We start from the raw sequence: 1,153,433 nt of genomic DNA on the forward strand, positions 1-1,153,433 counted from the left end.
GTTCTTTTATCAAAGTTTGAATTTGGGAAAGGATGCATCTTCATTAAAATGCTAAAACTTGAATTCGATGCATCAATGTAGGGTTTATAAGAATAGCACTAAATGTCAATCAACATCGCATAGGGCAAGGGAAGAAAAGATCACTATAGATCCTATAGTTGCATAAAGGCAAAATGTCTATGGTCTTGAAATTGCATGGAATGATACATCTTACTCGTCTTGCAATTACTTACATCTTTTAGGGAAAGTATTTGCAAGTTTAGAAGAAAAGTATTTGCATCTTTAAGGGGAAGATCATCTTTAGTCATGGGGTGGTTAGAACAACTAAGTAATTCGTGTGTAAATGAGTAGCCTACATGAAATTCATAAAGGTATGATTAGTTAGCATATGATGGTCACCTCAATGTGCTAGGTAGGGTTAAGCTATGTTAAAATTCTGCCTAGTATCGCACTTAGGATGCCGATTTAATATTTTCAATCCTAAAGGTCCTACCCACATTCTCGGAATGTTAGGACTATCTAATCACCCATGCAAGAATGATCTAGGGTTCTCACCCTAAGGATCAGTTGACCAAATACTAGACCTCCACAAGGAATTTAGGAACCCTAGGGCCAAAACATTATCGGCCTAGTAGGGTTAGGGTTTGGATTGGGTCAAGAGAACTCCCAAGCCCTTATCTTGATCAAAGGTATTCTTGATCAAGAAAGACCATACAAAGAAAGATATGATCCCACAAGTCAGATACTAACACCTATCTCGTGCTACGAGTTGCAACATTCTAATTGCAAGTTAAACTTCCTAGGAATTGAGTAGTCGTCCTGCTTCAACACTCTTTGATTTGTCAAGCCAGGGTAAGTAATGAATTGCCAAGAAAGCAATCGACCAACCAAGTTAGGGCAACAGGATCGCCTAGGATTTATTAACTATAATATAAGGAAACCTAAGGTAGTGACAATTTGGGTTAACTGGGTATAAACCCTAACCCAAGGAAAAAGTGTAATCAAGCAACTTAGCTTACGAAACCCTTGGGATCTTGCCAAGTTGCGTTTGATCTCGGATCAAATGCTAGAAGCATTCGGGGAGAAGGAATCACACCTTAGCAGTTGGCCATACAAACGACCACTATAATGTTCGTGATTGTACACTTAGGTGCACTGTTTGTACTTCTTTGCTCAAGGAACTAATTCAGGAAAAACAACTAATGCGTCAGGTTAAAAGCTTGGAGGGAGAGGCAGTACTAGTTACCTCCGACTATCTTCCTGATCCTATCCAAGGGGATTGTTAGCCGCGACGGGTACGTGGACCGAACCCGTCGCAAGAGGTCTCTCCGTGGGTGCTACTTGGAGCAGGAGGACGCTTGGGTGCCAGAGGAGGCTCTGGCCATAAATCCCTTGCCTCCGGATCCTGCACAAGAGGCCGACGTGACTCGAGATGGGATCTCGAGGCTCGCATACTAGTCAACGGGCGGAACTTGGAATATCGATCCCTGAGGATTGCTGGGATAGCCTTCGGGCAGGTTTATTTGATGTATTCCAAAGACTGATGAATAAAGATCAAATGTTGGAAAAGGAACTTGCTTGACATTGTTTTTCTGTGTCAGTGCCTAAGTTATGTGAAGGAACCAGTGATTGATTGGTTAATTAAGGAAGTTGTTTTTGCTTGTCAAACTAAATGTGGCAGGTAATTAAATAACTAAGCAACCCGAGGAAAGTGTGGTGGATGTGACTCTGGGTCCATCCTACGGAAGGGTGGTCCCGGTTGGCCGAGAACTTTTCTCAAAGGAATTCACAGCGAGGTAACAATGACCTAGAATCTATAGAGAAAGAGTCCTGATTTATGTTGTTCTAGGGGAACGAAATGGGACTATGCCTTACGGGCAGAGAGGTCGAGCTTCGCATCCCTCCTTGGAACTTGACCATTAGGAAAACCCTAATTCAGGTCGGTCCTAAGCGGGAACGGCCGGAATGCTTCCGCTTCGTGGCAGACTCGGGAAGACCTAGATCACAAACCCCGTGACATTCCTTGTAAGTGCCAAGCGGTGCTTTCTAGACTCTCTTCCCGATGGGCTGCTAAAACGTGTCCTACAAGTGGACAGGGGGACACGTTACATAGTAGGTCTTATTCTATAGCTCTTGACCCTCCAATGTCACTTGGCATCATCGAAAGGAGGTGCCTAGATGCTAGAAAAGAAGTTGGGAAGAAACGGAAGCTACTATGTACCTCAAATTAGATAAAGAGATGGGTGCCATGAAAGTTTGGTTGAAGCTCTCCTTCTCGAGTCAAAGGAGAATGGATAAAGCTCCATGAATACCTACTCTAATACCAATTGAAAGGTGAAAAGCATGAGCAATAATGAGAGCATAAGCAAAAGCATGAAGTAAGAGCTATGGAGGTTAGAGCAAGAAGAGAGAGCAAGACCATCTGGGAAATCCAATGGTCACAATGTGTCACCTGCATTTCCTTATTTTATTGTTATAGTAAGAATAAATAATAAAGTGGCTATGATGGGCAGCCACTACCTATAGTGTACATGTGTGTGGATAGTAAGTACAAGATCAATGTAGGCAGTTATGGACAAGTGACCTTGGACTTCCAATACCTTAGCCTAATTAGACCTAGCCTATTCTACCACAATTACAAATTCATATGTGCAACTCACACAATAATTGTGGATATGCAAATATAATTATGGGTGATAATACAATAGGCACAAGTGTAGTGAGCCTAGCTCTCATGAAATAATGTAGGCATAATAATGAGATATCCATCAAGTACTGCAAGTGCCCAAAAATAAGGCAATGAAGCTCCAAATACTAATAATCCTCAAAAAGATAAATCCAACACAGTGACTTTGACTTTATTTTTATCTTCATTTACTTTGCCCTCAAGATTTGTTGTTAATAGATAAGAAGCATGTTTCTTAGCTTTTCATCATTTATGAAGAATTTGCTTATCTACATGTTGAAATTGAATTCAATCAAATTAGATTGGAAAATATCATTCAATATTTCAAGGTGTGGGTGTGTCCTAAATCCTAGCCCTTGGTTGTCATACTTTATAATTGCCTATCTAATATTAAGGTTTTTGGATTCTCTTGGTGTAGCCACAAATGGTCAAATGTAGTGTTTAGTTCCACCCCTAAAGTCAAGATTAAAGAATCACTTGGTGCTCAACAGCTAGTTGACACATGGAAGTAGTACCTCCCACTTCTCACATGGAGGGGAGCCAAATGTGACAAAAGCAACTCCTCTATACTTGACCTAATTTGGTTCTTTAATCATGCATATGAGGAGAGTTTCACAGCTACTTTCCACAATCCTAAGATGAGCCATAAGTTGCATGATAAAGAGATTTACTTTTGGATTAACATTTGGGGCCTAGGTTTTTTTAGCTTATGTCTATTGACAAAATCAAAGCAAGGCTCAACATTCCACATAAACAAGTAGAATGAATGTGGAATGTGCTCTTTATGACTAAAGAGACGTGGCTTACCTCTTGCAAAGTGGATGATAAGAACTTCCTCAAACATTGGCCTAATGCTATAATGAAACTTTTGGAATCATGGAAGAAAGTAGAGTTGAGAGAATCTCTTGAGACATGGAAGAGAAGATTGTCCATCCAATGGCAGGCAACACCCTCATTTAGAATTCTATATTGGTACAGTGGACGATTCTCTAAGTTTAAAGATGCCTCACCAATGTGTGTACTATGTAGTAGGAAAGAGCAGAATGTCAATCATATGTTCTAGGATTGCATGGAGTCTCAAGTGCTATGGAAGAACATTTAAAGAGGAATGGATAAAATCAAGCTACAAAATATTGACTATTGGAGGCAAATATTGTTGGGGGACAAAGGCAATCTCAATAAGGTATCAAAGAATGTGTGCAGCATCTAATGTGGGTTGACCTTTTAGCTCATCTAGAAGGTTAGAAATGATAGAGTGTTTGAAAGGTTGCACTATGCCTCATGCATTTTAGCTTCAAGGTGTCCTACTATTTTTGGTGAAGCCAATGTTTTGTTGAAAAAGTTGACTAGGAAAGATAAGCTTTATTAGCCTATATCCAAGTTGATGAAATCCTTAGTTAGATAGGTTCTAGATATTATTGGACTACTATATGGTGAAATAAATATTTATTTATTTGAAATATAACATTTTGTTTGCATTTAAAAAAACACATGATACCTCTCTCTCTCTCTCTCTCTCTCTCTCTCTCTCTCTCTCTCTCTCTCTCTCTCTCTCTCTCTCTCTCTCTCTCTCTCTCTCTCTCTCTCTCTCTCTCTCTCTCTCTCTCTCTCTCTCTCTCTCTCTCTCTCTCTCTCTCTCTCTCTCTCTCTCTCTCTCTCTCTCTCTCTCTCTCTCTCTCTCTCTCTCTCTCTCTCTCTCTCTCTCTCTCTCTCTCTCTCTCTCTCTATGCATGGGTTGACATGCCTTGATTGTATCAATATCTAGATAGGTTATTGTAAGGTTAATCACAAAATAAGTGTGAGATCAACAATTCAAATATCACAACTTGCAATATTCGTAGGGCTTCATAGGGTGGGTGGAGAGGACAAGTCAGTTAGGTTTTTTGTCTATGGATGCTCTTTTTGTGGTCTAGCACTTGCCACATTTGATCCATGCACCTAACTTATCATGCATATAGATCAATGTGAATCTAACCTCAATCTCATACACACATGCATGCACCCTCCCTCCCTCCCTCTGTTAGCACTCCAAATAGCTCACATGTGAGTCTAGGAATGGCTAGCTTGTTTAGGCCTTTTATTATGGTTATTATGATGCTTATTTAGGCATTTTATGCTAGCCAACTAGCATTAAATGATGGCTAACTTGTCCCTATTTTGGTATTATTGTATTCTTTATATACCCGACTCCCTCCTCATTTAGATACATCATCACCTGCAGGACCTATGGATAGAGGAAGCTAGTGCGAGTGCCTTGGAGCAAGAGAGTCACTATTGTACGCGTCATTTTCATGTTTAGAATATGGATTCCATTTCCTGAGCACATCTTTGAGTTCTCTGTTTTTATAGTGTTCTTATGTTTTCTCCTCTTTTGTCTTGTGTTTAGCAGTTTATTTCAACACTTGTCTATGCTTCCATTGATGTGTCGCTTTTGACATGGTATCAAATTGTAGGATCTAGATTCTTGCTACTATTTTTCTATTAATTACACGTCTTTATTTCTGTTACTAATCAAGCCTGCATTTTTCAAACTAGCATCATGCATTTTTAGCTTGTGCCTGGATTTTAGCATGTAATCATCAGTTTGCTACATTAAAGGCTTAACCAACCTACATTTTTCATTTTCTCCCCTAATCATGGATGGACAACTATTTGTACAGGGTTGTTTTTGTTGGTTTTGGTAGCTTTTGACTAGCTTTTATTCATTTTGCAATAGTCAACGTTCATTTCTAATAAAAAAATTATTTGCACTACATGTGAACTCTCCTTTTGCGAAGTCTTTGTTGTTGGTTTGATTGTATTCCCTCTCCATATATCCTCTATCCTCTATCTTCTCTTCTTTCTCTCTCTAGCTGGCTCCTTCATGCACTTCTACAGATGATAAGTTACATGGATATGATTATCTTACATGGAGTGCTATGATGAAAGTCTAGTTTGTGCAGAAGTGGATTTGGTATGTTGTATGTGGAGCTATTCCTCAACCTCAGTGTCTTTTTTCTCTTCTCAAAGATTTTGATGAGGACAATCTTGTCACTCTCACCACGAGCACACCGCCAAGACTCACGGACCACTTATTACTTCAAGTGTTTCAAGCCAAGAGCTATGGCTATCTCTCACATAGCTGTGCACACTCTCCCACACACACGAATGTAGTGATCTTACCTTTGAATCTGATCGAGTTGCCTCATCCCACGAATCCACCGATAGATCCATGATCCAAGATACGCTTTCAAGCAAGCTCCATCTCCAAGCTCCAAGCTTCAAGCTCCATAGCCATACATGAGAAATAAGAAGAGTTGAAGAAGAAGATAAAGAGAGGAGAATAAGAGCTTCTCCAAGGTCCCTCACTCTCTCTCATACACACTCTCCCTTCCTCACACTTCCTCTCTCCCTTTCTCATACACAAGAATGAAGTAAGAGCAAGAAGCAAGAAGAGAATAAGTTTGACCATACACGAAGAATGATCTTCTTCGTTCACTTTTTGACTTTTATACATGCCATATCTCCTCCTTGGGTGTCCATCCACTTTTTAATCCAGCCTTTGTTCATTCCTCCTCTATCTTTCCTTCTTCCTATTAGCATTGACCTTACTTAACCCATGCCTCTCATTCTTTACAACTTGCATGGGAGAGAGCCCATCGCTCTTTTTCAAGATGATTTATAAGGTGCTTGGCACTCTTTTTGAAAAAATATTAAGGTGCACTTATTCTTGTCCTTCGTCTTCTGATTTTCCTTATTGTGCCCTTGTCCTTTATCTTTCTCTTATCTTGGGACTATCTTCTGCCTTCTGATTTCCTGTATTTCCCATCTTGGTCTTCCGAGGGTTAACATTACCCTCCTCCTAGCTAAGTGTTAATCCCATGGCACTTGATGGTACAAGGTGAAAATATTGAGGGTCGGTGTGGAATGGTTCTTGGGGCCTTTGGAGAGGTAGGCCATGTTGGAGATACTTTGTGAAATAGGTTTTGAAGGTTGCCGATGTCGAAGATAGATGGATGGTTGAAAAAGGCCTCCACAGTTGTTGGCTTACCACGTTGCTACCCCATGTACCTAAAAAGAAGAAGAGTGCACTTCCTAGGGGGGTGTCTACCTTCAGGTGAAGTGCATTGTGCAAGTGATGGTGTAACTGGGAGATGGGTTGAGCCTAAGGTGTTTCCTGCCCTTGACGTGCCCTAAGTTGTTAAGTGGGGAAGGGCTAGGGTGGTCCCTAGATGTAGTGGTTGTGACACTCATAGAATGAAAATGGAGGGATTTTATTTTTCTTTCCTTTTCTTTTTTGACTTATTTTTCTTCCCTTCTTTTCTTTTCTTTTCTTTTTTCTTTTTTCTTTTTTCTTTTTTCTCTCTTTTTCTTTTTCTTTTGATTACAAGGAAGCACATTAAGTGGCTTTTCATTCATGGGTAGGGGCCAAGCTATGGGGAGGCTTGAGGGATTTGCTTAGGAAGGCTCTACTTTGCACATAGCCCTTCAAGTTGACTCTTACATTGAGAGGCATGGAGGACAAAAATGGGTGGTTGCACCCAATGAACCAACTGTCAGTCATATCTTCTAATAAGCTCATATGAAATGCAAGTAAGAGGTTGGATCTCATCATGAGGTGGGCCATTGCACACCTATCTATCCATGCATTAATGTTAAAAAAGAGGGGTGATAACCATTCTTCCTCTATAGTAGGATTTTGTTTTAGTAGAATTCGTAAAGGTGAAAATTACTACACTAGTGATGAAAGTGGGATCTAACTAAGAGAAGAATTCTCTAAGGAAGCCTGCTATGGATGGACGAAGGTCCCTCTTACTAAAGGCCAAGTATTCTTTTGGAGACATGGCATTCACATTGTAAAGTGTAGGGAAGTGATACCTACCATGTACCTCCGGTTGAAATCAACTCCAATTCTCAACAGGTAGGGCATGTAGGTAGTAGGATCATTCCTCTCATATGGTAAGGTACTACAAAAATCCATTTAGGCATCTAAGTTAGAGTCTCAGATGTTTCTCTGCCACTTAGGTTGTACCTTACACTCTTCCACATTCCTCCACACCTCCACCACCTTGTCTTCCCAATAATTCATAGGCTCTCATTGCCACCTTGTGGAGTGTCTCATTCTCTCCTCCAACCATCTCTTCCCCAGGCTCGTCGAGAGCTTTATTACATCCTCCAGCACCCTTCGAGATAATATCATGTCCAATTTTTGAAGGAAGGTGAAGGTAAATTCAAAGGGGTGACTATGATTTTCCCACTGCTCCCATACTGCCAATTACTAGCTCCAATTCACAGGATCACACTCCTCTCCTTGAGGGATGGCCACATGTGGAACTTATAGCGGCTTGGCTTGGAGCTTTCTTCGTGCTAGCTTTACCTACTCCATCTACTTGTGCCTCATTTCTAAATATTCTCTTAGGGAGAAAGGCTTCCTCCTCTTTCTCTTTTGGTTGTGTTTGTGTTTGTAGTGGGGGGCTCAATTCATGCAGTTGCTCTTCCTCCATGAGAGTCCGGCCCCTCTTGACGGATCAGCTCTATTGGCTCTTCAGGGAGAGGCTGTGCTCATTGCTCTAACTCCATAAACCCTACGAATTCAAGTTCTTATACAATTAATCCAATTGTGATCAAATGGGCTCTTTGCTCCTCCACTCCTACACTAGTGCTAGGTTTGGGTTCCTTGGCATGAATTCCACATTTAACTGCTCTCCTTGCCAACTCTAATTTTCTTTTGACTCCCTCAATTGTCTCTTCCTCTCTTGAGTAGGTTACATTTAGTATTGTGTTTAAAAAAACATTTTGCTGCTCTAGCATCCCTAGCTCTACCACTACACCTTTGCTCTCCACCATGATGTGTTTACTCTCTAAATGGGCCAGTCGATAAGCTAAGTTTTTAATTCTATCCTCATTCTTGCCTGCCCATTCTTTTTCCTTCTCTTTCATCTGATCCAAACCCCTTGATTTTGGTACTAGGATAGGATGGCAATTACATGCTATTCATTTGTTCTTTTTTTCTTGGTTTTGACGCTCTACTTGTTCCTTTAGGATTGCATGTTCATGGAGAGATGCATGAAGTTGGTTATGTAGCTCCACCAACGTCTTCATGTGGCTTCTTCATCTTTTTGCATAATTGCCTCATACAGCTCTTTTCTTGCTTTTTCTCTTTGCCTCTTCAACTCCTCATTTTCCTACTCTATGCGTCTATTTTCCCTAGAGTTGAAGACACACATTTCCTTTAGAGCCATATGGTTCTCCCTTTCTTCATCGTACAGGTCTTTTAGGTTTTCTTCACATTGTCTTGCCTATAAGGCCTCTTTTAATGAAATCATTTTTCTATTTATTATGGTCATCACCCTAATTTTCTCTAGCTTGTAGGTTGCAAAGACATTCTTTTTTTCGTTCAGTCTTCATTCATGTTATCAAGTTGGCTATATAATTCTTTTACCAGCTCATCATACTCTTCTATGTTGTCCATTGCCTTGGGCACCGAAGTAGGGTATACTTCAAGGTGGGGTACCTTTGACCCTTCGTGCGATTTGACATCAACTACTACCATTGGCCTTTTAGTTGGGGTCCCTTCAATTGGTGCAGGCACAAGTTCTTGCACTTTGCTTACAAGATACTACACCAAGCCATGATATTGCTTACAAGATACTACACCAAGCCATGATATTGCTTACAAGATACTACACCCAAGCCATGATATTGCTTTCATTAACTACCCCTTCTGTGGATTCTTATGTTAGTGTGATTGTTGGGGTGACCATGAGTGGTGGGATTGTGTGCAAAGGGGTATTTTCCTTGCCTTTCGACACCACTAGTCTTTATCTTGCCTCTTTTGTAGCAACACTTGTGCTTGGCACATCCTCCCATGTGGGGCTCATCATTGCTAACTCCTAAGATTGGGAGGGTTGCTCCACTGATCTTCTAATGGCCAACACTATCTGCATCTCCTCCTCTTGTCTCATTCTTTCTTTCTCTTCCTCTTGTTTCTTCTTGTGCTCCTCTTCAAGCTTCCTGGATTCCTCTTCCACCCTTTGCAATTCTCTATTTTCTTCTATGGTGGACCTGGTTCTCCTAATAGGAATTTTCAATGTGATTCTTCTTCTTTCTCCTTAGCTTGATGGCTCTAAGCTTCATTGTTCTCACTAACCGGAGGTTTCTTGCTGTTAAGTGACGGAGTCAGCTTCTCTCTACGTAGTGCCTTGTTCTACCTCCTCCTGTTGATGGCCCATTGGAGTAGGGGAGTGATGCTTCTCTTGGATCGATGATTATTTTGGGGTCTTCTCTACTACTACTTCTCTTTCCACCTCCCCCAAGGCTTCTTGGATTATAGCTATTGGCACTCTTTGAACCCTATGGTCGACGCCTTGAACACTCATTTTTTCCTCTCTGACTCTGCTATTGTAGCCAAACACTCTCCCCATGCTACCTTTGGTGCTATTGATAACACCTTACCCGTTGCTTGGATTGTTTTTTATGTGGGCATTCCAATTCACCTCATCCAGTGCATTTGCTGCAAGGCTTTCAAGCAAGGGTACTCATACTCTATTCATGAGGGCATTATATCTTTGTCTTAAGAAGAGGGTATAGATCATCTTTGCTTGCAATCTAATGGTGGGCTTGGGAATATCAGCCAAGCTAATTCCATCATTTGTCTAGACTTTATTCTTGTCCATTCCTAGCATCTCGTAGACATCTCTCTTCCTCCTCTTCTCAAGCTTATCCACTAGCCCCAAGGCCTTCTTCACAATTTTTGGGCTAAGTTAAACTTCCACCTTTCTAGTGGTATCTCCCTATCTGATTATTATTGTGCCACTATTCTTCTAGGCATCAAAGGTCTTTAAGAACTCAATGCATTTGCTATGCTCTATGTCCTATCCCACCTTCTCCAGTTACTTGGCAAGATTGCATTGTTCTATTATCTATTTGACTGCCTCTTCTGATGCCATTAGCTCCCCCAGGTTATGGATGTTGTGATATTTTAGTTGGTTGAAGGCACATAACTCCATGGCTAAGCCGTAATTTTCTATGTTTCTTCTCTGAAAATGGAAACCTATTGGTTTTACCTTACTGCCTTGCCATTTGGATTCCTGTCACCACACAATAGTTCACAATTAGTTCTCCTTAAAGGACACTTCTTGCATGGAAGGTGAAGTGATTAGAAAAAACACTATCAAATGATGAAATGTATAGATCATGAAATGAGAATTTCCATATCAATTGATCCATACATTTCACTCAAGAACTTCATGCAACATTTTTACTAAAAAAATTTTAAAAAATCCATTCATCCTTTTCTTTTGAAGTTCAACTCCTATTGTGATTTTTCATTCACCTTTCACTTTACCCCTCCCCCATGGAAATGATAAAAATTCTTCCTAGGATTGTGGAAGTAAAGGTGTAAGGGCCTTCAATGAGTCGTCGATGAGCCTTACTATTTCAAGAGCCAATTGTAAAACATTGGGTTATACTCTAATGTTGGATGACATACCATATCTTGTGGACGAATGTCCATTTGTGTGATATAAGTCAATACATCGGTCAAGAGGTCATCCGAGTTGATTCGGCTTGCGATGTGGAGTTCCTCCTCCGTTAGGATCCTATCCAAGTATGGATATATCATGATATTGTCGTCTAATGACTGATTTCTTGTCATTGTTAATACCCAAAATGAAGTTGGGGATACATATATATGATCATACTTGAAGGTCTTCATGACACGTCGTTGCCTGTTGAGCCCATGAAATGTGTAGAGTATACCATTTCTGTAAGAATTTGGACTTAGATTCAACTAATCATCAAAGCTCAGTAGGTTCCTGTGGAGGCATGGGAATTTTCTTTTCTTGAAGGATGTGATTAATCATTGTCTTAAGGACTATTCTCGTGAGATGTCATTGGCAATCAACTCTTCTAAAATGGTGGAGGCCTTAGTGAAGATGAATTTGTATTCTTCTCAAGAACATGACAAGGAATGTACCTTGTTTGCTATGTGTTCATCAAGCATGCCTAGTCTAAGCATTCGTAACTTCTAGTAAACAATGTGAATGTTGAGTCCAATCATTGGATATACGTTACTAAGTCATCCCATGTGTCCATGGTCATGTCGAAAGCCACTTCAAGAATGAATCATCATTGTTGCGACAGCTTTAGGTCTACTGGTGGCTTTGGTTTAGTTGGGCTAGACAAGTTGGTACATTGTGTTTCCATTTTGGGATTCTCATTAGGTTTGGTGAGCATGATTGGGTTTGGAGTTCGGTTGATGCTTTGTCATCGGATTTTGCGGTGGTAATCACATCAGAATTATTAGGTGGGAGCTCATTAATGAGTGGTCTCCTATTGATGCTAGGTTGAGCTTTTGGTCAATAGATCATTGGAGCACTCATGGATTGAGCACCCTTCCTTTTGGTTTCTCTTCTATCGTATTTTGATTTATGTTTCTGGGCCTTATTTTTTGGAGCACGAGATTGGGGGGTATACATGCCGCTTGTGAGTTTAGGTAGCCACACCAAGGTATTATCTTCATAGTAGCCTTGGGCGCACAACATGGCTTTTGGAACCTAGTGCGGCCTACTAGCCATCTTTGCACCATAGGAGTGCCAACTCCTCCGTTTAGGTCTAGACTATGAGGCATGAACAATGTGAGTTCCGGAACAAGTAACTTTTGTGAGGCTATGGTCTAGGCTTGGGGACCCACTTAAGTTTTTGGTCCATAGCTTTGATTGTGGTTTCTAGATGTTGGTTGGACTTCACAATGGGTGTATGTTGCGGTGCATTATGCCCCTCTTTAGGGTTAACTACTAGTGGCACTTCAGGTTTTTAGATGGCTGTGGTGCCCTTGCTGAAAGTAGTTACTATTCTAACATTTTCTATGGCAAGGTGGATGTTTTTTAAACACACAACCCAACAACAATTCCTTGCCAATACTTTGTTTGTTAGATAGCACAAAAAAGATGATGGATAGGCTCTCAATCTCGATAGAAACCATTAGTTTGCATTTTCCCAAGAGTGGATAGAACTACCCCCCAAATGGGCTGAGTTTCACATTGGTTGGTTCTAATTAGGGTTGACCTATAAGAGTAGGCTTAAACTATTCTAAAAGAAATCTATACCACTATCCTAAATCGAGAGGAGTAGTGCATGACTTAACTTGAACAATGTTGTCTACTATTGTCTTGAAATAGAAAAAGGATTTATTGGGCTAATTAAAAGGATTGTTCTTGATTTAATGTAGGGTAAAACAAGACAATACATGTTAAATAAGAACATGGATATTCTCAAACAAGAACATGGCTATTCTTGAACAGTAGATGAATACAAGAATGTGCATAGATAATTTAGGTTGTTCATAATCAAACAAGATTGTTCATAGCTTGGATTATGCTATATCTAAGCCTTAAAAGCTGAAATATTGCTTACTTTTATCATGGATGCATACTCTTGTTTGGAATGCAAGGATGTTACAGATATGCTTTCAATTTGAGAAGAGAAAGATTAAGCAGTAACCACTTTGCTTTTCAATAATAGTGGGTGTTTTATATAGGAAACGTGTGGATGAGATTTATCATTGTTATGTGGTGCCTAAAATGAGATACCCTTTATTTTAGAAGAATGTCATGATTCAGTATGTGGAGGTCATTTTGCTAGACGACTTACTGCCTAGAAAGCTCTATGTGCTAGCTGTTGGTGGCCGACTGTTTTCCAAGATACGTTTGCATATGTTAAGCATTGCAATGTTTACTAGAGACATGATGCTAGGGAAAATCCGCAGGTAGGCTGGTGCTACTACTCTATCCTCCTCCTCTATTTCAGTGATAGTTGCAACTCTCACATTCATTAGTTGTTCTATCATTAGAGGTTCATGGAGTGGATGTCATGGAGGGTGATACTTTTTTATTCGACTTCCATTGAAAAAGGCTATGTTCTTCCCCCCTAGGGTTTTGAGTTTGACATTGCCTTTCTACTGATATTGCAAACCTTGAAAGGTCCCAATCCTCTCAATTTCATCTTTTGTTTGTGTCCCTTAATAGAGTACAGCAAGACTAGGTCTCCTTGCTCGAATTCTCATTGTTTGATGTGCTTGTAAAATCAACTCTTGTGTTATCCCTTCTCACATACTAGGGCATGGGTTGCAAAAATGAGACGAGTCTCAGATATTCGTTCTAGTTCTACTAACCAATTTGTCCATGCTTCTTTGCTCTCCTATCTCTCTTGGGGGGCTACTATTCCCAAGGTTGGAACAAAGAATTCTACTGATAGAATCACTTCAATTCTATAAGTTAATTTAAATGGGGTTTGTCCTATGCCCACTTTGTAGGCCATCCTACATGCCCATAAAGCTACCATTAGCTTGTTATCCCCAGTCATTATGTGAAGCAAAGACTACCTTTGTTAGGACATTCACCAAGTTTTTTTTTTCATGGACTCAACTTGATCGTTAGCTTAAGGATAATATGCTGAGGGCTTTCTTGGATAATCAAGAAGGTGGAAAATAAGTGAGAAATCACTTCGTTGTGATGAAGTATGTGCCTTAGTCACTAACCAACTCTATGGGAAACCTAAACCTAAGATTACTTGCTTCCAAAGGAACTTGGCCATTATCCTAGCGTCATTTTTGCAAGTTGCTTGAGATTTTTCCCACTTGGTGAGATAGTCTGTGGTAACAATAATGTACTTGGCTTGTGAGTACTATGCTATAGGGCTGATTGGACCAATGAAATAAATTTCCCATTTCTCAAATGGTTGGTATGTAATCACTAGGGTCAACTCCATTTTGTTCTTACAAATAGGGGCATTAGTCTATTGACACTCATCACAATGCTTCACAAACTTAGCTGCATCACGGAATAGCATAGGCCACCACAGTTGAGACTGGAGCACCTTGCATGTTGTGGTGTCTCCACTAAAATGTTTTCTAGCAATCTCGACATGTGCTTCCATGAGCACATCATGTATTTCGTGTTCACAAACACATCTTCGTAAGAGTCCATCTTGTCCTAATCGATATAATTAATCGAGAATTAACTGGTAGGATTGGATCTTCAAGATTAGTCTCCTTGACCTTGCTTTTTCTATGGATTGTTTAGACAATCCATTCTCTAGGATATGGATTATATCATCTGCCCAATACGGTATGAGGTCTGCTCTAAACAAATCTCGTTCTTGTTGGACATTCTAAAATGATGTGCATTTGGTAGGTCATCAATGATGCCTGTCTAGCTGTTTCACTTATGGGTACTATATATTTTTACCCTTGCGTACTACCATAGAGAAGTAAAATTCCAAAAGAAGAAGTAACCATTGAGCAATGCATCCTCTTGCACAAGGTTTGTTCACCAAATAAAGCAATACTTGATCCACGAAGAAGGTAAAGAGTATCGCTAGAAGATAATGTCTAAACTTCTTTACAATAAATACCAGAGCTAACCCTTCCCTCTCTATTGTGGAACAGTTCATTTCCATATCAATGATTTGTTTGTTAGCAAAGTTCACTCGATAATCAAGGCTATGCTCACCAAGTTGGCACAATATTTCCCCCATGACAAACTTTGATGCATCAATGTGCACATGGAAGGTAATGGACCAATTTGGGGCTCTTAACATAGGAGTTGAAGTTAGAGCATGTTTAAGCCTCTTATATGCTTGCTAACATTCTTTGGTCCTCTCGAATACAAGCAATAGTTTGTACAATGGCCTAGCAATCGATGCATAGTTCACTACAAACTTTCGATAGTACCCTATGTGGCTTAAGAAGCATTGAACTCCCTTGAAGTTGGTCAGAGGGGAAGATCTACAATCACCCTAGCTTTTGAGGAGCCTATGGCTATCCCATTCCTCAACACAACATGCCCTAGAATACAATCGTGCTTCATCCAAAACTGGCACTTTAAGGGGTTCAGTAAGAGACCATATTACCTACACCATTCAAAGGCTATCTACATCTTTTATAAGTACACCTATTATGAGGTCCCATAGACCTCTACCCGTCAAAAAATTCTCCATCCTGTATGTCATCGACTTGTTAGCTGCAGATGCGGTTGGTACACCGCCCATGAATAATAGCTAGATGAGAGCTATCCTTATCTACTCTAGTTCGTGGCTCAATTAGTATGCCACCTTAGTTAGTTGAGTTTGGTTTGAGACCCATATATAGGGTTCTTCTATTTCTCTGTACTAGAGTTCTTTTGGCTTACACAACTAAGAAGAGAAAAACTGTTTTCAGCCTCCACCTTTGTATGTATTCCTCCATTGTGTAAGTGAGAAAGCTACAAGTGAGACTCCTTCCTTCTCTCCCACAATCTTGACATGGTATCAGAGCCTGGTTCGTGGTAAGGAGCTCAAGAAAGCAAACCAAGTTCGTGGCGTTCTGGTAAGAGGACCAGTGTTGCTTTTATTTTTCAAGTTTGGGAGCAAGTCTTTGTAGGTAGCACAGCCGGAAAGTGCAAGAGTGCATTGTCTTAGATTGAGACGCCCTTCGCAGTGTAGCAAGAGGACAGTATATGCTGCGGGCAAGGGCTTTAGCCCTTGGTTGCCTTGTTTTTTTTATTCGAGGCCATTTCGGGGCCTGTTTTGGAGGCAGAAGTTTTCCGCATGCACTCAAGAAAAGGCCATGTTTTTTGTTGTGCAACCACTATTCTACATGTCGATGAAAAGTTACCGTAGAAATTGCATCGTATGCCTGTGCGCAGAGACATTGGGAGTTACAGAATCATCCTTGTTGCATGTTGATGCAAAATCGTCACTAGGAAGTTATTGTGTGGTCAAATACCACTTTCGTCAGTTTTGCAGATTTGCCCTTGTGAGGCTGAAGCTGTGTTTTTTGCAGTGACAGAATTTTTTGCAGTGTTCTGTAATGGCATCTAATTCTCTTTCACAAATTGTCACTGAAAAGCTTGACAAGAACAACTTCCAAGCATGGAAGTTTAGAATGACGAATTTCCTTATGGGAAAAGGATATTGCGAATTCCTTGCAGGAAACGAAGAAGAACCAGTTCTTCTTGATGTTCCCAATCAACAACAAATGCAGGCATTTAAAGGATGGCATGAGAGAGCCAGAAAAGTTATGTACTGGCTGTCTATCAGTATTTCAGACTCTCTGATTGTGCATATTCAAGATGTAAGTACACCAAAGGAGGCATGGGATACTTTGTCAAAAATGTATAGCACAAATACGCAAGCCAGGAAAATGCAGCTCAAGCAAGAGTTACACAATGTGCAAAGAGAAAGTATGAGCATCAATGACTACCACATGAAGGTGAAGAAGATTGCAGATGCACTTGCTTCCATTGGGTCGCCAGTGGAAGATGGTGATTTAGTTTTTGTGACCTTGAATGGTCTAGGAAAGGATTATGCACAGTTTCGAACATCGATTTCCGTCCATGAAAGATTTCCTGATTTTGAGGAGTTGATTGCTCTTCTAATTTCTAAGGAGCAGAGAAATGGTGGTGCATATTCTTCAAGAGGAACTTCAAAATAAACTGTCTTTTACTCAAATGCTGGAAGAGGTAGAGGCAGAGGTAGAGGAGGCCAATCTGGAGGCCGTGATAGAAATCAGAATATGTAGCAAATTCAAGAAAACCAGTCCTATGGAGGAGGACGTGGTAGCTCTAGAGGCAGGGGGAGCCAAAGAGGTCGTGGTGGATGGCAAAGAGGCCAAAATGCAAACATCAATGTTGAATGCTACTACTGTGGTAAAATGGGTCATATGGCTAAAGACTGCTATAAAAAGCAGAATGACATCATGAATGGAAAATTGCAACAAGGGAATTATGCATCTTCTAATAGACAGGGTGATGACAGAAATGAGCATTTGTTTATGGTGCAGCACATGACCAATTCTGTGACAAGTGCAGAAGAAAGCAACGATGTGTGGTATGTTGACTCAGGTGCATCAAACCACATGACAGGTCATGTAGAATGAATGCAAGATGCAAGGAAAATGGAAAAACCGGGATTTATGGAGACTGGTGATGCATATCCTATTGTGCAAATTGGAAAAATTCCTTTGTCTATGCAGGATGGAAAAAAGAAATACCTGTCGGATGTATTTCATATCCCGAATATCACCAAGAACCTGGTTTCTGTTGGTCAAATGGTTGAGCAGGGCTTGCAGGTCAGATTTAATTCTCATGGATGCTTTGTTGAGGATATGAAAAATAAAGGTCGCTTGATAGCAAAAGGAAAGAAGAAGGGTAGAATGTTTACGTTGGATGCAGACATGCCTGAATTGAGTGCAGCAATGTTTGCACATGGGACCGGTGTAGTTGCAGATATTGATATCTGGCATAAACACATTGGTCATGTTAATGTACAGCGACTTAAATCAATGCAAGCCCAAAATATTATTGCAGGATTGCCTAAATTCAAGGTTGCAGAAATGCATAAGGTATGTGAAGCCTGTCAATTTGGAAAACAGGCAAGGAAACCATTTCCTAGACATGTTCAAGAGAGTAAGAAGCCATTGGAATTAATCCACTCTGATGTGTGGATTACTAAAGCTACATCTATTGGAGGCTGTCATTATTTTGTCACTTTTATTGATGACTATAGCAGAAAAGTTTGGGTGTATTTTATGAAAAAGAAAATTGAAGTGTTTGGGCATTTCAAAACTCTTAAAGCTATGGTTGAAAAAGAAACAGGCCTGCAAATAAAATGCCTAAGGTCAGATGGAGGGGGAGAGTACCTCTCAAATGAGTTTGCAAGGTTCCTACAGAAGCATGGCATAAAGCAACAATATTCATGTAGTCATACCCCACAACAAAATGGACTTGCAGAAAGGAAAAACAGGCATATTGGAGAGGTATCTCGTGCCATACTCAACGAAAAAGGCTTGCCAGATTTTTACTCGGCTGAAGCAGTCGCTACAGCTGTCTACATAATGAACAGGACTCCCACTGTAGCAATACATGGGATGACTCCAGAGGAGAGGTATACTGGTAGGAAACCAGATATTTCTCATTTGAAAATTTTTTGTTGCATTGCCTATGTTCATGTGCCAAATGAGTTGAGATCCAAGTTGGATCCAAAAGCTGAGAAGTGCATCTTTATTGGTTACTCTCTACAGAGCAGAAAGGGTATAGATGCTATAACCCTTTCTACTCGTAAGTTTACAGTGAGCAGAGATATTGTTTTTGATGAGATGAGTAGCTGGTATAAACCAGTAGATGTGATTGATGATGTAGATGCACAAAATGGTAATGCTGCATAGAATTCACAGTAGCAGTCACAAAACATTAGTGGACCTGGAGTGTCCTCTAGCAATGGTTCACATTCTTCGCCATGGACAGGCAGATTGAGATCAGGAGAATCTCCTCAAAACAATGCAGATAGTGGTATGTAGGTTTCACGAAAAGGAAAAGAGAAGGTAGATCAGCCCATGTTTGATGTGAATGCAGGTCACTCTTATGTGGATGGTGAATCCAGTGGCTCAGAACAAAGCATTGATGATGAGTTGGGTATTCCTTCTATTGTTACACCTGGAGTAAGGAAGACCATGGATGTTTTGAGAGCACTGGGAGTGAACCTACTTTGCGCAGGTCTACCAGAGCTAGGTATCATGTGGATAGGCTGAAATATGATGGATTTACAGCCATTCACTATGCCGATATGGTCAAAGTGATACAGGAACCAGAATCCACTTCTTTTGAGCAAGCCATGGGAAAAGAAAAATGGGAGAAAGCCATGGATGAAGAAATGGATGCCTTGGAAGCAAATGCTACATGGGAATTGGTACCTTTGCCTAAAGATAAGAATGCAATTGGTTGTAAGTGGGTTTATAAGGTGAAGCACAATGCAGATGGTTCTGTGATAGACACAAGGCAATATTAGTAGTCAAGGGGTATGCACAAACATATGGCATTGATTATGAAGAAACATTCAGTCCAGTTGCAAGGATGGCAACCATAAGAGCAGTCATTGCTATGGCTGCATCAAAGGGATGGTCTTTACATCAAATGGATGTAAAGAATGCCTTCTTGCATGGTGATTTGCAAGCAGAGGTCTATATGGAGCAGCCACTAGGTTATGTGCATGCTGTTCATCCTGAGTTTGTTTGCAGGTTGAAGAAAGCCTTGTCTGGCTTGAAGTAAGCACCTAGAGCATGGTCTGACAAGATAGGACAGTATCTTGTCACTATTGGCTTTCAGATTTCCAAGGCAGATTTCTCACTTTATGTGAGAAAAACAGAGAAAGGTATTATGCTACTTGTCATTTATGTTGATGATTTGATTATGACAAGTGATAGTGATGAAGATATCCTTCATGTGAAAATGCTATTGAAGCAGAAGTTTGAGATGAAGGATTTGGAAGAGCTGTGTTATTTCTTGGGCATTGAGGTGATTAGATCACCAAGTGGGATACGGCTCTTGCAGAGGCAGTATGGATTGGACATGCTATCCAAATATGGGATGACAGGCTGTAAGCCTAATTCAGTTCCTTTGGAGCAGAATGTGAAGCTGAGCAGGCAGATGCAAGTGAGCTTCTCGAAGACCCTACTATGTACAGATGCATAGTAGGAAGTTTGATTTATATGTCTATTACCAGGCCAGATTTGAGCTATGTTGTTGGATTGGTAAGTCAGTTTATGCAGGCTCCAAGGAAATCGCATTTGGATGCGGCTAGATGCATACTCAGGTATGTGAAGTCCACATTGTAGTATGGACTATTTTATGAGACTGGGGTTCAGATACAGTTGCATGGATACACTGATGCTGATTGGGCTGGTAGGATTTCTAATAGACGATCTACTAGTGGATATGTGTTCTCTTTTGGGAGTGCTGCAGTCACTTGGAGCAGCAAGAAACTGCCTACAGTTGCCGCAAGTTCAGAGACCTGCTTGGTGTGCAATAATTGGGATTAAGCTCGAGGGGGAGTGTTGAGATATCGAGCTCCACTCATGATATGCCAGGGTGACCGTTGTGTATTTATGTCACCAACTTGTTAGCTGCAGATGCAGTTGGTACACCGCCCATGAATAATAGCTAGATGACAGCTATCCTTATCTACTCTAGTTCGTGGCTCAGTTAGTATGCCACTTTAGTTAGTTGAGTTTGGTTTGAGACCCATATATAGGGTTCTTCTATTTGTCTGTACTAGAGTTCTTTTGGTTTAAAGAAAAAGGAAAGAAAAAGGTTCATCAAGTGTCTTGGGATATTATGAGTCACTACACTCAAATCTACCCCCTTTAGCTCATCAAGGGACTAAGCGAATACATCTATGTACTCTTGTAAGAGAGCAATAAGCATTGCCTCCTCTTCCTTGGTCAATTCATCAGCCATAAAAACAAGTCGGGGCATCTCCCCTTCCTCAACTAGATTGACCTCCTTGACTTTGACGGGTCCTTCTATAGGCTTGCTCACTTGCCTCGTCTTTTGGCTCCTAGCAAGACAACTACCCTCTCACCTTTCTTAAATCTCATGAATTGCTTCGGCAAGTCTTGTAGCTTCCTCTGCTCCTCAACTTGCGGATCCCTACGCTATTTCTTCTTTTCCTCCTCCAACCTTTGATGCCATAGGTGGACTAGTAGGTCTCCTTTGGTGTGTTTGGTCTTAGGTAGTCAGGGTATCTCAGGATCATTGTGCAAGCTTACTTCTGACTCTGAATCAAACTCTCTATCTTTGCTAGAAGAGGGAGTCTCTCTTGGAGGTCGTAGCCCGATGTGGTGATTTCAATCTGAGCACTACCATGACACTTGGTTGGGCAAGACCTGCTATTTCATAATCAATCACCCCTATATGCTCTAAACCAAGTGTGATTGTAGCCCATTTGTGTGACACCTTTCTCGATTCTGAAGATGCTCTTTTTTTGCGGTTTTGAGTCTACCCATATTTGTTCAATATCATGCCCCTCCATGTCATACTCTATTGTGTCAATCTCTTCTTCGCTCTCGTCATTGGAGGAACAACAATCTTCATACTCATCACCGGAATCGTCCTCATCTAACTGTTTGTCATCTCCTAAGTGCAACTCCTTGTCATCAATGGCTAAGGCCCAATTGTACATCAAGTTGAGGTCGTGCACCTTGGTCCATCGCCACTTGAGTTCATCCAAGAGATCCTTGAGCAGTTTAAGATTTGCGATTGGGTTACCAACTAATTTGTATGTTCAGGTTCTCTAAGATCTCATGGAGGTCTTGTTTGCTATTTGGGACATGAAATGTGACAAAGGCAAGTCACCCATACAAGCTCCTAGCCATCATATAGATTGGTACTGAGGGCATGTCTCTAGGCTTACTAACTGCCTTAGTGGCTTGCTCATATTCCTCATTATCCAATAATGGCAGATCAATTGTAGCTAGCACATGCATCCAATCTCGCTCATCCTTAGGGCAAAGGATATACTTAGTCAGTGGCCCATAAGATTTACTAATCTGACTGTCGCCCTTGAGCATAGCTGAGATGGTGTCTAGGTTGACTAGTGTAGTCTTCCAAGTATCCATCTCCACTCTTACCACTTCTATTCGATTGCCTAGAAATATTAGACCGTTACCCTAGTCTTCTATAACTCGTGTGTGTATCCTAGGGTCAGCCTAACAAGATATCGTAGTCCGCTCCTTTCATGACTATAAAGTCCACAGAGAATTAGACTTCTATGATCTTCAGTGGCCAATTTATTGCACTCTAGATGCCTTCACTTTCATTCCGTTAGCCAGCGTGACATTAAACCTAGCATCCCTTGACATGTGGGTTACCCTAAGCCTGGAGTACTGTGTGGCTAAGTACACTAACTCTTGCCCCCATGTCTACAATCTCTTTCCTCGTGGTATCACTAGAGCTAGGACCGGTAAGACCGCATGCATTTCAGTGCCCTCCTAGGAAGCATTAACATGCAAAGACTTGGGTACTGAGTGCAGTGTCAGGCTCGGTATTTGTATCAATGCATCATGGTCTTGGAAGTCAACAGCAACTTGCTCCATCGATCCTTCCACCCATTGCTTTAGCTCCCTCCATAGCATCAAATGTTGCCTAAGCAAATCTCCTAGGCTCAAAGTTACAAGGGTGGTCACTAGCATTGTGAGAAGATTGCTAGCCGCTTGCTTATCTCCTAATTATGTGCTTCCAGTGGTGTTCAAGCTCTGTCTAAGTGGCATGATTTAAGGTGTGGACACATCTCTCAGTCGTGTGGGAGAGACTGTTGTGCTCATGCTAGAGAGATCATCAATCTCATCCTCCAAAATGATCTCAACATCCTTAAGCTATTCCTAGGCTTCTCTCACCTACTCCTTGACCTTTTTTATGGCTTCAAATTGGAGCTTCAGGTTGGGGTACTCCCCTACCACCTTGGCACTCCCTTTTTCAGTTGTCTTTGGAGCGGATGTTTCTACCTCAGCCTCTGTTACTTTCTTTCTGACAGGCGGTAGTGTTGTTGCGCTCTCAATTTCCAATGTGACCTTGGCTTTTCTTTTCTTCTTATTTTGCCTACGACTTTTCTTTTCAATTGAGGCTACATCCAGGTTACTAGGCCCAGGTAATGATATGCTGGCCTACTTCATCTGTACATGGGTCATAACATGCAATGGGATGGGCGTGGCCTCCCCGTTGATTGTCTTGATGCCAAATAGCCCCAATGGAACTAATGGTACCATTGTTGAACTGGAGGATAGTCTTTGCCTAGGGCGATCGGCAAAAAGGTGGGTGATTCCACACCTAGCACATCTGAGATCAACCTTATCTTGATTGGCTTACTCCCTCTTGGGAAAGCATGAAGATATGTTTATACTTATCATACATTTTGAAAGGTATACAAATATATACAGAAGTTCCTTTCAAAATGAGCTAAATTGATGTTTCCTACATAATGTACCAAATGTTCCAAAATGTACTGAGAATAAAACTACCATAGGTCAAATTTAAGTACTTAGAGAACCATTCATTTGGCATAGGAATATAAGAGGAATATGTACATGACATGTTATTTACAATATGTAATAAAATAATTTAAAAATATCCTTAAAGGTACCAAAGGCAAAAAGTACATGTTGACCCTTCACTTCCTAGGTAAGAATCTGTACGTTCTTAGGTGATTCTGAGTTGATGCAGCATGCATTTCAATGCATTTAGATCTTCCTTTACTCATTTTGCATCTTCCGCATTTGAAGGATCTTGCTATTGCAACTCATTGAGGAGTCACTCAAACACATTAATGTCATCCTTAATTCTATTTGCAACAACATTGGAGCCCTCAAATCTTAGCAAACTCTCCTACATTTCTTGAAGATTTACCCTCAACTCATGTAACTTGCTCAACTTTTGTATACAGTTTATCGAAACCCTGCTAGTAGTGGCCTCCAAATTAGAAATGTAATATGTTGTAGAAGGTCCAAACTTCAACACATCATCCTATTTGTTGCAAATTTTGTTGCCACCCTATTCATTTTCTTGTTGCCACCTTGAAATACGTTGTTGGCCTTCCTCCAATTGTTTAACTTCCTCTTTAGCCCTCTAAGCTTTCTTCAACACATTTTTAGCATACTCTACCCAAAACTTTTCCATGTAATCTTATGTCCTAATAGGTCCTTTTTAGCAACACTACACATCTCTAAAGCATAACACCTAGAAAACTTTGATGTGATCTCCCCACATGAAGGGGGGCCCTAGTACACCTTGTGGAAAGTACTCTACGATCCTCAAAAATTCCTAGTTGTAGATAGCTTAGGTAGATATTGGCATTCTTTTGATATTGCAACTTGAACACTAAAAGCCACGAATCATCCAGAACATCAGCATCAGACAAGTCCTGAGAAACCCTCCCTTTGAGGCTACTCATCTTGTATTTGTTCTATTGTAAAGCAAAATTTGTTGACTATTGGGTACTCATCCATTTTGTTTTTCCTTCCAATACACAAGTATTTAACTAGTTATTGCATGATGCTCACCAAAAACACATCCTACAAGTTCTACATTTGATCATGCAACTAATGATGCAACTACTTATCCATCTTCTTTGTTGTCGATCTATTCTCCTATATAAACCAAGTTTTTTTTGTCCTCTCATTGAACATATTTTTTGTCTTCTCTAACAATCAACCCATGTCCTCTTTGCATGAGCCACTAGACCCCATGTTGTTATGTCACTCCTTAATGCCAAGGCCTTCTTTTGGTTGTTGGTGGGTGTTTTCATCTCCTTTGTATTCAACAATTTCTCTCTAGTGACTTTGGGGGTTGCTCTTGGTGCACATTTGTGAGCTGGTGTCCTCATTGTAGCTAGTGCTGACACTCACAATAGTCCTAAGCAATACTCACTTTGAAAGCTTGATAGCTTAACACCTTCAACAAGGGTGGCACAAGAGTCCTCAAAGCATAACCCTAGAAACCTTAAGCATGAAGAAGAGAGCATGACCTTATATCATATTAACAAAATTTAACAAAGTACGTTTGCATGCAACCGCCACTACATGTTCAGTTTTTGGATGTCCAAATGATAATAGGTCTCCTTGCCATTTATTTTTAAATTTTTAAACCTTTTGTTACAAACATTTTCAATGTTTCTTCAAATGCATAAAAAGAAAATCCAAACTCCCTGTAAGTTTGCTAAAAAGAACCAAATGAGGCAAACTAAAAATGGGTACAGTTTTTGTACCACCAAACCATGTTGTCACCCAATATATTGATTGTGCTATTCTAAAAGAATATTAGATCATGTATGGTAAGGCTTTCTAATGCTTTTCGATTTCTTAGAACATTGAAATGCCACATATTTCCTATTAGAAACAGGACAGCTAAGTCTTGGGATGAGGCAAGGCAAGTACTAAGAAAACTAGGCATGGTTTACAATAGTATATATGCATGTTCCACTAACTATGTGCTCTTTCAAGGTGAATATGAGTTAATGAACACATGCCCAAAATGTGATACTAATATTCAAGACTGGGTCAAAAAGTCCCATAGAAGGTTCTTAAACACTCCATTCATACCACTTCCTATCACATGTATCAGACTAAGAATGTGGCAAGCTTGAAAACATGGCGTGCTCAAAATAGATCTATGGATGGTATCCAGTGTATACTAATAGACTCCTAGACATGGTATCATATTGACTTGACATTTTTAGAGTTTGAAAGAGAGGCAAGGAATCTACAATCTAGTCTTACCATGGATGGCATGAATCCATTTGCATTGCACTCAACCTCTTACAATGTAGGTCAGTAGTCATTATTAATTACAATATTCCACCACCAATAAGGATACCTGATCCTCAACTTGCTTGTGCCTAGATCCTATAACATCAAGAATATGGATGTTTATCTTCATCCACTTGTTGATAATCTTAAGGGTTTGTGGGAGAGAATTGCACTAGATGACATGAGTAGGCATGCAAGGAGGTGGTCTACAAATATAAAAGACATTCTCATATGGACTATGCACCATTTTTAGAGGAGAGTGCTCAAGTGAATTTGTCTCTGTCTCATATGCTTTCTCTAATACACACTTGCATGATTAAATTAGTTGCATGCAATGCTTGTTGGAGGGCTTGCCACTTCAGGTTATCATGCATATCATGTGTGGGGACTAAGGTTGTACAAGTCAAGCACAATGAAGAAGATAGCTTATCAAGGATATATGATATTCTTACTAGAGGGCCATGAGATGAGAGAAGGATTCCTTTGGTGATCTCCCATATGAATGAAAACATAAAGATGGTGTGAGTAACATATGACCCATAAAGAGTCTCTCCCAAGTGACAAGAGACAATTTTGTAAATTTTGTGTTATCATATTAGACTCGGTTGCAAATCAATCATCTTTTGGTCCCATGCACATCTTCAAGAATGTTGGTAGCTTATTGTATGACCGCATTGATAGTGCCATAGAGGTGTATTAACCACAAATCACCTCAAATGGTCATGTACAGCTACCTCATGCTCCTTGTGTTTCGCTTACCAAAGAGGAGCATAGGGTAAATCCAATTATCAAGTCCATTCATTGATTGATGAGATTTATATGTAGCAACCTAAGGGCTTTGAGAAAAAAGGCAAGCAACACCTAGTGTGCAAGTTGAGAAAGAGTATTTATGACCTTAACTAGACACCTAGGGAATGGTATCACAAGTTTGATGCTTTTATGCATTCAGACACATATTCCCATAGTGATATGGATCACTTTTTATAGAGAAGAAGGCCCGTGATAGCGCCTTATGATTTTGGCACTCTATGATGATATGTTGATTGCTAGAAGCACCCATGATGAGCTAGATACCTTGAAAATTCAACTCAAGAAGAGCTTTGAGATGAAGGTCATAAGAAAATACTCACATATTCTTGGGATGTGCATCACATGTAATCACTCTAAGGGGCTCCTTTACTTGTCAGAAAAGGAGTACATTCAAAAGGTCCTTAAGTGGTTTCATATGCACGATGTTAAGCCTATTGGGTAACTTTTTCCTTCTCATATTAAGTTTAGTCACGCAAATTGTCTGCAATCTGATGAGTAGAAGGCCAAGATGTCCAAGATCCCTTATGCTTCCACAGTGGGTAGTTTGATATATGCCATGATAGCCCAAGTTGTGGCATGTTATATGGCTACACTTGGCAAGCAGCATTGGGATGCTGTGAAGGGTATCATGAGGATTCTGAAGGGCACTATGGATATGTGCATATGTTATGGTCACCAAGATGTTGAGATGGCAAGCTCAACACATACAGACATTGATAATGGACCACCTAGTTAGATGGTTTTGCACGTCTACACATAGCACATCAATGGTCATTATGATCTTCATATGGACACTAACTTATCACTTATTGTATTTGGTTTATTGCACCTACCTACATTTGGCGTAGTTAGAGCGCCAGTTGATTAGTATAGTTAATTATGTAATGTTTGACTTAGTAGGCCACTTTTCTTTATATTATATCTCATCTATACTTTGTGTACATTGTATTATGTTTCAAAAGATGAAGAAACTAGGAAGAAAATGTTTTGACCTCCATCTCTCTTCTTATATTCTTGAGTGATCTTTCTCTTGTGTGTATAATGTGTATTTAGCGCAACAACTCAAGCAAGTCCTCCTACTATATGGCTCATGACATGGTATCAGAACACAGAACCACTAAGAGAGGCTAGTTTTGAAGGCTAAAGTGAAGGAAAAGAAGCAAGGATTCGAGCAAGCAAGCAATGGGTAAGAAACTCTCCCATTCTTTCACTCTTTCTCTTGGATAGTGCATGTGGAGATACCAAAGCATGGTAGAGAAAAATTCTCATATTTCTATGAGATTTAGTATGTAAGTATGGCATTGTATATTTTGCAAATAAGCCCTTTAGGGCATGGCTCTACTGCTTTTTTTGGCCATCTGAGGCCGTTTCAAGCCCCATTTTAGACTTCTAACATTGTGGACAACAATTTCAATGTATATTATAATTTTGGTTCTATCGATTAACAGTAGAAACACAGATTATAAATTTCAAATCTGTAAGTTCTATAGTGTTTTTCAAATATCAAACACAAGTTTTATCTACAAAAACTTGCAGATTACATGTATTATTGAGCAATCAGTGAAAGAGACTACTTTGTGTATCACTGTGCACTTGTAAAAGGTTGCAAAAGACTTATTTTCTATTTTGTATCATTTTTGTGATAATAATAGAGAACAGTGGAAACCCCATCATTGAGAAGCTAGACAAGAACAACTACCCATCACGAAAGTTTCCTGTAACAAACTTCCTTATTAAAAAATGTCTTTAACAATTTATTTCAGGTGAAGAAAATGAACCAAAGCTAAGTAATCTTGTGACTACAAAAGAATTAAAGGTGTGGAAAGAATGGAATCCAAAAGATAAAAATGTCATTATATTAGCTATCTATAGTCATCGATAATACTATACTAGGACATATCAAAAATGCACAACCTTCACATAGATCTTAGACCGTTTTTAAGAACATGTTTTTAGTAAATACAAAGGCATGGAAGATCCAACTCAAGCAAGAGTTAAATACCTTGAAGAAAGGAAAGATGTCTATAAATGAGTATATTTTGAAGGTCATAAGCATTGCAAATGCATTGATAATTATTAATGTAATGCTTGATGATAATGATTTGATATCATCTACTTTAGGTGATCTTAAAAATAAGAAGGCTTGTTACTTATGTGTATGTACGTAAGCTATTCTCAAATTTTGATGAGTTGGTCTCTCTCATGATCACTGAAGAGATCAACATGTAAGGTGAATCATTTGAAAGAAGTGAACATGTCTAAGCATTTTACTCAAGTTTAGGATGGGGATGCAATAGGTCCTCTTTAAGAGGTCATGGTATGGAACATGCTTGTGATAACTAGCAAAAGATGTTAAATCAACAATTTGGTACTATAGAAGTTTCAAGAGGCCGTGGAAACTTTAGAGGTAAGGGAGCTCTAGACAAAGATGTAAATGGAAAAATAAAGGTTCTATCAATTCTAGTATTGTTTGTCAAATTATAGCAAAATAGATCATATTGCAGCCCATTGTTATGCTAAGAAGAATTATGCATGTTGTTATAAGAAACGGGACACCTGATGGTGTGTAGTATGTTGACTTAGATGCATCTAATCATATGATCAGCAATATGGAATGATTTGAAGAGATGCAAGATTTACAAAATCTATATTATGTGCATATATCTGATGATTTATGCCATCCAATTTTACACATTGAAAAGGTTCCCTTATCCTTGCACCATGGTCAACAAAGAGTCTATCAAATATATAACATATGACATCCATCACAAAGAATTTAGTATCTATTGGCCAGATGGTAAAACAAGCCTCAAATTATAGGTTTTATTTAATGCAAAAGGTTGTTTTATGAAAGACTTTAATAAGTGTAGGTTGGTCACAAAAGGAAGTAGAGCTTGTTGCATGTTCACTTAACATGCTAGAGTTCTTGTTATAAATGCTACTATGTATGCTAAAGGCAAAGGAGTGGTTGTAGACATTGAAATATGGTACAAAAGTATTGAATATACAAATGTGCAAAGGCTGAAATTAATGCAATTCAAAGAGTTGATTATAGGGTTGCATGCTTTTAGAGTTACCAAATTTCATAAAGTATGTGAAGCATGTCAGTTTGCTAATTAGGTAGCAAAACAAACTTTTTCACATGATAGAGATGTGAGCAAGAATTTGATGTTGTACATATAGAAATTTGGGGGCCTACACAAAACATATCTCTTGGTGGCAACAAAATATTTTATCATGTTTATTGATGATTGTTCAAGAAAGCTCTGGGAATATTTCATGAAAGAAAAGAGTGATATGTTTGAGTACTTCAAAACTTTCAAGCTTGCTATTGAAACAAAAATAGGCTTGAAAGTTAAGTGCTTGAGGCTAGATGGAGGGGGAGAGTACCTCTCTAATGAGTTCAGTGACTTCGTAAGGTCTCATGGGATAAAGAGATAGTTTACTTGCGAGTATACCCCATAGCAAAATGGGATTGTAGAAAGCAAAAATAGGCATATTGCAGAAGTTGTATGGGTATTGATGCCTGAAAGAATTCACCAAAATATTTTTGTCTTGAAGTTGTTCATATTGCTATCTATATTATGAATAAAAAATCCATAGCTTCAGTTCATGGAATGACCCTCAAAAAATGCTTTATAGGTAAAAAGTCCGATGTGTCACACTTAAAAGTGTTTGATTATATTACATATGTTCATGTGCCATATGAGCTATAAAAGAAGCTTGATCCAAAGGCTAAAAAATATATTTTCATTGCATACTCTTTAGAGCAGAAAGGGCATTGCTATTATAAGCTTGTCACAAGTAAGTTCAAAGTGAGCAGGGATGTTATTCTTTATGAGATTAGCAGTTGGTATACATCTAGTGATAATGCAATGGATGATGATCATGATCATAATAGTTATGTGCAAAAATAAAAGTAAGAACTACGGAGCCTTAGTGAATAAGAAACATCATTTGGTACTACATCTACAATTAGCCCTTGACCTAGGAGACGAAGAAGCAATCCCACATCTTCAAGTGTATGTACCAATGTTGTAAGTAAAGACAAACTAAAGAAAAAAGTGTTAGATGGTGATGATGCATCTACTTTTCATTTGGAATTTGATGGATATTTTGATGATTTAGAGAATTTACATGATGAGCTTAGTATTCCTTCCATTAGGATACCAAGTGTATAAAGAGCACGTGGTAACATAAAGCCTCCTTTGAGTGATCCAATTGTACGTAGGTCTAGCAAGGTTAGATACTCTATTAAAAGATTTGATTTCGAATGCTATAAAGCTCACCATTATGCTTATATGGTAAAGGTGGTTGAGGATGTTGAGCCCACTTATTTTGAGGATATTTTTGGTTATGCTCATTGGAACATAGCAATGGATGAGGAGATGGTTGCATTAGAGGTCAATAGGACTTGGAATCTAGTATCATTGCCTAATGACAAGAAGGCTATTGGTTGTAAGTGGATCTACAAAATTAAGCATAATGAAAATGTTTCTATTAGCAGATATAATGTTGGACTGGTTGCAAAAGGCTATGTCCAAACATATGGTATATATTATGAAAAGACATTCAATCCAATTGCTAGGATGGTAACTGTTAGAAGTGTGATTACTTTAGCAATAGCCAAAGATTGAAGTTTGTAGCAAATGGATATAAAGAATGTCTTCTTGCATGGCAAGTTGAAAGAAGAGGTGTATATGAAGCAACCAACAGGTTATGAGGATTTAAAGCATTCCACATATATGTGCAACTTAAAGAAGGTGCTCTATGGGATGAACTACGCACCTAAAGCATGGTCTGACAAGATCGCGAAGAGTATCTTGTCAACATTGATTTTTATGTTTTTTATGCTAATCACTCACTTTATGTGAGGAAGGGAGATGCAAGTTTGGTCATCATAATCATCTATGTGGATGACTTAATTATTACAGGGTGACAATGATAGTATGATTGTTGAAGACAATGACCTTTTAAAGAAGTTTGAGATGAAGGATTTGGGTGAGCTAAGGTAGATATGATGATGGTATATGGCTATCCCAAAGGCAATATGTCTTGGATATATTGTCCAAGTATGGTATGACAGTGTGTAAGTTTCTTTTGATGCCATTGGAGCAAAATGTAAAGCTGAGTGCTGATGTTAGGGATGAGATATAAGACCCTACTATGTTCAAGAGCATAGTAGGGAGTCTGATTTACATGACTATCACAAGGGTAAACTTGAGTTATATTATTGGCCTTGTTAGCCTATTTATACAAATTGCTAGAAAGCCTCATTTGGATGTCATTAGATATATATTAAGATATGTGAAGTCCACTTTACATTATGGACTTTTTTATTAAGTAGGTAAGGATATACCATTATTTGGATACAAAATGCAGATTGGATTGGTAGCATGTCTAACAGAAGATCCACCGTATCGGATTCATGTTTTTTCTTAGTAGTGCAGCAATTACATGTAGCAAAAACATTAGTAGCATACAATTAGCTACTAGGAATCCGGTATTCCATGTTAGGTTAAAACACATTGAGGTGCATTACCACTTTGTGAGAGAGAAAGTACTTGCAAGAGAGATTGACTTGGTATATGTCAGTCCACAAGATCAAATGGTTAATATTTTCACAAAGGCATTGGTGGGTGCAGAGAAGCTTCAAAATTTTTGAAGCTTACTTGGAGTTGCAAAGATATAGTTGAACTTGAGAGGGAATGTTGAGATGGAAAGCTCAACAAGAGTGGATGTTGATGATGGACCGCGTAGTTAGATGGATTTGCATGTCTACACTTACCACATTGGTACTCATTATGATCCTCACATGGCCACTAACTTATCACTTATTATATTTAGTTTGTTACACCTACATATGATTGGCGTAGTTATACTGCCAGTCGATCACTGTAGTCAATTATACACTAATTGACTTAGTAGGTCACTTTCCTTTATGTTGTATCTTATCTATACTTTGTACACATTGTATTGTATGAAAAAAAGAATAAGAAACTAGGAAAAAAATAATTTGGCCTCCATCACTCTTCTTGTGTTCTTGAGTTAGCTTCCTCTTGTGTATGGCATGTATTTGGCACAATAGCTCAAGCAAGTTCCCCCCACCATGTGATTCATGACACAAGATACAAGAGTTATAGTATACATTGACTATGACCTTGCTAGAGGTGTTGTTTCTTGGATGTTAAGGGTGCAAAAATGCATGGCTCTATCTACTATAGAGGCAAAGTATGTTGTAGCAATAGAGGCTTGAAGGGAGGCTCTCTAGTTAGGCCATCTAGAGGCAAAAATGCATGGCTCTATCTACTATAGAGGCAAAGTATGTTGTAGCCATAGAGGCTTGAAGGGAGGCTCTCTAGTTATGCCCTCTAGTAGCAAACCTTTGTATTATTGATATGGTCCCTATGCTATATTCAGATTCTATGAGTGCTATTCAGTTGGCTAAGAATCTATTTTTCCATGTGAAAATAAGCCCATAGAGGTATGTTACCACTTTATGAAATAGCTCATTGAGAACAAGTCCATTGAGCTTGTCAAGATCTCAACTAACCAAAATCCACTAAATGTCACTTTGCAAAACATTTTACCTTCCTTAGGAAGCTAATAAGCATTAGATGAGATTATGTCTTTCCTCATCTTGTTGTACTTTATGTACATTTGTACTTTGTCACTTTATTCTTGTTCTCTCCTCTCTAAAGACACATTCACCTTTAAATACAAGGTTGGTCGGGATAAAGGCACCTGTGCCTATGTCACCTATGTATTCACTACACTAATAATACCCTCACACTTATACACTATAGGTGACAAGTACCCATCATTGTCGCTTGATTCTTTATTCTTTCAATGACTAATGAATAAGAGAAGGTTGATCACACATTGTAATTGTTGAAGCTCCCATATCTTGAGAGTCTTTCTCTTGCTCTCTTGCTCCATCCGCCATAGCTCACACCTCCATTTCTTTTGCTTGCTTGTGTTCTCGATTGGACTTCTCCCTTCCAATAGTGCACGATAGTGTACATTAGTACATGTACTATGCGTTATGGTATAGCAATGTACTATACATTGTGCATGTATGTATGGGTGCAATGATATAGTAGGGTTGGTACCTTAGGATAGACTAAGTGCATTGTGTAGTGCAATAGGGTGTGTTAGGTGCACTCCAAGATGCTATCTTCTTTCCTCCTTCCCTTTGATCCCCCCTTGTGAAAAGAGTAGGAGTCAAGTGAGAGCAAAAACAAGCACACACAATGAGTACATGTGTTGTTATCCTATGTGCAAGGATGTTTTTTTGCATACATGTACACTAGGATAGGGCTAGTACATGGTGGCATACACTAGTGCAATGTGCTTTAGTGTGCACTATGCACAAGTGTGAGTGCCATGTGCATTGTACACTATACATATGCATGTACGTTTGTATGTTTGCATTATGCATTGTGCATAGGATGATAATTAAAAATTTTCAAGATTTTAAAGCACCACAACCAACTAAAGAATATTGACCTTTTAATGATTGTCAAGCATATCAATACATTCACTAGCCACCCTCCACCCATTTAAACCTCCTCTCTTCTTCCCCTCTTGTGAATAGGGTGGCAATCAAAAGAGTCATGGTATCAAGTGGCCCCGCCACTCTCTTTTTCTCTTTAATGCAGCACTCCCCCCTCAATCAATGATGACAAACAAGTAGAACTCAATTCTTAAGAGATACATAGTAATAAACACACATCTTGTGATAATGTGACGATTGCAGCTCCTCATGGCTCCTAATCCTAGCAACTCCTCCTCTCTATTGGTGGTTGTTTGCCTCTCTCACTTGGTAGCTCAACTCCTTCCCTTTGATTTTGTTAACATCCCTCCCTTATTGTGAATCAATGGTTGATGGTAGTTGGGGTGTGTAAGAAAAGGCCTAGCACAGAGAATTGTTGGAGGTGAGGAAGAGAACTATGTTCTGGTTACAAGGGACAAAGGAGTTGGTGTGGAGCAAGGAAAGATGCTACTAGGGTAGGTGGGAAGCTAGCGGTGGATTAGTCAAGGGAGGAGGAGCTTAAGAAGATGATGGTGAGGAAGAAGTTGTAAAGAAAAAACAAGAAAGAGGAGATTATGAAGATGCTAGTGAGGAATTGCCCCTACTACTGACTAGAGAATTGTGCCCATTGTAGAAGTTCAATGACTGGATCTATAAGTGCTCATCTTGTTGATTAGCAAATTGATTCTATGTGTTATCTAGTTGTGGTGTTCTCAACCACATGATGTGATTAGCCAAGCAATGATCGGCAATTGTGAGATGATAAGACAAAGTGCACACAACACGATGATGAAGGTGATATGGTGCCACCCAAGATCAACCACACCTACTATCAATTGGCTCATTAACACCTGTCTGCTTTGAAAATTAACTTGATGTTGTCGATGATTCAATGATTTGATATGGCAATTGTACCTACTTAGATCACATGGCTTTTGTGCATATAGCAACCACTCAATATTAATGACGATGTGGACTACTGTGAATAATATTGTTCGTTGTCACGAACAGGGTGTATGCAATAATAAGGACATTAATTGGCTACATTAACATGCAATGCTAGCTAGAGGTCATGATTTGTGTAACAAAAGGCATCCATGGTGATTGCTTATCAACACAGATAGTGATTGATGATGGTGTGGACATGCTACTCCAAGGTGGTATAGGATATGCTAGCATTCATGATTGTTTAGCCGACAAGGAGAACTAGGCAAAGGGGACATGGTGATGGTGGAAGGGGAGCTGTGACAGTGTGCACTTTGATCATGGCGATTGTAGATTGTGTTACATAGACCAACTCTTGGCAATTTGACTAGGGGGGCTTACTAGGATTTCTCCCCTAATTATTACACATTGCTTTTGCTTTTGCTTTTTTACTTTAATTTTATATTTTTAAGAATAAGTATAATAATTGTATTATTGTTTCTTAACATGGAAATTAAGGACAAGCCCTCGATCAACACGAGGACATCTCTCGAAATTGCTCTTGTCCCACAACCAAAGCTCCACTTCCCATTAACAGATTTCTCTCTCTCTTTCTTTTCTGCCGCAACGAGGATCAATGGAATACCCCTTGTTCACGAGCAGGCACTTAAAATTATAACGAGCTCTTCTTGCACATTGTAACTTCCCTTATTCATGAGCGGGAGCTCAAAATTATTAGAAGCTCCACTTTCCATTAAAAGATTTCTCTCTCTCTTTCTTTTTTGACAAGGATCAATGGAATACCCCTTATTCATGAGCAAGGCTTAAAATTATAATGAGCTCTTGTTGTAAAATGTAACTTCCCTTGTTCATGAGCGGGAGCTTAAAATTATAGGAAGCTCTTGTTGTCCATTGTAGCTTGAGGCATTTTAAAACATTTCCTATCTTCTATTATTTCTTACAAATGAGTCTCCAAACATGTCCTTCTCTTTTTCTAATGTTCTCAATGCAAACAATTAAATAGCATTTCTATGTCATAATACTTATCACTTTGTTATGAATCACAAAACCAATGTTAATTCAAGCATGAAAAGACTAAGATCCTACTACTCAAACATGTTTTGAAATTGACATGAACACACCATACAGTAATGTGCAATGTGATACATATATGAGCAACTTCATAGCCAAAGTGTCTTTGGTCCTGGCAACAACAGAACCAAAATGTTGTGGTCTATAAGCTCAATGTTGAACCATTGGAGATATCCTTATTATTTCAAGAATCTCAACTCACAAAGTACACAACTCACTCTCACCTAGCCTACTCACATGCTTAAATGAATATAATGACTCAATACAAGTAGAGAATGCATGGATCAATACTCACTACATTGTAACCCTTCACATTGGCACGCCACACTCCATGATCTACATGTGTACACTTTGCTTTTGACCTTACTTTCGTTGTTGTCTACATATGAGACAATTTTCCCAATGATGAGCTTCAGGAGATGAAGAGAAGAAGAGAGCTTTGCATACTACATCCCTCACTCCCTTACACTCTCAACTTCACATACTCGCTTGCATTCACAACTCACTAAGAGGATGGGACAAAGAAGAAGGAAAAAGAATGCAATGTGCTTCTCATTATCATGTCCCTCACTCTACACACTCTCATACTCCCCCCTCTTCACTCTCACTCATAGACAATAGAGTAGACAAATAGCTAGAAAGAAAAGTTTGCACATGCATGAATAGCTTGTTCTATTATTTTTCTTCTCTTTTATATATGAGTTCTAAGGTTAGGGTTTTCCCATCCCCTCGGGCATCTAGCCCTTTTTGTAACCACATGATTGATCTTTCCTCCTTTTGCATGCACTTAGACCTTAGCCTTTTTTTTTAAATGACTCATCTACATCATAAGCACATGGTGCTACTTAATTTGATACAATTTGCACAAGAGGGAACTTGACTTCCAATGGAATATCCAATTGATTTATACAACAATATTTTCTCAAACAATTATGGGCGTTATCTATTTGTAGTGAATATCTACTATCTTATTTCTTGTTCCTCACTTTTTTTTCTCCTCGATGCCTTTACAATACTTTTTTTATAAGGCTTCTATAAACTATATTCATATGTAAACCCACACAATCAGAAACACATATTTAAACATTTACATAGGTATACATATAAGATCTATAAAGATAAAAATCCGTCTTTTATATGCACACATGTAATAGGATTATCTAATCATTGCAGAGTAACACTTCATGTTTCAAAGCATGTGATTTGTGAGTATGGATGATTGATATCCCACCAATGCCATCCATAATTGAGTGGACAAGCCTTCTCTTCCACCGCACAATAGAGGTGTGAGAACCTTGATAGTTGCGTTGTCTTTGGACCCGAAAATGGAACCAAAATGTCGAACTAAAAATAGCATAGTCAAGATATTAGAAAAACTTCTATTCTTTTGGAAGATGCACTCACTTTGGCAACAATCTCTCACCTTGTTTACTCAACACTCCACTCTAACTAACCATGCATCCTTTTCTCTAACCCTACAAAGCAAGAACACAATGCTATATTTACAAAGAGTAGCGAACTCACAAACTTACATTTCCATGTTATAGACCAAAAGCTTGAAGGCTTGAAGATGGTCACATGACCCAAGCAACATAATCCGATGCCATTGCTCCTTCATATCCACCACCAAGTATACCAACGATGAGAAAAAATAATATAGAGAAAGAATATGGAAAAGAGCTTCATCTCGCTAAATTCCCCACTCTTTTGAAATCTCACAACCTCAAACAAAACTCCAAACTTTCATCTCTTACCATGAATGAAAAGAAAAAGAAAAGCAACAAGATGATGAAGAGATTCACTATCTCCCAATTCCTCACTCAACACACCTCTTACTTTCGATCTTTTCCTCACTCTAAACAATGAAGATAAGATGAGATCATAGAATTAAAGAAGTAAATGAATTCTTAATAGTTGCACTCACAGAGTTTTCGTAGCACAGATTTATTAACAAGGATTATTATAATTGAGACATCTCTTTACATAGACTGAAATTAGGGTTAGCATTAGGGCCCTTCTATAGAATGGCACCTTATTTGCATTTTAGGGGCTTCCAAAAACTGTGAATCAAGATTACACTCCTCTTTTGGGTATCCTACCGACTTTGTGGACTTTTCTTATGCCTTATGAAAGGTGTAAAGAACGAGCAAGAATGAGAACACAAGCAGAAGCAATAAGCAAGAGCTATGGAAGTTGAAGCAACAAGAGAGAGCATGGCCATAGTGGAAACTCCAATAGTCACAATGTATGACTTGCATTCACTTATTATATTACCGTAGGAAGAATAAAGAATAAAGTGATAATCATGGGGGCTGCCACCTGTAGTGTACGAGTATGCAAGTAGTAAGTACAATATAAATATAGGCGACTAGGCACAAGTGCCCTTTAACCCCCAACAATTTTCCACTTAAAGGTGAATGTGCTTAAATGAGGAGAAAACAAGAAAAATAAATGAAAGTACAATGTGTACATATAAGTTCCACGCTCCCACCCCTTTCTTCCACAATCTCTCATTCAAGTGCAACTAGCCATGAAAGTTTGTCTAATAAGTGAGTCATACCTTGCTCAAACCTTACAATCACTTTCTGAGGTGTTAAAATTGATTGGCCAACTCCATCTCTAAATCGCTAGCCTATTCCCCCACAATGCAATGTAGGAAACATTAAGGATAGGATACCTCAAGCTCCCTCGCAAACCTGCACCACACATCTCGCCCTTCAACAATTGAATCCTCAAGTGTGGGACATAACTAGAAGGTTTCGAGCCTAATGTTGGACCCATCTCCCAATTATACTACACGATCAGTCACCACTAGCACACTTAGGTTAGGTACTACTATCCAAGAGAGCACAACCTTTCATTTCACGTACCTTAAAGACACTTCCATCACCATCAACATCCATCTTTTTTTCCTTCGTAGCTCCCAACACAACCATTACCTCATCATCATTCGCATCTATACAATTGAAGTCTTTAGTGTTGCGCCCAAAATGCCACCTCAAGCCAACGTGCCATGGGATTGGCACTCATCCTAAGATGCCAAATAAAGAGGCATGTACGATATTTTGGTCTAGTATACTGCTTGGAGTCACTAAAAGGCATGTCTACGAGTCAATTCACTCATTGCTCTCACCCATTTCTTCCACAATCTCCCATTCAAGAGCAACTAGCCATGAAAGATTGTCTAACAAGTGAGTCATAGCTTGCTCAAACCTTGCAATCACTTTTTGTCTTCCACAATCTCTCATTCAAGTGCAACTAGCCATGAAAGATTGTATAATAAGTGAGTCATACATTGCTCAAACCTTACAACCACTTTTTGAGGTGTTAAAATTGATTGGCCATCTCCATCTCTAAACCCCCAACCCAAGGTTCCTTCTCTACCTTTTTGAATGAATGGAAAGCCCTCTTATGTGTGCAATTTTTGAGCTCAAGGTTCCTTCTCTACCTTTTTGCTTCCACCATAGCTTGTTTGTGAGACTATGAGAGAGAGAGAGAGAGAGAGAGAGAGAGAGAGAGAGAGAGTGTGTGTGTGTGTGTGTGTGTGTGTGTGTGAAGGATATGCATCTCTTACTTTGATTCCCATATTCTTCTTCTCTTCTCTTACACGCCATGTGGTGTTTCTATATCTTCATTGCCCATTTGATTGGGTTTAGGGGTGTAAGGGAGGGAGGAAGAGAGTGAGAGACTACACAAAAGAAGCCTCTTCTCTATTCTTCCTCTTTGCAAGTTGGAGAGAAGTAGATTGATTGTTGGAACATAACAAGAGCACACTTGTGGATCATGGCATCATCAAGCATTCTTCAACTATAGACTACAATGAGAAAGATGAGTCTAATTGAGCCTACTACAAACTTTGAGCTTTCCTTACTTTCTTGCTCCCATGGGATTCCAAGAAAGCATAGATAGTTCGAAGCTAAAGTACAAGCCTACTTTGTGTAGGAGAGAGCCCAAAGCCATAATACAAGGGAAACTTTTCCATCCAAGGTTTCACCATTGTGCAAAAGCCCAACGCGACTTTTTTGCACAAAACAAGACTTGCAAGACTAGAGCTTGTTTCAATATCAATGCAAGTGCAAGTATATGTTATAATCAAGAAATTTTGAAGAAAGATATGGAAAAAGACCCTCATATGCTTCAACTTCTAGATATTGTTGTCACACAATATTTGCTCTTCTTTGTATTGTCACTCAAGTCTAATCAACAAAACCACAAGATTTACTAGACAAGAGAATCCAATACCTCTATAATAAAGCCTTAAGCTCTTAGTAATACTCCATATGCTCCACTTGGATTAGTATGATGCTTTCTTAATTGCAACTTTGTTTGAGATTTAGCTTCCTTGCACTCCCAAACTCTTCAAGCAAGGCATAGTCTTGATTTCACAATCACTAAAGCAATGATTCTACCCTTGTTTACAATCGCATCAATACAACCATGATTGAAATTGATCGCTCAAATCAATGATTTAATCAAAAAGGTAGTCCAAACCAACTCACCTTTCTTACATCATGGCTTAGGTCACGACAAATAGTGCTTTGCAAGCTTCTATATAGATTCAACCACAATATGTGGTTCTTTTACTATTAATATTTACCTTCTACTTAGATGCTTAGCAAGATCTTTCTATTGACTAGTTGTCCACTTTTGTAATGATTATTGTCTCCTATTTTCAAGCACTACATTCTATTCACATCATTCAATTGTTCACAATTGTATGAGTTCGTATTAAATCCGCCCATATGATGTTTCTCCCTCCTAAGAATTTAAGCACATTCCATTCCTATCCATTGTGATTTTGAATGCTAACTACATCGCCAAGTTGATAAGCAAACTATGTATGATGAAAAGTCATTATGTTTTCCTATCCAAGGGCAATCTTCCTTTGAAAGATCAAAATGCCATATTGTTGTTTTTTTTTAATCTAGGGAGCTTCTACCACATACAACCTTCATCTAGATTTAGAAACAAGGCAAAACTCCAATGTCCATGGTTAAATTTTCTTTGAACATGCCAAGTGATCCATTTCTAGAGTTACATCAATGTTCACTAAAGCAATGAATATTTGATGATTGCTTATAATACAAAGTTTGCCTCTTTGTATCAAGCACGTATTTCCACGCAACATGAAGTTGCACACACCTTTGTTAGCATATACACATGTTGTCACAGCAAAGCCATGACAAGGTGATTCTTCTTTCAAAAATTAACCCTAGTTTAACTTAAGGGGACCTACTTTCATGAAAGCATGTTAATAATAAAAAACCAATGCCCCTCTCAAGGTTGTCTAATGGCATCCGATTAGTACGGTCTCATACTAGTACAGTCTCATACTAGTATGATACTAATCAGACTAATAAATCTTGGGGCTAGGTTCGATTTAAAAAATTGTATACATAATTTTCATGCCTATACTTAATGTTGGGACTCAAATTAATACAAAAATTTAGAGACTTTATACCAAGAGTTTATATATTAAGAGCTTGAGGATAGAGAGGATGGCCAATGGAGAGCTTGGAAGTGGAGGTAGGGTTCAGGTATGGCAAAGGAGAGCTTGAGGGAGTAAATGCAAAACAGCTGATGCATTTTACTAAATGCAGTAATTAATGCTGAGGCATTCAGGTCGACAGGCTGCAATTTGGGGATGCGTAGATCTATAAAATCTCTTGTACACCTTAAAAAGAAGATCTGCATGGAAAACAAGTTGATAAAGGACGGGCTTGAACATAGGTCAGTAAGCACCCAAACTAGTAAGGCAGTTCTTTTAAAGCAGCTCAACATAGAACTATAGATCCATTAGTTTCATATGAAATTTATTAAAATGGCCTCACTTCTTTTTACAAAAGACCTGATATTCCAATGGGGACGTGGATGTTCATGTGCCAATCCAAATGGCACATGAACAAAATGCCATAGCTTCAGCCAACCAGACAATGTCTACTATGTGGAAATTTATCAGTTCAAGCAGTTCCCATAGTACAATCATGCACATCCAAACACATTCAATAGTATACTAGCTGAGGGGAAAGCTACATGAGAAAACTCACTAAACTGAAGCTGATTTTGCTCCCAAGTTATCATTAAAAGGCATCCACGTAATACACTTGACGCCTCAAATAATCCTTTGTAGGCATATATCTGGCCTGAAGTAGACCAAGCATTCTGCTAGTGCTCTTGTTCTAGTTAAGCTTTTGATTTGAACCGTAGATCTGCATCTTTCAGCACACAAAGTCCATTAAACTACCTTGGGAATAACACTATCAGGTGGTGGTTGAGCCACAGTCACAGAACGAAGAAGCTCCAAAGAAAATAGCAATCCCAAATAGTGTGAGAGTACTGTATTTGCAGATGCCTGTAAACAAACAGATTGCAATCAATGTTCTCAAGCCTTATCACAGCCATAACATCTCTCTCTCTAATCTATTAGTTTTAAATACATTATGGTGTTGAATTGCATTGTCCTTGTCAACTTAGTAGCAGTGCCTAACTCTTGAAATAGAGTGTCTATTAATGACATACAATCAGATTAATTACCTAGAATTTGATAGTGATTCTGCCACACCAGATTACTGAACCACCTAACTAGAAAGGATGCTTTATGTGAGAAACAACGTCAATAATTAACAAACCTGTCTTTTGTGGGGTTGATGATAAGTGGCTCAAACTAGTCATTTAAGCATAATCGATATGACAATTTTCTCAACACACTCTTTGATGTTGAGATATTGTATTCAGCTGCATTTCGTCTCTGAACCATCTTAGCCTATTGAGCACCCTATTTAAGCACACTAATGCACCTTAAGTAACTCCCATGTTTGATCTATCTATCGGACATATTAGTACATTAAATTTATCCCCACATCATTTGTGATTGCTCCTTCGCTTTTTCATTGTCTGCAGTGATAGTGCTGTTTTGTGTTTTCTTTCATGGTATTAGAGCACAGGTTTTGAAATAGGGTGTCTATTAATAACATACAATCAGATTAATTACCTAGATTTTGATAGTGATTCTGCCACACCGGATTATCGAACCACCTAACTAGAAAGGATGTCTTATGTAAGAAACAACGTCAATAATAAACAAACCTGTCTTTTGTGGGGTTGATGATAAGTGGCTCGAACTAGTCATTTAAGCATAATCGATATGACAATTTTCTCAACAAACTCTTTGATGTTGAGTATCGTATTCAGCTGCATTTTGTCTTTGACCCATCTTAGCCTTTTGAGCACCCCTATGTCAAAAGATGACATACCAGCGAGACAGTAGGGTTTGCGGGGAGGAACATAGAGTGAACTCGGCAAACATGGAGAAGAGAAGAGAAGAGAGAAGAAACTCTGATGAATGGAATGATGAAGTTCTAAATCATGGAGTAAATGTCATACAAGGGAACAAGGGTGCCGTAGCACAAGGAAGATGATGAAGACAACCACAAACCACAATGTCCTCCTAAAGGGGTGTGAGGGCAGTGGAGAGGCTGGAGAGAAGAGGTGACAGACTGAATGAATCAGCCGTGAGGAATGAATGAGAGAGTGGCCTATAAATGGACACAGTCTAGGATGGCGCCCCTTTTTGGGGCTGCAAACCCTAAACGCAAAACGCAAAAATGCAAAAACACAAACCACAGGTGAAGGGTGAAGGGTTTCTCAACACCCTATTTGGGCACACTAATGCACTTCAAGTGACTCCGATGTTGGTCTATCTATTGGACATATTTGTACACACAATTTATCCCCACATCATTTGTGATTGATCGCTTTTTCATTGTCTGCAGTGATGGTGCTGTTTTGTATTTTCTTTCATGGTATTAGAGCACAGGTCCATCAATTGTGAAGATTATCACAACAATGGCACCGTCTCAGGAGAAACTACTAATAAAGAGTTGTGCAACTATAGCACAACAAGGACTTGCTGGATTGTCCAGATCAAGACAAATCTGACTGCTAATTGTTAGCAATAGAGCTATCAATTGCATATAAAATGAAAACTGACAAAATCTTCATACAGTGACCAGTCTTCGTTGCCATTGCAAGAATCAACTGTTAAAGGGTTTAAGAGTCTAATCACTCTGCACCCAACAGTTGATGGTGACATGAATTTTTTAAAGAGCATATAATTAGCAAGTATTATCATGCGAAGATATGCTTCCATTCTAGTCCCAATCTGTTATCCAAGGCCATGTTTGATCCACCATAATATGCTGACATAACGTTATTTTTACTTATCCCTGGGGCCAATAATCTCATGCATACGAACATGACACTCTACAAAGATCAAAACTCAGCAAATTTAACCAACATCGTTGACAATCCTTTCTAATTAGATAATGTCGATGACAACTCATCCATACTATGAGTCTAGAAGAAAATAGAGACATATATAGTAAAACCTTAACTGTCTATCCTAATTATAGCCCAACATTATTCCTTCATTATTAAACAGCAGGTCTGGTGGCATACCTGTACTAAGAAAACATCAAGAGCCAACACTGGGCTGTAACCTGCAGGAGCCCCCTGCAAGAATGGACTCGCTGTGGAGGTAAGAGCTTTAGCCACCAGAGTCCCTACTGTAGCCTGCATGCCTAAGAGTGTTAGGCCCATCCCCAGAAGATTTATAATTATACCAGTGCGTAGGTTCTTCACAACTTCAGCCCTTGGAGGAGCCTGTTAGAAAAAGAGAGTAATACTTAGACATAATATATGATTCCCCAAGGAAATTCCAAATTTGCATTTTGATAAGAAAAGGCATAACATTTCTTTAGTATTACCTTCTTGAGATCATTTACAGTACTGCGGAGTTTTTCGGCTAGCCTTATATATCCAAATGACCAAAAGACGGACAGAAAAGCAGCTGTAATTCCTCCTGCAGTTGAGTAAAAAGTAGCTTGCGAAGTAGGTGTTCCACTTATTGCAACAGAGAAGGCTAAAATAACAGCGGAAACAACAGTGCAGACCAGTTGACTCCAGAAACCAAGTGATCCAAGACGCCGAAAATACCTTGCTAGAGACTCCAATCGCTTGGCAACCTAGAGTGAATAAATGTCATTAATCAAATCCACATCTCCAGAATAATAACCTTTAAATTTAAAAGGATCATCAGTGCTGAAATGTGTAAAAGTGAAGAATTTCTTCAAGAATAAGGTAAGCAAATAAAGCCTATACAGGATAGAGATTTGAATTCTGCTGATTAGCAACAGGAGTTGATTGCAAACCGCAACATCCTAACCACTGAACCAAATCACATGCTTTGTGACAAAGCCCTTGGGATTTCTAAAAGGATACCTTGTACAGTTTGAAATGTTTAACGTTGCACCTGCCCAATCCTCCTCTCAATCTATACCTACTTGATTCAAAAACACTAAAAAACTTCATTGGCAATAAAAACATCAGCAAAAGGTGGAATGTTAGAAGCGCTTGCATCAACAGCATGATCCAACTTAAGGATAGGCATATATGATGTATACAATATTCAATCAATCTTGAAGTCATTCATCTTCTTCATCAAATAATTCCTCCAAGACGCCTTCCCATGTTGGTCCTGTCCAAGTGCAGTGAATGCGGAAGCATATGGACAAGACTGAAAGCAAAGTGAACACACATGATCTATAGGGGTGTGTGGAATGGCTGAAACATCTCCCTGATTCAAAAAGAGAATTTTTTGTCACTGGAAAATGAAAATGCTAGTTCTATCAAATATGTATCTAGAGAGAAAGGGGGAGAGAAAAGAGACAAAAGAACGCAGAAATCTGCAATCAATGAATGCTGAAATGAAGATGGCAGGTATACATGGCTGTAGACGTATCTCCTCCAGCCTTCACCAGCACCTAAAGCAAGTGAGGAGGGCAGGCTGCCAACTAGGCCTAAATAGGAGGAAATAATGCAACCGGCTAGCGAAAATCTGACCGACCTGATCAAAAATCTGCCGACTGCAGCACAAATGAATAAAATAATCAATGATCAGTCCTCCGGCTGCCACATGGCATCATTGGCTCCCTCACAAACTGCCCATACAATGTCCGCTGAAAATGCCCACTAATTGGTAGGAATAATGAATAATGCCCTCCGAGAGTACCTCCAAGAGAGTTGACTACACCAATGGTAACTTGAGAAATGCTAGTCCAAGGGATGACTAATCTCTGACACCCCCTCTCAGATCCTCGACTATGTCAGAGTGCAGCGGTGCGGAAGCGTAGGACTGAGAGAGAGAGAACGCAGAGAGAGAAGGGAGAGAAGGAGACAGTGTACACTGAAGATCTGCTGTATAAAGAATGCTGAATACAAAGATATACACGGGCGCAGTGCGCTGGACTGCGTGTCTCCACCTCGACGATGCGACCTGCTGTCCACCTCGAAGTCTGCTGCAGTCTGCACTGTCTGCTGTCTGAAATCTGCGAACAGAGACAGAGATCTGCACGGCACCGGTCTGTAATCTGCGACAGAGAATGATCGGGAGACTGCTGAAAAACGTCAGCAATAAATAGGCGAAAAACTGCCTGGAATGGGGCTCAAAAATGGGGCGCAGCCTGGTAAAAGTGGCTGCAGGCAGTCGGACTGCCTCGGACTGCCACGTGGCAGTCCGACTGCACAGTCAGTGCTGCTGGTCCGACTGCTGCAGCTGGACAGGCTATGATCTCTGACACCCCCTCTCAGAGCCTGGACAGGGCAGAAGCCTGAGGGATCTGGAATGTTGCCGAAGTAGAGCCTGAGGAAGCGCCTTCGTAAACAAATCCGCAAGATTATCCTCCGTCTTGCAATACTCCACAGTGATGGTCTCATCCAAAAGCTTTTCTCGGATGAAGTGGTACTGGATCTCAATGTGCTTCGTCCGGGCATGAAAAACAGGGTTCCTTGCCAAGGCAATGCAACTCTCATTGTCACATCGCAGCAATGTAGGACGAGTTTGGGGGCACCCAAGCTCCTCCAACAGTCTCCGAAGCCACACAACCTCGCATGTGGTGGAAGACGCGGCCCGATACTCCGCCTCAGTAGACGAAAGGGCTACCGTGGGCTGCTTCTTGCTACTCCAAGAAATAACACCTGCACCCAAAGTAAAACAGTAACCTGTTGTAGACCGCCTGTGGTCCACGTCACCGGCCCAATCCGAGTCGCTCCAACCTGCAAGTACAAGATCTAACCCATCTGTCCCTGCGGGGTAATGAATCCCCAAACCAGACGTCCCCCTCAGATACCGAAGTATCCTCTGAGCAGCCTGCCAATGCACCGTCTTAGGTTCACTCATGAACCCTGCCAAGAGCCCAACAGCAAAACATAGATCAACCCTAGTGTTAAGAAGCCAAATCAAAGACCCTATCAACTGTCGATAGCGGGAAGCATCCGCCAAAGGAGAAGCTGAGTGGGAAGTGGCCTTCCAGTTCGGATCCATAGGAGTAGAGAGGGCCCGACAATCTTCCATCTCAAAAGACACCAAGAGCTCCTGTACATATCTCTGTTGGGAGAGAAAGATCCCCCTCGGAGACTGAAAAATCTCATGTCCTAAAAAGAAATGGAGTAGCCCCAAATCCGTCATCTCGAACGTCCGATGTAAAGCTGACTTTGTCTCCTGGACCTGCTGTGCATCATCACCTGTGACAATCAAATCATCAACATATAATACAAACAGCACACAACCATCCTCGGAAGTGTGAACATACAGCTGCGGATCGGCCTTGGACCGCCGATATTCCAACTGAGTCTGGAGGAACGAATCAATCTTCTCGTTCCAAGCTCGCGGGGCCTGCTTGAGACCATACAGGGCCTTCTTCAACCTGTAGACTTTCCCGTCCGAAGAACCAAAGCCAGGAGGCTGCTCAACGTAGATCTCCTCCTTCAAATCACCATTCAGGAAGGCCGACTTCACATCCAGCTGATAAACAGGCCATCTCCTATGGCCAGCCAAAGCAAGAACAGCTCTAATGGTTGCCATACGAGCTGTAGGGGCAAAGGTGTCATGACAGTCAATCCCTGGGCGCTGGGCAAAACCCTTAGCAACAAGGCGAGCCTTGTGTTTATCCAAAGTACCATCACTGAGATATTTGGTCTTGAAGACCCACTTGACTCCAATCACCTTCTTCTTCGGGGGGCGTGGCACAAGTGACCAAGTGCCATTCCTCTCAATAGCCTCCAACTCAGCTTCCATAGCTTTCTTCCATGGGGCGGACTGTAAAGCCTCCTTCATGGAGGTGGGCTCTCGATCCTGCATAACTCGGGACATCAAACAATAATTGGAGCACACAAGCTCCGAAGAATGCGCCTGGTGCCTCCGTGACCACCGCGGACCATCCTGCGGTCCCCACTCCTCAGGAACCCCCTCGATCCCTGAATCACGGAGTGTGTCACGGGCCCAGCGAGAAGGCCGAACCTCCCCTCGTCGTTCTCCATCAGTAGAAGACTCTGGAATGTCCACCGGTGGTAACTCCTCAGAAGGATCCGGTGGAACAGTAGACTCTGTGTCAGAAACAGAATCATAATCAAACGGCACAGGCTCCAGTGGAACTGTAGAAGGAGCCAAACTCTCCCCTGGATCTCCAAGAACGGGATGCTCCTCACCCGTTGAAGAAGCCGGAACCTCCACAAACCGCACATCACGGCTAGTATATACATCCCGCTTGACGGGATCATAGAGTCGGTAGCCTTGGGACTGGGAGCTGTAGCCAACAAATACCTGTTTGCGGGAAGCCGCTTCGAATTTGTCACGATGAGCTTTGGGAATGTGAACATAGGCATCACACCCAAAGACCCGAAAGTAAGAAACATCTGGCTTCGACCCAAAATACGCCTCAAATGGAGTCATCCCTTCCACGGCCAAAGTAGGAGATCGATTAAGAATATGGACTGTAGTAGCCACAGCCTCGGCCCACAGAACCTGGGGGGTCTGTCGGTGCTCCATCATGGTGCGCGCCATCTCGATCACACTGCGGTTCTTCCGTTCGAGAATACCATTTTCTTGTGGAGTATTCGTATTAGCAAACTCCTGGTGAATTCCTCTATCTGCACAAAACCGAGCAAATTCATTAGAGACAAATTCACCTCCCTTGTCGGATCGCAAGGTCTTCAACTTCCAGCCTGATCGGTTCTCCTCAAAGAGAAGCCAATCCTTGAAGTGCGAGAAAGCTTCTGATTTTAGTGCCAAAAAGTAGGCCCATGTCATCCTGCTATAGTCATCCACGATCAACATGAAGTACGAGCTCCCACGCAGGGACTCATTCCTCATAGGGCCACATAGATCCGTAGATACTAACTCCATCGGTGAAGTAGACCGCCGCGAAGCGGTGTAGGGAATGGCATCCCTATGCTGCTTCCCCCTTATGCAGGAGACACATGGCTGCTGGCTCACCACTATATCCGGCAACCCTCAAACAAGCTGTCCCCGTGACGCCTTCCGAAGATAGTCATAGTTCAGGTGACCAAACCTAGCATGCCATAATTCAGACTGTGACTGTGAGGTAAGAAGAAGAGTAGAGAGGGCAGTGGAAGACTTCAGTTTGTAAATGCCGTTCTCCTCATATCCAGATAATAGAACCTTCCTCGATTCACGATCAAGGACTCGCACTGTAGAACTGTCAAACTCCACCAGAAGACCAAGAGAGCAAATCTTATGGACTGAAAGGAGATGGTACCCCAATCCTGGTACATGAAAAACCTCTGAAGTATGGGTGCCACCTCGTCCATCCGGAATAAGCTGCATCTTACCCCGACCTGCAATAGAAACTGAAGAGCTGTCTCCAATGAGAACCTGCCCACGCGAAGGTCGCAGCTGGGCAACACCATCTGATGAAGGAGTCATGTGCCGTGAGGCACCACTATCAATAATCCACTCTCGAGATTGGGAAGCCGCCATCGCAGCACCAGAAGCATTCGGTGAAGCGTCCTCAATGACAACTAGATGTAGAAATGCAGCTGATGACGGTGCAGCCACTGCTCCAGAATCCTTGGTTTCCTTCTTCTTGGTGTCCTTCGAGTCTTTGTCAGGGCAATCCTTCTTCCAATGGCCAGTCTTTCCACAAATATGGCATGTGGAGTCTTTGTCCTTGTCCTTCTCCTTGTCCTTCTTGGACTTGTTATCCCCCTTCTTCTTCTTTTGGTCCTTCCCCTTCTTCTGAGAGGCTTGACCTGTCAACGCCTCCGTCTTGGAAGCATTCTGTCCCTTTAACTGTTCCTCTTGGTCCAAGACCATAGGAACCAACTCCTCCCACCGAAGAGTAGACTCTCGCCCCGAAGCAATAAGGGCAGAGTAAAATGTACCGAATCGTGGCGGCAACTGGGACAAGAGTGTAATCGCCATGTCTTCGGAGGAGATCGGCTTCCCCGCATTCTGAACCTGCATCTGTAGCTGCCTTAGCTTGTTAATGTGTTCCCTTAGCGAAGAAGACTTATTGACGGACAAGGTCCGCATCTGTACCTCCAAAGAAACCCTCTTCATCAGGGTCATCCGATTGTACATTTGATCAAGCTCTAGCCATATCTCACGAGCCACCGTCAAGTGCTCGATGTGAGCGATCACGGCTGTAGTGCATGATAGAAAGAGAAAGGATCGAATCCTGGCATTCAGTTTGTCCCAATGAGACTGGGCCCTGGCCAACTCCGCACGAGCATCGGAAGAGAGTTTGGACTCATCTCTTACCGAAGGCCGGTCAATATCTTCCTGTACCAACTCCGCCAAATCATAGGACTCCAGAATGGCCAACATCATAACGCGCCAAATGCGGTAGTTGTCGCCGTCGAGCTTCTGATCTGTAGGAAGAGCCGGTAGGACAGGCACCTTCCGGTCCATAATCGCCTGGAACTCCAAGTCCATCTCTGTAGACATCTTCACCTGCAATGCCTTCTCAAACGCAAAAGCAGCCCCCTCTGACTGGGTAAACTCAGCCTGCTAAGGCTCTTCTGCGTCCCGAAGCTTCTTCACCCGCCGGAGGCGATGAAAAAGCAAAACCTGCACTTTTAGGTTGAAAACTCAAACTTTCTCCGCGTCAAACAGCAGTAAACAGCAGCAAATCCACCACCTGTACTCCTTTCCTGTGCGCCCACACTCGTTTCAGCCTTGTTCCAAGGCGCAGCCCTCCTGTCTGCCCTTAAACGCAAAAAAACGCAAATTTGTGTCACGATGGAAACTCCTCTTCAGGTTGATTCTGCGCTCAGTCAGCCCTCAAACACTGCTCTGATACCATGTCAAAGTGCAGCGGTGCGGAAGCGTAGGACTGAGAGAGAGAGAACGCAGAGAGAGAAGGGAGAGAAGGAGACAGTGTACACTGAAGATCTGCTGTATAAAGAATGCTGAATACAAAGATATACACGGGCGCAGTGCGCTGGACTGCGTGTCTCCACCTCGACGATGCGACCTGCTGTCCACCTCGAAGTCTGCTGCAGTCTGCACTGTCTGCTGTCTGAAATCTGCGAACAGAGACAGAGATCTGCACGGCACCGGTCTGTAATCTGCGACAGAGAATGATCGGGAGACTGCTGAAAAACGTCAGCAATAAATAGGCGAAAAACTGCCTGGAATGGGGCTCAAAACTGGGGCGCAGCCTGGTAAAAGTGGCTGCAGGCAGTCGGACTGCCACGTGGCAGTCCGACTGCACAGTCCGACTGTGCAGCAGTGCTGCTGGTCCGACTGCTGCAGCTGGACAGGCTATGATCTCTGACAGACTAGCCATAAGGCTCAAGGATCTGGAGTGTTGTTGGAGAAGAAGCTAAGGAAGCACCTGCATAAACAAATTTGCGAGATTATCCTCTGTCTTGCAATAAACCACATCAATGGTCTCATCCAGGATCTTCTCCCAAATGAAATGGTACTGAATCTCAATGTGCTTCAACCTAGCATGAGACACTAGGTTCTGTGCCAAAGCAAGACAACTCTCATTGTCGCAATGAAGTGTCATAGGACTTGTCTAAGGACAGCTAAGCTCTCCTACTAACCTCCGAAGCCATACCCTCTCGCGTCTAGTAGAAGATACTGCTGAATACTCTATCTTTGTGGAAGAAAAGGCAACAATGAGCTACTTCTTGCTACTCCATGAGAAAACACCTGCACCCAAAGTAAAACAATATCCTGCCGTTGACCTCCGTCAATCAACATCTCTGGCCCCGATCTAAATCCATCCAATCTATAAGAACCAATAGTGAATCTCCAGTACCTACTAGATAATGAATACCAAGATCAAGGGTTCCCCTTAGGAACCACAAAATCCTCATAGTAGCTTGCCAATGTACCATCTTGGGTTCACTCATGAACCTAGCCAATAGACCTACAAGAAAGCACAAATCAACCTGAGTGTTAAGAAGCTACATTAAGGACCCAATCAACTGCCTGTAGTGGGTAACATCCGCCATCGAAGAATCTACATGGACCATAGCCTTCTAGTTCGGATCCATAGGAGTAAAAATGGCTTCACATCCCTCCATCTCAAACATGGCCAAAAGTATCTACACATATCACTGCTAGGAGATGAAAATCCCCCTCATGGGCTAGTAAATCTCATGGCCTAAAAAGAAATTAAGAAGGCCCATATCCGTCATCTCCAACACCTCGTGTAGTGCCGCCTTAATCTCCTTGATCTTCTGGGCATGATCACCTATCAAAATAAGATCATCCACATAAAGAACAAACAACACATGCCCTCCAACTGATTTCTCACAGCCTCGGCCCAAAAACACTAAGGTGTCTGTCTATACTCCATCATGAGTCAATCACACTTTTATTCTTCCCCTCCAATAGGTCATGTTCTAGAGGTACATTTGTGTTTACTAACTCTTGATCATAGAAACAGGGAACGGCCGTTCTAGCCTGTAGGAACGGCCTAACGCGTTCCAAACCCTCCAAGGAGGTGAAACGGCCAGGGAACGTTCCCTGCCATTCCCAAGGCCGTTCCCTACCATTCCCTGTTTGGAACAGTCGTTCCAAGCCTGTTGACTGAAAATTGACGTTTTTTTCCCTCTTTTTTTTTTGCTTGGGTCACAGTCCTACCACATATTCACCCATCTCCATTGCCCAATGTGCACACACTAATCTCTCTCTCTCTCTCTCTCTCTCTCTCTCTCTCTCTCTCTCTCGGGTTAAAGATTCAAAGTGTCAAGACAACCCACAAGCTGATTAGGAGTCCATGCAAAGTTCAAATTTGATGCATTATCAACTCTTGCAAATTAGAATCAAATTTCAGCCGATCCTCAATTCCAAGGTATTCATCCATTTATATTGTCTAATTTCAAGGGAAATTGGGATAATTGGGGCAATTCAAGGCAATCTGGAGCTATGGGGATAATCGAGTCAATTTTGGGCATTTGGGTAATTTCAAGCATTGACGGGTATTGGGCCAATTAGAGGGACATTTTTTGGGGCAATTTGGGTCATGCATGGCATATTTGGGGCACTTAAGACATGTGTCGTTCCCCCCGTTCCCGTTCCCCGACCTTGGACGTTCTCCCCGTTCCAGGGGGTCTCGTTCCCGTTCCCGTTCCCCTTTCCAGGTAACTATGCTCTTGATGGATACCACGATCTACACAAAGTCTAGCAAGCTCATTAGAAACAAATCTCCTCCCCTATCTAATCATAATGTCTCCGGTTTCCGACCTTATCAATGCTCCTTAAAGAGTAACCAATCCTTGAAGTGGAAGAAAACATCCAACTTCAGCTACAAAAAATAAGCCCATGTCATCCAGCTGAAAACGTCCACAATCAACATCAAATACAAGCTCCCCTTAAGACACTTAATCCTCATAGGTCCATATAGATCAGTAGAAACAAGCTCCAACGGTGATGAAAACTGCCTCAAAGCATTACTGGGAATGGCATCATGATGTTGTTTTCTACGAAAGCAAGATACACACACTTGTTGACTCACCACAATGTCCAGCATAACTCGAATAAGCTGTCCCCTACAAGCCTTCCAAAGGTAATCATAATTTAGGTGGCCAAACTAAGCATGCCAAACCTCGAACTATGTCTAATAGGGAATGTCATGAGGAAATGTATTTTTGAAACCTCACTTAACATATGGATTAATTTTTAATCATATGGTTAAGTAAACGTAGCACATGTGAGGTGTAACTACGGTTAGAGTAAATTTACAAGCCTAAGTCCCTAGGAAATCACGGGATGTCAAAGACAAAAGTTGCTATAAGTTTTTCCGCATAGATACTTGGTGGTATCTGGTGCCAATTGTTGGACTAGGTCATTCATTTGGCCATAAGTATTAGTAAGTGATGGTAGAAAAGTGGTGTTTAATGTTATCTAACACCAATTTGATGGTCAAAGATGACGCAAAGACACTTGGAAAAGAAAATTTCCCAACCAATTTAATTATTGGCCAATTAGATTATTTTTCTAGGCACCAAAACAATTATTAGATTAATTTTCAGTATTTAAAATGTAAATTTTAATATTTAATTATGGATGATCGTGAAAAAACCATTTGACAAGACTGCCACTTGTCAAAAATACCCATGCAAGATTGAAAAACGTATTTAAAGGCTAAAGAGAGGCATTTTTAGTACATTTAGCTTGCAAGAGAGAGAAAGGAGACGCTATTAATTTGATCTACATCCATTGGAGAACTTTCGGAAACAGCCAGGGGCAAGAGAAGATCAATCAAGAACAAGTAACAACATCTACAGGTTACTGAGACAGGGCAGCAGCAATAAATGACTGATTTTCTTCAATTCTTGAAAAAAAGTCTGAATTTTCTCTCTCCTCAGCATTCCCTCTGATATCCCAACCTTTCTATAGCCTTGCTCCGAAGATTACAACATAAAGATCACCAAAGGCAAAGAAATTTCAGATTTCTTTCTTGTAAATCCTAATATGCAACAGAAATTAAAGTTTAAAAGCAGCTTTGAGAAACGTGCCAAAAATTGGAAGCTCCAAGACTTGGATTTAACAAGGCTGAAGCTGTTTTCAGTCAAATTCAAGTGGAGGAACCAGTAAATCTATGAGTTTGGGGCATTTTTCATCTCCATCAAAGCAGGTAAAGGCCAATTGATTGCCCAAATCAATGTACAAATAAGTTAAATAAATACCAAAAGGGGCGTCAATTTTGGAGCCAACATGTTAGAAGTGGATGCAGTAAAAAAGCGTGTGGAAAACTACTGTAATAGACCATTGTACATAAGAGAGAACAAAAAAAGAGAGAAACACTACAAAAGAAAAGAACGCTACACAAGAAACTCAGAAGCAAAGAGATACTCAATAAATGGAATCCGTATACCAAGATATGAGACACTACAAAAAAAATGTGAGTCAATGGCTATGAAGGCACGGGCACCTGCTCCTCTCTCTCCACCAGAACCAATCAAGTGATGAATAATCATAATAATGAATGTAGAGGAGAAGTCAGAATAAATAGGCAAAAATAATGCCATAAATCATGTCAAGTTATCCAACAATAAATGCTAAAATAACCACCATAAAAAGCCAAGAAAAATGGCTAAATAATCACGATAATATCCTGGTTCCCTAAGCCCGCTGATATGCATAGACTCAACCATGAACTGATATATCTACTAACACCCTCTCTCAGATCATGGGTGATCTCATACAATACAATATACAATGATAAGGTCTCATCATAGTATATACAACAAGAACCACCAAAGTAAAACCATGGATACCCAAGCAATGGGTGCGCAAGCCAACACCAAGGTGCCTCGAAGAGAACCTAATGTCGATGTTGATATCAATTGTATCAACTCACGAAAATAGAGAAAAATCATAGCAACTTTCAATATCTGTCAACAATGTCTCGCGGTAACATACAAGACCTTCTTGTCAAAAATGCCTCTAAACATATGTAACCATGGATTCCCCGTCTTTGGCTAGACTGCCAAAGTGTCCGCTCATGTGAAGCTCAGACTAGCAACCAAGTCCACTCACTCTCACAGAAGTAGCTCATCATGAACTTCGATGTCAATCCCGACTCCAAGATTTTAACCTACCAAACTTTGGTCAATGTGTCAAGGAAACCCCTCTCCGGAACCTGTGCCCTTGTATACATATATAGATGAGATTCACCTATCCCATCTCACCACCCTCTCATGTTGAGATATTGGCAGTCATACCCAGCTTAGCCTCTTTGTATGGAGCAGTGTGAGCTCAAGATGAAAAATCCCATATGCATAGTGGTAGAAAATGCAATCCAGTCTATCCCTATAAAGACTTGTACTTGCCCTCTTTTTTAATGCAATGTCATAGTACTTTTGTCCTTCCAGTAAAATGTCTATATCATTGTCAACACACAAGCTTGTGTTTATGAGTCCAAGTCTCAATCTTGGAATATAATTCACTTGTGTGACAGTCAATCTTAACGTCTATGCCCTCATGAGCTCACTCTTTCTCTTTCAATCTCCATAGCCATGTCCTAGATTCATGTATTTTCACATCTCACACTTCCTCTTTGGCACTAGAGAGTTGTGAGGGATGACCCCATCACTTGTACTAGCAGCCTGGAAGAAAGGCCTCTACAACCAACGCCAAGGCCACATAGATGGAGCCTAAACCTGGACCTGGAGAAGAGGAAGACTCGCCGAGAGTCATCACCTGTCGTCACCGTCTACACTAGCTCTTGTCGTAAAGCTGCTAATATCCTATAGTCCTTTGGGAGGTGTCCCTTCTTGTCACAATAATAGCATTGAGACTTCTTCTACCGTCTAGCACCCCACTTTGAAAATGAAACCTCTGAAGTACCAAGAGATAGCATCCTCACAAAAATCTAAAGTTGAACACAACAACTCTCCAATATAACACTCGTAGATAAGTAAAGAATATTTGCATGCTAACCATCAGGAGGAGATACCGAAGGAGCCATGATGAAAGAGATACAAAGAAGATGAAGAAAAACAAGGGATCTTTAGAGAGAAAAGTATGCCAAAATACAGACTCACAAGGATTGCACGTGTTCCAAGCAGTAAAGAAAGCATATAGAGAAAAGATCCACAATAACCAAAGTGTAGTGATGAGAACATGACAACTGGATGGACATGAACCCTCTCTAAAGCTGAGCAGTGTACTACAAAGTCAGAAGACGGACCAAAAAGAACCAAAACCAGCCTGAAAATACTGTTGCCCAGCCCTACACAAGAGCAAACGGCCAAAACGCAGGTGCTAAGCAGTAAAACGCAGGCAGCAAACACCAAAACACAGATTTGGAAGGGTCAAGAACAGGTCCCCAGCCCTCTAACAAGCCCAAAAAGCTGACAACGACAATGGTAATCTACAATACATTGAGAAAATAGCCGAAAATGATCAGAAGATGGTCGCTCAGCCTGGAAATCAGTTACAGCAGTCAGAACAGGTCCAGTCAGCAAATGAAAAGTCAAAACTTAGACCTGCAACAGTGTAAAACAGTAGCAGGAACAATGATCCTGTGCTCCTAATACCATGTCAGAAGTGGATGCAGTGATGGAAGCGCATGGAAGACTGTTGTAATAGACTGTTGTACACAAGAAACAAAGAAAAAAGAAAGAGAAACATTGCAAAAGAAAAAAACACTGCACAAGAAACTCAGAAGCAAAGAGATACTTGGAAAATGGAATCCATATAACAAGATATGAAACAGTATAGAACCAATGTGAGTGAGCTGTGAAGGCATGGGCACCTGCTTCTCTCCCTCCACCAGAACCAATTAGGTGATGAATGATCATAATAATGAATGTGGAGGAGAAGCCTAAATAAATAGGTAAAAATAATGACATAAATCATGTCAGGTCGGCCAGCAATAAATGCTGAAATGACCATCATAAAATGCCAAGAAAAATGCCTAAATAATCACAATAATATCTTGGTGCCTTAGCCCACTAACATGCACAGACTCAACCATGAACTAACATATCTACTAACACAATAGGGTGTCGATTGTCCAAGATTGTAAGTTAATTTGCATTTCTCAGTTTTGTAATAAATGTTGATGCTGTAACTAGGTTGTAATCAAGGAATTACCACATATTGACAGAAGGAAGGCTGGTTTCAAGTAAGAAGAAGAGAAATCGAGGCAAAAGAGACCGTAGCTTGTAGATTCCGTTCTCCTTGTAACTGGAAGTACGTACCTGTCTTGATCCACGATTAAGGATCTGAAAGGAGTCCTCATCAAACTCAACCAAGAGGCTGAGGGCACAAATCCTGTGTACCAAAAGCAAACGGTAACCCAAGCATGGCACATAAAGCACCTCTAAAGTATGGGCATCACCCTACCCATCTAGGATAAGTTGCATTTTATCCCTCCCCTAAATAGGGACAGAAGAGCTATCGTCAATGAGAATCCAACATCTGATGAGGGGGCAACCACCGCTCCTGAATCCTTTGAAGAATTCTCCTCCTTGTCCTTCTTCTCCTTGTGAGGTCAATCTTTCTTCTAGTGACCTCTCTTGCCACAAATGTAACAAGTGGAATCCTTCTCTTTGTCCTTCTTCGATTTGTTCTTCTCCTTTTGGTCCTTCCCCTTCTTCTAAGAGGACTAACCTGTCAATGTCTCAGATTTGGAAGCATTAATTATGTCCTTTCAATTGCTCCTCCCAGTCCAAAAACATAGGAATCAACTCTTCCCAACAAAGAGTCTCTGACCACCCTAAAGCATTCAAGGTGGAGTAAAATACACTAAATCGGGGTGGTAATTGAGAAAGAAGAGTTATCGCCATGTCCTCCGAGGTAATCACCTTCCCTACGTTCTCAACTTGCATCTACAATTTCCAAAGCTTATTAACGTGCTCTTGCATAGAAGAAAACTTGTTAGGACTCAAAAGTCCTCACTTAAACCTCCAGAGACACCCGCACTTCATCACGGTCATCTGATTGTACATCTAATCAAGCTCCATCCATATATCCCGAGCCACAAGCAAGTACTCAACATGAGCAATGATGGCTGGAGTGCAGGAGAGGAAGGGAAAAAAACAGATACGAGTATTCAGTTTATCCCAATGTGCTTGTACCTTTATCAGCTCAACTTTCTCATCTGAAGAAAGTATGGAGGCATCACGAGTTGTAAGACAGTCTATAGCCTCGGTCACAAGCTTCGCCCAATCACAAGACTCCAAGATGACAAGCATCATTACACACCATATGCAGTAATTCTCCCCATCAAGCTTTTGATCTAAAGGAAAAGCCAATAATACAAGGACCTTAAGGTCCATAGTATCCTAAAACTTCGCATCAATTTCAATCAACATTGTGAATAGAACGACTTGCACAAAAACAACAGCAGTCCACCCTCTAACTCTGCGCACGGTGTTGGTGTCTACAAGGGCATTCTCCGCTCGTCCTCAAAGAGTTTCACCCACTAGAGGCAATGAAAACTGCACCAAAAGACTGAAACCGCAAAGTCCTTGTCAAACTCAATTGTCAAACCAAGAGCACAAAACTTGCTCACTGAAAGGAGATGGTATCTTAAACTCGGCACATAGAGAGTCTCTGATGTGTGGGCACCACCCTGTCCATCTGAATCAATTGCATATCACCTTTGCCTTTGATTGGAAACAAAGAGCTGTCACCTATGAGTATTTACCCATGAATCAAATGCATACAAGTAATACTATTTAAAGAAGTCATGGGGCAAGAAGTGCCACTATCCACAATCCACTCATGAGCCTATGGGGCCAACATTATTGCATCAGTGACCATCCAAGGACTATCCTCAATTACCTCCAAATGGAGAAAGGCCACCAATGAAGGAGTAGTCACCACTCCTAAGTCCTTTGTAATCTTCTCCTTCTGGGTGTCCTTATCCTTGTCGGGGCAATCCTTCTTCCAATAACCTATCTTCCGATAGACATGGCAAGTAGAGTCCTTGGATTATCTTGCTTGGTCTTCTCATCCTTCTTCTTGTTGTTGTTCTTCCCCTTCTGTTGAGAAGATTGATCTATCAACACCTCCAACTTGGGAGCGTTCTGACCTTTGAGTTGTTTCTCTTGGTCCAAGACCATCAAAACCAACTCCTCCCACTTAGGTTTCTATCTGCCCTGATGCAATTCAACCTAGAATAGAATGCACTAAATTAAGGCACTATCTATGAAAGACGAGTTATCATTATGTCCTTCAAAGTAATCACCTTCACTGTAGGAATCGATTAGGCACGGAGATCGAGGCAAACAGTCGTTACGCGCAGTCAAAGAGAGTGTGGGAGAGCAGAGTAGAGAGTGAACACGTTTTTTCGATACAATTACGAGTGTACCACTTTAGGTTTTTAGATAGATATATGTATGAAAGTACAATGTGCTAAGGGTGTATTCACACCCGCGAACATATAAAAGGCACGATGGCCCTTTATTCCCAACAACCTCCCACCTAAAGGCAATGTGCCTTAAGAGGAGAAAAGAATCAGCTAAGTCTAGGTATGTACAAAGCTAAAATAAATATATCTATCCAACTCCCATTATCTGTCAACAATGCGCAAACCGCTCTGCTGGAAGACCCTTCGTGAGAAGGTCTGCAGGATTATCATCTGTATGCACTTTGACAAGCTCAATGCTCTTGATGTCAAGTACATCTCTAATGAAGTGGTACTTCGCCTGTATATGCTTTGTCTTTGTATGAAAGACAAGATTCTGTGCTAGCATGATAGCACTCTGACTATTACAATGGAGAACAGGTAACTCTGAGATGCCAAGTTCTCCCACCAGACGTGAAAGCCATAAAGCCTCCTTGCATGCCTCAGTGGCAGCCACATACTCTGCATCTATAGTAGACAATGCAACACACTTTTGTAGCTTGGAGATCCAAGAGATTGCTCTTCCTATGAAAGTAAACACATACCCAGAAGTGAACTTCCTGCAGTCTACATGACCAAACCAGCATAGTCTGCATCCGTAAAGCCAACAACAGATGCCTTCTACTTTCCAAAGCAGATGCATGATTCCTTTGTGCCTTTGAAGTATCTCATAATACCTTTCACTGCATCCCAATGCTTCTTGCCTAGGGTTGCCGTGTATCTGCTAACCACTCCCACTGCAAAGGCAATGTCAGGACGTGTAGCAACCATAGCATACATCAAACTGCCAACAACTGAAGCATATGATATCTTGGCCATTTCAGCCTTCTCATCATCAGATGTAGAGCTGTCCTTTGCACTGAGTTTCACATATGGAGGCAATGGAACCCCAATTGTTTTCCTCCCCTCCATATTGAAACGCTGCAAAACTTTGGAGATATACTCCTGCTCAGATAGATAGAGTAAGCCTTTCAATCTATCTCGAAGTATTCCCATGCCAAGAATGTGACTTGCATCACCCAGATCCTTCATGTCAAAGCTGCCATGAAGACTTTGCTTTAATGAATCAAAGGCATGAGTATCCCTGCCAGCAATCAGCATGTCATCAACATACAAAACCAAGATAATCAAGCTACCATCTTCTACCTTCTTGGTGTACAAGCAGTGATCCACTTGACTTCTATGAAAGCCTTGGGACTACATGAATGTATCAAACTTATGATACCATTCTCTTGGTGTTGTTTCAGCCCATACAAACTCCTTTTGAGTTTACATACCATTTTTTCTTTCCCTTGTTCAACAAACCCTTCAGGCTACTGCATATATAGGTCTTCATACAGATCACCATGTAAAAATGCATTCTTTACATCCATTTGTACGAGTTCCATATCTTCAACTGCAACCAAGCCCAAAATGGTTCTCAATGTAGTCATCTTGACTACAGGAGAGAAAATCTCATCAAAGTCAATTCCATGCTCTTGCTTGTACCCCTTTGCAACCAATCTTGCTTTGTACTTTGGTGAGCAACCAGAAGTGACCTTCATCTTGTAAACCCATTTGCATGGAACGGTTTTCTGCCCTTTAGGCAATTGCACCAAGTCCCAAGTGCCATTTTTTTCAAGAGATTCCACTCTGACAGCATGGCTTTATACCATTTCTTGATGTCCTGTCTGTCCATTACTTCCTTGAAGCAAGACAGTTCACCACAGTCTGTCAACATGACATACTCAGCCACATTAATTGCACCAGGAACAAACCTATCAGGTTGTCTAGTAGCCCAAAATGATCTCCTAACCCAATGGTCATTGTTTGCTGGCTGTTCCTGCAAATTTCCATTTTCAGCATGCTGTCCTGGCATTTCAGCCTGCAAATCCACATTAACAGCTTGCTGTCCTGGCTATTCCTGCACATGGAATGGCTCATTTTCATGGGCAATAGCTGGCTGATCATTTCCAGCATCATTTCCCGCATTCACAGGTTCATTTACAGCAGCTATTTGCTGCTGTACAGCAGGCACATTTTGCTGTCCAAAAGGTATTTCTGCCCGGAATACAACCCTACGGACCTCCTCAGTCTTTTCGGGCTGTTTGTGCATGTGATCTTCCCGGAAGACAGCGTCATTGTTGCATACTACTTTCCTTTTCTCAAGATCCCACAATTTATACCCCATTTCACCCTCGTCACCATATCCTAGGAAAATGCATTTATAGGACTTTGGCTCAAGTTTGCTGTGGTTTTTCTTTACGAATGTGCACAAAAGCCTCGCAACCAAACACTTTCACATGAGCATATGAAGGTGGCTTGCCCGACCACGCTTCTTGGGAACTTCCCCCCCCCCCCCAAAAGACCTGTTTGGTGACCGAATAATCAAGTGAACGGCTGTCATAACAGCCTCTGCCCAAAAACCATGGGGTAATGCAGCATGAGACAGCATCGTACGGACCTTATCCTGTATAGTCCAATTCATACGCTCTGAAACTCCATTTTGGGATGGATTATGAGGGGCAATGAGCTCCCCCTTTATAACTTTGCTGTCACAAAATGCCTTAAAAGCCTTGGACACATATTCCCCACCATTGTCAAAGCGAAGACACTTAAGTGTCTTATCTATCTGATTTTCAGCCAATGCCAAGAATTTTTTAAACTTGTCAAGCACTTTATCCTTGCTACGAATAGGGTAAACCCATACTTTTTATGTAGCATCATCGACAAAGGTGACAAAATATTTCTTTCCCCCTAAAGATAATCCTGGCATTTGACATACATCTGAATGTACTAACTCTAGAGGAGAAGATTTCAAAGAAAGAGACTTTTTGTGAGATGTCTATGCATGTTTGCTATAAATGCAACGATCACAATGCTCAAAATCAGCATAACGAAAACAAGGCAAGTAACCCAAATGAGAAAGCACTTTCATTCCTGTTTGACTCATGTGTCCCAACCGGCCATGCCACAAAGAAACGCTTGGCTACTCAGCCATGGCAACAACATGGTCACACACACTAGATACATGAAGTGGATACAGAGTATCACTCTTGTAACCTCTGGCAATAACCCTAGATCCCTTACAAATATTCCATTTTCCATCACCAAAGGTGGTATAAAAACCATCATCATCTAGCTGCCCTGTGCTAATCAAGCTCTTTTTGAGCTGAGGTACATGCCGTACATGCTGAAGTGTAAAGACAAAGCCATGCTGAAACTGTAACTGCACACTGCCAATACCTGCAATCTCACATGCATAGTTATCCCCAAGATGGACAACACCATGTTGACACACTGTATAGGCGGAAAACCACTCACGATGAGGGGTGACATGAAAGGAAGCACATGAATCAAGAATCCAGGTATGCATGTCATTATCTGTATCTACAAGTAAAGCATGTGCACCAAAATGTGAAGAGACAAAGAGTACATCACTCCCACTGTCACTGTCATGAGTGACTACATTCACCTCTTCAATTTTTACACTGCTCTTCTTAGGCTGATTGTCCTTTTTTTCTTCCTTGCAATCATCTATCTTCTTGCCTTTTCCTTTCTCTTTCTTCCATTTGTAGCAGTCACGTTTAAAGTGACCCTTATTGCCACAATGATGGCATTCAACATCTTTGCCACGTGACAATAAGGCATCAGAAATTGATAGCTCTATGGTTGAGCGTGCAAGCTCATTCAACTCATCCCAATCATCGTGATCCATGTCCGCAGGCTTTGCCCCTTTGGTTTTGATCGGCTTTGCCTGCTTCTTTTGTAACAGGATATTGTAGCATTGCTTTTGCCAAACTGCAAAATTGTGTGCGCCTTCAAGGTTCTTTATGTGCATTAGATTATTGCTTCATTGCTGCCAGCCATGATTTTCAGCCCAAATGTGACCAAAAAACCAGTCAATGCAGGCCCAAACTATCACCCGAGTGACCAAGGTACAAACGAGTACCAATCAGCAAAATGACCACGCAGAAGTACAGATTTCAGATCTGTAATTAAATTTTCAGAAGCGCCAAAACAAGTGCTACAACATTATCCAACTGATTACAGCTGTTCCAAGGGCATGTGCATCACATTACATGAGAAATCCCAAAATTTCAGCTGCAATTTCTGTTGTACATGTACCTACGAGCATAAAATTTGACACGAACGGTCAAAAGCCCCAAAATTTTGTGCTCAAAGCGTCAAACACACACCTGCATTTCCTCTGTCATGCATAGGACTGTCCAATTTTGCCAAAATAAAGCAATTTCAGCAAAAGCCCCAAATTTTACCAAGTGTTGATGTCCAAATTGCGCAGAATTCAACCTGCATGTACATAAAATGACCAAATGCTACACAAATTTTGCCCAAATCACAAAAGCCCCAAATTGCACAGGGTCCAATGTGCCTCAATATCGAGAAATTGGATTAATTTCAGCCCAATTTGTGCATGTACATGAAAAGCCCCAAATGTCGAGGACAAAATGTCACAAATTCCCGCAATTTCTGAGACAAATTTGCTTGTCCTGCATCAAATTTCCCAAATCTGGAAAAGCCCCAAAATTCTAGGCCAAATGTTGAGAAATTTCACTCAAATGAGCAAAATTTCAACAATTTTGGTGAAATCCCCAATTCGAATGTGCGCAATGTCTGCAGTTCCAATGCAAATGCCTCAATTTTTCACAAACAATGCTCAATCTAGCGAAGCCCCAACTTTCTAGGCCAAAATTGCACAAATTTGAGATTTTGTGCTTACACGCACGAAACCCTGTCAATGGGTATAAGCAATTTTCCCACCAAAAAAAAACCAAAAAAAAAAAAAAAATTTTGAAAAGTTCTGACGGGTCCATTGACCCACCAAGCGTCGCCGTGAGCCTGGAACCCCGCTGGCTGGTCGCGTTCGTCAGCACCCGCTGCAGTCGCGTAGCGTGACGGCTTGTCCTCATGCAGCCCGACCATCACACCGCCTGTTACACGCAACCTGACTGCTGGTCGTCACCAGTTTGCAACGTCGCCTACAGAAGTCGCACATGTACTGCCCGATGGTCGAACGTCAGCCGCACATGTACTGCCCGATGGTCGAACGTCAGCTGCAATCCGTCACGCCCACTGGTCGTCAGTCTGAACCAGTAGACTACTGCTCCCGTTGTTGCCTAGTCTCCACCAATCATTTAGGCTCGTTGCGACTGACTGCTACCTACCGCTGCCCACTGCCTGCGCGTCACGTCGGTGACTCCTGCTCACCTTTCCTGTTCGAACTCCGAGAGGCACAAACGCCTCAACCTCAGCTCTGATACCAGTTTGTAGGAATTGATTAGGCACGGAGATCGAGGCAGACAATCGTTACGCGCAGTGAGAGAGAGAAAGAGAGTGCGAGAGAGGAGAGTAGAGAGTGAACACGTTTTTTCAGTACAATGACGAGTGTACCACTTTAGGTTTTTAGATAGATATATGTATGAAAGTACAATGTGCTAATGGTGTGTTCACACCCGTGCACATATAAAAGGCACGATGGCCCTTTATTCCCAACATTCCCTACTTTCCAGACCTACATCTGCAATTGCCAAAGCTTATTGACATACTCCTGCATAGAAAGAGACTTGTTCGGACTCAAAGTTAGCATCTAAAACTCCAAAGACACTTGCTTCATAACAGTCATCTGATTGTACATTTGATCCTACTCTAGCCATATCTCTTGAGCCACAATCAAATGCTTGATGTGAGCAATAACAACTAGAGTATAAGATAGACAGAGGAAAGAATAGTCGTGGGCATTCAGATTATCCTAATGTACCTGTATCTTGAGCAACTCATCTTTGTCATCTAAAGAAAGCTTGGAGGCATCACATGTTGTAAGACGATATATAGCCTCGATCACAAGCTCTACCAAATCAAGGACTCTAGGATAGCAAGCATCATTACTCACTAAATACATTAATTCTCCCCATCGAGCCTATGATCTGAAGGAAGAGCCGGTAACATAAGAACCTTACAATCCATAATAGCCTAAAACTACATGTTGATCTCAGTAGAGTGCCAGGAGGACGCGAATTTTTATTGATTTGCTTAGCATTTGATGAAAAGTTAATCAAATGTGCAAATGTGACTTGACGTGTACCTAATTGTGACTTGCACACATGAGCTACATGTCAATTATTTCCCAATATGGAACTCAAGACCCTGAGATATCAAATGGTACGAAAAGCAAAAGTTGTAATAAGTTATGTGTGATAGATACTAGGTGATACCTAATGTAAAAGATGCTACTAGGCAAAAGTACTAGGTGGCACTAGGTGATACTAGGTGGTACTAGGAAACAATTATAAAAAGTTATGCCTAACAAGTACTAGGTGCCTAAACCGATTTATTAGCCACTAATATAAGTAGTAACATTAGAGACTAGGCATTAATTAATATATATGGTAACATTAGAAAATAGGCATTAATTAATTAAGTAATACAAATCTAAGGGTCAATAACTACTCAAGGATACTTGGAAAACGAATTTGCTTGGCCAATTTTATTTTTGGCATGTCAAATTGATGTTTTGAGTACTAATAAATTTTTAAAACTAATATTCAAAATATTAAGTTAATAAGCTAGATAATGTTGAAAAATGGGATTAGAAATCTACCACTTAGCAAAGCTTGCCCATGCAAGTCAAGAAAACGTTTTTAGGGATTGGTGGAAGTCTCTCTAGCATAATGAGAGAAAAAAAGGCTATTAGATTACTAATGTGATTTGCAACCACCAAGGATCAATCCTACAATATGTCATAGCAGTTTGGAGCCCGCCAAGAGCAGGTGACAACAGCCCAAGGTCCTCCTGGTGTAGATGATAGCAAAGAGAAGAAGGCAGCAATCTTTCTGGTGGTCCTAAGATATAGATGAATGCTTCCATGGTTGTTTGAGCATCCAACAATAGCATTTCAATGTTTCCTGTAATGATACTATAATTTCTCTCTACAACATTCTCTCTCATCCCCCAACTATCTCTCGAGTTATCTCAACATTTTCCAACAATTTAGCCATCCAAGAGAGAGATTTCAATCAATCTCTACTGTAAACCCTAATTTACAACAAAAATTAGGATTTGATAACCACTTCAGGATGCCTACTCAGAATTGAGAGCCTGGAACTTGAATTCCAACAACTGAAATTCAGCAATTTCAGGGAGATTCAAGAGGCAAGCGAAGCAATATCAGATTTAGGGCTGAATTTGTATTCCAAGAAGCAAGGTGAAAAACAATCCCCAAGCAAACCAAGGGGCAAATTGGTTTGGAGACTTGCTGGTTAATTTTGACAACAAGAGGTACTTGGATTAGCAAAGGAGGTCGGAGGATCCAAGTTGTGCTCCATCTATTTGCAACAAAAGTAAAAGAAATACTGCAAGGAACGTTGGTCAAGTGTGCATTTTCAGTTTATGTGAAATTTATATTTGTTGTAATTAGTGCTTAATCAAGTTATACACCACCTTATCCAAGGAGGAGGGCTAGTTTCATGGTTCCATTGCTGGGATATCATGAATTCCCTCAAATTGATGGACCCTAGGCATCTGATTGAATGTCAAAAGCTTTGCTCTAGTCCTGAAATAGTATTCAACTGAGTACTACATCAAGAATATCTTCAAATTGTGACATGGGACCAAGCAAGGATGATGCCTCTCAGTCTGAAAATGGTGTGTGTGTTGGGGAAAATGCAATGCATGATCTTAGACAAGCCACGCAGCATGGACAGCAAGTTGATAATGTTGGTTTAGACCAAAATGCGGGTCCTTCTAGGACTTTAGAAGCTGATGGCCAACAAGAGGAAGAGGAATTTGATGACCAGTTCAAAGATCAGCCGAGGACAGCAATTAAAATGTTCGTGCAATTGGCAAATGATCCTTAGTTCATGTACTTTTTGAACCCCTTAAAGAAAGGCACCAAAGGCAAGAAAAGAAAATCGTCTTCGAGAGCTTAGCAACATGATGTTCTAAATGTGGACAGTAAGCATAAGTAAATGATGCTAACGGGGAAATTGATGCATATGCTACACCACTACCAATCCAATGTTTTTTGGACAGCAAGGCATGCATGCAATGATGGGGCAGCCAAGGTACTTTGGTGGTGGCACTAGTTTCAATGCTATGGTGGGTCAAGGATCGTAGAGGATGCATGACACAACTCCTTATCATATGCAACAAACAATGAGTGTTTCAGAAGGCCCAATGTATCCGAGTATGGCTGGTAATATGCATAACCTCGTGTATAACAATGTTGGCATGATATTGAAACAAAACGTGGTAAGTTTGGCAATGCATAGCCAGACACTGGGAACCACGTGTGGCAAATGACCGGAGCATGGCTGACAACCAACATTAGGTCTTAGCAAGCGCACGTGGGCAACAGGTGACCAAACGGCTGCAGGAATTCGGAGCAACCAGGGAGGCACCGTGACGTTGAGGACCAGCGGACAATGACCAGGCGTGGAACCAACGTGCATAGCGACCAGGCGACAAGGACCACAAGCGCACGCAATGGATGGGTGTGAGATAGGCGCATGCACGACGGATGCCAACAGGTTGTCAATCATGACAGTGGGTCAACGGAACACCCCCCCCCCCCCCCCCGAGTTCATTTTTAAATCAGAAATTTCTCTAATTTCTCCCATCCCCTTCCTCTAACGGGGTTTCACACATGGAAGCACACATCTGAGACTTGTGCAAATTTGAGCCAGAAAATTTGGGGCTTTTCCCAAAATTGATCTTGTTTATGCTTGGCAGTGACATTCGTGTCAAAAATTGCCAACATTGCGTATGTTAACCTCTATTAAATTGGGGATTTTGCCAAATTTGTCGGAATTTTGCTTATCTAAGTAAAATTTCATATACTGATGAAATTTTGCTCAATTGGGTCAGATTGGCTGACATTTATGCACTATTCGACCTGGAATTTTGGGATTTTGTGCAGATTTTGGTAAATTTCTGCAGTTTTGACAATGTGGTGGCTGGTTTATGTAAAAACAGCAGCTATTTATTTCTGTTTGGGCAAGAACAGCAGTGTATTTGCTGGTTCAGCTTGTGCTCTTGCAGTGCAGTGCATTTACTCTTGTGTTCGTGATAAAACTGGCTGCAACTTCTTCCAGTTCTGACATGAAGAGTTTGATGGAAATTGAACGGTTTGATGGTCATAGCTTTGACCTTTGGAAAGACCGTAACCAGGGCATATTGTTCTTAAAGGATTGTGAGGATGCTTTCTAGGAAGATAAACCAACACAAATGTCTAATGCAGATTGGGCCAGAGTTAACAAAAAGGCTATGGCTTATATAAAGATGGGTGTCACTAATGACATTTTGACAAACATTAAGGGCTTAGATACTGGTTATGCAATATGGGAGAAGTTGAAAACTACCTATGAGATCACCATACCTGTTAATCAGGTGCATTTAATGCGCAAGTTGGTGAATATGCGATTGGATGAGTCCAAGCCAGCAGCTCACCACTTGCGTGCATTTAATGGCGTTTTAAAGGATGCCAATTTGGATTTTGATGATAAGTTGAGGGCGATCTTTCTGATCATGACACTGCCTAGTTCTTGGGAGACCTTGGTGGTTTCTCTCAGCAATAACCCCAATCTCTCATATGATGGTGTGAGGGGTTCAATCTTGAATGAACAAATTAGACGTAAATCTAGTGGAGAAGGCAACAACTCAGCTTACAATATTAGAGGTAGGGCTGAAAAGAAAAATGCAAATGCTGGACAGAGAAGCAGAAGCAAGAGCAAAGGAAAGGAAATGAGTGATATTACTTGCTATCAGTGTGATCAGAAGGGCCACAAGGAGCCTGATTGCAAGTACTACAAGAAGGAACAAGAGAGAAAGAAGAATGCAAGAGACAAAAAGAAGAAAGAGGATAAGACAGATGTATCTGAGGCAGTCAAAGGCAAGGAAAAGGCCAATGTGGCCTCTTGTGTAGTCATGGAGAAGCTCTCGGATACAGAGGCTGATGTATTATATGCAGTTGATTATGATGCCCTTGTATGTCACATGCAAGATATGTAGATTACCAAGGCTGATGTGATTGATGCACTTTTGTCAATTGATGATGGTGTCACTCAGACTTCGATTGTAGACTCTCATGCCTCTTCCCGTGTAACTCCTTGCTTGGAGTGTTTTGCTTAAAAATGTATCTTGGAAATAACCATACTTGCAGTATTGATGGGATTGGCATTGTACACTTTTCTTTGGATAATGGCCAAGAGCTTGTGTTGAAAGATGTCAGACATGTGTCTGGCATCAAGAAAAGTTTATCATCTGTTGGACAGCTTGACTTGCATGGTTACACTACATTGTTTGGTGGTGGTTTGTGGAAATTGAAAAAGGGTTCCATGCTTATTGCAAAAGAAATCAAGAAGGGTACTTTGTATTGTTTGCACTGTAAAGCTTTAAATGGCAAGTTTCTTGCAGTTGCTAAAATTGGCTGTCATTTAGAGTTGTGGCATAAGAGATTAGGCCATATGAGCCAGAAAAGACTTAATGTCCTTACCTCTTTGAAGAGGATTGATGGAAAAGACTCTAAACTTGATTTTTGTAATGACTATTAGTTTGGAAAGCAAATGAAAAATTCATTTTACTCTAGTGTCTCCCATAAGTCCAATGTCTTGGACTTAGTGCATTCTGATGTATGTAGTATGCCCATGAAATAATTGGGTGGTGCTACATATTTTGTCTCTTTTATTTATAATTATTCCAAGAAGATTTGGGTTTATCTGTTGAAAAAGAAAAGTGAAGTGTTTGCTGTTTTTAAAACTTTTCATGCATTTGTGACCAGTCAGACAAGTAGAAAGTTGAAATGCTTGAGAACTGATAATGGGGGTAAGTTCACATCTACTGAGTTTAAGTCCTTCTGTGACGTGCATGGAATCAAGAGGGAGCTTATAACTCCTTACAACCCTTCTTCAAATGGGGTGGTTGAAAGATATAATAGGACTTTGTGTAAAAGAGTGTTGTGCATGCTATCCACTGCTAATCTCCCTCATGAATTTTAGGGAAAGGCACTTAAAACCGCGGTTCACATTTGCAACCACTCTCCAAACACGTCCTTAAATAATGGCATCCCTGAGGAGGTTTGGTCTGGCAAATTGGCCTTGGCCTTGTCCATGCTTAGCACATTGTAAACATCTCTTGTGGGCCGCTCTCGGGTTTGTTGACCAGCCCTAGAGCTTTTTCTGCCATTTCAAGGCTCAACTCCACTTCTACTCTGCAATCGCTCCTCCCTATCTCACTATCACGGTGCCACAATTCATGTTCACATCGAGAGTTCGCAAGAATTCCACACACTTGCAGTAGTTGATAGCTTGGCCAACCTTCTCGATATATTTACCAAGGTTACCCTGGTTGACCATTTGTTTCATCACTTGCTCTCCCTTAAACTTGTATATCTTTGAATTGAGAGAGCCACAAGAGCTGAAATTTTATAAATACATCGTATCATGATTTAACTCTTTTTTGGGTTTCTACTCTTACTCTTTTATTAATACTCTTAGTTACCCCTACTTGCGATTGAAAATGTTGTACCACTGGCTGAAACTGATGATCAACCGGTTATTTTTTAGCCAGATGATGATAGACAGCAAATAGAAGCACAAGGAGGTCATGGACAGCAAGATAGACTTGCTGATTATGAAAATGCAGGTGCTGGTAATGAAAATCAAGGTGCTGTACAGCATGAACAGCATGCTGAAAATGGCTTACAGCAGCCAATAAATGCTGAAAATAACATACCTCTAGATGTAGACCCAATTCCTGAGAATGTAGATCATTGGGTACACAAGTCTACACACCTAAGAAGACAGCCACATAGATATGATCCCTCTTTGCACTATGTGATGCTTACAGATGAGGATGAGCTACTTACATATAAAGAGGCCAAGTCATGCAAATTCAGTAGTAAGTGGAAGCTAGCTATGTAGGAAGAGATTAAATCTATGTATGCTAATGATACTTGGGATCTTGTGTCATTGCCCAAAGAAAGAAAGCCTCTTCCAAACAAATGGGTTTACAAAGTAAAGACAGTTGATGGGAAACCCAAGTACAAGGCAAGACTGGTTGCCAAAGGGTATGCACAGAAGGAAGGGATTGACTTCCAAGAGGTCGTCTCAACTGTTGTGAAGATGACCACTCTATGTGTGCTTTTTGCTCTCACTACTGTATTGGACTTAGAGCTGTACCAAATGAATGTGAAAACAACTTTTCTACATGGTGACATTCATAAGGAAATCTACATAAAACAACCCGAGGGCTTTGTAGTTCCTGGAAAAGAGCAATTGGTATGTAAACTAAAACACAGCTTGTAAGGCTGAACCAAGCACCACGGCAGTGGTACAAAAAGTTTGACACGTTTATGCTCTCTCATGGGTTTACACACAGTTATGCAGATCATTGTTTATACATGAAAAAGGATACAGATGGCAGCCCCATCATACTTGTTTTGTATTTGGATGATATGTTGCTAGCTTGGAAACGAAAGACTAGTTTGGATGCTCTCCAAGCTCAACTGAAATCGGCTTTCTCCATGAAAGACTTGGGGAATGCAAAGCATAGGATTCGCACGGATAGAACGCAGAAATTGCTTTTCTTATCTCAAGAAAAGTAAATTGATGGACAGATTTAATATGGCTCAAGCTAAGCCTTTTGGGGTGCCCTTATCTCCATATCTTAAGTTTAGTAAAGCCAATAGCCCAAAAGATGACGTGGAAGTGAGTGCTATGAAGGGAGTCCCTTATGCATCAGCTTGTGGCTCTCTTATGTATGCTATGGTTACTACTCGTCTAGACATTGCTCATGTAGTGGGAGTTGTCAGCAAGTTTATGTCAAATCCTGGCAAAACACATTGGGAGGTTGTTAAGTGTATTCTTTAATACCTAAAGGGTACACAAAGAAAGTGTCTTTGCTATGGGCAAGGTGCACTTAGTTTGCAAGGTTATTGTGATGCAAATATAGCAGGTGACTTGGACACTCGCAGCCGACTAGCAAGTATGACTTTACAGTTGCTGGTGGAGGTGTTTCTTGGTGTTCCAAGTTGTAGAACATCATAGCACCGAGTACTACTAAAGCCGAATACATAGCAGCTATTCAAGCTTCTAAAGAAGCTATATGGTTGAGCAGACTTGCAGAGGATCTCATCATGTCTATAGGTACTCCAATGTTGGGATGTAATAGTTAGAGTGATGTGTATCTGGCTAAGAATGCCATGTATCATTCACGCATAAAGCATATAGATGTGCGATATCACTTTATCAGACAGATTCTAGAAGATGGTCTAATCACATTGATCAAGATCAAAACACAGGACAACCCTGCAAATGTTCTCACTAAAAGTCTAAGCAAGGCTCAGCATGAGCATTGCATATGACTAGTGGGAGTTGGTTAAAGGTTCACTTCGGACCTTTAAGTGGGAGGTTGTTGGGGTATAGAGGCCTTTTAATTCACCTCCATCGTGTATTATTTAATTGTACATGTGAATGCACCCTTACGTGCCCTAAGTATGAATACATTTTATTATTTGTGTACAAACACATAGTTGGTACACCCAAAATCATATCGTACTCTCTTTCTCTCTCCCTGTCTCTCTCACTCACCTGCTCACTCCTCTAGCTACAGCTCACTCTCACATGTATAGTATTGGTCATGAGGAAAAATACATGTAGTAATGCATGCAATGTATGGGAAAATGTATCTCAGTATGGCTGGTAGTATGAAAATTCCTGTGCATAATCGCATTGCAATGGTCCAAAGTATACAAACAAAAATGTTTCCTAATGCATCTAGTGCTCCTAGCATATGAGATACACAAGGGGCTAGTCGACTTGATCATATTAGTTAAGTCGGAATTGCAGCAATGTGAAGGTATAAAGCATCGCAATACTTAAGTATGCAATGTTGTGATTATGATACCTTATAGAAATTTCAATGTAATATACTTTTTCTTTGGCACAATGCAATGCAATCGAGGACAATTGCAAGGACTTCAAAGGGGAGGTCTATCACACAGGGACATAAAATGTTGAGATGTTTAATCTTGTTGATAACATTTGCTAAAGTTATTAATCAAATGTGCAAGGTTGTTTAGCACATATGATGCATATGGCGCTTATTTCATGGTACCAAGCCAAGGACACCGAGGATGCAATGGTGTCAAAGGCAAAAGTTGTGATAAGTTATGCTAACTAGGTTCTGTTGGTCAGTTGGTATCAGATTGTACCCTAGGGCAATGGTTTGGCCAATAAGTGTCATTGGTGACACTACGAACTAGCATTGATTAATTAATCAATGCCAGTCTAAGGGTCAACAGAGATTGGGAACCACTCCAGGTTGCAAATGGCCTAGCCAATTTAATTATGGATGGGTACATTTAATTTTGGACAGGGACAAAAAAACTAAAATTAATTAATGTCAATCTAAGGCACAACACATATTGGGGACCACTCCAAATTGCAAATGGCCTAGCCAATTTAATTATGGATGGACACATTTGATTTCGTGCAAGGATAAAAGGACTGAAATTAATTTTCAGGATTATTTAATTTTAAAAATTAATTAAATGGCTGGATAATGCTGAAAAATGAGTTTAGAAGGCTACCACCTCGCAAAAATGCCCATGCAAACTGAGAAAACGTTTTTGGAGGCCGGTATTTCAATGCACACTTACCACTTTAATCTTGTACATTGAACACCTTGTTGACCCCAAAATTGACGTCCCTTGTGATATTTCTTTATCTTACATTGCAAATGGAAGGACTAGAACTGTCTAGTCTTCTCTATTAATCAAAGTACCTCTTATTGCCAAAATTGACCAACGAGCCTCTAAATCAATTTGCCCCTTGGTTTGCTTCGGGATTGACCTTCACTCTACTCTTTGAAAGACAAATTCCCAAATTTGATATTGGCTGGCTGGCCTCTTGAATCTCCTTAAAATTCCTCAATTTCAATTGTTGAAATTCAAGTCTTAGGCCCTCAATTTTGAGCACACATCTCGAAGTGGTTATCAAGCCCTAATTTTTGTTGTAAATTAGAGTCTCTGACTATGTACGGAAGTAGAGCTTGCTCCCTCTAGTCCACTCTCTCTCTATCCTCAAAGGAAATGCTCTGCATGATGGAATGATTCAATCAAATGTACAGTTCTGTGTTTTCTTTGCTCTTCTACTAAGGCAAGAGCCTCACTGTCTAGGTTCAGGAGTAGTTGTAAATTAGAGTCTCGGACTTATGTACGGAGGTAGAGCTTGCTCCCTCTAGTCCACTCTCTTTCTATTCTCAAAGGAAATGCTCTGATGATGGGATGATTCAATCAAATGTACAGTTCTGTGTTTTCTTTGCTCTTCTGCTAAGGCAAGAGTCTCACTGTCTAGGTTCAGGAGTAGTTGATTGCTTCTCCAATGCAAGAACTAAAGAAAGTGATGACCACACCACACACGAACAGGGTTTTCAGCTCTAATTTAGTGTTGTTTGTGGGACCGTTTTACTATTGGAATGATGCCAGGGTCAAAGCATTTGTAGTCCAATTGGTATGCAACAGATCTGAAATGAAATAAAGCTGAGAATAGGTCAAGAAACAGGTGAAAAACAGTAAATACAGAGTTCTGCAAATTACAATTCTACACTTGAATTATTGAGTTATGGTCACAGTAAGTGTTTTCCTACTTGGAATGTTGTTCTGAATATGTTGTATAGTCCTTATGCAACTGAAATTTACTCAGAACATATAAAAGCCAACTGTTCACAGGTTTTGTACTTTTAAACATTTCATTTTGGAAACTTTCCATCTTTTAATTGATAAAGAAATACCGAAAGGGGCTCCGGACTTCGAGGCCAATCTGGTGTTGAGCGAGCAAGTGAGGTCTCTGTTTGTGTGTGTATGTGAAAAGACCAAGTATTAATTAAAGGAACTATCGCTTTATGTAAGTCATAGACCGGTTTCATGGTTCCATCCTCGGGATTGAAATTCTTTTCTATAAGAATTAAAGCTCTGACAATTTTGAGTGAAAAGACCATACACACAAGTTTTACAAAGATTACAGGTGAGAAAGACTACAATATTTTTCTTGGATACAGTATTTACTAGATACAAGACTAGAGAGATGGCACACATGGACAAAGGCAAAGGAAAACTCCCTCATGAAGAAGAGAGTTCTTTTTCTGCTCATAAACATCGAAGAGAGAGTATTGGTGCGCAGGTGTCAGTACCTTCTAGAACCAAGATTGAACCACAGGATGAGAGGCAAGAACAAGAGGACTTGTTTATGGCACAACTCCTCAGTATGGTTGGCTCTTTCGAATAGCTTGTAAAGAATCCTCGTATGCAAAAAATTTTGAAGTCACATAATGAGGATTCTTAGGCTGAGTCATCACATCATACCATGGAGCGCTCAAAAAGGCAAAACCTCTAATATACGTGAGCATGTGGAAAAGACACCAAACATGGAGACAGGTCCATTGCAACAAGAAGCACAAGCACAAGACCAAGGAGTGAATGGTCAAGGCAGTAATGCACAAGTGATACAACAAACTATTCCTCCTGAATTTGCTACCTATCCTGGTTACTTTGGTGGTGGGTGAGTTTTTCAAGCAATGACTCGATTACCCACTAGTTATCAAGGATACTTGCCCAGAGGGCCACGAGGAATGATGCCTATTGAGGCAATGAACCCACTTTATGCTAATATTGGTCTACAGCCCGGTTATCAGACTTTGCAAAGTCCTTATTTGATGCCTGGAACACAAAATGCAGCAGCTGGTTTTTCTTAGCCTAGTGGGCATATGGCAGCCAAGACAAGTGAAATTAATGCTAATAATGAGCCTAAGGGACTCCCCTTTTTACAGCCACCTATCTATGACAACCTGACACCAAAAAGTGAAAAGCCTAAAGATTGTAAAGAGGGTGGTCAGGCATTAAAGTTTGAAACCTTCAGTGGTATGCAAGATAAGCTGAAAGCTTTGACATTTATACAACAGTTTGATGCAGCTTACACTAGAGGGAATTTTACAAAGACTTCTAAGGTGCGGAAGGCTAGAACTTTTTTGAAAGGTAGTGCTTTGCAGTGGTGGAACATATTGTTGATGCAAGGACATGCACCTGCCACTTGGGTCCATTTTAAACAGTTGTTTGCAGCTTCATGGTTAACTAACACGTTTGAAGCAGATGTCATGATTGCATGGCATAAATTGGACAAGGCAAATTGTGTGGATTTAGAAGAGTACAATAAGAAATTTTGGGAAGCACTTTTGCCCGTAAGTTCTTCTAAGACAATGCCCCTATCAGAACAAATTGAAAAGTACAGTTGCGGTTTTCCCGAAGCCATCGAGGATTACTGTACCAAGACCAATTACAAACATGGTATAGTTAATTGAAAGTGCTGGTGTAGCAACTGCATTGTTGAAAGGAAAAGCCGACAGCTTTAAAGGCACTAAAAAGAAGGATTCTCAGTTTAAGCAGAATCCTAGCAAGAAGAAGAAGAGATTTCTAGAAAAGACCAGCTTTACAAAGAAGTCTTTATGGAAGAAAAGTTTTCAGCACTAACCTCGGACTTCTTTTAAAGAGGGCAAAGGACAAAAGAGACCACTTTTTGGCAAATCATTTGAAAAAAGAAAGGCTTTAATGATGGCTAGGAAATGCTTTATATGTGAACAGAAAAGCCATATTGCTTCTAAGTGCCCACAACAATCTTCTAAAGATGCAGAGGATAAAGACGCGTCAGGTAAAAAGAAGCCCAACATTGGCTTAGTGCCTAATATGGTGGGAGATCAATCACCTAATGATGCTACAGAATTGTGCAGAGCTTGGAAAAAGATCAAAGATTCCACAGTGCTTATTTTCTTTGATCCTGGAGCTCGTGCAAACTTTATCTCACCGACATTGGCAGCTAAGCTACGTATACATCCCGAGGAAATGGGATCAGTTGAATAGGCTAATTGAACCTGTCATCCCCCTTCTTGGCAAACTCCGTATGCACATTCAAAGCTATGTGGACACAGAGGAGTTCCATATTATGCCTTTAGTGGGCTATGATGTTCTGTTGGGTATTCCATGGTGCCACAGGAAGCATCCTATCTTGGATACTTACAACAGAACGATTACTCTTGTTCAAAGAGGCAAGACTCATGTGTTAGATGTGAAGCTCAACGGAGAGTCTATCCCAATTGTTTCTACTTCTACAATTAATTCTGTAATAAAAAATCATATTTCTGCGTACTTGGCTTTTGCAAAGCAAGTTAATGAAGTTGACAGTAATGTATCTATACTAGGTGAAAGTAGAAGGGCTTTCTTGGATAAATTCAGTGATTGTTTCTCAGATTCGTTACCAGGAGAGTTACCCCTTGAGAGGTTTGAAGATCATACCATAGATCTTAATCCAAGGACTACTTCGCCCAATAGGCCACCGTACAAGCTCAGTGCAGCGCAATAGAAAGAGATTAGGACGCAGGTTAATGAGCTTTTAGAGAAGGGACTAATTCAACCCAGTAGTTCTCCGTTTTGTTCACCTGTGTTGCTAATTCAAAAAAAGGACGGTTCTTGGTGAATGTGTATTGACTATAGAGCCTTGAATAAGAACAGGATCAAGAATAGGTTTCGAATTCCAAGGATAGATGACATTCTTGATCGATTACAGGGAGCAAGAATGTTTAGCAGGATAGATTTGAAAAGTGGGTACCATCAGATCATAATCAAGTCAGAGGATATCCATAAGACTGCTTCTAGAATGACATTTGATCTCTATGAATTTTTAGTCATGCTGTTTGGATTGACCAATGCTCTTTCCATGTTTAACAAGATGATGGATAGAATTTTCCGCCCTTATCGAAGTTTCATTGGCACATTCTTTGATGATATGATTATCTTTTCAAAGAATGAAAAGAAGCATGGAAAACACTTAGTTATAATCTTTAATGAGCTTAAGCGTAACAGATTGCTCATTAATGGCAAGAAAAGTGAATTGTTTTTGGAAGAGATTCACTTCCTTGGACACATAGTTTCTAAAGATGGTCTGAAGATGGATCCTACAAAGATAGAAGCAATTGTCTCTTGGCCAAACTTGAAAACCGTTCATGATGTCCGCAGTTTCCTAGGCCTATACTCTTACTACAGAAGATTTGTAAGACACTTTGCAGAGATAGCTTCTCCTTTACATGCGCTTGAAAAGAAGAATGTCAAATGGCAATGGGCTGACAAAGAGAAATCAGCGTTTAGATGTTTGAAGGGGAAAATGACTACAGATCTAGTACTTATTTTGCCAGATCTATCTAAGCCATTCGTAATGCAGTGTGATGCATGTGGAAACAGCATTGTTGCTGTATTAATACAAAATGGCCCAGTGGTGGCATACGAGAGTAGAGTACTCTCTGTCGTTCAAAGGACTTACCAAATTTATGAGAAAGAGTTATTAGGTACTAGGGAGACAGTAGGGTTTGCGGGGAGCAACACGAAGTGAACTCGGCAAACATGGAGAAGAGAAGAGGAGAGAAGAAACTCTGATGAATGGAATGACGAAGTTCCAAATCATGGAGTGAATGTGATACAAGGGAACAAGGGTGTCGTAGCACAAGGAAGATGATGAAGACAGCCATGAACCACGAACCGCAATGTCCTCCTGAAGGGGTGTGAGGGTAGTGGAGAGGCTAGAGAAAAGAGGTGACAGACTGAATGAATCGGCAATGAGAAATGAATGAGAGGGTGGCCTATAAATAGACACAGTCAATCTAGGATGGCGCCCCTTTTTGGGGCTGCAAACTCTAAACGCAAAACGCAGAAACGCAAAAATGCAAACTGCAGGTGAAGGGCTTCTCAACACCCCCTCTCAGGCCCAAAAAGGAAAAAAAGAAAAGAGTGAGGTGGAGATGCAATTCTACATGCTGAAGAATGCTCATACAGCAAGTGCCACTTGGACAGTATCCCTTGTAGGGAAATTGTTCACTTGCCCAAGTGCCCTAGTACAAAGATGATGAAAGCATGCAATGCATAGGAGGAATGTCGGACTTTGTGTGGTGCCGAGAACCATAAGGATATGCCTATACTCCATCTCGAGAGGTGGCTCCATGCTAGCCAAGTGACCAAGGCAAGAAGAGAAGAGGAGAAAGAAGATATAGAGGATCCCTAAGATCCAAGATTTCCACCGAAAAGGGAACCTACAATAAAAACTAGTAGACAGAGTGAACTGGAGAACCCAAAATACCACCTCCGGAGAGAAGCCACTAGCTCCGTGCATCCATACTGGAAGGAATACGAAGGCCTTGTCACCAAGTCGCGGCTGAACCTCGGAGGTCTCGATCTAGGTGGTACCTGAAGATCTTGGGTATCAATAGAAAAGATGATTGATCGAAGACACCCAACCCAAGAAAGTAGAGGATGGGTGAAGAATGTCATGTGGAGTAGGTTCCCCCTCTGAGGTGGGAGCTCGAGGGGCCCCTGCTGAAGTCGAAGAAGAAGTAGATGCCCCCTCGAACGGCAAAGAAATAACATCCCCCTATGAATCCCCCTCTAAAGTAGATAGAGAATCCAAAAACTCATGGATCACGGACTCCGAAATGTTTGATGACGCAGGAAGTGCTGCCGGTCGTGTTGAAGAAGGTATCTGAGGTGCCGAAGAGCTCCTAGAGGTAGCCTCTCGAACCTGAGTAGTCAAGGGTGGGGAAGGATGGGGCTCAGAATGAGCAAGAGGTAGGCAACAGTCGTTATCTCTCATTGGAGCGGACTGGGTAGCCCAAGAAGAGAAAGGAGTCGAGCAACCACTGTCTCTTGAAGGAGCAGACTGATGAGGAGACGGTATCAAACAATCATTATCTCTCGATGGAGCAAACTACAGATCCGTGGGTCATGGAAGCCACTGTACCTGAAAATAAGTAGGAGAAGACTACCGTTGACATTGCGACAATCTCTAGGAGGTCGTAGCGCCAATCGATCCTCCATGTACTCGAAAGGACTTAGTACGCATCGGATGCGTCTTAGTGCCTTGAGCATAGTACTCTAATAGCCGATATAGAATGATCTCTGTGGCCCAAAAAGGAGAGGTGACACAAGGAGTGCCTGGTGGAAGATGCATATACTCCGAGGGGATGGGGAGCAAGGGTCGAAGTTGGCAAGCATCGGTGGTGTATCCGGTGATGCCACAATAGGAACACCCAATAGTCTGGTCATCTATTGGTAAAGAAGCCATGGATACCAGTGTGCCTTGCTGAAGAAGGAAGAGATCAGCCACCATGAACCAAGAACCGCAATGTCCACCTCAAGGGATGTGAGGGAAGTGTGAAGCACAAACCGCAATGTCCGCCTCAAGGGGTGGGAGGACAATGGAAGGGCTGGAAGTGAGCTACCAGTGGGAGGAGGATGCGACCAGTAGTAAGAGATTGCAACCATTAGGAAAACGCAAGTGAGGAGAGAGAAAGACTAAAAACGCAGGCAAGACAGCCTGCAGGAGAGAGAAAGACTAAAAACGCAAGCAACAGGAGAGAGAGAGAGACTAAAAATGCAGGCAGCAGGACTGTGATGATGTGGTAGGCTGTACAACAACGGGTCTGCATAGGAACAGCAATCGCCTGGCTGGAATCAGCTCCAAACTGCGTGAAGAGGGCTGGAAATCAAGCATTAACTAATGGAGACAACAATGGACATCTTTGGCTGAGATGTCCTTTGCGAACGGGGTGTGGGCAACAAGCTGAAACACCTGGAATCTGCAAAAACGAGATGTTGATGCAGCGGAAGAAGAAGAGAAGTAGATGTCAAACTCACCACCGCTCTTTGCCTTCACTGGAGTGGAGGATCTTTGCCACTGTTTGAGCAGATCCAGCTCTGATACCATATCAAAAGAAACATGCTAGCGAGACGGTAGGGTTTGCAAGGAGAAACACGGAGTGAACTCGGCAAACATCGAGAAGAGAAGAGAAGAGAGAAGAAACTCTAATGAATGGAATGATGAAGTTCCGAATCATGGAGTGAATGTAATACAAGGGAACAAGGGTGCCGTAGCACAAGGAAGATGATGAAGACAGCCACGAACCACGAACCGCAATGTCCTCTTGAAGGGGTGTGAGGGTAGTGGAGAGGCTGGAGAGAAGAGATGACGGACTGAATGAATCAACCGTGAGGAATGAATGAGAGAGTGGCCTATAAATAGGCACATTCAGTCTAGGATGGCGTCCCTTTTTGGGACTGCAAACCCTAAATGCAAAATGCATAAACGCAAAAACACAAACTGCAAGTGAAGGGTGAACACTGAAGGGTTTCTCAACAAGAGTTACTGGTTGTAATCCATGCACTTTCTAGTTGGAAGCACTATTTGCTTGGTGCTGATTTTCTAGTGCAAACAGATCATCAAACACTTAGATACTTTCTGAGACAAGCTAAATTGTCAGAGAAACACATGCGTTGGGCAAATTTCCTATCTATGTTTCATTTTCAAATAGTGCATGTGGAAGGCAAGAAGAATGTAGTTGCAGATGCTTTATCTCGCAAACCAGAGGTGTCAGCTATTTCGATTTCTTATCACCATGAATTGGATTATATGAAAGAGTAGTATGCTGATAACGAAGATTTCTCTCAAATCTATGAACAGTTTATAAATGGCCAACATCATGATCAATATGTGTTCAAAGAAGGCTTTATCATGATGCGTGGAAAATTATGCGTTACAAAACAGCTAAGGCCAAAAGTTTTATTAGAAAGTCATGCTCCACTGTATGCAAGACATCGCGGCATAGTCTATAGATGCTACAGTCAAAGCGGTAGAGACTTTCTTCTATTGGCCAACCTTGAGATCTAATGTTGACACTTGTGTCAAATCTTGCCTTGTATGCCAAAAGGTCAAATTTGATCGACAAAAGGCAACAAGAATATTGCAACCACTGTCTATTCCAGAAAAAAGGCCATGGGAAAGTATTGCAATGGATTTCATTTTTTATCTTCGAAGAACTTCTTCAGGGAATGATGGAATCTGGACTATCATTTGCAGATTCAGCAAACAGGCACATTTCATTCCTGTAAGGAAAAAGGTTAAGTCAAAACACAAGGTAAAGATATTTATGCATAATATCTTCAAGTACCATGAAATGCCACGGCCAATTGTCAATGATAGAGACCCAAGAATGACTAGCTTGTTTTGGAAAGCATTGTTTGAAAACATGGGCACTACGCTGAAATTTTCATCTTCTTTCCATCCACAAACTGATGGACAATCTGAAGAAGCAAATTCGATTGTTTTAGATCTACTAAAGTGTTATGTTTCAAACCATAAGACTTCTTGGGAACACTGCTTGCCATTGGTTGAGTATGCATACAATAATATAGTGCACTCATCTACAAAGCACCTTTTGAGATTGTGGAAGGTGGAAAGAAACTGCCTCCCATTTTGCAGACAAAAGATAACATTTTTGAAGTAGATCATTATGTAAAAATTTGGGAAGAAGCATATAAAAAGGTCAAGTATGCCTTAGAAAAGTCACAAGCTAAACAGAAAAGAGTTGCTCATAGTCATTGTTGGGAACTCTTGTTTAAAAAGGATGATTGGGTCTTATTGCGTTTTGAAAAGGCACGTTTGAGAAAACAAAAGGGCAAGAAACATTTGTTTCCAAAGCTGAGTATGTGTTACTATGGCCCTTTTCAAGTCTCAGAGAAGATCGATGACGTGGTATATAAGCTGAAATTGCCAGAGAATTGGAAAATTCATAATGCATTCCATGTGAGCCTATTGAGGGCTTTTATTGGTGAAGTGCCTGAAGATATGGCTCAAGAGGAACAGCCTGAATGAAATAGAACAATTAGATGAGATTCTAGTTCTTGAGCACATCCTAGCACATAAGAATAGGAAAGTAAAAGGTAGAGTTACAAGAAGATTTTCGGTGAAGTTCAGGACCTATTCACCAATGGATGCCAAATGAATGGAAGAGGCTGAATTGGCAGATTCACCTCAATTATTGCAACTTTACCAAGAAGCTTTCTTGCTGGAATCTATAGTGCCTTAGAATGCTTTTTGAAGCAATGTACATTCTCTATTGTACAGTTGAATATTGCATCTCATTGAATAATGCACAATGTATGGTTTACACTTAACATTAACATGTGTATCATTGAATGAAATCTCAGTGCTTTGAAGTTGTATTTGTTACACTTCAGTTGAATGATTATACATGTTGTGACACTAATAATTCGTGGATACGTGCTATCGCCCTGTGTTGCATCCGGAAACATGTATATTATAAAGGCTCCTAGTAACCATAGTTGGATACAAGATGTGATCCTCCACCTATGTGAGACTTGAACTTGCAATGGCACAAATGATACTGAAAAACTCCCCTACCATTCCCCCGTATCATCTGTTAGCAAGTGATACATGCGATGGCACTAATAACATGGAGAATCTTGTTATCGACCTGTGTCATCCGTTACCATGTGTGGCATGCAATCGAGGTCGCTTGCTTTTTTCAAGAGGAAGGTATGTTACCAGGTGGTGATACTTTTTGCAGTTGCTTTTCTTATTTACTTATATAAATATTTTCTTTTCTTTTCTTTAGTTGTTGCTTTTTACCCCCAGAGTTCTCATGGATTAAGCCACAATCTTTGCATGGCCAGAAAGAGCAACCATTGGGACAAATTGAACTAATGGTTTGTCTGAGCCTTGGGACCGGATTGAATGGGCACTGAAGAATAGAATGCCAGTGGTTTGGGACTATGTGCTTAGCCACTGGAGATAGTGCAAGACAATGAGCATGGCAAAGACAGAAGGTGCACATGTGAGAATGCCCATGGAATAAAAGTCACCGTAACTGACCCATATTACACTTTTTGATGTGGTTGCCATGATAAAAGTTGCTCAAAACAACTTGAGGAATGCAAGGATCACCATCCCTAAAATTTAGGGAGTTACTATTTTTGGAATCCAGACTCTGTTCGTGTCATTATCTTCGTTTTTGCACGAGAATTAATTCTTTTGTCTGTGCCGAGGTCAAATTTTGTACCAATCATGGAGAATTTTAGACCGGAAGGTTTAAACGGGAAAATTGTTACGTGTATGTCATGTGTGACAATTTGGGCACAAATTCCCAAAAGAGAGAGCATCCAAAAAAAAAAGCATTGAATGCCAGAGGAGCAAACTTCGTCTTTGAATTATGTACGGAGGTAGAGCTTGCTCCCTCTAGTCCACTCTCTCTCTATTCTCAAAGGAAATGCTCTGCATGATGGGATGATTCAATCAAATGTACAGTTCTGTGTTTTCTTTGCTCTTCTGCTAAGGCAAGAGCCTCACTGTCTAGGTTCAGGAGTGGTTGATTGCTTCTCCAATGCAGGAACTAAAGAAAGTGATGACCACACCACACAGGAACAAGGTTTCAGCTCTAATTTAGTGCTGTTTGTGGGACTGTTTTACTGTTGGAATGATGCCAGGGTCAAAGCGTTTGTAGTCCAATTGGTATGGAACAGATCTGGAATGAAATAAGGCTGAGAATAGGTCAAGAAACAGGTGAAAAACAGTAAATACAAAGTTCTGCAATTTGCAATTCTACACTTGAATTATTGAGTTATGGTCACAGTAAGTGTTTTCCTACTTGGGATGTTGTTTTGGATATGTTGTATTGTCCTTATGTAGCTGAAATTTACTCAGAAAATATAAAAGCCAACTATTCACAGGTTTTGTACTTTGAAACATTTCATTTTTGTAACTTTCCATCTTTTAATTGATAAAGAAATACCGAAAGGGGCGCCGGACTTTGGGGCCAATCTGGTGTTGAGCGAGGGAGTGAGATCTCTGTTTGTGTGTGTATGTGAAAAGACCAGATATTAATTGAAGGGACTACAGTTTTATGTGAGTCATAGACCGATTTCAAAAGCTTTGACAATTTAGTGTGCATTTCTATTCATTTCCTCCATTCCAGACACATTTCTTGTGCATTTCCTGTCTGTTAGTTGGATTCCACCTCTTGATAGTGCCTACTTGCTCCACAATTGCCTGGGATATTTTGTCATTATTTTCCTATTTTTTATGTGCAATGAGACTGCATTTATTGCAGTCATATGACCTATTTCAGCAATCGGCCAATTTTAGAGGAGTTTGGTTATATATAGCCACTGCCCACACTTGGCTGATCACTTCTTGCAAATTTCAGCACACTGGCTCCCAATCACTCTTCGACTTGGTGCTGCCATCATCTCACCCTGATTTGGTGCTCTCACTGACACATTGGGCTGCATGCATAGACTGATCACTCTACATCATTTGTATTCAGCATCCATCTTCAATCAGTGCAATATTTCTTCTTTCATTTTCTGCTCTGTGTGTGTGTGTGTGTGTGTGTGTGTGTGTGTGTGTGTGTGTGTTCCTTCTTCCTGAGTGCACTCTCACATCGTATCATCGCCTAAGTGAGAGCACAGAGTCGAGATCTATTGCCAAGGAGCACCCCAGCCATCATATGCAGCCATTCAGCTTTACATTTGCTGCAAACACAGCTATCTGTGGAGGAGGCGGTAGCATCTAGTGGGTCCACATTTGCGTTTTCAGCTTGGCGACCCTTGGCAGCAGCATTTATTGCTCAGCGACAGCCTTCTTCAGTCAGTCGTCATCATCTAGAGGCAGTAGCATCTTCTGAGGCTGCAAGCTACAGTATTTCCTTGTTCAGGTGGCACATCTACACGTTTTGTAGCTGACTGCCTTCTAACATTCGCACTGTTTCCATCAACATGCAATTTGTTGGCTGATTGTAGATTTGGAAGATCTCTTACCAATTTACAAGCTTTGATGACTCGAAGGAGGAGCCTTTGTCTCACCACTCCTCTGAGTAGAGATGTGATTATTGGGAGTTTCAACAGGAGGAGTCTCCTAGAACCCATCCCTCTCCTACTCATCTTTCACAGCAGGACCCCATCTAAACTGAAGGCTCCATCTGATGTGAAGATGCCCTCTTCGGTACCCTCTATTCGGATTCCTATTTCCCTTCCTTACCCAAAGAAGATAAACTCGACGGTGCCACCTACTCATTGTGGTCTTGCAAGGTGAAGTGCATCCTCGACACCTTTGATCTTTTGGCGCTTGTTTCCAAGCCTATTCCCCGCCCTCCAAAGAATCCAACTAATGGTACCTCACTGAACCATGTTGCCCTGGGGGATCGGCTCAACTCTCGAGCTCGATCCTTTCTGTTTATGAGTATTCAAGACACTGTCCTAGTTCATGTTCGCAGGTTGAAGACCGTGGCGGAGATGTGGTGCAAGCTTTTGTCTTTGTATCAGCACAAGACCTTGGCCCACAAGAAATCCCTTGAGAAAAAGGTGCAAATGCTAAGTCTTGATGACTCTCTTTCTATGAAGGAGCACATCACAAAGATGGAGGACATGAGAAGTGAGCTTGCCTCTCTTGACGGAAGATATCCTCCGAGGATATGGCTGTGATCCTGTTGACACAGCAGCCATCTCCTAGGTTCGATGTTTTCTACACCAATCTCATCACATCGAGGACCCACAAGACACTCTTAGGGGAGGAGCTTTCACCACTTGTCTTGGAGCATGATAAGCAACTCAAAGAGGTAGGGGCCAGTGGTTTTGGCTCCTCCAAGGCTTTTATTGCAGGTACCGACGACAAAAAGAAGCAAAAGGAGAAGGCCAAGGACAAGAAGCAGGAGGACAAGAAGGATGAGAAGAAGGAAAAGAAGTTCGAGTGCCCACATTGTGGAAAGCGCACTCACCCCGAGGAGAAGTGCTGCTAGAAGTTACTCCATTTGAAGCCAAAGGAGAAGAATATGAAGGATTCGAAAGCCGCACTCACCACAGCACTATCTATCTTCGTGCATGTCTTTGCCAAGTAGAAAACAACACTTGCATTTTCCACTCACAAGGACCCGTGGCTCATGGACAGTGATTCCAGTTCGTGGAGTGGGAACCATTCCCCTATTACCAAACAGGTAAAACTTCCTCTACCAAAGTCCTTTATGTACCTGATTTAGGCTTTAACCTTTTGTCTATCTATGGTCTTACCCAACTAGCTACACGTGTGGTCTTAACCAAATATGCAATTATAGTGGAGGATGAATCCATAGGTGGTATCCCTTTTTGGTCTTTCTAAGTGCTCGACTCTAGATCCACCATGTTTACAACATTGCACATGGCAGTCTCCTTTGCTTGCTTAGCCTTGCTAGCTTGCTTTCTTCATATCTTTTTTGTCTCTTCACATACCCCCACATATACTACATACCCCACTAGCCTATTCCTTCGTCATTGGCATCTAATAGTGGTAGGGGTAGCCTGTTTATTTTGTGAAAGCCTTTGGGTCTGGCTACTTGTCTCCCATCCGTTACTTAATCAACTATCATCTCCCCTTTTGTAAAAAAATCATTATCAAACCCAAAAAAAAAAAAAGATTCACTGTGGTTGCATCCGCCTTTGCAAGACTTGATAGGCTATTGGGCAACTGATGTCCACCCTTTGTTCAATGCTAGCTTCTCAAGGGTGACCATTTGGACTCACTTGGTAAAATAACCATCGCCTCTAAAGTCTTGGTAGGCCACTGGGCAGCCACCATGCACCCTTTGTCCAATGCCTTGCCTCTTTGGGGTGAGATGCCTTGGGATAAAAACACTTAAAGTCTAAAACACTCAAAAACTTGGCTTGGCCTCCCTTTCTAGCTTAGGTTTCGAGCCTAAGAGGAGGTATTGAGCTAACATAATCATTACATGCTAAATGTGCCACCTAAATAATCTCAAAAATGCTTAATCAATCAAAGCCCTAAAATGGTGCGCAAGAGAGTTTTGAAATGGTGTGAGATATGAGGTTCCCGAAACTTTCTATAAATAAGCATGCTACCCTCCATTCAATCCCAATCTTGTCTTTGCAAGTTTCACGAGTTGTATCTTTGCTGCCCACATGCATTTGCGGAGGACATCTCAATTAGAGCTTCCCCTTGATGTCTACTACCATCTCGCACTTGATCCCAGTCTCCATCTCCATCATCTTGCTGTCGTCATTATCAAGAGCTATCATCTACATCACCGGTGCTTGTGTTTGCTCCTGTCATCATCATCAGGAGTTGTCCACACTATCGCCATCATCCTACACTTTGTGTTTACTAAGTTTCTCTCCTCCAGTTGTCACCACCACCTTTTGTATAGTCGCCCTCAATCTCCACTTGTCGCCTTGATCAAATAGCTTGTGTTTGCGCCTTCCTCAATCATCCACACTATCATGAGATACTTCTCCATTTGCCTTTGCAGGTTTTCTCTCTACATCAGATCCAGCTTCTATAGCTGTGTTTGCTGGTGTTCAACTCTCGCAGGCTACTTTTGCTACATTTCAAGATCCGTCATGACTACAACACACTCTCCCTCTTAGCACCTTTGCCTTGGTCCTTGAGACACGAGAGTTCGAGATACAGTTTTCATTCATGCACTGTTTGTTTGTTGTATGAGCATTGTATATCTAGTATTCTATCATTCATTCAAATTCCACTATGTTCATTATCTTTGAGTTATCTAACCATAATTGTGTTCTCTCGAGTTTATGTTTTGTCATATGCTTTCATTTATGTTTTTACATTAGGATATTTCTTCACACTAGTTACTACTGAAAATGCCCAAAACTGTCGAGAAATGCGTAACTATGCATCCAAGAGAACTAATTGTACAACTATACTGTCAATCCAACGGATGACTAAACCTCTAACAGATGCCTATGTCCATGTGGATAAGAAGAAATGAGGCAAGCTCACATCAAGGTCAACAAAGTTTATATTCGTTGGTCATCTTTGTCTATCTTCGTTGGTCATAGTACAACCATAAAGGGCTACAAGCTCCGACCCGAAGAAGAGAGAGATTGAGGTGAGCAAGGATATGGTATTTGGTAAGGCTCCAGCCTTCGATGATCCAATTAACGGGGCTTTTACTACAAGTGGTTCTTCATCATCAACCGATCCCCCCCCCCGGGGCCATCAAGCCCTCCCCTTCCTTCTAGGTTACCCATCAGCACTCATTTGTCAGTGACCCCTTTGCACTCTTTCGTCAATGACCCCTTTCCTTCATCCCAAGTTACCCATCAGCAATCCTTCATCATAGTGACCCCTCTGTTAGCAATCTAGTCAACTCATTTGTGAGTCTAGCCTATGCTAGGTATTACTGGGTATATTAGACATTTTTTAGTGATCACTATGATGATTATTTACACATTTACTGTTGGCCGTCTAGCATTAAATACTAGCCGACCTGCTACCATTTATGGCACTCTTTTAGCTCCTCCTCCACACACTATCATTCATTACTTGCAAATCCAGTGCATCCCCTGTGGAGAGAGGGAGCCGGTGCCAATGTTCATGTAACTAATGATTCACTGTTGTATGCAACTATCTCATGTTTGGTATATGGATTTCATTTCCCAAGCATATCTTTGAGTTCTCCTTTGCAGTGTTCTTGTGTTTTCTCTTCCCTCTCTCTTCTATCTTGTGTACAGCAATTTATTTCAGCATTCTTTCACGCTTCCATTGGTGCATCCACTTCTAACATGGTATCAAATTTCAGGATCTACGATCTTGCTCTTGTTTTTTGCTGATTACAGGAATTCTACTACTGATCAATGATTGCCCCTAGCTGTTGCCACCTCCAGACAGCCTGGCCACACGTCTGCTGCAAGTGCCCTGTTTCCAACCTCCGCAGCTTGCATTTACTGCATCAATTGCTCCTACTACCTGTGTTTTGACTCCAGCAGACTGCATTTTCAATTTTTGCATTATTTTTTGTGGTACTACTGCATTTCGTGCATGTTTCGTTTGTGTTTTGACTCCTGTATGCTACAGGCTGGGCAACTGTATCTTCAGGCTTGGCTGTAATTGTGACCTTTTGGCTATGTTTGATCAGATTTGCAGCAGTTATTTTGTGATCAGCTTGTCTTACGCTATATATGAACCCCAGTCAGTGCAGTTTGTGCTGTTGCTTTGGCAGTCCTCTCTCTCTTCTCTTCTTTCCTACTATTTTCTCTTCTTGCCGTCTCCAAAGGGTTCCTCCCTATTGTTCTACAGGTGACAAATTACATCGCCCTGATTACCCAACATGGAGTGTGCTGTTATAAAAGCATGGTTTGTGCAGAAGCAGTTATGGTACATTGTTTCTAGAACTTTGAGCATCCTGAGCACCCCAATCCTCTTCCAGCTGATTTCGACAAGGACAACTATGAAGAAGCTATGCTCACATGGGATAACGATGATGCCCATGCATTTTCTGCTCTTCTTCCCACAATCACCTCTTCCAAGACTTCTTCCGAAATTTGAGTGGAGCTTCCTATGATGTACAAGGCTCCCCCGACTATGCTCTAGCAAATAATGTTTGACCCAAAAGATACTATTCAATCATTCTTGCTTCATTTTACACAGGTACATGATCAACTTTGACACATGCTGTCAAAAGGACATGAAATTTTATTGATTTGCTTAGCATTTGATTAAAGGTTAATCAAATGTGTTAATGTCCCTTGCACGTGTGAGATGCAAGTTAATTATTTCACAATGTGGGACCCAAGACCCCAAGATATCAATTGGAGCCAAAGGCAAAAGTTGTAATAAGTTATACCTAAGAAGTACCAAGTGGTACCAAGTGTCGGATTTCAGCCAAGACCAATTTATTGGCCACTAATGTCAATAGTGACATTAGAGACTAGGCATTAATTAATTAATTAATGCCACTCTAAGGATCAATAACTACTAAGGGATACTTGGAAAACAAATTGGTCTAGCCAATTTAATTATTGACTGGTTAAATTTATTTTCTGAGCACAAGAATAAATATTAGCTGGATAATGCTGGAAAATAGGATTAGAAGTCTGCCACTTGGCAAAACTTACCCATGCAAGTGGAAAAAACGATTCTAGGGGCTGGTGGAAGTATCTTCCAACATTGAGAGAGACGTAAGCTATTAGAGAGCAAGGAGAGACTGATGATGTAATTTGCACCAAGGATCAGTCCTACAACATGTGACAATAGTTTGAAGCCCTCCAAGAGCAAGTGACAGCAACTCAAGGTCCTAGTATAGATGATAGCATACAAGAGGGGGCAATTTCTGGTGGTCCTGAGCTATAGGTTGTGAGAAGACTATGGAAGCACTGCTAGGGTTTGCACTGAACTCTCTCAAACCACTCCCTGTTTTAGGTTTTCATTAAATTAAGCTTGTTTTGAAGCAAGGTGGACTAGGTGAGGGTTAGGCATAAGCTCAACACCAACAATAAGGTCCCCAAGACCCTGAGTGTCATGAGGACATGTATTTTTGAAACCTCACTTAACATGTGGATTAATTTTTTAATCACATGGTTAAGTAAATGTTGCACATGTAAAGTGTAATTGGGGTTAGAGTAAATTTACGAGCCCGAGACCCAAGGAAATCATGAGATGTCAAAGGCAAAAGTTGCTATAAGCTATATCACACACGTACTTGGTGGTATCTGGTGCCAGTTGTTGGCCTACATCATTCATTTACCCATAAGTGTTAGTCGGTGATACTAGAGAAGTGGCGTTTAATGGTACCTAATGCCAATCTGATGGTTAAAGATGACGCAGAGACACTCAAGAATGAAAGTTATTTGGCCAATTTAATTATAGTAAGTCAGATTATTTTTCAAGGCACCGAAATAAAGTGCAAGTGACAGCATCCACAAGCCGTTGAGACAAGGCAGCAACAGTAAATGACTGATTTTCTTCAACTCTTTGCATCTACAAGCTATTGAGACAAGGCAACAACAGTAAATAACAGATTTTCTTCAGTTCTTCGCAAAGAAAGTCTGAAATTTCTCTCTCCTTAGCATTCTCTCTCATCTCCCAACCTTTCTACAATCTTGCTTCAAAGATTACAAATTGAGATCACCAGAGGCTGAGAAACTTCAAATTTCTTTGCTATAGACCCTAATTTGCAACAGAGACTAGGGTTTAGCAATAGTCTCGGAAAGCATGCCAAAAATTAGAAGCTCCAAGACTTGGATTCAACAGGGCTAGAGCTATTTTTTAGTCAAATTCAAGAGGAGGAACCAACAAATCAATGAATTTGGGGCATTTTCCATCTCCATCAAAGAAGGTGAATGCCAATTGACTACTCGAATCAAGAGGCAAATCAAATTGAAGACTTGTTGGTCATTTTGGATAGCAAGGGGAGTTAAAACCGAAAGGCATTGGGAGAATCCCATTGTACATAAACTTTTTCTTCAATAAAGTTAAATAGATACCAAAAGGGACGCCAATTTTGGTGCCAATAGGGTGTCCAATGTCCAAGATTATATGGCAAAGTGTGTATTTCAGTTTTGTGAATTTATTAATTGTTGTAAATAGTCCTTAATCAAGTTATTTACCACCCTATTCAAGGAGGAAAACTGATTTAACTAAGACTCAAGCACTTCCTGCATATAGTTCGACCAAGTAGTGAAATTCGGCCCATTAAAACAAGTCTTGTCCGTGAAGCCGTTTTTGGCCGAGGCAACAAGAATGGTAGTGCTTATATAAGGTGGATAGGGTGGGTATTGTGATAGAAAGGAGTACACATGGGAATGGGTCCCATAGTGCCTACCAAGCATTCGAGAAGTATGCACAGTGGATCCAAATGTATGCATGTGATGACTAGCCATGGGCATTGTCGCCGCATGAGGACCCCATGGTGGAGGGAAAGGGACACGTGGAGCAGAGAATGGAAATCCATGCATAGGAGTGACCCATGGAAAGTGTGAAGACACACCATAAGCAGAGGATGAAAATCCTTGCATCTGAGAGGTCATGGGATGTGTGGAGCTACGGGTAGTGAGGGGGATACCCATCACAGCCGTTCCAAGTGGAAAAGATATGTCTACGTGAGAAAAAGTAAAGGGAATTGTGTTAGAGAGTGGAATTCCCTATAATGAAGTCCCATAGTGCGGAATGGCTTGGGGGAAAGGATAAGTGACAGTGTTAAGAGGTGGAATGCCCCCTAACGAAGTACTATGATGCGAATATGCAATAGAGAATGAGAATGTGCTAGGAGTGGAGACAAAAGGTCCAACTCCCAATGTCGTAGAGGCGAATGTGAAATCATAGTGACAGGAAACGGCCGGAACGGCCCCTCGGCACGTGGAATCGCCGTCCTTGGCACGTATCTGTCATGGACCGCGTTTTCAATTGATGAAACGTTCCCTGTCCCGTTTCAGATAGTGAACGCAGTAGGGAACGCGTTGCGTTCCCTGTCTGAAATGGGACAGGGAATGCCACGTGGCACAACTTACCTGCGGCCGGCCGCCCATTGATCCCGCCTGGACGATCTGCAACCGCGTCCTGCTCCCGCTTCAAATCGCCTGAGCCCGCTCCAGTTCACCTGCACCCAGTTCCTGCTCCAAGCCGCCTTCTTTCTCTTCCTTCTTCTTCTTTCTTCTCTTCCTTCTCTTCCTTCTTCTTCTTTCTCTTCTTTCTCCTCCCACCTCCAACCTCTTCCTTCTCTTTCTTCTTCTTTTTTCTCTTCTTTCTCTTCTTTCTCTTCCTTCTCTTCTTCCTTCTACCTTCTCTTCTTCCTTCTTCCTTGAACCTTCTCCCTTCTCTTCCTTCTTTTCCTCTTCTCTTAAGTCTTCCTTCTAAGTTCTTCTCCAAGTTCCAAGTTCTCCTCTTTTCTTCTTCTTCTCCCTTCTCTCCTTTTCCCTTCTCTCTCAACTCTTGAGTGAGTCTTCACTCTTGAGCCTTCTCCCTTCTCTCGAGCCTTCAATTTTTCTTTCTCTCGACTCTTAAGCCTTCAATTTTCAGCCTGAAATCATAATCGGCTTCATCTTCCCGCCCCGCTCGTCGGGTTGATGGTCGAGGAAGAAGATCTGATGATTGATCATGGTGGAAAGAAGTAAATGTTGACCGCCCTTTGAGTGGTGGAGGATCTCGACCATGGACTTGCAAGCTTTGCCCATACAAGCGAACTAGTGGAGCAAACAAGGTAATCCATTGAGCCGAGCATTTGTATTTCAAATTTTTATTGATTTTAATTTTTCAAAGTTACTTAAATATTAGAATATGGAATACCAATTGCCACTTGTTCCATTTTAATATTTATGCATAATCAAGTCCATGCTCATCTCCTACATGAGTCAAATTCAGAGGTACCGTTTTGTCCGAATGTGACCTTGGAGAAGCAAAGGGAACTTCATGACCGTGTAGCAAGTCAACAAGCTTATCTTGCATCTAGACCACGACGTATTGCAGTTGACCTTGCAACTTTTGTAACACCATCCCCATCAGATGTATCTAGAGCAAGGTCAGTATCAAGAAGTGCTACCTCCACACCTACTGCAAGCATTGCATTGGCCATGGCATCAACAATGCCACATGTTGCAGGTAAACAAAGCACACTTGATGCTAGTTGGGATCCCAAGAAGAAGGAAGAGGCGGATACATCAATGGCACACTTTTTTTATCATGACCCCATTCAATTTCGTGCAACCAGGTCAGAGTATTTTAAATTGATGTGCAAGAAGATTGGTGAGTATGGCCCTTCATATGTACCTCCATCATCAGAGATTGTACGTACCACTTTGCTCGATAAGGAAAAGCGCCTTGTTGAGCAAGCACTAGAAAGAGCAGGTGGGCTAAAAATGGAGTTTCCTTGATTACTGATGGTTGGAGTGATACATGCAAGCGATCCATTCATGGTATGGTTGCTTATTCTCGTGGGAAAATGTATTTCATATCTTCATATGATGCCTCGGGGACAAGAAAGTCAACAAATGTACTTGCAACAGAGTGGGTTACAGGTGTTGAGCTTATTGGCCCAGAGTATGTTGTGGGATTTGTTGCAGATGGAGAGTCCGCAAATAGGGCAGCAGGTGCTATTATTCAGGGATATTATCCGCATATCACAGTTTCATATTGTATGGCTCATTGCTTGAACAACCTTCTAAAGGATATTGGTAACCTATCATGGATTACACCTATCATAGAGCAAGGAGCTCAAATGGTTAGCTTTGTTTTGAATCACCGGTTTCTTCACCATCACTTCTCTTTGCGGTCGAAGAAGACACTTTTAAAATACTCTGATACCAGATTTGCCTTTAACTTCTTGATGCTAGGCAGGTTAAGAGAATGCAGTGGTACCTTGAGGCAGTTATTTCTTAGTGATGAGTTTACCTCATCAACATTGGCAGATACTCCTACAGGTATCTTATGCTTGGAGAAAGCAAATAACTCCACTTTTTGGGATTATGTAAAGCGGATAGATGTTATGGTATCACCTATTATACATTTATTGAGGGTTATGAATGCTACGCAACCTTGCGTTGGCAAGGTATATGATGCTATGGATAGGCTGAATGAAAAGTTGCAAGAGTTGGCACCAAATGATGAGGCGTATCAGGAGATACACCATTTAGTTGCGATGAGGTGGAATTCCTACAGCTCACCCATGCATGCAGCTGCATTTGTTGTGAATCCTGAGTTCCAAGGCAAGGGTCAAGAGAATGACACTGAGGTTAAGGATACATGGAGACTTATATTGTCTCCTCTAGTGTCTAATCATGGCACTAAACAAAAGATCAGAGATCAGCTTTCATGTTATAGGACCTTTCGGGGTTCTTTTGGTTGTGGGGATACACAAGAGGATCGCTGTAAGATTGGGGCAGCTTTGTGGTGGGAGGACTATGGTTCGGATGGTCCTGAGTTGCACCAACTAGCCCTCCGTATTTTGAGTCAGTCAGTCAGCTCCTCTTGTTTGGAGCAATTGTGGAGTACATACGCTCACATTGCTTCAAAGAAGAGGAACCGTCTTGGTGTGGAGAGGGCAAACGATCTAGTATTCGTTAGTGCTAATTTGAGGATGTTATGTAACAGTATGACAACAAAGCCCAATCCATTCACAGAGTGGGAGATGCAGCAAAAAGAGGAGACACATGCTGATGTTGAGGGAGATGCAGTAATTCATGGTACACATGATGATGAGGCTGGCACTTCAAAAGTGGCCAGAGCAACCTCAGATCATGATCATGATCTTTGATTTAGTTTACTTATCATGAGTCTCATGATACATGACACATTTACATTATATATGATATTATGATCATTAATGACAGTGTGACACTTGGGTTATTGACAATTGTGCCATGCCGATATTATATTTGTACTTGAGTCTTGCAGTCTTGCAATTGCCCTTTGGGCTATTTTGGCATGCCGCATTTTGCTTCAGTCTAGAGATTAGACTTTATATTTGTAGTCTTTTTTGGGACAATGAGCATGTTCTTTCAAAGATTAGACTTCAATTTCAAGTTTTTTGGCAATGGTACCATTGGCATGTTCTTTTAGCTTAGACTTTAAAGTTTAGTTCATTGTTCATTGTTTTATCATTTTTTGCATATGTATTATGGATTTTATTATTTATAATTGCATAGCTTACCTCTTGAGCCTTGTAAGTAGCAATTTAATTTCTAATGAGTAGTTTTAGAATGATGCATGATATCTTAAAGTTAAAACTTAAAATGATTTGTCCTTGTGGATTATATACCTTGGTTTTAAGTTTTAACACTCCAGAGTCCACATGGATTATGAGTGAAATATTAATTTTTTTCATGAATTTTAATTTTTTAAATGACATTCTCGTTCCCACGTCCCCGTTCCCTAGGTTTGGTGTTCCCGTCCCCGTCCCTCGTTCTCGTTCCCATTCCCGTTCTCCGTTTCATGTTTCTATGTGTGGAATGTAAATCGAGGTTTTAAAATGAGTGTGATATGGCTTCAAGAGAAGAGGGCAGGATGGGAGGGAGAGAAAAAGAGTAATTAACTTGCTCAAATTAAACAAAAGATATAGGTATACCTAATGATGAATGTCTGCTTCTTGAGCCCCCTCTATTAAGATTAACATACATTTTATCATCCGAAACCTACACATCAAAAGGCAAAACAAGAGAGGGTTTTGATTCAAATGACTCAAAAGGGTTATACGAATCAAGCACAGGGCCTGACAAAGATGATGAAGATGGGTCGCCAGTCATCCCAAATGTCGTATTGCCTCCATGATCAAAAAGGTGGCTAGTCTCACCAACTAGTCCTAAAGGAGTAGCAAAACTGGAAGAAGGGATGTCTTTTGATCTATATTTGTTGCATAAGTACTCCTCAAACTCCTCTGTGAGGTTAATGAAATCTAGAATATCTGGCATAGGTGTAAACACAGAGGATGATGGTGAGGGTGAATATGGAGTGTCGTTTTCCTCACCAAGGCCATAATGCCTCCTCAGGCCTCTAATGATGGAGAAGCCTAATAAGACATCATGGAGTCACGAGAAGAAGTTGTCTGTGATATTATGATTCGGTTACAAGTCGTATTATGTGCCTCCTGCAAAGATTAGCACTCCACAATATCTGCAGAATACTCTTCATAAGAGCACTAGCTCTGATACCATGTGAAGAAGACTATGGAAACACTGCTAGGGTTTGCACTAAACTCTCTTTAACCGCTTCTTGTTTTAGGATTTTCATTAAATTACACTTGTTTTGGGGCTATTTAAGTGGCTAATCAACATGAAATACATTTCTTAACTCAACATAAGTGGCAGCTTCCATGGCTATTTGAACATGCAACAACAACTTTTTAGCATTTCTCGCGATGAAACTCTAAAATTTCTCTCTTTACAACATTCTCTCTCATCCCCAACCATCTCTTGCGTTATCTTAACATTTTTCAACAATTTGAGCCATCAAAGAAAGAGATTTCAACCAATCACTGCTATAAACCCTAATTCACAAGAAAAACTAGGGTTTGACAACTACCTCAAGATATGTGCTCAATATTGAGGACCTTGGACTTGAATTCCAATAAATAAAATTGAGAAATTTCAAGAAGATTCGAGAGGTAAACCAACCAATATCAGATTTAGGGTTGAATTTGTTTTTCAAGGAGCAGGGTGAAAGCCAAAAACCAAGGGGTAAATTGGTTTGGAGGCTTACTGGTCAGTTTTGATAGCAAGAGACACTTGGATTAGCAGAGAAGGTCAGAGGATCTAAGTTGTGCTCCATCCATTTGCAATAAAAAGTAAATAAATACCACAAGAGGTGCCAGTTTTGGGACCAACAAACTTTCCATTGACCAAGATTAAAGTGGTAAAGTGCGCATTTTTAGTTTACGTGAATTTTATACTTGCTGCAATTAGTGCTTAATGAAGTTATTTACCACCCTATCCAAGGAGGAAGGCCGGTTTCACATGCCATCCACCCTTCCAAAGTCTCATCTTGTGGGAATTGTGCTCTATAAGCTCCCTTCGGAGTTTAATGGAGTGGTGAATGCTTTGTGGATCCAAATGTCGCCGACACCAATGAGCTTTATCCATATGTCCTTGATGCTTGTTAAGTATGAGGCATCTGTCAAGAGGACATGAAATTTTGAGATGCTCTAATCTTGCTAATAACTTTTGATTAAGTTATTAATCAAATGTGCAAGGTTGTTTAAGCATGAGATGCACATGGCATATATTCCATAGTAACAAGCCAAGGACCCCAAGGATACATTGGGTATCAAAGCCAAAAGTTGTGATAAGTTATGTCAACTAGGTTCTATTCGTCAGTTGGTATCAAATTGGACCCTAGGGCAATGAGGGGTTAAAGTAAATTTACGAGCTCACGACACGAGGAAATCACAAGATGTCAAAGACAAAAGATACTATAAATTATGCCGCACAGGTACTTGGTGGTATCTTGTGCCAATTGTTGGCCTAGATCATTCATTTGGCCATAAGTGTCAGTTGGTGATACTAGAGAAGTGTCATTTAATGGTATCTAACGCCCATCTGATAGTCAAAGATGGCGTAGAGACACTCAGGAATGAAAGATGCTTAGCCATTTAATTATTGGCCAGTCAAAAAAATTTTTCTACCAAAATAATTATTAGATTAATTTTCAATATTTAAAGACTGAAAATTAATAGCAGTTTGACGCAGCCTATTCTGGAGGCAACTTCACAGAGGCATCTAAAATACGCAAGACACACACATTTTTGAAGGAAAATGCATTGCAGTGGTGGACTACACTTCTTATTCAAGGGAAGTCACCTACCACTTGGGTCCAATTCAAGCAAATGTTTGCTTCAAATTGGTTGATAAGTACCTTTGAAGTAGACATTATGACAACTTGGAATTAGTTAAATTCCAAAGATTGCAAGAACTTGGATCTATACAATAAGAAGTTTTGGGATGCATTGTTGCCAGTTACTTCTTATCGCACAGTACCCCTCCATGAGCAAGTGGAGAAATATATTTGTGGTTTGTCAAAGGGTACTCGGGATTTTTGCATTAAGTCCATTGTTTCCAGCATGTCTCAGCTTATAGAAACTGCTACTACGACCGACACATTGCTGCGTAGAAAGGATGCAGGATTCCACGATGATGACGCCAAGTCACATGTCGAAGAGTCAAAGGCTGAGAAAAAGAGTAAATCTGAAAATAAAGCTAAAAATCAGGGCAGATCTGAATATAGGGCTGGAAAGAGGAACAGATCGCAGAGAAAGAGTGGGAAAAGTTATGCACAACGTAAGGAGCTGATGGCTGCAAATAAATGCTATACTTGTGAACAGGAAGGGCATATGGCACGCAATTGTCCTAATAAACAGCAACCTGAAAAGGATGATAATAAGGGAAAGAAAGGCAAAACCACTGCTGGTTTAGTGCTTGATGTAGTGACAGATCAGCCTAATCAAGATAGTACTGATCTTTGCAGGACATGGGGCAAAATCAGAGATCAGCATGCATTGATTTTTCTTGATCCAAGGACACAATCAAATTTCCTCTCTCTTGATATGGCAGCCCGTTTAGGCATCAAAGAGGATGAGATGGGGCCCATGGGTGAGATTGATATGCCATGCAAGGGACATGCAGAGCTGGTCACTCCTATCATTGGAAAGCTTCGTTTGCACATTCAAAGTAATGTAGATAGAGAAGAGTTCTTTATTGCTCCATTGAAAGGATGTCATGTCTTGCTTGGTATGCCTTGGTGTCATCATGTGCATGCAGTAATTGATACTCATAATAAGATTATGATCCTCTTCCATAGAGGCAAAATTTATACTTTGGATGTAAAATTGAAAGGGGAATATGTCCCTGTTGTATCTGCTCTGATTATTTCCAAAGTAATCAAAAATCATCTTTTAGCTTACTTAGTTTTCACTAAGGATAAGCAAAAGAGAGCAGCTGATCGTCATAGGCGTGCTTTGCACTTTGCAGAGGGCGATTATGTGTTGCTGCGATTTAAAAAGGCACAGTTGAAAAAGATGAAGGGCAAAGAGCGATTGTATCCAAAGCTGTCTATGAGATACTATGGGCCATTTCAAGTGTTGGAGAGGATCAGTGATGCATGCTATAGGCTGAAATTGCCTCCACACTGGTAGATATACAATGCCTTTCATGTGAGCTTGCTTAGACCTTTTCATGGAGATGTGTCAGAGGATGTATCTGCTGAAATTCAATCGGAGGTTGAAGAGGTCAATGAAATACTGGCATCAAAGCAGATTTCGGCACATAAAGAGAGGAAGATCAAGGGTAAAAGGTTCCGAAAGGTACTTGGTAAAGTTTCAGAATTATTCACCAATGGATACCAAATGGATGGAGGAGGATGACTTGGCAAACCATTCTCAGTTGTTGCAGCTTTACCTTGATGTTTTCCAGTTAGAGCCGACTTACCTCAAACTTAGAGGTTAACCGAACGGGCTCAATCAGGTTCAACAAAGCAAAGGTCCAAAGTATTAACCTGATGCTTGTGAGGGAGCTAGCACCTCCGCCCCTCAGTAATGGACAGCTCTTGTATGTAGTGGATCTCGGATGTATTCAGTATGCATCCAAGGTATTGCGCTGACAGTATGTTTGCCATGGGATCACTACTTAGTATACTAGTCACTGTGAGATGTATCCAGATAAGTATGAGTTTCACTTGGGCACTGGAACTATACTTTTGCATCAGCTTATAATCAATTTGGCATGAATTTTGCCTCAATTTTGAGATAAAATTATGATCAGTTTCAGCTCAGTTTTTTATCAGCTTAAGAACCGTTTATGTTAACTTTTTGGATCAGTTTGGCATCAATTTTTGCATTGATTGCTTGTCAATTTTTGCAATGAGTTTGTGATCAATTTGGGATCACATTTGCAGCAGTTCGTGATCAGTTCTCAAATCAGCAAGTGATCAGTTTATGATCAAATTATGCTCAGTTTTCAATGGTTTACATCTAGTTCTATGGACAACAGCATATGTTATGATGTCATTGATGTTTTAGCCATGGTTTATGCTTGGTTATGCTATGCTATGATTTGGTTTTTCTTGATGAGTTAAGCTCATGAGAAATAGACATGTCACATGATAATCTGGTAATGTTTTTGAGATTCTTTGAGTCTTATGTTATGTTATGTTGGCTGGTAATTTTCAGCATATGTTGGGCATATAGAATGGTTGAACAACAGTGCACAATGTTGTGTTGACTATGATGCCCTATGAAAATTCCAATGTAGTACTTTCCTTTTGATGCATTTGGGAGTGTAATCGAGGACGATTGTAAGAATTCCAAGGGGAAGGGCTCTCATGGGGACATGTATTTTTGAAACCTCACTTAATATGTGGATTAATTTTTAATCACATGGTTAAGTAAATGTTGCACATATGAGCTGTAATTGGGGTTAGAATAAATTTACGAGCCCAAGACCCAAGGAAATCACGAGATGTCAAAGATAAAAGTTGCTATAAGTTATGCTGCACAAATACTTGGTGGTATCTAGTGCCAGTTGTTGGCCTAGGTCATTCACTTGGCCATAAGTGTCAGTTGATGACACTAGAGAAGTGGCATTTAATGGTACCTAACGCCAATCTGATGGTCAAAGATAATGCAGGCACACTTGAGAATCGAAGTTGCCTAGACAATTTAATTATTGGCAAGTTAGATTATTTTTCAAGGCAATGAAATAATTATTAGATTAATTTTCAGTATTTTAAGACTGAAAATTAATTTTTAATTATGGATAATGCTGGAAAAACTATTTGGAAAGGCTACCACTTGTCAAAAATGCCCATGTAAGACTGAAAAACGTCTTTAGAGGCTGGAGAGAGACATTTTTAGTGTATTTAGCCTGCAAGAAAAAGAGACGAGATGCTGTTGATCTGATTTGCAGCCATTGGAGGACCTTCTGAGGTAGCCATGAGCAAGAGAAGACCAATCAATAGAAGGTGACAGCATCTACAGGCTGTTGAGATAGGGCAATAGCAGTAAATGACAGATTTTCTTCAATTCTTTACATCTATAAGCCGTTGTGGCAAGGCAACTACTGCATTTGACTGATTTTCAATCATCCTTCACAACAAAACTCTGAATTTTCTCTCTACAACTTTCTCTCTCATCTCCCAACCATTTCACAGCCTTGCTACGAAGATCTCAGCATTGGAACCCTTGGAGACTGAGAAATTGCAAATTTATCTGTTGTAAGCCCTAAATTACAGCAAAAATTAGCGTTTAGCAGTAGCCTTGAGAAGCGTGTCAAAAATTGGAAGCTCCAAGATTTGGATTCAATAGGACTGAAGCTATTTTTAGCCTATTCAAGTGGAGGGACCAGCAAATAATTGAATTTGGGGCATTTTCCATCTCTATCAAAGCGGGTCAAAGCGCAATTAAATACCCGAATCAAGGGGCAAAATAGATTGAAGACTTGCTGGTCACTTTGGACAGCAAAGGGAGTTTGGATTACGAAGCAAATCGTGAGAATCCCATTGTAAATCAACTTCTTCTTCAATAAAGCTAAAGAAATACCGAAAGGGGCCCCACTTTTAGGGCCAATCGGGTGAGCATTGTCAAAGATCAGTAGATAAATTTGTATTTTCAGATTTGCATTAATTGTTTGCAGCTGTAATTAAGTTGTAATCAGGGATTTACCACCCATCCACCAAAGGAAGGTTGGTTACAGATGTAATCAAACAATGACGATGCCTCTCAGTATGAACATTTACATGGAAATGAAGGAAATGCAATACATGATCTTGGACAAGGCTCAAACCATGGACAGTAAGCTGAAAATGTTATCAGTGGGCAAGATGCAAGGCCTTCAGCACATAAGGAGGCTGATGACCAGCAAAGTGACGAGGACAACAACAAATCTCTTTGTTGAATTGGCAGAGGATCCTTAGTTTACCTGATTTTTAATACTTCAAAGCACGACAATACGGGTAAGAAGAAGAAGACATCTTTCTACACCTTCTGAACAGCAAGGTACACCGAAGGTAATGCCAAAGCCTTCATTTGAAGCTCCCCAAGATGCTAATGAAGCGAAACAGTTGGTACCTACGGGGCAAGCAATGCAAATGCAAGGCCATCATGGAAGTGCCAATCCAATGGATTTTGGACACTCGAGTATGCATGCTATGATAGGGCAGCCAGGATACTTTGGTGAAAGCATGATTTTTCATGCTATGGTTGGACAAGGACCATATACAAGAATGCATGACACAAATCATTCATTTATGAGTTATTTATAATATATTACATTTCATTTTTTATTTTGACATTTTCTCAAATTGTTTTGAAATGAGAATCATGATATTGCAACTTGACTCAGTCCATATTATAGATAGGCTATTTACATGTTAATTTCAATTTTCTTTGTATGATATGTATGAATCATCATGTTTGAGTTCTAAACCATAGTATAGCTTATCCAAAGACTAACTTTGACATAAGTGACAAGTCAATAATGGATCATGGATATGTAACGTATAATGTATTATTCTCAATTGACTCTATTATCACTCAAGCTCAATTAGCCATTCTTTGTTTAAGAGAGAGTTTTATAGAGATTTAGAGCCTCTTTCCCCAGTCAAAACTATTAAAAATTCCTATATAAAAAAACCTGCGTTTCTTATTTTACCCCCTCTTGAAAGAAACTTCCGAAACACGTTTCTGATGTTTCGTTTCTAGACGTTTCTAGCTTCTATGGAAAGCTTTGACTTTCATTCAACAGTTTGATGCAGCTTATTCAGAGGAAAACTTCATTGAGTCCTCAAAGATTCGACGGGCAACCACTTTCTTGAAAGGGAATGCATTGCAATGGTGGTCCACTCTTTTGATACAAGATAGAGTACCGTCAACGTGGATACAATTCAAGCAAATGTTTCCATCGAATTGATTGACAAGTACCTTTGAGGTGGACATCATGACAACTTGGAATAAGTTGGATGCTAAGAAATGTAAAAATTTGAAGTAATATAATAAGAAGTTTTGGGATGCATTGCTATCTATTGCTTCTTATCGCCCCGTACCCCTTCATGAGCAAGTGGAAAAATATGTTTGTGAACTGCCCAAAGGAATGAGGAATTTCTGCATTAAATCCACTATGTCTAGCATGTCTCAGCTCATAGAGATTGCTAATACAGCAGCCGATGCTTTGCTATGGGAAGGATTTGGGCTTCCTAGAGAGTGGAAAGAAGCTGAATAAGAAATTGTTTTAAGGCTAAGAAAAGGGGCAGATCTGAAAATCAGCATGAAAAGAGCCCAAAACAACAAAGAAAGGGCTCGGAAACATTGGCACAACATAAGGAATTGATGGTTGCAAATAAATGTTTTATTTGTGAATAGAAGGGTCACATTGCAAGGGACTGTCCCAATAGGCAACAAGCTAAAAAATCAAAAAATCAAGGAGATTCTAAAGGAAATAAGTCCAAAACATCAGTAGGATTGGTGCCCGATGTTGTTGTTGGGATGCAATGGAAATGCGAGTCAAAAATGGAGCACGAGCAATGTTGAGTGTGAGAGTGAGAGAGTCCCAAGATGAGTGTACCAGCTCATCACGATATACAAAGAATAAAATGTATTTATATGTTAGGGTACAAATAAGGATGTGTTCACACAAGTATAAGTTTATACACACAGAGATTAAGGGACTTTACACCTGAAGGGACTTTACACCAAACAACCTCCCACATAAACGCCCAAAGTGGTACCTTTAAGCTAGCCAACTCCCACTAATCTGATACAATGCTTATGCTAAGACTTTACAAGACTCTTAGTGAAAACATCTACAAGGTTATCTTGGGTTTTAACCTTAGTCAGTGTGACAAGACCATCATCCAGGACCTGTCAAATGAAGTGGTACCGAGCATCTATGTGTTTGGTACGTGCATGAAAGATGCCATTCTTAGCTAGACACATGGCACTTTGGCTATCACAACCAAGCATTGGAGTACGTGAAGAGAGACCAAAATCCTTGACCAAGTGGCCAAGCCAAATAGCTTCCTTAGAAGCTTTTGTGGCTGAAATATATTCAACCTCTATAGTACTCACCGCCACAATTTTCTGCAACCTTGAACACCAAGAAATAGCCCCACCATCCAAAGTAAAGACATACCCATTGGTAGATTTTCTAGTGTCGAGATCTCAGGCCATGCCCGAATCACAAAATCCTTGCAAGTCTAGTGTACCCTTTCCATAGCATATACACTTTTCTTGAGTATCTTTTAAGTATCTAAAGATACATTTTATTGCTTTCCAATGTGGCTTACCAAGGTTAGACATGAATCTACTAGCTCCCATTACATGAGCAATGTCAGAGCGAGTTGCAACCATGGTATACATCAAAGAACCACAAGCCGATGCAAAAGGTATGCCCTTCATAGCACTAGCAACTGCATCATCCTTTGGACAATCACCTTTGCTAAGCTTTGTATGTAGCGGTAAAAGCACACCAAGAGGCTTAGCATCAACCACATTAGATCTGTCAAGTACTTTGCTAATGTACTTGTCCTATGAGAGAAACAACAAGTGCTGCTCTCTTTCTCTTTTAATGCACATGCTCAAAATGTGTTCAGTTGCCCCCAGTTTTTTCATTGAGAAGGCTAAACTCAGGTACCTTCCAAGAGTATTCAAAGTACTCTTATGCTTTCCTGCAATCAGAATGTCATCCACATATAAGACCAGCACAATGAGACCTCCATCATCAACATTTTTAGCGTATAAGCAATGATCCGCACGACTGCATTTAAATCCATGGCTGAGCATGAAGGTATCAAACTTTTTATACTGCTGTCTAGGGGCTTGTTTCAGTCCATATAAGCTACATTTCAGCTTACAAACCAAATGCTCTTTCCCCAAAATAGTAAAGCCTTCGGGTTATTTCATGTACAGCTCTTCATCCAAGTCACCATGAGGAAAAGCAGTCTTCACATCCATCTGATCCAACTCAAAACCCAAGGATGCAGTGAGAGCAAACAAAACACAGAGCGTAGTCATCTTCACCACTGGTGAAAAAACCTCCTGGAAATCTATGACTTCCTTCTATGTATAGCCCTTAGCAACCAATCGTGCCTTGTATTTGGGCTTCCCATCAATGCATTTCACCTTGAAAACCCATCTGTTAGGGATAGCTTTCATATCCTTGGGCAAAGGTACAAGCTCCCATGTGTTATTTGCATACAGAGACTTCATCTCTTCCTGCATAGCAAGCTCCCACTTTCTCTTGTTTTCACACGACTATGCCTCTCTAAATGTCAAACACTAGCCTTCATCAGTCAATAAAATGCAATCCAAAGATGGCTGAAGCCTCTGCAGCTGCCTTCTGACGCGTGTAGACCTATTTATGCAATGATCTGTATCGTTAGGGAATGGGCCTACATTCTCAGGTATGTACACACCATCACATGGTGGCTGATTTTTAGCATTTTCTTGCTATTGTAACCTATTTTCAGCATGTTCTTCTTGCTGTCCTATTCCATCTTATGCATCTATTTGCTATCCATTATCTTCCAGGTGTAGCACAATAGGTTGCTACTCATTTTCAACATCAGAAGGAATAGAATCATCAGCTAATGGTTGCTGAATGGCTGGCAGTTCATGCTGAAATTTGACCTTCTTTTTGTCAAGGTCACCCTGTGTAACATTTTTCAGCAACTTTTCCTCATTAAATACTACGTCTCGGCTGCATACTATCTTTCTACCTTGAGGAAGCCAAACTCTATAACCCATCTCTTCCTCATCTCCATATCCCATGAAGATGCCCTTGATGGATTTCATGTCTAGTTTAGTCCTCTGATCTACAAGAATATGCACAAAGGCATCATAACAAAGACATGCAAATGGTCATATGAAGCAAGTTTGCCAGACCAAACCTCTTCAAGAATGCCATTTTTCAATGCATGATTGGGAGAGCAATTGGCCCTCTCCCCAGAATTGCCGTAGGAGATTAGCTGTGGGAAGCATGCATCTGACTCTCTCACAAAGTATGCAATTATATATTTCAACCATGCCATTTGATGCAGGATTGTAAGGAGCTATCAACTCCCTCTTAATGCCATGCATCTCCCAAAACTTTTTGAACTCATTAGAGGCATACTTGCCCCCATTATCTATTCTAATAGCTTTTAACTTAAGCCCTTTCTATATGGTAACAAAAGCATGAAACCTTTTTGAAGGCATCCAACACTTTATTTTTGCTCTTTAACACATACACCCATGACTTTTTATTGAAATCATCAATAAAAGTGACAAAGTATCGTGCATCCCCATATGAAATAGCTAGCATAGTGTACACATCAAAGTGCACTAAATCAAGAACAGCAATCAATGTTTTCGAGCTAGTGATTGTTTGATGAGCAAGCGGCAATAGAACAAAAAATATTGTGTGGAAGATTTTTGTGCATGAGGGAGAAGCACAGGTTTTGAGGGTGGGTGGTGAGGCTAGCAAGAGTTTTTTATCAAGAGGAAGAGCGCCAGTAGCCCTAGTGTAACCAGCCTTCCTTCCGTGGATTGGTGGAAAATCCCTTATTACAACTTGATTACAGCAGCAAACAATTACTGCAAATCTGAAAATATAAATTTACCTACTAATCTTGGACAATGCACACCCGATTGGCCCCAAAATTGACGCTCCGTTCGGTATTTCTTTAGCTTTATTGAGAAGAAGTTGATTTACAATGGGATTCTCCCAATCCCTTTCGGTATTCCAACTCCCCTTGCTGTTCAAAATCACCAGCAAGTCTTTAATCTAATTTGCCCCTTGATTCAAGCAATCAATTGGCCTTCACCCGCTTTGATGGAGATGGAAAATACCCCAAATTCAATTATTTATTGGTCCCTCCACTTGAATAGGCTAAAGACACCTTCAGCCCTGTTGAATCCAAGTCTTGGAGCTTCCAATTTCTTGCACGCTTCCTGGGGCTGCTGCTAAATCCTAATTTCTGTTGCAAATTAAGGTTCACAAGAGAGAAATCTGAAATTTCTCAACCTCCAAGGATCCAAATGCTGAGATCTTCGGAGCAAGGCTGTGAAATGGCTGGGAGATGAGAGGGAAAGCTGTAAAGAGAGAAAATTCACAGTTCTGTCGTGAAGAATGACTGAAAATCAATCAAATGCGGCTACTACCCTGCCACAACAACATGTAGATGCAAAGAACTGAAGAAAATCAGTCATTTACTGCTGCTGCCCTGTCTCAATAGCCTATAGATGCTGTCATATGCTATTGATTGGTCTTCTTCTGCCCCTAGTTGCCTTAGAAGGTCCTCCAATGGCTGCAAATCAGATCAGCAACCTCTCCTCCCTCTCTATTGCAAGCTAAATACACTCAAAATGCCTCTCTAGCCTCTATAGACGTTTTCAGTCTTGCATGGGCATTTTTAACAAGTGGCAGCCTTCCCAAATAGTTTTTCCAACATTAGCCATAATTAAATACCAATTTTCAATCTTTAAATATTGAAAATTAATCTAATAATTATTTCGATGCCTAGAAAAATAATCTAACTCGCCAATAATTAAATTGGCTAAGCATCTTCCATTCCCAAGTGTCTCTACGCCATCTTTGACCATCAAATGGGCGTTAGGTACCATTAAACGCCACTTCTCTAGTGTAACTAACTGACACTTATGGCCAAATGAATGACCTGGGCCAACAACTGACACTGGATACCACCAAGTACATGTAAATACATGTGCGGCATAACTTATAGCAACTTTTGTCTTTGACATCCCGTGATTTCCTCAAGTCCTGGGCTCGTAAACTTACTTTAACCCCAATTACACCTCACATGTGCAACATTTACCTAATCATGTGATTAAAAATTAATCCACATGTTAAATGAGGTTTCAAAAATACATGTCCTCATGACAGCCCCCCCCCTTGAAATCCTTGCAATTGTTCTCGATTGCCCTGCCAAATGCATCAAAAGCAAAGTACTACGCTAGAATTTCCATAGGTCATCATAGTCTAACCATTCCATATGCCTAACATATGCTGAAAATTATCAGCCAACATAGCATAACATAAGACTCACAAAGAATCTCAAAAACATTGCAAGATTATCATGGGACATGTCTATTTCTCATGAGCTTAACTCATCTAGCAAAACCAAACTATAGCATAGCATAACCAAGCATAAACTATGGCTAAAACATCAATGGCATCATAACATATGCTGTTGTCCATAGAACTAGATGTAAACCATTGAAAACTGAGAATAATTTGATCATAAACTGATCGCGTGCTGATCTGAGAACTGACCACAAAGTGCTGCAAATGTGATCCTAAACTGATCATAAACTCATTGCAAAAACTAACTAGCAATCAGTACAAAATTTGATGCACAACTGATCCAAAAAGTGACCATAAACAGTTCTCAAGCTGATCAAAAACTGAGCTGAAACCGATCAAAATTTTTGTCTCAAAATTAAGGTAAAATTCATGCTAAAATGATCATAAGCTGATGTAAAAGTATAGTTCCAATGCCCGGATGAAACTCATACTCATCTGCATACATCTCACAGTGACTAGTACACTAAGTAGTGACCTCATGGTAAATATACTGTCAGCACAGTACCTTTGATGCATGCTGAATACATTCGAGATCCACTACATACGAGAGATATCCATAACTAGAGGAGCAGAGGTGCTACCTCCCCCTTGGGCATCAGGCAATACTCTGGATCCTTGCTCTGCTGAACCTGACGGAGCCCAAACTAAAGTCGGCTCTAACTGAAAGGAATCTAGGTAAAGCTATAACAACTGAGAACGGTCTACCAAGTCATCCTCTTCCATCCATTTGGCATCCATTGGTGAATAATTTTGAAATTTCACCAAGTATCCCCTGGAAACTTTACCTTTAACCTTTCTTTCCTTATGTGCCAAAATCTGCTCAAGCACCGAAATCTTATCCAACTCCTCAACCTCAAGCTGAATTTCAGCAGACATATCCTCTGGCACATCACTATGAAAAGATTTCAGCAAGCTCACATGAAAGGCATTGTGTATCTGCCAATGTGGAGGCAATTTCAGCGTATAGCATACATCACTGATACTCTCCAATACTTACAACAGGAACAGATTTCCCTTTCAATTTTACATCGAATAAACTTTGCCTCTATAGAAGAGGGTCACAATCATATCGTGAGTATCAATCACTGCATGCACACAATGACACCAAGGCATACCAAGCAAGACATCACATCCTTCCAATGGAGCAATAAAAAACTCTTCGTTGTCCACATAACTTTGAATGTGCAAACGAAGCATTCCAATGATAGGAGTGACCAACTCTGCATGTCCCTTACATGCCATACCAATCTCACCCATGGGCCCCATCTCATCCTCTCTAATGCCTAAACGGGCTGCCATATCAAGAGATGAAATTTTACCATGCCCCTCGATCAAGAAAAATCAATACATGTTTATCTCTAATTTTGCCCCGTCCTACAAAGTTCAGTACTATCCTGATTAGGCTAATCTATCACTACATTAAGCACTAAACCAGTAGTGGTTTTGCCTTTCTTTCAAGAAAGTGGCTGCCTTTCGAATCTTTGAGGACTCCATGAAGTTTCCCCCTGAATAGGCTGCATCACACTCCTGAATGAAAGTCAAAGCTTTCAATCTATCTTATACACCGCTGAAGAACTCAAACTTCACTCCTTTTCCACCCTCATCATAGTCTTTTGCTGCCCCTTTGGGTGTCAAGTTGTCATACATTGGCTGCTGCAAAAAGGGTGCATTTGCTGAATTTACATCAAAACCGACGCCAAACGGAGCATTTGCATGACCAACATTCATTCCTTGAGCCCCATAAACATTCGGGGGTGCAAATACAGTACCAAACATGCTACTTCGTGCCCCAAGCATCAAGCCAATGCTGCCATACATAGGGTTTTGCATATTTCCAGCCATACCCGAATGCATTGGACCTTGCACTCCATGCATTGGTTGCTACATACCATTTGGATTTGTGCCATACATTCCTGTATGTGGTCCTTGTCCAACCATAGCATGAAAAATCGTGCTTCCACCAAAATATCCTGGCTGCCCCATCATAGCATGCACGCTTGGTTGTCCAAAATCCATTGGATTGGCACTTCCCTGATGGCCTTGCATTTGCATTCCTTGCCCCGTAGGTACCAACTGCTTTATTTCATTAGCATCTTTGGGAGCTTCAAACGAAGGCTTTGGCATTATCTTCGGTGCATCTTGCTATCCCGAAGTGTAGAAGACATCTTCTTCTTCTTGCCTCTACTGTCCTTCTTTGGAGCATTCAAAAATTGGGTAAATTGACGATCCTTTGCCAATTCAACAAAGAGATTTGTTGCTGTCCTCATCCGATTCTTGAACTAGTCATCAAATTCCTCTTCACTTTGCTGTTTATCAGCCTCCTTATGCCCTAAAGGCCGTACATCTTGCCCAACAACAACATTTTCAGCTTGTTGTCCATGGTCTGAGCCTTGTCCAAGGTCAAGCATTGCATTTCCTTCATTCCCATGTCAACCTTCATATTGAGAGGTATCATCACTGCTTGAGTCCATCTCACTGAATGAAGACATATTGCTGTAATTTCTCAACTGAGAGTAAAAATCAACACTAGCACAAAGCTTTGGCTTGCAATCACGTGCCTCGGGCCCACCAAATCAAAGGATTAAGTGGAATCCCGGCAATGGAACCATGTAACTAGCTTTCCTTCCGTGGATGGGTGGTAAATCCTTGATTACAACTTAATTACAGTGGCAAACAATTAATGCAAATCTGAAAATACAAATTTACCTACTGATCTTGGACAATGCACACCCGATTGTTCCCAAAATTGGCGCTTCTTTTGGTATTTCTTTAGCTTTATTGAGAAGAAGTTGATTTACAACGGGATTCTCCCAATCCCTTTTGGTATTCCAACTCCCCTTGCTATTCAAAATCACCAGCAAGTCTTTAATCCGATTTGTCCCTTGATTCGAGCAATCAATTGACCTTCACCCGCTTTGATGGAGATGGAAAATGCCCCAAATTCAATTATTTGCTCGTCCCTCCACTTGAATAGGCTAAAAACAGCTTCAATCCTGTTGAATCCAAATATTGGAGCTTCCAATTTCTTGCACGCTTCCCAAAGCTACTGCTAAACGCTAATTTATGAAGTAAATTAGGGTTTACAACAAAGAAATTTGCAATTTCTCAACCTCCAAGGATCCAAATGCTGAGACCTTCGGAGCAAGGCTGTGAAATGGTTGGGAGATGAGAGAGAAAGCTATAGAGAAAGATAATTCAGAGTTTCGTCGAGAAGAATGACTGAAAATCGGTCAAATGCAACAGCTTCCTTGCCACGACAACTTATAGATGCAAAGAATTGAAGAAAATCAATCATTTACTGCTATTGCCCTATCTCAATAGCCTGTAGATGTTGTCATCTGCTATTGATTGGTCTTCTCTTGCCCGTGGCTACCTCTCAAAAGATCCTCCAATGGCTGCAAATCAGACCAACAATATCTCCTCCCTCTCTCTTGCATGCTAAATACACTAAAAATGCCTCTCTCTAGCCTCTATAGACGTTTTTCAATTCTACATGGACATCTTTGACAGGTGACAACCTTCCCAAATGGTTTTTCCAATATTAGCTATAATTAAATATTGATTTTCAGTCTTTAAATATTGAAAATTAATCTAATAATTATTTCGGTGCCCAAAAAAATAATTTGATTAGCCAATAATTAAATTGGGTAAGAATCTTCCATTCCTGAGTGTCTCTACGCCATCTTTGACTATCAAATGGGCATTAGGTACCATTAAATGACACTTCTCTAGTGTCACCAACTGACACTTATGGCCAAATGAATGACCTAGGCCAACAATTGGCACCAGATACCACCAAGTACTTGTGCGGCATAGCTTATAGCAAGTTTTGCGTTTGACATCCTGTGATTTCCTCAGGTCCTGAGCTCGTAAATTTACTTTAACCCCAGTTACACCTCACATGTGCAACATTTATTTAACCATGTGATTAAAAATTAATCCACATGTTAAGTAAGATTTCAAAAATACATGTCCTCATGACACCTAGGGTGATGGTTCTATCCAAGAAGGAGAAAATTACCGTTTGATGAGATTACAAGGGAGATTAGAGAGATGTGAAGGCTGATACTCGTGCAATTGTGGATTCACAATGGAATATAATCAAGCAAGAGGGCATGATGAATAATAAGTTTGATCTTATGAGTGTGATGATAGCAACGAGTTAGAGATCAATGGCGAAAATTTCATCCTAACCATTTTCTTTATCATAATCCATGGCATACAATTGTACAGGTTCGAACTATATATGCATTCATGGGTTCTTAACGACACCAGAGTAATAAGGAGATTTCACATGTTTTCCATATATGCAATCATTACAAAAGTCAAGACCAAAGCCTTTTACATCAAATCTCCCTAAAGAGAAAAGAACTTAAAGGCCTTTTTGGCTCATATGGCCAAGTCTTTTGTACCAAAGTTCCATCTATGAATGAACTTTAGCCACAGCCAAGAACTTGCAAGGTAATGCTTTACAATGCAAATAGTACAAAGTCCCCTTTTTGCTACCCTTAATATTAGTATAGAGCCCTTGTGAACCTTCCAAGATCCACCACCAAAGGTAGTAAAATATCCTCTTGCATTAAGTTACCCAACTAACAATAAACTTTTCTTTATGCTAGGTACATATCTAACATCCTGTAAAATCAGCTCTTGGCCATTTTCAAGGGCCAAGTTGTTACCAGATATGTCAACTCATGTGTGAGTTTGTGCATGATTTAGATATTTTAGGCATTTTTATAGACTCAGCATTTATTGTTGGCCAACCTAATCATTTTGAGAACATATTCTTGTCCTATATATTCAGGCTCCCCCTCAATCAATCACTCATCTGCCATCACACGTGTGGAGACTCTATGGAGAGAGGAGCCAATACCGGTGCCCACGCAACCAATGACTCACCTCACTGTTGTATGCAACTATCTCGTGTTGGATATATGGATTCCATTTTCCGAGCATACGTCTGAGTTCTCATTTGTATTATGTTCTTTAGTGTTCTTTCTTTCCCGTTCTCTTTTGTCTTGTGTTTCAGCAATTTATTATAGGTGATGTTTACGGTTTCATTACTGCTTCACTTTTAACACAAGTGAATAGTACCTACATCCTCCATCTCACATGCATAGTTGTTGGCCAGGTAAACCTTGCCTAGGCAATCTACAATGTATTCTGAAAATGACTCCAAAGGAAGAGTAACATGAAAAGAGGCACAGTTGTCCGCTATCTATGATTGGGACAGCCCATCATGACTTTCAATTACCTCATTTTTTGTGATGTGCATATCACCTGATGCTGCCATAATATCTACACTATTGCATGATGTTGCAACAAGTATCTCTTTAATGTCAGGCCGCTCTTCAATGACCACACTAGATGCAACATTTGCCTTTGCAACATCTTTTGAGGAGAGTTGTCATCATCTTTCTTGTCATCCTTCTTTTTCTTTCCTTGTTGTTTCTTTCTTTCTTGCTTTTTCTTGAAGTACCGACAATCAAGCTTTTTATGCCCTTTATGCCCACACTGATAGCAAGTAACATCCTGTTGTTTGCCCTTGCTTTTACTTCTAATTTTGCCTTTGTTTCCCACATTACCCCTCTTCTCTGACCTACCCCTAAGATGATAAGCTGAACCATTATTTTCTCCACTAGACTTTCTTCCGACCTCCTCATTGAGAATAGAGCCCCTAACACCATGAAGAGTTAAAGCAAGGTTGTTGCTTAGTGAAACAACCAAAGACTCCCACCTATCAAGCAAAGTCATCAATAAGAAAATAGTTTTCAGTTTATCATTGAAGGGCCGCAAACTAAAGTCATGCAACTGACTCAAAATCCCTGTGAAAGCACTCAAATGCTCAAATGTTGACTTAGACTCATCCAACTCCATGTTCACCAGCTTGTGCATGAGGTGCACTTGATTCGCTAGAGTTGTATTTTCATAAATGTCCATTAACTTTTTCCATATGGCATAAGCCGTATCAAGATGCTTAATGTCTGTGAGTAAATCATCAGATAGCCATTCTAACGTATGTAATGGCCTTCTTGTTGAGTCGAGCCCAATCCTCATTTGTCATAGCTACAGACTTGGTTTCCAAGAGAGTATCATCACAGTCCTTGAGAAGTAATATGCCTTGTATCCTATCCTTCCACAGACCAAAGCCAGTGCCATCAAACCTCTTGATTTCAAGAAGGATTAGTGTCATTGTTGCTAGAAGCATTAGTGGCCATTATTCAGCAAAGTGCCAAGTAGCAATGCTGTATTTTATGACACTAAATAACAGGCTGAATATTCAGGTAATTTCAGCCCAAAATTTCAGGAAATAAGAGCAAGATTTGATCCAAATAGATGTACAACAGTAGAAAGAATGACTTTCATCAATATAACTGAGATTTCGGCATACATTCCATGCATACACCACTACAAAGTGACTCCCACTTCAGCAATATCACCAAAAATACATTTGCAACAATTCCCGATCTGCAAATGTATATTCAGCAATACATCAACTCAATAGGAGCTGCCTAACATGTGTACTGCATACATATGTGCCCAAAAGCACTTCTGATACCCAAAGAAAAAAACTCTGCAATTTTTCCAAAATCTCACAAGTAGGAGATAACAAACTCGAATTACACTGCTTACAGCACCAAGATTGCTTCAACAATGTCCCCAAAGTGCATTTCACACATCGATTTTGCCAAAATTCACAAATTTCAGCAAAAGCCCCAAAATTTCACTGGTCAATCTGCCCCAATTGCATTAATACATGTTCCCGAGAGCATAAAACAGGCAAATTTAGTAAAATTTTGCAAAAGCCCCAAATTTTTTGGGTCCAAATGTGCATCAATGTCAATAAATTCAGCTCAACTAAGCAAAAATTCACTGATACATGAAAAGCCCCAAATTTTTCAAGGCCAACGTGTACAATTTCTGCAATTTTCGGGTCCAATGTCACTGTTATGCATGAACAACATCAAATCTAGGAAAAGCCCCAAATTTTAGGCACAAATTTGCAAACTGTGCTTACACGTGCAAACTAGGGCTTTAGTAGATGTGCCAAGTCAGTGAGTCACTGAAAAAAAAAAGAGGAAAGGTCAAGCTAATAGTTGACCAGCTATCACATGCTGCCGCCTGGTCTCCGTCAACTGTGGAGTGCTGCCACCTGCCGTCGCCTGGGTCCACACTATCCATCAAGTCACGAATAATGGACGCCTGCTGCCACATTGGCCAGAGTTGACTCCTACCTGACTCACCTTGTCACCACTATCGCCTGCCTACCGCTTGAACACGATAACTACAACTTGGTCAAAACTAACTGCCACCTAGTCAAAACGAATACCTATTGTCCCTTGACTGACTCAAAAGTGACGACCTAACTCCTTCGTGCATGTACACTAAACTGACTTGCACTGTCCTCGAGAACCGCACACTTTTGCCGCAGCTCTAATATCGATTTTTTGGGATGAGTGCACAATGAGAATGCGAGTCAAAAATGGAGCAAGAGCAGTGTTGAGTGTGAGAGTGAGAGAATCCCAAGATGAGTATACCAGCTCGTCGTGGTACACAAAGAATAAAATATAGTTATATGTTAGGATACAAATAACGGTGTATTCACACCCATATAAGTTTACACACACGGAGATTAAGGGACTTTACACCCAATAGTTGTTAGTGATCAGCCCAATGATGATGTTACTGAGTTGTGCAGAGCATGGGAAAAAATTAGGGACCAACATGCATTGATTTTCTTTGATAATGGTGCATGAGCCAACTTCATCTCTATAGACATGGCAGCCCGTCTAAGCATCAAAGAGGATGAGATGGGACCATAGTTACCTGGAATGGGGAATGGGAGCAAGAACAAGACCCCCTGGAACAAGGGGAACATCCAAGGTGGGGGAATGGGAACGGGGGGAACGGCACGTCTTAACTGCCCCAAATATGCCCTACATGACCAAGTTGCCCCAAAGAATGTCCCTCTAATTGCCCCAATACCCCTCAATGCTCCAAATTGACCCGAATGTCCCAAATTGACTCGATTATCCCCATAGCTCCAAATTGCTCTAAATTGCCCCAATTATTCTAGTTTCCCTTGAAATTAGATAATATAAATTGATGATTACCTTGGAATTGAGAATAGGCTGAAATTTGATTATGATTTGCAAGAGTTCATAATGTATCAAATTTGAACTTTGCATGGACTCCAATTTGGCTTGTGGGTTGTCTTGACACTTTGAATATTCAATGAGAGAGAGAGAGAGAGAGAGAGAGAGATTAGTGTATGCGCATTAAGGCGATGGAGATGGGTGAACATGTGGTAGGAGTGTGATACAAGCAAAAAGAAAAAAGGTGGAAAATTTTAAATTTTTTGTCAACAGGCCTGGAACAGCCGTTCTAAACAGGGAACGGCAAGGGGAACGGCAAGGAAAGGTAGGGAACGGCCTTGGAAACGGCAAGGAATGTTCCCTGGCCGTTTCACCTCCTCCAAGGGTTTGAAACGCATTAAACTGTTCCTACAAGCCAGAACACCCGTTCCTTGTTTCTATGGATAGGACCCATGGGGAATGTTTGAATGACATGTAAAGGCCATGTAGAGCCTATCATACCACTCATTGAAAAGCTTTGGTTGCATATACAAGGATATGTGGACAACAAAGAATTCTTCATTGCTCCATTCAAGGATTGTGATGTATTTCTTGGTATGCCATGGTGTCACCATATACATGCAATGATTGATTCTCGTGCGAAAAAGATCACTATTCAACATAAGGAAGAGGCACTCATACTTCATGTAAAGTTTAAAGGTAAATTAGACCCTATTGTATCTACAGCTGCCATTTCTAAAGTAATGAAAAATCATCTTTCAACATACTTGGTTTTTACTAAGGATAAACATGATAGTGAGAATGTTGGAAACATGTCTAAGTTAGAGAAGGATCACATGTCATTTCTGAAAATGTATGTTGATTGCTTCTCTCAGGCACTCCCAAGGCAGCTACCGCCTGAAAGACCAAAAGATCATGGCATAGATCTTATCCCTGGAAGTAGCCCACCTAATAAGCCACCCTACGAAGTCCGTGCAGCCCAACAAGAGATTATGAGTCAGGTGAATGAGCTGTTAGAAAAAGGGCTGATTCAACCCAGCTCATCTCCCTTTTGTTCTCCGATGCTTTTGGTGCAAAAAAGAATGGATCGCATCTTCAAGTCACATAGAGGATTTGTGGCCACTTTCTTTGATGACATAAATGTATATTCAAAGAATAAGGCAAAGCATAAAAGGCACTTGGACATTGTGTCCAATGAACTGCATGAGTATAGGCTGGTTATCAATGACAAGAAAAGTGAATTCTTTTTGCATGAAATCAACTTTTTGAGACATATTATATCTGCTGATAGTATTCACATGGACCCTACAAAGGTTGAGGCAATACAATCATGGCCACCTTTGAGAAATGTACATGAGATTTGCAACCTCTTGGGTTTATGTTCTTACTACAGGAAGTATGTACACAAGTCTTCTGAAATTGCATCTCTATTGCATGCTTTGCAAAAGAAGGATGTGTCATTTAGATAGACAGCATTGGAAATTTCAGCATTTGAAATGTTGAAGAACAAGATGACTTTAAATCCTGTGCTTGTGTTGCCAGATCTAAGGAAGTCATTCGTAATTCAATGTGATGCATGTGCTAACAGCATTGGGACTGTTCTTACGCAGAATGGCTAAGTTGTGGCTCATGAGAACCGAATTCTCCACGATGCAGAAAAGAATTTGCAAGTCTATGAGAAAGAGCTCTTGGTTGTAATTCATGCACTTTGTACGTGGAAACACTATGTGTTGGCGGTTGATTTTACAATGCAAACAGACCATCAAGCTTTGAGGTACTTTTTGATCCAAACAAAGTTGTCAAAGAAGCATATGAGATTGGTAAATTCTCTCTCTACATTTCATTTTTAGATTGTGCATATTGACGGTAAAAAGAATGTTGTGACTCATGCACTGTCATGTAAGCCACAAATTTCAGCCATCAACATGGTTTCTCACACTGAGTTGGATGCCATGAAAGAGCAATATGTTGTTGATTTGGACTTTGGTAATGTTTATGATCAGCTTTGCAATGGCTAGAGGCATGAGCACTTTGTGCTAAGAGATGGATTTTTAATAATCCATGGATGACTATGTGTCACAAAGCAGTTGAGGCCCAGAGTTATCACTGAAAGTCATGCTCCTCCATATGCAGGACACAAAGGTATTGATACCAGGGCCAAGGCAATGGAGCATTCCTTTTATTGGCCAGCTTTGAGACATGATGTAGAATAATTTGTCAAGACATGCATCGTATGTCAAAAGGTGAAGCATGATAGACAAAGATGTTGGGCTTATTGCAACCCTTGCCTATTCCAAATAGACCTTGGCAAAGCATTGCAATGCACTTTATTTTTTAGCTTCCTAGGATACCTATAGGAAATGATGGGATATGGACTATCATTTGCAAGTTTAGCAAACAAGCACATTTCATTCCGGTGAGTTTAAAAATAAAGGCTCATCATATGGCACAATTGTTTATGTAACAGATCTTTAAGTATCATGGTATGCCAAAGTCAACCGTTAGTGATCGAGCTCGGATGACCAGTTTATTTTGGAAGGGGTTGTTTGAGAATATGGATACCATGTTGAAATTCTCATTATCCTTCCATCCGCACATAGATGATCAATCTGAGGAAGCAAATTCCACAATGTTAGATCTTTTGATGTGCTATGTTTCAGACCACAAGACACGATGAGAGCAATATTTACCCTTGGTTGAGTTTGCTTACAACAACACATTGCATACTTTCATGTCAATTTGTTAATGTGCCAGAGAATACGTCTACTAAAATTCAACCTGAGATTGAGGAGCTGGATGAGACTTTCGTACCCAAGCAAAATTTCGCACATAAGAAAAGAAAGGTCAAAGCTAAAGTTTCTAGAAGATGCTTAGTGAAATTTCAAAAGTATTCACTAATGGATAAAAAATGGATGGAGAAGGATGACTTGGTAAACCACCCTTAGTTGTTGCAGCTTTACCTAGATGCTTTTTAATCAAAGTGCATCCGAGATATTGTGCTGACAGTATGTTTGCCATGATGTCACTACTTAGTATACTAGTCATTGTGAGGTGTATGCAAAATGAGTATGAGTTTCACCCGAGCACTGGAACTATACTTTTGCATTAGATTATGATCAATTTGGCATGCATTTTGCCTCAATTTTGAAACAAAAATTATGATCAGTTTCAACTCAGTTTATGGTCAATTTTGGGATCAGTTTTTGCATTAATTGTTGGTTAATTTTTGCAATGAGTTTGTGATCAATTTGGGGGTCACATTTGCAACAGTTTGTACTCAATTCTCTCATCAGCAAGAGATCAGATTATACTCGGTTTTCAATGATTCACAACAAGTTCCATGAACAATAGCATGTTAGTAAATGCCATTGATAGTTTTAGCCATGGTTTATGCTAAATTGATGCTTTTCTATGGTTGATAGTCAACCATGAGTCATGGATGCATCCAATGAGTTTCTAGCAACAGTTCTAGACTGATTTTCAATTTTATGTTATGTACATGTTGGCTGGAAATTTCCAACAAGTTTGGGGCATGTAGCATGGTTGGACAATAGTGCGCAATGTTGTGACCATGATGCCTTATGGAAATTCCTGTGCAATATGCTTTTCCTTTGGCACAATGCAGTGCAATCAAGGACGATTGTAGGAATTTCAAGGGGGAGGTCTATCACAAGGACATTAAATTTTGAGATGCTCTAATCTTGCTAATAACATTTGATTAAGTTATTAATCAAATTTGCAAGGTTGTTTAAGCACATGTGATGCACATGGCATATATTCCATAGTAACAAGCCAAGGGCCCTGAGGATGCAGTGGGTATCAAAGGCAAAAATTGTGATAAGTTATGCCAACTGGATTGGGGCAGTGCTTTGGCCAATGAGTGTCGGTGATGATACTAGGGACTAGCATTAATTAACTAATTAATGGCAAGCTAAGGGTCAACGGAGATTGACGACCACTCCATGTTGCAAATGGCCTAGCCAATTTAATTATCCATGGCCATATTTAATTTTGGGCAAGGTTAGAAGTGCTGAAATTAATTTTTAAAATTAATTAAATGGTTGGATAATGCTAATAAATGGGTTTAGAAGGCTGCCACTTGGCAAGAATGCCCATCCAAACTGAGAAAACGTTTTTGGGGGACTGACCATTTAGTTAGTTTACAACTTTTGGGGAAGGGGGGAAGAGAGAGAGAGAGAGAGAGAGAGAGAGAGAGCTATAGGTCCATTTTTTGATTAGAGGACAGCCTTTGATGCAGAAGACAACCATCTGAGGGCGTCAACAGACAAGGGACAACAAGAAGTCACCTTCCAAGGGCTGGCAACAGCATTACGATTAGGTGACAGCATCTTGGAGGCGTCTGGCAATAGGTGGCTGCATTAAATGCAGACTAGAGCAGGCCGCAAGCAGAACTTAGGGTTTTCTTGCAAAGAAAATCAAATTTCTCTCTCATCTTGTGTTTCTGTCACCTTCTCCAACCCATTCTCTAAAAATCTCAGCATTTCTCAAAAATTTTGAGTAAATCTCAGCCAAATTTGGTGGACAGCAGAGAGATCTCTGCTGTAAACCCTAAATTTCTGCAAAAATTAGGATTTGACAGCCACCTCCGGACCTGTGCCAATTGGTGAAGACATTGTATATTGAATTCAATACCTGAAATTTGTGTAATTGTCAAGGAATTCAAATGCCAGCCCATTCATTGTAATTTGGGACAACATTTGGCCAATTGGTGGTTTCTTTTGTGCAAGTCCTAGGTGAAAAATCAAGGGGCAATTGGCCCAAATTGATTGTTGATTGTTGCTACAATAGAGAGGATTTTTGTAACAGCAAAGGAGATTGTGAATCTCAACTTGTACTCATTCCATTAGCAATCAAGTTAAAGAAATACCGAAAGGGGTGCCAGTTTTGGGGCCAACAGGGTGTCCAATGTCCAAGATTATTAAAGTAATTTGTACATTTCAAGTTATAATCATTTGTTGATTGCTGTAATTTAGTGATTAATCAAGGAATTACCTCCCTTTCGAAGAAGAAAGGCTAGTTTCAACGTCTTTACGATTACAAGGGAGGCTTCCATCCCAGTATGGTGGTTCCAATGAGGCGCTTATAACTTCAAAGAGGGGTGACAGGGAGAAGAGGTCAAAGGCCCACGGCTATCACTGTGTAAGAAGAAACATTTGCACAAGGATTGCAAGCAATTAGCGGCTTCACTAAAACACAAGCAGAGCAGCAAGATATGGACTCCTCCACCAAGTCATCTGCCGCCTCTAACTCTGACTCTAACTCTGAGTCGGATCATGGCCAAGTCTAAGGCATGGAAAGGGTCATCTTCTTCAGATCACAAGAAGAGCTTGGCAACCCCTCCTTTTGCTTTAGTGCAAGTGATGCGGTCATCCCTCATGACTCTCCAGTGCTGAAGAGGGAGTGTGAGAGGGGGGTGAGATGGGCCACGTGAGCCTCATCTATATAGGTATATAGGTGCATAGATTCCAAAGAGGGACTTCCCTAACACATTGTCAAGTTTCTTGGGGTTGGGATTGACATCCAAGTTCATGATAGGTTGTTTCTTGATAAAGAGCGGAATTGACTCCTCATCTAAGCTCACATGAGGGAACACTTTGGTGATCTCGGCCAAAGGCGGAGAATCCATGTTTATGTATGCCCAGGCCCCGTAGGCATTTTCAACCGGCTGCTCATGTATGCTACTACGAGGCATTGATGACAAACAAAGAGGTGTTATGATTATTCTCAATTTTCAAGTTTTGGTATGATCGACATCAACAATCAAGTTCTCTCCAAGGCTGCTTGGTGATGGCTTGATCACCGACTACTTGGGTATCCATGGTCCTATTCTAGTGGTCTTTGTTGTATCGTCTATGATAAGTCGTTATCATTGTATTGTATCAGATTACCCATGATCTGAGAGAGGGTGTTAGTGGTCTAGTCAACTCATGTGTGAGTCTGGGCTATACTAGGAATTACTCAGTATATTAGACATTTTTAGTGGTCAGTATGATTATTTTGGCATTTGTTATTGGCTGACCAGTATTAAATGTTGGCTGGCCTATTGTCATTTATGGCATTCTTTTGGCCTATTAGGTTGTTCCTCCACACTCTATCATTCATCCTTCGACGTCCAATGCATCCCCTATGGAATTGTGAAGGTTTCAACATATTTAAACTATCATAAAATGCAGTTGTTGCCCCTAGTGACACTAGGGTTAAGGTTTCAATTAGGGTTTCTTATGATGATTAAGCCATTTAGGGTTAGATTTTACTATTAAAAGACACTTTGTGCATACCTAGCACACAAATGTGGCATTATTCATTGTGGTTGCCTTGAGCATTGTACTCCTTCAATCATTAACACATTGCATCTCATTTTGTGATTGAGTATCAATGTGCATCGATTAATTCATTTATTATCTTTCAAGATTAATCAATTAATCACGCAATTACTCCACACGTAGGCCAACAACTCTCTTTGTAATCACATGAATTTTCTCATCACCTGACTTTCATTCCGAACCCTAACGCCCTCTTTGATATGCTCGATCATGCATGCAAGGACTACTTATACTTGACCAATTTTACATTTTTAGATTAGTATTTGTTCCTTAAGCACTCACACTTTATCTCTTTCTATTCACAACTACCACTAATACTCCCAAAGAAATGGATGTAGAAACTAAGACTAGTACCTAGATGAAAAACTCGGTAAACTCTACATTTAGTAATAATTCAAATGTGATCGAACTAATAAACAAAACTATGATTGAACCAACATGTCATTGATGGTATTGTAATTGGGAAGGTGAAACCTTGTCAAATACAATTTACTATGGCCAAGAGTCAACAAGCTCTTCTGACAAGAAGACTAACCTATCAAAAGTAGAGCAACAATGGAAGCATAGACAAGTGCTGAAATAAATTGTTGAACACAAGACAGAAGAACACTGCAAAAGAAGAGAACTCAAAGATGTGCTCAGGAAATGAAATTCATATACCAAACATGAGACAGTCGTGTACAATAGTAAGTCACTAACTGCGTGGACACTGACACCAGCTCCTTTCTCCAATTGAAAGTCCACCTGAAGAATGATGATGACTATATCAGTTAGGAGAAGGAGGAGCTCACTCAATAAATAGGCACAAAATAAGCCATAACTAGCAACTGGTCAGCCAGCATTTACTAGCACAAAACGCCAAAAACCACATGAAGTGTCCACAATAGAAATGCCCAAAATCCTAACAAATGTGCCCAGCCCATTAGGCATGCATAAACTCACACATGAGCTAACAATCTTGCTAACACCCTCTCTCAAGTCATGGGTGATCTAATACAATACAATCATAATGAAATGGAAGCCTCTCCTATAAGCAAAAAAATCCCTCATGCTCAAGCAACATGAAGGACGTGTGAAGCTCACAGGTGTAGAGGATGTCTGCACCCTCAAAGCATTTGCCACTCCATCAAACTCTAGAGTAAAAATGACTGAATGGTATCCTTAGACTCAAACTTCATCCACTAAAGCTGCCCATAAAAGGTCACTACACGCATGGTGAAACATGCCTCAAACAACATCTAAAGCCTCAGTCGTACTTCAGGAGAGGTCCTACAAGAGGTAACCACCAGTAAAACCTCTTTAGAAATACATCAAAGAAGAGTAGAATGGGCACGCGCATCATCCGAATCCCATGGAAGTACAACTTCCTCACGGTTATCCTCATCAAAATCTTCGAGGATAGAAAAAGGATGCTAAGGCCAATGAATAGCTCCGCATACAATGTACCAAATCCGCTTCAACACAAACCAAGCTTTCATCACAGCACTCCATGTAAGATATTCAAGTCCATGTAACTTATCATTTGTGGAAGTGCACAAAGGAGGCATCTAGAGAGGAAAGGAAAAGATAAGAGAAGAGAAGGTAGACAAAGAGAGAAGACAACCCGCCAAAGCATAGACTTCACAAAAAGAGAGTTCACACACAATATTCACAAGCTGGTCACAAAAAATCAACTACAAAAATTTGAAACCAACCAACAAACATTGTCAATAGATTGCACAGAGTAACCGGCATTAAATACAGTAGATCTGCAGTAAATGCAGCAAACGGGGAAAACACAAGTAGCTGGTGCAAAAACACAGCCTTCAAAGGATGAGAGACAGGGCGATGGCGCAAGGCAGCAATTGCCAAATCAGCAAGAGGTAGAGTCAACCTGAAATCGGTAGAAAAGCAAGCAACAAGAACCTAGATCCTACCACCTAATACATGTCAAAAGTAGTGCAGCAATGGTGCTGAAATAAATTGTTGAACACAAGATAGAAGAGAATGAAAACAAAAGAACACTGCAGAAGAAGAGAACTCAAAGATGTGCTCGGAAAATGGAATCCATATACCAAACACTAGACAATTGCATACAACAATGAGTCACTAGCTACGTGGGCACTAGCACCGGCTCCTTCTCTCCAACAAGAAGTCCACCTCAAGAATGATGATGACTGTATAACCGAGAAGGAGAAGGAGCCCAATAAATAGGCACAAAATAAGCCATAAGCAACAGCTGGTCTGCCAACACTAAATGCTAGCTAACTAGCACAAAATGCCAAAAACCACATGAAATGCCCACAATAAAAATGCCTAAAATCCTAACAAATGTACCCAGCCCATCAGGTATGCACGGACTCACACATGAGCTAACAATCCTACTAACATGACCACCATTGACACCAACTGGCATCCTTTCACCCTTGCTTAGCTTTAAAGACCATTGGCCCTCCATACTTGGACAAGATTTGTTGTGAAGGTACCTAGTGCCACCTCAAATTGGTATCCTATTTACACTAGATCCTAGGACTCTACAATTTTTCATAACCCATCACATGGCAATACAACACTAACACTAATGCCACTCTACTTGCAACAAAAAGCCTCTCAATATATTTGGGTTCAACTTAAGTTGGTCTAATTTCTACAATTTAAAACTCGCAACTAGAAAAAATAGTTGCACAAGGACCAAAAAAAACCATGAAAATCGATTTGATACCATCAAGTTCCTCACATGGCATCCCTAACCGTTCATCAAACTTTTATCAACACCTTTGATTTCTAATAAGGCCTTTTGAGCTAAACAACGTCCATCACCTTCACAAAATCTCTACTCGCACATCCTTGCTTTGACAAATGAGGACATTGAGAATAGCCTTGCAGTTGGATGTTAAAACACAAAACACGAGCAACCTTGGAGCATACTGTGGTGCAACTATAGTGATTTATCCATGGCATCCTAAGACTTAATATCAACTAGCTGTGCCACATAATTATGCATATGATTCATGCAAAGCTATGGAAACTCAGTGCAGCTAATTAGTTTAGTAATAGCGATATAAAATCTTACTTTTCAATCTCACATTTAGCCATGCAAACACTTGAGGGAATATTGCAAGGCACAAAGGCAACAACCAAAGCAGCAAATCATTGTCCAAGGGACAAAACGTATGATTTCGTGTTTGTGGAAAAAGCACAAGATAAAAACAAATCTAATGACGTCAAGTGACCAATGGGGAAGGCATCTAGTCCTAATGTGAGTAAATAGGGGGGGGGGAGAATGTGCTAGCGTTGAATCTCTGAAAGTGGTGATTGATGCATGCGGTGGAAACACAGGTGCCCGCCTCCCACACCACTTCCCCCCGCGGGGGAAAACAGCCAGTTCAAAATACCCAACCAAAAAAAAAAAAAAAAAAAAAGGCCTTCCACAGTAGTCTTAACAGACATATGCCTCTTCATAAAAACACAAGCTTAGAAGGATCTTGCACGAAAAACTAAAGCAAAAACCAGTTCAGCTTTCAAATTTCCTCCTCAATGTAGGATGATTGATGCGTGCATTGTTCAGATGCTAAAATACCTCTTCAATGTAGAAGGGAAAGATGGTGTCCAATAAAAATATCTCCTAAACTCTTCTCTCGACAACAAGAAACTAAATAGGCACATAATGCGTGATACGTAATGTCGTGCAGATGATAGCCGAATTCCAGACTGAGAACATTGCAGCAGTGGGAGGGGATCTACCTTTTCGCGCTTGGCGAGCTCGGATGGATCTTCGGCCTCATTTTGCAGAGGGCTGTAATTGTAGGAGGCTGCAGAAGCAACGATTGTGGGGCGCCACGAGAGCTCGTCCGACAGGACGAAGAAATTCCTCGGCAATACAGCGAGCTGTGGGGCAAGCAGTCGGGCAACAGAAGGAGGACTGCAGGGAGAAGAGAAGCAGGGGAAGGACGAGGAGGAGGAGGGGGCGGTGGTGGAGATGGTGATGGTGGTGGTGTGGGCAGGAGCAGCTCTCCTGCGAGGGGACAGGCCCCGCGATGGCCGGACAGCAGGGCTCCAGAAGCCCCGCGCTTGCGAGAGCAAATGCATGTTTGCCAACGCCGCACACGACCGACGCCCAAACCTTTGTATCCTTGTTTTCTTTGCCTGCTTTTTGCTGTTTTTCAAAAACTCAGGTATATATATGCACACTTTAGCAAACACTATGTCCTCGGTATGGTCTTCTATATGCTTTGAACAATCCACAGGGATCCTCTCTCTCTCAACAAGCTTCTTCTCACATAATCGAACAAACAATACGATAATTGCCACCGCTGTTGAATCCATTCGTCAATAATTTTTGTATCCTGACAACTATTGCACTCATATAGACTAGTAGCACTTTTGATTTCTATGGGTTGATTCACAACATTGCAACTCTGGAGGAGTGCATATGGATTTATGTTGCTTGTGATTAGGTTGCTTTGCATCATAGTCGGCTCTAGGTATTTTGATCATGTTTCTCTATTTCGCTTGGAAAGCATTAAGTTATGGGCATAATGAATACTATTTTTTCCAATGTTGATGCTATCTTCTAGTGCTTTCCCATGGTCCTTCACGTACAGTGAATTTGTCTCATTCAATGCAATATCATATAGCCACTTCTCCACATTTCAATGATCTGCCATGCTTTTCATTTCAAGCACTTTGTTAAGCATGAAATGTTGTTCAGGGACACTTGTATTACTTGCAAGGGTGTTTGGGGTGCCTCGATTATACATTTCCATATAAACCTTTCTTATGGCCTCGCATTTGAGCTTATTGTGTTTAAGTTTTCATCCATGCTTAGAATTCATTATTGTGTGTTATTCATGCATATTGTGTATTAATATCGATGCTATGATGTTGGTGTGGTAACGATCGTGTCCTTTTGATTACATTCATTGTCAGCTTATAATGATGCAGGGAATATTATGCTCGCTACAGTAACTTTATGGCAGTGATATTGTTTATTTCTATACTACAAACCTAGTTTTTCTTTTATTTGATGTCACATATATCCTCTGAACAAACATAGTGTACTTTTGGATGCCTTTATGGGCAGTAATTGTCATTTCCTTTGAACCCACGAAGTTGTTAGTTATTGTGAATGATCGATATTGTAATTTTTCCCCTTTACTATTACTTCCTTACGACGATAATGCTAGACCTTTAAAGATTATTGTCGTGTTGTGTCTTGATATTGTGACTATGTTTGAGCCATACAAACAACAATAATGTGGCTAGTTTCAAGTGTTGCAATCATATTGTCTTTTGTGGCTGCTTGCCAATGTATGCCTTAATAGAGGTGCTCTATCTTGCAAAGGTTTTCGTTGCCCTCGATTTACAATTTAGGGTGTTGATTGCCTTATTGCTTGTAGAATGGAGAAGAACACCTCCTCCTTCCGCTCACATGCATTCTCCACTTTTTGGGCCATTGCACCATGACAACCCAACGAAGATTGTCAATTGACACAAATGTCACAACTAGACTCGCAAATGTTGGACATGGGTCTTTATAATGAAGTGATCCTTGATTCTCAAACCTATTCCCCCCTAATCTTGCCTTACGGCAATACTTTTCACTTACCTATACATGCATCTCATCATAAGATACAAGCAGCATACCGACGTTCAAAGTGACGGAAATGTTCATTTAAAAAATTGCCCCTGTCATCGCTAAAAGCGTCGATATAGGTGTCTACAAATTTGTTGGAGATAGCATCGCTATTTGAGACATAAATAGCAACGTGTGTAGTAAATTAGTGACGTGCGCAAAGCAATTACATATTGGATACACAATCATCATTGAGACATGCGCAAAAACTACTTAAAACCACAAGACTGATAATTCATGAAATAAGTACAAGGCTGGTGATGACAACTCGTGAAATTACATGAAACCATGGAGAGAAAAGCCAAAATAAACATGAAAATCTATTTGTAAATATCATAAAGTGCGATTTTATACAAATGATAATAAGTATATCTAAGGATTGCTATATAGGAGAGGCCTACATATATTACAGGACCAAAAACGAAGATGATGTACACTTCACAAATCCAACCGTGTGCTATAGATCCTTGCCATCTGAAAGCTCATCCCAACGCAAAGGAGTATCAAACAAACTCTGCAAAATGAACAACCAAACATTAGTCCACTATACATAATGTATCATTAAAAAAAACTAGTGACTACCGACAAGAAAGAGGATTGACTTACTGGGTCGCTGCATACGTACAATCTATCGATAAGTGTAGTGAGACCGTGTCTCTCTGCATATTGAGTCTCCAAACTTGTGGGATTGCGGTTTGTGATGGAGTGCTGCAAAGAAAATAGAATAGCATTGTTAGAAATAAGATTGTTAGTAAAAGTGATATTCCAAATAAGAAAGCAAGAAGAACCAAAAGAAAACTTACAAAGTCCTCCAAATAAGTCCTATAGCTGCCACTCCCCAAATGATGCACAACTCCAATTGTGCCCTCTCTGCCGCCTCACGCTATTGCCACCATCGTTCTACAGAATTTGTGGCTTCCTCCCTAACTCTCCGCCAATTCTCCTCTATGCCTAGCCACTCCTCGAGCTTTGAGGCATCACTCTTGATTACCTTGCGTGTGTCTGATCATCTATATGGCATGTATGCATGCATACACTCCATCATCCACCCAGTAGTGGAAAACCTCTCTGCCACCATAGGTACCAAAAAACTCCACATGCAAAGATGCCACTACATAGTTATTACTCCCCTCCGGTATATTCTTCCCAATGGTCCAAAACGTTGTGCCTAAATACTTGCTGATACAACTCTCTCATGCAAGACATCACCCTCCTCCCCTCATCATTCATGATTATAGCACATATATTGTCATCTACGAGATATCCATACCTTATTGGGGTATGTCTAAAGTGTGTTTTCTCCCACATGCAACCATGCTCCTGGGAATAACCAAGAGACCCATGTATGTCAGGTGTACCTGCAAGGGTAATATCTCTCAGAGTAGCACCCATAGAGATGCCACATGTGGGGACAACTGAGTGAAACTCGAAGTCACGGGAGTAAATGTCCCTATAGGTGTGACAATCCTAGATATGACAAGTATCCACCAGATCGACGAGACAAAGACACTACATCGGTGCCTCCACAACACCCACCTGACCCACCCTCTCTGGAAGCAGTACGAGAGTGAGAAGTAGCAACCCTCTCTGGAACTGACCCCGGGCTCATAGTATCCATCTCTCCGCAACACCCCTGAGAACCGCTCCCTCCATCTGGGGCTAGTTTAGAGCCTTGATCTCATCTATTGGAAGTCGAAGCATCAGAGTGTGTCGAAATAGACCTCATAAAATAGCCTAATGATGTACATGATAGCTCCTAGGCCGCCATATCTCTAAATCGGGCCATTTGATCTAGAGACATATGTGTGAATATCTCCTACAACTCCTCATTAGTCATCCCTCGACTCGTCATGCTCTCTAGGTATTGTCAAAGATAATCTATACAAACAGAAAATGATATTACCATAATCAATATAAGGTTTTAGGTAAAGCACGACAATATAACTTTGAAAAAAAAGGGATGTCAATTAAAATGCATATATTAAAGTACCCTTCAAAGTGAATCATCAACGAATTGAGCAAATGGATAAAAATATGACCCGGTATATGGCCCCTGGCAATCTCATGGCAAAGCTCGACATATATTAGAAGGTTTGTAGATAGGTTACCACCAAAAGAGGAGTCCACTTCACTCTCGAAAAATTCTTGGCCTCCTGTCTCTTTGTCTACATCACCCGTGCATGTCTCCTCTGTATGCTCCAAGCCCTCTTTGCCCTCCACACTTCACAATATTGAGCCCTCCACCTACATAATCTCCTCATCTACACTGGAAACATTGCTTCCATCATACACTTGCGCACTCTAAGGAGTTGACGACACAACATACCACTATCAAGATTGTCTGGGATTTAGATAGAATATTACATGTTCAATATCACATATAAGAGTGCACATGTTCACAATGACTCAATAGGACAAATGTGTCACGCAGATCCATCCATCTTTTCTCGGAATCTATTTTCAAAAATCTAGGTGGACCTCGCCGAACGGTTGCCCTAGCTCATAACATCCATTGTATATGGACAATGGGTCCCGCAATCTCCAGTTCATCTACAAGTGCACTAGGAGGTGAGTTTGTATCGTGAGCATGCTCGTAGGCACGTACTTCTCAAAGAGACAAACTGTCTTCACCGCTCCCCACCATGCAGACTCAATAGAGAATGTCTTAATCTCCTTCTGTGAGATCCATTGCACTAAATTCGACAACCTATAAATCACCTCGTGTATTTCTAGAGTGAGGCACCCTGCATTTGTGATCGGTAGTACAAACTGTCAAAAATGGAAAAGCATTGTGAACATCAAATAGATGTTAAATAGTAAAATATTGAGGCTACTTGCAATCAAGGTTAGGACATACTTGACATATCTTATGCCAATCATGGGATTTTCGCCCTGATACAGCTAGTCACCTTTAGAAAAAGCACACCAGAGGAGGGAATGCATCATACCTGTATAGACATGATAATTTGCTCACAATGCGCTCTTCTTTAGTGGACAGGACCCAAGGAGCATGAGGTAGTTGCAAGCAAGCATCAGTGCTCGACTATGGCCAAAGTGCCTCCATCTTGCCCACCTCCTTCAAATCTATTCATGCTCCTATACAGTGTTTCTTTCCTATGATATGGTTCTATAATAAACTGTCCATATTCTTGAAAATATACATGGGATCCAACAAATGGTTTATCTGTAAGTGGGTCCAATATGGCAACTTGTAGAAAACTGAGAATTGTTGCATTCTGCTTGGATATGACTCCTGGTGGACCATTTTCAACTCATACCAACTTTGGGCATTCATTCGTGTTGGAGGTTGTCCAAGAAAACCTTCCCTTAGATCCTCCAACAAGAAAGCGGCATGTCCTTGATATACCATCTTCTTCATGGTTCGTGACCTTTAGATGACTGTGGCCCATACTATGGACATGCATGATAACATGAGGTAACTAGACCTATCACAACACCCCTATCTAGTCAACACAAACTTGAACGAGTCATGTTTGATATCACCAATGAGAACGGAAGCCCACTTACCGGAGCACTCCCCAAATCCTGGAAAGCCATGCATGGTCCACATGAGAATGGCTCATATCTTAGCGGACTATCAACCATTTTACTTGCTCATGTCTTCCACAGCGACCCCCTCCTCCCACAAAATCTTGAGCTCATCAACTAATGGAGGGAGGTAGATGTCCATGTTCTTGACTTTGTAGCGCCCATGGATAAGCAAGCTAAGGCTATACTTTTTGAGCTCTTTCCATTGATCTATAGCATACGGTGAGATTCTATATGTGAGTCAAACGATTCCAAATTGATGTAACCACTTGATGTGACATCCATGGAGGGTGGATATCACATCAAGGGGTAACATCAATTTGGAACCTTTTGAAATATGAAGAATCTCATTGCTCAATAGTACTGATCAATAAAAAGAGCTCGATGAGTAAATATCTAAGGTCTAACAAATTTGGAGCTAGTTTACAAGAATTTCATTTATGACTTCAGTTTTTAGGAGAGAGAACGAGTGAAACCCCCTAAGAGGCAAATTTTTTAGTCCAATTTTTTCCTAATGATACCTTGCCCTGTCATTCTCAATCCTAAGAAAGGGCTTATTGATAAGTGTAAATAGTAAAGCCCCAGGTGTCCTTTCTTCCTAGAAAGCCATGGCGGGATGTTGTAGTTAATAAGGACTACATGCCACACATTGTAAAAAGTTGAGTAGAGACTAAATGGATTCACGCCATCCATAGCACGATTGAGCTAAAGATTTCTTGGCTCCTGCACAAAGCTTGGAAAGGTGGAGTCAATGTGGCTCCATGTGCGTGAATCTGCTGATATTCATTGGACTCCATTTTATGGATCTATCTTATGAGGGATGATTTGCCCTTGTAAGTCTTGTCGATACATGTGAGCACCATACTTCGAACATGTATCCATAGTCTCATAGTCTCCAAGAAACATCACACAATCATTGACACATGCATGGATGCTATTGTCGTCCATGTCAAGCTTTTGTAACATCAATCGTGCATCATCACAAGACTCAAGCATCGTATTTTTAGATGGTAATATATGATTGCGTTACCAACTTGAAAACAAATTAGAAGCAGCCTTGAAGTGCACAATAAGTATTTTTTATAATAGAGTCGAAAAAATCAACGGAGTGTAGAATGTACTTGAACAACTCGATCACACTCGCGTTGCTCCACTCGTACTTTGCCTGCACACTTAGGAGTGCAAGCAATGTCTTTAAGAGAAATACTTGGACCCATCATATAATGGTATGGACTCTTCCCCTCTCAATAGATCACATGAATCGACATCCATAAGCATTAATACATCAATCATTGCCTCCATCTCAAGCTCCCAAGATTGAAGGAAGGTTCGAAAGGCCCACTATCTCCTCTGGTATTGAGGGTGTAGTCCACAATGTCCAATCCAATTGGTGTATCCGCTTAGGCACTCCATCCATCACATGTCCACAAACTCTTCTAACATGCCACAATAGGTGCATTCCTTAGGAAGAAGTGTCACCTCTCTGTGCAAATTTCATACGCATGTTTGATATTGTTGTATATGATTTTTTATTACTTTGTGAATGTAAAGCATGATTGATACATACTTTTATTACTGTTTGCTCAAAGTTTGCTCAAAGTTTGAGATCGCCTAGTCAATGATCTTTGATTGAAACTTATCGAAGAGTCGTACGTGTTCTATGGACAAGCGATGCTTTCATCTGATTGCTAGCTTGCATTGAGTGCAAGGACATGAGACACATTGATTAAGATACACCTTGAGATCTTGGACATTCTGACCGTCATTGTTCTTCATTTGGTCTATGTTATGGCAAACAATATGTTTTTGTTTCCCTCATCGATGATCTTCCTCCATTTCAATCTCTACTCCTCTTTCTCTCCCTTTCCCTTTATTTATTTACCTCCCTCCATCTCTCTTTGTCCATTCCTTTTCTCTCCTTGTCTCTTCGTATTTATCTATCCCCCAGTCTATTTCTCTCCCCACCCCTTTTTCTCTCTCTCTTTCCCTTTTTTTCATTTGCCCCCTTCACCCTTCTTTGTTTCTCTCTCCCCCCTCTCTCTCATTGTTTCTTTCTCTCCCCCATCTTCCCTCCCCACTCTCACTTCTTTTGTCTTTTCCTTTCCCTCCCTTCTTCTCTCTATTTCTTTCTCTCTTTTCCTCTTCACTCTCACTCAATGTATCTCATTACAATAAAAATCAAAGATAGAAAATAAAGAACTTATAAAACAAGGTCGTTGAAAGACCCCCATCTTCCCTCCTCACTCTCACTTCTTCTCTCTTTTCCTTTCCCTCCCTTCTTCTCTCTATTTCTTTCTCTATTTTCCTCACCACTCTCACTCAACGCATCTTGTTACAATCAAAATCAAAGATAGAAAATAAATAACTTATAAAACAAGGACATTGAAAGACCCTCTCTCCCCACCTCTCTTTGTGTCTCTCTTTCCCCTCCCTCTTTATTTTTCTATCATTCCATTCTCTCTAATTCTCTCATTGTTTTCATATTTCTCTCCCCCTCTCTCTAAATCTCTATTTATTGTTCTCTCTGTCTCTCTTTTTTTCCCTCTTTTCGTCCCTTCCCCCCCCCCCTCTCTCTTTTCTTTTCACTCTCATTTCTCTCTTTACCTCACCCTTTTTTTAAACCTCTTCATTCACTCTCCGTCTCTCTTTCTCTCCCCCTTTCTTCCTTCCTCTCTTTCTCTTTCTTTGTTGCCTCTCTCTTTGTTTCTCCCTTCCCCTGTCGTTTCTCTTACTCATTCTCCTCTCTCCCTCCCTTCATATCTCATTTCTCTCTTCCTCTCTCTCTTTGTTACCTTTTCCCCCTTTCTCTCTCTTTCTCTCTTCCTCTCCCTTCCTTCATATCTCGTTTCTCTTTTCCTCTCTTTTTTTGTTACCTTTTCTCATTTTCTCTTTCTCGTTCTCTCTTCCTCTTCCTTCCTTCTTCTCCTTCTCTTTTTTCCTCTCTTTCAAAAAAAAACAAAGAAGAAGAAGAAGAAGAAGAAGAAGAACACACAAAAACGAAGCAAGAAGAGGCAATGTACCTACCTCAAAGGCTCAAGAATGAATTCTTTTTCGCCTCCTCTTCTTGACGTCCCTTCTTTCTCCCTTATGCACTTCTCCCTCTTCTTCATGTTGTCAAGAGTTTGAGCACTTCACATTGCACTTGTCTGATGCACTACACTTGGGAGTCTCTCCTAAATTGTTTAAATACTTCCATGCCAGGGGTTGGGATTATGCACGTTTTGCACCATCGTTGAGCACTAGCACAACATGAGGCCCACTACACCTATATGTAGTAAATCCTAGTTGTATGCGCACTTGAGAGAGCACCTTCATTGAGCACACACATTTCTTGCATGCACGATATTTGAAATATTGCATCACCAAATTAGGAACCTCTAGTTGAGTGTGTAAGGTGGATGGGTGAGTTAGAGGGTCATGAAGGATGCCACCAATTGTGAGATGGGTTGTTATTATCTGGTCAATATCTTGAGGACCATCATTTCCAGAGTGACAATGAGATTATGATAAATGGAGTGGAGATTGATATTTTTTTTAAAATGAGCGTTGAAAGAAGAGGCTAAGGATTAATTCTTAACAAGGAACCTTGTTTGCATAATGCATAATAGTTCTTTAGTGCATCCATTATTTTCGTGTAAACATCGATTGATTTGTTGCATATCATGGATCTGATATTGCATATTTCTCAAATCATGTATGGAGAGTCACCAAGCTCTATTTCATCGTATATTCCTGCTAGGGCACATTGCATAAAAAACAAGTTCATATAAAGAGAACATTCATTTTGAAGACTCCAAGGGTTTATACACCATATTGGAGTTTATAAGGAAAATTGAAGGAAGGAACATGAAGGAAATTTTAGTTTGGTCGAATACACAAAAGATTCAATCAAGGTTTGGAAAGCAAAGATGAGAAGGAGAAGACGCCAGAGCTTGTGACAAGAGCAAATGTTGGCCATATACTAAACAATTATGAAGAAATCGTTATTGAAGGGTGATGAACTCGAGCTTTTTGAGCATGATTACAAGGGTGGACATAAAGAAAAATTTGAATCGCATTGCTTTCTTCTTCATACATCACATGTGAAAAGGATTTGGTGGCTTCAGAATTTGAAAGAATACAGATAATGAAGATTGGCTTAAACGGTAGCGGCATTTCCTGGAACACATGTAGAATGGCACTCTGACTCACACGTAATCTGTTTCATGGCAGTGCGATGGAATATAGTGGACCAAGGCTCAACGATTTGAAAAGATGGAACATAGAGATTATGTTTACCATTGATAATGATAGTAAGATTTGTTGGACGGCCGTTAAAATTTCACAAAGCATATACAGGTTCAGACATTATTTTGGAGACTTCATCAAGAACATAGTGATGATGATTGACAAAAACGTAGGCATAGGGTGGTGACTCTTTTGATTTGATAATCTTCTTAAACGGCACTCTAAAATGTTGACTCACAGTGGTATAGCCTAATTATTAAGGATATTCAAAGCTTAAAAAGCTTTAAATTCTTAAGTTAATGCATTTTTAATGAAGGAAAAGCTAAAGGCTTAATATGCCTTTTGGAAAGCAAAAAGCAAGACCAACATGAGTGGATGAAAAAACTATATAATGATGAGGGTTTAAAAAAAGAGAAAGTGAGAGTGAGATTTGGACAAAAATAGAAACTTTTGTTCAAAAAGATGATCAATGCGTTGAGGATTTTGCTAGGGAGTTTAAAAGATTGTGGAATCAATGGAGTTTGAGATTATTAGAAGGTGAGATAGCATCAGTTATGTTGAAGATAATGTATTTTGTAAATGGATTGAAATTAGAAGATTGGAGAGTGAAATTAGAGGTCAAGAACCCTAAGACTTTTGAGGAAGCGGTGAAGATAGCTAAATATCAAGAGAGGAAGACCAAAAGAAAAAAAGAGTTAGGTTTTGATGAACCTAGGGAGAGTTTGAGTTCAATGCAAGTTGAGAGAAGAGTTTTTGAGGAGAAGATAGTTAGTTATGCCTATCCTGAGAAATGTACAATATATTCTCTATTTAAGAGAGATGAGTTGACTTGTGAGGAATCAATTGAAGCCCTAGGGTGGTTGAGAGAAAAGTACTTGTTTGACTGATTGGAGTGAAGAATCTAGGAGTGTGAATTCATACCCATTGACCATAGATACTTCTAGTCCAATGATTAGTCATTTAACTAAAGAGGAGGGATCGATTGATGATACTTTGGAGCTTGAGGACTATAGAGATGAGTGAGAGGTGGATCTGAGTCATAAGGAAGAAAAAGAAAGACTAGATTGTGTAAAGAACCAAGAGTCTTCACACTCTTTGGGAGAGGATGAGAGTCAAGAAAGTTTTGATATTTCTGATGAGGGAAGGTGTGATGAAAGTTCTGATAGTCATGGCAGCGTTGAAGAGTAAAAACAATTTAGAGAGTGAGCTTGTTTGCCTTGGTGATAGTATAGATGGATTTGATTGATTGAAAGGTGAAGAGAGAATAGAGGATGAATTTTCGAGTTTGTTAGAAGACCATGAGGGGGAGGGCTTAGAAATTGTAAGGTTTCAAGATGAAGTTGAGGGTTCAAATCTGTTGCTTGATGAGTTGGTTGAGATTTGTTGTGAGTTTGATTGTGAGTTTGTTAATCAAGAAAGTGTTGAGGTTTTGGGTTGTGACTCTTGTTGTTGTGATTTTGGTATTGGTGTTTTTGACTTTGATGAGTCTTATGAGTTGGTTGGTGATGGTTTGAGTAGCCTTGGAGACGCTTTTGTTTGTGGTGTTGATTGTGTTGTTTTGAGTAGACTTGACCTCATGCTTCTTGATAGTTGTGTGGATAATTGTTTGGTTGATTTTGGCAACAATGTCAAAGAGAAAACTTCATTTGATAGTCTTTCAGTTTCTTTGAGTTCTCTTAAAGGTTTTGATGTTGTTTGTGATGATTCTGATTAGGGTTTTGAGGACCTTGAGAGTGACATTGATGAGGATGTAAGAGAGAATTTGAGTAAGCCTTTGAAAATAATTGAAAATTTGAGGGAAAAGAGTTTTAAAACCAAGGAAATAGAGTTGAAAGGGGTTTGTGAGGAGGTAGTTAGGGATTTGGGAGTTGAGGAGTCTTTGGTTGAGGTTATTGACCTGAAGTTGTTACATTGTGAAGATGTTATTTGTGATGATGTAGATGTGTAAGTTTCTTCAGTTTCTTGTGAGGTTGCTTGTAAGGATACTATGGAAGATGTTTACCACTCTTTGTGTGTGAAAGAGTGGTCGATGGAGTCTTGTATTGTTGATGAGTTAAGTGGTGTGGATGGGTGCCCTGGAGTGACCCCATGTGTGGATGTATTTGGTTCTTATGGAGGTTACTCCTTTTGATGTTGTGTTTGATTTGAAGATTGAGTTGGGAGATCCTTCCATAGTATCTTTAGGAGAAGTTGTAGATGGATCAGTGGATGGGTTTGAGTTTGGCAACAAAAAAAGGGTCAAAACTTTATTTAGAGACTCTAGAAGTACCATGGTTTTTCACAGGGAGGATGGGTGGGATTTGAACATTTTTTAGTGTGGTTGGGATTTGAGGGATCTAAACATTTTTGAGTGGTTGCGATTTGAGGGATTTGAAGATGTTGGATTATCGTTGGGATTTGAAGAATTTGGAGGATGATGTATTTTCCTTAGATGGTGAGGATTGTCTCGAAGGATTTAGATAAAAAACTTTTAGTGATTTTAATGAAAATTTCATGGATGAGTTTTGTCTACATATAAAGGAGTTGTTTGAGAGAAATGTGCCATTTATGTTTGTTGAGAAGATTGTGTATAGATCATTCGTATTTTTAATAAAAATATTTATTATTATTATTATTTGTTTTTATCTTTTTTCTTTTCTTTTCTTTTTCAAATTGTAATTTAGGTGTATTTGTATTTTGTATATTGTTTGGTTGTTTTTTTCATTCTTTTAAAAAAAAAAAATTCTTCCAAATGATTAAAATGGGAGATATGGCACATGAATATGTTGTGTGAAGTGTAAGGGTGGAATTTTAGCAATCCAACAAGTGTCAACAATGTGTTTTAATTTATCCATGATTTTTGGATTCGATTTTTGATTGGCTCATAAATGTTGTATCATTTTATGAGAAATTGCTACACATGAATGTTTACAGACTAGGGGGAGGGCTAAATATGTCAAGCTTTTTTCTGAAAACGGAAAACCCATAGCCAAGTTAGGTTTGATTTCTACTAACTTAGTTGTTTGTGTGACTGATTGCTTTGTTATTTTGTAATTGGATTTCTTGTGTTTGTTTGGCTTAGGATTTGTTTATGTCATTTTATTTGATTTGTTAAGTGTGAAACTTGATAGCCTTGCTCGAGCTTGGTATTTTTTTGGACAGATTGAAGTTGGAGTTTGCTAGTAGCTACCGAACATTGTGGAACAAGGTTTGTTTTCTTGCTGGGACTCTTGCACATCACGGGGAATATGGGTTCACGAGCACTTCATGTTGCACTTATTTGATGCACTACACTTGGGGGTCGTCTCCTAAATTGTTCAAATACTTCCATGCCAAGGATTGGGATTATGCACGTTTTGCACCATCGTTGAGCACTAGCACGGCATGAGGTCCACTGCAGCTATATGCAGTAGATACTAGTTGCACGCGCACTTGAGAGAGCACCTTCATTGAGCACACACATTTCTTGCACACATGATATTTGGAATATTGCATCACCAAATTAGGAACCTATAGTTGAGTGTGTAAGGTGGATGGGTGAGCTAGAGGGTCGTGAAGGACGCTACCAATTGTGAGATGGATTGTTATTATCTAGTCAACATCTTGAGGACCATCATTTCCAGAGCGATGATGAGATTATAGTAGGTGGAGCGGAGTTTTTTTTTTTAAAAAAAATGAGCGCTGAGAGGAGAGGCTAAGGATTAATTCTTAACAAGGAACCCTGTTTGCATAATGCATAATGCACGAGCACATGTAGATAGGCTAGGCACAGTTCTTTAGTGCATCCATTATTTTCATGTAAACATCGATTGATTTGTTGCATAATATGGATCCAATATTGCATATTTCTCAAATCATGTATGGATGGTCACTAATTTCTATTTCATAGCATATCATTGCTAGGGCACATTGCATAAAAAACAAGTTCATATGAAGAGAGCGTTCATTTTGAAAACTCCAAGGGTTTGTACACCATATTGGAGTTTATAAGGAAAATTGAAGGAAGGAACACGAATAAGTTTTTAGTTTGGTTGAATACACAAAAGATTCAATCAAGGTTTGGAAAGCAAAGAGGAGAAGAGAAGGGGACAAAGCTTGTGACAAAGAGCAAATGCTAGCTATACACTAAACAATTATGAAGAAATCATTATTGAAGGGTGATGAACTCGAGCTTTTCGAGCATGATTATAAGGGTGGACATAAAGAAAAATTCGAATCACATTGCTTGCTTCTTCATGCATCACATGTGAAAAGGATTTGGTGGCTTCAAAATTTGAAAGAATACAGACAATGAAGATTGGCTTAAACGGTGGCAGCATTTCCCGGAACACATGTAGAATGGCGCTCTAACTCGCATAGAGTCTGTTTCATGGTAGTGCGATGGAACATGGTGGACTGAGGCTCAATGATTTGAAAAGATGGAATATAGCGATTATGTCTACCGTTGATAATGATAGTAAGATTTGCTGGACAACCGTTAAAATTTCACAAAGCATATACAGGTTCATTGTAGCCACTGCAGGTTGACGGCATTATAGATAGGACGGCGGCTTGATTAGTCAATGGAAAGTGGCAGGTTGATGACGAGGCAGGATGCCTAGATGGCCAACGTCATTGATAAGATGACATTATTCTAGAAACTTCATTGAGAACACAATGATGACAATTGACAAAAATGCAGGCACAAGGTGGCGGCTTTTTTGATTTGATAATCTTCTTAAATGGCATTCTGAAACGTTGACTCATGGTGGTGTAGTCTATTTAAGGCTATTCAAAGCTTAAAATTCTTAAAATTCTTAAGTTAAAGCCTTTTTAATGAAGGAAAAGCTAAAGGCTTAATATGCCTCTTGAAAAGAAAAAAGCAAGATTAACGTGAGCGGATAAAAAAACTATGTAAGGATGAGGAAGAGAAGAGCAAAGGGCCTTGCCCCTCAAATACAATTGTATCATGTGAGAGGAGAGTGGAGGGTTGCATGCAGGAGTGTGAACCCTCGTCGTGCTAGTTGTGAAGTCGGAGAATTTTGATGTCGAAGCGCTGAGTGTCGGCCCAAGATTATCAAGGTATGAGATTTTCGTGCTATTGGATTTGTCTTCAAAGTTTGTTTTGACCTTTGTGCAAGAGTTGGTGTTTTCGAAATTTGTGTTGGGTGTTTGTGTGATGCTCTACTCGGATTTGGATTTATAGTTTGTTTGAGCTACAAGAGGCATATTGTGTTGTTTGGTTTCTTGCGTGGTTGTCAAATATTTAAATTTTTTGTGTTGTGTTGTATATCTGACAAAGTCAATAATTCCCAATCGGCACTCCTTAAGGTCTCGTTATTGGGTTGTTGTGATGCTTATAGTGACACTCAACTATGCAAATAGTGATGCTAGTCTGAGAAAAAAAAGGGGTTGAAAACCCGAGTGCAACATTTGCTCCAAGCATTTTTGAGAGAGAGCAAAAGAGAGAGTGAGAGAGATTGTCACCTTGACAGGGAGAGAGAGAGAGGAAGAGGGAAAGAGAGACAAGGAGAGCTCCTTGTTGCCGCCGTCACCGCCTCATTGATAAAGCAAATAAGCGACGATATTTGCGATGCATATAGCAATGCAAGCAATAACACCACTATTTTATGTCGCAAATCATGATCACTATCGTCCCATTCCCTTGTAGTGTCTATCCTTGAGGATCTACCACCTCAATGATTGTCAAGGGCACCTCCATGCTTGGGAAGGCCGAACCTTCTTGTGAGCCTTTCTTTGCCAACCCCTTGTCATGTTGCCCCTCCACCCATTGTATAAGGAAATCAAGATACTGCAACCATTGCAATGATAGAAGGTCCTCTAGCACGAAAGAGAAAGCCATATGAAATTTGGTTTTTGATGGAAATAAACATGCTATTCGATATATACAAGGACAAGTGGATCAGTCTTAATCGGACTTAATTAGGGCAACCTTAAAGCCAAATGTTGGGCAAACATTGCCAGGGAGATGAATGCAAAGTATGGCACTGAAAGGTGAGAAGGATCGAAGCTTGCACGCGAGAGCTATGGCGAGAGAACAAGAGCAAGAAAGAGAGAGACAAGAAATGCGAATTCCAACAACCACAATGTGTAGCCGAGCCTTCCTTTATTCAAACTGTCACTAAACGAATAAAGAATAAGTGACTGTGACGAGCGCCCGCCACCTGTAGTGTGCAGTAGTGGGTACTGTCAGTGTAGTAATACACGGGCGGCTAGGCGGAGGCGCCTTTACCCCCAACAACCTCCCACCTAAAGACAAATTTGCCACAGTGAGAGAGAAAAAAGAAAAGACAGTACACCATGTACACATATACAACAGGATGAGGAAAAAGACATCATCTCATCCAATGCCCATCAATCTCCTAAGGAAGGCAAAGCGCTCGATAGTGAGGCTTGTCGTGAGCAAGTCTGCAGGATTTTACTCAGTCCGGAATCTTGACAAGGTCAACAAACTTATCCTCAATGACCTCGTGAATGAAGTGATACCTCACCTCAATATGTTTCGTCTTCGCATGGAAGACCCGATTCTTGGCCAACTGAATGGCACTCATAGAATCCGAATGCAGTGTAGGCATAGCATCTATCATACCAAGGTCTGCAATCAAACGGCCTAACCATGCAATCAAACGGCCTAACCAGATAGCTTGCAGAAGTGGACTTCCTACTATTTGCATGTCCTACATAATCAAAGTTAGTGTACCCCACGACTCTTGTATCCATCCCAATGTTTCTTGGCAGGTGTAGCCATATAACGTGCCACAACCCCAATTGCAAAAGCAATATCTAGACGTGTGGCTATCATGGTATACATAAGACTGCCCACGGCTGATGCATACAGAATCTTGGCCATCTCTGCTTATCTGTCTGCGGACAATCGGCCTTTGAAACCTTCACATGAGAAGGTAATGGACAACCAATAGGCTTAACATCTTGCATGCAGAAGCGCTCAAGGACTTTATGTACATACTCCCTCTGTGATAGATAGAGGAGTCCCTGAGATCTATCGCACATGATGCGCATACCAAGTATATGAGAGACCTGTCCTCCCAGATCTTTCATCTCAAAGCTCTTCTTGAGCTAAGACTTAAGAGCATCGAGCTCCTCATGAGCTGCCCCTGCTAAAAGCATGTCATCCACATAGAGTACCAAAATTAATAAAGAACCATCACGGGCTTTCTTTGTGTACAAGCACGGATCCATAGCACTGCGGTTGTAGCCCTGTGACTGCATGAATGTATCAAACTTATGGTACCATTCCCTAGGTGCCTACTTCAAGCCATATAGACTCTTCTTTAGCTTGCACACTAGGTGTTTCCTGCCAGGGTCTGCAAAGCCCTTAGGTTGCTCCATGTAAATCTCATCATGCAAGTCGCCATGTAAAAAAGCCGTCTTAACATCATCTGGTACAAGTCCATGTCAAGCTGTGCAACCAAGGCCAAGACTAAGCGTAGGGTGGTCATCTTGACCACGGGAGAAAAGACTTCATCAAAGTTAATACCATGCTCCTGCTTAAAACCCTTAGCAACCAATCGAGCCTTGTATGCCAGCTTGGGGTATCCAGGGGTACTTTTCAACTTGTACATCCACTTAGATGGCAAAGCCCAAGGAAACCAAATCCCAAGTCTTATTCTTATGCAATGAGTCAAGCTCAAACTACATATCCCTCTTCCAAGAGTGACAATCACCCCTATGCATAGCCCTATCATAAGTAAGAGGCTCTCCTGCATCTGTAACTAGTACATAATCCATAGAGGATGCAAAACGGTCAGGAGGTCATCCATTCTAGTAGAACACCTCAAGCTAGGCTCTGCTACCTGACCAACATCCTGTCTAGTATCAACATTTCTAACATCTGGGCTATGAGCATCAAGTGATGTTGCGTGGTGTCTAGCTAGCCGTGGAGCTGGCTGAACGGAAGCAGGTGGCTCCTCCTGAAAGATAACTCTGCGTACCTCAACCACTTTCTCAGGCTGCATATGCATTTTGTCCTCATGAAAGATGACATCATGGCTGCACATCGCTTTGTGCGCATGCGGATCCCACAGATGGTAATCCATCTCTCCTGCATCTCCATAGCCAATGAAAATGCATTTGACACTCTTAAGATCCAACTTATTGCGTTTGTCCTTGGGCACATGGTAGAATTTCTCACAGCCAAAGACACGCATATGATCATAAGAGGGGGGTTTGCCTGCCCATACCTCCTCTGCAACCTGAAAGTCTATGCCACTACTAGGTGACGTGTTAATGAGATGCACTGGAGTAGTAATTGCCTCGGCCCAAAAGTGCTGCGGTAAGCCAGCCTGGCTAAGCATGCTACAGACCCTTTCCTGAATGGTCATATTCATGCGTTTAGTCATGCCATTCTGGGGTGGGGTGTAAGGGGCGGTCAACTGATGCTTAATACCCTGCTTATCACAAAACTGCTCAAAAGTATGTGATACATACTCATCCCCATTATCTAACCTTAGGCATTTGAGCCTTTTCCCAGACTGGTTCTCTGCTAATACAAGCCAATGCTGAAATGTGTCTAAGACATCAGATTTTCTCTTTATGGGATGAGCCTGAACCTTACGTGAGTAATCATCTATGAAAGTAACAAAGCACTTTGCCCCACCAAGTGACCGACAGGGCATGGGCCCACATACATCTGAGTGCACAAGAGCCAAGGGCTCACCCATGCGTTTCTTACCAAACTTTTTATGGATATTTCTCGTCTACCTACCATACAAACAATGATCACAAGAATCAAAATGCAAAGAGTCAAAAGGTGGAAGACACTGCAAAGTACGGAGCATTTTCATTCCTTTAAGAGACATATGCCCCAAACGAGCATGCCAAAGGGATACATGGGAAATAGAACCCACAGACAAAACATGATCCAATGTAGCTCCAGATATAAGTAAGGGATAGAGGCTGCCAGACTTGACACCTCTTGTAAATACAAGCCTACCACGAGTAATCTTCCATGCAGAGTCTCCAAAAGACACAAAATACCATGCATCATCAAGCTATCCAGCTGACATAAGGCTGTGAGTCAACGCAGGTACATGGTGTACATCATGCAAAATAAAAGAACTGCCGGAAGGAAACTGTAGCCTAACATCTCCAATGCCCACAATGTCAAGAGACATGTCATCATCAAGGCACACAGAACCAGACATAGTACGATAGGTATGAAACCAATTTCTACAGGGTGTTACATGAAATGACGTACCCGAATCCAAGAGCTAGCACTGCGCATACATAGAGTGTATCTCAGAAGTCTATAAGGCATCACATGAAGAAGCTACAAGTATGTAATTGTCATCTGAATCAGCGGCCTGCATGACATTAACCTCTTTTATCTTCACATTGGACTTTGTAGGTACAATACTACGCTCAAAAGACTTTTCTTGCACTTTTTCTTTTCCCTTTTCCTTGCACTTATCATCGCACATTTTATGGCACTGCAGCCTAATATGTCATGCTTTCCCACAATAATGACATGTAAGATCAGACTTCCGTCCACGGGACTTATTGCGACCATGTGACTTGGACTTGGACTTCTGAGAGTCCTTGCCCTTATGATCATTATCATGCATGCCATGTCTGCCACCTCTAATGGTCAATGCATGTGAAGAGTGAGAGGCATCATTGTTTCTCCTGTTGATTTCCTTAGTCAATAAAGCACTCTCAACATCTTTGATTTTCAGTCCATCAAGCTTGTTCGTGCATATGGCAGTACGGAAGACATCCCATGATTGAGGCAAGGTGCAAGCATAAACAACGGGTGCAAGTTGTCTTTGAACTCAATACCCTGTGACAACAAACTCTTCATGATAGCATGAAACTGACTGAAATGAGATGAAAGGGAGGTCCCCTCCTTCATGCGAAGGTCCATTAACTACTTCAGCCAATACATCTGTGACGTAGGACTCTACTGCGTATAGAGCTCCTGAATCTTCTCCCATAAATCCCATGCACTCTGATTCTCATCTTCAACAACATTATGATGGACCTCTTCTGAGAGTGTCAAAATAATGGTAGATTTGCATAGCTCATCAACTTCCATCCAAACATCATCATCCATATTCTCAAGTTTGACACCTTTGAAGCACAAGGGTTTAATCTGGAACTTTTGCACCAAAACCTGCCATATTTGGGACTTTCAATACCCATAATTGGTACCATCCAACTTGGCAATGTTAAAGAGAGCGGTGTCTCTCAGATTGACTAGCCATACTGTCCCAAATCAATGCAAAAAGACAAAATTACACATTGCCATAATTAGCAGAAAATGCTCTAAAACCACTGCTAAAATTGGCTGAAAGAGTGGATTTTACCAAGAGAAGCACATGTCCACCAAATATGACCAAGATAACATCAAATAGTAAGCATTACCCCCCTCAGAGAAGTGCTCAAAATCTGCAGATTTCAGCTTGCTGTAATAAATGACAGATTTTTGTAAATGAGAGCTAATTGTGCTTCAGCTTTCTACCATATACTTTCCATCCACCATCAATAGTTTGAAAAGAGCTCTCGAATAAATTATTCAACCAACATGAACTCATCACATACAATTAACCCACAACACACACACTAACACTAACACAACCATCTGAATGACACCTCCAAAAAAAGAGACATATCCAGCAATAATGGAGAGAGAGTAGTGAGAATTCATACATTACTACTACAATTAAGAATGATTTGAGGGTGATTTAGGAGGGGAATTCTAATGGTTTATTAGCTTGAGAGAGAGGAGAAGAGAGGGAAAAGGGTTGGGAGTCTAATGAATGATGTTTTATGGAAGTGTTAAGTGTGGGTGTGTATAAAATTGGGAGGTGGTCTCCACCGCAGTTGGAAAAAGTTGGCGTCCACCATTTTGGCCATATCTCCCAACTCGTAGCTCCAAAAAATTATAAAAAAATACCGGACAAAACTTCAGCTCACATGCTACAACTTTAATGTTGAAAAGTTTTTTTTGGATTAGAGTGGAAATATTTTTTAAAAATCTTACAAAATCATGTGCTTGATTTTTCTTCCACTAATGCTTCCAAGAAGGGTCCCATTTGTTTGAATTATCATAAGGCTCCAAAGCCATGCCATTATGAGCCTCACATGCCCTTTGGATGGCTCCAAATCCATTTCATGTCTTTTCTTTTCACATTACACATTTTTCCTTCACCTTCCTCCATTGATCTTTACTCTTCACCCCCCTTGGTAAACCGGTTCATGAAATATTTCCATCCAGTGATTTCTTCGATTTTCCAAGAGGTTGTTCCCACCCTCTTCTTTATTTCAAACCTCCAAATGTACAAAAAATCAACAAAGTGTTAGATAAATATTTTGTGATTTTCTCAAATCAAGCCCTAAAGTGGAAGCACATGCAAGTGGAAGCAAGAACTATGGTGGAAGGAGCAAGAGCAAGAGAGAGAGATATAGGATGTGGAAACTCCAACAATCACAATGTGTGATTGGCCTTTCCTTTATTCAAATATCACTGAAAGAATAAAGAATAAAGTGATAGTGATAGGGCCCACCAATACACTGTGAGGGTACTGTCAATGTAACTAATATACCAGTGACTAGGCATAGGTGCCTTTACCCCCAACATCTAGTAGACTACTGCAATATAGGGTGTGGGGTCTATATATCTTGTCTAACATTAGGGTTATGGGCCAATGGGGCATTAGCTACTACATGATATCTAGCTGGATGTATAGTAATAGGAGACTCCTCTTGAAATATCACCTTGCATGCCTCAATGACCTACTAAGGTTGCTTATGCATTTTTGCTTCATGGGAAACAACATCATGGTTGTGAATGAACTTCTGAGCTTGTGGATCCTATAGGTGGTAGCCCATCTCACCTACATCCTCATAACCAAGAAAGATGCATTTCATAAACTTACAATCTAGCTTATTGCACTTGTTCTTGGAAATATGGCAAAAAACCTCACAACAAAAGACACACAAATGAGCATTTGATGGAGGCTTTCTAGGCCATACCTCCTCTGCAACCTAATAATCAAGATCAGTGCATGGGGATCAATTAATCAAATGTATGGTAGTAGTAATTTCCTTAGCCAAAAAGTGTTGTGGTAAGCCTACCTAGCTAAGCATACTACATACTCACTCCTGAATTGTCCTATTCATGCACTCAACTTCTAGGTTAGGTTATACGGGGCAGTTAATTGATGCTTAATACTACTCTCACCACAAAGTGTCTCAAAGGCTTTAGATACATATTCTCCCCCATTATTAGATCATAGGCATTTCGCCAGACTGGTTCTCAACAAGAGCAAGCTAATGTTGACATGTAGCCAAGACTTTCAATTCTACTTTATGGGTTATGCCCAAATCTTATGCGAATAATCATCAATGAAACTAATGAAATACTTCACGCCATCTAAAGACTTGCAGTGTATAGGGCCATAAACATCAGAATGAATGAGAGCTAGAGGCTCACTCATGTATGTTATGTCAAACTTCGTATGTGATTTGTGGGTCTCTTTGTCATAAAGACAATGATCACAAGAATCAAAATACTTATAGTCAAGGGGCAGAAGATATTACAAACAAATAAGTATTTTCATTCACTTTAATGGCATATGCCCAAGGTGACAATGCCATATCGATATATGTGATACTACAATCACTGCTAAAATAAGGTCAATAAACCCAAATACAAGTAAGGGATAAAGAGTGCTAGACTTGGCATACTGTGCCAGGACAAGATTCCCATGGATAAACTTCCATGAGGAATCACCAGAAGAGACAATATAACTTGCATCATCCAACTATCCAACAAAAAGTAGGATTTTAGTCAAAGCTAGAACATGGCCTATATCATGCAAAGTAAACATATTTCTTAAAGGAAACTGTAGTTGGACATATCCAATACTAACAATATCCAATGCCAAATCATTACCCAATTTGATAAATCCTATCATGCTACGATAGGAGTGGAACTACTCTTGATGAGAGGTGACATGAAATAAAGCCCCTGAATCAATTAGCCAACATTGAGCATAGGTAGACGAAGCAACAATCAACTACAAAACGTCAAGAGAAGAAGCTGCAAGTATGTAGTCATCATCAGAATCAACCTTGTATCTCCTAGCCCTAATGCTTCAAACATAAACTTGTAAACTCCTCATGTAGCCTTGTACTATAGCCTTTGTACACTTTGTGAGGTCCCTGTTATAGCCTCTGGATGTCCATCATGTTTATGGTACCCACACTTAGCCTTTTCTACGACAACCTCTGGTGTTTTGCCATACTTATGGTGTGCCCACACTTTACAGGTGTTGCTTTCCCTAAAGCCTCTATATGCTTTGTACTTTTGGTTGTGATTGAGGAGGGGTGTTGAGATATTTGCAATCACACCTACTTCAGTCTCTTTGTAAGGAGCAGTGAGGGCTCAGGACTAGAATTCCATATGCACAGTAGGAGAAGTGCTACCATCTAATTTCCTATAAAGCATTGTACTTGCTCTCTTTTCTAATGCAATGTCATTGTACTTTTGTCCTTCAGTAAAGTCTCTGTGTCATTGTCAGTCAATACACAAGATTGTTTTTATGAGTCCAAGCTTCCATCTTGGAACCTAATTCACTTGTATAACAGTTAGCCATGTCAGTGCCTTCATGAACTCACTCTTTCTCTAACAACCTCCATAGCTTTTGCATCTGCCATGCTCTAGATCCCTCATATTTTAACAAGTATACATATCAACATTCATTGCAAGAATTCTAGCATCTAAAGTGAATATGTGGCCAACTCTACTTCCTTTTACGACCAACCTGCACTTATCATTAAAGTCTTCTACAAAATAATCTTTTGCTTTGAATCAAACCTGCAACCCTTGCTCTACCATTTGGCTAACACACACTAAATTCTTTGTGATTGATGGCCCATGTAATACATCTGATAGACTATTTGTCTGGCCATCATGTAAGGACAAGGGAACCTTTCAAATGTGTGATATTGGATGGCATGTCTCCAAGCATGAGAGCAGAGTTTTGAGCCTGGGATGTCCCTAAAATTTGTCAAAAAATTCGGAATTTAGGGAAAAAATATTTAACATCGAAGGCCACGGTTGCAGCTAGGACGATTTTAAGCACCAAGTGAAAGACGGCTTTTAAAAGGCGCCCGAGCGACACTTGTGGATTTTTGACAATTTTTTCGACTGCCATGCGGGATGTCAGGAGCTGTCAATCAGTGCGGGATGTCAAGACAGACGCGTAGGATTTTTCAGAGCTTGAAATGGAGTCCGGACGGGAAAGAGGCCAAAGAATGGCCAAGATACGAAAAAGTGGACAACTTTGAGGACCAAAGGGGGGGTGCCTTTTGGGACCTTTGACACCCCCCCCCCCCCCCCCCCCCCCCCCCCCCGCGCCCCCCAAAAATTTTATGCAAGGAGATGAAAAAAAATGTGAAATCGTGGAGAAGAAGCATGCAGACATGGTGCCGAAAAATGTGGCCTCTCCCATCATGATCAAGCATGGAGGTTGTAAGCAACCTATCTGACAGAGATTACCCCTCAACTTCTCCCTCTTGGCTGATGATATTGCCGGTCTTCGCGGGAGGAATGGCTCTCTGGATGAAGAGAACAGATTCTAGTCTTTCTTTCTCCTCCCTCTCTTTCTTCTCTATGGGCTGTTCATGTGTGCCATCTTGAAGGAGGAATCGGGGAAGGAGAATGAAGGAAATGGTGATGAAGATTGATGGAGATGCTGAAGATTGAAGTGCAACATTGGATTGAGAGCAATGGAGGCTCTATTTGCTGGTTATGCAGTCATTCAAGGCGTCTCGGGTTACGTAAAAACACGGTATGACCATTTTTATGAAGAAAATGAAGGATTTTTTATAGTTTATGATGATAATTATGTTCTTATTGGATGAAAATTTGTTTGTGTGCTGGTTGCATTATGAGTAATTGCTGTCTATTAGAAAATTTTGGTTTTGCAATGATTTACATGCTTTATTTACTTCCCGTAAACCCGAAATGCGGTTTTTAAGTGGCAAAATGGTAGTTTTTCCGTTTCGGGTGGAAATATGTTCCCATGGGGGAATATAGAAGATAAATTGAATGTTAGTATGCTGAAGTGAGTGGAATAAGAAAAACCAAAAAATGGTATATTTTGTTGTCAAGTAAATCAAGAAAATGAGAAAAATAAGGAAAAAAATAGAAATATGCCTTGGAAAAATAAGAAAAAATATAATGATTGTTTGTGGATGTACGGTAGTGGCAGAGCATGAGGTTTAGCCTCAGTTTGCGTATCTCTTTGTTAAAGTTTGTGATTTACCGCTTTTTATACATCAAAATATGACAAAATGAACCTCTACACCTATGCAACGAAAGAAATACCTAAACATAGGGGGTTGGGAGGTGTGAATGGTGTGATTTGCTTGCTGATTGTTGCTGATTTTCTGATGCATTTCATGACATAGATTCCGTGTTGTATTTTAATTAAGAGGATAGTAGCACGGGCATTGTCTTGTTGATATCCTTACATTGCTGCAACAGGTTAGTGAGTAAGCACTAGAAAGCCTGGTTGTGCACACCATGTTGCTGATTTGAAAATTATGTTTGAGCACTTTAGGATCATTCACTTTGCATGTGTATGAAACCATGGTATCGGAATAAAAAAGCCTGGATGCATAGCACATGTTTTCAATAACAATGACTATGCTGAGTGTGGAAAGGCATCCTAAGCCGTAGGATAGACGTTCCTTTCTTGGGGGATTATTTAGTAAGGAAACATGGTATCTCCTGGAAACTTTCGAAATGAAGAGTGGAGTTTGTTCGTTTATTTTATATGTTGAGCAGCGCATCAAGGGGCTAATCCCTGCGATATAGGAGAGGTGCAGTGGGGCCGCGGTGTTTCTACCGAGAGGTTGCCTCCCATGTATGTGATTATCATGGTACTTATTGCCAATATGTATGGGTTCTCCCTCTGTGGAGTTTATAGAAAGGGAAACATTGGACTACAAAACTACAAAACTATAAACACATAGATTAGGCTTTAGGATAGCTTGTCCTTTAGCAGTAGATAGACGCTCCTGGTTCATGAGGCCGTGAGGCTGTGTTTGTCTGTCATGAGCATGAGGTCCGGCTAGTGCCATAGCCAGTGCCGGCCTATTTGAGGTCCCATCAGTGGTGCTTCTGTCGGGAGTTGCCAACAAGTAGTGGTTCTCGACTCTAGGATTTTTAGGGACCAAAAAGTTGGTTTATGTCGTCTAACAAGGACCGTCAAGCCGAAATACAAAAAGCAGAACATGCTGAGAGGGCTAGACGGCGGTTGGAGATTGTAAGTGGCTATTCTCCTCAAAGGAGTAGCTCGATACGCATAAGAGGCAGTGGTCTTAGTAACCCAACTACTGCACATAGTCCTTTAGGTGCAGGAGGAAGCACAAGTTTTTTCTCTCTTCCACCAAGTCAACCCACTTTCAGTGGAGGTGTGATTCCATCAGTTGAAACTTCTATTGTCAATCTGATTGTCATCATGGCACAACCCATTGCAATTCCTGCAGGGACGGCGGATTTGCCAGCTTTAGGAGTTCCTTTGCCCATTTTTAATGGGTTAGCCGAAGAAGATGCGGAGTTTCACATTTGTGAATTCCAAAGATTAATGTTTAATTACCGATCCAAGATGAGGGACATCTTATGATGTTCTTTAACATGACATTAAAAGGAAGGGTTGCGGTATGGTATCATAGCATAGAGACTGGAACCATAACCACAATCGATCAATTTTATGCAGTTTTCCGAGGAGAATATGCCCCTGAAAGAGGTGGCCAATACTGGTTGTGTGTTTTGAATGTAACACGCCAAGACCCCCATGAGAATGTGAAAACCTATGCCAAGAAGCTTAAGGAAGTGTTTCGTAAGTTACAAACTTACATTCCTATTCCGCCGGCTGCCCAATTGCAATACTTCTTGCATGGATTGGATTTCAATATTCAGGTACAATTGAGCAGTGTGGCTTTGGCTGATATAGACACCGCCATTGCGCGGGCAGAAGGAGTAGAGTTACGATTACAAATGGCCTACTCCTCTCGAATAAATCTTAATGCCGGTTTAGTACCTAGAGGCAATTTACCATTGATAAATGGAAGTCAAGGGATGCCTATGAATAACCCTAATGGGAGAGGAAGCATGGTTCAAAATGTACATTTGTTGCTACTGGCTCGTCCGAGTGTGACTATGCCTATGGTTAGTCAGTTGGCTCCACCAAATGTTGGAGGCCAAGTTTCAAACCCTAATGTTGTTCCTGTGAGTTAATAACCAATGCCCAATCAAATTGTTAGGCCAATGGAGCGACGGATAGACGATCAAGGCTATGAGTCGAGTGCATCTAATGTCCTTGGCGAAGTTAAGGATATGATGAAGCACTACACTGATATGATTTCTGAACAATATCGGCAAATAGCTGTTGACGTCAATTTCTTGAAGAAGCAACAGAATCTGATAGGGAGTCGACGCCCTGAAGAGGGTGCTCCCTCAAGATTCAGCTGTAAGTGGTGTGGCGGATAACATTTCCCTAGAAACTGTCCAAATGTTAAATGTGATATTTGTGGGAAGTCGGGCCACTTAGCCGCTACTTGTTGGAGTAAGATTAGTTTCCTCCAACAAGGGAGTAAACAGCCAGGTCCAGTTAATCATAAAGCGCAAGGTAATAACCTCCAGCAAAATGATGGACCAAGACAAATACTGCAAAGGGGAAAGACCACTATAGAAGAGTTGCCACAAGGCAATGGAGTCAGCCTTATCGAGCCTGTATGCGTCGATGACGCTGAAACCTCTAACCTACAAGCCGTGACAAGAGGCCAAAAGGCTAAAGAGGTTGACAAAGATAATGCAAAACCGGTCGAGGGAAACCCTAAGCAAGGGGATAAGGGGACGCAAGCCCTGAATTCTGGTGTGGAAGGGGGACCTCTAAGGCCCGTTGACAAAAAAGTCGATCCTAAGAAGGATGAGGAAGTGCCAAGAAAGAAGGGAAGGGCTAAAAAAGAAGCATCAAAGCCGGTCCCGAGACCAAAAGAAAGAATGGTCTAGCGAGAAAAGAGAGCTTTGACTACCTATCATGATTTTGATTTAGCAAGTTCTCTTTGCGAGGTCAAACCAAATGTAAACCTCTTACAGTTGATTAAATTATCTCCAGGAGTACGCAAGGAATTCAAGAAGATCCTGCATATTGGGTATATTGTAGAACCTTTGGGCATAGCACGAGTAGGGGAAGATTGCGTTGATCATGCTGAAAAGAATTGCTCGAGGGTTCCAGCATACGTGGATGGAATATTAGTGGAGCATGCTATTGTAGACACTAGGTCCTCCGTCAATATCATGAGTTCAGAGTTGATGGAGAGGTTGGGTCTAGGCATCCAAAAAGACAGCTCCACCCTTCTTAGAATGGCTGATGATAGTCTAAGGCAACCAGAAGGTTGCGTTACTAAAGTCCATGTTACAGTTGCAAGTGTAGAATGCTTCTTGGAATTTAGGGTGATAAGATTTGCAGGACGTCCTAGCTGTCAAGTTTTGCTAGGTAGGCCTTGGATCTTACGAAGAGACTGCCAAATCGATATACCCACCGGTCGAGTGGTTCTAGGTAGAGGTGCTAATCGAGTAATAGTCGATGCTTACCCTGAGTCCCCTCAGAGTGAGAGAGCTAGTTTATCCTCTACTGAATTAGAGATAGTAGATGATCTATTTGGTAGTGACACATCATCCAGTGATGTTAGCCCTCGACGACCTTGTTTTTTTGATTTGAGGCCATTTCGGGGCCTGTTTTAGAGGCGGAAGTTTTCTGCACGCACTCAGGAAAAGACCCTATTTTATGCTGTGCGACCATTGTTCTACAGGTCGGTGAAAAGTTACTGTAGAAATTGCATCGTATGCTTGTGCGCAGAGACATTGGGAGTTTCAGAATCATCCTTGGTTCCTGTTTATGCAAAATCGTCACTAGAAAGTGACTGTGTGGTCAAATACCAGTTTCGCCAGTTTTGCAGATTTGCCCTTGTGAGGGTGAAGCTGTGTTTTTTGCACTGACATAATTTTTTGCAGTATTCTGTAATGGCGTCTGATTCTCTCTCACAGATTGTCACTGAAAAGCTTGACAAGAACAACTTCCAAGCATGGAAGTTTAGAATGACGAATTTCCTTATGGGAAAAGGATATTGGGAATTTGTTGCAGGAAATGAAGAAGAACCAGTTCTTCCTGATGTTCCCAATCAACAGCAAATGCAGGCATTTAAAGCATGGCATGAGAGAGCCAGAAAAGTTATGTACTGGCTGTCTATCAGCATTTCAGACTCTATGATTGTGCATATTCAAGATGCAAGTACCGCAAAGGAGGCGTGGGATACTTTGTCAAAAATGTATAGCACAAATACGCAAGCCAGGAAAATGCAGCTCAAGCAAGAGTTGCATAATGTGCAAAGAGAAAATATGAGCATCAATGACTACCACATGAAGGTGAAGAAGTTTGCAGATGCACTTGCTTCCATTGGGTCGCCAGTGGAAGATGATGATTTAGTTTCTGTGACCTTGAATGGTCTAGGAAAGGATTATGCACAGTTCCGAACATCCATTTCCGTCCGTGAAAGATTTCCTGATTTTGAGGAGTTGATTGCTCTTCTAATTTCTGAGGAGCAGAGAAATGGTGGTGCATCTTCTTCAGGAGGAACTTCAAAAGAAGCTGTCTTCTACTCAAATGCTGGAAGAGGTAGAGGCAGAGGTCGAGGAGGCCGATATGGAGGCCGTGGTAGAAATCAGAATATGCAGCAAACTCAAGAAAACCAGTCCTATGGAGGAGGACGTGGTAACTCTAGAGGCAGGAGGAGCCAAAGAGGTCGTGGTGGATGGCAAAGAGGCCAAAATGCAAACAGTAATGTTGAATGCTACTATTGTGGTAAAATGGGTCATATGGCTAAAGATTGCTATAAAAAGCAGAATGACATCATGAATGGAAAACTGCAACAAGGGAATTATGCATCTTCTAGTAGACAGGGTGATGACAGAAATGAGCACTTGTTTATGGTGCAGCACATAAACAATTCTGTGACAAGTGCAGAAGAAAGCAATGATGTATGGTATGTTGACTCAGGTGCATCAAACCACATGACAGGTCATGCAGAATGGATGGAGGATGCAAGAAAAATGAAAAAACCAGGATTTGTGGAGACTGATGATGATACTGCACATCCTATTGTGCAAATTGGAAAAATTCCTTTGTCAATGCAGGATGGGAAAAAGAAATACCTAGCCGATGTATTTCATGTCCCGAATATCACCAAGAATCTGGTTTCTGTTGGTCAAATGGTTGAGCAGGGCTTGCAGGTCAGATTTAATCCTCATGGATGCTTTGTTGACGATATGAAAAATAAAGGTCGCTTGATAGCAAAAGGAAAGAAGAAGGGCACAATGTTTACATTGGATGCAGACATGTCTGAATTGAGTGCAGCAATGTTTGCACATGGGACCGGTGTAGTTGCAGATATTGATATCTGGCATAAACGCATTGGTCATGTTAATGTACAGCGACTTAAATCAATGTAGGCCCAAAATATTGTTGCAGGTTTGCCTAAATTCAAGGTTGTAGAAATGCATAAGATATGTGAAGCCTGTCAGTTTGGAAAACATGCAAGGAAACCATTTCCTAGACATGTTCAAGAGAGTGAGAAGCCATTGGAATTAATCCACTCTGATGTGTGGACTACTAAAGCTGCATCTCTTGGAGGCTGTCATTATTTTGTCACTTTTATTGATGACTATAGCAGAAAAGTTTGGGTGTATTTTATGAAAAAGAAAAGTGAAGTTTTTGGGCACTTCAAAACCCTTAAAGCCATGGTTGAAAAAGAAATAGGCCTGTAAATAAAATGCCTAAGGTCAGATGGAGGGGGAGAGTACCTCTCAAATGAGTTTGCAAGATTCCTGCAGGAGCATGGCATAAAGCAGCAATATTCATGCAGTCATACCCCACAACAAAATGGAATTGCAGAAAGGAAAAACAGGCATATTGGAGAGGTATCTCGTGCCATGCTCAATGAAAAAGACTTGCCAGATTTTTATTGGGCTGAAGCAGTTGCTACAGCAGTCTACATAATGAACAAGACTCCCACTGCAACAATACATGGAATGACTCCAGAGGAGAGGTAAACTGGTAGGAAACCAGATATTTCTCATTTAAAAATTTTTGGTTGCATTGCCTATGTACATGTGCCAGATGAGTTGAGATCCAAGTTGGATCCAAAAGCTGAGAAGTGCATCTTTATTGGTTACTCTCTGCAGCAAAAAGGGTAGAGATGCTATAACCCTTCTACTCGTAAGTTTACAGTGAGCAGAGATGTTGTTTTTGATGAGATGAGTAGCTGGTATAAACTAGTAAATGTGATTGATGATGTAGATGCACAAAATGATAATGCTGCACAGAATTCACAGCAGCAGTCACAAAATATTAGTGGGCCTGGAGCGTCCTCTAGCAGTGGTTCACATTCTTCGCCATGGACAGGCAGATTGAGATCAGGAGAATCTTCTCAAAGCAATGCAGATAGTGGTATGCAGGTATCACGAAAAGGAAAAGAGAAGGTTGATCAGCCCATGTTTGATGTGAATGCAGGTCACTCTTATGTGGATGGTGAATCCAGTGGCTCAGAACAGAGCATTGATGATGAGTTGGGTATTCCTTCTATTGTTACACCTGGAGTAAGGAAGACCAGGGATGTTTTGAGAGCACCTGGGAATGAACCTACTTTGCGCAGGTCTACGAGAGTTAGGTATCCTGTGGATAGGCTGAAATATGATGGATTTACAGCCATTCACTATGCATATATGGTCAAAGTGATACATGAACCAGAACCCACTTCTTTTGAGCAAGCCATGGGAAAAGAAAAATGGGAGAAAGCCATGGATGAAGAAATGGATGCCTTGGAAGCAAATGCTACATGGGAATTGGTACCTTTGCCTAAAGGTAAAAATGCAATTGGCTGTAAGTGGGTTTATAAGGTGAAGCACAATGCAGATGGTTCTGTGAACAGATACAAGGCAAGATTAGTAGTCAAGGGGTATGCACAAACATATGGTATTGACTATGAAGAAACATTCAGTCCGGTTGCAAGGATGGCAACCGTAAGAGTAGTCATTGCTATGGCAGCATCAAAGGGATGGTCTTTACATCAGATGGATGTAAAGAATGCCTTCTTGCATGGTGATTTGCAAGAAGAGGTTTATATGGAGCAGCCACCAGGTTATGTGCATGCTGTTCATCCTGAGTTTGTTTGCAGGTTGAAGAAAGCCTTGTATGGCTTGAAGCAAGCACCTAGAGCATGGTCTGACAAGATAGGACAGTATCTTGTCACTATTGGCTTTCAGATTTCCAAGGCAGATTTCTCACTTTATGTGAGAAAAACAGAGAAAGGTATTATGCTACTTGTCATTTATGTTGATGATTTGATTATGACAGGTGACAGTGATGAAGATATCCTTCATGTGAAAATGCTCTTGAAGCAGAAGTTTGAGATGAAGGATTTGGGAGAGCTGCGTTATTTCTTGGGCATTGAGGTGATTAGATCACCAAGTGGGATACAGCTCTTGCAGAGGCAGTATGGATTGGACATGCTGTCCAAATATGGGATGACAGACTGTAAGCCTATTTCAGTTCCTTTGGAGCAGAATGTGAAGCTGAGCGCAGATGCAGGTGAGCTTTTGGAAGACCCTACTATGTACAGACGCATAGTAGGAAGCTTGATTTATATGACTATTACCAGGCCAGATTTGAGCTATGCTATTGGATTGGTAAGTCAGTTTATGCAGGCTCCAAGGAAACCGCATTTGGATGCGGCTAGACGCATACTCAGGTATGTGAAGTCCACATTGCAGTATGGACTATTTTATGAGACTGGGGTTCAGATACAGTTGCATGGATACACTGATGCTGATTGGGCTGGTAGCATTTCTGATAGACGATCTACCAGTGGATATGTGTTCTCTTTTGGGAGTGCTGCAGTCACTTGGAGCAGCAAGAAACAGCCTACAGATGCCTTGTCGAGCACAGAGGCCGAGTACAGGGGTGCAGCAATGGCTGCATGTGAGGTAGCTTGGTTGCATAAGCTACTTTATGATATGCATCAGTCTACAGATGGACCACTTGTCATTTATTGTGACAACATGAGCAGTATACACTTGGCAAATAACCCAGTCTATCATGCTAGAACAAAGCACATTGAGGTGCATTATCACTATGTGCGGGAGAGGGTTTTACTAGGTCTTATTGATCTAGTTTATGTCAGCACAGAGGATCAGGTAGCTGACATATTCACGAAGGCATTGGGCGCAGAGAAGCTGTGCAAGTTCAGAGACCTGCTTGGTGTGCAGGAATTGGGATTGAGCTCGAGGGGGAGTGTTGAGATATCGAGCTCCACTCGTGATACGCCAGGGTGACCGTTGTGTATTTATGTCACCGACTTGTCAGTTGCAGACGCGGTTGGTACACCGCCCATGAATAATAGCTACATAATAGCTATCCTTATCTACTCTAGTTCGTGGCTCAGTTAGTATGCCACCTTAGTTAGTTGAGTTTGGTTTGAGACCCATATATAGGGTTCTTCTATTTCTTTGTACTTGAGTTCTTTTGGCTTACACAACTAAGAAGAGGAAAACTGTTTTCAGCCTCCACCCTTGTGTGTATTCCCCCATTGTGCAAGCAAGAAAGCTACAAGTGAGACTCCTTCCTTCTCTCCCACAATCTTGACAGTCCACTACAGAGGATATTTATCAGATAACTCTAAATGAGCCGATAGAGTCGCAAGATAGGATAAGAGACGCGGATGTGATTGAGTTGGACCTTGACACGCCGAATGATTCGCGGCCAATTAAATTAGGTTCCATGCTTAGTTCAGAAGAAAGGGAGGACTATGTGTCCTTGATTCAAGAATTACGTGATATCTTTGCTTGGAGTTATGACGAGCTGAGAGGCATTCCTCCCAGCATGGCTGTTCATACTATTCCTGTAAAAGAAGGCAGTCGTCCTGTGCGTTAGAAAGTAAGGCATATGCCTTTTGAATTGAGGGACGGGCTGTTTGAAGAGTTACAGAAGTTACGGAAAGCCGATTTAATTTTCCCTGTATAGCACATGGAATGGTGTTCACCTGTTCTCATCAGGAAGAAGAAAAACAACCAGATCTGACTATGTGTAGATTTTAGAGAGCTGAATAAGCAAACGGTTAAGGATTACTTCCCATTGTCATTTATTGACCAGATTTTGGATCAATTAGCAGGTAGGAAAATATATTCGTTTATGGATTGGTTTGTAGGAAAAAGCAGATGGTAATTGCAGAAGAGGACAAGTTGAAAACAACTTTCATTACTATCTTTGGTACTTTCGCATACCATGTGATGGCCTTTGGATTGTGCAATGCACCTGGATCATGGCAACGAACAACAGACAAAACCTTTGGTGACATCTCCCCAGATGAGTTGAAAGTGTTTATCGATGACCTGGGGGCAGCCACTGTAAGGGAAAGGATGTTGATTATCTTAAAAAAGTGCTTTGAGCACTGCAGACAATTTTGCATTGCTCTTAACCCATGGAAGTTTATCTTTGGAGTACCTTGAGTCCACCATGCACTCCGAAAGAGGTACATAGCTGTCTGTCATCGATAGGGTACTATCGAAGGTTTATAAATGCTTTAGCAGAAAGGACGTTGCCATTAACGAACTTATTATCCTTTAGCTGTCTATTTGTATGGAGTGACCCTTGTAAGGTAGCTTTTGAGGATGTGAAACAGGAGCTAGTAAAAGCACCCGTTTTAAAAGCACCTAAAAGAGGTGAGGTATTTTATATATTTTCAGCAGCCACCATGCATAGTATCAGCTGCTGTTTAGCCCAAATCTGGGAGGAAAAGTGGTATCATCCGATAGCTTTTGCTAGTTGAAAATTGGGCATATCAGAAGTTAACTACACCTACATGGAGAAACTGTGTCTTGCGATGGTCTTTGCGACTAAAAAATTCAGGCACTACATCCTCTATGAGAAGATAGTTTTCTGTACGAAGGCGTAAGGGCTTAGATTGCTTATGAACATGCTACAACTGCTTGATCGTTTGGCAAAGTGGTTAATTACTTTGCAAGAGTTTGATTATGAGATTAAGAGTAAGCAATCAAGGTTGCAGGGTATTGTGGAATGCCTTGTGGATTTCGGCGAGTCGAAAGAGACTTTGACTGAAGGAAGTGATATTGAAGAAATGTTTAAAATTGATATAGCTTCTATTCCATTTTGGTATGCTGCTATCACGCATTATCTATCAACGGGAGAGACTGGAGCTGGTCTATCAAAATCTGAAAAGAGGAAAATTAGACAACAGGCTTTGAAGTTTTCCTTGATCAGAGGAACACTATATCGGCAGGGTGTTGATGATATCTATCGCCGATGTGTGATGCCTGACGAGGTTCCTTTCATCTTGGAAGAGTGCCATGACTCTGCATGTGGAGGGCACTTCGCTGAACGGTTGACGGCACATAAAGCTTTAAGAGCTAGATATTGGTGGCCGTCCATCTTCCAAGATTCCTTTGAGTACGTTGAGAGATGTGATACCTATCAAAGACATGACAGCAGAGAGAATAGGAAACGCCCACTTATGCCTATCATGGCTATCCTTCCATTTGGGAAGCGGGGCATTGACTTTGTGGGTCCTATCACCCCGTCGTCTACTACCCAGAAGAGGTACATTATAGTAGCAACTGATTATTTTACAAAATGGTCAGAAGCGCGGGTGACAAGGCAAGACAATGCAAAAGAGACTGCAAGTTTCCTTTTAGGGCAGATTATCTGCCGTTTCTGTCCACCGAAGAAACTAGTGTCGGACCGTGGAACCCACTTTTTGAATAAAGTGATCAAAATCTTGACTGAAGCTTGGCAAATCAAGCACAATAAAACGACCCCCTATAATCCGCAAGCAAACGGGCAAGTCGAAAGTACTAATAAGCAGCTTGTGGGTATCTTGTCTAAAATAGTCTTTGAGAAGAAATGAGTCTGGGATAGGAAGTTGTATGTGGTTGTATGGGCGTATAATACAACGTTCAAGCGAGCTACCGGCCATACTCCATTTAAATTAGTTTATGGGGAAGAGTGTGTGTTACCCCTCGAAATCGAGTTGCCAACCATATGGTTTGTAATTAACCACTCTTTGAGAGACAAGGATTCACTCTTTGAACGGTTTACGACCATAGCCCACCTAGATGAGCTGAAATTACAGAGCTTATTACACCAGGAGATAGCTAAACATCGGATGAAGCAGTTGCATGACCTTAAAGGGAAGAAATATACATTTAAAAAAGGGCAATTAGTTCTGTACTATGATGCGTGTAGGGAGCTATTTCTAGGGAAGTTGGAACCTAGATGGGATGGCCCCTACAAGATTGTCAGGATAGGGAAATATAGGTCTACGGCTCTACTAGCTGATCTACAGGGAGTAGAGTTTAAAAATAAGGTTAATCTTAATAAGATTAAACCTTATTATTTCTAAGTGTGCTAACACGGCAAATGCATTGCAGGTCCATGCTGGGGCTGATTTGAGACCTGCAAAAGAGCTTAAAGCCGGTTGATGGGGCGGTTAATTCCTTATTTGGAGCACCCATATCTGGAGGAGAGATACCATCAGGGGAAACTTATCTGGTGGAGCAAATGATACAAAGTGATTGAGCAAGAAGACGGAACCTTTGTGTGGGAGATCAAAGTCTTCTGTCAGCACTACTTACGAATATTGACAAGTATCCCTGTTGTGTTTAATGAAGAAGGTGGGATGGAGCTGTTAGTTCATCCTCTAAACATGTTAAATTTTGACTATCATAATTATGAATAGAGGAGTTCGTGATGGCAGGCGGTGTAAACCCATTGTGGACGTACACATTATATTTCGACGGAGCGTCCAAGGGCCCTAATAAAAAAGGTAGTGTTGGAGTAGTAATCTGAGATTCGCGACGTAGGGTTACGATGAAGTTAGCTACTTATCTCGGGGTAGGATTCACTAACAATATGGCGGAGTATAAAGCCTTGATTATGGGACTGCATATTGCCAAACAAGGTGGTATTCGGCGGTTGTTAGTGAAAGGGGATTCCCAGTTGATTTTGAATTAGCTAGATGGGACATGCACAGTGCGGAATCCCATCCTTTGTATGTATCATCAAACTGCGATGACCCTACTTGAGGAGTTTGAGAGAGTGTCTCTTCAGCTGATTCCACATTATTGGAATCAATCTGCGGACTCAATGGCAAATCTTGCTTATGAAGAAGACATTTTCTTCAACTGTGGTCCTAGTTTGGATATTGCTATCAATAGTGAGATAGGACCTGGTCGCTTGTGGGGAATGTTATCAAAGCATGCAATATATGGTAGGCGATGGTTGATATGGGTGATGCAAAGAGTAACCAAGACAAATCTACCATTGTTATCCTGGGTCCATAGGCTGATTAGACAACATGTTATGCGTACGCCTCTTGCTATATATGCAGGAGGGATGGGTCATAATCTTATGCATTTAGCTTAGGGCTGCGAGTCTTATTTTTCCTCCTTGGAAAGGAGCATATTATTGTATATCTGTACTATTTCAGGGAGGGATGCGTAGGTGCTATTTTGTTTGATTTCGTTAGGCCAAGAGGACCAGTTTTGCGAGGTTTTAAATGTTTTATTTCATTAGGCCAAGAGAGCTAGTCGTCTGTTTAGTACAGGTGCAATTAATGGTTTCTTGTTTTAGTTCTGTGCTAGATAGGTTCAAAGAAGAGCTTGGAAGGAGCCTATGTCGCGCGGAAGCTTCTCGAGGCCCTATCCAGGTGATATCTCTCCTTTATGAGTACCGTGGTTTTTATGCATATGTGTTCGTTTACTTGTAGGAGATTTTCTTTTCTTGTTGGGGATTGGCGTCTAAGGCATGAAGTCCCAGGTTTAGGTTAGGTTTGTCTGAGGGAGGTCTGAGTAGTTGTTGCCTCCTGTAAAGACATTACCTGGCATCGAAAGACCTGTTTTAGAAGGCAGTTCTAGTGACCCTGTTCTGGTAGCCTGCTAGGCAGCCGTTCTGGGAGTTCTTGTTAGTTGTGAGGCAGTTAGAGAATCCTGCCGAAGGAAAATGATGATGATAGAGAAGCAAAACCTTGAATATCTCAAAAGAAAATAAATATATACAAAGGTGTATAAAAAGGGGTTCTACCCCTATAAAAATAGAAAAGGAAAGAAAGGAAAATTTATAAGCAGTTGATCATCGCCTTGCGAAGGCCTGGTAGGTTCCTGGGGACGAGTCAGACCCGGGGGTTGATTTCTTGTCTTCCTAGGGATGGCGTCTTGCTGGAAAAGAAGAAAGTCAGGAAGGTTGGAGCGAAAATAAAAGTGAGTGTCAGAAAAGAATTAAGTGTCGCCTCGCAAGGGCTTGGTAGGTTCTTGGGTACCGAGACAGGACCTGAGGTCGATGCCCTGTTCTCCTTGGGTCACTAAGCTCAGCTCCCTCCTTTTTACATGCCCGAGTATGGAAAAATAAAAACCCTAAAAGCAGAAATGTGCTAAAAGAAAATACTTCTTGATTCGGCTATAGGAGTCCTCATCTAGTAGGAGCTCCTGGTTGTGTTGTCCTTAGTTAGGTAGGTAGTTCAGACTACCACTTAGGGCGACCTCTTTGATAGTTCTTTTTAGTTTGGCCGTGTTGGAGTAGTCGGTTAGTGAGTACTTCGGACCTTCTATCAGATTATGCCAGGCCTACTCCTTGTGGATGTCATGCATTGGTTTTGTTAGGGGTTAGGGTGAGCATTGTGCTGTGTTTTAGTATGTATCTATTTTGTATCAGCTTGATTCTTCCTTTGGCTGTTTTGTGCAGATCTGTTGTGGGATTCGACGGGCTGAGTCGCCCTATCCCATGGTCGCCAATGAGAGCGGAGTTTTGAGCCCGGGATGTGCCTAAAATTTGCCAAAAGATTCGAAATTTAGGGGAAAAATATTTAACATCGAAGGCGGCGGTTGCAGCTAGGACGATTTTAAGCACCAAGTGAAAGACGGCTTTTAAAAGTCGCCCGAGCGACACTTGTGGATTTTTGAGAAATTTTTTGACTGCCGTGCAGGATGTGAGGAGCTGTTAGTCAGTGCGGGATGTCAAGATGGATGCGCAGGATTTTTCAGAGCTCGAAATGGAGTCTGGACAGGGAAGAGGCCAAATAATGGCCAAGATATGAAAAGGTGGACAACTTTGAGGACCAAAGGGGGGGTGCCTTTTGGGAACTTTGACCCCCTCCTAAAATTTTATGCAAGGAGATGAAAAAAAACGTGAAATCGTGGAGAAGAAGCGTGCAGACATGGCACCGAAAAATGCGCCCTCTCCCATCATGATCAAGCATGGAGGTTGTAAGCAACCTATCTAGCAGAGATTACCCCTCAAATTCTCTCTCTTGGCTGATGATATCGCTGGTCTTCATGCGAGGAATGGCTGTCTGGATGAAGAGGACATATTCTAGTCTTTCTCTCTCCTCCCTCTCTCTCTTCTCTATGGGCTGTTCATGTGTGCCATCTTGAAGGAGGAATCAGGGAAGGAGAATGAAGGAAATGGTGATGAAGATTGATGGAGATGTTGAAGATTGAAGTGCAGCATTGGATTGAGAGTAATGGAGGCTCCATTTGCTGGTTATGCAGTCATTCAAGGCGTCTCGGGTTACGTAAAAACATGGTATGACCATTTTTATGAAGAAAATGAAGGATTTTTGATAGTTTATGATGATAATTATGTTATTATTGGATGAAAATTTGTTTGTGTGCTGGTTGCATAATGAGTAATTGTTATTAATTAGAAAATTTTTGTTTTGCAATGATTTACATGCTTTATTTACTTCTCGTAAACCCGAAATGCGGTTTTTAAGTGGCAAAATGGTAGTTTTTCCATTTCAGATGGGTGAAAGATGTTCCCATGGGGGAATATAGAAGATAAATTGAATGTTAGTATGCTGAAGTGAGTGGAATAAGAAAAACCAAAAAATAGTATATTTTGTTGTCAAGTAAATCAAGAAAATGAGAAAAATAAGGGAAAAAATAGAAATATGTCTTGGAAAAATAAGAAAAAATATAATGATTGTTTGTGGATGTATGGTAGTGGCAAAGCATGAGGTTTAGCCTCAGTTTGCGTATCTCTTTGTTAAAGTTTGTGATTTACCGCTTTTTATACATCAAAATATGACAAAATGAACCTCTACACCTATGCAACGAAAGAAATACCTAAACATAGGGGGTTGGGAGGTGTGAATGGTGTGATTTGCTTGCTGATTGTTGCTGATTTTCTGATGCATTTCATGACATAGATTCCGTGTTGTATTTTAATTAAGAGGATAGTAGCACGGGCATTGTCGGGCATTGTCATGCCATCCTTACATCGCTGCAACGGGTTAGTGAATAAGCACTAGAAAGCCTGGTTGTGCACACCATGTTGCTGATTTGAAAATTATGTTTGAGCAGTTTAGGATCATTCACTTTGCATGTGCATGAAACGATGGTATCGGAATAAAAAAGCCTGGATGCATAGCACATGTTTTCAATGACAATGACTATGCTGAGTGTGGAAAGGCATCCTAAGCCGTAGGATAGACGTTCGTTTCTTGGGGGATTATTTAGTAAGGAAACATGATATCTCCTGGAAACTTTCGAAATGAAGAGTGGAGTTTGTTCGTTTGTTTGATATGTTGAGCAGCGCATCAAGGAGCTAATCCCTGTGATGTAGGAGAGCTGCAGTGGGGCCGCGGTGTTTCTACCGAGAGGTTGCCTCCCATGTATGTGATTATCATGGTACTTATTGCCAATATGTATGGGTTCTCCCTCTGTGGAGTTTATAGAAAGGGAAACGTTGGACTACAAAACTACAAAACTATAAACGCATAGATTAGGCTTTAGGACAGCTTGTCCTTTAGCAGTAGCTAGACGCTCCTGGTCCGCGAGGCCGTGAGGGTATGTTTGTCTGTCATGAGCATGAGGTCTGGCTAGTGCCATAGCCAGTGCCGGCCCATTTGAGGTCCCATCAAAGCCATTTAGTATGAGTGGTCATATGATTAGATGCGCGTGAATTGACATACCATACATCGTCATTTGTTTCCTTTTCTATAACAAAATTCATCAGATGTTGTAAAATGAATAGACACTCATTTTTATCTTCATTTTATTATTAAAATAATACATAATTTTCTTGATACAATTTACCACTATAGATATCATCATTCTTAGCATAACAATGGGCTGCAATATGACTTATTTTGCCACAATAGTGACAAACAATACCAAAATTGCTAAAATTTCTATTCTTCCATTCACCTCTTCCTGTAGAGCTCCTCCCATCTCTGAAGTTTCCATAGGTAGATGAAACCAAATCATCATCATCAGTCATTGCATCAATTGCTCTCAAAGCATCTACAATGTCCTTATCTTCACAATATACTCATTGACATACATTTTTCCTTTCTTCAAAGTATTCAAGTCTTGCTTTAGTTGAATCTTTTGTGCCTTTGTATTTACTAAAAACATGTCTCAAAAATTGTCCAAGCTCCATGTGAGGTTTCTGCATTCGTGATATGTCCCACTATAGTCTTATCAAAGGCTGTATATAGCCAATACATCATTTTTATATCCTTTGCACTCCATTATTTCCATGCCTATAATTCATCCACACTCATAGGGTTACTAAGCTTTGGCTCCTTTTGTTTAACTAAAGAAAGCTCATAAAGGCCACTTCCAATAAGAAACTTCATCACATGAAACTTCCATGATAGGTAGTTGTTCTTGTCCAGCTTCTCAATGATGGGGTTTCCACTATTCTTTGCTATATTACAAAAATGATACAAAAAAGCAAGAAAATCTTTTGTAATATTTTACAACAAGTGCACAAAAATACACTAAGCAGCCTTTTTCATTGACTGCTCAATAGTACATGTAATCTGCAACCTATTTGCAGATAAAACTTATGTTTTCTTCTTGGCAAATACCTCAAAAAATAAAATTGTTGTCAACCTTGCATGTCTAAAACAGGGCCCAAAGTGGCCTTAGATGGCTAAAAAACCTATGAAAAACCCCTAAAGGGCCTATCTACAGCATATACAGTGCTCTGCTTGCACACCAAATCTCAAAGTAATTAGAGATTTTCACTTTGGCCTTGCTTTCGGTGCCTCCACAAGCACTATTCAGGAGAAAGAGTGGAAGAATGAGAGAGCTTCTTACCCATTGCTTGCTTGCTTGAATTCTTGCTTCTTCTCCTTCACTTCAGCCTTCAAAACTAGCCTCTCTCAATGGCGTGGCTTTGATACCCTTTCAAGAGTTGGAAGGACTTGCTTGAGGTGTGTGCCAAACACACACCGTACACACAAGAGGAAGCTCACTCAAGAACACAAAAAGAGAGATGGAGGCCAAAACATTTTCTTGCTGGTTTTTCTTCTTCTTCTTCCACACACAATACAATGTTCACAAAGTATAAATAAGGTAAAATATAAAGGAAAGTGGCCTACTAAGTCAAACAATGCATACCTAACACTTCTAATCGAATGGTGCTCTAACTATTCTAGTTGTAGGTAGGTGCAATAAACTAAATATAATAAGTGATAAGTAGGTGGCCATGTGAGGATCATAATGACTGGTGATGTGCTAAGTGTAGACGTGCAAAACCATCTAGCTAAGTGGTCCATCATCAATGTATGTGTGTGTTGAGCTTGCCATCTCAATAGTTTGGACCTTTGTGTATCATGCCATGGCCCTCAGATTATGTAATGCATTGGGTTCTTGGCAATGCACGAGTGACAAAACCTTCTGTGATATTTTCCTAGAAGAGCTAAAATTTTTCATTGATGATCTTGGGGCATCTACCACTAGGAAGAGAGAATTAATAATTTTGGCAAAGTTTTTTGAGCACTACTGCAAGTAGTTTTTCATTGCTCTAAATCTGAGAAAGTGTATCTTTGGGGTGCCTATGGATTACTTTTGGGCCATGTGGTTAGCTTAGTTGGAATTGTGATTGATTTGGAGAAGATTAGAGTCATTGACACTATGAGTCCTTCGAGAAACCCCAAGGAAGTGAATACTTATCTATGTTTAATAATCGGATATTACCAATGATTTATTAACGCACTAGTTGAAAGGACATTGCTATTGACAAATTTAATATCCTTCAATTGTTTGTTTGTTTGGAGTGATATGTGCAAAATATCCTTTGAGGTTGTAAAGTAGGAATTGGCTAAAGCATATTGCCTTAAAAGCACCTAAAAGAGGTGATACATTCTATGTGTTCTTAGTAGCCACAATGTATAGTATCAATTGTTGTCTAGTTTAGATATGGACAAAAAATGGTACCATCTAATTGCATTCGTCAGTCACAAATTGGGTGTGTCTAAAATTATTTATATGCATATAGAAAAATTTCACCTAAGAATAGTCTTTGCTACTTTAGGCACTATATTATGAGAAGGTAGTATTTTATACAAAGATAGAAGGGCTGGGATTATTATTGAAAAAGTTGCAATTGCCCAATCACCTAGCAAAGTGGTTAATCACTTTGCAAGAATTTGATTATGAGATTAAGAGTAAGTCGTCGAGGTTGCAAGGCATCTTAGAATGTGTATTGAGATTTCTAGAAGTCGAAAGAAGTTGGCTAAAGTTAGCAACTTTGAGGGTCTACTTAAAATAAATATGGCTTTCATTCCATCTTGGTATATTGGAATAATGCATTATCTATCCACACGATAGACTAGAGCCTCTTTGTCTAAGGTTGAGAAAAGAAAAATTAAACAACAAGTTTTAAAGTTTGTCTTAATTGTAGGCACTATATATTGACAAGGGATAGATGATGTTTATGGTCAATGCATTATGCCTAACAAAGTTCCATTCATATTGGAGGAGTGTCATGATTCTACTTGTGGAGGGCACAAAGAGCCTTAAAAGCTAGATATTGGTGGCCATCCATCTTCCAATATGCATTTAAGTATATAAAGAAATGTGATATATGCCAAAGACATGATAGTCAAGAGAATCGAAAGTTCCCATTGACTCCTATTATGAGTTTATTACCATTCAAAAAGTGGAATATTGATATTGTAGGTCCAATAACCTCATCATCCTCTACACATAAGAGGTATATTATATTAGCAACTAACTATTTCACGAAATGGTCAAAATTACGAGTGACGAGAAAGGATGATGCAAATGAGACTGCTAGCTTCCTTCTTGAACAAATAATTTGTAAGTTTGGTCTGCCAAAAGAGCTAGTATTGGACCATGGAAATCATTTCCTGAATAAGGTGATCAAAAGTTTAGACTTAGCAAATTAAGTATAATAAAATAACAACTCAAGATCCACAGACAAGTGGGCAAGTTGAAAGCACCAAGCAACTTGTGGAAATCTTGTCAAAGACGGTTTTAGAAAAGAAATGAGATTGGGACAAGAAATTACGCATGGCTATATAAAAGTACAATACAACCTTTAAACAAGCTACTATCCACACTCCATTCAAATTAGTTTATGAAGAGCAATTATGTGTATTACCCTTGAGATTGAGTTATCTATACTAAGATTTGTAATTAACCATTCTCTGGGGGGGATGAAGATGCACTTCTTATAGGTTCTACGACCTTAGCGCATCCTAAAGACCTTAAATTTCAAAGTTTATTACATCAAGAGACTATGATGCACGTAGGGAGCTTTTTCTCAAAAAATTAGAGCCTAAGTGGGATGGTCTGTACTAATACAGAATATTTAGAATAAGTAAAAATAAGTCCACCACATTATTAGTATATTTACAAGGGGTGGTATTCAAGGACATGGTTAATCTTAACAAGTTTAAGCCTTATTATTTATAAGCATACTAATGAGAAGAATGCCCTTGCAGGTGTATGTTGAGTTGATTTGAAACCTATGAGAGAGGTTACAACTGGTTGATGGGGTGGCTAATCCCCTATTTGGAGCATCTATACCCAGAACAAATATACTATCAAGGAAGGCTTGTTTGGTGGAGCAAAGGGTATAAGATGATTGAATAAGAAGATAAGATATTTGTAAACTGGTTGATGGGGTGGCTAATCCCCTATTTGGAGCATCTATACCCATAACAAAGATACTATCAAGGAAGGCTTGTTTGGTGGAGCAAAGGGTATAAGATGATTGAATAAGAAGATAAGATATTTGTTTGAAACATTAAGATCTTCTGTCATCATTGCCTCAGTATACTGACAAGTATCCCTATAGGTTTCAATGAAGTAGGTGAGATGGAGCCTTTGGTTCACCCTCTGAATATGCTAAACTTTGATTATCATAGTTACGAATAGAGGCATTGACCATGGCTAGTTGTGTAAACCCTTTATGGACCTACACATTGTATTTTGATGGAGTGTCCAATGGTCCCCATAAGAAAGGGAGTATCATGGTAGTCATTAGAGATCCCTGGTGTAGAATCATAATGAAATTAGCTGTCTACCTTAGGGTAGGATTTATTAACAATATGGGAGAATATAAAGCCCTGATAATGGGACTAAATATTGCTAAGAGAGGTGGTATTCACCAATTATTAGTAAAGAGGGATTCCTAATTTATATTGAATGAACTAAATGGGATGTATATAGCATGCAATCCCATCCTTTGTAGTATTATCATGTTGCTATAGACTGAATCAAAAAATTTGAAAGGGTATCTCTTTGCTGGTTCCACGACATTGGAACTAGTTTACCAATTCATTGGCAAATTACCCTTATGAAGAAGAAATCTTTTTCAGTTGTGGTCCTAGATCGAATATATCTCTTGATGATGAGATGTGACCTAGTCAATTATGGGGACTCTTAGCTAAACATGCTTTATATGGTAGGCAGTGGTTAGTTTGGGCGATGCAGAAAGCAACTGAGACTCATCTACCATTATTATCCTCGACCCATAGGCTTGTTAGATGACATGTTATGCATATGCCTCTTGTTTTATATATAGGAGGTATGTGTCATAATTTGATGCACTTAGTTTAGAGCTAAAAGCCCTACTTTCCCCTTGGGATGGAGCATCTTGTTATATGTCTAGTACCACTCCAAGGAGAAATGTAATATAAGTTGTAGTGATTTGTTTCAGTTCTTTTGCAGTGAAATGATTTATTTCATTCAGCCAAGAGTGCCATGTGTTTGTTTGGTGCATGCACATTTGATTGTTCCTTGTTTTAGTACTGCACTAGATAGGTTTCAAAAAGGACTTGGAGGAAGCCAATTGTTGTGTGGATGCTTCTCATGGCTAGTCTAGGTATGTCTTTCCTTTTCGAGCTATTTTTCCTTTAAGCAGAATGTGTATGTGCATTTAGGGATGTTACTTTCTTTGTTGGGGACCGATAGTCAAGGCATGAAGTCTTAGGACTAGGTTAGGTATGTCAAGGGAGGTTTAAGCAGTCGTCCACCTCTTGTGAAGACGTCATCAGGCATACAAAGATTGGCCTTAGAGATAGTCCTAGTGACCCTGACCTACGAGCATGTTAGGAAGGTAGTTCTAGGAATTCCTATTAGTTGTGAGGTAGCTAGGGAAGGCTACTAAATAAAGAAAGAAAATGATAAATATATTTGAAATCCTACAAAGTGGAGGTGTGTAAAAAGGGGTTCTAACCCCCTAAAATAGGAAAATAAAGGAAGAAATTTTCCAAGAGCAAATGGTCATTGCCTTTCTAAGGCCTGGTAGGTTCCTGGGGATGAGTCAAATGCCTTGTCTTCCTGGGGGTGGCACTTAGCCAAAAAGAAAATAAGGATGGTTGGAGGGAAAATAAAAGTGAGTTGAAAAAAAGGATGTAGTATCACCTCACAAGATCTTGGTAGGTTATTGAGTACCAAGACTGGACCTGCGGGCTGATGTCTTATTCTCCTTTTGTTACAACTCCCTCCTTTTTATACATCTGAGTATCAAATATTGAAGAATAAAGAATGTGGAAAAATAGAAAAAATATATGAATTTAAGTGACTAGGCTATAGAAGTCCTTGCCTAGTAGGAGTTCCTAGTCCAGTTGTCCTAGGTCAGGTAGGTAAGTAAAACCACCACTTAGGATGACTTCTGATAGCTCTTTCAATTGGGTGATTGCTTATAACAACTAGCTCTTGATCTCTTTTTCAGATTATGCTTGGCGTATCCCTCATGGAATTATTGATGCCTTGATTTTTGTTAAGGGATAGGATGAGAGCTTTGATGTGTTATATTATGTATTTTGTTTGAAGCAGCTTGATGCTCTTTATGTTTCCTTTGCATGCAAATCAGTTCCCTGTGTTCGACGAGTTGAGTTGCCCTATCTTGTGGTCACCAATGAGAGAAGGATTGGATTTTAAGACAAATAAAGGGCCAAAAGCATATAAGAATGTACTATTTTAAAGTAGAAATGTGGGCCCAATGGAAGCACAAAAGGAAAATCTGATGATTTTAAGCATTCTTGGAAGACGAGTTGAGTTTTAAGTCATAGCTGAAGATGAACCCCACATCAGTTCTAGATATTTATAAATTTTTTGAGTGGTAGTACTGACAACGACAAGTGCCAAGCAATGTGAGAGTCTCAAACGAATAGGGAAAAAATTTTAGGATATGATTTGGACATTGGACGCGGGAGATATGAGTGCCTAAGTGGGACAAGAAAAAAACAAGTGTGAAAAAGCCTTTTTTAAGTGGTTGGGGGTGTGACCTTTGGGGTCACCCCCCAAAGACATTCACATGGAGGGGAGACCATTTTTTATGGTAAGCAGCCGATAGGTAGGGATGGAGGTGATGAATCATGAAGAGGGGCCATGAGGGCCATAGAGAGCCAACTAATATTGATAGCAACCAATCACATCATGTTGCTCCCCAAATTTTTGCTTCATATCACCACCTTTGCCTCCACAAATTATGGCTTGGTTAGAGAGGCTTGAATCGATGGAAGAAGAGATGTAGTTGACAGTGATGAATGATGATTAGCAATGATTAGAGCCTAAATTTAGACCAATTGTTTGGCTATATGTGCAACAATAAAAATACAATACACGAGAAATCTTGATAAGTCTCGATTTTCATGAAAATTTAGTTTCTTTAATTGTTTGATCATGAAAATGGAAACGATGTTCATATGACGTGAAATTTGATATGAGAGTAGTAGGTGATGTGTTTGAGTGATATCATAAAGAAAATTCAAAATCTGCCACCCATTATGATAGTGAGAAATTAAGTATCCAAAACCCAGGACAAAACATGCAAAATGAAGTGGTTTTGATAATAAATGATAGAGAAACGATAGAAAGAAATGGAGGATATGGATGAAATGGTGTATGCTAATGTCTATGTTTGTTCTTTGCTATTGTATGATGATAAATTATGAAATAATGAGTATTTATAATAAAATAATATAAGAAAAAATAAAAGAAAATTAGAAAAAAGTAGTTTTTAAATCTAAAAACTAGAAAAAAATAGAAGAGCATGTTCAGATGTAAGGTGGGCTATAGGGCATGAGGTTCTACACTCACTTCTATGTTAAGTGCTCATTCAAGGGATGTTCTTATGGAAAAATATTATATGATATAAATAATGCTACATGTAATGCATCAATGTGCAATGAAGGTTGAAATGGCTAGACTTTGACATTAAAAAAATAAATGGTTGTGCATTGTAGTGAAGCATCTAAGATCTCATTGAATATTTAAAGGAGTGGAAGCATGAGTTAGCATGGTTCCATCTCCTCAACACTGCACTATGTTAGGAAAAAGCATGGAAAGAATGTTTTGCACAAAACATGGATGGTTGTTAATTAAGGTTGTTTGAGCACTGTAGGGTATGGCACATTGCATATGTATGAAGCATGGTATTGAAGCTAAAGTCTTGGATCCATAGGACTTGTCTGTTGACCTATGTTGAGCGAAAGAGGTTCCTATGCCGTTGATTAGAATGATTATCTTGGGAAAAGTTTGTGTGAGGATATACTAAATCTCTTGGATCATATAATATCAAGAGAGGACTCTATGTTCATTGTTCTATATGTGCAAGATAGTGCATTTTGAGGCCAATCCCTGGTGTATAGGAGAGCTGTAGGGGCCACATCAGTAGTCAACTCAGGGGTGCCCTTTGTGTGTATGTATCAAGGTGAAATAGCCATCTAAGTGTGGGAGGATCCCTCCGCTTAGAGTTAGCAAGGGTGATTTGTCAAGGAACAATACCATTTTGTAATGTGTCTAGGTCGTAACACGTTTTAGGAGTCTACTGATCTAAAAGATGATGCCTAGCACTCCCACAGAATGCCACAGGGTTTGTCAAATCAGCAAATCCCAAGTCTATTATGCAAAGAAGTGTATCGGCCAACCCGATTAGGATTGACTTGAATTTTTTTGGGGTTTCTAACAGTCAATTCATACCACAACCTTCTAGCGTTAGTCTTCAGATGATCTACTTTACGCAGAGCATCTAAACCGAGGCAAACTCATATCTCACTTGGTTCAAGGAGAATGGAAAATGAGAGGGATGCATTGCTTGATATCTCTACCCGTAGGGTAAAGCCCCATAAAGGGTATCGCTATTATAACCCTATCACACAAGTGAGTTCAGAGTGAGCAGGGATGTTATCTTTGATGAGATGGGCAGCTCGTATGCACATGATGGTGATGTATTAGATGATGATAATGAACAAGACAGCTATGTGCAGAAAGAAAAACAAGAATCATGGAGTCTTAATGGACTAGAAACATCATCTGGTACTATACCTACAGTGAGTCCTTGGTCTGGGAGACTAAGGAGTAACCCCACATCTTCAGGTGGATCTATAAGTGTTGCAGGGAAGGACAAAGGAAAGAAAAAAGTGCTGGATGGTAATGATGCATCTACCAGTAATTTGGGATTTGATGGAGATTCTAGTGGTTTGGAGAGTTTGGATGATGAGCTTGGTATTCCTTCAGTCAAGACACCAGGTGTACAGAGAGCTCATAGTAATGTAAAGGCTCCATTGAGTGATCTGTAGCATCGTCAAACACACAGTGGGGAAGCATAGTGGTGAAGCCATTGGCTGAATCTAGTGATGCGCAGGATAGAGGTCAGATTCCTTGTTGGAAGGTTACGCAGCTCACCATTATGCTTATATGGTGAAACAAGTTGAGGATGTTGAGCCCACTTGTTTTGAGGATGCTGTTGGTCATGCTCATTAGGATGCAGCAATGGATGAGGAGATGCCTACATTAGAAGCTAATAGGACTTGGGATTTGGTACCCTTACCTAAGGGTAAGAAAGCTATTAGCTGTAAGTGGGTTTACAAAGTCAAGCATAATGCAGATAGTTCAGTTAGCAGGTATAAAGCTAAGCTGGTTGCAAAAGGTTATGCTCAAACATATGGCATAGATTATGAAGAGACATTCAGTCCAGTTGCTAGGATGGCAACTGTTAGATGTGTGATTGCCTTGGCAACAGCCAAAGGTTGGAGTTTGTAGCAAATGGATGTTAAGAATGCCTTCTTGCATGGCGAATTGCAAGAAGAAGTGTATATGGAGCAGCTAGCAGGTTATGAGGATTTAGAGCATCCCACATATGTGTACAAGTTAAAGAAGGTGCTCTATGGGCTGAAGCAATCACCTAGAGCATGGTTTGAAAAGATTGGAGAGTATCTTGTCAATATTGGATTTTGTATTTTTGATGCTGATAACTCACTTTATGTGAGAAAGAGAGATGCAGGTTTGGTCATCATAGTTATCTATGTGGATGACTTGATTATTACATGTGACAGTGACAATGGGATTGCTGAAGTTAAGGACTTCTTGAAGAAGAAGTTTGAGATGAAAGATTTGGGTGAGCTGAGATACTTTCTTGGTATTGAGGTGATCAGATGTGATGGTATATGGTTGTCCCAAAGGTAGTATGGCTTGGATATGTTATCCAAGTATGCTATGACAGCATGTAAGCCTATTTCAGTACCATTGGAGCAAAATGTGAAGTTGAGTGCTGACATTGGGGATGAGATAGAAGACCCTACTATGTTTAGGAGGATAGTAGGGAGTTTGATTTACATGACTATCACAAGGCCAGACTTGAGCTATGCTGTTGGCCTTGTCAGCCAGTTTATGCAGATGCCTAGAAAGCCTCATTTGGATGCAGTTAGACGTATATTGAGGTATGTGAAGTCCACTTTACATTATGGAATTTTTTATGAGGCAGGTAAGGACGTACATATCTTTGGATACACAGATGCAGATTGGGCTGGTAGCATGTTAGACAGAAGATCTACAAGTGGATTCATGTTTTCCCTTAGTAGTGCAGCAGTTACATGGAGTAGAAAAAAGCAACCTACAGTTGCTTTATCAAGTACAAAGGCTGACTATAGAGGTGCTGCTATGGCATCATGTGAGATGGTATGGCTGCAAAAGTTATTAGGTGATTTGGACATGCAGAGAGATGTTCCAGTTGTCATTCATTGTGACAACATGAGCAGCATACAGCTAGCTAGGAATCCAGTGTTCCATGCTAGGAAAAAACACATTGAGGTGCACTACCACTTTTTTGTGAGAGAGAAGGTACTTGTAGGAGAGATTGACTTGGTATATGTCAGCACACATGATTAGATAGCTGACATTTTCACAAAGACATTGGGTACAGAGAAGCTTCGATAGTTCCGAAGCTTACTTGGAGTTGCAGAGATAGAGTTGAGCTTGAGGGGGAGTGTTGAGATGGCAAGCTCAACATGTGTGGACATTGATGATAGACGGCCTGGCTAGATGAGTCCACACATCTACACTTAGCACGTTGGTGGTCATTATGATACTCACATGGTCACTGACTTATCACTTATTATGTTTAGTTTATTACACCTACCTACAGCTGGCAAAGATATAACGCAAGTTGATTAGTGTAGTTAGTTATGCACTGTTTGACTTAGAAGGCCACTTTCCTTTATGTTGTATCTTATCTATACTTTGTGTACATTGTATAGCGTGTAGAAGAAGAAGAAACCAACAAGAAAACGTTTTGGCCTCCATATCTCTTCTTGTGTTCTTGAGTGAGCTTCCTCTTGTGTATACAGTGCGTGTTTGGCGCAATAGCTCAAGCAAGTCCCCCCACCACGCGATTCTTGACATATGGAAGTTGTGAGCTGTACGATGGTATGAATCTGACGAGCCCCTTTATGACCCAGGATGAAATCTTCTGCATCGGCTTCCACATTCTTACATTTCCTGTTAAATTTTGAAGGCTTGATTTGCTTCAAAAGATTCATTTTCTCTTGCGCTTCATTGGGAATTATTGTGGGTGAAAAATTTTGGGAAACTTTCAACAATTCCCAAGTTAAATTTTATGAAATTTATATAGCATCAATATTAGATTTTGATACTCAAATTATTTCTTAAGCTTGCATCATATTCTATACTAACATGCGCTTTGATACCAATTGTGAGGTGTCTGCCAGTTTCAATCCACAACACACCGTTTAGTAGTCCATCAATAGGTTTTCCAAAAAATGATGCCACTCGGTGCTCCCTTGGAACATCATGGGGTTTGTCATAGGCCCTACTAAGTCTACTTTGCAATTGGAGAGTTCTGGCCAAACCCACTAGGATCGACTTGAATTTTCAGGTTTCTAAAATCAGATGGTCTCCTAACAGTCAGTTAGCGTTAGTAATTTTGAGTTCCCATTTCTACAGGATTGCTTGATCTAAAGCGGACTTGCCATTGCTCTTAGTTCAAAGAAAATGGGAGAAGGAGGGGAGTGCCATATATCCTCTCCTGCCCATAAGGCAAAATCCCATTCCAACCCCCTAAAACAATGCAAGTCGGTTCTACCTAACGATTAGTTGGTCAATTTATCGTCTTCCTATTTCCATTGTGGATTTAGAAAAGCTCCCAGCTAACCAGGACCACCCTACCATTGGACAGATCCACCGAGGGTTAGGCTCATCCTCTTTCCTTTGATCATGGAATCATCTTTATTTTTTAAAAAATTACCTACAATATATTTATTGGGATATATAAAATCACCTTCCTTAATTATTCCATTAAATCACAGGTTCCTTCACGTAATTTATCTCATAGACATGCGTACAATTCAAACAATCCTTGAATAAAACAAATTTCTTTATTATATTGGAAGCTTATTACAATTTCCATCTTTTTGACCTTGTGGAAGATACACAGAATTCCACAAGGTATTCTGTCCACCAAGATTCCACCCTCGTAACTAGTATTTAGGATTCCAAGATCCCATCTTAGGTCATGAAGGGGCTTGTCATATTCTAAGAACAATTTACAGCCAGAGTCCCCCCTAGAACCCACATTTCCTATTGCTTGAGACTATCCCTACGGACATACCTTTCGCTATGGAGCTGATGGTCTAAGCCTCTCGAAGCGATAACCATGACCCCCTTGGAGTAGGGTCTCGCAGCTAGCTTGGGGATAGCCTAGTGTGATCCTTCCTTTTATTCTATTTGTCAGTATTTTCAATCAAAGATCTAGATTCTAGCAAACACAAATAGTATTTTCAAAAGTATATCAAATGATGCAATGACAATCACACCATCGTACAGCTCACAGCTTCCATAGCCAAGGTAGACCTTATCCTAAGGCAACCTTACATTCTAACGAGGATTTTAACAAGGATTCTCCTCCCCATAGAGAAGTGTTGAGTAGATCTCTTACAACATGTTAAGCAAGGCATGAATTTCCCGTTTGGACTATCTTACTTAACATAAGCAAAATTCCTTAAAGAAATATATTGTGCCAATAACTTAATGAGATGACTTATCAATCCTTTAAATAGAGTTTCACTTTTCATAATAAGCATGAGTCAACACTTAAAATTATCACATTTGACCATCATTATATCAAATGGGCATAAAGACATATGTGTAATAACATCTAGCAATTATTTCCAACATGATTACGATTTAGAATCTCAACTAATCTAGTTGCAATTCATAGTGATTAATCGTTTATGCTTGTGCTAGTATGCTTTCTAGATGAAGCTATTAATTCATGTAAATATAGATGATAATATTTTATGTAATTATTTTATGTGGCAAAATAATAATCTAGTTTGGCATGATGACATTGGGAATTTCGTCTTTGCCCACACTCACATTCGCCATACCCGATGTTCCGTTGGTAATGGCAACTTTGGCAACCTCGGGCACTTTCTTATATTTGGCAACACCTATTTCTTGACTGGTTGCGATGGTTCTCGTGGTCTTTCCACTTCTTTGCTTTGGAGCCATCATCCACGAGTGGTTCGAGAGATAGGGAAGGTGGAATAGATTCGAGATGGGAGAGTGTAAGAGAAGATGGCTTATTATCCCCCTCTCTCTCCCCGCCGATAGCACTTCCAGGAGAGAGAGAGAGGGAGTGAAGTCTTTGATGGGGGGCATGCAACCCCCCAAATGGTGGGAGGTGCCGTCCTCCCCCCATAACCATCTCTCTCTCCCCCCACCTTATAAGGGGGCAGAAGCTTCCTCTCCCTCCATCTAGACATAGGGCAGAGCAACACCTCCTCCCTGCGGCAGCAACAGCAGCCCCTGGGGCAACTACCCCCTCCATTCGGGAGCAACAGCGCCCCCCCTGGGGCTTCCAACTGAAGCCACCCCCTCCTCGATCACCAGTTAGTTGTGGGCCCCCGTGAGAAGGAGAGAGAGAAGGGGAAGAGGAGAGGGAGAGAAGAAGAGAAGAGGGGAGAGAAGAAGAGAAGAAGAGGAAGAGAAGGAGAAGGAGAGAAGAAGAAGGAGAGGAAGTGAGAAGAGAAGAAGAGAAGAAGAGGGAGAGAAGTAGAAGAAGAGAAGAAGAGGGAGAGAATAAGAAGAAGAGAAGGAGAGAAAGAGGGAGAGAGAGAGAAGGAGAAGGAGAAGTGAAGAAGAAGTAGAAGAGGTAGAAGGAGAGAAGAGAGAAGAGAGAAGAGAGAAGAAGAAGAAGAAGAAGAAGAGGTAGAAGGAGAGAAGAGAGGAGAAGAAGAAGAAGAAGAGGAACAGAGAGAGTAGGAGAAGAAGAAGAGAAAAAGAAGTAGAAGAGGAAGAGGAGAGGGAGAGAAGAAGAGAAGGAGAGAGAGAGAGAGTAGGAGAAGAAGAGAAAAGAAGAAGAAGAGGAAGAGGAGAGAGAGAGAGAGAGAGAAGAAGAGAAGGAGAGGGAGAGAGTAGAAGAAGAAGAGGAGAAAAAGAAGTAGAAGAGGAAGAGGAGAGGGAGAGAAGAAGAGAAGGAGAGAGAGAGAAGGAGAAGAGAAGAAGAAGAAGAGAGAAAGAGAGAGAGAGAGAGAGAGAGAGAGAGAGAGAGAGAGAGAGAGAGAGAGAGAGAGAGAGAGAGAGAGAGAGAGAGAGAGAGAGAGAGAGAGAGAGAGAGAGAGAGAGAGAGTTGGTGAGTGGTGAAGGTTCGAGGAGCGACACTCAAGCCAACCCCTCATCGGCGAAGGACCCCTTCCCACGACCTTTCCTGCCAGTCATCTTGAAGGCCGACTATCCTAACTCCACGTGGAAATAGCTCCGAAAAAGAGAATCGCGAGAAGTGTAAGTGCCAAAGCTACCATTGGCACCGGAAATGCGGGAGAGGCGAGGGGAACAACCAATACAACAAATGCCCCTATGATCACGAATCAAACCCACATTCTTTTTGAATATCCTAGGTTTTATAATCAATATTGATTAAGCATATTCTGTAGCTACATGCATGGCACAAGAACAAGCCTTAGGACTTTTTGTTTACCCTATGTGCTAGGTTGCATGCATGAAATGGTAGAGTATGGAGTTCGCATAAGTTTATATACATGGAATGATAGCTTTTACACACATAGAATGATAAGGTTTTCACATTATTTCACATAAAAAAAAAGCTTTCAAACTAGTTCAGTGCATGAATAGTCATTTAGAATTCATGCTTCGCAATCATGATTAAAAGGAACGCATGAAATGATAGTTTTCGTTCGTAGGATGCGATTGCACCGATGGTAAAGCCTAAACTTTCATATATGCAAGCCACATATGATCCGGTGCATTAGGAATAAATATTTGTTGCCAGAGTTAAAGGTCGTTTAGGATGTACAAATATACTAAATGCACCATGAGCATGATGGGTAAGGATGATTAGAAAACTCTGCATAGTACCACACTAAGAGAAATGGAAGGGATGCATGCATCTAGACTGTATCTTGAAGGCCTAGATGATGAATCTTGCATTGCCAAGTGTGTTAATTGAACTTGGTTAGAACTGGAAGAACAAAAGACCCTTGGTTGGGTTGCTAATAAGGCATGTCTGTTGCCTTGGTTGACTAGTTAATGCTTTGAGTTAGGGTTAAGATACCATAAGGTAAAACCCAAGGGAAAGAGCAAGTCAAAATAGAGTTAACTTACCAAGAACATTTGCTTGCACGATCTTGTTTGAGATTATTGGGATCTCGCCAAATCCAAGATCGGACACTGGGAGCATCCGGGAAAAATAAATCACACCCTAGTAGTTGGTCATACAAACGGCCTCCGAAATGTTTGTGATTGTACACTTAGGTACATTATTTGATCTCCTTTGCTCAAGGAACTAATTCAAGGGAAAACACTTAATGCTTCAGGTTAAAAGCCTGGAGGGAGAGGCAGGAATAGTTACCTCCGACTGTCTGCATGGCCCTATCCAAGGGGGGTTTTAGCCGCACCGGGTATATAGACCTAACCCGCTGCAAGAGGTCTCTTCGTGGGTGCTGCTTGGAGCGGGAGGATGCTTGGGTGCCAAGGGAGGCTTTGGCCATAAATTCCTTGCCTCCGGATCCTGCACAAGAGGCTGAGTGACTCGAGATGGGATCTTGAGGCCTGTGTACTAGTCTATGGGCAGAACTTGGAGCAGCAATCTTGTAGATTGCTGGGATAGCCTTCGAGCATGATACTTGATGTATTCCGGGATATGGAAGGATTATTTCTAAGGGACACTTAATTCTCTTGTATGGGCGGGAGACAAACATTAATTTGAAGATAAGTTAAGGAAGTGTTTGATCTTGTTTTATCTTGTTTTCGTGTCTGTGCCCTAAATTAGGTAAAGAAACCTGTGATTAACATGATTAATTAAAGAAGCTGCTTTTATGTGTCAAACATAATGTGGTAGGTAATTAGATAACTAAAACAACCCCGAGGGAAGCATGGTGAATGTGACCATCGGGTCCATCCTACGACAGGGTGGTCTCGGCTAGCCGAGAGCTTTCCTCAATGGAATTTATTTGATGCGAGGATTAGTTAGACAAGGACCTTAGAATTTGTAAGTTGAAACCTGATTCATACCTTTTTAGGGGACCGGAATGGGACTATGCCCTACGGGCAGAGAGGTCGAGCGATGCCTCCCTCTCATTTCCCATTCTCTTTGAACCAAGTGCGGTATGAGTTTGCTTGGGTCCAGTTGTATCTATGCAAAGTGGAGCGGCTGTCGACCGACGCTAGAAGGCTATTAGAAAGACTTGATTGCTAGGAACTCGGACTTCAGGTCGATCCTAGTGGGAACGGCCGGATAAGTTCCATTGTGAGGCAGACTCGAGAGACCCTAGTTAGCAAACCCCGTGTCATTCCTTGGGAGTGCCGAGTGGCATGTTCTAGATTAATGTCTCGATGGGCTGCTAAGACGTGTCCCGCAATTTGAGGGGCGGGCACGTTACAGTTGGTATCAGAGCAAAACTTCATCATGATACATGATTGATTAATGTTCGGTTCATAGACATATCCTAAACAGAAATAACCTAAGTGGTATGGCTTGATTGTCAGGCACCTTCTTGTGAGGTGCCTGTCCATCGGCTTTCCAGGCACTCTTTTAATGGTCTATCGAGAAACGAATCTAAGCGTCGCTGCCCGGCACTCCCAGGGAATGTTTCGAGTTTTGTCGCCTAGGGTTTCCCGAATCTGCCTCGCAACGGAACGTTCACAACCGAACCCACTAGGATCGACCTGAAATTCGGGTTCCTAGTTGTCAAGGGCTCCTGTTAGCATTCTAGCGTCGGATTTTGGACATCTAACTTTACGCAGAGATACCCAATCCAAAGCAGATCCATGCCGCACTTGGTTCAAAGAGAATGGGAAACGAGAGGGATGCGTTGCTCAACCTCTCTGCCCATAGGGCATAGTCCCATTCCGGTCCCCTAAAACGGCATGAATCGAGGTTCTATCCTAACAATTTCTAAGGTTGAAGACGGTAAACCTTGTGAGAAGCCTCCCAGTTCTCTGGGACCATCCTGCCGTAGGACGGACCCATCGGGGGTTTCACCCACCCGCTTCCCTTAATAGCTTTAGTTTTCTAATTAGGTCCTACCACATTTATGTGTGACACTTAAAGTCAGCTTCATTAATTAAGCCTTTTAGGGAACAGGGTTCGTTCACATAACTTATAGCACAGACACAAAAACAGAGCAAAGCAATCTATTGACAAACAAGTTCAAACAAGTTCCTTAACTTATCTTCAAGTTAATCTTTGTCTCCCATCCATACAGGAGAAATTATGTTTCGCTTCTGTCCAATAGATGTATCCCTTCTGCCCTGCAGAAGTAACTGGTCCAATTCACATGGCACCACAAACTCAATCCTTTATCTAGAATAGGATCTCCCAACATGCCCAGATGTTGGGGGCCACGGAGGTCTTCAACTCCATTCTAGACCTAGCAAGGGGTGTCCAGAGCTCCAACTGACCCGCAAGCTGTCTAGGAGCGAAACATCATTCCCGTGGTTGGCCTTTTCACCACTCGACCTTCGGCCCATGAATCGAGCAGTGCCCTCTCAGGTTAATACGCAGTGCGACCATGGAGGTGATCCACCCGTACAATATATCTTTCCTTAATTAAATCCTTTAAGAATCAAGCACAAACAAGGTATTCAGCCTAATATCATTTTCTAAGAAAACATTCCTTTATTCCCATGGCGACTTGTCATCACAGACCCTTGCTATGCATTTACCATAAATCACAAGTACTTGGAATAATCATCCAAACAACAACTAACAACCAGTTGAATATAAAAGCATTTAGGATGTTGTTCGATCAATCAATGATACCAATTGCATTCTTTCCAACCAATGCAAAAATAGACGATATAACATTTTCATCGTATATTTGCTCTCCCCCTTGGGATCTAAGAGCAATACTATGCAAAAATGTTTATTAACACTTCCTTCCTTCGGCTGGGGGATATGTTAAGGGTTCAAACACTATTCATGATGTAAGTTCTATAGGTCACTTACCTTGATTGATAACCCAACCCTGAATTTGGATTGGGAAAAGTCATCGTTATCCAACGGATCTCAAGACATCCTAGTTTTAACCCCTATGATCAATTTCTTGTACTAGCTCTTAGTCAACTCATGACACAACTAGAAAATTATCCTCATATATCAAACATGTTATACGCATAACGTGTAAATACTTAATAAGATAAGTGCGAGATGATCTCAAGTAATTAGACTCCAATAGGGCTTACATTGAGCTAGAATATAATTTTTCTTAATATTTGGGCTCTTAGGCTAAGTACTTTTGAAGTATCTAAACTTTAAACTAGTACTTTCTATTCATGAATCTCAATGTCATCTTCTTTTAGTAATTATGCCATTTGTAACCCTTGACTATACTTTAATCTAGCACTTGTATGCACAATCTTTTAATGTCGTTCTTTTGACGACTATGCCATTCATAACGCTTGACTAATTCTTCCTTGTAATTGCTCTACTAGCAAATAAGTCATATGTAACTAGGTGCAATTATCTTCCCTTGATATATGCACTTCACAAACTCCATCTTTCGAGTAGGCGAGATGAAATTTATTCTTTCCCATGACCTATTCTCGTGCAATAGTATGGGGCCTAACGTATCTCATACGACAATCAAAGCAAGCATCTATCAATTTGAAAATACATTACTTACGACCGGAACTGCAGTTGGATTGATGGTGATGCCTTTGCTCGAAGCCTTGTTGCTGGTTGCAGGATTGTCATCCACACACGACATTCTTTGCTTGGAGGCCATCGTCTGCAAATAGACTCAAGAGATTAAGAAGGTAGAATAGATTCAAGATGGGAGATCGTAAGAGAAGATGGTTAAGTCGAGGATCGAGATAGAGGGAATTGAGCTAATTCTCTTCCTTGCAGCCTCTCGGGGTGACTCTTCTCTCTCTCTCTCTCTGTCAAGCTCTTCCTCACAATCTCTTGGAGGGGTATCCTTCTCTCTACCTCTCTCTCGCAGCCTCTTGGGGTCTCCTTATGCTTTTTTATGCCTCTCCCATGCCTCATATTGATAGTAAATTAGAGGAGGGCTTGTGGTTGAGAAGTAGAGCTCTTTGTGGAGGGGGATCTTAGAAAGATCAGTGATCTGATGCTCGGATCATAAATCTGATGGTTTCATTGGCTCCGAAAGGGGGATAAAGCCCCCAGACACTTGATTAGAAAGCTCTCAGTTCACTCCTTCTTCTTTTCTCTGTTCGAAGTGCTGTCCACTGCCTGTGTACTGCGATCGCGGCGTGCGCGATTTCGCAAATCCTCTCTTTATTTTTTTCTTTTTTATAAAATCTCCAAACTAACTAAAATATCACTTGTCTTTTCTTTTAAATGACATCTATTTCTAAAAATCTCCATATCTTTTTGTAGGATAATATCTAAAATATCTAAAATATACTAGCTTTGCCCAAAATCTAATGTTTTTGGACCATCCAAACTATACACATTAACCTAGTGATTAATATAACTCATAAGTCTCGTTCACGTTGTAATTTACGTGAAGGGTGGCTACGGTCCTTGCCAATTCGAGAAAAATATCGGATTTATGACTCTTGATTTTTCTAAATAAAATATTTTAAATTAAATAAAAATTATCAATAATTAATGTTAGTTAGTTTTACCTTGGTTAGTCTTTAGCTAGTAATCTTACTAACTTATTAATTGACTAACTAACTTTCGAACTAACCAACTAACTTTTATTGTACGGAGATATTACACTTCTGCACCCACGAATGCTGATATGCAAGAGAATAAATTTCTTCACAAGCAAATTAAAGCACCCGAGTTTGATGGCAAGGGAAGGACTGTTCAAGCCGACGTCGAGATCTGGATTGAGCCCATGGAGGACTATTTTGAGGCAGCAGGAATTGCACATGCTAATCAAGCCATGCTTGCCAAACTTAAGCTTACAGGCGAAGTGAGACTTTGGTGGAAACAGTGGTGCAGAGACCAAGCGATCTCGGAGGGGACAGTCACTTGGGATAAGCTTAAGGAAGCTGTGTGAGGGAAGTATCTACCACCTGCCTACCGCACGCAAAAGATGAATGAATTCTATGACTTGAAGGAGCTAGGATTATCTCTTGAAGCATATTATTCAAAGTTCTTCCTAAAGTATGCACCCCCAATGGATGCGACACAACAAGTGTCAAAATTTTGTGTTGGGTTGAATCCACCCATAAACAATAGATTGGAATCAATGCACCCAACGGACTTGCAATACGCATTACTCCGAGTGACTCCAATCTTCCAAGAACTTAAATCGGGCAATTGCAGCAAAGATAACTATGGAGATCAGGATAAGAGATGCCATACATGTAGAGAGATAGGGCAATGCTTCCATTGTAAGGATAAGAGATATCCCTACCGTCAATGTTTCCATTGTAAGGAGCTAGAACACATCCAAGCAAACTTTCCTGATCTAAGTCCAGAAGACTTTGAGCCTCCAAGAAAACGAAGCTACAAAGGTGTAGTCTATGGATATATACACGGGTTAGATGAAGACGAAAATCTAGAGACCCATTAAACCTTATTAGGAGGACTAAAATTCCTAGAAGCTTAGTCATCATGTAACACAATTGAGAATAAATCCTACTCTTGTACCTATGGTTAATTTTAATAATATGAGTGCACTACTTGAAACATTAAGAGTAGTGTAGCGGATGCATGGTGGGTCTTCACCCACAGGTCATAAGCCCATTAGTGCTTGTCTTCCCCAGTTTCTCTCGAGATGAGGGCATTTCGATTCCTCTAAGGGGGAGAGGATGTAATGTCTCCTCCCCCCCGTGACCCCCGTACTATCCCCCCCATAAGAACTCCTCCCTTTAATTTTTTAAAATTTTTTTGAGATTTTTTAAATCCCCCTCTCTCTCCCTGCCGATAGCACGTTGGGGGGAGAGAGAGAGAGAGGGAGTGAAGTCTTTGATGGGGGCATGCAACCCCCAGATGGCGGGAGGCGCCGTCCTTCCCCCATAACCATCTCTCTCCCCTCACCTTATAAAGGGGCAGAAGCTTCCCCTCCCTCCATCTGGACATAGGGTAGAGCAGCATCTCCTCCCTGCCACAGCAGCAGCAGCCCCAGGGGATTCTGACAAGGAACTCCTCCTCCTTCGTTCGGTAGCAACAGCGCCCCCCTGGGGCTTCCGACTGAAGCCACCCCCACTCCTCGATCGCCAGTCTACTGCGGGCCTCTGTGAGCAGAAAAAAGAGAGAAGGAGAGAGAGAAGGGGAAGAGGAGAGGGAGAGAAGAAGAGGAGGGGGAGAAGAGAAGAAGAAGAGAAAGAGAAGGAGAAGGAGAGAAGAAGAAGGAGAGGAAGTGAGAAGAGAAGAAGAGAAGAAGAGGAAGAGAAGTAGAAGAAGAGAAGAAGAGGGAGAGAAGAAGAAGAAGAGAAGGAGAGAAAGAGGGAGAGAGAGAGAAGGAGAAGGAGAAGTGAAGAAGAAGTAGAAGAGGTAGAAGGAGAGAAGAGAGAAGTATAAGAAGAAGCAGAAGAGGTAGAAGGAAAGAAGAAGAAGAAGAAGAAGAAGAAGAAGAGTTAGAAGGAGAGAAGAGAGAAGAACACAATATTAGTGAGTTTGGAAACCTTGAAATTTCCATTTTTTGAATACTAAAAAGGTGGCACCCGGATAAGATGCCCATAAGTTTCTTAAAATCATATGATGTGACCTATCATTGGAAAGCACTTGAAAAATGGAATCTATTGAGCTATAGAGTGCTAGATTTGGAGTTATAGTGTTCAAGTTATGACAAATCCAAAGATTTGACCACGTGTCCCAAACTTATGAGAAATTCCCATATTATTGTCAAGATTGTGGGAGAGAAGGAAGGAGTCTCACTTGTAGCTTTCTCACTTGCACAATGGGGGAATACACACAAAGGTGGAGGCTGAAAACAGTTTTGATCTTCTTAGTTGTGTAAGCCAAAAAAGAACTCTAGTACATAGAAATAGAAGAACCCTATATATGGGTCTCAAACCAAACTCAACTAACTAAGGTGGCATACTAACTGAGCCACAAACTAGAGTAGATAAGGATAGCTGTCATCTAGCTATTATTCATGGGCGGTGTACCAACCGCATCTGCAGCTAACAAGTCGGTGACATAAATGCACAACGGTCACCTTGGCATATCACGAGTGGAGCTCGATATCTCAACACTCCCCCTCGAGCTCAATCCCAATTTCTGCACACCAAGCAGGTCTCTGAACTTGTGCAGCTTCTCTGCGCCCAATGCCTTTGTAAATATGTCAGCTACCTGATCCTCTATGCCGACATAAACTAGATCAATAAGACCTAGTAAAACACTCTCTCGCACATAGTGATAATGCACCTCAATGTGCTTTGTTCTAGCATGATAGACTGGGTTATTACCATCCCATTGATGCAGCCATAGCAATGACTGCTCTTATGGTTGCCATCCTTGTAACCGGACTGAATGTTTCTTCATAATCAATGCCATATGTTTGTGCATACCCCTTCACTACTAATCTTGCCTTGTATCTGTTCACAGAACCATCTGCATTGTGCTTCACCTTATAAACCCACTTACAACCAATTGCATTCTTATCTTTAGGCAAAGGTACAAATTCCCATGTAGCATTTGCTTCCAAAGCATCCATTTCTTCATCCATGGCTTTCTCCCATTTTTCTTTTCCCATGGCTTGCTCAAAAGAAGTGGGTTCTGGTTCCTGTATCACTTTGACTATATATGCATAATGAATGGCTGTAAATCCATCATATTTCAGCCTATCCACAGGATACCTAGCTCTAGTAGACCTGTGCAAAGTAGGCTCACTTCCAGGTGCTCTCAAAACATCCCTGGTCTTCCTTACTCCAGGTATAACAATAGAAGGAATACCCAACTCATCATCAATGCTCTGTTCTGAGCCACTGGATTCACCATCCACATAAGAGTGACCTGCATTCACATCAAACATGGGCTGATCTACCTTCTCTTTTTCTTTTCGTGAAACCTGCATATCTCTGCATTGTTTTGAGGAGATTCTCTTGATCTCAATCTGCCCGTCCATGGCAAAGAATATGAACCACTGCTAGAGGACACTCCAGGTCCACTAATATTTTGTGACTGTTGTTGTGAAATCTGTGCAGCATTACTATTTTGTGCATCTGCATCATCAATCACATTTACTGGTTTATACCAGCTACTCATCTCATTAAAAAAAACATCTTTGCTCATTGTAAACTTACGAGTAGAAGGGTTATAGCATCTATACCCTTTTTGCTCTGCAGAGAGTAGCCAATAAAGATGCACTTCTCAGCTTTTGGATCCAACTTGGATCTCAACTCATCTGGCACATGAACATAGGCAATGTAACCAAAAATTTTCAAATGAGAAATATCTGGTTTCCTACCACTATAGCTCTTCTCTGGAGTCATCCCATGTATTGCTGCAGTGGGAGTCCTGTTCATCATATAGACTGTTGTAGCAACTGCTTTAACCCAGTAAAAATCTGGCAAGTCTTTTTCGTTGAGCATGATACGAGATACCTCTCCAATATGCCTATTTTTCCTTTCTGCAATTCCATTTTGTTGTGGGATATGACTGCATGAATATTGCTGCTTTATGCCCTGCTCCTGTAGAAACCTTGCAAACTCATTTGAGAGGTACTCTCCCCCTCCATCTGACCTTAGGCATTTTATTTGTAGGCCTATTTCTTTTTCAACCATAGCTTTAAGAGTTTTGAAATGCCCAAACACTTCACTTTTCTTTTTCATAAAATACACCCAAAATTTTTTACTATAGTCATCAATAAAAGTGACAAAATAATGACAGCCTCCAATAGATGCAGCTTTAGTAGTCCACACATCAGAGTGGATTAATTCCAATGGCTTCTTACTCTCTTGAACATGTCTAGGAAATGGTTTCCTTGCCTGTTTTCCAAATTGACAGGCTTCACATACGTTATGCATTTCTGCAACCTTGAATTTAGGCAATCCTGCAACAATAGTTTGGGCTTGCATTGATTTAAGTCATTGTACATTAACATGACCAATGCGTTTATGCCAGATATCAATATCTACAACTACACCGGTCCCATGTGCATACATTGCTGCACTCAATTCAGGCATGTCTGCATCCAATGTAAACATTCTGCCCTTCTTCTTTCCTTTTGCTATCAAGCGACCTTTATTTTTCATATCCTCAACAAAGCATCCATTAGGATTAAATCAGACCTGCAAGCCCTGCTCAACCATTTGACCAACAGAAACCAGGTTCTTGGTGATATTCGGGACATGAAATACATCCGACATGTATTTCTTTTTTCCATCCTGCATTGACAAATGAATTTTTTCAATCTGCACAATAGGATGTGCAGTATCATCACCAGTCTCCACAAATCCTGGTTTTTCCATTTTCCTTGCATCCTGCATCCATTCTGCATGACCTGTCATGTGGTTTGACGCACCTGAGTCAACCTACCACACTTCGTTGCTTTCTTTTGTACTTGTCAGAGAATTGTTCATGTACTGCACCATAAAAAAATGCTCATTTCTGTCATCACCTTGTCTACTAGAAGATGCATAATTCCCTTGTTGCAATTTTCCATTCATGATGTCATTCTGCTTTTTATAGCAGTCTTTAGCCATATGATCCATTTTACCACAGTAGTAGCATTCAACATTGCTGTTTGCATTTTGGCCTCTTTGCCATCCACCACGACCTCTTTGGCTCCCCCTGCCTCTAGAGTTACCACGTCCTCCTCCATAGGACTGGTTTTCTTGAGTTTGCTGCATATTCTGATTTCTACCACGGCCTCCAGATCGGCCTCCTCTACCTCTGCCTCTACCTCTTCCAGCATTTGGGTAGAAGACAACTTCTTTTGAAGTTCCTCCTAAAGAAGATGCACCACCATTTCTCTGCTCCTCAGAAATTAGAAGAGCAATCAACTCCTCAAAATCAGGAAATCTTTCACGGACGGAAATGGATGTTCGGAACTGTGCATAATCCTTTCCTAGACCATTCAAGGTCACAGAAACTAAATCATCATCTTCCACTGGCGACCCAATGGAAGCAAGTGCATTTGCAATCTTCTTCACCTTCATGTGGTAGTCATTGATGCTCATACTTTCTCTTTGCACATTGTGCAACTCTTGCTTGAGCTGCATTTTCCTGGCTTGCGTATTTGTGCTTTACATTTTTGACAAAGTATCCCATGCCTCCTTTGATGTACTTGCATTCTGAATATGCACAATCATAGAGTCTGAAATACTGATAGACAGCCAGTACATAACTTTTCTGGCTCTCTCATGCCATCCTTTAAATGCCTGCATTTGCTGTTGACTGGGAACATCAGGAAGAACTGGTTCTTCTTCATTTCCTGCAACAAATTCCCAATATCCTTTTCCCATAAGGAAATTCTTCATTCTAAACTTCCATGCTTAGAAGTTGTTCTTGTCAAGCTTTTCAGTGACAATCTATGAAAGAGAATCAGACGCCATTACAGAACACTGCAAAGAATTCTGTCACTGCAAAAAACACAGCTTCAGCCTCACAAGGGCAAATCTGTAAAACTGACGAAAGTGGTATTTGACCACACAGTCACTTCCTAGTGACCATTTTGCATCAACAGGCAACAAGGATGATTCTGTACCTCCCAATGTCTCTGCGCACAGGCATACAATGCAATTTCTACGGTAACTTTTCACCGACCTGTAGAACAGGTCGCACAGCAAAAAACAGGGCCTTTTCCTGAGTGCGTGCGAAAAACTTCCACCTCCAAAACAGGCCCCGAAATGGCCTCAAATAAAAAAAACAGGGCAACCAAGCGCTAAAGCCCAGTCCCGCAGCATATACTACCCTCTTGCTACACCGCGAAGGCCGTCTCAATCTGAGACAATGCACTCTTACACTTTCTGGCTGTGCTACCTACAGAGACTTGCTCCCAAAACAGAAATATAAAAGCAACACTGGTCCTCTTACCAGAACACCGCGAGCTTGGTTTGCTTTCTTGAGTCCTTACCACGAACATGTCTTTGATACCATGTCAAGATTGTGGGAGAGAAGGAAGGAGTCTCACTTGTAGCTTTCTCACTTGCACAATGGGGGAATACACACAAAGGTGGAGGCTGAAAATAGTTTTTCTCTTCTTAGTTGTGTAAGCCAAAAAAGAACTCTAGTACATAGAAATAGAAGAACCCTATATATGGGTCTCAAACCAAAGTCAACTAACTTAGGTGGCATATTAACTGAGCCACGAACTAGATTAGATAAGGATAGCTATCATCTAGCTATTATTCATGGGCGGTGTACCAACCGCATTTGCAGCTAACAAGTTGGTGACATAAATGCACAACGGTCACCCTGGCATATCACGAGTGGAGCTCGATATCTCAACAATTATCCAATATGGTATTGAAGGAGAAGAAGAAGAAGAAGAGGAAGAGAGAGAGTAGGAGAAAAAGAAGAGAAAAAGAAGTAGAAGAGGAAGAGGAGAGGGAGAGAAGAAGAGAAGGGGAGAGAGAGAGAGTAGGAGAAGAAGAGAAAAGAAGAAGAAGAGGAAGGAGAGAGAGAGAGAGAAGAAGAGGAGAGAGAGAGAGAGTAGGAGAAGAAGAGGAGAAAAAGAAGTAGAAGAGGAAGAGGAGAGGGAGAGAAGAAGAGAAGGAGAGAGAGAGAAGAAGAAGAAGAAGAAGAAGAAGAAGAAGAAGAAGAAGAAGAGAGAGAGAGAGAGAGAGAGAGAGAGAGAGAGAGAGAGAGAGAGAGAGAGAGAGAGAGAGAGAGAGAGAGAGAGTTGGTGAGTGGTGAAGGTTCAAGGAGCCACACTCAAGCCAACCCCTCATCGGTGAAGGACCCCTTCCCATGACCTTTCCTTCCCAAGCCGATCATCTTGAAGTCCGCGGACTATCCCAACTCTACGTGGAAATGGCTCCCAAAAAGAGAGTCGCAGGAAGTGTAAGTGCCAAAGCTACCATTGGCATCGGAAATGCAAGAGAGGCAAGCGGAGCAACCAATGCAACAAATGCCCCTACGATCACGAATCAAATCCAGGTTCTTTTTGAATGCATGGGACAAGAACAAGCCTTAGGACTTTTTGTTTACCCTATGTGCTAGGTTGTATGCATGAAATGGTAGAGTATGGAGTTCGCATAAGTTTATATGCATGGAATGATAGCTTTTACACACATAGAATGATAAGGTTTTTGCATTATTTCACATAAAATAATAGCTTTCAAACTAGCTCAGTGCATGAATAGTCATTTAGAATTCATGCTTTGCAATCATGATTAAAAGGAACACATGAAATGATAGTTTCCGTTCATAAGATGCAATTGCACCGATGGGTAAAAACCTAGACTTTCATATATGCAAGCCACATGTGATCTGGTGCATTAGGAACAAATATTCGTTGCCAGAGTTAAAGGTCGTTTAGCATGTACAAATATACTAAACGCACCATGAGCATGATGGATAAGGATGATTAGAAAACTCTACATAGTACCACACTAAGAGAAATGGAAGGGACACATGCATCTAGACTGTATCCTGAAGGCCTAGATGATGAATCTTGCGTTGACAAGTGTGTTAACTGAACTTGGTTAGAACTAGAAGAACAAAAGACCCTTGGTTGGGTTGCGAATAAGGCATGTCCGTTGCCTTGGTTGACTAGTTAATGCTTTGAGTTAGGGTTAAGATACCATAAGGTAAAACCCAAGGGAAAGAGCAAGTCAAAATAGAGTTAACTTACCAAGAACATTTGCTTGCATGATCTTGTTTAAGATTATTGGGATCTTGCCAAGTCGCGAACGATCCAGAATCGGACGTTGGGAGCATCCGTGAAAAAGAAATCACACCTTAGCAGTTGGTCATACAAACGGCCTCCGAAATATTTGTGATTGTACACTTAGGTACATTATTTGATCTCCTTTGCTCAAGAAACTAATTCAAGGGAAAACACTTAATGCTTCAGGTTAAAGGCCTGGAGGGAGAGGCAGGAACAGTTACCTCCGACTGTTTGCATGGCCCTATCCAAGGGGGTTTTTAGCCGCGCGGGGTATATGGACCTAACCCTCCGCGAGAGGTCTCTCCGTGGGTGCTACTTGGAGTGGGAGGACGCTTGGGTGCCAGGGGAGGCTCTGGCCGTAAATTCCTTGCCTCCGGATCCCGCACAAGAGGCTGAGTGACTCGAGATGGGATCTTGAGGCCCGTGTACTAGTCTACGGGCAGAACTTGGAGCAGCAATCATGTCTGCTGGGATAGCCTTCGGGCATGATACTTGATGTATTCCGGGATACAGAAGGATTATTTCTGCGGAGGTAGAAAGAGACACTTAATTCTCTTGTATGGGCGGGAGACAAGCATTAATCTGAAGATAAGTTAAGGAAGTGCTTGATCTTGTTTTATCTTGTTTTTGTGTATGTGCCCTAAATTACGTAAAGGAACCTGTGATTAACGAGATTAATTAAGGAAGCTGCTTTTATGCGTTAAACATAATGTGGTAGGTAATTGGATAACTAAAACAACCCTCGAGGGAAGTATGGTGGATGTGACCGTCGAGTGTATCCTATGGCAGGGTGGTCTCGAGTAGCCGAGAGCTTTCCTCAATGGAATTTATTTGATGCGAACGTTAGTTAGACAAGGACCTTAGAACTTGTAAGTTGAAACCTGATTCATACCGTTTTAGGGGATCGGAATGGGACTATGCCCTACAGGCAGAGAAGTCGAGTGATGCCTCCCTCTCATTTCCCATTCTCTTTGAACCAAGTGCGGTATGAGTCTGCTTGGGTCTAGTTGTATCTACGCAAAGTGGAGCGGCTGTCGACCGACGCTAGAAGGCTGTTAGGAAGACTCGACTACTAGGAACCCGGACTTCAGGTTGATCCTAGTGGGAACGGCCAGATAAGTTCTGTTGCAAGGCAGACTCGAGAGACCCTAGTTGGCAAACCTCGTGTCATTCCTTGGGAGTGCCAGGCGGCATCTTCTGGATTGTTCTTGATGGGCTGCTAAGACGTGTCCCGCAATTTGAGGGGCGGGCACGTTACATCATAACTCTCATTCACGCGATAACTTTCATGATGGGTGGCTACAATCCTTGTCAATTCGGAAAAAATATTGGGTTATGACTCTCGATTTTTTAAATATTTTTTATTGATAAAAATGGTTAGTTATTAACATTAGTTAGTAATCTTGCTAACTTATTAATTAACTAACTAACTTTTGAACTAACCAACTAACTTTTAATTGCATGGAAATATTACAGTTGTGGAGGCATCCCTTTGGATTTTCAATCCTAGTCTTTCCATTAATTTTAAACTCATAATGTTGATGGAGGATACCATATCCACAATGGCATGATCCACTAATATGCCATCAACATATGCTGCTACCCTTGGACAATGCTTTTTAGCATGTCCAAACTAGTCATCTCCCATATAGGCTATTCCCAAGGGTTTGACAATATACCCAGTTAGTACAAAGGATCTTCTAAAACTCTTTACGAACGCCTAGAGATAACTTAATGAGCTGTAGGAGATTCACATGAGGCTTTACGTCACAAAGAGAATTAGCTAAATCAAATTCACTAAATAGGCTTAGGTGCCTCTTTCTTGGCTTTTACCTTCTTCCTTAGTAGCTCCTTATTGGAGTCATCTTTGCCACTAGCAGCTTTTAGAGGACTAGCTTCCACATTAGGGTAATAGAGTAATGTGACTCCTACAGCTCTCCTACACCCCGAGGATTGGCCCTAGGATGCATCGTCTTAACATAAAAATGCAACAAAGTCCTCTCATAATATAAACGTAACAATCTAGAAGACTATGTATATTCCTCACTTAATCAATTTTCCAAGATATTGCACTATCCTACAGCAAAGGGGAATCTTAGACTCTCAATATTGGTCATCATCTAGACATACTATTACAATGCATCCAGGATTTAATCTTCTGATACCATGTTTAGATTGCATATGCAAAGTGTATGGCACTCTCTGTGCTCAAACAACTTAGCTAAAAACCATCCATTGTAAAGTGCACAAACAATCTTTGTATGATTTCTTTCTACTAACATCATGCTATGTTGCTAAGGAATAGCACTAGGCTGAGCCGTGCTACTAAACCCCTTAAACCTTATATGAACCACGGCCTATATGCCAAGATATGTAAAGAAGTCCACAACTTAATCAAATATCTTTCCATTTCAATTCCACACCCCCTATCGTTTACATTTTTCTTGCTTGTACAAATGTAGGGAGATTTCATGACAAATTTTCATAAAAACAAGCTCTAAAGCATGCACTTTAACATATAAATAAAGGCAAACTGAGGCAAACTCTCATCCTTTATCTTCATTGCACAATCACAATACTCTCTTAACTTTTTGTAAGTTTTAACATACCTTTTAAAAAAAATTCTCTTTCTTTATTTCACTATTTTTCATGAATTTTCCCATTTATTTCAATATAAATTATTACTTTTTTTAGCTTTCTAATTTATATGGCTTATATAAAGTGTGATACATCATAATATTCATTTTCATGCCATGCAAACATCATTCAATCTCCAATATCCAAGAGCAACCCCATTTTCAATTAAATCTCGTGTTTCGAGTTTTGTAGTTTTATTGTTTGCAATATATGAAAGAGGAAATGTATGAATTTCTTAAATTGTAGATATCAGTAAGCATATTTCAATCATTTGCAACCATATATTCATCATATGCACTAAAGAGTCATCATAAAAACTAAATAAAGATCGCTTACTCGAAAATTCACATATGTACTATGTCTCGTATTTTGAGAAAATGGAGCACTAATGCATCCAAATTACTTGATCTACATAGTAACACACTTTCAAACCATTGTCCATCCTCACTGATTCATCAAATCAGTCCTCCCTCTTTCTCTTATATGTAGCCATATGAACATGGAACAAAGAGGAGAGAGAAGGACTAAAAATGGATCTTTTGATTTATTATGTCATTTTGTGTGAGGATTGAAGTGATGGAGAGTGAGAAATTGATGGAACTTGGGCCCAAGAGGGAGAGGAAGATCATTACAAGCATCAAAAATCTTTTTTTTAATGAGAGGAAGGGGTGTAAAAAAAAACACGCCCCTCCCTCCATGTCGTGTGAAATTTTTGAGTTATGGCCTTCTTTTGATCATATTTAAAGCGTAACCTACAAACTATCTAGTTCAACTTTGGCCTTTTTGCATTTGATCAAATTGGTTTTGTCTTGGATAGAGGGGAAAATGGCCTCGGAACCGCAATCTGACTAGTTGACGAGCATCGAAATCTATCAGCATGGCCTCTCTCACATGCTTTCTGGCTTTTAGATCCAGTAGTTGCTTTATAATGCCAAACCTTGTGGCCATTAAATGGGGGGTCAAATGGACTCCGATTGATGAAAGGACACTTGCATTGGATTTTTGGCATCGAAACGCTTCTAGAAAAATTCAACTCTTGATCCATAACCATTTTATTTTTCACAAAAAATGTCTCTTTTACGGGTCTCGGTCCACTTTTGCACTTAAATTCCAACTTTAAAATCTGCTCTTAAACAACTTCAAAGTATCAAGTGGTTGTTACAACTTGAATGGATAGAAGCCCACCTCTCAAGAAAATAATAGCATAACTTGTTACAAAACCATTTCTTTTTAAAGAAGTTGTAGGTCTCCTTTCTCCTTATAGTTAACATTTCCCCCCTCCTCAGTGAGTACCACTCCCACAGCACATGCATGCATGTGGTGAACTTGCTATTCACCATGATTTATTATAATTAGACACAAAATTTTGGTAGTAGTAGGGCTTGAAGGTAAAGATGAACAATCACTACTTGATCAATGCCTGCACTAACATCAAAATATAGTGGTGATAGCCCATCTTCATTAGATGTTACTAGTATCGTAGAATCTTAATGATTCCATTGAGGTAATTATAGGTGGAAATGATGGAAGGGTTAGGATAGTTAGTAAATTCTTTTTACAAAATGGCCAAAAGAAGGGAGTAGGCCAATGGAATAGGTAGGTTTTGTCAACATGTATCACTTTGATGTTAGGGATCTTTTGAAAGTTATACATATCATGTTCTTTCTCCTAATACTACTGGCCATGCCTCTTGGGTTGGCATAATAGAGTGTATCTACGTGCTCTTCTTTTTGAGAGTGGATAATAAAGGGAGAAGCCCTAAGTAGAATCATATGAGAAAAAGAAAAAGCTATGGTGGAAGAAGCAAGAGGACAAGTGCAAGAGATATAGGTTGTGGAAACTCTAGTAGTCATAATGTGCGACTGGCCTTTACTTATTCAAATATCATTGAAAGAATAAAGAATGAAGTGACAGTGATGGGGACTCGCCATTAACTGTAGTGTACAAGTGTGTGGGTACTATCAATGTAATGAATACACATGTAGTTAGACACATGCATCTTTACCCCCAACAACCTCCTACTTAAAGATGAATGTGTCCCTAGTGAGGAGAGAACAAGAAAAAAAGTGACAAAGTAAAAATGTACATAAAGTATAATATAATGAGAAAATACACCATCTCATCCAACGCCCATAAGCTTCCTAAGGAAGGCAAAACGCTCCACTGAGAGACTTTTAGTGAGCAAATTTGTAGGATTTTGGTCAATTGAGATCTCGACAAGCTCGATGGACTTGTCGTCATCAGTGACTTCTTTAATAAAGTGGTAATGCACCTCAATGTGCTTTGTCTTCCTATGGAAGATTGGATTCTTAGCCATCTGAATAGTACTCATAGAATCCAAATGCAATGTAGGGACCACATCAGTACTACCAAGGTCTGTGGCTACCAAACAACTTAACTAGAGAGCCTCCTTACCAACCTTAGTGGTGGCTGCAAATGCTATATCTTTGTAGTGGATAGGGCCGTGCATTTCTGCACTCTGGACATCCAAGAGATATCACCTCCAACAAAAAGGTGAAGATGTAGCTAGAGTACTTCCTTCTGTCTGCATGTCGTGCATAATCAAAGTCAACGTGTCCCACGATTCCTATATCTTGGCCACCATAACATATGCATATATTTATAGTGCCCTTAAGGCATCTCATGATACCCTTCATGGCATCCTAATGTCACCTTCTAGGTGTAGCCATGTAGCATGTTACAATTCCCACTACAAATGCCATGTCAAGATAAGTGGCTATCATGGCATACATCAAACTGCCCACTACGGATGCATAAGGGATCTTGGTCATCTCAACCTTCTGGTCATTAGATTGTAGATAATCAGGCTGACTAACCTTCATATAAGAAGGTAAAGTATAGCCAATAAGCTTAACATCCTACACATGAAACTTCTCAAGAATCTTCTAGATGTACTCCTTCTGTGACAAGTAAAGAACACCTTTAGAGAAATCACGCATGATGTGCATCCCAAGAATATGTAAGATCTACCCCATGTCTTTTATTTCAAGGCTTTTCTTGAGCTGACCTTTCAAAGTATCTAGGTCATCATGAGTGCTCCCAATAATCAACATATCATCCACATAGAGTACTAAAATCATAAATCTACCATGATGGTCCTTCTGTATAAACACGGATCCATATCACTATGGGTATATCTTGTGAATGCATGGAAGTATCAAAGTTGTGGTACCATTCTCCTAGGTATTTGCTCAAGGTCATAAAGACTCTTTCTCAATTGACACACTAGGTATTCATTACCTATTTTCTCAAAGCCCTTACGCTATTGCATATAAATCTCATCATGTAAGTCCCCATGTAAGAAAGTTGTCTTGACATCCATCAAATAGAGGTCTAGATCTAGCTATGCAATCAAAGCCAATACTAAGATTAGGGTAGTCATCTTGACTACAAGAGAGAAGATTTCATCAAAGTCAACACCATGCTTCTACTTAAAACCCTTTGCAATAACTATGGCCTTATAGGCTAGCTTAGGGCATCTATGAGTACTCTTTAACTTGTACAACCACTTGCATAGAAAGGCACATTTTCCACTAGGCAAAGGAACCAAATCCCATGTATGATTTTTCTGTAGGGTTTCATACTCTGATGATTGCATGGTCCTCTCCCAAGACTTAGTATCATCTTTGTGCATGGCCTCATCATATGTAAGAGACTCACCAGCATCTATCACCATAACATAATCTATAGTGGGTGCAAATCAACCAGGTGGTCTCTAGTGAAGGAAGGTGGGCTGGAGAGAAAAAGAAAAAAGTGACAAATTACAAATGTACACAATATCTTATCCAACACACATCAGAAAAGTGCTCTGCTGAGAGATTTTTAGCGCGATCAGATGTCACATGCCTACCTAACAATTTCCTAGCATCATGTTTTAGTGGTCCATTGTCCTAGATGACTTCGCTCGACACTCACGAGAATACATGGGGTCTATTATCTAGGATTCCTAGAGCCCACCCCATAATGGAAGGTATCAGCTGTTCCCATGAGGATGAACCTACAAGATCGGGGTCCTAATTTGACAATTGAGGTCTTGATACATTAGCTAGCTCCATCAGAGGTGTCCCACAAGGGCTTCTTGTCCTACTAGAGTGATCATAGTTACCCTTTGTTCATGGAGTGCAACGCTTTTTTCCACTAACTGGTTAGGATTCAGGGAACCTTAATAAAGTTCTAGCATAGCCGCTGCACCTTTCCCCTAAGATAATTATTGATCAAGGTTTTAAAACTTGACCCTCGGTAAGTCAATCGCTAATATAATCATTAATATTAACATTGTGTGTGTTTTCAATAAGAAAATATTTTTTTATTCTACTCATATTATATGGTTTAATTGATGATGTTCGACCATTTGCCAAACTTTCAATGTTATCTAGAAAGAACAATTTTCATTTAGATATGTCCTAAGTGCAATGCTGATTGTTTTTCTAGAAACTTTATTCTAGGCAATGCACCTAATTTATATTACTACGCACCTAATTTATTCTAGGCAATGCACCTAATTATATTACTACGCACCTAATTTATGCGCATGTAGTATATATTTTCCTATATAATTTTATGTTGATTTACTGCACTGATTATTTCATGATATTATCTAAATGATTTTCTATAAATTATTATAAAACTCATATGCATATGTTAATCATTAGCAAAATGAAATAGAGATAGTTAATTTCAAGAGAAATTTATAAAATATTCCCTTCCCTAACACTGTCTATCCTTTTTATGTTATTATAATCACATGCGTCATTAATAAAATAATAATAAATATCATAAAATAAATCATAATTACAATATTTTCTTAATGGTAGGAATATAATTCTTTTTCAAGTGAAAGAGTATTTTTACTAAATAGTTAATTATTATATTACTTAAGTTATTTTCTGAAGTGACAGTTCATATGCATTTTCTTTAGAATGTGTTTATAATCGTTTAAAGCCAAATATAGCGATAAGCTTATAAAACATTAATTTTTTTCAAACTGACAAGATGTTACCTCTATCGGATTTGCAATAACAGAGGTTTCGCCAATTCTTACTGCATCATTTTCTCCATCGGCCACGTTCCTTGCTTCCCTTGCTTCAAATGGACTATTTGAATTTCTACGAGCACATGGATCCATGGATGTTAGGCAAAATTGACGTGGTAGTTGAGGGAGAGTTGGTGGTTGTCCAGAAAAATTTCATTACTAGCATTTCGCTTAGCGGTATGGTCGTATGGGACAAAGGCATAATTGGGGGTAGAGAAAATGAAAATGAGGTAGAAGGGGGGTATTTTCCTCTTTCAAGCTGAAAGCTTCAATGGATAAGAGAAGTAGAGAAAATTTTCCATCATCAGGAGGTCTTCCTTTTTACTTTCTTTGTGAAGGAGAGGGGGTGTATTTATAGCCGTGAGGGGGAGCATGCAATTGACTCATTCTTTTGGCCACTTATCAAGAGCCGAGTGAGCCTTATAAAAAATGCATTTTGATTACCTACCTGTTGGATGGTGGCATGTGGATGATTATTTTATGCTTTCTCTCCCTCCATGCATAAAAAAGTCATGAATTTTGACCTGTTTTTTAAAAAATGTATTTTTTTCTTCAAAACGACTTCATCTGGTGGTTTTTTATAAAGTTGCCTCATGACTTATCTAGTTTATAAAGTCATGTTATACTCTTTGATATTAACTTACTCAATATCATGCTCGTTCTTGCACATTCTTCGTCTACCGATTAAGGCTTTTGTGATTTGTCTTGCGGTTATGAAATCAATGCGATCTTTGATGTATTAAATGAAATCGAGAATGCTAAATCAAATATAATGTAGAAAAGTTTATGATCAAGCCGTTGTAATATAACTTACGAGGCGTCTTTGCTTTTTGTTGGCTACGAACATTGAGGCATCTTCTCGTGTCGAATTGTGGAATTGATTTAATGCTGTTGGGGTAAAGGCGCCTCCGCCGTGCCGCCCCGTGTATTACTACACTGACAGTACCCGCCACTGCACACTGCAGGTGGCGGGTGCCCGTCACGTCACTTTATTCTTTACATTCATTTTAGTGACTAGTAAATAAAGGAAGGCCCGGTCACACATTGTGACTGTTGGAGTTCCCATTTCTTGTCTCTCTCTTTCTTGCTCTTGCTCTCCCGCCATAGCTCGCGTGCAAGCTTCGATCCTTCTCACCTTTCAACTGGTATCAGAGCTTGGCTTCCTCTTGCTCGAGCTCGACTCGGTGCTTCTCTACCTTCGCATCGACTCCCTTCACGCATTGGATCTCCATCCCGGCAGCCATATCCGATCTCCCTGAGCTCCCGTCACTCCCCGGCTTCCCGAGCACCTTCCCGGCCTATTGAGGCACCTTCAAGGCATTGGTACTGAGGTATTTGATCATTCTTTCAGGGTTTTATTTCAGTCTATAGGTTGCAAATAGCAAGGGCAGCCATGGCTTCAAACCCTTGAAGCTTATTCCCCTCATATTGTGCCTTACACTTATCAAGGCTCAAAGAGGCTTGTCATAGGCCTTTGATAGGCCCTTCTTGAGCCCCCCATTACCCCCTTTCAGCCCATGTGGAGCAGCAGCAAGTTCAGCACCAATAGGGCAGATTGCACCATTTTTTCCAGGCTGTTAGCACTCATCTACTTTAGCTCCACACTTGGCCATTGCTTCTTGCTCTCTACCTTGATCAAGAGGGCTATTAGACTTCATGTTTGATGTCATTCAAGTTTTGGGCATTGGTGTTGATCATTCGGGGCTGATTTCTTCAGATTCGGGACTATCATAAACTGTCATAACAGGCTGAAAACAGGGAAGCACCATTGGCATTAGCATTTGTTGCTTACACTCCATTCCGGTTGTGCTATTTGATGCCCGTATGCGGTCTACTTGATGCTCGAATGCCTTGGGAATGTATGCACATGATTATGCCATGATTTTGGCTTGAAATATTGGCTGATTTGGGACTCTCATTTACTGTTATACAGTGCTGGAAATAGGGCAGCCACACTTGGCATTGGCATTTGATGCTTATACTCTACTCCGGTTACCTTGTTTGATGCCCGTATGCGGCCTACATGATACGTTGGGAATGTATGCACATGATTATGCCATGATTTTGGCCTGAAATATTGGCTGAAATTTCTTAGTTTTGACAATCAAACTTGGCTGTAATAACAGTGGGCTGAAGGTACTTTGGATGCTTTGTCACTTACCTATTGGTACCGGATGTATGCTTTGGGATTTGCCATCATGTATCTGACATTTGGGGACGACTTTGAGCTCATGTTTGAATCTATGGAATGTATTTGAACTACGCATAAGCTCCGTCTTGGTTGGTATTCACTGGCATTTGGACCGACTTGGCATGCTCTTGGGCCGCTTATGCCTCATGTCTATGCTTGACAGTTAGGCTTCATACATTACATGCTTTGGTTCGTGATATATGCCGCTTGGTTTGTCTATGCTTTATCGACATTGGGAGCTTTGCCTTGGATGTATTTGAGCATTTTCGACTCAGTTTGATCATTTACTTGGTTGCTTCCATCAGTTACTTCATGTATGTCATGCTCTTGGGATGCGTATGACGCATTGACTTGGTCACTTATCACTGGTACTTTGTCTTGGGTTGCTTGAGCCCTTGAGCTCGTTTGTACGCCTTTTGTGCCAGTGGGAGCATCTTGCATGCTTACTTGACCTTGAGCAGGGATTACATGCTATTGGAGCATTTACATGTATTGGAACAGTCTATGTCATTGAGCAGTTACAGATGTATTGAGAATTTGGGATTATACTCCGACAATTGGATGTTGCATTGAGTATATGTCTTGGTTCACAAGACGCTTATGAGCTGAGTCTCAGTTTTGGATCCACTTTCCTTTGAGCAGACACCTATTTGTGTCAGGTTTTGGCAGTTGCAGGTACATTTTGCCTGGATTGTCTAGGGATGTGCCTCTTGTCAAGATTGTAGGAGAGAAGGAAGGAGTCTCACTTGTAGCTTTCTTGCTTGCACAATGGGGGAATACACACAAGGGTGGAGGCTGAAAACAGTTTTCCTCTTCTTAGTTGTGTAAGCCAAAAAGAACTCTAGTACAAGGAAATAAAAGAACCCTATATATGGGTCTCAAACCAAACTCAACTAACTAAGGTGGCATACTAACTGAGCTACGAACTAGAGTAGGTAAGGATAGCTGTCATCTAGCTATTATTCATGGGTGGTGTACTAACCGCATCTGCAACAACTGACAAGTCGGTGACATAAATGCACAACGGTCACCATGGCATATCACGAGTGGAGCTCGATATCTCAACACTCCCCCTCGAGCTCAATCCCAATTCCTGCACACCAAGCAGGTCTCTGAACTTGCGCAGCTTCTCTGTGCCCAATGCCTTCGCAAATATGTCAGCTACCTGATCCTCTGTGCTGACATAAACTAGATCAATAAGACCTAGTAAAACCCTCTCCCGCACATAGTGATAATGCACCTCAATGTGCTTTGTTCTAGCATGATAGACTGGGTTATTTGCCAAGTGTATACTACTCATGTTGTCACAATAAATGACAACTGGCCCATCTGTAGGCTGATGCATATCATAAAGTAGCTTATGCAACCAAGCTACCTCACATGCAGCCATTGTTGCACCCCTGTACTCATCCTCTGTGCTGGACAAGGCAACTGTAGGTTGTTTCTTGCTGCTCCAAGTGACTGCAGCACTCCCAAAAGAGAACACATATCCACTGGTAGATCGTCTATTAGAAATGCTACCAGCCCAATCAGCATCAGTGTATCCATGCAGCTGTATCTGAACCCCAGTCTCATAAAATAGTCCATACTGCAATGTGGACTTCACATACCTGAGTATGCGTCTAGCCGCATCCAAATGTGGTTTCCTTGGAGCCTCCATAAACTGACTTACCAATCCAACAACATAGCTCAAATCTGGCCTGGTAATAGTCATATAAATCAAGCTTCCTACTATACGTCTGTACATAGTAGGGTCTTCCAGAAGCTCACCTGCATCTGCGCCGCTCAGCTTCACATTCTGCTCCAAAGGAACTGAAATAGGCTTACAGCCTGTCATCCCATATTTGGACAGCATGTCCAATCCATACTGCCTCTGCAAGAGCCATATCCCACTTGGTGATCTAATCACATCAATGCCCAAGAAATAACGCAGCTCTCCCAAATCCTTCATCTCAAACTTCTGCTTCAATAGCATTTTCACATGAAGGATATCTTCATCACTATCACCTGTCATAATCAAATCATCAACATAAATGACAAGTAGCATAATACCTTTCTCTGTTTTTCTGACATAAAGTGAGAAATCTGCCTTGGAAATCTGAAAGCCAATAGTGACAAGATACTGTCCTATCTTGTCAGACCATGCTCTAGGTGCTTGCTTCAAGCCATACAAGGCTTTCTTCAACCTGCAAACAAACTCAGGATGAACAGCATGCACATAACCTGGTGGCTGCTCCATATAGACCTCTTCTTGCAAATCACCATGCAAGAAGGCATTCTTTACATCCATCTGATGTAGAGACCATCCCTTTGATGCAGCCATAGCAATGACTGCTCTTATGGTTGCCATCCTTGCAACCGGACTGAATGTTTCTTCATAGTCAATGCCATATGTTTGTGCATACCCCTTGACTACTAATCTTGCCTTGTATCTGTTCACAGAACCATCTGCATTGTGGTTCACCTTATAAACCCACTTACAGCCAATTGCATTCTTACCTTTAGGCAAAGGTACCGATTCCCATGTAGCATTTGCTTCCAAGGCATCCATTTCTTCATCCATGGCTTTCTCCCATTTTTCTTTTCCCATGGCTTGCTCAAAAGAAGTGGGTTCTGGTTCCTGTATCACTTTGACCATATATGCATAGTGAATGGCTGTAAATCCATCATATTTCAGCCTATCCATAGGATACCTAGCTCTCGTAGACCTGCGCAAAATAGGTTCACTCCCAGGTGCTCTCAAAACATCCCTGGTCTTCCTTACTCCAGGTGTAACAATAGAAGGAATACCCAACTCATCATCAATGCTCTATTCTGAGCCACTGGATTCACCATCCACATAAGAGTGACCTGCATTCACATCAAACATGGGCTAATCAACCTTCTCTTTTCCTTTTCGTGATACCTGCATACCACTATCTGCATTGCTTTGAGAAGATTCTCTTGATCTCAATCTTCCTGTCCATGGCGAAGAATGTGAACCACTACTAGAGGATGCTCCAGGTCCACTAATATTTTGTGACTGCTGCTGTGAATTCTGTGCAGCATTACCATTTTGTGCATCTACATCATCAATCACATTTACTGGTTTATACCAACTACTCATCTCATCAAAAACAACATCTCTGCTCACTGTAAACTTACGAGTAGAAGGATTATAGTATCTATACCCTTTTTGCTGCAGAGAGTAACCAATAAAGATGCACTTCTCAGCTTTTGGATCCAACTTGGATCTCAACTCATCTGGCACATGTACATAGGCAATGCAGCCAAAAATTTTCAAATGGGAAATATCTGGTTTCCTACCAGTATACCTCTCCTCTGGAGTCATCCCATGTATTGCTGCAGTGGGAGTCCTGTTCATTATGTAGACTGCTGTAGCAACTGCCTTAGCCCAATAAAAATCTGGCAGGTCTTTTTCATTGAGCATGGCACGAGATACCTCTCCAATATACCTGTTTTTTCTTTCTGCAATTCCATTTTGTTGTGGGGTATGACTACATGAATATTGCTGCTTTATGCCATGCTCCTGCAAGAACCTTGCAAACTCATTTGAGAGGTACTCTCCCCCTCCATCTGACCTTAGGCATTTTATTTGCAGGCCTGTTTATTTTTCAACCATAGCTTTAAGAGTTTTGAAATGCCCAAAAACTTCACTTTTCTTTTTCATAAAATACACCCAAACTTTTCTGCTATAGTCATCAATAAAAGTGACAAAATAATGACAGCCTCCAAGAGATGCAGCTTTAGTAGTCCACACATTAGAGTGGATTAATTCCAATAGCTTCTCACTCTCTTGAACATGTCTAGGAAATGGTTTCCTTGCCTATTTTCCAAATCGGCAGGCTTCACATACCTTATGCATTTCTGCAACCTTGAATTTAGGCAATCCTGCAACAATATTTTGGGCCTGCATTGATTTAAGTCGCTGTACATTAACATGACCAATGCGTTTATGCCAGATATCAATATCTGCAACTACACCGGTCCCATGTGCAAACATTGCTGCACTCAATTCAGACATGTTTGCATCCAACGTAAACATTCTGCCCTTCTTATTTCCTTTTGCTATCAAGCGACCTTTATTTTTCATATCCTCAACAAAACATCCATGAGGATTAAATCTGACCTACAAGCCCTGCTCAACCATTTGACCAACAGAAACCAGATTCTTGGTGATATTCGGGACATGAAATACATCGGTCAGGTATTTCTTTTTCCCATCCTGCATAGAAAAAGGAATTTTTCCAATCTGCACAATAGGATGTGCAGTATCATCACCAGTCTCCACAAATCCTGGTTTTTCCATTTTCCTTGCATCCTGCATCCATTCTGCATTGACCTGTCATGTGGTTTGATGCACCTGAGTCAACATACCATACATCATTGCTTTCTTCTGCACTTGTCACAGAATTGTTCATGTGCTGCACCATAAACAAATGCTCATTTCTGTCATCACCCTGTTTACTAGAAGATGCATAATTCCCTTGTTGCAATTTTCCATTCATGATGTCATTCTGCTTTTTATAGCAGTCTTTAGCCATATGACCCATTTTACCACAGTAGTAGCATTCAACATTACTGTTTGCATTTTGGCCTCTTTGCCATCCACCATGACCTCTTTGGCTCCCCCTGCCTCTAGAGTTACCATGTCCTCCTCCATAGGACTGGTTTTCTTGAGTTTGCTGCATATTCTGATTTCTACCACGGCCTCCAAATCGGCCTCCTCTACCTCTACCTCTACCTCTTCCAGCATTTGAGTAGAAGACAGCTTCTTTTGAAGTTCCTCCTGAAGAAGATGCACCACCATTTCTCTGCTCCTCAGAAATTAGAAGAGCAATCACCTTCTCAAAATCAGGAAATCTTTCACGGATGGAAATGGATGTTTGGAACTGTGCATAATCCTTTCCTAGACCATTCAAGGTCACAAAAACTAAATCATCATCTTCCACTCGCGACCCAATGGAAGCAAGTGCATCTGCAATCTTCTTCACCTTCATGTGGTAGTCATTGATGCTCATACTTTCTCTTTGCACATTGTGTAACTCTTGCTTGAGCTGCATTTTCCTGGCTTGCGTATTTGTGCTATACATTTTTGATAAAGTATCCCATGCCTCCTTTGGCGTACTTGCATCTTGAATATGCACAATCATAGAGTCTGAAATGCTGATTGACAGGCAGTACATAACTTTCCTGGCTCTCTCATGCCATGCTTTAAATGCCTGCATTTGCTGTTGATTGGGAACATTAGGAAGAACTGGTTCTTCTTCATTTCCTGCAACAAATTCCCAATATCATTTTCCCATAATGAAATTCGTCATTCTAAACTTCCATGCTTGTAAGTTGTTCTTGTCAAGCTTTTCAGTTACAATCTGTGAAAGAGAATTAGACGCAATTACAGAATATTGCCAAAAATTCTTTCACTGCAGAGAACACAGCTTCAGCCTCACAAGGGCAAATTTGCAAAACTGACGAAAGTGGTATTTAACCACACTGTGAGGTGCCCGCCCATCCGCGTTCTAGGCACTCTTTTAGCGGTCTATCGAGAAACGAATCTAAGCGTCGCTGCCCGGCACTCCAAGGGAATGTTCCGAGTTTTGTCGCCCAGGGTTTCCCGAATCCGCCTCGCAACGGAACGTTCACGACCGAACCCACTAGGATCGACCTGAAATTTGGGTTCCTAGTTGTCAAGGTCTCCTGTTAGCATTCTAGCGTCGGGTATTGGACATCCTACTTTACGCAGAGATACCCAACCCGAAGCAGATCTATGCCGCACTTGGTTCAAAGAGAATGGGAAACGAGAGGGATACGTTGCTCAACCTCTCTGCCCATAGGGCATAGTCCCATTCCGGTCCCCTAAAACGGCATGAATCGGGTTCTAACCTATCAATACCTAAAGGTCGAATGACGATAAAAACTTGTGAGAAGCCTCCCAGTTCTCTGGGACCACCCTGCCGTAGGACGGACCCGTCGGGGATTCCGCCCACCCGCTTCCCTTAATAGCTTTAGTTTTCTAATTAGGTCCTACTACATTTATGTGTGACACTCAAAATCAGCTTCATTAATTAAGCCTTTTAGGGAACAAGGTTCGTTCGCGTAAATTATAGCACAGACACGAAAACAGAGCAAAGTAATCTATTGACAAACAAGATCAAACAAGTTCCTTAACTTATCTTCAGGTTAATCTTTGTCTCCCGCCCATACAGGAGAATTTATGTTTCGCTTCTGTCCAACAGAAGTATCCCTTCTGCCATGCAGAAGTAACTGGTCCAATTCACATGGCACCAAAACTCAATCCTTTATCTAGAATAGGATCTCCCAACATGCCCAGATGTTGGGGGCCACGGAGGTCTTCAACTCCATTCTTGACCTAGCAAGGGGTGTCCAGAGCTCCAACTGACCCGCAAGCTGTCTAGGAGCGAAACATCATTCCCGTGGTTGGCCTTTTCACCACTCGACCTTCGGCCCGTGAATCGAGCAGTGCCCTTTCGGGTTAATACGCGGTGCGACCATGGAGGTGATCCACCCGTACAATATATCCTTCCTTAATTAAATCCTTTAAGAATCAAGCACAAACAAGGCATTCAGCCTAATATCATTTTCCAAGAAAACATTCCTTTATTCCCATGGCGTCTTGTCACCACAGACCCTTGCCATGCATTTACCATAAATCACAAGCACTTGGATTAATCATCCAAACAACAACTAACAATCAATTGAATGTAAAAACATTTAGGATGTTGTTCGATTAATCAACAAAACCAATTGCATTCTTTCCAAAACAATGCAAAAATAGATGATATAACGTTTTCATCGGATATTTGCTCTCTCCCTTGGGATCTAAGAGCAATACCATGAAAACATGTTCTTAACACTTCCTTCCTTCGGCTAGGGCATATGTTAAGGGTTCAAACACTATTCATGATGTAAGTTCTATAGGTCACTTACCTTGATCGATAACCCAACCCTGAGTTTGGATTAGCAAAAGTCATCGTTATCCAACGGATCTCAAGACATCCTAGTTTTTAACCCTTATGATTAATTTCTAGTACTAGCTCTTAGTCAAGTCATGAGGCAAATAGAAATTTATCCTCATATATCAAACATGTTATAGGCATAACATATAAATACTTGATAAGATAAGTGCGAGATGATCTCAAGTAATTAGACTCCTAGGCTCTTAGGCTAAGTACTTTTGAAGTATCTAAACTCTAAACTAGTACTTCTCCATTCATGATTCTTAATGTCATATTCTTTTAGCAATTATGCTGTCTATAACCCTTGACTATACTTTAATCTAGCATTTCTATGCCCAATCTTTTAATGTCGTTCTTTTGACGACTATGTCATTCATAACGCTTGACTAATTCTTTCTTGTAATTGCTCTACTAGCAATTAAGTCATATGTACTTGGGTGCAATTATCTTCCCTTGATATATGCACTTCACAAACTCCATCTTCCGAATAGGTGAGATGAAAATTATCCTTTCCCATTACCTATACTCGTGCAATAGTATGGAGCCTAACAAATCTCGTACGAGAATCCAAGCAAGCATCTATCAATTTGAAAATACATTACTTACGACCGGAACCGCAGTTGGATTGATAGTGATGCCTTTGCCCGAAGCCTTGTTGTTGGTTGCGGGATTGTCATCCGCACGCGAGATTCCTTGCTTGGAGGCCATCGTCCGCAGGTAGACTCAAGAGATTAAGAAGGTGGAGTAGATTCAAGATGGGAGAGCGTAAGAGAAGATGGTTAAGTCAAGGATCGAGATAGAGGGAATTGAGCTAATTCTCTTCCTTGCAGCCTCTCGGGGTGACTCTTCTCTCTCTCTCTCTCTCAAGCTCTATTTCAAGCTCTTCCTCACAATCTCTTGGAGGGGTATCCTTCTCTCTACCTCTCTCTCGCAGCCTCTCGGTGTCTCCTTATGCTTTTTATGCCTCTCCCATGCCCCGTATTTATAGTGAATTAGAGAAGAGGGCTTGTGGTTGAGAAGTGGAGCTCTTTGTGGAGGGGGATCTTGGAAAGATCAGTGATCTGATGCTCAGATCATAAATCTGATGGTTCCATTGGCTCCGAAAGGGGGGTAAAACCTCAAGACACTTGGTTAGAAAGCTCTCAGTTCACTCCTTCTTCTTTTCTCTGTTCGAAGTGCTGTCTTCTGCCTGTAAACTGCGATCGCTGCGCGCGCGATTTCGCCAGTCACTTTTCTTTATTTTTCTTTTTATAAAATCTTCAAACTAACTAAAATATCACTTCTCTTTTCTTTTTAAATGACATCCAGTTCTAAAAATCTCCATATCTTTTTCTTATAGGATAATATCTAAAGTATCTAAAATATACTAGTTTTATCCAAATTCTAATGTTTTTGGACCTTCCAAACTATACACATGAACTTAATGATTAATATAACTCATAAGTCTCGTTCACGTTGTAATTTACGTGAAGGGTAGCTACGGTCTTTGCCAATTCGAAAAAAATATCGAATTTACGACTCTTGATTTTTCTAAATAAAATATTTTAAATTAAATAAAAATTATCAATAATTAATGTTAGTTAGTTTTTACCTTAGTTAGTCTTTAGTTAGTAATCTTACTAACTTATTAATTGACTAACTAACTTATGAACCTACCAACTAACTTTTATTGTGCGGAGATATTACATCCTCCTCCCCTTAGAGAAATCGAGATGTCCTCATCTCGAGAGAAACAGGGGTTATCATCTTGGAATATGTGGGTTATGGAACACCACGCTTCTGTTGCGCTACTCTGATCTCTCACAGACATACGGTCTTTTGAAAAAAAATAACCTATAGTATTTGATATATTTGAGTCTTGGTTACAATAGAAAATTTATTGTAGTTACATCTCATGGATATCTTCTAGGTTTTTCCTAAGCACTTGGTATATTCTAGATCACTAGAGCTTGTACAGCTTATTTCTTGTAAGCTCAAGTTCTCTTCGAGTTCCATTGGGACAATTGATATAGTTATGTCCAATGTTGTGGCACTCGGAGCATCGGTGTTTAGGGTGCTTTGGACATTACCTTTTGAAATGACCTAACTCCCTGCAATAGAAACATCGTAGAGCTTTATCACTTGTGGTTACAAGATTCTTGGTTGTCCTTGGCAGGATTTTCTTTAGACCAAAGTGTCCTAGGATTCTTTTAGCAGACTGGAGTGATCCTTTATCTTGGAAACTACATTCCCAGATTGTCCTGTCCTTAGTTCGAGACTGAGCTCCATGGACAATTGGCTTTGCTTGTAATACTAAAGAGTACTTCCAAGCTTCGACATTCTGGTAAGACCCAATCTATATTAGTTGAGAAGAAATGACTTAAGAGAAATTCATTGCACATTATGACTATCATTCCTTGCCAAAGTATCTCTAATCATTTGCAAGTTCTAGGCTTAAAATAGACGCAACTCATATTACTCAAGTTAACTGTAGTTACAAGAGTAAAGTTTATTCCAATACAAGTTGTATTTCATGTCGACAAAATTTCTAGGATTTCTAATAATCCTAAAGTGGTGTAGTAGGTTCTAAGCCTTCGTCTTCATCTGATTCCTCTATATATCCGAAGACTGCACTTGTGTAACTTCGTTTTCTTGGAGACTCCGTATCTTTTGGACTTAAGTCAGGGCAGTCTACTTGGACATGTCCTAGCTCATTGCAATGTAAACATTGACGGTAGGGACATCTCCTACGGATGTGCCCTATCTCTCCACATGTATGGCATCTCTTACCCAGATCTCGGGAGTCATCTTTACTAAAATTTTCAGATTTATATTCTTGGACGATTGGATTCGCTCGGAGTAATGCGTCTTGCAAGTCTGTTGGACGCATTCCTTCAAGACGGTGGTTCAGAGGAGTGTTTAGGCCATGGCAAAACTTGGATACTTGCTGCGCAATATCCATAGGTGGTGCGTATTTTAGTAGGGTTACAAACTTTGAGTAGTAAGCTTCCAAAGTTAATTCTAGTTGCTTTAGCCTGAAGAATTCATTCATCTTCATAGTCTGGCAGGTTGGCGGAAGGTATCGTCTGCGTACAGCATCTTTCAGCTGAACCCAAGTAACAGCGGCTTCAGAAACACCTTCATCTTTGCACCATTGCTTCCACCATAATCGAGCCTGGCCAACTAACTTAAGTTTGGCTATCATTGCTTGATTGGTAGAGGCAGTTCCCGAAGCAAAGAAATAGTCATCCATCGACTCAATCCATATCTCTGCCTCTGATGCAATGTCTATCCCTTCTCCATCAAACTCGGGTACCTTAATTTGCTTGAGAAGGGATTTCTTCTCTTGCGTGTCAACATTCGTGGGTGCAGAAGCTGCCTAACAATCAAGCCATACTGCTTAGATTATTTTGTTTAGGATATGTCTACAAACCATACATTAATCATTCACGTATCATTACAAAATTTCGCTCTGATACCAACTGTGAGGTGCCCGCCCATCCGCGTTCTAGGCACTCTTTTAGCGGTCTATCGAGAAACGAATCTAAGCGTCGCTGCCCGGCACTCCAAGGGAATGTTCCGAGTTTTGTCGCCTAGGGTTTCCCGAATCCGCCTCGCAACGGAACGTTCACGACCGAACCCACTAGGATCGACCTGAAATTTGGGTTCCTAGTTGTCAAGGTCTCCTGTTAGCATTCTAGCGTCGGGTATTGGACATCCTACTTTACGCAGAGATACCCAACCCGAAGCAGATCTATGCCGCACTTGGTTCAAAGAGAATGGGAAACGAGAGGGATACGTTGCTCAACCTCTCTGCCCATAGGGCATAGTCCCATTCCGGTCCCCTAAAACGGTATGAATCGGGTTCTAACCTATCAATACCTAAAGGTCGAATGACGATAAAAACTTGTGAGAAGCCTCCCAGTTCTCTGGGACCACCCTGCCGTAGGACGGACCCGTCGGGGATTCCGCCCACCCGCTTCCCTTAATAGCTTTAGTTTTCTAATTAGGTCCTACTACATTTATGTGTGACACTCAAAATCAGCTTCATTAATTAAGCCTTTTAGGGAACAAGGTTCGTTCGCGTAAATTATAGCACAGACACGAAAACAGAGCAAAGTAATCTATTGACAAACAAGATCAAACAAGTTCCTTAACTTATCTTCAGGTTAATCTTTGTCTCCCGCCCATACAGGAGAATTTATGTTTCGCTTCTGTCCAACAGAAGTATCCCTTCTGCCATGCAGAAGTAACTGGTCCAATTCACATGGCACCAAAACTCAATCCTTTATCTAGAATAGGATCTCCCAACATGCCCAGATGTTGGGGGCCACGGAGGTCTTCAACTCCATTCTTGACCTAGCAAGGGGTGTCCAGAGCTCCAACTGACCCGCAAGCTGTCTAGGAGCGAAACATCATTCCCGTGGTTGGCCTTTTCACTACTCGACCTTCGGCCCGTGAATCGAGCAGTGCCCTTTCGGGTTAATACGCGGTGCGACCATGGAGGTGATCCACCCGTACAATATATCCTTCCTTAATTAAATCCTTTAAGAATCAAGCACAAACAAGGCATTCAGCCTAATATCATTTTCCAAGAAAACATTCCTTTATTCCCATGGCGTCTTGTCACCACAGACCCTTGCCATGCATTTACCATAAATCACAAGCACTTGGATTAATCATCCAAACAACAACTAACAATCAATTGAATGTAAAAACATTTAGGATGTTGTTCGATTAATCAACAAAACCAATTGCATTCTTTCCAAAACAATGCAAAAATAGATGATATAACGTTTTCATCGGATATTTGCTCTCTCCCTTGGGATCTAAGAGCAATACCATGAAAACATGTTCTTAACACTTCCTTCCTTCGGCTAGGGCATATGTTAAGGGTTCAAACACTATTCATGATGTAAGTTCTATAGGTCACTTACCTTGATCGATAACCCAACCCTGAGTTTGGATTAGCAAAAGTCATCGTTATCCAACGGATCTCAAGACATCCTAGTTTTTAACCCTTATGATTAATTTCTAGTACTAGCTCTTAGTCAAGTCATGAGGCAAATAGAAATTTATCCTCATATATCAAACATGTTATAGGCATAACATATAAATACTTGATAAGATAAGTGCGAGATGATCTCAAGTAATTAGACTCCTAGGCTCTTAGGCTAAGTACTTTTGAAGTATCTAAACTCTAAACTAGTACTTCTCCATTCATGATTCTTAATGTCATATTCTTTTAGCAATTATGCTGTCTATAACCCTTGACTATACTTTAATCTAGCATTTCTATGCCCAATCTTTTAATGTCGTTCTTTTGACGACTATGTCATTCATAACGCTTGACTAATTCTTTCTTGTAATTGCTCTACTAGCAATTAAGTCATATGTACTTGGGTGCAATTATCTTCCCTTGATATATGCACTTCACAAACTCCATCTTCCGAATAGGTGAGATGAAAATTATCCTTTCCCATTACCTATACTCGTGCAATAGTATGGAGCCTAACAAATCTCGTACGAGAATCCAAGCAAGCATCTATCAATTTGAAAATACATTACTTACGACCGGAACCGCAGTTAGATTGATAGTGATGCCTTTGCCCGAAGCCTTGTTGTTGGTTGCGGGATTGTCATCCGCACGCGAGATTCCTTGCTTGGAGGCCATCGTCCGCAGGTAGACTCAAGAGATTAAGAAGGTGGAGTAGATTCAAGATGGGAGAGCGTAAGAGAAGATGGTTAAGTCAAGGATCGAGATAGAGGGAATTGAGCTAATTCTCTTCCTTGCAGCCTCTCGGGGTGACTCTTCTCTCTCTCTCTCTCTCAAGCTCTATTTCAAGCTCTTCCTCACAATCTCTTGGAGGGGTATCCTTCTCTCTACCTCTCTCTCGCAGCCTCTCGGTGTCTCCTTATGCTTTTTATGCCTCTCCCATGCCCCGTATTTATAGTGAATTAGAGAAGAGGGCTTGTGGTTGAGAAGTGGAGCTCTTTGTGGAGGGGGATCTTGGAAAGATCAGTGATCTGATGCTCAGATCATAAATCTGATGGTTCCATTGGCTCCGAAAGGGGGGTAAAACCTCAAGACACTTGGTTAGAAAGCTCTCAGTTCACTCCTTCTTCTTTTCTCTGTTCGAAGTGCTGTCTTCTGCCTGTAAACTGCGATCGCTGCGCGCGCGATTTCGCCAGTCACTTTTCTTTATTTTTCTTTTTATAAAATCTTCAAACTAACTAAAATATCACTTCTCTTTTCTTTTTAAATGACATCCAGTTCTAAAAATCTCCATATCTTTTTCTTATAGGATAATATCTAAAGTATCTAAAATATACTAGTTTTATCCAAATTCTAATGTTTTTGGACCTTCCAAACTATACACATGAACTTAATGATTAATATAACTCATAAGTCTCGTTCACGTTGTAATTTACGTGAAGGGTAGCTACGGTCTTTGCCAATTCGAAAAAAATATCGAATTTACGACTCTTGATTTTTCTAAATAAAATATTTTAAATTAAATAAAAATTATCAATAATTAATGTTAGTTAGTTTTTACCTTAGTTAGTCTTTAGTTAGTAATCTTACTAACTTATTAATTGACTAACTAACTTATGAACCTACCAACTAACTTTTATTGTGCGGAGATATTACATCCTCCTCCCCTTAGAGAAATCGAGATGTCCTCATCTCGAGAGAAACAGGGGTTATCATCTTGGAATATGTGGGTTATGGAACACCACGCTTCTGTTGCGCTACTCTGATCTCTCACAGACATACGGTCTTTTGAAAAAAAATAACCTATAGTATTTGATATATTTGAGTCTTGGTTACAATAGAAAATTTATTGTAGTTACATCTCATGGATATCTTCTAGGTTTTTCCTAAGCACTTGGTATATTCTAGATCACTAGAGCTTGTACAGCTTATTTCTTGTAAGCTCAAGTTCTCTTCGAGTTCCATTGGGACAATTGATATAGTTATGTCCAATGTTGTGGCACTCGGAGCATCGGTGTTTAGGGTGCTTTGGACATTACCTTTTGAAATGACCTAACTCCCTGCAATAGAAACATCGTAGAGCTTTATCACTTGTGGTTACAAGATTCTTGGTTGTCCTTGGCAGGATTTTCTTTAGACCAAAGTGTCCTAGGATTCTTTTAGCAGACTGGAGTGATCCTTTATCTTGGAAACTACATTCCCAGATTGTCCTGTCCTTAGTTCGAGACTGAGCTCCATGGACAATTGGCTTTGCTTGTAATACTAAAGAGTACTTCCAAGCTTCGACATTCTGGTAAGACCCAATCTATATTAGTTGAGAAGAAATGACTTAAGAGAAATTCATTGCACATTATGACTATCATTCCTTGCCAAAGTATCTCTAATCATTTGCAAGTTCTAGGCTTAAAATAGACGCAACTCATATTACTCAAGTTAACTGTAGTTACAAGAGTAAAGTTTATTCCAATACAAGTTGTATTTCATGTCGACAAAATTTCTAGGATTTCTAATAATCCTAAAGTGGTGTAGTAGGTTCTAAGCCTTCGTCTTCATCTGATTCCTCTATATATCCGAAGACTGCACTTGTGTAACTTCGTTTTCTTGGAGACTCCGTATCTTTTGGACTTAAGTCAGGGCAGTCTACTTGGACATGTCCTAGCTCATTGCAATGTAAACATTGACGGTAGGGACATCTCCTACGGATGTGCCCTATCTCTCCACATGTATGGCATCTCTTACCCAGATCTCGGGAGTCATCTTTACTAAAATTTTCAGATTTATATTCTTGGACGATTGGATTCGCTCGGAGTAATGCGTCTTGCAAGTCTGTTGGACGCATTCCTTCAAGACGGTGGTTCAGAGGAGTGTTTAGGCCATGGCAAAACTTGGATACTTGCTGCGCAATATCCATAGGTGGTGCGTATTTTAGTAGGGTTACAAACTTTGAGTAGTAAGCTTCCAAAGTTAATTCTAGTTGCTTTAGCCTGAAGAATTCATTCATCTTCATAGTCTGGCAGGTTGGCGGAAGGTATCGTCTGCGTACAGCATCTTTCAGCTGAACCCAAGTAACAGCGGCTTCAGAAACACCTTCATCTTTGCACCATTGCTTCCACCATAATCGAGCCTGGCCAACTAACTTAAGTTTGGCTATCATTGCTTGATTGGTAGAGGCAGTTCCCGAAGCAAAGAAATAGTCATCCATCGACTCAATCCATATCTCTGCCTCTGATGCAATGTCTATCCCTTCTCCATCAAACTCGGGTACCTTAATTTGCTTGAGAAGGGATTTCTTCTCTTGCGTGTCAACATTCGTGGGTGCAGAAGCTGCCTAACAATCAAGCCATACTGCTTAGATTATTTTGTTTAGGATATGTCTACAAACCATACATTAATCATTCACGTATCATTACAAAATTTCGCTCTGATACCAACTGTGAGGTGCCCGCCCATCCGCGTTCTAGGCACTCTTTTAGCGGTCTATCGAGAAACGAATCTAAGCGTCGCTGCCCGGCACTCCAAGGGAATGTTCCGAGTTTTGTCGCCTAGGGTTTCCCGAATCCGCCTCGCAACGGAACGTTCACGACCGAACCCACTAGGATCGACCTGAAATTTGGGTTCCTAGTTGTCAAGGTCTCCTGTTAGCATTCTAGCGTCGGGTATTGGACATCCTACTTTACGCAGAGATACCCAACCCGAAGCAGATCTATGCCGCACTTGGTTCAAAGAGAATGGGAAACGAGAGGGATACGTTGCTCAACCTCTCTGCCCATAGGGCATAGTCCCATTCCGGTCCCCTAAAACGGTATGAATCGGGTTCTAACCTATCAATACCTAAAGGTCGAATGACGATAAAAACTTGTGAGAAGCCTCCCAGTTCTCTGGGACCACCCTGCCGTAGGACGGACCCGTCGGGGATTCCGCCCACCCGCTTCCCTTAATAGCTTTAGTTTTCTAATTAGGTCCTACTACATTTATGTGTGACACTCAAAATCAGCTTCATTAATTAAGCCTTTTAGGGAACAAGGTTCGTTCGCGTAAATTATAGCACAGACACGAAAACAGAGCAAAGTAATCTATTGACAAACAAGATCAAACAAGTTCCTTAACTTATCTTCAGGTTAATCTTTGTCTCCCGCCCATACAGGAGAATTTATGTTTCGCTTCTGTCCAACAGAAGTATCCCTTCTGCCATGCAGAAGTAACTGGTCCAATTCACATGGCACCAAAACTCAATCCTTTATCTAGAATAGGATCTCCCAACATGCCCAGATGTTGGGGGCCACGGAGGTCTTCAACTCCATTCTTGACCTAGCAAGGGGTGTCCAGAGCTCCAACTGACCCGCAAGCTGTCTAGGAGCGAAACATCATTCCCGTGGTTGGCCTTTTCACTACTCGACCTTCGGCCCGTGAATCGAGCAGTGCCCTTTCGGGTTAATACGCGGTGCGACCATGGAGGTGATCCACCCGTACAATATATCCTTCCTTAATTAAATCCTTTAAGAATCAAGCACAAACAAGGCATTCAGCCTAATATCATTTTCCAAGAAAACATTCCTTTATTCCCATGGCGTCTTGTCACCACAGACCCTTGCCATGCATTTACCATAAATCACAAGCACTTGGATTAATCATCCAAACAACAACTAACAATCAATTGAATGTAAAAACATTTAGGATGTTGTTCGATTAATCAACAAAACCAATTGCATTCTTTCCAAAACAATGCAAAAATAGATGATATAACGTTTTCATCGGATATTTGCTCTCTCCCTTGGGATCTAAGAGCAATACCATGAAAACATGTTCTTAACACTTCCTTCCTTCGGCTAGGGCATATGTTAAGGGTTCAAACACTATTCATGATGTAAGTTCTATAGGTCACTTACCTTGATCGATAACCCAACCCTGAGTTTGGATTAGCAAAAGTCATCGTTATCCAACGGATCTCAAGACATCCTAGTTTTTAACCCTTATGATTAATTTCTAGTACTAGCTCTTAGTCAAGTCATGAGGCAAATAGAAATTTATCCTCATATATCAAACATGTTATAGGCATAACATATAAATACTTGATAAGATAAGTGCGAGATGATCTCAAGTAATTAGACTCCTAGGCTCTTAGGCTAAGTACTTTTGAAGTATCTAAACTCTAAACTAGTACTTCTCCATTCATGATTCTTAATGTCATATTCTTTTAGCAATTATGCTGTCTATAACCCTTGACTATACTTTAATCTAGCATTTCTATGCCCAATCTTTTAATGTCGTTCTTTTGACGACTATGTCATTCATAACGCTTGACTAATTCTTTCTTGTAATTGCTCTACTAGCAATTAAGTCATATGTACTTGGGTGCAATTATCTTCCCTTGATATATGCACTTCACAAACTCCATCTTCCGAATAGGTGAGATGAAAATTATCCTTTCCCATTACCTATACTCGTGCAATAGTATGGAGCCTAACAAATCTCGTACGAGAATCCAAGCAAGCATCTATCAATTTGAAAATACATTACTTACGACCGGAACCGCAGTTGGATTGATAGTGATGCCTTTGCCCGAAGCCTTGTTGTTGGTTGCGGGATTGTCATCCGCACGCGAGATTCCTTGCTTGGAGGCCATCGTCCGCAGGTAGACTCAAGAGATTAAGAAGGTGGAGTAGATTCAAGATGGGAGAGCGTAAGAGAAGATGGTTAAGTCAAGGATCGAGATAGAGGGAATTGAGCTAACTCTCTTCCTTGCAGCCTCTCGGGGTGACTCTTCTCTCTCTCTCTCTCTCAAGCTCTATTTCAAGCTCTTCCTCACAATCTCTTGGAGGGGTATCCTTCTCTCTACCTCTCTCTCGCAGCCTCTCGGTGTCTCCTTATGCTTTTTATGCCTCTCCCATGCCCCGTATTTATAGTGAATTAGAGAAGAGGGCTTGTGGTTGAGAAGTGGAGCTCTTTGTGGAGGGGGATCTTGGAAAGATCAGTGATCTGATGCTCAGATCATAAATCTGATGGTTCCATTGGCTCCGAAAGGGGGGTAAAACCTCAAGACACTTGGTTAGAAAGCTCTCAGTTCACTCCTTCTTCTTTTCTCTGTTCGAAGTGCTGTCTTCTGCCTGTAAACTGCGATCGCTGCGCGCGCGATTTCGCCAGTCACTTTTCTTTATTTTTCTTTTTATAAAATCTTCAAACTAACTAAAATATCACTTCTCTTTTCTTTTTAAATGACATCCAGTTCTAAAAATCTCCATATCTTTTTCTTATAGGATAATATCTAAAGTATCTAAAATATACTAGTTTTATCCAAATTCTAATGTTTTTGGACCTTCCAAACTATACACATGAACTTAATGATTAATATAACTCATAAGTCTCGTTCACGTTGTAATTTACGTGAAGGGTAGCTACGGTCTTTGCCAATTCGAAAAAAATATCGAATTTACGACTCTTGATTTTTCTAAATAAAATATTTTAAATTAAATAAAAATTATCAATAATTAATGTTAGTTAGTTTTTACCTTAGTTAGTCTTTAGTTAGTAATCTTACTAACTTATTAATTGACTAACTAACTTATGAACCTACCAACTAACTTTTATTGTGCGGAGATATTACATCCTCCTCCCCTTAGAGAAATCGAGATGTCCTCATCTCGAGAGAAACAGGGGTTATCATCTTGGAATATGTGGGTTATGGAACACCACGCTTCTGTTGCGCTACTCTGATCTCTCACAGACATACGGTCTTTTGAAAAAAAATAACCTATAGTATTTGATATATTTGAGTCTTGGTTACAATAGAAAATTTATTGTAGTTACATCTCATGGATATCTTCTAGGTTTTTCCTAAGCACTTGGTATATTCTAGATCACTAGAGCTTGTACAGCTTATTTCTTGTAAGCTCAAGTTCTCTTCGAGTTCCATTGGGACAATTGATATAGTTATGTCCAATGTTGTGGCACTCGGAGCATCGGTGTTTAGGGTGCTTTGGACATTACCTTTTGAAATGACCTAACTCCCTGCAATAGAAACATCGTAGAGCTTTATCACTTGTGGTTACAAGATTCTTGGTTGTCCTTGGCAGGATTTTCTTTAGACCAAAGTGTCCTAGGATTCTTTTAGCAGACTGGAGTGATCCTTTATCTTGGAAACTACATTCCCAGATTGTCCTGTCCTTAGTTCGAGACTGAGCTCCATGGACAATTGGCTTTGCTTGTAATACTAAAGAGTACTTCCAAGCTTCGACATTCTGGTAAGACCCAATCTATATTAGTTGAGAAGAAATGACTTAAGAGAAATTCATTGCACATTATGACTATCATTCCTTGCCAAAGTATCTCTAATCATTTGCAAGTTCTAGGCTTAAAATAGACGCAACTCATATTACTCAAGTTAACTGTAGTTACAAGAGTAAAGTTTATTCCAATACAAGTTGTATTTCATGTCGACAAAATTTCTAGGATTTCTAATAATCCTAAAGTGGTGTAGTAGGTTCTAAGCCTTCGTCTTCATCTGATTCCTCTATATATCCGAAGACTGCACTTGTGTAACTTCGTTTTCTTGGAGACTCCGTATCTTTTGGACTTAAGTCAGGGCAGTCTACTTGGACATGTCCTAGCTCATTGCAATGTAAACATTGACGGTAGGGACATCTCCTACGGATGTGCCCTATCTCTCCACATGTATGGCATCTCTTACCCAGATCTCGGGAGTCATCTTTACTAAAATTTTCAGATTTATATTCTTGGACGATTGGATTCGCTCGGAGTAATGCGTCTTGCAAGTCTGTTGGACGCATTCCTTCAAGACGGTGGTTCAGAGGAGTGTTTAGGCCATGGCAAAACTTGGATACTTGCTGCGCAATATCCATAGGTGGTGCGTATTTTAGTAGGGTTACAAACTTTGAGTAGTAAGCTTCCAAAGTTAATTCTAGTTGCTTTAGCCTGAAGAATTCATTCATCTTCATAGTCTGGCAGGTTGGCGGAAGGTATCGTCTGCGTACAGCATCTTTCAGCTGAACCCAAGTAACAGCGGCTTCAGAAACACCTTCATCTTTGCACCATTGCTTCCACCATAATCGAGCCTGGCCAACTAACTTAAGTTTGGCTATCATTGCTTGATTGGTAGAGGCAGTTCCCGAAGCAAAGAAATAGTCATCCATCGACTCAATCCATATCTCTGCCTCTGATGCAATGTCTATCCCTTCTCCATCAAACTCGGGTACCTTAATTTGCTTGAGAAGGGATTTCTTCTCTTGCGTGTCAACATTCGTGGGTGCAGAAGCTGCCTAACAATCAAGCCATACTGCTTAGATTATTTTGTTTAGGATATGTCTACAAACCATACATTAATCATTCACGTATCATTACAAAATTTCGCTCTGATACCAACTGTGAGGTGCCCGCCCATCCGCGTTCTAGGCACTCTTTTAGCGGTCTATCGAGAAACGAATCTAAGCGTCGCTGCCCGGCACTCCAAGGGAATGTTCCGAGTTTTGTCGCCTAGGGTTTCCCGAATCCGCCTCGCAACGGAACGTTCACGACCGAACCCACTAGGATCGACCTGAAATTTGGGTTCCTAGTTGTCAAGGTCTCCTGTTAGCATTCTAGCGTCGGGTATTGGACATCCTACTTTACGCAGAGATACCCAACCCGAAGCAGATCTATGCCGCACTTGGTTCAAAGAGAATGGGAAACGAGAGGGATACGTTGCTCAACCTCTCTGCCCATAGGGCATAGTCCCATTCCGGTCCCCTAAAACGGTATGAATCGGGTTCTAACCTATCAATACCTAAAGGTCGAATGACGATAAAAACTTGTGAGAAGCCTCCCAGTTCTCTGGGACCACCCTGCCGTAGGACGGACCCGTCGGGGATTCCGCCCACCCGCTTCCCTTAATAGCTTTAGTTTTCTAATTAGGTCCTACTACATTTATGTGTGACACTCAAAATCAGCTTCATTAATTAAGCCTTTTAGGGAACAAGGTTCGTTCGCGTAAATTATAGCACAGACACGAAAACAGAGCAAAGTAATCTATTGACAAACAAGATCAAACAAGTTCCTTAACTTATCTTCAGGTTAATCTTTGTCTCCCGCCCATACAGGAGAATTTATGTTTCGCTTCTGTCCAACAGAAGTATCCCTTCTGCCATGCAGAAGTAACTGGTCCAATTCACATGGCACCAAAACTCAATCCTTTATCTAGAATAGGATCTCCCAACATGCCCAGATGTTGGGGGCCACGGAGGTCTTCAACTCCATTCTTGACCTAGCAAGGGGTGTCCAGAGCTCCAACTGACCCGCAAGCTGTCTAGGAGCGAAACATCATTCCCGTGGTTGGCCTTTTCACTACTCGACCTTCGGCCCGTGAATCGAGCAGTGCCCTTTCGGGTTAATACGCGGTGCGACCATGGAGGTGATCCACCCGTACAATATATCCTTCCTTAATTAAATCCTTTAAGAATCAAGCACAAACAAGGCATTCAGCCTAATATCATTTTCCAAGAAAACATTCCTTTATTCCCATGGCGTCTTGTCACCACAGACCCTTGCCATGCATTTACCATAAATCACAAGCACTTGGATTAATCATCCAAACAACAACTAACAATCAATTGAATGTAAAAACATTTAGGATGTTGTTCGATTAATCAACAAAACCAATTGCATTCTTTCCAAAACAATGCAAAAATAGATGATATAACGTTTTCATCGGATATTTGCTCTCTCCCTTGGGATCTAAGAGCAATACCATGAAAACATGTTCTTAACACTTCCTTCCTTCGGCTAGGGCATATGTTAAGGGTTCAAACACTATTCATGATGTAAGTTCTATAGGTCACTTACCTTGATCGATAACCCAACCCTGAGTTTGGATTAGCAAAAGTCATCGTTATCCAACGGATCTCAAGACATCCTAGTTTTTAACCCTTATGATTAATTTCTAGTACTAGCTCTTAGTCAAGTCATGAGGCAAATAGAAATTTATCCTCATATATCAAACATGTTATAGGCATAACATATAAATACTTGATAAGATAAGTGCGAGATGATCTCAAGTAATTAGACTCCTAGGCTCTTAGGCTAAGTACTTTTGAAGTATCTAAACTCTAAACTAGTACTTCTCCATTCATGATTCTTAATGTCATATTCTTTTAGCAATTATGCTGTCTATAACCCTTGACTATACTTTAATCTAGCATTTCTATGCCCAATCTTTTAATGTCGTTCTTTTGACGACTATGTCATTCATAACGCTTGACTAATTCTTTCTTGTAATTGCTCTACTAGCAATTAAGTCATATGTACTTGGGTGCAATTATCTTCCCTTGATATATGCACTTCACAAACTCCATCTTCCGAATAGGTGAGATGAAAATTATCCTTTCCCATTACCTATACTCGTGCAATAGTATGGAGCCTAACAAATCTCGTACGAGAATCCAAGCAAGCATCTATCAATTTGAAAATACATTACTTACGACCGGAACCGCAGTTGGATTGATAGTGATGCCTTTGCCCGAAGCCTTGTTGTTGGTTGCGGGATTGTCATCCGCACGCGAGATTCCTTGCTTGGAGGCCATCGTCCGCAGGTAGACTCAAGAGATTAAGAAGGTGGAGTAGATTCAAGATGGGAGAGCGTAAGAGAAGATGGTTAAGTCAAGGATCGAGATAGAGGGAATTGAGCTAATTCTCTTCCTTGCAGCCTCTCGGGGTGACTCTTCTCTCTCTCTCTCTCTCAAGCTCTATTTCAAGCTCTTCCTCACAATCTCTTGGAGGGGTATCCTTCTCTCTACCTCTCTCTCGCAGCCTCTCGGTGTCTCCTTATGCTTTTTATGCCTCTCCCATGCCCCGTATTTATAGTGAATTAGAGAAGAGGGCTTGTGGTTGAGAAGTGGAGCTCTTTGTGGAGGGGGATCTTGGAAAGATCAGTGATCTGATGCTCAGATCATAAATCTGATGGTTCCATTGGCTCCGAAAGGGGGGTAAAACCCCAAGACACTTGGTTAGAAAGCTCTCAGTTCACTCCTTCTTCTTTTCTCTGTTCGAAGTGCTGTCTTCTGCCTGTAAACTGCGATCGCTGCGCGCGCGATTTCGCCAGTCACTTTTCTTTATTTTTCTTTTTATAAAATCTTCAAACTAACTAAAATATCACTTCTCTTTTCTTTTTAAATGACATCCAGTTCTAAAAATCTCCATATCTTTTTCTTATAGGATAATATCTAAAGTATCTAAAATATACTAGTTTTATCCAAATTCTAATGTTTTTGGACATTCCAAACTATACACATGAACTTAATGATTAATATAACTCATAAGTCTCGTTCACGTTGTAATTTACGTGAAGGGTAGCTACGGTCTTTGCCAATTCGAAAAAAATATCGAATTTACGACTCTTGATTTTTCTAAATAAAATATTTTAAATTAAATAAAAATTATCAATAATTAATGTTAGTTAGTTTTTACCTTAGTTAGTCTTTAGTTAGTAATCTTACTAACTTATTAATTGACTAACTAACTTATGAACCTACCAACTAACTTTTATTGTGCGGAGATATTACACACACAGTCACTTCCTAGTGACCATTTTGCATCAACATGCAACAAGGATGATTCTGTAACTCCCAATGTCTCTGCGCACAGGCATACGATGCAATTTCTACAGTAACTTTTCACCGACCTGTAGAACAGTGGTCGCACAACATAAAACTGGGCCTTTTCCTGAGTGCGTGCAGAAAACTTCTGCCTCCAAAACAGGCCCCGAAATGGCCTCAAATCAAAGAAATAGGGTTACCAAGGGCTAAAGCCCATTTTCCGTAGCATATACTGCCCTCTTGCTTCACCGCGAAGGGCATCTCAACCTGAGACAATGCACTCTTGCAATTTCCGGCTGTGCTACCTGCAGAGATCTGCTCCCAAAATAGAAAATGAAAGCAACACTGCTCCTCTTACCAGAACGCCGCGAGCTTGGCTTGCTTTCTTGAGCTCCTTACCACGAACAAGGCTCTGATACCATGTCAAGATTGTGGGAGAGAAGGAAGGAGTCTCACTTGTAGCTTTCTTGCTTGCACAATGGGGGAATACACACAAGGGTGGAGGCTAAAAACAGTTTTCCTCTTCTTAGTTGTGTAAGCCAAAAAGAACTCTAGTACAAGGAAATAGAAGAACCCTATATATGGGTCTCAAACCAAACTCAACTAACTAAGGTGGCATATTAACTGAGCCACGAACTAGAGTAGATAAGGATAGCTGTCATCTAGCTATTATTCATGGGCGGTGTACCAACCGCATCTGCAACTGACAAGTCGGTGACATAAATGCACAACGGTCACCCTGGCATATCACGAGTGGAGCTCGATATCTCAACGCCTCTTACTGGTAGATGCTATTTGACATCTCTCGGTGTTATGCTCATGTATTTTCACTGTCATTTGGCTTTGCTTTGTCCTCTTTATGCCGGCTTTGGACCTAGCATTGTTTAGTTGACATTAGATCCAGTTTTGGTCCAGTTTGCTCTCATTATTGCAATTCTGAAATTTATTACAGCAAGCATTTATTGGTGGACTGAGTAGTATTTTTTATGCTGAAATTTCTTGATTTGGTGTACCCCACCTAGTACTAAGTGGGCAGCATCTTTTGACACACTTTTCTTGCCATTTGGAGCTCATTTCAGCGGATTTTGAGCATTTTCTGCAGTAAAACAGCCAGCAGTTTTACATTGTCTGTGCATTTCCAGCCTGCATTATGGCATCCTCTTCGACTGATAATGCCATATTTAACATCACCAAGTTGGATGGTACCAACTACTCTTATTGGAAGAGTCAAATTTGGCAGGTCTTGGTGTAGAAATCTCAGATTAAGCCACTTCGGTTGAGCGGGGAGTAGCCTGAAACTATGGACAATGACGACTGGCTTGAACTTGATGAGCTATGCAAGTCCAGGATTGTATTGTCTCTCACTGAACATGTACATTATAATGTATTTGAGGAAGCATAGAGTGCATGGGATCTATGGAATAATATCAAGAATCTTTATGATAAGAAAAGTTCGACGAGTCAGATGTACTGGTTGAAGCAGCTTATGGATCTGAGCATGAAGGATTATGCGACTATGTCTGCTCACTTGAGCCAGTTCCATGCTATACTGAAGAACCTGACTTTGCAGGATATCACCTTTGGAGAGGAAGTAACTCCTCTTTTCTTGCTTGGGACTCTGAATGAGTCATGGGATGTATTCCGCACTGCCCTATGTGCCTCTAGTGCTACTCTGAAATTGAATGATGTTGAGAGTGCTCTTCTGCAGGAAGAGGTTAATCGCAAAAACTTGGATGCCTCTCGTGTTTCACATGCTTTGACAGTTAGAGGCAGGAATGACAGGAATGAACATGGGAATGGCCGTGGCCGTGACTCTCAGAAGGGTCGGTCTAAATCTCATGGAAAATCGCGTAGTCATTGTGGGAAAAAGGGCCATATCAGACCACAATGTCATGAGTTGCGCAATGAGAAGCGCAAGGATAAGGGGAAAGAGAAAGTGCAGGAGAAGTCCTCTGATCACAGCATAGTACCTGCGAAGTCCAGCGTCAAGATTGACGAAATTAATGTCACGCAGACCGAGGATTTCGATGGTAGTGATGAGTTCATACTTGCAGCTAGTTCTTCTGATGCCTCACACTTGACTGAGACACCTAGTATGTATGCACAGTGCTAGTTATTGGATTCAGGTGCGTCCTTCCATGTGACGCCTTATCGTGAGTGGTTTCACTCTTACCGTACTGTATCTGGATCAGTCAAACTTGGAGATGACAGGTCTCTTGATGTTGTGGGCTGTGGAGATATTCAGTTGCAGTTTTCCACTAGCAGTTCCTTTTTGCTCAGGGATGTACGTCATGTACCTGCGCTTACACGCAGTCTTATATCTGCAGGACAGTTGGATGATGCAGGGTTTCATGTCTGTTTTGGGGATTCTACCTGGAAGACTTGTGCTTGCTAGAGGCGCCAAGGCTGGTAGCCTCTATCCTCTTGTTGTATCTGGATCTTCTGTAGACCATGTTTTGGTAGTGGGTTCTATCCCACATGTATCACTTTGGCATGCCCGTTTGGGGCATATGTATTTGAAGGGAATGAAAATGTTATCTGGTTTGCAGTATCTTCCGCCTTTGGACTATGCACGTTTTGACTCGTGTGATCATTGTCTTTATGGTAAGCAGAATAGGTCTACGCATAAGAAATCGGGTAGGCCATGCATGAGTGAGCCCTTGGCTTTGGTGCATTCAGATGTTTGTGGGCCCATGCCATGTATGTCTATGGGTGGCGGAAAGTACTTTGTTACCTTCATTGATGATTTTTCTAGGAAAGTGTGGGCTTATCCCATAAAGCAAAAGTTTGATGTCTTGGCAGTCTTTCAATGTTGGCTTGCTCTTGTTGAGAACCAGACTGGGTTAGGCTGAAATGCCTTAGGACTGACAATGGGGGAGAATATGTCTCACGTGCTTTTGAGCAGTTTTGTGATGACAGGGGTATTAAGCGTCAGTTGACCGCCCCTTACACCCCCGCCCAGAATGGTTTGGCTGAGTGCATAAACAGGACTATTCAGGAGCGTGTCCGCTCTATACTTAGCCATGCAGGCCTACCACAGAGCTTTTGGGCTGAGGCAATTAGTACGGCACTGCATGCCATAAACCAATCGCCTTCTAGTGGATTGGATTTCCAGGTTGTAGAGGAAATTTGGGCTGGTAAGCCACGCTCTTATGCGCATCTCCGTGTCTTTGGATGTGAGGCATTCTGCCATGTGCCCAAGGACAAGAGGAGTAAGTTGGATCCAAGGAGCATTAAATGCATCTTTCTTGGTTATGGTGATTCAAGAGAGATGGGCTATCGCCTATGGGATCTGCAGGCGCAGAAAATAGTACGTAGCCATGATGTAGTCTTCCATGAAAACAAGATGCACAGGAAGCCTGAGAAGGTGATTGAGATCCGCAGAGTGATCTTTTAGGAGAAGCCTAGAGCTCCTGCACAACCAGTTGGACAGCCTACAGCTGCAGTAGATGCTCATGGTCAGGGTGTTGGACAGGTAGCTGGGCAGGTAGCAGAGCCTGCAGTGAGATGGTCTGCTAGAGACAGACGTCCACCTGATAGATTTCAGCCCTCTATGCATTATATTTTGGTTACAGATGCAGGAGAGCCTTTCACTTATGATGAGGCTATGCGCAGGGGTGACAGTCACTCCTGGGAGAGGGCTATGCAGTCTGAGATTGACTCCTTGCATAAAAATGAGACTTGGGATTTGGTTGCCTTGCCTAAGGGCAAGAAGGCTTTGCCATGCAAGTGGGTGTACAAGCTGAAAAGTACCCCTGGACACCCCAAGCCGGCATACAAGGCTAGATTGGTAGCAAAGGGTTTTAAGGAGGAGCATGGTATAGACTTTGATGAGGTCTTTTCTCCTGTGGTTAAGATGACCACCCTGCGCTTGGTCTTGGCTTTGGTTGCTCAGCTTGACTTAGATCTATATCAGATGGATGTCAAGACAGCTTTCTTACATGGGGACTTGCATGATGAGATCTATATGGAGCAGCCTAAGGGCTTTGCAGAACCTGGCAGGGAGCACCTAGTGTGCAAGTTGAAGAAAAGTCTTTATGGATTGAAGCAGGCACCTAGGGAATGGTATCATAATTTTGATGCCTTTATGCAGTCACATGGCTATAGCAAGAGTGCTATGGATCCGTGTCTTTACACGAAGAAAGCCCATGATGGTTCATTGCTTATTTTGGTACTCTATGTGGATGATATGCTGATAGCAGGAAAGCTCATGATGAGCTAGATGCTCTTAAATCTCAGCTGAAGAAGAGCTTTGAGATGAAGGATTTGGGACAGGCCTCTCACATACTTGGTATGCACATTAGATGCGACAGGCATCAAGGACTCCTCTACTTGTCACAGAGGGAGTATATTCATAAAGTCCTTGAGCGCTTCCGCATGCAGGACGTAAAGCCTATTGGCTATCCATTGCCTTCTTATGTGAAGGTATCACAGGCCGATTGTCTGCAGACAGATGAGCAGAGGGCCGAGATGGCCCAGATCCCTTATGCTTCAACCGTGGGCAGTTTGATGTATGCTTCCCTTGCTTCAAATGGACTATTTGAATTTCTGCGAGCACATGGATCCATGGATGCTAGGCAAAATTGACATGGTAGTTGAGGGAGAGTTGGTGGTTGTCCAAAAAAATTTCATTACTAGCATTTCGCTTAGCGGTATGGTCGTATGGGACAAAGGCATAATTGGGGGTAGAGAAAATGAAAATGAGGTAGAAGGGGGGTATTTTCCTCTTTCAAGCTGAAAGCTTCAATGGATAAGAGAAGTAGAGAAAATTTTCCATCATCAGGAGGTCTTCCTTTTTACTTTCTTTATGAAGGAGAGGGGGTGTATTTATAGGCGTGAGGGGGAGCATGCAATTGACTCGTTCTTTTGGCTACTTATCAAGAGCCAAGTGAGCCTTATTAAAAATGCATTTTGATTGCCTACCTGTTGGATGGTGGCATGTGGATGATTATTTTATGCTTTCTCTCCCTCCATGCATAAAAAAGTCATGAATTTTGACCTATTTTTTAAAAAATATTTTTTTCTTCAAAACGACTTCATCTGGTGGTTTTTTATAAAGTTGCCTCATGACTTATCTAGTTTATAAAGTCATGTTATACTCATTGATACTTAACTTACTCAATATCATGCTCGTTCTTGCACATTCTTCGTCTACCGATTAAGGCTTTTGTGATTTGTCTTGCGGTTATGAAATCAATGCGATCTTTGATGTATTAAATGAAATCGAGAATGCTAAATCAAATATAATGCGGAAAAGTTTATGATCAAGCCATTGTAATATAATTTACGAGGCATCTTTGCTTTTTGTTGGCTAGGAACATTGAGGCATCTTCTCGTGTCGAATTGTGGAATTGATTTAATGCAAGAGTAGATATCAAGAAAATTATATGCGATCACTTATGTGATAGCTTGACGATTAAATTTTAAAACACCTCAAGCCCAAAATCATTTCTTGATATGAAACATTGTGGAGGAAATATAACATCAGATCTGTAGAATTTTGGTCAGTTGAGATGTTGACAAGCTCAATGGACTTGTCCTCAATGACCTCTCGAATAAAGTGGTAACACACCTCAATGTGCTTTGTCTTTGCATGGAAGACTAGATTCTTGGCCAACTGAATAGCACTCATTGAATGAAATGTAGGGACCACATCAGTAATACCAAGGTCTACTGTCGGCCTAACCAGAGAGCCTTCTTGCAAGCCTCAAGGGGAGTTGCAATACACTTCGCCTCGATAGTAGATAGGGATATGCATTTCTCCACCCTGGACATCCAAGAAATAACACCTCTAGCAAAGGTGAACACATAGCTAGAGGAGGACTTCCTACTGTCTACATGTCCTACATAATCAAAGTCAGTGTACCCCATGACTCCTATATCCTAGCCACCATAACAAATGCACATAGTTATTATGCCCTTTAGGTATCGCATGATACCTTTGATGGCATCCCAATGTCGTTGGCTAAGTATAGCTATATAGTGTGCCACAACTGCCACTGCAAATGCTATGTCATGGCGAGTAGTTATCATGGTATATATCAAACTTGTTGAGATATCGAGCTCCACTCGTGATATGCCAGGGTGACCGTTGTGCATTTATGTCTCCGACTTGTTAGCTGCAAATGCGGTTGATACACCGCCCATGAATAATAGCTAGATGACAACTATCCTTATCTACTCTAGTTCGTGGCTCAGTTAGTATGCCACCTTAGTTAGTTGAGTTTGGTTTGAGACCCATATATAGGGTTCTTCTATTTCTCTGTACTAGTGTTCTTTTTGGCTTACACAACTAAGAAGAGAAAAACTGTTTTCAGCCTCCACCTTTGTGTGTATTCCCCCATTGTGTAAGTGAGAAAGCTACAAGTGAGACTCCTTCCTTCTCTCCCACAATCTTGACATGGTATTAGAGCCTAGTTCGTGGTAAGAAGCTCAAGAAAGCAAACCAAGTTCGCGGTGTTCTAGTAAGAGGACCAATGTTGCTTTCATTTTTCGAGTTTGGGAGCAAGTCTCTGCAGGTAGCACAGTCGGAAAGTGCAAGAGTACATTGTCTCAGATTGAGACGCCCTTTGCGGTGTAGCAAGAGGGCAGTATATGCTGCGGGATAGGGCTTTAGCCCTAGGTTGCCCTGTTTTTTTTGATTCGAGGCCATTTCGGGGCCTGTTTTGGAGGCGGAAGTTCTCTGCACGCACTCAGGAAAAGGCCCTGTTTTTTGCTGTGCGACCACTATTCTACAGTGAGACAGAATTTTTTGCAGTGTTCTGTAATGGCGTCTGATTCTCTTTCACAGATTGTCATTGAAAAGCTTGACAAGAATAACTTCCAAGCATGGAAGTTTAGAATGATGAATTTTCTTATGGGAAAAGGATATTGGGAATTCATTGCAGGAAATGAAGAAGAACCAGTTCTTTCTGATGTTCCCAATCAACAGCAAATGCAGGCATTTAAAGGATGGCATAAGAGAGCCAGAAAAGTTATGTACTGGCTGTCTATCAGTATTTCAGACTCCGTGATTGTGCATATTCAGGATGCAAGTATGCCAAAGGAGGCATGGGATACTTTATCAAAAATGTATAGCACAAATACACAAGCCAGGAAAATGCAGCTCAAGCAAGAGTTGCACAATGTGCAAAGAGAAAGTATGAGCATCAATGACTACCACATGAAGGTAAAGAAGATTGTAGATGCACTTGCTTCCATTGGGTCGCAAGTGGAAGATGATGATTTAGTTTTTGTGACCTTGAATGGTCTAGGAAAGGATTATGCATAGTTCCAAACATCCATTTCCGTCCGTGAAAGATTTCCTGATTTTGAGGAGTTGATTGCTCTTCTAATTTCTGAGGAGCAGAGAAATGGTGGTGCATATTCTTCAAGAGAAGGAACTTCAAAAGAAGCTATCTTCTACTCAAATGCTGGAAGAGGTAGAGGCAGAGGTAGAGGAGGCCGATCTGGAGGCCGTGGTAGAAATTAGAATATGCAGCAAACTCACGAAAACCAGTCCTATGGAGGAGGACGTGGTAACTCTAGAGACAGGGGGAGCCAAAGAGGTCGTGGTGGATGGCAAAGAGACCAAAATGCAAACAACAATGTTGAATGCTACTACTGTGGTAAAATGGGTCATATGGCTAAAAACTGCTATAAAAAGTAGAATGACATTATGAATGGAAATTTGCAACAAGGGAATTATGCATCTTCTAGTAGACAGGGTGATGACAGAAATGAGCATTTGTTTATGGTGCAACACATGACCAATTCTGTGACAAGTGCAGGAGAAAGCAATGATGTGTGATATGTTGACTCAGGTGCATCAAACCACATGACAGGTCATGCAGAATGGATGCAGGATGCAAGGAAAATGGAAAAACTAGGATTTGTGGAGACTGGTGATGATACTACACATCCTATTGTGCAGATTGGAAAAATTCCTTTGTCTATGCAGGATGGGAAAAAGAAATATCTGTCGGATGTATTTCATATCTCAAATATCACCAAGAACCTGGTTCCTGTTGGTCAAATGGTTGAGCAGGGCTTACAGGTCACAATTAATTCTCATGGATGCTTTGTTGAGGATATGAAAAATAAAGGTCGCTTGATAGCAAAAGGAAAGAAGAAGGGCAGAATGTTTACGTTGGATGCAGACATGCCTGAATTGAGTGCAGCAATGTTTGCACATGGGACCAGTGTAGTTGCAGATATTGATATCTGGCATAAACGCATTGGTCATGTTAATGTACAACGACTTAAATCAATGAAAGCCGAAAATATTGTTGCAGGATTGCCTAAATTCAAGGTTGCAGAAATGCATAAGATATGTGAAGCCTGCTAGTTTGGGAAACAGGCAAGGAAACCATTTCCTAGACATGTTCAAGAGAGTAAGAAGCCATTGGAATTAATACACTCTGATGTGTGGAGTACTAAAGCTGCATCTATTAGAGGCTGTCATTGTTTTGTCACTTTTATTGATGACTATAGCAGAAAAGTTTGGGTGTATTTTATGAAAAAGAAAATTGAAGTTTTTGGGCATTTCAAAACTCTTAAAGCTATGGTTGAAAAAGAAACATGCCTGCAAATAAAATGCTTAAGGTCAGATGGAGGGGGAGAGTACCTCTCAAATGAGTTTGCAAGGTTCCTGCAGGAGCATGGCATAAAGCAGCAATATTCATGCAGTCATACCCCACAACAAAATGGAATTGCAGAAAGGAAAAACAAGCATATTGGAGAGGTATCTCGTGCCATGCTCAATGAAAAAGACCTGCCAGATTTTTATTGGACTGAGGCAGTTCCTACAACAGTCTACATAATGAACAGGAGTCCCACTGCAACAATACATGGGATGATTCCAGAGGAGAGGTATACTGGTAGAAAACCAGATATTTCTCATTTGAAAATTTTTGGTCGCATTGCCTATGTTCATGTGCCAGATGAGTTGAGATCCAAGTTGGATCCAAAAGCTGAGAAGTGCATCTTTATTGGTTACTCTTTGCAGCAGAAAGGGTATAGATGCTATAACCCTTCTACTCGTAAGTTTACAGTGAGTAGAGATGTTGTTTTTGATGAGATGAGTAGCTGGTATAAACCAGTAAATGTGATTGATAATGTAGATGCACAAAATGGTAATGCTGCACAGAATTCACAGCAGCAGTCACAAGATATTAGTGGACCTGGAGCGTCCTCTAGCAGTGGTTCACATTCTTTGCCATGGACAGGCAGATTGAGATCATGAGAATCTTCTCAAAGGAATGCAGATAGTGGTATGCAGGTATCACGAAAAGGAAAAGAGAAGTTAGATCAGCCCATGTTTGATGTGAATGCAGGTCACTCTTATGTGGATGGTGAATCCAGTGGCTCAGAACATAGCATTGATGATGAGTTGGGTATTCCTTCTATTGTTACACCTGGAGTAAGGAAGACCAGGGATGTTTTGAGAGCACCTGGGAGTGAACCTACTTTGGGTAGGTCTACCAGAGCTAGGTATCCTTTGGATAGGCTAAAATATGATGGATTTACAGCCATTCACTATGCCTATATGGTCAAAGTGATACAGTAACCAGAACCCACTTCTTTTGAGCAAGCCATGGGAAAAGAAAAATGGGAGAAAGCCATGGATGAAGAAATGGATGCCTTGGAAGCAAATGCTACATGGGAATTGGTACATTTGCCTAAAGATAAGTATGTAATTGGTTGTAAGTGGGTTTATAAGGTGAAACACAATGCAGATGGTTCTGTGAATAGATACAAGGCAAGATTAGTAGTGAAGGGGTATGCACAAACATATGGCATTGATTATGAAGAAACATTCAGTCCTGTTGCAAGGATGGCAACCGTAAGAGCAGTCATTGCTATGGCTACATCAAAGGGATGGTCTTTACATCAGATGGATGTAAAGAATGCCTTCTTGCATGGTGATTTGCAAGAAGAGGTCTATATGGAGCAGCCATCAGGTTATGTGCATGCTGTTCATCCTGAGTTTGTTTGCAGGTTGAATTAAGCCTTGTATGGCTTGAAGCAAGCACTTAGAGCATGGTCTGACAAGATAGGACAGTATCTTGTCACTATTGGCTTTTAGATTTCCAAGGCAGATTTCTCACTTTATGTGAGAAAAACAGAGAAAGGTATTATGCTACTTGTCATTTATGTTGATGATTTGATTATGACAGGTGATAGTGATGAAGATATCCTTCGTGTGAAAATGCTATTGAAGCAGAAGTTTGAGATGAAGGATTTGGGAGAGCTGTGTTATTTCTTGGGCATTGAGGTGATTAGATCACCAAGTGGGATATGGCTCTTGCAGAGGCAATATGGATTGGACATGCTGACCAAATATGGGTTGACAGGCTGTAAGCCTATTTCAGTTCCTTTGGAGCAGAATGTGAAGCTGAGCGCAGATGCAGGTGAGCTTCTGGAAGACCCTACTATGTACAGATGCATATTAGGAAGTTTGATTTATATGACTATTAGCAGGCCAGATTTGAGCTATGCTATTGGATTGGTAAGTCAGTTTATGCAGGCTCCAAGGAAACCGCATTTGGATGCGGTTAGACACATACTCAGGTATGTGAAGTCCACATTGCAGTATGGAGTACTTTATGAGACTGGGGTTCAGATACAGTTGTATGGATGCACTGATGCTGATTGGGCTGGTAGTATTTCTGATAGACGATCTACCAGTGGATATGTGTTCTCTTTTGGGAGTGCTGCAGTCACTTGGAGCAGCAAGAAACAGCCTACAGTTGCCTTGTCAAGCACAGAGGCTGAGTACAGGAGCACAGCAATGGCTGCATGTGAGGTAGCTTGGTTGCATAAGCTACTTTATGATATGCATCAGCCTACAGATGGGCCAGTTGTCATTTATTGTGACAACATGAGTAGTATACACTTGGCAAATAACCCAGTCTATCATGTTAGAACAAAGCACATTGAGGTGCATTATTACTATGTGCGGGAGAGGGTTTTACTAGGTCTTATTGATCTAGTTTATATCAGCACAGAGGATCAGGTAGCTGACATATTCACGAAGGCATTGGGCGCAAAGAAGCTATGCAAGTTCAGAGACCTGCTTGGTGTGCACGAATTGGGATTGAGCTTGAGGGGGAGTGTTGAGATATCGAGCTCCACTCGTGATATGCCAGGGTGACCGTTGCAGATGCGGTTGGTACACCACCCATGAATAATATCTAGATGATAGCTATCCTTATCTACTCTAGTTCGTGGCTCGGTTAGTATGCCACCTTAGTTAGTTGAGTTTGGTTTGAGACCCATATATAGGGTTCTTCTATTTCTATGTACTTGAGTTCTTTTTGGCTTACACAACTAAGAAGAAAATTGTTTTCAGCCTCCACCTTTGTGTGTATTCCCCCATTGTGCAAGCAAGAAAGCTACAAGTGAGACTCCTTCCTTCTCTCCCACAATCTTGACATGTTTTGTATACAAACATGGATCCATATCACTTCGGGAATATCCCTATGAATGCATAAAGGCATCAAACGTATGGTACCATTCCGTAGGTGCCTTCTTAAGGTCATAAAGGCTCTTTCTTAATCTGCACACTAGGTGGTTCTTGTGAGGTTTTGCAAAGCCCTTAGGCTGCTCCATGTAAATCTCATCATGCAAATCTCCATGAAGAAAAGCTATCTTGACATCATGTGATAAATATCCAAGACAAGCTGAGTAACTAAAGCCAGTACCAAATGTGGGGTATTCATCTTCACAATAGGAGAAAAGACTTCATTTATGTTGATACAGGCTCCTACTTGAAACCCTTAGCAACCAATCTAACCTTGTATGCTGATGTGGGGTGTCTAGGGGTACTTTGAACTTGTACACCCACTTATCTGGCAAAGCATGCTTTTCACTAGACAAAGGAACCAAATCCCACATATGATTTTTCTGTAATGAGTCATACTCTAACTATGTGGCCCTCTTGTAAGAGTGACTGTCACCCTTGCTCATGGCCTCATCATGAGTAAGAGGCTCACCAATATCTATCACCATAACATAATCCATAGACTCTGGCTCAAACCACACAAACTCTATCTCTAGTAGACCACCTCAAAACAGATTGGGGGGCTTGGACATCCTATGGAGCATTAGGGATTTGGGCCACTGAAGCATCAACTATTGTTGCAGGCTATCTAGCTAGCTCTACAGTAGAGCAGGAGGCTTCTCTTTAAATATCACCCTACATACCTCAATGACATACTCAGGCTGCTTATGCATTTTCTCCTCATGGAAAACAACATCATGGCTACAGCGGATAACCTTTTGATCCTATGGATCCCATAGGCAATAGCCCATCTCACCTACATCACCATAACCAAGAAAGATGCATTTTTTAGACTTAGGATCTAACTTATTGCACTTGTCCTTGGGAAATATGGAAAAAAGCCTCATAACCAAAGATATGCAAATGAGTATATGAGGGAGGTTTCCCATCTCATACCTCCTTTGTAACCTGATAGTGTCAATAGAAGTACATGGGAACCGATTTATCAAGTGGACAACAGTTCATAAATGACTCAATCTAAAAGTATTGTGGTAAGCCTACCTCGCTAAGCATACTATGAGCTTGCTCTTGAATTGTCCTATTCATGCACTCAACCATACCATTCTGGGGTGGGATGTATAGGGTGATCAATTGATGCTTAATACCCCTCTCGTCACAAAACTAGCCAAAGGCTTTAGAGACATACTCATCCCCATTATCAAACCTTAGGAATTTCAGTCTATACCTAGACTGGTTATTAACCAAAGCAATTCAATGTTGAAATGTAGCCAAGACATCCAATTTCTACTTAATAGGATATGCCTAGACCTTATGTGTATAGTCATCAATGAAGGTAGCAAAATACTTCATGCCACCTAATGACTTACAGGGCATGGGACCACATACGTTCAAATGAACTAGAGCCAATGGCTTACCCATGCGTGCCATACCAAAATTTTTGTGTGTGTTACATGTCTACTTGCCATATAAACAATGATCGCAAGACTCAAAGCACTTATAGTCAAGGAGTGGAAGATACTACAAATGGATAAGTATTTTCATTCCTTTCAAGGACATATGCCCAAGACAATGATGCTAGAGAGATACGTGTGACATCCACTTCTAAAACATGATCAATTGACCTAGATACAAGAAAGGGGTAGAGATTATTGGACTTAGCACCATGTGCAATGACAAGATTTGTATGGGTGATCTTCCATGAGAAATCACCAAAAGAAACTACATAACTTGCATTACGCAAAGTGCCAGTAGAGATAAGGCTGTTTGTGAGAGTTGGGACATTGCATATGTCATGAACAGTAAACATGGAACCTGAATCAAATTGCAACTAGACATCACCAATACCAACTATCTCTAGTGCCATGTCATTACCCAAATGGATAAATCCAGTCAAACTGTGATAGGAGTGGAACCACTCTGTATAGGGGGTCATATGAAAGGAAGCCCCTAAATCTATCAGCTAGCACTAAGTATACACTGACAAAGCATCTATCAAATGTGAAGTATCAAGAGAAGAAGCTATAAGTATGAAATCATCATCAAAATTAGTTTTCACAACATTAATCTCTTCAATCTTAGCACCTAACTTGCTAGGGACAATGTTGCAATTGTCATTTTTATCATGTACTTTACCCATGTTCTTTTCCTTGTATTTGTCCTTGAGCATTTTATGGCACTATGGTCAAATATGCCTTGCTTTCCCACAGTAATGACAAGTCAAGAAGGACTTACGGTCATGAGACTTACTGCAAGACTATCCATGTGACTAAGAATAAGATTGGTAAGAGTCTCTCCCATGCAGTCATTACCAATCTTGCCATAATGTCCTCTCATTGTTAAAGAATAAGAGGTGCGCGAAGCATCAATATTCTTTCTATTAATCTCAAGAGTGCACCCTCTACACTGTAAGTCTAGCCTATCAGTAGGCATGTTTACACATATAGTAGTACAAAATGTATCCCAAAATTTAGGCAATGTAACCAAGAGGAACAAAGGGGGAAGATTGCCCATGAATTCAATCCCCTACGATGACAAATGGTTGAGAATAGAATGAAACTCATTTAAGTGGGTTGACATGGAAGTGCCCTCCTTCATGTGAAGATCCATGAGTTGCCTTAGCTAGTACATCTGAGAAGCGGGGTTCTGCTTGTCATAGACATTATAAATCTTTTTCCATTAGTCCCATGCGGACTACCCATCAAACACAACATTATAGAACACCTACTTAGAGAGAGACAATATGATGGTGGACTTACATAGCTCATCTAATTCAGCCCAATCATCTATATCAATACATTTGGGCTTGACACCCTCATGTTTCAAAGGCTTAACTTGTATTTTTTGCACTAAAACTTGCTAAATTTGGGCCTTCTAAAAGTTGTAGATGGTGCCATCTAGCTTGTCAATATTAAATATAGTAGTATCACTCAAGCCACCATCCATAATGAAGGAAAACAAGTGCACAAGATATCAAAGAAGACAGTTGTAATTACTACAAACAACCCTAAAACCACTGCTAAATCAGGCCCAAAGCCAGAGGAACTGTTGAACCAAGATGCTATCCACAAAGTATGACCAAAATAGAGTCAACTGAAGTGATTTCCTTCATTAAATGATACACACTCTACAATTACAGCTTATTGTAAATAAAGTGCAATAGTAAGAAAATCAAGTCAAAACTGAGCTATCATTGATACATGACAAACTGGAACTACCAAGTGTGATAGCTTGCATCATGTGGGGTATGTAAGAAACTCTAGCAACCAGCATACATTAGACAAGCACCCAAATATGTCAATTGCAATCTGTCAATATGAGAGTACATCAACTAGCATAACCAACCATGCATGTAGCAAGCGTCCTGGGGTAAGTAAGGGGGACCTGCCAAATGCACGATTGACTGAGTGGGGTAGTAGAAGCTCAATAAGAAGCCAAGCTAGGTGTATGCATAACTGACAAGACCTGAAAGAGGTCGGTGCAAGTCCGAGAGAGAGTCAGATCATATCAACCCTCAAGGCATAAACTATAGACAAATAGCATGTAAAGAGAGCATGTACATGTGAATATCCCATTGTGTCAAAAGTCAAGCTCAACTGTGTAACCAATAAGCTCTATGTAACATCAAAGTCAATGAAGTGACTCCCACTAGAACAAAATCAAATGTAGAATGAGCAAGCAAAGCTTGAATACATCATGTACATAGCATCCAAGATCCAAGATCTAATGACATAGATCTAGAGTATCCAAGTCAAGATGGTCAGCAAAGCATCCATTGACGCATCCGAGTCAATGACTAACAAACCAATGTCACTGTCCAAAGCTCCAAAATAACTCAAAGCAAGTCAAGAAAAAGCCCAAATGTCCGTATACATAGCCAAGACATATAGCATCCATATTAGAAATCTAGCATCCAAGTGGATAGCCCGAGTATCATCTAAGGATAATAGGCATAAACTATCTCAAGTGGATGCCTATTGTAGCAAATGAAAAACAATGTCAATCAAAATGAGCTTCAATCACTACTCAAATGCATTCTAGAACCATGACAAAGCATGTCACATCATCCATAAGCATTGGTACATCACCTTGAATAGTCTGTAAGCACCTAGGAGCAATAGGCATATGCTTTCACTGATAAAATAAGCTTCATCACTACTCATGGAAGAGCGGACTAGGACGCTATGCAAGAGGGGGAGGAGCTTGTGAGGGAGAAGAGAGGAAAACTAAGAGAGAGAGAGAGAGAGAGAGAGAGAGAGAGAGAGAGAGAGAGAGAGAGAGAGAGAGAGAGAGAGAGAGAGAGAGAGAGAGAGAGAGAGTAGATGAATCAATAAAACTTAAGAGGGCACAAGAGATGGAGAACCCTCAAGACATAACCAATATACACAATATGGACACCAATAGCATGGGCTTATTACACTGTAGAGCATGCATATCTTAGTATATCACCATAATGTATTCTAGGTATCTAGGCAAGCAATGAGCATCAATAGGACCAAGAAAGGAGCTCCAATCACTGGTGACAAACTATTATTGGCATTTAACAACATGTTTGTTGTTGTACATAGCACTAAGTGAGTAGAGATATAATCACTACATGGGGTGCTCCAATGGGACCAAGGAATCTTGGGGAAGTTTCCAAGAGTGTTTCCAAGTGCACAAGGGCTTCAAGAGCTAATTATGATGCCCAAACTAATCAAGAATAGGAGCTAGGCTATTTGGTATTACCAATGCCAAGAAAGATGATGCAAAAGAGGAACTCCAATAGGTCACAAAGAAGCCCCAAATGAAGCTTCAACAAACCTTGATGACTGTGCAAGAAGATAAGTATTGATACATAACCACTTCAAGAAGCTATGGTTGCCAATGAAAAACCCAAGTTGTAGGTATTCAAAACTAAGCTGAAGGTAGGTCAGGTCAAAGCTTCATAATCTGGACTCTAATACCACTTGAAGGGAGAAGCCCTGTGGAAGCATGTGAGGAGAATGTCAAGATTGTGGGAGAGAAGGAAGGAGTCTCACTTGTAGCTTTCTTGCTTGCACAATGGGGGAATACACACAGAGGTGGAGGCTGAAAACAGTTTTCCTCTTCTTAGTTGTGTAAGCCAAAAGAACTCAAGTACAAAGACATAGAAGAACCCTATATATGGGTCTCAAACCAAACTCAACTAACTAAGGTGGCATACTAACTGAGCCACGAACTAGAGTAGATAAGGATAGCTGTCATCTAGCTATTATTCATGAGCGATGTACCAACCGCATCTACAACTGACAAGTCGGTGACATAAATACACAACAGTCACCCTGGCATATCACGAGTGGAGCTCGATATCTCAACAGAGAAGCCAAAGCTATGGTGGAAGAAGCAAGAGAGAAAGAGAAAGAGACACAAGATGTGGGAACTCTAACAGTCACAATGTGTGACTAGTCTTCCCTTATTCAAATGTCACTAAAAGAATAAAGAATGAAGTGACAATGATGGGTGCCTATGACCTACAATGTACAGGTATGCAGGTACTATCATTGTAAAGAATACATGCATAGTTAGACAAATGCATCTTTATCCCCAATAGATAAAGGCTTTCAAGCCCTCTTGTTGTTTTTAAAAATAAAATAGCATCATTTTGGTAAACCTAGACACACTTCTATATGCTTCATCTTCAAGTGTCTTCCCTTGCTTCCTTGAGATCTACAAGATTTTTGATAGGCCTCAATATCCAAGGGATCTAATTAACTACCTCCTTGCAATATGTTTAGCTATTCATGTAAGCAACAATACTATGCATAAGGAAAGCCACCTTCTAAACATGAAGCCTTCATTGACCTTGAAGTAAAATAGTATGGAAGGGTTGGTCTCCTACTTCTCCTAGTGTCTCTATACAATCTCTTTTGAAATCTCTTCCTCTTTCTGTGTGTAACGTGTCCGCTTGTCCACTTGTGGGACACGTCTTAGCAGCCCATCGGGAGGGGAGTCTAGAAAGCACCACTTGGCACTTGCAAGGAATGTCACAGGGTTTGCGATCTAGGTCTTCCCGAGTCTGCCCTGAAGCAGAAGTATCCGGCCGTTCCCACTTAGGACCGACATGAAGTCAGGGTTTCTTTCCTATCTAGGTCTTCCCGAGTCTGCCTCGAAGTGGAAGTATCCAGTTGTTCCCACTTAGGACCGCCGACCTGAAGTCAGGGTTTCTTTCCTATCAGCCAAGTCTCTAGGAAGTAGCTAGCATCGAGCTCCAAATGAACCACTTTGCGTAGGAACAACAGAGTCGAAGCAGATTTATGATGCACTTGGTTCATGGAGAATGAGAAATGAGAAAGATGCGAAGCTCAACCTCTCTGCCCATAAGGCATAGTCCCATTCCGCTCCCCTAAAATAGCATAAATTGGGATTCTAACTCTACTGACTCTAGGTCTTCACAGCTTCGTTATTACATCTTTTGAGAAAAGTTCCTAGCTAACCGGGACCACCCTTTTGTAGAACAGACCCAAGTCACGTCCACCGCACTTTCCTCGATAGCTTTAGTTGTCTAATTAGGTCCTACCACATTTATGTGCAACATTTAAAATCAGCTTCATTAATTAAGCCTTTTAGGGCACAGAGTTTGTTCATGTAATTTACAACACATACACAAAAACAAAACAAGCAGTCCTTTTATCAAACAAGTTCCTTAACTTATCTTTAAGTTAATCTTTATCTCCTGCCCATACAGGAGAATTATGTATGCCTTCTGTCCAACAGAAGTACCCAGTCCAAATCTCATGGCACCGAAATTTCCATCCTTTATCTAGAATAGGATCTTCCATTGTCCCAGACGTTGGGCTCACGGGGATCTCCAACTCCATTCTGGACAGGCAAGGGGAGTCTAGAGCTCCACCTGACCCACAAGCGATCTAGGAGTGAGATGCCATTTCCATGGTTAGCCTTTTCACCACTCGACCATCAGCATGTAAATCGAGCAGTACCCTCTCGGGATAATCTACGATGTGATCTTGGAGATGATCCATGTGTGCAAAATATCATTCCTTAATTAATCCAATTAAAAATCAAGCACAATCAAAGCAATCAGTCCTAATATCATATTGTAGAAAAACATTCATTTATTCCCATGGCAACTTGTCATTACAGACCCCTACCATGCATTTGCCATCAACACAAGCCTTGGAATATTTATCCAAATCACAATGCAACAATCCCTTAATTGAAAGAAAAATATTTAGGGTGTTATTCAATCAAGCAATAAAACTAATTGTATTTTTCCCAAACAATACAATAATAGATGCGACAATAATTCCATCGCATATTCACTCTCCCCCTTGGGGCCAAAGAGTAGAATTTACTTAATATTCCCTCCTTTAGCCTAAGGCATATGCTAAAGGTTCCAATACTATACATGACGTAAGTCCTATCATTCCAATGCAAATTAATCAATCTAGCAAGAGCATTTATGCCTCTTCTCTAAGTGTCAATTATCTTTTAGCATTTTCCTACTATGCAACATTTTTTTCTTGGCTTTATCTTCCTTTCTCCTAAGGCAAGGAGTCGCATGTCATCGATGTAAAGTTTACATAATCTCTTCCATGTATGTATCGTGTATATGCATTTTCAAACTTTAAACAATATTATCATCGGTAAAGATTAATCAAAGACTCATCGATGCTCAATACTTTAGTATCCCATATGTTGCTTATGCTATGCATGGATTCATCACATAGCAACTAGGTGCAATTTAACTCCCTTTGATACAAGCACTTCACAAACTTCATCTTTGAATATTTGAGATGCGATTTATCATTTTCAATGACCTATTCTAGCACCACAAGGTACATAGCCTAATGTATCTCTTGTGAGCATTAAAACAAGCATCTATCAATTTGAAAATACATTACTTACGACCGGTACCGCAATTGGATTGACAGTGATGCCTTCGCCCGAAGCTCTGTTGCTGGTTGTAGGATTGTCATCTACATGCGACATTCTTCGCTTGAAGGCCATCATCTGTAAGTAGACTCAAGAGATTAAGAAGGTGGAATAGATTCGAGATAGGAGAGTGTAAGAGAAGATGGTTAAATTGAGGATCGAGATAGAGGGAAATTGTGCAGCCTCTCGGGGTAACTCCTCTCTCTCTCTCTCAAGCTCTCTCTCACAATCTCTTGGAGGGGTATACTCTCTCTCTCCCTCTCTCTTGCAGTCTTTCGGGGTCTCTTTATGCTCCCTTGTGCCTCCCCATGCCTCATATTTATAATGAAATAGAGAGGAGGGGATAAGTCTGAGAACAAGAGTGGAGGGGCTCTTAGAAGACTCAGTGATCTGATGCTCAGATCATAAATCTGATGGTTGCATTGGCTCCAAAAGGGTGTTAAAACCCCAAGACGCTTGATTAGAAAGCTCTTAGTTCACTCCTTCTTTTTTTCTCTGTTCAAAGTGCTGTCTACTGCCTGTAGACTACGATCGCGGCGCATACGATTTTGCCAGTCAGTTTTCTTTATTTCTCTTTTTATAAAATCTCCAAAACTAACTAAAACATTACTTGTCTTTTCTTTTAAATGACTTTTAGTTCTATCTTTTTAGGATAATATCTAAAATATAATAGTTTTTCCCTCCCCCCTCCCCCCAAGAATCTAATATTTTTGGACCATTCAAACTATACACATTAATACTAGTGATTAATATGGCTCATAAGTCCCGTTCACATTGTACTTTTCATGAAGGGTGGCTACGGTCCTTATCAATCCGAGAAAAACGTCAGATTTATGACTCTCAATTTTTTTAAATATATTTTTAATTGAATGAAAATTATTAGCTATTAATGCTAGTCAGTTTTTACCTTAGTTAGTCTTTAGTCAGTAATCTTACTAACTTATTAATTGACTAACTAACTTTTGAACTAACCAACTAACTTTTATTGCGTGGAAATATTACACTGTGATAGAAGCTCCAATGAAATGGGGTATTCTATTACCTTCTTTGACCAAGCTTTCAATGTTTACATCACGATTGAGTAGGCCTCCTTAGCTTCAAATCTTCCTCTTCTTTAGTAGAACTCTCTTGAGACTCCCCCATATCAAATTTTGGTAGCTCAATCATGTCCACGCGTGGTGTCATGACAGTAGGTGGCTCTAAGTGAGGGGAGAGGTTGACAAGGTGTGTCTAGCTGTATGAGACCTACGAGTTTCAACTCATGCTCCTCATAACCTTTCTTCTTTAGATGGCAAAGTAAATCTTCCTTGGTTTGCTCTTCATTCATTAGGGAAATCTCCTTGATTCTCTCAGTGCTTTCGAAGGTGACTTAGAGCAACCTTAATTGAGCCTTGATTCCTCTAGGTCATTAGTGTGTGGGATATGGTCCATTAATACTACTTCTTTAAAGAGCTCCTACAACTTAGCCATGAAAAACTTGTAAGCTTCCAACTGAACTTTGTATAGCTTTTATTGTATAATGCTACATTTAGGTCATTAGAGAGCTTCATCAAACTTGTTTTGTATAGCCTTTGTGTTTCATCTCTACCTAGCCCATAGCGCTTGTTAGGCTATCGAAGATTGTTTCTTATAACCTTGTATATATAGCCTTCCATTGGCCTTGTGCCTATTAATGCTCTAATATTTGCATTTCATGTTGCAATCTCTCTTCCCAGAGGTGGTTCATGGGTGCTTTTGGACGATTCTTCTGGGCGTGGCTAGTTATCATGCCTTGTCATTGTGATTTCGTTTACCTTAGTGAGCTCATCAATCCATGCTTTCACACTCCCCAATAGAGTCATTAATATGTGAATAATCAATGAATTAGATGCTGGTGGTTACTATTTTGAGACCTCTTTCTATTTTGTGACTCTTCTATCCAATTGAGATTCATATTGAGTATAGAACAAATGGGTGTCAAGACATTATTGACAACCCCAAATGCTTCATATTTGTGGCTAATGCAAGACATGTAGTCGGTAATAAAGTATTATTTCCCTTTGTGTACAACCACTAAGAAATCAAAATTTAGTAGAAGCAGAAGCCTAGTAAGGCAACCTATGGTGCAGGACTTAGTAACCAAAGAAAGAAATGTCTGATGATCTATGAAAAATGTGAATGGGGTAACCAACAAACTAGCATTGAAACTCCTTGATGGCATAAACCATCGCCAATGCTCCTTGCTAGATTTTGGAGCAATTTATTTTAGCTTTAGTGAGCTATCTCTATTGACAATGGCCATGGAAAAATCTATATTATGCTCATAGAGTTGGTATAACATAGCTCTAATTGCAATTTTGGATGCATCAATATGAACATGGAAGATGATTGGCTAGTATAGAGCTTGTAAAATGGGTGTTGTTATGAGAATCTTTTTCAAAAATTCATAAAAAGCTTGGTATCCCTTTTCTATTCCTAGACAACTAGCATTTTGAAAAGAGGTCGTGCTATTGAAGCATAGTTCAATAGATAGTGGCCATAATAGTTGCGATATTTGAGGAAACATTGGATACTCTTGTGGCTAGTGGATGATGGGAGATCCATTTTTACATTGATATTGGCTATATCCATTGCAATGCCATTCTTAGATACCACATGGCCCAAAATAATACCATGTTTTAACCTAATATTGGCATTTCAAGGGATTAGGTTATAGGTGGTACTATCAACAATCCTCAAAGAATAGTTAGAGATTTTTGAGGTGTTCCTCCTAGCTTTAGTGGACACTAAGGTTATCCATAAATACTTCAAGCTAGCATCTTAGCATGTCATTGAAAATAGTACACATGAGTCTCTGGAATGTTACCAATGCATTCATGAAACCAACAGGCATGACAATGTAGGCAAATACCTCCATTCAATGGAAAATGTCATCTTGCATCTATCATCTAGGTGTATTTGTACCTAATTGTAGCTTGAGAAGCCATCTAAGAAGCTATAAATTGACTAGTTGTTGTTGTATCTTTGTGGTAAGGTCCTTGACTTCAAAAGTGAAAACTAGCTTAGTGGGCTGATTTCCCATTTGCTTGCTCATAGTCTAATACCTCTAGGTGCTCCAAACATTCAATTTGAAATTATTTCTGACAATGCTAGCATTAGAAAACCTTTTGTTTGTGAGCACTTTGGATTGACTAAGATTTGTTCTATCATTCTACCATTGGTATCACAATTGATTGAGTATGTATCTATGATGTTGTCGTCTTCATTATCCAAAGATTCATCATTTTCTTCCTCGATCTCATAGAGATGTAAGCAAAAATATACCTGATGATGTGCATACAATGTCAAGAATTGCATGGTAGGGGGACTTGCTTGAGTTGCTAGGCCAACCACACACTATATACACAAGGAAGCTCACTCAAGAACACAAGAAGAGAGATGGAGGCCAAAATTTTTTCTTGATGGTTTTTGTTCTTCTTCTTCCACTATACAATGTACACAAAGTATAAATATGATACAACATTAAGGAAAGTGGCCCACTAAGTCAAATAGTGCATAACTAACTATACTAATCGACCGACACTATATCTATGCCAGCTGTAGGTAGGTGTAACAAACTAAATATAATAAGTGATAAGTTAATGGCCATGTGAGGATCATAATGACCATCGATGTGCTAGGTGTTGATGTGCGGACCTATCCAGCTAGGTGGCCCATTATCAATGTCCACATGTGTTAAGCTTGTCATCTCAATACTCCCCCTCAAGCTCAACTCTACCTCTACAACTCCAAGTAAGCTTCAAAACTTTTGAAACTTCTCTGCACCCAATGCCTTTGTGAAAATATCAACTATTTTATATTGCATGCTAACATATACCAAGTCCAGCTATCCTACAAGTACCTTCTCTCTCACAAAGTGGTAGTGCACCTCAAGGTGTTTTGTCCTAGCATGGAACATAGGGTTCCTAGCTAGCTGTATGCTACTCATGTTGTCACAATGAATGACAACTAGATCATTTTCCTGCACATCCAAATCACCCTATAACTCTTGCAATGATACCACCTCACATACTGCCATAGTAGCATCTCTATACTTAGCCTTTGTACTCGATAAAGCAACTGTAGGTTTCTTTTTGCTACTCCATGCAATTGTTGCACTACCAAGGGAAAACATGAATCTGCTAGTAGATATTCTGTGTCTAAATGTGCTATCAACCCAATTTGTATCTGTTTATCCAGACATCTATACATCCTTACCTGCCTCATGAAAAAGTCCATAATGCAAAGTGGACTTCACACATATCTCAATATGCATCTAACTGAATCCAAATGAGGCTTTTCTAGGTATTTGCATAAACTGACTGACAAGGCCAATACCATAGCTCACACTGACCTTGGGATAGTCATGTAAATCAGACTTCCTACTATCCTCTTAAACATAGAAGGGTATTCTATCTCATCCCCAACGTCAACACTCAACTTCACATATTTTGTTCCAATGGTACTGAAAGAGGCTTACATGTTGTTATAGCATACTTGGATACATATCCAAGCCATGTTGCCTTTGGGATAGCCATATACCATCATCACATTTGATCACCTCAATACCAAGAAAGTATCTCAGCTCACCCAAATCCTTCATCTCAAACTTCTTATTCAAGGAGTCCTTAACTTCAGCAATCCAATAAAAACACATTTTTTAGCCTTTGGATCAAGCTTCCTTCATAGCTCATCTGGCACATGAACATATGCAATACTGCCAAAAACTTTTAAGTGTGACATGTCATGCTTATTACCTGTAGAGCAATCTTCGAGGGTCATCTCATGAACTATAGTTGTGGGAGTTATGTTCATAATAGACATTAGTATGAATAGCTTTAGACAAAAAATAATTTGGTATGTTCTTTTCAACTATCAATACGCATGAAACTTTTGCAATATGCCTATTTTCTTTCTACAATCCCATTTTGTTGTGCGGTATACCTACAAGTAAACTGTCTCTTTATCCCATGAGACCTGAACAAGCCACAAATCATTAGAGAGGTACTCTCCCTCTCTATCTGATCTCAAGCACTTAACTTTCAAGCATATTTTTGTTTCAACAGCCACCTTGAAATATTTAAAGTTCTCAAATGCATCACTATTTTCCTTCGTAAAGTATAGCCATAGCTTCCTTTAACAATCATCAATAAACATGACAAAGTGTCTACTACCACCAAGAGATAATTCTATGTAGGCCCCCAAACATATGTATGCACAACATCAAGTATATTTCTGCTCATATCTCTATCATGAAAAAAGGGTTGTCTTTCCTGCTTACCAAATCGACATGCTTTACACACTTTATGAAATTTTGCAACTCTAGAAGCAGGAAATCTTGTAACCAATCCTTTAGACTACATTAATTTTAGCCTTTGCACATTTTCATGTCCAATATGTTTATGCCATATTTCAATATCTGCAACCACTCCTTTTCCTTTAGCATACATTGTAACTTTCATTATAGGAATTCCAACATCGAAAGTGAACATGCAACCAACTCTACTTCCTTTTGCAACCAACCTGCACTTATAATTAAAGTCTTCTACAAAACAACCTTTTGCATTAAATATCGAACCTGCAACCCTTGCTCTACCATTTGGCCAACAGACACACCAAATTCATTATGATTGATGGATGTAATACATTTGACAAACTCTTTGTCTAGCCATCATACAAGGACAAGGGGACCTTTCCAATTTGTGAAATTGGGTGGCATGAATCATCACTTGTCTACACATAACCTAGATTTTGCAAGTTCTACATCTCTCCAAACCATTCAACATGACTAGTCATATGATTAGATGCACCTAAATCAACATAGCATACATCATTGTGTGTCCCTTTTCCTGTAATATCATTCATCATATGTTGCATAACAAACAGACACTCATTTTTTTCTTCATTCTATCATGTAGATGATGCATAGTTTCCTTTACCAATTGCAAATATAATCCTTCTTAGCATCACAATGGGCTGCAATATGACTTCTTTTGCCACAATAATGGCAAACAATAGTAGAATTTCCAAAACCTCTATTCTGCCATCCACCTCTTCCTCTAGAGCTCCCCCTGCCTCTAACGTTTCCATGGCCTCCTAAAACTTACATTTCATCAAATTGTTGATTTAACATGTTTTGATGGTTATCAATAGCACTCCATATCACAGCCTCTCGAAGAAGATATGCCACATCCCCTTCTTTGTAATATTCCCACCATAGCACTTCATATCAAGAAACGAATTTGGGCTTGATGCATTTTAAAATTACTCATCAAGCTATCACATAAGTGACCGCACACAATTTTCTTAATATCGAGTCTTGCATTAAATCAATTCTGCAATCGGACACGAGAAGACACCTTAATGTTCCTAGCCAACAAAAAGCAAAGACACATCGTAAATAATATTACGATGACTTGATCATATTTTTTCCCGCATTATATTTGATTTAGCATTCTTGATTCCATTTAACGTATCAAAGATCGCATTGATTTCATAACTGCAAGAAAAATTGCAAAAGCCTTTATCGTTTTGACAAAGAATGCACAAGAACAAGGATGATATTAAGTAAGTTAAGTATCAAAGAGCATGGCATGACTTTATAACTAGATAAGTCATGAGGTAACTTGGCCAAAAACCATCGGATAAATTCGTTTTGAACAAAAAAAGATGTTTTTGAAAAAATTGGTCAAAATTCATGACTTTTTAATGTATTTTTAATAAATGTCACTTGGCTCTTGACAAGTGGCCAAAAGAATGAGTCGACTGCATGCTCCCCCTCATGCTTATAAATACACCCCCTCTCCTTCACAAAAAAAGGCAAGAAGGAAAACCTCTTGATGATGGAAAATTTTCTCTACTTCTCTTATTCATTGAAGCTTTGAGCTTGAAAGAGAAAATTACCCCCTTCTACCTCATTTTCATTTTCTCTACCCCCTATTATAAAAAAGTTTCTAGAAATCTATTGGATGTCAAGATACCAAAGGAGTTACAGTTTGGCAAGAGAGCTATCTATAATCACTTGTGAGCCTTTGGTTGAGAGGCATTTATGCATGTACCTAGAGTTAAATGGAGTAAGCTTGATCTTAAGTCCAAGAAATGTATCTATGGAGAGAGGTAAAATGGGCTATCACTTATGGGATCATGAACCAAAGAAGGTAGCATGCAATCATGATATCATTTTCAATTAGTATAAATGTATAGGCAACCCATTAAAATGGTTGAGATTTGTAGAGTAGTGCTTCAAAAAAATGGGTTGCCAGCACATGAGCATAATGTACGGTGTATTCAACATGAGGTAGGGCTTAAACAACCAACATATGTTTAGGTGGGAGTGTCGTGGAATGGTGGACAGTCTCATGTCTTATGTGATAGACACGTGGAAGAGAAATAGCTCTTGTTGAGCCAATTTTGTGCAGGTCTAGGAGGGCTTGTACATTCAGAAGGGTTGTTGACAAAAATGGATGACTACACCTAGTAAATCAGTTGTCGCTCATGTCCTTTAGTAGGGCCTTGCAAAAGCATGGGAGGAGGGTGGCTCTGATCATGAACCTGGCCATCGTGAAAAAATCTATGAAGGCATTCAAGTTTAAAAATAAGGACAGTAGGCGGTATTCATGAGAGGTAGGTTCTTGCTTAAGTAAAACTCTAAGTAGCCTGAGGTAGTTACATGTTGTAATGAAAGTAGGGTCAAGGCAAGAAGAGAACTCACTAAGGAAATGGGAGATGGAGGGCCCTAGGTCATTTTTGGAGAAGGTAATGGCTTCCTTTGGCTTAGTAGCATTTACATTATAGATTTTAGGGAAGTCGTAACGACCATGGATATTGGAGTTACAGTCCACCCCTACCCTTCTTGGATATAGCATGTATGTGGGGTCATTTCTCTCATAGGGTAGGGTGCTACAAAATGACATCCATGAATCCATGTTCCCATCCCAAATTCCCCACTCCACTTGGGCTGTGACTCATACCCTTTTATGGACTTGGACACCTCCATAACTTTGTCTTCCAAATAGTCATGTGCCTTTGTCCCCCCATAGTGTCGGATTCTTGTCTTTTTCTGTGCTCCACCAATCTCCAAGCCTTCTGGCCATGCTTATCACCTCCTTTATCACTTAAAGGGATAATAATTGGTTCAGTGTGGGTGGGTATTGGAAGGTAAATTCAAAGGGCTTGCACTCGTTTTCCCACTATTCCTATATTGCGAGTTCCATGTTCTACATGACAGGAAAGCCTTCTTCTTTTTGTGGGATGGGAGTTTCCAGGATTGCTAGGGGTCGCGTCCTTAGTCTTCTTCCTACTTATTTCAACATCTTCTTCCTTTTTTTTCATGATCTTCACTTTTCTTTCCGGTGTTGCATCCTTTGGTGGCACTTCCTGCTATTGATTTTTTAGTCTTGGAGAGGGTGGTTGGGGGACTTGTTCCTCATCTTGTTGCCTCACCTCAAAATCTTGCCCCATTTTAGGGAGTGGTATATGCTACTCTTCTTCTCTCACCACTAGCTCTTATGGTCCTTGCTCCTCTATATACCCTAGCCATTCCATCTCTTGAGTTGTTAGTCCTGCCCTTAGTAGGTACTCCCTTTTCTCTCATTAGCTTAGGTTTGTTTCTGCTTTGTGTGCTTAACACATAGGTTGTGCCTTATGGCCCTTGCTGTGGGTAATCTCTAGTTTCTTCTTTAAGGTTTCAACGGCCTCCTACTCTTCTGGATGTGTGATATCTAAAATGGTGTTGAGGAAGGCATGTTGTTGGGCTTCCCTGCTCGTCTTTACGGCCTCTATCTTGCTCTCTGCTAACACTCTATTGCCTTCAGTATGGGCTAGATGGCCTACCAACTCTTTCCCTCTTCCCTCACTATTGGCCACCCATTCTTTTGCCTTTCACTTCATTTCCTCCAGGCTTTCATTTTACCTTTGTGCTAGGGCCACTATTCTCAGCTCTAGCTCTTTCCACCTGTATATTGCTTCTTCTTTCTTCTTTTCCAAGTGCTCAATTTCCCTTTCTATTTTTCCTTGCTCTCCAGCTCCATTAGCAGCCTATGCTCCATGTCTCTTTGATGTTCTTCCTCTTTCTGAGCTTTTTCTACATCTGCTACCTCAAGTTTATCCATTGTCTCTTCTATCCTCTTCAACTTCTCTCTCAATTCTTCATGTTGCAAGCAACATGCCCTTGTCTTTGCCTTCTGCCATTGGTGATGGTTTGATTTTTGGTACTTTGGTGCTAGCACTTGGGCCTTCTTCCCTTCATGGGCTCATAGTAGCTAACTCCTCCTTCTTAGAAGGGTGTCCACTAACATACAAATGGCTTGAACCTAATCTTTCTCTTCCTTCTTGTGAAACTCTTCTACCTCTGCTTCTACTTTCATCATTCTCTCTTCTTCAAACCTCCTCAACTCCTCCTGTAATCTCTACAACTCGGCCTTTTCTTCCTTGGCCATTCTCTCCTTGGTTTCTTGCCACTGCTTTTGAGGAGTCTTCTTCTTTTGCCTCCTAGGCCCTCCCTGGCCAGATGGTATCTCTAGCTCTTTGCCCTCACTCACTGCCCTTTCACTCGATTACCCTTGCCCTTGGGGTGGTGATCTTTCAGGTGTCTCCCCCACTTCCTCTTCACCTTCTGCCTCTCCCACAACCTCTTGGATTATGGTGGTCAACACCTCGTCAAACCCTATAATGGATGCTTTTGATGATGATTTCTTCCTTGCTATCCTCCTCTCCATTGTGGAAGCTAGAGACTCCCTGCCTTCTAGTTTTGTCCCCATAGTGGCTGGTGCCTTTGCCAAAGCTTCAATGGTTTTTTACATGTATCCATTTCAATTTACTTCATCCAGGGACTTAGCTGCTAGGATCTCTAGTAAGGGCACTACAATTTTGCTCATTAGGTCATCGTATCTTTGATTAAAGAATAGTGTGTGGATCGTCTTCGCTTGCAACATGACTTCAAGATCCAGGATATCAGCCAGGATGATGCCATTATTAGTGTGGACTAGGGCTTTGTCCATCCCCAGCATGCCATAGAAATCCCTCTTAGGTTGCCTCTCGATCTTGTTGAATAGGCCCAACACTTTTTCCACTACTTTTGGGCTCAATTCCACCGTCACCCTATGAGGTCCTTCTCCTTGTCGCATAATTACAATGCCGCGGTTCCTATTAACATCGAAGGTTGTCCATAGGAACTATGTGCACTTGCTATAATCAACAACTTGTCCGATCTTCTTCACATACTTTCCCAAGTTTGCACTAGTCGACAGGCCACTTCATGACCTATTCTTCCATGACCATGTCGTCCAAATTTATGATGTTCTTGAACTTGAATCGGTTAAAGGCCCCAATTTCTACCGTTAGGCCGTACTTCGCCTATTCTTCTTCTGTGAATGGAAGCTTGCCTTTGTCTTAGCATGCCATCATAGGTTCTTGTCACAATACCACAACTTACCATTGTTTTTCTTGAGGTAGCCCTTGCAAGATGATAAGTAGATAATGAATGTAAGCTATGGAAAGGCAAAGTGTTTAAGTACAAAATAAAGACTTTGGCTTCAAGCAATCCACACAATCCAAAAGAAATTATAACAATTTTCTTTAATCATAAGTTTTTTTCTATTCCTTTAAACATTGGTTGAGGTTTGAGACATGTTTTACTTGCCACCTTACCTCCCCCCCCGCAATGATATGAATCCTTCCTAGGATTGGAGAATGAAGGGTTAAGGGCATTAAGCACAAGCTTGCGATTCTTTACTTTTGCATTAGCCAAGCGTAGAAATGCAGATTATATTCCAAGTGATTATGACAATACATGTCATGAGTTCTAATACCTACATGTGTAATGTAGGTGAGGACATCAGTTAGGAAGTCAGCGGAGTTGATCCTATTGGAAATGTGTAGCTCTTCCTCAATAAGGACTCGATCTAAATAGGGATGGGCCATGTTATGATATTCTAAGGGTCAATTGGGAGTAATGGCCAATATTCTAAAGGAGGTAGAAGCCACATAAGTCGGGTCTTACTAAGAGGTTTTGATGGCACGTCTCTACTTAGCATTGGTCATGATTGGGTAGCCCTCTTATTCCCATTGAAGACAGAGAGCATACCATTTATGTAGAAAGGAGGAATCAATGATGGCTAGCATTTTGAGTTCTTCTAGCTCTTAGTTTGTGGCAAAGACTTTGCTCTTGCAATAGTAGGTGATTAGCCATCATTTGCAAGGTTGCTCATGAGAGATCTTAGAGTGGCCATCAATCCCTCGGCTACCATGGGGACTTTGATGAACATGAACTCAGATTCTTCCTAGGTTCATGGCATCATGCATACATCAGTTGCTAAAGGCTCATCTAGGAGGCCTAGGTCCAACCATTTATAGTTTTTAGTAAGCATTGTAATGGTAGCATCCAAGAGTCTAATGCATGTGACTAAGTCATCCCCTATGTTGTCAACTAGATCAAAGGCCAACGTAAGAATAGATCTCTCTCATAAGAAGAGGGTTTAAGGCTTGCAGGAGATTTGGGTTTGACTAGGCTGGATAGCTTAACGAGTGGTGTCTACCGATTTAGCTAATGCTTAGGATGTGGGCGTGGTTTGGGGCGTGGTTTGGGGCTCAAAGGTTGTGCTGCTTGTTGGTTGTGAAGCCATTGGGATGCTAGCACTGTAGGGTTGGGTCAGTTTAGGGGCAATCGATTGTAGTTTTGGTTGATAGACCTGTTGATGTATGACAGATTTAGTTTGTGGGTCAAGCAGTTGAGCAGTTTTAGGTGGCTCACCAATCTTTGAAGATGGACTAGTACCCAATGGGTTGAAGGACACATGTGCTACTCTTGGTCTTAGGTACCCAAATCTAGTTGTTTCCTTCATAGTAGCCTTGTGCATGCAATAGGGCCGTGGGTACCCATCGTGGCTTGACTTTTTGTTGGGTTCTAGAATACTAACTATGTCCCCGATGCCTAGGGTGTGATGGTCAAAAGTTGTGGGTCCATGTGGTTTGGCTCTTAGGTGGTAGTGATTGGCATTTGGGTACCCATTTTAGCTGTGGTTCAATGGTCTTGGTTGCGTTTGGACTTGGTAGAGCGAGACAAGTTACAACCCCCTCCTTAGACTTTGTGTTAGGTATACTATCAGTGGCACTGTGGGCTTGGGTGATGTGAGGTGTCCATGAGTCTCAATCAGCGGCACACCTTTTAGTAGTCCATCAGTAGATTTCCCAAAAATGACGGTGCTTGGTGCTCCCTTGGAACATCACGAGAAAGTTCCAATCAAACCCACTAGGATCGACCTGAATTTTCAGGTTTCCAAAATTAGATGGGTCTCCTAGCAGTCAGTTAGCGTCACTAAATTCGAGTTTCCACTTTTACGAGATTACTTGATTTGAACGAACTTGCCATTGCACTTGGTTCAAAGAGAATGGGAGATGAAGGGGAGTGTGGTATGTCAACCCTCCTGCCCATAAGACAAAATCCTATTCTGGTCCCCTAAAACAATGCAAGTTGGTTCTACCTAATGACTAGTTGGTCAATTTATCGTCTTCCTATTTCTATTGCCAATTTAGAAAACTCCCAGCTAACCAGGACCCATTGAACAGACCCATCGGGGGTTACATCCACCCGCTTTCCTTTGATGACGGGATCATCTTTAGTTTTTTAATTACCTACAACACATTTATTGGAATATATACAACCAGCTTCCTTAATTAGTCCGTTAAATCACAGATTCCTTCACATAATTTATCTCACAGACACGCATCCAATTTGAACAGTCCTTGAATAAAGCAAACTTCTTTATTATATTAGAAGCTTATTACAATTTCCATCTTTTTGACCCAGCGGAAGATACACAGAATTCCATGAGGGTATTGTGCACACCAAGATTCCACCCTTGTAACTAGTATTTAGGGTTCAAGGATCTCATCCTGGGTCACCAAGGGGCTCGTCAGATTCTAGGAACAATGCATGATTTACAACTAGAGTCCCCCTTTGGCACCTACATTTCCTACTGCCCGAGACTATCCCTATTGACAGACCTTTCACATATGGAGTCGGTCCAAGCCTCTTGTAGCAATAACCATGACCCCCTTGGAGTAGGGTCTCGCCGCTAGCTTGGGGGTAGCCTAATGCGATCCTTCCTTTTATTCTATTTGTCAATAATTTTAGTCAAAGATCTAAGTTCTAGCAAACACATATAGTCCTTTCAAAATGTATATCAAATGATGCAATGATAATCATATCATCATGCAATTTACAACTTCACATAGCCAAGGTAACCTTACATTCTAATGAGGATTCTCCTCCCCATAAAGAAGTGTTGAGTACATCTCTTATAACATGTTAAGCAAGGCATGAATTTTCCATTCGGACTATCTTACCCAACATAAATAAAATTCCTTAAAGAAATATATATTGTGCCAATAACTCAACAAGATGACTTATAGAGCTCTTAAATAGACAATCAATTTTTATAACAAGTGTTAGTCAACTCTTAACCTTGTCACATTTGACCATAACTATGTCGAATGTGCATAAAGACATATGTGCAATTACCTTTTGCAATTATCAATTAATCTAGGTGCAATTCATAATGATTAATTGTTTATGCTTGTATTAGTATGCTTTCCAGATGAGTTATCAATTCATGTAAGTGAAAAATATGGAAGCTAATATTTTTATGTAATTATTTTATATAGCAAAATAATAATCTAGTAATGAATAACCTACTTTGGGAGCATGACGACATTAGGAATTTCATCTTTACTCGAGCTTGCATTAGCCACACCTGATGTTCCGTTGGTTGTGGCAATGCCGACAACCTCGGGCACTCCCATATCTCTGGCAATACATGTTGCTTGATTGGTTGTGGTGGTTCCCATGGTCTTTCCATTTTTTTGCTTTGGAGTCATCATCCATGAGTGGTTTGAGAGATAGGGAAGGTGGAATGGATTCAAGATAAGAGAGCGTAAGAGAGATGGCTTAGTTGAAGATCGAGTCAGGGGAAGTGAGCAAAATCCCTCCCTCCCTCTCTCTCTCTCTCTCAAGCTTCTTCTCGTAGCCTCTTGGAGGGATATCCTTCTACCTCTCTCTCTCTACCTCTCTCTTACAGCCTCTTAGGGTCTCCTTGTGCCTCCCTAACTTCTCCCCATGCCTCTTATTTATAGTGAATTAGAGAAGAAGGGTTGTGGCTGAGAAGTGGAGCTCTTTGTGGAGGGGATCTTGGAAAAATCAGTTATCTGATGCTGAAATTATAAATCTGATGGTTTCGTTGGCTTCGAAAGGGGGGTACTTGGTTAGAAATATTTGAGTTCACTCCTTCTTCTTCTCCATGTTCGAAGTGCTATTTTCTGTCTGTAGACTGCGATTGTGGCACGCACAATTTTGCCAATCTCTCTCTCTCTCTCTCTCTCTCTCTCTCTCTCTTCTTTTTATAAAATCTTCAAAACTAACTAAAACTCACTTGTCTTTTCTTCTAAATGACATCTAGTTCTAGAAATCTCCATACCTTTTTAGGATAATATCAAAAATATAAAAAATATACTAGTCTTGTCCAAAAATCTAATATTTTTAGACCATCTATACTATATTCATTAACACTAGTGATTAATATAGCTCATACTATATTACATCCTCCTCCGCTTAGAGAAATCGAGATGTCCTCATCTCGAGAGAAACTGTAGTATTGTTGATGAAGAGCATTCTCATCTATCCATGTAGCATCTTCTTCAAGATAATCCTTCCAATGGACAAGGTATTCTCTAAGGATTCTACTTCTCAATTTTCTCTCCTTTACATCAATTACTATGTTAGGTTGTAGCTCAAGGACTCCTTGGCTAGGTATTACAACTTTTTGATCATCAAGGATATGGTTAGGGTTAGCTATGTATGCTTTCAATAAGCTAACATGAAATACATCGTGGGTTTTCATATTCTCAGGGAGTTGTATCTTGTAAGCACTTGGTCCTAAGGACTTGAGAATCTTATAGGGTCCACAATATCTTGGACTTAGCTTCCTAAATTCTCCTGAAGACAGAGAACTCTTCTTTGGATGGATAGGGATAAAGACCATGTCACCCTCTTTGAAGATTTGTTCTTGCCTTTTTAGATCAGCATATGCCTTTTGTCGGTCCTTGACAGCTTGAATATCCTGTCTGATAATCTTGATTTGATCATCCATTTCTTCTAACATTTTTATCGAAGCTTCTACCCTTAGAGTAGGATCGGAAAAATTAAGTGGCATACGAAAATCTTGACCATATAGCGCTTGAAATGGAGTCATCTGAATACTTCGATGATAGGAGGCATTATAAGCAAAGTCCACCAAGGATAGATACCAAATCCACCTTTTAGGTTCCTTGCTACAATATGCATGCGGAATATCCTCAATTACTTGATTAACTTGTTCTGTCTACCCATCAGTTTGTGGATGATAAGCAGTACTGAAGCAAGTTGGGTTCCAATGGCTTCAAATAAACTTCTCCAGAAGTGTGATGTAAAAAGATAATCACTATCACTGATGATCCTTTTAGTAACCCATGTAACCTAAAAATCCATTTTACAAAAATTCTAGCAATATCTGAAGCTTTATAGTTGGTTTTTGTTGGAATAAGATGAGTGATCTTTGTTAGCATGTCTACTATTACCATTATTGAGTTATATCCTCCTTGTATAGAAGGTAACCCAACTACAAAGTTCATGCTAATAAATTCCCATTTCATCTTGGGAATGTCAAGTGGTTGGAGTTTTCGTGGTAACTTGACACATTCAGATTTTACCCTTTGGAAATTTAGACATTCAGTGACATACTTAAGCACATCACCCTTGAGTTTTTGCTAGTAATAGCTTTTCTTGACAGCATTAAGGGTTTTTGCATACCTCAGGTATCTTGAAAAAGGAGAATTATGTGCTTCCCAAAGTATCCTTCTCTTGAGAGTCTGACTTGAAGGAATGCATAGTCTCATTTTGAAATAAACAAGTCCTTCGTCTTTATCTGTAGAGAATTCTTAATACTTAGTCTTGAGTTTGGGATCTTGTCCCTATTCTGAACTTTCCAAAACAACTGTTGATAGTCTGGGTCCTTATTTGCTTCATCCTTGGTCAACTTGATGATAGGATTAGTTGGCATTGATACCATTGTAGCCAGAGTTTCTACCCTAGATGATTCTTCAGTGATGATAAGAGCATTAAGGAAGGCTTTACTGCTAAGGACATCTACTACTACACTTGCTTTACCAGGTCTAAACTTAATTTCAAAGTCATACTCCTGCACAATCTCGATCCAACGTCGTTGCCTCATATTAAGATCAGGCTGAGTAAAAATCCACCTAATACTTTTATGATCTGTGACTAAGGAAAACTTATTTCCAAGCAAGTAATGTCTCCATAATTTGAGAACGTGAATCATAGCTAGCAACTCCAAGTCATGAGTAGCATATCTCTTTTCATGGGTTTTCAATTTTCTTGAAGAGTAAGCTACAGGATGACCTTCCTGCATTAGCATACATCCCAATGCAAGAGAGCTGACATTTGTGATAACTTTAAATTACTTGCTTAAGTCAGGTAGCCTTAAGATAGGAGCAGTTTACCAAACTATGCTTTGGTTTCTCAAAGCTAGACTATTCAATTGGCAACCAGTTAATGGCAACTTGCTTTTCAAGTAGGTCTATAAGAGGTGCTGCAATTTGGGCATAGTTTTTGATGAATACCCTATACCATCCTGTTAGACCTAGAAAACTTCTCACTTCCTTGATAGTGGTTGGGGGTGGCCAATCTTGAACATCTTTGACCTTGGCAGGATCTACTGATATGCCTTCAGCAAACACTATGAATCCCAAGTACTCAAACTTCCTTTTGAAGAATGCACACTTCTTCTTCTTGGAATACAACTTGTATGTTCTCATTGTCTCTAGGATAATGCGAAGATGTGGTTCATGATCTTCTTCCTCCTTAGAATAAGTTAGGACATCATCAAAGAATACAAGAACAAAATCATCAAGATGAGGTCTAAAAATGTCTTGCATTAACCTGTTGAAGGTAGCTGGAGCATTTATCAACCCAAATGACATCACGATGAACTTAAAATGATTGTATCTTGTGTTGAAGGCAGTCTTTGGAATATCTTCATTCTTAACTCTAATCTGATAATATCTTGACCGAAGATCAATCTTAGAAAATATCTTTGCTCCTTGTAGACGATCAAGAATCACGTCTATCCTTGGGATCAGATACTTATTCTTTATTGTTACTTGGTTTAGCCCTCGGTAGTCGATACAAAGATAGTGAGTTCCATCTTTCTTCTTTTGAAGTAATATTGGGGCTCCCCATGGTGAACTACTTGGTTGAATATACCCTTGTTCTAGTAGTTGCTTGAGTTGCTCTTTTAGCTCGATGGATTTGGGAATAGACATTTTGTAAGGTCTCTTTGCCATTGGAGCAGCTCCTAGAACAAGCTTGATCTCATGATCAACTTCTCTTTTCGAAGGTAACTCAGTTAGCTCTTCAAGAAATATGTCAGTGTACTCTTTTAACCAGGATGGTTCTTCTTCTGTCTGACCATTTTGATTTATCTTGTTAAGCTTGATCAAGTAAACATGTAGTCCCTTCTTCATGAAAGGGAGAGAAGGATTGAAGCTTGCACATGAGAGCTATGGCGGGAGAGCAAGAGCAAGAAAGAGAGAGACAAGAAATGAGAACTCCAACAGTCACAATGTGTGATCAGGCCTTCCTTTATTCAAACTATCACTAAAAGAATAAAGAATAAAGTGATGGTGATGGGTGCCCGCCACCTGTAGTGTGCAGTGGTGGTGACTGTCAGTGTAGTAATACACGGGTGGCTAGGCGGAGGCGCCTTTACCCCCAACAACCTCCCACTTAAAGGTGAATCTTCCCTAGTGAGGAGTGAAAATAAAAAAGAAAAAAGACAGTACAACATGTACACATGTACAATAGGATGAGGAAAGACATCATCTCATCCCACGCCCATCAACCTCTTGAGGAAGGCAAAGCGCTCTATAGAGAGGCTTTTTTGAGGAGATCTGCAAGATTTTGGTTAGTCGAGATCTTGACAAGATCAACAGACTTGTCCTCAATGACCCCATGTATGAAGTGATACCTCACCTCAATGTGTTTCGTCTTCGCATGGAAGACCGGATATTCTTGGCTAACTGAATAGCACTCATAGAATCCAAATGCAGTGTAGGGATAGCATCAATACCAAGGTCAGCAACCAAACCACCCAACCAAATGTCCTCCTTGCAAGCCTCAGTGGTTGCAACATACTCGGCCTTTGTAGTAGAAAGGGTCGTGCATTTCTGCAACCTGGACATCCAAGAAACAGCACCTCCAGCATAGGTGAATACATAGCCAGAAGTGGACTTCCTACTATTTGCATGTCCTACATAATCAAAGTCAGTGTACCCCACGACTCCAATATCCTGGCTGCCACAGTATATGCACATATCTGCAGTGCCCTTCAGGTACCTCATGATACCCTTCACGGCATCCCAATGCTTCTTGCCAGGTGTAGCCATATAGCATGCTACAACAGCAAAACTGCAAAGGAAATATCTGGATGAGTGGTGATCATGGCATACATAAGACTATCCACGACGGATGCATAGGGAATCTTGGCCATCTAGGCCCTTTGCTCATCTGTCTGCGGACAATCAGCCTATGATACCTTCACATAAGAAGGCAATGGACATCCAATAGGCTTTACGTCCTGCATGCGGAAGTGCTCAAGGACTTTATGAATGTACTCCCTCTGTGAGACAAGTAGAGGAGTCCCTGATGCCTGTCGCATCTAATGCACATACCAAGTATGTGAGAGGCCTGTCCCATATCTTTCATCTCAAAGCTCTTCTTGAGCTGAGCCTTAAGAGCATCTAGCTCATCATGAGCTTTCGCTGCTATCAGCATATCATCCACATAGAGTACCAAAATCAATAAAGAACTATCACGGGCTTTCTTCTGTAAAGACACGGATCCATAGCACTCTTGCTGTAGCCATGTGACTATATAAAGGCATCAAACTTATGATACCACTCCCTAGGTGCCTGCTTCAAGCCATAAAGTCTTTTCTTCAATTTGCACACTAGGTGCTCTCTACCAGGTTCTGCAAAGCCCTTAGGCTGGTCCATATAAATCTCATCATGCAAGTCCCCATGTAAGAAAGCCGTCTTGACATCCATCTGGTATAAATCCAAGTCAAGCTGAGCAACCAAAGCCAAGTCTAAGCGCAGGGTGGTCATCTTAACCACAAGAGAAAAGACCTCATCAAAGTCCACACCATGCTCCTGCTTAAAACCCTTTGCTACCAATCTAGCCTTGTATACTAGCTTGGGATATCCAGGGGTACTTTTTAGCTTGTACACCCACTTGCATGGCAAAGCCTTCTTGCCCTTATGCAAGGAAACCAAATCCCAAGTCTCATTCTTATGCAAGGAGTCTATCTCAGACTGCATAGCCCTCTCCCAGCAGTGATTGTCACCCTTGCGCATACCCTCATCATAAGTGAAAGGCTCTCCTGCATCTGTAACCAAGACATAATGCATCGAGGGCTGAAATCTATCAGGTGGACGTCTGTCTCAAACAGTCTCATGGCAGGCTTTGCTGCCTGCCTAGCTGCCTGCCCAACACCCTGACCATGAGCATCTGCTGCAGCTATAGGCTGTCCAATTGGCTGTGCGGGAGCTCTCGGCTCCTCCTGAAATATGACCCTATGGATCTCAACAACTCTCTTAGGCTACCTATGCATCTTGTCTTCATGCAAGATTACATCATGATTGCAGATGACTTTTTGCACCTATGGACCTAGAGACGGTAACCCATCTCGCCTGCATCCCCATAACCAAGGAAAATGCATTTGACACTCTTAGGATCCAGCTTACTTCTCTTGTCCCTGGGCACATGGAAAAATGCCTCACATCCAAAGACACGGAGATGCACATAAGAGGGAGGTTTTCCAGTCCATACCTCCTCTACAACCTGAAAATCCAAACCACTAGAAGGTGATTTGTTTATGATATGCACAGCTGTACTGACTGCCTCAGCCCAAAAGCTCTGTGGTAGGCCTACATGGCTAAGCATACTGCGTACATGCTCCTGGATGGTTCTATTCATCCGCTCAGCCAAACCATTCTGGGGGGATGTAGGGGGTGGTCAACTGACGCTTAATACCCCTCTCATCACATAACTTCTCAAAAGCATGTGAGACATACTCACCCCCATTATCTGTCCTTATGCATTTTAGCCTATACCCAGACTGATTCTCAACCAATGTAAGCCATCTCTAAAACATGGCCAAGACATCGGATTTTAGCTTAATGGGATAAGCCCAAACTTTTCGTGGAAAATCATCTATGAAAGTAACAAAATACTTTGCACCACATAGACTGACAAGGCATGGATCCACACACATTCGAATGTACCAATGCCAAGGGCTCACTCATGCGTGGCCTACCAGACTTCTTATGCATAGACCTAGTCTTCTTGCCATAAAGACAATGCTCACATGAATCAAAACATGCATAATCAAGGGGCGGTAAGTACTGCAAACCAGAAAGCATTTTCATTCCCTTCAAAGACATATGGCCCAAACGGACATGCCAAAGAGATACATGTGGGATAGAACCCACAGATAAAACATGATCAAGGGAAGAAGAAGATACAATCAAGGGATAGAGACTGCCAGCCTTGGCACCTCTTGCAATCACAATTCTGCCAGGAGTGACCTTCCATGCAGAGTCTCCAAAGGATACATGATAACCTGCATCATCAAGCTGTCCAACTGACATGAGACTGTGTGTCAAAGAAGGTACATGACGTACATCCTGCATAACAAAACTGCTGCCAGAAGGAAACTACAGCCTAACATCACCAATGCCCACAATATCAAGAGAGCTGTCATCACCCAAACGCACAGAACCCGAAATAGTATGGTATGATATATATATGCTAGCGTGAAATTAAACCTTGTGGTCTCCATTGGAGGGTTCCCCAAACTTGCAAGATTGCATGGCTAAGTATACTGACTCTTGCTCCTCATGTGTCTACAATCCCCTTTCTCATGACATCTCCTAGTGCTGCCACTCGTGACCACATGCATCTCTGTGCCTTCCCAGAAAGCATTCACATGCAAGGACTTAGGCACCGAGTTCAATGTGAGACTGGATATCTGCATGGCGGTGTCATTCTCATGCAAGTTGGCTACTCTTGGCTCGTTAGATCCCTCCACCCATTACTTCAATTCTTGCCATAATAAAGGGCTTTGCCTAAGCAGATCCCTCATTGGCAATGTCACAGGAGGAGTCGATAGCAATGTCATCAGCAAGCCATTAACCGCTTTCCTTTTGTCTTGCCATTATCTCTTTTGCCCATTGGTCTTGAGGAGCTTACCTACAAATGGCATCTAAGCCCTGTCTTCATGGTTCTACATGAGGTGCAGATGCATCTCTTGAGTCTATGTGTGTTAGTGAGACGGGCGTGCTCACACTAGAGAACTCGTTGATCTCATCTTTTAGGATGGGCTCGGTATCCTTTAGATGCTCTTCGGCTTCTCTCACCCACTCCTTTACCTTGTCGACTCTTTCCAATTGGCGCTTTGGATTAGGGTATTCCCCAACCTTGGCACTCCCCCTCTCCGCTATTTTAGGTGTTGAAGTCTCAGCCTCTGCATTAGCTACTTGCTTCCCTCTTGTTAGTGTGGTTGCACTGTCTTTATTTAGCATCACCTTAGCATCAACCTTCCTTTTCTTCCTTCGGCAAGTCTTCTTTCCTATCCAGGTTGCATCTAGGTTGCTAGGCCTTGGCAATTAAATGCCAGACTATTTCATTTGTACTCTAGTCATGACGTCCCACAAGATGGGATTGGCCTCACCATCAAAAGTGTTTCGACTCCAAATAGCCCCAATGGTACAGAAGGTACAATGGCTGAGTTAATGGATAGTTTTCACCTGGGACATTTGGAATATGAGTGATTCCAAACTTGGGGCAATGAGATGAGATATGCCCTGGGTGGCCACCATCATGAGATTGGGTATTCGCTTTGCCCTCCTAGGCCTCTATTCCTTCCCTGACCTAATGCCATTCAATACAAAGTCTATTAAGATGGGATTGCACTCATCGTCATATAAGATGTAGGGGTTTACGTATGTCTCATCCTCATTTAGCTCCTCTGTGTAATGTATTGGAGCATCACTCGATGGATGGGTCACGAAGGGTCCAGGTGGTCCATGTATGCCTATAAAGTTTATGTCCATTTTTGGGACCGTTGGGTTGGCATTGTTAGGCATTGGGAGAGCTAGCAGGGCTCCCCTTCTAAATTTCGGCGTCTATTCTCCAAGTACCATGGAAAGCTGAAAAAATGGCAATCACCCCTTGGCAATCGGCAATGCATAGCATCCTGATTGAACCTACCGCAGTTGGCACAAGGTCTAGATCTAGGATCCATGCACTCAGCCAAGAGGTGATTCCCTCCACAATGGGCACACTGCATGTGAGGTCACACAAGACTTCTAATCATTTTTTGGAGCTTGGCTAGCTCTAGCTTTACGTCCACCTTGAGTCAACACTGTTCCCTTTCTCTTGGTTACTCCAACTAGATCTCTCGCTACTAGTGGTAGCTCTCTTTGAGACTCTAGAGGTTGCACTATCTTGGCTTCTGGCTCTTGTGCTTCTCTCCTTGAGTAGGTCATCTACATGTATGGCTTCCTCAAAGACCCTAGATAGCATTTACCTTTGCAAGTTTGAGTTGCCTACTAAGGCTTTGTAGAGCTCTTCACTTCTAATTCCTCTTATGAATATGGTAGAGACTGCTCGCTCACTAGGTTGCTCTACGGTTGGGATTCTCTTATAGAGACTCTGAATGTGGGTGATGTAATCTCTAATGTCCTCACTGTCCTTTTGATTGACATTCATCAGTCAAATAATAAGGTTATCCGAGTACCCCACCTTAGTGAACCTTTTGATGAAGAGGCTCTTGAGAGTATTGAAGGTGTTGCATTTGCAGCGTCATCTAGATTGGTGTACCACATCCGTCCTTTATCTCTAAGACAAAGATCAAAAGGTTGCACACATTGAGCAGGGTCTGTTAGACTATTCACCTTGCACACCTACTCAAACTGCTCTACGAAGTTATATGGGTCATTGTTGGGCTAGTACTTGTTGAGTTGCTTGGCAAATACATGTATCTTTGGTTGGCTCCTTGAATTTGGAGCGATTCCTATCTCGTTAGCAATGAATTTGCTAGGGCTGCTCCGCTTCACTCTACAATCTTTTTGTCTATAAGTCTCTTTGATTCAATGTGAGATCAGCTTCTAGCACTCTTTCCCTCTCCGCATTGGATCTTTTCCTATTCCGATTGGCAAGTGTTAAAATTGGTTGGACCTCTTGCATTTCTATTTCCTGCCTCAATCTTTGAGCTTGCTGCTCGTGGTTGTGTAGAACCTTCTTGGCCAATCTCCGCTCTTCCTCAAGGTCACCTATGATATCCTTAGCTAGCCTACTATGATGCTCCATCTTGGTTTGTAAACCGTAATGATTGATCATTTATTAGATATCGATTGGGGAACTCTCCCAAGTAGAACTAATCATTTTCATGATTGGAGCTTAGTCCTGACATCTTGTTAGCCTCTTGGTCCACTAGGTTATCGATCAAACTGATCAACCTAGGTAAGGTTGAGTCCCTAATCATGTCGGTCTCCTCGCCCTCCACGAGGCTTGCTTTTGATATTTGGTAGCCTTGGCGGCATCGTGTTTGAGATTTGAAGGTCTTCTCCTATTAGTGGGTTTGTTGAGGTTACTTATCTTACATGTGAGTTCCTTGTTAATTCAAACAGTCCTCAAATTTAAGTGTGCTCAAGTGTTCATGGGGTGCTTCTTTTCGTGTCTAGTGCCAAATCAGGCTTACTACTTTTTGAGTGCACTTCAAGTGATTGTTTAGGTAGTGCATGAGTGTGATGAAAACAATGTGATGCAATACACTTTTCTAGTCCTCTGCTCCCTTAGGTGATCACTCCAATAGGTTTTTTTGGGTCCTTTAAGGTGTTTCAAATGAGTGGTTTGAGGGGCTTTGTTCGAGGTTTCTCCTTAGGCAACATAGTCAATCATGATCTTGCAGTCTGGAGGCTCTATGAGCCATCTGACATGTCTAGATGCCAATAGGTGTGTTGCCTTGCTTCGGGTTGAGCTCTACCTAGCTTGGGATGTGCTAGTCAGTTTTCTAGTTTTGGTTAGTGTGTTCGATTATCAGACATTCGATTCCCAGAATATTAGACTATCCAATTTTGGGCCTATCTAAGTGTGGGAAAATCAAACAGTTTGGGTCCCATTCGTGTATTTTAGATGATTGTCCGAATCAGACAGTCTGAGTCAAATGCCCATTTGATCGAGTGGGGTTCGAGTCTAGCTATCCAATTTCGAGCTTTTTTTATTTGAATTGGTCGATGTTGTCTGATCAGATGAAGTACTATAGTATCCAAGTGGAGCAAATCAGACTTATTGACTTTGAGTGTTCGACATTCTAAGAATTGGTCTTCACAAACGGGTGTCCAACTCCAGCATGGCGCAAACAGACTATGAAGCCAAGTCGTCTAATCCCTAGAGTTAATGCTCAGCCTTGGGCACTTCTAGAATCAATGATCAAGAGCTAAAGAAGGTTTGTATGTACCTAGAGTAGTCAAAGATCTCTGAATCGATGCACTCGATCTCGTCTTTGTTGCCCTAGAGCTCCAACACACACACACACACACACACACACACACACACACACACACACACACTCTCTCTCTCTCTCTCTCTCTCTCTCTCTCTCTCTCTCTCTCTCTCTCTCTCTCTCTCTCTCTCTCTCTCTCTCTCTCTCTCTCTCTCTCTCTCTCTCTCTCTCAGCCTTGAAACTGAATATGAGCTCTCTTATCCCTTTCTCAAGATTTTAGACCCCCTCTCTAATACTCCTTGGATGCCTTTTTCTCTTCTTGATTGGATTTCAACCTCGTTTCCCTTCGATTTAGGCTTGTTGTTGCACAAAACCTTACTAGGGTTTTCTTCCCTTTCCCCTATTTTTTCCTACCTAAATGCCTACAAATCCCTACAAAATACAAGCAAATGATAATGCTAATCAAACCAACTCAACCAAACTTTAAAAATACAAAACACTTACTTGCAAACAAAGATCAAATGCCCTTCAATCCTACCTATCTACCTCAAGCACCGGTTTGGGGGAAAACCTCCAATGCTCGATCCAGAGCACACAAGCACTCAAGGCTTAAATTTGTTAGTCTTGGCAAACAGAACTAAAATGTGGGAGCTTCACTCAACCGCCAAGATCCATGGACCACTTATCTCTCAAGTGTTTCAAGCCGAATGCTAATGGCTACCTTTCACATAGCCATACATGCTCTTAAGCATACAAGTGTAGTGAGCTTACCTCAATGCCCAATCAAGTAACCTCCTCTCTCAAGCACGGCGGTAGCTCCACGATTCGAGATGCGAGCTCAAGAAAACTCAATTCTCCACCTTCAAGCTCCATGCTTCATAGTCGCACGTGCAAGAGAAGAGAAGAGAAGAGAAGAGAAGAGAAGAGAAGAGAAGAGAAGAGAAGAAGAGAGGAGAAGATGGAGAGCTTCTCTACCACAGTCCCTCACCCTCACACACTCACTCCCTCACAATGTTACACTCCCTCTCTCAAGCACAAGCATAAGCACAAGCAAGCAAGAAGAATAAGAAGAAAAAGAAGAGAACCACTTTTGCCACATACCAAGAATGAGGTTCTCTATTCACTTTTTGGCTTTTATAGATGCCCTTGTTCCTTTGGGCATCCATCCCCCTTTTTTGCATGACTAGCCATCTTACCAAGGTCCTCTTTTTATATTCCCTTCTATTTACATTATGCCTTCACCTATGCCTATCTACTCTTTATAATTTGCATAGGAGGGGAGCTTGGTGCTCTTTTACAAAAATTTTGGGACACCTTTACATTTTAAGATGTGCCTGTGCCCTTACCTCAACTTTTAAGGTTGCCCTTGCTCTTTTGGCCTTTTCTCCTCTTATCCTTTTGTCGAACCACCTTTTTCCACTTTGCTCTATATTTTTAAATTTTTTAAAAGTTTCCATGCTTCTATTTTCTCTACCTTGCATTGGGGTTAAAATGTAAGATGCTCGCCCAATGGCTGTCTAGGCACGCTTTTAGTGGTCTATCGAGAAACAAATCTAAGTGTCATTGCCCAGCACTCCCATGGAATGTTTCAAGTTTTGTCCCCTAGGGTTTCCCGAATCCGCCTTGCAGTGGAATGTTCATGGCCGAACCCACTAGGATACACCTGAAATTTGGGCTCCTAGTGGCCAAGGTCTCCTAACAGCATTCTAGCATCAAATCCTGGGCATCCTACTTTACGCAGAGATACCCAAGCCAAAGCAGGACCATGTCGCACTTGGTTCACAGAGAATGGGAAACGAGAGGGATGCACTGCTCAACCTCTCTGCCCAACCATAGGGAATAGTCCCATTCTGGTCCCCTAAAACAACATGAATCAGGGTTCTAATCTAACAATTCCTAAGGGTCATCGGACGTTAGTAAAACCTTGGGAGAAGCCTCCCAGTTCTCTTGGACCACCCTGCCATAGGACAGACTCGTCGGGGGTCTACCCAACCGCTTCCCTTGATAACTTTGGTTTTCTAATTAGGTCCTAACACATTCATGGGCGACATTTTAAAATCAACTTCATGAATTAAGCCTTTTAAGAACAAGGTTTATTTGCGTAACTTACAGCACATACACAAAAACAGAGCAAGCAATCATTTGGCAAACAAGTTTCTTAACTTATCTTCAAGGTAATCTTTGTCTCTCGCCCATACAGGAGAAGTTAGGTATTCCTTCTTTCCAACAGAAGTAACTGGTCCAAATCACATGGCACCACAAATTCCATATCTTTTTGACCTAGCGGAAGATACACATAATTCCATGAGGGTATTCTGTCCACCAAGATTCCACTCTTGTAACTAGTATTTAGGGTTCCAAGATCCCATCCTGGGTCACGAAGGGGCTCGTCAGATTCTGGGAATAATGTAGGATTTACAACCAGAGCCACCTCTGGCACCCACATTTGCTACTATTTGAGACTATCCCTACTGACAGACCTTTCGTATACGGAGCCGGTCCAAGCCTCTCATAGCGATAATCATGACCCCCCTTGGAGTAGGGTCTTGCCGCTAGCTTGGGGGTAGCCTAGCACGATCCTTCCTTAAATAAATCCTTTAAGAATCAAGCACAAATAAGGCATTCAGCCCTAATATCATTTTCCAAGAAAACATTCCTTTATTCCCATGGCATTCATCCCTAATATCCTTTTCCAAGAAAACATTCCTTTATTCCCATGGCAACTTGTCATCACAGACCCTTGCCATGCATTTACCATAAATCAGAAGCACTTGGAATAATCATCCAAATAGCAAAGCAACAACCAGTTGAATGTAAAAGCATTTTGGATGTTGTTCGATCAACCAACAAAAAAACCAATTGTATTCTTTTCCAACAACGCAAGAATAGATGATATAACATTTACATTGTATATTTGCTCTTCCCCTTGGGATCTAAGATCGATACTATGTAAAATATTTCTTAACACTTTCTTCCCTCGGCTAAGGCATATCTTAAGGGTTCAAACACTATTCATATGATGTAAGTTCTATAGGTCACTTACATTGATCAATGACCCAACCTTGAATTGGATTATAGTTATCCAACGGATCTCAAAACATCTTAGTTTTAATCCTTATGATATTTTTCTTGTACTAGCTCTTAGTCAAGTCATGAGGCAAACAAGAAATTATTCTCATATATCAAAACATGTTATAGGCATAACATGTAAATACTTGATAAGATAAGTGCGAGATGATCTCAAGTAATTAAACTCCAACAAGCCTTGCCTTGAGCTAGAATCTAGTCCTTCTTAATATTTGGGCTCTTAAGCTAAGTACTTTTGAAGTATCTAAACTTTAAACTAGTACTCCCTATTCATGATTCTTAATGTCATATTCTTTTAGCAACTATGCTATTTATAACCCTTGACTATGCTTTAACCTAGAATTTGTATGCACAATCTTTTAATGTCATTCTTTTGACGACTATACCATTCATAACCCTTGACTAATTCTTCCTTGTAATTTCTCTATCGGTAAATAAGCCATATGCAACTAGGTGCAATTAACTTCCCTTGATATATGCACTTCACAAACTCCATCTTTCGAGTAGGTGAAATGAAATTTATCCTTTTTGATGGCCTATACTCATATCTCATACGAGAATCAAAACAGGCATATATCAATTTGGAAATATATTACTTACGATCGATACCGCAGTTCGATTGACAGTGATACCTTTGCCCGAAGCTTTGTTATTGGTTATGGGATTGCCATCCGCATGTGACATTCTTCTCTTGGAGGCCATCATCCACAAGTAGACTCAAGAGATTAAGAAGGTGGAATAGATTCAAGATGGGAGAGCATAAGAGAAGAAGGTTAAGTCGAGGATTGAGATAGAGGGAATTATGCAGGCTCTCGGAGTGACTCTTCTCTCTCTCTCTCTCTCTCTCTCTCTCTCTCTCTCTCGCAATATCTTAGAGGGTATCCTTCTCTCTACCTCTCTCTCGTAGCCTCTCAGGGTTCCTTATGCTTTCTTGTGCTTCCCCATGCCTCATATTTATAGTGAATTAGAGGAGAGGGCTTGTGGCTAAGAAGTGGAGCTCTTTGTGGAGGGGGATCTTGGAAAGATATGTAATCTGATACTCAGATCATAAATCTGATGGTTCCATTGGCTCCGAAAGGGGGGTAAAACCCCAAGACACTTGATTAGAAAGCTCTTAGTTCACTCCTTCTTCTTTTCTCTGTTCGAAGTGCTTTTTTTGTCTGTGGACTACGATCGCAGCGCGCACGATTTTGCAAATCCTCTCTTTATTTTTTTCTTTTTATAAAATCTCCAAACTAACTAAAACATCACTTGTCTTTTCTTTTAAATAACATCCAATTCTAGAAATATCCATATATTTTTTAGGATAATATCTAAAATATTGTAATATCTCCGCACAATAAAAGTTAGTTGGTTGGTTCGTAAGTTAGTTAGTCAATTAATAAGTTAGTAAGATTACTAACTAAAGACTAACTAAGGTAAAAACTAACTAATATTAATTATTGATAATTTTTATTTAATTTAAAATATTTTATTTAGAAAAATCAAGAGTCGTAAATTCGATATTTTTCTCGAATTGGCAAAGACCGTAGCTACCCTTCACGTAAATTACAACGTGAACGAGACTTATGAGTTATATTAATCACTAAGTTCATGTGTATAGTTTGGAAGGTCCAATAACATTAGATTTTGGGCAAAGCTAGTATATTTTAGATATTTTAGATATTATCCTAAAAGAAAAAGATATGGAGATTTTTAGAACTGGATGTTATTTAAAAAGAAAAGACAAGTGATATTTTAGTTAACTTGAAGATTTTATAAAAAGAAAAATAAAGAAAAGTGACTGGTGAAATCGCGCGCGCCGCGATCGCAGTTTACATGCAGTAGACAGCACTTCGAACAGAGAAAAGAAGGAGTGAACAGAGAGTTTTCTAAGCAAGTGTCTTGGAGTTTTACCCCCCTTTCGGAGCCAATGGAACCATCAGATTTATGATCTGATCATTAGATCACTGATCTTTCCAAGATCCCCCTCCACAAAGAGCTCCACTTCTCAACCACAAGCCCTCTTCTCTAATTCACTATAAATATGAGACATGGGAGAGCCATAAGAGCATAAGGAGACCCCGAGAGGCTGCGAGAGAGAGGTAGAGTGGAGGATACTCCTCCAAGAGATTGTGAGGAAGAGCTTGAAAGAGAGCTTGAGAGAGAGAGAGAGAGAAGAGTCACCCCGAGAGGCTGCAAGGAAGAGAATTAGCTCAATTCCCTCTATCTCGATCCTCGACTGAACCATCTTCTCTTACACTCTCCCATCTTGAATCTATTCCACCTCCTTAATCTCTTGAGTCTATTTGCGGACGATGGCCTCCAAGCGAAGAATGTCGCGTGCGGATGACAATCCCGCAACCAACAACAAGGCTTCGAGCAAAGGCATCACTGTCAATCCAACTATAGTTCCGGTTGTAAGTAATGTATTTTCAAGTTGATAGATGCTTGCTTTGATTCTCGTATGAGATACGTTAAATCCATACTATTGCATGAGTATAGGTCATGGGAAAGGATAAATTTCATCTCGCTTACTCGGAAGATGGAGTTTGTGAAGTGCATATATCAAGGGAAGATAATTGCACCTAGTTACATATGACTTATTTGCTAGTAGAGCAAAATTACAAGGAAGAATTAGTCAAGCGTTATGAATGGCATAGTCTTCAAAAGAACGACATTAAAAGATTGGGCATAGAAATGCTAGATTAAAGTATAGTCAAGGGTTATAGATAGCATAATTGCTAAAAGAATATGACATTAAGAATCATGAATGGAGAAGTACTAGTTTAAAGTTTAGATACTTCAAAAGTACTTAGCCTAACAGGCCAAATACTAAGAAAAACTAGATTCTAGGTCAATGTGAGGCCTATTGGAATCTAATTAGTTAAGATCATCTCGCACTTATCTTATCAAGTATTTATATGTTATGCCTATAACATGTTTGATATATGAGGATAAATTTCTATTTGCCTCATGACTTGACTAAGAGCTAGTACAAGAAATTGATCATAAGGGTTAAAACTAGGATGTCTTGAGATCCGTTGGATAAGGATGACTTTTGCCAATCCAAATTCAGGGTTGGGTTATCAATCAAGGTAAGTGACCTATAGAACTTACATCATGAATAGTGTTTGAACCCTTAACATATGCCCTAGCCGAAGGAAGGAAGTGTTAAGAATATGTTTGCATGGTATTGCTCTTAGATCCCAAGGGAAAGAGCAAATATACGATGAAAAATGTTATATCATCTATTTTTGCATTGGTTGGAAAGAATGCAATTGGTTTTGTTGATTGATCGAGCAACATCCTAAATGCTTTTATATTCAACTGGTTGTTAGTTGTTGTTTGGATTATTATTCCAAGTGCTTGTGATTTATGGTAAATGCATGGCAAGGGTCTGTGATGACAAGTCGCCATGGGATTAAAGGAATGTTTTCTTGGAAAATGATATTAGGTTGAATGCCTTGTTTGTGCTTGATTCTTAAAGGATTTAATTAAGGAAGGATATATTGTACGGGTGGATCACCTCCATGGTCGCACCGCGTAGTAACCCGAGAGGGCACTGCTCGATTCATGGGCCGAAGGTCGAGTGGTGAAAAGGCCAACCACGGGAATGATGTTTCGCTCCTAGACAGCTTGTGGGTCAGTTGGAGCTCTGGACACCCCTTGCTAGGTCAAGAATGGAGTTGAAGACCTCCGTGGCCCCCAACATCTGGGTATGTTGGGAGATCCTATTCTAGATAAAGGATTGAGTTTTTGGTGCCATGTGAATTGGACCAGTTACTTCTGCAGGGTAGAAGGGATACTTCTGTTGGACAGAAGTGAAACATAATTTCTCCTGTATGGGCGGGAGACAAAGATTAACTTGAAGATAAGTTAAGGAACTTGTTTGATCTTGTTTGTCAATAGATTGCTTTGCCCTGTTTTCGTGTCTGTGCTATAATTTACGTGAACGAACCTTGTTCCCTAAAAGGCTTAATTAATGAAGCTGATTTTAAGTGTCACACATAAATGTGATAGGATCTAATTAGAAAACTAAAGCTATTAGGGGAAGCGGGTGGGCGGAACCCCCGACGGGTCCGTCCTATGGCAGGGTGGTCCCAGAGAACTGGGAGGCTTCTCACAAGGTTTACCGTCTTCGACCCTAGAAATTGTTATGATAGAACCTCGATTCATGCCATTTTAGGGGACTGGAATGGGACTATGCCTTATGGGCAGAGAGGTTGAGCAGTGTATCCCTCTCGTTTCCCATTCTCTTTGAACCAAGTGCGGCATGGGTCTGCTTCGGATTGGGTATCTCTGCGTAAAGTAGGATGTCCAAAACCCGACGCTAGAATGCTAATAGGAGACCTTGACAACTAAGAACCCGAATTTCAGGTCGATCCTAGTGGGTTCGGTCGTGAACGTTCCGTTGCGAGGCGGATTCGGGAAACCCTAGGCGAAAAAACTCGGAACATTCCTTGGGAGTGCCGAGCAGCGACGCTTAGATTTGTTTCTCGATAGACCGCTAAAAGAGTGCCTGGAACACCGATGGGCGGGCACCTCACAAATATCTAAAATAAACTAGTCTTGCCCAAAATCCAATATTTTTGGACCATCCCAAACTATACACATTAATAATAGTGATTAAATAAAAATATTTAATTATTAATATTAGTTAGTTTTTACCTTAGTTAGTCTTTAGTTAGTAACCTTACTAACTTATTAATTAACTAACTAACTTCCAAACTAACCAACTAACTTTTATTGTGTGGAAATATTACATAAAAATACATCTTCTTGGATGGATTTTTAGGCTATAATCATGTGCAAGTCCACCCAGATGAAAGCACAAAACAACATTTTCCACTAAGTGGGGGTATTTGCTTATGTAGTCATGCCAATTTGGGAATGTCCATGCCACCTTTCAATGCCTCATGTATGCAATCTTCAAAGACAAGCTTAGAAAATTGTTAGAAGTATTCATTGATGATTTGTGTGTTTATACCAACTAGAAAGAACACTTAGAGAAACTCTGCATAGTCTTTGACCAGTATAGATAGTATGGTCTCTCGTTGAACCCCTTGAATTGCTAATTTTGGATAAAATACGATTTATCTTAGGGTATGTGGTGTTGAGGAGTGGAATTGCTATGGACTTCTCAAAACTAAAGGTGATTGTTGATCTTCCACCTTCAACAAACTACAAGGAAGTTTAATGCTTCCTAGGTCATACTAGATACTATTGGTGGTTTGTGTTCAACTATGTAGTGATTTTTAGACTTCTATACAAGTTGTTGATCATGTTCGAATGGATAGAGAAGTGCCAACAAACCTATGAATGGCTCAAAGAGGCTCTAACAACAACTCCTATCTTAAGAGCCCTAGATTGGTCCATCACTTTCCATGTGCACATTGGTGCTTCAAAATTTACCATGGGGACAATGTTGTGCCAACCTAGTGAACATAACATGGATTTCCTAGTGAGCTTTGCCAATAGAGCAAGCTCATTGATGTAGAGATAAACTATTCCACAATAGAGCGAGAAGGGTTGGCAATGGTGTTTGTAATTAGAAATCTTAGAAATTATATTTTGGCTACACCATTTACCTTCTTTGTTGATCATCATGTATTGCTTTATTTGGTTAACAAGTCTTGCGCAATGCATTGCGAGATGGTTGTTGCCCTTGTTGAAATTTGACTTCTCAATGGTGGTGCAAAAGGAAAATAATCACTATATGGCATATCACATGTTCCACATAACCACTGGAGAACTTGTTGGGAAAGGCATCATGGATAATTTGCCTAATGCTCACCTTTTCAAGGTACCTAGTGAAAATGAACTTTACAAAGCAGACCTTACACCTTACTGGGCAGATGATATAGTGCATATTTTAGAAAATGGGATCCTCGATTGAAAAATCTAGATGATTGCAAGACAATTTTATCAATTAGGGTAGGATGGTCTATTAAGACTGTGTGTCTATGAAAATGAGATGCATGATGTGCTCATCACTGAAGCACATGGCATAATTGTAGAAGGTCATTTCAATGTAGACACCACTACAAAAAAGTTCTTGCAGTCTCAATTATGGTTCCCTACCTTGTTCCATGATGTTGCTAAGTTTGTTAAGGGGTCAGATGAGTGCTAGCACACAAAAGCTCCCATACAAAAGGAAAAGATGGAGTTGATGCCAATGATAGCACACCAGCAATTGGAAAAATGGAGCATTGACTTCATGAGACCCATGAGTTATGCTACATACTACTCCCAAGTAAAATACATCATAGCCCACAAATTACCTTACAAAGTGGCCTGAAGCAAGGGCAACGAGGAGAAATGATACAAGGACTACTACTAAGTTTCTTTGGGAGCAAGTCATATCTAGTTTTGGCTACCCCATTGAGCTAGTTAGTATCATGGCACACATTTCATTAACGAGGTCATTAAGTATCTATTGTCCACTATTTTGGTTATCCATCGCACATCATCGCCATACTATCCCCATGCCAATGGTCAAGTTGAAGCGACAAAAAAATCTTGATCAATATATTGACAAAATCTATCTCTACTTCACAAAGTGATTGGGACAATAGGCTAATGGAAGCCTTTTGGATGTATCACACTGCTTACAAAACAACTACTCGATAAACAAGCTAACCTACAAAATGAAAGTGATTTTGCTAGTCAAATTCTTTGTTCCAACCCTAGGGATAGATGTGTAAGAGAGATGGGAGGCCACGAGGCTTGGACCGAACACTTCACTGAATTGAAAAGATTATTTGAAACATGACTTATCGCCACTCATGCACTCATTTGTGAAAAGGCATGAAGGAAGGCCTGATTTGACAAGGATGTCAAACAATGTGACTTTGAAAAATGTGACCTAGTATTACTCTATTCAATCAAGGGCCATAAGAAAAAATAAAGTTCCATACATTAGGATAATTCAAGATCCATCATATTAGTAGAACCAGCAATGTGGAGCTCAAAACCCTAGATGGGTAGGGCATAACATTCTTCAACATAAGTCACATTAAGAAATGTTACGTACATGCACAACCACTACACGAGACCCCTATGCTGATGCCACCTATAAATATTCGAGGAATATCAATTATTGAAGTTGACCTTGAAGATGAGAAAACCATTGCACTAGCCTAATTGTGACTATGTGTTATGACCCAAAAAGACCATGTCCTTGATGCATTGATTGATGAAGGTGTTGATAATAGCATACTCGTGTATGATGACTAGACCAAGATCGAGCAACCCTAGTTGATCCTAACATCCAACCAAAATTAACATGTATAGGGGAAACCATACTCCCTGCTAGAAAAGTGCACTCATGATCACCATCAAGATTGAAAGCCTTCTAGTTATTTTTTATGTGCTTCCAAACGCTGAGGAGTGGGACAAGAAACACATTTGGGACGGACCTTGAAGACACAAACTCAATGCAATGTTGACTACATGACCCAACATATCCACCTTGCTCTTGAAAATGTTAGAATAATAACCACTTTTAGCAAGGGCTTCGAGGCTTGTGTTGCCACTAATGTTTTCATCTACCACCAAATCTAGTGAGAGGGGCAAACAAATACTACATGACTTGCAACAAGCTCAAATGGCCAGACAAAAACCTATAAGCGAGCTAACTCCTAGTCAAAACATCCATGCCAAGTGAATGAATAAGTTGGCGCTTTGGCAAACAAACACATGTAAAGTTGCAATGGGTCCCTAAGGCCTTGCTACATGCACAAGGGTATTATGAAGGCAACTATTGGCTATGGCAGTCAAAGAATCCCACCATGATCACTCTCACAGCCGCACAAACCAAAGAGAAGTCAATTCATTCTTATGCTACTAGCTACATTGGTGTTAGACTCTGACCATCGTGCTTTCCTATAGTAGCTAGCAATGTAGCAAGCTACCTAATTCAGTGCCCAAATTGAACGATTCAATGATGTCATAGTCAGGGGCTAGACAACCTCTGCATCATCAACCACTACCATCTACCCACAAATGGAAACCTAAGCACTAGGAGACCACTATCCTTTTACACCAACATCAATGCAAGCTACACAAATAGATACCAACTATCCAAACCTGAAGTCAACTTCTTCTCCATCTCAAAAAGACTTGACAACCGTCTGCCTTTCCAATCTAATTACCCCACAGGCATAGTCCTCAACGACCACAACTACTTCCGAGTGCACACCAACACTGAATGAAAATTAGGAAAATCCTCCAGCAGCAAGGTCAATGTTAAAGGCAAGGTAAGGGCATAACCTAGGGGTCTATTAAGTAGTCTTTAAGTGTAGTTTTGAGCCTTTGTAATTGTTCAGATGTGAAAAGTCATGAGTAGACTATGAGTCTTTTTGAGAAGTTAGAAGGAGGAGTTGTGAGATTTGTGTATGTCTGTTCAAGACAGGAAAATAGATGAGCCTATAAATGATGTTGTGATTATGAAGAAACATAATAGATTTCTCTACATGTGTTTCTCTCTGTATTCAAAACTGTTATATGTTTCGTATAATTGACCATCTGAATTATGAAATGGAGTCTGTGTGGTCGAAAATGAGTCTGTTGATGGAAGGAATGATTCAGAATTAATGTTCAAAACAAACACATTAGTCAGGGTTGAAAATAGATTGGATATGTTTATTATAGAGGAAACTGTTTGCTTTGGGTAAAAGTAGGGGAAGCTTTTAGGCCCCTAACACTTGGTGATCCTGCAAATTAGTCTCTGGGCATCAAGAGGGATGTTTCACAATGGAACAAGTGCAGAAGATTCATGAGTTAAAGGATACAATCAGAAATGGATTCTTGGCTTGACGAATTTCAGTATTGGACTAATGAAGAGGAGGAATGGGAATCCTTTGCATAGGCTCTGTTACAGGAGTTTCAGAATTGGAGAGCAGAAGAGGAGGATTTTGAGGCATATAGTCAAGTATTTTTGAACACACAGTTCCCTGATTTACTTTTGGACATTATTGGAAAGATCAGGGAGGTAGTGTAGAAAGAATAGACAAAACAGGTTGCTCCTTTTGGCTTGACGTATACAAGCAGTGTGTTCAGGAAAATTTGGCATAATCGGTATCTTTGGCAATTTTGTCAACCATATGGGCTAAGTTATACACCTAAATTGGTCAAGGGAAGATGGAGAAATCGGTGTGGCTGTGCCAGTCATCATTGTGAACATTGTGCACCTAGAGGTTAGCAATGTACTGAACTGATGACAAAATAGATTTATGGTCTATGTCAGCAAAAAAATGCAGGGGTGAATGTTTTGGAACCTATTATACCAGGCTACAGGCAAAATTAGAACAGGAAGAGAAATAGAAGAAGAAAGACGTTAGAGGTCTAGCAGTGGCAATCAGGTGGATATCTTGGATTTAGAGTATTTAAATGATCAGGAAGTACGAACTAAAGAAGTAGGTCCTAGTCATACAACAGAAGATGTTGTTACTAATCAACAATTACAAGGTACATCGTGTGAGGAGGAGAGATACAAAAATAGATTTCTGGGACTGCTAGCATGGTCTCAAATTCAGAGACAGGCAAGGAGAAAACTAAGGTTTCAACCATTGCCTAAAACACCAGCAAGAAGAAAGGTTGCAGCAACACAACAGCCAAGATCAATGGCACAACCCCCTAATCCAGCAAACCTCAAAGTCAAATTTGCAAACTTCAAGGGTGAGTCCAAAAAGGAAGACCCTGATGCCCATGTAGCTCAATTCAACACAAAATGGAAAGCAAGTGAACTAGGAGTATTGTATGGAGATGACGTGAAGAAGCGGCAATTTGCTGCCACATTGGAGGGTAAGGCTATGAACTAGTTTACACAGTATGGTGCAGCCCATTTTTCTGATACACAAGCATTACAAATAACATTTCTATAAAGACTTAAAAAGTGGAAAACACCCACTAATATTTTGAAGCAATTGAAAAAAATGAAGCAGAAGAGACTTCTTATGGAAAATTATGCACAACAGTTCCTAGATCTAAATGGAAGACTTGCACCCAATGAAAGGCCAACCAATGAGATGTTGGGGGAATTATGTAATGGGTTGAGGGAATCCCTGATAATTGCAGTAGCCATTACAGATATTCCTGGAGGTACAGGAGGATTTAATCAGTTGGTAGTAGCTGCCAGAAGAGTAGAGAAAAGGTTAGGAACCATCAAACACAAGAAGAAGAAGAAGAAGAAGAAGTAGTAGTGGTAGTGGTAGTGGTAGTGGTAGTGGTAGTGGTAGTGGTAGTGGTAGTGGTAGTGGTAGTGGTAGTGGTAGTGGTAGTGGTAGTGGTAGTGGTAGTGGTAGTGGTAGTGGTAGTGGTAGTGGTAGTGGTAGTGGTAGTGGTGATTCAGATACAGATACAGATTCAGACTCAGATTCAAAGTTTGACTCAAGTTTAGATTCAGAAGATGATAGTTCAAATTCTAATTTTGATGATTCAGAAGACGAGGAAAGGAAATCCAAAAGCAAGAAGAAGAAAAGGAAAGAGAAGTAGAGAAGTAAAGCTAGGGGAAATGAAAAAAATGGAAAGGGAAAGACGAAGAGCAAGTCTTAGAACCTGAATAAACAAATTATTGCAACTCTGAAGAGTATGGGAATTTCAACATCTTAGAAGAAGGACAAACCATATTGTAACACATGCCAGAAGCATGGGCACACAGATGCTACTTGTTGGTATAATCCTAACAATAGGGAAAACCCAAGACAACAAGTGCCAAGGGAAAGTGCACCAGCTGCAAATGCAATGGAACTATATAGAAATAGAGCAATGGAAGATCCACCTAGAAGATTTCAGGGGAGAAATAACTGGGGACCACCTAATCCTCAAGAAAATGGTAATCTGAATGATGACCAATGCACATACTGTGGAGAAATGAATCACAGGCAGGGTCTAATTTCTCATTGTGGTGTAAACACAAAGAGGAGAGAGGTATTCCTATTGTCAAATATAACAATCAGAGACCACATGCACAGGCACAACAGAATAGGCCACCACAAGATAATGTAGTCATTGTGGAGGAAGCTAGGCAAGTTAATGAACCTGTGTTGCAGAAACAACAAGGGGACTATCTCAATGTGTTGCATGTCCAGTGTGATTGTTCAATTTGCATATAGGTGGAGGAGATTCCTGAAAAATTAGCATCAATTCTAGTTATTATAAGATCAGGTGGAAAGTATGTGGCTGATCCTATTATATCCCATAAGGAGATGAAACACCCTCAGTATTTGGAGAATCAAAGACATGTCAGATAGGGGTGTTTGAAGGAAATTCAGAAGAGTCAGAAAACTCAATATGGTAAACAAAAATTGCAACAACAAATACCTGATATATAGTTAAGTATTCAGGAGGAGATCCAGTATCAAGAGATAAGGGAGGCACAATTGATAGCTGAAGTTTTGAGGAATACCACAGTTACAATGGATCAGATTTTAAGTTTGGTCCCTAAGTTCAAAAGACAGGTACTCAAAAATTTGAGTGAGGAGGAAGAGCAGGTGGATGAACCTAAAGCTTATCAGATTGAGGTTGAAGATGTGGATTACAAAGTACCCAAAATCACTATTAATTTTCAGGAATAGGAAATTCAGGGAGCATTATTGAATGGAGGTTCAGGTGTGAATATTCTACTTGAATTCATGTATGCCAAATTGAAGCTGCCTGAGCTAGAAGAAGCTCCTTTTCAATTGAAGATGGCAGATCAGAGGAGGATTCAGCCTCTAGGAATTCTCCGAAATCAGCAGATTACTATTTTAGGACTCACATTCCCAGTTAATTTTGTAGTGTTAAACATGGATGAAGGAGACAACCCATATCCACTTTTGTTGGGAAGGCGTTGGTTTAAGCAGGGGCTCAGGTTAAACAGGATTGGGGAGTTGCAAAAATAATAGTCATGAAGGTGAAGAAGAAAGTTCATATGAATATGGTACCTAGTACAACCTTGCCCAGAGAAGCCAAAGCCTTGTATGCACAGGGTATTAACATGGTGAAGGAAGTTGATGATGATGATGAAGATGCTTTCCTTAAAGTTAATGAATCAGTTGTACTTGTTTTTTATATAGATGTGGATAGAAGTTTAGAACAAATCAAGGAGCAGAGGGAATCTGTAACTTGGCAACAACAGAATGAGAGTAAATAGGAAGATCCTACAAAAGAGAGTTGTAATATTTCTACAAGAAATATCAATAACCCTAGACCCACACATCCCACACAAGAGGAATTTCGAGTGGTCCCGGCACAAAAAAGACCTTGGGCTAAGTACTTACTTCGCGTGCATCAATGAACTCTAGCCCGCATGGAGCACAAGAGCCGAAGCTTGAAACCCGTAGTTCCACACGGGAACACCCTTCACGGGAAAAGGAAAATGGATAATGGATAAAATTTTGCAAATTCTTTTACTATTAACCCCTCCCCTTCAGCTGTTGCATGGCGGGGGAGAGGGAGTGTGAGAGGAGTGGTGTGGAGTAGGAGAGTACGGGGGGAGGAGGAAGCATGCAATTAGCCATGACCCCCCCTCTCAAGCGTGAGGGGGAGAAGGAGAGAGATACGTGACTACTGCCGCCTGAGGAGGACACCGTGCTGCCTTCACGTTGCCATATTGCTATCGCTAGGCTGCGCCATCATCGTCGTCATCATCATAAATATCATCCTCTTCCTCTCCTTCATCGTCATCCTCATCGACATCTCCACCTCCATCCTCATCTTCTCTCTCCACATCACTTCTCTGCCACACAGAAGCTTAGAAGCTTCTTTATGGAAGCTTCCACTAAAGGCTTCCATAAGCCTTGTTCTTACTGTGCCTCCCGGGATTTTAAAATCCATGTTCCCCAAGGCCCAAACTCTCGTGCCATGAAGGAGATCCCGAACGAAAAGCGATTTCAGAAATCGGATAAAGGGCTGGGAGGAGTTTGCTGAGTTGAGGATCTACGTCATCGATGGCCCCAAAGCAAAAGTCACGGGGCACACACGCGAGAGCCTCCAACCCGAGTTCACGCGTGGACAATGCTACGAGTCCTCATGCCTAGGTTCCAATTGTATTCTCACATGAAATGGATGCGTTAAGTATGATGGTTGTTAGGAAAATTTAAATGCATTTATTCATTCGTTCTACAAAGTTTAGTGCATGCCGAGTAATTGAAATTGCCTGCACTTCCGTCAACAAGGGTACTTGCAATCTTTTTGAATGTATAATGCATAAATTAGAAGAGGATATCATGCTAAGAAGAATAGAGCTTATGTCGCATGTAGCACTTATGATTTAAATTCATGGACGTGATTCGTATAGAGGATAATCTTAGATACCCATTGAATGTTGTCCAAAGAATCGCAATGCATGGAAAGGAAACTATGAACTTTGCTAGTTGCATGCAAGGATGCTTGTATTTTAAGACGGCTTAAGTGCTAAAGGAGGGATTAATTAAATGTCGGACTCATGATATTCGCTCATGCATGGAGTTCTTCTATCAAAGTTTGTATTTAGAAAAGGATGCATTTCATATTAAAGCTTGAATTCAATACATTAGACGAAGGGTTTATAGGCATAGTTCTTGATGTAAATCAACGTAGGGTTTATACGAGTTAGCCCTAAATTGCCAATCATTATAGTTTAGGCAAGGAAAAGAAATGGTCATTGTACATCTTATAGTTTCATAGAAGGAAAAAGTCTATGAATCACATATTTGTATGGAATGTTATATCTTGCAATTATTTAGATCTTTTAGGAAAAATATTAGCGTCTCTAAGAAAAGATCACCTCTTGTCACAAGACAATTAGATCGATTTAGGTAAATTGCTTGTAATGGCATAACCCACATGGGATTCATAAAAGCATAAATAGTTAGGATGACGAACACCTCGAAGTGCTAGGTAGGGTTTAGTTACGCTAAAAATTCTGCCTAGTATCACACTTGGGATGCCAAGTCAAGACTTTCGATCCCGAAGGTCCTACCCACATTCACAGAATGTTAGGGTTAGTTAAACGCCCATGCAAGAACGATCTAGGGTTCTTACCCTAAGGATCAAATGGCCAATTACTAGACTCCCGTTTGGGTTTAGGAACCCTAGGGCCAAAGTATCATCGGCCTAGCAGGGTTAGGGTTGGGTTGGATCAAGAGGACATCCCAAACCCTACATCTTGACCAAACATATTTCTTGACCAAGGAACACCATTTGATGGAAGAAATGATCCCACAAGATAGGTCCGACACTTGTCTCATGCAACAATTTGCAACGTCGCATGATTTTGTGTTAAATCACAAAATAGTATTGCCACTCCTTAGAACAAGGTTGGTGAGTTCTAAGTACAAGTCTAATTTTCTAGAGGATGAGTAGACATCCTGCTATATCACCCTTCTGTGAGGCTGAGTTGCCAAGTTAGGGTAATTATGAATTGCCTAGCAAGCAATTGACCAATTAAGTTAGGGCGACGAGGTAGCCTAGGATTTACTGTCTTAGTTTAAGGAACCTAAGGTGTTTGTTAATTTGGGTTAATATGGTATAAACCCTAACCCAAGGAAAGAGGGTAAACTAGCAACATAGCCTACGAAACCCTTGGGGATCTTGCCAAGTCGCAATTGATCCCGGATCGAATGTTGGATGCATTCGGAGAGAAGGATTTACACCTTAGCAGTTGGCCGTACCAACGACCATTGGAATGCTTGTGTTTGTATAGTTAGGAGCACTGTTTGTACTTCTTTGCTCAAGGAATCTAATGCTAGAAAATAACTAATGCTTCAGGTTAAATGCGTGGAGGGAGAGGCGGCATCAGTTACCCCCGACTGTCTGCCTGACCCTAACCAAGGGGGTTGTTAGCCGCGCCGGGCACATGGACCGAACCCGCCACCGCGAGAGGTCTCTCCGTGGGTACTACTTGGAGCAAGAGGATGCTTGGGTGCCAGGGGGGCTCTGGCTGTAAATCCCTTGCCTCGGGGTCATGCACAAGAGGCCGACATGACTCGAGATTGGATCTCGAGGCCCACATACTAGTCTACGGGCGGAAACTTGGAATAGCGATCCCTGAGGATTGCTGGAATTGCCTTCAGGTGGATTATGGAATTTCCGTCGGGTGGATTATGGATTAGACTTCGGACGGATTATGGAATAGCCTTCGGGATGGATTATATGATGTATTCCAAAGATTGATAAATAAGATCAATTGCTAAAAAGGAACTTGCTTGACATTGTTTTTCTATGTCAATGCTTAAGTTACATGAAGGAACCAGTGATTAATTGGCTAATTAACAAAGCTGTTTTTACTTGTCAAACTAAATGTGATAGGTATTTAGATAACTAAAACAACCCGAGGAAAGTGCAGTGGATGTGGCCATGGGTTCGTCCTACTAAAGGGTGGTCCCAATTGGCTGGGAACTTTTCTCAAAGGAATTGACAGCAAGGTAACGATGACCTAGAATTTAGAAAGCTAGAATCCCGATTTATACTATTTTAGGGGAACAGAATGGGACTATGCCTTATGGGCAGAGAGGTCGAGCTTCGCATCCCTCTCGTTTTCCATTCTCCTTGAACCAAGTGCAATATAAATCCGCTTCGACCCTGATGTTTCTGCGTAAAGTAGTTCGACGCTAGTTACCTCCGAGGAACTTGACCATTAGGGAAACCCTGATTGATCCTAAGTGGGAACGGCTGGAATGCTTCCGCTTTGTGGCAGACTCAGGAAGACCTAGATCGCAAACCCGTGACATTCCGTGGGAGTTCCCGGCGGCGCTTTCTGGACTCTCTTCCCGATGGGCTGCTAAGACGTGTCCTACAAGTAAACAGATGGACACATTACAATTGGTATCAGAGTGAACGAATGGATCTGATATTTTACAAGGAAATTTAATGAGGTGAAGTAGAGAAAATGTTGCTGTTAAGAATATTTCCTTACTTACTTATCGATGCTGGCCTGTAGAGTCATGAAGCATGGAACAAATTCTCGGCATTCTAGGTTATATTAATGACTGCGATGCGTGCTTTGGATTATCGACAGAGGTTCGATATGATGAATATCCTAGACCGCATCTACAATCCTTCACCCCTGTACGTAGAACGGAGATGGACGGGTGATTTAGGAATTTATTACATAGCTACCCACCGACTTGCATACCTTCGAACCAACTTGAAGAGAATCAAGTGGATGGAGGACCTAAAGATTGTGAATCTATTCATCTTTGTTGAGGCTCACGCAAACGTAACCTTACATGTCGGCAGTGAGATGGTCAAGCAGAATAAGTATGTGTACGAGGAAGTGACTCGAATAATCCCTGCCGATAGAATCAAGGTGTTGGGACATTATGAGAAGAACGAGTATCAAAGGAAAGGATACCCTAATCTTCCAATGACCTATCAATTCTTGAAAATCCATGATCCCAATCCGTACTATTACTCAGTTCCCGTAGCTGAATGTAACACAATCTTTTATGTATCACCTTGTTCCATCTTTCCAAAAATAATTGTACTCAGAAAGGGCTATGCCCATATGAATGAAATAGACTTTTTTTATCAATGACTATCTTGGCTGTAAGTGCTGATAATGGAGTTAAGTGATTAGGTCATTTGGCTAGAAGCTGAATTGAGATTCCTACTGGGTGGAAAGTTGGACTTCGGTCAAATTCAGGGTTATGAACCTAGGTATCCACAGGTGTTTGCTCGAAATTGATTGGCTTAAACCTAATGATGCCCACATTCACTGTGGAAAGGGCCAAGTTTCCTTTCGAAATTCTGAAGGGGAATTGGTCACAACTCAAGGAGAGGCTGGGAAGCCAAAAATTCAACTGGCCAAAGCATCTCAGATAATAAAAGGAGTTAGAAAGGGGCTATCTGTCTATTTGATTAAGCTTAAATAAGCTAGATCAGAATCAGGAGTCTAGTGAAGAACCTTCATGGCTAAAGGAATATGCAGACGTATTTCTTGAAGAGCTGACAGAACTTCCCCCTCAAAGAGAAGTCGATCACGAAATCAAGCTAGCGCCAGGAGGTGCACCAATTGCAAAGAGACCATATATAATGTCCATCCTGTAAGCGATTGAGCTGAAGGAGCAACTCGACCAAGGCTACATCCGTCCTAGCAGTTTACCATGGGGAGCTCCAGTGCTATTCCAGAAGAAGAAGGATGGAATGCTTCGGTTATGCATTGACTACAGAGGGTTGAATCAATCAACCATTAAGAACAAATATCCCATTCCAAGAATATATGAACTTCTTGACCGTCTTCAAGGTGCGAAGATCTTCTCCAAGATTGATCTCAGGTCTGGATATTATCAAATAAGGATCAAGGAAGAGGATATCCCAAAGACGGCATTCAACACTAGTCATGTCATTCAGGCTGACAAATGCTCCTGCTACCTTCGATATGCTAATGCAGGATATCTTTAGGCCCTATCTTAATGACTTCGTACTCGTCTTCTTTGATGATACCCTAGTCTACTCCAAATAGGAAGAAGATCATGAATCCCAACTTCGCATTGTTCTTGAAACAATGAGGGCACACAAGCTTTATGCCAAAAAGAAGAAGTGTGTGTTTTTCAAACGACAAATTGAATATCGGGGATTCATTGTATCAGTGGAAGGAATTTCGGTAGATCAGAGACGTTCTGGAATAGCCATCACCAACAACTATCAAAGAAATACTAGTTTTCTTGGATTGACAGGATGGTACGGGGTCTTTATAAAAAACTATGCCTTGATTGCAGTGTCTCTAACGGATCTATTGAAGAAGCAAGCATCAATTGTATGGTCACCTGTGCTAAACAGTCCTGCTTTGATAAACTAAAGAAAAGCTTGGTATCAGCACCTATCCTGAAACTTCCAGATCTTAGTGAGGAGTTTGAAGTGATAACTAATGCTAGCACACTTGCCCTAGGATGTGTGCTTATGCAAGAAGGTCATCCTGTAGCATACTCTTCAACAAACTGAAGAGCCATGAAAGGAATTATGCTACCCATGATCTAGAGCTGTTAGCTATCATCCATGCTCTCAAGCTTTGGAGACACTACTTACTGGGTAACAAGTTTACCTTAGTGACGGATCATAAAAGGCTTAAATGGATTTTTACCCAAAATGAGCTCAATATGAGGCAACGTCGATGGATTGAAGTGCTGGAGGAATATGATTTTGAAATCAAATACCGGCCTGGAAAGGAGAATGTAGTTGCCAATGCACTCAGTGCAAGGCATTTCTAAATTCTCTGATTTTGCAAGATCCATCAACAGCCAGATCTCTAGCCACAAAGGTATCCATGCCTAACAACCCAATTCTTGAGCTAGCTAGAGAAGAGGCATGCCATGATCCAACCTATCAGAAATTGCTAAGGGAGATCCCCATCAAGGATTAAGATCCGAAGCTACAAACAAAGTATCAAGAATTCTCTATCAATAGTGGACTTGTCTACTATAGAACGAGATTGTGTATACTGGCAAGCCATTCACTCAAGCAGAAGATACTTTGGGAAGTCCATGACTCCCCTTTTTCAGGACATCCTGGCTATGCCAAGACCCTCAACACGGCCAGAAAGAGCTATTATTGGGTGAGGCTTAAAGGTGACGTTCTCAAATATGCCACGAAATTTTTGTCTTGTCAACGCATTAAGGCCGAACATGTCAAAATGCCAGGGAAATTGCAACCACTTGACATTTCCCAAATGAAATGGGAATTCATTAGTATGGATTTTATTGTTGGCATGGGAGGATACAACTCCATTATGGTTGTGGTTGATATGCTTATCAAGGTTGCACATCTTATCCCTGTTAAGACAAACTATAAAGCCTCAGACATTGCAAGGTTATTCATCAAGGAAATATTCAAACTGCATGGGTTACCTGGAAGAATCATCAGTGATCATGACTCTCTCTTCACATCACACTTCTGGAGGGCCATCTTCGAGGCCATTGGAACTCAACTCTGTTTCAGTACAGCTTACCATCCCCAAACCGATGGTCAAATGGAGCGAGTCAACCAAGTCATTGATGATATGCTAAGAGCACATTGTTGTCGCGAACCCAAAAAGTGGATTCAATATTTGCCATTGGTTGAGTTTGCCTACAATGCTTCCTACCAATAAAGCATTCAGATGACCTCTTTTCAAGCATTGTAAGGGCATGACTGTCGTAGTTCTTTAAACTTCTCGGATCCAACCTTGAGGGTTGAAGCTTCAAAGCAGATGCTGGAAGACATGGATGACCAAATCAAGTCAATAAGACAGGACATCCAAGCCGCCAAGGGACAGATAGAAGGCTTACGCAGACCTAAAACGTCAAGATAGACCCTTCGTTGAAGGTGACATGGTCTTCATTCGCGTACGTTCAAAGAAGAGTTCCCTATCCTTGGGTGAATGCAAAAAGCTAAGTCCAAGGTATTGTGGATCCTACAAGATCCTCAAGTGCCTAGGGCCCAATGCTTACAGACTACAACTCCCTGAGAACCTAAAAGTTCATAATGTATTCCATATCAGCCTATTGAAGAAGTATGTACCTAACCCTAGCCACGTGCTTGATGATCAACAAGTTGTAATGCCTAGCCAAGGAGTCCTTGAGCTACGGCCTGATAGGATCTTAGATGTTAGGGAGAGGCATTTGAGATCCAAGACCTTGAGAGAATACCTCATCCAGTGGAAAGATTATCCCGAAGAGGATGCCACTTGGATGGATGAAAGTACTCTCAACCAACAATACCCCTAGCTCTTCTCGAGATGAGGACATCTCGATTCCTCTAAGGGGGAGAGAATGTAATATTTCCGCACAAAATATCAATAACCCTAGACCTGCACATCCCATGCAAGAGGAATTTCGAGTGGTCCCGGCACAGAAAAGACCCTGGGCTAAGTACTTACTCCGCGTGCATCAATGAACTCTAGCCCACATGGAGCATAAGAGCTGAAGTTTGAAACCCGTAGTTCCACGCGGGAACACCCTTCACGGGAAAAGGCAAATGGATAATGGATAAAATTTTGCAAATTCTTTTACTATTAACCCCTCCCCTTCAGCCATTGCATGGCGAGGGAGAGGGAGTGTGAGAGAAGTGGTGTGGAGTAGGAGAGCACGGGGGGAGGAGGAAGCATGCAATTAGCCATGTGTATGGCTATCCCTTCCCCTTCCACCTATAAGACCCTCCCCCTCTCAAGCGTGAGGGGGAGAAGGAGAGAGATACGTGACTACTGCCGCCTGAGGAGGACGCCGTGCTGCCTTCACGCCGCCATATTGCTGCTGCCAAGCTGCGCGATCATTGCCATCATCATCATAAACATCATCCTCTTCCTCTCCTTCATCGTCATCCTCATCGACATCTCCACTCCATCCTCATCTTCTCTCTCCACGTCACTTCTCTACCACAGATGTTTAGAAGCTTCTTTTTGGAAGCTTTCACTAAAGGCTTATATAACCCTTGTTCTTACCGTGCCTCCCGGGATTTTAAAATATGTGTTCCCCAAGGCCTAAACTCTCGTGCCACGAAGGAGATCCTAAACGGAAAGCAATTTCAGAAATCGGATAAAGGGCCGTGAGGAGTTTGCTGAGTTGAGGATCTACATCATCAATGGCCCCAAAGCAAAAGTCGTGGGGCGCACACGCAGGAGCCTCCAACCCGAGTTCATGCGTGGACAACGCTACGAGTCCTCATGCCCAGGTTCCAATTGTATTCTCGCATGAATGGATGCATTAAGTATGATGGTTTTTAGGAAAATTTAAATGCATTTATTCATTCGTTCTCCAAAGTTTAGTGCATGCCGATTAATTGAAATTGCCCGCACTTCCGTCAACAAGGGTAGTTGCAATCTTCTTGAATGTATAATGCATAAATTAGAAGAGGATATCGTGCTAAGAAGAATAGAGCTTATGTCACATGTAGCACTTATGATTTAAATTCATGGACGTGATTCGTATAGAGGATAATCTTAGACACCCATTGAATGTTGTCCAAATAATCGCAATGCATGGAAAGGAAACTATGAACTTTGCCAGTTGCATGCGAGGGTGCTTGCATTTTAAGACGGGTTAAGTGCTAAAGGAGGGATTAATTAAATTTCAAACTCATGGTATTCGCTCATGCATGGAGTTCTTCTATCGAAGTTTGTATTTAGAAAAGGATGCATTTCATATTAAAGCTTGAATTCAATGCATTAGACGAAGGGTTTATAGGCATAATTCTTGACATAAATCAACGTAGGGTTTATACGAGTTAGCCCTAAATTGTCAATCATTATAGTTTAGGCAAGGAAAAGAAATGGTCATTGTACATCTTATAGTTGCATAGAAGGAAAAAGTCTATGAATTGCATATTTGTATGGAATGTTATATCTTGCAATTATTTACATCTTTTAGGAAAAATATTAGCGTCTCTAAGAAAATATCACCTCTTTCGCAAGACAATTAGATCGATTTAGGTAAATCGCTTGTAATGGCATAACCCACATGGGATTCATAAAAGCATAAATAGTTAGTACGATGAACACCTCGAAGTGCTAGGTAGGGTTTAGTTACGCTAAAAATTATGCCTAGTATCGCACTTGGCATGCCAAGTCAAGACTTTCTATCCCAAAGGTCCTACCCACATTCATGAAATGTTAGGGTTAGTTAAATGCCCATGAAAGAATGATCTAGGGTTCTTACCCTAAGGATCAAATTGCCAATTACTAGACTCCCGTTTGGGTTTAGGAACCCTAGGGCCAAAGTGTCATCAGCCTAGCAGAGTTAGGGTTGGGTTGGGTCAAGAGGACATCCCAAATCCTACATCTTGACCAAATGTATTTCTTGACCAAGGAACACCATTTGATGGAAGAAATGATCCCACAAGATAGGTGCAATGCTTGTCTCGTGCAACAAGTTGCAATGTCGCATGATTTTGTGTTAAATCACAAAATAGTATTGCCACTCCTTAGAACAAGGTTGGCGAGTTTTAAGTACAAGTCTAATTTTCTAGAGGATGAGTAGACATCCTACTATATCACCCTTCTGTGAGGCTGAGTTGTCAAGTTAGGGTAATTATGAATTGCCTAACAAGCAATTGACCAATCAAGTTAGGGCGACAAGGTTGCCCAGGATTTATTGTCTTAGTTTAAGGAACCTAAGGTGTTTGTTAATTTGGGTTAATAGGGTATAAACCCTAACCCATGGAAAGAGGGTAAACTAGCAACATAGCCTACAAAACACTTGGGGATCTTGCCAAGTCGCAATTGATCCCGGATCGAATGCTGGATACATTTGGAGAGAAGGATTCACACCTTAGCAGTTGGCCGTACCAATGACCATTGGAATGCTTGTGTTTGTACAGTTAGGAGCATTGTTTGTACTTCTTTGCTCAAGGAATCTAATGCTGAAAAATAACTAATGCTTCAAGTTAAAATCCTGGAGGGAGAGGCAGCATCAGTTACCCCCGACTGTCTGTCTGACCCTAACGAAGGGGGTTGTTAGCCGCGCCCGGTACATGGACCGAACCCGCCACGAGAGGTCTCTCCGTGGGTGCTACTTGGAGCAAGAGGACGCTTGGGTGCCAGGGGGGCTCTGACTGTAAATCCCTTGCCTCGGGGTCCTGCACAAGAGGCCGACGTGACTCAAGATCGGATCTTGAGGCCCGCATACTAGTCTATGGGTGGAAACTTGGAATAGCAATCCCTGAGGATTGCTGGAATTGCCTTTGGACAGATTATGGAATTGCCTTCGGACAGATTATGGATTAGCCTTCGGGTGAATTATGGAATAGCCTTCAGGTTGGATTATACAATGTATTCCAAAGAATGATAAATAAGATCAATTGGCTGAAAAGGAACTTGCTTGACATTGTTTTTCTATATCAGTGGTTAAGTTACGTGAAGTAATCGGTGATTAATTGGCTAATTAATGAAGCTATTTTTACTTGTCAAACTAAATGTGATAGGTAACTAGATAACTAAAGCAACTCAAGGAAAGTGTGGTGGATGTGGCCTTGGGTCTGTCCTACGGAAGGGTGGTCTCGATTGGCCGGGAACTTTTCTCAAAGGAATTGACAGCAAGGTAATGATGACCTAGAATTTAGAAAGCTAGAATCTTGATTTATATTGTTTTAGGGGAATGGAATCCATCATCTCAATCCATATCTTTGCTTCTGCTACGGCGTCTAACCCTTCTCCATCAAACCCGGGTGCCTTAATTTGCTTGAGAAGAAAATTTTTCTCTTGCATGTCAGCATTTGTGGGTACAGAAGATGCCTGACAATCAAGCCATACCACTCAGGTTATTTCTGTTTAGGATATGTCTATGAACCAAAATCATATATCATCATGAAGCTTCGCTCTGATACCAATTGTAACGTGTCTGCTTGTCCACTTGTGGGACACGTCTTAGTAGCCCATCAGGAGGGGGGTCTAGAAAGCGCCACCTGGCACTCGCAAGGAATGTCATAGGGTTTGTGATCTAGGTCTTCCCGAGTCTGCCTCGAAGCAAAAGTATCCGGCCGTTCCCACTTAGGGCCGACCTGAAGTTAGGGTTTCTTTCCTATCAGCCAAGTCTCTAGGAAGTAGCTAGCGTCGAGCCACTTTGTGTAGGAACAACAGAGTCGAAGCGGATTTATGCTGCACTTGGTTCATGGAGAATGGGAAACGAGAGGGATGCGAAGCTCAACCTCTCTGCCCATAAGGCATAGTTCCATTTCGCTCCCCTAAAACAACATAAATTGGGATTCTAAGTATATTGACTCTAAGTCTTCACAGTTTCATTCTTACGTCTTTTGAGAAAAGTTCCCAGCTAACCGGGACCACCGTTCCGTAGGACAGACCCAAGTCACATCCACCGCACTTTCCTCGATAGCTTTAGTTGTCTAATTAGGTCCTACCACATTTATGTGCGACATTTAAAATCAGCTTCATTAATTAAGCCTTTTAGGGCACAGATTTTATTCACGTAATTTACAACACATACATGTTAACCCCAACACGAAGAAAGCAAAGGAAATAAAAAAGATGCAGGTCAAAGACGAAAAAAAGGTAGCCCGATTGAAGAAAGAAGAGGAGAAAAGGCCAAAAGTGCAAGGGCAACCTTAAAAGTCCAAGGGAAATGCAAAAGGGAAAAGGCGCATTTTAAAATATAAAGGCGCACCCTGAAATCTTGTAAAAGAGTGCCAGGCGGTGGAAAATCCAGAAAGCTAAAATAGAAGATAAAGACAAAGGCCAAGGCAAGAGAAACATAAGACAAAGGCGCACGAGGAAAAGCACAAGTCAAACTATTGTAAAAGAGTGCAAGCGCATCATGGTTTAATTCAAGGAGCGCCGAGCTCTCACCCGTGCAATTTGTAAAGGTAGACGGGCGGTGGAAAGGAAGCTAGGAAGATAGAAGGACAATGGGAAAAAGGGCCTAGGCTACGGCCAGCCATGTAAAAAAGGGGAAAGGGTATGACCACCCAAAAGGGATTTAGGGTTTTGTATATAAAGTTGAAAAGTGAATGAGAAGCTCATTCTTGTGTGTGGCAAAAAGTGGCTCTCCTCTTCTTCTTCTTCTTCTTGTTCTTGCTTGCTTGAGCTTGTGCTTGAGAGAGGGAGTGTGAGAGTGTGAGGGAGTGAGTGTGTGAGGGTAAGGGACCATGGGGTGGAGAAGCTCTCCATCTTCTCCTCTCTTCTTCTCTTCTCTTCTCTTCTCTTCTCTTGCTCGCGGCGATGGAGCTTGGAGCGTGGAGCTTGAGGATGGAGCTTGCTTGAAGCTTGCACTTGGATCGTGGAGCTACCGGAGTGCGCGGGAGAGAAGGTAACTCGAACGGCAAGGAGGTAAGCTCACTACACCCGTAGATATGGATGGTGCGTCAGCTATGTGAGAGGTAGCCATTAGTGCTCGGCTTGAAACGCTTGAAAGAATAAGCGGTCCGAGGGTCTTGGCGGTCGAGTGAAAGCTCCCACATTTTGGTTCCGTTTCCAGGACCAACGGATTCAAGCCTTGAGTGCTTGCACGCTTCGAATCAAGCATTGGAGTAGGGTTTCCCCCGAACCGATGCTTGAGATAGGTAGGAAGCGAGGGGGTTGAAGATGGTATTCGATCTCCTTGGCAAGTAGGTTGGTTGTTTTTCTTGAGATTTATGTTGTGAGATGGAGTAGTGTAGGTATTTACTTTGTGATTTGGATGCGTTAGAGTAGGAGAAAACAAAGAAAAACAAAGAAAATAAGCATTAGGGTTACTGTTGTAAAACAGGGCAAGAATCATGCAAAAGTGGTAACAAACTTACTTGTGATACCTAAGGTCGGTAAATGAGTTATTGGGGCTGCCAATACCATACTTGGAAGAGGGTATAAGGGCCAGAAGTGGCAAGAAAGGCCACATTGTGCATTGCAGGGTTTCAGGAGAGCAGGAGAGAAGATGAAAGCTTGGCAAGGAAATCCGCTTCGATCTTGGCATCAAGGAGATCGTCGGCTAGCCCAGGTAATTCTACACCTTCCCCTACAGTAGTAGGACCAATCTGGAGTTGCACAACAAGGGGGAAGACCCCAGTGCCCTGCACGTCGAATTTTGCGAGCTGCGGCAAAAACACGCGCGGCGTTCGGCGCGTCCGAGTCACGTCGACTCTGGTCCGAGGCCCAGACTCGGCCCTCGAACCACTCGGCCCACTCGGCCAAACCCTAGCCGGCCTCGGACCATCCGAGTCGACCCATCCAAGACTCAAATTCGGCCCTCGGCCATGTCCGACACTCGGCCCTCGGCCTAGGTGCCTCGGCCCGTCCGAGTGACCGTGTCCGAATTCGTCCGAATCGTCCGAACTTTACACTCGGCCCATGCGCCTCGGCCTGTCCGAGTGACCCACTCGGACCCTGCAATTCGGACCTATTAGGCCGAATTTAGATTTTCTCAAATTCTAGCCTAAAGACAGTGAAATTAACCGAGAAACCATATATAGCAGAAACCATATCACAGATCCATTATCGGGCTGAAACTGAGAGTAAGTGGTTCAGATTTGGCCATAAGCAGTCCTCCAAAGTGTGCATGGCTTTTACTGTAACGGCCCTGCGGGCCGGGGGGGATTACCCCCCCAAACCCCCATAGAGGGGGCTCTGCCCCCTCCATACCTCCCCCGAGTAGGTTGGAGAGAAAACACGCGCTGTGATAGGCCCTCCAAATTGGACCTTAGCATAGCAATGGCTCTACACGAGCATGGAGTCTCACTTGCAATAGAGCAACCAAAAGCCTATGCCCGCGACTTGAGAGAAACAGAGACCCTAGAACATCAATGGGCCAATCTAGCCATCAAGGGCAAAAAGGCCACACCACGAGAACACAAGGACATTGTGTTCAAACCGTGTCTAGTCAGAGCAGAATGCAACTTCAGCAAGCTACAAATGCGAGGATGACTAGACTCGACACTCCTGACGAGAGATGTACCTTGAATAGCACTGCACTAACGATCCAAGACAGCAGTGGAGAATCCACATCTGGTCGTGCAGTCGAGAACTCAAGGGCATCTGTCAGAAGGCTTAAAATTACAAGCCAAGACCTGGAAGATGAAGACATAATACCACCTGCTTATCTTAGGGTCAAACTCACCGCGAAAAGAGAGCATACTATTGATGCCCTAATTGATGAAGGAGCAGATTTTAATATCTTGACCTATGAATCATGGACCCTACTAGGCCAACCAGAGCTCACACCGACGGATGCAACTCTTAATCATTACGGGGAGCACCCACAAGCACTTCTAGGGAAGTGTAGAATCCTTGTAACAATTGAAACAGAAAGCTTGCCACTCCTGTTCTATGTCCCTCCCAATAGCGAGAATGGTGGAAAGGAAATCCTCCTAGGAAGGCCCTTCAAAAAGGCTACCAAGTGTGAGGTGGACTACATAGCTAAGAGGATACACTTGACACTGCCGGGTGTGAGGATTGTCACGACCTTTAGCAAGGGTGACCTCAGCAGACCCCGAGGGAAAGGCAAGGAAGGTGCTGACGTAACAGTCAAGCCCATTAACGAGAGCAAGGACTTGTTGGAAGAGTTACAAGCATAGGTCGAGCAACGAGAGCCAGTGAGTGAGGCCATGCCTGAACCAAAAAGGTTAAGAGACAATGCCAAGGACAGGCGTTGGACTTACAAATATCGTAGAAGACCCCAGAAGAAGCCCAAGCCTTATAGACGCAGGCATCGATGGAGGGTCAGCACAACGCCGCGATGGATATCGAAAGCGTTGCTACGTGCTCAAGGGTATTATACAGGCAACCAATGGATTTGGATGTCAAAACCCCTTGCTAAACCTCCGTGGTCGATTGAAGGCCCGAGCGCATTGAAAGCAATGAAGCACAGGAGAAAATCTAAGAGAAACTCTAGGTCTCAAGGCAACAAATTAGACATGATTATTCGAAAGGAAGAGCCTCAACCTAGCATGCTAAATAGACAGATGTCATATGTAGCCATTGAGCATGCATAAAAATCATTAGTGCCCAAAGAGCCTTTGATTTCCCAAGGGGAGAACAAGCATCATAGGCACAACATTGCTCAAGGCAAGGCTAATTGCTCAACAAAACAAATGGCACAATTATCTAATAGCCTCGAGCAAATCATTCAGCCAGTGCCAAGCCCACCTAAGAGTCCTAGATCTCCTACATTCTCTTCTTTCCAAACGGACACAGGAAGCACAACAGCAGTTGTCAAGGGCGGCTGCTCAGTCCCAATCTCCATCTCCATCTAAGCTTCTAAATTTCCAAGAGGTGGGACATGACACCATCTGTAGCTCTCGGCCCAAGGATATGCCTATGCAACCTAAGGTGACTGGATCAACTCATGCTCGATCTACACAGGAGAATGTTCAAATGGAAACAAAAGACACGACCACTTCTGATTGCCTTAGGGACTTGACACCGCAATCCATAAAGGGTAGTAAGTCCACTAAACTAGCTGCTACTACTTCCAATCAGGGATCACAGTAGTCACAGCCCTTGGCCGTGACAATGCCCCTTGTGGAACGTGTCCTTAATAGTTTGCCTATGGAGGAGGTGTCGCAACCAACTTCCTCGACAACTCCAGCACTTTCAAAGTGCCTAAAGCCTAGGATGGAGGGGTTAAACACAAGGGATTTGGCTGAAGGGCTAGACTCTCCGAGAAAGGAGGTAGTTGTATCCTCACAACCTAGCAAGGCTATTCAGCAGGCCATGGCCATGTCCCGTAAGGACACACTAGAGGAAGAGAATGCTGAGGCCCAACCAAGCACATCAACCCCATTGATTCAGTTCAGGGTCCTGAGTCGTTGAGCGATGCACCTTCATTGACCAAGAAAAAGAGGAGAAAATAACAAAGGCAACAACAATCACAGGTGGTTGTGGACCCCAAGAACATTGAGACGAAGGGCGCTGGAGAGTTGATGAACAAAGCATCGAGTCCATCCACCAATAAGCCCACTGATGCCTCTCCTAATAGCGGTGAAACCTCAGACACATTGGTGTGCTCTGAAAAACCGAAGCAACCATTGCCATCAACAGCTGATCGCAACACTCTATCCACTGACAATAGAACTCGCATTGACCAATCAAGAGTGGATACAACGTCGTCACAACAGGGTGACAAATCTATACCAGTCACATCTGAGAAGAACCATGACAAAATAACAGCAAAACCTCAGGAGAAACGTGAGAAACCCAAGAGCATAAGAAATCCTAGCGCTAACAATCTTGCTCATCTAGGCCTGAGCCCCCGGCCATGCTGAAGCCTAAGGAAACTCTTAGAGCTTTGCATGAGATAGCAACCGAGCAAGCCCTCGTTGAACATAGAAGTGTCACAGAATGCTTAACTGAGTTGGATTCTAAGCTTAAAGTGGTCGCACGTGTCTATGTCCTTGCAGATATGGGCACAATCCCCAAGGAGCAGCTTAGAGATTACTTGACCTTTCCTCTATCATGGGAAGAACAAGAACATCTTAACGGGCACTATGACAGGCTCCTGCATGAATGCATGCGACTCATCCCTGACGAGGAGGCTGACGAACTGCGCTTAACCATCACGTTCAATGAAATGCTCTGCCGACCGAATCTCGTAGACATAGAGCAACTAAAGCGACTGTCAGCAGGCCAAAGTCAATTTGAGCAGCGTTGGTGCGAAAGCCGTGTTGTAATGGCCGAACTAGGGGCTCAGATCATGACGGTCTCAGAAGAGCGATTGGCCAAATGGCGGTCTCAAAGAGACCCAACCTATGTGGCACCAACTTCCCTTCGAGTGCTGACTGATATTCGGGATACGGACTTAGCTGGAACTAGGCTACAAAGCCCTTTGATTGATAAGGTTCTCACTGAGGAGGAGTTACATATTGCCAGTAGACTTGGTCAAGGTTCCATGCTACTCGACGTGGCAAAATATCTATCAGTATTAAGTAAGCTGCCGCGAATACTAGATGCGTGTGCCACGCTCCGGTACAACCCTGAGTTCTACACTTGGTTCTTATCCTCGTGAAGTGACATGGATTCATAAATATGTATATAAATAAACACTGCTTTTTGTGTCACCGTGTATAAACAATGTCAACACACACACCCAATGATAGTCAAGCGCAGGGAGAAGAGTGGGGTCAGATAAACTAAGCTCCTCAAGTTCTCCTCTCATCACACATTCAAAAACCGTGTGACCAGCCCCACCTCCAAGTGAAGAGCATGCAACCCACATTGCCACCATAGGAAGCCTTGACCAACAACTTTGATGGTGTAGACAGGGTGTAGCCCCTTTCTATACACCTTCTTCCCTTTTTGGTCTATCCTTTCGAGGATGTGCCCTGTCCGACTCCATGACAGCTAGTCCACACAACTTAGCATAAACTAATATCCGCTGATGAGACTGGAGGCAACGCGAACATCAGCATGGGGGCCATTCCTCTATAACAAACACCACATGCCTCACCCCTCCCCTTCTTGTCATATACGCTTCATAAACCACACTAAAATCCCTTCCATACAAACAGTTATATCCTATATCCAGGTCTAACCCTTGGATTATGACTTGCAGGCTTCCTTTTTTGGCGGAAAGCATGGAGAATCATGGCGATCTGGCATGTAAAGATGCTCTTCGCAAAAGATGAGAGCATGTGGCACGCGCCCCTCCAACCACCGGAGCGCTATGTGCCCACCATCAAGAGGTATGCCAAGAAGCGAGGCCCTAAGTAACACTGTCCAGGGTGAAGGCTGAAGAATCCTCGAGTCAAGAAAGCCAAGACTCAAAACGCGCAACAGGTGGCAGCACTAGTGGCACAAACCCCCAGCTCACGCCCGGACCCCAGATGCTCAAGGGCAGAAAGGGCAGCTCGGGAAAGAGAAGAATTTAATGAATTATTTAAAGACCTTCTGGAGACGGTAGCGGGCCGGGACTACACCATTCATGTCCCGACTGACATGTTCCCTTCCCAACCCCACAGGAGCCCCACACCAGCAGAGCCCCAATCACCTGGCCAACCAGACTCACCCCGCCTCGTACAAATAGAGTAGCCCCATGTTGTATAAGGGCTTATCAAATGCTACCTGGCCATAACTTTTTGTCTTTAAATGGTTAAGTGTTGACATGTTCCCAAATTGTACGAACTTTTCACATCTGCGTTTAATATATTTCACGTCTTTAGCAAAAGAAAAAGCTAATCAAGCGCAGGTGATAAATGTCTAAGTCACCACCATAGAATTCAGATAAGGGATGTCTCCTTGCATTGCACTGGTTTATTATAGTTGCGACATATACCATGCATGTACTCTCATGAAGCGACAAGTGGATACAGGATAAGACAGGTCTTTGGGCAAAAGTGTTCAATGCCCGATCACCGCAAGACCATTGACCCCACAAGGAGCCGCGGCAAAGCAACGCTACCAAAATCACGAATCACCCTTGCCGACCGGCCACATCGCATGGCCCAAAGCACATTCATGGGCCACGCTCCCTTTCTGGGTCAAGCTCTATAGTTGGCTCACGGCAGTCGTTACCTCAATCGTACCAACATCGCGTGTGCCGCAAGGAGGTTTGGAATATCTCAAGTGTGTCTCCCCATCTCAACAACTGCTTCTCTAACAACGAGGCTAGGGCACAATCATCATTGTACTATCCATTTCCTGAGCCTTCGAAGCTTGACATTTTCCAACCCATTGAATGTTGAGATATCGAGCTCCACTCGTGATACGCCAGGGTGACCGTTGTGTATTTATGTCACCGACTTGTCAGTTGCAGATGCGGTTGGTACACCGCCCCTGAATAATAGCTACATGATAGCTATCCGTATCTACTCTAGTTCGTGGCTCAGTTAGTATGCCACTTTAGTTAGTTGAGTTTGGTTTGAGACCCATATAGAGGGTTCTTCTATTTCTTTGTACTTGAGTTCTTTTGGCTTACACAACTAAGAAGAGGAAAACTGTTTTCAGCCTCCACCCTTGTGTGTCTTCCCCCATTGTGCAAGCAAGAAAGCTTCAAGCGAGACTCCTTCCTTCTCTCCCACAATCTTGACATGGTATCAGAGCCTTGTTCGTGGTAAGGAGCTCAAGAAAGCAAGCCAAGCTCGCGGTGTTCTGGTAAGAGGAGCAGTGTTGCTTTCATTTTCTGTTTTGGGAGCAGATCTCTGCAGGTAGCACAGCCGGAAAGTGCAGGAGTGCATTGTCTCAGGTTGAGACGCCCTTCGCGGTGAAGCAAGAGGGCAGTATACGCTGCGGGAGAGGGCTTTAGCCCTTGGCGACCTTGTTTTTTTGATTCGAGGCCATTTCGGGGCCTGTTTTGCAGACGGAAGTTTTCTGCACGCACTCAGGAAAAGGCCCAGTTTTATGCTGTGCAGCCACTGTTCTACAGGTCGGTGAAAAGTTACTGTAAAAATTGCATTGTATGCTTGTGCGCAGAGACATTGGGAGTTACAGAATCATCCCTGTTGCCTGTTAATGCAAAATCGTCACTAGGAAGTGACTGTGTGGTCAAATACCACTTTCGCCAGTTTTGCAGATTTTCCCTTGTGAGGGTGAAGCTGTGGTTTTTGCAGTGACAGAATTTCTTGCAGTATTCTGTAATGGCGTCTGATTCTCTTTCACAGATTGTCACTGAAAAGCTTGACAAGAACAACTTCCAGGCATGGAAGTTTAGAATGACGAATTTCCTTATGGGAAAAGGATATTGGGAATTTGTTGCAGGAAATGAAGAAGAACCAGTTCTTCCTGATGTTCCCAATCAACAACAAATGCAGGCATTTAAAACATGGCATGAGAGAGCCAGGAAAGTTATGTATTGGCTGTCTATCAGCATTTCAGACTCTATGATTGTGCATATTCAGGATGCAAGTACGCCAAAGGAGGCATGGGATACTTTGTCAAAAATGTATAGCACAAATACGCAAGCCAGGAAAATGCAGCTCAAGCAAGAGTTGCACAATGTGCAAAGAGAAAATATGAGCATCAACGACTACCACATGAAGGTGAAGAAGATTGCAGATGCACTTGCTTCCATTGGGTCGCCAGTGGAAGATGATGATTTAGTTTCCGTGACCTTGAATGGTCTAGGAAAGGATTATGCACAGTTTCGGACATCCATTTCAGTTCGTGAAAGATTTCCTGATTTTGAGGAGTTGATTGCTCTTCTAATTTCTGAGGAGCAGAGAAATGGTGGTGCATCTTCTTCAGGAGGAACTTCAAAAGAAGCTGTCTTCTACTCAAATGCTGGAAGAGGTAGAGGCAGAGGTAGAGGAGGCCGATTTGGAGGCCGTGGTAGAAATCAGAATATGCAGCAAACTCAAGAAAACCAGTCCTATGGAGGAGGACGTGGTAACTCTAGAGGCAGGGGGAGCCAAAGAGGTCGTGGTGGATGGCAAAGAGGTCAAAATGCAAACAGTAATGTTGAATGCTACTATTGTGGTAAAATGGGTCATATGGCTATAGACTGCTATAAAAAGCAGAATGACATCATGAATGGAAAACTGCAACAAGGGAATTATGCATCTTCTAACAGACAGGGTGATGACAGAAATGAGCATTTGTTGATGGTGCAGCACATGAACAATTCTGTGACAAGTGCAGAAGAAAGCAATGATGTATGGTATGTTGACTCAGGTGCATCAAACCACATGACAGGTCATGCAGAATGGATGGAGGATGCAAGGAAAATGGAAAAACCAGGATTTGTGGAGACTGGTGATGATACTGCACATCCTATTGTGCAGATTGGAAAAATTCCCTTGTCTATGCAGGGTGGGAAAAAGAAATACCTGTCCGATGTATTTCATGTCCCGAATATCACCAAGAATCTGGTTTCAGTTGGTCAAATGGTTGAACAGGGCTTGCAGGTCAGATTTAATCCTCATGGATGCTTTGTTGAGGATATGAAAAATAAAGGTCGCTTGATAGCAAAAGGAAAGAAGAAGGGCAGAATGTTTACGTTGGATGCAGACATGTCTGAATTGAGTGCAGCAATGTTTGCACATGGGACCGGTGTAGTTGCAGATATTGATATCTGGCATAAACGCATTGGTCATGTTAATGTACAGCGACTTAAATCAATGCAGGCCCAAAATATTGTTGCAGGTTTGCCGAAATTCAAGGTTGCAGAAATGCATAAGGTATGTGAAGCCTGTCAGTTTGGAAAACAGGCAAGGAAACCATTTCCTAGACATGTTCAAGAGAGTGAAAAGCCATTGGACTTAATCCACTCTGATGTGTGGACTACTAAAGCTGCATCTCTTGGAGGCTGTCATTATTTTGTCACTTTTATTGATGACTATAGCAGAAAAGTTTGGGTGTATTTTATGAAAAAGAAAAGTGAAGTTTTTGGGCATTTCAAAACCCTTAAAGCTATGGCTGAAAAAGAAACAGGTCTGCAAATAAAATGCCTAAGATCAGATGGAGGGGGAGAGTACCTCTCAAATGAGTTTGCAAAGTTCTTGCAGGAGCATGGCATAAAGCAGCAATATTCATGTAGTTATACCCCACAACAAAATGGAATTGCAGAAAGGAAAAACAGGCATATTGGAGAGGTATCTCGTGCCATGCTCAATGAAAAAGACTTGCCAGATTTTTATTGGGCTGAAGCAGTTGCTACAACAGTCTACATAATGAACAAGACTCCCACTGCAGCAATACATGGAATGACTCCAGAGGAGAGGTATACTGGTAGGAAACCAGATATTTCTCATTTGAAAATTTTTGGTTGCATTGCCTATGTACATGTGCCAGATGAGCTGAGATCCAAGTTGGATCCAAAAGCTGAGAAGTGCATCTTTATTGGTTATTCTCTGCAGCAAAAAGGGTATAGATGCTATAACCCTTCTACTCGTAAGTTTACAGTGAGCAGAGATGTTGTTTTTGATGAGATGAGTAGCTGGTATAAACCAGTAAATGTGATTGATGATGTAGATGCACAAAATGGTAATGCTGCACAAAATTCACAGCAGCAGTCACAAAATATTAGTGGACCTGGAGCGTCCTCTAGCAGTGGTTCACATTCTTCGCCATGGACAGGCAGATTGAGATCAGGAGAATCTTCTGAAGGCAGCGCAGATAGTGGTATGCAGGTATCACGAAAAGGAAAAGAGAATGTTGATCAGCCCATGTTTGATGTGAATGCAGGTCACTCTTATGTGGATGGTGAATCCAGTGGCTCAGAACAGAGCATTGATGATGAGTTGGGTATTCCTTCTATTGTTACACCTGGAGTAAGGAAGACCAGGGATGTTTTGAGAGCACCTGGGAGTGAACCTACTTTGCGCAGGTCTACAAGAGCTAGGTATCCTGTGGATAGGCTGAAATATGATGGATTTACAGCCATTCACTATGCATATATGGTCAAAGTGATACAGGAACCAGAACCCACATCTTTTGAGCAAGCCATGGGAAAAGAAAAATGGGAGAAAGCCATGGATGAAGAAATGGATGCCTTGGAAGCAAACGCTACATGGGAATTGGTACCTTTGCCTAAAGGTAAGAATGCAATTGGCTGTAAGTGGGTTTATAAGGTGAAGCACAATGCTGATGGTTCTGTGAACAGATACAAGGCAAGACTAGTAGTCAAGGGGTATGCACAAACATATGGCATTGACTATGAAGAAACATTCAGTCCGGTTGCAAGGATGGCAACCGTAAGAGCAGTCATTGCTATGGCTGCATCAAAGGGATGGTCTTTACATCAGATGGATGTAAAGAATGCCTTCTTGCATGGTGATTTGCAAGAAGAGGTATATATGGAGCAGCCACCAGGTTATGTGCATGCTGTTCATCCTGAGTTTGTTTGCAGGTTGAAGAAAGCTTTGTATGGCTTGAAGCAAGCACCTAGAGCATGGTCTGACAAGATAGGACAGTATCTTGTCACTATTGGCTTTCAGATTTCCAAGGCAGATTTCTCACTTTATGTGAGAAAAACAGAGAAAGGTATTATGCTACTTGTCATTTATGTTGATGATTTGATTATGACAGGTGACAGTGATGAAGATATCCTTCATGTGAAAATGCTATTGAAGCAGAAGTTTGAGATGAAGGATTTGGGAGAGCTGCGTTATTTCTTGGGCATTGAGGTGATTAGATCACCAAGTGGGATACAGCTCTTGCAGAGGCAATATGGATTGGACATGCTGTCCAAATATGGGATGACAGGCTGTAAGCCTATTTTAGTTCCTTTGGAGCAGAATGTGAAGCTGAGCGCAGATGCAGGTGAGCTTCTGGAAGACCCTACTATGTACAGACGCATAGTAGGAAGCTTGATTTATATGACTATTACCAGGCCAGATTTGAGCTATGCTGTTGGATTGGTAAGTCAGTTTATGCAGGCTCCAAGGAAACCACATTTGGATGCGGCTAGACGCATACTCAGGTATGTGAAGTCCACATTGCAGTATGGACTATTTTATGAGACTGGGGTTCAGATACAGTTGCATGGATACACTGATGCTGATTGGGCTGGTAGCATTTCTGATAGAAGATCTACCAGTGGATATGTGTTTTCTTTTGGGAGTGCTGCAGTCACTTGGAGCAGCAAGAAACAGCCTACAGTTGCCTTGTCGAGCACAGAGGCTGAGTACAGGGGTGCAGCAATGGCTGCATGTGAGGTAGCTTGGTTGCATAAGCTACTTTATGATATGCATCAGTCTACAGATGGGCCAGTTGTCATTTATTGTGACAACATGAGTAGTATACACTTGGCAAATAACCCAGTCTATCATGCTAGAACAAAGCACATTGAGGTGCATTATCACTATGTGCGAGAGAGGGTTTTACTAGGTCTTATTGATCTAGTTTATGTCAGCACAGAGGATCAGGTAGCTGACATATTCACGAAGGCATTGGGCGCAGAGAAGCTGCGCAAGTTCAGAGACCTGCTTGGTGTGCAGGAATTGGGATTGAGCTCGAGGGGGAGTGTTGAGATATCGAGCTCCACTCGTGATACGCCAGGGTGACCGTTGTGTATTTATGTCACCGACTTGTCAGTTGCAGATGCGGTTGGTACACCGCCCCTGAATAATAGCTACATGATAGCTATCCGTATCTACTCTAGTTCGTGGCTCAGTTAGTATGCCACTTTAGTTAGTTGAGTTTGGTTTGAGACCCATATAGAGGGTTCTTCTATTTCTTTGTACTTGAGTTCTTTTGGCTTACACAACTAAGAAGAGGAAAACTGTTTTCAGCCTCCACCCTTGTGTGTCTTCCCCCATTGTGCAAGCAAGAAAGCTTCAAGCGAGACTCCTTCCTTCTCTCCCACAATCTTGACATTGAAAGGCTGATAGCCTCAACATATTGTAATGGTTGTACTCAGAAAGTCCAAAAAAAAAAGAAAAGAAAAGAAAAGAAAAGAAAAAGAAACGAATGAAAAGATAAGAGGCACCCACGATCACAGCACAACACCTAGGGGTCCTCAAATTAGGTACGTCTAGTGACCTTGGTCGACTGGCTTCGTCCCTAGTCCCCTAGCCCTTTACCATCACCCACAATTGTTCAGGGCACATCAAGGGTAGGACATACCTGGGGAGCTTGTCTCGCCTATGGTTAGACATGTCACCCTGACCCACTTGCACAATTCTCTCTTGCACTTTGCCTTAGTACCATTGCAATCAGTAGTGCTAAGCACCACACGATTGGCCATGAAAAGTACACCGTACTCATCAAGCAAGTCCAATAGTTTCCAGCTACTGAAAGAGCAGTGTCCTTGTATTCAATTATGCTACGTCAAACAGTCACAATGCAAAGGATGTCTCATATACCTACACGTGTACTTCTTCTCCACATGGACAACTTTGCTTCATCCACGCATTGTTATGAGCAACTAGCCCACGGTCTTCTAACTACGTAATATCTAAGTATGCACGAGTACTCACATAATATCTGCACCAAAGTATATCCACAGTTTGGGTCCTCAAGTGCAGGACAATACTCTAGGCATGCTTAGAGTTCGACCTGTCTCCCAAACTAATCCAAATATGGCTTGTGCACGATAAGAAGACTAGCACTACCCCTTAAGGAGAGACCACATGCGAGGTTTTACAATTGCAGGTATAAGGTGTTGTTTGCTCTTCATCAACACTCAACTCATCCGACAAGCCCGCAAAGAATCGTCCTGTGCAGAATCCCCAACAATCCAACACTTGTGCTGGCCATCAATGCAATCCCCAACACGGAATAACCCTACTACCAACTCCAATAACCTTCCACCAGCCACCTTGGCCACCAACAGGTCCCCAGGACCTTCTGCCACACCACCACCAACACTCCTCCATGGAAACCACCGGCGTCCTTGTCACCCACGTCTTCGGTGCATGCTACAGCCTGCTACCTAAGACGGTGAGTGCCATGGGACTGGCACTCATCTAGGAGGGGGGTAATGTTAACCCCAACACGAAGAAAGCAAAAGGAAATAAAAAAGATGCAGGTCAAAGGCGGAAAAAAGGTAGCCCGACTGAAGAAAGAAGAGGAGAAAAGGCCAAAAGTGCAAAGGCAACCTTAAAAGTCCAAGGGAAATGCAAAAGGGGAAAGGCGCATTTTAAAATATAAAGGCGCACCCCGAAATCTTGTAAAAGAGTGCCAGGCGGTGGAAAATCCAGAAAGCTAAAACAAAAGATAAAGACAAAGGCCAAGGCAAGAGAAAAGACGCACGAGGAAAAGCGCAAGTCAAACTATTGTAAAAGAGCGCAAGCGCATCATGGTTTAATTCAAGGAGCGCCGAGCTCTCACCCGTGCAATTTGTAAAGGTAGACGGGTGGTGGAAAGGAAGCTAGGAAGATAGAAGGACAATGGAAAAAAGGGCCTAGGCTACGACCGGCCATGTAAAAAAGGGGAAAAGGGTATGACCGCCCAAAAGGGATTTAGGGTTTTGTATATAAAGTTGAAAAGTGAATGAGAAGCTCATTCTTGTGTGTGGCAAAAAGTGGCTCTCCTCTTCTTCTTCTTCTTCTTGTTCTTGCTTGCTTGAGCTTGTGCTTGAGAGAGGGAGCGTGAGAGTGTGAGGGAGTGAGTGTGTGAGGGTGAGGGACCATGGGGTGGAGAAGCTCTCCATCTTCTCCTCTCTTCTTCTCTTCTCTTGCTTGCGGCGATGGAGCTTGGAGCGTGGAGCTTGAGGATGGAGCTTGCTTGAAGCTTGCACTTGGATCGTGGAGCTACCGGAGTGCGCGGGAGAGGAGGTAACTCGAACGGCAAGGAGGTAAGCTCACTACACCCGTAGATATGGATGGTGCGTCAGCTATGTGAGAGGTAGCCATTAGTGCTCGGCTTGAAACGCTTGAAAGAATAAGCGGTCCGAGGGTCTTGGCGGTCGAGTGAAAGCTCCCACAATATACAAAAACAAAACAAGCAGTCCTTTTATCAAACAAGTTCCTTAACTTATCTTTAAGTTAATCTTTGTCTCCTGCCCATATAGGAGAATTATGTATCCCTTCTGTCCAATAGAAGTACCCGGTCCAAATCTCATGGCACCGAAATTTCCATCCTTTATCTAGAATAGGATCTTTCAACATCCCAGACGTTGGGCTCACAGGGATCTCCAACTCCATTCTGGACAGGCAAGGGGTGTCCAGAGCTCCACCTGACCCACAAGCGGTCTAGGAGTGAGATGCCATTTCCGTGCTTGGCCTTTTCACCACTCGACCATCGGCCTATGAATCGAGCAGTGCCCTCTCGAGATAATCCACAATGTGATCTTGGAGATGATCCATGCGTGCAAAATATCATTTCTTAATTAATCCAATTAAAATTCAAGCACAATCAAAGCAATCAGCCCTAATATCATATTCTAGGAAAACATTCCTTTATTCCCATGGCAACTTGTCATTACAGACCCCTGCCATGCATTTGCCATCAACACAAGCCTTGGAATATTTATCCAAATCACAATGCAACAATCCCTTGATTGAAAGAAAAACATTTAGGGTGTTGTTCAATCAACCAACAAAATTAATTGTATTTTTTTCAAACAATACAATAATAGATGCGACAATAATTCCATCGCATATTCACTCTCCCCCTTGGGGCCAAAGAGTAGAATTTAATTAATATTCTCTCATTTAGCTTAAGGCATATGATAAAGGTTCCAATACTATACATGACGTAAGTCCAATCATTCCAATGCAAATTAATCAATCTAGCAAGAGCATTTATGCCTCTTCTCTAAGTGACAATGATCTTTTAGCATTTTCCTACTATGCAACATTTTTTCCTTGGCTTTATCTTCCTTTCTCCTAAGGCAAGGAGTCGCATGTCATCGATGTAAAGTTTACATAATCTCTCCCATGTATGTACCGTGTATATGCATTTGCAAACTTTAAACAATATTATCCTCGGTAAAGATTAATCAAAGACTCATCGATGCTCAATACTTTAGTGTCCCATATGTTGCTTATGCTATGCATGGATTCATCACATAGCAACTAGGTGCAATTTAACTCCCTTTGATACAAGCACTTCACAAACTTCATCTTTGAATATTTGAGATGCGATTTATCATTTTCAATGACCTATTCTAACACCACAAGGTACAGAGCCTAATGTATCTCTTGTGAGCATTAAAACAAGCATCTATCAATTTGAAAATACATTACTTACGACCGGTACCACAATTGGATTGACAATGATGCCTTCGCCCAAAGCTCTGTTGTTGGTTATAGGATTGTCATCTGCACGTGACATTCTTTGCTTGGAGGCCATCGTCGGCCTTTTAAATGACTTTTAGTTCTATCTTTTTAGGATAATATCTAAAATATAATAGTTTCCCCCCCCCCAAAATCTAATATTTTTAGACCATTCGAACTATACACATTAATACTAGTGATTAAAATGGCTCGTAAGTCCCGTTCACATTGTACTTTTTGTAAAGGGTGGCTACGATCCTTATCAATCGGAGAAAAATGTCAGATTTATGACTCTTGATTTTTTTAAATATATTTCTAATTGAATGAAAATTATTTCCTATTAATGCTAGTTAATTTTTACCTTAGTTAGTCTTTAGTTAGTAATCTTACTAACTTATTAATTGACTAACTAACTTTCGAACTAACCAACTAACTTTTATTGCGTGAAAATATTATAGCTAAACCTTTGAATTATAGCAAGTGCCCAAGAGGATACAACCACATCCTCAGCATAAGACACGATAAGCAGGATGAGATTCAATGATCAAGGATGGCAGGAGCAAGCACAAGAAGAAGGGTCCCAAACTACACATAGTAGAAAGAAACAAAGGATATAGACACACATGGAAAATAAGACCAAAAAAGAGAGAAGGAAAAGAGCATAAGCTACAGCAAACAGAGCTAGAAGCCATTAAAAAGTAGAAGGAAGATGTAACGTGTCCCCCTGTCCACTTGTAGGAAGTGTTTTAGTAGCCCATCGGGAAGAGAGTCTAGAAAGCGCCGCCCGGCACTCACAAGGAATGTCACGGGGTTTGCGATCAAGGTCTTCCCAAGTCTGCCCACGAAGTGGAAGCAACTGGCCGTTCCCACTTAGGACCGACCTGAGTCAGGGTTTTCCTAATAGTCAAGTTTCTAGGAAGTAGCACTTGGTTCAAGGAGAATGGGAAATGAGAGGGATGTGAAGCTCGACCTCTCTGCCCGTAAGGCATAGTCCCATTGCATTCCCCTAAAACAACATAAATCGGGACTCTAACTCTATAGATTCTAGGTCATTGTTACCTTGCTGTCAATTCCTTTGAGAAAACTTCCCGGCCAACCGGTACCACCCTTCCGTAGGACAGACCCAGAGTCACGTCCACCATACTTTCCTCGGGTTGCTTAGTTATCTAATTACCTACCACATTTAGTTTGACAAGCAAAAATAGCTTCCTTAATTAACCAATTATACACTGGTTCCTTCACGTACTTAGGCACTGACATAGAAAAACAATGTCAAGCAAGTTTCTTTTCAACGTTTGATCTTTATTTATCAGTCTTTGGAATACATCAAATAACCTGCCCGAAGGCTAACCCAGCAATTCTCAGGGATCGCTATTCCAAGTTCCGCCCCTTGACTAGTATGTGGGCCTCCAGATCCTATCTCGAGTCACGTCGGCCTCTTGTTCAGGATCCGGAGGCAAGGAATTTACAGCCAAAGCCCCCCCTGGCACCCAAGCATCCTCCTGCTTCAAGTAGCACCCACGGAGAGACCTCCCACGGTGGGTTTGGTCCACGTACCCGCTGCGGCTAACAACCCCCTTGGATAGGGTTAGGCAGACATTCGGAGGTAACTGAAACTGCCTCTCCCTCCAAGCTCTTTAACCTGAAGCACTAGTTGTTTTTCTTGAAATTAGTTCCTTGAGCAAAGAAGTAAAAATAGTGCACCGAAGTATACACTTACGAGCATTCCAGTGGTCGTTCGTACGGCCAACTGCTAAGGTGTGATTCCTTCTCTCCGAATACTTCCAGCATTTGATTCTGGATCATTCGCACCTTGGCAAGATCCCAAGTGTTTCCTAAGTTGAGCTGCTTGTTTACTCTTTTTCCTTGGGTTAGTGTTTATACCTTGTTGACAGTCCATAAATCCTGGGCAACCTCATCGCCCTAACTTATTTCTTTCTTGGCAATTCATTACTACCTTAGCTTGACAAATTAGTCTTCAAGGAAGAGTGTTGAAGCAAGACAAATACTCAATTTCTATTTTGTGATTTAGATGCAAGAGCATTTGACGTTACAGCTTGTTGCACAAGATAGGTGTCAACACCTAACTTGTGGGATTATTTTTCTCATCACATAGTATTCCTTGATCAAGATTACCTTTGATCAAGATATAGGGCTTGGGAGTCCTATTGACCCATTCCAAAACCCTAACCCTACTAGGCTTGATAAATGTTTTGGCCATAGGGTCCCTAAATTCCTTATGGAGGTCTAGCATTTGGTCACTGATCCTTAGGGTGACAACCCTAGATCATTCTTGCACGGGCGATTAGACAATCCTAACATTTCGAGAATGTGGGTAGGATCTTTAGGATCAGAAATATTAAATTGGCATCCTAAGTGCGATACTAGGCAGAATTTTAACATAGCTTAACCCTACCTAGTACATTGAGGTGACCCTCATATGCTAACTAATCATACATTTATGAATTTCATGTAGGCTACTCATTTACATGCGAATTACTTAGTTGATCTAACCAACCCACGACTAAAGATGATCTTCCTCTTCAAGATGCAAATACTTTCTTCTAAACCTACAAGTACTTTCCCTAAAAGATGTAAGTAACTGCAAGATGTGTGAGATGTACCATTCCATGCAATTTCAAGACCATAGACCTTTTTGCCTTTATGCAACTATAAGATCTACAGTGCTCTTCTTTTCTTTGCCCTATACTATAATGATTGACTTTCAGAGCTAATTCTTATAAACCCTACGTTGTTGCATCGAATTCAAAGCCTTAGTATTTTAATGAAGATGCATCTTTTCCCAACTTTGAACTTTGATAAAATAACTCTATGCATGGATGCATCATTCTTTCATGATTAGATGCCAATGAATACATCATTGATTTGATCCGTCTTTTATCGCTTATCACAACCTAAAATGTGATTATCATTGCATGCGAATTGCATAAAATATGTTTTATTATCAAAGTTCATAAATCCTTTCCTTTTAATGCAACTATTTAGACATCATTTAATGACCGTCTACGTTTACCTTATACACGAGACACAACCAGGAATTTATTACATAAGTGTGATATGTGTTATATGCCCTATTCTTTGCAAGATGCAACAAGGATGCAGTCTTAGCACAATTTCATCTCGCAACAAGGACCGTGTCCTTGTTGCGAGATGCAACAAGGACGCGGTCGTAGCACAATTTCATCTTTTATCTTATGCATCCTACATTCAAAAATGCGACTATCCTTGACCATGGAAGTGCAAGTAAATGCAAGTACTTGTCATGGAACTACACTTTGTAAATCGAGCGAATATATAAATTTTCCAGTGCATTTAAGTTTCCTATGTGAATTAGAACATGCTTTGTGCATCCTTTCCATGCAGAAATAATTTTCGGAACCTAGGCATTCAAAATCGGGGTGTTGTCCACTCTCGTAATTTGGGTGGAAGCTCCCGCGTGCGCTCCTCTCGACTTTTTCTTAAGAGCCATTGACGAGGTAAACTTTGACTCAGCAAACTCTCCCTTGGGTCTCTTACGCATTACGAAGTCACTACTACTCGAGATTTCCTTCCCTGCACAGGAAATGGGCCTTGCAAAACACGGTTTAATAAAAACCGGGTAGCACAGGTGAACTTGGCCTAGAGAAGCTTCAATAGAAGCTTCTCAACCTTCTGGATAACAGGGAGATAACATGGAGAAGATGATTGGAGATGATGATGGAGAGGATGACGATGGAGATGAAGATGATGATGAGGACGACGACGACGACGATGATGATGATGATGACGATGATGTGAAGACAGCGACAGCAGCCTGGCGGCGCGGGCAGTGGGGCAGCAACAGTAGGACGACGACGGGCAGCTCCACAATGCCCCTCCTAAGCTTGGGAGGGGGGGTTTATATGGGGTGAAGGGAGGGGGGGTAACCACACAAGTGGCATGTAGCATGCTTCCCTCCCCATGCCCCTCCATAACACCTACTCCTCTCTCTCTCCCCGCCATGCAACGAGTGAAGGAGAAGGAGTTAATATATAAAAAATTTTGCAAATAAATCATTATCCCTTTTTTCCCATGAAGGGGTGTTCCCGCGGTGGACTACGGTTTTGAGCCACGGTTTCCTATGCTTTGTTGGTAAGAAGCATTGTAGGAAAACTCAACCAGTGGCAAATATTGAATCCACTTTTTGGGTTCGTGATAGCAGTGTGCCCTAAGCATATCTTCAATGACTTGGTTGACTCGTTCTGTTTGACCATCGGTTTGGGGATGATAAGTTGTATTGAAACAGAGTTGAGTCCCAATGGCCTCGAAGATAGCCCTCCAGAAGTGAGAGCTGAAGAGAGAGTCACGATCACTAATGATTCTTCTGGGTAACCCATGCAGTTTGAATATTTCCTTGATATGTTCAGCCTTAATGCATTGACAAGACAAACATTCCGTGATATATTTGAGAACGTCACCTTTGAGTCTATCCCAATAATAGCTCTTCCTGACCGCATTAAGGGTCTTGGCATAGCCAGGATGTCCTGAGAAAGGGGTGTCATGGGCTTCCCAAAGTATCTTCTGCATGAGTGATTGGCTTGTCGGGATACATAATCTTGTCCTATAGTAGACACGTTCACTATTGATAGAGAATTCCTGATACCTTATTTGTAGCTTCGGGTCTTGATCTTTGATGGGGATCTCCCTTAGCAATTTTTGATAGGTATGGGTCATGGCATGCCTCTTCCTTAGCTAGCTCAAGAATTGGGTTGTTTGGCATGGAGACCTTTGTGGCTAGAGATCTTGTTGTTGATGGATCTTGCAAAATCAGAGAATTTAGGAATGCCTTGCGATTGAGTGCATCGGAAACTACATTCTCCTTTCCAGGCCAGTATTTGATTTCAAAGTCATATTCTTCCAGTACTTCAATCCATCGACGTTGCCTCATATTGAGCTCATTCTGGGTGAAAATCCATTTAAGACTCTTGTGGTCCATCACTAAGGTAAATTTATTACCCAGCAAATAGTGTCTCCAAAGTTTGAGAGCATGGATGACAGCCAATAGCTCCAGATCGTGGGTAGCATAGTTCCTTTCATGGCTCTTCAGTTTCCTTGAAGAGTATGCTATGGGGTGACCTTCTTGTATGAGCACACCTCCTAAGATAAGTGCACTCGCATCGGTTATCACTTCAAACTTCTTACTAAGATCAGGAAGTTTCAGGATGGGTGTGCTGATACCAAGCTTTGCTTTAGTTTATCAAAGCTGGTCTGTTCAGCAGGTGACCATACAATTGATACTTGCTTCTTTAGTGTTTCAGTCAGAGGTGCTGAAATCAAAGCATAGTTTTTTATAAAGATCCTGTACCATCCTGTCAATCCAAGAAAACTACGTATTTCTTTGACAGAAGTTGGTGTTGGCCATTCCAAAACGTCTCTCGGATCTACTGAAATCCCCTCTGCAGATACAATGAATCCCAGGTATTCAATCTGTCGCTTGAAAAATGCACACTTCTTCTTCTTGGCATAAAGCTTGTGTGCTCTCATTGTTTCAAGAACAATGCAAAGCTGGGGTTCATCTTTTATCTTATGCATCCTACATTCAAAAATGCATCCTACATTGAAAGATGCAACAAGGACATGGTCTTAGCACAATTTCATCTTTTATCTTATGTATCCTACATTCAAAAATGCGACTACCCTTGACCACGGAAGTGCAAGTAAATGCAAGTACTTGTCGTGCAGCTACACTTTGTAAATCGAGCAAGTATATAAATTTTCCAGTGCATTTAAGTTTCCTATGTGAATTAGAACATGCTTTGTGAATCCTTTCCATGCGGAAATATTTTTTGGAACTTGGGCATTCAAAATCGGGGCGTTGTCCACTCTCGTACTTTGGGTGGAAGCTCCCATGTACGCTCCTCTCAACTTTTGCTTAGGAGCCATTGACGAGGTAAACTTCGACTCAGCGAACTCTCCCTTGGCTCTCTTACGCGTTACGAAGTCACTACTGCCCGAGATTTCCTTCCCTGCACAGGAAATGGGCCTTGCAAAACACGGTTTAATAAAAACCGGGTAGCACGGGTGAACTTGGCCTAGAGAAGCTTTAATAGAAGCTTCTCAACCTTCTGGATAACAAGGAGATGACGTGGAGAAGATTATAAGAGACGATGATGGAGAGGATGACGATGGAGATGAAGATGATGATGAGGACGACGATGATGATGAAGATGAAGATGATGATGATGATGATGATGATGATTGTGAAGACGGCGGCAACAACCTGGCAGCGTGAGTAGTGGGGCCGCGGCAGCGGGACGACGGCGGGCAACTCCACAATGCCCCTCCCAAGCTTGGGAGGGGGGGTTTATATGGGGTGAAGGGGGGGGGTAGCCACAGAAGTGGCATGTAGCATGCTTCTCTCCCCATGCCCGTCCATAACACCTACTCCTCTCTCTCTCCCCGCCATGCAATGAGTGAAGGAGAGGGAGTTAATATATAAAAAAAGTTGCAAATAAATCATTATCCCTTTTTTCCCGTGAAGGGGTGTTCTCGCGGTGGACTACGATTTTGAGCCATAGTTTCCTATGCACAACGTGGGGGTGGGTGTTTGTTAGTACACGAGGATGGAGCACTTAGGCCAGTGTTTCTTGGTTGCAGGAGATTTACTTCGGGTTGCTTTTGCGTGGGATCCAAGTTCTTTTAATATTTTATTGTTGAAATATTACAGAAGAAAATGCCAGGAACAAAGAAGAGCCACAAAAAGATGACGAGGGGAAGAACAAGAAGAAAAGCTCTGCAAAAAAGGGAAAAGAAGAAGGACACCACCAAGAAATAGGGTCAAGTAGAAAAGACTCCATCAGAAGAAGAAGATGCATCGAAAATGGCCATGGAGGAGTCCAACAAGGTTGAAGTAGAAAGACAAGCCAAGGAAAAGAAAGCAAAGGAGGAATATCACATAGTTGTATGAAACTCAATGGAGGAGATGCATAGAAGAGAAGAAACCACAATGGAAGGCCAACCCAATACCAAATAAACCAGGCATCAGCTCCAACAGTAAAGTGGGAAGGACAACTATTGGACAAGGACACAAGCAAATCAAGGGTAAGGGGAAAGAGCCAGTCCATCCCTTATCACCACTACCACAGCCTACCCAAGCACTTGAAAGAACCACACTATCTATCACCCTATTGTCGTTACCGTTGCTTCCTAGGTCAGAAGGAGATAGTCAAATCTCAAGTGAAGGCTCACAATGGGTGGAAGCATTCTACTCATTTTTTTCAAGAAGTCTAGGGTCAAAGAGGCTTATAGTAGAACAAGTTGAACTAGAAATGAGGACGAAGAAGGTGCCATGGCTAGAGGACACCTCATCTCAAGTTCCTTGTATCACTCAAGGAACTAGACAGGACTTTGATGACCTTCTCAAGACTTTGGAAGAGCAAAGGGACTAGAAGGAAGAAAGGAAGCAAGCAGTGTTAGCCTTGGAAAAAGGGAAAAGGAAGCTTATGTAACACTCTAGTGGTAGTACACTAGGAAGATTTCACTCTCAGAATAGAGCTAGCCACCTTGGCTAAAAAAAATGATCGATGGCATGTATGAGGAGTTACTACATTATAGATAAGAGAAAGAGAATAGGAAAAAGGTAGAAGCCCTCCATGAGGAGACCTAAAAAGTTATGACAGAACTAGAAAAGAGACTAAAGGAGAAAGACTAGAAAATTGTATAATTATGGCTAGATGATGAAGAAGTGAAGTAGATGAAGGAGAGAACCCTCAAATTGATAGAGTAGTGGGAGGAAGCTACCAAAGGACAAGAAGATCTCAAGAGGACTATAGCCATGTTGACATAGGAGAACGAGCACCTCTAATGGAGTAAGGAAGAACACATCAAGTTTTTAGAAACCATGACAAAGTGGCAAGAGCGAGGGTTGGAGCAAGTAAGGAAAAAGATCAACCAATGGGAGAAAGAAAGCTCAAGGCCTATGCAGAACCTTGCTCACAAACTTGAAAAGGCTAAGCATGACAAAGCTGTAGCAAAAGATAGAGCCCAACTAGCAAAAAAGATATTGAGAATCCAATAGAAGAGTTTTGAAAAGACTCTCATAGAAGTCACCAACCTAAAAGAAGAGGAGGCAATGGAGGGATTGAAGAGAAGACTCCAAGTGTCCAGGAAAGCACTCTAGAACACCTTGAGGCCACTACTAGAACTATCGGAGTATGAGCCTACTCAAGATGAAGTGGCTCAGTAGCTTGAACAAGAAAGGTAGTAAGATTGGGATTTGTCATTCACAAGGAGCCTGACCCTTCATTACCACCAGTTGATGGGGACGTGGATGATGCTCCCGAACCATCCCACACACAATAATAGCTAGAGTGCTCACACAAAGGGTCATTCTCTTCATGTGGTGCAAATAGAGACCCAAAGTAGCAAAGGAAAAAATAGCTAGGTGAAGTGGAATTAAAGCTTAGGTTGAAGTCACAAGAGGTGAGAAAGGTGTCCTTCCTGAAAGAACCATAAGAAGTCAGCATACACTAGGAAAACGAGCTCTCAACCCTAGAAAGAATGGAGTCATGGGATGTACTAATTACCTTTGTTTTCAAAAAAACAACAAAGTTGAAGCAGATACTCCCGATGAACATCATGAAGCATGTGATTGAGATTGGGGTAAATTACCATGGAATTTTCTTAGCTATATATGAAGTTATGAGTAAAGGACAACTCATATACCTAGAGGGAGTTCATAGTAGAGCATATTTTCAACTCATAACAACAAAAAAAACTTAAGAAAGAGTTCAAAAAGTACTCATATATCTTTATTTTGCACCTCAATAAGGAGGTTATAGATAAATCCATAGATTAGCAAAGAATTCAATACTTAAATCTCTATTGGAGGAGTATAAAGTCTTATTTCAACTGTATAAAGTGCTTCCACCTAAGATGCAGTGAATCATCCCATTGACTTAGAGCCCAACTCAAAGCTAGTTAATAAGCCATCATGGGTCTGTATGTCTACACTTAGCATGTTGGTGGTCATTATGATCCTCATATGGCCACTAACTTATCACTTATTATATTTGGTTAGTTACACCAACCCATATCTGACATAGTTATAGCATTAGTCAATTAGTATAGTTAATAATGCACTATTTGACATAGCACGCCAGTTTTCTTATGTTGTGTCTTATCTATACTTTGTATACATTGCATTTTATGTGAAGAAGGAAGAAAAACCAGCAAGAAAATGTTTTGGTCTCCATCTCTCTTCTTGTGTTCTTGAGTGAGCTTCCTCTTGTGTGTATTATGTGTTCCATATAGTAGATCAAGCAAGTCCCTCCACCATGGAATTCTTGACATGGTAGCAAAGAGAAACCACTTTGGTCTCCATATCTCTTCTTATGTCCTTGAGTGAAGTTCCTCTTGTGTGTATTATGTGTTTTGTACAATAGCTCAAGTAAGTCCCCCCAACATGCAATTCTTGACATGGTAGCAAAGCATAATCACTAAGAGAGGCTAATTTTGAAGGTTGAAGTGAAGGAAAAGGAGCAAGGATCCAAGAAAGCAAGAAATCAATAAGAATGTCTCCCATTTTTTCTCTTTTTTTCTTGGATAGTGTGCTTGTGGAGGCACTGAAAGTAGGGCAGAGCAAAAATATCATATTTCTATGAGATTTGGTGAACAAGAAAAATGATATATATTATGCGATATTTTAGCTCAATAGGTTTGTGGATAGTGGTTTCAGGACATACTGTGATTATGAACATGTCTCCTACAGCTGCAATTCATGATATGACTCTCGAAGAATGTTTCGTAGGTAATAAACTTGATTTATCACACACTATTTGGTTGTATTATACATGATCATGTGCCTAATGAGTTAAGGAAGAAATTAGACCCAAATGCTGAAAAATGTATTTTCATTGGATATTCTACTGAGTAGAAAGGGTATCATTGTTGAGTTTCAGGTGAGTGGGATATTATTTTTTATGAGATGAGGAGTTGGTATGCATCTAGTGGAGATGCATTGGATCATGTTGACAATAATGATAGTCATGTCAAACAAAAAAATCACAAACTCTTATTAGATTAGAGACATCATCAGGTAATAGATCTATAGCTAGTCCTTAGTCTCAGAGAATAAGGAGAAGCCCCACATCTTCAAGTACATCTACTAATATTGTAGGTAATAACAAAGGGAAGAAGAAAGTGTTAGATGGAAATAATGCATCTAGTAGTTATGTAGCTCTTGATGGAGACTCTAGTGGCTCAGAGAACTTGGATGATGAGCTTGGCATTTCTTCATTCATGATATCAAGTATACAGAGAGTACATGGTAATGTAAAAGCTCCATTGAATGGTTCACTGGTATGTTTTAATATTTTCACATAATTAAAACTTAGTTGGTTAGTTCAAAAGTTAGTTAGTCAATTAATAAGTTAGTAAGATTACTAACAAAAGAGTAACTAAAGTAAAAACTAACTAACGTTAATAAGTAACCATTTTTATTAATTAAAAATATTTTTAAAAATTGAGGATCGTAACTCGACATTTTTTTCGAATTGATAAGTATTGTAGCCACCCATCACGAAATTTATCACATGAACGAGAGTTATGATCCGTATTAGTCATTAATGTCAGTGTGTATACTATAGATGATCTAAAAATATTAGATTTTTGGACAATAATGGCATATTTTAGATATAATTTATTATAAATATCCTAAAAAGATATGAAATTTTCTAGAACAAGATGTCATGTAAAAAAAGCAAGTGTTTTTAAAGCCACTTTTGGAGATTTAATACAAAAAAAGAAGGATTGGCAAAATCGCGTGCATCGTGATTGTAGTTTACAGGAAGAAAACAACACTTTGAACAGGGAGAAGAAGAATGAGTGATTTTTCCAAGATCCCCTCCACAAAGAGCTCTTCTTCTCAGTCACAACCCTTCTTCTCTAATTGTAATATTTCCACACAATAGAAGTTAGTTTGTTAGTTTAAAAGTTAGTTAGTCAATTTATTATAAATATCCTAAAAAGATATGAAATTTTCTAGAACAAGATGTCATGTAAAAAAAAACAAGTGGTTTTTTAGCCACTTTTGGAGATTTGATACAAAAAAAGAAGGATTGGCAAAATCGTGTGCATCGTGATCGTAGTTTACAGGAAGAAAACAACACTTTGAACAGGGAGAAGAAGAATGAGTGATTTTTCCAAGATCCGCTCCACAAAGAGCTCTTCTTCTCAGTCATATAACCATTCTTCTCTAATTGTAATATTTGCACACAATAGAAGTTAGTTGGTTAGTTTAAAAGTTAGTTAGTCAATTAATATAGTAAGGTTACTAACTAAAGACTAACTAAGGTAAAAATAACTAATATTAATCATTAAGGATTTTAATTTAATTAAAAATATGTATAAAAAATCGAGAGTTGTAAATCCGATATTTTTCGCGGATTGACAAGGACCATAACCACCCTTTACGTAAGTTACAACATGAATGAGACTTATGAGCTATATTAATCACTAATATTAATGTGTATAGTTTGGATAGTCCAAAAATATTAGATTTTGGGCAAAACTAGTATAATTGAGACATTTTACATAGTCTTAAAAAGATATGGAGATTTCTAGAACTTGATGTCATTTAAAAGAAAAAAAAAGTGATGTTTTAGTTAGTTTTGGAGATTTTATAAATAAATAAATAAAGAAAAGTGACTGGTGAAATCATGCGTGCCGCAATTGCAGTCTACAGACAAAAAACAGCACTTTGAACGGAGGAAAGAGGGAGTGAACTAAGAGCTTTCTAATCAAGTATCTTGAAGTTTTAGCCCCCTTTCGGAGCCAATGGAACCATCAGATTTATGATTTGAGCATCAGATCACTGATCTTTCCAAGTTTCCCCTTTACAAAGAGCTCCATTTCTCAACCACAAGCCCTCTTCTCTAATTCACTATAAATATGAGGCATGGGGAGGCATAAGAGCATAAGGAGGCCCTGAGAGGCTACTACGAGAGAGAGGTAGAGAGAAGGATACCTCTCCAAGAGATTGTGAGGGAGAGCTTGAGAGAGAGAGAGAAAGAGAGAGAGAGAGAGAGAGAGAGAGAGAGAGAGAGAGAGAGAGAGAGAGAGAGAAGAGTCACCTCAAGAGGCTACAAGGAAGAGAGTTAGCTCAATTCCCTCTATTTCGATCCTCGACTTAACCATCTTCTCTTACACTCTCCCATCTCGAATCTATTATGCCTTCTTAATCTCTTGAGTTTACTTGCAGACGATGGCCTCCAAGTGAAGAATGTCGCGTAAGGATGACAATCCTACAACCAGCAACAAAGCTTCAGGCGAAGGCATCACTGCCAACCCAATTGTGGTTCCAGTCATAAGTAATGTATTTCCAAACTGATAGATGCTTGTTTTGATTCTTGTATGAGATACGTTAGGCCCCATACTATGATGCACGAGCATAGGTCATCAGAAGGGATAAATTTTATCTCACGTATTCAAAAGATGAAGCTTGCAAAGTGCATGTATTAAGGAAAGTTAATTGCACCTAGTTGCATATGGCTTGTTCGTTGATAGAACAACTACAAGGAGGAATCAGTCAATGGATTATGAATGGCATAATCATGACATTAAAAATTATGCATATAAATGTTAAGTAAATTTTACATAAAATTGCTCTTTGATCACATATATGCAATGGTAATGTTATCGTGACTATTCTTGCATTGTTTGGCAAGAATACAATTGGTTTTTTTTGTTGGTTGATTGAACAACATCCTAAATGCTTTTACATTCAACTGGTTGTTAGTTGTTATTTTGATGATTATTTCAAGTACTTGTGATTTATGGTAAATGCATGGCAAGGGTCTATGATGACAAGTCGCCATGGAAATAAAGGAATGTTTTCTTGGAAAATGATATTAGGACTGAATGCCTTGTTTATGCTTTATTCTTAAAGGATTTAATTAAGAAAGGATATTTTACACAGGTGGATCACCTCCATGATTGCACCACGGATTAACCCAAAGAGGACACTGCTCGATTCATGGGCCAAAGGTCGAGTGGTGAAAAGGCCAACCATGGGAATGATGTTTCGCTCCTAGACAGCTTGCGGGTCAATTGAAGCTCTGGACACCCTTGCTAGGTCTAGAATGGAGTTGAAGACCTCCGTGGACCCCAACATCTGGGCATATTGGGAGATCCTATTCTAAATAAAGGATTGAATTTGTGGTGCCATGAGATTTGGACCAGTTACTTCTGTAGGGCAGAAGAGATACTTCTGTTGGACAAAAGGGATACATAATTTCTCCTATATGGGCCGGAGACAAAGATTAACTTAAAGATAAGTTAAGGAACTTGTTTGAACTTGTTATTGCTTTACTCTATTTTTGTGTAACAATTCCCAACGGATAAAAACCTTTTTTAATAATAAATAAAAGCAATTATTTTTTAATCCCCTCCTCCCCCAGCCGACGTCGTGCTCGAGGGTAGGGAGGGAAGCCACGTTCAAGCAGCACGCTGGGGCTCATGTGGAGCCTTAGCCATGCATGCTGCCATGTAAGGGAGGGAGGAACCTCTCCCTCCCCCTATTTAAATCAGTGGGGGCCTGAGGTTGAGGGGGCAAACAGAAACGGAGTACTATAGCCATGACGCCGCCAGGAGGGAACGAGAGAGAGCGTGAGAGCTGCCGAATGCTGTGCTTGGGCCCTACGATCTGTGGAAGGAGGGAGGGATAGCCATTTCGTCGCCGCCTGCAAATTCCCCTCCCCCCCCCCCCCCCCCCCCCATCGTCGCCGTCAGAATTCCCCTCCCCCACGTGGCTTCTGACTCCCACAGAAGCTTCTTGAAGCTTCTAGGGGGGGCTCCTTAAGTCCCCCTTTCTATACCCTTCCCTTAGAATCCTTTCACCCCTCTCCCGGTTTTATCCCCTTAGAATCCTTTCACATCCCCCCTCCCCTTCCCCCCCCCCCCCCCCCCCCGAGCTTAAACCCTTAACCCCTTTCCGTGGGGCCATTAAAACCCCCACTCCCCTTGGCCTCCAAAAACCACAAATTCCCCCCCCCCCCTCATGCCTTTTCTTTTTACACACCTTTTACCCCCTACTGTTAAAATTTTCCCCCCTCTCACCCCCGTATTTGACCTTTATAAAGCCCTTTCACCCTTCACCTTTTCCTTGGTGTGAAACTTATCCCCGTGACCAAAAAAAAAATCCCTTCAAGATCCCCTTTCTTATACTTTTTACTCCCAAGCCCAAAGATCTCCCAAGGCCCCCTCATAGGGTTTTTTTGAAACCACACTCATACACACCATTTTCACCGCGTATAAATCCCCATAGGGCCTTTTCTTTTTAGGCTTTATAAACCTTTCCCTCTCCGAAGAAGCTAAGACCTTAAAGGTCTTGTTACCCCTTTCTCGTGGTCAATCCCTTAACGATTCCTTGACTCGAAAGAGAGAAGGGGAATATTGAAGCAACAGTGAATTCCGAAAAGGAGTGTCAAGCTACTTCCACATTCGAAGGATTACGACAGCGATGCTGCCTAAGAAAGTCCAAGGAGTAGCTGCGGGAGGGTCATCTCCCGGTATCCATGTGGATATCTCACCCCAAAACCAGGTTTTTCCTTCTTGGTTTTATATCAGTTTTAATTCAATCATGCAAGATGAATTGTTAGGGATAAGATATATTTTGTCCTAGTTATTTACGAAGAAGGAATTTAGTTTAATTGAACATGCAAAATGGATAATGTATAAAACATAGTTTTCCTTCAAATAGCATTATGCATTGAAACAAATTGTGAGCAAGATTATCTATCCACTGTAGTAGTATATTTCGGTTAAATCTTAAAGGTATAAAAACTGCATCTTGCACCATTAAACCCTATTCTTTTTTGCAACGAATCATCATAGAAGGTGAAATTCATGAAAGGTTTCTTACGTTGCTTAAACTCTAGGAAGTTATCATTGCTAACTGCATATCTTAGCAAGGAAAAGATTGTTTGGCATGAGTTTTGTTCGCAAGGAAAAAGGAAGTTTAATTGAATTTACCTAACCTCAAAGCAATAAAGTTTAGGACTGAAAAATCAATTGTCACATAGATAACAAATCGTACCGAGGTGATCTTGATATTACCTTCTAAAAGTTAACATAATTAATATAAACTTAGAAATACCTATGCTGCAAAATATGCATTGGGAATGATTTAAAAAAATCCAAGAAACGTTTATACCTTAAATACTTGCCCACCTTCCCTGATTGTAGGGTCAATAAATCGTAACGTATAAGAACTAGGGTTTGTCCCTGAGATTCTTAAAGAAAATAATAAAAGGAGACCCTAGGTCTAGCTTAAAGAAACTGAAATGGATTGTTTCATCGCATATTACGATGCAGGACTTGCGCAGCAAGTATGAAGTCATATAGTCTTGTGATTGATTCACAAGAAGAAAGGTTAAATACCCTCAACAAGGATGGCGGAACCTTACGCAATTTATCTTGCAAAAGGATGTATTCTTTGATATCCTTCTAAGTAAGGAAGGTTAAAAACCGGAAACTAAAGTATCTAATGAACTTTAGGGTTGACCCAGTTGGGTTAATAGGGTACGCCCTAACCCAGAATATAAGGGATCTTGCCAAGTTGCAAGACACCCTAGATCGAGTGCTAATGCATTCGAAAGGAAAGAATCATTCCTTAGCAGTTTGCCAACAATAAGATCGGTTAAAGGAAATGATTGTGCTTGCTAGAGATTTTAGAGCACTGTTTGATTTATGAATTACAAATTAAATGAATATCTATACTTCAGGTTGAAGACCTGAAGGGAGAGGCAGTTTCAGTTACCCCCGACTGCCTGTCTGACCCTAACCAAGGGGGTTGTTGACCGCGCCGGGAATGTGGACCGAACCCACCGCGAGAGGTCTCTCCGTTGAGCTCTACTTGGAGCAGGAGGATGCTTGGGTGCCAGGGGGGCTCTGGCCGTAAATCCCTCGCCTTCCGGGTCCTGCGCAAGAGGCTAACGTGACTCGGGATTGGATCTCGAGGCCCACATACTAGTCTATGGGCGGAAGCTTGGAATAGTGATCCCTGTGGATTACTGGATAGCCTTCGGGCGGATTATGGACAAGCCTATGGGCGGAACTCCTTGTATTTCAAAGATAAATATGATGATATGTTAATAAAGAACTTGTTTGATATTGTTTTTCTATGTCACGTGATAAGATTATGTGAAGGAACCAGTGCTTAACAGATTAATTAAAGAAGCTGATTGTTACATGTCCAATTAATGTGTTAGATAATTACATAACTAAAACAAACCGAGGAAAGTGCGGAGGATGGGCCATGGGTCCGTCCTACAGTTGGGTGGTCCCGATTGGCCGGGAACTTTTCTTAAATCTCGAAGAACAGCGGGATGATCGTCAAAGGACACGAACAACGAAAGTGATGACCTAGAGTTATGTCTTACTCGATTTACGCTGTTTTAGGGGAACGGAATGGGACTATGCCTTATGGCAGAGAGGTTGAGCTTTGCATCCCTCTCGTTCCCCATTCTCCTTGAACCAAGTGCAGCGTGAATCCACTTCGGACGTGGCGTTTCTGCGTAAAGTAGTTCGCTTAGGTCCGACGCTAGTTGCTGTTAGGTAATGACCAATCAGGAAAACCCTAATTCCGATCGATCCTAAGTGGGAACGGCTAGAATACTTCCGCTACGTGGCAGACGCGGGAAGCCCTAGATCGCAAATCCCGTAACATTCCATGGGAGTGCCGGGCGGAGCTTTCTAGATATCCCTTCCGATGGATTGCTAAGACGTGTCCTGGATGATGCTAGTGGACACGTTACATTTTGTGTTTGTGTTGTAAGTTATGCAAAAAAATCCTATTCCCTAAAAGGCTTAATTAATGAAGCTGACTTTAAGTGTCACACATAAATGTGGTAGGACCTAATTAGAAAACTAAAGCTATTAAGGGAAGTGGGTGGGCGGAACCCCCGACGAGTCTGCCTACGGCAGGATGGTCCCAGAGAACTCGAAGGCTTCTCACAAGATTTTACCATCGTTCGACCTTTATGTATTATTAGGTTAGAACCCAATTCATGCCGTATGGGACTATGCCCTACACGCTGAGAGGTTGAGCCGCGCATCCCTCTCGTTTCCCATTCTCTTTGAGCCAAGTGCGGCATGGGTCTCCTTCGGCTTGGATATCTCTGCGTAAAGTAGGATGTCCAAGATCCGATGCTAGAATACTGTTAGGAAACCTTGGTCACTAAGAGCCCAAATTTCAGGTCGATCCTAGTGGGTTCGGCCGTGAATGTTCTGTTGCAAGGCGGATTCGGAAAACCCTAGGCAACAAAACCCAGAATATTCCATGGGAGTACCGGGCAGCGACGCTTAGATTCGTTTCTCGATATACCACTAAAAGCGTGCCTAGACAGCCGATGGGCAGACACCTTTCACTAATTCATTGTAAATAAGAGGCATGGGGAGCAGTTTAGAGAAGCACAAGGAGACCCGAGAGGCTGCAAGAGAGAAGTAGAGAGAGGGAGGTAGAAGGATACCCCAATCGGAGGGGCTGTGAGAAGGATCTTGACACAGAGAGAGAGAGAGAGAGAGAGAGAGAGAGAGAGAGAGAGAGAGAGAGAGAGAGATATATATATATATATATATATATATATATATATATATATATATATATATATATATATATATATATATATATATATATATAGACAGAGGAGTTACCTTGAGAGGCTGTGAGGGAGAGAGTTAGCTCAATTTCCCCTGTCTCAGTCTTCGACTAAGCCATTTTCTCTTACGCTCTCCCATCTCGAATCTATTCCGCCTTTCCTATCTCTCAAAAAACTCATGGACGATTACTCCAAAGTGACGAAGTGGAAAGACCACGCGAACCACCGCAACCAGTCTAGGAGTGGGTATTGCCAGAGATATGGGACTGTCCGAGGTTGCCAGAGTTGCCACTACCAAGGAACATTGGGTGTAGCAAACGCAAGTGTGGGCAAAGACGAAATTCCCGATGTCGTCGTGCCAAACTAGGTTATTCATTGCTAGGTTATTATTTTGCCGCATAAAATATTATCTTCTATACTTACATGAATTAATAGCTTCATCTAGAAATCATACTAGTATAAGCATAAACTGTTAATCACTATGAATTGCAGCTAGATTAGTTGAGATTCTAAATCGTAGAGTCATGTTGGAAATAATTGCCAGAGGTTATTGCTACACATATGTCCTTATGCACATTCGATATAGTTATGGTCAAATGCAACAAGGTTAAGTATTGACTAATGCTTGTTATAAAAAAGTGAAACTCTATTTAAAGTATCTATAAGTCATCTCGTTGAGTTATTAGCACAATATATTTCTTTAAGGAATTTGGCTTATGTTGGGTAAGATAACCCAAACAAAAAATTCATGCATTGCTTAACATGTTGCAAGAGATGTACTCAACACTTCTTTATGGGGAGGAGAATCCTCATTAGAAGGTAAGGTTACCTTGGGATAAGGTCTACCTTGGTTATGGAAGCCGTGAATTGCACGATGGTGTGATTGTCATTGCATCATTTGATATATTTTTTAAAGAACTGTTTGTGTTTGCTAGAATCTAGATCTCTAATTGAAAATATTGACAAACAGAATAAAAGGAAGGACTGCGTTAATCTACCTCCAAGCTACTGCGAGACCCTACTCCAAGGGGGTCATGGTTATCACTACGAAAGGTCTGTCCATAAGGATAGTCTCGGGCAGTAGGAAATGTGGGTGCCAAGGGGCTCTTGCTATAAATCCTCCATTGTTCCTAGAATCTGATGAGCCCCTTCGTGACCCAGGATGGGATCTTGGAACCTTAAATAGTAGTTACGAGGATGGAATCTTGGTGGGCATGATACCCTCATGGAATTCTGTGTATCTTCTGCAGGGTCGAAAAGATGAAAATTGTAATAAGCTTCCAATATAATAAAGAAGTTTGTAATTACGTGAAGGAACCTATGATTTAATGGACTAATTAAGGAAGTTGGTTATATATGTTTCAATAAATGTGCTGTAGGTAATTAGAAAACTAAAGATGATTTCCTCATTAATGGAAAGCGGGTGGGCATAACCCCCAATGGGTCCGTCCAATGGTAAGGTGGTCCTGATTGGCTGGGAGCTTCTCTAAATCAGCAATAGAAATAGAAAGACAATAAATTGACCAACTAGTTGTTAGGTAGAATCGACTTGCATTGTTTTAGGGGGCTGGAATGGGATTTTTCCTTATGGACAGGAGGGTTGACGTACTACACTCCCCTCCATCTCCCATTCTCTTTGAACCAAGTGTAATGGCAAGTCCGCCTTCAAATAGAGTAATCCTATAGAAGTGGAAACTCAAAATTACTGATGCTAGATGGCTATTAGGAGACCCATCTGATTTTAGGAACCCGAAAATTCAGGTCGATCCTAGTGGATTCGGCTTGAACTCTCCCATTGCGAAGTAGACTCAGTAGGGCCTAAGTGACAAACCAAGTGATATTCCAAGGGAGCGTCAGGAGGCATCATTTTTGGAAAACCTACTAATGGACTACTAAAAGGTGTGTCGTGGATTGAGACTCGTGGACACCTCACATATGTAGGTCTAGAAAGGTGAGATACCCTATTACAAGATTTGGTTTCGAGAATTATACAACTCAATATAATGCTTATATGATAAATATAGTTAAAGATATTGAGTCCACCTTTTTTAGGAGGATATTGGTCATGCTCATTGGGATGTAGCGATGAATAAGGACATGACTACATTAGAGGCCAACTTGACTTGGGATCTAGTACCATTGCCCAAGGGCAAGAAATCTATTGATTGAAAGCAGATCTATAAAATAAAGTATAATATAGAGAGGCAATTAAAGAAAATACAACGTCCAAAGAAAGAAGGTATTACTAGAGATTATGGTACAAGGATCAATTGAGTGGGTAATAAGATTGAATACCCAAACAATGGTAGTGTAAGTTGGAATATTTACATCAGATGCGTGAGGTGGGCTAGTAAGAGTATAAAAGAATATTGCATGCAGGGAGCATCATTAGCAACCATAAGGCAAGGCTAGTTATTGCAAAAGGCTATGCACATAAATATGACATAGATTATGAAGAGATATTCAATCCACTTGCTAAGATGGTAACTATTAGATGTCTAATTGCTTTGACAGTATCCAAAGGGTGAAGTTTACAGCAAATGAATGTGAAGAATGCCTTCCTGCATGGTGAATTGCAAGAAGAGGTGTATATGGAGTAACTAGCATATTATAAGGATTTAGAGCATCCCACATATGTGTACAAGTTAAATAAGGTGCTCTATGGTTGAAACAAGCACCTAGAGCATGGTTTGACAAGATTGGTCTGAATCTTGTTAATATTAGATTTTATGTTTTAAATACAAATCACTCACTTTATGTGAGAAAAGGTGATATAGGATTGATTGTCATAGTCATCTTTGTGAATGACTTGACTATTACAAGTGATAGTGACAGTGGGATTGCTCATGTCAAGGGGCTATTGAAAGAAAAGTTTGAGATGAAGAATCTAGGTCAATTGAGATACTTTCTTGGTATTGAGGTGATCATATGTATAGATGGTATATGGCTATCCCAAAGGTAATATAGCTTGGATATGTTATCCAAGTATGGTATGATTGTATGTAAGCCCCTTTCAATGCCATTGGAGCAAAATGTAAAGTTGAGTGTTGATGTTGGGGATGAGATAGAAAACCCTACTATATTCATGAAGATAGTAGAAAGTTTGATCTACATGACAATCATAAGGCCACAAACCTAAGCTATGTTGTTGGACTTGTGAATTAGTTTATGCAAGTACCTAGGAAGCCTCATTTGGATGCAGACAGATGCATATTGAGGTATGTGAAGTCCACCTTGCATTATGGACTTTTTAATGATGTAGGCAAGGATATATGGGTGTTTCGATACAAAGATACAGATCAGTAAGTCTGATATAAGATCTACTAGTGGATTCATGTTTTCCTTGGGTAGTGTAGTAGTTACTTGGAGTTGCAAGTACAAAGGCTGAGTATTGAGATGCTACTATGACAACATATGAGGTGGTATGGATGCAATAGCTATTGGGTGATTTGGATATGCATGACATACTTTGATTTTCATTCACTTTGACAACATGAGTAGTAAATAGTTAGCCAGGAACCCAATGTTCCATGCTAGAAAAGAACACATTAAGGTGCATTACCATTTTGTAAGAGAGAAAGTGCTTACAGGAGAAATTGATTTGATTTATATGAGCACATGGGATCAAATAGATTATATATTCACAAAGGTATTGGGTGTAGAGAAGATTCAAAAATTTTGAAGCTTACTTGGAGTTGCAAAGATGCAGGGGGAGTGTTGAGATAGAAAGCTCAACATATGCAGACATTGATGATGGACTACTTAGTTAGATAGGCCTACATGTCTACACTCGAGACGTTGGTGGCCATTATGATTCTCACACAGCCATGAACTTATCACTTATTAAATTTGGTTAGTTACACCTACCGACAATTGACATAGTATAGGAGTAACACCCGTCTCCACATAACATGGATTTTGTAAATCTTGTGTTTCTCCAAACCATTCATCATATGTTGCATAACAAATACACACTCATTTTTATCTTTATCCTATTATGAAGTTGATGCATAGTTTCCTTATTACAATTTACCACTGCGAGTAGTAGGCTCAAGTAAGTGGCTTGCTCACATCATTAGTTATATTAGGGATCCAACTACTTTTCTCCAAGGGTTCTAGATACATCTCCCCCTTTTTCCCCCAATTATAGAAGGATTCACATGAGCCTATTAGAAAGGCCTATTTCCAACAATATTTATGTGAATGGAAGTGGAATACTTGGGACATATTGTGAATGAAGAGGGGATAAAGGATAATCTAAATAAGTACAATGTGTTAAAGAGGTTTATGAGACATTATGTGACTATCATAGCATCTTTGACCGATAGGTTGAAGAAGCTTCTTCAAGACTCGTAACAATCTTCGAGGAGTTTTCTTATTGTAGATATGCTAATTTGATTAAGAAATAATCAAAACTGGCCCCTGCTTTATATAGACTGCTCATAGATAGCTTACTATATGAGAATCATTTTCATCCTCAATCAATGATAGAAAACGAACTTATATGGGCTGAAAGTACATGAAATAACCTCCATTTTTCCACATGGCACATTTACTTTGGAGTAGTTCATAGAAAGTTATTATAGTTTTATTAGAGTAGGTTCTATAGTAGACATCACACTATCTACTATTTACATGAGTCTAATCATGATGATTTTGTGGTCAAGTTTCTAACTTTCTACATGTAGATGGACATACATATGATAACTTGATTCTTTGCTCTAAGTCCAATTTGTAGAAATTACACGACATAGTGGATAAAATCTGAGCAAGAAGTAGAGAACACACATCAAATATGAGAAGAAAAGAAAATACAAAACTCAAATGAACTAAAACAAAGATGGCTCTATCCACCCATGCACTTCTACTATGAAGCTTAAGGATAGCTGAAAGAACTCTAACTAGGTGAAAGATAGATTGACGATGGCTTTAGAAGGGTCTTCCTTTTATAGCCCGGGAAGGTAGTCTAGTCAGTCTATCCGATCATATTATGAACCTTCCCTAGTTGACCAATGAATATTCACTTTATCATCAGGTTGGGGGTGCTACCCCCAAACCTCCATTAGGAGGGCCACTGGTCCCCCTTGAGACCCCCCATCTAAGGGTCACGAACTCCTATATCCTACAACTCCATGCATTGTGCCTCAAGTTGCTACCAACATAACTACTCTATCTACCCTAAAGGCTAGATCCACAAAGGTCACCTTTTTGCCATCCGATCACATAGACCTCATCTAATATACAAGTCAAGACCCAACCAATGTCCATGCTAACACATGGCTTCTCCTCATAATGGGGGCCTTATAACTCAAAGCATCATAGATCATTGGTGGCAACTTATGAGGGTGGGGGATTGAGCATATCTAATAGCCCCCTCTCCTCCTCAATGTCCACCTGCAAATAATTTGCATCCTTAGCCCAACGTCGAGTCTCTAAAGATGAATTAAAAGGAGATCCTTTATAAGATATTTTGTGAAGATATCTACTTCATTCTCCTCCATTGGATAGAAGACCAACTCTACTATCCCATCCTTGATCAAGTCACACAAATAGTGATATTAGATCTCAATGTTTTTTATGCATGCATGAAAAACTGGATTTCTAGAAATGGCGATGCAACTCTGATTGTCACATCCTAGCACTATTGAATCTTCATCATATAATTCCATATGCCACATAATCCTTCTAAACCATACTACTTCACTGTAACGTGCCCGCCCCTCAAATCGCGGAACACGTCTAACCAACCCATCGAGAGATCAATCTAGAAGATGCCACCCGACACTCCCAAGGAATGACAAGGGGTTTGCCAACTAGGGTCTCTCGAGTCTGCCCCGCAACGGAACTTATCCGGCCGTTCCCACTAGGATCGACCTGAAGTCCGGGTTCTTAGCAGTCGAGTCTTCCTAACAGCCTTCTAGCGTCGGCGGTCTACAGCCGCTCCACTTTGCGTAGATACAACTGGACCCAAGCAAACTCATACCACACTTGGTTCAAAGAGAATGTGAAATGAGAGGGATGCATTGCTCGACCTTTCTGCCCGTAGGGCATAGTCCCATTCCGGTCCCCTAAAACGGTATGAATCAGGATTCTAACCAAATTGTCTAAGGTCATCGTCCGTCCTTCCCTAACATTCATCGTTAACATTTTCTTTTGAGGAAAGCTCTCGACTAACCGAGACCACCTTTCCATAGGATAGACCCATTGGTCACATCCACCACGCTTCCCTTGGGGGTTGTTTTAGTTATCTAGTTACCTACCACATTATGTTTGACACATAAAAACAGCTTCCTTAATTAACCCTATTAATCACAGGTTCCTTTACGTAATTTAGGGCACTGACACGAAAACAAGATAAAATAAGATAAACTTATCTTCAGATTAATATTTGTCTCCTACCCATACAGGAGAATTAAGTGTTCCTTTCTGCCTCTGCAGAAAAATCCTTCCGTCTCCCGGCAATAAAACTCGAAGGTTTATCCTCCTAAGATTCTGCCTTGTAACTAGTATCAAGGCCTCGAGATCCCATCTCGAGTCACGTAGAACACTTGTGTAGGGCCCGGAGGCATTAGGATTTATGGCCAGAGCCCCCACTGGCACCCAAGCGTCCTCCTACACTAAGTAATTTCCATGGAGAGACCTGTTAGTATTCCCGGCAGGGGGTTGTGAATCCGCGACGAGTTCGGTCCACATTCCCGGCGCGGATTCACAACCCCCTTAGTTACGGTTTGGCAGCTCACGGGGGGTAGCTAGCACCATCCTTATATGATTATCGTTTACCTATGTTAGAACATAGAGGTGATAAGTGAATTGAGTTTAAACTTTTATATACCCAAGTCACATGAGACCTTGCACTTTAGGAGCAATTACTCATTGCTAGATATGAAGAGAGTTAAGATTGTTTAGGCCGTACTAATATATTAAACGCACCCATGTGCATGCGACAGAAGTTTGATTTTCACTAAGATGGAAAGAATGTATGCCAAGTCATGCAATATATTGTGATTTAAAGATTACCAAGTATGTTAAAAGACGTGCAAAGGATCGAGGGTTCCAAGTTGTGAACCCTCGATCCTTTGCACGTCTTTTAACATACTTGGTAATCTTTAAATCACAATATATTGCATGACTTGGCATACATTCTTTCCATCCTCTCTTAGTGAGATGCTATGCAGAATTTTCTAATCAAACTTATCTCGCATGCACATGGTGCGTTTAATATATTAGTACAGCCTAAACAATCTTTAACTCTCTTCATATCTAGCAATGAGTAATTGCTCCTAAAGTGCAAGGTCTCATGTGACTTGGGTATATAAAAGTTTAAACTCAATTCACTTATCACCTCTATGTTCTAACATAGGTAAACGATAATCATATAATGCATAAAAATCTTTCCCTGTAAGCGATCCATGAAAGTCTAAGAACCTGTTAGTATTCTAAATGCAATTTTACCCTAATATTTCATGTGGTCTCCGAACATAAACATGTGCTATCATAGGATAAGACAACCTATTTGTGGTATGCAAGATCAAGACCTATCTTCCACGTGGAATGCAAGATAGATGACAAGTCTTCTATGCTTCTGTGCAGTTGCATCCTATGAATGGAAACTAACATTTCATGTATTTATTTTAATCACAAAAGTAAACCATGAATTATAGTTAACAAATCATGCACTAAACTAAGTGAAAGTCTATCATTTTATGTGACATATTATCAAAATCTTATCATTTCATGTGGCGGAATGAAATCAATAGTTCTTCCCTAGGCCAAGGAGAACCTGGTTCTGCGAGACGGGGTCTGGAGTTGTGCTAATTCCCATGTTGGCTATACCCGGTGCTCCATTAATGGCCGCAATTCCAACGGCTCCATTTGCACCATGAATTCCATCTGTACTTGTCCCTTGAGCAACTATGGTAGCTCCCGCAGTCTTCACTCCTTCGCGACGCTTGGGGGCCATGGTAAGTAGCTAGCCAAAAATTGCAGATATGAGATCAAGAGGGTAAGGTGATGATGGTAGTCAAGAGGAATGATAACCAAATCTAACTCTATCCCTGTCCCTTATCTCTCTCTTTCTCACTATCAATTCACTCTCCCTACCTCTCACCTTCTCCCTTTATTTCTGCCTATTTGTTTTTTCTTAACCTTTCTCTCTCAGCCTATATTCTCTCTATTTATCTCCCCTAGACTCTCCTCCTCTTCTCTCTCTTCTCTCTCACCCTTCTTCCTTCTCCTTCTCTTCCTTCTCCTTCTTCTTCTACCCTTCTCTTTTCTCTCCCTCTTCTCTCTCTTCCTCCCTTCTTCTTCTTTTCTTCTCTTCTTCTCTTCTTCTCTTCTTCTCTTCTTCTCTCCTCTCTCTTCTCACTTCTTCTTTCTCTCCCTCTATGACATTGTGTTGTTCTCAGACTCAGCTCAGGGATTACAGCAGCATTTATTAGAATTGGATGATTTTTGCATACAGAGAGGCATGACAGTGAACCTTGGTAAAACCAAGGTTCTTATATTCCATACATCAGCTCAGATACGCAGACAGAGTATTTTCATGGCAGCAGGAGGGAGTATTGAGGTCACTAGATCATATGTATATTTGGGAGTCACCTTTACAGCAGCTTCAGGGACTTTCTCGATGACACAGGCAGCTCGTGACCGCCTCACTAGAGGATACTCAGCATTGGCTCTTATGGAGCGACAGTGTTATTAGGCACATTTCCAGGAGCCCCGCACCAAGGGGTGGCTCTTTGATACTCTAGTCACTCCAGCACTGATGTATGGAGCAGCTATATGGGGGCCAGGCCTTGCCGATTATGTATGGACATTGATGGAGAGACCTCAAGTGATCATGATATCTAGATTGATTCGCAGCAAGGCCTCAGTCCCACATGACATTGTGCGAGCAGAGCTTGCCACACCGCCCATGCTAGTCGAGGCATTATTTCAGACAGTCTGCTTCCTACACAGATTTCAGGATATGGACAGAGATCGCATTGCATATAGAGCATATATGGCATCTCAGGAGATGGCTCGAGTGGGGGATACCACATCATGGTATGCACAGACTAGAGCTTGGTTTGACAGACATGGGCTAGACATTGATAGACTCCCACCTCTTCTATATGATACTCAGGCTCCCACTTACACCCTCTCTCTCTCTGAGAGGAACAGAGTCATCAGATAGGAGATATGGCATATTCATATACAGAGGATATGGGTCAGCCCTGCACAGTCACTGCCATCGAAGATGGCACGTTATTATACACAGTTCTTGAGCATATCAGAGCAGGGATTCATTGAGATTCCGAGATATATGCAGATCTATATGCCACATCGATTGAGAGTTCTTATTGGACAGCTCAGGGTATCATCACATCAGCTTATGATTGAGAGTGGCAGAGCCAGTGGCATCCCACGGGAGGAGAGGATATGCCCCCTTTGCAGATCAGAGGTGGAGAGTGAGGAGCATTTTGTTCTCAGATGCCCGGCATACTCAGAGTTGAGATCTAGATACACATTGAGCAGCTCACTTCAGGGATGTATGACTGATATGGATCAGAGATCATTTGGCCGTTTTCTGGGAGAGGCATGGCACATCAGAGAGCAAAGCACACAGCGGGTCCCAGTCAGAGAGGGGCCCACCTAGACGACTATTACACAGTTCTTTCAGACAGACAGAGTGAGAGCTACTATACCAGCCTCCAGCCAGACCTCCGGGCTCACACTACAGCAGGCTGAGGACCAGCGTACCCGACGCCGCACGAGGATCCGGGGGTTTCGAACCCCACAGCCACACCGACAGGAGATCCGGAGGATTCTTGATCTACATCGACAGCAGACTGAGATCCGACGACACTCGACACATTGGATCTCAGATCTCCAGTTTGCTCTTTCTCCACCGCCGATGTACCACATCCTGCATCCAGGAGGGATCACCTGCTATTAGCGACTTCGACGACTGCTACTACATCCCAGGATAGTATATCTCCCTGCATCTGTTACATATACACATCGCACCACTTTATCACAGCCGACAGTTGTTTCCCTATCACAGCTGACATTTGTTCCCCTTTTGTAGCCATTATCTGGAGTACCAGAGCTACATATGCACATACACATATACGACACTTATCACACTCACAGCACCATATTTTTAGTTTCCAGTTTTTAGCTTTTCATTCAGCACTTTTATTTTGGATAGCTGGACCTCATCAGTTGTATCACAGTTTGTCTCATAGGCCAGTTTTGGTCTTTAGAAGACGTTAATATAACTTTCTTTCTTCTTTTTTTTCTCTCCCTTCCTCTTCCCTTCTCTTCCTTCTCTTCTCCTCCTCTTATTCTCCTTCTCTTTCTTCTTTTCTCCTCCTCTTATTCTCCTTCTCTTTCTTCTTTTCTCCTCCTCTTCTTTCTCTCCCTCTTCTCTCTCTTCTTCCCTTCTTCTTCTTTTCTTATCTTCTTCTCTCTCTCCCTCTCTCTTCTCTCTTTTCTCCTTCTTCCTCTTCTTCTCTCTTCCTCCCTTCTTCTTCTTTTCTTCTCTTCTTCTCTCTCTCCCTCTCTCTTCTCTCTTTTCTCCTTCTTCCTCTTCTTCTCTCTCCCTCTCCCTCTCTTCCTCCCTTCTATCCTCCACACTGGTCACGGCAGGGGGGGAAGGGGGAAATAGCTTGTTGCCAATGAGAGCCTACTACTGCCGTAGGCACAGAGGGGGGTTTCGACTGCACACCAGCACGGGGGGAGGGGGGGGGACGCTCGCGATGCCAAGGAGGAGCGAGCGGAACCTGCAGCGGAGGGGGGGGGAGATTTATAGGTGGAGGGGGAGAGGTGGCACGACGGTGCCACCCACCACCTGGGGGGCTACATGCCCCCCTCTCTTTACCACTTGACTCTCTCTCTCTCTCTCTCTCTCTCTCTCTCTCTCTCTCTCTCTCTCTCTCTCTCTCTCTCTCTCTCTCTCTCTCTCTCTCTCTCTCTCTCTCTCTCTCTCCGCCATGCAGTCGGCAGGGGAGAGAGAGGGGGTAAAAAAATTTAAAAATTTTATGAAAATTTCCTAGGGGGTCCTATGGGGAGCATGGGACATTACATTCACATATAGTAAAGTAAGCTGCCTTATACTCTGCTTCAGTAGAAGACAATGCCATAATCGGTTGCTTCTTACTGATCCAAAAAAATATTCTTGAACCTAAAGAGAAACAATATCCAAAAATTGATTTCCTGAAATCACTGTCACCTACCTAGTCTGAGTCATAGTTCTCTATAAGAGCACTTCCTGGACTATATGTGATACCATAGTCAAAAGTTTCCTTCAAGTATCTGAGCACTTTTATCCCAGATTTCCAATGACTCTCTTGTGGTTTTTTTGAGAACCTGCTCAAAACACCAATGGAAAAATTGATATATGGCATGGTATTACACAAATAGATGAGGCTACCAACTAACCTCCTAATGTCTGCTACTAGTTTTGATGTATCCTCAATGGATAATTTCACATTGACCTCCATAAGTATAGTTATCTTCTTACACTTGGTCATGACAAATGATTTTAAGGTCTCCCATGCATACTTCTTCTGAGAGATGAATATTTTGCTAGGCTCTTCCCAGGATTTCAACCCCCAAATAATAGTGCAACAAGCCCAAGTCTATCATTTTAAACTTAGAGCTCAAAGCCTTTCGAGTCTGATGGATCATATCTTCACAGTCACCTATAATAAGAAGTTTTTTCACATATAGGAAAATCATTACAAACTTTTCACCATCCCTATAAATATACAAGTTAGCATCTGAGGTATATATTTTGAAATTCAAGTCTAAAAAGAATTTATGTATCCATTACTACCATGCTCCAAGGGCTTGTTCAAGCCCATATAATGCCTTCTTCAGCTTACAAACTTTGTTCTCAGAATGGGGGGCCTCAAACCCTAGTGGTTGAGCCATGTACACCTTCTCTTTGAGGTCACCATTCAAGAACACTAATTTGATATCCATTAGGTAAAGTGGCCACTTCTTATGTGCATCCATTGCAAGTACTATATGAATAATGGTCATTCTAATAGTTGGAGCAAATGATTCTTGAAAATCAAATCCTTCAACTTGTGAAAATATGTATGCAACTAATTTGGCTTTGTATCTTTCTAAGCTACCATCAAGCTTGTACTTTACCTTCCACACCCACTTGGTACCAATAATCATCCTCTTTTCTAGTCGATCTACTACCTCCCAAATATCATTCTTCATTATGCTGCCATACTCAGGTTACAAAGCTACTCTTTATGCTAGATCAAAAATTTCTTCTTCCAGGTCTATTGGCTCCTTTACTTCTCTCATAATCTCAGCCATCAAGGCCATATTGACTATGTCAGCAAAAGCCTTTCTTTGCTCCTCTATTCTCAGATACCTTATTGTTTCGTCTACCTTTTCCTCAATTTTGGTAGACATAGGATTACTGCGATTATAGAGTTGCTTCACCCATCGTGGTGAAGGATTTTTTGATGGTGTGATTGCAGGTTGGTGAACTTTTTCCTCGTCGTCCAAAGATTATGCTTCCTTCTTCTTGAGGCTAGGGATAGCTCTTAGGATACATTCATAGTGGACTACTTCTTCACTAGATGATAAAGTGGAAGAACTTATATTCTTCTCCTTCACTCTATGTGGTTGCTCCTTGAACACCACATCATGACTTGCTATGATCTTATTTGCCTCTAGCTTATACAATTTGTAAGCCTTTTCCTTATCACTATAATCCAAGAAGATACATTTTGTGCTTTTTGGATTTAACTTGTTTATCTTATCCTTTGGTGCATGTGAATAACATTCACATCTAAAAGTTCTAGAATGTGAGACAGATGGTTTCTTACTAGAATAGGCATCATGAGGAGTTTTACCCTTAAGAGTCTTTGTGTAACTCTGATTGAGAATGTAGACTGCAATATTAATAGCTTCTGCCCCAAACTAGTTAGATGGTCCCTTGCTCTTCAGCATGCACCTTGTCATTTCCACAATGGCGTGATTTTAGCATTCAACAATGCCATTTTGCTAAGGTGTATGAGGCGAGGCATTGTCAATTGATTCTTAATCCCTTTGCTCTTGTAAAAGTCTTCAAAATCCTTTGAGTTAAACTCACCACCACCATCTATTCTACACTTTGCCCTATTTCATTCTCAACAAGTTTTAGCCATTCTTTAAACTTACCACAAAAGCTTGAGCCCTATCATGAAGGAAGTACATCCACATCTTCCTACTGTAGTCATTGAGGATCAACATGAAATAAGAAGAGCCTCACAAGGCTTGTATAGGCCTTTTACTGCATAAGTCAACATGCACCAACTCTAGAGGACTCTTTTATCTATTCTTGATTTCTTGTAAAAATACATTTCTCTCTTTCTCGCTCATCATACAAGCTTCACATGGTTCCTTCATTTCAGTTACTATAGATAGATGAGCAACAATACATTGATTATTCATCTCCTTCAATACTACAAAACCAATATGGCCAAATCTTTCATGCTAAAGTTTACTTTTGTCCACACTAGCGATGGCTGTAAGAGCACTTAGCTCATACAAGTTATTCCTTCTTTCTTCGTTGCCAACAACTTTTCCAACACTATCAATAGTTTTTACACCTACCTTAGTGAGCCTCAAACCTCATGGCAAAGATCAATTATAGAAGCAATTGATAGCAGATTTCTCCTAATCTCTAGAACATACAACACATTTGAATGATTTTTGGATTCACCATTTGTATCAACAAAAGAAATAGTACACGTACTCTCAACATGGGATTTTACTTTATTCCCAACCATCATAGTGATGGAATCTTGTAGCGACCTTATAGAACTATATAGAACTTTCATAAATATTTCTTGCATTGAGAAATGCCCTTCCTCAATGGTTGCCATGACCGTATTGGCTATCTCCTTTCCTTTAGTCTTTACGGTGCCATTCTTTTCATCTATCTTCTTGACAAATTACAATCTACAATTATTTGTCCTTTCTTCTTTTAATAGAAGCACTCTCCTTGAAACTTTGTCCTACCACCCTTCTTCTTTTTATCACTGTTGGTAGAGGAACTACCTTTGCCTTTCACATTGGCAGAGAATGCAGCATCTCCACTGCTACTACCTTCTCAGGCTTTAAGAGTTGCAACTTCTCCTCCATTAGTAGTACACAAAATTACTCAAAGGTCAAAGCTTGGGGTCTCACTAAGTATTTAGGACACTTACCAATCCATCAAACTTTATTGGATAAATCCGAAGACATCTGTGAACTAGCTCCTCACTAGTCCTTTATATCCCAATGCCAGTCATATGGTTGTGCAGATTCTTGATTCAAGTGATGAATGATTTATTTGTCTCTCCTTCGGTAACCTTCTCTGATACTAGTTGATTCTCCAAGTTTTGAATCCTTATTTTATTTCATATTTTGTACTGACCCCTCAGTACATTCCAAGCCCTCTGATGCCTTAGTTGTACGTTGTATCAAGGTCAAAACAATTTCTAACTAAGGCACACTATGCATTTTCATTCCTTCATTTCCAAGCTTGTAGAAGATATATATTTGGAGGAATCATAACACTCAAATTTGATGGATCAAGGGTGGGTTGTGGTTCTAGGTCAATCCCTAGCGCCATCTCTACAAGTTCATAAGAATCAAGGATACTTGTAATTTTAAACTTCCAAAAAGTGTAGTTTGTACCATCTAACTTTCTTTCGATGAAGGTTGGTGGATAAATCCTAAGTATTTGAATTGTCATTATAGTAGCAACACCACCTAATGCACCAGTACCACTACCTAATGTAGCATACGACATTTCTCCTCTTTGCTATTGAAGCCCTTTCCTCTTGCATACTCTTCACTCCTCAGAGCCCCTTGGGATCTGATACCATATAGAAAATACATGGCACAATGAATATAATATAAGCAAGGAGTAGAGAATACACAACAAATATGAAAAGAATAAAAACTACTTTAATTTCAAACGAGCTAATACAAAGATGGCTCTATCCACCTGTGCACTTCCATTGTAAATCTTAGATTGCAATCCAAAGAGATGGTATCAAAGCTCAAGTTATTGAGCGTGGGTGGCACTAGGACCTTAACCAAGGTATGGCTTGAGGGGGGATGTTGGAAATGCAATCCACACTTGTTAGAGAAAACTAGCTCACTATTGGTGCAATGGCAATGTGTTGAGACTAGTTTTGAATCATCGACCAAATGGAGGAAGGTTTGAACCTATCACCTTAAGGTTTTGGGGCTAAATGGCTAGCCCAATTATAGGAAACTTCTAGTTAAGCACACACTGGCACAAACAATATTGGGATGGATGACCTCCCAGGAAAGGGAGTACAAGGGTCCCCATCCAATTTTTAACTAATTTAAAAATTGGATGACCTCCCAGGAAAGGGAGGTACAAGGGTCCCCATCCAATTTTTAACTAATTTAATTCCTTCATAATTTTTAGATTTTTAGATTCTTGTAATGCTGAAACAGAGTAGCACTTTGTCATTTCCATTTTTTGGAGTCATTTGTAATAAGCCTCTTCTTTTTTTTAGAGGGCATGTAAAGAAGCGCAAAGACTCTATTATTTGAAGAAAAGTAAGTGAAAATGCTTGCTACATTGGCATGGCACAAAAGAAAAAAATAAGTTTCTTTAAGTCTTTTGTTGAATTCAAAGTCTATTTCATGGCTTCTTATATTAATTTTCATGGCTTTCTTCACCTTCTCTCTCTTCAACATCTTTCTCTCACTTCTTCTACTCTCTCTCTCTCTCTCTCTCTCTCCTAATATGCATAAGAAATTTATACAAAGGGAAGAGGAATAAATGTTTTGAAGTTTGCATAAACTAGAATCGTCTCTCTGTTTATTTTTACATATTATATACATTAGGGTCAAAGTTAGGGTTAGGGTTTCCTACTTAAAGTTTGGTAGCCCATCACATTTGATGGTTGTTGACACTAGTCCTTCTCTTAATTCATGTATACGCTTAACTTTATTGAACCTAGTCTATGTTCAAGATTCAAAGGGAGAGAGAGACAAAGACATGGAGCTATAACAAAGAGTCATGAACTCTCATTCTTCTCTTCTTCTCATTATTCCATAATTATTACTAAAGTCTAATCACACATAACTGAAAAACACACTAGGTCACTAGACCGTACCACTAACTGTGGTTGAGTCTGACTGACTTAGCTATTACAACACACATGGAGAGTGACAGTAAGATGACTGCTATCTAGATAAGGTCACTCATGTTGGTGATACTGATCACGAGCTTGATTCTCAACACTCCTCCTCAAGCTCAAGTTAACTTATGTACTCCAAGTAGCTCCCTGAAATGCATAAACTTCTCTTTACCAAGTGATTCGGTAAAGATATCTGCTACCTAGTCTTCTATCTTCACATGGAGTAGATCAATCTTTCCAGAAAGTACCATCTCCCTGATAAAATGGTAATGAATTTCTATGTGTTTGGATCTAGCATGATAGAGGGGATGCTAGCTAGCATCACACTGCTGAGATTGTCAAATGCAAGGTGACCTTCTTGTCTAACTGTATACCCAAGCCATGTAGAAGTTTCACAAGCCAAACTGCTTTGCATGCCGTTAAGGCTGCATCCCTATATTCTTCCTCTATACTAGATAAAGCAATGGTCGGCTGCTTCTTACTACTCCAGCTGATCACACTGCTACCCAAACTGAAAGCATAACCATTGGTTGACCTCCTGTCATAGACACAACTAGCCCAATCTACATCCATATAACCTATCAAGTTGAATGATTTTCCATGCTCATAAAAAAATCCATAATCAGCAGTACCCTTCACGTACCGCATAATCCTCCTAACTGCATCTAAGTGTGGCTTATAAGGTTTTCACATAAACTAGCTCATCAGCCCCACTACTATAAGGTTTTCGCATAAACTAGCTCATCAGCCCCACTACATAACTCAAGTCAAGATGGGTAATAGTAAGGTAAATCAGGATGCCAATCATCTGTCTGCAAATAGTGACATTCTTGATCTCAATCTCAACATCAACTGCAAGTTTGACATTCTGGTCCAATGGTGTTTCCATGGCTTTACACTCCATCATGCCATATTTCAACAACATATCATGAGCATATTGTTTTTGCAACAGCCATATACCTTGAGGTGTAGACACAACCTCAATCCCGACAAAGTACTTCAGCTCACCAAGATCCTTGACTTTGAATTCAACATGTAACATTGCTTTAATTTCAGCAATTCCATGATCATCATCTCCTATGATGATCAAATCATTGACATAAACCACCAAAAAAACATAACCATGCTCTGTCTTCTTTGTAAATAGGTTGTGATGTGCATGACCTGATTGAAAACCAAGTTGTTGCAAATAAGTGCTTATGCAAGCATTCCATGCTCTCAGTGCCTGTTTCAGCCCATACAATGCCTTTTTCAGCTTACACACATATGTCGGATAGTTAGGGTATACATAACCCTCAGGCTGCTCCATATACACCTCTTCAAGCAAGTCACCATTCAAGAATGCATTTTTGACATCCATCTACCATAATTTCCAGCCCTTAGAAGCCACTAGTGCAATGACTATTCTCACAGTTGCCATCTTGGCAAGTGGGTTGAAAGTCTCCTCATAATCTAGGCCGTATTGCTGTGCATATCCCTTTGCAACCAGTCGATAGGCTTTATACCTTTCCAATGAATCATCTGACTTGAATTTCACTTTATAAACCCATTTGTAGCTAATGGGTACTTTGCCTTCAGGTAAATGGACCAATTTCCATGTCTCATTTTTAGCCAATGCTGCATATTCCTCATCCATGGCAGCACACTAATTCTCATCTATAACTACCTCACTAAACTTCATGGGCTCTCTGTAGCCTGACACTTTAGTCATATATGCATAATGTATGGCTGAATACCCACTATATGTCAGCCTCAACTAGTTTTCTAATCCTTTTAGACTTCCTCAACTGTAGTGCACTCTGATTTTGCCTCTCATGAGACGGCACATACCTGCTTTGCATTGCACCAGATGTCATAATTGATGGTATTGCCCAATTCACTATCAAGGCTGTCATTGCCAAGTGACTCATATCCAGATGTAAGTGGTCCAGTCACATCTTCAAGCATCTTCTCTTTGCCTTTATCCAATCTCCCCCTCACTGACATGTTTGTGTTAGTGGATGCAATAGCATGATTGCGGAGTCATCTGTCCAAGGACTAACAATAGATGAACCATCACCTATCAGTCAACTCATAGACATACTAGCTAAAGGATAATTTTCAACATAAGTAGTGCTGGCTGGTCCATCAGAGACCACTGCATTTGGATTACCATACCATGAGACTAGCTCATCAAAAACTACATCCCTATTGATCAGGGTTTCTCGAGTGGACGGATCATAGCATTTGTAAGCCTTTCTCTCGTGTGCATAGCCAAGAAAGACACTTCTGTCAGCTTTTGGGTCTAACTTCTTCCTCTTTTCATCAGGCACATGTACGTAGGCAATGCAACGAAATACATTTAGGTGACTAATGTTGGGCTTGTACTCATACAGTTTCTCATACAAAGTCAAATCATGAATCCCAACTGTAGGTGTTCGGTTCAGCACATAAACTGCAGTAACCACTGCTTCGGCCCAATAAGCATTTGGAAAATTCTTTTCATTAAGCATTGCCTCGACAACTTCCATAAGCACCCAATTTTTTCTCTCTGCCACACCGTTCTACTAAGGTGTGTAACTACATGTGAGATGTCTTTTTATGCCATATTTAGCAAGGTACCTGTCAAATTCTCTGGATACATATTCTCCACCTCCATTAGATTTCATACATGAGATATGACCACCAAGTTCATTTTTAGCATGCTTCTTAAAGTCCTTAAAGACATTGAGCACCTCATCCTTATGCTTCAAATGTACAACCATGTGTATCGGGGCTGAAATCATCAATGAAGGATACATAATACCTGGCACCACCAAAAGACACATGGTGGGCAAGACCCCATACATTTGAATGTATCAACTGCAAAGGTCGATAATTGTTTTCGACATGTCTCATGAACGGGAATATCTCTTGTTTCCCAAACCGACAAGTAGAGCATGCATGTCCAAGACGAGTGTACTTGAACTTTGGCAAGCCAAGTACAACCTCTTTCTACTGCATATTTTTCAATCTATGTACATTAACATGCCTGATGCATTTATGCCAGATTTCTACATCCCAAACTACTCCATTATCATGGGCAAACATGGTTGCCTTCAATTCCAGGATAGATGCATCTAAGGTAAACATTCTACCATTTCTGTTGCCTTTAGCAATCAATTTACAACCATTGGCATGTTCTTCAATAAAACAGCCATCCTAGTTGAATCTAACTTGTAGATTTTGTTTTGCCATTTGTCCAACTGATAGTAAATTCTTGGTAATAGAAGGTACATGTAGTACATCATGTAGGCTCTTCTTTCTGCCATCAGGCATGAGCAAAGGAACCACACTTGTATGTTGAATATCATGTTGTGTATCATCACCAGTACATACAAATCCATGAAACCCTGCTACTAACTCATCAAACCATTCACCATGAGAAGTGATATGATTGGATGCTCTTAAGTCTATGTATCATTTATCATATTTGCCTTGCTTAGGTGTATTCTTTGATACATGATGCATAGCAAATAGTCTATCTCCCTAGTCATCCTGAGTACCACTGAAAGATGCATAATGTCCATGTTGCTTGTACTTTTCATTCATATTAGCTTGCTTTTTATGGAAATCATTCGTGATATGCCCATATCTTCCGCAATAATGATAGACATTATCCCTATTAGAATGCTCAGGAGACTTCCAGGAGCCACCTCTTCCTCTAGGTAATCTCCCCATGCCTCTAAATGTTCCAGATCCTCACTGCCCTTGTGTATTTGAACTATGCCAAGCATTTGTCTATTGTTATCCATGTGTGTGTTGAGTGTCTCCTCAACCCCAAAAAGCTCCACGAGCTCTACCACTTCTAGCTCACTGACTAGAGCAAAAGACAATGTCTTTTCCCTGAGATGTGCTTGAACCTGTATTCAAGCCAAGCTTTACTTCTTCATGTAGCAGCAGTGCAAGTAGCTCATCCCAATCAGGGGGTTCTGCTCTCATAGAAATGGATGTATCAAATGCCTTATACTCCTTGCCTAACCCATTCAATGTCACTGCAATCATATCATCCTCTGAAACACGAGATCCAATAGCAGCCAACTAGTCAGCTATGGTCTTTATTTCTGTCGTGTATGCTTGAATGCTCCTGCCATTCCTAGACATGTTGAATTGTTGCTTCAATTATATCTTCCTTGCATGCATGACATTACCATAATTCTTCATGAGTGCATCCCAAGCATCCTTCGAGGAATGGCAGCTGGTAATCTACATAGCCATCGCATCAGAAATGCACAAAGAAAACCAATGCAGTACTTTATTAGCTCTTTTTGACCACTATTGGTGAGCTCCTCGCTATTCCTATTTCGGATTCCGTCTAGGCAATTCGGGTTCAACTTCACCCCCCGTATATAAATCCTAATAATCTCTACCAATCAAAAAGTTTTGTATCCTGAACTTCCATAGAGCAAAGTTTTTGTTGTTGAGCTTCTCTCCCACAATTTTGAGTGATATTATCAAGTCCTTGAGCATTTGTCATATTTGTAACTAAGGTATTCAATGCTATATGCAATTTGTAGTACTTGACTCCTTGCAATTCAAGAATAGACTTTTTGTAGTTCAAAAACAGTCTTCCTACAATTCAAGAACAGTCTTCTTGTAGTTCAGGAATAGTTTCCTATAGTTCTTTAGGTACAGCTTCTTGACAACCTTCTTGCTATAAACTATATTCTAGCAATGAAAAAACACAATCAACTGAGCATAGACCAAGCTCAAATCGGTTCAAAACATTCTATAGTAGTGGCAAAATATCCCAACAACAAACTATGTCCATACAAGCATCAATAGATGCATAGAATAGATGCTGACATTCAGTAGACTTTCCCACAGCTTATGACAAGCAAGCAGGTCCTGTTATGACCAATAGCATAAACTCTACAATAATCAAGGTATTCTCAGTTCAAAAATATCCCTAAACCACCATAGACATGTCCCAGCACATTGGGGATTCAATATGTGACAAACAAGCATCGGTGTTTGCATTGTATACAAGTAGCAGTGCCAAATGCTCTTCCCATAGGTTGTTTACAGCCAATTCACTGCTACAACCAGCACTATTTTAGCACATATTTGAGCATTTAATGCTCATTTACATCCACAAAAAATCTTGTATTCATGGAACAACATGCAAGCATTTACGGGTACCAAATAGGTGTCAAGATACTCTAAAACTTCATGTGTAAGCTGTCATATATTCAGGACAGCAACCAGTTTATTGTTTCTAGCTTGCAAATAAGCTCCAAAACTAGCATTTAACACTCCAATATCATGCCCATGTATACATAAGTGTTGGTATAACACTTACCAAGCATCCAGGATGATTGTTTGTATCATTCTCAAGCCTTTTTGGATCAAATAATGCCTTGTTTTAGTGCTACAAATTCTAGGACAAATTTTAGCAAGTATTCTGGATAGATTTTAGTCTGCTATTACCATTTAAATCTTAGTGTTGAACTATTCAAAGCCATGCCAATATGCATGAGAGTAAAGGCATATACATTTCCAAGCATCAATAGACATCAATAGAGGTCAATATAGCTCCCAATGAGCTACAACCAAGTAGATGTATGTTATCCATGTACAATTAATAGTAGACCTGCTCTATTTTCCAACCAATGTTTGATTCAAACATCCCATAAATGAGCTAAGAACCAAGATACCAATGCTATGAAATTTTCTTCAATCCCTGACAAGTGTTTATCAATAGTAGAGTGTGTTTATGGCTGTCAATGTTTGATTATAGCAAGAGAAGATGACTAGAAAACTGGCACAATCTGTGCAGGTCACGTTTTTAACCTTGCTATTATTTTTTCCCTCAATTCTCATGCAAAAGAGCTCATTAAAGTGGCAAAGAACCCCTCTAGGAAGCCTCAATAGATTGGGAACTGATAAACCACAAGAAACATACCTTCCAATAGATCCAATGGTTGCCAACACATGAACTTTTGCAGGACATAGTGCAACTCCTGACTTTAGGCTCCAACTCTTGCAATGCCGATGTCAATGCCACCACCAAGCCTTCAGGCTTCAAGCTCTAATACCATGTTCAAGATTCAAAGGGAGATAGAGACAAAGACATGGAGCTGTAAACAGTAGAAGAGGAATTGATTACATTTTGAGAACATGCATTCAAGAGAATGAATAGCATGCAATTTTATGTGAAGCTCATGCAAGGAAACTTTTCTAGTGAGATAACAGGAAGAAAGATTCTTCAGGTAGTTTATGGTGGCCTAAAGTGCTTAAATATGTTGATCAATATGACAAAGAGTGGCAATTGCAACCAAGGAATAGGATGCAAGACCATCCTATTTGTTATCCCTAGAACCATTTCAAAAGTGGGGCATAGAATTTGTGGGTCCTATTAAACAAGCATCCCATCAGAGCAAGAATAAGTACATATTAGTTTGTATAGACTACTATACTAAGTGGGTAGAGGTCAAAGCCTTGAGGGATTTAACACAACAACTAGTGTGGCACAATTTTTCTACTCCATTATCATAACAAGATTTTCATACCCAATTGAGCTAGTGAGTGATAGAGCTAAGCATCTTCTTATTGATAACAAAAGGGATCTTATAGAAAAACACATAATATTTCGTAATAAATCCACACCCTATGATCCACAAGCCAATAGGCAAGCGAAAATAAAATCTTGCAAAATATTTTAAAGAAGATTGTGAGTGACAATTGTAAGGACTCAGATACAAAGCTAGATTTAGCTTCATAGTTCTTTACATGACAACTTATAAGGTCATAATATTTTTAACTCCATTTAAGTTGGTGTACGGAATGGAAATAGTAGTACCTATGGAATTTATAGTACCCAACTTGAGAGTTGTTGGTACCCATGAAGAGTCAATCCATAGAAGATTACAGTAATTGATGCAATTGGAAGAGGATAGAATTATTATTCATTACCTATCTATAGTAGTGTATTCAAGAAGGCAAGCATAGATCGATTGACCTATCAAGAAAAATATTTTTAAAGCACAGAATTCGGTAGTGGTTTATAATTTGAATCTTGGAAAACATCCAGGTAAGTTGAAACTATGCTACACAGGTCTATATGAGATTGTTAAAGATGTTGGGTAAGGCACTTTCATTCTGGCTACAATGCATAGAGACATTATTAAGCCCACAGTTAATGGATTTGGACTTGTAAGACTAATTCAACCTAATTGTGATGATCTCAAGGCAGACTCATAGGTTCAACAAGTAGCAAGAATCAATCAGATTCAACCCACTTGTAATATTTCCACGGAGTCGCAAGGACCCCCCCCCCATGAAAATCAAATAAGAAAAAAATGAGAAAAAAAATTATGACCCCCTCCCTGGCAACGCTGCCAGCTTGGCGGAGGGAGGGGGGAGCTGAACATGTAGATGAAGAGGAGGACGACGAGGAGGAGCTAACGACGAGGAGGAGCTACATCAAGACGACGAGCACACCACTATCCCTTCCCTCCCCCTCCACCATATCCTGCCCCATTGCGGCAATCCACCCAGTCACCCTCATGGAGATTAGGGGGGTCTCCATGCCACACCATTCCCCCCCCCCCCCCAAATACTACTATAAAATCCCCCCCTTAGGCGAGAGAAGGAGAGCATTATTATTATATATTCTCCCTTTGCTATCGGGCTAAAGGTGAGAGAGAGAGAGAGAGAGAGACATAGACATAGACATAGACAGAGACAGAGACAGAGACAGAGACAAAGACAAAGAGAGGGAGAGAGAGTGAGAGAGAGTGAGAGAGAGAGAGAGGAGAGAGAGAAAGGGGGAATCTCCTTGGAAGCTTTCAAGCTTCCTCTCTTCTCTCCCCCCTGGTGCGTCCCATAATTCCTACTTTGATAGGAAACTTTTAAAACGTAGATCGACTTCATTAGGAAGGGAGAAGTATTCTTTCAAAAAATCTATGATAGATAACCACCAATTAAGTTGCATTATATAATCATGTTTGAAATTGTGTTTTATCGCACTATGACATGTTATAGAATGAACAATTTGCACAAAAGATTATGCTTTGGTGCACACTGAAATCAAGGGCTTTATTGATTGTGTTCATAGAGCATTAGATTTATGCACTAGCATTGCTTTGCTTGAGAGGTAAAAGAAACTAAAAAATGGGCTATTGGGTATAAACACTAATTTGACTCTCTAGAACCAGGTACCATTACGATGTCAAGCCCTATGAATGGGACAGGAAAGCTTAGTCGTCATTAGAAAGAAATCATACTTTTGCATCGCGAAATTTGCATAATTGGAAAGGTAGGTGTAAAGGCTTGAATAAGTCCATGATGATCATGAGTTGCCACAAATGGTTAAGTATTTATGGGTTGTTACAATACTAGGCTGAGTATTAGGCTCCTACAAACCTCTAAAGGGAAGTAGCTTGCATTTGCATTTGGCATGATAATTTCACGTTCCTCGCACAAAGAAAAATACAAGTCACTATCTATGATTTACATAAGTGCATTGAAATGAATTTCCAAGAATAAAAGCTCCGCATTGTATCATCAACTCAGGAAATACTCGCATCTAGATTACGTGGCATCATGGATAGTTTAGTTGCACTACTAGGATTCATCTTAAAAGATAGATTTAAGATGCGCATGTGGACTGCTAAACTTAATTGCTTGAGGCAGTTCGATAAATGAAACCCTATATGATATATAAGGCTAGGGTTTAATTCGACTTATTTAGGGTTTAAATGTAAATAAGTCAAGCTATTGTTACAATCATAGGTTGACCTTGAGTTGAGGAAACCGCTCATTGGTCTCTATCCTACAACTGGCTACGATAATTCCAAAACACCCTTGGAGATATCACTTTTAACCATGTTACAACTCAATTTAAATACAAGAAACTCGAGTGTCATGTCCCCAAGAGAAGAAAGGCTAGCAAATTAGGGCAACTACCCCATCCAAAGACTAACAGATACAAATCCAATAGCGTAATTGCTCACTCCCATCACATAGGAATGAGGTCAAAACAAGGGTAATCTTTATCCCTTAGAGGTCATGGCAACTGTCACCAAGGCAAGAAAGACCCAAGAAGGGTGAACGCTAAGCACTCAAAGATGGGAAATCCACCTTAGCAAATATCCCGAGCACTCACCTTCACTATTGTTTGTGCTTGTAGATGTAGGAACACCATCTGTGAAAGGAATGTATGACCCTAAACTCACAAAAAAATTTGGTATAATGAATCAGTTTGAATTCATGGAGGGCGTGCCAAACCACCCCCAGCTAGCTGCCAACCCTATCCAAGTTAACCATGACGGGAACGTGGACCGAAGATGCCACGAGAGGTCTCTCCGTGGGTTAGTTTGAACATAGGAGGATGCTTGGATTCCAGGGGGGCTCTGGTTATAAATTACCTGCCTTCGGATCCTACTCAAATGATTTATGTAATTGTGATGGTTTCTCGAGGTCCTGTTTTACTAGTGCATGTTGAGATGGCAAGCTCAACATGTGCGGGCGTTAATGATGGACTGCCTGGCTAGATGAGTCCAAACATCTACATTTAGCATGTTCATGGTCATTATGATACTCACCTAATCGCTGACTTATCACGTATTATATTTAGTTTGTTACACCTACCTATAGCTGGCAAAGATATAGCGCCAGTCGATTGGTGTAGTCTGTTATGCATTGTTTGACTTAGTAGGCTACTTTCCTTTATGTTATATCTTATCTATACTTTGTGTACATTGTATAGTGTGTGGAAGAAGAAGAAGAAATCAGCAAGAAAACGTTTTGGCCTCCATCTCTCTTCTTGTCTTTATGAGTGAGCTTCCTCTTTGTGTATACAATATGTGTTTGGTGCAGTAGCTTAAGCAAGTCCCTCCACCACACGATTCTTGACATGGTATCAGAGCCGTGCCACTGAGAGAGGCTGATTTTGAAGGCCAAATTGAAGGAGAAGAAGCAAGGTTCGAGCAAGCAAGCAATGGGTAAAAAGCTCTCCCATTCTTCCACTCTCTCTTGGATAATGCCTGTGGAGGCACCGGAAGCAAGGTAGTGTGAAAATCTCATATTGCTGTAAGATTTGATGTGCAAGTAGAGCACTATATATTTTGTATATTAGCCCTTTAGGATTGTCCCACAGTTCTTTTTGGCATTTGAGGCTGTTTCAGGCCCCATTTTAGAGCCACAAAGTTGTGGACAATAGTTTTAGGGTACACTATGGTTTCAACTATATTGACCGAAAGTGGGTGCACATGTTATAGATTTTAAATCTATAATTTTTTAGGTGTTTGCCAGGAAGCAAACATAAGGTTCATCTACAAACAGGTTGCAGATTACATGTACTATTGAGCAATCAGTGAAAAAGGTTGCTTGGTGTATTGCTGTGCACTTGTTGTGAAAGGCTGTAGAAGACTAGCTTGCTATGTTGTATCATTTTTTATGATAATAGCAGAGAATAGTGGAAATCCCATTATTAAGAAGCTCGACAAGAACAACTACCCTGCATGGAAGTTTTGTATGACGAACTTCCTCATTGGAAAGGGCCTTTATGAGCTTGTTTCAGGTGAAGAAAAGGAGCCAAAGCTGGGTATCCCTCTACTACAGATGAATTAAAATCATGGAAAGAATGGAATGCCAAAGCTGGGTATCCCTCTACTACAGATGAATTAAAATCATGGAAAGAATGGAATGCAAAAGACAAAAAGGTGATGTAATAGCTATCTAAAGTCATTAATAATACGATTTTGGGACATATCAAGAATGCACAAACTTCACATGCAGCTTGGACAATTTTTGAGAGCATGTTTTCAGTAAATACAAAGGCACAAAAGATTCAACTCAAGCAAGAGTTGAATGCCTTGAAGAAATGAAAATTTTTTGTCAATGAGTATGTTTCGAAGGTGAGAAGCATTGCAGATGCTTTGGCAGTAATTGATGCAATGCCTGATGATGATGATTTGATTTCATCCACTTTGAGTGGCCTTAATAATGAGAAGGTATGGAAATCATTCGTTACTTCAGTATACATACAAAAGCCATTTCCATATTTTAATGAGCTGATCTCTCTCATGATTACGTGCTGGCGATAACCAACAAAACAGGTTCAATCAGCATTTTAGTGAAATGCGAGTTTCAAGAGGCCGATGAAACTTTAGAGATAGGGGGAGCTGTAGAGGAAGAAGTGGATGGCAGAATAGATGTTCTGGAAATTCTGCTATTGTTTGCCATCATTGTGGCAAGATAGGTCATATTGTAGCCCATTGTTATGCTAAGAAGGATGATATTCGCAATGGTGAATTGCAGCAAGGAAACTATGCATCGTCTTCACAACAAAATGAAGATAAAAATGATTGTCTATTTGTTATGCAGCATATGATGAATGCAGTTACAGGAAAAGGGGACACATGATGATGTATGGTATGTCGATTCAAGTGCATATAATCATATAATCAGTCATGTTGAATGGTTTGGAGGGATGCAAAACTTACAAAATCCAAGTTATGTGCAAACGGGTGATGATTCATGCCACCCAATTTCACACATTGGAAAGATTCCCTTATCCTTGTATGATGGCCAGACAAAGAGTCTAATAGATGTATTACATATGCCATCAATCACAAAGAATCTAGTGTCGGTTGGTCAAATAGTAGAGCAAAGGTTACATGTTTGATTCAATGCAAAAGGTTATTTTGTAGAAGACTTTAATTATAAGTGCAGGTTGATCGCAAAAGAAAGTAGAGTTGGTCGCATGTTCACTTTAGATGTTGGAATTCCTACAATGGATGCTACTATGTATGCTAAAGGAAAAGGAGTGGTTGCAGACATTGAAATATGGCATAAATGTATTGGACATGCAAATATGCAAAGGCTGAAATTAATGCAGTCTAGAGGATTGGTTACAGGTTTGCCTTCTTTTAGAGTTGCAGAATTTCATAAAGTCTGTGAAGCATGCCAGTTTGGTAAGCAGGCGAGACAACCCTTCTCGCATAACAGAGAAGTGAGTAGAAATATAGTCAATGTAGTGCATACAGATGTTTGGGTCCTACACAGAATGTATCTCTCGGTGGCAGCAAATACTTTGTCACATTTATTGATGACTATTCAAGGAAGCTATGGGTATATTTTATGAAGAAAAAGAGTGATGTATTTGAGCACTTCAAATCTTTCAAGGCAGCTGTTGAAACAAAAACAAGCTTGAAAGTGAAGTGCTTGAGATCAGATGGAGGGGGAGAGTACCTCTCTAATGAGTTTAGTGGCTTCTTGAGGACTCATAGGATAAAGAGGCAATTTATCCACAGCAAAATGGGGTTGAAGAAAGAAAAAATAGAAGTTGCACGAGCATTAATGGCTGCAAAGAATATGCCATAATATTTTTGGTTTGAAGCTATCCATATTGTTGTCCATATTATGAACAGAATCCCCACATAGCTAAGTTCATGGGATGACTCCTAAAGAATGCTTTACCAGCAAGAAGCCCGATGTATCACACTTGAATGTATTTGGCTGCGTTGCATATGTTCATGTGCCAAATGAGCTATGGAAGAAGCTTGATCCAAAGGTTGAAAATGTATTTTTATTGGATACTCCTTAGAGTAGAAAGGGTATCGTTGTTACAGATGAGTTCAGAGTGAGCAGGGACGTTAATTTTTATGCGATGAGCAATTGGTATGCACCTGTTGGTGATGTATTAGATGATGATAATGATCACGATAGCTATGTGCAGAAAGAAAAGCAAGAATGATGGAGTCTTAGTGGACTATAAACATCATCTGTTACTACACCTATAGTGAGCCCTTGGTCTCCCAGACCAAGGAGTAGCCCCATATCTTTAGGCGTATCTATAAGTGTTGCATGCAAAGAAAAAGAAAAGAAGAAAGTATTGAATGGTAGTGATGCATCTACTAGTCATCTGAGATTTGATGGAGATTCTAGTGGTTCAGAGAGTTTGGATGATGAGCTTGGTATTCCTTCAGTTAGGACACTAGGTGTACAAAGAGCTCATAGTAATGTAAAGGCTCCATTGAGTGATACAGTGGTATGCAAGTCTAGCAGGGTCAAATACCCTGTTAAAAGATTTGGCTTTGAAGGTTACGCAGCTCACCATTATGCTTATATGGTGAAACTAGTTGAGGATGTTGAGCCCACTTGTTTTGAGGATGTTGTTGGTTATGCTTATTAGGATGCAGCAATGGATGAGGAGATGGTTGCATTAGAAGCCAATAAGACTTGGGATTTGGTACCCTTACCCAAGGGTAAGAAAGCTATTGGCTGTAAGTGGGTTTACAAAGTCAAGCATAATGTAGGTGGTTCAATTAGGAGATATAAGGCTAGGCTAGTTGCAAAAGGCTATGCTCAAACATATGGCATATATTATGAAGAGACATTGCTAGGATGGCAACTGTTAGATGTGTGATTGCCTTGGCAGTAGCCAAAGGTTGGATTTTGCAGCAAATGGATGTTAAGAATGCCTTCTTGCATGGTGAATTGCAAGAAGAAGTGTATATAGATCAGCCAACAGGTTATGAGGATTTAGAGCATCCCACATATGTGTGCAGGTTAAAGAAGGCGCTCTATGGGCTGAAGCAAGCACCTAGAGCATGGTCTGACAAGATTGGAGAGTATCTTGTCAATATTGGATTTTGTATTTCTGATGTTGATCACTCACTTTATGTGAGAAGGGGAGATGCAAGTTTGGTCATCATAGTCATTTATTTGGATGACTTGATTATTACATGTGATAGTGACAATGGGATTGTTGAAGTTAAGGACTTCTTGGAGAAGAAGTTTGAGATGAAGGATTTGGGTGAGCTAAGATATTTTCTTGGTATTGAGGTGATCAGATGTGATGATGGTATATGGCTATCCCAAAGGCAGTATAGTTTGGATATGTTATCCAAGTATGGTATGACAGCATGTAAGCCTCTTTCAGTACCATTGGAGCAAAATGTGAAGTTGAGTGCCGACATTAGGGATGAGATAGAAGACCCTACTATGTTCAGGAGGATAGTAGGGAGTTTGATTTACATTACTATCACAAGGCCAAACTTGAGCTATGGTGTTGGCCTTGTTAGTCAGTTTATACAGATGCCTAGAAAGCCTCATTTGGATGCAAATTTACATTATGCACTTTTTTATGAGGCAGGTAATGATGTACAAGTCTTTGGATACACAAATGCAGGTTGGGCTAGTAGCATGTCAAATAGAAGATCTACTAGTGGATTCATGTTTTCCCTTGGTCATTAGGGCCAAAAACGCTTCAAAAAATGCACTTTTGTTAATCACGGGATTAAGGAAAGGGCCAAAGAGAGTTCGCCACGTGTGCAAGAATATGGTATTCTTGTCTCCTCTTTTTTAGAGATAGTGGAGTCCATTTCGTGATTCTCTCTTCTTTTTTAGCCAAAACCCCTAAAGTCTGACATGTTTTGGAGTCCCAAAGACGTTATTTACTTACAAATCTAACAAAATACATGACAGAGATGTGATGAAATTAATAATGAGTTTTTTGAAAGTCGGGAGATCTTTCAATATTGTTTTTGGCGCCCAATACATACTCATTTGGGTTCTTGGCGCTACTTTTTAGTTCATTCACCCCTCTTTGAGCTTCTTTCTCTGCGCTTTCATTCTTTTCATGGCTTCCTCCAGGCGCCCTTCTCGTTTAATACACTCTTGCACAGTCTATAGCCAGGGAGTAGATGGAAATTTTGAGCCCAAAACCTTTGCTGTAAACGATTGGGTTACCATGTTGCCATCTTGCAAGGGCTCCCATAAGGTGAAAAGAAGAAAACGAGAAGATATAAAACATCACTGGAAGGGGCGTATCATTGCCTTCAAAATTATGCCCGAAGGCTGGTTTGTCAAGGTGCAACATGTTTACATGGCCAAGGATATGCACTTGCCTCCAAACGAACGTGTTCCCCAACAAACACATTGTAAGTTATAAGTTGAATAACGTATATAATTCTTTTCCATTTATGCAAGTTCTAACAAACGGTTCACCATTGTAGATATCTTTCCGTCAACAAGTATTGAATGGCAACCTGTGGAAAGCCTAAGTGGGACTTTCCATGCCATTCATAAGGTATTGGCAGACATTATTTATGCCGATCAAACTGTGTCTTTTTATAGTGAATGCAAGGTTTTTATATATTATGCACAGTATGTGGTTCCCTCTAAAGCGGATAGGTATGGGAATATCGAAGATTTGCCATTGCCAAGTCTTTCATCTCTAAATTGGGAGATTCCTGACAAGGTAACAGTGCAGAGTTTCAAATTCAAAATATCTCAGGATATTAAAAAGTCCATGACAGCTGGAAGGATCTCAAGAAGAATACGTTTATCATGGTTTGTACCCCTCCATATCTTCGTGGCTTGCTTCAAAACAGCAAATTTACAAAGAACGAAGGTATCCTGGCTAAGTAGAAACTTTTCGGAAGAGGATTTGGACAACACTATAGGGACGCATTGGAAATCTAGAGAGTGCGATCATAAAGGTGATATCTTGAGGTGCAGTGCATGCCCTCAATCCTTGGCTTTGGCTTACAGTATCCCTCGCCAAAATCTTGCTTTGGGCTTTGATTACAGGCGATACAAACTAAGATTGGGTAATTGGGTTCCCTTGGATTCTGATACAGATAACACACCATATAAACTTGTGGTGCACGTTTTTCCGCATGAAGAAGTAAAGAAGGTGAATGTTACTTCCAATTGGAGTCTGAAAGATGTGAGGGATCCCTTGGAATTGCTAGACAATACATCCCCTAGATATAAGTTCAAAGTGAATGGTGTAACATGTTATTGGTAAAAGAGCCGAGCGCTCTTTCTTTTGTACGAGTTGTTTGTCTCCCACAATTGTGAGTTTGGGGCCTTGAGAATGAAAACTTGGCAGGAATTTATCTTAATAGACTGTCCTTAAGATATTTTTTAATGGGAACTTCATAAGCTATCGTGAAGCAAGTCACATTTCGAATGTGTATAAATAAAATGTACATTGCATCCGATTTACAAGTGAAAATTTTCATTACACAATGAGGTATAAAAATTGCATAAAAATGTACAAAGCCAAAATAATAAGGCTCGTGTATAAAATATACATTACATTCGATTTACAAGTGAAAATTTTCATTACACAATGAGGTACAAAAATTGCATAAAAATGTACAAAGCCAAAATAAAGAGGCTCGTGTATGCTTATGTTTGCTATTTTCATTCTTTATCGATTTCTTCAAAGATATTTTTTCTCACAGGGCCTTTCTTTGATTGTTGAAAAAATTTGACCTTTACAGGTAGTCTCTTTTCTTGGGGCTTAAGAGGGGATGGATCAAATTTAAGAGGAGAGAGCACTGGCATTCCTTTTTTCTTAGACTCTGCAGCAGTGGTCCCATTGCCTTTTCCCTTGCCCTTGTCTTTACCATTGCCATTGTCCTTACCCTTTCCCTTGACCTTTCCCTTGCTTGTGCCCTTGGCCATTGAAGTTTTGGGAGGAAGAGGGGAGTCAGGATCATACGGTGTGATTGCTTTGTCTAGAATCAGCTCGATGCATCTCTCCCTTATCCACCAAACATATGATTCAGGATAGTCTCTACACTGTAAGAATAAATGTTATAAGTTAGTGAAAAGACATCATGATAAGGGTTACACAAACATCAAATGAAATAAACTTACATTCACTCCTTCTATTTGTAACAGCTTTGAATCCACTGTTCTGCAAATGTTTGAGATAACTCTCCATCCACAAGAATGCGCATCGCTTTGCAATGGAACTTCTTGTAGAAGAAAAATATACGGCCTTTGAGGATCAGCAAGATCCTCGTATGTTGTATCCAAAAATGTAAAAACGAGTCTACCAGCACTGCAAAAGGAAGCTTTGTAAGTTCAAAATATTATTTATAAAAGAAATCAAAGTAAGTAATTTTCTTCCAACATACATTCGTGCTTGACCGTGAACACCGCTGAGAGAATTCATAAAGATAATTTCCCTTGAAAGACAATTAATGTAGATGAGACTCCAATGCCCTCTGCAAATTCATAAAAGAGGTGAGTAGAAGGGTGAAAGCAAATGAACATAAATTTTCCTCTACAGAAAAAGAAAAATACATTTCTACATAAGGGAAAAAGATGTGGTAATTTCTCACACTATCGAAGCTACGAAAAAATGGTGAAATATTAAAATCAGATTTTGCAAAAAGTCCCACAGAGAGAAGTGGATCAACAATGTATATGGTTCTTCGGATATCGAGAGTGAGAGAGGAGACCAATGCCCTGCAGATAATAGCAAAAGCTATTCAATACCAATTTCATCCAAAATATAATTGAACCTTTAAGACTTAACTTATGCAACAAAAAACCTTACCTTATGCAACAAAATACCACGGAGTCAGATAGTTGGACATCCCTTTTTTCCAACATGGGCTTGTTCTCGGGAGATATACTAAGATATTCCTCCTCAGGTTCCCCAGCAACATTCACAAGAATCTGCCCATACACTTTGCCCATCCTCTCGCTGTTGACGGGAGCAAGTGATGCGGCTTTCCTCTTGTAAACATCGTCTTCAGTTTCAAACACCTCCTGATTTTCTTCACTCAAGAAAGCCTCCTGCTGGGTGGCACCCCTTGTAGGGTAAAGGTGACTAACATCCTCAACATTTAGCTTTTTCTCTTTCCTGGACAATTTTGGGAGAACGTTAAGGATTTCAAAGGCTTTTTGATCATTGGAAGGCAAGGGCCTCAGGACTTTGTCAAACCTATACCTCACTCTGCTAGAAATCAATAACAAAATCTTCTGCGGCCTCTTGCAGGGCAAGAATGGCTGAGAGTTGCCACTTCTTATTTAGACCAGAGACAGTTGCCACTTGAGACAATCTATCAGAGATCTCTTTAACCACCCTTATAAAAGCAGCTTTTGGAATGACATGGTGTGTAGCTCTCTGGGCTTTCCTGATCTCACTGAAACATCTCTGCATATAGAAGAACCTGGACTTCCTCTTTGTCTTTTGTGGCTTGGGGTATTCAGTGGCTTCAGCAGATGTGGGCTCAGGTACCATTGTAGGGAATGAATCTTTCACAGGGTAAGCCTCATCCTTTGCTTCCTCAACTTCAGGTGAAGAAACATTTATAGAAGATGTAAGGACAACACCTGGTGTAGGGGGGATTTCTGTTGTAAAATGCTCTGGAGCCTGTGATGGACCAGCTTCTTCTACCCCCTTAGATTCATCAAATTTTAACTTTCTTCTACCCCCACTGTCCTTCCCATCTAGATACACTCTTCTTGCAGTTTGCTTTGTCCTTGCTATCCAGAAAAGCAAAAATAACAACCAGAAGGACAATAACTGAAAGACAAATTGGCGAGGAAAGTGACGAAATGAGCAATTCCGATACGGCGCGATATGAACAAAGCGAGCAGAATGAAACAGCGCCTTCGCTCCATATTGGAGATCAGATGCTGATACGGCGCGATATGGAGGAAACCAACACTGCGTAAGGAAGCCCTCGCTCCGTATTAGCACGATATGGAGCAAACTGCTGATACGGCGCGATATGGAGGAAACGAGCACACTGTTTGGACGCCCTCGCTCCGTATTGGAGATCAGATGCCGATACGGCGCGATATGGAGGAAACCAACACTGCGTAAGGACGCCCTCGCTCCGTATTGGCACGGTATGGAGGAAACTGCTGATACGGCGCGATACAGAGGAAACGAGCACACCGTTTGGACGCCCTCGCTCCGTATCGGCACACCTCTTTTTGCTAGCGAAAAAAGGACTTGTGTCGCACCGTATCGGTAAGCAAGGCGGGAGAGCTCGAGAAATGAAAAGTGTACACGTCGGAAAAATGACCACTTATATACCCAGGTCAATCATGACACGTGTCAGACACGTGTCCGATACTGATTGTGCCACGTATCTGCATTTATGGTCCGTATGCTACGTGTCAAGTAATGACCGGTCCACTTGTTCGCCACGTGGTTATCAGCCACGTGTTGCCCAACGGCTACTGCCACGTGTATGAGACTAACGGATACTGCCAGGTGGCATAATCTGCGCCTACATAAGGGTGTGTTTCTTATCTGTACGGCTTTTTTCGGTTTCCGACCTCTGTTTGTATTGCTGATACGGCGCGAGAGCGACTATTGGTTTTCTTCGCTTTCCTCTCTTCGCTTCGTTTTGGAGGTTCTGTAGATCTAGTCTTCTTTCAGCGTTCCTCAAGCTCGTGTGACCACCTTTGTTGTGGCTCTAGCGCTTCTTACTGGGATCACCGATACGGCGCGAGGGGGCCTATCCGTCTGAGTCGTTTCTCTCTTATCGCGCCGTATCGTCAGAAGTTGGAAACATGTCTGAACCCATAGAATTCCTAGGATCCAAGGTTTCTCCAGGAACTGGTAAAAGAAGAAGGCTTTCAACAGGCTCAAGTGCATCAACATCTGATCAGCCTGTGCATTCTTTTTCCTCTCCATCCTCTGCCACCAGTGTGAGAAAGCCAAGTACATCTCTAGGGAAGCGAACGTCAGTAGTGAGAGATCAAGGAGTATCAGAGCTCATTGATATCACTCCATCAGAGAGGCTACTTGATTTTATGCTTCAGAATGGAATGGATCTCTCATTCTATGGAGTTGTGAAAAATATTTTTAATCCTGATTGGGAACTTGACAAAGTTCTGAAATCTTGTGAAAAATATATTGTGGAGGACTTTTTGGAGTTTGAAACTCTTGCAGGTCCTTCTGTTGAAGTTGGCACAATTGAATATGTCCATGTTCCCATTGGGTCAACAGGAAATGAAAAGGCAGTATTTACTAGAAAGTGCAGGGCCCACTCTCTGGAGAGGTTTCATTCAACAGACATATTTTGCTGCACTCATTCCAAAAACTGCAAGATGATGAGAAAATCTGCTGCTTTTATTGTTTTCATCCTTGTCAAATACCCTGTGAAAGCTGAGGAGCAACAGTTGGAAGGAGCAAAGACTGCCAGCTTTTGCATGTTGGATGATCTGGTAGATGAAAGGGAAACAGAGGAGGTTGTAGATACAGATTTTGAGGCTTCTATTGCTGAGAATTTGGATGTTGCTCACTTCAAAGCTGAGACTATCATTGAGGAGAGCCAAGGAGATACAAACCCTCAACCTGATGAGAGTTCTCACCATATTGTTCCTTCCCTGCCATGTATACCTTTCAAGGACAAGGAGTACATTTTACTATCAGATATTCAAAAACTTTTTAATCTCAGGGAAGATTATTGTCTTGCAATTATTGCAGAGGCTTCTGATGCTGCAAATGGGATAATTGACACAGAAAATGAATCAAAGGAAGAGATTCTGAAACTTGATAAAGAAACTCTAGATGATAAGTTTATTGATGCTGGTGAGGCATTCTCTCTTTGTTTTGAAAAGGCCAAAGAAGCTGAGAAAGAGTTGAGTATTACTGATGAGGACTTCGATCGCATTCAAAGCGAGCTCGTCATTTCCAATTTTGGAAGAGAGGAGTCTGAATATGTTAAAAAATTGACTAACACCAATGAGACAGCATCATCAATTAATTTATGGAATCCGTTTAAATTGGAGTACGATGAAAATCAAGTGGTAAGATAAGTTTGAATTTGCTTTTACACATTGGTAGGTTTACATTTCATGCTCATTCAGTATGGGTTTTATTTGCAGTTGGAGATTGCTGATACAGATAACTTCTTGGGGCATGGCAAAGGATCGAGAGCTGCTAGTAACACCACCAAAGACATTGCACTCGGCCACTACTTGGCAAGGATTGACCCTGAATCCTTTTTTGTACTTCATAGTAGTTTCTCAGAGGACGCAGCATGGCCGATACTTTGTATTAAAGCTCTTACAAGGCTTCTAGGTTTCTCAGGATTACAATATAATGCCCACAAAATAATGTTTTTGGAAAAGACTGCAGCAATTAGGATTTTTGGCTACGGTCCAGGTTACTCTGCTTCTAGAGCAGGATACTTTTTGGCGTTTTCATCCTACGCCTTAGCTGCAGACAGAACTAATGTAAAATCTATAGCTGGCTACAAGAGAAAAAAATTCCTACGTTATAGAGGAAAGATTCCTGAGGAGGAAGAGAATGTGAGAGTTTTGGAAAACTAGCTTTGTATATATTCTTTCTTATATATAAAAGTGTGATTGCTCATGTGTCATTGCCGTCTTTTATTTGCATTCTTTGAAGTTGTCGTCGAAAAAACCAGTTGAATAGCTCCTCCAAAGCATTGCTTTTTGTAACTCCTCCCCCATGCCTTGTGCTTCGAAAATAACTTGTGCATGCTTGATAGTGGGATTTTTCCATGCCTTGGTTGCTATAAGTTGCTAAGGGGCCATGCTCCTCCACAAAGAAAGGTCCATGAATATGAAGAATATCCTGCAATACAAAGCAACACAAATTTTATACCAATTGAAAAACCTATCAAAATAAGACGATATTAAATAATTATTACTTTACCAGATAAAAAGTGATATCTTTTTCTCCCCATGCCTCTTTTATCGCCTGAACAAGCTTTGTGATTGATCTTTTGAACTCTTCCGCATATGTATATGTTGTCTTATGTTGCCTGAGGAGTTTCAGAAAAACATCAAGGTGTATCCAGACCTCCATTCTAAGAAACGCAAGCCTCGGCGTGCTTGCAACATTTGTTGTGATCTCACATAGCTCTCTCCAACACTCCCAAGCCGCATTCACCTGCCTTCCTGAATGGTTTCCTAAGAATCGTCTAGCTTTTGAGCCTCCCATAGAGACATCGGCCAAGATATCTCTTGTTTTTCCTGAAAGTATTGGATCCTTTCTCAAGTGAACTTGGCCCCCATGAAATCCCATTTTCGATAGCAATGCCTCGCATTTATCAATACACTCATCTGATAAAGATAATGGCTTAATGGAATATGCGTAGTCAAGATGCAACCTAAGAAGCTTATCGATTATTCTAATCTCTGCATGCAAAGTATAAATATGAACATTCTTAAGAGAGATGGAAAGAATGGGATCCCAGATGTCTTCTATGTTTTTAAATTTACTCAAATCTATAGAGTCTCTATTTGGGGCTCTTCTTACTGGTCGCAAACTACTCCAATCTTTGGATCCAATACTTTCCATGCAATAAATGCAAGGATATTTTGCATTTGCACCATTACATATTCCAAGCATACATTTGATAGTTTTCAAATCAGCACTCATATGCCATTCCACATTAAATTTACCAACCCCATCAACTACCAACATTTCGCCTTCAATTTGAGACTTAATGATATTTGGAATACCTATATGGTTGAACAACCATTTCAACGTTTGATGATTTTCAATTGGTACCTGGGCTGCACCAATCCACCAAATCTCCATCTCGGATTGGATCTTATGCAATGGAGCTTTGCCCTCGCCATTGCCATGGTCCAATGCCATGTTCATGAGGCAAATGCTAATTCTTTCCATCTTCTGTCCCTTTTGAATCTGTGCTTCATCCAACTTCAAGGCAAACTTTAGAACACCATAACTTTCTTCTACTGTGATTTTATACATGTGAACCATTGCAATTTGCACCTTTTTTAGATCAACCCATATATTGTTAAACTCATTGTAATCAAAAATTGCCTGTTTTTTTTGTTTTTCATAGGACATAGACCTTTCGATGTGAAAGTAATCTCCAAAAACATGTGGAATCTTGCGATTCATGGAAATTCTTGCAGTGGAAACTGCAAGGGCTCGGGGCAATCCAAATATAGTTACCCTATTGCGTTTAAGATTTTTAAACCATAATCCAGAGATAGCACGGTAACCTTTTCGACTTATACCCACAGTATCACATGTCTCTACGATTTCATTTGCTTTCACTGTGCCTTTTAAATCCTTCACTAACTCTCTCAGAGTTGGACCTCTCAAATCCACATTTTCTGGTGACTTAAGAATCCTCAAAATGTCTTTCTTATTCATGGTTTCCTTCAAAAGTTTGATTCTTTCCTCATTCTCTCGGATATTTATGCCTAATATGTTAGAGACATATTTCTTTGTAAGATTTAGTCTCCTTTTCTTTGCTCTCTCACACAAGCTGGTTATATTTTTTAATGGTCTCTTCCTCTCTCTAAATCCTACTGGAGTTTCTCTCAAGCGTATTAGCTTATTCTGCAATGAGTTGTTAACATTTTTCAAAATATCAATCTGACTTGTCAACTCTAAAATTTTTGTTTGTGTAGTTTCTAGTGCTTTTTTCATTTCGTGCACTTGAGCTATACATGTGTAAGATGCAGAGTATAACCTCATACAGTAGCCAAGCATTCCATTGTAACCTTCTCTAGCATATCTTATATAGTCATGGACATTCAAAAAAGGAGGTGGTTTACCTGTAGAAGGATCCCTGGGATAGATATTTCCATCCACCCACAAATATATATGCTTCATTCCTTGTGTTCGCAACCTGTTGGCTTCAATCTCATCTATCAATACTCGATGATTATACTTCTCCAAGATGTGTAAGTCGGATCTAGCTGAATAGATAGCTTGTATTTACGTGTGCTTGCGCCTGTGTTATTTGAAGTAGTATTGCTAGACATTCTAGCAAATGAACCGAGCAAGAATCTCACAGTGATAGAAAGCAAGTGCAGCAAAAGGAATGGTAAAAGAGAATAGTGTATAGAAAGAAAACGCGGGAGCAAACAAATGCGAAGTTCGTATGAAAATCTCGAAAATACAAAATCTCTCGAGTTCCAAGACAATAAACGGCCAAAAAGGTGACCCCTGACCTGGATTAAAAGATGAGGGCAATTAATGGCCGACCTCTTCAATGAACCAAATATTATCTCATTAATCACATCTGGACAACCAAATTTAGAGGTTTTATTCTTCCTAAACCTCAACTAATTAGCAACTTAATCACTTTCTTACAAGTGCCATTTTTTAAGCGTTTTTGGCCCTAATGTAGTGCAACAATTACATGGACCAGCAAAAAGCAACCTACAATTGCTTTATCGAGTATGGAGGCTAAGTATAGAGGTGCTGCTATGGCAACATGTGAGGTGGTATGGCTGCAAAAGTTATTAGGTGATTTGGATGTGCAGGGAGATGGTCCAGTTGTTGTCATTCATTGTGACAACATAAGCAGCATACAGTTAGCTAGGAATCCAGTGTTCCATGCTAGGACAAAATACATTGAGGTGCACTACCACTTTGTGAGAGAGAAGGTACTTGCAAGAGAGATTGATATGGTATATGTCAGCACACAGGATCAGATAGCTGACATTTTCACAAAGCCATTGGGTGGTGTAGAGAAGCTTTGAAAGTTCCGAAGCTTACTTGGAGTTGCAAAGATAGAGTTAAGCTTGAGGAGGAGTGTTGAGATGGCAAGCTCAACACGTGCGGATGTTGATGATGGACCGCCTAGATAGATGAGTCCACATATCTACATTTAGCACTGTTTACCGCAACACAGAGGAACGGAAAATGGAGCAGAAGTATGGAAAAAATGGAAGAAGGAGATAACCAAAAAGACACAGGACAAAGGAAGGAAAAGATGCCCTAGATGGAGGTCAGACCCTGAAAATTTGAATGACAGTGTCACCTTTAGAGTTGCTTGAGCTTACCACAAGGATCGTGGAGCTACCAGAGTGCAAGAGAGAGCAGGGAACTCGATCGAGCATCAAGGTAAGGTCACTACACCCATAAGGTAGGCATTGCGCATCGGCTATGTGAGAGGTAGCCATGGTCGCTCGGCTTGAAACGCTTGATCAATAAGCGGTCCGTAGGTCTCGAGGTAGAGCTCCGTATCTCCCCTCCATTTTGGTTCTGCCGGGACAAACAGAATCGATCCTTGAGCGCCATGCACATCGAATCGAGCATAGAAGTAGGGTTTGCAGCCTAAACTGGTGCTCGAGATAGTTAGGAGATTTAGGAGGTTTTAATCCCTGGAGCAAGTAAGTATTTTGATTTGTTGTTGAATATTAGAGTAGGACCATCCATCTCTATCTCTGTTTTTTATTTCTATTGCATTAGGTTAAGATTAGGATAGGAAAAGAAGGAAAACAAAAGGGTTTTGCTACTGCTGGAGACAAGGAAATAGGGGCACAGATTCAGGCTTCTAGCTGGAAGAGTGTGCGGGATTAATTCCTGAGTATACAGCAGCCTGGGATGGGGTAATAACGGGCCCAAGGAGCCAGGGAACACCACATTTAACATTCTGCCTTCTGAGAAGAGAGTGAGCTGAGAGCCAGGGAGAGAGCAAAAGAGAGAGAGTTGTGGGGAGATTGCGAAGTGCTAGTTGATTCAAGCGCCACATCGCTTCTAGGTATGCCAAGCGGTTCCCTATATTGCTTTGCATCTATTTGGAAGGCACGACACAATTCGGTGGAGTAAACGTTGACCTTGAGGCATCGCGCGCAACCCGCGGGCCGTCGTCTGCGCCATTGGACCAGTGCGTCCAAGTCCTAGATTAGGACTGCTGGATTTCTAGAGTTGGACCGTCCGACTCCAAAAATCGGACCACTTTTCTGATCCGAACTCCAGAATCGGACCATTCCAAAAATCGAACCAGCCGTCCAATTTTCAGAATCGGACCCGGTGTCAAAGTCGGACCACGTGTCCTAGTCCCAGACTTGGACCACTCGACCCATTGCAGTAGTCAGACCTCCCCTATCTGACTAGGGAAGTCGGACCCAAGTAGAATTGGACCAGCCCGTCTGATTCCTAGAATCAGACCAATCCGTCCAATTCCTAGAATCGAATCAGTTCACCAAAATTTTAATAGAAGGTTTTTAAACTTGTCCCACAGTCCTAGCCACCTTGGTCACATCTCTAAGTCTCCCAGGGAACCCAATTTAACCTTAGAAGCTAGAGGCCAGATAGGATGACCAAAGATTCACCCCGAACAGCTAGACACTAAGCAGACCAAATTTGGAATTTGATGTGATATTCGGCGACCAACCAACCAACCAACCCGGAAGTAGAATAGATGCAGCAGGGTCTTTCAGTAAAACTTTAGATCAGTCGGAACCTGCACTTAGAGCCACATAAAGTTACGAACATGAGGAGTAGAGTGGAGTCTGCATTGAGCATTTTGTGCATCCTCACCTCACTTTTTGATTTCATCACCTAAGGTGCACTGCAAGCAAATCAAAAGCCTGTTTTCACACTAAGCACTAGAAAGCACGAAGCACAAGTTGCGGATAACATTGAGGACTGCTTTCAATAACAAGGAGCTCATTAGGAAACATAATAACATCAAGGAACCCACTACTTGAAAGGAAGCAACAGATTGAAGGTTGGACTTGAGAGTTATGGCAAGAGAGCAAGAGCAAGAAAGGGAGAGACTAGAACTGGGAACTCCAATAGTCACAATGTGTGATTGGGACTTCTTTTATTCAAACTATCACTAAAAGAATAAAGAATAAAGTGACGGTGACGGGCGCCCGCCACCTGCAATGTGCAGTGGCGGTGACTGTCAGTGTAGTAATACACGGGCAGCTATATGCAGAGGCACCTTTACCACCAACAACCTCCCACTTAAAGGCGAATCTGCCCCAATGAGGAGTGAAAAGAAAAAGAAAAAAGACAGTACAACATGTACACATGTACAACAGGATGAGGAAAGACGTCATCTCATCCCACGCCCATCAACCTCCTAAGGAAGGCAAAGCGCTCTGTAGAGAGGCTTTTCATGAGCAGATCTACAGGATTCTGGTCAGTCGAGATCTTGACAAGATCAACATACTTGTCCTCAATGACCCCACGTATGAAGTGATACCTCATCTCAATGTGTTTGGTCTTTGCATGGAAGACCGAATTCTTGGCTAACTGAATAGCACTCATAGAATCCAAATGCAGTGTAGGGATAGCATCAATACCAAGGTCAGCAACTAAACAACCCAACCAAATGGCCTCCTTGCAAGCCTCAGTTGGCTGCAACATACTCGGCCTCTGTAGTAGAAAGGGCCGTGCATTTCTGCACCCTAGATATCCAAGAAATAGCACCTCTAGCATATGTGAATACATAGCCAAAAGTGGACTTTCTACTATTTGCATGTCCTACATAATCAGAGTCAGTGTACCCCATGACTCCTGTATCCTGGTTGCCATAGCATATGCACATATCTGTAGTGCCCTTCAGGTACCTCATGATACCCTTCAGGGCATCCCAATGCTTCTTGCTAGGTGTAGCCATATAGCATGCCACAACACCAACTGCAAAGGCAATATCTAGACGAGTGGCTATCATGGCATACGTAAGACTGCCCACTGCGGATGCATAGGGAATCTTGGCCATCTCGGCCTTCTGCTCTTCTGTTTGTGGACAATCAACCTGTGATACCTTCACATAAGAAGGCAATGGACAGCCAATAGGCTTTACGTCCTACATGCGGAAGCGCTCAAGGACTTTATGAATGTACTCCCTCTGTGAGACAAGTAGAGGAGTCCCTAATGCCTATCACGTGTAATGCGCATACCAACTATGTGAGTGGCATGTCCTAGATCTTTCATCTCAAAGCTCTTGAGCTGAGCCTTAAGAGCATCTAGCTCATCATGAGCTTTCCCTGCTATCAACATATCATCCATATAGAGTACCAAAATCAATAAAGAACGATCACGAGCTTTCTTCGTGTAAAGACACGGATTGATAGCACTCCGACTGTAGCCCTGTGACTACATAAAGACATCAAACTTATGATACCACTCCCTAGGTGCCTGTTTCAAGCCATAAAGACTTTTCTTCAATTTGCACACTAGGTGCTCCCTGCCAAGTCCTGCAAAGCCCTTAGGTTGCTCCATATAAATCTCATCATACAAGTCCCCATGTAAGAAAGCCGTCTTGACATCCATCTGGTATAAATCCAAGTCAAGCTGAGCAACCAAAGCCAAGACTAAGCACAGGGTGGTCATCTTAACCACAGGAGAAAAGACCTCATCAAAGTCCACACCATGCTCCTGCTTAAAACCCTTTGCTACCAATCTAGCCTTGTATGTCGGCTTGGGATGTCCAGGGGTACTTTTTAGCTTGTATACCCACTTGCATGGCAAAGCCTTCTTGCCTGTAGGCAAGGAAACCAAATCCCAAGTGTCATTCTTATGCAGGGAGTCTATCTTAGACTGCATAGCTCTCTCCCAGGAGTGACTATCACCCCTGCGCATAGCCTCATCATAAGTGAAAGGCTCTCCTGCATCTGTAACCAAGACATAATGCATCGAGGGCTAAAATCTATCTGGTGGACGTCTGTCTCTAGTAGACCGAGTACGCTCTGCTGTCTGCCCAGCTGCCTGTCCAACGCCCTGACCATGAGCATCTACTGCAGCTGTAGGCTGTCCAACTGGCTATGGGGAGCTCTCGGCTCCTCCTGAAATATGACCCTACGAATCTCAACAACTCTCTCAGGCTTCCTATGCATCTTGTCTTCATGGAAGACTACATCATGACTGCGGATGACTTTCTGCACCTGCGGATCCCAAAGACGATAACCCATCTCACCTGCATCCCCATAACCAAGGAAAATGCATTTGACACTCTTGGGATCCAGCTTACTTCTCTTGTCACTGGGCACATGGCAAAATGCCTCATATCCAAAGACACGAAGATGCGCATAAGAGGGAGGTTTTCCAGTTCATACCTCCTCTGCAACTTGGAAATCCAAACCACTAGAGAGTGATCTGTTTATGACATGCACAGCTATACTAACTGCCTTAGTCCACAAGATCTGTGGTAGGCCTGCATGACTAAGCATACTGCGTGCATGCTCCTAGATGGTTCTATTCATCCGCTCAGCCAAACCATTCTGGGGGGGTGTAGGGGGTGGTCAACTGACGCTTAATATCCCTCTCATCACATAATTGCTCAAAAGCACGTGAGACATACTCACCCCCATTATCTCTCCTTAGGCATTTTAGCATGTATCTAGACTGGTTCTCAACCAATACAAGCCATCTCTGAAACACAGCCAAGACATCAGATTTCAGCTTAATGGGATAAGCCCAAACTTTCAGTCAAAATTTATCTATGAACGTAACAAAATACTTTGCACCACCCATAGACTGACAAGGCATGGGCCCACAAACATCTGAATGTACCAATGCCAAGGGCTCACTCATGCGTGACCTATCAGACTTCTTATGCGTAGACCTAGTCTGCCTACCTCTTAAAGACAATGCTCACATGAATCAAAACATGCATAATCAAGGGGCGGTAAGTATTGCAAACCAGAAAGTATTTTCATTCCCTTCAAAGACATATGGCCCAAACGGGCATGCCAAAGAGATACATGTGGGATAGAACCCACAGACAAAACATGATCAAGGAAAGAAGCTGATACAATCAAGGGGTAGCAACTGCCAGCCTTGGCACCTCTCGCAATCACAAGCCTGCCACGAGTGATCTTCCATGCAGAGTCTCCAAAAGATACATGATAACCTACATCATCAAGCTGTCCAGCTGACATGAGACTGCATTGCAAAGCAGGTACATGACGTACATCCTGCATAACAAAACTGCTGCCAGAAGGAAACTGCAGCCTAACATCACCAAAGGAGTGACATCCTCTGCAAAAGAGATGTCCTGCAAAGTCAAGTTCTTGAGTATAGCATGGAACTGGCTCAAGTGAGCAAACATAGTCATCTCCTTCATGTGCAGATCCATAAGTTGCTTCAGCCAATACATCTGACTCGCTGGACTTTTCTTGTTTCTTGTCATAGAGATTTTTTATCTTTTCCCACAACTGCCATGCACACTGTTCTTCCTCAAAGACATTATAGTGAGCCTCTTCTATGAGAGACAATACAATAGTGGACTTGCATAACTCATCAAGCTCAAGCCATTCCTCATCTGGCATAGTTGCAAGCGGATGCCCACTTAACCTCAAAGGTTTGATCTATGATTTTTGCACCAACACCTGCCAAATCTGGCTCTTCCAATAAGAGTAATTCGTACCATCAAGCTAAATGATGTTGAAAATAGCATGATCAGTGGACGAACTCGCCATAATACACGCTGGAAGACTGTAGACAGTTCAAAACTACTTGTTGTTTACTACAGAAAATGACCAAAAAATCACCAAAATCGAGAAAAAATGGCAAAGAAAGTGGAACCAAAGCTGCTGCTCACCACCAAATACTAGTGAAAGTACATCATTTCAGAGTGTTTCAGCATGAAAAATCCATGTCAGTCCATACATATATGCTTGCTATAATAAATTTTAGATTTCAGTAAAAGAGAGCTAACAGTGCCAAAATCGAATCCCAAGGCAATCAGATACTGCCAAGACCAAAGCCGACATCATGCGGACATAGCATAAGCATATGATGGTTGATAAGCATGAATCCAACACCCAAGGATGTCATACAAACATCTGCCAATGAGTAGGCACACCCCAACGGGACAAAGTGTTCCTGCCACTATCAAAACTTGACGTAAGTAGGTGTCAGTTCACAAAGATACGGATCCAAAACTGAGACTTAGCTCATAATCATACAGTGAACCAAGACATATGATGTATCATCCCAAAAGGTAAGAAGTCCCAAAGTCTCAAGTGTCTGTAATTGCTCAATGGCATATAACGGCTCAATGCATAAAAGTACCACCTGCTCAATGTTTGATAAGCATTCAAGAATACTCCCACTGGCACAAAAGTCATATGTATGAGCTCAAGAGCTCAAGCCAAGGCAAGACACAGTGCCAATGACATAAGTCCAAGATAATACATCAATAGTACATCCCGAACATGTAAGCGGTAGAGCATCCGTATGTAGCATCCATAAGCATGTAAGACATCAAATACATCCCAATCCAAACTCTGACAAGCCAAGTAACATCCAAATAATCCAAAATGCATCCAAGGTGGAGCTTCAATGAGCACTCAAGCTCAATGTATGCATAGGGTAATCAACCGTGACATGAGCATCAAGCCGTAGGCAACGGGTATGCATAAACCCAAGAAGCATCACTGTCAAAGCATATACCAATGTGTAATATCTCCGCACAATAAAAGTTAGTTGGTTCGTAAGTTAGTTAGTCAATTAATAAGTTAGTAAGATTACTAACTAAAGACTAACTAAGGTAAAAACTAACTAACATTAATTATCGATCATTTTTATTTAATTTAAAATATTTTATTTAGAAAAATCAAGAGTCGTAAATTCGATATTTTTCTCGAATTGGCAAAGACCGTAGCTATCCTTCACGTAAATTACAACGTGAACGAGACTTATGAGTTATATTAATCACTAAGTTCATGTGTATAGTTTGGAAGGTCCAAAAATATTAGATTTTGGGCAAAGCTAGTATATTTTAGATATTATCCTAAAAAAACGATATGGAACTGGATGTCATTTTAAAAAAAAGACAAGTGATATTTTAGTTAGTTTGAAGATTTTATAAAAAGAAAAATAAAGAAAAGTGACTGGCGAAATCGCGCGCGCCGCGATCGCAGTTCACAGGCAGTGGACAGCACTTTGAACAGAGAAAAGAAGAAGGAGTGAACTAAGAGCTTTCTAAGCAAGTGTCTTGGAGTTTTACCCCCCTTCCGGAGCCAATGGAACCATCAGATTTATGATCTGAGCATCAGATCACTGATCTTTCCAAGATCCCCCTCCACAAAGAGCTCCACTCCTCAACCACAAGCCCTCTTCTCTAATTCACTATAAATATGAGGCATGGGAGAGGCATAAGAAAGCATAAGGAGACCCCGAGAGGCTGCGAGAGAGAGGTAGAGAGGAGGATACTCCTCCAAGAGATTGTGAGGAAGAGCTTGAAAGAGAGCTTGAGAGAGAGAGAGAGAGAGAGAGAGAGAGAGAGAGAGAGAAGAGTCACCTCGAGAGGCTGCAAGAAAGAGAATTAGCTCAATTCCTTCTATCTCGATCCTCGACTAAACCATCTTCTCTTATGCTCTCCCATCTTGAATCTATTCCACCTTCTTAATCTTTTGAGTCTACTTGCGGACCATGGTCTCCAAGCAAATAATGTCGCGTGCGGATGACAATCCTGCAACCAGCAACAAGGCTTTGGGCAAAGGCATCACTGTCAATCCAATTGCGGTTCCGGTCGTAAGTAATGTATTTTCAAGTTGATAGATGCTTGCTTTGATTCTCGTATGAGATACGTTAAGCCCATACTATTGCACGAGTATAGGTCATGGGAAAGGATAAATTTCATCTCGCTTACACGGAAGATGGAGTTTGTGAAGTGCATATATCAAGGGAAGATAATTGCACCTAGTTACATATGACTTATTTGCTAGTAGAGCAATTACAAGGAAGAATTAGTCAAGCGTTATGAATGGCATAGTCGTCAAAAGAACGACATTAAAAGATTGGGCATATAAGTGCTAGATTAAAGTATAGTCAAGGGTTATAGATAGCATAATTGCTAAAAGAATATGACATTAAGAATCATGAATGGAGAAGTACTAGTTTAAAGTTTAGATACTTCAAAAGTACTTAGCCTAACAGGCCAAATATTAAGAAAAACTAGATTCTAGGTCAATGCGAGGCCTATTGGAGTCTAATTACTTGAGATCATCTCGCACTTATCTTATCAAGTATTTACACGTTATGCCTATAACATGTTTGATATATGAGGATAAATTTCTATTTGCCTCATGACTTGACTAAGAGCTAGTACAAGAAATTAACCATAAGGGTTAAAACTAAGATATCTTGAGATCCGTCCGATAACAATGACTTTTGCTAATCCAAACTCAGGGTTGGGTTATCAATCAAGGTAAGTGACCTATAGAACTTACATCATGAATAGTGTTTGAACCCTTAACATATACCCTAGCCGAAGGAAGGAAGTGTTAGGAACATTTTTGCATAATATTGCTCTTAGATCCCAAGGGAGAGAGCAATTATGCAATGGAAAATATTATTTCATCTACTCTTGCATTGTTTTGGAAAGAATGCAATTGGTTTTGTTGGTTGATCAAACAATATCCTAAATGCTTTTACATTCAACTGGTTGTTAGTTGTTGTTTGGATGATTATTCCAAGTGCTTGTGATTTATGGTAAATGCATGGCGAGGGTCTGTGATGACAAGACGCCATGGGAATAAAGGAATGTTTTCTTGGAAAATGATATTAGGCTGAATGCCTTATTTGTGCTTGATTCTTAAAGGATTTAATTAAGGAAGGATACATTGTACGGGTGGATCACCTCCATGGTCGCACCGCGTATTAACCCGAGAGGGCACTGCTCGATTCATGGGCCGAAGGTCGAGTGGTGAAAAGGCCAACCACGGGAATGATGTTTCGCTCCTAGACAGCTTGCGGGTCAGTTGGAGCTCTGGACACCCCTTGCTAGGTCTAGAATGGAGTTGAAGACCTCCGTGGCCCCCAACATCTGGGCATGTTGGGAGATCCTATTCTAGATAAAGGATTGAGTTTGTGGTGCCATGTGAATTGGACCAGTTACTTCTGCATGGCAGAAGAGATACTTCTGTTGGACAGAAGCAAAACATAATTTCTCCTGTATGGGCGGGAGACAAAGATTAACTTGAAGATAAGTTAAGGAACTTGTTTGATCTTGTTTGTCAATAGATTGCTTTGCTCTATTTTCGTGTCTGTGCTATAATTTACGCGAACGAACCTTGTTCCCTAAAAGGCTTAATTAATGAAGCTGATTTTAAGTGTCACACATAAATGTGGTAGGACCTAATTAGAAAACTAAAGCTATTAAGGGAAGCGGGTGGGCGGAACCCCCGACGGGTCCCCCGTCCTATGGCAGGGTGGTCCCAGAGAACTGGGAGGCTTCTCACAAGTTTTTATCGTCATTTGACCTTTAGGTATTAATAGGTTAGAACCCGATTCATGCCGTTTTAGGGGACCGGAATGGGACTATGCCCTATGGGCAGAGAGGTTGAGCAACGCATCCCTCTCGTTTCCCATTCTCTTTGAACCAAGTGCGGCATAGATCTGCTTCGGGTTGGGTATCTCTGCGTAAAGTAGGATGTCCAATACCCGACGCTAGAATGCTAACAGGAGACCTTGACAACTAGGAACCCAAATTTCAGGTCGATCCTAGTGGGTTCGGTCGTGAACGTTCCGTTGCGAGGCGGATTCGGGAATCCCCAGGCGTCAAAACTCGAAACATTCCCTGGGAGTGCCGGGCAGCGACGCTTAGATTCGTTTCTCGATAGACCGCTAAAAGAGTGCCTGGAAAGCCGATGGCCGGGTACCTCACACAATGTCAATAAATGCGGGCTGAAATAAGCTCAAGCTTCCAAAAGCATCCGGATTCAATGACAAGCTCAAAGTCGTCCCTCGATGATCAATACATCATAGCATAACCCAAGACATACATCCGGAACCAATAGGCATATGTCAAAGCATGAAATATAGCTTCAGCCCAAGAGTATTTAGCATGCATTTACTGTTATAAACTGTGTATTTCCAGTCCCAAAATCAAGCCAAAATCATAGCATTACATATAGCTTCAATCCCCCAATCAATCGGGATGCAATAGGCATCAAACCGGTTATGTAGTCATGCCCAAACAAGCTTAGGCATACAAATACATGCTATCTCAAACTTGAAATATGTTGCAAAAGATTCTATCATTAGAATTTTGCAAATCTAAAATCATCATCGCGTCCGGAGCGTGCCAAAATCCCAACTTAGACTCTTACCTTGCCTGAATCGAGTTTCGAATGCCAGAGATATGACAAAAAGAGTGATTTTTTGGGCCTGATCTTGAAACAGGCACAAAAAAAACGTGAGCTGGCTGGGGGGGTCTGTTGTCCCACGTATCAACAATGGGGCCCAAAGGGGGCACAAATGAGGGCCAAAGAAGGCCTACACCAAGCCTCAGCAAGCCTTGATAGGCTGGAAGCAAGATCCAGGTGAAGGAAGCTCCGAGAGGTATGAGCTATGGCTGCCCACAACTTGTTTACAACCTGTGAGACCTGAGAACTGAAGTAAACCCTGAAGAAAATGATCAAATACCTTTGATGTAATGCCTTGAAGGTGCCCAACAATGCCGGGAAGGTGCTCGGGAAGCCGGGGAGTGACAAGAGCTCGAAGGAGTCGGATATGGCTGCCACGAAGGAGACCCAATGCAAGTAAGGAGTCGATGGGATGCTGAGAATGCCACAAACCAAGCTCAAGAGTTGGAAAGCAAAGCTCTGATACCAATTGAAAGGGAGCAATGGATCGAAGGTTGAACTTGAGAGTTATGGCAGGAGAGCAAGAGCAAGAAAGGGAGAGACTAGAAATGGAAACTCCAACAGTCACAATGGGTGACCGGGCCTTTCTTTATTCAAACTATCACTAAAAGAATAAAGAATAAAGTGACGGTGATGGGCGCTCACCACCTACAGTGTGCAGTGGCGATGACTATCAGTGTAGTAATACACAAGTAGCTAGGCAGAGGTGCCTTTACCCCCAACACTAATAGGAGAAGATCCCAAAACATAGCTAATGCTAGAAAGCCCCATCAGTAGGACCCTAAGAGGACAAGAAGATCCGGAAGGCGACAACATAGAGGATCGGACGTTGCCGGAGTTACTCAAATTGATCGACGACCTTATGGAGCTAGAAGTGGAAGCAATGTCAGGATCACAAGGCAGACAAGGAGAGGACCGACTGGACTTGGGAGAATTTCTAGTCATAGTGCAGGAGTTAGTTAATGAGTATGACTTGTTGACTAGGACGGTGGTTCAGGATAGGCCAGTAGAGGAAGTGGTAGCAACCCTAGAAGAGGAAAGAAAGGCGAGAGCATCATAGCCTATAACCACGAGCAAAAGGCTAGGAAACTCCAACAAGATGTAGACATGTATGAGGTCCGCGTGCTAGCCCTGGCTGGAGCAGCCAAGGCAAGACCAAATGTACGAGGTCCGGCATGTGCTAGCCCTGGCTGGAGTAGCCAAGGCAGGACCAAATGTAGAGAGAGACCAAGCAGTAGAGGCTGACTTATCATTGAGTGAACTTGTAGCCAGGCGGCTCATGGACAACACATCTGCTGAGCAGAGCGCAACAGCCTTAGCCATGGCATTACTCTCGGGATTAGGGGTCATACAAGGGGTAGTCTAGGATCCATGTTGTAGCAAAGACTCTAGACAAATATGAACCTAGCAATGACCCATATAGCTTTGTGGAGCAGTTCGAACAAGTCTGCGAAGCAAACGGTCTCATGGACCTTGCACAACGCTCTCAAGCCTTCGGGCTGTGTTTAGGTGATAAGGGGAGAATTTGGTACACTAGTCTAGATGCAACTGAGCACACGAACTTTGCATGTCTTAAAGACCATTTTATCAAGAGATTCTCTGAGACAGGGTACTCTGACAACCTCATCGTCCGGTTGATGAATGTCAGTCAGAGGGAAAAGGAAGACGTAAGAGACTACGTCACTCATGTGCGTAGCCTCTTCAAGAGAATCATGACCAATGAGCGACCTAATGAGAAGGTTGTGTCTACCGTGTTTATAAATGGAATCCGAAGCGAGGAGCTTCAGTCGGGACAGTACAAGCCAGAGAGCCTCAGAGCAGACAACGGCATTGGGAGAGAGAGAACTCTAGTGCACGGGATAAGGGAAAGGGTGTTAACCAAGGCCATGAGTTGGCTAAGGTAAGAATGAAGCTTGCACGATTGCAAGAACAGATGAGGAAGCTTGCGCGGTCTCACGTGCAGTGTATACACTGTGGTGGAAACCACCTCTTAGTCGAGTGTCAAGATCCTAGATCTAGGCTGTGCTCGAACTGTGGTAGGTTCGGTCATGATGCGTTGCACTGCAAATTGCCCAGGAGGTTCCCATATGCGCAGCAATACAACCCTCCATACTTAGACAACAGGCCACCTAACTTCTTTGGCAGGGGAGCCCAGCTGGCGCTTCCAGCACCAAATGATGCAAGACCAACCATTCCTAGGCTAGAGATGAACCCAACAGGTATACCCAGAGCACCAGGACCCTATGTAACCCAACCACTGAGTGGCGCTCCTGTTCACTATGTGGAAGAACCTAGTGAAGAGGAAAGCTATGTGAACCCATACATCTCCTATGATGAGGAAGGCAATCTAGTCCTGATGGACTATCGACCGGTACCGGTGATGGCGCTAGGAAGAGGAAGAGGTAGAGGCTTTGGAGGACCAAGTCAAGATCCAATCTCATGCTGGACTTGCGGTCACCCAAGCCATATTTCATCACGCTACCCGGAAAGGAAACATGCAAACCAGGACAAAGCTGACCTTCGATGCACCGAGTGTGGGATCACACACCTATTTCCTAATTGTCCTAGACAGAAACCATCAGCCAGTTCTGCCAATGTGCCCTCCGTGCCCTTGGGACTATTCGGTGTGGAGACCTTTGGTGGGGAGGATACGCCCATCCCACTGCATGTCATGATGCGAGCACAAACAAAACGAATAGGCATCTCGTTGCCTGGGCCAAGTAACCTGGATGCAGCCTCGAAAGAAAAGCTAGAGGAGAAGGAGAAAGAGAACAGGCGCAAAGATTACCCTTAAGACTGAGGAAGCTACAACCTTAGTGGCAAGAAAGGGGGTCACTGATGCCGAGGTAGAGACCTCAGCTCCTAAGACAGCAGAACTAGGGAGTGCCAAGGTAGGGGAATACCCCCATCCCAGACGACAACTTGAGGCTATACCAAAGTTAAGGAGTGGGTCAAGGACGCCCAGGAATACCTTTAAGATGTAGAATCCATATTGGAAGACCAAATGGAAGACCTCTCTAGTGTGAGCATACCCATTTCGCCATCGCGACCTCAATCGGGAAACGCACCCATACCACGAGAGATGCCACAGAGGCAATACCAAGGAGAAGCTTGTCAACAAGCTAACCAGGACATATGGCCAAAGAATGGTGACCAAGGAGGAAGCCAACCACCCAGCAACCTCCTCACCACTTTAGTAACCACCCCAGTAACCGTGAGCCTAGGAGATTTGCTTAGACAGCACCCCCCTTATGGCAAGAATTAAGGCACTGGGTGGAGGGAAAAGGGGAGCATATTGCCACTAACTTGCAAGAGTAGGACGTAGTCACGCAAATTCCAAGCCTAACACTACACTCGACTCCAAGGTCACTGAATGTCAATGCTTTCTGGGAAGGCACGGAGATGCATGCAGTCCTACCTATCTTAGCCTTGGGGAACGCAACACGAAAAGGAATCGTAGACATCGGCGCCGGGATCAGTGTCTTGAGCCATGCAGTTCTACACACCTAGAGAAATCCACCTGTGGAAGCGGCTAGGTTCAATATTACATTGGCCAACAGAATGAAGGTCAGCCCATTCGGGGTCCTAAAGAACTGGCCAGTGAAGGTTGTAGGAGTGCAGGTTTCTGTAAACTTCATTGTCATAAGGGTGTGGACTACGACATACTGCTAGGCTGACCTTGGATGAGGAACGCGCGAGTTATTGAAGATTGGGGGAACGATCTCATCTTCTTGGGAAATAGGACGGAAGTGGTAAGGGTCGAGATGGACACCTGGAAGACTACCCCAGCCGACCTTGATGCTATTTCGACCATGCTGAAAGGGGATGCCCAGGCAAGCAAACCCTATGGGTCATTGACCAAGTACATCCCCTGCCCTGAGGACGAGAGGGATTGGATGCATGTCTTGGCAACTGTTGATCTACCATTCTCAAATGAGGAAGAGCTATATAAGCAAGCTGCTAAATCACCAAGCATGCCAGCAAAGGAGCCCACTGTGCCACTCTACATGATGGCAGGAAGCTCCCGTGACCCAGGGAGACCGGTCTTGTTCCATATCCCCACCAACAAGCTCGAGCTTCAGGAAATCGTAGAGTGCCTGACCGATAAACTGAAGGGCAACAAGGTGGCTAATCTAAAACCCCTAAGTAATCTCTTGGCTTGAGTGGAAATGTACCAAAATTCACGATCTTAACCTATTATACAATTGGGCTTTAGTCACCGACAAAGAGAAGATTGGAGAGGAAAACCTGGGGGATGACGAGCAGTCAGAGGAGCAAGATTCCAATGATAAGGGGTACGAGCATTGTCGCTCTAAGGGGGACAAGAGTGAAAAGGAGTTAGACACGATAGAATATGACACTAAAGGGAGAGCAATCAAACAAATCAAGGCAGACTCTAGGCCTAGAAGGGAAAGGGCAGGCTGGAATGAAAAAGGATTCATGCTGATGGAGTGCGATAGGACCTGGCTGGAGCACATGGGAGCCATGAATTATGAGCAGGCAGGCGTGGCGCAATCATTGGTAGCTCTAGTATTGAAGACAGATTCACCTATTGAACTACGATCCCCTGGCAAAACTCCTTCCTCAAGTGAGGGATGTGAGTTTAACTCGGAGTCTGAAGTTAGTACAGAGAGTGATCCTGAAATACCCCAACCCTCTAAGGTCAGACGCACCAAAGGGGACTTGCCAGTCCACCTAAGGCGCAGATGGTTAAGGGAGGAGGCCATGAAGCAAACTAAAGACTCAGAAGCAGAGAGGCAAAAGAAGCCCCAGGACCTCCCCAAACGCTTCACAAAGTTTAAGAAGGGTGATAGAGTGTTGGTTTTGCTAGGAGCAAAGAGATAAGGGCAAGCCAGTGAACCAATTGAGGGACCCGCCAGGGTCAAGGAAGTCAACCTACCAAGGGAAGGTAAGAAGCCTCGACCTGTGTTCATCGCTGACGACCCGACCAAGGATGAGGAGGCTAGACTTGTTGCTCTCCTGCGAGAGTATGTCCATGTGTTTGCCTGGTCCTTGGAGGAACTTAGAGGAGTCGATCCTAGGGTTGTGACCCATAATATTCCAATGGGCCTAGATACGGTGCCAACAAAGCAGCAACCTTACCCTATGAATCCCAAGCATGCCCATGCAGTGAAGGAAGAAATCGATAAGCTCATGAAGGCGGGATTTATATATGAGATTGAGCACACGGATTGGGTATCACCCATAGTGATCATTATGAAAAAGAATGGTAAAATTCGGGTGTGCATGAATTACAAGAAGGTCAATGCCGCTACGAAGAGGGATAACTACCCCTTACCATGTACCGAGCATATGTTGGAGAGGGTGGCAGGCAAAGAAACTTACAGCTTCCTGGATGGTTTCTCTAGCTATAATCAAGTCCAAGTGCACCCTGACGACAGGCACAAGACTGCCTTCGCCACAGAGTGGCCATAAGATTTTGAAGATGTCCACATGCCTGAGCGCATTGTGGCAGCCAGAAGAAGAAGGCAGGAACTGGCAAAGGACGCACAACGCAGAGCACAGTCACTACCTAGACAATTCCCTGACGAGACGATCCCACTACGAGGGGATCCCAACCCTATCGATTGGCCGCAGGAATTGATCATATGGCGTGACCGGGAGTTCCAGATGAGACCATTTGAGCTGTCATTTTCCTATCCACGCTCACTGGACCGTGCGTTGCCTCTAGGCATCCTATCCAAGATCAAGGACCTGGGCAATGACCTGGCAAACAGATGGATAGAAGAGAGGAGCCTTATTATAACTAGGTGGAGGTAAGAGCCTGCAGATTACTGGCAAGACAAGGTGAACCGGGTTCCAAAATCCGTCTTAGGCTATGAGGGACAGCCCAAGTGGCGAAGGAGGATTTGGGATGCCAATTTTGATGCCTGGACCGCCTTCTGCAGCTCACTTCCCGAAGAACGTAATGACCCCACCTACATGCCCTACCCCCGTAGACATGGAGTCGATTATGACCGCACTATTCATGGGGATTTTGATTTTCCTAGAATATATAATATAAATGCCTGAACTCCTGAGGAATGCCTAGTTTTTAGAGTAGAGGATCTCCTTCCATCCAACAACCACTTCCTCGCGGACTTTTCGTCTTGCCCGGATCCCGCCTTCCTAACCACCTGCAATTATCTTAGGCTGATCAAATTCCTATTAATGCAGAGGCCTACAGCCGAGGAAGCCCACTTTTCCCCCCTCTTTTTTGAAATCAACCTAGGGATAGATAGTAGGGCTATGACTAGATTAATGATAAGGGCAACCTTGCTTCCCTCCTTTTGCCTAGAGATCTAAGAGAATATAAATGATACCCGCTTCACCAGGTGTAACCATCCCTTCTTGTCATCCACACCTCTGAAGGCTCGGGCCGCTATTAGAGAATACCTACAAAGCCGTGCCTTTCTATCCCAATGTCTGTGACCACCCCATGCTTCAACTGAAGGTGATAGGCACTAGCCAATATGCCTTCTATGTATACAATCTTCAAAAAAAAAAAGAGGCATGAAAGCTCACTTTGCTCACCACACCTAGGGTTCACCCCTAGCCCCTCTCTCCACTTCACGCTTAGGGCACATCAAGGGCAAGACTTCCAGACCTGTCACCCTAAGCTCTACACTGCACCTCCAACAACACAGGAACTGGGTCCTCAAGTGTGGGACATTACCGAGGGCCTGCCCAAGGTTAGACCCATCTCCCAGTTCCACTGCACATACACTTATACCACACCGTGAGACAGACACACCCCTTAGGGAGTGCACAACTTTCTCTTGCAGGTTGTTCGTAACTCAAATGTGACCCACCATTGGCATAGATCTTGGTCCCACGTGTTCTTCAATTGAGGAGCCCCGGTTTTGACAGTCATCGTAGAAGAAAAATTCCAACTGTGTGACAAAGGCCGAGCATCTTCATGAAGATCAAAGCACGCTAGAATCTCTCCAAATCATCAGGAATCAACACCTCATCATCTCTCATTCATAGCATCACCTTTTTTATTGTAGTCATCTACCCGCCAATTCCATTTAGCACCAACCCCAACTACCATGTTGCTCCCCACCCCAGTGCCATGGGACTGGCAATCCGCTAGGGTTTGAATGACGGTGTCACCTCGAGAAAAGAAAAGAGTAAAAGCGCACCATTAAATATGAAGGCACTCCCAAATCCTTGTAAAAAGAGCATCGGGCTCACTCCTATGCAAATTGTATGCATTAGTGGGAACGGGATAAGTAGAACGGTGGAAAATAGGAAAAGAGGGCCTAGGCTAATGGCCAGTCATGTAAAAAGTGGGGATGACCGCCCAAAAAGTAAGGCATGTATATAAAGTTCAAAAGTGAATGAGAAGTTCATTCTTGTGTGTGGCCAAAGCTTCTTCTTCTTCTTCTCTTGTTCTTGCCTTCTTGCTTGTGCTTGAGTGAGGGATTGAGGGAGTGTGAGGAAGTGAGTGTGTGTGATAATGAGGGATCGTGGAGAAGCAGCTCCCCATCTTCTCTTCTTCTCTTCTCTTCTCTTCTCTTGCACGGCTATGGAGGATGGAGCTTGACAGAGGGGGCTTGAGCTTGCTTGAGCTTGCCATAAGGATCGTGGAGCTACCGGAGTGCAAGAGAGAGGAGGGAACTCGATCGAGAATCAAGGTAAGCTCACTACATCCGTAAGGTAGGCATTGCGCGTCGACTATGTGAGAGGTAGCCATGGCCACTCGGCTTGAAACGCTTGATCAATAAGCGGTTTGTAGGTCTCGGGGTAGAGCTCCGTAGCTCTCCTCCAAGCACATTGGTGGTCATTATGATACTCACATGGCCACTGACTTATCACTTATTATATTTAGTTATTTAGACCTACCTACAGCTGGCAAAGATATAGCACCAGTCGATTGGTGTAGTCTATTATGCATTGATTGAGTTAATATGCCACTTTCCTTTATATTGTATCTTATCTATACTTTGTGTACATTGTTTAGTGTATGGAAGAAGAAGAAGAATTTACCAAGAAAACGTTTTAGCCTCCGTCTCTCTTCTTGTGTTTTTGAGTGAGCTTCCTCTTATGTATACAGTGTGTGTTTGGCGCAGCAGCTCAAGCAAGTCCCCCCACCACACAATTCTTGATAGTGCAAGGGAAGAAACTTGGAGGGAATAAGAGGCTTCCTCATGGATTGTGGGAATCGTCCTTTTTGGACAAGACTTTTATCTCAGTTAAAATGCTAATATTAAGTTTACTTCCAAGGAACATGTTTGAATTGTTTTCGTGTCAATGCCATAAGATTATGTGAATGAACCTTGTTTTCTTAAAATGCCTAATTAAAGAAGCCGATTTTAAATATCACACATAAATGTGGTAGGACCTAATTAGATAACTAAAGAATGCCTATTGAGGAAAGCAGATGGGCGGAACCCCGACAACGGGTCCATCCTATGGAAGGGTGGTCCTAGAGGACTGGGAGGCTTCTCACAAGGTCCTACAGTCATACAACTTTTAGGTACTATTAGGTTAGAACCCAATTCATGCCATTTTAGGGGATCGGGATGGGACTATGCCCTATGGGCAGAGAGGTTGAGCGGCGCATCCCTCTCATTTTCCATTCTCTTTGAACCAAGTGCGACATGGGTCTGCTTTGGCTTGGGTATCTTCGTGTAAAGTAGGATGTCCACGACCCGCCGATGCTAGAATGCTGTCAGGAGATCCTGACCACCAAGAACCCAAATTTCAAGTCGATCCTAGTGAGTTCGACCGCGAACGTTCCGTTGTGAGGCACTTGGGAAACCCTAGACGACAACCCCCGTAACATTCCATGGGAGTGCTGAGAGGCGCCGTTTAGATTTGTCTCTTGATGTACCACTAAAAACGTGCTTGGATAGCACATTACACCACTATTATGATTCTCGAGAAAGACGGGAAAAATAGCGTGCAAGACTCGAGTTTACACGTTCGCTTCTTTCCGATGTGTTCCTCTTGTATGTAATGACAACATCAAGCATTGAAGGTGCACCAAGATCTATGCAAGCTAATTTTGGTAATCGTACAAGTACATGCAATTAGGATATTCTAAGATAGGTAGAGCTACTCTGCAGCGACAACACATCAAGTAGCTATGGAATGATTTTTGCTCTTCATAAAAAATGATTATATCATGTGTGACACATATGGAATATTATGGTATGTTGAGAATATTTTCATTTCAAATTTAATAGGTAATCTAGATTATAGGTTTATGTAGGATATATATGGACCTACTATTCATAAAATGTAGCAAAAAAGTAGGATTGGTTCAATGTTGGCTAGCAGCTCTTTATGCTCAGTTATTGCATATATGTCCAAATGTAAAGGACTCATTGTGGGATGGGTCAAAGGACATGATGCATAATGCTTCTAAGAAACTCAAGCAAGTTTATCTTTTAATTATTGATGCATATGGTCACGAGGGTTAGTAGTAGCAGCAATATGGACCTTTGGATTTTGTGGGTGATGACACTAATAAGAAACTAGCTTGTTATGACACCTTTCGATTTTGTTGGTGATGACACTAATGAGCATCTAGCTTATTATGATATGAATCTTGGTACTCATAATGCTCATCATGTGGAATTGGATACTTCTATGCATTTGGATTTTGTAGAGTGGTTGGATATGGAATGCAAACATGAAGAAAAGCAAGATGTAGTTATTCTTGGCATGCAAAAGAAGGTTATATTCTCAAAGAAATTTGGATTCTACCATGGTTAAGAAAGATGAACCTATGCATGGTATGGCAAGTAGTACCCATGAAGAGAGAAAGGCATCAACTTCTTCTCATATGCTTAGAAGTTTAGATGCACCATGCACATGGGCAGAGGCCTTCATAGATTCCTAATAGATTTGCAAACAAGTGGGCCAGTTAAACTTGATGTTGTACATATTTTACAGTAGCAACTCTCAAAGAGGAAAGAGATAAAAAGGATGGATTGGTTTTGGAGATGTAAAAGATGATGAAAGTTCATGAGGATAAATTGATGCTCTTAAAAGGCAAGTTGATGAGTATGGATCTATGCTACAAAAATGCAAGGTATCCTCAAGTGTGTTTAAAGAACTAACAAATAGTATGCAAGACAATTTTCAAAATGAAGCTCAATTACTGGCTTAAGACAATGCTTGACTGAGAGTAGAAAGAGTGTTGTGGATGCTAGGCTTAACTCATTCTTCCAAATGTGATATATCAATTTTCTTGCTCGTAAAATATTCTCAGGAGTCACACAATGTAATGTGCCTGCCCGAGGTTTCCTTTGGCAGTATGTTCTTAGTAGTCCATCAAGAGATGTCCTAGGAAGCACCGTCCGGGAGTTTTATGAAAACCCTTGGAGTTTGCTAACTAGGCTCGCTTGAGTCTACCCCACAGTGGAAGTTTGGGCCACTCCCATGAGGATTGGCCTAAGTCTTTCTGGTCAAATCTATTACTAACGGTTGATTAGTATTAGCAATTTGAGATTCCATCCCATATAGGAATTTCTAACTAAAACGGACTTACGTTGTGCTGAGTTCAGAGAGAATGGGAGAAGTATGACACTTTAATTCCTTCTGCTTAGGGTTCTAAGTGATGCGGGTCGTCAAGCTTTTTTATCTCTAATGGGCCATCAAAAATGCAATTTTTATTCCTTCTTTGGAAAGCTCTCGGCTTACCGAGACCACCCAACCATAGGTCTAGATCCGTTTGGGGTCCATCCTCTTGCTTCCCTTGAGAGAGTGTTTTTAATTACCTAATTACCTACCACTTTAGGTTCAACATATAAAAACAGCTTCTTTGAATTATCTCCTAATACAAATTCGTTACACGCCTTTAATTCACAACACAAAAACAGAGTAAATCAATTATTTTTTAATAGTTTCTTTCAAAAAAATGACTTTTTTTTCAATGTTTTCTATTCAAATATATTATTCTCTCCGAGTTCCATTCCCTAGCTAGTATTGGAACTTCCAAGACACAGACTAGAAATCAAAGGGTAGTTGACAGTTTGTAAGAGCTTAAGGAGTTTATGACCCGAGTCCCCAACTAGTATTGGAACTTCTAGGACGACACATACTAGAAATCGAAGGGTAGTTGGTAGTTCGTAAGAGCCTAAGGAGTTTATGACTAGAGCCCCCTGGTATCCTCACCTCCTCTTGCCAACTAGAGTTCCCTACAATAAGACCTTTCGCGTCATGATTGGTCTATACTCACTAACGCGGACAAAAGAAAAACCCCTTGGAGTAGGTTTTATTCATGTTGGCCTTGGGGAGATTTAGTACCCTTAAGAATACTGCCTTAGTCGGTGTTCTGTGCTCACCGGAATACTACCTCAGTCGGCGATCTATACTCAGTCATCTATCTTTTAGCTTGATGATTTTAGGAAAGATTAGTACCTAACTTACAATTAAAAATAACTTATTTTGAATGCATTACTTTTCACAAATTTATTTCCAAGACAAATATTTTTCTTCCAAAAATAATAACATCAAGGCAAAACTTTACATAAGTGGCAATACCTTTCCATAGTCTTCTCAAATTTTGCCTTCCTCGAGATCTAGTTGGACTGAATCTAAACAAGAATTTTACTATTGAGAATAACCCCTTTGGAGTTTCATGGATCCTTACCTATAATAAAAGAAAATCGTGGTTAGTTTAATTACGAACAATATTCTTTGGCAGTTTTATCTCAAGTTCTCTTATATATCAAGGATCCATGATTACCCATCAGAGGTTTCGTTCGATCAACACAAATCAAAAATATTAAATATTTTAGGAACACTGTACCTTCTTCTACTTACTTAGGTTCATCATCTTGTACTGACCCAAGTTATCCCCCCTTGGAATTTGCGATTAAGAATTCCTTTAAAAGATTATATGTAGGAATTGAATAAAATCTTATTTTATGAATGCAGCTTTTGTTGCCCGTTTATGGGATGGTAGCCCGCTTGCTACCTTAATTATAAAATATAGTATATGGGAATCCATGACGAGTGCTTGGTTGATGGTATTCACATAGCTTCATTTGTAACCCTAGTAGTTGTTTTCCCATTTGTAGTGATTGTATCTGTAAAGTTATTAACAGCCTCTTGCCTCCGCGACCTTTGTAACTTTATTCTTTAGGGCCATGGTATTTAATTGCAAGATTGAAAAGGGGATTTTTGGCGAAGCAGCTTAGGGATAATTAGATTGACGGAATTTTGATTGATGGGAGAAGGCGATCACCAAGAATTTAGAAAAATCGAGAAGAGTCTTGATTCCATAGAGAAATGGGATAGAAGGAATTGAGAATTTGATTCCAAGAGTTTGCAGAATATTATTCTTGTCTTCCACCTCGAAGTCCGCTGCAGTCTGCACTGTCTCCTGTCTGAAATCTGCGAACAGAGACGGAATCTGCGCGTGTCACCGGCCTGTAATCTGCGAGCAGAGAAGTGTATCAGACTGCTGAGAATGTCGGCTATTTATAGCCGACAACTGCCTGGAAATAGGGCGCCAGAAATGCCCAGTCAGCTGCATTAAATGTGACGAGGGTTACTGTCCATGTGTTTCTCTTGCCCCACTTTCTCTCGCTCCATACTCCTGAGAAGGGCCTTTCCTCTTTTGCCCAAACTGCTCTTAATGGGCCTCCATATCTCGTATTTATAACTAAATTGAAGAAGAAGGGTTGTGGCCAAGAAGAAGAGCTCTTTATGGAGGGTATCTTAGCAATCAACAATCTAGAAGCTTCCAAGATGCAATCTGATGCTAGCGATTTAATCTTTGAGGCCCAGAGAGGCTGCTAGAGATGCCATGATTGATTCACCTAGCTCTCAGATGATCTTACTTCAATCCAAGCCTCTCGTTGAACTGAGAAGAGGGGGAGATTGTTGGAGTTAATTGGCTGAATTACTAAAGGTGAATTTAGGTTTTTGATCCATAATCAAGAATGCCAAAATTTGGGGGGGTTCATGGTGCCATTTTTTTCAATTAAAAAAAGGGGCAGAGGGGAGGGGGGGGGGGGGGGGGGGGGGGGGGGGGGTGACAGTGGCCTATTCACAATGTCTTCTTCTCCTTCTTCTTTGTTTTCAAGCTTTTTAAGCTTTGTGATTTATTTTACTTGCCAAGTTTAAAATGTATTTGGTTAAATTCGACTTATGGCTCACAACTCTCGTTCACGCAGTAACTTTTGTGATGGATGGCTACAATCCTTGTCAATCTGGGAAAATGTTGGGTTATGATCCTCGGGTCACTTTGCTCGAGATTTTCTCTTTTTTATGATTTAGAGTTCTTCAAGTCCATTTTGTGAGAAGTTAATAAGGTTAAAAAATAAGGTCGGGATATTGAGATATCACACACAATGAATTGTAGATGTGGGAGACTTATTCATAATGTAGACAATAGTATAAACAACCCCAAACCAAGAATACTTGGGCATATTTTTTTCAACCATCAATGCGCATGCAACTTTTATAATATGCTTGTTTTTTCTTTCTCCAACCCGATTTTGTTATGGGATGTGCTACATGTGAATTATCTATTTATCCCATGAGACCTCAAAAAATCATTGAACTCATTAGAGAGGTATTCTCCCCCTCCATCTAACCTCAAGCACTTAACTTTCAAGCATATTTTTATTTCAATAATAGCCTTGAAAGTTTTGAAGTGCTCAAATACTTTACTCTTTTCCTTCCTAAAATATACCTAAAGTTTTTTAGAGCAATTATCAATCAATGTAAGAAAATACTTATGCTAATAATAAATACATATTGGGTAGGCCCCAAACATCTGTATGTTGAGATGGCAAGCTCAACACGTGTGGACATTGATGATGGACCACTTGGCTAGATGGGTCCGCACGTCTACACCTAGCACATGTGTAGTTATTATGATACTCACATGGCCATTGACTTATCACTTATTATATTTAATTTGTTACACCTACCTACAACTGGCATAGATATAGCACCAGTCAATTAGTTTAGTCAGTTATGCATTGTTTAACTTAGTAGGCTACTTTCCTTAATATTGTATCTTATCTATACTTTGTGTACATTGTATAGTAGAAGAAGAAGAAGAAAACCAGCAAGAAAACATATTGGCCTCCATCTCTCTTCTTGTGTACTTGAGTGACTTCCTCGTATGTGCAATGTGTTTTTGGTGCAATAGCTCAAGTAAGTCCCCCGACCACGTGATTCTTTACATGGTATCAAAGTGGTGCCACTAAGAGAGGCTGGTTTTGAAGGCTGAAGTGAAGAAGAAGAAGAAGCAAAGATTCAAGCTAGCAAGCAACGAGTAAGAAGCTCTCATATTCTTCCACTCTCTCTCTTGGATAGTGCCTATGGAGGCATCGAAAGCAAGGTAGAGTGAAAATCTTAGATTCTTGTGAGATTTGGTCTACAAGTAGAGCACTATATGTTCTATAAATAAGCCCTTTAGAACATTTTTCGTTGCTTGTTTGGGCATTTGAGATTGTTTTGGGTCTATTTTAGAGCCACAATGTTGCTGACCACAGTTTCAGGGTATACTATGATTTTGGCTTATCGATCGAAAGTGATTGCGCCAGTTGTAGATTTTGAATCTGTAATTTTTGAGGTATTTGCCACGAATCAAACACAATTTTTATCTGCAAACAGGTTGCAAATTAAATGTACTATTGAGCAATCTGTGAAAAATGTTACTTTGTGTATTGTTGTACACTTGTTGTGAAAGGTTGTAGAAGACTTGCTTGTTGTTTTGCATCATTTTTGTGATTATGGTAGAGAATAGTGGATATCCCATCATTGAGAAGCTAGACAAGAGCAACTACTCTTCATGGAAGTTTCATGTAATTAACTTCCTCATTGGAAAGGGCCTTTATGAGTTCATTTCAAGTGAAGAAAAGGAGCCAGAGTTGAGTATCCTTACGACTCCAGATGAATTAAAGGCGTGGAAAGAATGGAATGAAAAATACAAAAAGGTGATGTATTGGCTATCTGCAATCATTGATAATACTATGTTGGACATATTAGAAATGCAAAAACTTCACATGTAGTTTGGATAAATTTTGAGAACATGTTTTCAGAAAATACAAAGGCACGAAAGATTCAACTCAAGCAAGAGTTGAATACCTTGAAGAAAGGAAAAATGTATGTCAATGAGTATGTTTTGAAGGTGAGGAGCATTGCAGATGCTTTAGCAACGATTGAAGCAATGCTTGATAATGATGATTTGCTTTCATCTTCTTTGGGTGACCTTAATACAATGAGAAGGCTTGGAAATCATTTGTCAATTTTGTATATGTATGAAAGCCATTTATAGATTTTGATGAGTTGGTATCTCTCATACCAAAGATATCAATATGTAGGGTGAATCATCCGAAAGAAATGGTGAATATGTCCAAGAATTTTACTCAAGTTCAAGAATGTCACGTGCCTACCTAACAATTCCATGGCAGCACATTTCAATGGTACATCGAGGAACTATCCTAGATAGCTTCACCCAACACTTGTGAGAATACACAGGATCTATCGTTTAGGTTTTCCAGATCCCACCTTGTAACGAAAGGTACCGATCATCCCCACGAGGATCATCTTGCAAGCTTAGGGTCCTAATTTGACAACTGAGGTCTCGATACATCAGCTAGCTCCATCAACGGTATCCCACAAGGACTTCTCGTCTAACTAGAGCGATTGTAGTTACGCTTTGGTTCATAGAGTGCAATGTTTTTTTCTAGTAACTGGTTGGGATTCAGGGAACCTTAACGGAGTTCTAGCACAGTCACCGCACCTTTTCCCTAAGATAATTACTAATCAAGGTTTTAAGACATGACCCTAGGTAAGTCAACTCTGGGCGCTACCTAAATTTTTTTAATTAATGCTTCATTCAATCTCTTGAGAGAAGCTCCCAGCTTATTGAGACCACCCATCCATAGGACGGATTTGTCAGGGATCTCGCCCACCCGCTTTTCACAAATCATTTTCTTTAGTTTTCTAATTACCTATCATATTAAAAGCAGCTTTGTTAATTAGCCCGTTATCACAAGTTCCTTCGCGTAATTTTTAGGGCACAACACAAAGATAGAGAAAATTGACTTTTGGTAAAATATTTTAATATATTATTTTACAAAATTATTTAAATGATTTTTTCCTTCTGCCTATGCAGAAGATAAACCTCTATTCACTGAAAAATCCCTTCTATCTATGCAGAGAAGAAAAGAAATCCTCCAAGATTTCTGTCCCTTCACTAGTGCTAGGGACTCCAATATCCCATCCTGATTCATGTGAGGGTCAGACAGTTCCTAGGTGCAATCAAGAGATTTATGACTAGAGCCCCTTAGCACTCCCGCCTCTTCCTGCCTAACGGATTCCTCACCCACCGACCTCTCACCGTCGAGGTTGATCCAAAGCTCCTCACAGTGATACAAAACAATCCCCCTTGGAGCAGGTTTCCACATCTAGCTTGGGAGGAGGCATAGCGTGATCAGATCTAACTGTTGCAAGCACAATCGATCTTTCCTGTGCAACCATCGATGCATGCACAAATAAAAAAGAAACAACAGCAAGTGTTTCAAGCATAAGAAGTAGCCCCACCTAAATCTAAGGTTTCTCTTTTAAGGTCCCACCTTATTCTTAGGGTTTTACTTCCTACTTGAACCTCTTTTTCAGGATCTGCAAGTTATTTTGTGAATCTGAAGTCTATTTTATCCTTATGAAAATTTTAGTATTTCCATCCTAAAAGATAATATGGGCATTTATATCTATGGCATGCAATTCATTCGTTGCCCTACCCTACCCGCGCTTAGCGGGATTTCAAATGCTTTTCCAAGTATGTTTACACTTTAAAATTTGTATCGATAAATTCTTATCAATGTCTAACAAGTCCTACAGACTTTCGATATTTATTTAATTTCATGATACTAATAGTTTCAAGGTTGTCAAGTATTTCATAGTTGTTTTTGGTTCAACATCCTCAATATCTTAGGTTAGGTTTTCTCACTAACTCATAAGTGGGTCAACTCATGATATTGATGCTCTCACTAATATAATAATTAATATTAACATTGTGTGTATTTTTAGCAAGAAAATAATTTTAATTTTATTCTATTCATATTCTATGGTTTAATCAACAATGTCCGACCATTTGCCGAACTTTCAATATTATCTAAAAAGAACAATTTTCATTTAGCTATGTCCTAAGTGTAAAGCTAATTGTTTTTTTGAAAACTTTATTCTAGACAATGCAAAAATCATGTGTAATTTTTATTTTATCTTTCAGACATCAAATTATATTGCAACGTATCTAATCTATGTGTGTTTAGTATACATTTTTTGATAGAATTTTCTATTGATTTAATGCATTGATTATTTCATGGTATTATCTAAATGAATTTCTATAAATTATTATAAAACTCATATGTATTTGTTTATCATTAGCAAAATGAAATAGAGATAGTCACTTTCAAAGAAAAATTATTAAATACTCCCTTTTCTAACACCGTCTACCTTTTTTCTGTTATTATGATCACATGTGTCATTAATGAAATAACAATAAATATCACTAAATAAACATAATTAGGATATATTCTTAATGACAGGCATATAATCCTTTTCCAAGTGAAAGAGTCTTTTCACTGAATAGTTAATTATTATATTACTTAGGTTATTTTCCTAAGAGATAGTTCATATGCATTTTCTTTAGAATACATTTATAATCGTTTGAAGCCAAACATAGCAATAAGCTTATAAAACATTAATTTCTTCCAAACTGATGAGATGCTACCTCTCTCAGGTTTGCTATAATGGGGGTTTTGCCAATTTCTTCTGCGTCATTTTCTCCATCGACCATGTTCCTTGCTTCAAATGGGCTTTTTAAATTTCATATGACCACTCGGAGCCATGGATGTCAGGCAAAACTGACATGGTAGTTCAAGGAGAGTTGGTGGTCGTAAAATTTTTTTTGCCTATGTTTTGCTTAGCAGTATGGTCATGTGGAACGAAGGCGTAACGGAGGGTACAGATAATGAAAATGAGGTAGAAAGGGAGTAATTTCCTCTTTCAAGCTCAAAGTTTCAACGGAAAAGAGTAGAGAAAATTTTCCATCATCAAGAGGTCTTGCTTCTTGCCTTTTTTTTAAAGGAGAGGGGGTGTATTTATAGGCATGAGGAGGAGCATGCAGTTGACTCATTCTTTTGGATACTTGTCAAGAGCCAAGTGAGCTTTATTAAAAATGCATTTTGATTGCCAGCTACCTATTGGATGGTGGCATGGGGATGATTATTTTATACTTTCTCTCCCTCTAGGCACAAAAAAGTTATGAATTTTGGTATGTTTTTTCAAAATCGTCTTTTTTTCTCCAAAACCACTTCATCTAGTGGTTTTTGGCGAAGTTACCTCATAACAATATCATGCTTGTTCTTGCACGTTCTTCGTCTACCGATTAAGGCTTTTATGATTTGTCGTGTGGCTACAAAATCAATGCAATCTTTGATGCATTAAACGGAATCAGGAATGCTAAATCAAATATTGAGGTGTCTTCTTGTGTCAAATTGCGGAATTGATTTAATGCAAGACTTGATATTAAGAAAATTACGTGCGGTTACTTATGTGATAGCTCGACGAGAAATTTTTAAAACACCTCAAGCCCGAATTCATTTATTGATATGAAGTGCTATGGTGCGAATATTACATCCTCTCTTCCTTAGAGGAATCGAGATATCCTCATCTCGAAAAGAACTAGGGAAACTATTTTTCTAGAGCTATCTTTTCTATCTAGGTAGCATCCTCCTTAGGATAGTCTTTCCACTGGATAAGATACTCTCTAATGGTTGTGTTTCTTAGAGGTTTCTCTTTTAGATCTAGAATCTTATCAAGCTAGATTTCAAGGGCTCCTTGACTAGGTATTACAATTTGCTCGTCATCAAGAATATGATCTTGATTTGCCACATAAGCTTTCAGAAGACTAATGTGAAATACATTGTGGACTTTCACATGATCAGAAAGTTGCAATTTATAGGCATTAGCTCCTAGGCATTTGTGAACCTTGTATGGTCGGACTCAACTTTTTGAACTTTTCCAATAATAGAAAACTCTTCTTTGGGCATACATGGATGAAAACCATGTCTCTGACTTGGAAGATACGCTCTTGTTGTCCTAGATTAGCATAAGCTTTCTAGCGGTCTTTGGCAGTTTGGATGTCTTGCCTAATAGTTGTGACTCGATCATCCATGTCTTCTAGCATTTTCTTAGAAACCTCAATCTTTAGGGTTGGATCAGAGAAATTTAGTGGTGTCAAACAATCTTGCCCATATAATGCTTGAAATGGAGTCGTTTGAATACTCTGGTGATATGACGCATTGTAGAAAAATTCTACTATATTCTATCCACTTTGTCTATTCTCTGGAATAGTAAGCTCTCAATATATCTTCAATGACCTGATTAACCTGCTCTGTTCAACCATTAGTTTGGGGATGGTAAGCTATGCTAAAACAAAGCTGAGTTCCAATTGCTTTAAATAGGCTTCTCCAAAAATGTGACATAAACAGAGAGTCGCGGTCACTAACGATATGTTTAGGCAATCCATAAAGCCTAAAGATTTCTTTCAAAACAGTCGTGCAATATCTGAAGCTTTGTAGTTGGTCTTGATTGGAATAACATGAGTGACCTTTATCAGCATATCCACAATCACCATGATTGAATTATATCCTCCTTGAACAAAAGATAAGCCAACTACAAAATCCATAATGATGAACTCCCATTTCATCTGTGGAATGTCAAGTGGCAGTGACCATATCTGGTATTGAATGCAGTTTAGGGATATCTTCTTCCTTGATTCTTATTTGGTAATAACGAGATCAGAGATCAATCTTAGAAAAGATTTTTGCTCCTTGCATCCTATCAAGTAGCTCGTCTATTCTTGGGATTGGATACTTATTCTTGATTTGTTACTTGATTTAGTCCTCGGTAATCAATGCAAAGGTAAAGAGTTCTGTCCTTTTTCTTTTGAAATAATACTAAGGCTCCCCATGGCGAATTACTGGGTCTGATGTATCCTTGATCCACTAACTGGTTGAGTTGCTCTTTCAGCTCAATTGCTTCAGGAATAGATATTTTATACGGACTCTTAGTAATTGGAGCAGCTCTTGGTTCAACGCTGATCTTGTGATCGACTTCTCTTCAAGGTGGTAATTCAATCAGCTCTTCAAGGAAGATGTCATCATATTCCTTCAGCCAATATGAATCTCCCTCGTCTTGATTATTTCACTCGACCTTATTTAATTTTATGAGATACATAGGTAATCCTTTTCTTAAGCCTTTTATTATGCAAGATGATTTGGCTAGTTGAACCTTGGATTTTTCTACCTCACCTTGGGTCATCAATTCTTTCCCCTTTAGGTTTTGAAAAGTCACCTGGTCTTTTCTACATTGAATATGTGTGTCATTGGGGATTAACCAATCCATACCCAATAGACATTCATAGGTCCCTTTCATGATCCCGAATCCCATTTCAAAGAGATTTCTTCCCAAGCTAAATGTCACTTTGCAAGTTTGCTGAGTAGATAAGATTTATTTTCCATTAGCAAGTTCCATAAGCAACCTAGATGTAGATATTGTGTCTATACCTAATTTCTTGGCACATTTTGCTGACATGAACGAGTGTGTGCTTCCACAGTCAATCAGAATTTTAAAGGACTTACCCTGATATTCTGCTGGTGTTTGAATCGCCGAAAATTGGTAGTTTGGGCCTTTCTTATGGAGGGTGGTGTGAACTAATACCCTCTCCATATTAGCTTTCATAGTTGGGTTTCCCTCTTCTTCAAGCTCTTTAAGAATTACAGAAGATGGTTTTTCTTTTATAATTGAAGCTTGGTTCTAGCCTTTGTACTGCCCTTGGCGAGGAGTTTAGCCAAGCTTTGGACATTGTCTTTTAAAGTGGCTTGGATCATTACAGTGGAAACACTTAGGTACTCCTGAATTACTTCCTATAGGTATAAAGTTTCGATTGCATTTGTTTTGGCCCTCTTTCCTTGACCAAGCGGACGCTAACCTTGGGCCTGAACAAGAAGTACTGCATGAATCAAAGCATCTTGCAAATCAGTTGGGCACATAGATTCAAGGCAGGTGTTTAGAGAAGCATTCAATCCATGATAAAACTTAGACACCTGCTGAGCAATAGTTATGGAAGGCGTATATTTAAGTAGTGAGATGAACTTTGAGTAATATGTCTCCACGCTCATTCCCAGCTGTCTTAAGTTAAAGAACTCATTCATTTTTAGTGTGTGATAAGCTGGTGGCAAATATCGACTATACACAGCTTCTTTCAACTTTTCCTAGGTAGTAGCTATCTGAGCAAGTCCTTGGTCTTTAAACCACTGTTTCCACCACATGCGTGCCTCACCGGTCAATTTCAACTTGGTGATCATAGCCTGTTAGTAAGGGTAGTTCTCGCGGTAGTAAAGTAGTCCTACATGGTCTCAATCCAAATCTTTTCCTCGGTTTCAATGTCTTTGCCCTTGCCATCGAATTCCAATGGCTTAACCTGCTTAAGGAGATATTTCTTCTCCTGAATTTCAGTTCGAACTAGTGATAGTTGTATTACCTTGGGTTATCATAAGTTTTACGAATTAGTTTAGCGCTTAAACTTTTCAGCTTCGTTTCCACATTAACATATCTTATTAGTTTTGTAAAACAATGATGGGCCAAAGAGCACAATATTTTTGCAAAATCTAGCCACTATTATCTTTTATTTTCAGTAGCCATACGCTATGATATTTTCAAGTAAGGGATATTTACAAATGGCAGATATTTACAAGTAAAGATACATCAGCATCAATAGGATATACTGGATGCTATGTACAATTTCCAAAACAAGATATCATTATATCTTTCTTTTTCAAGAATACATATCAGTGACATTCATGTAGAAGAAAGTAGGCCAATTGTTGTCTATGTCCAAAAACCTATACTGTGGAAATGGAAGATCTGGAAAACCATGGATACGGTTGTCTCGATACTTGTAACATCCTTGGATTATAATCATGTCGGTTGGGATTACCTTCAGTACATTGTCATAGACATAACGATCTAGTCGTATCTGCCGACCACTAGTAATCATACGTGGATTCCTTCTGGATGGACAAAAGATAAAGACCTCAACTACTTTTAAATTTTTCATCCATTCAAGGCATTTTAGATTAGTCTACATGTTGATCAATCGGCCTCGATGTAACAATAACACTCATCCTAGAACCATCTTCTTTCGTGATTCATAAGGGATGGATTGTATAGGTGATCGAGTATTCTCATCATTTCTCTTCTCCACTCGTCATCCGTGGAGTTCAGCGTAGATATGTACATTGCTTGAAAAACAAGGAACTAGTTTCAAGCTTCATTGTTCTACCAAAGTTTATCCATTAACAATTAGCAAGCTGATTATTACTTAGAATAGTTGGTCTTAAAAAACATAGATATTTTTAATTTCAATTATGCTCTGATACCACGTATCACATGCACACCTAATAATTTTTTCGAATCACTTTTTAGTGGTCCATCGAGGAACTATCCTAAATAGCTTTGCCCAGCACTTGCGAGAATGCACAGGGTCTGTCGTCTAAGTTTCCCAAAGCCTACCCCATAACGGAAGGTGTTGGCGGTCCCCACGAGGATCAACCTACAAGCCTAGGGTTCTAATTTGACAACTGAGGTCTTGATACATTAGCTAGCTCCATCAAAGGTATCCCACAAGGCTTCTCATCTGACTAGAGCAATCGTAGTTACCCTTTGGTTCATGGAGTGCAACTCTTTTTTCTAGTAACTGGTTAGGATTCAGGGAACCTTAATGAAGTTCTAGCACACCCGCTGCACCTTTCCCCTAAGACACTGATCAAGGTTTTAAGACCTGAAGTCAATGCTTGGCTCTATCTAATTTTTCCTAATTAACGCTTCATTCAATCTCTTGAGAGAAGCTCCTAGCTTACCGGGGAAAACTAAAGAAAACCATTTGTGAAAAGCGGGTGGGTGAGTTCCCTAACGGATCCGTCCTACGGATGGGTGGTCTTACCTATCATATTAAGTTATGGCATATAAAAGCAGCTTCGTTAATTAACCCGTTATCATAGGTTTCTTCGCATAATTTTTAGGGCACAACACAAAGATAGAGAAAACTGTCTTTTGGTAAATTATTTTTATATATTATTTTAAAAATTTATTTACAATGATTTTTCCATTTTGTTTACGCAGAAGATAAACCTCCGTTCACCAAAAAATCCCTTCTATCTATGCAAAGAAGAAAAGAAACCCTCCAAGATTTCTGTCCCTTCACTAGTACTAGGGACTCCACGATCCCATCATTATTCGTGTGAGGGTCAAGCAGTTCCTAGGTGTGATCGAGAGATTTATGACTAGAGCCCCTTGCCACTCCCGCCTCCTCATGTCTAACGGATTCCTCACCCAACGACCTCTCACCGTCAGGGTTGATCCAAAGCTCCTCACAATGATACAAAACAATCCCCCTTGGAGCAGGTTTCCACATCTAGCTTGGGAGGAGGCATAGCGTGATCTTTCCTCTTATTATCCTAATTATATATTTACAATCAGATCTAACTGTTGCAAGCACAATCGATATTTCCTGTGCAACCATCAATGCATGCACAAATAAAAAAGAAACAACAGCAAGTGTTTCAAGCATAAGAAGTAGCCCCACCTAAATCTAAGGTTTCACTTTTAAGGTCCCACCTTATTCTTAGGATTTTACTTCCTACTTGCAACTCTTTTTCAGGATCTGCAAGTTATTTTGTGAATCTGAAGTCTATTTTATCCTTATGAAAAATTTAGTATTTCCATCCTAAAAGATAATATGGGCATTTATATCTATGACATGCAATTCATCCGTTGCCCTGCCCTATCCGTGCTTAGCGAGATTTCAAATGCTTTTCCAAGTATGTTTAGACTTTAAAATTTGTATCGATAAATTCTTATCAATGTCCAACAAGTCCTACAGACTTCCGATATTTATTTAATTTCATAATACTAATAGTTTCAAGGTTGTCAAGTATTTCATAGTTGTTTTTGCTTCAACATTCTCAATATCTTAGGTTAGGTTTTCTCACTAACTCATAAGTGGGTCAACTCATGATATTGATGCTCTCACTAATATAATAATTAATATTAACATTGTGTGTGTTTTTAGCAAGAAAATGATTTTAATTTTATTCTATTCATATTCTATGGTTTAATCAACAATGTCCGACCATTTGTCGAACTTTCAATATTATCTAAAAAGAACAATTTTTATTTAGCTATGTCCTAAGTGTAAAGCTGATTGTTTTTTTGAAAACTTTATTTTAGGCAATGCAAGAATGATAAGTGTAATTTTTTTAATCTTTCAAACATCGAATTATATTAATATGCACCTAATTTATGTGTGTGTGGTATATATTTTTCTATAGAATTTTATATTGATTTAATACATTGATCATTTCATGATATTATCTAAATTATTTTATATAGATTATTATAAAACTTATCTACATTTTTTTATCATTAGAGAAATGAAATAGAGATAGTTACTTTCAAAAAAAAATTTATAAAATATTCACTTTCTTAACATTGTCTACCTTTTTTTTGTTACTATGATCACATGAGCCTTTAATGAAATAACAATAAATATCACGAAGTAAACTATAATTACGATATTTTCTTAATGACAGACATATAATTATTTTTCAAGTGAAAGAGTCTTTTCAATGAATAGTTAATTATTATATTACTTAGGTTATTTTCCTAAACGACAGTTCATATGCATTTTCTTTAGAATGCATTTATAATCATTTAAAACCAAATATAGCAATAAGCTTATAAAACATTAATTTTTTTCAAACCGACAACATATTACCTCTCTTATGTTTGCTGTAACAGGGATTTCGCCAATTCCTACATCATCATTTTCTCAATCGGTCGCGTTCCTCGCTTCCCTTGCTCTTCAAATGGGATTTTTGAATTTCTGCAACCATGTGGAGCCATGGATATTAGGCAAAATTGACGAGCTAGTTCACGGAGAGTTAGTGGTTGTCCATAAATATTTCACCAGCATTTTGCTTAGCGGTATGGTCATATGGGACAATGTTAATAAAATGCACTATTATCTTTATAGCTTCAGTCCAAAATCCATTAGTTTATGTTCTCAACCACACCATTTTGAGCAAGATTCTCAAGAGTTGCCATCTCTCTCCTATAAAGGCAAGAGAGCTCTACTCACCACCATTATCAATCCTTAAGCACTTAAGCTTTTTGCTTGAGTAATTCTTTACAAATGCTAAGAACTTTTGAAATACATCTAACACATTATTCTTCTTGCAAAGAGGATAAGCCCAAACCTTCTAGTAGAATGATCAATGAAAGTGACAAATCATGAAGCATCTCCCAATGAAATCGTGGGTATTAACCTAGACAAATCACTATGAATCAAATCAAGTCATTTTGATCTTCTACTACTACTACTTCTCTTACACGACATTTTGGTTTTGTATTCTAAAGAGAGAATGCTTACAAAATTAAATATTTTAAAAAAATAGATATGAAAGCTAGTCCAAATGACATAAAGCTTTCATTGTATTTACTAATATGTGCTCCAAACAATGATACCATAAAGAAACAAATGGTTGTTCAATGATAGCTACAACATGATCTTTAACTCAAAAAATATGCAAAGGATACAAGGTACCATATTTAGGCCCTTTGGCCACAACAAGAGATCCCTTACAAATCTTTCACACATAATCACCAAAGATCATGATGTAACCACAATCATCAAGATTCAAGATGTCATGTAATAATCATACTTTTAGTCAATTCTAAAACATGTCATACATTCTGCAAGACAAAGAAAGATCCATTTGATAGTGACAAGTGTATATTTCCAATGCTAACAATGTTGCATACATAGTTTATTTCCAAGATGGATGTATTTTCTCTTTTCTTTATCATAAGTAGTGAATTACTCTCTATGTGAAGTAATATGAAATAATGCTTCAAAATCCAAAATCCAATTTTGAGACATGTCGTTACTCATGGTAACCAAGAATGAATCACTTGAAGAGGATATGTTTAAAACATCATCATTATCACTACTGTACACATTTACCTCCTCTATCTTTACCTCCTCTATCTTTGCCATCATCCCTTTTTTTCTTTTTTTCTTTTTACCATTGTCCTCTATTTTTTAAAAACTTTTTGCAAATGACCTTTTTGACATCACCCTCTTTTTTTAAAACCTTTTGTCATGTTCTTCTACTTAAAGCAATCCTTTTTTATGTATCCACTCTTATTACAAAAGAAGCATTCCACATTCTTTTTGTTGCGTGACTTGCTTATTGACTTGTCTCACTCACAAGAGTTTCCCCTAGCATTTGGCCTACCTCTCACCATGATTGCACTAAAGCTCTTTGACCCTCCATTATTCTTTATATTCATCTCCTTTGTGAGCAAATTGCTCTCAACATTAATACATGTAAGACCACCTATGAATGCGAAGTTACTAATGGCAATCATGAAGATGTCCCAACTCTCATGCAAGGTGACTAATAAGAATATGACCTTCATTGAATCATAAAAGATGATATTCTAATATGTGAATTGTTTGAAAATCATGTTGAACTCATTGAGATGATTAGACATTGAAGACCTCTCCTCCATAGATCAATGAGTTTTTTTAGTCACACTAAACTTGTGAGGTTGCAATTTCCTTGTCATACAAGTCACAAAGCTTTTTCCATTCACTATATGCATTTGTCATGTTTCTCACATTAAAGTAGATGGACTTTGAGAGTATCAACATAATAGTGAAGCATGCCAGCTCATCTAATTCCTCCCATATATCTAGATCAATGTCCTCAGGCTTAATCTCATTGCATTTGATTAGTTTCACCTACATCTTTTGGATCAATACATTGTAAATTTTCTATTTCTAATAAGAAAAGTCAATGCCATCCAACTTATCCATGCCAAATAATACATTCGTTGAAGTAGATGAAGAGGCAATAATGGCTACAACATATATTGCAGACCAAATATCCAATGTATGCTCAATTGTTTTTTTTTTTAAAGACCACTAACTACAACAATCAGAGCATCTTGTGAAGCCAAACAATAGCTAAAATAATAGTAAAAGCCCAAAGCATCACCATTTGTAACTTTCTTATTCAATAAGAGTTAAGAGCATGTGTTTCATGCATATTATGTACATCCTACAAGATGCTTTTTATGTATACATCCACATATGAAAGTTGATATTGAAGGAGGTAGAAAATACCTAATCTACTTAGTCTATACTAAATAAGCTTCAAAACAAGACCTTATATTACCTCAAATGGTTAGATGTTCCACTTACAACAAGAAAATTTTGAGTTGTTGTCTAAAGTTGTTATCTACTATTATATGTCAAATAGAGAACTAAAAATTACTAAATTAACTCTAAGATTACATAGATTTGTAGCTGTCATTACCCTCTTCTTTTTAAGCTATAAAGTGCCTTAATCTCATATTGGATACAAAAATTATGGCCAATATACTAAAGTGCTATCAAACTGCCATAATTGTCTATATGACTTCTGCAAGATGCTCTATATTCACTCAAAATGGATAGAATGGCTCCTAAGTGAATACTTGAAAGGTATTCTCACTTTCACCTCTATTGCACATATATTTGAGAGGAGAAAAGTGGAAGAGGATACTAATTCTTCTTCTCTTAGAAAGCTTCAATGTTGCTTAATCTCCAAAACCAAACTATTTGACTTGAAAACCCACCACAATGGTTACCAAAAAATTACCAAATTAGGCAATAAAAGCTCCCAAATTGAGCCTCAATGGCTCCTCAAGTTGAAACACTTGTTTGATTGAGATGTAAAGCATAGTAATGAGAGTAGTACCTCTTTCAAGTTGCGAACAACAAGCATGAATGTCCCAGCAATAGCTTGAATCCTCGATCTTTGTGACGACAAAGCTTCACTCCTTGCGCCCCTCACTCTGAGCACAAGATCCCACAAATGCCACACTGATACCAGTTAAGAGGGAAGCACTATTTTGATGTAAGGTAGAAACTATGCAGTGTAAGAGGTGTGTGCTTATACAAGCAACACCCATCAAACTATTGGCCATTCGCCTTTCTCCTAACAAAAATAAACAAGACTCTGAGTTTACACATACATGAATAGCTTGTCCTATTCTTTTTCCTCTCTTATACAAAAGTTTCAGGGTTTCCATCTCTATTGAGCATGTTGCTTACTTTTGGGGCTCATGACTAGTCCTCCTTTAATAACATGATTTTTCCAAGGTCTACGAGCTATCATATAATGAAAATTTAAAATAGAACCCCTTGTAACCTCAAGACTCTATAGAATCTAATACAATTTGTAGGGGAGTGAGCTTGGCTACTTTTCCAAAAAATTCAATAGTACCTTAGCTAATCGTAGGTGAATCCAAAATTAATTTCTAGCACTTTTGTTCACTTTTTCCATTAACATGTATGATTGATATAAATATCATTGTCTTTTCGAGGTACCTTGGTCACTTGTACTAACAACTACCAACACACTTATATTGGTAGTTATCAATTATGTTGAAGCTACCAATTATATTGGTACCCACCACATATTGTATATTTTAGTAATGCATTCTAATAATACTACTGGTATAGCCATACATGCCTTATTGACACCAATACACTCTAGTAGCTACTAGTTAGCTGCCACTACAATAATTAGCAATAAAATATACTTATTATATTGAAAAAAACCCTAATCCTATGTCAACTAAATCTTATTGGTCAATCCCCTTGCTATAATAATAAGCTAAGGTAACAATATAAATTTTAATGTGTATTCTCTTTACACACTCATCTTATGATATGCAATTCCCAAACAACATCAAAGACCTAATGTGTTGTGAGATACCTTGGCTACACCCAAGTCCCATGCACTTATTCATGTTCCTAATAATGTGAGCAAAACAATATAGTATAGTGCCTCATCATTGAATATTACTAGCCCATAAGTAGTATAGTTCCTAACAATGTGAGCAAAACATTATAAGTGGTATGTATGTTTGTATCATAGCATGAACATACTCGGTGCCTCATCATTGAATATTGCTAGCCCACAAGTAGTACAATTTAAAGGTAGGCAAACAAATTTCACATCACCAATTGGAATCTTTGGTAATGGGACTCTATCGGGTTTCTTCCAACCAACTCTAGGACACTATTCAAATGAGCAAGCAAGGGTGAACCAAAGTGAGTTCTTTTTAATGGCTTTAGAATAGACACCTTCAACTTTCATGAGCATTATTAGGTGTCGAAAATCTTGTTTTTTGCTTGTAGCTTCCTTGCCTTTATGTTCATCACAATGCTCTCAACAATTGTAGCCCAATTAAGCTCGTAAGATATTCATTAAGAAAGCCTTTGGAAAATGTGTTGGTTGCCTCCATAATAATTTCCAAAAGTTTCCTAGTACACTCGTGAACAAACTGTAAAACTTTTGGTAGAACTCACTCTTCACTAAGTTGCACTTCACTTCGGTCCCTCTTCTTTAGAGCTTTGTAATGAAGGAGACCTAGGAGAGAGGAGAGAAGGGAGAGTGTGCAGAGAGAAGAGAGAAAGGAAAGAAGATGAGGGAAGAAGAGAGAGAGAGACTAGGAGTAGAGAGAGAAAGACAAGAAGAGGAGAGAGAAATGGTTGGCAGCCATGGAAGGACAGGGAAGAAGGTGAAAAGACAGATGTATATTCATCAAATGGTACCTATGCAGTGTCCCTTACATTGCATAGGTACCTATGTAGTGTAATGGAGTGGAAATACTTAGGTCAAGTTGACCTAAGTATAAAAGGTGAAAGGAAAGATGTATATTCATCAAATGATACCTATGCGACAGATGTATATTCATCAAATGGTACCTATGCGACAGATGTATATTCATCAAATGGTACCTATGCAGTGTCCCTTACATCTTTTATACTTAGGTCAACTTGACCTAAGTATTTCCCCTCCATTACAATCCATCCCCACTCAAAATGAAGTTTTTGTCCTCAAAAACAAAGATCGGACTTATTGGTATAGCCAAGTAGTGGGCTAGAGAGTACTACTCTGTACAACATTACAAGTGGCAAAAGATAGTTGGGGGGGGGGGGGGGGGGTTCTTGGCATAGACCCAGTAAAAGATTGCCTAATATTCAAGAGTGGTACTAGTCTATGCAGAGGGTCAAGGTCAGCCTGTAGCCACCCGGATCAAAAGGGAAAGTGGTATTGCTGCCATGCATTGGATCAGCTTCCATAAGGTCAAAGTCAAGTACAGTTGGAAGCATGATCAGCATGGTGGTATTCGCTAGCTCTTCCATAAGCCTCTCAGGCATCACCATGCTCTGTATGACTGAAGCATATGAGGCTGAAGTCACCATTGCATGGACTGCATCAACCCTTAAGTGCTGCATATTCATGGACCCTGCATTCTTAGTGATGCCCAAGCATTTAAACTGCAGGTCTGTGGACTGAAGGGGCTCCCGCATGGGGTCATGATCATCCAAATCCACATGCTGCCCATGATCTTCTTTCTTGAACTGAAGTTTTTGTTGTGGACCCATACCAAAATGGTCTTCAACAAGATCTTCTCCATCCTTTGCATCATAATACTCTAATACCAAGAGTATTTTGGCAGTCTTTGCCCTGCATGTGGCTTGATGATTACAGGATATTGGCTTGGCACATCGATAGAATAAGCCCGCAGCATGCAATTCCCATATCGTATCACTAGTAAGGTGTCTAATGCGTTTAGCCTTAGATAGCAATTTACACACATGCTCATCACCATCGGTTAGCTCAGTAATAGTTCTAACATGGTGCTCATAGTCATCCTGCTGCTCATGTACAGCAGATGGTTGTCCATGCTCATGACCATAATGCTCGTGCTGTCCATATGGATGGTCATACCAATGTGGCTACTGCTCATAATGATATTCATGCTGTCCATACTGCATATGTTGATAATAGCCTTGCTGCGCATCACATGCATAACCGTCATAAGCATGCTACCTTTGATCATTGGTCCCATAGCATTGGTCATGATGTCCATAATCTCTATGAGAATGCATGTCACAAAAATGTTCATGCTGCTGCCCAAATACATCTATTTGCTGTTGCCTACTACCAAAACCTTGGCCATGTTGTTGCCCATAAACATGAGGCCCAAGATTGCATGATGACTGTCCAACATGACTACAACAATGTCCTTACATCCCAGGTAGACTACAACAATGTCCTTACATCCCAGGTAGACCATAAGTATGATGATTGGCAAGTCCACGAGCATAGGTATCGGCATGATGTCGATCATAATCACTTGCTTGCTGCTCCTGCATTGCATAAGAATCTGCATATGCATGTTGTTGACCAAGGCTGTATGAGCTACCATTTACATGTCCATGATCATGACTTGCATAAGAACTATGTTGCTGCATAAAGGAATGCTTGTAAGCATAATCATGCTGCCCATGATAGCCATACTGCTGATCAAATCTATTGGAGTATAATCCAAATGTGGCCAAATGGTCAGTCGAGGCAGATGGCGGTGGCATAGTTGTGCTCCCCCCAGCAGAGCTGCGGCTGTTAGGGATTGGAGCTGAAAGATGAGATAATGGTCCACTGGAATGGAAAACAGTACTTGGATTTGCAGTAGCCTGGCCACTGCCATCAAGGGGATTCAGCACTCTCTCAAAAGAGCTCAGAATCCCACGGATTGTTGTAGCCTGTCCAGACCTGCCATTAAGGGGATTCAGCACTCTCTCAAATGAGCCCGGAATCCCACGGACTGTTGTAGCCTATCCAGACCTGTTTTTAGTACTAGCTCCTACCCAACTAGAAGCTCTGCCTGATTCTGAAGCTCGGAATGCTAATGTATCCGATGAAAGACCTGGTGCAGACATTCTTCTTTTACAAGAACTTCTTCCACCATGCACATGATTAGATCTGCTAGTCTCCAGATAATCCACAGAATCACATGCAAGGCTCCCAATTCGAATGGCACCTTCTCCTCCATCAACTTCAAACAGGGGGGTGATGGGTAAGAAAAAAGCGAGGAATCCAAACCTTGCTTATTTTCAGGAGCTTGCCTTGCATGATGACTATCAGCCACAGAGGAGCTACTGTGATCGCCTACGATAGTATAAGATACTTGCAACTCTCTTCTTGGATGATCCACTAGGCACCCTTTACCCTTGCTATTGTCTATTGACAAAGTTCCAGAGCTTATCCTTGATCCTCCACTACATGCCCCATCAAGGAAAGAACCATCGAACAAGTGAACCGTAGGGGTATCTGCACTGGACAGTGACCCCTTAGCTACATCCCAACTTTTAGCTCCAGGAGAAACCAATTCTCTAGCTCCACTTCTCGCTACCCAGTTGGGTACCCCATTACTTGAGCCTCTGTTAACTAAAACATCAGGAGGGTCTTGTGTAAACTCGCTGATAGTATTCACTTGCCCTGAACATGCTGGCTGAAAATAACCATTAGCCCCAGTTTGCCACCCATGCCCCACATTTGCACCAGTTGGCATGTTGGTCCTGCTGGTTCCAGATCCTTGAGAATCAAAATTGTTGAGGTTACCAGACGTTTCAAAAGAATTCTGTCGCTTTGCTCAATGTGATCCCTCAACGGTTCATTCTTGAGGTAGCTCACTTAAGGAAGGTGTTCTCCATGTATCACTCTCCCTGAACCAACACTCTCCATCAACCATTCCCTGGAGCTTGCTTATGCTTGATATTTTCAAAGTAGTGGAGCAATCCTGCATCCTCTTCTGGCCCAGCAAATAGCACAGGGACTAGAAACACTGTTGGGCCAAACTCTGCTCCATCTACTCCTTCTACTCAAACACCAGGTGATGTAATGTCGATTGCTGGTGCATTGCCATACAGTGATAGCTCTTCAAAGCCTTTAATTCTATATGGAGCAGATGGTACTGGAACTCTAGCTACTTCGTCAAATCAACTGGTTGAGATGGATCAGTTTGCAGAAGATGGGTCATTGGATGACAATGTTGAATTTTTTCTGTCACATGAGGAATCAGATCAACGTGAAGACGATCTCCCAAGGTTCCTGTTCTTGGATTTGTTGTGCATGACAGCACTGGCCTTCTTTACTTCGTCAAATCAACTGACTGAGATGGATCAGTTTGCAGAAGATGGGTCATTGGATGACAATGTTGAATCTTTTCTGTCACATGAGAAAGCAGACCAACGCAAAGACGATCTCCCAAGGTTCATGTTCTTGGATTTGCTGCGCATGACAGCACTAGCCTTCTTTCCCTGTTTCCCTTCACCCGCAAGACTACTGGTCCAGGCAATGTTACATTCAAGGTGCTTGGCTTGGAGAAGCCTCGACCGGACTCCGGATCTGCTTTAACGATGGATGGGAAGCTCCCTTGCACCTTCTTTGTCGAAGCTCCCTTCCCCAAGCCAAGACCATGGCCTTGTAGCTGCTAGTTTATGACCTGATTAGTGATATTGGAGAGCTTTTTCCATTCGACGAGAGGCGACTGCTGCTATTGCGGCAGGGACTACTGTTGCAACTTCAGCCTTAAACCCAACCCTTGGCCCTTGGTGCGGCCTGCAGATCCTTTGCCTGAGAGGAGGCCATGCTGCGGGTTTTCGTCTTGAAGGAGGTGTCGGGGTCTGCTTGAGAGTGCTGAATGAAGCCAAGGTTAACCAGGATTCTGTTGTTTATGAGGAGCACGAGCTAATGGACAGTGCAAGCAACATGGTGCAAGCAGATGCGTTCTCGGAAACCACAGAAAATGCGAGATGCAACTCCACTTTATCTGCTGCTTCAAAAGTCCCAGAGCCAAAGATTGCGGCTAGAAGACTGAGCACTTCATGCATAAAACATGACCAAGGGGAGTCTGGATCCCCACCTTAAAAATAACGGCCTCTTCAGTGGCCTCTCTGTACTACATCTTTGTTATCATGCTCCCAGGGAGCCGAAAAGACGATGGATATGGGTTACCCGCCATAAACAGCACCAACATCTTCTCCGCCCTCGAGAGCCACCGCCTCAAGTCCAGCAAGAAGAGATCAAACAAGAATAGTGTCGAATCTGTTGGGAAAGAGGTATAGCCTATTGTCACTACCTGGGCTCCCACGCCTGTCTCTGTCACCTCCTGGACTGATTGCGAGGGTGATGACGAGGAGGAGTTCGCAATGCCAGCACTGCCCCCGCTTCCAGATTAGCAGCAGACGGAGAACATTGATGGCATCAGCAATGGCGATGCCCATGAAAGCCCCAGTTGTTGTAGGTGTCTGGGAAGGAAAACTGAGGTAACAATAGCATAGCTACGTCCTCGACAACCACCAATGCTGTGTCTGCTCCGACACCAAGGGGTTTCTTGCCAGGCATGCGCTTTCCGTTCTTTGGACAAGCAACATCGCTGCTGGACACGATGGATAGCATAGATCGCACCTTCGGCTCCGCTTTTCCCCCTGCTGTCACGCCGCTGCTGCGGACGGGTACTACAAATCGGCTTCCGGGACGTGATTGAGGATGACAAGTGCTTCAAGCTGCGTGTCGACCTGCCAAGCTATGGCAAGGATGACGTGAAGCTGAGCATCGACAATGGCGACCTCACAGTGAAAGCCGAGCTTTTGTGCAGAGGATGTCCAGGGGAAAAATGTCCTCACAAACTTCTGGGGATGGACTTCACCACTGATAAGTTGAGGTCATTGGTTTGCAAGTGGTAGTCTGTGATTGAAGCCCATGTAGATGTAAGGACTACCGACAACTACACCTTGAGAATGTAATGCTTGTAGGAGAAGAAATGGAGCTGAATACTGCTGTAGGTATCTGAAGCTTAGCAAGCAAGAAAATGTCCCATGCTATCCATTGTAGCAAAGAGATGAAGATCTTGACAAGAAATGCAGTAGAGATCTTGGTTGCACCATGAAAGCTTGAAGAGAAGTTTGAAAGTTGAAGAAGAAGAAGACTCACTTTTGGAGAAGTAACCCCATTTAGACCTCTGTCAAGTCCTGTAGTGACCTCCTTCACCCAAAACCCCTAAAATTTTACCTCAAAGTTGAAAACAAGCTGTCACTTTTGGTCTCCTTGCCTCTAGATTTAACTGAGCCTCCTGCCATAGCTTGTGTGAAGTCCAAGAAAGCTGCCAACACCTTGTGGTACTCCATTAATTTTCCTTACAGCTCCTGTACCTGTTTGACTAGGGTTTTCTCTCTTTTTTTTTTTTGAAAACTACAACTAGATGTGAGGAGGGAGAGAGAAGACTGGATCAAAGACCGAAGCTCTGATACCAACTGTAATGAAGGAGACCTAGGAGAGAGAAGGAGAGAAGGGAGAGACTGCAGAGAGGAGAGAGAAAGGAAAGAAGATGAGGGAAGAAGAGAGAGAAAGACTAGGAGTAGAGAGAGAAAGACAGGATGAGGAGAGAGAAATGGCTGGCAGCCATGGAAGGACAAGGAAGAAGGTGAAGAAGGTGAAAGGACAAATGTATATTCATTAAATGGTACCTATGCAGTGTCCCTTGCACCTTTTATACTTAGGTCAACTTGACCTAAGTATTTTCCCTCCATTACAAGCTTCAAAAGATGTCCTAGATAAACCAATCTTCCTCAACAAATTCATCTAGAATAAGCATTGTGGGATCTCTCCTAGTGTTTGTGAGATGTACACCTCATGGGCTTAGTCTTTAATCACACACACACACACGCACACCCACACTCTCTCTCTCTCTCTTTCTCTCTCTCTCTCTCTCTCTCTCTCTCTCTCTCTCTCAAAGTAAACATGAGAAGTTACCATTGAGACATCTTTTTCATGGAATTTGGGGCCCTTTCTTAAGGTTGAGGGATTCATAGTGAAGGGATCTAGCCTTTTGATGGTGATAAGCTTAGGGACCAAACCCTAATTACTAAGGATAAGGGAAGTAGATGGCCACATGATTCAACTAACTCCCTCTCACATGCCAACCTCTCAATTTCCAGCCACCAAGCTCGACTCAATGTCATCAAGAAGAGATAGATAAGTAAAAGAAGAGAAAAAGGCCTCTCCTTCCTAGTATCCCATTCTCTTTCTTACTCTCTCACTCTCTTTTGCTCAAAAACATATATGGATGCAACAAGATGCCCACATGGTGTAGAAGAGGGCAAGAAGAAGAGAAAAAGACAAAAGAAAGTATGCTAGAGCTTCATTATGCAACACACACACACACACACTCTCTCTCTCTCTCTCTCTCTCTCTCTCTCTCAAACAGAAGATATGGTGGAAGCAAGAAGATAAAGAGAAAGCTTGAAGACTCAAAATGCACATACAAAGCAATCATTTCATTTTATACATTATACATAGTTTTTTAAAAAGAAAAAGTTAAAATATATTGATATTTTAAACAAAGAAGAAATTATATGGGGTACAAAGTAGAGTTTCAAAATCACATGTTTATAGTCCACAAATTTGGGATTTACAATTCACAACATTTCTTTAGTAACATTCCACATTCACAAGCTTCAAGCTTTGAATCAGGTTTTCCCAGGCAAGTAGCTTCAACTCTTATCCACTTCCAAGTTTGATCATTTCACTTTTATATGCTTGTAGCTCTTGGAGTTGTGGCATAAATCGCTCTCATAGTAGGTGGACTTGCTTGCAAATCTTCTTAGGTGGTGGATCTTTTGTCCATTTAAATACATGTGTATGCATTTGGGAGTTATTACAATTTACATGGAAGTGAGCACAACTCTCGCTTTTTACAATAACTATTCTTCATAGGCTACGAGCATTTTACAAGTGAGTTTGAGATACATGAGACTAGTCTTGGGAGTGGAAAATGAATAGAAATACAAATTCAAGGGATGTAGAAGCCTTAAATATTTTTTTAAATTACTTTATTATTTTTTAGGCCTTCCTTAGTCTCTTTGTACTATTTCCAACCGCTAGCTATCGCTTATGATTTTTAACGGTTATTACTTATGGTAGTTGCTATTTATGGCAGATTATGAAGATTATGCTTCTAATAACTCCTAATACCCTTGGTAACTTTCTTCAGATTTTCAACTCCATACTGTTGGCAATTTCCTTTTTTGATAGCTTCTATTTATAGCAATTATTAAATGTAGTCAATAGGCTCTCATGTCAATTGTTGGAGACAATCACAAGAGAATAAATTGTAAATACAAGTAGTATGGATGGGCAATAAGCTCACAACTCTACTATTTAAGTTAATAAAATAGAATATACAAAAGATAACTACAAAGCCCTAAAATGAACTAAGTTAATGTGTGAATGTGTGCAAATGCAAGGGAAAAAAATGTCATAAGAAGGAAGAAACTAGATAGTCCTAAATGTATCCATACATCACTATCGTAGTATATGCTATTAGGGACATCTAATCTAAGGTTTATACCATACAACATTTTTATTGGTAGCTAGGATTGGGAGTGATGTAGAGCAACCAATGAATTTATTGATCCCACGGAGTTTGGTTCCATTATTGGCTCATGTGAAGGGTTTCTTTTGGTGATTGCACCATACCAAAGGTGATGAAGAAATGCTTGGAGACTTGGAGCCTTAAAAATGATTGAGGTAGCTAAAAGAAATCATCAAAGGATTCAAGTGGCACTCTCTTGAAAACAGAAAGACAATGGATCCAAGTAAAAAGGAGTCATAAGTCCACCCTTTTTCAACATATAAGTGATTCTCTAACTATATATCACCACACAAGTCACATCTAAATATAAAAGGTTAAAGAAGCTCTCAAATAACAAACACAAGTAGAGAAAAACACTTTGCACTATCAAGTCATTTTCAAAAATGTAAAAAACCATTACAAAAATACATAAAACACAAATTAGAACTTTATAATATACAAAACAAAACAATCCACCCACAATGTCAAATTAAAAAAGCTTACACAAGCAAAAAAAAAAGACCATTGAAGTATAATTACTAAACCTTTAATGTAAAATAACATTTGAAGATCCAAGATGTAGGTCCTTATATACCCAACATAGGCAAAACGCATCATGAAAAAAATTCCAAGGCTTATATGATACATTTGAGAACAAATAAAAATAAAAACACATACAAATTTCAATTTGCTTAAGCAATTAGTGTATTTTGCACTTAAAAAAAGAGCATCCTCTAGTCTTAAAAGGACAAATGGAAAAGGAAACTATTTCATGGGAGAGTAAGGGTCTGCAATGATGGCAATGTGTTTTTGCAATGATAGTGGTGAGGAGGAAGGGTGGCCATGGCATTTTGCTAGAGCTAAGGTGATACCACACTTGCACATTGCAATAGCAATAAGACTAGGATAATGCAACTTGGTTCACCATGGCGTGAGGCTATTGCAATAGGATGATATGGTAGATAACAAAGGTACAGGGTAGAGGTTATTGGCTACAACTCCAAGATTAGTGGTTGCAATTTTAGCATCACCACATTTAGTGCTAGTAGTAAGAGGGGGAGAGGAAGGGCCAAGAGGAAGAAGAATATAGATAACAAAGAAGGGGAGGACAAAAAGAAGGGAACGAGAGGAAGGTGAGCAAGATTTGGGCACTACAAGGGTTGAGACAAAGATTACTAGCTAGCTTGGTGGCGTTGCCAACATTATCGAGTATATGCCTTTTGATGACAAAAAAATGAACTTAAGACCAAACAACTAGTACGTGAATCATTTCTTAGGCAATGCTTGTACAAAAGTAAAATGCTTGCCATGGAGACTTTGAATCTATGATTATAACACTTAAAGTCTTTCAAGTCAATTGGTGGTGGCCAACATTTTTTCAAGATGGTACTATCTTTAGCAAGCACTATGGTGTTTGTCAATGCTTCACAATTGAGTAATCAAGGGTAGAATGTCTCTATAGCTCCATCAATATCACCTTTCAAACAAGTGGATATACTTTTGTATGGCATGTTAGCCATGCCACTAGGTCTACACAAGCACGAGACATGATAAACTTTGTGACCAAGTAGGTGGCACAAAGGGCCAATAGGAATAACAATGCAAGGGCCACCTACAATTTCTTTATGAGAACTTTGTCACCAAATTCCTCTAGTATTAGTAAGTGATCATAGCAACAATTTATCAAACTTTGCACTTATATGAGCTTACTTGCCTAGATGAGACACACCTAAGGGCTACACAGAATATGCTAGTGAAGAAGCAAAATGGAAGAAATATAACACACACTTCTAAGAGGGAGACTTAGAGTATACATGGTGAATCCCAAGGCTTGAAACCATATGAAAAAGAGAAGAGATTGTAACCCTTTAAATGAAAATTCTAGATGGATTAGAGGTCCATTTTTTAACATTCTAGTACTAAACCGAAGAAATATTATGGGCAACACCTTGGACATCATGTAGCAAGCATATTCAAAAGGGTGACTTTGCAAATGGTGTACAATGTACACCCTATATGCATCTGCAATCCATTCGAGGCTAGTGCTTACAAGAACTCAAGTTTAGTGCCAAATTTTTGTGAGTTTGTGAATCACATTGTACTATGGCAATGGGTAAAAATTTCGAGTGTGTGAATGCTTGGGTGCATATGATTGCCAAAAAATTACAGAGTTAGAATTGTTTCACAAAGTCGTCTAATCCTCAAGGCCACTCATCGGCTAAGAGCTAATGACTTGTGAAATCTTAGAGCACCTTCCCTCTAATGGGTTTGGCAACGTGCACGAAAAGGAACAAAAATTATAGATAACTAGCGAAGTTGCTATGTTATCGCACGGTAACTTCGCTCAACAATCCATTTCTCATCTTTCTCTCTCCTCTTTTTCCTCTCTCACTTTCTCCCCCAAATTTCCTATGTCTATTTTTTCTCTCTCTCTCTCTCTTTCTTTGCCTTCTATTTTAGTTTATTTTTCTTTTCTTTTGGTTCTCTCTCTCTTTTCTCTCCCCGCTTTTCTTCTCTCTCTCTCTCACTTTATTCTCCTCCCTCCCCTTCTCTTTTCCTTCTCTGTCCCTCTCCTCTTTTTTCCTTTTTTTTATTCTTCTCTCTCTCTCTCTCTCTCTCTCTCTCTCTCTCTCTCTCTCTCTCTCTTCATTCTCTTTTTAAATTTTTTCTTTTCTTTCTCTCTCTTTTTCTTCTCTTTGCGCTTTTCTTCTCTCTCTCTCTCTCCTCACTTTTTCTTCTCTTTCTCCTTTATTTTTTATTCTCTTTCTTTTTAAATTTTATCTTTTCTCTCTCTATAATTCTCTCTACATGTTCTCTCTCTCTCTCTTCTTCTTTTTCTTCTTCTTCTTCTTCTTTCACTTTCTTTCCCCCTCGCCCTCAGTCTCTCTTAAAGTATGTAAATTTTATCTTTTCCCTATATATAATTCTCTCGTTATGTTTATATTCTCTCTTCTTCTCCTCTCTCTCTCTCTCTGTCCCCTTTTCTTCTTCTCCCCTTTCTTATAATTTTCATTTTTTTCTTCTCTCCCTCTCTTCCTTTTAAATTTTATCTTTTTCTTTTCTCATTCTCTCTCTTTTAAATTTTATACTCTCTCTCTCTCTCTCTTCCCCCCTCTCTCCTCTCTCCCTTCCTCTCTCTTAACAAATATTTAAATTTTTTAAAAAAAATTCTATTTTCTCTTTTTCCCCATCTTTCTTCCTCTGTTCCTCTTTCTTCTTCTTATTCTTATTCTTCCCTCTCTCATACACACTCTCTCTCCTCTCCTTTCCTTCTCTCTTTTTTTCTTTTTTAATTTTTTATTTTCTCTTTCTTTTAAATTGTATCTTTTCTCTCTCTATAATTCTCTTTGTGTTCAAATTCTCTCTCTTTTTCTTATTTTCTCTCTCATTTTCTTCTCTCTGTCTTTGTCCCCCCCTCTCTCTTCTCTTTTTCTTTTTTCTTTTTCTCTCTCTCTCTCTCTCTCTCTCTCTCTCTCTTAAATTTTATATTTCCTCTCTTTATAATTCTCTTTCTCTTTGTTCCCCCTCTCTCTCCCTCCCTCTCCTCTTCTTTCTTTTTCGCTCTTTGTATATTTTTCTCTCTCCTTATTTTAATTAAAAAAGTTTTTATTTTTTTCTTTTCTCTTTCTTTTAAATTTTATCTTCTTTTCTCTATAATTCTTCTTATTATTTTCTCTCTTCCCCTCTCTTCTCTCTTTTTTTTTCTTTTCCTCTCTCTCTAATTTTATATTTCCTCTCTCTATAATTCTCTCTCTCTGTTTTCCCTCTCCCTCTCATCTTCTTTTTTTTTACTCTTCTCTCTCTCTCTCTCTCTCTCTCTCTCTCCTTATTTTAATTAAACAAAATGTTCACATTAGAAAGTTTAATCTAACAGAGAGAGAGAGAGAGAGAGAGAGAGAGAGAGAGAGAACCTAGGCTCTACGCATGAGAGAGAGGAGGGAGGGAGAGAAGAAAAATGTTTCATTAAAAAAAGACTATTCTCTTTCCTCTTTCTTCTCCTTCTCTCTCCATCTTCTTCTTTTTATCCTTCTTCTTCTTCTTCTCTCTCTCTCTCTCTCTCTCTCTCTCTCTCTCTCTCTCTCTCTCTTTATTCTATCTCATTCTCAAAGTGTGTGAAAAACTATGTTTGAAAAATTTTAAATTAAAAAAAACTTTTAAAATATTTAATTTAAAAAAGTTTAAATTAAAAAGTTTAATCTAAGAAGAGAGAGAGAGAGAGAGAGAGAGAGAGAGAGAGAGCCTAAGCCCTACACATGAGAGAGAAGGGGGAGAGGGGAAGAATTTAATTAAAAAGGGGATGGGGAAAAGAAAGAGAGAGATTATAAGTGAGAGAGAGGGGAAGGGGGTTTTAATTTAAAAAAGGGAGATGGGAAGGGGGGAAAGGCTTTAATGAAAAAAGGGAAGGGGAGGAGAAAATGAGATATTGCACGTGAGAAAGAGAGGAGGGGAGGGGGGTTTGATTGAAAATGGGAGGTTTGAAAAAGGTGATAGGTTCGAGGCTTTTCGAACCTATAGCTAAAATAATATAGTAGCTAAATTTTATATTTTCTCTCTCTATAATTCTCTTTCTTTCTTTTAAATTTTATCTTTCCTCTCTCTATAATTCTCTCATTGTGTTCAAATTCTTTCTCTTATTCTCATTTTCTTCTCTCTGTCTCTGTCTCTATCTCCTCTTTTCTTTTTTTCATTTCCTCTCTCTCTAATTTTATATTTCCTCTCTCTATAATTCTCTTTCTCTCTGTTTTTCCTCTCTCTCCTCTTCTCTTTTTTTTTGCTCTCTCTCTCTCTCTCTCTCTCTCTCTCCTTATTTTAATTAAACAAAACATTTACATTAAAAAGTTTAATCTAACATATAGAGAGAGAGAGAGAGAGAGAGAAAACCTAGGCCCTATGCATGAGAGACAGGGGGGAGGGGGAGAAGAAAAATTTTTAATTAAAAAAGACTATTCTCTTTTCTCTTTCTTCCCATTCTCTCTCCGTCTTCTTCTTTTTATCATTTTTCTTCTTCTTCTTCTCTCTCTTTCTCTTTTATTTTATCTCCTTCTCAAAGTATGTGAAAAACTTTGTTCAAAAAAATTTAAATTAAAAAAGTTTTTAAAATATTTAATTAAAGAAAAATTTAAATTAAAAAGTTTAATTTGAGAGAGAGAGAGAGAGAAACTTTTAATTTAAAAAGAAGTTTGATATAATTAAAGGGGAGAGAGAGAGAGAGAGAGAGAGAGAGAGAGAGAGAGAGAACCTAAGCCTTACACATGAAAAAGAGAGGGGGAGGGGGGAAGAATTTAATTAAAAAAGGGATGGGAAAAAGAAAGAGAGAGATTATAAGTGAGAGAGAAAGGAAAGGGTTTTAATTTTAAAAAAGGGAAATGGGGAGGGGGGAAAGACTTTAATGAAAAAAGGGAAGGGGAATAGAAAATGAGATATTGCAAGTGAGAAAGAGAGGAGGGGAGAGGGGTTTGATTGAAAATGGGAGGTTTGGAAAAGGTGGGAAATTCAGGAAGCCCTCTAAAAGTTCGAGGCTTTTCGAACCTATAACTAAAATAATATAGTAATAAAATAGAACGACAAATCAGCGTAATTTGGCCACATGTTGCATCTAGTCATCGGATTCAAGTGTTAAGGAGAAAGCTTTACAAATGAAACGTCCCAAACCAAAAGAAAAAGAAGAAGAAGAAAAAAGCGCAGATGTAGAGTGTGAAGGTCTGGGCTCGGAGGTTCACTCGTGTCCTTGTTAAACGCGTTGTGGGAAACGGCCCTTAGCGATGGATGAGGGGCCAGGGCTAGTAGTAAGTAGGTCTATACAGGTCTGAGGTCTCGTTCATAGATCTTCTATGGTAGTTCTCGGTCACAGGATTATTATGACTAGCGGGAATCTCGACGTAAATTCCAGGAGTCCGAGCCTCGCACGTCAAGTTCGACGTCAAATGAGGGATCCAGAACTTTTGGAGCTCCCCAAGGCTCAGGGGCCAGGGCCTCACTGCCTCAGGCTGGGTCTGTACTCTGTAGCAAATCTTCTCTGTTGTTGCACGTGCTCTCTGTCTCACTCTCTCTTTCTCTCCCTCGGGAGTCGGGCCTCTCCTTCCTGTGCACGTGCTCTCTCTCTCTCTCTCTCTCTCTCTCTCCCCTTCTGCACGTGCTCTCTCTCTCTCTCTCTCTCTCTCTCTCCCCTTCCTGTCTGTCTATCTTAAAAAAACAAAGGCCGTCCGAATCTCGACCGTTCACCCTCCGTCTCTCTAAAGCTCATTCCCTTTCTGTGGAATCATTTTTGCCCAGATCTACAAGCTCCTCAACATTTTTCATACTGCATTGGCAATCTTCATTTTTCATATTGCATTGGCAATCTCCAACTATGATGCCACTCTAAAGCCCATCCCCAATAACTCGCATTGGTTTCGCCCATCCTACCCACCACCATGGGTCGCTCTTGTTGGGATCTTGGTCCCCATGAGAAGCATAATTATCTGGGGTGGGTTTTGTGCAGGGACAGGCTGCTTTGCACCCTCTTTGTAGTCAACCTTGCAGGCATCATGGAGAAAGCAGACGAGGCCCTGTTGCCAGGCGTTTACAGAGAAGTCGGCCTCTCGCTGCATGCCAGCCCGACCCGGCTCGGGAGTCTCACTCTGCTGCGTTCCATCGTGCAAATGCTCTGCTTCCCTTTGGCGGCATTCATGTCCCAGCATCACAACCGTGCAAATGTTATAGCTCTTGGCGCCATCTTGTGGGCGGCTGCAACCTTTTGTGTAGCCATTTCTACATCTTTTTTAGAGGTATCATGGAGAATTTCCTCAATTTTTCAACAATTGAATTTCAGATACATTTATGACGCTGACACGTTTTATGCTTAGGCTTCACCCTCTTTGACTTGCTGTTACTTGTATCTCTATTGGCAAAGGTAGCAATATCCAGAGCACTTAATGGGATAGGCCTTGCAATGGTGATTCCTGCAATTCAATCCATGGTGGCAGATGCTACAGATGAGGGCAACCGTGGTCTTGCGTTCGGTTGGCTGCAGTTCACTGGACACCTCGGTGGCATAATTGGAAATGTTTTGTCAGTTCTCTTGGCAGGAACCACAGTTCTTGGTGTCACTGGATGGCGTGCTTCTTTCCATCTTATTGCGATCTTGAGTGTTCTAGTGGCATTTTTAGTTTACAAATATGCAGTGGATCCACGATTCACTGAACCTACCATCTCCTCAGAGTAAGACATCAACCTCCAACATCATCTTTTATTTTCCAGTAGTGAAGTGAAATAGATTCATCCACAGGCATGAATCACTCGTGACACATCTAAAGATATAAACAAATCTAATTCTCATTTAAAGCAGAATGATTACTGATACATCAAATGCCTACTATCATACCCTGTTCTTAATGCTGAGTGCCCTTGTTACAACTTGCTAGGGAGACCCAAGGTATCCACCATATTGCCATTTAATGTGCAGAATAGTCTGGTCTTAGGTGATTAGCCTACCCCATAATTGGGGCTGTGTACATAAGGAGGGAATACAAGTCATCCTGAAGTGGCAGGTGATAGCTGTTTCTGATTGAAGAATTCACTTTTTGCAGTCTACATCACTACCCTTAGTCAATTTGAGGCTGAGAAGAGCAGAAGAAATGAAGGATTTTGTAATGCCCTGCTTGGAGCTTGTGTGCTGTTGTTGATTAAACAGTGTGATTGCCCTAACTCCAAAGCAATGTCCTTCCGACAACAACAATCTCACTCCAGTGCTGTGTCATCTTATTGATGTGGTCCTTTATTGTGATCACCCTAACTCCAAAGCAACGTCCTTTCCACGACAAAAATCTCACTTCATAGCTGTGTCATCTTGTTGATGTGGTCCTTCGACATAGGAACATTGACAACAGACAACTGCAGCAATCACATCCCCGAGTCTCGAGATGTCTCAGCGGGGGAAGATATAAATCTCATGGACTTGCAAAGTGGGTCAAGGGTGCCCACAACCTTGACCTTGAGGGAACATTTTGTGCCATCCAACTTCCTGGCCTCTAGTAAGTTGGGAAGGACCAAAACTTGCACAACTGCCTTTGAAGAGGGAGACAAGGGACGCTCTCTCTATCAACTAAAGGTGGATAACAATATTGAGATGGAAGATTTTTCATCAAGTGATGGTATTGCTGATTAGAAAAGAAATATGTGTACTGATGGACAATGCTGTGAAAAGGTGGCTGTCCACCAAAAATGCAAAGGTGGGCTGCAAGAGATTAAAATCAGTGAACAGAATGCAATGGTGAAGAGGATGAAGAGAAATTTAGAAATATATTTCATTATTTCCTCACCAGCAACGGGATGCTCGAGTAAAGGGCGGACCATAATTCTAATTAGGGATTCCTTTTTCCCTAAGCTTGCTTGGGTAGATGAAGAAGATTCATTGGTGGTGGCACAAATGCTAGTGAGGGGTGAGAAGATGGTGGTGGTGTCAATTTACGCTCCAAATGTTTTTGGACAAAGGGTTGCCCATGATAAACCTATGTTCGCATGTATGATTATCTATGTCTTTCTCCATGTTTATCTCTTGCTTGTGAGCCTCAGCTTGTGTTACGTAAAGACATTTGGAGTTGTGTTAACCCCAAATCGAGATGGCCCCAGGTCGAGATGGCAGAAAGAGGAAGAAAAAAAACAGATAAACATGGAAAAAGACCAAAGACACGCAGGTGACCTCCAAAACCAAGCCAGGGCAAAAAAGTGCAATTTTAAATGAAGGGCGTCTCAAAAAACTCAGAAAACTCTTGTAAAAGAGCGCCAGGCTCCCTCCTGTGCCAATTGTAAAATACTAGATGGGTGTAGGCTAGAGGCATAAGGCTAGAAGAGGGAAATGGAAAAAGGACCTTGCCACAATGGCCGGTTATGTAAAAAAGGGACGGGTGTCCATGGGATTTTAGGATTTGTATATATAAAGTTCAAAAAGTGAATGAGAGCTCATTCTTTTGGTGTGTGGCAACAAGAGTCTTCTTTTTTTTCTCTCCTCATCTTCTTGCTTGTGTGTGCTCTTCAGAGAGGGAGTGTGAGAGTGTGAGGAAGTGAGTGCGTGAGAGTAAGGGATCAAGAGAGTGAAGCTCTTCACCATCTCCTCTTCTCTTCTTCTCTTCTCTTCTCTCTTTTTGCACGCGCGGCTATGGAGGATGGAGCTTGGAGGTGCAGGAGGCTTGAGGATGCTTGAGCTTGCATCTAGGATCGTGGAGCTACCGGCATGTGTGAGAGAGGAGGCAACTCATATCAGCATTAAGGTAAGCTCACTACACTCGTAGGATCGACAGCACGTCGGCTAGGTGAGAGATAGCCATTAGAGCTCGCTTGAAACGCTTGAAACAATAAGCGGTCCGTGGGTCTTGGCAGTTGAGCGAAAGCTCCCACATTTTGGTTCCGTTGCCGGGACCAACGGATTCAAGCTTGAGTACTTGCGCGCCTCATATCGAGCATCAAAGTAAGGGATTCATCCCCGAAACAGAGCTTGAGATAGGTAGGAAGTTTGGGTGTTTTTTATCTTCAAAACAAGTATTTTGGATTATTTTGTTTGTTTGATGATTGGGAAACATGGAGAAATCATTTCAGTGTTTTGCTTTCGATTCTCGTTGTATTTAGAGTAGGTTAGGATTAGGAAATCGCACTGGAGAAGGGTAGGGTTTATTGTTACAAAACAGGGCAAAAATCGTGCAAAAAATGGCAAAAAGCTCGCTTGTGATGCCTAAGATCGGCAAGTGAGTGATTGGGAGCACTAACACCATACCCGAGGAGGGGTATAAGAGCCAAGAGGCCAAGGGAGAGCTCGTTTGTGACTATTTCAGTGTGTGAGAGAGAGAGAGAGAGAGAGAGAGAGAGAGAGAGAGAGAGCTATTGCCCGATTCGATCTGATCGTACCAACGACGAGCCCACCACTCTATCCGGGTATATGAATCCCTTCTCTTACCCCCTTAGGTAGGATTTGGAGGTTTGTGCGTGATACGATTGAGTAAATCACAAGGAACGATCGATATTAAACTCTCGCTGTTGACGTGCGCCGCACTCGGCTTGTCCAAACGGTCACTTCTGGGCCGAGTCCCAGAATCAGCCCTTGGCCCTATTTCGCTCGGCCCACTCGGCCCGTTCAATTCTACCATTCATACCATGGACCAATTCGGCCCTCTGCCACGTGTCAAACTCGACCCTTGGCCCACTTCCCTCGGCCCAATTGCCTCGGCCCGTCCGAGTGACCTTGTCCGAATTGACCACTCGACCCGTCCAAGCCAATCTGTCTGAGTGACTTCGTCCGAGTCCGCTCCTCGGCCCGTTCGAGCCCACCCTGTCCAAGTCCCAAATTCGGCCCTCGGCCCGTACAAGTGACCCACTCAGACCCTGCAATTCGCACCAGTTGGGCCGAGTGTAGATTTTTATCAAACTTTCAGAAATTTGATCTGACCCGGCTAGAACTCAGCAGCGCACTTGTCGAAAGCCCTTAAGATGCTCAGAACTTGATTCTGGCACACGGAATAGGCAAAATCGTAGGGCGCAGTCGCTTAGCAGCTAGAAGTAGGCAATTGCGAGACCCAAAGACCTAGACGAAAACCGCTGAGTTGTAAAGCCTGATTGGACAAAAAACGAATGAGGCAACATATTAGAGAAACCCTAAACCCTGCCAAGACGGCCAGAAAATCAACCAACAAGGCTATCAGGCCCGAAACAACGCGAGAGTGCGTAAGACGCCTAGAAATTGGTTGCTGCACTCACCCTGAATTTCCGCACTTCAAGTACACTTAAGAAAACTGAAAGCTTAATTGAGCACAAGTGCACAGGAAAAGACACACATTGAGTGGCCATAAATTGAGGATTGTATTCAATAACTGAAGGAACTCACCCAGATAAACCACTCAAGGAACCCACCAGTAGGAGAGGACCCAAGACATAGACAAACCATCAATGCGCAAAGTAAAACCAAGCAAGGGGAGCCGACGAAGTGGATTTGACAAGTCTACTGAACATGATCGATAGCTTGGTGGAGCATGAGAACTCGACAATGGCAAAAGAAAGTTCAAACCACAGATCTAACGAGGAATTCGACTTAGGAGTCTTTTCGGATGCTATTCAGCAGCTGGTCAGCAGTTACGACGCTCATGCCCGGTATGAGCACCGCGGCAGGACAGCAGACGCTATCATTGCAGATCTAGAAGAGGAGAGAAAGCTAGCCCGCAAAGCATTGCAAAGCATGGCTGAATACAATAGGGATCAGCAGGCTAGGAGCCAAAGGCAAAGCATGGAGTTGCGAGAGGTGCAGCGGGTGCTGAACCTGATTGGCAGAAATCGAACGGACCATGAGAGAGCACTAGAAGGAGACTAAACGCTGAGTGAGCTTCTCATGAAGCGGCTGCTCGATAGCACGACTGCAGAGCAAAGTGCCACGGCTCTAGCCACATCGCTGCTCACAGGATTAGGAGCAAACCAGGGCTCAAAAAGCCAGTCTAAAATCCCTATTATTGCCAAACAACTCAATAAGTACCAACCCCATGACGATCCATACAGCTTTGTTGAGCAGTTCGAGCAAGTCTGCTAAGCCAACGGCCTCAACGACCTAACTCCACGCTCTCAAGCGTTTGGGCTTTGCTAGGGCGACAAGGGTAGGACGTGGTATACGAGCTTAGATACCGTAGAGCGAGCCAACTTCGATGGCCTCAAGAATCTCTTCATTAAGAGATTTGCCGAGCCTAGATACTCCGATAATTTACTAGTATGCTTGATGAACGTCAAGCAGAAAGAGGAGGACATTCGCGATTACGTGACCCATGTGAGGAGTCTCTTTAAGAGAATCCCTACAGGAGAGCAGCCGACTGAAAGAGCAGTATTAACTGTATTCATCAGTGGGATTCAGAACGAGGAACTATATAAGGCTTTGGCAGGCAACTCGAGCTTGCAGCGAGACGCGCTAGCTAGGGTCTTTGAGGAAGCCATCCGAGTTGACGATCAGCTGAAAGAACGAAGCTCTAGGAGCTCGAACTCTGAGTAAACCAACTCGCGAAATTCAGAGAGAGCGTCAGCCTCGAGTGAGCGATCAGTCCCATCGTCCCAGGATAAGGGAAAAACCACCGAGACGAACCGAGACTTGGCTGACGTTAAGATGGAACTAGCCAAGTTGCAAGACATGTTGAGACGACCAACGCGCCCACACGTCCAATGCGTGTACTGTGGCGGAAACCACTTGCTAGCCGAGTGTCAAGACCCTAGGTCAAGACCTTGCGCTAACTGCGGTGGGTTCGGTCACGATGTCACGCATTGTAGATTGCTAAGAAGACTTCCATACTCACAACCATACGGCCAGCCTTACCTAGCGAACAGGCCGTAGCCATTTTTCGGAAGGGGAGCCCCATTGGTCCTCCCTGCGCCTAACAACATTAAGCCGGCTGTTCCTAGGATGGAAATAAATCCTACAGGCATTCCTAGACCGCCTGGTCCTTACGTAACCCATCCACCGAGTGACGCACATGTCCACTACGTGGAAGAACCAACTGAAGAAGAGGCCTACGTATACCCTTACGTCTTGCATGACGACGAGGGCAACGCAATCCTTATGGATTATCGACCAGTGCCGGTGATGGCGTTAGGAAGAGGGCGAGGTAGAGGCCTAGGAGGGCAGACGCATGATCCAATCATTTGTTGGACTTGTGGTCACCCAAGACATGTCTCGTCACGCTGCCCTGAAAGGGAGCAGTAAAACAGAGACAAGGCTGACCAAAGATGTGTAGAGTGCGGAATCACTCATCTCTTCGTTGATTGCCCAAAGCGGAAGCCATCTTCTAGTTCAGCCAACGTGCCATCTGTCCCATTGGGGCTGTTTGGTATCGAGAACCTCGATGGGGAGGCCACGCCTATCCCATTGCAGGTCATGACTCGTGCCCAAATGAAGCAGGCCGGCATCTCTTTGCGAGGACCTAGCAATCTCGATGCAGCCTCAATAGGAAAGAAGAGCCGTAGACGGAGGAGGAAGAGGTCGGAAGCTAAAATCGCACTAAAAACGGAGAGTGATACAACTCTACCTGCTGGAAAGGTCTCTGACGCAGAGGCAGAGACTTCAGCCCCTAAGACGGCCGCAAAGGGAAGTGCTAAGGTAGGGGAATACCCGTATCCAAAGCGACAGTTAGAGGCCATAGAAAAGGTGAAGGAATAGGTGAAGCAAGCCCAAGGGCATCTAAAAGACGCTGAGCCCATCCTAGAGGACGAAATCGATGACCTCTCCAGCATAAGTACGCCAACCTCACCTCCACAACCAAAGTCGGGAGCAACAACTGCACCACAAGCAGTGCCGCTAAGGCCAAGCCTCGACGCTACAGGGCCGCGGTTCAGTCACGGCCACTGGTCAGGACGATCCAGGTTAGGAGAGAGACGAGCACCCAACGATCTACTGACCATGTTGGTGACTACCCCCGTAACACTTAGCCTGGGAGATCTCCTTAGGCAGCATCCCACCCTATGGCAAGATCTTAAGCATTGGGTTGAAGGGTTACGAGAGCAGGTCACGGCAGACTCTCATGACCATGACGCAGAGACGCAAATACTGAGTTTGACGCTGCACTCTATACCTAAATCCTTACACGTCAATGCCTTCTGGGAAGGTTCTGAGATGCATGCGGTCTTACCAGTTTTAGCCCTAGGCGATACAACGAGAAAGAGAATCGTGGACACGGGAGCTGGGGTTAGTGTGCTTAGCCACGCAGTGCTTTAGACTTGGGGAAACCCACCTGTTGAGACTGCTAGGTTTAATGTCACACTAGCAAACGGTATGAGAGTCAAGCCATTCGGGGTGCTTAAGAATTGGCCAGTGAAGATCGCAGGTGTCTAGTTCTCCGTTGACTTTATAGTCATGAAGGGAGTGGACTACGACATCCTATTAGGCCGACCCTAGATGCGCAACGCTAGAGTCATCGAAGATTGGGGTAACGGCTTGATCTTTCTTGGCAATAGGACGAACACCGTGAGAGTAGAGATGGACACCTGGAAGACCTCACCAGTCGACTTAGATGCCATATCCGCTATGCTCAAGGGTAACGCCCAGGTCAAGAAACCCTATGGGCCCTTGACCAAGTATATCCCATGCCCAGAGGATGAGCGGGATTGGATGTACGTCCTTGCTACAATCAACCTGCCGTTCTCAGATCATGAGGCATATGAGCAAGCCATCAAAACAATCGGCAAGGCTAACAATACACCCTCCGTACCAGTCTGCATGATGGTAGAAAGCCTTCGTGGGAAACCGAAGCCCGTCAACTTCCAAGTCCCAACCAACAAAAGGGAACTCCAGAAGATACTGGAATACCTAACGTACAAGCTAGCTGGCAATCCAGCTGCAAATTTCAAACCACTCCAGGATCTCTTAGATGAATCCAAGTGGCAATGGACCAGAGTGCATGACTTAAACCTCATGTATAACTGGGCCCTAGTTCCTGACCAACGACAAGAGATATACCAAGCCCTAGGAGACGACGAGCAGTCTGATGAAGAAGATTCTAACGACGAATACGAATACTGCCAATCCTTCAGTGATGAAAGTAAGGGTGAGGTAGATACCGTGGAATACGACACTGAAGGACAAGAAATAGAGCAAATACGAGCAGACTCCAAGCCGCAGAAAAAGAGTGTTTTCAAGATGGAGCGAGGAGTCGTGCGCATGGAGTGCGATCGCGCTTGGTTGGAACACGTAGGAGCCATAGACCTTGAGCAAGCAGGCTTAGCCCAGCCAGAAACGACATCAGTGCTTAGGACTGAATCACCATCTGAACTGCGCCCACCAGGGGAGACCACCTCTTCTAGCGAAGACGGAGGGTTCGACTCTGAATCGGAGGTTAGTTCGGATAGTGATCCAGAAATCCCGGCCGCCCAAAACCAGACGCACCAAGGGGGACCTATCCGTCCACCTAAGGCGCAGACGATTGAGGCAGGAAAAGGCAAAACAACCCTGGGATACACGAACGGAAGAACAACGAAAACCGCAGGACCTCCTTAAACGATTTACGAAATTCAAAAAAGGGGATAGGGTAGTAGTCCTGTTAGGTGTCAAACGTCAAGCGCAGACGAGCGAACCAATCGAGGGACCAGCCAAGGTCAAGGAGGTGGACCTGACCCAGGAAGGGAAAACACCCCGACCAGTCTTCATTGCCGATGACGTGACTAATGAAGAAGAAACAAGTCTTGTTGCTCTCTTGCGAGAGTACATAGACGTGTTCGCCTGGTCCTTAGAAGAGCTTAAGGAGGTAGATCCGAGTGTCGTGACTTACAACATACCCATGACGCTAGACGCAACGCCGGTCAAGCAGCGACCGTACCCTATGAATCCAAAACACGCTCATGCTGTCAAACAAGAGATTGATAAGCTGATGAGAGCGGAATTCATTTACGAAATTGAGCACACAGACTGGGTATCGCCCATAGTCATCATGATAAAGAAGAATGGAAAAATCCGGGTGTGCGTCAATTACAAGAAGGTGAACGCTGCTACCAAGAGGGACAACTATTCGTTGCCCGTACACCGAGCATATGCTTGAGAGAGTGGCAGGCAAGGAAGCCTACAGTTTCCTGGAAGGTTAGGGTTATTGTTGATCTTCCACTCCCAAATAACTACAAGGGAGTTCAATGCTTCCTAGGCCATACTGGATACTATCGGCGGTTTGTACTGAATTATACGTTGATCGCCAGACCCTTGTATAAGCTGCTTTTTGTCTTCGAATGGACCGAAGCATGCCAACGCGCATACGAAGAGTTGAAGAAGGCTCTAACCACAACACCAATCCTACGAGCCCCAGATTGGACCATTACTTTCCACGTGCATATTGATGTTTCTAAGTTTGCCGTAGGTGTAGTGTTGTGCCAACCTGGTGAACACAATTTAGACTATCCAGTGAGCTTTGCTAGCAGATAACTCACTGAGACGGAAATGAACTACTCGACGACGGAAAGAGAGGGATTAGCCATGGTATTCGCTGTGAAGAAATTCCGGCATTATCTTTTGGCCACGCCCTTTACCTTCTTCGTGGACCATCAAGCCTTGTTCTATTAAGTAAACAAACCTTGCGCTACAGGACGCATAGCTCAATGGCTCCTGCTTTTAGAGTTCGACTTCTTCGTGGTGGTACGGAAGGGAAAACAACATTACATGGCTGATTACATGTCACGTATTTCCACAGGAGAAGCCGCTGGACAAGGTGTTGTTGATGAATTACCCGATGCCTATCTATTTAACCTTTCCAGCGAGAGAGATCTATTTAAGGCTGATCTAAGCCATATTGGGCAAATGACATAGTCCAAGTGCTTGAGCATGGACTGCCTGACCGACCGATAGAAAAAGCCCGACTTAGGCAATTAATCCTTAAGATCCAACCCTATCAGCTGATTGCAAGCCAACTCTATAGGCTGGGGCAAGATGGATTGCTGCGTAGATGTGTTTGCGAGCATGAGATGCATGATGTGCTCTCAGAGGCACACAGCGGCATTGCTGGAGGGCACTTTAGCGGAGATACGGCAGTACGAAAGGTGCTGCAGTCTCAACTGTGATGGCCCACGCTTTTCCGCGACACAGCACGATTTGTCAAGCACTGTGACGATTGCCAGCAGACGAAGGTTCCGTTTCGTAAGGATCAAATGGAATTAACCCCAGTTATTGCTCGACAACCCTTTGAAAAATGGGAAATTGACTTCATTGGACCCATCAGTCCTGCGGCACAGTATTGGCAGGCCAAGTACATCATTGTGGCCACGGACTACCTCACGAAATGGGCAAAAGCGAGAGCAACACGAAAAAACGACGCTAGAACGACTGCTAAGTTCTTATGGGAGCAAGTGATTTTATGATTCGGCTGCCCCATCGAACTGGTCAGTGACCAGGGTATGCACTTCATCAATGAAGTGATCGCGCATCTCCTGTCCACCTTCCTCATTATCCATCGTAAATCCTCGCCATACTACCCTCACGAACGGCCACGCCGAATCAACGAATAAGATTCTCGTCAATGTCCTAACCAAGGTTGTCTCTGCTTCACCCAGCGATTGGGACAACAAGCTGATGGCAGCTCTGTGGACTTACCGCACAGCTTATCAAACGGCTGTCGGTCAAACCCCCTTTAGGCTGACATATGGAACATAAGCGATTCTACCATTCGAATTCTTCGTTCCTAGCCTGAGAATAGCCCTTCAAGAACGATGGGAAGGGAAGGAGGCATGGACACAACGCCTAGTTGAACTCGAACGCCTCTCAGAGACTCGTCTTCTAGCCACCCATGCGCTGATCTATGAGAAAGCCCGACGCAAGAGCTGGTTTGACCAGCACTCAAGTAGCGCGAGTTCGAACAAGGTGACTTAGTGCTCCTCTACTCAGTTAAGGGGCATAAGCAAAAAATGAAATTTAGAGGTCTTGGACCCTTCAAAGTTCGTGCGATCAGCCGAATAGGCAATGTCGAACTTGAGACCCTAGACGGTGAAGGAATAGGCTTATTCAATGGGCAGTCGTGTCAAGAAGTACTATCCTCCTACGCACCCTTTGCATGAGTCACCGATGTTAGAACCGCCTGTCAAAGTACGAGTAGCCACAATCACTGAAATCGACGATGAGGATGAGGAAGCCGTAGAGTCTGCATACCTCCATATCACGATCATTGCCAACCAAACATGCGCTTTTAATGCCCTGATCGACGAGGGAGCAGACTGCAATGTCTTAACTCACGAGCATTGGACCCAACTTGGCAAACCACGACTTCAACCCATCACTGCCAAATTAAGCCCATATGGGGCCCACTCATACATACTTCTTGGCGAGTGCAGAGTCGCCGTCTCTATCGATTCTGCGACTGTACCACTGATTTTTTACGTGTTGTCAGACACTAAAGGCGCGGGCACGGAGTCGCTGCTGGGGCGAACTTTCAAAAAGCAGGCTCACTGCAATGTTGATTACAAGTCGCAGCGCATCCACCTCGCAATAGGCAACGTTCGCATTGTTACAGCTTTCAGCAACAAGGACTACACGACCTCACCCCGGGCCACAAAGCCACCGATAGAAATATATGTAGTCAAGTCTAAGGAGGGGGGTAGTGCGCGGCCGCCACTCCTTGAATTTCATAAACCGCAACCCATAGCAGCCAAAGCTAAGGCCCAACAACCTCGCCTCCAATGGATGCCTAAACAGCCACAACAGCCGCCTAGGAGTCGATGCTCCTACCCTCACAAGACCAGAAACTCTAAACCTAGGAGGCCCAGATGCAATTACAACAATAGACGCGTAATCAGTTAAAGATGGGTCCCCAAAGCCCTCTTGCACACACAAGGCTACTATGAGGGCAATGCTTGGATATGGATACCTAAGGCCCGCACGGCCAAAGGCACCACTCGTACGCCAGCCTCAAGCTTGATCATCCCAAAAACTGTAAAACCTCAAAACCACAAGCCGCAGAGCCTCCCTGACCCGCAACCATCAAGTTCATCCACGTGTGAACCCAAAAGAGTCGCCCAAGCCTATCGATCCAAGTGACAGCCAATGTCACAAGAGTCATCACCTGCCAAAGTCAATCCGACTTCTCAAATCCATCCTGAAAGCAGCAGGCCGTCACTCGAGGCTGCTGTCCCAGCGACCCAATCGCAAGCTTAAGAACACTCACAACCGCAACTTTTCGTCGCCAAAGGCTCAAGTCCTACAAAACCCCAAGCCTTAGACCCTCTTACGAGAGGAAATCCTTTTTCACACTAGCAGCTGATTTAGCTGAAGAAACAAGGGACGACGTGGTAGATTGCATTAAGCGACTAGACGCCACTTTTGTGTCGCTAGCTTTGAGCTACGATTGCCTGGACTTAGGCCTATTGGACGAATCCTTTGCAATTGAAGTTCAAATCATGCCCTGCTCCTGGGAAAACCTTTGAATTAGCATTCGCAAACGCTTTCCGCTCCGCTGCTAAATTGCTCAACAGCGAAATATCCAAGGAGCAAGCCATCAAGCAACGCCTCATCCCGTCATACGATCAACAAACCACTTCGGCAATCACTGAACAAGAAATCACAGTGTTATCAAAGCTCGCTGATATTGACTCCCCATTCTTGAAGCATTGGTACACTCTTAGGCTGCAATGGGAAGTCGAAGGGTGCCGCATAATGACCAACGCTGAGCAGCGCCGCGCTATCAAAACGGCGGAATACGACCCCACATATGTCGCGCCAACCTCATATCGAGTGTTAACCACTCTTCGGGGCCGTCCCATAGAAGAACACATCAAAGGATATTCCTACCTCGACCGCTTGTTGACCGAGGAAGAGTTACACATAGCTAGCCGAGTCAACTCTGGTGACTTTCTAACAGATGTTCTCACATACATCACACAAGTGGGGATTAAACCCTCTGATCTGGACCACGACGCTCACTTAGAGTACAACCTCCAATTCTATGATTGGCTCCTTCAGAAGTAAATCCTATACTGCCATGCCAAACGCCCTCGCCTTTCTAACTCTATAGCCTAGGAAGGATTCTTCTTAAGTTGGAAGGGAAGGGGAAATTAGTGAAACACATAAACATATATTATGAAAAACAGGTAAAAAGTTAAAGGTTGAAAAGGAAAATCTACAGTGGTTCTTAATGAATTCATTCAAAAAGCATAGAGTTTCTCTTTTTTCAGCAGTTAGCAATTTACTATGTGGAAAGCACTAATGAAAATTTTGGTTTATGACAGGAACGAAAAATGTCGCAGCAAGACCGAGCCTACCGACTCCCATTCACGGAAGAGGAGAGAACGCGGTACAGCATCACCTTGGAGAGCTGCGCCTACAATCAATTGAAATTCCGAACTATTCACAATGTAGAAGGATTAGTGCCCAAGGAAGAGGCGGCTAGGAGAGTTGTGGAAAGCTGCAACTTCAAGAAGTACCTAGAAAGATTCGCACAAGAACCCGACCACACGAGCTGTGTGGAATTTCTCAGGTCCTACGACCCCGACAACGAATGCGGCACCGTCACAGTGGGAAGAGGACAGAATGCCAAGCAAGTATTGGTTCGCCTAACCCTGGCCTTGGTGGAGAAGGCACTGGGACTGGAACCAAAGGTGGAAAAGAAGTAGAAGAGGGATGTATACGCCATGCTGGGGATGAGAAAGGAGGTCGTGCTGACAAACGACGGCATCAGTATCCAGGACATCTCCAATGCAGAGACCAGGTTACAGGCGAAACTCATACATGCGCTCTTTTCCAGCCAGCGCTATAACGCGTTGATACACCGGATCAACGTACCGATACTGGAGAATGTGGTGGTCCATACTCTACATGAAGTCAACTGGAACGGCTACATGTGCAAGACCATCGACCAGGCAGCTAGAGTGCTAGCCTTAGGAAGCATGCCCGTAGGAGGAGAATCCCCAGCGTCGAAGGCCGCAAAAAGAAAGAGGGCCTCCTCCAAAGCCTCGTTCATCGCCTACGGGAGCATCTTAATGGCGCTTATCCAGGAGGCCGTGAAGGAGGCGTAGGAGACAGAAGAGGAGGAGCGGGAAACACCCGATAGGTCACCTCCTCATCAACACCAGGAGAGGTTCAGTGATAGGACTGAGACCGAGGAAGAAGGGGAAGAACAGAAAAGCAAAAAGCAGGTCAAGGAGACCGAGAAGAAGGCAGCGCAAAAGAAAAAGAAAAAGGATGACGAGGACCACAGGAAAGAGAAAGAGGACTTAGAGAAGGCCAAGAGAGAGTCCCTTAGGGAGGCCAAGGAGAGGGAGAAGAAGAAAAATCAGGAAGAAGAAAAGGAAAAGGAAGAATTACAGAAGGCTAAGAAGGCATCAAAACAGGAGGCAGAGGAGAGAAAAAGAAAGGAAAAGGAAGAAAAAGAGAAAAAGAAGGAAGAGCAGAAAAAAGCAAAAGGCTGATGAAGAAGAGGAAGAACTAAGAAGGAAGGAGGAAGAGGACCTGACTGAAGTTACACGCCGGTCCATCGAACAACAAAGCAGAGCAGATGAACTGGGGAGTTTGAGCCCACATAGAGAAGAAAGGCCTGGGTCAAGCACACAGGTGCCGGAGATTGTGTCGTCCGCTGTCATTGAGGGCAAGGGCAAGGCCCCAATCCACCCAATTCCTACTCTATTGGTGCCTCCCACTCAGCCAACCACCATCACCCCCAGCATCCCCACCAGTGCAGACGTATCAAATCTTGTGGCATGGATGCAATACTTCATTAACAAGGAGATAGCCCAGGGGAAGAGCACCGAAACTACGGCTACAGGGCAAAAGCGGCCGGCCACAAACGCAGAGTCTAGGCAAGATCCTAAATGACAAAAGGTGGAGACCTCAATAACACCCATCCAAACAATGATGACACAGCCAGCTAATTACGACGAATACGTCGCTGAGGTACTCTCTCAGTTGGAGAAAGCTAAGGAGGAACAAAAGATAGCTGTGGTTGTGTTGGCAGCTGAGAAGGAATTAATAGCCACCTTCCAGCTTGACAAAACAAGGATGATAGCCATGCAGCAAAGGGAGATCAAGGATCTCAAGCAGGAAATAAAGGCTAAGGATGACAGAGAAGAGCACTGGAGGCAACAGCTCTGTCAGAGATCATAGCCTGTTTCAGGCAGGCAGCAGCAGGCAGCAGCTGCACAGTCCAGCTGCACAGTCGGACTGTGCAGTCGGACTGCCACGTGGCAGTCCGACTGCCTGCAGCTGATTTTTATCAGGCTGCGCCTTATTTTGGCGCCCCATCCTAGGCAGATTTTTGCCTATTTATTGCTGGCGTTTTCAGCAGTCTGGCATTCATTCTCTGTCGCAGATTACAGACCGGTGCCGTGCAGATCTCTGTCTCTGTTCGCAGATTTCTGACAGCAGACAGTGCAGACTGCAGCAGACTTCGAGGTGGACAGCAGGTCGCATCGTCGAGGTGGAGACACGCAGTCCAGCGCACTGCGCCCGTGTATATCTTTGTATTCAGCATTCTTTATACAGCAGATCTTCAGTGTACACTGTCTCTTTCTCTCCCTTCTCTCTCTGCGTTCTCTCTCTCTCAGTCCTACGCTTCCGCACCGCTGCACTCTGACATGGTATCAGAGCAGTGTTTGAGGGCTGACTGAGCGCAGAATCAACCTGAAGAGGAGTTTCCATCGCGACACAAATTTGCGTTTTTTGCGTTTAAGGGCAGACAGGAGGGCTGCGCCTTGGAACAAGGCTGAAACGAGTGTGGGCGCACAGGAAAGGAGTACAGGTGGTGGATTTGCTGCTGTTTACTGCTGTTTGTCGCGGAGAAAGTTTGAGTTTTCAACCTAAAAGTGCAGGTTTTGCTTTTTCATCGCCTCCGGCGGGTGAAGAAGCTTCGGGACGCTGAAGAGCCTTAGCAGGCTGAGTCTACTCAGTCAGAGGGGGCTGCTTTTGCGTTTGAGAAGGCATTGCAGGTGAAGATGTCTACAGAGATGGACCTGGAGTTCCAGGCGATTATGGACCGGAAGGTGCCTGTCCTACCGGCTCTTCCTACAGATCAGAAGCTCGACGGCGACAACTACCGCATTTGGCGCGTTATGATGTTGGCCATTCTGGAGTCCTATGATTTGGCGGAGTTGGTACAGGAAGATATTGACCGGCCCTCGGTAAGAGATGAGTCCAAACTCTCTTCCGATGCTCGTGCGGAGTTGGCCAGGGCCCAGTCTCATTGGGACAAACTGAATGCCCGGATTCGATCCTTTCTCTTTCTATCATGCACTACAGCCGTGATCGCTCACATCGAGCACTTGACGGTGGCTCGTGAGATATGGCTGGAGCTTGATCAAATGTACAATCGGATGACCCTGATGAAGAGGGTTTCTTTGGAGGTTCAGATGCGGACCTTGTCCGTCAATAAGTCTTCTTCGCTAAGGGAACACATTAACAAGCTAAGGCAGCTACAGATGCAGGTTCAGAATGCGGGGAAGCCGATCTCCTCCGAAGACATGGCGATTACACTCTTGTCCCAGTTGCCGCCACGATTCGGTACATTTTACTCTGCCCTTATTGCTTCAGGGCGCGAGTCTACTCTTCGATGGGAGGAGTTGGTTCCTATGGTCTTGGACCAAGAGGAACAGTTAAAGGGACAGAATGCTTCCAAGACGGAGGCGTTGACAGGTCAAGCCTCTCAGAAGAAGGGGAAGGACCAAAAGAAGAAGAAGGGGGATAACAAGTCCAAGAAGGACAAGGAGAAGGACAAGGACAAAGACTCCACATGCCATATTTGTGGAAAGACTGGCCATTGGAAGAAGGATTGCCCTGACAAAGACTCGAAGGACACCAAGAAGAAGGACACCAAGGATTCTGGAGCGGTGGCTGCACCCTCATCAGCTGCATTTCTACATTTAGTTGTCATTGAGGACGCTTCTCCGAATGCTTCTGATGCTGCGATGGCGGCTTCCCAATCTCGAGAGTGGATTATTGATAGTGGTGCCTCACGGCACATGACTCCTTCATCAGATGGTGTCGCCCAGCTGCGACCTTCGCGTGGGCAGGTTCTCATTGGAGACAGCTCTTCAGTTTCTATTGCAGGTCGGGGTAAGATGCAGCTTATTCCGGATGGACGAGGTGGCACCCATACTTCAGAGGTTTTGCATGTACCAGGATTGGGGTACCATCTCCTTTCAGTCCATAAGATTTGTTCCCTTGGTCTTCTGGTGGAGTTTGACAGTTCTACAGTGCGAGTCCTTGATCGTGAATCGAGGAAGGTTCTATCATCTGGATATGAGGAGAACGGCATTTACAAACTGAAGTCTTCCACTGCCCTCTCTACTCTTCTTCTTACCTCACAGTCACAGTCTGAATTATGGCATGCTAGGTTTGGTCACCTGAACTATGACTATCTTCGGAAGGCGTCACGGGGACAGCTTGTTCGAGGGTTGCCGGATATAGTGGTGAGCCAGCAGCCATGTGTCTCCTGCATAAAGGGGAAGCAGCATAGGGATGCCATTCCCCACACCGCTTCGCGGCGGTCTACTTCACCGATGGAGTTAGTATCTACGGATCTATGTGGCCCTATGAGGAATGAGTCCCTGCGTGGGAGCCCGTACTTCATGCTGATCGTGGATGACTATAGCAGGATGACATGGGCCTACTTTTTGGCACTAAAATCAGAAGCTTTCTCGCACTTCAAGGATTGGCTTCTCTTTGAGGAGAACCGATCAGGCCGGAAGTTGAAGACCTTGCGATCCGACAAGGGAGGTGAATTTGTCTCTAATGAATTTGCTCGGTTTTGTGCAGATAGAGGAGTTCACCAGGAGTTTGCCAATACGAATACTCCACAAGAAAATGGTATTCTCGAACGGAAGAACCGCAGTGTGATCGAGATGGCGCGCACCATGATGGAGCACCGACAGACCCCCCAGGTTCTGTGGGCTGAGGCTGTGGCTACTGCAGTCCACATCCTTAATCGATCTCCTACTTCGGGCGTGGAAGGGATGACTCCATTTGAGGCGTATTTTGGGTCGAAGCCAGATGTTTCTTACTTTCGGGTCTTTGGGTGTGATGCCTATGTTCACATTCCCAAAGGTCACCGTGACAAATTCGAAGCGGCTTCCCGCAAACAGGTATTTGTTGGCTACAGCTCCCAGTCCCAAGGCTACCGACTCTATGATCCCGTCAAGCGGGATGTATATACTAGCCGTGATGTGCGGTTTGTGGAGGTTCCGGCTTCTTCAACGGGTGAGGAGCATCCCGTTCTTGGAGATCCAGGGGAGAGTTTGGCTCCTTCTACACTTCCACTGGAGCCTGTGCCGTTTGATTATGATTCTGTTTCTGACACAGAGTCTACTGTTCCACCGGATCCTTCTGAGGAGTTACCACCGGTGGACATTCCAGAGTCTTCTACTGATGGAGAACGACGAGGGGAGGTTCGGCCTCCTCCTCGCTGGGCCCGTGACACACTCCGTGATTCAGGGATCGAGGGGGTTCCTGAGGAGTGGGGACCGCAGGATGGTCCGCGGCGGTCACGGAGGCACCAGGCGCATTCTTCGGAGCTTGTTTGCTCCAATTATTGTTTGATGTCCCGAGTTATGCAGGATCGAGAGCCCACCTCCGTGAAGGAGGCTTTACAGTCCGCCCCATGGAAGAAAGCTATGGAAGCTGAGTTGGAGGCTATTGAGAGGAATGGCACTTGGTCACTTGTGCCACGCCCCCCGAAGAAGAAGGTGATTGGAGTCAAGTGGGTCTTCAAGACCAAATATCTCAGTGATGGTACTTTGGATAAGCACAAGGCTCGCCTTGTTGCTAAGGGTTTTGCCCAGCGCCCAGGGATTGACTGTCATGACACCTTTGCCCCTACAGCTCGTATGGCAACCATTAGAGCTGTTCTTGCTTTGGCTGGCCATAGGAGATGGCCTGTTTATCAGTTGGATGTGAAGTCGGCCTTCCTGAATGGTGATTTGAAGGAGGAGATCTACGTTGAGCAGCCTCCTGGCTTTGGTTCTTCCGATGGGAAAGTCTACAGGTTGAAGAAGGCCCTGTATGGTCTCAAGCAGGCCCCGCGAGCTTGGAACGAGAAGATTGATTCGTTCCTCCAGACTCAGTTGGGATATCGGCGGTCCAAGGCCGATCCGCAGCTGTATGTTCACACTTCCGAGGATGGTTGTGTGCTGTTTGTATTATATGTTGATGATTTGATTGTCACAGGTGATGATGCACAGCAGGTCCAGGAGACAAAGTCAGCTTTACGTCGGACGTTCGAGATGACGGATTTGGGGCTACTCCATTTCTTTTTAGGACATGAGATTTTTCAGTCTCAGAGGGGGATCTTTCTCTCCCAACAGAGATATGTACAGGAGCTCTTGGTGTCTTTTGAGATGGATGATTGTCGGGCCCTCTCTACTCCTATGGATCCGAACTGGAAGGCCACTTCCCACTCAGCTTCTCCTTTGGCGGATGCTTCCCGCTATCGACAGTTGATAGGGTCTTTGATTTGGCTTCTCAACACCAGGGTTGATCTATGTTTTGCTGTTGGGCTCTTGGCAGGGTTCATGAGTGAACCTAAGACGGTGCATTGGCAGGCTGCTCAGAGGATACTTCGGTATCTGAGGGGGACGTCTGATTTGGGGATTCATTACCCCGCAGGGACAGATGGGTCAGATCTTGTACTTGCAGGTTGGAGCGACTCGGATTGGGCCGGTGACGTGGACCACAGGCGGTCTACAACAGGTTACTGCTTTACCTTGGGTGCAGGTGTTATTTCTTGGAGTAGCAAGAAGCAGCCCACGGTAGCCCTTTCGTCTACTGAGGCGGAGTATCGGGCCGCGTCTTCCACCACATGCGAGGTTGTGTGGCTTCGGAGACTGTTGGAGGAGCTTGGGTGCCCCCAGACTCGTCCTACATTGCTGCGATGTGACAATGAGAGTTGCATTGCCTTGGCGAGGAATCCTGTTTTTCATGCCCGGACGAAGCACATTGAGATCCAGTACCACTTCATCCGAGAAAAGCTTTTGGATGAGACCATCACTGTGGAGTATTGCAAGACGGAGGATAATCTTGCGGATTTGTTTACGAAGGCGCTTCCTCAGGCTCTACTTCGGCAACATTCCAGATCCCTCAGGCTTCTGCCCTGTCCAGGCTCTGAGAGGGGGTGTCAGAGATCATAGCCTGTTTCAGGCAGGCAGCAGCAGGCAGCAGCTGCACAGTCCAGCTGCACAGTCGGACTGTGCAGTCGGACTGCCACGTGGCAGTCCGACTCCCTGCAGCTGATTTTTATCAGGCTGCGCCTTATTTTGGCGCCCCATCCTAGGCAGATTTTTGCCTATTTATTGCTGACGTTTTCAGCAGTCTGGCATTCATTCTCTGTCGCAGATTACAGACCGGTGCCGTGCAGATCTCTGTCTCTGTTCGCAGATTTCTGACAGCAGACAGTGCAGACTGCAGCAGACTTCGAGGTGGACAGCAGGTCGCATCGTCGAGGTGGAGACACGCAGTCCAGCGCACTGCGCCCGTGTATATCTTTGTATTCAGCATTCTTTATACAGCAGATCTTCAGTGTACACTGTCTCTTTCTCTCCCTTCTCTCTCTGCGTTCTCTCTCTCTCAGTCCTACGCTTCCGCACCGCTGCACTCTGACAAGCTCGAGAATGAAACACAGGAGCTGGTGAAGATGGAAAGAGAACATAAGCTCCTGATAATGCAATATCAAGAGCTCATTGCAAAAACTGCCAAAGTTGAAGAGCTCATGGCTGAGCTCAACGCCAGGGATGAGAAAAGAAAGCAAGACATGGAGGAGCAGCAAGAAGAGATTGAGCGCCTAACTGATCAGTTGAACTCTGAAGGCTCATGATACTGACCCTGAAGCAAGGGGAGAGCATGGAGAAAATGAACAAGAGAGCAGAGTAGTGGGCGATGCATAATGAAAAGAGGGTGAAGACACTGGCACGGCGCCTTGCTCTGTAGAAAAGGAAAAGATCATTGCAGAGAGCAAGGCAGAAGCCACCCAAGTGGCCTTCGGTGCCCAACAAAAAGCCTTCCTCGACACCGTCATGGACACTACCTGCCCAAAGGAGGGAGAGTCGTTGGAGGTGGTACAAAGAAAACTCAGCATTGCATGCAGAGTCCTACATGCAGGATTGCAAATGCCACCCCAACCTGCGGAGGTTAGGTTGAGCCTGGACGAGCAACGGAAATACCTATTGCTGGCCGGCCTAACCCCCAAGGAAGTGGATGCCCTAGGATTTGAAGAGAGAGCACCATAAGAAAACCGGCAAGGGGAGGAAGCCGAACTCGAATTCGACATGGGCAGATTCAGAGAAGATGTGATCCCACAACCCCCCTCGCCGCACATTCAAGAATAGCAACCACTTGACCCGCCCTGGACAGACAAGCCACGCTCAAGGAGCGATGGAAAAAATTGGTGGAAGAAGCCAGAAGGCGGCTGCAGGCCAAGCCAGTCGTGCGGCCATCTGCGTCCCTCCCACCATGCCCCGATGACCTCCAAACGCAATTTCACGCGGAGTTGGTAATTTGGGAACGGCAAGAAATCGAAAAGGACCCTTTCTCTTTCAGCTTCCTTGTGCCTAACAGCCTGAGAAGAGTCATGCCGATCAAAGTAATGGAGGAGGTGATCACGGCTGGCAGCCGACTGGGCCAAAATGGCTGGACAACAGAGCAAAGACCCCCACCCTGTGGGGCACGGAGGAAGCAGAATTTTGGCAAGACAAAGTGTTCGAAGTGTCACACACCGTAAGGGGCTACAACTGCCAACCCCTCTAGAGAAGGCGAATCTGCGATATTAACATGCTCGCCTGGATGGCATTTTGCAACACCCTACCCTGCAAGAGGAACGACCCCACATTCATGGCATATCCTCGTAGGGTAGACGTGGATTTTGTCGCCACTCTCCATGGGCGGCATGACTTCCCCATTATCTACAATTCCAACGCCATCTCCTTCGAGAATGCTCTCCTTTTTTATTTAGGAAGCCTAACCAACTCCATGACGTGCTTACTCACAGAATTCTCCTACTGTCCCGATCCCGCTTTTATAACTACGTGTAATTACCTTAGGCTTCTTAAGCTCCTACTCAAGCAAGATCCGGCACCACAGGAGAATGGCTTGCCTCCCCTCTTTTTTGATCCCAATGCTATCGATAGATGCGCTATGGCACGCTTAATGATGAGAGCTAGCCTACTACCTTCCTTTTGCCTAGCTCTCCTAGAGGACATGAGTGACAACCAATTCACTAGGTGTAACACCCTTTCCTTTCCACCACCTCTCTCCACGTCCGCATGAACCTGAAAGGGTACATGCAAAGCCACCAATTTTTGTGCAAATCCATCCGCCCTCCTCCCCCCCCTCGTTCAGACGAAGAGGATTAGGCCTAGCTGTCATTCATTCCAAAAAAAAAAAGAAAAAAAAAGACTGGTCAACATCACCCACTTGTAGAAGCACTTATCACCACAAAAAGCACGATCACTGTACCTAGGGGTCCTTAAGTTAGGCGTGTCCGGTGGCTTCGGTCGGCCGGCTCCACTCCCAACCCCCTAGCTCTTTTTGCTCCCCCACTTCACGCTTATGGCACATCAAGGGCAGGAGACACCTAGGGAGGTAACACTCACCTATGGTTAGACCCATCTCCCTAAGCCACTGGCACCGCACCTCCCCTTGGCACAAATGGGGTCCTCAAGTGTGGGACATCACCCCACCCAGGCTCGCTTGCGGCTAGACCCACCTCCCCATTCCACTAGCACGAACACAATACACTAACACGCTGAGATAGTTACTCCCCTTAGGAACAGTAGGGCACCTTCTCCTTCCAAACATCCGTGAATAACAAACCACCGACTTCGGAGGCCCCGTCAACCGCACAATGCCCCGTTCGGCTCCTCCGACAAACCATATAGCAACTCCTACAAGCACCTAAGACTCCAAGTAACCCTCACCATTGCACCACTTGGCCAATTGCCTGCCAACCTACAATCCAGAAGTGCCATGGGACTGGCATCCCTTTAGGAGGGGGGTAATGTTAACCCCAAATCGAGATGGCCCCAGGTCGAGATGGCGAAAAGAGGAAGAAAAAAAGCAGATAAACATGGAAAAAGAGCAAAGACACGTAGGCGACCTCCAAAACCAAGCCAGGGCAAAAAAGCGCAATTTTAAATGAAGGGCGCCTCAAAAAACTCGGAAAACTCTTGTAAAAGAGCGTCAGGCTCCCCCCTGTGCCAATTGTAAAATACTAGACGGGTGTAGGCTAGAGGCATAAGGCTAGAAGAGGGAAATGGAAAAAGGACCTTGCCACAATGGCCGGTCATGTAAAAAAGGGACGGGTGCCCATGGGTTTTTAGGGTTTGTATATATAAAGTTCAAAAAGTGAATGAGAGCTCATTCTTTTGGTGTGTGGCAACAAGAGTCTTCTTCTTCTTCTCTCCTCATCTTCTTGCTTGTGTGTGCTCTTCAGAGAGGGAGTGTGAGAGTGTGAGGAAGTGAGTGCGTGAGAGTAAGGGATCAAGAGAGTGAAGCTCTTCACCATCTCCTCTTCTCTTCTCTCTTCTTGCGTGCGCGGCTATGGAGGATGGAGCTTGGAGGTGGAGGAGGCTTGAGGATGCTTGAGCTTGCATCTAGGATCCTGGAGCTACCGGCGTGTGTGAGAGAGGAGGCAACTCATATCGGCATTAAGGTAAGCTCACTACACTCGTAGGATTGACGGCGTGTCGGCTAGGTGAGAGAGAGCCATTAGAGCTCGCTTGAAACGCTTGAAACAATAAGCGGTCCGTGGGTCTTGCCGGTTGAGCGAAAGCTCCCACAAGTTGTGGCATTGTGTGTGTCCTTCACTCTTTCTTGTTAACAAGAGCCTTCATTGTAGGCATATGGTGGAGATTGGGGCCTCTTTGATCTAACCATGACTTTTTCCCCTCCTTCAGTAAGTTTTGTCATCTCTCGGTCTTCATCCACGGATCCTCAATCCTCAAGAGGGGGGTCTTCTGAAACCAGCCTTTTGTCTTAGAGAGGGTGGTAATGACTTGATTAATCAACAATTACAGCAAGCATAAAACTCACATAAACTGAAAATGCAAACGTTACCACTTAATCTTGGACAATGGATAGCCCGTTTGCCCTCAAACTGGCACTCCTTGTAGTATTTCTTTAATTTAAATTGCAATTTGGATGGAATACAGTGAGATTCCTTGAATTTCCTTTGCTCTCCAATTGCTTCTTGTTGTCATAAATGACCAACAAGCCTTAAAGCCAATTTGCCCCTTGGTTTACTTAGGGATTGGTCTTTAATTGTGCTCGTTGGGTGACAAATTTAGCCAAAGATATTGCTAGCTGAATAGCCATTTGAATCTCTTGAAATTGCCCCAATTTCAGTGATTGAAATTCAAGTCTCTACGTCTTCAATTTTTGAGCACGCTTCTTGACATGGCAGAGATTAGTCAAAACCTCCACCTCTTATGGTTGATTTTGCTGAAAATTACTGAGGAAAGATGGGAATAGGTTGGAGAATAAGAGAGAATGGCGAGGAGAGAGAAGATTTAGACGTCTATTGTGGGAAAATGGATGAAATCAATTGTTGTTCTGTTTAGACAGCCATGAAAGTTGTCTTCACTGATGGAACACCCTAAATAGGATGTTGCTTGGTTGAAATAGCCCTCAAACTGTTGTCACCTTACTATTGTAGTCTCTTATGGGCAATGTCACCAACTCGAAGAGGGTCTCCTATTGGCTAGATATGGCCTATCAATAATTGAAGTAGCAATGGCAGCCTTCTCTCTCTCTCTCTCTCTCTCTCTCTCTCTCTCTCTCTCGTAAAAGTAATTGCATTAATTATGAAAAAAGTACAAGATCACATGATTACAAAATGCAACATGGCTCTAGGCCATTGTGTATAGTCATGATGAAGGTACAAAGGAAGTAGAGTGACTAAAGGGAGGCAAAAGAAATTGCAATATGCCAAACAAGCAAATTCTATCTAGGGAGAATATCTATTAACTCAATCAAGTCTAGCTACCAATGAAGAAGCCCTTTCACGTGGGCTATATGACTCTATATGCCTGATGAAGCATCAAAGATAAATGCATTTCTCATGGTCCATATATGCCAACCACCCCCATGTTGAGAAACCACTTCTTTAGTTTACACACTTCATTTAGGGCTTTGCACTGACAGCTCCAAAAAGGGCCGGTGCCCACATTTTGGCCACTTTTTCAATTGGCGCCATGGTGCGCCACCCTAGATAGCTTATGTCTATAAATAGGCAGTCACTTCAGTCTTTCCACACACCACTTTAGTTATTCTTCACCCCTCTTCTTCCATTACTCCGATGCTCTTTTCTCCTTACACTGTTGCTGTCCACATCCCCTATTGAAGGACATTGTAGTTCATGGCCTTCTTCCACCATCTTCAGCTAGCACATCTTCCCTACAGTTGGCGACGTCACTCTTACCTTGGCATCAGTCCTCCATAGCTAGTGACGTCTTCCACTCCCTTCAAGCTTCACTAGATTCGCATTTGGCTACCTCGAGAACTCCACATCTGGCGTCACCTTCCCTAGCATGACGTTACCCATATGGCATAGGCTTTTGCAGCCCCAAGTACCTGCGTTTTTGGGTTGATAAGCCTTCACAGGTTGTGTTTGCTCTCTTGGTGGTTGTCCCTTCATTTGGCATCATCATCCATCCCTTGGTGTCAGCCTGTGGGTTGCTCTTCTTGTGTTTGACAACTCCAAAACGCTATGGGATTTGCGTTTTTTTGCCTAGGCCATCTCCTTGGCATCTAAGGACTACGGTTCGCTCCCTCGATTGTGCTAATGATCATCCTCCATAACTTTGACGGCATCAGAGGATTGTGGTTCGCTCCCTTGACAGCTGTCCTTGACCTTCCAGTGATTACTTCGATAACCCACTGCACAGAGGATTGCGTTTCACTCCCTTCATTGTGTAGATTCCCCATAGGTGCTGCCACCTGATTCAGACGGGACAATGCAGTTATCCTCTAAGCTTTAGCTCCGCTATATCAAATTTTTTTCTCGTAGCATAATTTATTGTATCATAATCATGTTCTTCTTGTGTTTCTGAGTTTTTTTCTCTCTTAGTGTTTCTTGTACACACTTCGTGTTTCTCTCCACAAACCTACTGTCTCTTTGGTCTCTTTGGCATTTTTTGACATGGTATTAGAGCTGGAGATGTGCAGTGAGTATATGTTGACACTCCAGTGCTATCACTTGTCCATAAGCGAATGGACAGACCATTGGGTGCTTCCCTTTTGACATCACTGGAACCCTGTTGATATGGATCTTTGCTCCCTATATCACCGGAGTATATGCGTCTACCCCTGGGCACTTGTTGTGCCACCTCTCCCTTTTGGGCCACTGTGTTTATTTTGCATTGGCTTTCAGATTCTTATACTCAAGGAGATAAAATACATCTAAAGCGCACGTAGTCGTATCGAGCAAAAGGAGAATCGCTAGGTGCCATAGCCTCCTCATGACCACTACAATATGCTACGGAGGTTGCTTCTACTTCTTTTAGGGTTTTAGGAATGCCACCCTGACAACGCATAGTTTTGCAGTTTGCTCCACCAAGAGACTGTGATTGTTGGATACCGTCTCCTCGGTAATCTGCTCCTTTATGAGATAGTGGCTATTTGACACCTTCCATTACGTTGGCTTCGTAGTCCACTCCATTGAGAGATAGCGATTGTTGCCCACCCTTGGCTCTGCATGAACCTCACCTTTCCCTGCCCTTGACTACTTAGGTTCAAGAGTCCACTTCTTGGGATTCTTCGACATCTTTGACACCCCAGATACCTTCTTTGGCACGCCCGACAACACTTCCTTTGTCATTCATGATTTGGAGTCCGTGATCCACGAGTTTTTAGATTCCCTCTCTCTCGCAGGAGGGAATTTAGAGGGGGATGCACATTCTTTGCCCTTAGAGGGGGCCCTTGTGTCTCCACCCTCAAGGGGGGCACCTACTCATCATGAAGTTTGTCACCCACCATTTACTCTTTGGGGATGACTGACTTGGAGCAATCATTTCTCCTATTGATACCTAGGATCTTCAGGTGTCTAGATTGGGACCTTGGAGGTTGAGCTGTGACTTGGTGACGAGGCCTTTGAATTCCTTCCAGCATGGAGTTATGGAACTAGTGGCTTCTCTCCCGAGGAGGAGTTGGGTTCTATAGTTCATCCGGTCTACTATTCCTTACTATAGGTTACCTTTCAGGTGGAAATCTTGGATCTACGAGATCCTGTCCATCTTCCGTGTATCTCTCTTCACTCCTTTTTCTTCATCCCTTTTTGGGCTTGAGAGAGGGTGCTGACAAACCATTTCTTCAGTTTACACACACTTCATTTAGGGTTTTGCAGTAACAGCCCCAAGAAGGGATGGTGTTAACATTTTGGCCACTTTTTCAGTGGTGGGTGTCCACATAGTGGTAGGTCACCCTAGACAGTTTATCCCTATAAATAGGTAGTCACTTCATTCATTCCACACCCCACTTTAGTTATTCTTCACCCCTCTTCTTCCATCACTTTGACACTCCTCTCCTCACGCCACTGCTGCCCACGCCCCTATCGGAGGACATTGCAGTTCGTGGCCTTCTTCCGCCATCTTCAGTTGGCGCATCTTCCCTACCGTTGGCGACATTACTCCTACCTTGGCGTCAATCCTCCATAGCTAGTGACCTCTTCCACTCCCTTCAGGCTTCACCAGATTTGTGTTTGGTTACCTAGAGACCTCCTCCACATCTGGTATCACCTTTCCTAGCGTGGTGTCAGCATCTTCCTGCCTGGCATCACCCCATATCTGACATCAGTTTTTGCAGCCCTAAGTACCTACGTTTTTGGGTTGATAGGCCTTCCTAGGTTGTGTTTACCCTCCTAGTGGTTGTCGCTTCGTCTACCATCATCCATCCCTTGATGTCAGCATTTGGGCTGCTCTCCCTGCGTTTGAAAGCTCCGACACACTCTGGGATTTGCGTTTTGTTACCTAGGCCATCTCCTCGGTATTCAAGGACTATAGTTTACCCCCTCGACAATTGGTGATTATCTTTCACATCTCCGATGGCATCAAAAGATTGCGATTCACTTCCTCGATAGCTGTCCTTCACCTTCTGGTAATTACTTTGATAGCCCACTGCTCGAAGGATTGCATTTCACTCCCTTCACTGTGTAGATTTCCCATAGGTGTTGCCACATGATTCAGATAGAACAATGCAGTCATCTTCTAAGCTTCGGCTCTGTTGTATCAACTTTTCTTCTCATAGCACGATTCCATGTATCATCACCGTGTTCTTCTTGTGTTTCTGAGTTTTTTCTTCTCTCTCAGTGTATGTCATATACACTTTGTGTTTCTCCCTATGATCCCTACCGTCTCTCTAGTCTCTTTGTCTTGTTTTGACACCCCAAAATTGTAAGAAAGGAAAGAGTACTTTCATGTCAATCTACATGGGGTCCACAAACTTGGGATGTCCAAGGACCTAGTCCTTTGGAGACATCGATAGCCCACAACCACTTGGAACCAAATGGTCGATAGTAGTGGAACAAACCTTCCGGGCGACTAGGCAAGCAAGGAATCGATAGCAGGGGGTGTCAATCGAGTCTGATAAAAAAAACCAGCAGTAGCCATTGGAAACCCTTTGCTTAGTAAGTGCCAAGGCAAGAGAAAGTGCACCAATCAACATTCACCAAATGAAGACCTTGGATTGGAAATGCGTTTTGTTAAGCTAGCTTGTCATTACCACAGATTTTCACCACGTGGCTTTTTGGAGACCCGAGGTGGTATTGCCTTTTTGGACAATCTAGTCCTTATCATGAATCAACAAGTGATATATTTGATTTACTAAGGCACGACACAAAAGCAACCGACTGTTAATCATCCAATTCTACCAAGGGGCCTCCTAGTCCAAAGAGGGGAGGCTACATGGCTTGTAAAGAGGTGGAGATGCCGTTCCACAAGTTATAGTAGCCTCAGGGAACATGAAAGTAGCGCCGCGAACCGATCTAAAGGACATAACAGTCCCATTAACATGTAGAAGAGCATCAATAACAGTGACGAGCCCTAGGCATGCCATCCTTTTCAACATCGGCCTTTGTTTGCTAAGAGAGAAGCTTCAAAACTGCCAACACTTCCACTTTCAAGGAGTCCTCTCGATTTGGAGGTGGGTGCCAAGAAGATTTAACAAGTACTAATCTCCAAGAGTGGACCAAATGATTCAACAACATAGAAGACTTAAGATCGATAGGTTGTTTGGTATCAACCACATGCCACCATGAAGCAAAAGTTTTGATGTTCCCATTGAAACTAACCTTCCTTCTTGGAAAGGGTGTTAATTCCTTGATTAAGCACTTAATTACAACAATTAGCAAATAAACATAACTTGAAATGCACAAATTACCTTAATAATCTTGGATATTGGACACCCTATTGGCCCCAAAACTGGCGCCCCTTTCGGTATTTCTTTAATTTGATTGCTAATGGAATGAGCACAAGCTTTCACAATCTCCTTTGTTGTTCCAAAAAGCTTCTTTGCTGTAGCAACAATCAACAATCAATTCAGGCCAATTGACCCTTGATTTTTCACCCAGGACTTGTACAAATAGAACCACCAACTGGCCAAATGTTGCCCCAAATTACAATGTATGGGGTGGCATTTGAATTCCTTGACAATTACACAAATTTCAGGTGCTGAATTCAGTGTATGATGCCTTCACCAATTGGCACAGGTCCCGAGGTGGCTGTCAAACCCTAATTTCTGCAGTAATTTAGGATTTACAACAGACATCTCTCTGCTGTCCACCAAATTTGACTGAAATCTGATCCAAAAGGTTGAGAAATGCTAAGAATAAATGAACGCAAGCCAAAAGAAGGTGAGAGAATGCTGGAAGAGAGAGAAATTCAGGAATTCTTTGCATAGGAACCCTTCAGATTGGTAGCCTGTCAAAAATTGCCTAGGAGTTGTTTTCCCTCTACAGCTTGAGCTCCTTGCACAACCAATTGCACCTTTCAAGCAATTTCTGGATAGACTCCCGTTGTGTTTCAACTCGTCTTATTTGAAGCATGCAATCTTCCAGGGCTATATGCAACAATTGATTGATCGATTCTTATTGGATTTCTCATCTCAGGGCACTGCTTCCTTTCAACGATTGCTCTCCAATGTGCAACGGGTTGCTCACCAGTATGGGATCCATCATGCCTCTCTTTGTCGGCGGCGCCGACAAGCAGTCGAGGAACTGCTGGCTTTGGTTCGTTCTTTGCTGGTGGACACTCCCGATGACGCATTTCTACTATCACTGGCAACGCATCTGGCTGATCTTATTAAAGAGTTTCAGTTGAAATCCTATCAGTAGGTCAAATTGCAACATCTGACGGACACTCTGCAAGACAGTGCTTGTCAGACCCATAAGTTTTTTCGAGCTCTCCATGCCTCTCCTGCTCGAGAGAATATGACGAGGCTCCAAGATGAAGAAGGTGAAATGGTTCTTGATCCGCAGATGATTGTGAATATATGTAGAAATTATTTCCTCGACCTTCTTGGTTCTACTTCTCCGCCTTCAGGCCAAATTACTCATGCCCGTTCAGTTTTTTATGATCTGGTCCGCAATCAGGTTCCTCAGGACATGCAATCTACTCTAGAGGCAGATATTTGTGAGTCGGAGGTCATGGATGTTCTGTTACACTTGCCTAAGGATAAAAGTCCTGGTTGGGATGGTCTTACCGATGAGTTCTTTGAGTTTTTTGCCACCCAGCTCGCGAAACCTTTGACGGCTTTGTTTCAGCGGGTATGGGAAACGGGGATTATGCCTTCCTTTTGGAAAGGAGGTCTTATTAAACTGCTTCCAAAAGTTCCTTCGCCATCCATGTTGAAACAGTGGCGCCCAATTTCTTTGATGGGTTCTATGTATAAAATCTTTTCAAAAGTTATGGCGAATCGCCTCCATAAGCATCTTCTTGCCATTGTGCATCCTCTCCAATATGGTTTTATTAAGGGCAGAAACATTTTGCACAATGTCTTAAATGCGCAACTGGCAATTGATTATGCAAAGCATTCAAATCAGGAGGTCGTACTGATTCAATTGGACCTGGAAAAGGCTTTTGATTATCTGGACTGGTCTTTCATTGCAGAACTTATGTCTGCTATGGGCTTTGGTGCCCAGATGTCTCGTCTGATCTATACTATTAGTGTTGCAGCATCTTCGCGGGTCATGTTGAATGGAGGCGTTACCAAGCCAATTGTCCTTGCCCGCTCTGTCAGACAAGGGTGCTCTTTGAGTCCTCTCTTCTTTGCCCTTGCGACTCATCCGGTTCTTTCGATGCTATCCCATATGGCAGCTTCTACTCAGTTGGCTGGATTGTTGCTTCCCTCTGGACAGCACTTCATTGGTCAATCCTTGGCTGATGACAGTTTTATGATTCTGCGTGTGGACAAAGATAATCTTCACAAAGCATCAGATGTTCGGGCTCTCTTTGGTCAGGCTTCTGGTCTTCGCATTAACGCCTTGAAATCGGCCATTCTTAGCTGCACGGAGTCGGATTTGCAGTCACTGGACTGGCAGGGCATGGTTGTCCCCCGTGGCTCCATTGCCAGGCATCTTGGGTACACTTTGGGGATTGATGTTCCCCCAAAGCAGCTATTACAGTGGATTTCACAGAAACTGGCGGCAAAGTTTCTGTATTGGAAGTCTCAAGCCTGGCGCTTCCATGTTCGCCTCAAAGTAGCCCAGACAATAATGTTGCCAATGCTTACATATTTCTTGCCATTGCTACCCTGGACTACTACAACACTGAATGATCTTACGAAGTCTATTCGTTTCATGTTATGGAAGAAGGATTCCTTGCATGCAGGTATTTCATGGATTTCTTGGTCGCATGCATGCACCCCAAAACGCATGGGTGGAGGGGCTGTTTTGGATGCCCACATTCATATGCTGGCACTCCGCTGGTCTCTTTTTCGCGCCATGTGCTCGGATTGTCATCCTTGGGTCATCATAGCCCGTTATTTTCTTGAGGATCACGGGCTTCTGCATGGTAATACCCACATCCGCAGTTCGTGGTGGCATGTTCTTAATGCAAATTCTCGGTTCTCCAGTTCTTCCTCATCTCTGCTTGCCCATTTGGTGTGTTCCTAGAAACGGGTCCTCCAGAAGTCTCAATGGCATCCAGCGGAGGATCGTTTAGCCACTAATTCGTTTCAATTGGAACTGTTGGCAGTCTCGCGGTTAATTTCGTGGGATGGTAAACATGAGCTTCGACCACAATTCAACCGTATGGCACGTTTGGGCTTAACTTCGGTCGCGGATGCTACTCTTGCCAGCCAGTCGCAATGTGTTCATGTCGTTTCGTATAGCTAGGAGACTTTTCAGGATCCCTCGTGGATACAGGTATTTATGGGAACAGCTTTTGAGGGTGCTTCAGAGCAGACAACCCTTTCCCGCCCTTGCTACGGATCGTCCCTGGCAGGATTGGGACTTTGCAGGCCGGCTGCATTTAGAAAAGGCTTCAGCTAACCAGGTGTATCATCTTTTGATTAAAGATCATCAATGGCTGGTTACTAAAGCTAATATTCTATGGGGATTGCATAAATCTTGGTCATGGTGGAGGATAACTGTGATGGAGGGCTGGTTAAATAAGACACCATTCAAATATAAGGTCTTTCTTTGGAGGGTGATAATTGGTGGTCTTCCGCTTGCTTCAGCTCTTTCAAAGCGCCGAATCTCCAATGGCAACTGTTTCTTTTGCACCACCACTGTGGAATCCGCCCGTCATCGTTTTATTTCTTGCCCCCTGGCTCAGAAAATCTGGTCATTCTTGTCAGCCGTCTGGCGAGCGGTGGTTGGTCGCTTCGCCCGTTTGATTGGGTTTTTGCGCAGCCCAAATATCCCACACCGACACAGCCACATATGCAGATCTTGTTTCACTTTCTTCGATATTGGGGTTGTTGGCACAACTGGACCATTCGGAATGCTTTCCTTTTTGATTCTGCTTATAATGTTCAGCGGCATATTGCTAGGCTTAAAGGTTTCTTGTATTGGCAGATAGTTCTTCTCCGCCACTCTGACATCCTCTCTCGGGAGGACTTACGCCCCTGGCACATGGCAATTTCCTCCGCGTCTTTGCCATGATTTTGTAACTATTTGGCCCTCTGGTTCTTGTAAACAATCAGTTTGTACACACGATGGGGTAGAGCCATCGTGTATCTTGTAATCATGAATTTTTTTTCGTAATTAATACAATTACCTTTTACGAAGAGAGAGAGAGAGAGAGAGAGAGAGATTATGGCGATGGTGGGAGAGCGACTGAGGCTTGGTGCCGTCGTGTCTAGAGCTCTGTTCGTGCTGCTGTTCCATTTGGATTAATCGTATCTGCCCTAGTGTGCCATCGTCTTCTGCCTGTTGTTAGGTTGGTAAACCCTGATCGTCCTGCAGTTGTGCACGATCTGCGTTTCCATAGGGTTGCGTCCCAGTTCAGGAGTGTTGCTGCTTGAGAAGGGTCATCTGCAGTCTTTCCGCTCCCCCTTTTCAGTTCTGCAGTGGTTCAGGCCCACCCGCCCTGTAAAACGTGACTTGCTCCTGCCGTCCCTGCATATATACACTTCTGGTCAACGTGCAGATTTGGCCTCCCTCCTTCTTGCGGCGTCTGAGTGAACGTTTGAGAGAGCGAGAATAGTTACTACTTCTCCGCAAAGTGTTTCCATACAAGGCCTGAAGAAGTCAGTGTACAACTGAAATCATCTGAGAGAGGGAGCGCCTGACCACACAGGTCACGCGCAGGTATACTTCATCCGCTGCCCTGCCAGCCATCAGCACTGCGTCTGCTGCCCGTGGGTGCCTGCAATGTGCATCTTGCTGTGCAGAGAGAGAGAGAGAGAGAGAGAGACATAATCTGGGAGCACGCGACTGCGACCCTACACAGATCAGAGAGCTGACCTGCCCCTGTACACAGACGGAGAGAGAGAGAGAGAGAGAGAGAGAGAGAGAGAGAGAGAGATGTTAAAGTGGTGATACAACATGGCTGGTCTGGACATGGACTTTATTGACCAAACGGTGGCAGCCCTTGGTCCGGATTCCGAAACAGAGGAACCAGAGGATATGGTTCCTTGCACAGAGGAGATGACACCTGCTCCTGACTTCGAGCCTACGGGCAAACCCACCAAGCATACTTCGGAAGATACAATGGATCATCAGGAACGTTCTTATGCTCAGGTTGCTTCTGATTCTGTGGATTCTCAGGATGTTGACTTGGAGCATTTGTTGGAGTTTGCCAACACTCTGCTTGGTGATTATGTTCAACATAATCATGAAGTGTTTTCTGACTCTGAAACTGAAGATGTTCTGGAAGCCACTGTGGATCCAAAAAATGTTTTGCGCTCATTCTCAGTGTTTTATGAACGTGTTGTTATACTCTTCTTCACTGGTAGGATCCCAATGCTTTCCTATATTCGCCAATGGCTGCAAAGTCTACTACAAGGGAAGTGTGTTGAAGAGATTTTTGTTGGGCCCCGAGGCTTTTATGAGGTGCTGTTGAAATCCGAGAAGCATCGTGCCGATCTGTTGACTAAACTGCCATTGTTCTTTGATCGCCGTTTGGTCCATGTTGTGCCATGGCGCCCAATGGCAGATTTTCAGCGCTTGCTTCAACACGAATGCCCGGTGTGGGTTGAAGTGGAAAACTGTCCATTTGTCTATTGGCCATTGTTAAAGGATGCCATGGCCGTTGTGGGCACTGTTTTGGTTCCCCTGAGCCTAAGGGCCACGAATCGTAACCGTTTGTGTATGTTATGGGACACTGCTTGGAAAAGGCTTGCTTGATTTCGTCTTAATTGCTCTGGCATGCATCCTTTGCACTTTCGTTTGAAATGGGGTAACTTTGCAAGGCATTGTTTTTCGTGTGAAAAATTGGGGTATTTTATGGCCGAATGTCCAGCGAAGCAACCGACTTCAGATGGTGAGCATGTTTTGCCTCCCATGGAAGATATGGTGCTTGATGCTTCGTCGTAGGATGCGACCCAGCCACCTAAAGTTTTGGATAAAGGCAAACAACATGTTTCGGGTTTGGATTCTCGTGACAATGACTGGGTAACATGTCAAAAAAGGCAAAAGGTTTGATGCTGGTATGGCGGATACTGTGCCTAGTGCTTCACAAGATTCCTTGCGTACTTATATGCGCAGGAAAGACATGTTGTCTTCAGAGCACACTACTCATGCTATGGTTTCTTTTGCTCCTCGCAATCAGCCCACTAGGAAAGTATATACAGATGGTCTGAAGGGCCCAGCTGCTAAGTTGGCTTTTGATGCTAGAGGTAACGTGATTACCTTATGGGATCGTCGTTATTCCCGTTCCATCCCCAAGACAGTGGATACACCGTCTACCTCTAAATCTGGCCATCAGAACTCTCTTTCCGTGTTAGCTGATTTTTTGGATGAGGGAGTCCTTGACATTCTAGCAGAAAAGGTTAAATCGAGGCAAGCTTTGCCTCGTTCCTGATTTTCTTTTTTGAATACACATGAAGATAGCCACGTGGAATGTGCGAGGCATTTGTTCTCGTAATAAGCAACATGCCATGTGGAGTTTATTACATGAGAATCAGTGGGATGTCTTGTGTGCTGTTGAGCACAAGAGTCACGGTGAAGTAGGAAAAGTTGTGGATTGCCATGGGTTTCGCTTGTTTTATGCAGGGACACATGCCATGCATTATTCAGGTGTGCTTATGATTTTACATGAGAAATATCAGCCTGTTCTTATTAAAAATGATGTACATGGTCGTTTTGTGGTGATTGAAGTTTTATTTGAAGGAGAGATCTTATGGTTACTTGGGCTCTATGCTCCAAATGACCCTTTATCCCGCCGAGATCTTTGGAATACATTGCAGACCTCCTTGTCACTTGGCAGACGGGTTTTTTGATGGGGGATTTTAATATGTGTGTTGATCCTTGACAGTCCACATCAGAGCATTCGGTGATGGACGCTTTGGAAAGCCGTGTGTGGAATGCGCTTGCTCTTGCCGTACTTAAGCAAGATCTCTAGTCATGGTTGCACCCTTCTTCTACAGGGTTTACTTTTCATTCTGTGCAGTATACAACTACATGGTCACGGTTGGACCGCATGTACATCATGCAGGATGATGCTTTTCTTCCTGAGATGTTGGAAATGAAAGTGTTGCAGCAATATGCCTTGTTGGACCATTTTCCTCTACAGCTTGAGATGCTTGTTCAACCCATTGCACGTTTTAAGCAATTTCTGGATAGACTCCCTTTGCGTTTCAACTCGTCTTATTTGAAGCATTCAATCTTTCAGGGTTATATGCAGCAATTGATTGATAGATTTTTATTGGACTTCTCCTCTGAGGGCAATGCTTCTTTTGAACGATTGCTCTCTAATGTGCAGCAGGTTGTTCAACAGTATGGGATCCATCATGCCTCTCTTTGTCGGCGGCGTCGACAAGCAGCGGAGGAATTATTGGCTTTGGTTCGTTCTCTACTGGTGGAGACTCCAGATGATGTATTTCTGCTGCCATTGGCTATGCGTTTGGCTGATCTTATTAAAGAGTTTCAGTTGAAATCTTATCAGCAGGCCAAACTGCAAAATTTAACTGAGAATTTGCAAGATAGTGCTTGTCAGACTCATAAGTTTTTTCGAGCTCTCCATGCATCTCCTGCTCGAGAGAATATGACTAGACTCCAGGATGCAGAAGGTCAAATGGTCATTGATCCTCAGACTATTGTGAATATGTGCAGGAATTATTTTCTAGACCTTCTTGGTTCTACTCCTTCACCTTCTGACCAAATTACTCATGCCTGCTTAGTTTTCTATGATTTGATCCGCAATCAGGTTCCACATGATATGCAAACTACTTTGGAGACAGATATTCGTGAGGCGGAGGTTATGGATGTCTTGTTACACTTGCCCAAGGATAAAAGTCCCGGTTGGGATGGTCTCACCAATGAATTCTTTGAGGTTTTTGCTACCCGACTGGTGAAACCATTGACAGCTATGTTTCAGCAGGTTTGGGAAACGGGGTTCATGCCTTCCTCATGGAAAGAAGGACTTATCAAACTGCTTCCAAAAGTTCCTTCGCCGTCTATGTTGAAACATTGGCAACCAATTTCTTTGATGGGTTCTATGTATAAAATCTTTTCCAAAGTAATGGCGAATCGGCTCCATAAGCATCTTCTTGCCTTTGTGCATCCTCTTCAATATGGTTTCATTAAGGGCCGAAACATTCTGCATAATGTCTTAAATGTGTAAATGGCTATTGACTGTGCAAGGCACTCTAATCAGGAGGTGGTATTGATTCAATTGGACCTAGAAAAGGGTTTTGATTATTTAGACTGGTCTTTCATTGCAGAACTTATGTCTCCTATGGGCTTTGGTACTCGGATGTCTCGTTTAATCTACACCATTAGTGTTGCGGCTTCTTCGCGAGTTATGCTAAATGGTGGTGTTACCGAGCCATTTGTCCTTGCACGCTCTGTGAGACAGGGTTGTCCTTTGAGTCCTCTCTTTTTTGCCCTTGCGACTCATCCAGTTCTTTCGACGTTATCTCATATGGCAGCTTCTACTCAGTTGGCTGGATTGTCTCTTCCTTTTGGACAGCACTTCATTAGTCAATCCTTGGCTGATGACAGCTTTATGATTTTGCGTGTAGACAAGGATAATCTTCGCAAAGCATTAGATGTTTGGACTCTTTTTGGTCATGCTTCTGATCTTCATATCAATGCTTTGAAATCAGCCATTCTCAGTTGCACGGAGTCAGATTTACAGTCATTGGATTGGCAGGGAATGGTTATTCCCCGTGGTTCCATTGTCAGGCATCTTGGGTACCCTTTGGGTGTTGATGTTCGGCCGAAGCAACTACTAGAGTGGATTTCACAAAAACTGGCAGCTAAGTTTCTGTATTGGAAGCCGCAGGCTTGGCCCTTCCATGTTCGCCTCAAAGTGGCTCAGACAATTATGTTGTCAATGCTCACATATTTCTTGCCATTGCTGCCTTGGACTACTACTACATTGAATGCTCTTAGTTAGTACATTCGTTTCATGTTATGGAAGAAGGACTCCTTGCATGCAGGCATTTCATGGATTTCTCGGTTGCATGCATGTAATCCCAAACGCATGGGTGGTGGGGCTATTTTGGATGCCGAAACTCATATACTGGCACTTTGTTGGTCTCTTTTTCGTGCCATGTGCTTGGATCATCACCTGTGGGTCTTTATAGCCCGTTATTTTCTTGAGGATCACGGGCTTGTGCATGGTAATACCCAAATTCGGAGCTCTTGGTGGCATGTTCTTAATGCAGACTCTCGGTTTTCTAGTCCTTCATCATCCCTGCTTGCTCATTTGGTATGTTCCTGGAAATTGGTTCTCCAGAAGGCTCAATGGCATCCAGTAAAGGACTGCTTAGCTACTAACTCTTTTCAAATTGGAATTGTTGGCAGCCTCGCGATTACTTTCTTGGGAAGGCAAACATGAGCTCAGACCAGAATTTAACCGTATGGCATGTTTGGGCTTGACTTCAGCAGATGCCACCCTTGCCAGTCGCAATGTGTTGATATCATTTCGTACAGCCAGGAGGCTTTTCAGATCCCTTGTGGATACTGTGATTTATGGGGGCAGCTTTTGATGGTACTCCAGAGCAGACAACCCTTTCCTGCCCTTGCATCAGATCGTCCCTGGCAGGACTAGGACCTTGCATGCCGGATGAACTTGGAAAAGGCCTCAGCTAACCAGGTGTATCATCTTCTAATTAAAGATCATCAATGGCTGGTTACCAAAGCTAATACTGTATGGGGATTGTGTAAATCTCAGTCATGGTGAAAGGTAACTGTGATGGAGGGCTGGTTGAACAAGACACCTTTCAAATGCAAGGTCTTTCTTTGGAGGGTGATGATTGGTGGTCTTCCTCTTGCTTCAGCCCTTTCCAAGCGTCGAATCTCCAACAGCAATTGTTTCTTTTGCACCACCAGCGTGGAATTGGCCCGTCATCGATTTATTTATTGCCCTCTCGCTAAGAAAATATGGTCACTCTTGTCAGCGGTTTGGTGAGCAATGGTTGGTTTCTCGCTAAGCCCTTTTGATTGGGTTTTTATGCAGCCCAAATACCCCACACCGGCACAGTCGCATATGAAGATCTTGTTTCACTTTCTTAGATACTAGGGCTGTTGGCACAATTGGACCATTCGGAATGCTTTTCTTTTTGATTCAGCCTCTAATGTTCAGGGACATATTGCTAGGCTTAAAGGTCTCTTGCATTGGCAGATAGATCTCATTCGGCACTCTGACTTACTCCCTCGGGAGGACTTACTTCCCTGGCATATGGTAATTTCCTTTGCGTCTTTGCCATGACTTTTGTAACTCTTTTGTTGTTTAGTACTTTATAAATATAACATCCATTACGAAAAAGAGAGAGGAAGTAGAAGATGAGGGAAGCATACTACACCGACTGAAGAAGAATGTTGATACAATGATGATGGATTGATCAATCCTTGCACGCAGCCCAAAGGATCAATGAGGGCACCAAATCAGGCTGATGACGATGGTAGCACTAAGCACGGAGAGTCGGAGTGTCGGAGTGTGCACTTGCAAAGGGAAGATTGAAGACTGAAGAGTGTGTGTGTCTACCAAGTGGGGGGGTGCAGCTATAAATAGCAAGAGCACCAAAAAACTGGCCGACCTGATCTAGAAGAGGCCATAAATGTTGGCTGACCAGCAATAAATGCTGGTCACAAAGAAAGAAATGCCAAGAAAAATAGGGGACACCCCGGAAAAATCCCAAATGGCAATGACAATGTCTAGCAAGTGTAGGCAAACTGTGGAAATTAGTAACTGGCCTAGGATGCACACAGGAAGCCGACAAATAGAGAAAATGCACCTAAATTCTATGTCTCCGTCAGACTCTGACAGGCGCTCACAACCAGGAGATGACAGATTGACATGACTAACATAGATAGGCTAACATGATCCACGTCCTCTATGCTACAATGTTGTATTCGCGGTCCCATGGAGTAATGACCTTACCATGCTTGTAATAGGCAAGATGCTTAGGGGGCACACATAATGACTTGTGTCCGAGCCTTAAAATTAGAGGTCACCTTAATGCTCAAAGGTGCAAAACCAGCACCTTGGGACAAAGGCTTGTCCTTACGGTGCACATAGGTGCGCAGGGCATTCTGTGTATCCTCCAAAGATCCAATGTTCTGAACATCGTTCGACTTTTTGCCTTTTTTCGATTGCACCTCTTGCTAGCCATGGGCCCGATTAGTGGGGGGGTGGAAAGTAATTGTTTGCCTTTGCCCAAATTTCCTCCTATAGGCTAAGCTTCTATATGCATAGTAGTACCATCCTGTTGAATAGTAGGAACCTCATTTTTCTGTGTTATCCCTTCTTTGGCTTCAGTACATTCTACCATAAAGTGACCCAATTTTCCATAGTTGAAGTAGTGTCCCACAAAGGCTCCCCATTTGAGAGGGAGATGCAGAGTGTGCATTCTAGGGGAATTCACCTGTAGCCAAGTGGGACACACTTGTGAGATGTATTCCAAAGCATGCACATTTTGTTTCTATTGATGGCTCGGGTACTGAAGAGGTACCAACACTTGGCCAATCTTGGACATGGCATCAAGCAAAAGGGGCCAATACATGGCTAGGAAGCCCTCCACTTCCACCCAAACCGGCCTTTCTTGCTTTAGCAATTCTGTGAAGTCTGCCGTGGGCCACCATGGGACAACATGCATCAATTTGCAATCATAAAACAATGGCAGCTTACTTAAAAGTACATCACACTGATAAGGGGATCAGAGCATGACCTTATAAAACCCCCTTGAGGCCACAAAGATGTCCCTCCACATAGTCCTCTTGTACAACACTCATCAACCACGAGCATACATAAGACATTGTAGGAATTGTGGCAGTAAAGAACAGGATGACACCTTTTTCATGATGGAAGGAGGAGAACAAGCACAACACCTTTTTTGTATCCACAATGGTAACGATGACATCACTCTCGTCAAAGTCACTGCAATTATCTTAATTATGTTGCACATACAACCCAAGCAACGTGTTGGCAAATTCCAAAAGATGCTCCCAATCCAAGTCGTGGGAAGTCTTATTGGTTGGCATATCTGGAAGGCGCGGTGTCAAGTGGCTTTCGGTGGAGAGAGACTTTCAGTACAGGCGACCTTAGCAGAGCTCTGGACCTCCATCATCCACTCCCTTCGAGGTTGATGGGATTAGGTGCAGGGTGAGTCTAGGGCTCGTTAGGAGCTCCGAGGTCATTTCATGCGCACTTGGGGCAGCCAAGACCTATTCTTCGTGATGCAGGCAGGCAGCCCCAGATGGCGATACACCCCCCCTCCATGGCTTCTTGCCCCTAACCCCCCCAGACCACCTTGAGAGGCTTGTATATATGATGTATCTGTGACTTTCACCAGCTCAAGCTTGGTTTGTGAGCATGAGCACTTCTTTGTATTCAGGCTTTTTCTGAAGTAATATAATTAGCCACACTTTATTTGCAAAAAATAAAAATAAAATCCAAGTCGTGGGAGTCATTTGACTGCCCTGCTACTTGAGCATAGGACAAAGTGTGGCCCATCTCTGTAGCACATGGCAAAGTTTGTGATTCCCTGCAAGGCAATGCATTTGTCCCTTCCACCGGGGAGGCTTCAACACACTTGGAGTGCTTGACAAGGGGCTCAGTGTGTTCCATGTCAGAATTTGGCATCATTTCATCCTCATCGATGTTTGGCTGTAAAGCGTCTACCACTGCATTATTGAAGGCATCTGCACAGAGATCTCCATGCATGTTGGCAGCAATTAGGTATTCTGCACGCTAGCTGCCTTTTTCTTTCTCTTTGCCTGCAGGTTGCTGCCCCACTGGTCACGCAGGATATCACACAGGTCTGCAGGTCATTCTCTTTCTGGCTGGAGGTCGCTGCCCTGCTTAAGGCTGATGGTGGCCTCTTCCCTACCTACACACTGGCCCCACATGTCTTGGGCTGCACAACTGGATTGCACCTCTTGTCTGTCACAACCTGCCCTGCCTACACACCCACAGGCCAAGCCTGTCTGCAGATCACAACAGCCTGGGCATTTGATGTGGAGAATTGATGCAGTTGTTCTCTCTCTCTCTCTCTCTCTCTCTCTCTCTCTCTCTCTCTCTCTATGCACTGATCGTGGTCTGTACAGGAGAGAGCAATTGTGGCCTGCTCTCTCTTGTTGGTCTGCACTGATTGTGGTCTATGCTGAAGAGACTGATCGTAGCATGCAGTAGTCCAGACCTCAGCATTGGCATGAGTGACAGAAAAGTGCCTGAAACTGACAGACAACTTGGCTTGACCAACTGTTGTGACCGAAGACTGACGGGTCCAACTGATCACGACCTGAACTAATTAATTAATGATAGTTCCCTAGTGTCACCACTGACTCTAATGGCTAATTAAATGTTCTAGGCCAAGTTCTGACACTGGGTATCATCTAGTCTATGCTAGGCATAACTTGCTACCACTTTTGCCTTACGCACCACCAATTGATATGTTGGGGTCTTGGGTCCCACATTGCGAAATAATGAACTTGCACCTTACATGTGCAACTCACATTTGCACATTTAATTAACCTTTAATCAAATGCTAAGCAAAGCATAAAAATTTCACATCCTCATAATAGACTACCTCCTTGAAACCCTTGCAATTGTCCGTGATTGCATTGCAATATGATATTGCATCAGACTTTCCCAAAAGGCATCATAGTCAAAACAACATTGGCCACTGCCGTCTAACCATGCTAAAGCCAAACACTTAGTGAAATTTTCCAACCAATATAAATAAAACATAAGACTCATAAAGAACCCAAACCTTTGGCGGGAAACCCATAGAATGGATCTCTCAATAGTATATCTCAATCGTTCTAGCCAAACAACCATAGCAAAGCATAATCTAAGCATAAATCATGGTGGGACTACCGATAACATTCAAAAAATACACTATTGTCCACAAAATCAGCTGAATACCATTGAGAACTAATGATCATCCACTAAAAACTAGCAATTGATAATCAATCTATGATAATTATTCACTAATGCAAACTAAATCATATTGATGCAAATGTATAGTTTCAGAGTTGCAATGAAAATCATACCAATCTGCATATCAAACTATAATGACTAGTACACTTAATAGTTAATGCAATGGTGCTTGGTATATACCCACAAGAAAAAGAGGATTAAGTGGACTGTGTGGAATAAAAAATGGAGATTATTAAAAAAAAAAGCTTGATCCAAAAGCTCGCTTCTCACATGCACTCCTTCTTTTGTCATTGAAATGTACAAAATGTTCTAGACTTGAAAAAAAGTTTGATTAGTACGTGACAACTCTATGATTATGGCTATAGAGTGAACTTTGGTGATCATTTGTGGAAGGTTTGCAAGTGATCTATTGTTATGACCAAAGGGCCGAGATCTGATACTATGTATCCTTTACATGTTTCTAGTGTTAAAGAACATGCTGTAGCTATTACTAAGTAGCCATATGTTTCTTAATGGCATTTTTTTGGGAAATATATCAACCACTGGAATGAAAGATTTGTGCCATTCTAACAAATTTTCTTGTCTAATTTTTCACTCTCTTCCATCCACTTAGCATCCATCAATAGGTGAAACAATATTAAAACTTCACCAAGAAACACATGGATACTCTACCTCTTAGCTCTTCATGCCCCAAAACCTGCACTAGGTTATGGGTCTTTTTCCCTCTTAAGCATTGCGATGGTTTATACTTTCACATTGCTGCAATTTCAACTTAACTAATATGCAATGTTGTATCTAGTTGACTAGCCCCTCATATATGTAGTATGCTAGGAGCTCTAGATGCATTAGGAAACATTCTTGTTTGCATACTTTGGACCATTGCAATGTGAATGTACATGGGAATTTGCATACTAACAACCATACCAAGGTACATTTTCCCATACATTGCATGCATTACTACTTGCATCTTTCCTCATGACTAGCAGTATATGGAGCATTTGCGTGACCAACATTAATTTCATGAGTCCCACACATACTGGCCTACATACATACACTACCAAACTTGCCACTATGTGTCCCAACATCATACTAACATTGCTATACATTGGGTTTTTCCACTCCATTTTCCATACACGAATATGTTGGGCCTTACATACCATGGATAGGTGGCTGCATATGAAGTGCATTTGGTCCTTGCATCCCCATGGCTGAAGCATTATAAGCTATCGCTTGGAAAATCAAACCACCACTAAAGTACCCCGGGTGACCTACATTGTTGAGCTAAAACACATTTTACAGCTGATCAGTATCTTTAAACAAACTCGAAACACACTTAATTAATGAAAAATGCAAAAGTTGTACGCGGTTTAAGAGAGCTTCAGTGGTCCCCCAAGACCCTAATTTTTGGGTCCATCCTTTTTTTCTAGGTAGCCTCTTTTTTGCTGCGTTTGCAATTCTTTGACATCGTCCACCTCATTAGTCACCTCCTGCTACAGTTGCCTCAATCTCTCCTCACTCTAGTGATCAACGTTTGGTGTTTTCTCGTCTTCCATCACTTTGACTGGTGGTCACAACACTTGGGATCCATCTTTGGTGGACGTCACTCTCCGAAACTCCATTGCTTTGCCCTTGGGCATTCTGTATACTCTTACACTCATGTACATCATTCATTCACTTCGGAGTTTTTTCTCTTTGTGTTTGAGTTTTGAAGTTTTGTGGTCTAGACCGATTGGTGAGATTGGCCATTTCTTTGATCTTGAAGGGACCACAACATTCAGCGCGTGTGGTGATCCATCTACTTTATCTTAGCCAAGCTTTATGTCAGGTTCATATAATCCTTTTGAGTTGTATGAGCCAAAACCCACTTCTATTTCTCCTTTTGGTGTGTAGGATCTGGATGATTTTCAACATGTAAAATTTAACAGAGGAAGCTCTCGAAGTGGATACCCTTCATAAGGTATATCTCTACCATGTGTTTCATTTGAGCAAGTAAATCACACTTCTCAATATCCTCCCATCCCACCACTATCTTCTCTACATTTTGATCTACTCACATTTTCATCAAAAATCTTGGATTATACTCCACTTCTCCTCAAAGCACAACAGGGGTTGGATCTTTCATCTCCGCTTCTAGCATTTCTCTTTCTCCATTCCACAATCTACCTACCCTCCATTCGTCCAATCACTATCTCTTGATGCATCGTTAGGGAGAATGCTACTCTTTAACATTGTACCTTCCACATACCCCCACTTTTCCACATCTTTATACTCTGGGACGGTTGTGATGGTGGGCATCCCCCTCACCATGGTTATAATGTTTGATGACGTCCGATTAGTACAGTTCGATGCTAGTACGGTACTAATCGGACTAATAAATCTTGGACCTACGTCCGATGAAATAAAAAATACATATAATATTAAGTCTATGCTTAATGTTTGGACTTACAAATTAAGCCATAAACTTAATGTTTGGAGAGAGAGGGAGAGGAAAGGAGGGAGAGTTTTTAAACTTGTTAGTTTAAAACTTTAATCTTTAATCTTTTCTCTTGAGTCTTTGTGAGAAAGAAAGAAAAGATAGAGAGAAAGAAAACAATAGAGAGAAAGAAAAAAAGAATAGAGAAGATTCAAGAAAGAAAAGAAAAAGAAAGGTGAGAAAGAAAAGAAGAAAAGAAATGTAAGAAAGAAAGCTAAGAAAGAAAGAAGAAAAGCAAGGTAAGAAAGATAAGAAAAATGGTAAAAAAAGTGATCGTTTACAACTTTATTGGCCGCAAGGCCCAGGCGTACGGGAGTTAGGACTCGTGTGCGGCATAACGGTCACGGCGGGGCATAGTCAGCAGATGGCGGGTTACAAGGAACCGGATGGGTCACAACGGGGCGCAGTTGGACGGGACCAGACACAACGGACGGGATAGGATGGGTCGGACAGGTTGCCTGTCTGTCGGACGTGGACAACCTTGCCCCTCACTATTCATGAACATTCACAACCCCCTCACACAACTTTTCAAATGCAGGAATATCCCTCCTTTGCCTATGGATTGTCATCACACTTTCCTTGGGTCACTCCTACGTAGGGAAAATCCTTTCCAAGTATACTGCACTTCCCCATCTTATTCCTCCTAGCTACCCTACCCATAGAGACAGGGAACGCCCGTTCCGGCGCATAGGAACGGATTAACGTGTTCTGGGAGGTACGAGCCCAGGAAACTCTGGCGAAACATTTCCTCCCGTTTCCTAGCCCGTTCCCGCCCGTTCCCTGCCCATTTCCGCCCATTCCTTGGCCGTTGCCTGTTTGGAACGGCCGTTCCAGCAAGATAATTTTTAAATTTAAAAAAAAAAGGTCGCCCGCTACACCCACCTCTTGTCCGCTACTCTCCCGCCTGTCGTCCGTCCACCTATACACAGTCGCGACTTGCCTGCATCTTCCGCCTGTCACCGCGAGCTTCTCCAGACTCCCACCTGTTGCCCGCCTTCTCCCGCCTATCGCCCGCTGCTCCGCCTGTCGCCCGCCTTCTCTCGCCTGTCGCGTGTTGCTCCACCTGCTCCCGCTTCACTCACCTGCTCCGCCTGCCACACCTACCTCGCCAAGGCTGTGCCTACTTCTACCCACCTGACTCTCCCACCTGCCTCTCCCGCCTACGTCGCGTGCGGCACACCTCTATTGATTGCTTGGCCTGACTCCTGCCCGCGATTAGGTGAGGTTCGAGGAATCTAGATTCTCGATACTCATGTTGAAATTTTGGCCGAAATTTCTGCAATTTCATTGGACTTTCAACTTTGGTTGAAATTTCAGCAATTTCATTGAACTTTGACACATGGATGTTGAAATGTTGGCTGCAAATTTCTGTAATTTCATTGAAGTTTACTGATTATTTGTCACTTCTATATAGATGGCAGCATTGACATCTATGGGATCTTCATCATCCTCAGTAGGTACTTCGTCAGCAACTGGATGAAGTCGAAGCACTACTTGGTCATGGTGGGATGAGGTAGATGCAGGGGTGCCATTGAGAGGTGGAGAGGCTCGCCCTTGGAAATGCAAACTTTGCCCTTATGCTCGCACTAGTGGGGCTGATAAAGTGAGAGCCCATCTTCTACATGAGGAGGGGAAAGAGGTGCGTTTTTGCACCAATGTATCAATTGAGAAAAGGCAGGAGTTACTTGACCGCATAGCCACTTCTATGGGGAATTCACATGCTAGGAGGACGCCAAATATAGCAGTGGATCCAACAACATGGACTCCAAGGCCAGCAGGGCATGGTGCTTCATGCAGAAGACCACCAGGATTAGTGGCTACGCAGCCTTCTCGTGGGCCATCAATGGCAATAGGTTGTGGTGTTAAACAGAGTTCATTGCACACTTCATGGGAACCAAAGAAAAAAGAGGAAACAGATGCAGCAGTGGCACGCTTTTTTTACCATGACCATATTGCATTCAAATCAGCCAGGTCACCTTATTTTTTAAATATGGTGACGAAGATTGCAGAGTATGGACCCACATATAAGCCCCCTTCATCAGAAACTATCAGGACTACATTGCTTCAAAAGGAGAAAGTAGCCATAGAGATTGCAACAGCAAATATTCGCAATCAATGGGCAAGAAATGGAGTGACATCGATAGCAGATGGATGGAGTGACACACGCCATAGGTCCATACATAGTGTTGTTACATATTCTCGTAGAGATGTATACTGCATTGGTAGTCATGATGCTTCAGAGACTGGAAAGAGTGCAGATGTATTGGCATCCGAGTGGTGCGAGGCAGTGCAGGCTGTTAGGGCAGAAAATGTAGTGCAGTTTGTGGCAGATGGTGAACCTACAAATAGGGCAGCAGGAAACATTTTAATGGCAATGTATCCACATATCACCTTTAGTCCATGCATGGCGCATTGCTTGAATAACTTGTTGAAGGATATTGGGGACTTGCCATGGATTGCATCTCTTGTTGCGAAAGGCAACAAGATTATCACATTTATATATAATCATCATGCTTGCATGCTGAGTTTCGTAAGAGAAGTGACAAATAACTTCTTAAATACTCGGATACACGATTTGCATATAACTTTCTTATGCTTGGTCGATTGCACTATTGCAAAGGTGCAATTAGGGAGCTATTTGCTAGTGATGAGTATGAAAATTGGACGGGGGCTGCCACTGCTACTGCTGTGTTATGTAATGTATATGTTTCTGATAGAGATTTTTGGGATGAGGTCAATCGCACCAACCAAATGGTTGATCCTATTATGCACATGTTGAGGCTTGCACATGGCATGGATCCATGCATTGGGAAGATCTGTGAAGGTATGGATCGCATGATTGAGAGGTTGGAGAGTTTGGAACCAAATGCAAATAGGTATGAGCAGATCAAGGAGTTATACATCAGCAGATGGAATGAGTATGACTCTCCTATGCATGTTGCAGCATATGTGCTTGATCCTGAGTTTCAAGGAAAGATGCAAGAAAGAGACCTTGAGGTGGTCAAGGCTTGGAACACATTGCTTGCAAGGCTTTATCCTAGCCGTGAAATGCAACGCAAAATTAAAAATCAGCTCTCTGTATATCGGCAAACATTAGGGATGTTTGGTACAGAGGATGCACTAGAGGAGAGGACAAATATTGGGGCTGCTTTATGGTGGGAGGACTACGGGGCAGAAGCTCCAAAGTTGCAGAGTTTGGCTATTCGTATTCTTAGCCAAACAATTAGCTCTTCTTATTTAGAGCAACTATGGAGCTTATTCAATCACATTCACTCAAAGAAGAGAAATCGTCTTGGTACAATGAAGACGAATGACCTAGTTTATGTGAGCTCCAATCTTCGCTTGCTAGCTTGTACATCAGTTGCAAAGGCTGATTTTTTTATATGTTGGGAAAAAGATGACGATGATGATGATGGTGATGGTGGTGGGCAGGATGTTGTTCAGCAGGATGAGCATTCAGGCACAGTGGAGCCATCTTCCATGAATCAAAGCACTTAGTAGCTAGCTTTTTGGAACTTTAGAGTATTGACTTGGAAATTGGAGCTTTTGTAACTTAGATCTTTACTATTTAGGCTTTAAAGTTTAGTGCATATTTTGTGTTTTTGCAATGCACACTTGTTGCCAATTGGACTTATGCAACATTGTTGATTACAATGTTGAATTATGAATGCGACAATCCATTGCTGGTTACAATGTTTTGAATCTTTATTATTGTTGAAACTTGATTATTATGTCTCTAGAGTCTAATTTCATGAATTATGGTTGATATGATCTCTCTCTCTAGATTCTAAGACAAGTGTTGACTCTCTCTCTCTCTCTCTCTCTCTCTCTCTCTCTCTCTCTCTCTCTCTCTCTCTCTTTCTGTGTGTGTATATATATATATATATATATATATATATATAATATTATATATATATATATACATCGTTCCCTCCGTTCCCGTTCCCTCACTTTGGGCGTTCCCCCCATTCCAGGGGGTCCCGTTCCCGTTCCCCGTTCCTGGTAACTATGACCCTACCCCCATTACACATCTTCTCTATCTCCTAGTACTGCCACTCTTATTGCAACCGGCAAGAATGCCTTCGTGGATAAGACTTGTTTTAACAGGTCGAATTTCACTACTTGGTTGAACTTCATGCAACAAGTGCTTGAATCTTAGGGTCTTTGGGACCTCGTCGTTGCTCTAGAGTCTATGCTTTGGACCCTCATTCCATTGCTCTACCCTTGGGGATTCTGTACACTCTTATATTCATTTACAACATTCATTCATTTAAGAGTTTATTCTCTTTGTGTTGCTCTGTGTTTGAGTTTTGAGCGTTTAGGGTTTAAGTTTTACTTGTTACAAATTGAGTCTTTGTGTTTCAGTTGTGGTTGTCCATACTGTGTTTTCTCAATGCTAAACCCTAGCATATCTTCACATGCATTAGCATGTATGCCTTGCTTTTCAAAGACCATTGGATTGGCACTTGCTTAGAGAGTGATAAAATGAATGTGGACTTGCATAGCTCATCCGATTCATTCCAATCCTTAGCTGCAATGTTTTTGAACTCAAGACCTTTCAATTTCATTTTGTGGTTGTTGTTCTACTTATTGTGTGTGCTTGAATTTACACAAGGCATTGATGTTGTTGGCTTCCTTGTGTTTGGTCAAATTATCTAAGCTCTTTCCTTAAACAAAGTCATTCAATCTACTAACACTCCTTTTTCTCATGTGTTTTTGGGTTGTGGTTGGCTTTGTATATGCATCAATTGCCCCACTGTAATTCTTTGTTATGCTCACTAGCCACATTTGAAACATCATGTAGTTGTATTGACTCTTCCTTTATTGCATCTTGGTGTCCTGAAGCTCTTTGAAGATTCTCTTCTTGCAGATGATCACAATGTAGTACTCAAGGAGCTAGAATGTTATGCGGATAATAGAGGGCATGTGGCTTTTGCTTTTCCCACTTGTTGGAAGAGAGTCACTTGTGAAGCCTTTATTTTGGTGGCAAAACTTTGGATATGCATTGGAGATCCTTCAACCCTTAGTATGAGAGTCCTTGCTTAGGATTGCTCTTCAGGTGCATGTGAGAGAAACTAGAGTGCCTATTCTCTCATTTACACGAAGATTCGCAATCGACTTAGCATACGATAGTTAGAGCGGCTAGTCTATTGCCGCACTAACTTATGCATGATAAGAGCTATGATAAGCGTGGATAGTTTGAAGCAGGTAAACACTTAACTGTAAAGATTAAATTTGTTGTTTTAAACTTTGAAGTTTATACTTCACAATTTAGACTTGCATTTACAATCTTATGTGCATTGTATGGGTGAATGTTGATACATTCAAGTTGATAGGCGACACTCTTTCGAGTATACATCAAAAGGTGGATGAGGAGGAGGAGATGATTTTTGCAGAGCTCTATAGAGAGCTTATAGCGGTAGATACTCGTGACACTCGCAGTCAACATGCTTGTGGGCAAGGAGTTCGAGTAGGTGGTAGCAGGGACATTGTCATTCAGCGCCCTTCAATATCAAGAAGGGGTGGTTCAAGTGACTTGCAAACATATGTAAGGTGGAGCTCTAGTAGCTCACATTCCATGCCTCATGATGATATCCCCTCCTTGCCTACATAGGCGCCAGCTAGGGAGCCATCATTTGATAATGATGGCAACCTCATCAGTGAGGATGAGTATAAGAGTGTCTTAGTATCCGATATTGGGGAGTCACCTTCAGACTCTATTGATGAGCACTCAAATGGTTCTGATGATGATAGTGATGTCTATAGATTCATAGATCTCTCTTTCTTTTGTATCTACTATCATTGTATCCACATGCATGATGCCACTATGATGCATCATCCATGGACCATTTATGTACTAAACTGTAGTTGTATCACATGTTGTGCACAGTCCATGTGACTGTGATGGCCACCCTCATGTATTCATCTTATTTTGTAATAAAATGGCTATTTTCACTTTAAACATGTGTTTTATCATTCAATGATTTATGTTTTTTTTTTAATCATGTTAATTTTTTCTTCGTACTAATATCGTATTGTATCTTATAAAATCATAAGGTACCATTTAATACCGTATTTTATTGTACCGTACCGTATTGTACCTTTTGTACCTGACAACTATTATGGAACTAAAGCACTACTAGTAAGCTTCTCAAGTAGATAGCCTCCATGGTATCATCAAAGAGAGCCCTATACTCAACCTTGGCCGTGGAAGCCACCACCGTCTCCTGCTTACAGCTAGTCCAAGAGATGGGTGATATGCCCAAAGTAAAGAGGTAGCCAACATGGGAATACTGAGTGTCAGGATCTCTTGCCCAGTCAGAGTTAGTGTACCCCTCTTTTTCGTTTCAATATATCAATGATTGCATCATGAAATTCACACTTTGCGATTCCAAGAACTTCACCAAGTATGAATTCCACTCTATTGCCAAGTATGTGATCTTCCAAGACCTTTTTAAGTTTTGTGGCAGTCTCAAGATCCGATTGTAACCTGTAACCGAGCTGCTTGCCCCTTTTCTTTCCTTCTTGTTTCTTCTCTTGAGATACATCCTCCATAACATGCTCAGGTATGGCTTTTTCAGCCTCTTTCTACTCCTCCATTTTACTTTGTGTTATGCATTTGGATGGGCCTGAAGAGGAAGGACCGGCAATGTCCTCATCTCTGCTTCTCTTTTCTTCCACAAGAGCTTTTTGATTATGAACCTCAGCCAAATAAGCATAGGCTGAAAATGAATCCATTGGTGCAGTCTATCCTGTTCTCCCTCGTATACTCTGACTTGCATCAGCCAATTCAGACTTCGTTGTTTGGCCCTTTTTCATGCAATCTAATAAGGTCTGTCATCTCAAAAGTAGCACAAAGTTGAGTCGTAATTTTCGTTATGGTAGCAAAGTTTGATTCAGTGATAAGTAAATCATCTATATATAGCAGATATAGTTGATCCTTGTTGAAGTGATGCGTAGATATAAGTTCGGGTCATAAGGGGTAGAATGATATCCGTAAGTTCTAAGAAACTGATCCATCTTTTGGAACCAAGATTGCAGTGCTTGCTTTAGCCCATAAAGAGCTTTTCCCAAGTGATAGACCTTATCTTTTCAGTCTCAATAGAAGAAAATCTGAGCCGCTAGGTTGTGCCTCAGTGTGAGCAATCACTAAACTTGTCTGAGAGTCAAGAACCTTGATTGTGATTGTTGTGAAAAAGATTGTTTGTCCCAACTGGCAAAGCTGGTAAATTGATAACAAGTTTACCCCAAGCTAGGGGACATAGTACACATCATCCAGCGTAGCGCAATCCGAGCCTTGTCAGTGGTGGCAAAACTGACGTGATCGTGAGCTTGAATCTTGATCGAGAAGTTGTTTCCAACCTTGGACTCTCCTGGTTGCAACTACTTGGAAAATGAAAATGTTCTCAATGGGGGTCATATGATGACTAGCTTCATTGTCCACAATCAAAGAGAAGTAGAATTACTCGGCTGTGATAAGTGGGTCTCTACAGATGAGGAGGAACCATGAGGTGTTAGATAAGTGGAATAAGATGGATAAGAAGGAGATGGTGGACGGGGATAAGGTGGATAGGTAGAAAGAGGCTGAAAATATCCAAAGGGTACTGATTGACGCGGAGGCAGTGGAATATAAATGTTTCCATAAAGTGTCAGTAGATTTGGAGCCATTGGACGCGTAAGCCCTATCCAACTATCGGCTGGGACACAAAAAAATGACCGGAAGGCCCACTAGGTAAGGCCATGGAGACAAACTGGTACCAACTAATCCACACTCGGTAATGATTAGGTAGCATTCCCAAGCCATGAAAATCTTGAAAGTGTGTGTACGGACTATTGAACCTCCATCATGGAGACATCACCCAACTAAGGAAAAGAGGAGGACCTAAAGGTTGTGCCTAAGGATAAAGGATCTCCGATGTGATGTGAGAAGTTATGAAAGGTGCACTTAATGAAGGCTGCAAGGAAGGTGCAATGGGAGTAGTGGGTGGGATGGGTGAGAGATTAAATGAATTTGTTATTGGTGTAGAAGTGGAAAATGAGTTAGATTCCTTTTGCCCATTAAATGCAAATGATGAAAAGGATGATTCACCAAAATCAAATTGACCATGAGCTATAAAAGCAGAAGGAAAAGGTGGAGAAGGAGCACTCACCAATGAATCTTGCAACCTTTTCTTGAGTTCATATGGAGTAATCTATCTTCTTCAAGGCTTATGAACCAATGCTTGGTTTGAAGAGATCCTTCAACCTAAGCATCATTAATATCTTGAGAAAAAGAGGAAGTAAATTTAAAAGATTGAGAAGTGTTGTTTTGCGTACCTGACAAAGAAGTAAATGAAGATGGTGATGTGTATGGGATAGAAGAAAGTGGCAAAGAAGTGTAGGATGTAGATGTAGATGGAATGGGTAGAGAGAAAAAGTATTTGTACTCCATGCTAGTTTTGACATCACAATGACCAGTCCTTTGTAGAGCTTCCGTCCTTCCTACAAAATCATTAGACCGGTGCACTGAATCTAAAGGGAAAAACTCAAATTTACCTTTAATTTGTTGTTGAGCTCAATACATTAGGATGAGATTGTATTTGGTTCATGAGATCTTGTGTGGTCTATGGATTCCATGGTAGTTGGAAGTCTCTTGGGCTATGTTGGAAATTGGAGGAGCAAGCTGTGAGGCCCACTTTATCTTGTCTCTCAATGTGCTAGGCTCTAGAGCATTGTGATGTGGTAAAGATATGTTTGAAGTCCCTCCTGTTGTTTCTACTTTGTAGAGGGCTTTCAAATCAAAGGCTTAGGTTTCTTCAGAGAGATCCTCGCTTTGATATCGTGTAAAGAAATACCCCAACGCAGAACATAAATGAAAGCATATGTCAAAGAATATACTCAACATAACACAGTTAGGGTTAGGGTAACTCAGAGACAATGAATACAATGAAGATCCCAATGAATGAATAAATATAATACGATGCTCATGCAGCGAACAAACTGTGCAGGGAATGAAAACTGTACCCTGAATTCTCATGTTTGGAGGATTGAGATAGAGGTAATGAGATAGAGAGTGTGTCGTACTCCTAATAGATCTTGAAATGCAGCAAGGCACTTGTTTCTGATGTTTATAACTGTTCGTTCATTAAAGAGAGCCTCTAGATGTTGGACAGCAACAAATGTAGCAAACAGTGATGCCGTACAGTGCTGGACAGGCAAAAGAGAGAGAAATCTGCAAAACCGGCCTTGGGAGAGAATAGGGTTGCAAGCGGCAGGAGCAGCAGCAAAACATAGCAGTAGGAGGGTGGCAACAGCTGGGCGGCAGCTGGGAGCAGCAAGTGCAGCTTCCTGAGGGTGGTGGACACAGACAGCTGGCTGCAACAAACACAGCAGTAGGAGAAGTCCACCTGGCTGTTTGCAGTAGTAAAGGGTGTATGCGAACAGGGTGTGGGAATCAAAGCTAGATCACCTGAAACATGCAAAAACGAGATTGAGCTGAATGGAGGGTAGCCTGCCTATTTATAGAAAGTTCCAGGAACTTGAACCTCTCGCTTTTTTAACTCTCTTGAACCGTTTCCTGTATTAGGGTTTTTTGAAGCATTTTTGGGGCTGTTCAAGAGGCTAATCAGCATGTAATCTATATTTTAGCTCAACATTGTCTTGTTATTTACTAAGCGCATGATCTTGTGATCTTGCAAACACATATGCACACTCTCTCTCCTACCATCTCTTGAGCCAACCATTCCAGCATGTGTGGGGAGAGAGAGAGAGACACCCCTCCAGGCCCTCCGGGCACCCCTCACCGAGTGTATGGGATCATACATGTACTACTAGACTGGATGGATTGTATGGGATGTCCCATTTGCTAGACATAGATAACCTATGTAAGCTTGTCCATACAAACCAACCATAGGTGAGTGGCAAGAGCATACAACAATGCACTCAGTGGATTTTCATTTCACATACTATGTTTAAACTGGTATTTAGCCATAAATTAGCCAATGTTATTTATTGCTGTATTCTGATACAACTGCTCAATGCATGGTTGGGCAGGATATACCAATACCCTAGACATTGGGTGCACAATATCAAATGCTTTTGCCACATCTACTTACATGATTGGCTCATCCTGTCGAGTATACTCAATATACTCAATGGTAGTAAGAGCATCTGCAATATTATCATATGTAGGAACAACCTCCATATTGCCTCAAATGTGGTCCATGCAAGACACTTTTAGTCTCTTATTTTCAGTAATAGCTTATAAATCACTGGCATAAGAGTAATTGAACATCAAGCAATAATATTTTCACTCAATTTCTTATTTGCAGTCAATCAAACAAGACCACGTTTCCATTGCTCCAGGAGTTGCTGATGCTACCATGGCCCATGCATAATCAATTATTGTAAATACCATGCCTTTCAGATCATTGCAAAAGGCCATATAGAATTCCATTGCTAGACCATCCCATCTTGGAGATTTTCATTTACTTAAGTGCTTCAGTGCATCAATCCAATTCGATATCAGTGAAAGGTTCTTCCAACTGGACAGCCTTAAATGAATCAATAGATAGACATACACCATCAAAAATCTGGTGACAGGCATTCATCACATCAGCTGAATCCACCAGTGGCCAAGAGATAGCAATACATATCTCTCAACACACACACACACACACACACACACACACAGACACAGGAATGAGTGAATGAATGATATGCAAGTATTTAAGCTTTATACTAAAGAAAATACCTAAAACCAAACATTCTATGCAGTAGAAATCTGAATTTCATCAATAATTCTAGTATAAGAAAACAGAATAGAAAATTCTGAAATGATTGCTTGGACAGTTATTAAGTTTAATTTTGATAAACATAATGTTCATGGGTTTGAATTGTCAAAACCTGGTACACCAATCTGCTGCTGGTTCACTCTAGATTCTCACAGATATGATTCAGTTTGGTGCAGAAATCTGGCCATGATAACCGGACATTATTGGCTCTGAAGGAAACACTCCAAGAGGCTCAAAGAGTTGTGAGAATACCTACTTTCATAGCAATTGTTGCACAAGGTGTTGCAGGAACTTTTCCTTGGGCAGCATTGTCATTTGCTCCAATGTGGCTAGAGCTGATTGGGTTTTCACACCCAGTGACAGCCACCATCATAGGACTATTCACTGCTTCTGGTTCTTTGGGAGGCCTGTTTGGAGGGCGATTGGGTGATCTCATAGCAAAGCGATTGCCAAATTCAGGTAGGATCATTTTGGCTCAGTTCAGCTCAGGCATTGGGATACCTTTGGGGGCACTTTTGCTGCTTTATCTGCCATATGATCCATCAACTGCCGTTCTTCATGGATCAGTGTTTTTCATCATGGGTTTCTTAATGTCATGGTGTTCGACAGCCACAAACAAGTCAGTCTCTTTCTGCCTCGTGCTGAAAAGTTGAAAGGTTATATTTGTGCATACTTTTCATGTTTTGATAAGCATAAGGATTAATGATTACTCTGTGAATCTGTGCATGTGGCCAGTTGTCTTTTGCTGATTGTATGATTGCTGCAATGCTACCTTCTAAGATAGATAGAACACTTCTTGTTCAGATGAATCAGTGAATATAGTGGTCCATAGAATTGTTTCTTATGCATGTTGGTTTTAGTCTGAGCTAGATTTGAGCAAGGATGGTAAGTACTCAAGTTATGGACTGTACATTTTTTCTGAAACAATGTGGGGCAGGGTGATCTGTTTATGGAACTGGCCTAGAGATGTATGTGTCAATACTCAGACGATTAGGTTGGTCACAAAAGTGGTAACATTATTTGCAAAAACATGGGTGCGGGAACATTAGAGTTTAGATAGACATGAGACGTTCATGTTCACACCAAACCTTTTGTTGTGAAAGTTACCATACATACACTCACATTACAAGGTAGGACTTTTGTTAGTTGTGCTTGTTCCTTGTCTGAGGCTCCTATTTCCAACAATTCATAATCAAGCGCAGGCTGGGTGATTATAGCATGAACTTGGATAAAGCAAATGAGTAGCTATGCACTGCTCTTGTAGGTGATTTCCTATGTAATTTGAGTGATTGATCTTTTAGCATAGTGAGGTTTAAGTGAAGGAGATTTGGTTATACCATATTGAAATGGATGAGCTTTTACCTCAGTATGCTCATGAGTTGGTTGTTTTCATGAGTCATTGTTACATCCTTGGACATCTGGATGGGGGCGCTAGTAACATTGGTCACAGTGGTCATAACGTCACCTTTAGCAAGTGAGTATATGTGTACTTCTCTTCTCTGTGCTATGCAATTTTTAGTGATCAATCATTTGGCATAGTTATGTCCAGGAGGTTCAGGTTTGATTGAGCATACCTATTGAAATGGATGAGCTTTTACCTCAATATGCTCATGAGTTAGTTGTTTTAGAGGGTCATTGTTACATCCTTGGACATCCGGATGGCCCCTAGCAACATTGGTCAAAGTGACCATAAAGTCACCTTTTGCACTAGGTCACTTTAAGATCATTGTGACCAATCTTGCTAGCACCCATCCTTTCGTGTGTGTTGGAGTGTATATTTAGGTGTAAACACCTTCTACCCCTCTCTCAATCTATTCAACTTGTTGTGTACTTGCAAGAGTCACACACACACACACACACATGGGTCTATCTAGCATAGAGAGGCTGAAGCAGTGAGGTATGGTTCCTTGATGATAGTTTAGTATCCTCTGTATCTATAGATGATACTTCCTACAGGGGTGTAAATGATGGGCTCTGCATCTCTCAGTGGCTATGTCTAGGGTGACTCCATGGGGTGGGGCCATCAATGGGTCCAATGGGGGATCTGTGGTAGAGGGGGCTGTCAATGCTCTATAGAACTATATGAGTGTATGCTTTTGTGTGTTTCCATGTCCTTGCTCCTAAGTTCATAAGAGGTGCCCTCTATGTCGGCGTAGCTCCAATAAGAAAAGCCTAAGCCATCTCAGATCCAGGAAATCCATCACCTTGGATAATGGCATGAATCCCTATCTAAATAGGCAATAGAAGTGTCCTCTGATCTCATGATACATTAGGCATCTGCATATGTAGTTAGTCATAGCATTAGATGACAACTATTTTGGGACTTGGGAAAATTCTTTGACGTTGAGATGTAACATTTTGGTCTCATAGGCCGACTTGGCCTTTTGTAGACATTGATATAACTTTCTTTCTTTCTTTCTCTCTCTCTCTCTCTCTCTTTTTTTTCGTAAATCTCTCTCTCTCTCTCTCTCTCTCTCTCTCTCTCTCTCTCTCTCTCATAATAGGTAATTGTATTAAATACCAAAAAAGTACAAGATTACATGATTACAAGATGCAGCATGGCTCTAGGACATCGTGCATAAACTCACTTTAGCGAAGATCAGATAACTAAAAGAGTACAAAAGTCATGGCAAAGAAGTAGTAGAGATTGCCGTATGCCAAGGGACCAAGTCCTTGGAAAGGAGATAAGTGTACTAAATAAGGTCAAGCTATCATTGTAGAAGACGTTTCAACTTGGTGAGGTGAATTTGCACCCCAAATGTGGAATCAAAAACAAAAGCATTCGGAGTTGTCTAATTGTGCCAATAGTCCCAAAAATGGAGGAATGGAAACAAAATCTTCATATGTGGTTGTGTTGGAAAAGGGTATTTGGGTCGTAAAGACCCAATGAAAGGGCACGGGCATAGTGACGTGCCAACCACATCCTACCAAATAGCAAATAACAGGGACTAGATTTTCCGAGCCAAAGGGGGTGAAAGAAAACAGTGGCGAGACATTTCCATAGTGGTGAGGCCAAAAGAACGAGCACCATTTAAGATGCGGTGTTTTGCAAGTGCCACGGCTAGAGATAGCTCACCAGTCCCTATAACCTGAAGGGATGTGAAAAAGCCTGTTGGCGGTGCAGAAAGACATCAACCCCTAATGAGTCGCCAAAATGGCATCAGAAACCGATGATATGCCTAGTCATGCCATGTGATTAAATTTAGGGCAAGTCTCTTGCTTTCCATCCCACAAAATCAGTTTGGACACTTCCAACAATTCCATGTGAAAAGAGTTGGCGGCCAAATGATCCTTTGCAGGGTGCCATTGGGCTTTTGGCACGACCAACTTCCATGAGCAGATGAGCTGGGCAAGCAAGAATGAAGAGGATAAGGAAAAGGGGGTGTCAGTATTAAGAATCTACAACCACGAACTGCGAATGGTTGTGTTACCGCGAACCACGCCCCACTCTTCCAAAAGGAACCCGGAAATAAAGACCCAAGGGTGTCGATCATGCACATGGCGGGAAAGAGAGACCACTAAAGAGCAACCATGTGAGTGTGCACATCCAAAATAGCCCCACCACCTATACTTTTAGGAATGCAAGTATGGTTCCAAGAGTTCCACGAGATACCTACATGTAAAGTGTCCTTTTTCCATAGCATAAAGAAAATGTGGCAAGTAAGAACCCTCAAGGTGGAGGTAGTCCAAGGCAAAAGCAGTAATAATTATGTGAGTGCAGGAAGCATAACGGATTGTGCCACTTTAAGGCAAATATGAAAAGGCTAGGCTTGGGATTTCCAATATAGAAACTTCGCCTCCAATTTTAGAGAAATCCATTGCAACAACTGCTTGGGCTGAACATCAATGCCCAAGGGGTAACCCAGATGCCATATGACACTCCTGTGGGGGATCACCATCCCTTGCCATTGCAAAGATTGGAGATCTGATTTAGTATAGCTGATGAGGAAGGATTTGGCTGCATTAATACGAAGACTAGAGCCTTGTCCAAAAGGTTTCCATACATCCAATGCCTTGTGGAGATTCTCTTGTTCTACTTTGAGAATCATGAATGTGTCATTTGCTAGCGATTGGCCCACAAAATATTTGCTAAAGGGAAGAGAAGGACCAGGCAACTATCCCGTGTTCACCAAGTGAGAAAGCATGGAAAGGACCGGATGGGTCGCTAGTGTTGAGCTAACATAAGCATTACATGCTGAATTAGCCACTTAAACAACCCCAAAAATGCTTAATTAATCAAGACCCTAAATTGGTGCGTGGTTCAAGAGAGTTTTAAAACGGTGTGTCGTACAAGGTCTCAAAACTTTCTATAAATAGGCAAACACCCTCCATTCAATCTTAGTCTCATTTTTGCAAGTTTGAGGAGTTGTATCTCTGCTGCCCACACCCCGTTCATGGACATCTTAGTTAGAGCTTCCCCTTACTGTTTGCTATCATTTGGTGCTTGATTCCAACCTCCATCTCCATCTTCTCGTTGTCGCCATCATCAGGTACTATTGCCTATACCTCTGGAGTTTGCATTTGCTGCTATCGTCACCTTTTGGAGTTGTCTCCATCTTCCACACTTTGTCATCATCAACCAGGTATTTACGTTGCTGAGTTGCTCTTCTCCAACTATTGCCATCACCTCTCCTGCACAGTCGCCTTCAGTCTCCAGCTATTGCCCAGTTTCTCTCTCCTCAGGTACCTGCGTTTTTAGTCTCTCTCTCTCTTGTCACTGCCTATCTGCATTAGATCCAACTTCCACAATTGCATTTGCTGGTGTTTGACTCTCGGAGGCTACCTTTGCTATGTTTTGGGATCTGTCAGGAGTATGACATGTACTCCCGCTCAGTACCTTTGCCTTGGTCCTCGAAACACGAGACTTTGGAGTAAAGTTTTCATTTCCACACAGTTTGTTTGCTGCATGATCATTGTATATTCAATATTCAGTCATTCATTCAGTCTCCACTATGTTCATTCTCTTTGAGTTGCCCTAGCCCTCACTATGTTGTTTTGAGTTTATGCTTTGTTGTATGCTTTCATTTATGTTTTTGCATTAGGGTATTTTTTCACATGGTGTCAAAACAAGGTTTTCTTCCACCAAACCTTGGCCTTTGATTCGAAAGCCTTTCACAAGAAACAAAAATAACCGGAGGGCAAGATGACTTTGGACACATCTTCACCACATCATTATGATGCTCTCGAGCCTAGCATATCAAGACACATATGGTTGAGTGGGCTTCACAGCTTGCTCCTCCATCCAACATGGTCAGAGAGACTTCAGACCACCATGGAATCCACAGACATACAAGATTTCATAAGCTGAATATGATCTCATCCTCATGTATCAAGCTTAACAGCAAATTGAAGATAAATTTGAGTTTTTCCCTTCAGATTCGGTGCATAGTCTAAGGATTTTGCAAGAAGAACGGAAGGTCCACAAAGGACTGATCACCCTTACGTGGAAACTGGCATGGAGTATAGACCATTTTCTTCTCCACCCTCATTTACTCCTATGTCAGGTACACATGCTGCTACGTCTCTCTTATGATTTTACTTTCTTTTTTTTGCAAGATATTGGTGATGCTTAGGATGAAGGAACTCTTCATACCAAGTATTGGTTCATAAGCGCTGAAGAGGATAGATTTTTTCTTTTGAACTCCAGAAAAGGTAAGTAAAAGTTGCAAGAATCTATGGTGAGTGCTCCTTCTTCATGCTTTCCTTCCACTTTTACATCTCATGGTCAATATGATTTTGGTGATTCATCTATTTTATCATTTGCATTTAATGGACAAAAGGAACCTAACATATTTCCCACTACAACTCAAATGACAAATCCATTTAATCTCCCATCCACTAGTTCCAGATACCTTCCTTTCAGTCTCCATTAAGTGCACCATACATGTCTTCTCACAATACACTAGGGGGTGCTTCGCCCTTAGGCACGCCTTTTATGACCTCGTCTTTTCCTCAGTTGGGTCTTGTCTCCATGATGAAGGTTCATTCTCCCGTCACCACACTTTCGGATCTTTCACGGCTTGGGAATGCCATCTTGAGTGTGGATCAGTTGGTACCACAGTTTGCCTCCATGGCATTACCCAGTAGACCTTTTGGTCATTTTTCCATGCTCCAACCGACTCTTGAATACGGCTTACATGTCCTAGAGCCTCCACCTCCACCGACACTTTATGGAAACATTTACGTTCCAACACCTCCGCATCAATCCATATCCATTGGACATTATCAGTGAAACCAGCATTCCTTCTCGGATAGGGTGGTTTAACCTGATTAAGCACTTAATTACAGCAATTAGCAAATGAACATAAACTGAAATGCTCACTTTCCCTTCATAAACTTGGATAGTGGACACCGTGTTGGCCCCAAAACTGGCGCCCCTTTCGGTATTTCTTTAATTTCAATTGCTGATGGATAAATTACAAGCCGAGATTTCACAATCTCCTTGGTTGATTCAAAAGCCCCTTGTTGTTCCAATAATCAGCAAAGCATTCGGGCAAATTGCCCCTTGATTTTCACCTATGACTTGCTCTAACGGAACCCCAACTGGTCAAATGCTGCCCCAAATTCACAATACATGGGTTGGCATCTGAAATTCTCACAATTCCACGAATTTCCGGTGCTGATTTCAGTATACAATGCCTTTGACTGATGGCATGGGTCCCAAGGTGGCTGCTAAACCCTAATTACTGCTGTAATTTAGGGTTTACAGCAGTAAACTCTTTGCTGTCCACCAAATTTGGCTGTACTCTGCTACCCATGGCTGAGAATTGCTGAGAATACTTGAGCATAGACTGGAGGAGATGAGAGAGTGCTGTAGAAAGAGAGAAAATCAGCTGAAATGTATCTTCTAATTCGTAGCTTTGATGACAAATCCGATGGCACCAACAGCTTCAAAAGGGGGGTAAAACACTAGCTCGGCTAGCGAGTCCTTCTCTCCTGCCGCCGTCTCTCTTGAGGCGGAAGAGAAAACCTGATGCCCCCTGTCTTGTCGCGGCACACGATCAGTCGTTTTCGCCTCTCAGAGCCAAATCCGATCACCTCCTCTCCCTCCACCAAGCTCCGAATGGCTATCATTCAGCTTCCACCACCCTCCAACAGCCTTCTCCCTAGTTGCATGGGAAAGTTTTGCCAAGTGGCAACCTTCCTAATGCATTTTCAGCCATTAAATCAAATTTTCAGAATTAATTAATTCTGAAAATTAATTTCAGCCCTTTTGACCCTGCCCAAAATTAAACATGCCCATCTGGAATGAAATTGGCTAGGCCATTTGCAACTTGGAGTGGTTCCCAACCTCTGTTGACCCTTAGACTAGCATTAATTAATTAATTAATGCTAGTCCCTAGTGTCACCACTGACACTTAATGGCCAAACAATTGTCCTAGGGTCCAACCTGGCACCAACTGACCACCAAAACCTAGTTGGCATAACTTAACACAACTTTTGCCTTTAACGCCCACTGCATTCTCGAGATCCTTGGCCCGTTCCCATGAAATAACTGTCATGTGCATCACATGTGCTAAACAACCTTGCACATTTGATTAGTAACTTAATCAAATGTTACTAGCAAGATTAAAGCATCTCAAAATTTCATGACCCCGTGACAGACTCCCCCCTTGAAAACCTTGCAATCGTCCTCGATTGCACTGCATTGGGCCAAAGCAAAAGTATATTGCACTGGAATTTCAATTTGGCATGACAATCACTACAACATTGGCCACTGTTGTCAAACAGTTGCATATGCACAAAACTTATTGAAAACTTCCAGCCAGCAAAACATAATAGAAAACTGAAAAAATAGTCCAAAACTATTGCTAGAAACCATTGGATGCATCCATAACTCATGTTTCTTAACCGTTCTGACTTCAAAACCACAGTAAAGCATATTCTCAGCATAAACCATGGCTGAAACTTTCAATGACATTCGTTTACATGCGGCTATCTATGGAATCAGCTGTAAACCATTAAAATTTGAGCATGACCTGATCATAAACTGATCATGGACTGATATGAGAACTGATCACAAATGGCTGCAAATGTGACTCCAAACTGATCACAAGTTGATGGTTAAAAACAACTGATCAAAAATTGATGCAAAAGCTGATGCAAAACTGATCCCAAAGTGATCATAAACGGTTCTCAAACTGATCAAAAATTGAGCTGAAACTGATAAGAAATTGATCTCAAAATTGAGGCAAAAACTCATGCCAAACTTGTCCAAAAAACTCATGCATAAGTATAGTCTCTGAGCCGCGGTGACAACCATACTCATATACATGTATCTCACAGTGACTAGTACACCGAGTAGTGACCTCATGGCAGACATACTATCAGCACAGTACCTTGGATACATGCTGAATACATCCGAGATCCACTACATACGAGAGCTATCCAAAACCGGTGGAGTGGAAGTGCTACCTCCCCCTTGAGCATCAGGCAATGCTCCGGACGCCCGCTCTGCTGAACCTGAGTAAGCCCGATCCAAAGTCGGCTCTAATTGAAAGGCATCGAGATAAAGTTGCAACAACTGAGGATGGTCTGCCAAGTCATCCTCTTCCATCCATTTTGCATCCATTGGTGCATAATTTTGAAACTTCACCAAATATCTTCTGGAAACTTTACCTCTAACCTTCCTTTCCTTATGTGCTAAAATCTGCTTGGGTACCAAAATCTCATCTAGTTCCTCAACCTCTGGCTGAATTTCAACAGATACATCTTCTGGCACATCACCACGAAAAGGTCTCAACAAACTGACATGAAAGGCATTGTGTATCCGCCAATGTGGAGGTAATTTCAGCCGATATGCAACATCGCTGACCTTTTCCAACACTTGAAAGGGCCCATAGGATCTCATGCTTAACTTCGGATACAACCTCTCTCTTCCCTTCATCTTTTTCAGCCTTGCCTTTTCGAAATGCAACAATACATAATCGCCCTCTGCAAACTGCAAAGCATGTCTATGGCGATTAGCTGCCTGCTTTTGCTTGTCCTGTGACCTATGAAGTGCATACTTTATCTTTGCATAGGCTGCATCCAAGCTTTCCACAAAGTGATCAACCTCAAAGATCTTATCCTTAGTGTGCAAAATAGATGGAACCTTCTTACCACCTTCAACCACCTTAAATGGAGCCTTGCCAGTGGAACTATGCACCGTATTATTGTATGCAAACTCAACCAATGGCAAATACTGCTCCCACTGTGTCTTGTGGTCTGAAACATAGCACCAACACTATGGAATTCACTTCCTCAAACTGACCATTTGTCTGCGGATGGAAGGATGATGAGAATTTCAGCGTGGTACCCATATTTTCACACAATCCCTTCTAGAATAGACTGGTCATCCGAGGGTCTTGATCACTTATGCTCGACTTAGGCATACCATGATACTTGAAAATGTGCTGCATAAATAATCGTGCCATATGATCAGCCTTTATCTTCTTTCTCACCGGAATGAAATGGGCTTGTTTGCTAAACCTGCAAATAATAGTCAATATCCCATCATTCCCTGTAGGTGTCCTAGGAAGCTCAAAGATAAAGTCCATAGCAATGCTCTTCCAAGGCCTATCTGGAATAGGCAAGGGCTGCAACAAGCTCGGCATCTTTTGCCTATCATGCTTTACCTTCTGACATACGATGCATGCCCTAACAAACTGCTCTACATCATGCCTCAAAGCTGGCCAATCAAAGAAATCCTCCACTGCCTTGACTATGGCATCAATACCTCTGTGTCCTGCATAAGGAGGAGCATGACTTTCAATGATCACTTTAGGCCTCAACTGCTTTGTGACACATAGTCGTCCATGCATCAACAGAAATCCATCTCTTAGCATAAAATGCTCATGCCTTTGGCCATTGCAAAGCTGATCATAAACATTAGCAAAGTCCGAATCAGCAGCATATTACTCTTTCATGGCATTCAACTCAGTGTGATAAACCATAGTGACGGCTGGAATTTGTGGCTTACGTGACACTGCATCAGCCACAACATTCTTTTTACCATCAATGTGTACAATCTGAAAATGAAACATAGAGAGAAAATTTGCCCATCTCATATGCTTCTCTAACAACTTTGTTTGCGTCAGAAAGTACCTCAAAGTCTGATGGTCTGTCTGCACTGTAAAATCAGCCCCCAACAAATAATGTTTCCACGTAGACAGTGCATGAATTACAGCCAAGAGCTCTTTCTCATAAACCTGTAAATTTCTCTCTGCACCGTGGAGAATTCGGCTCTCATAAGCCACAACTTCGCCATCTTGCATAAGGACAGCCCCAATGCTGTTACCACATGCATCACACTGAACCACAAATGACTTCCTTAGATCAGGCAACACAAGCACAGGATCTGAAGTCATCTTTTCCTTCAACTTTTCAAATGCTGAAATTTCCACTGCTGTCCATCTAAATGGCACATCTTTCTTTTGCAAAGCATGCAATGGAGATGCAATTTTAGCAAACCCGTGTACATACTTCCTATAGTAAGAACATAAACCCAAGAAGCAAAGGATTTCATGAACATTCTTCAAAGCTGGCCATGAACGTATTGCTTCAACCTTAGCACGGTCCATACGAATACTATCAGCCAATACAATATGTCCCAAGAAGTGGATTTCATGCAAAAAGAATTCACTCTTCTTGTCATTGATAACCAACCTATGCTTACGTAGCTCATTGAAAACAATGTCCAAGTGCTTTCTATGCTCCGTCTCATTCTTTGAATAGACAATCATGCCATCAAGGAAAGTATCCAAAAATGCTCTATGTGGCCGAAAGATGTGATCCATCATGTGATTAAAAGTGGCAAGAGCATTCATAAGTCCAAAAGGCATGACAAGAAATTCATATAACCCAATACGGCTGAATATTGCTGCCCCCTGCAATCTATCCATAACATCATCGATCCGAGGGATCGTAAAGCAGTTCTTTATCGTGATCTTGTTCAGAGTACGATAGTCAATGCACATACGCCATGAACCATCCTTTTTTTGCACCAAAAGCACTGGAAAACAGAAAGGAGATGAGCTGGGCTAAATCAGCCCTTTTTCTAACAGCTTATTTACATGACTCATAATCTCCTCCTGTTGGGCTACACTGACTCTATAGGGTGGTTTATTAGGAGGGCTACTTCCAAGGATAAGGTCTATGCCATGATCTTCGGGTCTTTCAGGTGGTAGCTGCCCTAGAAGTGACTGAGAGAAGCAATCAGCATACATTTTCAGAAATGACATGCGATCCTTCTCTAATTTAGACATATCCTCAACATTCTCACTATCATCCTTATCCTTAACAAAAACTAAATACGTTGAAAGATGATTTTTCATTACTTTAGAAATAGCAGCTGCAGATACAACAGGGACAGATTTCCCTTTCAACTTTACATCAAGTGTGAGTGTCTTTCCCTTATGTTGAATAGTGATCTCTTTTGCATATGAATCAATCACTGCATGCATACGGTGGCACCATGGCATACCAAGCAACACATCACAACCCTCAAGTGGAGCAATGTAAAACTCTTCGCTGTTAGGTTAAACCAGCCTTCCTTCTCAGATAGCATGGTTTAACATGATTAAGCACTTAATTACAGCAATTAGCAAATGAACATAAACTAAAAAGCTCACTTTACCTTCATAAACTTGGACAGTGGACACCGTGTTGGCCCCAAAACTGGCGCCCCTTTCGGTATTTCTTTAATTTCAATTGCTGATGGATAAATTACAAGCCGAGATTTCACAATCTCCTTGGCTGATTCAAAAGCCCCTTGCTGTTCTAATAATCAACAAAGCATTCGGGCAAATTGCCCCTTGGTTTTCACCCAGGACTTGCTCTAATGGAACCCCAACTGGTCAAATGCTGCCCCAAATTCACAATACATGGGCTGGCATTTGAAATCCTCACAATTCCACGAATTTCCGGTGCTAATTTCAGTATACAATGCCTTTGACTGATGGCATGGGTCCCAAGGTGGCTACTAAACCCTCATTATTGCTGTAATTTAGGGTTTACAGCAGTAAACTTTTTGCTGTCCACCAAATTTGGTTGTACTCTGCTACCGATGACTAAGAATTGCTGAGAACACTTAAGCATAGACTGAAGGAGATGAGAGAATGCTGTAGAAAGAGAGAAAATCAGCTGAAATGTATCTTTTGATTCGTAGCTCTGATGGCACCAACAGCTTCAAAAGGGGGATATAACACCAGCTCAGCTGGTGAGCCCTTCTCTCCTACCGCCGCCTCTCTTGAGGCGGAAGAGAAAACCTGTTGCCCCCTGTCCTATTGCGGCGCGCGATCAGTCGTTGTCGCCTCTCAGAGCCAAATCTGATCACCTTCTCTCCCTTCACCAAGCTCCGAATGGCTGCCATTCAACTTCCACCACCCTCCAACAGCCTTCTTCCTAGTTGCATGGGAAATTTTTGCCAAGTGGCAGTCTTCCTAATGCATTTTCAGCCATTAAATCAAAATTTCAGAATTAATTAATTCTGAAAATTAATATCAGCCCTTTTGACCCTACCCAAAATTAAACATGCCCATCTGGAATGAAATTGGTTAGGCCATTTGCAACTTGGAGTGGTTCCCAACCTCTGTTGACCCTTAGACTAGCACCACTGACACTTAATGGCCAAACAATTGTCCTAGGGTCCAACCTCGCACCAATTGACCACCAAAACCCAGTTGGCATAACTTAACACAACTTTTGCCTTTAACACCCACTGCATCCTCGAGGTCCTTGGCCTATTCCCATGAAATAACTGCCATGTGCATCACATGTGCTAAACAACCTGCACATTTTATTAGTAACTTAATCAAATGTTACTAGCAAGATTAAAGCATCTCAAAATTTCACGTCCTTGTGACAATCAGCCTATTTCTACCTACCACCTCCCCCTCCTACTTATCCGCTCCACCACCTTCTTTTTATTCCACTTATTTGACACCTCATGGTTATTCGTCTTTATCAGCCAAACATGCCTTTAGTGATAAGACTCATTTCAATGAGTCGAACTTCACTACTTTTTCAAGCCTAATGAGACATGTCCTTGACTTGTAGAACCTATGGGATCTTGTGTAGAGGTTAGAACTCTAACCTGATTCTGGACTTATCCCATATGAGGTTGTCTGCTCATGGAAGGCTACAAATGTCTCTGTTTTGTCGAGCTAATGCCAAATCTCTTACTTGAATTTCATTCACTACTTTAGTATTTTGACTTAGCATCCAAGCATTGGGCACACTTGGCTGACCATTATGTGACTTGAGATACAACCCGTAGCATCAATTTGGATCATGAGTTCCAAAACTTTAAAATCACTAACTGAGATGACTTGAAAGTCAAGTTGGTTGAGTATCAGCGCCTTCTCACAAGTTCTCTACCACGGGGGCTCCCAAGTCCTCGGATGATCGGGTCATATTGTTTCTAAACAAGCTGCTAAGGAAATACTTCCATTTTGTGCAACAGGTGATCTGATAGCCCACCATGTTTACATTCTATGAATTTGAGTGTCAACTACTACGTTACACTTGGTTATTCGATTAGTTTCATAGTTTGACCTCTGTAGAGGGGGCTCTCATTGCTTCTTCTGAAAAGGGGCAGCAAGAGAAGGGTAGAAAAAATCAAAATTCCAATTCAAATAAAAAATAAACTCAAAATCAAAATCAAAACCAAACTATTGAGACCCAAGGAAATTCCCAGTCATCTCTAAGAATCGGGCAGATTTTTTTGAAGAAAAATCAATATTATTAGCATTGTTAGAAGGCTAGGCCATTTGATGGGACGAGTGTTGATGAAAGGCTAGAGACACAACACTAAAAGCTGAGACTCATACCTCTGCCCCTCAATCGAGTAACCCCCCACAAGGGAGACAAGGTGGTGGCGGGCATGTCCAAGTTGGGAACAACTCCTCGCTCACAATTTAGGCTCATGGTCGCATCAAATTTGCTATCAACCAAAACCCAGATTGCACTACATTGGATGGTGTATACTATGTCCCCCTAGCTAGGGGTGAATTTGTTATCCATTCACTAGCTTTGCCGGTTGGGTCAACAGTCTTCTTTACAGTGACCACAATTGAGATCCTTGACTCTTAGATTGCAACTCTTGCATAGTCGCCTTCAGTCTCCAGCTGTTTTCCAGTTTTTCTCTTTCCTCATTACCTGTCTGCATCAGATCCAACTTCCATAGATGCGTTTGCTAGTGTTCGACTCTTGAAGGCTGCCTTTGTTGTGTTCCAGGATCCGTTAGATGTACGACACTCTCTTGCTAGGCACCTTTGCCTCGGTCCTGGAGAGACAAGAATTCGGGATAGAGTTTTCATTTTTGCATGGTTTGTTTGTTGCATGAGCATTGTATATTCAGTATTCAGACACTCATTCAGTCTCCAATGTGTTCATTGTCTCCAAGTTACCTTAACCCTAACTATGTTCTTTTGAGTTTGTGCTTTGTTGTATGCTTTCATTTATGTTTCTACATTAGGGTATGTCTTCATAACCATAGCAAAGAACAAGGGGTTCAAAGGGTAACCCTATCTAACTAATCGCACAAGAGTAAATTGCTCAATGACCCCACCATTCAACAAGACCTGCAAAGAGACGTTCTTGTTGACTGTTTGTGCTAGCTGGGACACAAGCGACCCATAACATGCATGCGCTCTACCAAAAAAGACTAGTCCAAATGGTCAAAAGCCTTTTCGAGATCTAATTGAATCAGTATGACTTCTTGCTCCTGCTTGGAGTGCTTTGCATAGTCAATGGTAGTTGAACATTCAATACATTGCGCAAGATATTGCGGCCCTTGGTAAATCCATACTAATTAGGGTGCACAAGGGTAGAGAGGTGCTTATGGAGAAGATTAGCTAAGACTTTAGTTGAAATTTTGTACATAGATGCCATCAAAGAAATTGGCTACCAGTATTTCAACATCGAGGGTGACGATACCTTTGGAATCAGCTTAATGACCCCCACCTTCCACAAGGTAGGCATAATTCCGATCTCCTAGATCTGTTGGGACATGGTTGCCAAAAGTTTGGTAAGAGTGGCAATGTAGGCTTCAAAAAACTCATCAGTCAAGCCATCCCATCCCAGACTTTTGTCCATGGGTAGATGCAACAAAACATCCATGACCTCTCCCTTTGAGATATCTTTGTCCAAATCATAGTGCATATCTTGCAACACTTGATCCTTGACCAAGGCATAAAAAGCCGAACGGGCTTGGGTAGCCTGCTAAGAAGAAGACGAAGTACCAAGAAGATCAAGGAAATATTCTCTACACATATGTACAATGGACTATGGGCACGTAACCATTGAGCTGTACAGGCACACCATATTTTCTCAAGCAAGAGAGGCATGCAAGCCTCGAAAAATTTATGCGACCGACACAAAGCATCTTGTAGATTCTTGGTCAAGCTTTGCAACTTGGCTTGCTGATAAGATCTCAATTGGAATTGCTGAATGAGATTTGTCAGCCTTGTGACCAATGGTAGCAAGAATGGATCATTTGGGTAATCAATTAGCAAGGAGCGGACTAATGCCAACATTGCTTCAGCAGTGTGCTGACACTGCCTGCAAAGAGTAGCTTGATGAATACCACAACACCTGGCAATCCTCTACACATTATGGAGCAATTGCTCAAAAGAATCACTATATCATGAGGGGAGTCAAGGAGAAACTTGTCAACATGTTGCTCCATGTAACCATTAAAGACTGGATGCTTCAAAAAAGATGAATTAAAATGCAATGGGAGCCTTCCCAAGAATTGCACTTAAGGGGCAATAGGATGGGCAAGCATGTCAAATTGCAAAGGAAAATGGTTTGACAAAACATATTGTTGCAGCACTTGGATATCCAAAATCTTTGGCAAGAAAGCATCGTCGTGCATAACATACATGCGGTCCAAGTGGGACCATGTGGTAGATTATTGTGCTGATTGAAAAGTACAACCCAAATCCGATGGGTGGAGCCAAGACTAAATATCTTGCTTCAAAACTGAAATCTCCCATCAATATTCTCGGTCTACCAAGAGACAAGCAAGTTGTCAGTCGACCCCATAGACCCTGTCAAAATGAAGAGTCATTTGGTGCATAGAGGCCTATCAGCCCGAAATACCTCCCCTTCAAATAGAATTTCAACAACTAGAAAGCGGCCATGGACTTTGTTCTTGACAAGGACCGGCTAAGACTTGTCATTCACGACCATAAGAACACTTAAATAGTGTCGAACTAAGCCCCTTGCATAGAACAACTGAAACCCATGGCAATCCACAATTTTTCCTGCTTCACTATGATTTTTATGCTCAACAACACAAAACACATCCCATTGATTGTCATGTAGAACATGCCACATATCACGCTACTTGTCGTGTGAACAAATGCCACACACATTCCAAGTGGCGAGTCTCATATGTTATGACTAAAGGATTTCAGTTTCAAGACTGATTTTGCATCAACTGCACTTTTGCAGCCAAAATATCAAGAGTGCCCTCGTCTGGATAGTCAACCATTACTGCTTAACCATTGGCAGATCTAGGAGAGCACCAGAATCTTGCCAGTGAAAAAGAGGATGACCCCTCTTTCATAGAAGGCTGCAAAAGAGGACAATACAGTCTTGGTATCCAAGTAGCATCGAAAACATCCTCTTTATGCTGGGCTGGAAAGGATGTATGGTTATGTTAAACATATTCACCCAACAGCGTATGGACAAAAATTCCAAGAGATGTTTCCAGTCCAAGTCCTCATGCTTGGATTGGGGAGGGGCTTGAGAATCAGCCATAATATCATCAGGGCTATGCTTATTGCATTCCATCATTGGATTGAAGACATGTTTACTGCATTTAACAAGGTTGCACATTAGCGCCAGGCTGGACATCAGAACGAGGGGCAACCATCTACATACAAGAAACCATTTCTTCCCACTCTTCACCATCCAAATCAGGCCCCAAGGCATCCACCACTTGATCTACTAAGATGTGTTGAGCTTCGGCACGATGCAAGGCCTCAGTATTCAGCTACTGTCTGCCATACCTTTTCCACATGTTGGAACTCTCTGTCTATCTTTTTCTCTCTCTATTGCAGGCTGTCTTCTTTGGGTCACGCTATCCTGTGGTTCAAAGGCAGCACTGAGAACAGCATGGCTGTAGATCTGGACATTTGCTGGAGGACTTCCCTCTCTCTCTCTCTATTGTGCACACACGCTTTGCCATGGAGTTGCATACACCATAATTGTCACTCCTGCTGGGAATAAAGGCCTCATGCCTTTAAATGTGCTCGGGTGTGAACGCACCCTTAGCACTTGTACTTACACATATATATCTATCTAAAAACCTAAATGTACACACTCGTCATCATACCTAAAAAAACGTGCTCACTCTCTACACTGCTTGCTCTCTCTCTCTCTCTCTCTCTCTCTCTCTCTCTCTCTCTCTCTCTCTCTCTCTCTCTCTCTCATTGCGCGTAGGACAGTCTGCCTCGATCGTCTTGCTCAATTGGCCCCTACAAACCGGTATCAAAGCCAATGGATCACTCAAGCTGTTGAGAGGTGCAGGCGACATGTAGAATCTCGTGTAACAATCTTGTGGACTGTTGAGGAGCAGGCGAATGGGTAGTAGCAGGCGAGCAGGCGAACGGGCAGTAGCAGGCGTGACAGGCTGCAGGCATAGTCAATAGGCATCAGGCGACAGGCTAGAGACTAGGCAACAGCGGGAACAGCTAACGAGTTTGGATTAGGCGTGGACCAGCGAGCGGGCGCTGACGAGCCCAACCAACGGGACTGCGTCGTGGACCAGCGGGCAGACGCGTGACCAACGGGGCGATGCTTGGATAGGCGACGTGACGCCTGAAGTCAATGTCACATTCCAATTTTTTCCTTTTTTTTCAAAGAGAAATTCAGATTCTACCCCTTTCTTGACGGGGCTTCACGCGCGCAACCACAAAGTCTCAGACTTGTGCAAAATTGACCCAAAAATTTGGGGCTTTTTCCGAATTTGGGGATCTCAACATAGAATTGGACATCTGACTCAAAAATTGCAAAGTCAGTGCACATTTGTCCGGGAATTTTGGGGTTTTTTCACATTTAAGTGAAATTCTTTCAATTTCACTAAAATTAATGCACGCAAGACTTGGAAAATTTGGGGATTTGTCCGGATTTGGTGTGAGCAAGATGCAACAGTGATATCTGTCTTAGAAATTGCAGGAATTTATGGCATTTTGTCCCTAACATTTGAGGCTTTGAATGTACATGCACAAATTGGGCTGAAATTAATCCAATTTCTCGACATTGAGGCACATTGGACCCCGTGCAATTTGGGCTTTTGCAGTTTGGGTAAAACTTGTGCAGCATTTGGTCATTTTATGTACATGCAGGTTGAATTCCGCGCAATTTGGTCATCGACACTTGGTAAAATTTGGGGGTTTTACTGAAATTGCTTTATTTTGGCAAAATTGGACTGTCCTATGCATGACAGAGGAAATGCAAATGTGTGTTTGATGCTTTGAGCACAAAATTTTGGGGCTTTTGACTGTTCATGTCAAATTTTATGCCCGTGGGTACATGTACAACAGAAATTGCAGCTGAAATTTTGGGATTTCTCATGTAATGTGATGCACATGCCCTTGGAACAGCTGTAATCAGTTGGATAATGCTGTAGCACATAGTTTGGTGCTTCTGAAAATTTAATTACATATCTGAAATCTGTACTTCTGCATGGTCATTTATTGCTGATTGGTACTTGTTTGTACCTTGGTCACTTGGGTGACAGTTTGGGCTTGCATTTGCTGGTTTTTTTGGCAGCAATGATAGCAGAATTTGATGCACATAAAGAAGCTTGAAGGTGCGCATAATTTTGCAGTGTGGCAAAAACATTGCTACAATATCCTATTACAAAAGAAGCAAGCAAAGCCGATCAAAACCAAAGGGGCAAAGCCTGCGGACATGGATCAGAACGATTGGGATGAGTTGAATGAGCTCGCACACTCAACCATAGAGCTATCGATTTCTGATGCCTTGCTCTTCAACATTGAAGGTCTGGATTCTGCATATGCTATATGGCCTAGACTGGAAGAACTATATGCACAGAAGAGTGCTGCAAGCAAAGTGTATTGGCTGAAAAAGCTTATGGATTTGCATATGAAAGAAGGTACAGCAATGTCTACTCACTTGAGTGAGTTTAACTCCATTTTCAGCTAGCTGGTTGCCTTCAAGTTCATGATTGATGAGGAATTTAAGACTACTTTCTTGCTTTGCACTCTACAAGAGAGTTGGGATACATTCAGGACTGCTATGAGCAATTCTAATGTGATCCTTTTATATGCTGCTGTAGAGAGTGCTCTACTTATGGAAGAGATGAATCGGCAGAACAATGCATCCAATAAGTCTTCTAGTGCTTTGCATACTAGGGGTAGATCACAGCAAAAGGGTAAATATGATGGCAAGGGACGCAGTAAATCACGTGGCAAAGATGTTGAATGCCATCATTGTGGCAAGAAGGGTCACTTTAAACGTGACTACTACAAATGGAAGAAAGAGAAAGGAAAAGGCAAGAAGATAGATGATAGCAAGGAAGAGAAAAAGGACAGTCAGCCTAAGAAAAGCAGTGTAAAAATTAAAGAGGTGAATGTAGTCACTCATGATAGTGACAGTGGGAGTGATGTACTCTTTGTCTCTTCACACTTTCGTGCATATGCTTTACTTACAGATACAGATGATGACATGTATACCTAGATTCTTGATTCAGGTGCTTCCTTTCATGTCACCCCTCATCGTGAGTGGTTTTCCGTCTATGCAGGGGGTCGATATGGTATTGTCCATCTTGAGGACAACTATGCTTGTGAGATTGCAGATATTGACAGTGTGCAGTTACAGTTTCAGCATGGCTTTGTCTTTACACTTCAGCATGTATGGCATGTACCTCAGCTCAAGAAGAGCTTGATTAGCACAGGGCAGCTAGATGATGATGGTTTTCATACCACATTTGGTGATGGAAAATGGAAGATCTGTAAGGGATCTAGGGTTATTGCCACAGGTTGCAAGAGTGATACTTTGTATCCACTTCATATATCTAGTGTGCGTGACCATGTTGTTGCCGTGACTGAGCAGCCAAGCATTTCTTTGTGGCATGGCCGGTTGGGACACATGAGTCAAACAGGAATGAAAGTGCTTTCTCATTTGGGTAACTTGTCTTGTCTTCGTTATGATGATTTTGAGCATTGTGATCATTGCATTTATGGCAAATATACACAGACGTCACATAAAAAGTCTCTTTCTTTGAAATCTTCTCCTCTAGAGTTAGTACATTCGGATGTATGTCAAATGCAAGGATTATCTTTAGGAAGAAAGAAATATTTTGTCACCTTTGTCGATGATTCTACACGAAAAGTATGGGTTTACCCTATTCGTAGCAAGGATGAAGTGCTTGATAAGTTTAAAAATTTCTCAGCATTGGCTGAAAATCAGACAGATAAGACACTTAAATGTCTTCGCTCTGACAATGGTGGGGAATATGTGTCCAAGGCCTTTCAGGCATTTTGTGACAGCAAAGGGATAAGAGGGAGCTCACTGCCCCTCATAATCTGCCCCAAAATGGAGTTACAGAGCATATGAATAGGACCATACAGGATAAGGTCCGTACGATGCTGTCTCATGCTGCATTACCTCATGGTTTTTGGGCAGAGGCTGTTATGACAGCCGTCACTTAATAAATCGGTCACCAAACAGGTCTTTTGGTCCCAAGAAGCGTGGTCGGGGGGGGGGGGAGTTTCCCAAGAAGCATAGTCGGGCAAGCCACCTTCATATGCTCATCTGAAAGTGTTTGGCTGCGAGGTTTTTGTGCACATTTGTAGAGAAAAACACAACAAACTTGAGCCAAAGTCCTGTAAATGCATTTTCCTAGGATATGGTGACGAGGGTGAAATGGGGTATAAATTGTGGGATCCCGAGAAAAGGAAATTAGTACGCAGCAATGACGTCATCTTCTGGGAAGATTGCATGCACAAACAACCCGAAAAGACTGAGGAGGTCCATAGGGTTGTATTCCGAGAAGAAATATCTTTTGGACAACAAAATGTGCCTACTGTACAGTAGCAAATACCTGCTTTAAATGAATCTGTAAATGTAGGAAATGATGCTGGAAATGATCAGTCAGCTATTGCCCATGAAAATGGGTAATTACATGTGCAGGAATAGCCAAAATAGCAAGCTGTTAATGCTGATTTGTAGGCTGAAATGCCAGGACAGCATGTTGAAAATGGAAATTTGCAGGAACAGCCAGCAAACAATGACCATTGGGTTAGGAGATCGTCTAGGGCTACTAGACAACTTGACATGTTTGTTCCTGGTGCAATTAATGTGGCTGATTATGTCATGTTGACAGACTATGGTGAGCCGACTTGCTTCAAGGAAGCAATGGACAGACAGGACAGTAAGAAATGGTATAAAGCCATGCTGTCAAAGATGTAATCTCTTGAAAAAAATGGCACTTGGGACTTGGTGCAGTTGCCTAAAGGGCAGAAAACCCTTCCATGCAAATGGGTTTACAAGATGAAGGTCACTTTTGGTTCCTCACCAAAGTACAAAGCAAGATTGGTTGCAAAAGGATACAAGCAAGAGCATGGAATTGACTTTGATGAGATTTTCTCTCCTATAGTCAAGATGACTACATTGAGAACCATTTTGGGCTTGGTTGTAGTTGAGGATATGGAGCTCATATAGATGGATGTAAAGACTACATTTTTACATGGTGATTTGCATGAAGATATATATATGCAGCAGCCTGAAGGGTTTGTTGAACAAGGGAAGGAAAAAATGGTATGTAAACTCAAAAGGAGTTTGTATGGGCTGAAACAAGCACCAAGAGAATGGTATTATAAGTTTGATACATTCATGCAGTCCTGAGGCTTTCATAGAAGTCAAGTGGATCACTGCTTATACACCAAGAAGACAGCAGATGGCAGCCTCATTATCTTGGTTTTGTATGTTGATGACATGCTGATTGCTGGCAAGGATACTCATGCCTTGGATTCATTGAAGCAAAGTCTTCATGGCAGCTTTGACATGAAGGATCTTAGTGATGAAAATCACATTTTTGGCATGCGAATACTCAGAGATAGATCGAAAGGCTTACTCTATCTATCTCAGCATGAGTATATCTCCAAAGTTTTGCAGTGTTTCAATATGGAGGGGGGGAAACAATTGGGGTTCCATTGCCTCCATATGTGAAACTTATTGCAGAGGACAACCCTCATAGAGACAGGGAATGCCCGTTCCGGCGCATAGGAACGGATTAACGCGTTCTGGGAGGTACGAGCCCAGGAAACGCTGGCGAAACGTTTCCTCCCGTTCCCTGGCCCGTTCCCTAGCCGTTCCCTGTTTGGAACAGCCGTTCCAGCAAGATAATTTTTAAATTTTAAAAAAAACAGTCGCCCGCTACTCCCGCCTGTCACCCGCTACTCTCCCGCCTGTCACCCGTCCACCTGTACGCAGTCGCGACTCGCCTGCATCTTCCGCCTGCCGCCGCGAGCTTCTCCAGACTCCCGCCTGTCGCCCGCCTTCTCCCGCCTGTCGCCCACTGCTCCGCCTGCTCCTGCTACTCCGCCTGCCACACCTACCTCACCAAGGCCGTGCCTAGTTCTGCCCACCTAACTCTCCCACCTGCCTCTCCCGCCTACGTCGCGTACGGCACACCTCTATTGATTGCTTGGCTTGACTCCCGCCCGCGATTAGGTGAGGTCCGAGGAATCTAGATTCTTGATACTCATGTTGAAATTTTAGCCGAAATTTCTGCAATTTCATTGGACTTCCAACTTTGGTTGAAATTTCTGCAATTTCATTAAACTTTGACACATGGATGTTGAAATGTTGGCTGCAAATTTCTGTAATTTCATTGAAGTTTACTGATTATTTGTCACTTCTATATAGATGGCAGCATTGACATCTATGGGATCTTCATCATCCTCAACAGGTACTTCGTCAACAACTGGACGAAGTCGAAGCACTACTTGGTCATGGTGGGATGAGGTAGATGCAGGGGTGCCATTGAGAGGTGAAGAGGCTCGCCCTTGGAAATGCAAACTTTGCCCTTATGCTCGCACTAGTGGGGCTGATAAAGTGAGAGCCCATCTTCTACATGAGGAGGGGAAAGAGGTGCGTTTTTGCACCAATGTATCAATTGAGAAAAGGCAGGAGTTACTTGACCGCATAGCCACTTCTATGGGGAATTCACATGCTAGGAGGACGCCAAATATAGCAGTGGATCCAACAACATGGACTCCAAGGCCAGCAGGGCATGGTGCTTCATGCAGAAGACCACCAGGATTAGTGGCTACGCAGCCTTCTCGTGGGCCATCAATGGCAATAGGTTGTGGTGTTAAACAGAGTTCATTGCACACTTCATGGGAACCAAAGAAAAAAGAGGAAACAGATGCAGCAGTGGCACGCTTTTTTTACCATGACCATATTGCATTCAAATCAGCCAGGTCACCTTATTTTTTAAATATGGTGACGAAGATTGCAGAGTATGGACCCACATATAAGCCCCCTTCATCAGAAACTATCAGGACTACATTGCTTCAAAAGGAGAAAGTAGCCATAGAGATTGCAACAGCAAATATTCGCAATCAATGGGCAAGAAATGGAGTGACATCGATAGCAGATGGATGGAGTGACACACGCCATAGGTCCATACATAGTGTTGTTACATATTCTCGTAGAGATGTATACTGCATTGGTAGTCATGATGCTTCAGAGACTGGAAAGAGTGCAGATGTATTGGCATCCGAGTGGTGCGAGGCAGTGCAGGCTGTTAGGGCAGAAAATGTAGTGCAGTTTGTGGCAGATGGTGAACCTACAAATAGGGCAGCAGGAAACATTTTAATGGCAATGTATCCACATATCACCTTTAGTCCATGCATGGCGCATTGCTTGAATAACTTGTTGAAGGATATTGGGGACTTGCCATGGATTGCATCTCTTGTTGCGAAAGGCAACAAGATTATCACATTTATATATAATCATCATGCTTGCATGCTGAGTTTCGTAAGAGAAGTGACAAATAACTTCTTAAATACTCGGATACACGATTTGCATATAACTTTCTTATGCTTGGTCGATTGCACTATTGCAAAGGTGCAATTAGGGAGCTATTTGCTAGTGATGAGTATGAAAATTGGACGGGGGCTGCCACTGCTACTGCTGTGTTATGTAATGTATATGTTTCTGATAGAGATTTTTGGGATGAGGTCAATCGCACCAACCAAATGGTTGATCCTATTATGCACATGTTGAGGCTTGCAGATGGCATGGATCCATGCATTGGGAAGATCTGTGAAGGTATGGATCGCATGATTGAGAGGTTGGAGAGTTTGGAACCAAATGCAAATAGGTATGAGCAGATCAAGGAGTTATACATCAGCAGATGGAATGAGTATGACTCTCCTATGCATGTTGCAGCATATGTGCTTGATCCTGAGTTTCAAGGAAAGATGCAAGAAAGAGACCTTGAGGTGGTCAAGGCTTGGAACACATTGCTTGCAAGGCTTTATCCTAGCCGTGAAATGCAACGCAACGCAAAATTAAAAATCAGCTCTCTGTATATCAGCAAACATTAGGGATGTTTGGTACAGAGGATGCACTAGAGGACAGGACAAATATTGGGGCTGCTTTATGGTGGGAGGACTACGGGGCAAAAGCTCCAGAGTTGCAAAGTTTGGCTATTCGTATTCTTAGCCAAACAATTAGCTCTTCTTGTTTAGAGCAACTATGGGGCTCATTCAATCACATTTACTCAAAGAAGAGAAATCATCTTGGTACAATGAAGACGAATAACCTAGTTTATGTGAGCTCCAATCTTCGCTTGCTAGCTCGTACATCAGTTGCAAAGGCTGATTCTTTTATATGTTGGGGAAAAGATGACGACGATGATGATGGTGATGGTGATGGGCAGGATGTTGTTTAGCAGGATGAGCATTCAGGCACAGTGGAGCCATCTTCCATGAATCAGAGCACTTAGTAGCTAGCCTTTTGGAACTTTAGAGTGTTGACTTGAAAATTGGAGCTCTTGTAACTTGGATCTTTACTATTTAGACTTTAAAGTTTAGTGCATATTTTGTGTTTTTGCAATGCACACTTGTTGCCAATTGAACTTATGCAACATGTTGATTACAATGTTGAATTATGAATGCGACAATCCATTGCTGGTTACAATGTTTTGAATCTTTATTATTGTTGAAACTTGATTATTATGTCTCTAGAGTCTAATTTCATGAATTATGGTTGATATGATCTCTCTCTCTAGATTCTAAGACAAGTGTTGACTCTCTCTCTCTCTCTCTCTTTTTTTTTTTCGTAAAAGGTAATGGTATTAATTACGAAAAAAATACAAGATTACTTGATTACAAGATACATGACGACAATCCAAGCCATCATGTGAAGAGGTTCTAAGTACTACAAGTTACAATGTCATGGCAAGGATGCGGAGGAAATTGCCATATGCCAGGGACGGAAGTCCTCCGTAGAGAGCAAATCAGAACGATGGAGAAGAGCTAACTGCCAATACAAGAGGCCCTTAAGCCGCACAATATGCCGCTGAACATTATAGGCGGAGTCAAACAGAAAAGCATTCCGAATGGTCCAGTTATGCCAACAGCCCCAGTATCGAAGAAAGTGATACATGAGCTTCATATGTGGCTGTGCGGGAGTAGAGTATTTGGGCTGGCCAAAAACCCAATCAAAGGGGCGCAGGGTGATACCAACCACCCCTCGCCAAACAGCCGACAAAAATAACCAGACTTTCTTAGCGACGGGGCAAGAAATAAATCGGTGGCGGGCGGATTCCATAGTCGTGGTGCAAAAGAAACAGGTGCCATTGGAGATTCGTCGCTTGGAAAGAGCCGAAGCAAGCGGAAGACCCCCAATCATCACTCTCCAAAGAAAGACTTTATATTTAAAGGGTGTCTTGTTCAACCAGCCCTCCATCACAGTTGCCCTCCACCATGACCGGGATTTACACAATCCCCATAAAGCATTCGCTTTAGTAACTAGCCATGGATGATCTTTAATCAGAAGATGATACACTTGGTTTGCAGAAGCTTTGCTCAAATTCAGCCGGCCTTGTAGGTCCCAATCCTGCCAGGGATGATCCGAAGCAAGAGCAGAAAAGGGTTGTCTGCTCTAGAGCACCCTCAAAAGCTGTTCCCATAAAGGCCTATATCCATGAGGGATCCTGAAAAGCCTCCTAGCTGTACGAAACAATATAAGCACATTGCGACTGGCAAGGGTGGCATCCGCAACCGAAGACAAGCCCAAACGTGCCATCCGGTTGAATTGTGGTCTAAGCTCATGTTTACCGTCCCACGAAAGTAAACGCGAGACTGCCAGTAATTCCAATTGAAAAGAGTTAGTAGCCAAGCGATCCTCCGTTGGATGCCACTGAGCCTTTTGAAGGACGTGTTTCCAGGAACATACCAAATGAGTAAGCAGTGATGAAGAAGAACTGGAGAACCGCGAATCAGCATTAAGAACATTCCACCAAGAAATCCGGATTTGGGTATTGCCATGCAGAAGCCCATGGCCCTCAAGGAAATAACGGGCTATAGCGACCCACGGATGATGATCCGAGCACATGGCGCGGAAAAGAGACCAACGAAGTGCCTGCATGTGAGTTTGGGCATCTAAAATAGCTCCGCCACCCATGCGTTTGGGGGTGCACACATGCGACCACAAGATCCAGGAAATACCTACATGCAATGAGTCCTTCTTCCATAGCATGAAGCGAATAGACTGAGTAAGAGCATTCAGGTCGTAGTAGTCCAGGGCAACAATGGCAAGAAATATGTGAGCATGGGCATCATAATTATCTGGGCTACTTTGAGGCGAACATGGAAGGGCCAGGCCTGAGACTTCCAATACATAAACTTAGCCACCATTTTCTGAGAAATCCACTGCAGAAGCTGCTTTGGGGGAACATCAACACCCAAAGGGTATCCAAGATGCCGGACAATGGAGCCACGAGGAACAACCAGACCCTGCCAGTCCAAGGACTGCAAATCCGACTCCGTGCAGCTTAGAAGCGCATTGATACGAAGGCCTGACGCCTGACCAAAGAGACCCCAAACATCCAATGCTTTTCGAAGGTTGTCCTTGGCCGCACGCAAAATCATAAAGGTATCATCCGCCAGGGATTGGCTAATGAAGTGCTGTCCTGTAGGAAGCGACAGTCCGGCCAACTGAGAAGAGGCGGCCATATGTGATAACATGGAAAGAACTGGATGTGTCGCAAGGGCAAAGAATAAAGGGCTCAAAGGGCACCCCTGTCTGACAGAACGGGCAAGGACAAATGGCTCAGTAACACCTCCGTTCAGCATGACTCGCGAAGATGCCGCAGCACTAATGGTGTAGATTAGGCGAGACATCCGAGCACCAAAGCCCATAGCAGACATAAGTTCAGCAACGAAAGACCAGTCCAGATAGTCAAAAGCCTTTTTCAGGTCCAATTGAATCAGTACTACCTCCTGATTAGAATGCCTGGCATAATCAATGGCCAATTGGGCATTCAAAACATTGTGTAGAATATTTCGGCCCTTAATGAAACCATACTGGAGAGGGTGCACAAGGGCAGGGAGATGCTTATGGAGCCGATTCGCCATTACTTTGGAAAAGATTTTGTACATTGAACCCATCAAAGAAATTGGGCGCCACTGCATCAACTTAGATGGCGAAGGAACTTTTGGAAGTAGTTTAATAAGTCCTTGTTTCCATGAGGGAGGCATGATCCCCGTTTCCCACACCTGCTGAAACAAAGCCTGCAATGGTTTCGCCAGTTGGGTAGCGAAAGCTTCAAAGAACTCATTGGTAAGACCATCCCAACCCGGACTTTTATCTTTGGGCAAGTGTAACAAAACGTCCATAACCTCTGCCTCACCACTATCTGACTCCATAGTAGCTTGCATGTCCTGCGAAAGCTGATTGCGGACCAGGTCATAAAAAACCGAACGGGCCTGAGTAGTTTGGGCGGAAGGTGGAGAAGCGGAACCGAGAAGGTCACGGAAATAATTCCTGCACATATGCACAATAGTCTGTGGATCCAGAATAAGGTGACCTTGTGCATCCTCGAGTCTTGTCATATTCTCTCGAGCAGGCGAGGCATGGAGAGCTCGAAAGAACTTATGGGTCTGACAGGCACTATCTTGCAAAGTCTCTGTCAGATGTTGCAATTTAGCCTGCTGATACGATTTTAACTGGAATTCTTTAATAAGATCGGCCACCCGCATGGCCAGTGCAAGCAGAAATGCATCATCCGGAGTGTCCACCAGCAGGGAGCGAACCAAAACCAGCAGGTCCTCCGCTGCCTAGCGACGGCGCCGACAAAGAGAGGCATGATAGATCCCATACTGCCGAGCAACCCGCTGCACATTAGAGAGCAATCTTTCAAATGACGCAGTGCCCTGAGAGGAAAAGTCCAAGAAGAATCTGTCAAGCAATTGCTGCATATAGCCTTGAAAAATTGCATGCTTCAAGTAGGACGAGTTGAAACGCAAAGGGAGTCTCTCCAGAAATTGCTTGAAAGGTGCAATGGGTTGTGCAAGCAACTCGAACTGCAGAGGGAAATGGTCCGACAAGGCATATTGCTGCAACACTTTTATTTCGAGCATCTCAGGCAGAAAATCATCATTCTGCATGATATATATACGGTCCAACCGCGACCATGTTGTTGCATACTGGGCCGAATGGAAAGTAAACCCTGGAGAAGACGGGTGTAGCCAGGACCAGAGATCTTGCTTAAGAACAGCAAGAGCCAACTCATGCCACATACGACTTTCCGGCACATCCATTACCGAGTGCTCCGATGTGGACTGGGAAGAATCAACACACATATTGAAATCCCCCATGAAGAAGCCCCGTCTGCCAAGTGACAAGGAGGTCTGCAAAGTCTGCCAAAGCTCCCGGCGAGATAACGAATCATTCGGAGCATAGAGGCCAAGTAACCATAAGATTTCCCCTTCGAATAAAATTTCAATCACCAAAAAGCGGCCATGAACATCATTTTTAATGAGAACAAGCTGATATTTGGCATGTACAATCATGAGCACACCCGAATAATGCATGGCCTGTGTTCCTGCATAGAACAAACGAAAGCCATGGCAATCCACAACTTTTCCGGCGTCACCGTGACTCTTGTGCTCAACAGCACACAGGACATCCCACTAATTCTCATACAATGCAATCCACATGGCATGTTGCTTGTGTCGAGAACAAATTCCTCGCACATTCCACGTGGCTATTTTCATGTGTATGCAAAACACAATCAGGTACGAGGCACAGCTTGCCTCGATTTGACTTTGTCGGCGAGAATGTCCAGGACTCCCTCATCCAAGAAATCTGCCAACACCGCAAAAGAGTTCTGAGGACCAGATTTGGAAGTAGACGGCATATCTGCTTGCTTGGGGTTGGAACGCGGATAACGACGGTCCCACGGGGTAATGACGTTGCCTCTGGTATCAAAAGCCAGCTTTGCAGGTGGACCCTTTGGACGATCCGAATACATTTTCCGGGCGGGCTGAGGACGGGGGGCTGAGGCTGAGGAAACCATAGCAGGAGCAGAGCGCTCGGAAGACAACATTTCCTTCCTGCGCATATATGTACGCATGGAATCTTGTGAGGTAGTAGGCACAGTACTCTCCATGCCAGCAACAATCCTGTTGCCTTTTTTTGCACGTACTTCAACCCAATCAGTGGCACGGGAATCCGGACCCGAAACGTGTTGTTTATCTTTGGCCAGAACTTGGGGTGGGTGGATAGTATCCAGCGACGGAGCATCACACACCATATCTTCCATGGGCGGAGCAACATGGCCCGCATCTGAAATGTGTTGCTGCTCTGGGCATTCGGCCATAAAGTGCCCCAACTGTCCACAGGAAAAGCAATGGCCTGCAAAATTGCCCCATTTCAAACGAAAGTGTAACGGATGCATGCCAGAGCAATTGAGGCGTAACCAAGCAGGCCGTTTCCGTGCAGTATCCCATAACATGCACAAGCGGTTGCGATTCACAGCCCTGAGACTGGGAGGGACCAGAACCGTGCCCACAGCGGCCATAGCATCCTTCAATAGCGGCCAATAAACAGCCGGACAATTTTCCACTTCTACCCACACAAGGCATTCACGTTGCAGGAGGCGCTGAAAATCTGCCATCGGGCGCCATGGAACCACATGAACCAACCGACGATCAAAAAACAAAGGCAGTTTAGACAGGAGAGCAGCACGGTGCGTCTCAATTTTCAAGAGGACCTCAAAAAAACCTCGGGACCCAACAAAAATCTCTTCAACACATTCCCCTTGTAGCAGACTCTGCAGCCATTGGCGAATACGGGAAAGCAGCGGGATTCGACCAGTAAAGAAGAGTATCACAGCGCGATCATAAAACACCGAAAAGGAGCGTAGGACAGTTTTTGGGTCGACGCTACCTTCCAGAACATCGTCAGGTGCAGAGTCAGAAAAGGCTTCCTGATTATGTTGAACATATTCGCCAAGCAGAGTGTTGGCAAATTCCAGCAGATGCTCCCAGTCCATCTCCTGGGAGTCCACAGAATCCGAAGCAACCTGCGCATAGGAGCGATCCTGAATAACACCTATCTCTTCCGAGGTATGCTTGGTACATTTACCCGCAGGCTGGAGGTCAGGACCCGGGGGCATCTCTTCAGTGCACGGAACCATATCCTCCGGTTCCTCAGCATCAGAATCCGGGCCAAGTGCTGCCACCGTTTGGTCTATGAAATCCAGATCCAAACCAGCCATCTTGTATGACGAGCTGATCGCGAAGGAGGACTGACGCATAGGGCAAATCACTGTCGGCTGAGTGAGAAATCTGCACCCCTGTAAGCCGGTTTCGCACACGGCGGAGGACGACCCTCAGGACGTCACACGAACAGGTTGCAGGCGTTAAAAGTCTGGGGCGACCACCACGGTGGCTGACTGGCGAGGGTTGCGTCCGACAGGCGAGGGGGGCGACCGACAGGCGAGGGCGGACAGCAGGCGTGTGCAGAAATCAGGCGTGGTCAGAAGCCCTGACGCACAAGGCGAACGGGCGTGAACCAGACGCAGAGCCCGCAGTGCACGCGGGCGACAGCAGGGCTGGAGGCGCAGCTGACGGGCCGCCAGATGCAGGCGGCGAGCCTGTGGGAGACAACACGCGGGCGGGTACAGGCGACGACAGGGAGACGTGTCGGCTGCAGACGTGGTCGCACGATAGGCAGCCGACGGGGCGGGAAGGAAGGCTCGATGAAGCAGAGCGACGCGCAGAGGCGAGACGGCAGATGCGCAGGGCCACGTGGCGGAAAGGCGACGGACGAGGTCAGCCGTCGAAGGACAGACGCCCACGACCACGATCCGCCATCGCGCTCTCGAGTCCCGCCATCGCCCTCTTCTCTCTCTCTCTCTCCTACAATGGCAGTCCTCTCTCTCTCTCTCTCTCTCTCTCTCTCTCTCTCTCTCTCTCTCTCTCTCTCTCTGTGTCAATCTCTCTCTCTCTCTCTCTCTCTCTCTCTCTCTCTCTCTCTCTCTCTCTCTCTCTCTCTCTCTCTCTCTCTCTCTCTCTCTCTCTCTCTCTCTCTCTCTCTCTCTCTCTCTCTCTCAGCCTCAGCTTGCAAAAGGTTCTCTCTCTTTTTTTTTTCGTAAAAGGTAATTGTATTAATTACGAAAAAAATACAAGATTACTTGATTACAAGATACATGACGACAATCTAAGTCATCATGTGAAGAGATTCTAAGTGCTACAAGTTACAATGTCATGGCAAAGATGCAGAGGAAATTGCCCTATGCCAGGGACGTAAGTCCTCCCTAGAGAGCAAATCAGAATGCCGGAGAAGATCCAACTGCCAATACAAGAGGCCCTTAAGCCTGGCAATATGCCGCTGAATATTATAGGCAGAGTCAAAAAGAAAAGCATTCCGGACGGTCCAGTTATGCCAACAGCCCCAATATCGAAGAAAATGATACACGAGCTTCATATGTGGCTGTGCAGGAGCGGGGTATTTGGGCTGCCCGAAAACCCAATCAAAGGGGCGCAGGGTGGAACCAACCACTCCTTGCCAAACAGCCGACATAAATAACCAGACTTTCTTTGCGAGGGGGCAAGAAATAAATCGGTGGCGGGCGGATTCCACAGCAGTGGTGCAAAAGAAACAGTGGCCATTGGAGATTCGTCGCTTGGAGAGAGCCGAAGCAAGCGGAAGACCACCAACCATCATTCTCCAAAGAAAAACTTTACATTTGAAGGGTGTCTTGTTCAACCAGCCCGCCATCACAGTTTCCCTCCACCATGACCGGGATTTACGTAATCCCCATAAAGCATTCACTTTGGTGACGAGCCATTGATGATCTTTAATCAGAACATGATACACTTGGTTAGCAGAAGCTTTGCTTAAGGTCAGCCGGCCTTGTAGGTCCCAATCCTGCCAGGGATGATCCGAAGCAAGGGCAGGAAAGGGTTGTCTGCTCTGGAGCACCCTCAAAAGCTGTTCCCATAAAGGCCTGTAACCACGAGGGATCCTGAAAAGCCGCCTGGCTGTACGAAAAGATATAAGCACATTGCGACTGGCAAGGGTGGCATCCGCAACTGAAGACAAACCCAAACGGGCCATCCGGTTGAAGTGTGGTCTGAGGTCCTGTTTACCTTCCCATGCAAGTAAACGGGAAACTGCCAGCAACTCCAATTGAAAAGAGTTAGCAGCTAAGCGATCCTCCGTTGGATGCCACTGGGCCTTCTGGAGGACGTGTTTCCAGGAACACACCAAATGAGTGAGCAGCAACGAAGAAGAGCTGGAGAACCGCGAATCAGCATTAAGAACATGCCACCAAGAACTCCGGATCTGGGTATTGCCATGTTGAAGCCCCTGGCCCTCAAGGAAATAACGGGCTATATCGACCCATGGATGATGATCCGAGCACATGGCGCGGAAAAGCGACCAACGGAGTGCCTGCATGTGAGTTTGGGCATCTAAAATAGCTCCGCCACCCATGCGTTTAGGAGTGCACGCATGCGACCAAGAGATCCAGGAAATACCTGCGTGCAATGAGTCTTTCTTCCATAGCATGAAACGAATGGACTGAGTAAGAGCATTGAGAGTCGTAGTAGTCCAGGGCAACAATGGTAAGAAATATGTGAGCATTGGCAACATAATAGTCTGGGCCACTTTGAGACGAACATGGAAAGGCCAGGCTTGAGATTTCCAATACATAAACTTAGCCACCATTTTCTGAGAAATCCACTGCAGCAGCTGCTTTGGGGGAACATCAACACCCAAAGGGTACCCAAGGTGCCTGACAATGGAGCCACGAGGAACAACCAGACCCTGCCAGTCCAAGGACTGCAAATCCGACTCCATGCAGCTGAGAATGGCTGATTTGAGGGCGTTAATGCGAAGGCCGGACGCCTGACCAAAGAGGCCCCAAACATCCAATGCTCTTCGAAGGTTATTCCTGTCTGCACGCAAAATCATAAAAGTATCATCCGCCAGGGATTGGCCAATGAAGTGCTGTCCTGTAGGGAGCAACAGTCCTGCCAACTGAGAAGAGGCTGCCATATGAGATAACATCGAAAGAACTGGATGTGTGGCAAGGGCAAAAAATAGAGGGCTCAAAGGGCATCCTTGTCTGACAGAGCGGGCAAGGACAAATGGCTCAGTAACACCTCCGTTCAGCATGACCCGCGAAGACGCTGCAGCGCTAATAGTGTATATGAGACTAGACATCCGCGGACCAAAGCCCATAGCAGACATAAGTTCAGCAACGAAAGACCAGTCTAGATAGTCAAAAGCCTTTTCCAAGTCCAGTTGAATCAGTACGGCCTCCTGATTGGAATGCCTGGCATAATCAATTGCCAGTTGAGCATTCAATACATTGTGTAGGATATTTCGGCCCTTAATAAAACCATACTGTAGAGGGTGCACAATGGCCGGGAGATGCTTATGGAGCCGATTCGCCATTACTTTGGAAAAGATTTTGTACATTGAACCCATCAAAGAAATTGGGCGCCACTGTGTCAACTTAGATGGCGAAGGAGCTTTTGGAAGCAGTTTAATGAGGCCTTCTTTCCATGAGGAAGGCATGATCCCCGTTTCCCACACCTGCTGGAACAAAGCCTGCAAAGGTTTCACCAGTTGGGTAGCAAAAGCTTCAAAGAACTCATTAGTGAGACCATCCCAACCCGGGCTTTTATCCTTAGGTAAGTGTAACAATACGTCCATAACCTCTGTCTCACAAATATCGGACTCCATAGTAGTTTGCATGTCCTGCGGCAGCTGATTGCGGACCAGGTCATAAAAAGCCGAACGGGCCTGAGTAATTTGGGCCGAAGGGGGAGAGGTGGAACCGAGAAGGTCATGGAAATAATTCCTGCACATATGCACAATAGTCTGCGGATCCAGGATAAGGTGGCCTTCTGCATCCTCGAGTCTGGTCATATTTTCTCGAGCAGGAGAGGCATGGAGCGCTCGAAAGAACTTATGGGTCTGACATGCACTATCTTGCAAAGTTTCTGTCAGATGTTGCAGTTTGGCCTGCTGATATGATTTTAACTGGAATGCGTTAATAAGATCAGCCACCCGCATGTCTAGTGCAAGCAGAAATGCATCATCCGGAGTGTCGACCAGCAGAGAACGAACCAAAGCCAGCAGATCCTCTGCTGCCTTGCGACGCTGCCGACAAAGAGAGGCATGATAAATCCCATACTGCCGAGCAACCCGTTGCACATTAGAGAGCAATCTTTCAAAAGACGCAGTGCCCTGAGAAGAGAAGTCCAAGACAAATCTGTCAATCAATTGCTGCATATAGCCCTGAAAGAGTGCATGCTTCAGGTAAGATGAGTTGAAGCGCAAAGGGAGTCGGTCCAGAAATCGCTTGAAAGGTGCAATGGGTTGTGCAAGCAGCTCAAGCTGCAGAGGGAAATGGTCTGACAAAGCATATTGCTGCAACACTTTAATGTCGAGCATCTCGGGAAGAAAGTCATCATTCTGCATGATATACATACGATCCAGTCGCGACCATGTTGTTGCATACTGAGCCGAATGGAAAGTAAACCCTGTAGAAGACGGGTGTAGCCAGGACCAGAGATCTTGCTTAAGAACAGAAAGAGCCAACTCATGCCACATACGACTTTCAGGCGCGTCCATCACCGAATGCTCCGATGTGGACTGGGAAGAATCCACACACATATTAAAATCCCCCATGAAGAAGCCTCGTCTGCCAAGTGACAAGGAGGTCTGCAAAGTCTGCCAAAGCTCCCGACGAGATAACGAATCATTCGGAGCATAGAGGCCAAGTAACCATAAGATTTCCCCTTCGAATAAAATTTCAATCACCAAAAAGCGGCCATGAACATCATTTTTAATAAGCATAGGCTGATATTTGTCATGTACAATCATGAGCACTCCCGAATAATGCATGGCCTGTGTCCCTGCATAGAACAGTCGAAAGCCATTGCAATCCACTACTTTTCCGGCTTCACCGTGACTCTTGTGCTCAACAGCGCACAGGACATCCCACTGATTTTCATGCAATACCGTCCACATGGCATGTTGCTTGTGGCGAGAACAAATTCCTCGCACATTCCACGTGGCTATTTTCATGTGTAGTTAAAACCAAATCAGGTACAAGGCACAGCTTGCCTTGATTTGACCTTGTCCGCAAGAATGTCCAGGACTCCCTCGTCCAAGAAATCCGCCAACACAGCAAAAGAGTTCTGAGGACCAGATTTGGAAGTAGACGGCATATCTGCTGGCTTGGGGTTGAAACGGGGGTAACGACGGTCCCATGGGGTAATGACATTACCTCTGGTATCAAATGCCAGCTTAGCAGGGGGACCCTTTGGACGATCTGAATACATTTTTCTGGCGGGTTGATGACGGGGGGCAGAGGAAACCATAGCAGGAGCAGTGTGCTCAGAAGACAACATTTCCTTCCTGCGCATATATGTACGCATGGAATCTTATGAGGGAGTAGACACAGTATTTTCCATGCCAGCAACAACCCTGTTGCCTTTTTTTGCACGTACTTCCACCCAATTAGTGGCACGGGAATCCAGACCCGAAACCTATTGTTTACCTTTGGCCAGAACTTGGGGCTAGTGGAGAGCATCCAGCGACGGGGCATCACACACCATATCTTCCGTGGGCGGCGCAGCATGGCCAACATCGGAGGTATGTTGCTGTTCCGGGCATTCAGCCATGAAATGCCCCAACTGTCCACAGGAAAAGCAATGCCCTGCAAAATTGCCCCATTTCAATCTAAAGTGTAACGGATGCATGCCCGAGCAATTAAGGCGCAACCAAGCAGGCATTTTCTTGCAATGTCCCATAGCATACACAAGCGGTTGCAATTCACTGTCCGGAGACTGGGAGGGACGAGAACAGTGCCCACCGCGGCCATAGCGTCCTTCAACAGTGGCCAATAAACAGCCGGGCAATTTTCCACTTCCACCCATACAGGGCATTCACGTTGCAGCAGACGCTGAAAATCTGCCATTGGGCGCCATGGAACCACATGAACCAACCGGCGTTCAAAAAATAAAGGCAGTTTAGACAGGAGAGCAGCACGATGCGTCTCTGATTTTAACAGAACCTCAAAAAACCCCCGGGAGCCAACAAAAATCTCTTCAACACATTCCCCTTGTAGCAGACTGTGCAGCCACTGGCGAATACGGGAAAGCAGCGGGATGCGACCAGTGAAGAAGAGTATCACAGCGCGATCATAAAATACTGAAAAGGAGCGCAGGACAGTTTTTGGGTCAACGGTGGCGTCCAGAACATCGTCAGGCGCTGAGTCGGAAAAGGCTTCCTGATTATGTTGAACGTAATCGCCAAGCAACGTGTTGGCAAATTCCAGTAAATGCTCCCAGTCAACATCCTGGGAGTCCGCAGGATCCGAAGCAACCTGAGCATAGGAACGATCCCGAGGAACACCTATCTCTTCCGGAGTATGCTTGGTACGTTTACCCGCAGGCTGAATGTCGGGACCAGGGAGCATCTCTTCGTTGCACGGAACCATGTCCTCAGGTTCCTCGGCATCAGAATCCGGGCCAAGTGCTGCCACTGTTTGGTCTATGAAATCCAGATCCAAACCAGCCATCGTATGACAATTTGATCTTGAAGGAGGACTGACCCTGTCTTTTTCCTGCTCTCTCTCTCGCTCGCTGGTCTGTACAGATGCGCTGTCCAGGGGTGTACTCTGCAAAGACAGCTAATGAAAGCTGAGCTGTACGAGGAAGAAGGCTAGCAGGCAACGGCAGGGCTGATCCGTCAGCCACAGACTCGCTGCGAAGCAGGGGCGACAAGAGATCTGACACGCAGCCGAGGGCGACGGAGCCTGCAGGCGGGGCCTGCAGACGAGGGCGACGGGGCTCAGGCGGCGGGGCCTGCAGACGAGGGCGGAGCCTGCAGACGAGGGCGGGGCCTGCAGACGCAGGCGGCGGGGCCTGCAGACGAGGGCGACGGGGCGCAGGCGGTGGCGAGGGCGAACAGGTAAGAGCAGGGTTTCGCAGGCGCTGACGAACGAGGGCAAGCGATGGCGAACAGGGAGGTCGCGCAGGCGCTGACGAACGAGGGCAGGCGTTGACGAACGAGGGCAGGCGATGGAGAACAGGGAGGTCGCGCAGGCGATGGCGACAGGGCGGTCGCGACTGTCAAAAAGGTTCTCTCTCTCTCTCTCTCTCTCTCTCTCTCTCTCTCTCTCTCTCTCTCTCTCTCTCTCTCTCTCTCTCTCTCTCTCTCTCTCTCTCTCTCTCTCTCTCTCTCTCTCTCTCTCTCTCTCTCTCAGCCTCAGATTGCAAAAGGTTCTCTCTCTCTCTCTCTCTCTCTCTCTCTCTCTCTCTCTCTCTCTCTCTCTCTCTCTCTCTCTCTCTCTCTCTCTCTCTCTCTCTCTCTCTCTCTCTCTATATATATATATATATATATATATATATATATATATATACCGTTCCCTCCGTTCCCGTTCCCGTTCCCGTTCCCGTTTCCCATTCCTGGTAAGTATGACAGCCCTACATCTGATGATGAGAAGGCTGAAATGGCCAAGATACCATATGCTTCAACTGTTGGCAGTTTGATGTATGCTATGGTTGCTACACGTCTTGACATTGCCTTTGCAGTGGGAGTGGTTAGCAGATACATGGCAACCCCTGGGCAAGAAGCATTGGGATGTAGTGAAAGGTATTATGAGATACCTGAAAGGCACAAAGGAGCTGTGCATTTGCTTTGGAAAGCAAAAGGCATCTGTTGTTGGCTTTACGGATGCAGACTATGCTGGTCATGCGGATTGTAGGAAGTCCACTTCTGGGTATGTGTTTATTTTCATAGGAGAACCAGTCTCTTGGATCTCCAGGCTACAAAAGTGTGTTGCATTGTCTACTATAGAGGTGGAGTATGTGGCTGCCACTGAGGCATGCAAGGAGGCTTTATGGCTTTCACATCTGGTGGGAGAGCTTGGCATCACAGAGTTACCTGTTCTCCATTGTGATAGTCAAAGTGCTATCATGCTAGCACGGAATCCTGTCTTTCATGCAAAGACAAAGCACATACATGTGAAGTACCATTTCATTAGAGATGTACTTGACAACAAAAGCCTTGAGCTTGTCAAAGTACATACAGATGATAACCCTGCAAATCTTCTCACGAGGGGTCTTCCAACAGAGCGGTTTGCTCATTGCCAACAGATGATGGGAGTTTTATAGATATATGTATTTCAGCTTTGTACATACCTAGACTTAGCTAATTCTTTTTTTTTTTCTCCTCTTAAGGCACATTGCCTTTAGGTGGGAGGTTGTTGGAAATAAAAGCCTCGTGCCTTTAAATGTGCTTGGGTGTGAACGCACCCTTAGCACTTGTACTTACACATATATATCTATCTAAAAACCTAAAGGTACACACTCATCATTGTACCTAAAAAAACATGCTCACTCTCTACACTGCTTGCTCTCTCTCTCTCTCTCTCTCTCTCTCTCTCTCTCTGTGTGTGTGTGTGTGCACGTAGGACAGTCTGTCTCGATCGTCGTACTCAATCGGCCCCTACAACTCCTCTTGTACAATGCACCACCCAACAATGGTATTAGGGTGGGCCCAATTGGAGTATGCCACCATCACCACCTCCATATCATGTTGCACTCATCACTATTCCAGCTCCTTCAATGCTGAAAAAGAAGGTGCTTTTGCCAACTCTGCGAATGCCTCAAGTCTAGTGATGTTTCCCTTTGATGCTAGTAGCGTGCTTGCTAGGAGGCCCCAATGAAAATGAAAATTGCCAAATGCCAAGTTTGGATCACCTTTGGGCTGCATGCAAGTGTACCTTTCATGTTGGGTTATTTTTCTCCCATTCTGGGCTCTTTGGGGAAGGCGTGAGGGTGGAGACCTGAGTGGTGGGCTGAGAGAGCGCAGTTGAGCCATCAAGAACAATGAAGAGACTTGATTTGCAACACTTTCTAGGGCTGGAACAGCAGGGCAGCTGTTGTACCAGCATTTTTTTCATGGGAAAGTCAGAGAATTTTCTCTAATTTGCTGCATATCTCTTTTCCCTTAGTAGATTTCGTGAAAAAGACCGATTTTGAATCCACATGTGCTTCAAATCAACGGGTAAATTTGAGGATTTTCATGCTGGTCACTATTTAAAGGCTAAATTGCAGAATTATCTCTCTACTTCTCTCTCATCTAGACGTGATGCATGTGCCATCTGGTGAAGAAGATCGGAGAATTGAGCCTTAGATTTGAACTTGATTGTGTTGTGGTTGCTGATTTGCTGATCCTAGTGTGTGAACAGTGAGGATTAGGGTTTGCATGGCAATATTGGAATGCGTGCATGTGCCAGATTGAGAAAAGTTACTAATGCAAATTTGGTCGGTTGACAATAGAATAAAAGAGATTTTGGATCTATAGGAGGACTGATTTGCATGCAAACAACAAAGGGGCAATTTGGGGCTTCATGTGGTCGGTCACTGGAGACTTGCATGCAACTGTTTAAGACTCAATTTGTGCGTGGGTGTGCTTGTAATTGAGGGGCAATTTGGGGCTTGATATAGTCTGTCATTGGAGATTTGCATGCAAGTGTCCAAGATCCAATTTGCATATGGGTGTGCATTGGATCAAGGGGAAAATTCAACTTGATGGTAGCTAGTTACAGAGGATAGCTTATTATTATTTCAAGTGTTGTTGGAGAATTGGCTCGGTCAATTCTTTGTTGTAACTTGTACAATAGGTGTTTTTGGAATTAATATGAAAAGAAATACAAGGGGCACCAACCTTTTGGGGTCAATCAAGTATAGCCGCATCTCAATTTTTTGAGGGACATTCTAACCCAAAGGGTTAAAAGGACTAAGTTTTCGATTTATCATTTATATTATGAATTTATCGCTTGCTGTAAATTGCTGTAATAAGTGCATTTTAGGGTGCCACCACCCTTGTGTAAAAAGGAGGGCTGGTTTCAGTGAGGTTGTGAGGAGAGTATTGGCAGTCAGGTAACTGCTGGTACTGAAAGAGTTTCCAGCCATCCATGTGCAATCTAACAATAGGTGAGAGCTCCAAATAATTCCTAGCTAGCAGGCGAGAGCTTCAACAGAGCTCAAGACAGCAAGTGACTGCAGGTTTCAGGCCTCTATGGATAGGCGGCAGCCAATTGGGCCAATTTTCAGCTTGTGCCTAACAAATTTCTCTCTCCTTATACAAGTTCTCAGCCATTCACAGCAGATTTGAAGAGGACAATAGTGCATTTGCTGTCAAAACCCTATTTTTTTGCAGAATTTAGGGTTTCTCATCCAAAGTTTGCTAGGAGATAGCAAGTCCTTAGTGTAGGTGGGCCCGACACCTAATTGCAAGCTAGTGCATTTGCAATTTACTAAATTTGTGTGAAAATTAGCAAGCACGTGATCATCATACTTTACTAGTGAGGGTTCAAGCAATGATGATGTATCACAATTTGAAGGATCAAAGAGCATTGGAAGAAATGCAATGCCCGATCTTGGTGCGGGCATGCAGTGTGGGCAACATACTGAGAATGTTAGTTTTGATCGTGGAACAAGTCCCTCAAGGCCTCCAAATGTTGATGACCAGCAAGAAGAAGAGGATTACGATGCCCAATTTAAGTCACAATTGAGGACAACAACTGATATCTTTGCTTAAATTGCAAACTTCAAAGGATCCTTGGTTTGTGGACTATTTACCTTCTCCAAACGACGACGACGACAAAAAGAAGAAATCATCATCCAAAGCTTTTGGTTAGCATGAATTCCCAAAATGTGAGGTAGCTAAACCTCAAGAAGCACAAAATGCTAACAATGAGTAGAAGCAAGTATTGGCAATGGAGGAAAGATAGTAGATGCATTGCAATCTTGGAAATGCCCAATTTGATGACTTTTGGACAGCAAAGTATACATCCCAATGTTGGACATCTAGGATACTTTGGAAGGGAAGGTAAAAGACTTTAATGACAGTGGCCAAATTGTGAAATTTAAAGTATTCAATGGTATACAAGATAGACTAAAGGCTTTGACCTTTTATTTAACAGTTTGATACCGCATACTTAGGAGGGAACTCCACTGAGCCATCTGGGCTGCACAAGGTACCCACTTTCTTGAAGGGTAATGCATTATAATGGTGGACATCACTTCGTATGCAAGGTAGAGCACTTTCAACATGGCTGTAGTTTAAGCAAGTTTTTGCATTTGCATGGTTGACGAGTACCTTTGAAGTTGATGTAAATATTGCTTGGCATAAGCTTGATGCTTCTCAATTCAAAAACTTGGAGGAATACAATCAAAAGTTTTGGGAGGCATCATTGCCCATTACTTCCTATGTGCTATCCCACTTTTGGAGTACATAGAGAAGTATTGTTGTGGGCTTCCCAAAGAGATTACAGAATTTTGCAATAAGACAACAGTACCCAGCATGTCTCAGCTGATTGAAACATGTATAGCAGATGCTTTGCTGCGTGGGAAGTCTTTTGGCTTCCGAAGGATGATGAGAAGCTTGAAAAGAAGTCTTTCAAGGTGGAGAAGAGGGGTAGGTTTGATTTTAAGGCTGCAAATAAGCCAAAACAGCAAAGTGAAGCATGGAAAAGTGATGCCCAAAGCAGGGAAGTGATGGCTGCAAAGAAATGTTTGTTTGTGAATAGGAGGGGGCCGGGGCATATAGCTAAGGATTGCTCTAATAGGCAGAAAAAATGAGGATGCTGAAAATAAAAGTGGTCAGAAGGGGAAAATTTCCAAAATCACTGTTGTTTGGTTCCCAGTGTGCGTAGTGAACAACTCAATGATGATACAACAGAGCCATATAGAGCTTGAGGTGAAGTGAGGGGTTTGCATGCATTTGATTCTCTTTGATCCAGGTGCTCATGTAAACTTCATGAACATTTCTGTCCATCTTGGCAACAAAGAGCATGAGATGGGACCTATGGAAGAAATTGGCATGGTATATAAAGGATATGCAGAAGCAATCACACCCATCATTGGAAAGCTTGGGTTGCACATTTTGACTTATGTGGATTGCAAAGAGCTTTTATTGTACCTTTCGAGAGCTATGATGTACTGATTGGTATGCCTTGGTGCCATTGCATGCATGTAGTGATTAATACACACCATAAAGAGGTTAGTGATTAATACAAATACTTTGGATGTAAAGCTTAAATGGAAATTCGTTTCCCATTGTATCTCCTTGTGCAATTTCCAAACTAACGAAAAATCATCACCTTTTAGGTTAGTGTTTGCAAAGGATAAAAAATTATGAAATTGTGGGTAATGTGTGTAAGTTAGACAAAGAATGTATGGCATTTTTGAAAGAGTATGATGATTGCTTCTCACAATCATTTCCAAGGCAATTACTACATGAGAGGCTTAAGGATTATTCCATAGATTTGATCCTTGGTAGTAGCCCTTTGAACAAGCCACACCATATAGGGTAAGTGCAGTCCGACAAGAAGAGATTATGAGCCAAGCAAATGAGCTACTAGGAAAGGGGATGATTTAGCCTAGCTCATCTGCATACTACTCTCCAATTATGTTGGTGCAAAAAAGGGATGATTCATAGCATTTGTGCATTGACTATTGAGCTTGGAATATGATCATGATCAAGAATCGCTATTCGATTCTCAGGATTAATGATATCATCATGGATAGATTGTAAAGGTCTATCGTTTTCAGTCGCATATACTTGAAAAGTGGTTATCATCAGATTGCATTAGATTTGAGGATGTGCCTAAGCTAACTTTTTATAATTCCTTCAGTTTGTATGAGTTTTTGGCTATGCCATTTGGGCTCACAAATGCTCCAACTATCTTCAATCGTTTGATGGATAGAATTTTCGAACCACGTAGAGTGTTTGTGGGTACGTTCTTTGATGACATGGTCGTTCACTCAAAGAACGAAGTAGAGCATTAGAAACACTTGGCTATCCAATTAGCCGAGGAGCATTGGCTAGTCATTAATGACAAGAAAAATGATTTTTTCTTGCATGAGATTCACTTCTTGGTGGACATTGTAATAGCTAATAGTGTGCGCATGGACCCTACTAAGATTGATGCAATTTGTTCATGGCCACATTTAAAGAATGTACATGAGGTCCACAGTTTCTTGGGCTTTGCTCGTAGGATAAACAATAAATTCGTTACTTTTTTTAAATTGCTTCTCAGTCGTATGCTTTGCAAAAGAAAGTTCTACCCTTGAGATAGACAACAATGGAAATTTTAATATTTGACAAAAAAGATGATTTCGGATCTAGTACTTGTGTTGCTAGATCAAGAAGTTATTTGTTGTGCAGTGTGATTCATGTGATAATAGCATAGGGGTTGTTTTTATGCAAGATGGGCATGCGGTTACCTATGAAATTGGTATTTTCCATGGTGTAAAGAGAAATTTGTATGTTAATAAAAATAATTGCTTGTTGTATTTTATGCACTATCTACATGAAAACACTATCTTTTAGGGGCAGATTTCACTATGCAGAGACTGATCATCAAACACTATACTGTTTTGTTATGTAGACTAAGTTATCTGAGAAGCATATGAGATGGGAAAATTCTCTCTAGATTTCACTTTCAAATTGTGCATATAGATAGTAAGAGAAATGTAGTGGTTGATGCATTGTCTAAAAAGCCTCAAATTTCAACAATTATAATGGCTCATTGCATTGAGTTTAATATCATAAAATAGTAATATGCTATTGAATCAAAGTTGGAAACAACTATGATTAGCTTTGCAATGGCCAAAGACATATGCAATATGTGCTTCGTGATGGCTTTCTTATGATGGACAACTTTATATCACAAAGCAGTTGAGGCCTAAAGTAATGATTGAAAGTCATGCTCCTTTGTATGCAAGATATAGAGGCATTGATGCAACAACCAAGAAAGTGGAGTATTTCTTTTATTGGTCATTTTTTAGACATGATATAGAGGAGTTTCTATACATATGCATTGTATGCAAAAAAGTCAATCATAATAGGCAAAAGATTTCAAGGTTGTTGCATCCTTTGCCTAATCTTGATAGGCCTTAGTAGAGCATTGCAATGGATTTCATATTTGGTCTTTCGAGGACGCATATGGGAAATGATTGGATATGGACTATGATATATAGGTTTAACAAATAGACTCATTTTGTACTTGTCATTATAACAAATCTTTTGTAAATCAATTGTTACAAAGACATACTGGCTCAATGATTACAAATTAATTTGATGCTCATGTACTTTGAAAGGCGATTTGTATTAATTAAAACTTTTATACTGAGCTAGTCATGTTGACTAGAAACCCATATAATAAGTGGTTTCAGGAAGTGAAACTAAATGCTCATGATCAAAGAAACAAACCATGAATCGGGAAACCTATATAATTAAGCTCTCCAGAAGCTAAATTTGGTGACTTCTAAAATTTAGAAGGTTACTATTGTTGGAAGTTGCTCAAATGGAAATTTTGTTCGCGCCAAACACTTCGAAATTTTACAAGGAACAATTTGTCTTCAACAACTATCTGAAATTCCTAACCATTTGAAAAAAATTTAGAGTAGAAGGTTTTGGAAACTTTTTTCTCTAGAAAGGTGACTTATGGCATCTAGAATAGAACATGTGTCATTTTGAAAAGACAAGTGTCCCTACACTTGTCATTTTCAGCAAACACTTATCATTTGTAGACTCTACTTTTCACTTTTGAGCACCTAAGCCTCCACAACTATATATTGGAGATCTCTCTTTTCATTTGCAATAAGCTCTCATGCTGAAATTTTAGCCACATGTTTTGTACTCTCCTATCTATCTCTCATCCGAGAAGCACTTTCTACTTAGCTTGATCTAAGCCAAGCACTAAAGAAGAAAATTAGCTTGCTGCTTGGAGTTTATAGAAATTAGGGTTTCAAAACCTTAATTTTCAGAATTGAAGCAAATTGGTTTTTTTTATATGGTTTAAGTACTTTGTGCTCATGGTTTTATTTCAATAAATTCCTGTAAAGGGGGAGGAGCCAGTTCCCCTCTCAATGTGATGTCTTCTCTTTTTTTTTCTCTCTCTCTATCTTCTAATTTTCATGGTGATAATTGATCGAGTTGGTTAAGTTTAAAGTATTGTTATTCTCACGTTCTTTCCAACACTTACGTTGGTATCAGAGCAAGGACTTATTCTTTGCAAGAACTTTTTTGGGTGATGATCTTTCGGCTCAACTTTCTCACCATGTCAAGAGGCGAAGAGCAGAATCTTGGTGAACAACCATAAGGCTCTCAACATTTTATATTTGTATGCTTCTTTGATTATGAGAAGATACAAAGATACAAGGAGCTAGAAGTCGATCCAAAAATTCAAGCTTTGATAGAGAGAAAGACTAAAGCACGAGCTGAAGCGAAGTTCTTTGAAGATTTCCTTACGGAGAATACTCTTGAGACAGATGGTATTATGGCCGCAAAGGCCTATCTGAACATAAAAGATATCAATGTTATTGATGCAACTGAGTAAATGAAAGATAATACATCACCTATCATTTGAGGATCCACCCAAGCGGTGAGTTTAAAGTATCATCATACACAAGTTGCTTCCTCTTGTCCGAAGATGCCCTCCATGGAGAAGGGCAAGGAGAAAGTCAAAGAACCGATCATTTTCATAGTAGTTGAATCTCCAAGGATGCTTTTTGTAAAGAAAAATGATACTAAAAGAGACTTCAAGCTTGGAGAGAAAAGTGTCAGGTTTGACGTTTTCTATGGTAAGAGAGATTCTTAGAAATCTTTCTTTTACTAGACAGTTTGATGTTGCTTTTAGTGGTGAAGATTACATGGAAAAATAAAAAATTAGAATGGTTAAAATGCATCTGAAGGATGCCGCTTTGAATTGGTGGATCAAAGTTATTCAAGAGAAAAAGCAACCCAAGTCTTGGAAAGAGTTTAAGGAGATATTCAATAAGAAGTTTTTGCCTTAATCCTTTGAAGCCAATATGCAACAAGAATGGGATGAGCTAAAACAAAGCCATGGAGTTAATGTTGAAATATATATCAACATGTTTGCAACTGTTTCTCTTAAATTTACATCTCTTAATGAAGTTTCTTCCAATATGGAGATGAGAAAGTTTATCCATGGGTCACATCTGAAGGTAGGGCGAGCTGTCAAGATGACAAAGCCTGATACTTTGGAAGCAGCCCAAGATGCGGCCTTATAAGTTGAAGGTTTGCATATGCCATGGATGCTTGATAAAGCCTTAAAAGAAGAACCACAAAGGAAGAAGACTAAGATCTTTGACCAAAAGAAGTCAAATAAACAAGAACCAAAGCATAAGGATGGAGGTATATCAGCTTTGCCATCCAAAAAGAAGCTAACATATTAGTAGTTAGCAAAATATACAACAGAAGGACAATGTTTCTCTCATGGAGAAGGACACATGATTGGTCAATGTCCTAATAGGGCAAAGAAGGAAAACCAGCCCCAAAAGACATCTCAAGTAAATGCTGTACCTAAGAAATCCTTACAATAGAAAGAAACTCTGTGAGGGAAAAGGAAGCTTTTTATGGCTTGGGGTGAGATTGCTAATCAAGTTATTCTCATTCATTTTGATACAGGGGCTACATATCATTATATCCATCCTCGAATTGTCGAAGCTCTACATCTACCAAAGGAGAGGTTTTGTGTCATGAGAACATGTATTTTTGAACCCTTACTTAACATCTCGATTAATTTTAAATCACATGGTTAAGTAAATGTTGCACATGTGAGGTGTTACTGGGGTTAGAGTAAATTTATGAGCCTGGGACCTGAGGAAATCATAGGATGTCAAAGGCAAAAGTTACTATAAGTTATGCCACACATGTACTTAGTGGTATTTGGTACCAGTTGTTGGCCTAGGTCATTCATTTGGCCATAAGTGTTAGCTGATGACATTAGAGAAATGGCGTTGAATGGTACCTAACACCAATTTGATGGTCAAAGATAACGCACTGACACTCAGAAATGGAAGTTGCCCAGCCAATTTAATTATTGGCCAGTCAAATTATTTTTCAAGGCATCGAAATAATTATTATATTAATTTTCAATATTTAAAAATTGAACCATTTGGAAAGACTGTTACTTGTCAAAAATCCCCATGCAAGACTGAAAAACGTCTTTACAGACTGGAGAGAGGTGTTTTAGTATATTCAACTTGCAAGAGAGAGAAAGAAGATATTGCTGGTCTAATTTGAAGCCATTGGATGACCTTCTAAGGCAGCCAAGGGTAGGAGAAGACCAATTAACAGCAGGTTACAACATCTACAGGGTTGTTGAGATAGGGTAAGAGTAATAAATGACTGATTTTCTTCAGTTCTTTGCATCTACAAGTTGTCGAGACAAGGCAACAGTAGTAAATGACAGATTTTCTTCAATTCTTCTCGAAGAAAGTTTGAATTTTCTCTCTCCTTAGCATTCTCTCTCATCTCCCGGCCTTTCTACATCCTTGCTCCGAAGATTATAGCATTGAGATCACCAAAGGCTGAGAAATTTCAGATTTCTTTGTTGTAAACCCTAATCTGTAGTAGTAGAAATTAGGGTTTAGTAGTAGCCTTGGGAAGCGTGTCAAAAATTGGAAACTCCAAGACTTGGATTCAACAGGGCTGAAGTTATTTTTAGTCAAATTCAAGTGGAGGGACCAGCAAATCAATGAATTTGGGGCATTTTCCATCTCCATCAAAGTGGATGAAAACCAATTGATTGTCCGAATCAAGGGGCAAATTAGATTGAGGACTTGCTGGTCATTTTGGATAGCAAGGGGAGTTGGAATACCGAAAGGGATTGGGAGAATCCCATTGTACATCAACTTCTTCTTCAATTAAGTTAAATAAAAACCGAAAGGGGTGCCAATTTTGGGACCAACAGGGTATCCATTGTCCAAGATTGTAAGATAATTTGCATTTCTCAGTTTTGTAATAAATGTTACTACTGTAACTAAGTTGTAATTAGGGAATTACCACCCATCCATGGAAGGAAGGTTAGTTTCATGGTTCCATTGCCGTGATTACCACTCAATCCCTTGATTTGGTGGGTCCGAGACACCTAATTGCAAGCCAAAGCTTTGTGCTAGTGCTGATTTTTACTCTTAGCTGAGAAATTACAGCAATATGTCTTCATACAGTGAGATGGACTCAAGTAGTGATGATGCCTCTTAGTATAAACATTTACATGGGAATGAAATAAATGCAATGCCTGACCTTGGACAAGGCTCAGACCATAGACACAACAAGCTAAAAATATTACTGTTGGGCAAGATGTGCGACCTTCAGGGCATAAGGAGGCTGATGATCAGCAAAGTGAAGAGGAATTTGATGACCAGTTCAAGAATCAGATGAGAACAACAACAAATCTCTTTGCTGAATTGACAAAGGATCCTCAATTTACCCAATTTTTGAATGCTCCAAAGAAGAACAGAAAAGGCAAGAAGAAGAAGATGTCTTTTACACCTTTGGGACAGCAAGATGCACCGAAGATAATGCCAAACCCTTCATTTGAAGGTCCCAAAGATGCTAATGAAATAAAACGGTTGATACTTAGCGGCAAGGAATGGAAATGCAAGGCCATAACGGAAGAGTGCCAATCCAGTGGATTTTGGACAGCCGGGCATGCATGCTATGATGGGGCAGCTAGGATATTTTAGTGGAAGCATGATTTTTCATGCTATGCTTGGACAAGGACCGCATATAGGAATGCCATGAAAGAGCAACATGTTGTTGATTCAGACTTTGCTAATATTTATGATCAGCTTTGCAATGGCAAAAAGCATGAACACTTTGTGCTAAGGGATGGAATTCTGATGATGTATGGACGACTGTGTGTCACAAAGCAATTAAGGCCTAGAGTTATCATTGAAAGTTATGCTCCTTATGCAAGACAGAGAGGTATGGATGCCACGATCAAGGCAATGGAGCGTTTCTTTTATTGGCTAGCTTTGAGGCATGATGTAGAATAGTTTGTTAAGACATGCATCGTATGCCAAAAGGTAAAGCATGATAGGCAAAAGATGCCGAGTTTATTGCAACCCTTGCCTATTCCAGATAGGCCTTGGCAGAGCATTGCAATGGACTTTATTTTTGAGCTTCCTAAGACACCTACAAGGAATGATGGGATATGGAGTATCATTTGTAGGTTTAGTAAACAAGGCCATTTCATTCCAATGAGAAAGAAAATAAAGACTGATCATATGGTACGATTGTTTTTGCAGCATATCGTTAAGTATCATGGTATGTCAAAGTCGATCATTATTGATCAAGATCCTCGGATGATCAGTTTATTTTGGAAGGGGTTGTTTGAGAATATGGATACCACGCTGAAATTCTCATCATTCTTCCATCCGTAGACAGATGGTCAGTCTGAGGAAGCATATTCCATAGTGTTAGATCTTTTGAGGTGCTATGTTTTAGACCACAAGACACAGTGGGAGTAGTATTTACCCTTGGTTGAGTTTGCTTACAACAACATAGTGTATAGTTCTATGGGCAAAGCTCCATTTGAGGTGGTTGAGGGTGGCAAGAAGGTACCATCTATTCTGCAAACTAAGGATAAGATCTTTGAGGCTGATCGTTATATGGAAAACTTGAATGTAGCCTATGCAAAGATAAAATATGCACTTCAGAGATTGCAAGAAAAGCAAAAGAGGACAGCTAATCGCGACATATGTGCTTTACAATTTGCAAAGGGTGATTATGTATTGCTGCATTTTAAAAAGGCAAGGCTGAAAAAGATGAAAGAAAGAGAAAGATTGCATCCAAAGTTGAGTATGAGATACTATGGGCCCTTCCAAGTGTTGGAGAAGATTAATGATGAGGCATATCAGCTAAAATTACCTCCACATTGGCGGATACACAATGCCTTTTATATCAGTTTGTTGAGGCCTTTTCATGGTGATGTGCCAAAGGATATGTCTACTGAAATTCAGCTTCAGATTGAGGAGCTGGATGAGATTTTGGTACCCGAGTAGATTTTGGCACATAATAAAAGAAAGGTCAAAGGTAAAGTTTCTAGGAGATGGTGAAATTTCAGAATTATTCATCAATGTATACCAAATGGATGAAAGAGGATGACTAGGCAAACCATTCTTAGTTGTTGCAACTTTACCTAGATGCCTTTCAATTAGAGTTGACTTTACTTCGGTCTTCATCTAGTTCAGTAGAGCAAGGGTTCAGGGTATTGCCTGATGCTCAAGGGGGAGGTAGCACCTCCACTCCTCCAGTTATGGACAACTCTCATATGTAGTGGATCTCGGGTGTATTTAGCACGCATCCAAGGTACCGCACTGATAGTATATTTGCCATGAGGTCACTACTTAGTGTACTAGTCACTGTGAGATGTATCCAGATGAGTACGAGTTTCAGTCGAGCACTGGAACTATACTTTTGTATCAGCTTATGATCAATTTGGCATGAATTTTACCTCAATTTTCAGACAATTTCTAATCAATTTCAACTCAATTTGAGAACTGTTTATGGTCACTTTTGGGATTAGTTTTGCATCAATTTTTGCATTGATCGTTGATCAGTTTTGCAATGAGTTTGTGATCAGTTTGGGTCACATGTGTAGCAGTTTGTGATCAGTTTGTGATCAGTTTGCGATCAACAAGTGATCAGTTTATGATTAGATTATGCTCAGTTTTCAACGGTTTACATCTGGTTCCATGGACAACACTTATTATGATGCCATTGATGTTTTAGCCATGGTTTATGCTTAGCTATGCTATGCTATGGTTTGATTTTGCTAGATGAGTTGAGCTTATGAAAAATAGACATATCACATGATAATCTATGATTGACTGGTAATTTTCAGCATGTGTTGGGCATATGGAATGGTTGCGTAACAGTGTGCAATGTTGTGTTAACTATGATGCCTTGTGAAAATCCAATCCGCTATTTTGCTTTTGATGCATCTAGTAGTGCAATCGACGACGATTGCAAGGATTATGAGGGGGAGAGCTATCATGAGGACATGTATTTTTGAAACCTCACTTAATATGTGGATTAATTTTTAATCACATGGTTAAGTAAATGTTGCACATGTGATATGTAACTGGGGTTGAGTAAATTTACGAGCCGAGACTCAAGAAAATCACGGGATATCAAAGACAAAAGTTGCTATAAATTATGCCACACAGGTACTTGGTGATATCTAGTGCTAGTTGTTCGCCTAAGTCATTCATTTGGCCATAAGTATCAGTTGGTGAGACTAGAGAAGTGGCGTTTAATGGTGCCTAATGCTAATCTGATAGTCAAAGATGACGTAAAGACACTCAGGAATTGAAGTTGCCCAACCAATTTAATTGTTAGCTAGTCATATTATTTTTCAAGGCACCAAAATAACTATTAGATTAATAATCAGTATTTAAAGACTGAAAATTAATATTTAATTATGGATAATGTTGAAAAAACCATTTGAGAAGACTGCCACTTGTCAAAAATGCCCATACAAAATTGAAAAACGTCTTTAGAGACTGGAGAGAGCCATTTTAGTGTATTTAGGCTTCAAGAGAGAGGGAGGAGATGCAACTGGTTTGATCTATAGCCATTGGAGGACTAGATCAGCCATTGGAAGACCTTTTGAGGCAGCTAGGGGCAAAAGAAGACTGATCAACAGCAGGTGACAGCATCTACGTGCTGTTGAGACATGGCAGCAACAGTGAATGACTGATTTTCTTCAGTTCTGTGCATCTACAAGCTGTCGAGACAGAACAGTGTAGTAAATGACAGCTTTTTTTCAATTCTTCGTGAAGAAAGTCTGAATCATCTCTCCTCAGCATTCTCTCTCATCTTCCAGCCTTTCTATAGCCTTGCTTCGAAGATTACAACATTGAGATCACAAGAGACTAAGAAATTTCAAATTTCTCGGCTGTAAACCCTAATCTGTAGCAGAAATTGGGGTTTACCGATAGCCTCGGGAAGCATACCAGAAATTGGAAGCTCCAAGACTTGTATTCAACAGGGCTGAAGCTGTTTTTAGTCAAATTCAAGTGGAGGGACTAGCAAATCAATGAATTTGGGGCATTTTCCATCTCCATCAAAGCGGGTGAAGGCCAATTGATTGCCCGAATCAAGGGGCAAATCAAATTGAAATACTTAATGGTCATTTTGGATAGCAAGGGGAGTTGGAATATCAAAAGGGATTGGAAGAATCCCATTGTACATCCACTTCTTCTTCAATTAAGTTAAATAAAGACAAAAAGGAGTGTCAGTTTTGGGGCCAATAGGGTGTCCATTGTCCAATATTGTAACTTAATTTACTTTTCTTAATTTTGTAATAAACGTTAATGATGTAACTAAGCTGTAATTAGAGAATTACAACCCATCCATGAAAGGAAGGTTGGTTACATTTGGAACACCAAAAATGTCAAGTGCTCTTTTTCAAGGGATGGAGTCTAAAGTTACTTTCATTCTTAAAAAACTATGAATTGAGATAGGAGATTGTGTAGATCATGAGAGTTTTGTCATGGGAGATCTTGGTCATTGTGATATTGTATTAGGAATACCTTGACATAGAAGAATTTGATTGGAATCAAAATAAGTTTAGATTCCCTTTCAAGGGTAAAAATGTATCTTTTGATGTGGGAGTGAAAGGAAACTCTATTTCCATCTTATCTCATGTACAAATTTATAAAGGAATGAAAAAGTCTATTTTCTCGCACTTGATTTTTTTCAAAGATTCTAATAAAGAGTTTAGAATTAAAGAGTCCATCTTAGATATGAACTAGGGCCGAATGAGTTTCTTAAGGGAGTATAAAGATTATTTTGCATACACTTTACTTGACGAGTTACCGCCAAAAAAGCCAAAAGATCATCACATTGATCTCATTCTTGGAAGCTCACCTGCAAATAAGCCAATCAACAATGGAAAAAGTATTTACCTTTGGTAGAATATACCTATAACAACACAGTTCATACTTCTGCAGCAGGTAAAATACCATTTGAGATCATATATGGAAAATTACTCTTGCTACTATTTTCAAAATAAAAGAGAATATTTCATACCGATGAGTTTGTCTAGTATCATCATCTCTCATCAAAGAAGAAGAGAGAAAATTTATGTGTAGATCTACATGGTAGATTGGAATGAGAAGTATGGAAAAACTGAAAAAGTTGGAAAAAACTAAGTTTAAAAATATCAAAAAGAGTATAGAGTATCTCCCCCTCAGTCTATGAAATCAACCAAGACTTTGCAAACTACCTCCGACTGAGTCACCGCACCAATCTGTCTCTGTAATGAGCAATCGTGATGCGAATGTGACGCATATGGGCAAGCCTATGTTGCCGAGTAGGTACTCTAGGGCATTGTGCTCTGTATAACAATGTAGCTCTATCAACTGTGGTGCCACCCTAATACTGTATCTTGACAATGCCCATCAGTAGGAGATGTAGTGTATGGGCTGGTAGCAGCTAGGGGTTCAACTGTGCTGAAATAGTCTATAACTGCTCTCTGGAGGGGTGGATGACGCTGGGATCGCCTTCTATTCCGTAATAGTAATGCTCTGCATCGCTGAAGCTCCAATAAGAAAAGGCCCAAACATCTTTGGTCCTCATAGTCCATCACCCGTCTTAGTGGTCCAAAGTCCTCCTTAAAGAGGCAATGATAGCGGCCTTGAATATCATAGTACACAGTACATCTACAAATGTAGTGCTCCTTTGTTTTTGGCTCCCATCCACAAAGCTGGCACATCCTCTCATTGGCTACAATATGGCTCCATCGACCTGTCTCAATCTTCAGCTGATGCGATGAGGTGTGAATCTGACCAATAGCAACTCGGAGTCCATGGGAAAGTTGAGCATCCATGTATCTCGGCCTCACTATGAAACCATCATGACAAAGCTACAAGAAGTGACATTGGTATTGTGCCATTTTCTTGCTTGGACCAAGTCCTTTCTGTCTCCACTTTAGTGATGTTTGCTTTGATTACACTATTCAGCTCTACACGACTGAGGCTCAAAGTAGGGCAGTCGAGGCTGTAATTGAACGGTGGCAGTCTATTTGTTCTCATGCCATGTGAGTTCAGCCACGTGCTCATATGTGCATACCAACATTGTCTATCTCCCTCTGCTGCAAGCTGTCTTGAAGACTCTAGAGCTAGTCTAGGATATCAGTCTTTAGGGAGCTGCCATATCCTCTGGCGAAAATAGTTTCTTGCAATAACACCTCAACTACCATGGGTGCAATGCCCAATTTTGCTCGGATGATCTCGTGTAACTGAGATAGTGAAACACAGAAAATCTACAATGAAGAATGCTGTATAAGGATGTAAAATTAAACATGAGTGCAGAGAGAATATCTGCGTATGTCTCCACCTCGAAGATCTCAGTCTTCATCAGCCCCGAGGGCAGTCATTCTCCACAATCTGCAGCCTGAAATATGTGAAAACAACTGAGATTGCTGAAATCAGAGCCTATAGATAGGCTGGGAAAAATGCCACAAATAATGCAGGTCAGCTACAATTAATGCAGCCGATTGGACAGCAGCTGTCCTCCGACTGCACAGTCCGACTCTGACTGACAAGCTGCCATGTGGCACTTCTCCAGCACCTAACGCCTGCTGCACCAGCTGCTCCTGCTACTCCTGCCTGTCCAAGGAATATCCAGCTCTGACACCCTCTCTCAGATCATGGACAAGGTAGAAGGCTAAGGGAACTGGAGTGCTATCGAAGTTAAGCCTCAGGAAGCGCCTTAGTAAACAAGTTTGCAAGATTGTCCTCTGTCTTGCAATAGACCATGGAAATGGTCTCATCTAGAATCTTCTCCCGAATGAAATGGTACTGGATCTCAATATGCTTCGTCCAAGCATGAAACACAGGATTCCTAGCCAAGGCAATGCAACTCTCATTGTCGCATTGTAGAATAGTAGGACCTGTCTGCGGGCTATTTGCGGGCAGCCAAGCTCCTCCAGAAGCTTGCGAAGCCACACTATCTCACATGTAGTAGAAGATGCCGCCCGATACTCTGCCTCGGTCGAAGAGAGAGCAACCGTAGGTTGCTTCTTGCTGCTCCAAGAAATAGCACTAGCCCCCAAGGTTAAACAATAACCTGTGGTGGACCTCCGATGACCCACATCACTAGCCCAATTTAAACCACTCCAACGTGCAAGGACCAAGTCCGTAGCACCTATACCAGCACGATAATAGATCCCAAGATAAGGAGTCCCCCGTACAAACCGCAAAATCCTTTGAGAGCAGCTTGTCAATGCACCATCTTGGGTTCACTCATGAACCCGGCCAGCACACCTACAGCATAACATAAGTCAACATGGGTATTAAGAAGCCAAATCAAGGAACCGACCAACCGCCTATAACGGGTAGCATCCGCCAAAGGAGAATCAGAATGAGCTATAGCCTTCCAATTCGGGTCCATAGGAGTTGTAAGAGACTTACATCCCTCCATCTCACACGTAGCTAAGAGTTCCTATACATATCGTTGTTGGAAAATAAAGATCGCCCTCGGAGTCTGATAGATCTTATGACCGAGAAAGAAGTGAAGGATTCCCATGTCTGCCATCTCAGACTTCTCATAAAGTGTTGCCTTTGTTTGCTCGACCATTTAAGTATGGTCTCATGTCACAATCAAGTCATCCACATAAAGGACAAACAACACACGACCTCCACCTGAGGTGTGGACATACAATTGGGGTCGGCTTTGAAACATCGATACCCTAATTGCTCCCAGAGGAACGAGTCAATCTTCTCATTGCAAGTACGGGGATCCTACTTAAGGCCATAAAGAGCCTTCCGCAACTGATATACCTTACCATGAGAAGAACCGAAGCTAGAAGACTACTAAATATAGATCACCTCCTTCAACTTTCCATTCAAGAAGGCAGACTTGACATCTAGCTAATAAACCGGCCATCTCCTATGGCTAGCCAAGGCAAGAACTATGTGAATAGTGGCCATCCGAGCTGTAGGGGCAAAAGTATAATGGAAATCAATGCCTGGGCGTTGTGCAAAACCTTTAGCAACAAGGCGGGCCTTGTGCTTGTCCAATGTGCCATCACGGTGATACTTGGTCTTGAAGACCCATTTGACTCCAATGATCTTATGAGGAGGCTTCGGCACGAGATACCAAGTGCCATTGCTCTCAATGGACTCTAGCTCTTGCTCCATCGCTTTCCACCAATGATCATGTTGTAAAGCCTCCTTCTCGGAAGTGGGCGCCTGATCCTGCATGACACGAGTCATCAAATAGCAATTAGTGTAAACAAGCTCAGTGTGGTGTGCTTGGTTCCTCTGAGAACGCCACGAGCCATCCTACATGTGCCACTCCTCAGGGACCCCCTCAATCCTTGTATCATGAAGAGTGTTAGGAGCCCAATGAGGGGAGGCCGGATCTCTCCTCGTCGCTCTACATCTGCTGAAGCTAGTGGAAGGTCCACTTACAGCGAGGGAGAAATTAGTGAATCTGGTGGTTGGGAACTAAGCTCCTCATCCCAAGAAGAGTCCTCAAGAGGCACAGGCTCCAGAGGAATAGTCGGTGCAGCCAAGCTATCACCGGGATCTCCAAGAACAAGGTGTTCCTCACCCCCCTTTTGAGTTGGAACTTCGAACATCACGGCTCATATAGACACCCGCTTAATAGGATCATACAATCAGTAGCCTTGAGACTACAAGCTATAGCCAACAAACACCTGTCTTTTGAAAGCTGCGTCAAATTTGTCACGCTATGCTTCAGGATGTGAACATAGGCATCATATCCAAAAACCGTGAAATAAGAAATATCTGGCTTGAACCCAAAGTATGTCTCATGTGGAGTCATACCAACAACATCGGAAGTAGGGGAATGATTAAGGATGTGAACTGCAGTAGCTACAGTCTCATCCCATAGACACTAAGGTGTTCGATGATGCTCCATCATCGTATGAACCATCTCGATCACACTTCAATTCTTCCGCTCCAAGATGCCATTCTCCTAAGGGATGTTTGTATTGGCAAACTCCCGGTGAATACCACGATCTGCACAAAAACAAGCAAACTCATTAGAAACAAATTCTCCGCTCTTATCCGATCGTAAGGTCTTCACCTTCTGGCCCGATCAGTTCTCCTCAGGGAGCAATCAATCCTTGAAGTTGGAGAAAGCCTCCAACTTGAGCTTCAAAAAATAAGCCCATGTCATCCTGCTATAATCATCCACAATGAGCATGAAATGCAAGCTCCCTCTAGGGAACTCTATCCTCATCGGTCCAGAAAGATTGGTAGAAACAAGCTCCAAGGATGCTGAAGACGGCCTTGAAGGCTTGTTGGGAATAACATCATGAGTCTGCTTCCCACGGATGCAGGATACACAAGACTGCTGGCTCACCATAATATCCGGCAAACCTCGAACAAGTTGTCCCTTAAACGCCTTCCGAAGGTAATCATAATTGCGGTAACCATATTGAGTATGCCAAAGCTCGGGGACTGAGTTTGTGAGGTAAGAATAAAAGAAGCCAAGGCAGAAGAAGGTCGCAACTTGTAGACTCGATTATCCTCATAACCTGAAGAAAGAACCTGTCTCGATTCTTGATCGAGAATCCGAAAAGAATGCACATCAAATTCGACCAAAAGACTGAGGGCACAAATCTTGTGTAGCGGAAAGAATATGGTACCCCAAAGCCGGCACATAAAGTACCTCGGATACATGGACACTACCACGTCCATCTAGAATAAGATGCATGTTGCCCCAACCCTATATAGGAATAGACGAATTGTCACCAATGAGAATCTAGCCATGAGAAGGCCACCAATGAGTAACACCTGCTGAAGGAGTCATGTGCCGGGAGGCACCACTATCGACAATCCACTTCCGAGTGTATGGGGCCGACAACGTAGCATCAAAAGCTATCGAGATCGAATCTTCAACCACCTCTAAGTGGAGGAAAGCAACAGCTAAGGGAGCAGCCACCACTCTGGAATCCTTGGAAGATTTCTCCTTCTCCTTCTCCTTCTTTTCCTTGTCGGGGGCAACCCTTCTTCTAGTGACCTGTTTTGCCACAAATGTGACAAGTAGACTCCTTGTCTTTGTCTTTATTAGATTTGTCTATCTTCTTATTCTTTTGGTCCTTCCGCTTTTTCTGAGAGGACTGACCAAACAAGGCCTTAGATTTTGAAGCATCAGTTCCTTTCAGTTGCTCCTCTTGGTCCAAGACCATAGGAACCAACTCTTCCCACCGAAGAGTCTTAGACACCCCTAAAGCAATCAAGGCAGAATAAAAACCATTGAAGCAGGGCGGTAACTATGAAAGAAGAGTTATCACCATATCTTCAGAAGTAATCACCTTCCCTACGTTTTGAAACTGCATCTGAAGCTGCCTCAACTTGTTGATATGCTTGCGCATAGAAGATGACTTGTTAACACTCATGGTCTGCATCTACACTTCCAAAGAAACTCGCTTCACGAGAGTCATTCAATTATACATCTGATCAAGCTCTAGTCATATCTCCCAGGCTACTGTCAAATGCTCAATATGAGAGATAACAGCTGTAGTGTATGAGAGAAATAAAAATAAGCGAGTGTGAGCATTGAGTTTATCCTAATGTGCCTAAGCCTTTGCCAACTCCATCTTTTCATTGGAAGAGAGTCTGGACTCGTCTCGCGAAGAAGGACGATAAATAGCCTCCAGAACAAGCTCCGCCAAATCATAGAACTCCACGATGGCAAGCATCATGACCACTAGATGCGGTAGTTCTCACCATTGAGCTTTTGATTTGATGGAAGAGCTGGTAAGACAGGCATCTTCCAGTTCATGATCACCTGAAACTTTGTCTTGGCCTCAGAAGATATCTTCATCTACAATGCCTGCACAGAACACAATGAGGAGCCCCCTCTAACTGTGAGAATACAGCCTGCTAGGATGGTTCGCTCATCCCCCTCCTTCTTTGCTTGCCGGAGGTGATGAAAAGGTAAAATCTGCACTTGAAGGCCCAAAACGTAGCCTTCTTCCTTCTCTAACAGCAAAAACCAGCAACAGCTTCAGCAAATCTTCTCCTTTCTTGCACGCCCATGCTCGCTGTTGTCTTGACTTTGATTGTTGACTTCAAAAAACTTGACTGAAGTGTTACAGATGTAAACTAAAGCACTGCCATGCTGCCTGGTTTGGTTCTTTAAGTGAAGCTAAGAGTATAAGAGATAAGTTTTGTGACTGCAGAGAGATCGTGTACCTTTTCTCGCCTCCATAGCATTTTTGGCCTGTCTCTATTGCCATAGTGTCATTCTCTTTGTAAAGACATCCTGTCATAAACAAAAATTTCAAACAACATCAATTCAATGAAAATTTTATTGAGCTTTCCCTTAGCGTCTCGTCCCTCCTCTCAACCTAGACATAGGCCTTTGTAAGTTTTCACCTGGTTTTCTTTAGGTTCATGTATCTTCACTACATAAATGAAATAAAAAACAGAATGTAAATGTTAGGAGGATACTTAAAAAGAACACATTCTTTTATGAATAGTGATATTGTTATCCTAAAATTCTGCAATTTTCTGATGGACAGAAATTTCTGATATGTTTGTGTTTGGTGGTGCAGCCCCATTTTTGCAGAAATCGTGCCAGAGAAATTACGGACCAGTGTGTATGCCCTCGACAGGTCATTTGAAACTGTATTATCATCCTTTGCACCACCTCTGGTGGGCATTCTTTCTGAGCATGTTTTTGGCTACATAACATCTCCTGCTATGCATGCTGGCAGAACTGCTGTAGTTGCTGACAAGAAGAATGCAGCTGCATTGGCAAAGGCTCTATACACTGCATTTGGAATACCCTACACACTTTGCTGTTTGATATACTCTCTTCTCTATTGGACATACCCTAGGGACCGTGACAGAGCACGTGCAGAGATGGTTGCCCAGATGGAATTGTCCTCTAGTGTTTCAAAGTTTCACAATCCGAAACAATCAGGCTATGTTAGTCTCAAGGAGGACACAGAGCTAGGGACTTCTCAAGAGGAGGTCTCTGACCCCTTGTCAGTGGAAAAGCAGCACATTCTGGCTGATGTTTCATAATGTTCTAAGGAGATGGTGGGATTTGTTGTTTTGACAGTCTGATCCTCGAGCAAATTAACTCGACCACTATGTCTGATATGTGAGCTTAACTGCCACATAGCCAGTCTTACAAGCATATAACAAATAATCACTAGTTTTTAGGACAAAAAAGACATCAGTGTATGGCTTTAAAAGAAAAGGGAGGCAAGAGAGGCAATAGTGTATCTTATCCTTTTCATAATCTTCCAAATCTTGGACAACAGTATATAGCAGAAGACTGATATTATGCCACACTAGACATGACCAATAATAATTTTGAGTATGTTACGCTGTTTTCACATGCAAGAGTCAAAAAACATGTTTGCAATATACCAATGATGCTTCTAGATTTGCAAAGTTAGCACCCCTTTCTGCACTCAAAGATGGAAAAACATGCATCTTAAGACTAATATTCTCATCCACATGTTCAATCCGAGCTTAATTATCACTTCTTCCGGACTTATATATTCTGTTTTCCAATCACAGTGTTCAATTAGAGTGTTGGCAAAGCTAAAATGCACGTTCCTCTTGGCAGCTAAGTTTTGTAATCATACACCTGCTCCTTAAGCTATTTTACACATGAAATCAAAATACAGTTTTTTACGAGGGCCGACTCTTGGGTCTTTTTTGCTTGTAATTGACCATGTCCGTACACAATCACTCGCAATAAATTCATCCCTTCTCAGGCAATACTCCACTCACCCCTTCTAAGGCTCGCCACAGGTTTGATGCCTGCAAATGTCTCTTCTTTGCAGCAGAAGCGATTTTTTGCTTGATTTTCTTCTCAGCACAACATCACAACTTAAGAATTGAGAGATCATCCAAGCTGCACCCCCCAAAGTTCACCTACCACCAGTCTTAGGGTGGAATTACAAAAGTTTGCTTGTCGACCAATACTTGAAAGACAGTAATATATTCTGGCAAGGCCCTGCACTTCATATCTGCAGTACGATTAATCTAACTGCTCTTTAGCACTTGCTTGAGACATAACGAGTTCGTAGGAGATGGGCAGTGAGATGTACCTGTTGCTTTCTACACCCTATCAAGAAACCAGGAGTCTGATTTTCCTTGCCATGATAAGAAGTTTAGATGGTATTTGTGCAAAGCGTTTTTCAATGAATGACTACCGAGAGGGCTTTTACAGGTTCTTCTCCCTCCCAGTCGGAGTTTTGTTAAGAACTCCTTGAAGGAGAACCCTACATTATTAACATTTTATAATGAGGTGTTGTGCAATTAGCTAAAAACGTCCTCACTTTTGGTTCTTTTTAGACAAGTATGACATTTTTACATTTGTTTCTTTTTGGGGTTAATTAGATTAGCTAGTGCTATGGGTGATGAAATGGCTTAGGGTGGTTGTACTCTATGACATGTGGGGCTAGGTTTTTCTTTAATTCTAGATATTGACTTGTCAAATGGCAATTCAAAAGAATACATATTTCATACAACAATGGAAAACATATATGTCATGCAATTATGATAGAAAAGATATTTCAAGGGTATTCATATGCTAGGTTCTACTTACAAGCCATAGAAAAATTTTCTAGCGCATGGGGGGCTTTGCAAATGTTTAGTGGATGATATTTATCGTCATGAGGTGATGTCCTAGGTGCAATAGAGAGACTATTTTCAAGATGCAAGAGGTTCAAGAAGTTGTTTGTATCAGTATCACATTGATGCATTTAAGCGGTAGTGCATTAATGATGGCATGGACATGACTATATGCTTTGTGGCCAAGGCTAGAGCTAGATTGGCCACCCTCTCCACATGAGGTATGATGCCCTTGCTTGCTCTTTTGCCCCCTTCCCCTTAGCAACGGGAGTGTGGGGCTTCTCATGCTTGGGGGGGAGATTTCGCCTAATTTGTGTCTTATATATGAGATAGTACGTTGTCTTTTCTTTCCAAGTGTGAAAGCCTGAATTTGGCTATTTGCTTAAGTTAGGACATTTTGAAGGAGGTCTTACCGTGAGTATACTCAGGCACTGTCTATCCTTTTATAATGAGATTGAGGCTTACAAAGGATTGTTTGTCATTGCAAGAACTGAAGTAAAACTAACAAATGAGTTGTTCTTGGATGTGTTAAGAAACACAAGTGCCAAGAAGCATTAAAATGAGTATCAAAAGATACTATGCTTTGAAGAACTTGATGTTGTTGGATGATTTCTCCCCTCCTCTGATTTGAAGTGTTGGGAACTGAGTGGAGCACTAGATCAAAGTGGAAAAAACTTGAGTGAGCTGAGAAGAGGAGTGAGAAAATGAAGTGTATCATGAGCTTCAACCCAAATGGATATGGCTTCCTGTTTAGGGTTTTAGGATAGGGGCTTGGTTTTTCACTGATTGCAGCTCACAGAGATGACCATTTTAAAAATCCTTTGAGTGGGAGAGTTGGTATGGAGCTTCAATTGCCCTATGAATTCAATGAGAATCCTGTTGTGTGTAGGGAGAGTAGGCCACACGAATAGGCATAGGCATAGAATAGGCAGTAATGATGAATTCTTGTAATGTTGAGCTCAGAGCAGGGTAATGTTGATGTTTGAAGTGACAAGAAGTTGCCCCCTGAGTAGAGCAAGATGACCACACAAGGAAGTTCAATGAGATATGCCTTGGTTTGAGAGATATAAAAGCGCCAAGTAGGGTAGGTACAAGCTAGCTATGGCTATCATGAAGGAAAGAGTGGAGTTGGAGTGAGAAATGAACTCATGAGCTGACAATGAGCTAACCAAAGATGAAGAGGAGTTGAAGGAAAAGTTTTATGAGCTTAGCCATGCTCACCATGGCTCTGATACCATAGAATGCATGGATCTAGAGAATGGCTATGGTCGATGGAAGAGAAAGAGAAGACTCCTGATAACCTAGACAAGAAGGACTGACTGTCACACAAGTGAATTAGGTTCCAAGATGGAAGCTTGGACTCATAAACACAATCTTGCGTGTGTAGACAATGACACTGAGTAAAGGGACAAAAAGTACAATGACATTGCATTGAAATAAGAATCAAGTACATGATTATGCACCCTTTGGGTTGTTCCACTCTCCTCACTATGCTTATGGGATACATAGCATCTCTTCCTAGAGCATACATCATTTTTCATATCCTTAAACATTATTGTGTTCTTGTATTATTCTCAACATGTTCTTTGTGCTCTACTTCTCATTATCTAATTATGTGTACTAAAGTTTGTGTTCTTATGTCTCGATGTGATTATCTTTGAATTTCTATGAGTTCCTGATATAAGATTAGGCATTTTCCCCATGAGGCAGTGTATGTCCTATTATGTATTTCGCATAGATAGGGCATCAACACTTTGGCGATCCTACCATCATTTTCTGTATCTTTGGTGTGGAAGTTTAACAACAAAACAACTTCAATTGATGCAAGAAAAAATGACTTTGTTTTATGGATGAAAAATGAATTTGTTGTATGGAGTTCAAAGGGTTTTCTATTTGTATACCCTGCCATTGCGCCTCTATTTCTCTGTGTTAAAACACCATCAAAAGTGGCAAAGGTTGAGGCCAAAAATTCAAATTTGCTGTATGGAGCAGAATTCTTGTATAGAGCACAATTCCTGCATGAAGCAGTTTCCTACATGAAACAGAATTTCTAAATCTAAAAATCTTGTTGATTCCTAAAGTAGTGGCAAACTACTTCAAGCAACATGATGCAATTTAAAGGATTAATTTTGCATTTCTGCATATATGTCAGAGTCCCCATCAAATGTTACTCTAACCCAAATAAAATCTAGAGAATTAAGAGAGTTAAAGGCAGGACAACAACAAGGGCTGTTGAGGAATGATGGTGGTGAAGTAGGAGGAATTGACACCCTAGATGAAGAGGAGTTTCTACCGTTTGGAGAGGAGTTCCACAATGTTGGTACCTCTATTGGTACCACTACTATGTATCATTCCTTGCTACATCTACCAAATCTCCTTCAAGTTTTTCTAATGAAGCAAATGGAGTGCCTAACTTGGAAGATCTCTCAACTCCTCCGGACCGTGCAACAAAAAGATTACAACATTTGGTGTTAGGAAGTGTAGTCCTATACTAGAGACAAGTAGTTACAACAAGGAAGTCTCTTAGTTTTGATCCTTTGTCTCCATCAAAGAAGAAGAAGCCAAGAGCCATGGATCCCAGCCTACCACTCAATCCTAAGGTCAGGGCATCTAAGTTCTCTGATAAGAAGAAAGAAGACCCAGATTGTCATGTCGCACACTTTTAGACAAGGTGGGTGGCTAGTGGTCTCAACAATATGTTTGAGGATCAAGTCAAACTACATCAGTTTGCAGCAACCTTCAAAGTTAAGGCCATGGATTGCTATAATACTTATGATGTTGGACACTTTGCCACATATGACGACCTTAAAACTGCTTTCTTAAGTAGATTTAGAAAACATAAGACAGCTACAGGTGTGTTAAAGAAGCTGAAGCAAATTAAGAAAAAGACAATGCTAGTGCAGGATTATGCACAGAAATTTAAGAACCTATGACAAGATCTCCCAGAAATTTCTATGCATAATCTAGGAAAGCATTCGTTTTATAGACCATCTTGGTTAGGACAATCACTAGGATTTTATTTGTGACTTCAGGTTGTTGATTGCTAGCTTGAGGGTAATACAATGAGGTTTTTTGATGGATTATCAAGAAAGTGGATAACAAGTTAGCAATCACTTCATTGATGAAGTGCGTGCCTTGATCACTGACTAATTCTATGGGGCATTCGAACCGTGAAATCACTTGCTCCCAAATAAATTTGGTAGTGATCTTAGCATTATTGTTTTGAGTTGCGCGAGCTTCAACCCACTTGGTGAGATAGTCTAAGGCTATGATTATGCATCTTGCTTGTGAGTATTGTGCTATAGGATTGATTAGACCAATGAAATCAATCTCCCATTTTTCAAATGGTTGGCATGCTACTATCGGGATCAACTCCATCTTATCAATATGAATAGTTTGTTGGCACTCATCACAGTGCTTCACAAACTTGGCTACATTGCGGAATAGTATATGCCACCACAATTAATATTGGAGCACCTTACGTGCTATAGTGTCCCCATTGAAATGTCCAACAATTCCATCGTGAGCTTTTACAAGTACATCATGCATCTCATGCTCTCACAGATGCATTTCCTCAAAAGTCCATCCTGTCCTAATTGGTAGAGTTGGTTGGCAATCAATTGATAGGGTTGAATCCTTAGAATGAGACGTTTTAGCCTAGCCTTATCAATTGGACATTCAAGCAATCCATGTTCTAGGATGTGGACTCTATCATCTGCCCAATAAGGTGTAAGATCTACTCTAAACAAATCTCTTTCGTTGGACGTTCTAAATAGATGTGTGTCACGTAGGTCATCTACAATGCCTTGTCCAACCCCATTTCCTATGGTTATGTGAGACATATGGTTTGCCATGTAATGTTGTTTGCCCTTGCATACCACCACATAGAAGTCAAATTCTAATAGCAAAAGTAACCATCGAGCAATGCGTCCTATTGCACAGGGTTTGTTTCACAAGGTAAAATAGTGCTTGATGATCCATAAAGAAAGTAAAGGATGTAGCTAGAAGTAATGTCAAAATTTCTTGATAGCAAACACCATAGCTAGCCCTTCCCTTTCTATTGTGGAGTAGTTTATTTCCATGTCAGTGAGTTGTCTTCTTGCAAAGCTCACAGGGTAATCCAGCTTATGCTCTTGAGGTTGACACAATACTACTCCCATGGTGAACTTCGATGCATCAATGTACACACGGAAGGCAATGGACCAATTTGGGGCTTGTAGAATAGGTGTGTTCGTTAAAGCCTTTTTCAAATTTTCATAAGCCCGTTGGCACTCCTCAGTCCACTCAAACACAATCAACAACTGTAAAGTGGTCATGCAATGCGTGCATAATTCAACACAAACCATCGACAGTACCTCGTGTGGCTGAGGAAGCACTAAATTCCCTTGTAGTTGGTTTGTGATGATAAATCAACAATCACTTTAACTTTGGAAAAGTTAGTAGCGATGCCATTTTTTGAGACCATGTGCCCTAGGATGCATCCATGCTTTACCCAAAACTTGCATTTTAAGGGGTTCAGAGAGAGACCGTATTACCTATACCGTTCAAAGACTATAGGAGTTTATCTAGGTGCTCCTCCCAACTACAATGAACACACAGATTGTCAACGAATACTTTCAACCACTTTCTAAGCATGTCCTTGAAAATAGCATATATAAGATGTTGAAAGGTAGCAAGTGTATTAGTTAGCCCAAATTGCAAGACTATGTAGGCAAACACACCCCATTCCATTGTGAATACCATTTTATGCCTATCATTTGGGTGCACTTGCACTTGGTTTTAGCTAGAGAAGCCATCTAGAAAACTATAGGCTTCCTTCCATGCCACTCTCTTAAGCATGTGCTTGGTGTACGATAATGGATAATTGTCTCTCTTTGTCATTGCATTATTAACCTTTTTGTAATTCATGCACACTTGAATCTTCCCATTCTTCTTTAGGAAAATTACTATGGGTGATACCTAGTTTGTGTACTCAATCTCATAAATGAATCTAGCATTCAACAACTTTTATTCACTGCATGAACATGCTTTGGATTTATTGCGTACAGTCTTTGTTTGACTGATGTCGCATTGGGGGTCCTAAGAATGTTGTGAGTCACAATACTTGGGTCGCGATTCCCTTCAACTCTTCTAAGGACCAAGAAAACACATCTACATACTCCTGCAAGAGATTAATGAGATCATGCTTCTCTTGCTCAATTAATTCATCGGCTATGTACATAGGTCGAGGCTTATCCCCTTCCCTTGCCAAGCTGACTTCTTTAACTTTAGCAGGTCCTTCAATGGGTTCATTAGCTTGTTCTGCTCGTTTGGCTCCTACTAGCACCCCTATGCAGTTGCCCTTCTTATACTTAGTGAAGCGTTTGTGTAAGTCATGTGGTTTCTTTTTTTACTAAGCTTTTGAGGACTTGGACTTGGACTGTTTCCTTCTCTCTTCTTTGAGCCTCTTGCGCCTTAGATGGATCAAGAGGTCCCCTTTGGTGTGTTTGGTCCTAAGTGGTCATGGGATTTCTGGATCACTTTCAGCTTGCATTTTCATGCCCTCCCAAAAGGCATTCACTTGTAGAGATTTAGACAATGGGTTCAAGGTTAAGCTTGGTATATGCATCTCTATGTCACGGTCCTAGAAGTTAGTCGCTCCATGCCCATCAGGTTTTTCCACCCACTACTTTAGCACCTACCATAGCATGGGGTTTTGCCTAAGCAATTCTCCTGATGGCAAGGTCACAGAAGTGTAAAATATTACACAGCGCAGCGAACAGAATCTGAGAAAGAGATAGAGAGTACACAACAGATAAGAGGAGAATCGGTAAATTCTTTAACTTCAAACAACTGATACAAAGATGGCTCTGTCCACCCGTGCGCTTCCACTGTGTGAAGCTTAGATGGCGATCTAGACAGAAGATAGGTGAAGAGCTTAAGGCTAGCTGGAACAACAACTCTGACTGGGTGAAAGATGAGTGAGTGATGGCTGCGAAGGGGTTTAGCTTTTATAGCCTGCGAAGGTCGTTAGGTCGGGACCTACCATATGAGCCTCTACTAGTCGGCCAGGGAATATTCCCTTTACCATCGGGCCGGGGGCGCTGCCCCCGGACCCCCGCCAGGGGGGCCGCTGGCCCCCTTGGGACCCCCCAGCCAGGGGCCGCTTCCGCGGCCCCCGGACCCCACAATAGGGGCCCCTTTTAACTCCCTTACCATGCAACTCAATGCAATGTGCCTCGAGTTGCTACCAACTTAACCTCTTCGTCTAACCCAAAGATTAGACCCACAATGGTCACCTTTTTGCCATCCGGTCACATAGACCTCATTTGATATACAAGTCAGGACTCCACCAATGTCTGGGCTCACACTTGGCTTCTCCTCATAATATAGGCCTTACAACTTTGAGCACCATGGATCATTGGTAGCACCTAATGAGGGTGGGGCGTTGATCATATCTAACAAGAAGTTGATATTAGTGTTGTGAGAAAATTGCCAACCTTTTCCTTTTCCTCTAACTCAAGGCTTTTCTGCCAATGTTGTTGGACAGCTCATCTGTCTATGGCATTTGGGTTCTACTTATGTGGTGCTACATGGGGTATAGACGTGCCCCTTGATCTGAGGTGTGTAGGAGAGACTAGTGGACTCACGCTAGAGAGCTCATTAATCTCATCCTCCATGATAGCCTTTGCATCTTGTAGGTGCGCTTGAGCTTCTCTCACCCCCTGTTTGATCTTGTCCACAACTTCCAATTGGTGTTTTGAGTCGAGGTATTCTCAAGCCTTAGCACTTTCCTTTTCCCTAGTCTTAGGAGTAGATGTTTTTGCTTCCACATCTATAACATGTTTCCGTTTGGTTAGTGTAGTGGCACTATCGATTTTAAGTGTTACCTTGGTGTTTATCCTCTTCCTTCTCCTTCTCCAGCTCTTTCTTCCCTCTGATGTTGCATGTAAGTTACTAGGTCTAGGTAATCAGATAAAGACTTGCTTCATTTGGGCTTAGGTCATGATGTTGAGCGGGATTCGTGTGGCTTCATCATCAAGTGTTTTAACGCTAAAGAGTCTAAGAGGTACTAATGGCACAATTGCTATACTAGTGGAGGGTTTCTGTCTAGGCCAATCATCATAGAAATATGTAGCTCCACACTTTGGACATCTCAGGTCGGCCTTGTCCCTATTTGCCTACTCATTTTTAGGGTAGCGAGATGAAATATGCCCAAGACATCCACAAGTCCAACATGCTAGTGGCTCTTGGTTCGGGCCCCCTCCTAGACCCAGAGACTTATATTTTCCTTATTTTTTTCATTATTTTCCAAACCTTAATGCATCCTACTAATGAAAAACAATATACAATTGATCTAACTAATGCTCCTAAATCTTCCCTCACCTAAAATATCAAGCAAAGGAGATCAAACATCCTCTAACTTCCTTGCTTCCTACCTAAACTAAGCAGAGACGAACTCCTACTCTATCACTAGATTTGCAGCGTGCAAGAACTCAAGCTTGAATCCATTGGTCCCAAAAAATGGAACCAAAATGTCATTGCTATTACTAGCAATCGATGAGACCCTATAGACTGCTTATGAAGTCAAGCGTTTCAAGTGAGTGGCAATGACTACCTCTCACATAACTGTACACACTCCCACTCAAGGATGTAGTGAGATTAGTCCTCTTCCATAAATCCTTTGATGGTTCCATGATTCAAGGCACTAGCTCAAGCAAGCTCCATCTCCAAGCTCCAAGCTCCAAGCTCCAAGCTCTAGCCTCCATAGTTGTGCATGCGAGAAAAGAGAAGAGAAGAAGAAGAAGATGAAGAGAGGAGAACAAGAGTTTCTCCATGGTCCCTCACTCTCACACACTCACACTCTCCCTCTCTCACACTCCCTCTCTCCCTCTCTCATGCACAAGGAAGCAAGAGCAAGAACAAGAAGAGAGCTAGTTTGTACACACACCAAGAATGAGCTTATCCATTCACTTTTTGACTTTTATACATGCCCTTCTCCCTTTGGGCACCCAACCCTTTTTCCATGATCGGCCATCCAGCCTTGTTCCTCTTTTCTACTTATCTTTCCTATTATTTTCCTATTCTCATGGCTCTTTTACATGCTTCTTTTCAGTTACAACTTTGCATAGGAGAGAGCTTGGTGCTCTTTTACAAAGGGAAAAAATGTGATTTATTTCTTGCATGTCTTCTTAAAATTTTAACATTTTTTCCATGCTCTTTGGTCTTTTTCCAACAAGTTGTCTTTTCATGCTCCTTCATAAATCTCTTTGCACCTTGTATTGTTTGTTCTATACCTTAGCGCCTTATGTAATTAACATAAACTCTACAAACACATCACTGTGATCAATCTTGTGATCATCACTCTCTTCACGCTCAACTGATTCTCGTTGCTACCTTACTTGGACCAACCCTTGTTACCTTCCTTGCTACTTTGAAAAGTTAAAAACTCATGATCATCTTCATGTACGTCAACTTGAACCAATCCTTGTTGTTGTGAGCCTCTCGGGGATGAATATCTAGTGCTTTTTCTCAAATTGATCAACCTCGATGATTAGCTCAGACCAAGAAAAAATCAATTCTTAGATTGATTGTCCTACCCACACTCAGACCATTCTAGTCCTTTTGAAACGTACAACTCACATTATCACCTCGGGGTCTTCAGACCGCCATCACCCCATGCTCACACTATAGTCACCCTCTTTTTGATGCTTGGACTAGTAGGACAATGTGTTCACTTAGACCATTGTCTCTTTGCATGCTCGGAGCATCATCACGTAATCATTAGGCCATCATCTTCATTGCATTGACATCAAAGCAAGAATCATTAGTGCCATTATCTCCATTGGGCTAATCGTTGAAGTCATTGATCGGAGCACAATCACCATTATCACCGTCGGGCTAATTGTCGAAGTTATCGATCGGAGCACAATTGAAATTATCACTGTCACTTGTTTGAAGAAGAAATCGTGAAGCATAGAGCTTAACATCACTGCTCAGACCAATGACACCCATCATTATCGCTCGGACCAACTAACATCCCAACACTACCTCAGACCAATTTTCCTCACCCTCACTATTTAGATTATTAGCATGCCATAGAAGCTCCTTGGAAGTTTTAGGAGTTTACAAAGAGAGTGTTTTATACACTTTCTTTTTGCAAGAGCATGCTTGGTACATTTAAAAGCACACAAAACACAAAAGCAAGTGCCTTTGGGAATGCATAACACAAATGTAGTACCCATCATCATATATGCACATTATATAAGAACTTCCATTAGAACCACACTTCCATTGGAAAATTGGAGTAGTAAGGAGTCAATAAAATAGTTTGTCCTTTGGGGTCAAAAAGCTAGAACCACATCTCACCACAAGACTAGAGCACAACTTTGCACCTCAATGACAACAAACAACATGTACTACCAAGAAAATAACCAAAGAGTTGAACCTCCATCATGAATGCTTTGAAGGAGTACGCATGACTGTGAAGTCACATTAACCATTGCCTCATCTAGGGAAGAGAGGTATTGTGATAACACATGCATTAGAATCCCCAATTACCTCTTTGAGAGTAGAGCATTAATGTTGCTATTGGATCAAGGCCTTAAGTGATTTTGAGATTAAGGCCTTGATAGGTTGCACCTACAATCTTGTTAACAATTATGGAGTCAGACTTGGAAAACGGAAGTCATAGGGACCCCTAACGAGGAGACTTGAGCATTATACCAAATTAGGTGCTTAGAGAGAGAGTTGTGAGAAAAAAGAAACTCTAACCAAGGATAAAATCAATGTGAGATATAACACAAACACATTGAAGTGGCAACTAGAACACCTTGCAAAGCTTTGAAACTTTAAGAAAACAAAGAAAAACTTGGTCAAACATAAGAGAAGAGTATTGCCTAGAGCAAGGAACAAAAGAATCCATAAGTAGAAAACCTAGAAGAAGTTTGTGAAAACACGAGATCTAGAACTTGGCAGCTATGGCGGCTCATAGACATAGACTAGATTCATATAGAAACTGACATGATAGAGACCAAGAGACTTGACTCAAGAATAGAGAACAAGCAGTAAGTACACTATACTGAAGTACAAGCTGACAATGACATTGCATTCATCTCATATGAAAGTGACAACCAAGTATAATGTTATATAGATATGGGTAGGTGCCAGTGTTTCTCTCTATGCCTATGGGATTTAGTTGCGTGCATGTCCTTAGCCCAGGACTGCCTTATCCAAAGAGGCTACAATAGGTGTGATTGCAAATCTCAAAACCCCACCTCAATCACAACTAGAAAGTACAAAGTATGCAGAGGATTTAGTGAAAGTAACACCTGCAAAATGTGGGCACACCATAAACATGGAAAAACACCAGAGGCTATCGTAGAAAAGACTAAGTGTGGATACCACAAACATGGTGGACATCTAGAGGTTGTAACAAGGGCCTCACAAAGTGTACAGAGGCTGTAGTACAAGGCTACTTGAGGAGTTTACAAGCGTATGATAGAGACATTTGAGCTTTAGACATTACAAGGCTAAAACAATCTATTAGAGTAGGCATAGAAGGACTGATGAGGCTTGTTCTTCTCCTAGTGGTCTTCTTCTTCTTCTTCTTCCTTTACTCCATGGTCTTCTTCTTCTTTTACTGCAACAAGATAGGCCTTCTAGGATCTCTTTCTAGCATGGAAGAACTTCTCAGTGTGTTCGGTCCTCTTGCAAAAATCGCAGAAAAGCTCGTCCCTCTTGCCTTTGTACCTATTGCCAACATATTACACTTGTTCATCTCTAGAGGTGCTTGGTTTGTCTTTAGTTTTTAGCTACTTTTCCTCCTCTAACAGTGATATCTCGATATAAACAAGCTTAGGGTTTGGAATATTGATTAGAGTTGTTGATACATTATTATATTCAGGAGGTAAACTTTTAAGCAGAACACCAATACAAACATCTTCCATTTTAATGTTGATTCTTACAAGTTGGGTTAGAAGTCCTTCCATGTAATTTAGATGTGTGGCAAGTGGTGTGCTGGGCTTCATGTCAAGCTTGAAAAATTCAATCAAGAGACCATACTTTGATGACTTAGACTGTGCACTAAACAAGGTGTCCAGTCTCTTCCATGTATCACGAGGTCACAAAGTTATCCACATGGTGGATGTAGTTGTCGTCTAGCTCTAGTTTGATAATGGATTGAGCCTTATCATCAAAATTTTGCCAAGTGATTGCAAAATCCACCTCATGAGGCTTCTTTTCTTTGCCACTTGTGATGGCCCAGAGACCCTTCTTCATTAGGATAAGCTTGATGTAGGTCTACTAGGTGTGAAACCCGACCCCCTTAAAGCGAACTATTGGAGAGTCCTTGCCCATGTTGGAGTTGTAGGAACAATAGCAGATCAGCTCCAAAATTCTCACATTTTAGTAGCGGGAGAAATGATCTTGAGTGTGGTAACAAGAACAAGTGCCCAAAAAGCACTAAGTGACTAGTATCAAGAGATACTTGTGGAGCAAGATGCTTGGAAGATCTTCAATGGGTCTTCAAGAACTTCAAGGATCTTCAATGTTGTATTCCCCTCCTTGATTTGATGTCGGAGTAGCCCAAAAAATCTCAGATCTGATGTAAGACAAAGCTAACATAAGTGACAATAGTCATTGGATAAGTGTCAAGAGACACTATGCTTGAATCTTCTTGAAATGCTTCCAAACCTGCCAAGATCTCCCCTCCTTGTTGATTTGATGCCAAGGTAATTATTGGAAACTAAGTAGGATGTCAGATCAGAGTAGTAGGAGGTTGATTTAAGTAGTAGGAGAAAGAAAATATTGAAGTAGGATAGCTATGGAGTTCACAAATAGGTTTTGCTGGTAGGCCTAGTTTTTCCTTCTATGTGGGCTGTAGACTCGATCATTTCCCAAGATTTTTTAATGGAAATGAAGCTTAGTAGATAGGCTACCAAAACCCCATGGTGGCACGTTCAATCACACAGCGCAGGGAGCATGCCAGCATATGGATGCAAATGGGTGTAGAATGAGACAACGAGCTGGAAATCTGACAATGCTGGCGGGCTGAGGGAGGCTCAATGTTGATGCTTGAAGTGTCAGGAAGAAGTTCCATGAGTAGAGGGACAACTTTCTAGAAAGATTCATAAACTAACTCTACCTAGATGGAGAGATCTAACCACTCCAAGTTAGGTAGGTCCTGCTTTGGCTATGGCTACCATGGAAGGTTGATGAAGATAGAGTTGAGAAATGAGGTCATTAGTTAGCCTTGAGCTAGGCAATGACGGAGGAGAGTTGAGAGAGAAGAGAGAGGACCTGAGACATGCTAAGCCATGCTCAAATGCACTCTAATACCATGTGAAAACATGGGATCTAGAGCATGGCAACTATGGTGGCTCATAGACATAGACTAGATTCATGTAGACATTGACATGACAAAGACCAAGAGACTTGACTCAAGAATAGAGAACAAGTAGTAAGTAAACTATACTGAAGTACAAACTGACAATGAAATTGCATTCATCTCATATGAAAGTGACAACCAAGTACAATGTTATATAGAGATGGGTAGGTGCCAATCTTTCTCTCTATGCCTATGGGATTTAGTTGCCTGCATGTCCTTAGCCTAGTCCTGCCTTATCCAAAGAGACTACAATAGGTGTGATTGCAAATCTCAACAAAGTTGTGAAAGGACAATTAATCTCTAATGACAAAGGTGTTAAGGGAAACACAACTTGTCATTAGAGATAAAGTGCACTAGAGGTGAAGAATGAAGACAATTACATTCGCCTTAAGTAACAAACCGCAGTCTAGTGCAAAGGGAAAGTGCTAAGCCTAGATGTAGAGATAATTGGAAGTCTTTATTTTGCTTCAAGGATTGCTTGCACCCCTTGGATAGAATAACATTGTAATTGACAAGAAACCGATGATATTTCGAAAGGACATACCATTTCAAGGACCATAACATGGGAATTATCCAAGGACCTCCTAGGCCTTGTGAGATGATAGAGTAATTAAGAATGTGTCCATCCTTAACCTAAGACCCCACAATCAAATAAGAAAGATTGCAATAAGGACTAGGAAAGAATCGAACCAAGGTAACTTGAGTAGCAAGATTGGCGAGAAAGAGAGAAGGTCATAGCACACATGTAGACCTTGACAAGTAGTACCATACACAAGGGAGAATAAGAAGTGCCTGCTTAGCCACCACAAAGGGCCACAAGACAACTAAGCTCAAGCACTTGAAAGTGCTAATATTACACCACATTGACTCAAAACAAAGAATATCTCAATCCTACAAGGAACACCCAATAGGAACCCTTGGTACTTTGTTGTGGGAGCTTTCGCTCAACCACCAAGACCCATGGACCGCTTATTGTTTCAAGCGTTCCAAGTGAGCTCTAATGGCTATCTCTCACCTAGCCGATGCACCATCGATCCTACGAGTGTAGTGAGCTTACCTTGACGCTTGATCGAGTACCCTCCTCTCTCTTGCACTCCGGTAGCTCCATGATTCTTGATGCTAGCTCAAGCATCCTCAAGCCTCCTCCATCTCCAAGCTCCATCCTCCATAGCCACGTGCGCAAGAGAAGAGAAGAGAAGAGAAGAGAAGAGAAGAGAAGAAGAGAGGAGGAGATGGTGAAGAGCTTCACCCTCTTGATCCCTCACTCCCACACACACTCGCTCCCTCACACTCTCACACTCCCTCTATTAAGAGCACACACAAGCAAGAAAGAGAGAAGAAGAGAGGAAGAAGAAGACTCTTTTTGCCACACACCAAAAGAATGAGCTTCTCATTCAGTTTTCAACTTTATATACAAAGCCCTAAATCCTTTTTGGGCGGTCATCCCCTTTTCCCTTTTTTACATGGCCGGCCGTAGCCTAGGCCCTTTTTCCCATTTCCCACCATTCTAATTCATCCTATTCCCAACTAATGTGTACACTTTGCACAGGAGCGAGCTTGGTGCTCTTTTACAAGGATTCGGGGGCGCTTTCACATTTTAATGGTGCACCTTTTACTCTGTCGCCTTTTTCTGCTTTCATCCTGCGCCTTTTTTGCTATTTCCTTTTTTTCCATTTTCCGCTCCTCTGTGCTACAAGAAACATGGTAACATTACCCTCCTTCGAGCCAAGTGCCAGTCCCATGGCACTGCGGTGGGACATAGTGGCTAGTTAGGTCGGCTGCTAGGCGGAACAGGTAGGTGGATGACACTGCTTGTAAGATGGTTGTGTGAATGACAGGTGATGGAGTCTAGTGAGACGATGACCAGGAGAGATTCCGACGTGCTTTAGGCTCCATGAAGTTACTTGACATCTTTCACACAGTTGTGGCGTCTGTTATGTAGCCGATCGTCCCTTGAGCCTTAGAAACGCTTGAAGTAATAAGCAATCCCTTAGGAGGATGGTATTGGAGGGATTTATTTTGGAGAAGCCCCCCTGAAATCTATCTTGACAAAGATATGGTTTGTCTTCGCATTGAAAACCTGTGTCTTTGATTTGAAGATCTTTGTCTTTGAGTTGAAGGTCTTCGTCTTTGAGTTGAAGGTCTTCAGTACTGCGTTGAAATTCTTCAGGCTTGTGGAATCAATAAGCGATCCATAGATCTTGAGGCGTTGGACATGCATTTTGGAAGATGGGGTTCCAAGATCTATGTCAATGGCAGATCTATCTTGGCTTGTGTTAGCCGTTGGCTTGACACTACATTTACCCTTAGAATGGTGCATTACCTTAGTTATTACTATTTCCTATGTAAAGCAGCCTTTATATGTCTTATGAAGTTTACTGCCTCATGAAGTGCAGTTTTGGGGGTAGTTGAAAAACGTGACCTGAAGAGGCATTTTGTATGTTCTTCTTGTCTATACGATCACTGATGATGATCATGCCTGATGTATGATGTTTCTACCTAATTATGAAGAGGATCTAGCAGTTGGCGCCATCATGGCTGAAATCTTGATCTCGTTTGTAGCATGTCTTATGTGATTCATTCTCTGTTTTCTGATTAGTAGTGCTGAATGTAGTGTATCTATGCTTTCATATGGTTAGTTCTAAATTCCTATGATTTCTGGGTGTGAGATTAGGTATTTGCTTCATGAAGTATTTCTCTGTTCTTTTATGTATTCTGCATAGAAAGAGCAGTAACACTTTGGCGATCCTGCCATTGCCTTCTTGGAACCTCTGTGTCGAGACATTATTCAGAATGATGAAGATTAAGCCCAGATGTTCGAAGTTGCTGCATGAAGCAACAGTTTTCTGCGTGAAGCAGAAGTTTTCTGCATGAAGAAGTAGAACCAGAATCAAGACAATTTAACACTCTTTATGTGGTTTTTATTTCTGGATGCTGAACCATAGTCGAAATACTTTTCTTTGATGATATATATTTGAAAATCTAGTTGCTTCTTGGGGCAGTGGTATATTGCTTCAAGCAGCATGATGCAGATTACATGTTTAACTTTGCATTTCTGCATATATGTCAGCGAATTACCCATACTGATCAAATGTTATTCTAACCCGAAGCAAATCCAGAGAATTACGGGAGTTATTGGCAGGACAACAAAGGGAGTTATTGCAGAATGACAGCCGAGAAGCAGGAGGAATTGACACCCTGGATGAGGGGGAGTTTTTATCTTTTGGAGAGGAGTTCCAGGATGTTGGTACCTCTGCTGGTACCGCTACTGTGTATCATTTCCCTGCGTCGTCTATTGAATCTCCCTCAAGTTCCCCTGATGAAGCAAAAGGAGTGCTTAACTTACAAGATCTTTCAACTCCTCCGAATCGTGCAGCACAGTGATTACAGCATTTGGTGTTAGGAAGTGCAGTCCTGTTAAGGAGACCAGTGGGTACTGCTAGGAAGTCTTTAACTTTTGATCCCTTACCCCCATTGAAGAAGAAGAAGTTTCAAATTATGAATCCTAATCCACCACTTAACCCTAAGGTTAGGGCATCTAAATTCTCAGGGAGGAGGAAAGAGGACCCGGATTGTCATGTCGCTCAGTTCGAGACAAGGTGGGTGGCCAATGGCTTCAACAATATGTTTGGGGATCAAGTTAAATTACAACAGTTTGCTACAACTTTCAAGGGTAAGGCTATGGATTGGTATAGTACTTATGATGCTAGACACTTTACCACATACGTTGACCTTAAAACCGCTTTCTTAAGTAGGTTTAGAAAGCATAAGATAGCTACTGATGTGTTGAAAAGGTTGAAGTAGATCAAGCAGAAGACAATTTTAGTGTAGGATTATGCACAGAAATTTAAAAAGAGCAGTAACAGCTTGGTTCAATCATGGTAGCCATCAGCAGGCAGATGGCTGGACACCGGCACATGGAAAAAGTTTTGGTCATTAAAGGATGCCGTGGGTGATCCTCTTCAGCGGAGTAGCCATTTCTTGAAACTTGAACATAACCTGCAAGAAAAGTTGTGCATTCCCTAAGGGGTGTGTCTGCCTCTCCATGTAGTGGGTGGTGCCCGTGGCAGTGGAACTGGGAGATGGGTCTAACCTTGGGCAACCCCTTGGTAATGTCCCACACTTGAGGACCCAGTTCGTGTGGTGTGGAGGTGTGGTGCAAGTCTTAGGGTGACAGGTTTGAAAGTCCTGCCCTTGATGTGCTCTAAGCGTGAAGTGGGGAAGGGGCTAGGGAGAATCCTAGGTGCAATGACGGCGGTGCACGACGAGGCGAAGGGGAGTTGCAAGTGGATCTTGCGAAGGTCTCACTGCTTATCTTTGCTTAATGGTAGATGCATCCCGTGGCTTTGCTATGCTTTGCTGTCGTCTCTTCTTTCTAGTTCACTCTTTTTTTTTTGTTGCCTTGTGGCTTGCTTCTTTTTTTAAAAAAATAATAATAAAGAGGCTTATACATGGATACATGTGATATAAGGGCATGACGGGAGTTTACTCCTCATCATGCGAATGGTGGGTAGGGGGTGGTGGAGGGCATGGGGCCTTGTTAAGGAATCTGCAACTCAACAAGTAGCCCTTGAGGTTGAGGCAGGTTTTGAGAGTGGTGGTGGAAAGGAAGGGGTGGTTGCACTAGGTGAATTTGCTATCGCTCATATCTTCGAGCAGTGCAACACAGAAGGATGGCAAAAGAGTAGTGTGCATCATGAGGCTAGTCATGGTGCTGCTATCTATGGCATTGGGATCGAAGTAGAGGGGTGGGAGGTGGCATTCTTGAGGTGCGAGCTCTTGGTGGACTAAGACCCTAATTAGTCTAGGATAATTACAAGTGGTTATGAAGGCGGGATCAGGACATGAGGTGAACTCACTAAGAAATCTATCTATAGAGCTGTACAAATCAAGGAGGGTAAAGAGAAGGGCGTCCTTATGGGAGGTGCTATTAGCGCTATAGATAATGGGAAAGTCGAACCTCCCGTGGATGGACGCGGATTAAAGTCGATCCCTACCCTTTGAGGATACGGCATGAAAGTGGGGTCGTTTCTCTCAGAAGGGAGGGTGTTACAAAACGCCATCCACGCGTCAAGGTTGACGTCAAAAATGTGTCTTCTCCAGGTGGGTTGGCAATTATAGCCTTCCACCGATCTAGGCACTTGGAGGACTTTATCTTGCCAAAATTCGTGGTCCTCGGCTCCCCAAGCAGTTGGGTTGGCCTCTCGCTCAGCTAGTCACTTGGCCTTGAGCCTTGCACCCATGGCGATTACCCTATCCCCTTCTGCTTTGGCCAGTCGATGTGCCAAGTTTCGTATTCTCCCCTCATTGTGATTAGCCCATTCTTTTGCTCTTTTTTCCATATCTTCCAGGCTCTCCCCCTGATGGAGGGTCATAGCCATGAGTTGTTGCTGTTGGTCCTCAAGCTCGCGGTGCAGGCAGGACTGCTCCTAGCATTCATCAGCGATCTATGTGTTGAGCTGGTCCAGCTTCACCTGCATCCTTCGCACCTGCTCTCCTCTTAACTGGTCCAACTCTGTAAGCCTCCTGTCTGATCTTGTCAAGCTGGTTTTGTGCTTCCAGGTTGACTGCAGAGAGCTGGTCGTTCTTGCGTCACAGGTGAGCATTGGTCTCTCTCTCTCTCCGTTGAGGCGCTCCATCAAGATTTTTCTTCTTCCTTTCCAAGCAGCGTCACGTTCCTTCAGGGCTTTTAATTCTTCTGCATCCTTATTGCTTGCTTCCTCCCTGAGCGCAGAAATTTCCCTTTGGTATTTTGCTATTTGCTTTGTTTTTTCCAGCTGGAGAGCGGCTCGTGATTCTCGCTCCATTGCTAACTCCTCCATGGCTGTTCTCCTTTCTTCCTTGGCCCTTTCTAGCTGCAAGAGTAGCTCCTTAACATATTCGTCGTATTGGCCTGCTGGAGGTGGCGGATGGGACATGGTGGCGGTGGTGACAGCAGCTTTTGTTTTTTGCCTCTTTAGCTCCAGCCTTGGCTCCATATCAGCCGTGGTTGCCCTTTTGACTCCTGACGCTGGGGTGGCCATGGCTGCTTCTCTTGCCAACTCCCGTTCCACCAGGAATTGCAGCCAAGTGACCACGTTGCTCTCATCAACTTTTGGGATAGAGCCTTGGGGGGCGATGGCAGTGGGCGTTGTCATGATATGAGTGGCTGGCATGGAAGGTATGAAGAGGGGGGAGTTGGCATCATCGGTTCTTTGCCTTTTCCCTCTACCGGGGGCGGGGGTGTGATTTTCGGCAAACTGGTACTGGAACCAGGTGCCTTTGTTTGGTGTGGGCTCTCTGCACCTTCCTCGTCTCTTTTGTGCTGCTCCTTAATGGAGCAACGGGTGGCCAGCGCTATTTCTTCCTCTTCCTTCCTTCTCAGCTCCTCTTTAGTCTTCTTTTTTCTCTCCTCCTCATCCCTGACCGACTCCCTTCGAGCCCTCTCCAGATCTTCCTTTTCTTTTTTCTTGTGCTCCTCTTTCCTCTTTCCATGCAAGGCTTTTGTTCGTTGTTCTGCATGCCTCCGTGGGCTGCCCTGGGACTCTCCCTCTTCGTCTTCATCAGTCTCCGTTTCATCTGGAGACCTACACTGCTCTTCTGTGTAAGGTGGGGATTGTGACGGTGTCGCCTCCCTTCTTGTCTTCTTCTTCCCGTCCTCACCCTAGTGCTTCTTGGATTATGGCCGTAAGGACGCCTCCAAACCCTATGGTTGCGGCTTTGGAGGATGATGCCTTGCGGGTTGATCGGGACGATGGGGATTCTCCTCCAGTGGCTCTTCCTCCTGTTGCTAGGGCCTTAGCCGAAGCCTCTATGGTTCTCCTCACAAACCCATTAAGGTTCACTTCGTCCAGTGATTGTGCCGCAATGCTGTCGAGCAAAGGTACGTTGATCCGGCTCATTATGCTGTTGTACCTCTGGCTTGAGAACAAAGCGTGCACCATTTTTGCTTGCAGCTGGAGTTTTGGGTTTAGGATGTCTACCAAGCTAATCCCATCGTTGATATGGACCTTCACCTTGTCCATTCCCAATATGGTGTAGACGTCCCTCTTCGGCTTTCTTTCCACCTTATTCGGCAGCCCTAGTGCCCTTTCCACCAACTCAAGGGCCAGCTTGATTTATACTTACCTGGTGGCTTCATTCTTGCACACCGTGATGGTGCCTCTGTTTCTCTTAAGGTGCGCAAGAAGTCGGCGCACTGGGTATAGTCCACCCTCTGGCCCACTGCATCTAGGTATTTCTACAGATGGCACTGATCTATGATCTGGCGCACTGCTTGATGGCCACGTCTTCAAGGTTGAAGATGTGACGGAACTTCAAGTGGTTCATCTGGAGCTCGACGCTAGCTACTTCCTAGAGACCTTGCTGATAGGAAAGGAACCCTGACTTTAGGTCGATCCTAAGTGGGAACGATCGGACACTTCCGCTCGGGGCAGACTTAGGAAGACCTAGATCGCAAACCATGTGACATTCCTTGCGAGTGCCAGGCGGAGCTTTCTAGACCCTCCTCCTGATGGGCTGCTAAGATGTGTCCCACAAGCGGACGAGTGGACACATTACAAGGATGCGTTAGAAGTGAGATTGATTACTAGTTAGATGCTAGGAAGGCCTTATAAGGATGGTAGCCTTATGATCTTGATTCTTTATATGGATGACATGTTGCTTATTGTGAAGCTAGTAATGGATGTGGATGCACTTAAAAAAAGTTGCATGAATCATTTGACATGAAGGATTTGGGGAGATGGTCATATTCTTGGCATGCATATTATCCAAGACAGAGGTAAAATGATGCTCTATCTATCTCAAAAGAAATACATTGGGAAGGTATTGGAGCATTTCAATATGGAGAGGGGGAAGGCTATTAGTGTTCCATTGCATCCATATTTGAAACGTAGCAAAGATGACAACCATAAGTTAAATGAGTAGAAGGCTGAAATGACCAATGTTTTTTATGCATCTGTACTTGGTAGTTTGATGTATGACATGGTTGCTACATGTCTGGAGATTGTTGGTGCAGTGGGAGCTATCAACAAGTATATGGAAAATCTTAGCAAGAAGCATTGGGAGGCAATGAAGAGTATCATGCAATACTTGAATGGTACCAAATCTATGTGTATATGCTTCCTTTATTTCATTTGCTTGCTTTGTGAAGAGTGAATGAGAGGGAAAGAATTAATGTGAGAGTGAGAGTGAGAACATGTGAGGGGTGAAGCTCTTGCCATTCACATATCTTCCTATCCACATCTTCATGGTGAGAGGTGAAATAGAGGGTGGTGTGCATGAGTTTGACTTAGAGAGAATGAGGGATGTATGAAAATGTTTTCTTATCTTCTTTCTCACCTTCTTCTCCATCATTTCTTCTCTACATCATATAGGAAGTTGGTGGTAAGTATGTGGGATGATTCATAGAGCTATGTAAAGGTCTTCTTATCTTTCTTCTCACATTCTTCTCCACCATTTCCTCCTATGCCATATAGGAAGTTGGTGATAAGTATGTGGGATGATTTGTAGAGCTATGTGTGGATTATGGAGCATGAAAGAAACCTTGGACTATAACAAAGAAGGTATGTTGTGCTTCACTATGTATTGAGATCAATTTTCATTTATCGCTTCTTGGATAGGAAGGGTGAGTGTAGGATTAGTTTTGAGTAGAGTGTGAGTATGGTTATGTGAGAGGTAGCCATCTAATGTAAGTGGTTTGAGGCTCTTGAAATAATAATAATTTGTTATTAAGTCTATCATGTAGGAAGGGTTCCATCGCCAGGATGAAGAACAACTATGAGATCACTTATGATCATTCTACATACCATAATACTACACTGCCATCATGTTGGATCCACTGGCTTGTATCATAATTTGACTTGTACATATACTTAATTGTGCACTCATGCACTTACCTCTTTGACCACATGTGCACTCATGCAATCATGCACATGGAGGTCTCCTCATGTCACCCTTGTAACTTGCTATAGAGTTATACACTAGTCCGACTCATGCACTTACTCGTGTGCATGGAATTTTGTCTCCAATTTTCCACATCAAGTTGAGCATGCCCATGCACATACCTCCCACTTGTGCACATGAGGTCATTCTACCATATAGCTACACATGCACACATTGATTAACACATTAATAGACATGCTTCATTGGATACGCTTGTACACATGGTGCCACTACACTCATGCACATGGTAATTTTTGCACTCGCGCATTAAATATCAGACTGAACACATTGCCAATCCTAAGTAGTTGACACTTGCACATAGGCCTTCTTCCAAGCACTCATACACATTTTCTTCCTACTACTTGTGTTGACAACCATGATGGTACACATATCCATGTCAAATAATTGACTCATGTACACCTGATTTGTGTACACTAACTCATCCCCATGATACCAAAGACTTGGGCTCATCAAGTGATAACAACAAGACTCCTGCACACTCATGTTTCCAATCCAACTATACTCAGGCATAGTCATGCATAATAACTCTATTACACCCATGAATATCAACTTGGTTGGACTCATATGCATGCACTTGTTCACATTCTCACACACAAGGGATAGTGCACTTGGGCACATGTGACTACTTGTGCATAATAACTAGGGCTCATTTGGCCACACATTGGCATAATACTTGTCCACATAGGGCACAAGTCTACACTCATGTAGATAAGGATTGGTCCATAAGCACTCATGCACTTGGCTCCCTCCAAACACTCATGTACTCAAGGTGGCAACAATGCACAACATCTTCACATAGGCACACTTCCTTAGGGTTAGTTCACACTAATAGAGACACATTTATACTAGGCCTCATGCACATGCACTCATGTTCACAATCAAGCTAGCACTCATACACATACTTTGAGGCACTCATATGCACAGTACCTTGGGCACTCATGCACAACACTCTTTTCCATGTACACATGTACACTATTTAGGACTTGTTCACACTAAATTAATCACTTATACACTAACTTAGGGACTTGTTCACATAAATAGGGTATACACTTTGCATATAGTGCACATGATCCTATTGGCATGTGTGTACACTCGAGCACATTGGTAGAAACACATACTTAGGTTAGGTCCATTCATAGGCACAGTATTCACTAAGATCAATCATGCATATTAAGAGGTACGCACTCATGTATGTCAAAAAGTAGATATGTGTGTGCATCCTTGCACAGAAGTAGAATTGAGCACTTGTGTGCATAAGAATTAATCATCCATACACACACACACACACCTTAAGAATCTAGAACACTTTTGCACACTAGAAATATAAGCACACTTAGACACATGGTAATTTAGGCACTCATCCACATTGCCTCTAGCACTCATACACTTAGGTTTTTGCTCTTATACATGCTATTAACCCCATTCACATGTTGTGAATTGGACATGTTCACATAAATCTGTAACGTGTCCACCTGTTCACTCGTAGGACACATCTTAGTAGCCCATTGGGAAGAGAGTCCAGAAAGTGCCGCCCGGCACTCCCACAGAATGTCACAGGTTTTGCGATCTAGGTCTTCCCGAGTTTGCCACGAAACGGAAGCATTTCGGCCGTTCCCACTTAGGACCGACCTGAATCAGGGTTTTCCAAATGGTCAAGTTCCTTGGATATAACTAGCGTCAAACCCCAGATGAAATACTTTATGCAGAAATACCAGGGTCGAAGCGGATTTATACTGCACTTGGTTCAAGGAGAATGGGAAATGAGAGGGATGCAAAGCTCGACCTCTCTGCCCAAAGGCATAGTCCCATTTTGTTCCCCTAAAACAGTATAAATCGGGACTCTAGCTTTCTAGATTCTAGGTCATCGTTACCCTACTATCAAATTCCTTTGAGAAAAGTTTCCGGCCAACTGGGACCACCCTTCCGTAGGATGGACCCATGGTCACATCCACCACACTTTTCTCAGGGTGCTTTAGTTGTCTAATTACCTACCACATTTAGTTTGATAAGCAAAAACAGCTTCCTTAATTAGCCAATTAATCACCGGTTCCTTCATGTAACTTAAGCACTCGCATAGAAAAAACAATGTCAAACAAGTTCCTTTTCAACAATTGATCTTATTTATCAGTCTTTGGAATACATTATAAAATCCAGCCTGAAGGCTATTCCATAATCCGCCCGAAGGCTAATCCATAATCCACCCGAAGGCTATTCCAGCAATCCTCAGGGATCACTATTCCAAGTTTCCACCCGTAGACTAGTATGCGGGCCTCGAGATCCAATCTCAAGTCACGTCGGCCTCTTGTGCAGGATCCGGAGGCAAGGGATTTACGCCCAGAGCCCCCTTGGCACCCAAGTGTCCTCCTGCTCCAAGTAGCACCCACGGAGAGATCTCTCGCGGCGGGTTCGGTCCACGTACCCGGCGCGGCTAACAACCCCCTTGGATAGGGTCAGGCAGACAATTGGGGGTAACTGATGCTGCCTCTCCCTCCAGACTTTCAACCTGAAGCATTAGTTATTTTCCAGCATTAGTTCCTTGAGCAAAGAAGTACAAACAATGTACAAACACAATCAATCCAATGGTTGTTTGTTTGGCCAACTGCTAAGGTGTGAATCCTTCTCTCCGAATGCATCCAGCATTCGATCTGGGATCAATTGCGACTTGGCAAGATCCCAAGGGTTTCGTAAGCTGTGTTGCTAGTTTACACTTTTTCCTTGGGCTAGGGTTTATGCCCTGTTAACCCAAATTAACAAACACCTTAGGTTCCTTATATTAAGGTCAATAAATCCTAGACATCCTCGATGTCCTAACTTGATTGGTCAATTGCTTACTAGGCAATTCATAATTTCCCTAACTTGGCAAATTAGCCCAAAGAAGGGTGATGTAGCAGGATGACTACTCATCCTCTTGCAAATTAGACTTGTACTTAGAACCTGCCAACCTTGTTCCAAGGAGTGGCAAATCTATCTTGTGATTTAAACACAAAGCCATGTGATGTTACAACTTGTTGCACGAGACAAGTGTCACACCTAACTTGTGGGATCATTTCTCCCATCGTGCGGCATTCCTTGGTCAAGAATACCTTTGGTCAAGTTGTAGGGTTTGGGAGTCCTCTTGACCCAATCCAGCCCTAACCATACTAGGCCGACAACATTTGGCACTAGGGTTTCGAAATTCAATCGGAAGTCTAGTATTTGGCCAAATGATCCTTACGGTAAGAACCCTAGATCATTCTTGCATTTTAACTAACCCTAACATTCCGTGGATGTGGGTAGGATCTTTGGGAATTGGAAGTCTTGACTAGGCATCCCAAGTGCGATACTAGGCAGAATTTTTAACGTAACTAAACCCTACCTAGCACTTTGAGGTGTTCGTCGTACTACTATTTATGCTTTTATGAATCCCCATGTGGGTTGTGCCATTACATGCGATTTACCTAAATCGATCTAATTGTCTTGCGACAAGAGGTGATATTTTCTTAGAGACGCTAATATTTTTCCTAAAAGATGTAAATAATTGCAAGTTATAACATTCCATGCAAATACACAATTCATAGACTTTTTCCTTCTATGCAGCTATAAAATGTACAATGACCATTTCTTTTCCTTGCCTAACTATAATGATTGACAATTTAGGGCTAACTCATGTAAACCCTACGTTGATTTATACCAAGAACTATGCCTATGATCCCTTTGTTCAATGCAATGTCTTTAGTGTGAAAATGCATCCTCTCCTAAATACAAACTTTGATGGAAAGACTCCATGCATGAACGAATACCATGAGACCATTATTGATTTAATTCGTCCTTCGACACTTAGCCCAACCTAGGATGTAATTTTCACCACATGCAATTTACAAGGTACATAAATCCCTTTCATGCAATGCAACTACTTGGAAAACATTCAATGGGTGTCTAGGATTATCTCATGCACGAGTCACGATTGGGAAATTATTACCTAAGTGCATTATGCACTGTTCTTTTCTGCGAGGCAATCTAGGATGCATTTAGACAAATCCATCTTTTTAACCTATGCAATATGCGTTCAGGATTGCAACTTGGAAGTGCAAGCAATTTCAAATGCACATCATGCAACTAAATCTTTGAAAATCGAGAGATCAATTAAAATTTCCAAGTTCAATTAAACTTGCTTACGAGAATTGGACATGCCTAGTGCATTCTTTTCATGCGGATTCAATTTTTAAGAACCTGGGCATTGAGGTTCAGGGTGTTATCCACACGCAAACTCGGAGTGGACTCCCGCGTGTGCGCCTCGCGTCTTTTGTTTGGGGCCCATTTGAGGCACTAATTTTGTTTCAGCAATTCTCATTTGGGTTACTTCGCGTGTCGAATCTACTTCTGCTCGATATCTCCTTCTTCCACGCAGGACACAGGCCTTAGGGACTGGGTTTTAAAATTTTTGGGGAAACACGGGGGAATTAGGCCTATGGAACCCTTTAGTGGAAGCTTCCAAAGAAGCTTCTAAGCTTCTGAACAGTCTGATAGAAGTCATGGGAAAAAAAAACGTGATGATGAAGAGGATGACGACGAAGGGGATGAGGAGGGTGGTATTGAGGGTGATGATGGGGTGGGCAGAGGCGGCAGCCTGGCGGCATGAGGGCAGCATGGCGGCGATGGCATGCAGCACGGGAGCTCCATGACCTTCTCTCTCCCCTCCCCAAGCTTCAGGGGGGGTCATATAGACTAAGGGGCGGGGGGAAGATAGCCACCCACGTGGCTTACTTGCATGCCTCCTCCCCCCATGCCTCTCCCACATATAACTCCTCTTACCCTCATACACCCTCTCCCCGCCATGCATCGGCTAAGGGGAGAGGATTAATAGTAAAAAAATTTGCAAAATTTTGTCCATTATCCATTTGCCTTTTCCAGTGAAGGGTGTTCCCGTGTGGGCTTGTGGTTTCAAGCCTCGGCTCTTTTTTGTAGCGAAAATATTACATTCTCTCCCCCTTAGAGGAATCGAGATGTCCTCATCTCGAGAAGAACTGGGGGTATTGTTTGTTGAGAGTACTTTCATCCATCCAAGTGGCATCCTCTTCAGGATAATCTTTCCACTGGACGAGGTATTCTCTCAAGGTCCTAGATCTGAAATGCCTCTCCCTAACATCTAAGATCCTGTCAGGCCGTAGCTCAAGGACTCCTTGGCTAGGCATTACAACTTGTTGATCATCAAGCACAAGACTAGGGTTAGGCACATACTTCTTCAATAGGTCGATATGGAATACATTATGAAGTTTTAGGTTCTCAGGGAGTTGTAGTCTGTAAGCATTAGGCCCTAGGCACTTGAGGATATTGTAGGGTCCACAATACCTTGGACTTAGCTTTTTGCATTCACCCAAGGATAGAGAACTCTTCTTTGGACGAACCTGAATGAAGACCATATCACCTTCAATGAAGGATTTGTCTTGACGTTTCAAGTCTGCGTAAGCCTTCTGTCTATCCTTGGCGGCTTGGATGCCCTATCTTATTGACTTGATTTGGTCATCCATATCTTCTAGCATCTGCTTTGAAGCTTCAACCCTCAAGGTTGGATCCGAAAAGCTCAAAGGACTACGACAGTCGTGCCCATACAATGCTTGAAAGGGATCATCTGAATGCTTTGTTGGTAGGAAGCATTGTAAGAAAACTCAACTAGCGGCAAATATTTGAATCTAGTTTTTGGGTTCACAGTAGCAGTGTGCCCTTAGCATATCCTTAATGACTTGGTTGACTCGCTCCGTTTGACCATCGGTTTGGGGATGGTAAGATGTACTGAAATAGAGTTGAGTCCCAATGGCCTTGAAGATGGCCCTCCAGAAATGTGATGTGAAGAGAGAGTCACGATCACTAATGATTCTTCTGGGTAACCCATGCAGTTTGAATATCTCCTTGATGAACAACCTTGCAATGTCTAAGGCTTTATAGTTTGTCTTAACAGGAATAAGATGTGCAACCTTGGTGAGCATATCCACCACAACCATAATGGAGTTGTATCCTCCCTGAACTTGGGGTAGGCCAACAACAAAGTCCATACTAATGAATTCCCATTTCATTTGGGGAATGTCAAGTGGTTGCAATTTTCCCGGCATTTTGACATGTTCAGCCTTAATGCGTTGACAAGACAAACATTCCGTGATATATTTGAGAACGTCATCTTTGAGCCTCTCATAATAATAGCTCTTTCTGATTGCATTGAGTGTCTTGGCATAGCCAGGATGTCCTGAGAAAGGGGAGTCATGGGCTTCCCAAAGTATCTTCTGCTTGAGTGACTGGCTTGCTGGTATACATAATCTCGTTCTATAGTAGACAAGTCCATTATTGGTAGAGAATACTTGATACTTTGTTTGTAGCTTCGGGTCTTGATCCTTGATAAGGATCTCCCTTAGCAATTTCTGACAGGTTGGATCATGACATGCCTCTTCTCTAGCTAGCTCAAGAATTGGGTTGTTTGGCATGGATACCTTTGTGGCTAGAGATCTAGCTATTGATGGATCTTGCAAAATTAGAGAATTTAGAAATGCCATGCGATTGAGTGTATCGGCAACTACATTTTCCTTTACAGGACGGTATTTGATTTCAAAATCATATTCTTCTAGCACTTCAATCCATCGACGTTGGCTCATATTAAGCTCATTCTGGGTAAAAATCCCCATTTAAGACTTTTATGATCCGTCACTAGGGTAAACTTGTTACCTAGCAAGTAGTGTCTCCAAAGCTTGAGAGCATGGATGACAACCAACAGTTCCAGATCGTGGATAGCATAATTTCTCTCATGGCTCTTCAGTTTCCTTGAAGAGTATGCTATAGGATGACCCTCCTACATAAGCACACATCCTAAGGTAAATGTGCTAGCATCAGTTATCACTTCAAACTCCTTACTAAGGTCTGGACATTTCAGGATAGGTGCTGATACCAAGCTTTGCTGATACCAAGCTTTGCTTTAGTTTATCAAAGGTGGACTGTTCAGCAGGTGACCATACAATTGATGCTTGCTTCTTTAGTAGATTAGTCAGCGGTGCTGCAATCAATGCATAATTTTTTATAAAGGCCCTATACCATCTTGTCAATCCAAGAAAACTACGTATTTCTTTGACAGTTGTTGGTGTTGGGCACTCTAGAACGTCTCTGACCTTGGCCGGGTCTATTGAAATTCCTTCCGCTGATAGAATGAATCCCAGATACTCAATCTGTCGCTTGAAGAATGCACACTTCTTCTTCTTGGCATAAAGCTTGTATACTCTCATTGTTTTAAGAACAATGCGAAGCTAGGGTTCATGATCTTCTTCCTGCTTGGAGTAGACTAAGGTATCGTCAAAGAAGACGAGTACAAAGTCATCAAGATAGGGCCTAAAGATATCATGCATTAACCTGTTGAAGGTAGCAGGTGCATTTGTCAGCCCAAATGACATGACCAGGAACTCAAAGTGTCCATATCTTGTGTTGAATGCCGTCTTTGGGATATCTTCTTCCTTGATCCTTTTCTGATAATATCCAGACCTGAGATCAATCTTGGAGAAGATATTTGCACCTTGAAGAGGGTTCCTCTTCCTTGGGGATTAGTTTGGACTAAATTTAAGCAAGAATTTCATACTTGAGGATAACTCCTTGAAGTTTTGTGGGTCTTTGCTCGCAATAAAAGAAAATCTTGGTTGGTTTAATTACAAACATTATCATTTGGCAATTGCATCTCAAGGTCTCTTATATATCGAGGATTAGCACCCGTGATTACCCATCGGATATTTCGTTTGACCAACACAAAAATCAGAAATATAAAATATTTTAGGGACATAGTACCTTCCTTGTATTCGCTTAGGTTCATATTGTACCAACCCCTTGGAATTACGGTTAAGAATTCCTCAAAGAAATTATATGCAAGAATCAAATAAAATCTTATTTCATGAATGCAGCTTCTGTTTCCTCTTCATGGGATAAAGGCCTACTAGCTGTTTTTATTTAAGAAAAATAGTACATGAGGATCCATGATGAGTGCTTGGTTGATGGTATTTGCGGCTTTGTTTGTAAACCTCGTACTTGCCATTTCATTTGTAGTAATTGTGTCCACAGTGTTATTGGTAGCTCCTACCTCCGCAACCTTTGTAGCTTTCTTCTTTAGGGCCATGGTCTTTAATTGTGAGATTGCAAAAATGGAAATTTGGCAATAATATTGAGGGTAATTAGATTGATAGAATTTTGATTGACTGAGGAGGGGAGGAAGGCAATCACCAAGAATTTTGAGAAATCGAGAAGAGTCTTGATTCTAGAGGGGGTAATAAAGTAGAAGGGATGGAGGAATTGAATTTGAGAGCTTGTGGAGTATCCTCCTTGTCTTCTTGATGAGAAATTCTCATGCTTGCGCTTCTCTTGCCCCACTCCCTCTTGCTTTATACTCTTGAAAAGAGCATCTCCTCTCTTCCTCCGACTGCCCTCAATAGCTTCCCATGCCTCTTATTTATAGCTAAATTGGAGAAGAAGGGTTTTGGCTAAGAAGAAGAGATCTTTATGGAAGGGGTCTTGGCAAAATCAACAATCTGAAGCTTCCAAGATGCAATTTGATGCTGGTGATTTGATCTTTGAGATCGAGAGAGGCTGCCAGAGATACCATGACTGATTTTCTTAGCTCTTTGATAATCTTGCTTCATCCCAAGCCTCTCGTCAAATTGAAAAGAGGGGGATATTGTTGGAGTTAATTGCTAATTCTCTGGAGCTAAATTCAAGCTTTTTGGTATAGGATTGGAGATGCCAAATTGGGGGGAGGGGAGATTGTAATTTTTTTTCCCAAAAAGGGGGGGGTGACCAGATCATCATCATTTTTCTCTCTTTCTTATACTTTGTCAAGATTTTTTAAAGATTTAAGGTTTAATCTTTGTGATTTAATTTCTACTTTCCAAGTTTGAAATGTGTGCAGTCATATTCAACTTATGGCTCCTAACTCTCGTTCGTGCGGTCACTTTTGTGACGGGTGGCTATAGTCTTTGTTAATCTGAGAAAATGTTGAGCTACGACCCATCGGGTTTTTTTAGATCGGGGTCTTCTCTATTTAATGATTTTAGACTTCTTCAAGTTCATTCTGCGAGAAGTCGAGAATATTTTAAATTAAAGTTGGGATATCACATTCTCTCCCCCTTAGAGGAATCGAGATGTCCTCATCTTGAATGAAACTGGGGATATTGGTTACATAGTGATTCATGGTCAATCCAAGTAGCATCCTCTTTAGGATAGTCTTTCCAATGGACGAGATATTCTCCAAGGGGTTTGCTTCTTAGAGTCTTCTCCCGCATGTCAAGCATCTTCTTTGGTTGAAGTTCGAGGATTCCTTTTGATTGGGCATTACAATTTGTTGGCCATTTAGTACATGGTCCAGGTTAGGGATATATGCTTTCAATGGACTGACATGAAATGCATTATGTACTTTCAAGTTGTTAGGGTGCAGCTTGTAGGCATTTGGCCCTAAACACATCAGCACTTTATATGACCCACCATACATGGAACTTACCTTCTTGAATTTCCCAAAAGATAAGAAACTTTTCTTTGGGTGAATTTGTAAGAAAACCATGTCAGTTTATTTGAAGATGTGTTCTTGCCTTCGTTGATCGGCATGTGCCTTCTGTTGATCCTTAGCAGCTTGAATAACTTGCCTTATAGCTTTCACTTGGCTGATCCATTTCTTCCATCATTTACCTAGATGCTTCTATCCATAAGGTAGAATTTGAAAAATTTAATGGTGTAAGACAATCTTGCCCATATAGCGCCTAAAAAGGAGTCATTTGAATACTTTGATGGTATGATGCATTGTAGGAAAGCTCGACTAAGGGTAGGTATTGGATCCTCAATGTGCTTTGTTCTAGCATGATAGACTGGGTTATTTGCCAAGTGTATACTGCTCATGTTGTTACAATAAATGACAACTGGCCCATCTGTAGGCTGATGCATATCATAAAGTAGCTTATGCAACCAAGCTACCTCACATACAGCCATTGCTGCACCCCTGTACTCGGCCTCTGTGCTCGACAAGGCAACTGTAGGATGTTTCTTGCTGCTCCAAGTGACTGCAGCACTCCCAAAAAAGAACACATATCCACTGGTAGATCGTCTATCAGAAATACTACCAGCCCAATCAGCATCAGTGTATCCATGCAGCTGTATTTGAACCCCAGTCTCATAAAATAGTCCATACTGCAATGTGGACTTCACATACCTGAGTATGCGTCTAGCCGCATCCAAATGCGGTTTCCTTGGACCCTGCATAAACTGACTTACCAATCCAACAGCATAGCTCAAATCTGGCCTGGTAATAGTCATATAAATCAAACTTCCTACTATGCGTTTGTACATAGTAGGGTCTTCCAGAAGCTCACCTGTATCTGTGCTCAGCTTCACATTCTGCTCCAAAGGAACTGAAATAGGCTTATAGCCTGTCATCCCATATTTGGACAACATGTCCAATCCATACTGCCTCTGCAAGAGTTGTATCTCACTTGGTGATCTAATCACCTCAATGCCCAAGAAATAACGTAGCTCTCCCAAATCCTTCATCTCAAACTTCTGCTTCAATAGCATTTTCACATGAAGGATATCTTCATCACTGTCACCTGTCATAATCAAATCATCAACATAAATGACAAGTAGCATAATACCTTTCTCTGTTTTTCAGCATTTGAGTAGAAGACATCTTCTTTTGAAGTTCCTCCTGAAGAAGATGCACCACCATTTCTCTGCTCCTCAGAAATTAGAAGAGCAATCAACTCCTCAAAATCAGGAAATCTTTCACGAACTGAAATGGATGTCCGAAACTGTGCATAATCCTTTCCTAGACCATTCAAGGTCACAGAAACTAAATCATCATCTTCCACTGGCGACCCAATGGAAGCAAGTGCATCTGCAATCTTCTTCACCTTCATATGGTAGTCATTGATGCTCATACTTTCTCTTTGCACATTATGCAACTCTTGCTTGAGCTGCATTTTCTTGGCTTGCATATTTGTGCTATACATTTTTGACAAGGTATCCCATGCCTCCTTTGGCGTACTTGCATCCTGAATATGCACAATCATAGAGTCTGAAATACTGATAGACAGCTAATACATAACTTTCCTGGCTCTCTCATGCCATGCTTTAAATGCCTGCATTTGCTGTTGATTGGGAACATCAGGAAGAACTTGTTCTTCTTCATTTCCTACAACAAATTCCCAATATCATTTTCCCATAAGAAAATTCGTCATTCTAAACTTCCATGCTTGGAAGTTGTTCTTGTCAAGCTTTTCAGTTACAATCTGTGAAAGAGAATCAGACGCCATTACAGAACACTGCAAAAAATTCTATCACATGCAAAAAACACAGCTTCACCCTCACAAGGGCAAATCTGCAAAACTGGCGAAAGTGGTATTTGACCACACAGTCACTTCCTAGTGACGATTTTGCATAAACAGGAACCAAGGATGATTCTGTAACTCCCAATGTCTCTGCACACAAGCATACGATGCAATTTCTGTGGTAACTTTTCATCGACCTGTAGAACAGTGGTCGCACAACATAAAACAGGGCCTTTTCCTGAGTGCGTGCAGAAAACTTCCGCCTTCAAAACAGGCCCCGAAACGGCCTCAAATCAAAAAAACAGGGTCGCCATGGACTAAAGCCCTTTCCCGCAGCATATACTGCCCTCTTGCTTCACCGCGAAGGGCGTCTCAACCTGAGACAATGCACTCCTGCACTTTTCGGCTGTGCTGCCTGCAGAGATCTGCTCCCAAAACAGAAAATGAAAGCAACACTGCTCCTCTTACTAGAACACCGCGAGCTTGGCTTGCTTTCTTGAGCTCCTTACCACGAACAAGGCTCTGATACCATATCAAGATTGTGGGAGAGAAGGAAGGAGTCTCACTTGTAGCTTTCTTGCTTGCACAATGGGGGAATACACACACAAGTGGAGGCTGAAAACAGTTTTCCTCTCTTAGTTATGTAAGCCAAAAAGAACTCTCATACAAGAAAATAGAAGAACCCTATATATGGGTCTCAAACCAAACTCAACTAACTAAGGTGGCATACTAACTGAGCCAGGAACTAGAGTAGATAAGGATAGCTATCATGTAGCTATTATTCATGGGCGGTGTACCAACCGCATCTACAACTGACAAGTCAGTGACATAAATGCACAACGGTCACCCTGGCATATCACGAGTGGAGCTCGATATCTCAACACCGGGATGTAGTGAGCTTACCTCGATGCCCTCAAGCACAATGGTAGCTCCATGATTCTTGATGCAAGCTCAAGCATCCTCAAGTCTCCACCTCCAATATCCATCCACCATAGCCGCGCATGAGACAAGAGAAGAGAAGAGAGGAGATGGTGGAGAGCTTCACCTCCTTGATCCCTCACCCTCACATATGCACTCCCTCACACTCTCACATCCCTCTCTCAAGTACACACAAGCAAGCAAGGAGACGATAAGAATAGAAGAGCCTCTTCTTGCCACACACCAAAGAATGAGCTCTCATTCACTTTTTGAACTTTATATACATACCCTAAAATCCCACGGGCACCCATCCCCTTTTTTACATGATTGGCCATTGTGTCCAGGTTCTTTTTTCCATTCCCTTCTACTTGGCCTATTTCTTTATCTTATGCCTGCTAACTACCCTTTTATAATTTGCACAGGAGGGAGCTTGGAGCTCTTTTACAAAAGTTTTGGGACTCCTTTCACTCAAAAATGGGCTTTTGCCTTTAACTTGATTTTAGAGGCCATCCTTGCGCCTTTGCTTGTTCTTCATCCTGCTTCTTCCATTGTCTTTGTATTTTACTTTGTTTTCTTTCGTCTCGAGTTGGGGTTAACATTACCCCTCCTAGTATAGTGCTAGTCCCATGGCACTAATGTGGAGTGGTAGGAAAGAGGGATGGACATAGCCAGGTGGATTTTTTTGAGTGTGTATACAAGCCCTTGCAGGGGTTGGTGTTGGGTGGACCGGCCCTTTAAATTGGAGATGAAGTTGGGGTGGGTCCCTCTTTGTTGCTGGTGTTGAGGGGATTTGTCCTTGAAATTGAATATTGTGTTGGATGGATCCCTACCTAGAGAGAGGCCGATGGGCAGATCCATCTTTGAAATAGAAAATGGTATTAGACAAATCCATATTTTGGCTCTCCACGGTTACATTCTCTTGCACTATTCCAAATTATCTTCTTCATTCACTTTTTGACTGGGCGGTCTGCCTCTGCTTTGTTTCACTTACATGGTGACATCATCATGTAAGATGGCCCCATTCTTAAGCGGGTGTTGGTTCTAGGACACTTGTGTTTTTGAGATGGTGAAGGTTCAATGAGAAAGGGTGGACGTGTGAGTTGATGTTGATGGGGTCTCAGCGGAATTGGGCTTGGGAAGAAATGGATCACCTGGTTAAGGTGATGGAGGTTAGGGGCGTATTGCATGGATGATGGGGCCTCCGAAGCTGGTGGTTGGGACCTTTGTTTGTATAGAAAAGAAAAAAAGGTACAGTATCTGGGGGTGTCTACTCTATCATGTGGTGCATTGTGCTTGTGCTAGTGGAACTGGGAGTTGGGTCAAAGCTTGGGTGTTGTTCCCCACTTGAGGACCCAGTGTGTGCATAAGGGGGTGTGATGTAGGTAGCTTAGGGTGAGAGGTCTAACCATAGTTACCTCCCCAGGTATGTCCTACCCTTGAGGTGCCCTAAGCATGTGTAGTGGGGGATCAAAAAGGGGCTAGGGGGTTAGCGGCCAACCAAGGCCACCGAACATGCCTAACTTAAGAACCCCTAGGTGCAGTGACTATGGTCGATGCGCAGCTCGCGGTGTCTTGTGTGATATCTCTTTCCATTTCCATTTTCTGTGTTCTTTTTTTTTGTTGTGTACTTTTTTTAAAAGTTACATAGTTATGACAGAAGCTAGTCTTTGTCATCAGAGTGAGGCGGAGAAGGAGGATTAATAGATTTATTAAGTAATTGGTGGCTTTGGAGATACCCCTTGAGGTCTAGGTGGACTTAAAGGGTGGTGGTAGAGAGGAATGGATGATTGCACCGAGTGAAGCAACTATCATTCATATCCTCTAGGAGAGCTAAGCAAAATGAAGGTAGTAGGGCAGCTTGCATCATTAGTCGCGAGCCATCGTGCAACTATCTATTGCATTGTGATCAAAATTGAGGATTGACCATGCTCTTGGGGAGTGGGGTTTTGCCTAAGGAGTATCCTTAGATATCTAAGGTAATTAAAAGTGGTAATAAAGGCAGGGTTAGGGCATGAAGAGAATTCATTGATGAAGTGGATTAAGGTATCATACAAATTTTCTGATGTGAAAATGAGGGCATCTTCATATATAGTACAATGCAGATTATAAATTATTGGGAAGTCATAGCGACCGTGGAAATTGGAGTCAAAATCCACTCCCACCCTTTGAGGGTATGGCATGAAAGTTGGTTCATTCCGCTCGAAGGGTTGAGTGTTGCAAAAGGCTATCCAAGTATCCATGTTGGCGTCGCAAATTCTCCTTCTCCATGTAGGTTGGAATTCGTAACCAGGCACAAACCTTGGCACCTCCAAAACTTTGTTTTGCCAAAATTCCACATCTTCAGTGGCCCATAGTGTGGGGTTCTACCCTAGCCACTTCTCCTTGAGCGTGCCTCCGATGTTAATCACCTCCTCCACCACCTTGTTGGGCAAAACTCTATGTAGGGTGGTAGCAAATTTGAAATTAAAGATAAAGGGGTTCTTGGCCATTTCTTGCCTCTCCTAGATTATAAGGTCAGCGTGGAAGCTCGCTAGGGAATCGTCCACACAAGGGGGAATAGGTGCCAGTGGTGCCCTTAATCCTTTGGCATTCCATTTTGTTCGTGTTTCCTCCACCATTTGTTTTCTTCTTTCTCTCAATGATGCCTTTCTTTTTGCAGATATATCTACGTGTCACTACTCGTTAGGCCATGGGAAAGGATGTGGTGGGACAAGCTCTTCCACGGGCGGCCCCATTTCAAAGTTCATGTCCATATGCTCCTCCTTCTTCCTTAGGTCATGTTGTTTTCCTTTAGTGAATCCAAGAGTGTCCACTTCTTATGGGGCTAGGCCCACCAATAGGAGATAGTGACGCTACTCTTTCAAGCTAAGGCCAACTCCCATAGGTTGTGGTGGCACCTGGAGACTTGCCCTTAGAACCCTACATGCCATTCCTAGCTTTTTCTTGACAACTTCTATGGATTCTCCCTCCTCTGCCTATGTGACATCCAATAAGGTATCCAGGAAGGCGTGTTGCTACGTTTGGAAGCCCACCTGGGCGGCCTCTCCTATGATTTTAGTGACTACCTTGTCTTTCTCCACCTGAGCTAGACAACGCACTAGGCTTCTCACTCTCCCTTCATTGCGGGTTGCCCACTCTGCTGCTCTCTTCATCATCTCCTTGGAGCTCTCCCCCTGCCTCTATGTTAGGGCTGTTATGATAGACTCTTGTTCTTTCCTTTTGTGGGTGAGCCCCTTCTTCTTTTCCAAGTGTTCGATTTCTCTCTCTAGCCTCTCCTACTCATATATTTTCAAGAACACCCTGACTACCAGGTCCTCGACTTCTTGGTGGTGCTCCTCCTGTTCTTGCTCTTTTTCTACTTCTCTTGCAGCACGCTCCTCCATGCCTAATTGGACTCTTTGTAATTGAGATTCCAGGTCATGATGCTACATTATTAAGATATTGTAGTTGCATTGTAGCACTACCATCTCGTGGTTCTCATCTTTGAGCTGCTCTCTCCATATTTTCTCCTTTTCTTCCTTGGTGCTGAGCTTTGCCTTTAGCTCGCTAACTTCTTTTTGATACATGGGCACCTGTTAAGTTTATTCAAGCTGGAAGGCCACCACTGACTGTTTCTCAGCTTCCAACTCAACCACCGCTATTCTCTTTTCCTCCTTGGCTTTCTCCAGTTGAGAGAGTAGCTCTGTGACATACTTGTTGTAGTTAGTGGGTGGCGTCATAGTTGTAGGGATGGGAGTTGTGGAGGCTCCCACCTTTTGCCACTTAGGGTCATTGGCATCTGCTGCTACTATCGATCTTTTTTTCTCTATAGTTGGGGTTTCCATGCTCTTTGCTTGAGCTAGTTCCTTGTTAGCAAAATATTGCACCCAGGCCATAAGGTTAGTGGCATCGACCATGGCGAGGGTGCTTTGGGTGGGCGTTGCCATCGGGGGGGTAGGCACCATGAGGGGTGGAATGGGGTGGATGAGGGCTTTGCCCTTTCCCTCCTACTCTGTAGTTGGCATGTCTTCAGGTAATTGAGTACTTGAACCTGGGCCCTCCTCTCTCCTTGGGCTCAAGGTGTCCATCTCGCCTTATTCGCTTTGCTGCTCCATTGACCTGCGTTTGGCTAGCTCAATGTCCTGCTCTTCCTTCTTCCTCAAATCCTTCTTCTATTCAGTGGCCTTTCTCCTCCTCTCTTCCTTGGCTCTTTTTGACTCTTTCTTAGCTTTCTACAGGTATGCTTCCTCCTTTTTCTTCCTTTCTTCCTCCTACCTTTTTTGCGTTGTCTTCTTCTTAGGCTTCTTTGCTTTCCTTCTACTGGATTGAGCTTCTTGCTCTCCCTCCTCTTTGCTAACTATCCTCTCATTTGATTGTTCTTTGGCATGAGGAGGAGGTGACCTATCAAGTGTTTCATCCGCTCCCTCTTCTACGTCATGTGCCTCTTTTATTGCCTCTTGGATAAGGGTGGTCAAGATTCCTCCATACCCAATAAACAAGGCTTTGGCTAAAGGCTTCTTTCTCTTGGTTCCTTTTGATGCTAGGGACTCTTGACCTATCGGTCTGCTTCCAAGGGCTAGTGCTTTAGTAGCCCGCCACACTCTCTAGCATGGGCATGTTGATCCTATGCATGAGCGAGTTGTACCTTTGGCTGGAGAAGAGGGAGTGGGTCACCTTGACCTGCAATTTGACTTCTACGTTGGGGATGTCCTGGATGCTTATGCCATCATTCGTCAAGATACTCTCATTTCTTATCCTCAGCATGACATAAACGTCTCTTTTCTACCTCTTTTCCACTTTCAGTTCCAATCCTAGCATCTTCTCCACCAAGGTCTTCTTCAACAGGACCTGTACTTGCTTGATTCCTTCTATGCTTTCCATGGTTACTATCTCGTACTCCTTGTCGGGTTTATATATCCTCAGGAATTCCACACACTTAGTGTGGTCAAGCTCTTGTCTGAACTTTTCAATGTACTTGGCAAGGTTTCACTGGTCTACAACCCTCATGACAACCTCCTCACACTGGTCACCACCACTTCGATGTTGTGAATGCTCCTGAATTTGAGTTGGTTGTATGCTCGATTTTCAAGGGAGAGGCCATACTTTTCTCTTTCCTCTTTCGTGAAGGGAAGGAAATGGGCTCGGTCTTGTTGTGACGTCTTCAGATTTTGTCATAAGCCATGGTTTGTCATTAGTGCTTTTCAAAACAGTCACTTGCTGGAAGAAAAAAACTTCATGCTTGCTAAATTGAAATGTTTTTAGTATAGAAATAGACTTTCCTTCCAAGCTTTAATTCAAAGTTTGTGACATTTTCCTCAATCACTATTTAATGTTTTCTTTTCTTTTCTGTTCTTGATTGGATGTGGATTGAGGCTTTTAGGATGTGTTTTTCCTTTTCTTGTTTCCTTAGGTGTTTGATTTGATTTTGATTCAACTTACCCCCTCCCCCTTTTGAAATGAGAAGAATCCTTCCTAGGATTAAAGGGTTAGAGGATGAAGGGCCTTCAACACATAGTCTTAATGTTTTACTTTCACATGAGCCAAGCATAGAAATTCGGGTTATATTCTAAATTAGCATAGCTATCCATGTCCAAAGGGCAGATGCCAACATGCATAATGTAAGTGAGGACATCAAGCAAGAAGTTGCCAAAGTCCACTCGGTTTGCCAATGTGCAACTCCTCCTTGGTGAGGATGCGATCTAAATAAGGATATCCCCAAATGTGTTCTTCTAGGGGTCGATTATGGATGGTATTCAACACCATATAGGAAGTTGGAGCTACATAGGTTGGGTCGTATTCCGATGCCTTGATTACACATTGCTACTCAGCGTTGGTCATTATTTGGCATTCCTCTAGCTCCCATTACAATGAAAGAGCGTACCATTTCCGCGAGAAAGAGCTTGAGGGGTTCACTATATATATATTCTCTATATAACGTGCGTTCATGGCCTATTTATAAATATCCTAATCTGTGAATTTTTCTTGAATAAAACACAACCCTTTTCTATTCAATCTGTAAGTAACCCCTTTATATGACACCCTTCTGTATGTAAAAAATGTATAAAATTGGTGTTTTAAAAACCCCTTATTTTGAACTCATGTTATATATGCATATATTCATGAGTGACCCCCCCGAGAGAAAGAGGAGTCATTGTTAGCAAGTTGTTTCAACTTCTTGATTTCTTGGTCGTTGGCCATGATTGTGTTCTTGTTATATGACGTAATGAGATGCTATTTGATTGCATGTTCCCTAGATATCTTAGTTGAAATTAACTTCTCAGCTACTTCGGAAGCCCTAACGAATACAAATTCTAATTCCACCCAAGAGCAAGGGAGTGTTGGTACATCCGTTGCTATAGGTTCTTCCAAGAGACCTAAGTCTAGTTGATGGTAGCTTTTAGCCAAGGTCATGAAAGTAGCATCAAAGCATCTTAGGAAAACAACCAAGTTGTCCCCCATATTTTTAGCTAAGGCCACAGCCAAGGTCAGAATTGATCACTCATAAGAGGGTCTAAGGCTTGTAGGTGGTTGGGGTTTGACCGGAACTAGATGATTTAACAGCTGATTGTTGTGGCTTGAGGTGCTTCTGAGCTTGTGGCTTGGCCTCTTGCTCAATAGGCTGGGCAACGACAATGGCTAAGGGTGCTTCTGAGGCCTAAGGGGTACTAGTAGGCCTAGGTTGAGACATGTTGGTAGTAGCAGGCTATAGCTTTGGCCTATAGATTGTTTTAGACTCTGCAGGCTTAGATCTTGGAGGTTTTACGGATCTAGTAGCTTGAGTTTCTTGGGGTTTGAGTGCCTTTGGCTTGATGTTTCATGTGGTTAAGCTTGAGGGTGGCATTTGAGTAGGGCCTTTGGTTGTTTTGGCTTTAGGTAGCCAAATCCAAGTGTTACTTGCATAGTAGCCTTGCACTTGCAATAAGGTCTTGGGGACCCATCACGGCTTGACCATATGTCAATGTCCATAGTTTTGTCTTGGCCTCCTAGGTTTCAAGTGCGAGTCATTAGCCTTGTAAGGCCATGGATGTTTGTTCCAATGTGGCGGGACTTGATGTTTACGTATCCATTGAAACCTTGGTTCATGGGTTTTAGTCTTGGCTTCAACAGTTTTTGCAAGTCTTTAGGTTCAGTGGGTAGTGACGAGTCACGACCCCCCTCTTGAGACTTGGCGATAGGTTCCTCTATCAGTGGCCTTGCGGACTCGGAAGGAGTCATGCAGCCCTTTGCAAATGTTGCCCATGGCTAGGTGGATATACTGCAACTGGTAGTCAACATTACAACGAGCTTGCTTCTTAAAGGTTTGTTCTAATAGTGACTCCGTGCCTACCTCTTTAGTGTTGGGAAACACATGGAGAATCATTGGTATGCTTTGAAACTCGATAAAAACTATAGTTTTGCATTTTCCCAAAAGTGCGTATGATCGGCCCATGTACAGTTGAGTTTGGCATTAGTGGGCTCTAATTGCAGTTTGCCAATTCGGGTCCAATGATCATGAGTTAAAATATTAAAGTCAACTCCTTCATTGATCAATGCATTGAAGGTGCATGTGTGCATGGCAGTGACTATTATACGGAGGTAAGTTGGTTCTATAGCTTCTTCATCCTCATTGTCCATCTCAGTGATGGTGGCTACTCTTACATTGACAGGGGAAGCTAGCATTGGAGGCTCATGCAGTGTGTGCATGAGAGGGAAATACATGTTTATGTGGCTACCATTGAAGAAGATTATGCCCTCACATTTGAGGGTTTTGAGCTCCACATTGCCAGTTCGGCTAATGGCCCTAACTTTGAAAGAACCTGATCCCCTAAACTTCATTTTATGTTTCTGTCCCTTGATAAGGTTTTTGATAAGTGTTCGAGCTCTACTAGGTGCGCCATCCAAGCCTCCTTCCCATCCCATCTCTCTTGAAGGGCTATGTGCATGCTAGGACTGAAGAGTTCTAAGGGTATAATTTCCTTCATTCTATAGGTCAACCTAAATGGAATCGTGAGATCACTTGCTCCTATAAGAACTTGACAGTGGTCCTAGCATCATTTCTTTTCATAGCACCTGCTTCTACCCATTTCATTAGATTATCGATGGTGACAATGATGTATTTATCTTGTGAATACTATACCACGGGACTAATGTGTTCGATGAAGTTAATCCCCCATTTCGAAGGGTTGTCGTGTAATGATTGGGGCTAGATCCATGTGGTCCTTACGAATAGGGGCCCTAGTCCCTTGGCACTCATCACAATGCTTTACAAATTATGCTACATCTTAGAACAAAGTGGGGCACCACAATTGGGACTATAGCACCTTGCTTGCTATCGTATCTCCACTGAAGTGTCCTCCTGCAATTCCACCATGTGCCTCTGTGAGTACGTGCCAAAAGATAATGCCAAAATTTCTTTGCAGCAAATACCATGGCCAAGCCCTCTCTCTCTATTGCTAAGTAATTTATTTTGATCTCAGTGAGTTTTTTGTTAGCAAAGCTCACTAGGTAATCTAGGTTGTGTTCACTAGGTTAGCACAACACAACTTCTGCAACAAATTTCAAAGCGTCAATGTGCACATGGAATGTGAGTGCCCAATTTGAGGCTCGTAGAATTGGTGCCGTGGTCAGAGCCTTTTCAGTTTCTCATATGTGCGTTGGCATTCCTCAGTCCATTCGAATATGATCAATATTTTGTATAGAGGCCTAGCAATCAAGGCATAGTTCAACACGAACCGCTGATAATACCGTGTATGGCCTAAGAAGCACTAAACGCCCTTGTAATTAGTTGGGGGTGGAAGATTGACAATGGCCCTAACCTTCAAGAAGTCTATGGCAATGTTGTTCTTTGATACTATGTGCCCTAAGATGCATCCGTGCTTCATCCAAAACTGCTCAGAGTTTGTCAACGAGAGACAACATAGTCGACACCATTCAAAGTCTGCTCAAAGTTTGTCTAAGTGTTCCCTCCAAGTAGAGTGAACACACAAGTCATCCACAAAGATCTCTAACTTCTTCTTAAGCATATCTTTGAATATAGTGCACATAAGTTATTGGAAGATAGCTGGCACATTAGTCAACTCGAAAGGCATGACTATGTAGGCAAAGATGTTCCACTCAGTGGCAAATGCGGTCTTATGCCTATCCTTAAGATGCACTTGCACCTGATTTATCCAAAGAAGCCGTCCAAAAAATTGTAGGCCTCTTTTCCAGCCACTCACTCAAGCATGTGGTCGGTGTACGGCAATGGATAATTATCTCTCTTCGTAGCAGCATTTACCTTCTTATAATTGATGCACAATCTAATCTTTCCTACAATGCCCCAAACCCAGTCTGTGTGCTCAATTTTGTAGATGAAACCTTCTCTCATTAGCTTGTCAATTTTCTCCTTGATGGTGTGGGCATGCTTTACATGCATAAGATATGGTCGTTGCTCAACCAGTGTTGTGTTAGGTGTCATGGGTATGTTGTGAGTCACTACACTCGGGTCTACCCCTTTGAGCTCTTCTAGGGACCAAGCAAAGACATCTATATACTCTCGTAAGAGAGCAGTGAGACTTGCTTCCTTTTCCTCAGTCAAGTCATTGGCTATTAAGACAAGTCAAGGTGTCTCCCTTTCTCTGGCTAAATTGACCTCCTTGACCTTAGCGGGTCCTTCGATTGGTTCACTTGCTTGCCCCTGTCATTTGGCTCCCAGCAAGATCACTACCCTATCTCATTTTTTGAATTTTGTGAATTGCTTTGGTAGGTCTTGCGGTTTTTGCTACTCTTCTACGTGCATGCTTTTAGGCATCTTCCGTCATTACTCCCTTAACCGTCGGTGCCTTAGGTGCATGGGTAGGTCTCCCTTGGTGCGTCTAGTCTTGGAAGGTTGAGGTATCTCTAGATCACTCTCTCTGAGATGAATTCTGACTTAGAATCAAACTCCTCATCTTTGCTAAAAGAGGGGGTCTCTCTTGGTGGTCGTAGCTCGAAAGGTGAGCCCATTCTTAGTAGTGACTTGTCACTTGGTTGGTGGGCTAGGCCTGCCTGCTCATAGTCAATTGCATCTATGTGCTCCAACTAGGTGCGATCACAATCCATGCGCATGACTCCTCTCCCTACACTAAAGGCATTCTGCTTGTGTGGTCTAGAGTCAACTCGTATTTGTTGGATTATACATTCCCCAGTGTCATATTCTATAGTGTCTATTTCCCCTTCGCTGTCATCACTAAAGGAACAACAATCTTCATATTCATCACGTCAAGAGCTATCTTTGTCTGACTGCTCATCATTATCCAAGTTTTGATACGTCTCTTCTTGTTGGTCGGGGACTAAAGCCCAATTGTACATCAAGTTTAAATCGTGCACCTTGGACCATTGCCATTTGGGCTCATCCAAGAGATCTTGGAGTGGCTTAAGTTTTTTTTTGGATTGTCAGTCAACTTGTCAGTCAAATATCCTAGGATCTCCAAGAGTTATCTTTTATTGCTCGGGACTTGGAATATGATAGGGCTAGGTCTTCTGCGTAGGCTTCTAGCTATCATGCAGACTGGTACTGAGGGTATGTCCTTGGGCTTGCCAATCATGTTGATGGCTTGTTTATACTCCTCATTGTTCAAGAACGGAAGGTCGATGATGGTAGCAAGAGCATGCATCTAGTCTCGCTCATCCTTAGGACACAAGATATAATTGGTTAAGGCCCCATAGGATTTCCTAATCTGGTCGTCACCCTTCAACATGGTGGAGATGGAATCTAGGTCAACCGACGTAGCCTTCCAGGTGTCCATCTCTACCCTTATAGCCTCCATTTGATTGCCTAGGAAGATGAGACTGTTGTGCTAGTCTTCTATGACTCTCGTGTTGTGCATCCAAGGTTAGCCTAGCAGGATGTCATAGTCCACTCCTTCATGACTATAAAGTCAATAGAGAATTGGACTCTTGCGATCTTCATTGGCCAATTCTTTAACATGCCGAATGGTTTTACCTTCATTCCGTTAGCCAGTGTGACGTTGAACCTAGTAGTCTCGGCTGGTGGGTTACCATAAGTTTGGAGTACCACATGGCTTAGCACACTAAGTCCTCCTCTTGTGTCTATGATTCCCTTTCTTGTGACATCTCCAAGGGCGAAGATTGGTAGGACTGCATGCATCTCTGCACCTTCTCAAAAGGCATTCACATGCAAGGACTTAGGCATGGAGTACAATGTTAGGCTCAGTATTTGCGTTTCCACATCTTGCTCGTGTGAGTTTGTGGTGGCTTGCTCATTTGATTCTTTGACCCATTGCTTTAGCTCTTGTCATAGCTTTGGAAGCTGCCTAAGCAGGTCTCCTAAGCTTAGAGTCATAGGGGTGGTTACCAATGTATTGAGGAGGTTGCTAGCTGCTTGCCTCTCTCCTAATCCTGTGGTTCTTGGCCAATGGCCTTGATTAATTTGCTGGCCCATAGAATTTAGACTTTGTCTAAGCGGCACTACTTATGGTGTAGTCACATCCCTCAATTTTAGTTGTGGGGGTGGGACTAGCATGTTGATGCTTGAGAGATCATCAATCTTGTCTTCTAGTATGGACTCGATGTCTTTCAGGTGTTCTTGGGCCTCTTTCACCCACTCCTTCACCTTGTCGATGTCTTTAAGCTCGCACTTTGGGTTGGGGTACTCCTTGACCCTAGCACTTCCCATCGCAGTTGTCTTCTAGATTGACATTTTTGCCTTTGCGTCAATGACCTTATGTCCAGCAGGCAATGCCATGGCACTTTTGGTTTTGAGCGTGACCTTAGTGTTTGCTCTCTTCTTCCTCCGTCTCTGACTCTTCTTTCTGATTCAGGTTGCATCGAGATTGCTAGCCCTTGGCAATGATATGCCAGCCTACTTTGTTTGTGCATGGGACATGACATTCAATGGGATGGGTGTGGCCTCCCGATCGAGTGTCTCGATACCGAACAACCCCAATGGGACCAATGGCTCATTTTCTAGACTAGAGGATGGCTTCCTTATAGGGCAATCGATAAAGAGATGAGTGATTCCACACAATGCATCTTAGGTCAGCCTTGTCTCTATTAGCTTACTCCCTCTTGGGGAAATGCAAAGAAACGTACCCTGTGTGACCGCAAGACCAACACACGATTGGCTCTTGTGTCTGCTCTCCTAGGCCTTTGCCTCTCCCTCTACCTAATGCCATCATCGGTATCGGTTGGTAGTCCATAAAGATTGCATTTCCTTCTTCATCATACGATATGTAAGGGTGTACATAAGGCTCATCGTTGTTCGGCTCCTCCACATAGTGGACTAGAGTGTCACTCGGTGTGTCAAGAATCCCAATATGGGGTTGATCATGGTGTGTACAAAATGATTGATACATTATCACGGAGGATTGCTATAGATAAGGAACTCCATGGCTACAAAGAGAAGGCAAAAAATATGCACTCAACAAATGTTCTCTTCTTATTTTTTATTGCATACAATGGCTATAATTTTATAGAAGAGATAAGGCCTCATTTATGTAGCCTCACACTTTACATGTGTGCCCTATGTGGCACACTTTACTCCACATCTCTCATCCATATTCATGCACCACACAATCTTAAGCACATAAGAGTGCTTTCACATATACACACCCGCAAACACCGAAGCTTACAATGCCAACACCCCCTCTTAAGTGAGGTGTTTAATTTTACCTTGTCATCCATCCAATGTAGCATTGCATGACCGCAATCGCTACTTCTTAACACGGTGGATGAGTTACGTAGGGTCCAGATGGTCTATGGATACTCGTAGGATTTATCTCCATCCTAGGGATGGTCGGCTTAGCATCATTAGGTGTTGGGAGGGCTAATGGAGCTCTCCTTCCAAAGAAGTTTAGTGGCCTATTCACAAGGTAGGGTTGACCGTAAGGCTGCGAGTATGGGAGTCTCCAGGGTAGTTGACAATGCATGGCATCATGGCCGAACCTACCCCAATTAGCACAAGGTTGTGACCTAGGGTCCTGGACAATCGACTGGCAGGTGGTTTCTGCCACAATGCATGCATTGGATGTGTAGGCGCATTGGTCGTCTCATCATCTCTTGCAATTTGGCTATTTCCATCTTCATCTCTGCTATTTCTTGTCTTGAATCAGTGCCCTTCCCTTTATCCTGAGCTCTTGGGCCTGATCTCTCACTTGACGTTGAAGCCCTCTTGGAATACCTAGCACTGGACTTTTCTTGATTTGAGCTCTTGGAGCTTCTCTCCTTGAGCTGATTATCCACTCTAATAGCTTCTTCAAAGACCCCTGCCAGTGCATCTCGTTGCAGGCTCGAGTTGCCAGCCAAGACTTTGTAGAGCTCTTGACTTTGTATTATGTTAATGAATATCGAGGACACCACTCTTTTGGTTGGTCTCTCACCCATAAGGATTCTATTGAAGAGGCTCCTCACATGGGTCACGTAATCTCGGATGTCCTCTTTCTCTCTTTGCTTGACGTTCATAAGTCAAACTAGCAGGTTATCGGAGTATCCAAGTTTGAAAAATTTCCTAATGAAGATAATTTTCAGGCCATTAAAATTGGCATGCTTTGCAAAATCCAAACTTGTGTACTAGGTTCAGCCCTTATCACCTAAACACATGCCAAAAGCTTGTGAGTGTTGAGTGAGATCAATAAGGCCATTGGCCTTGCAAACCTTCTCGAACTGCTCCACAAAGTTGTATGCGTCGTCATTTGATTGGTATTTTTCAAGTTGCTTCGCTACCACGAGGATTTTTGATTGGCTCTTAGAGCCTTGGCTGACTCCTAACCCTGCTAGTAGCGATGTCACTAATGCTGGAGTGTTCTGCTTCATTGCTGTGTTATATCTAGCAGTTGCTTTGTCAGAAGCTCACTTAGCATGAGGTCTCCTTCTAGTGATCTCTCGCTCTCTGTTTGATTTCTACCTAGGGCTAGCACTCTCTAGATCTCTCGCATTTCCATTCTCTGGCGTAAGCTCCTAGTTTGCTGGTCTTGGTTGTACGTGACTATGCCCTGTAGAGCTTCACGTGCTAGCTTTCTCTCCTCCTCAAGGTCCACTATGATGTCCTCCATAGGTTTGCCACGGTGTTTTAACTAGGTTTGAGTATCATATTTGCTCACTAACTACTCGATCACCTCAAGAAAGTCTCCTAGGTCAAGTTCTTTGTTGCTTCCATTAGGAGAAATATGGACTCTCTTTTTTTCCCCTTAAGGGGTTTCTCTCACCTCTCTCTCTCTCTCTCTAAAAAGATATTCCAAAGTAATATTATAATAAGAGATATTCAACTATCAAAAAAATCTTGTATTTGTATTTTCAATAGATTTCACCTATTATTTGATTCCCAAACTAAGGTTACTTTTTCTCAAAATCCTCATAACTAAAAAAATACAATATTATTTTCTCTAAAAATGAAGCCAATAATTAATATACGACTCTTTAATGCCCTCATGACTTTTCAACATGAAAATGTATTAGAATCATTCTCATTCTTGCCTCTTAAAAGGGTGAAAGTTAAAAAAGATATAAAATGATGTACACACCATATTTTAGGATTATTTTTTACCCAGAGACACTTTTTGACTCAAGAGTTACCTTGTAAATTTTTATCTTTTTTGGACAAGTATATGCCTATTTCTGGGCATTTTTTCATTTCCTCTCAAAGCTCTAGTTTTTTCTAAAATTTTGTGTACTCTTCTCCTTCCCTCCAGAATATGGTTTCTTGTATACAAATTCTTTTGAAGCAACACTCAGTACTATCTATAACACTCTCTATCCTGCTACAAGCAATCTTAGTAGTGGTTTTGATAGCATTTGCTAAAATCAAATAATCTCTATCTACAACACTCAACAATCTCCCTCTTCAGTACTATGCTATAAGATATCTTCCTCTTCAACACTCTATACTACAAGCAATCAAGTGATAATGAAGGTATCTTTATTTTTTAAATCTTTATGATGTTATTATTCTTCATAGTTGTTGTTTAATCCTTAAGTGTCAATTCATAGAGAGAGAGAGAGAGAGAGAGAGAGAGAGAGAGAGAGAGAGAGAGAGAGAGAGAGAGAGAGAGAGAGGGGAAGGGGGGGAAAGAGAGAGGACTGTGTGAGATGAACTAAGAAAATAAGTGATAGAGTGACAGATAGTAAATTAGGGTAGAAGATAAGATGCTGTTATTGTTCTCCACTAGCCAAGATTCTGTATAAATGTGTTTAAATATCTTTGATCGATTATTCTTGAGAGAGAGAGAGAGAGAGAGAGAGAGAGAGAGAGAGAGAGAGAGAGAGAGAGAGAGAGAGAGAGAGAGAGAGAGAGAGAGAGAGAGAGAGAGAGAGAGAGAGAGAGAGAGAGAGAGAGTAGAGGAGATTAGTTTATTATTGTCCACGGAAGGCCAAATTATGACCCATGGGACCTTTTCAGATATACAATGATTCTCCTCCCCCATGGTAGGAAAGAGTAGCTACAGTTACAAAATGATCTATGCAGCATGGTTCTCTTGAAAGCATAATATGCGGGTGATGAGAGCCCCTAACTTTGATATAGGAGTAGTGGTAAGAAACTGGTGAAGTGGCCCCTATAAAGGGATATCAAAGTCAGCCCATATGTGTGCATATGTTGGGCATGCCATAATCATGTGCTCCTTTGATTCTACATTCTGTAGTCCACACAACTTGCATAACCTTGTCTCTCTTGCTTGTCCACTCCATGTACCTATCTCGATCAATAAAGTGTGTGATCGAGTTCGAAGTCATGCAATACTATGTCTAAATACCACTGAGAGTGAGTTGACTATGATGGTTGCGTGTGTGCCTTTGTCTACATGTAGGATTCCCAACCTGAAGAGAGAGAGAGAGAGAGAGAGAGAGAGAGAGAGAGAGAGAGAGAGAGAGAGAGAGAGAGAGAGAGAGAGAGAGAGAGAGAGAGAGAGAGAGAGAGAGAGAGAGAGAGAGAGAGAGAGAGAGAGAGAGAGAGAGAGAGATTATTTTGGATAGAATAGAAGATAAGATTGGATGCTAATTATTAGAGGTAGATTAAAAGTTAAGATTACAGGTGGATTAGGTTCTATCATGACTGAAATCAAGAGAAAGAGATAAGGTCCAACTAGGTAGCAAAGAACACGGATATAGTGAATCAAAGGGGTGTAATTATGTGATTTGAATGTTAATCCAAGTTATAATTGGCATATATTTTCTTTACAGGATGCAGGTTTAGGACATACCAAGAGAAAGAGAGATATTCACTTTCAATTGGAGGATGAATATGCACTAATGTTCAAAAGAACTGTGGAAAGGGATGATGCAATAAGATACAAGATGCAATAAGAGAGAAATGGAGGGAAAAAAATGGTGGACCTTTGGGTTGATGGGCGCATTCATCCACCCGATCCAGTCGCTGAAAGGCCACCACAATTTGAAGGGCTTACATCATTTGTAAAGTTTGTTTGTGAAGGTACTGAAGGATTGTATGGATATACATGCAGACTTGTCACACAAGGATTAATAGGGGTTCATCAAGCCTTGACAAATATGTAGATAAGATTACAAGGGAATATGCAATCTTTAATGGAAAAGGATAGATTATTGGCTGAGAAGGATAGGGAGAACCAAAGCTCTATCATTGAAGATGCTATGCATGCTACACACATGCAGAATATGGAGTTATTTTCTGAAGTTATGGACTTAGAGAAGGAGAATCGAAACATAAAGAGGAAGCTCACAAAAACTTTGGAGATTGGGCCCACTTTAAAAACCAAAGAAGCACATTGACGCACATGTGATAAAAAAGTCATGAGAAATGGAATGCTAGTTCCAGTGGATCCAAATTGGTGCCCTATTTTGCAAATACCACTAACAAGGGTTCACTTTTGCACATTGCATTGTTTGGTTAGAGTAATTGAGAAGCTAGTACATGAATATATATGCTTTGCATACAAGATGCAGCCTATGTCAGAAGCTGATGCTACATGTAAGAAGGTAGGACAAGTCCTCTTTGAAGTTGGATTGCACGGGGGCCAAGTAGAAATAAAAAAGGATGAGAAAAAATTGGAAAAGAGTGGAAATATCCCTTGTAAACCATGCTTTAGTAGACCCAAGCTAGGAAGTTTATATCTCCACCTCGAGATGAGGAAGGCAATATACTTGTAAAACAACCATAGAGGTATGAAGCATGGAAAAAGTTGCTCCTTTCTGTTTTGGATTGGAGCAATGTGGGATAAACAAGGATTGCAAAGGCAAGAGTGTGGATACATCTAGATAGATTAGCATCTCTCTTACAAAAGTTGAGGTTTAGGGATGGTAATGCCAATACATTTAAAGAGACAGTTGCTAAATTTTATAACTCCATGGTGGAGGCAGGAACTACAAATAGCATAACACACTACATGGTCAGTATTGTCACCATTACAAAGAAATATCTTCACATTGAGTTAGTTTGTGTTTCTAATCTCTATTCTTATGCAACATATACTTGAAGCACATGGTCCATACTTTGTAGATCAAGGAAGTTTGACAGTATGGTCAACTCAAGGCATGGAACAACCTTTGACATGAGATGTCTTGCAAATTTTGTTTAAAATTTCAAAGGTTTGTCACTATGTTTTTCAAAGTAGATTTCAAACTATGTTTTTTAATTATGAAAATAAATTTTAAAATCCTAAGACAAAGATATGAAAATTCCAAACCTTGGAACATTCACTGGCCTAGACAGAGAGGGGCATGAGGGGGGTGGTAGGAGAGAGAGAGAGGCAGGGATGGGGTGGAGAAATGAAATGAAATGAAAATTTCAAAGTTCATTTACACCACAATAGGCTTAACCATGGCACATTCCAAGCTTTCTATCAAGAAGGCACCTGCAAGAGCAAGAGCTCAACGCTCTTCCGAATCTAGTGAGCGTACTATGAGTGACAAAGGTCCCTTGGTCGCCGACAACAATGGCCCTACTGCAGTTAATAATGGTGGTGTTACTGTGTCCAACAATTGTGGTTGTAGTGTGGTCAATAAAGATGGTTCGCCATTGTCCAGAAATGGTGGTCCACATGCTCTAGTTGCTCCACCTCCCACTATTGCTCTAGCTGGTAATACACATCCTCCAACACATAAGAAGCGAAGATGGAGACGAGGCACAATTGTGCTACATGAGACAAGGAAATTCTAGAAGAGTGACAACTTGATTATTCCTAAGGCACCATTCTCTAGGTTGGTGCGATAAATACTGCAAGATTTGTAGTTAGGGGCATCATCATATGTTCTTTTCAAGGAACCAGGCAAGGAATGTGGTCAAGTCAAGCCTTTCTTGCTCTCCAAGAAGTAGCTAAAAATTACTTGATCGATCTAATGAGTGATTGTCAACTTTTAGCCATTCATGGCTGATGTATCACTATTAAGCCCATAGATATGGTTCTTGTTCGTAGGATCCGCAACAACAAGGATGCATTTAATCTTAATGTCAACAGTATGCTTTGAGAAGCTACCTTGTAATTGGATCTATGTTTTTAGCTCAGGTTTGGTTGTAGATTGTAAGGAGCTTAGTTTTGGGTTATCTTTCTAGTAGAGCTTCAAGTATTTGATAGTAGTGACCTGCAAAATGGAGCTAAATTTTTTCTAGCTCTAATAATACTTGGTGCGATGCACTATCTATCATGTATTTCATCGTTTCGTAGTGCCAAATATGATATTTGATATTCTTTTTTGCCATGATTTGCATTGTGCGTATTTCCAAGTTTTTAATTTTCAAAGTAGTTTCATTGATGATAAATTCAATGCACAATCACACACACATCAGTGATCGGTTGTACATGGGTTGATGCACTATATCTTTACTGTATTAAGCAGTTTGGTAACACTATATCTGATATGTGATATTCCATTTGACCCATGACTTATTTTTTGTGAATTTTTAAGTTTCCAATTGTAATGAAAGAGACCTAACTATCCTAACTAAGGGGAAGGAGAGAGAGAAGGACTACAGGAGAAGAGGGAGAGGAGAGAGAAAGGCAAGAAGAAGAGAGAGAAAGAGGGAAAAGGAAGAAGAAGAAGAAGATGATGATGATGAAGAAGCCATGGAATTTTGAGAAGGTGAAAAGAGAGTTTCTTGATAATTTCTGTGATGCCTCAAAATACCCTCTTACACCTTATATACCGTCAGTGTGACTGTTATGTTCCCATGCCATGTTCCCGTGATTCTCGTTCATTACAAACCATCCCGTCTCATAAAGTTTTTGTCCTAAAAAACAAGGGATGTGGTCATGTCCTGTAAGGGTGTGCTGTAGGAAATCAGCCCTAACTTTGTGTGAGAAACTCCGAATGGAATAATTGAGGTGTCCTTACGGAGCCATGAGATTTACTTTTAGCCCATGTGGGTGGGACGGGGCTGCAATTAGGCCAGGACCCAAACTGTTACAAAATAGAGGGCTGTCCAGGAATTACTAGTGTGCTGTCCCAGATGGTATGGTTGGAGAAAAACATCCATAACTTCCTCTAGGGAACTCCGATCGGGGCAAGTAGGGTGTTGGCACGGAGCCCTCAAGGTGTACTTTCAGTCCATGTATGGGGGATGGGGCTGAAAATGGACCAGGACGAAAATTGGTGCAAAATAGGTGGCTGTCCAGACGCAGACTGCAGCCCAAAACAGGTGTCATGGTTAAGTTCTAGCCAATATGGCCTCCTTGAGGTGTGGAAATTCATCCAAGATAGATGCTAGGCACCAAGAGGCTTCCTCTATTGGTAGGCCTTGCCATTTGATTAGGTATTCATGTATGGAATGGGTGCGGAGTTGCTTTTCACGTTGCCCAATGACCGCTTCAGGAATATACTAGATAAGGCCCTCCTCATCTATGGGTGGTAGCTCCTCTACATGATCTTTGGGAGTGCCAATGAAAGGTTTCAATTGGCTCACATGGAAGACATTATGGATCTTAGTAGTGGGCGGGAGTTGGAGACGGTAAGCCAAGTCCCCAACCTTCTTAATGATTTTGTAGTGCCCATAGTAACAGTGTGCCAATTTGTTGCAAGAACCGTCCTTTAGTGTAGCATAATGGGACTTGGGGACCTTGAGAAGTACCAATTCACCCTCTTGAAAGTCAAGGGGTCTTGTTTTTGCATCAGCATGGAGCTTTATGTTGTTAGAATATCAAGCTCATTTAGTGTGTGTTGACCGACATGAGCTGGACACAGCTAGTCTAGCCATAGTAGTTAGATACATTAAATAAGTCGGTGCCTTTGGTGTGAATGGTCTTATGACCGTAGGTTGTATCTTTCACTATTGAGTGTGGTATAAATAATAGAGTGTGAGAGAGGAAGTGTGTTGCTTCACTCTGTCTGTCATCTATCTGCCTCTTTGAATCTGAACATGGTATCAGAGCTTCATCCATGAGGCTATGGGAGAATGGGCATGACAACTTGCAGTGCAAAGGAGATGGAAGTAAGGAATCAGGAAAAATCGTGGACTGCCTCCTGAAACCTGTGTTTGAAAATCATGGACTGCCTCCTGAAATCTGTGTCCTGAAATCGTGGACTGCAACCTGTGTCTAAAAATCGTGGACTGCCTCCTGAAACCTGTGTTTGAAAATCGTGGACTGCCTCCTGAAATCTGTGTCCTGAAATCGTGGACTGCAACCTGTGTCTGAAAATCGTGGACTGCCTCCTGAATGGACAGCAACCTGTATCTGAAAATCTGCGCTTGCTGATCTGAGCGAATAGCAACCTGTCAATCTTCAGTGGGGCACCTGGACAAGGTTCATAGAGCATGTATGCTCACTATTGAAGGTATTTGAAGTGTGCAAGGAGTAAATGCTTGTGTGGGAGCTCTGTTATGAGCTGGAGTGACAGACACAGACCTGTAATCATTTCTGAACTGCTATAAACATGAATGGACAGCATGCATTCAGCCATTACTGACACACAGGAGCCTTGTACTACACTCAGAAAGCATCTTTGGAGCACAAGAATGTGTCAAAGCATGTATACATTGGATCAAATGTCTTGGAGCTGAGATCTCTTGCTCAGAATACTCAGATCTGAAAATCTGAAAACTGTCATACATAGTCAATGACAGAATACTCAGATCTGAAAATCTGAAAACTGTCATACACAGTCAATGACAGAATACTCAGATCTGAAAATCTGAAAACTGTCATACACAGTCAATGACAGAATACTCAGATCTGAAAATCAATGATAGGCTGAAAACTGTCATACACAGCCAATGACAGAATACTCAGATCTGAAAATCAATGACAAGCTGAAAACTGTCATACACAGTCAATGACAAGTACTGTGCATTACTGAAGCAATACAGGTCATCTTGGGGGTTCCATCATCTATATGAACTGGCCTATACATGCTAATGCATGGAGAATTGAAGCAAGCAATGAGCATCATTGAAAACTGAATTTTGAAGCTGAAGTAAATGCAGTTACACTGTCCTGGCTAATTACAATTTTGGAGCTGCTTGGAGCTTGGTATGCTGAATTCTGGTTGACTGCAACCTGAAACTGAATTTGTTGACACACTCAGTTTTGGACTTGAAATTGCTGCTGGTTACTCACAGTTTACAGTTTTCAGACTGCATGTATGTACCCTGGCAGTGAGGTTACATAAGCTTAAGCTGAAGCAAACACATAGCTTATGTATTGACAGTTATATCTACAGTTGAGACCACTTGTTTGTGGGTTGTTTTGGGGTGTCAGTGGACTGAAATACTCTGGTTTTTTTACTGCAATTAATTGCAGAAAACTGTCATAAATAGTTTCGGGCTGAAGTTGAACTGTTAAGAAAATCTTGGTTTGCAGGTAGTCAGGCAAGGTCTGCAACATGGCAAATGCTGATAGAACTGATAATGTAACCCAGATTGTGGGAGAAAAGCTTGATAGCAACAACTATGCAATATGGAAGTTCCGCATGGAGAACTTTCTGATAGGCAAAGGATACTGGGACTTAGTGACAGGTGTTGAGGCTGAACCTGAAGTTCCAGATAGGAATCCTACAGCTGATCAAAGACGAGCACATCGAGCTTGGACGGAAAGAGCTCGCAGAGTTTTACATTGGCTGTCATTATGTATATCGGATGCTATGGTGATGCAGATCATGAACTGTAAATCCCCAGCAGATGCATGGAACATATTGGTCAGGTACTATGGCACAACTACAAGTGCCAGGAAGATACAACTGAAGCAAAAATTCAACAACATAGAGAGGAAGAACAGATCCATACAGGACTATGTCAGGGAGATTAAAACCTTAGCAGATCAGCTCGCATCTGTTGGCTCACAGGTAGAAGATGAGGATATGGTTGCAGTGACCTTAAATGGCTTGGGTCCGGAGTATAAGTCTTTTGACACTTCAGTATCTGTGCGGGCTGAGATGCCTGATTTTAATGAGCTGGTTGCATTATTGATTCATGAAGAGGTGAAGCTTGGCTTAGCTACAGGGTCAAGCAGCTCTAAGAATAAGGATGCAGTTTTTTATTCGAATCAGCGTGGTCGTGGTAGCCGTGGTAGAGGCTATGGATCTGGCAGAGGAGGCCAGCAGAATGCATCCTATAGTAATAGCAATCAGCAGTCATCAAATGCAAGAGGTAGTGGCAGCTTTCGAGGTAGGGGGAGATCGAACTCCCGTGGCAGAGGCTCATGGCAGCAGCAGCGTCAGTCAGACAATCCAAATAAGGACAAGGATTGTCACTACTGCGGAAAGTATGGGCATATTGCAAAGGATTGCTGGAAGAAGCAGGGAAATCAGAAGGGCAAGCAGCATGGACATTATACTACGTCCAGTCAGGCAGATGACTCTGGTGATAGACTGTTTGCCATGCAATATGTCAAAGATAAGGCTGCTCAAAAATCATCTGATGATGTAGTGTGGTACATTGACTCGGGGGCGTCGAATCACATGACCCCTCATGGTGATTGGTTCACAGATATGGTGGCTGAAAAGCATGGCTATGTATGCACAGGTGATGACACGCAACATAGCATTGAGCATAAAGGCAAAGTGCCTCTGGTTGTACATGATGGCAGGAAGAAGAACCTTCATGATGTTTTGCATGTTCCTTCGATTACGAAGAACCTATTGTCTGTGGGTCAAATGACAGAGCAGAACTTGCAGGTTCGCTTCAATAAGCATGGCTACTTTATTGAAGAGTTTGGCAATGGATGCAAGTTGATCGCGAAAGGCCACAGAAATGGAAGAATGTTCACTCTTGATGCTACACTGCCAGAGCTGAATTCCGCTATGTTTGCTCAGGGTTCTGGCACTATCAGGGACTTAGAGATTTGGCACAAGAGAGTGGGGCATGTCAATTTGCAGAGGCTGCAGACCATGCAGAAGAAGCAGCTGGTAACAGGGCTACCTAGATTCCAATATTCAGATATTGGTCATGTCTGCGAGGCTTGCCAGTTTGGTAAGCAGTCACGATTGCCGTTTGTCAGGCATGTAAGACAGAGTACACGACCACTGCAGTTAGTGCACTCTGATGTTTGGGGACCAGCTCATAATGCATCTATGGGGGGTTCCAGATACTATGTATCCTTCATTGATGACTACAGTCGATATACCTGGCTTTACATATTGAAAACAAAAGATGAGGTCTTTGCTGTTTTTCAGAAATTTAAGGCACAGGTTGAGAAGGAATTTGAGTGTTACATCTCTTGCTTGAGATCTGATAGCGGTGGGGAGTATGTCTCCAATGAATTTGCTGATTTTTTGGCTGAAAATGGCATTCGTAGGCAGCTAACCTGCAGCTACACTCCGCAGCAAAACGGAGTAGCTGAAAGGAAGAACAGGGTTCTAATGGAAGCTGCCAGGGCCATGATGAATGAGAAGCATATGCCGCTTTACTATTGGGCAGAGGCTGTTGTGACAGCCGCATATATTCTGAACAGGACTCCCACTGCAGGCATTCATGACATGACACCGTTTGAGAGGCTCTATGGCTATAAGCCGGATGTAAGACACATGAAGGTCTTTGGCTGTCTTGCTTATGTGCACATTCCAGATGAGAAGAGGAAAAAGCTGGATCCCAAAGCGCATAAGAGTGTGTTCATTGGATACTCGCAGGAGAAGAAGGCATACAAATGTTATGATCCCTCTACCAGGGAGACTTTGGTAAGCAGGGATGTCATCTTTGATGAGCTGGGCTCTTGGTATGTCTCACCAGTTGCAGTGCTATCCGATCTGTCTTCCACTCATGTCTCTACAGTTGATATGCAGCAGAGCACTGCTATGACAGGCCCTATCAGTCAGACAGTATCCCCATGGACAGGGAGATTGAGGAGCTCACCGTCCACTGACACGGGTATGTCAGTGAGGGGGAGACATGATGTCTTGGACAGCAAAGGAAAAGAGAAAGTTAGTGAGGATGGTATGATGACACCTGGCAGAATGACTTCGGGCTATGAGTCTAGTGATACTTTAGACAGCGAACTTGGTATTCCGACTGTCTATACGCCTGGCACGAGGCAGAACAGGTACATTACGCCTCATGAGAGAGGTGAATCGAGTAGTGCACCACAGCCTAGACGATCGCAGAGGGTCAGATACCCTGTTGACAGGTTGACGTACTCTGGTTATTCTGCAAAGCATTATGCATACATGACAAAAGTGATGGAGATCAAAGAACCAGGTACTTATGCTGAAGCTGCAAAGGATGAAAACTGGTGCATGGCTATGGACGAAGAGATGAAAGCCTTGGCTGAAAATCAGACTTGGGATTTGGTACCACTGCTTGAAGAGAAAAAGCCTGTTGGCTGCAAATGGGTGTATAAAATCAAATGTAAGTCCGATGGCAGTGTAGAAAGGTACAAAGCAAGGCTGGTCGCTAAAGGATATGCTCAGTAGTATGGCTTGGATTATGATGAAACATTCAGCCCGGTTGCAAAAATGGCAACCATACGAACTGTTATTGCCTTGGCTGCTGCAAAAGGCTGGAAATTGCAGCAGATGGATGTTAAGAATGCATTCCTCAATGGTGATTTAACAGAGGATGTATACATGGTTCAGCCGGAAGGGTATGAGCACCCTGATTTTCAGCATTATGTGTGCAGGCTGAAAAAGGCACTGTATGGGCTGAAGCAGGCTCCGAGAGCCTGGCATGCTAGGATCAACAGTTACTTGCAGAGTCTTGGATTTGTTCTTGGCAGGGCTGATCACAGCCTGTTTACAAAGAAGACTGACAGTGGCTTGGTAGTGCTGATCATATATGTTGATGACTTGATAATCACTGGAAATGATGACATGGGAATTCAGCATGCTATGAAGATGTTGAAATCTGAATTTGACATGAAAGATCTGGGAGATCTGAAGTATTTCTTGGGTATTGAGGTCGTACCAGCTGAAAATGGCTTATGGCTGATGCAGAAGCACTATGCCATGGAAATGCTTAAGAAGTATGGCATGGCTGAATGCAAACCACTGGATACACCTCTGGACCAGAATGTAAAGCTAGACATGAACACTGGGGCTGAAGTAGAAGATGTGACTATGTACAGGCAGATGGTCGGCAGTCTGATTTACTTGACCATCACTAGGCCTGACTTGAGCTATGCAGTAGGGCTTATAAGCCAGTTTATGCAAAAGCCGAGAAAGCCGCACTTGGATGCAGTTAGACGCATCATGAGGTATGTTAAGTCCACTGTAGACTATGGGCTGTTCTATGTCAGAGATAAGCCCTTGATACTGATTGGATACACAGATGCAGATTGGGCAGGATGCTCAACTGACAGACGATCTACGAGTGGCTATGCCTTTGGCTTTGGTAGCGGCATGATCAGTTGGAGTAGCAAGAAGCAGCCTACGGTTGCTTTATCTAGTACTGAGGCAGAGTACAGGGGGGCTGCATTGGCAGCATGTGAGATTGCTTGGCTGCTCAAGCTTATGGCTGACTTGGATATTCAGGTTGATGCTCCAGTGAAACTGTTATGTGATAATCTGAGTAGTGTACTCCTGGCCATGAATCCAGTTTACCATGCTAGGACAAAACACATAGAGGTACACTACCACTTTATTCGTGAGATGGTCCTTGTAGGAAAGGTTGATCTTATGCATGTGAGGACTGATGAGCAGGTAGCAGATATCTTTACCAAGTCTCTGGGTAAAGATAAGTTCTGTGGTTTTAGACAGCTACTTGGAGTACATATGCTGTCTTGAGCTTGAGGGGGAGTGTTAGAATATCAAGCTCATTTAGTGTGTGTTGACCGACATGAGCTGGACACAGCTAGTCTAGCCATAGTAGTTAGATACATTAAATAAGTCGGTGCCTTTGGTGTGAATGGTCTTATGACCGTAGGTTGTATCTTTCACTATTGAGTGTGGTATAAATAATAGAGTGTGAGAGAGGAAGTGTGTTGCTTCACTCTGTCTGTCATCTATCTGCCTCTTTGAATCTGAACATATGTGCTCTTGAGCCCTTTTGAGGTTTACCTTGCATTGTTGAAGTAAAGCTTGCATGCGGTCCAACTCTTCTTTTCCAAGGGGGTTGAGCTTTTCATTGAAGATCACGGTAGGAAGGGGCACCCGATAACCATACAATGCTTCGAAGGGAGAGACTCCAATGCTCAAATGAGTGGAGTTGTTGTAAGAAAATTTAGCCAAGTGTAGCCATATATCCCAAGAATTCTGCACGTCATGACAAAAATGTTGCAAATAGGTTTCAAGCCACTTATTGACTCGCTCGGTCTGCCCATCCGTTTGGGGATGATAGGCTGTAGACGGAGCCAATTTGGTCCCCATGGAGCTGAAAATTGTCTGCCAAAACTGACTCATAAATTTGGTGTCTCGGTCATGTACTATGGCGTGGGGTAAGCCATGCAACTTAAAAACATGCTTCATAAACTGAGTGGCAACTTGAGATTTTGTAGGGATGAAATGGACTGCTTTAGTGAGTCGGTCAACTACCACATAGATGCTATCCCAATCCTTCTTGGTTGTAGGTAAACCAGTGATGAAATCCATGGTAATGTGGGTCCATTTTCCTTCAGGGATAGGTAAGGGCTGCAACAATCCACCCGATTTAAGAGTGCTATCTTTATTTTGTTGACAAGGCACACATCTAGACACAAAGTCTTTAACATCCCGCCATAGGCATTTCCAATGGAAGCTTTTTGAAACTCGGTCATATGTTTTGAAGACCCCTAAGTGGCCAGCAAAATCGGTGAATAATGCATCTCTTCAAGGATCCTTTGGGTGAAAGGAGAGGTATGGGGAATCACAATACGACCATGGATCCAAATGAGGCCGTTGTGGAGCTGATATTGAGAGTTGCCATCCATGACACCTTGTTGTAATTTCTAGAAAAGAGGGCTGAATTCAGCATCAAGCAAGTATGCCTCTTGGAGCTCTTCAATCCAATCATGGTAGAGTTCAGTGATGGATGAAACCTTGCATGCCCACATGTGAGAGAGTGCATCGGCCACTACATTGTCCTTGCCACGGGTGTGGGTAATCTCAAAGTCATAGTTTTGTAAGGTAGCCACCCATCTACGTTGTTTGGGAGTGAGGTTGGCCTGAGTCAAGAAGTATTTGAGCACACGGTGGTCACTTTTCACCTTAAATTTACTGCCATACAAGTAGTGATGCCACTTTTTGATAGCATGAATGACTGCCAATATCTCCTAATCATAGACATGCAACTCTCTCTCTTTATTATCCAATTTTTGGCTCTCAAATGCTATTACCCCGTGTTCTTGTAGCAAGACTGCACCAATACCCTGTCCACTAGTATCACACTAGATGGTAAAATCCTTTGAAAAGTCGGGGCATACTAGGATGGGGGCTGAAGTGAGCAGGTCTTTCAGCTGCTGAAAACTGCGGTCAGCCAATTCATCCCATATGAAAGCCTCTTTTTTCAGCCTGTCTGTTAACGGGGCTGCAATTGTGGCATAATGGCGAATAAATCTCTAATAAAAAGAGGAGAGGCCAAGAAAACCACGCAAGGAGGTAGTGGTAGTGGGGGTGGGCCACTCCCGGACACATTGCACTTTCTTAGGATCATCTTGGATGCCTTTTTCACTAACAATGTGTCCCAAGTACTCAACCTCTATTTGCATGAAGACACACTTGCTTTCTTTGGCAAATAGCCGATGCTCTCTTAGTACATCAAAAATTTGCATGACATGCTTCAGATGTTCATGTAGTGACTTACTGTAAATGAGTATATCATCAAAGAATACCAACACAAACTGGAAAAGCCATGGCTGCAATATTTTGTTCATTAAGCTCTGAAATGTGGCGGGTGCATTAGTGAGCCCAAATGGCATGACAAGGAAATGGTACAAGCCATGATCAGTTCGAAAAGCTGTTTTGACTTCATCACCCACCCTCATTCTGATTTGGTGGTAGCTGAATCGCAAATCAATCTTGGTGAAGTAGCGTGCTCCCTTGAGTTCATCAAGCAAGTCATCAATTCGAGGGATAGGGTATCTATTTTTGACGGTGATCTTATTGAGATCACGGTAGTCAATGCACAACCGGAAGGATCGGTCCTTTTTGTTAACCAATAGAACCGGGGAGGCATAAGGGGAAGAGCTAGACTCTATGAATCCCATTTCAGTGAGCTCCTTGACTTGCTTTGCTACTTCCTCTCTCTTACATTTAGAGAGTCAATATGGGGGCTTATTGATGGGCTTGGCATGGGGCTCCAAGTCAATCAGGTGATCCACCGATCTCTGAGGGGGAAGGATAGTGGGGGGCTGAAATAGGTTCTCATATTCAGCCAAAAGCGCTTTTAGTGCTGCATTTTGCTTCCCCAAGGTGTGTTGGTCATCATTATCCTTATGCAAATGCAAGACAAAGATCTGGAAGCGTTTCTTGAATTCCTTTTTGAGTTGTCTTGCTATTATAAGCTGAAAATCTGCAATTTCTTTGATTCCCTCCGATAAGTGTACAAGCTGCCCATGCATTAAAACTCCATATACAGCTGAGAGAAGTCCATAGAGATTTTTCCCAACTGCTGAAGTCAATCACATCCCAAAACAACATCCATGGGGCCCATATCAAGGGTAATTAATCCCACCTTTACTGTGTAATTTTCGGCTAGCATAAGAGACACTTGTGTGCGTATTGGCCACTTGAATCCGAAGAGGTTGTTATAATTCAGTGGAAACACATGTCAAACGGCCAAGAGTCGATTTATTCACAAAACTGTGCGTGCTGCCACTATCTATGAGAATGTATACACTCTTGCCATCAATGTTGCCATGTACTCGTAGGGTGCTCGGGCTCCTAGAGCTGGTCCATGCATCCATGGAGATCAAGCAAGCTGATATAGTGGTGAATGAGGGGTGCCAAGGGTCATTCCCAAGCATGTCATCAATGGGGCAGCCACCGGGGTCAAAAGGGAACCCGTTCGGTGAGTCATAAAACTGATCGGTATCAAGATCCTCTTCATATTCAGCATTTTCAGCAAGTGTCATCATGGGAGAGTTGTCATGCAAGTCCTCTTCTAAGTTGTCACTATCTTCTAGCACATACATGCTATTAAACTTGACAATGGCATTCTTAAAGGGAATTTACAAGGATTCCACTATCTCAAGGATATGTTTAAATGCACATTGTTTACATGTCATGGATTGCTCACTACGAATCCTGACTTTTCTATTATCTAACTTGAAATGGAAGTTGTAGAGGGGCTCATTAGACATTAATTGGATTTATTGTCTCAGAAAAGAAATGGGCCAAAGGTTCTCTGCACTGACCACAAAAGGATTATGACCATTCCACAAGATAACCACATCTATGAGAGTTGTATGTGTCTCATCTTGGGTATCTTGATCCAAGTTGATCCACTCGCCTCGCAAAAGTCACCATCTTCTATATCAAAAGCGAATGCACAGAGTTTGTCTAGAGATGAAATACTTGTAATAAAAACAAAAATAATGGTAAGTAAATGTAACTAACGCAACAATTCATCTAAGCAAGACCTATGTCAATTAAATCAAGGCATTCAAAGTAGTAGAAAATATTTACCTGAATGTGAGATCAGATTGATTGACCCTACAATCAATTGTCTCATCAAAATGTGTTCTTTTAACTTACCAAGACTCACCCAGTAGTGACTCATCTATTCCTCGGATGGACACTTGCATTGATAAGTAATCTTTGTATTTTTCAAAACATCACATGAACCAAACAAATGTGCAAACAATGAGAATGGAATAAACCAACTAATATGCATATCTTTGGAGCCTATGGTGGGTTTCATAGCACTACTGATGTCAAATTTTATCTTGGACTTACATGCTCCTCACAACTCCAAGCTACCAATCAACCATTCACCACCACTAGATAGTGGCAGCAATGGGACATGCTACAATCTCTGGCTTTCTACTACACACAATGAATTATAAAAAAAGATATTTTGAGTTGCAAGTTGACTTGCAAAGTTATTATCATAGATCAAAGAACCTATGTCTTCATGCCAAACATGTATCTTGCCTCTCAAACATTCCACATTCTACCATTCATGCAAAGTTGATGGATATAGAGATGTCAGTAAAACAAGATTGAATTAGAACACTGCAAAGATTTTTAAAAACAACTCTGATGCAAAAGAATAAACAATGATAAAATTTAAAAACTTACTATTTTGTTTATAATTTGCAATAATTTAGTTCTTGTCATGTACATAGATTTGTTTGTGCGCATAAACATGTTGGATCAACACTTCTCTTACTGTACTTGTTCCATTAAACACTTTTCTAAACTCTAAAATTCTACATTTCTAATGTTTGCTAGGGTTTGCAACATCCTTACGCCTGACCTTGAAACTCCCTCGAGTACTTGGGTGCATCAAAATCCAATCCAACTTATGGTACTTATCACAAATCCAATTACTGCTACTATCTTCCCTATTGAAGACCTCCACTGCAAGTACGTTATTGATGTTTTTCCTCTGTGAAGTCATCTATAATAACCAAATAAAAAAGTTACCTATTAGCATGTGTATAATTTGTAAATCTTCTCTCCAAATGAAATGAAATTTAAATGGAGCAATTAAAAAAAAGCATTATACCTATAATTCTTTTCACAAAGAAGCCCCAGAGATGTTGAACAAGAAGTTGACTTATAACAAGACCATTGTTCCTTCATTGACAAATTCCTAGAGTACAAAAATAAAAGAAAACTTTGAGTCAAAGCATGCATATAACTTACATAGGCTTTGTCCAAATGAGTTGAAACTTAACCATGGAACAATAGAAAAAAGTGACAATATACTTTGGCTCACTTTGCAAAGAAGACCAAAGATGTTGAAGAAGTTGAGTTTTTAAAAAATCATTGTTCTCCACCCTCGGAGACTCTTGGAGTAAAAAAACAAAGGAAAGTTGAGTATGCATATAGCTTGTATACATTTTGTCCAAACGAGATAAAATTTAACTATAACAACAAAAAACAAGACAACATACTTGTAACTTTGTTTACAAAGAAATCGTAAGATGTTGAAGAAGAAGTTGAGCGTTCAAAAGATCATTGTTCTTGACTGTAAGAGACTCCTAGAGTACCAAAACAAAAGAAATTACATGTCAGAGAATGCACATAACTTGCATATGTTTTGTCCAAACGAGATAAGACTTTACCATAGAACATCCATGGAAGAGAACAATATATCTATAGAGTTTTGTGAAGAAAATCTTAGGGCTCTAGTAGAACAAGCTCTGCTCTCATAAAACATGTGAAACTCACTCTATGTTTGTGTAGAGGAAATGAAATCTCACAAGGTTACAGATAGGGCAAGCAACAATGAGGTTGTAAGATTTCGTCAGGAAAGAATAAGCAGGGAAAGAGATATGATAAATTTGAGTTCCGCCTAAGAAAGAGGGGAAAACTGAAAAAGGGAGAAATGAAAAGTCAAACATAAAAAAATAGAAAATGAAAATTTGAGTCACAAAGTTCCAAGAAATGTTAGCATTGTATTCCCCACATTTTCCCTTATTTTATTATTGAGGGAAGATTTGGTTCAAGACATGGCTAGAAGATTCATGTTATTTGGAATCCTAGCTCTCTCATTGATTAGGCCTATATTTGTTTATTCACTCCTTAAGGGGCAGAAAAGAGAATCCATATTTCTCGTAATGTATGGCATGAGCTGTCCTTTTCCATGTCCAAGATTTCTTGTTTCGCCAAGTTTTCAATCAGGTTGATGAGATCGGGTAGATCCACTTTCCTGATAGTGTGGGTCCTTACTATGTCCCAACTTTTCAATTGTGTTCTTCGCTTGGTCCTACTTTTGGGGATTTGATCATCCGTCTATGTCTTGAGATCTTCTCTTACTGGTGGGTTCCTTCAAGTTTTTATGTATGAGTGAATTCCTTGTTAATTACAAATAGTTCTCAACTTATCCTCACTCTATGCATGTGTGTGTGTATTCTTTTCCATGCATTGTGCGCAATCAGGCTTTTAGCTCTTCTTAAGTGTGTCTCGAGTGCTGGAAATAAGAGTGAGTGAGAAAAAAAGTGTCTAAGAGGCTCTTGCACCCTCGTTTATGGGTTTGGTCTACTAGGGGCTTGTATATTTGGCCGTCCTCACCAGCTTATAGGGTTTTTCATTGCGCCTCTTGCTTAGTTAAGGTTCGGTTGGGGTCTACGACTTTGTTTAATGCTGCTAACGGGTCGGATCTTTAGATAGTCAACTAGGATCACCTCTATGTCAAATTCTTCTTTTTTTGCGCCAGAAAGGTGTTTCAAGTGTCTGTATGGCCTTCGGAGGTTCATATGACCGATATTTAGGTGGGTTCGGTCCAAAATTTAAGAACTTTGGAAATTTTCAAATTCGGCCCAATATGGCCGAATTGCAGGGGCTAAGTATATGACTCGGATGGGCCGAGTGAAACTGGACCAAATTGGGATGGGACGAATGGCACGTGGCTCAAGCGGGCTGAGGTCAAATATGGAGTTTAGATGGGCTGAATGGTTGAATGGCCAAGTAGGACTAGACCAAGGATGGTAGTCGGAGGCCAAATTGGAAGGGCCGAATACCTAATCTGTCCGAATGTGCGACTCGAGTAGGCCGAGTCTAGCTGGCCTGAGTAGCTACATGTCCGAATATGCTAGGAGGACTTGGACAAGTCGAATGGCCTAAGATAAGTGGCCAAGGTCCAATTCCGGGACTCGACCCAGGATTGAGCTGCTCCTTGGATAGGCCGAATGCGATGCGTTTTTTGTCGACTTGTTGTGAATTTTAAAAAATCCAAAAATTCCTACCTGTCTCAAGCTTTGGTTTGGGGATGAAACCCTTACTCCCTTGCTCGATTTAAGTGTGCAAGTGCTCAAGCTTGAATCCATTGGTCTCAGCAATGGAACCAAAATGTAGAGGTAAGCTCAAGATCAATTGCCAAGACCCACGGAGTGCTTATTGTTCAAGTCTTTCAAGCGAGCACTAATGGCTACCTCTCACATAGCCACTTATCCTACCAGGGTGTAGTGAGCTTACCTCGATGCCTAAATGAGTTGCCTCCTCCCTCAAGCACATTGGTAGATTCACGATTCTTGATGCAAGCTCAAGCATCCTGAAGCTCCACCTCCAAGCTCCATCCTCCATAGCCAAGCGCGAGAGAAGAGAAGAGAAGAGAAGAAAAGAAGAAGAAGAAGAAGAGAGGAGATGGTGGAGAGCTTCACCTCCTTGATCCCTCACCCTCACACACTCACTCCCTCACACTGTCACACTCCCTCTCTCAAGTACACACAAGTAAGTAAGGAGAAGAGAAGAGCCTCTTCTTGCCACATACCAAAGAATGAGCTCTCATTCACTTTTTGAACTTTATATACATGCCCTAAAATCCCATGGGCACCCATCTCCATTTTTACACGACCGGCCATTGTGGCTAGGTCCTTTTCTCATTCCCTTCTACATACTTGGCCTATTTCTTTAGCTTATGCCTGACTACCCTTTTACAATTTGCATAGGAGGGAGATTGACTCTCTTTTACAAAAGTTTTGGGGCGTATTTCACTCAAAAATGTGCTTTTGCCTTTAACTTGATTTTAGAGGCCATCCTTGTGCATTTGCTTGTTCTCCATCCAGCTTCTTCCATTGTCTCCATATTTTACTTTGTTTTCTTCCATCTCAAGCTGGGGTTAACATGAGTCATATCCAAAAGTCAAAATCCTAGGAGCATCATCAAGAAATTTCTCTTTGCATTTGCCTTCTATTGCATTTCTCCCCCTCATTGACATAGTTGTGATATTCTAACTTTATTTTCAATCTTCTCGACTTCTCACAATTAGATTTGAAGAATTATAGACCATTAAATAGGGGAAGTCTCGAGCAAAATATTCCAATGTTCATAACCCGACCAGGCTGAATCGTAGCCATCCTTCATGGAAGTCGCCACACAGACACAAGTCATGGGCCATAAGTCACAATTAACTAAACCCATTTAAAACTTAGCAAAGCAAGGCAAATTAAAAAGCTTAAAGCTTTATGAAAAAAAGAAGAAGATTAAGGAGAACATGATGACGAACATGTCACCCTCCCTGGTTTTTTTACAAAAAAATAGTGCATGATTTCTCTTAAAATTTGAGATCTTGAAAGCATGAGCAAAAGCTTGAATTCTCCTCCTAGAATCACAATAGAAAAATCTAGCAATATCCCCCCTCTTCTCAATTGGACAAGCGGCTTAGATTGAAGTAAGAACATCCGAGAGCTAGGCGAATCAGTCATGGCATCTATGATAGCCTCTCTGGAACTCAAAGATCACATCACCAACATCATATTGCATCTTGAAAGCTTTCAAATTGTTGATTTGCCAAGATACCCTCCATAAAGAGCTCCTCTTCTTGTCCACAACCCTTCTTCCTCAATTCAACTATAAATATGAGGCATGAGAAGCCATTGGAGGGTAGCTTGAGTAAGAGAGGAGAGGCTGCAAGGACGGGAATTCTCGTCATGCAGACAAGGAGGGTACTTCGCATGCTCTTGGAATTGGATCCTCTATCCCTTCTATCCCACTTTCATGTGGAATCAAGACTCTTCTTGATTTTTCTAAATTTGTAGTGATCGCTATCTCCCATCAATCCATTTGCGACAATCCCAAGCTCCCTTGCAAAAATCCCCTTTACAATCTCATGAAAAAGAACATGGCCCCAAAGAAGAAAGTTATGAACGTCATGGAGGCAATAGTTGCTAATAATGATGTAGACACAATCACTACAAAGGGAATGACCAGTATTGGGATTACAAAGGAAGCTGCAAATACCATCAACCAAGCACTTGTCATGGATCCCTAGGTACTATATTTTGATAATAAAGGAAACTACTAGTAGGCCATCATCCCAAGAATTGGCAACAAAAAGTTACATTCATAAAATATGTTTTTTATTTATTTCTTGCATATAATCTTTTAAAAAAATTCTTAACCGCAAATTCCAAGGGGTAATTTGGGTTTGTACAAGATGTACCAAGGAGAGTATAAGGAAGGTACTGTTTCCCTAAAAGACTTAATATTTTTGAATTATATTGATCTAACAAAACCTCTGATTGATAAACACAGATGCTAATTCTTGGTATATAAAAGACCTTGAGATAGAATTGTCAAAATAATTTTTTTTAAAATAAAACTAGCTAATATTTTTTTAAATTGCAGGAAAGGACCCACAAAACTCCATTGAGAAAGTTCCACCAGGGGAGTTATTCTCAAAAACAAAAGTCTTGCTTAGATTCAGTCCAAACTAGATCCTAAGGAATGGGATATCTGAGAAGACTATTGGAAGGTATTGCCACTTACGCTAAGTTTTTCCTTGTTATTATTATTTTTGGAAAGAAAAGATTTGTCTTGGAAATAAATTTTTTAAAATTTTATGTACAATGCATTCAAAATAAGATGTTTGTGATTGTAAGCTAGGTACTAATCTTTCCTAAAATCATCAAGCTAAAAGATGGTTGATCAGGTAGATCGTGGACTGAGGTAGTATTTTGATGAGCATAGAACATTGACTGAGGAATTGTTCTTGATGACACTAGACCTCCCCAGGGCCAGCATGAATAAAACCTACTCCAAGGGTTTCTTTTTTGTTTCACATTAGTGAGTATAGACCAATCATGACATGAAAGGTCTTGTTGTAGGCAACTCTAGTTAGCAGGAGGAGGTGAGGACACTAGGGGGGTTTTGTCCACCCGTTTGTCTCCTTGATAATCATGAATAATGGGAAGATATTGTCCATTTGATAAATTTTTTAAAATTAAAATTAAAACTCTCTTTTAAAGTGTAAACCCTGATCATTATCAGAAGTCCAAGTAGTACATAATTTCCTTCCTAAATTAATGAGGTAGATTAAGCAAGTAAACATCTTTTCTGAATATGATTGGAGAGAATTTTGATCACAAAAATTGCATAATTTCCTAGAACGTCACCCCGATTCTCAATATTATAGAAGCTCAAGAGAAGAAATTTCTTCTCAAGCAATACAAGCCATTAGAGTTTGATGGTAAAGGGAGGGACATTCCAACTGAAGCAGAAACATGGATAGAATCTATGGAATAAATTTCACTCCTGTAGGGACTGAACTGTCAAATTAAGCCATAATCGCTAAGCTAAAACTCATAGAAGATGCCAGTCTTTGGTGGAAACAGTGGTGCAAGGACCAAAGAACATCCGAAAGCGCTATCACTTGGGACAAGATTAAGGAAGCTGTGTGGGTGAGATATCTTCCACCCACATATCAAGCCTAGAAGATGAATGAGTTCTTCAAACTAAAGTAGTCAAGCCTAAGCCTAGAAGCTTACTACTCCAAATTCGTAACACTTCTAAAATATGCACCTACAATGGAAATTTCATAGCAAGTATCTAAATTTTACAATGGTCTAAATCCGCCCCTGAATATGAACCTTGAATCAATAAGACCATCAAATTTACATGATGCATTGATTTGAGCAACTTGAGTAGTTCAGAGATCGAATAAAGGCCAATAAATGTAAAAATTAGAACAAAAATAGTCAGAATAAGGGCAACTTCTAAGGTTATACAAAAAGAGCCCAAGGGAAATACCAACCAAACAGAACAAAGAAAGCCAAATCAAATGTAGTGAGAAACTTTATACTCATAGGAAAAAGCAATGAGACTCCAAGGTGCTTCTATTGCTAGGAACTAGGACATTTTAAGAGGCAGTGCCCGACCAAACATCCACCAAGGTCAGTTTTGAGGGAAAAGCCAAGATGCCAAGGGAAAGTTGCTCGAATGAACCTAAAGGAGGTCAATAATGATAAAGAACCTACAATGGAATCTGATATGGAAAGAGCTAGAGTACATGCTACTCTCAATAAGAAGGGTCCAAATCACCAATTCTCAATAATTCAAACACCAACAAATTATCAAGGTAAACGCTTTCGAATTTTAATCGACTATGGAATTACCCACTATTTTATATCACCAAAATGTGCAAAAAGGCTAGGCATAAACACTACTCTTGCACCTACTTTGCTTGTGGAGTTGACAAATGGCAAAAAAGTTCTTTCAATACAAAAAATTAGCAAGGTAGAATTTAGCTTGGGTGGCAATTCTTTCAAAACGAGCTTCCGAATTATGAACCTTAGGGGTTATGAATATCTGCTAGGTATGGATTGGTTAATCACATTTCAAAGCTCAAAGGGAGAACAAGTAACCACTCAGGGAGAAGCAGGGAACCCTAAGGTTTAGCTGGCTAAAGCTTCCCGAATAGTAAAAGGACTAAAGAAAGGATTACCCATCTATCTAATTAAACTCAACAAGGTTGAGCAGGATAGTGAAGCTAAGGATTTCAACCATCTTGGCTAAAAGAATATGTGGATGTTCAGACAGAGCTTTCACCAACAAGGGAAGTAGATCATGAAATTCAACTCATTCTAGGTGTTTTCCCCGTTGCCAAACGGCCCTACCAAATGTCAATTCCTAAAGCCATTGAGCTAAAAGAACAACTCAAACAGCTATTAGAACAGGGATACATCCAGCCAAGTAATTCACCATGGGGAGTCCTAGTACTATTTTAGAAAAGAAAGATGAAACACTCCGGCTTTGTATCGATTACCGTGGATTAAACTAGGTGACAGTGAAAAATAAACCTCCAATCCCCAAGATAGATGAGTTGCTTGACCGACTCCAAGGAGTAAAGGTCTTTTCAAGGATTGATCTTAGATCACGCTATTATCAAATAAGAATTAGGGAGGAAGATATCCCTAAAATTGCTTTTAACACAAGATACAGTCATTATGAGTGAAATCGTTTGGATTAACAAATGCTCCTGCCACCTTCAATAGGTTGATGCGACATTTTTCTACCCTATCTTGACAACTTGTCGTTATCTTCCTTGATGATATCTTAACATATTCAAAGAATGAAGAATACCATGGACCATAGCTACGAGTAGTTCTTGAAACAATGAAAGTCCACAAACTGTATACTAAAAAGAAGAAATGTGCATTCTTTAAGAAACATATTGAATATTTAGGATTCATAGTATTGACAGATGGCATTTTAGTGGATCAAGAGTGGATCCTATCAAGGTTAAATTTGTACAAGATTGGCCACCCCCAAAAAAGGTCAAGGAAGTGCGATGCTTTCTAGGGCTAACGGGTTGGTATAGATTCTTCATTAAAGACTATGTCTCAATCGCCGTGCCTCTCACCGACCTTCTCAAAAATTAGGTCTCCATTATATGGATGTTCATCGAACAATCTAGCTTTGAGAAGCTTAAGAAAAGTTTGGTAACCGCCCCTATCTTAAGGCTTCCTAACCTAAGCAAATAATTCGAAGTCATAACTGATGCAAGCTCTCTTGCTTTGGGTTGCATGCTTATGCAAGAAGGACATCTACTAGCCTATGCTTCAATAAAATTAAAGATCCACAAAAGAAACTATGCCACACATGATCTATAAATACTTGCCATAATTCATGCCTTTAAACTATGGGGACATTACCTGCTTGGTAATACATCAAATGCCTGAACTACCAACAAATTAAGGCCAAATGTGTCAAGTTGCCATGAAAGCTCTAGCCACTTAACATCCCTCAAAAGAAATGGGAGTACATCAGCATGAACTTCATAGTTGGATTACCCTTGTGGTACAAGGAGGATATAACTCCATAATGGTAGTCATTGATATGTTAACAAGAGTTACACACCTTATTCCTGTAAAAACCAGTTACAAGGCTTTCAATATCGCTAGGCTTTTCATTGAGGAAAATTTCAAGTTACATGGATTACCCAGAGAATCATTAGTGCCGCGATTCTCTCTTCATATCAAACTTTTGGAAGAGTTTGTTCGAAGATCTAGGAATCGAGCTCTGCTTTATTATTGCTTATCATCCCCAAATCGATGGTCAAACAGAGTGGGTCAACCAAGTTGTTGAAGATATACTGAGAGCTTATTGTAATAGGGAGCCCAAAAAATGGATCCAATACCTACCCTTAGTTGAATTCTCCTACAATGCATCATACCATCAAAGTATTCAAATGACTCCTTTTCAAGCACTATATGGGCAAGATTGTCTTACACCATTAAATTTTTTCGATCCTACCCTACGAGTAGAAGCATCTAGGAAAATGTTGGAAGAAATGGATTAGCAAGTAAAGACTATAAGGAAAGATATTCAAGCTGCAAAGGATCGATAGAGGGCATAAGCTAATCAACGAAGGCAAGAACACATTTTCAAAGAAGGTGACATCGTTTTCATACGAGTTTATCCAAAGAAAAGTTCCATATCTTTGGGAAAATTCAAGAAGCTAAGTCCTAGGTATTGTGGGACATATAAGATGCTAAAGTGTCTAGGACCAAATGCCTAGAAGCTACAACTCCCTAATAACTTGAAAGTACATAATGTATTTCATGTTAGACTATTGAAAGTGTATGTTTCTAACCCTGACCATGTACTTAAAGACTAACAAGTTGTGATGCCAAGTCAAGAAGTCCTCGAACTTCAACCAGAAAAGATAGTTGACATGCAGGAGGGAAACTCTAAGATGAAAAATGATTAGAGAATATTTTGTCCACTAGAAAGACTACCCTGAAGAGGATGCCACTCGCATTGACCAAAAATCACTATGTAACCAATATCCCTAGTTTCATTCGAGATGAGGACATTTCGATTCCTCTAAGGGGAAGAGGATGTGATGCTCTGACTTTATTTGCAATCTTGTTGACTTCTCGCAATTAGATTTGAAGAATTATAGACCATTAAATAGAGGAAGTCTCAAACAAAATAGTCCGAAGTTCGTACCCAACACTTTCCTAGGTTGATAGCCTATGTAGCCATCCTTCACGAAAGTCACCACATGAACACAAGTCATGGGTCATAAGTCACAATTGACTAAACCCATTTAAAACTTAGTAAAGAAAGTCAATTTTAAAAGCTTTAAGCTTTAAATCTTTAAGCTTTATGAAAAGAAGAAGAAGACTAAGAGGACGATGACAACGAATAGGCCATCGCTTCCCCCCCTTTTTTGACCAAAAAAATGATGCATGATTTCTTCTAAATTTGGAGATCCTGAAAGCATGAGAAAAATTTTGAATCCTCCTTTTTGAATCACAGCAAAAAACTCCAGTAATCTTTCGCTTTTCTCAGTTGAACGAGAGGCTTAGATTGAAGCAAAATCATCAGAGAGCCAAGCGAATTAGTCATGGCATCTCGGTAACCTCTCTAGACCTCAAAGATCAAATTGCCAGCATCAGATTGCATCTTGAAAGCTTTCAGATTGTTGATTTACCAAGATACCCTACATAAAGAGCTCCTCTTCTTGGCCACAACCCTTCTTCCTCAATTTAACTATAAATACGAGATATGAGGATCTGTTGGAGGGCAGCCTGGGCAAGAGAGGAGAGGCTCTTCCCAAGAGTATAGAGCAAGAAGAAGTGGGGCAAGAGAAGCATAAGGACGGGAATTCTTGTCACAAAGACAAGGAGGATACTCTGTAGGCTCTTGGAATCAAATCCTCTATCCCTTCTAATCCACTTCCTTGTGGAATCAAGACTCTTCTTGATTTTTCTAAATTCCTAGTGATTGCTATCCCCCATCAATCAAGTTTCTATCAATCTAATTGTGAAAACCCCAAGATCCCTTGCCAAAATACCCATTACAATCTCACGATCAAAGACCATGGCCCCAAAGAAGAAAGTTATGAAGGTTGTGGAGGTAGGATCTGCCAATAATGGAGTGGACACAACCACTACAAACAGAATGACGAGTACTTGGATTACAAACAAAGCTGTGAATACCATCAACCAAGCACTTGTCATGGATCCCTAAGTACTGTATCTTGATAATAAAGGAAGCTACTAGTAGGCCATCATCCCATGAATTGGCAACAAAAAGCTACATTCGTAAAGTAGGTTTTTTATTTATTTCTTGCATATAATCTTTTAAAGGAATTCTTAACCACAAATTCCAAGGGGTAATTTGGGTTTGTATAAGATGTACCAAGGAGAGTACAAGGAAGGTACTATGTCTATAAAAGACTTAATATTCTTTATTTATATTGATCTAATGAAACTTCTGATGGATAAACACGGATGCTAATTCTCGGTATATAAAAGATCTTCAAATGAAATTGTCAAAAGAATACTTTTCGTAATAAAACTAAGATCTTTTTCTTATTGCGGGCAAGGACCCATGAAACTCCATTGAGAAAAGTCCACCAAAGGAGTTATTCTCAAAAATAGAATTCTTGTTTAGATTCAGTCCAAACTAGATCCTAAGGAAGGGGAAATCCGAGAATACTACTGGAAGGTATTGCAACTTACACTAAGTTTTGCCTTGATATTATTATTTTTGGAAAGAAAAGATTTTTCTTGGAAATAAATTTGTTAAAAGTTTATGTATAGTGCATTTGAAATAAGATATTCATGTTTATAAGCTAGGTACCAATCTTTCCTAAAATCATTAGGTTAAAAGGTGGATGATCAGGCAATTGAGGCAATATTTTGATGAGCATAGAACACCGACTAAGGTAGTGTTCTCAATGGCAGTAGACCTCCCCAAGGCCAATGTGAATAAAACCTACTCCAAGGGGTTTTTCTTTTTGTTTCGCACTAGTGAGTATAGACCAATCATGACATGAAAGGTCTTGTTGTATGGAACTCTAGTTGGCAAGAGGAGGTGAGGATACTAGGGGGCTCTGGTCATAAACTCCTTAGGCTCTTACAAACTACCAACTACCCTTCAAATTCCAGATAGTATCCAGAGAATTCCAATACTAGTTTAGGAATTAAGCTTGGAGAGAATAATACCCTAGGGTTGACATCATTCTAGTTAAAATAGAAAACATTGTAAAAAGTTATTTTTCTTAAAGAAACTATTGAGAAGGGATTGCTTTACTCCGTTTTTGTGTCGTGAAATAAAGGTATGTAATGAATTTGTATCAGGAGATAATTCAAAGAAGCTATTTTTATATGTTGAACCTAAGGTGGTAGGTAATTAGGTAATTAAAAATACTCTCTCGAGGGAAGCGGGAGGATGGACCCTGACGGATCTAGACTTATGGTTGGGTGGTCTCGGTGAGCTGAGAGCTTTCCTAAGAAGGAATAAAAATCACACTTTTTTATAACCATTAGAGATCACAAAGCCTGACTTGCATCACATTAGAACCATGGGTAGAAGGGATCAAAGTGCCACACTCCCGTTCGTCTTCCAATCTCTTTGACACAATGCAAGCTCGTTTCAGTCAACAAAATCTACAAGGGTTGGAAACTCAAACCACTAACACTAATCAACCATTAGTAGTTGATTTGACAAAAAAGACTCAGGTCGATCTTCATGGGAACGGCCGGAACTTCCAATACAAGGTAGACTTAAGCAAGCCTAGTTAGCAAACTCTGAGGGTTTTCATCAAAATATCAGATGGCATTTTCTAGGACATCTCTTGATAGGCTAGTAAGAATGTACCACCAATGAAGCAGCTTGGGCGGGCACGTATTGTTAGATATGATCAATGCCCCACCCTCATTAGGTGCTACCAATGATCCATGGTGCTCAAAGTTGTAAGGCCCCCATTATGAGGAGAAGCCAAATGTGAGCCCGGACATTGGTTGAGTCCTGACTTGTATATCAGATGAGGTCTATGTAACCGAATGGCAAAAAGGTGACCATTGTGGGTCTAATCTTTGGGTTAGATAGAGTGGTTAAGCTGGTAGCCCGATGGTAAAGGGAATATTCCCTCGAATATTCCCTGGCCGACTAGTGGAGGCTCATATGGTAGGTCGGGTCAGCAGGACGACCTAACGACCTTTGCGGGCTATAAAAGCTAAACCCCTTCGCAGCCATCTCTCTCTCATCTTTCACCCAGTTAGAGTTGTTGTTCCAACTAGTCTTAAGCTCTTCACCTATCTTCTATCTAGATCGCCATCTAAGCTTCACACAGTGGAAGCGCACGGGTGGATAGAGCCATCTTTGTATAAGTTGTTTGGAGTTAAAGAATTTACTGATTCTCCTCTTATCTGTTGTGTACTCTCTATCTCTTTCTTAGATTCTGTTCAGTGCGCCATGTAATATTTTACACGTTACAATAGTGCTATCACAGTGGATGGTGATGCATGATTGTATAACTTGTCTAGTCCAAGGCAAAACACTCAGAGATATGTCACGTGTAAGATCAATCATAGTAATGCTTTGCTACGAAAGCTCAATATATACATGATCTAAAGATACATTAGGTGGAATAGCAACACTAGTGAGCCATACCAAGATGCCAACTCATCAAAGATAACATCTATGCTGATTACCGTTTTTGGTGTAGAAAGATCAAAGCATTTATATGCTTTATGCTCTTGTGCATAGCCAATGAAGATACACTTATGTGCTTTAGGATCCAATTTTCTTCTTTTCTCATGTGAAATGTGTACATATGCAATGCAACCAAAGATTTTTAGATGGATGACGTCAGAGGCTTATGTCCATACAACTTTTAATATGGTATCATGTCATGAATATGAGCATTTTCACTTGTACAAACATAACCATGCTTATCCAAAACCATATAACTGAACCATTCACCATGCGGGGTCATGCAATTAGAAGATCATGAATCAATGCACCATACATCATTTGACTTACAACCTCAAAGACATTGTTATGAACATAGGTCAGAACAAACAACTTGTCAGGAGTAACATCCTCAGTATGACTAGATGTAGCATAATGCTTGTGTTGCTTGCCTCTATGATATGCTTGCTTCTTCTACTAATCCTTAGAAATATACCCATACTTCCCATAGTAGTGGTAGTCCTTATCTTTATTTGCATTCTCATATGCATTCTAAGATTGCCATGAACCTCTACCTCTGGAGTTGGATCTCCCCCTCATGGAAGTAGCCATTACCTCTAGCATTTTATACCAGTTGGTTATTCAAATTTTGAGATGCATTATGATAAGTTCCTCAACCATGAGTTGACCCTTTACCATGGTTGCCTTGGTCTCTTTCATGCAAGTAAAAGATTGCATCTCTACCTTTTGAGCTACTTGAGCATGTAGCAAATCTAGGCTTAACCTCTTCATGGACAAATCAAGCAATCAGCTCATTAAACTCAAGTTTTTTAAAATCCTATTGATATAGATGTATCAAATGAATTAAATCTTATACTTATATCCAAAGCCATTTAGTGTAACTGCAACCAGATCTTTGTCATCAGCCCTAGCTCCAACAAATGCTGGTTGATCAACAATGGTTTTTATCTCTATCACATAGTCCTATATTAATGACCTTTCCTATCCATGGTGTTAGACTTCTATTTTAGCTAGATTTTCCATGCACTAGTAGTAGCACCGTAGTACTACATCAAGATGTCCCATGCATCTTTCGATGACTTGCAGTTCATAATTTGCATGTCCATTGCATCAGAGATACATGGTGAAAGCCATTGCAAGACTCTTTGAGCATGTTCAAGCCACGCATGATGTGCTCTCTATTGTTTAGTAGTGGGATTGCATTCTAGAAGCTTAGATTCAGCCTCATCACTTGTAATCAAATCCCAATATCCTTTTTGTAATTAGGAAATTCTCCATGAAAAATTTCCATATTACATAACTATTGTTATCCATCTTTTCACCCACTATCAGTGTGATATTGTCTATACTATCAACGTTTGCCATGTTTTAGCTATATTTCTTTAGTGCAATATTCAAATTGTTAATGCTTGACTTCCTATAGACCAAGATGTCTCTTCACTTATAAAATGCTTGCATAGCATTCAAACAACATGTACGTTTGTATGTATTTAGCATCTAGTTCATCTTGGACATGTAGCATGTATCAATTTTCTAGTTAGGATCCCAAAAACCTTTAGCCAATCAACATAGGTATGTCACTTTTTAGACAGGACAATTTCAATCCTAGAGTAAATGACATTAGAACTCTATAATAGCCAATGTATTTCAGCTAAATAACATCCACATATATCTCCATCTACCATAACATCTGTAAGAAATAGCATAGCATGTATATCTCATTTATTGCATAAAGCATTATGCATCAATGAAGAGGAGCCTTCCAATGTCCAACAAACAAGTGGTCTAAAAAAATTAGCAGTAAAAACTTTGCATATTTAAGGTACTTTTTGATTAAAAATAGTCTCCAATCCTATTAGACATGTGTCATAACCTTTGGACATCAATACATAATCATGTGTGCATCAATGCTTACACCTACATCAAATAGTAGTGAGCAGGAGGGTTTTCACATGCTATAACTAGCAACCAAACCTGTTAATCCAACTATGGATGAATCCAAAGCTAAGAATTCAATGCTCATGAGCATCCTCCTAGACTATCCATCAACCATATAGCATCTTACAAGCATTAATGGCCACGCTTTAGTGAGCTTTAGATTAAAAGATACAACGATTACAACTTGTATGATAGCACATAGTCTATCATATACAACAAATTGGTGACTTTTAGTCCACTCAAATGGTGTCTAGATGTACAAGAATTATGCCATACTATTTGCTAAACATCTTATCAATGTTTGAGTGTGCCAAGATTAAGAATGCACTACTGAGAGGTTTAGTATAGAAAACACACGCAAAATCCATGCAAATTTTTGATTTGTTGGCTGCTGCTCATAATGCCCATTGTGGTCTTTCCAATGAGTGCTCAAAGTTTAGTAGAGGACTTGTAGTGATTCTCAGTGGAATAGTGATCAAAGATAGTAGATGTAGCCCATGCTTATTGTCCATGCTATCCTCCTGAAATAGGTGTAACCTCAGGTGGGTCTTCACGTAGTTTTTGCTGGTGGTCAATTGCTCAAGCATACAACACTCAATAGTGCTCTAGAAGTAGTATAGATTGCTCCTTTTCTTCCTTCAATGACTCTCCAAAGCTAATTAGAGAACACACATGAGATATGCCTCTTGCCTTTTCAATTCATCTCTTGCTAAGTTTCAACAAAACAAAAGCAGCTCTGATACCATGACAAAGAACATGAGAGAGAATAGAGGGAAATAGTTGGAGTAATGGATAGAACAATTAGTTCTCATCTTTCTTCTTTTTCATTATTCTTCATTGGTCTTCTATGCACCATGAGAGTAACACACAATAGTCTTGTTGTCTAGGTCTACCACTAACTAGATTTTTGATTGCGGTTGAGTTAGTAACTCAACTTATTGACCACACACATGGTATAACAAATAGCTTGATACAATTGGAAGAGTCAGGTGAGCTAATGAGCTTGATCTTCAACATAAATAACACACACACACACACACACACACACACACACACACACACACTCTCTCTCTCTCTCTCTCTCTCTCTCTCTCTCTCTCTCTCTCTCTCTCTCTCTCTCTCTCTCTCTCTCTCTCTCTCTCTCTCTCTCTCTCTCTCTCTCTCTCTCTCTCTCTCTCTCTCTCTCACCCCCAACTCTCTCATTTATCATCTCCCTCTTTCACACACACCACACACACATACTCTCCCTCCTCTCTCTAACTATACATTTCTAGTTCTCTCTCCTTAACTTCTTTGCATAACTAAATTCAGCTTATATGTTTATTTTTTATAATATTATCACAATGTAAGTGGTTCAATTATGTATACACAAGTGATATCACATTCACATTTTTCCTCATTCTTTGCATGTATTTGTAAGTACGTCATGATGTATTAATACTTTAATTGTGTATATAGGAGCAAAAACCATATATACGTACACATACACTTACACATTCGCCTCCCTCTTTCTCTTAGTCTCTCTCATCCTCATTTGATTAGGCTTATGCATGGATTGAAGTTATGCATCCATTTACAATAATCGTGGCAATCGCTTAACAATCTCTGTAAATGTAGCTTTGTATTGCCTCATTACGAGCTCGTTACATGTATCAGTTATTCCTTTCAATATTGTACCATTTAACATTCATAACTTCAATTATCAAATAGTTTGATACACTAATATAATCCATATTATACTACATGAACTTACTACAAAAAAGTATATTAAATCCACAATTACATTTGCAAGATGGTGAACAATTGTGCACAAAGAAAAATGTACACATTTATTTTACAAATATCAAATATCAATCTAGCTCCATTGCTAGAGGATGGAATGGGTGAACTCTAAAAAACTCTTGGACTCCCCCATGAAAGCTTGCTAGCTCAATCAAATAAGAAACCATAAGTTCCAAGAGGATGATATCCATTGGATCTTTCTCAAATTTAGGTTGGCATATAAAGAAGATAGGTGGGTTCCTTTGCATCTTCTCCACTGAAAACAGACAAGGGAGTAGAGAGGTGAAGAAACTAAGAGTATACACACAAAGGCAATGGAGAATTGAGCACACAAAGAGATAAGCCTGAAATGTTATTGTTCTTATTATTTCTTCTTCTTCCATACAAAAGAACCAAGTTTACAATATGATAAAAGACTAATATGAAAGTACCACAATATATGCACACGTAGTCATTAAGTGTGAAACCACTAAGGAAAGAAGAGGTGGCACAATAAATGTGCTATAACCAAGAGTGGACTACATGGGTATAGTCAAGCTATAAGATCATTGGTGTATCCTTATGTTGGTCACATAACATGCCAATGAGTAATATTCTACCACATCACTAAGATGCATAATGAATACTAGCTCATGTAGATCTCGATATCTCAACACTCTTCCTTGAGCTTAGCATGAGCTCATGAACTCCAAGCATAGTTCTAAAGCGTTGAAGCTTCTCAGCTCCCAATTCCTTTAGTGATATCCATCTGAATGGCGCCTCAAGCTCCTCCTCCTGTTCAATATATCCCATTGATCAGTAGGGATTATTCTTCCCTACTGACTTTTGAGCCTATTGCGAAGGTTGGCCTTGCATCTTTTGTGGCTACTTCATTCCCTCTGATTCTAGACAATCCAGCCCTTTGTGATGAGTTTCTTGCGTCATACAGTAATAAATGGAGCTTGGTGTGTGGTATTTCCATGGTCCTGATATCTAGAGGGTTAGGGATGGCTTTGTCTCTTCCATACAAAGGAGAACCCTTTGTTACAGCCAGACAGTTATTCTCAAATGATGAGATTCTCAAGCTGTTATAGAAGTAGACTAAAGAGGTCCTCGATGCCAAGAAGGTGATTAACACTTCAGGAGTGTCTTTCTCAATGATCACTGATCCTATCTAGAAGCTAGTCAGCCAATTTCTCCAGGACAGGTTCATGCCAATGGATCTCTATGTGTTTGCTCCATGCATGATGCACTGGGTTATCATAGTGGATGATAATATTCTTGTCCATCTACATCCCTAAATCACCAAGTAGCTTGCGCAACCAAGCTATCTCACATGCTGCAATTGCATTAGATTTGTACTCTGCCTTTGTACTAAACAATGAATTTGTCACTTGTTTCTTGCTACTCCAAGTAACAACAAATGAAAACACAAAACTACTGGTAGACCTCTTGTCTAAAATGCTACCAACCCAATCTACATTTGTGTAACCATGCAAGTCCAATGGTACACTTGCACTATAAGGCATAATATAATGTGGACTTGGCATAGCATAATGTACGCCACATTACATCCAAATGTGGCTTTTGTGGAAGCCATATAAACTGAATCTCCAAATCAACTGTTTAGTTTAGATCTAGCCTAGTGATCATGGCTTCCCACAATCTTCTAATACATAGTGACATCCTCAATTAAGTCACCCTCATGTGCACTAAGCTTAGCATTGATATCCAAAGATATGGAAATAGGCTTGCAATTAGCCATGCCATTCTTCTTTAGCATATCCAACACATACTATCTCTGTGTGACGACCATATACCCTCATTAGTCTTGATTATCTCTATGTCAAGAAACTAATGCAACTCTCTCAAATCCTTCATCTCAAATTCCATCTTGAGGAGACCCTTCATATGGTCAATCTTTGTCTCACTATCATCCATAATGATCACAATACTTGCATTACTCTCACATACATAGAGTAAATGATCAACTTATGCTCAGTAAAATCCAACGTTGAGAAGGTATTTTGCAATCCTATCATGCCATGCCTTGGGTGCTTGCTTTATCCCTTTGATATTGTTCGTTTGATGCATGATCCAACCCTTTGATGTAGCCACTACTATGATACCCCTTAAAATGGCCATTTTAGCCACTGGAGCAAAAGTCTCCTCATAATCAATATCATGAGTTTGTGTATACCCTTTAGCAACTAGTCACGTCTTATAGCACTCAATAGATCCATATGACTTATGCTGACCTTGTATACCCATTTGCAACCAATATCTTTCTTTCCTTTAGGTAAAGGCACCAACTCCCATGTGTCATTATCCTTAAGAGTAGCCATTTTTTCCTCCATAGCATGATCCCAATAGTCATTACCCATTGCAGCCTCAAAAAAAGTGGGTTCCACATTCTACACAACCTTAGGAAACCTTAGCCATGTATGTATAGTGATGAGCTACAAAGCTATCATATGTCAATCACTACATTGTTTTTCTTACTCTCCTTGACCTATGTGGACCTAGATCACTACCATGTGCTTTAGCATGCTCTTATGCCTTTTGCACACAAGGTGTTTTAATAGGTGGAATCCCAAACTTCTCATCCAAGCTTTGTTAAGGGCCATCTAAATCAACATCAAAATGAGAGAAATTCGATTATGCATTTGTCAGAATAGGTGAGTCCCCAACTTTCTCTTTATCTTTTCTTAACATCTATAATGTACTTGGTGAAGTAACCTATGATCTCAATCTACCACTCCAAGGTTTATCATCAATAGAGCCATAACTAGGAGACTCTTGTGGTCCACTCAATGTTTATGCATACTAACCTATTTTTTGCACAATCATACTCTCATGCTTATCAACCCCAATTGCATTCTACACATTACTATACTAGCTACTCATTTAATTTGAAAAATAACATCCCTACTAACTCTTAGCTCACATATAATAGGGTTATGACATCTATATCTCTTTTTCTCAAGAAAATATCCCACAAATACATATTTTTCTACTTTGGGATCCAATTTACTGTGCAACTCATCAAGAATATACACATAATCAATATATCCAAATACTTTCAAATAACACAGATTTGGCTTTCTACCTATAAACTTCTCTTCGGGTGTCATACCATGTACAATGGTAGTGGTTGTCCTCTTCATAATGTATACTATGGTAGCAACTACATCAACCCAATAGTAATGTGGCAAGTTTATTTCTGATATCAATGCATGAACCACCTTTGCAATATGCCTCTTTTTTCACTCAACAACCCCATTTTGCTACCTACAGAGTATATCTGTTATACTATTTTTCTATAAAAGATTAAAAAACTCATTGGAGATATATTCTCCCTCTCCATCCAATCTTAGGCATTTAATATGCAACCCTGCCTCCTTCTCAATCAAAGCCTTAAAGCTTTTCAAGTGATTGAACACCTCACTTTTCTCACACATAAAGTAAACCCATACTTTGCAAGTATGATCATCAATAAAGGGAGCATCATACTTTCAACCACTCAAAAATTTTAAAATCTTTGTAGAATCCACACATCAAAATGTATGAATTCAAGTGGCATAAGAATGTATCGATTCAAGTGCCTTCTTACATACATACTTTTTATGTGGAAACACATGCCTTGCTTACTTTTCAAATTGACATGCTTCACATAATTTAAGCATACCATCAACCCTAAACTTGGGTAAGCCATCCACAATTAGTTTTGAGTGCATGTCTTTCAGCCACTACACATTCACATGACCAATTCTCTTATGCCAAATTTTAATATAAGCCCACAACACCTAAACCTTGTGCAAACATGGTAGCATCCATTTTAGGTAGACTCACATCAAGAGCAAACAAACTACCAACACATATCCCTTTTGCAAAATCAACCTACTGTCAAGATTGTGGGAGAGAAGGAAGGAGTCTCACTTGTAGCTTTCTTGCTTGCACAATGGGGGAATACACACAAGGGTGGAGGCTGAAAACAGTTTTCCTCTTCTTAGTTTGTGTAAGCCAAAAAAGAACTCTCTTACAAAGAAATAGAAGAACCCTATATATGGGTCTCAAACCAAACTCAACTAACTAAGGTGGCATACTAACCAAGCCACGAACTAGAGTAGATAAGGATAGCTGTCATCTAGCTATTATTCATGGGCGGTGTACCAACCGCGTCTACAACTGACAAGTCGGTGACATAAATGCACAATGGTCACCTTGGCATATCACGAGTGGAGCTCGATATCTCAACACTCCCCCTCGAGCTCAATCCCAATTCCTGCATACCAAGCAGGTCTCTGAACTTGCGCAGCTTCTCTGCGCCCAATGCCTTCGTGAATATGTCAGCTACCTGATCCTCTGTGCTGACATAAACTAGATCAATAAGACCTAGTAAAACCCTCTCCCGCACATAGTGATAATGCACCTCAATGTGCTTTGTTCTAGCATGATAGACTGGGTTATTTGCCAAGTATATACTGCTCATGTTGTCACAATAAATGACAACTGGTCCATCTGTAGACTGATGCATATCATAAAGTAGCTTATGCAACCAAGCTACCTCACATGCAGCCATTGCTGCACCCCTGTACTCGGCCTCTGTGCTCGACAAGGCAACTGTAGGCTGTTTCTTGCTGCTCCAAGTGACTGCAGCACTCCCAAAAGAGAACACATATGCAGTGGTAGATCATCTATCAGAAATACTACCAGCCCAATCAGCATCAGTGTATCCATGTAATTGTATCTGAACCCCAGTCTCATAAAATAGTCCATACTGCAATGTGGACTTCACATACCTGAGTATGCGTCTAGCCGCATCCAAATGCGGTTTCCTTGGAGCCTGCATAAACTAACTTACCAATCCAACAGCATAGCTCAAATCTGGCCTGGTAATAGTCATATAAATCAAACTTCCTACTATGCGTCTGTACATAGTAGGGTCTTCCAGAAGCTCACCTGCATCTGCGCTCAACTTCACATTCTGCTCCAAAGGAACTGAAATAGGCTTACAGCCTGTCATCCCATATTTGGACAGCATGTCCAATCCATACTGCCTCTGCAAGAGCTGTATCCCACTTGGTGATCTAATCACCTCAATGCCCAAGAAATAACGCAGTTGTCCCAAATCCTTCATCTCAAACTTCTGCTTCAATAGCATTTTCACATGAAGGATATCTTCATCACTGTCACCTGTCATAATCAAATCATCAACATAAATGACAAGTAGCATAATACCTTTCTCTGTTTTTCTCACATAGAGTGAGAAATCTGCCTTGGAAATCTGAAAGCCAATAGTGACAAGATACTGTCCTATCTTGTCAGACCATGCTCTAGGTGCTTGCTTCAAGTCATACAAGGCTTTCTTCAACCTGCAAACAAACTTAGGATGAACAGCATGCACATAACCTGGTGGCTGCTCCATATAGACCTCTTCTTGCAAATCACCATGCAAGAAGGCATTCTTTACATCCATCTGATGTAAAGACCATCCCTTTGATGCAGCCATAACAATGACTGCTCTTACGGTTGCCATCCTTGCAACCGGACTGAATGTTTCTTCATAGTCAATGCCATATGTTTGTGCATACCCCTTGACTACTAATCTTGCCTTGTATCTGTTCACAGAACCATCTGCATTGTGCTTCACCTTATAAACCCACTTACAGCCAATTGCATTCTTACCTTTAGGCAAAGGTACCAAGTCCCATGTAGCATTTGCTTCCAAGGCATCCATTTCTTCATCCATGGCTTTCTCCCATTTTTCTTTTCCCATGGCTTGCTCAAAAGAAGTGGGTTCTGGTTCCTGTATCACTTTGACCATATATGCATAGTAAATGGCTCTAAATCCATCATATTTCAGCCTATCCACAGGATACCTAGCTCTGGTAGACCTGCGCAAAGTAGGTTCACTCCCAGGTGCTCTCAAAACATCCCTGGTCTTCCTTACTCCACGTGTAACAACAGAAGGAATACCCAACTCATCATCAATGCTCTGTTTTGAGCCACTGGATTCACCATCCACATAAGAGTGACCTGCATTCACATCAAATATGGGCTGATCAACCTTCTCTTTTCCTTTTCGTGATACCTGCATACCACTATCTGCATTGCTTTGAGAAGATTCTCCTGATCTCAATCTGCCTGTCCATGGCGAAGAATGTGAACCACTGCTAGAGGATGCTCCAGGTCCACTAATATTTTGTGACTGCTGCTGTGAATTCTGTGCAACATTACCATTTTGTACATCTACATCATCAATCACATTTACTGGTTTATACTAGCTACTCATCTCATCAAAAACAACATCTCTGCTCACTGTAAACTTACGAGTAGAAGGGTTATAGCATCTATACCCTTTTTGCTGCAGAGAGTAACCAATAAAGATGCACTTCTCAGCTTTTGGATCCAACTTGGATCTCAACTCATCTGGCACATGTACATAGGCAATGCAACCAAAAATTTTCAAATGAGAAATATCTGGTTTCCTACCAGTATACCTCTCCTCTGGAGTCATTCCATTTATTGCTGCAGTGGGAGTCCTGTTCATTATGTAGACTGCTGTAGCAACTGCTTCAACCCAATAAAAATCTGGCAAGTCTTTTTCATTGAGCATGGCATGAGATACCTCTCCAATATGCCTGTTTTTCCTTTCTGCAATTCCATTTTGTTGTGGGGTATGACTGCATAAATATTGCTGCTTTATGCCATGCTCCTGCAGGAACCTTGCAAACTCATTTGAGAGGTACTCTCCCCCTCCATCTGACCTTAGGCATTTTATCTGCAGGCCTGTTTCTTTTTCAACCATAGCTTTAAGAGTTTTGAAATGCCCAAAAACTTCACTTTTCTTTTTCATAAAATACACCCAAACTTTTCTGCTATAGTCATCAATAAAAGTGACAAAATAATGACAGCCTCCAAGAGATGCAGCTTTAGTAGTCCACACATCAGAGTGGATTAATTCCAATGGCTTCTCACTCTCTTGAACATGTCTAGGAAATGGTTTCCTTGCCTGTTTTCCAAACTGACAGGCTTCACATACCTTATGCATTTCTGCAACCTTGAATTTGGGCAATCCTGCAACAATATTTTGGGCCTGCATTGATTTAAGTCGCTGTACATTAACATGACCAATGCGTTTATGCCAGATATCAATATCTGCAACTACACCGGTCCCATGTGCAAACATTGCTGCACTCAATTCAGACATGTCTGCATCCAATGTAAACATTCTGCCCTTCTTCTTTCCTTTTGCTATCAAGCGACCTTTATTTTTCATATCCTCAACAAAGCATCCATTAGGATTAAATCTGACCTGCAAGCCCTGCTCAACCATTTGACCAACAGAAACCAGATTCTTGGTGATATTCGGGACATGAAATACATCGGACAGGTATTTCTTTTTCCCATCCTGCATAGACAAAGGAATTTTTCCAATCTGCACAATAGGATGTGCAGTATCATCACCAGTCTCCACAAATCCTGGTTTTTCCATTTTCCTTGCATCCTCCATCCATTCTGCATGACCTGTCATGTGGTTTGATGCACCTGAGTCAACATACCAGACATCGTTGCTTTCTTCTGCACTTGTCACAGAATTGTTCATGTGCTGCACCATAAACAAATGCTCATTTCTGTCATCACCCTGTCTACTAGAAGATGCATAATTCCCTTGTTGCAGTTTTCCATTCATGATGTCATTCTGCTTTTTATAGCAGTCTTTAGCCATATGACCCATTTTACCACAGTAGTAGCATTCAACATTACTGTTTGCATTTTGACCTCTTTGCCATCCACCACGACCTCTTTGGCTCCCCCTGCCTCTAAAGTTACCACGTCCTCCTCCATAGGACTGGTTTTCTTGAGTTTGCTGCATATTTTGATTTCTACCACGGCCTCCAAATCGGCCTCCTCTACCTCTGCCTCTACCTCTTCCAACATTTGAGTAGAAGACAGCTTCTTTTGAAGTTCCTCCTGAAGAAGATGCACCACCATTTCTCTGCTCCTCAGAAATTAGAAGAGCAATCAACTCCTCAAAATCAGGAAATCTTTCACAGACGGAAATGGATGTTCGGAACTGTGCATAATCCTTTCCTAGACCATTCAAGGTCACAGAAACTAAATCATCATCTTCCACTGGCGACCCAATGGAAGCAAGTACATCTGCAATCTTCTTCACCTTCATGTGGTAGTCATTGATGCTCATACTTTCTCTTTGCACATTGTGCAACTCTTGCTTGAGCTGCATTTTCCTGGCTTGAGTATTTGTGCTATACATTTTTGACAAAGTATCCCATGCCTCCTTTGGCGTACTTGCATCCTGAATATGCACAATCATAGAGTCTGAAATACTGATAGACAGCCAGTACATAACTTTCATGGCTCTCTCATGCCATGCTTTAAATGCCTGCATTTGCTGTTGATTGGGAACATCAGGAAGAACTGATTCTTCTTCATTTCCTGCAACAAATTCCCAATATCCTTTTCCCATAAGGAAATTCGTCATTCTAAACTTCCATGCTTGGAAGTTGTTCTTGTCAAGCTTTTCAGTGACAATCTGTGAGAGAGAATCAGATGCCATTACAGAACACTACAAAAAATTCTGTCACTGCAAAGAACACAGCTTCAGCCTCACAAAGGCAAATCTGCAAAACTGACGAAAGTGGTATTTGACCACACAGTCACTTCCTAGTGACGATTTTGCATCAACAGGCAACAGGGATGATTCTGTAACTCCCAATGTCTCTGCGCATAAGCATACGATGCAATTTCTACAGTAACTTTTCACCGACCTGTAGAACAGTGGCTGCACAGCATAAAACTTGTCCTTTTCTTGAGTGCGTGCAGAAAACTTCCGCCTCCAAAACAGGCCCCGAAATGGCCTCAAATAAAAAAAACAAGGTCGCCAAGGGCTAAAGCCCTTACCCGTAGCATATACTGCCCTCTTGCTTCACCGCGAAGGGCGTCTCAAACTGAGACAATGCACTCCTGCACTTTCCGGCTGTGCTACCTGCAGAGATCTGCTCCCAAAACAGAAAATGAAAGCAACACTGCTCCTCTTACCAGAACACCGCGAGCTTGGCTTGCTTTCTTGAGTTCCTTACCACGAACAAGGCTCTGATACCATGTCAAGATTGTGGGAGAGAAGGAAGGAGTCTCACTTGTAGCTTTCTTGCTTGCACAATGGGGGAATACACACAAGGGTGGAGGCTGAAAACAGTTTTCCTCTTCTTAGTTTGTGTAAGCCAAAAAAGAACTCTCTTACAAAGAAATAGAAGAACCCTATATATGGGTCTCAAACCAAACTCAACTAACTAAGGTGGCATACTAACCAAGCCATGAACTAGAGTAGATAAGGATAGCTGTCATCTAGCTATTATTCATGGGCGGTGTACCAACCGCGTCTACAACTGACAAGTCGGTGACATAAATGCACAACGGTCACCCTGGCATATCACGAGTGGAGCTCGATATCTCAACACCTACAATCATTTTTAGGATATTCTATATAACAACCATAAGATGTGAAATGAACTTCAATTCTTATTCTACCATTTGACCAACACAAACCAAATTTTTGGTAATATTTAGTACATGCAACACATCAAATAATTATTTACTTTTACCATCATGCATACTTAAAGGAACATTTTCAACATGAGTAATGAGGTGAACTATATCATCCCCCTATCTCCACATAGCCTGGATACTCAAAACTATGCATCTCTCTAAACTACTCTTTGTGGAAGTCATGTGGTTAGAGGCACTTGAGTCTACATACCATACATCATTCTTTGATGAACCATAAGCAATCATAGTATTCATAAAGTGTTGCATAATAAACAATTGTTCACTTCTATCATCATTGTTTCTACTTCTACTAGAAGCATAATTGCCTTGTTGCTTTTTTCCATTTCTAATTTTAGCATTCCTTTTAAAGCAATTTTTAGAAATGTGGCCTTTTTTACCACAATACCAGAACTCCTTGATATCACTAAAATTCTATTGTCTATTAAAATATGCAATTTGGTCTCATTAACTCCCTCTTCCTCAGGAGTGTCCTCTATTTTGCTATGCATCATAACTTTGACCATGATCATTGACCCATGACCACCACCACTTTGACCTCTTCCATGTTCTCTACCTCTACTAGCAGAGTAAAACACATGTTTAAAATTTTTTTTTCTCTGAGAAGAAGATAATCCAAGCCAAGGTTCTTATCCTCAAGTATCAATATAGAAATAAAGTCTACAAAATTAGGAATATCATCCCTCATATTCATAGATGATGTGAAACTCTTATATTTATCGCCAAGTCTATCTAGGCATACACACACAGCATCATTATCATTAACTACCACATTGATAGATCCAAGAGCCTCCACAATACTCTTAATCTTCAAGACATAATCATTAATAGACAAGTTCTCTCTTTTCACTTGATCGGCTAAAGCTCTTTGGCCTTGTGTTTACTTCAAATAACCTTGCTAGATTCTTTCATGCGAGGGTAGGGGTATCAGATTCTTGTAAATAGGCCACCATGTTATTTGTGACATTGATAGATAGCCAATACATGAGTTTACTTTGTGTTTGTTTCTAATCTTTCTAAGCCTTTACCTATTCTCCAATAACATTTCTCATAGGAACTCCAGGTGTTACTACCATGTCTCCTTCAAATGTAATTCCAAATATCTTTGCTCTTCAACAATCAAAGATTGCAGCTTTGTTAGCCTTAGGAGCCTCTTATAGCTATAACCTAAATGCAAATTGAGTAAGTTGGAAGAGCTTCTTACCTATTGCATTCTTTCTTACTTTCATACTCCAATGCCTTCATCTCAGCCTTTAATCAAGCTCCATGTAGCTATGGGATGGCTCAAATACCATCAAAATAGATAAGAGGGAAGAGAGATAAAGAAACCAAGAGCATACACAAATTCAAAGTCAAAAAGTTGTGCTCGTTTTTATTCCATTGGCCGCATAACCATATCATACTCATCCTACACTTAGTAAACTACAATTGTGTCAATGTTACTAAATTGAGAGAAAGGAGGAGAGAGAATGTGAGATTAGGCATTTGGTAGAGGGGCTAGGAGAGAGCACTTGTTTTGTTATTTTTTTGCATGTAAGAGGATTGTTGACAATCCCTCCTCAACAAAAAAAAATTTCATAGCTCCCCTCCATCATTATTTGAGAAGAGTTGTTAAAATTTTTTGGGCCCAATCCCTTCTTGATGAAAAAAATTCAAAGCAAGTTTCCCTCAAAGAGAATCAGGAGCTTGTGACTTTTTTTTTCCGCCAAATAAGAGGCTTTCAGACAACCTCTTCTTAAAGCAAAAAAATATTTAATAGCTCCCCTCCATCTCTTTGAGGGGACTTGTGAAATTTTTCTTTGGGCGAACTCGGATAAAAACCATACCACCTCCTTTAAAAATGTGTTCTTATCTTTGCTGATTAGCATATGCTTTATGTCAAATCTTGGTAGCTTGAATATCTTGGCTGATAGCTTTTACTTGCTAATCCATTTCTTCCAGCATTTTCTTAGATGTTGCTACCCGTAGGGTAGGATAAAAATACTTAGTGGCATAAGACCACCTTGGCCATACATTTGAATACTTTGACTATATGATGAATTGTAGGCAAATTCGACTAAGAATAGGTATTAGATCCACCACTTAGGTTCCCTCTTGCAATAAGCTCTATAATCAATAACTTGATTAACCCATTTCATCTGACTATCGGTTTTGGAATGGTAAGTAGTACTGAAGTAGAGCTGGGTTCCCAGAGCTTCAAACAAACCCTTTCAAAAGTTTGAATTGAAGAGAGAATAAGGATGATCACTGATGAGTTTTTGGGGTTATCCATGTAATCTAAAAATTTCCTTAATGAAAAGTCTAGTAATATTGAAAGCCTTGTAATTGGTTTTTATAGGAATAACCAACCTTTGTCACCATATAAATGACTACCATAATTGAGTTATATTGTCCTTGTACCGGGGGTAATCCAACTATGAAGTCCATGTTGATATATTCCCATTTCATTTGAGGGATGTCAAGTGGGTGGAGCTTGCTTGGCAACTTGACACATTCAACTTTAATTCATTGGCAGTTTAGTCACTTGGTAACATACTTAAGTATGTCACCCTTGAGTTCCCAATAGAAGCTTTTTTTGACTGCATTAACAGTCTTAGCATATCCAAGATGACCCAAAAACAGAGAATCATGAGATTTCTAGAGTATTTTCTTATTAAGATCCTGACTTGCAAGAATACATAGCCTTGTCTTAAGATAGACAAGCTCCTCATTTATGAAAAAATCATGATACTTAGACTTGAGTTTTGGATTTGTATCCTTAATGGGGATTTCTCTTAGCTTTCTCTAATAGCCCGGATCCTTCATTGCTTCTTCTTTGGCCATTTCTATGATAGGGTTACTAAACATTGAAATCATTGTAGCAAGAGTTTCTGGCCTATAGGGTTCCTCCAAGATTAGAGTATTGAGAAATGATTTATGGGTTAAGGCATCCACAACTACATTCTCCTTGCCTGGTCTATATTTGATCTCAATATAAAATTCATGCAAAATCTCGATCCATCAGCAATTGTTGAGGTATGGTTGAGTGAAAATCCACTTCAGGATTTTGTGATTAGTGACTAAGGAAAACTTGTTACCAAGCAAATAATATCTCTATAACTTGAAGGCATGAATTGTAACAAATAATTCTAGATTATGTGTGGCATAGTTCCTTTCATGGATCTTTAATGTCCATGAAGCATAGGCTACTGGATGTCCTCCTTACATAAGCACACATCCCAATGCAAGGGAGCTTGCATCAATTATGACATCAAACTCCTTTCTTAGGTCAAGTAATATTAAAATATGGGCGATTACCAAACTATGCTTAAGCTTTCAATGCTGGATTCTTCGATAGACATCCATATAATGGTGAATTGCTTCTTGAGTATGTCAATGAGAGGTGCAATGATAAGGGCATAGTCTTTGATGAACACTCTATACCAACCCATTAGCCCTAGAAAGCTTCTCACTTCTTTGACCGTTGTTGGAGGTGGCCAATCTTGTATGTCTTTGACCTTGGCTAGATCCACTGAAATGCCATCTGCTGACACTATGAACCCTAGATATTCAACTTGCTTCTTGAAGAAATCACACTTTTTCTTTTTAGCATATAGTTTGTGAGTTCTCATTGTTTCAAGAACTATTCACAGCTATGGTTCATGGTCTTTTTCATTCTTGGAATATGCTCAAATACCATCGAAGAAGACAGAAACGAAATCATCAAGATAAGATTTGAAAATATCTTGCATCAATCTGTTAAGGTGGCATGAGCATTTGTTAATCCAAATGACATCATAATAAATTCATAATGATTGTAACTTGTGTTAAAGGAAGTTTTAGGGATGTCTTTCTCCTTGATTGTTATTTGATAGTAGCTTGATTTGAGGTCAATCTTTAAAAATATCTTTACTCCCTAGAGTCGATCAAGCAACTCGTCTATCCTTGGGATTAAATATTCATTTTTCAGTGTCATCTAGTTCAACCCATGGTAATCAACACAAAGTCAGAGTGCTCTATCTTTCTTTCCCATGGTGAATTACTTGGTTGGATGTATCCTTGGTCTAATAACTATTTGAGTTGTTCTTTTTGTCAAGATTGTGGGAGAGAAGGAAGGAGTCTCACTTGTAGCTTTCTTGCTTGCACAATGGGGGAATACACACAAGGGTGGAGGCTGAAAACAGTTTTCCTCTTCTTAGTTGTGTAAGCCAAAAAGAACTCTCATACAAAGAACTAGAATAACCCTATATATGGGTCTCAAACCAAACTCAACTAACTAAGGTGGCATACTAACTGAGCCACGAACTAGAGTAGATAAGGATAGCTATCATGTAGCTATTATTCATGGGCGGTGTACCAACCGCGTCTGCAACTGACAAGTCGGTGACATAAATACACAACGGTCACCCTGGCATATCACGAGTGGAGCTCGATATCTCAACACTCCCCCTCGAGCTCAATCCCAATTCCTGCACACCAAGCAGGTCTCTGAACTTGCGCAGCTTCTCTGCGCCCAATGCCTTCGTAAATATGTCAGCTACCTGATCCTCTGTGCTGACATAAACTAGATCAATAAGACCTAGTAAAATCCTCTCTCGCACATAGTGATAATGCACCTCAATGTGCTTTGTTCTAGCATGATAGACTGGGTTATTTGTGTCAAGATTGTGGGAGAGAAGGAAGGAGTCTCACTTGTAGCTTTCTTGCTTGCACAATGGGGGAAGACACACAAGGGTGGAGGCTGAAAACAGTTTTCCTCTTCTTAGTTGTGTAAGCCAAAAGAACTCACTTACAAAGAAATAGAAGAACCCTATATATGGGTCTCAAACCAAACTCAACTAACTAAGGTGGCATACTAACCAAGCCACAAACTAGAGTAGATAAGGATAGCTATCATGTAGCTATTATTCATGGGCGGTGTACCAACCGCATCTGCAACTGACAAGTCGGTGACATAAATACACAACGGTCACCCTGGCGTATCACGAGTGGAGCTCGATATCTCAACAATTTGCCAAGTGTATACTACTCATGTTATCACAATAAATGACAACTGGCCCATCTGAAGACTGATGCATATCATAAAGTAGCTTATGCAACCAAGCTACCTCACATGCAGCCATTGCTGCACCCCTGTACTCAGCCTCTGTGCTTGACAAGGCAACTGTAGGTTGTTTCTTGCTGCTCCAAGTGACTGCAGCACTCCCAAACGAGAACACATATCCACTGGTAGATCGTCTATCAGAAATACTACCAGCCCAATCAGCATCAGTGTATCCATGCAGCTGTATCTGAACCCCAGTCTCATAAAATAGTCCATACTGCAATGTAGACTTCACATACCTGAGTATGCGTCTAGCCGCATCCAAATGTGATTTCCTTGGAGCCTGCATGAACTGACTTACCAATCCAACAGCATAGCTCAAATCTGGCCTGGTAATAGTCATATAAATCAAACTTCCTACTATGCGTCTGTACATAGTAGGGTCTTCCAGAAGCTCACCTGCATCTGCGCTCAGCTTCACATTCTGCTCCAAAGGAACTGAAATAGGCTTACAGCCTGTCATCCCATATTTGGACAGCATGTCCAATCCATACTGCCTCTGCAAGAGCTGTATCCCACTTGGTGATCTAATCACCTCAATGCCCAAGAAATAACGCAGCTCTCCCAAATCCTTCATCTCAAACTTCTGCTTCAATAGCATTTTCACATGAAGGATATCTTCATCACTGTCACCTGTCATAATCAAATCATCAACATAAATGACAAGTAGCATAATACCTTTCTCTGTTTTTCTCACATAAAGTGAGAAATCTGCCTTGGAAATCTGAAAGCCAATAGTGACAAGATACTGTCCTATCTTGTCAGACCATGCTCTAGGTGCTTGCTTCAAGCCATACAAGGCTTTCTTCAACCTGCAAACAAACTCAGGATGAACAGCATGCACATAACCTGGTGGCTGCTCCATATAGACCTCTTCTTGCAAATCACCATGCAAGAAGGCATTCTTTACATCCATCTGATGTAAAGACCATCCCTTTGATGCAGCCATAGCAATGACTGCTCTTACGGTTGCCATCCTTGCAACCGGACTGAATGTTTCTTCATAGTCAATGCCATATGTTTGTGCATACCCCTTGACTACTAATCTTGCCTTGTATCTGTTCACAGAACCATCTGCATTGTGCTTCACCTTATAAACCCACTTACAGCCAATTGCATTCTTACCTTTAGGCAAAGGTACCAATTCCCATGTAGCATTTGCTTCCAAGGTATCCATTTCTTCATCCATGGCTTTCTCCCATTTTTCTTTTCCCATGGATTGCTCAAAAGAAGTGGGTTCTGGTTCCTGTATCACCTTGACCATATATGCATAGTGAATGGCTGAAAATCCATCATATTTCAGCCTATCCACAGGATACCTAGCTCTCGTAGACCTGCGCAAAGTAGGTTCACTCCCAGGTGCTCTCAAAACATCCCTGGTCTTCCTTACTCCAGGTGTAACAATAGAAGGAATACCCAACTCATCATCAATGCTCTGTTCTGAGCCACTAGATTCACCATCCACATAAGAGTGACCTGCATTCACATCAAACATGGGCTGATCAACCTTCTCTTTTCCTTTTCGTGATACCTGCATACCACTGTCTGCATTACTTTGAGAAGATTCTCCTGATCTCAATCTGCCTGTCCATGGCGAAGAATGTGAACCACTGCTAGAGGACGCTCCAGGTCCACTAATATTTTGTGACTGCTGCTGTGAATTCTGTGCAGCATTACCATTTTGTGCATCTACATCATCAATCACGTTTACTGGTTTATACCAGCTACTCATCTCATCAAAAACAACATCTCTGCTCACTGTAAACTTACGAGTAGAAGGGTTATAGCATCTATACCCTTTTTGCTGCAGAGAGTAACCAATAAAGATGCACTTCTCAGCTTTTGGATCCAACTTGGATCTCAACTCATCTGGCACATGTACATAGGCAATGCAACCAAAAATTTTCAAATGAGAAATATCTGGTTTCCTACCAGTATACCTCTCCTCTGGAGTCATTCCATGTATTGCTGCAGTGGGAGTCCTGTTCATTATGTAGACTGCTGTAGCAACTGCTTCAGCCCAATAAAAATCTGGCAGGTCTTTTTCATTGAGCATGGCACGAGACACCTCTCCAATATGTCTGTTTTTTCTTTCTGCAATTCCATTTTGCTGTGGGGTATGACTGCATGAATATTGCTGCTTTATGCCATGCTCCTGCAAGAACCTTGCAAACTCATTTGAGAGGTACTCTCCCCCTCCATCTGACCTTAGGCATTTTATCTGCAGACCTGTTTCTTTTTCAACCATAGCTTTAAGAGTTTTGAAATGCCCAAAAACTTCACTTTTCTTTTTCATAAAATACACCCAAACTTTTCTGCTATAGTCATCAATAAAAGTGACAAAATAATGACAGCCTCCAAGAGATGCAGCTTTAGTAGTCCACACATCAGAGTGGATTAATTCCAATGGCTTCTTACTCTCTTGAACATGTCTAGGAAATGGTTTCCTTGCCTGTTTTCCAAACTGACAGGCTTCACATACCTTATGCATTTCTGCAACCTTGAACTTAGGTAATCCTGCAACAATGTTTTGGGCCTGCATTGATTTAAGTCGCTGTACATTAACATGACCAATGCGTTTATGCCAGATATCAATATCTGCAACTACACCGGTCCCATGTGCAAACATTGCTGCACTCAATTCAGGCATGTCTGCATCCAATGTAAACATTCTGCCCTTCTTCTTTCCTTTTGCTATCAAGCGACTTTTATTTTTCATATCCTCAACAAAGCATCCATGAGGATTAAATCTGACCTGCAAGCCCTGTTCAACCATTTGACCAACAGAAACCAGATTCTTGGTGATATTCGGGACATGAAATACATCGAACAGGTATTTCTTTTTCCCATCCTGCATAGATAAGGGAATTTTTCCAATCTGCACAATAGGATGTGCAGTATCATCACCAGTCTCCACAAATCCTGGTTTTTCCATTTTCGATGCATCCTCCATCCATTCTGCATGACCTGTCATGTGGTTTGATGCACCTGAGTCAACATACCATACATCATTGCTTTCTTCTGCACTTGTCACAGAATTGTTCATGTGATGCACCATAAACAAATGCTCATTTCTGTCATCACCCTATCTACTAGAAGATGCATAGTTCCCTTGTTGCAGTTTTCCATTCATGATGTCATTCTGCTTTTTATAGCAGTCTTTAGCCATATGATCCATTTTACCACAGTAATAGCATTCAACATTACTGTTTGCATTTTGGCCTCTTTGCCATCCACCACGACCTCTTTGGCTCCCCCTGCCTCTAGAGTTACCACGTCCTCCTCCATAGGACTGGTTTTCTTGAGTTTGCTGCATATTCTGATTTCTGCCACGGCCTCCAAATCGGCCTCCTCTACCTCTGCCTCTACCTCTTCCAGCATTTGAGTAGAAGACAGCTTCTTTTGAAGTTCCTCCTGAAGAAGATGCACCACCATTTCTTTGCTCCTCAGAAATTAGAAGAGCAATCAACTCCTCAAAATCAGGAAATCTTTCACGAACTGAAATGGATGTCCGAAACTGTGCATAATCCTTTCCTAGACCATTCAAGGTCACAGAAACTAAATCATCATCTTCCACTGGCGACCCAATGGAAGCAAGTGCATCTGCAATCTTCTTCACCTTCATGTGGTAGTCGTTGATGCTCATATTTTCTCTTTGCACATTATGCAACTCTTGCTTGAGCTGCATTTTCCTGGCTTGAGTATTTGTGCTGTACATTTTTGACAAAGTATCCCATGCCTCCTTTGGCGTACTTGCATCCTGAACATGCACAATCATAGAGTCTGAAATACTGATAGACAGCCAGTACATAACTTTCCTGGCTCTCTCATGCCATGCTTTGAATGCCTGCATTTGCTGTTGATTGGGAACATCAGGAAGAACTGGTTCTTCTTCATTTCCTGCAACAAATTCCCAATATCCTTTTCCCATAAGGAAATTCATCATTCTAAACTTCCATGCTTGGAAGTTATTCTTGTCAAGCTTTTCAGTTACAATCTGTGAAAGAGAATCAGACGCCATTACAGAATACTGCAAACGATTCTGTCACTGCAAAAAACACAGCTTCACCCTCACAAGGGCAAATCTGCAAAACTGGCGAAAGTGGTATTTGACTACACAGTCACTTCCTAGTGACGATTTTGCATCAACAGGCAACAAGGATGAATCTGTAACTCCCAATGTCTCTGCACACAAGCATACGATGCAATTTCTACAGTAACTTTTCACCGACCTGTAGAACAGTGGTCGCACAGCATAAAACTGGGCCTTTTCCTAAGTGCGTGCAGAAAACTTCCGCCTCCAAAACAGGCCCCGAAATGGCCTCAAATAAAAAAAACAGGGTCGCCAAGGGCTAAAGCCCTCTCCCGCAGTATATACTGCCCTCTTGCTTCACCGCGAAGGGCGTCTCAACCTGAGACAATGCACTCTTGCAATTTCCGACTATGCTACCTGCAGAGATCTGCTCCCAAAACAGAAAATGAAAGCAACACTGCTCCTCTTACCAGAACACCGCGAGCTTGGCTTGCTTTCTTGAGCTCCTTACCACGAACAAGGCTCTGATACCATGTCAAGATTGTGGGAGAGAAGGAAGGAGTCTCACTTGTAGCTTTCTTGCTTGCACAATGGGGGAATACACACAAGGGTGGAGGCTGAAAACAGTTTTCCTCTTCTTAGTTGTGTAAGCCAAAAAGAACTCTCATACAAAGAAATAGAATAACCCTATATATGGGTCTCAAACCAAACTCAACTAACTAAGGTGGCATACTAACTGAGCCACGAACTAGAGTAGATAAGGATAGCTATCATGTAGCTATTATTCATGGGCGGTGTACCAACCGCGTCTGCAACTGACAAGTCGGTGACATAAATACACAACGGTCACCCTGGCATATCACGAGTGGAGCTCGATATCTCAACACTTTTAGCCCAATGGCTTCAGGAATCGACATTTGGTAGGTTTGCTTGGCTCTACAAAAGCAATGCCTAGAATGAGTTGGATCTCATGATCTACCTCTCTTGTTGGTGGAAGCTCTATCTGGTCTTCCAAAAAAATGTCTGTAAAGTCATTTAGCCAAGATGATTTGTCCTTGGCACACTATCCTGCTTGGCCTTGTTGAGCTTAATTAGATAGACGCGTAATCCTTTCTTTAGTCCTTTCACTATTCATGAAGCTTTAGCTAGCTAAACTTTAGGTTTTCCTACTTCTCCCAAGTGGTTACTTGTTCCTCTTCTAGTTTTGAAATTTAATTTGACCCCTCCACAAAGAGCTCCACTTCTCAGCCACAAGCCCTCTTCTCTAATTCACTATAAATATGAGGCATGGGGAGGCACAAGAGCATAAGGAGACCCTGAGAGGCTGTGAGAGAGAGGTAGAGAGAAGGATACCTCTCCAAGAGATTGTGAGGGAGAGCTTGAAAGAGAGAGAGAGAGAGAGATAGAGAGAAGAGTCACCCCGAGAGGCTACAAGGAAGAGAGTTAGCTCAATTCCCTCTATTTCGATCCTCCACTTAATCATCTTCTCTTACACTCTCCCATCTCGAATCTATTCTACCTTCTTAATTTCTTAAGTCTACTTGCGGACGATGGCCTCCAAGTGAAGAATGTCATGTGGGGATGACAATCCTACAACCAACAACGAAGCTTCGGTCAAAGACATCACTGCTAACCCAATAGCTTTAGTTTTCTAATTAGGTCCTACCACATTTATGTGTGACATTTAAAGTCAGCTTCATTAATTAAGCCGTTTAGGGAACACGGTTCGTTCGCATAACTTATAGCACAGACACGAAAACATAGCAAAACAATCTATTGACAAACAAGTTCAAACAAGTTCCTTAACTTATCTTCAAGTTAATCTTTGTCTCCTGCCCATACAGGAGAAATTATGTATCCATTCTGTCCAATAGAAGTATCCCTTTCGCCCTACAGAAGTAAATGGTCCAAATCTCATGGCATCACAAATTCAATCCTTTATCTAAAATAGGATATTCCAACATGCCCAGACATTGGGGGCCACGGAGGTCTTCAACTCCATTCTAGACCTAGCAAGGGGTTTCTGGAGCTCCAACTAACCCGCAAGTTGTCTAGGAACGAAACATAATTCCTGTGGTTGGCCTTTTCACCACTTGGCCTTCGGCCCATGAATCGAGTAGTGCCCTCTTTGGGTTAATCCGTGGTGTGATCATGGAGGTGATCCACCCGTGCAAAATATCATTCCTTAATTAAATCCTTTAAGAATCAAGCACAAACAAGGCATTCAGTCCTAATATCATTTTCCAAGAAAACATTCATTTATTCCCATGGCAACTTGTCATCACAGACCCTTGCCCCCATGCATTTACCACAAATCACAAGCACTTGGAATAATCATCTAAACAACAACTAACAACCAGTTGAATGTAAAAGCATTTAGGATGTTGTTTGATCAACCAACAAAACAAATTGCATTCTTCCCAAACAATGCAAGAATAGTCGTGATAACATTTCCATCGCATATCTACTCTCCCCCTTGGGATCAATGAGAAATTCTATATAAAATTTACTTAACGCTTGTATGCACAATTTTTAATGTCACGATTATTCCATTCATAACTCTTGACCGATTCCTCCTTGTAATTTCTCTATCAACGAACAAGTCATATGCAACTAGGTGCAATTAGCTTTCCTTAATACATGCACTTTGCAAGCTCAATCTTTTGAATACGTAAGATAAAATTTATCCCTTCTGATGACCTATACTCGTGCATCATAGTATGGGGCCTAACATATCTCATACGAGAATCAAAACAAGCATCTATCAATTTGGAAATACTTCACTTACGACCAGTACTACAATTGGATTGATGGTGATGCCTTCATCTGAAGCTTCATTGTTGGTTATGGGATTGCCATCTGTACGTGACATTCTTCACTTGGGAGCCATCGTACGCAAGTAGACTCAAGAGATTAAGAAGGAGGAATAGATTCGAGAAGGGAGAGTGTAAGAGAAGATGGGTGAGTTGAGGATCCAAATAGAGGGAATTGAGCTAACTCTCTTCCTTGTAGCCTCTCGGGTCTCCCTCTCACACACACACACATGCACGCGTGCGCACACACACACACACACACACACACACACACACACATACACAATCTCTTGGACGGGTATCCTTCTCTCTATCTCTCTCTTGCAGCCTCTCAGGGGTCTCCTTATGCTTTCTTGTGCCTCCCCATGCCTCATATTTATAGTGAATTAGAGAAGAGGGCTTGTGGCTGAGAAGCGGAGCTCTTTGTGGAAGGGAATCTTGGAAAGATTAGTGATTTGATGCTTAGATCATAAATCTGATGGTTCTATTGGCTTTGAAAGGGGGGTAAAACCCCAAGACAAGACACTTGATTAGAAAGCTCCTAGTTCACTCCTTTTTTCTGTTCGAAGTGCTATCTATTGCCTATAGACTGCGATCGGTGCGTGCAATTTTGCAAATCCTCTCTTTATTTTTTTCTTTTTATAAAATCTCCAAAACTAACTAAAACATCAATTGTCTTTTCTTTTAAATGACATTCGGTTATAAAAATCTCTATATCTTTTTTAGGATAATATCTAAAATACCTAAAACAAACTAGATTTGCCCAAAATTTAATATTTTTGGACCATCCCAAACTATGCACATTAATACTAGTGATTAATATAGCTCATAAGTCTCGTTCACATTATAACTTACGTGAAGGGTGGCTATGGTCCTTGCCAATCCGAGAAAAATATCGAATTTACTACTCTTGATTTTTCTAAACAAAATATTTTTAATTAAATAAAAATCTTTAATTAATAATATTAGTTAGTTTTTTCCTTAGTTAGTCTTTAGTTAGTAACCTTACTAACTTATTAATTGACTAACTAACTTTTGAACTAACCAACTAACTTTTATTGTGTGGAAATATTACATCCTCCTCCCCTTAGAGAAATCGAGATGTCCTCATCTCGAGAGAAACCGGGGTATCATTTTGGAACCTGTGGGTTATGGGCCCACCATGCTTTCGTTGCACTACTCTGATCACTCACAGGCATGTGGTCTTTTGAAACAACAACCTATTGTATTTGATATACCTGAGTCTTGATTACAATAGAAAATTTATTGTAGTTACATCTCATGGATATCTTCTAGATTTTTCCTAAGCACCTGTAGATCACTGGAGCTTGTACAACTTCATTTCTTGTAAGGTCAAGTTCTCTTCAAGTTCTTTTGGGATAATTGATTTAGTTATGTCCAATGTTGTGGCACTTAAAGCATCGGTGTTTAGGGTGCTTTGGACATTCCCTTTTGAAATGACCTAACTCCCTGTAATAGAAACAACGCGGAGCTTTATCTCTTATGGTCACAAGATTCTTGGTTGTCAGTAGGATTTTTTTCTTTAGACCAAATTTTTCTAGGATCCTTTTAGCATATTGGAGTGGTTCTTTATCTCAGAAACTATGTTCCCAGATTGTACTCTTCTTAGTTCGGGATTGAGCTTCATGGACAATTGGCTTTGCTTGTACTACTAAAGAATACTTCCAAGCTTCGACATTCTAGTAAGACCCAATCTATATTAGTTGAGAAGAAATGACTTAAGAGAATTGCATGTTATAACAATCATTCATTGCCAGAGTATCTCTAATCATTTGCAAGTTCTAGGCTCAAAATAGATGTAACTCATATTACTCTGGTTAACTATAGTTACAAGAGTAAAGTTTATTCCAATACAAGTTGTAATTCATGTCGATAAAATTTCTAGGATTTCTAATCATCCTGAAGAGGTATTGTAGGTTCTAGGTCTTCATCTTCATCTGATTCCTATATATATCCGAAGAGTGCACTTGTGTAGCTTCGTTTTCTTGGAGGCTTCGTATCTTCTAGACTTAAGTCAGGGCAGTCTACTTGGACATGTCCTAGCTCATTGCAATGGAAGCATTGACGGTAGGGACATCTCCTGCGGATGTGCCCTATCTCTCCGCACATATGGCATCTCTTACCTTGATCTCGGGAGTCATTTTTGGTACGATTGCCCGATTTAAGTTCTTGGACGATTGGATTCTCTTAGAGAAATGCGTCTTGAAAGTCCGTTGGACGCATTGCTTCAAGACGGTGATTCAGAGGAGTGTTTAGGCCATGGAAAAACTTGGGTACTTGCTGCACAATATCCATAGATGGTGCGTATTTTAGTAGGGTTACAAAATTTGAGTAGTAAGCTTCCAAGGTTAATTCTAGATACTTTAGCTTGAATAATTCATTCATCTTCAAAGTCTGGTAGGTTGGCAGAAGGTATCATCCGTGTACAGCATCTTTCAACTGAGCCCAAGTGACAGTGGCTTTGAAAATACCTTGATCCTTGCACCATTGCTTCCACCATAACCGAGCCTCGCCAACTAGCGTAAGTTTGGCTATCATTGCTTGATTGGTAGAAGCAGTGTTTGAAGTAGAGAAATAATCATCCATCGACTCAATCCATATCTCCGCCTCAGCTGCGATGTCTATTCCTTCTCCATCAAACTCAGGTGCCTTAAATTGCTTAAGAAGAAATTTCTTCTCTTGCATGTCAGCATTTATGGGTGCAGGAGGTGCCTAAATATCAATCCATACCACTTAGATTATTTTGTCTAAGATATGCCTATGAACCATACATTAATCAATCAGGCGTCATTACGGAGTTTGGCTCTGATACCAACTGTGAGGTGCTCGCCCATCGGCTATCCAGGCACACTTTTAGCGGTCTATCGAGAAACGAATCTAAGCGCCACTGCCTAGTATTCCCATGGAATGTTACAAGTTTTGTCGCCTAGGGTTCCCGAATCCGCCTTGCAACGGAATGTTCACGGCCGAACCCACTAGGATCGACCTGAAATTTGGGCTCCTAGTGGCCAAGGTCTCCTAATAGCATTCTAGCGTCGGATCCTAGACATCCTACTTTACGCAAACATACCCAAGCTGAAGCAGACCCATGCCGCACTTGGTTCAAAGAGAATGGGAAACGAGAGGGATGCGCCGCTCAACCTCTCTGCCCGTAGGGCATAGTCCCATTCTGGTCCCCTAAAACGGCATGAATTGGGTTCTAACCTAACAATACCTAAAGGACGAATGGTAATAAAATCTTGTGAGAAGCCTCCCAATTTTCTGGGACCACCCTGCCAGACCCTTCGAGGGTTCCGCCCACCCACTTTCCTTAATAGCTTTAGTTTTCTAATTAGGTCCTACCACATTTATGTGTGACATTTAAAGCCAACTTTATTAATTAAGCCTTTTAGGGAACATGGTTCATTCACATAACTTATAGCATAGACACGAAAACATAGCAAAATAATCTATTGACAAACAAGTTCAAACAAGTTCCTTAACTTATCTTCAAGTTAATATTTGTCTCTCGCCCATACAGGAGAAATTATGTATCCCTTCTGTCCAGCAGAAGTATCCCTTCTACCCTGCAGAAGTAACTGGTCCAAATCTCATGGCACCACGAATTCAATCCTTTATCTAGAATAAGATCTCCCAACATGCCTAGACGTTGGGGGTCACAGAGGTCTTCAACTCCATTCTAGACCTAGCAAGAGGTGTCTAGAGCTCCAACTGACCCACAAGATATCTAGGAGGGAAACATCATTCTCGTGGTTGGCCTTTTCACCACTCGACATTTGGCCCATGAATCGAGCAGTGCCTCTTTGGGTTCATCCGCGGTGCAATCATGGAGATGATCCACCTGTGCAAAATATCCTTCCTTAATTAAATCCTTTAAGAATCAAGCACAAACAAGGCATTTAGCCCTGATATCATTTTCCAAGAAAACATTCCTTTATTCCCATGGCGACTTGTCATCATAGACCCTTGCCATCCATTTACCATAAATCACAAGCACTTGGAATAATCATCCAAACAACAACTAACAACTAGTTGATTGTAAAAGCATTTAGGATGTTGTTCGATCAACCAACAAAACCAATTGCATTCTTCCCAAACAATGCAAGAATAGTCGTGATAACATTTCCATCGCATATCTGCTCTCCCCCTTGGGATCAATGAGAAATTCTATATAAAATTTACTTAACGCTTGTATGCACAATTTTTAATGTCACGATTATTCCATTCATAACTCTTGACCGATTCCTCCTTGTAATTTCTCTATCAACGAACAAGTCATATGCAACTAGGTGCAATTAGCTTTCCTTAATACATGCACTTTGCAAGCTCAATCTTTTGAATATGTAAGATAAAATTTATCCCTTCTGATGACCTATACTCGTGCATCATAGTATGGGGCCTAACATATCTCATACGAGAATCAAAACAAGCATCTATCAATTTGGAAATACATTACTTATGATCGGTACCACAATTGGATTGACGGTGATGCCTTCGTCTGAAGCTTCGTTGTTGGTTATGGGATTGCCATTCGTACGTGACATTCTTCGCTTGGGGGCCATCGTACGCAAGTAGACTCAAGAAATTAAGAAGGCAGAATAGATTCGATATGGGAGAGTGTAAGAGAGGATGGGTGAGTCGAGGATCCAAATAGAGGGAATTGAGCTAACTCTCTTCCTTGCAGCCTCTCGGGTCTCCCCCCCTCTCTCTCTCTCTCTCTCTCTCTCACACACACACACAAAATCTCTTGGAGGGGTATCCTTCTCTCTACCTCTCTCTCGTAGCCTCTCGGGGTCTGCTTATGCTTTCTTGTGCCTCCCCATGCCTCATATTTATAGTGAATTAGAGAAGAGAGCTTGTGGCTGAGAAGTGAAGCTATTTGTGGAGGGGGATCTTGGAAAGATTAGTGATCTGATGCTTAGATCATAAATCTGATGGTTCCATTGGCTCTGAAAGGGGGGTAAGACTCCAAGACACTTGCTTAGAAAGCTCTTAGTTCACTCCTTCTTTTCTCTGTTCAAAGTGTTGTCTACTACATGTAGACTGCGATCGCGGCACGTGCGATTTTGCAAATCCTCTCTTTATTTTTTTCTTTTTATAAAATCTCCAAAAATAATTAAAAAATCACTTTTTTTCTCTTTTAAATGACATCCAGTTCTAAAAATATCCATATCTTTTTTAGGATAATATCTAAAATATATAAATAAACTAGTTTTGCCCAAAATCTAATATTTTTGGACCATCCCAAACTATACACATTAATACTAGTGATTAATAGAGCTCATAAGTCTCATTTGCATTGTAACTTACGTGAAGGGTGGCTACAATCCTTGTCAATCCGAGAAAAATATCGAATTTATGACTCTCAATTTTTCTAAATAAAATATTTTAATTAAATAAAAATTCTTAATTATTAATGTTAGTTAGTTTTTTCCTTAGTTAGTCTTTAGTTAGTAACCTTACTAACTTATTGACTAACTAACTTTTGAACTAACCAACTAACTTTTATTGTGTGAAAATATTACATAGAATTATTTCACCATCCAATGAATGCATGGCGGATACACAACTGGCCTGAAATACAAGGAATTTTCCCAAGCTTCGTTACCTTAAAATAAATTGCTATTAGTTTGTAATAACCCTATTCCCATTATGGTTTAACAAATCTAGATTTTTTTTTAAATTTCAAAAAATTGCAACAAAATGGATAATATATTTTCATTATTTTTTGTTACTAAGGTGACAACCTGCTTTGATTACAACAGATGGACAAAAGTAATTCCTTACATCAATATGAAGGGAATGCATTATTTGAATATCTCAAAGGCCTATATTATTCTTGGAAGAGGATTCTCTATTACACTCTAGGCACGTCATTGGGATACATCCATTAAATAATAATTAGGGTTTTGGGAATGGATATCTAGAAATCTATATTTTAGGGGAAGATTAGGTAATCCATCTTTTTTGTAGTTACGGTGATTGGAGCGACCTACAACCATCACTCACAGTAAGCCAATATAAACTTTTGACCTCCTCATAGATGTACCAGTTTAATTTGACTTGTCCTGCAGGGAATATGTTTGAGTTTACTCTAGTCTCGTAGAATAGATAAATCTTGGCAACTCTAATATCGTAGAATAGATAAATCTTGGCAACGTGAATGGTCGTGGGAAGGTTGTTGGAGGAGGCGGTTCAACTTTCTCTCTCCTTTATCTTCTCAATTCCACGATTCTTTCTCCTCCTCTCTTGTTTCTGCACAACTCTCGCTCTCTTCCCATGTGCATAATGTTTGATTTTTAGAGAGAGAGAGTGAGGATGCAATTCATGCCATATCTTCTACGTGTTGGTCTGTTCATAATCAGAATGAAGGATGTAAGAGAGAAGGGTTTAAAGTGCTTCTTTGTGGTTTCTTGGATCTATGAGTGTACTCACAACCTCCTTACCTAGGTTCTCATCTTGCTTGGAAGGCTCGTGTCAAGAATTACGTGGTGGGGGGACTTGCTCAAGATGCTGCGCCGAACACACACAGAATGCACAAGGAGAAGCTCACTCAAGAGACAAGAAGAGAGATGGAGGCCAAAACGTTTTCTTGCTGGTTTTTTCTTCTTCTTTCACACACTTTACAATGTACACAAAGTATAGATAAGATACAACATAAAGGAAAGTGGCCTACTAAGTCAAAAAATGAATAACCGACTACACTAGTCGACTGGTGCTATAACTATGCCAGCTGTAAATAGGTGTAACAACTTGAATATAATAAGTAATGAGTCAGTGGCCATGTGAGAGTCATAATGACCACTGACATGCTAAGTGTAGATGTGTGGACCCATCTAACCATGCGGTCCATCATCAATGTCTGCATGTGTTGAGCTTGTCATCTCAACACTCCCCCTCAAGCTCAATTGCATCTCTGCAACTCCAAGTAAGATTCGAAACTTTTGAAGCTTCTCTGTACCCAATGCCTTCATGAAGATGTCAGCTATTTGATCCTGTGTGCTGACATACACCAAGTCAATCTCACCTACTAGTACCTTCTCTCTCACAAAGTGGTAGTGTACCTCAATATGTTTTATCCTGGCATGGAACACATGGTTCCTAGCCAACTATATACTGCTCATGTTGTCACAATAAATGACAATTTGACCTTCCACCTACACATCCAAATCAGCCATTAACTTTTGTAGCCATACAACCTCACATGCTGCAACAGCAGCACCTCTATACTCAGCCTCTGTACTCGACAAAGCAATTGTAGATTGCTTTTGCTACTCCAAGTAACTGCTGCACTACCAAGAGAGAACATGTATCCGCTGATAGATCTTCTATCAGACATACTACTAGCCCAATCTGCATCTGTGTATCCAAACACCTGTACATCTGTACCTGCCTCATAGAAAAGTCCATAATGTAATGTGGGCTTCACATATCTCAATATGCATCTGACTGCATCCAAATGTGGCTTTCTAGGTACTTGCATAAATTGACTCACAAGACCAACATCGTAGCTCAAGTCTGGCCTTGTAATGGTCGTGTAGATCAAACTCCCCACTATCCTCCTGAACATAGTAGGGTCTTCTATGTTTAGATTCAGCAATCACACTCACTAATAGCCTCTTTGTATGGAGCTTCAAGGCCAAGGACATGCAGGCTTACCTATCCCATATGCACAGTGGTGCCTACTGCAGTTTCCTACTTTCCTATAAAGCATTGTACTTGCTTCCTTTTCTTAATGTAATGATAGTACTCTTTTATCAGTAGAGTGTCAGTGTCATTTTTCACATACACAAGATTGTGTTTATGAGTCCAAGTCTCAATCTTGGAACCTAATTCACTTGTATAACAAACAGTGTCTTTGTCTTCTCCATCATGAGTTTACTCTTCTTCTTTCATCCACCATAACTAACTGCCATGTCCTAGATCCAGCTCGTTCGACATGGTATCAGAGCTCAGTTGGGTATGGCCTAGCCTCGTCTCTACTCTTCCAGCTCTTCTTTATCTTTCCTCAGCTCATGACTTCACTCCTAGCTCAATTCTGACTCTACCTTCAATAAAGCTCCAATGGATGCCATAGCCTGTAGGACCCTGCCTCCTTGGAGCTCTTAGATCTCTTGAATTAGGCAATATCTCCCCAAGCTCTCTTCTAGAGGATCATTCCTTGACTCCTTGCACTCCTTCCTGGCACATCACAGAGGCACATTGGCAACCAACAGCCCTGGCATTGCGAATTTTTGTCCTCACTGTCTAGATCTGTGCCAATCCCGGTTCGTATAGTTGTTCGTCTCCCACGCAGCATAATCTGGTCCACGACCTTAGGGCTTTGGAAGCCCATGTCATAAGCTCTCTATCCATAAAAAAAGTTTGGAAAATGATCAAGGCTACAGCCCACACAGACTAAAAAACCAGGCCCCTGTCTCAGAAACCCTAATTCCACCATAGCCAAAATCTCCCAAGCTCATTTTTCTCTCATTTTCTCACTCCTACCACTAAACCAAGCTAAAGCCCACTCTGATCTACTGTCCCAGCACCAAATCAAGGAGGGGAAGGACCTGAGAAGATTGAAGAAGGATCATCGACCCCGAGCAAGGAAGATTCAAGCTCAACATCAAGTCTCTACATAGTGTGTTTTCACACTACCATTACTTGTGTCTCTTGACACATTGTAATCTGCTCCTTCACCTATAACATCTGAGAATCTTGGTACTGATTTGCTGCTGCTTCAGCTATCCAACATGGGAAAAGACTCTCCAAATGCTCGGTTCAAGGGAGTCGGGTTTCACACCTGGCAAACCCGCATCAAGCTCATTCTGATGAAGAAGGGTCTTTAGGCCATTACCAATGGCAAAGAGAAGAAACATCGGGATGCGGACCTTGCAGTTACTTGGCAGAAGAATGATGACAAGGCACAAGCCATCATTAAGCTGGAATTGGATGACAGCTACATCCATTATGTGGATGCCTGTGACACGTCCCATGACACTTGGGACAAATTGGATACCTTATTTGGTGCACAGTCAAAGTCGTCTAAGTATGGTCTATTGATTGAATTTTTTCGACTTGATATGAAGCCTCATACATCCCTGGCATCCCATCTAAAATACATGGAAAGCCTGCTTACTCAACTTGCAGGGATAAAGCTAAAAATGGATGAAGATGTTTGTATTGGTGTCTTGTTAAAAAGTCTGCCTCCTGCCTATGATAATGTATCAACCACTCTAACCAATATGCCTGATCCTCAACTTGTTGATATTAAAGCCTCTCTACTAGAGGAAGAAAAGAAACTTAAAAGCAAAGAAGAGCCTAGCACTTCAAAGGATTAACAAATGTTATATGTAAACAACAGATACAAAGGTAAAAAGGAACCGCTCTTCTGTGACTTCTGCAAAAGGACTGGACACACTGAGAAGTTTTGTCATGCTAGGAAGAGGTCCCAAAAGGCCTATCTTGCAGCTGTGAAAGAAGAAGAAGACCATGGACCAAAAGATGAAGATGAAGATGAAGATGAAGACCACCAGGATCGGAAGGACAAGACTCATCAGTCCTTCTACTCTCATTACTCTGATAGACTCTTTTAAAAGCCTTGTATTTCCTTGCTCTAATGCTTCTTGCCATAAGCTTTGTAAACTCCTCATGTAACTTGGCACTACAGTCCCTGTACACTTTGTGAGGCCCCTGTTACAGCCTCTAGATGTCCATCATGTTTTGGTGCTCACACTTAGCCTTTTCTGCGACAGCCTCTGGTGTCTACCATGTTTGTGGTGTGCCCACACTTTGCAGGTGGTTCTCATTACATTCTCTACACACTTTGTGCCTTTCTAGTTGTGATTGAGGAGGGGTGTTGAGTTTCAGCAATCACACTCACTAACAGCCTCTTTGTATGGAGCTTCAGGGCCAAGGACATGCAGGCTTACCTATCCCATATGCACAGTGATGCCTACTATAAAACATTGTACTTGCTTCCTTTTCTTAATGTAATGATAGTACTCTTTTCTTATTAGTAGAGTGTCAGTGTCATTGTCCACATACACAAGATTGTGTTTATGAGTCCAAGTCTCAATCTTGGAACCTAATTCACTTGTGTAACAAACAGTGTCTTTGTCTTCTCCATCATGAGTTCAATCTTCTTCTTTCATCCACCATAACTAACTGCCATGTCCTAGATCCGGCTCATTCAGCATTCTATCTCATCCCCAATATCAGCACTCAACTTTACATTCTTCTCCAATGGGACTGAAAATGGTTTGCATGCTGTCATACCATACTTGGACAACATATCCAAGCCATACTGTCTTTGGGACAGCCATATACCATCATCACATCTGATCACCTCAATGTCAAGGAAGTACCTTAGCTCACCTAAATCCTTCATCTCAAACTTCTTCTTCAAAAAGTCCTTGACTTCAGCAATCCCTCTATCACTATCACCTGTAATAATCAAGTCATCCACGTAGATGACTATGATGACCAAACCTGCATCTCCCTTTCTCACATAAAGTGAGTGATCAGCATCAGAAACATAAAAGCCAATATTGACAAGATACTCTCTGATCTTGTCAGACCATGCTCTAGGTGCTTGCTTGAGCCCATAGAGCGCCTTCTTCAAGCTGCACACATACGTGGGATGCTCTAAATCTTCATAACCTGTTGGTTGATCCATATACACTTCTTTCTACAAATCATCATGCAAGAAGGCATTCTTCACATCCATTTGCTGCAACCTCCAACCTTTGGCTGCTGCCAAAGCAATCACACATCTGATAGTTGCCATCCTAGCAACTGGACTGAAGGTTTCATCATAATCTATGCCATATGTCTGGGCATAGCCTTTTGCAAGCAGCCTAGCTTTGTACCTACTAATAGAACCATCTATTGTGCTTAATATTATAAACCCACTTACATCCAATAGCTTTCTTGCCCTTCCGCAATGATACTAGATCCCAAGTCTTATTGGCCTCTAATGCAGCCATCTCCTCATCCATCGCTGTATCCCAATGAGTATGACCAATAACATCCTCAAAACAAGTGGGCTCAACATCCTCAACTAGTTTCACCATATAAGCATAATGGTGAGCTGCATAACCTTCAAAACCAAATCTTTTAAAAGGGTATCTGACTCTGCTAGATCTGCGTACTACCAAATCACTCAATGGAGCCTTTACATTACTATGAGCTCTCTGTACACCTGGTGTCCTGACAGAAGGAATGCCAAGCTCATCATCCAAGCTCTCTAAGCCACTAGAGTCTCCATCAAGAACTGCATTAATGCCATCTGACACTTTATTCTTTCCTTTGTCTTTACGTGTAGTGCTACTAGATGCACCTGAAGATGTAGAGCTACTCCTTAGTCTCCCAGACCATGGACTACCAGATGATGTCTCTGGTCCACTAAGAGTCCGTGATTCTTACTTTTCAGCTTGCACATGAGTGTCATGATCATCATCATCATCCAATGCATCACCACTAGATGCATACCAACTGCTCATTTCATCAAAGATAACATCCCTGCTCACTCTGAACTTACATGTGACAGGGTTATAACAACGATACCCTTTTTGCTCTAAGGAGTATCCAATAAAGATACGCTTTTCAGCCTTTGGATCCAGTTTCTTCCGCAACTCATCTGGCACATGAATGTATGCAACACAGCCAAATACCTTCAAGTGCGATACATCAGGCTTCTTGCCAGTAAAGCATTCTTTAGGAGTCATACCATGAACTGCAGCTGTGGCAGTTCTGTTCATAATATAAACAGTAGTATGAACAGCCTCAGACCAAAAATTCTTAGGCATATTCTTTTCAGCCATCAAGGCACGTGCAACTTCTGCAATATGCCTATTTTTCCTTTCTGCAATCCCATTTTACTGTGGGATATACCTCATGTGAACTGTCTCTTTATCCCATGAGACCTCAGAAAATCACTGAACTCATTCGAGAGGTACTCTCCCCCTCCATCTGACCTCAAGCACTTTACTTTCAAGCATGTTTCTCTTTCAACTGCAGCCTTGAAAGTTCTAAAGTGCTCAAACACTTCACTCTTTTCCTTCATAAAATATACCCACAGCTTTCTAGAACAATCATCAATGAATGTGACAAAGTATGAACTACCTCCAAGAGATACATTTTGTTTAGGCCCCCAAATGTCTGTATGCACAACATCAAGGATATTTCTGCTTACATCTCTGTCATGAGAAAAGGGTTGTCTTTCATGCTTACCAAACTGACATGCTTCGCATACCTTATGAAATTCTGCAACTCTAAATGTAGGCAAACCTGTAATCAACCCTTTGGACTGCATTAATTTTAGCCTTTGTACATTTGCATGTCTAATGCGTTTGTGCCAAATTTCAATATCTGCAACAACACCTTTTCCTTTAGCATACATAGCAGCATTTATAGTAGGAATTCCAACATCTAGAGTAAACATACGTCCAACTCTACTTCCCTTTGCTACCAACCTGCACTTGTCATTGAAGTCTTCTACAAAGCAACCCTTTGCATTAAATCTGAATTCCAGCCCTTGCTCTACCATTTGACTGACTGACACCAAGTTCTTTGTAATAGATGGCACATGTAATACATTTGAAAGACTCTTTGTCTTACCATCATGCAAGGACAAGGGAACTTTTCCAATGTGTGAAATTAGGTGGCATGAATCATCACCCGTCTGCACATAACCTGCATTTGCAAATCCTGTATCTCTCCAAACCATTCTGCATGGCTGGTCATATGATTGGATGCACCTGAATCAACATACCAAACATCATCATGTGTTCCCTTTCCTATAACAGCATTCAGCATATGCTGCATAACAAACAAACGTTCATTTTTGTCTTCATTCTGTCGTGAAGACGATGCATAGTTTCCTTGCTGCAAGTTACCACTACGAATATCATCTTTCTTAGCATAACATTGGGCTGCAATATGACCTGTTTTGCCACAGTAGTGACACACAATACCAGAGTTGTTAGAACCTCTGTTCTGCCATCCACCTCTTTCTCTAAAGCTTCCCCTGCCTCTAAAGTTACCATGACCTCCTGAAACCTGCATATCACCAAATTGTTGATTCAATCTGTTTTCCTGGTTATCACTACCACGTCCTATACCACGGCCTCTTGAAGTGAACCTGCCACATCCCCTTCTTGAACTGGAGTAGAAAGCTTGGACCTGTTTACCACTTCTTTCAGATGTCTCACTCTGCATGTTGATCTCTTCAGTGATCATAAGGGAGACCAACTCATCGAAATCTGGAAATGGCTTTCTGACATATACGGAAGTTACAAAAGACTTCCAAGCCTTTTCATTGTTAAGTACACCCAAGATAGACAATACCAAATCATCATCATCGGGCATTGCATCAATCGTTGCCAATGCATCTGCAATGCTCCTTACCTTCAGTACATACTCATTGATAGACATCTTCACTTTCTTCAATGTATTCAACTCTTGCTTAAGTTGAATCTTTAGTGCCTTTGTATTTACGAAAAATATACTTTCAAGTATGGTCCAAGCTACATATGAATTCTCTGCATTTCTAATATGTCCCAGCATATTATTTTCAATTACTGCAGATAGCCAATACATGACATTCTTGTCTTTTGCATTCCATTCCTTCCGTGCCTTTGTCTCTTCTGCAGTTGGAGGATCACTCACCTCTGGCTTCTTTTCTTCACCTGAAACAAACTCATAGAGGCCTTTTCCAATAAGGAAGTTCGTGACATGGAACTTCCATGAAGGGTAGTTGTTCTTATCGAGCTTCTCAATGATGGGGCTTCCACTATTCTCTGCCATTATCACAAAACTAATACCAAACAGCAAGCAAATCTTCTACAACCCTCGACCTGTAGTACACAGCAATACACCAGACAATATTTTTCACTGTCTGCTCAACAATACATGCAATCTGCAACCTGTTTGCAGATAAACCTTATCTTTACTTCCTGCAAACACCTCAAAAATTACAAATTTGCAATCTATAACCTGCGCACCCACTTTCGATCAAAACAACCGAAATCACAGTGTACCCTGAAACTGCTGTCCGCAACTTTGTGGCTCTAAAACGGGGCCTGAAACGGCCTCAGACGCCCAAAATAATTGCAGGAAAGCCCTAGATCTGCAAAATACATAGTGCTCTTCGTGCACACCAAATCTCACTGCAATCTGAGATTTTTGTTCTGCCCTACTTCCGGTGCCTCCACAAGCACTATCCAAGAGAAAGAGTGGAAGGATGGGAGAGCTTCTTACCCGTGGCTTGCTTGCTCGAACCTTGCTTCTTCTCCTTCACTTCAGCCTTCGAAATCGGCCTCTCTCAGTGGCGCAGCTCTGATACCATATCAAGAATCGCGTGATGGGGGGACTTGCTCAAGATGCTGCGCCGAAGACACACATAATGCACAAGGAGAAGCTCACTCAAGAGATAAGAAGAGAGATGGAGGCCAAAACGTTTTCTTACTGGTTTTTTCTTCTTCTTTCACACACTTTACAATGTACACAAAGTATAGATAAGATACAACAAAAAGGAAAGTGGCCTACTAAGTCAAACAATGCATAACCGACTACACTAGTCAACTGGTGCTATAACTATGCCAGCTGTAAATAGGTGTAACAATCTGAATATAATAAGTAATGAGTCAATGGCCATGTGAGAGTCATAATGACCACTGACGTGCTAAGTGTAGATGTGTGGACCCATCTAACCAGGCGGTCCATCATCAATGTCCGCATCTGTTGAGCTTGTCATCTCAACAGCTCGTTCATTGGTGCGTTTGCTGGGAGGGAGGTGATCTGGGATTCCAGACAAAGAAGCTAGGAAATGCACACACAAAGGAATGCACATTCCTATTTTGCTACTTTAACTTATGGAAGGATGATTATGATGGCTCGATCTGCATTGATGTTGGTCAAAGGAGTAAGGGGGCAAGAAGCTAAAGGATGTGGGATGAGCGCAACAATTTATGGAAAGAGCAATGATGAAAATGAAGAAAGCAAAAGGAGGTCTGTTAATCTGTCAAGATTCAGGGCACAACATGATACGTAGCTACGAAATCAACATCAACAAATTCAGACAACTTCATCGCCTTCTATAGTAGTAGATTGACGATAATAAATCTTTCAAATCAAGCGCCATCAGCATCGCAAAACATCGAAGCAAAAAACAATGTGTTTGTAGCGACAAATCTTTTAGATTCTTCTTCTCTATCATCTATTGAGAAATCTAAACAAAAGAAACCCTACATCTAAAGTTTAATTCACACAACCTTAACCTCTTCTCTTACAAATAAAGTAATCATGACAATGGTCAAGCCTAAATTGCATTCAAAATCATGACCAACACATACCAAGAGGCCATATGGGAGGAGATCTTCATCGAATAAAACATCAGTGAGGGTGTGCTACAATGTAAAATCATTGTACGGGGCCTTTTCTTGCATGGCACTTAATGGTGGAAAAGTCATTCTTACTATGTTGTGGGAGTTCTTCTTTTACGGATCAAAGGTGGATGGGAGATCCTTGTTATGTTGTAGCAGAGTTTGAAGAATTAGTGTGGGAGCGTCTCAAGGTCAAAGAGGCCTTTTGATAAAGTGATCTTGAAGAGTTGCAAGGTCTTCACCAAGCTTGGTTCGTAGGAGCTCACCTCTCCAGTGTGGGATAATGATGAACCCTTTATTTAGTGCAAAATTGATCAAAAACCATGTTATGTATTGTCAAATGTAGTGTAGATTGTGAGATCTTTTGGACATGTAAAATTCATTTGTACTTGGCCTAATATGTTTATGGCTATGAACCTTAGATAAAAAGACGATGTATTTTATCATTTTACATCATGAATTTTAAAAAAGGACGTAATGGTCGTGGGAAGGTTATTGGAGGAGGTGGTTCAACTTCCTCTCTCCTTTATCTTCTCAATTCCACGATTCTTTCTCCTCCTCTCTTGTTTCTGCACAACTCTCGCTCTCTTCCCATGTGCATAATGTTTGATTTTTAGAGAGAGAAAGTGAGGATGCAATTCATGCCATATCTTCTGTGTGTTGGTCTGTTCATATTAGAATAAAGGATGTAAGAGAGAAGGGTTTCAAGTGCTTCTTTGTGGTTTCTTGGATCTGTGAGTGTACTCACAACCTCCATTACCTAGGTTTTCATCTTGCTTGGAAGGTTCATTCACTAATTGAAACTAGATGAGTGCATGGTTGACATAACATTGACTTGGAAAATCAAGAATCGTTCCCAAGGTTTGTCCTTATGCCAGAAATCAAAAGCATATATTAACAGAGAGAAGAATTCACAACTTAAAGAAAAGATATCTTTAGCTGTAGTTACCAATCTTTACTACTTTTTATACTTGCATTGTATCTTATATTAACATAGACATTGATACCAACTGTGACATGCCCACCAAAGCCACTTCCTTTTTGGCATATTCTTAGTAGTCCATCAAGAGATATCCTAGATAATGCCCTCTGGGACTGTGGAATACCTCAAAGTTTTTTGTCTAAGCTTGCTTGAGTCTATCTTCACAGTGGACGTTTCTGGCCATCCCCACAACGATCGACTTGAGTTTTGGATTCTTGATATTGATCACAAGTCACTTAAGCTCTAGCATCAATATTTTCACTTCTCAATTCTGACAAGATCACTCAATTGAGGTAGACTTGCATCACACTTGGCTCAAAGAGAATGGGAGACAAAGGGGAGTGTAGAACGTTGACCTCTCTGCCTGTAAGGCAAAATCCCATTCCAGCCCCCTAAAATAATGCAAGTCAGGTTCTTCCTAATATCTAAGGGCCATTTGTTTTGCCTATTTACTAACGTAATTTTTATGAGAAATGCTCTCGGCTAATTGAGACCACCCGAATGTAAGTATGGACCTGTTGGGGACCCATCCACCTGCTAAACGTAGGTCTAGACCCGTTGGGAACCCATCCACCCACTTCCTCAATAAAGTATTTTTAATTACCTAATTACCTACCACTTTAGGCTTGACATATGAAACCAACTTCTTTGATTATCTCATAGCATTGATTCGTTCCATATCTTTATTTCATGATACAAAAATAGTGCAAAGCCATTCTTTCTTAAACAATTCCTTTAAGAAAATATCTTTTTACAATGCTTCTTGTCCTGATCTAGACATAATATCAACCCAAATGTATTATTTCTACCAAGTTCAATACCTAGACTAGTATTAGGACTTTCAGAATACTATTTGGGTTCGAAGGGTAATTGATAATTCATAAGAGTCTAAGGAATTTGTGACCAAAGCCCCTTGGTATTCTCAACTCCTCCTACCCAACTAGAATTCCCTATGATATCATCTTTCATGTCATTGTCGGTCCATACTCACTAACGGGAAAATAAAAACCCCTTGGAGTAGGCTTTATGGGAGGTCTAGCATCATCAATGAATACTACCTTAGTCATATTGGTGATCTATGCCCTATAGTCCATTCTTTATCCTAACAATTTTAAGAAAAATCAGAATCTAATTTACAACCACAAATAGCTTACTTCAAATGTACAACAATTTTTAAAAATTTTCCTTCTAAGACAACCCTTTTCCTAGAATGACAATATCAGTGCCAAACTTAGTGTAAGTTGCAATATCTTCCAATAATCCTCTCGGATTACTCTTCCCCTTGGGATCTAGCCCAAGAAATTTTAACAAAAAGTTTATTTTTCAAATCTTCTCTCTTTGAGGGCTCGGACTACCCATCAATCCTTCCAAGGTTACTAAAGGACTTTTATAAGTAAAAACTTTCGTGATGATCTTTTTCTTTTATTTTTCTTGGCGAGATTCTATTGGTCCTTGTCTAGTGATAACTCACAAGATCCAAAACCCGTGGATATTTTATTACAAAAAATATTCTAATAAGTCCATCTCAAGATTTTTCAAAGAATTAGTGTTCGTGTTTATCAATCGGAGGTTCCATCAATTTAGTACCAATTGGATTCAAAATATAATTACTTAAATATTTCTTATTGCAAAAATTATAGTTTATGAATCTAGTTCTTGGTAATTCCTACTTGGTGCAACAAAATTATAAATCCTTTTTGGGTAGTGTAGTAATTTCCATGAGTTCTATTCCTAGTATATCTCGTGTAGTCCAAATTAATCCTTTGAATTTGTGATTAAGAATTCTCTTTAGGAATTTTTCTATGCATGAGATTATATGAAAAAATCATACTCTTATGGATGTAGTTTTTCTTTACTAGTTTGTGAGATGATGATCTATTTTTTGTATTTAATATTTAGAATAATAATTAAATATGGCACCTTGGGATTTATAGCAAGCGCATTGTTGTTGGTATTCACAACTTTGTTTGTAATTTCAGTACTCGCCATTCTGTTTGTAAGGGTCGTACCTGTAGTGTTATTAATAGCTTCGGCTTCCACAACCTTTATAATTTTTCTCTTTGGGGCCATGGTCTTCAATCGAGAAATTGTAGAGAATACTATAATAATGGAGTTATGGGTCATCTTGATTGGATCGATAGAGATGGTGACATTAGGAATTGAGAAGAAATCAAGTAAATTCTTGATTCTACAAGAGGGAATGAAGGTAGAAGAGATGGGATTCAACTTAGAAAGGTGGCAAAGTATCCCCCTTGTCTTCACAATAAGAATTATTTCTCTCGCTCTCCCTTTGCCTCTCTCTCTTGCTCTTCTCTCTTGATTCAAGAAGAGTATCTTCCATTCATTCAAGCTAATGTCTTCTATGGCTTCTCACATCCCATATTTATAATTTAATTGAAGAGAGGGGGGTCTCATGAGTCCTAGCTAAGAAGAGGAGTTCTTTTTATGGAGGGTATCTTGCCAATCCAGCTATCTAGAAGCTTTCAAGATGCAATCTAATGTTGATAATCTGTTCTTTGAGATCTAGAGAGGCTGCCAGAGATGCCATGGCTGATTTGTTTGGCTTCAGGTAATCTTTGTAATGAAAGAAGCTGAGAGGAGAGAGAAGAAGAGCTGAGGAGAGAGAAAGAGAGCAAGAAGAAGAAGGGAGAAGACTAGAAGAAGAGAGAGAAAGAGAGAAAAGAGAAGAGAAGGAAGGAGGAAGCCATGGAAGCTAGAGATGAAGGTGAAGAGTATGATCTTGATAATGATTGGTTGCCCTAATCTGGGGCTCTTACACCTTAAATACCCTAGTCAGTGTGATGGAGTGTCTAAACCCTAGTCGGTGTGTATCCTACTTATTACAATCCATTCCGACTCGGAAGGTTTTTGCCCTCAAAAACAAGGAGAAATAGAGGGGAATGATGGGTGGGCTAAGGGAGGGTTCCAGAGTACTACTCAGAGCCCTTTGACAATGAAACTTAGGTGTGTAGAGACTAGGGACAGCATGTAGTCCAGGTCTAGTTTGCTGAAGTAAACAGGTCTTAATTTTTGATAGGCTGCTCCAAATAGGGTGTACCTGATGGGACCTAAAACGGGCCGGCACTGGCTCATGCACTAGCCGGACCTCTATCACGCGCTCAACAACCCCACAGCCTCGCGGCCAGGAGCGTGGATGACACATACATCATCTTCCTAAACATCTTGCATTTGTATCACGTCTTGTAGTCCAACTCTAACCCAATTAACACTCCTCAGAGGGAGTCCCAACACATTGCCAAATAGCACGAAGTACAAACACAGGAGGTCCTCCCATGGCTGACTGCCGCTACCTCACTGCGACTCTCCTACACCTTGGGGATTGGCCCCTCGATGCGTCGCTAAACATATATAACATTTCGCATACAAAATTCTCTCTTTTATGATTCGCATATTTCCAGGAGATATACCATGCTTCCTCACTTCACTTTCCCCTTAGACCCAATGCCTAGTCTACAGCTTCGAACTGATGCCAGGAGGCATATTCCACAGTGGATTCCGTGAGGTTTTACGGTGGATTCCGTAAACTTAGATGACCGGGGCTCATACGCAAAGAGGATTCTTTGTGCGAGAAGTTGATGGGGATGCTTGTCCTTTTCGGGCGTTTCATTAATTTAGTGTGTACATGGGTGATTCCATAGCGGGTGATTCCGCAAAATGCATATTAAATTAATAAACGTTTATGAGTTTAGAGTGCGCACTCGTAATAAATTAAGGTTAGGATTTATTTCTAACCAGTTGATTTATTTATGTAGCTGAAGACTGCCAGGTATTCACTTTTGTCGGTTTAATTGTATTATTTTACTAACGATTGTGAATGCTTCAGTTGATGTGTAGAGATAGCAGCAATGGCGGAGGAAAGCATTGGAGTCTAGCGGGTTTTCGACTTTTGGACTATATTTTGTTATGTTTATAGAGACATCGATTATTTATTATTATTTTGTATGCGCTTATGCGCCTGGATATGTTATTTCTATTTGGACATTGAGATTGGGCGTGCCAGACTCTATGGGCACCGTCCATTAGCTTTATTTTCCTATTTTTGTAGAAAGCAAACTCAAAAGCTAAAAAGCTTGTCATATTTTTGTAATTGGGCTATTATTGAGCATGAAGATTGGAAATATACATAAAATACATGCTTTGTGAAGCGCTCACACAAGGCATGGGGGAGATTGAACCCAATTTGTCTCTTGCCTCTTGTCATGCATGCCTTTACATGGTTTTTTGTGCAAAAAGGTAGAGTACTTTGTTCTTGGGGACCTTCCGGTATTCACCACGTGAGCTATCTGCGTCCGATCTGCGCACCAGTGGTATCAGAGCGGAGCAGAGATCAAGAGCTTCCAATCGCTACCAATCTCGGGCGAAGGCGGAGCTCCAGGAACAAACGGGCTCTACAGTCAATCTCGTCGCGAACCGTCGATACAGGCAGACTTCTGGCGATCAAGAACCCCTGTTTCCACTGTCAGATCGCGAAGGACCAGGCTCTGTAGGCGGAGGACCACTCATCCATCTCCATAAACAAGTCGTGGATAAAACAGTAAGAAGCCCATATCTTTTTCTTCAAAAATCTTAGTCTACAAGCTTAAAGGCTTAAGGAAGTAAAGAAGCTCCACAAAATTCATCAACGAAGTAACTGAGTGGGTCCGAAATTTGGGCGACGTCATCAAACACATATTCTTGTCCTCCACGATTTGCGCCGTTTTCTGACGGCTCTTCTTCCTCATTAAGCCTAAGTTACTAAGCTTATTAAGCTTAAGCTTAATTACTTAAGCTAAGTCACACAACTCTCATCAAGTTACACTGGGCAGACAAGTTCAGTAACTCCGGGTCTCGCACTTCCAAAGTCAAGTTCCGCAAGTCGACAGTAATCAAGTTCTGCAAGTTCTGCAAGTCGGCCTAAGTCCAGCAAGTCAACAACTCTGCAAGTCTGCTAAGTCTGCAACTCTGCAAGTCAGACTAAATCAGAACTGACTAGTGCTTAAAACTCATAGAAGACTTGTTCGTATGCAAAAACTCTGAACTGGAAAGTTGTTCGCAGCAAGCTGTTCTACCTATCTACAAGTTCGTTGAAGTACTTTCAGCAAATGGATACAGAAATATTGCAGAATTTCTGAAAATTGAAGAAGAAAATACCCAAAAATACATAGCCTTGTAACCCCCAAATTTGAGCTACGCTCATCCCGCTAACTGATTTTGAGTGAGAAAGGTTTGTTGAGTTTTACAGGATGACTACCCCACATATGGATGATCCTATGGCTAAAGACGACCTACCTGAGCCTACCATGGAACAAAAGCTGGATCTTATCATGCTGCAATTGGAAGAAAAGCGAAGAGCTAGGCAAGCCTTGCAAGCGCAATTGACAAAGCTACAAGGAGCGTCCACTGATAAAGAAGAACCTCAAGCTGAAGATTTGATTCGTCGTACCATCAACGCCACTCTTGAAGCACAAACCATTCGCAAGGAATCCAAGATAAGTAAACGAAGTTTCAAGTTTCGCAGGCAGAGGCGGCCCAGCTCTCCATGATAGCCCAACAGCACATCTTCCTCAATACACTGCTCCACTCCACCAAACCAGAAGGAAACGAAGCCAATGACTGCAGAAGAAGCTAGCCATTGCACGCAGAGCCCTAACAGCAGGCCTGCATGTGCCACTGCAGCTAGGAGGCCCGTCGCAGAGCCTGGAGAAGCAAAGAAGATATCTTGCACAGGTAGGCCTGACGGCGCATGAAATAGACGAACTGGGCTTCATAGAGGCAAAGGCGCAAGAAGACGTGCAAGCAGAAGGGGGTGAACTAGAGTTTGATCTGGGACCTCAGGAGGAGGACTACGTCCCACCACCCCCTCCTCTACAAAAGAGGAAGTGCAGCCCCCCAACACATCTGCTGAGAGGAAAGCAGCCCAGGCCAACCGCAGGAGAGAAATGGTAGAGAAGGAAAGGAAAAGCTGAACGTTAGACCTGTTCCAAAACAACCTGCCCCTCTCCTACCGCGCCCTAAGAACCTCCCCGCTGAATTCCATGCAAAGTTGATTATCTGGGAATAGCAAGAATGTACCCGCGATCCCTTCGACTTGAGCTTTGAGTTTCCCGCTACATTAAACAGAGTAATGTTACTAATCATCTGATAGACAGAGCATCACTTTGGTGGACTGTAGTCCGCAAGAGCATAGAATGTCCTGCTACATGGGAAGATTTCAAGAAGAAGTTCATGCAAAATTTCCTTCCACCGCAATTTCATGAGAAGGCTATCAAGCAATGGGATTTACTTCAACAGCGCGATCGTGAGCCTATTCCACAGTATACAGAGCGTTTTTGGAATGCACTCCTACAGCTACGCATGCTTGAAGACGTACCAGAGACGACACATAAGCGGAAGTATATGTCTGGACTTCTTGGACATTACTACGCTGAAGTGAACATGTTCAAGCCTGCTACCCTTGAAGACGTCATCTCCTTAGCTCACGACACTGAAGATAAGTTACGCGGAAGAGATCGACGACCACAGCAATTCCAAGCAAACGGTAATTATGGATCTAAACAATTCAATTCCAATTTCAGAAGGTTTAATCCAGGTCGTTTCTCATCACCATCTTTCCGCAAGAATTGGCCTAAACCACCTGCATTACCATCCACTGCCAATCCAAATCCTAAGCCTATTCCACAAGCAAATCCAAATGTACCCAGACTCCCAGCCATTGCAAATAATGTGACCAAAGCCAAGCCAATCGTATGCTACAAGTGTCACCAGCCAGGGCATCTCGCAGCAAATTGTCATTCAAAGAAGCCATCAGCACATATCAACTACCTTGGAGCTATGGACGAAGACGAGCATGAGGATATGCCAGATTTCACTGAAGAAGAAGATGATCCTACTACTACTTCCGACACTTTACCAGGTATGCCTACTCCACATTCATTGTTAACTATGAAATGTATGGTGCATGGAAAAGAAAGAACTATATTGCATGATGACGGTAGTACCCATGACTTTATTTCAGCAAAATTGGTAAAGGAATTGAAATTGCATACTGTACCTACGCACTATCGCATAAAAGCTGCATTTTTAGGCACTAGGTACAATGGCACACAAGAAGTTCAAGATTTAGAAATTCAAATTGGTTCATATATTGAAAGAAGAAATTTCTTAGTTGTCCCATTACAGTCAAGCGACATTATTCTAGGAATGCCATGGAGACACCAGCATAATCCAAATATAGATTATTCCACGCACACAATGAATATTAATTTTCAAGGAAAATCTATTACACTATTTGGTATACATGCATCTCATATTTTTCCACTGCTTTCGCATACTCAAGCAAAACGTGCACTACGCAAGAATACTAAATCATATCTCATTTGGGTGAATGAATTGCATGCAAAGGAAAATCATATGCACCCTAGGCATAAGGAATTTCTTGCATATTTTAAGGACTGTTTTGCAGAAGACCTACCACCAGGTTTACCTCCATCACGTCCAGAAGACCATAAGATTGATCTAATACCTGGCACACAACCCCCTTGCAAAGCCCCATATAGGCACAATCAAATAGAGCAAAAAGAAATCCAGAGTCAAGTTGAAGAATTACTAAATAGAGGCCTAATTCGACCTAGCAGTTCTCCATTCGGTGCACCTGTGCTCTTAGTCAAGAAAAAGAATAATACCTATCGTATGTGTATTGACTACCGAGCATTAAATAAGATCACTGTAAAGAATAGGTATCCTATACCTAGAGTTGATGACCTTATGGACAAACTGCAAGGATCTTCTATATTTAGTAAAATTGACCTTAAGTCTGGATATCATCAGGTGAGGTTAGATAGATCCGACATATTTAAGACTGCATTCAGGACACAGTTTGGCCATTATGAATTCTTAGTCATGCCATTCGGATTAACTAATGGACCTGCTACTTTCAGTAGAATGATGAACCGTATTTTTCTGAAATATCAATATTGTGTGATTGTTTTCTTTGATGATATTTTGGTGTTCAGTCAAAGTGAAAAAGAGCATTATGAGCATTTATCATTAGTTTTTCAGTTACTAAAAGAAAATCAATTGTTTGCAAATCCTGACAAGAGTGAATTCTTTAAGACAGAAATAGAATATCTAGGTCATATTGTATCAAAAGAAGGAATAAAAGTTGATCCTAAGAAAATTGATGCAATATTGCATTGGCCTGTTCCTAAAAATGTACATGAATTACGCTCATTCCTTGGTCTTGCTAGTTTCTATAGGAAGTTTGTACGTAATTTCTCATTACTTGCTTTACCATTGACCAAACTTCTTAAGAAAGGAATTATTTATCAATGGACTGAAAATCAGCAGAAATCCTTTGATTTACTCAAACGTGCATTAACCAATGCCCCTGTTCTACAATTGCCTGACTTTAATAGACCATTCTTTCTAGTTGTGACCGATGCTAGCAGATCAGGAATAGGAGCCGTATTAATGCAAGACAACCATCCAATAGCATATTCTAGTTCTAAGCTGAAACCCTCTGAGCTTAAATATTCCACTTATGACAAGGAACTATTAGCAGTTGTACAAGCATTAAAACAATGGAAGCATTATTTAATGGGTTCAGAATTCATGATAAAGACTGACCAGCAAAGCATTAGACATCTACTTAGCCAACCCCAAATTTCTGACCGTCATATCAAATGGGCTTCATTCATTCAAAGTTTCCATCCTATCATTCAATACCAACCTGGAAAAGAAAATGTAGTTGCTGATGCATTGAGTAGAAGACCTGCAATTCATAATATTTCTATCATATCTTTTGATTCTTTGATTGCTATGAAAGACACATATCACCACGATATTACTTTTCATTCTGATTGGAAAAAATTAGTTCAAAATAATTTCATTCCTGTTGATTCATTGTCATATAATGATGGATTTATGTTCTTTGAAAAGAGACTGTGTGTTACTATTCCATTCCGATCTTTTGTTTTGAATGAAATTCATTGTCCCCCATACCAAGGTCATAGAGGTATCATTTCTACATTACGCATGTTAACTGAAGATTTTTATTGGCCGCATATGGATGCAGATGTATCTAATTTCGTTTCTGAATGTTTGATTTGTCAAAGAATAAAGAGACATCATGGTAAACAATATGGGTTATTAATGCCTTTATCTATTCCATCTAAACCTTGGGAACATATATCTATGGATTTCATTACTGGTTTACCAAATACTAAATCTAATCATGACATGATATGGACAATTGTAGATAGATTTAGTAAGCAAGCATATTTCATTGCATGTAAGAAAACTTTAACAGCATCACAAGCAGCACAGTTATTTTTGAAAACTGTTTTTACTAACCATGGATTGCCGAAAGTGATTATTTCAGATAGAGATTCTAGATTTTGTAATAATTTTTGGATTACACTGTTTGCAAATCTAGGCACAAAGATTGATTTCTCATCTGCATTTCATCCAAAAACAAATGGACAAACAGAAGCCACAAATAGCACTATTTTAGATCTTTTACGTGCATACACTATCTCTAAACCTCAGACATGGGATACTTATTTGCATTTATTACAGTTTGCATATAACAATACACCGCACACATCTACAAAGAAAGCACCTTTTGAAGTTATTTATGGATATAGATTATCTACCCCTGTTGTATCTTTGTCTAATAGAATACAAAGTGCCGATGATATTGCTGTTATGCATAATAGTATTTTTGATGAGGTCAAGGATATGATTGCTAAAGCCCAACAATCATATACCAAACAAGCCAACAAGAAAAGACAAGCCATGAATTTCAAAGTTGATGATTATGTTTGGCTTAGAATAGAAAAGCGTAGACTGCAAAGTGTAGATAGACATCCAGTTGTCAAATTAGCTCCTAGATTCTATGGACCATTTAGAATCATTCATAAGATTAATGACAATGCATTCAAGTTAGAATTGCCATCTCATTGGAAAATTCATAATACATTTCATATTAGTTTATTGAGACCATTTAGAGGCCAATTACCTATCCATCCTGTCTATGAAAACCCACCTTTACTAGAAGAAGAGACTGAAATACTTGAACCAGAAGCCATCATAGACACTGACTACATGACCACTAGAACTGGCCGAAGGTATTCTAGATATCTAGTAAAATTTAAGAACCATCCTGTAGAGGAAGCACAATGGATGCACGCTAGAGACTTAAATGCTTTCCCCACTCTGTTAGCTCCACATTGAGCTAATAGCAATTGAGGTCAATTGCTATCCCACCCCGGGGGTATGATGCCAGGAGGCATATTCCACGGTGGATTCTGTGAGGTTTTACGGTGGATTCCGTAAACTTAGATGACCGGGGCTCATACGCAAAGAGGATTCTTTGTGTAAGAAGTTGATGGGGACGCCTGTCCTTTTCGGGCGTTTCATTAATTTAGTGTGTACATGGGTGATTCCATAGCGGGTGATTCCGCAAAATGCATATTAAATTAATAAACGTTTATGAGTTTAGAGTGCGCACTCGTAATAAATTAAGGTTAGGATTTATTTCTAACCAGTTGATTTATTTATGTAGCTGAAGACTGCTAGGTATTCACTTTTGTCGGTTTAATTGTATTATTTTACTAACGATTGTGAATGCTTCAGTTGATGTGTAGAGATAGCAGCAGTGGCGGAGGAAAGCATTGGAGTCTAGCGGGTTTTCGACTTTTGGACTATATTTTGTTATGTTTATAGAGACATCGATTATTTATTATTATTTTGTATGCGCTTATGCGCCTGGATATGTTATTTCTATTTGGACATTGAGATTGGGTGTGCCAGACTCTATGGGCACCGTCCATTAGCTTTATTTTCCTATTTTTGTAGAAAGCAAACTCAAAAGCTAAAAAGCTTGTCATATTTTTGTAATTGGGCTATTATTGAGCATGAAGATTGGAAATATACATAAAATACATGCTTTGTGAAGCGCTCACACAAGGCATGGGGGAGATTGAACCCAATTTGTCTCTTGCCTCTTGTCGTGCATGCTTTTACATGGTTTTTTGTGCAAAAAGGTAGAGTACTTTGTTCTTGGGGACCTTCCGGTATTCACCACGTGAGCTATCTGCGTCCGATCTGCGCACCATGAACAACCTTACTCACTCAACGTTGGTCATGTTCCTCTAGAAAGCAATTGCCATGCATCCAGGAGATATTGTCTGATACCTTTTAAATTTCTTTATGATTTATGCAAATTGTGCATGTCCACGTGCTCAAATAATTAAGAAAATCAGCATTTGTGCACATGTGGAAAACATTTCTTTCAATGATATTGACTATCGCTCGTATGCGGTGTTGCATGGACCTAGCACCGAGAAACCCTCGTGCTACTAGGTTCTTATTTTAAATTAACGACCAATCTATATGATATGCATAAAAACCAACAAGCTTTTCATCATTTCTTTCATACACTCCACCCCCTCACCCGTTTAGGTTGTGCACTATTGAACGGTTTAGGGTTCATTTTCATGTTTTTTATTGTATGAAAAGCAATAAAAACTCACTAAACTATAAAGGTAGGGCTGAACTGAGGCTAAACCTCATACTTCAAACCCCCCATACATCCACAAACATGGTTCTTATTTTTCCTTAATTTTCGACACTCAAAATTCATTTTTTCCCTATTTTTCTTGTATTTTTCCTATTTTTCTTGTATTTTTTGCAATATTAAATAACTGAAAATTCAAAATGAGTTGTGGACTGTGGCCCTTAGGTTCATTTGCAGCAAAACCATAAATTTAGTTGGTGTATCTTATTATATTTTCCATTGATATATCAAAAACACCCAATTTTTCCATATTTCACGTGTTTTACGGGTTTTACACTATTAATTTCATCCACGACACTTATGATTTTTTGATTTTCTGAGCATAAACAGTTGGAAGACATTGCAAACAACATTATAATGCATAATCATCCCATGGGAACAAATATTCATGAAGCAACTTGCATAAAACATCAATTTCCTTTGTAAAAATGAGATTACCGTTCTTTGCGGGTTGCGGTTTTTTTTTTGTCATATCTCGAGATTGATTTCCAGCCACCATTAATGCTCATGACAGTCCACAATCAGCAATCTTCATTCCTCTTGAACCACAGAGCAATCCCATCTCGGTTGGACAAGCATCCGTCATCCATCCTTCTTCTTCTTCTTCACCACATGAATCTGCCTTTAGGGGAGAGAGAGGGAGGAGAGAGAAAGACTAGATTTCCATCTCTTCATTCAGGCCACCATTGGACGGGCGAAGACAGGCGATAAGATCAGCCAAGAGAGGGAAGATTAGCCCCATGATCGATTGTATGGGGTACTCACAGCCTGCATACTCCATCTCCATCATGAGAGGGCACAAAAAATGGCCGCCATGTTGCTCCACGTTTTTTCTTCATCTCTCATTCTCTCTCCACGTTTTTTGCTTCATAAGGTGCATAAAATTTTAGGGGGTGGAGGGGGGGGTCCAAACTCAAAAGGCATGCCCAATTTTGGCCTCCCAAGTGTCCACCTTTTCATATCTTGACCATTTTGTGGCCATTTCCCCGTCCGGGCTCCAAATTGAGCTCTGAAAAATCCTAGGCGTCCATCTTGACATCCCGCATCGGTTGGCAACTCTTGACAACCCACACAGCAGTCTAAAAAATTATCAAAAATCAACAAGTGTCGCTCGGGCGCCTTTAAAGCACTTGACGCTTAAAATCGTCCTAGCTGGAGCCGCCGCCTTCGACGTTGAATATTTTTCCCTTGATATTCGTAATTTTTAGCTATTTTTAAGCACTTCTCGGCATCAAAACTCCGCTCTCAGTACCACATGCCAAAATGCAGCTTATGATGAGTACTTTCACCTTATGTAGAATGCACATGCCTGTGATTTGAGTAAGTACAAAACTGTTCTAAAATAGTGTGTAGCCTACGGGTAGAGGGTGGTCAATGGGGGCATGATCGCCTAGTCTTCCAACCATTGGGCCTCATGGAGGTAGGGAAATTCATTGATGATGGTTGCTGGGTGCCAAGAGGCTTCTTCCAAGGGTAGGCCTTGCCATTTGATGAAGTATTCTTTGATGGATTGCGATTGTAAGTGCTTATCTCGCAGCCCAATGATTGCTTCAGGGACATATTGAGTGATGCCTTTTTCATATATGGGGGGAAGTTCTTCCACATAGTCCACTAAGGAGCCTACAAAGGGTTTCAGTTGGCTGACATGAAATATATTGTGGATTTTGGTGGTAGGAGGGAGTTCTAAGCGGTAGGCCAAGTCACCAACTCTCTTCAGGATCCGGTAGAAGTGGTGGGCCAGCTTGTTACTGCTGCTCTGTTTGAGAGTCGAGTAGCGGGACTTAGGCACTTTCAAAAGGACCAATTCCCCTTTTTTGAATTCCAAATGCCTTTGTTTTTCATCAGCATAGAGTTTCATGTGTGTTTGGGCCTTTTGAAGGTTCATTTTGCATTGCTGAAGTAAAGCTTGCATACGATCCAATTCGGCCTGACTCTGAGGATTGATCTTATCATTAACTAAGACTGTGGGGAGGGGAACCTTATACCCATATAAGGCCTCAAAAGGGGAAACTCCAATGCTAGAGTGCCTGGAATTATTATATGCAAACTCAGACAAGTGAAGCCACGTATCCCAACTATGCTGAACATCATGGAAAAAGTGCCTCAAATATGTCTCAAGTCATTTGTTCACTCTTTCAGTCTGGCCATCAGTCTGAGGGTGGTATGCAGTGGATGGAGCAAGCTTGGTCCCCATGGAGGTAAAAATTGTCTGCCAAAAGTTACTTATGAACTTCGCATCCCGATAATGTACTATGACTTGTGGCAAGCCATGCAACTTGAAGACATTTTCCATAAATTGAGTGGCTACCTGGGAGGCAGTGTATTGGATCTTAGTGGGGATAAAGTGGGCAGCTTTGGTGAGGCGATCAACGACCACATAGATACTGTTCCACCCTTTCTTAGTCGCAGAAAGGCCAGTGATAAAGTCCATTGTGATGTGAGTCCATTTCCCTTCAGGGATAGCCATTTGTTCACTCTTTCAGTCTGGCCATCAGTCTAAGGGTGGTATGTAGTGGATGGAGCAAGGTTGGTCCCCATGGAGGTAAAAACTATATGCCAAAATTTACTCATAAACTTTGCATCCCGATAATGTACTATGACTTGTGGCAAGCCATGCAACTTGAAGAAATTTTCCATAAACTGAGTGGCCACCTAGGAGGTAGTGTATTGGATCTTAATGGGGATAAAGTGGGCAGCTTTGGTGAGGTGATCAATGACCACATAGATACTGTTCCACCCTTTCTTAGTCGCAGGAAGGCTAGTGATAAAGTCCATTGTGATGTGAGTCCATTTCCCTTCAGAGATAGGAAGAGGCTGCAAGAGGCCAACGGGCCTGAGTGTACTATCCTTGTTCTGTTGGCATGGAACACATTTGGTCACAAAGTCCTTGACATCCCTCTGTAAGCCTTTCCAATGAAAGCTTTTAGAAATCCTGCCATATGTTTTGAAAACACCCAGGTGACCAGTAGTGGGGCAAGAATGCATCTCTTCCATGATCTTCTGCGTGAAGGGGGAAGTGTGGGGGATGACAATCTTGCCATGGGACCAAATAAGGCCATGCTTAAGCCAATATTGGGAGTTTTCAGCCATGACCCCATGCTGTAATTTTTGAAATGTGTAGCTGAAGTGATCATCTAACAAGTAAGGCTCTTGAAGCTCTTCAACCCAATCACTGTGCAATTCTGAGATAGAGGACACTCTGCATGCCCACATTCGAGAGAGTGAATCAGCCACAATATTATCCTTACCCCGAGTGTGTGAAATATCAATGTCATAGTTCTATAAGGTTTCAACCCATCACCATTGCTTAGGAGTCAAAATAGATTGAGTCAAGAAGTATTAGAGGACTTTGTGGCCACTTTTTACTTAGAAGCGGCTACCATACAAATAGTGGTGCCAGAATGGCCGACATCTCCTGGTCATATATATTCATTTGCATTTCCTTCTCATCAAGCTTGCGGCTCTCAAATGCAATCACACCATGCTCTTGCAACAAACTGTACCAATACCTCGGCCACTTGCATCATAATGAATGGTAAACAACTTAGAGAAGTCATGGCAAACAAGGATGGGGGCTGAAGTAAGCGTGTCCTTTAACTGTTTGAAGATATGATCCATAGTGGCATCCCAAAAGAATGACTCCTTTTTCAAGCGATCAGTCAAAGGTGCTACAATGGTGGCATAGTGCTTAATGAAGCGTTTGTAGAATGAAGAGAGACCAAGGAAGCCACGCAAAGAAGTGGTGGTGAAGGGAGTGGCCCGGTCTCTAACACATGGCACCTTCTTCGGGTCAGCTTGTATACGATTTTTGCTCACAATGTGTCCCAAGTACTTCACAGATGTCTACATGAATATGCATTTTCTCTCCTTAGCAAAGATTCGATGCTCTCTCAATATGTCAAACACCCTTTGAACGTGGGTCAAGTTCTCCGTGGATGACTTGCTATAAATGAGGATGTCATAAAAGAAAACAAGCACAAACTTGAACATAAAGGGCTATAGGATTTTGTTCATCAAGCTTTGAAAGGTGGTGGGGGCATTAGTCAACCCAAAAGGCATCATTAGAAAATGATAGAGTCCACGATCAGTCCTAAAGGCCGTTTTGACCTCATCTCGTGCCTGCATACGGATCTAATGGTAGACAGAGCACAAGTCAATCTTAGTGAAAAAGCATGCCCCTTTCAACTCATCCAGCAAACCATCAATCCGTGGGATGGGATAACAGTTCTTCACTGTAATTTTGTTCAAATTTCTGTAGTCAATGCACATGCGAAAGGAGCCATATTTCTTTTTGACTAAGAGGATGGGTGATGCATAGGGGGAAGAACTCGGTTCAATGAAACCCATCTCTAACAACTCCTTGATTTTCTTTGCAACCTCTTCACACTCACACTTGGAGAGTCTATAGGGGGGGTTTATTCACTGGCTTGGAATGGGGATATAGGTCAAGTGGGTGGTCCACTTGTCTCTTGGGAGGGAGGGATGTAGGCATCTGAAATAGGTCATTGTATTCCTCAAGTAAGGCCTGCAAGGCTGAATCATAAGATATTGCAAAGGGCTGATCAGAATTGTCCTCATTTAATTGCAAAACAAAGATTTGTGAGCATTTCTTAAACTCTCGTTTGAGTTGCTTTGCTGTAATGAGCTGAAAATCAACATGATCTTGAACTCCCTCTAGGTGGATAGGTTGTCCATGCATCATAAACTCCATGTAAAGCTGAGAGAAGTCCATCGCAATCTTCCCCAATTGTTTTAGCCAATCACAGCCCAAGACAATGTCAATGGGGCCCATATCTAGGGCAATTAGGTCAACCAGTGCCACATGATTTTCAACCAAGCATAAGCGAACTGTAGGACATACATGTGTATTGATTTCTTCTTCTCCATTTGCTACTTGGATCTTCAAGGGGTGGTGTAATGCCATAGGGGTGCATTTCAACTGATCAATGGTTGATTTATTGACAAAACTGTGAGTGCTTCCACTATCCACAAGGATAAACACATGCTTTCCATTGATACTGCCTTGAATGCAAAGGGTACTGGGGCTACGGGAACCCATCCAAGCATCCAAGGAGATCGAGCAAAGGGAAGTGGGAGGGGGGTGGGATGTCAAATCAAGTATCTGTGATGGAGCACCACTCGGGTCAAAGGGAAACCCATCCTCAGGGTCATAGAACTGCTCATGATCAACATCCTCCATAGGCTCAGCTTGGTCAATGGGCAGGTCATCCTCCTCAGTGTGCCAATCTTCCATGACATACATGCTATGAACTTTGACCTTAGCTGTCTTGTACAGAAATTTGGAGGCATGATCAATAGTGTACTTATCTCCACACTTAAAGACCCTTTTCCTTTCGTTCCTTCACAACATCTGGGGAAATGACCCGTTGGTTACTGGATCCTTGGTATGGTGATGCAGTGGACTGTTTATTTTCAGCATACCTATTCTCAGCATTAGAGCCCGATGCTAGCCCAAAAGTTTCCATTTTTCTTTCAGCATGGAAGGTGGGGTAAGTGGGTACTTTGGGGCTGTTATTAGGCATAGAAATGCCTCAAAAACTACCTTCGTATGGGGTTGATTGTGAAGGAATGCGAGGTTGCCCAACACCTTGCTGAAAATGTTCATTCTTACGGTACTTTCTTGCATATCTCTCAACCAATTTGATTGCATCAAACAATATGGTAGGTTTTTGGGCCATGACATTAGCCGATAGGCTTGGTTCCAACCCATAGATTTACTTGTGCAATTTAGCATCGTCGCTAATTCTCTTCACATAGATGGTCAAGTTCATGAACTGATTTGTGTATTCACATATAGTGAGGTTACGTTGGTCAAGAGTGTACCATCGTCTTGCCAACCATTCTTTTTCCATAGGGGACACAAAGACTTGAACCATATGCATTTTAAAATCTTCCCAATCAATGAACTACTGATTTTCTCGATTGATATAGTACCACCATGTGTGGGCAAACCCTTCCAAGTAGAGAGAAGCAAAAAGCATTTTCTAATCGTCAGTGTGGAGGTAGATGTTGAAGTAGGACTCCAACTTGGACGTCCATTCATCCAAGTCAGATGGTGAGGGGGATTGCCCATTGTACTTTGTTAGGATGACCTTGTCACGCAGATCATAGGGGCCATGCTGCCCATGAAATCATTGCTATCCATGCATCCCATGGTGGCCATACATGCATTGCTATCCATACATCCCTTGTGGTGCATTAAGCCCATGTTATCCATGATTTCCAAGCTGGCCATTTGTACCATATTGTCCTTGATGGGGCTGATTCATATGGGGTGCATGGGGGACTCCTAGGTAGAGTGGGGGAAATCCGACCGAAGGTGGGAGAAGGCCTCAAATGGATGTTGCCTGCATGGTGGACGAGGGAATTCAATAGGGGCTCATCATGCATATGATAGGGTTCCTGGATCTCATAGGTAGAAGGGGAAATTCCCTTAGCGCCAAGTATACCCTATGGACCATGCAACGGTTCCTGATGTGGAGGATGTCTAGTCTCATGCCTAGAGTCATTGGTCTTCTCTTGGGATGAAGCAGTCGCAACAAGAGTAGTGAGCTGCTCCAAGGTCTGTTGAGTCTTTGATTTTGAGATAGCCATGTGCTCGATTGCTTCATCAAACTTGGACATCATTTGGTAGTGGTTGGTGACCATATCATTATGTCATTCCATATGACGAAGTTCATGTTGGCAGAGGGTGTGATCGAGAAGGGTATATAGATCTGTTTCAGGTATTTCCTCCTATATGTCACCAGGGTAATATTGTGCCGAGCTTGGTTCCTCATTCATGGAGGTCCGGGAGTCTCTAATATTCCTCTGGAGTTTCTCTTGGGCCTTGCTTTTTCCTTTTTGACCAGCCATCTGGATGCAGTCCACAGGACCTACTCTCAGTAAAAGGGGCATAACTCTTTGTAGGAAACTCCGATTAATGAGGTTTTAGGCTCAATTCAGAGGGGACAATGTCCTCTTCAAGATGAACTATTAACCTTTGTGACAAAAAATGATCATAATTTTATGTAATGGGTTTACTGTACCTGTCCTAGAGTTGTCTGCACCCTGTCCACAGTGACCCAAGTGCACAAAAATGTGCATAACTTTCAAACCGTAGCTCCGATTGGGGAGGTTTTTGATTCAAACTAGAGGGGATGAAGCCTTCTTTGAGGTGAGATATAGGATTCACTCCTAAATTTAGAACATAATTTTCTGCAATGGGATCTTTGTGATTGTCCTGTAGGACTGTGACCAAAAACATTGCATGTCCCTTTGTACCAAGGTCTTACATGGATAGAGCATAGTTCAAGGGGCCTAATCAACCACATCAATAGCATATTGAGCATACTGAGCATAATCCCAAGCATCATTGCATACCCATCAGCTCTGTCATTAATGCATAAGTACATTCACTACCATACATCTCCTTTGACTACATGTACTTCAAGTGTCATACATGGGTGCCATTAGCATTGTGGGGTGTCCAAGAGGGATCATTGGGACAGGGGAGTGGAGCTCCTAGAAGTACCTGCACCTGCATACAAGTAGCAGCCATTGTAAAATGCCTGCTACTTACCCATTTTACAATGGCTATTATTCATTTTGGGCTCATCCAAGATCACAAGACCAAATGGGGGTTAATGTCAGCCATTACAATAATTTCAGGAAGAGGTATGATGCATGCTCATGAAGATGATTGACTATTAACCCATGCAATCTTGAATCTCTCCAACAATGGATTAAGCTCAGGAAGTGACTAAATTGAGAGATTAAGATCAAATTGGCATATCTCTTTAATACTTGGGAGGACCGTTGAAGCATGAATCATTGATCAAGTCTGGTTGGTTGGGGCATTCGTGGAAGAATACTTTAGCATTCGAATACTCCTATTGATGAAGAAGGTTCCCGTGCTTGTCCCCGAGCTTGAGCTTCAAAGATGGGAAGCTTCAAGTGATGCTTTCATGGCTGCCCACAAAGCTCCCATGCATGCTGACTTCATGTCTTCCTTCGGAGTAGGAGAGGTCAAGAGGGGTTGAGATATATCTTGATAGCTAAGCTCCAGGGTTATGGGCTGAATCAAGAGCTTGGACTAACCAGTAATGGCTGCCCACTGGATATACAACAGGGGGTTCAAGCAAAGTGCCAATGTTGGAGGAAGGGGGGGTCAAATCTTGCTGAGGGGGTTCAACCCTTACCCTAGGAGGCCAAGAGTGCCAAGGGGAAGGCCAGGAGCAAGAGCAAGAGGTAGGAGGAGACCAAGGATAGCAACACAATTTGCACCGCAAATTGCGGGCTGCTGATTACTGCTTGTGGCAGGGTTTCCCTGGTCAGTTGGGTACTTCAGATGAAGCTGGAGATGGTGGGGATCAAGTGCAAGTGGTGGCTGGAGCCCTAGAGGTGTCTGGAGCAAGTTTGTGGGGGTCATGTGGGCTGGCAGCCATGGCAGCTTGCAGGAAGAGAGAGAGAGAGGGCTGGAGCAAAAGGTAATTGAGGTTTTGCCCCCTTTCCAACTCCTGGGACTCTAAACTTGGCCTGGAATCCTTAAAATTTGCATGAAAAGAAGTGATGACCTGCTATTTTAACCATTTTACCTCCATATATGTCTACGTCTCCAACCATAGCTCCTGCTTGCTCCAAAAAGCTGAAGCTAACTGCAGTCCTTCTTGTTGTACTTGTACCTGTAAGCTGAGTAACTAGGGTTTTTGGGATTTGAAAAGGGAGAAAGGGGAAAGAATAAAAGGACCAAAGACTAAAGCTTTGATACCACTTGTAATGAAAGAAGCTGAGAGGAGAGAGAAGAAGAGCTGAGGAGAGAGAAAGAGAGCAAGAAGAAGAAGGGAGAAGACTAGAAGAAGAGAGAGAAAGAGAGAAAAGAGGAGAGAAGGAAGGAGGAAGCCATGGAAGCTGGAGATAAAGGTGAAGAGTATGATCTTGATAATAACTGGTTGCCCTAATCTGGGGCTCTTACACCTTAAATACCCTGGTCAGTGTGACGGGGTGTCTAAACCCTAGTCGGTGTGTATCCCGCTTGTTACAATCTTTCTTCAATCTGGGCCTCTTGTCAAACTGAGAAAAGGGGGAGATTGCTAGAGTCTTTTGTTGAGAGACAGGAGATCTCATGGCTTTTTTTGTCTTTTAATTTTTGAATTCGAGGAGGAGAACATGGTGGCAACGAGTTTCTTGACAAAAAGGGGGTGGGGTGGTGCATTCAGTCATCGTCTTCTTCTCTCCATTAAGCTTTATAAAAGCTTAAAGATTTTTTTTTCTCTATGTTTTAATCCTCCTCAAGTCAAGTCTTGACTTGCTTGACTTGCCTAAGTTATTAAACGCATCTAGTCTGCTTCAAACTTAACTAGCCATAATGACCATATGTCAGAGAGAGAACTAGGGAGAGAAGAAGAGGAGAGAGAAAGACTGCAGAGGAGAGAGAAAGACTGCAGGAAGAGAGAGAAATAGAGTGACGAGGAGAGAGAAAGACTAGAATTGGAGAGAGAAAGACAGGAAAGGTGAAGAAGCCATGGAAGCTTGGAGCAAGAAGGGAGAGAAAGATTGTAATTGTATTGATATGTCAAAAAGATGTGAAAAATTACAACTTCTCTCCTTATATACCAGTGTCAGTGTGACATGGCATATTATTAACATTCTAAGTATTCCCAGCTTCTTACAATCCATCCCTTCCCAAAAGTTTTTGTCCCCAAAAACAAAACTAGAAAGAGCTAAAGAAAAGATGGATAGAACAGAGTACTACTCTGTTTTACAGCTTAACAAATAGGGAATGAGTGAAGAATTTATCATTACAAGGGCTGAATTTGAAGTACGAAAAGTGGACCCTACTATATACATGATTTGAAGAACCTTAGAAGCCATTGGAGCCATAGAATCTTCAACAAATAGTTCCAGAAGAAAGTAGACAGCTTGCTGGAATAACAGTCCCTGCTGGACCAAATCAGCCATAACTTTTGATAGAAGTGTCCAAATGAAGTGTACCACATATCAAAACGAAGCTCTTGAAGAGTACTTTAAGCTCATGTAGATAGCTCAATTCTGAAAATGAAGTACGACAAAAACTGTTCTAAAACAGCGTGCTGTCCTGAACCAGTCTGCACCAATACTAGCTCCATAAGCAATAGGCTTCAGCCACTAATGTATCCTTCAAGTACGGATACTCATCCAATATTGAATCAGGTCTCCAAGAAGCCTCTTCAGAGGGTAAACCTCTCCATTTAATCAAATATTCCACAATAGAACGTGATCGAAGCTTCTTTTCACGCTGACCTATAACAGCCTCTGGGATGTACTGAACAATACCATCTTCATCAATAGGTGGCAGCTCATCAACTAAATCCACTGGATCACCATAATAGGGCTTGAGCTGACTAACATGGAAGACGTTATGAATCTTTGTAGAAGAGGGAAGCTCTAGTCTGTATGCCAAATCTCCAATCCGCTTAAGGATCCTGTAAGGGCCATAGAATCTGTGGGCAAGCTTATTACTGGATCCATCTTTCAATGTAGAATACTTGGATCTGGGCACCTTCAACAAAACCAGCTCTCCTTCCTGGAACTCTAAAGGCCTCCTCTTCTCATCAGCATACATCTTCATCTGATCTTGAGCCTTCCTTAGATTCACCTTGCATTGCTGAAGAAGGGTCTGCATTCTATCCAACTCTTCCTTCCCATGAGGGTTGATCTTTTCGTTAAAAATGACTGTGGGTAGGGGCACCTTGTAACCATACAAAGCCTCAAAGGGTGAAACTCCTATGCTCGCATGAGTGGAATTATTATAAGCAAACTCAGCCAGGTGTAACCAAGAATCCCATGAGGTTTGGACATCATAGCAAAAATGGCGAAGATAAGTCTCCAACCATTTATTAACTCTCTCTGTCTGTCCATCAGTTTGGGGATGATAAGCCGTAGATGGAGCCAACTTGGTACCCATAGATGTAAATACCGCTTGCCAAAAGTTACTCATAAACTTTGAGTCCCTATCATGGACAATCACCTGCGGTAATCCATGCAATCTGAAAATATGCTCCATAAACTGGTTGGCCACCTGAGAAGCAGTAAACTGAATTTTTGTTGGGATAAAATGAGCTGCTTTGGTGAGTCTGTCAACCACCACATAAATGCTATTCCACCCCTTCTTGGTAGTAGGTAAGCCAGTGATGAAGTCCATAGTAATATGAGTCCATTTACCCGTAGGAATAGGCAATGGCTGCAATAAACCCCCTGGCTTATGGGTGCTATCCTTATTTTGCTGACAAGGCATACACTTCATAACGAAGTCCTTGACATCTTTCCACAGTCCTTTCCAATAAAAGCTCTTGCTGATCCTGTCATAAGTCTTGAAAACTCCCAAGTGTCCAGCTAAAGGCGAAGAATGCATCTCCTCCATAATTTTTCGCTTGAAAGAAGAAGTAGAGGGAATAACAATCTTGCCCTTCCACCAAATAAGACCATTTTTAAGCTGGTAGTGCGAGTTTTCTTCCATGAGACCTTGCTGTAATTTCTGAAAGATTTGGCTGAATTCCTCATCTAAGAGATATGCCTCTTGTAGCTCTTCAATCCAATCACTATGTAATTCCGTCATGGCTGATACTTTGCAGGCCCACATACGAGAGAGAGAATCAGCCACTATGTTATCTTTGCCCCTTGTATGAGTGATGTCAAAGTCATAATTTTGTAATGTTGCTACCCATCGTCGTTGCTTTGGAGTAAGATTTGACTGAGTAAGGAAATACTTGAGTACGCGATGATCACTATGCACTCTGAATCGGCTGCCATATAAGTAATGGTGCCATTTCTTGATTGCATGCAAAATAGCCAACATTTCCTGATCATAAACATTCATGGCCATCTCCTTATCAGTAAGCTTACGGCTTTCAAATGCAATTACTCCATGCTCCTGAAGCAAAACAGCCCCAATGCCACGGCCACTAGCATCACATTGTATAGTAAACTCTTTAGAGAAATCCGGGCATACAAGAATAGGAGCGGAGGTAAGTAATTCCTTTAACTGGTTAAGGCTGCTATCTGCAAGAGAATCCCAAAAGAAAGCCTCTTTCTTCAACCTGTCAGTTAAAGGGGCTGCAATTGCCGCATAATGCTTTATAAATCTGCGATAGAATGAAGATAGACCAAGAAATCCTCTAAGAGAGGTAGTAGTAGTAGGCGTTGGCCAATCTTTTATGCATTGCACCTTCTTGGGATCAGCCTGTATTCCTTTTTCACTGACTATATGTCCCAAGTATTCCACTTCAGTCTGCATGAAAGAACACTTCTTCTCCTTAGCAAAAAGCCTATGATGTCTCAACACATCAAAAACCCTCCTCATATGCGACAAATGATCCTGAAAAGTCTTGCTGTAGATCAAAATGTCGTCGAAGAATACCAAGACAAACTGAAAGAGGAAAGGTTGTAGAATCTTATTCATCAGGCTTTGAAAGGTAGCTGGAGCGTTTGTAAGGCCGAATGGCATCACCAAGAAATGGTAAAGCCCACGATCAGTCCTAAAAGCAGTCTTGACCTCATCACCCTCTCTCATGCGAATCTGATGATACCCTGATCTCAAATCAATCTTCGTGAAGAATCGAGCCCCCTTAAGCTCATCAAGCAAATCATCTATCCTGGGTATAGGATACCTGTTCTTCACTGTTATCTTGTTAAGATCCCTGTAGTCAATGCACATTCTGAAAGATCCATCTTTCTTTTTGACTAACAGGACTGGGGATGCATACGGTGAAGAACTTGGTTCAATGAATCCCATTTCAAGAAGCTCTTTGATTTGCTTGGCTACTTCCTCTCGTTCGCATTTTGATAGTCTGTAAGGTGGCTTATTGATCGTCTTTGAGTTGGGTTCCAAATCAATGGGGTGATCCACCGCTCTCTTAGGAGGCAATGAAGTAGGTACTTCAAATAGATCTCTGTACTCCTCAAGAAGAGCTGTCAAGGCTGGATGGTTTGCTGAATTTTTGGGCTGATCCTGTGTTTCTTTGTTCAAATGCAATACAAATATCTGTGAGCGCTTCTTGTACTCTTTCTTGAGTTGTTGAATGGTGATAAGCTGAAAATCAGATTTACTAGGGATCCCCTGTAAACGGATGAGCTGTCCATTGGAGAAAAACTCCATATATAACTATGAGAAATCCATAGTAATCCTGCCTAAGGTCATCAACCAGTCACAACCAAGTACAATATCTATGGGCCCCATTTCCAAAGTGATCAGGTTTACTTTGACTTCAAAATTTTCAGCCATCTGCAAAGAAACCTGTGGACAAATCTGTGTGCTGATTTCCTCTTCACCATTAGCCACTTGTACTCTAATGGGCTGCTGTAAGTCGGTGGGAACACAATTCAACTTGTACAAAATGGATTTATTGACAAAACTGTGGGTACTGCCACTATCTATCAGGATGAACACTGGCTTTCCACATATGCTTCCCTTCATACGAAGTGTATTAGGGTTCTTAGATCCCGTCCAAGCATCCATAGAGATAGAACAATTAGTGGCAGCAGGCAACTCATTACAAAATCCACCAGGATCAAATGGGATATCACCGCCTGGATCAAAAGGAAAAGAGTCAGATGGATCATAGAAGTACTCCTGTCCACCATCATCCTCGAAATCTTCATTTTCAGCATTGATTGAGACTGCATTAACTTCATCTATGTCATTTTCAAGGTCCTCAAGAACTAGCATACTCTGAATTTTTGGCTTGGCATTTTTGTATACACACTTTGAAGCATGGTCAGGAGTATACTTTTCTCCACACTTGAAGCATAAGCCTTTGTCCTTTCTTTCCTTATAAAGATCCATGGGAATATTTCTGAAATTTGTATTGGCTGAAGTAGACTTAGGCTTATTGTCACCTTGCTTAAATTCAACTTTTGGACTGTTTGCTGTCCTGAAATTGCCTTGAAGCCTAGAAGCATTAAATGGGGGATAAGTTGGTATCCGTAAACTCCCATTAGGCATATGGTTGCTGCCATAATTGTTACCAACTTGCCCTTTCTTTAAAACAGTCCTTGGCTGTCCATAACTTGGCTGAAATGAAGACTCCTTCCTATACTTTCTTCCAAAGCGCTCTGCAAGCTCAATAGCTTTGAAAAGTGAAGTAGGATTCTGTGCCATAACATCAGCTGACAAGGATGGTTCCAAACCATACATGAACTTGTGTAACTTGGCCTCATCACTGATGTTTTCCACATACATGGTCAAGTTGAGGAATTGGTTTGTATATTCCCTTACACTTAGGCTCCTTTGTTCCAAGTTATACCATCTTCGTTCTAATTTCTCTTTCTCAAGAGGTGAAACAAAGACTTCAGCCATAAGTGCCTTGAAAGCTTCCCAATTCTCAATAAGTACATTCTCTTTCTTGATATACCTCCACCAAGTGTGAGCAAATCCTTCTAAGTGGAGGGAGGCAAAATGTATCTTCATATCATCAGTTTTAGGAAATATGTCGAAATAAGACTCCATCTTAGAAGTCCATTCCTCTAATTCTGATGGTGAAGATGACTGGCCATTGAATTTGGATAAAACAATTTTATCCTTGAATTCTCTATCATGGAAAGGTTGCTGTCCCAAAACTGGCTGATCGGAATTTCTAAGTACAGAACCCCCAAAATGAGATTGAAATCTTCCAACAGGTGGCTGAGAATTACCCTGTAATCTTCCTGTTGGTAAAGCACCCCTAGAATGCTGAGTATGCAGTCCAAAAGCTTGAGTATTGGCACCGTTCAAACTGCCCAAATAGTCATCATGCCTTTGTGAAGCTTCTCCCACTTCATATTGACTATTGGGTATGCCTCTTCTTCCTATGATTCCATCTCCATGACCATTTTGGTTGGATGGCTGAAGTGGAACTGAAGGATCAGTATTTGAACAGGCCTTTTCATTAGCTTCTTTTGATGCCACTTGTAATTGTAAAAGTTTAGAGATTTGTGCCATGAGTAGGTCGTTGGACATTACCAATCTATCAATGGAAGCCTTGGTCTGATCAGTAGATTGAACCATCTGATCCATTCTTGATAGCATGGCCTCATGTCGCTCTCTATGCCTTAGTTCATGGGCACACAAAGTATCATTGAGCATGCTAATTTCTCCTTGTTGAGGCTCTTCAGGGTTCTCTTGAAATGTGCTTTCCATCATAGAATCCCTGATTTGCTGTGCATAGTCCTCCTGGACCTTATTTTTGCCTTTATGCCCTGCCATACTAGTGCAGTCCTGCAGTACCCCCTGTCAGTAAAACGGCTATAACTTTGGCTAGAAAACTCCGATTGCAAAACTTTTTTGTGCGAATCGAAGCTTACAATGCCCTCTTCGAGATGAGCTATAGCACGCTATAACAGGTTTAGGACAGAAAATTCTGTAACTGACTTTCAGAGTCTGAACTGTCCAGTCCTGCACCCTGTTTAGACCTGTAAGTGCCCTGTTTTGACCCTGTAATGCAAGAAAGTAACCTCCAAAGGCTACCAAACCCTGCAAAGGGGTATATAGGACCTGTGGGTACCCTGTAGTACCTGCACCTGTACTTCAGTATCAAAGGGTGTACCTGTATCCACCTGTAAATACCCTGTGGGTAACCTGAAAATGCCCTGTTTTACACTGTTTTACTCCAATAGGTACTTGAGTCGTTGGAAAGTCTTCAATCTTCAATTCTCCACTCGCTGTACCTGTGTGAGGGATAAAACGGCAGGACGGGCTCCCTACACGGGCTCCGAATCACCGGGAGGTGGGCAAAGTTCCCCCCGGGTCGGTTGGTTGCACCCCTTCGGGATCTTCGATAGTGAGGGAGGGTCACCTCTCTTTTGTCCCACTATCTCCCCCGGCATCCACCTTTTTCCTCGGTGGGAATATCAACATGGCAGAGGCTAGTGTACTAAGCAATCAGCATGATATGCATTTGGAAAATATTCATTCAGCCTTTCATGAGATGCAATTGATTGAGATAAAAGAACTTGAGATGGGAGAAGGGTTTTACCTATGCAATTCAGTGACTCACTGATTGCTAGTACTTACCCTTTACAATTTTCCAATTTAGGCAAAAGAGAATCAACCAATCAATTGGATTAGAGTAAGCAAAGGAATCAATGAATGTATTCAGTCCATAGGATTCAAATGTTATGCTGAAATCTCAGATTAAGGCCCTTCATTCACTGATTGAAGCTAATATGCATTAGACAAGCATTGCATTCATGAATAGATGAATTCAAGCAAAGGTTGGCTGAGAATTTGATGAAAATGTTCAATTCTTTAATCTCTCAGTCAAATGGCTTAAGCTCAGCAATTGGATTAATGAGAGAGATTAAAAATTGAAGAGAAATACCTTGACATGGCTGAAAATAACTTGCCAAATGCTTGATAGGGCTCCCGGTTGTCCAATGTTAGCAAAATAATCCAAGAAGCTTGCTTATCTGATGGTAGAGACCAATCTTGAGGCTTCAAATGCTTGAAATTGAAGCATTAAACCCGTTTCCCCCAAATTTTTGCACCATAGAAGCTCTTGATCTTCAATCTTAAGCAATCCCGTGCTTAATCCTTGCAATTTGTTGAAGAATCCTTGCTGAAATGATTCCACGGGCCAAAAGGATGAAGAATCTTCAAGAAATTGTCAAGAAATAGAAGCTTGGGCTGAAGCTTTCATGGCTGCCCATGGACTGATCATGTAAGGTTCAAGAGATGCTGAAGAATCATGAATGGAGCTGAATCCTCCCTTGTTTGCTGAAGATTTTACTTGCCAAGGGATCAGGAAGAGTGCCAAGGGCTGATGAGGAAGCAACCTGAGCAGGATGCAGGCTGGAATCAGCCCGAAAATTGCGCCGCAATTTTCGGGGCTGTTTCCTGCTCCATGGCTGAGAAAAGATTGAGCAATCCTATGCTCTTTCTGAAGGTCTTGAACTGAGGAATCATTTCCATGTGGTACTTGACCAAGAAACTCAGGGATAAGAGATATATGAACTGATCTTCAGGGCTGATCTTCCATGAAACCTGCAGGAAACTCTAGGAAAGGGGAAAGAGGAACCCCTCTTTTGAAAGTAACCACAGTTTGTTCTCAAACTAAGCCCGGTTAACCATTCTTTACCCTAGTTACCTCCATTTTTGCATAAAATTTGATGACGTCCAGCCATTTAAGCCTTTACCCGCCATATCTGACCTTGGATAACTCCAGATGTAGTCATTGCTAACTGTAGTTGTCCTGCAGCACTCCACTAGTCACTGTCTTGTACCATTTTTGTCTGAAATTGGTTTGAAATAGGAAAATGAGAGTGAAAATGGAAGAAAATAATGGATCAAAGACTGAAGCTCTGATACCACTTGTCAGAGAGAGAACTAGGGAGAGAAGAAGAGGAGAGAGAAAGACTGCAGAGGAGAGAGAAAGACTGCAGGAAGAGAGAGAAATAGAGTGACGAGGAGAGAGAAAGACTAGAATTGGAGAGAGAAAGACAGGAAAGGTGAAGAAGCCATGGAAGCTTGGAGCAAGAAGGGAGAGAAAGATTGTAATTGTATTGATATGTCAAAAAGATGTGAAAAATTACAACTTCTCTCCTTATATACCAGTGTCAGTGTGACATGGCATATTATTAACATTCTAAGTATTCCCAGCTTCTTACACCATACACATGGAATTTTTTTGTGTAGAGGTATTTGCATCCATATTGATCTTGGAATGTGTTAGGGTATGGGATATATATTATTTTATTTGAGACACCACTTTTGCTAGACTAAGCTCTTCTAATTTTAATGTATGGGAAATTGAAAAAGTCAAAAAATCACATACTATCAATTAGGTAAATTATTAATTATATCTAATTTCTCATTTTATTATGTAATCATTAGTATTATCAATTAGGTAAGTATTTTTAGTAAAGTGTTAATTATTTAATAGTTATTATTACTTATAAATGGCTTGATACTAACTAATAACTAACTACCATAATGAATTACTTAATAATAATTGCTAGTACTAACTTAATTAACTAACTGATACTAATATGAGTTACTACGATTAATACTAACATTAACCACTATGATTGATTAATATTGATTACCAATACTAATACTAACTCAATTATTATTTACTAAAACTAACTTTATTACTGAACTAACATTAATATTGTCTACCCCACCACCTCCTTCATCTGTGTCTTGTGCCACATTCTCTCTCTACCACCACCTCTAACATCTGTGCTCTCTACTACCACCACCTCCATCCATCTCTAAGTTCTCTCTCTCTCTCTCTCTCTCTCTCTCTCTCTCTCTCTCTCTCTCTCTCATATTTATAATGATTTTTTCTTTTTTCTTTTCCAAAAAAATTTTTATTTACTATTATTGTTTTAAGTATTAATATTATTTTGATGGTTTTTATTTATTATTGTCATTTAAATAATAATAATAATAATAATATAACTATTATTATCATGATTTTAATGATTAATTATAAAATTAGTATGGTTCTCAAATGATTAATTATAATATTACTAATTATTAAATAATTAGTATTTTAATTAGGTAATTACGATTCTTATGATTTTTAATCATTAATATGATCTAATTATCAATATTATTATGGATTTAAATTATTAAGTTTTAATTAGTATATAATTAATTACTGTTAGTTTATAATTAATAAAACTAATTATTAATTTTTAATAATATAATTAGTATTTGTATGGTTATTATTATTATTATTATTAAATTTGTAAAATATCTACTCACATTAATATTATTAATTACAAGTTAGTTGCCTAGTTTTTATCAAACTTCCAACTAAATGTTAATATTGCTATTAGAAATTTAATATTTTATTGATATTTATCTAACCACTAATTATGTAATTGGTATTTGAATATAACTATTATTAGTTATCTAGTCATTAGTATTATTATCATTATTATTATGATTATTATAATAATGGTAATAATATCTTCTAATTAATTAAATAATTAGTGTTAGTGAAATTATTAATGTTAGATATATATTTTATTTATCAATAATTTTATAAATATCTAGATTCTCATATTATTATCTTATTATTAATCTTAGTAATTATTATTTTAATATTTGTAGTGGCTTATAGTAGTAATCTTATGCAAGTTTTAAGATTATTTTCTAATTATTAATGTTATTAGGGATTATGTAGTTATGTATGTGCTATATAATTACTAATGAAATAATTGAGTAACTTATTATGTAGTAATTAGTAATTATCTAGTTATTATATAATTATAATTTAAAATTATTAATATTTGAATCAAATATTAAATATATTTTTATTTTTAAATATATAAATCTTGATAAGTTATTTCATAATTAATAAGTTATCTATCAAATAGTTATCAATAACTTATCTAATTATCAATACTAAGTACCTATAATCAATAAGTACTAAGTATCTATAATTAATAAGTATCCACTTATTTTTAAATAATAATTATCTAAAATTATAAGGGAGAGAGATAAATAAGGGGAGAGAGAAGAGCTTTAGAAGATGTGTGTGTCTAGGGTTTACTTTTTGCCAAAAAGGGGGTCGTTAGCATGAGGGAGAGATGTAGAAAAGGTAGATTATATATATATATATATAAAATAGATGATGTAGATATATTCGGATTATTTACAGAGGGTAGGAGAGAGATTTTTAGAGAGGGAAGGGAAGACAGAGTACGTGTGTGCTGGGATTATTTTGTCACCAAAAAAGGGGTTGGTGTCACCCCCAAATTTGGTTAATAAATAAAATATCTAACAGAGTTCACCTTTCTCTCCCTCTCCCTTGCATCTCTCTTTCACACACACACATGCACACACGCACTCACTCACTCACTCACTCACTCACTCACTCACTCACTCACTCACTCACTCACTCACTCATCTTTGACATGCATTTAATGCTCCACTATCTCGAAATGGTTATGCAAGCACCGCCCCACCACCCCCCCCCCCCCCCCTCCTATGACACCTGTCAAGTTATGGACTAGTTACATTCGGATAGAAGATCCCTTGCCCCCATGACTCAATCATTTCCACAGGTATGCGCATCTATATATATATATATATATATATATATATATATATATATATATATACATACATACATACATACATACATACATACATACATACATACATACATACATACATACATACATACATACATATATATATACATATATATATATCTCGAAATGGTTATGCAAGGCCACCCCCCCTCCTATGACACCCATCAAGTTATGGACTAGTTACATTCGAATAGAAGATCCCTTGCCCCCATGACTCAATCATTTCCACATGTATGCGCATCTCTCTCTCTATCACACACACACACACACACACACCCCTATTCTCTTCCTTTATCTCTTTACTCATCATAAAAAACACTCTCTATTGCACAAACCCCCCTCTCTCCTCTTTCTCTCTAACCCCACCTCTCTCTCTCTCCTTATCTCCCACAAACTATCTCAACCTCTCTTTTACACATAGCCGACACATATACACCCATACTAAGTCTCACACACACGCACGCACACACACACACACACACACACACACACACACACACACACACACTCTCTCTCTCTCTCTCTCTCTCTCTCTCTCTCTCTCTCTCTCTCTCTCTCTCTCTCTCTCTCTCTCTCTCTCTCTCTCTCTCTCTCTCTCTCTCCTTACATCTTTGTATGTATGTAGATTGCTTGTCAAATGGACCCATCATCAAGTGCCACACCAAATGTGGGACTGAGATTTGCATATTTTTTGGCCTCGCTTGTTGCCAAACCTATTATATACAAATACTTGGTTCCTAATGTTGAAGGAGAAAGGTATTTGCATTGGCAATGGTAGACATGTTCTTGCTATATCCACGTGAATGGCTAAATACAAAGTACACCAATTCATTGCAAGAGTGACCATAAGGCTGGCCATGTATATGTTCTAGATACCTTGGTCTCACAAGTCTATCTTATCGAACAAAGAAATGGGCCTACATTGCAACACTCCCCTACAATAGACCTCATCAAGAGCCATTACACCATGTGGCAAATAACAATCAATGTGGAAGGCTCATTAGCCCAGACATGACCCAAAATAAGACCTCAATAGACCTCATCAAGAGCCATTACACCATGTGGCAAATAACAATCAATGTGGAAGGCTCACCAGCCTAGACATGGCCCAAAATAAGACCTCAGTAGACCTCATCAAGAGCCATTACACCATGTGGCAAATAACAATCAATCTTATGGAACAAGGAAATGGGCCTACATCTCAACGCTCCCCTATAATAGACCGCATCAAGAGCCATTACACCATGTGGCAAATAACAATCAATGTGGAAGGCTCACGAGCCCAGACATGGCCCAAAATAAGACCATCCCAATCACACTTGATGTGGACGAGGAGGGGATAAGGCCAACTACTCATATTACAAGTGTTGTTGATTACATAGTGCCTTCAGAAGAGTGACATCAAGTCTTACATCGATTACTTCAAAATATGAGTGATCTAGAGAGAGTGGAGGAGATCCTAGTTTTGTATAAGGGTAATGTGGCATATGAGCTTCCATTGGATAACATGCATCTGATGGAGGGTATGGAGAAAAAGTATGATGGTCATTGTTGGACACATATAGATATTGATGGCATTTCATGGCATACTTTGTTGAAGGAAATGCATCAGAAAACTAAAGTGTCCAAATAGAAATTGTATTGGCCATTAAATCTCTAGATTACCAAACCATGTGGCATGACATGTGTAACTCTATTCATTTGCAAGGTCTTTAAAAACATTGTGGGATAGCGTCCTGCCTTTGATACCCTAATATGACTATGTATTATGAATTAACTCCCACCTTATACCATGTAGGGAAACTTAATACCAACATACCAACTGTGGAAATGTCATCCGATTGCCTCAAAAGCCTTAGATGTTTCTATTGCAAGAAACCCCCAATTTTTCTCTCCAAGTGCAAGTGGCTACTAGTGTATTCTATGATGCCAGTGAGCACAATATCAAAATTGTTCATCCATCAAGGCACACATAAACATGAGGTGCAAAGAGGTGCCTGTAGAGCAAATGTAAAAGAGGTTCAAAAAGCCGTAGCAGAAATGGTGAGAGACTTTAGTGCAACCGGGACTTGATACTTACAAATGATTGTGGCTAGAAGATTAGTGACAAGTGCCTTGGTTTTTGTGTAAGGCATTCCCATGTGTGAGAAACAATATCAATAATGCATAAGGAACTCCAATCACTCATTGAGAGGAATAGGTAGCATGTTATTCTATTCAAGAATAAGTAACATACAATAATAAAGCTAAAAAAAGCCCAATTAAATGATGTGAAGTATTCCATGCATATAAGTTTAGATATATGGTTCATGTAGCATGCATAGAGAGGGATCAAGGGATGGAATCTTAGCTTCTAAACTTAAAGCAATGTTGTGCATTTATATTTTTTCATGATAGACTATTTCCAAGCAAGGTATTGATGATATATTAGGTGCTTCATATTCAAAATGTCAAAAGTAGGGTTAGGGTCAGGGTTTGACTTGGTGAATCGCATGCAAATAAATGGTGCCATGGCCTAAACAATAGCTGGATATGCTTTGACCAAGTGCATCATATTAATGATTGGACCACCATGGCATTACATGTGTATGACCCAATGTAGTTTCTCTTGTCTTGTTTTGTCATCAACCACGGGCCATATCCTATAAATCTTTGCTACATGAGCACATGAAGAAAGAGATGGAAAAGCTATAGAAATCATGATTCATTCATGAAATTAAGCATATAGATTGGGCACTCCCTACTATTATGGTACTTTAAAAGGAGCATATGCAATTATTAAAAAATATATGTAGCAACTAAAAGGGACAGTTATCCATTTCCTTATATAATCACATGATTTAATGAGTGGCATGAAATAAAGCTCATAACTTTCTTGATGGGCTCTTTAGTTATAATCAAGTACATATCCACTTGGATGATAGATGCAAGACAACCTTTGCCCCCCCATAGAGTGGGGATTTTCTACCTATGTCATGTCATTTGCATTAACTAACACTCTTGCCACCTTTTAGAGGTTCACATGCACCATCTTTAAAGGCATGTTATGGAATTAGCAAGAGGTTTTCATAAATGATCTCTACGTTCCCTTTAGCTTGGAGCACCTTGAGAAACACAACCTTGTCTTTGAGAGATGTAGTCAAGATATCCTCAAAGCCTTTCAAGTTTAAATTTTGGGTAAAAGCATAGTACAATCTTAGGCTATGTTGTCTCCAAAGATTGTGCAATTGTAGATATGGAAAAAACTAAGATGATAATGGACATGATCCCACCCACCAATCCCAAATGAGTCCAATATTTCCTTGGGTATATTGGCTACTGTAGATTATTCATCTTAAAACTATGCCATGATTGCCATACCTTTGTACAAACCATTGATTATGTGAAATGGACAAAAGAATGTCAAAAAATCTACAAATCCATAAATAAGGCTTATGATCATACCAATCTTAAGAGCCCTAGATTGGATAATCATGTTTCATGTACATATTGATGCTTTGATAATTAATATTGGAGCTGTTTTGTGCCAACTTGGTGAGCATAATATGGATTATCTAGTAAGCTTTGCTAGCAAGTAGCTTTCCAAAACTAAGATGAATTACTCAACAACTAAATGGAAGAATTTACTTAATATTTCCTCCTTTAGCCTAAGGCATATGCTAAAGGTTCCAATACTATACATGACGTAAGTCCTATCATTCCAATGCAAATTAATCAATCTAGCAAGAGCATTTATGCCTCTTCTCTAAGTGACAATTATCTTTTAGCATTTCCCTACTATGCAACATTTTTTTCTTGGATTTATCTTTTTTTCTCCTAAGGCAAGGAGTCGCATGTCATCGATGTAAAGTTTACATAATCTCTCCCATGTATGTACCGTGTATATGCATTTGCGAACTTTAAACAATATTATCCTCGGCAAAGATTAATCAAAGACTCATCGATGCTCAATACTTTAGTGTCCCATATATTGCTTATGCTATGCATGGATTCATCACATAGCAACTAGGTGCAATTTAACTCCCTTTGATACAAGCACTTCACAAACTTCATCTTTGAATATTTGCGATGCGATTTATCCTTTTCAATGACCTATTCTAGCACCACAATGTATGAAATCTAATGTATCTCTTGTGAGCATTAAAACAAGCATCTATCAATTTGAAAATACATTACTTATGACCGGTACCGCAATTGGATTGACAGTGATGCCTTCGCCTGAAGCTTTGCTGGTTGTAGGATTTCCATCTGCACGTGACATTCTTTGCTTAGAGACCATCGTCAGTAAGTAGACTCAAGAGATTAAGAAGGTGGAATAGATTCGAGATGGGAGAGCGTAAGAGAAAATGGTTAAATAGGATCAAGTTAGAGGGAATTTGTGCAGCCTCTCAGGGTAACTCTTCTCTCTCACTCTCTCTCTCTCTCTCAAGCTCTCTCTCACAATCTCTTGGAGGGGTAACTCTCTCACAATCTCTTGGAGGGGTATACTCTCTCTCTCCCTCTCTCTTGCAGCCTTTTGCGGTCTCCTTATGCTCCCTTGTGCCTCCCCATGCCTCATATTTATAATGAATTAGAGAGGAGGGGATACGTCTGAGAAGAAAAGTGAAGGGGCTCTTAGAAGACTGATCTGATGCTTAGATCATAAATCTGGTGGTTGCATTGGCTCCAAAAGGGGGGTAAAACTCCAAGACACTTGTTTAGAAAGCTCTTAGTTCACTCCTTCTTCTTTTCTCTGTTCGAAGTACTGTCTACTGCCTATAGACTGCGATCGCGGCATGTGCGATTTCGCAAATCCTCTCTTTATTTTTTTCTTTTTATAAAATCTCAAAAACTAACTAAAACATCACTTGTCTTTTCTTTTAAATGACTTTTAGTTCTATCTTTTTAAGATAATATCTAAAATATAATAGTTTTTTTTTCCCCCCAAGAATCTAATATTTTTGGACCATTCAAACTATACACATTAATACTAGTGATTAATATGGCTCATAAGTCCCGTTCACATTGTATTTTTTGTGAGGGGTGGCTACGGTCCTTATCAATCCGAGAAAAATATCAGAGTTATGACTCTCGATTTTTTAATATATTTTTAATTGAATGAAAATTATTAGCTATTAACGCTAGTCAACTTTTACCTTAGTTAGTCTTTAGTTAGTAATCTTACTAACTTATTAATTGACTAACTAACTTTCAAACTAACCAACTAACTTTTATTGCATGAAAATATTGCATCCTCCCCCCCTTAGAGAAATCGAGATGTCCTCATCTCGAGAGAAACTGGGGAAGACAAGCACTAATGGGGCTTATGACTTGTGGGTGGAGACCCACCATGCATTCGATTCGCTACTCTTAATGTTTCAAGTAGTGCACTCATATTATTCGAATTAACCATAGGTACAAGAGAAGGATTTATTCTCAATTGTGTTACATGTCGATTAAGCTTCTAGGAATTTTAGTCCTCCTAATAAGGTTTAGTGGGCTCTAGATCTTCGTCTTCATCTGATTCATCTATATATCCATAGACTGCACCTGTGTAGCTTCATTTTCTTGGAGGCTCAATGTCTTCTGGACTTAGATCAGGGCAGTCTGCTTGGATGTGTCCTAGATCATTACAAGGGAAGCATTGATAGTAGGGACATCTCCTACGGATGTGCCCTATCTCTCTGCATGTATGGCATCTCTTATCCTGATCTCCATAGTCATCTTTGCTACAATTGCCTGATTTAAGTTCTTGGACAATTGGATTCGCTCGGAGTAATGCGCCTTGTAAGTCCGTTGGACGCATTGTTTCAAGACATTGGTTCAGAGGAGTGTTCAAGCCATGGCAAACTTGGATACTTGATGTGCAATATCCATAGATGGCGCATATTTTAGTAGGATTACAAACTTTGAGTGATAAGCCTCAAGGGTTAATTCTAGCTACTTGAGCTTGAAGAATTCATTCATCTTCAAGGTTTGGTAGGTTGGCGGAAGGTATCGTCCGTGTACAACATCTTTCAACTGAGTCCGCGTAACAGCGGCTTCAGAAATACCTTGATCTTTGCACAATTGCTTCCACCATAACCGGGCCTGGCCAACTAACTTCAGTTTTCCAATCATTGCTTGATTCATGGAGGCAGTTTCTGAAGCAGATAAATAGTCATCCATCGTCTCAATCCATATCTCTGCTTCTGCTGCGACGTCTAACCCTTCTCCATCAAACTCAGGTGCCTTAATTTGCTTGAGAAGAAACTTATTCTCTTGCATGTTAGTATTCATGGGTGTAGAAGGTGCCTGAAAATCAAGCCATACCACTCAGGTTATTTCTATTTAGGATATGTCTATGAATCGAACATTAATCAATCATGTATTATTATGAAGTTTTGCTCTGATACCAACTGTAACATGTCCGCTTGTCCACTTGTGGGATACATCTTAGCAACCCATTGGGAGGGGAGTCTAGAAAGCGCCACCTGGCACTCGCAAGGAATGTCACAAGGTTTGCAATCTAGGTCTTCCCCAGTCTCCCCTGAAGCGGAAGTATCCGGCCGTTCCCACTTAGGACCGACCTGAAGTCAGGGTTTCTTTCCTATCAACCAAGTCTCTAGGAAGTAGCTAGCGTCGAGCTCCATATGACCCACTTTGAGTAGGAACAACAAAGTTGAAGCAGATTTATGCTGCACTTGGTTCATAGAGAATGGGAAACGAGAGGGATGCACTGCTCAACCTCTTTGCCTATAGGGCATAGTCCCATTTCGGTCTCCTAAAACATCATAAATCAGGATAGAAGACTCAGTGATCTGATGCTCAGATCATAAATTTGATGGTTGCATTGGCTCCAAAAGGGGGATAAATTCCCAAGACACTTGGTTAGAAAACTCTTAGTTCACTCCTTTTTCTTTTCTCTGTTCGAAGTGCTGTCTACTGTCTGTAGACTGTGATCATAGCGCGCACGATTTCGCAAATGTTCTCTTTATTTTTTTCTTTTTATAAAATCTCCAAAACTAACTAAAACATCACTTATCTTTTCTTTTAAATGACTTTTAGTTCTATCTTTTTAGGATAATATCTAAAATATAATAGTTTTTTTCCCCCGTAAGAATCTAATATTTTTGGACCATTCAAACTATACACATTAATACTAGTGATTAATATGGCTCATAAGTCCCATTCACATTGTACTTTTTGTGAAGGGTGGCTACGGTCCTTATCAATCCGAGAAAATGTCAAATTTATGACTCTTGATTTTTTTAAAATATATTTTTAATTGAATGAAAATTATTACCTATTAATGCTAGTCAGTTTTTACCTTAGTTAGTCTTTAGTTAGTAATCTTACTAACTTATTAATTGACTAACTAACTTTCGAACTAACCAACTAACTTTTATTGCATGGAAATATTACAATAGAAGGCCCTCTCTCATATTGAGAATAGCATTTAGATGAATACCATGAAAACTTCTAGGGGCATATGGATAATATGGAGGAAATCAATCTATTTGGATTCCAAAATGTGTGCAAACATATGATTCTCCTAAACCTTCATCTAAGGCAATTCATGAGCAATCAAAAGTAATAAATATTTATCAATTGAAATCAAAACCAATACAACCATAAGATAGTACTTCTATAAAGTTGTCTCCACCCTCTAAAACTGCATTGGTTCTCGTGTAGTCACTCATTCATGAGACTATTGACCTCACCAAGTTAGACCCTCCATCTTCATGTGAGCCTACTACTTCTAATTTCCATCCCAAAATATACCCATTGCTATTGTTTATGACTAGTCAAAACAAGCAAAGTAAGATATGCCTCAACATGACCAAGGGGACATTGTTCAATCTCACCTGCAAAGCACTCTCATAATTCCCACTTCAGTTGGCCAAAAAGAGTGATCTTCTTGAAATGGAATACTTACTCCAATTAAACTTTGCATTCGCTACATTTTCCAAGATATTTGCAATGATTGACATGTATCTTGCCCATAATAACATGGTCCAGTTTACTTCAAAATGGAAACTTACATGGGAAGAGAATGAGTACTATTCCACAAAAGCATCTTCATCCAAAATAAGTCCTTAAAATCCTTTCCTAAAAAGTCATTACAATCACATTGACTTATTTCATTGTAGCCTTCTGTCATAAGAAGTAATGACTAGTCAAAATCGCAGAGTTGAAAGTTGTTGAGATGGAAAGCTCAACACATGCATGCATTGATGATGGACCACTTGGTTAAATGGATTCACACATCTAACTTGCATGTCGGTGGCCATTATGATCCTCACATGGCCACTTTTTGTATCATTTTTGTGATAATGGTAGATAATAGTGGAAACCCCATCATTAAGAAGCTAGACAAGAATAACTACCCATCATGGAAGTTTCGTGTGACAAATTTCCTTATTAGAGAAGGCCTTTACAAGTTCATTTCATGTGAAGAAAATGAGCCATTGTTGAGTAACCCTACGACTGGGGATGATTTAAAGGTGTGGAAAAAATGGAAGGGAATAGAAACTTCACATGTAGCTTAGAACATTTTTGAGAATATGTTTTCAGTAAATACAAAGGCACGGAAGATTCAACTCAAGTAAGAGTTGGATACTTTGAAGAAATAAAAAATTTATATCAATGAGTATGTTTTGTAGGTGACGAGCATTGTAGATGCTTTAACAATGATTGATACAATGCCTGATGATGATGATTTGGTTTCATCTACTTTGGGTGGCCTTAATAATGAAAAGTCTTGGAAATCATTTGTCACTTTTGTATATGTACAAAAGTCATTTTTAGATTTTGATGAGTTGGTCTCTCCCATGATCACCGAAGAGATCAATATGTAGGGTGAATCATTTGAAAGAAGTGGTGACTAAGGTCCAAGAATTCTACTCAAGTTCAAGAAGGGAACATGGTAAATTCTCTTTGAGAGGCCGTGGTATGGACATACTGGTGATAACTAGCAAAATAGATTGAATTAGCAATTTGGTAAAGTGCAAGTTTCAAGAGGTTGTGAAAACTTTAGAGGTAGGGGGAGCTCTAGCAAAAGAGGTGAATGGAAGAATCGAGGTTTTAGAAATTCTAGTATTATTTATCATTATTGTGATAAAATAGGTCATATTATAGCCCATTGTTATGTAAGAAGGATGATATCTAGAGTGGTAAATTGCAACAAGGAAACTACGCATTGAATTCAAGATAGAATAAATACAAAAATGAGTGTTTGTTTGTTATGCAACATATCATGAATACTATTACATGAAAGAGGACATGTGATGATATATGCTATGTCAATTCCGATCCATCTAATCATATGACTAGTCATGCTGAATGGTTTGGAGAGATGCAATATTTACAAAATCTAGGTTATATGCATATAGATGATGATTTGTACCACCCAATTTCACACATTAGAAAAGTTCCCTTCTCCTTGCATGATGGCCATTTGACAGACAAACAGTCTATGAAATGTATTACCTGTACCATCAATTACAAAGAATTTAGTGTCTGTTGAAAAAATAGTAGAGCAAGGATTGCAAGTTCAATTTAATACAAAAGGTTGTTTTGTAGAAGACTTTAATGATAAGTACAGGTTTGTCACAAAAGAAAATAGAGTTGGCTGTGTATTCACTTTAGATACTGGAATTCCTATTATGAATATTGCAATGTATGCTAAAGGAAAATGAGTGGTTGTAGACACTGAAATATGGCATAAACATATTGGACATGCAAATATGCAAAGGTTGAAATTAATGTAGTCCAAAGGATTGGTTGTAGGATTGCCTGCTTTTAGAGTTGTTGAATTTCATAAAGTGTGTGAAGCATGTTAGTTTGACAAGCATGCAAGACAATCATTTTTACATGATAGAGATGTGAGCAAAGACATTCTTGATGTTATGCATACAAATGTCTGGGGGCCTACATAGAACATATCTCTTGGTGGTAGCAAATACTTTGTCATATTTATTGATGGTTATTCAAGAAAAATATAGGCATATTTTATGAAGGAAAAGTGTGATGTATTTGAGCACTTCAAAACTTTCAAGGCTGTATTGATGATTATTCAAGAAAGCTATGGGTATATTTTATGAAGGAAAAGAGTGATGTATTTGAGCACTTCAAAAATTTCAAGGCTAATGTTGAAACAGAAACATGCTTGAAAGTTAAATTCTTGAGATTTGATAGAGAGGGAGAGTATCTCTTTAATGAGTTTAGTGACTTTTTGAGATCTCATGGGATAAAGAGAAAAATTACTTGCACTTGTACCTCACATCAAAATGGGACTGCAAAAATAAAAAGTAGACATATTGCAGAAGTTGCATGGCATTGATAATTAAAAATAATATGTCAGATTATTATTGGTCTGAAGCTATTCATAATATTGCCTATACTATGAATAGAACTCCCTCACTGCAGTAGTTCATGGGATGACCCCCCAAAGAATGCTTTACAAGCAAGAAACTTGATGCATCACACTTGAAAGCATTTGGTTGTATTACATATGTTCGTGTTCCAAATGAGCTATGAATGAAGCTTAACCCAAAGGCAAAAAAATGTATCTTTATTGGATACTCTTTAGATCAGAAAAGGTATTGTTGTTATAACCCTATCATAGGTGAGTTTAGAGTGAGCATGTACATTATTTTTTATGAGATGAGTAGTTGGTATGCATCTAGTGGTGATGCATTGGATGATGATCATGATCATGATAGTAATGTGAAAAAAGACAAGTAAGAATCACAAAGCCTTAGTGGACCAAAAACATCATCTGGTACTATATCTACAATTAGCCCTTGGTCTGGGAGACTAAGAAGTAGCCCCACATCTTCAAGTGCATCTAAAAGTGTCGTAGGCCTTCAAAGGAAAGAAGAAAGTGTCAGATGGTAATAACATATCTCCTAGTCATTTGGGATTTTATGGAGATTCTAGTGACTCATAGAGTTTTCATGATGAGCTTGGTATTCCATCAATTAGAACACTAGGTACATAGAGAATACGTGGTAATGTAAAGGCTTCACTGAGTGATCCAGTGGTACACATGTCTAGTAGGGTCAAATAACTTGTTAAAAGATTTGGTTTTGAAGGTTATGCAATTCACCATTATGCTTATATGGTAAAGGTGGTTGAGGATGTTGACTCCACTTTTTTTGAGGATGTTGTTGGTCATGCTCATTGGGATGCAACAATGGATGATGAGATGACTGCATTAGAAGCCAATAAGACTTGAGATCTAGTATCATTTCCTAAGGGAAATAAAGCTATTATTTGTAAGTAGATTTACAAACTTAATCATAATGAAAATGGTTGTGTTAATAGGTATGAGGTTGGGTTGGTTACAAAAGGCTATGCTCAAACATATGGCATAGATTATGAAGAGATGTTCAATCCAATTGCTAGAATGGCAACTGTTAGATGTCTGATTGCTTTGGTAGTCACCAAAGGTTGGAGTTTGCAGTAAATGGATGTCAAGAATTCCTTCTTGTATGGTGAATTGCAAGAAGCGGTATATATGAAGTAGCCACTAGGTTATGAGGATTTAACGCATCCCATATATGTGTGTAGGTAAAAAAAAGGTGCAAATTGAAGTAAGCACCTAGAGCATGGTCTAACAAGATCAGAGAGTATCTTGTCAAGATTGGATTTTATATTTCTAATTTTGATCACTCACTTTATGTGAGAAAGGGAGATGCAAGCTTGGTCATCATAGTCATCTATGTAGATGACTTGATTATTACATGTGACAGTGATACTAGGATTATTGAAGTTAAGGACTTTTTGAAGAAGAAGCTTGAGATGAAGGATTTGGGTGAGCTGTGGTATTTTCTTGGTATTAAGGTGATTTGATGTGATGATGTATTTTCTTGGTATTGAGGTGATTTGATGTGATAATGGTATATGGCTATCTCAAAGGAAGTATGTTATCCCAGTATAGTATGACTGCATGTAAGCCTCTTTTAGTGCCATTGGAGCAAAATGTGAAGTTGTGTTGATGTTATGGATGAGATAGAAGGCCCTACTATGTTCAAGAGGATAGTAGGAAGTTTGATTTACATGACTATCACAAGGCTAGACTTGAGATATGTTATTGGCCTTGTTAGTCAGTTTATGTAGATGTGTTGAGAAAGCCTCATTTGGATGTAGTTAGGTGCATACTAAGGTATGTGAATTCCACTTTCATTTTGGACCTTTTTATGAGGTAGGTAAGGATATACAAGGAAAGAGTTACGTAGAGTAGCAAACAATAGGCTACAATTGCTTTATTGAGTACAAAGGCTGAGTAAAGAGGTGTTGTTATGGTAGCATGTAAACGGTATGACTGCAAAAGTTTTTGGATGATTTGGATGTGCAGGGAGATGGTTTGATTGTCACTCATTATGACAACATGAGCAACTTACAATTAGCTAGGAAGCCAGTGTTCCATTCTAGGATAAAACACATTGAGGTGCATTACCACTTTGTGATAAAGAAGGTACTTGCAAGAGAGATCAACTTGGTATATGTTAGCACAAAAGATCAAATAGCTAACATCGTTACAAAGGGATTAGGTGCAAAGAAGCTTTGAAAATTTTGAAGCTTACTTGGAATTGCAGAGATATAGTTGAGCTTGAGGGGGAGTGTTGAGATAGCAAGCTCAACATATGCAGACATTGATGATGTACTATTTGGTTATATGGGTCCACACTTGTACACTTAGCACATCGATGGTAATTATGATCCTCACCTAGCAATTGACTTATTAAATGTTATATTAGGTTTGTTGTACCTACCTACAACTAGCATAGTTATAGTGACAGTTGATTAATATAGTCAGTTATGCACTATTTGACTTAGTAGGCCAGTTTATGTTGTATCTTATATGTACTTTGTGTACATTGTATTGTGTAAAGAATAAGAAGAAAAAACTAGCAAGAAAACGTTTTGGCATCCATCTCTCTTCTTTTGTTCTTGACTGAGCTTCCTCTTATGTGTATGGTGTGTGTTTGCTGTAGAAGCTCAAGTAAGTCCACCCACCATGGGATTCTTGACAAAAGTGAGGCAGAATACTTCAAGTTAATTTTTAAGAAAGTGGTATGGTCACCAAATTGAGCTTGCTTATGTTGACAATCACTTCTAGCTCAAATGTTTGATACCATGTCAGAATAGGAGGCAACAATGGAAGTATGAGAAATAGCTACAATAAACTACACAAAAACGGATAAGAAATAAGAACATTGCAAAGAATAAGAGAACTCAAGAGAAATGAAATCCATATACCAAAGCACAAGATAGTACAAGACTTCTACACAATAATGGACGACACAATCTCCCTCCCTCTCCATCAAGACATGAACCTACAAATGTAGTGACTACTAAATTGAATAAGTGAGGAGAAGAAAGGCTACCTATAAATAAGCATAGAGAATATTATAAGTGGCAACCAAGTAGGTGGAACAAAGGATGGTGCTTGATATAAGTTGACCAGTTGAGGAATTGGTACTCAGGATTAGGGTAGCCAACCTTGATTCTCTCTAGTATAATGTAATATACCCACCGCTAATTGTGGAAGGTGATGTTTGGTAGTCATCCAAGTCTATCCCAACTGCCATTGTCTACAATCCATAAGAATAATCAGCTAATTGGGTGGCCCTAGTTCTACCTCACTGTGAAGCGCTTGGCCCCCCATCCACAAGGAAGTAGCTGAAGGTTCCTAAAAGAACTAGTAGTCTCTAACAACATTCTAGCTCTAAGTCTAGGCGATCACATTGTAATCCTTCAAGACTAAGATTAGGTCAATTTCCACACATGATTCATAGTGAGTGAGAGAGAGGGGGGAGTTGAACTCTATCCCTCTACCCATAAGGAAAAATCTCATCTCCATTCCCCTAAAATGGTGCATGACTGGGATCTAAGACCAAACCCTAAGGAAAGTCAGTGTGTAGCTCTTGCCCTAAATTTTAATGTGAGAAAAGCACCCAAATTATTGAGTCCACCTAGCCATCAATATTTTTCCATTGGAGAGAAAGATGATCACCCAATTTCCATTTAAGTGTAATTTTTCTTTACTTTTCTAAATAAAGAATGCTAATACATTGTTCGATATATAAAAGCAACTTCCTTAATTATCCCTTAACATTGGATTCATTTCGCATCTTTGTTAGGCATAACATAATAGCAATGAAGACAGTCCTTTCAAAAAATTTACTTTAGTTATTAATAATCTTAACATTCAATACTTGCTCATAGAGCTAGATGCAAAAACCCGCTCTATTCTTTCATGCATTAAACTAGCCCATAAATTTTTTGGGCTCTTGATGCTCACAACATCATAGTCGTATAGATTTCTTGTCCATCTTAGAACAAATAATGTAATTATACTTTTCCAACTAGAGCTCCCTTGGTTATTTGTTATCATAAGAGAAAACATTACGTATGGGATCTTCTTCCCTAGACACTAGCCAAAGATGCTAGTTAAGCACTCGTAGAAAAAACAAAACTAGCCCAAATCGAGCCCTAATAGTTGCCCTTTGAGGAGGTGCAACCTACTCTAAACTGCCCTTTTTTTTAGCATAAGTAAAATTTTATTAAATTGTGATTGTAAATCACAATCAATCAACTAGTAACCAGCCAACCCTTCTCAAGAAAAATTTTTAAATTATACTTTTAATTGATTGCACTTTTGTAATTTTGGAGATCGCATTTAGTCAAGAAAAATTTTCACTATTCAATCCTTTGATAAATTTTCCACCATCACCAAAACAACTAGAATTGCATGCTTTTACCAATATGCACACTCTATGATGTGTTGATAATCCCCTACTTTTCATTGGTTTTGCCTAGCATATGGGTTTGATAATAATTGCAAGGTCTTTAGGCCTCATGATTTTAATCATTGGATGGGTACAACCATTCTCTTTTATTTTTAGAATATTTTCAAGTATTAATGTAGAATACCCTTTCAACTTTTGAGATTCAATTCATGGCTATGAGAGTAATAAATTATAAATTTTTATGTGATTTAAGTAGATAGGATTAGGTTATGTATGAGATTTTAAAGAATGGTAATAATTTAGGATATGAATTAAAGAATTCAACTAATTGTCTATTAGTTCAAATGCCTAACACATGCCTCATGCAAGATTACAAATATTCTTATTTTTCTCTTTTTGTTCTTGAATTAGTGACATGAATGTGTGGGGGTTCAATTATCTTTTCCTTCTAAAACAAAATTGATCAATAATGCACCCTATTTATGTGCAAATACTATGGATATTAATCAAGATAATTTGTTAATTTATTTAGGAAATCCAATAAGGTATTGATGACTATACTTAAGAATTCTAATATCTATGCATTTCATCTTTTCTCACTAAAAAGGATTGTGTGCGTATAAATTCTTGCTTTTGGATGTTAGCTTTGATAGCATCATTTGCAAGATTTTTCCCTGGGTTGAGTGCCATTGACAATGGACTTACCACCTTGGAAGGCCCTACATCATTAGACACACTGACCTTTTTGCGAGGGGGCATGATGGATAGAGAAAAAGAAAATGGGTAGGACAAGGCAAAGGTTTTATAGCTTGTGGAACTACTTTGAGAATTTTGGTCTTCGCCTTCTCTCTCACTTTGGAATGCTCTCATATTTTACTACTCATCTCTATCATCGAACATCATCCTACACTCACCTGCCTCTCTTGCCTTTTATGTACAATCAATCTTCCTTTTATAGTTGAGGAGGGGGGAGGTGGGGATCATGTTTATGTCATAGGAACTTTGAGGCATAATACATGTGGCAAGAGGAGGGGGAAAGATCTAAATGTCTTACCTCCAATTATCTGTGTCAAAATGTAATAATTCTACTTAGCCAAGTGTCAATTTGGGGAGGGAAGCACAAAATATCCATAGGATATTTGTTAAAAACATAAATGTGTGTGTTTGGGGAGAAACTATCATCAAATCCCAAATAATTGGTAGAGGACACACTTCATTGAAGGACAATTAATGATTTTTTTTTGGGGAGAGAGGGACTATCTCTCACTCTCTTCTTTCTCTAGTTTTCTTTCCCTCCCTCCCTCCCTCCCTCCCTCCCTCCCTCCCTCCCTCCCTCCCTCTCTCTCTCTCTCTCTCTCTCTCTCTCTCTCTCTCTCTCTCTCTCTCTCTCTCTCTCTCTCTCTCTCTCTCTCTCTCTCTCTCTCTCTCTCTCTCTCTCTCTCTCTCTCTCTCTCTCTCTCTCTCTCTCTCTCTCTCTCTCTCCCCTTATTGAAAAATACTTGGGGGATTGCTAAAAATTTGATGGGGGAAGGAGTAAGAGATTGTTAATGTTAAAAATTAAATAATTAATTTAGGTGTGAAGTAAATGGGGGTGGTGGCCAGATTATGAGGGGGACGAGAGAGATGATGATGGCATTGGGTGGGAGACAATGAAGTGTAGGTGAGATCAACAAGTGAGTGGCCTATTTCAAGCTACCCCCTCTTCATTATCTTTTTTTTCTTCTTTCCTTAAATTTATAAATAAAGTTACAAACATTGTGGTCTACCCCTTGTTTCCAATGGCTTTCTTGGTTCATGCATGGTCTTTTCTTGTGAGTCTTCTATCATGTATATTCTCATACAATGGGGAGGGGGTTCAAGTTTTGTAGGCATTTTTTCTGCATGCAAGCATGGATGAATGATTTCATGCACATAGAGGGAGGATACTAACGGCCGTGAGAAAAATTCATGTGGTAGAAGGAAAAAAATTAATAATAATAGCTTCATTATTGTTGAGAAATGTGCAATCACATCAACCATAGCCTTTGTGTAAGGAATAAACAAGGCAAAGAAACACATTGCAAATAAATCCTTAGACTAGGTCATGTACGCATGGTTTATTAAAACCACAGTTGGTGAATACCGTGATCACTTTCCACCTTTCTCCACCTACCAATGCCACCTATTGTAAGCCTATAAAAAGGCACTTATCCCCACACTCATTTCATCAATCATACTCATCAATTGTATTTGCATTATGCTTGGATAATATCAGTTCTTCTTCTTTGTCAATGTTTATGTCTCATTATGATTGTCTATTTGCTAAACAGTGATCCTCCTTAGCATGCATCATCAATATTTTAACATGGTATCAAAGCAGGTCTCAAGTTAATGAGTCATTAGCCCACTGATTGGGTTATTCTAGTTTGAATTTTTGGCTCCTTCCATTTTCCCATGAATCTCTCATCTACCTCCATAGCTACCCACCTTCAATGGGAGGACTTGAATCTCTCAAATCAAGCCATTTCAACTCTTAATTTCTTCTAGGGAACTCTTCCTCTACTCCAGACGCTCCTCCCTATCACTTCAAAGCCCGACATTATCACCTCCTTGCTCTAGCGTTCTGCTTGCATCAGTTTGTTGTCCAGAATGCACCTGCAATAGTCATATTGTTGACGCGGCGTGTGCAATCCATGATTATTGATGAGCACCATGGGGCTTTGAAAGCCTATGATATAGGCTCTCTATCTATATAATTTTTTTTGAAAATGATCAAGTTTATGTGCTGCAATCAACAAAAAATATGACACCTGTTGTAACCCTAATAGAGAAGGCATAGCTCCTTCAGTATCAAGCTTCTATTTCCCTTCATTTTCTCATTTTTTTTTAGTCAATTGGACTTTTTGACACTTGGGTTAGAGTTACTATTGAGTTTCCAATAACATTTGAAGCATCAAACAGCAAGAAGGGGACATTTTGGAAGATTCAAGTTCAATCCAAGAACATACAAGAATAGTGTCCAATGACACTCATCTAGTGCTTTTAGCACTGATGTCATCTAACACAATCAGCTTTGCCTCTGATCAAATCCAAATTTTTTGGCTACCCCAACATCAAATCAAGGAGGGGAAGACTCGACCAAGATCCCAAGTTCAAAGGGCATACTGGTCACCTAGTCACGTAGTATCTCTTGATACTAATCACCTAGTGCTTCTTGGCACTTGTGCTCAACTCTTCTACTACTGAAATCTAAAAATTTTGGAGCTGATTTGCTGTTGATAGTGCAACTTCAAAATGGGCAAGGACTCACTGACAACTTGATTCAACGGTGTCGGATTCCATATATGGTAAACTAATTGATCCTGATGAAGAAAAGGTTGTGGTCAATCACAAGTGGTCAAGAGAAGAAACCAAGGGAAGCTTCACTTTCAGTCATATGGAATAAAAATGATGATAAGGCTCAAGCTATTATCAAGCTCAAACTTTAAGATAGCTACATTCATCATGTTGATGATTGTGAAACCTCTCATGCAACATGGGATCGATTAGAAACCATGTTTGGAGCTCATTCAAAATCCTCCAAATATGGTTTACTGATTGAATTTTTTAGGCTTGACATGAAAAGTAGTACCTCATTTGCAACTCATTTGAATTATATGGAAATCTTGTTGACACAACTTGCAGGAATCGACTTGAAGATGTATGAAGACATTTGCATTGGAGTGCTTCTCAAGAGTCTTCCACCCGTGTTTGATAATGTGTCTACCACATTAATCAAAGCCTCTCTCCTAGAAGAGGAAAAGAAGATCAAGAGCAAGGGAGAAACAAGCATCCCAAGAGGAGACCAAAAACTCCTCTATGTGAAAGGGAAGAAGAGCATAGTCTATGACTTTTGTAAGAAAACTGGGCATATTGAGAAATTTTTCTATGGTAAGAAAAGGTCTCAAAGAGCAGATCTTTCTATAGTCAAAGAAGATTAAGACAATGATGAGGAAGAATAAGAAGAAGAACCCCAAGAACAAAAGGATAGGACTCACCAGTCCCTTTTTTGTAGCTCATTTTCTAATAGAATTTTCAAAGGTTAAAATGTGGACTTGCACCATAAGCTCCTCTACTCCTCATGTAACCTCTGCACACTACAGTCTCTACACACTTAGTGAGGCCTTGTGACAGCCTCTAGCTTTGTATGGTTGGTTCTTTCCATGTCTACACTTAGCAAGGTTCTACTCATGATAGCCTCTGTATACTCAGTGTCTTTCTTGGTTGTGATTGAGGAGGGGTGTTGAGAAATGTGCAATCACATCCACCACAGCCTCTGTGTAAGGAACAAACAAGGCAAAGAAACACATTGCAAATAAAGCCTTAGACTAGGTCATGTATGCATGGTTTATTAAAACCATAGTTGATGAATACCATGATCACTTTCTACCTTTCTCCACCTACCAATACCACCTACTATAAGCCTATAAAAGGCACTCACCCCCATACTCATTTCATCAATCATACTCATCAGTTGTACTTGCATTATGCTTGGATAATAACAGTTGTTCTTCTTTGTCAATGTTTATGTCTCATTATGATTGTCTATTTGCTAAATAGTGATCCTCCTTAGCATGCATCCTCAATATTTTAACAATTATACCCTTTTCCCCTTAGAGAAATTTTCGACATGTCCTCATCTTGAGAGATGGACTCCTCAATCCATGTAGCATCCTCTTCAAGGAGGTCTTTCCATTGGATAAGGTACTCACAGAGAATATGATTCCTAATTGACTTTTCCCTAATGTCTAGGATTTTATCAAGCTGAACTTGTAAAATTCCTTGAGTTAGCATTACAATTTGTCCATCATTAAAGACATGATCAAGGTTGGGGACATAAGGCCTTAGAAGGCTTACATGAAATACATTATAAACTTTGAAATGAGGCAGAAGTTCTGGTTTGTAAGCATTCCTACTAAGACGTTTGAGAATCTTGTAGGCCCTACAATATCTTGGACTAAGGTTTTTGAATTTTGCAAGAGATAGGGAACTCTTCTTTGGTTTGGAGTCTGAGGATTATCATGTCTTTGTCCTTGAAAGTTAGGTGAGTCCTCTTGGGGTCAGCATAAGCCTTGAATACCATGATGCTATCCTTGAAGTTAAGGGAGTTGTCTGTAACGTGTCCGCTTGTCTACTCGTGGGATATGTCTTAGTAGCCCATTCGGAGGGGAGTCTACCTGGCACTCGCAAGGAATGTCACAGGGTTTGCGATCTAGGTCTTCCCGAGTCTACCTCGAAGTGGAAGTATCCAGCCGTTCCACGACCTGAAGTAAGGGTTTCTTTACTATCATCCAAGTCTCTAGGAACTTTAGCTAGTGTCGAGCTCCAGATGAACCACTTTTCGTAGGAACAACAAAGTCGAAGAGGATTTATGTTGCACTTGGTTCATGGAGAATGGGAAACGAGAGGGATGCGAAGCTCAACCTCTCTGCCCGTAGGGCATAGTCCCATTCCAGTCTCCTAAAACGGCATGAATCGGGTTCTAACTTAACAATACCTAAAGTCATCCGATGGTAAATCCTTGTGAGAAGCCTCCCAGTTCTCTGGGACCACCCAGCAGTAGGACAGACCCGTCAGGGGATTCCATCCACCCGCTTCCCTTGATAGCTTTAGTTGTCTAATTAGGTCCTACCACATTTATGTGCGACATTTAAAATCAGCTTCATTGATTAAGCCTTTTAGGGCACAGAGTTTGTTCATGCAATTTATAACACATGCAAAAAAACAAAACAAGAAGTCCTTTTATCAAACAAGTTCCTTAACTTATCTTTAAATTAATATTTGTCTCCTGCCCATATAGGAGAATTATGTATCCCTTCTGTCCAACAGAAGTACCCGGTCCAAATCACATGGCACCAAAATTTCCATCCTTTATCTAGAATAGGATCTTCCAACGTCCCAGACATTGGGCTCACGGGGATCTCCAACTCTATTCTGGACAGGCAAGGGGTGTCCAAAGCTCCACCTGACCCACAAGCGGTCTACGAGTGAGATGCCATTTCCGTGGTTGGCCTTTTCACCACTCGACAATTGGCCTCTGAATTGAGTAGTGCCCTCTCGGGATAACCCGCAATGTGATCTTGGAGATGATCCATGCGTGCAAAATATCATTCCTTAATTAATCCAATTAAAATTCAAGCACAATCAAAGCAATCAGCCCTAATATCATCTTCTAGAAAAACGTTCCTTTATACCCATGGCAACTTGTTATTACAGACCCCTGCCATTCATTTGCCATCAACACAAGCCTTGGAATATTTATCCAAATCGCAATGCAACAATCCCTTGATTGAAAGAAAAACATTTAGGGTGTTGTTCAATCAACCAACAAAACTAATTGTATTTTTCCCAAACAATACAATAATAGACGCGACAATAATTCCATCGCATATTCGCTCTCTCCCTTGGGGCCAAAGAGTAGAATTTACTTAATATTCCCTCCTTTAGCCTAAGGCATATGCTGAAGGTTCCAATACTATACATGACATAAGTCCTATCATTCCAATGCAAATTAATCAATCTAGCAAGAGCATTTATGCCTCTTCTCTAAGTGACAATTATCTTTTAGCATTTCCCTACTATGCAATATTTTTTCTTGGCTTTATCTTCCTTTCTTCTAAGGCAAGGAGTCGCATGTCATCGATGTAAAATTTACATAAAATCTCCCATGTATGTACCGTGTATATGCCTTTGTGAACTTTAAACAATATTATCCTCGGTCAAGATTAATCAAAGACTCATCGATGCTCAATACTTTAGTGTCCCATATGTTGCTTATGATATGCATGGATTCATCACATATCAACTAGGTGCAATTTAACTCCCTTTGATACAAGCACTTCACAAACTTCATCTTTGAATATTTGAGATGCGATTTATCCTTTTCAATGACCTATTTTAGCACGACAAGGTATGGATCCTAATGCATCTCTTGCGAGCATTAAAACAAGCATCTATCAATTTGAAAATACATTACTTACAACCGGTACCGCAATTGGATTGACAGTGATGCCTTCGCCTGAAGCTCTGTTTGCTGGTTGTAGCATTGTCATCCGCACGCAACATTCTTCACTTGGAGGCCATCGTCCACAAGTAGACTCAAGAGATTAAGAAGGTGGAATAGATTCGAGATGGGAGAGAAAAAGAGAAGATGGTTAAATGGAGGATTGAAATACAGGGAAATTGTGCAACCTCTCGGGGTAACTCTTCTCTCTCTCTCTCAATCTCTCTCTCACAATCTCTTGAAGGGGTATACTCTCTCTCTCCCTCTCTCTCGTAGCCTTTTGGGGTCTCCTTATCCTCCCTTGTGCCTCCCCATGCCTCATATTTATAATGAATTAGAGAGGAGGGGATAATTCTGAGAACAAGAGTGGAGGGGCTCTTAGAAGACTCATTGATCTGATACTCAGATCATAAATCTGATGGTTGCATTGGCTGCAAAAGGGGGGTAAAATCCCAAGACACTTGATTAGAAAGCTCTTAGTTCACTCCTTCTTTTCTCTATTCGAAGTGCTGTCTACTGCCTGTAGACTGCAATCGCGGCGGGCACGATTTTGCCAGTCACTTTTCTTTATTTCACTTTTTATAAAATCTCCAAAACTAACTAAAACATCACTTGTTTTTTCTTTTAAATGACTTTTAGTTCTATCTTTTTAGGATAATATCTGGAATATAATTGTTTTTTTCCCCCCAAGAATCTAATATTTTTGGACCATCCAAACTATAGACATTAATACTAATGATTAATATGGCTCATAAGTCTTGTTCACATTGTACTTTTCGTGAAGGATGGCTATGATCCTTATCAATCTCAGAAAAATGTCAGATTTATGACTCTAGATTTTTTTAAATATATTTTTAATTGAATGAAATATATTAGCTATTAATGCTAGTCAGTTTTTACCATAGGTAGTCTTTAGTTAGTAATCTTACTAACTTATTCATTGACTAACTAACTTTCAAACTAACCAACTAACTTTTATTGCGTGGAAATATTACATCCTCTCCCCCTTAGAGAAATCAAGATGTCCTCATCTCGAGAGAAACTGGGGAAGACAAGCACTAATGGGGCTTATGACCTGTGGGTTAAGACCCACCATGCATCTGCTGCGCTACTCTTAATATTTCAAGTAGTGCACTCATATTATTCGAATTAACCATAGGTACAAGAGTAGGATTTATTCTCAATTGTGTTACATGTCGATTAAGCTTCTAGGAATTTTAGTTCTCCCAATAAGGTTTAGTCCATGTAACAGCTGCTTCAGAAATACCTTGATCTTTGCACCATTGCTTCTACCATAATCGAGCCTGGCCAACTAACTTCAGTTTTCCAATCATTGCTTGATTCATGGAGGCAGTTCCCGAAGCAGAGAAATAGTCATTCATCATCTCAATCCACATCTCTGCTTCTGCTGTGACGTCTAACCCTTCTCCATCAAACTCGCGTGCCTTAATTTGATTGACAAGAAATTTCTTCTCTTGCATGTCAGCATTCGTGGGTGCAGAAGGTGCCTGACAATCAAGCCATACCATCCAGGTTATTTCTGTTTAGGATATGTCTATGAACCAAACATTAATCAATCATGTATCATCATGAAGTTTCGCTCTGATACCAACTGTAACGTGTCCGCTTGTCCACTTGTGGGACACGTCTTAGCAGCCCATTTGGAGGAGAGTCTAGAAAGCGCCACCTGGCACTCGCAAGGAATGTCACAGGGTTTGCGATCTAGGTCTTCTCGAGTTTCCCCCGAAGCGGAAGTATCCGGCCGTTCCCACTTAGGACCGACCTGAAGTCAGGGTTTCTTTCCTATCATCCAAGTCTCTAGGAAGTAGCTAGCATCGAGCTCCAGATGAACCACTTTGCGTAGAAACAATAGAGTCAAAGTGGATTAATTTTGCACTTGGTTCATGGAGAATGGAAAATGAGAGGGATGCGAAGCTCAACCTCTCTGCCCGTAGGGCATAGTCCCATTTCGGTCCCCTAAAACGGCATGAATCAGGTTTTAACTTAACAATACCTAAAGGCATCCGATGGTAAATCCTTGTGAGAAGCCTCCCAGTTCTCTGGGACCACCCAGCCGGTAGGACGGACCCGTCGGGGGATTCCGTCCACCCGCTTCCCTTGATAGCTTTAGTTGTCTAATTAGGTCCTACCACATTTATGTGCAACATTTAAAATTAGCTTCATTAATTAAGCCTTTTAGGGTACAGAGTTCATTCACGTAATTTACAACACATGCACAAAAATAAAACAAGCAGTTCTTTTATCAAACAATTTCCTTAACTTATCTTTAAATTAATCTTTGTCTCCTGCCCATACAAGAGAATTATGTATCTCTTCTATGCAACAGAAGTACCCGGTCCAAATCACATGGCACTGAAATTTCCATCCTTTATCTAGAATAGGATCTTTCAACATCCCAGACATTGGGCTCATGGGGATCTCCAACTCCATTCTGGACAGGCAAGGGGTGTCCAGAGCTCCACCTGACCCACAAGCGGTCTACGAGTGAGATGCCATTTTCGTGGTTGGCCTTTTCACCACTCAACCATTGGCTTGTGAATTGAGCAGTGCCCTCTCGGGATAATCCGCGATGTGATCTTGGAGATGACCACGCATGCAAAATATCCTTCCTTAATTAATCCAATTAAAATTCAAGCACAATCAAAGCAATCAGCCCTAATATCATCTTCTAGAAAAACATTCCTTTATACCCATGGCAACTTGTCATTACAGACCCCTGCCATTCATTTGCCATCAACACAAGCCTTGGAATATTTATCCAAATCACAATCCAATAATCCCTTGAGTGAAAGAAAAACATTTAGGGTGTTGTTCAATCAACCAACAAAACCAATTGTATTTTTTCCAAACAATACAATAATAGACGCGACAATAATTCCATCGCATATTCGCTCTCCCCCTAAGATCCAAAGAGTAGAATTTACTTAACATTCCCTCCTTTAGCCTAAGACATATGCTAAAGGTTCCAATACTATACATGACGTAAATCCTATCATTTCAATGCAAATTAATCAATCTAGCAAGAGCATTTATGCCTCTTCTCTAAGTGACAATTATCTTTTAGCATTTCCCTACTATGCAACATTTTTTCTTGGCTTTATCTTTCTTTCTCCTAAGGCAAGGAGTCGCATGTCATCAATGTAAAATTTACATAATCTCTCCCATGTATGTACCGTGTATATGCATTTGCAAACTTTAAACAATATTATCCTCGGTAAAGATTAATCAAAGACTCATCGATGCTCAATACTTTAGTGTCCCATATATTGCTTATGCTATGCATGGATTCATCACATAGCAACTAGGTGCAATTTAACTCCCTCTGATACAAGCACTTCACAAACTTCATCTTTGAATATTTGAGATGCAATTTATTCTTTTCAATGATCTATTCTAGCATCACAAGGTACGGAGCCTAATGCATCTCTTGTGAGCATTAAAACAAGCATCTATCAATTTGAAAATACATTACTTACGACCGGTACCACAATTGGATTGACAGTGATGCTTTCGCCCAAAGCTCTGTTGTTGGTTGTAGGATTGTCATCCACACGCAACATTCTTCGCTTGGAGGCCATCGTCCACAAGTAGACTCAAGAGATTAAGAAGGTGGAATAGATTCGAGATGGGAGAGCAAAAGAGAAGATGGTTAAATGGAAGATCGAGATAGAGGGAAATTGTGCAGCCTCTCGGGGTAACTCTTCTCTCACTCTCTCACTCACTCACTCTCTCTCCCTCTCTCACAAGCTCTCTCTCACAATCTCTTGGAGGGGTATACTCTCTCTCTCCCTCTCTCTTGAAGCCTTTTGGGGTCTCCTTATGCTCCCTTGTGCCTCCCCATACCTCATATTTATAATGAATTAGAGAGGAGGGGATAATTCTGAGAACAAGAGTGGAGAGGCTCTTAGAAGACTCAGTGATCTGATGCTCATATCATAAATCTGATGGTTGCATTGGCTCCAAAAGGGGGGTAAAACCCCAAGACACTTGATTATAAAACTCTTAGTTCACTCCTTCTTGTCTCTGTTCAAAGTGCTATCTACTGCCTATAGACTGGGATCGCGGCGCGCGTGATTTTGCTAGTCACTTTTCTTTATTTCTCTTTTTATAAAATCTCCAAAACTAACTAAAACATCACTTGTCTTTTCTTTTAAATGAATTTTAGTTCTATATTTTTAGGATAATATCTAAAATATAATAGTTTTTTTTCCCCCAAGAATCTAATATTTTTGGACCATTCAAACTATACACATTAATACTAGTGATTAATATGGCTCATAAGTCCCGTTCACATTGTACTTTTCGTGAAGGGTGGCTACGGTCCTTATCAATTCGAGAAAAATGTCAAATTTATGACTCTCGATTTTTTAAATATATTTTTAATTGAATGAAAGTTATTAGCCATTAATGCTAGTCAGTTTTTACCTTAGTTAGCCTTTAGTTAGTAATCGTACTGACTTATTAATTGACTAGCTAACTTTCGAACTAACCAACTAACTTTTATTGCGTGGAAATATTACATTGTCATGGAGGATTGCTTTGTCGTGCTCCTCCATCTTATCCAAGATTTTCTTGGATGCTTCCACTCTTAATGTTGAATCAAAGAAATTAAGAGGGAACAACAATTCCTATCCATACAATGCCTAAAAAGGGGTCACATCAATTCTTTGTTGGTACGAAGTATTGTAGGAAAACTCCACCCAAGGTAAATAGTTAATCCATCTCTTGGGCTCCATGCTACAATATGATCTTAAAATATCTTCCAAGACTTGATTGATCCTTTCAATCTACCCATCAATTTTAGGATGATAGGTAGTCCTAAAACAGAGTTTTGTACTAGTGGCTTAAAAGAGATAGGTCCAGAATTTGGAGGTGAACAATGAGTCTCTTTTACAATCCTTTTTTGTAATCCGTGCAACTTGAAAACTTCATTGACAAACAACCTAACAATGTTAAATGCTTTGAAGGTAGTCTTCATAGGAATGATGTGAGCAACCTGTGTCAACATCTATGAATCATATCCTCCTTGCATTGTTGGAAGCTTGATTGCAAAATCCATACCAGTGAACTCCCACTTTATTTGAGGAATTTTGAGAGGATGCAGCTCTCCAAGGAGTTTAATACTTTGAGCCTTTACTCACTAACAACTCAAGCATTGAGTTACATGCCTTAATACATCAACTTTTAGTCTTAGCTAGTGATAACTTTTTCTTATCACATTCATTGTCTTTGTGTAGGTGTCTAACTATTGGACCATCATGGGAATCTCATAGAATCTTTTTCGTGAGGTCCCAACTATTGGGGACACACAATATTTACTGATAGTATAGAAGCTCACCCTCAATGTGGTAATGGTGAGCCTAAGGAAGGGTGGGCTAATATTAGTGATTGCGAGGATTTATGCAAAATTTATGCATCCCTATTCCATCATGGTATGCGTCTATCATGCATTATCTATCAATAGGCAACCCAGTGGAAACTCTTTCTAAATATGAGAAGAGGAATATTAAGTAGCAAGCACTTCACTTTTCAATAATAGCGGGTGTCTTATATAGGAAAGGAGTGGATGAGATTTATCGTTGTTGTGTGGTGCTTGATGAGGTACCCTTTATTCTAGAGGAATGTCATGATTCAGCATGTGGAGGCCTTTTTGCTGTAGAGTTCACTGCCCAGAAGGCTTTACGTGGTGGCTATTTGGCCGACAATTTTTCAAGATACTTTTTCATATGCCAAGCATTGTGATGTTTGTCTTAGAGGTATGATGCTAGGGAAAATCTTAAGTGGCCACTTAATCCTAATCTTGTGGCTTTGCCCTTTGAGAAATGGGGCATCGATTTTATTGGACATGTGCATCCTTCATGTACTACGTGGAAGTTGTATATTATTGTGGTGATGGAATACTTTACAAAATGATTTGAGACTTGAGCTATGATGAAGGAAAATGTCAAGGAAACAACTAGTTTTAATGTGGAACAAATTGTCTGTCATTTCGGTCCACCTAAAGAACTAGTGTCTGTGGAACAACTTTCAGAATAAGGTCATAGAAGCCTTGACTAAAGCTCTAAAAATTAAACATAATAAAACCATCCCATATAATCCCTAAGTGAAGGGGAAAGTAGAGAGTAATAACAAGTAGCTTATAGGAATTTTATCCAAAATTGTATTTGAGGGTAAGCGTGACTAAGACAAGAAACTTCATGTGGTTGTCTAGGCCTTATAATACTATGTTTAAGAGAGCAATAGGCCACATCCCATTTAAGTTGGTATATGGGGAAGAGTGTGTCTTGCCCTTGGAAATTGAGTTACCACCACTATGAGGTTTGCATTGAACCATTTTTCAGGTGAAGAGGAAGCATTGTAAGAAAGGTTGACCTCTCTAGCACATCTTGATGATATCTGATTGTAGACTTTGTTACATCAAGAGGTAGGGAAGAAGAAGATGAATGTGCTTCATGAACTTCATGCTAAAAGATACAAATTTATGAAGGGTCAATTGGTCTTATATTATGATGCATGTCGCAAGTTATTTCCTGGCAAGTTAGAACCCAAATGAGATGGCCCTTTTAAGATCATCCGTATAAGAAAGAATGGCTCTATAGCCCTTTTAGCCCATTTAGAGGGGGTAGAATTTAAAAATAATGTAAACTATAATAAGTTAAAGCCCTATTGTTGGGGGTAAAGGCACCTCTGCCTAGCCACATGTGTATTACTACACTAATAGTACCCACCACTGCACACTACAGGTGGCGGGTGCTCGCCACCGTCACTTTATTCTTTATCTTTTAGTGACAGCTTGAATAAAGGAAGGTCCAGTCACACATTGTGATTGTTGGTGTTCCCATTTGGTCTCTCTCTCTCTCTTTCTTGCTCTTGCTCTCTTGCCATAGCTCTTCCAAACAAGCTTTGATCGTTCTCACCTTTCAATTGGTAGTATCAAAGCTGGTCCTTCGTGAGAGCTCCCGGCATCGACAGGAGGTATGGGAGTTCTTTTCTCACTTAGTTTTTAGCTAAAAAGTGCACAGTAGGGTTTGAGCTTGTGGTAGCCATTGGAGAATTTTGTTTCTTACTTAGCTTGATTTGTGGCCTTCCTTGGCCCCTTAGGGACCCCCCCCAACCACTTGCAACCTTCATAGCAACCCCCCAGGCCCACATCTATAGCTGGCACAATCACGCCATGTTGACATTCATTTTTTCCAATGTGACAGAGATCTACAACAGCTCCTCACCCATTTGGCACTTGTTTATGGTTTATTGAGACCCCTTGGTAGTTGGTATTGAGCTTGGGCACTTCCACATGACTTGGGGCTTTGATCTTGAGCTCCTCTTGGCTATATAAACAACAACAGGCCTGATTTCAATGTGTCCTAGACATTTACAGCAGCCCCCAGCTCATTTACTTTATTTGAAACTTGGTTATGGCTTGTTGGATCCTCCCGACACTTGGCTTTGGGTTTGGGCGCTGATATTTATGGTTGGCACTGAGCTTGGAGTTGATTGGAACTTTTTTTTCAAAGTCAAACTCCTAGAGGATCCCAATCCATCTCCTCTATCTCATGTTGAGATCACATGTTAGGCAAAAATCCACTTGAGATGTTTATGGCCTATCATAAGAGTGAATCTTCTCCCAAGAAAATAGTGATGCCACAATTTTAGGACATGAATGATTGCCAAAAGCTCAAGTTCATGTGTAGCATAATTCTTCTTGTAAGGTTTAAGATTGCGAGAAGAATACACCATCAGATGCCCTGCTTGAGTAAGAACACATCCTAGTTCCATAATGTTGGCATCAGTAAATGATCTCAAAATCCTTTGTAAAGTTTGGTAGTTTCAGGATGAGGTGGTAGTGAGATATTACTTCAGCTTGTCAAAGCTCTCTTACTCTTGCAATGCTTTTTAAGCAATTTAGTGAGGGGTGCTGCTATCAAGGAGTAATCTTTGACAAAAATATTGTAGCATCCAATGAGACCTAGGAATCCTTGGATTTCTCTAATACTCTTGGATGGTGGCCACCCAATGATAAACATCCTTGAATTTAGCAAGGTCAATTCATATACCTTCCTTCGAGACAATGAATCCTAGGTATTCAATCATCTTTTTGAAGAGTGTGGCACACTTTTCTTTTTGAAAAAAATCTTCTTTTCTTGAAATTTTTTTGAGACAACTAGCAAATGGTTTCGATGATCATCCTCTATCTTGGAAGAGGTAAGAGTCATCACAAATTCTTGCATAGTGATTTGGAAATATTTTGAGGTTCATTCATAGTGTTGATTCCTAAATATTCCCAATGTAAATTGGGAAGCTTTTCCTTTTCATAATTGTTGACACAAGATTGGCATGTATGACTATACAATTGGGTTGTAAGACCCTAGTAATGTGGCAATAAGCCCACTAGGTCAAGGTCATTGATTTTCCCTCTCTTCGTACTATAGGGTTTGTTTGACTTTTGTAGAATATGAAAAATTGAGCTAGTTACAAATGCTCAGATGATTGTATCATCTATAAGTCATACTCTATATAACTTACTAAATCGGCATAGATGGAGTAATAAGCATTTGTCAAACACCAACCAATCCTGGATATTGGAAATTAAAAATTTGAAAGAGTGAAAATGTTTTCCATGTTTTGAAATATTTCCTATCTCAAAGAAGAACTGCATTGAGATGCTAACTGATATGCTTTGGCAAAGAGATCATGCAATACTTGTAGTTATTCTTACAACAATTTTTGTAGTGAGCTTAAATAACCTTTATTCCATTGCAATAACAAGGCTGGAAACCAATTTAGTAATTGGCAAGCATTTAGCCTTGCGTTATTACTTTATTCTATCCCTTGATCTTATATATGCATAAAGAATCACTCTTACAATAATGCATATCAGGTATTTTTTCTTGGATCAACACTAAGGACTCAACCTATTGGCAATCCAATAGACTTTTAGCCGTGCCATTTAGTTTCTTATCTTGGTTCTCATTTGTTGAAATTTTTCTTCCAAATTTTTTCAATGTTGTATCATAACTTAAACAATTATTACTCTAATAACACATGTAATGTACCCTTTACTAATTTTAGAAGGTAACATTTATTAGTCATCCAATCCCAATTGTTACCCTCCACAATCCATAGAAATAATTAGACTTTGGTCTAATTGGGTGGGGTCTACCTCATTGTTGCCAAGGGCTTTGCCTTGGCCCACGAAGAATGACTTTAAGATTCCTAAAAGACCTTTCTATCCAACATTCTAGCATTCAATTTAGGTAAACACATTGTAATCCTTCAAGATTGATAGTAGGTCAATTGTTGCACTTGGTTAATAATGAGTGAGAGATGAGGGGGATTTGAACTCTACCCCTCTGCCCATAGGGCATAATCTCATATTCATTCTCTTAAAACGGTGTATGATTGGCATGTAAGATTGAACCCTAGGGAAAGTCAGTGCATAGCTCTTTCCCTAAATTTCCATGTGAGGAAAGAACTTGACTTATCATGTCCACCAACCATGGATCATTTTAGATCGAAGAAAGACAATCACCTACTTTCCATTTAAGCATGTTTTTTATAAAAAAAAGTTTTCTAAACAAAGGATGCTAACACATTGTTTGATATGAAAAATAAACTTTCTTAATTATCCCTTAATATTAGGTTCATTTCACATCTTTGTTAGGCACAACACGAAGCCACAAAGACATTCATTTTAAAACATTTGATTTATTATGAATAATCTTTACATTGGATTCCTACTATAGAGCCATATACAAAAATCCACTCTCTTCTTTAGAGCATTAAACTAGCCCATAAATTCTCAGGCTCTCCCAATGCTCATTGCATCATACTCGTATGGATTTCTTCTCCATCTTAGGACCAAATATATAATTATTGTTTTCCAACTAGAGCCTCCTTGGTTACATGTTGCCATATGAGGGAACCTTTTGTATGAGACCTTCCTACCTAGATGCTAGTTAAGTGCTCTTAGATAGAATAAAAGCAGTCCAAAATGCTCTACAATAGTTTCCTTGGGAAAAGTGCAACTTGCTCAAGATTGCCCCTTTTCTGGACATAAGTAAAAAGTTATCAATTTATTATTGTGAATCATAATCAATCACTAGTAATCAACTAGTCCTTCTCAAGCAAAAATCTATTATTTACTAAGAAACAAGATTTATACTTTTAATTGACCATACTTTTCTAATTTTGGCAGTTGCATTTAGTCAAGAAAAAATTTCACTATTCAAATCTTTGATAGATTTTTCCATGTACCAATAGCTAGAATTACATGCTTTTAACAATGTGTGCACTCTATCATGTGCTAATAATCCCAACCTTTCATTAGTTTTGCCTAGCAAATGGGTTGGTCAATAATTGCAAGCTCTTTAGGCCTCATGATTTTAATGATTGGATTGTATAACCATTCGCTTTTATTTTCTAAAATATTTTTAAACAATGATTTAGAATACCCTTTCATCCTTTGAGATTCAGATCATGACTATGAGATAATAAATTGCAATTTTTATGTGATTTAAGAGGGTAGGATTAGGTTATCTATGAGTATTTAAAGAATTCCAACAATTGAGGATATTATGAGTTAAAGAATTTCACTAACTGTCTATTAGTTCAATGCCTAACATATGTCTCATGCAAGTTTGCAAAAATCTTGCTTTTTCTCTTTTTCTTCTTAAATTAGTGAGATGCAAGTGTGGGGATTTAACAATCTTTTCCTTCTTTAAAGAAGAGATCAACAATGCACCATATTTATGTGTAATTATTATGGAACTTAATTAAGATAATTCATCAATTTATTTAGGAAAGCTAATAAGATATCAACTACGTGTAATAAAGCATAAATGCCTTAGTCTAGGGTAGGCTAGGGTTAAGTATAAAAGGTGGAGATGTAACATGTGAATGATATTTTTGCCATTGTAAAATATTACATGTTTGAGGTCTCAACCTCCCACCATCTAAGAGGGTGAATACTCTTGGCCACCATAGCTTGAGGTGCATACCATGTTGCAACCACTTATCATTTGATTCTCAACCAACATTGGTAATATCATTTCATGCCTAGCCACCTTGGTTATGGTTTCTTGGCATTTTAAGTATATTTCTTGTATATTCAGTTTAATGGCTTCCTGTGGGAATCAGCTTCTTTACATTGGTATTAGAGCACAATTTTGATCCAATGGGAAGGTCATTTTCATGGTGAATCTGGTTACAATTTAGGCACAAAGTAACTAGAGGACAAGAATTAGTCACATGATTTGATTCAGTTAAAACCATGACTAGTTAAGGTCTCTACAGTAAATCATGACTACTTTGATGGTCTTGAAGAATGTCTGAAGAAATAATGGTGGATTCATGGTCATTTTGGTGGTTTGTGGTCAATTTTGGGCCATTTTGAAAGATCATGGACTTAACTGAAGCCTAAACAGGGTTTAAAGAGGTTAAACCATGGTTACTTTTTAGAACAAGCTTCTCTTTCATGTTTCCAAGCTTCTTATTGAAAACTGCCATGGAGATTTCTTCTTATTTAACTTTGCCATGGCCATATCTCTTCTTCATGAGACCTTCAAAGAATGATTCCTGATGTCTCAAGCAACCTATGGACTACCTATTTGGCCAAGAATCAACAATAAACTGATCACTCCCAGTAGGAGAAGGGGCTGAACAGTTTGCACCATTTTTCAAGCCCATCTCCTCCTGAAGAATCAACAATCTTCTTCATAATTCAAGCTTCTCCCTCTTTTGACTAATCAATGGCAGCCCTGATATGAAGTACTTACCCTCTATTGCTTGATCTTTCACTCTTATTCAGCCCTGAAGCTTCCTTCAGAACCCTAGCTATTGTTGAAAGTGGACAGCATGAAGATCTCAGCATTTTCTTGAATTTTTGAGTCAATCTTGGTTTCTTTTAGCTTCAAGAAGTGGAAAGCAAGCATCTAGAACTGACAATGAGCAAACATTGGAGCTTCCAAGCAAGATTGAAGCATTTTCCTCATCTCAGATTGGAGAAAAATAGGGCAGTCATCAATCTTCATCAAATTTTGCTTCATTAAGGCTTCAAATCATGGGGCTTTTGTTGTCTGCAACCCCGGGAAGGTTCAATTGAAGGTATTTCTTAAAGATTGGGCTTACATTGAAGAATTTCTTCAAGATTGAAGGAATTCTTAGCCTCTTGAACATGGCAATGTCTGAAAATTCATGGAATCCTTGATTCTAACAAGAATTTACACTCTTCAAAGCTCAAAGTAACATCTCCAACAAGCTATTGTAGATTTCTATCAAATCATTGGCTTCTCTTGATTGCATTGGAGCAATCTTATTGATCAAGAGCTGAAGATTATATGGGAGCAATCATATTGGACAAATCTTTCTTGAAGTTGGCCATATGATCTTAAATCTTGGTCCATTGATGGTGGTTTAAGCTGAATTTTGATTGGTAATTGGATTCATCTACTACTCTTCATCAACATTAAAGAGGTAATTCTATTGCTTTCAGCTTAATCTCTCTTTTCATCCAATTGTTGAACCAGCCCCATTGTTCATAAGAGAGATTGAGTGTAATAGAACCTCTTAATTCCCATTGAAGGGCACATAGAATTTAGCCTAGGACTGATTATGATTGCTTGGTGAATTTCGTTCCTGCCATTCAAATGTTGATGCTCAATTGATTGCATAAATGCTACTCACTACCTCCTTAACTTGGATTTTGTCAAATGATTGAACATTGATGCTGTAAGACTGAAATAATGATGAAAATGGTAAGTGAAAATATTGTAAAAGTAGTGAATCACTACAAAAGGGTAATGGCCTATCCATAGCCCTTTCAATTTAGTCATTTCCCAATACCCACTTACATTTTATTAAAGAATTTAAAGGCTTTTTCAGTCAATGCATAGCATCCTTATTTGATTAGGAATTAGAATCTACTTGCCACGTTGGTTCCCACGAGGAAAAAGTGGATGCCAGGCAAGTTGGGAAGACAAAAGAGAGGTGACCGTCCCTTCCTGATTAAGACCCTAAAGGGGTGCACAACCCAGCTTGAGGTGGAACTTTGTATACCCCTCTTGTCTTGCAGTCAATAAAATTTTCAAATTTAGGTGTAAGTACATTTCCCATTGTCATATTTTGACAATAATAAAGCAACAATCAGCCATATTCAAGGTACCATCAGTGGTTGACGGTCCATTGGAATAGGTGCATTGCATCTCCTATTTTCAGGGTACCTATAGGTGTTGGACAAAGTTTTACTGATAAAAAAACATGTATATACCAATCTACAGGTTATCCTTGAGCCCTACAAGTGCCCCATAACCCTCTTTTGGTTACTACAGTGGTTTACAAGGGTTTCTTCCACTTAGGGTATTTCTATAGGGTCAAAACAAGGTACTTACAAGTGGTGGATAGGGTGCAGGAAATTCCTATTCAGACTTGAAGATCCAATTACAAAAAATTATGTCCTGATTCAAATTAGGAACTTGATATCTCCATTTGAAGAGGGGATCCTAAGCTTCAATTTGAATCAAAATATTTGGTGATCTGACATTGGGAGCTTAAGTTATTGCTAATTTTCTGGCATTGGGTATCCTAAGACAACACCCAGACAACATACGTGGGAGTACTGTTTGACATTGTTTCGTCCAAAGTATCCAACCCAAATCCATATATTTTGAAATCTGGTATATCTCCATATAATAAGCTTCTCATAGAGCTATTAAGAATTGGGATTGGTGCTATATTCTGAGAAAAACAGGGGGTTAAGTGACAAACTATCTACTACCACATCGCTGTCTCCTAATGGCTAGGAATAAGAAGAAAGATCCCATTACTGAGGCATTGAATGATGTTGCCAGGGACTTTCAAGAGGATAAAAATTACACAAATGAAGCCCATAATATTGAATAAATAGATGAATATTTAAGAATTGGGATTGCTTACAGCACACATCAAGGATAGCATGACATACATGAAGTGCATGCAGGGAATGATTATCTTTTACTATCAAAAGAGTTGGGGCATGTCAATGAAGGCCTTTCTAAGGATTTCAAGACTTTGAATGAAGTCTTAACACATATGAATCAAGGTTTGTTGTAAGGAATGGCACAAGTAAACCAAGGAATCTCTAATTTACAACAAAGCAACAAATCTTTATTCCAAGAACTCATCTCATAAAGGAAATTGGAAGTAAGCCATAAAGGGAACCTCAAACTATTGAAGAATCCCATGCAATTCCCTCTGTTGGTAATCCTTTCCATCCAAGCAAAGAGAAGTCTCAGCCAATTATGCATACTTTTGAAAGGGGAGAACCATCTAGAGTGAGGAGCAACCATCATCCTTCATAAATCCATGGCATTCATACCCTAAGACCTCAGTTTAGCAACCCAAAAGATGATTATAGACATGAAGGGGAACAAGACAATACTCGATGGGATAATGATTATCATGGATGTGACCCCTTCTACAAGACTTTTTATCATCAGTCCTCAAATGTACAAAAAGGAAATGCATTCAACAATCAAGTTTATGAAGGTGGAAGGCATGATGAGCGAAGATCAGCCCATGACATCCCAAACCAAGAGCATGTTTCAAATGGTCACTTCATCTCATGGTTTTGGACCACATACATTTAGGCAAAACTCATGGAACAAAGATTCATGGAGACAACATTCTTATGGGCAGCCATCTTACAATGAAAAAGAATATAAGAAAAATATCAATATCACTAATTTCAAAGGGGATAATGCTTCACCTTCGGAATAGGAGGAGTGGATTAATAAGCTTGTATTGTACTTCACCCTTTATCCTAGAATTGAAGAAGCTAAGATTTATATCCCGACTCTTCATCTTGAAGGTTACACCCATACTTGGTGGCGTTATATGCACAAGATTGGGCAAAACTTTGGCACTTGGGAGGAGTTCAAGCAAGCAATGATTGATGTCTTTGTTTCTCCTTTGGAAAAACAAAGACTCCAAAGAAGATGGTATGCATGTGCTCAAAGAGGAATCTCCGTTAGAGACTATTCTAACACCTACTTAAATCTTTCCATGTATGTTGAAGGCATTTCAAATTTTGCTAAGCTAAATAAATACATTTTTGGTCTTGATCCGGTCCTATCATCGGAGGTAGGAGCCCAACAACCAAAAACATGACATGAGGCCATACAATTGGCTAAAAGATACTCCTTGAAGTACAAGAGAGATGTAGGAAATTTCCAACAAAGGAGTATGGGAAATAATTTTTCTAATCAACTTATAAAATATGGGCAAGTTTTCAACCAATAAAGAGACTCTTTTAAGCAAGAAAATAGGGGGTATAACAGTCAAAACAGTTATAACAGCAAAGTGCCAATGTTTTCCATTGTTTATACCTCTAAACAGTGGATATGGTGGAAATAATGCATAGAAACAAGGGCAAACTTTCAAAAATGTGGCTAAGACAAGAGACACTTTTTGAAGAGTTGAAAATGCTCCTAAACTATCCCAAAATAGTTCTAACAGCAATATCCTTCCTCACATAAGCTTAGAGAAATGCGTACAAAAGTATTATGCTTCAAATATGGGGAGAAGTGGTCACAAGAGCATAAGCTAAAGTGTAAAGCTAAGAACTCAAAAATCAACATGGTGATCAGTCAAGATGTGGAAGTTGAAGAAGAAGAAGATCAGGAGGGAAAGTTACTACATATTGATGCATACCCAATGGTTGAAGAGATTCATGAAGAAGATGTAAGAAGCTGGGAATAACACATAAGTGTTAATAATGTTGATATTATGCCATGTCACACTGACATTGGTATAAAAGGAGAGAAGATGTAATTTTTCACATCTTTTTGACACATTAATACAATTACAGTCTTTCTCTCCCTTCTTGCTCACAGCTTCTATGGCTTCCCCTTCTTTCTTGTCTTTCTCTCTCTAAATTTACTCTTTCTCTCTCCTCGTCACTCTTATTCTCTCTCCTCTGTAGTCTTCTCTCTCCTCTTTCTCTCTCCCTGGTTCTCTCTCTGGCAAGTGGTATCAGAGCTTGAGTCTTTGATCCATTATTTCCTTCCATTTTCAGTCCCATTTTCCTATTTCAAAATCAATTTCAGACAAAAATGGTACAAGACAGTGACTAGTGGAGTGCGGTAGGACACCTACAGTTAGCAAGAGACTACATCTGGAGATATCCAAGGTCAGATATGGTGGGTAAAGGCTTAAATGGCTGGACGTCATCAAATTTCATGCAAAAATGGAGGTAACTAGGGTAAAGGATGGTTAACCGGGCTTAGTTAGAGACTAAACTACAGTTACTTTTCAAAAGAGGTCTTCCTTTCCTCTTTCTTCAAGCTCTGCCCAAGCTTCCATGGAGTTTGCTGGCTGAGATCTCTTCTTCTCTCATCACTGATCCTTGCTCTCCATCAACAATGGCCTGCATAATGGCACTCTAGACATCAAATGCAACAAGTAGAGCACCATTTCATGCCCTGTAGAAGCTGCCACGTGGCCTGGACAGCAGCCCGAAAATTGCGTTGATTTTTTTCAGCCTGTTCTTCATCTTCCCTCAGTTAATCCTTAGCTATGGAGCTTCTAATTGATCCTTGGCAGTGATTCCTTCAACTTCCTGGTGTGTTTACTCCAAAATAGAGCTATATTCCTCAGCTTTTCACTCTCTTGAAACCCTACATGAACAGTCCATGGGCGGCCATGAAAGGTTCAGTCCAAGCTTTCATTTCTTAACAATTTCTTGAAGATTCTTCATCCTTTTAGCCCGTGGAATCATTTCAGCAAGGATTCTTCAACAAATTGCAAGGATTAAGCACGGAACGGTTAAAAATTGAAGATCAAGAGCTTCTATGGAGCAAAAATTTGGGGGAAACGGGTTTAATGCTTCAATTTCAAGCATTTGAGGCTTCAAGATTGCTCTCAAGCATTGGATAAGCAAGCCTTATGGATTATTTTACCAACATTGGACAACCGGGGGCTCTATCAAGCATATGAGATTGATCAAGTCATCTTCAGCCATGTCAAAGGTACTTTTCTTCAATTCTTAATCTCTCTCATTAATCCAATTGCTGAGCTTAATCCATTTGATTGAGAGATTAAAGAATTGAACATTATTCATCAAATTCTCAACCAACCTTTGCTTGAATCTATCTATTCATGAATGCAATGCTTGCTTTATGCATATTAGTTCCAATCAGTGAATTAGAGGCTTCAATCTGAAATTTCAGCATAACACTTGAATCCTATTGATTGAATCCATTGATTGATGAATTTGTTTACTCTAATCCAATTGATTGGCTGAATTTCTTTTGCCCAAATTGAAATATTGTAAAAGGGTAAGTACTAGCAATCAGTGAGTCACTGAATTGCATCGGTAAGACCCTTCTCCTATCTCAATTTTTCTAATCCCAATCAATTGCATTTCATGAAAGGCTGAATGAATATTTCTGAAATGCATATCATGCTGATTGCTTAGAACACTAGCCTTTGCCATGTTGATATTCCCACCGAGGAAAAAGGTGGATACCGGGGGAGATAGTGGGACAAAAGAGAGGTGACCCTCCCTCACTATCGAAGATCTCGAAGGGGTGCAACCAACCGACCCGGGGGGAACTTTGCCTACCTCCTGGTGATTCGAAGCCCGTGTAGGGAGACTATCATGCCGTTTTATCCCTCACACAGGTACAACGAGTGGAGGATTGAAGATTGAAGACTTTCCAAGGACTCAAGTACCTACAGGATCAAAACAGGGTAAAACATGGAATTTACAGGTCACTTACAGGGTATTTACAGGTGGTTACAGGTACACCATTCATTGCTGAAGCACAGGTGCAAGTACTACAGGGTAACCACAGGTCCTATATACCCTTTTGCAGGGTTTGGTAGCCATTTGGGGTTACTATCTTGCATTACAGGGTCAAAACAGGGCACTTACAGGTCTAGACAGGTTGCAGGATTGGACAGTTCAGACTCTGAAATCCAGCTACAGAATTTTCTATCCTAAACCTGTTATAGCATGCTATAGCTCATCTCAAAGAGGGCATTGTTAGCTTTGATTTGCACAAAAAATTTCTGAAATCAGAGTTTCCTAGCCAAAGTTATAGCCGTTTTACTGGCAGGGGGTACTGCAGGACTGCACTAGTATGGCAGGACATAAAGGCAAAAATAAGGTCCAGGAGCATTATGCTCAACAAATCAGGGATTCCATGATGGATAGCACACTTCAAGAGAACTCTGAAGAGCTTCAACAACAAGGAGAAATCAGTATACTCAATGATACTTTCTGTGCCCATGAACAAAGACATAGGGAACGACATGAGGCCATCTTGTCAAGAATGGAGCAGATGGTTCTATCTACCGACCAGACCAAGGCTTCTATTGATAAGTTGGTAGAATCCAACGACCAACTCATGGCACAAATCTCTAAATTCATACAATTTCAAATGGCATCAAAAGAAGTTAATGAGAAGGCTTGTTCAAACAGTGGCCCTTCAGTCCCACTTCAGCCATCTAACCAAAATGGTCATGGAAATGGGATTATTGGAAGAAGAGGCATTCCAAATAGTCAATATGAAGTAGGAGAAGCTTCACAAAGGCATGATGACTATTTGGGCAGTTTGAATGGGGCCAATACTCAAGCTTTTGGACTGCATACTCAAAATTCCAGGGGTACTTTACCAACAGGAAGATTACATAGTAATTCTCAGCCACATGTTGGAAGATTTCAGTCTCAATTTGGAGGTTTTGTACTTGGAAATCCTGATCAGCCAATTTTGGGACAGCAACCCTTTCATGAAAGAGAGTTCAAGGACAAAATTATTTTAGCCAAATTTAATGGCCGGTCATCTTCACCATCAGAATTAGAGGAATGGACCTCTAAGATGGAGTCTTACTTTGATATATACCCTAAAACTGATGATATGAAGATTCACTTTGCTTCCTTGCATCTAGAAGGATTTGCCCATACTTGGTGGAGGTATATCAAGAAAGAGAATGTACTTATTGAGAATTGGGAAGCTTTCAAGGCACTTATGGCTGAAGTCTTTGTTTCGCCTCTTGAGAAAGAGAAGCTAGCACGGAGATGATATGGTTTGGAACAAAGGGGCCTAAGTGTAAGAGAGTATACAAACCAATTCCTCAACTTGACCATGTATGCGGAAAGCATCAGTGATGAGGCCAAGCTTCACAAGTTTATGTATGGTTTGGAGCCATCTTTGTCAGCTGATGTTATGGCACAAAATCCTACTTCACTTTTCAAGGCTATTGAGCTTGCGGAGCGCTATGGAAGAAAGTATAGGAAAGAGTCTTTATTTCAGCCAAGTTATGGACAGCCAAGGTCTGTTTTAAAGCAGGGACAAGTTGGTAACATTTATGGCAGCAATCATATGCCTAGTGGGAGCTTACGAGTACCAACTTATCCTCCATTCAATGCTTCTAGGTCTCAAAGTAATTTCAGGACAGCAAACAGTCCAAAGGTTGAATTTAAGCAGGGTGACAACAAGCCTAAGTCCACTTCAGCTAATACAAATCCCAAATCTATTCCCATGGATCTTTACAAGGAAAGGAAGGACAAGGGCTTATGTTTCAAGTGTGGAGAAAAGTATACACCTGATCATGCTTCAAAGTGTGTATACAAAAATGCCAAGCCAAAGCTTCAGAGTATGCTAGTTCTTGAAGATTTTGATGATGACATAGATGAAGCTAATGCAGTGGCAATCAATGCTGAAAATGAAGATTTTGAGGAGGACGTTGGACAGGAGTACTTTTATGATCCAGCCGACTCTTTTCCTTTTGATCCAGGTGGACATGTTCCGTTTGACCCTGGTGGATCTTGTGATGAGTCGTTTGCTGCCACAAATTGTTCTATTTCTATGGATGCTTGGACGGGATCTAAGAGCCCTAATACACTTCGTATGAAGGGAAGCATATGTGGAAAGCCAGTGTTCATCCTGATAGACAGTGGCAGTACTCACAGTTTTGTCAATAAGTCCATCATGGACAAGTTAAATTGTATTCCCACAGACTTACAGCAGCCCATTAGAGTACAAGTGGCTAATGGTGAAGAAGAAATCAGTACACAGATTTGCCCACAAGTTTCTTTGCAGTTGGCTGAAAATTTTGAAGTCAAAGTAAACCTGATCACTTTGGAAATGGGGCCCATAGATATTGTACTTGGTTGTGATTGGTTGATGACATTAGGAAGGATCACTATGGATTTTTCACAGTTATATATGGAGTTTATCTCCAATGGTGGACAGCTCATCCATTTACAGGGAATTCCTAGTAGATCTGATTTTCAGCTTATCACCATTCAACAACTCAAGAGAGAGTACAAGAAGCGCTCACAAATATTTGTTTTGTATTTGAACAAGGAAACACAGGATCAGCCCAATAATTCAGCAAACCATCCAGCCTTGACAGCTCTTCTTGAGGAGTATAGAGATTTGTTTGAAGTACCTACTTCATTGCCTCCTAAGAGAGCGGTGGATCACCCCATTGATTTGAAGCCCAACTCAAAGACAATCAATAAGCCACCTTACAGATTATCAAAATATGAACAAGAGGAAGTAGCCAAGCAAATCAAAGAGCTTCTTGAAATGGGATTCATTGAACCAAGTTCTTCACCTTATGCATCTCCAGTCCTGTTAGTCAAAAAGAAAGATGGATCTTTCAGAATGTGCATTGACTATAGGGATCTCAATAAGATAACAGTGAAGAACAGGTATCCTATACCCAGGATTGATGATTTGCTTGATGAGCTTAAGGGGGCTCGATTCTTCACGAAGATTGATTTGAGATCAGGGTATCATCAGATTCGCATGCGCGAGGGTGATGAAGTCAAGACTGCTTTTAGGACTGATCGTGGGCTCTATCATTTCTTGGTGATGCCATTTGGGCTTACAAACGCTCCAGCTACCTTTCAAAGCCTGATGAATAAGATCTTGCAACCTTTCCTCTTTCAGTTTGTCTTGGTGTTCTTTGATGATATTTTGATCTATAGCAAGACTTTACAGGATCACTTGTCACATATGAGGAAGGTTCTTGATGTGTTGAGACATCATAAGCTTTTTGCTAAGGAGAAAAAGTGCTCTTTCATGCAGACTGAAGTGGAATACTTTGGGACATATAGTCAATGAAAAAGGAATACAGGCTGATCCCAAGAAGGTGCAATGCATAAGAGATTGGCCAACGCCTACTACTACTACCTCTCTTAGAGGATTCCTTAGTCTATCTTCATTCTATCGCCGATTTATAAAGCATTATGCGACAATTGCAGCTCCTTTGACTGACAGGTTGAAGAAGGAGGCTTTCTTTTGGGATGCTCTTGCAGATAGCAGCTTCAACTAGTTAAAGGAACTACTTACTTCTGCTCCTATCTTAGTATGCCCGGATTTCTCCAAAGAGTTTACTATATAGTGTGATGCTAGTGGCCGTGGCATTGGGGCTGTTTTGCTTCAGGAGCATGAAGTAATTGCATTTGAGAGCCGTAAGATTACAGATAAGGAGATGGCCATGAATGTTTATGACCAAGAAATGTTGGCTATCCTGCATGCAATCAAGAAATGGCACCATTACTTATATGGCAGCCGATTCAGAGTACATAGTGATCACCAGGTACTCAAGTATTTCCTTACTCAGTCAAATCTCACTCCAAAGCAACGTCGATGGGTAGCTACATTACAGAATTATGACTTTGACATCACTCATACAAGGGGCAAATATAACATAGTGGCTGATTCTCTTTCTCGTATGTGGGCCTGCAAATTGTCAGCCATGATAGAACTACATAATGATTGGATTGAAGAACTACAGGAGGCCTATCTTTTAGATGAGGAATTCAACCAAATCTTTCAGAAATTACAGCAATGTCTTATGGAAGAAAACTCGCATTACCAGCTTAAAAATGGTCTTATTTGGTGGAAAGGCAAGATTGTTATTCCCTCTACTTCTTCTTTTAAGCGGAAAATTGTGGAGTTACATTCTTCGCCTTTTGCTGGACACTTGGGAGTTTTCAAGACTTATGACAGGATCAGCAAAAGCTTTTATTGGAAAGGACTATGGAAAGATGTTAAGGACTTCGTTATGAAGTGTATGCCTTGTCAGCAAAATAAGGATAGCACACATAAGCCAGGAGATTTGTTACAGCCATTGCCTATTCCTACAGGTAAATGGACTCATATTACTATGGACTTTATCACTGGCTTACCTACTACTAAGAAGGGGTGGAATAGTATTTATGTGGTGGTTGATAGACTCACTAAAGCAGCTCATTTTATCCCAACAAAAATTCAGTTTACTACTTCTCAAGTGGCCAACCAGTTTATGGAGCATATTTTTAGACTACATGGATTACCGCAGGTGATTGTCCATGATAGGGACTCAAAGTTTATGAGTAACTTCTGGCAAGCGGTATTTACATCTATGGGCACTAAGTTGGCTCCATCTACGGCTTATCATCCTCAAACTGATGGACAGACAAAGAGAGTTAATAAATGGTTGGAGACTTATCTTTGTCATTTTTGCTATGATGTCCAAACCTCATGGGATTCTTGGTTACACCTGGCTGAGTTTTCTTACAACAATTCCACTCATGGGAGCATAGGAGTTTCACCCTTTGAGGCTTTGTATGGTTACAAGGTGCCCTTACCCACAGTCATCTTTAATGAAAAAATCAATCCTCATGGGAAGAAGGAGTTGGAAAGAATGCAGACCCTTCTTTAGCAATGCAAGGTGAATCTAAGGAATGCTCAAGATCCTCAAACTGATGGACAGACAAAGAGAGTTAATAAATGGTTGGAGACTTATCTTTGTCATTTTTGCTATGATGTCCAAACCTCATGGGATTCTTGGTTACACCTGGCTGAGTTTTCTAACAATAATTCCACTCATGCGAGCATAGGAGTTTCACCCTTTGAGGCTTTGTATGGTTACAAGGTGCCCTTACCCACAGTCATCTTTAATGAAAAAATCAATCCTCGTGGGAAGGAGGAGTTGGAAAGAATGCAGATCCTTCTTCAGCAATGCAAGGTGAATCTAAGGAAGGCTCAAGATCAAATGAAGATGTATGCTGATGAGAAGAGGAGGCCTTTAGAGTTTCAAGAAGGAGAGCTGGTTTTGTTGAAGGTGCCCAAATCCAAGTACTCTATGTTAAAAGATGGATCCAGTAATAAGCTTGCCCACAGGTTTTATGGCCCTTACAGGATCCTTAAGCAGATTGGAGATTTGGCATACAAACTAGAGCTTCCCTCTTCTACAAAGATTCATAATGTCTTCCATGTTAGTCAGCTCAAGCCCTATTATGGTGATCCAGTGGATATAGTTGATGAGCTGCCACCTATTGATGAAGATGGTCTTGTTCAGTACATCCCAGAGGCTGTTATAGGTCAGCGTGAAAAGAAGCTTCGATCACGTTCTATTGTGGAATATTTGATCAAATGGAGAGGTTTACCATCTGAAGAGGCTTCTTGGAGACCTGATTCTATATTGGATGAGTATCCGTACTTGAGAGAGACATCGGTGGCTGAAGCCTATTGCTTATGGAGCTAGTATTGATGCAGACTGGTTCAGGACAGCACGCTGTTTTAGAACAGTTTTTATCGTACCTAATTTTCAGAATTAAGCTATCTATATGGGCTTAAAGTACTCTTCAAGAGCTTCGTTTTGATATATGGTACATCTCATTTGGACACTTCTATCAAAAGTTATGGCAGATTTGGTCCAGTAGCAGGGACTGTTTATTCAACAAGCTGTCTACTTTGTTCTGGGACTATTTGTTGAAGACTTTATGGCTCTATTTGCTTCTGAAGTATTTCAAATCATGTATATAGTTGGGCCTTACTTCCGTTCTTCAAATTCAGCTCTTGTAATGGTCATTCTTCATTCATTTTCCATTTGTAAAGCTGTAAAACAGAGTAGTACTCTGTTCTATCCATCTCCTTTCTAGTTGTTTCTAGGTTTGTTTTTGAGGACAAAAACTTTTGGGAAGGGATGGATTGTAAGAAGCTGGGAATAACAAATAAGTGTTAATAATGTTGATATTATGCCATGTCACACTGACATTGGTATAAAAGGAGAGAAGATGTAATTTTTCACATCTTTTTGACACATTAATACAATTACAGTCTTTCTCTCCCTTCTTGCTCACAGCTTTTATGGCTTCCCCTTCTTTCTTGTCTTTCTCTCTCTAAATCTAGTCTTTCTCTCTCCTCGTCACTCTTATTCTCTCTCCTTTGCAGTCTTCTCTCTCCTCTTTCTCTCTCCCTGGTTCTCTCTCTGACAGAAGAGCATACCACCAACGAATAATTCTATGAACCCATGGATGGATTTCCTTTTGATCCAAGTGGCACTCATGATTCTCATGCTTCCTTGTGTACCATCTCACATGATGCATAGACCGATTGCAAAGGGAAAAATACACTTAGACTCAAAGGTTTCATTAATGGCAAGGTTGCACATATTTTAGTGGATACGGGTACCACTCATAGCTTCGTCAATGCAAATCTTTGAATAGGCTGAAGTTGCTACCCATTGATATAGATTCTTCCTTGCAGATACAAGTTGCCAATGGTGCATATGAGTCTAGTAAAGAAGTGTGTCCATGTACTTCAATTGAGTTATCGTCCGCTTGCACAATACAAGTAGACTTGATCACTTTGGACATGGGGCCTCTTGACATTTTTATTGGATGTAATTGATTGAAGACAGTTGGAAAAATCACTTTAGACTTGGAGCAAATGTAAATGGGATTTAATTGGCAAGGACAGCACATAGAATTGAAAGGCATAGACCACAAACAAATAGAACTCCTCTCCATGAAGAAATTGTGAAAAGAAATCAATGCCAAGTCATGCATCTTCACTCTTTTTCTTGCAAAACTAGATGAAGGCAATCATCAAATCAACTATCTTCTTCTTTAAAGAAAAGGGATCCAAGATTGGAAGAGCTATTAGAGGAAAACAAGGATTTATTTCAGCTACCATCATCTTTACCTCCCAAGCAAGAGGTTGACCATCCTATTGATTTGTTGCCTATCACAAAGCCCATCAGCAAACCTCCCTATCGCTTATCCAAGTTTGAAAGGGAAGAAGTGGAGTGACAAGTCAAATAACTGCTGCAAATGGGTTTAATTCAATAAAGTCAATCACCATTTGCCTCTCCCGTGCTCTTAGTCAAGAAGAAGGATGAATCATTTTGCATGTGTATTGATTATCGAGATTTGAACAAGTCAATGGTCAAGAATAGGTATCCTATTCCCCGAATTGATGATCTTTTGGATAAACTTAAAGATGCAAAGGTCTTCACCAAAATAGATCTTCGATCGGGTTATCATCAAATTCGAATGAAGGAAGGAGATGAGTTCAAAACAACTTTTAGGACTGAAAGAGGGTTATACCACTTCTTGGTTATGCCATTTGGACTTTCCAATGCACCCGCTACTTTTCAAGTCTTCATGAATAAAATATTACAACCCTTCTTGTTCAAAACAATCATTGTTTTCTTTGATGATATCCTTATCTATCGCAAATCCAAGGATGAGCATTTGAAGCATATGAGAGAGGTCTTTGACACATTAGGAAGACACACACTCTTTGCCAAGATGACGAAGTGTTTTTTTATGGAAAATGAAGTTGAATACTTAGGTCATATTGTGGGAGAGCAAGGCATTAGAGTGGATCCCAATAAGGTAAAATGAGTTAAAGAATGGCCTACTCATACAAATGCAACCTCTTTGAGAGGATTCCTTGGGTTATCATCCTTATATAGGAGATTTATCAAGAATTATGGTCATGTGGCGGCTCCATTGACGGATAGACTCAAAAAGGAGGCTTTTTTTTGGGACTCCATCGCCGATCAAAGTTTCAATGAGCTGAAATCTCTCTTAATTTCAGCATCTATCCTTGTATGCCCGGATTTCTCTAAGGAGTTTATCATATGTGTGGATGCTAGTGAAAGAGGAATTGGAGCTATTTTATGTCAAGACCATGGAGTCATTGTTGAGATATCGAGCTCCACTCGTGATATGCCAGGGTGACCGTTGTGCATTTATGTCACCGACTTGTTAGTTTGCAGATGCGGTTGGTACACCGCCCATGAATAATAGCTAGATGACAGCTATTCTTATCTACTCTAGTTCGTGGCTCAGTTAGTATGCCACCTTAGTTAGTTGAGTTTGGTTTGAGACCCATATATAGGGTTCTTCTATTTCTATGTACTAGAGTTCTTTTGGCTTACACAACTAAGAAGATGAAAACTATTTTCAGCCTCCACCTTTGTGTGTATTCCCCCATTGTGCAAGCAAGAAAGCTACAAGTGAGACTCCTTCCTTCTCTCCCACAATCTTGACATGGTATCAGAGCCTTGTTCGTAGTAAGGAGCTCAAGAAAGCAAGCTAAGTTCGCGGTGTTCTAGTAAGAGGACCAGTGTTGCTTTCATTTTTTCTGTTTTGGGAGCAAGTCTCTGCAGGTAGCACAGCCGGGAAGCGCAAGAGTGCATTGTCTCATATTGAAACGCCCTTCACGGTGTACCAAGAGGGCAGTATATGCTGCGGGAATGGGCTTTAGCCCTCAGTTGCTCTGTTTTTTTGATTTGAGGCCATTTCAGGGCCTGTTTTGGAGGCGAAAGTTTTCTGCACGCACTCAGGAAAAGACCCTATTTTATGCTGTGCGACCACTATTCTACAGGTCGGTGAAAAGTTACTGTAGAAATTGCATTGTATGCTTGTGCGCAGAGACATTGGGAGTTACAGAATCATTCTTAATGCCTGTTGATGCAAAATCGTCACTAGAAAGTGACTGTGTGGTCAAATACCACTTTCGTCAGTTTTGCAGATTTGCCCTTGTGAGGCTGAAGCTGTGTTCTTTGCAGTGACAGAATTTTTTGCAGTGTTCTGTAATGGCGTCTAATTCTCTTTCACAGATTGTCACTGAAAAGCTTGACAAGAACAACTTCCAAGCATGGAAGTTCATAATGACAAACTTCCTTATGGGAAAAGGATATTGGGAATTTGTTGCAGGAAATGAAGAGGAACCAGTTCTTCCTGATGTTCCTAATCAACAGCAAATGCAGGCATTTAAAGCATGGCATGAGAGAGCCAAAAAAGTTATGTACTGGCTGTCTATCAGTATTTCAGACTCTATGATTGTGCATATTCAGGATGCAAGTACACCAAAGGAGGCATGGGATACTCTGTCAAAAATGTATAGCACAAATACGCAAGCCAAGAAAATGCAGCTCAAGCAAGAGTTGCATAATGTGCAAAGAGAAAATATGAGCATCAATGACTACCACATGAAGGTGAAGAAGATTGCAGATGCACTTGCTTCCATTGGGTCGCCAGTGGAAGATGATGATTTAGTTTCTGTGACCTTGAATGGTCTAGGAAAGGATTATGCATAGTTCCGAACATCTATTTCCGTCCGTGAAAGATTTCGTGATTTTGAGGAGTTGATTGCTCTTCTAATTTCTGAGGAGCAGAGAAATGGTGGTGCATCTTCTTCAGGAGGAACTTCAAAAGAAGCCGTCTTCTACTCAAATGCTGGAAGAGGTAGAGGCAGAGGTAGAGGAGGCCGATCTGGAGGCCGTGGTAGAAATCAGAATATGTAGCAAACTCAAGAAAACCAGTTCTATGGAGGAGGACGTGGTAACTCTAGAGGCAGGGGGAGCCAAAGAGGTCGTGGTGGATGGCAAAGAGGCCAAAATGCAAATAGCAATGTTGAATGCTACTACTGTGGTAAAATGGATCATATGGCTAAAGACTGCTATAAAAAGCAGAATGACATCATGAATGGAAAATTGCAACAAGGGAATTATGCATCTTCTAGTAGACAGGGTGATGACATAAATGAGCATTTGTTTATGGTGCAGCACATGAACAATTCTGTGACAAGTGCAGAAAAAAGAAACGATGTATGGTATGTTGACTCAGGTGCATCAAACCACATGACAGGTCATGCAGAATGGATGGAGGATGCAAGGAAAATGAAAAAACCAGGATTTGTGGAGACTGGTGATGATACTGCACATCCTATTGTGCAGGTTGGAAAAATTCCTTTGTCTATGCAGGATAGGAAAAAGAAATACCTGTCCGATGTATTTCATGTCCTGAATATCACCAAGAATCTGGTTTCTATTGGTCAAATGGTTGAGCAGGGCTTGCAGGTCAGATTTAATCCTCATGGATGCTTTGTTGAGGATATGAAAAATAAAGGTCGCTTGATAGCAAAAGGAAAGAAGAAGGGCAGAATGTTTACGTTGGATACAGACATGCCTGAATTGAGTGCAGCAATGTTTGTACATGGGACCAGTGTAGTTGCAGATATTGATATCTGGCATAAAAGCATTGGTCATGTTAATTACAGCAACTTAAATCAATGCAAGCCCAAAATATTGTTGCAGGATTACCTAAATTCAAGGTTGCAAAAATGCATAAGGTATGTGAAGCCTGTCAGTTTGGAAAACAGGTAAGGAAACCGTTTCCTAGACATGTTCAAGAGAGTAAGAAGCCATTGGAATTAATCCACTCTAATGTGTGGACTACTAAAGCTGCATCTCTTGGAGGCTGTCATTATTTTGTCACTTTTATTGATGATTATAGCAGAAAAGTTTGGGTGTATTTTATGAAAAAGAAAAGTGAAGTTTTTGGGCATTTCAAAACTCTTAAAGCTATGGTTAAAAAAGAAACAGGCCTGCAAATAAAATGCCTAAGGTCAGATGGAGGGGGAGAGTACCTCTCAAATGAGTTTGTAAGGTTCCTGCAGGAGCATGGCATAAAGCAGCAATATTCATGCAGTCATATCCCACAACAAAATGGAATTGCAGAAAGGAAAACAGGCATATTGGAGAGGTATCTCGTGCCATGCTCAATGAAAAAGACCTGCCAGATTTTTATTGGGCTGAGGCAGTTGCTACAGCAGTCTACATAATGAACAGGACTCCCACTGCAGCAATACATGGGATGACTCCAGAGGAGAGGTATACTGGTAGGAAACCAGATATTTCTCATTTGAAAATTTTTAGTTGCATTGCCTATGTTCATGTGCCAGATGAGTTGAGATCCAAGTTGGATCCAAAAGCTAAGAAGTGCATCTTTATTGGTTACTCTTTGCAGCAGAAAGGGTATAGATGCTATAACCCTTCTACTCGTAAGTTTACAGTGAGCAGAGATGTTGTTTTTGATGAGATGAGTAGCTGGTATAAACCAGTAAATGTGATTGATGATGTAGATGCACAAAATGGTAATGCTGCACAGAATTCACAGCAGCAGTCACAAGATATTAGTGGACATGGAGCGCCCTCTAGCAGTGGTTCACATTCTTCACCATGGACAGGCATATTGAGATCATGAGAATCTTCTCAAAGCAATGCAGATAGTGGTATGCAGGTATCACGAAAAGGAAAAGAGAAGGTAGATCAGCCCATGTTTGATATGAATGCAGGTCACTCTTATGTGGATGGTGAATCCAGTGGCTCAGAACAGAGCATTGATGATGAGTTGGGTATTCCTTCTATTGTTACACCTAGAGTAAGGAAGACCAGGGATGTTTTGAGAGCACCTGGGAGTGAACCTACTTTGCGCAGGTCTACCAGAGCTAGGTATCCTGTGGATAGGCTGAAATATGATGGATTTACAACCATTCACTATGCATATATGGTCAAAGTGATACAGGAACCAGAACCCACTTCTTTTGAGCAAGCCATGGGAAAAGAAAAATGGGAGAAAGCCATGGATGAAAAAATGGATACCTTGGAAGCAAATGCTACATGGGAATTTGTACCGTTGCCTAAAGATAAGCATGCAATTGGTTGTAAGTGGGTTTATAAGGTGAAACACAATGCAGATGGTTCTGTGAATAGATACAATGCAAGATTAGTAGTCAAGGGATATGCACACACATATGGCATTGATTATGAAGAAACATTCAGTCCGGTTGCAAGGATGGCAACTGTAAGAGTAGTCATTGCTATGGCTGCATCAAAGGGATGGTCTTTACATGAGATGGATGTAAAGAATGCCTTCTTTGCATGGTGATTTGCAAGAAGAGGTCTATATGGAGCAGCCACTAGGTTATGTGCATTCTGTTCATCCTGAGTTTGTTTGCAGGTTGAAGAAAGCCTTGTATGGCTTGAAGCAAGCACCTAGATCATGGTCTGACAAGATAGGACAGTATCTTGTCACTATTGGCTTTTAGATTTCCAAGGCACATTTCTCACCTTATGTGAGAAAAACAGAGAAAGGTATTATGCTACTTGTCATTTATGTTGATGATTTGATTATGACAGGTGATAGTGATGAAGATATCCTTCATGTGAAAATGCTATTGAAGCAGAATTTTGAGATGAAGGATTTGGGAGAGCTGCATTATTTCTTGGGCATTGAGGTGATTAGATCACCAAGTGGGATACAGCTCTTGCAGAGGCAGTATGGATTGGACATGCTGTCCAAATATGGGATGACAGGCTGTAAGCCTATTTCAGTTCCTTTGGAGCAGAATGTGAAGCTGAGCGCAGATGTAGGTGAGCTTCTGGAAGATCCTACTATGTACAGACGCATAGTAGGAAGTTTGATTTATATGACTATTACCAGGCCAGATTTGAGCTATGCTGTTGGATTGGTAAGTCAGTTTATGCAGGCTCCAAGGAAACCACATTTGGATGCGGCTAGACGCATACTCAGGTATGTGAAGTCCACATTGCAGTATGGACTACTTTATGAGACTGGGGTTCAGATACAGTTGTATGGTTACACTGATGATGATTGGGCTGGTAGTATTTCTGATAGACGATCTACCAGTGGATATGTGTTCTCTTTTGGGAGTGCTGCAGTCACTTGGAGTAGCAAGAAACAGCCTACAGTTGCCTTGTCGAGCACAGAGGCTGAGTACAGGGGTGCAGCAATGGCTGCATGTGAGGTAGCTTGGTTGCATAAGCTACTTTATGATATGCATCAGCCTACAGATGGGCCGGTTGTCATTTATTGTGACAACATGAGCAGTATACATTTGGCAAATAACCCAGTCTATCATGCTAGAACAAAGCACATTGACGTGCATTATCACTATGTGTGGGAGAGGGTTTTACTAGGTCTTATTGATCTAGTTTATGTCAGCACAGAGGATCAGGTAGCTGACATATTTACGAAGGCATTGGGCGCAGAGAAGCTGCGCAAGTTCAGAGACCTGCTTGGTGTGCAGGAATTGGGATTGAGCTCGAGGGGGAGTGTTGAGATATCGAGCTCCACTCGTGATATGCCAGGGTGACCGTTGTGCATTTATGTCACCGACTTGTCAGTTTGCAGATGCGGTTGGTACATCGCCCATGAATAATAGCTAGATGACAGCTATCCTTATCTACTCTAGTTCGTGGCTCAATTAGTATGCCACCTTAGTTAGTTGAGTTTGGTTTGAGACCCATATATAGGGTTCTTCTATTTCTATGTACTAGAGTTCTTTTGGCTTACACACTAAGAAGAGGAAAACTGTTTTCAGCCTCCACCTTTGTGTGTATTCCCCCATTGTGCAAGCAAGAAAGCTACAAGTGAGACTCCTTCCTTCTCTCCCACAATCTTGACAGTCATAGCTTATGAGAGCCAAAAGCTTGATGATAAGAGCATCAATTACATGTTCATGAACAAGAGATTTTAGCAATATTGCATGCTATCAAAAAATGGCATCATCACATCTATAGCAATCATTTCAAGGTCAAAAGTGATCATCTTGTACTGAAATTGTTTCTTTTATAACCAAATTTGTCTCCCAAGCAACGAAGATGGTTAGCTACTCTTCAATAAAATGGCTTTGTGATATTTTATATGGCTGGAAAAGACAATGTAGTGGCAGATGCCTTATCAAGAATGGGGGCATGTTCTATCTCTACCATTTCAACCGTGCATAAGGATTGGAGCCATGATATTCAAGAAGATTATTTTCTTGATGAGCAAGCATCAAAGATGATGAAGGAATTTCAGCAAGGTAAAGGAGAAGAGTATTCCAATTTCAAATGGCACAATGGTCTTTTATGATATCATGGTAGAGTCTTCTTGACACCACAGTCTTTTTCAAAGACCATATCTTGCATGAGATGTACTCTTCACCTTTAGCGATATACCATGGGTTGCTCAAAACATTTGACAATATCCATAAGAGTTTATATTGGAAGGGTATTTGGAGGGATGCCAAGGATTATGTTATGCAATGTCTTTTGTGTCAACAAAATAGAGACTCCTCTCTTCTACCCGGTGGTTTACTTCAACCACTCCTTATTCCTCAAGGCAAGTGGATTGATATTACGATGGATTTTATTGTGGGATTACCTACAATAAAGCATGGGTGCATTTATGTGGTGGTAGACCAGTTGACTAAATAAACTCATTTTATCCCTACCAAGGCTCAACTTATAGCAATGCAAGTGACTGAACAATTTATGGAATGTTATTTTAAGCTTCATGGTATGCCATTGAAAATAGTATCCGATCGTGATACTAAGTTCATGGGAAGTTTTTGGAGGAGTTTATTCACTTCTATGGGAACAATTTTGACTCCTAGCATGGCATATCATCCCCAAACCGATGGCCAAACGGAGCATGCCAATAAATGGTTGGAAGTCTATCTTTGACATTTTTGCCATGACACTCAAGCTTTGTGGGATCATTGGTTACATCTTACTAAATTTTGTTATAATAACACTTATCATATGAGCATTGGCATGTGACCACTTGAAGCACTTTATGGATACAAATTGCAAATACTTTCAGCTCTCTTTCATGAATACGTGAATCCACAAGCCAAGGCTAAAGTTAAGAAAATGGAAGCTCTTTTACATCAATGCAAATAAAGCATTAGAAAGGCACAAGATGTTATGAAGGCTTATGTTGATGAAAAGAGGAGGCCTTTGGAGTTTGAAGAAGAATATTGGGTATTTCTCAAACTACCTAAATCTAGGTATGCTTCTCTCAAAGCCGGTCATAATAAGTTGGCTCATCATTACTATGGGCCTTACAAATCCTCAAACGAGTTATTGAGCTTGCACATAAGCTTGATTTTCCTTCTTCAACAAGGATTCATTCTACCTTCCATGTTTCCCAACTTGAGAAATATGTGGGTCCAACCATAAAGGTTTTAGAGGAGTTACCTCCCATGGATGAAGATGGTCTTATCAATTATGAGCTTGAAAATATTATTGGCAAAAGAGAAAAGGTTTTAAGGAACCGTTCACTATTGGAATACCTTATTAAATTGAGAGGTTTTCCCATGGAGGAGTCTACTTGGAAACCATCATCATACCTTGATTCTTTTCGATGGCCTTTGCAGGAAACATAGTAATATCTAAATAGGACAACTTGTTGTATTAAATTTCTATCATAAAAATAATTGCTCTACAGTCATCAAAATTGGATTTTTATGGATAGCTGGATACTAGGGATTGTCCTTTACATTTCTATAGCTCATGCATGGTGACTGGACATTTCTTTCTCAAGTTATGGCCATTCTTGTGGAGCAACATATTTTAGATAGTTTCCAGTAGTACACTTAGATTTCATACTTGTACTTCATTGACATATCTTCAACTTGGAGTTTCATTTCAACATAAAACTATCCTTGTAATCTTTCCTTGTAATTTTTTCTAATTCCAGCTTTGAGAACAAAGCTCTTTTAGGTCGGGATGGCCTGTAATAAATCATAAATGCCTTAGTTTAGGGTAGGCTAGGGTTAAGTATAAAAGGTGGAGATATAATATGCAAATGATTTTTTTGCCATTTTAAAACATTACATGTTTGAGGTCTCAACCTCTCGCCATCTAAGAGGGTGAATACTCTTGGCCACCATAGCTTGGGGTGCATACCATGCTACAGTCACTCATCATTTGATTCTCAATCAACATTGGTAATATCATTTCATGCCTAGCCACCTTGGCTATGATTTCTTGGCATTTTATGTTTATTTCTTGTATATTCAGTTTACTGGATTCCTGTGGGAAGTAGCTTATTTACACTACTATTGAAGAATTTAATATCTATTCATTTCATCTTTCTTTGATAAAATGGATCATGCAAATATTTGATACATGAATTTAGATGTTAGAATTGATAACATCATTGGCAGCATTTCCCCTTGTAATGAGTGTTGTTAAAGATAGACCTGCCATGTTGGAAGGCCGTGCCGCCTCATTAGACATGTTGATCTTTTTGCAAGGGGCATGATGGATGGAGAAAAAAAAGTGGGTAGGATGAGGCATAGGGTTTATGGCATAGGAAAGTCCTTTGCGAATTTTGGTCTTCACCTTCTCTCTCACTCTCGAATGCTCTAGTATTTGATTGCTCCTCTCTATCGGACATTGTCTTGCTATCACCTACCTCTCTAGTATTTTATCACTCATCTCTATCTGATATCATCTTGCTATCACCTGCCTCTTTTGTTTTTTACTCACAATCAGTCTTCATTTTATAGTTGAAGAGAGGGGGAGGGGCTAGGGATATCGGTTATGTCATGGGATCTTCGAGGTATCAGCATGTGGCAAGAGGAGAGGAAAAGATCTAATTGTCTTAACTCCAATTATCCAAATGTCAAAATGCCTTAATTCTAATTAGCCAAATGTTAATTTCGGGGGGAGTACAAAATATCCACAGGGTATTTGTTAGGAACATAGATAGGGGAGGGGAATATTGACAGATCCCCAATAATTGGGGGGGTTACCCTCTATTGAAGGACAATTAATGAAATTTGGGGGGGAGAGACTCTCTCTCTCTCTCTCTCTCTCCCCCTCTGTAAGAGAGAGGACAGGAGAGAGAGAAAGAAGAGACAGAGGGACTGCAGAAGAGAGAGAAGAGGTGCAGGAAGAGAGAGAAAGACTGCAGAGAGGAGAGAGAAGGAGAGAGAAAGAGGGTGACGAGGAGAGATAAAGACTAGGAGTAGAGAGAGAAAGACAAGAAGAGGAGAGAGAAATGGCTGGCAGCCAAGGAAGGACCTGGAAGAAGGTGAAGAAGGTGAAAGGACAGATGTATATTCATCAAATGGTACCATGCCAATGTCCTTCACACCTTTTATACCTAGGTTAGTGTGACACCAGGTATTTCCCTCCATTACAATTCATCCCCACTCAAAATGAAGTTTTTGTCCTAAAAAACAAAGATCAAACTTATTGGTATAGCCAAGTAGTGGGCTGCAGAGTACTACTATGTACAACATTACAAGTGGCAAAAGATAGTGGGGGGGAGGGGGGGTTCTTGGCATAGACCTAGTAAAATATTGCCTAATATTCAAGAGTAGTACTAGTCTATGCAGAGGGTCAAGGTCAGCCTGTAGCCACTCGGATCAAAAGGGAAAGTGGTATTGCTGCCATGCATTGGATCAGCTTCCATAAGGTCAAAATCAAGTACAGCTGGAAGCCTGATCAGCATGGTGGTATTCGCTAGCTCTTCCATAAGCCTCTCAGGCATCACTATGCTCTGTATGACTGAAGCATATGAGACTGAAGTCACCACTGCATGGATTACATCAACCCCTAAGTGTTGCATATTCATGGACCCTGCATTCTTAGTGATGTCCAAGCATTCAAACTTTAGGTCTGTGGACTGAAGGGGCTCCCGCATGGGGTCTTGATCATGGGGAGGGGGGGTTCTTGGCATAGACCCAGTAAAAGATTGCCTAATATTCAAGAGTAGTACTAGTCTATGCAGAGGGTCAAGGTCAGCCCGTAGCCATCCGGATCAAAAGGGAAAGTGTTATCACTACCATGCATTAGATCAGGAGTGGTATTGCTGCCATGCATTGGATCAGCTTCAAGAAGGTCAAAGTCAAGTACAGCTGGAAGCATGATCAGCATGGTGGTATTCGCTAGCTCTTCCATAAGCCTCTCAGGCATCATCATGCTCTGTATGACTGAAGCATATGAGGCTGAAGTCACCATTGCATGGAGTGCATCAGCCCCTAAGTGCTGCATATTCATGGACCCTGCATTCTTAGTGATGTCCAAGCATTTAAACTGCAGGTCTGTGGACTGAAGGGGCTCCCGCATGGGGTCATGATCATCCAAATCCACATGCTGCCCATGATCTTCTTTCTTGAACTGAAGGTCTTATTTTTTTACCCGCACCAAAATGGTCCTCAGCAAGATCTTCTCCATCATTTGGATCATAATATTCTAATACCAAGAGTATTTTTGCTGTCTTTGCCCTGCATGTGGCTTGATGATCACAAGATATCGGCTTAGCACATCGATAGCATAAGCCCGCAACATACAGTTCCCGTATTGTATCACTAGTAAGGTGTCTAATATGTTTAGCCTTAGATATCAATCTACACACATGCTCATCACCATTGGCTAGCTCATTAATAGTTCTGACATGCTGCTCATAGTCATCTTGCTGCTCATGTACAACAGATGGTTGTCCATGCCCATGACCATAATGCTTATGCTGTCCATATGGATGGTCATACCAATGTGGCTGCTGCTCATAATGATACTCATGCTGTCATACTGCATGTGGTGATAATAGCCCTGTTGTGCATCACACGCATAATCGTCATAAGCATGCTGCCTTTGATCATTGAGCCCACAGCATTGGTCATGCTGTCCATAATTTCTATGAGAATGCATGTCACAAAAATGTTCATGTTGCTGCCCAAATACATCTATTTGATGTTGCCTACTACCAAAACCTTGGCCATATTGTTGCCCATAAACATGATGCCCAAGATTGCATGATGATTGTCCAACATGACTACAACAATGTCCTTGCATCCTAGGCTGATCATAAGTATGATGATTGGCAAGTCCATGAGCATAGATATCGGCATGATGTCGGCCATAATCATTTGCTTTCCACTCTTGCATTGCATCAGGGTCTCCAAGAGGCAGCTGCCCATATGGTTGCGTGGCATAAGAATCTCCATATGCATGCTGATGATCCTTAAATTCATAGGATTCTCGATGATTTCCATAACAATACTTCCCAGCATGCCTATGAGAAGGCTCAGGCTGCTGCCCATAATAATCAGGATGTCCATGTCCATGGCAAAGTACACAACATGTATGACCAAATTCGGCATAAACATAATCATTATGTTGCTGTCCAGACTCTTGATGCAACTGTTTTTGCTTGTAATGTGCTAATGGTTGTTTAAGTTGTTGGGTAAAAGGCTGCCATTGCACCTCAAAAGGCTGGTGTGATTGCATTGACTGTTGCTGAATTACCTCAGAAACTTCCTCCATCTTATGCATGTTACGCATGGTGTTGCCTCAACCTAGCACAACTCTTGCTTCTGCTTTAGCCTCAGCTCACATTTCATTAGTCAATGGTCATCAGACCAATCTCTATTCTACATACTTTGTTCACTCATCTAGGAGTCTCACCCAGAAGTCAGACCTGCTACTGTTGTACCATCATCCCATCTCACAAAAGTCAGACCAACTCAGAAGATTGACTATGTGGCCTGGTTCAGATGTTGTCAACTCCAAGGCATGTCCTCTAGCAGATGCTCATCTTACCATAGCAGCATCTTGATGAGTTGACAAGGGAGGCACTCTTGGGTTGACTACAGGGATGCTTGTTGTGATACATGTAGGATAGCACACTAGGATTCCAAGCATGCACAATTGCATGCAATCATATGTTGTCTAGTGTGTACTCTGATCCAAATATATCATGCCTTGTTCATCACATTAGTATGTGATGGGACCTAAAACGGGCCGGCGCTTGCTCATGCACTAGCCGGACCTCTATCATGCGCTCAACAACCCCACGGCCTCACGGCCAGGAGCGTTGATGACACATACATTGCCTTCCTAAACATCTTGCGTTTGTATCATGTCTCGTAGTCAAACTCTAACCCAATTAATACTCCTCAGAGGGAGTCCCAGCACATTGCCAAATGGCATGAAGTACAAACATAGGAGGTCCTCCCGCAGCTGATTGCCGCTACCTCACTGCGACTCTCCTACATCTTGGGGATTGGCCCCTCGATGCGTCGCTAAACATATATAACACTTCGCACATAGTCCTCTCAAGGTACCAATTATTTTGTTCAAGGATGTACCATACCTCACTTTACTTCCCCCTTAGACCCAATGCCTAGCCTACAGCTTGGGACAACCTTACTCACTCAACGTTGGTCACGATCTAGAGAATACAGGTGCTATGCATCCAGGAGGTATTGTCTGATACCTTTTATCATTTTATGCTTCATGCAAATTGTGAATGTCCATGTGCTCAAACAAAGAAAAATTAGCATTGTGCTTAGTGAAAAAACATTCTTTCAATGAATTTCTCTGATGTGTAATTGCTACGTTGCATAAACCTAGCACCGAGGAGACCTCGTGCTACTAGATCCTCATTTTAAATTAACGATCGATCTATATAATATGCATAAATGAAAACAATCAGCCTTTTCTTTCTCTTAGCACTTAAACACCACTCTCATTCTTTCTACTCCCTCGCCGTTTAGATTGTGCACGATGCATAGGTTTAGGGTAATATTTTTCCATGTTTTTTATTGTATAAAAAGTAATAAAAACTCACTAAAACATAAAGGTAGGACTAAACTGAGGCTAAACTTCATACTTCAGACCCCCCATACATACACAAACATGAAACTTATTTTTTAGTATTTTTCGCACACTCAAATCCTATTTTTCCCTTATTTTTATCAATTTTTCCTATTTTTCTTGTATTTCTTGCAATATTAAATAACTAAAAATGCAAAATGAGTTGTGGGTTGTGGTCCTTAGGTTCATTTGCAGCAAAAACACAAATTTAGTTGGTGTGTCTTATTATATTTTCCATTTATATATAAAAAACACCCAATTTCCCCCTATTTCGCGTGTTTTACATGTTTTATTTTATTGTTTTCGGCCATACGGCTCATGATTTTCTGGTTTTCTGATTTCAAACAGCTGGAAGACATTGCAAACACCATTATTATCAATTTATAGCCCATATGAACGATGTCTCATGTATCAAATAGCATAAAGAATCAAATTTTCTTATAAAAACTCATTACCAATTGTATTTTCGGGTTGCCAGTTTTTATGCCTCATTGCAGGACTGATTTCCAGCCGCCATTAATGGTCATGACGACCCACAATCAGCAATCTTCATTCCTCTTGAACCACGGAGCAATCCGGTCTTCATTGGACAAGCATCCGTCATCCATTCTTCTTCTTCTTCTTCACCGCACGAATCTGCCCTTAGAGGAGAGAGAGGGAGGAGAGAGAAAGACTAATTTCTATTCTCTCTCTATAGTCCACCATTTTGTGCGCGAAGGACGGCGATACGGAGCGAAGAAGTAGTGGATCAGCCATGCCTTATCATTGCCATGGCTTACTTACAGCCATGAAATCGATTTGGGGGGGGGGGGCGTTTTTTGATCGCGCCGATCTGGTTGACGACATGCTGCCCTCCTTTTTCGTGAGATTGGGGGGGTGCCCCCTTTGAAGGGCACCCCTTCATACCTCAAGTGGCCACCCTTCCAAGTTTTGACTGGTCTTTTGGCCCTTTGCGCGTCTGGCCTCCGAATTCAGTTCTGAAAAATTCTGTGAGCTCGTCTTGGCATCCCGCACTGACTAACATCTCCATGGACTGACACAGGCACATAGAAAAATTACTAAAAATCCGGAAGTGTCGCACAGGCACCTTCAAAGTACTTGACGCTTAAAATCGTCCTAGGTGGAGCCGTCGCTTTCGTGGATGAGTATTTTTTCCCGCAATTCCACATTTTTCTGCTAATTTTTAGCACGTTCCGGGGGCCTAAAATCCAGCTTTCATCGGTGACCACAGGATAGGGCGACTCGACCCGTCGAATCCACGAACAAATATGCACAAAGCAATCAAGGAAAGCATCAAGCTGAGACAAAAAGATACATAATAAAACACAGCACAATGCTCACCCTACCCCTGACAAAACCCAAGGCATGAAATCCATGAGGAGTAGGCCCAGCATAATCTGCCAGAAAGCCTGAAGCTAGTCACTAACCGACTGCTCCAACATGACCAGACTAAAAAGAACTATCATAGAGGTTGCCCTAAGTGGTGGTCTGAACTACCTACCTAACTAAGGACAACACAACTAGGAGCTCCTACTAGGCGAGGACTCCTATAGCCTGATCAAAAAGTATTTTCTTTTAGCACATTTCTTCTTTTAGGTTTTCATTTTCTATACTTGGGAATGCAAAAAGGAGGGAGCTGAGCGTAATGACCCAATGAGAACAGGGCATCGGCCTCAGGTCGTGTCTCGATACCCAAGAACCTACGAAGCCCTCGTAAGGCGACACTTAATCCTTTTCTGATGCTCACTTTTATTTTTGCTCCAACCTTCCTTGCTTTCTTCTTTTCTAGCAAGATGCCACCCCTAGGAAGACAAGGCATCGGCCTCGGGTCTCTGACTCATCCCCAGAAACCTATCACGCCTTCGCAAGGTGATGATCAACTGCTTATAAATTTTCCTTTCTTGTCTTTTCTTTGATAGGGGTTAGAACCCCTTTTTACACACCTTTGTATATATTTATTGTTTTTAGGATATTCAGATTTTTTTTTCCCTTTATCATCATCATTTTTCTTCTGGCAGGCTTCTCTAACTGCCTCACAACTAACAAGAACTCCTAGAACGGCTGCCTAGCAGGCTAGCAGAACAGGGTCACTAGGACTACTTCTAAAACAGGTCTTTTGATGCTTGACAATGTCTTTACAGGAGGCAATGACTACTCAGACCTCCCTCAAACACACTGAACCTAAACCTGGGACTTCATGCCTTGGACACTGGTCCCCAACGAGAAAAGAAAAACCCCTTTAACAAGTACACAGACATGTATAGTATAAAAACCATAGTACTCATAAAGGAAAGATATCACCTGGATAGGGCCACGAGAAGCTTCCACGCAACAAAAGGCTCCTTCCAAGCTCTTCTTCCGAATCTTTCTAGCACAAAACTAAAACAAGAAACCATTAACCGTACCTGCACTAAACAGAAAACTGGCCCTCTTGTCCTAAAAACACTTCACCACAAAAAAGAATCGGCCCTCTTGGCCTAATGAAACAAAACATAGTAGCACCTACACATCCTCCCCTGGAATAGCACAGTATACAATAATAGGCTCCCTCCCAAGGAGGAAAAACAGGCTCGTAGCCCTAAACTAAATGCATAAGGTTATGAACCATCCCTCCTGCATAGAAAGCAAGAGGCGTACACATAACATGTTGTCTAATTAACCTATGGGTCCAGGATAATAATGGTAGATTGGTCTCGGCTACTTTTTGCATTACCCATATCAACCATCGTCTGCCATATATTGCATGCTTTGATAACATTCCCCACAAGTGACCGGGTCCTATTTCATCATTGATAACAATATCCAGACTAGGACCACAATTAAAGAAGAGGTCTTCCTCATAAGCAAGATTTGTTAATGAATCCGCAAACTGATTCTAGTAATGTGGAATCAGCTGAAAAGACACTCTCTCAAACTCTTCAAGTAGGGTCATCGCAGTCCGATGATACATACACAGAATGGGATTCCGCACTGTGTATGTCCCATCTAGCTGATTCAGGATCAACTGGGAATCCCCTTTTACTGACAACCGACGAATACCACCTTGTTTGGCAATATGCAGTCCCATAATCAAGGCTTTATACTCCGCCATATTGTTAGTGAATCCTACCCCGAGATAAGCAGCTAACTTCATCGTAACTCTACGTCGGGGATCTCGGATTACTACTCCAACACTCCCTTTTTTATTAGGGCCCCTGGACGCTCCATCAAAATATAATGTTACGTCCACAATGGGTTTACACAGCCGACCATCACGAACTCCTCTATTCATAATTATGGTAATCAAAGTTTAGCATGTTGAGAGGATGAACTGACGGCTCCATCCCACCTTCTTCATTGAACTCAACAAGGATACTTGTCAACAATCGTAAGCAATGATGGCAGAAGACTTTGATCTCCCACACAAAGGTTCTGTCTTCTTGCTCAATCACTTTATATCATTTGCTCCACCAGATAAGTTTCCCCTGATGGTATCTTTGCTCCAGATATGGGTGCTCCAAATAAGGGATTAACCGACCCATCAACCAACTTTAAGCTCTTTTGCAGGTCTCAAATCATCCCCAGCATGGACTTGCAATGCATTTCTCTATATTAGCATACTTAGAAATAATAAGGTTTAATCTTATTAAGATTAACCTTATTTTTAAACTCTACTCCCTGTAGATCAGCTAATAGGGCCGTAGACCTATTCTTCCCTAACCTGACAATCTTGTAGGGGCCATCCCATTTAGGTTCCAACTTCCCTGGAAATAGCTCCCTACGTGCATTATAATAGAGGACTAATTGCCATTTTTTAAAGGTATATCTCTTCGCTCTAAGGTCATGCAACTGCTCTACCTCCTGGTGTAATAAGCTCTGCAACTTTAGCTCATCCAGGTGGGCTATAGTCGTGAAACATTCAAAAAGGGAATCCTTATCTCCCAAAGAATGGTTAATTGCAAACCATATGGTCGGCAATTCAATTTCAAGGGGTAACACACACTCTTCCCCATAAACCAATTTGAATGGATTATGGCCGGTAGCTCGCTTGAACGTGGTATTGTACGCCCATACTGCCACATACAGCTTCCTATCCCAGTCTCGTTTCTTCTCAGAGACTATCTTAGACAAGATCCCCACAAGCTACTTATTAGTACTTTCCACCTGCCCGTTTGCTTGCGGATTATAAGGAGTCGTTTTATTGTGCTTGATTTGCCAAGCTTCAGTCAAGCTTTTGATCACCTTATTCAGAAAATGGGTTCCACGGTCCGATACTAATTCTTTCGGTGGACCAAAACGGCAGATAATCTGCTCTAAAAGGAAACTTGCAGTCTCTTTTACATTGTCCTGCCTCGTCGCCCGCGCTTCTAACCATTTGGTAAAATAATTAGTGGCTACTATAATATACCTCTTCTGGGTAGTAGACGACGGGGTGATAGGACCCACAAAATCAATGCCCCACTTCTCAAATGGGAGGATAGCCATGATAGGCATAAGTGGACGTCTCCTATTCTCTCTACTGTCATGTCTTTGACAGGTATCATATCTCTTTACATACTCAAAAGAATCTTGGAAGATGGGTGGCCACCAATATCTAGCTCGTAACGCTTTCTGCACCGTCAACCGTCCTGTGAAGTGCCCTTCACATGCAGAGTCATGACACTCCTCCAAGATAAAAGGAACCTCGTCAGGCATCACACATCGGCGATAAATATCATCAACACCTTGCCGATATAGCGTCCCTGCGAATCAAGGAAAACATCAATGCCTGTTGTTTGATTTTCCTCTTTTCAGACTTTGATAAACCAGCTCCCATCTCTCCTGTTGATAGATAATGTGTAATGGCAGCATATCAAGATGGAATAGAAGCTGTATCAATTTTAAACATTTCCTCAATATCACTTTCTTAAGCTAAGATCTCTTTCGGCTCCCCGAAATTCACAAGGCATTCCACAATACCCTGCAGCCTCGGTGGCTTACTCTTAATCTCATAATCGAACTCCTGCAAAGTGATTAACCACTTTGCTAAATGATTAGGCGGCTGCAGCTTGTTCATAAGCAGTCTAAGTCCTTCCGCCTTCGTATAAAACACTACCTTTTCATAGAGGATGTAGTGCCTGAATTTCTTAGTCCCAAAGACCATCGCAAGACACAACTTCTCCATGTAGGTATAATTAATCTCTGAAATGCCCAGTTTTCGACTAGCAAAAGCTATCCGGTGATACCACTTTTTCTCCCATATTTGGGCTAAACAACAACTTATACTATGCATAGTGGCTGCTGAAAATATATAGAATACCTCACCTCTTTTAGGTGCTTTTAGAACGGGTGCTTTTACTAGCTCTTGTTTCACATCCTCAAAAGCTACCTTACAAGGGTCGCTCCATTCAAATGAACAACTAAAGGATAATAAATTCGTTAATGGCAACGTTCTTTTTGCCAAGGCATTGATAAACCTTCGATAGTACCCTATCGACGATAGAAAGCTATGAACCTCTTTCGAAGTGCGTGGTGGACTCATAGCAACTATGACCTTGATCTTTTCAGGGTCAGTTGCTATCCCTACTGAACTGACCACATGGCCCAGCAATAGCCCATAAGGTACTCCAAAGACACACTTCCGTGGGTTAAGAGCGATACAAAATTGTCTGCAATGCTCAAAGCATTTTCTCAAAATAATCAACATCCTTCCCCTTACAGTGGCTGCCCCCAAGTCATCAATAAATACTTTCAACTCATCTGGGGAAATGTCACCAAAGGTCTTGTCTGCTGTTCGTTGCCATGATCTAGGTGCATTGCATAAACCAAAGGCCATCACATGGTACGCAAAAGTACCAAAGACAGTAACAAAAGTTGTTTTCAACTTGTCCTATTCTATAATTGCCATCTGGTTGTATCCTACAAAGAAATCCATGAACGAATATATTTCCCTACCCGCTAATTGATCCAAAATCTGGTCAATGAATGACAATGGGTAGTAATCTTTAACTGTCTGCTTATTCAGCTATCTAAAATCCACATATAATCGGATTTGGTTGTTTTTCTTCTTCCTGATAACAACGGGTGAACACCATTCTGTGTGTTGTACAGGGAAGATCAAACCAGCTTTCCTTAGCTTTTGTAACTCCTCAAACAGGCCGTCCCTCAATTCAAAAGGCATACGCCTTACCTTCTGACGCATAGGACGACTGCCTTCTTTTACAGGAATAGTATGAACAGCCAGGCTAGGAGGAATACCTCTCAGCTTGTCATAACTCCAAGCAAAGATATCGCAGAATTCTTAAATCAAGGATACATAGTCCTCCCTTTCTACTGAACTGAGCATAGACCCTAATTTAATTGGCCGCGAATCGTTCGGCGTGCCAAGGTCCAACTCAATTACATCCGCGTCCCTTATCCTATCTTGCGGCTCTATCGGCTCATTTAGAGTTATCTGATAGATATCCTCTGTAGTGGACCCCTCTTTAGATTCATCACTGGATGACGTCTCACTACCAGATGGATCACCTGCTGTCTCTAATTCAGTAGAAGATAAAGGAGCTCTCTCACTTTGAGGGGACTCAGGATAAGCATCGACTATTACTCGATTAGCACCTCTACCTAGAACCACTCAACCAATGGGTATATCGACTTGACAGTCTGTTCGTAAGATCCAAGGCCTACCTAGCAAAACCCGATAGCTAGGACGTCCTGCAAATCTTATCACCCTAAAGTCCAAGAAGCATTCTACACTTGCAACTATAACATGGACCTTAGTAACACAACCTTCTGGTTGCCTTAAACTATCATCAGCCATTCTCAGAAGGGTGGAGCTATCTTTCTGGATGCCTAGACCTAGCCTCTCCATCAACTCTGAACTCATGATGTTGACAGAGGATCCAGTGACTACAATGGCATGTTCCACTAATATTCCATCCACATAAGCTAGAACCCTAGGGCAGCTCTTTTCAGCATGGTCAAACCAATCTTCCCCTACTCGTGCTATGCCCAAGGGTTCCACAATATACCCGATACGCAGGATCTTCTTAAATTCCTTGCGTACTCCTGGAGATAATTTGATCAATTGCAAGAGGTTCACATCTGGTTTAACTTCGCAAAGAGAACTCGCTAAATCAAAGTTATGATAAGTAGCCAAAGCTCTCTTTTCTCACCAAACCATCCTCTCTTTTGGTCTTTGGACCGGTTTTGGTGCTTCTTTCTTAGCTCTTACCTTCTTTCTTGACACTTCCTCATCCTTCTTAGGGTCGCCTTTCTTGTCAACCGGTCTTAGCGGTCCCCCTTCCATGCTAGGACTCTGGACTTGCGTCCCCTTATCCCCTTGTTTAGGGTTTGCCTCAACCGATTTTGTATTATCTTTGTCAACCTCTTTAGCCTTTTGGCCTCTTGTCGCGGCTCTTAAGTTAGAGGTTTTAGCATCATGGACTCGTACAGCCTCAATAAGGCTGACCCCGTTGCCTTGTGGCAACTCTTCTATATTTGTTTTTCCCCTCTGCAATATTTATCTTGGTGCATCATTATGCTGCAAGTTATTTCCTTACACTCTATGATTCACTGGGCCTGGCTGTTTCCTCCCTTGTTGGAGAGAACTAATCTTACTCCAACAGGTAGCAGCTAAATGACCCGACTTCCCAGAAATGTCACATTTCACATTTGGACAGTTCCTAGGGAAGTGCTATCCACCACACCATTTACAACTGAATCTAGAGGGCCCACCCTCTTCAGGGCGTCGACTCCCTATCAAATTTTGTTGCTTCTTTAAAAAATTAACGTCGACAGCTATTTGTCGATATTGTTCGAAAATCATATCAGTATAATGCTTCATCATGTCCTTAACTTCTCCAAGGACATTAGATGCACTCGACTCGTAGCCTCGATCATCAACCGGTCGTTCCATTGGCCTAACAATCTGATTTGGCATTGGCTGTTGACCCACAGGAACAACATTCGCTTCACTTCCATTCGTCAATGCTGGATTGCCACTAGGTACTAAACCCCCATTAACATTCATTCGAGAGGAGTAGGCCATTTGTAATCGTGCTTCCACTCCCTTTGCCCGCGTAATAGCGGTATCTATATCTGCTAAGGCCACACTACTCAATTGTACTTGGATATTAAAATCCAACCCATGCAAAAAGTATTGCAATTAGGCAGCTGGTGGAATGGGAATGTAAGTTTGAAACTTACAGAATACTTCCTTCAACTTATTAGCATATGCTTTCACATTCTTGTGAGGATCTTGACGTGTCACATTCAAGACCCGCAACCAATATTGGCCACCTCTTTCAGGGGCATATTCCGCTCAGAAGGTTGCATAGAATTGATCAATGGTGGTTATGGTTCTAGACTCTATGATGTGATACCATACCGCAGCCCTTCCTTTTAACGTCATATTGAAGAACATCATGAGATGTCCCTCGTCTTGGATGCGATAATTGAACATCAATCTCTGAAATTCACAGATGTGAAATTCTGCATCCTCTTCTGCTAACCCATTAAAAATGGGCAAGGGAACTCCTAAGGCTGGTAAATCCGGCGTCCTTGCAGGAATCGCAATAGACTGTGCCATGGTGACTATCGGATTAGCAATAGGAGCTTGAAGTGACGGATTCACATCCCCACTTGAAGTGGGTAAACTTGGTGGAGAAGAGGAAGAACTTATGCTTCCTCCTGCCCCTAATGGAATAGATGGAGCAGTTAAGTGACTAAGACCACTACTTCGTATACGTACTGGACTACTCCTTTGAGGAGAATAACGGCTAACGATCTCTAACCGCCGTCTAGCCCTCTCAGCACGTTCGGATTTTTGGATTTCGGCTTGACGGTCCTTGTCAGAGGACATAAACCAACTACCTTTTGGTCCCTAGAAACCCTAGATCCGAAAACCACCACTTATAAGTGTTGAGATATCGAGCTCCACTCGTGATACGCCAGGGTGACCGTTGAGTACTTATGTCACTGACTTGTCAGTTGCAGACGCGGTTGGTACACCGCCGATGAATAATAGCTACATGATAGCTATCCTTATCTACTCTAGTTCTTGGCTCAGTTAGTATGCCACCTTAGGTAGTTGAGTTTGGTTTTGAGACCCATATAGGGTTCTTCTATTTCTTTGTAAGTTAGTTCTTTTGGCTTACACAACTAAGAAGAGGAAATCTGTTTTCAGCCTCCACCTCTGTGTGTGTATTCCCCCATTGTGCAAGCAAGAAAGTTACAAGTGAGACTCCTTCCTTCTCTCCCACAATCTTGACATGGTATCAGAGCCTTGTTCGTGGTAAGGAGCTCAAGAAAGCAAGCCAAGCTCGCGGTGTTCTGGTAAGAGGAGCAGTGTTGCTTTCATTTTCTGTTTTGGGAGCAGATCTCTGCAGGTAGCACAGCCGGAAAGTGCAGGAGTGCATTGTCTCAGGTTGAGACGCCCTTCGCGGTGAAGCAAAAGGGCAGTATATGCTGCGGGATTGGGCTTTAGCCCTCAGCGACCTTGTTTTTTTGATTTGAGGCCATTTCGGGGCCTGTTTTGGAGGCGGAAGTTTTCTGCACGCACTCAGGAAAAAGCCCAGTTTTATGCTGTGCAGCCACTGTTCTACAGGTCGGTGAAAAGTTACTGTAGAAATTGCATCGTATGCTTATGTGCAGAGACATTGGGAGTTACAGAATCATCCTTGGTTCCTGTTTATGCAAAATCGTCACTAGGAAGTGACTGTGTGGTCAAATACCACTTTCGCCAATTTTGCAGATTTGCCCTTGTGAGGCTGAAGCTGTGTTCTTTGCAGTGACAGAACTTTTTGCAGTATTCTGTAATGGCGTCTGATTCTCTATCACAGATTGTCACTGAAAAGCTTGACAAGAACAACTTCCAAGCATGGAAGTTTAGAATGACGAATTTCCTTATGGGAAAAGGATATTGGGAGTTTGTTGCAGGAAATGAAGAAGAACCAGTTCTTCCTGATGTTCCCAATCAACAGCAAATGCAGGCATTCAAAGCATGGCATGAGAGAGCCAGGAAAGTTATGTATTGGCTGTCTATCAGTATTTCAGACTCTATGATTGTGCATATTCAGGATGCAAGTACGCCAAAGGAGGCATGGGATACTTTGTCAAAAATGTATAGCACAAATACGCAAGCCAGGAAAATGCAGCTCAAGCAAGAGTTGCATAATGTGCAAAGAGAAAATATGAGCATCAATGACTACCACATGAAGGTGAAGAAGATTGCAGATGCACTTGCTTCCATTGGGTCGCCAGTGGAAGATGATGATTTAGTTTCTGTGACCTTGAATGGTCTAGGAAAGGATTATGCACAGTTTCGAACATCCATTTCCGTTCGTGAAAGATTTCCTGACTTTGAGGAGTTGATTGCTCTTCTAATTTCTGAGGAGCAGAGAAATGGTGGTGCATCTTCTTCAGGAGGAACTTCAAAAGAAGCTGTCTTCTACTCAAATGCTGGAAGAGGTAGAGGCAGAGGTAGAGGAGGCCAATTTGGAGGCCGTGGTAGAAATCAGAATATGCAGCAAACTCAAGAAAACCAGTCCTATGGAGGAGGACGTGGTAACTCTAGAGGCAGGGGGAGCCAAAGAGGTCGTGGTGGATGGCAAAGAGGCCAAAATGCAAACAGTAATGTTGAATGCTACTATTGTGGTAAAATGGGTCATATGGCTAAAGACTGCTATAAAAAGCAGAATGACATCATGAATGGAAAACTGCAACAAGGAAATTATGCATCTTCTAGTAGACAGGGTGATGACAGAAATGAGCATTTGTTTATGGTGCAGCACATGAATAATTCTGTGACAAGTACAGAAGAAAGCAACGATGTGTGGTATGTTGACTCAGGTGCATCAAACCACATGACAGGTCATGCAGAATGGATGGAGGATGCAAGGAAAATGAAAAAACTAGGATTTGTGGAGACTGGTGATGATACTGCACATCCGATTGTGCAGATTGGAAAAATTCCTTTGTCTATGCAGGATGGGAAAAAGAAATACATGTCCGATGTATTTCATGTCCCCAATATCACCAAGAATCTGGTTTCTGTTGGTCAAATGGTTGAACAGGGCTTGCAGGTCAGATTTAATCCTCATGGATGCTTTGTTGAGGATATGAAAAATAAAGGTCGCTTGATAGCAAAAGGAAAGAAGAAGGGCAGAATGTTTACGTTGGATGTAGACATGTCTGAATTGAGTGCAGCAATGTTTGCACATGGGACCGGTGTAGTTGCAGATATTGATATCTGGTATAAACGCATTGGTCATGTTAATGTACAGCGACTTAAATCAATGCAGGCCCAAAATATTGTTGTAGGATTGCCTAGATTCAAGGTTGCAGAAATGCATAAGGTATGTGAAGCCTGTCAGTTTGGAAAACAGGCAAGGAAACCATTTCCTAGACATGTTCAAGAGAGTAAGAAGCCATTGGAATTAATCCACTCTGATGTGTGGACTACTAAAGCTGCATCTCTTGGAGGCTGTCATTATTTTGTCACTTTTATCGATGACTATAGCAGAAAAGTTTGGGTGTATTTTATGAAAAAGAAAAGTGAAGTTTTTGGGCATTTCAAAACTCTTAAAGCTATGGTTGAAAATGAAACAGGTCTGCAAATAAAATGCCTAAGGTCAGATGGAGGGGGAGAGTACCTCTCAAATGAGTTTGCAAGGTTCTTGCAGGAGCATGGCATAAAGCAGCAATATTCATGCAGTCATACCCCACAGCAAAATGGAATTGTAGAAAGAAAAAACAGACATATTGGAGAGGTGTCTCGTGCCATGCTCAATGAAAAAGACCTGCCAGATTTTTATTGGGCTGAAGCAGTTGCTACAGCAGTCTACATAATGAACAGGACTCCCACTGCAGCAATACATGGAATGACTCCAGATGAGAGGTATACTGGTAGGAAACCAGATATTTCTCATTTGAAAATTTTTGGTTGCATTGCCTATGTACATGTGCCAGATGAGTTGAGATCCAAGTTGGATCCAAAAGCTGAGAAGTGCATCTTTATTGGTTACTCTCTGCAGCAAAAAGGGTATAGATGCTATAACCCTTCTACTCGTAAGTTTACAGTGAGCAGAGATGTTGTTTTTGATGAGATGAGTAGCTGGTATAAACCAGTAAATGTGATTGATGATGTAGATGCACAAAATGGTAATGCTGCACAGAATTCACAGCAGCAGTCACAAAATATTAGTGGACCTGGATCGTCCTCTAGCAGTGGTTCACATTCTTCACCATGGACAGGCAGATTGAGATCAGGAGAATCTTCTCAAAGTAATGCAGATAGTGGTATGCAGGTATCACGAAAAGGAAAAGAGAAGGTTGATCAGCCCATGTTTGATGTGAATGCAGGTCACTCTTATGTGGATGGTGAATCCAGTGGCTCAGAACAGAGCATTGATGATGAGTTGGGTATTCCTTCTATTGTTACACCTGGAGTAAGGAAGACCAGGGATGTTTTGAGAGCACCTGGGAGTGAACCCACTTTGCGCAGGTCTACCAGAGTTAGGTATCCTGTGGATAGGCTGAAATATGATGGATTTACAGCCATTCACTATGCATATATGGTCAAGGTGATACAGGAACCAGAACCCACTTCTTTTGAGCAAGCCATGGGAAAAGAAAAATGGGAGAAAGCCATGGATGAAGAAATGGATGCCTTGGAAGCAAATGCTACATGGGAATTGGTACCTTTGCCTAAAGGTAAGAATGCAATTGGCTGTAAGTGGGTTTATAAGGTGAAGCACAATGCAGATGGTTCTGTGAACAGATACAAGGCAAGATTAGTAGTCAAGGGATATGCACACACATATGGCATTGACTATGAAGAAACATTCAGTCCGATTGCAAGGTTGGCAACCGTAAGAGCAGTCATTGCTATGGCTGCATCAAAGGGATGGTCTTTACATCAGATGGATGTAAAGAATGCCTTCTTGCATGGTGATTTGCAAGAAGAGGTCTATATGGAGCAGCCACCAGGTTATGTGCATGCTGTTCATCCTGAGTTTGTTTGCAGGTTGAAGAAAGCTTTGTATGGCTTGAAGCAAGCACCTAGAGCATGGTCTGACAAGATAGGACAGTATCTTGTCACTATTGGCTTTCAGATTTCCAAGGCAGATTTCTCACTTTATGTGAGAAAAACAGAGAAAGGTATTATGCTACTTGTCATTTATGTTGATGATTTGATTATGACAGGTGACAGTGATGAAGATATCCTTCATGTGAAAATGCTATTGAAGCAGAAGTTTGAGATGAAGGATTTGGGAGAGCTGCGTTATTTCTTGGGCATTGAGGTGATTAGATCACCAAGTGGGATACAGATCTTGCAGAGGCAGTACGGATTGGACATGCTGTCCAAATATGGGATGACAGGCTGTAAGCCTATTTCAGTTCCTTTGGAGCAGAATGTGAAGCTGAGCGCAGATGCAGGTGGGCTTCTAGAAGACCCTACTATGTACAGACGCATAGTAGGAAGCTTGATTTATATGACTATTACCAGGCCAGATTTGAGCTATGCTGTTGGATTGGTAAGTCAGTTTATGCAGGCTCCAAGGAAACCACATTTGGATGCGGCTAGACGCATACTCAGGTATGTGAAGTCCACATTGCAGTATGGACTATTTTATGAGACTGGGGTTCAGATACAGCTGCATGGATACACTGATGCTGATTGGGCTGGTAGTATTTCTGATAGACGATCTACCAGTGGATATGTGTTCTCTTTTGGGAGTGCTGCAGTCACTTGGAGCAGCAAGAAACAGCCTACAGTTGCCTTGTCGAGCACAGAGGCTGAGTACAGGGGTGCAGCAATGGCTGCATGTGAGGTAGCTTGGTTGCATAAGCTACTTTATGATATGCATCAGCCTACAGATGGGCCGGTTGTCATTTATTGTGACAACATGAGCAGTATACATTTGGCAAATAACCCAGTCTATCATGCTAGAACAAAGCACATTGAGGTGCATTATCACTATGTGCGGGAGAGGGTTTTACTAGGTCTTATTGATCTAGTTTATGTCAGCACAGAGGATCAGGTAGCTGACATATTCACGAAGGCATTGGGCGCAGAGAAGCTGCGCAAGTTCAGAGACCTGCTTGGTGTGCAGGAATTGGGATTGAGCTCGAGAGGGAGTGTTGAGATATCGAGCTCCACTCGTGATACGCCAGGGTGACCGTTGAGTACTTATGTCACCAACTTGTCAGTTGCAGACGCGGTTGGTACACCGCTGATGAATAATAGCTACATGGTAGCTATCCTTATCTACTCTAGTTCGTGGCTCAGTTAGTATGCCACCTTAGTTAGTTGAGTTTGGTTTTGAGACCCATATAGGGTTCTTCTATTTCTTTGTAAGTTAGTTCTTTTGGCTTACACAACTAAGAAGAGGAAAACTGTTTTCAGCCTCCACCTCTGTGTGTGTATTCCCCCATTGTGCAAGCAAGAAAGCTACAAGTGAGACTCCTTCCTTCTCTCCCACAATCTTGACAATAAGTGGCTCGCGGCAGATGCACAACTGATGGGACCTAAAACAGGCCGGCGCTGGCTCATGCACTAGCTGAACCTCTATCATGCGCTCAACAACCCCACGGCCTTGCGGCCAGGAGCGTTGATGACACATACATTGCCTTTCTAAACATCTTGCGTTTGTATCACGTCTCATAGTCCAACTCTAACCCAATTAACACTCCTCAGAGGGAGTCCCAGCACATTGCCAAATGGCACGAAGTACAAACATAGAAGGTCCTCCCACGGCTGACTGCCGCTACCTCATTGCGACTCTCCTACATCTTGGGGATTGGCCCCTCGATGTGTTGCTAAACATATATAACACTTCGCACATAGTCCTCTCAAGGTACCAATTATTTCGTTCCAGGATGAACCATACCTCACTTTACTTCCTCCTTAGACCCAACACCTAGCCTACAGCTTGGGACAACCTTACTCACTCAACGTTGGTCACAATCTAGAGAATACAGGTGCTATGCATCCAGGAGGTATTGTCTGATACCTTTTATCATTTTATGCTTCATGCAAATTGTGAATGTCCATGTGCTCAAACAAAGAAAAATCAGCATTGTGCTTAGTGCAAAAACATTCTTTCAATGAATTTCTCTGACGTGTAATTGCTACGTTGCACAAACCTAGCACCGAAGAGACCTCGTGCTACTAGATCCTCATTTTAAATTAACGATCAATCTATATAATATGCATAGATGAAAACAATCAGCCTTTTCTTTCTCTCAGCACTTAAACACCACTCTCATTCTTTCTACCCCCTCGCCGTTTAGATTGTGTACGATGTATAGGTTTAGGGTAATGTTTTTCCATGTTTTTTATTGTATAAAAAGCAATAAAAACTCACTAAAACATAAAGGTAGGACTAAACTGAGGCTAAACTTCATACTTCAGACCCCCCATACATACACAAACATGAATCTTATTTTTTAGTATTTTTCGCACACTCAAAACCTATTTTTCCCTTATTTTTACCCATTTTCCCTATTTTTCTTATATTTTTCGCAATATTAAATAATTGAAAATGAAAAATGAGTTGTGGGCTGTGGCCCTTAGGTTCATTTGTAGCAAAAACACAAATTTAGTTGGTGTGTCTTATTATATTTTCCATTTATATATCAAAAACACCCAATTTCCCCCTATTTCGCGTGTTTTACATGTTTTATTTTATTGTTTTCGGCCATACGGCTCATGATTTTCTGGTTTTTTAATTTCAAACAGTTGGAATACGTTGCAAACACCATTATTATCAATTTATAGCCCATATGAACGATGTCTCATGTATCAAATAGCATAAAGAATCTAATTTTCTTATAAAAACGCATTACCAATTGTATTTTCGGGTTGCGGGTTTTTATGCCTCATTGCGGGACTGATTTCCAGCTGCCATTAATGCTCATGACGACCCAAAATCAGCAATCTTCATTCCTCTTGAACGACGGAGCAATCCGGTCTTCATTGGACAAGCATCCGTCATCCATTCTTCTTCTTCTTCTTCACCGCACGAATTTGCCCTTAGAGGAGAGAGATGGAGGAGAGAGAAAAATTGATTTCTGTTCTCTCTCTACAGTCCACCATTTTGCGCATGAAGGACGGCGATATGGAGCGAAGAAGTAGTGGATCAACCATGCCTTATCATTGCCATGGCTTACTTACAGCCATGAAATCGATTTTGGGGGGGGGCGCCGTTTTTTGATCACGCCGATCTGGTTGACGACATGCCGCCCTCCTTTTTCGTGAGATTGGGGGGGGTGCCCCCTTTGAAGGGCACCCCTTCATACCTCAAGTGGCCACCCTTCCAAGTTTTGACCGGTCTTTTGGCCCTTTACGCATCTGGCCTCCGAATTCAGTTCTGAAAATTTCTGTGAGCTCGTCTTGGCATCCCGCACTGATTAGCAGCTCCACGGACTGACACAGGCGCACGAAAAAATTACTAAAAATCCAGAAGTGTCGCACGGGCACCTTCAAAGTACTTGACGCTTAAAATCATCCTAGGTCGAGCAACTGCTTTCGTGGTTGAGTATGTTTCCCCGCAATTCCACATTTTTCTGCTAATTTTTAACATGTTTTGGGGGCCTAAAATCCAGCTTTCAGTATGTTCAATCTTGCCTGCATACATGATCTTTTGATGGAAGTTAAGCATCCATATCCCCATATCAGAATTGAGCCAATTCTCTGTTTCTGAGTCCTCAACTATGCAGTTGCCATGGAGCAAGATGTAGCACACTGGGAATTCCATAAACATGTGAGGTTACTTTCCTTTGCATTGTATCTCCGAGAGAAAAATGAGACTACTTAATTTACAACATCTTGGCATCAATCTTTGGGTACAATCATTGCACCTGCACCAGCTTAGCTTCCAACTTTCTTCTAAGCTCCTTGTGCTGTTCTTTCATCATTTCCACAGGAGCTATGGTCATCACGAATCCTTCCACCAAAGAGTTAGAAAGCCAACCCTGCAAATTGAAGTTAAGAGCTTGTTGCTTATCTCTCCATGTGCATTGCACTCAGTGTTCAAATGCATTGCCTCATAAAAAGGAGAAACACGGAAGTGCATCAGCACAAAGGGGTTACTGAAGGTTCCTCTGGAATTCCTATTTGAATTGTGATGTTCTTTGACCATTCATAAACCTAACACAATTCAGTATAGCATTCAAGAGCTTAAAACATTTGTAAAGTTCCAACAACTAGGAAGGATCCCCAGACCTCCACTGGAAACAAATTTTGCTCCAACATGATGTATGCAGGTGAATTCAATCCAAAAGAATTACACTAACCAAACACCAGAAACCAAGCCTCTAGTTCTGGCAAATAGGCCCCATTCAAAATTTCCCTCGAATGTTCTAGCATCATGTATGCAACCTAGGTGCAAGGAAACTTATAATGACTTCAGATTTAAAGGAATGTAAGCCAACCAAAACTCGAGACAGAGCCAGACTTGGGAAGAAGCATAAGCAGAAGTGATGGTAGCAGGGGTATAGACAATGCATGGAGTGTGCTGCTCAAAAACTTCTAATGGATCAATGGTACCCGCATTGCATACTTCACATATACAGGACCTGGTCAACAACTCCCAAAGGGAGCTATTGCATCAAATATTTTTCTCGTGTATCACCACACACTGAGATAAAGGGGAATCAACATCAATCTGTCACTCGCTCTAACAAATTCATCAGAGGGCTTGGCCACACGCTAAGCCTTACCATACGTCAGCTGTTGGAAGAGGTCAAGAAACCCAATCGATCTCGAAGCATAAGGTCTATGGACTGTGCAATACAAGGAATCATAGAAGAGGATGAAGACAATTACGATGTGGATTTCTGTACCAAATCTGGGCAAATTATGAGGTTCTCACTGCCAAGATTGTGGGAGAGAAGGAAGGAGTCTCACTTGTAGCTTTCTTGCTTGCACAATGGGGGAATACACACAAAGGTGGAGGCTGAAAACAGTTTTCCTCTTCTTAGTTGTGTAAGCCAAAAAGAACTCTAGTACATAGAAATAGAAGAACCCTATATATGGGTCTCAAACCAAACTCAACTAACTAAGGTGGCATACTAACTGAGCCACAAACTAGAGTAGATAAGGATAGCTATCATCTAGCTATTATTCATGGGCGGTGTACCAACCGCATCTGCAACTGACAAGTCGGTGACATAAATGCACAACGGTCACCCTGGCATATCACGAGTGGAGCTCGATATCTCAACACTCCCCCTCGAGCTCAATCCCAATTCCTACACACCAAGAAGGTCTCTGAACTTGCGCAACTTCTCTATGCCCAATGCCTTCGTAAATATGTCAGCTACCTGATCCTCTGTGCTGACATAAACTAGATCAATAAGACCTAGTAAAAGCCTCTCCCGCACATAGTGATAATGCACCTCAATGTGCTTTGTTCTAGCATGATAGACTGGGTTATTTTCCAAGTGTATACTACTCATGTTGTCACAATAAATGACAACTGGCCCATCTGTAGGCTAATGTATATCATAAAGCAGCTTATGCAACCAAGCTACCTCACATGCAGCCATTGCTACACCCCTGTACTCAGCCTCTGTGCTCGACAAGGCAACTGTAGGCTGTTTCTTACTGCTCCAAGTGACTGCAGTACTCCCAAAAGAGAACACATATCCACTGGTAGATCGTCTATCAGAAATACTACCAGCCCAATTAGCATCAGTGTATGCATGCAACTGTATCTGAACCCCAGTCTCATAAAGTAGTCCATACTGCAATGTGGACTTCACATACCTGAGTATACGTCTAGCCGCATCCAAATGCGATTTCCTTGGAGCCTACATAAACTGACTTACCAATCCAACAGCATAGCTCAAATCTGGCTTGGTAATAGTCATATAAATCAAACTTCCTACTATGCGTCTGTACATAGTAGGGTCTTCCAAAAGCTCACCTACATTTGCGCTCCGCTTCACATTATGCTCCAAAGGAACTGAAATAGGCTTACAGCCTGTCATCCCATATTTGGACAGCATGTCCAATCTATACTGCCTCTGCAAGAGCCGTATCCTAGTTGGTGATCTAATCACCTCAATGCCGAAGAAATAACGCAGCTCTCCCAAATCCTTCATCTCAAACTTCTGCTTCAATAGCATTTTCACATGAATGATATCTTCATCACTGTCACTTGTCATAATCAAATCATCAACATAAATGACAAGTAGCATAATACCTTTCTCTGTTTTTCTCACATAAAGTGAGAAATCTGCCTTGGAAATCTGAAAGCCAATAGTGACAAGATACTATCCTATCTTGTCAGACCATGCTCTAGGTGCTTGCTTCAAGCCATACAAGGCTTTCTTCAACCTGCAAACAAACTCAGGATGAACAACATGCACATAACCTGGTGGTTGCTCCATATATACCTCTTCTTGCAAATCACCATGCAAGAAGGCATTCTTTACATCCATCTGATGTAAAGACCATTCCTTTGATGTAGCCATAGCAATGACTGCTCTTACGGTTGCCATCCTTGCAACCGGACTGAATGTTTCTTCATAATCAATGCCATATGTTTGTGCATACCCCTTGACTACTAATCTTGCCTTGTATCTGTTCACAGAACCATCTGCATTGTGCTTCACCTTATAAACCCACTGACAACCAATTGCATTCTTACCTTTAGGCAAAGGTACCAATTCCCATGTAGCATTTGCTTCCAAGGCATCCATTTCTTCATCCATGGATTTCTCCCATTTTTCTTTTCCCATGGCTTGCTCAAAAGAAGTGGGTTCTGGTTTCTATATCACTTTGACCATATAGGCATAGTGAATGGCTGTAAATCCATCATATTTCAGCCTGTCCACAGGATACCTAGCTCTGGTAGACCTGCGCAAAGTAGGTTCACTCCCAGGTGCTCTCAAAACATCCCTGGTCTTCCTTACTCCAGGTGTAACAATAGAAGGAATACCCAACTCATCATCAATGCTCTGTTCTGAGCCACTGGATTCACCATCCACATAAGAGTGACCTGCATTCACATCAAACATGGGCTAATCTACCTTCTCTTTTCCTTTTCGTGAAACCTGCATACCACTATTTGCATTGTTTTGAGGAGATTCTCCTAATCTCAATCTTCATGTCTATGGCGAAGAATGTGAACCACTGTTAGAGGACACTCCAAGTCCACTAATATTTTGTGACTGCTGCTGTGAATTCTGTGCAGCATTACCATTTTGTGCATCTACATCATCAATCACATTTACTGGTTTATACCAGCTACTCATCTCATCAAAAACAATATCTCTGATCACTATAAACTTACGAGTAGAAGGGTTATAGCATCTATACCCTTTCTGCTCTGCAGAGAGTAACCAATAAAGATGCACTTCTCAGCTTTTGGATCCAACTTGGATCTCAACTCATCTGGCGCATGAACATAGGCAATGCAACCAAAAATATTCAAATGAGAAATATTTGGTTTCCTATCAGTAAAGCTCTCCTCTGGAGTCATCCCATGTATTGTTGCAGTGGGAGTCCTGTTCATTATGTAGACTGCTGTAGCAACTGCTTCAGCCCAGTAAAAATCTGGCAAGCCTTTTTCATTGAGCATGGCACGAGATACCTCTCCAATATGCTTGTTTTTTCTTTCTGCAATTCCATTTTGTTGTGGGGTATGACTGCATGAATATTGCTGCTTTATGCCATGCTCCTGCAGGAACCTTGCAAACTCATTTGAGAGGTACTCCCCCCTCCATCTGACCTTAGGCATTTTATTTGCAGGCCTGTTTCTTTTTCAACCATAGCTTTAAGAGTTTTGAAATGCCCAAAAACTTCACTTTTCTTTTTCATAAAATACACCCAAACTTTTCTATTATAGTCATCAATAAAAGTGACAAAATAATGATAGCCTCCAAGAGATACAGCTTTAATAGTCCACACATCAGAGTGGATTAATTCCAATGGCTTCTTACTCTCTTGAACATGTCTAGGAAATGGTTTCCTTGCCTGTTTTCCAAATTGATAGGCTTCACATACCTTATGCATTTCTGTAACCTTGAATTTAGGCAATCCTACAACAATATTTTGGGCTTGCATTGATTTAAGTCGCTGTACATTAACATGGCCAATGTGTTTATGCCAGATATCAATATCTGCAACTACATCGGTCCCATGTGCAAACAATGCTGCAGTCAATTCAGGCATGTCTGCATCCAATGTAAACATTCTGCCCTTCTTCTTTCCTTTTGCTATCAAGCGACCTTTATTTTTCATATCCTCAACAAAGCATCCATGAGAATTAAATCTGACCTGCAAGCCCTGCTCAACTATTTGACCAATAGAAACCACGTTCTTGGTGATATTCGGGACATGAAATACATTCGACAAGTATTTCTTTTTCCCATCCTGCATAGAGAAAGGAAAATTTTCAATCTGCACAATAGGATGTGCAGTATCATCACCAGTCTCCACAAATCCTGGTTTTTCCATTTTCCTTGCATCCTCCATCCATTCTGCATGACCTGTCATGTGGTTTGATGCACTTGAGTCAACATACCACACATCATTTCTTTCTTGTGCACTTGTCACAGAATTGGTCATGTGCTGCACCATAAACAAATGCTCATTTCTGTCATCACCCTGTCTACTAGAAGATGCATAATTCCCTTGTTGCAATTTTCAATTCATGATGTCATTCTGCTTTTTATAGCAGTCTTTAGCCATAAGACCCATTTTACCACAGTAGTAGCATTCAACATTGCTGTTTGCATTTTGGTCTCTTTGCCATCCACCACGACCTCTTTGGCTCCCCCTGCCTCTAGAATTACCACGTCCTCCTCCATAAAACTGGTTTTCTTGAGTTTGCTGCATATTCTGATTTCTACCACGGCCTCCAAATCGGCCTCCTCTACCTCTGCCTCTACCTCTTCCAGCATTTGAGTAGAAGACAGCTTATTTTGAAGTTCCTCCTGAAGAAGATGCACCACCATTTCTCTGCTCCTCAGAAATTAGAAGAGCAATCAACTCCTCAAAATCAGGAAATCTTTCACGGACGAAAATGGATGTTCGGAACTGTTCATAATCCTTTCCTAGACCGTTCAAGGTCACAGAAACTAAATCATCATCTTCCACTGGCGACCCAATCGAAGCAAGTGCATCTGCAGTCTTCTTCACCTTCATGTGGTAGTCATTGATGCTCATACTTTCTCTTTGCACATTGTGCAACTCTTGCTTGAGCTGCATTTTCCTGGCTTGCATATTTGTGCTATATATTTTTGACAAAGTATCCCATGCCTCCTTTGGCGTACTTGCATCTTGAATATGCACAATCATAGAGTCTGAAATGCTGATAGACAGCCAGTACATAACTTTCCTGGCTCTCTCATGCCATGCTTTAAATGACTGCATTTGCTGTTGATTGGGAATATCAGGAAGAACTGGTTCTTCTTCATTTCCTGCAACAGATTCCCAATATCCTTTGCCCACAAGGAAATTCGTCATTCTAAACTTCCATGCTTGGAAGTTGTTCTTGTCAAGCTTTTCAATGACAATCTGTGAAAGAGAATCAGACGCCATTACAGAAAACTGCAAAAAATTCTGTCACTGCAAAGAACACAGCTTCAGCCTCACAAGGGAAAATCTGCAAAACTGACGAAAGTGGTATTTGACCACACAGTCACTTCCTAGTGACGATTTTGCATCAACAGGCAACAAGGATGATTCTGTAACTCCCAATATCTCTGTGCACAGGCATACGATGCAATTTCTACAGTAACTTTTCACTGACCTGTAGAATAGTGGTCGCACAGCAATAAAACAGGGCATTTTCCTGAGTGCGTGCAGAAAACTTTCGCCTCCAAAACAGGCCCCGAAATGGCCTCAAATAAAAAAAACAGGGTCACCTAAGGCCCAAAGCCCTTTCCCTCAGCATATACTACCCTCTTGCTTCACCGCGAAGGGCATCTCAACCTGAGACAATGCACTCTTGCACTTTCCGGCTATGCTACCTGCAGAGACTTGCTCCCAAAACAGAAAATGAAAGTAACACTGGTTCTCTTACCAGAACACCGCGAACTTGGTTTGCTTTCTTGAGCTCCTTACCACGAACAAGGCTCTGATACAATGTCAAGTTTGTGGGAGAGAAGGAAGGAGTCTCACTTGTAGCTTTCTTGCTTGCACACTGGGGGAATACACACAAAGGTGGAGGCTGAAAACAGTTTTCATTTTCTTAGTTGTGTAAGCCAAAAAGAACTCTAGTACATAGAAATAGAAGAACCCTATATATGGGTCTCAAACCAAACTCAACTAACTAAGGTGGCATACTAACTGAGCCACGAACTAGAGTAGATAAGGATAGCTATCATCTAGCTATTATTCATGGGTGGTGTACCAACCGCATCAACTGACAAGTCGGTGACATAAATGCACAACGGTCACCCTGGCATATCATGAGTGGAGCTCGATATCTCAACATCGTAGTCAATGGAGGTTCACGAAAACAAGAAAGAAAAGAGTTGGAATTTGTTTGTGGATGCTCAACAGCAAGATACATGTGTAACATTCCCCCCCCGCGGTGTGCCCCCGTGTCTCCCCCATAGAAACTCCCCCCTTTTTATTTTTTTCAAAATTTTTTATCCCTCTCCCTCCCCCCGATAGTACATCAAGGAGAGAGAGAGAGAGAGAGGGAGTGAAGTGGGAGAAGGAGGGGCATGCAGCCCTAGGTGGCGACGGACAACTGCGCCCCCATTTATAAAGATCACCCCCCCTCCCCCGTTTGCTGCAAGTGCCACCCCCTACCTTCATCCTGTCCAGCGGCCCAGTAGTACGACCCCTTTTTTTCCCGTGAACAGAGAAGAGAGGGAAGGAGAGGAAGAGGAGAGAGAGAGGAGAAGAGGAAGAGGAAGGGAGAAGAAGAAGAGTAAGGGAGAAAAAGGAGAGAGAGAAGAGGGAAAGAGAAGGAAGAGAAGAAGGAGAGAAGGAGGTAAAGAGGGAAGGGAGAGAAGAGGGAGAGAAGAAGAGAAGGGGAGAGAGAAGGGAGAAGAAGAAGAAGAAGGAGAGGAGAAAAAGAAGAGAGAGAAGAGGGAAAGAGAAGGAGGAGAAGAAGGAAGAGGAAGAGAGAGGAGAGGAAGAAGGAGAAGAAGAGGGGGAAAGAGGAGGAGAAGAAGGAAGAGGGAGAGAGAGAGAGAGAGAAGGAGAGAAGAAGAACGAGTGGGAGAGAGAAGAGAAGAAGAAGAAGATGGAGACAAGGAGAAGGAGAGAAGAAGGAGTGGGAGAGAGAAGAGAAGAAGAGGGAGAGAAGGAGTGGGAGAGAGAGAGAAGGAGAAGGAGAGAAGAGAAGGAGAGAGAGAAGTAGAAGAAGAAGAAGAAGAGGTAGAAAAGGAAGAGGAGAGGGAGAGAAGAAGAGAAGGAGGGAGAGAAGAGAAAGAGGAGAGTAGGAGAAGAAAAGAAGAAAAGAAGAAGAAGAGGGAGAGAGAGAGAAGGAGAAAGAGGGAGAGAGTTGGGGAGTGAAGACAGATCGAGGAGCCACACTCAAGCCACCCCTCATCGACAAAGGATCCCCTGGCCACGACCTTTCCCTCTGGAACCGATCATCTTGAAGGTCGCTAAGGCCCAGAATACCCAAACCCCGAGTAGAAATGGCTCCCAAGGAGAAAATCATGAGAAGCATAGGTGCCAAAGCTACCGTTGGTACCGGTAATGAGAGTATTGTAGATAGTACCGACTGTTGCTTCAGAAGAATTCGTATCCAAGGAACCATATTCTAGAGGGAAGGCAAGTGGAGCGACCAACACAATAAATGCCCCTACGAACACGAATCAAACCCAGGTTCTTTAAGCGTTATAACTAATTACTTTTTATTACTCGTGAAAGAAATGATGGGGTTAGCTACGTGCATGGAACCAGTCTTAGGCGCTAGGTTGCATACGCAAAATGATAGAATATGGAGTTCGCATAAGTTTATATGCATGAAATGATAGCTTTTACACACATAAAATGATAAGGTTCTCGCATTGTTTCACATAAAATAATAGCTTTTAACCCAGTTCAGTGCATGAATAGTCATTTAGAATTCATGCTTCACGATCATGACTAAAAGAAACACATGAAATGATAGTTTCTGATGGATAGAAACCTAGACCTTCATGAGATCTGGTGCATTAGGAATAAGTATAATTGCCTACGAATTGTTTTATCGATCATGCTGTGCACTATCGCAAATGGATACGCTCCTAGCTTAATTGAAGCTAGTGACCTAACCCTAAATGGATTGTTGACCCAAGTTATGCTTGGTTGTTTGAAAAGGTTGTAAATCCCTTGAGCAAGTGTTTTGATCCATCCAAGTTAAATTCTGATTGTCATGCAATGGGATTGTGATGCCTTGAAGCAAGAGGTTATGCATTCAACTGTTTGTTAATGTGGTTTTGGATGTTAACCCAAGTGGGATGTATTTGATGATTGTGTGGCCAGGTCTGAGATGACTGATTGCCATGCAAACAAAAGGGATGTTTTCCCTAGTGATTGTTTTTAAGCTAGGTCCTTCAGCTGTGGTTGATTTCCTAAAGGGATAATTAAGGAAGGATGGCGCTAGCTACCCCCCACAAACCACCAAATCCTAACCGGGGGGTTGTGAATCTGTGCCAAGAATGTGGACCGAACCCACCAAGAGAGGTCTCTCCGTAGAAATTACTTGGTGTAGGAGGATGCTTGGGTGCCAGTGGGGGCTTTGGTTGTACATCCCAATGCCTCCCGGCCCTACATAAGTGTTCTACGTGACTCGAGATGGGATCTCGAGGCCTTGATACTAGTTACAAGGCAGAATCTTGGGAGGATAAACCTTCGGGTTTTTATTACCGGAAGAAGGAAGTATTTTCCTACAGAGGCAGAAAGGAACACTTAATTCTCTTGTATGGGCGATAGACAAACATTAATCTAAAGATAAGTTAAGGAAGTGTTTGATCTTGTTTTATCTTGCTTTCGTGTCAGTGCCCTAAATTACGTAAAGGAACCTATGATTAACGGGTCCATTTAGGAAGCTGCTTTTATGTGTCAACATAATGTGATAGGTAATTAGATAACTAAAACAACCCCGAGGGAAGCGTGGTGGATGTGACCAATGGGTTTATCTACAGAAGGGTAGTCTCGATTAGCCGAGAGCTTTCCTCAAAGGAAATGTTAGCAAGAATTGTTAGGAAAAAGTCGGTCTATGACCTTAGACAATGTTGGCTAGGAACCTGGACTTCAGGTTGATCCTAGTGGGAACAGCTGGATAAGTTCCGTTGCAGGGCAGACTCGAGAGACCCTAGTTGGCAAACCCCATGTCATTCCTTGGGAGTGCCGGGCGGCGTCTGCTAGATATATCTCTCGATGGACTGCTAAGACGTGTCCCGCGATTTGAGGAGCGGGCACGTTACAATGTGGGATGCTTGGTGTTCTGACAATCTTCTATTTGTCCAATTAGCAACCAACTGAAAGTTGGTAGACAGAGTGTTCTTTACAACATACATTGTTGAAACCATCAGAGGATGGCATTATTATGATGATGGCACAACAACAATCCTAAGAAGAATGAGTTTTGATACTTTCAGAATGGAATATCTCCCCCTCTGTAGTGGTTTGAAAGCTGAATTGAGAGATGTTGAAAAGAAGAAAGTAGAAGAAATGTTGGCCACAGAGTCCTCTAGAGACTAAAGCCCTCTGATTCTATTCTATTGAGTACAGACCAACTGGTTTGAGCCAACCCCCTTATGAATGATGCAATCAAGAGGCAAGTGCTAGAACGAGTCCAGAGATACGTGAGAAGAGAGAAGGCAAGAATCAAGGCTGAGAACAAGCTTGTAGTAGAAGCATCCTTTGACGCCTTAAAAGCACTCTTTATAGAAGTCCTCATGGTGACTCAAGGTCCCCTTTCTAGTGAGATTCATCCTTGAAATATTGATGATAGGCTAGCAAATGTAGTCCCATTGCCAATTTTTAAGGGAGAGTACAATGAAGACCCTGATCTTCATGTAGTAGAGTTTATGGTAGCATGTGTGGCTAACAATGCCAAAACCCCGAGCATTGGTTAGCAATCTTACCTGCCACTTTCAAGGGCACGACGTTTCAATGGTATGATAGACAAGCAGCAGGAACACTTGGCACATGGGATGACTTGAAGTTGACTTTCCTCACTAAATTCAGGCATGAAGGGTTTGAAGAGTGGATGCGAGAGGAGTTCATGAACCTATGTTAGTCCTTTGGAGAAAAAGTAGAAGCTTATGTCTCGCGAATGGAATCCATCCTGAAGAGATGTACCAATCATCATTTGGATGAAGGCATTCAGAAGGGAGTGTTCCTCAGAGGCCTACAACCAGAAGTTCACAAGTTCGTGGAACTGAGAAGACCAGTCAATCTGCAAGCTGCAGTGGAAGGTGCAAGACTGTATGACAAAGTTGAAGCAAGACTGTCAATGACTCCAGGAAGAGGATTCTAACCTCCTCCCATGCCAAGAATGGTATACTCACCAAATGCAGTTCCAGGGACAGTTCCCTACCCCTACCCCTAGATGCAAACAATGCCCTAGTGCAACGCACCTAATCCACTAGTGGCCACAAATGATAATGCCTCAAATGATGGTTCAACCACAATAGTAGTGGTCTCAAAATTTCCTCCAATGGCGACTCAACAATAGTGGAATACTACCCATCGGAATCAACAACCCCAAGTCTCAACAAGAGCTTTGAATCGGAACCAGAATATAGGACCTCCTGGATCAACCCAACCCATATATGTAGTAATTACAGAAGCTTCCCAAAACTCTACTACAAGTACTTTAGGAGGTGAAAATCTGAAGGACTACCTATCCAACTTAGTCGCAAGTATTAAGAAAGAGCTAATGGATGTGATTACAAAATAGCTACAGACCTTGAAGGTAATTACCGCCAATATATCCACTCCTATGGGAGAGATGTGATGTGTTCTAATACATGGTGTGAAAAGTTCCATCAAGCGGGATATTGAAAACCAACCATTCCTGGAGCCTTCTGTTGTTTGAGGAAGAACCATACAGAGGATATTTGCTCTCTGAAAGAGATGCAGGAACGAAGAAAGAAAGATGAAGACACAAGATTCAACTTGCTAGAATCCAAAATAACAACACAAGACATTGGACCAAAGCTTAGGGAGTTTGGTTCTAATTTCAATTCGGAGGTTTCCCTCTCAAAGTTACAGAGGACGACAGTCTGGTGGTGGCCAGAGATCAGAGGTGGAATGTTATAGATGTGGAGAAAAGGGTCATATCTCACCAAATTGTCCAAACCCTAGAAGACATGTGGATTACAAGCCCTTATGCAATCGATGCAAAGGAGAAGGCCATACTACAAAAGATTGTCCAAGTCCACCCTTGTGAAATCTACTTCTGATACCCAACAGAAGACCCAAGGACCTACTTCCAATTTGGTGGAATTAGAAGTGGCCGCAATAACGCGAGCAAAGAAAGGAGAACATGTAGTTCCAAAAGATAACATTTCTTCTGCCAAGACTGTGAAATTCAACCTCCCTCGAGAAAAATAGAACAATGCAATCTAGAATAAGGAAGTATAGAGTACTACAAAGCCACAGAGAGCTATAGAGACAGGACCAGAGGTCCAAGAACTGGAGGATGCAGAAGTGCCTCCTCATGAAGAAGAAGCACATATGTTTTCACTCCTAGAGAAAAAAGGGAAGATAAAAGTGGGCGTGGCCCCATTTCCCAGTCGATTAGAAAAGCCAATGGATCCTATTAAAGAGTATGATCTAGTCAAAGACCTAGACATATTTAAACCAAACCTAACATTTTGACAGTTATTGTCACAACTCTATAGAAACAGAATTTGTATCCTTTTTCATTAATTTGTCTATATAATAATTTTGCTTGGAAGCAAAAGATCAATCAATAAATTGGAGCGACATGGTCGCCAGGATTTACTATTAAAAAAAAAACCTAAGGTACTGGTTAAGTTGGGTTAACAGGGTATGTCCCTAACCCAAGGACAAAAGGGTGAATAAACAAACCCTTGGGGATCTTGCCAAGTTGCAATTGATCCCGGATCGAATGCTAGATGCATTCGGAGAGAAGGATTCACTCCTTAACAGTTGGCCAAATAAACGACCACTGGGAATTGATTGTGCTTGTAATAGTTTGGAAAGCACTGTTTGCATTGTTTGCTCAAGGAACTAAAGGATGAAAAGATATCTAAATGCTTCAGGTTGAAGGCCTGAAGGGAGAGGCAGCTTCAGTTACCCCCGACTGCCTGCCTGACCCTAACCAAGGGGGTTGTTGACCGCGCCGGGAACGTGGACCGAACCCACCGCGAGAGGTCTTTCCGTTGAGCTCTACTTGGAGCAGGAGGACGCTTGGGTGCCAGGGGGGGCTCTGGCCGTAAATCCCTCGCCTTCCGGGTCCTGCATAAGAGGCTAACGTGACTCAGGATTGGATCTCGAGGCCCGCATACTAGTCTACGGGCAGAAGCTTGGAATAGTGATCCCTAGCGGATTACTGGATAAGCCTTCGGGCGGATTAGGGACTAGCCTACGGGCGGAACTCCTTGTATTTCAAAGATAAAATGATGAAATGATAATAAAGAAGTTGTTTGATATTGTTTTTCTATGTCACGTGATAAGATTACGTGAAGGAATCAGTGCTTAACAGGGTTAATTAAAGAAGCTGTTTGTTATATGTCAAATTAATGTGTTAGATAATTACATAACTACAACAAACCGAGGAAAGTGCGGAGGATGGACCATGGGTCCGTCCTACGGATGGGTGGTCCCGATTAGCCAGGAACTTTTCTCAAAAATCTCGAAGAACAGCGGGATGATCATCATTATCAAAACGAATAACGAGAACGATGACCTAGAGTTACATCTTACCCAATTTACGTTGTTTTAGGGGAACGGAATGGGACTATGCCTTATGGCTGAGAGGTTGAGTTTTGCATCCCTCTCGTTTCCCATTCTCCTTGAACCAAGTGCAGCGTGAATCCGCCTCGGACCTGGCGTTTCTGCGTAAAGTAGTTCGCTCGGGTCTAACGCTAGTTGCTGCTAGCTAATGACCAAACAGGAAAACCCAAATTCAGGTCGATCCTAAGTGGGAACGGCCAGGATACTTCCGCTACGTGGCAGACACGGGAAGACCTAGATTGCAAAACCCGTAACATTCCATGGGAGTGCCGGGCGGAGTTTTCTAGACATCCTTTCCGATGGACTGCTAAGACGTGTCCTGGATGATTCTAGTGGACACGTTACAGTTTTTCCGTGTACATCGCAAAAATGGTATCCGAATCTTCATGTGACTTTCCTATGCAAAGAAATGTGCATTTCAAGCTTTCAGCCCACACATGCACATTATACAAGCATTTCATGATCATGCCATCTTGTTGATTGTAACTGTCTGTTCTGGTGGATCTAGCCCACACTTCAAGGCATCAATCCTTTCTGTGTGCGAGTCTAACCCTGATATGCGTGAGTTCTAGTCACAGGCGCCCAATCGGGTCATATAGGTGGAAGTGTGAACTATCTTTTTCTCTAACCCACCGCGTGGGTCCACCATAACCTGTGACCACTCATCAGTGGCTAGCTCCAATGCACTTTTCTTTATATCTAATTAGTGCAAAGGAAATAAATTTAATAAATCATTATATAGACAAATTAATGAAAAAGGATACAAATTCTGTTTCTATAGAGTTGTGACAGCCCTCTGGCTTTTATTCAGCTGTCCTCAGCTGAAAAGCTTCTTGATATTGCTGTAGAATATTTGGGTAATCCTTCATGAATTTTTCATCTACCCACTGTGCATCTGTTGTGGGTAGATTTTTGAATTTTAGTAAGAATTTTCGTGTCACAAGGCCACTTCTCGTGGTTCGATCCTTGAGAAATAAAATCTTTTCAGGTTCCAAGAGTTGCTCTGTTTCTTCAACTTCTGGGGGATCTTCAGTAATGGGTTCCTTTGGTTCTGGTCCTATGTAAGGTTTTAGCAAACTTACATGAAAAGCATTGTGTATTTTCCAATGAGCAGGAAGCTCAAGTCGATAAGAAACTTCATTTATTTTCTCAATCACTTTGAAGGGTCCAAAGTATCTACTGGAGAGCTTTGGAAAAGATGAATTTTGACCAGAACCTTGTTTGAGCCTACTTTTATCAAACTTTAGCAAGACATATTGACCTTTTTCAAAAGCCAAATGTCTTCTTCGTTTATCTGCTTGCTTCTTTTGTCGCTCTTGGGAAACTTTGATAGTGGCTCGAACTTGATCCATTGTGGTTTTTAAATCTGAAGCAAACTCATCAGCAGCAAAAATCTTATCTTTAGTGCGAATAATTGGAGGAGGAATCACTTTACCCTGTACTATTTCATTTGGAGCTTTCCCTGTGGATGAGTGCACTGTATTGTTGTAAGCAAACTCCAATAATGGAAGATATTTCTCCCATTGTGACTTATGTTCACTAACATAAGCTTTCAACATATCCAAAAGAGTGAGATTCATCACCTCTGTTTGGCCGTCAGTTTGAGGATGAAAAGCTGAGGAGAACTTTAAAGTGGTTCCCAAATTCTCAAATAAAGCACGCCAAAAGTTACTTGTGAATTTGGAGTCTCTATCTGAAATGATCTCAGAAGGCATACCATGTAATCTGAAGATATGTTGAATGAAAAGTCTTGCAGCTTGTGCGGATTTCAATGTTTTATGACATGGAATAAAATGTGATTGTTTGCTGAATCTATCAATTATGACCCAAATCATATCATGACCTTGAGGTGTTCTTGGAATACTTGAGATGAAATCCATTGTGATAGATTCCCATAGATCTTTGGGCACTGGAAGAGGTTGCAACAATCCTGGAATCTTCTGCCTATCATATTTGGATTTTTGGCATACCAGACAAGCCTCAATGAAGTTATGTGTATCTTTTCGTAATGTTGGCCAATAAAAGTAGCGCTCAATTGCACTTAGAGTGGCTGCCCTCCCTCTATGCCCTGCATAAGGGGGTTCATGACTTTCTTTAAGCACCTTTTGTCGAACAGGAAGAGTGACACAAAGGCGATTGTTCATGAGAAGGTAACCGTCTTTGATGGAATAATCTGGATGAGAACCTCCTTGCTGTAAATTTGACCAAATTGCTGCAAAATCAGTATCTTCATCATAAGTATTCTTCATCGTTTGAAAATCTTCATGATGAGCCAGTGTAATAGTTGCAATGCGAGGCACTCTAGAAAGTGCATCAGCAACTACATTTTGTTTCCCTGGAGTGTACATAATTTGAAAATGAAACATAGACAAGAAATTTTCCCATCTTGCATGTTTCTCCTGCAAATGCTTTTGAGTCTTGAAATACTTCAAGCTTTGATGATCAGTTTTAATAAGGAATTCATTGCCTAAAAGATAATGTTTCCATATCTTTAAAGCATGAACCACTGCTAAGAGCTCCTTTTCATAAATGTCATACCTTTTCTCTACATCATTTAGACGGCAGCTTTCAAAGGCTACGACATGGCCTTCTTGATTTAGCACTGCACCAATACAATCACCGCAAGCATCTGCTTCCACCACAAATGGTTTTACCAGATCTGGAATGATAAGAACAGGTCCAGAAGTAAGAGCTTTTTCAGCCTTGTGAAGGCTGCCTTCTCTTTTTCCTTCCATTGGAAAGAGATCTTCTTCTTTGTAAGGTCATGAAGTGGAGAAGCCATATGTGCAAAATGCTTGATGAAGCGGCGGTAATAAGAACATAAGCCAAGAAACGATCGCACCTCATGTACATCACGAAGATGAGGCCATTCTTGGATTATCCTGATTTTTTCAGGATCCATCTGAATCCCTTCAGAAGAGATGAGATGCCCAAGGTAATTTATTTTATGCATGAAAAATTCACTCTTTTTACCATTTACCAAGAGTTGATTTTGTTGTAGTAATTGTAGAACAATTTCCAAGTGTTGATGATGCTCCTCTTCATTCTTGCTAAAGACAAGAATATCATCAAAGAAAGTACCGACATATTGTCGATGCTCTCTAAAGATGCGCTCCATCATTCGATTAAAGGTGGCTGGTGCATTGGTTAATCCGAAAGGAACCACCAAGAATTCATAAAGACCGTATGAAGTGCGGAAAGCAGTTTTGTGTACATCTTGTGGTATTACCCTAATTTGATGATAACCACTCTTTAGATCAATGCGGCTGAAAACCTTTGAGCCTCCTAGACGATCCAAAATGTCGTCAATTCTAGGAATAGGAAACCGATTCTTCACAGTGATTTTGTTGAGGGCTCGATAATCAATGCACATCCTGAATGTGCCATCTTTCTTTTGAACAAGAAGAACTGGTGAACAAAATGGTGAGCTACTTGGCCTAATTAGCCCACGGTTGAGTAGGTCTTCGACTTGCTTTCTGATTTCTTCTTGTTGAGGACGGCTCACACGGTATGGTGCTATATTAGGAGGAGAACTGCCCGGGATAATATCAATATGATGGTCTTCTGGCCTTTCTGGGGGAAGCTGATAAGGAAGATCTTCCGAAAAACAATCTTTATAGTTTTCCAAGAGCTGAAGTTGCTCTTGGTTTTCAGCATTCATATTATCTTTTACATCAGTGACATAAAGCAGACAACATTGAACACAATCCTTAATTGCTCTAGAGACTTGCATATGGCTTACCATAGGTATGGTGTCTCCAGAAACTCCAGCTTGGATCTCGTACTTCTTGCCTTTGTTGGTGAGTTCTACCTTCTTTTTCTGAGAGAAGATGGTTGAATCTACTCTATGATTCCAGGGCATGCCAAGAATCACATCGCAACCATCAAGGTCTCCGATACAGAAGGTATCTTCGTCACTGTAGCCTTGAATTTGAAACTTGAGCTTGCCAATGTAGGGTATCACAGTCTTCACTGTGTCACCTTCATCAGCATTTAAAGCTTGGCGAACTTCTGCCAGAGTGTCCATCTCTTCGTTCTTTAATCCAAGCTCTTTAGCTAATTGCAAGGAAATGATATTTTCATTCGCCCCAATATCTATCAAGAATAGTGCTTGCTTACCTTGTAACTGTCCCCAAGCTTTTAATAATTTGCGCGTCTCTGGAGTGTGAGTTGTGTTTGCAACTACATCACTGATAGCATTGATTTTCACTGGCGACTTAGGCTTGTTGTCAGAAACCTTGCTTTGTCCCTTGTTTGGACATTGCTTCGCTATGTGGCCTGTTTGTCCACATTTAAAGCACTTCCCTTCTTTCATGAAGCGTTGCTTTTCTTCTTCGGAAAGTTGCTTTGCTTGTGGGTATAGATTGGAGCGAAATTGAGGAGCATTAGGAGGTGCATAGGGCTTCATCTTCTTTTGATTTGATGGCTGCTTTTGCCACTGTTTTTGTCCTTCATTTGGGGCTGAATACTCCTCATCATCAGCTACTCTCTTCTTATCATTCTTTTGGAATGATTTGTTGCCATTGTGCTCCATTTCCCATGTCTCAGCATGGTCAATGAGTTCCCTGAGACTAGAACAATGATAATGATTAAGAGCAGTACGAAGTTTAAAATGCAAACCTCCTTGAAACTTCCTAAGCTTTTCCGAACTGCTGATCTTCTTGAAATGTTGGACCTTCAAAAGTAGCTCCCAAAATCTCTTGGTATAGTCACCAAGTGACTCATTTTTCCTTTGCCAAAGCCGATCCCATTCCATTTTTACATCTCTTTTGAAATTAATAGGAAGAAATTGGCTTTGTATCAGGCGAACAAAGGACCCCCATGATTTTGGGGCAGCATGATCATATTCCAACCCCGTCCACCAAGTATGGGCTAAGTCGGTTAAATGTAAAGCTGTAAACTTAATCTTTTCTTTTTCTTTATACTTGTCACGACCATACAAAATTTGAAATTGACGAATAAACTTCAGAAGAAGATCAGGATTTCGGGAACCATCATACATACTGAACTTGATCTTCTTTTCAAGTTGAGATAGTGACTTAGTCTTCTTCTTCTTCTTATGCCTTCGTCCATGCTCGGATCTTGAGGTTGAAGATGATGAAGTGCTTGATGGGGATGAAGATGGAGACGAGGGTGAAGAATGTCGACGCCTTTGATGATGATGAGGTCTTCCACGAGAAGGGTGTGACTCTTCATTACTAGAAGAGGATCCATCAGAATAGGCGCCAGATGACTTTGAAGAAGAGGATGAGCTTCGACGCGATCTCTTTCTTTGTCTTGAAGTAGAATGGGACTGCCTCTTAGAAGTAGTTGGACTTCTTGATCGGCTCCTTTCATTGGTATGGCTTTGTCTCCTTGAAGTAGATGGGCTTCTTTCCTTGAATTCTTTGGGATTCTCAATTTTTTTCTAGTTTGAGAAGTTGCTCACGAATTTGCTGATTCTCCTCTCTAAGACTTTGAATGGCTTGAAGGATAGCACTCGATTGATTCATTGAGACTTAAAGAAAAAAAATATATGCTCAAGCACTCAATGCAAGGGCTGAAAACAAACAAACTTATAGTTGCAAGCACTACCAGTGTTGGGGGTGAGGACCGAGCCAAAGCTTTGATACCACTGTAAACGCCCCGAACAACGTAGTATGCTTAACAATTATGATATTCGCTTGTTTTCAAGATTTAATATAAAAGAGAATGAACACTTAAAGCTAAAAATGAAAATTACTCACAAAATTATAGCCATGAAAATGTAAAAGTAATGGAGACAAGATTGAGGGTTGAAGATGGGCAACCCCCCCCCCCCCCGAAGGAATGTATTTCTGCTCAACCCAAGTCCCTTAGGGAAGAGCTCAGTTACAATCAACCTGAGAGTGAGAAAAAGGTAATTCTCACTCTCACAAGATCATGCAAAGATGTACAAACACACATGCATTATCTATTATGCAATGATAAGAACTGATTTATTTACAGTATGAGAGAAGAAAAAGGGGAATTCAGCCTTTCTCCATCGTTGATCAGCAGTACATGGATAGGGCTTGCTTCTTGTAGCTAAAATGGAAGAAAGAGCTCGAGAAGGAGGTGCTGTAATGAATTTACAGGCTTGCTGTCTTGTAAAACAGCAGTGATAGAAGAGGGAATATGGAGGAATTTGATAATGGAGAAGTGGGGGATGATGATGGGGATGGATGGGGCCAGTTTCTGGCTATCTGTGGGTGCTGTACATGAGTTTACAGCAAAGAAAAATGATGATCAATGAAGAAAAACGAGCTCTTATTTATAGGAGAGGGGAGAGCTAGTACAAAAGGGGAAAGTGGAGTAGCACAAGACAAGTGTCTAGCCACATGTCATGAGATGTGACAAGTGGTGGGACACTTGGAAACTTGTGTGACAAGTGTCTTGACACTTGTCTCTTCTCTATGGCCTTCCTTTTTGGGTTGAATACTGTCAAGAATAGAAACAACCAAATTTAGTAAGCACAGTCAGAGTACAGAACTTACTATTTTTAGAATGACATCCCTATTTTTTAGGACTAGCATTTTTAGGCTAATTCGAGGCTTCTAAAATTTAGGGACCTCCTAAAATTTAGGAATCTCCTAAAATTTAGGGACCCCCCCAATATGGGTATCATATGAAAGCTTTTTCCGTGTACATCGCAAAAATGGTATCCGAATCTTCATGTGACTTTCCTATGCAAAGAAATGTGCATTTCAAGCTTTCAGCCCACACATGCACATTATACAAGCATTTCATGATCATGCCATCTTGTTGATTGTAACTGTCTGTTCTGGTGGATCTAGCCCACACTTCAAGGCATCAATCCTTTCTGTGTGCGAGTCTAACCCTGATATGCGTGAGTTCTAGTCACAGGCGCCCAATCGGGTCATATAGGTGGAAGTGTGAACTATCTTTTTCTCTAACCCACCGCGTGGGTCCACCATAACCTGTGACCACTCATCAGTGGCCAGCTCCAATGCACTTTTCTTTATATCTAATTAGTGAAAAGGAAATAAATTTAATAAATCATTATATAGACAAATTAATGAAAAAGGATACAAATTCTGTTTCTATAGAGTTGTGACTGTCACAACTCTATAGAAACAGAATTTGTATCCTTTTTCATTAATTTGTCTATATAATGATTTATTAAATTTATTTCCTTTTCACTAATTAGATATAAAGAAAAGTGCATTGGAGCTGGCCACTGATGAGTGGTCACAGGTTATGGTGGACCCACGCGGTGGGTTAGAGAAAAAGATAGTTCACACTTCCACCTATATGACCCGATTGGGCGCCTGTGACTAGAACTCACGCATATCAGGGTTAGACTCGCACACAGAAAGGATTGATGCCTTGAAGTGTGGGCTAGATCCACCAGAACAGACAGTTACAATCAACAAGATGGCATGATCATGAAATGCTTGTATAATGTGCATGTGTGGGCTGAAAGCTTGAAATGCACATTTCTTTGCATAGGAAAGTCACATGAAGATTCGGATACCATTTTTGCGATGTACACGGAAAAAGCTTTCATATGATACCCATATTGGGGGGGTCCCTAAATTTTAGGAGATTCCTAAATTTTAGGAGGTCCCTAAATTTTAGGAGCCTCGAATTAGCCTAAAAATGCTAGTCCTAAAAAATAGGGATGTCATTCTAAAAATAGTAAGTTCTGTACTCTGACTGTGCTTACTAAATTTGGTTGTTTCTATTCTTGACAGTATTCAACCCAAAAAGGAAGGCCATAGAGAAGAGACAAGTGTCAAGACACTTGTCACACAAGTTTCCAAGTGTCCCACCACTTGTCACATCTCATGACATGTGGCTGGACACTTGTCTTGTGCTACTCCACTTTCCCCTTTTGTACTAGCTCTCCCCTCTCCTATAAATAAGAGCTCGTTTTTCTTCATTGATCATCATTTTTCTTTGCTGTAAACTCATGTACAGCACCCACAGATAGCCAGAAACTGGCCCCATCCATCCCCATCATCATCCCCCACTTCTCCATTATCAAATTCCTCCATATTCCCTCTTCTATCACTGCTGTTTTACAAGACAGCAAGCCTGTAAATTCATTATAGCACCTCCTTCTCGAGCTCTTTCTTCCATTTTAGCTACAAGAAGCAAGCCCTATCCATGTACTGCTGATCAACGATGGAGAAAGGCTGAATTCCCCTTTTTCTTCTCTCATACTGTAAATAAATCAGTTCTTATCATTGCATAATAGATAATGCATGTGTGTTTGTACATCTTTGCATGATCTTGTGAGAGTGAGAATTACTTCTTCTCACTCTCAGGTTGATTGTAACTGAGCTCTTCCCTAAGGGACTTGGGTTGAGCAGAAATACATTCCTTCGGGGGGGGTTGCCCATCTTCAACCCTCAATCTTGTCTCCATTATTTTTACATTTTCATGGCTGTAATTTTGTGAGTAATTTTCATTTTTAGCTTTAAGTGTTCAGTCTCTTTTATATTAAATCTCGAAAACAAGCGAATATTGTAATTGTTAAGCATACTACGTTGTTCGGGGCGTTTACAGTGGTATCAGAGCTTTGGCTCGGTCCTCACCCCCAACACTGGTAGTGCTTACAACTATAAGTTTGTTTGTTTTCAGCCCTTGCATTGAGTGCTTGAGCATATATATATTTTTTTTTCTTTAAGTCTCAATGAATCAATCGAGTGCTATCCTTCAAGCCATTCAAAGTCTTAGAGAGGAGAATCAGCAAATTCGTGAGCAACTTCTCAAACTAGAAAAAGTTGAGAATCCCAAAGAATTCAAGGAAAGAAGCCCCTCTACTTCAAGGAGACAAAGCCATACCAATGAAAGGAGCCGATCAAGAAGTCCAACTACTTCTAAGAGGCAGTCCCATTCTACTTCAAGACAAAGAAAGAGATCGCGTCGAAGCTCATCCTCTTCTTCAAAGTCATCTGGCGCCTATTCTGATGGATCCTCTTCTAGTAATGAAGAGTCACACCCTTCTCGTGGAAGAGCTCATCATCGTCAAAGGCGTCGACATTCTTCACCTTCGTCTCCATCTCCATCCCCATCAAGCACTTCATCATCTTCAACCTCAAGATCCGAGCATGGACGAAGGCATAAGAAGAAGAAGAAGACTAAGTCACTATCTCAACTTGAAAAGAAGATCAAGTTCAGTATGTATGATGGTTCCCGAAATCCTGATCTTCTTCTGAAGTTTATTCGTCAATTTAAAATTTTGTATGGTCGTGACAAGTATAAAGAAAAAGAAAAGATTAAGTTTGCAGCTTTACATTTAACCGACTTAGCCCATACTTGGTGGACGGGGTTGGAATATGATCATGCTGCCCCAAAATCATGGCGGTCCTTTGTTCGCCTGATACAAAGCCAATTTCTTCCTGTTCATTTCAAAAGAGATGTAAAAATGGAATGGGATCGGCTTTGGCAAAGGAAAAATGAGTCACTTTGTGACTATACCAAGAGATTTTGGGAGCTACTTTTGAAGGTCCAACATTTCAAGAAGATCAGCAGTTCGGAAAAGCTTAGGAAGTTTCAAGGAGGTTTGCATTTTAAACTTCGTACTGCTCTTAATCATTATCATTGTTCTAGTCTCAGGGAACTCATTGACCATGCTGAGACATGGGAAATGGAGCACAATGGCAACAAATCATTCCAAAAGAATGATAAGAAGAGAGTAGCTGATGATGAGGAGTATTCAGCCCCAAATGAAGGACAAAAACAGTGGCAAAAGCAGCCATCAAATCAAAAGAAGATGAAGCCCTATGCACCTCCTAATGCTCCTCAATTTCGCTCCAATCTATACCCACAAGCAAAGCAACTTTCCGAAGAAGAAAAGCAACGCTTCATGAAAGAAGGGAAGTGCTTTAAATGTGGACAAACAGGCCACATAGCGAAGCAATGTCCAAACAAGGGACAAAGCAAGGTTTCTGACAACAAGCCTAAGTCGCCAGTGAAAATAAATGCTATCAGTGATGTAGTTGCAAACACAACTCACACTCCAGAGACGCGCAAATTATTAAAAGCTTGGGGACAGTTACAAGGTAAGCAAGCACTATTCTTGATAGATATTGGGGCGAATGAAAATATCATTTCCTTGCAATTAGCTAAAGAGCTTGGATTAAAGAACGAAGAGATGGACACTCCGGCAGAAGTTCGCCAAGCTTTAAATGCTGATGAAGGTGACACAGTGAAGACTGTGATACCCTACATTGGCAAGCTCAAGTTTCAAATTCAAGGCTACAGTGACAAAGATACCTTCTGTATCGGAGACCTTGATGGTTGCGATGTGATTCTTGGCATGCCCTAGAATCATAGAGTAGATTCAACCATCTTCTCTCAGAAAAAGAAGGTAGAACTCACCAACAAAGGCAAGAAGTACGAGATCCAAGCTGGAGTTTCTGGAGACACCATACCTATGGTAAGCCATATGCAAGTCTCTAGAGCAATTAAGGATTGTGTTCAATGTTGTCCGCTTTATGTCACTGATGTAAAAGATAATATGAATGCTGAAAACCAAGAGCAACTTCAGCTCTTGGAAAAGTATAAAGATTGTTTTTCGGAAGATCTTCCTTATCAACTTCCCCCAGAAAGGCCAGAAGACCATCATATTGATATTATCTCGGGCAGTTCTCCTCCTAATATAGCACCATACCGTGTGAGCCGTCCTCAACAAGAAGAAATCAGAAAGCAAGTAGAAGACCTACTCAACCGTGGGCTAATTAGGACAAGTAGCTCACCATTTTGTTCACCAGTTCTTCTTGTTCAAAAGAAAGATGGCACATTCAGGATGTGCATTGATTATCGAGCCCTCAACAAAATCACTGTGAAGAATCGGTTTCCTATTCCTAGAATTGACGACATTTTGGATCGTCTAGGAGGCTCAAAGGTTTTCAGCCGCATTGATCTAAAGAGTGGTTATCATCAAATTAGGGTAATACCACAAGATGTACACAAAACTGCTTTCCGCACTTCATACGGTCTTTATGAATTCTTGGTGGTTCCTTTCGGATTAACCAATGCACCAGCCACCTTTAATCGAATGATGGAGCGCATCTTTAGAGAGCATCGACAATATGTCGGTACTTTCTTTGATGATATTCTTGTCTTTAGCAAGAATGAAGAGGAGCATCATCAACACTTGGAAATTGTTCTACAATTACTACAACAAAATCAACTCTTGGTAAATGGTAAAAAGAGTGAATTTTTCATGCATAAAATAAATTACCTTGGGCATGTCATCTCTTCTGAAGGGATTCAGATGGATCCTGAAAAAATCAGGATAATCCAAGAATGGCCTCATCTTCGTGATGTACATGAGGTGCGATCGTTTCTTGGCTTATGTTCTTATTACTGCCGCTTCATCAAGCATTTTGCACATATGGCTTCTCCACTTCATGACCTTACAAAGAAGAAGATCTCTTTCCAATGGAAGGAAAAAGAGAAGGCAGCCTTCACAAGGCTGAAAACAACTCTTACTTCTGGACCTGTTCTTATCATTCCAGATCTGGTAAAACCATTTGTGGTGGAAGCAGATGCTTGCGATGATTGTATTGGTGCAGTGCTAAATCAAGAAGGCCATGCCGTAGCCTTTGAAAGCCACCGTCTAAATGATGTGGAGAAAAGGTATGACATTTATGAAAAGGAGCTCTTAGCAGTGGTTCATGCTTTAAAGATATGGAAACATTATCTTTTAGGCAATGAATTCCTTATTAAAACTGATCATCAAAGCTTGAAGTATTTCAAGACTCAAAAGCATTTGCAGGAGAAACATGCAAGATGGGAAAATTTCTTGTCGATGTTTCATTTTCAAATTATGTACACTCCAGGGAAACAAAATGTAGTTGCTGATGCACTTTCTAGAGTGCCTCGCATTGCAACTATTACACTGGCTCATCATGAAGATTTTCAAACGATGAAGAATACTTATGATGAAGATACTGATTTTGCAGCAATTTGGTCAAATTTACAGCAAGGAGATTCTCATCCAGATTATTCCATCAAAGACGGTTACCTTCTCATGAACAATCGCCTTTGTGTCACTCTTCCTGTTCGACAAAAGGTGCTTAAAGAAAGTCATGAACCCCCTTATGCAGGGCATAGAGGGAGGGCAGCCACTCTAAGTGCAATTGAGCGCTACTTTTATTGGCCAACATTACGAAGAGATACACATAACTTCATTGAGGCTTGTCTGGTATGCCAAAAATCCAAATATGATAGGCAAAAGATTCCAGGATTGTTGCAACCTCTTCCAGTGCCCAAAGATCTATGGGAATCTATCACAATGGATTTCATCTCAGGTATTCCAAGAACACCTCAAGGTCATGATATGATTTGGGTCATAATTGATAGATTCAGCAAACAATCACATTTTATTCCATGTCATAAAACATTGAAATCCGCACAAGCTGCAAGACTTTTCATTCAACATATCTTCAGATTACATGGTATGCCTTCTGAGATCATTTCAGATAGAGACTCCAAATTCACAAGTAACTTCTGGCGTGCTTTATTTGAGAATTTGGGAACCACTTTAAAATTCTCCTCAGCTTTTCATCCTCAAACTGACGGCCAAACAGAGGCGATGAATCTCACTCTTTTGGATATGTTGAAAGCTTATGTTAGTGAACATAAGTCACAATGGGAGAAATATCTTCCATTATTGGAGTTTGCTTACAACAATACAGTGCACTCATCCACAGGGAAAGCTCCAAATGAAATAGTACAGGGTAAAGTGATTCCTCCTCCAATTATTCGCACTAAAGATAAGATTTTTGCTGCTGATGAGTTTGCTTCAGATTTAAAAACCGCAATGGATCAAGTTCGAGCCACTATCAAAGTTTCCCAAGAGCGACAAAAGAAGCAAGCAGATAAACGAAGAAGACCTTTGGCTTTTGAAAAAGGTCAATATGTCTTGCTAAAGTTTAATAAAAGCAGGCTCAAACAAGGTTCTGGTCAAAATTCATCTTTTCCAAAGCTCTCCAGTAGATACTTTGGACCCTTCAAAGTGATTGAGAAAATAAATGAAGTTTCTTATCGACTTGAGCTTCCTGCTCATTGGAAAATACACAATGCTTTTCATGTAAGTTTGCTAAAACCTTACATAGGACCAGAACCAAAGGAACCCATTACTGAAGATCCCCCAGAAGTTGAAGAAACAGAGCAACTCTTGGAACCTGAAAAGATTTTGTTTCTCAAGGATCGAACCACGAGAAGTGGCCTTGTGACACGAAAATTCTTACTAAAATTCAAAAATCTACCCACAACAGATGCACAGTGGGTAGATGAAAAATTCATGAAGGATTACCCAAATATTCTACAGCAATATCAAGAAGCTTTTCAGCTGAGGACAGCTGAATAAAAGCCAGAGGGCTATCACAACTCTATAGAAACAGAATTTGTATCCTTTTTCATTAATTTGTCTATATAATGATTTATTAAATTTATTTCCTTTGCACTAATTAGATATAAAGAAAAGTGCATTGGAGCTGCCCACTGATGAGTGGTCACAGGTTATGGTGGACCCACACGGTGGGTTAGAGAAAAAGATAGTTCACACTTCCACCTATATGACCCGATTGGGCGCCTGTGACTAGAACTCACGCATATCAGGGTTAGACTCGCACACAGAAAGGATTGATGCCTTGAAGTGTGGGCTAGATCCACCAGAACAAACAGTTACAATCAACAAGATGGCATGATCATGAAATGCTTGTATAATGTGCATGTGTGGGCTGAAAGCTTGAAATGCACATTTCTTTGCATAGGAAAGTCACATGAAGATTCGGATACCATTTTTGCGATGTACACGGAAAAAGCTTTCATATGATACCCATATTGGGGGGGTCCCTAAATTTTAGGAGATTCCTAAATTTTAGGAGATCTCTAAATTTTAGGAGCCTCGAATTAGCCTAAAAATGCTAGTCCTAAAAAATAGGGATGTCATTCTAAAAATAGTAAGTTCTGTACTCTGACTGTGCTTACTAAATTTGGTTGTTTCTATTCTTGACAGTATTCAACCCAAAAAGGAAGGCCATAGAGAAGAGACAAGTGTCAAGACACTTGTCACACAAGTTTCCAAGTGTCCCACCACTTGTCACATCTCATGACATGTGGCTGGACACTTGTCTTGTGCTACTCCACTTTCCCCTTTTGTACTAGCTCTCCCCTCTCCTATAAATAAGAGCTCGTTTTTCTTCATTGATCATCATTTTTCTTTGCTGTAAACTCATGTACAGCACCCACAGATAGCTAGAAACTGGCCCCATCCATCCCCATCATCATCCCCCACTTCTCCATTATCAAATTCCTCCATATTCCCTCTTCTATCACTGCTGTTTTACAAGACAACAAGCCTGTAAATTCATTACAGCACCTCCTTCTCGAGCTCTTTCTTCCATTTTAGCTACAAGAAGCAAGCCCTATCCATGTATTGCTGATCAACGATGGAGAAAGGCTGAATTCCCCTTTTTCTTCTCTCATACTGTAAATAAATCAGTTCTTATCATTGCATAATAGATAATGCATGTGTGTTTGTACATCTTTGCATGATCTTGTGAGAGTGAGAATTACTTCTTCTCACTCTCAGGTTGATTGTAACTGAGCTCTTCCCTAAGGGACTTGGGTTGAGCAGAAATACATTCCTTCGGGGGGGGTTGCCCATCTTCAACCCTCAATCTTGTCTCCATTATTTTTACATTTTCATGGCTGTAATTTTGTGAGTAATTTTCATTTTCAGCTTTAAGTGTTCAGTCTCTTTTATATTAAATCTCGAAAACAAGCGAATATTGTAATTGTTAAGCATACTACGTTGTTCGGGGCGTTTACAGTTATTGATGCTGTCTTCCAGTTGCCAAAAAAGATTCAAAAGCATCTTGACAAGAAGACGCGGCCTAAATTTTGTGACCCCAACAACAAAAAAGTCCAACAAAGCCTAAGAACCTATGAAGGAAGTGGATGTGGCTAACGCCTTTCTAGATCCTGAAACCCCATAGATTAGTGTATGGATAGAAGGATGCTTTACTTCAGATGCATTGATTGATGGAGGCTCATTAGTAAACATAATGACGGATGTGACAATGAAAGATCTAGGTTTGCAAGGAATTTAGCCTACACATTGCCTTATTAGATTGGCAGACCAAAGCAGAATCAAACAGTTGGGCATCCTCCCATACGTAAAAACAACCCTTGCAGGAAGATACTATTGGCTGATGGTACCGAACGTCACATGAAAGTGGGTCTAAATCTTCTAGAAGAAGCAAAGACCTGAAGGGGATTGACCCTACAGTCTGTCAACATCACATTGACCTTGAACCAGATGCCAAACCTCTGAGGCAAAGACAAAGGCATATGAATCCCAATTATTTTGCTCTGGTGAAGGTTGAATTATTGAATCTCCTTGAAGCAAAGTTCATTTATCTTGTGGCTAATAGTGAATGGGTTTCGCCCACTATAGTTGTACCCAAGAAGAATGAGAAACTTTGAATATGTATGGACTTTCGAAAGCTGAACTCTAAAATGAAGAAGGATCATTTCCCTATCCCATTCACAGACCGACTGTTGGACACAGTGGCAGGCCACGAGCTCTATTCCCTCTTGGATAGATTCAATAGATATAGCCAAGTCCAAATTGTAGAAGAGGACCAATCCAAAATAACCTTCACAACATAATGAGGAACCTATGCTTATAGAGTGATGTCGTTTGGGATCTGTAATGCTCCTACTATCTTCCAATGAGTAATGATGGCTGCCTTCCAGAACCATCCACATGATTTCATTGAAGTGTATCTTGATGACTTCTATGTCTATAGCCTAATCCGGGAGCATTGGGGACACCTAGAGCAATGTTTTGACAGATGCTGAGAGTATGGTATTTCTCTCAACCCTGACAAATGCATCTTTGGCATCTCATCAGGAGTTCTTTTGGGCCATATTGTCTCTGCACAAGGGATTGCAATAGACCTAGCGAAGATTGAGAAGATTGCCACCTTGACAGCACCAAAAAACCTCAAGCAATTGAGAGGATTTCTTGGCCATGTGGGCTACTACAGAAGATTCATTGCACATTTTGCAACCAAGATAGCCCCTTTGCACAAGCTCCTAAGGAAAGATGCAGATTTCCTTTGGATTGATGACTACAAAGAAGCTTTCAACACCCTAAAATAGTGCCTCATCAGAGCACCCATCCTATAGCCTCCTGACTGGACAAAGGAGTTCCATGTGCACACAGACGCATCGGTCGAAGGGCTAGGCATTGTCTTGTGCTAGAAGGGTTCTTCCAAGTTGGATCAACCAATATATTACGCAAGCTAAAAGGTCACTAATAGAGAATAGAACTACATAGTGACAGAGCTTGAGTGCTTAGCAATGGTATTTGCATTGGAGAAGTTTCAACACTATCTACTGTAGATGCATTTCAAATTCTATGTGGACCATGAAGCCTTGTTCCTAATGAAAAAAGAAGATGTGAAAGGATGAATGATGTGATGCTTGCTCCTGTTCCAAGAGTTTGATTTTGAAGTGGCCACTAAGCCTGGCCTTTCCCATGTCCTAACCGATCATCTATTATAGATCCCTTAAACTGCAGAAGAGGAACAGGATGATTCGGACCTCTCTAATGCTTTCTTATTCTTGGTTGAGACTATAACTCCCTAGTGGTATGCAGACATAGCCAACCTCCTGGCAACTCACCAGTATCCCCCTAGTATCTCAAGCCCTGAGAAGCAAAAGCTTCTGTTGGAATCAGCCCCCTACACCTTGCTAGGTGGTGCACTGTTGTACAAGAAAGGCAAAGATGAAGTGTTGTGAAGATGTGTTGCAGGAGACAAAATCAACATAGTATTGAAAGCATGCCATGATGAGCCATGTGGTAGACACTTTGCAAGAGAAGCAATAGCTAGAAAGGCTATGCTTGCAGGATACTGGTGGCCGACCCTCCACAAGGATGCCTATGACTACTGCAAGAGATGTGATGCTTGTTAATGAATGGGAAAGCCTACCAAATCCAGTGCCATGCAACTGAAACCTATCCTTCCCCTAAAGCCGTTCAAGAAGTGGGGAATTGATTTCGTGGGTCTCATTAATCTGCCCACTAGACGGAAGCAAAACAAATATATCTTGGTATGTATGGATTATGTCACCAAGTGGTGTAAAGCTAAAGCTTTGAAGCAAGACGATGGAAATAGCATGGCATTATTCCTATATAAAAATATCTTCACCCATTTTTGCAGTCCCCTAGAGCTCGTAAGTGACAAAGGTACACACTTCCTTAACAAGATTATGGAAGAGTTGATAGAACTGTATAAGATCTACAATCGCAAGTCCACCCCCTATTACCCCAAAACCAACGGCCAAGTTGAAGTCACCAATTGCATCCTCTACTTAATCCTGATAAGGATGATTGTTGCATATCACTATGATTGGGATGATCAACTTATAGGGGCCCTTTGGGCATACAGAACCTCTTACAAGGCTGCGATAGGACAAACTCCTTTCCAGTTGGTGTATGGCACAAAAGCCATCTTTGCTATTGAGCTGGATTTTCCCTCTTTGCAAGTGGCAATCAAAAAACGCCTCAGAGATGATGAGCCTCTCTAGCGCTGTTGCATTGCCTATTGCATTTGGAATGTTTGGATGTGATTCACTGGATGGCCCTATAGTGTATGGAAACCACTCAAGCGCGATGCAAGGCCTATCATGACAACTTCATCAAGCACAAGGAGCTCAAAGAAGGTGATCTTGTCTTGGTTTATGATTCTCGATTTGGCAAGTTTCCTGGCAAGCTTCAACAATGCTGGATGGGTCCCTATAAGGTACTTACTATCAAAGAAGGTGATATTGTCTTGGTTTATGATTCCCGATTTGGCAAGTTTCCTGGCAAGCTTCAATAACGATGGATGGGTCCCTATAAGGTACTTACTGTCAATCCTAATGGTTCTGTCCAAGTGCAAGCCGTCGATGCTTCTGAGGATCCCTTTATGATCAATGGCTATCGTTTGAAGAAGTATTTCCCTCCATGGGGATCTTGACAATCACAGTCGATCCACCCTTTCCCTTTTGGATGTCACATTGTCCTTCTCTTCATGCTTCTGATAGACATTATGATCTTCCTCATGAGGGAATCTCATTCTGTTAGCCCCTCCCAAACACCTCCCATCCTTACTCTATTCTCCTCTCATTTGATCCAGCAGTGGTGATGTGGATGGTTCTGACATATGGTATTTCTACCATTCTCTTTAATCACGAAAAAAAAACACAAATACAAAAAAAAAATCAATCATGGGAGAAAAGGACTTAGGTCCCTGTCATGCCGATCTACTCTTCAAGGAAAGGTGGAAACACCCTCAGGAGTAGGATGAAATGAAAAAAGAAAAAACCAAACTATTATGGGAGAAAATAAAGCAATTCCTTGTCATAGCAGGCCTTGTTCCAAGAAAAGGCAGTAACTACCCTTGGGCGAGAAGCTAGTTGTGGAAAAGGTGGCAACACCCATAGTTCAAGATAGCTGACTCACCAGCAGAACTTCTTTAGATACCATTTCAAGCCACCTCCCTTGGTGTGCTATCCCTACAAGTTCATTAGTGCTTCTGATCCTCTTTAATAGATGATCTTTCATACAACCCAATTGAAGTACCATATGTGTTGGCTGCCTCCCAGGGTATGCCTTATCTTTAACACCCTAATGACAATAATAGACAAAGAAATCTTCATTGACAACCCCTTGAGTGATGCAAGCTTTCATCCTAACCGGATGGGGATGTGAGTATAGTATGCCCTCTATATCTATCAATGAGTGTGAGACAGAGGATGGGGTGAGTGACTAGCCCTTTCCCTTCAATTCAAATGAGAGGTGCGATGTGTGAATGGAGTGTTGCAAGCATGGGTTGGGCCTCTCAATGCACAAAGCACAATCTGTTCCTGTGCACTGCACTAGAAGGCTCCCTTGCCTTCCTTCTTGCACCTTATGCCGGCACAAGGCAGGATGCACAATTGCACCATCAAATGCACACAAGGCATACAACCTCTGCACAAGTGACTGTGAGGCTTACATGAATGGGTGTAAGGAACGGGTTGCCCTCTTGTATTCTCACACGGAGTATGCGATAGTAGAGGGGGGTAGAGTGTGACTGGTGTGTCCTCAAAACAATCATTGAGAGGTGCGGATTGAGGGACGTTACGACATTGGAGTCAAGTACGTTCTCGTTTCCCTATGCACACATGGGATGGGACTCTACCACCATCACAAGCCATGCCACCCTATTCTGTACACTACATGATAAGGCTCCCTGGCTTGCCTGCTTGCACCTATGGCCTGGGTGGAACAACGAATGCACCATCAATTGTGCACATTAGCATACTCGCTCCCAATCATTTTCTCCTCATTCAATTCTAAACCAGGCATGAGTTATGGGATTTCATGCTTATTCATTGAGCGATGTGCGTCATCGGGTGAGCGACTGTTCTATCATCCTCATGAGTGCCCGTGCACTGAGAATTGTATTCTTCATCATCGACATTTGAATCGACGAACTCTACCAACAAAGCTACCTCTCTGGGTGTTGTTGCATGGTCCCTGCCATGCTAGACGTTATCTATGGCGAGCCGTGGTACCTCCTGCCGACGATGGCTCCGATCTTCCTGCATAACAACGACGGTTCCCTTCAACCATCTACGAAATGGGCCAAGTGTTCCTAACCCTACCTTTTCTATTTGCAAGTGCATGTTATGTCTTAAGTGTGGGGACATCAGCTTCTAGTCCGTTAACAAGTCCTAGGCCATGTCGATCAATCTACTCTAACCAATAAGGTCTTTAATGTGGGGACGCATCCCTGCGCGTCTGTTGTGCATACCCTTGTATATGTCATTATCCAATCATGCATGTCTACCATGTACTAGTTTTTCCCTGATGGGGTCCCTTTCCCACCCACCCACCCTCGTACCCCCTGTCATCGAGGCCGTTTCCCTTGTGGTTGCTTTTATTGCACAATTTTTATCCTTTTCTATGTGAACACACCCTACGTTCACCACACTCCCAATCCAAATTTATAGCCATGTTTGTCCCTTTGCATGACACACTTTTCCTTTTTCCATCCCCTTGTTTTGGCTTACTATTTTTGCATTATTAATTTTTGAAGCAAATCCTGCCAATTCGATGTTTTTCCATGTGAATGATCCTTTATTGTTTCGAGATGCTGCTCTGATAAGACAATCCTGTTCTACACCTATCAAGTGACATTTTTTCTTTTTAAACCCTGTCATTTCGATGTTCGGTTTGTTCGTAATTAAATTTTGCGTGGTTTTGTGCATTTTTCGCGTACGTTTAAGACCTTTTTCTATATGAACCTGCCCTATTCTTCTTCGAATTCAGTTTTTCCTAGATATCCTTATCCCGCCACCCTTCCTATACAATTCTCATTTTTCCTCTGCCTTGTTTCGACCTCTCGATTTTTTGTTATTAATTTTTATTGAAGTTTTTAAGCTCAATTTTCTTGTTATTTCCATGTGAATGCCCCCTAATCCCCTTGACACTGCATTCCAACATGGCAATACTATGACACACTATTGTTTGAACATTCTTCCTTTTTACTGCCCTTTGTTTTGGTGCTCGGATCTTTTTATATTAATTTTCGTGTCCTATTCGAGGGTAATTTTTTGAGTTTTTCCATGTGAATAGATCTTATCTTCGTTTGCACTATGTTTTGACATGATAGGCCTATCGGGCCTTCCTTTTATCACATGTTTCCTTTTTCCTGCACTTCATTTTGACGAACGGATTTTTTGGTATTAATTTTCGTGTGTTTTCGGGCTCGATTTTTGCATTTTTTCCATGTGAATGCCTGGAATTGTTCTCGGACACCCCGTTGCACTTTTCCCTTGTCTTCCCTTCGACTTCAGACATCGTTTTCCTTTTTCCAACATTTTTTTCCAGCGCCACGGTTTGGGTTTTTTGAATTTTTCCGTCTATTTACTCATGTCGTGCCTCTCCCGTCACGCATGACCACCCATTTTTTTTATTTTTACTCATGTGACATCGCGTCCTCACATCATCCCACACGTGCGCCACCATTTCGGTCCCCATTGCTTCCTGCCACTACAAATTTTTTTACCTCGCCTGCACTTATGTGCGAGTTGAGGCGGGTGGGCTCCCTTGATTAATTTTTTATTATTTTCTTCTTATTCTTATTTTTTGGTTTAATTTAAAAAAAACACATTTTACACCTCCTCCTTGATGGTTTCCCTCCCCTCCCCTTCTTCTCTTTCTCTCTCTCTCTCCCTCTCTTTCTCTCTCCTGGACTCCATCACCTTCTCCCTCCCTCCCACCTCTTCCTCCCCTCTCCTCTCTCCTCCTCCACCACTCCCTCTCCCTTTCCCATTTCCTCCCCCACCCCACCATCTCCCTTCCCCCTCCACCTCCTCCCTCCACCTCTTCGCCCCTGCCATCTCCCTCCCTCCTCGCCATCTCCTCCCCCCTCCCACCTCTTCCTTCCCTCCTTCTCTCTCCTCCCTTCCTCTCTTCCTCCTTCCCTCTTCCTTCCCTCCTCCTCCCTCCGTCAAAAACGGCTCACGACATTCCTTGTTGCTGCCTAGGACATTGCTGCCTGCCAGCACCCGTCGCACCACCCAGGACCGTGCCGCTTCTGCCTGCACCCGTCGCACCACCTCAGACAATGCCGCCCACTAGCAACCGTCCTATCGTCCATGATAACGCTGCCCTCTAGCAATTGTCGCACCGCCATGGAGTAGGCCTGCACCATTCGAGTCATCATCTGCCACTTGAGCCCCTTCCACCACCGCCCGCCATTTGCCACACCGCCACATGCCGCCGCCGCTGAACGCGTCGCCTCCATCGCCCAATTTCGTTTACCACATGACCTCCCTTTCCATGTAACCAATGGGTCCTCACCACCCCCTCGTCCCACCACCCTGCTTGCGGGTGTTTGTGAGGGTGTTCGCGCGCATCATGGATGTGCTCATGTCGACGTTCGGGAGTCGTCCATCCGTATTCATGCGCGAGGACCCGCGTCGGCCTCGTTCATGGGTGTGTGCAGCTACTGTTGACACGCAGACGGGTACCCATTTTTCATTAAAACATTTGTCAAATACCATTTAAAAACACATAAAAAGCAAGAAAAAAGTAATAAAAATTCATAAAAGAAGTTTAAAAAATGATTGAAAATTCCTTTGACTAAATAGAAAATTTTTAAATTATTTTTCAAAGCTAAAATTCCATAAATAAATTGCAAAAATTTCAAACACTTCCAAATTCATTTAAAATCCATTAAAAATTGGTCAAAATTGTTAAATTTTTTTTAAAAAATAAAAAATTTCCATCCACCTTTTACTTTAATTTTTTTTAAAAAAAACTGAACATGCTTTATAACATGGTCAAATTTTTATTTTTTGGAAAATTCTTTTTAAAAAAGCATGTTTCTTTCTTTAAAAAAAGAAAAAGAAAAAATGATGTATTGGTTTGTTTTTTTTCGAAGCTTACAATGTTTAAATCTTTTTTAGTTGTTGGCTTTTCTCTTTTGCTACTCATTTGCATTGTGGGACTGATACGTGCACATTCAATATCCTTGCACACACACACACACACACACACACACACACACACACACACACACCCTCTCATGTAATTCTTTTCCTCTTCTCGTTTTTTTTTTCGCTACCCCAAAATTCACGTATTAATTTCTAATATGAGCCTTAATCACTACCATCGCACGCGCATCCGCGCTAAACACACTTTCTTTTGAATTAAATACAATCAACCAGCCGTTCACTTTACGCGCGTTACGTGCGCTTCAAAGACACCTTAATTTTAAATAAAATGAACCAGCCGTCACAAAAATGCACGCACTGAAAAAGAAGAGTGCTTTAGATACATTAATTCTTAATCAATGAATCTGCATTTAGAGACCCAGTATGGGTATCGAAGTCCAGGACTCGTTGAAAGCAGCGTTTTACCTTAATAAATTATAAATAACAATTTAAAAAATGAATCGTCGTTTTCTTATTAAGGTTAATAACCTACTAACATTTCACCCATTTTTAATAATTTATTAAAATGAACCCTTCACTAAAATCATTCCCCTCACTACACTTTCTTATTACCCTTTTTCAATAAACACACTTCGTGGGATGGACATGTGTAGTCTTTAGAATGGTCTTTCTCGTCACTGATGGTCAATGGTGTTTTGGTTATGATGTGTGTGGTTCTTGATTTGGTTGATTTATATGGTTAAGAGTATAGTCTGAATTTATTTTTCACTTTATCTGCCTGATACGAAGTTTCGGGTGCATGTCTATTGCATAGCATGAAGCTTTCGATTGCATATGCCTAGAGGTCATGTCGAATTTTTTTCTAGGATGTGCCTTGCTTGGGAATAGTTAGTCGAGTCTCATTCAAACCCCTAGTTTGATGTCTTATCTTTGATCTTCTCTATTGGTTTTGCAGGCATCTCTTTTGTTTATGAGTTGTGTTGTGTGTTTACTATCTGAGTGGCACCTCGTACGCCTCTTCCTATTCAGTACGTCCCATTGATCAGTAGGGATTATTCTTTCCTACTTACTTTTAAGCCTATTGCAAAATCTGTCCTTACATCTTTTGTGGCTACTCCTCTCCCTCTATTTCCAAACGATCCAACCCTTTGTGATGAGTTTCTCACGTTATACATTAGGAAATCGGGCTTGGTTCGTGATACTTCCATAGTCCTAACACCTAGAGGGTTAGGGAAGGCTTTGTTCCTTCCCTACAAAGGGGAACCCTTTGTCACAGTTAGACAGTTATTCTCAAATGAAGACATCCTCAAGGTGTTATAGAAGCAAACTAAAGAGGTCCTCGATGTCAAGAAGGTGATTAACACTTCAGGAGTGTCTTTCTCAATGATATCACTGATCCTATCTGGAAGCTAGTCTGCCAATTCCTTCAGGACAGGTTCATGCATGCCAAGACACCATCTCACTACTTGTCCAAGGAGCTCTTCACAGCTTCCAGGATGGTTTTAAGAGGGGTTGCCATTGACTGGAGCACTTACCTTCTTACGAAGATAGACTAGCATTTTGTCAAGGTGACTAGAGGGAATGTTACCAATGTAACCTTTGGTTCATATTTATATGCTTTTCTGATATATTCAAGCCTTAAGAATGGTGTTTTCCCTCCTCCTCCATCTGATCCATTCCCTTCTCCTCGACCTTCAGAATATTCCGAACCCATTGACATAGAGGATACTGATTCTCCTCCTCCATTGGTCATTCAACGAAAGCACTTGAAGCATGTAGCAGAGACAATTCCACCTGTCATTCCTTCCGTATCACTTCCTGCTACCTTTGGAAGTGAACTCCCTGCCTACCTCACATGCAACAATTTATTTAGGGCACATCAAGAGGGTTCTTTGGATATATCAGCTCCTTCGCTGAACCTCTTAGTGATAGGGAATGCCATTCCTTTCCTTTGTAAAGACATCCAGAGTTCTATTGAACTCTCAGTGATAGCTTGTTCTCAACAGTTATATTCTTCTTTTTATGAAGAATTGATGCAATCCAAAAACCATATGGATAAGGCAACCATAGAGCTAGTCTCTGCCAAAGACACTCTTTCTAATTTATTTAAGCAGATGGAGTAGCATACCAAAATTATTGAGACCCAGAGAGAAGAAATATCTTCTTTGAAAAACCAGTTCGTAGAAGCTCAGTCAGAGGTCACTAGGGTTTTGGAAGGGAAAGAGAAAATGTCCAAAGAATCTCAAGAGTTCGAGACTCTTTTGGATATGAAATTGTCAGACTTGCAGACTGCTCACAATACAGTGGAATCCCAAGCCATTCCTCCAAGTCCCAATGTCACCATGATTCCTTCTATGTCTCAGCAGGACTTGGTTGTTCTTCAACAGAATGCCACTTTATGTCCTTTATTTCAGGCCAAGGTTGAGAGATTGCAGTCTAGAATGGATATCTTATGGACTACATGCCAGGAGGCATATTCCACGGTGGATTCCATGAGGTTTTGTGGTGGATTCCGTAAAATTATATTTATTGCTAGAGCTCATACACAAGGTGGATTCCTTGTGTGAAAATTCGATGGGGATGGCTGTCCTTTTCGGATGTCTTATTAATTTAATGTGCAAGTGGGTGATTCCATAGTGGGTGATTTCGCAAAATACATATTTAAATTATTAGACATTTATGAGTTTAGAGTGCGCACTCCTAATAAATTAAGGTTAGGATTGAGTTCTAACCAATTTATTTATTTTGTAGCTGAAGACTGCTAGGTATTCACTTTTGTCGGTTTAATTTTATTATTTTCTAACAATTGTGAATGCTTCAGCTGATGTGTAGAGTAGGCAACGGTGGCGTTGGGAAGCACTGGGCGATAGCGTGTATTCAAGTTATTTAAAAGAAATTATCATTTTTGATGGGTGCACATCTTAGGCGTGGCACCAATATTTATTTTAGCGCGCTTATTTATTGAAGCGCCTGACATTTATTTATTATTTTCATGTGCATGGGTGCACGATTTAAATATTTGTGATTGGACATTGTATTTGGGCACAGCCCGACTCTTTGGGCACCCAATAGCTTTAATTCTTTAGTGGGACAAAAGCAAACACAGAAGCTAAAGTGTGCTAATTGTAAATTGAACTATTTTTTTGAGCCTGGAGATGAATAATATATCAAATACATGCTTTGTGGAGTGCTCACACAAGGCATGGGGGGAGATTGTACCCAATTATATTTTTGCTTCATGTCATGCAAGTCTTCTCTCTTGTTTTTTATGCAAAAGTAGAGTTCTTTTGTTCTTGGGGACCTTCCGGCCCTCAATACGCACGCATACAACATCCGATCTATGCACCAGTGGTATCAGAGCAAAGCTGAGATCCAGAGCTTCCAATCGCTTACCATCTCGGGTGAAGGCGGAGCTCCTGGAACGATCGAGCTCTATAGTCAGTCTCATGGCAATCCCTCAATACCAACGTGTTCCTAGCAGTGAAGAACCCCTTGCTACGTTGTTGGATCGTGAAGGACCAACCTCTACAGGCGGAGGACCACCCAAAAAGCTCCTTTGCAAGTCTTCTTCTTCTCAGAAAGAACATGCAAGAATTTGAACCAAGTTAGAGTTTAAGAAGCTTAACAAAGCTTAGGAGAATCTTTAGCTCCACCAAATTTGATTTTTGGTGGCGGCAGTATGCACTGAAGGTCACCTTTGTCACCAAAAAGCTGTCGCCATCCTGTTCACGAGGTTACGTTTTTTTAATTTGGAGATTAAGCTTACTAAAGCTTCCAGTCTACTAAGTTACAAAGGTTAAATTCTCAAGGTTCAACCTCTCCCATTAGCGATTGTTCGTATACAGTTAGTCCTGAACGGGTTTTGACTTCCATCGAAGCCCCCCTGTTCACATCTGTGGACTGAGAGAGCTAAATTCTAGCAAACAGATTGCTATATGCAGTTTGGATGCACAAATATCCTCTTGGAAGAAGACCGTGACATCAATTTCAGCATCCACAAAGAAGAAATACCGCACAAAGCCATTAAAATAAGCCTTGTAAACCCAACTTTGAGCTACACTCATCCCGCTAACAAGATTTCGAGTGTGTGAGGTCTTTTGGAATTTTGCAGGATGTCTGATCAAACCATGGAAGATTTTATGGCTGAAGGTGATTTACTGGAACTAACGATGGAGCAAAAACTGGATTTGATTATGATGCAGCTTCAAGAGGAACGAAGAGCACGCCAAACTTTGCAAGGTCAATTGGCCAATCTGCAACGATCTACCGCCGACCAAGATGGACCACAATTTGAAGATCTTATACGACGTATGATCGATGCAACACTTGAAGTGCAATCTATTCAGAAAGAAATAAAGATAAGTAAAAGAAATTTCAAATTTCGTACTTTCAATGGGTCACGCGATGGAAAGACTGTACTTTATTTTATTAGTCAATTTGATAATTATTTCCATGAAGAATAGTATGCTTAGAAAGACAAAATTAAGTGTGTCACTAATCATCTAGTGGATAGAGCATCCCTATGGTGGATTGCTGTCCGCAAGAGCATTGATTGTCCTACTACTTCGGAGACTTTCCAAAAGAAATTTTTGTAGAATTTCCTTCCACCCCAATTCCATGAAAAAGCAATCAAACAATGGGATCTTTTGCAACAGAGGGATCGTGAGCCTATTTCACAATATACCGAGCGTTTTTGGAATGCTTTATTGCAACTTTGAATGCTCGAAGATGTACCTGAGGCAACCCATAAACACAAGTTTATGTCTGGCTTACTTGGACATTTTTATGCGGAGGTGAACATGTTCAAGCCAACGACTCTCGAAGATGCAATTTCCTTGGCCTATGATACTGAAGACAAAATTCGAGGACGAGAGAAGTGACCACAATAATTTCAAACTAATGGTAACTTTGATTCAAAACAATTCAATTCAAATTTTTGAAGATTCAATCAAAACCGTTTCCTTCCATCTTCATTCCGTAAATCTTGGATACGACCCCCTACTTTACCATCAAACACAAATCCAAACCCTAAGCTATCTTTCTAGCAAAATCCCAACATTCCTAAACTTCCCGCTACTACCAATAATGTATCTAAAGCCAAATCCATAGTCTGTTACAAATGTCATCAACCTGGACATCTAGCAGCGAATTGTCAAACCAAAAAGCCAACTGTACACATCAATTATTTGGGAGCGACAGAAGATGAAGAACATGAAGAAATGCCAGATTTCACAGAAGATGATGACAATATCGGTACTACTTCAAATACTTTACCAGGTATGCCAAATCCCCATTCTTTATTAACGATGAAATGTCTTGTGCATGGTAAAGAAAAGACTATTTTACATTATGATGGGAGCACACATGAATTTGTTTCTGCAAAATTGGTCAAAGAATTGAATTTACATACTATTTCTACTCATTATCGCATCAAGGCTACATTCTTAGGCACTAGATACAATGGAACACAAGAAGTGCATGACTTAGAAATTAAAATTGGTGATTATGTTGAACGTAGAAATTTCTTAGTTGTGCCTTTGTAATCTAGTGACATTATCTTAGGAATGTCTTGGCGTCATCAGTACAATCCCCATATAGATTATTCCAAGCATTCAATGAAGATTCATTCTAATGGGAAACAAATTACATTGCTTGGTATGCACACTTTCGATAATTTTCCATTGCTTAGTCATACATAGGATAAATGTGCATTACGAAAAGGTAGCAAATCCTACATAATATGGGTGAATGAAATTGAAGCTAAAGAAAATCAGATGCATCCTAGGCACACACAATTTCTTTCACAATTTCAAGATTGTTTTGCTCCTAACTTACCACCTAGCTTACCACATATACGTCTCGAAGATCACAAAATAGACCTAATTCCTGGATCATAACCACCATGTAAAGCACCATATAGACATAACCAAATTGAACATAAAGAAATTCAAGCCCAAGTTGAAGAATTGTTAACTCGAGGACTCAATAGACCTAGTAGTTCTCCATTTGGTGCACCTGTCCTATTAGTGAAGAAGAAAAACAATACCTATAGGATGTGCATTGATTATCGTGCCCTAAATAAGATCACTGTTAAGAATAGATATCTAATTCCTAGGGTAGATGATATTATGGACAAACTACAAGGATCTGCAATATTTAGCAAGATAGATCTTAAATCTGGATACCATCAAGTACGATTGGACACATCTGATATATTCAAAACTGCATTTAGAACACAATTTGGATACTATGAATTCCTTGTTATGCCTTTTGGTTTAACTAATGCACCAGCCACATTCAATCGTATGATGAATCACATATTTTTGAAGCATCAGTATTGTGTCATTGTTTTCTTTGATGACATATTGGTTTTCAGTAAGAATGAGAACAAGCATTATGAACATTTATCCTTGGTTTTCAAATTATTGAAAGAGAATCAATTATATGCTAATCCTGAAAAAAGTGAATTTTTCCAAACACAAATTGAATACCTAGGACATATTGTTTCATCTGAAGGTATTAAAGTTGACCCTAAAAAGATAGAAGCAATTTTGAAGTGGCCGATACCAAAAAATGTGCACAAATTATGTTCTTTCTTAGGTCTTGCTAGCTTTTACAGAAATTTTGTGAGAAATTTTTCATTGCTTGCATTACCTTTGACAAAATTATTAAAGAAAGGCATTGTGTATCATTGGTCCGACAATCAACAAAAGTCCTTTGATTTACTGAAACATGCTTTAACTCATGCTCCTATATTGCAATTACCTGACTTCAATAGACCATTTTTCTTAGTAGTCACTGATGCTAGTGGATCTAGAATAGAAGCAGTCCTTATGCAAGATTCTCATCCCATAGCCTACTCTAGCTGCTGCAAACTTAAACCCTCTGAACTTAAGTATTCTACTTATGATAAGGAATTGCTAGCTGTAGTACAAGCTTTACGTCAATGGAAACACTATTTAATGGGATCTGAATTCATGATCAAAATTGACCAACAAAGCATTAAACACTCCTTAGTCAACCACAAATATCTGATCGACACATTAAATGGGTTGCTTTTATTCAAAGTTTTCATTCACTCATACAATATCAACCTGGAAAAGAAAATGTTGTTGCCGATGCTTTAAGTAGAAGATCGACTATCCATAATATCTCTATGATATCTTTTGACTCTCTTCTCCCTATGAAAGATACCTACGACCAAGACCCTAGTTTTCAAGTTGATTGGAATAAATTAGTTGCAAATAACTAGATTCCCATTGATTCATTGTCTTACACCTGATGGATTTATGTTTTATGAAAAAAGATTATGTGTAATTGTTCCATTTCGATCATTTGTTTTGCATAAAATTCATTGTCCCCCATACCAAGGCCATAGAGGAATTATTTCTACTTTACGTACATTGATTGAAGATTTTTATTGGCCACACATGGAATCTGATGTATCTAACTTTGTATCTGAATGCTTAATTTGCCAAAGAGTTAAAAGACACCATGGTAAACAATAAGATTTATTAATGCCTTTACCAATTCCAGAACGACCATGGGAATAGATCTCAATGGATTTTATCATTGGTTTGCCTAATACTAAAGCTAATCGTGACATGATTTGGACTATTGTCGATAGGTTTAGCAAACAAAGCATATTTTATTCCATGTAAGAAAACGTTAATTGCATCTCAAGCTGCTCAATTGTTCTTGAAAACTGTTTTCACTAATCATGATTTACCAAAAGTTATTATTTCTGACCGTGATTCTAGACTCTGCAATAATTTTTGGATTACTTTGTTTGCTAATTTAGGAACAAAGATTGATTTTTCATCTACATTTCATCTTGAAACAAATGGGCAAACAGAAGCTACTAACAGTACCATTTTAGATCTTTTGTGTGCATACACAATTTCAAAACCACAAACATGGGATACACATTTACATTTACTTCAGTTTGCATACAATAACACACCACATATAGCTACACAGAAAGCACCATTTGAAATTATTTATGGATATAGATTGCCTACACCTGTTACATCATTGTCAAACAAAGTTCAAGCTGCTGATGATATTGCTAACATGCATGCTACTATTTTTTATGAAATTAAAGATATGATTGCCAAAGCCCAGCAATCATATACAAAACAAGGCAACATGAAAAGAAAAGCTATGAGTTTCAAAGCTGATGATTATGTTTGGTTACATATTGAAAAGCGAAGATTACGAAGTGTTGACAAACACCCTGTTGTAAAGTTAGCTCCTAGATTTTATGGACCTTTCAAGATCATTCACAAAATCAATGACAATGCATTTAAACTAGAATTACCACAACATTGGAAAATCCACAACACTTTTTATATTAGTTTGTTACGACCTTTTAGAGGCCAATTACCTGTACATCCTATCTATGAAAACCCTCCTTTGCTAGAAGAAGAAACTGAAATCCTTGAGCCTGAAACTATTCTAGATACTAACTTTATGACCACTAGAGCTGGCCATAGATATTCTAGATATTTGGTTAAGTTTAAAAATCATCCTGTTGAAGAGGCCCAATGGATGCATGCTCGAGACCTAAGTGCTTACCCCTCACTGCTAGCTCCACATTGAGCTAATAGCAATTGAGGACAACTGCTATCCCACCCCGGGAGTATGATGCCAGGAGGCATATTCCACAGTGGATTCCGTAAAATTATATTTATTGCTCGGGTTCACACACAAGGTGGATTCCTTGTGTGAAAAGGGGACGCCTATCCTTTTCGAACGTCTTGTTAATTTAATGTGCAAGTGGGTGATTCCATAGGGGGTGATTCCACAAAATACATATTTAAATTAATAGACCTTTATGAGTTTAGAGTGCGCACTTATAATAAATTAAGGTTAGGATTAATTTCTAACCAATTTATTTATTTTGTAGCTGAAGACTGCTAGGTATTCACTTTTGTCAGTTTAATTTAATCATTTTCTAACAATTGTGAATGCTTTAGTTGATGTGTAGAGCAGGCAGCGGTGGCGTTGGGAAGCACTGGGCGATAGTGTGTATTCAAATTATTTAGAAAAAATTATCATTTTTTATGGGCGCGCATCTTAGGCATGGCGCCAATATTTATTTTAGTGCGCTTATTTATTGAAGCGTCTGATATTTATTTATTATTTTGTATACGCATGGGCACACGATTTAAATATTTGTTATTGGACATTGTATTTAGGCACAGCCCGACTCTTTGGGCACCCAATAACTTTAATTCTTTAGTGGGACAAAAGCAAACACAAAAGCTAAAATGTGCTAATTGTAAATTGGGCTATTTTTTTGAGCTTGGAGATGAATAATATATCAAATACAAAGAAAGTTTTCTAACTTTCGGAAAGGATGAATCTAAGTTCAAATGAGCCAAAACAAATGGAAAAAGTAGCTGCTGAAGAGTGAAGAGAAGACTGAAGTGAAGTGATAGTAGTGAGCTATGAAGAGAAATTGTAGTGGCTCTGGTTGTAACGTGTCCCCCTGTCCACTTATAGGACACGTCTTAGCAGCCCATTAGGAAGAGAGTCTAGAAAGCTCCGCTCGGCACTCACAACGAATGTCACGAGGTTTGCGATCAAGTTCTTCCCGAGTCTGCCACGAAGCGGAAGCATTCCGGCCATTCCCACTTAGGACAGACCTAAATCAGGGTTTTCCTAATGGTCAAGTTTCTAGGAGGTAGCTAATGTCAAGCCCCCAGACGAACCACTTTGTGTAGAACATCAGGGTCGAAGCGGATTTATACTGCACTTGGTTCAAGGAGAATGGGAAATGAGAGGGATGCGAAGCTCGACCTCTCTGCCTGTAAGGCATAGTCCCATTACGTTCCCCTAAAACAACATAAATCGGGACTCTAGCTCTATAGATTCTAGGTCATTGTTACCTCACTGTCAATTCCTTTGAGAAAAGTTCTGGGCCAACCGGGACCACCCTTTTGTAGGATAGAACCAGAGTCACGTCCACCGCACTTTCCTTGGGTCGCTTAGTTATCTAATTACCTACCGCATTTAGTTTGACAAGCAAAAATAGCTTCCTTAGTTAACCAATTAATCACTGGTTCCTTCACGTAACTTAGGCACTGACACAGGAAAACAATGTCAAGAAAGTTCCTTTTTCAACATTTGATTTTTATTTATCAGTCTTTGGAATACATCAAATAACCTGCTCAAAGGCTGTTCCAGCAATCCTTAGTGATCGCTATTCCAAGTTCTGCCCGTTGACTAGTATGCAAGCCAAGCGTCCTCCTGCTCCAAGTAGCACCCACGGAGAGACCTCTCATGGTGGGTTTGGTCCACATACCCGGCGCAACTAACAACCCCCTTGGATAGGGTCAGCCAGACAGTCGGAGGTAACTGGTATCACCTCTCCCTCCAGGCTTTTAACATGAAGCCTTAGTTTTTTTTCTTGAATTAGTTCCTTGAGCAAAGAAGTACAAATAGTGCACCCAAGTGTACAATCACGAACATTGCAGTGGTTGTTTGTACAGCCAACTGCTAAGGTGTAGTTCCTTCTCCCCGAATGCTTCCAGCATTAGATCCTGGATCAATCACGACTTGGCAAGATCCCAAGGGTTTCGTAAGCTGAATTGCTTGTTTACCCTTTTCTCCTTGGGTTAGGGTTTATACCCTGTTGATCCAAATTGTCTCTACCTTAGGATTCTTTAAATTATAGTCAATAAATCTTGGGCAACCTCGTCGCCCTAACTTGGTTGGTCAATTTCTTTCTTGGCAATTCATTACTACACTGGCTTGACAAGTCAGTCTTCAAGGAAGAGTGTTGAAGCAGGACGCCTACTCAATTTCTAGGAAATTTAACTTGTAATTAGAACTCGACAAACTTGGTCTAAGGTGTAGGGGTTCTATTTTGTGATTTAGACGCAAGAGCATATGACGTTAAAGCTTGCTGCACAAGATAGGTGTCAACACCTAACTTGTGGGATTATTTTTCTCATCACATGGTATTCCTTGATCAAGAATACCTTTGATCAAGATATAGGGCTTGGGAGTCTTATTGACCCAATCCAAAAGCCCTAACCCTACTAGGCCGATAAACATTTTGGCCCTAGGGTCCCTAAATTCCTTGCGGAGGTCTAGCATTTGGACAACAGATCCTTAGGGTGAGAACCCTAGATCATTCTTGCACGGGATATTAGATAGTCCTAACATTTTGAGAATGTGGGTAGGACCTTTAAGATCGGAAATATTAAATCGGCATCCCAAGTGCGATACTAGGCAGAATTTTAACATAGCTTAACCCTACCTAGCACATTGAGGTGATCGTCATATGTTAACTAATCGTACCTTTATGATTTTCATGTAAGCTACTCAATTATACGCGAATTACTTAGTTGATCTAACCAACCCACGATTAAAGATGATCTTCCCTTTAAAGATGCAAATACTTTCTTCTAAATTTGTAAGTACTTTCCCCTAAAAGATGTAAGTAACTGCAAGATGAGTGAGATGTATCATTCCATGCAATTTTGAGATCATAGACCTTTTTGCCTTTATGCAACTAAAGGATCTACAGAGATCTTTCTTTTCCTTGCCCTATACTATAATGATTGACATTCAGAGCTAACTCTTATAAACCCTACGTTGATGCATCGAATTCAAAGCTTTGATATTTTAATGAAGATGCATCCTTTCCCAAATTCAAAATTTGATAAAAGAACTCCATGCATAAGAGAATGCCATGAGTCCATCATTGATTTAATCCTTCCTCTATCACTTAAACCAACCTAGAATATAACTATCATCACATGTGATATGCAAAGTTCATAAATCTTTTCCATACGTTGCAACTATTCAAACATCATTTAATGCCCATCTACAAAATTCTTATACATGAGTCACAACCACGAATTTATTACATAGGTGCATTATGTATTGTATGCCATGTCCTTTGCATGATGCAATATGCATCATACGTTCAAAAAATGCAACTACCCTTGACCATGGAAATGCAAGCAAATGCAAGTACTCGTCATGCAACTAAACTTTGTAGATCGAATGAGTATATAAATTTCCCAATGTATTTAAACTTCCCTACGAGAATTAAAACATGCTTAATGCAACCTTTCCATGCGGGGTTAATTTTCGGAACCTGGGCATTCAATATCGGGGCGTTGTCGACTCTTGTACTTTGGGTGGAAGCTCCCGCGTGCGCTCCTCTCGACTTTTGCTTAGGAGCCATCACTGAAGTAGATCTCGACTCAGCAAACTCTCCTTTGTCCCCTTTTTTGATTTCAGAAATTGCCTACTGCCTGAGATCTCCCTCGCGACATGGGAAATAGACCTTGGGGAAAACGGACTAGGCAATCCAAATCTGCAGGTGAACCGAGTCTAGAGAAGCTTCAATAGAAGCTTCTCAACATTCTGGATAACTAGGGAGATGACATGAGATGCAGAAGATGATGAGGATGATGATGATGATGATGATGATGATGATGATGATGATGATGAAGGCGACGGGGGCGGTAGCAGCCTGTGATGATGACGGTAGCAGACTGGCAGCGGCGGGCAGCTCCTCACAGCGGGCAGCATGATCCCCCCCAAGCTTGGGAAGGGGGGTTTATATGGGAGGAAGGTGGGGGGGGGGTGGCCACACAAGTGGCAGGGTGCATGCCCCTCCTCCCCATGCCCCTCCACAACTCAAGCTCCACACATACTCCCTCTCCCCGCCATGCAAGGGCTAAAGGGGAGGGAGTTTTTTTTAAATTTTTTTTTACAAATAATCCTTTATACTTTTTCCCTTGAAGGGGAGTTCCCACGTGGGCTACAGTTTTTAGCCACGGTCTCTTATGCACAACGCGGGCTGGTGTTGATAATGCATGAGGATGGAGCACTTAGGCCAAGGTTCTTTTTTTTGTTGCGAGAGAATTCTCCGGACTGCTTTTGCGCGGGATCTAGACTCGTTAATATTTTGTTGCGGAAATATTAAATTCTCTCCCCCTTAGAGGAATCGAGATGTCCTCATCTCGAGAAGATCTGAGGGTATTGTTGGTTGAGAGTACTTTCATCCATCCAGGTGGCATCCTCTTCAGGATAATCTTTCCACTGGACGAGGTATTCTCTCAAGATCTTGGATCTCAAATGCCTCTCCCTAACATCTAGGATTCTGTCCGGCCATAGCTCAAGGAATCCTTGGCTAGGCATTACAATTTGTTGATCGTCAAGCACGTGACTAGGGTTGGGCACATACTTTTTCAATAGATTGATATGGAATGTATTATGAACTTTTAGGTTTTCAGGGAGTTGCAGTCTGTAAGCATTAGGCCCTAGGCACTAGAGAATCTTGTAGGGTCCACAATACCTTGGACTTAGCTTTTTGCATTCACCCAAGGATAGGGAACTCTTCTTTGGACGTACGCAAATGAAGACCATATCACCTTCAATGAAGGATCTGTCTTGCCGTTTCAAGTTCGCGTAAGCCTTCTGTCTGTCCTTGGCGGCTTGGATGTCTTGTCTTATTGATTTGATTTGGTCATCCATGTCTTCCAGCATCTACTTTGAAGCTTCAACCCTCAAGGTTGGATCCAAGAAGCTCAAAGGACTATGAAAATCGTGCCCATACAATGCTTGAAAAGGGTTCATCTGAATGCTTTGTTGGTAAGAAGCATTGTAGGCAAACTCAACCAGTGGCAAATATTGAATCCACTTTTTGGGTTTGCGACAGCAGTGTACCCTAAGCATATCTTCAATGACTTGGTTGACTCGTTCCGTTTGACCATTGGTTTGGGGATGGTAAGATGTACTGAAATAGAGTTGAGTCCCAATGGCCTCGAAGATAGCCCTCCAGAAGTGTGAGGTGAAGAGAGAGTCACGATCACTAATGATTCTTCTAGGTAACCCATGCAGTGTGAATATTTTATTGATGAATAACCTTGCGATGTTTGAGGCTTTATAGTTTGTCTTAACAGGGATAAGATGTGCAACCTTGGTGAGCATATCTACCATGACCATAATGGAGTTGTATCCTCCCTGAACTTGGGGCAGGCCAACAACAAAGTCCATACTAATGAATTTCCATTTCATTTGGGGAATGTCAAGTGGTTGCAATTTCCCTGGCATTTTGACATGTTTGGCCTTAATGTGTTGACAAGACAAACATTCTGTGATATATTTGAGAACGTCACCTTTGAGCCTATCCCAATAATAGCTTTTCATGACCACATTAAGGGTCTTGGCATAGCCAAGATGTCCTGAGAAAGGGGAGTCATGGGCTTCCCAAAGTATCTTCTGCTTGAGTGACTGGCATATCAGGATACATAATCTTGTCCTATAGTATACAAGTCCACTATTGATAGAAAATTCTTGATACTTTGTTTGTAGCTTCAGGTCTTGATCTTTGATGGGGATCTCCCTTAGCAATTTCTGATAGTTTGGGTCATGACATGCCTCTTCTCTAGCTAATTCAAGAATTGGGTTGTTTGGCATGGATACCTTTGTAGCTAGAGATCTTGCTGTTGATGGATCTTGCAAAATCAGAGAATTCAGAAATGCCTTGCGACTGAGTGCATCAGCAACTACATTCTCCTTTCCCAGCCGGTATTTGATTTCAAAGTCATATTCTTCCAGTACTTCAATCCATCGACATTGCCTCATATTGAGCTCATTCTGGGTGAAAATCCATTTAAGACTCTTATGGTCTGTCACTAAGGCAAATTTGTTACCCAGCAAGTAGTGTCTCCAAAGTTTGAGAGCATGGATGATAGCCAACAGCTCCAGATCATGGGTAGCATAGTTCCTTTCATGGCTCTTCAATTTCCTTGAAGAGTATGCAACGGGATGACCTTCTTGCATGAGCACACATCCTAAGGCAAGTGCGCTAGCATTAGTTATCACTTCAAACTTCTTACTAAGATCAAGAAGTTTCAGGATGGGTGCTGATACCCAGGTTTGCTTTAGTTTGTCAAAGCTGGTCTATTCAGTAGGTGACCATACAATTGATACTTGCTTCTTTAGTAGATCAGTCAGAGGCACTGCAATCAAAGCATAGTTTTTGATAAAGACCCTGTACCATCCTGTCAATCCAAGAAAACTACGTATTTCTTTGACAGACGTTGGTGTTGGCCATTCCAAAACGTCTTTGACCTTGGCTGGATCTACTGAACTTCCTTCTGCTGATACAATGAATCCTAGATATTTAATCTGTCGCTTGAAAAATGCACACTTTTTCTTCTTGGTATAAAGCTTGTGTGCTCTCATTGTTTCAAGAACAATGCGAAGATGGGGTTCATGATCTTTTTCCTGCTTAGAGTAAACTAGGGTATCGTCAAAGAAGACGAGTACGAAGTTATCAAGATAGGGCCTAAAGATGTCTTGCATTAACCTGTTGAAGGTAGCAGGAGCATTTGTCAGCCCGAATGACATGACTAGGAATTCAAAGTGTCCATATCTTGTATTGAATGCAGTCTTCAGGATATCTTCTTCCTTGATCCTTATCTGATAATATCCAGACCTGATAACTATCTTAGAGAAGATCTTCGCACCTTGAAGACGGTCAAGAAGTTCATCTATTCTTGGAATGGGGTATTTGTTTTTAATGGTCGATTGATTCAACCCTCTGTAGTCAATGCATAGCCAAAGCATTCCATCTTTCTTCTTCTCGAACAGCACTGGAGCTCCCCATGGTGAACTGCTAGGACGGATGTAGCCTTGGTCTAACAGTTGCTTGAGTTGCTCCTTCAGCTCAATTGCTTCCGAGATGGACATCCTATATGGTCTCTTTGCGATTGGTGCAGCTCCTGGTGCTAGCTTGATTTTGTGATCGACTTCCCTTTGAGGAGGAAGTTACGTCAGCTCTTCAGGAAATATGTCTGCGTATTCCTTTAACCATGAAGGTTCTTCCCTAGATTCCTGATTCTGATCTAGCTTATTTAGTTTAATCAAGTAGACATGCAACCCCTTTTTGACTCCTTTTATTATCCTTGTTGCTTTGGCCAGTTGAATTTTTGGCTTACTAGCCTCTCCTTGAGTTGTAACTAGTTCCTCTTCAGAATTTCGAAAGGAGACTTGGCCCTCACCACAGTGTATGTGGGCATCATTGGGTATTAGCCAATCCATTCCGAGAAAACATTCGTGGACACCTAGGTTCATTACCCTGAATCTGACAGAAGTCGACTTTCCACCCAGTAGGAATTTCACCTTAGCAGTTTGCCTGGTACAAGAGACCTCTCGACCTTTTGCTAATTCCACAAGTAAGGTAGGTGCATCTTTTATGGCTATTCCTAATCTTTTTGCACAGATTAGTGAAATGAAGGAATATGTATTGCTACAATCAATCAAGGTTTTGAAGCTTTTACCTTGATAATCCGATGCTGTTTAAATCACCAAGAATTGGCGATTCGGGCCTTTCTTGTGAAAAGCGGCATCACCTTTCTTGTTGGTCCGAAGGTACGCAAGTCTGTGAGCTACTATGTAATATATTCCTGATTCACCCGTCCATCTCCGTTCCACGTATAGGGGTGAAGGATTGTAGATGCAGTCTAGAATATTCATCATGCCTAGCCTCCGTCGATAATCCGAAGCACGCATTGCAGTCATAAACATAACCTAGAACACCAAGAATTTGTTCCATGCTTCATGACTCTACAGGCCAACATCCATAAGTAAGTAAGGAAATGTTCTTAACGGCAACATTGCTCTACTTCCCCTCATTAAGTTCCCTTAAAAATATTAGATCCCGTTGGTTCTCTCTGATACCAATTGTAACGTGTCCCCCTGTCCACTTGTAGGATACGTCTTAGCAGCCCATCCGGACGAGAGTCTAGAAAGCTCTACCCGGCACTCACAAGGAATGTCACGGGGTTTGCGATCAAGGTCTTCTCGAGTCTGCCCCACGAAGCAGAAGCATTTCGGCCATTCCCACTTAGGACCGTGGTCAAGTTCCTAGGAGGTAGCTAGTATCAAGCCCCCAGACGAACCACTTTGTGTAGAACATCAGGGTTGAAGCAGATTTATACTGCACTTGGTTCAAGGAGAATGGGAAATGAGAGGGATGCAAAGCTCGACCTCTCTCCCCGTAAGGCATAGTCCCATTCCGTTCCCCTAAAAGAGCATAAATCGGGACTCTAGCTCTATAGATTCTAGGTCATTGTTACCTCGCTGTCAATTCCTTAGAGAAAAGTTCCCAACCAACTGGGACCACCCTTCTATAGGACAGACCCAGAGTCACGTCCACCACACTTTCCTCGGGTTGCTTAGTTATCTAATTACCTACCACATTTAGTTTGACAAGCAAAAACAACTTCCTTAATTAACCAATTAATCACTGGTTCCTTCACGTAACTTAGGAACTGACACAAAAAAACAATGTCATGTCAAGAATCGCGTGGTGGGGGGAGTTGCTCAAGATGCTGCACCGAACACACACAGAATGCACAAGGAGAAGCTCACTCAAGAGACAAGAAGAGAGATGGAGGCCAAAACGTTTTCTTGCTGGTTTCTTCTTCTTCTTCCACACTCTTTACAATGTTCACAAAGTATAGATAAGATGCAACATAAAGGAAAGTGGCCTACTAAGTCAAGCAATGCATAACCGACTACACTAGTCGACTGGCACTATAACTATGCTAGCTGTAAATAGGTGTAACAGCCTGAATATAATAAGTAATGAGTCAGTGGCCATGTGTGAGTCATAATGACCACCGACGTACTAAGTGTAGACGTGTGGACCCATCTAACTAGGCGGTCCATCATCAATGTCCACATGTGTTGAGCTTGTCATCTCAACACTCCCCCTCAAGCTCAACTGCATCTCTGCAACTCCAAGTAAGCTTCGAAACTTTTGAAGCTTCTCTGTACCCAATGCCTTCGTGAAGATGTCAGCTATCTGATCCTATGTGCTAACATACACCAAGTCAATCTCACCTGCTAGTACCTTCTCTCTCACAAAGTGGTAGTGTACCTCAATATGTTTTGTCCTGGCATGGAACACAACGTTTCTAGCCAACATGTTGTCACAATAAATGACAACTGGACCTTCCACCTGCACATCCAAATCAGCCAATAACTTTTGCAGCCATATTACCTCACATGCTGCAACAGCAGCACCTCTAAACTCAGCCTCTATACTCGACAAAGCAACTGTAGATTGCTTTTTGCTGCTCCAAGCAGCTGCTGCACTACCAAGAGAGAACATGTATCCGCTGGTAGATCTTCTATCAGACATACTACCAGCCCAATCTGCATCTGTGTATCCAAACACCTGTACATCTGTACCTACCTCATAGAAAACTCCATAATGTAATGTGGACTTCACATATCTCAATATGCGTCTGACTGCATCCAAATGTGGCTTTCTAGGTACTTGCATAAACTGACTCACAAGACCAACAGCGTAGCGCAAGTCTGGCCTTGTAATGGTCATGTAGATCAAACTCCCCACTATCCTCCTGAATATAGTAGGGTCTTCTATCTCATCCCCAACATTAGCACTCAACTTTACATTCTGCTCCAATGGGACTGAAAGAGGTTTGCATGTTGTCATACCATACTTGGACAACATATCCAAGCCATACTGTCTTTGGGACAGCCATATACCATCATCACATCTGATCACCTCAATGCCAAGGAAGTATCTTAGCTCACCTAAATCCTTCATCTCAAACTTCTTATTCAAAGAATCCTTGACTTCAGCATTCCCACTATCACTATCACCTGTAATAATCAAGTCATCCACATAGATGACTATGATGACCAAACATGCATCTCCCTTTCTCACATAAAGTGAGTGATCAGCATCAGAAACATAAAAGCCAATATTGACAAGATACTCTCTGATCTTGTCAGACCATGCTCTAGGTGCTTGCTTGAGCCCATAGAGTGCCTTCTTCAACCTGCACACATACGTGGGATGCTCTAAATCTTCATAACCTGCTGGCTGATCCATATACATTTCTTCCTGCAAATCACCATGCAAGAAGGCATTCTTCACATCCATTTGCTGCAACCTCCAACCTTTGGCTGCTGCCAAAGCAATCACACATCTGACAATTGCCATCCTAGCAACCGGACTGAAGGTTTCATCATAATCTATGCCATATGTCTGGGCATAGCCTTTTGTAACCAGCCTAGCTTTGTACCTGCTAATAGAACCATTTGCATTGTGCTTAATCTTATAAGCCCATTTACATCCAATGGCTTTCTTGCCCTTCGAAAATGATACTATATCCCAAGTCTTATTGGCCTCTAATGCAGCCATCTCCTCATCCATTGCTGCATCCCAATGAGCATGACCAACAGCCTCCTCAAAACATGTGGGCTCAACATCCTCAACTAGTTTCACCATATAAGCATAATGGTAAGCTGCATAACCTTCAAAACCAAATCTTTTAACAGGGTATCTGACCCTGCTAGATTTGCATGTCACTGGATCACTCAATGGAGTCTTTGCATTAATGCGTGCTCTCTGCACACCTGGAGTCCTCACTGAAGGAATGCCAAGCTCATCATCCAAGCTCTCTGAGCCACTCGAATCTCCATCAAGAACTGCATCAATGCCTTCTGACACTTTATTCTTTCCTTTGTCTTTACATGTAGTGCTACTAGATGCATCCAAAGATGTAGAGGTACTCCTTAGTCTCCTAGACCAAGGACTACTAGATGATGTCTCTGGTCCACTAAGAGTCCCTGATTCTTGCTTTTCAGCCTGCACATGAGTGTCATGATCATCATCATAATCCAATGCATCACCGCTAGATGCATACCAACTGCTCATTTAATCAAAGATGACACCCCTGCTCACTCTGAACTTACATGTGGCAGGGTTATAACAGCGATACCCTTTCTGCTCTAAAGAGTATCCAATAAAGACACACTTTTCATCCTTTGGATCCATTTTCTTTCGCAACTCATCTGGCACATGAACATACGCAATGCAGCCAAACACTTTCAAGTGTGAAACATCAGGCTTCTTACCTGTACAACATTCTTCGGGGGTCATACCATGAACTGCAGCTGTGGGAGTTCTGTTCATAATATAAACATCAGTATGAATAGCCTCAAACCAAAAATGCTTAGGCATATTCTTTTCAGCCATCAAGGCACGTGCAACTTCTGCAATATGCCTGTTTTTCCTTTCTGCAGCCCCATTTTGCTGTGGGGTATACCTGCATGTGAACTGTCTCTTTATCCCATGAGACCTCAGAAAATCACTGAACTCATTTGAGAGGTACTCTCCCCCTCCATCTAACCTCAAGCACTTTACTTTCAAGCATGTTTCTCTTTCAACTGTAGCCTTGAAGGTTCTAAAGTACTCAAACACTTCACTCTTTTCCTTCATGAAATATACCCATAGCTTTCTAGAACAATCATCAATGAATGTAACAAAGTATGAACTGCCTCCAAGAGATACATTTTGTGTAGGCCCCCAAATGTCCGTATGCACAACATCAAGGATATTTCTGCTTACATCTCTGTCATGTGAAAAGGGTTGTCTTGCTTGCTTACCAAACTGACATGCTTCACATACCTTATGAAATTCTGCAACTTTAAATGTAGGCAAACCTGTAACCAACCCTTTGGACTGCATTAATTTCAGCCTTTGTACATTTGCATGTCCAATGCATTTGTGCCAAATTTCAATGTCTGCAACAACACCTTTTCCTTTGGCATACATAGCAGCATTCATAGTAGGAATTCCAGCATCCAGAGTAAACATACGTCCAACTCTACTTCCCTTTGCTACCAACCTGCACTTGTCATTGAAGTCTTCTACAAAGCAGCCCTTTGCATTAAATCTGACTTGCAGCCCTTGCTCTACCATTTGACCGACTGACAACAAGTTCTTTGTAATAGATGGCACATGTAATACATCTGAAAGACTCTTTGTCTTACCATCATGCAAGGATAAGGAAACTTTTCCAATGTGTGAAATTGGGTGGCATGAGTCATCACCCGTCTGCACATAACTTGCATTCTGCAAATCCTGCATCTCTCCAAACCATTCTGCATGGCTGGTCATATGATTGGATGCACCTGAATCAACATACCAAACATCTTCATGTGTTCCCTTTCCTGTAACAGCATTCAGCATATGCTACATAACGAACAAACGTTCATTTTTATCTTCATTTTATCGTGAAGACGATGCATAGTTTCCTTGATGCAACTTACCACTGCGGATATCATCTTTCTTAGCATAACATTGGGCTGCAATATGACCTGTTTTGCCACAATAGTGGCACACAATACCAGAGTTGTTAGAACCTCTGTTCTGCCATCCACCTCTTCCTCTAAAGCTCCCCTTGCCTCTAAAGTTATCACGACCTCCTGAAACCTGCATATCGCCAAATTGCTGATTCAATATGTTTTGCTGGTTGTCACTACCACGTCTTGTACCATGGCCTCTTGAAGAGAACCTGCCATGTCCCCTTCCTGAACTGGAGTAGAAAGCCTGGACCTGTTCACCACTTCTTTCAGATGTCTCACTCTGCATGTTGATTTCTTCAGTGATCATTAGAGAGACCAACTCATCGAAATCTGGAAATGGCTTTCTAACATATACGGAAGTTACAAAAGACTTCTAAGCCTTTTCATTGTTAAGTCCACTCGAGGTTGACGACACCAAATCATCATCATCCGGCATTGCATCAATCGCTGCCAATGCATCTGCAATACTCCTTACCTTCAATGCATACTCATTGATAGACATCTTCCCTTTCTTCAATGTATTCAACTCTTGCTTGAATTGAATCTTTCATGCCTTTGTATTTACAGAAAACATACTTTCAAGTATGGTCCAAGCTGCATATGCATTCTCTGCATTTCTAATGTGTCCGAGCATATTATTGTCAATTACTGCAGACAACCAATACATGACCTTCTTGTCTTTTGCATTCCATTCCTTTCGTGCCTTTGTCTCTTCTGCAGTTGGAGGATCACTCACCTTCGGCTCCTTTTCTTCACCTAAAACAAACTCGTAGAGGCCTTTTCCAATAAGGAAGTTCGTGACACGAAACTTCCATGATGGGTAGTTGTTCTTGTCGAGCTTCTCAATGATGGGGCTTCTACTGTTCTCTACCATTATCACAAAATTAATACCAACAGCAAGCAAATCTTATGCAACCCTCGACCTGTAGTGCACAGCAATACACCAGATAGCCTTTTTCACTGTCTGCTCAACAATACATGCAATCTGCAACCTGTTTGCAGATAAACCTTGTGTTTACTCACTGGTAAATACCTTTGAGCTTACAGATCTGAAATCTGTAACCTGCGCACCCACATTCGGTCAATATAGTCAAAGTCACAGTGTAGCATGAAACTACTGTCCGCAACCTTGCGGCTCTAAAACGGGCCCTGAAACGGCCTCAGATGCCCAAAATAACTGCAGGAAAGCCCTAAAGGACATATTCGCAGAATAGACAGCGCTCTTTGCACACACCAAATCTCACTGCAATCTGAGATTTTTGCTCTGTCCTGCTTCCGGTGCCTCCACAGGCACTATCCAAGAGAAGGAGTGGAAGAATGGGAGAGATTCTTACTCATGGCTTGCTTGCTCGAACCTTGCTTCTTCTCCTTCACTTCAGCCTTTGAAATCAGCCTCTCTCAATAGCGCGGCTCTGATACCATGTCAAGAATCGCGTGGTGGGGGGAGTTGCTCAAGATGCTGCGCCAAACACACACAGAATGCACAAGGAGAAGCTCACTCAAGAGACAAGAAGAGAGATGGAGGCCAAAACGTTTTCTTGCTGGTTTCTTCTTCTTCATCCACACTCTTTACAATGTACACAAAGTATAGATAAGATGCAACATAAAGAAAAGTGGCCTACTAAGTCAAACAATGCATAACCGACTACACTAGTCGACTGGCGCTATAACTATGCTAGCTGTAAATAGGTGTAACAGCCTGAATATAATAAGTAATGAGTCAGTGGCCATGTGTGAGTCATAATGACCACCGACGTGCTAAGTGTAGATGTGTGGACCCATCTAACTAGGCGGTCCATCATCAATGTCCGCATGTGTTGAGCTTGTCATCTCAGCATGTCAAGCAAGTTCATTTTTCAACATTTGATCTTTATTTATCAGTCTTTGGAATACATCAAATAACCTACCCGAAGGCTATTCCAACAATCCTCAGGGATCTCTATTCCAAGTTCTGCCCGTTGACTAGTATGCGGGCCTCAAGAATCCATCTCGAGTCATGTCGGCCTCTTGTGCAGGATCCGGAGGCAAGGAATTTACGGCCAGAGCCTCCCCTGGCACCCAAGTGTCCTCCTGCTCCAAGTAGCACCCACGGAGAGACCTCTCACGGTGGGTTCGGTTCGGTCCACGTACCCGGCACAGCTAAAACCCCCTTGGATAGGGTCAATCAGATAGTCGGAGGTAACTAGTACTGCCTCTCCCTCCAGGATTTTAACCTGAAGCCTTAGTTGTTTTTCCTGAATTAGTTCCTTGAGCAAAGAAGTACAAATAGTGCACCTAAGTGTACAATCACGAACATTCCAGTGGTCGTTTGTACAGCCAACTACTAAGGTGTAGTTCCTTCTCCCCGAATGCTTACAGCATTCGATCCTAGATCAATCACAACTTGGCAAGATCCCAAGGGTTTCGTAAGCTGAGTTGCTTGTTTACCATTTTCTCCTTGAGTTAGGGTTTATACCCTATTGACCCAAATTGTCTCTACCGTAGGATTCTTTAAATTATAGTCAATAAATCCTGGGCAACCTCGTCGCCCTAACTTGGTTGGTCAATTTCTTTCTTGGCAATTCATTACTACATTGGCTTGACAAGTCAGTCTTCAAGGAAGAGTGTTGAAGTAGGACGCCTACTTAATTCCTAGGAAATTTAACTTGCAATTAGAACTCGCCAAACTTGGTCTAAGGTGTAGGGATTCTATTTTGTGATTTAGACGCAAGAGCATATGATGTTAAAGATTGCTGCACGAGATAGGTGTCAACACCTAACTTGTGGGATTATTTTTCTCATCACATGGTATTCCTTGATCAAGAATACCTTTGATCAAGATATAGGGCTTGGGAGTCTTATTGACCCAATCCAAAAGCCCTAACCCTACTAGTCCGATAAACATTTTGGCCCTAGGGTCCCTAAATTCCTTGCAAAGGTCTAGCATTTGGACAACTGATCCTTCGGGTGAGAACCCTAGATCATTCTTGCATGGGTGATTAGACAGTCCTAACATTTTGAGAATGTGGGTAGGACCTTTAAGATCAGAAATATTAAATCAGCATTCCAAGTGCGATACTAGGCAGAATTTTAACATAGCTTAACCCTACCTAGCACATTGAGGTAATCGCCATATGCTAACTAATCGTAATTTTATGATTTTCATGTAAGCTACTCAATTATACGTGAATTACTTAGTTGATCTAACCAACCCACGATTAAAGATGATCTTCCCTTTAAAGATGCAATTACTTTCTTCTAAATTTGCAAGTACTTTCCCCTAAAAGATGTAAGTAACTGCAAGATGAGTGAGATGTATCATTCCATGCAATTTCGAGATCATAGACCTTTTTTCCTTTATGCAACTAAAGGATCTACAGAGATCTTTCTTTTCCTTGCCCTATACTATAATGATTGACATTCAGAGCTAACTCTTATAAACCCTACGTTGATGCATCGAATTCAAAGCTTTGATATTTTAATGAAGATGCATCCTTTCCCAAATTCAAACTTTGATAAAAAAACTCCATGCATGAGTGAATGCCATGAGTCCATCATTGATTTAATCCTTCCTCTATCACTTAACCCAACCTAGAATGTAACTATCATCGCATGCGATATGCAAAGTTCATAAATCTTTTCCATATGTTGCAACTATTCAGACATCATTTAATGCATGTCTACAAAATTCTTATACACGAGTCACAACCACAAATTTATTACATAGGTGCATTATGTATTATATGCCCTGTCGTTTGTGTGATGCAACAAGGACGCCTTTGCACAAATCCATCTTTTAACTTATGCATCATACGTTTAAAAAATGCAACTACCCTTGACCATGGAAATGCAAGCAAATGCAAGTACTCGTCATGCAACTAAACTTTGTAGATCGAATGAGTATATAAATTTCCTAATGCATTTAAACTTCCCTACGAGAATTAAAACATGCTTAATGCAACCTTTCCATGTGGGATTGATTTTCGGAACCTGGGTATTCAGTATCGAGGCGTTGTCCACTCTCGTACTTTGGGTGGAAGCTCGCACATGCGCTCCTCTCGACTTTTGCTTAGGAGCCATCGCTGAACTAGATCTCAACTCAGCAAACTCTCCTTGGTCCCCTTTTTCGATTTCAAAAATTGCCTATTGCCCGAGATCTCCCTCGGGCACGGGAAATAGACCTTGGGGAACACGGCCTAGACAATCCAACTCCGCGGGTGAACCGGGTCTAAAGAAGCTTCAATAGAAGCTTCTCAACCTTCTGGATAACCAAGGAGACGACGTGAGATGGAGAAGATGATGAGGATGACAATGATGAAGATGACGATGAGGTTGATGATGATGATGACAATGATGATGATGATGATGATGATGGTGGTGGCGACAGGGGCGGCAGCAACCTGCGACGACGGCGGCAATAGACTGGCGGCGGCGGGCAGCACGATCCCCCCCCCAAGCTTGGGAGGGGGGTTTTATATGGGAGGAAGGTGGGGGGGGGGGGCACAGAAGTGGCAGGGTGCATGCCCCTCCACAACTCAAGCTCCACACATACTCCCTCTGCCCGCCATGCAACGGCTGAAGGGGAGGGAGTTTTTTTTTTAAAATTTACAAGTAATCCTTTATCCTTTTTCCCTTGAAGGGGAGTTCCCGCGCGGGCTATAATTTTTAGCCACGATCGCTTATGCACAACGCGGGCTGGTGTTGATAATGCGCGAGGATGGAGCACTTAGGCCAAGGTTCTTTTTTTTGTTGCGGGAGAATTCTCTGGACTGCTTTTACACGAGATCTAGAGTCGTTAATATTTCGTTGCGGAAATATTACACTGGTGTCCTGTCATACCTCCCATGCCTCTTGGGAGGTGCATCCATGACCTAAGAAGGATTATTGTAAGTGATTATTGAGTATTTTAGTGAGGAGATGATGTACTATTTATTGAGAGAGAAAGAGAGAGTCAGATATAACCAATTCTATCAAAACAATGTATTTATCTATGAGAGATTGAGAGAGAGAACTATGAAGACAATGAAGATGAATACTATGTGATTATTTTCATTCAAAAATTTTGTATTATTTTGTGTTTCTTGTTCTATTGATGGATTCTATGAAGATGTTGAATATTATGATTGATTCTATCAAATCCATGGGAGATATCTACTATGATGGTGCATGAAGATTTGCTCTTTTCCTTGTTGTGGTTCTCTAAAGAATGAAACAAAAGCTTGTTGATGTTTCAAGATAGATTTTCTTGCACTAGAAACCCCTTTTCCTTGGTGTTTTTCTTATTAAAATACTAAGAATGCATGCTATGGAGGATCATTGATGAGCAAATAGACAATCATAATGAGGCAGAAGCATGGACAAGGAAGAACAACTAATATTATCCAAGCATAATGCAAGTACAACTGATTGATAATGATTGATAGAGTGAGTATGGGGATGAGTGCCTTTTATAGGCTTATAGTAGGTGGTATTAGTAGGTGAAGGTAAGTGAAAAGGGACCATGGTATTCAACAACCGTGGTTTTAATAAACCATGCATACATGACCTAGTCTAAGGCTTTATTTGCAGTTTGTTTCTTTGCCTTATTTGTCCCATACAAAGAGGCTATGGTAGTCTAAGGCTTTATTTGCAGTTTGTTTCTTTGCCTTATTTGTCCCATACAAAGAGGCTATGGTGGATGTGATTACACATTTCTCAACACCCCTCCTCAATCACAACCACAAAAGACACTGAGTATACAGAGGCTATCATGAGTAGAACCTTGCTAAGTGTAGACATGGAAGAAACAAAAACAACCATACAAAGCTAGAGGCTGTTATAAGGCCTCACTGAGTGTGTAGAGGCTGTAGTGTGCAAAGGCTACGTGAGGAGTTTAGGAGCTTCTGGTGGGAACATAATGCAAGTCCACATGTTAAACTTTTAAAAAATTCTATCATCAGAAAATGAACTATAAAAGAGGGACTGGTGAGTCTTATCCTTTTGATCTTGGGTTTCTTCTTCTCCTTCTTCTTCAATGTTGTCTTCGTCTTCTTTGACTCTAGCAAGATATGCTCTTTGAGACTTTTTCTTAGCATAGCAGAATTTCTCAATATGCCTAGGTTTCCTACAAAAGTCATGGACTACGCTCTTCTTCCCTTTCGCATAGAGGAGTTGTTGATCTCCTCTTGGGATGCTTGTTTCTTCTTTGTTCTTGATCTTCTTTTCTTCTTCCAGGAGAGAGACTTTGATGTCCAAAAGTTTCGGCTTTGGCATGTTGATTAATGTGGTAGACACATTATCAAATTCAGGTGGAAGACTTTTGAGAAGCACTCCAATGCAAATGTCTTCATCCATCTTCAAGTTGATTCCTGCAAGTTGTGTCAACAAGCTTTCCATATAATTCAAATGAGTTGCAAGTGAGGTATTACTTTGCATGTCGAGCCTAAAAAATTCAATTAGTAAACCATATTTTGAGGATTTAGAATGAGCTCCAAATAAGGTTTCTAATCGATCCCATGTCGTGCAAGAGGTTTCATAATTATCAACATGATGAATGTAGCTGTCATCAAGTTCGAGCTTGATAATTGCTTGATCCTTGCCATCATTTTTATCCCATACAACTGAAAGTGCAACTTTCCTTGGTTTCTTCTCTTGACTACTTGTGATTGACCACAAGCCTTTCTTCATTAGGATCAATTTGATCCTAGTTTTCCATGTGTGGAATCCAACACCATTGAATCGGGATGTCAATGAATCCTTGCCCATTTTGAGATTGCAAGATCAACACCAAATCAGCTCCAAACAATTCCAGTTTCAGTTGAGCACAAGTGCTAAAGAACCACTAGGTGATTAGTATCAAGAGATACTAGGCAATTTAGTGACTATGATGCCCTTGAAGTTGGAATCTTCAAGATCTGATGCAAGTTCGAGTCTTCTCTTCCTTGATTTGATGCTGGAGTTGCAAAAAAATCAGTTTTGATTAGAGGCAAAGCTGATTGTGTTAATTGACATTAGTGCTAAAAGCACTAGATGGGTGTCAATGGACACTATTGCTTGAAATGCTTGATACTCTTGTCAAGATCTCCCCTCCTTGCTGGTACGTAACTTGAATGCTTGGCTGAAGACTGAGTGTTGGAGTAGATTAGAGAGTCAGTGACTTGATTTGATCCATAAGAGTGAAAGAAGGAGGTAAAACAAGTGTTTGAAGCTTGATAGCTATGGCTACCCTCTTTAGGGTTTTGACAGGCGATTGGTTTTTTCCTTATTCCAGCACATAGACTCAATCATTTTGCAAACCCTTTGAGCTAGAGATAGAGTGTTTGTGTGGCTTTAATTTCCCTATGGTCGTGGGTAGCATCGATGCACGTGTAGGCTAAATCAATGGTACAAATTACAGATGGCGCAAAGACTGGTCAGTGATCTGTTGCAAGCACAATGCTGGAGTTGAGAAGCAACAATGTTGGGCTTTGAAGTGATAGGGAGGAGTGCCTAGAGTCAAGGAAGTTTGGCCAAAAGGAAGCACTAGCTGAAATGGCCTAGATTGGGAGCTTCAAGTCCTCCACTGAAGGTGGGTAGCTATGGAGGAAGGTGAGAGATCCAAGGAAAAGTGGAGGGAGCTAGAAATTCAAACTGACATGGCTCAATTTGTGGCTTGATGACTCACTGACTTAAAACTTGCTCTGATACCATGTTAAAATACTGAAAATGCATACTATGGAGATCACTGATGAGCAAATAGACAATCATAATGAGGAAGAAGCATTGACAAGGAAGAACAACTAATATTATCCAAGCATAATGCAAGTACAACTGATTGATAATGACTGATAGAGTGAGTTTGGGGATGAGTGCCTTTTATAGGTTTACAGTAGGTGGTATTGGTAGGTGAAGGTAGGCGAAAAGAGACCATGGTATTCAACAACTGTGGTTTTAATAAACGGTGCATACATGACCTAGTCTAAGGTTTTATTTGTAGTTTGTTTCTTTGCCTTGTTTGTCCCATACAAAGAGGCTACGGTGGATGTGATTGCACATTTCTGTCAAGATTGTGGGAGAGAAGGAAGGAGTCTCGCTTGAAGCTTTCTTGCTTGCACAATGGGGGAAGACACACAAGGGTGGAGGCTGAAAACAGTTTTCCTCTTCTTAGTTGTGTAAGCCAAAAGAACTCAAGTACAAAGAAATAGAAGAACCCTCTATATGGGTCTCAAACCAAACTCAACTAACTAAAGTGGCATACTAACTGAGCCATGAACTAGAGTAGATACGGATAGCTATCATGTAGCTATTATTCAGGGGCGGTGTACCAACCGCATCTGCAACTGACAAGTCGGTGACATAAATACACAACGGTCACCCTGGCGTATCACGAGTGGAGCTCGATATCTCAACACTCCCCCTCGAGCTCAATCCCAATTCCTGCACACCAAGCAGGTCTCTGAACTTGCGCAGCTTCTCTGCGCCCAATGCCTTCGTGAATATGTCAGCTACCTGATCCTCTGTGCTGACATAAACTAGATCAATAAGACCTAGTAAAACCCTCTCTCGCACATAGTGATAATGCACCTCAATGTGCTTTGTTCTAGCATGATAGACTGGGTTATTTGCCAAGTGTATACTACTCATGTTGTCACAATAAATGACAACTGGCCCATCTGTAGACTGATGCATATCATAAAGTAGCTTATGCAACCAAGCTACCTCACATGCAGCCATTGCTGCACCCCTGTACTCAGCCTCTGTGCTCGACAAGGCAACTGTAGGCTGTTTCTTGCTGCTCCAAGTGACTGCAGCACTCCCAAAAGAAAACACATATCCACTGGTAGATCTTCTATCAGAAATGCTACCAGCCCAATCAGCATCAGTGTATCCATGCAACTGTATCTGAACCCCAGTCTCATAAAATAGTCCATACTGCAATGTGGACTTCACATACCTGAGTATGCGTCTAGCCGCATCCAAATGTGGTTTCCTTGGAGCCTGCATAAACTGACTTACCAATCCAACAGCATAGCTCAAATCTGGCCTGGTAATAGTCATATAAATCAAGCTTCCTACTATGCGTCTGTACATAGTAGGGTCTTCCAGAAGCTCACCTGCATCTGCGCTCAGCTTCACATTCTACTCCAAAGGAACTAAAATAGGCTTACAGCCTGTCATCCCATATTTGGACAGCATGTCCAATCCATATTGCCTCTGCAAGAGCTGTATCCCACTTGGTGATCTAATCACCTCAATGCCCAAGAAATAACGCAGCTCTCCCAAATTCTTCATCTCAAACTTCTGCTTCAATAGCATTTTCACATGAAGGATATCTTCATCACTGTCACCTGTCATAATCAAATCATCAACATAAATGACAAGTAGCATAATACCTTTCTCTGTTTTTCTCACATAAAGTGAGAAATCTGCCTTGGAAATCTGAAAGCCAATAGTGACAAGATACTGTCCTATCTTGTCAGACCATGCTCTAGGTGCTTGCTTCAAGCCATACAAAGCTTTCTTCAACCTGCAAACAAACTCAGGATGAACAGCATGCACATAACCTGGTGGCTGCTCCATATATACCTCTTCTTGCAAATCACCATGCAAGAAGGCATTCTTTACATCCATCTGATGTAAAGACCATCCCTTTGATGCAGCCATAGCAATGACTGCTCTTACGGTTGGGATCCTTGCAACCGGACTGAATGTTTCTTCATAGTCAATGCCATATGTTTGTGCATACCCCTTGACTACTAATCTTGCCTTGTATCTGTTCACAGAACCATCAGCATTGTGCTTCACCTTATAAACCCACTTACAGCCAATTGCATTCTTACCTTTAGGCAAAGGTACCAATTCCCATGTAGCGTTTGCTTCCAAGGCATCCATTTCTTCATCCATGGCTTTCTCCCATTTTTCTTTTCCCATGGCTTGCTCAAAAGATGTGGGTTCTGGTTCCTGTATCACTTTGACCATATATGCATAGTGAATGGCTGTAAATCCATCATATTTCAGCCTATCCACAGGATACCTAGCTCTTGTAGACCTGCGCAAAGTAGGTTCACTCCCAGGTGCTCTCAAAACATCCCTGGTCTTCCTTACTCCAGGTGTAACAATAGAAGGAATACCCAACTCATCATCAATGCTCTGTTCTGAGCCACTGGATTCACCATCCACATAAGAGTGACCTGCATTCACATCAAACATGGGCTGATCAACCTTCTCTTTTCCTTTTCGTGATACCTGCATACCACTATCTGCGCTGCCTTCAGAAGATTCTCCTGATCTCAATCTGCCTGTCCATGGCGAAGAATGTGAACCACTGCTAGAGGACGCTCCAGGTCCACTAATATTTTGTGACTGCTGCTGTGAATTTTGTGCAGCATTACCATTTTGTGCATCTACATCATCAATCACATTTACTGGTTTATACCAGCTACTCATCTCATCAAAAACAACATCTCTGCTCACTGTAAACTTACGAGTAGAAGGGTTATAGCATCTATACCCTTTTTGCTGCAGAGAATAACCAATAAAGATGCACTTCTCAGCTTTTGGATCCAACTTGGATCTCAGCTCATCTGGCACATGTACATAGGCAATGCAACCAAAAATTTTCAAATGAGAAATATCTGGTTTCCTACCAGTATACCTCTCCTCTGGAGTCATTCCATGTATTGCTGCAGTGGGAGTCTTGTTCATTATGTAGACTGTTGTAGCAACTGCTTCAGCCCAATAAAAATCTGGCAAGTCTTTTTCATTGAGCATGGCACGAGATACCTCTCCAATATGCCTGTTTTTCCTTTCTGCAATTCCATTTTGTTGTGGGGTATAACTGCATGAATATTGCTGCTTTATGCCATGCTCCTGCAAGAACTTTGCAAACTCATTTGAGAGGTACTCTCCCCCTCCATCTGATCTTAGGCATTTTATTTGCAGACCTGTTTCTTTTTCAGCCATAGCTTTAAGGGTTTTGAAATGCCCAAAAACTTCACTTTTCTTTTTCATAAAATACACCCAAACTTTTCTGCTATAGTCATCAATAAAAGTGACAAAATAATGACAGCCTCCAAGAGATGCAGCTTTAGTAGTCCACACATCAGAGTGGATTAAGTCCAATGGCTTTTCACTCTCTTGAACATGTCTAGGAAATGGTTTCCTTGCCTGTTTTCCAAACTGACAGGCTTCACATACCTTATGCATTTCTGCAACCTTGAATTTCGGCAAACCTGCAACAATATTTTGGGCCTGCATTGATTTAAGTCGCTGTACATTAACATGACCAATGCGTTTATGCCAGATATCAATATCTGCAACTACACCGGTCCCATGTGCAAACATTGCTGCACTCAATTCAGACATGTCTGCATCCAACGTAAACATTCTGCCCTTCTTCTTTCCTTTTGCTATCAAGCGACCTTTATTTTTCATATCCTCAACAAAGCATCCATGAGGATTAAATCTGACCTGCAAGCCCTGTTCAACCATTTGACCAACTGAAACCAGATTCTTGGTGATATTCGGGACATGAAATACATCGGACAGGTATTTCTTTTTCCCACCCTGCATAGACAAGGGAATTTTTCCAATCTGCACAATAGGATGTGTAGTATCATCACCAGTCTCCACAAATCCTGGTTTTTCCATTTTCCTTGCATCCTCCATCGATTCTGCATGACCTGTCATGTGGTTTGATGCACCTGAGTCAACATACCATACATCATTGCTTTCTTCTGCACTTGTCACAGAATTGTTCATGTGCTGCACCATCAACAAATGCTCATTTCTGTCATCACCCTGTCTGTTAGAAGATGCATAATTCCCTTGTTGCAGTTTTCCATTCATGATGTCATTCTGCTTTTTATAGCAGTCTTTAGCCATATGACCCATTTTACCACAATAGTAGCATTCAACATTACTGTTTGCATTTTGACCTCTTTGCCATCCACCACGACCTCTTTGGCTCCCCTTGCCTCTAGAGTTACCACGTCCTCCTCCATAGGACTGGTTTTCTTGAGTCTGCTGCATATTCTGATTTCTACCACGGTCTCCAAATCGGCCTTCTCTACCTCTGCCTCTACCTCTTCCAGCATTTGAGTAGAAGACAGCTTCTTTTGAAGTTCCTCCTGAAGAAGATGCACCACCATTTCTCTGCTCCTCAGAAATTAGAAGAGCAATCAACTCCTCAAAATCAGGAAATCTTTCACGAACTGAAATGGATGTCCGAAACTGTGCATAATCCTTTCCTAGACCATTCAAGGTCACGGAAACTAAATCATCATCTTCCACTGGCGACCCAATGGAAGCAAGTGCATCTGCAATCTTCTTCACCTTCATGTGGTAGTCGTTGATGCTCATATTTTCTCTTTGCACATTGTGCAACTCTTGCTTGAGCTGCATTTTCCTGGCTTGCGTATTTGTGCTATACATTTTTGACAAAGTATCCCATGCCTCCTTTGGCGTACTTGCATCCTGAATATGCACAATCATAGAGTCTGAAATGCTGATAGACAGCCAATACATAACTTTCCTGGCTCTCTCATGCCATGTTTTAAATGCCTGCATTTGTTGTTGATTGGGAACATCAGGAAGAACTGGTTCTTCTTCATTTCCTGCAACAAATTCCCAATATCCTTTTCCCATAAGGAAATTCGTCATTCTAAACTTCCATGCCTGGAAGTTGTTCTTGTCAAGCTTTTCAGTGACAATCTGTGAAAGAGAATCAGACGCCATTACAGAATACTGCAAGAAATTCTGTCACTGCAAAAACCACAGCTTCACCCTCACAAGGGAAAATCTGCAAAACTGGCGAAAGTGGTATTTGACCACACAGTCACTTCCTAGTGACGATTTTGCATTAACAGGCAACAGGGATGATTCTGTAACTCCCAATGTCTCTGCGCACAAGCATACAATGCAATTTTTACAGTAACTTTTCACCGACCTGTAGAACAGTGGCTGCACAGCATAAAACTGGGCCTTTTCCTGAGTGCGTGCAGAAAACTTCCGTCTGCAAAACAGGCCCCGAAATGGCCTCGAATCAAAAAAACAAGGTCGCCAAGGGCTAAAGCCCTTTCCCGCAGCATATACTGCCCTCTTGCTTCACCGCGAAGGGCGTCTCAACCTGAGACAATGCACTCCTGCACTTTCCGGCTGTGCTACCTGCAGAGATCTGCTCCCAAAACAGAAAATGAAAGCAACACTGCTCCTCTTACCAGAACACCGCGAGCTTGGCTTGCTTTCTTGAGCTCCTTACCACGAACAAGGCTCTGATACCATGTCAAGATTGTGGGAGAGAAGGAAGGAGTCTCGCTTGAAGCTTTCTTGCTTGCACAATGGGGGAAGACACACAAGGGTGGAGGCTGAAAACAGTTTTCCTCTTCTTAGTTGTGTAAGCCAAAAGAACTCAAGTACAAAGAAATAGAAGAACCCTCTATATGGGTCTCAAACCAAACTCAACTAACTAAAGTGGCATACTAACTGAGCCACGAACTAGAGTAGATACGGATAGCTATCATGTAGCTATTATTCAGGGGCGGTGTACCAACCGCATCTGCAACTGACAAGTCGGTGACATAAATACACAACGGTCACCCTGGCGTATCACGAGTGGAGCTCGATATCTCAACAATTTCTTGACATTTCTTGGGGCTCCATTATTCATAGATGCAGATGCAAAGAAAGATTCTAAAAGTGTGAGAGAAGTCCAATATGATGGGAAATAAGTGACTTCTATAGCCATGAACATAGAAATGGTCACATCATTGCACAAGGATTGTGTAACTGAAGATGGACTTCTAGGAATCATCCACTTTGCAATGTAAAGGTCTTGGCCATTCCCACAAGAATCGACTTGAATTTAAGGTTCTAAGTAAGTTAAGGTCACCTATTTAGAGTTACTAGTGTTGATCTTCGAACAACTTCTTGTGCTAGTTTTCTAGAACTAAATTTGACTCTTACCACAATTAGTTCAAGGAGAGTGAGAAACAAGGGGGAGTATGGGTACTTTGACCCCTCTACCCATAAGGGCAAAGTGTCATTCAATTCCCATAAAACGATAAAGAGTCAAGATTCTAATTATTTCTATGGGTCAATATTTCCTATACTATAATGCATCAATTTTGTAAAGAAGCTCTCAACTTACTAAGACCACCTTACCTTAGGGTAGATTTGTCAGGAATTAGGCCATTCCGCTTTCCTCAATAGAGTAGTTTTAGTTGTCTACTTACCTAACACATTTACGTTATACACATAAAATCAACTTCTTAATTAGTCCCTTTTAATCACATTGTTCATTCATGTAACTTAAGTCACAACACAAAAGCAATAGAAACAATCCTTTGGAAAATAAATTTTCTATTTAATAGAGATTTTTATACAAGTGTTCACTTTCTGTCCATATAGAAGAATGACACAAAGGCCTTTATTTAATCAATATTTCCACCCCTAACTAGTATCGAGGTCCTCAAGAAGTCCACACAAGGGTTTGGATGATTCCTAGAAGTCTAAGAGTTTACTAGCCAAAGCCCCCATTGGCACCCTCAACTCCTCCTATCCAAGGACCCACCTATGGAGCGACCTCTCACCACCATCAGGGTTAGTTCAAAATCTCTAAGGTGGAAAAATCAATCAACATTCTAAGTGCATCAAGTAAACTTATATGTACCTTTTGCAAACACAAGAACTTTCTCAAACAATAATTTTATACAAAATAGGGAGGCAATCAGAGTAAGGATTTTAACTTAGTGGCATTTCTTTTTAACTTGGTCTTAGTCCCTTTTGGATTTCTCTTAGTTCCCTTCAAATTTTCTAAGTTTCCTTCTAATTGTGTTCCTTTGATGAATCATCCCTTGGTTAGTATTAAATTTTTTAACTTACATTTTTCCTTGCTTGTAATCTTCCTCAATGTGAAGGTTGGTTGATGGACCTTATTATGAGTCTTGACTATCTTTCTATACTCCTATGTGTTGGTGGCAAATAGTTAAAATTTATCTTAGTTCATGGAAACCAAGTCGGAACCTTGAAATCTCGATTGTTTTCTTTGGAAGATATGTAAGTTAATAAGCGAGTACTTTCCCTAGGAATTTTAGTCTTATATTTTCCCAAAGGAAGTTTATATTGTCTCTTTGGTTGCTTTACGATCAGACGGTTCATATTTTCACTTTATCATGTTGACAAAGTGAGTTGATTTGAATATCCTAAGTTCTAATAGCTACTTATTCTATTCAATAAATTTCTAATGATTACATTTGAAAATTAATATTTTTTTCTTAAATAAAAATGATAGAATTTTCTCTATTAAAGAAGGTACTTCAATTCAATGAATTTAACGATCTACTTTAATTTTCTTAATTAATTTTACATGATTTATAAATGATAAAAAATATTTCTCTATGTTTGTATGATCTATAAATGTTAAGAAAATATTTTACTATGTTTGCATGATTTATGAATGCCAAGCAAATACTTCTCTATGTTTGCATGACCTATAAATGCCAGTAAAATATATTTGTCTATATTTGTATGATTTATAAATACCAAGAAAAAATTGCTCTATGTTTACATGATTTATAATTTGTTTTAGATTTCTAATGATCTTTCTTGAACTAAAATTGATTTCTTTTTATAATTGTAATATCTCCGCACAATAAAAGTTAGTTGGTTAGTTCGAAAGTTAGTTAGTCAATTAATAAGTTAGAAAGGTTACTAACTAAAGACTAATTAAGGTAAAAACTATTTAATATTAATAATTAAGGATTTTTATTTAATTAAAAATATTTTATTTAGAAAACTCGCAACTCTTGCCTCTCTCTCTCTCTCTCAAGCTCTCTTTCAATCTCTTCCTCACAATCTCTTAGAGGGGTATCCTTCTCTCTACCTCTCTCTCGCAGCCTCTCGGGGTCTCCTTATGCTTTCTTATGCCTCTCCCATGCCTCATATTTATAGTGAATTAGAGAAGAGGGCTTGTGGTTAAGAAGTGGAGCTCTTTAAATCTCTAAGACACTTATTTAAAAACCTCTTGGTTCACTCCTCCTTCTTTTCTCTGTTCAAAGTGCTGTCCACTGCCTATGTACTGTGATCGCGGAGCGCGTGATTTCGCAAATCCTCTCTTTATGTTTTTCTTTTTATAAAATCTCCAAACTAACTAAAATATCACTTGTCTTTTCTTTTAAATGACATCCAGTTCTAAAAATCTCCATATCTTTTTTAGGATAATATCTAAAATATACTAGTTTCGCCCAAAATCTAATATTTTTGGACCATCCAAACTATACACATTAACCTAGTGATTAATATAACTCATAAGTTCATGTTGTAATTTATGTGAAGGGTGGCTATGGTCCTTTTCAATACAAGAAAAATATCGAATTTATGACTCTCAAGAGGCTGCAAGGAAGATATTTAGCTCAATTCCCTCTATCTCGATCCTTGACTTCACCATCTTCTCTTACGCTCTCCCATCTTCAATCTATTCCACCTTCTTAATCTCTTGAGTGTACCTGCGGATGATGGCCTCCAAGCGAAGAATGTCACGTGCAGATGACAATCCTGCAACCAGCAACAAGGCTTCGGGCAAAGGCATCACTGTCAATCCAACTACGGTTCCGGTCATAAGCAATGTATTTTCAAAATGATAGATGCTTGTTTTGATTCTCGTATGAGATATGTTAGGTCCCATACTATGATGCACGAGTATAGGCCATCGGAAAGGATAAATTTCATCTCACCTACTCGAAAGATGGAGTTTGTGAAGTGCATATATCAAGGGAAGATAATTGTACCTAGTTACATATGACTTATTTTCTAGTAGAGCAATTACAAGGAAAAATTAGTCAAGTGTTATGAATGGCATAGTCGTCAAAAGAACGACATTAAAAGATTGGGCATACAAGTGCTAGATTAAAGTATAGTCAAGGGTTACAAATAGCATAATTACTAAAAGATTTTGACATTGAGAATCATGAATAGAAAGTACTAGTTTAAAGTTTAGATACTTCAAAAGTACTTAGCCTAAGAGCCCAAATATTAAGAAAAACTAGATTCTAGCTCAATGCAAGGCCTATTGGAGTCTAATTACTTGAGATCATCTCGCACTTATCTTATTAAGTATTCACACGTTATGCCTATAACATGTTTGATATATGAGGATAATTTTCTAGTTGCCTCATGACTTGACTAAGAGCTAGTACAAGAAATTAATCATAAGGGTTAAAACTAAGATGTCTTGAGATCTGTTGGATTTTGCCAATCCAAATCCAGGGTTGGGTTATCAATCAAGGTAAGTGACCTATAGAGCTTACATCATGAAAAGTGTTTGAACCCTTAACATATGCCCTAGCCGAAGCAAGGAAGTGTTAAGAAACATTTTTGCATAGTATTGCTCTTAGATCCCAAGGGGGAGAGCAAATATACGATGGAAATGTTATATTCTCTATTCTTGCATTGGTTGGAAAGAATGCAATTGGTTTTGTTGGTTGATCGAACAACATCCTAAATGTTTTTACGTTCAACTGGTTGTTAGTTGTTGTTTGGATGATTATTCCAAGTGCTTGTGATTTATGGTAAATGCATGGCAAGGGTTTGTGATGACAAGTCGCCATGGGAATAAAGGAATGTTTTCTTGGAAAATGATATTAGGGTTGAATGCCTTGTTTGTGCTTGATTCTTAAAGGATTTAATTAAGGAAGGAATTGCACGGGTGGATCACCTCCATGATCGCATCGCGTATTAACCCGAGAGGACACTGCTCGATTCATGGGCTGAAGGTCGAGTGGTGAAAAGGCCAACCACGGGAATGATGTTTCACTCCTAAACAGCTTGTGGGTCAGTTGGAGCTCTAGACACCCCTTGCTAGGTCTAGAATGGAGTTGAAGACCTCCATTGCCCCCAACGTCTAGGCATGTTGGGAGATCCTATTCTAGATAAAGGATTGAGTTTGTGGTGCCATGTGAATTGGACCAGTTACTTCTGCAGGGCAAAAGGGATACTTCTATTGGACAGAAGCGATACATAATTTCTCCTATATGGGTGGGAGACAAAGATTAACTTGAAGATAAGTTAAGGAACTTTTTTGAATCTTGTTTGTCAATAGATTGCTTTGCTCTGTTTTTGTGTCTGTGATATAAGTTATGCGAACGAACCCTGTTCCCTGAAATGCTTAATTAATGAAGCTGACTTTAAGTGTCACACATAAATGTGGTAGGACCTAATTAGAAAACTAAAGCTATTAAGGGAAGCGGGTGGGCAAAACCCCTGATGGGCCCATCCTACGATAGGGTGGTCCAGAGAACTGGGAGGCTTCTCACAAGTTTTTATCGTCATTCGACCTTTAGGTATTGTTAGGTTAGAATCTGATTCACGTCGTTTTAGGGAACCGGAATGGGACTATGCCCTATGGACAGAGAGGTTGAGCAGCGCATCCCTCTCGTTTCCCATTCTCTTTGAACCAAGTGTGGCATGGGTTTGCTTCAGATTGGGTATCTCTACGTAAAGTAGGATGTCCAAACCCTGACGCTAGAAGGCTAACATGAGACCTTGACAACTAGGAACCCAAATTTCAGGTCGATCCTAGTGGGTTTGGTCGTGAATGTTCCGTTGCGAGGTGGATTTGGGAAACCCTAGGTGACATAACTATATCAATTGTCCCAACAGAACTCGAAGAGAACTTGAGCTTACAGGAAAAGAAGTTGTATAAGCTCCACTGATCTAGAATATGCCAAGTGCTTAGGAAAAACCTAGAAGATATCCATGAGATGTAATTACAATAAATTTTCTCTTGTAACCAAGACTCGGATATATCAAATACAATAGGTTGTTTTTTTTCAAAAAACCACATGTCTGTGAGAGTGATCAGAGTATCGCAACGAAAGCATGGTGGGACCATAACCCACATATTCCAAAATAATACCCCTAATTTCTCCCGAGATGAGGACATCTCGATTTCTCTGAGGGGAGGAGGATGTAATATCTCCACACAATAAAAGTTAGTTGGTTAGTTCGAAAGTTAGTTAGTCAATCAATAAGTTAGTAAGGTTACTAACTAAAGACTAATTAAGGTAAAAACTAACACTACAAGATATAGGCCTTATACCGATGTTTAAAGCGACGAAAATGCAAACAACAAAATTTGCCCCCGTCATTGCAAAAAGCATCATTATTGGCGACGCCATAGAACAGTCGGTATTGGCATCGCTATCAACGTCACTATTGGCGTCGTTATGCACGTCGTAAACCGTCGGTATTAGCGACGCCAATACCGACGCTTATAATGACGGTTTGCGACGTGCATAACGACGCCAATACCAACGCTTATAGCGACGGTTTGAGACGTGCATAATGACACCAATACCAACGCGAGCAGTAAAATTTGCGACGCTAATAGTGACAGTAACAGGGAAAAAAAAATTTGTGGCATGGCAGCAAGCTGCCCTGCCACATATAGCACTGTGTGCTTTGTGAGAGCCATACAAAATAGTTTCTGCACTACTGTGTACAATGCGCTTGTAAACAAAAACAATGTATACTAAAATCATAAAATTGATACATAAAATAAATACATGATCGCATAAAAAGTGATTGGTACAATCATGAGAGGATATCACTAATACATAGAAAATGCCTACATAGATCAGGCGACTCAAAAATAAAGGTGTGTGAGCTCTAGGGATCCAAGGGCGAGCTACGCATCCTCGTCCCCCGAAAGCTCGTCCTGCCACAAAGGAGCATCGAATGGACTCCGCAGAAAAAGAAACAACACATCAGTCCACCATACAATAATGCATTCAAATATCTCATGGTAACTACGGACAAGAAAGATGAGTGACTTACAAGGCCGCCGTGTCTATACAATCAATCGATCAATGCCTTAAGACCGTGCCTCTCTGCATATCGAGTCTCAAGGCCAGTCGGATCGCGATTTGTAATGGAGTGCTGCAAAGGAAAAAAAATGCTAACTGTTAGAAACATGATTGTCAGTACAAAGAATATTTCAAAAAAATAAACAAAACAAACGAAAAACTTACAAAGTCCTCCAAATATGTCCTGTGGCTGCCACTCCCAAGATGATGGACCACTCCGACCTTGAGTCGTGCCCTTGCCGCCTCGCGCTGCTGACTCTAACGTCCTGGAGAATTTGTAGCCTCATCCCTCAGTCGGCGCCAGTTGTCTGCATCTAACCACTCGGGCTTTGCAGCCCCACTCTTGATTGCCTTGCGTGCGTCAAATCATCTATGTGATATATATGCACATATGCAATCCATCATCCAGCCTGTAGAGAATCTATCTATTGCAGTTGGCACCGGAAACTCCTCATGCAAGGCTACTACTATGTAATCCTTGCTCCCCTTCGGTATGTTCTTCCAATGATCCAAGACGTTGTGCCAAAAAACTTGTTGGCACAACTCTCTCATGTGAGCCATCACCCTCCTCCCCTCATCATTCATGATGATGGCTCCTGACCTACTATCGACTAGATATCCATAACCCCTAGGAGTCTGCCTAAGATGGGTCCTCTCTCATCTACATCCACGCTCCTGGGCATATCCAGGAGACCCCTATGCATCCGGTGTGTCAAGATTGTGGGAGAGAAGGAAGGAGTCTCACTTGTAGCTTTCTTGCTTGCACAATGGGGGAATACACACAGAGGTGGAGGCTGAAAACAGTTTTCCTCTTCTTAGTTGTGTAAGTCAAAAGAACTCTAGTACAAAGAAATAGAAGAACCCTATATATAGGTCTCAAACCAAACTCAACTAACTAAGGTGGCATACTAACTGAGCCACGAACTAGAGTAGATAAGGATAGCTGTCATGTAGCTATTATTCATGGGCGGCGTACCAACCGCATCTGCAACTGACACGTCGGTGACATAAATGCACAACGGTCACCCTGGCATATCACGAGTGGAGCTCGATATCTCAACACTCCCCCTCGAGCTCAATCCCAATTCCTGCACACCAAGCAGGTCTCTGAACTTGTGCAGCTTCTCTGCGCCCAATGCCTTCGTAAATATGTCAGCTACCTGATCCTCTGTGCTGACATAAACTAGATCAATAAGACCTAGTAAGACCCTCTCCCGCACATAGTGATAATGCACCTCAATGTGCTTTGTTCTAGCATGATAGACTGGGTTATTTGCCAAGGGTATACTACTCATGTTGTCACAATAAATGACAACTGGCCCATCTGTACGCTGATGCATATCATAAATAGCTTATGCAACCAAGCTACCTCACATGCAGCCATTGATGCGCCCTTGTACTCAGCCTCTGTGCTCGAAAAGGCAATTGTAGGCTGTTTCTTGCTGCTCCAAGTGACTGCAGCACTCCCAAAAGAGAACACATATCCACTGGTAGATCGTCTATCAGAACTACTACCAGCCCAATCAGCATCAGTGTATCCATGCAACTGTATCTGAACCCCAGTCTCATAAAGTAGTCCATACTGCAATGTGGACTTCACATACCTGAGTATGCGTCTAGCCGCATCCAAATGCGATTTCCTTGGAGCCTGCATAAACTAACTTACCAATCCAACAACATAGCTCAAATCTGGCCTAGTAATAGTCATATAAATCAAGCTTCCTACTATGCGTCTGTACATAGTAGGGTCTTCCAGAAGCTCACCTGCATCTGCGCTCAGCTTCATATTCTGCTCCAAAGGAACTGAAATAGGCTTACAGCCTGTCATCCCATATTTGGACAGCATGTCCAATCCATACTGGCTTTGCAAGAGCTGTATCCCACTTGGTGATCTAATCACCTCAATGCCCAAGAAATAATGCAGCTCTCCCAAATCCTTCATCTCAAACTTCTGCTTCAATAGCATTTTCACATGAAGGATATCTTCATCACTGTCACCTGTCATAATCAAATCATCAACATAAATGACAAGTAGCATAATACCTTTCTCTGTTTTTCTCACATAAAGTGAGAAGTCTGTCTTGGAAATCTGAAAGCCAATAGTGACAAGATATTGTCCTATCTTGTCAGACCATGCTCTAGGTGCTTGCTTCAAGCCATACAATGCTTTCTTCAACCTACAAACAAACTCAGGATGAACATCATGCACATAACCTGGTGGCTGCTCCATACAGACCTCTTCTTGCAAATCACCATGCAAGAAGGCATTCTTTACATCCATCTTATGTAAAGACCATTCCTTTGATGCAGCCATAGCAATGACTGCTCTTACGGTTGCCATCCTTGCAACCGGACTGAATGTTTCTTCACAGTCAATGCCATATGTTTGTGCATACCCCTTGACTACTAATCTTGCCTTGTATCTGTTCACAGAACCATCAGCATTGTGCTTCACCTTATAAACCCACTTACAGCCAATTACATTTTTACCTTTAGGCAAAGATACCAACTCCCATGTAGCATTTGCTTCCAAGGCATCCATTTCTTCATCCATAGCTTTCTCCCATTTTTCTTTTCCCATGGCTTGCTCAAAAGAGGTGGGTTCTGGTTCCTGTATCACTTTGACCATATATGCATAGTGAATGGCTGTAAATCCATCATATTTCAGCCTATCCACAGGATACCTAGCTCTGGTAGACCTGCACAAAGTAGGTTCACTCCCAAGTACTCTCAAAACATCCATGGTCTTCCTTACTCCAAGTGTAACAATATAAGGAATACCCAACTCATCATCAATGCTCTGTTCTGAGCCACTGGATTCACCATCCACATAAGAGTGATCTGCATTCACATCAAACATGGGCTGATCTACCTTCTCTTTTCCTTTTCGTGATACTTGCATACCACTATCTGCATTTCTTTGAGAAGATTCTCCTGATCTCAATCTGCCTGTCCATGGCAAAGAATGTGAACCACTGCTAGAGGACGCTCCAGGTCCACTAATATCTTGTGACTGCTGCTGTGAATTCTGTGCAGCATTACCATTTTGTACATCTACATTATCAATCACATTTACTGGTTTATAGCAGCTACTCATCTCATAAAAAACAACATCTCTGCTCACTGTAAACTTACGAGTAGAAGGGTTATAGCATCTATATCCTTTTTGCTGTAGAAAATAACCAATAAAGATGCACTTCTCAGCTTTTGGATCCAACTTGGATCTCAACTCATTTGGCACATGAACATAGGCAATGCAACAAAAAATTTTCAAATGAGAAATATATGGTTTCCTACCAGTATATCTCTCCTCTGGAGTCATGCCATGTATTGCTGCAGTGGGAGTCATGTTCATTATGTAGACTGCTGTAGCAATTGCTTCAGCCCAGTAAAAATCTGGCAAGTCTTTTTCATTGAGCATGGCACGAGATACCTCTCCAATATGCCTGTTTTTCCTTTCTGCAATTCCATTTTGTTGTGGGGTATGACTGCATGAATATTGCTGATTTATACCATGCTCCTACAAGAACCTTGCAAACTAATTTAAGAGGTACTCTCCCCCTCCATCTGACCTTAGGCATTTTATTTGCAGGCCTGTTTCTTTTTCAACCATAGCTTTAAGAGTTTTGAAATGCCCAAAAACTTCACTTTTCTTTTTCATAAAATACACCCAAACTTTTCTGCTATAGTCATCAATAAAAGTGACAAAATAATGACAGCCTCCAAGAGATGCAGCTTTAGTAGTCCACACATCAGAGTGGATTAATTCCAATGGCTTCTTACTCTCTTGAACATGTATAGGAAATGGTTTCCTTGCCTGTTTTCCAAACTGACAGGCTTCACATACCTTATGCATTTCTGCAACCTTGAATTTAGGCAATCCTACAACAATATTTTGGGCCTACATTAATTTAAGTCGCTGTACATTAACATGACCAATGTGTTTATGCCAGATATCAATATCTGCAACTACACCGGTCCCATGTGCAAACATTGCTGCACTCAATTCAGACATGTCTGCATCCAATGTAAACATTCTGCCCTTCTTCTTTCCTTTTGCTATCAAGCGACCTTTATTTTTCATATCCTCAACAAAGCATCCATGAGGATTAAATCTGACCTGCAAGCCCTGCTCAACCATTTGACCAACAGAAACCAGATTCTTGGTGATATTCGGGACATGAAATACATCGGGCAGGTATTTCTTTTTCCCATCCTGCATAGACAAAGGAATTTTTCCAATCTGCACAATAGGATGTGCAGTATCATCACCAGTCTCCACAAATCCTGGTTTTTCTATTTTTCTTGCATCCTCCATCCATTCTGCATGACCTGTCATGTGGTTTGATGCACCTGAGTCAACATACCATACATCGTTGCTTTCTTCTGCACTTGTCACAGAATTGTTCGTGTGCTGCACCATAAACAAATGCTCATTTCTGTCATCACCCTGTCTACCAGAAGATGCATAATTCCCTTGTTGCAATTTTCCATTCATGATGTCATTCTACTTTTTATGGCAGTCTTTAGCCATATGACCCATTTTACCACAGTAGTAGCATTCAACATTACTGTTTGCATTTTGGCCTCTTTGCCATCCACCACGACCTCTTTGGCTCCCCTTGCCTCTAGAGTTACCACGTCCTCCTCCATAGGACTGGTTTTCTTGAGTCTGCTGCATATTCTGATTTCTACCACGGTCTCCAAATCGGCCTTCTCTACCTCTGGCTCTACCTCTTCCAACATTTGAGTAGAAAACAACTTCTTTTGAAGTTCCTCCTGAAGAAGATGCACCACCATTTCTCTATTCCTCGGAAATTAGAAGAGCAATCAACTCCTCAAAATCAGGAAATCTTTCACGAACTGAAATGGATGTCCGAAACTGTGCATAATCCTTTCCTAGACCATTCAAGGTCACAGAAACTAAATCATCATCTTCCACTGGCGACCCAATAGAAGCAAGTGGATCTGCAATCTTCTTCACCTTCATGTGTAGTCATTGATGCTCATACTTTCTCTTTGCACATTATGCAACTCTTGCTTGAGCTACATTTTCCTGGCTTGCGTATTTGTGCTATACATTTTTGACAAAGTATCCCATGCCTCCTTTGGCGTACTTGCATCCTGAATATGCACAATCATAGAGTCTGAAATATTGATAGACAACCAATACATAACTTTCCTGGCTCTCTCATGCCATGCTTTGAATGCCTGCATTTGCTGTTGATTGGGAACATCAGGAAGAACTGGTTCTTCTTCATTTCCTGCAACAAATTCCCAATATCCTTTTCCCATAAGGAAATTCGTCATTCTAAACTTCCATGCTTGGAAGTTGTTCTTGTCAAGCTTTTCAGTTACAATCTGTGAAAGAGAATCAGACGCCATTACAGAATACTACAAAAAATTCTGTCACTGCAAAAAACACAGCTTCACCCTCACAAGGGCAAATCTGCAAAACTGGAGAAAGTGGTATTTGACCACACAGTCACTTCCTAGTGATGATTTTGCATAAACAAGAACCAAGGATGATTCTGTAACTCCCAATGTCTCTGCACACAAGCATACGATGCAATTTCTGTGGTAACTTTTCACTGACTTGTAGAACAGTGGTCGCACAGCATAAAACAGGGCCTTTTCCTGAGTGCGTGCAGAAAACTTCCGCCTTCAAAACAGGCCCCGAAATGGCCTCAAATAAAAAAAACAGGGTCACCATGGGCTAAAGCCCTCCCCGACAGCATATATTACCCTCTTGTTTCACCGCGAAGAGCGTCTCAACCTGAGACAATGCACTCCTGCACTTTCCGGTTGTGCTGCCTGCAGAGACTTGCTCCCAAAATAGAAAAATGAAAGCAACACTGCTCCTCTTACCAGAACACCGCGAGCTTGGCTTGCTTTCTTGAGCTCCTTACCACGAACAAGGCTCTGATACCATGTCAAGATTGTGGGAGAGAAGGAAGGAGTCTCACTTGTAGCTTTCCTGCTTGCACAATGGGGGAATACACACAGAGGTGGAGGCTGAAAACAGTTTTCCTCTTCTTAGTTGTGTAAGCCAAAAGAATTCTAGTACAAAGAAATAGAAGAACCCTATATATAGGTCTCAAACCAAACTCGACTAACTAAGGTGGCATACTAACTGAGCCATGAACTAGAGTAGACAAGGATAGCTGTCATGTAGCTATTATTCATGGGCGATGTACCAATCGCATCTGCAACTGACACGTCGGTGACATAAATGCACAACGGTCACCCTGGCACATCACGAGTGGAGCTCGATATCTCAACACGGTATACCGACGGGGGTAATCTCTCTCGGAGTGGCACCCACATGGGTGCCACCTGCTGACGGCTGCACAAAAGCCGGAGTAATTGGAGTAAACGTCCCCACAGGTGTGACAAATCCTGGAGGTGATGCAGCTCCAGCTGAACGATGAGACGGAGACACCGCATCCGTGTCTCCACAGCATCCGCCTGAGCCATGAGAGCGAGGAGTTGCACCTGTATCCCGTGTCGACCGCGGGCTCACTACCTTTGTATCTCTGCAGCATCCCCTTGATCCCGATGCACTCCCTCCCTCTGGCCCAAGTCGTAAGCGTCGAGATCTCGTCTGATCGAAGTCGAAGCATCCGATCGCGCTGAAGCAGATCTAGCAGAGTGCCTTGACAAAGACCGAGACAGCTGCTGGTCTGCCATCTCTCTGAATCTGGCAATCTGGTCCAGAGACATGCGTGCAAAGATGTCCTGTGACTCCTCATCGCTCATCCTCGACTCATCCTGAAAATGTCACCTGCACAGACAAAAAATGATGTTAGAATAATCAATTTAAATCATACAAAGCACAGTAATATAAATCATTTAAAAAAAATCTCACTTAAAATGCGTATCTTATGTACCCTTATAAGCGATTGGTCAACGAATTGAGTAAGTGGATGCTCCAAGTATGAAGTATCCTATGCTCCCATGTTAATCTCCTGACACAACTCCGCATACACTGGAAGGTTGATAGACATGTCACCACAAAAGAATGAGTCTGCCTCGTTCTCAAAGAATTCTTCGACTCCTGTATTTCCATCATTGTTAGCCGATGCTGGCTCCAAGCTTTCGACGGCCTCCACCCCTTGCAATATCGACCCCTCTATTTGCATATTATCTTCATCTATGCTCAGAACATCGCTTTGATCATATACTCTTGCACTTCGGAGAGTTGAAGGTATAACATACCACCATCGAGGTTGTCGGGGCTTTGGATAGAAGATTACCTGTTCACAAACACGTACAAGAGAGTTCAAACCATTGTGACATAAATCATGTCGTAATATAATTAGCAAGCAAATGAGTCCATGCACCTGTTCACAATGGGCCGGCAACACAAAGGTGTCGCGCAAATCCGTCCATTTTTTTCGGAATCTATTTCGAGAAATCCAGATGGACCTTGTCGAACTGTTGCTCCAGCTCCTCCAAGTACCACTTTGAACCACTGCACATCGAATAGTATCATGGAGAAGCTACAGTAATCCATCGTAACAATACTTTGCAAGTTTCCAAAATACTCCATCTCATCCACAACCATGTTTGGATCCGTTGCTCGTCGCCGGCTCTCTTGCTCGGACCTTGCCATGATATCACAGTCCATTGTGGAGCGCATTTTGTTAATACGCTCCACGCAAAAATGCCGTCCGCGTGACCAAACTGCACTATATATTTTGTACTGTACATTGAAACACTCAAATTAGATGTCGCATATAAAATTTAGATACGATAGATTCTAAACCCCTCATCACCTTTGGACTACATCCCCTCAAGAATTCCCACTCCTCCATTGAGACCTTTGTCCCTTCGCGAGATGCTGCGGTCAAAGCTCCATGCAACCATCGCGTTGACATAAACCGCATCATTTCCTCCATGCCTTCGGGATATCGAATCGGTTGATGATGCATACTATGTCAAAATTCAGCTCGCGCTTCCTCTCGATCTTGCCTAGCGATCTGGTACTTGGCGAGCCACGTCTCCATAGAGGCATGGTGCAACATACAAAAGCGATTCACTTTCTCTTCCATTGAGGCATCCATTCTTTTTTCTACCCCATTTCCAACCACCACATCTCCGGTCAGTCTATCATTGTCCTTCAACGACCATAGCATTTCATTGTCTGGTTCCACCGTTGGTAGCCATTGTGAAATATGCACTAGTGCCTCAGACACCAACCAACCTTCGGCCATGCTACCTTCTGGCCAAGCTCGTTGTCGCACAAAGCCTTTCAAGGTTTCATGAAGCGCTCCAAGAAGAACATCCATCGCGTATGGATAGGTCTAGCAATCTCCACTTCATCCACAAGATGCATAAGAAGGTGGATTTGTATTGTGAGCATGCTGGTGGGCAGGTATTTCTCAAAGAGACAGACCGTCTCCACTACTCCCCGCCTCGCGGATTCAATAGAGGACATCTTAATCTCCTTCTGTGAGATCCATTGCACCAAAGTCGACAACTTGTAAATGGCCCCGCGTATTTGTAGAGTAAGACATCCTGCGATCGCGATCGGTAGTACAAACTGCCACAAATGAGCATTATGAATAATGGCTACATTCCAAATAGAAAAATGCCCACGCTAATTGCAATCCATTCCTAGTACAACTTGACATATCTTATGCCAGTCATGGGATTTTAGCCCTGATAATTGGTCATCTTTAGAAAATGCGGACCTAAGAGAACGCATCATACCCGTCGAAGTGCGGATAGACTTCATTACTTGCTTCACAATGCGCTCTTCTTTAGTGGACAAAACCCAAGGAGCGTGAGGAATCTGCACACGACCATCAGCACTTGACTGTGGCCAAAGCACCTCCATCTTACCTACCTCCTTCAAATCCATTCATGCCCCTATAGTGTCTCTCTTTCCTGCGATGTGGTCCCATAATAAGTTGCCCACATTCTTGACAATATGCATGGGATCCAACAAGTGGTTGACTTGTAAGTGGGCCCAATATGGCAACTCGTAGAAAACTGAGAACTACCGCATTCCATTTGGATGTGATTCCGCATGGACCATTTTCAGCTCGTACCAGCTTGCAGCGTTCATACGTGTTGGAGATCGTCCAAGGAAACCTTCCCTGAGTTCATGATCCTCTGGCAAGAAAGCAGCGTGTCCTTGATATACCATCTTCTTCATGGTTCGTGACCTTCGGGAGTCTAACTGTGGCCGCACAATGGACATGCATGATAACCTAAGGTAACCAGACCTGTTCCAACACCACGACCTAGTGAATACTTGATTGAATGAGATAAAATATAGATATTACCAGCGAGAACAGAGGCCTGCCCACCTGAGCACTCTCCCAATCTCGGAAAGTCATGCATCGTCCACATGAGAATGGCTTGAATATTGGTTGACCGCCGACCATCGCGCCTGCTCATATCTTGCACAGTGACCCCCTCCTCCCACAAAATCTTAAGCTCATCAACTAATGGACGAAGATACACGTTCATATTTTTTACTTTGTAGCGGCCTGGGATGAGCAAGCTAAGGATGAGATGTCCTTTCTTCGTAGAAAGCCATGGAGGGATATTGTAGTTAACAAGGACTATAGGCCACACACTGTAAGAAGTTGAGCGTAGACCAAATGGGTTCACGCCATCCATTGCGAGACCAAGCCGAAGATTCCTTGGCTCTCGGGCAAAGCCTGGGAAGGTAGAGTCAATGTGGCTCCATGCGCCCGAATCCGCTGATATTCGTTGAACTCCATCCGTGGACCTATTCTGCGCATGCCACGTTGTCAAGATCACCATGCCGGATGTACGAAACATGTGGTTTATGTAGGGGATAAGCGAAAAGTGTCTGAGAACTTTTTGAGGGATAGTTTGCCCTTGCAATTCCTGTTGATACCTGTGAGCACCACACTTTGGACATGTCTCCATAGTCTCGTATTCTCCTCGAAACAGACAGCAATCGTTGATACATGCATGGATGTTATTGTAGTCCATGCCAAGCTTCCGTAAAACATGGCGTGTATCATCACGAGACTCAGGCATGATATTTGTAAGTGGTAATATATGATATTTCAATAACATGAAAAAAATCATAAAACACCTTGAAAAAGCACAAATGTTTGTAATAATAGTGTCGAAAAAAAAAATTCAATGAAGCGTATGTACAAGGTACCTGAACAACTCGGTCACACTCGTATCACTCCACCCGTATTTTGCTTGCACACTTAAGAGTGCAAGCAGTGTCTTCAGCCGAGATACTCGGCACCCATCATATAATGGTATGGATGCTTCCTCTCTAAGCAGATCAGAAGTCTTGACATCCATGGGAATCAATGCATTGATCATTGCCTCCATCTCAAGCTCCAAGATTGTAGGTAGGTTTGGAAGGTTTCCTGTCTCCTCTAGCATTGACGGTATAGATTGGCCTTGCAAGTGGTGGATTGGCTCCTTCAGTCCATCCATTGCATGCCCATGTACTCTTCTAATTGGCCGCAAAGGGTGCACTTCCCCTTGGGACGAGACATCACCTCCCTGGATAGAAAATTTGCCAGCAAGACCCAATCTTATTGTATATGGTATTCAATTAGCTTGCGAGTACAATGCATGATTGATATTAACTTCAACTTACCGTTTACTAAAAATCTGCAATCGCCTGATCAATGATCTCAGATTGAAACTCGCCAAATCATCGTACGTGTTCTACAGACAATCGGCATTTTCGTCTAATTACCAACTTGCATTGAGAGCAAGGACATGGGACACGCTGATTAAGATACGCCTCGCGATCTTGAACAACAGGACCTTCTTCGTTTTCCATCTTGTCTACGTTACAACAAACAATTTAATGACTTGTAATACAATTTGGGAAAACCCTTCACTCATTGTTTATTGGAGGTCACTTATGCTTCTCGAGATGTCTATTTGATGTGAGATCACTTGGGATGCTATGTCAATGTCTTGGCATGCTATTGGACTAATTTGAGTACTCATTTACTCAATTTTATAGAGGTTTTCACTTCTGTAATAAGTAGGGTTGAATGCTATTTTGTCAGAGAAACTTCATGCTTATTTCTTGTTGATGCTTATTGATTACTTTGCATGCTACACTAATGTCTATGATTGATGCCATATACTTGGCCATGCTTCTAGAATGCACGTGGATTGAGATTGAAGCTTAGTCTCATTGAGTTTGACTGTCACTTCTCACATCAAGCATTAATTTAAGACACTTCATGCCTCTTATCATTGGATGATACATGAGCCATTTGTTAGATATATTATTGTGAGACAATAGGACTAATTGTGACATGTACATGCTCTCTTGATACTCATTGGATGCAGTACCCCTATCGTAGGATGGTTTGATGTTTTGTCTTGGATCTAGTACTTACATCTGTCATAGTGTTGTCAGTGGTATTTATATGCTTCTAGGTTATGTATTGAGCCTTAGTGCCCTCTCTCATTTCCTTTTCTCTCTCCTCTCTCTCTCTCTCACATTTTTTCTCTCTCCTCTCCCTCTCTCGTTTCGTTTTCTCTCTTCCTTTCCCTCTCTCATTTCATTTTCTTCCTTAAATGTTTTATTTGCAAAATATCTCCCTCTCTTCCTTCTAGCTTTCACTCAAGAGGTCCTTCCATTTAAATGCTCCTAACACTCTCCAATGAGTTGCATTTAGATGAGTTACATTGTGAGTTCAATTTGAATGCAACCCATAGGGTGTTTTATCTAGAGAACTAATTTCATGTCGTAAGCAAAAAAATTTCACTAATTTCTTTCCTAATACAATTGATAAACATTAGACATAACTAATCCTCCATAGCAATCATTAGACATAACAGTAGACATAACTAATTTCTTTCCTAATGCAATTGATAAACATTGGACATAACTAATCCTCCATAGCAATCATCAATCAATGCAATTCGAATCTCTACTACAAATGATTAGAGAGTTTTTTTATAAAAAATTGAGTTGTTGATTTCTATCTACTCTAATATACTCAACCAATCAAATCATCATCTCAAATCAATTCAGCCTCACAATCCAAGCATGGCTCCCTCAATTGGTTACGCCACTCCATTTTGCAATCCATCCATTCCTCAAGTACTCCAACAAAGAGAGGAAGCATAGAAAAGAAAGAGAGATATCCCAACCTCATCTCAACTCCACCTCTCACCCTCCAAATTGTAGAAGAAGAAGGGGAAGAAGAGAAGAATGCAAGATAGGAGAGAAGCTTCACTCTTCTAGTTCCTCACATAATTCCTCTCTCACTCTCCCTCACCCTCACCCTCACCCTCACCCTCACCCTCGCCTTCAATGTGAAGCATAAGAAGATAGGATACAAGGAGAGAGAAGAGAGCTCTCAAGTTTGCACACACAAGAATGATCTATGCATGCATCCTATGTTAATTTGAACACTTCAAAAAAGTGAATAGAGAGTTTTGCCCACAACCTCTTCCATTTCCTCCCTCTCCCTCTCCCTCCCTCCCCCTCCCTCTCCCTCTCCCTCTCTTTCTCTCTCATTTCCTCTCCCTCTCTCAATAAAAGGGAGAGAGAGAGAATGCACCTCTCCCTCTCCCTCTCTTTCTCTTTCTCTCCCTCTCTTATTTCCTCCCCCTCCCTCTCCCTCTCCCTCTCTTTCTCTTTCTCTTTCTCTTTCTCTTTCTCTATTATCTGCTCGGACCGATCGATGGGATGCATACTATCGAGTCCTTCGGCCTTGGGAGACTTCCACTCGGTGCCGATCACACCTTTCTCAGTTTCTCACTCCTCACCTCATTACCATCACCACCTGCAGATATCATACCCCACATGCATACTACCATACACTTCACTCATGAGCTCTCACATGTTTACTCACAGCATCTGGAGGAGCACATCACGTCACTTGATCCATATGCACCCCTTGATACACTGACCACTGATATCACACGCATTCTGCATGATTCTGCTACACTCAGTTTTCTATATCACACATACACGCACCCCCCTCGGACCGGTACCATGCCATAGAACAGGTGGTATGATGATGAGTGCAGAGATCTACGTCGACAGCTACGCGATTTGGAGGCCAGAGGAGAGATCACACACAGACAAGCGCAGAGACGCATGCACCGCTTGACCCGCCGTAAAAAGCGGGAATGGGTGGAGGAGAGATATTGGGATATATACCACCTTCTTATGAGCAGAGATTGTGCAGAGGCATGGAGGCAGATCAGAGAACCACGCTCACCCACACCGATACATGACCCTACAGTATGGCATGGATACGCACAGAGTTTATATCATGTACCCGCACAGCCGCTGATACCCACACCATATACACCGAGACCAGGTATTTCATCCTTTTTCACCACTAGTATGGTGAAACATGCTATCTCACGGTTACAGCATGGCCGCGCTCGAGACCACTTTGATCTTCAGGCAGAGCATATTATATATGGCAGAGACACATTGGCTCCACTCATTGCTCACCTCTTCAACCGTGCATTGTCTGAGGGGTTCCCTGACTCGTGGACAAAGCACACCATTGTACCTATCCACAAGTCAGGGGATCCTATGGATCCTAACACATATAGGACCATCATGATTGGGCCAGTTTTGTCCAAACTTTATGGCACGGTGATGGAGGAGGAGCTCAGCATGCTGACAGAGAGAGAGTGCATGCGCACACCTGGACAGGCAGGGTTCAGACGGGCATTTTCTACCATAGACCACATCTTCACTCTCCGTTGTCTGATCGACCAGACACGAGTGAAGAAACAGAGATTGTACTGTTGCTTTGTGGATTTCCGCAAAGCCTTTGACATGGTTCGGAGAGAGAGGCTTTTCAGATGCCTACTTGATCTGAGGGTGGATGATGACATGATGTGGGGTATTTATGCACTATATGAGCAGGTTACTGGCAGAGTCAGATGTCCGGGAGGTATATCAAATCCCCTTGTGAGCACCATTGGTGTGAAGCAAGGATGCCCACTCTCACCGACTCTATTTGGGCTATATATTGATGAGATAGCAGAGTTTATTCAACAGCGAGCCGGTGGAGGTATAGATCTCAGTGGAGCCACAGTTCATATCTTACTATATGCAGATGACATTGTGTTGGTCTCAGACTCAGCTCAGGGATTACAGCAGCATTTATTAGCATTGGATGATTTTTGCATACAGAGAGGCATGACAGTGAACCTTGGTAAAACCAAGGTTCTTATATTCCATACATCAGCTCAGATACGCAGACAGAGTATTTTCATGGCAGCAGGAGGGAGTATTGAGGTCATTGGATCATATGTATATTTGGGAGTCACCTTTATAGCAGCTTCAGGGACTTTCTCAATGACACAGGCAGCTCGTGACCGCCTCACTAGAGGATACTCAGCATTGGCTCTTATGGAGCGACAGTGTCATCAGGCACATTTCCAGGAGCCCCGCACCAAGGGGTGGCTCTTTGATACTCTAGTCACTCCAGCACTGATGTATGGAGCAGCTATATGGGGGCCAGGCCATTGATGGAGAGACCTCAGGTCATCATGATATCTAGATTGATTCGTAGCAAGGCCTCAGTCCCACATGACATTGTGCGAGCAGAGCTTGCCACACCGCCCATGCTAGTCGAGGCATTATTTCAGACAGTCTGCTTCCTACACAGATTTCAGGATATGGATAGACATCGCATTGCATATAGAGCATATATGGCATCTCAGGAGATGGCTCGAGCGGGGGATACCACATCATGGTATGCACAGACTAGAGCTTGGTTTGGCAGACATGGGCTGGACATTGATAGACTCCCACCTCTTCTATATGATACTCAGGCTCCCACTTACACCCTCTCTCTCTCTGAGAGGAACAGAGTCATCAGACAGGAGATATGGCATATTTATATACAAAGGACATGGGTCAGCCCTGCATAGCCACTGCCATCGAAGATGGCACATTATTATACACAGTTCTTGAGGATATCAGAGTAGGGATTCATAGAGATTCCGAGATATATGCAGATCTATATGCCACATCGATTGAGAGTTCTTATTGGACAGCTCAGGGTATCATCACATCAGCTTATGATTGAGAGTGGCTGAGCCAGTGGCATCCCGTGGGAGGAGAGGATATGCCCCCTTTGCAGATCAGAGGTGGAGAGTGAGGAGCATTTTGTTCTCAGATGCCCGGCATACTCAGAGTTGAGATCTAGATACACATTGAGTAGCTCACTTCAGGGATGTATGACTAATATGGATCAGAGATCATTTGGCCATTTTCTGGGAGAGGCATGGCACATCAGAGAGCAGAGCACACAGCGGGTCCTAGTCAGAGAGGGGCCCACCCAGATGACTATTACACAGTTCTTTCAGACAGACAGAGTGAGAGCTACTGTACCAGCCTCCAGCCAGACCTCCGGGCTCACACTACAACAGGCTAAGGACCAGCGTACCCGACGCCGCACGAGGATCCGTGGGTTTCGAACCCCATAGCCACACCGATAGGAGATCCGGAGGATTCTTGATCTACATCGACAGTAGACTGAGATCTGATGACACTCGACACATTGGATCTCAGATCTCCAGTTTGCTCTTTCTCCACCGCCGATGTACCACATCCTGCATCCAGGAGGGATCACCTGCTATTAGCGACTTCGACAATTGCTACTACATCCCAGGATAGTATATCTCCCTGCATCTGTTACATATACACATCGCACCACTTTACCACAGCTGACAGTTGTTCCCTTATCATAGCCGACATTTGTTCCCCTTTTGTATCCATTATCTGGAGTACCAGAGCTACATACGCACATACACATGCACAACACTTATCAGACTCACAGCACAGTATTTTCAGTTTCCAGTTTTTAAATTTTCATTCAGCACTTTTATTTTGGATAGCTGGACCTCATCAGTTGTATCACAGTTTGTCTCATAGGCCAGTTTTGGTCTTTAGAAGACGTTAATATAACTTTCTTTCTTTCTTTCTTTCTCTCTTTCTCTTTCTCTCCCTCCCTCTCCATCTCCCTCTCTTTCTCTCTCATTTCCTCTCCTAAACAAGCAAAAGAGAAAGAGAATTAAACCCTAAACAAGCAAAAGAAGGAGAGAATAGACTCACCGATGAGATATGGCGACTATGGGGCGGCTCCTCTTCGCGATGAAGGCTCCTCCTCTCCTTCGCGAACGACGGTGGCGGCGGCGGCGGCAAGCCTTCTTCCTCTCCCTCTCTCACGACGGTTGCTCTCTCTCTCTCTCGCTCTCGCTCTCAAAATAGTAGACGAAAAAACACGAAACAAACCCACGCTCGATTTAGGCCTATTTTTTTTCCCTGTGGGGCGTCGCTATTTTTTGCGTCGCTATTTGCGATGCAAATAGTGACGCCGCTACCTGTGTCACTACCCGCTATCGCTATAGGCTTAAATCCTTGTAATGTAATTAATATTAATAATTAAGGATTTTTATTTAATTAAAATATTTTATTTAGAAAAATCGAGAGTCATAAATTCGATATTTTTCTCATATTGAAAAGGACCATAGCCACCCTTCACATAAATTACAACGTGAACGAGATTATGAGTTATATTAATCACTAGGTTCATGTGTATAGTTTGGATGGTCCAAAAATATTAGATTTTGGGCAAAACTAGTATATTTTAGATATTATCCTAAAAAAAGATATGGAGATTTTTAGAACTGGATGTCATTTAAAAGAAAAGACAAGTGATATTTTAGTTAGTTTGGAGATTTTATAAAAAGAAAAAAAATAAAGAGAGGATTTGCGAAATCGCGCGCTCCGCGATTGCAGTACATAGGCAGTGGACAACACTTTGAACAGAGAAAAGAAGAAGGAGTGAACCAAGAGCTTTCTAAACAAGTGTCTTGGAGATTTAAACCCCTTTCGGAGCCAATGGAACCATCAGATTTATGATCTGAACATCAGATCATTGATCTTTCCAAGATCCCCCTCCACAAAGAGCTCCACTTCTCAACCACAAGCCCTCTTCTCTAATTCACTATAAATATGAGGCATGGGAGAGGCATAAGAAAGCATAAGGAGACCCCGAGAGGCTGCGAGAGAGAGGTAGAGAGAAGGATACCCCTCCAAGAGATTGTGAGGAAGAGCTTGAAAGAGAGCTTGAGAGAGAGAGAGAGGGAAGAGTCACCTCGAGAGGCTACAAGGAAGAGAGTTAGCTCAATTCCCTCTATCTCGATCCTCGACTTAACCATCTTCTCTTACGCTCTCCCATCTTCAATCTATTCCACCTTCTTAATCTCTTGAGTCTACCTGCGGATGATGGCCTCCAAGCGAAGAATGTTGCGTGCAGATGACAATCCTGCAACCAGCAACAAGGCTTCGGGCAAAGGCATCATTGTCAATCCAACTGCGGTTCTGGTTGTAAGTAATGTATTTTCAAAATGATAGATGCTTGTTTTGATTCTCGTATGAGATACGTTAAGTCCCATACTATGATGCACGAATATAGCCCATCGGAAAGGATAAATTTCATCTCACCTACTTGAAAGATGGAGTTTGTGAAGTGCATATATCAAGGGAAGATAATTGTACCTAGTTACATATGACTTATTTGCTAGTAGAGCAATTACAAGGAAAAATTAGTCAAGTGTTATGAATGGTATAGTCGTCAAAAGAACAACATTAAAAGATTGGGCATACAAGTGCTAGATTAAAGTATAATCAAGAGTTACAAATAGCATAATTACTAAAAGATTTTGACATTGAGAATCATGAATATAAAGTACTAGTTTAAAGTTTAGATACTTCAAAAGTACTTAGCCTAAGAGTCCAAATATTAAGAAAAACTATATTCTAGCTCAATGCAAGGCCTATTGGAGTCTAATTACTTGAGATAATCTCACACTTATCTTATTAAGTATTCACACGTTATGCCTATAACATGTTTGATATATGAGGATAATTTTCTAGTTGCCTCATGACTTGACTAAGAGCTAGTACAAGAAATTAATCATAAGGGTTAAAACTAAGATGTCTTAAGATCTGTTGGATAACGACGACTTTTGCCTATCCAAATCCAGGGTTGGGTTATCAATCAAGGTAAGTGACCTATAGAGCTTACATCATGAAAAGTGTTTGAACCCTTAACATATACCCTAGCCGAAGGAAGGAAGTGTTAAGAAACATTTTTGCATAGTATTGCTCTTAGATCCCAAGGGGGAGAGCAAATATACGATGGAAATGTTATATTGTCTATTCTTGCATTGGTTGAAAAGAATGCAATTGGTTTTGTTGGTTGATCGAACAACATCCTAAATGTTTTTACATTCAACTAGTTGTTAGTTGTTGTTTGGATGATTATTCCAAGTGCTTGTGATTTATGGTAAATGCATGGCAAGGGTCTGTGATGACAAGTCACCATGGGAATAAAGGAATGTTTTCTTGGAAAATGATATTAGGGTTGAATGCCTTGTTTGTGCTTGATTCTTAAAGGATTTAATTAAGGAAGGATATATTTCACGGGTGGATCACCTCCATGATCGCACCGCGTATTAACCCGAGAGGGCACTACTCGATTCATGGGCTGATGGTCGAGTGGTGAAAAAGCCAACCACGGGAATGATGTTTTGCTCCTAGACAGCTTGCGAATTAGTTGGAGCTCTAGACACCCCTTGCTAGGTCTAGAATGGAGTTGAAGACCTCCGTGGCCCCCAACGTCTGGGCATGTTGGGAGATCCATTGAGTTTGTGGTGCCATGTGAATTGGACCAGTTACTTCTGCAGGGCAGAAGGGATACTTCTGTTGGATAGAAGCGATACATAATTTCTCCTGTATGGGCAGGAGACAAAGATTAACTTGAAGATAAGTTAAGGAACTTGTTTGAATCTTGTTTGTCAATAGATTGCTTTGCTCTGTTTTTGTGTCTGTGATATAAGTTATGCGAACGAACCCTGTTTCCTAAAATGCTTAATTAATGAAGCTGACTTTAAGTGTCACACATAAATGTGGTAGGACCTAATTAGAAAACTAAAGCTATTAAGGGAAGGGGGTGGACAGAACCCCTGATGGGCTCGTCCTAACAGGGTGGTCCTAGAGAACTCGGAGGCTTCTCACAAGTTTTTATCGTCATTCGACCTTTAGGTATTGTTAGGTTAGAACCCGATTCATGCCGTTTTAGGGGACTGGAATGGGACTATGCCCTATGGGCAGAGAGGTTGAGCAGTGCATCCCTCTTGTTTCCCATTCTCTTTGAACCAAGTGTGGCATGGGTCTGCTTCAGATTGGGTATCTCTGCATAAAGTAGGATGTCCAAAACCCGACATTAGAAGGCTAATAGGAGACCTTGACAACTAGAAACCCGAATTTCAGGTCGATCCTAGTGGGTTTGGTCGTGAATGTTCTATTGCGAGGTGGATTCGAGAAACCCTAGGCGACAAAACTCGGAACATTCCCTAGGAGTGAGGGCAACGACGCTTAGATTCATTTCTCGATAGACCGCTAAAAGAGTGCCTGGAAAGCCGATGGGTGGGCACCTCACATCAATGCATTACGATGTCGTGCAATCAGTTCTACCTTTCAAAAGATAAAAATCTAAACCAATGGTTCCTACTTATTGAATTTGTTTTTTCCTAGTTGTTAAACTACAAACCTTTCATCAAATATTGAAAAATCTTTTACTTATGTTCCTAACCTTTATATTGCATGAATTTAATTTACAAAAGAACTTGGGATGGAGTTGGATGTGATGTTGTGTTATCTAGGTTTGCGATCACATTTGTAACTTCCATGATCCCTACTCCAAAATATCATCTCATTGAGAAATTGCGAATAAGGAGTTCACATATGCTAGCTTCTAAACTTTCAAGGTCTTGATTAGAAGCTTCAAGCAACTAGGAGGGTTCCTTATGGGATAGAGATCTTACAGAGAGAAGGAGCCATACTATAGATACTGGAGGCAAGGTGGATGAAGCTCTTGCGAGTTGGAGTAGTACTTCCTTGCAGTTTATTGGTGATGATGAACTCCTCTCGCTTTTCTCTCCCTCTTCTTTCCTCTTGCCTCCTCCTTCTTCCTTTCCTCTCACTCCTCCTCTCTTCTTCTCCTATCTCTTTCTTCTTCTTCTTTTCCTCTCCCTCCTCCTCTCTGCTTCTACTTCCTCTTTTTTATTCTCCTCCTCCTCCTCCTCTCTCTCTCTCTCTCTCTCTCTCTCTCTCTCTCTCTCTCTCTCTCTCTAAAGCAAGTGTCGTAGTGGAGAGGCATCATTATGATCATCAAGAGAGGAGATGGTTAAAGGATGAACTCGAGCTTTTTTCAATCTTGCAAGATTTCTAGATCACTATATGGATGATGATGAAGATAGTTAGTCCAAGGAAGATGACTGCATGGTTGACATAGACAATGATAGTGATTTCCTTTTTATCCTTTCCTATTTCTAAGGCTATAATCCTTAGTTATCCCCCCTAAAAAAAAGCCTTATTCTCATAGGGTTTGGGAGATTACAAGGCTCTTGATTTTGTTGATGAGGCTGAGAGAAAAGGAAATAAAGAAGTGTGATCACCCAAATGCAATTGTTACTTATTGGGTTGAAGTTGCTCAACAATTGAAAGGTACCACCACTAGAGTCAAAAGAAGTTTGGCTTCATAATAGGTACATTCTAAGCTATAGTCTAGCTCAATGAAATTGGCTAGTCTTCAATTTGCAAGAATTTGATACCTTTGGATTGCTCAATTTTAACATTTCTTTAGAACAAGAGTCAAATCATTTTGTAATTCTTTGTACAAAATATCTTAAGTACAAAATCTGAGATTGGTTTCTTTTTGTTTATTATTAGGTATGCCTATACAAGATGTGTATAGTTTGTTTCCTTGTGGCATAACAATGGTTTTAAATAACAGTAGACAACATTAACAAATCAATGTGATTTATTCTTGTTTATAGGCCCCCAATTCTTGATTAGCTTGATCATCCTCTCCAGCTCTCGTGTGGCATTTTGGCACTCTTGGATACTTGGGGCAACCTCTGGCACAATCTTCACATTGGCATTGAGTATTGGACATGATATTGGAGCTCATAGACTTTAGTTTACTATTGCATACAGTAGTAGACCTACTTCTTACAAGTTTGTGAAGGCTTTACTTCATGGTTTGGACCCCATATGCACATGTATTGATGCCAGATACTTGGGGGATGATATAGCATTGATGTGAGATGCTATTGAATTGATTTGAGTACACATTTGGCCATAATAACAGGGTTGAATGCCATTTATGAGAAAAAAGTATATGCCTATTGTCATTGGATGCTTCTCGAGCACTTTGGATGCCATACTAGAATATACCATTGATCTTACATGCTTAGTTGTACTCCTAACATGTTATTGAGCTATGATTGGAGCTTGGCTTTATTGACATTGATTGTCATTCATTGTTATGGATGCTGTTTGGATGCAATAGTAAGAGCTTTCCTGACTACCTAGGTCCTATGCTTTCAGATTTTTGTCAGATGGATATTGGATGTCTAAATGCCACATAGATGATGTGTCGAGATCCTTATGCTTTTCAAGCATTCAACTTTTGTTCCACTTGGAGCTACTACTTGACACTTGGATGCTACATAGTGCACTTGATATTTGTAGTTGAGTTTGAGTGTATTATAGTGAGTCAATGGGACTCATTGTAACATGTACATGCTCTCTTGATATGTATTGGATGAAATTACCCTATCATGGGCTGATTTGATCTCTTTGCTTGGACCTCACACTTATGTCTATTAGGGTCTTGTTTGTACTACTTATATGATTTTGAGTTATGTATTGAGGTTTGCTCAATGGATTATGTGTTTGACAGTTCTCTTCATGTATTCTTGAGACCTACCCTGTGCATGATGTCTATGCCTATTGCTTGTATGGTTAGTGACACACTTCAATTGTGACATTCTTTAGTGCTGGTAATTCCTAGTTTCTTCCTCTTGATTGCTCATAGTGGGTTGTTGATCTATTGATGTAGTTTATTATAGTAGCCTATCATTTTTTATCTATATATTCTTTATGAGGGCCAGTCAGTAGTACATACGTGTGTGTGTGTGTGTGTGTGTGTGTGTGTGTGTGTGTGTGTGTGTGTGTGTGTGTGTGTGTGTGTGTGTGTGTGTGTGTGTGTGTGTGTGTGTGTGTGTGTGTGTGTGTGTGTGTGTGTGTGTGTGTGTGTGTGTGTGTGTGTGTGTGTGTGTGTGTGTGTGTGTGTGTGTGTGTGTGTGTGTGTGTGTGTGTGTGTGTGTGTGTGTGTGTGTGTGTGTGTGTGTGTGTGTGTGTGTGTGGATCATAGTTTGTGGATAGATCATTACCTTGGCTATGTGTTTGTGGCTAATTTGTAGAAAATTATAGTAGCTTGTTTTTCCCTTCTATGCACTTACTTAGTCTCATTATGGCAGATGGTTCTCATGATAATGCTATCTTCAATATTGAAAAATTAGATGGGACCAACTACAACTCCTGAAAGACATAGATATGACAAGATTTAGTGTAGAAATTGCACGTTAGACTACTAAAATATGAGGATGCCAAACCCAAAAATATTGGAGTTGAGAATTGGATTGAGCTCGATGAGCTATGCAAGTAAAGAATCATTTTATCACTCTCTAAGAAAGCTCAATACAATGTTATGTGAATAATAATCAAACTGCATGTGAGCTTTGGATACAAATTAATAATCTTTATGACAAGAAAATTCATGCATCTGGAATGTATTGGCTGAAGCAATACATTCCAGATGCAATTGATGGGCCTTTGTATCAAGGAAGGGACTTCTATGTCTACACATTTGGATGAGTTTCACTCCATCATCAACCATCTAGCTTTGTAGAAGATTGAGCTCAAGGATCTTTTGCATCCTTTATTTCTCCTTGTTACTCCACTTGGTCACATGACACTTTTTATATGGCTTTATGTGCTAACACCTTGAAGGATGGGCTAAAATTATAGGATGTTGAGAGTGCCGCCCTCTTGACAAAAGAGGTGAACAAAAAGAATGTAGATGCTTTTAGTATCTCACATGCAATGATTGTGAGAGGCCGACTGAATGGAAATGGCCATAGTAGAGACTCTCAAAGGTCTCAAACTAGGACACATGGCTGTCTCATAGTAAGTCTCATGGCCATAAGTCTAGTCTTACTTGTCATTATTGTGGAAAAGTAGGTCATATTTGATCATAGTGCCATAAAATGCATGAAGAAACACATAAGAAAAACGAAAAGGGTAAAGTGCAAGAAAAGCATGATGATCTATAATGTGCCCGCTCCCCAAATCGCGGGACACATCTTAGCAGTCCATCGAGAGATATATCTAGAAGACGCCACCCAGCACTCCCAAGGAATGACACGGGGTTCGCCAACTAGGGTCTCTCGAGTCTGCTCCGCAATGGAACTTATCCGGCCGTTCCCACTAAGTTCGCGGGTTCCTAGGAAACATTGTGTAAGGTCACAGACCGACTTTTTCCTAACATTTCTCGTTAACATTTCCTTTGAGGAAAGCTCTCAGCTAACCGAGACCACCCTTCTGTAGGATAGACCCATCTGTCACATCCACCACGCTTCCCTCAGGGGTTGTTTTAGATATCTAATTACCTACCACATTATGTTTGACATATAAAGGCAACTTCCTTAATTAACCTGTTAATCACAGGTTCCTTTATCTAATTTAGGCCACAAACATGAAGACAAGATAAAACAAGATCAAACACTTCCTTAACTTATATTCGGATTAAGGTGTGTCTCCTGCCCATACAGGAGAATTAAGTGTTCCTTTCTGCCTCCGCAAAAAAATCCTTCCGTCTTCCCGCAATAAAACCCGAAGGTTTATCCTTCCAAGATTCCTCCTTGTAACTAGTATCAAGGCCTCGAGATCCCTTCTGGAGTCACGTAGAACACTTGTGTAGGGCCCGGAGGCATCGCAATTTACGGCCAGAGCCCCCACTGGCACCCAAGTGTCCTCGTACACCAAGTAATTTCCATGGAGAGACCTCTCAAGGTGGGTTCAGTCCACATTCCCCGTGCAGATTCACAACCCCCTTGGTTAGGGTTTGGCGATTCGCGGGGGGTAGCTAGCACCATCCTTCCTTAATTATCCCTTTAGGAAATCAACCAGAGCTCAAGCACCTAGCTTAACAACAATCACTAGGGATAACATTCCTTTTGTTTCCATGGCAATCGGTCATCTCAGACCCGGCCATGCAATCATCAAACACCCCACTTGGGTTAACATCCCAAGCCACATTAACAAACAGTTGAATGCACAACCTCTTGCTTCAAGGGATCGCAATCCCATTGCATGCACAATCAAAATTTAACTTGGAAGTATTAAAACACTTGCTCAAGGGTTTTACAACCTTCTCAAACAACCAAGCATAACTTGGGTCAACAATCCATTTAGGGTTAGGTCACCAGCTTCAATTAATCTAGGAGTATATCCACTTATGATAGTCCACAGCATGATCGATAAAACAGTTCACAGGCAATCATACTAATGCACTGGATCTCATGAAGGTCTAGGTTTCTATTCGTCAGAAACTATCATTTCATGTGTTTTTTCTAGTCATGATCGCGAAGCATGAATTCTAAATGACTATTCACACACTGAACTGGTTTCAAAGTTATTATTTTATGTGAAATAATGAGAAAACCTTATCATTTCATGTGTGTAAAAGCTATCATTTCATGCATATAAACTTATGTGAACTCCATACTCTATCACTTCGCACATGCTACCTAACACCTAAGACCCGTCCATGTTCCATGCACGTAGCTAACCCCCTTCATTTCTTTCACAAGAAATAAAACGTAATAAATTACAAAGCTTAAAGAACCTCAGTTTGATTTGTGAACGTAGGGGCATTCGTCACGTTGGTCGCTCCGCTTGCCTCTCCCGCATTATCGGTACCAATGGTAGTACCTACGCTTCCCGCGACTTTCTTCTTGGGAGCCATTTTCCCGCGAAGATTGGACAGTCCAGACCTCGATGGATTTCAAGTTGACAGGCTCGGATAGGAAGGGTTGTTAGATGGGGGGGTCCTTTGCCAAAAGGGTGGCTTCACGAACGCGACTCCTCGAGGCTACACACCAACTCTCACTCCCTCTCTCTCTCTCTCTCTCTTCTTACTCTACTTCTTCTCTTCTTCTTCTCCTTCTCCTTTCTTCACTTCTTCTCTCCTTCTCTCCTCCCCTTCCTCTCTTCTCTCTCTCCTTCTCTCTTCTCTCCTTCTCCTTCTCCTTCTCTCCCTCTTCTTCTCTTCTTCCTCTCCTTTTCTCTTCTCCCTCTTCTCTCTCTTCCCTCTTCTTCTCCTTCTCTCTTCTCTCTCTCCTTACCCATTCTTCTTCTCCTTCTCTTCTTCTCTCATTCTTCTCTCTCTTCCCTCTTCTTCTCTTTTTTCTTCTCCTTCTCTCTTCTCTCTCTCCTTACCCCTTCTTCTTCTCTCCCTCTTCTCTCTCTCCTTACCCCTTTTTCTTCTCCTTCTTCTTCTCCTTCTCTCTTCTCTCTCTCTCTCTCCTTACCCCTTCTTCTTCTCCTTCTCTCTTCTCTCTCTCCTTACCCCTTCTTCTTTTCCTTCTCTCCCTCTTCTCTCTCCCACTCCTCCTTCTCAGCACAACGGCCTGGTTGTCCGTTTTTTCCTTCCCCCCTTTGCATAAAGGCTGAGCCCTTTATATAGATTTTTTTAAAAAACCAAGGGGGTCACCGTGTGGCCCATGCACCGTTATGGCGGTCCACGTGCTCACATTGAAGGGGGGCGCACTGTCAAAAACGAAGGGGGGGTCACCGTGCTGCAGTAGGGGGGAGCTCCTCGCCATCCGGGGGTGCATGCCCCCCATCTCCAAATCACTCCCTCTCTCTCTCTCTCTCTCCCTGCCATGCTCATGGCAGGGGGAGAGAGAGGGAGGGAAGAAAAATTTAGAAAAAATTAGAAAAATAAAAAGGGGGAGGGGGAAGTTTCTATGGGGGAGGCACGGGGGCACACGAGGGGGGGATGTTACATTCTCTCCCCCTTAGAGGAATCGAGATGTCCTCATCTCGAAAAGAGCTGGGGGAGACAAGCATTACTAGGCCTTAGAGCCTCTGGGTTAGGGCCCACCATGCTTTCACTACGCTACTTTGATTACTCAAATTCTTAAAATAACAACTTGTCACAACTCATAGATTGTAATAGGATTTATTCCAAGTACATGACTTATTACCTCGAGAGGATCTTCCTAGGATATCTAGTCATCCTCAAAGGTTACAATAGGCTCCAAGCCTTCATCATCATGTGGTTCATAATATGAGCCAAAAGTAGAGTTTAGACAGCTTCATTTGACCGCACGTTCCTGATTCTCAGGGTCCAACTCAGGACAATCTGTTTGGATGTGTCCTAGTTCATTGCAGTGGAAACATCGACGGTTGGGGCATCTCTTACGGATGTGTCCTATATCTCCGCACTTGTGGCACCTCTTGTCTTGATCTCATGAGTCCTCTTCATCATAGTTGCTTGATTTAAGTTCTTGGATGATTGGATTTTCTTGGAGTAATGCGTCTTGCAAGTCCGTTGGGCGCACTGATTCCAATCGAGTGTTTATGGGTGGATTCAACCCAACACAGAATTTTGATACCTGTTGTGTCATATCCATTGGGGGTGCATACTTTAGGAGTGAAATGAACTTTGAATAATATGCTTCAAGGGATAATCCTAGCTGCTTCAAGTCATAGAATTCATTCATCTTTTGTGTGCGGTAGGCAGGTGGCAGATACCTCCTTTGCACAGCTTCCTTAAGCTTATCCCAAGTGATTGTCCCCTCCAAGATCGCTTGGTCTCTGCACCACTGTTTCCACCAAAGTCTCGCTTCGCCTGTAAGCTTAAGTTTGGCGAGCATGGCTTGGCTAGCAGGTGCAATTCTTGCGGCCTCAAAATAGTCCTCCATGGACTCAATCCATATCTCAGCATCAGCTTGAACAGTCCTTCCCTTGCCATCAAACTCGGGTGGCTTAATTTGCTTGAGAAGAAACTTCTTCTCCTGCATGTCAGCATTCATGGGTGCAGAAGGTGCCTGACAATCAAGCCATACCACTTAAGTTATTTTTGTTTAGGATATGTCCATGAATAGAACATTAATCAATCATGTATCATTAAGAAGTTTTGCTATGATACCAACTATAATGTGCCCGCTCCTCAAATCGCAGGACACGTCTTAGCATTTCATCGAGAGATATATCTAGAAGATGCCGCCCGGCACTCCCAAGGAATGACACGGGGTTTTCCAACTAGGGTCTCTCGAGTTTGCTCCACAACAGAACTTATCCGGCCATTCCCACTAAGATCGACCTGAAGTCGGGGTTCCTAGGCAACATTGTCTAAGGTCATAGACCAACTTTTTCCTAACATTTCTCGTTAACATTTCCTTTGAGGAAAGCTCTCGGCTAACCGAGACCACCCTTCTATAGGATAGACCCATCAATCACATCCACCACGCCTCCCTCGGGGGTTATTTTAGATATCTAATTACCTACCACATTATGTTTTACATATAAAGGCAGCTTCCTTAATTAACCCATTAAGCACAGTTCCTTTATGTAATTTAGGCCACAGATACGAAGACAAGATAAAACAAGATCAAACACTTCCTTAACTTATCTTCGGATTAAGGTGTGTCTCCTGCCCATACAGGAGAATTAAGTGTTACTTTCTGCCTCCGCAGAAAAATCCTTCCGTCTTCCCGCAATAAAACCCGAAGGTTTATCCTTCCAAGATTCCTCCTTGTAACTAGTATCAAGGCCTCGAGATCCCTTCTCGAGTCACGTAGAACACTTGTGTAGGGCCCGGAGGCATTGGGATTTACGGCCAGAGCCCCCACTGGCACCCAAGCGTCCTCCTACACCAAGTAATTTCCATGGAGAGACCTCTCAAGGTGGGTTCGGTCCACATTCCTAGTGCGGATTCACAACCCCCTTGGTTAGGGTTTGGCGATTCGCGGGGGGTAGCTAGCGCCATCCTTCCTTAATTATCCCTTTAGGAAATCAACCAGAGCTCAAGCACCCAGCTTAACAACAATCACTAGGGATAACATTCCTTTTGTTTCCATGGCAATCGGTCATCTCAGACCTGGCCATGCAATCATCAAACACCCCACTTGGGTTAACATCTCAAGCCACATTAATAAACAATTGAATGCACAACCTCTTGCTTCAAGGGATCTCAATCCCATTGCATGCACAATCAAAATTTAACTTGGAAGTATTAAAACACTTGCTCAAGGGTTTTACAACCTTCTCAAACAACCAAGCATAACTTGGGTCAACAATCCATTTAGGGTTAGGTCACCAGCTTCAATTAAGCTAGGAGCGTATCCACTTGTGATAGTCCACAGCATGATTGATAAAACGATTTGCAGGCAATTATACTTATTCCTAATGCACCGGATCTCATGAAGGTTTAGGTTTCTATCCATCGAAAACAATCATTTCATGTGTTTTTTCTAGTCATGATCGCGAAGCATGAATTCTAAATGACTATTCACGCACTGAACTAGTTTAAAAGTTATTATTTTATGTGAAATAATGCAAAAATCTTATCATTTTATGTGTGTAAAAGCTATCATTTCATGCATATAAACTTATGCAAACTCCATACTCTATCATTTTGCGCATGCAACCTAGCGCCTAAGACCCGTCCATGTTCCATGCACGTAGCTAATCCCCTTCATTTCTTTCACGAAAATAAAACACAAGTAATTAAAAAGCTTAAAGAATCTGGGTTTGATTTGTGAACGTAGGGGCATTCGTCACGTTGGTCACTCCACTTGCCTCTCTCGCATTACCAGTACCAACGGTAGCTTTGGCACCTACGCTTCCCGCGACTTTCTTCTTGGGAGCCATTTTCCCACGAAGATTGGACAGTCCGGACCTCGACGGATTTCAAGTTGACAGGCTCGGGTAGGAAGGGTCATTAGATGGGGGGTCCTTCACCAAAAGGGTGGCTTCACGAAAGCGACTCCTCGAGGCTATACACCAAATCTCACTCCCTCTCTCTCTTTATCTCTCTCTCTCTCTCTTCTTCCTCTACTTCTTCTCTTCTTCTTCTCCTTCTCCTTCCTTAACCCTTCCTACTCGAGCCTATCGACCTGAAATACGTCGAGGTCCTTGTTGAAAGAGGGGAGAGAGAGACAGGGATGGAGCTAACAGAGAACCATCGGGTTCTTCTTCTTCTCTTTCATTATTTAACACTAGAGTAATACCCACACTACAAAGAGTAACCTTGTGTAAGTGTAACTATACTGACTAACTCTAGTCAGGTCACCGACTAGCTAAACCGACCTATTCAATGTAGTCACATGCAGACAGCTGCACACTAGCTGTCACAGATGTCGGTCATACATAAAGACAAACAGACGGGAGAGCTTGACTTCTAACACTCCCCCTCAAGCTTAAGATAGCATCTGCACACCAAGTAGTTGTCTAAAACCACAAAACTTATCTTTACCCAGAGACTTGGTAAAGATATCTGCAACTTGCTCATGAGTCCTCACATGCATGAGATCAACCTTTCCTGCAAGAACCATCTCTCGAATGAAGTGGTAGTGTACCTCTATGTGTTTCGTCCTGACATGGTAAACTGGATTCATGGCCAGGAGTACACTACTGAGATTGTCGCATAACAGTGTCACTGGAGCATCAATCTATATATCCAAGCAGCCATGCAATCTCACATCCTGCCAATGTAGCTCCCCTATACTCAGCCTTAGTACCGGATAAAGAAACGATAGGCTACTTCTTGCTGCTCCAGCTGATCATGCCGCTACCAAAGCCAAAAGCATAGCCACTCATAGACCGTTTTTCAAATGAGCATCCTGCCCAATCTGCATCTGTGTATCCAATCAGTGTCAAGGGCTTATCTCTGACATAGAACATCCCATAGTCTATAGTGGACTTAACATACCTCATGATGCGTCTAACTGCATCCAAGTGCGGCTTCCTCGACTTCTGCATAAACTGGCTTATCAGCCCTACAACATAGCTCAAGTCAGGCCTAGTGATGGTTAAGTAAATCAGACTGCCAACCATCTGCCTGTACATAGTCACATCTTCAACTTCAGCCCCAGTGTTCATGTCTAGCTTTACATTCTGATCCAGAGGTGTATCTAATGGTTTGCATTCAGCCATGCCATACTTCTTAAGCATTTCCATGGCATAGTGCTTCTGCATTAGCCATAAACCATTTTCAGCTAGTGCAACCTCAATACCCAAGAAATACTTCAAATCTCCTAGATCTTTCATGTCAAATTTAGATTTCAGCATCTTCATTGCATGCTAAATTCCCATGTCATCATCTCCAGTAATTATCAGGTCATCAACATATATGACCAGCACTACCAAGCCACTGTCAGTCTTCTTTGTGAACAGGCTATGATCAGCCCTACCAACAACAAATCCAAGGCTCTGCAAGTAGCTACTGATCCTAGCATGCCAGGCTCTCGGAGCCTGCTTCAGCCTATACAGTGCCTTTTTCAGCCTACACACATAATGCTGAAAATCATGGTGCTCATACCCTTCCAGTTGAACCATATATACATCCTCTGCTAAATCACCATTGAGGAATGCATTCTTTACATCCATCTACTGCAATTTCCAGCCTTTTGCAGCAGCCAAGGAAATTACTGTACGTATGGTTGCCATCTTTGCAACCGGGCTGAATGTTTCATCATAATCCAATCCATATTGTTGAGCATATCCTTTAGCAACCAGCCTGGCTTTGTATCTTTCCACACTGCCATCAGACTTACATTTGATTTTATAGATTCATTTTCAGCCAATGGTCTTTTTCCCATCAGGCAGCGGCATCAGATCCCAAGTCTGATTTTCAGCCAAGGCATTCAGCTCTTCATCCATAGCATTGCACCAATTTTCATCCTTTACTGCTTCAGCATAAGTACCTGGTTCTTTGATCTCCATCACTTTTGTCATGTAAGCATAGTGCTTTGCAGCATAACCAGCGTACATAAACCTGTCAACAGGTCTCATGATCCTCTTTGATCTCCTGAGCTGTGGCTCACTCTGAGATTGCCTCTCATGAGGCGGCACATAACGGCTCTGCCTAGCACCTTGCATCATAACAGACAGAATCCCCAGTTCGCTGTCTAAGCTGTCACTGCTCGATGACTCATAGCTTGCTGTGAGTGGTCCTATCACATCCTCAAAAACCTTTTCTTTTCCTTTTCCCTTGTCATTTCTCCCCCTCACTGACATGTCCGTGTCAGTGGACATAGAATTAGGTTCCGTAAGCGTCCTGACCAAGGACTCACTGTGGAAGATACATCTACTGTCTGACCACTCATAGAAGTACTCTCTGCAGGAGTATTTTCAGCATGATTCATACTAGGTGCTCCATCAGTAGGCACCACAACTGGATTCCCATACCACGATGCTAACTCATCAAAGACTACATCTCTGCTAATGAGTGTCTCATGCGTAGAAGGTACATAACACTTGTATGCTTTCCATTCCTGTGTATATCCCAAAAATACACTCTTCACTGCCTTAGGATCCAATTTCTTCCTCTTCTCATCCGGTATATGCACATACGCAATACATCCAAAGACTTTCAAGTGCCTGATGTCAGGTCTATGACCATACAGTTTCTCATAAGGGGTGACTGCATGTATTCCTGCTGTAGAAGTGCAATTCAGCACATAAACTGCAGTCATTACTGCTTCAGCCCAATAGGCATTAGGCAAACACTTCTCATTTAGCATAGCTCTTGCTGACTCCATTAAGACTCTGTTCTTCCATTCTGCAACACTGTGGGAGCTTTCACTCAACCGCCAAGACCCATGGACCGCTTATTGTTTCAAGCATTCAAAGCGAGCTCTAATGGCCATCTCTCACCTAGCCGACGCGCCGTCGATCCTACGAGTGTAGTGAGCTTACCTTGATGCTCGATCGAGTACCCTCCTCCCTCTTGCACTCCGGTAGCTCCACGATCCTAGATGCTAGCTCAAGCATCCTCAAGCCTCCTCCATCTCCAAGCTCCATCCTCCATAGCCGCGCACGCAAGAGGAGAGAAGAGAAGAGAAGAGAAGAAGAGGAGAGCAGATGGTGGAGTTTCACCCTCTTGATCCCTCACTCTCACACACACTCACTCCCTCACACTCTCACACTCCCTCTCTCAAGAGTACACACAAGCAAGAAAGAGAGAAGAAGAGAGGAAGAAGAAGACTCCTTTTGCCACACACCAAAGAATGAGCTCCTCATTCACTTTTCAACTTTATATACAAAACCCTAAATCCCTTTTGGGCAGTCATCCCCTTTTTACATGGCCGGCCATAGCCTAGGCCCTTTTTTCCATTGTCCTTCTATCTTCCTAGCTTCCTTTTCACCGCCCATCTACATTTACAAATTGCACGCGGGTGAGAGCCCGGTGCTCTTTTACAAGATTTTAGGGTGCGCCTTTTTATTTAAAAATGCGCCTTTTCCCTTTTGTATTTGCCTTGGACTTTTAAGGTTGCCCTTGCGCTTTTGGCCTTTTCTCCTTTTATTTCTTCACTCGGGCTAACCTTTTTCCGCCTTTGCCTTGCGTCTTTTCCACTTTCTTTTGCTTTCTTCGTGTTGGGGTTAACATTACCCCCCTCCTAGACGAGTGCCAGTCCCATGGCACTCATTGCCGTAGGTAGCAGGTGGTAGCATGCACTGTGGTTTTTGTGGGGTTTGCACTGGTGGCCGGCACACGTGTTGGTTTGTTGGGGATTCTGCATAGGACTATTCTTTCTGGGCTTGTCGGATGGTGAGGGGTGAGCAGTCAGAGTTGGGTGTTGATGAAGAACGAATGACACTTCCGTTGTGGTCTTCAACACTTGCAATTGAAAACCTCTCAAGTGGTCTCTCCCTAAGGGTAGTGCTAGTCTTCCCTATTGTGCACAAGACATATTTGATTAGTTTGGGAGACAGGTCGAACTCTAAGCAAGCTGAGAGTATTGTCCTGCACTTGAGGACCCAAACTGTGAATATACTTCAGTGCAGGCATTATGTGAGTGCTTGTGCATACTTAGATATTACTTAGTTAGAAGACTGTCGGCTGGGTTCCTTGTATAGCAAGGGGTCAGTGAAGCAAGGGGCTAAGTTGATGGAAAAATGTGTCAATGAAGATGGGGAGTACGCTTGACGATTGCTGGAGACGTCATTATGGTCTTTCCATTGTCTTTCAAGCCTTGCTTACCACGGTGGGTTGTAATGGCATGGAGATGAGTGCAAAAGAATATCATGGGCAAGGCGCACTCCCTAGGCATGTCCTGCCCTTAATGTGCCCTCAACAATTGTGGGGGATGTATGAAAGGGCTAGGGGATTAGGAACGGAGCCAGCTGACCAAGGTCGCTAGTCATACCTAATTTGAGGACCCCTAGGTGCGGTACTGTGAACGTGTGTGCTTTTTCTTTCTTTCTTTCTTTCTTTCTTTCTTTAAATATATATATATATATATAATAGCATGAGGAGGCGTATACGTGGAGGCAATGGTACAAGGGCATGACAGGAGTTTACTCCTCGTCATCTGAATAGTGGGTAAGGGTTGGGGGAGGGCGGGGGGCCTTGTTAAGGAATTTTCGACTCAACAAGTAGCCTTTGATGTGGAGGCAGGTTTTGAGGGTGGTGGTAGAAAGAAAGGGGTGGTTGCACTGGGTGAATTTGCTGTTGTTCATGTCTTCGAGTAGTGCACCACAGAAAGATGGCAAAAGAGAAGCACACATCATGAGGCGAGTCATGGTGTTGCTGTCTATGGCGTTGGGGTCAAAATAGAGGGGTGGGAGGTGGCGTTCTTGGGGTGCGGGCTCTTGGTGGACTAGGATCCTAATTAACCTAAGATAATTACAAGTGGTGATGAATGCGGGGTCGGGGCAAGAGGTGAATTCGCTAAGAAATTTATCTATAGAGCTATACAAGTCCGGGAGGGTGAAAAGGAGGGCGTTTCTATGGGAGGTGCTATTGGTATTATAGATGATGGGGAAATCGAACCTGCCGTGGATGGATGGGTTGAAGTCCACTCCTACCCTTCGAGGATACGGCATAAAAGTGGGGTCATTTCTCTCTGAAGGGAGGGTGTTGCAAAATGCCATCCACGCTTCCAGGTTGACGTCAAAAATGTGTCTCCTCCAGATGGGTTGGCAATTATAGCCTTCCACTGATCTAGGCACCTGGAGGACTTTATCTTGCCAAAACTCGCAGTCCTCGGCTCCCCAAGCAGTTGCATGAGCCTCACGCTCCGCTAACCATTTGGCTTTGAGCCTTGCCCCCATGGCAATGACATCCTCCACCAGCTGAATGGGCAGTACCCTATTCAAGGTAATGGGGAACTCAAAGCGCAAGTCGAAGGGGTCGCAGTTATACTCCTGTTGTTCCCAGATAATCAATTCGGCACGGAATTCAACAGGGGAATCTTGGGTGCGCAGTAGGAGAGGGGCAGGCTATCTCGGGACAGGTCTGGCATTCGGCTTTCTTCTTGCCTTCTCCACCATCTCTTTCCTACGGTTGGTTTGGGCCGCTCGGCAGATGTATCAGGGGGCTGTACTTCGGCTTGTTGTGGTTGAGGGGGTGGTGGGACGTATTCCTCCTCCTGAGGTCCCAGATCGAGCTCTGGTTCACCCCCTTCTGCTTGCTCGTCTTCTTGTGTTTTTTCCTCTGTGAAACCGAGGTCATCTATCTCCTGTGCCATCAGGCCTACCTGTGCAAGATATCTTCTCTGCTCTTTTAGGCTCTGCGGCGGGCCTCCTAGCTGCAGCGGCACGTGCAGGCCTGCTGTGAGAGCTCTGCGCGCAATGGTTAGCTTCCTTTGCAGCTGATCATTGGCTTCATCTCCTTCTGGTCTGGTGGCATGGAGCAGCGTATTGAGAAAGGTGTGCTGCTGGGCTATCATGGAGAGCTGGGTTGCTTCTGTCTGATTCTCAGCCAGCACCCTGTCTCCTTCGGCCTTTGCTAGCCGGCATGCTAAGTCCCATACCCTATGCTCGTTATGATCGGACCATTCTTTTGCCCTTCTTTCCATATCTTCCAGGCTCTCCCCCTGATGGAGGGTCATTGCCATGAGTTGTTGCTGCTGAGCCTCGAGCTCACGGTGTAGGTGGGACTGCTCCTGGTGTTCCTCTGTGATTTGCGCATTGAGCTGGTCCAGCTTCACCTGCATCCTTCGCACCTGTTCTGCCCTTAATTGATCCAGCTCTGCAACCTCCTGTCTGATTTTGTCAAGCTGGCTTTGCGCTTCCAGGTTGGCTACAGATAATTGATCATTCTTGCGCCGAAGGTGGGCATTCGTTTCCCTCTCCCCGTTGAGACGCTCCATCAGGATTTTCCTTCTTCCCTCCCAGGCAGCGTCGCGTTCCTTCAGGGCTCTTAGTTCTTCTACCTCCTTAGTGCTAGCTTCCTCCCTGAGCACAACGATTTCCCTTTGATATTCTGTTATCTGCTTCACTCTGTCCAGCTGGAGGGCGGCTTGTGATTCTCATTCCGCTGCCAGCTCCTCCACGGCTATCCTCCTTTCCTGTCTGGCTCTTTGCAATTGTGCGAGCAACTCCTTCACGTACTCATCATAGTGTCCTGCTAGAGATGGGGGGTGGGGCATGGTTGTAGTGGTGGCAACCTCTTCTAATTTTTGTCTTTTCAATTCCGACCCTGGCTCCAATTCGGCCGTGGCTACCCTTTTGGCTCCTGAAGCTGGGGTGGCCACGGCCGCTTCCCTTGCCAGCTCCCTTTCCACCAGAAACTACAGCCAGGTGACCACGTTGCTCTCATCGATTTTTGGGGTGTGCCCCTGGGTGGCGGTGGCAGGGGGTGTCACCATGATAGGGGTGGCTTGCATGGGTGGCATGAGGAGAGGGGAGGCTGGCCTGATTGGGTCCTTTCCTTTTCCTTCTGCAAGAGGCAGGTGCACAATTTCCGACACACCAGTACTGGGACCGGGTGCCTCAGGTTGGTGCGGACCCCCTGCTCCTTCCACGTCTCTTCTTCGCTATTCCTCGATGGAGCAACGGGTTGCCAGCTCCAAATCTTCCTCCTCCTTCCTTCTCAGCTCCTCCTCGACCCTCTTTTTTCTTTCCTCCTCATCCCTTACCGACTCCCTTTGGGCCCGTTCGAGCTCTTCCTTCTCTTTCCTCTTTCGCTCCTCCTCTCTTCTTCCATGTAGGGCCTTAGTTTGTTGTTCTGCCTTCCTTTTTGGTGTAGCCTGGGGTTCTCCCTCCTCGTCGGTGTCCGTTTCCATTTCATCAGATTGCTCTTCCGCATGAGGCTGGGACTGCGACGGTGATTCACCACTTTTCTCGTCACCTCCCTATTTGTCTTCTCCTGCTTGTCCCTGCCCTATTGCTTCGTGAATGATTGCAGTAAGGACACCTCCGAACCCTATGGTGGAGGCCTTGGAGGATGAGGCTTTGCGGGTCGATCGGGGTGAAGGGGATTCTCCTGCCACGGCTCTTCCTCCTGTTGCCAGGGCCTTTGCCGAAGCCTCAATTGTCTTTCTTACGAACCCATTGAGGTTCACCTCGTCCAGCAATTGCGCCGCGATGCTTTTGAGCAGAGGTGCATTGATTCTGGACATAATGCTGTTGTATCGCTGGCTCGAGAACAGGGCATGCATCATCTTTGCCTGCAGCTGAATCTCTTGGTTGGGGATGTCTACCAGGCTAATTCCGTCGTTGGTGTGGACCTTCACTTTGTCCATCCCCAACATGGCATAGACGTCTCTTTTTGGTTTCCTCTTCACCTTGTTTGGCAGCCCTAGTGCCCTTTCTATTAGCTCGAGGGTCAGTTCGACCTGCACTTGTCTAGTAGCTTCCCTGTCCCGCACCGTGACGGTGCCCCTGTTTCTGTTGAAGGTGCGCAAGAACTCAGCGCACAGGGTGTAGTTTATCCTCTGGTCCACTACGTCTAGGTACCTCTGTAGGTGGCATTGCTCTATAATTTGATGTACCGCCGGTTCTTCGATGACTACGTCTTCCAGGTTGAATATGTGGCGGAACTTCAGCTGGTTGAACGCTCTTGTTTCCACCGTGAGGCCGTACTTCACTTGTTCTTCCTCCGAGAAGGGGAGCTTGCCTGCTTTGTCTTGGCTTGCCATGGTCACCACCTGCACATTTAGCCAATTCCCTTTTTAGTATTTTTTGGCAACTAATTTGCTGGACGACCAAAAGCATAGCAGATTTTATTGCCCATAGCCCTAACTTTTCCTTTCAGACTTCTATCACCTCCTTTTATATGGCATTTCAATTTTGAGCCTTTCACACTTGGTTTACTTTTTAGATTTAACTTCGTTTATCCCCTTACTGCCCCTTCCCCCTTTTGGAAAAGAAGAATCCGTCCCAGGATTAGAGGTTGTGAAGGCGTTCATGTTTACTTGTGTAGGAGCCAAACATAGAAGTCGGGGTTATATTCCAGGTGTGCAGCGCAGTCCAGGTCACAGGGTCGAATGCCTACATGTGTGATGTATGTGAGGACATCTGTGAGCAAATCACCAACTTGCGATGTGGAGCTCTTCCTCTGTTAAGAGGCGGTCGAGATAGGGGTGCCCTGAGATATGATCGTCCATGGACCGACCTCGAAGAGTGGTTAACACTCTATACGAGGTAGGCATGACGTAGGTGGGATCATACTCGGCCGTTTTGATGGCTCGGCGTTGTTCGTCGTTGGTCATTATGCGGCATCCGTCGACTTCCCATTTCAACCTAAGAGCGTACCACTGCTTCAAGAAGGGTGATCCCGTATCCGCCAGGTGGGACAACCTTGCACTCTCTTGGTCAGTGATGGCAGACGTTGTCCATGGGTCAAATGATGTGATGAGGCGTTGCTTAATGGCTTGCTCTTTGGAGACCTCGCTAGCGAGCAACTCGGTGGCGGCAGAGCGAGAAGCCTGTGCAAAGGCGAATTCAAAAGTCTCCCAAGAGCAAGGCATATTGCGCACGTCTGTTGCAAAGGGTTCTGCTAATAGTCCCAAGTCCAGGTGATCATAGCTGAGGGCCAGTGCAACAAAGGTGGCATCGAGCTGTTTGATGCAGTCCACCACATCATCTCCAGTGTCCTCTGCGAGGTCAGCGGCCAGCGTTAGAAATGACTTTCGTTCATAGGAGGGCTTAAGGCCAGCGGGTGGTTGGGGTTTGCTGGAGAGAGCTGGAGGTTCTGACAGTACAGAGCTGCGGGCTGGGGGTCCGTTTGAGTCGGCAACCTGGGCGTTGGCCAGATGGATGGGTCGGGTTTGATCTCAGGGGCTATGCTGCTGCAGTCAGCTAGGCTGCAGAGCGGCGGGTTGAGTTGGTTGGATGATGCCACTTGTGGTGATGGCCGTTGTTTGGGCCGATAGGTGTGTGCGACACTCTTGGGTTGACACGTAGAGGGGTCGAATGAGTGGGGTGAGCCCTGCGATTCATGGTCTTGAGGCATCGGGGGACAAGGACTGATTAGACTTGAGGTCGACGTAGAACTAGTGTGTTTGACAATTGGGATTTTAGGGATCCACAGCGAGGCATTCCCCTCATAGTAGCCTTGTGCACGCAGGAGGATTTTAGGGACCCATATTTGTTTAATCATGCGGCACTTGCGATGATGGCGTCTTGGTTTCCTAGGTTTAGATTTGTAGGTCTTCTGCAGACATGCGCGTCTAGTTCTAGGCGGTTCTCGAGGCTGCTTAGGTACCCATTGCAAGTGAGTCTGTTGGGGTTTTGCTTTGGGTGCTGTGGGCCGCGGTTTATGGGGATCTAGGTGTGGTAGATATGCATGGCCCCCCTCCTTAGTCCTAGCTACGGGTGTTTCTATCGGTGGCCCTGTGAGCGGTGATAGGGTCACGAGGCCCTTGCTAAAAGTCGTGACAATACGCACGTTGCCGATCGTTAAGTGGATGCGTTGTGACTCATAATCAACATTGCAGTGGGTCTGCTTTTTAAAGGTTCGCCCAAGCAATGACTTTGTGCTTGCATCCATGGTACTTGGCAACACGTAAAACAGCATGGGGATAGTTTCAGACTCGATAGAAACGGCGACTCGGCATGTGCCGAGGATCGGGTAGGATTGAGCCCCGTATGGGCTTAATTTGGCTGTTGTGGGATGAAGTATTGGCACGCCAAGCTGGATCCAATGCTTGTGCTATAAAACGTTAAAATCCGTCCCCTCATCAATCAGGGCGTCGAAGGAGCACGTCTGCTTGGCAGTGACCGTGACACGGAGGTAGGCGGGTTCTACAGGCTCCTCCTCATTCTCGCAAATTTCCGTAATTGTGGCTACTCGTATTTTGACAGGTGGTTCTACCATTGGTGGCTCATGTAAAGGATGAGTGGGTGGATAGTACTTCTTGACCCGACTGCCATTGAAGAAGCCCATTCCTTCACCATCCAGTGTTTCCAGCTCAGCATTACCAGTTTGGCTGATTGCCCGGACCTTGAAGGGTCCGAGACCTCTGAATTTCATCTTCTGCTTATGTCCTTTAACTGAGTAGAGGAGCACTAGGTCACCTTGCTCAAACTCCCGTTGCTTGACATGTCTGTCAAACCAGCTTTTTCGTCGGGCTTTCTCGCAGATAAGTGTGTGGGTGGCTAGAAGACAAACTTCTGACAGAGGCGTTCCAGCTCAACCAAGCATTGCGTCCATGCTTCCTTCCCTTCCCATCGTTCTTGGAGTGCTATCCTCAGGCTAGGGACGAAGAATTCTAATGGGAGAATGGCTTCAGTCCCATAGGTTAGCCTAAAAGGTGTTTGACCGACGGCCGTTTTATAAGTTGTTCGGTAGGCCCACAAGGCTGCCATCAACTTGTTATCCCAATCGCTTCGTGAGGCTGAGACTACTTTAGTCAGGACATTGATGAGAATTTTGTTGGTTGATTCAGCCTGGCCATTAGCCTGAGGGTAGTATGGTGAGGATTTGCGATGAATGATGAGAAAGGTGGATAGGAGATGGGCTATCACTTCGCTGATGAAGTGCGTTCCCTAGTCGCTAACCAATTCGATGGGGCAACCAAAACACGAGATTACTTGCTCCCATAAGAACTTGGCAGTCGTCCTAGCATCGTTTCTCCACGTGGCTCTCGCCTCCGCCCATTTGGTGAGGTAATCCGTGGCCACCACGATGTACCTGGCTTGTGAGTATTGCGCCACGGGGCTGATGGGTCCTATGAAGTCAATCCCCCATTTTTGGAAGGGTTGGCGAGCAATAACAGGGGTTAGCTCCATCTGATCTTTACGAATCGGGACTTTTGTCTGTTGGCACTTGTCACAATGCTTGACGAATTGCGTAGCATCGCGGAAAAGTATGGGCCACCATAGCTGGGACTGCAGCACCTTCCGTGCTGTCGTGTCTCCGCTAAAGTGTCCTCCTGCAATACCGTTGTGCGCCTCTGAGAGCACATCATGCATCTCATGCTCACAAACGCACCTACGTAGCAATCCGTCTTGCCCCAGCCTATAGAGCTGGCCTGCAATTAGATGGTAGGGCTGGATTTTCAGGATCAAGTGCCTAAGCCGTGCCCGTTCTATTGGTTGTTTGGGTAGCCCATTCTCGAGCACTTGGACTATGTCGTCTGCCCAATATGGTGTCAGATCGGCCCTGAATAGGTCTCCTTCGTCGCTGGGCAGATGGAATAAGTGGCTGTCCGGTAACTCGTCCATGATGCCTTGTCCAGCGGCTTCTCCTGTGGGTATACGGGACAAATGATCAGCCATGTAATGTTGTTTTCCCTTCCGCACCACCACGGAGAAGTCGAACTCTAGGAGCAGGAGAAGCCATCGAGCTATACGTCCTGTAGCACAAGGTTTGTTCACTAAATAGAGCAGGGCTTGATGGTCTACGAAGAAGGTGAAGGGGGTGGCCAGTAGGTAATGCCGGAACTTCTTCACGGCGAACACCATGGCTAATCCCTCCCTTTCCATTTTTGAATAATTCATCTCCGTCTCAGTGAGTTTCCTGATAGCAAAACTCACTGGGTAATCTAGGTTATGCTCACCAGGTTGGCACAACACTGCCCCCACGGCAAACTTAGAGGCATCAATGTGTACGTGGAAAGTAATAGTCCAGTCTGGGGCTCATAGAATAGGTGCCGTTGTTAGAGCCTTTTTCAATTCTTCGTACACCCGTTGGCATGCTTTGGTCCACTCGAAGACAATTAGCAGTTTGTACAATGGCCTAGCGATCAGCGCGTAGTTCAGTACAAACCGCCGATAGTATCCTGTGTGACCTAAGAAGCATTGAACTCCCCTGTAATTACCTGGGGGTGGAAGGTCAAACGATAACTTTGACCTTCGAGAAGTCCGTGGCAATGCCGTTCTTTGACACCACGTGTCCTAAGATGCATCCGTGCTTCACCCAAAACTGACATTTCAAGGGGTTCAGGGAGAGATGGTATAAGCGACACCATTCAAAGACCGCGCGGAGTTTGTCTAGATGTTCAATCCAGGTCGAATGGACACACATGTCATTGACAAAGACCTCTAACTCCTTGCGAAGCATGTCCTTGAATATGGTGCACATGAGGCGTTGAAAGGTGGCGGGGGCATTGGTTAACCCAAAGGGCATGACTATGTACGCAAAGACGCCCCACTCAGTGGCGAAGGCGGTCTTGTGCCTGTCTGCAGGATGCACTTGCACCTGATTGTACCCCGAGAAGCCATCCAAGAAACTATAGGCTTCCTTACCTGCCACTCTCTCAAGCATGTGCTCGGTGTATGGTAAGGGGTAATTGTCTCTCTTTGTAGCAGCGTTCACCTTCTTGTAATTGATGCACACTTGAATCTTGCCGTTTTTCTTCATCACAATGACTATGGGTGACACCCAGTCTGTGTGCTCAATTTCATAAATGAATCCAGCTCTCATCAGCTTGTCGATTTCCTCCTTGATAGCATGAGCGTGCTTTGGATTCATGGGGTACGGTCGCTGCTTGACCGGCATTGCATCCGTCGTCATGGGTATGTTGTGAGTCACAACACTCGGATCTACCCCTCGTAGCTCATCTAAGGACCAAGCAAATACGTCCATGTACTCCCGCAAAAGAGTGACAAGACTGGACTCTTCTTCAGTGGTCAAGTCCTCGGCAATGAACACTGGTCGGGGTACTTCCCCTTCCAGGGCTAGGTTTACCTCCTTGACCTTGGCTGGCCCTTCGATTGATTCGCCGGTTTGCCCTTGGCGCTTGGCACTTAGCAGAACCACTACCCTGTCCCCTCTTTTGAATTTAGAGAAACGTTTAGGGAGGTCTTGCAGCTTCCTTTGTTCCTCTGATCGTGCATCCTTGGGACGCTTTGCCTCATCCTGCCGCAACCGTCTGCGCCTCAGGTGGACAGGTAAGTCCCCCTTGCTGCGTCTGGTCATGGGTGGCCTAGGGATTTCTGGGTCACTATCCGAAGTAACTTCTGATTCAGAGTTAAACCCCCCATTTTCACTAGAGGAGGTGGTCTCCCCTGGTGGCCGCAAATCAGATGGCGATTCGGTTCTAAGTAGTGTTGTTGTTCCTGGTTGGGCTAGGCCAGCTTGCTCAAGGTCCACTGCTCCCATCCGTTCCAACCAAGCACGATCACATTTCGTACACATAACTCCTTGGTCCACTCTAAGGGCCTGTCTCTTCTGCGGCTTAGCATCTACTCGGATTTGCTCAATTTCTCGCCCTTCGGTGTCGTATTCTATGGTATCTACCTCACCCTCACTTTCATCATCGAAGGATTGGCAATCTTCATATTCATCATAGGAATCTTTATCGCTTGACTGCTCATCGTCTCCCAAGGCTTGCTCTGCCTCGTCTTGTTGGTCAGGAACCAAAGCCCAATTATACCTGAGGTTCAGTTCGTGTACCCTGGTCCACTTCCACTCGGACTCTTCCAAGAGGTCCTGGAGTGGCTTGAGATTGGCGGCTGCGTTGCCTGCCAGTCGGTCCGTTAAGTGCTCCAGTATTCCCTGGAGTTCCCTCTTGTTGGTAGGCTCTTGGAAGATGACAGGCTTAGGCCCTTCATGGAGGCTTGCTGCCATCATGTAGACAGATGTAGGGAGTGTTTCTTTTGGCTTTCCAATTGTTTCGACAGCCTGCTCGTACGCCTCATGGTCTGAGAACGGCAGGTCAAGTGTAGCGAGAACGTGCATCCAATCCCGCTCGTCCTCTGGGCATGGGATATACTTAGTTAAGGACCCATAGGGTTCCTTGTCCTGAGTGTTTCCCTTGAGCATAGTAGAGATAGCGTCTAGGTCGACTGGCGAGGTCTTCCAAGTGTCCATCTCTATTCTCACGGCGTCAGTTCGGTTGCCAAGGAAGATCAGGCTGTTACCCAAATCTTCGATAACTCTAGCATTGCGCATCTAGGGTCGACCCAATAGGATATCATAGTCCACTCCCTTCATGACTATAAAGTCGACAGAGAACTGGACTCCTACAATCTGTACTGGCCAATTCTTCAAGACAGGTTTTCAACACCAAACAGCCCCAGCGGGACGGATGGCAAATTAGCTGAACCGGAGGGCGACTTCCGTTCTGGGCAGTCTATGAAAAGATGGGTGATTTCACACTCTGCGCACCTTTGGTCATCTTTGTCCCTGTTTTGCTGCTCTCTTTCGGGGCAGCACGATGAGACGTGACTGGGATGTCCACAAGTCCAACAAGTGACCGGGATCCTGTGGCTACCCTCCTAGGCCTCTACCCCGTCCTCGTCCTAATGCCATCACCGGCACGGGTCGGAAATCAATGAGGACCGCATTGCCCTCGTCGTCATGCGAGATGTAAGGGTATATGTAGGTCTCTTCATCACTGGGCTGCTCTATGTAGTGTACGGGAGCATCGCTTGGTGGGTGGGTCACATAGGGACCAAGCGGTCTAGGAATGCCGGTAGGATTTATGTCCAGCCTAGGGACAGCTGGTTTCATATAGTTAGGCGCAGGTAGGGATAGACGGGCTCCCCTTCCGAAGAATGGCTGTGGCCTGTTAGTCGGATAAGGCTGGCCGTAGGGTTGCACGTATGGTAGTCTTCGTGGTAGTCTACAGTGTGCGGCATCATGGCCGAACCTACCGCAGTTAGCGCAGGGTCTTGACCTAGGGTCCTGACACTCTGCTGGCAGGTGGTTTCCTCCACAGTACACGCACTGGACGTGCGAATGCATCGGTCGCCTCAACATGTCTTGTATTTTGGCCAATTCCGTCTTGACCTCGGCCAAGCCGTCTCGGTGGTCTTTCCCTTATCTTGGGATGATGGGTTTGATCGCTCGCTAGAGGTTGATGTTCGCTCTAAACTCCGTGGGTTAGTTTCTTCTAGGTTTGAGCTCTTGGAGCTCCGCTCTTTCAGCTGGTCATCAACCCTGATGTCTTCCTCAAAAACCCTAGCCACCACGTCTCGTTGCAAGCTTGAGTTGCCTGCAAGTGCCTTATACAATTCCTCATCTCGAATTCTGCTGATGAATACAATCGATACTGCCCTGTCAGTCGGTCTCTCGCCTAAGGGGATTCTTTTAAGGAGGCTTCTCACGTGAGTCACATAGTCGCGGATGCCCTCCTTCTCCTTCTGCTTGATGTTCATCAGGCGTACTAGCAGGTTGTCAGAGTATCCGAGTTCGGCAAACCTCTTGACAAAAAGGTCCTTGAGGTTATTGAAGTTGGCTCATTCTATGGCATCCAGGCTTGTATACCACGTCCTACCCTTATTGCTTAAGCAAAGTCCGAATGCTTGCGAACGTTAAGCCTAGTCGTTGAGGCCATTGGCTTCGCAGACTTGCTCAAACTGCTCGACGAAGCTGTACGGGTCGTCAGGTGGCTGGTACTTGTCGAGTTGCTTGGCGACAATAGGTATTTTGGCTTGGCTCTTTGAGCCCTGGTTTGCCCCCAGCCCTGCAAGTAGCGATGTTGCTAGTGCAGTGGCACTCTGTTCTACTGCGGTGTTATCGAGCAGCCGTTTCATGAGGAGCTCGCCCAGCGTCAGGTCTTCCTCTAGTGCTCTTTCCTGGTCTGTCCGGTTCCGGCCAGCCACACCTCATGCAGCTCCATGCTTTGCCTTAGGCTCCTGGCTTGTTGGTCTCTATTATACACGGCTATGCCCTGCAATGCCTTGCGGGCTAGCCTTCTCTCCTCCTCTAGGTCCGCAATGATTGCATCTGTCGTCCTGCCACGGTGCTCGTACCGGGCATGCGCGTCGTAACTGCTCACCATCTGCTGGATAGCATCTGGGAATGCGCTCACATCGAGCTCCCCTGTAAACCGATGGTCTGAGCCTCCCTCTGTCATGGTTGAATTCTTGCGCCTGGTCGTGAGACAGATCCTTGTCGTTGACGCTCCTTGCTTGATTCTACCCTGCGCTTCGCGTGTTTGCCTATACCTTGGGTCTTCTCCTATTGGTGGGTTTTTTATTTTGGGCGATTTATCTGAGTGAGTTCCTTTAATTTTTGAATGCAATGCTCAACTTATGGCCACTCGTGAGTGTGTTGTTCCTCGTGCACTTGTGCTCAATCAGGCTTTTAGCTTTCCTAAGTGTACTTCAAGTGCGGAAATTCAACATGAGTGCTGCGAGCAATTCCCCGGCGTCTCACTCACTCTCGCTCGTTTCGGGCCTGATAGGCTTTGCTACTCCAGTTCTGGCCGTTCTACGGGTTCTAGGGTCTTGTGCTGCTTCCTGTTGTTCACGCGGGGGTGGGTCGCTGGGGAGTGCCCCAGTGTGTCCCTGGATGGGTCAGGTCTTTGTTTTGGTTTGACTCTGGGAATCGGACGTCCGATTTACTAGTGGTCCGATTTACCAGTGGTCCGATTCTGGGAATTTGACCAGGTGTATCAGGGTTGAGTGGCAGTCTCAAGGTCCGAGTGTCCGATTCTCAAAAATCGGACAGGCAAGTATTCGATGAATCGAACAAGGGGGTCCGATTCTAGGCTGGTTCGATTTTGGGTGGTCCGATTCGTCCGAATGGTCCGATCGGACATGGTGGTCCAATTTCTAGGATCGGACAGACTGGTCCGAGTGTCCGATCCTAGTGGTCCCGGGCCCAATTCTGGGAATCAGACCGGGTAGGTGGTCTGATTGCTGACGTGTATTAATTTGTCCGATCGGACAGGGTGGGTCCGAGTCAAAGCGTCCGAGTTAGATGGGTTGGTCCAAGTCCGAGTGTCCAAGTGGTCCGAGCGCCCGATTCTCAAAATCGGACGGGTTGGTCCGATCCTAGTAGTCGGGCAGGTTGTTCCGATCGGACGGTTGTCCGAGTGTCCGATTTTGGGAATCAGACATTGGGTCGGACGTCCGAGTCCACCGGTTCGATGAGCTTGCGCACACGAATTCGCCCAACTATCTCCAGATGTCTATTACTATTGACCACGAAATTCACCAGCGATAGAGTTGGAGTGGTGAGGGGGAGATCGGTTACCTGGGGATCGCCGAACGCAATGTCCTCCGTGCCCTGGTCGATCGGACGGTTGCCAAACTCGCTCTCTCTCTCACTCTCCGTTGGTTGGAAATGGGGGTTCTCTTGCCCTCCCAGAGTTTATACCCTGTTGGTTCTTCCCTGAACACTACAGATCCCTTTCCTGGCATTTCCTACGCAGTTACTTCGCATTTACTCAATTTTCCCCCCTGTTTTCTGCCATTTTCTCCCTGTTTCACAGTAGCAACCCTCTGCCTCTTCGTGTGTGATTTCCTACTGTTAATCTACCCTAAACACAACATAAATCGAAAGCAAAACACTGAACTAGTTTCTCCATGTTTTCCAATCATCAACAACCAGAATATCCCAAAATACTTACCTGTTCTGAAGATTGAAAACACCCAACTTCCTACCTATCTCAAGCTCCGTTTCGGGGATGAATACCCTACTTCGATGCTCGATATGAGGCGCGCAAGTGCTCAAGCTTGAATCCGTTGGTCCCGGCAACGGAACCAAAATGTGGGAGCTTTCACTCAACTGCCAAGACCCACGGACCGCTTATTGTTTCAAGCGTTCCAAGGAGCTCTAATGGCCATCTCTCACCTAGCCGACACGCCGTCGATCCTACGAGTGTAGTGAGCTTACCTTGATGCTCGATCGAGTACCCTCCTTCCTCTTGCACTCCGGTAGCTCCACGATCCTAGATGCTAGCTCAAGCATCCTCAAGCCTCCTCCATCTCCAAGCTCCATCCTCCATAGCCGCGCGCGCAAGAGGAGAGAAGAGAAGAGAAGAGAAGAAGAGGAGAGGAGATGGTGAAGAGCTTCACCCTCTTGATGCCTCACTCTCACACACACTCACTCCCTCACACTCTCACACTCCCTCTCTCAAGAGCACACACAAGCAAGAAAGAGAGAAGAAGAGAGGAAGCAGAAGACTCCTTTTGCCACACACCAAAGAATGAGCTCCTCATTCACTTTTCAACTTTATATACAAAACCCTAAATCCCTTTTGGGCGGTCATCCCCTTTTCCCCTTTTTACATGGCCGGCCATAGCCTAGGCCCTTTTTTCCATTGTCCTTCTATCTTCCTAGCTTCCTTTTCACCGCCCATCTACATTTACAAATTGCACGGGTGAGAGCCCGGTGCTCTTTTACAAGATTTTAGGGTACGCCTTTTTATTTAAAAATGCGCCTTTCCCCTTTTGTATTTGCCTTGGACTTTTAAGGTTGCCCTTGCGCTTTTGGCCTTTTCTCCTTTTCTTTCTTTAGTCGGCGGGCTACCTTTTTTCCGCCTTTGCCCTGTGTCTTTTCCACTTTCTTTTGCTTTCTTCGTGTTGGGGTTAACAAACACCATTCTGCTGCGGTGTATAGCTACATGTGAGCTACCTTCTGATCCCATACTTGGCAAGATATCTGTCAAATTCTTTGGATACATATTCAACTCCTCCATCTGATCTCAAGCATGATATGTAATAGCCAAGTTCATTTTCAGCATGTTTTTTAAAGTCTCTAAATACTTCAAACACCTCATCTTTATGCTTCAAAATGTACAGCCAAGTGTACCTGCTAAAATCATCAATAAATGAGACATAGTATCGTGCACCTCCAAAAGACGCATTATGCGACGGTCCCCAGACATCAGAGTGCACCAACTACAAAGGCCTAGTGCTGTTTTGTACATGTCTCATGAAAGGAAATCATGCCTGCTTCCCAAAATGACATGCAGGACACACATGCCCAAAGTCATTATACTTGAATTTTGGTAATCCAAGTACGACTGCCTTCTGCTGCATGGATTTCAGCTTCTGTACATTTACATGTCCAATTCTCTAGTGCCAAATCTCTACATCTCTGATGGCACTCTCATCATGAGCAAACATAGCTGCTTTAAGTTCAGGAATGGTCGCTTCCAAAGTAAATATCCTGCCATCCCTTCTGCCCTTGGCAATTAGCTTGCAGCCATTTCCATACTCCTTAATGAAACATCCATCCTTGTTAAACCTCACTTGCAGATTCTGTTCTACCATTTGACCCACAAACAACAAATTCTTCGTTATGGTCGGTACATGTAAGACATCATGCAGGCCTTTCTTCTTGCAATCAGGCATCATCAATGGAACAATCCCTTTATGCTTTATGTCATGTTGGGTGTCATCCCCAGTACATACATGACCATGTGTACCTGCAACCATCTCATCAAATCACTCTCCATGCGGAGTCATGTGGTTTGACGCACCAGAGTCAATGTACCACCTGTCATCTCTATTCTACCTTGACACAGTCTTGGACACATGCTGCATGGCAAAGAGTCTATCAACCTGATCATCCTGACCACCACTAGAGGATGCATAATGCCCATGCTGTTTCCCTTTTGCCTTCATGTCATTCTGCTTTTTGTAACATTCCTTCGCTAAATGCCCATACCTACCACAATAATGGCAATCTTTGTCCCTGTTGGACTGATCAAAAGACTGCCAAGATCCAGATCCACCTCCTCTTCCTCGAGGTGATCTCCCCCTGCCTCTAAAACCACCAGATCCTCGTTGGCCTTGTGTATTGGCACCATGCCAATTTCCCTACTGTTGCTGCTGTCCATAGGCATTACGAGTGTCGCCATGACCTCGATACGAACCACGGCCTCGGTCTCCTCTACCACGCTGGCTAGAGTATAACATAGTGTCTCTACTCTGAGAGGCACTGGAACTTGTATTTGGGCCAAGTTTGACCTCCTCATGCAGCAACAATGCAACCAGTTCTTCCCAGTCAGGGGTATATGCTCTAATTGAGATGGAAGTGTCAAATGCTTTGTATTATTTCCCTAAACCATTCAATGCAACAGCAATCATATCATCTTCTGATACCCTTGAACCAATGGTAGCTAACTGATCAGCTATGGTCTTGATCTCCGTGGTATACACCTGGATGATCCTGCCATTTCTAGACATATTATTGAATTGTTGTTTCAACTGGATCTTCCGTGCATGTGTCATGGCTCCATAATTTCTCATCAATATATCCCAAGCATCCTTTGGAGACTCACAGCCAGTGATTTGAATAGCCATAGCATCGGATATACATAGTGAAAACCAATGCAGTACCTTACATGCTCTTTTAGTCCATAACCTGTGAGCTCTCTTATGTTCATTTGTTGCATTTGCTTCAGGCAATTCACGAACTGCTTCATCTCCTGTGCATAAGTCCCAATATCCTCTGCCAACCAGAAAAATTTTCATTCTGAATTTCCATAATGCAAAGTTTTTGTTGTCTAGCTTTTCTCCAACTATTTGCGTGATATTATCAGTCCCATGTGCATTAGCCATGATGCAACAGATTGTATGTCAAATGCCTGACTCCCTGCAAGTCAATAAGTCCAACTAACTAAGTTCAGTCCATTACAGATGATGACAATTTTATGCAATTAATTGCAGTAAAAAACCAGTAAATTTCAGCCCAGTATCATCCCAAAATAGTCCACAATCAAGTGGTCTACCTCGTAGAAATAACTGTCAATACATATGTCGTGTACTTGCTTTAGATTGAACTCCTCCAAATCCACTGCCAGGGTCCAAAAACATGCAGTCTAAACCTGTAAACTGTGATTAACAGCAGCACTTTCAATGCCAAAAACAACATGCACACATGTCATATATGTCCCAAGTCTTCTCAGATGATTGCAAGTACATATGTCACTCCAGACATGAGCATAGAAGCATGAACCAGTGCATAATCAGCAAGTACAAGTGTCAACAGTTTTGTTTGCAGGTTGCAGTCAACCAAAAAACAGTATAACCAGCTTCAAACCTCTTCAAAGTGTCTTCAACTAAACCATACATTTGCTCCAGTATGACAAGGTCAATGCATGACTATGTAGTGACCATAGACTGTCTATCTCTAATGAGCAAAGTCATACATTACTTCTACAATTTATATTCAGCCAAAAAAACAAGATTGCATTTGCTTCAGCTCCAAAAATTTCAGCATTCAGTAGCACTAAATGCTTTTCTCGACCCATGAACATTCTAACATACATATGTCAGTACATACATCTCATAGATGTCACCAAATGTCACACTATGCTTCAGTAAAGAACAAATGCTTGTTGTCCATGTTAAATGACAGTTTTCATCCTATCTGAAATGCTCCACATCTGAGTATTTCAGTTACCAAAATCAGCTTGCAGTGGATCACAACAGGTACATATGACCTCCAGCATATACCTATGCTCCAAGAGTGCTTCTGGGCTTGTCAGAGAGCTTCCAAAGCTCTTCAATGTGTTGCATATACCATGTATGCTGTGCATACAGCAGTGCAGGCCTTTTTTTTCAGATCTACCCACTCTGATCTCAACTCATGTCAGAGCTCAAAGTCAAGCATTTGCTTCTTGCAATCTCAAAGCACTTTATACATGACACAAAGACACTAACATTTGATGAAGTGCATCCCAACAAATGATGACAGCAAACAGGCGCAGTTCACGCTTCTTGCAAACCTAGATTTCAGCACGCTTCTAAAGATGATGATGATGGTACTAAATGATACACACTCTGATGTGGTCTTCTTGGCCTCCTCAAGGCTCCCAACAAGGCACAAGCACTGATCTTCACCCTGGAGTATGCAATGAGCAAACGCTCACCTGCAGCCCACAATGGTAGCTTGTTTAATGCAGGGAAAAACCTAAGTCAGGTCCTCTTCACTTCCTCCAGCTTCACGGAGTCCACCAAGTCCCGCTCTGATACCATGTTGAAAGAGGGGAGAGAGAGACAAGGATGGAGCTAACAGAGAACCATCAGGTTCTTCTTCTTCTCTTTCATTATTCAACACTAGAGTAATACCCACACTACAAAGAGTAACCTTGTGTAAGTGTAACTAGACTAACTAACTCATTGACTAACTCTAGTCAGGTCACTGACTAGCTAAACCGACTTATTCAATGTAGTCACATGCAGACAGCTGCACACTAGCTGTCACAGATGTCGGTCATACATAAACACGGACAGACGGGAGAGCTTGACTTCTAACGGTCCCGACTGTCTAATCTTCGTGGGCAAATGGCTCCCAAGAAGAAAGTCGCGAAAAGCGTAGGTGCCAAAGCTACCGTTGGTACCGGTAATGGGGGGAAAGGCAAGCGGAGCGACCAAGGTGACGAATGCCTCTACATTCACAAATCAAACCCAGGTTCTTTAAGCTTTGTAATTAATTACGTTTTATTTCTCGTGAAAGAAATGAAGGGGGTTAGCTACGTGCATGGAACATGGACGGGTCTTAGGCGTTAGGTAGCATGTGCGAAGTGATAGAGTATGGAGTTCACATAAGTTTATATGCATGAAATGATAGCTTTTACACACATAAAATGATAAGGTTTTTGCATTATTTCACATAAAATAATAACTTTTAAACCAATTCAGTGCGTGAATAGTCATTTAGAATTCATGCTTCACGATCATGACTAGAAGAAACACATGAAATGATAGTTTTTGACGGATAGAAACCTAGACCTTCATGAGATCCGATGCATTAGGAATAAGTAAATTTGCCTGCGAATTTTTTTATCCGATGGACTATTGCAAGTGGATACGCTCCTAGCTTAATTGAAGCTGGTGACCTAACCCTAAATGGATTGTTGACCCAAGTTATGCTTGGTTGTTTGAGAAGGTTGTAAAACCCTTGAGCAAGTGTTTTGATACTTCCAAGTTAAATTTTGATTGCGCATGCAATGGGATTGCGATCCCTTGAAGCAAGAGGTTGTGCATTCAACTATTTGTTAATGTGGCTTGAGATGTTAACCCAAGTGGGGTGTTTGATGATTGCATGGCCGGGTCTGAGATGACTGATTGCCATGGAAACAAAAGGGATGTTATCCCTAGCGATTGTTTTTAAGCTGGGTGCTTTAGTTGTGGTTGATTTCCTAAAGGGATAATTAAGGAAGGATGGTGCTAGCTACCCCCCGCAAACTGCCAAACCCTAAGCAAGGGGGTTGTGAATCCGAGCTAGGAGAGAGAGAGAAGAGGGAGAGAAGAGAGAGAAGAGAGAAGAGGGAGAGAAGAAGGGGTAAGGAGAGAGAGAAGAGAGAAGGAGAAGAAGAAGGAGAAGAAGAAGGAGAAGAAGAGGGAGAGAAGAAGAGAAGGAGAAGAAGAAGGGGTAAGAAGAGAGAGAAGAGAGAAGGAGAAGAAAAAAGAGAAGAAGAGGGAAGAGGGAGCTCCTTCTCTCTTCTCTCTCTTCCCCCCCTCTTTTCTCTCTTCCCTCTTCTTCTCCTTCTCTCTTCTCTCTCTCCTTACCACTTCAGTGATGGCCTTGATGGTTCTTTTCCACCTATTTGTACATGCAACATGGAAAGGGTGGCGCATCGTATCACGTGATCTCACTAGTAGCCTTTGCCTTTGCTTGTTTTTGAAGGGTTGATGTAATACTTGCCCTTTCCAATGATCCTCTTGTAGCTCTTGCTGCCCTAGTGGTACATGCACTTGTTGATGAGCTACTACCACCTTGCACACCCTCAAGATGTGGTTTTTTCGTATCTTGTTATCATTGTACTTTGTGCCCCTACGTGGGATTATCTTGTATCAGAAATCTTGTAACAAAAGCACCATGGAGACGACCCTTGAAAGATTTGTGGTGAGATGACAAGCTTAATACATGTGGACATTGATAATGGGCCACCTAGCTGGATAGGTCCGCACATCTACAGCTAGCACATCGATAGTCATTATGATCCTCACATGGCCATTAACTTATCACTTATTATATTTAGTTTGTTACACCTACCTACAACTGGCATAGATATAGTGCCAATCTATTAGTATAGTCAGTTATGCACTATTTGATTTAGTAGGCCACTTTCCTTTATGTTGTATCTTATCTATACTTTGTGTACATTGTATAGTGGAAGAAGAAGAACAAAAACCATCAAGAAAACATTTTGGCCTCCATCTCTCTTCTTGTGTTCTTGAGTGAGCTTCCTTGTGTGTATAGTGTGTGTTTGGCCTAGCAACTCAAGCAAGTCCCCCCACCATGAGATTATTGGCGTTGTATGCACATCATCAGGTATATTTTTGCTTACATCTCTATGAGATCGAGGAAGAAATTGATGAATCTATGGATAATGAAGACGACAACATCATAGATACATACTCAATCAATTGTGATACCAATTGTAGAATGATAGAAAAAATCTTAGTCAATCCAAAGTGTTCACAAAAAATAGGTTTGCTAATGCTAGCATTGTCAGAAATAATTTCAAATTGAATGTCTGGAGTACCTAGAGGTATTAGACTATGAGCAAGCAAATGGGAAATCAGCCCACTAAACTAGTTTTCACTTTTGAAATACTCTAGGTCAATAAAGAACAAGACCTAGTCTTTAATACCCTGCCAATGGAGAATCCATAAAAGATAAATGGAAGAAATAATTTAGATTCTAAAATAATACTATCATCCAAGTCTTGCAAGGCTAAAGAAAAACACTTGATTCATTTCAAGTGCAAGCATTTTAAAAACATTGTAGCTGAAAACAACTTTAAAACTAAGAGCCTCAAAAACCATTCGATCTTTGTAAGCACTTTGAAGTAAACCAGTAAACTAATTACGGGACCAAAAAAGGTCAAGGAGGTCAACCTTTCAAAACTAGAGGAAACCCCTAAACCAGTCTACATAGTCGAGGACCTTACCACAAAGATACAACAACAACTAGTCAATTTATAGCTTCTTAGATGGCTTCTCAAGCTACAATTAGGTACAAATACACCTAGATGATAGATGCAAGATGACCTTTTCCATTGAATGGGGGTATTCGCCTATATTGTCATGCTTGTTGGTTTCATGAATGCATTGGTAACATTCCAGAGAATCATATGTACTATTTTCAATGACATGCTAAGATGCTAGCTTGAAGTATTTATGGATAACCTTTGTGTCCATTAAAGCTAGGGGGAACACCTCAAAAATCTCTAATTATTCTTTGAGGATTGTTGATATTACCACCTATAACCTAATCCCTTGAAATGCCAATATTAGGTTAAAACATGGTATTATTTTGGGCCATGTGGTATCTAAGAATGGAATTGCAATGGATATAGCTAATGCCAATGTAAAAATGGATCTCCCATCATCCACTAACCATAAGAGTATCCAATGTTTCCTCAAATATCGCAGCTGTTATGGCCAGAACTATGCTTCAATAGCACGACCTCTTTTCAAAATGCTAGTTGTCTAGGAATAGAAAAGGGATACTAGGCTTTGTATGAATTTTTGAAAACTATTCTCATAACAACACCCATTTTACAAGCCCTAGACTAGCCAATCATCTTCCATGTGCATATTGATGCATCCAAAATTGCAATTAGAGCTTTGTTATACCAACTCTATGAGCATAATATAGATTTTTCCATGACCATTTTCAATAGAGATAGCTCACTAAAGCTAAAACAAATTACTCCAAAATCTAGCAAGGAGCATTGGCGATGGTTTATGCCGTCAAGGAGTTTCAATGCTAGTTTGTTGGTTACCCCATTCACATTTTTCATAGATCATCAGACATTTCTTTATTTGGATACTAATTCCTGCACCATAGGTTGCCTTTCTAGATGGCTTCTGCTTCTACTAAATTTTGATTTCTTAGTGGTCGTACACAAAGGGAAATAATACTTTATTACCAACTACATGTCTTGCATTAGCAACAAATATGAATTTTCTTGGCACCCAATGCCTTTGTGAAAATATCAACTATTTTATCTTGTGTGCTAACATATACCAAGTTCAACTCTCCTACAAGTACCTTCTCTCTCACAAAGTCGTAGTGCACCTCAAGGTGTTTTGTCCTAGCATGGAACATAGGGTTCCTAGCTAGCTGTATGCTACTCATGTTCTCACAATGAATGACAACTAGACCATCTTCCTACACATCCAAATCACCCTATAACTCTTGCAATGATATCATCTCACATGCTACCATAGTAGCACCTCTATACTTAGCCTTTGTACTCGATAAAGCAACTGTAGGTTCCTTTTTGCTACTCCATGTAATTGTTGCACTACCAAGGGAAAACATGAATCTGCTAGTAGATCTTCTGTGTCTAATCTGCATATGTGTATCCAAACATCTATACATCCTTACCTGCCTCATGAAAAAGTTCATAATGTAAAGTGGACTTCTCACATACCTCAATATGCATCTAACTGAATCCAAATGTGGCTTTTCTAGGTATTTGCATGACAAGGCCAATAGCATAGCTCACACTTGCCTTGGGATAGTCATGTAAATCAGTTATCCTCTTAAACATAGAAGGGTATTCTATCTCATCCCCAACTCCAACACTCAACTTCACATATTTTTCTCCAATGGTACTAAAAGAGGCTTACATGTTGTTATACCATACTTGGATACATATCCAAGCCATACTGCCTTTGGGATAGCCATGTACCATCATCACATTTGATCACCTCAATACCAAGAAAGTATCTCAGCTCACCCAAATCCTTCATCTGAAACTTCTTATTCAAGAAGTCCTTAACTTCAACAATCCCATTGCCATTGTCATATATAATAATCAAGTCATCCACGTAGATGACTATTGTTAACCCCAACACGAAGAAAAAAAAAGGAAATAAAAAAGATGCAGGTTAAAGGTAGAAAAAAGGTAGCTCGACTGAAGAAAGAAGAGGAGAAAAGGCCAAAAGCGCAAAGGCAACCTTAAAGGTCCAAGGCAGTTGCAAAAGGGGAAAGGTGCATTTTAAAATACAAAGGCGCACCCTGAAATCTTGTAAAAGAGTGTCAGGCAGTGGAAAAGCCGGAAAGCTAAGATAAAAGACAAAGACAAAGACAAAGGCCAAGGCAAGAGAAATGGAAGGCAAAGGCGCACCGGGAAAAGCGCAAGACAAAACTTTTGTAAAAGAGAGCAAGCGCACCGCGGTTTAATTCAAGGAGCGCCGCCGTGCAAATTGTAAATGTAGATGGGCAGTGGAAAGAAAGCTAGGAAGATAGAAGGACAATGGGAAAAAGGGCCTAGGCTATGGCCGGCCATGTAAAAAAGGGAAAAGGGGATGACCGCCCAAAAAGGGATTTAGGGTTTTGTATATAAAGGGGATGACCGCTCATTCTTGTGTGTGGCAAAAAGTGGCTCTCCTCTTCTTCTTCTTCTTCTTGTTCTTGCTTGCTTGAGCTTGTGCTTGAGAGAGGGAGTGTGAGAGTGTGAGGGAGTGAGTGTGTGAGGGTGAGGGACCGTAGGGTGGAGAAGCTCTCCATCTTCTCCTCTCTTCTTCTCTTCTCTTCTGTTCTCTTCTCTTCTCTTCTCTTCTCTTCTCTTCTCTTGCTCGCGGTGATGGAGCTTGAGGATGGAGCTTGCTTGAAGCTTACACTTGGATTGTGGAGCTACCAGAGTGCGCGGGAGAGGAGGCAACTCGAACGGCATGGAGATAAGCTCACTACACCCGCAGATATGGATGGCGCGTCGGCTATGTGAAAGGTAGCCATTACTGCTCGGCTTGGAACGCTTGAAACAATAAGCGGTCCATGGGTCTTGGTGGTTAAGCGAATGCTCCCACATTTTGGTTCCGTTGCGGGGACAACGGATTCAAGCCTTGAGCGCTTGCACGCTTCGAATCGAGCATCGAAGTAAGGGTTTTTCCCCCGAACTGATGCTTGAGGTAGATAGGTAGGAAGTGAGGGAGTTTGAAGAGGTATTTGATCTCCTTAGCAAGTAGGTTTTTGGTTTTTTGGATTTGGAAAAGCATATTGGAGTAGGGTAGTTATTTGCTTTGTGATTTGGGTGCATTAGGGTAGGAAAAAACAAAGAAAAAGAAGAAAAAACAAGCATCAGGGTTTCTGCTGTCATAACAGGGCATGAGGGTTTGATTCATTTGCCAATTTGCATTTTGGAGTTTATTGGCTATTCCAGGTATATACAACTCTTCCCCTCCATCCATAGCTTTGATCTAGAGGTGTGTATGACAGGCCGTGACCTGAATCGTGTGATTCGGGTGATTTATCGTTGCGTCGACAAAAAACGTGCCGCGCTCGACATGTCTGAGTGACGACGATTCTGGGCTGAGTCCCAGAATCGGCCCTCGGCCCACTACCACTCGAACCACTTGACTCGGACCACTTGACTCAACCCACCTGACTCGGCCCTTCGACCACTCAGCCATTTGGCCCTCGGTCCACTACCACTCGGACCACTTGACTCGGCCCATGTGACTTGACCCTCCGCCTACTCGACTCGGCCCTTGGACAACCAGACTCGGACTGGCCGAATTTGACATTCGGACCAATCACATTCGGCCCTTCCTACTCGGCCCTCAGACGGGTCAAATCAAGCACTCGGCCCTTGCAATTCAGACCTATCGGGCCGAATTTAGATTTTTTCAAATTTTAGCATGAAGGTAGTGAAACAGACCGAGAGACCATATAGAGTGGAAACCATATCGTAGATTGATCCCTAGGCTAAAATTTAGAGCACGTAGTTCAAAATTTGGCTATAAACGGTCCTCCAAATTGCGTATGGCGTTTACCGTAACGGCCCTATAGGCCGGGGGGGCTACCCCCCCGAACCCCTGCAAAGGGGGCTTTTCCCCCTTCACACCTCCCCCAAGTAGGTTGGAGAGAAAACGCGCGCCATGACAGGTCCTCCAAATTGGACCTTAGTGTAGTAATGGCTCTACACGAGCATGGATTCTCACTTGCAAAAGAGCAACCAAAAGCCCATACCCAAACAGAGAGAAACAGAGACCCTAGAACATCAATGGGCCAATCCAGCCATCAAGGGCAAAAAGGCCATACCACGAGAACACAAAGACATTGTGTTCAGACCATCTCTAGTCAGAGAGAAATGCAACATCAGCAAGCTACAAATGCCAAGATGACTAGACATGACACTCTTGACGAGAGATGTACCTTGAGCAACATTGCACAGATGACCCAAGATAGTGGTGGAGAATCCACGTCTGGTCATGCAAGTGGGTACTCAAGGGCATCTGTCAAAAGGCTTAAATTTACAAGCCAAAGGCCATGTCTGAAACAAGAAGGTCAAGAGACAATGCCAAGGACGGTCTTTGGACTTACAAATATCGTAGAAGACCCCAAAAGAAGCCCAAGCCTTATAGACGTAGACATCAGTGGAGGGTCAGCACAACGCCGCGATGGATATCCAAAGCGTTACTATGTGCTCAAGGGTACTACACAGGTAACCGATGGATTTGGGTAGCAAAATCCCCTGCTAAACCAGCTCTATCAGCTGAAGTCCATAATGCATCAAAAGCAACAAAGCACAGGAGGAAATCTAAGAGAAACTCTAGGTCTCAAGGCAAGAAACCAGACACAATTGTTCAAAAGAAAGAGCCTCAGCCTAGCATGCTAAATAGACAGATGTCATATGTAGCCATTGAGCATGCACAAAAACCATTAGTGCCCAAAGAGCCTTTGATTTCCCAAGGGGAGAACAAGCATCATAGGCACAACATTGCTCATATCAAGGCTGCTCGCTCAACAAAGCAAATGGCACAATCATCTAATAGCCTCGAGCAAATCATTCGGCTAGTGCCACGTCCACCTATGAGTCCTAGATCTCCTACGCCCTCTTTTCCCAAACAGACATAGGAAGCACTACAGCAGTTGTCAAGGGCGACTGCACAATTCCAATCTCTATCTCCATCTAAGCTTCCAAATGTCCAAGAGGTGGGACGTGATGCCATCTATAGCTCTCGACCCAAGCCCGAGCAACCTAATGTGACTAGATCTCGATCTACACAGATGAGTGCTCAAAGGGCAACAAAAGACACGACTACTTCCGATCGCTCTAGGGACTTGACACCGCAATCCACCAAGGGTAGCCATCCCACTAAACTAGCTGCTACTACTTCCAATCAGGGATCATAGCAGTCACAGCCCTTGGCCGTGACAATGCCCCTTGTGGAGAGTAGTTTACCTGTGGAGGAGGTGTCGCAACCAACTTCCTCGACAACTCTAGCACTTTCAAAGTGCCTAAAGCCTAGGCTAGAGGAGTTAAACATAAGGGAGTTGGCTAAAGAGCTAGACTCTCCAAAAAGGGAGGCAGTTGTGCTCTCACAACCTAGCGAGGCTATTCAGCAGGCCACGGCCATGTCCCATAAGGACACACTAGAGAAAGAGAATGCTGAGGCCCAACCAAGCACATCAACGGTTGACCTAGTCCAGGGTCCTAAGTTGTTGAGAGATGCACCTTCACTGACCAGGAAAAAGAGGAGAAAAAAACGAAGACAATAGCAATCATAGGTGGTTGTGGATCCCAAGAATATTGACACCAAGAGCATTGGAGAGCTGAGGAATAAAGCATCGAGTCCATCCAGCAATGACCCCATTGATGCCTCTCCTAATAGCAGTGAAACCTCAGAAACATTCGTGTGCTCTGAAAAATCAAAGCAGTCGTTACCATCAATGGCTGCTTGCAACACTCTATCCACTGACAAGAGAACTCACATTGACAAATCAAGAGTGGATACAACGCTGTCACAACAAGGTGAAAAATTCATACCAGTCACATCCAAGGAGAACCATGATGCAATAACGAAGCCTCAAGAGAAACATGGAAACCCCAAGAGCATAAGCAATCCTAACATTGACCAATCTTGCTCAACATAGAAGTGTCGCAGAATGCTTAACTGAGTTGGATGCTAAGCTCAAGGTGTTCGCACGTGTCTACGTCCTTGCGGACATGGGTGCATTCCCTAAGGAGCAGCTTGGAGAATACTTTCCATTTTCCCTATCCTGGGAAGAGCAAGAACATCTTAACGAGCACTATGATAGGCTCCTACATGAATGCATGCGACTCATCTCTGACGAGGAAGCTGAAGAACTATGCTTAATTGTAACATTCAATTATGTGCTCTACCAACCAAATCTCTTAGAGATAGAGAAACTCAAGTGACAATCGAAAGGTCAAAGTCAATTTGAGAAACGTTGGTTTGAAAACCGTGTTGCAATGGCCAAACTAGGAGTCCAAATCATGACAGTCTCTAAGGAGCGATTGGCCAAATGGCGATCCCAAAGAGACCCAATCTATGTGGCACCAACTTCCCTTCGAGTGCTGACTGCCATTCGGGGCATGGTCTTGGTTGAACCAAGCCAAGAAAACCCTCTGCTTGATAAGGTTCTCACTCAGGGGGAGTTACATGTCGCCAGTAGACTCGGACAAGGTTCCATGCTCCTCGATGTGGCAAAATATCTATCAGTATTGAGTAAGCTGCCACGTGTACTAGATGCGTGTGCTATGCTTTAGTACAATCCCGAGTTCTACAATTGGTTTCTATCCTCGTGAAGTGACAGGGATTCGATAAAATGTATATATATAACAATGATTTTTGTATCACCCTGTATAGACACTATCAACACACACAAGCAATAAAAAGTCAAGCGCAGATAGTAGAATCGGGCCCCCTTTCACTAGATCATGTCCGCCTCCAAGCGAAGGGTATGCACCCCACATTGCCACCATGGAAAGCCCTGACCAACATCCCTAGTGATGTAAGCAGGGCGAAGTCCCTCTCTACACACTTTTCCCTTCCCGACCTATCCTTCCAAGGATGAGCCCTCCAAACGCAGGACCACCAACCGAGGTAACTCCGCGTGAGTCAAGATATGCTAGTAGTTAGAGGCTAAAGGGACACCATTACGGGGGCCATCCCTCTACAATGAGTACAACATGTTCCGCACCTTCTCTTCTAGTCATATGCGTTTGACAACCCACACTGAAATCCCTCCTATGCAAACAATCTTATTCCGTATCAAGGCCTAACCCTTGGATTGCATCTTGCAGGCCCCCAGAAGAAAAACATGGAGAACCACGGGCAGCTAGCGTGCAGAGACGCTCTTAGCGGATGACGGGAGCATGCGGCATGTGCCCCTCCGTTGGTGCGCTATGTGCCCACTCTCAAGAGATATGCAAAGAAACGAGGACCTAAATGGCACCATCTCGGACGAAGGCCTAGAAATCCTCGGACCAAGAAAGTCGAAACTCAGCGAAGCCTGCAAGCTGTGCCAACACCAGTTGCACAAATCCCCCACGAGCGCTCAAGCACCAGATGCCCAAGGGCAGGAAAAGCGGCCAGGGACAGGAAATGAATTATTTAAAGGCATTTTGGGAATGGTGGCGGCCCGGGACTATACCATCCATGTCCTAGCTGACATGTGCCCTAGCCGACCTTACGACAATCCCGCACCAGCACCAGCCCAGTCGCCCAATCAATCGGACTCGCCCAGCCTAGTAGAAATCGACTAAGCCCTATGATGTACAAGCAGCTTGACAAGTTATCAGGACCTAACTTTTTGTCTTTTGATGGGTGAAAGGGAAACTCCACACTTGTACAACTTCTTCAGCCTGTCACTAATGTATGCCGCATCTTTGACAAGCAATCGCATGGACAGTGCAATTAACATCATAGCATTTCGAAAAGTCATGTTTAACGTAACTACATCTGTTGAATTACTTAATGAAATCAAGCATGTGCTCTCACAACGTGACAAGTGGATGCAAGATAACACAGGTCTTTGTGCAAACATCTTCAACGCTTGGGTCACCGCAAAACCATGACTGTGCACTAATCGCAACAAAGTCACGCTGCTGAATGCGAACAATCACCCTCGCGAGTGCCCACATCGCATGAACCCACACGTAGTCATGGGCTACACTCTCTTCTGGGGTCATGCTCTACACTCACAACGGGGGCGTTGCAATCGTACCGACATCGCAACAACAACTCCCCTAACAACGAGGCTAGGGAAAATTCATCACAATCATATCCATTTCTCGAGCCTCCGAGGCTTGACATGTCCCGACCCATTGAAAGGCTCATAACCCCGCATATTGCAATGGTTGTACTGTGGCAAAAAAAAAAACGAGACGAAAACAAAAGAAGAAAAAATAAAAAAGCACCCAGAGCACATCACCGCACCTAGGGGTCCTCAAAATTAGGTGCGTCCAGTGACCTTGGTCAGCTGGCTCCATCTTTAGTCCCCTAGCCCCCTAGCATCCCCCACAATAGTTCAGGGCACATCAAGGGCAGGACAGCCCTAGGGATCTTGTCTCGTCTGTGGTTAGACCTGTAACCCTGAACCATTCCCACAATTCCCTCTCACACTCTGCCTTAAAACCATGGCAACCAATTGGGGCATGCACCGCACGAATGGCCATGAACAGTACACTGTTCTCATCCACAGGCCTAATGTCGCCCACCTACGGCTCGTACACTATCCCCGTGCCCTATCCTGCTACGTCTACAATCACAATGCACAGGATGTCACACCCACCTTCACATGTACTTCTTTCCACCATGGACCACTCTGCTTCATCCACACGACGTTATGAGCCACCAGGCCGCAGTCTTCTACCTACATAATATCTAAGTATGCACAGGCACTCACATAATATCTGCACAAAAGTCTATACACAGTTTGGGTCCTCAAAAGCAGGACAATACTCCAAGCTTGCTTAGAGTTCGACCTGTCTCCCAAACTCATCCAAATATGTCTTGTGCATGCTAAGACAACTAGCACTACCCCTTAGGGAGAGACCACATGGAAGGTTTTCCAATTGCAGGTATTAAAGACTCCAATGAAAGCGCCGTCAGCTCAACATCAACACTCAACTCTAAACTCTTTTCCTTCACTCCATCATGCCAATCACCAGAGAATCATCACGCGCAAACTCCACCAGGAGCATCCCACGCACACCAACCCCCGTGCCAGCTATGAGTGGCCATTCCCAACAAAGAGTCACCCTATCACCCCCTACAACAATCATATCACCAAGCCACTCGGAACAGCCAGTGCCCCAATGACCTTCATCTACACCAACCTTAGAACTCCCCCAAGGCAGACCACAACCATCCTTGCCATCCACGTCTTCGGTGCATGCTACCGCCTGCTACCTACGACGGTGAGTCCCATGGGACTGGCACTCGTCTAGGAGGGGGGTAATGTTAACCCCAACATGAAGAAAGCAAAAGGAAATAAAAAAGATGCAGGGCAAAGGCAAAAAAGAGGTAGTCGACTGAAGAAAAAAGAGGAGAAAAGGCCAAAAGCGCAAGGGCAACCTTAAAAGTCCAAGGCAGCTACAAAAGGGAAAAGGTGCATTTTAAAATACAAAGGCGCACCCTGAAATCTTGTAAAAGAGTTACAGGCAGTGGAAAATCCGGAAAGCTAAAATAAAAGACAAAGACAAAGACAAAGGCCAAGGTAAGAGAAATGGAAGGCAAAGGTGCACCATGAAAAACGCAAGACAAAACTTTTGTAAAAGAGCGCAAGCGCACTACGGTTTAATTCAAGGAGCGCCGCCATGCAAATTGTAAATGTAGATGGGCAGTGGAAAGAAAGCTAGAAAGATAGAAGGACAATGGGAAAAAAGGGCCTAGGCTATGGCGGGCCATGTAAAAAAGGGAAAAGGGGATGACCGCCCAAAAAGGGATTTAGGGTTTTGTATATAAAGGGGATGACCACTCATTCTTGTGTGTGGCAAAAAGTGGCTCTCCTTTTCTTATTATTCTTCTTCTTCTTCTTGCTTGCTTGAGCTTGTGCTTGAGAGAGGGAGTGTGAGAGTGTGAGGGAGTGAGTGTGTGAGGGTGAGGGACCGTGGGGTGGAGAAACTCTCCATCTTCTCATCTCTTCTTCTCTTCTCTTCTCTTCTCTTCTCTTCTCTTCTCTTGCTTGTGGTGATGGAGCTTGCTTGAAGCTTACACTTGGATCGTGGAGCTACCAGAGTATGCAGAAGAGGAGGCAACTCGAACAGTATGGAGGTAAGCTCACTACACCCATAGATATGGATGGCGCATTGACTATGTGAGAGGTAGCCATTAGTGCTTGGCTTGGAACGCTTGAAACAATAAGCGGTCCGTGGGTCTTGGCGGTTGAGTGAACACTTCCACAACTATGATGACCAACCCTACATCTCCCCTTCTCACATAAAGTGAGTGATCAACATCAAAAATATAAAATCCAGTATTGACAAGATACTCTTTGATCTTATCAAACCATGCTCTAGGTGCTTACTTTGCCATAAAGTGCCTTCTTTAACCTACACACATATGTGGGATGCTCTAAATCCTTACAACCTACTAGTTGCTCCATATACACCTCTTCTTGCAATTCATCATATTCTAGTTGACAGGAAAGCCTTCTTCTTTTTATGGGATGGGAGTTTCCGGGATTGCTAGGGGTCGCACCCTTAGCCTTCTTCCTGCTTGTTTCAACATCTTCTTCCTTTTTTTCATGACCTTTGCTTTTCTTTTCGGTGTTGCAGCCTTTGGTGGCACTTCCTGCTACTAAGCTTCCAGTCTTGGAGAGGGTGGTTGGGGGACTTGTTCCTCATCTTGTTGCCTCACCTCAAAATCTTGCCTCATTTCAAGGAGTGGTATCTACTAATCTTCTTCTCTCACCACTAGCTATTATGGTCCATGCTCCTCTATATACCCCAGCCATTCCATCTCTTGAGCTATTAGTCATGCCCTTAGTAGGTACTCCCTTTTCTCTCATTGCCTTAGGTTCATTTCTGCTTTGTGCGCCTGGACACATAGGTTGTGCCTTATGGCCCTTGTTGTGGGTAATCTCTAGCTTCTTCTTTAAGGTTTCAACGGCCTCCTACTCTTCTAGATGTGTGACATCTAAAATGGTGTTGAGGAAGGCATGTTGTTGGGCTTCCGTGCTTGTCTTTACGGCCTCTGTCTTTCTCTTTGCTAACACTCTATTGCCTTCAGCATGGGCTAGACGGCCTACCAAATCTTTCGCTCTTCCCTCACTATTGGCCATCCATTATTTTTCCTTTCACTTCATTTCCTCCAAGCTTTCATTTTACCTTTGTGCTAGGGTCACTATTCTCAGCTCTAGCTCTTTCCACCTCTATATTGCTTCTTCTTTCGTCTCCTCCAAGTGCTCAATTTCCCTTTCTAGTCTTCCTTGCTCTTCCAGCTCCATTAGCAGCCTATGCTCCATTACCTCCATGTCTCTTTGATGCTCTTCCTCTTTTTGAGATTTTTCTACATCCACTACCTCACGTTTATATGTTGCCTCTTCTATCCTCTTAAACTGCTCTCTCAATTCTTCATGTTGCAAGCAACAGGCCCTTTTCTTTGCCTTCTACCATCGATGGTGATTTGATTTCTGGTACTTTGGTGCTAGTGCTTGGGCCTTCTTCCCTTCATGGGCTCATAGTAGCTAACTCCTCCTTCTTAGAAGGCTGTCCACCAACATATAGATGGCTTGAGCCTAATCTTTCTCTTCTTTCTTGTGCAACTCTTCTACCTCTGCTTCTACTTTCATCATTCTCTCTTCTTCAAACCTCCTCAACTCCTCTTGTAATCTCTACAACTCGGCCTTTTCTTCCTTGGTCATTCTCTCCTTAGTTTCTTGCCACTGCTTTTGAGGAGTCTTCTTCTTTTGCCTCCTAGGCCCTACTTGGCCAGATGGTATCTCTAGTTCTTTGCCCTCACTCGCCACCCTTTCACTTGATTACCCTTGCCCTTGGGGTGGTGATCTTTCAGGTGTCTCCCCCACTTCCTCTTCACCTTCTGTGTCTCCCACAACCTCTTGGATTATGGTGGTCAACACCTCGCCAAACCCTATGATGGATGCTTTTGATGATGATTTCTTCCTTGTTGCCCTCCTCTCCATTGTGGAAGCTAGAGACTCCCTACCTTCCAGTCTTGTCCTCGTGGTGGCTAGTGCCTTTTCCAAAGCTTCAATGGTTTTTTACATGTATCCATTTCAATTTACTTCATCCAGGGACTTAGCTACAAGGCTCTCTAGTAAGGGCACTCCAATTTTTCTAATTAGGTCATTGTATCTTTGATTAAAGAATAGTGTGTGGATCGTCTTTGCTTGCAATGTGACTTCAAGATCCAAGATATCAGCTAGGCTGATGCCATCATTAGTGTGGACTAGGGCTTTGTCCATCCCCAGCATGCCATAGAATTCCCTCTTAGGTTGCCTCTTGAACTTGTTGACTAGGCCCAACACTTTTTCCACTACTTTTGGGCTCAATTCCACCTTGGCCCTACGAGGTTCTTATCCTTGCCGCATAGTTACAGTGCTGCAGTTCCTATTAACATCGAAGGTCCATAGGAACTATGTGCACTTGTTGTAATCAACAACTTGTCCGATCTTCTTCACATACTTTCCCAAGTTTGCACTGGTCGCGACAGGCCACTTCACGACCTGTTCTTCCATGACCATGTCATCCAAGTTCATGATGTTCTTGAACATGAACCAATTAAAGGCCCTGATTTCTTCCGTTAGGCCGTACTTTGCCTATTCTTCTTCTATGAATGGAAGCTTGCCTTTGTCTTGGCATGCCATCATAGGTTCTTATCACAATACCACAACTTTTATTTTTCTTGAGGTAGCCCGTGCAAGATGATAAGCAGATAATGAATGTAAGCTATGGAAAGGCAAAGTGCTTGAGTACAAAATAAAGACTTTGGCTTTAAACAATCCACACAATCTAAAAGAAATTATAACAATTTTCTTTAATCATAAGTTGTTTTCTATTCCTTTAAGCATTGGTTGAGGTTTGAGACATGTTTTACTTGCCACCTTACCCCTCCCCCCCCCCCCCCCCCCCCCCGGGTAATGATATGAATCCTTCCTAGGATTGGAGAATAAAGGATTAGAGAATGAAAGGTTAAGGGCATTAAGCACAAGCTTTGCGATGCTTTACTTTTGCATTAGCCAAGCATAGAAATGTGGATTATATTCCAAGTGATTATGATGGTACATGTCATGAGTTCTAATACCTACATGTGTAATGTAGGTGAGGACATCAGTTAGGAAGTCAGCGAAGTTGATCCTATTGGCAATGTGTAGCTCTTCCTCAATAAGGACTCGATCTAAATAGGGATGGGCCATGTTATGATCTTCTAAGGGTCAATTGGGAGTGATGGCCAATATTATAAAGGAGGTAGAAGCCACATAAGTCAGGTCTTACTCAGAGGTTTTGATGGCATGTCTCTACTTAGCATTGGTCATGATTGGGGAGCCCTCTTGTTCCCATTGAAGACAGAGAGCATACCATTTACGTAGAAAGGAGGAGTCAGTGATGGCCAGCATTTTGAGTTCTTCTAGCTCTTAGTTTGTGGCAAAGACTTTGCTCTTGCAATAGGAGGTGATTAGCCATCGTTTGCAAGGTAGCTCATGAGAGATCTTAGAGTGGCCATCAATTCCTTGGCTACCATGGGGACTTTGATGAACATGAACTCCGATTCTTCCTAGGTTCATGGCATCATGCGTACATCAGTTGCTAAAGGCTCGTCTAGGAGGCCTAGGTCCAACCCTTTATAGTTTTTAGTAAGAATTGTAAAGATAGCATCCAAGAGTCTAATACATGTGACTAAGTCATCCCCTGTGTTGTCAGCTAGATTAAAGGCCAATGTAAGAATAGATCTCTACTCATAAGAAGAGGGTTTAAGGCTTGCAGGAGATTGAGGTTTGACTAGGCTAGATAGCTTAGCGAGTGGTGTCTATCGATTTGGCTAATGCTTAGGATGTGGGCGTGGTTTGGGGCGTGGTTTGGGGCTCAAAGGTTGCGCTGCTTGTTGGTTATGAAGCCATTGGGATGCTAGCATGGTAGGGTTGGGTCAGCTTAGGGGAAATCAATTGCAGTTTTGGTTGATAGACTTGCTGAGGTTTGACAAATTTAGTTTGTGGCTCAAGCGGTTGAGCAGTTTTAGGTGGTTCACCAATCTTTGAAGATGGGCTAGTACCCAATGGATTGAAGGACTCATGTGCTACTCTTGGTCTTAATAGGCACCCAAATCCAGTTGTTGCCCTCATAGTAGCCTTGTGCATGCAATAGGGCCATGGGTACCCATCATGGCTTGACTTTTCGTTGGGTTCTAGAACACCAACTATGTCCCCGACCCCTAGGGTGTGATGGTCAAAAGTTGTGGGTCCATGTGGTTCGGCTCTTAGGTGGCTGTGATTGGAATTTGGGTATCCATTTTAGCTATGGTTCAATGTCCTTGGTTGCATTTACCTTGGGTTGGGCTTGGTAGGGCGAGGCAAGTTACAACCCCCCTCCTGAGACTTTGTGTTAGGTACTACTATCGATGGCACAATGGGCTTGGGTGATGTGAGGCGTCCACCAGTCTCAATCCGCGGCACACCTTTTAGTAGTCCATCAGTAGGTTTCCCAAAAATGATGCTACTTGGCACTCCCTTGGAACATCACAAGAAAGTTCCGACCAAACCCACTAGGATTGACCTGATTTTTTGGGTTTCCAAAATTAGATGGGTCTCCTAGCAGTCAACTAGTGTCAGTAATTTTGAGTTCCCACTTTTACGGGATTAGTCGATTTGAAGCGGACTTGCCATTGCACTTAGTTCAAAGAGAATGGGAGACGAAGGGGAGTGCGGTACATCAACCCTCCTGCCCATAAGGAAAAATCCCATTCCGGCCCCCTAAAACAATGCAAGTTGGTTCTACCTAATGACTAGTTGGTCAATTTATCGTCTTGCTATTTCTATTGCCGATTTAGAAAACTCCCAGCTAATCGAGACCCATTGAATGGACCCATCAGGGGTTACACCCACCCGCTTTCCTTTGATGACGGGATCAATTACCTACAACACATTTATTGGAATATATACAACCAGCTTCCTTAATTAGTCCGTTAAATCACAGATTCCTTCACATAATTTATCTCGCAGACATGCATACAATTTGAACAGTCCTTGAATAAAGAAAAATTCTTTATTATATTGGAAGCTTATTACAATTTCCATCTTTTCGACCCAGCGAAAGATACACAAAATTCCATGAGGGTATTCTACCCACCAAGATTCCATCCTTGTAACTAGTATTTAGGGTTCAAGGATCCCATCTTGGGTCACCAAGGGCCTCGTTAGATTCTAGGAACAATGCAGGATTTACAACCAAAGTCCCCTCTGGCATCTACATTTCTTATAGCTCGAGACTATCCCTACTGACAGACCTTTCACCTATGGAGCCGGTCCAAGCCTCTTGTAGCAATAACCATGACCCCTTTGGAGTAGGGTCTTGCCGCTAGCTTAGGGGTAGCCGAGCATGATCCTTCCTTTTATTCTGTTTGTCAATAATTTCAATCAGAGATCTAAGTTCTAGCAAACACAAATAGTCCTTTCAAAATGTATATCAAATGATGCAATGATAATCACACCATCATGCAATTCACAGCTTCACATAGCCAATGTAACCTTACATTCTGATGAGGATTCTCCTCCCCATAAGGAAGTGTTGAGTACATCTCTTATAACATGTTAAGCAAGGCATGAATTTTCCGTTTGGGCTATCTTACCTAACATAAGTGAAATTCCTTAAAGAAATATATATTATGCCAATAACTCAACGAGATGACTTATAGGGCTCTTAAATAGACAATCAATTTTTATAGCAAGTGTTAGTCAACTCTTAACCTTGTCACATTTGACCATAACTATATCGAATGCGCATAAAGACATATGTACAATAACCTTTGGAAATTATTTCTAACATGATTCTATGATTTATAATCTCAATCAATCCAGCTGCAATTCATAACAATTAATTGTTTATGCTTGTACTAGTATGCTTTCCAGATGAGTTACCAATTTGTGTAAGTGAAAAATATGGAAGCTAACATTTTTATGTAATTATTTTATATAGCAAAATAATAATCTAGTAATGAATAACCTGGTTTGGAAGCATGAAGACATTAGGAAATCTTTACTCGAGCTTGCATTAGCCACACCTGATGTTTCGTTGGTAGTGGCAATGTTGACAACCTCGGGCACTCCCATATCTCTAGCAATACCTATTGCTTGATCACTTGTGGTGGTTCCCATGGTCCTTCCACTTTGTTGCTTTGGATTCATCATCCATGAGTGGTTTGAGAGATAGGGAAGGTGGAATAGATTCAAGATGAGAGAGCGTAAGAGAGATGGCTTAGTTGAAGATCGAGTCAGGGGGAGTGAGAAAAATCCCTCCTCTCTCTCTCTCTCTCTCTCTCTCTCTCTCTCTCTCTCTCTCTCTCTCGCTTTTTCTCACAGCCTCTTGGAGGGATATCCTTCTACCTCTCTATATCTACCTCTCTCTTGCAACCTCTCGGGGTTTCCTTGTGCCTCTCCAATTTCTCCCTATGCCTCTTATTTATAGTGAATTAGAGAAGAGGGGTTGTGGCTGAGAAGTGGAGCTCTTTGTGAAGGGGATCTTGGAAAAATCAGTGATCTGATGCTGAAATCATAAATCTGATGGTTTCGTTGGCTTCGAAAGGGGGATACTTGGTTAGAAATCTTTGAGTTCACTCCTTCTTCTCCATGTTCGAAGTGTTATTTTCTGTCCTGTAGACTTCGATCATGGCGCACACGATTTTTCCAATCTCTCTCTCTCTCTCTCTCTCTCTTCTTTTTATAAAATCTTCAAAACTAACTAAAACATCACTTGCCTTTTCTTTTAAATGACATCCAGTTCTAGAAATCTCCATATCTTTTTAGGACAATATCTAAATATCAAAAATATACTAGTCTTGTCCAAAAATATAATATTTTTAGACCATCTATACTATACACATTAACACTAGTGATGAATATAGCTCATAACTCTTGTTCACGTTGTAACTTCCATGAAGGGTGGCTACAGTCCTTGTTAATTTAGAAAAAAAATCGAGTTATGACTCTCGATTTTATTTATTTATTTATTTATTTTTCAATTATTTATTAACGTTAGTTAAAAATTTTTACTTTAGTTAATAACCTTACTAACTTTTTAATTGACTAACTAACTTTTAAACTAACCAACTCACTTTTATTGCATGGAAATATTACATCCTCCTCCCCTTAGAGAAATGGAGATGTCCTCGTCTCGAGAGAAACTATGAGTATTATTGATGAAGAGCATTCTCATCTATCCATGTAGCATCTTCTTCAAGATAATCCTTCCAATGGACAAGGTATTCTCTAAGGATTCTACTTCTCAATTTTCTCTCATTTACATCAATTACTCTGTTAGGTTGTAGCTCAAGGACTCCTTTGCTAGGTATTACAACTTGTTGATCATCAAGGATATGGTTAGGGTTAGCTATGTATGCTTTCAATAAGCTAACATGAAATACGTTGTGGGTTTTCATATTCTCAGGGAGTTGTATCTTGTCAGCAACAATTGGTCCTAAGGACTTGAGAATCTTATAGGGTCCACAATATCTTGGACTTAGCTTCCTAAATTCTCTTGAAGATAGAGAACTCCTCTTTGGATGGACAAAGATGAATACCACGTCTCCCTCTTTGAAGATTCGTTCTTGCGTTTTTAGATCAACAAACGCCTTTTGTCGGTCCTTGGCAGCTTGAATGTCATGTCTGATAATCTTGAACTGATCATCCATTTCTTCTAACATTTTTCTCGAAGCTTCTACCCTTAGAGTAGGATCGGAAAATTAAGTGGCATATGGCAATCTTGACCATATAGTACCTAAAATGGATTCATCTGAATACTTCGATGATAGGAGGCATTATAAGCAAATTCCACTAAGGATAGATACTGAATCCACCGTTTAGGTTCCTTGCTGCAATATGCATGCAGAATATCCTCAATTACTTGATTAACTCGTTCTGTCTACCCATCAATTTGTGGAAGATAAGCAGTACTGAAACACGTTGAGTTCCAATGGCTTCAAATAAACTCCCCTAGAAGTGTGATGTAAAAAGAGAATCACGATCACTAATGATCCTTTTAGGTAACCCATGTAACCTAAAAATCTCGTTTACAAAAATTATAGCAATATCTGAAGCTTTATAATTGGTTTTTGTTGGAATAAGATGAGTGATCTTTGTTAGCATGTCTACTGTTACCATTATTGAGTTATATCCTCCTTGTATAGAAGGTAGCCCAACTACAAAGTTCATGCTAATAAATTCCCATTTCATCTTGGAAATGTCAAGTGGTTGGAGTTTTCCTAGTAACTTGACACATTCAGATTTTACCTTTTGGCAATTTAGACATTCGGTGACATACTTAAGCACATCACCCTTGAGTTTTTGCTAGTAATAGCTTTTTCTAATAGCATTAAGGGTTTTTGCATACCTCAAGTGTCCTGAAAAAGGAGAATCATGTGCTTCCCAAAGTATCCTTCTCTTGAGAGTCTGACTTAAAGGAATGCATAGTCTCATTTTGAAATAAACAAGTCCTTCGTCTTCATCTGTAGAGAATTCTTGATACTTAGTCTTGAGTTTGGGATCTTGTTCCTTATTCTGAACTTCCCAAAACAACTGTTGATAGTTTGGGTCCTTATTTGCTTCATCCTTGGTCACCTCAATGATAGGATTAGTTGGCATTGATACCATTGTAGCTAGAGTTTTTGACCTTGATGGTTCTTCGACGATAAGAGCATTAAGGAAGGTTTATTGCTAAGGGCATCTACTAATACACTTTCTATACCAGGTCTAAACTTAATTTCAAAGTCATACTCCTACAGAATCTCGATCCAACGCCGTTGCCTCATATTAAGATCATGCTAAGTAAAAATCCACTTAAGACTTTTATGATTTGTGACTAAGGAAAACTTATTTCCAACCAATTAATGTCTCCATAATTTGAAAGCATGAATCACAGCTAACAACTCCAGGTCATGAGTAGCATATCTCTTTTCATGGGCTTTCAATTTTCTTGAAGAGTAAGCTACAGGATCACCTTCCTACATTAGTACGCATCCCAATGCAAGAGAGTTGGCATCTGTGATAACTTAAAAATCCTTGCTTAAGTTAGGTAGCCTTAAGATACAAGTATCTACCAAACTATGCTTTAGTTGCTCAAAGCTAGACTGTTCAATTGGGATCTAGTTAATGGCAACTTTCTTTTTGAGCAGGTTTGTAAGAGGTGCTACAATTTGGGCATAGTTTTTTATGAATACCCTATACCATCCTGTCATACCTAGAAAACTTCTCACTTCCTTAATAGTGGTTGGGGGTGGCCAATCTTGAACATCTTTGACATTGGCAAGATCTACTAATATGCCTTCAGCAGAGACTATGAATCCCAAGTACTCAAACTTCCTTTTGAAGAATGCACACTTCTTCTCCTTGGAATACAACTTGTGTGTTCTCATTGTCTCTAGGACAATGTGAAGATGTGGTTCATGATCTTCTTCCTCCTTAGAATAAGTTAGGATATCATCAAAGAATACAAGAAAAAAATCATCAAGATGAGGTTTAAAAATGTCCTGCATTAACTTGCTGAAGGTAGCTGGAGCATTTGTCAACCCAAATGACATCATGATGAACTCAAAATGACCGTACTTGTGTTGAAGGTGGTCTTTGGAATATCTCATTCTTAACTCTAATCTAATAATATCCTGACCGAAGATCAATCTTAGAAAATATATTTTCTCCTTGTAGACGATCAAGAAGCTCATTTATCCTTGGGATCGGGTACTTATTCTTTATTGTTACCTGGTTTAGTCCTTGGTAGTCGATACAAAGACGGTGAGTTCCATCTTTCTTCTTTTGAAATAATATTGGGACTCCCCATGGTGAACTACTTGGCCGAATATACCCTTGTTCTAGTAGTTGCTTGAGTTGCTCTTTTAGCTCAATGGCTTTAGGAATAGACATTTTGTAAGGTCTCTTTGCCACTGGAGCGGCTCCTGGAACAAGTTTGATCTCATGATCAACTTCTTTTTCCGGAGGTAACTCAGTTAGCTCTTTAGGAAATATGTCAGTGTACTCTTTTAACCAGGATGGTTCTTCTTCTATCTGACCATCTTGATTTATCTTGTTAAGCTTGATCAAGTAAACAGGTAATCCCTTCTTCAAGCCTTTCATAATTCGAGAAGCTTTTGCTAATTGAACTTTAGGTTTCCTTGTTTCACCTTGTGTAGTTGCTATTTTATCATTCAAATCCTGAAATGTGACTTGACATTTTCCACAATGGATATGAGCATCATTGGGAACCAACCAATCCATTCCTAGTAAACATTCATAAGCTCCTAAGTTCATTACTCTGAATCTCATACTTGAAAGGTTTTCTCCTAGGTTAAACTCTACCTTGGCAGTTTGTTGTGTAGAAAGTACTTCCTTTCCATTTGCTAATTCCACAAGCAGCTTTGATGCATTTACTATATCTATTCCTAATTTCTTAGCACACTTGGATGAAATAAATGAGTGTGTACTTCCACAATCAATCAAAACTTTAAATGATTTACCTTGGTGACTAGATGGTGTTTGTATTACTGAATATTGACGATTTGGGCCTTTCCTATGGAATCCAGCATGAACAATTGCTCTTTCAATATATTCTTCCATAGTAGGGTCTTCCTCCCTATTAGTCTCTTTTAGGGTAATATTTGACGTTCTTCCTCTTGCCATAGCTACTTAACCATGGCCTTGGGCAGTTCTGCCTTGACCTCAAAATTGGCCTTGGCAACAATTTCCACCAAGCTTTGGACAATCTCTCCTGAAATGTTCTGTCTCATTACAATGAAAGCACCTACTAAGACCATCCTTGTTTCCCTAGGTAGGAACAAAATTTCCAACTCCATTGGATTTTGCCTTTTTCTTTTGACCTTGGTAAAATTGGCCTTGGGTTCTTTTTTCTTGTCCTTTGAATCCTCCTTTTTACTGGTTATTGTAGCTCTAAAACTTACTATTGTTAGGCTTTGATTGTACTTCCCGCACAATAGGAGCAGCTTGAATTAAAGCATCCTAGAGGTCTATTGGGAGCATTGATTCCAAACAAGTGTTCAGAGGATAATTTAGCCCATTGCAGAACTTGGACACTTGTTGAACAATATCCATGGGGGGTGCATATTTAAGAAGAGAAAAAAACTTGGAGTAATATACTTCCAAGGTCGGTCCCATTTGCTTCAAATTAAAGAACTCATTCATCTTCTAGGTGCAATAAGCTGGAGGTAAATATCTTCCTCTTACATCTTCTTTCAGCAAATCCCAAGTAATAGAATTTTTAGGGACACCTTGATCTCGGCACCATTGCTTCCACCAAATTCAAGCTTCGCCAATTAATTTTAGCTTAGCTATCATGGCTTGGTTGGTTGGGATAGTTCTAGCAGCAATAAAATAATATTCCATGGATTCGATCCAGTAAAATAATATTCCATGGATTCGATCCAAATATCTACATCGGCTTCCACATTCTTGCCTTTCCCGTCAAATTTCGGAGGTTTGACTTGCTCCAAAAGATTCATTTTCTCTTGAGCTTCATTGGGAATTATTGTGGGTGCGAGATTCTAGGAAATTTTCAACAATTCGCGAGTTAAATTTTACAAAATTTATATAGCGTCAATATTAGAGTTCAATACTCAAATTATCTCTCACTTAGTTTATTGAAATAATTCTCAAATAAAACTCTCTTCCCATTGCTAAAGTTAACCTGCAATTTCAAAGGTTTCAAGGAAAAATAAGGTTATATTATTCCTCTAATTGATAAAGTATCAATCAATCTTTATTACAACAGATGTACAAGGTAATCAAATGGAAAGAAATACATTATTCAGATAGCTCACAAGCTCATCTTATTTTCTTTTAGAAAAGGATTTCCTACTACAATCTAAGCATGACACTCTGATACATCCTTTATGAAGAAACTTGGATTCGAAGAGTAGATATCTAGGAATCTATATTTTTGAGGGAGGTCACAAAATCCGTTCTTTTTGTAGTTGCATCAGCTAGAGCGACCTACGACTTTTATTCTGTCAGCTAGAAGGATCTTCATAACTTCCTTATAGATATACTAGTTTAGTTTGATCTTCTTGCCTCTAGTATACACAGTTGAGTTTACACTAGCCTCATGAAATAGATAGATCTTGACAACTTTAAGATCTTCCATCCATTTTACCCTTTTCAGATTATTGAAAATTATCTAGACAGCTGCATCGATATAGCAATATCCTCCGCTAATCATCCACCCTCTTTCACGATATAGAGGCGAGGGGTTGTACAACTGATCTAGTACCCGCATCATCTGAATTCTCCAGGCAAAACTAGATGAATGAATAGCTGACATAAACATTACTCCAAAGATCAAGAATCGTTTCCAAGATTCATTACTCTACCATAATCCAAAAACATACATTAATAAAGAGAATAAAACATGTCCTAGGCTATGTTTTTAAAAAAATATTTTTCTTAAGCTTACGTCATATTCTATACTAACGTGTACTCTACCAACTGTGAGGTGTCCTCCAGTCTCAATCCACGATACACCTTTTAGTAGTCCATTAGTAGGTTTTCCAAAAATGATGCCACCCAGCGCTCCTTTGGAACATCACGGGGTTTTTCACTTAGGCCCTACTAAGTCTAATTCACAATGAGAAAGTTTTGGCCAAACCCACTAGGATTGACTTGAATTTTTGGGTTTCTAAAATCAAATGGGTCTCCTAGCAGTCAGCTAGCGTTAGTAATTTCGAGTTCCCACTTTTACGGGATTACGTGATCTGAATCAGACTTGCCATTTCACTTGGTTCAATAAGAATGGGAGATTGAGGGGAGTGCAGTACGTCAACCCTCCTACCCATAAGGCAAAATCCCATTCGAGCCCCCTAAAACAATGCAAGTCGGTTCTACCTAATGACTAGTTGGTCAATTTATTGTCTTCATATTTCTATTGCTAATTTAGAAAATCTCCCAACTAAACAGGACCACCCTACCATTAGTCGCACTTGTGAGGGTTACGCCCACCCGCTTTTCTTTGATGACGAGATCATCTTTAGTTTTCTAATTACCTATAGCACATTTATTGGAACATATACAACTAGCTTCCTTAACTAGTCCGTTAAATCAAAGGTTCCTTCACATAATTTATCTCACACACATGCATACAATTCGAACAGTCCTTGAATAAAGCAAACTTCTTTACTATATTGGAATCTTATTATAATTTCCATATTTTCAACCCAATGGAAGATACACATAATTCCACGAGGTTATTCTGCCCTTGTAACTAGTATTTAGGGTTTCAGGATCCCATCCTAGGTCACGAAGGGGCTCCTCAGATTCTAGGAATAATGTAGGATTTACAGCCAGAGCCCCCTCTGGCACCTACATTTTCTACTGCCCAAGACTATCCCTACTGACAAACCTTTCACCTACGGAGCCGGTCCACGCCTCTTGTAGCAATAACCATGACCCCCTTGGAGTATGGTCTCGCCACTAGCTTGGGGGTAGTCTAGCGTGATCCTTCCTTTTATTCTGTTTGTCAATAATTTCAATCAAAGATCTAGGTTCTAGCAAACACAAATAGTCCTTTCAAAATGTATATCAAATGATGCAATGAAAATCACACCATCATGCAATTCACAGCTTCACAGTATCTTCATTATACAGTGTTGTAATATCAACTTTTTAGCAAGCACTAATGGGTAAGACAAGGATAATATATTATAATTAGAAGAAAGGAAGTACTTTGATTTTTGGGAGATAAAAATATTTACCTAGTAATAGATTAAAAATGTTTATTATTCAATTTTGTCTCTTAAAATATAAAAAACATTAAACAAGTAATAGATAGAAGTATTAGTGATATTGTTTATCATATCAACTTTAGGACTAAGACGATCTTATGTGTGCAGGATGCTTCGAAGAATATGAAGGATACAACTTCTTACTTGATATTAACTCTTAGGAGAACTCTTAACCTTGTTGCATTTGAGCATAACTATATTGAATGCACATAAAGACATATGTACAATAACCTTTGGCAATGATTTCTACATGATTCTATGATTTAGAATCTCAATTAATCTAGCTGCAATTCATAACGATTAATTGTTTATGCTTATACTAGTATGCTTTCCAGATGAGTTATCAATTTGTGTAACTGAAAAATATGGAAGCGAACATTTTTATGTAATTATTTTATATAGCTAAATAATAATCTAGTAATGAATAACCTAGTTTGGTAGCATGATGACATTAGGAATTTCGCCTTCACTCGCGCTTGCATTAGCCACACCTGATGTTCCGTTGGTAATGGCAATGCCAACAACCTCGGGCACTCCCATATCTTTGGCAATACTCGTTGCTTGATCGGTTGCGGTGGTTCCTATAGTCTTTCCACTTCGTTGCTTTGGAGCCATCATCCACGAGTGGTTTGAGAGATAGGGAAGGTGGAATAGATTCAAGATGAGAGAGCGTAAGAGAGATGGCTTAGTTGAAGATCGAGTCAGCCGAATTGAACTAACTCTCTCTCTCTCTCTCTCTCTCTCTCTCTCTCTCTCTCTCTCTCTCTCTCTCTCTCTCTCTCTATCAAGCTCCTTCTCGCAGCCTCTTGGAGGGATATCCTTCTTCCTCTCTCTCTACCTCTCTCTTGCAGCCTCTCGAGGTCTCCTTGTGCCTCCCTAACTACTCCCCATGCCTCTTATTTATAGTGAATTAGAGAAGAGGGATTGTGGCTGAGAAATGGAGCTCTTTGTGAAGGGGATCTTGGAAAAATCAGTGATCTAATGCTCAAATCATAAATCTAATGGTTTCGTTGGCTCCAAAAGGGGGGTAAAACTTCAAGACACTTGATTAGAAATCTTTCAGTTTACTCCTTCTTCTTCTCCCTGTTCGAAGTGTTGTTTTCTGTCTATAGACTTTCTGCGATCGGGGTGCTCGCGATTTTTCCAATCTCTCTCTCTCTCTCTCTCTCTCTCTCTCTCTCTCTCTCTCTCTCTCTCTCTCTCTCTCTCTCTCTCTCTCTCTCTCTCTCTCTCTCTCTCTCTCTCTCTCTCTCTCTCTCTCTCTCTCTCTCTCTCTCCTTTTTATAAAATCTTCAAAACTAACTAAAATATCACTTGTCTTTTCTTTTAAATGACATCCAGTTTTAGAAATCTCCATATCTTTTTAGGATAATATCTAAAATATCAAAAATATACTAGTCTTGTCTAAAAATCTAATATTTTTAGACCATCTATACTAGTCTTGTCTAAAAATATCACAAATATACTAGTCTTGTCTAAAAGTCTAATATTTTTAGACCATCTATACTATACACATTAACACTAGTGATTAATATAACTCATAACTCTCCTTCACATTGTAACTTTCGTGAAGGGTTGCTATGATCCTTGTTAATTTAGAAAAAATATCAAGTTATGACTCTCGGTTTTATTTATTTATTTATTTTTAATGTCAATTAGTTATTAACATTAGTTATTTTTTTTACTTTAGTTAATAACCTTACTAACTTATTAATTGACTAACTAACTTTTAAACTAACCAACTCACTTTTATTGCGTGGAAATATTACAGATGGAGCCATGTTGCCCTTGTTGAAAGCCGTTACTATCTTCATAGCGCCAATGGCAAGGTGAATGCGCTGGGAGTCGTAGTCAACATTGCAGTGTGCCTACTTCTTGAAAGTGCCTCCTAGCACAAGTGATTCCTTACTTGTAGCCTTAGTGTTAGGTAGCACATTGAAAATCATGGGTAGCCTTTCAGTCTCGATAGAGGCCACTACTTTGCATTTCCCTAGCAGAGGATAGGACTGTGCCCAAATGGGTTGAGCTTAGTACTTGTGGGTTGCAATTGGGGTTGACCAATGAGAGTCCAATGCTTGTGAGCGACGATGTTGAAGTCAGCTCTCTCATCAATGAGCACATCAAAAGTGCATGTCTTTTGAGCAATGACTATGATTCGTAGATAGGCAGGTTCTACTGCCTCCTTGTCCGTATCCTCAATTTTTGTGATGGTGGCTATTCTCGCATTGATAAGCACATGCAGCTTGGCGGCTCATGCAATGGATGGGTTGGAGGGTATTACTTCTTGAGATGACTTCCGTTAAATAACCCTATGCTCTCTCCCTCTAAGGTTTCGAGCTCTACATTGCTTCTTTGACTAATATTGTGGACGTTGAAAGGCCTTAATCCTCTAAATTTCATCTTTTGCTTATGGCCCTTCATTGAGAATAGTAATACTAGGTCCCCTTGCTCGAAGTCATGCCATTTGACATGCTTGTCAAACCAACTCTTGTGACATGCCTTCTGACAGATTAGTGCATGAGTAATTAGGAGTCATGTCTCAAAGAGACGTTCCAGCTCTACTAAAGCATTCAGTCCATGCTTCTTTCCCATCCCATCACTCTTGTACTGCTACTTTTAAGCTAGGGACAAAAAACTCTACTGGTAGAATCACTTCTTTGATTTTGTGTAGGTCAGCTTGAAGGGCGTTTGCCCAACTACCATCTTATAGTTTGTCCTATAAGCCCATAGAGCTACCATGATTTTGCTATCCGAGTCGCTAATGTGAGGCAAAAACTACCTTAGTTAGGACATTCACTAGGATCTTGTTCGTGGACTCTACCTGACCATTAGCTTGAGGGTAGTAGGGTGATGATTTCCTATGGATGATCAAGAAGATGAAAAGCAAGTGGGCAATCACTTCATTAAGGAAATGAGTGCCTTGGTCGCTATAACTAGTTCGATGGCATAGCCGAATCGTAAGATCACTTGCTCCCAAAGGAACTTAGTTGTGGTTCTAGCATCATTCTTTCTTGTGTCTCAAGCTTTGGCCCATTTTGTAAGGTAGTCCATTTCCACAATGATGTATTTGGCTTGGGAGTACTGTACTGTGGGATTGATTGGCCCAATGAAGTCAATGCCCCATTTTTCAAATGGTTGGTATGCTATGACTGGGGCTAACTCCATCATGGCCTTATGAATAGGAACCTTAGTCCTTTGACACTTGTCACAATATTTTAGAAATTTAGTAGCATCACGGAATAGGGTGGGCCACCACAGTTGAGATTGTAGCACCTTGCAAGTTATAATATCTCCAAGTGTCCTCCAGTAATTCCACCATGCACTTCAGTCACAGCACATCATGCATTTCATGCTCACATATGCATCTCTGCAAAAATCCATCATGTCCTAACCTATAGAGTTGGCCAATGATCAATTGATAGGGTTGAATCTTAAGGATAAGGTGCCTTAGCCTAGCCTTCTCAATAGGTCTCTCTGGTAGTTCGTGCTCTAAGATCTGGACTATGTCATCAGCCCAATAAGGAGTCAAATTAGCTCTGGAAAAATCCTCCTTGTTGAACATGCTAAAAAGGTGTGCATCGGGTAGGTCATCTATAATGCCTTGTCTAGCTACCTCTCCTGTGGGTATGCGGACATGCGATCTACCATGTAGTGTTGCTTGACCTTGCATACAACCATAGAAAAGTCAAACTCTAAAAGCAAAAGTAACCATCGAGCTATGCGTCCAGTAGTGCAAGGTATTTTGACAAGATAAAGCAAGGCTTGATGGTCAACAAAGAAGGTAAAGGGTGTAGCCAAAAGATAATGCTGAAATTTCTTTATAGAAAATACCATGGTCAAATCCTCCCTCTCCATTGTGGGCTAGGTCATCTCTATATATCCGTGAGTTGTCTACTAGTAGCAAAGCTCACTAGTTAATCAAGATTATGTTCATCATGCTGGCACAAAATGGATCCAACGGAAAACTTTGACGCATCAATATGCACGTGGAATGCTATGTTCAAATCTGGGGCTTATAAAATTGGTGCAATAGTGAGAGCCTTTTTGAACTCATATACGTGTTGGCACTGTGGGAGCTTTCGCTCAACTGCCAAGACTTACGGACTGCTTATTGCTTCAAGCGTTCCAAGCGAGCTCTCATGGCTATCTCTCACCTAGCCAACGCATTGTCGATCCTCTCGGGGTGTAGTGAGCTTACCTTGATGCTGAAATAAGTTGCCTCCTCCCTCACACAAGTCGGTAGCTCCACGATCCTAGATGCTAGCTCAAGCATCCTCAAGCCTCCTCCATCTCCAAGCTCCATTCTCCATAGCCACATGCAAGGTAAGAGAAGGAAAGATAAGAGAGAGGAAAAGAGAAGAGGAGATGGTGAAGAGCTTCACCCTCTTGATCCCTCACTCCCACACACTCACTCACTCCCTCACACTCTCACACTCCCTCCCTCAAGAACACACACACAAGCAAGAAGAAGAGAAGAAGTGAGGACTCTTGTTAGCCACACACCAAAGAATGAGCTTTCATTCACTTTTTGAACTTTATATATACAAACCCTAAAACCCCCATGGGCGCCCATCCCTTGTTACATGACTGGCCATTGTGGCAAGGTCCCTTTTTCTAATTCCCTCTTCTTGCTTCATGCCCTAAACCTATACCCATCTATTCTTTTACAAGTGGCACAGGAGGGAGCCTGGAACTCTTTTACAAGAGTTTTTAGAGTTTTTGAGGCACCTTTCCCTTAAAATTGCTCTTTTTGCCTCAGTATAGTTTTCGAGGCCGCCTCTACGTCTTTCCTCTCTTTTTGTTCTTTTTGTGTTTTTTCCTTTATTTTTCTGCCATTCCAATTTGAGGTTAACATTGCCCCCCTTCGAGACTGGTGCCAGTCCCATGGCATGTCGAGCTATTTGTTGGGGAAGGGTAGGCAGTTGGCAAGCTGTTGGTGGTAGGGCCATAGGTGGGTTGGGCTGTCGTGGGAGCGTGAGCAATACTGTCAAGTGGGTGATGGGACCTCCGAAGTTGATGGTTTGGCACATCTTGCAGTGTCTACAAGGAGAAAGTGTGGTGCTCTTACCCAAGGGGAGTGTCTTGTTTATTGTGGGGTGCCTTGTGTGCGTGTTGGTGGAACAGGGAGCTATGTCTAATCGTAGGTAGGCATGGGTGATGTCCCACACTTGAGGACCCCGTTCGTGTGGTAGGGAGCTGCAATGAGTGTAGCGTAGGGTGATAGGTCTCCATTGAAACTCGGATTGTTAGGCCTTAGCTTTTGCCACTATGAGTGGTGACCCGCGAGGCTTGGTGCATGGTGGCTGAGCCCTACCCCCCTCCATAGACTTAGCTGCGAGTATTTCTACCGGTGGCCTTGTGGACTTTAACGGGATTGCATAGCCCTTTCCAAAGGTTGTATCAATATGGATGTTGCCTATGGTGAGGTGGATGCGCTGTGACTCATAATCAACATTACAGCGAGTTTGCTTCTTGAAGGTTTGACCTAGCAGCGACTCTGTGCCCACATCTTTAGTATTTGGCAACACGTAAAAGATCATTGGTACAGTCTCAGACTCGATAGCAACAATGGTCCCGAGGAGTGCGTATGAGCGGCCCCCATATAACAACGGTCTAGCACTTGCCGAGGAGTGCATATAAGCAGCCCCCATATGGGTTTAATTGGGCATTAGTGGGCTATAGTGGTGGTTTACCAAGTTGGGTCCAATGATCGTGAGTTAAGACATTGAAGTCTGCTTCCTCGTTGATCAAGGCATTGAAAGTGCATGTTTTCTTGGCAATGACCATGATGTGGAGGTATGCGGGTTCTACGGCTTCCTTGTCCTCATCACTAATTTTCGTAATTGTGGTGACTCGTACCGTGACAAGGGGTTCCAACATTGGTGGCTCATACAACAGATGCATGGGAGAGTAGTACTTCTTAATGCGACTGCCATTAAAGAAGCCGATGGCTTCGTCGTCTAGAGTCTCAAGCTCAATGTTGTTGGTTTGGCTGATTGCACGAGCCTTGAAAGGCCCAAGACCTCTAAAATTCATTTTTTGCTTGTGTCCTTTAACTAAGTACATGAGCACTAAGTCGCCCTGTTCAAAGTCACGCTATTTGACATGCTTGTCAAACCAGTTCTTGTATCGTGCCTTCTCACATATGAGTGCATGAGTGGCCAAAAGGCATGTTTCCGAGAGGCATTCAAGCTCAACCAGGCATTTGTCCATGCCTCCTTCCCTTCCCACTGTTCTTGAAGTGCTATTCTCAGGCTAGGAACAAAGAACTCTACTGGTAGAATTGCCTCAGTCCCATAGGTTAACCTAAAGGGAGTCTGGCCGACAATCATTTTATAAGCTATACAGTAAGCCCACAAGGCATCCATCAGCTTGTTATCCCAATCGCTGCTCAAAGTAGAGACTACTTTGGTCAGGACATTTACAAGGATCTTATTTTTAGATTCTGCCTGTCCGTTTGCCTGAGGGTAGTATGGAGAGGATTTTCGATGGATGATCAGAAAGGTGGATAGAAGATGCGCTATCACTTCATTGATGAAGTGCATGCCTTGGTCATTGACTAGTTCAATGGGGTAGTCGAACCATGAGATCACCTATTCCCATAAGAACTTGGCAGTTGTCCTAGCATCATTTTTTCGTGTCGCTCTTGCTTTCGCCCATTTCGTTAGGTAGTCCGTGGCCACAATGATATATTTGGCCGGTGAATACTGTGCCGCAGGACTAATGGGTCCTACGAAGTTGATTCTCCACTTTTCAAAGGGTTGTCGTGCAATGATTGAGGCTAACTCCATTTGATCCTTGTGAATCGGTACCTTTGTCCGTTGACACTTGTCACAATGCTTGAAAAATCGTGCTGTGTTGCAAAAAAGAGTGGGCCACTGCAATTGAGACTGCAGCACCTTGCGGGCTATCGTGTCTCCACTAAAGTGTCCTCCAGCAATCCTGCTATGCGCCTCTATGAGCACATCATGCATCTCATGCTCGCATTGTTGAGATATCGAGCTCCACTCGTGATACGCCAGGGTGACCGTTGTGTATTTATGTCACCGACTTGTCAGTTGCAGACGCGGTTGGTACACCGCCCATGAATAATAGCTACATGATAGCTATCCTTATCTACTCTAGTTCGTGGCTCAGTTAGTATGCCACCTTAGTTAGTTGAGTTTGGTTTGAGACCCATATATAGGGTTCTTCTATTTCTTTGTATGAGAGTTCTTTTGGCTTACACAACTAAGAAGAGAAAAACTATTTTCAGCCTCCACCCTTGTGTGTATTCCCCCATTGTGCAAGCAAGAAAGCTACAAGTGAGACTCCTTCCTTCTCTCCCACAATCTTGACATGGTATCAGAGCCTTGTTCGTGGTAAGGAGCTCAAGAAAGCAAGCCAAGCTCGCAGTGGTCTGGTAAGAGGAGCAATGTTGCTTTCATTTTCTGTTTTGGGAGCAGATCTCTGCAGGTAGCACAGCCGGAAATTGCAGGAGTGCATTGTCTCAGGTTGAGACGCCCTTCGCGGTGAAGTAGGAGGGCTTTAGCCCTTGGCGACCCTGTTTTTTTGATTTGAGGCCATTTCGGGGCCTGTTTTGGAGGCGGAAGTTTTCTGCACGCACTCAGGAAATGGCCCAATTTTATGCTGTGCAGCCACTGTTCTACAGGTCGGTGAAAAGTTTCTGTAGAAATTGCATCGTATGCTTGTGCCCAGAGACATTGGGAGTTACAGAATCATCCCTGTTGCCTGTTGATGCAAAATCGTCACTAGGAAGTGACTGTGTGGTCAAATACCACTTTCGCCAGTTTTGCAGATTTGCCCTTGTGAGGGTGAAGCTGTGTTTTTTGCAGTGACAGAATTTTTTGCAGTGTTCTGTAATGGCGTCTGATTCTCTTTCACAGATTGTCACTGAAAAGCTTGACAAGAACAACTTCCAAGCATGGAAGTTTAGAATGACGAATTTCCTTATGGGAAAAGGATATTGGGAATTTGTTGCAGGAAATGAAGAAGAACCAGTTCTTCCTGATGTTCCCAATCAATAGCAAATGCAGGCATTCAAAGCATGGCATGAGAGAGTCAGGAAAGTTATGTACTGGCTGTCTATCAGTATTTCAGACTCTATGATTGTGCATATTCAGGATGCAAGTATGCCAAAGGAGGCATGGGATACTCTGTCAAAAATGTATAGCACAAATACGCAAGCCAGGAAAATGCAGCTCAAGCAAGAGTTGCATAATGTGCAAAGAGAAAGTATGAGCATCAATGACTACCACATGAAGGTGAAGAAGATTGCAGATGCACTTGCTTCCATTGGGTCGCCAGTGGAAGATGATGATTTAGTTTCTGTGACCTTGAATGGTCTAGGAAAGGATTATGCACAGTTTCGGACATCCATTTCAGTTCTGAAAGATTTCCTGATTTTGAGGAGTTGATTGCTCTTCTAATTTCTGAGGAGCAGAGAAATGGTGGTGCATCTTCTTCAGGAGGAACTTCAAAAGAAACTGTCTTCTACTCAAATGCTGGAAGAGGTAGAGGCAGAGGTAGAGGAGGCCGATTTGGAGGCCGTGGTAGAAATCAAAATATGCAGCAAACTCAAGAAAACCAGTCCTATGGAGGAGGACGTGGTAACTCTAGAGGCAGGGGGAGCCAAAGAGGTCGTGGTGGATGGCAAAGAGGCCAAAATGCAAACAATAATGTTGAATGCTACTATTGTGGCAAAATGGGTCATATGGCTAAAGACTGCTATAAAAAGCAGAATGACATCATGAATGGAAAACTGCAACAAGGAAATTATGCATCTTCTAGTAGACAGGGTGATGACAGAAATGAGCATTTGTTTATGGTGCAGCACATGAACAATTCTGTGACAAGTGTAGAAGAAAGCAACGATGTGTGGTATGTTGACTCAGGTGCATCAAACCACATGATAGGTCATGCAGAATGGATGGAGGATGCAAGGAAAATGGAAAAACCAGGATTTGTGGAAACTGGTGATGATACTGCACATCCGATTGTGCAGATTGGAAAATTTCCTTTGTCTATGCAGGATGGGAAAAAGAAATACCTTTCCGATGTATTTCATGTCCCGAATATCACCAAGAATCTGGTTTTTGTTGGTCAAATGGTTGAACAGGGCTTGCAGGTCAGATTTAATCCTCATGGATGCTTTGTTGAGGATATGAAAAATAAAGGTCGCTTGATAGCAAAAGGAAAGAAGAAGGGCAGAATGTTTACGTTGGATGCAGACATGTCTGAATTGAGTGCAGCAATGTTTGCACATGGGACTGGTGTAGTTGCAAATATTGATATCTGGCATAAACGCATTGATCATGTTAATGTACAGCGACTTAAATCAATGCAGGCCCAAAATATTGTTGCAGGATTGCCTAAATTCAAGGTTGCAGAAATGCATAAGGTATGTGAAGCCTGCCAGTTTGGAAAACAGGCAAGGAAACCATTTCCTAGACATGTTCAAGAGAGTAAGAAGCCATTAGAATTAATCCACTCTGATGTGTGGACTACTGAAGCTGCATCTCTTGGAGGCTGTCATTATTTTGTCAGTTTTATTGATGACTATAGTAGAAAAGTTTGGGTGTATTTTATGAAAAAGAAAAGTGAAGTTTTTGGGCATTTCAAAACTCTTAAAGCTATGGTTGAAAAAGAAACAGGCCTGCAAGTAAAATGCCTAAGGTCAGATGGAGGGGGAGAGTACCTCTCAAATGAGTTTGCAAGGTTCCTGCAGGAGCATGGCATAAAGCAGCAATATTCATGCAGTCATACCCCACAGCAAAATGGAATTGCAGAAAGAAAAAACAGGCATATTGGAGAGGTATCTCGTGCCATGCTTAATGAAAAAGACCTGCCAGATTTTTATTGGGCTGAAGCAGTTGCTACAGCAGTCTACATAATGAACAGGACTCCCACTGCAGCAATACATGGAATGACTCCAGAGGAGAGGTATACTGGTAGGAAACCAGATATTTCTCATTTGAAAATTTTTGGTTGCATTGCCTATGTACATGTGCCAGATGAGTTGAGATCCAAGTTGGATCCAAAAGTTGAGAAGTGCATCTTTATTGGTTACTCTCTGCAGCAAAAAGGGTATAGATGCTATAACCCTTCTACTCGTAAGTTTACAGTGAGCAGAGATGTTGTTTTTTATGAGATGAGTAGCTGGTATAAACCAGTAAATGTGATTGATGATATAGATGCACAAAATGGTAATGCTGCACAGAATTCACAGCAGCAGTCACAAAATATTAGTGGACCTGGAGCGTCCTCTAGCAGTGGTTCACATTCTTCGCCATGGACAGGCAGATTGAGATCAGGAGAATCTTCTCAAATTAATGCAGATAGTGGTATGCAGGTATCACGAAAAGGAAAAGAGAAGGTTGATCAGCCCATGTTTGATGTGAATGCAGGTCACTCTTATGTGGATGGTGAATCCAGTGGCTCAGAACAGAGCATTGATGATGAGTTGGGTATTCCTTCTATTGTTACACCTGGAGTAAGGAAGACCAGGGATGTTTTGAGAGCACCTGGGAGTGAACCCACTTTGCGCAGGTCTACCAGAGTTAGGTATCCTGTGGATAGGCTGAAATATGATGGATTTACAGCCATTCACTATGCATATATGGTCAAGCTGATACAGGAACCAGAACCCACTTCTTTTGAGCAAGCCATGGGAAAAGAAAAATGGGAGAAAGCCATGGATGAAGAAATAGATGCCTTGGAAGCAAATGCTACATGGGAATTGGTACCTTTGCCTAAAGGTAAGAATGCAATTGGCTGTAAGTGGGTTTATAAGGTAAAGCACAATGCAGATGGTTCTGTGAACAGATACAAGGCAAGATTAGTAGTCAAGGGGTATGCACAAACATATGGCATTGACTATGAAGAAACATTCAGTCCGGTTGCAAGGATGGCAACCGTAAGAGCAGTCATTGCTATGGCTGCATCAAAGGGATGGTCTTTACATCAGATGGATGTAAAGAATGCCTTCTTTCATGGTGATTTGCAAGAAGAGGTCTATATGGAGCAACCACCAGGTTATGTGCATGTTGTTCATCATGAGTTTGTTTGCAAGTTGAAGAAAGCTTTGTATGGCTTGAAGCAAGCACCTAGAGCATGGTCTGACAAGATAGGACAGTATCTTGTCACTATTGGCTTTCAGATTTCCAAGGCAGATTTCTCACTTTATGTAAGAAAAACAGAGAAAGGTATTATGCTACTTGTCATTTATGTTGATGATTTGATTATGACAGGTGACAGTGATGAAGATATCCTTCATGTGAAAATGCTATTGAAGCAGAAGTTTGAGATGAAGGATTTGGGAGAGCTACATTATTTCTTGGGCATTGAGGTGATTAGATCACCAAGTGGGATACAGCTCTTGCAGAGGCAGTATGGATTGGACATGCTGTCCAAATATGGGATGACAGGCTGTAAGCCTATTTCAGTTCCTTTGGAGCAGAATGTGAAGCTGAGCGCAGATGCAGGTGAGCTTCTGGAAGACCCTACTATGTACAGACGCATAGTACGAAGCTTGATTTATATGACTATTACCAGGCCAGATTTGAGCTATGCTGTTGGATTGGTAAGTCAGTTTATGCAGGCTCCAAGGAAATCACATTTGGATGTGGCTAGACGCATACTCAGGTATGTGAAGTCCACATTGTAGTATGGACTATTTTATGAGACTGGGGTTCAGATACAGCTGCATGGATACACTGATGCTGATTGGGCTGGTAGTATTTTTGATAGACGATCTACCAGTGGATATGTGTTCTCTTTTGGGAGTGCTGCAGTCACTTGGAGCAGCAAGAAACAGCCTACAGTTGCCTTGTCGAGCACAGAGGCTGAGTACAGGGGTGCAGCAATGGCTGCATGTGAGGTAGCTTGGTTGCATAAGCTACTTTATGATATGCATCAGTCTACAGATGGGCCAGTTGTCATTTATTGTGACAACATGAGTAGTATACACTTGGCAAATAACCCAGTCTATCATGCTAGAACAAAGCACATTGAGGTGCATTATCACTATGTGCGAGAGAGGGTTTTACTAGGTCTTATTGATCTAGTTTATGTCAGCACAGAGGATCAGGTAGCTGACATATTTACGAAGGCATTGGGCGCAGAGAAGCTGCGCAAGTTCAGAGACCTGCTTGGTGTGCAGGAATTGGGATTGAGCTCGAGGGGGAGTGTTGAGATATCGAGCTCCACTCGTGATACGCCAGGGTGACCGTTGTGTATTTATGTCACCGACTTGTCAGTTGCAGACGCGGTTGGTACACCGCCCATGAATAATAGCTACATGATAGCTATCCTTATCTACTCTAGTTCGTGGCTCAATTAGTATGCCACCTTAGTTAGTTGAGTTTGGTTTGAGACCCATATATAGGGTTCTTCTATTTCTTTGTATGAGAGTTCTTTTGGCTTACACAACTAAGAAGAGAAAAACTGTTTTCAGCCTCCACCCTTGTGTGTATTCCCCCATTGTGCAAGCAAGAAAGCTACAAGTGAGACTCCTTCCTTCTCTCCCACAATCTTGACACGCATATGCATCTACGCAGTAACCCATCTTGCACTAACCTATGTAGTTGGCTTGCTATCAATTGATAGGGTTGGATTTTGAGGATAAGTCACCTAAGTCGGGCCTTTTCTATTGGTTGCTCAGGAAGTCCATAATCCAGTATGTGGACGATGTCATCTGCCCAGTATGGTGTTGGATCAGCCTTCAATAAATCTCTTTCATTGGAAAGGTTGAATAGATGAGCATCTGGAAATTCATCGGCAATGCCTTGTCCTCTCCCGTGGGAATGCGTGACATGTGGTCAGCCATGTAGTGTTTCTTTCCCTTTGGTACCACCACAGAGAAGTCAAATTCTAAAAGCAGAAGGAGCCATCGAGCTATGTGTCCTATAGCGCAGAGTTTGTTCACTAGATACAGCAAGGATTGATGGTCCACGAAGAAAGTAAAAGGCGTAGCCAAAAGATAATGCTGAAACTTCTTTACAGCAAATACCATGGCTAAGCCTTCTCTCTCAGTCATCAAGTAGTTCATTTCAGTCTCAGTGATTTGTCTGCTAGCAAAGCTCACTAAATAGTTGAGATTGTGTTTGCTAGGTTGGCACAGTACTGCCCCCACGGTGAATTTCGAAGCATCAATAGGTACGTGGAAGGTAATGGTCCAATATAGGGCTTGTAAGATTGGTGCAGTAGTCAAAGCCTTTTTCAATTCCTCGTACACTCGTTGACATGCTTCTCCATTCAAAAACAATCAATAGCTTGTACAAAGGTCTGGCAATCAATGCATAGTTCAGCACAAACCGTCGATAGTACCCCATATGGCCTAAGAAGCATTGAACTCCCTTATAGTTGATTGAGGGTCGAAGATCAACAATAACCCTGACTTTTGAGAAGTCAGTGGCAATGTCATTCTTCGACACCACTTGCCCGGGATTCAGGGAGAGACGTATAGGTGACACCGCTCAAAGACTGCTCAAAGTTTGCCTAAGTGTTCTCGCTAGGTCGAGTGAACACACAAGTCGTCCACGAAGACCTCAAATTCCTTGCAAGGTGCACATGAGGCGTTGAAAGGTGGCTGGGGCATTAGTCAACCCGAAGGGCATGACCATGTAAGCAAAGACTCCCCATTCGATGGCAAAGGCAATCTTATGCGTGTCGGCAGGATGCACTTGCACACCTGATTGTATCCAAAGAAGCCATCCATAAAGCTGTAGGCCTCTTTGCCTGCCACTCTTTCGAGCATGTGTTCAGTGTACAGCAATGGGTAGTTGTCTCTCTTAGTGGCAGCGTTCACCTTCTTGTAATTGATGCACACTCTAATCTTTCCATTCTTCTTCATCGCTATGACTATGGGCGATACCCAATCTGTGTGCTCAATTTCGTAAATGAATCCTGCTTTCATCAGCTTGTCAATCTCCTCTTTGACTGCATGAGCGTGTTTTGGATTCATCATGTATGGTTGCTACTTGACCGGTGTTGCATCTAGTGTCATGGGTATGTTATGATCACTACACTCAGATCCACCCCCTTATGCTCCTCCAAGGACCAAGAAAACATGTCTATATACTCTCGCAAGAGAGCAACACAACTTGTCTCCTCTTCCTCAGTCAAGTCATCAGCAATTAAGACCGGTCGGGGTGTCTCCCCTTCCTATGCTAGGTTCACCTCCTTGACCTTGGCTGGTCCCTCGATGGGTTCACTCATTTGCCCTTGGTGTTTGGCAACCAACAGGATTACTACCTCGTCACCCTTCTTGAACTTCATAAATCTCCTCGAGAGATCCTATTTGGCTTTCTTTGCTCCTCCATTTGTGCGTCCCTAGGCAATTTTTCCCTATCTTCCTTCAACAGGTTGTGCCTCAGGTGGATGGTAGGTGCCCCTTGGTGCGTCTGGTCTTGGATGGTCGAGGTATCTTCAAGTCACTATCTAAGCTCACTTCCGACTCAGAATCAAACTCACAGTTTTTGCTAGAAGAGGTGGTCTCTCCTGGTGGTCGCAGCTCAGAGGGTGACTCTATTCTAACCATTGGTGTTGTAGTTGGTTGGGTTAGGCCTGCTCATTCGAAATCTATGGCTCCTTCTGTGTGTTCCAACCATGCACGGTCACATTCCATGCACATGACCCCTCATTCCATCCTAAAGACACCCTTTTTCTATGGCCCCTAGTCTACTCGTATCTGTTCTATTTCTCGTCCCTCAGTGTCCTATTCCACTATGTCTATTTCACCCTTACTTTCGTCACTGAAGGAATGACAATCTTCCTACTCATCCTTGGAATCATCTTCGTCCGACTGCTCATCGTTCGCTAGGTTTTGGCATATCTCTTGTATTTGGTCAAAGACTAGGGCCCAATTGTACGAGGTTTAAGTCATGCACCTTGGTCCATTGCCACCTAGGTCCGTCTAGCAGATCTTGGAGTGGCTTGAAGTTTGCAGGTAGATTTCCAACTAACATGCTAGTCAAATACTCTAGAATCTCTTGGAGTTCCTTCTTATTAATTGGCACTTGGAATGTGACAGGCTTAGATCGCCCACAAAGGGTTCCTACCATCATGCAGACTGGTATGGAGGGTGTGTCTGTTGTCTTTCCAACTATCTTGATGGCTTGTTCATATGCCTCATGATCTGAGAAGGGCACGTTGATCGTAGCAAGGACATGCATCCAGTCTCGCTCATCCTCCAGGCATGGGATATACTTGGTCAAGGGCCCATAGGACTTCTTGACCCAAGTGTTACCCTTAAGCATTGCAAAGATGGCATCCAAGTTGACTGGTGAGGTTTTCAACGTGTCCATCTCTATCCTCACAACTTCCGTTCTATTTCCCAAGAAGATTAAGCCGTTACCCCAATCCTCGATGACTCTGGCATTGCGCATCCAGGGTTGACCTAATAGGATATCGTAGTCCACTCCCTTCATGACTATAAAGTCGACTGAGAATCGGACACCAGCAATCTTCACCGACTAGTTTTTAAGTACCACGAATGGTTTCACTTTCATACCGTTTACTAGTGTGACATTGAACCTAGCGGTCTCCACAGGCGGGTTTCCCCACATCTAAAGCACTGTGTGGCTCAGTACACTAATCCCCACTCCTATGTCTACAATCCCCTTTCGAGTTGTGTCGCCTAGGGCTAAGACAGGTAGGATCACATGCGTCTTGGTGCCTTCCCAGAAAGCATTAACATATAAGGACTTAGGCATAGAGTGCAATGTCAGGTTCGGTATTTGTGTCTCTGCATCATGGTCGTGCAGGTCTATGGCAGCTTGCTCTCTTGATCCTTCAACCCACTACTTCAGGTCTTGCCATAGGGTGGAATGCTGCCTAAGCAAGTCTCCCAGGCTCAGCGTCACAGGGGTGGTCACCAGCGTGGTAAGGAGGTCATTGACTACTCATCTTTCTCCTATTCCAGATTGTCCTAGCCAATGCCGTGACTAATTTGCTGGCCTGTTGCATCGAGGCTTTTCCTAAGCGGTACCGTTTGCAGCGCAGTCGCATCTCTTGCTTTCGGTCGAGGGGGTGAGACTGGAGTGCTTATGCTGGGGAGATCTTTGATCTCGTCCTCTGGGATGGGCTCCGCATCTTTTAGGTGCTCTTGGGCCTCTCTTACCCATTCCTTCACTTTCTCGATAGCCTCTAGTTGGCGCTTTTGGATGCAGGTACTCCCCTACCCTAGCACTTCCCTTTTCGATCATTTTAGGAGCTGAGGTTTCTGCCTCCGCATCAGTGACCTTCTTTCCAGCAGGCAGAGTGGTGGCAGTCTCAGTTTTCAGCATTATCTTAGCTTCGGGCTTCCTCTTTCTCCGTCTATGGCTCTTCTTGCCGATCGAGGCTGCATCAAGGTTGCTCGAACCTGGCAACGATATGCCAGCCTACTTGGTTTGTGCTCGGGTCATGACACGCGATGGGATAGGTGTGGCCTCCTCATCAAGATTCTTGATCCCAAACAACCCCAATGGGACAGATGGCGCATTGGCTAAACTTGAGGATGGTTTTCGCTTGGGATAGTTAATGAAGAGGTGAGTGATTCCACACTTTGGGCACCTTAGGTCTGCCTTGTCTCTATTTGGTTGCTCCCTTTTAGGACAACGTGATGAGACGTGCCCTGGATGACCGCAAGTCCAACATATGATTGGATCTTGCGTCTGCCCTCTTAGGCCTCTATCTTGCCCTCTTCCTAACACCATCACCGGCACTGGTCGATAGTCCATAAGGACTGCGTTGCCCTCGCCGTCGTGTGCAAGATGTATGGGTATACATAAGTCTCTTCCTCATTTGGCTCCTCCACATAGTGGACTAGCACGTTAGTTGGTGGATGAGTCACGTAGGGACCAGGTGGTCTTGGTATACCTGTAGGGTTTATGTCCATTCTAGGAACAGCCAGTTTAATGTCATTAAGGCACATGAAGGGCCAATGGGGCCCCCCTTCCGAAGAATTGTTGGGGTCTGCTCGCTAGGTATGGCTGGCTATAGGATTGTGAGTACGAGAGTCTTCTTGGTAATCTGCAATGCGCAACGTCGTGACCAAATCTACTGCAATTAGTGCAAGGTCGTGACCTAGGGTCTTGACACTCGGTTGGCAAGTGGTTTCTGCCACAATACACGCATTGTACATGCAGGCGCATTGGTCGTCTCAACATATCTTGCAATTTGGCTATCTTCATTTTTACCTCAGTTTGTCTCAGAGGCCTTCCCCTTGTCCTGGGTTGTCGGACCTAATCATTCACTAGGGGCTGATGCTCTCTCTGAACTTTGCAAGTTCGTTTCTTCTTAATTTGAGCTCCTGTAGCTCCACTCTTTCAGCTGATCATCCACTCAAATGGCCTCTTTAAACACCCTAGCTATCGAGTCTCGTTGCAAGCTCGAGTTACCTGCCAATGCCTTATACAGCTCCTCACTTCGTATTCCACTGATAAATATGGTGGACACTGCTCTCTTGGTAGGTCATTTGCCCAAACGGGGATTCTCTTGAAGAGGCTCCTCACGTGGGTGACATAGTCGCGAATGTCCTCTTTCTCTTTCTACTTGACATTCATTAGTCTCACTAGCAGATTGTCAGAGTATCCGGGCTTGGAGAATCTCTTGATGAATAGGTTTTTGAGGCCGTTAAAATCTGCTCGCTCTCTAGCATCTAGACTCATGTACCAAGTCCTACCCTTGTCGCCTAAGCAAAGCCCAAATGCTTGAGAGCGTTGAGTCAAGTCGGTGAGGCCGTTGGCCTCGCAGACTTACTCGAATCACTCTACAAAGCTGTATGGGTCATCGTGGGGTTGGTACTTGTCGAGTTGCTTTGCAACACTTGGGATTCTAGACTGGCCCTTAGAGCCTTGGTTTGTTCATAATCCTGTTAGTAATGATGTCCCTAGTGCAGCACTCTACTCCGTTGTGGTGTTGTCGAGCAATCGCTTCATGAGAAGCTCACTCAATGTCAAGTCTCCTTCCAGGGATCTCTCATGATTGTTCTGATTCCCACCTGCCAAGTTCAGCACCTGTTGTACCTCGCACAATTCTGTGTTCTGTCTTAAGCTCCTAGCATGCTGGTCTTGGTTATATTTCACTATGCCTTGCAGTGCCTTGTGGGCTAGCTTCTGTTCCTCCTCCAAGTCTGTTATGATGGCTTCTGCTATTCTACCGTGGTGCTCATACTGAGCGTGCACATCGTAGCTACCTACCAGCTGTTGAATCACCTCTGGAAAAACTCCTAAGTCGAGTTCCTCATTCGGCTTGCGGTTTGAGCTTTCCTCTGACATGATCGTGTTCTCATGCTCCACCAAGCTATCGATCAGGGTGCACAAGCTGGTGAGATCCACTTCTCTAGTGTTCTTTCCCATGCACTTGTGTTGAATCAGGCTTTCCACTGTCCTTAAGTGTACTTCAGGTGCGAAAATTCAAGGTGAGTGTGGAAAACAAGTGTCCAAGTGGCTTACGCACCCTCTCGCTTTGTTTTAGGCCTAGTAGGCTTGTTGACCTGCATCTGGCTGTGTCCATCTTTGGGTTATTCGTCCAAGTTGCAGGGGTCGAGTGTGTCACTCGGACTGGGCCGAGGGCCGAATGGGATTGTAGGCCGAGTGGATTCACTTGGGTGGACTGAGGGCTGAATGGTAACTAGTCCAAATGGGCCGAGGGCCGAGGGCCGAGGGCCGAGTGGCCGAGTGGTCCGAGTCAAGTGGGGGCCGAGGGCCGAGTGGTCCAAGTCAAGTGGGCCGAGCCTAATGGGCCGAGGGCCAAATGGTGAATTTGGCTGGGCCGAGTGTCGACTTGTTCGAGTGGTGCTAGGTCGAGTTGGCAAGGTTGAGGGCCAAATTTTAAGGTTGGTCCGAATGCTTCACTTGAACGGGCCGAGTGAAAGGTGTCCGAGTATAGTTTTCCGAAGGCGGAATGGTCAAATGGTCCAAAGGGTCCAAAGCGTCAAGTGGGCCGAATGGTCCGAGGGCCGATTCTGGGATGACTCGGCCCAAAATTGCTGACACTTGGACGGGCCGAGTCGTGCGCGATGATGACCGTGTCAGGAATGATTTCGTCGAATCTAACGATCCGCACAACCACCGAGCACGCCACCTTCGAGATCACAACAAATACATAGCAGAGAGGTCCTGGCGTACCTAAAACGTGCAGAGAACTCCTCAATGGCAAGATCGAATTGAATCAATGTTGGAAACACACTCTTGCTCTCTCTCACTCTCTCTCAATGTTAGGGCATGAAATGAGCTCTTCCCAATCCCCTTGGTTCTTAAATCCCTTCCCGAGTAAGGTTTCGGTGTCCCTAATCACCCACTTGCCGACATTAACATCCCAAGTGCTCTTTTTTTCCCATTTTTGCATGACTTGTGCCCTGTTTTACAGCAGAGCACCCTACACTTTTCCTATCTGGTTTCCTAATCCTAACCTACTCTAAATGCAACAACAGTCGAAGGCAAAAAATTGAAATGACTCCTCCATCTTTTCCAATCATCAAACTAGTAAAATAACCCAAAATACTTACTTGTTTCAAAGATCAAAAACCCAAACTTCCTACCTACCTCAAGCTACGGTTCGGGGATGAATCCCTTACTTTGATGCTCCATATGCGGTGAGCGAGGGCTCAAGCTTGAATCCGTTGGTCCCACCAACGAAACCAAAATATGGGAGCTTTCACTTAACCGCCAAGACCCACCGACCACTTATTGCTTCAAGCGTTCCAAGCGAGCTCTCATGGCTATCTCTCACCTAGCCAATGCATCATCGATCCTCTTGGGGTGTAGTGAGCTTACCTTGATTCTAAAACAAGTTGCCTCCTCCCTCACACAAGTTGGTAGCTCCACGATCCTAGATGCTAGCTCAAGCATCCTCAAGCCTCCTCCATCTCCAAGCTCCATTCTCCATAGCCACATGCAAGGTAAGAGAAGGAAAGAGAAGAGAGAGGAAAAGAGAAGAGGAGATGGGGAAGAGCTTCACCCTCTTGATCCGTCACTCCCACACACTCACTCACTCCCTCACACTCTCACACTCCCTCCCTCAAGAACACACACACAAGCAAGAAGAAGAGAAGAAGAGAAGAAGAGAGGACTCGTGAAAAATACCTAAAAACACTTCAAAATATTAAAAAATTCATTAAAATTCAATTAAAAAACAAAAAATTACTAAAATTTTCTTTATTAAATTGGGTAATTTTCCTACTTATCTTACTGATTATAATATAGAGAATTAATTGCAAAAAAATTTAACAATATTTAACATCCTTTTTAAACATTCACTAAAAATTGAGAAAAAATCCCTAAAAATCAAAATTAAATTCAAAAAAATCATAGAAAATTCCATCAATGCATTTGAATGCTTTTGAAATATTTTATAAGCTGAAAAAGTCTTGGCACATGATCACCCTATTATTTTTAGATCCAAATGATAAAGCTTTAACCTAAATTCATAGAAAATTCATTTTAACTTCCAAAAATAGGCTACAAATTTACAAAAGAAAAATACAAATCCATTGTTGAAGCTTGATGGTTCAATTCTCACTTAGGTTTGATTGATACCCTAATAAATCAAACATTAAAAAATATATACAAACAAACAAAAAACGTGAAAAAATAAAAACATACCTGAATTACAATTTTAAAAAATACTAATAATATCACCCAAATACTAATCCACATTAACTAAACCAAATGTGATCCCACTAACATCACCTTGATATTTATTTATTTATTTTAAATAATAAGGTATTTTATTTTTTCCAATCAGTGGTTTTTGCTTTTTTATTCGATTCCTTGCATTTGGGACTCCTCCGTACGCCCTCAGTCTCTTGCATATACATCCCTGCCAGGTATCTATCTTTCATGCTTTATTTATTTTTTGTCATCCCTTAACCATGGTTAATTGTTAAAATGAACTTTATTCACCCACTTTTCCACCCGTGCTCACGCCAAACACATATTTTTCTAATAAATTAAAATGAACCCGTCGTTCACTTTGCATGCACTATGTGCGCTTCAGAGGCACCTTACTTTTAAATAAAAATGAACCAACCGTCACACAAAAATGCACGCGCTGAAAAAGAAGAGCGCTTCAGACACATTAAATTTTTAATCAATGAATATGCATTTAGAGACCTGAGTCTAGGTATTGAAGTCCATGCTTCGTTAAAAGCACTGTTTCACATTAATAAATTGTAACTAATAATTTAAAAATGAATCGCCATTTTTTAATTTAGGTTTACAACCTAATAAAATTTCAACCATTGTTAATAATTTATTAAAACGAACCCTTCACTAAAATCATTCCCCTCACTACACTTTTTTCCCTTTTTAATAAATACGCTTCGTGGGATGGGCACGTACAGTCCTTCAATTTGACATTGTTTATCAAAGTTCTGGTTATGTCTTGATTAGGTTATTGAGGTATTATGGTTTGATTGTGTGATATGATTATGGGTGCAGTCTGTAGTTTTCTTTTCTACCTGATATGGGGTCTTGGGTGCCTACTTGTTGCATAGCATGAAGCTTTTACTCGCATATGTGTAGGGGTCATGCCGAATTTTTTCTAGGATGTAGGTTGTTTGGGGTGGTCAATTGGTTAGCTATGCATGTGTGTGCTTATTTAGATCGATTTCTAAGACACCATCTCACTATTTGTCCAAGGAGCTCTTCACAACTTCCAGGATGGTGTTAAAAGGGGTTGCCATTGACTGGAGTACTTACCTTCTTACGAAGATGGACCAGCATTTTGTCAAAGTGACTAGAGTGAATGTTACCAATGTAACCTATGGTTCATATTTATATGCTTTCTTGACATATTCAAGCCTTAAGAAGGGTGTGCTACCTCCTCTATTTGATCCAGTCCCTCCTCCTCCACCTTCAGAAGATTCAGAACCCATTGACATAGAGGATATTGACTCCCCTCCTCCATTGGTAATTCAGCGGAAGCGCTTGAAGTATGTAGCAGAGAAAATTCCACCAGTCATTCCTTCAGTGTCAATCCCTGCCACCTCTGGAAGTGACCTCCCTGCCTACCTCACATGCAAAAACTTATTCAAGGCACATCGAGAGGGTTCTTTGGAAATATCAGTTCCTTCGTTGAACAGCTTATTGTCAGGGGATGTCATTCATTTCCTTTGTAACGATATCCAAAGTTCTATTGAACTCTCAGTGACAGCTTATGTTCAACAGTTATATGTTTCTTTCTATGAAGAATTGATGCAATCCAAGGACCATATGCATAAGGCAACCACAGAGTTAGCCTCTACTAAAGACACTCTTGCCAATCTGTTTAAGCAGATGGAGCGGCAAATACAAATGATTGAGACCCAGAGAGAAGAAATATCTTCTTTGAAAACTCAGTTAGCAAAAGCTCAGTCAGAGATCACTAGAGTTTTGGAAGAGAAAGAGAAATGTCCAAAGAAGCTCAAGAGTTTAAGACTCTTTTGGATACGAAACTGTCAGCTTTGCAGACTGCTCACAATACAATGGAATCCCAAGCTTTCCAGATTAAATAGTTGAAGGACCAACTGGCGCAGTCACGGTCCATTCCTCCAAGCCCCAGTGTCCCCATGATTCCTTCTATATCTCAATAGGACTTGGCAGTTCTCCAAAGACACGCCACATTATGTCCATTGTTTCAAGATAAAGTGGAAAGATTGCAGTCCATGATGGATTTATTATGGTCTACATTTGAGCAATTTCAAGAGTATGTTCCTCCCGACCATTCCTTTTTTGTCCATTATCAGTTGCAAAAGTTGGCCTTCTATATTAAGCTTTCAACAATCGATCTCCCTCTTCCAGAGGATGGTTGGAGTGGAGCTTGGTCTTCTGATTTGCTGACAGAAGTTGTCCGTATGGTCTTTGAAGTTTCTGTGACGACGGATACCATGTTGCTATCTTATATGTATCTACAAGGTCATTTGTTAATTTCAGATGATGTCGATCTGGCTTGGTATGTGGGGGATGTGGTCTTACAAGCTGCCTTATATGTCAACCATTTGGAGTTGAGGATAGATGACATGTTCTAGTGCTATTCTTCTAAAGTGGCTACCTGCTCCGACACTTTATGGCATTCAATGATTGATCCTATAGTCCTAAACCAATGCTAGAATACAGCTTCTACTCATGTGTAGAGCACTAACCAACTGAGGGTGGATCTCCTAGCTTATCTTTCCAAAAACCATCCATTTGATTCATCCTTCTTTGATGCCTACCATTGACGATTTGTGTTAGGTCCCTTTGTTCCTAGCTTATTGTATTATCAACAAATGGCCTATCGCTATGATGCTTATTTTTTCCTTTATCAATCCAACTCAGTAGCTATCTTACCTCTCCTTTTCCAACCTCAAGGTTTTCCTCAAATTTCCATATTTACCTATTGTTCTTTCATTGAAGATCGAGTCTTTTCCCCTTCTCCCCCTTGTACTTCCCCATCTATCCATATACCTTCTACTTTTCTTGCTTATCAATTGACACCTTTCTTAGCTCATTTGCTTAAATTTCCAACCACTCCTTCTTTAGCTTATTCCTCATTTTATGATTTTGCCTACCCATCTCTTCATCCTCTTTTACTCATTCCTCTTCCATCTCTTGCCACTTTTATTTCTCAACCCCCTCAGTTGGTTAGTGGGTACAAAGGATTTGATCAGCAGATTCTGAGAAGAAGAGGATGGAGCTCAATTGATTCTCTCACATGACCATAGATTAATTGGCCATTAATTCCAGGAGACTGAATAACTGTTAGTCAAGCATACCAAAATTACCTCCATTTTTCCCAACAATATTCACAATCTCTAGATCCTTCAGTGAGATTGACAACCCACTTTGCTTGGTACCTAGCATATATGCATAGACATTCCCATAACGATCAAAAGGCCATTGCAAAGCTTTGTATGAATATCAATGTGAACATTGATTCCCAATAGTTGGATGTCCTATATTTTCATGCCTTTTGTCTACCTACCAGATACCTTGTTTTGCTAGAATGGATATTCTGCCTTCAATTCTTTCATAATCCTCCAAAATCTTTTGTAGATGATTTTTTATCCCTGGATCGCTTTCGTAATCATCAAGCCTTCAAGAGGGATCATCTTCACTGATACCCCTAAATGTATCTTCTATGCTTCTTAATTAGATATTTTTTGGAGGTGCCATTCAGATGGTTGTGTTTGTATTTGTGCTATAATAATTTGTATGTGATGAGTTCGTGTTGGTTGAATAATTTGTTCGAGAGCTCTCTTTTCAACTATTGATATTGGTGGTGGATGGCAAGCCTATGATGCAAAGCTGAAGAACCTCTTATATTATTTACAAATTTGTTATGACTTTCTATTGTTTATCAAATGTGTTAATGAATAACGAAGTTTTCCTTTAGTAGTATTCTTTCCTAGATACAGGTGATAAGTTGGGGTCGTGGTTGAGTGATTGTTGAAGATACTACAGAAGATCAAATTGAGCTCTTTACTGAACTTACATTCTTCTTTTCCTTAGGTCATGAGGGCGCTTCCTTTCTAAGTGTGGGGATACGTTGAGAGTGGAAAAAGACTGAATTTTTGACTGATTTTTGTTGTTTTTGAGGTCTAAATGGTTGATTTTTGATGGATTTTGAGTGATGTATGATTATTAATGGAAGTATTTGAGAGTGTTTTGGATGATATTAATTATGTTTTGGAAGTTCATGATGATTCTCAGTAGAAATATGAAGCTCTGTGATGTTCTGATAGGTTCTGTTGAGGTTTCGATTGGTTCTGATACCTTATGTATAGCTTCTGTTTTGTTCTGATTTTCTTCTGTGTATGAAGCATGGATTGATAATTGATGAAGATTGAAATCTTTTGAAAGCTTATTTAATAGTTTTTGATAGTTTGGAATGGTTTTAGTATGAGTTATGAGGATCTGTTGTTCTCCGATGACCTTTTGTAACCCTCTGTAAACCTTCTGTAGAGCTTTTGTCTTTACTCTGTTCCTGTTCTATTATGTTCTGTAGATCTTCTGTAAGTGTTCTGTAGAATGTATATGTGACTTTGGAAAAGTTTTCTAAATTTTGAAAAGGTTGAATCTAATTTTAAAAGAGCTAAAACAAACGGAAGAAGCAGCTGCTGAAGACTGAAGAGAAGACTGAAGTGACAGTGACAGTAGTGAGTTATGAAGAGATACTGTAGTGGCTTTGGTGCCCTTTCATACCTCCCATACCTCTTGGGAGGTGCATCCACGACCTAAGAGGGATTATTAAGTGCCATTATTGGGTATTGTATTGAGGATATGATGTATTATTGAGAGAGAGAGAGAGAGAGAGCCAGAGATAGCCAATTCTATCAAAACAGTGTATCTGTATATGAGAGATCAAGAGAGAAAACTATGAAGACATTGAAGATGAATACTATGTGATTGATTTTAATTCAAAAATGGTGTATTCTTTTATGTTCTTTGTTCGATTGATGGATTCCAAGAAGATGTTGAAGATTATGGTTGATTCTATCAAATCTGTGGGAGATATCTACTATGATGCTATGTGAAGATTTGCTATTTTCTTTGTTTTGGTCATCAAAAGAATGAAATAAAATCTTGTTGATATTACAAGATAGATTTTCTTGTAGTAGAATCCCCTTTTCCTTGGTGTCTCTCTTGGGACTCCATTATGCAAAGGCTGTCAAGGAGGAGTTGGATAAACTTCTGAAAGTGAGATTTATTTATCCTTTGGAGAAGGTGGCATGGTTATCACCTATAGTGGTGGTGCTAAAGAAGAATGGCAAACTCAGAATCTTTATTGACTACATGAAACTAAATGCATTCACTATAACTGATCCTTTCCCATTACCATTTTAGGATACTCTATTGGATGCAGTTGCAGGTCATCACATGTACAGTTTCTTGGATGGATTCAATGGTTACAGCCAGATATTGATGGCAGAAGAAGATAGAGAGAAGACTGCTTTTATTACAAAGTGGGGAGTATATGTCAGTAATGTGATGGTATTTGGCTTGAAAAGTTCTCCATCTACATTTCAAAAATAGGTACATGAAGTCTTTGCTCCATACTTGGCAACATTCATGAGAGTTTTTCTAGATGATTTTAGTGTGTTTGGAAAGACTGTGGATTAAGGCTATGGATCACCTTAATCAACTCAAATTATGCTTTGAAAGATGCAAAATGGCTAGGTTGAGTCTTAATCCAGCCAAATGTGCTTTTTTTGTTAAAAGAGGGATTTTACTGGGGCATATCATTTCAGAAGAAGGAATGCAGGTCGATCCCAAGAAAGTGGTAGCTATTCAAAAAGCCAAGGAAATAGCAAACTTGAAGGAATTGAGCAGATTTCTTGGACAGATCAAGTGGCATAACAGATTTTTAAAATATTTGTGTCATGTCTCTGTTCCATTGACCAAGTTGACCAAGAAGGATGTGAAGTATGTTTGGACAGAAGAACAAGAAAAAACATTCAGATTACTGAAGAAGATGTTACAAGTAGCACCAATAATGCAGCCTCCTGATTGGAGTTTACCATTCCATGTGTTTGGAGATGCCTTTGATATTGCAATGGGAGCTGTGTTAATGCAAGAAAAACAAAAAGGTTGGTTTAGACCAGCATATTATGCAAGCAAGGTCATGACAGGAGCATAAAGAAATTATTCTGTTATTACTGAAAGGGAGTGCTTAGGAGTTATCTTTGCACTTAAAAAGTTTAGACATTATTTGTTGGGCAATTCAATAATAATTCATGTTGATCATCAGGCATGGATCTATTTGGTCAACAAACCACAACCAATAGGAAGATTGGCTAGATGGATTTTGCTATTACAGGAATTTGATTATTCCATTGTGCATAGACCTGGAAGAGAACACTTGATTGCTGATTATTTAAGCATATTGGAGTTAAGAGAACCTCCTGAAGGGATAACATATGATTTACTTGATGTAGACTTATTTCAGATTCAGGCAACCAAGTCAGATGATTGGTATGAACAGATGCTTAATTACCTTACTGAAGGTGTATTCCCTGAGGGAATGACAAAAGACCACAGGAGGAAGCTCGTATTGAGAAGTGCAACCTATTCAATAATTGGAGGATATTTGTACAAGAGAGGAGTGGATCAGATTATCAGGACATGTGATCCTGACAGTTGCAAGCAGTAGAGTTAACTGAAGCTCATACAAGAAGTTCTAGAGGTCACTTTTTAGGTGACATAACCACTAGAAAAATATTTTAGAGTGGTTTATGGTGGCCAAAAGTAATCAGATATTCACATCAGTATGCAAAGGCTTGTGATAAATGTCAAAAGGATGGATATCGATGGAATCAGGACAGAATGAGACGGCATCCAATTTCGCCATTGGGTCCTTTTGAGAAATGGGGAATGGATTTTATGGGTCCATTCAAGCCAGCAGCAGAACTTTCAAGAAACATATATTTTGGTTGCTACAAATTATTGTATGAAATGGGTAGAAGCTATTGCATTAAAGGATAATAAGGCAAGGAGTGTGGCCTATTTCCTGTACAATAACATAATGACCAGATTCGGTTGCCCAATGGAACTTGTATCAGATCAGGAAATCCATTTTCTTAACAAGGTGATTAAAGTTCTGACTGAAACTCATATGATTAGCCATAAAATGTCCTCAATATATCATCCATAGGCCAATGGATTAGTTGATAGTAGTAACAAGATTTTGGTTAAAATTCTTAAAATGAATATTTCAAAAAACAACAAGGATTGGGATCTGGAATTGAATTCAGCACTTTGGGCATTTAAAATAGCCTTTAAGGTCAGTACAGGACTCACACCATTCAGATTGGTCTATGGCATGGAAGTTGTGGTGCTAATGGAGTTCATGGTACCATCTTTGAGGGTGGAAGTTTCAAATAGACTAACACATGAGGATTCACTTAAATAGAGATTGGAGCAGTTGATGTCTTTGGATGAAGACAGATTTCACAGTGCTTATGTGGCTAGTGTGATTCAGAATAGAAGATCAGCATGGCTGAATCAGTACTTGAAGAAGAAGAAATTCAAACAGGGAAATTTGGTCTTAATGTAAAACTCTAAATTGGCCAAGCATCCTAGAAAATTAAAACTCAAGTATGTGGGACCATACATAAATTTTAAGGACTTAGGGCAAGGAACATTTCAGTTGGCTGATTTGGAGGGTAAATTATTGGCTAAACCTGTGAATGGTTTTAGACTAAAGTTATTTTTGCTCAATAAGTTCCAAGATGGTGATTTGAATTTGGTGGGAGTGGACACAAATTCATTTTCAGCAACCCAATTTGATGAAGTTGTTCCAAGAGGTGAGAAGGAAAGCAAAAATTATGCAGAGATTGAGAAATCAATTCAATCAGTTTTAACTGATATTCAGGCAAAGCAGAATTGACAGTCAGGAATGCACGAATGAAATTCTCAGGACTAAAATGAAAACAAGGGTTTTGGTGGGTTCAAGTCCACTATTTTGGAAAAATAGTATCCATCGAGTGTACCTGTGTTAAAGGCAGAGTAAGGGCATAACCTAGGGGTCTATTAAGTAGTCTTTAAGTGTAGCTTTGAGCCTTTGTAAATTTTTAGATGTGAAAAGTCATGAGTAAACTATGAGTCTTTTTGAGAAGTTAGAAGGAGAAATCATGAGATTTGTGTATGTCTGTTCAAGACAAGAAAACAGATGAGCTTGTAAATGATGTTGTGATTATGAAGGAACAGAATAGATTTCTCTGATTGTGTTTCTCTCTGTATTCAAAACTATTATCTATTTCATATAATTCTCTATCTAAATTATGAAATGGAGTCTGTGTAGTCGGAAATGATCCTGTTGATGGAAGGAATGATTCAGAATTAATGTTCAGAATAGATAGATTAGTCAGGGTTGAAAACAGATTGGATGTGTTTACTATAGAGGAAACTGTTTGCTTAGGGTAAAAGTAGGGGAAGCTTTTAGGCCCCTAACAGTCAAGTATAAGTATATCATCCGTGAGTCATGTTAAACCAAAACCTCCTACTGCATTATTGCCCACATACTTCAAACCTTCCATAATGGAACCCACAATAGACGTGGCTGTCAATATGGATGATAGTATAGTTGACAACATCCACCATCTTGACAATTGACAATACATTCACCCTGTTCACTCACAACTACAATTGCTTGGACCTAGGATTGCTAGATGAAGACACTGCAATGGTAGTAAGAGGCCTCCCTTGCTCTTGTGAAGAGTACGAATTCATCTTCACAAAGCACAACTCTATTTTAGAAGAACTCATTACCACACAAATTAGCAAAGAGCAAGCCATACACATCTAATTAATCACATGTTTTAAGCGTAGCCACATAGAAGCCTAAAAAATAGAAATAGCAAACCTAGAGAAGCTAGCCATGTTAGAACATGCATTCTTTCACAAGTGGCTCACTTTGGTGCACAGTGGGAATAACTTGGTTGTTGAATAATGACTAGCATAGAACAACGATGAGCCACCAAGTCCATTGAGTATGACCCCACTTACATTGCACCCACTTTCTTTTGGGTGCTAGCCATCACTCAAAAGACCCCTCTAGAAGATCATGTGCTACTACATCTGTATTTGGATAGCTCACTATGTGAGGAGGAGCTACATATTGCTAGCCGCTTGATGTCATGTGCCTACCTAAAAATTCCTTGGCAGCACATTTTAGTGGTCCATCTTGAAACTATCCTAGACGACTTCACCCGGCACTCACAAGAATGCACGGGGTCTATTGTCTAGGTTTCCCAAAGTCCACCCTATAATGAAAGGTACCGGCCGTCCCCACAAGGATCAACCTACAAGCTGGGGTCCTAATTTGACAACTGAGGTCTCGATGCATCAGCTAGCTTCATCAGAGGTGTCCCACAAGGGCTTCTCGTCCAACTGGAGTGATCATAGTTACCCTTGGTTCATGGAGTGCAACGCTTTTTTCCAGCACAACTGGTTAGGATTCAGGGAACCTTAATGGAGTTCTAGCACAGTTGCCACACCTTTCCCCTAAGATAATTACTAATCAAGGTTTTAAGACCTAACCCTAGGTAAGTCAACGCTCGGCTCTACCTAATTTTTCCTAATTAATGTTTCATTCAATCTCTTAAGAGAAGCTCCCAGCTTACCAAGACCACCCAATCGTAGGGTAGATTTGTTAGGGATCTCACCCACCTGCTTCCCATAAATGGTTTTCTTTAGTTCTCTAATTACCTATAACATTAAGTTATGACATATAAACGCAGCTTTGTTAATTAACACATTATCATAGGTTTCTTTGCGTAATTTTATAGCACAACACAAAGATAGAGGAAATAGTCTTTTGGCAAAATATATTTATTTATTATTTTGCAAAGTTATCTACAATGATTTTTCCATTCTGCCTACGCAAAAGATAAACCTCTGTTCATCAGAAAATCCCTTCTATCTGTGCAGAAGAAAAGAAACCCTCCAAGGTTTCTATCCCTTCACTAGTACCGGGGACTCTAGGATCCCATCCTAATTCGCATGAGCGTCAGGTAGTTCCTAAGAGCAATCGAGAGATTTACGGCCAAATCCCCCTAGCACTCCCACCTCCTCCTACCTAACGGATTTCTCACCGAGCGACCCCTTGCTATTGAGGCCGGTGATCCAAAGCTCCTCACAGCAGTACAAAACAATCCCCGTTGAAGCAGGGTTCCATGTCTAGCCATGAGGGAGGCATATCGCGATCTTTCCTCTTATTATCATGATTATATATTTATAATCAAATCTAACTGTTGCAAGCACAATCAACCTTTCATGTGCAACCATCAATGCATGCACAAATAAAAAAGAAACATCAGCAAGTGTTTTTAGCATAGGAAGCAGTCCCACCCAAATCTAGGGTTTCTCTTTCAAGGTCCCGCCAAGTCCTACTACAAACTTACGATGTTTATTTAATTTCCTAATATTGATAGTTTTAGGATTGTCCAATATTTCATAGTTGTTTTTGCTTCAACATTCTTGATATTTCACGTAAGGTTTTCTCATTGACTCATATGTGGATCAACTCATGATATTGACGCTCTTGCTAACATAATCATAAATATTAACATTGCATGTGTTTTCAACAAGAAAATTAATTTTTATTTTATTCTACTCATATTCTATGGTTTAATCGACGATGCTCGAGAGCTTTCAACATTATCTAGAAAGAACAATTCTCATTTAGCTATATCATAAGTGCAATGTTGTGATTTTTTTTTTGAAAACTTTATTCTAGGCAATGAAAAAATCATAAGTGTAATTTTTCTTTCATCTTTCAAACAACAAATTATACTACTACACACCTAATTTATGCATCTCTAGTATATATTTGTCTATACATTTTTCTATTGATTTAATGCATTGATTATTTCATGATATTATCTAAATTTTTTTTATAAATTATTATAAAACTTGTATGCAACTGTTTATCATTAGAAAAATGAAATAGAGATAGTCACTTTTAGGAAAATTTTATAAAATATTCCATTTCCTAACATCGTCTACCTTTTTTGAGTTATTATAATCACATGCATCATTGATAAAATAACAATAAATATCACAAAATAAACCATAATTAAGATATTTTCTTAATGGCATGCATATAATATTTTTTAAGTGAAATATAGTTAATTATTATATTACTTAGGCTATTTTCCTAAGCGGCAGCTCATATGCATTTTCTCTAGAATGTATTTCTAATCATTTAAAGCCAAATATAGCAATAATCTTATAAAAAATTATTTTTTCCAAACCAACAAGATGTTATCTCTCTCAAGCTTGCTGTAACGGGGGTTTTGCCAATTCCTACCTCGTCATTTTCTCCATCTGTCGTGTTTTTTACTTCCCTTGCTTCAAATGGGCTTTTTAAATTTTTGCGACCTTGCGAAGCCATGGATGTCAGGCAAAATTGATGTGGTAGTTCAGGGAGAATTGGTGGTCAGCTAGAAAAATTTTGCAAGCGTTTCGCTTGGCAATATGGCTGTATGGAACGAAGGCGTAATAGGGGGTAGAGAGAATAGAAATGAGGTAAGGGGTATTTTCCTCCTTCAAGGCTTAAGCAACAATGGAAAAGAGAAGTAGAGAAAATTTTCCATCATCAAGAGGTCTTCCTTCTTGCTTTCTTTGTGAAGGAGAGGGGGTGTATTTATAGGCATGAGGGGGAGCATGCAGTCGACTCATTCTTTTGGTTAGCCAAGTAAGATTTATAAAAAATGTGTTTTAATTACCTACTTGTTGGATGGTGGCATGAGGATGATTTTAAAATGCTTTCTCTCCCTCCATATTGCATTAAAAAGTCATGAATTTTGACTGATTTTTTCAAAAACATATTTTTTTCTTCAAAACAACTTCATTGGGTGGTTTTTGGTCAAGTTTCCTCATGACTTATCTAGTTTATAAAGTCATGTCATACTCTTTGATACTTAACTTACTCAATATCATGCTTGTTCTTGGGCATCCTTCATCTACTGATTAAGGCTTTTGCGATTTGTCTTGTGGTTATGAAATCAATGCGATCTTTGACACATTAAATGGAATCAAGAATACTAAATCAAATATAATGCGGAAAAATTTATGATCAAGCCATCATAATATTATTTACAAGGTGTCTATGCTTTTAATTGGCTAGGAACATTGAGGCATCTTCTTGTGTCGGATTGTGGAATAATTGCTTTAATGCAAGACTCAATATTAAGAAAATTACATGTGGTCACTTCTATGATAGGACGAGTAATTTTTAAAACATCTCAAACCCGAATTTGTTTCTTGATATGAAGTGTAATGGCAGAAATATTACACTTGAACACGGGAGATTTTCTTATAGATGTTCTCACTTGTAACACATGTGGAGCATGGACCATTATGTTGTCATGGCATACAATCCTCATTTTTATGATTGGTTTCTACAAAAAGGTCTGACACTATCTCCTTAAACTCCATTCTTGCGTGCATCTCTATCACTCACCATGTAGAGATTTCATTCTTTTATTTTTCTTTTTTCTGTCATTCTGTAATAACATGTGTTGAGACTTGTGCCACCCCAATTCTTCCTCCACTCACCCCTTGCAAGCTAAAAAGCATTGCTAACTCTCCAAGGAGGGGAGGGAGTATTCATCAAATGTTATCAAGTGTTCAAAGTCAATCATTGCATATCATTATTAGTAATTTTTGTAATAAGGGAAGCAACACTTAATTTTTGAACAAGCAAAGGGTGTAAGCTCATATAATATTTCAAAATTTTCTCTTATCACAATTTTTTCTTTTTCATAGAAGACATATAAAAAATGGTAGGAGTCGATAAGCAGGTTGTCTGCGCGCAAGAGACACGAGAAGCCACAAATTCCATTTACAAATGCAGAGCAAGTGAAATACAACATGAATGCTTATATCCTCAAAAATCACAACCTCAAACAACTGGCGGATGATGAATAGAAAGCCAAAGAATTGGTAAATTTGTGTTCCTTGGCTAAGTATGTGGAGAAATTTGGGGGCAAAGTTAACCATCCAAAATGCACCAAATTCCTAACAAATTATCATGGAAGCAAAAGAACAAGACCATCACAATGAAGACACTTGAAAGACTGTAGAGATTCCACTCTCAGTAGGATTGGTGCATCAAGCCCTAGGTCTACCATAATGCCCCTAGAAATTAAAGGTAAAGAAAGATCTTGTGGCCCAGTTTAATTTCACAAAGCAACAAATGGGCAATGATGGCATCAAGTTTGAGGTGATCCCCAACCCTGGTTTGTAGTTACAAGTCAATTTCATCCACACATTTTTCTCAAGTGCTCGCCACAATGTCGTGATGAACAAGATTCACCTTGACATGTTTGAAGATTTGGTCACATGAGATTTGAAAGGTGTGGACTTGAATGCATACACAAGGAGCATCATTCATATAGCAGCTACGCTACTTAATGAGCCGATGATAGTGGAAATTCAGAAGCCTACTAGGGGAAAAGCCAATAGGAGAGCAACCATGATTGCATTTGGAGGGGTATTGATGGCCATCATTGAAGAAGCATTGAATGATCCCAATACACCTAGAGAGGTGATAGCAGGTGCCCAAGAAGATACAGCCACATCCTCGGCATAAGACACGAGGGGGAGCACGATGAGATCCAATGATCAAGGATGGCAGGAACAAGCACAAGAAGAAGGGTCCCAAACTACACATAGTAGAAAGAAACAAAGGATATAGACACAGAGGGAAAATAAGACCAAAAAAGAGAGGAGGAAAAGAGCATAAGATATGAGCAAGCAGAGCTAGAAGCCATTAAAAAGTAGAAGGAAGAGAAGGCCAGGAACAAAGAAAAGCCACAAAAAGATGACGAGGGGAAGAACAAGAAGAAAAGCTTTGCAAAAAAGGGAAAAGAAGAAGGACGCCACCAAGAAATAGGGTCAAGTAGAAAAGACTCCATTAGAAGAAGAACATGCATCGAAAATGGTCATGGAGGAGTCCAACAAGGTTGAAGTAGAAAGACTAGCCAAGGAAAAGAAAGCAAAGGAGGAATATCACCTAGTTGTACGAAACTCAATGGAGGAGACGCATCGAAGAGAAGAAACCACTGTGGAAGGCCCACCCAATACCAAATAAACCAGGAATTAGCTCCAACAATAAAGTGGGAAGCACAACTATTGGACAAGGACACAAGCCGATCAAGGATAAGTGGAAAGAGCCAGTCCATCCCTTATCACCACCACCATAGCCTACCCAAGCACTTGAAAGAACCACACGATCTATCACCCTACCGTCATTACCGTTGCTTCTTAGGTCAGAAGGAGATAGTCAAATCTCAAGTGAAGGCTCGCAATGGGTGCAAGCATTCTACTCATTTTTGTCAAGAAGTCTAGGGTCAAAGAGGCTTATAGCAGAAGAAGTTGAACTAGAAATGAGGACCAAGAAGGTGCCACGGATAGAGGACACCTCATCTCAAGTTCCTTGTATCACTCAAGGAACTAGACAGGACTTTGATGACCTTCTCAAGACTTTGCAAGAGCAAAGGGACTAGAAGGAAGAAAGGAAGCAAGTAGTGTTAGCCTTGGAAAAAGGGAAAATGAAGCTTATGTAACACTCTAGTGGTAGTACACTAGGAATATTTCACTCTCATAATAGAGCTAGCCACCTTGACTAAAATAATGACCAATGGCATGATGAGGAGTTACGAGCGCATTATAGATAAGAGAAAGAGAATAGGGAAAAGGTAGAAGCCCTAGAGACTGAAGGAGCAAGACTAGAAAATTGTATAATTATGGCTAGATGGTGAAGAAGTGAAGTAGATGAAGGAGAGAACCCTCAAATTGGTAGAGTAGTAGGAGGAAGCTACCAAAGGGGACAAGAAGATCTCAAGAGGACTATGGCCATGTTGACATAGGAGAACGAGCACCTCTAATGGAGTAAGGAAGAACACATCAAGTTTTTAGAAGCCCTAACAAAGTGGCAAGAGCGAGGGTTGGAGCAAGTAAGGAAAAAGATCAACCAATGGGAGAAAGAAAGCTCAAGGCCTATGCAGGACCTTGCTCACAAACTTGCAAAGGCTAAGCATGACAAAGCTAGCAAAAGATAGAGCCCAACTAGTAGAAAAGATAATGAGAATCCAATAGAAAAGCTTTGAAAAGACTCTCATAGAAGTCACCAACCTAAAAGAAGAAGAGGCAATGGAGGGATTGAAGAGAAAACTCCAAGTGGCCAGGAAAGCTCTCTAGAGTACCTTGGGGCCACTACTAGAATGATCGGAGTATGAGCCCACTCGAGATGAAGTGGCCCAGTAGCTTGAACAAGAAAGGTAGTAAGATTGGGATTTGTCATTCATAAGGAGCCTGACCCTTCATTACCACCAGTTGATGGGGACGTGGACGAAGCCCCTGAACCATCCCACACACAATAATAGCTAGAGTGCTCACACAAAGGGTCATCCTCTTCACGTGGTGCAAATAGAGACCCAAAGTATTGAAGGCAAAAACAGCTAGGTGAAGTGGAATTAAAGCTTAGGTTGAAGCCACAAGAGGTGACAAAGGTGTCCTTCCTGAAAGAACCATAGGAGGTCAACATACACTAGGAAAAAGAGCTCTCAACCCTAGAAAGAATGGAGTCATGGGATGCACCAATGGTCTTTGTTTTCAAAAAAATAGCAAAGCTGAAGCAGATACTCCCGATGAACATCATGAAGCATGTGATTGAGATTGGGGTAAATTACCATGGACTTTTCTTAGCTATATATGGAGTTTATGAGTAAATGACAACTCATATACCTAGAGGGAGTTCATACTAGAGCATATTTTCAACTCATAACAACAAAAAAAACATTAAAAAGAGTTCAAAAAGTACTCATATATCTTTATTTTGCACCTCAATAAGGAGGTTATAGATAAATCCATAGATTTAGCAAAGAATTTAATACTTAAATCTCTATTGGAGGAGTGTAAAGTCTTGTTTCAAGTGTATAAAGTGCTTCCACCTAAGATGCAATGAATCATCCCATTGACTTAGAGCCCAAATTCAAAGCTAGTTAATAAGCCACCCTATAAGCTTTCAAAATGTGAAATAAAATATTTAGCCAAGAAAATTAAGGATTTTCTAAAAATGAGATTTATTGAGTCTAACTCTTTGCCATATGCCTCTTTGATATTATTGGTTAAGAAGAAAGTGTTGAGATGGCAAGCTCAACATGTGTGGACATTGCTGATGGACTACCTAGTTAGATGGATCTGTATGTCTACACTTAGCATGTTGGTGGTCATTAACCTCATATGGCCACAAACTTATCACTTATTATATTTGGTTAGTTACACCAACCCATATCTGGCATAGTTATAGCATTAGTCAATTAGTGTAGTTAATAATGCACTATTTGACATAGTAGGCTAGTTTTCTTATGTCGTGTCTTATCTATACTTTGTATACATTGCATTTTATGTGAAGAATGAAGAAAAACCAACAAGAAAATGTTTTGGTCTCCATCTCTCTTCTTGTGTTCTTGAGTGAGCTTCCTCTTGTGTGTATTATGTGTTCCATATAGTAGCTCAAGCAAGTCCCTCCACCATGGGATTCTTGACATGGTAGCAAAGAGAAACCACTTTGGTCTCCATATCTCTTCTTGTATTCTTGAGTGAGCTTCCTATTGTGTGTATTGTGTGTTTTGTACAATAGCTCAAGTAAGTCCCCCAACATGCAATTCTTGACATGGTAGCAAAGTATAATCACTAAGAGAGGCTAATTTTGAAGGTTGAAGTGAAGGAAAAGGAGCAAGGATTCAAGCAAGCAAGTAATCAATAAGAAGGTCTCCCATTTTCTCTCTCTTTTTCTTGGATACTGTGCGTGGAGGCACTGAAAGTAGGGCAGAGCAAAAATATCATATTTCTGTGAGATTTTGTGAATAAGAAAAATGATATATATTATGAGATATTTTAGCTCAATAGGTTTGTGGGTAGTGGTTTCAGGACATATTGTAATTATGAACATGTCTCCTACAGCTGCAATTCATGGTATGACTCTCGAAGAATGTTTCAAAGGTAATAAACTTGATTTATCACACATTATTTGATTGTATTGTACATGTTCATGTGCCTAATGAGTTACGAAAGAAATTAGACCCAAATGCTGAAAAATGTATTTTCATTGGATATTCTACTGAGTAGAAAGGATATCATTGTTAAAACCCTATTAGTAGTGAGTTTCAAGGAGTGGGATATTATTTTTGATGAGATGAGGAGTTGGTATGCATCTAGTGGAGATGCATTGGATCATGTTGACAATAATGATAGTCATGCCAAACAAAAAATCACAAACTCTTACTAGATTAGAGACATCATCAGATAATAGATCTATAGCCACTCCTTAGTCTCTAAGAATAAGGAGAAGCCCCACATCTTCAAGTACATCTACTAATATTGTAGGTAATAACAAAGGGAAGAAGAAAGTGTTAGATGACAATAATGCATCTAGTAGTTATGTAGCTCTTGATGGAGACTCTAGTGACTCAAAGAACTTGGATGATGAGATCGACATTTCTTCATTCATGATATCAAGTGTACAGAGAGTACATGGTAATGTAAAAGCTCCATTGAATGATTCACTGGTATGTTGTAATATTTCCACATAATTAAAACTTAGTTGGTTAGTTCAAAAGTTAGTCAATTAATAAGTTAGTAAGATTACTAACAAAAGACTAACTAAAGTAAAAACTAACTAATGTTAATAACTAACCATTTTTATTAATTATTTTTTTTTAAAAAATCGAGGGTCGTAACTTGACATTTTTTTCAAATTGACAAGGATTGTAGCCACCCATCACGACAGTTATCACATGAACGAGAGTTATGAGCCATATTAGTCATTAATGTTAGTGTACATACTATGGATGGTCCAAAAATATTAGATTTTTGGATAAGAATGGCATATTTTAGATATTATTTATCATAAATATTCTAAAAAGATATGAAATTTTCTAGAACAGGATGTCATGTAAAAAAAACAAGTGGTTTTTTTACCACTTTTGGAGATTTGATACAAAAAAAGAAGGATTGGTAAAATTGTGTGCATCGCGATCGTAGTTTACAGGAAGAAAACAACACTTTGAATAGGGAGAATAAGAATGAGTGATTTATCCAAGATTCCCTTCACAAAGAGCTCTTTTTCTAAATCACAACCCTTCTTCTCCAATTGTAATAATTCCACACAATAGAAGTTAGTTGGTAGTTTGAAAGTTAGTTAGTTAATTAATAAGTTAGTAAGGTTACTAACTAAAGACTAACTAAGGTGAAAACTAACTAACATTAATAATTAAATATTTTTATTTAATTAAAAATATGTGTTAAAAAATCGAGAGTTGTAAATCCGATATTTTTCACGGATTGACAAGGACCATAGCCACCTTTTACATAAGTTACAATGTGAACGAGACTTATGAGCTATATTAATCACTAATATTAATGTGTATAGTTTGGATAGTCCAAAAATATTAGATTTTGGGTAAAACTAATATATTTTAGATATTTTAGATATTGTCTTAAAAAGATATGGAGATTTTTAGAACTGGATGTCATTTAAAAGAAAAGACAAGTAATGTTTTAGTTAGTTTTGGAGATTTTATAAAAAGAAAAATAAAGAAAAGTGACTGGCAAAATCGCGCACGCTGCAATTGCAGTCTACAGACAGAAAACAGCACTTCGAACATAGAAAAGAAGGAGTGAACTAGGAGCTTTCTAACCAAGTGTCTTAGAGTTTTACCCCCCTTTCAGGGTCAATGGAACCATCAGATTTACGATCTAAACATCAGATCACTGATCTTTCCAAGATCCCCTGCTGTTCCGATCGTAAGTAATGTATTTCCAAATTGATAGATGCTTGTTTTGAATCTCGTATGAGATATGTTAAGCCCCATACTATGATGCACGAGTATAGGTCATCGGAAGGGATAAATTTTATCTCACATATTCAAAAGATCAAGCTTGCAAAGTGCATGTATTAAGGAAAGTTAAGTGCACCTAGTTGCATATGGCTTGTTTGTTGATAGAGCAACTATAAGGAGGAATCGGTCAATGGGTTATGAATGGCATAATCATAACATTAAAAATTATGCATACAAGTGTTAAGTAAATTTTACATAGAATCACTCTTTGATCCCAAGGGGAACAGCATATATGCGATGGTAATGTTATCGTGACTATTCTTGCATTGTTTGGCAAGAATACAATTGGTTTTTTTTTGTGGTTGATCGAATAGCATCTTAAATGCTTTTACATTCAACTGGTTGTTAGTTGTTGTTTGGATGATTATTCCAAGTGCTTGTGATTTATGATAAATGCATGGCAAGGGTCTCTGATGACAAGTCGCCATGGGAATAAAGGAATGTTTTCTTGGAAAATGATATTAGGGATGAATGCCTTGTTTGTGCTTGATTCTTAAAGGATTTAATTAAGGAAGGATATTTTGCACGGGTGGATCACCTCCATGATCGCACCGCGGATTAACCCAAAGAGAGCACTACTCGATTCATGGGCCAAAGGTCGAGTGGTAAAAAGGCCAACCACGGGAATGATGTTTCGATCCTAGACAGCTTGCGGGTCAGTTGGAGCTCTGGACACCCCTTGCTAGGTCTAGAATGGAGTTGAAGACCTCCATGGCCCCCAACACCTGGGCATGTTGGGAGATCCCATTGTAGATAAAGGATTGAATTTGTGGTGCCATGAGATTTGGACTAGTTACTTCTACAGGGCAGAAGAGATACTTCTGTTGGATAGAAGGGATACATAATTTCTCCTATATGGGCGGGAGACAAGGATTAACTTGAAGATAAGTTGAGGAACTTGTTTGAACTTTTTTTTCAATAGATTGCTTTACTCTATTTTCATGTCTGTATTGTAAGTTATGTGAACGAACCATGTTCCCTAAAAGGCTTAATTAATGAAGCTGACTTTAAGTGTCACACATAAATGTGGTAGGACCTAATTAGAAAACTAAAGCTATTAAGGGAAGCGGGTGGGCGGAACCCTTGACGGGTCCGTCCTATGGCAGGGTGGTCCCAAAGAACTAGAAGGATTCTCACAAGATTTTACCGTCATTTGAACTTTAGGTATTGTTAGGTTAGAACCCGATTCATTCCGTTTTAGGGGACCGGAATGGGACTATACCTTACAAGCAGAGAGGTTGAGCGGCGCATCCCTCTCATTTCCCATTCTCTTTGAACCAAGTGGGGCATGGGTCTGCTTCGGTTTGGATATCTCTGCGTAAAGTAGGATGTCCAAGATCCGACGCTAGAATGCTATTAGGAGACCTTGGCCACTAGAAGCCCAAATTTAGGTCGATCCTAGTGGGTTCGGCCGTGAACGTTGTGAGGCAGATTAGAGAAACCCTAGGTGACAAAACCCAAAATATTCCATGGGAGTGCCCGGCAGCGACGCTTAGATTCGTTTCTCGATAGACCGCTAAAAGCGCTCCTAGGCAGCCGATGGGCAGGCACGTTTCACTAATTCACTATAAATAAGAGGCATGGGGAGCAGTTTAGAGAAGCATAAGGAGACTCAAGAGGCTGCGAGAGAGAGGTAGAGAGAGGGAGACTGAAGGATACCCCAATCGGAGGGGCTGTGAGAAGGATCTTGAGAGAGAGAGAGAGAGAGAGAGAGAGAGAGAGAGAGAGAGATGAGTTACCTCGAGAGGTTGCAAGGGAGAGAGTTAACTCAATTCCCCCTGTCTCGGTCTTCGACTAAGCCATCTTCTCTTACGCTCTCCCATCTCAATCTATTCCACCTTTCCTATCTCTCAAACAACTCATGGACGATGGCTCCAAAGTGATGAAGTGGAAAGACCATGCAAACCACCGCAACTGATCAAGGAGTGGGTATTGCCAGAGATACGGTAGTGTCCGAGGTTCCCAGAGTTGCCACTACCAATGGAACATTGGGTGTGGCAAACACGAGTGCGGGCAAAGACAAAATTCTTGATGTCATCGTGCCAAACCAAGTTATTATTTTGCCACATAAAATATTATATTCTATACTTACACGAATTAACAGCTTCATCTAGAAATCATACTAGTATAAGCATAAACGGTTAATCACTATGAATTGTAGCTAGATTAGCTAAGATTCTAAATCATAGAATCATGTTGGAAATAATTACCAAAGGTTATTGCTACACATATGTCCTTATGCGCATTCGATATAGTTATGGTCAAACGCGACAAGGTTAAGTGTTGACTAACACTTATTATAAAAAGTGAAACTCTATTTCAAGGGTCTGTAAGTTATCTCGTTGAGCTATTGGCACAATATATTTATTTAAGGAATTTGGCTTATGTTGGGTAAGATAACCAAACAGAAAATTCATGCATTGCTTAACATGTTGCAAGAGATGTACTCAAAACTTCTTTATGGGGAGGAGAATCCTGATTAGAAGGTAAGGTTATCTTGGGATAAGGTCTACCTTGGTTATAGAAGCTGTGAATTGCACGATGGTGTGATTGTCATTGCATCATTTGATATATTTTTGAAAGAACTATTTGTGTTTGCTAGAATCTAGATCTCTGATTGAAAATATTGACAAATAGAATAAAAGGAAGGACCGCGCTAATCTACCCCCAAGCTAGCTGCAAGACCCTACTCCAAGGGGGTCATGGTTATCACTACGAGAGGCTTAGACCGGCTCCATAGGCAAAAGGTTTGTCCATAGGGCTAGTCTCGGGCAGTTGGAAATGTGGGTACCAGGGGGACTCTGGCTATAAATCCTCCATTGTTCCTAGAATCTCGTGAGCCCCTTCATGACCCAAGATGGGATCCTAGAACCTTAAATAGTAGTTACGAGGGTGGAATCTTGATGGGCAGGATACCCTCATGGATTTCTGTGTATCTTCCGCAGGGTCAAAAATATGGAAATTGTAATAAGCTTCCAATACAATAAAGAAGTTTATAATTACGTGAAGGAACCTACGATTTAATGGACTAATTAAGGAAGGTGGTTGTATATGTTTCAATAAATGTGCTGTAGGTAATTAGAAAACTAAAGATGATTTCCTCATTAAAGGAAAGCGGGTGGGCGTAACCTCCAATGGGTCCGTCCAACGGTAGGGTGGTCCCGGTTGGCTGGGAGCTTCTCTAAATCAGAATTAGAAATAGAAAGACAATAAATTGACCAACTAGTGATGTTCCAAGGGAGCGTCGAGAGGCATCATTTTTGGAAAACCTACTGATGGACTACTAAAAGGTGTGTCGTGGATTGAGATTGGCGGACACCTCACATATGTAGGTCTAGCAAGGTGAGATACCCTATTAAAAGATTTGGTGTTAACCCCAAGCCAAGATGACAAAAAATGGAGAAAAAGCAAAGGAAGATGAAGAAAAAGAGCGAAGACACGCAAACGGCCCCTAAAGATGAACCGGAGCAAAAGGAGCAACCATAAAAGAGAAGGTGCCTCAAAAAACTCGAAAAATCTTTGTAAAAGAGCGCCAAGCTCCCTCCTGTGCCCATTGTAAAATATTAGACGAGTGTAGGCTAGAGGCACGGGGCTAAAAGAGGAAAATGGAAAAAGGACCTTGCCACAATGGCCGGTCATGTAAAAAAGGGGATGGGTGCCCATGGGATTTTAGGGTTTGTATATATAAAGTTCAAAAAGTGAATAAGAGATCATTCTTTGGTGTGTGGCAAAAGGAGTCTTCTTCTTCTTCTCTCTTTCTCTCCTTCTTGCTTATGTGTGCTCTTGAGAGAGGGAGTGTGAGAGTGTGAGGGAGTGAGTGTGTGAGAGGTGAGGGATCAAGAGGGTGAAGCTCTTCACCATCTCCTCTCCTTCTTCTTCTCTTTCCTTCTCTCTTCTTACGCGCGCAGCTATGGAGGATGGAGCTTGGAGGTGGAGGAGGCTTGAGGATGCTTGAGCTGGCATCTAGGATCATGGAGCTACCGGTGTGTGGAAGAGAGGAGGCAACTCACATCGGCACTAAGGTAAGCTCACTACACTTGTAGGATCGACGGCGCATCGGCTAGGTGAGAGATAGCCATTAAAGCTCGCTTGGAACGCCTGAAACAATAAGCAGTCCGTGGGTCTTGGTAGTTGAGCGAAAGCTCCCACATTTTGGTTCCGTTGCTGGGACCACGGATTCAAGCTTGAGCACTTGCGCGTCTCATATTGAGCATCGAAGTAAGGGATTCATCCCCGAATCGGAGCTTGAGATAGGTAGGAAGTTTGGGGTGTTTTTGATCTTCAAAACAAGTAAGTATTTTGGGTTATTTTGTTTGTTTGATAATTAGGAAACATGGAGAAATTAGTTCAGTATTTTGCTTTCGATTCGTGTTGCATTTAGGGTAGGATAGGATTAGGAAATCGCACCAGAGAAGGGTAGGGTTTACTGTTGCAAAACAGAGAAAATAGGGCAAAAAATCATGCAAAAAGGGCAAAAAGCTCGCTTGCGATGCTTAAGAATGGTAAGTGAGTGATTAGGGGCGTCAAGACCATACCCAGGAAGGGGTATAAGAGCCAAAAGGCCAAGGGAACACTCATTTGCAATAGTTCAGTGTGAAAGGGAGAGAGAGAGAGAGAGCGCGCGCTACCGGCTGATTCCATTCAATCGCACCAATGACAAGCCCATCACTCCATCCAGGTATATGAATCCCTTCTCTTGCTCCCCTAGGTCGGATCTGGAAGGTTATGCCTGGTATGATTGAGTGAAGCACGAGAGACGATCGAAATCGAGTTTCCCTGTTTACGTGCGCCGCGCTTGGCCTGTCCGAGTGACCACTCCTGGGCCGAGTCCCAGAATCGGCCCTCGGTCACGTGTCGAATTCGGCCCATCCGACCAAAACCCTAATCGGCCCGTTCGAGTCTATAATTCGGACCGTAAACAACCTCGGCCCTCGGCCCACTTGCCTCAGCTTGTCCGAATAACCTTGTTCGAGTCAACCGCTCGGTCCGTCCGAGTGACTCCGTCCGAGTCCACCCTGTCCCAATCCCCGGATTCGACCCTCGGCCCATGCGCCTCAACCCGTCCGAGTAACCCATTCGGACCCTGCAACTCGGACCAGTTGGGCCGAGTGTAGCTTTTTGCCAGATCTTCAGAAAATTGACCTAACCCGACTAGGACTCAGTAGCTCAGACTATCGAAAGCGCGTAGGGCGCTCAAAACTTGATTCTGGCGCATGGGATAGGCAAAATCATAGGGCGCTATTGCTTAGCAACTAACAGTGGGCAATCGCGAGACCTAGAGGCCCAGACGCAACCCGCTGAGCAAGAAGGCCTAATCTGACTAGAAACGAACAAGGCAACATTTTAGGGAAACCTTAAACCCTAACAAGACGGCCAAGAAGTGACCCACGAGCCTATTCGGCCCAAAACAACGCGAGAGTGCGTAAGACGACTAGGAAGTGGTTGCTGCACTCACCCTGAATTTTTACACTTGAAGTACACTTAAGGAAACTGAAAGCCTGATTGAGCACAAGTGCACGAGGAAGGACACATTGAGTGGCCATGAATTGAGGACTGTATTAAATAACTGAAGGAACTCACCTAGATAAACCACTCAAGGAACCCACCAATAAGAGAAAACCCAATACAGAGACAAACCGTCAAAGCTCAGAGGTAGGACCAAGCAAGGGACGCCGACAAAGTGGATTTGCCGAGCCTACTGAACCTAATTGATAGCTTGGTGGAGCACGACAACTCGACAATGGCATAGGAAAGTTCAAACCACAGATACAACGAGGAATTTGACTTAGGAGCCTTTCCAGATTCAGTTCAGCAGTTGGTCAGTAGTTACGATGCTCATGCTCGGTACGAGCACCGTGGTAGGATGGCGGACGCTATCATTGCAGATCTAGAAGAGGAGAGGAAGCTGGCCCGCAAGGCATTGCAAAGCTTGGCTGAGTACAATAGGGATCAACAAGCTAGGAACCAAAGGCAAGGCATGGAGTTGCGAGAGGTACAGCGGGTATTGAACTTGGCTGGCAAGAATTGAACGGACCATGAGAGGGCACTAGAAGGAGACTTAACGCTGAGTGAGCTTCTGATGAAGCGACTGCTCAATAACACGGCTGCAGAGCAAAGTGCCACGGCTCTAGCCACATCGTTGCTTGCAAGATTAGGAGCAAACCAAGGCTCAAAGAGCTAGGCTAAAATCCCTATTGTTGCCAAGCAACTCGATAAGTACCATCCCCATGACGATCCCTATAGCTTTGTTGAGCAGTTCGAGCAAGTCTGCGAAGCCAACGGCCTCAACAACTTGACTCAACGCTCGCAAGCGTTCGGGCTTTGCTTGGGTGACAAGGGTAGGACGTGGTATACGAGCTTAGATAACACGGAGCGAGCCAACTTCGATGGCCTCAAGGATCTCTTCATTAAGAGATTTGCCGAGCCCAGATACTCCGATAATCTACTCGTACGCTTGATGAACGTCAAGCAGAAAGAGAAGGAGGACATTCGCGACTACATGACCCATGTACGGAGTCTCTTTAAGAGAATCCCTACTGGAGAGCAACTGATTGAAAGAGCAGTGTCAACTGTATTCATCAGCGGAATTCGGAACGAGGAACTATACAAGGCTTTGGCAGGCAATTTGAGTTTGCAGCAGGACGCGCTAGCCAGGGTCTTTGAGGAGGCCATCCGAGTGAACGATTAGCTAAAGGAGCGAAGCTCCAGGGGCACGAACATAGAAGAGACCGCTTCGCGAAGCTCGGAGAGGCTGTCAACCTCGAGTGAGCGATCGGCACCACCAGCCCAGGATAAGGGAAAAGCCACCAAAACGAATCAAGACTTGGCTGATGTTAGAATGGAACTAGCCAAGTTGCAAGAAATGTTGAGATAACCAACACGTCCACACATCCAATGCGTATACTGTGGCAGAAACCACTTGCCAGCCGAGTGTCAAGACCCTAGGTCATGACCTTGCGCTAACTACAGTACGTTCGGACATGATGTCGTGCATTGTAGACTACCAAGGAGACTTCCGTACTCACAACCATACGGCCAACCTTACCTCGTGAGTAGGCCGTAGCCATTCTTCGGAAGGGGAGCCCCATTGGCCCTTTTCGCTCCCAACGATGTTAAGCCGGCTGTTCCTAGGATGGAAATAAATCCTACAGGCATTCCTAGGCTGCCTGGTCCTTACGTAACCCACCCACCGAGTGACGCTCCTATCCACTATGTGGAAGAACCAAACGAGAAGGAAGCTTACATATGCCCTTATGTTTCGTAGGATGACAAGGGTAACACTGTCCTCACGGACTATCGACCAGTCCCAATGATGGCATTGGGAAGAGGACAAGCTAAGGGCCTAGGAGGGCAGGCATAGGACCCAATTATTTGTTTGGAACTGTGGCCACCCAGGTCATGTCTCATTGCGCTGCCCTTAGAAGGAGTAACTAAACACAGAGATAAGGCCGACCAAAGGTGCGCTAAGTGCGGAATCACTCATCTTTTTGTCGATTGCCTAAGGAGGAAGCCATCACCTGGTTCAGCCAATGAGTCGTCTGTCCCCTTGGGGCTATTCGGTGTCGAGAACCATGACGGGGAGGCCACGCCTATCCCGTTGCGGGTCATGACCCATGCCCAAACGAAGCAAGCTGGCATCTCTCTGCCAGGACCTAGCAATCTGGATGTAGCCTCAATAGGGAAGAAGAGCCGTAGACGGCGGAAGAGGAAGTTGGAAGCTAAAATCGCACTAAAGACTGAGAGTGTTACAACTCTGCCCACTGGAAAGAAGGTCTCCGACACAGAAGTAGAGACGTCAGCCCCTAAGATGGCCAAAAAGGGAAGCGCTAAGGTAGGGGAGTACCCACAACCGAAGTGACAATTAGAGGCCATAGAGAAGATGAGGGAATGGGTAAAGGAAGCCCAAGAACACCTAAAGGACGCTGAGCCCATCATGGAGGATGGGATTGATGACCTCTCCAACATAAGTATGCCGACCTCACTCCCACAGCCCAAGTCAAGGGAAGCAACTGCACCACAAGAGGTGCCATTAAGGCCAAGCCTCCACGCTGCCACAGGGCCACGGTTCAGTCATGGCCACTGGTCAGGACAATCCAGGTTAAGAGAGAGACGAACACCCAATGATCTCCTAACCACACTAGTGACTACCCCTGTAACACTCAGTCTGGGAGATCTTCTTAGGCAGCACCCCACCTTATGGCAGGACCTTAAGCAGTGGGTTGAAGGGACACAAGAGCAGGTCACGACAGACCCTCAAGACCATGAGGAAGAAACGCAAATACCGAGCTTGAAGCTCCACACTGCACCTAAGTCCTTGCATGTCAATGCCTTTTGGAAAGGCTCCAAGATGCATGCAGTCTTGCCAGTTTTAGCCCTAGGCGACACAACAAGGAAGGGAATCGTAGACACGAGGGCCGGGGTTAGTGTGCTTAGCTACACAATGCTTCAGACTTGGGGAAACCCACCTGTTGAGACTGGTAGGTTTAATGTCACACTAGCAAATGGTATGAGAGTTAAGCCATTCGGGGTGCTTAAGAATTGGCCAGTGAAGATCGCAGGTGTCCAGTTCTCCATTGACTTTATAGTCATGAAGGGAGTGGACTACAACATCCTATTAGGCCGCCCTTGGATGCGCAACGCTAGGGCCATCGAAGATTGGGGTAACGGCTTAATCTTCCTTGGCAATAGGACGAACGCCGTGAGAGTAGAGATGGACACCTGGAAGACCTCATCTATCGACTTAGATGCCATCTCTACTATGCTCAAGGGCAATACTCAGGCCAAGAAGCCCTACGGGCCCTTGACCAGGTATATCCCATTCCCAGAGGATGAATGAGATTGAATGCATGTCCTTGCTACAATCGACCTGCCATTCTCTAATCACGAAGCATATGAGCAGGCCATCAAAACAATTGGCAAGGCTGACGACACACCCTCCCTGCCAGTCTGCATGATTGCAGGAAGCCTTCAAGGGAAGCCGAAGCCGGTCAACTCCCACGTTCCAACCAACAAAAGAGAACTCCAGGAGATGCTAGAAAATCTACTAGACAAGCTAGCTGGCAATCCAACTGCGAATCTCAAACCACTCCAGGATCTCCTAGATGAACCCAAGTGGCAATGGACCAGAGTGCATGACTTAAACCTCATGTATAACTGGGCCCTGGTGCCTGACCAACGACCAAGGATAGACCGAGTCCGAGGAGATGATGAGCAGTCTGATGAAGGAAATTCAAGTGACGAATACGAAGACTGTCAGTCCTTCAACAATGAAAGTGAGGGTGAGGTAGATACTGTGGAATACGACATGGAAGGACAAGAAATAGAGAAAATACAGGCAGAATCCAAGCCGCATAGAAGGAGTATATTCCAGAGGGAACGAGAAGTCATGAGTGTGGAATGTGACCGCACCTGGTTGGAACACGTAGGAGCCATAGACCTCGAACAAGCGGGACTAGCCCAGCCAGGAATGACGTCGATATTGAGAATGGAATCACCATCTGAACTGCGCCCACCAGGAGAAACCACCTCTTCTAGAGAAGGGGGGGGTTTTGACTCTGAATCAGAGGTTAGCTTGGAGAGTGATCCAGAGATCCCTAGGCCGCCCACAACCAAACGCACTAAGGGGGACCTCCCGGTCCACCTGAGGCGCAGGCAATTGAGACAGGAGAAGGCAAAACAACCCAGGGAGGATCAAACGGAAGAACAGCGGAAGTCGTAGTACCTCCCTAAACAATTCACAAAATTCAAAAAGGGGGATAGGGTGGTAGTGCTGGTAGGTGCCAAACGTCAAGCACAAACAAATGAATCAATCGAGGGACTAGCCAGGGTCAAGGAGGTGGACCTAGCCCAAGAGGGGGAATTACCCCGACCAGTCTTCGTTGCTGATGATTTGACTAATGAAGAAGAAACTAGTCTTGTCGCTCTCTTGCGAGAGTACATAGACGTGTTTGCCTGGTCCTTAGGAGAGCTTAAGGGGGTCGACCCAAGTGTCATGACCCACAACATACCCATGACACCGGACGCAGCACCGGTCAAGCAGCGACCGTACCCTATGAATCCTAAACATGCTCATGCCGTCAAGGAGCAGATTGATAAGCTAATGAGAGTAGGATTCATTTATGAAATTGAGCACACGGACTGGGTGTCGCCCATAGTCATCGTGATGAAGAAAAATGGAAAAATCCGAGTGTGCGTCAATTACAAGAAGGTGAACGCTGCCACCAAGAGGGACAATTATCCGTTGCTATACACCGAGCACATGCTAGAGAGAATGGTAGGGAAGGAAGCCTACAGTTTCTTGGACGGCTTCTCAGGATACAACCAGGTGCAAGTGCATCCTGTTGACAGGAATAAGACTGCCTTCGCCACTGAGTGGGGTGTCTTTGCATACATAATCATGCCCTTTGGGTTGACTAATTCCCCTGCCACTTTCCAGCACCTCATGTGCACCATCTTTAAGGACATTCTTTGCAAGGAGTTAGAAGTCTTTGTCGACGACCTCTGTGTCCACTCGACATGGGTCGAACACTTAGACAAACTCCGAGCAGTCTTTAAGCGGTGTCGTTTATACCACCTCTCCTTGAACCCCTTAAAGTGCCAGTTTTGGGTGAAGCATGGATGCATTCTAGGGCACATGGTGTCAAAGAATGGCATTGCCACTGACTTCTTGAAGGTCAGGGTCATTGTTGACCTTCCACCCCCAAAGCAACTACAAAGGAGTTCAATGCTTCCTAGACCATACCAGGTACTATTGGCGGTTTGTACTCAATTATGCGTTGATCACCAGAACATTATACAAATTGCTTATAGTCTTCGAATGGACTGAAGCATGCCAAAGGGTGTACGAAGAGTTGAAGAAGGCTCTAACCACAACACCAATCCTACGAGCCCCAGATTGGACCATCACCTTCCATGTGCATATCGACGCTTCTAAGTTTGCCGTGAGGGCAGTGTTGTGCCAGCCTGGTGAACACAATTTAGACTATCCAGTAAGCTTTGCTAGCAGACAACTCACTGAGATAGAAATGAATTACTCAAAGATGGAAAGAGAAGGACTAGCCATGGTATTCGCAGTGAAGAAATTCCGACATTACCTCTTGGCCACACCCTTCTCCTTTTTTGTGGACCATCAAGCCTTGCTATATCTAGTAAACAAACCTTGTGCTACAGGATGCATAGCTCGATGGCTCCTTTTGCTTTTGGAGTTCAACTTCTCCATAGTGGTATGGAAGGCAAAGTAGCATTACATGGCTGATCACATGTCGCGCATTCCCACTGGGGAAGCTGCTGAGCAAAGTGTTATTGATGAACTCCCCGACGCCCATCTGTTTAACCTCTCCAGTGAGAGAGACCTGTTTAAGGCTGATCTGACACCATATTGGGCAGATGACATAGTCCAAGTGCTTGATCACAGATTGCCTGACCGACCAATAGAAAAAGCCTAGCTTAGGAGATTAATCCTCAAGATCCAGCCTTACCAGTTGATTGTAGGCCAACTCTACAGGCTGGGGCAAGACGGATTGTTGCGCAGGTGCATGTGCGAATATGAGGTGCACGATGTGCTCTCAGAAGCGCACAGCGGCATTGCTGGAGGGCATTTTAGCGGAGACACGATAGCATGAAAAGTGTTGCAGTCTCAATTGTGGTGGCCCACGCTTTTCTGCAACGCGGCACGATTCGTCAAGCACTGTGACAAGTGCCAGCGGACAAAGGTCCCAATTCGCAAGGATCGAATGGAATTAACCCCGGTTATCGCTCGACAACCCTTCGAAAAATGGGAAATTGATTTCATTGGGCCCATCAGTCCTGCAGCACAGTATTCGCAGGCCAAGTACATCGTTGTGGCCACGGACTACCTCACTAAGTGGGCAGAAGTGCGAGCCACACGAAAAAACAACGCTAGAATGACAGCTAAGTTCTTATGGGAGCAAGTAATCTCACAATTCGGTTGCCCCATTGAACTGGTCAGTGACCAAGGCACGCACGTCATTAACGAAGTGATCGCACACCTCCTATCCACCTTCCTCATCATCCATCGCAAATCCTCGCCATACTACCCTTAGGAAAACAGCCAGGCCGAATCAACAAACAAGGTTCTCATCAATGTCCTAACCAAGGTCATTTCTGCTTCACGCAGTGACTGGGACAACAAGTTGATGGCAGCTCTGTGGGCTTACCAAACCGCCTATAAAATGGCTGTTGGTCAAACCCCCTTTAGGCTGACATATGGGACAGAAGCGATTCTATCAGTAGAGTTCTTCATCCCTAGCCTGAGAATAGTGTTTCAGGAGCGATGGGAAGGAAAGGAGGCATGGACGCAGCGACTAGTTGAGCTCGAACGTCTCTCAGAGCACTGATCTGTGAAAAATCCTGACGCAAGAGCTAGTTTGACAAGCACATCAAGCAGCACGAGTTTGAACAGGGTGACTTAGTGCTCCTCTATTCAGTTAAAGGGCATAAGTAGAAGTTGAAATTTAGAGGTCTTGGACCATTCAAGGTTCGTGCAATCAGCAGAACAGGCTACGCATCCTTTGCATGGACCACCGATGTTAGAACCGCGAGTAGCCACAATCACTGAAATCGACAACGAGGACGAGGAAGCTATGGAATCTGCATACCTTCATATCACGGTCACGGCCAAACACACATGTGCTTTCACCGCCTTGATCGACGCAGGAGCTGACTTCAATGTCCTGACCTACGATCATTGGACTCAACTTGGCTAGCCACAACTTCAACCCACCATTGCAAAATTAAATCCATATGGGGCTCATTGCTATGCACTACTCCGGCAAGTGCAAGGCAGTCGTTTCTATCGAGTCTGAAACTGTTCCAATGCTTTTCTACGTGCTACCAAATGCTAAAAACACAGGCACAGAGTCATTGCTGGGGCGCACCTTCAAAAAGCAGACCCATTGCAATGTCGACTATGCATCGCAGTGCATCCATCTAGCAATAGGCAACGTTTGCATTGTCACAGCTTTCAGCAAGGGCTGCGCGACCTCATCCCGGGCCACCCAGCCACGACCGATAGAAACACCCGTAGGCAATTCTAAGGAGGGGATTGGAATGTGGCCACCACTCCCTGAGTCTCATCGCCCGCAACCCATACCAGCCCAAGCTAAGGCCCCATAATCCCACCCCCAAGGGTGCCTAAACAACCGCAACAACTGCCTAGGAGTCGACGTTCCTACCCTCAGAAGACCAGAAACTCTAAACCTAGGAGGCCAAAATGCAGCCACAGGAATAGATGTGTAATCAGTCAGAGACGGGTCCCCAAGGCTCTCTTGTGTGCACAAGGCTACTATGAGGGCAATGCTTGGCTATGGATACCTAAGGCGCACATGGCCAGAGGCACCATTCGCATGCCAACCTCAAGCTTGATCATCCCAAAAATCGTAAGACCTAGAACCCACGATCCGCAGAGCTTCCCCGATCCGCAACCATCGAGTCCATCCACGCGCGAACCCACGTGAATCACCCAAGCCTGTCAACAACCGCCAGCTCGAGCATCATTACAAGCAGGGAACGATCCGGGTTTCCAACTCCATCCTGAAAGCAATAAGCCATCACGCGAGGCCGCTGCTAACCTAGCTTCTGTCCCAGTGACCCAATCGCAAGCTCTCGAAGTCCTACCACAGCAATTCTCCGTAGTCAAAGGCTCAAGTCCTACCCAACCCCAACCACCCGCAAGCCTTAGGCCCTCTTACGAGCGGAAATCCTTTCTCTCACTAGCAGCTGATTTAGCTAAGGAAACAGGGGATGATGTGGTGGATTGCATTAAACGACTGGACACTACTTTTGTGTTGCTAGCTCTGAGCTACGATCGCCTCGACTTAGGCCTATTGGATGAGTCCTTCATAGCCGAAGTTCAAACGATGCCTTGTTCTTGGGAAACGTTTGAATTTTCATTTGCAAAAGCCCCCACCTCCGCTGCTAAGTTGCTCAGTGGGGAGATCTCAAAAGAGCAAGCAATCAAACAGCGCCTCATCACGTCGTATGATCAGCGAACCAGCTCTGCCATCACTGACCAAGAGGTGGCAGAGTTGTCAAAACTAGCTAAGATGAAATCCTAGTTCTTAAGGCATTGGTACAATCTTAGACTGCAATGGGAAGTCGAAGGATGCCGAGTCATAACCAACACCGAGCAGCGACGCGCTATCAAAACGGTAGAGTACGACCCCACCTACATCGCATCAACATCTTATCGAGTGCTAACCATGTTGCGAGGCCGTCCTATAGAAGACCACATCAAGGGACACCCCTACCTCAACCGCCTGTTGACTGAACAAGAGTTACACATCGCTAGCCGAGTCAACTCGGGCGACTTCCTAATTGATTATGATCCCACAAGTTAGGTGCAGCACTTGTCTCATGCGACAAGTTGCAACATCGCATGGCTTTTTAATTAAATCACAAAGTAGAATTGCCTCTCCTTAGAACAAGGTTGGCGAGTTCTAGTGCAAGTCTAACTTGCAAGGGGATGAGTAGTCATCCTACTACATCACCCTTCCTTGGGCTGATTTGCCAAGTTAGGGAAGTTATGTATTGCCTAGCAAGAAATTGACCAATCAAGTTGGGGCGATGAGGTTGCCCAGGATTTACTGTCTTAGTTTAAGGAACCTAAGATGTTTGTTAATTTGGGTTAACAGGGTATAAACCCTAACCCAGGGATAAAAGGGTGAACTAACAACAAAACCCTGGGGGATCTTGCCAAGTTGCAATTGATCCCGGATCGAATGCTGGATGCATTTGGAGAGAAGGATTCATACCTTAGCAGTTGGCCAAACAAACGACCACTGGATTGATTGCGTTTGTACAGTTAGGAGCATTGTTTGTACTTCTTTGCTTAAGGAACTAAAGCTGGAAAAATAATTAATGCTTCATGTTGAAGGCTTGGAGGGAGAGTCAGCTTCAGTTACCCATGACTATCTGCCTGACCCTATCCAGGGGGGTTGAAGCTGCACCGGGTACGTGGACCAAACCCGCCACGAGAGGTCTCTCCGTGGGTGCTACTTGGAGCAGGAGGACGCTTGGGTGCCAGGGGGCTCTAGTCATAAATCCCTTGCCTCTGGGTCTTGCACAAGAGGCAGACATGACTCGAGATTGGGTCTTGAGGCCCGCATACTAGTCTACGGGCGTTTACTTGGATTAGTAATCCCTGAGGATTGTTGGTTTAGCCTTCGGGCGGATAATGTATTGTCTTCGAGCGGATTATGGATTAGCCTTCGAGCGGATTATGGAATAGCCTTCGAGCTAGATTATATGATGTATTTAAAGACTGATAAATAAGATCAATTGTTGAAAAGGAACTTGCTTGACATTGTTTTTCTATGTCAGTGCTAAGATTACTTGAAGGAACCGGTGAATAATTGGCTAATTAAGGAAGCTATTTTTGCGTCTCAAACTAAATGTGGTAGATAATTAGATAACTAAAGCAACCCTGAGGAAAATGTGGTGGATGTGACCATGGGTCCGTCCTACGGAAGGGTGGTCTCGGTTGGCTGGGAAATTTTCTCAAAGGAAATTGACAACAAGGAACGATGACCTAGAATCTCGAGTACTAGAGTCCCAATTTATGCTATTTTAGGGGGACGGAATGGGACTATGCCTTACGAGCAGAGAGGTCGAGCTTTGCAATCCTCTCATTTCCCATTCTCCTTGAACTAAGTGCACCATGAATCTACTTCGACCTTGACGTTTCTGTGTAAAGTAGTTCGTTTGGGGTTCGATGCTAGTTACTCTCTAGGAACTTGACCATTAGGGAAACCCTGATTCAGGTTGATCCTAAGTGGGAACGGTCAGAATGCTTCCGCTTCGTGGTAGACTCGGGAAGACCTAGATCACAAAGCCCGTGTCATTCCGTGGGAGTGTCGGGTGGTGCTTTCTAGCCTCTCTTCCTGATGGGCTGCTAAGACGTGTCCTACAAGTAAATAGGTGGACACATTACATGCCCCCCCTAACACTAGTTCACTCCCTCTCTCTCTCTCCCCGACGTGCTATCGGCAGGGAGAGAGAGAGAGGGATAAAAAAATTTGTATTAAAGTTATTATTTTTTTTAAAGGGGGGTTATATTACAATCCTTGAGATCACATAGAGGTATCAAACTTATAATATCATTCCCTAGGAGCCTATTTTAAACCATATAAGCTCTTATGCAGCTTACACACTAAGTGCTCCTTACCTTTTATAGCAAACCATATAAGCTTTTATGTAGCTTACACATCAAGTTCTCCTTACCTTCTACAATAAACCCCTCAAGCTACTACATGTAAATATCCTCATGCTAGTCCCCATACAAGAAGTGGCCTTTATATTCATTTGAACCAACTCCATATCCTCTCTACCAAAGTAAGGGCCGTACAAAGAGTGGTCATATTAACTATTGGTGTGAGAAGATCTCATCAAACTCAATCTCATTCTCTTACTTAAACCCTTTGGCCCCAATATTTCCTTAGTCATTGAATTAGATGGAGATACCTTCAACTTCTAGACCCACTTATATAATAGTGCATGTCTACCCTTAGGCACTAGAGATAACTCCCACGAACCACAATCCATAGCCATGACATAATCTAGAGATGAAGTGTATCTATCTAGCAGTCTAGAAGCCCTTGAGGACCTATGCAAAATTGGCTGAACAAGAGTTGATGCTCTTCCATGTGTCTATCACATAAGACATGATATTGTCCACCATCCCACAACACTCCCACCTTAGCATATGTTGGTTATCTAAGCCCTACGTCATATTGAACATGCCGTACATTATGCTCATGTGTTGGCAACCCATTTTCTTGAACAACTACTTTACAAATCTCAACCATTTTAATAGGTTTCTTTTACATTTATACTCATTGAAAATGATATCATGATTGCATGCTACCTTCTTTGGTTCATGATCCCATAAATGATAGTGCATTTTACCTTTCTCCATAGATTCATTTCTTGGACTTAAGATCAAGCCTACTCCATTTATCTCTAGGTACATGTGTAAATGCCTCATAGCCAAAGAAACACAAGTGATTATAGCTAGCTCTCTTGACAAACCATAACTCCTCTGGTATCTTGACATCCAATGGCTTGCTAGGAAACTTGTTGATAAAATGCACTACTATCTTTATAGTTTAAGCCCAAAATCCATTAGTGAGACTAGCATTAGACAACATACAGGTCATGTTTGTATTCTCAACCACACCATTTTGAGCAATATTCTCAAGAATTACCATCTCTCTCTTGATAATAGGGCCTACATAATAATCTATAAAGGCATGAGAGGTCTCCTCACCACCATTATTGGTCCTTTTAAGCACTTAAGCTTTTTGCTTGACTAATTCTTTGCAAATGCTAAGAACTTTTGAAATACATCCAACACCATTCTTCTTACAAAGAGGATAAGCCCAAACCTTCTAGTAGCATTATCAATGAAAGTGACAAAACATGAAGCATCTCCCAATGAAATCATGGGTATTAATCTAGAAAAGTCACTATGAATCAAATCAAGTCATTTTGATCTTCTACTACCACTACTTCTCTTACACGACATTTTAGTTTGCATTCCAAAGAGAGAATGCTGTCAAAAAAATTTATTCAAAAAAATAAGATACGAAGCTAGTCCAAATGACATGAAGCTTTCATTGTATTGACTAATATGTGCTCGAAACAATGATACCATAAAGAAACAAATGGTTGTTCAATGATAGCTACAACATGATCTTTAAATCCAAAAATATGATGAGGATACAAGTTACCATATTTAGGCCCTTTGGCCACAACAAGACATCCCTTATAAATCTTTCACACATAATCACCAAATATCACAATGTGACCACAATCATCAAGATTCAAGTTGCCATCTACTAATCATACTTTAGCCAATTCTAAAACATGTCATACATTCTATAAGACAAAAGAAGATCCATTTCGTAGTGACAAGTGTATATTCTCAATGGTAACAATGTTGCATACATAATATTGGTGCTGCTAGGGGTCTAGGTATGTCGATTGGATTAATGTCTAGATTAATCTCTGCCCTCGGTGTAGCTTGCCTTTGCTCATTGGGTACTAGGAGAGCTAATGGAGCTCCTTGACCAAATCGGAATGGGCAAATCATCAAATACTATGGCTGATAAGGTTGATGGTATGGAAGGTGTCAATGCAACCTGCAATGGATAGCTTCAAGCCCATAGCTGCCACAATTAGCATAAGTCCTAGATCTTGGTTCAAGACACTCTATTGGCAAATGATTGCCACCACAATGCACACACTGAATCTTTGTTCTAGTAGGTCTTTGCAAGGCATCTTAAAGCTTGATAATCTCTAACTTGAGGTTAGACATCTGGTGAGAGAAATCCAAACTCTTGCCTTTTTCCTATGCTTCAAAAGTTGCTTGCTTGCCACGAATGGTGGACCTTTCACTATGGATAGTGATAATTAATGTCGATTGTGTAGGTTTGTTGCTTCTTTCCTTCAGCAAATTGTCCATCCTTATAGCTTCATTGAACACATTAGCTAAAGCACCTTGTTGCAACCTTGAGTTGCTAGCCAAAGCCTTATACAGTTCTTCATTTTTTATCCCATTGATAAATACCATTGACACCGCCCTAGCTATGGGTCTCTCAAGTTCTAGGATCCTCTTATAATAGAGACTTCTCACATAAGTGACGTATTCTATATTTCCTCTTTATCTTTCTAGCTCACATTCATGAGCTTGACGATTAGGTTATCAAAGTACCTAGCCTCCAAGAAGTGCTTGATAAACAAATTCTTGAGAGCGTCAAAGTTGTTCTTTTTTGTGTCATCAAGGCTTGTGAACCAAGTCTGTTTTTTTCCCCAAGACACAACTCAAAAGCTTACACTCTCTTGTCGACATCCATGAGGTTCTTTGCATCATAGACTTGTTCAAATTGTTCAATGAAGCTATAAGGTTCATCCCTTGCCTTGTACTTGTCAACTTGCTTTGTGATGATTGATATCTTCATTTGGATTCTATTTCCATGTGCTACCCCCAAGTTGGTCAAAAGTGTTGTAGCTAGTATAGCACTACCCTTTTCTATTGAAGTTCAGTCTTGTAGTCTTTTGAGTAGGAGTTCAGATGGGACAAGGTCTGCATTAGGCATTTCTATCTTGCCTACCTCCTCTCCTGCAATGTTCCTCTTGCTAGATCCAAGATGCACTAGATTTGGCCTAACTCTGTCTCCTTTCTTGACTTGTCTAGTATTTGATTTTGTGTGAACCTTGCAACTTGCCTAATGAGATCCCTTCCAAGCTTCCTCTCGACTTCTACATCTGCCATGATCTCTTCCACATCTCTTCCTCTATGTTCAACTCATGTGTGTTGATCGTAGAGTGATATTAGCTTCTAAACATCCATAGGGAATTACATTGCATCAAACTCCAAATATTTTGTATTTAAACTCATTCCTGCCATGTTTTTTAGATACTTTTGGGTGAGAAGCATCTCAATTAGGCTAATGAGCCTTGACAAAGTACTAGGGGTTCCTATTGGATGTTCCTTGTAGGATTGAGATATTCTTTTTTTTGAGTCAATGTGGTGTAATATAGCACTTTCAAGTGCTTGAGCTTAGTTGTCTTATGGCCCTTGGTGGTGGCTAAGTAGGCACTTCTTATTCTCCCTTGTGTATGGTACTACTTGTCAAGGTCCACATGTGTGCTATGACCTTCTCTCTTTCTCGCCAATCCTGCTACTCAAGTTACCTTGGTTTGATTCTTTCCTAATCCTTATTGCAATCTTTCTTATTTTATTGTGGGGTCTTAGGTCAAGGATGGACACATTCTTAATTACTCTATCATCTCACAAGGCCTAGGAGGTCCTTGGATAATTCCCATGTTATGATCCTTAAAATGGTATGTCCTTTCTATCATCGGTTTCTTGTCAATCACAATGTTATTCTACCCAAGGGGTGCAAGCAATCCTTGAAGCAAAATAAAGACTTCCAATTATCTCTATGTCTAGGCTTAGCACTTTCCCTTTGCAGTAGACCGCGGTTTGTTACTTAAGGCGAATGTAATTGTCTTCATTCTTCACCTCTAGTGCACTTTATCTCTAATGTCAGGTTGTTTTTCCCTTAACACCTTTGTGATTGTTCATGAGTATTATTTGTCCTTTCACAACTTTGTTGATATTTGCGATCACACCTATTGTAGTCTCTTTGGATAAGGCGGTCTTGGGCTAAGGACATGCAGGCAACTAAATCCCATAAGCATATAGAGAAAGATTGGCACCTACCCATCTCTATATAACATTGTACTTGGTTGTCACTTTCATATGAGATGAATGCAATGTCATTGTCAGTTTGTACTTCAGTATAGTGAACTTGCTACTTGTTCTCTATTCTTGAGTCAAGTCTCTTGGTCTCTGTCATGTCAATGTCTACATGAATCTAGTCTATGTCTATGAGCCACCATAGTTGCCATGCTCCAGATCCTGTTTTCACATGGTATCAGAGTGCATCTGAGCATGGCTTAGCATGTCTCAGGTCCTCTCTCTTCTCTCTCAGCTCTCCTCCATCATTGCCTAGCTCAAGGCTAACTAATGACCTCATTTCTCAACTCTATCTTCATCAACCTTCCATGGTAGCCATAACCAAAGCACGACCTACCTAACTTGGAGTGGTTAGATCTCTCCATCTAGGTAGAGTTAGTTTATGAATCTTTCTAGAAAGTTGTCCCTCTACTCATGGAACTTCTTCCTGACACTTCAAGCATCAACATTGAGCCTCCCTCAGCCCACCGGCATTGTCAGATTTCCAACTCATTGTCTCATTCTACACCCATCTGCATCCATATGCTGGCATGCTCCCTGCGTTGCGCGATTTAACATGCCACCATGGAGTTTTGGTAGCCTATCTACCAAGCTTCATTTCCATTAAAAAATCTTGGGAAATGATCAAGTCGACAGCCCACATAGAAGGAAAAACTAGGCCTACCAGCAAACCCTAATTGTGAACTCCATAGCTATCCTACTTCAACATTTTCTCTCTCCTACTACTTAAATCAACCTCCTACTACTCTTATCTGACATCCTACTTAGTTTCCAACAATTACCTTGGCATCAAATCAACAAGGAGGGGAGATCTTGGTAGGTTTGGAAGCATTTCAAGAAGATTCAAGCATAGTGTCTCTTGACACTTATCCACTGACTATTGTCACTTATGTCAGCTTTGTCTTACATCAGATCTCAATTTTTTTGGGCTACTCCAACATCAAATCAAGGAGGGGAATACAACATTGAAGATCCTTGAAGTTCTTGAAGACCCATTGAAGATCTTCCAAGCATCTTTCTCTGCAAGTATCTCTTGATACTAGTCACTTAGTGCTTTTTGGGCACTTGTGCTTGTTAGCACACTCAAGATCATTTCTTCCACTATTGAAATGTGAGAATTTTGGAGCTGATCTGCTGTTGTTCCTACAACTCCAACATGGGCAAGGACTCTCCGATAGTTCGCTTTAAGGGGGTCGGGTTTCACACCTGGTAGACCTACATCAAGCTTATCCTAATGAAGAAGGGTCTCTAGGCCATCACAAGTGGCAAAGAAAAGAAGCCTCATGAGGTGGATTTTGCAATCACTTGGCAAATTTTGATGATAAGGCTCAATCCATTATCAAACTGGAGCTAGACGACAACTACATCCACCATGTGGATAACTTTGTGACCTCATGATACATGGAAGAGACTGGACACCTTGTTTGGTGCACAGTCTAAGCCATCAAAGTATGGTCTCTTGATTGAATTTTTCAAGCTTGACATGAAGCCCAGCACACCACTTGCAACACATCTAAATTACATGGAAGGACTTCTAACCCAGCTTGCAAGAATCAACATTAAAATGGAAGATGTTTGCATTGGTGTTTTGCTTAAAAATTTGCCTCTTGAATATAATAATGTATCAACAACTCTAATCAATATTCCAAACCCTAAGCTTGTTTATATCAAGGCATCATTGTTAGAGGAGGAAAAGCAGCTAAAAACTAAAGACAAACCAAGCACCTCTAGAGATGAACAAGTGTAATATGTTGGCAATAGGTACAAAGGCAAGAGGGACGAGCTTTTCTACGATTTTTGCAAGACGATCGAACACACTGAGAAGTTCTCCCATGCTAGAAAGAGATCCTAGAAGGCCTATCTTGTTGCAGTAAAAGAAGAAGAAGACCATGGAGTAAAGGAAGAAGAATAAGAAGAAGACCACCAGGAGAAGCCTCATCAGTCCTTCTATGCCTACTCTAATAGATTATTTTAGCCTTGTAATGTCTAAATCTAAATGCCTCTATCATACACTTGTAAACTCCTCAAGTAGCCTTGTACTACAGCCTCTGTACACTTTGTGAGGCCCTTGTTACAACCTCTGGATGTCCACCATGTTTGTGGTACCCACACTTAGTCTTTTCTGCAATAGCCTCTGGTGTTTTTCCATGTTTATGGTGTGCCCACATTTTGCAGGTGTTGCTTTCACTAAATCCTCTACATACTTTGTACTTTCTAGTTGTGATTGAGGGGGGGGTTTTGATATTTGCAATCACACCTATTTTAGCCTCTTTGGATAAGGCAGTCCTGGGCTAAGGACATGCAGGCAACTAAATCCCATAGGCATAGAGAGAAAGACTGGCACCTACCCATCTCTATATAACATTATACTTGGTTGTCACTTTCATATGAGATGAATGCAATGTCATTGTCAGCTTGTACTTCAATATAGTGTACTTGCTGCTTGTTCTCTATTCTTGAGTCAAGTCTCTTGGTCTCTATCATGTCAGTTTCTATATGAATCTAGTCTATGTCTATGAGCCACCATAGCTGCCAAGTTCTAGATCTCGTGTTTTCACAAACTTCTTCTAGGTTTTCTACTTGTGGATTCTTTTGTTCCTTGCTGTAGGCAATACTCTTCTCTTATGTTTGACCAATTTTGTCTTTGTTTCCTTAAAGTTTCAAAGCTTTGCAAGGTGTTTTAGTTGCCACTTCAATGTGTTTGTGTTATATCTCACATTGATTTTATCCTTGGTTAGAGTTTCTTTTTTCTCACAACTCTCTCTCTAAGCACCTAATTTGGTATAATGCTCAAGTCTCCTCGTTAGGGGTCCCTATGACTTCCATTTTCCAAGTCTGACTCCATAATTGTTAACAAGATTGTAGGTGCAGCCTATCAAGGCCTTAATCTCAAAATCACTTAAGGCCTTGATCCAATAGCAACATTAATGCTCTACTCTCAAAGGGGTAATTGGGGATTCTAGTGCATGTGTTATCACAATACCTCTCTTTCATAGATGAGGAAATGGTTAATGTGACTTCATAGTCATGCGTATTCCTTCAAAGTGTTCATGATGGAGGTTCAACTCTTTGGTTATTTTCTTGGTAGTATGTGTTTCTTGTTGTCATTGAGGTGCAAAGTTGTATTCTAGTCTTGTGGTGAGATGTGGTTCTAGCTTTTTGACCCCAAATGACAAGCTACTTTATTGCCTCCTTACTACTCCAATTTTCCAATGGAAGTGTGGTTCTAATGGAAGTTCTTATATAATGTGCATATATGATGATGGGTACTACATTTGTGTTATGCATTCCCAAAGGCACTTGCTTTTGTGTTTTGTGTGCTTTTAAATGTACCAAGCATGCTCTTGCAAAAAGAAAGTGTATAAAACACTCTCTTTGGAAACTCCTAAAACTTCCAAGGAGCTTCTATGGCATGCTAATAATCTAAATAGTGAGGGTGAGGAAAATTGGTCTGAGGTAGTGTTGGATGTTAGTTGGTCCGAGCGATAATGCTAGGTGTCATTGGTCTGAGCAGTGATGTTAAGCTCTATGCTTCATGATTGCTTCTTCAAACAAGTGACAGTGATAATTTCAATTGTGCTCCGATCGATAACTTTGACTGTGATAATGGTGATTGTGCTCTGATCGATGACTTCAACGATTAGCCCAATGGAGATAATGGCACTAATGATTCTTGCTCTGATGTCAATGCAATGAAGATGATGGCCTAATGATTATGTGATGATGCTCCAAGCATGCAAAGAGACAATGGTCTAAGTGAACACATTGTCCCACTAGTCCAAGCATCAAAAAGAGGTGACGATAGTGTGAGCATGGGGTGATGGCGGTCTGAAGACCCCGAGGTGATAATGTGAGTCGTACATTTCAAAAGGACTAAAATGGTCTGAGTGTGGGCGGGAGAATCAATCTAAGCATTGATTTTTTCTTGGTCTGAGCTAATCACCAAGGTTGATCACTTTGAGAAAAAGCACTAGATATTCATCCCCGAGAGGCTCACAACAACAAGGATTGGTTCAAAAGTTGATGTACATGAAGATGATCATGAGTTTTTAACTGCTCGAAGTAGCAAGGAAGGTAACAAGGGTTGGTCCAAGTAAGGTAGCAACGAGAATCAGTTGAGCGTGAAGAGAGTGATGAAAAGGAGCATGAAAAGACAACTTGTTGGAAAAAGAAGACCAAAAAGCATGGAAAAAATGTTAAAATTTTAAGAACAAGACATGCAAGAAATAAATCACATTTTTTCCCTTTGTAAAAGAGCACCAGGCTCTCTCCTATGCAAAGTTGTAACTGAAAAGAAGCATGTAAAAGAGCCATGAGAATAGGAAAATAATAGGAAAGATAAATAGAAAAGAGGAACAAGGATAGATGGCCAATCATGGAAAAAGGGTTGGGTGCCCAAAGGGAGAAGGGCATGTATAAAAGTCAAAAAGTGAATGGATAAGCTCATTCTTGGCGTGTGTACAAACTAGCTCTCTTCTTGTTCTTGCTCTTGCTTCCTTGTGCATGAGAGAGGGGGAGAGGGAGTGTGAGAGAGGGAGAGTGTGAGTGTGTGAGAGTGAGGGACCATGGAGAAGCTCTTGTTCTCCTTTCTTCATCTTCTCCTTCTTCTCTTCTCTTTTCTCGCATGCACAACTATGGAGGCTAGAGCTTGGAGCTTGGAGCTTGGAGATGGAGCTTGCTTGAGCTAGTGCCTTGAATCACAAAACCATCAAAGGATTTATGGAAGAGGACTACAATGATCAGATTCAATGGTAATCTCACTACATCCTTGAGTGAGAGTATGTACAGTTATGTGAGAGGTAGTCATTGCCACTCACTTGAAACACTTGACTTCATAAGCAGTCTATAGGGTCTCGTCGATTGCTAGTAATAGCAATGACATTTTGGTTCCATTTTTTGGGACCAATGGATTCAAGCTTGAGTGCTTGCACACTGCAAATCTAGTGACAGAGTAGGAGTTCGTCTCCGAACACTGCTTAGTTTAGGTAGGAAGTGAGGAAGTCAGAGGATGTTTGATCTCCTTTGCTTGATATTTTAGGTGAGGGAAGATTTAGGAGCATTAGTTAGATCAATTGTATATTGTTTTTCATTAGTAGGATGCATTAAGGTTTGGAAAATAATGAAAAAAATAAGGAAAATATAAGTCTCTGTAACAACCAGAAACTATTAAAGTATTTAGGATACATGCTAAGGAGGACCACTAATGAGCAAATAAACAATCATAATGAGGCATAAGCATTGACAAAGAAGAACAACTAATATTATCCAAGCATAATGCAAGTACAACTGATGAGAATGACTAATGGAATGAGTGTGGGGATGAGTTCCTTTTATAGGCTTACAATAGGTAGTATTGGTAGGTGGAGAAAGGTGGAAAGTGACCACGGTATTCACCAACTCTGTTTTTAATAAACCATGCATACATGACCTAGTCTAAGGCTTTATTTGTAATGTGTTTCTTTTCCTTGTTTGTTCCTTACATAGAGGCTATGGTGGATGTGATTGCACTTTTCTCAACACCCCTCCTCAATCACAACCAAGAAAGACATTGAGTATACAGAGGCTATCATGAGTAGAACCTTGCTAAGTGTAGACATGGGAAAAAAACCAACCATACAAAGCTAGAGGCTGTTACAAGGCCTCACTAAGTGTGTAGAGGCTGTAGTGTGCAAAGGTTACATGAGCATTATAGGAGGTTATGGTGGGAACATTAGGCAAGTCCACATTTTAAACTTTAAAAAGTCTATCAGAAAATGAGCTACAAAAGAGGGACTGGTGAGTCCTATCATTTTGTTCTTGGGTGTCTTCTTTTTCTTATTCTTCATTGTTGTCATCATCTTCTTTGACTGTAGCAAGATATGCTCTTTGAGACCTTTTCTTAGCATAGCAAAACTTCTCAATATGCCTAGTTTTCTTACAAAAACCACAAACTATGCTCTTCTTCCCTTTCACATAGAGCAATTGTTGTCCCCTCTTAGGATGCTTGTTTCTCCCTTGCTCTTGATCTTCTTTTCCTCTTCCAAGAGAGAGGCTTTGATATCCACAAGCTTTGGCTTTGGCATGTTGATTAATGTGGTAGACACATTATCAAACTCGAGTGGAAGACTCTTGAGAAGCATTCCAATGCAAATGTCTTCATCCATCTTGAAGTTGATTCCTACAAGTTGTGTCAACAAGCTTTCCATATAATTCAAATGAGTTGCAAGTGAGGTACTAATTTTCATGTCAAGTCTAAAAAATTCAATCAGTAAGCCATATTTGGAGGATTTTGAATGAGCTCCAACCAGGGTTTCTAATCAATCCCATGTCGCATGAGAGGTTTCACAATCATCAACATGATGAATGTAGCTGTCATCAAGTTCAAGCTTGATAATAGCTGGAGCCTTATCATCATTTTTATCCCATATGACTGAAAGTGCAGCTTCCCTTGGTTTCTTCTCTTGACCACTTGTGATTGACCACAAGCCTTTCTTCATCAAGATCAGTTTGATCCTAGTTTGCCATGTATGGAATTCGACACCGTTGAATCGAGTTGTTGGTGAGTCCTTGCCCACGTTGAGATTTCACGATCAGCAACAAATCAGCTCCAAAAAATTTAGATTTCAACAGCAAAAGAGTTGAGCACAAGTGCCAAGAAGCACTATGTGATTAGTATCAAGAGATACTAGGTGACTAGGTGACCAATATGCCCTTTGAACTTGGGATATTCAAGGTCTTGCAAGTCCGTGGTTCAAGTCTTCCCCTCCTTGATTTGATGCTGGAGTAGCAAAAAAATTCAGATTTGATCAGAGGCAAAGCTGATTGTGTTAGATGACATAAGTGCTACAAGCACTAGATGAGTGTCAATGGAAATTGTTCTTGTATCTTCTTGGATTGAACTTGAATCTTCCAAAATGTCCCCTTCTTGTTGTTTTGATGCTTCAAATGTTACTAAAAACTAATTAATAACTCTAACCCAAGTGGCAAACGACTCCAATTGATTGAAAAAAATGAGAAAATGAAGGAAAATAGAGCTTGATGTTGAAGGAGCTATGGCTTCTTAGTTAGGGTTTCAGCAGCCGTCTGGTTTTTTGCTAATTGCAACACATAGACTCGATCATTTTCAAAAAAAATTATATGGATAGAGAGCCTTTCTCATGGGATTTGAAAGCCCCATGGTGGTCCTCAACATCGCGGCATGCATAGGTGGATTAAGCGGTACGAATAGACATGGCGTTGATCTGGGCAGCGACTGAGAAATGGTGCAACGTTGGATCATAGAGTCAACAATGTTGGGCTTTGAAGTGACAGGGAGAAGTACTAGAGTCAAGAAAGGTTTTCCTAGAAGGAAGCACGAGCTAGAATGGCCTGGGAAGAGAGATTCATGTCCTCCACTAAAGGTGGGTAGCAATGGAGGTAGATGAGAGATTCATGGGAAAGTGGAGGGAGCCAAATTTTCAAACTAAAAGTGACCCAATCAGTGGCCTAATGACTCGTTACCATGAAACCCACCCTGATACCATGTTAAAATATTGAGGATAAATGCTAAGGAGGATCATTAATGAGCAAATAAACAATCACAATGAGGCATAAGCATTGACAAAGAAGAACAACTTATATTATCCAAGCATAATCCAAGTACAATTGATGAGAATGAATGATGGAATGATTGTGGGGATGAGTGCCTTTTATATGCTTACAGTAGGTGATATTGGTAGGTGGAGAAAGGTGGAAATTGACCATGGTATTCACCAACTATGGTTTTAATAAACCATGCATACATGACCTAGTCTGAGGCTTTATTTGCAATGTGTTTCTTTGCCTTGTTTGTTCCTTACACAGAGGCTATGGTGGATGTGATTGCACTTTTCTCAACAGAAATAGGGAAAGATAGAAATAAAGGAAAAAAGATTTTGAATATCTAGAAAGGAAAGCAAATAGTAAGGGAAAAGAGAGAGAGAGAGAGAGAGAGCATTACAAGGAAAGAAAATGGGGAAGAGAGCTCATTTGAGTTTGTGAGAGATTGAGAGAGAGAGTAACAGGTCCAGGGAGAGCAACAGTCAAAGGAGCAATAGAAATCCATGTGTCCTCACCCTCGGTGGTTCCAGGTATGCTCAAAACCCTCCTTGTTGATGTGGCTGATGAATGAGGGTAGGATCATAGTTACACATATATGTGGTTAAGCAAATCATTACCATTAATTTTTTGTTATTCAATGTGTTTTTTCCACCACTCGAATGTCATCCCCAAGCCTCAGATGACTGGAATCCTAACCAATTGAGTCACTTAATTACACTTGGACTCAGATAGTCTCACTCGGACTCAAATGGATAGTCCTACTCAGACTTGGATGGCTGAATCACTTTAGTCCACCTTGGACACTTAACAAAGTCAACTCGGATAGTCCCCGCTTGGACATTCGAATGGCTAAATTTTCCACTCACACACATTTTTTCTCTACTCGAATGAGCAACCCTTTCCGAGCCAAAACCACCACTCGGATATGGCAAAGTCTAGGACTTTGATGCTCATAGACTTGCAATTCACACATCTAAATTGGAAGATTACCAAGACCAAAACAATATCCTACGGACTATCCAGACCTCCCAAATACACCAAAGGCTGTAACCTAGTTACCAAGTGACCCTAGCTGGTTGGATCCCAAACCCGCGAGCATGACAATAGAGCTTATCAACACGGAATTCACCCTAACATGCCCAAGAATTGACAAAATCAGATGATCACTTGTAGCTTGCTACCCATTGGAGACATTTTTGGATTGCTTGGTGGGTGTGTGGATGATTTCATTGAAGGTTGCACATTGCATTGTAGGCGCTTGGGTGCATGAGAAAAATTGAAAGTCTAATTGTGCACAGCTCACCTTGCATTGCACCATACAAGTGTGTGAGTGAGTGTAAACTTGTGAAGTGACTTCATTAATAAGGAATACACTAAAGGGAAACTAAGTTGAGAAACGAACCCACCAATAGGACTTGCAATAACCCTGTGACCACTTAAACAAACCAAGAAACCCATCACAGAGAAGGGAACAACCTTAGACTACCTAGGAAAACAGAGTGAAGAAGGGAACAAACCACAATTAGAGATGTGTACTTATCCAATCTAATCACCCTCAATGACACCTTAGTGGTTCAAGAGACCACTAACATGGCAAGGGCTAGCATAAACACAGGCGACCAAGACATTGACCTAGGAGATTTTTTGGTCGACATACAGAAACTCATATCACAATATGATTGGCAAACAAAAATAGCACACCACATGAGATCCACATATGAAATCATAGTTGATCTTGAGGAGGAGAGGAGGCTAGAAAGAGTTTCCCTACAAGGCTTGGCCAACTACAATTAGGAGCAATGTGCTCAAAGACTATGCCAGGAAATAGGGCTTAACGAGGTCCAACGAGTCCTAGCGATCACAAATAGAAACAAAGCCAAAGGAAATGCCAATAGGGAGAGATAATTAGAGGTTGATATTACATTGAGTAAGATTTTCACAAAGCGATTGTTAGATAACACTGCTCGTAGAGCAAAGCAAAGCAGCCCTAGCAGCTTCATTGCTAGTAGTTGGACTGGGGATCACTCCAAATGCTAGAAGCCTGACCAAGATACCTATAGTTGTAAAGTAACTTGAGAAGTATCAAACAAGTAACGATCCTTATAGCTTCGTTGGGTAGTTTAAGCAAGTGTATAAGTCAAACAACCTCATGGACCCCACTCAACATGCACAAGCTTTTGGACTCTACCTAGGAGACAAGGGACAAACTTGGTTTACTAGCCTAGACAACGCACAGGGCAACAACTTCAATAACTTGAAGGATCTTTTCATTAAAAGATTTTTTGGAGCAGAATACTCAGACAACCTCATCATCAAGTTGATGTATGTTAGCCAAAAAGACAAGGAGGAAATTTGAGACTACATCACTCATGTGAGGAGTCTCTATAAGAGGATCCCAGTGACAAAGTGATCCAATGAGAGAGCACTCTCCACCATGTTTATCAATGGAATTTGAAATGAAGAACTCTATAAGGCTTTAGTTGGTAATTCGAACCTGCAAAGGGACGTGTTAGCTAGGGACTTTGAAGAGGCAATACATGTGGATGACTTGCTAAGAGAGAGAGAAGCTCAAGAGCCACACCATAAGAGAATGCCACTTTGAGAAACACCAAGAGAACCATAACCCTTAGTGAGTGATCAAGTCATGGCGCACAAGATAAGGGAAAAAACATGGACCAAAACTAGGAAATAGCTAACATGAAGTTAGAGTTGGCCAAGCTACAAGAGATGTTGAGAAGACTAGTGTGACCCCACATGCAGTGTGTGCATTGTGGGGGCAATCATATGCTAAATGTCCTAACCCTAGATCACGGTCTTGTGCTAATAACTGTGGTAGATTTGGACATGATGCATCACACTACCAGTTGCCAAGAAGGCTTCCATACCCACAACCCTACCGTCCAGGGAATAGGTAGCCCAACTTTGGAAGAGGAGTTCCATTAGCTCTATTAGCACCCAATGACTCAAAGCTAGCTACCCCTAAGATTGACATCAGCCCCATGGGAATCCCAAGGCCACTTGAACCCACAATGATCCATCCACCAAGCAACACTTCAATACACTTTTGTAGAGGAGCTCCTGGAGGACAAATCATATGTAAACCCCTATGTCTCCTATGATGAGGAGGGTATTCCTATATTGATGGGGAACTTTAGACCAGTATGGGTTATGGCTTTAGGTAGGGGAAGAGATAGAGGTCTAGGAGGGGGCCCGAACCAAGAGCCACTAGCATGTTGGACTTGTGGATGTCTCGGGCACATTTCATCTTGCTGCCCTAAAAATGAGTAGGCAAATAGGGACAAGGCCGACCTGAGATGTCCAAAGTGTGGAGCTACATATTTGTATGATGATTGGCCTAGACAAAAACCTTCCACTAGTATAGCAATTGTGCCTCTAGTACCTCTTGGACTCTTTAGCATTAAAACACTTGATGATGAAGCCACACCAATCCCACTCAACATCATGACCTAAGCCCAAATTAAGCAAGTCTATATTTCATTACCTAGACCTAGTAACTTAGATGCAAGATCAGAGGGAAGAAAGAGCTGGAGAAGGAGAAGGAAGAGGACAAACACCAAGGTAACACTTAAAATCAATAGTACCACTACACTAACCAAATGGAAACATGTTACAGATGTGGAAGCAAAAACATCTACTCCTAAGACTAGGGAAAAGGAAAGTGCTAAGGCTTGAGAATACTTCAACTCAAAACACCAATTGGAAGTTGTGGACAAGGTCAAAGAGTGGGTGAGAGAAGCTCAAGTGCACCTACAAGATGCAAAGGCTATCATGGAGGATGAGATTAATGAGTTCTCTAGCATGAGTCCACTAGTCTCTCCTACACACCTAAGATCAAGGGGCACATCTATACCCCATGTAGCACCACATAAGTAGAACCCAAATGCCATAGTCAAACGATCTGTCCAACAGCATTGGCAGAAAAGCCTTGAGTTAGAGGAAAAGGAAAAGGTTGGCAATTTGCTCACAACACTAATATCAACTTCTGTGACCTTGCCATTAGGATAATTGCTTAGGCAAAACCCCATGCTATGTTAGGTGCTAAAGTAGTGGGTGGAAAAACCTGATGGGCATAGAGCGACTAACTTCTAGGACCGTGACACAGAGATGCATATACCAAGCTTAACCTTGAACCCATTATCTAAATCTCTACAAGTGAATGCCTTTTGGGAGGGCATGAAAATGCAAGCACTCGTACATGTTGTTGCATTAAATGATGCCACACAAAAAGGAATTGTAGATACTAGAGCAAGAGTTAGTGTTCTTAGCCATGTAGTTTTGCAAGCTTGGGGAAACCCACTAGTGGAAATTTCACAATTTAATGTTACACTAGCAAACAAAATTAAAGTCAAACCTTATGGAGTGCAAAAAGATTGGCATCTGAAGATAGCACAAGTCCCGATTGACTTCATAGTTATGAAGGGAGTGGACTATGATATTCTATTAGGAAGGCCATGGATGAGAAATGCCCAAGTGATAAAGGATTGGGATAATTGTCTAATATTCTTGGGCAATAGAACAGAAGTTGTTTGAGTAGAGATGGATACTTGGAAAACCTCACTAGTTGACCCTGATGCTATCTCTGCAATACCAAAGGGTGACTCATAAGGAAAGCATGAACATGGACCCTTAACTAAGAATATTCATTGCCTTGAGGATGAGCATGATTGGATGCATGTATTGGCAACCATTAACTTTCCATTCTTAGCTGATGAGGATGACTATAAGTAAGCTGTAAAAGTAGCTAGTAAACCTAATGGAGTCATAGCTTATGATTTACACAATAATGATACCACACCATCTGTGCCTCTCTACATGATGACCAAGAGTTCCATCAGCCAATGAATGCCTATTACCTACCAAGTGCCAACTAATAAACTTAAGCTCCATGGAAATCTTGAGCACCTGACGAGAGAGCTAGCTGGTAACCCAGCTACAAACTTTAAACCTCTTAAGGATCTCATGGAGAACCCAAAGTAGCAATGGACTAAGGTACATGACCTAAATCTGTTGTAGAATTGGACCCTCATTGTGTATGAGAAAAGTCCTATGAACAGAAGCCAATGCAACAATGAATAATCTGAGTACAAGGGCTCGAATGATAAATATGTACTTCCAATTATGAGGAAAGTGAGGAAGAAGCTGAAACCATAGAATACGACACAAAGGGATGAATGATTGAGTAGATAAGAGTAGGCTCCAAACCCCAAAAGGCCAGTGCTTTTAGAGTGGAAAGAGGAGTTATCAAGGTCAATTGTGATCATTCCTTGTTAGAACACTTGGATGTGGTGGACTACGAGCAAGCTAGATAAGTATGATCAAGCACTACACCACTAATTAGACTAGAATCAATCTCGAAGCTACAACCACACTAGGGAAAACTCCTTCTTCCAATAAAGGCTATGAGTTCAACTCTAAGTCAAAAGTCAACTCTGAAAGTGATCCAGAAATCCCATGACCACCTGGGACCAAACACACCAAAGGGGACCTCCCAATCCATCTAAGGCGCAAGAGGCTCAAAGAAGAGATAAGGAAACTGTTCAAGTCCTCAAAAGCTCAGTAAAAAAAGAAACCACATGACTTACACAAACGCTTCACTAAGTATAGGAAGGGCAACTGCATAGGGGTGTTAGTAGGAGCCAAACGAGCAGAACAAGCTAGTGAACCCATTGAAGGACCTGCTAAAGTTAAAGAAGTCAGCTTGGCAAGGGAAGGGGGTAAGCCTCGACCTATGTACATAGCCGATGAATTAATTGAGCAAGAGGGGCACGATCTCATTAATCTCTTGTAGGAGTATGTAGATGTGTTTTCTTGGTCCTTAGAAGAGCTGAAAGGAATCGTGACCCAAGTATTGTGACTCACAACATTCTTAGGACCCCCAATGTGACATCAGTCAAACAGAGACCATACACAATAAATCCAAAGCATGTTCATGCAGTGAATAAAAGTTTTTGAATGCTAGATTCATTTATGAGATTGAGCATACAAACTAGGTATCACCCATAGTAATTTTCCTAAGGAAGAATGGGAAGATTCAAGTGTGCATGAATTACAAAAAGGTTAATGCAATGACAAAGAGAGACAATTATCCATTATCATACATCAAGCACATGCTTAGAGAGTGGCATGGAAGGAAGCCTATAGTTTTCTAGATGGCTTCTCTAGCTAAAACCAAGTGCAAGTGCACCCAAACGATAGGCATAAAATGATATTCACAATGGAATGGGGTGTGTTTGCCTACATAGTCTTGCAATTTGGGCTGACTAATACACTTGCTGCCTTTCAACATCTTATGTGTGCTATTTTCAAGGACATGCTTAGAAAGTGGATGAAAGTATTCGTTGACAATCTGTGTGTTCATTCTAGTTGGGAGGAGCACCTAGATAAACTCCATATAGTCTTTGAATGGTATAGGTAATACGGTCTCTCTCTAAACCCCTTAAAATGTAAGTTTTGGGTAAAGCATGGATGCATCCTAGGGCACATGGTCTCAAAAAATGGCATCGCTACTAACTTTTCCAAAGTTAAAGTGATTGTTGATTTATCACCACCAACCAACTACAAGGGAATTTAGTGCTTCCTCAGCCACACGAGGTACTGTCGATGGTTTGTGTTGAATTATGCACACATTGCACGACCACTTTACAAGCTGTTGATTGTGTTTGAGTGGACTGAGGAGTGCCAACGGGCTTATGAAAAATTGAAAAAGGCTTTGACGACCACACCTATTCTATGAGCCCCAAATTGGTCCATTACCTTCCATGTGTACATTGATGCATCGAAGTTCACCATGGGAGTAGTATTGTGTCAACCTCAAGAGCATAAGTTGGATTACCCTGTGAGCTTTGCAAGAAGACAACTCACTGACATGGAAATAAACTACTCCACAATAGAAAGGGAAGGGCTAGCTATGGTGTTTGCTATCAAGAAATTTTGACATTACTTCTAGCTACCCCTTTACTTTCTTTATGGATCATCAAGCACTGTTTTACCTTGTAAAAAAAACCCTGTGCAATAGGACACATTGCTCGATGGTTACTTTTTCTATTAGAATTTGACTTCTATGTGGTGGTATGCAAGGGCAAATAACATTACATGGAAGACCATATGTCTCACATAACCATAGGAAATGGGGTTGGACAAGGCATTGTAGATGACCTACGTGACACACAAAGAGATTTGTTTAGAGTAGATCTTACACCTTATTGGGCAGATGATAGAGTCCACATCCTAGAACATGGATTGCTTGAATGTCCAATTGATAAGGCTAGGCTAAAACATCTCATTCTAAGGATTCAACCCTATCAATTGATTGCCAACCAACTCTGCCAATTAGGACAAGATGGACTTTTGAGGAAATGCATCTGTGAGAGCATGAGATGCATGATGTGCTTGTAGAAGCTCACGATGGAATTGTTGGACATTTCAATGGGGACACTATAGCACGTAAGGTGCTCCAATATTAATTATGGTGGCATATACTATTCCGCAATGCAGCCAATTTTGTGAAGCACTATGATGAGTGCCAACAAACCAAGGCCCCTATTCATATTGATAAGATGGAGTTGATCCCGATAGTAGCATGCCAACCATTTGAAAAATGGGAGATTGATTTCATTGGTCTAATCAATCCTATAGCACAATACTCACAAGCAAGATGCATAATCATAGCCTTAGACTATCTCACCAAGTGGGTTGAAGCTCGTGCAACTCAAAACAATAATGCTAGGATCACTACCAAATTTATTTGGGAGCAAGTGATTTCATGGTTCGAATGCCCCATAGAATTAGTCAGTGATCAAGGCATGCACTTCATCAATGAAGTGATTGCTAACTTGTTATCCACCTTCTTGATAATCCATCAAAAAACCTCATTGTATTACCCTCAAGCTAGCGGTCAACAAGCTGAAGTCACAAATAAAATCCTAGTGACTATCCTAACCAAGATGGTCTATAAAACGAATGCTTTCCCAGATTATGCATAGAAATTTTTGGGAGATCTTGTCATAGGTTCTTAAATTTCTGTGCATAATCCTACAGTAGCATTGTCTTTTTCTTGATTTGCTTTAGCTTCTTTAACACATTTGCAGTTGTCTTATGTTTTCTAAATCTACTTAAGAAAGTAGTTTTAAGGTCGTCATATGTGGCAAAGTGTCCAACATCATAAGTATTATAGCAATCCATGGCCTTACCTTTGAAGGTTACTGCAAACTGATGTAGTTTGACTTGATCCTCAAACATATTGTTGAAACCACTAGCCACCCACCTTGTCTAAAAGTGTGCGACATGACAATCTCGGTCTTCTTTCTTCTTACCAAAGAACTTAGATGCCCTGACCTTAGGATTGAGTGGTAGGTTGGGATCCATGGCTCTTGGCTTCTTCTTCTTTGATGGAGAAAAAGGATCAAAACTAAGAGACTTCTTTGTTGTAACTACTTGTCTCTAGTATAGGACTACACTTCCTAACACCAAATGTTGTAATCTTTTTGTTGCACAGTCTGGAGGAGTTGAGAGATCTTCCAAGTTAGGCACTCCATTTGCTTCATTAGAAAAACTTGAAGGAGATTTGGTAGATGTAGCAAGGAATGATACATAGTAGTGGTACCAGTAGAGGTACCAACATTGTGGAACTCCTCTCCAAATGGTAGAAACTCCTCTTCATCCAGGGTGTCAATTCCTCCTACTTCACCACCATCATTCCTCAACAGCCCTTGTTGTTGTCCTGCCTTTAACTCTCTTGATTCTCTAGATTTTATTTGGGTTAGAGTAACCTTTGATGGGGACTGGTAATTATCTAACATATATGCAGAAATGCAAAATTAATCCTTTAAATTACATCATGTTGCTTGAAGCAGTTAGCCACTACTTTAGGAATCAACAAGATTTTTAGATTTAGAAATTTTGCTTCATGTAGGAAACTGGTTCATGCAGGAATTGTGCTCTATACAAGAATTCTACTCCATACAGCAAATTTGAATTTTTGGCCTCAACCTTTGCCACTTTTGATGGTGTTTTAACACAGAGAAATAGAGACGCAATGGTAGGGTATACAAATAGAAAACCCTTTGAACTCCATACAACAAATTCATTTTTCGTCCATAAAACAAAGTCATTTTTTCTTGCATCAATTGAAGTTGTTTTGTTGTTAAACTTCCACACCAAAGATACAGAAAAGGATGGTAGGATTGCCAAAGTGTTGATGCCCTATCTATGCAAAATACATAATAGGACATACACTGCCTCATGGGGAAAATGCCTAATTCAACACCAACACCAAGGATCGGGTCACATGTCATTATTCTGGTAAAAGTGGGCACATGGCTAGTGAATGTCTCCACAAGGAAAAGATCACAAGTGCAAAATGATAACCATCAAAATCGGTTCATGAATGAAGAAGATGAAGAAGATGCTTCCACTATTGATAACAGCTCTTTAATAGATAGTTCTGAAGAAATTGTCATTGTATCTTTCCCATAGTGGATCTTATGTTTTCCCATAGTGGATTTTGTTTCCCTTAGTGGATGTTGTTTTGTTAAAACCCTTGCCAAAATGTACAATTTCAAGCTTCAACTTGATTAGGATGCCTATGCTAGTTTCTCGGGCCATGTCGTCACATGTAGGGGGCAAAAGCCAGAAAGTGTAGGAAATTATCATTTGAGAGGGGTGTTGAAAGATATGAAAATTTATGTATGCTCTAGGAAGAGATGCTTTGTATCCCATAAGTACAGTGAGGAGAGTGGAATAAGCCAAAGGCTACATAAGCATGTACTTGGTTCTTATTTCAAAGCAATGCCATTGTACTTCAAAGCAATGCCATTGTACTTTTTTCCCCTTCAGTCAGTGTCATTGTCGACACACATAACATTGTGTTTATGAGTCCAAGCTTCCATCTTGGAACCTAATTCACTTGTGCGATGGTCATCATGAGTCTTCTCTTTCTCTTCCATCCACCATAGCCATGCTCTAGATCCATGCATTCTAACAAATAAATGATGGCACCGATTGTCAGATCTATTGTATAATAATGAAAATCCATCATACATAGGTCATGATCCTAGAGATAACCCCAAAAATGAGAATGACACCAATTTACCTCATCAGGTCATGTTTTTACAACTACCTATAAACTACACTTTATGAGACATACAACTTCATGAGGCATTTAAGGGAATCACTTTGTCAAACTAGAATAACTAATCTGAAACCTAGCTCATTGCAATCCATGCCCTAGTCTGTGAGAAGACACGTTGCAAGAGTTGCTTTGACAAGGATGTCAAACAACCTAACTTTGAACAAGGAGACTTAGTGTTGTTGTATTCTATAAAGGGTCACAAACAAAAGATGAAGGTCAGGGGTTTGGGACCCTTCAAAAGTTCACAACATTGGTAGAACAAGCAATGTGGATCTTGAAACCCTAGAAGGAGAAGGTATAGGCTTTTTCAATGGTAGTCGCATAAAAAAGTACTACCCTCCATTACACCCATTACACAAACCTCCAATGATAACACCACCCATGAACATTAGAGTGACAAAAATCACTAGCATGGAGGATGAGGACGAAGAAATAGTAGCACCATCCTATTTTTGTATAATAATAAATGCCCAAAAGGTACATACCTTTCATGCATTAATTGACGAGGGAGCTGACAACAATATCCTCACATATGATCATTGGACCCTCATTGGTCAGCCCCCCCAAGCGCAACCAACTAATACTAGACTCAACCCATTTGCGGAGCAGCACTATCCTCTATTAGGAAAGTGCAAAGTAATGGTTTCTATCAAGAGTGAAAGCCTCCCAATCATCTTTTACTTACTACCTAACAAAAACGATGTTAGCAAGGAATCACTTTTGGGTCACACTTTCAAGAAACAAACTCACTGCAATGTGATCTAAGACTTTCAGTGCATCCACCTTGCCATATAGGCAATGTTAGGATAGTCACAACTTTCACCACGGGTATTGTGGCTTCACCAAAGTCCACACCACAACTGGTAGTTAAACCCAATGCCATCCCTAAGGAGGGGGTAGTGAACCTACACAGATATCCAGTTGAAAATACTTGTAATACTTGGAAGCCCAACCAAAGCTATAATTTCAATAAACCAAGTGGGTTCCCAAATGAAAATCACAACCTACCAAGGGCACATCCACAAAATTTCATGACTCTCGTATCCTATACACCATACTTCAATGAAAAAGTCGGTGTTACATGAATAGGCAAAGGACCAAACTGTGATGGGTGCCGAAAGCCTTATTGTGAGCCCAAGTCTTCTATGATAGCAACACCTTGGTGTGGTTGCCTAAATCCACGAATGGCACACTTTCCCATCAACTGCAACGATCCAACCAACGTATACGTACCCATAAAGCTAGCAAGAGGTAAAAATGAGAGTGAGTAAGAAGATATTCAATCCACAAACTCTCAATGGGTATCACCCAAAACTCAAACCCGCTACCGTTAGGCCTTGCCCCAATACCTCCAATGCACCACCCACTACACAAATAGAGACCCACACGGCTCCTAAACTACTGCAAGCTCCATCACAACCAACATATAACAAACCCTCCAATGACCAACTTATCACAAAGGCCACCATAGCTAAGCAGTCCAACCATCTTGTCAACACTGATCAATTCTCAAATTGGCATCAGATATAGCCATGAACATGGGAGATGACTTGGTTATTTTCATTAGACAATTGGACTCAACTTTCACACTATTTGCTAGAAGCTATGAACACCTGGACCTAGGCATGCTTAATGAACAAATAGCGAATGATGTATGCTTTTCACCTTGTTCTTGGGAGGAATTTGAATTCATATTCAAAAAAACTTCCACTATCGTAGAGGAGTTGATTGCCACTAAGCTTTCCCGAGAAAAACCTTAAATCAACAACTAATTATGTCCTTCAAAAATAACAAAATTCAAGTGTTGCCTGATGAACTGGATGAGCTAAAAAAGCTAGTTGAATCCAAATCTAATTTCCTACAAAAATGGTACACTCTACACATCCAGGAACAAGAGGAGTGCCAAATCATGACCAATCTAGAGCAACGACCAGCCATCAAGACTTTTGAATATGACCCCACCTATGTGGCCCCAACTTCATTTAGAGTGTTGGCCTTGACACGAAATAGACCATTAGAAGACAATGTCCTACTGAATCCATACTTAGATAGGATTCCTGACGGAAGAAGAACTTCATGTTGCTAGTAGAATGATTTTAGGTGATCTTTTGATGTCTTGGCCTATATCACACATGTGAACATTTTCCCACAAGACATGGACTACCATGCTATATTAGAGTATAACCCACACTTCTATTATTGGCTCTTGAAACACTAAAGCCCATCAAATGCATACCAAATGCTCTTATCCCTTCATTCTCCAATCTTGGGAAGGATTCTCATTTTTCCAAGAGGGGAGGAAAGGTAAAAGGTGAATTTTCATTTAATGTGCATTCTCATTTAGTGAAAATTTCTTCACAAAGTTCTTGTGTGGAATGTATGGATGGATCGACATGTAAATTTTTCATTCCTTGGCCTATACATTTAACTATTTGATAATGTTGTTGAGATGGCAAGCTCAACACATGCGAACATTGATGATGGACCGCCTGGCTAGATGGGTCCACACGTCTACACTTAGCACGTTGGTGGTCATTATGATACTCACATGGCCACTGACTTATCACTTATTAGACCTACCTACAATTGGCAAAGATATAGTGACAGTCGATTAGTGTAGTCGGTTATGCACTGTTTGACTTAGAAGGCCACTTTCCTTTATGTTGTATCTTATCTATACTTTGTGTACATTGTATAGTGTGTTAAAGAAGAAGAAGAAATCAGCAAGAAAACGTTTTGGCCTCCATCTCTCTTCTTGTGTTCTTGAGCAAGCTTCCCCTTGTGTATACATGGGATTCTTGACATGGTATCAGAGTTGCGCCACTGAGAGAGGCTAATTTCAAAGGCTGAAGTGAAGGAGAAGAAACAAGGTTTGAGCAAGCAAGCAACGGGTAAGAAGCTCTCCCATTCTTTCACTCTCTCTCTTGGATAGTGCCTGTGGAGGCACCAGAAGCAGGGTCGAGCAAAAATCTCAAATTGCTATGAGATTTGGTGTGCGAGCAGTTATTTTGGGCATCTGAGGCCATTTCAGGCCCCATTTTAGAGCGCAAGGTTGCAAACAGCAGTTTCAGGGTACACTGTGATTTCGGTTGTATTGACCAAAAGTGGATGCACAAGTTACAGATTGTGAATCTGTAATTTTTGAAGTGTTTGCAGGAAGCAAACATAAGGTTTATCTGCAAGCAAGTTGCGGATTACATGTACTATTGAGCAATCAGTGAAAAAGGTTGCTTGGTGTAGTGCTGTGCACGTGTTGTGGAAGATTTCAGAAGACTAGCTTGCTGTGTTGTATCCTTGTTTGTGATAATGGCAGAAAACAGTGGAAATCCCATTATCGAGAAGCTCAACAAGAACAACTATCCTTCATGGAAGTTCTGTGTGACGAACTTCTTCATTGGAAAGGGCCTTTATGAGTTTGTTTCGAGTGAAGAAAAGGAGCCAGAGCTAGGTATCCTTCGACTGCAGATGAGTTAAAAGCATGGAAAGAGTGGAATGAGAAAGACAAAAAGGTGATGTACTGGCTATCTGCAGTTATTGATAATACTATGCTAGGACATATCAGGAATGCAGAAACTTCACATGCAGCTTGGACAATTTTTGAGAGCATATTTTCAGTAAATACAAAGGCACGAAAGATTCAACTCAAGCAAGAGTTGAATGCCTTGAAGAAAGGGAAAATGTCTGTCAATGAGTATGTATTGAAAGTAAGGAGCATTGCAAATGCTTTAGCAGCGATTGATGCAATGTCGGATGATGATGATTTGGTTTCATCCACTCTGAGTGGCCTTAACAATGAGAAGGCATGGAAATCATTTGTTACTTCAGCATATGTACGGAAGCCATTTCCATATTTTGATTAGCTGATCTCTCTCATGATTACTGAAGAGATCAATCTGCAGGGTGATTCGTCTGAAAGAAATGGTGAACATGTCCAAGCATTTTACCCAATTTCAGGAAGGGAACGTGGTAGATCCTCTTCGAGAGGCCGTGGTATGGGACGTGATGCAAAACAAGTTCAATCAACAGTTTGGTGAAATGCAGGTTTCTAGAGGCAGAGGAAACTTTAGAGGCAAGGGGAGCTCTAGAGGAAGAGGTGGATGGCAAAATAAAGGTTCTAGAGATTCTGCTATTGTTTGCCATTATTGTGGCAAAAGAGGCCATATTACAGTCCATTGCTATGCAAAGAAGGATGATATTCGTAGTGGTAAATTGCAGCAAGAAAATTATGCATCATCTTCACGACAGCATGAAGACAAAAATGTGCGTCTATTTGTTATGCAACATATGATGAATGTAGTCACAGAAAAACGTCTATTTGTTATGCAACATATGATGAATGCAGTCACACAGGAAAGGGGACACATGATGATGTATGGAATGTCGATTCAGGCGCATCTAATCATATGACCAGTCATGTTGAATGGTTTGGAGAGATATAGGACTTATAAAACCCAGGTTATGTGCAGACGGGTGATGACTCATGCCACCCAATTTCACACATTGGAAAGATTCCCTTGTCTTTGTATGATAGCCAGACAAAGAGTCTGACAAATGTATTACATGTGCCATCAATTACAAAGAATCTAGTGTCTGTTGGCCAAATGGTAAAGTAGGGGTTGCATGTCTGATTCAATGCAAAAGGTTGTTTTGTAGAAGACTTTAATGATAAGTGCAGGTTGGTCGCAAAAGAAAGTAGAGTTGGCTGAATGTTCACTTTAGATGCTAGAATTCCTACAATGGATACTGCTATGTATGCTAAAGGAAAAGGAGTAGTTGTAGATATTGAAATATGGCATAAATGTATTGAACATGCAAATGTGCAAAGGCTGAAATTGATGCAGTCTAGAGGATTGGTTACAAGGCTGCCTTCTTTTAGAGTTGTAGAATTGTATAAAGTCTGTGAAGCATGCCAGTTTGGTAAGCAGGCAAGACAACCCTTCTAACATGATAGAGAAGTGAGCAAGAATATACTTGATGTAGTGCATACAGATGTTTGGGGGCCTACACAGAATGTATCTCTTTGTGCTAGCAAATACTTTGTCACATTTATTGATGACTGTTCAAGGAAGTTATGGGTATACTTCATGAAGGAAAAAAGTGATGTGTTTGAGTACTTCAAATCTTTTAAGGCAGCTGTTGAAAGAGAAATAGGCTTAAAAGTAAAATGCTTGAGATTAGATGGAGAGGGAGAGTACCTCTCTAATGAGTTCAGTGGCTTCTTAAGGACTCATGGGATAAAGAGGCAATTTACTTGCAAGTATACCCCACAGCAAAATGGTGTTGCAGAAAGAAAAAATAGGCATATTGCAAAAGTTACACGGGCATTAATGGCTGAAAAGAATATGCCCAAACATTTTTGGTCTGAGGCTATCCATACTGCTATTTACATTATGAACAAAACTCCCATAGCTGCAGTTCATGGGATGACTCCTGAAGAATGCTTTACTGGCAAGAAGCCTGATGTATCGCACTTGAAGGTATTTGGCTGTGTTGCATATGTTTATGTGCCAGATGAGCTATGGAAGAAGCTTGATCCAAAGGCAAAAAAATGTGTTTTTATTGGATACTCTTTAGAGCAGAAAGGGTATCGCTATTATGACCCTGTCACAAGTGAGCTTAGAGTGAGCAGGGATGTTATCTTTAATGAGATGGCAGCTAGTATGCACCTACTGGTGATGTATTAGATGATGTTAATGATAAGGACAGCTATGTGCAAAAAGAAAAACAAGAATCACAGAGTCTTAGTGGACCAAAAACATCATCTGGTACTATACCTACATTGAGCCCTTGGTCTGGGAGACTAAGGAGTAGTCCCACATCTTTAGGTGGATCTATAAGTGTTGCAAGGAAGGACAAAGGAAAGAAGAAAGTGTTGGATGGTAATCTACCAGCCATTTGGGATTGGATGGAGATTCTAGTGGTTCAAAGAGTTTGGATGATGAGCTTGGCATTCCTTCAGTCAGGATGCTAGGTGTACAGAGAGCTCATAGTAATGTAAAGGCTCCATTGAGTGATCCAATGGTACGCATATCTAGCAGGGTCAGATACCATGTTAAAAGATTTGGTTTTGAAGGTTATGCAGCTCACCATTATGCTTATATGGTGAAACTAGTTAAGGATATTGAGCCCGCTTTTTTTGAGAATGTTGTTGGACATGCTCATTGGGATGCAGCAATGGATGAGGAGATGGCTGCATTAGAAGCCAATAAGACTTGGGATTTGGTACCCTTATCTAAGGGTAAGAAAGCTATTGGCTGTAAGTGGGTTTACAAAGTCAAGCATAATGCAGATGGTTCAGTTAGCAGGTATAAGGCTAGGTTGGTTGCAAAAGGCTATGCTCAAATATATGGCCTTCGCAGCAAGCCAAAGGTTAGAGTTTGCAGCAAACGGATGTTAAGAATGCCTTCTTGCATGGTGAATTGCAAGAAGAAGTGTATATGGAGCAGCCAACAGGTTATGAGAATTTAGAGCATCCCACATATGTGTGCAAGTTAAAGAAGGTGCTCTATGGGCTAAAGCAAGCACCTAGAGCATGGTCCTGACAAGATTGGAGAGTATCTTGTCAATATTGGATTTTGTATTTCTGATGTTGATCACTCACTTTATGTGAGAAAGGGAGATGCAGGTTTGGTCATCATAGTCATCTATGTGGATGACTTGATTATTACAAGTGACAGTGACAATGGCATTGTTGAAGTTAAGGACTTCTTGAAGAAGAAGTTTGAGATGAAAGATTTGGGTGAGCTAAGATACTTTCTTGGTATTGAGGTGATCAGATGTGATGATGGTATATGGCTATCCCAAAGGTAGTATGGCTTGGATATGTTATCCAGGTATGGTATAACAGCATGTAAGCCTCTTTCAATACCATTGAGCAAAATATGAAGTTGAGTGCTGACATTGGGGATGAGATAGAAGACCCTACTATGTTCAAGAGGATAGTAGGGAGTTTGATTTACATGACTATCACAAGGCCAGACTTGAGCTATGTTGTTTGTAGTGGAAACTCATGCTCAACCGCCAAGACCCACAGACCGCTTATTGCTTCAAGCATTTCGAGTGAGCTCTAATGGCTATCTCTCACCTAGCCGATGCACCGTCGATCCTACAAGTGTAGTGAGCTTACCTTGATGCCGATGTGAGTAGCCTCCTCCCTCACACACCTCGGTAGCTCCACGATTCTTGATGCTAGCTCAAGCATCCTCAAGCCTCCTCCATCCCCAAGCTCCATCCTCCATAGCCGCGTGCATGAGAAAAGAGAAGAGAAGAGAAGAGAAGAAGAGAAGAGGAGATGGTGAAGAGCTTCACCCTCTTGATCCCTCACTCCCACACACTCACTCCCTCACACTCTCACACTCCCTCTCTCAAGTGCACACACAAGCAAGAAGAAGAGAAGAAGAGAAGAAGAGAGCTCTTGTTAGCCACACACCAAAGAATGAGCTTCCATTCACTTTTTGAACTTTATATACAAGCCTAAAATCCCATGGGCACCCATCCCCTTTTTTACATGACCGGCCATTGTGGCAAGGTCCTTTTTCCATTTCCCTCTTCTAGCCTTATGCCTCTAGCCTACGCCCGTCTAATATTTTACAATTGGCATAAGAGGAAGCCTGGCACTCTTTTACAAGAGTTTTCCAAGTTTTTTGAGGTGCCTTTCATCTGAAATTGCGCCTTTGGTCTCGGCTTAGCTTTTAGAGGTCGTCTAAGTGTCTTTGCTCTTCTTCCATGCTTTTTTTCGCTTTTTCCTTTATTTTCCGCCATCTCGACTTGGGGTTAACATTATCCCCCTCCGAGACGGGTGCCAGTCCCATGGCACTTCTATGTTGTAGTAAGGTGGTAGGCACTTGGGCATTGATGGTGTAAAGGGAAGGGCCACATGTAGATTCAGGTGCATGTGGAAGTTCATGTTTTTCATGGAAGCCATATGGATAGCGAGTGGTTGACGGGGTCCTCCGAAGTTGGTGGTTTGCCACTTTGTGATGCCTGAAAGGAGAAGGTGCAGTGTTCTTCCTAAGGGGAGTGTCTACCCTACTGTGTTAGTGCAGTGTGCTCGTGCTAGTGAAATGGGGAGGTGAGTCTAACCACAGGCAAGCCTGGGTGATGTCCCACACTTGAGGATCCCATTTGTGTTAAGGGAGGTGCGGTGCAAGTGGCTTAGGGTGATAGGTCTAACCATAGGTGAGTGTTAGCTCCCTAGGTATATCTTGCCCCCCTTGATGTGCCCTAAGCATGAAGTGGGGAAGCAAAAAGGACTAGGGGGTTAGGAGCGAAGCTGGCCGACCAAAGCCAGTGGGCACGGCTAACTTGAGAACCCCTAAGTGTAGTGATAGTGCTCTATGTGGTGTTTAAGTGCTTCTGCAAGTGAGTGCTTGTGTGCTTTTCCTTCCATATTTTTCTTTTCTTTGCTTTGACTTTCCTTTTCTTTCTTTCTTTCTTTCTTTTTTTTGATTGCAGTTGTGGAATAACAGCCAAGCCTAATTTTCTTCATCTGAATGAGGAGGGGAAGGGGGTCGAATGGATTTGCTCAAAAAATGGTAGCTTTGCATGTATCCTTTCATATTCATGCAAATGTGGAGAGAAGTGGTGGAGAGGAAAGGGTGATTGCACCTAGTGAATTGGCTGTAATTCATATCTTTTAGGAGGGCTAGGCAAAAAGAGGGGAGGAGACTAGCCCTCATCATAAGACGAGCGATGGCACAGCTGTCAATAGAGTTAGAGTCAAAGAAGAGGGGAGGTAGGCCGCGCTCTTGTGGAGTCGGGTCCTGCTTAAGGAGTAGCTTAAGTAACCTAAGGTAATTACATGTTGTTACAAAGGCGGGGTCAGGGCATGAGGAGAAATCTACAAGAAAGCGTGTCATAGAATCATCTAGGCTTTTGGAGTTAAAGAGAAGGGCATGCTCGAAGGATACTACATTAGAGTTATAATTAATAGGAAAGTCGTACCGCCCGTGGAGGGTGGCATCAAAATCCACACCTATCCTTCGAGGGTATGCCATGTAGGTGGGGTTGTTCCACTCGAATATCAGGGTGTTACAAAACGCCATTCAGGCGAGCATACTGATGTCGCATACTCGCCTCCTCCATAGGGGTTGGCTTTTGTAGCCCTGTACAGTGTGTGGAACTTCAAAAACTTTGTTCTGCCAGTAATCAGGTGCTTTTGTTCCCCAAGAGATCGGGGTTTTTTCTCGCTCTTCTAGCCATCTTTGTCCCAACCGGCCACCAATCGCGATCACCTCATTCATCACCTTGAGCGGCAAGACCCTTCACAGACTGTTATGTAGGAGAAAACTAAAGGTGAATGGATCCTTTCCTTGTTCTTGTCTCTCCCATAGCACCAGTTCTGCGTGGAATCTAGTGGGGATATCATCAGGGCAAGGTGGGAGGGGTGCGGATGGAAGCACGGCTGGTTTGGCTCTCAGTTGTCTCCTAGCTTCCTCTACTAGCTTTCTGCGTCTTTCCCTAGATGCAGCTTGTCTTTCCGCAGATGGGTCCTCCTGTGGTGGCTCTTGAGACTGCGGCGAGGGGGGTTGTGGGACTACATCCTCCCTGAATCGATTCATGTCGATCTCAAGTTCTGCTTCCTCCCCCTACCGTTCTCCCTATGGTGCTTCCTCTTCGAATCCGAGGGCATCGATTTCATGGGGGGTTAGGCCGGCCAGCAATAGGTATTTTCGTTGCTCGTCTAACCTCCGCAGGTTGGGGTGGCATCTGCAATCCAGCATGTAAGGCTATGCGTGCAATGCTGAGCTTTCTTTGTGTCACCTCCAACGACTCTCCTTGCTCTGAGCGGGTGGTGTCCAGGATGGTGTCGAGGAAGGCTTTTTGTTGGGCACCGAAGGCCACTTGGGCGGCTTCCACCTTGCTCTCTACAATGATTTTCTCCTTCTCTACCAGAGCAAGGCACCGTGCCAGTGTCTTCACCCTCTTTTCATTATGCATAGCCCACTCCTCTGCTCTCTTGTTCATTTCCTCCATGCTCTCTCCTTGCTTCAGGGTTAGTACCATAAGCCTTTGCTCTTGGTCCTCCAACTCCCTGACCAGTCTCTCTTGTTCTTCTTTTCCAGAGTTTAGTTGATCTCTCAGGCGCTCAATTTCTTCTTGTTGCTCCTCTATGTCTTGTTTTCTCTCGTCATCTCTGGCATTCATCTCAACCACAAGCACATCAACCTGAGCAGATTTCGTAGTGAGCTCCTGGTATTGCACTATCAAGAGCTTGTGCGCTCTTTACATCTTCACTAGCTCCTGTGTTTCGTTCTCAAGCTGCTGTCTCCAGTGCTCCTCCCTATCATCCCTAGCCTTTATTTCTTGTTTGAGATCTGCGATCTCCCTTTACTGCACGGCTATTATCCTCATTTTATCCAACTGGAAGGTGGCTACTGATTCCTTCTCAACTGCCAACTCAGCCACGGCTATCATGCATTCCTCCTTAGCTTTCTCCAATTGGGAGAGCAGCTCGGTGACGTACTCGTCGTAGTTAGCTGATGGAGTCATCGTTGTGTGGATGGGTGAGGTTGAGGCTTCCACCTTCTGCCTTTTAGGAACTTGCCTGGATTCCGCATCAATAGTAGTTGGCCTCTTTTGTCCTGTGGCTGTGGTTTCTGTGCTCTGTCCCTGGGCCATCTCTTTGTTGATGAAGTATTGCATCCATGCCACGAAATTTGACACGTCAGCACTAGTCGGGATGCTAGGGGTGATGGTGGTGGGTTCAGTGGAAGGCACTAGGAGGGTAGGAATTGGATGAATTGGGGCCTTGCCCTTGCCCTCAGTGACTGCAGGTGGCAAGATCTCCGGCACATGTGTGCTAGACCCTCGCCCTTCTTCTCTATGTGAGCTCAAGTTCCCCAATTCATCAGCTCGGCTTTGTTGCTCGATGGACCGGCGTGTGGCTTTAGCCAGGTCCTCTTCCTCCTTCCTTCTTAGTTCTTCCTCTTCCTCTTCCTCATAAGCCTTTCTTCTCCTTTCCTCCTCTGCTTTTCTCTGCTCTTCCTTCTTTTTCTCTTTTTCTTCTTTTTCCTTTCTTTTCTTCTCCTCTGCTTCCTGTTTCGATGCCTTCTTTGCTTTCTGTAATTCTTCTTTCTCCTTCTCTTCCTCCTGTCTCGTCTTCCTCTCTCTCTCCTTGGCCTCTTTTAGGGACTCTTTCTTTGCCCTTTCCAAGTCTTCTCTCTCCTTCTTTCTGCCTTCATCATCCTTCTTCTTTCTCTGCATTGTATTCTTTTTGGGCTTCTTGGTTGTCTTTTTACTTGTCTGTTCTTCCCCTTCTTCCTCTGTCTCAGTTCTATCGATGGACCTATCCTTGTCCTGGTGAGGAGGCGACCTTTCTAGTGTTTCTTCTTCTCCTTTTTCTGCATCTTGTGCTTCCTTCGTTGCCTCCTGGATGAGCGCAATCAAGACACCTCCATACCCAATGAAGGAGGCTTTGGAGGAGGCTTTCTTTCTGTCTGTAGCTTTAGAGACTGGAGATTCTCCTCCTGCTGGCACACTTCCCAGGGCCAATGCTTTGGCTGCCTGGTTGATCGTTTTTCGCACATACCCATTCCAGTCCACTTCATCTAGGGTATGGGTTGCTACATTCTCCAGCACATGTACGCTAATTCGATGCATCAATGAATGTAGTGCTGGCTGGAGAAGAGCACATGTATCAACTTTGCCTGCATCCTGGCTTCTGCGTCGGGGATATCCTAGATGCTTATGCCGTCATTTGTGAGCACATCTTCCCTCTTCATTTTAAGCATGGCATAAACATCTCTTTTCTGTTTCCTCTCCGTCTTTGGTTCCAACCCCAAAGCCTTCTCCACCAAGGCTGGGTCTAAGCGGACCTGTCCTATCTACTTTGCATTTTCTCCTCTGCCCACCATCACTGTGCCACATTCTTGATCTGGGTTGTACATTCTGAGGAACTCCACGCACTTCAGGTGGTCCAGCTCCTGCGAGAACTTTTCAAGATACTTCGTGAGGTTGCATTGTTCAACCACCCTCCTAGCTGCTTCCTCCTTGGCCACCACAACTTCTACGTTGTGGATGGTTCGAAACTTAAGCTAGCTGAAGGCGCGGTTCTCTAGGTAGATGTGGTATTGCTCACTTTCCTCGTCTGTGAACGGGAGTCGGTGGGCGCGGTCTTGCTGCGACATTTTATGTTCCTGCTATAAATCGTAACTCTTATTAGTGCTTTCCACATATTAATTCGCTGATTGCTGGAAAAGAAAAACTCTATGCTTTTTGAATGAATGAATTAAGAAGCAATGTAGATTTTCCTTTTCAGACTTGGACTTTTTGCCCTTTACTTCAAAGTTTTCGTGCCCATTTTCCTACTCCATCTGTTTTTTCATAATATATGTTTATGTTTTTCATTGATTTTTCTTTGATTTACCCCCTTTGATTCATTTCTCATCTGATTCATTTCACCTTACCCCTCCCCTTCCATCTTGAGAAGAATCCTTCCTAGGATTGAGGGTCAAAAGATCAAGGGCTTTCGACATGTTGGTGTAGGAGTTACTTATGAAGGAGCCAAGTATAGAAATTCGGATTGTATTCCAATTGAGCTTCGCGATCCAAATCAAAGGGTCGAAGTTCCACATGCGTGATGTATGTGAGAACATCTGTGAGGAAGTCACCAGAGTTGACAGGGCTAGCAATGTGTAACTCTTCCTCAGTCAACAAGTGATCGAGGTAGGGGTGTCCTTTGATGTGTTCTTCCATGGGTCAGCCCTGAAGAGTGGTTAACACTCTATACGAGGTGGGCGCGACGTAAGTGGGATCATACTCTGTTGTTTTGATGGTGCAGCGTTGCTCAGCATTGGTCATTATGGGACATCCTTCAACTTCCCATTGCAACCTAAGAGCGTACCCCTGCCTCAAGAAAGGTGATCCAGTATCAGCAAGTTGTAATAACTCCGTGATTTCTTGGTCAGTGATAGCAGAAGTGGTTTGTGGATTGTATGACATGATAAGGCGCTGTTTGATGGCTTGCTCCTTGGAGATTTCGCTGTTAAGCAACTCAGCCAGCAGAGCGAGAAGCTTTTGCGAACGCGAATTCAAAGGTTTCCCAAGAGCAAGGCATATTTTGCACTTCAGTTGCAAAGGGTTCTTCTAATAGACCTAAGTCCAAGCGGTCGTAGCTTAGCGCGAGTGACACGAAAGTGTCATCTAGACTTTTAATACAATCCACCACATCATCTCCACTGTCCTCAACGAGGTCAGCGCCGGCTAGTGCTAAAAATGATTTTTGTTCATAGGAGGGCGTAAGGCCGACAGGTGGTTGAGGTTTGAAAGAACAAGAGCTTTTGACAACGAAGATGGGCAGTTGCGAGGGTTCGTGAGTTTGTGGTTGGGCCGCTTGAATGTTGAGTGGATTAGGAGCAGCCACGACGGACGGGCTGCTGCTTTCAGGTTGGAGTTGGGGAGGCGGATTAACTTCGGCGGGTGATGACTCTTGTGACGAAGCCTGCGGTTTGGGCTGATAGGCTTGTGGAACTCTCTTGGGCCTAGGCCTGGATGAGGCGGATGGTTGTGGTTCAGGAGAGCCCTATGGCTTGTGGTTTTGAGGGTTTATGGAACGCAGTTTGATTGAGCTTGAGGGCGGTGTATGAATGGTGCCTTTGGTCATGTGGGCCTTAGGGATCCACAGCCAGGTATTTCCCTCATAGTAGCCTTGCGCACGTAAGAGGGCTTTAGGGACCCATCTTTGCTTGATCATGCAGTGCATTCTGTGACTGCATCTTGGTCTCCTAGGTTTAGAGTTTTTGGTCTTATGAGGATAGGAGCGTCGACTCCTAGGCGGCGGTCGGCTACTTAGGCTTCCATTGAAATTTAGGCGTTGAGCCTTATGTTTTGCTATTGTGGGTTGTAATTCCTGAATTCTGGAAGGTGACGGCTGCGCACTACCCCCGTCCTTAGATTTGGTTATGGAGAATTCTATTGGTGGCTTTGCGGACGATGATGAAGTCGCGCAACCCTTGCTGAAAGCTATGACAATGCGAATGTTGTCTATTGCGAGGTGGATGCGCTACGACTCATAATCAACATTGCAGTGAGTCTAATTTTTGAAAGTGCGCCCTAGCAGCGACTCCATGCCTGCGTCTTTAGCATTTGGCAACACGTAAAAAATCATTGCGACAGTCTCAGACTCGATAGAAATGGCTACTTTGCACTTGTCAAGGAGTGCATAGGAATGGGCCGCATATGGGCTTAACTTAGCATTCGTGGGCTGAAGTGGTGGTCTACCAAGTTTGATCCAATGATCGTGAGTTAGGACATTGAAGTCTGCTCCCTCATCGATCAAAGCGCTGAAAGCGCAAGTTTGTTTTGCAGTGACCGTTATATGGAGGTATGCGGGCTCTACGGCTTTCTCATCCTCGTCATCCATCTCAGTGATTGTGGCCACTTGTACTTTGACAGGCGGTTCTAACATCGGGGGCTCGTGCCAAGGATGGGTGGGAGGGTAGTACTTCTTGACACGACTGCCAATTGAAGAAGCCTATTCCCTCACCGTCTAAGGTTTCGAGTTCGACATTGCATGTGCGGCTGATCGCACGAACTTTGAAGGGTCCAAGGCCTCAAAATTTCATTTTATGTTTATGTCCCTTAACGGAGTAGAGGAGCACTAAGTCGCCTTGTTCAAAGTCGCGCTACTTGACATGCTTGTCAAACCAACTCTTGCGACGGGCCTTCTCACATATAAGTGCATGGGTGGCTAGAAGACGGGTCTCTGATAGGCGTTCAAGGTCGACCAGGCGTTGCGTCCATGCCTCCTTCCCTTCCCATCATTCTTGAAGGGCTATTCTCAGGCTAGGAACAAAGAATTCTAAGGGTAGGATTGCTTCTGTTCCATAGGTCAGCCTGAACGGGGTTTGACCGACAGCCGTTTTATAAGCTGTACGGTAAGCCCACAAAGTTGCCATAAGCTTATTGTCCCAGTTGCTACGTGAGGCTGAGACTACTTTGGTCAGGACATTGATGAGAATCTTATTCGTGGATTCTGCCTGACCGTTCGCCTAAGGGTAGTATGGCGATGATTTGCGATGGATAATGAGAAAGGTGGACAGGAGATGCGCTATCACTTCGTTGATGAAGTGCGTGCCTTGATCACTAACCAATTCGATGGGGCAGCCGAATCTCGAGATCACTTGCTCTCATAAGAACTTGGCAGTCATCCTAGCATCGTTTTTACGTGTGGCTCTTGTCTCTGCCCATTTTGTGAGGTAATCCGTGGCCACAATAATGTATTTGGCTTGTGAGTACTGCGCCGCAGGACTGATGGGTGCTATGAAGTCGATTCTCCATTTTTCGAAGGGTTGTCGAGCAATAATTGGGGTCAACTCCATTTGATCCTTCCGAATCGAGACTTTTGTCCATTGGCACTCGTCACAATGCTTGACGAATCGCATGGCATTGCGGAAAAGCGTAGGCCACCATAGTTGAGACTGCAGCACCTTCCGTGCTATCGTGTCTCCGCTAAAGTGTCCTCCCGCAATGCCATTGTGTGCCTCCGAGAGCACATCCTGCATCTCATGCTCACATACGCATCTACACAGCAATCCGTCTTGCCCCAGCCTATAGAGTTGGCCTGCAATCAGCTGATAGGGCTGGATCTTAAGGATTAAGCGCCTAAGTCAGGATTTTTCTATTGGTTGCTCAAGTAGTCCGTGCTCAAGCACTTGGACTATGTCATCCGCCCAATATGGCGTCAAATCAGCCTTAAATAAATCTCTCTCGCTTGACAGGTGGAATAGATGGGCGTCGGGTAATTCATCAACGATGCCTTGTCCAGCGGCTTCTCCCGTGGGAATGCGTGACATATGGTCAACCATGCAGTGATGTTTTCCTTTCCGCACAACCACGGAGAAATCGAATTCCAAGAGCAGAAGGAGCCATTGAGCTATGCATCCTGTAGCACAAGGTTTGTTTACTAGATAGAGCAGGGCTTGATGGTCCATGAAAAAGATGAAAGGTGTGGCCAATAGATAATGTCGGAATTTCTTCATAACGAACACCATGGCTAATCCCTCTCTTTTTGTTGTCGAGTAGTTCATTTTTGTCTCAGTGAGTTGTCTGCTAGCAAAGCTCACTGGATAATCTAAGTTGTGCTCACCAGGTTGGCACAACACTGCCACCATGGCAAACTTAGAAGCATCGATGTGCACGTGGAAGGTAATGGTCCAATCTGGGGCTCGTAGAATTGGTGCTGTGGTTAGAGCCTTTTTCAACTCTTCGTCGCTCATTGGCATGCCTCAGTCCACTCAAAGACAATCAGCAGCTTGTACAATGGTCTAGTGATCAACACATAGTTCAGTACAAATCGTCGATAGTACCCTGTATGGCCTAAGAAGCATTGAACTCCCTTGTAATTAATTGGGGGTGGAAGGTCAACAATAACCCTGACTTTCGAGAAGTCAGTGGCAATGCCGTTCTTCGACACCACGTGCCCTAAGATGCATCCATGCTTTACCCAAAACTGGCACTTTAAGGGGTTCAAGGAGAGATGATATAAGCGACACCGTTCAAAGACTGTGCGGAGTTTGTCTAAGTGTTCGATCCAGGTCGAATGGACACACAGGTCATCGACAAAGACTTCTAACTCCTTACAAAGCATGTCCTTAAAGATGGTGCACATGAGGCATTGGAAAGTGGCAGGGGCGTTAGTCAACCCGAAGGGCATGACTATGTAAGCAAATACGCCCCAGTCAGTGGTGAAGGTGGTCTTGTGCGTGTCCGCAGGATGCACTTGCACCTGGTTGTACCCTGAGAAGCCGTCCAAAAAATTGTAGGTTTCCTTGCCTGCCACCCTCTCAAGCATGTGCTCGGTGTACGACAATGGATAGTTGTCCCTCTTCGTAGCAGCGTTCACCTTCTTGTAATTGACACACATTCGGATTTTTCCAGTCTTTTTCATCACAATGACTATGGGTGATACCCAGTCCATGTGCTCAATTTTGTAAATGAATCCCGCTTTCATCAGATTGTCAATTTCCTCCTTGACAGCATGAGCGTGTTTTGGATTCATAGGGTACGGTCGCTGCTTGACCGGCATTGCCTCTGGCGTCATGGGTATGTTGTGAGTCACGACACTCGGATGTACCCCTTTAAGCTCTTCCAAGGACCAGGCGAATACGTCTATGTACTCTCGCAAGAGGGCGACAAGACTAGTTTCTTCTTCCTCAGTCAAGTCGTCGGCAATGAAGACTAGTCGGGGTGTTTCCCCTTCCTGGGCCAGATTCACCTCCTTTACCTTGGCTGGTCCCTCGATTGGTTCGTTGGTTTGTCCTTGACGTTTGGCACCTAATAGAACTACTACCCTATCCCCTTTTTTGAATTTTGTGAAGCGCTTAGGGAGGTCCTGTGGTTTTTGTTGTTCTTCCATTCGCGTATCCCTGGGTTATTTTACCTTGTCCTACCTTAACCGTCTGCGCCTCAGGTGGACAAGTAGGTCCCCCTTTGTGCATCTAGTCGTGGGAGGCCTAGGGATTTCTAGATCACTATCTGAACTAACCTCCGACTCAGAGTCGAACTCCCCATCTTCGCTAGAGGAGGTAGTCTCCCCTGGTGGATGTAGTTCAGATGGTGATTCTGTCCTAAGGACTGGTGTTGTCCCTGGCTGGGCTAAGCCTGCTTGCTCAAGGTCTATGGCTCCTACGTGTTCCAACCAGGCGCGGTCACATTCCATGCGCATGACCCCTCGCTCTGTCCTAAAGGTATTTCTTTTCTGCGGCTTGGAGTCTGTTCGTATTTGCTCTATTTCTTGTCCTTCAGTGTCGTATTCTACGGTATCTACTTCACCCTCAGTTCCATCACTGAAGGATTGGTAGTCTTCATATTCGTCGTTAGAATCCCCTTCATCAGACTGCTCGTCATCTCCTAGGGCTTGGTACACCTCTTGTCGTTGGTCAGGGAGTAGGGCCCAGTTATACATGAGGTTTAAGTCATGCACTCTGGTCCATTGCCACTTGGATTCACCTAAGAGATCCTGGAGTGGTTTGAAGTTTGCAAATGAATTGCCAGCTAGCTTGTCTGTCAAGTATTCCAGCATCTCCTGGAGTTCCCTTTTGTTAGTTGGGACTTGGAAGTTGACAGGCTTAGGCTTTCCCCGAAGGGTTCCTGCCATCATACTGGTACGGAGAGTGTGTCGCTAGGCTTGCCGATCGTTTTGATGGTTTGCTCATACACCTCATGATCTGAGAATGGCAGGTCCATTGTAGCAAGAACGTGTATCCAATCCTGCTCATCCTCTAGGCATGGGATATACTTGGTCAAGGGCCCATAGGACTCCTTGACCTAAGTATTACCCTTGAGCATAACAGAGATGGCGTCTAGGTCGACTGGTGAGGTCTTCCAAGTATCCATCTCTATCCTTACGACATCCGTTCTGTTGCCAAGGAAGATCAAGCCATTACCCCAATCTTCGATGACTCTAGCATTGCGCATCCAAGGTCAGCCTAATAGGATATCGTAGTCCACTCCCTTCATGACTATAAAGTCAACAAAGAACTGGACTCCTACAATCTTCACTGACCAATTCTTAAGTACCCCGAATGGCTTTATTCTCATACCATTTTCTAGTGTGACATTAAACCTAGCAATTTCGACATGCGGGTTTCCCCAAGTCTGCAGCACTACATGGCTAAGTACACTAACCCCAGATCCCGTGTCTACAATTCCCTTTCTTGTTGTGTCGCTTAGGGCTAGGACCGATAAGACCAGGTGCATCTCAGAACCTTCCCAGAAGGCATTGACGTGCAAGGATTTAGGCACAGAGTGCAGCGTCAAACTCAGTATTTGCGTTTCTGCATCATGGTCTTGAGGGTCTGTCATGACCTGCTCTCGTGACCCTTCGACCCACTGCTTAAGATCTTGCCATAGGGTAGGATGCTGCCTAAGCAGATCTCCCAGGCTAAGTGTTACAGGGATAGTCACTAGCATGGTCAAGAGATCATTGGATACTCGTCTCTCCCCTAACCTGGATTGTCCTGGCCAATGGCCATGACTGATCTGCGGCTCTGTAGCATCAAGGCTTGGTCTTAGCGGCACTCTTTGTGGTGCGGTTGCTTCTATCGATTTAGGTTGAGGTGGTGATATTGGCATGCTTACACTGGAGAGATCATCGATCTCATCCTCTATGATGGGCTCAGTGTCCCTGAGATGCTCTTGCATATTCTCTCTCCTCATTGCCATTTGCATCGGATCCAGCTTCTTACTGTTGCATTTGTTGGTGTTCGACATTCGGAGGCTGCCTTGCTGCGATTTGGGATCTGTTTGGAGTACAACACACTCTCCAGCTCATTACCCTTGCCTTGATCCTTGAGATACAAGAGTTCAAGGTTCAATATTCATTCATTGCATAGTGTGTTTGTTGCATGAGGATTGTATATTTAGTAGTTATATCACTTCAGTTATTTTCTGTGTTCATTGTCTCTGAGTTACCCTAACCCTCATTGTGTTCTTTTATCAGTATGTGCTTTGTCATACGATTGTTATTTGTGTTTCTGTGTCAGAGTATTTCTTTACATGGTATTAGAGCCTGGTACTCTCTGAGAAACCTAGGCCTTTGATCTAAAAGCTCTCTGTAAGAAACAAGAACAATTGTAGGTTCAAATGACTTCGAACACATCAACACCAATTCAATCTCTAGAACAACCTATGCCGAGAATCGAGTGAGAGTGGGCACATCAACTTGCTCCACAAAGTTCCAACATGATGGAAGACACTTCTGACCACACAGAAAAAAAGCTATACAAGTTGTCCATTGAAGAATATCATGGGATCATGGACTTTAGATGAAAGAAGATTGAGGAGCTCGATCGAAGGATTGCCCTTCAAGAGAAGCTACTCAATGAAGGTATGCATGAATTTCTCTCTTCAGATGTTGCACATAAAATTGATGATATTCTAAGGCCATCGAGACCTCCCTCAGGGATGGGTCCCCCTGTTGGAGAAAGAGATCCGGAGTATGTTCCAATCTTTCATCCTCTTTCGACCACTCCGGTGCAAGGTACTTTAGATTCGTCTTTTGTTTCTTTGTCTTTTACCTCTTGTGCTTTGTCTTATATTGGTAGTAATCATGAGGAAGATAAAGTACAATTAGTTGACTACGGAAAATGTTCTCTTGAGGACCAATTCTTGTATGTTAACACACATCATGGAGATTATAAGAAAAAGCCAGGTACCTCTTCTTTTACCCTTCATTCTGTTCAGTTTACTTCTCAAAATCAGAATGAATTCGGTGTCTCTTTTTCTACATTGCATGGTGCATCATCATCATCATCATTTTATTTTCAATCATTAAATGGCAAAAATGAACAAAATGTATCTACACCTTTCACTCCACAAATCCTCCTTCACCCATTCCTTCACCTTTTCTATGGCCTCTAACTGTCGCTTCGGATACGGGTATTCCCCTACCTTAGCGCTTCCCTTTTTGGCCATCTTAGGGGCTGAAGTCTCTACCTCTGCATCTAAAACCTTCTTTCCAGCAGGTAGAGTCGTAGCACTCTCGGTTTTTGTGCGACTTTAGCTTCCGATCTCTTATTTTTCCGCCTGCAGCTTTTCTTCCCTATCGAGGTTGCATCAAGATTGCTAGGTCCTGGCAGAGAGATGTCGGCATGCTTCATTTGGGCTCGGGTCATGACCCGCAATGGGATAGGTGTGGCCTCCCATCAAGGTTTTTGACACCAAATAGCCCCAATGGGACAGATGGTATGTTGGCTGAGCTAGAGGATGGCTTTCACTTCAGGCAATCAATGAAGAGATGGGTGATTCCGCACTCTGCGCACCTTTGGTCAGCCTTGTCTCTGTTTTGCTACTCTCTTTCAGGGCAACGTGATGAGACATGACCGGGGTGACCACAAGTCCAACAGATGATTGGATCCTGCGTCTGCCCTCCTAGGCCTCTACCTCGTCCTCTTCCTAACACCATCACTGGCACGGGTCGATAGTCCATGAGGACAGCGTTGCCGTCATCATCATGCGAGACGTAAGGGTATATGTAAGTTTCTTCCTCACTTGGCTCTTCCACGTAGTGGACTGGCGGTGGATGGATCACGTAAGGACCAGGCGGTCCAGGGATGCCCATAGGATTTATTTCCATCCTAGGAACAGCTGGCTTCATATCGCTAGGCGTGGGAAGGGCCAATGGGGCTCCCCTTCCAAAGAATGGTTGCGGCTTGTTTGCTAGGTAAGGCGGGCCGTGGGGTTGCAAGTATAGAAGTCTTCTTGGTAATCTACAATGCGCGATGTCATGGCCAAACCTACCGCAGTTAGCACAAGGTCTTGACCTAGGGTCTTGACACTCGACTGGTAAGTGGTTTCCGCCACAGTACACGCATTGGACGTGCGGGCGCGTTGGTCATCTCAACATGTCTTGCAACTTGGCTAATTCCATCTTGACATCACCCAAGCCTTGGTCTGTCTCTGTGGCCTTCCCCTTATCTTGGGATGATGGGATTGATCGCTCACTAGAGGCTGACGCTCTCTCTGAACCTCATGAGTTGGTCTCCTCTACGTTCGAGCTCCTGGAGCTCCGCTCTTTCAGCTGATCATCGATTCTGATGGCTTCCTCAAGCACTCTAGCTATCGCGTCTCGCTGCAAGTTTGAATTGCCTGCCAAAGCCTTATATAACTCCTCGTCTCGAATTTCGCTGATGAATACAGTCGAAACTGCTCTTTCAGTCGATCACTCGCCCAGAGGGATTCTCTTGAAGAGACTCCTCGCATGGGTTACGTAGTCGCGAATGTCCTCCTTCTCTTTCTGCTTGACATTCATCAAGCGCACTAGTAGGTTATCAGAGTATCCGGGCTCGGCGAATCTCTTAATGAAGAGATCCTTGAGGCCATTGAAGTTGGCTCGCTCTATAACATCTAGACTCGTATACCACGTCCTACCCTTGTCGCCTAGGCAAAGCCCGAGCGCTTGCGAGCGTTGAGTCAGGTCGTTGAGGCCATTGGCTTCGCAGACTTGCTCAAACTGCTCAAGAAAGTTGTATGGGTCGTCATGGGGTTGGTACTTGTCGAGTTGCTTGGCAACGATCGGTATTTTGGACTGGCTCTTTGAGCCTTGGTTTGCCCCTAGTCCTGCGAACAGCGATGTTGCTAGTGCCGCGGCACTTTGCTCTACAGCCATGTTATCTAGCAGTCGCTTCATGAGAAGCTCGCTCAACGTCAAGTCCCTCTCTAGGGCTCTCTTGTGATCTGTTCGGTTCCTACCTGCTAAGTTCAACACTCACTACACCTCGCGCAACTCCGTACTTTGCCTTTGGCTTCTAGCCTGCTAATCCCTATTGTATTCAGCTATGCTTTGCAATACTTTGCGGGCTAGCTTTCTCTCCTCTTCTAGATCTGCGATGATAGCATCTGCTATCCTATCGCGGTGCTCATACTGGGCGTGTGCGTCGTAACTGCTTACCAGCCTGCTGAATAGCATCTGGGAAGACGTTCAAATAGAGTTCCTCATCAGACCTGCAGTCTGAGCTTTCCTCTGCCATTGTCGAGTTGTCTTGCTCCACCAAGCTGTCGATCAAGTTCAGTAGACTTGTTAAATCCACGTCGTTGGTGCCCCTTGCTTGGTCCTAATCTGCGTTTTAATGGTTTGTCTATGTCTTGGGTCCTCTCCTATTGGTGGGTTCCTTGAGTGGTTTATCTAAGTGAGTTCCTTTAGTTATTGAATACAAACCTCAATTTATGATCACTCAGTGCGTGCGTTGTTTCTTGTGCACTTGTACTCAATCAGGCTTTCAGCTTTCTTAAGTGTACTTCAAGTGCGGAAATTCAATGTGAGTGCAGCAAGCAATTCCTAAGCGTCTTACGCACTCTCGCTTGTTTCGGGCCTAATAGGCTTGTAGATCAATTTTCTGGCCATTTTGTCAGGGTTTAGGGTTTTTCTCGTATGTCGCCTTGTTCTTTTTCGGTCAGTCAGGTTTTATAGCTCAGTGGTTCGCATCTAAGTCCTTGGGTCTCGCAACTACCTACTTCTAGCTACTAAGCGGCTGCGCGCTACGATTTTTTCCTATTACGTGTGCCAGAATCAAGTTCTGAGCACCCGAAAGGGTTTCCACAGTTTACGCTGCTGCATCTTAGCCGGGTCAAGTCAAATTTCTGAAAAAATTGATAAAAATTTACACTCGAACCAACTGGTCCGAATTGCAGGGTCCGAGTAGGTCACTCCGATGGGCCAAGGCACAGGGCCGAGGGCCGAATTTCAGGGTTTGACTCAGACGGTTTAGATACGAAATGGCAAATTCGGACAAGGAGATTCGAACGGGCCAAGGCACTTGGGCCAAGGGCCGAATGTGAAAAGTGGCCGAGGGCCAAATGTGGAAAGTGGTCGAGGGCCGAATTTGAGACTCGAATGGATCGTTCGGACGGGGCAGAAGCCGAATGTGCCACGTGGTCGAAAGTTTGACTCGGACGGACCGAATGGATGGACTCGGACGGTTTTCCTCGGACGGTCCGAGGGCCGCCGAGGGCCGACTAGGGTTTGGGCCGAGTGGGCCGAGTGACAAGGGCCAAGGGCCGATTCTGGAACTCGGCCCAGAAGAGGCCACTCGGACGGGCCGAGTGCGGCGCACGTAAACAGCGCAAACACAAATTTGATCGATTCACAAGATTTAAGCAAGCACAATGGCCATGCACTTCCAGATCCTATCTAGGGGAGTTAGAGGGAGAGATTCATATACCTGAACAGGCCGGCAAGCGCGTCGATGATGCGATCAAATCGATGCGGGCTGGAGCTCTCTATCTCTCTTTCTCTCTCTCTCTCTCTCACTGAAATGGCACAAATGAGCTCTCCCTTGACCTCTTGGCTCTTATACCCCTTCCCGGGTGTGGTGTTGATGCCCCCAATCACTCACTTGCCGATCTTAGGCATCACTAGCGAGCGTTTTACCAATTTGTACACTTTTTTTGCCCTGTTTTTCCATGTTTTGAAACAGTAAACCCTACCCTTCTCCGGTTCGATTTCCTAAATCTAACCTACGCTAAATGCAACAATAATCGAAGGCAAAAAACTGAAATAAATTCACCATGTTTTCCAATCATCAAACAACCAAAATATCCCAAAATACTTACTTGTTTTGAAGATCAAAAACACCCAAACTTCCTACCTATCTCAAGCTTCGTTTCAGGGATGAATCCCCTATTTTGATGCTCGATATGAGGCGTGCAAGTGCTCAAGCTTGAATCCGTTGGTCCCAGCAAAACGGAACCAAAATGTAGTGGGAACTCACTTCAATCGCCGATCCTACGAGTGTAGTGAGCTTACCTTGATGCCAATGTGAGTAGCCTCCTCCCTCGCACACCTCGGTAGCTCCACAATTCTTGATGCTAGCTCAAGCATCCTCAAGCCTCCTCCATCCCCAAGCTCCATCCTCCATAGCCGTGCGCACGAGAAAATAGAAGAGAAGAGAAGAGAAGAAAAGAAGAGAAGATGGTGAAGAGCTTCACCCTCTTGATCCCTCACTCCCACACACTCACTCCCTCATGCTCTCACACTCCCTCTCTCACGTGCACACATAAGCAAGAATAATAGAAGAAGAGAAGAAGAGAAGAAGAGAAGAAGAAGAGAGCTCTTGTTAGCCACACACCAAAGAATGAGCTTCCATTCACTTTTTGAACTTTATATACAAGCCCTAAAATCCCATGGGCACCCATTCCCTTTTTTACATGACCGGCCATTGTGGCAAGGTCCTTTTTCCATTTCCCTCTTCTAGCCTTATGTCTCTAGCCTATACCCATCTAATATTTTACAATTGGTACAGGAGAGAGCCTGGCACTCTTTTACAAGAGTTTTCCAAGTTTTTTTAGGCGCCTTTCATCTAAAATTGCGCCTTTGGTCTCGGCTTAGCTTTTAGAGGTCGTCTGCATGTCTTCGCTCTTCTTCCATGCTTTTTTCGCTTTTTCCTTCATTTTCCGCCATTTTCTGCCATCTCGACTTGGGGTTAACACTATTGGTCTTGTCAGTCAGTTTATGCAGATGCCTAGGAACCTCATTTGGATGCAGTTAGACATATATTGAGGTATGTGAAGTCCACTCTACATTATGGACTTTTTTATGAGGCAGGTAAGGACATACAAGTCTTTGGATACACAGATGCAGATTGGGCTGGTAGCATGTCGGACAGAAGATCTTCAAGCGGATTCATGTTTTCCCTTGGTAGTGCAGCAGTTACATGGAGCAGTAAAAAGCAACCTACAGTTGCTTTATTGAGTATAGAGCCTGAGTATAGAGGTGCTACTATGGCAGCATGTGAGGTGGTATGGTTGCAAAAGTTATTAGGTGATTTGGATGTGCAAGGAGATGGTCCAGTTGTCATTCATTGTGACAACATGAGCAGCATACAGCTAGCTAGGAACCCAGTGTTCCATGCTAGGACAAAACACATTGAGGTGCACTACCACTTTGTGAGAGAGAAGGTACTTGCAGGAGAGATTGACTTGGTATATGTCAGCACACAGGATCAGATAACTCACATTTTCACAAAGGCATTGGGTGCAGAGAAGCTTCGGAAGTTCCGAAGCTTACTTGGAGTTGCAAAGATAGAGTTGAGCTTGAGGGGTGACTTAGAAAGCCACTTTCCTTTATGTTGCTTATCTATACTTTGTGTACATTGTATAGTGTGTTAAAGAAGAAGAAGAAATCAACAAGAAAACGTTTTGGCCTCAATCTCTCTTCTTGTGTTCTTGAGTGAGCTTCCTCTTGTGTATACAATGTGTGTTTGGTGCAACAGCTCAAGCAAGTCTCCCCACCACGCGATTCTTGACAAATATTTCCTTCTCACTACTTTGCTTTTAAGCAAAAATTATCCTTCAAAGAGAACTCATTGTGAGTTCTTGTCTTATGTTAGGGGGAATGGCAGGACTACCATTTATTGAGGAAGAATAGAACAAATTGCGTTGCTGATCACAACACCAGGTGCACAAATTCCTCAGATCCTTTGATGCCACAAAGAATAGTGGCACAACATTGATCAAACAAGGAGATGTAACCAAGACTGTGGAAATGGTGCTAAGCTCAGAGTTCGTGGAGAAAGCTCTAGGTTGGTGACAAGCCAGAGAAGAGTCCAAAGAGCGATGTATATAGTATGTTAGGGATGAATAAGTAACAAGTATACACAAATGATGGAATCAACATAGTAGGCATCCCTAAGCCTACAATCAGGTTGCAAGCCAAGATGGTGCATGCCCTCTTTTTGAGCTAGAGGTACAATGCCCTCACAAACAGAATAGGGGTGCCACTACTCGAGAGCCTTATAGACAAGGCATTGGATGAAGTGAACCTAAATTCCTATGTCCAAACAACAATCCAGGCATCAGCTAAAGTATTGGCCTCAGCACTAAGAGCCACGAGGGCGAAGAATCCCCAGCAACAAGGGTTGAGTTAGAAAGGAGAAAACCATCATCCAAGGCATCAAACATGGGTTTCGGAGTAGTGCTAACAACACTGATCCAAGAGGCTATGGGAGAAATGGACAAGAAGAGAATGGGGAGGAAATGCCAAAACAATCGTTGATCCATGAGCACCACTCACCCATTCTAGTGAGCCCTCCATTCTCTTTTTCCATAGGAAATCTCAGAGAAGAAGAAGATAACTAGGTTCAGAAGGAAGAAGCGAAGTAAGTGGCTAAGAAAAGGGAAATCGACCATCAATCTCAACAACCACAAACCTCAAGTGAGAGAATGGTAAGGAAGCAAGGGCAACAAGACTCGGCACCATCTAGCCAGGGGGATAGGAAAATAATCATATTGAAGATTCACATCAAGAGAACCACATCCACCACCGAAGAAAGGAGAGAATTGTAGAGGGTTGAAGAAGAATCTAGGAAACTCGAAGAGGAATGCAAAAAGCGATAAGAGGAAGAGGAAGAAAGACTAAGACGAGAGAAGGAGGAGCAAGAGGCCATTGCTATCAGAAGATCAATGGAGCAACCCTCTCGATTTTAGGAGCTAGCCATGATGAGCCCTACATGTGAGGATGTGCCTAGCACAAGTGTTGTCACAGAGGAGGCCAAACAAAGACCAGTGCTGGAAGGTAAGGGGAAGGCCAGCACACAATACCATCAGACATGGCTATCACAACTGCCCCAACACAAGGAGCCACAAAGGCAGTGGTGGTCAATGAAAGTAACGTAATGGCGTGGCTGCAATATCTACTTGGCAAAGTGTGCATGAGATGGTACCAACGGCATCTGAAGGGGTCCCAATGGTTTAGCCAAGAGACTAGCAACAGTAATAGATGTAGAATCCCACCAATGTCTAAAGGTGCCGAGATTGGAAGTATCCTACCACTTCGGTACCGTCGGCACAGCAAACAACACATAATAATATGATGAGCTAGTGAAAGAGCTCCAGAGCCAATGCGAGAGGATGAATGAGAAAACAAAATGTGTGCTCCTAAGCTAGAAGCAGAAAAGGAGGCTTTCACAACCTTTCAATTGGAGAAAACAAGGAAAATGATGATATATACCAGGGAGATGACAGCACTGAAAGAGACCTTGAAGACAAGACAAGGTGAAGAAAATCTAAAGGACATGCACGAAGAAGAAAGGGAAAGTTATATGGCTTTAAAGCAATTGTGTGCCTTAAACTCCAAGGAAAATAAGTGTCTAGAGTTAGAAAAAAAGGAGTTGAAGAGGCAGAGAGAGGAGTTAAAATAAGAATTGCATGCTACAAAGATGTAGAAAGATGAAAATACCATGAAGAAGATGGTGGAGCTGCATAATCAACTCCACGTAGCACTCTATGAGTAGACCCTCCTAAGGAAACAAGTGAAATGTCATGGCCAAGACAAAGAAAGGATGCTAGTCATATGGAAGGAGCAAGCGTAAATGGTAACGACCATCTCACGAGAACAGAACCAAAGCCTTGAATAGATGAAAGAGAGAGCGGAAGAATGGGGAGAAAGGAATGAGGCTCGGATCATAACTCTAGCAAAACACCTAGCATTATCAAAAAGTGAGCACATAGTCGTTGAAGGAAAAGTAGAGGTACTAGAGACGGGGTTGTTGGCACATCAAGAGGCCTTCTTGAACATAGTGTTGCATGTCACTTAGGTTGAAGGAGAAGGGACAATTGAAGGGCTTAGAAGAAAATTAGAACTCACAAGGAGAACGTTGAGATATGGCCTACATGAAAAGACACGCAGAGCCAGTACCAATCTAAGCATAGCAAAGCAAAGGGAACATTTGGTCAAGGTAGGGTTATCTAGGCAAGAGCTCGACTTGCTAGGTTTTGAAGAACAAGAGCAACAAGCTTAACCCCTCATTCAAGAACTTATAGAGCCAAACCTAGAAGAAGGGCCTAATTTTGAGCAACAAGATAATGAGGAAGAGCAATCTAATGTGCCGAGCCCACCTCCACAACCTGAATCACAAGCAGAAGTGCATGACGAAGATTCCTTTTTCCCCAAAGAGGACTGTGGAAATGAGGCATAGGAGAAGGAAGTTGGTAGAACTATCACAGAGAAAGCTTAGCGCCAAGCCTTAGATAGGCATGAAGCCCCTATCCCTCAATGTGAAAATTGCTTATCCATCAATTGGGCACAAGAATTATCACTATGGGAACAATATGAAAGCCATTGCACTAGTTTCGAGTTCACCTTTTCCTACCCTTGATCACTTGATTGAGTAATATCACCAAGGGTGGTGGAGGAGGTGATCAAGCTCTCGATGCAGTTGGGCAAAAGGTGGCTAGAGAAAAGAGCAAAACACCCAATGTTGTAGTAGAGGGAACTTGTCAGATATTGGGAGGAAAAAGTGACGGAAGAGCCTATAACAGTAAAGGGCTATGAATCCAGTCAAAATGGAGAAGGAATATATGGGATGGAAGTATGGATGCATGGATGACCTTCTGCAACACTCTAGGGGAAGTCAGTCATAAATATATGTATGTATCAAGTGGGTTCAACATAAGGGATTTTTAAAATACTATTTTTACACATTTTTTACATATAAAAGGGTCCCATATAAAAGTGTTACTTACAGATTGAATAGAAAAGGGTTATGTTTTATTAAGGGAAAATTTACAGATAAGGATATTTATAAATAGGCCTTGAATACACGTGATATAGAGGGTATACATATAGTGAATTATCTAGGGAAATACTTTACCATATGAAAGGCATAATCCTACCTACATGCCCTACCTAAGAAGACACAAGGTAGATTTCGATATGAAGGTGTAGGGAGGTACAATTTTCCTCAAATCTACAATGTTAACGCCGCGATCCTTGAGGAGTGCATGATCTTCATGAAAAAAGATATTTGGCCATCTATCAAGCACTTCATCCAAGAATTTTCTTCATGTCCAAATCTAGTGTTCATCACCACTTGTAACTATCTCTGCATCCTAAGAATACTTAAGCAAAAACCAACAACAGAGGAAGAGTGACTACCGCCCCTCTTTTTTTATATGAATGTGGACATAGATAGTTGCGCTATGACTAGGCTTATGATTATAACTATCCTATTGCCAACTTTTTGTATGAATCTCCTAGAGGACATGAGCAATGGTCAGTTCATGAGGTGTAATCACCCACTTTTGTACACTACACCTCTGAATGTGAAGGTTAACTTAAAAAGCTATATGTTGAGCAGGTCCTTCCTAAGTAGGTCACTAAAACCTCCACCCAGCTCTGCCCTACAGGAGAACGGGATGCCACTTAGTACTATCCCTTGTAATTTATTTATCTATTTTTACCCAAAAAAAAAAGAGAAGAATAAGAAAAAAAACAAAATCTTCTCATTTGTGATGTATGAGTGCCATGAACACTACATCTAGGGACCATTAAATCCTTAGCTCCTAACCACTTCACACAATTAGGGCACATCAAGGGTAGGATATCATGATAGACCTATCTCCCTAGGTCATGCACAACATTTCCCTTCCACAAATTGGACCCTCAAGTGTAGGACAACACCTCAGGCTTTCATGTGCGACCCAACTCCCATTTCCACCCCCACCACTAGCACAATGCACTACATGGTAAGGTAGACACACCCCCTAGTTAGTGCACCTACTTTTCCTTTATAGGTACATTTTGCAGCCATGGAGCTACCCAACAACTCCAAAGGCCCTCTTCAATTAGTAGTCATGTACTCAACACCAACAATCTCTAATCATATGTTGCAAGCTTATCCTACATGACCGATTCTCCAGAAAAGCCCCAAGTCCCATTTACTAGACCATCCTCAACTCTCCAACCCACACCATCCAATGCCATATGGGACTAGCACCTAGCTAGGAGGGGGGTAATGTTAACCCTCGAAATGACACAAGGCACTAAGGTACAAAACAAACAACACAAGGCGCAAAGAGACTTATGAAGGAGCATGAAAAGACAGCTTGTTGGAAAAAGAAGACCAAGAAGTGTGGGAAAAAATGTTTAAAAATCAAGAACAATACATGCTAGAAATAAAGCACATTTTAAATCAACTGTATTTTTGCTCTTTGTAAAAGAGTGTCAGGCTCCCTCGTGTGCTAAGTAGTAAATGAAAAGATGCATGTAAAAGAGCCATGAGAATAGGAAAGAAAGTAGAAAAGAAAACCAAGACCAGATGGCCAATCATGGAAAAAGAGTTGGGTGCCCAAAGGGAGAAGGGCATGTATTAAAGTCAAAAAGTAAATGGCTAAGCTCATTCTTGGTGTGTGCACAAACTAGCTCTCTTCTTGTTCTTACTCTTGCTTCCTTCTTGTGCATGAGAGAGGAAGAGAGGGAATGTGAGTGTGTGAGTGTGTGAGAGTGAGGGACTATGGAGAAGCCATTATTCTCCTCTCTTCATCTTCTCCTTTTTCTCTTCTCTTTTCTCATGCATGAGATTATGGAGGTTGGAGGTTGGAGCATGGGGATGGAACTTGATTGAGCTAGTGCCTTGAATCATGGAGCCATCAAAGGATTCATGGAAGAGGACTACAACAATCGGATTCAACAGTAAGCTCACTATATCCTTGAGTGGGAGCATGCACAGCTACGTGAGAGGTAGCCATTACCACTCGCTTGAAACGCTTGACTTGATAAGCGATTCGTAGGGTCTCATTGATTGCTAGTGATAGCAATGACAGTTGATGTGGGCTTTGACCAGCGATGACGATGATCACAAGTGGCTTGCTCTAATGATATTGATTGTGATGGTTTTGAGTGTGATAAGGGGCGGTTGTTCGAAGGATAGCGTAGGTGAGTATGGTCCAAGGATGTTTGCTTTGAGCGACAAGGAGTAGCAATATTGATCAAACAAGAACTATAGGACAAATTCAACATCCTATCTTGAGAATAGGAGGCATGAGACATGTGGATTAGAGTGGAGATATCACATGATCAGATACTATATATTGACATCTATGATTTCCCCTCCTTGAGAGTATCCAAATTTTCCATTGGGAAGTCATTGCAACATGAGAGAGAGGGAGGGAGGAGCAAATGGGGAGCCCCCCTTTACAAACCTCTTAGATGAGATACTACAATACTCCAAGCTAGGTGAGATCCTCTATGGGAGATTTAAACACTGGAACACAGAGCAAGCAATGTGACACATATGACTTTGAGAACCCAAGATGACTACAAGTATCGGATATAGAGGAGATAGGTACAAATAGAGTATTAGTTGACATTGGAGGAGATATTGGAGGAGATAGTATTAGATACAACTAGTGCCTACTAGAGCTAGGGATGTAACATCCTCTTGTTATCTACAATAGCATGAAGACGTAGCTTGATTATGGAGGAGCACTCACTTGCTTCTAGCCGACTACGTCTAGTACAATAGACTATGTACTAGGCTCCACTAAGACAACAAAGTTAGTCAAATCATTTACCATTCCCCCTTATCTGATCAAAGCACATCATATCTACTCGTCCCTCCCACTAACCTCCTCCCCCTCTTACACAAGCTCCAACCACACTACCTCTACATCCTACTACTTTCTACTTCACATGAGCTATTTGACATCTACAACCACCATGTATATGTCGGGCTCTCACAACTTGAGCATGCCACCCCTTTAGGAACACTCACATTTCAGCTCACCTCCATTCTACATTCAATCGCCCCTCAAAGCTTCCCACACTCCACATGCACCAGTGATTGTGCATCACATGGGACTATGCCCCAAAATCAATGGTAAGATTATGAGTTTAGGGAGCTGTACAGACATCTTGGGACCTAGAGGGGGTTAGGACTTTTGACCAAGTGGGGCTTGTAGGTAGATGAGGAACTTGACTTGTTGTACGAGATGAGCATATGAGGAGACATAATATTGGAACCTATATCACTTATTTATGAGCAAAGATTTAACCATAGCTTGGTGCAGATTGAGGAAGCCAAGGTGGCCCGCACCTGTCAATGACTTAGAGATATGGCACTCATATGCAAAGAGGCTAGATGATTTACCACATGAACTGCACTACCAATTCCTCAACCATAGGAGCCTCACCCCTCCACATCCACCTTATTTACACATGATATGGTTAGGAAAGTGATAGAACAACTACATCATGGGTGATCGATGGACCATACAGGTTTGCAAGGAGAGCATTTACTCTATGCTATAGACATTATGGCCCCTGTCCTTGCCTTTATGCTTAATAGGGCCCTAGTGGAAGGCTTTCTCAGGAGGACCCCTTGGATAGGACCATCATGGTTGGCCACACACTAGCCAAATATATGGAGCAGTACTAGAAGCGAAGCTCAATGCATATGCAAGATAGGCTGGGGATTTTCTATACTTCATGACATTTTCACCCTTAGGGCTATGGTGGAGCAAGCGAAGATGAGAAAGAAGCAACTCTACTGCTACTTTGTGAATTTCCACAAAGCTTTTGATACACTTCCATGGGATTGACTTCTGCAAAAGTTGCAAACAATGGAGATCCTATTAGATAGGATTTGGGGTATCTATGCATTTTATGAGAGGATGACTGGTTGGGTTACATGCCAAAGAGGACTATCGGACGATGTCTATTGTACTATAGGAGTTAAGCACAAATGTCCTATTTCCCCAACACTCTTTTGATTCTATATTGATGATATAGAGAGTCACATCATACGCACATGAGGAGTGGATATAGTAGGTACTTTAGTCTCCATTTGCTTTATGCCAATGATATCATTTTGGTCTTTGTGTCACAAGAGGGTCTACAGTAACACCAACACACCATTCATGATTTATGTACACTATTGGACTAATAGTGAATATTGGGAAGACCAAGATTTTGATCTTCCACACATCAAGCCTTGTGAGGAGGTCAATCTTCACCCTAGGAGAGACAAGTGGGGAAGGTAGACTCGTATGTTTACTTGGGAGTCACCTTTACTACAACAAAGGGAGGTTCACCATGGCACAGGTGGCCACTAACCAACTCACATGAGGATATTTTGCTTTAGCTAGGTTGGAGTGACAGTGCCACCAAACACATTTCCATGAGCCTCGCACACAAAGATGGCTATTTGATACACTGATCACACCAACCATGATGTATGGTGCACCAATTTGGAGCCTTGGCTTGGCTACTTACTTATGGACACAGATTGAGAGACCACATGTCATCATGCTCTCTTGGATGATGCATAGTGAGACATCAGTACCACATGAGATCATCAAAGCAAAGTTTGCTACACCCCCCATGGTGATAAAGGATCTCATCCAAACCATCAACTTTATCCATAGAGTATGGACTATGCATCCATATCAGCTACCAAGGAGAGCATTTGAGGCTTCTCAACAACTAGCTCAGAAGCTAGGATGTGAGACATCATAGCATGCACAAGTCAAGTAATGGCTTACAGGTTCTAGGATTGACATGGACCAAATCCCCCCTTCTAATATGACCGTAACTCCCCCTCAATACACCTCTCTCACTCACAAAGAAACATAATCATGTGACGAGATCTTTACCAAGCTACGCATGCAACACACATGGATCTCACCTCGACATCCCCTCCCTATGAAGATGTCCTACTACAGAGACCATTTTTTGAGTACTACAATAGATGACTTCATTGTGAGACTTAGATATTTGGATGTATACATCCACATAAGGTGTAGGTTGCCATTTGCCAAGCTGAAAGTCTCATCCCATCGGCTTGACATCGAGTCAAGGAGAGCAGCTTAGATGCCATAGGCAGAGCAAATCCGTAGATTGTGTTGGGTAGAAATAGAGTGAGGAGCACTATCTATGCAAATGTAGAGCCTATAATACGGTCAGTGGTGGCAAATACCCCCCATGTTTTAGCAATGACTTTTCTCCTAGATCTATCATGGATCACCAAAACAACACCAATTAGGCTAGTTCATGGTCAAGATCTTGAGACTTTGTACATCACTATTATAGGATGGCATGACGCATAAGGGAGGTAGGTAGTCACGTAGCTTATTAGAGTCTTTCAAATGGCGACCACACAGAGTATCGTCATAGAGGGGGGAGATAGCCTAGAGAGCTATGGAGATCAAAGTAGCACATAGACCATGGAGACCAGGATGCCAGACATAGAGGCTACACTAGAGAGAGACGAGAGAGATCCGTCGATGCCATGACTAGTACCTAGCAGAGAAGATGGGAGATTAAACTACATACTACCCTTACACCATCTCCTCGAAGATGTATGGCATACTCTCCCCCTCGATCCCCACTAGATAGGGCTAGTAGGTCTATAGATTCCCCCACTTTCTCTCTACTATACTCACATTACCCTATATTTTATATCTTTGTAGTTTCCATTGGCATTGTATATCACCATCATCATAAATCACATCTGCCATCACAGATGACATCTCAATATGTCACACTTTGATACTCAGTGGTGATCATCATTATACATGGTTATGTCTCATAGGTTGATTTTGGCCTTAGTAGTCACTTATGTATGTATATGCATTATATATAAGACACAAATTAGGTGAAATCTCCCCCCCAAGCATGAGAAGCCCCACACTCCCATTGCTAAGGGGAAGGGGGCAAAAGAGCAAGCAAGGGCATCATACCTCATGTGGAGAGGGTGGCCAATCTAGCTCTAGCCTTGGCCACAAAGCATATAGTCATGTCCATGCCATCATTAGTGCACTACCGCTTAAATGCATCAATGTGATACTGATACAAACAACTTGAACCTCTTGCATCTTGAAAATAGTCTCTCTAGTGCACCTAGGTCATCACCTCATGACGATAAATATCATCCACTGAACATTTGCAAAGCCCCCCATGCGCTAGAAAATTTTTCTATGGCTTGTAAGTAGAACCTAGCATATGAATACCCTTGAAATATATTTTCTATCATAATTGCATGACATATATGTTTTCCATTGTTGTATGAAATATGTATTCTTTTGAATTGTCATTTGACAAGTCAATATCCAAAATTAAAGAAAAACCTAGCCCCACATGTCATAGAGTACAACCACCCTAAGACATTTCATCACCAAGAGCACTAGCCAATCTAATTAACCCCAAAAAGAAGCAAATGTAAAATGTAAAAATGTCATACTTGTCTAAAAAGAACCAAAAGTGAGGACGTTTTTAGCTAATTGCACAACACCTCATTATAAAATGTTAATAATGTAGGGTTCTCCTTCAAGGAGTTCTTAACAAAACTCCGACTGGGAGGGAGAAGAACCTGTAAAAGCCCTCTCGGTAGTCATTCATTGAAAAACGCTTTGCACAAATACCATCTAAACTTCTTATCATGGCAAGGAAAATCAGACTCCTGGTTTCTTGATAGGGTGTAGAAAGCAACAGGTACATCTCACTGCCCATCTCCTACGAACTCGTTATGTCTCAAGCAAGTGCTAAAGAGCAGTTAGATCAATCGTACTGCAGATATGAAGTGCAGGGCCTTGCCAGAATATATTACTGTCTTTCAAGTATTGGTCGACAAGCAAACTTTTGTAATTCCACCCTAAGACTGGTGGTAGGTGAACTTTGGGGGGTGCAGCTTGGATGATCTCTCAATTCTTAAGTTGTGATGTTGTGCTGAGAAGAAAATCAAGCAAAAAAACGCTTCTGCTGCAAAGAAGAGACATTTGCAGGCATCAAACCTGTGGCGAGCCTTAGAAGGGGTGAGTGGAGTATTGCCTGAGAAGGGATGAATTTATTGCGAGTGATTGTGTACGGACATGGTCAATTACAAGCAAGAAAGACCCAAGAGTCGGCCCTCGTAAAAAACTGTTTTTTGATTTCATGTGTAAAATAGCTTAAGGAGCAGGTGTATGATTACAAAACTTAGCTGCCAAGAGGAACGTGCATTTTAGCTTTGCCAATACTCTAATTGAACACTGTGATTGGAAAACAGAATATATGTCCGGAAGAAGTGATAATTGAGCTCGGATTGAACATGTGGATGAGAATATTAGTCTTAAGAGCATGTTTTTCCATCTTTGAGTGCAGAAAGGGGTGCTAACTTTGCAAATCTAGAAGCATCATTGGTATATTGCAAACATGTTTTTTGACTCTTGCATGTGAAAACAGCGTAACATACTCAAAATTATTATTGGTCATGTCTAGTGTGGCATAATATCAGTCCTCTGCTATATACTGTTGTCCAAGATTTGGAAGATTATGAAAAGGATAAGATACACTATTGCCTCCCTTTTCTTTGAAAGCCATACACTGATGTCTTTTTTGTCCTAAAAACTAGTGACGATTTGTTATATACTTGTAAGACTGGCTATGTGGCAGTTAAGCTCACATATCAGACATAGTGGTCGAGTTAATTTGCTGGAGGATCAGACTGTCAAAACAACAAATCCCACCATCTCCTTAGAACATTATGAAACATCAGCCAGAATGTGCTGCTTTTCCACTGACAAGGGGTCAGAGACCTCCTCTTGAGAAGTCCCTAGCTCTGTGTCCTCCTTGAGACTAACATAGCCTGATTGTTTCGGATTGTGAAACTCTGAAACACTAGAGGACAATTCCATCTGGGCAACCATCTCTGCACGTGCTCTGTCACGGTCCCTAGGGTATGTCCAATAGAGAAGAGAGTATATCAAACAGCAAAGTGTGTAGGGTATTCCAAATGCAGTGTATAGAGCCTTTGCCAATGCAGCTGCATTCTTCTTGTCAGCAACTACAGCAGTTCCGCCAGCATGCATAGCAGGAGATGTTATGTAGCCAAAAACATGCTCAGAAAGAATGCCCACCAGAGGGGGTGCAAAGGATGATAATACAGATTCAAATGACCTGTCGAGGGCATACACACTGGTCCGTGATTTCTCTGGCACGATTTCTGCAAAAATGGGGCTGCACCACCAAACACAAACATATCAGAAATTTCTGTCCATCAGAAAATTGCAGAATTTTAGGAGAACAATATCACTATTCATAAAAGAATGTGTTCTTTTTAAGTATCCTCCTAACATTTACATTCTGTTTTTTATTTCATTTATGTAGTGAAGATACATGAACCTAAAGAAAACCAGGTGAAAGCTTACAAAGGCCCGTGTCTAGGTTGAGAGGAGGGATGAGAGGCTAAGGGAAAACTCAATAAAAATTTTATTGAATTGATGTTGTTTGAAATTTTTGTTTATGACAAGATGTCTTTACAAAGAGAATGACACTATGACAATAGAGACAGGCCAAAAATGCTATGGAGGCGAGAAAAGGTACATGATCTCTCTGCAGTCACAAAACTTACCTCTTATACTCTTAGCTTCACTTAAAGAACCAAACCAGGCAGCATGGCAGTGCTTTAGTTTACATCTGTAACACTTCGGTCAAGTTTTTTGAAGTCAACAATCAAACTCAAGACAACAGCGAGCATGGGCGTGCGAGAAAGGAGAAGATTTGCTGAAGCTATTGCTGGTTTTTGCCGTTAGAGAAGGAAGAAGGCTACGTTTTGGGCCTTCAAGTGCAGATTTTACCTTTTCATCACCTCCGGCAGGCAAAGAAGGAGGGGGACGAGCAAACCATAGCCCTAGCAAGCTGTATTCTCACAGTCAGAGGGGGCTGCTCATTGTGTTCTGTGCAGGCATTGTAGATGAAGATATCTTCTGAGGCCAAGACAGTTTCAGGCGATCATGAACCGGAAGATCCCCGTCTTACCGGCTCTTCCATCAAATCAAAAGCTCGATGGCAAGAACTACCACACCTAGTGGTCATGATGCTTGCCATCCTGGAATTCTATGATTTGGCGGAGCTTGTTATGGAGGCTATTTATCATCCTTCTTCGCGAGATGAGTCCAGACTCTCTTCCAATGAAAAGATGGAGTTGGCAAAGGCTTAGGCACATTGAGATAAACTCAATGCTCACACTCGCTCGTTTTTATTTCTCTCATACACTACAGCTGTTATCTCTCATATTGAGCATTTGATGGTAGCCTGGGAGATATGACTGGAGCTTGATCAGATGTACAATTAAATGACTCTCATGAAGCGAGTTTCTTTGGAAGTGCAGCTACGGACCATGAGTTTTAACAAGTCATCTTCTATGCGCAAGCATATCAACAAGTTGAGGCAGCTTCAAATGCAGGTTCAAAACGTAGGGAAGGTGATCACTTCTGAAGACATGGTGATAACTCTTCTTTCATAGTTACCGCCCCGCTTCAATGGTTTTTATTCCGCCTTGATTGCTTCAAGGGAGTCTGAGACTCTTCGGTGGGAAGAGTTGGTTCCTATGGTCTTGGACCAAGAGGAGCAATTAAAAGAAACTGATGCTTCGAAATCTAAGGCCTTGTTTGGTCAATCGTCTCAAAAAAAGCGGAAGGACCAAAAGAATAAGAAGGTGGACATATCTAATAAGGACAAAGACAAGGAGTCTACTTGTCACATTTGTGGCAAAACAGGTCACTAGAAGAAGGCTTGCCCCCGACAAGGAGAAGAAGGAGAAATCTTCCAAGGATTTCGGAGTGGTGGCTGCTCTCTCATTAGCTGCTTTCCTCCACTTAGAGGTGGTTGAAGATTCAACCTCGATAGCTTTTGATGTTACGTTGTCGGCCCCATACACTCAGAAGTGGATTGTTGATAGTGGTACCTCCCGACACATGACTCTTTCAGCAGGTGTTGCTCATTGGTGGCCTTCTCATGGCTAGATTCTCATTGGTGATAGTTCGTCTATTCCTATACAGGGTTGGGACAACATGCATCTTATTCTAGATGGACGTGGTGGTGTCCATACATCCGAGGTACTTTATGTGCCGGCTTTGGGGTACCATATTCTTTCCGCTACACAAGATTTGTGCCCTCAGTCTTTTGGTCGAATTTGATGTGGATTCTTTTCGGATTCTTGATCGAGGATCGAGACAGGTTCTTTCTTCAGGTTATGAGTATAATCGAGTCTACAATTTGCAGCCTTCTTGTGCCTTGGCTTCTCTTCTTCTTACCTCACAAACTCAGTCCGAGCTTTGGCATGCTCAATATGGCTACCTCAATTATGATTACCTTCGGAAGGCGTTTAAGGGACAACTTGTTCGAGGTTTGCCAAATATTATGGTGAGCCAGCAGCCTTGTGTATCCTGCATCCATGGGAAGCAGACTCATGATGTTATTCCCAACAAGGCTTCAAGACGGTCTTTAACATCCTTGGAGCTTGTTTCTACCAATCTTTGTGGACCGATGAGGATAGAGTCCCCTAGAGGGAGCTTGTATTTCATGCTCATTGTGGATGATTATAGCAGAGGATGACATGGGCTTATTTTTTGAAGCTGAAGTCGGAGGCTTTCTCCAACGGTAAGGATTGATTGCTCCTTGAGGAGAACCGAACAGGCTGGAAGCTGAAGACCTTACGATTGGATAAGAGCGGAGAATTTGTTTCTAATGAGTTTACTTGTTTTTGTGCAGATCATCGTATTCATTGGGAGTTTGCCAATACAAACACCCCTTAGGAGAATGGCATCTTGGAGCGGAAGAATTAAAGTGTGATCGAGATGGTCCATACGATGATGGAGCATCGTCGAACACCTTAGTGTCTATGGGATGAGACTATAGCTACTGCAGTTCACATCCTTAATCGTTTCCCTACTTCCAATGTTGTTGGTATGACTCCATATGAGAAATACTTTGGTTCCAAGCCAAATATTTCTTATTTCAGGGTTTTTGGGTATGATGCCTATGTTCACATCCTGAAGACATAGCGTGATAGGGTTTTTGGGTATGATGTCTATGTTCACATCCTGAAGACATAGCGTGACAAATTCGACGCAGCTTTCAAAAGACAGGTGTTTGTTGGCTATAGATTGTAGTCTCAAGGCTATTGATTGTATGATCCTATTAAGTGGGTGTCTACATGAGCTGTGATGTTCGAAGTTCCAACCCGAGACGGGGTTGAGGAACACCTTGTTCTTGGAGATCCCGGTGATAGCTTGTGGCCGCATTGACTATTCCTCTAGAGCCTGTGCCTCTTGAGGACTCTTCTTGGGATAAGGAGCTTAGTTCCCAACCACCAGATTCACTGATTGCTCCCTCGCTGTTAGTGGACCTTCCAGTAACTTCAGCACATGTAGAGTGACGAGGAGAGATCCGGCCTCCCCTCATTGGGCTCCTAACACTCTTCATGATGCATGGATTAAGGGGGTCCCTGAGGAGTGGCACCTGTAGGATGGCCCATGGTGTTCTCAGAGGAACCAAGCACACCACACTGAGCTTGTTTACACTAATTGTTGTTTGATGACTCGTGTCATGTAGAATCGGGAGCCCACTTCTGGAAATGAGGCTTTACAACATGATCATTGGCAGAGACCAAGTATCGCCGTGATGGCACATTGGAAAAGCACAAGGCCCGCCTTGTTGCTAAAGGTTTTGCACAATGCCTAGTATTGATTTCCATTATACTTTTGCCCCTACAGCTCGGATGGCTACCATTCACATAGTTCTTGCCTTGGCTAGCCACAAGAGATGGCCAGTTTATCAGCTAGATGTCAAGTCTGCCTTCTTGAATGGAAAGTTGAAGGAGGAGATCTATGTTGAGTAGCCTTCTAGCTTTGGTTCTTCTCATGGTAAGGTGTACCAGTTGCAGAAGGCTCTTTATGGCCTTAAGTAGGATCCCCGTACTTGCAATGAGAAGATTGACTCATTCCTCCAGGAGCAATTAGGGTATTGACATTCCAAAGCCGACCCCCAGTTGTATGTCCACACCTTAGGTGAAGGTCGTGTGTTGTTTGTCCTTTATGTGGATGACTTGATTGTGACACGAGACCATACTCAAATGGTCGAGCAAACAAAGGTAGCACTTATTGAGAAGTCTGAGATGGCAGACATGGGACTCCTTCACTTCTTTCTCGGTCATGAGATCTATCAAACTCTGAGGGCGATCTTTATTTTCCAGCAACGATATGTATAGGAACTCTTGGCTACGTGTGAGATGGAGGGATGCAAGTCTCTTACAACTCCTATGGACCCGAATTGGAAGTCTATAGCTCATTCTGATTCTCCTTTGGCGGATGCTACCCGTTATAGGCAGTTGGTTGGTTCCTTGATCTGGCTTCTTAATACCCGTGTTGACTTATGTTATGCTGTAGGTGTGCTGGCCGGGTTCATGAGTGAACCCAAGATGGTGCACTTACAAGCTGCTCTCAGAGGATTATACGGTTTGTAAGGGGGACTCCTTATCTTGGGATCTATTATCTTGCTGCTATAGGTGCTATGGACTTGGTCCTTGCACGTTGGAGTGGTTCAGATTGGGCTAGTGATGTGGATCATCACAAGTCCACCACAGGTTATTGTTTTACCTTGGGGAACTAGTGCTATTTCCTAGAGCAGCAAGAAGCAACCTACGATTGCTCTTTCTTCGACTAAGGCAAAGTATCGGGTGGCATCTTCTACTACATGTGAGACAGTGTGGCTTCACAAGCTTCTAGAGGAGCTTGGCTCCCCGCAAATAGCCCGCAGACAGGTCCTATTGTTCTACAATGTGACAATGAGAGTTGCATTGCCTTGGCTAGGAATCTTGTGTTTCATGCTTGGACGAAGCATATTGAGACCCAGTACCATTTCATTCGGGAGAAGATTCTAGATGAGACCATTTCCATGGTCTATTGCAAGACAGAGGACAATCTTACAAACTTGTTTACCAAGGTGCTTCCCGACGCTTTACTTCGACAGCACTCCAGATCCCTTAGCCTTCTACCGTGTCCACGATTTGAGAGAGGGTGTCAGAGCTGGATATTCCTTGGACAGGCAGGAGTAGCAGAAGCAGCTGGTGCAGCAAGCGTTAGGTGCTGGAGAAGTGCCACATGGCAGCTCGTCAGTCGGAGTCAGACTGTGCAGTCGGCGGACAGCTGCTGTCCAATCGGCTGCATTAATTGTAGCTGACCTGCATTATTTGTGGTATTTTTCCCAGCCTATCTATAGGCTCTGATTTCAGCAGTCTCAGTTAGTTGTTTTCACATATTTCAGGCCGCAGATTGTGGAGACTGACTGCCCTCGAGGCTGATGAAGACTGAGATCTTCGAGGTGGAGACATGCAGATATTCTCTCTGCACTCATGTATAATTTTACATCCTTATACAGCATTCTTCACTGTAGATTTTCTGTGTTTCAATCTCAGTTACACAAGAGATCATCCGAGCAAAACTGGGCGCTGCACCCATGGTAGTTGAGGTATTATTGCAAGAAACTATTTTCGCCAGAGGATATGGCAGCTCCCTAAAGACCGATATCCTAGACTAGCTCTAGAGTCTTCAAGACAGCTTGCAACAGAGGGAGATAGACAGTGTTGGTATGCACATATGAGCACATGGCTGAACTCACATGGCATGAGTACAAATAGACTGCCACCGTTCAATTACAGCCTCGACTGCCCTACTTTGAGCCTCAGTCATGAGAGCTGAATAGTGTAATCAGAGCAAACATCACTAAAGTGGAGACAGAAAGGACTTGGTCCAAGCCCCCTTTCCCATTAAGCAGGAAAATGGCACAATACCAATGTCACTTCTTGTAGCTTTCTCATGATGGTTTCATAGTGAGGCCGAGATACATGGATGCTCAACTTTCCCATGGACTCCGAGTTGCTATTGGTCAGATTCACACCTCATCGCATCAGCTGATGATTGAGACAGGTCGATGCAGCCATATTGCAGCCAATGAGAGGATGTGCCAGCTTTGTGGATGGGAGCAAAAAACAAAGGAGCACTACATTTGTAGATTTACTGTGTACTATGATATCCGAGGCCGCTATCATTGCCTCTTTAAGGAGAGCTTTGGACCACTAAGATGGGTGATGGACTATGAGGACCAAAGATGTTTGGGCCTTTTCTTATTGGAGCTTCAGCGATGCAGAGCATTATTGTAACGAGGTAGGAGGCGATCCCAGCGTCATCCACCCCTCCAGAGAGCAATTATAGACTATTTCAGCACAGTTGAACCCCCAACTACTACCAGCCCATACACTACATCTCCTACTGATAGGCATTGTCAAGATACAGTATTAGGGTGGCACCACAGCTGACAGAGCTACATTGTTATGCAGAGCACAATGCCCTAGAGTACCTACTCGGCAACATACACGTGCCCATATGCGTCACATTCGCATCACGATTGCTCGTTACAAAGAGATTGGCGTGGTGACTCAGTCGAAGGTAGTTTGCAGAGTCTTGGTTGATTCCGTAGACTAAGGGGGAGATACTCTATACTCTTTTTGATATTTTAAAACTTAGTTTTTTCCAACTTTTTCAGTTTTTCCATACTTCTCATTCCAATCTACCATGTAGATCTACACATAAATTTTCTCTCTTCTTCTTTGATGAGAGATGATGATACTAGTTGTATTGGTTATGGTCTCATAGGCCACTCTGGCCTTTTAGAGACGTTAATAGATCTTTCTTTCTTTCTTTCTTTCTTTCTTTCTTTCTCTTTCTCTTCTCTCTCTGTTCACTCTTTGTATTGGTCATTCGCCTGCGCATAGCTTCACTCTAACAAGGGATAGGAATGAATTTGTCAAAAGTAGATGCAATGATAGGAGCATAGAGATGTTGGAACAGAGATGGCAGCTATCTGCTCAGCACAGTGTAGACAGTAGAGAGAGTGAGAGTGTGGTCACTCCTTGACACTTGATTAGTTCCAAAGTATGTAACACAAAGTACAAAGTACAACTCTTATACTTGAGGGTTGTGTAAGTGCCTTAAGGTGCATTCACACACGAAAGTGTGTAATGTGTGATAAGTAACCGAACTGTGTAACATAAAACACAAATAAAGAATAATATGACTGGGGAAAAAATCTCTCTTATGGAGAGTACAAAGTGCCCTAGTGTCCTACTATGGATCATTGACACTCTTATGTGAGCATAGGCATGAGTAACCCAACAAACCTCACTGGAGTGAAAAGTGATTAGAATACAAGGATCATCCACCAAAGGAGATCAAATTTAGAGCATTGCGAAATACTTCAAATTTGTCTCAAGGAAGAGCTTTGGTGAAGATGTCTGCCGCATTGTTGTTGGTAGGACAGTAGACAAGGCTGATATCCCCTACATGTAGCCTCTCTTTGATAAAGTGGTAATGTGTCTCAATGTGTTTTGTACATGCATGAAACACTAGGTTCCATGCCACTGCAATGGCACTCTGATTGTTAGTAAACAAAGGAGTAGACTCCATGATAGACACACCAAGATCAGCCAACAAACGCCTTAGTCATGCACATTCCAATGTAGTAGTGAAAGTTGGCTTATATTCAGCTTCACAAGACGATGTGGCCACAATGGATTGTCTCTTACTAAGCCAAGAAATACAAGATGAGCCAAGAAAGAAGCAATTTCTACTTGTAGAGTGACGAGAATTAAAATCTCCAACCCAATCAGAATCACTGTAAGCATGTAACTGCAATAGCCCCCCTTTGGCATAAAGCAATCCAAAAGTCCTAGTGCCTTGCAACTAACGGAAAACATGTTTCATACCTTACCAATGTGGCATGCATGGGCTGTGCATATATCTCCTCATGGTTAAAATTGCAAACTGAATATCTGGCCTTGTGTTGCATAAATACATGAGACATCCAACTATCGGAGCATATGTATAAATGTCAAACATATCACTGTCATCATGCAAAGACAGCTTGAGTCCAGTCTCCATCGGCGTACTTACTAGCTTGCAATCCTAGAAGCCAAATTTCTTAAAGAGTTTACCAATATATCTAGACTGTGACAATCCAATGCCCCTAGTATCATGAAGAAACTAAATGGCCAAATAGTAATGTAGAGGCCCCAAATTTGACATTTCAAAAGTTTGCTGCAAATTTTTCTTAAATGTTAAAATCTAACCAACATGTGTCCTTGTGAGCAGAAGGTCATCCACATAAAGATGAATGACCAGCAAGGACCCCCCCTCTTTGCATTCGTAAAGAGTAGACTTTGATGGGCTATTAATGAACCCTTGGCTAAGTAAGAAGGCATCAATTTTGGCATACCAAGCTCATGGAGCTTGTTTCAAACCATACAAAGCCTTTTTCAACTTGTATACCAAGTGTTTGGATCCTTTAACTCAGGGTTGTCACATCTGATGGCATCCAATTAGTATAGTCCGATGCTAGTACGGTACTAATCGGACTAATAAATCTCGGACTTGCATCCAATGTTACGTCCGATGAAAGAAAAAATACATATAATTTTAAAGCTATGCTTAATGTTTGGACTTAAAAGTTAAACCATAAACTTAGAGATTCAAGTCAAAAGTAAGTGCAAAAGAGAATTGAAACAAGACTCAAGAGTCAAGACTCAAAGAGTGTAGCATGAATAATGAAACCAACAACTTAACAACTTTATTATGACCCAGATATGCAATCTCACACAAAAAGTAGATAAAAGTGGATTGAGATAAAAGCCAACATCCATGGCTCAATCCAAATCAAGATACATGATTACTCTAGATGCTTATATCACTCTCGGCATCAAAGGTGAAAGCATCCTCGTCGCCGCTTAAGGAGCCATTACCCCCCTCAACAAAATCACCCTCACTAATGACATTGCCCTCGTCATCATACTCGAGCTCTCTAAGCTCTGTCTTCTTGGGCCGAACTAGGAGTACTTCTCGAGCCACTCCCACGCCTCGTGTAGCATCTAAGGGTCCCATGAGCATCACAGGCAACCGATATGAATGCCGAAGTCAAAGCTCTATAGCTATCGATGCAAGGGTGAATAACAACACCGACACGGCTTACGCGAGTGCGAGAGACACAGTAGTCTATCTCCTCAAGCTCCAAGTAAAGCTCCCTAAAGATTTGTTCCTTCTCCAAGTCTCTCTTGTGAGTCACACTTTTAAGTGTGCTAGTGGAGAGCTTGAGTGAATCCACATTTATCTATACATTTAAAGGATGAAAAACTTAGATTAAACAAATGAAACTTCTCTAAATATATTTTATAATCTATGAATAAAGTTATGAGCTAAAAAGTATAAAAATTGGATATATGATACCTGTCTTGCCATAGACATCTCATGCATATTACATAGCATGCGTAAATTGGAGCAACAATAAATTAGTCGCTCCATTTGTCGTTTGCTCACCTTATTACGAATTTTGGTGTGCACAATGGAATAGGCGGCAAGACCAATTCCTCTCACATGCACCCAACGAATAATCCTAAACCATGTAAAGAAAAAGTAAGTTTAAACTTTAAACTTGCAAGTTGTAACTAGAATTAAATGAAAAAGAGAAGAGATTTTCAAAAAAAACTTGTGCAAGAATGCATAAGGCTACTCTTTGGAGATGGGGCAATTGGTAGCCAAATGACTCCCACCAGAAAAGGGGCTTCACCAACGATTTCCACTTTCACAAATGGGAGATGCGAAAGCAGTACCCATTTGATCGCTATAATTGATGAGCTCTTGGAGGAAGGCACCACGATGCTCTTCCGTCAAAGCCTTTGGAAGAAAGACATCACGATCGACAAGGACATTGGCATCCATGAAGAAAAAGGGTTTTTTAAATACGAGATGCAAGAGTGCCACAAACCCATATATAGGTCACTTAATCCATTCCCATCTCTTCTATGTTATAAAGAGAATATCATATCTTTTAGGGGTGATATCCAAGATATCACTACAATAGGTGTAAGAGGATAGAGATTTAGAGGGAGATTTAGAGGTGAATTTTGAAAAGAAAGAGAGCAAGACAATATGAATTATAGATTTTAAAACTAAAAAGAATCATGAATCTTTTTTTTTTTTTTTAATGAATATAATACCATGAACAAGAGGCCTTCCCATTCAAGATGGTTGATGATTGTATCTCCTTCATCACATCCACCATAAGATGATAGAGGAGACCAATAGCAACTCCCTCCATGTTTGTCATGAAAAGCGCCTCATAGATGGGAGTCACAGCAATGACAACGCCTCTCACATCTGTCCAAAATTCCTCCTTTAAGCAAAGCCTTTGAACGGCCTTTGCTTCCACTTGGCTTGATGTGGACTCCCCTTCAAGCCACTCCTTAAACTCATCTGGCACAACCGTTTTTTATAGCTTATTGCGAACATCATAGAGATGCTTGAGAAGAAGCTTCATGACCAACAACCGAGTCTTCAAGGGCTTCTTCAACTCCAAGTCTGAGTATAAGCGATAATATCGCAAGAACTCGGACCTTGACCTTGGAGTTGACAAAGCCAACGATTGTGCAAGCATCGTTGACAAGCCTCACCACCCACTCCAACTTGCCTATATCTTCCATAAGAAGATTTAGACAATGTGTAGCGCATGGTGTCCATACTATGGACGGAAACTCGGTCTCAAGTTTCCACCCCATAGATGTACAATTCAAGGTGTTGTCCATGATAACTTATACCACATTTTGCGGCTCAACCTACAAGATTATACACGATGAAGTTAGAATAAATTTGGGAGATTAAAAGAAAAGAGAGATTACAAAATAATGGATTTAGAAGTATTATCTCAATGATGACTTGCTGTATATGCCAATACATGAAAAAGCCCATGATTCTCCTTCTCCTTGTGCCCGCATCCACCGCTCGTAGGAAGTATGTGCCAAGTGGGCGAGAGACAAGGATGTTGATAATCCCCCTTTTTTTGGGGTAACTCTATCCATCGGATAGAATAGAGCATCCATTCTTCGCCCAACCGGCATGCATGGGCTCAAGAGACTTGTCAATCCTCTCTCTCTCCTCATATAGTCTCTTGGTACGCATGTCATTGTATGTGACACCAGATCATCCCTCACATGGACCAATAGCAATAATGGCTTTTACCGTCCGCTTCCATTGATCCACTTTGAGAATATGGAAAGAGAGATTGCACTCAATTATGATGCATGCAATCTCTATTTCCACTTGTCTTTGCCTCTCCTTGCGAAAGGAGAGAGGATTGGAAACTTGCACCATTGCTTGGGCAAGAGTGGCTTGTCTCTTGGACATAGGTATATCACTCAAATGGCTTTTTCTAGATGGGAATGAGATGGAGGGGGGGAGATTTTTTATAGAAAGGGAGAGTGCTTTCGGGGTCTAGGGTTGGAGGGGGGGGGGGGGGGAGAGAGAGAGAGAGAGAGAGAGAGAGAGAGAATGGCGAGCGTGAAGATCGACGATGGTGTCCTGTCCTTGCGCCGTCAGAGGATGCCCTAAATCGCCTGCGCCGTCGTTTTTTGCCTGCGACCGTCATCTTGCACGCGGGCGCCTACCTGTGGAGGCTCAGAATTCGCCGTCGACGTTCGTGCCTGCCAAGTCTGCGTCGTCCCTCTTTTCTTTGCTGCCGTCGCGTCGTCTGCCATGGCCATCAGGTCGCGACCTGGTCTCCCTCTGCGGTGTGACCCTGCCCTACTGCGCGGAGTCTTGCCTGACGTCTCCCCTCGGACGCTGCACAGTCGCCTGGATCTGTGCCCTCAGCTACTCGCCTGCGTTCACACGCCCTGTTGGTCAGGGGTTCACTTGCTCGCGTCTAGCAGGTTCAGCACAGGAGCCCCGTTGCAGTCCTATTGCTGCAGTCGGGGGCGGTCTCTTGATTTTGCAGGCCTGCGGGACCTGCAGAGCGAGCGAGAGAGAGACAAAGAGAGAGAGAGACGCCTGAACGAGTGCACGCCTGTTCGCCCGTGGTCCCCTCCTTTACATCCGCGTGCAGAGCTAAGGCAACCGAGAGCGAGAGAGAGAGGATCGCCTAGACCTGCGCGCTGCCTGGAGACCCATCTGACGACTGCCGCCTGACGACTTCTTCAGAAAGAAGACAGCAGTATGGCTGGCCTGGATATGGATTTTCTAGACCGGACGGTGGCAGCCCTTGGCCCCGATTCCGATACAGAGGAGCCGGAGGATATGGTGCCGTGCACGGAGGAGATGCCTCCGGGTTCTGAACTGCCGCCTGCGGGCAAACGCTCCAAGCATACTTTTGACGAGCCAATGGGTCCTCAGGAACGTTCCTATACGCAGGTTGCCTCTGATCCTGTGGATTCGCAGGAGATTGACTGGGAGCATTTGCTGGACTTTGCCAATACTCTCCTTGGCGATTATGTCCAGCATAATAATGAAACTTTTTCTGACACGGGAACTGATGATGTGCTGGAAGCCACGGTGGACCCGAAATCAGTCTTGCGGTCCTTCTCGGTGTTTTATGACCGTGCCGTTATACTTTTCTTCACTGGCAGGATCCCAGTGCTTTCATATATTCGCCAGTGGATGCACCATTTATTGCAAGGGGAGTGTGTTGAGGAGATCTTCCTTGGACCTCGCGGCTTTTATGAGGTGCTGTTGAAATCGGAAACACATCGAGCTGAGCTCCTGTCCAAGTTGCCATTATTCTTTGATCGCCGCTTGGTCCATGTTGTACCATGGCGCCCTATGGGCGACTTCCAGTGTCTGCTTCAACGAGAATGCCCGGTGTGGGTGGAAGTGGAAAATTGTCCGGCGGTCTATTGGCCATTGTTGAAGGATGCGATGGCAGTTGTGGGAACAGTGCTGGTTCCCCCAAGCCTCAAGGCTATGAATCGAAACCGTTTATGCATGTTATGGGACACGGCCAGGAAAATGCCTGCGTGGCTTCGCCTCAATTGTTCTGGCATGCATCCTTTGCATTTTCGCTTGAAATGGGGCAACTTTGCAGGACACTGCTTTTCATGTGGTAAATTGGGGCATTTTATGGCCGAATGCCCTGAAAGGCAACCGTCTTCCGAGGATGCGCAGGTTGTGCTGCCTAAGGATGACATGGTGCTTGATGCCCCGGCACAAGAGGCCCTTCAGCCACCTAATGTCGTGGATAAAGGCAAATAACAGGTCCTGGGTTTGGATTCCCGTAGCACTGATTGGATTGAGGCACGTCAAAAAAAAGGTAAAAAGTTGGATGCAGGCCTGGCGGATCCTGGGCCTAATGCTTCACAGGATTCCGTGCGCACGTATATGCGCAGGAAAGAAATGTTCACTTCACAGCAGGCTGCGCGTACTATGGCCCCGTCTGCCCCCCGTAATCAGTCTACAAGGAAAGTCTATAGAGACGGTCCCAAGGGCCCACCTGCTAAGCTGGCGTTTGATACAAAAGGTAATGTGATTACACCCTGGGATCGGCGTTATCCCCGCCCCACTCCCAAGGCAGTGGATTTTCCTTCTACCTCTAAAGCAAGTCGCCAGAATTCGTTTGCAGTATTGGCTGATTTTCTGGATGAGGGTATCCTGGATGCTCTCGCGGAAAATGTGAAATCGAGGCAACAGGCGCCTCGTTCCTGGCTTCCTTTTTTTTGAAGATATATGAAGATAGCCACGTGGAATGTGCGAGGCATTTGCTCTCGCCATAAGCAACATGCCATGTGGACTGTCTTACATGAGAACCAGTGGGATGTATTGTGTGCAGTTGAGCACAAAAGTCACGGTGAAGCAAGAAAAGTTGTGGATTGTCGTGGATTCCGTCTGTTTTATGCAGGGACACATGCTATGCACTATTCGGGCATGCTGATGATTGTCCATGAGAAATACCAGCCTGTTCTTGTTAAAAATGATGTGCAGGGCTGCTTTCTGGTAATCGAAGTCTTATTTGAAGGAAAGATTTTATGGTTGCTGGGCCTCTATGCTCCGAATGATCCCGCATCCCGACGGGATCCTTGGTCGACTTTGCAGAGCTCCATGTCACTTGGCCGAAGGGGGTTTTTTATGGGAGATTTCAATATGTGTGTTGACTCTTCTTAGTCCACTTCAGGGCATTCGGTAATGGATACGCCAGAAAGCCGGGTGTGGAATTCCTTTGCTTTGCGCGTACTTAAGCAAGATCTTTGGTCGTGGCTTCACCCTTCTTTTTCAGGGTTTACTTTTCATTCCACACAATAGGCAACTACTTGGTGTTAGAGATCAGATCAGGGCAGCAGGGCAGGCCTGGTGCAGTCGGACTGCCACGTGGCAGTCCGACCTGCAGCAGCCAGTCGGCTGCATTTAATGCAGCCGCCTGGCTATTTCTGGCGCCCTCTTTTGCCCCGTTTCTCGGCTATTTATACCTGGCACTTTCAGCAGTCTGGTACACTTCTCTGCTCGCAGATTACAGACCGGTGACGCGCAGATTCTGTCTCTGTTCGCAGATTTCAAACAGCAGACAGTGCAGACTACAGCGGACTTCGAGGTGGACAGCAGGTTGCATCGTCGAGGTGGAGACACGCAGTCCAGCGCACTGCGCCCGTGTATATATCTGCATATCTTTGTATTCAGCATTCTTTATACAGCAGATCTTCATCGTCCACTGTCTCTTTCTCTCTCTTCTCTCTCTGCATTCTGTCTCTCTCAGTCCTACGCTTCCGCACCGCTGCACTCTGACATGGTATCAGAGCAGTGTTTGAGGGCTGACTGAGCGCAGAATCAACCTGAAGAGGAGTTTCCATTGCGACACAAATTTGCGTTTTTTGCGTTTAAGGGCAGACAGGAGGGCTGCGCCTTGGAACAAGGCTGAAACGAGTGTGGGCGCACAGGAAAGGAGTACAGGTGGTGGATTTGCTGCTGTTTACTGCTGTTTGTCGCGGAGGAAGTTTGAGTTTTCAGCCTACAAGTGCAGGTTTTGCTTTTTCATCGCCTCCGGCGGGTGAAGAAGCTTCAGGACGCGGAAGAGCCTTAGCAGGCTGAGTTTTCCCAGTCAGAGGGGGCTGCTTTTGCGTTTGTGAAGGCATTGCAGGTGAAGATGTCTACAGAGATTGACTTGGAGTTCCAGGCGATTATGGACCGGAAGGTGCCTGTCTTACCGGCTCTTCCTACAGATTAGAAGCTCGACGGCGACAACTACCGCATTTGGCGCGTCATGATGTTGGCCATACTTGAGTCCTATGATTTGGCGGAGTTGGTACAGGAGGAGATTGACCGGCCCTCGGTAAGAGATGAGTCCAAACTCTCTTCCGATGCTCGTGCGGAGTTGGCCAAGGCGCAGTCTCATTGGGACAAACTGAATGCCAGGATTCGATCCTTTCTTTTTCAATCATGCACTACAGCCATGATCGCTCACATCGAGCACTTGACGGTGGCTCGGGAGATATGGCTGGAGCTTGATCAAATGTACAATCGGATGACCCTAATGAAGAGGGTTTCTTTGGAGGTACAGATGCGGACCTTGTCCGTAAATAAGTCTTCTTCGCTACGGGAGCACATTAACAAGCTAAGGCAGCTTCAGATGCAGGTTCAGAATGCGGGGAAGCCGATTTCCTCCGAAGACATGGCGATCACACTATTGTCCCAGTTGCCGCCACGATTCGGTACATTTTACTCTGCCCTTATTGCTTCGGGGCGAGAGTCTACTCTTCGGTGGGAAGAGTTGGTTCCTATGGTCTTGGACCAAGAGGAACAGTTAAAGGGACAGAATGCTTCCAAGTCGGAGGCGCTGACAAGTCAAGCCTCTCAGAAGAAGGGGAAGGACCAAAAGAAGAAGAAGGGGGATAACAAGTCCAAGAAGGACAAGGAGAAGGACAAGGACAAAGACTCCACATGCCATATTTGTGGAAAGACTGGCCATTGGAAGAAGGATCGCCCTGACAAAGACACGAAGGACATCAAGAAGAAGGACACCAAGGATTCTGGAGCGGTGGCTGCACCGTCATCAGCTGCATTTCTTCATCTAGCTGTCATTGAGAACGCTTCACCGAATGCTTCTGATGCTGCGATGACGGCTCCCCAGGCTCGAGAGTGGACCGTTGATAGTGGTGCCTCACGGCACATGACTCCTTCATCAGATGGTGTTGCCCAGTTGCGACCCTCGCGTGGGCAGATTCTCATTGGAGATAGCTCTTCAGTTTCTATTGCAGGTCGGGGTAAGATGCAGCTTATTCCGGATGGACGAGGTGGTACCCATACCTCAGAGGTTTTGCATGTACCAGGATTAGGATACCATCTCCTTTCAGTTCATAAGATTTGCTCCCTTGGTCTTTTGGTGGAGTTTGACAGTTCTACGGTGCGCGTCCTTGATCGTGGATCGAGGAAGGTTCTCTCATCCGGATATGAGGAGCACGGCATTTACAAACTGAAGTCTTCCACCGCCCTTTCTACTCTTCTTCTTACCTCTCAGTCACAGTCAGAGTTATGGCATGCTCGGTTTGGTCACCTGAACTATGACTATCTTCGGAGGGCGTCACGTGGACAGCTTGTTCGAGGGTTGCCGGATATAGTGGTGAGCCAGCAGCCATGTGTCTCCTGAATTCGGGGGAAGCAGCATAGGGATGCCATTCCCCACACAGCTTCGCGGCGGTCTACTTCACCGATGGAGCTAGTATCTACGGATCTATGTGGCCCTATGAGGAATGAGTCCTTGCGTGGGAGCTCGTACTTCATGCTAATCGTGGATAACTACAACAGGATGACATGGGCCTACTTTTTGGCACTAAAGTCAGAAGCTTTCTCGCACTTCAAGGATTGGCTTCTCTTTGAGGAGAACCGATCGGGCCGGAAGTTGAAGACCTTGCGATCCGACAAGGGAGGTGAATTTGTTTCTAATGAGTTTGCTCGGTTTTGTGCAGATAGAGGAATTCACCAGGAGTTTGCCAATACCAATACTCCTCAAGAAAATGGTATTCTTGAACGGAAGAACCGCAGTGTGATCGAGATAGCGCGCACCATGATGGAGCACCGACAAACCCCTCAGGTTCTGTGGGCCGAGGCTGTGGCTACTGCAGTTCACATCCTTAATCGATCCCCTACTTCGGCCGTGGAAGGGATGACTCCATTTGAGGCTTATTTTGGGACGAAGCCAGATGTTTCTTACTTTCGGGTCTTTGGATGTGATGCCTATGTTCACATTCCCAAGGCTCACCGTGATAAATTTGAAGCAGCTTCCCGAAAACAGGTATTTGTTGGCTACAGCTCCCAGTCCCAAGGCTACCGTCTGTATGATCCCGTCAAGCGGGATGTGTACACTAGCCGTGATGTGCGGTTTGTGGAGGTTCCGGCTACTTCAACGGGTGAGGAGCATCCCGTTCTTGGAGATCCAGGGGAGAGTTGGGCTCCTTCTACAGTTCCACTGGAGCCCGTGCCTTTTGATTATGATTCTGTTTCTGACACAGAGTCTACTGTTCCACTGGACACCTCTAAGGAGTTACCGCCGGTGGATATTCCAGAGTCTTCTGCTGATGGAGAAAGACGAGGGGAGGTCCGGCCTCCTCGCTGGGCCCGTGACACACTCCGTGATTCAGGGATCGAGGGGGTTCCTGAGAAGTGGGGACCGCAGGATGGTCCGCGGCGGTCACGGAGGCACCAGGCACATTCTACGGAGCTTGTTTGCTCCAACTATTGTTTGATGACCCGTGTTATGCAGGATCGAGAGCCCACCTCCGTGAAGGAGACTTTACAGTCCGCCCCATGGAAGAAAGCTATGGAAGCCGAGTTGGAGGCTATTGAGAGGAATGGCACTTGGTCACTCGTGCCCCGTCCCCCGAAGAAGAAAGTGATTGGAGTCAAGTGGGTCTTCAAGACCAAATACCTCAGCGATGGTACTTTGGATAAGCACAAGGCTCGCCTTGTTGCTAAAGGTTTTGCACAGCGCCCAGGTATTGACTGTCATGATACTTTTGCCCCCACATCTCGTATGGCGACCATTAGAGCTGTTCTTGCTTTGGCTGGCCATAGGAGATGGCCTGTTTATCAGTTGGATGTGAAGTCGGCCTTCCTCAATGGTGATTTGAAGGAGGAGATCTATGTTGAGTAGCCTCCTGGCTTTGGATCTTCAGATGTGAAAGTCTACAGGTTGAAAAAGGCCTTGTATGGCCTCAAGCAGGCTCCGCGTGCGTGGAACGAGAAGATTGATTCGTTCCTTCAATCTCAGTTGGGATATCGGCGGTCCAAGGCTGATCCGCAGTTGTATGTTCACACTTCCGAGGATGGTTGTGTGCTGTTTGTCTTATATGTTGATGATTTGATTGTCACAGGTGATGATGCTCAGCAGGTCCAAGAGACGAAGTCAGCTTTACATCGGACGTTCGAGATGACAGATTTGGGTCTACTCCATTTCTTTTTGGGCCATGAGATTTATCAGTCTCCGAGGGGGATTTTTATCTCTCAACAGAGATATGTACAGGAGCTCTTGGTGTCTTTTGAGATGGAGGATTGTCGGGCCCTCTCTACTCCTATGGATCCGAACTGGAAGGCCACTTCCCATTCAGCTTCTCCTTTGGCGGATGCGTCCCGCTATCGACAGTTGATTGGGTCTTTGATTTGGCTTCTCAACACTAGGGTTGATCTATGTTTTGCTGTTGGGCTCTTGGCAGGGTTCATGAGTGAACCTAAGACGGTGCATTGGCAGGCTGCTCAGAGGATACTTCGGTATTTGAGGGGGACGTCAGATTTAGGGATTCATTACCCCGCAGGGACAGATGGGTCAGATCTTGTACTTGCAGGTTGGAGCGACTCGGATTGGGCCGGTGACGTGGACCACAGGCGGTCTACTACAGGTTACTGTTTTACTTTGGGTGCATGTGTTATTTCATGGAGTAGCAAGAAGCAGCCCACGGTAGCTCTTTCGTCTACTGAGGCGGAGTATCGGGCCGCGTCTTCCACCACATGCGAGGTTGTGTGGCTTCGGAGATTATTGGAGGAGCTTGGGTGCCCCCAGACTCGTCCTACATTGCTGCGATGTGACAATGAGAGTTGCATTGCCTTGGCAAGGAACCCTGTTTTTCATGCCCGGACGAAGCACATTGAGATCCAGTACCACTTCATCCGAGAAAAGCTTCTGGATGAGACCATCACTGTGGAGTATTGCAAGACGGAGGACAATCTTGCGGATTTGTTTACGAAGGCACTTCCTCAGGCTCTACTTCGGAGACATTCCAGATCCCTCAGGCTTCTGCCCTGCCCAGGCTCTGAGAGGGGGTGTTAGAGATCAGATCAGGGCAGCAGGGCAGGCCTGGTGCAGTCGGACTGCATGCAGTCGGACTGCACAGTCGGACTGCCACGTGGCAGTCCGACCTGCAGCAGCCAATCGGCTGCATTTAATGCAGCCGCCTGGCTATTTCTGGCGCCCTCTTTTGCCCCGTTTCTCGGATATTTATACCTGGCACTTTCAACAGTCTGGTACACTTCTCTGCTCGCAGATTACAGACCGGTGACGCGCAAATTCTGTCTATGTTCGCAGATTTCAGACAGCAGACAGTGCAGACTGCAGCGGACTTCGAGGTGGACAGCAGGTTGCATCGTCGAGGTGGAGACACGCAGTCCAGCGCACTGCGCCCGTGTATATATCTGCATATCTTTGTATTCAGCATTCTTTATACAGCAGATCTTCATCGTCCACTGTCTCTTTCTCTCTCTTCTCTCTCTGCGTTCTCTCTCTCTCAGTCCTACGCTTCTGCACCGCTGCACTCTAACACTTGGTCGCGGTTGGACCGAATGTATATCATGCAGGGGGATGATTTTCTTCCCGAGATGCTGGAAATGAAGGTCTTGCAGCAATATGCGTTGTCGGACCATTTCCCCTCCAGCTTGAGATGCGGGCACAACCTATTGCACCTTTTATGCAGTTGCTGGATAGGCTCCCTTTACGTTTCAACTCCTCTTATTTGAAGCATCCAATTTTTCAGGGCTATATGTAGCAATTGATTGAGAGGTTCTTACTGGACTTCGCCTCTGAGGGCTTGGCTTCATTTGCACGGCTGCTCTCTAATGTGCAGCGGGTTGCTCGGCAGTATGGGATTCATCATGCCTCTCTTTGTCGGCGACGTCGACATGCAGCAGAGAACTTACTGGCTTTGGTCCGTTCCTTGCTCGTGGATTCCCCAGATGATGATTTTCTGCTGTCACTAGAGAGGCGTTTGGCCCATCTTATTCAAGTGCTTCAGTTGAAATCTTATCAGCAGGCCAAGCTGCATAACTTGACTGACACATTGCAAGATAGTGCCTGCCAGTCTCATAAGTTCTTTCGCGCCTTGCATGCTTCTCCGGCTCGCGAAAATATGACTAGACTCCAGGATTCGGAAGGTCGCATGGTCACTGATCCGCAGACCATTGTCAATATGTGCAGAAATTATTTTATGGAACTTCTTGGTTCTTCTCCCTCGCCTTCTAGCCAGGTTACGCATGCCCGCTCGGTCTTCTATCATCTGGTCCGCCAGCAGGTTCCACTTGATATGCAAGCCACTTTGGAGGCGGATATTTGCGAGGAGGAGGTTATGGATGTTTTGTTGCACCTGCCTAAGGATAAAAGTCCTGGTTGGGATGGTCTCACTAATGAATTCTTTGAGAACTCGGCCACGCAGTTGGTGAAGCCATTGGCGGTCATGTTTCAGCAGGTTTGGGAAACAGGGGTCATGCCTTCCTCATGGAAAGAAGGCCTTATCAAACTGATTCCAAAGGTCCCTTCGCCGTCAAAGCTGCAACACTGGAGACCAATTTCTTTGATGGGCTCGATGTATAAAATCTTCTCCAAAGTGCTGGCGAATCGGCTTCACAAGCACCTTCCAACTATTGTGCATCCTCTCCAATATGGTTTCATTAAGGGCCGCAACATTCTGCATAATATCTTAAATGTGCAAATGGCTATTGACTATGCGCGGCACTCCAGTCAGGAAGTGGTATTGATTCAATTGGACTTGGAAAAGGCATTTGACTATGTGGACTGGTCTTTCATTGTAGATCTCATGTCTGCTATGGGCTTTGGTACTCGGATGTCCCGATTGATCCACACCATTAGTGCTGCGGCTTCTTCAAGAGTTATGCTCAATGGTGGGGTTACAGAGCCATTTGTCCTTGCACGCTCGGTCAGACAGGGTTGCCCTTTGAGTCCTCTCTTCTTTGCCCTGGCGACTCACCCGGTCCTTTCAATGTTATCCTCAATGGCGGCTTCTGCTCAGCTGGCAGGATTGTCTCTTCCTTTGGGGCAGCACTTCATTAGCCAATCTTTGGCTGATGACACCTTTATGATTTTGCGGGCGGACAGGGACAACATTCGAAAGGCATTAGATGTTTGGATGCTCTTTGGTCAGGCCTCTGGTCTTCGCATCAATGCCTTTAAGTCAGCCATTCTCAGTTGCACGAAGCCTGATTTACAGTCATTAGGCTGGCAGGGCCAGGTGGTTTCCCGTGGCTCCATTGTCAGGCATCTTGGATACCCATTGGGGGTGGATGTACGGCCAAAGGACCTACTGGAGTGGATTTCACAAAAACTGGTGGCGAAGTTTATGTATTGGAAGTCGTAAGCGTGGCCATTCCATGTCCGCCTCAAAGTGGCTCAGACAATTATGCTACCAATGCTAACGTATTTCCTGCCATTGCTGCCGTGGACGCCTACTACTTTGAAGGCTCTCACTCATCCCATTCGTTTCATGCTATGGAAGAAGGATTCACTGCAGGCAGGCATTTCGTGGATTTCATGGTCACATACATGCACCCCTAAACGCATGGGTGGTGGAGCTATTTTGGATGCAGAAACTCATATGTTGGCTCTTCGTTGGTCTCTTTTTCGTGCCATGTGTGTGGATCATCACCCGTGGACCATCATAGCCCGTTATTTTCTTGAGGACAGCGGGCTACGCCATGGTAACACACGACTTCGGGCCTCCTGGTGGCATGTCCTTAATGCTGACTCTTGATTTTCCAATCCCTCTTCCTCTTTGTTACTGCACTTGGTCGGCTCTTGGAAAGTGGTGCTCCAAAAGGCCCGTAGGCATCCAGTGGGGGACTGCTTGCAGACTAACTCCTTTCAGCTGGAATTGTTGGCAGTATCGAGATTACTTTCATGGAAAGATAAACATCAGCTCAGACCGAGATTTAACCGCATGGCCCGTTTAGGTGTGACTTCGATTGCGGATGCTACCCTTGCCACTCGCAATGTCCTCGCATCATTTCGGACTGCTAGGAGACTTTTCAGGATCCCGCGCGGATACCGTGGTTTATGGGGTAAGCTTTTGTCGGAGCTTCAGGGTAGGCAACCCTTTCCTGCCCTGGCTGTGGATCGTCCTTGGCAGGACTGGGACCTTGCAGGCCGGTTGAGTCTGGAAAAGGCCTCTACTAATCAGGTGTATCATCTTCTCATTCAAGATCACCAATGGCTGGGTGTGAAAGCTAATACTGTTTGGGGACTGCGGAAATCGCTGTCATGGTGGCAGGCAACGCTGATGGAGGGCTGGCTGAATAAGGCACCTTTCAAATGCAAGGTCTTTCTTTGGCGGGTAATGATTGGTGGTCTTCCTCTTGCCTCAGCCCTTTCCAAGCATCGAATCTCCAATGGCAATTGTTTCTTCTGTACCACTCCTGCGGAATCGGCCCGACATCGTTTTCTTTCTTGCCCGCTCGCCAAGAATATCTGGTCACTCTTGTCGCAAATCTGGCGCGCAGAGGTGGGGTCCTCACTAACTCCTTTCGATTGGGTTTTTGTGCGCCCAACGTACCCCACACCGCCACAGTTACATATGAAGATCTTATTTCACTTTTTCAGATACTGGGGATGCTGGCACATTTGGACCACGCGCAATGCTTTTCTCTTTGATTCGGCCTCTAATGTACCGAGACATATTGCCAAGCTTAAAGGGCTCTTGCATTGGCAGCTAGATCTCATCCGGCACTCCGACTTGCTCCCTCGGGAGGATTTGCATCCCTGGCATATGGCAATTGCCTCTGGGTCGTTGCCATGATTGGTGTAACCTTTTTAGTGCATTAGTACGGGGATTTTCCACATGTTGGCCTAGGGCCCTCGTGTCTCTTGTAATCATGTAATCATGTAATCTTGTACCTTTTTCCGTAATTAATACAATTACCTTTTACGGAAAAAAAAAGAGAGAGAGAGAGATTTTTCAAATTTTGAAATTTGAACAGTGGTCCATCATCCATGGGAGAGGATGGTTGCATTGTGCCATTGTGTCTATATGAGAGAGAGACGGATGAATCATGAGAGAGGGAGAGGGAATGAGAGAGTTTTTAAACTCGTTAGTTTAATCTTTAAACTTTTCTCTTAAGTCTTTGTGTGAGAGAAAGAAAAGAAAGATAAGAATAGAGAAGAGAGAAAGAATATAGAAGATTCAAGAAAGAAGGAAGAAAAAAAAGAAAGAAAAGAAGAAAAGAAAAACTGAAAAAAAAGGGGATAAATGGTAAGAAAAAGTGATTGTTTTAGTGACCATTTGGCCGCAGGCGTACGGGAGGATAAGGCATAGTCGGCGCAGTCGAGCGGGGAACAAACTGAACGGGACTGGACGTGTAGGACAGGACTAGACAAGTTGGATGAGTTGACCCGCCTGTCAAACATGGACAACTCTGCTTCAACTACAAAACCCATGGACTGTTGAACATACACATCTTCTTGAAGTTTTCCATGTAAAAACACAGTTTTAATGTCAAGTTGGTGCACAATCCAACCATAATGGGCAACCAATGCAACCATACACCTGATAGTAGTGATACGGGATGTAAGAGCAAATGTCTCCTCATAATCAATGCCTTTCTTTTGTGCATAGCCTTTTGCCACAAGCCTCCCCTAGCACTTATCAATGGATCCATTTGCTTTTCATTTTAGCTTATAGACCCATTTAGTACTAATGGCTTTCTTCCCAACAGGCAATGTAACTAAATCCCATGTTTGATTCTTCATGATAGAATCAAATTCAGCTTGCATTGTTGTGATCTGATGCACACTTTGTCGTGCATCCTTAAAAGAATCAAGCTCATCATTATCAAGTGTGTTTGTTGCCATAACAAACTCCATAGCATTAGCATGATCATGCAGACGTGTCTGTCTTCAAGTACGACCAACAAGAGAAGCATCCAAATGATTGTCTTGTAGAGTCTGCAAGTACCGTTTGGGTTTTTGTCTAGCCTCCTGATTATGTGTATACTCTTGATGAACCTCAAGTTCAACATCTTGCTGAAGATTCAGATCAGCCATAGGCCAAATTTTGTGCATTACTTAATGGAGCAGCTGCCTAAACATTTTGTTCATTTAATGAAGTTCTAGCTGTATCACCAAAAGATAAAGGCAATAGCCCTTCAAACACATCATTTGCAGCCTGATGTGTCATAAGCAACAAGAGATAATTCTAATTTTTCTTCAAAAATCGCATCTTTACTGACAAAAACTTTCTTAGAAACAGGATTATACAATCTATACCCTTTGCTTTCACTACAGTATCCTACAAATATGGACTTGACAGCCTTATTGTCCAACTTTTTTCTCAATACTTTGGGAATGTGAGCATATGCAAGACACCCAAAAGTACCAAAATGACCAATTGAAGATTTTCCGCAGTTCCAAGCCTCAAAAGGTGTTATATTTTTAAATGCCTTAGTAGGACACCTATTCAAAATATGACAAGCACACAACTACTTCCATCCAAAATCCATGTGGCAATTTTTTAGTTTTCAGTATACATCTGGCCATCTCCATGAGTAACCGATTCTTCCGTTCGGCAACCCCATTCTGTTGTGAAGTATATGTAGTAAAATACAGATATGCAATGCATTTTTCTTCAAAAAATTATTTAGCAAGGAAGACATGTATTCCCCCTTCGGTCTGAACGAAGAGTCTTAATCTGACAGCCAAATTGATTTTCCACAAGTGCAGTGAAAGTCAAAACTACATCATACACTTCCGACTTTTTCACCAATGAATAAACCCAACAAAAACGAGTAAAGTCGTCAATGAAGGTGACGAAATAATAACATCCATCCAATGACTTTATTTGCATGTATCCACATAAATCTGAATGCACAATCTGCAACCTGGCTATAGCTTTAAAAGCAACACCACGAGAAAAAGAAAACCGATGCATTTTGGGACATTTTTCCCAAAATGCATCCCTTACAAATGTGCTCAGGAGGTCTCTCAAAGAAAAGCAAGCCTTCCAATATCTGAGTACGTTGCATAAGCATCAAACTGCCTTAGTTCACATGCCCCATGCGAGCATGCCATAACTCTACCTGTGACACAACATGAGCAATAGTAGATGCTAAGTAAGCTGACCAATCATCAAATGAGCATCTAACTCATAAAGTCCATAACATAATGTGCCAATGAGTACCAAAGTCAAAAATTGCTTATCCCTAACCATGCATTTATCATCATCAAATGTGACTTACATTCCACACTTTGCTAAAGAAGAAATGGACAACAAATCCTTCTTTATCCTTGGCACATATAAAGCATCCTGCAAACGGAGAGTACAACCATCAATGGCTTTCAAGATAATCTCTTCGACACCTCTAACAGGATAAGATGCATTGTTGACACATTGCACTGATTTGCCAACAAGAGTTGCAACAACAGAGATAAACAAATCCCTTCGAGATGTAATGTACTAAGAAGCACCATTGTTAAAGAACCAAGTGTCAGCATCCTCTATAGAGTCGAATACTCTATTTGCCCAAGAAAAATCATAATTGCAAGTGTAAAAACAATAGTCATAGTCAATGACGAATGACATAAACTCTGTGGCAATAACAGTAGTAGGTGTATCTAAAACAAACATCCTAGACTCCTTTTTCTCCTTGGCAATGCATTTCTTGCATTTTGTGATGTAATGACCTAGTTTTTTACAATAATGGCACTTGCTCTTCTTAGCTTGTATACCCCCCTACTTCTTGTTGTTTTGTGAAGTTCTTGAACTTCCAGAACTTTGCCGAGCATTCCTAGACAGACTATCCTTGCCCTTTTGTCTTGCCATAAAAGCCTATTCAGAACTTACAAAATCCACCCCACTATTCTTCCTTGTTTACTCTTCTTCCAACAACAAACTACCTAATTGAAGAAAGGTAAGTGGTTGCGTAGAAATTTGCATTGTAAGATTCAATGCCCTATGAAAGGCCAAATAAGAAGGTGGTAAAGAATTCAAAGTCCTATTGTGGATCACCGACACTCCTATGTGAGCATAGGCGTGACGTAAAACCCACAAGAGGACTACTGTAAGAGCAATGAACACAGTGAATGGTAATGAATGAACACTCAACATAATACAATGTTCAATGCAGCAAACGCACTATGCAATGAAGAATATTGAATCTCAAACTCCTGTGTCTCAAGCAAAGGAGCAGAGAGAGTGTTGCGACATACTTTGATAGATCTGGAAACCCAATAGGTAGTCTTCAAAGGTGTCTGGCAGCAGCAAATGCAGTAGTACGTTGTCAGACCAATGAGATAGATGGGCAATCAGATGTAGGAAAATTGTAAACGCAAGCAACAATGATGCCGTAGCAGCTGTATGGATGGGTCTAGCAGCAAATGCAAATCTACAATAGTCATCTTAGGCGGGCAGTAGCACTTTGGTCGAAATGCAACAGTAGGGCTGACATCAACAAGATAGTAGTAGTTTGGTCAAAACGCACCAATAGGGCTAGCATCAGTAATAGGGCGGCAACTAGGCAAGCTGTACGGCAGCACTAGAAGGTGTATATGCAGTAAACGCATGCTCGTCTACTCTCTGATAGCAGTCGCTAGCTACTAGAAAGGGTGATGATGAGGTTCAGAAACTCTGAAAACAGCAATAGGGGGATGGGCAACAGGCACCTTATGAAGGATAGCAATGATGGACAACTCTAGTTGAGATATCCTCTGCAAAGAGGATGTGGGCAGGCGAGATACAACACCCACAAACTACCAAAATGAGATTAGACTGAGTGGAGATCAAGTTGTTTATATATAGAAAGTTACCAAATAAAGTTTCTGCTTATTGGACATAGATACTCTCTAGGAATACATTTTTTTAAAGCATGTTTTGGGGTTGTTTTTAAGAAGCTAATACATTTTTAGTTCAACAGCCCCTCTCAAGCCTAAAACTGAAACAAGAAAAGGATTGTACTAGGTCAAGCCCATTTTTATATTCTTTTTACCAAGGTGTCCCACTCCAAAGCAACCAGGGCATTGGGCAAAGGGTGCATGTAAATTGCCCAATGATCTATTAGACTGCAAAAGTGATGGTTATCTTACAAGGGGACCCAAGTGATCACCCTAAACAGGCCAAGGCATTGGACAAAAGATGCTGAGAGTGCAATCTTTTCTTGAAAGAAGCTCTTGCCCACTGCTGTTGCTCAGCTCGGCATCACTCATTGTAAGCATGTTGTTGCATGTGTACCTCCTTCTTAGCTGCAAATAGATCTTTTGAGGTGCCCTTGACCACCGCAACACATAGTCCATGTCCATGGCAGATTGATTCTCTATCATCGTTCTCTTCCCGGAGCTTAGGCTCCCATCGTCATGCCCCTTTCTCTTGGCAGGCTTCATGCGCAAGAGAGGAGGGGGCTAGGTGTTAGGGCTCACCATAGCATGCCTTAAAGGAACTTTAAGACGTGGTGGCTTTTTCCAAGGCTGCCACTCTCTCCCTTAATGGCTCTCAAGTTTTCTACTCTTTTAAACCCAACTGCAAAAATATATTAACTTTGCTATTCTCCCTTTCGTTTGTTCTTCCATGTAGCAATTCTTCTTTATATGTCCCTTCTTATTTACAAAAAAAGCATTCCACATCCTTCTTGTTGTGAAACTTGCACCTTGACTTGACTCTCTCACGAGAATTCTCCTTGGCATTTGAACTTCCTCTCACAATGAGTGCACTGAAGCTCTTTTAACCTTCTACATTGTTCTTTCTATTTACCTCCTCATTGAGCAAACTATTCTCAACATTAATACTCGTAAGACAACCTATACTCGTAAGACAACCTACAAGTGTGGAGTTACCAATGATTGTCCTGAAAGTGTCCCAAGTCTCAAGCAAGGTGACCAACAAAAACATAGCTTTAACGAATCATGGAATGTGATCTTTTAAAATGTCAACTAACTAAAAATACTATTGAACTTATTGAGATAGTTGGACATAGAAGTTCCCCCCTATCCTATCTGGAGATCAACGAGTTTTTTCAACTAATAAAACATGCAAAGCTGCAATTTCTTTCTCATACAAGTCACCAAGCTTTTTCCATAAACCAAATGCAACACCTTTCGTATCGTTTATATTAACATGCACAGATTTTAAGAGTGTCAGCATGATAGTAGAATGTGCTAACTCATCCATTTATTCCCGTACATTTGCATCCATGACTTCAAGCTTGCCTCCATTGCATTTAATTGGCTTTACTTGCTTGTTTTTAACACATACTTATAGATCTATTCCTTCCAATAAGAAAAGTTGGTGTTATCCAACTTCTCAATGTTAAATAATGCATTCTCTAGAGTAGATGAAGAGGCTATAACAGCTACAATATGTCCTCCAAACCAAATACCCAAGGTATGCTTAACCGCAAGTTAAACAAAGACTGACTAATTGCAATATGAGCCTCTCGCGCCACTATTGTAACTTGTTCAACAATAGCTAAGACTAAGCATTTCATTCATGTTGTGTATATCCAGCAAATGATGTTTTTTGTTTATGTAGCTATAAATTTCCCAAATCTAATATTGAAGGTAGAACAACGCCTTGCTTGCTTATTCCCTATTGAATAAGCTTCAAAACAAGACATTAATCACCTCAAAATAGTTAGGTAATTCATTTGCAATAAGCAAATTTTTGAGCTTTTGTTCTGTGTTAAACAAAGAATTGAAAACTATACAACATCAACTCTATGATCATACAGATCCATAACTCACATCACGCTTTTCTTTTCTTTTGAGCTATAAAGTGCCTCACTCACATATTCTTTATTATCTTCACTCATATATGACTATACAATGTGTACTTATACAAGGGATGTCCACTCAACCATTGGCTATTGGCCATTGGCCTTTGCCCCAATACTTTTGCTTCTTTTTAGATCTTTGAAGTGCTTACCTGACCTTCTGATACGCCACATATATGCTCTCAACATACTTATCAACTTCAAAGATCTTATCCTTTGTGTGCAAGATAGGTAGAACTTTCTTTTCACCCTCCACAATCTCAAAGGGAGCCTATTCAATGGAACTATGTACGGTATTATTATAGGTAAACTCAACCAACGGTAAGAATGTGACTTGCTCGAATACATAATACCTCAAAGAATCCAATACTACCAAATTTGCTTCCTTCGACTACCCATTAGTTTGCAGATGGAAGGATAATAAAATTTTGAAAATGGTATCCATATTCTCAAGAAATCCCTTGCAAAATAAACTAGTCATATGATGTTCTTGATCACTAACAATCAACTCTGGCATACCATAATACTTAAAGATGTGCTACATAAACGTCTGTGCCATATGATCAGCCTTGATTTTCTTGTGAATATAAGTGCTAGAAAGAACATGAAAATGACAATACTTTAAACTTACCAACTCAATCAATTATCACCATGAAAATTACAAGATAGAGAGAGAGAGAGAGAGAAAAAAGACACCATTCGCGAAAAAAAAAAAAAGACACCATGTTGAGAGGGGAACCGGTCCCTTTTTCTTTGTAGGAATTTATTGAAAGAAAACCATGAGCACCAAGTGCCTAAACCATATACAAAAGGGTTGATTTGCTACAATTCTGAAAATTTGGATTTTGAAATTCTAATTTCTACAAATTTCAAGCAACAAGCTGATTTTCTTCTTTAGTGCTTAGATTAGATCAAGCTAAGTAGAAAATGTTTCTTGGATAAGAGATATATAAGAGAGTATAAAGCATGTAGCTAAAATTTCATCATGAGAGCTTATTGCAAATGAAGAGAGAGACCTCTAATATGTAGGTGTAGAGACTTGGGTGCTCAAAAGTGGAAAGTAGAGGCTATAAATAACAAGTGTTTGCTGAAAATGACAAGTATACTTGTCTTTTTAAAATGATACATGTCCTATTTTAGATGCCACATATCACCTTTCTAGAGAAAGAAGCTTCCAAACCTTCTACTCTAAAAATTTCTCAAATGATTAAGATTTTGAGATAGCTACTTAGATAACTAGTGAAGACAAAAGTATTCCTTGCGAAATTCCGAAGCCTTTGGCACAAATAGAATTTTCATTTGAGCAACTTCCAATAATAGTGACCTCCTAAATTCTAGGAGTCACCAAATTTAGCTTACAGAGAGCGTTATTATGTACGTTTACTAGTTCATAGTTTCTCTTTGATCATGAGCATCTCGTTTCACTTTCTAAAATCACTCACTATATGGGCTTCTAGTCAATGTGACTATCTGAGTATAAAAGTCTTAGTTATCTGAGCTTTCTGGTCAATCTGACCACTTGACTAAACTTTTAATTTCTCTTGGGTAGTATGATTATAGGGCGTTCTAGCCATTGACCACCCTTAAATAGAAAGATAAATATTTAATCATATTTTCAAACACTTAAGTAATACAAATTATCTTTCAAAGTACATGAGTATCAAATTAATTTGAAATCATTGAGCCAATATACAACAGATTTGTTACATCACTCCCTCTTGAAATCCGTCTTGTCCTCAAGACTTTGCTTGAAGTATTTCTAATCCTACAACTTCTTCATAGGCCGCAAGTATTTCTAGATAGTCTTTAAAATACTCTTCTGACATCCATTTAGAATCTAAATTGGAATAATTTTTAAATTTTAAAAAGAATTTTCTAGAAATGTTTCTTTTTCGTTTCCGAATCATACGAAAGACTATTTGCTTTGGCTAAAATATCCCCTCCTATTCATCTACTTCAAGTGAATCCTGTATTACAGCTTTCAATGGTGAAGACTCTTCATAAGGCTTCAAAAGATGGATATGAAAAGGATTGTGATTTTTTCAATGCTCTGAAAGTTGGAACCTATAACAAACATCAATAATCTTTTTAGTAACTTGAAATGGCTCATAATTTCTTGCTACGAGCTTAGTGACTTGGAATGAAGACTTGTTAGAGTTTCTTAGACAAGCTTTGTTAAATTTCAGCCACACCCAATCTCCTTTTTGTAAAATCAAGTGCCTTCTATGCTTATTTGTTGTTTTCTTTTATTTTTCTTGAGATCTTTGGATAGCTCGTCTAACTTAGACAAAAGTTGTATCCATATCACGCACAAACTCATCGGCATGAAATATTCTCTTTTGTTTTGAAAATAGTAGCAAGAGTGGTTTTCCATATATGATCTCAAATGGTACTTTACCTACAAGAGTATGAACTGTGTTGTTATAGGCATATTCTACCAAAGGTAAATACTTTTTCCATTGTTGATTGGCTTCATGGCAATAGCACTTCAACATATCCAATATTGTGAGATTAATTATCTCACTTTAACCATTTGTTTGAAGACGATAGGAAAAAATATATCCAAATTTTCAAAAAAATCTCACCAAAAGAGACTAGTGGTTCGTGGATCCCTATCACCCACGATGGATTGTGGTAATCCATGATACTTAAAAATTTGTGGAATAAATATTCTAGTCATATGTTGAGACTTGATAGTTTTCTTGACTGGAATGAAATGAGTCTCCTTGCTACATCTGTTAATAATACTCCATATGTCATCATTGCTATTTTTTTATTTTTGCAAGCCAAAAACAAAATCCATAGCAATGCTTTCTGAAGGTTGACTCAGAATTGGTAATGGTTACAAAATCCCTACAAGCTTTTGGCAATCAAACTTAATCTTTTGGCACACAAGACATTCTTTGATAAATTGTTCAATGTCTCGTCAAAGACTTGGCCAAAAGAAATACATTTCAAGTACCTTGGTTGTGGCCAAAATACCACCATGAGCCATGTAAGGAGCTACATGACATTCTTCCATTAATTTAGGCCTAAAATCTTTAGTAACGCATGACTTATTCTCCATCAAAAGAAATCCATCTTTAATAACATAGAAGTTTACTCTTTTACCAAGTTATAAACTCTCCTAGATGATTTTAAAATCTTCATCAAAAGCATACATGTCACTCATAGTAGTGAAATGTGTATGATGAGTCATGGACACTGTATGAATTTAAGTTCTTGATAGGACATCAACTACCTTGTTTTGCTTCCAAGGAATATGCAGTATTTGAAAGCTAAATTGAGCTACATAATTTACCCATTGAATATGTTTTTCAAAAATCTTTGGTTGGTTGAGAAAATGTCTCAAACTATCCTGGTCCCTCTCAATGAGAAATTATCCACCTAAAAGATAGTGTATCCAATCTTTTAAAGCTTGAATGATGGCCATTAATTGCTTTTCCTAGGTAGTAGCATTTTTTTTGCATTTTACAACTTTCCACTTACATAAGTAGCTGCATGCCCTTCCTAGTTTAAGACTGCACCAATGCATTCTCTTGAAGCATCATATTTCATAAATAAAGGTTTCAACAAATTAGGTATAATAAAAACAAGTCCTTTGCTAATATAGAACTTTAGAGCTTCAAAAGCTTCCTTCTCTAGTTTGGTCCATCGAAATATCACTGCTTTCTTGGTTAAATCATGAAATGGTCTAGCAACCACTGCAAACCATTTAATGAATCTCCTGTAATAAGAGCATAATCCCAAGAAACTTTAAACTTCATGAACACTAGTCAATTCTGATCATTCTACAATAGCCTTGACTTTTTCTAGATCCATCCGAATCTCATCTTTGGATACAGTATGGCCCAAGTAGTAAATCTCTTTTAGGAAAATTTCACTCTTTTTGCCATTCATGTAAAGTTCATATTTGTGGAGTTCTTGAAACACTATTTTTAAGTATTGCTTATATTCTTTTTCATCTTTTGAGTGAACCAAAATATCATCAAAGAAAATATCTATAAACTTCCCATGTGCTCTAAAGATTATTTCCATCATTCTATTAAAGGTTACAAGAACATTGGTGAGACCAAATGATAGCACAAGAAACTCACACAAACCAAAAGTTATCCTGAATGTTGTTTTATGAATATTTTGAGAAGCAATCTTTATCTGATGGTAGCCACTCTTCAAGTTAATCCGGTTGAGTACTTTAAATCCATCCAATATAACTAAGATACCATCAATTCTTGGAGTGAAAAACTTATTTTGAATTGTAATTTTGTTGAGGGCCATGTAGTCCATACATATGCACCAAGATCCATCTTTCTTCTATACTAAGAGGACTTGAAAATAAAAATGTGAGAAACTAGGTCTTATTTAGATCCTTCTCCAAGAGCTCATTCACTTACTTCATAATCTCCTCTTGTTGTGTTGGACTCGCACAATAAGGTGGCCTATTTGGAGGTGAGCTCCCAGGAATGAAATCAATGTGATGATCTTTTGGCCTCTTTGGTGGTAACTTGTTAAGTAAAGTGTTTGCAAAATAATCTTTATACTCCCTTAAGAAACTCATTCGGCCCTAGGTCATATCTAAGATGGACTCTTCAATTCTAAACTCTTTATTAGAATCTTTGAGAAAAATCAAGTGCGAGGAAATAAACTTTTTCATTCCTTTACAAATTTGTACATGAGATAAGATGGAAATAGAGTTTCCTTCCACTCTCACATCAAAAGATACATTTTTACCCTTGAAAGGAAATCTAAACTTATTTTGATTCCAATCAATGGTTGGATCTATTCTTCTATGTCAAGGTATTCCTAATACAATATCACAATGACTAAGATCTCCCATGACAAAACTCTCATGATCTACATAATCTCCTATCTTAATTCATAGTTTCTTAAGAATGAAAGTAACTTCAGACTCCATTCCTTGAAAAATAGCACTTGATATTTCAAGTGTTCCAAAACCATCCTTCCTTTCATGGATGGGTAGTAATTTCCTAATTACAACTTAGTTACAGCATTATCATTTATTACAAAATTAAGAAAAGCAAATTAAGTTACAATATTAGACAATGGACACCCTGTTGGGCCCAAAACTGGCGCTCCTTTCGGTCTTTATTTAACTTAATTGAAGAAAAAGTTGATGTACAATGGGATTCTCCCAATCCCTTTAGGTATTCCAACCCCCCTTGCTGTCCAAAATGACCAATAAGTATTTTAATTTGATTTGCCCCTTGATTCGGGCAATCAATTGGCCTTCACCCGCTTTGATGGGGATGGAAAATGCCCCAAATTCATTAATTTGCCGGTCCCTCCACTTGAATAAAAACAACTTCAGGCCTGTTGAATATAAATCTTGGAGCTTCCAATTTCTGGTATGCTTCCCGAGGCTACTGGTAAACCCCAATTTCTGCTACAGATTAGGGTTTATAGCCGAGAAATTTGAAATTTCTTAGCCTCTCGTGATCTCAATGTTGTAATCTTCGGAGCAAGGCTGTAGAAAGGCTGGAAGATGAGAGAGAATGCTGAGAGAGAGATGATTCAGACTTTCTTCACAAAGAACTGAAAAAAAACTGTCATTTACTACACTGTTCTATCTCGACAGCTTGAGATGCACAAAACTGAAGAAAATCAGTCATTCACTGTTGCTGCCCTGTCTCAACAGCCTAAAGATACTGTAACCTACTGTTGATCAGTCTTCTTCTACCCCTGGCTGCCTCAAAAGGTCCTCCAATGGCTGATCTAGTCCTCCAATGGCTATAAATCAAACCAGCTGTATCTTCTCCCTCTCTCTTGAAGCCTAAATACACTAAAATGACTCTCTCCAATCTCTAAAGACGTTTTTCTGTTTTGTATGGGCATTTTTGACAAGTGACAGTCTTCTCAAATGGTTTTTTCAGCATTATTCATAATTAAATATTAATTTTCAGTCTTTAAATACTGAAAATTAATCTAATAATTATTTTGGTGCCTTGAAAAATAATCTGACTAGCTAACAATTAAATTGGTTGGGCAACTTCCATTCCTGAGTGTCTTTGCGTCATCTTTGACTATCAAATTAGCATTAGGCACCATTAAACGCCACTTCTCTAGTGTCACCAATTGATACTTATGGCCAAATGAATGACCTAGACGAACAACTGACACTAGATATCACCAAGTACCTGTGTTGCATAACTTATAGCAAATTTTGCCTTTGATATCCCGTGATTTCCTGGAGTCCTGGCTCGTGAATTTACTCAACCCCAGTTACACCTCACATGTGCAACATTTACTTAAACATGTGATTAAAAATTAATTCATATATTAAGTGAGTGATAGATGACGGAGAGTCAGAAAACTCCCAAAAACGATGGAAAGCACGAGTGTCCTTCACCTCCCAGCCACGCCTAGATAAGTGCTGGCCCTCCCAAGCTGATCCCTTTGCCAGCCGTCAACTTCCTGGAGTCCTACTATTCCTGGACTCCCTTACTCTCTAGGCTCCCCTTAACCCCGTTCGGGCGCCCAAGAGCCCGGACGGTCATTCTCGTGCATGTTTTCCTAAATTTACCTTAATGTGACATTAAATATCACTTTTAATGTCACATTCCACACTTATGACCTTAATGTGACATTAAATATCACTTTTAATGTCACATTAATGTCACATTTCCTTCCCCTTAAGAATCGGTTTCGTCCTCGAAAACGATATTTGGAAGGTCTAACTGTAAATCGGGAAACCTTTTCTTTAAAGTACTTACTCGCTCCCATGTTGAGCTTTCTTCTGAACAATCTTTCCACTTAACCAAACATTCTTGATAAATAGTATTCCTCGTTCGTCTAGTACGAACATTTAATATTTTTTCTGGTTCATGTGGATTAGATTGGTCATAGAATAACTCCTCAATATCATCATTTAAGATTAGATTATCCAAATCACCCAACTTCTTCCTTAATTTGCTTACATGAAAAACTGGATGTATTTTACTACCAGCAGGTAGTTGGAGCTTGTAAGCCAATTCTCCCACCCTTTTAAGTATTATGAAAGGACCACAATACCTTGGTGAAAGCTTTGGACATTGTCCCTTTTTCATAGTTTTAGTTTGTTCAGGCACCTTAAGATAGATCAATTCTCCTTCTTTAAAGGAGATGTCTCTTCGGTGAGGATCTGCATATGCTCTAGCTCGATTTTGAGCTTTTTTAGCTCTGGGCTGAAACCCATACATTAACATAAATGGACTATATCCAGTGGAAGAGTGCTTGGCACTGTTATATGCAAACTCTGCTATCGGTAAATACTCTTCCCAATTAGTTTGCCTTTTACTTACATATGCCCTAAGCATATCTTCAAGAATTTGGTTAACCCTTTCAGTTTGCCCATCTGTTTGCGGGTGATCCGCCGTACTCATGCTAAGTTTAGTATCCAATTTCCTAAATACCGCACGCCAAAAATGGCTATCAAATTTTCTATCCCGATCAGAAACTATATTTGCCGGAAGGCCATACAATCAGTATATGTTCTCTACGAACAATCTAGCCAATTTTGGTGTTTTAACATCCGTTGAAGTTGGAATAAACCTAGCCATTTTGGTTAACCTATCCACAATCACCCACACAGAGTCGTGCCCCCTCTGTGTTCTAGGTAGAGCAACAATAAAGTCCATGGAGATACTCTCCCATTTTCCCGAAGGAATTTCTAATGGATGGAGAAGTCCTCCCATTTTTAATTTTTCAGCTTTATTAACCTGGCATTTATTACATTTGACCACATAGTCAAGGACGTCCTTATTCATTCCAGGCCAATAGAACTGCCTTTTAATAAGACTATAAGTCTTATTAACTCCTGGATGTCCCGCACTAGGGGTATCATGACACTCAAAGAGTATCTGGCGCCTTATTTCTATATCTTTCGGGACACATACCCTACCCTTGTAGAGTAAATAACCATTATCAATGGTAAAATTCTTCCACTTGAATCCAGTTTGAGCAACCCCTGATGCTCCATTTCCTTGTTGAACATCCTCAGATATTCCTTCCTCAGTAGAAGCACTTTCATTTGGATCCCCATTTGTTATTGCTTCCCATATATTGGAATATGCCGGATCAACCTGGCATTTCCCTTTTAAAGATTCAAGTAAGTTGGAAGTGAACTGAGTAAAACTCAATTCATTAATGATGGGCATTCTGCTGAGTGCATCAGCTACTATATTATATTTTCCTTTTCTATATCTTATCTCATAGTCGAACTCTTGGAGGAGTTCGGCCCATCTGGCTTTACGCCCGTGTAAATCTGGTTGATCATTAAGCCACTTAATGCTTTCATGATCCGATAAAATCAAAAGTTTGGCACCATACAAATAGTGCCTCCATTTCTTCATTGCATGTACTATTGCATACAGCTCCCTCTCATAAACAGAATAATTATGTTTTGCACGATCTAATTTCTTGCTTTCAAAAGCAACTGGTCGACCTTCTTGTAATAAGACCGCGCCTATTGCCTTATCACTGGCATCAGCTTCAACCACAAATGGTTTATTGGGATCCACTATTAATAATACTGGAGCTGTAGCAATAGCTACCTTAAGTTTTTGAAAACTTTCATTTTGGTCTGTTCCCCAATTAAAACTTTTCCCTTTCCCTTTAAGTTGGTCTGTCATTGAAACAGCTATTTTGGCATAATCTCGAATGAATCTACGATAAAATCCAGATAAACCTAGGAAGATCTGCAGCTCTTCCAGGTTCCTTGGAGGTGGCCATTCAATAATTGCCCGTACTTTTTCTGGATCCATGTTGATTCCCTCTTTCGAGATAATATGCCCTAGATATTTGACCTCTTGTGTGAAGAATTCACATTTAGTTTTCTTTGCATAAAGGGAATGTGTTCTTAACAGTTGGAATACTAATTGTAAGTGTTCCAAATGTTCTTCTATTGATTTACTAAAGATCAAGATATCATCCAAAAAGACTACTACAAAATGTCCTAGATAGGGCCGTAAAACACTATTCATCAGCTTCATAAAGGTAGCTGGTGCATTAGTGAGGCCAAAAGGCATCACCAAAAAATCATAATGCCCGTATCTAGTACGAAATGCCGTCTTGGAAACATCTTGTGCCTTAATTCTTATTTGGTGATAGCTTGATCTTAAATCTAGCTTTGTGAAGAATTTTGCCCCTTGCAATTGATCAAAAAGATCTTCCATTCTGGGCATAGGAAATTTATTCTTCACCGTTATTTTATTAAGTACTCTATAGTCAACACAAAGTCGCATAGAACCATCTTTTTTCTTTACCAATAAAATTGGTGAAGCCCAAGGTGAATTACTGGGTTTAATAAACCCTTTATCCAGGTAATCCTTAATTTGTCTTTCAACTTCTTGATGCTGTGTTTCACTTAACCTATACGGTGGTTTTGAAATTGGGTGTGTATCCTTATTTATATCAATTGGGTGATTTATTTCACCCCTATCAGGTGGAAGGCCACTTGGTAAATCAGAAGGAAACACATCTTTAAAATCATCTAACAAACTGTTCAATTCATTATTAACATTTAACTCACAAACATAAGAAAATTGTTGCTTAATATTACAGAAAGTAAAAGTATTTTGTACAGGAAGAGACCATAGCATATATACCTCACAAACTTCCTTCTTTATCAGCTTCTGAACTTCAGTAGAACACAGCAAAGGATTATCAAATACTTCATGTTCACCTTGAATGACAAAAGTCTTACCATCCCTCTCAAATTCTAGTGTATTATGGTGATAGCTACGTTTGAAGGATGGTTCCAATCCCCATAGCCACTCCCTCCCTAGAGCAATATCAGCTCTTTCCATGTTCATTATGTGGAAATCAAGCTTATCTTTATATCCTTGAATCTCGATTTCCAAATTGGATACCATTGTATCCCATATTTTATTGTCTTGGCCTTGCATCATACGAACAACATATTGATGCTCACTGTTTTGTTGGGCAAGTTTCAATTTTTTGACAAGTGCATAATTTATAAAATTATGTGTGGCAGAGTCATCAATCATGACTCTAACCCGTTTTCCAGCTATCAATCCATGTACTCTAAGTAAATCATGTGGCCCAAAAGTAGGCTGCCACATAGAAGTTGACATACAACACTTATGTTGTACATCCATGTGCAAGACCTCTAAAGATTTATACTTTTCATGGCCCTTTAATTCTAAGGTCTGCACTACATGGATTTGTTTTTCTTTTCCCTTGCCCTTGTCCTTTCCTTTGTCTTTATCTTCCCCCTTTTTCTTTTGAGGGCAATTCCAAGCAGCATGGTTAGGGGATAGGCAATTAAAACACAATTTTTCTTTTTTGGCCTTATCAAAGTCATCAGGACTTAACTTTGGCCTCATATATGGTTTCTTTTCAAAAAGTTGTTTTTTACCCTTGAAAAATGGCATTTTCCTTTTAAATTTGCCCACAAATTTTGAGGTTTCCAATTCCTTAGACTTGGGCTCCATATCAGTGAGACTGGTGAGTGTACCTGGACGCGTACTATCTTCATAAATTAATGCAAATTTAATTGCCTCTTCAAGCGTCTTAGGTAAACTCCGTTTTACTTCTTTTTTACAGGTTTTATCCAGTCCCCTAATGAATCCTCTTGTTTTTTGGAATTCATCAATTCCTTCCAGTTTGAGGATTATCTCACGATATTCCTCCAGATATGTCAGTAGGGGCCGTCCCTTTTGTCTGACATAATCCCAATCTTCCCAATTTCTTTCCATTTCATTTTCAGGAAGAAATTCTTTTAAAAAGACGGATTCAAATTGAGCCCAAGTTTCAGGTATTTTATTCGCCTCCTTTAAAGTTTGCCACCACTTATATGCTTTAGGCCCCAAAGTTAAACTAGCCTCCAGTGCTTGGAGATGTGGTGGGGTATTTTTCAATTTATGTAAATCTTCCCATTTTTGGAGGAAATTAAAGATTGTATCTTTATTCCTATCTTTTTCCTCCCCGTAAAATTGAGGTGGTTTCATATCCTTTAAAACCGGATTATCCCTCAATTTATGATAAGTTTGGGGTTCTTTAGGATCTCGCATAGTCACATCTAAATCTTTCGATGAAGATGGGACATCTGAGATTTCTATCTTATTTTTATCTTTTTCCAACAATAAAGTTAACTGAGATTTTATTTCAGTAAGTGTTTGAGTTAAAAATTCCATTTGAACCCCCTGAGTTTGCACACGAGCAGAAAGATCATCAAATTGCTCTCGCGTGGCAAAAAATTCTTCCCATTGTTCTTCTTGTATGTCTGGTTCATGGGGATCTACCATAGGTTGATCCCCGGAACTAGAACTTTCCATTACCCTTTCTTTCCCTTTTTCTGCCATTAATACACTGGAATTGGAAAGCAAAAATAAGAAATTTGCATACAAGATAAAATACTTCCCTGATTTTTAATGGCAGGCTGTGGCTTCAGTCGTGTATAATATTTTTCTGTCTGTCTCACAGCAGTTGTCTCACGCACAGCAATCGTGACACATTTTGCCTACTTTCGATGGTCCGCGATCCAGAAAAAAAAACGTAAAGCAGAACGGCTGCCCCTTTCGATATGGTCCGTGGCCAGAATGACACGTCACGTTAACTTTCGTGACGTGTCATGTCACTTTTAACCAATGACTTACGGGTCGTTACAGATCCGTCGATTATCATCGACGTCTCGAATGACCAACGACTCCAGCGATTGCTTTTCGTGACGAGTCACGTCACGTCTGGTCCATCGAACTTGCGCCTGAACAGATTGCGGGCAAATTCGTCACTGCCCTTCCGTTGAAGACCTCCAGGAATCCTCACGGCTCTGATACCAATGATAGATGACGGAGAGTCAGAAAACTCCCAAAAACGATGGAAAGCACGAGTGTCCTTCACCTCCCAGCCACGCCTAGATAAGTGCTGGCCCTCCCAAGCTGATCCCTTTGCCAGCCGTCAACTTCCTGGAGTCCTACTATTCCTGGACTCCCTTACTCTCTAGGCTCCCCTTAACCCCGTTCGGGCGCCCAAGAGCCCGGACGGTCATTCTCGTGCATGTTCCCCTAAATTTACCTTAATGTGACATTAAATATCACTTTTAATGTCACATTCCACACTTATGACCTTAATGTGACATTAAATATCACTTTTAATGTCACATTAATATCACAGTGAGGTTTCAAAAATACATGTCCTCATGATAGCTCTCCCCCTCATAATCCTTGCAATCGTCCTCGATTGCACTACTAGATGCATCAAAAGCAAAATAGCGGATTGAATTTCCACAAGGCATCATAGTTAACACAACATTGCGCAGTGTTACTCAGCCATTCCATATGCCCAACACATGCTGAAAATTACTAGTCAATCATAGATTATCATGTGACATGTCTATTTTTCATGAGCTCAACTCATCTAGCAAAATCAAATCATAGCATAGCATAGCCAAGCATAAACCATGGCTAAAACATCAATGGCATCATAATATATGCTGTTGTCCATGGAACCAGATGTAAACCATTGAAAACTGAGTATAATCTAATCATAACTAATCACTTGCTGATCTGAAAACTGATCACAAACTGCTACAAATGTGACCCCAAACTGATCACAAACTCATTGCAAAACTGATCAACAATCAATGCAAAAATTGATGCAAAACAAATCCCAAAAGTGACCATAAACGGTTCTCAAACTGAGTTGAAACTGATCAGAATTTGTCTGAAAATTGAGGCAAAATTCATGCAAAATTGATCAAAAGCTGATGCAAAAGTATAGCACCAGTGCTCGGCTGAAACTCGTACTCATCTGGATACATCTCACAGTGACTAGTACACTATGTAGTGACCTCATGTCAAACATATTGTCACTGCGGTACCTTGGATACATGCTGAATACACCCGAGATCCACTACATACGAGAGCTGTCCATAACTGGAGGAGTGGAGGCGCTACCTCCCCCTTGAGCATCAGGCAATACCCTGGACCCTTGCTCTACTGAACTTGGCAAAGCCCGAAGTAAAGTCAACTCTAATTGAAAGGCATCTAGGTAAAGTTGCAACAACTAAGAATGTTTTGCCTAATCATCCTCTTTCACTACGTTGTTGTAAGCAAACTCAACCAATGATAAATACTACTCCCACTGTGTCTTGTAGTCTAAAACATAGCACATCAAAAGATCTAACACTGTGGAATTTGCTTCCTCATACTGACCATCTATCTACGGATGGAAGTGATGAGAATTTTAGCGTGGTATCCATATTCTCAAACAACCCCTTCCAAAATAAACTGATCATCCGAGGGTCTTGATCACTAATGATCGACTTTGACATACCATGATACTTAACGATGTGCTACAAAAACAATTGTACCATATGATCAGCCTTTATTTTCTTTCTCACTGGAATGAAATGGGCTTGTTTACTAAACCTACAAACGATAGTCCATATCCCATCGTTCCTTGTAGGTGTCTTAGGAAGCTCAAAAATAAAGTCCATTGTAATGCTCTGTCACGGCCTATCTGAAATAGGCAAGGGCTGCAACAAACCTAGCATCTTTTGCCTATCATGCTTAACCTTTTGGCATACGATGCATGTCTTAACAAACTATTCTACATCATGCCTCAAAGCTAGCCAATAAAAGAAATGCTCCACTGCCTTAATCGTGGCATCCATACCTCTCCGTCTTGCATAAGGAGCATAACTTTCAATGATAACTCTAGGCCTTAACTGCTTTGTGACACACAGCCGTCCATACATCATCAAAAATCCATCCCTTAGCACAAAGTGTTCATACTTTTTGTCATTGCAAAGCTGATCATAAACATTAGCAAAGTCTGAATCAGCAACATGTTGCTCTTTCATAGCATTCCTATATGCAGTCCTTGTCCAAGCATAGCATGAAAATTCATGCTTCCACTAAAATATCCTAGATGCCCCATCATAGCATACATGCCCGGCTGTCCAAAATCCACTAGATTGGCACTCTTCCGTGATGGCCTTGCATTTGCATTCCTTGCCCCTAAGTATCCACCATTTTATTTCATTAGCATCTTACTGTCCCAAAGGTGTAAAAGACGTCTTCTTCTTCTTGCCTATTCTGTTCTTCTTTGGAGCATCCAAAAATCAGGTAAATTGAGGATCCCTTGCCAATTCAGCAAAGGGATTTGTTGTTGTTCTCATCCGATTCTTGAACCGGTCATCAAATTCCTCTTCACTTTGCTGGTCATCGGCCTCCTTATGCCCTGAAGGTCGTGCATCTTGCCCAACAGTAATATTTTTAGCTTGTTGTGTCTATGGTCTGAGCCTTGTCCAAGGTTAGACATTGCATTTCCTTCATTCCCATATAAATGTTCATACTAAGAGGCATCATCACTACTCGAGTCCATCTCACTGTATGAAGACATATTGCTGTAATTTCTCAGCTAAGAGTAAAAATCAGCACTAGCACAAAGCTTTGGCTTGCAATTAGGTGTCTCGGGCCCACCAAATCAAGGGATGTTGGGAATAAAGGGCCATCGTGCCTTTTATATGTGTACGGATGTGAACACACCCTTAGCACATTGTACTTTCATACATATATCTATCTAAAACCTAAAGTGGTACACTCGTCATTGTACCTAAAAACGTGTTCACTCTAGACTCTGCTCTCTCGCACTCTCCTTGTCGGATTGCAACCGAAATTTTGGGATTGCAATAGAAATTTCAGATGAAATTGTACACGTACAACAGAAATTGCATCTGAAATCTGTACTTCTGCATGATCATTTATTGCTGAATGGTACTCGTTTGTACCTTGGTCACTTGGGTGACAATTTGGGCCTGGATTTACCGGTTTTTTGGTCACTTTTAAGCGGAAAACCATGGCTGGCAGCAATGACAACAGTAATTTGATGCATATAAAGAAGCTTGAAGGCGCACATAATTTTGCAGTGTGACAAAAACAGTGCTACAATATCCTGTTACAAAAGAAGCAAGCAAAGCCGATCAAAACTAAAGGGGCAAAGCCTGTGGACATGGATCAGGATGATTGGGATGAGTTGAATGAGCTTGCATGCTCAACCATAGAGCTATCGATTTCTGATGCCTTGCTCTTCAACATTGAAGGTTTGGATTCTGCATATGCTATATGGACTAGATTGGAGGAACTATATGCACAGAAGAGCGCTGCAAGTAAACTGTATTGGCTGAAAAAGCTTATGGATTTGCGTATGAAAGAAGGTGCAGCAATGTCTACTCACTTGACTAAGTTTAACTCCATTTTCAGCCAGCTGGTTGCCTTGAAGTTCATGATTCATGAGGAATTTAAGGCTACTTTCTTGCTTTGCACTCTACCAGAGAGTTGGGATACATTCAGGACTGCTATGAGCAATTCTAATGTGATCCTTTTGTATGCTGATGTAGAGAGTGCTCTACTTATGGAAGAGATGAATCGGCAGAACAATGCATCCAGCAAGTCTTCCAGTGCTTTGCATACTAGGGGCAGATCACAGCAAAAGGGCAAATATGATGGCAAGGGACGCAGTAAATCACGTGGCAAAGATGTTGAATGCCATCATTGTGGCAAGGGTCACTTTAAACGTGACTGCTACAAATGGAAGAAAGAGAAAGGAAAAGGCAAGAAGACAGATGATTGCAAGGAAGAGAAGAAGGACAGTCAGCCTAAGAAAAGTAGTGTAAAAATTGAAGAGGTAAATGTAGTCACTCATGACAGTGACAGTGGGAGTGATGTACTCTGTCTCTTCACATTTTGGTGTACATGCTCTACTTGCAGATACAGATGATGACATGCATACTTGGATTCTTAATTTAGGTACTTCTTTTCATGTTACCTCTCGTCGTGAGTGGTTTTCCGCATATACAGGGGGTCGACATGGTGTTGTCCATCTTGGGGACAACTATGCATGTGAGATTGCAGGTATTGGCAGTGTGCAGTTACAGTTTCAGCATGGCTCTGTCTTTACACTTCAACATGTACGACATGTACCTCAGCTCAAGAAGAGCTTGATCAGCACAGGGCAGCTAGATGATTATGGTTTTCATACCACCTTTGGTGATGGAAAATGGAAGATCTGTAAGGGATCTAGGGTTATTGCCAGAGGTTGCAAGAGTGATACGTTGTATCCACTTCATGTATCTAGTGTGCGTGACCATGTTGTTGCCGTGACCGAGCAGCCAAGTGTTTCTTTGTGGCATGGCCAGTTGGGACACATGAGTCAAACACGAATAAAAGTGCTTTCTCGTTTGGGTTACTTGCCTTGTCTTCGTTATGCTGATTTTGAGCACTGTGATCATTGTATTTATGGCAAACATGCACAGACTTCTCACAAAAAGTCTCTTTCTTTGAAATCTTCTCCTCTAGAGTTAGTACATTCAATTGTATTCCAAAAGCCAGGATTATCTTTAGGGGGAAAGAAATATTTTGTCACCTTTGTCGATGATGCTACACGAAAAGTATGGGTTTACCCTATTCGTAGCAACGATGAAGTGCTTAACAAGTTTAAAAAATTATTGGCATTGGCTGAAAATCAGACAGATAAGACACTTAAGTGTCTTTGCTCTGACAATGGTGGGGAATATGTGTCCAAAGCCTTTCACGCATTTTGTGACAGCAAAGGGATAAAGAGGGAGCTCACTGCCCCTCATAATCCAACCTAAAATGAAGTTGCAGAGCGTATGAATCGGACCATACAGGATAAGGTCCATACGATGCTATCTCATGCTGCATTACCCCATGGGCTTTGTTGCTACATGAGGAGGTCAAACTTGGTTTGAATACAGGTTCCAGTGCATCTCAGAGTAGAGACACTATGTAGCACAAATAGTCAACAAGAACGTCTCTTTGCAGGTTATGTTGAATGGTGGGGTCACTGAGCAATTCACTCTTGCGTGATTAGTTAGATAGGATTACCCTTTGAGCCCCTTGTTCTTGTCAGAGTGCAGCGATGCGGAAGCGTAGGACAAAGACTAAGAGAGAGTGAACACAGAGAGAGGAGAGAGAGAGAGAGAGAAAAGGAGACAATGTAAACGCAGAAAATCTGCCGTGTAGTATGTTGTATAAGAGTGCAGAAATACACAAGGGGGCAGAGGAAATATCTGTGTATGTCTCCGACTTGATGACCTCGATCTCCGTCAGCCCGAGCACAGTCTGTCTCAGCCAACACATCTTCAAGATCAAAATCTGAAATCACTGAATAATGATAATGACTGGAGTGTGCCACCAACTGGCTATAAATAGCCAAAAAGAATAGCAATCACAGCAGCATGTCGGCTGCATTTAATAGCCGACTGCACATAAAATACTGCAGAATTTGTCCGATTGCAGCAAACTGGGACGCATGTACCTGCTGTGCCACGTGGCACCTGTACCTGCCTGTTGTCCGACTGCTGACGACTGTCCAGGAAATGACCCTGTCTAACACCCCCTCTCAGATCCTGGACAGGTCAAAAGACTGAGGGATCTGGAATGCTGCCGAAGAAGAGCCTGGGGAAGCGCCTTCGTAAACAAATCGGCAAGATTCTCCTCCGTCTTGCAATACTCCACATCAATGGTCCCATCCAGAAGTTTCTCCCGAATGAAGTGATACTGGATCTCAATGTGCTTCGTCCGGGCATGGAATACTTGATTCCGTACCAAGGCAATGCAACTCTCATTGTCGCACCGCAGAAGAGTAGGACGAGTCTGGGGGTAGCCAAGCTCCTCCAACAATCTCCGAAGCCACACAACCTCACATGTGGTGGAAGACACAGCCCGATACTCCACCTCAGTAGAAGAAAGGGCTACTATGGGCTGCTTCTTGCTACTCCAAGAGATAACACCTGTACCCAAGATAAAACAGTAGCCTGTAGTAGACCGTCGGTGGTCCACATCGCCAGCCCAATCCGAGTCACTCCAACCTGCAAGAACCAGATCGGAAGCATATGTACTTGCGGGATAAGAAATCCCTAAGTCAGAGGTCCCCCTCAAATACCAAAGAATCCTCATAGCAGCCTGCCAATGCACCTGTTTGGGTTCCGTCATGAACCCTACCAAAAGACCCACAGCAAAACAAAGATCAATACGAGTGTTGAGAAGCCAAATCAAGGATCCAATCAACTGACGGTAGCGTGAAGCATCCATCACGGGAGAATCTGAGTGTAAAGTGGCCTTCCAATTCGGATCCATAGGAGTAGTAATGGGCCCACAAGTCTCCATCGCAAAAGTCACCAAGAGCTCTTGAATGTACCGCTGTTGAGAGATGAAAATCCCCCTCGGAGATTGATAAATCTCATGACCCAAGAAGAAATGAAGAAGCCCCAAATCCGTCATCTCGAATGCCTGATGTAAAGCTGTCTTGGTCTCTCGGACCTTCTGTGCATGATCCCCTGTCAAAATCAAATCATCAACATACAATACAAACAACACACGACCAACCTCGGAAGTGTGTACATAAAGCTGCGGATCGGCCTTGGAGCACCGATATCCCAACTTCAACTCAAAAAACGAGTCAATCTTCTCGTTCCATGCACGCGGAGCCTGCTTGAGGCCATACAAGGCCTTCTTCAACCTGTAAACTTACCCATCCGAGGATCCAAAGCCAGGAGGCTGCTCAACATAGATCTCCTCCTACAAGTCACCATTCAGAAAGGCCGACTTCACATCCAACTGATAAACAGGCCATCGCCTATGGCCAGCCAAGGCAAAAACAGCTCGAATAGTCGCCATACGAGCAGTGGGGACAAAAGAATCATGGAAATCAATACCTGGGCGCTGAGCAAAACCTTTAGCAACAAGGTGAGCCTTGTGCTTGTCCAAAGAACCATCGCTAAGATACTTGGTCTTAAAGACCCACTTGACTCACCTTCTTGTGAGAGGAACGAGGCACAAGAGACCAAGTGTCATTCCTCTCAATAGCCTCCAACTCGGCTTCCATGGCCTTCCGCCAATGATCAGATTGCAAAGCTTCCTTCACTGAAGTGGGCTCTCGATCCTGCATAACACGAGTCAGCAAACAATAGTTGGAGCAAACAAGCTCCGAAGAATGTGCCTAGTTCCTCCTTGACCTTCGCGGTCCATCCTGCGGTTCCCACTCCTCAGGGACCCCCTCAATCCTTGAATCTCGGAGGGTGTCACAAGCCCAACGAGGAGGAGGACGAACCTCTCCCCGTCGCTCTCCATCTACTGAAGACTCAGGAACATCCACCGGCAGAGGCTCCTTGGGGGTGGCCGGTGGAAGAGAAGACTTTAAATCCGAAGATAAATCCGAAGAAGAATCTCCACCAAGAGGCTCTAGCTCCAAAGAAACTGTCTCGAGAGCCCAACTCTCCCCTGGATCTCCAAGGACAGGGTGCTCCTCACACCCCTCTGTGGCCGGTACTTCCACGAACCGCACATCTCGGCTCGTGTAGACATCCCGTTTAACAAGATCAAACAAACGATAACCTTGGGATTGGGAGCTATAGCCAACAAAAACCTGTCGTCGAAAAGCCGCCTCAAACTTATCACGCTGCATCTTCGGAATGTGCACATAAGCGTCACACCCAAAGATCCTGAAATAAGAGACATCAGGCTTAGTCCCGAAGTAAGCCTCAAAAGGTGTCATCCTGTCAATGGCTGAAGTGGGAGATCGATTAAGGATATGAATTGCGGTAGCCACTGCCTCAGCCCACAGAAACTGAGGTGTCTATCAGTGCTCCATCATGGTGCGTGCCATCTCAATCACACTTCCGTTCTTCCGCTCCAAAATGTCATTCTCTTGGGGAGTGTTGGTGTTAGCAAACTCCTGGTGAATGCCCCTATCTGCACAAAAACGAGCAAACTCGTTAGACATAAATTCACCTCCCTTGTCTGAACGCAAGGTCTTCAATCGCCGGCCAGAACGGTTCTCCTAAAAAAGAAGCCAATCCTTGAAATGAGAGAAAGCCTCCGACTTCAAAGTCAAGAAATAGACCCAAGAAATGAGAGAAAGCCTATGACTTCAAAGTCAAGAAATAGGCCCAAGTCATCCTGCTGTAGTCATCTACCATCAATATGAAGTACAAGCTCCCCTTCAGGGACTCGGTCCTCATCGGGCCACAAAGATCCGTAGATACAAGCTCCATGGGTGAAGTAGACCGCCTAGAAGCTTTGTTGGGAATTGCATCCCAATGCAATTTCCCACGAATGCAGGAGACACATGGCTGATGGCTCACCACTATGTCCGGCAAGCCTCGGACAAACGACTGTCGCGACGCCTTCCGAAGGTACTTGTAGTTCAAGTGACCAAAGCGAGCATGCCATAGCTCAGACTATGTCTGAGAAGTAAATGATATTCTAATCCTGGCACATGTAACACCTCAGAGGTGTGGGTACCACCACGTCCATCTGGAATAAGCTATATCTCACCCCGCGCAGCAATAGACACAGAAGAGCTGTCTCCAATGAGAATCTGCCCACACGAAGGTCACAAATGGGCAACACCAACAGAAGAAGGAGTCATTTACCGGGAGGCACCACTGTCCACAATCCACTCTCGAGCCTAGGGAGCTATCATTGCAACATCAGAAGTTGTCGGTGTAGAGTCCTCAATGACTGCTAAGTGTAGAAAACCAGCTGGTGAGGGTGCAACCACCGCTCCAGAGTCCTTCGTGTCCTTCTTCTTGGTATCCTTCTTGTCTTTGTCAAGGCAATCCTTCTTCTAATGACCGGTCTTTCCACAAATATGGCAAGTTGATTCCTTCTCCTTGTCCTTCTTGGATTTGTTGTTCTCCTTCTTCTTTTGGTCCTTCCCCTTCTTCTGAGAGGCTTGACCAATCAATACCTCCGATTTGGAAGCATTCTGTCCCTTCAATTGTTCCTCCTGGTCCAAGACCATAGGAACCAACTCTTCCCACCGAAGAGTCGACTCCTGCCCTGAAGCAATAAGAGCGGAATAAAATATACCGAATCGTGGCGGCAACTGGGATAGTAAAGTGATCGCCATGTCTTTAGAGAAAATAGGCTTCCCCGCATTTTGAACCTGCATCTGAAGCTGCCGAAGCTTGTTGATGTGTTCGCGAAGCGAAGAAGACTTATTCACGGACAAAGTCCGCATCTACACCTCCAAAGAAACCCTCTTCATCAGGGTCATCCGATTGTACATCTAGTCAAGCTCCAGCCATATCTCACAAGCCACCATCAAGTGCTTGATGTGAGCTATCACGGCTGTGGTGCAAGACAGAAACAGAAAAGATCGAATCCTGACATTCAATTTGTCCCAATGAGTCTGGGCCTTGGTCAACTCCGCACGAGCATTGGAAGAGAGTTTGGACTCATCTCTCATCAAGGCCTGTTAATCTCCTCCATCACCAGTTCCGCCAAATCATAAGACTCTAAAATGGCCAACATCATCACCCGCCAGATGCGGTAATTGTCACCATCAAGCTTTTGATCCGTTGGAAGAGCCGGTCCTATCCATGATCGCCTGGAACTCCAAATCAGTCTCTGTAGAGATGTTAACCTGCAATACCTACACAAACGCAAAAAGCAGCCCCCTCTGACTGTGAAAACGTAGCCTTCTAGGACTGATTCCTTCACCGCCCAAACCTTCTTCACCCGTCGGAGGGGATGAAAAGGTAAAATCTGCAATGGAAGGCCTCAAACGCAGCCTTCCTCCCCTTCAAACAACGATAACCTACAACAAATTCACCGATTAGACTCCTTTCCCACACGCCTATGCTCGCTTCAGCCTTGATCCGATGCGCAACCCTCCCGCTCGCCCTCGAAACCTGGAAACGCAGCCTTGTGTCCGCTGAAATCTCCTCTTCAGATAGGTTCAGCCCTCAGTTAGTGCATCTTCACCGCTCTGATACCATGTCAGAGTGCAGCGATGCAGAAGCGTAGGACAAAGACTGAGAGAGAGTGAACATAGAGAGAAGAGAGAGAGAGAGAAAAGGAGACAGTGTAAACGCAGAAAATCTGCGGTGTAGTATGTTGTATAAGAGTGCAGAAATACACAAGGGGGCAGAGGAAATATCTGCGTATGTCTCCGACTTGATGACCTCGATCTCCGTCAGCCCGAGCACAATCTATCTCAGCCAACGGATCTTCAAGATCAGAATCTGAAATCACTGAATAATGATAATGACTGGAGTGTGCCACCAACTGCCAAAAAGAATAGCAATCACAGCAGCAGGTCGGCTGCATTAAAATACTGCAGAATCTGTCCGACTACAGCAAACTGGGACACCTATACCTGCTGTGCCACGTGGCAACTGTACCTTCCTGTTGTCCGACTGCTGACGACTGTCCACTATGGTTATGAAGGCATACCCTAATGCAGAAACATAAATGAAAGCGTACAACAAAGCACAAACTCAAAAGAACATAGTTAGGGTTAAGGTAACTTGGAGACAATGAACACATTGGAGATTGAATGAGTGTCTGAATACTGAATATACAATACTCATGCATCAAACAAACGATGCAAGAATGAAAACTCTATCCTGAATTCTTGTGTCTCCAGGACCGAGGCAAAGGTGCCAAGCAAGAGAGTGTCGTACACCTGACGGATCCTGAAACACAACAAAGGCAGCCTTCAAGAGTCGAACACAAGCAAACGTATCTATGGAAGTTGGATCTGATGCAGATAGGCAGTGAGGAAAGAGAAAAACTAGGCAATAGCTGGAGACTGAAGACAACTGTGCAAGAGTTGCAATCTGAGAGTCAAGGACCTCAATTGTGGTCGCTGTAAAGAAGACTGCTGGACCCAACCGGCAAAGCTGGTGAATGGATAACAAATTCACCCCTAGCTGGGGGGACATAGTATACACCATCCAATGTAGCACAATCTGGATTTCGGTTGATAGCAAATTTGATGCGACCATGAGCTTGAATTGTGACTGAGGAGTTGTTCCCAACTTGGACATGCCTGACAAAGGGTTGCCACCACCTTGTCTCCCTTGTGGGGGGTTAACTCGACTGAGGGGCCGAGGTATGAGTCTTAGCTTTTGGTGTTGTGTCTCTAGCCTTTCATCAACACTCGTCCCATCAAATGGCCTAGCCTTCTAACAATGCTAATAATATCGATTTTTCTTCAAAAAAATCTGCCCAATTCTTAGAGATAATGGGGAATTTCCTTGGGTCTCAATAGTTTGGTTTTGATTTTGATTTTGAGTTTATTTTTTATTTGAATTGGAATTTTGCTTTTGTCTACCCTTCTCTTGCTGCCCCTTCTCAGAAGAAGCAACGAGAGTCCCCCTCTATAGAGGTCAAACTATGAAACTAATCGAATAACCGAGTGTAACGTAGTAGTTGACACTCAAATTCATAGAATGTAAACATGGTGGGCTATGAGATCACCTGTTGCACAAAATGGAAGTATTTTCTTAGCAGCTTGTTTAGAAACAATGTGACCCGATCATCCGAGAACTTGGGAGCCCCCGTGGTAGAGAACTTGCAAGAAGGCACTAATACTCAATCAACTTGACTTTCAAGTCATCTCGGTTAGTGATTTTAAAGTTTTGAAACTCATGATCCAAATTGATGCTACGTGTTCTATCTCAAGTCACATAATGGTCAGCCAAGTGTGCCCAATGCTTGGATGCTAAGTCAAAATACTAAAGTAGTGAATGAAATTCAAGTAAGAGATCTGGCATTAGCTCGACAAAGCAGAGACATTTATAGCCTTCCATGAGCGGACAACCTCATATGGGATAAATCCAGAATCAGGTTAGGGTTCTAGCCCCTACACAAGATCCCATAGGTTCTATAAGCCAAGGACATGTCTCATTAAGCTTGAAAAAGTAGTGAAGTTCGACTAATTGAAATGAGTCTTATCACTAAAGGCATGTTTGGCTGATGAAGACGAATAACCATGAGGTGTCGAATAAGTGGAATAAAAAGAAGGTGGTGGAGCGGATAAGTAGGAGGGGGAGGTGGGTAGGTAGAAATAGGCTCATAATGTCCAATGGATGTGGATTGATGCAGAGGCATTGAAACGTAAATGTTTCCATAAAGTGTCGGTGGAGGTGGAGGCTCTAGGACATGTAAGCCCTATTCAAGAGTCGGTTGGAGGACCAAAAGGTCTACTGGGTAACGCCATGGAGGCAAACTGTGGTACCAACTGATCCACACTCAAGGTGGCATTCCCAAGCCGTGAAAGATCCAAAAGTGTGGCGATGGGAAAATGAACCTTCATCATGGAGACAAGACCCAACTGAGGAAAAGAGGAGGTCGTAAAAGGCGTGCCTAAGGGCGAAGCACCCTCTAGTGTATTGTGAGAAGACATGTATGGTGCACTTAATGGAGACTGAAAGGAAGGTACCTAGAGCTAGTGGGTGGGAGATTAAATGGATTTGTCATTTGAGTTGTGGTGGGAAATATGTTAGGTTCCTTTTGTCCATTAAATGCAAATGATGAAATAGATGAATCACCAAAATCATATTGACCATGAGATATAAAAGTGGAAGGAAAGCATGAAGAAGAAGCACTCACCATAGATTCTTGCAACTTTTGCTTACCTTGTCTTGAGTTGAAAAGAAAAAATCTATCCTCTTTAGGGCTTATGAACCAATACTTGATATGAAGAGTTCCTTCATCCTAAGCATCACCAATATCTTGCGAAAAAAAGGAAGTAAAATCATAAGAGAGACGTACCAGCATGTGTACCTAACATAGGAGTAAATGAGGGTGGAGAAGAAAATGGTTTTTACTCCATGCCAGTTTCCACGTAAGGGTGATCAGTCCTTTGTGGACCTTCCGTTCTTCTTGCAATATCCTTAGACTATGCACCGAATTTGAAGGGAAAAACTCAAATTTATCTTCAATTTGCTATTAAGCTTGATACATGAGGATGAGATCATATTCAGCTCATGAAATCTTGTATGTCTGTGGACTCCATGGTGGTCTGAAATCTCTCTGACCATGTTGGATGGAGGAGCAAGCTGTGAAGCCCACTCAACCATGTGTCTTGATATGCTAGGCTCGAGAGCATCATAATGATGTGGTGAAGATGTGTTCAAAGTCATCTTGCCCTCCTGTTATTCTTGCTTCTTGCGAAAGGCTTTTGAATCAAAGACCAAGGTTTAGTGGAAGAAAACCTTGCTTTAACACCATGTGAAGAAATACCCTAACGCAAAAACATAAATGAAAGCATACAACAAAGCATAAACTCAAAAGAACATAGTTAGGGCTAGGATAACTCAAAGAGAATGAACATAGTGGAGACTGAATGAATGACTGAATATTGAATACACAATGATCATGCAGAAAACAAACTGTGTGGAAATGAACACTTTACTCCAAAGTCTCGTGTCTCGAGGACCGAGGCAAAGGTACTGAGCGGGAGTACATGTCATACTCTTGACAGATCCCAAAACATAACAAAGGCAGCCTCCAAGAGTCAAACACCAGCAAACGCAATTGTGGAAGTTGGATCTAATGCAGACAGGCAGTGACGAGAGAGAGAGAGACTAAAAACGCAGGTACCTGAGGAGAGAGAAACTGGGCAATAGCCGGAGACTGAAGGCAACTGTGCAAGAGAGGTGATGGCAATAGTTAGAGGAGAGAGCAACTTAGCAACATAAATATCTGGTTGATGATGACAAAGTGTGGAAGATGGCGACAACTCCAAAAGGTGATGATAGCAGCAAATTAAAACTCCAGAGGTATAGACGATAGTACTTGATGATGGCGGCAACGAGAAGATGGAGATGGAGGCTGGAATCAAGCACCAAATGATAGCAAACAGTAAGGGGAAGCTCTAACTAAGATGTCCGTGAACGGGGTGTGGGCAGTAGAGATACAACTCCTGAAACCTACAAAAACAAGACTAAGATTGAATGGAGGGTAGTTTGCCTATTTATAGAAAGTTTTGAGACCTTGTACGAGACACTGTTTTAAAACTCTCTTGAACCACGCACCAATGGTCTTGATTAATTAAGCATTTTTGGGGTTGTTTAAGTGGCTAATTCAGCATGTAATGCTTATGTTAGCTCAGCACTAGCGACCCATCCGGTCCTTTCCATGCTTTCTCACTTGGTGAACACAAGATAGCTGCCTGGTCCCTCTCTTCCCTTTAGCAAATATTTTGTGGGCCAATTGCTAGCAAAAGACACATTCATGATTCTCAAAGTAGAGCAAGAGAATCTCCACAAGGCATTGGATGTATGGAGACCTTTTGGACAAGCCTCTAGTCTTCATATTAATGCAGCCAAATCCTTCCTCATCAGCTATACTAAATCAGATCTCCAATCTTTGCAATGGCAAGGGACGGTGATCCCCCACATGAGTGTCATGCGGCATCTGGGTTACCCCTTGGATGTTCAGCCCAAGTAGTTGTTGCAATGGATTTCTCTAAAATTGGAGGCGAAGTTTCTGTACTGGAAATCCCAAGCCTAGCCTTTTCATATTTGCCTTAAAGTGGCACTGTCCATTATGCTTCCTGCACTCACATAATTTTTACTGCTTTTGCCTTGGACTACCTCCACCTTGAGGGTTCTTACATGCCACATTTTCTTTATGCTATGGAAAAAGGACACTTTACATGTAGGTATCTCGTGGATCTCTTGGAACCATGCTTGCATTCCTAAAAGTATAGGTGGTGGGGCTATTTTGGACGTGCACACTCACATGGTTGCTCTTTAGTGATCTCTCTTTCACGCCATGTGCATGATCTACACCCTTGGGTCTTTATTTCCGGGTTCCTTTTGGAAGAGTGGGGCATGGTTCACGGTCACACAACCATTCGCGGTTCGTGGTGGTAGATTCTTAATACTAACACCCCCTTTTCCTTATCCTCTTCATTCTTGCTTGCCCAACTCATGTGCTCATGGAAGTTGGTCCTACCAAAGGCCCAGTGGCACCCTACAAAGGATCGTTTGGCCGCCAACTCTTTTCAAATGGAATTGTTGGAAGTGTCCAAACTAATTTTGTGGGATGGAAAGCAAGAGACTTGCCCTAAATTTAATCACATGGCATGACTAGGCATATCTTCGGTTTCTGATGCCATTTTGGTGACTCGTTAGGGGTTGATGTCTTTCTGCACCGCCAAGAGGCTTTTTCACATCCCTTCAAGTTATAGGGTTTGGTGAGCTATCTCTAGCCATGGCACTTGCAAAACACCGCATCTTAAATGGTGCTTGTTCTTTTAGCCTCACCACTATGGAAATGTCTCGCCACTGTTTTCTGTCACACCCTTTGGCTCGGAAAATCTAGTCCCTGTTATTTACTATTTGGTAGGATGTGGTTGGCAAGTCACTATGCCCGTGCCCTTTGATTGGGTCTTTACTCGACCCAAATACCCTTTTCCAACACAACCACATATGAAGATTTTGTTTCCATTCCTCCATTTTTGGGGCTGTTGGCACAATTAGACAACTCCGAATGCTTTTGTTTTTGATTCCACATTTGGGGTGCAAATTCACCTCACCAAGTTGAAAGGTCTTCTACAATGACAGCTTGACCTTATTTAGTACACTTATCTCCTTTCCAAGGACTTGGTCCCTTGGCATACAGCAATCTCTGCTACTTCTTTGCCATGACTTTTGTACTCTTTTAGTTATCAGATCTTCGCTAAAGCGAGTTTATGCACGATGTCCTAGAGCGATCCTGCATCTTGTAATCATGTAATCTTGTACTTTTTTGGTAATTAATACAATTACCTATTACGAGAGAGAGAGAGAGAGAGAGAGAAAGAAAGAACATTACGAAAAAAAAAAGAGAGAAAGAAAGAAAACAAGAAAGAAAGAAAGAAAGAAAGAAAGAAAGAAAGAAAGAAAGTTATATCAATGTCTACAAAAGGCCAAGTCGGCCTATGAGACCAAAATGTTACATCTGAACGTCAAAGAATTTCCCCAAGTCCCAAAATAGTTGTCATCTAATGCTATGACTAACTACATATGCAAATGCCTAATGTATCATGAGATCAGAGGACACTTCTATTGCCTATTTAGATAGGGATTCATGCCATTATCCAAGGTGATGGATTTCCTGGATCTGAGATGTCTTAGGCTTTTCTTATTGGAGCTACGCCGACATAGAGGGCACCTCTTATGAACTTAGGGGCAAGGACATGGAAACACACAAAAGCATACACTCATATAGTTCTATAGAGCATTGACAACCCCCTCTACCACAGATCCCCCATTGGACCGATTGATGGCCCCACCCCATGGAGTCACCCTAGACATAGCCACTGAGAGATGCAGAGCCCATCATTTACACCCCTGTAGGAAGTTTCATCTATAGATACAGAGGATACTAAACTATCATCAAGGAACCATACCTCACCGCTTCAGCCTCTCTATGCTAGATAGACCCGTGTGTGTGTGTGTGTGTGTGTGTGTGTGACTCTTGCAAGTACACAACAAGTTGAATAGATTGAGAGAGGGGTAGAAAGTGTTTACACCTAAACATACACTCCAACACACACGAAAGGATGGATGCTAGCAACATTGGTCACAATGATCATAAAGTGACCTAGTGCAAAAGGTGACTTTATGGTCACTTTGACCAATGTTACTAGGGGCCATCCTGATGTCCAAGGATGTAGCAATGACCCTCTAAAACAACTAACTCATGAGCATACTGAGGTAAAAGCTCATCCATTTCAATAGGTATGCTCAATCAAACCTGAACCTCCTGGACATAACTATGCCAAATGATTGATCACTAAAAATTGCATAGCACAGAGAAGAGAAGTACACATATACTCACTTGCTAAAGGTGACGTTATGATCACTATGACCAATGTTACTAGCGCCCCCATCCAGATGTCCAAGGATGTAACAATGACTCATGAAAACAACCAACTCATGAGCATACTGAGGTAAAAGCTCATCCATTTCAATATGGTAAAAGCAAATCTCCTTCACTTAAACCTCACTATGCTAAAAGATCAATCACTCAAATTACATAGGAAATCACCTACAAGAGCAGTGCATAGCTACTCATTTGCTTTATCCAAGTTCATGCTATAATCACCCAGCCTGCGCTTGATTATGAATTGTTGGAAATAGGAGCCTCAGACAAGGAACAAGCACAACTAAGAAAAGTCCTACCTTATAATGTGAGTGTATGTATGGTAACTTTCACAACAGAAGGTTTGGTGTGAACATGAACGTCTCATGTCTATCTAAACTCTAATGTTCCTGCACCCATGTTTTTGCAAATAATGTTACCACTTTTGTGACCAACCTAATCGTCTGAGTATTGACACATGCATCTCTGGGCCAGTTCCATAAACAGATCACCCTGCCCCACATTGTTTCAGAAAAAATGTACAGTCCATAACTTGAGTACTTACCATCCTTGCTCAAATCTAGCTCAGACTAAAACCAACATGCATAAGAAACAATTCTATGGACCACTATATTCACTGATTCATCTGAACAAGAAGTGTTCTATCTATCTTAGAAGGTAGCATTGCAGCAATCATACAATCAGCAAAAGACAACTGGCCACATGCACAGATTCACAGAGTAATCATTAATCCTTATGCTTATCAAAACATGAAAAGTATGCACAAATATAATCTTTCTACTTTTCACCACGAGGCAGAAAGAGACTGACTTGTTTGTGGCTGTCGCACACCATGACATTAAGAAACCCATGATGAAAAACACTGATCCATGAAGAACGGCAGTTGATGGATCATATGGCAGATAAAGCAGCAAAAGTGCCCCCAAAGGTATCCCAATGCCTGAGCTGAACTGAGCCAAAATGATCCTACCTGAATTTGGCAATCGCTTTGCTATGAGATCACCCAATCGCCCTCCAAACAGGCCTCCCAAAGAACCAGAAGCAGTGAATAGTCCTATGATGGTGGCTGTCACTGGGTGTGAAAACCCAATCAGCTCTAGCCACATTGGAGCAAATGACAATGCTGCCCAAGGAAAAGTTCCTGCAACACCTTGTGCAACAATTGCTATGAAAGTAGGTATTCTCACAACTCTTTGAGCCTCTTGGAATGTTTCCTTCAGAGCCAATAATGTCCGGTTATCATGGCCAGATTTCTGCACCAAACTGAATCATATCTGTGAGAATCTAGAGTGAACCAGCAGCAGATTGGTGTACCAGGTTTTGACAATTCAAACCCATGAACATTATGTATATCAAAATTAAACTTAATAACTGTCCAGGCAATCATTTCAGAATTTTCTATTCTGTTTTCTTATACTAGAATTATTGATGAAATTCAGATTTCTACTGCATAGAATGTTTGTTTTTAGGTATTTTCCTTAGTATAAAGCTTAAATACTCGCATATCATTCATTCACTCATTCCTGTGTGTGTGTGTGTGTGTGTGTGTGTGTGTGTGTGTGTGTGTGTTTTGAGAGATATGTATTGCTTTCTCTTGGCCACTGGTGGATTCAGCTGATGTGATGAATGCCTGTCACCAGATTTTTGATGGTGTATGTCTATCTATTGATTCATTTAAGGCTGTCAAGTTGGAAGAACCTTTCACTGATATCGAACTGGATTGATGCACTGAAACACTTAAGTAAATGAAAATCTCCAAGATGGGATGGTCTAGCAATGGAATTCTATATGGCCTTTTGCAATGATCTGAAAGGCATGGTATTGACAATGATCGATTATGCATGGGCCATGGTAGCATCAGCAACTCCTGGAGCAATGGAAATGTGGTCTTGTTTGATTGACTGCAAATAAGAAATTGAGTGAAAATATTATTGCTTGATGTCCAATTACTCTTATGCCAGTGATTTATAAGCTATTACTGAAAATAAGAGACTAAAAGTGTCTTGCATGGACCACATTTGAGGCAATATGGAGGTTGTGCCTACATATGATAATATTGCAGATGCTCTTACTACCATTGAGTATATTGAATATACTCGACAGGATGAGCCAATCATGTAAGTAGATGTGACAAAAGCATTTGATACTGTACACAGGATGAGCCAATCATGTAAGTAGATGTGGCAAAAGCATTTGATACTGTACACCCAATGCCTAGGGTATTGGTATATCCTGCCCAACCATGCATTGAGCAGTTGTATCAGAATACAGCAATAAATAACATTGGCTAATTTATGGCTAAATACCAGTTTAAACATAGTATGTGAAATGAAAATCCACTGAGTGCATTGTTGTATGCTCCTGCCACTCACCTATGGTTGGTTTGTATGGACAAGCTTACATAGGTTATCTATGTCTAGCAAATGGGACATCCCATACAATCCATCCAGTCTAGTACAACACGTATGATCCCATACATGTTGGGAATAAAGGGCCATCGTGCCTTTTATATGTGCACGGGTGTGAACACACCCTTAGCACATTGTACTTTCATACATATATCTATCTAAAACCTAAAGTGGTACACTCGTCATTGTACCAAAAAAGTGTGTTCACTCTCTACTCTGCTCACTCGCACTCTTCTCTGTCTCCCTCACTGAGCGTAAGGTCTGTCTACCTCTATCTCCGTGCCTAATCGATTCCTTCAAACTGGTATGAGAGCGTAAGGTGCTGAGCGTGCTGAGCACGATCGTCAGTCAGACCGAGGCAGTCGTGAGCTGCAGAAAGCGGACAGGCTGTGGAGAGTGTGCGAGGGCCAAGCTCCAGCTGTGCGCCAAGGCTCGTGACGAATGGCAGGCGATAGGTGCTACGCGTGACGGGACGGGTAGTGGGCAGCAGCCATCGCGTGACGAGGCTGCGTTTGACCTGCAACAGGCCTGATGGGGCGCGCGACGCGTGACAGGACCAGCGGGCAAGGACAGGCCTGACGGGGCGCACAACATGTGACGGGACCAGCGGGGCGAGGACAGGCCTGATGGATCAACGGACCCATCATCCAAATTTTTTTTATAAAATCTTGTTTCATTTTAAACTCCTCTCCTCTGGGCATTCCCATGCGCAAGCACAGTATGCAGATTTGAGCAAAATTGAGCCAGAGATTTGGGGCTTTTCCCAAATTTGGGGTATTTGGCGCTTTTAATGTACATGTGCAATTTGGGCTGAAATTAACTCAATTTCTCGACATTGAGGCACATTGGACCCCGCAATTTGGGGCTTTTGCGATTTGGGCAAAATTTGTGCAGCATTTGGTTATTTTATGTACATGAAGGTTGAATTCCGCGAAATTTGGACATCAACACTTGGTGAAATTTGGGGGTTTTGCTGAAATTGCTTTATTTTGGCAAAATTGGGCAGTCCTATGCATGACAAAGGAAATGTAGATGTGTGTTTGACGCTTTTGAGCACAAAGTTCCGGGGCTTTTGACCGTTCGTGTCAAATTTTATGCCTGTGGGTACACGTACAACAGAAATTGCAGCTGATATTTTGGGATTTCTCATGTAATGTGATGCACATGCCCTTTGGAACAGCTGTAATCAGTTGGATAATGCTGTAGCACTTGGTTTGGTGCTTCTGAAAACTGAATTACAGATCTGAAATCTCTACTTCTGCGTGGTCATTTATTGCTGATTGGTACATCTTTGTACCTTGATCACTTGGGTGACAATTTGGGCCTGCATTTACTGGTTTTTTGGTCACTTTTGAGTTGAAAACCATGGCTGGCAGCAAGGACAGCAGTAATTTGATGCATATAAAGAAGCTTGAAGACGCACATAATTTTGCAGTCTGGCAAAAACAGTGCTACAATATCCTGTTACAAAAGAAGCAGGCAAAGCCAATCAAAACTAAAGGGGCAAAGCCTGTGGACATGGATCAGGACGATTGGGATGAGTTGAATGAGCTTGCACGCTCAACTATAGAGCTATCGATTTCTGATGCCTTGCTCTTCACCATTGAAGGTTTGGATTCTGCATATGCTATATGGACTAGACTGGAAGAACTGTATGCACAGAAGAGCGCTGCAAGTAAAGTGTATTGGCTGAAAAAGCTTATGGATTTGTGTATGAAAGAAGGTACAGCAATGTCTACTCACTTCAGTGAATTTAACTCCATTTTCAGCCAGCTGGTTGCCTTGAAGTTCATGATTGATGAGGAATTTAAGGCTACTTTCTTGCTTTGCACTCTACCAGAGAGTTGGGATACATTCAGGACTGCTATGAGCAATTCTAATGTGATCCTTTTGTATGCTGATGTAGAGAGTGCTCTACTTATGGAAGAGATGAATCGGCAGAACAATGCATCCAGTAAGTCTTCCAGTGCTTTGCATACTAGGGGCAGGTCACAGCAAAAGGGCAAATATGATGGCAAGGGACGCAGTAAATCACGTGGCAAAGATGTTGAATGCCATCATTGTAGCAAGAAGGGTCACTTTAAACGTGACTGCTACAAATGGAAGAAAGAGAAAGGAAAAGGCAAGAAGACAGATGATTGCAAGGAAGAGAAGAAGGACAGTCAGCCTAAGAAGAGCAGTGTAAAAATTGAAGAGGTGAATGTAGTCACTCATGACAGTGACAGTGGGAGTGATGTACTCTTTGTCTCTTCACATTTTGGTGTACATGCTCTACTTGCAGATACAGATGATGACATGCATACCTGGATTCTTGATTCAGGTGGTTCCTTTCATGTCACCCCTCATCATGAGTAGTTTTCCGCATATACAGGGGGTCGACATGGTGTTGTCCATCTTAGGGACAACTATGCATGTAAGATTGCAGGTATTGGCAGTGTGCAGTTACAGTTTCAGCATGGCTCTGTCTTTACACTTCAACATGTACGGCATTACCATTGGATTAGGAGATCGTCTAGGGCTACTAGACAACCTGACAGATTTGTTCCTGGTGCAATTTATGCGGCTGAGTATGTCATGTTGACAGACTGTGTTGAACCGTCTTGCTTCAAGAAAGCAATGGACAGACAGGACAGCGAGAAATGGTATAAAGCCATGCTGTCAGAGATGGAATCTCTTGAAAAAAATGGCACTTAGGACTTGGTGCAGTTGCCTAAAGGGCAGAAAACCCTTCCATGCAAATGGGTTTACAAAATGAAGATCACTTCTGGTTCCTCACCAAAGTACAAAGCAAGATTGGTTGCAAAGGGATACAAACAAGAGCATGGAATTGACTTTGATGAGATTTTCTCTCTTGTAGTCAAGATGACTACATTGAGAACCATCTTGGGCTTGGTTGCAGTTGAGGATATGGAGCTCATACAGGTGGATGTAAAGACTGCATTTTTACATGGTGATCTGCATGAAGACATATATATGCAGCAGCCTGAAGGGTTTGTTGAACAAGGGAAGGAAAAAATGGTATGTAAACTCAAAAGGAGTTCGTATGGGCTGAAACAAGCACCAAGAGAATGGTATTATAAGTTTGATACATTCATGCAGTCCTGAGGCTTTCATAGAAGTCAAGTGGATCACTGCTTGTACACCAAGAAGGCAGCAGATGGCAGCCTCATTATCTTGGTTTCGTATGCTGATGACATGCTAATTGCTGGCAGGGATACTCATGCCTTGGATTCATTGAAGCAAAGTCTTCATGGCGGCTTTGACATGAAGGATCTGGGTGATGCAAATCACATTCTTGGCATGCGAATACTCAGAGATAGATCTAAAGGTTTACTCTATCTATCTCAGCAGGAGTATATCTCCAAAGTTTTGCAGCGTTTCAATATGGAGGGGGGGAAAACAATTGAGGTTCCATTGCCTCCATATGTGAAACTCAGTGCAGAGGACAGCCCTACATCTAATGATGAGAAGGCTGAAATGGCCAAGATACCATATGCTTTAGCTGTTGGCAATTTGATGTATGCTATGGTTGCTACATGTCCTGACATTGCTTTTGCAGTGGGAGTGGTTAGCAAATACATGGCAACCCCTGGCAAGAAGCATGGGGATGCAGTGAAAGGTATTATGAGATACCTCAAAGGCACAAAGAAGTTGTGCATCTGCTTTGGAAAGTAGAAGCCATTTGTTGTTGGCTTTACGGATGCAGACTATGCTGGTCATGAGGACTGCAGGAAGTCCACTTCTGGGTATGTGTTTACTTTCACAGGAGGAGTGGTCTCTTGGATCTCTAGGCTACAAAAGTATGTTGCATTGTCTACTACAGAGGCAGAGTATGTAGCTGCCACTGAGGCATGCAAGGAGGCTTTATGGCTTTCACGTCTAGTGGGAGAGCTTGGCATCACAGAGTTACCTGTTCTCCATTGTGATAGTCAGAGTGCTATCATGCTAGCACGGAATCTTGTCTTTCATGCAAAGACAGCACATACAGGTGAAGTATCACTTCATTAGAGATGTGCTTGACAGCAAGAGCATTGAGCTTGTCAAAGTGCATACAGATGATAATCCTGCAGACCTCACGAAGGGTCTTCCAGCAGAGCGGTTTGCTCATTGCCGACAGATGATGGGAATTGGATAGATATATTTGTTTCAGCTTTGTACATACTTAGACTTAGCTGATTCTTTTCTCCTCTTAAGACACATTGCCTTTAGGTGGGAGGTTGTTGGGAATAAAGGGCCATCGTGCCTTTTATATGGGCACGGGTGTGAACACACCCTTAGCACATTGTACTTTCATACATATATCTATCTAAAACCTAAAGTGGTACACTCGTAATTGTACCGAAAAAGTGTGTTCACTCTCTACTCTGCTCACTCGTACTCTCTCTGTCTCCCTCACTGAGCGTAAGGCCTGTCTACCTCTATCTCCGTGCCTAATCGATTCCTTTAGTACACTCGGTCACGGGTGCCCGCAGGGCCTGGAGGGATTTCTCTCTCTCTCCCCCCACATGCTGGAATGGTTGGCTCAAGAGATGTTAGGAGAGAGAGTGTGCATATGTGTTTGCAAGATTACAAGATCATGCACTTAGTAAATAACAAGACAATGTTGAGCTAAAATATAGATTACATGCTAATTAGCCTCTTGAACAGCCCCTTTAAATGCTTCAAACACCCTAATACAGGAAAGGTTCAAGAGAGTTAAAAAAGCAAGAGGTTCAAGATCTTGGAACTTTCTATAAATAGACAAGCTACCCTCCATTCAGCTCAATCTCGTTTTTGCAGGTTTCAGGTGATCTAGCTTTGATTCCCACACCCTGTTCATGTACACCCTTTACTACTGCAAACAGCCAAGTGGACTTCTCCTACTGCTGTGTTTGTTGCAGCTAGCTGTCAGTGTCCACCACCCTCAGAAAGCTGCACTTGCTGCTCCCAACTGCCGCCCAGCTGTTGCCACCACCCTCCTACTGCTATGTTTTGCTGCTGCTCTTGCCGCTCGCAACCCTACTCTCTCCCAAGGCTGGTTTTGCAGATTTCTCACTCTTTTGCCTGTCCGGCACTGTATGGCATCACTGTTTGCTACGTTTGTTGCTGTCCAACATCTAGAGGCTGTCTTGCTGCATTTCAAGATCTATCAGGAATACAACACACTCTCCATCTCATTACCTCTATCTCAATCCTCCAAACATGAGAGTTCAGGGTACAGTTTTCATTCCCTGTACAGTTTGTTCGCTGCATGAGCATCGTATTATATTTATTCATTCATTCGGATCTTCATTGTATTCATTGTCTCCCAGTTACCCTAACCCTAACTGTGTTATGTTGAGTATATTCATTGACATATGCTTTCATTTATGTTCTGCGTTGGGGTATTTCTTTACACGGTATCAAAGCGAGGATCTCTCCGAAGAAACCTAAGCCTTTAATTTGAAAGCCCTCTACAAAGTAGAAACAACAGGAGGGACTTCAAACATATCTTCACCACATCATAATGCTCTAGAGCCTAGCACATTGAGAGACAAGATAAAGTGGGCCTCACAGCTTGCTCCTCCAATTTCCAACATAGCCCAAGAGACTTCCGACTACCATGGAGTCCATAGACCATACAAGATTTCATGAGCCAAATACAATCTCATCCTAATGTATTGAGCTCAACAACAAATTAAAGGTAAATTTGAGTTTTTCCCTTTAGATTCAGTGCACCGGTCTAATGATTTTGTAGAAAGGATGGAAGCTCTGCAAAGGACTGGTCATTGTGATGTCGAAACTAGCATGGAGTACAAACACTTTTCTCTCTACCCATTCCATCTACATCTACATCCTAAACTTCTTTGCCACTTTCTTCTATCCCATACACATCGCCATCTTCATTTACTTCTTTGTCAGGTACGCAAAACAACACTTTTCAATCTTTTAAATTTACTTCCTCTTTTCCTCAAGATATTATTGATGCTCAGGTTAAAGGATCTCTTCAAACCAAGCATTGGTTCATAAGCCTTCAAGAAGATAGATTACTCCATTTGAACTTAAGAAAAGGTTGCAAGATTCATTGGTGAGCACTCCTTCTCCACCTTTTCCTTCCGCTTTTATATCTCATGGTCAATTTGATTTTGGTGAATCATCCTTTTCATCATTTGTATTTAATGGACAAAAGGAATCTAACTCATTTTCCACTTTTACACCAATAACAAATTCGTTTAATCTCTCACCCATCCCACCCACTACTCCCGTTGCACCTTCCTTGCAGCCTCCATTAAGTGCACCTTTCATAACTTCTCACATCACATCAGGGATCCTTTATCCTTCGGCACAACCTTTAGGTCCTCCTCTTTTCCTTAGTTGGGTGATGTCTCCATGATGGAGGTTCAACAGTCCGTACACACACTTTCAAGATTTTCATGGCTTAGGAATGCTACCTCATCATTACCAAGTGTGGATTAGTTGGTACCAGTTTGCCTCCATGGCCTTACCTAGGGGGCCTTCCGGTCAATTTTTTGTGTCCCAGCCGATAGTTGGACAGGGCTTACGCGTCCCAATGGCTCCAACTCTACTGACACTTTATGGAAACATTCATATTCCAATGTCTCCGCGTCAATCAGCACCCTTTGGATATTTTCAGCCTCTTTCTACCTATCCACCTTATCCCCCTCCACCATCTCCTTCTTATCCATCTTATTCCACTTATCTAACACCTCATGGTTACTCCTCATCAGCCAAACATTCCTTTAATGACAAGACTCGTTTTAACGAGTCGAACTTCACTACTTTGTCAAAACCTGATGAGACATATCCTTGACTCACAGAACTATGATATTATGCAAGGGTTGGAATCCCAACTTGATCCCGCACTTATTCCATACGAGGTTGTCCACTCATGGAAGGCTAGAAATACCTCCGCTATTGTCAAGTTTATGCACGGTTTATTACCTAAACTTTATTCACAGCTTTAACATTTTGACTTAACATCCGAGTGTTAGGCACACTTGACTAACTACTATGTAGCTCGGGATAGAACCTGTCGCATCAATTTGGATTATGAGGTCCAAAACTTTGAAATCAATGACCAAGATAACTTGAAAGCCAAGTTGGCTTAGTATTGACACCTTCTCGCCAAGTTCTCTACCACGGGGGCTCCTAAGTCCTCAGACGAACAGGTCACATTGTTTCTTAACAAGCTACTAAGGAGATACTTCCATTTTGTGCAGTAGGTGATCTCACATCCCACTATGCCCCACACTATATGAATTTGAGTATCAGCTTCTATGTTACACTTGGCTGCTTGATCAATTTCATAGTTTGACCTCTACAAAGAGGGCTCTTGTTGAACAAGGGAAGGGTAAATAAAATCAGAACTCCAATGAAAATAAAAAATAAAACCAAAATCAAGCTAGTGAGACCCAAGGAAACTCCCAGTCATCTCTCAAACCCGGGTAGCAGAATGTACCTAAGAAAAATAAGTATTGTCAGCATTGTCAGAAGGCTAGCCACTTTGATAACGAGGGTCACTCAAAGGCAAGAGACACAACACCAAAAGCTAAGACTCAGACCCCCACTCCTCAATCGTGCAACCCCCAATAGGGAAGGTAGAGTGGTAGCAATCCTCAGTAAGGGGTAGTGGCGAAGCCAGACCCATGCTGCCACTGATCAACCATCATAGTAGACAACGTTCTCAACGCCAGAAGACTTGTCTAATTGGTCTGTGAAGGTCCACATTGTCTTCATAGAGACATTTGAAGATGCGAGTCTCATCCACATCAGTGACTTACCTCTTGACGAGATGACTGCAAAGACTCACTTATCACAGCCGAGTAATTCTACTCCTCTTTGATTGTGGATAATGAAGCTAGTCATCATATGACCCCCATTGAGAACATTTTCATTTTCCAAGTAGCTGCAACAAGGAGAGTCCAAGGTTGGAAACAACTTCTCGATCAAGATTCAAGCTCACGATCACATCAGTTTTGCCACCACTAACAAGGCTCGGATTGCGCTACGCTGGATGATGTGTACTATGTCCCCTAGCTTGGGGTGAACTTGTTATTAGTTCACTAGCTTTGCCAGTTGGGACAAACAGTCTTCTTCACAACAATCACAATCAAGGTTCTTGACTCTCAGACAAGTTTAGTGATTGCTCACACTAAGGCACAACCTAGTGGCTCAGATTTTCTTCTATTGAGACTGGAAAGATAACGTCTATCACTTGGGGAAAGCTCTTTATGGGCTAAAGCAAGCACCCCAATCTTGGTTCCAAAAGATGGATCAGTTTCTTAGAACTTACGGATATCATTCTACCCTTATGACCCGAACGTATATCTATGCATCACTTCAACAGGGGTCAACTATATCTGCTATATATAGATGATTTACCTATCACTCAATCAAACTTTGCTACCATAACAAAAATTGCGGCTCAAGGTTGTACTACTTTAGAGATGACAAACCTTATTAGATTGCATGAAAAAGGGCCAAACAACGAAGTCTGAATTGGTTGATGCAAGTCAGAGTATACGAGGGAGAACAGGATGGAGTGCACCAGTGGATTCATTTTCAGCCTATGCTTATTTGCCTGAGGTTCATAATCAAAAAGCTCTTGTGGAAGAAAAGAAAAGCAGAGATGAAGACATTGCTGGTCCTTCCTCTTCAAGCCCATCCAAATGCATAACGCACAGTAAAATGGAGCAGTAGAAAGAGGCTGAAAAAGCCATACCTGAGCATGTTATGGAGGATGCATCTCAAGAGAAGAAACAAGAAGGAAAGAAAAGAGGCAAGCAGCTCGGTTACAGGTTACAATCGGATCTTGAGACTGCCACAAACCTTAAAAAGGTCTTGGAAGATCGCATACTTAACAGTAGAGTGGAATTCACACTTGGTGAAGTTCTTGGAATCGCAAAGTGTGAATTTCATGATGCAATCATTGATATACTGAAACGAAAAAGAGGGATACACTAACTCTAACTAGGCAAGAGATCCTGACACTCAGCATTCCCATGTTGGCTACTTCTTTACTTTGGGCATATCACCCATCTCTTGGACTAGCTGTAAGCAGGAGACAGTGGTGGCTTCCACGGCCGAGATTGAGTATAGGGCTCTCTTTGATGATACCATGGAGGCTATCTACTTGAAAAGCTTACTAGCGGTGCTTCAATTCCCATCATAGTTGTCAGGTACGAAAGGTACAATATGGTACGGTACAATAAAATACGGTATTAAATGGTACCTTATGATTTTATAAGATACAATACGATATTAGTACGAAAAAAAAAACATGATTTTAAAAAAACCATAAATCATTGAATGATAGAACACATGTTTAAAGTGAAAATAGCCATTTCATTACAAAATAAGATGAATACATGAGGGTGGCCATCACGGTTGCATGGACTATGCACAACATGCGATACAACTACAATCTAGTACATAAATGGTCCATGGATGATGCATCATGCATGTGGATACAATGATAGTAGATACAAAAGAAAGAGAGATCTATGAATCTATAGGCATCACTATCATCATCAGAACCATTTGAGTGCTCATCAATAGAGTCTGAAGATGACTCCCCAATATCGGATACTGAGACACTCTTATACTCATCCTCACTGATGAGGTTGCCATCATTATCAAATGATGGCTCCCTAGCTAGCACCTATGTAGGCAAGGAGGGGATATCATCATGATGCACGGGATGTGAGCTACTAGAGCTCCACCTTACATATGTTTGCAAGCCACTCGAACCACCCCTTCTCGATATTGAAGGGCGCTGAATGACCATGTCCCTGCTACCACCTACTCGAACTCCTTGCCCACGAGTACGTTGACTACGAGCGTCACGAGTATCTACCGCTATAAGCTCTCTATAGAGCTATACAAAAATCATCTCCTCCTCCTTATCCACCTTCTGATGTACACTTGAAAGAGTGTCGCCTATCCACTTGAATGTATCAACATTCACCTATACAATGCACATAAGATTGTAAATGCTAAAGTCTAAATTATAAAGTATAAACTTCAAAGTTTAAAACAACAAATTTAATCTTTACAGTTAAGTGTTTACCTGCTTCAGACTATCCATCCTTATCATAGCTCTCATCATGCATAAGTTAGTGCGGCAACAGACAAGCTGCTCTAACTATCGTGTGCTAAGCCGATTGCGAATCTTCGTGTGAATGAGAGAATAGGCACTCTAGTTTCTCTCACATGCACCCGAAGAGCAATCCTAAGCAAGGACCCTCATGCTAAGGGTTGAAGGATCTCCAATGCATATCCAAAGTTTTGCCACCAAAATAAAGGCTTCACAAGTGACTCTCTCTTCCAACAAGTGGGAAAAGCAAAAGCCACATGCCTCTCTGATCTGCATAACATCCTAGCTCCTCGAGCACTACATTGTGATCATCTGCAAGAAGAGAATCTTCAAAGAGCTTCAGGACACCAAGATGCAATAAAGGAAGAGTCAATACAACTACATGATGTTTCAAATGTGGGTAGCGACATAAGCAAAGAATTACAGTAGGGCAATTGATGCATATACAAAGCCAACCACAACCCAAAAATGCATGAGAAAAAGGAGTATTAGTAGATTGAATGACTTTGTTTAAGTAAAGAGCTTAGATAATTTGACCAAACACAAGGAAGCCAACAACATCAATGCCTTGTGTAAATTCAAGCACACACAATAAGTAACAACAACCACAAAATGAAATTGAAAGGTCTTGAGTTCAAAAACATTGCAGCTAAGGATTGGAATGAATTGGATGAGCTATGCAAGTCCACATTCATTTTATCACTCTCTAAGCAAGTGCCAATCCAATGGTTTTTGAAAAGCAAGGCATGCATGCTAATGCATGTGAAGATATGCTAGGGTTTTGCATTGAGAAAACACATCATAGACAACCACGACTGAAACACAAAGACTCAATTTGTAACAAGTAAAACTTAAACCCTAAACGCAAAACTCAAGACTCAAACACAAAGAAACACAAAGAGAATAAACTCTTAAGTAAATGAATGTTGTAAATGAATATAAGAGTGTGCAGAATCTCCAAGGGTAGAGCAATGGAATGAGGATCCAGAGCATAGACTCTAAACCAATGACGAGGTCCCAAAGACCCTAAGATTCAAGCACTTGTTGCATGAAGTTCAACCAAGTAGTGAAATTCGACCCGTTAAAACAAGTCTTATCCATTAAGGCATTCTTGGCGGTTGCAACAAGAGTGGTAGTACTAGGAGATAGAGAAGATGTGTAATGGAGGTAGGGTAGCTAGGAGGAATAAGATGGGGAAGTGCAGTACACTTGGGAAGGATTCCCAAAAGTGTCATCCATGCATACGAGAAGTATGCGCAATGGTTCCAAAGGTGGGCATGGGCGGACTGTGTATGGGCATGGTAACTGCATGAGGTGCCCATGGTGGAGAGAGGGGGACACGAGGAGCTGAGGATTAGAATCCCCTACATAGGAGTGACCCAAGGAAAGTGTGATGACAGTCCATAGGCAGAGGAGGGATATTCTTGCATTTGAAAAGTTATGTGAGGGGGTTGTAAATGTTCGTGAATAGTGAGGGGCAAGGTTGTCCACGTCTGACGGACGGGTCGGACCCATCCGACCCGTCCTATCCCGTCCGCTGTGTCCGGTTGTCCGATTGTGCCTTGCCGTGACCCGTCCGGTTCCCTGTGACCCGCCGTCCGCTATTTGCACCCCGCCGTGACCGTTACGCCGCACGCGAGTCCTGACTCCTGTACGCCTGGGCCTTGCGGCCAATAAAGTTGTAAACGGTCACTTTTTTGACCGTTCTTCTTATCTTTCTTACCTTTCTTTTCTTCTTTCTTTCTTAGCTTTCTTTCTTATGTTTCTTTTCTTCCTCACCTTTCTTTTTCTTTTCTTTCTTGAATCTTCTCTGTTCTTTTTTTCTTTCTCTCTATTCTTTTCTTTCTTTCTTTTCTTTTTCTCTATCTTTTCTTTCTTTCTCACAAAGACTCCAGAGAAAAGATTAAAGATTAAAGTTTTAAACTAACAAGTTTAAAAACTCTCCCTCTTTTCCTTTCCCTCTCTCTCCAAACATTAAGTTTATGTTTTAATTTGTAAGTCCAAACATTAAGCATAGACTTAATATTATATGTATTTTTTATTTCATCGGACGTAGATCCAAGATTTATTAGTCCGATTAGTACCGTACTAGCATCGGACTGTACTAATCGGACGTCATCGGACGTGACAACCATGGTGAGGGGGATGCCCACCATCACAACCATCCCAGAGTATAAAGATGTGGAAAAGTGGGGGTATGTGGAAGGTACAATGTTAAAGAGTAGCATTCTCCCTAACAATGCACCAAGAGATGTAGTGATTGGACGAATGGAGGGTAGGTAGATTGTGGAATGGAGAAAGAGAAATGTTAGGAGCGGAGATGGAAAATCCAACCCTTGCTGTGCTTTGAGCAAAAGTGGAGTATAATCCAAGATTTTTGATGAAAATGTGAGTAGATCAAAATGTAGAGAAGATAGTGGTCGGATGGGAGGATATTGAGAAGTGTGATTTACTTGCTCAAATGAAACAGATAGTAGAGATATACCTTATGAAGGGTATCCACTTCGTGAGCTTCCTCTGTTAAAGTTTACGTGTTGAAAACCATCCAAATCCTACACACCAAAAGGAGAAATAGAAGTGGGTTTTGGCTCATACGACTCAAAAGGATTATATGAACCTGATATAAAGCTTGGCTAAGATGAAGGAGATGGATCACCACAAGCACCGAATGTTGTGGTACCTTCAAGATCAAAGAAATGGCCAATCTCACCAATCGGTCTAGACATAATAACACTCGTTGGAGGGGTGTAAACCAACTGTATGTGATACGCAAGTACGCTTCAAACTCTTCCTGTGTAGGTGACTGAGATTTTAAACACGAAACACAAACACAAAACTTCAAAACTCAAACACAAAGAGAAAAAACTCCAAAGTGAATGAATGATGTACATGAGTGTAAGAGTATACAGAATGCCCAAGGGCAAAGCAATGGAGTTTCGGAGAGTGACGTCCACCGGAGATGGATCCCAAGTGTTGTGACCACCAGTCAAAGTGATGGAAGACGAGAAAACACCAAACGCTAATCACTAGAGTGAGGAGAGATTGAGGCAACTGTAGCAGGAGGTGACTAATGAGGCGGACGATGTCAGGGAATTGCAAACGCAGTAAAAAAGAGGCTACCTAGAAGAAAAGGATGAATGCTAGCTGTGAGCAAGAGGAGAGAAGGGCCAAATGTAGGCTGTAGAAGGTTGTTTGATGCAGAGGAAGGGCCAACTGTTGCCTAGCTAATCAAAATCAAACTCAAGCAATAGGAGGCAATTTGATGGCTGGCAATGGCGATGGGACCAAACACAGCAAGAGGAAGGGCACCCAGATAGTGGGAAGCAGCAATGGATGAAGACACCAAGTTTTGGGGTATGAAGAGCTAAGAGGTAGAGTATCCATGTGCTTCTTGGTGAAGTTTTAATATTGTTTCACCTATTGATGGATGCTAGATGGATGGAAGAGAGTGACTTAGCAAATTGTTGCAACTTTACCCTGAGGCTTTTCAATTAGAGACAACTTTGGATTGAGCTCAATCAGGTTCAATAGAGCAGGGGTCTGACGCATCACTTCATGCTCAAGGGGAAGGTAGCACTTCCACTCCTCCAATGATGAACATCTCTTGTGTGTACTAGATCTTGGATGTATTCAGAATGCATCCAAGATACTATGCTAGCAGTATATCCGTCATGAGACCACTATTCAGTGTACTAGTCATTATAGTTTGGTATGCAGATTGGTATGATTTTCATTGTAACTCTGAATCTATACATTTGCATCAATATGCTTTAGTTTGCATTAGTGAATAATTATCATAGATTGATTATCAATTGCTAGTTTTTAGTGGATGATCATTAGTTCTCAATGGTATTCAGCTGATTTTGTGGACAATAGTGCATTTATTGAATGTTATTGGTAGTTCCACCATGGTTTATACTTAGATTATGCTTTGCTATGGTTGTTTGGCTAGAACAATTGAGATATACTATTGAGAGATCCATTCTATGGGTTTCCCGCCAAAGGTTTGGATTCTTTATGAGTCTTATGTTTTATTTATATTGGTTGGAAAATTTCACTAAGTATTTGGCTTTAGCATGGTTAGACGGCAATGGCCAATGTTGTTTTGACTATGATGCCTTTTGGGAAAGTCTGATGCAATATGCTTTGCTTTGGCATATTGCAATGCAATCAAGGACAATTGCAAGGATTTCAAGGAGGTAGTCTATTATGAGGATGTGAAATTTTAATGCTTTGCTTAGCATTTGATTAAAGGTTAATTAAATGTGCAAATGTGAGTTGCACATGTAAGGTGCAAGTTCATTATTTCGCAATGTGGGACCCAAGACCCGAGCATATCAGTTGGTGGTGCCTAAGGCAAAAGTGGTAACAAGTTATGCCTCGCATATACTAGATGATACCCAGTATCAGAACTTGGCCTAGAACATTTAATTAGCCATTAGAGTCAGTGGTGACACTAGGGAACTATCATTAATTAATTAGTTCAGGTCGTGATCAGTTGGACCCGTCAATCTTCGGTTACAACAGTTGGTCAAGCCAAGTTGTCCGTCAGTTTCAGGCACTTTTCTGTCACTCACGTCAACATTGCTGAGGTCTGGACTACTGCATGCTACGATCAGTCTCTTCAGCATAGACCACAATCAGTGCAGACCAACAAGAGAGCAGGCCACAATCAGTCCAATACAGACCACGATCAGTGCATAGAGAGAGAGAGAGAACAACTGCATTTTACGGACAAAAAAAAAAAAGAGAACAACTGCATCAGTTCTCCACATCAAGTGCCCAGGCTGTTGTGATCTGCAGACAGGCTTGGCCTGTGGGCATGCAGGCAGGGCAGGTTGTGACAGACGAGGTGCAATCCAGTTGTGCAGCCCAGGACATGTGGGGCCAGCGTGTAGGTAGGGAAGAGGCCACCATCAGCCTTAAGCAGGGCAGCGACCTCCAGCCAGAAAGAGAATGACCTGCAGACCTGTGTGATATCCTGCATGGCCAGTGGGGCAGCAACCTGCAGGCAAAGAGAAAGAAAAAGGCACCTAGCGTGCAGAATACCTAATTGCTGCCAACATGCATGGAGATCTGTGTGCAGATGCCTTCAATAATGCAGTGGTAGACGCTTTACAGCCAAACATCGATGAGGATGAAATGATCCCGAATTCTGACATGGAACACACTGAGCCCCTTGTCAAGCACTCCAAGTGTGTTGAAGCCTTCCCGGTTGTCACAACTCTATAGAAACAGAATTTGTATCCTTTTTCATTAATTTGTCTATATAAAGATTTATTAAATTTGTTTCCTTTGCACTAATTAGATATAAAGAAAAGTGCATTGGAGTTGGCCACTGATGAGTGGTCACAGGTTATGGTGGACCCACGCGGTGGGTTAGAGAAAAGATAGTTCACACTTCCACCTATATGGCCCGATTGGGCGCCTGTGACCAGAACTCACGCATATCAAGGTTAGACTCGCACACAGAAAGGATTGATGTCTTGAAATGTGGACTAGATCCGCCAAAACAGACAATTACAATCAACAAGATGGCATGATCATGAAATGCTTGTACAATGTGCATGTGTGGGCTGAAAGCTTGAAATGCACATTTCTTTGCATAGGAAAGTCACATGAAGATTCTGATACCGTTTTTGCGATGTACATGGAAAAAGCTTTCATATGACACCCATATTGGGGGGTCCCTAAATTTTAGGAGATCCCTAAATTTTAGGAGCCTCGAAGTAGAATAAAAATGCTAGTCCTAAAAAATAGGGATGTCATTCTAAAAATAGAAAATTCTGTACTCTGATTGTGCTTACTAAATTTGGTTGTTTCTATTCTTGACAGTACTCAGCCCAAAAAGGAAGGCCATAGAGAAGAGATAAGTGTCAAGACACTTGTCACACAAGTTTCCAAGTGCCCCACCACTTGTCATATCTCATGACATGTGGCTGGACACTTGTCTTGTGCTACTCCACTTTCCCCTTTTGTACTAGCTCTTCCCTCTCCTATAAATAAGAGCTCGTTTTTCTTTATTCAGCATCATTTTTCTTTGCTGTAAACTCATGTACAGCACCCACAAATAGCCAAAAACTGGCCCCATCCATCCCCATCATTATCCCCCACTTCTCCATTATCAAATTCCTCCATATTCCCTCTTCTATCACTGCTGTTTTACAGGACAGCAAGCCTGTAAATTCATTACAGCACCTCCTTCTCGAGCTCTTTCTTCCATTTTAGCAACAAGAAGCAAGCCCTATCCATATACTGCTGATCAACGATGAACAAAGGCTGATTTCCCCTCTTTCTTCTCTCATACTGTAAAGAAATCAGTTCTTATCATTGCATAATAGATAATGCATGTGTGTTTGTACATCTTTGCATGATCTTGTGAGAGTGAGAATTACTTCTCCTCACTCTCAGGTTGATTGTAACTGAGCTCTTCCCTAAGGGACTTGGGTTGAGCAAAAATACATTCCTTCGGGGGGGGGAGGGGGTTTGGGATTGCCCATCTTCAACCCTCAATCTTGTCTCCATTACTTTTACATTTTCATGGCTGTAATTTTATGAGTAATTTTCATTTTCAGCTTTAAGTGTTCATTCTCTTTTATATTAAATCTCGAAAACAAGCGAATATCATAATTGTTAAGCATACTACGTTGTTCGGGGCATTTACACCGGTGGAAGGGACAAATGCATTTGCCTTACAGGGAATCACAAACTTTCCCATGTGCTACAGAGATGGGCCACACTTTGTCCTATGCTCAAGTAGCAGAGCAGTCAAATGACTCCCACAACTTGGATTGGGAGCATCTTTTGGAATTTGCCATGGCCCAACATGTTTCTTGGGTTGTATGTGCAACATAATTAAGATAATTGCAGTGACTTTGACGAGAGTGATGTCATTGTTACCACTGTGGATACAAAAAAGGTGTTGTGCTTGTTCTCCTCCTTCCATCATGAAAAAGGTGTCATCCTGTTCTTTACTGCCACAATTCCTACAATGTCTTATGTACGCTCATGGTTGATGAGTGTTGTACAAGAGGACTATGTGGAGGGACATCTCTGTGGCCTCAAGGGGGTTTTATAAGGTTGTGCTCTGATCCCCTCATCAGTGTGATGTACTTTTAAGTAAGTTGCCATTGTTTTATGATTGCAAATTGATGCATGTTGTCCCATGGTGGCCCACGGCAGACTTCACAAAATTGCTAAAGCAAGAAAGGCCGGTTTGGGTGGAAGTGGAGGGCTTCTCAGCCATGTATTGGCCCCTTTTACTTGATGCCATGTCCAAGATTGGTCAAGTGTTGGTACCTCTTCAGTACCCGAGCCATCAATAGAAACAAAATGTGCATGCTTTGGAATACATCTCACAAGTGTGTCCCACTTGGCTACGGGTGAATTCCCCTAGAATGCACACTCTGCATCTCCCTCTCAAATGGGGAGCCTTTGTGGGACACTACTTCAACTATGGAAAATTGGGTCACTTTATGGCAGAATGTACTGAAGCCAAAGAAGGGATAACACAAAAAAATGAGGTTCCTACTGTTCAACAAGATGGTACTACTATGCATATAGAAGCTTAGCCTATGGGAGGAAATTTGGGCAAAGGCAAACAATTGCTTTCCACCCCCCACTAATCGCGTCCATGGCTAGCAAGAGGTGCAATCGAAAAAAGGCAAAAAGTCGAATGATGTTCAGAACATTGGATCTTTGGAGGATACACAGAATGCCCTACGCACCTATGTGCACCGTAAGGATAAGCCTTTGTCCCAAGGTGCTGGTTTTGCACCTTTGAGCATTAAGGTAACCTCTAATTCTAAGGCTCGGACACAAGTCATTATGTGTGCCCCCTAAACATCTTGCCTATTACAAGCATGGTAAGATCATTACTCCATGGGACCGCGAAAACAGCATTGTAGCATAGAAGACGTGGATCATGTTAGCCTATCTATGTTAGTCATGTCAATCTGTCATCTCCTGGTTGTGAGCGCCTGTCAGAGTCTGATGGAGACATAGAATTTAGGTGCATTTTCTCTATTTGTCGGCTTCCTATGTGCATCCTATGCTAGTTACTAATTTCCACAATTTGCCTACACTTGCCAGACATTGTCATTGCCATCTGGGATTTTTCCGGGATGTCCCCTATTTTTCTTGGCATTTCTTTCATTGTGACCAGCATTTATTGCTAGTCGGCCAACATTTATGGCCTCTCCTAGATCAGGTCGGCCAGTTTTTTGGTACTCTTGCTATTTATAGCTGCACCCCCCACTTGGTAGACACACACTCTTCAGTCTTCAATCTTCCCTTTGCAAGTGCACACTCCGACTCTCCGTGCTTAGTGCTACCATCGTCATCAGCCTGATTTGGTGCCCTCACTGATGCTTTGGGCTGCATGCAGGGATTGATCAATCCATCATCATTGTATCAACATTCTTCTTCAGTCAATGTAGTATTCTTCCCTCATCTTCTACTCTCTCTCTCTCTCTCTCTCTCTCTCTCTCTCTCTCTCTCTGTGTGTGCTTGTGTTCCTCTTCTGTTGCGCACTCACATGATATTAGAGCCTAAGTGAGAGCACAAAGTGCTGATTTGTTGCAGAGAAGCATACCCAACCATCAAATGCAGCCATAGCCATTGCGTTTGCTGCAAACGCAGCCATTTAAGGAGGCGGCGGCAGCATCTAGGTGGTCAACACCTATGTTTTCAGCTAGTTGACCCTTTTCCTACCTAGTACGCAGCATTTATTGCTGCCATGTCAACTTCTGTTGTTGATTGTCATCTTTTAGAGGAGGCGGCACTTCTATGGTTGCAAGCGATAAGTCTTTTCTTGTGCAGTCGGCACATCTGTACATCCTGTAGCTGATTGCTTTCTCACATACCTATTGTTTCCATCAAAACATAGTTTTTCCAGGTGATTGCAGATTTGAAAGATGTCTTACCAATTTCAAGGCTTTGAGGACTCAGATGGGGAGCTTCTATCTAGCCACTCTTCTAAGCGGGGACATGATTATAGCAAGTTTCATCATCGGGAGAAGTCTCCTCCCACCCGTCCATACTCTGCTCATCTTTCACAATGGGCCCCATATGATGTGAAGGCTCCATCCCTAGTGAAGATGCTATCCTTGATACCCTCGATACAAGTGTCTGTTTTACCTTCGTTACCCAAAGAAGACAAACTTGACAGTTCAAACTATTCATTGTGGTCATGTAAGATGGAGTGCATGCTCGATAGCTTCGATCTTTGGACTCTTGTTTCAAATTCCATCCCCGTCCTAAGGAGGACCCTGTAGATGGAACTTCTATGGACCGTGCAGCCTTGTGGAATCAGCTCAACTCTCGAGCTCGATCATTCCTCTTTATGAGTTTGCAAGACTCTGTATGTATGCATGTTTGTAGATTGAAGTCCGCGGCGGAAGTGTGGAAGAAGTTTATGTCTTTGTATCACCATAAGACATTTGCCCACAAGATTTCCCTGGAGAATAAATTGTGAATGCTCGGTTTTGATGATTCCTCTTCTATAAAGGAACGCATCACGAAGATGGAGGACATGAGGGGTGAGCTTGCCTCTCTTGGTCAGATGATATCCTCTCAGGACATGGCTATGATCCTTTTTGACTCAACTACCATCTTCTCGGTTTGATGTTTTCTACAGTAGACTTATTACATCGAGGACCCATGAGACCCTCTTATGGGTGGAGCTTTCGCTGCTTGTCTTGAAGCATGACAAGCGACTCAATGAGATTGGGGCCAGTGGTTTTGGCTCCACCAAGGCATTTACTGGAGGTACAAATGGAGGGAAGAAGAAGGTACTGTCAGAAGTGGAGCAGCGGTGGAAGCATAAACATGTACTGAAATAAACTGCTGAAACACAAGACAAAAAGAGAAAAGAAAGAACACGATACAGATGAGAACTCAGATGTATGCACAAGAAATGGAATCCATATATCTGAACACGAGACAGTCGCATACAACAGTGAGTCACTGGCTGCGTGGGCACTGGCACTGGCTCCTCTCTCCACAGAGTCTGCAGATGGTGAAGATGAAGTGACTGACTGAGGAGGAGCCACTGAGTATAAATAGGCTGAAAAAGTGGGGAGCAATAATGCTGGTCGGACAGCATTAAAGCTGGCCGACTGGTGCATAAAATGCTCCACTGGCATAAAATGCCACACCAGAAAAATACCTAAAATACCTAATAAAAAATGCCCAGCCCAAATCAAGCTCAGACTCACACATGAGCTGACAAATACTCTGCTAACACCCTCTCTCAGATCATGAGTGATCTGATACAATACAATAGTACAATGAAAAGGGATCAGAAACTATATAACATAGAACCACCAAGTAGAACCATGGATACCCAAGCAGTGGGTGATCAAGCCACCACCAAGGTGCCTCGGAGAACCTGATGTCGATGTCGATCGTACCAAACACCTGAAAATAGAGAAGATCATAGCATGTCTCTGTGTCCATCACCAATGTCTCGCAGTAGCATACAAGACCATCCTGTCAAAAATGCCCCTGAACATAGGTGACCATGGATTCCCTGCCTTTGGCCAGACCGCCAAAGTGTCCCCTCATGTGAGCTCCAGACGAAAGCCTCCCGCTCTCTGTCAGATAACCAGCTCAGCATGAACCTGGATGTCAATCCCATCTCCAGGATTTGATTCCGCCAGACTGAAGTCGATGCGTCAGGGACGTCCCTCTCTGGAACCTGTGCACCTGTATAAAAGTAGAGATGAGGCGCGGCTGCCCCATCTGAACACCCGCTCACACTCCCTCTCTGGCACAAGAGAGTCGTGAGGGATGACCTCATCACCACCACTAGAAAGCAGCCGAGGAAGGGGCCACCAAGCCCTTCCTGCGATCCGAAGAAGAGGATCCCTTCCGCGCCTTGGACTTCACCTTGGTCGGAGGATCTGAGTCGGAGTCTGATGAAGGAGAGGACTCATCGATAGAGTCCCGCTTCGTCTTCTGCTCCTTCCTGGAAGCCGCTAACATCTTGCAGTCCTTCCGCAAATGTCCCTTCTTGCCACAGTGGTAACACTGGGCCTTCGACTTCTTCTTCCCGTCACCCCTCTCTGAAGCTACATAAGCCTCGCCTCCATAATGTGCCGGAAGCCACCCCTGTAATCTCAAGGATGTCTCATGCTCAAGAAGCATCGAGGTCATATGTGTGAAACTGACAGGAGTCGATGATGTCTGCGCCCGCAAAGCATTGGCCACTCCATCAAACTCGGGGGGAGCTTGTAGAGGACCGTCCCGACGAGATGCGCCTCGGGAAGAGCAGATTGCATGTGCCGAAGCTGGTCCTGTACATCTGCTGCAACTTCTGCCATACTTCAGGAGATGTCCTACAGGAGGTAACCGCCGGTAAGACCGCTTTAGAAATACACCGAAGCAACGCCGAGTAAGCACGGGCATCGTCCGAGTCCCATGTGAGCACCGCTTCCTCATGGTTGTCCTCATCAAAGTCTTCAGGAAGAGGAAAAGGATGGAGAGGTCGAGCAATAGCTCCACAGACGATATACTATAACCGCTTCTGCACAAACCAAGCTTTCATGACAGCACTCCATGTGAGATAATCAAGTCCATGTAACTTATCATCAGTGGAAGTGCACGGAGGAGCCATATGGAGAGGATAAGAAGAGAAGTAGAGAAGAGATGGAATGTAGAGAGGAAACACAGCCAAAACACAAGCACAGACGACAGAAAATGAGAGTTCACATGCAATATAACCCAAAATCTGATCAATAGAAGACAAAATCTGCTGCAAAAAGTCAAAAAATCAGTCAAAAACTGCCAAAAACAGCAAAAACGGCCTGAAGTAACAGTCACCCAGCCACGAGAGATGCTGAATCAGCAAAACGCAGACTGTAAACTGCAGAAAAACAGGTAGAAAACTGTCGCTAGCAGCTGCAGATGAAAAACGCAGGCAGCAGAGGGTGCGTAGGCAGCAGACGATGGCAAAACTGCAAAAAACGCAGGCTGAAAACAGCCCCAAAACAGGTCGCCTGGCTGCGACAGCAATCGTCTGATCAACAGGGGTACAAAACAGTCCTGAAATCAGCAAGAAAACACAGCAGAAACACAAATCCTGAAAACTGATACCATGTCAGAAGTGGAGCAGCGGTGGAAGCATAAACATGTGCTGAAATAAACTGCTGAAACACAAGACAAAAAGAGAAAAGAAAGAACACGATACAGATGAGAACTCAGATGTATGCACAGGAAATGGAATCCATATATCTGAACACGAGACAGTCGCATACAACAGTGAGTCACTGGCTGCGTGGGCACTGGCACTGGCTCCTCTCTCCACAGAGTCTGCAGATGGTGAAGATGAAGTGACTGACTGAGGAGGAGCCACTGAGTATAAATAGGCTGAAAAAGTGGGGAGCAATACTGCTGGTCGGACAGCATTAAAGCTGGCCGACTAGTGCATAAAATGCTCCACTGGCATAAAATGCCACACCAGAAAAATACCTAAAATACCTAATAAAAAATGCCCAGCCCAGATCAAGCTCAGACTCACACATGAGCTGACAAATACTCTGCTAACAGGTACATGCCAAGGACAAGAAGTAGGAGAACAAGAAGGATGAGAAGTAGGAAAAGAAGCCCAAGTGCCCACACCATGAGAAGGGCACTCATCCCGAGGAGAAGTGTTGGCAAAACTACCTCCATTTGAAGCCAAAGGAGAAGAATTAGAAGGACTAAAAGGCTACCCAAGTGATGACAGAGTCTGTCTTTGTGCATATATTTGCCAAGGAGGATACAGCTCTTACTTCTTCCACTCAAGAGAAGCCTTGGCTTGTTGACAATGGGACCTCTTCTCACATGACCTATACATAGGATTGGCTTCAAGAACTGAGTGCCAGAGGGGGGCACAGTTGCCATTGATGACAACTCTACAGTTTCCATTCGAGAAGTGGAAACTATTCCTTTCTTGCTCGACAAGCAATCTTCTTCGGCCAAAGTTCTCTATGTACCAGATTTAGGTTTTAACCTATTGCCTATTCATGGTCTTACACGGCTTGGTACCCGTGTGACCTTTACACAGGATGTGGTGACAGTGGAGGATGCTTCTACAGGTATCATTCTTTCGACAAGCACCTAGGAGGGTGGGCTTTATATGCTCACAGCCTTAGCCGTGTGGTCTCTCCATGAGCTTGGGCTGCTTTGGTATGCTCGTTATAGTCATCTTCACTTTGATGCAATCAGATGGGCTTCTTGGAAGATGCAGAGGGATTTCTTGATTTCCCTCTTATTCACGCTTTATATCCTAGCTATTTGAGGGGCAAACAACATAGGTAGCCTCATCCCCGGCTTGCTACTAGGAGGGCATCTACCCCACTTGAGTTGGTTTTTGTGGCGTACGAGCAGGTCATGGTGGCGAGTTTACTTCTAACCTCTTTTCTCAGTTTTGCAGGAATCACGGCATTCACGTGGAGTATACCCATCCAAACACTCCTTCAAAGACTGGTGTGGTGAAGCGCGCAAATCAGACCGTGCCAGAGATGGCCCGATCGATGTTGGAGCATCGAGGTCTTCCTCATATCCTTTGGAGTGAGACGGTAGCTATTGCGGTTCACATCCACAACTGCTCCCCAACTTCAGCGTTATAGGACACGACTCCTTATGAGGCTTTCTTTGGTCGAAAGCCTTCTGTGTCTCATTTTCACATCTTTGGTTGTGATGCTTTTGTCCATTGGACATGAAGAAGAGGAAGACGAAGCTTGACTCCAAGTCTAGTAAGCATATTTTCGTAGGCTACAACACTACCATGAAGGGCTATCACCTCTACGACCCAACGACATGGAAGCTTGAGGTGACCAAGGATGTGATCTTCGATGAGGCTTCGGCCTCTGAGGATCCTATTAATGGTTCTCTTACAAGTGATTCTTCACCATCGACTAACCCTCTCCCACCTCAATTCCACTTCTCTCTTCCAGGTTGCCTCTTCACACCCCTTCTTCATCTTCGGCTCCTCCCCCTCCTTCTCCATCCTCTACTCCAACTTCCCTACCACCTTTGATGGATGTGACTACTACCTCCACTTCATCGCATACTTTCACCCCTTCTACCTCCCCTCCAGAGTCTTCTAGGGATGCTCAGCCATCAAAGGGGGAGCCTTCTTCAAATGAGGACCTACCTTTCCTTGGTGAGGGGAAGTCCCTACATCTGACAGACGCATCGCAGGTACCGAAGGGTAGATAGTCTCCCTCGCAACAGGATGGGCCTATTCAGATTCCCCATTGGTACCGACAACTCATGCAAGATTTAAGTGTTTCTCAATTTCTTGCTTCTCCTATAGGTCCACGCAAATCCGCTCGCTTACATGCCCAGTAGAATAGTTCGCTTTGTGTGAACACGCTCTTATATCACAGATTCTTCATGCTAGTGAGCCTACTACAATTGAGGAGGCTCTTGCATAGGTTATTTGGCATCAGGCCATGCAGGAGAAGCTCAATTTCATCGAGCATAATCAAACTTAGGAGATGGTTCTACATCCCTCGGAAGCAGAAGGTGATAAGACCAAGTACCTTGCAGATGGTTCCTTGGACAAGCACAAAGCTAGGCTTGTTGCCAAGGGTTTCGCTTAGAGGGCAAGGTTGGACTATTTTGCACCTATGGCTCAGATGTCTACTATTTGAGTTATTTTGGCTCTTGCAGCCCACCACTGCTGGCCTATTTATCAAATGGACGTAAAGTTTGCCTTCTTGAATTGTGTCCTTGAGGACTTGAGAAGGGGATTTATGTTACCTAGCCTCCTAGTTTTCTTGTGCAGGGGAAGGGGGATTGTGTCTTTAGATTGTGGAAGGCCCTCTATGGCCTAAAGCAAGCTCCCAAAGCTTGGTACCAGAGGATTGATCGCTTCTTTCTTCAAGGTGGCTTCCATCAATCCGCTCATGACCCCAACCTATAGTTCCAAGTTGTGGGTGATGTGTGTCTTGCTCATTTTGTATGTGGATGATCTTTAACTTCTTCCTTGGATTGGAGATTTATTAAATAGCACGGGGCATTTTTGTTTCCCGGCACATGTACATTTCCGAGCTTCTCTCGGAGTTTGGTATGGCCAATTGTCAGCATGTTTCATGCCCCATGGACCTAGAGTCTAAGCTTTTTGTAACTCATGTTCCCCTTACAAATGCCACTCATTATAGGTGTCCTCGTGGCTCTCTCATCTGGCTTACTCACACTTGGCCAGATATTTCTTTTGTTGTGGCTCTGTTGTCTTCTTTCATGAAGACTCCCACTCAAGAGCATTGGACCACAACCTTGCGCATTTTTCGTTATTTACAAGGGACTCGATCCTACGGGATCATGTATGGAGAAGGGGTTACTCTCTCTAGTTGGAGTGATTTTGACTGGGCAGGTGATGTCGATTCATGGAGATCCACTATAGGTAATCCCTTCTCCCTTGGATCCAACATTATCTCGTGGAGCAGTAAGAAACAGCCTACTATGTCCCTTTCTTCTACAGAGGCAGAGTATCGTGCCTTATGTTCTACAACTATGGAGGCGGTTTGGCTTCACCACATATTGGCAGAGCTTGGCTTTCCTCAACCAGCACCTACACAGATGCATGTGGACAACCAAAGTGCTCTAGCTCTAGCCAAGAACCCTATGTTTGATGCTCGCACGAGGCACATCGAGGTTCAATACTGCTATGTTCGAGAGCGAATCATGGATTCCGGGTTAGCGATGGCCTACTATTCCATGGAGAACATAGCAAATCTCTTCACGAAGCCTTTGCCCAAGCTTCTATGCTTCATCACATGAGATTGTTGGGTTTGCACACACTCCTAGGATCTGAGAGGGGGTGTTAGCCTGCCTGTGTTAGTCATGTCAATCTGTCATCTCCCTTTCTCTGTGACCAGCATTTATTGCTGGTCGGCCAGCATTTATGCCCTCTCTTGGATCAAGCCAACCAATTTTTTGGTGCTATTGCTATTTATAGCAACACCCCCACTTGGCAGACACACACTCTCTTCAGTCTTCAGTCTTCCCTTTGCAGGTGCACACTCTGACACTTCGACTCTCTGTGCTCGGTGCTACCATCGTCATTAGCCTAATCTGGTACCCTCACTTACGCTTTGGGCTGCGTGCAAGGACTGATCAGTCCATCATCATTGTATCAGCATTCTTTTTCAATCAATGCAGTATTCTTCCCTCATCCTCTGCTTCCTCTCTCTCTCTCTCTTTGCTTCTATCTATGTTCATGCTTCTCTTTCGTTGCGCACTCTCACCAATCAGTCCTCGACTTCAAAAGCACATGGAAATGGGGACAAACTACTTTGCTGTATTGGTAGATTTTCTAGATGAGGATATGCTTGCTGTTTTGGCAAATAAAGCTGCGGCGAGGCAGCTAAAATCCCACCCTTGAGCCTGTTGGAGTTGGACATTCCCTGGACAGGCAGGAGTAGCAGGAGCAGTTGTGCTGGAGGACTGCCACATGGCAGCTGCGCAGTCAAACTGTGCAGTCAAACAGCTTTGTCCAGTTGGCTGCATTAATTGCAGCCGAGCTGCATTATTTGTGGCAATTTTCCCAACCTATTTGTAGGCTCTGATTTCAGCAGTCTCGTGTTTGGTATATGGACCATTTCCTGAGCATACTTCTGAGGTCTCTTCCTTGCAGTGTTCTCTTTTTCTTTCTCTTCTATCTTGTGTTCAGCAGTTTATTTCCGCACTTGTCTATGCTTCCATTGCTGCACCACTTCTGATATGGTATCAGATTTCAGGATATGTGTTCCTCTTGCTATGTGTCTTTGGTGGATTTAGGCCTATTTCTCTCTTCACTAATGAGGCGATTGCTTGTTGCTGCAAATCGACTTGTTTGCTGCCAATTATACTTGCATTTTCTGCATTTAATGCAGCGATAGCATCCATACACCCCTCCTGGATTTGCATTTTTAGGCTGTGCTGCTATTTTCCCCCTTTGCACTTCCTGTACTGCTGACGACTGCTATTTTTGCTCAGCATCTCTGCATTTTCAGGATCTGATCTTGGTCTTGCGCAAGGCAACATCCTCTGACTGATTTCTTGTGATCAACCTATGAATACTACGTGTGAACTCTATTTTTGTGCAGTTTGTGCTGTTTGGGTATTCTCTCTCTATCTACCTTCTATCTTCTCTTCTCCTCCTCTCCACATGGCTCCTCTGTGCACCTTCTCTACAAATGATAAGTTACATGGACCTAACTATCTTACATGGAGTTCTGTGATGAAAGCCTGGTTTGTGCAAAAGCGGATCCGGTACATTGTATGTAGAGCTATTCCTCAGCCTTAGCGTCCTTTTCCACTTCTCGAAGATTTTGATGAGGACAACCATGAGAAAGTTGTGCTTACATGGGATTCAGATGATGCGTATGCGTATTCTACTCTTCTTTGATGTATTTCTAAAGAAGTTCTATCGATAGTTACCTCCTCCAAGACATCCCCCAAAGCATGGTCGAAGCTTTAGATGTTGTACGAGACACCTTCCACCATGCCTCCAGTGACCCTTTATGGCCAGCTTCAACAGATGAAGTTTGAGCCAGTGGACACCATTTAGTCCTTGCTCTGTGCTACACAGGTACAAGACCAGCTTTGACACATGCAATCTACCCCTCCAAAGACACACCTCGTGGGAAAGGTACTCTAAACACTCCCCCCGAAGTTTGATGGAGTGGCGAATGCTTTGAGGACGCAAACATCATATACACCTGTGAGCTTCATAGTTATGTCCTTGATGTTGCTTCAGCATGAGAAATCTTTGCATTTATAGAGGAGGCTTATGTCTCATTGTGGAGGTTCTAGTGAGGCCTCTACAGCTTCAGAGAGGGGTGAAAGGAAGAGGAAGTCAAAGGCCCAGTGTAATCTCACTGTGTTAAAAAGGGACACTTGCGGAAGAATTGCAAGGAGTTAGCAGCCTCAGAGAAGGAGGAGAAGAAGAAGAAGAAGAAGCAAGATGTGAACTCCTCCAACAAGTCCTCTTCCTCAAACTCCGACTTTGATCCTCCGGCCAAGGAGAAGTCCAAGGCGCAAAAGGGATCCTCTTCTTCAAATCGAGGAAAGGGCTTGGCTGCCTCTTCCTCTATTGATTTCTGGTCCAAGTGATGCGGTCATCCCTCATAACTCTCTAGTACCAAAGAGGGAGTGAGAGAGGGTGGTGAGATGGGGCATCCAAGCCTCATCTATATGGGTATATAGGTGCACAAGTTCTAGAGAGGGACGTTCCTGACGCATTGATTGAAGTTTAGCAAGTTCAAATCCTGGAGTTGGGTATTGACTTCCAAGTTCATGATGGGCTATTACTTAACCAAGAGTAAGATTGACTCCTAGTTCGAGTTCACATGAGAGGACACTTTGGTGGTTTGGCCAAAGGCGGGAAATCCATGGTCACATATAGTTAGAGCATTTTTTACAAGATGGTATTGTATGCTACTACAAGACATTGATGAGATAGACATAGAGATATGCTATGGTTCTTCTCTATTTTAGGAGCTGGTACAATCAACATCGACATCAGGTTCTCTCTGAGGCATCTTGGTGGTGGCTTGATCTTATTGTGGTCATTTCATGTGGCTTTTGGCATTTTATGCCAATCAGCCAACATTTAATATTGTATGACCAACTACTGATTATGGCCTATTTTGGGACTATTTATTGTTGGGCTCCTCCTCCTCTTCAATCATCATCATTCTTCATGTGGTCTTTACGTTGGAGAGAGGAGTTGGTGCCAGTGCCCATGTAGCCGGTGACTCACAGCTGTACGCAACTGTCTCATGTTTAGTATATGGATTCCATTTCCCAAGCATCCTTCTAAGTTCTCTTCCTTGCAATGATCTCTTTTTCTTTCTCTTTTGTCTTGTGTTCAACAATTTATTTTAGCACTTGTCTATGCTTCCATCGTTGCACCACTTCTAACTAAAATGTGGTCCGCCTGAGCACATTGAAGAGTGAAATGGTCCGCAAGCAATTGTGCAAAACCTATTCCATGGACTTGCTCGGATTGCAGTCCTCCGTTTCTTGTGCAGTCGGTGCAACTTGCTCATTGTTTTGTGATCTCATTAAAGATCAAGAACCATCAAATGTTTCTAATGGTTTGGATATGGACATCTCACAAGATTACGTCATGGATGTCCTCTTGTACTTGCCTAAAGAGGAGTCCGGAATGTAGGTATTCCCAATGAGTTTTTGAGACCTATGCCACTCACTTGCCTACACCTTTGATAGCCTTGTGCCAACAGATTTAGACAACTGGATATATGACACCCTCTTGGAAGGAGGTCTAATTCAACTGATCCCTAAAGTGCAGTCCCCCTCAACCTTGAAGGATTGATGACCAATCTCGTCAATGGGCTCTGTGTATAAGATCTTTACCAAAGTCCCAACTAGCAGATTGCATGAATATCTTCTAAACATTATTCACCCTGCCCAATATGGATTTATCAAAGGGTGCGATACTCTACACAACATCCTTAATGTCCAAATGGGAATAGATTATGCTCAATACACGAAACAAGAAATGGCGATGGTTCAGTTGGACCTTGGAAAAGTCTTTGATCATTTGGCATGATCCTTCTTGAGTCAGTTGATGCAAGGCATGGTTTTGGTCTAAAAATGTTTGGACTTATTAATACTATTAGCATGGATTCCTCTTCAAGAGTTTTGCTCAATGGTGGTGTCATGACACCCTTTCCCCTTCGTCAATCGGTTAAAGAGGGTTGCCCGTTGAGTCCTTTGTTCTTTACCTTGGCCACTAACCCCATTCTCATAATGTTGTCACATCTAGCAACCAATGGCAAGGTTGTCAGACTGTCTCTGCCTTCACAGGAACAATTGGAAGGTTGATCTGGATAATAAACAAAGAGCAATGGCCACATGGGACTTATTCGCCCTTGCTTCGGGACTATACATTAATCCATCCAAGTTTGCCCTTATCAGCTACATTGAGGGTGATCTCCAAGCCTTGGGCTGCCAAGGTGAGGTGGTGCTTAAAGGCTTGGTTTTTAGGGACTTGGGCTATCCCTTGGAAATGCAAGTTTCGCCTAAAGTGCTAATAGATTGGATCTCCTTGGGTATTATGGATAAGTTTGTGTATCGAAAATCACAAGCTTACCTCTTTCACATGAGATTAAAAATAGCGCAAAAAATCATGATACCAATGGTTTCATATTAAATTCCCTTGCTCCCTTGGCTAAAGTTTCATTTACAGCAAATAACTCAACCCATTCAGTTTTTGCTTTGGAAAAAAGATTCTACACGGATGGGTATCTCCTAGATCTCCTGGCACCATGTTTGTACTCCCAACAGAATGGGTGGTGGGGCTATTCTAGATTTAGAGACACGCGATTGCTCTTCGTTGGTCACTGTTCCATGTGTTGTGTGAGGGTAGGCAACCCTAGTCCTTGATTGCCAAATTCTTCCTTGAGACTCAAGGTATCAAGCATGGGTGTCACGGGGATGTGAAATTTTTTAGATGCTTTAATCTTGCTGATAACATTTGAATAAGTTATTAATGAAATGTGCAAGGTTGTTTAAGCACATGCGATGCACATGGCAGATATTCCATACTAGATGTGGAGGAGGTCTCTAGGTAACCAAACACAAATCTGGTGAAGCCTGAAGGGAGTGGAAGAGGTCACTAGCTATGAAGGATTGACGCCAAGGTAGAAGTAATGTTGCCAGTGGTAGGGAAGATGCGCCAATTGAAGATGGCGGAAGAAGGCCACGAACTACAATGTCCTACGATAGGGGTGTGGGCAGCAGCGATGTGAGGAGAGAAGTGTCAAAGTGATGGAAGAAGAGGGGTGAAGAATGACTAAAGTGGGGTGTGGAATGAATGAAGTGACTACCTATTTATAGGCATAAACTGTCTAGGGTGGTCTACCACTATGTGGACACCCACCACTGAAAAAGTGGCCAAAATGTTAACACCATCCCTTTTTGGGGCTGTTACTGCAAAACCCTAAATGAAGTGTGTGTAAACTGAAGAAATGGTTTGTCAGCACCCTCTCTCAAGCCCAAAAAGGGATGAAGAAAAAGGAGCAAAGAGAGATACACTGAAGATGGACAGGATCTCGAAGATCCAAGATTTCCACCTGAAAGGTAATCTATAGTAAGGAACAGTAGACTAGATGAACTATAGAACCTAACTCCACCTTGGGAGAGAAGCCACTAGTTCCGTAACTCCATGCTGGAAGGAATTCAAAGGTCTCGTCACCAAGTCATAGCTCAACCTCCAAGGTCCCAATCTAGGCACCTGAAGATCCTAGGTATCAATAGGAGAAATGATTGCTCCAAGTCAGCCATCCCCAAAGAGTAAATGGTGGGTGACAAACTTCATGATGAGTAGGTGCCCCCCTTGAGGGTGGAGACACAAGGGCCCCCTCTAAGGGCAAAGAGTGTACATCCCCCTCTAAATCCCCTCCTGCGAGAGAGAGGGAATCTAAAAACTCATGGATCACGGACTCCAAATCATCGAATGACAAAGGAAGTGATGTCGGGCGTACCAAAGAAGGTATCTGGGGTGTCAAAGATGTCGAAGAACCCCAAGAAGTGGACTCTTGAACCTAAGTAGTCAAGGGCGGGGAAAGGTGAGGTTCATGCAAAGCCAAGGGTGGGCAACAATCGCTATCTCTCAATGGAGTGGACTGCGAAGCCAACGTAATGGAAGGTGCCAAATAGCCACTATCTCATAAAGGAGCGGATTACTGAGGGAACGGTATCCAACAATCACAATCTCTTGGTGGAGCAAACTGCAAAACTATGCTTTGTCAGGGTGGCATTCCTAAAACCCTAAAAGAAGTAGAAGCAACCTCCGTAGCATATTGCAGTGGTCATGAGGAGGCTATGGCACCTAGCCATTCTCCTTTTGCTCGATACGAGTACGTGCGCATTGGATGTATTTTATCGCCTTGAGTATAAAAATCTGAAAGCCGATGCAGAATAAACACAATGGACCAAAAGGGAGAGGTGGCACAACAAGTACCCAAGGGTAGATGCATATACTCCGATGATATAGGGAGCAAAGATCCATATCAGCAGGGTTCCAGTGATGTCAAACGAGAAGCACCCAATGGTCTGTCCATTTGCCTATGGACAAGTCATAGCACTAGAGTGTCAACCTATAAAAAGGGAGGGTGGGAGGGAGAAAAAGAGAAGGATATCTCTATCTTCAAGTGATGCAGCTGAAGGGGGGAAAATTAGTAGATGACGTTGAATCCACAACCCATCTTTGCCTTCTCTGATACAAAGGATCTTCGTGGCTCATTGCACGTCTCCAGCTCTAATACCATGTCAAAAAATGCCAAAGAGACAAAGAGACAGTAGGTTTGCAGAGAGACACGAAGTGTATACAAGAAACACTGAGAGAGAAAAAAAACTCAAAAACACAAGAAGAATAGGGTTATGATACAATAAATCATGCTATGAGAAGAAAATTTGATATAGCGGAGCTGAAGCTCAGAGGATAACTGCATTGTCCTGTCTCAATCAGGTGGCAGCACCTATGGGGAATCTACACAATGAAGGGAGTGAAACGCAATCCTCCGTGCAGTGGGCTATCGAAGTAATCACTGGAAGGTCAAGGACAGCTGTTGAGGGAGCAAACCACAATCCTCTGATGCCGTCAAAGTTATGGAGGATGATCATCTACACAATCCAGGGAGCGAACCGTAGTCCTTATATGCCAAGGAGATGGCCTAGGCAAAAAAACGCAAATCCCAGAGTGTTTTGGAGCTATCAAACACAAGAAGAGCAACCCACATGCTGACACCAAGGGATGGATGATGACGCCAGATGAAGGGACAACCACCAAGAGGGTAAACACAACCTGTGAAGGCCTATCAACCCAAAAACGCAGGTACTTGGGGCTGCAGAAACTGATGCCAAATGGATAACGTCATGCTAGGGAAGGTGACGCCAGATGTGGAGTTCTCAAGGTAGCCAAATGTGAATCTAGTGAAGCTTGAAGGGAGTGGAAGAGGTCACTAGCTACGGAGGACTGACGCCAAGGTAAGAGTGACATTGCCAACTGTAGGGAAGATGTGCCAGCTGAAGATGGTGGAAGAAGGCCATGAACTGTAATGTCCTTCAATAGGGGATGTGGGCAACAACAGTATAAGGAGAGAAGAGCGTCGGAGTAATGGAAAAAGAGGGGTGAAAAATAACTAAAGTGGTGTGTGGAAAGACTGAAGTGACTGCCTATTTATAGACATAAGCTGTCTAGGGTGGCGCACCATGGCGCCAATTGAAAAAGTGGCCAAAATGTGGGCACTAGCCCTTTTTGGAGCTGTCAGTGCAAAGCCCTAAATAAAGTGTGTAAATTAAAGAAGTGGTTGGCATATATGGACCATGAGAAATGCATTTACCTTTGATGCTTCATCAAGCATACAGAGTCATATAGCCCACGTGAAAGGGCTTCTTCATTGGCAGCTAAACTTGATTGAGTTAATAGATATTCTCCCTAGATAGAATTTGCTTGTTTGGCACATTGCAGCTTCTTTTGCCTCCCTTTAGTCACTCTACTTCCTTTGTACCTTCATCATGACTATACACAATGGCCTAGAGCCATGTTGCATTTTGTAATCATGTGATCTTGTACTTTTTTTCATAATTAATGCAATTACCTTTTATGAGAGAGAGAGAGAGAAGGCTACCATTGGAGAAGAGCGAGGAGCGATGGCGGGCCTTCATCCCGCCTGGCCTAGCGAGCGCGTCGTTCACCCTGTGCAGCCGCGAACCCCGTCAGGACGTGCCGTTGCTGCGCTCGTCAGTCCCTCTCGTGGCCACGCCTGTCGCAGCTGCCACCGCCCGTCTGTACCTGCGCCTCATGCCTGCTCGCTGGACGCCTGCTGCGACTTCGCCTGTCCGCCTGCATCGACGTCTGGCGTCTGCCCCTCCTGTCGAACGCTGCCCCGCCTGACGACCACCCTGCCTGACGCCTGCGCCGCCTGACGTCCGCCCTGACTGACGCCTGCCCCGCCTGTCGTCCGCCCTGCCTGACATCTGCTCCACCGGTGGTAGACTTCTCTGTGTCAGCGTGCGGGGCTGCCGCAGCCACATTTACACCTCCCCCGTGTTTCTCCTATTACCCAGCACCCCGGGTCCTCTGCGCGTGTCTGCCCGGTTCTCCGTTGCAGTCCTGTTGCTGTAGCCGGGTGGTGCGCCCCCTGATCTGTACACAGAGGGAGAGAGAGAGAGAGAGAGAGACGCCTGAACGAGTGCACGCATGTTCGCCTGTGGTCCCCTGCTTTTCGTCCGCGTGCAGAGCTAAGGAAGCAGTATGGCTGGCCTGGATATGGATTTTCTAGACCGAACGGTGGCAGCCCTTGGCCCTGATTCCGATACAGAGGAGCCGGAGGATATGGTGCCCTGCACGGAGGAGATGCCTCCGGGTTCTGAACTGCCGCCTGCGGGCAAACGCTCCAAGCATACTTCTGACGAGCCAATGGGTCCTCAGGAACGTTCCTATGCGCAGGTTGCCTCTGATCCGGTGGATTCGCAGGAGATTGACTGGGAGCATTTGCTGGACTTTGCCAATACTCTGCTTGGCGATTATGTCCAGCACAACAATGAAACTTTTTCTGACGCGGGAACTGATGATGTGCTGGAAGCCACGGTGGACCCGAAATCAGTCTTGCGGTCCTTCTCGGTGTTTTATGACCGTGCAGTTATACTTTTCTTCACTGGCAGGATCCCACTGCTTTCACATATTCACCAGTGGATGCACCATTTATTGCAAGGGGAGTGTGTTGAGGAGATCTTCCTTGGACCTCGCGGCTTTTATGAGGTGCTGTTGAAATCGGAAACACATTGAGCTGAGCTCCTGTCCAAGCTGCCATTATTCTTTGATCGCCGCTTGGTCCATGTTGTACCATGGCGCCCTATGGGCGATTTCCAGCGTCTACTTCAACGAGAATGCCCGGTATGGGTGGAAGTGGAAAATTGTCCGGCGGTTTATTGGCCATTATTGAAGGATGCAATGGCCGTTGTGGGAACAATGCTAGTGCCCCCAAGCCTCAGGGCTATGAATCGAAACCGTTTATGCATGTTATGGGACACAGCCAGGAAAAGGCCTGCGTGGCTTCGCCTCAATTGTTCTGGCATGCATCCTTTGCATTTTCGCTTGAAATGGGGCAACTTTGCAGGCCACTACTTTTCATGTGGTAAATTGGGGCATTTCATGGCCGAATGCCCTGAAAGACAACCGTCTTCCGAGGATGCGCAGGTTGTGCTGCCTAAGGATGACATGGTGCTTGATGCCCCGACACAGGAGGCCCTTCAGCCACCAAATGTCGTGGATAAAGGCAAACAACAGGTCCTGGGTTTGGATTCTCATAGCACTGATTGGATTGAGGCACGTCAAAAAAAAGGTAAAAAGTTGGATGCAGGCCTGGCGGATCCTGGGCCTAATACTTCACAGGATTCCGTGCGCACGTATATGCGCAGGAAAGAAATGTTCACTTCACAGCCGGCTGCGCGTACTATGGCCCCGTCTGCCCCCCGTAATCAGTCTACAAGGAAAGACTATACAGACGGCCCCAAGGGCCCACCTGCTAAGCTGGCGTTTGATACAAAAGGTAATGTGATTACACCCTGGGATCAGCGTTATCCCCGCCCCACTCCCAAGGCAGTGGATGTTCCTTCTACCTCTAAAGCAGGTCGCCAGAATTCGTTTGCAGTATTGGCTGATTTTCTGGATGAGGGCGTCCTAGATGCTCTCGCGGAAAAGGTGAAATCGAGGCAACAGGCGCCTCGTTTCTGACTCCCTTTTTTGAAGATATATGAAGATAGCCACGTGGAATGTGCGAGGCATTTGCTCTCGCCATAAGCAACATGCCATGTGGACTGTCTTGCATGAGAACCAGTGGGATGTATTGTGTGCAGTTGAGCACAAAAGTCACGCTGAAGCAGGGAAAATTGTGGATTGTCATGGCTTCCGTCTGTTTTATGTAGGGACACATGCTACGCACTATTCGGGCGTGCTGATGATTGTCCATGAGAAATACCAGCCTGTTCTTGTCAAAAATGATGTGCAGGGCCGCTTTCTGGTAATCGAAGTCTTATTTGAAGGAGAGATTTTATGGTTGCTGGGCCTCTATGCTCCGAATGATCCCGCATCCCGACGGGATCTTTGGTCGACTTTGCAGGGCTCCATGTCACTTGGCCGAAGGGGGTTTTTGATGGGCGATTTCAATATGTGTGTTGACTCTTCTCAGTCCACTTCAGGGCATTCGGTAATGGATACGCCGGAAAGCCGGGTGTGGAATTCCTTTGCTTTGCGCGTGCTTAAGCAAGATCTTTGGTCGTGGCTTCACCCTTCTTTTTCAGGCTTTACTTTTCATTCTGCACAATATGCAACTACTTAGTCGCGGTTGGACCGAATGTATATCATGCAAGGGGATGATTTTCTGCCCGAGATGCTGGAAATGAAGGTCTTGCAGCAATATGCGTTGTTGGACCATTTCCCCCTCCAGCTTGAGATGCGGGCACAATCTATTGCACATTTTATGCAATTGCTGGATAGGCTCCCTTTACGTTTCAACTCCTCTTATTTAAAGCATCCCATTTTTCAGGGCTATATGCAGCAATTGATTGAGAGGTTCTTATTGGACTTCGCCTCTGACGGCCTGGCTGCATTTGCCCGGCTGCTCTCTAATGTGCAGCGGGTTGCTCGGCAGTATGGGATTCATCATGCCTCTCTTTGCCGGCGACGTCGACATGCAGCAGAGGACTTACTGGCTTTGGTCCGTTCCTTGCTCGTGGATTCCCCAGATGATGATTTTCTGCTGTCACTGGAAAGGCGTTTGGCCTATCTTATTCAAGTCTTTCAGTTGAAATCTTATCAGCAGGCCAAGCTGCATAACTTGACTGACACATTGCAAGATAGTGCCTGCCAGTCTCATAAGTTCTTTCGCGCCTTGCATGCTTCTCCGGCTCGCGAAAATATGACTAGACTCCAGGATTCGAAAGGTCGCATGGTCACTGATCCGCAGACCATTGTCACTATGTGCAGAAATTATTTTATGGAACTTCTTGGTTCTTCTCCCTTGCCTTCTAGCCAGGTTACGCATGCCCGCTCGGTCTTCTATCATCTGGTCCGCCAGCAGGTTCCACTTGATATGCAAGCCACTTTGGAGGCGGATATTTGCGAGGAGGAGGTTATGGATGTTTTGTTGCACCTGCCGAAGGATAAAAGTCCTGGTTGGGATGGTCTCACTAATGAATTCTTTGAGAACTCGGCCACGCAGTTGGTGAAGCCATTGGCGGTCATGTGTCAGCAGGTTTGGGAAACAGGGGTCATGCCTTCCTCATGGAAACAAGGCCTTATCAAACTGATTCCCAAGGTCCCTTCGCCGTCAAAGCTGCAACATTGGAGACCAATTTCTTTTATGGGTTCGATGTATAAAATCTTCTCCAAAGTGCTGGCGAATCGGCTTCACAAGCACCTTCCAGCTATTGTGCATCCTCTCCAATACGGTTTCATCAAGGGCCGCAACATTCTGCATAATATCTTGAATGTGCAAATGGCTATTGACTATGCGCGGCACTCCAGTCAAGAAGTGGTATTGATTCAATTGGACTTGGAAAAGGCGTTTGACTATGTGGACTGGTCTTTCATTGCAGATCTCATGTCTGCTATGGGCTTTGGTACCCGGATGTCCCGATTGATCTACACCATTAGTGCTACGGCTTCTTCAAGAGTTATGCTCAATGGTGGGGTTACAGAGCCATTTGTCCTTGCACGCTCAGTCAGACAGGGTTGCCCTTTGAGTCCTCTCTTCTTTGCCCTGGCGACTCACCTAGTCCTTTCAATGTTATCCTCAATGGCGGCTTCTGCTCAGCTGGTAGGATTGTCTCTTCCTTTGGGGCAGCACTTCATTAGCCAATCTTTGGCTGATGACACCTTTATGATTTTGCAGGCAGACAGGGACAACATTCGAAAGGCATTAGATGTTTGGACTCTCTTTGGTCAGGCCTCTGGTCTTCGCATCAATGCCTTTAAGTCGGCCATTCTCAGTTACACGGAGCCTGATTTACAGTCATTAGGCTGGCAGGGCCAGGTGGTTTCCCGTGGATCCATTGTCAGGCATCTTGGATACCCGTTGGGAGTGGATGTACGGCCAAAGGACCTACTGGCGTGGATTTCACAAAAACTGGCGGCGAAGTTTATGTATTGGAAGTCGCAAGCGTGGCCATTCCATGTGCGCCTCAAAGTGGCTCAGACAATTATGCTACCAATGCTAACTTATTTCCTGCCATTGCTACCGTGGACGCCTACTACTTTGAAGGCTCTCACTCATCCCATTCGTTTCATGCTATGGAAGAAGGATTCCCTGCAGGCAGGCATTTCATGGATTTCATGGTCACATACATGCACCCCTAAACGCATGGGTGGTGGCGCTATTTTGGATGCAGAAACTCATATGCTGGCTCTTCGTTGGTCTCTTTTTCGTGCCATGTGTGTGGATCATCACCCGTGGACCATCATAGCCCGTTATTTTCTTGAGGACAGCGGGCTACGCCATGGTAACACACGGCTTTGGGCCTCCTGGTGGCATGTCCTTAATGCTGACTCTCGATTTTCCAGTCCCTCTTCTTCTTTGTTACTGCACTTGGTCGGCTCTTGGAAAGTGGTGCTCCAAAAGGCCCGTTGGCATCCAGTAGGGGACCGCTTGCAGACTAACTCCTTTCAACTGGAATTGTTGGCAGTATCCAGATTACTTTCATGGGGAGACAAACATCAGCTCAGACCGAGATTTAACCGCATGGCCCGTTTAGGTGTGACTTCGATTGCGGATGCTACCCTTGCCACTCGCAATGTCCTCGCCTCGTTTCGGACTGCTAGGAGACTCTTCAGGATCCCGCGCGGATACCGTGGTTTATGGGAAAAGCTTTTGTTGGAGCTTCAGGGTAGGCAACCCTTTCCTGCCCTGGCTGTGGATCGTCCTTGGCAGGACTGGGACCTTGCAGGCCGGTTGAGTCTGGAAAAGGCCTCTACTAATCAGGTGTATCATCTTCTCATTCAAGATCACCACTGGCTGGGTGTGAAAGCTAATACTGTTTGGGGACTGCGGAAATCGCTGTCATGGTGGCAGGCGACGCTGATGGAGGGCTGGCGGAATAAGGCACCTTTCAAATGCAAAGTCTTTCTTTGGCGGGTAATGATTGGTGGTCTTCCTCTTGCCTCGGCCCTTTCCAAGCGTCGAATCTCGAATGGCAATTGTTTCTTCTGTACCACTACTGCGGAATCGGCCCGACATCGTTTTCTTTCTTGCCCGCTCGCCAAGAATATCTGGTTACTCTTGTCGCAAATCTAGCGCGCGGTGGTGGGGTCCTCACTAACTCCTTTCGATTGGGTTTTTGTGCGCCCAAAGTACCCCACACCGCCACAGTTACATATGCAAATCTTATTTCACTTTTTTAGATACTGGGGATGCTGGCACATTTGGACCACGCGCAATGCTTTTCTCTTTGATTCGGCCTCTAATGTACCGCGACATATTGCCAAGCTTAAAGGGCTCTTGCATTGGCAGCTAGATCTCATTCGACACTCCGACTTGCTCCCTCGGGAGGATTTGCATCCCTGGCATATGGCAATTACCTCTGGGTCGTTGCCATGATTGGTGTAACCTTTTTAGTGCATTAGTATGGGATTTCCCACACGTTGGCCTAGGGCCCTCGTGTCTCTTGTAATCATGTAATCATGTAATCTTGTACCTTTTTTCGTAATTAATACAATTACCTTCTACGAAAAAAAAGAAGGCTACCATTGCTACTTCAATTGTCGATGGGCCATTTCTAGCCGATAGGAGACCCTCTACGAGTTGGTGGAATTGCCCATAAGAGACTACAATAGTAAGGTGACAACAATTTGAGGGTTGTTTCAACCAAGCAACATCATATTTAGGGCGTTCCATCAATGAAGACAACTTTCATGGCTATCTAAACAGAACAACAATTGATTTCATCCATTTCCCCACAATAGACGTCTAAATCTTCTCTCCTTGCCATTCTCTCTTATCCTCCAATCTATTCCCATCTTTCCTCGGTAATCTTCAGCAAAATCAACCATAAGAGGTGGAGGTTTTGACTAATCTCTGCCATGTCAAGAAGCATGCTCAAAAATTGAAGACCTAGAGACTTGAATTTCAATCACTGAAATTGGGACAATTTCAATCATTGAAATTGGGACAATTTCAAGAGATTCAAATGGCTATTCAGCTAGCAATATTTCTGGTTAAATTTGTCACCCAACAAGCACAATTGAAGACCAATCCCTAAGTAAACCAAGGGGAAAATTGGCTTTAAGGCTTGTTGGTCATTTATGACAACAAGAAGCAATTGGAGAGCAAAGGAAATTCAAGGAATCTCATTGTATTCCATCCAAATTGCAATTTAAATTAAAGAAATACTACAAGGGGTGTTAGTTTGAGGGCAAACGGGCTATCCATTGTCCAAGATTAAGTGGTAACGTTTGCATTTTCAGTTTATGTGAGTTTTATGCTTGCTGTAATTGTTGATTAATCAAGTCATTACCACCCTCTCTAAGACAAAAGGCTGGTTTCAAAAGACCCCCCTCTTGAGGATTGAGGATCCGTGGATGAAGACCGAGAGATGACAAAACTTACTGAAGGAGGGGAAAAAGTCATGGTTAGGTCAAAGAGGCCCCAATCTCCACCATATGCATACAATGAAGGCTCTTGTCAACAAGAAAGAGTGAAGGACACACACAATGCCACAACTCCAAATGTCTTCACGTAACGCAAGTTGAGGCTCACAAGCAAGAGATAAACATGGAGAAAGACATAGATAATCATGCATGCTAACATAGGTTTATCATGGGCAACCCTTTGTCCAAAAACATTTGAAGCATAAATTGACACCACCACCATCTTCTCACCCCTCACCAGCATTTGTGCCACCACCAATGAATCTTCTTCATCTACCCAAGCAAGCTTAGGGAAAAAGGAATCCCTAATTAGAATTATGGTCCGCCCTTTACTCGAGCATCCCGTTGCTGGTGAGGAAATAACGAAATATATTTCTAAATTTCTCTTCATCCTCTTCACCATTGCATTCTGTTCACTGATTTTAATCTCTTGCAGCCCAGCTTTGCACTTTTGGTGGACAGCCACCTTTTCACAGCACTGTCCATCAGTACACATATTTCTTTTCTAATCAGCAATACCATCACTTGATGAAAAATCTTCCATCTCAATATTGTTATCCACCTTTAGTTGATAGAGAGAGCGTCCCTTGTCTCCCTCTTCAAAGGCAGTTGTGGAAGTTTTGGTCCTTCCCAACTTACTAGAGGCCAGGAAGTTGGATGGCACAAAATGTTCCCTCAAGGTCAAGGTTGTGGGCATCCTTGACCCACTTTACAAGTCCATGAGATTTATATCTTCCCCCGCTGAGACATATCGAGACTTGGGGATGTGATTGCTGCAGTTTTCTGTTGTCAATGTTCCTATGTCGAAGGACCACATCAACAAGATGACACAGCTATGAAGTGAGATTTTTGTCATGGAAAGGACGTTGCTTTGGAGTTAGGGTGATCACAATAAAGGACCACATCAATAAGATGACACAGCACTGGAGTGAGATTGTTGTTGTCGGAAGGACATTGCTTTGGAGTTAGGGCAATCACACTGTTTAATCAACAACAGCACACAAGCTCCAAGCAGGGCATTACAAAATCCTTCATTTCTTCTGCTCTTCTCAGCCTCAAATTGACTAAGGGTAGTGATGTAGACTGCAAAAAGTGAATTCTTCAATCAGAAACAGCTATCACCTGCCACTTCAGGATGACTTGCATTCCCTCCTTATGTACACAGCCCCAATTATGGGGTAGGCTAATCACCTAAGACCAGACTATTCTGCACATTAAATGGCAATATGGTGGATACCTTTGGTCTCCCTAGCAAGTTGTAACAAGGGCACTCAGCATTAAGAACAGGGTATGATGGTAGGCATTTGATGTATCAGTAATCATTCTGCTTTAAATGAGAATTAGATTTGTTTATATCTTTAGATGTGTCACGAGTGATTCATGCCTGTGGATGAATCTATTTCACTTCACTACTGGAAAATAAAAGATGATGTTAGAGGTTGATGTCTTACTCTGAGGAGATGGTAGGTTCAGTGAATCGTGGATCCACTGCATATTTGTAAACTAAAAATGCCACTAGAACACTCAAGATCGCAATAAGATGGAAAGAAGCACGCCATCCAGCGACACCGAGAACTGTGGTTCCTGCCAAGAGAACTGACAAAACATTTCCAATTATGCCACCGAGGTTTCCAGTGAACTGCAGCCAACCGAACGCAAGACCACGGTTGCCCTCATCTGTAGCATCTGCCACCATGGATTGAATTGCAGGAATCACCATTGCAAGGCCTATCCCATTAAGTGCTCTGGATATTGCTACCTTTGCCAATAGAGATACAAGTAACAGCAAGTCAAAGAGGGTGAAGCCTAAGCATAAAAAGTGTCAGCGTCATAGATGTATCTGAAATTCAATTGTTGAAAATTTGAGGAAATTCTCCATGATACCTCTAAAAAAGATGTAGAAATGCCTACACAAAAGGTTGCAGCCGCCCACAATATGGCACCAAGAGCTATAACATTTGCACGGTTGTGATGCTGGGACATGAATGCCGCCAAAGGGAAGCAGAGCATTTGCACAATGGAGCGCAGCAGAGTGAGACTCCCGAGCCGGGTCGGGCTGGCATGCAGCGAGAGGCCGACTTCTCTGTAAACGCCTGGCAACAGGGCCTCGTCTGCTCTCTCCATGATGCCTGCAAGGTTGACCACAAAGAGGGTGCAAAGCAGCCTGTCCCTGCACAAAATCCACCCCAGATAATTATGCTTCTCATGGGGACCATGATCCCAACAAGAGCGACCCATGGTGGTGGGCAGAATGGGCGAAACCAATGCGAGTTATTGGGGATGGGCTTTAGAGTGGCATCATAGTTGGAGATTGCCAATGGGCAGTATGAAAAATGGTGAGGAGCTTGTAGATCTGGGCAAAAATGATTCCACAGAAAGGGAGTGAGCTTTAGAGAGACGGAGGGTGAACGGTCGAGATTCGGACGGCCTTTGTTTTTTTAAGATAGACAGACAGGAAGGGGGAGAGAGAGAGAGAGAGAGAGAGAGAGCACGTGCACAGGAAGGAGAGGCCCGAGGGAGAGAAAGAGAGAGTGAGACAGAGAGCGCGTGCAACAACAGAGAAGAGTTGCTACAGAGTACAGACCCAGCCTGAGGCAGTGAGGCCCTGAGCCTTGAGGAGCTCCAAAAGTTCTGGATCCCTCATTTGACCTCGGAGGCTCGGACCCCTGGAATTTACGTCGAGATTCCCGCCAGTCATAATAATCCTCTTGACCGAGAACTACCATAGAAGATCTATGAACGAGAACTTACTTACTACTAGCCCGCGGCCCTGGCCCCTCACCCATCGCTAAGGGCCGTTTCCCACAACGCGTTTGCCAACCAAGGACACTAGTGAACCTCAGAGCCCAGACCCTTCAAAGTTCACACTACATCTGCGCTTTTTTCTTCTTCTTCTTCTTCTTCTTTTGGTTTGGGACGTTTCATTTGTAAAGCTCCTTAACAAGTGAATCCGATGACTAGATGCAACATGTGGCCAAATTACGTCGTTCTATTATCTATAATTTTCATTCCTTTTCGTGCACATTGCCAAACCCATTAGTGGGAAGGTGCTCTAAGATTTCACAAGTCATTAGCTCTTAGCCGATGAGTGGCCTTGAGGATTAGATGACTTTGTAAAACAATTCTAACTCTGTAATTTTTTTACAATCATATGCACCCAAGCATTCACACACTTGAAATTTTTACCCATTGCCATAGTACAATGTGATTCACAAACTCACAAAAATTTGGCACTAAACTTGAGTTCTTGTAAGCACTAGCCTCGAATGGATCGCAGATGCATATCGGGTGTACATTGTACCCAACTAGCGTTCCTGGCGCGCTTCGCGCGCAAGGAACGCTATCCCGCTTCGCGGGGTTTGAGGGAAGTGAAGATGCCATGCTATCACTTCCCTATCGCACGGCAGCTTCACTTCCCTATCGCACAGTAGATAATGCTATCACAAAAACATCACATGCTTTACTCTCCTCTACTCACAACCCCTCTATCTCTCATCCCATTTACACCTCCCCCCTCTATCCACACTCACTCAATCACTCCCAACCTCTCTCTCTCTCTCTCTCTCTCTCTCATATGTATAAAAGGCCAAATATGCATTTGCATCAAGGAGTACATAGACTCATATATACATGCAATGACCATGCACCAAACTTATAGACTTGTATCTATACTTGCTCTGCATAGCAATTAGAAACAACTTGTATCCTTGGATGTTACAATGAGAAATAACATTCCTACGGTGAAACGAACCACAAATAAAAGATATATGAGCCACACCACAAATTTAAGTTTGTCCAAGCATTGCATGCAAGCTCCCAGTATTAATAACCCACATAGGTGAAGCAAAGCCCGAAACCAAAGTTTCTTCTAGAGACTGCACCAATAACCTTGCACCACAATTTCAAGTATCAACAAACAACTTGTATCCTTGGATGTTACAATGAGAAATAACATTCCTACGTTGAAACGAACCACAAATAAAAAATATATGAGCCACACCACAAATTTAAGTTTGTCCAAGCATTGCATGCAAACTCCCAGTATTAATAACCCACATAGGTGAAGCAAAGCCCGAAACCAAAGTTTCTTCTAGAGACTGCACCAATAACCTTGCACCACAATTTCAAGTATCAACAAACCACAAAGTGTCACTCCTTGATTGTGCCTATGCATCTACATCCAAATGTTACAAAAAAATTTACAGTTCCCATAAGGTCTAACCAAAACGAAGCTTTTCTTTCTTTGAGAAATAATTGGAAAATTTTCCACTCTCCAACATAGCATGGCCAGGCAAAGTAAGTCCGATCACCACTCTTCATCTTGTTGATGGTACAGGGGACATAATAGTATTTCCGCTCTCCAATATAGTATGGCCAGGCGAAGTAAGTCCAATCGCCACTTAACATTAAAACAACAACACCTGCTATGCGCAATGGCTAGAAGTAGCTCTACATGATCATTCGACGTTACAATCAGAAATAACATTGCTATGCTGAAATGAACCACAAAGTGTAAGCATATCCAAGCATCAAATACAGATAGGTGAAGCAAAGCCCAAAACCAAACCTTGCTTCAGAGCCGAAAACTTTGTACCATAAATCCAAGTATCAACAAACCACGAAGTACCACTTCTTGATTACACCTATGATAAGTAGATATAGATACATCTACATCCAAACGCTACAAAGATGTTGAAACTTTCCATCGGGCCTAACCAAAATGAAGCTTTCTTTTCTTTGAGGAATCACTGGGAAAACTTCCATTCTCCAACACAGCATGCTCAGGAGAAGCAAGTCCCATTGCCACTCTTCGTCCCGGTGATGGTACAGGGGACATGATAGTCTTTCCTCTCTTTCTTGCACCTAAAATTTAAAAAGCTCACAACGTAAATATGAACACATCCAACAATTGACAAAGATCACTTAACATTGGAATAACAATACCTGGCTTAACACTTACAAACCCCTTGGCAGGCATTGTCACAGCTTGATGTAGCGTCACAAAACAACTGAGGTCCTTAAATTCATACGTCGACCACCCCCTCGGTATTCTATCAGTGTGAGATCGCCGAAACCTCTTGTCCTGCTCAGCTTCACCCATATGCACTCGAAAGCATTGAGTATACCCACAATGCACCACCTCAATAAAGACTGGAAGTAAAATCTCTATGTTGACATCATCATACAAACGCTCAATGACCCTTGCAAGCGTTCTTCTTATAATATCATCCGTTGTCACTGCGCGCAAGTTACACTGCAGTTCCTTCTGATACTCAGAAGCTGGATAATAACCCCAGCTTGGAGTAGGCATCTGCAAAAGTCAAGCAAACACTTATATACAGTGCAGGGAATATATACTCAATTACCATCGAGTATATGCCAACCGAATACAGCTTTGAGGCTATCTCACCTACACACCAAGCAAGGACTACAAAGCCATCAAAATTCAATAGATACATCTCTAAAAAAATGCAAGCATATCTTCCACTCTCCAAAAAACTCATCTCCGTATGCATCTTTGCAAAAAAGCAATGCACCTCATTGCATCTTTTGAAGTACCTCCTTGTACACAATGTTCGTCGTGACATTCACAGTGCTTCCATCCTCATCTAATAACACCCTCACACCACATAAGGATTTCACCCTTGAAAATGCAACATACAACTGTCCATGTGTAAATACTGGTGTCTTTAAGTAAAGACCAACAATAGACAATGTCTGGTCTTGCGACTTATTGATTGTCATAGCAAAGGCCAATTGAATAGGAAATTACCTCCGCCTCGTAGCAACGGAAATTGCAAGGTGCTAGGAATAAAAGTGATCCTAGAAATAAAAACTCGTTCCCCTAGTTATTATTTCAGCATCTATCACTTTTTTATTGAATGCCTTACACATCAACCGTGTACCATTACACAAACCTTTTGTTGGATTTAAGTTCCGAAGCAGAATAATAGGTGCATTCATCTTTAGCAACAATAGATGGGGAGGAAATCCACCTCCAAGATCCAGTGTATTTAAATACTCTACAGAGTATAAAAATGAGCTATCACTTGTCTCTGCAATTGAATCCGCGCTATAGTATTGTATAACTTCTCATGGCATCGATTGCAATGCACAATGATTCAAAGAAGCCACCTCTGTATTCCGTGCTGCAAGTACAGCACGCTCACTAAAATATCCCCCAAAGTCTCTCACCGCGGATACTTCACCGTACACACTATTAACCAAGGTTTCAATAGAGCACCCTTTCAATACCATGCTAGATGGAATATGTAACTTATCACAATTCTCCGTAATACCCACTCCATCCCCTATCCCTTGAATCCAACCAACAAATCCATTATCCATTACACCACCAACGGTTGACATCCTCATATTCCCAGACAACCTTAGCACCTTAACATATTGCCATAAATGAGAGCAACATAGTGCCGCATTAGCAATATCTTCACGGGAGCCCTTCATCACGACGGGCAAGATTTGCCTAAAATCACCCCTTAGCAAAGTAACCTTTCCACCAAATGGTTTATTACAGCTCATAATATCTCTTAAAGTTCTATCAACAGCTTCAAATGCAAACCTGTGCATCATGGGAGCCTCATCCCATAAAATAAGGCTCGATTGTCTGAAAAGTTGAGCAAGATCGCTCTGAACAGGAATATTACAGGTGGATCGATTACATAGATCCAATGGAATTTTAAATCTCGAGTGAGCAGTACGACCGCCCTGCAGAAGCAAAGCAGCAATGCTAGATGATGCCGTTGCCAATGCTATATGACCATCACTGCACAACCTAGCAAGCAAACACTTGTAAAAAAACGTCTTTCCAGACCCACCGGGACCATCCAAAAAAAAACATCCCCAAAGTTTCCACCAATGGCGCCTATAATTGCATTATATGCAACCCTCTGTCCATCATTCAACATTGCCTCCATACAAACACAAACTCTACGTTACTCCAGTATATCATATGCATATTCATCGTCTAAAAGAGGGTTAGCACACAACTGAGAATCTGTTCGATGAGGTTCTGGCAATCCATCAAAGTCAGACAATCTTCGCCCATGCTGTCGCAAAAGATCCTCAAGATGCAATAAAGCCCTCTTTGATGCCTCTTGTTGTAGAACTGCAGAAGATATATGCACATGCTCTAGCTGTAACTTATACAAAATATCCTCCACCATCGGTGACATAAACCTATCCCAGTGCTGACCAGGTTGTGCAGGCTCACAGAAGACCAAAATTGCAGCAAACAAAGCACGCAACTGGGCACCAACTTGTACAGATGCAGCCTCTTCCAAGCACACAACACACTCATCATCACCCTCTAACATGCCCTTTGCAATGCAGGCTTCCTTAAAGGTGTTGTACACCACGTTGCCAACAGTACGCAAATCATTAAAAGACATACATCCTCGAGACACTATCAAGAGCATTCGCAAGTAATAACGCTCACCAGATGTGGGCGGCATAAAGTATATTTGACCACACGTATTTCCACGCTTTCTCTTCGTCCATACCTTTCGTTGTGCATTCCACACCCAATACACCGGGAAGTCTTGATACCGAATAGCTCGAGCCTCTAGATGAACACTATTGCATACAAACCATTCCATAAGAGTAGTTTTCCTGATATCTTCATTCTGCATAACATGTGATATATTGTCTGTATCTTGAAACACCACCTAATTCTCACCAGGCAAGTGCACCCGCAACCGCTGTATATCAGGCTTCTCATTGTGCAATGCATAGTCATATATTCGCCAACATGCTTCCGAAGCAGAAACATACCGTGCATCTAAATAACTCTCGATCTCATCTACTTCACGAAAGGTCGTACCATTTAACCCTGAGTTTCCAACAGAAAATTTAATAGTTGCACGATCATGTCCCTTGTATATATACTTATATAAATACTTGACAGTTGCCACTGTTGAGCATACCTCAACATTTATATGTGCATTGTATTTTTTACTCAAGTACGGATTGTATGGAACAATCCATCGATTATCAATAGTATTACCCTTTATTGTGACTGTCTTTCCATCATCTCGTCTTCTATAAACAGGATAGCCAGAGCTATCAACAGTTGTTACATTCACAAACCTCCGAGGGAAATTTTTAGTGCATCGACCATTGCGCATGCAAGGGCTCTTGGGATTCATTACACCGCAAGGACCATGGACATTGCATTTTGAGATAGTTTCAAACAAAGCTGAAAACTTTTCTCTATCAGGAAACTCAGCACAAACAAATCTATCATAATGGCATGCTTCAAAGGGTTTAAAAGGGTGCTCCAAAATTAGCAAAGTATGAGAATGTGGTAGCCCCCGCTTTTGAAACTCAATCACACTAACATAGCCTGCAACATTTTCAAACAGATTCCTTTTCAACAATGTATGCATCATATCAACATGTTTTTTATGAAATACCCGAGCAGTCAAATCCGGACGATCATAAGCAGTCTGTCCAGGCAACAAAGCATTAGTTATCTCTAACCACTTTGGATTACATGTCATCGTTATAAACAGGTCAGGTTTTCCCTTACTTCGCACTATAGCCATGGCATCCTGATACAACTGATACATGTGTCTTGGCCCACCAGTAAAAGAAGACGGCAAAACCACCCTTTTACCAATAGAGGCACCAATAATCCCCATCGGCCCATCATCCATCACTCCCACCATATCTCATAAGCCCTTATAAACTTCCGAGCGTAAAATTGATTG

General features: G+C 41.9%; 5 protein-coding genes and 1 pseudogene across 8 annotated transcripts; 2 read left to right on the top strand and 4 right to left on the bottom strand.

Annotated features, from left to right (window-relative positions):
- Window positions 1-41,934: 41,934 nt before the first annotated feature.
- TIC21 (translocon at inner membrane of chloroplasts 21) lies at window positions 41,935-129,130 on the bottom strand. Its single transcript, XM_087693400.1, has 4 exons — window positions 128,702-129,130; window positions 44,904-45,161; window positions 44,596-44,799; window positions 41,935-42,490 (listed from the first exon to the last, which is right to left on the bottom strand). Exons 1-4 carry the CDS (start codon window positions 129,044-129,046, stop codon window positions 42,374-42,376), a joined length of 924 nt encoding a protein of 307 aa, XP_087549526.1. The 5' UTR covers window positions 129,047-129,130; the 3' UTR covers window positions 41,935-42,373.
- LOC148026131 (uncharacterized) lies at window positions 76,406-77,063 on the top strand (annotated as a pseudogene).
- A 2,069-nt stretch (window positions 129,131-131,199) lies between the features above and the next one.
- LOC148026132 (uncharacterized) lies at window positions 131,200-547,725 on the bottom strand. 3 transcript variants are annotated; one of them, XR_015693190.1, is made up of 7 exons: window positions 547,590-547,725; window positions 547,270-547,508; window positions 545,713-545,782; window positions 486,252-486,780; window positions 413,968-414,064; window positions 410,937-411,044; window positions 131,200-131,300 (listed from the first exon to the last, which is right to left on the bottom strand). XR_015693190.1 is itself a non-coding variant. In XM_087693406.1 (6 exons), exons 4-6 carry the CDS (start codon window positions 368,457-368,459, stop codon window positions 367,700-367,702), a joined length of 606 nt encoding a protein of 201 aa, XP_087549532.1. In that variant the 5' UTR covers window positions 368,460-368,511; window positions 410,937-411,044; window positions 413,968-414,064; window positions 486,252-486,319; the 3' UTR covers window positions 367,628-367,699. The 3 variants fall into 3 exon arrangements, 2 of the variants coding, with proteins under 2 accessions (XP_087549532.1, XP_087549529.1); XM_087693406.1 differs by lacking the exons at window positions 131,200-131,300; window positions 545,713-545,782; window positions 547,270-547,508; window positions 547,590-547,725 and adding exons at window positions 367,628-368,080; window positions 368,159-368,345; window positions 368,422-368,511 and having other exon boundaries at window positions 486,252-486,319; XM_087693403.1 differs by lacking the exons at window positions 131,200-131,300; window positions 410,937-411,044; window positions 413,968-414,064; ... (2 more) ...; window positions 547,270-547,508; window positions 547,590-547,725 and adding exons at window positions 367,628-368,080; window positions 368,159-368,345; window positions 368,422-368,511; window positions 368,629-368,755; window positions 368,847-371,448.
- On the top strand, window positions 429,319-546,921 carry LOC148026133 (uncharacterized). Of its 2 annotated transcripts, XM_087693402.1 has the most exons (5): window positions 429,319-430,248; window positions 430,374-430,681; window positions 486,306-486,758; window positions 546,075-546,134; window positions 546,237-546,921. In XM_087693402.1, the coding sequence occupies exons 1-5, from the start codon at window positions 429,895-429,897 to the stop codon at window positions 546,547-546,549; spliced, it is 1,488 nt and encodes a 495-aa protein (XP_087549528.1). In that variant the 5' UTR covers window positions 429,319-429,894; the 3' UTR covers window positions 546,550-546,921. The 2 variants fall into 2 exon arrangements, with proteins under 2 accessions (XP_087549528.1, XP_087549527.1); XM_087693401.1 differs by having other exon boundaries at window positions 429,330-430,248; window positions 546,075-546,911.
- LOC148026134 (uncharacterized) lies at window positions 493,264-495,023 on the bottom strand. The gene has a single exon (XM_087693407.1). It carries the CDS (start codon window positions 494,988-494,990, stop codon window positions 494,511-494,513), a length of 480 nt encoding a protein of 159 aa, XP_087549533.1. The 5' UTR covers window positions 494,991-495,023; the 3' UTR covers window positions 493,264-494,510.
- Window positions 547,726-1,043,401: 495,676 nt separating the features above from the next.
- On the bottom strand, window positions 1,043,402-1,147,368 carry LOC148026135 (uncharacterized). The gene is made up of 4 exons (XM_087693408.1): window positions 1,146,589-1,147,368; window positions 1,146,156-1,146,463; window positions 1,102,383-1,102,835; window positions 1,043,402-1,044,271 (listed from the first exon to the last, which is right to left on the bottom strand). The coding sequence occupies exons 1-4, from the start codon at window positions 1,146,940-1,146,942 to the stop codon at window positions 1,043,797-1,043,799; spliced, it is 1,590 nt and encodes a 529-aa protein (XP_087549534.1). The 5' UTR covers window positions 1,146,943-1,147,368; the 3' UTR covers window positions 1,043,402-1,043,796.
- Between the last annotated feature and the right edge of the window lie 6,065 nt (window positions 1,147,369-1,153,433).

This window comes from Lygodium microphyllum, chromosome 14 (genome assembly GCF_053477565.2).
Source record: "Lygodium microphyllum isolate KBCC chromosome 14, Lygodium_microphyllum_v1.1.10, whole genome shotgun sequence".
NCBI lineage: Eukaryota > Viridiplantae > Streptophyta > Polypodiopsida > Schizaeales > Lygodiaceae > Lygodium > Lygodium microphyllum.

What these genes read in the sequence shown, in the direction of transcription:
- LOC148026132 (XM_087693406.1), bottom strand. Translation starts at nt 368,459, where the DNA reads ATGAATTCTCTCAGCGGTGTTCACGGTCAAGCACGAAT. An exon ending in GTTCACGGTCAAGCACGAAT is followed by an intron (nt 368,346 to 368,421) that starts GTATGTTGGAAG and finishes TTCCTTTTGCAG; the next exon opens with TGCTGGTAGACTCGTTTTTA. An exon ending in TACAAATAGAAGGAGTGAAT is followed by an intron (nt 368,081 to 368,158) that starts GTAAGTTTATTT and finishes TTATTCTTACAG; the next exon opens with TGTAGAGACTATCCTGAATC.
- LOC148026133 (XM_087693401.1), top strand. Translation starts at nt 429,895, where the DNA reads ATGGGTCGCTCTTGTTGGGATCTTGGTCCCCATGAGAAGCATAATTAT. An exon ending in TTTCTACATCTTTTTTAGAG is followed by an intron (nt 430,249 to 430,373) that starts GTATCATGGAGA and finishes CTATTGGCAAAG; the next exon opens with GTAGCAATATCCAGAGCACT. An exon ending in GAACCTACCATCTCCTCAGA is followed by an intron (nt 430,682 to 486,305) that starts GTAAGACATCAA and finishes GATATGATTCAG; the next exon opens with TTTGGTGCAGAAATCTGGCC.
- TIC21 (XM_087693400.1), bottom strand. Translation starts at nt 129,046, where the DNA reads ATGCATTTGCTCTCGCAAGCGCGGGGCTTCTGGAGCCCTGCTGTCCGG. An exon ending in CTGTAAATGATCTCAAGAAG is followed by an intron (nt 44,800 to 44,903) that starts GTAATACTAAAG and finishes TTTTTCTAACAG; the next exon opens with GCTCCTCCAAGGGCTGAAGT. An exon ending in TTGATGTTTTCTTAGTACAG is followed by an intron (nt 42,491 to 44,595) that starts GTATGCCACCAG and finishes GTTTGTTTACAG; the next exon opens with GCATCTGCAAATACAGTACT.
- LOC148026135 (XM_087693408.1), bottom strand. Translation starts at nt 1,146,942, where the DNA reads ATGGGTCGCTCTTGTTGGGATCATGGTCCCCATGAGAAGCATAATTAT. An exon ending in TTTCTACATCTTTTTTAGAG is followed by an intron (nt 1,146,464 to 1,146,588) that starts GTATCATGGAGA and finishes CTATTGGCAAAG; the next exon opens with GTAGCAATATCCAGAGCACT. An exon ending in GAACCTACCATCTCCTCAGA is followed by an intron (nt 1,102,836 to 1,146,155) that starts GTAAGACATCAA and finishes GATATGATTCAG; the next exon opens with TTTGGTGCAGAAATCTGGCC.
- LOC148026134 (XM_087693407.1), bottom strand. Translation starts at nt 494,990, where the DNA reads ATGAGATCCTATGGGCCCTTTCAAGTGTTGGAAAAGGTCAGCGATGTT.